Consider the following 1148407-nt stretch of genomic DNA (forward strand, 5'->3'; position numbering starts at 1 on the left):
AGTTTCCTCTAAATTGTCAACGAAGTGCTGGTAGCCTTCACTTTGTGGTGATGGAAGAATTAATTAAGCCATAACCTGTCGTCTCTAGATACTTAGGTAATATATCCACTAAAGGCAAGTCTTTGAGGCTTTTGTACTGAAGACTAGGACCAAAAGACCTGTAGAATTGTAGGGTCAGCTGAATTTCTGATTAATCCATATCTCCATGTAAAGATTTCGGGCATGAATGGCAGAATTTGGAATCTCAATAGAAAATCTGAGAAATAGGAGAGATTGAGTGACTTGCTCAAGGTGACATCAATTTTGTGTTATGTGCATTTTACCACAGTTAAAAATAACAATAAATGAACAAAAGCACTCAGCTTATTATGAGTCAGGGAAAAGAAAAAAGTAAAGAAAAAGTTAACTATTTGAAATGCAAAAGAATGTATTCAGAATTACATGTGTGAACATTTAAGGCTGAAATTGGAGTGAGATCTGTGCCAAAGGCCTCATATTCTCTGTTGAATGTGATCTGTTGGACCAGTGAAGGACTTGTCCCTAGAGAAGTTTTATTACTTCAATATGAGTGTTTTGCTGAAATGTCCCACTAGGAAATGGGACAAGAATTTAGGATAATCTAATCTTTATCATCTTTACAGAATGGCTCAAAAATGGAGAATGTCTTACTGAATCTAATACTTTGGAAATATTCTTGATGTCTACGGGGGACATACAATTATAAAAGACATAAGGAGACAATGATAAAGTTCTTATTTTTTGTTTGTCTGTTTTTGTTTTGTTTTGTTTTGAGGAAGATTACCCCTGAGCTAACATCTGCCGCCAATCCTCCTCTTTTTTGCTGAGGAAGACTGGCCCTGTGCTAACATCCTTGCCCATCTTCCTCTACTTTAATATGTGAGACCCCTGCCACAGCATGGCTTGACAAGTCTTGCATAGGTCCACACTGGGATCTGAATCAGCAAACCCTGGGCCATTGAAGCGGAGCGTGTGAACTTAACTGCTGTGCCACCAGGCCAGTCCCCAAGTTCTTATTTGCTTTTAACGCTTTGCCTAAAAGAACTCACAGAATTCAGTTTCATAGTGTTTACCTGAAATATGCAGTCATTTTCCACAGGACAATCTAAGTTTTCTGGACTATATATCCTTGGTGTCAGTCTGTCGCTTAAATGGAGGGTTCAGAACAAAGGTGGAAACCTTCAGTATTGTCACATCCTGTCTTCGTCTCATTCTCTGAGTGATTAAATATAATTGAATATTAGACCTAAGTTTGCTTTCCGAATGAGGAAAAGGGAAGATAAAGGATCCTCTGGTTTTCTTTCAGCAGAATAAAAATCACACCAATCTTTGACATCTCTCCTTTGTTCCCATATCAAGCAAGCAAGCAAATACAGATACATGAAAAGCTCCTGTGTTTCTTTGAGCATTTTCCGACATTGTGCAGAAATTAGTCTCACTCTAAAGACAAGTTTTTCATTCTTTACCAAGAAAATGGAAATGTTTGGAACATGCTAACTGGTTAAGGATAGGCAAAAGAGGGAAAAAGGAGATCAGACATTTTTCAAAGGTCAACTCTTCTAAACCTTTCAATCCCACTGCGATATAGGGAGGACAATCTCCATGTTACAAAAACAAAGATGTTTATTCACTCAATCAAGATTACTCAATCAGTGCGAAAGCATGGTCCTGTCTGACTCCAAGGTAGGTGCTTTTTCTAGCACATTACCCAGACTCACATATTAAGAGAATATTTATTCAGGCATTAAGTGATTTTTGCTTAACAATTTCTATGAATATCCTGTTTTCTTCAGATCTGTGACAGCTAAGACCCTTTTTCTTAGGTTAGTACCCACACACACACATGTATTTGTTCAAAATCTCAGGTGTCTCCTCTGGTTGAAATCTGAAACTTGTCCCCATACACAGAGGGCAAGGAGAGACAAAAGAGAGGCAGACCACTTCAGATTGGTAGGTGGAAGTTTTAGTAAGCAAGGGAACTTGCTTTGAGGCTTGTCTTGGGCAAACATCTGCCAGAATCTTCAAAGTTTATGTAGAGGCCTGAACTGGGTTCGGTCATGAATTCAGTCTACACGATCACAACAGCATCTTCCTCTCTCAAGGTTATGTCCTTGAAATGGTTCCTACTGTGGGAACAGTAGGTGGAAGTTAAACTCAAAGGACCAGAGAAGGGGTGAGGAGCCTCCAATTGCTCGGGTCCAGCTCATGGCTCCACCAATGGTCACATCTTCTCAATGACCTCCTCTAACAATGCCACAAGTCATAAAAGTGATAAAAATTTGCTAATTAGTGATTCTCAAGTTTCCTAGGTATCTTTGATAATAAGTCAGCTTCTGTCAATGAATGCCTTTTTAGGCATGGCAGCTGGATGATATATATTTTGAAACAATGATGATAACCAATAATGATAAGGCTCCCATAGAAGATGTCTAAAACTTGATATTATGTAAAGCACTCTCTTTGAATTTGGAAAATCCATATTTCCAAATGGATGTGTAAGTTCTTTAGTAAGCTGATCTTAGAAAAAGGAATAGACCATTACTTAATCAACAAACATTATGCAAAATTTGCTATTTTAATTTCACCATTTCTGTTTTCTCTCTTGCTTGTTAATCAAAAACTGTTCTGTTTCTTGGCTCAGAGAAGATGATGCTAACAAAAAGTACCATAATTGTTTAGAAGTGATTTTCTCCAGAGATCCAGGAAGCTTAAGTAGTTGCGTTTCCTATTACTTTCTGCCCCCTGGGTTTTACATTAGTTCTGCACTGACTTTCCTGTCTTGTGTGTTTGTAAGAGTAAACGATTAGGTAGGAGAGGCTCCAGGGGACTGTTCTTGGCAGTAGCAGGTTGTGCTTAACTACCTTCCACTTGCATGCACCTGATGCTGTCGCTTATTAACAGAGTTTGTGGGAATCAATGACTACAATATCTCTTTGCTTAATAGGTGTACGCAAAGGAAAAAAAGATGTAATAACATTTATCTGCAGGTGCATCCTATGGTCTTAATCCAAGAAACAGAATTTTGTAGAGTTGTTGACAGCTGTTTCTCTTGTTCTATGTTTTCATTGCACAGGTTGAGCATTGAATATTCAAAACATGGTCTGCCTGACTATGCCACCCGTGGGAAAAATCAACAAGAAGCAAGGTATGTGGTAGAAAGTAAAGGACAGCAAAGGCTATTGCAAATAGAGTGGTAGGAATCAAGCATAAACAAACCAGAATGATGGTAGAGACAATTAGTGGAGGATTTTAGAAACCGAAAAACGTGTTATCAGTATTGAAGTCATAATATCAACGAATAGTGTTGGATACTTGGAGGACCTTGATGACCTTCAATTCATCTACATTGTCTGAATGCCGGAGATTAAATCAAGTTTTGTGATTGTTCAGAGAAAATTTAAAGTGTAAGTTTTTATATCCTTGCCCTACCATCTTTCTAGGAAGAAATTACTTACCTTTCTTTCCTCTCTTTTTCTTTCTTCCTTTTCTTTCCCTTCTCCATCTCCTCTTCCTCTCTCTTTTTCTCCTTATCTTCCTCCTCTTATTTTTTATGAAGCTACTTGGCCTTCTTTGCTGCTGGGTAGGAAGAAAAACTGGAGAAACTGAAAACCAGGTGGCTCTTCATGATAAAAAAAAAGGGAAGGAAAATAAAGGAGTAAAAATCCACTAGAGGGGTGATGGTGAGCAGGGGGATGGGAGAGGGAAGAGGAAGGTAGGTTTGGGTGAGGAGATCTGCTGAAGTATGGAGCTAAAGGGTACATGGGACTTCTGGAGGAAAGGAAATATATAATAAAGATTTGTTGCTATGGGATGCATGATGTAATTGCCATATCTATATTTCCAACCAAACTACTGAAAAAGTCAGATTGTGTATGTGTGTGTGTGTGTGTGTGTGTGTGTGTGTGTGAGATCTGTTAGGTCAACACATGTGGCTGGGCATTAGGTAAGAGCAGAGCTGACTCACTAAGACCCAAAGAAGACACAACATGAAAAAAATTATTAAAAAATAGGAATCATTTCCTTTACTGTCCTCTAAATTACCTCCTACAGCCGGATGAGACTACTCACTGCTTCCTGAACTTTTTGCCCCTTCTTTCCTCTGCACTTGTGCTTTCACTCTCTTGACCTTAATGTCCTGTATCATTTCCATTCCACCCGGCCGTCAAAATCCCACTAGTCTTCCAAAGTTTAAATGCCATCTTACCCTTAAAGCCTTCTCTGACTCTCTGGTTGGAAATTATTTTTTCTTTAATTCCTCTTCCTGCACTTTGTTGACAGCTCTTTCAAGTCCCTCATCACCCGACGCCTAAGATTAGGGCCGCATGGGCAGGTCCCTCTCTGCTGAGAGAGTGCAAGCCCTTCCTATGAAGAGATCCTGTTCTATTCATCTCTGTGTCCCATCTAGATCCTGGGTCAGTGCATTTAGCAGATGCTCAGTCAACATCTATGGAACATGCATGGCTGGCTCATCAACTGTAGTTATTTACTTGTATCTTCTTTTATAATTCATGAGATATATTTTTTAAATTTTATTTATTTATTTATTTTGGCAAGGAAAATTTGCCCTGAGCTAACATCTGTTGTCAATCTTCCTCTTTTCGCTTGAGAAAGATTGCCCTGAGCTAACATCTGTGTCAATCTTCTTCTATTTATTGTTATTTTTTTATGTATAAGAAGCTGCCACAGCATGGCTTGATGAGCAGTGTATAGGTCTGCACCTGGGATCCGAACCTGCAAACTCTGGGCTGCTGAAGTGGAGCATGCAAACTTAACCACTATGCCACTGGGCTGGCCCCAATATAGTTCATGAGTTATTTTTATAAAGCTCTTTTTGTGGGTGAAATTTCCTTCTCATAGTATAAAATTGAAAGGTAACGTTGGTAATAACAAATTGCAATAGTCAATATAGTTCTAAAACAAGCAAGATGGAAAAGTATTCAAGAAATTCTCTAGAGGATACTATTTGTATTTCAGTAACTAAGTTATAATAAGTGCTCATCCATTTGGGAAATGTATTTACAAAATAAAATTGTGTGGAAGTGAAAGACAGCAAAACTGTCGTTCTAAAGATTTTTATATGAACAGAAGTGGGTCCATGCTGTTATCTGTCTTTGTCTTAAATTAAAAGAAGAATTGTGAAATTCAAATTATTCTAGAATCAGAAAATCTAAGTAACCTGAGGTGATAATTAGATGTACTTTCCATATTTCCCTTGTGGAAAGAATGGATACTTATGGCTGTACACATTTCTCAGTTTTCATATTGTCCCTGTACCCTCTGGCAAGAAGTAAGAAAAGAAATTTTGATCGAGACACTGCTTGGAAGAAATAGTAGGATCCCAGAGAAAATGAGTGAACAATAACTATATATATAAACACAGATTAATCTCAAAAAACACATTTATTAGTGAAAAACGAAATCATAGGAAAATGTGTACAGGATGAGTTCCCTTACACAAAGTTAAAAAACATGAAAAAAAACATGTTGTTGAGAGGTATATATATATATGGTATTAAAATATTAAAAAAAGGGAATGTTAATGCAAAGTTTAAGAAGTAAACTTTATGCTTTGAAGAGATGGAAAGGAAGGGAAGCTGAGGAAGGAACAACAGGGGACTTCAAAGATACAGATAATATTTTATATCTTAAGCTGGGTGGTGGATTTTTAAAGCTGTACCTATATGTTGTGTACACTTGTGTATATGTGATATATTTAAAGTCTGAACAAGAATATGTACACTAACTTCATGGCCCTGTTGCAAAACCGGTGTATGTACAGCAGCTTTGTGGAGAGTTGTGTCAAGGGTTGTGCAAAACTACAAGAGAGACGTACCATGTGCAGATAGCATGTTTTGTTGAAGTGTTATGGGCAAATACGTTAAATTAAAGCATACTGGAATATTTTATGGAATGAAACAAAGCATTTGCATGAAGTTTCAAAGATAAATACAAGCCTTGCCAAGAAAGTTGCTGTTTGCAGTGAGCCATTTTAAACTTGACCCCAAACCACTTGGGATGCTCATTCATTGTCCTCTATAGTAATGGATGGTGCAGGGAAAGCATTTGGGAAGCCCCAGGGAGCCAAGGAGAGGCATTTAGCCTGAGCCAACAAGGAGAGAAGACTCATGCCTTAACTCAGAACGCAGCAAAGGGGTATTATAAATATAACCCTGTAGCATATGGTGTTACACAAGCTTGCTTCCTTTTTGCTATTTTAGAGAACACTGAGGAAATTCCTTTAGAGGTCTTTGCTGAAATAACTGTTATTTCTGGTGCCCCCTAGAGGTTACTGGGGATACACTAATAAATTAGTCTCTAGTTCACAAGTGACATTTGTACTAAGCCACTTCTGGAAGAGTGAGTGAGGGATTCTGGAGAGTCTATAGGGGCAGATAACACACCTAAGACACAAGAGGCTATCAAAAAGGAAAAGGAGATGTTAGGAAACAACAAACAGACATCCTTAAAATGCAGGAAGACTTTATTAGCTTCCTTTATCCAAATACAAATTGAGCTATCTCTTGTCAAAAAGGGGAATGTCCGTCTTCCTAATATATGCACATCAAGACAGAGTGAAATGTCAGTCTCTCGAGACAAGCAGGATAAGGACATTCAGAAAGTCTAGATTCATTCATTCAGCAAATATTTGTTGAGCGTCCACCTAGTTCCAGGCACTATGCTAGCCAGTGGAGTCACAGTGATGAGTGAAAGCATCGTCACTGCCCTTTGGAACATGTGGCTGGTAAAGAACATGGAAATTAATCAAGTGACGTGCAAATAAATGTATAATTGAAGATAGCTAAAATATTATGGAATGGAGGTACATGCTGCTAGAAAGGAATTGCTATATAAGAGAAGGATTACGGGGCTGGCCCTGTGGCCATGTGGTTAAGTTTGTGCACTCCGCTTTGGCAGCCCAGGGTTTCGCTGGTTCGGATCCTAGGAATGGACATGGTACCACTCGTCAGGCCATGTTGAGGCGGCATCCCACATGCCACAACTAGAAGGACCCACAACTAAAGGTATACAACTATCTACTGGGGGGGGATTTGGGGAGAAAAAGCAAAAAAAAAAAAAAAAAAGAGAAGGATTAGATATAGTGATGGAATAGGTGAAGAAGAACTCTGAAGAAATGACATTTGAACTGAGATCTGATGGATGAGGAGAAATTAACTTGTTGAATTGGAGAGAAGATGTTGTGTTCTAGGAGAGCAATAATATATGCAAAGGTCCTGAGGCAGGATGAAATATGTATAGTGTATTCTAGAAAATGTAAGAAGACCAGTGTGACTATAGTGCAGAGAATGAGGGAGGTGAGGTGGGCATGGGAAGAGTCTTGAGGACCGGTTAAGGATTTAGGTCATTAGCTTAAAAGCAATGAGAAGCCACTGAAGTATTATAAACAGGGGAATGATATGCTCAGATATGTGAAAAGAATATTATAACTTCAGGGTGTAGAATAGTTTGAAAGATGCAGGAACAGGGAGACGCGTTTGAATCGTGAACCAAAGCAGTGGATAATGGTACCTTAGCTTATCATGCTAATGGAAAGAAAAATGTTCCAAGAAGTATTTAGAAGACAGAAATCTATAGGACTTGAAAGCGAATTGGATATGAGGGGTGAGGAAGAAGAACTGTCAGGGGTGACTCTCAGGTTTCTGGCTCAAGATGGTTTTGCCATTGACTTGGGGCACGCCCAAGGGAAACATCAAGCTTTCAGGCTCTAGCTCCTCAATTTGATGAAAAAATATGGGGCTGTGGAGAAACCCATAATCCATCCTCAGAGAAACAACTATCCCTTTCTGCTGAGCCTTTGGATTTCCAAAACACACTGCTGTCATCCATCATGAATTTGGGTATGGAGGTGTTGAGTTGGAGATATTAGTAAAACAAGCAAATAGAGATATTGAGAAGGCAGTAGGCTACATGCAGGGGCAGTTGAGGGGAGAGGTTTGGGTTGGAGGTGCAGAGAGTTCTGGGAGTCACTCTTGTATGGGTGGCAGGTTAATGCTGGGGGCACAGGTGAGGTTGTGGGTGGAGAGGGTTTAGACTGAGAAGAGAGGAGGGCCTAAGCCTGAGCTTTGAGGAGCTCTAACAGAAGACTGAAAGGAGTGGTCACACAGCTCGAATCACTTACAGCAATTGTGTGTAACCCAGTGGAGGGTGTGGTACAGGAAAATAAGAAAGACCCAGGTAAAATCATTCATTTATTCATTCAATTAGACAAGAAGCACCTATTGAGTGGCAGTCATTGAACTAGGTACTAGAACTAATCCAAAGAAAAGGAAGGCATAGACTCTGCCCCTGAGTAGCCCATAATCTAGTGGGACATCAAGCTTTCAGGCTCTAGCTCCTCAATTTGATGAAAAAATATGGGGCTGTGGAGAAACCCATAATCCACCCTCAGAGAAACAACTATCCCTTTCTGCTGAGCCTTTGGATTTCCAAAACACACTGCTGTCATCCATCATAAACAAGGCTGTCACACTGATTCTTTGAGGAATCAAGAGTTAGCTTGGCAATCAACACCCATCTGGAGAAGCCTGGACCTTTTATTTGCAAGAAGGCAGCCAGGAGCAGGACCAAACAGGGAAAAAGGCTCAAGTGTTTTGTTTAGAGCAGTGGTCCTCAACCTTGGCTTGACATTGGAATTGCACGGTGAGTTTAAAAAATTCTGATGCCCACATCCTGATTTAATTGGTCTGGGATGCAGCCTGGATACTGGGATTTTTTTTTAGTGCTCCCAACATGATTCTATTGTTCATCCAAGGTCAAGACTCTCCAGTTTAGAGCAATCAAAACTCAAAGACTCACCGTACCCCATCCCTCCCAGCTTTTTCTTTGTATGCTTACCTGGAATAGACATTTGCTTATTAGTCAAAGCTGAGCCTAGCTCACCTACCTATCTTGAGTCTTGTTCATCACATTTTTACCTGTTTGATTCTATCACATCTTTATTCTGAGCAAAACTCATAGCTACAATCTAAGTTTCTATTTAAATAAAAGTAACAACAATTAAACTCCTGCCCTTGGCCTCAGTCCAAACCTATATACTTTATGTACTCTGAAGTTTGCTCAGGGAATTTCTGCCCCTCTTACTACTTGGGAATAGGGACCAGGGCAGAGTCAAGCATGGTTTGTGCACTGGGGCTTTCGGGGTAGAGAGTTTTGGGAGATTGGGAATGAGAAAGAAAAAAGGAAACGGAATTTGGGCAGTGACGCATGATCAGATTAACTGCAATCCCAATTTGCTGCTTTGTCACCACTGTGATAGTCATCTCCTTCCTCTGGTCACTACTGGACAGAGGAAACCAGATCCTGAGAGCTTGCATTTGTAGATAAGTCTCAAGAGCCCTCAGCTTTGGAGAAGGGAGAGCTTGTCTATTTGATGAAAACTTTCAGATTCAGCTATTCTGACTTTGACAGGCTCCAACAATGAATCATTAAATATACATAGCATTGCATCCAAGAAGTGTTTAACATAAATATCCTCAGTTCTGTGGAGGCCCTTCAGCTAGAGACCACCAGGAACACACATGTAGCAAAAACAAAGATGAGTTTATTGTTTGCTGCAGCTAAGGAGACCATGCACCACGGGGAACCATGGATTGTCTTGAGAAGAGGGAGTTAGGAGGGACTTATTGTAAGATTTGGGCATGTGTTAAGTGATTTGGGGAGGATTCAAAGGAGCAGAGGTCTGGATTGGGTCTTTCAGAAAGCAAGACAGTTAGGTAAATGGGTATCTTAGTACTTCTTATTTAGTGGCAGGAGGAATGGAGCAGAACTAGAGTTGTCATTGGAAGAGAAGCAGCTGTCATTCATATTTTCTGGGAGATGGAGATGTTTGGTCATTTTGTGATTGCACAGTGTCTTTGTTTTGGTCTATGTTCAGGCCTGTTTACAGAGTAGTCTTATTTTTGTCTGGTTCATAACCATGGGAAATCCTCACCTGTTGTTGATGTTATGTGAAGCTGTTTATATTCAACAGGAAAACACTGTAGCCTAGCTGGTAGCAACTAGACCAGCTACCAGCTGATAGTTGCTAGGGCTGTGATTTTCTTTTTCACCAGACAAGCTGGGGTCAGGGTAGGGATGACAAAATGGTTAAGGATAGATTAGGGATGAGGAATGGAATCAAAGTTAGGAAATGTGAACAGAAAAGAACTAATCTAAGCAGACTTAATATGTCTGCCACACTTGTTCAGGTCAGAAAGGCCCATCAATCATTCTAAGAAATTGTCTATTCATTCTTGGAAAATTCATTTGTACTTGAATGGGCCACAGTACAAATCCTTTTTCTAAATAGTGTATTTCTTTCTTCCTTCTCTCTTTCTCCTTCCTTCCTTCCTCCCTCCCTCCCTTCCTTCCTTCCAAAACTTCATTTTTTAATTCAAACCAATCAACCCAAGAACTAACCAGCCAATATTTTCATATGAAATTTTCGTATGTACTGACAGTGGGCTAGTGTATTATTTTCCATTGCAATGTAACAAATTACCATAAATATAGTGACCCAAAACAACACAGATTTTAGGTTATAAGTCCAGGCGTGGCATGACTGGGTTCTCTGCTCAGGGTCTCACAATGCTAAAATCAAGGTGTCAGCTGGGGCGACTTCCTGCCTGGGGGTGCTGAGGAAGAACCTGTTTCCAAGCTCAGTCAAGTTGTTGCAGAATTCTGTTCCTTGAGGCTGTGTAATCTGTGTAATCGAGGTTTGAAGGCTGTTGGTCAGGGACTCCTCTCAGCTCCTAGAGGCTGCTTGCAATTCCTTGCCACACGGTCCCTGTGGGCGTTTCACAAGATGCTCATTGCTTCTTCTAGGTCAGCAGGAATGAATCTCTCTGAATTCTTCCTTTGCTACCAGCTGGAGAAAACTTTCTGCTTTTAAAGGACTCAGGTCCAGCCAGGATTATCTCCCTTTTGCCGTCTACCATAACATAATCACAGCTCCTGCCCACACTCAACAGGATGGGATTGTACAAGGGTAAGGGTCGGTGGGAATCATGTTGGAATTCTGCCTACCTCAGCTAGATAAATACAGATACTAATAATCAATAGTGCCTGCCCACAAGGAGTTCACACTCTCACTGGAGTCAGTCATATAAACATAATTTAAATACACAGTATGGTAATAGAGCTACATAATTGCAGTGAGGAGGAACAGAGAAGGAAGAATTAACTTTACCTGCAACAGAAGGATTATGGAGTGTCCAAATTGCTTTACAGAAAAGGAGATGTTTCAGCTGAGTGTGGAAGTGTAAGTGGGATCATCAGGTGGACAGGATACAGAAAAATATTCCTGATGGAAGGTTGCCAGGAATAGAAAGTGTGTGTGTGTGTGTGTGTCTGTGTGTCTGTGTGGTGCAGAGGCATGGGTCTTTGCCATTGGAGTATAGTAGAGTGAGAAGACGGAGCTGATAGTAGAGTCTAGACAGATAACATATACAGATGAGTGGTAGAATAGGACTCAGGAAACAGACCCAGGGAAGATCTGTAGAGTTGGTGTTAACTTTTCACAAGCTAACAAACCTCCCCAGCCCACTCCTCCCTGGGTCACCGGTGTGCTTGCTGTGGATAAGTAGCCATCGTGTGAAGCACATGATCATTTTATAGTGCTCCACCATCTTTGTGCTTTCAGCAAATAGAACTTATCACAACAAAGGCCCAGAAGTCCAGATGTTTCAATTTCCTTTTTTTCAGAGGAATGAGATGTTTTTGCATTTGCTACATTAGGACAGCACCTTCCAGTTAGACACTTAAATGATGTATCATTGCCTTATCAAATCACAAGAACAACATTTAACTAACAATAGCTGGGAAGAATTAGCATTAAATGCTTAAGAGCAATTCACAGGAAAGAATGATCAGCAGACAGCTATGCTCTACGGAGGGAGGAAAAATGAAAGAGCAACTGTTTCGAAATGACTTTTTGTGCAAAAAAGTATATTGTTTGGGTGTCTGGAGCACAATTAAGTATTAATTGGATTAAAAAACGTGCGTTTCACAGCATGATTTTAAAAACAAATACATTAATTAATTGAATAAAAATGGATATGCACTTCTGAGGTTGTGTGTAGGGCCCGAGTTTGGGTTTGGGTTTGGGTAGGCAGGTTTACAGCTACATTAAACTGCTGGGTTTTTTACATTTAGAATATACCTTCCTGATAACATAGAAAACTGGAACAATAATGAGCAGAACTCAAAGCTTTAAGAAAATGCTCAGAGGACAGTAAGTGTTTACTGCTTGATTCCTCAGGAGAAACAAAGGCATATGTATATGTTTTGAAGATAATAGGATTCTGTATAATAATCATTAGAAGGTAGCAAAAATAATTTTGCCCGATAGCTACTATGCTTCCATGGCAAGGTGATCAGTCTTTTTGATAAATGAATACATATATTCATATATATATACGTAATAGATTTTTGGTGGTTTTTTTCGCGTAATTCATCAGACCATGGGAACATCAGTTGAAATGGTAGCAAAAGATCATACTAAAAAGATTGTTATTGGTTGTAGGAACACAATTGAATGATTTGCCAAGGGAATCAATGCTCACTTCCACCTTAGATAAGACACAAGTGAGAAGTGTCAGAGGTTTGAGGCTAGGTGCATGTTAGCAAGGAAGTCTGTGGAAACTCCTGTGGCAATTTAAAAGGAGAGCATATTTATTGCTTAACTTATTCAAAGAATACTTATTCACCTACTTATTAAGTGTGAAGCATGTGCTAAGCGCTTTAGAAAGATAGAGTCCAAATTAAAGCCTGCCTTCAGGCAGCCTACAGATTCTCTCTTTCCCTGTTGGAAAACGCCATCCTAAGGGAGCAAAGAACAACTACCCATGGTGTCTCTTAGAGCCTGCCTTAGATACTTGATTTCTTATGATATATATAGAGAGATAGAGATACATTTCCCTCTCTCTCTCTCTCTCTGTCTCTCTCAACAGCAAGAGAGAGAGAGAGGATAAAATTCATTGCCAATGAAGAAAAGAGGAGCATTGCATCCTGATTTATCATATGAAACATTAGGAAAGTGAAAATAGTCTTTACAAAATAGACTTCTACCTAGACTTTTCTTTCCAAAGCTAATAATTAAGCTAAGGTTATCTGTTTTGCTGCAGAAAAATGAAGGTATATTTTTAAAGCCCGCTTCCTTAAAATGAAATGTAAATGTTTGCTCAAAGTTGTGTGAAAAATGCGAACATTTTAATTTGCTGAGAATAATAATTATCTACATTGATTTTCCCTCCCAGTCCTTTATGTATTTCTCCTCCCATATTAATGGCATTACCATCCATGTAGCTTTCCAAGCTAGGACATGTTGAGTCATCCTCAATTTCTTCCTCTCTTACCTCTTCATACTTAGTCACTAGATCCTATTAATTCTACCTCTAGAATGTTTCTCAGATTTTTGCTCTTTTGCTCTACTGCCATTCCTTTTGTTTGTGTCTCACTTCTCTCTTGGACCACAGTAGTTGCTTACTTAATCTTTCACAGATTCTTTCAACAAACATTTATAGAACACTCACTGCTATGTGGTACTTGTGTTATTAAAACCACCACAATTTTATCTCCTGTCCAGTCATATCTGAGCCCCAGATCCTATATCCAGCTGATTGATATCTCCATTTGACTGTCTATTAGTATTTTACACTTAACTTATCCAAAGCAGAACTCAGAATTCACCCTTCTTGAATCCCAGGCTCCCAGCTGGTTTCTCTCTCATTTACCCCTTTTCAGTAAATAGAACTGTCAGCCTTCTAGTAGCTCAAATGACAAATCTCAGAATCGTCTTTGATTCATCCCTTGTTCACTCCCCCTTATCCAATCTTTCAGCAAGTCCTATTGATTAGGCCTCTAGCATCTATCTTGAATCCAGTCACTTCTCCCCATCCCTGAGTCAGACCACCTGGTTCAAATCTAAGTACTGTCACTTACTAGCTATGCGGCCTTGGGTAATTCATGTCTGCAAGTCTTAGTTTCAAATGCAAAACCAGACTTTTTAAAGAAAAAAGTAGACACCATTTAAAAAAATTCCAGGAGTGTGGCTTTACCTATCAAGAGCCAAAGTCTGACTGAGTGAGAAAAAATATGTACTGATTTGGCATTTTTATCTCCCCCAAACTAATTTACTTTGACAGGGAAAAGGAAGGGGAGTTACTAGATTCTCAATGGGGGTGATGTCAATGCCTAGGGGAGTGTTTGGGCTTCTCACAATGATGGGGAGTCTCTACTGGTATTTCTTTGGTGGTTGCAATGGTAGGATTGTCTTGCCTTCACATGACTTTCAAATATTCCACTACATTCAGAAATCGGATTAGCTTTGATGTGTAGTAGGATTTCAAAGTATGTTTTTTGAGATATTTTATATTATAGAGAAGTATTTTGACCTGACATTTAAAAAGAAAACCTAGGTCATTTGTGAGAATCATACTTCCCTTTTTTCTTCACTCCAAAAATCTGTAATTTGTTTTGGTGTGTCATCTCTGCTTCATTTAAGGATATTTCCCGCTTTTTCTTATTGTATGTATATTTATAAGTCAAGTCTATTCTTCCTTACCCTACCACTATTTTTAATTCTAGTAAACACTAACACCTCTGCTCTTTCAATCTCTTCTTGAAAGGGATGGCTTCTGATCTTCCTTCTCTTTGTCCAAACAAGATATTTAAGAGACACAAGCATCTGACCGCTTCTTTATGTTGACTACTTTAGGTAGGTCTGAGCCTTTGCATGTTGAAATGTACAGAGTTCTATTATTAATTACTTTTTAAATCTCCTTTATATTACTGATTAGGGCATTTTATGTTAATTTTGTCAAATTATGTGTGTAAGTAGATTCTATTACTTATGACATTTAAGTTGAGATTATTAAAGGTATTATTTCAAAATATTTGTTCAACAAAAATGAATATTGGGTCTGATGGGGTTGAAAACCACTGATTTAGATGCAAACATGCCCCTGAGAAAAGGGCATAGAAGAGCTGAAGGTGCTGGCAGACAAAAAGGCCTCATAGTTCGCTTGAGTAAGGAGCAGATCATGTGGACATGATGCTAAGCTTCTAACAGGGCAGCAGAACACTCGGCAGAAATCAAGACTTATACCTGAGTCCAGATGAGACTAACTACATATCAAGGGAGGGCAGTGGGAACAGGATACTCCCCGCAGACCACCTTTCCTTCAGCCATTGCCAAGATGCTACATAAATTCCCGTAGTTTAGATCACCTAGAGGAAGGCAAAGAGAAAGGGGAATGAAGTGCAAACTTGAATATTGACTCCAAAGAGACAGAGGTTAACCAAGAAGTCCTGAGTTAACTTAAGTTGGATGCTTTTAATTTTCCTCTATCTCAGGAAATGGAATCTTACTGGCAAAGTTTCATTCTGTTGTTAGAAAATGAAGGAAGTTAGATCATTCCATATCGAGTTTGTGGACTGATGACTATAAATTGTTTTCTCCCCTGCTCCCATCCTCATCCAAGCCCCCATCATCTCTTGCCTGGAAAACTGCGCTAGCCTCCCAACTGGTTTTCTGTCTTTCTTTCTTATCCTTCCTAATCCTAATCCATTCTTCATGAAGCCGAGTGAGCTTTCAACATCTATCAGTCATATCATTTCCTTGCTTAAAACTCCCCAGCGCTCCTTTGTACCCGTTATCATGGCTCTGAATAATCTGCCCCCAACCACCCTGTCTAGTGTCCTTTCTCTACCTTGAGCCCACCAAGGTCTTTCCCACTCCAGACCTTTGCACTTGTCATTCTGCTTAGAAAGCTGTTCTCTAAGATGTTTGGCACAGCTGGTTTACTCTAATCCTTCAGAGCTTGGCTCCTTTGCCTTTACAAACTACAGTCTTTTCTGACTGCCCAATGGAAAGGACTACCTCCTTCTTTCCACCTCTGCCATCTATTCTTTGTTATATCACTTTCTTTAGTTACCCTGATAGCACTTGTAATGATCTCAGTTGATATCCCAGTTGACAGCTACTCCATCCCTCCAGTTGCTGAGGCCCTAAACCTTGATGTCATCTTTGGCTTCCTCTTCCTTTTATATCCCATATTCAAACAACCAGGAAACACTGATAGTTCTGTCTTAAAAATGCAAGCAATCTGACCACTTCCCACCCTCTCCTCTGCTACCACCCTGTCTTGGTTACGAGATAGCCACTTAAGTGAAACGTTTTCCTGCTTCTACATTTGCTCTTTCATAGTCTGTTCTCAACAAAACAGTCAAAATGACCCTTTTAAAACTGTTCAAATCCTCCAGTGGCTCCCCATTTCTTGCAGAGTAAAATTCTTACCGTGGTCTACAAGGCCCAGCTATTTTACCCTGCTAGCATTTGAACACTTGAGGACAAAAATGATTGCCTTCAATGTTCACTAAAGTATTCCGAATACCTAAAAACACCTGGTACGTAGTAGGGGCTCAATAAGTATCTGTGGATTAAACAACTGAATCTTGTTTGATTACTCATTGTTTATGTTTCCACTGGTGGAATGTAAGATACGTGGGGGCAGGATCCTTATTGGTCTTGTTTAATGTTGTATCCAAAGCACTCAGAACAGCACCTGGTAGACAGTAGGTGGTTGACAAGTTCTTGTCGAAGAAATAAGTGAATATCTACCTTGAAAAGATCATTGCAACTGCTTACACTATGCTGAGTTAATTGAATACAGGTAGCATAGTTTCCATTCATTGCTCATGGGCAGCTCTCTGTTGTGGATGAAGAGTGTTATATAACGAAGAAAAGAATGAACTGTTCATATAAATAGAACTTTATGGGAAGCAGTATATAGGGTTATGGTTGCCCCAAAGTTACAATCATGTGGTGAACTGGAATACATTCAGTGTATATCAATCCTTTCTGTAGTTTGCCTTGCCTATACAAACTCTTCTGCTTAACCTCCTCAGGAAAAAGAAAGCTACTGCTTTCCTGGTTATCTGTAAAACTGCTTACCACAGGGGCTTTTTTTTTTTTGGTTTGTTTACAAAAATGAAAAAAAAAAGTCATTTCAGTGTCTAAGAGCACTTTGTATTCTTGAAGGAGAGATTCATGCTGCCAATGACTTACATAAACTATTTTGTTTTTCATCTCTATGGAAGAGCATTCATATCACTATCTTCCTGTGTGCCAGTGCAGGGGATCCAAAACTATTCTCTGTGATTGTTTGGGTGGTTAATCTCTCCAGGGTTTCCTCAACATTCTCCAAGGCAGTTTCTGGCACCAAAGGGAAAATGGAGAAGTTGAGACACAATTTTATCTCCCAATTGAACTTGATTAAATGGGGACTGTTCTAATCAAAAGTTTGAATCCTAGGGGAGTGTGATGTTGTTAATGGATTTGAGAATATTTGAGAAGAACAGGGAGGAAGAGTACTAAAGTAAAGACAGAGAAGGAATCAGGCAAGACAATAATTGTAGTAAAGCTTATTAAGGCATAAAATTAGGTGAACAAATTGCTTCCCAGATCGTGTTAAGCTCACTGCTAGACTGGCAAAGGAAGTGGAGGAAAGCTCTTTGAAAACATTATTTTTATTATTGTAATAATTTGTGTAGGAATCATAGTAGCTGCAATCTGTTAGCCAGAAACAATTGCCAGCTGGTGTCATCGTGGAGTAACTATAGTAGGCTGAATGCAAACATGTCTTTTTCTTTTTACCTGGAGAGCATTCAATTTTAGAAAGTTTCTATTCATTTTCGCCTGAATGTGAGGTCTGCCCTTGTAGATAAGGAAGCCTGTTTATTGCGTGATTTAACAGCTTCGATTAGGTTCCCACCAAGTTCCACAACTGTAATAGGGAGACCACACCTGGGGCAGTCTGTATTTACACAACCAAAGTTACCTATCATTAAAAATGAGCACTTGGGTACACGCCTGAATTATCTATGTAATTGCTTGCTTCTCTGCATTGCTTTCATTGTGGTTACCTCAAGGAAATGGTGGTGCTCCATCAGTTATTTTGCTGAAAGCAAAAACATCTTCTGGGATAACATTCTTTGAAAAGAGTTAAAGGTACACTTATTTATGGAAACATACATTTTGTTAGCAATATAGCTGTTATATTTGTCATAATTTCTTCTTCCAAAATTCTCCTAAATAATTTCTTTTCACAATGATATAATCACGTTAAGATTGTTATTGTCTTTCCCCTGTCTATCTGGAAACTCACAGGCTAGGTGCCAAAATACTACAGGATGTAGAGATTTCTCAGCTTTGCCTATAAAGCCAGAGAGAGGGGGAAAATAATTTAATTGTTCTATTGCAATTCTATCATCTCTTCCTGCCTCTTGACACAATCTCAAGAGGGGATAGAGGAATTATGGTCTCTGTTGTTGATGTTCATTGGATTTCTTCAATGGTGATTTGAACATATTTCAGGGATGTTAGTGGTTTTTAATCCTGGATCTGCTGTCATCTAGTTTTCCTTGGTTCAGTTTCCTCATCTCTGAAATGGGATATTACACTTCTCTTATCTCCTTAGAGTGTTGTTCTGAGACGCAAGTGAGATAATGGTTAGGAAAGTGCTCTCTATTATACAAATTGCCACCAGCACTCAGGTTATACATTTGGGTAGCTAACAAGGTTATATTTATCCATGTGATATCAAGTGATTTTATTGAAAATGAGAAACTTCCAAAATAAAGTAATATAAAAAATAAAATGAATTTTTACTTTGCCGAAGCAAAGGTAACATTTTTAAAAAGAGGCAATACCATTAGCTAGATGCACTCAGGAAATAATTGTTGGGTTTTATTGGGTTTTTGTTCTATCAATTTCTTGCTTTGGACAGTAGTGTGATGCCGTTAATAGAATTTTAAACTTTAAGTGAGAGAAAAAGAAATAGAATCAACTAAGCATTAAAACAGCTGATTCATTTTACCCAACACCTTTCTTACTAATATAGGCTCGTACAGTATCAGGAAGGGCACTGTTTGTGGTTGTTTATAGAGCTGAAAAGAGGAAAGGAAGCAGAGGAAGAAAGCTTTGTTGAGAAGAATCTCACCTGCCCAGAACAATAAAAATAACTCCCTATGGGAAAGCGTTAGCATCTCTGGAAGAGATCTGGGTCTTAACTGATGGCTAGGAAGGGGACAGTCTGACAAATGGAAGAGATCAGCACTGTGTCTCAGGAAGAGTCAAGTACCGCATAGATCCCTGAAGAGGCCAGGTGGGAAGCCTGGCTGCTGTAAAGGCGTGCAATGCCAGGCGTAGTGGACTGGGAGTGGCAGGGTAGCCAGGAGGGACATGTTGGCCTGCACCTGGGAATCAAGCTGCATTGTCTCCGCCTTCAACACCCTGCCACTCTCCTCTTGGGTCAGGCAGGCCCAGGGATTGTGGAGGGGCAGTTACTTCAATTTGATGTTACACCTAATCATTATCTGAAAAACAGAGACTGTTAGTCAACAAAGATTTGGTTCTCAGGTAGATGCAAAATTTAGATGTTTGCAAAATAAAGTTTTAAAAAACATCTGCATCTAAACAGAGTTTATTTAGCTTATGAAATACAGTTAAGAGTAGGTCCTATGGTCCACGTTGCGGGGAAGGGGGGAATCTCGCCCGTTTCGGAGCTCAGTGTGTATTAGCAGGATGAATTTTAGGAGGTGACCCATAAACTCCTCTTATGTTCTAAGAACTGCATGGTTGTGGGCTGGATGGTCTGGTGCTGGAAGAAATGAAGCGTGTGTTGAACACAGAGCCTGAGATACGTAGGCTCCTGATGGATAACTGATGAATGGATGCTGGTTGAAGAAAGCTGTAGAGTTGGACCAAGTTGTGGAGGAGCAGTTGTAGTTAAGGAACGACTGGAATAAAACTTGAGGACCAGTTAGAATGTCTTGGGTAGAAATTAAAAGCGGGCTGGAGCCAGTCTCCCTTGCTGACAAGGGACCGGCCAACTCGTGTCAAGTCCGGTTTAGGTGGGTCTGCCCAGCAGCGTGCAGGTGTTATCCCTGCAAATAGGCCAGCCAGATTTCTGTCCACTCAGATTGAGAAACTGCAGATCTGGCGGTCTCAGATCAGCGCCAGCGACGCTCTCCTTGGGCCTGTCCTCGCTCCGCCTTTGCCTTTCCCCCAAATCTATTCTCGCTCTCGGCTGAAGGGATTCCCACCCCCAGCTGCCTTCTCCGAGCCCCGCGGAGCGGCCGACTCCTCCCCTGGAAACTCCTCCGGGGCTGGGGAAGGCTTTGGCGCATGCTCCGTACCTAGGGCAGGTTTCTGCTGCGGGTAGCACGGCTCCCGTCACACCGGCTGGCGGGTTGTGGCGGTGCCAGCCTGTGTGTGCGAGTGTGTCTGCGTGCCCGCGCCTGGGCGGACCGACCCGGAGAAGCAGTGCGACTCGCCTGGAGAGGCGGCTCCGCACAGGCGCCTCGCCTGCAGCGGCCGCAGGGGCTCCTCGACAAACTTGCGGCGGGCGCCGGCCGTCCTCGCGCCTCCCGCGCCCCACGACCGGAGGGCACAGGCGCCGGGCGCGCGGGCGGGGCGCGGTGCCAGCGGCCGGCCGGGGCGGCGGGGCCGGGCCGCGCCTTCGCCCTTGGCCGGCGCCCTGGCGAGCCTCATGCAGCCCCCGCGCTCGCGGCCGCAGCTGCCCGGGGCAGGTCCAGCACCCGAGCCGCGCTCCGCTGCGCCTGAGCGCCCGAGCGCCGGCGGCGGGATGCCCCGCGTCGCCTGAGAGCGCGCGCCGCGCCCGGGCGGGAGCAGGGATCCGGCCGAGCCGGGCGCCCCGGGAGCGCAGGGCTCCCCACGCCGCAGCCGCGCGCCGGCGCCCGCCTCCCCGCTCGGCTCCCAGGCCCCGGCCCCGCCAGCCCCCGGGTGCCGCGGGGCCGCCAGCTAGCCGCACGCCTCGGCGTCAGGGGCATGGAGGAGCGGCGGGCTCGGAGCCGCGCCCCGGAGTCCCCGAAACTTCCGAGCGGGCGCCCGTCCGCGCCGCTGACGCCGCCGCTTCGTCTGCCGGCCTGAGAGCAGGACCATGGATGAAAGGTTCAACAAGTGGCTCCTGACGCCGGTGCTCACTCTCCTCTTCGTGGTCATCATGTACCAGTACGTGTCCCCCTCCTGCAGCAGCTCCTGTGCCAACTTCGGGGAGCAGCCCCGCGCGGGGGAGGCCGGCCAGCTGGCAGCTGCGGGACCCGCTCGCCGGGCACAGGCGCCCCTCGAGGAGTGGGAGCGGCGGCCCCAGCTGCCCCCACCGCCCCGGGGACCTCCCGAGGGGCCGCGGGGGGTCGCGGGGTCGGAGGACGAAGACGAGGACCCGGGGGACCCCAAGGAGGAAGGGGAGGAGGAGGAAGAGGAGCCGGACCCCGAGGCCCCCGAGAACGCCTCCTTGCCCCGGTTCGTGCCTCGCTTTAACTTCACCCTGAAGGACCTGACCCGCTTCGTGGATTTCAACATCAAAGGGCGCGACGTGATCGTGTTCTTGCACATCCAGAAGACCGGGGGCACCACGTTCGGCCGGCACCTGGTGAAGAACATCCGGCTGGAGCAGCCGTGTAGCTGCAAAGCGGGCCAGAAGAAGTGCACCTGCCACCGGCCCGGCAAGAAGGAGACGTGGCTCTTCTCCCGCTTCTCCACCGGCTGGAGCTGCGGGCTGCACGCCGACTGGACGGAGCTCACCAACTGTGTGCCGGCCATCATGGAGAAGAAAGACTGTCCCCGCAACCACAGCCACACCAGGTACTGTCCCGTGCCCCGTCCCGCTTCCTGCCACTTCCCTGCCCATCTCCCCCATTCCCCGACCTCGGGCGGCCCTGCGCTCTCTAGGCGTGCTGGTGGTTCCCCAGCATCTTCTGGGGATTGGGGCACTGGTTTTGGGAGAGGGATAAGAAGCCTCTGGATAGTGCCCTGGTCTTGAACTCGCTCCTCCCCTCGCCCCATCGCTTCCTGCCACTTCCCTTTCACCTTCAAAGGTGTCCGGAGCCGTTGTGTGTGTCCTTCCTTGTGCCCAGCATGGTGTGACCGCCCTCAGAGCAGACGCTGGGAAAACCGTAGAATGGCAAGGAGCCTGGGTTAGACCAACAAGGTCGGATCTTGTACTTAAGTTATGTGAGTGGAAACCCAAACCTGGTAAAAGGCAGGGGAGCTTGACATAGAGAGGCAAGGCGGGAGGTTTCCAGGCATGCTGAAGCCAGAGACGAGACTAATCCCTCCATAAGTGGTTCTTGGGTGGCTGCTTGCCAGCTCAGGAAACAATCCTCTTGATGCCGCTTTGAAGATATGCGTTCAAAATTCCTGCTCTACCTCTATAACCCTAATTCTGGAGATGGTCTTTGTTGCTGAGCAATGCCAGGATTTGGACTCATGCTGTTCTCAGCAAGATTTCCACTTCCCCCCAGGACAATCCACCAACTCATTCCAAAAGTATTTGTTAAATGCCTACTGTGTGCCTGGCAGTGTGCTAAATGCTGAGTGAATATAAGAATGTAATAAGTAAAATCCCTTCCTTTCAGGATAGAATGGCTTTCTCTGCCACCCACCCCCCACTTTTAAATAGTAATACTGCTGAGAATTAGGAAAGTTTGAAATCTGAATAGCCAATGAAACTGCTTACATTATTAACATCTTTTGAGAGAGGCATAGGCTTAAGAATTTGGTTGAATGTTCTTTCTGCCCAGTGCAGTTTGAAGATTAATCTGACATGCTTGCTCAAGGGACTAAAATATTAAAAGCTTGAAACACTAGTTTATTGAAGTTTTTATCTTAAAGGTTTCAAACAATTTGGTGTAAGGAAGTAGAAATTTAAAAACTCAAGCTCAATATGTTGATATCAGTTAGCTTTTGCATTTGACATTATGGAAAAGCTTCACTTACTGGAAGCTACCCAGATTCTGGAATTCACCACCACTGAAGCGTCTAATTCTACTTCATTTCTCCAAGAATGAGCAAAATTTCATTATGGGATTTTTTTCCTCTGGCAGTTTTTCAAATACTTTCTCTCCTCCTTGCTCCTTTCACTGTTTAATGGAAATTGGTTAGAATAAGAGGCTGGTTGGGCTGGGAATGAAGGCATGAGACTCCTCCCTTAGTATATTTTAAAGACCTTTTTACTTTTAAAGATTTCTAATTGTGTAGTATTTTAGATCCTGCCACTCTATTTTAGCTTAAAACAGTTTTCCAATTAAGTTTTACTTCAAACTTTCCAACATACAATACTAATATTTCAGTGAGAGACAATCTCTGCTACATTTCACCCCAAATTGCACTTTTTGTTTTTAGGCGCCTATGTATTAATTCCTGAACGATCCGAAAGAGTTTGCTGGTCTGATGTCCAGCTTCTATTTCACTAAAACTAGAGACTTTGATTATCAATAGAAGCATCTAATGACTCTTCAGTAAAGATCAGCATTATTTTCGACCAATGTATATAAAAGTCTTAGTAGACAGGTGAAGATTTTGAAGTAATTAGAAATTATAGAATCTAAAACTAATTGGACTTTTGCTTAGTGATGAAGTGATGCTGCTGCCACAGACCATGCATAGATTACAGCAGTAAGGTCTCACTTTTATAGGAGAAACTCAGTGTCTGTCTGCTCTGTAACATGGGAAAATTCCACCTCGGCTATTTGAACATATGGTTTCTATTGCACAGTCAAATGCTTTTCTTTGTTTAGCGATGGACCATGAACACTCGTGTCTCCCTGAATCACAAGTTATCAGATAATCACCCTGCACTGTTTTGTTTTAATTTTTGTGATAGTGTGTTTTTTGGTACCACTTTTATGATCCTTCTTCCTTTTCCTCCTCCTCCACTCTCCCCTTCTTAGTTACTTTTCTTCTCTAGATGCTGCAGCATCTAGATGGAGTAGTTGTGGTTTATGTGAGGTGTCCTGCATCAAAAGCTATAGGGAAAAAGTTGAAGAGATGTTCAGTAGCATCTTCCTCACAGAGAAGATTGAATTAGTTGTCTGTCATTGGAATGTCTGGGTATAACATTCTACAGTCAACTAGATTAGCCTGGATAATGGAGGGTACATTTCCACAATGCAAAATGGCAGATAATCTATTGCTACATAATGGGAACAAGTTTCTTTTTCAAATAGGGCTGACTCTAAGCAAAATCAAGAATAGGTCATGTTGATTTTAACTTCCTAGTCTCTTTGCTTTTGGTTCTCCCCAAGCTTTCCCTCCCTGTTTCTCACAAGGATCAGTGCCCCCGTGGGTCAGGTAATGGTAAGAGCAAAGATTCTGGAGTCAGATGGATATGGCTCTTGTGCTTACTAGCTGTGTAACCAGGAGTTACACAGTACTCTTTCTAAGCCTCAACTTCTTCATCTTTAAAGCATAGGTAATAATTAGTGCTTCTCTCGTAGATGTGTTATGAGAACTGAGTGGCAAAATGCATGCAAAGTGCTTAGCATAGTGTCTATGCATAGTATAATATGCCAGTATATGATACTTAGTACTTAATATGCAGGTATACAGTAATACTTAGACATTAGTTGTCAATTGTAACAATATTTTCCATCATCAAGACCTTCTTTCACAAAAGGATCAAGGTCAGTTCCTTAGAGCAGCTCAGTGTAAATGGGTCACTTTAATTTCTAGAGATGCCATTGTATGATTTTTTGTATTAAGACAGAACCCAAAGTTCCAAACTTTAGAAATAAATTGAAAGTTGTAGACATTTGGGCATCAGTTATTGCAGGGAACAAGATAGGAAACAGGGATGGAGGACACATGATATAATTGGGTATATATTCTGTTGGTGACAAGAAAAACTGGAATAGTGAGAGAGGAGGTAGGAACATCCAGGACCAAAGGTAGAAGTGGGAAGCCAACTCTGAAAGGAGATGCATGGTGAGGTTGAAGGAGCCATCCTGTGGATTACATGGGCCCAGGAAGGGGCAAGGCTCAGAGGCTGGCAGTTTAGATCCAGCGCAGAGGGCATTTCTGATCACAGAAATTGGTTAGAATAAGATAGGAAGCTAATAGGAAAATGGCACATCTGAATGACCTCTTTTATCATATCACTGATGATTTCTTCCCATTATTATTCCTTTGCTTTTTTCCCCCAATTATTTCTTTGGTAGGTTATTCTTTCTTATTATCTTTATGCTTCCTTCTTTATTACTGCGCATTTTCTCTTTATCTGCATGCCCAGGTCTTTAGAAGACTCTTCTTTACCATTGTTGAGTATGCATAGAATCACAGCATTTTTTTTTATGGCTAAAAAAGACTGAAGAGATATTATAGTCCCATGATTTATACTGTTAGTGGGTAATTTAATTCTAAGGCGATGAAATGATATGTCTAAGGTTTCCCCAGGGAACTCGTGTCTTCGTTTTGGTAATTTATATTCAATGTTTTGCCAATTGTTCCTTCTGTTTACTATGGAAAATATAGCGGAGGGTGTTGTAAGCACTTCCTGTGTGCCAGGCACCTTGATAGTTCTAGGAATATGATTTTGAACAGATATTGTCAGCCCTATGGAGCTTAGGCTGTTAGGGAAGATAGACTTTGATCTTCTTTGGTGAGTATTGTTCTCATAAGAGTATCTCTTAAATAACGCTGGAAAGAGATTCCATCCATACCTTTTGTAGGGTGGGATGGCAATTTTTCTCTTTTATGACCCACGTTTTATTGGTCCTATTAGAGTAGTTGGAACCCTATGAATATTGTAATAGATTGTAATAGATAGGTGTTGCAAATGAAAACCTAAATTTAACTGAATTCAGCCAGAGAAGAATTATTGGCTTAAATAACCAGACCACAGGAAAGGTAGGGGTAAAGTTGGTTTCAGGAATGACTGCAACTGGAGATTTTGGGTCTTTCTCCCTACACTCCTCTGCATATTGACTTCATTCTACCAAATTGGCTTATCTCATTAAATGGGTAAGTAGCTGTCATCTCCAATAGCTCCACAAGCCAAAAGGAAAGTAGGCCTTCTCTGAGTTCCAGTTTGAAATCTTGAGGAATGACTCTGATTAGCCTAGCTTGGAACTTGTGAGTATTCTTTCAACCAATCAATGTGGCCAGGGAGATGAGGTTCTCTGACCCACTTTTCATCGTAGAACCATCCCCATGCCTGGTATGTGTGTGTGTGTGTGTGTGTGTGTATGTATATATGTATGTGTGTTATCACAAGAAGGAGAGCTAGCATAGATATGGCTCCTGGGTAGACCATTGGGTTCTGGACAGTCCTTCCAATTGTGTCAGATATAGGTGTAAATAAGTGAGAAATAAATGACACTTCAGATCTCTTCTTTGCATTCCATTTAGGAACGTTTTTAAGTCAGACTACAACCCCAGTTTATTTGCAGCATCTGGGAACCATGTCATATGAGGAATAATTGAAAGAATTGATATTTAATACAGAGATGGGAAAAATAAAGAAAGAAATAAAGGTTGTTTCCAATGCTCCAAGAAGGAGGATGTGGGAAGATGGAGGAGACGTGTTCTGTATTTCTCCAGAGGACGCAACTAGAATAAGTAGGATAAGGACAGCAGTTCAGAGTAAGAAAGAACTTCATAAAATTTGTAACTGTCTAAAATGAGAGTGAACTCTTGTGAAGTGTTCCCCAGTGGTGAAAACTTTAGCCATGGCTGATTAGCCATTGATGTTGTAAGAGGAATTCCTTCCTGGGGAAGGGCTTAGCCTGTATGGCCTTTTATTTTAAGATTTTGTATTCTAATCTATGCTGAGTTCAGAGCATCTTCTTTCTTCTCCCCTTTTCTGCTCTATGCAGAGAAAATAAAATCAACTTCCAAAAAAAAAAAAAAGGGATAATAAGTGAACTAGTCAGTTCTCAAACATTTTTAAATATTATACCAAGGGAACTTTTGATAAAGCACAATCTGATGGCGTGAACTGTCTTACATATTCAGGGCCAAGAGCAATAAATAGATGCTGTGTACTAGAATGTCTGCTTCTTAATAATAAGTATAAAAAGATAAGATGAGAAAATATAACACAACTTGCCACAAAAAGCCGTAACCACTTTGAAACATCATCTGGTTATTGCTTTTCCTTTAGACAGCAGGCTAAAATATACAGTGAGGCTGCAGAGCTCTGTTTCAAAGACTATCTAGAATATTACAGCCCCTTGTGCCTTCTAAAGCATCATCTTTTTGATGTCTCTTCTAATTAGAAATGTTGAACTGCAAAGAAGGTTAATTTTCACCATCAGGTTTGTGTGTAGCGTAAGACTAAGGAGATAAGAGATTGTTCTGTCTATATGCCATAGCCACTTACATGCTCATTACAGAGTCTCTTAAAGTACTGCTTCTGGTTCAAACCACCAATATTTGCTATAAATCAGAAGGAGGTTGAATTAAACCCATTCAGTTTTTTGGGTTGTGAAGATAAAACTGGAAGCTGTAAATGGTAATAATTTATTTTTCTGCCTTTTTCCAGATGGTTTCCTTGGGATTTTTGAAGAGGTTGATTTTAGAGACATATAAACGTTCATTTAATAATTGGAAGCTAGGTAAATTTAGTCACTAACAGTGTGGATTTGCTTAATCTTAGGCTTGTTTTATTATTCTCAAAAGCTAATTATTATCATCTCATTTTGGCTAAGGACAATCAGAATCTTATGGCATTTCACAGTTGTTTATACTTGATAATGCATTACACAGGTTTAATTGAGAGTGGAAAATCTTAATGTGATTTTAAAAGTCATGAAATAAATTATTGGGCCAAGAAATAGATTTAGTATGAAAATAATTAAATGGGGAACCCAAATTAATATTTTGTTGTAATCAATTATCTGGTTTGTGATGTTTATCATGTATGAATTCTCCGTTGATTTTAATTGGCTAATATAACTTTGTTTTAATTGTAGCTCAGCATTTAACTATGTGTTGGAAAGTGTACTAAACATTTATCTTAGACGATATCGTTTGTTTATGTCTTCCTCTAGCAAATTCAGTTGCTCAGTAAAGCACCTGTAAAGTTCCCAGCACAGAGACTGACCTGTAGAACATGCTCAATCAATGTCAGCTAAAAATATATGGCATGTTCTAGAATACCCTGTAAAAATATCAGCATAACTTAACAAGATTGTGATTCTTTAAAAGATGGAATTATCAAACATTTTGTAGCATGACTCTTATTTTGGGTGCAAGTTCTAATTCTTAGTAGTTGCCTTCCATAATTAGCAAGATGTCAGCTCCCCTGATTCTCTAGAAGATGAGTGAAAGTAAGTACAGAGGCCAAAGCTTATTGGACCATTGGAGGACATTTCTCCTCTTAGATAGTATGCCACAAATCAAAAATTCATTTGGGTACAAACAGATGTACTCACCTTTTGGGAGGGTTAATCTCATCATTCATTCTCACTTTAGGAAAAAATCAGCCTTAACGGAGAGCATGGAAACTTTGATGTAGGATGGGAGGATGAGAAAAGTGCAAATAATGTAGACTCTGGATTACTACTGGTGAAAGCCAGGTGGTGGTGGTGGTTGTAGTTAGAGACTGTGAGACTGGAGATTAGTGGGAGAAGACCCTAAGTTAGGAAAAAAGTCCTCAAGGGATAAAATCAATGACGAATTTATCATCCTCTGAAAATCACTGAAAATTGTGCTGATGCCCAGTTGGTGAATGTAATTAGGATAATGTTTAAGAGCATGAAAAATGAAGTCAAACTAGCAGGGTTTTGATCTGGGTCACTCACTTACTGTCACATAACCCTGCATAAGTCAGCTACCTGCTCTGTACTTCAATTTCCTTCTCTGGAAAATGGGAGGAATAACAGGACTATCTCATGGTGAGCACTGATAATACACATGACATCTTCAGACAGAGCCTGACGCATATAAGAGTTAGCTATTATTATTTTATCGTGGAACTCATCTTATACATCCGTGCTGTTTTGTGTAAAAATAAAATGATAGGTCAACCTGTACTATCCTTTTTGAATCTGGAACTTTTCATCTTGAATGATGCAAAAATGAACTGTCAAGCTGTGATGCGAAAGAAAAGTCATAAATGATAAAAGTAAATGTTGATTCTTAGTATGCCATGGACATTCGAGCACTTAATGAATGCTGTTGAATGGAAACTTATGATCTTTCTTTTCTTCAGTGTATCATGTTATTTTTTTATGGGAAATTAATGAAACAGCAACAAAAATGTTTAAACACATACAATTAAATTCATAAATGAAGCTATCTTTCAGTGAAATTGAATGAGTTGCCCGTGGGCATATATTTGTAGTTCATTGTGATTATTAACATCTTCCCATGCTTTTATTGGTAAATACTGTGTCATTTGTTGTCAGAACCTTGCACTTTCCACCATATGTTCATGGTGGTCCCTGCATTCTAGTTGATAAACATAGAGGGTAGAAATGCTTACCACCTTGATGTCTTCCATATTTGTATCTTCCAAAGAATTCAAGGTTATGGATGTCTGACTGCAAGCCTGGATGATAGCTTCTATATTTTGTGGAGTCTAATTAGGAACTTTTAGAATTTTATAGGTTTACTTCAAAAGTGAAAACATAGACCTAGAAAGAAAAGTCAACAAGACTTTAAAGATAGATATGTGGTAATTTGCTGCATGTGTGGGAATCTGAAGGTGAGATCCTTATAATGCAGTAGAGAACAAGGTGACATGCCAAGGGAGAGAGAACAGGCAGTGATAATGTAGAGTGTAAATTAGAAGGATGCTGCGGAGGAGGGAGAGAGGAAGGATGGAAGTAGTCAAGGTGAAGAATGAAGTCCTAAAAGAACTGAATCAGAAGGTAATGTTGAAAGTAGAAGTCAGAAATTTATCTTGTATGCGATGTTTGTCTCATTAGTACATTTATGGGAAGCAATCAACTATCCAGGAGGCTATCTGACTTGGAGCGCTGGTATATTTAAATGCTGCTGATTTTTTTTTAATTTACTTATACGTTCTTTTTCAGTATAAGGTTACTGTTTTAAAACATTGGAGCTGTATTAGTTAGAATCCTGGAAGCAAGCAGGGGCACACTCTGGGGTTGCAGAGGGACTAGTTACAGAGGTATGGATGGGGTAGAGGCACCAACATTGGACCTCAGGTACCTTGCAACTAATAACAAGGTGAAACTGTTAACCCCCATGGGCCTGAAGTAGCAGAGGGAGAGAACCATGTGGTCAGCATCCACTGTCTGCTGGAGCCTGACAAGAGCTACAGTCTCAGTGGGAGGAAGGGCTTCCTTATAGGAGCTGTTTGTAAAAGCAGCTACTGCCAGAAGTATGGAGCTGAGGCAAAGAGGAAGGGGTGGGGGAGGAACTGCCTTGACCACTTTCTCCTCCCGTCTCCTTCCATTGTTTTCTATTGGCTGAGTCCAGCTAGAAGCTAAAGAACAAGAGAGCTAGTTGATATGCTCCATGTGTTTCAGCAAGGCAGAGAAAGATGGAGAATGGATTTGGGGTTGCGGGGGTGGGAGGGATGAAAATGGAGAATAACTAGCATAGTACCTTAAAATATTTCTTCTAATTCATTTTATGAATACCCCGTTCAGTTCTACAAATGAGACCGAGAATAAATACCCTTTCTTTTAGTACCTGTACTGCGCGTTTTCTGTATAGACCATTAGTCTCCAACTACAGAATGGTGTATGCAGCAAAGGGTGCTCAGGAAAGGAGCAGTCACCATAGGCAAGTGACTTTTTGCTGCGTAATAAAAATAGTGCTAAATTCGAGTGTTTGGTCACCTTAGTACCCCAGAATCAGCTGGTAATAGTGACAGATTTAGGCAGTTAGGTCTGTAGTTTGATGCATAGTGTACAACATGCATTTTATATCTGTGTGTGGTATTTTATGAATTTGAAGTCATATAACAATATTAGTTAAGGCATGACAAAACAGTTTGTAAAACTGGATGTAATTTGCAAAAGCATATGCGTGAGATGCAGTTCTTTCTGTTGCTTAGATTTTTCTTCCACGACTGTTAAGAACATTAAAACTAATATTTATATGGCTTAAAGTCTCTGAAGGTAAAAGGTGAGGGAAGAAAGAAAATTGTATTACATTTGAAACTGGTATAATCTTTCTAGTTTTAATTTGAAAGGACTTTTGAAACACTGTTTCCATATTTATTTTGGGGGAGATATTGTTATGCTTGAAAGTGTACATACGTGCACCTCTCTGTGCATAACATTACTAGCATGGGATCTCCTAACATTAGATACTGAAGAATTGTCCAATAAAGTTAGTATCTGAGCAAACTTGACAGAAGAACTATCACTTCACTGCTTTAATTCCAAGAGTCAAAATGCCATGAGCAAAACACTTTTCAACATGTTTTTGTAAACAACAAAAACAATATTCAGTGCAATATCTGCTCCCAATACATGTATTGAGATTGGTGCATATGTGTTAAGTTCATTTCTCCCATCCATAGGAGGGCATTTTGAGTTCCTGGCAATAACATCCATGAAGAACATACCAAAATCCATCATCTTTTTCCCAACCCCCCTTTGCACACTTTTGTTCTCTGGAATACCATTTTGCGAGGTGGCTAGAGTCAGCAATGGTCTGTAAACACAAGGATCATCTTCAGTCCCTAGCCCCTATATGAAACTTACTTGCCATGATAAAATTGCCTCAGGAATTGTTTTCTGCTGGCTATGAAAGTTATCAGCTCTAAGGAGCCCGCACTCCGTTCCACTGGATTTAAGTCCAGGTGCCTTATAGAATCTGGGAGTGGTATCTCTAAGGTTTTCTTTCCCACATAGCTCCATTGAGTTTGTCATTGTGCCTTCCATATATGCAATGAAAGAGGTGGATCAAGAGATATTTCTGTTTCTAATATTTATATTAATAAACATTTCTGTCAATACTTCTATTCATAAATAAGTATCAAAAATATTATGTATAAAAGCATCTGACAACATGAAGGAACTTAGGTACATTGGAAGTGTCAAATTTATTATCTGATGCATTTTTAATCTAAAAATATTTGTCAACTCTCTTGGCCCAATCTTTGCCTTTTAAATTCAAGCTTAAGCCTACAACACCGCCGTAGATAAATTTCTTTGCTTTGAAAGGTTTATTCTCCAAGTTCCTTGTGTGGGCTGTAAAGAATATTTAATGTAATGAAAAAATCAATATTGTGTATAAATTATTTAGGCTTTACTATCATTGTAATTTTCTCTTCAACGCCTATTGATCAGCAACAATTCATTTGTTAATTTCTTCCTAATAAGATATTCATTGTATGGGGTCTGTAGTAGTGCTGTCCCTGCAGTTTCACAAATAAGTCATGAATTACTAATGATACATGGAACAAGTTAACTGACTAGCGAGTGCCGTGAGATGGAAAACAGGCAAAGGGGAGTCATTCGGAATGCTGGCCTATGAAACACTGTGTGGCTAGACAACTGCTTACAAAAATGAATAGATTTTTTGCAGGATATTAATTTGTACTGTAAAATTTTATGTGAATGTATTTTTCCAGGTCTGTATATGTTTCTTTTTTAGAGTTAATTTTTAAGTCCATGATTCTCTTGTTTTGAGAGGATAGGAGACGGTTTTCCCTAACTGTCTGTAATAGTGCTCTGAGTGTGGTACTTATTAAATGCTGTTTTGACAGTTGGCCACTGAACTACTTCAGAGGAGTGGGAAAAAATCTGAGACCTGTAGGAAACCCAAAGAGATTTGAGTCCAAGAAATCAAACTGCCAAAATGATGGCAAAGAGAACTTTTGCATTAGTAATTTGGACCAGGGAGGCAGAGTGGTATCCTGAAGAGAGCTCTATATTTGTAATCAAGCAACCAGAGTTTCAATCCAGGCTTCCTCATTTACTCGTTTCTTTATTTAGTGACTATTTTGTGCCCTTCAGCATCCTCAGTGCCTAGGATAGTGCCTGGTACATAATGGCTATCAAATAAATGCTGACTGAATAAATGAAAGAATGAAAGAAAGCAAGCATACATAAATTTACTAATTTATTGGACAATTTGGATAAGAATATGCATCCTCTCTCTTTTTTTAGAGTTGTTGTGGGTTAAGGAAATGACTCTGAAGGCACTTTATACAGTATAAAGTACTATATAAATTTAAATTTACATTGATGGTGAGAAGCCTTTTGATATAGAATGGAAAAGGAAGGAAAGTTGGATTTTGGAAATGCAATGAATATATAATTCAGCTTTTATGGAGAGTTTCAAAAATCGAGAATGACAAAGATGCAGTTGAAAAATATGCAAACTACACATTCAGCTCAACAACTTGTTAGAGTAATGAGCAGTTTCTTTTAAAACAGGACATAATATATAACAAAATTCTTATTGAAATGTGTGAGTCTTTTCCTTAGACCACCAGGAAACCTTTTTTCCCGAGATTTGGCACAGATCATGATGCACAAGGTTTTTTTCCATTGCTTTACCCTTTTGAGGAAGTTATCCTAAAATTGATATTTAAATTTTTTACTTGTGACTTTATCATTATTTTCATCTGACAGCTATATCTCTTAATCTCTAGGCTGTGCTGATGTTGTGTGTATTTGATAGTTGTTTGGGTAGGTTGTATGTGTACTGGCAGGAGCAAGGCAGGACGAAGGTAGACCTAGGTGGGTTACTGTAACAACCAGGTTTTATAGTTTTTGTATTTCATACTTTGACATCTGAGGTCTTGCTGACCCTGGAGGTACTGCCGTTCCCAGGGTTAGCTAATTCCTAGAGATAGTAAATGAGCATGACTTCCATACGAAAACTAACAAATCCAGAGCCCATACCTGCAACCACTTCCCTTATTAAACCTTATACTCCAGGCCACTATCCTCCCTGCCTTAATCACCCCCGAGCCAGGTACCAGACAACTCAGGACAGTCCCTGTACTCTAGAGCCTGCTGAAATTATTCAAACTAGCAGTCCTAAACCTGCTTACGCTGCCTCACTCGTTCCTTTCCCCAGAAACCACAATAAAGGCCCAGGTTTTCCCCTTGTTTCCTCTGCCTCCTGACCAAACTTGGTGCTTCCCCATGTGGTATACTGTGCCTCCTGTCCCTAAGGGTCTGTGAGTATAAAAAACTTCTTCCTTTGTGTCAGTCATTTCCTTGTCTGCATTTCTTACCACAACTGATTAAAATAAATCCCTGAGTATCCTTAAAACAGTTATCAAGAATGGAACTCAAACATAAGACAAAGAGTCTAGTTAATCAAAAGCATAAAAGCGATACAAAGTGGGTTCTGAAGCAGTGTAGAAACCAGTGATTAGAGTAAGGTGCAAGGCTAAGTTGAGACTAATCAGTGGATTAGATTAGTGGATGAGACTAATCACCGGATTAGACTAATCAGTGCTCTCACATCCATGGTCAGGACTGTAGATTGGTTCCAGAGATTGGAGTGGGACCAACTCTTCAAGTCAGATAGTTCTAAGCTACAGGAGGACAAGGATGTAGGAGGAGGAAAAGAGAATGGGGAAGGTTGTAGAGCTGTGATACCCAGCAAAACCTGAGACAGCCAATCCTTATAATTTAAACAATATTGAAAAACATTGACTAGTTGACAAGAGAGAAATAATAATATCTAATTTTATTTTGAAGTCATTTTCTTTCTATAGCTAGCTAGCCAGCTAGTTTGATTCATTCAATCATGACTGTGCATAGCCCAATACCTGGCACTATGGGGATGCAGATTGAGGACAAGACTTGGTTCTGGCTCTCAAGGACTGAAATCATGATTATGTAAGTCACAGGCAAAATGACTTGGAAATATTTACATCACAACATTTAAGTCAATTCATGATATTCAGAACTATATACAAAAGTTCTGAAGAAGATATACTAAAAGAAAGAGTCTGAATGTTTTCAGGCATTAACAAGGCACATGGTAAAGGGTTGAATTGGCTGAAGAGATAGGGCGATATTGGGATGGCTATGGGGCAGTTTATAGGGGGCCCTGAACATATGCTGGACTGAGGAAACTATTTTTTATTCAGTACCACATTTACACTTACTTTAAATTCTTAAACAGTGATGCTTTTACAAATGTTTATAAATTCCCTGCTACTCTGTTCTTCAAAAGGTAAAGCTTAATTCCTCTCTTCACCCCCAATATCGACTTTAGTGACTTAATTCTTATGAATAGAATACAACCGAAGGGATGAGATGCCGTCTCTGAGGTTAGGTTATAAAAGGATTGTGGCTTCTGTTTTGGTGTGCATGCTCTCTCTCCTCTCATCACTTGCTCTGGGTAAAGCTATGTTCTCAGCAGCATTGTAGAAAGGCCCATATGGCAAGGAACTGAAACCTCCTGCCAACAGCGGTGTGAGTGAGCTTGGCAGGGATCCTTCAGCCCTGGTCTAGTCTTCAGAGACTACAGCCTTGGCCAACAGCTTGACTGCAACCTTGTGAGAGACCCTCAGCCTTGTTTGAATGCTCACAGGAATGATAAAGCAAAGAGGGGTGATTGTAGGAGTGATGTTTTTAAGAAGATGAGGGATGATACGATCACAGAACACAGGATCTCATCTATCTTCTTCCCTTTTTAACAGAAATGAAGGCAGAGTCTTTGACTACAGATACAGGAAGGTTGGTGAATTGATAGTTGAAAGATGAGGTTGTCCTAATCTGATTGCATCTCTTTTCTCTGTGAAGTACAAAGCAAGGTCATTAGCTGAGAGTGGGGAGGAGAGGAAGGAATGTTGAAATTTGAGGAGAGCAGAGAAAGTGTGAATAATTATCTCAGAAGTTGGGAAAACAATTTCCTAGAGAAGTAAGCTGTCTGGCAGGATTGAGTTCTGTTTTGAGACCTGTGATTATAAATTTGAAACCAGTCCAGTTAGCATGATTCTGTGATTTTTCTTCAGCAACATTAAGCTGCTCTGGTGGAGGCATGGACGAGGTGCACAGTTGGGGTTACGAGGACTAGGGTTTTACCAAGGGAAGAACAGGGTAGTTATGGCTGTGTGCAAGGGAGCATTTATAGTGCCAGATCCTGTATTTTAGGCTGGTTAGGAGACAAGTGAGGATACAAGGGTGGGTGAGAGATAATAAGAAAAATGGTAGGGTCAATAGTATGTGTTAGGGTTGATGGTAGAGGTCTTGCTGTGGAATTGTAGTAGGTGTTGGTGTAAGAGTGCTGGACTATGGGAGATGACGGTCAGACCACAGGGTGTTTGAAGTGGATGAGCTGGAGTGGGTGATGTTACTTGTATGATCTATGTGAATGGGTGCCTGAGATGGAGCAAGAAGTGATCACTGGAGCTAAGAAGGTAGAAGAATGGTGTGAATGAGATGTTGGATGGAGTATCCACACAAATGTTGAATTCAAGAATAATGATAAAAGTAGAGTTGGAGAGGAAAGTAGGGAGCCTGGTGCTGGAGGGAAGGAGGCCCACAGTGGTAGAACTATGAGCAGAGGGTGATGAAGAACGATGTGCTCCAGAAGACTATGGACATATAATTCCTCAACAGACTTCAAAGCTGTTGAATTTTTCAGGACTGTGGTGAGCCAAGAAGGAAAGGAACAAATGGGAGAGAAGAGAGCAGAAAATAGAAATAAGATAGAAAAGAAGTGGTGATAGGAAATTAAAGAAAGAGATGGAAGAAGCTGAATATTGCTCTGTGGAAAAGGGCATAAGCTCCACACCCTTCATTATTCCATTAGGGGCATAGGAACTCTGGGACAGTAAGGAGGTCAGAGGGCAGCCTTCCATGAAAGGTTACATCCTGTGACTTCCACTCCATTTATATATATCACTCAGTTATAGTTATCAAGCAACATTCAGCATTCTCTCTTTATGAAAGCAGAAATGTAAATAATATTTGTAAGGTTTTCTATCTAAAATCATTTTTTATTTTAAGTATTGGTGCCAAAGGGACTGAGATTCTGTTTTCTGACAACTTCCCTGGTGAGGGACAGCTGTGTCCCTATGTTTCCAGATACATGAGATTGTCTAGTGGACAGATGACCCAATAGGAAATAAAGTCTGACCATTGAATGTGAGCTGGGCCCTAGAATCCAGAAACTAACTGTGACTCAGCAAGTCGTATGTCAGTATGTGAGTAGATAGGTTTCTGAGAAATAAAGGTTTCTCGAGGAGACAACCCCCATTCATAAAGGAGGGTTCACCTATTTCAGACCACTTGTGGTTTTGATGAAATGGGCAAGGAGAAGGATGCATTATGGGATAATTATTATGGTTTCCAAAAGGTTATGCATTACTTATATGTGGGAGCGGCCTCATTTGTAGATAGATTGGCCTGTCTTTTGTCTAAAGCTTCTTTCCACATTAGGAGAGCTACTTGCTTTTATTTAGACTTTGATATCCTCTTGTTCTGTTCTGGAGGAGGGTTGGAAGCAGTAAATAAGTTACACTGGTGTTGGTGACTTTGAGGTGTGAGAAAGGTTGAGAGGGACTGAGGAAGAGCCTGGGAGTGAAGATCCAAAAGTGGCCCAAGAAAGCTAGAACAGGAAGGTACAGATGGTGGATGTGCACCACAACCAGTGTTTATTAAGTCCTTACACTTAGTGTTCAGTAAGAGGACAAATGTGGGCATGCAGAGGTGGCTAAGGCCCTGCTGATAAACAAAAAGCTCTCTTTCTTGATGGGAGACAACAATCTGAACAACTAAGATACAGTGTGAGTAGGTTGGAAGTGGAGGATACTGTGCTAGACACTGGAGATAAAAAGGTGAGTCAGACATTGTCGCTGGTCTCAAGGAACTTACAGTGGACAGATTGAAAAATGGACAAGTGTCATGTAGTGGAGGATGTGCCTTAATGTAGGCGCCGTGGGAGCACAGTAAAGAGATTAGGCATAGCCTGTGGGGGCAGGAAAGTCTTCCTTGGAGGAAATGGAGTCATTTTAAAGAGTGGTCAGAACTCAGAATAAAGAGTAGCTAATTTTGCCTAAAGGGTACGGTCAAGACATCAGAAGTTATGATTCAAGAAATGCACGTGACTTACTTAACCTTGTCAAGGAACGTCTCCAAAATCCTTTCCCCATTCCTCACCTATTTGTGTTCTGATAGCATGCTGTTTGCTGCACATTGTCCAATTATTAAGTTGTACCCTAAGTGATTTATTACTAAAAATATTGTAAGTACCGAAGTTTATGAAAAATGTTTATATTTTTCTTTTAAATTAAAGAGGACTCAAGGTGACCGGGGGATCTCTCTCACGTTCTGTAAATGCTTTCTTGAGTGGGATACAAAGGAGTGGATTTACAGTGTGTCCTGAAGGAAAAAGGTTGATTACTCCGTTTTTAGCATATATAATTAGGAACAGATGAACAATACTATTCAATTATCATGTAGCTTAATTACTTGTGAATGTGCATATTAAGGTACATAACCTTCCTCAGCTAACTGCCTACCTCCAAAGACAATTTGAGGTGGATTACAGAATTAAAATAGGACAATTAAAAATATGAATAAAACCAAAACCAATTACAAGGAACAGAAAAATGTGTGTGCCAGGCACCTAAGTTTAGTTCATTTGTGCAGTTGAACATGAACTTAAGCTTTTAATATCTCAGCTGCTAAGACAAAAAATAAAATGCTAAGACGGGCTTTGTCATTGGGTTAAGTTTGTCTCAGGAAAAAGAATCCTCCTTTTTCTGACCTCTGGCAGGAATTTATTGCTTAAAGGGACATGAGACAACATCACGAACATTGTTTTCACAATAGTTTTGCAGGAGATATAGAAACATTCTTCAGAAGGCTGTTATTTACATGGCCCCTAAAACAGAGATTTTGGCATATCAGCTATAAATGACTAAAGAATATAATGAAAAACTTCATTTAGTATATGACAGAGATATAAAACACTTAGGAATTAGCTTCATTAGGGATTACTGTGACCTGTATAAAGAAAACTACAGCGTTTCATTAGAGATATAATTAAAGCTTGAATGAATAAAGAAATGTTTCCTGAATGGAAGAATGAATGTTATAAAGACTGAAAATTGTTATCAAGTTAATTTGTAAACTTAAGAGTAAAAAATCTACTAGGCCTTTTCTTGATAAAATCATTTTGAAGCATTCTGAAAAAAACCGCACAGGATACCAGAAATATTACTGAAGAAGAAAGTGATGAGGTGGAGTTAGTCCCCGATATAAACCATGTTAGAAACAGTAATTAAAACTGTATCTATTGATGCATAGCTAGAAATATATATAAATTGGAAAAGCTCCAGAAATTGATACAATTATATCTATGAAATGATTATGTGATAGTAGTTATCACAAAACAATAAGGAGAGAAATACTCATTTGATAACCAGTTCCCCAACAACGTTTTAAAATATGGCAAACTCTTGTAGATCTGTATCTCATATTATATAGCAAACTTTATTCCAGATGAATTCAGTGGTTAAATATAAAAAATAATATAAGCTTTGGGATAATATAAAATTGGGCATATTTGAGTACCTTGGAAAGAGTGATCCTTTCCAAAATATGAAGGGATAAAAGAAAGCACAAGGGAAAGCCTGAAAGATTTATCTATGTTAAAAATGTGAAACACGTACAGTGAAAACAACATAACTGAAATAAAATGAGAAAGAAATGGGTAGAGATTCCATGGGTCAGGGTTGGCAGAAATACTGTAGACACACACGTTCCACTGTAAGAGGAGATTATGCTTCTGATTTATTTAGCTGAGGATGCAGGGTTTTATTGGGATGAGGGGGTGACACCAAGGAGGAGCAGAGGCAGTGGTTCCAATAGCTCTCTTCTGTCTGTAGAGCTTCTAATGAGGAGTGGGTGTTGGGGCTGCTGCTGGTGGCATTGGTGAACCCTGTGGGGTCCCTCCAGATCTGAGAAGCTCCAGTCTTGCTGCCCCTTAGCTCTTTTATACTCAGGGCTTATATCACCAACCAGGGATAAATTACACAAAAGTTGATTCCCGTAAATTTAAGGAGGCGTATCCAAAGGTCAAGCTTTCCTGATTCTTGAGCCAAACTGAACCTCCTCAAGGTCACAGCTTCATCTATGGGGAGAAGGCTGACTCAGAGCCCAGTTATCATGGAGCAGCGTCTCAGTGCCTGGCTTTCCAGGACCTTGGAAAGCTCACTCTCCAGTAAACAGATTGAGGAAAAACATACAAAGTATGACAGGAAAGGATTAATGACTTTCTTAAAGGCATTCAAATGGGTAGAAAAACTGGTACATTCTCAATAGATAATTGGGCAAAACTTACGTACAATTTTCTCATTAAGAACTTCAGTTAGTAAGTAAACAACTAGGAAAATATTAACCTCACCAGCAATGCAACTACAATAAAAATTTTAAAAATGACACACAACTTACACCTACTAAATTAGCAAACATTTAAAAATATAGACATAATATCCAGTCCTCATGAAATTGTGGTGAAATGGATCCCTTTGGAAGTTTGCAACCTTTCACTGCTCATTTTTGAGAAGTAGTCTGACTATATATCAGGAATCAAAAAACTGCCCATCAACATTTGTACCAGGAATCTCAACCTTGGGAATTTATCCTAAGGAAATAATTCAAGAGAAGGAAAAAAATGTATGCAAAAACATATTCATTCCACCATTATTAATAATGGCAAAGAAATGGAAAACCATGGAACACCTAACAATTTGGATGGGAGGGGAATGGTTAAACTATGGTACAACAAATTGATGGCTTATTATGTCCCCATTAAAATGATAATAGGAAAATCAGCAGATTAGGAAGTTTTGGGGTGTTGTTAAATTAAAGAAGATACAGGGGCCGGTCGCATGGCCGAGTGGTTAAGTTCATGCACGCCACTTCGGCAGCCCAGGGTTTTGCCGGTTCGGATCCTGGGCACAGACATGGCACTGCTCATCAGGCCATGCTGAGGTGGCGTCCCATATAGCACAACCAGAAGGACCTACAACTGGAATATACAACTATGTACTGGGGGGCTTTGGGAAGAAGAAGAAGGAGAAGAAAAAGAAGGAGGAGGAGGAGGCGGCGGAGGGGGAGGGGAGGAGGAGAAAAGAAGAAGACACAAAGTAGTATCTAGTCAGTGATCAGCTTTGTATCCTTATTATGACTTCTACAAGAGAAAATGATAAAATGAAAAAAAAATTGTGAAAGTGTGGGTAATTTTGATTTCATTCCTATTCGCTTCATTATTATTAAGAACAGTATGGAATATTGGTTAAAAATGTGGATTCTCAGATTGCTGGGTACGTATCCCAGTTCTTCTACTTACTAGCTGTGGGGAAAGTTACTTACCATTTTTGTGCCTCAGTTTGCTCATCTGTAAATTGGGATAATAATAGTACCGACATTATTGTTGTGAGGATTACATGAGTTAATATTCGTAAAGTGATTAGAAAAGTGCTGGGCATATATAAAGTGCTATGTCAGTATTAGGTGTTAGTATAATGTTGATTCTAATAAGATGTAAAAGGGTGTAAAAATCCCCAGATAAACAAAACACTGTTCTCTCACAAAACACCATCAGCCAAGGCCTAATAAACAGACATTGACTTCTCAGAAGTCTTTGTGTAGGGAGCAAAGCCATTGGCACTGGACCGTGGCTTCCTTTAGTACAAGAACTCTAATTTTACCTATTTTTATAACATTCTGGTTCATGGTAGACAATCAGTAAATGTTTTTTACTGAATTGCCCAGATATGTGGCTTTTTGATAGTCTGGCTTAATAGTTAAGTAACCATAAGAATTGTTCCTCCTTGACCTTGCACCTACCTTGGGCCTCATCTGCCTCCCTCAACCTCTGTGCCTTTGTGCAGCCTATGAGTTTTCCAGGACTCAGTTCAGGTGTCATCTCTTGAGGCTGGGTCAGGAGCTCTTTCTTGGCACAGACATGGAACCCTGTTGATATGTCTGTTATGACATCTATCACATTATAGTTACATTTTTGTATTAGTTGGGGCTCACCTACTTTCAAGTGACAGAAATCCATCTAGCCAGCTCATACTTAACTTGGTGTTTATTTAAGATGCTGGCAGCCACAGCAATGTCTTTGGAGAGCAGACAATAGAACAATGGGCGTCAGGAAGAGACTTAAGAGTCTGGTCAAATTTGGGAACTGGGCAGTAGGAATGCATGAAGCCTAGTTCTCCTTCACTGACACAACTTCATTTATGTTCTCTTCATTTATTGGCTGCTTTTACACTGCTACTACCTGACTTGCTTCTTACAGGCCTGATTATAAATTTTCAGCTGAGAAATCTGACTGGCACACCTCACCTGACCCAACTGGGGTGTGGGGGTGGTGGGAGGGAGTATCCTGGTGATGAGGTGCACATGGCTGTCTCCTAATTACTACAGATGTAGCCTGGGGCAGGTTCTTTGAGAAGGGAACAACAGTATGGCAAACTCCCCAAAACAGGTTTAATATGTGGCAGTCTCCACTCCCTACTTGATTCCCAAACCATAAATTTTCCAATGGTACATGGGTGACTTATTCATCTATGTATTCTAAGCAACTGGCATGGCGTGTGGCATGCAGAAAGTGCTCAACACATGCTTGCTGAACTGAATTTTCAGATATCTGCTGGTGCACTCCTCATAGCAAGTGCTAAATTGCAGTAAACTTTCCAATGAATTCCTGCACACCACTATTTTAAACTGTTGATTAAAGAGGAAGCCTGAAGAGTGCAGGTGGGAGAACCACCATCCTATTGTAGTTTTGTTGGGAACTGAATTGTCTTCTCATCTTTCTACTTATACAGAGAGGCTCAGGGCAACTTGGCAGGAGGTAAAAATGTATTTAAGGATCGATGGGAGTTTGTGTGAAGTCATGGGAAAAACATAGAATTTGGAGTATACAAGTTAATTTTGACTCTGAGCTTTATCGTTTACTACATATACAAATTTGAGAAAGTCACTATGTTCCCTGAGTCTCAACTTACTCATCTGTGAAAGGAGATAGATAATTTAATCTAATTTTTAGGATTGAATGTTAAATGAGATTGTGAAATGAAGTTTCTAGGCTGTAGTAGGTATTAGTAATTTAATTCCCTTCCCTTTCTCTCTCCTTGCTTCTTAACTCCTTAAGTGCTCTGAGAGCTATTCTGAATGGAGTCCTAAGGGTCCTGATTTCTGTAGCATGAAAGAGACTATTTTGGCTTGAATATTTCATAAGACAAGGACTTCCAGGAAAATGCGAAAAGGATTAACATTGTAAGATGCCTCCTGTGGTCTAAACATACCAAAGTAATAGCATAAGAATTACAAAAATCATAATAAGTATCACAAGGGGAAAATAACCTTGGAAAACAGTAAATGAAAATTTAAAATAAAAGAACCAGATCTCGCTGTGAAAGTATTTTAACACCAAAGAGGAAGAACACGTTTGCAGGACCAGGGCTTTGCACTGGTAGAGGTATAAAACAAACATCAAGAAGCACAAAGAGAGAAGACTGGGTGATGATATCCACCTGAGAATACAGAAAAGAAGACATAATGTCTATAAAAATATGCAGTGATGGTGAATGACTACAGCACATGGAAATGCGGCAGAAATACCAAAAAAGAGGACAGGCTCCAAAGGATGGGCTTAGAGCAGTGAAGTAAAGATTTACATTCGTTGTAAACTGTTACACTAAGTCACTGAATTAAAAACACGTAACAGACTGCATGAATCTAGAAAATAGATTGAGATAAATCTGTGAAGAATAGGGAGTGTGTTATGGGCTGAATTGTGTTCCCCTAAAGTTCAAATGTTTAAGTCCTAACCCTGGTACCTCAGAATCTGACTGTATTTGGAGAAATGGCCTTTAAAGAAGTAATTAAGGTTAAATGAAGTCATTAGGAGGGGCTCTAATCCAATGACTGGTGTCCTTATCAGAAGAGGAGATTAGGACACAGACACACTCAGAGGCAAGACCACGTGAGGACACAGGGGGAAGATGCCATCTATACGCCAGGAGAGAGGTCTTGAGGAAACCAATCCTGCTGAGGCCTTGACCTCAGACTTCCAGCCTCCAGAACTGTGAGGAAATAAACTTCTGTTGTTTAATTCACCTTGTCTGTGGGACTTTGTTCTGGCAGCTCTAGCAAACTAATACAGACACCAAAAGAAAAAATGATGATGAAAACCAGGAGAAGGAAGTACAGACTTATTCTAACCTGGAAAAGGAGAAATTATGAAAAGAGAACTGGGGAAAATGTTGAAATATCTTCTATCAATACTCTCAATTAACAGTTTTAGAGATGCTTGCCTCAGGACTATGAGTGGAAAAAATAGGAAGCACTAGATGAATAACTTATGTTACTAAATGTGTACATGATTAGGTATATAGAAAACCTTGAGAAATCAACCAGAAACTATCATAGTAATAAGAGTTCAGCACAATTATAACGTAGAATAAATCTATAGTCTCCAGTGCTTCATATACCTATAAAGTGTAATAAAAATTAATCTTTAGAAATAGTAAAATAGCATTAAATAACTCAATTACTTTAATGTAGCATATGAAAGCTATTTAAAGGAATTTAAAATAATGGGAGACATTAGAAGCAAGCTGGGAAAAAGAGACTAATAATTTACTCCAGAATAACCTTATTAAGAATGCTCATGATTATAATATCTCTTCATTAAATAGAATTAAATATAATAGATATTAATGCACTTTATAAATTATAAAGATTTGGATGCCAGATATTGTGGTATTACTAGAGTTTAGGATAGCAAAATTGAGATTCAAAAAAATATTAGAGGAAAGTAAGTTTTAATGTAGGCTAACATACTTCAGGATTGAGATAAAGAATGCCTGATCGCTTCAATCATTTTGACCCCTTGGTTAAATGAAATTTGCATTGGGTCTATCTCATTCCCTGTTAGAATATGGTTAATCTCAAAGACTATGGAACCAAGAGGCTGGCGGCTCTTCTGTCTGTTGTCTGAGTGCCCGTGGGCAGTTATTTAATATTTCTGTTCAATTTTCACTCTGTAAAATGGGGATGAGGCTGTTGTGAGGATTGATGAGTCCTGAAATATTACATCATGATTAAAATTACTTTCACAGACAACTTGCAGCATTAAATATAATAACAAAGAAATAAAAAGAAAAGGAAACTGTGTTCTACCATAGGAGACTTTTAAAGATGAATTGTGTCCTCTCTCCCAGAAGATATATTGAAATACTAACTCCTAGTACCTCGGAATGGCACTTTATTTGGAACTAGGGTGCTTGCAGATGTAATTAGTTAAGATGAGGTCATACTGGAGTAGGGTGCGTCCCTAATCCAATATGACTGATGTCTTTATGAGAGGATGGCAAGTGAGGACAGAGAGACACAGGTGACACTGAAGGCAAAGATTGGAGTTGTGCTGCTACAAGCCAAGGAATGTCAAAGACTCCCAGCAACACCAGAAGCTGGGAAGAGGGCAAGGTAGGATTCCCCTACAGATTTCAGAGGGAGCTTGGCAAGGTGTCGATTTCAGATTCCTAGCTTCCAGACTGGTGAGAGAATAAATTTCCGTTGTTTTAAGCCGCTCCAGTTTGTGGTACTTTGTTATGGCAGCCTAGGAAATGAATTCAAGGACTGTGCAGTTTTTGCAGTCATTTAAAGCATATTCTTGAATATTTTAAGGATATGAAAAGATGTTCACAATATATTAAACACTGAAAAAACTGTTTATAAAATATTCTGTATGCTCTGAGTCCTATTATCTAAAAAAATACCTAAATGTGTGTATACAATTTCCTTCAATTTGCTTTTTATACGTCATATTGTTAAAACTCTTTTTCTCTGGTTAGGGACATTTTGGACAATTTTTATTTTCTTTATTATATTTTTATGAATTTTGCAAATTTAATCAGGAGACAAAAATCTATAAATGTTAATTTTTTTGAAGAAAAAAATGCATTTAACTTGATATTTCTTCCTGTGACAGGCAACTATGTTTCTTCATGAAAAATACACAATTATAAGCATTTTTTTCAGTTCAAATTTCTATGCATGGAGCTTGGCAGAACCATTACTAGCTCTGGCACACAAAAGGCCTGACATGAACAAATTAGTTAGAATGTAAAAATATGGGAGGCTGACATAGCTAAAGGACGTGTATTACAAGAGCGTTAGAAAGTTATATCTTAGGACATAGCAGATCAGTCTCATCTGGAAACTGGAGAAGGTTTGTGTTGAATATAGGAGGCTTCAAAACTAATGAAGATCCATTGGCTTATAATGAAATTAACTGGCCTGGGCTGGATAGGAAAAATGACTAATAAAACTTGGGCACCAAGAATTTCATTTTCCAGATACCAGACCTCCTAAAATAGATACTCTGAAAACTGGTCACAGAGGATTTAAATTCGTTTGTGCACTTACCTGAAGAATATTTTAAGTTATTTGCAAGTGTATTCCCAACCGCCTTAAGTTTTTAGAAACGCCTTCATTTCCCTTCGGAGTTTTAAAAGTATGCAATTTCAGAGTTGCTGATTTACTAATACTTTGAATTTAGGCATACTTAATTTAGCTGAATTGAGATATATCCAAGGAGCTAGGTTTTATGGGCTTCTTGGTACAGTTTACTAGAGGCTTATCAAGGAGCCACGCAGGTGTAGAGTGAGGCTAGGATATCAGGTGAGTGTCATCCTGAGAGGTGCAGAATGGAGATGTCTATAGAAAAGGCATACTCTTTTTGCTGTTATTGAATTATAATGTCTGTCAACACCTTGTGACCATTCTCCTTCCCTCTGGGTGGCTAGAACTTTGATGCAAATGAGGCAGCAGATGGCCACCATTGCCAATAGCCCAGGCCAGTTCTTAACAGCCACCAAAAGAGTGAGCTCAATTCTCCTCCTGTACAAGGTCTCTTCCTGGTAAGAGTGGTTATGAATAGGACATTACAGATTCATGAACAGAGGCTTGTTTCTATTGGCTGTGGTCTCTCTATTTGGGGGAGCAGCTGGCCCTGGTCCCCAAAGTTTTCAGCTGCTGGACTCCCTGAATCACCTTTCATTTACCAACCAAGCCCTTCCCCAGATGAACTCACTCTTCATCCTGTACTCAAGCCCTCCTAAAATCCATCCCAACCCTGAAGAGGAACTCACAAGACTAAGTGTTACTCCATATTGCTTACTTACTATTGCTTTATATGCTGTGATTTTTATCCATTATAATGGAATTAGCCTAAGAAGAGAATCTCATTACTGTGAATGATTAGTAATGTTTGTGCAAGCCATTATCACTCAAGACTTTGTTCCCTTTGGTGATACTTTCTAACTTTCATTCTTTCTTTTTCAATAGCTAAAAAATATAAAGCATTTCCTATGATCTGACTGTCGTAAGAGGTTTACATGCTGGTAATTCCTTTAATCATCAAAATAACCCTTTCAGGTAGGGTTACTATTATTTTTCTTAATACTATTATTATCCCTATTTTGCAGATGAGGAAATTGAGGCACAGAGAGGAAATTTGCCCAAAGTCACAAAGATAGGAAGTGGTGGAACCAGGATTTGATCTTAGAGCCCGCACACTTACCTATCTGCATTTGTATTTGGTCTCAGAAGCCCAGACACTTACCCGTCTGCATTTGCTTCTTCCCAATTATGTCTTTGACTGTTATCTTCAGTTATCACAAGACAACATTCGAAGAAATGTTCGTCTAAATCTGTTATTATACTATATTTCAATTAACATAATCCTATGATTATACTTTTACAAACCCTCTAACAAGATATGTTGTATATATTCTGCTTAACCTAATATATTTCCCCACTCACATTGTTGTATGGGAAATTACAGCGATGCAATGGTAGCCTCCCAATAGACTACCAGAGACCACTGGACAGAAAGACAAAATTAAGATGCTGCGATTATGTGGTTTATTAAATCAATTTAAAACATATAATGAGAATAAAGAGAAAAAAGATGGGGTGAGTTAATACACTTAGGAGAGTATGCAAGTGGGGTGAAAGGAAACCCACAACCTGAATTCAGGGTTATATAATGTTCATATATCTTGTCTCTTTCTTTGCTGCATCAGCCTCCAAACTGGTGCTGTGGCTATGAGGATAATACTGCGATTTGAGGAAGGAGCTCCAAAAGACAGATAGAAGGTGTCTGGGGAGACACCCTTGCTCTGTCAGAAAGATGCAAGGGCAAGTACACCTGCCAATAGCCTTACCTTGCCCGTTAGCCTACTGAACATCTTTGGGTTTTATCTGCATTCTTTTGGAGAGAGCACTGGTGAGGCCAGAATTGAACCATATTAGGCCGCTGATTTAAGGATAACATAGTTGTCAGCCCAGAATGGTGTGATTTTACCTTAAGACTTGGTCTTTCTGAACCGTCCAATCAAAAAGTAGTAACTTTGACTAATTTCACTCTACATAAATACCGTATGATCTCACTCATAAGTAGAAGATAAAACAATGACAAACAAACACATAGCAATGGAGATTGGATTGGTGGTTACCATAGGGGAAGGGAGAAGGGGGGAGGGCAAAAGGGGTGATTAGGCTCGCATGTGGGAGGTTGGACTATAACTAGTTTTTGGGTGGTGAACATGATGTAATCCAAACAGAATTTGAAATATATCACGATGTACATCTGAAAGCTATATAAGGTTATACTGCAATTAAAAAAAAAGTAATACCTTTTCTTGTTCCATCATACATTTCATTTATTCTATCTTTAACGTGTCTAACAAGTTACTAACCTACTATCTATATTTAACACATCATATGCCTGTGTCTCACAAGCTACTCATCTGTACTTAATGCATCCTATGAATTTTGTCTCTTCTCTTAAGCTATTAGCTTACTTATTATCTGTGCATAACGCTTCTTGAGTTCCATACACTCTATTTGTTTTGCTTGTCTGTTTTAGAAGAATTGAGTATTCTTAAATAGTAGAGCAACCACATATTGTTCACTTGCAATAGAGTTCCTCGCCTACTATCAACTGGTGAGTAAAAAGTATTCAAATTGAATGGAGTTTTTCTTCAGTACTCAAGAGAGCATTGGATAAATGGTCTTGTGAATGAGTGATATTTTTTTTTGGTGGCAGTATCAGAAAAAGTTTTGGAAGAGGAAAATTGGAGCCAATGCTCAGGCTTTGCTACTGGTTAGTTTGTTTTAAACTGCTTCATGTCAACTCATGAGAACTTTCTTAACTAGTTTCCATTATTGAGGAAAACCATTCCTGGAAATCTGGCATTGAGTATGACTAGAGTATATATAACTTCTCTTCCCTTGGAGGGGTCTGGAATTATCAAACAGGGTTTATTGCCCAAGGAGTTTGGAGTGATATCTTTTGTGAAAGGGGCAAAGCTGTTATAGCTCTGATTGACTTTATACCAGCTATCCCTTAATTTTCATGAGTGAAGGACGCAGATAAAAGATTTATATGATGGAAAAATCCCTTTGAAGCTTGTTCCAGAAAAGCTAGTTTGCTGAGAGTTCAAAATAGTGTAGATAAGCGTCCTCTATTGTGCCTCCCTCTTGGAAACATTATAGAAAAAGACCACCTGGTTGTTTTAGAAAATTAAAAATGCAGAGCTGATTGAACCATGAGTTGTTGCATGCATGGGCTGATTAGGAGGTTTGCCTGATAGCATAAAGTAAAGCCTGTTGAAGATCATGGATTTAAGCTCTCATATTTGTCATATAGGGACTGAATCATCCCAGATATTAAAAAGAAAAGAAGTAAAACGTTCAGGAGCTTTCCTTAATAGTTTTTAGAAGTGGGGCTTATTGCTCTCTTGGTGGCAATTTCTAGCCCATTGTTCCACTGTATTGCCAGGAACAGCGATTTTAGCTGTGAAGTTATTAACCATCTCAAGAGGGCCATCCTTTAGGACAAGGAGACCACTGGGGACTTGACGGGAGAACTGATTCCAGGCATTAAAGGTCCCTGTGGACAAAATCATTTAGCCGAGCTTCGCAGGCCCCACCAGTCTGCTTCCTTATTTTGGCCTGTCCCATTCCTTGTTTAATTGAATAGATGTGAAATATGTAAGTAAAATAATATAAATAAAGAGAAAAAATAAAGTAGATGTTGCTTTATTCTTTTTCAGTAATGGAATGTATAAAAAACTTTTAAAAAATTAAAAAAAGTTTTATTGCAATAATGTTGGTTTATAACATTGTATAAATTTCAGGAGTACATCATTATATTTCGATTTCTGTGTAGACTACTTCATGTTCACAACCCAATCCATCACCACACACAGGTGCCTCATCACCTCTTTCGCCCTCCTCCCTCCCTCCTTCCCCTCTGGTAACCACCATCCAATCTCTGTATCTATGTGTTTGATTGTTGTTGTTTTTATCTTCTACTTATGGGTGAGATCATATGGTATTTGACTTTCTCCTTCAGACTTATTTCACTCAGCATAATACCCTCAAGGGCCATCCCTGTTGTCACAAATGGTCAAATTTCATCGTTTTTTTAATGGCTGAGTGGTATTCTATTGTGTGTACATACCACATCTTCTTTATCCATTCATCCCTTGATGGGCACACGGGTTGCTTCCAAGTCTTGACTGTTGTGGATAATGCTGCAATGAACATAAGGGTGCATGTATCTTTATGCATTTGTGTTTTCATGTTCTTTGGATAAATGCCCAGCAGTGGAATAGCTGGATCATCTGGTAGCTCCATTCTTAATTTTTCAAGGAGTCTCCATACTGTTTTCCGTAGTGGCTGCACCAGTTTGCACTTCCACCAGCAGTGTATGAAGGTTCCCTTTTCTCCACATCCTCTCCAACACTTGTTATTTCCTTTTTTGTTAATTATAGCAATTCTGATGTGTGTGATGTAGTTTTGATTTGCATTTTCCTGATAGTGATGTTGAACATCTTTTCATGTGCCTGTTGGCCATCTTTATATCTTCTTTGGGGAAAAGTCTGTTCAGATCTTTTGCCCATTTTTTTTTTTTAAAGATTGGCACCTGAACTAACAACTGTTGCCAATCTTTTTTTTTTTCTTTATCTCCCCAAATTCCCCCTGGTACGTAGTTGTATATCTTAGTTGCAGGTCCTTCTAGTTGTGGCATGTGGGACGCCACCTTAACGTGGCCTGAGGAGCGGTGCCATGTCTGTGCCCAGTATCGGAACCAGCAAAACCCTGGGCCTCCGCAGCGGAGCGCGTGAACTTAACCATTCGGCCAAGGGGCCAGCCCCTGCCTATTCTTGAATTGTGTTTTTTGTTGTTGTTGTTGATGTGTATGAGTTATTTATATATTTTGGATATTAACCGCTTATCAAATATATGGTTTGAAATATCTTCTCCCAATTGTTAGGTTGTCTTTTTGTTTTGTTGATGGTTTCCTTTTCTGTGTGAAACCTTTTTAGTTTGATGTAGTCCCACTTGTATATTTTTTCTATTGTTTCCCTTGCCCCATCAGACATGGTACTTGAAAATATGCTGCTGAGACCAATGTCAAAGAATGTACTGCCTATTTTTTTTCTAGAAGTTTCATGGTTTCAGGTCTCACATTCAAGTCTGTAATCCATTTTGAGTTAATTTTTCTGTATGGTGTAAGATAGTGGTCTACTTTCATTCTTTTGCATGTGCCTGTCCAGTTTTCCCAGCACCATTTATTGAGGAGACTTTCCTTTCTCCATTGTATGTTCTTGGCTGCCTTGTTTAAAATCAGCTGTCCACGGATGTGTGGGTTTATTTCTGGGCTCTTGAATCTGTTCCATTGATCTGTGTGTCTGTTTTTGTGCCAGTACCATGCTGTTTTGATTACTATAACTTTGTGGTATATTTTGAAATCAGGGAGTGTGATGCCTCCAGCTTTGTTCTTTTTTCTCAGGATTTCTTTGGCTATTTGGAATCTTTTGTTGTTCCATATAAATTTTAGGATTCTTTCTTCTGTTTCTGTGAAAAATGTTGGGACTTTGATAGAGATTGCACTGAATCTGCAGATTGCTTTAAGAAATATGGACATTTAAGCTATGTTAATTCTTCCAATCCAAGAGCACGGAATATCTTTCCTTTCTTTGTGTCTTCTTCAATTTCTTTCAAGAATTTTTTATAGTTTTCAGTGTATAGATCTTTCACCTCTTTGGTTAAGTTTATCCTGAGGTATTTTATACTTTTTGTTGCAATTGTACATGAGATTGTATTCTTAATTTCTCTCTCTGCTGCTTTGTTGTTAGTGTATAGAAACACAAGTGATTTTTGTATGTTGATTTTGTATCCAGCAATTTGACTGTATTCATTTATTATTTTTAATAGTTTTTTTGTGGCTTCTTTAGGGTTTTCTGTATATGAAATCATGTCATCTATAAAAAGTGACAGTTTCACTTCTTCCTTTCCAATTTGGATCCCTGCTATTTCTTTTTCTTGCCTCATTGCTCTGGCTAGGACTTCAACTATTATGTTAAACAAGAGTGGTGATAGTGGGCATCCTTGTCTGTTTCCTGTTCTTAGAGGGATAGCTTTCAGTTTTTTTCTATTGAGAATGATATTAGCTGTGGATTTGTCATATATGGCCTTTATTTGTGTTGAGGTACTTTCCTTCTATACCCATTTTATTCAGAGTTTTTATCATAAATGGATGCTCTATCTTGTCAAATGCTTTCTCTGAATCTATTGAGATGATCTTGTGATTTTTATCCTCCATTTTTTTAATGTGGTGTATTACGTTGATTGATTTGTGGACGTTGAACCATCCCTGCATCCTTGGAATAATTCCCGCTTGATCATGGTGTATGATCTTTTTAATGTATTATTGTGTTTGATTTGCTAGTATTTTGTTGAGGATTTTTGCATCGATGTTCTTCAGTGATGTTGGCCTATAACTTCCCTTTTTTGTGTTGTCCTTTTCTGGTTTTTGTATCAGGATAATGTTGGCTTCATAGAATGAGTTAGGAAGCTTCCCCTCCTCTCCAATTTTTTGGAAGAGTTTTAGAAGGATATGTATTAAGTCTTCTTTGAATGTTTGGTAAAATTCACCAGTGAAGCCATCTGGTCTTGGACTTTTATTTTTTGGGAGGCTTTTGATTACTGTTTTGATCTCCTTCCTGATGATTGGTCTATTCAAATTCTCTCTTTCTTCTTGATTCAATTTTGGAAGGTTGTATGATTCTAAGAATTTATCCATTTCTTTTAGATTATCCAATTTATTGGCGTATAGCTTTTCATAGTATTCTCTTATAGTCTTTTGTATTTCTGAGTCATTCATTGTAATTTCTCCTCTTTCATTTCTGATTTATTTATTTGAGTCTTCTCTCTTTTTTTCTTGGTGAGTCTAGCTAAAGGTTTGTCAATTTGTTTATCTTTTCAATGAACCAGTTCTTGGTTTCATTAATTTTTTCTATTTTTTTTTTACTCTATTTCATTTATTTCTGCTCTGATTTTTATTATTTCCTTCCTTCTCCTGATTTTGGGCTTTGTGTGTTCTTCTTTTTCCAGTTCCTTAGGTACACTGTTAGATTGTTTATTTGTTATTTTTCTTATTTGTTGAGGTAGGCCTGTATTGCTATAAACTTCTCTCTTAGAACTACTATGGCTGTAGCCCATAAGTTTTGGCATGTCGTATTTTCAATTTCATTTGTCTCCAGGTATTTTTTGATTTCTCCTTTGATTTCTTCATTGGCCCTATTGTTGTTCAGTAGCATTTTGTTTAATCTCCATATATTTGTGGCTTTTCTGATTTTCTTCCTGTAGTTGATTTCTCATTTCACACCGTTGTGTTTAGAAAAGATACTTTGTATTATTTCAATCTTCTTAAATTTATTGAGATTTGTTTTGTGGCCTAATATATGATCTATCCTGGAGAATGTTCCTGTGCATCTAAAAAGAATGTATATTCTGCGGTGTTTGGATGGAATTTTCTGTATGTATCTACTAAGTCCATCTGGTCAAATGTGTCATTTCAGCCCAATATTTCCTTATTGATCTTCTGTTTGGATGACCTATCCATTGATGTAAGTGGAGTGTTAAAATCCTCTACTATTATTGTGTTACTGTCTATTTCTCCTTTTATGTCTGCTAATAAATGCTTTATATATTTAGGTGCTCCTATGTTGGGTGCATAGATATTTACATGTGTTATATCCTCTTGTTCCCTTTATCATTATGTAGTGCCCTTCTTTGTCTCTTGTTACAGTTTTTGTTTTATAGTTTATTTTATCTGCTGTAAGTATTGCTACACCAGTTTTCTTTTCATTGTCATTTGCTTGGCATATCTTGTTCCATCCCTTCCCTTTCAGTTTGTGTCTTTAGGTCTGAAGTGTGTCTCTTGTATGCAGCATTTATATGGGTCTTGTTTTTTTATCCAATCTGCCACCCTCTGTCTTTTTTGTTGGGGGGGGGGGAAGATTGGCACTGAACTAACATCTGTGCCCATCATCCTCTCTTTTGTATGTGGGATGTCTGCCTTAGCATGGCTTGATAAGTGATGCATATTTATGTGCCCCAGATCTGAACTGGCGGACCCTGGGCCACTGAAGTGGAGTGCATCAACTTAACTGTTATGCCACTGGGCCACATGCCACCCCTGTGCCTTTTCACTGGAGCATTTAGTCCATTGAGATTTAAAGTAGCTATTGATAAGTATGTACTTATTGCCATTTTGTTACTTTTTCCTGGGAGTTTTAGTAGTTCTTCTCTGTTCCTTTCTTTTTCTCTTGCTCTCTTCCCTGGTTGTTTGATGGCTTTCTTTAGTATTTTATTTGGGTTCCTTCATATTAATTTTTGGTGTATTTGTTTCTGGTTTGTGATTATCATGAGGTTTGTATATAATAACCTACGTATATAACAATCTATCTTAAGTTGATGGTCTCTTTAGTTTGACTTCTTGCTAAAAGCTCTACTCTTTTACTACCCTCCTTCCACATTTTATGTTTTTGATATCATATCTAACCTCCTTTTTGTGTGTGTGTTTGTATCTGTTACCCTCTTATCATGGAAATAGATAATTTTAGTACTTTTGTCTTTTGACCTTCATATTGTCTTCACAGGTGGTTGATCTGCTACCTTTACTGTATATTTGCCTTTACAGTGATTTAATTGCTTTTTTTAAAAAATAATTTTCTTATTTCTATTTGTAGTTTTCTTTTTTCCTCTTAAATAAGTCCCTTTAGCATTTCTTATAAGGCTGGTTTCTTGGTGATAAACTCCCTTAGTTTTTGCTTGCCTGGGAAACTCTATCTCTCCTTCCATTCTAAATGATAACCTTGCCAGGTAGAGTATTCCTGGCTGTAGATGTTTTCCTTTCAGCACTTTAAACATACTGTGCTACTCCCTCCTAGCCTGCAAGGTTTCTGCTGAGAAGTGAGCTGATAGCCTTAGGGGATTTCCTTTGACTGTAACTTCTTGCCTTTCTCTTACAACTTTTAGGATTCTCTCTTTATCTTTAATTCTTGATATTTTAGTTATAATGTGTCTTGGTGTGGGCCTCTTTTGGTTCATCTTGTTTAGTGCTCTCTGTCCTTCCTATACTCAGATGTCTGTTTCCTTCCTTAAGTTAGGAAAGTTTTCAGCTGTTCTTTCTTCAAATAGATTCTCTGCCTCTTTTTTCTCTCTCTTCTCCTTCTGGGACAGCTATAATATGATTTTAGTGTGCTTGATGTTGTCCCAGAGGTCCCTTAGACTGTCCTCATTCTTTTTAATTCTTTTTTTCTGTTCAGCTTGGGTGATCTCCTTTAGTTTTTCATCCAGCTCACTGATCTGTTCTTCTATATCATCTATTGTGCTACTGATTCCCTCTAGTGAATTTTTCATTTCCATTATTGTATTCTTTAGTTCTGATTGGTTCTTTTTCATATTTTCCCATTTTTTGTTGAAATTCTCACTGTGTTCATCTATTCTTCTCTCAAGATCAGTGAGCATCCTTACCACTATTAGTTTGTACTCTTTATCAGGTAGATTGTTTATCTCTGTTTCATTTAGTTCTTTCTCTGAGGATTTGTCCTGTTCCCTTATTTGGAACATATTCCTTTGTCTCCTCAATTTGCTTCTTTCTCTGTGCTTATTCGTATGTATTAGTAGGTCAACTATGTCTCCTGATCTTGGAGAGGTGGCTTTATGTAAGAGATGCCTTATGAGACCCAGCTGTGTGCTTCCCTCTCGTCACCAATTCCAAATGTTCCAGGAGTATCCCCTGTATGGGCTACCTCTGTCCTTCTGTTGTGGCAGTGTTGTTCTTGCTGCAGGTGCATGAGGAGGCTAGGCTGTTCCCCTGGCCAGCTTGTGATGCTCAGCTGCATGTGGCTGCTATGGACCCTTCAGTCACTTTATGAGGTGGGGGAACCCCAGCACAGTTGGCTGCAACATCTAATAGCACATTCCTTGTTGAAGTTTTTTTGTTAAGTGAGCAGACGCCCAGCGTGGCTGGTTGCTAGGCTCAGGGGCTTACAATTGCTGTAGACCTCTGACCCACAAGGTTGTTATCAGCTCTCTCAGGATTGCAGCTGAGTGGTGCTGGCCCCAGAGATGGGAGCACCAAATCGTTTCGGGCTTTGGAAGGTGGGGCTGATCCCCTATGTGGCTGTTTGAAAAGCACAAGTCTCCTGCAGCTGACAAGCCCACTGCCCAGATGGCCACATACTCCATCAACACAATCCTGCCCTGTGCATGTGTACACACTGAAGCAGACCCAGTTGCCCCACTGTAGAGGCCCCACACACTCCACCAACTACCGACGCACTCCACCCACTCCTCTTGCATGCCCTGCCCTGCAGAGGTGGTCCCGCTGCCCGGCTGCAGAGGATCCAGGCACCTGCATATGAGGGCCCACAAGTTGCCCTAGGGCTGGCTGCCTGCCCTGGCTGAGCTGGATTAAATCCGTGCTCTAGTGGGTGGAGCAGACCCTGGACTAACAGGCCAGGGGAAGAACTCCAATGGCATCTGCCAGTGTCTATGTCAGCATGACTGTAGTAGGTCATAATAATGGCTGCTGACAATGTCTCAGTCCCTGGAGAGGTCTTACCCCTCATTGACATGCACCCAGAGCCTATCAGGTGAGTCTCTTTTCACCAAAGGACCGTGCACCTTTCTTTCTGGTGATTTTAGTTTACTTTCTGAAACAGGTAAATTTGTGCATGGGCCCTTTAGGAGCTGGCTTTTTTTTCCCTTATGTCAGTTATCTTTTCTGGGAGCATTCCCTCTTGTAGTAAAGCCAGATATTATAACACTTGTCTCTGTTGTGCTGAGTCCAAAAGCTGCTTATAGCATTAACATTTCCCCACTCAGATCTCCTGCTCCTCCAAGGAAGGCTTCATACCTTGGGATTGCTCTTGGCTGGCTGCAAAGCACTGTGGCTTGTGAAGGTGACATATTTTTTTCTCTCCAGAAAGGAATTTCTGCCTCTTCCACCTTAGTCAGCACTGCTCCTTGTTGTGGGGGTGCTTTTTATACAGTTTTCAGTTCCCTCTCAGGGGTAATTATTCCAAGAGCATTTGTAAATTTGTTGTGTCTGTGGGAGGAGGTGAGTTCAGAGTCGACCTACATCACCCTCTTGACACTGTCCCTAGCAACTTTGACGTGAAACGTCTATAAGCATTTAATGCCAGTGATGATGGGTAATTCTTTGGTATGGAGTTCAGGGTTAGCCTTGAATTTCTACTCTTGAGCAAGAGGCCTGTGGGTCACATGACAGGGGCGTAACCAGGTAAAGACATATTTTGCTGATTTAACAAGTCATTCACATTAAGACATGGTGTAAATAAGCAATTTCCTTACCTATCCACACCTGACTTACTACTGCTTACTACTGGCTATTAAAGATTCTTGCTTTTGATGACAGGATACAAATAAATAGTGGCAGGTAGTACAGAGGCGCTGATAAGCAATATAATTTATTATAGGTTTAATGTATACAATGTTGTCATTGATATTCCACTCCTGAATATAGACTGATAAATGTTGTGATATGCCAAACTCATGGAGGATATTTCACTGTGTCACATTCTGCTATATGTAGAAAAGTACTATTTTAGAGTGAGATAACTTGAGAAATGATTTCAAGGGTTTGAAATTAAGTATGGAGCTAGCATTTCCAGTAAGGCTCCAATGGCTATCTAGACCACTATTTAGGAATGAGATTTCTGAATATTTATTTCTAATTGATGTTGCACCTACTCCAACAGTGTTTGAAGTGGCATGCAATTAAAAATTCCACAAGAATCTTTCAAATCAAAGATAAAGAGCAAGATATAAATAATGAAGGCAGGTATTAGTTTTAATAGAAATACCTGGGTTAAGGATGGTTATTACAGTTGTGGAAAATATTTACTTCCAAATTTCCTGGAGTCAAGATCCAAATGGAAATGTGATGAGTTAAATAACTCTCCATGTTTAAAACTAGTAAGTAGACTAGTGTGTTAGGAGAAAACTTTCATCTGGCACCAAATTCTAAGAATTTATTGCATTGATCTTAATTTAGGGAGCATTAAGCTTCATAGACCAATCTCAATTCCAGTTCCATCTCACTTCCTTAACTTTATTAACCCATTGCTCCATCTTTCTTACTTATTTTAAATTTATTCTATCATGCTACATTTTTGTAACTTTGTATAAAATGCACCCAAATCCTACATAGCATAAGGTATGGTGCAGGCAAAATAAAAATAAGCAACATGATGGTTGGATCTTCATTTACAGTTTTTATAAAATATACAAAATCACTTAATGTGGTCATTTGTAATTGACTTGATAAAATTACACAAGTAACAGCATGTGGTCAAGGTTCTGTCAGGCCATTTTAACCAATGACCGTGGCTATTTAATTTTAGTTCTGTAAGTGCAGGTGATTCCTTCCTTCCTTTCTCATAATTCCACTTGCAGTATACCTGCTTGTTGACTTCAAGTAGACCATTTATCTCTTAGCTTCTCTCCTTTTGCCACATCTACCAATTAACTCCCTCTTGACCTCTATTCCTTTCCAACCTAGTAGGGGCATGTGGTTTATCATCCAAACTATTCTTTCACCAGTATCTTTAGCTGTGCTGCCCTCATCCTTCTGCTGCATCCCACTTTGCAAAATCTAGAATCAGGGTTGATGCCACAGTTTGCTTCTTCTCCCCCTCACGCTATTTGCTGAACCCTGTTGGAGAAAAACACACAAGTATGCAGTCTTGCCATGGCATGATCATGGGATTCTGGATCAGCTGAGCCTCAGTGTCATCAGTTCATCCTTATACTTGTTCTCTCATTGGTAATGAGTCCAAAGTTTCAACTCTCTAGGCTCCCCCTTCAACATCTCCTCTCTCACGCCTACTTCTCATTCTCAGCAAATGGCCTTTGTTTCATGCTGCATCAAGAAAATCGGATCTATCAAGGTTATCCTCACTTCTTCCCACTTCCACCTAAAAACTTAGCTACCTTCCACTCATCGTATTTTCTCCAAAGACAATGTGTCTGGCTCTCTATTTCATACTAAGCCACCCACCTGAGCCCTTGCTCTGACCTCCCACCTCCTCTGTGTATTTGCTCCATCAACAGCGACCTCTTCCTTCTGAATCCCTGATATCTCTTTTCTTTGAAAGGATCTCAATTGTCTCTCTTCCTTAACACATAAATAATAACAACAACAACTCTTGACTGAGCATGTCTCATTCTGTTCTGTCTCATTCCAACTTCTCGACTCTTCTGCACTTTCTTCCAGTCTCCTTACTGTCTCTTTATTCTCAGTGTACTGCACTTGGCTTTCAGACTCCACCACTCCAGTAGAATTCCTCTTGCTGAGGTCACTAATGATATCTAATATGGTAATTCCAACCGATACTTACTTTTCCTCTATTTGATTAATTAACGACTTGCTGAAGCTCTGTTATCAGGCTTTCCTGATTCTCCTTTTATCTCTCTGACTATTCCCTTTTGTGTCTTTCTAAAGTTCTGTTTTTCCTTCAGATCCCCCTTCAAATGCTGGTGTTGTTCAGGTATATGTCCTTAGTTCTGCTCTTATTCTAGGCACTCTCCTTGAAAGATTTCACATATTTTCTTGGTTTCATCTATGCCTTGTGTGCCCATTGATTGATTGGGAAGCTGAGCGAGGCCAACTAGACATGTAATGTTCTGGTAATTTGGACTGCTTCAGATTTCAAGCATAGAGAGTGTGAGAAGGTGACAGCCAGCACATTCCTGGAGGTTTTGAAATAAGATCCCCACATCTACTGCCACAGAATCACTTATATACACCCAACTCTATCCCTGAGTTTCTGATTCAGTATGTTTGGGTTGGAGCCTGGGAATCTATATTGTCTGAACATACCTGAGTTGCTTCTGATGCATATTTATTGAGTGCTTACTTATGTCAGCTACTGTGCTATGTTAGGAAGGTGAAAATTTTATTTTGGGAATGTAAAAGCTGTATCTGTATTTTCTAGTTAAAGAGTAAGCTTCCTGGCTGCAGGAGGACCCACAGGCATGATCAGAACTTTCTTCTAAAAGCAGTTTTGAATGTGCTTATAACTAGTAGACTTAATTAAGTATTAGGTTGTTTCTCATGATCTACTAGTAGTGTGGTGGCCCAGAATATTTTGAGAACAGAGATTTTCTGTTTGCTTGTCCTATAGTTGTCCTCTCATGGACAGTCCCTGTCTTGAGCAGTGGTGTATCATGATACACCCAGGGTGGATTAGCCTTAAAGTGCATCCTGAGATAACTAGATGGAAGAAGGTATTTCCTATAACCCAGGTGTCAGCTGAAGTGCTCCTCCCTACCTGGCTCCTCCAGAAGTGTGCTGAATGGTTTCGCCCCATGTGGGTGCAAAGCTTAGCTCTTTTCAAGTTCCCAGAATGCCCACTTCCATTTGTTAGTTTACTGGCAATTTGGGGGTTCATGTGGGAATACATCTTATACCATGCAGCCTCCCTATGTCTCCAGGTTCTCTGCTTTTCCTGCCCCTCTTCTTCCTCTGTCTTCCCTCATTCCCATTCCTTCTCTCTGCTAAGAGCTACACACATTCCCCTTGTCATTTGATGCAGAAAGATTAATAATGGTCATTTTTAAATTTAGGTGTACCTGGGATCTTTCCCTTCATTCTAGAGGCTCATTAAAAGTATTTTTTATTTCTGTGCTTTTCCAAAAATAATTCTGGAAGTAAAATTTTCTCTGTTTCATTTTCTATGATGTCTCCTTCAAAGCTGTTCTTAAAAATGACAATTTTGGTGGTGTTATAGGCAATATTGGGAGTGGTTTATTCTGGCCATGGTTGTTCAGTTTCTGCAAGAAGATCATTTCTTATTTCTCAAGGAGGATGCTACAGCAGGCAAGTATGCATCCAGACAATCTGATAACTAAATTACAGAGGGTAGAAGCTGTAGCATAATTTTTAAAATATAATTTGGAGTTTGAGTTGTTGAAACATGGTCTATTCTGATTCTTGTGGCGATATTACAATAAAGTCATTTCAAAATCCCTGGGATCTGTCTCTTTGTTAGTTTGTATGGAACCAAGAATGACTGGGAACCAAGAATCAAAGTTAATTTGGAGCATTTAGTCCTATGTTTAAAAGTTCATCTGAATTATTATCTTAAGTAACTATAATGGTCATATGTACAGTAGCGTGTGTTATGGGTTGAATTGTGCCTCCCCACCCAAGATCTATATATTGTGATCCTAACTCCCAGTTAGTCCTCAGAATGTGACCTTTTTGGAAATAGGGTATTTTCCAAGAATGGTGTTCTCCCTGTGGGCATGAACACAGCCATCTACAAGACCAGTAAAGCGGCCTGCGAGAGACCCTTCCCTCACAGCCCACAGAAGGAACCAATCCTGCCAACACCTTGATCTTAGGCTCCTGGCTGCCAGAACTGTGAATCAATAGATTTCTGTTGTTTAATCCACCTAGTTCGTGGTGCTTTGTGATGGAAGCCCTAACAAACTAATGCAGCATGTCTTAAATTGCAGTTCCTCATGCAGAATGTTAGACTGACTCACCTAGCTCTGTAGTTTGAGAGGGGAAAATAACAGCAAAGAGTTTTAAAGATATTTCCACCAAAAATGAAGAGTGCGTAATTTGAGGGAGAAGGATCGTAACTTTTGGTAAATACAATAACTTATCCTAGGGTTTTCTAAACTTTATTTGTCAGGGAATGTTTTTATTTATTTTATTTTGTCTTTTAGGCATTTTAAAGGAGGTAATAGCAGAAGTGCTTTGCTTCAGTTGAAAAGGCATGTGTGTATGTGGGGAGGGAGCTGAGTACTGCTTACCTCTCCACTCCCCCCTCCGCTTTAGGTGGCCTGGAACCCTAGGCCTTTTAAGAGAGAGTGAGAATACTCTTGGCTACTACTTTGAATTGACCCAGAAGGAACCATGCCTGAGGGGTTAATTAGACTCTTTGTGTGGGTTAGAATTTATTACCATTAAAACAAATTATGTTGTCCTGTAGGCAAAATAACATTTTTGGGAAAGTGATTAATTATATATGCTGTAACTGGGGAGGGGTTACCAGATCCTGGTTGGGGAAGGTTTTAGGGTCTACAAAACATGGGGTGAATACCATGGGGAGAAATAACTTCCCTAACCAACCATTGTAAACTTGTCTTTCTCTGATACCTTTTTTTTGAAGTAATGCCAGGAGCAACTATATCCCCAAATCTGTATGCATTATTGGCCCTATTGGTTAAGCTTTGGGCTTTACAGTGAGCTCTGTAGTATTGCATTAAAAATTGGCTATAAAAGGATTTACATTTAATGAATTTCTCTGCAGCTTTCTCTGAGCTCTTTATCCTATCCTATCTAGTCTGGAACTTCCTCCTTGAGTACCACTGCTCTCAGATTTTTCAACGTCTTGCTCTCTGATGCCTCACTCTCTGTAGATAGTTGAAATGTTTAAGCAATTTACCAAACCCCCACACTCCATGCTATGGATCTGCAGCCCATCTCAGCTAACCGCATTTTAGTCATCTCCTCCTTTCCCTCTCCCTACCCCCAAGCAAGGTATTTGAGGGCCAGTTGATGTCAAGTCTCCGGTGAGCATCTCCCAGGAGAAGTGTGCTGTTTGTGATCTTTCTAGGCTTTTGTCAGCTCACTGTCCTCAGCTTTCTATTAAAACTGTCTTGAAATCCTTTGCCAGGAACTGTAAGTCTTGGAAGGTCAGATCTGCAGGAGATCTGCTGCCTTTGCAATGAACTAAAAACACGTTCTTAAGTGTATCTAAGAGAAGTGTGTATCTTACTTTACTATTTAAAGATTATATTCTATTCATTTAAACTGTTTCCATTTCCATTTATTCTCCTTTAGATTGTTTGTCTTAGTTTGTTAGTCCACTTATTGCTTGAGATATTTTTCCTTTAAAGGGTTTTTAAAAAATCTTCTTGGTTTAACTTAAAAAATCCTGGCATTTATTTTTGTTATTTTACTTATTTAACATATTAATTAATTTAGTTTTATTATTTTATTGTGGGACAAATACTTAAAAATGAGATCTACCCTCTTAAAAAATTTTGTGTACAATGTATTATTGTTGACTATAGGTACGATGTACAGCAGATCTCTACAGCTTATTCTTCTTGTTTGACTGAAATTATGCCTATTGATTAGTAACTCCCCATTTTTCCTTCCTCCAAACTTCTGGAAACCACCATTCCACTCTTTGATTCTATGACTTTGACTGTTTTAGGTACCTCATATAAGTGGAATCATGCAGTATTTGTCTTTCTATAATTGGCTTATCTCACTTAGCATAATGTCCTTAAGGTTCATCCATATTATTCATAATATGTTCATCTGTATTATGCACTGCATAATGATATTTCAATGATGGACCATGTACATGATGGTGGTCCCTTAAAATTAGTACCATTTAGCCTAGGTGTGTAGTAGGCTATACCATCTACGTTTGTGTAAGTACCATAGAGGAGGAAGAAATTTTCCTCTGTTCTTCTAGGTTCTTCTAGCTGATCTAAGAATTAAGTTGGTATGGGAAAGATTAACAAGAGAAAGACAAACAAAAGTTTAATAACAAGTATACATGGGAGAAACCCAGGAAAACTGAGTAACTTGCCAAAATGGTGGAAGTCCTCACCTTAAATACTGTCCTCAGCTAAAGACAAAAGAAGATGTTATGGGTGGGAGAGTCAGGGACTTCAAAGAGAAGGAAGGCAATTTACAAGTAGCTGAAAAAGGGCAAGTGTTTGGAAAATAAGTGTTTGTTTGGCCACACAGAAACATAAGAACACAGAGGGGAGTCCAACAAACAGGCTTTTCTAGGTTCCTCCCTGTCTACCATCTAGTGCATATTATGCTAAGGTGACAGCACACTTCCTGAGACAGGTTTTTTAAATCTGAATTCTTTTAGGCAGTTAAGGGAGAGGTAACAAGCAAAACTATCTGAGTCTTTTGTTTCTTAAAAATAATCAGCTTAAAATAATCCTCATGTTAAAGAGACACATTTTGTGGTGGCAAATTTTGTTGACCTTCAATACATTCTATGATATTCGCACAATGACAAAATTGCCTAACGATGCAATTCTCAGAATGTATCCCCATCGTTAAGTGATGCATGACTGTGGATGTATATACCAGTTTCTTTATCCATTGACAGACATTTATGTTGTTTCTACATCTTGGCTATTGTGAATAGTGCTGAAATGGACATAGGAGTGCTAATATCTCTTTGAGATCTTGATTTCAATTTTTTTTTAAAGATTTTATTTTTTCCTTTTCCTCCCCAAAGCCCCCCCGGTACATAGTTGTATATTCTTCGTTATGGTCCTTCTAGTTGTGGCATGTGGGACACCGCCTCAGCGTGGTTCGATGAGCAGTGCCATGTCCGCGCCCAGGATTCGAGCCAACGAAACACTGGGCCGCCTGCAGCGGAGCGCGCGAACTTAACCACTCTGCCATGGGGGGAGCCCCGATTTCAATTTTTTTTTAATAAATTCCTAGAGTGGGATTGCTGGATCATATGATGGTTCTACTTTTAACTTTTTGAGAAACCTCCGCACTGTTGTCCATAGCAGCTGCACCACTTTGCGTTCTTGCCAATAGTGCCCAAGTGTTCCAGTTTCTCCACGTCCTCGCCAACATTTCTTGTCTTTTGTTTATTTGATAATAACCATCCTGACAGGTGTGAGGTGATATCTCACTGTAGTTTTGATTTGCATTTCCCTGATGATTAGCGATGTCGAGTGTTTTTTTAATGTGCCTGTTGGCCATTTGTATGTCTTCTTTGGAGAAATGTCTGTTCAAGAGTTTAGGCCATTTTTAAATCGGGTTATAAGTATTTTTAGTATTGAGTTGTAGGCGTTCCTTAATACATATTTTGGGGATTACCCCTTTTGAGATATGTGGTTTGCAAATATTTTCTCCCATTCTGTAGGTTGCCTTTTCACTCTGTTGATTGTTTCCTTTGCTGTGCAGAATCTTTGTAGTTTAATGTAGTCACACATTTTTGCTTTTATTGCTTGTGCTTTTGGTGTCATATCCATGAAATTGTTGCCAAACTAATGTCAAGGAGCTTTTCCCTTATGTTTGCTTCTAGCAGTTTTAGAGTTTCAGGTCTTAGTAAACGTTTAAGCCTTTACTCTATTTTGAGTTGATTTTTTTTCAAGGTGTAACATAAGGTTCCAATTTCATTCTTTTGCACAAGGCTGTCCAGTTTTCTCAACACCATTTGTTGAAGAGACTATTCTTTCCCCATCATACATTCTTGGCACCCTTGTTGAAATAGTTACCATATATGCATGAATTTATTTATGGGCTCTTTAGTCTGTCCTGTTGGTCTATATGTCTGTCCTAAGGCCAGTATCATACTGTTTTAATTACTCTAGCTTTGTAATAAGTTTTGAAATCAGGAAATGTGATTCCTCCACCTTTGTCCTTCATTGTCAAGATTGATTTGGCTATTCTGTTTGGCTATAACTATTTGTGGTTCCATATGAATTTTGAAATTGTTTTTTCTCTTTTTGTAAAAAATACCATTGGGATTTTGATAGGGATTGCATTGAATCTGTAGATCGCTTTGCATAGTATGGACAGTTTAACAGTATTAACTCTTCCAACCCATGAACATCATGTGTTCCCATTTGTTTGTGTCTTGTTTAATTAATTTCATCAATGTTTTGTAATTTCTAGTACACAAGTCTTTCACCTCCTTAGTTAAGTTTATTCCTAAGTATTTTATTCCTTTTGGTGCTATTTTGATTGGGATTATTTTCTTAATTTCCTTTTCAGATAGTTCATTGTTAGTGTATAGAAATGCAACTGATTTTTGTGTGTTGATTTTGTATCCTACAACTTTACTGAATTCATTTGTTCTAAAAGTTGTTTGGTGGCTTCTTTAGGATCATGTTATATCATATTAGATCATGTTATCTGCAAACAGAGACAGTTTTACTTCTTCTTTTCTGATTTGGATGCCTTTTATTCATTTTTCTTGCCTCATTGCCTGGCTAGGACTTCTAGTACTATGTTGAATAGAACTGGTGAGAGTGGGCACTCTTGCCTTGTTCCTCATCTTGCAGGAAAACTTTTCAATTTTTTACCATTGAGTAGAATGTTAGCTGTGGGCTTGTTATATATGGCCTTTATTATATGGAGGTACATTCCTTCTATACTTAGTTTCGTGAGAATTTTATCATATTAATTTTTAAAAAGTCAAAATCTCTTTTATATTTTCTTAGCAAATTTACACTCTTAAATGTCTCAGCTTATGGTTTTAGGTGTTTTTAATGTTTGAATTTCTTTTTCTAATTCTTTTAATACTCTATATGGTAATCTATACTATACTCTATATGGTATAGTAAGACAAGATTACTTGTCTTATTTTTTACCCCCCTTTTTTGGTGCCCTGGTTTTACCTTCATTTATCTTCCTTTAATTTTCTATCTTTGATATGTTTTTTCTCTCTTTTTTTCTGACTATTACTTTTCACCCATTTATATTTTTTAGCAGTGTAATATTTTTTCTTTTTATGTGAGGTTTTGGTGTTATCTGTTTTATAGGTTTTTATCATAACAATTCTTTGCATTGTAATCTTCAGAACCTTTTTGTATTATTTGTTTGTTTCTTGTCTTCCTGTTATGGTCTATTTCTTCATTATTTTTTTTTTAAATTACAGACTCTCAAACGTTTTCTTGGGGATGAAAATTGCAAGGAAATTCTTCTCAGTAATCAGAGTTTGGATGTTTTTCTCTTGACTGTCCCTAAAAGTTGCTCCTTTCACTTTGTAGAATATCTCCATTTCCCTTCAATGTTGATTCTCCAGGAAAAATAATATTGTCATTGATACTCAGAGAGTTTCATATAATAGGTTTATTATCCAAGGGCAATAATGATTCTCTTTATGGAAGATTTTATATTAGAATTAGTAAGTTTTTCTTTCCTCCCATCCCATATTGGCCAACTGTTTATTAGGAGCTGGATATTCTCATAACCATTCTCTCTGACACAGCATTGGAATGATAAGTTGTTCAACAGTGTGCCACATTACTTTCAAAAAGAGGTCAGCAGCGGAAGGGCAACTGTGAGGCCTGACTTTGCCCAGGAAACTTCCAAAAGACCATTCAGAAAGGAAGCTTTATAGTGAGACCACAGTCATGCTCCTTAAACCTGTTCTATCTCAGTTCCTTTGTATGTTGAATTTGACCTACCACCTCTCTTGGCAGGTTTGTGGGAGAACCTTGGATGTTTCTGTCTTCTGCCTTCATTCTCACATTACGGGGAACATGAGGGCTGTGATTATCACTAAGAGGTTTCCTTTCCTTTTCTTTTGTTAAAACCTAAAATAGAAGTATGGATGAATGAAGGTAGAACTCAACTGCTCTCTGTTCTGATTAGACTATGTGTGGAATCATAAGTCTGTTCTGGGATATATCCTTTAAAAATAGAATGGTGAGGTAACTTAAAAATCGTGCTATATGAGGAAGAGTTGAAGGAATCACTTAGTCTAATTATACAGAAACTTAAAGGAAATTTGCTTGCTATTGGCAGATATTCCCTAGGGCTGCCATGGAAGAGGGGCTTGCTAACTAGGGCAGAACTAGATGCAATGGGTGAAATTTGTAGGGAGCCAGCGTTGGCTATGTTTATGGAAGAAAAACAGTTGTAATATGAAAACCATTCAACCATACGACATGCTGCTTCGAAGTGGACCATGATAGGCTAATTTTAGAGAGAGGTTAGAAGGTTCTTTGATTCTTTGGCTTTATGTTCATTTTTACCTGTGGCCTTTAAATTGGATTTTAAATGATCTGATTAGCTTATTTCAAATAGGGTATTTGAATTTGAAATAGGTTTCCTCATCTAATTTTAATTCTTTTAATAGTGAAAAGGAAATCCTTTCTCCTCAGCAGCATCATTGGTTATATGCCATTTGGGTGGTGATTGCTGTTCTGGTATCCAGTAGGATTTGTTGAATGTAATTCAGGCTTATACTAGGCAAAAGGTATGAGCATTGGATTGGAATAATTTTACAGCTAATTCTTAGCTTTCTGGAGATTTATTTTATTCCAATTTTCTTTAATGAGGATTACTAATGTATAATAAAATGCACGATCTTATATGTGTGTTTTAACAAATGTATACACCCATGTAGCCATTTTCCCAAAGTTCCTTCATGCCTCTTTTAATTGACTCCCACATCCTAACCCCCATACATCAACCTCTTTCTGACTTCTGTAGCTATGGATTAGATTTGCCAGTTCTTGGGCTTCACATAAATGGAACCATACAATGTGTACTCATTTGTGTCTGGCTTTCTTCACTCAGTATAGTGTTTTGGAGGTTCATCGTCCACGTTATTGCAGGTATCAGTAGTTTGTTCCTTTTTATTGCATTTCATATGTGCATTTTTATTTTTATTGCATTTCATATGTGAATACATAGTTTGTCCATTTGCCCCTCTGGATATTTTATTTCTTGACAGCTATAGGAACAATGCCAAACATATCCAAAGGACTTTGAATTCTGTAGGTAAGCTTCCTCCTGACCTCATTACTTAGTATTGTCATATTTTTACTTCATTTTACCTATTTTTATTGAAAGAAACAAGTAAGAAGATAATTGCTGTGTAATGTAAAATGCTAATATCGTGTCTAGCTCATGGAAAGTCCTCAATGTGAGCTCTAATAATATCAACTAAGAGTCTACCTAATTTTTCCCCAAATGCTTTTTAGTCCTAATCTTAAGTAGTGTAGTAAATATTTTAGTAAAATGAGTTTAAGAAAAAATTAATAAAATCTGTTGTGAATTGCACAAGAATTGAAATGTCTCGTCATCAAATCTATGAATAAGCTTCAAATGTACAAAGTTATATTTTCTTTGAAATAAAGTGGTGAATTATGTTTGCTACCACTTTATTTATAATAGTTGAACATCAGAACCAAACATCTTAGTGTGCAACAATAAGAGAATTTTTAAAAATTATTTTTTATCAGCTTTATTGAGGCATGGTTGACATACAATAACTGCGAATATTTAAAGTTTATAAAATCTGATACATTTTGACATATGTATGTACCATGAACCCATCACCACAAGAAAGATAATGAACATATCCATCATCTCCAAAAGTTTCCTTGCAACTCTTCAAAAGTTTTCTCCCCTGCCCTGTCTTTCCCTCACCCGCAGCAACCACTGATTAGCTTTCTGTCGCTCTAGGTTAGTTTGCATTTTGTAGGGTTTTAGTAAAGGAATGTTAAAATAAGTTATGGTACATTTATCTTCTGCTAAACTTAAAATAATGCTTTTGAAGATTATTTAATTACAGGGCAAGTACTCGATATAATCTTAGGTGAAAAGTGATATAAAGTTATAAATATAGGATAATCTTAAATTTACATGCACAAAATAGCTTTAACATGAATAGAAAAAAGATGAAGGAAACATTAGAATGATATGGTTATTTCTGGGTATGTGGGATTGTGGGTGATTTTATTTAATGCAAACATTTTCTATTGTCCAGAGTACATTATTTTACAATCAGAAAAAAAAAGAAATATATGAACTAGATGATCTATGCCTAAACAAGCTGCCATGCATTTCTGCTTGGCTGAGGAAACTTACACTTGGGGATTTTAACTGTAGATAGTTAAGAATGTGTTCTCTATGCTAAAGGAAAGATTCTGATAAAGAAGCATTTTCTTTTTCCTGGAAGTATTGGAGTGCCTTGGATATTAATATAATTTGTCTGAGTAATCATGTTAATAACTATGGTATGTAAAATAATTCCTACGGTATCTGACTGCTTATCCTCCTGGAACTGAACTGAAAGCATTAAGTGAGCTCTCTTGGTAATGAAGGTCACAAATCAAAAGAAAGAGTATGTGAAAAAAGGATTAGAACAAAAAGAGCTAAAGCCATAACTCTATATCCCTGTTATAATGAATCCTATAATTTGACAAATGTAAGTGGGTAAAAATGGCACTTAATGAATTAAGGATGAGCTGCTGTTCCCTATTGTCAGTTGGGAAGAAAAACTTTTTTCCTGAAATACTGAAAGATTCAGCAAGAAACACATATAAATTACAATAATTTGTTAGATGTAAGCAAATTATCATTTTTTACAAATAATGTTCATAGTAAAGAATAATTTTTCTTCTTGAGTTTTGCACAGCACTTAACATATATAACATAAACAAGAATTACAAAGTTATATATATATATATATTTACTTCTCAGTTTAACAAAATAGTAGTTGCCTACCGTGTGTTAGAACTCTGCTCAGTGCTATGAGAAATACAAAAATAAGCAAGTAGTGTCTCTGTTCACAAGGCACATAAAGTTTAGTGCATGTTTTAGGTGTGTTGCTTGACCCTTAAATCAAGTATCTATTTTGAGCCTGGGTAAATGAGTAATTTCAAGTCTTATTTTTATCCATTAGTATAGTAGAAGGAAATGAAGGTGACAGCATAGATCAATATAGTTATCAATTTCCATTAAAATGGTCATTTAAAAAAGATTATATTCTTTGAAAAATATATGAAAATAATCACATATATTTTTCCCTGCTCATTTTTAGTATTATTGTTATTTCCCACTTTTGGATAGGTCATTCTCCTGGAAAAGACTTTTTTCCAAAGAAGTAATAATTTATTATTTTGCATCCAAATTCCAGGATTAGTGCAGGTAAAAGGAGACCAATTGAAAAGGATCTGGAATCAAGTCAGTAACTCCTTAGGCGGTTATTTCAGTCCTCAACCAAAGTGTAACCTGATGATATCACATGCAATATGATAGTCACAAGGACGTGGATGATCCGCTCCACAATCAGAAGGGAATATATTGCACTTCCATTTACCTGTGGCAAAAAGGTGTGTGAATTGTGGCTATAGGCAATTCTGATGCACATGACCACATCTTATCTTAGTATTGTCTGGAAGTTTATAAATCTGGTAAATATATGTCAGAAACAATGGCATATCATGAAAGTACAATTAATGCAATTAAATATTTTATCCTTCCTTTGTGCTTCTCATCTGTTTTTCCTCACAAATCTTCCGACTTATTAAAGTGAACTCATTTTCAGAGGTGCATTAGAAAATCAAGAAATGGTAATATGATATTTCAGTAATGTCTTTAAAAAAAGATATTTCAAAGTTAAAGTGCTGATGCTTTCTGAGAGCTTAATTGTATTTAAAAATAAATGAAATTTCTGATGACTTACATCTTTCACCCCCCCCAAACCTTTCTCTAATATAAATGCTATTTCATATAAAACTCCTTAAGCAGAACTTGACATCTTTTAAAATCATTCACTATCATAACATAATGTAGTCTGCAAATGTTTTTTGCTTCATTTGAAATGTCTCTATGGATGAACACAGATCCTATTGATAGCAGCGATTGAATGCCTCACTCTCATTGCATAATGAAGCCAATATCGCTATGAAATAATATAAGGAGCTCTCAAAATTTACAGAGCTCCCAAAAACTTTTCACAGATCAAAACAAAAACTTTGATACTTAAATGTTCCTCAACCACTTTATGTTTAGGCAAATGATCTGATATGTGTGTATTAACAGACAGGGTGGTTTCAAGAATAACCTTAAATACTTGTAAGTGGTTTACTGCAAGTGATTAGAATTGAATCTCTAAATTATTTAAGTTGAAGAGATGTCTAAAAATACTTAGTATGATTCAAGTAGTTGAAATCATTTTTCACTTTTAAAATGAATACAATTTACTGAAAAAATAAGAAAGACTGTTCTTTGTGATGGAAAATGAATTGTTTTCCCTTTCCAGACAGACTCTAAACAGATCATTTAGTTCAGTTTATTCTTGATTGTTTAGAGATGGTTACCCATTTGTGGATTATTCAGACCCTCTGTTTCTCTTCTCTCTCTTCCTGTTGTCTACCTCCTGTTCATATTAGTGCTTACCAGCATCCTAATGTGGTTGGGTGATAGAGGGAAGCGCTTGACGAAACAGAAGTTGGATGAGTCAATGTCTTTCTTATTAACATTAGGAAAGTATTTTGCCCAAAAGCTGTTAGTTAAAAATCAGGTTTTCAGTGTACCGTTGATTTTAATTTATGATATGTTTGTCTTTCATGAACTCAGGGAATCCTAAACCTAATTGCAAATAAAGGCAGCGTGACATAGTGAAAAGCTTTGAAATCAGACACAGTGGGGTTCAAATCCCAGCTCTGCCATTACTAACCATATGATTTTGGCAAGCTAGTTTAATTTATTAGCCTCTATTTCTTCATCAGTTCATGTAGGATAAAATATCTGTCATACAGAATTGATATGAGAATTAATAATAATATTAAAATCTGGTATATAGCATATTCACAATTTTTATCTGAGTGCATCTGCCAGTTTACTAGGACATATTCAATACTAGAGACCCATTACTTGATTATGTTAAGATTTCTAAGTATATGATGAAAAGTAGCTATCAGAAATATCAGTGGCTAAAGTTTTTGATACATAAATGTAATGACCCATTATTCATATAATTCTATTAATCTGGCAGTTCTAAATCGTAGAAAAACATGCCTCACTTTTGTTTAATGCATAGAAGATTTCCTCTAGAATTAAGAGACAAACAGGAGAGAAATTTCAAGGCGAGAACTCTAGAGACCCCCATTTTTCTGCAGGTGGTGGTCACTATCAAATAGTCATATGTAAAAGGTCTCAATTAATGTACCCTATGGACTAGATGTGATCCTGAAATTGGTTATCTATAAAATTCTTTTTAAAAAGTAGAAATTTAATGGGACGGACCCCATGATGTAGTGGTTAAGTTTGGCGTGCTGTACTTCAGAGACCCAGGTTCGTGGGTTTGGATCCAGGTGTGGATCTACACCACTCATCAGCCATGCTGTGGTGGCAACCCACCTACAAAATAGAGGAAGATTGGCACAGATGTTAGCTCAGGGCTAATCTTCCTTAAGCAAAAAAACAGGAAGATTGGCAACAGTCAAATCAGTTCAGGGCAAATCTTTCTGAGCAAAAAAAAAAAAAAAAAAAAAAAGGTAGAAATATAAATATTTTAGAAAACCTTGATGTTTAAAGAAATTGGACAGAAAGTTCTGATAGATGCTCCCTAATATATTTTAGGATCTCTTCAAGATACAGTTATAAATCATGTCACAGAGATTATGTCTCATTCTTCTCATTCCTGCCTGGCTTTGCTTCCCAGGGCTCTCACGCTAGCCTGGGACAAAAGCAATTTTATAAACTAATTCATACCCAGGTGTAGTCACATTGTGCAGAAATCTCTTGGAAAATTTGTTTTTCAGGTATGTTCTGATTTATTTAAAGTTAGTTAAAAAATTTCAGGGAACACAGGACTTAGTGCCATTAATAAGGAAACAATGCATTAGCTAGTGTTGAGTCGTTGTATGGAGTTGAACGTGAATCAGGCGGGAGGAGGCATTGACTGGGAGACCCAAGCTGCAGAAGAAGGCTCGTGTGCCATCCATCGTCAGCGCCACCAGAAGACTTCACTGTATTTTCCAGATAAGGAAGTGAGATGCTGAGACGTGAAGAAAAGCCAACAAAGTGACTGGGTATGGTCGAGGGGACTTTTAAAAGTCAAACCTTCATTTTCTCAAATTTCTGTACTTACTTCCACATATTTTAATTGAAGAAAGGGAAAATGCATTTTGTCATTCTTGATAGTGATCAACAGAGCACATAATGAAGGATTGACTTAATTATTAATCTCTGCTGGGAATGTCATTTGTAAGAAATCCACTTTCATGGATAAATTAAGTCTGTATGTTTTTCCCATTTTACTTTTATTTTTCAGTTTTCTCAGAATCACTTATCGATAGCTAACCTGCACTTTGGCTAGTTTATTAACTATCTCTTACAGAAGTGGCCAGGTTTCAGCTGTCCTGAAAGTTATAATGAGACTGAAGACTCACTAACCATCATCCAAAGTGCATATTGAACAAACTGTTTATTTAACGAGAGGATTATAGCACAGTTAATGGATTAAAGGTAGGAGAGTGTATCTGGAACATAAGTAGAGACACCTCTGAGTAGGGTCTGGAGAAAGAGCAAAAACCAGAGGTGAGACTGTGCTGGTATTTAGATACTCTTGGCCTCTGACTTGCATACAAAAGCTGTTTCTTTAATGAAAATTTCAGTTAATTAAGAAAATGCATTTAAAGTTTGGTAGTCTTTGTGTAAGCATCAAACAAGTGAAAACAGCAATCTAAAGAAAATGAATTTCAGGAAAGTCAACTTCAGTAAGCTTAAATAAAGTATAAGAAAAGGACCTATACGTGGAAGGATCCATGCAAACTAGATTATTATTTTTAATATATATATATTTTTTACTGAGGTAACATTGGTTTACAGCATTTCTTAAAGCAATACTTGTAAGGGTGGCGAGAGGAACAAGAGGACAGGATGAAACATGGGTAGCTGCACAGAGCTGCAGATTTGAAATGCCCAAAAGAGTAAGGATTAGAAAGGAGTATTAAACCAGAAATAAGGCAATGAAGGCATGTAAGGATAAAACCAGGAAACATATGGTGAATAGATGGTGAAATGCACCAAAAATGACAAAAAGTGTTCTTTAGGTATGTATGAGTTGCAAGGAAGACTGAGAAAAAACATCCTCTTTATTAGATGCAAAAACAGAATTGGAACCAAAGCGAAAAGCAGGATTCAGTTGTTCTTTGAGAAAATTTAGCCTTCATGATGAAATATAGTGTATAATTTGGAAAATGGAATAGGAAACTGTGGTTGAAGGGCAGGGAAACAAACTCGACTTGGCAGGGAATTGATCAAAGATCATTTAAACAAACAGATCCTGATGACTTTCAAATTAGAATGCCAATTATTGATGATCTGGCTCTGAGGTGCTAAAAATAACACCTTTCTGTTACAGTAGAAAACTATTCTTAGTGATTTTTAGATCACTGTGAACTGTTAGTGCCTGCTTCATTATGCTTTATGTCAAAGGACACAAAAATGAAAGTTTATTTTTGATTATGAAAGTAGTTCATGATCATTTTTTTAAAGTGCCTTCATTTTAATGTCAACAGTGGCTACCCTTTGGTGGAGGGATCATAGGTGACTGTTTTACATTTAGGAAAAAATTCAGTAAATATTATTTTTAAAAAATCACTGTATTAATTTCCCAGGGCTCCCATAACAAAGTACCATGAAGTAGTTGGCTTAAAACACCACATATCTATTGTCTCACAGTTCTGGAGGTTGGAAGCCTGAAACCAAGTTGTTCACAGAGCCATGCTCCCTCTGAAACCTGTAGGAGAGAATCTTTCTCTGCCTTGTTTGCCAGCAATCCTTGGCAGTCCTTGTGTTGCAGCTACATAACTCGAATCTCTGCCTCCACTGTCCATGGCCATGGTCCTTCGTATGTCTGTGTCTTCACATGGCTTTTGCCTCCCTTTGTTTCTTGTTTTTTCTCTTCTGATAAGGACACCAGTCGTATTGGATTAAGGGACCACCCTACTCCAGGAGGACCTCATCTTGACTTATTACACTTGCAACACCCACTGTATTTCTAAATAAAGTCACATTCTGAGGTACTGGGGGTTAGAACTTCAACATATTTTTAGGGGGAGGAGGAGGTACAATTCAACCCATAGCTATCACTGTATTCAAAATTTAATCATCTATTTATCTCCAAAGCAATCTGCTCTTGAATACTTTATTACGCTTCCATCTCTCAACAGCAAGATATGAAGGTGCTTTGACTCTTTCTTTTCCTCTATATCCAGGTAGTGCCACACCACTGAGACCTTATGGGATAAAATGTTTCTCAGATCTTGGTTTTGTTGTTATTGCCTAGTTCAGACTCCTGCTCTTTCTAGCTGAGATATTACAATATATGTCTAATTGGCCCCTTCCTTATTTTTCTACATTCCCTAACACCAGTCTATTCTATATGCTTTTATTTGATTCCTTATGTGACATATTCCATTTCTAAGTTGCGTTTCTGATCTTATTGCTCTCTTGTTCAAAATGTCCAATGGTTTCTCTCAGTTAAATCTCCAAAGCTTACCTCTGGCAGTCGAGGTCATCCATGAGTTGACTCTCTCCCCCTTTTCCAGCCTTAGTTCTCACAATTCTCATACACATACTCTGTGCTCTAGCCTGGCCTGACTGCTTATAATTCTCCAAAAATGCTTTGCACTTTTTTCTACATCCTCAGTTTAACTCATACTGATTGCTTTCCTTGAATTGGCCTCCCTCTTTCCCTTTGCTACCTGTTAAATTGTCAACCATTGTTCACTGGCACCTGGAATACCATGTCCTCTTGAATTTGGATGTTCTCTCACCTTCATTTGAATCTCCAGGTGCATTGGGGTACCTGATTTAAGGTATTTACCTTGTATACAAGTTTCACTCTACTCACATCCCTGCCCAGCATGAGCACGTGGACACACACGTTCACACACCACCTCTAAATTGTAAAGCCCTCAAAGGCAGCATATGTGTCTTATCTGTGTCTTCTCCACAATGGCCTAGGATGCTGCCTTGATCCTGTTGTCCCTCATAACAGGTGTTGAGTTGTTACTGATTAGAGCATGGAAGATGAATTAGAGTTCAGAAGCACTAGTTCAATCATCAGAATCAGAGTATAGGTTACCAAACATTGAGAATAACCTATCAAATCTGTTAGTTGAGGGGATATTCTGCTGGAGAGACATGTTGGTTTCCACTCGGGATGTCTCTCCACCAGCTGGGCTGGAGTTCTTGTACCCATCCTTTCCCCTGCTGTATGGGAGGTGGGTTGTACTTCCTCTGAAAATGGTTAGAAGATGTGGCAATTGGGTAAATTTCTAGGACAGATGGTTTACCTGGATCAACCTAATGTTCTGTATGCAAACTATGTGAAAAGTGAGGAAAGTATTTAATTTGAGAATTTTATAATATTTATATAAATGTTCATTTTGCTATTAAAACTATTAGTATGAAAAATTCTGTCTGAAATTTTGGTAAGTTAAAGAGGCTAAACTTTAAAAATGTAATCAGTGGTGTTAACCTTTGTTAGTGAAGGTATCATTTGAGGAATTTCCAATCAGAATGTATATACTAAATGCACTTGATAAAATGTCCACTTCTGAGTTTGTTTTCATCAGTATTAATATAGAATATTGCCTTGATGAGGGCTGCATTAATATAAGGCCGTATGCATAGTGGTCAGGGACACAGGCCCTGGGTTTGCTTTCCTCTCCATTGCCTGCTAGCTGGCTGGCCTTGGCCAGGTAGTTAGTCATCCTGAAGTCATGTTTTCTCTCTTGTAAAGAGGAGCAGCTAATACCCATATCGAAGGTTTGTTTTTGAGAAGAAAATCAGATAATTTATCTAAAACACTTCACACACTATCTGGCACTTAATAATTTTTCCTTGAGTGGAGGTGATTAATAATAATGCTTATATTACATAATGTCAGGTAATTTGAGATTTAGTGTAAGCATCAGTTTTAGAGTGGCAGAATCATCAGTTTTATTTGCATTCATTGAATTGTTTCAACAATGCATTAAAAGGTCAGGGAGGGGTAAGGAATAAGGCAAATTTGTCTTTAATTGGCTGGCCTGCCATGTTTGGAAAAAAACCCTTTATTTTAATTTTAAAAGATAAGTATAATTATAACAGGTAAGTTTCAGGGAAGTAAAGACTTTTAAAGCCTCCAAATTGTCCCTGAAATAATGTCAGAACTCAGTGAAGTGTTCCTAAAATATTTTAATTTCCGTTTATTAGTGAGTGTGATGTCACTATTCAGCTTAGTGCAACATCATCAAACTGTCAAGGACCCATCTAATAGTCCTACTTTTAGTATGAAATGTTTTTATCAGTAAAGGAGATGACCTCATACAAAACAATGCAAAAAATGAGGGTTCTAATAGATGAACAAATAAAGATAATGAATACATGACTCACAAAGGCAAAGTAAAACGGGAAAATAACCATGAGAAGAAAAATGTTATCTGTAATAAAGGAAGTAAAAATTAATACAGCAAAGTATCTTTTTTATTTCTTGCCTATTGTGATAGGATAACTTTTTCCTACAGAGAACTGGGGTCTAGTGACACTGATTACTCACCTAGATTATTGGTGGCAGTAAAATTGGTACAACCCTTTTAGAGGCAGTTTGAGAATATGTATCAAGAGTCATATAAATATTTATACCCATAGACCTCCAATTCTACCTTTGGAAATTAAACCTAAGAAAATAATACAAAGACAGAAAAAAGTATATGCAAGAAAATGTTCATCACAGTGTTATTTAAAATTATGAAGACTAGAGGCACCTGTCATCATGGAAATAGTTAAGTTAATCTTTCAGTTATATATTGTACAGTGAATACATGAGTATTCCATATATATATATATATATATGGCTAAACACACATACACACACATATATGGCTATGTACCAACTTTAAAAATGCTTATAGTAGTGTTAATTGAGAAAAGCAGAGTATAAAATTATGTGTACGCCATAACTAAAGTTTTATAAAAATATGCATGAAAAAAACTTGAAGGAAAAGCCCAAATAGTAGTAGTGATTACCTAGTAGAGGTGATATCCTGAATTGTTTTTCTGTTTGTACATTCTACAAATTTTCTTTGCTATTGTTATATTTTATACAAAATGTCTTATAAAATTAAAAAAGAGATGCCAAAAGCTATTCTCCTCACTGAGATTACTATTGGGCAAATACATTCTTGCCTTGTGGGCAAGTTTATCTTTGCCTCTAGGGCAAAAACTGAAGCTTATTAGGTATTAATTAGCCCTAGATTCAGTACTAGGGGAGTATGAAGATGTCAGAGGTTAATACAAATTTTGATTGGGATAATTTATACAATGAAAATTCATGTCCATGCTTTTCTGGCAAGTTTTCCTTTAAAAAAGGTTAAGGATCTTTTTTTAAAGGCTAAGAATGGCAGTAATTTTTAATAATGAAAAACTGATAACAGGAAAACTATTTTTTCTGTATATACCAAGTACTTCTATCTTCCGTGGCCAACAACATACATATGGTTAGTTTATCTTGGCTTATTGTGCTGTTTTTCTGTCAAAATATATGAAATTTAGGATTGCATTTAATCTTCCCAAAATGCTTCCCTGAACAAATAGAGAGGAGTCATAAACATGCTATATTGTTTGGTGAATAAGTCATAGAGTCATGAAAAGTTTTTTTAAGCTCACCGAAGACCTCTTTTTAGCCAAACCCAAAGGTAGATTTTCCAGTGACTGTTATGGATGAGTGTTTGTATACCCCCAAAATTCATGAGGGGAAGGTCAACTCCCATTGTGGCTATATTTGGAGATATGGGCTCTGAGGAGGTATTAAGATTAACTGAGGTCATAAGGGTGGGACCCTGTGTGTCATACGGTGCGTCTTTATAAGGGGAAACACAAGAGAGATGGAAGTCTCTCTTCCTGTGCACATTCACCAAGGAAAGGCCATGGGAACACAACAGAGAGAAGGGGGATGTCTGCAACCCAAGGGAGAGCTCTCACCAGGCACCAGCGCTGCTGGCGTCTTGATCTTGGACTTTCCAGTCTCTAGAACTGTGAGAAAATAAATTTCTGCTGTTTAAGTCACATATTTTGTGGTATTTTTTTATAGCAGCCCGAGCAGACTCATCTAGTAACCTTTGAAAGGATCAGGAACATATTTTTTTTCTCCTTTAAACATGCCTTCCTTTCAGCTTCCATGAAGCTACATTCTCATGATTTTCCTTCTGATTCTCTCTTCTCATCATATGGAGTCATCTAACAGTCTGTAAAACATCCAGCTAATATTTATTGAACTTTGTTATGTAGTAGGCATTATTCTGAGCACTCTATAGGTGTTAATTCACTGAATAATCACAGAAGCTCTTTGAGATGGGTAGGGCCATCATCCCCATCTTACAGGTGAGTAAATTGTGACACAGAGAGTCTGACTCTCCCAAGTCACATAGTAAATGGCAGACCTGGGATAGGAACCCAGCAGCCTAATTTCAAGGCATGGGTGCTTTACTGCTGCACCCTACTGTTTCTTATAGTGCCCCTCAGTGCAAAAAGTGGCTGAAAACCCTAAGGTGGCTCAGTGAGGGCAGGCATTGTTACAACAAATCCAGAGAGTGAAAAGTCTACAGCTCTCTGATTGGGTGGCATGATAGGAGGATATGTTTTAGAACACCTAGAAGACCGATTGGATTGAATATGACATGTTACTATCAAATTTCAGAATGGTAGAGTCAAGTTCCTGGTGATATTCTCAGGCAGGATCCTGCTGATTTAGGGCAGCACTGGCCATGTTGACGGTCAAAGGAGGCAGCAGAGTTGGTTTTGAGAACACAGTCGGCTCCCCCAACTGGGAGATGTTGGGTTTGTTTTGGAACTCCAGGTCCTGACCTTTGTTTCATTATCTGTAGGGCAATGAATAATACTGCCCCATTCATTACTCATTCAGTACTTAAATGGAAAAATGTGTTAAAGCTCTTAGCACAGTGAGCAGTGTAAGTGCAGGCAGAGTATAGGATTGACGATCTCTTATGGGAATATGGTGCCTGACCAGGAATCACATGCCAGTGAGCAGAGGCAGTGACCTTCAGGCAGGTCAGTTTTTCCTGAGAAAACTACTTCAGATCACTCCAACATACGACAAGAGGCTCCCATTTATTATCTGGGTAACCCTGGGCAACTACTGAACTTCTCTGAACCTCAGTTTATTGATCTATTAAACAAGGATAATGACATTTACCTTGCAGGGTTTTGATGAGGATTAAAGTTAGATAATAATGTCTTTAATTACTAAGCTATTTTCTTATTTCTTTAATATTTGATGCCATTTAGTAAATGTTATCTTTGGAAAAGTCTTTGCATATGATTTTTCCTGTTTTCATTTTTATTCCCTTCTTGCTTGGAACTCAGTTTCTTCTTTCTGTCATTTAAAAGGATAATGAAATTATAGAGATTTTAATTCCCAAAAGTTTAAATTTTAGGAGAAGTTTATCAAAGAAATTATATCCTGAAAAATAACAGAGGAGAAAAAGAATTTTATAAAACAAAATGTAAGCTGGCAGGAAGAGATATTTCTATTGGTTTAGAATGAGGCAAAATTGAATAGGAATAGGCATCAGCACTGACATTTCCGAAAGCGATGAAGTATCTGCCCAGGGACCTGTGAGTTAATTTGTCATTTTGGACTTTTAAAGTAGGAGTTAAAAAAGAACAGTGAGCAGTTGGCTGACTTGGGAAACTGATGGGTGTTCTCAAGAGAAGCTGTTTTATTGTTCAGTGGAGTTAATCTTCTCTGGACAAGAACCTTAAAGGGTCATATTTTGTGATAACATTTATTTCAGGAAGAAAAGAATAAAAATGTTAATTACCTCTTGAAATTTTTTTTGGTGTCTTATGAAATAAATTATTAGTATTCAAAGGGACCCAAATAAATCGCTTAATATAAGCCCTTACCTCTTAACAGGATTACATGTAAACTGTACTAGAAAAAGTTTAATGATTATAATAAAACAAAAATAATAAAAAATTACAATGCTGTAAATTATATACAAAGTGCTTTGGGAAGATTGAGGAGGAAATGAATATTCTTAGGAAGAGTAGAGAAAGCTTCACAAAGTATATGACAAACAGAAATCTGAAGCTTAAGGGCTATATTAAGGGAAGGTATGTATAATATGTGTATACAATATGTATAAAGGTCTAAAAGCTGGGGCCGTCCAGGATGAGTGTGCCTCCATGACTGTTTGGCTGCAAATGAGGGGTGTTAAGAGATAAGGCTGCAGAAGAAGGTTAGGAAGGGATTTCGAAATGACTGGGTGGTTTCTGCTTGGGAAATGCACTGGATCTAAGTTAGGGCAAAAAGAAGAAAGAGTGAGTTTGAGGAGAGAAAAGCTAATGTGGCTTTGAGCATCTTGAGGTGGGGCATCCTGGGCTATATTGAGGAGAGATGGGGAGGGTAAAGATAGAAGAAAAATGAGAACCTTGAACTCTTGGAAAGAAGGGAAAGGAAGAAACCTGTGAATAAGATGGAGAAAGAAGGACAGCTTGGAGAGGAACAGTCATAGAGGTAGGAAGACAAACAGGAAAGTTTAGTATTAATGAGTCCCAGAGAGAGTGTTTGAGGAGAGAAGAAACAGCATTAACACAAGCTGGGAGAGATGAAGTAGGATGGAACCAGTATTTAGGGGGTCACTGGTGACATCCCTGGGAAGGATTTCAGAGAAGTGAGAGCAACAGCCAGGCTGCTTTAGGATAATGAGTGCTTGGGAAGTGAGGAAGTATAGGCAGAACTTTATCACTTGGTTAATCCTTTTGGCAGGATGAGAGGAGAAAGAGGGGAAGGAGAGTTCTGAGGGAAGGGGTTGTATGTCTGCAGATACAGGAGATCGGGGCATGTTGTGTTTGATCTGAGAGCTAAAGCCAGGAGGGAGGGAAGAAGCAGTTGAGGATACAGAGGTACAGAGCAGTTGAGAGAGGGGAGAATTCACAGAGAAGGTGACAGAGGTGGGGAGAAAGAGCATGAATGGGAGGATTAGTTCTTGAAGAAGCAGGACGCTTTTTCCTCTAAGACAAGGAGGAAAGACACAGGGATCAATGAAGGTGAAAAAGACGAGAGTGGGTTGCATAAATGCTGTCGTTTTAAAACTCTCTTGCCAATAGGAATATTTGCTCCCAAATGCTAGCATTTGCTAGAGTTTATTTTATTTATTTTTATGTGTATTTTATATTATATTAACTATCTTATATATTATATTTTTACCTTTTATTTTATCTTATTGGAATTAGTTAGTCTGTCTATTTGCATTTTAGAGGAATTGGAGATACCCTGTGAATAAATCATTGCTGGTTTGCAGAAACCAGTCATTGTCCATAGCTCTAGCATATGCTGATCTGGAAATGATTTTCTTAGGGGGAGAATTCCTGGCCACATATTTCCACTTTGTTTTTCATATAATCAATCTGTGATGAGAATTGGGGAATTACTTAAAGGACTGACTCGAGTTTATGTCTTATTGGTTATACTGTAATTTGTAATAATAATAATTTCAGGAGTCATTAAATACATATACTATACAAAATAAAAGAAAATAATATATTGGTAGAGAACCAAAAGCTGCAGATACGAATATCTTAAGTTTATTCTGTTAGGTTGAGCCACTTGACCATTTTTGGTCTACAAAAATAGCTATTTCATGCAGTTCAGTGTGATGATAATGTGAGACTTATGAGAATATCTGATCAAATATATCTTTCAAGTGAATTCTAATGTGGGACAGTGTCCATAATGGGTAGTAGCCAGAAGTGTGGCACCAGAAAGGACTAAGAACTATTCCCATCTCCATCTATTATTAGCTGTGTGACCTTTGGCATATTGTATCTTTGAGCCCCACTTCTCATTTTTAAAATGCAGTAATGATAGTATCTAATTCATAATATTTTTATGAGGAGTAAATGAGAAAATTTATATAGCTTTTAGCAACATACCTGGCATGTAGTAAACACTCAATAGCTAATAAAATGAATAATAAGAGCAATAATAAGTGAAAATCTAAATAGCTATGTGAGGTTTTAGTAGAAGTGTCTTGTTTTTAGTAGAGGATGCTGTGTGTAATGAAAATGCTGAATATGGTAGAAATTAACATAAACTAAATCTGGTGATGTTTATAGTTTTTTAAAGTTCTTCTGAACGGGTTAAATTTAATATGGTTGCCCTGGGCACCTACAAATGATGATGCTGTGCTAATCTGTGTATGGATGACTGACTGTTTATGATATAGTTATGTTCTGGAAGCTCTTAGACTTGAGTGAATGGATGAAACAGAACTCTGTGGGTTATTTAGAGGTCAGTTTATTCACTATGTTATTGTGAAGGCTATTTCCTTTATGTAAAGAGATTCAAGTTGTCCCATTCTTACATTCCTGACCATGGATGCTTTGTATTATGTAGGAGTATCTAGAAAGGTGGTGATTAATTTCAAGAAGACCTAAATTCTGCTACTAAGTTCCTTTCCCCTGTGGCCATGAGTTCATTTAACTTCCTTTTAACTTTAACTTCATTTAAACTGTTTACTCTAGTTTATCTATTGGAAAATGAGAATAATACCAGCTTTCCTTATGGCTCAGGGCTATTCTGAGGAAATATAAGGGAAAATGTGGTAGTTAGGCATTTATTTAGTCAACATACTTTTTATATGTTCTCTGATGAACACTGTATCTGGTTTCTGCTCTCAGAGGGGATATAATCTAGTGGGGTAGATGGATACACAGATAGTTGCACTTTAGCATGGTAAATGCAATGAAAGAGGCAGGCAGGCATGTAATAGAACCCAGAGGACTGGGCTATCACTGGGGGCTTTTTTAGAAAGGAAGGTGGTACTTGAGGCTGGTACAGTTTCAGAATTTCAAGAAGAGGAAATTTCCTTTTCCTACAATCTAAAGCCATGATACTGAATCTTAGTTTGAATGTCTTTACTTCCTTTAATTCCTTGAATTTAATTTTATGAATATATATTTGCCACATAGCATTTCTAATCGTGGAACAGGGGTCATCTTTCATTTAAAAAGAATTTGTTGATTGCCTATGTGCTGAGCATTGTTCTAGGTGCAGCTTGAAATATGGAAAGAAATAACAAATAACCTTCACCTAAAGATGTTATGGCCTTGTTGGGCATTCTAATGCATTAAGGCAGAATGAGATAAGTACACTAACAGGGATATGGGTAATATCTTATGGAGGCCCAGATAATGTGATGTCTGTGGAAGGTTTCATAGAAGAGATAGTAGGATTTTATCTGGATCTTGGTAAGTGAGTGGGATGTGGAAGTGAAGTGAACTTCAGCAAAGGCAGGGAAGCATGAAATTGTATAGATTCTCTGATTAGTTGGGATGGCTAGAGGGTAGCATTTGTGAAGAGATGCCATAGGGAAATGGGTTGGAAAAGGAGATGGGGCTAAAATTTAGGGCGTTTACCCTTTATAGTCTCTGCTAAGAGCCCTACTACAGAGTTCTTTATTCTCTTGGGAGTGAAGGATGTAGGAACATGTTTTGCTACTCTTTAGGTGAAAGAATAACACCAAACTCAAGATCAGGTCTTTAGGAGACTTTTGAGGATAGCACTGGTTGCAGTGTGACTTGAGAGACCAGGGAAGCGGAGATGACTTAGGAGGCTATTGCCAAAATCCTCTGAACATGTGATAAGAGACCTTTAGTTCAAGATTGATAAATAAAGCCTATCCTGAAATCTTCCCTTTCCACACAAAACTCAGAAAAATATGTAAAAGGAAAGACTATAAAACCAACGAATATATATCTCTGCTAAAAGAAGAAAGCAGCTGGGGTTAAGCATAGAGCACAGGGGAAATTTTCTCACGTGAAAGAGGAAGTCAGTACGCATTACAAAGACCTGAGGAAGGCCACCATCATGAAAGAGATCACAATTACTTAACACATACTCTATTTCCTGATGAAATAGAGATAATAGAATAGCCTGAAAAAGACTTTAAAATGAACATATTTAGTATCTTCAGGGTGATAAATGTCTTCACATTTATAAAATCAAAACAAGTATTTGCAAAATAAGAATAGATACTTATGAAGAACCCATTCAGAGATCTTGGAAATAAACCATAAAATTATTAAAATGAAAATATTGCTGATAGGCTACATCCTAGAAACTGCTTAATAGTAAACCAGTGATTTGGAATATCAACCTAAAGAATTTTCCTGGAATGCAGCAGAGATGAGGGTATGGAAAAAATGATAGAAAATTTAAATGACATGGAGGACGGATTCATAAATTCCAACATCTGTCTAATGAGATGACAGTACAGTGGTAAAAAAACAAAAAAGGAGGAAAGGTGGAGTAATGGGAATATAAAAGAATGAATTGAAGTGTTGAATGGAATAGTTGAATGTGTGAGAAAATTGAAGCACTTGTCAAATATCTGGACAAAGAATGTGAAAATGGGAGACTAGAAGAGGATCCTAAGGGAGTAAATAGATAGGTGATGGGACTACTGAGTATAGGAAGGAGAAAGTTGTAGGCAAAGCACCTCAGTTTGGTTTTGGACCTTTTAGTTTGGAAATGCAGGAAAAATAGCTGTGCGGGCAGTCTATCCAATACTGGAAACTGTAAGTCTGGAAGCTCAGAGGAGAGGTAGAGAAGAGATCACAGAGGCAGTACTTGAAGGAATTCAAGCACATCATATAATGGAAAATATGATGAAATGTGGTGTGAAGCATTCTATTTGATATACAATTGTTGTACTATGTGGTTTCACTTTATTAAATCAAAGTTGATTGTGGTACAAGGTCTGTCCCATTAAAAATTTATCACAGTTAAGATGAAAGGCAATGCATTTTATGTTATCCAGCAGTTCTTTTTCATATTTTGTGTTTGGATTATGTTGTTTAGTTTATGTTTGATATGTTAATTAACCATTGTATTTTGTTATTATTAATGCTTTTCCATATAAACAGTAATGTGGCTTTTAAAAAATTCTTACCTCACCCCCTTCCCAAAAGAAATGTATGATTAAATCATTACAGCTGCTGAATAAATCAAATAAGAGGTCTCCCAGATAATCTGATGTCAATATATGTAAAACCTTATTTTAGGATCTGACCCTAAACTTCTAACAAGGCCAGAATCATCATAGTCATCAATTCTTAAGAAAGGAGGAGAGTAATTGATTTTATAGAGTTGTTCTTTTGTGTTTGGAGTAAGATGCTGCTTTCATGGGGCAGTGGGCGTATAAATACAATATTTTTTTCTGTGCTGTTTCAATGCATTTTGGTATGTAAGTCTTTCTGAGATATCTATATCTATATCTATCTATCTATATCTATCTATCTATATATACATATTTTAAACCAGACCAGTATATGATATTTTCCTTGGTGCCTGCTGAGGTGGTTTGTTGAACTATAGTGCTGTGTTCAGAAAATGCCATTGTAATAATATCATGGGATTAATTTATAATGATATTTAATGTATCCCTAGCTTAATAAAAAACCTTTTTTCCCCCTAGCCTGGAAATATATCATTATTAAACTACTAGTAGCATGACATGATGTACTTAGATCTTTCTGTTGTGGTAAATTCTTCTCAGCAGAAGTTCTGAATCTGCCAGTGTTGACAGTTCTTTATTCAAAAGTGTAGTTGCTAGCAGGGGTCTTTTTAGTAGAAGAGTTTAGATATATTACCCATGAGTTCTTAAATATGTATAGAACTGGGAAAACATTTTATGGTCTCGTTGGCACTCTCAGATACATGATTTGCGTTCTGGGAACACAGTTCTCGTCTTCAGTGGTGCTTCAGAAATGATTCGTGGTGTAGCTGCTGCGGATACCATTGCAATGAGGCCTCCTTCCTGGTTTTGGGGAAGAGTCATGTGAAATGGGATTAGGCTTTCCGCTCAAACTTGTTTTGCAAATCTAGAAAGCACCCATGAGAGTTAGCCTGTCCATCTGCTTCTTTGTCACATACACACCAACTGTGTTTTGTATGTATAGAAAAGGTATTCTTCAATAGGGCATGCTCACTTTCCAAGGGTCCTCATGCGTGGATAGTTTTAAGAATTTACAGTCACATGCTGCTTTCAAGATTCTCAACTTCTGCATTTATTCTTTTCTAAAATTGCCTGAGAAAGTGTCGGGGCTTTGCATATTCCTTCTCTCACTTTACAAAATAAAGGCCTACTTTTCACCCATCTGAAGTGTTAATATAGTACATTTCCCCAGGATTAGAAACCTCCTATGTTGGGGCCCACCTGGTGGCCCAGTGGTTAAGCATGCACATTCTACTTCGGCGGCCCGGGGTTCACCCATTCAGATCCCTGGTGCGGACATGGCACCGCTTGGCAAGCCATGCTGTGGCAAGCGTCTCACATATAAAGTAGAAGAAGATGGGCATGGATGTTAGTTCAGGGCCAGTCTTCCTCAGCAGAAAGAGGAGGATTGGCAGCAGATGTTAGCTCAGGGCTAAACTTCCTCAAAAAAAAAAAAAAACACAAAAAACCAAAAAAGAAACCTCCCTGTACCAAAAAAAAAAGATGATTAGAAATATGAGTTTTCTTGTTAATCAAGGAAACTTAAACCTGATGGGTTTCTTGCCTTTCTGTATCTTACAAAGATGAAGCTGGGCCTTGCAATGTAGGCTAGAGGTACCAGTTTTAAAAAAAATAACATCTGTGTTTTCCAGGACTAACAAAATTTTAAAGATATGTTGAAAAGCACAAATTCATATTTCAGGTGGTTCCTTTTAGATTCGGTGCAGTTTTCAATATGATAGTTAAAACCTATTTTATCAAAGCATGTCATGAAATATTGATTTCAAAGTTGACCCTCATCTTATATTTGTCTTATGAAATATTTAATATTTCATATCTCCTATTAACAAAAAATTAACTTTAAAGTTATGATGAAAAACTTTGTGTGACAAGTTAAAAATATGTAAAGGGGATGCATAATTCTTTTTCCAAAATTCTTTTAGGGAGAATGTGAGCAGGGTTCTCACTGCATTCAGAATAACACTGCAAAAAGACTTCCTTGAAATATGACCTGGGACCGTCCCAAGGCCTCCGGTGGCCCCTTGTTGATACAAGCTTACCTCTTTTGGTGCAGTAGACGTGCTGCTTTTAAAGCCCCACGGTTTGCGTGGTACTCTCTCTGGAGTGTCTTGTCCAGGAGGACTTCTGAAGCTCACTGTCAGTTTATGGAAGGTGGTATCAGAGGCCAGGCTTCCAGGAGACAATTGGTCCAGTCCAGAGCTTCCCTTTTGCAGTCCCAAATTTCAGAAAGGGTATGTGACTACTCAGGACTGCTGGCTGTGCTGTGGACAAATGATACCAATATCTTAGTGGCTTACAACTGCCAGGATGCTCATGCTTATGCTGCATGTGCACACGTGGGTCAGCTTGATTATGCTTCTGTTGTCTTCACTTGAGAACTCAGGTGGATGGATCAGCCTCTATCTGGGAAAGAGAAGACTGGGCAAACTAAAGGCTAGGTCCCAGAGCTTTCACCTGGAAGTAGCATCTCCCTTCAGTTCACTTTTCATTGACCAGAGTAAGTTCTTGGGCCAAACCTGGTGTCAGTGGGGGGAGGAATGTGGTCCTCTCTTAGGGAGGGGCAGTGAATATTGTCAAAGCAAAATTTATGCTGGGCAAAGCTCAGTAGGCAAAGAAGGCATTATCCAAGGCCCTTGTGATAGGAGAGAGAGACCTGAACAGTCTGCTTTCAACTCCACTGAAACAAAGGGCAGGAGGGTTTTTAAGAGCTGGAGTGGGAGCTTGGGGATCATTGGCTATTTGTGTTTGCTTACCAAAAGAAAAAGTACATTTTCTCCTATCTTCATGACAAGAGGTAGTTTTACAACTTGGAGCAAGGTACCCACCTAAATTAGGCTGCTGCCCTCCTACAGAGACTGGGAGACAGGGGCCCTATCTTCCTTGATGATTACTTTTAAAAGAAATGGCTTTTCCCAGGTTGCAAAACTGGCCAGAGACTTTTAAAATGTTTACGTCTCAAAGGGGCAGAGAAAGAATTTACAGTTACAAATTTTCTAAAGTAAATGCTTCAAGAAATGGGAGGTCAGGGGCCTAGAGTCAGGAAGAAGTCTGTCTAAAGTTTATAAAGCTGAGGAGAATGTTAATACCCTCTTGGTCAACATTTAAGAACAATAATGTAGTCTACCACAACATCGAGGGTGTGTGTGTGTGTGTGTGTGTGTGTGAGTCTTTAGCTTGACTACAAGTAGCAGAAACCAATGCCGGTTGCCTTAAGCAGAAAAATGCCTTTTTCTAAGCTACTGGGGGCTCACAGAATTGATGGGAGCTGAAGAACCAGATTTGAAATGTACACAGCAGGTCCTGAGAAGGCAGTCCCTCATCTTCTGGCAGGGACAGTATAGACAGATCTTTGGCACTGCTCAACAGAGATGTGACCGCCACCAGACACTTCTGTAGCTGCCATGAAGAAAGACTGGCCACTCCTCCAATTTTGCTCCAGAGCAAAGTATGGGCTGAAATATCTCATTGGCAGAGCCAAGGCCACACACCTTGGATAATGAGGAGGGAGTTAGCTCTCTCACACCCCCAGGCCCTGGCCCCTGGGTAATAGGGAGGGGGTGAATTATTTCACACACTCATACCCTGTCCTTGGGTGGTGGGAGGGGGTTATCTCTCTCATACCCCCAGGCCCTGGCCTCTGGGTACTAGGGAGGGCCTGGGCTCCCACTGTGGCTTTGGTAATGGGTTAATGAGTTCCACCAAAGCCAAGACTCACATAACTGGAGATTAATGCCCTACCTACCCAGCCAAAGAGAAGATTGAATAGACACGGCAAGGCAAAGCAAAGCAAAGCAAAATAAAACACAGAAGAAACATGTAACCACTAATGTCCACTACCTGGAAGATGGAGTGGTTGTGAAGAAATCTGGAGCAGTTTTTTACCCACTTCTGTCCTATCTCTTCTGTGGGACCCTTTGATGGCCAACAAACTGCTAGACTGCTCTGACCAACCACTTCCTTCCCTAACCCCTCGGCTCACTGGTACAGCCTCGCAGGTCTCTGAGTGGTCAGCCAACACGACGTGGAGGAAATTCTCTCTCCTCTAAGCTTCTTGCATTGAGATGGTGAATGGACAAGTGATGCTCTTAAAACCTTTCGTGTCTATCAACTAGGAATACAAAAATCTTTCTTAACAGTATAGACTTCCTAACTTAGTTCCGTTAAAGGAGAGGCAAGGGGCACTCTTTGAAGTTGCAAAAACTAGGATTCAAGTCCCTGCCCCTTATCTACCTGAGCTCCAGATTTCCCATCAGATAAATGGTTTTCATGCGCATTTTGCAGGGAGGTTGGAGAATGTGTTGATCATATCTGTAGAGTGCACAGCTCTGGCACACAGGAGGCCTGAATAAATGGTAGCGATGATTAGGAAAGGGACACCTTTAACTCTTCTTCTTCCCCTTCTCTAGAGTATTTCTCCACTGCAGTCATAATTCCGGTATTTGTTCAGGAGGAAGATGCTGGTCTATATTTGAATTGGCTGCTGGGGGCTGTGGGGCGCCATGTGCCCTCGCTCTGTCTTTCCTCATAGCCTGAGAATCTCCTGTGCAATCCACCTGCCTAGATCAAACAGTGCCGGAAGAGGTCAGATCTTGTGCAGACAGATCGGAGCACTTCTGCCAGGCCTCTGGGTCACTTACTGAGCTGCAGCACTTTGCAAATACGAAGCATCTTGAGGAAGGGTTTATTAGACAATCTTCGCTATGTCCTCACACCAACGCTGCATTAATCATGCTGAATCGTGCAAGTACCCAAGTGTTTCATGAATAGGTAATTAATTAAAATGTTATATGCAAGTGTCATGCAGTATGTGAGGAATCTTATGGAAATGAGCATTTCTATGGAAATTTCTCTTTGGGCCTATTTATAAATATATGCCTAAAGATGTGGTATCTCTGATATATAAGTAGACTGTGCATGCATGTGTTCATGTGTGTGTGTGTGAAGTGCTCAATGATGATTATGATTTTATTGGTGTGGGTTTAGTTAGATTATAAAGCTGGAAGTTAATACTGAAAACTTTTCCAAGTGTTGTTAAAACTTAGCACCATTTTTTTTTTTCAGTTTTAAAGAATGACTGTCTGACAAAATCGAACCAATTGGAAAGTTTTATTGGCAATGATATTATGTTTCTTAAACTCTGGTTGCCTTGGTTACACTTGAAATATTAAAATAATCTGGGGCTTTAGATAGTGAAAACTAGTCTCCTATTTATTTTGGGCCTATGATGGTGCTAATTAACCACTCTCTAGGGCATGTGAGGAGGAAGTGCTGTCTAGAAGGAAAGATGGCTAAGGCAGCCAGCAGTTTAGATAATTTCTGAGCTCCCAAAGAAGACAGCATTATTGATATGGAGGATCATTATCTTTAAGACATACATAGTCATTTTCTGAATGTTTCTGGGACACAAAGGCACATCTTTGACCAATTATTTAAAGTTACTATTTTAGAATAGAGAGCAGGGAGAATCTAATGATCCTAATCTGTTATTTTTTTCTTTAATTATTGTCCTCCGCCTCGACCCCTTTCTCAGAGATAACCAGTGCTGGAAGTGGCAGTGGTCACAGACCACTTGTGCAGGAGTAATGGTTCTGTTGTACCTAGCACTGTGATGGGCTGCAACCTTATCCTAGAATCAGAATTTCAGAGTTGAGTGAAATGTAAGTGTTTGCTGAGCTCAGCCCACGTTTTGCAGATCAGGTGACCAATGATCAGTGAAGTGGGGTTTTAATTCTGAGTTTCTGATTTCCAGTGCAGTGTTTTTCTCTCATTCTGGTTTAGACTGAGGACAGCCCTGCCTGTTCTGTAAATCAAAGTCCCTTGTTTAAATAATACTGCTGTAGGAAAATTGTTTGGTAGCATTGGGATTTCAGAAGTTGTCTTGGTAGAGTTATGGAATCACAGAGTGGAAAGGAACCTTGAACGAGTATATCATCCATCACGCCAGTTCCCAGCTCTGACGGGAATGTTTTTGATACTGCACATGCTCTCTGCTGATCTCCTCCCAGCGGTGAGCTAGCTCTTAAAATGTGTACGGACACGATGTGAGGAGAACAGGGATCAGAAGCAAGGGTATCTGTCTAAATAAGCCTGTTTTGCTTATTTAGCATATTTTTGTTAACCTATCTAGTTAAAATTATTGCCTATAGTATTGTTGAAGGATGGGAGCATGGCTATGAGGAAGAATTAGAATTCACCTATGACAAAAATAAAACCACTTTATTTGTATTTTAGTGTTTCCACCTGTATTATTTCAAGACTATCATATAATCCATACTGATGACTTGTGTTTAATTGATTAGCAGTTAATTAACAATAGCAAGAGTAAACAACACCGGAAGGGAAAAGGGAAAAATGACACTGTGTGTGTTCCACCTGTCACTCACTTATATTCAGTCTTCACCATCAGCTGAAAAAGGTATTATTGTCACCATCTTACAGATGAAGACACTGGGAATCAGGAAGTTTCAGTGTCCTTCTTATGGTGACACAGTTAATGGTGATGCTAGGATTTGAACCTGGCCTGCTGCCTCCAAGGGAAGAGAAAACTTTAAATGGGGAACAGAAACTTGATATTGGTACAGTTCAGCTTACTTACATTTTCTTCCTCTTGCCTAAAAATAAGTCATTTCACGTGATCCTGTTGGTGAGCTGTTCCTGCCGGAGCAAAGATGCAGCCAAGGAATTTTCTTAAGTTTGCAGATCTCCTGAAGTTTAAAAATGGTGGGGGAGAGGAATTTTTTAAAGCTAACAACTGGAGAAAACCCGATGAGTAGGGAAAAGTTAAGACACAGATTGCTAAAGGCCTCACTGGCACTCCCTAGGGGAACTCAGTGCTATGGAAGAGGACGACGGGGATGGGAAAATAGTGAACCCATTTAACTGCCTAACTGATAGGCATGGGGGTGTGGGTGGTGGTGGCAGTATAGATCCTTTTATATTCTAGAAGCCTAAAAAAACCCCAAATGATTAATCGGCAATTGACAGCACGTGAGGCCTTGATATAGCACAGAAACTTGGTGGAGCGAACTGTATTGAACCTCTGAAAAATAGGAACAATAGGTTAAGGGGTTTATATTATTTAAAACACACAAGCACACTCACACACACATGTGTGCCAATGAGATTGTATTAAAATTATTATTAATATTTTTTGTGAGGAAGATTTGCCCTGAGCTAACATCTGCTGCCAATCCTCCTCTTTTTTGCTTGAGGATGATTAGCTCTGAGCTAATATCTATGCCAGTCTGCTTCTATTTTGTATGTGGGCTGCCTCCACAGCATGGCTGATGAGTGGAGTATGTCCGTACCCAGAATTCGAACCAGCAAACCTGGGCCACCAAAGCTGAGCATGCAGAACTGTAACCACTAGGCCATGGGGCCAGCCATAAAATTATTTTTAAAAAAAGATTGGGGAGCCGGCCCAGTGGCTGAGTGGTTAAGTTCACTCACTGTGCTTCAGCAGCCTGGGATTTTGCTGGTTTGGATCCTGGGTACTGACCTAGCACTGCTTGTCAGGCCATGCTGAGGTGGCATCCCACATAGCTCAGCTAGAAGGGATTACAACTGTGAACGGGGGAGCTTAAGGAAGAAGAAGAAAAAAAGAAAAAAAAAAGGAAGATTGGCCTCAGATGTTAGTTTAGGTGCCAATCTTTAAAAAAAAAAATTGAGTATAAAATACGTGTATTTTTTTTTTTTAAAAAGATTGGGAAAGATTTAATCTCAGGCCAGGCTGCAATAAGGGATACTTTAAATATATCTACATGTAGATTAGATGAATATCTTTTAATGAAGAAATGTAGAGCTTAGATTTTTGGTTAAGACCACTAAATCATGTAGTTTTAGGATCGGGTATCACAGGAAAAGCTCAAATGTTGAATTAAAAAGCCAATATTATTTTATTAATATGAAACCTTACAGAAGGTGGTCGAGGGCAAAGTACATGAAATCCTGAATTTCCACAAATTTATTACCAGCCTCCCCCCTCACCTTCCTCTATTTACCTCTTCTCATCTCCCATCTCTTGCATCTGCCCTGCATGAGTAGTTTCACAGTTCAGAGTCAGTGTAGTGTGTTCAAAATGCCTTTTCTTTCTTTCTTTGTTCATAGGGAAGGGTGGCCCAAGTTGCAGGGGTTGTTCTTATGGAATGGAATACCCTCCGAGGGGTTCATTTGCACGCTCTTTGATTCAGCATCCAAGAAGCTTGCTCAGGCCTCTCTGGTTACTTGAATATCTTTTCTTTAACAATAGTCTTCTCTCAGTGGGCCTCCAGCCAATCTCACAATATATTTGAACTTCTTGGTCAAATTATGAATTTTGTTTTCTGGTCTACATATGATAATGTGGTTTGTCCGTAACTCATACGGTAGAGGTTCGCAAACTTCATCTGTTCATAGAGCCCTTAGTTTCTCAGAAATGTTTTTTGTGTTTCCCCTAGGCAAGAAGCAAACAAACAAACAAATAAACTTAATGGTTCTGCTTATGAAGTAGTTGGGTTCATACAACTTAATGAGTATTTATGTCCTAACAATGCCGAGCATTTTGCATACATTGAGTCATTTCTGTCATTCAGCAATAACTTCTTATTCAACCATTCATTCAAGAAACATTTATTGAGCAGCTGCTATAGGCTAAGCATTGTTTTAAAGGCTACAGATATAGATGTGAACAAAGCACATGGAGCCTTATCCTCAAGAAATTTACAATCTAGTATAGGAGACAGGTAGTAAACAAAGAATAGATGTATAGAGTAATAGCAGATAGAGATAAGTGCTATGACTAAGAAAAATGTATCTGATAAAGGGGAAAGAGGATGATGGAGATGTCCTTTTAGATAGGATGGTCAGGGATGTAACTCTGTGAAATTGGTGGTATCATTCCCATTTTATGGAGAAAGAAACTGAGTCTCACAGAGATTTGTCTACTGTAGCACAGTTATAAAATAAGACCTTGGTTGGAATTCAAATCACTATAATCAGGGAATTGGTGCAACACAACCAAGAGTCTTGAATTAATTAAAGGATAAAGTTTTTAACATATTTGTTAAAGTGTGTGAGTTGATATATCATTGTGTCTGATTACCTGAAATTTCCTAAGATTAACTCCCATCTTTAAAGAACTTGAGCACCACAGAAAGATCAGGTTCATTTACATACTTATCAAAGAGATAAAACCTGTTATCATAAGGGTGGAATCATTGAATACTCAAGCAAAGCTTGCCTAGTGTGATAGAACAAAGTGATTTCTCTGAGGACAAGGAAGACTTGGCTTCTTTGAAGAGGTAAATTCTCAGGTGAAAAAAAAATAGGTCTAGAGGACAATAATATTTAGTTCAAGAAAGAGAGGGAGATTTCTGGGAAGATGGCAGCATAGGAGGACTTGGAACTCACCTCCTCCCATGGACACAACAAATTTACAAATACCCATGGAATAATTAATCCTGAGAGAGAACCAGAAACTAGATTAAAAAAAAACCCACAACAATAATTTACAGCACTGACTGAGGTGGAAGAGGCAGAAACATCTTTCTGGAAGGAAAAAGCTACATTCTAGCCATGGTGCTTCATGGCCAGGTGTAATCTTAAGGTACAAAGCTTTTCCTGGAGGAGCGGGGGATCTGAGCAGGAGAGCTTTGCCACAAGAAGCAGCTTTTGAACTCAGCACAACTGAGATGATTGTCATGGTATCTGGGTTTTCTGTCTATTAAAAACAATGAGGAATACCCCCAGAAAAGCTGTCAAACATAACACAAAGAAAAGCCTGCTCTTAAAGGGCCAATACACAAATTCACCCATTCCAGAGAGCAACACAAAATCACCAGAAAGAAAGGTATGTAGTCCTTTGGGGAGAGACTCATTTGATAGCCTCTGGGTGCAGCTCAGGGTGGCAGGAGGCAGCTGAGACCAGTTCCCAGGGACTGAGACATTGGCAGCAGCCATTATTGTGACCTAGGATGGGTGTGCTGACACAGATGCTAGCAGGTGCCATTGGAGTTCTTCCCCTGGCCTGTTAGTGCAGGACTTTGCCCCACTCACTAGAGCACAGATTTAATCCAGCTCAGCCATGGAAGGCAGCCTGCCTTAGGGACTGACCCCACCAATGAGCAGGCCTTGGGACAACTTGTGGACCTACATAGATGGGGTGTGTGGGTCTGCCTCTGTGGGGCAGGGTGTGCATGAGGGGCAGGCCTGCATTGGTGGAGTGTGTGGGACCTCTTCAGCAGAGCAAGTGGGTTTGCTTCAGCCAGGCAGGGTATGCGCATGGGGCAGGACTGCACTGATTGGGTACATAGGCCTGTGGGTGGTGGGGCTTGTCAGCTGCAGCAGACTTGTGCTTCTCACATAAGGGTTCTGCCACACCTTCCAAAGCCTGAAACAGTTGTTGCTGCCACACCTAGGGCTGGCCCCATGCAGCTGTGCTCCTGAGAGAGCAGACATCAGCCGTGCAGGCTGGAGGCCTACAGCAATTGTGAGCCCCTGAGCCTAGCAACTAGCTTCCCTGGAGGCCTACACACTTAACAGCAAAACCACAGCAGGAATCTGCTACTAGACCTTGAAGCCAGCTGTGCTGGGGCTCCTCCAGCCCAATAAAGTGACCAAAGGGACTGTAGCAGCCATGTGCAACTAAGCCTTACAACCAGCCAGCCAGGGGGACAGCCTAGCTTCCTTGTGCACCTGCAGTAAGAGCAACCCCACCACAACAGAAGTAGCCTACCTGGGGGACACTCTGGGAACATTTGGAACTGGTGACAAGAGGGAAACACCTTGTTGGGCCTCATAAGGCATCTTTTTACATAATGCCATTTCTCCAAGATCAGGAGACATAGCTGATCTACCTAACACATAGATATAAGCACAGAGATATAGGCGAAATAGTTCCAAATAAGGGAACAGGACAAATCCTCAGAAAAAGAACTAAATGAAACAGAGATAAACAATCTACCTGATAAAGAGTACAAACTAATAGTCATAAGGATGCTCACTGATCTTGGGAGAAGAATAGATAAACACAGTGAGAACTTCAACAAAGAATTGGAAAATGTAAAAAAGAACCAATCAGAACTAAAGAATACAATGATGGAAATGAAAAATGGACTAGAGAGACTCAATAGCAGAATAGATGATATGGAAGAACAGATCAGCAAGCGGATGAAAGACTGGAGGAAATCACCCAAGCTGAACAGAAAAAAGAAAAAAGAATTGAAAAGAATGAGAACAGTCTAAGGGACCTCTGGGGCAACATCAAGTGTACTAACATCCATGTTACAGGTGTCCCAGAAGGAGAAGAGAGAGACAAAGGGCCAGAGACTCTATTTGAAGAAATAATAGCCGACAAATTTCCTAACCTAAGGAAGGAAACATCCATTCAGGTGCAGGAAGCACAGAGAGCACCAAACAAGATGAACCCAAAGAGGCCCACACCAAGACACATTGTAATTAAAATGTCAGGGATTAAAAATAAAGAGAAAATCCTAAAAGTTGCAAGGGACAGGCAATAAGGTACATACAAAGGAAATCCCAAAAGGCTCTCAGCTGACTTCTCAGCAGAACCCTTACAGGCTAGAAGGGAGTAGTATGACATATTTAAAGTGCTGAAGGAAAAAACCTACAGCCTAGAATATATTCTACATGGCAAGTTTATCATTCAGAATAGAAGGAGAGATAAAGAGTTTCCCAGACAAGCAAAAACCAGAGTATATCACCAATAAACCAACCTTGCAAGAAATGTTAAAGAGACTTATGTAAGTGGAAAATAAAAGACCACAAATAGGAATAAGAAAATTATTTTAAAAGATCACTGGTAAAGGCAAAGATATAGTAAATGTAGCAGATCAAGCACCTATGAAAATCAAAAGACAAAAAAGTACTAAAATCATCTATTTCCATGATAGGAAGTTAATGGATACACAAACACAAATGAGGTTAAATATGATATCAAAACAAAATGTGGAAGAAGGGGAGTAAAAGAGTAGAGCTTTTAGCAAGAAGTCAAACTTAAGAGACCATCAACTTAATATAGATTAAAGAATAATAACCTATAATATAATAGGCTATTATATATGAACCTCATGGTAATTGCAAACCAGAACCCTAAAATAAATACGAAATAAATTAAGAGATAGGAAGCCAAACATAATACCAAAGAAAGCCATCAAACCACAAGGGAAGAGAGCAAGAGAAGAAGAAAGGAACAGAGACGAACTCCTAAAACACCCAGAAAAAAGTAACAAAATTGCAATATGTGCGTACTTATCAATAGCTACTTTAAATGTCAGTGGACTAAATGCTCCAATCAAAAGATGTTTGGTGGCCGATTGGATAAGTAAATAAGACCCATATATATGCTGCATTCAAGAGACATGTGTCAGACCTAAAGACACCAACAAACTGAAGGGATGGAAAAAGATACTCCATGCAAATGGCAATGAAAAGAAAGCTGGGGTTGCAATACTTACAGCAGACAAAATAGGCTGTAAAACAAAAGCTGTAACAAGAGACTAAGAAGGGCACTACATAATGGTAAAAGGAACAGTCCAACAAGAGGATATAACATATGTAAATATCTATGCACCCAAGATAGGAGTACCTAAATATATAAAGCAATTATTAACATACATAAAAGGAGAAATAGACAGTAATAGTAGAGGACTTTAACATTCCACTTACACCAATGGATAGATCATCCAAACAGAAGATCGATAAGGAAAGATTGGCCTTAAATGACACATTGGACCAGATGGATTTAGTAGATATATACAGAACATTCCACCCAAAAACCACAGAATACACATTCTTTTTAAATGCATATAGAATATTTTCCAAGTAGGAGAATATTAGGCCACAAGACAAGTCTCAATAGATTTAAGAAGATTGGAATAATACCAAACAACTTTTCTGACCACAATGGTTTGAAACTAGAAATCAGCTACAGGAAGAAAACCAAGAGAGCCACAAATATGTGGATATTAAGCAAAATATGACTGAACAATGATTAGGCAATGAAGAAATCAAAAGAAATAAAAAAATACCTGAGGACAAAAACAAAAATATGACATGCCAAAATTTGTGGAATACAGCAAAAGTGGTACTAAGAGGGAAGTTTATAGCAATACAGGCTTACTTCAACAAAAAAGAAATATCTTAAATAAGGAATCTAACAGTGCACCTAAAGGAAGTTAAAAAAGAATAAAGCCCAAAATCAGTAGAAGGAAGGAAATAATAAAAATGAGAGAGAAATAAATGAACTAGAGATTTAAAAAAATAGAAAAAAATAATGAAACTAAGAGCTGATTCTTTGACAAGATAAACAAAATTGTCAATCCTTTAGCTAGATTCACCAAGAAAAAAAGAGAGAAGGCTCAAATAAATAAAACCAGAAACAAAAGAGAAGAAATTACAATGGACACCTCAGAAATACAAAACATTATAAGAGAACACTATGAAAAGCTATATGCCAACAAATTGGATGATTTAGAAGAAATGCATAAATTCTTAGAATCATACAATCTTCCAAAACTGAATCAAGAGAATTTGAGTAGACCAATCAGCAGTAATGAGATTGAAACAGTAATCAAAAACCTCCCAAAAAGTAAAAGTCCAGGACCAGATGGCTTCACTGGTGAATTCTACCAAACATTCAAAGAAGACTTAATACATATCCTTCTCAAACTCTTCCAAAATACTGAAGAGGAGGGGAAGCTTCCCAACTCATTCTACGAAGCCAACATTACCCTGATACCAAAACCAGACAAGGACAACACAAAAAGAGAAAATTATAGGCTGATATCACTGATGAACATCGGTGCAAAAATCCTCAACAAAATACTAGCAAATCGAATACAATAATACATTAAAAAGACTGTATGTCATGATCAAGTGAAATTTATTCCAAAGATGCAGGGATGGTTCAACATCTGCAAGGAAATCAACACGATACACCATATTAACAAAATGAAGAATAAAAACCACATGATCATCTTAATAGATTCAAAGAAAGTATTTGACAAGACACAGCATCCATTTATGATAAAAACTCTGAATAAAATAGGAATAGAAGGAAACTACCTCAACATAATAAAGGCCATATATGACAAACCCACAGCTAATACCATTCTCAATGGAGAAAAACTGAAAGCTATCCATCTAAGAACAGGAGCCAGACAAGTATGCCCACTATCACCACTCTTACTTAACATAATATTGAAAATCCTAGCCAGAGCAATGAGGCAAGAAAAAGAAATAGAAGTCATCCAAATTGGAAAGGAAGAAGTGAAACTGTCACTTTTTACAGATGACAATCATTTTATATATAGAAAACCCTAAAGAAGCCACCAAAAAAACTATTAAAAATAATAAATGGTTACAGTAAAGTTTCTGGATACAAAATCAACATACAAAAATCGTTTGTGTTTCTATACACTAACAATGAAGTAGCAGAAAGAGAAATTAAGAATACAATCCCATTTACAATTGCAACAAAAAGAATAAAATACCTAGCAATAAATTTAACCAAATAGGTGAAAGACGTATACACCAAAAAGTATAAAATGTTGTTGAAAGAAATTGAAGAAGACACAAAGAAGTTGAGAGATATTCCATGCTCTTGGATTGGAAGAATTAACGTAGTTTAAATGTCCATACTTCCTAAAGTAATCTACAGATTCAATGTAATCCCTAATGAAAGTTCCAATGACATTCTTCACAGAAATAGAGCAGAGAATCCTAAAATTCCTATGGAACAACAAAAGACCTCGGAGAGCCAAAGGAATCCTGAGAAAAAAAGAATAAAGCTGGAGATATCAGACTACCTGATTTCAAAATATACTACAAAGCTAAAGTAATCAAAACAGCCTGGTACTGGCACAAAAAGAGACACACAGATCAGTGCAATAGATCAAGTGTCCAGAAATAAACCCACGTGTCTACGGACGGCTAATTTTTTTTTTTACGGAAGCCTAGCCCTGAGCTAACATCTGCCACCAATCCTCCTCTTTTTGCAGAGGAAGACTGGCCCCGAGCTTCCTCCACCTTATATGTGGGACACCTACCACAACATGGCTTGCCAAGCGATGCCATGTCCACATCCGGGATCTCAACCGGTGAACCCTGGGCCGCCGAAGCAGAACATACACACTTAACCGCTGCACCACCAGGCCGGCCCCAGGACAGCTAATTTTTGACAATAGAGCCAAGAATATACAAGGAGAAAGGGAAGTCTCTTCAATAAATGGTGTTGGGAAAACTAGCCAACCACATAGAAAAGAATGAAAGTAGACTGTTATCTTACACCGTACAGAAAAATTAACTCAAAATTGATTACAGACTTGAATGTAAGAGCTGAAACCATGAAACTTCTAGAAAAATCATAGGCAGTACACTCTTCGACATGAGTCTTAGTTGGCATATTTTCAAATACCCTGTCTGATCAGGCAAGGGAAACAAAAGAAAAAATAAACAAATAGGACTACATCAGACTTAGAAGCCTTTGCACAGCAAAGTAAACCATCGACAAAATGAAAAGACAATCTACCAACTGGGAGAAAATAGTTGTAAATCATAGATACTTTAAGGGGTTAATTTCCAAAGTATGTAAAGAACTCTTACAACTCAACAACAACAACAAAACAACCCAATCAAAATATGAACAGACATTTTTGCAAAGAAGATATACAGATGGCCAACAGGTATATGAAAAGATGTTCAACATCACTCATTATTAGGGAAATGTAAATCAAAACTACAATGAGATATCACCTTATGCCTGTCAGAATGGCTATACTTAACAAGACAAGAAATAACAAATGTTGGAGAGGATGTGGAGAAAAGGGAACCCTCATACGCTGCTGGTGGGAATGCAAACTGCTGCAGCCACTATGGAAAACAGTATGGAGATTCCTCAAAAAGTCAAGAATAGAACTCCATATGATCCAGCTATTCCACTGCTGGGTATTTATCCAAAGAACATGAGAACACAAATGTGTAAAGATACATGCACCCTTATGTTGATTGTGGCATTATTCACAATAGGCAAGACTTGGAAACAAACTAAGCGCCCATCAAGGGATGAATGGATAAAGAAGATGTGGTGGGGCTGACCCCCTGGCCCCGTGGCCAAGTGGTTAAGTTTGCACGCTCCAGAGCAGGTGGCCCAGTGTTTCGTTGGTTCGAATTCTGGGCGCGGACATGGCACTGCTCATCAAACCACGCTGAGGTAGCGTCCCACATGCCACAACTAGAAGGACCCACAACAAAGAATATATAACTATGTACTGGGGGGCTTTGGGGAGAAAAAGGAAAAAAATAAAATCTTTAAAAAAAAAAGAAGATTTGGTGTATGTATACACAATGGAATACTACTCAGCCATAAAAAGCACGAAATTTGGCCCTTTGCATCAACGTGGATGGATCTTGAGGGTATTACGCTAAGTGAAATAAGTCAGATGGAGGAAGTCAAATACCATATGATCTCACTCATAAATAGAAGACAAAAACAACAACACCAGCAACAGCAAACAAGCACAGAGATACAGAGATTTGATTGGTGGTTACCAGAGGGCAAGTAGAGGGGCGAGTGAAAGGGGTGACTGGGCACATGTGTATGGTGATGGATGGTAATTAGTCTTTGGGTGGTGAATTTATATAGTCTACACATAAATCGGAATATAATGATGTACACCTAAAATTTATATACTGTCATAAACTAGCGTTACCTCAATAAAAATTAAAGAAAAAAATATCATTTCCATTTTCATTGCTGACTAGTAAATAAGAGAGAAATCAATTTGGAATAGCATTCCAAATTATACAACTTCATTTCACCTTCTGTAAAAGAAAAGTAAATATTTCACTCACCTGAATTTTAAGTACAGAACAGGGATCATATAATAAAGACAATATGTAAGGGATAGTAATGTATTTTAATTATTATTATTATGACCAGTTAAATGGAAAAGAGAGCAAGAGAGTGATGGACAGAAGGATGCTGAACAAGCTCCAAGGGGAATGTGTTAGCAATAGGTAAATGATGCTTGTCACACTGCGTTTTGCGCATCACAGTAAATTATCACCTGTTAACACCACTCTTGGAAGGTTTTCAGCAGATAAGAATAGTCTTCACTTCCTCAGTGCTCTGGGAAACACGTTGCAAATGAAAGCATATAAATACCAGCTCACATGTATTTATTCATTCTCATAATTTATTTTTCATTAAAATATTATTATTAAAAATTCTAAGTATGCAGAATGGTATTAAATGAAAAGTACATGGCTTTCCAACTCTAGTACTACACCCCAGAGGCAATCACTTCCCGATTTTTCTGTTTATACATTTATACTATTTTATTTATATTTATCAACTTTAGACAGTATCTCATGAATCCCAGTCACGGGAGAGGAATTTATCTCACAGATTTTCCTCTCTCCCCTCTACAATATTATATATATATAATTTTATAATATATGTAATTTTTATTTTTATGTTTTTATTTCAATTTATTGAGATATAATTGACTATAACATTATATTAGTTTCAGGTGTACAATGTAATGATTCAATGTTTGTGTATATTGCAAAATGATCACAATAATTCTAGTTAGCATCCATCACCAAATATAGTTACACATTTTTTTTCTTGTGATGAGAACTTTTAAGATCCACTCTTTTAGCAACTTTCATATATACAATACAGTATTATTAACTATGGTCACCATCCTGTACATTCTATTCCCAAGACTGACTTATCTTATAACTGGATGTTTGTAACTTTGACCACATTTACCCATCTATATTACTTTTAGATTTTGAGTTGGAGTTTCTGACTTTAATATAAAGTTAACACCTCTAGACTACTTTGTCTCTTTCCACCCTTAGTTCAATTGCTTTTATATTATCAGGATGTACATATTTAAGTAGTTGAAAACCGTTAAAAAACATTTACAAATTATGATCAAGTAAGTATTATTTACCATAGAATCAACTGTATGATTTGACCTTTGGAGAAGAATGTAATCCTGTGGAACTGAACTCTTGCTTCTCAAGGTAAGACGTCCGAGAATTACAGTCAAAAGGATATTTCTCCCTCTCTCTTTTAAAAAAAGTCCATATTTGTTCTTCAGAATCAGGCCAAAGATTCAGTTTGCTTCAAATTTGGACCTTGGCTTTAGCCTAACTTTTTATTTTTCTTGGAGTTTCTAGTGGTTTTGCTTTATGCTTGTTGACACAATGAATATAAGCCTTCTTTACCATACTGTTAAATCTTCCAGCTAAAAATTATGGATTTTATGAAATAGAAACTGTTCTCATATATATATATTTTTTGAGGAAGATTAGCCCTGAGCTAACATCTGCTGCCAATCCTCCTCTTTTTGCTGAGCAAGACTGGCCCTGAGCTAACATCCGTGCCTGTCTTCCTCTACTTTATATGTGGGATGTCTGCCGCAGCATGGCTTGACAAGTGGTGCTGCGTCTGCAACTGGGATCCGAACCTGTGAACCCCGGGCCGCCAAAGCGGAATGTGTGAACTTAACTGCTGTGCCACCGGGCTGGCCGCTGTTCTCATGTTAAAGACATTATTTTTGGTTTGCACATCTGCCATTTTAGGGTTTCTTTTCATGGCATTGCTGGGTTAAGTTACTTGTTTCTTGGATCCCCAATACTCCTTTTCTTTGAGTCCTTTTGAATTTTCTCATAAAGGGTGTGTGCAGGGGGATGCATGCCTATGTCCTTACATTACTGTAAATGTCTTTATTTTGTCTTATTTAATATTTACTTTAAAATGAATGTTTAAGTGGGAGGAGACATAGAGGCTTAAACTAATTTTCCCTGGGAACTTAAAACGTAATAGTACATTTTTTTTTTTTTGTCATCCAGTGCTGTTCATGAACAGTCTGATACCAGTCTGATTCTTTTCCCTTTGGAGTAGTTTTTTTCATTCTTTTGAAAATTTAAAAATACTTTCTCTTTCTTTGGAGTTCATATTTTCACAAGGCTAAATCAGTTCGTGGTCTGTGTGACCCTTGGTGAGTCTCTTCAGTCCAGTTATCAGCTTTGAGAAGTTTTTGTCTGTTTAAAAAAAAATTGTTTCCTCCTCTTTCTTCCTTAGTTCTCTTTCCCTGGAAAGTAGATAATTGTAGGATCTGAATTGATCCTCCAAGCCTATTAAATTTTCTCTCATATTTTTAACCTTTTTGACTACTCATTCAACATTTTGTGAGATTTTCTCAATTTAACCTTCCAGCCCTTCTATTGATTTTGTCTAAAATAAAATCTAATTTCTCTCTTGTTTTCTCATTTCTCACATTTTGAAAGCAGTTTATTTTCATTTTATGACTGTGATATCCTCTTGATTCTGAGGATACTGATTAGGGGTTGAAATTATTATTTTTACTTCCTCTGGAGTCAGTTTTTAATTTCTCTGCCCCTCGATCTTCTTCTGTTTTACTTTTTATTTTAAAATGTTTTTGTGACATTTATTTCTCTGTTTACATTTTAAAATGAAGGGCTACCCACTTGTAGGAAATGGCAAAAGTATGAAAATATATATAATTAAGGCTATTGTCTACAGCACTATTTGTAGTTGTAAAAGATTGGAAATAACCCAGCTGTTCCCAATAGGGGCCTGGTTGAATAAACTATGGAGCATTTTCAGAATGGAGTACTGTGATACTGCAAAAAGATATTAGGAAGATCCCTCTATATATTTATCAAGTGATCTATGGGATATATTGTTAGGTTAAAAAAAAAGGCAAGATGAAAAAAGTGTGTATAGTAAGATACTATTTACTGAGAAAGGGGAGGTATAAGTATATATATATGTGCTTAAATTTTAAAAAATGAAATGATAAACCATTAAATTTTAAAAAGTTAGCTTTGGGGAGAGAGGGAATATGGTTATGCTATTTTGTAAATTTGACTTTGGAACCATATATATGTTTTACATAATTATAATACAAAATTAAATTTTAAAAGATAATCCCCCCAAATCAGTAGTAAAATGAGATAAATGAATCTGATTGCATATTCAGTTGGCAACATAACCACATAGGGATGAACTATCCCAAGTACTTTGAAACACAGTGATCTGTATATCCTTAAAGGGATGTGCCCCACGGATGAAAATAATTGCAAAAACCCTTAAACTGTTTTCAGCAATTATATTATTGAAGGAAGTTTCGAAATTAGTATTCTGAGACTGTTGTTTGTGTAATATACAATAGAGAAAACTAGCAATTGTCTTGGTGTTATTGAGGACTGGGATTTTTGACAGGGAGGATGGGTCTTATGAGGTATAGGATCAATGAGATTAAGTTAAAGCTCTGTAGTTCCAATTTTGAATTGGAAGTATCATTATGAACTTGTGAGGTCTTTTGTGTGTATGTATGTGCATGTATTTATGTGTATGTATGCATGCATGCATGATTGTATGTATGTGTTACTAGCTCTCTCCACCAAATGCTTCAGGCACAATGACCAACCCAGTAGCAGTGAACACCCCCAGCACCTAGGTGGTTGTCTCTAAATGCCATCTTTCATTAAAATGAAAGAACTCCTTGAAGAATGGCTGATTCTCTTGTCAAGGGCAAGAAATATACAAGATGAACCTACCATATCTTGTCATTCTGTAAAGCAAGGCAGTTGTCAAAGGTGCTAGGGTCATATCAAATGGACTCAGGAGCCAATTTGTGTAGGTTCCTACTGGACAAAGCTGGGACAGTTTATACATCAAAAAGAATAATTGCAATGAATTTAAACATATCAAATATGTTTAAATCCATTGATTCATAATAGAACAAACAACTACCCCGACCAAAAAGTTGCCCAAAATTCATGGATCACCTTTGTAAGATACAAAATTCATGTTTTTTGAAGTTGGTGAATAAAGGGAAAGAATTAGCATTGATCTTGTATTTATTTTGTAAACAGTATCCAGGATAACCAAATGTTTGATGAGAGGAAGCTTATCTTTATAGAAGTATTTCAGATAATCAGTGAAGAAGGAATAATAGAATGAGAAGTCATCTTTATGTAACCCTAATGAATGACTTGATTTCGGCAGTGATTATCAATGGCTGCCAACTTTGCAAAAAAGGGAGACAACCAGACATTATGTACCTCCTGATGGAAGTACATACATCATGTTTGAAGTAGTCTTGCCAAAAAAAAAAAAAAAATTGTGCCAGTATCAGATGAAGCTTCTGATAATTCTATCACGGTACAAGAAATTTGGACAATACGTTAAGTGACACCATGGGGAGGCAGTCAGCAAAATCCAGACTTTGAGAAACTCTATAGCACAAACAGTGTGATTTCGTCAACAAATTTAATTTGTCAGGAATTGAAAAAGAGACAGAAAGGAAATCTATAGACTAAAGAAATCAAGAGACTTAACCAAGCGTAATGCATGCTCCTTGTTTTGGTAGCGATTCAAATAAACAAATTGTATTTTTAAAGAGATCATTTATAGGACAATCAAGTATGCATATACTGTGTGATGATATCAAGGAATTGTTGATTTTGGGGGGGCTGTGACTTACGTGTTGTGGTTATGATTTGAAAGGGCAATCGTTGTCTTTTGGAGATACATACCAAAATGCTTAATGATGGAGTAATAGAATGGGAATTTCTAAACGATTTTGTGGATTGGGGAAGTAGGTTGGGGTATACAGGGAACAAGATTGGCCATGAATTAATACTTTTGGGGTACATGAGGGTGACTCTCTGCCTTTGTACATGTTCAGAATTTTTCACAATTAAAAATATGAAAGAATAAATCAAAAGCCAGTTTGGGTTAAAGATAGGTAGGCAGCATGGATTTCTTTGGTGATTCAGTGGGACTTTTATCCCTCAGACCCCTTCCCTGTGAGGAGAGCTGACTTGGCTCCATGTAGTTGGGTGGGGAGTTTTAACTGGCAGACCGCTTGAGGGTGTACAGGATACGCCCTACTTGTTCAAACGCCAGAGGAAGGAGGCCTTCACGTTGGGGGCACCCACCCCTGCCTTGGAACGATCATCTGCCTTGGTAAATTCTTTGCAGAGCAGATCTTAGATTTCATTTTAGGGGCAAATGTCCTGTCCTGGCTTTCAGTCTCTATGAGGGTGGGAAATGTTTCAAAAATAAGTCTCAGTAGATTAGCCTGATTACCCTATAGCCCATGGGGTGCATGTTCTACTTGACATCTCTTAGTTTGGAGTGAATCTCCCTGTTTATAGCATGATTCTCATCAGATGCCCAGGAAATGGCTCTGTTCTTGCTCTTTTGCAGACCGGGAATACTTCTTTACAGGTAGGAGTAGAGCACATGGAAGACTGGAATTCTCCTCTGAGGAGAGACACTATTGCCTTGTGAAGTCCATGTCTGATGAAGTTAAAACTAAAGCTGGATCTTTCATTTAGATTTCTAACTGTTATTGACCAGGTTTTGATAGAGGAATATTTTAAAAGCTGAATTATATTGGCTTTGGGCCAAATAGTAAGAAATGGAGAGACTGGCTAATGCTAAGGAAATAAGTGTTTTTAAGTGGATGAAGTTAGTGGATTAATAAAATATTATCTGCAGAGACTCTCAGATTTTTACATTGGTAATAAAGAAACAGGTTTGAACAGAGAAATTTCCAGATTGGGAAATGACAAACTCGATTAAGTAGTAAAATAAGATGGATGGTAAGGCTGAATGGATACAGTCTCCATGGTAGTGGGTAGAAAAGTGAGAGTTGAGCATGAGTGTGCCCTGGACAAAGTAGCTTTGAAAAAAGAAATCCAGACTATATTTTTAATGGTCTCAATCCCATTTAAACTGTTTTTTTTTGTCACTCTAATGAGACTGTACTGTTGAAGATCGCTATTAACTCTGTACTCTGCAAAAACATCAGCAAACTCGCTGCATCAGTAACCAGACTCTTTATCCTTTCTCTTCTCTCTGCTGCAAACTAGCATCGTCTTTGTATTTTCCATTGAAGTTCCTGGTGATGCTGTCTTTTCACTCTGTGTGCTCCTAATCTTGAAATCATTATTCATCCAATCATTCATTCAACACATGTTTATCAGTGCCTACACCTGCCAGGCTCTGTACTAGGTGCTGGGGACACTGTGGTGAACGAGATAGGCATGGTCCCTGTGTTCATGGAGTTCAGCGTCTTGCAGAGGTCACCCATAGCCCCTTCCTCTCCCTAGGGCCAATGTACAGGATCAAACCAATTTCTCTCAATGTTATCACCTTTTACTTGTCATGTCTAAAACAGTACTCACCACAGTCTGTCTGAGATTATAGTTATGTGTCTATTTCTTCCATTAGTTTGGAAATGAAATTCATTTATTATGTATCATTCTTTCCTACCTTCCAAACTTTTATTTGTATTTTTTATGTTTCCTTGTTTTAGAATGCAATTATGTGACTTTTTAACTACACACACACACACAGACACACATGCACCCCCAATTAAGCCAACCAACAAAACCCACTTTGTGTGCAGTAGTGAGGGGGTCCAGAGCAGATGATCAGATGCCTTGTGCTACTCTGTGGCTCTCTCAGCCCGCAGCTTGATGCCTTCCTCCATATTTGTCAGCTTCTTACCAGGAGGAGAGTGGAAATTATGTCTGCTTCCCTTCTCTGATATTGAGCATTATTGCTAGAACTCTTCCACCTCAATTACACTTTTTTGGGTTGCTTTTGAAAATAATAAAGTAGCTTTTATTCATAAAACTTTAGGGATTCCTTCTGGAAAGACAGAAATAAGAAAGGGTTTCTATATAGACTGCATCTTGCTCACTCCCAATAGTCTAGTTTTTATCTGTCACCGTACATATGTGCCCCTTTATCCCTTTTGCCCTTCCCTCCACCACCTTCCACTCTGGTAACCACTAATATGTTCTCTTTATCCATGTGTTTGCTTATCTTCTACGAATGAGTGAATTCATGTGGTGTTTGTCTTTCTCTGTGTGGCTTATCTTGCTTAACTTAATGCCCTCAAGGTCCACCTGAAATTACACAATGTTATAAACCAATATGACCTCAATAAAAAACAGAAATGAAGAGAATTGAGACAATGTGCAGAAGAAAAGCAGAGGTAGACAAGTGGATGTAGAGAGAGTCCTGGTGCCCTTTGATTTACTGGTGCCCGTCAGTCCCAAGATTGGCACCTCAACGCCCCTCCTGCATTGTACTTACATTTGCCAAAAATTCCCTTCCTTTGCTTATGGTTGTTTATATTTGTGTTTCTGACAGACACACACAAACCCAGTTCTGATGAATGTACTTGTATAAAGTTTTTTTCTAAATCGTTAAGAAAACGATGAACAGCTCATTAAAAAGAAAAATAATGGAAAAACAGTCAAAAGGCTTGAAGAGGAAATTCTCACAATTAAGGATGAGCAAAGTGAAAAGCATGTAAAGATATGCTCAATTCACTGGAAGTTAAATACATGTAAACTGAGATTTTAATATCATCAGATTGGTAAGTGTTAAAGTAGTGATAATGTTCATTTATTGGGAGGGTGTGAGAAATTGGCACTGTCATTCAGTGTTGGAGGAAGTGAAAATTAGTCCAAACTTCAGAGAAAAATCTGGCAATGTGTAACAGAATATGTGGTCCTTTAGAACTAATAATGCTATTTCTAGGGATATGTGCTGAAAAAAAATCGGGAAATTGTACAAAGGATGCTCATTTTAGGTTGTTGATGATATAAAAAAGCTAGAATAGGGGATTAAATCAATCAGAGATTAACTTTTAAAAAATTATTTAAATTACTATGCCATGTAACCATTAAAAGGAAAAAGGTAATTTTATGAATATTTTCTTCATTAAATGAAAACGTGTACTAGAAGAACCATAAAAAAAGGGTTAATAAGTATTTATAAAACCTTTTCAGCTGTTCTTAATGATATCAATAGAATCTTGAAAACCATGAGATTAATTGCTTTATAGCAAGCCTTTGACATACAAACAATAAGAATGATCGAGGACATGTATGTAGCTGGCAGCAAGCCAAGTCTGAAATGGAGTAATTTATTTAGTCTTCACAACAATTCTATGAGGCAGGGACCTTTCCTATCTTTATTCTAGTGCAGATTAAGGCCCTGAGGCTTAAAGAGGTTAAATAATTTGTTCATAGCTATCAAGTGGTGAGTCAGATTTAAACTAACCACAATTGTATCAAAGTATCACATATAAAGCTTGCTCGCTTGCTTGTCTTTTTTTGTTCCCACCTTCTTTTCCTCCCTCCTTCATTTCTTTCTTTCTTATGTGGATGTTTATGAACAGCTATATGGAAGCAAAATGTATGACTGCATTTGGCATGGTGCTATGGAGAGAGTTCATTGACCATGACATACTTAATTTTTTAAACATAACATTCTCACCAGCAGTGTACAAGGGTTTCTTTTTCTCCACATCCTCTCCAACACTTATTTTTTGTCTTTTTAATAATAGCCATTCTGACAGGCATGAGGTGATATCTTATTGTGGTTTTGATTTGCATTTCCCTTAATAATTAGTGATGTTGAACATCTTTTCATGTCCCGTTAGCCATCTTCACTCCTTCTTTGGAAAAATGTCTGCTCAGATCCTCTTGCCCATTTTTTCATTGGGTTGTTTGTTTTTTTGTTGTTGAGTTGTTTTGAGTTCTTTGCATGTTTGGGATATTAACCCCCTATCGGATGTATGATTTACAAATTTCTTCTTGAATAGGTAGATTGCCTTTTTGTGTTGTTGATGTTTTCCCTTACTGTGCAAAAGCTTTTTAGTTTGATATAGTCTCATTTGTTTAGTTTTGCTTTTGTTTCCCTTGCTTGAGGAGACATATCCCAAAGATATTGCTAAGACTGATGTCAAAGAGCATACTGCCTATGTTTTCTTCTAGGAGTTTTATGGTTTCAGGTCTTACATTTAAGTCTTTATTTTTAAGTAAATTTGGTGTATGGTATATTATAATGGTCTACTTTCATTCCTTTGCATGTGGCTGTCCAGTTTTCCCAACACCATTTATTGAAGAGACTTTCCTTTTTCCATTGTATGTTCTTGGCTCCTTTGTCAAAAATTAGCTGTTGATAGATGTGTGGGCTTATTTCTGGGAACTTAATTCAGTTCCACTGATCTGTGTGTCTGTCTGCCTGCTAGTGCCATGCTGTTTTTTTTTTTTTTCTTTTTGAGGAAGATTAGCCCTGAGCTAACATCCGCTGCCTATCCTCCTCTTTTTGCTGAGGAAGACTGACCCTGAGCTAACATCCATGCCCATCTTGCTCTGTTTTATGCGGGATGCCTACCACAGCATGGCTTGACAAGCTGTGTGTAAGTCTGCACCGGGGATCTGAACTGGCAAACCCTAGGCTGCCAAAGTGGAACATGCGAACTTAACTGCCACACCATCGGGCTGGCCCCTAGTGCTGTGCTGTTTTGGCTGCTATAGCTTTGCAGTATACCTTGAAATCAGAGTGTGATATCTCCAGCTTTGTTCTTTTGTCTCAGGATTGCTTTGGCTGTTTGGAGCCTTTTGTTGTTCCATAAAAGTTTGAAGAATCTTTGTTCTATGTCTGTGAAAAATGTTGTTGGGATTTTGATAGAGATTATAAATTAGTACAGCCATTATAGAAAACATTATGGAAATTCCTCAAAAAATTAGAAATAAAACTACCATATGATCCAGTTATTCCATGTCTGGTTATTTATCCAAAGAACAGGAAAACACTAATTCGAAAAGATCTATGTACCTCCTATGTTTACTGCGCCATTATTCACGATAGCCAAGACCTGGAAACATCATAAGTGCCCATTGATGGATGAATGGATAAAGAAGATGTGGTATATCTGCACAATGGAATGCTACTCAGCCATTAAAAAAGATGAAATCTTGCCATTTGGGACAACACAGACAGACCTTGAGGGTATCATGCTAAGCAAACTAAGTCAGACGGAGAAAGATAAATACCATATGATTTCACTCACATGTAGAAGATAGAAAAAAACACCAAAAATAACAACAAAAAAGCACATAGGGACAGAAAACAGATTGGTGGTTACCAGAGGGGAATGGGGGTGTGGGGAGAGCAAAAGGGATAAAGTGACACCTGTGTACAGTGATAGATAGAAACTAGACTTTTGGTGGTGAACACCGTGTAGAGTATACAGAAGTTGAAATATAGTGCTGTACACCTGAAACTTATACAATGTTGTAAACCAGTGTTACCTCAATAAAAAAGAAGCATTCTACTTCAGGTACTAATATTGATGTTCTATTAACACGTGCATTTATTATTTAGTGAACAGTAGCAGCTGACTGGATTTCAGTTGTTAAACATTACTCTGCATGTAGTAGAGAAAGACTTGTTATCTTATTACATAAGTTACTCAACATAATTGAAATTAGAGATTTTATTTTCTACAATATTTGGTACTATATTTGAAAAAAATGTTCCTACTCAAAATTCGTGGTATATTACAGTAATTTGCAACTGTGAGCAGCTTTGGAGGCACATTTCTTCAGGAGAGGAGCAATGGTTTTTGAATGTATGCCCATTTATATTTCTTCCTGCACATCATTTACATTTATGTGTTTTAGCTATTGAGTCGTGCTCCTAAAATGTCAAATGCAATTATCGTAGTTAGCAATGACTGGGAAAACTTTACTCCAAATATTTTCCTCAGGAAAGAAGAGATTTTTTCTGCCTTGTTTGAGTTCAGTAGCCAGAAGCTTCCAGATTATCTCGCTGGCCTCCAGCATATTCACAGACTTTCTCTAGCAGAGTTGCAGGTGGTCTGCTTTGCAGAGCCTTTTGCTGGAAACCCCTGTCTTGAAACTACACGGGAGGCATGACAGGCTCTGGAAGGCCAATCCTGGATGGAGATGTTCCCCTCCATTTCAGAACTCTTGTGATCACCCAAGCCTCTCCTAGAACAGAATCCACGCTTCTGAACTCCCACCCCTTGGAAACTGTTTCTCTAGACTGAAAAAGAGTCTCTGGATTTATATCCATACCTCTGTCCTGGTTTTTTTCAGTTTATCTGTTTTTATTGCAGGCTGTCATAGGAATTTTTACTTGATGGTTTTTACTTAGTAATTAGTTTTACTAAATGATACCTTATAGGTTTAGTACTTTCTGGTTTTAAAAGCACTCATACCTACCCTATTTTGTTTTATCTGCTCCTTAAGCCTATGAATTAGAAAAAGAAATTTTGTTAGATGAGAAACTGCAGCCTGGAAGTTGGAGGACTCATGTAATGACACAAGTAGTTGGTGACAGAATCAGAACATCAGACTTAGAATTTGTGACTATTGGTCTACACCTCTCAAGACCAGACCTTGCTGTTCATATAAAACATTTCCAAAATAACATTTTTCATGAATTGATCCCTTCAATTAATTTGAGTTTCTGAGGCTTTGCTGTATTGTCAACCCTTGACTTTTCCTAAAATGATGTTGAACCCTGCAATTCATTATGACTTCTGGGGCACAGCGATTCCAGCAATTGCTGAAAGTATGCTGGGCCATAAAGGCAATGTCTTAATGATTTAAGACAAGAATCCTTTATTCCTAAAATAATTCTGCTCAGTAATGTGATCAGGGAGCTCAATTTCAGTTTGACAGAGGTTTCAAAATAGAACTTCATGAGGGAAAACTGCAATTAGATATTCATGGGTAATATTCTTCAGTTTGTGAAGTAGAATGTTAATGAAGAGGAGTATTGATTTTATTTTAGTTTAATTATTACTGCATTTGCTGTTATATCTGTGGTAGATGGTAAAGAACTTTATATCTTTACTTTGCCTTTTCTTCTCCTTCAGTACCTGCTATGATGAAAGGCATAGAAGTCTTAGCAATCTGCAACAGACAAAACATCAAATGTAATATACCGGTTGTGAGTAAGCAAATGAAATCCTTAAGAAAATTCCTCCTACTAGTGTTTAGTTGCAAAATAATGTCACAGTCTTACCTTCTTATCTCTGAAGGCTCCCATGTGAACTACAGACTTTTGTCAGATTAGGAATCAAATAAAATAGAAAACCAGAAAAATAGCCAGCCCAGTCACGCAAACCAGAATTATTAGCTTCCTTTTCAAAGTCTTCTGCAATTTCTTTCTTTATCCGGTATTTGGAGATTAAGAATTTCCATTTCATGGAGGATAGCTGTTGTCAGTAGACTCCTCCTGGGTGAATTATAGAAGTGATAGAAATTGTATGAGAGCTGATTCTAGATGGCAATAGAGATGAACGTGGACATGACCCTGTTGTTTTTCTGTTACCAAATGTTGTGGATAATAACAATCATTTTGATAACCTCCATTTTCTTGGAAAATGATTGAATTGAAAATATAAGCTTTGAAATTACAGAGTGCTATGTTAAAGCCTTTGAGGGGAAAATTTGTAAGTTTGTGAGAGAGACTAAAATGAAACGTTGATTTTCACGGGGTCTCACCCCAGCGCCAGTGACTTGGAGAAATTTAGATGCTTCAGGTGGAGAAGTCTCTGGATGATCTTCAGTTTACTCAGTGTGTGTTAGGGGAAATCGCTGTGGGTACCTAGAGGTGTTTTATCAATTCTCCTCCCCAGTTCTAAGGGTTATGTGTTAGCCCCCCCCCCCCAAATTAGCCCCATTTTCCCAAAGGGCAAATACTGTGTGATTCCACTTATAGGAAGTACTTAGAGTAGTCAAATTCGTAGAGACAGAGAGTAGAATGGTGGTCGCCAGGGGCTGAGAAGAGGTGGGGATGAGGAGTTATTGTTTAATGGATACAGAGTTTCAGCTTTGCAAGATGAAAAGAATCCTGGAGATGGATGGTGATGATGGTTGCACAACAATGTGAGTGTACTTAATGCCACTGAACGTATACTTAAAAATGATTCAGATGGTAAAATTTATATGTATTTTTCCACAATTAAAAATAATAATTTAAAAATCTCCTAACATGCCATCTGTTGTATTTAGATGTTCTCTCAAATAGATGTCTAATCTCATCTTTTCTAATTATTACCTACAGCACATTGACCCAGGTCCTCACATGCAAAGTCTGTATCCTCCCTCTTTCTCATCCACACATCCAGTCCATCTCCAAGTCTAGGTGGTTCTACTCCCAAAATATCTCTCTGCTCCATCCACTGTTTTTGGTTTCTGCCACAATGTCTCTAGACGAGACTATCCTCTCTCCCCTGGACTCCTGCGACAATATCCTAGCTGGTCTCCAACTAAGTCTTTTCCAGCCATTTTTTGGTGTTCCTTCTGCATGAAACATTCTTCCTCCATGATTTTACTAGGCTGCCCTTCTAGTCTTTCAGATATTCCTGCCAGGATGGCATCTCTCACCATCTGTTCTAGCATGTCCTTCCTCCCTCCCCTTTCTCCCTAGCCTCAGGTATTCTCTCTCACCCCGCTATTTATTTTCTTCAGCACACTTACCATACTATGTCCTTTCTTATTTGCTTGGTTGGTTATTGACTATCTTCTCCCAGAGAATACCAACTCCATGAGGGCAGGGATCTCATCTTCTCTGCTAAACCCCCAGAGCCCTGGCACAGGGAAGAGAACCTGGTAGATATTCAGTGAATTTATTGAATGAATGGACAAGAATAAATATTTGTACATTTCTCACTGTCACAGTTTAAATACTGTAAAAGCATAGAGTTGAAGAAATTGTGTATTTGTTCCAAACATAATTTAAAATATGTGATCTTAATAACTGATAATAAAAACGAGGAATTTTACTTTAAGAGAAGAAAACTGGGATCAGCCAGGCACCAATTTGGATGTTGCAGAACACTGTTTGTCTGTCACATGACCACACTGAGTTTCTTACTGTGAAACGGGGATAATAATACCTGTGCCATCCACTTTAGAGTAGTTATAAAGATCGTGTTTCTATTTCTTATTTGTAGAGTGCTTTAAAGTTTACCAAGTGTTTTCTTATTTATGCCTCACAGCAACTAGAGAAGTTGGTATGATTATCTGCCTTTTAGACAAGAGGAACTTCGTTTCCCATATTCCAAAGCTGGTGAGAGGCGACGCAGGGACTCAAACTCGGCTGGGTGTCTGTTATTCTGCCTTTGGCATGACAGCTGCCTCCTCACTGTCCACCAGCTGAGGGACAGAGACCCTTCTGAACATTCTAAAGTGCTATAAAAACATACATTCTTATTGTTATGATTTTTAATCATGGTGAGCTTTACCTATGTAAGTTTGCTGTATTTTCTTACACACTAATTGAGTAAGCACTTGGGTGGTATACAAAAACACACAGATACTCCACGTAATTTTTTCAGTGGCAGTTGTTCAATTCCAAAATCACATATTTTGCTTGAATTTAGAGATGGAGAAAATAAAGGCACTTGAAATTATTTAGCTTTCTGAATTTGACTCTGTATCTCTTTCTGTTTGCTTTTGCTAACTTGCTTTTTATCATGTGAGGACGTTCACCATGTGATGTTTGCAATTGGAAACATTTACTCACACATATAGAGTCCATCTACTCCTCCTGAATTGGGCAGAGATGCTAAAAAAGTGGCGTGGGTCTAAATGAAGTCCGTATATATATGTGTATGAGTATGTATGTGTGGGTGTGTCTACGTATATGTGTATATATGTATGTGTGTACATATTTATGTGTATATATTGTATATGTATATACAGTCACGTGTTGCTTAACAATGGGGATCATTCTGAGAAATGAATCATTAGGCAATTTCGTTGTTGTGCAAACATCACAGAGTGTACTCACATACACCTAGATGGTATAGCCTACTACATGCCTAGGCTGTATGGTACTAATCTTATGGGACCATCATCACATGTGCGGTCTGTTGTTGACTGAAATGTCGTTATGTGGCCTGAGACACTGTGTCTATAATGAGTGTATGTGTATGTACACAAAAACACACATACATATGTGTGCATACATACATGTATATGGATATATGTGCATACACAATATACATATATATGTGTATATATAATTTTTCTTCCTCCTAACAATGAGCAAACTAGTCTGGCTATTTCTTCTTGAGACATCACCTTTCTTATGTGCAGTGAAAACAGACAAGGTCCCCCAAAGTGTGTTCTCTTTGTGAAAAAAGAAAGAAGTAAGATGGCTCAGAGCACAAAGAATGCATGCTCCCTCATCTAAGGTTCACGGTCTGAGAACGGCGGAGCTCTGGGGCTTCCATTAGAGTTTGCCCTATTGCGTCTCCCCGGCCGGCAGGAATTCTGAAGGAGACGGCACGTGTGATTGTAGGCGAGGATTGAATGTTTCTTTAACCTGTCTCTGGTGACCTTTTTCCTGCTGAGCCTATGGCACACGTACACAAGTTTGAACTTGGACTTTACATTATTATGCACCCAGTAGTGGTTGTGTGAACGAGTCTTGAAAGTTTGATGTGATTCAAAGTAATGTCTGGCTGCCTTTCCACTAAGGAGACCCTTGTGTGTGGGTATGAAAAATACCCTAGGACTCTCAGCCTTATCTAAAGATATTTGAAAATCCAAGTAAATCGTGTACATCAGGGTCACTATTTTCTATTACTTTTGACTCCATGGGCAAATGTGTAATGTCCCTTTTTCTGAGAGAAGCTACATTTTTTTTTCTGAATGTTCCTTCAAATATCTATTTCTAATCAGACTCTCTGATATATAAGTCTCTTCTCCTTTTTTTAGGTCTACATGTGAATACTCATAACTCTCAATGTATGTTCTTCACTTTTATTAACAATGGACCAATGGAGCATTTTCATTTTATTGTCCTTCAGGTTCAAAGATGATGCTGCCCGAGATGATGCTAGCTGTGAGGGTGGATATGATTGAAGAGGCCACTGTGATTAACAGTTTCTGTGATGTAATTTGCTGTGAACACTGTTTCTTGGTTTGTGGCACAGGACTCTCTTAGCTATGATCAGATCTGATTTACTGGGGGCCCAGGATTTTGTTCTCATAATCTGTCCAGTACCGTTGCTACAAGGCAGGCATCCTAACACGTTTTCTAGCTTGGTGGCAGCAGCAGCTGCTGCTTATCAGCATTTTGCAGGGAAAAGCACACTCTTTGAGCTTGTGCTGCCATGTGCTTTTAAAACACTTTTCTGCTGTCTTTTGTACTTGCCTGAATTCTGTTCACCTTGCAGCAACTTTTGTGATATCACATTTCTATCCCATATCTGGTTAAGAGTAAATATACTGCTGAGAACACCACTTCCAAGCTGATCAAATGATTAATAACATAAGTAACTGACATTTACTGAGCACTTTCTAAATGCCAGATCTTACCTATTCTGTCTCACTTATTCTTTGCCAGAAAGGTAAGTCATTATCCCCATTATACAGATGAGGAAATTGATGCTCAAAGTGTAAACGATTTGCTCAAGATCTCCCAGTTAGTAAGTGGTAGAGCCAGTTTGGGATCCAGGTCTATTTGACTCCAAAGCCCAAGTTTTCTGTGATGTGACCCCGTGGCTTCACATGGGGTTACGTGATAAGTCCTGGCACTCGATTGTTGCCTATGTGACTCTTCTTGGTGAAGCATGACTCAGTGTTCTTATGACCAGTTTGCTATAAATGTGTTATTGATGGCAGCTCTTTGCTGCCTTGACACATTGTGGGTTTGACACCAGGAACTACCCTTTGATTGATAGATCAATGCCACGTTGGTGTTCTGTTCTGTCTCCAGCCTGCTGAAGGACATGTTGACTTTTCTGATTTGGCTGGCTACTTCTTTATCTGTCAAGCTGCTGTCAAAGACCTTGCTACCTAGGTAGCAGAATTCAGTGACAATTTCTTTCCCTCCGTTGGTAATGAACACCTGTAAATGAGCTTACATTCTTTTAAGTGGAGGTTGGTATCTATGTTGATCCTCTTCTGGCAACCACCAACTTTTAGCCATTTGATTTCTACTCATTTCATTTCAGAGTGCTGCTGATTATATACAGAATGACTTACAGTATAAAAACAGATACATGCCTATTTTCTGGAGTTCTTCCCTTCTCTCTGCAGCACTGGGTCATGTGAGTTGCGTCTGGCCCGCATTCCTGGGATGATCGCTTAAATCCTACCACAAGTATTGCTTACCATATAGTCTGTTTCATATAGCCAACTTTAGAGAACTTAACTCAGTATTATGTATAGGGTTATAGTTTAGTAAGTATGATGTCCATAGCAATTTTTAGATAAAGTTGAATATCAGTCTTCATTAAAATTATATATAACGTTTTTGTTTCAAAATTAGAGTAAAATTTCTAGAAAATTGAATGAAACCTGGTCAAATTTCTTAATCTTTTTGAGTTATTTTCCTCATCTGTAAAACAGAGATAATGTTGTACTTCTTATTTAGATATAGTTAACAAAAGAGAATATGTAGAAAGTGCCTTGTAGGACCTCTGGCGTATTACTCTTCAGAATGGCATTTCTTTTCCTCTGTAAACTATGAATCATTGCAAAGTAATTCTTAACCCATTTTCTTTGTAAGTTTGCTTTATCATTATAGTTATCAATATGTATTTTATTATTGTTACCAGATGACTCCATTTAGGATATTTATTTCCCGTTATTGGATGAGTTCATTACAGGATATGGATCTGAGAGTCTAGGTTACTTTTATGCTAATTTGAAAGGTTTCTTCCAATCTACTATTTCATATTTTAACTTTTGATAAAAATATTAAGATCCTTATTGTCATCATAAAAAATAGGTAGCTATAGCCAACGACAATAAGCTTCTTAATACAAGTATTTATATTGTCTTATTTGAGGGAATCATTTTAATTAAGCAAGAATGGAAAATGTATTTCAGTTTATTTTTCTTCATCTAGAATTTTCTATAAATAAAATTTCTTGCCTTGATTAAATCTATATGAATTATAGCACTGTAAAAGAAATGAAAGTTGATTATTCAATTATCATTATTTTAATTTTAATACTTCTTTATGTTTATAGTTTCATTGAATTTTCTTTCAGAGGAGCCTAAGAACTGTAGGCTTAAAAATGCAAACATCCAAAACAGAGGTGGTGAGTGGGGGCTGAATGAAAGATAGGGAAACAGACCATGGGGTCATAATAGAGTGTACAATAGCAGATTCAAATTGAATCCCATTTCATAGTGAATATAAATTCCTGGACTATTCATCCATTAATTTTCAGTTCTACTAAGTAAGGTAAAAATCACATCCTCTCGCCTTGAACTCCCTTCTAGGCAGAGATGTAGGGCTATTTCTCAGGAGAGTTGTTTGATAAGAACTTTGTCTATGAGATCCTTGTCTATGAGGTTCCTACTCCCTTACTTTCATCCCAGAGGCATTCAGTGTCTTCTGGGGGTCCAAGAATCAGTCAACTTTTGCTGCAGTAATAAGTCAAATCTCAGTGGTTTACAGCAGCAAAAATTTGCTTCTTGCTCGTGTTACTTGTGGCTGTGGATTTGCTGTGGCTTTTGTCCAGGCTGCTGGATGACTGTGGGTCTATTCCATGAGTGTTATCATTCTGGAACACAGACCGAAAGAAGCAGCTCCTATTTGGGACATCTCCTGGCAGTGAGTGTGAACCAAAGAGGATGAATTGACTACACAATTGGATTTAAAGCCATGACATAATGTGATGTACATCGTGTCTGCTCACAGGCCGTTGGCTGAAATGAATCACGTGGCCAATTCCACAGGGCAGGGGTGGATCAGCAGCAAGAAGGGAGAGTGGATATTTGTGAGCAATCTACCAGACATTGACTCAAATCTTCTGGACCCAGTGAGGAAATAAATTAGGTGATAAAAATTCATAATATGTTGTGAATTGCCTCAACTGGCATTTATTGGACTATCCAGCAGACCCTACGTGTTAAAAAGATAAATAGCCCAAACTTGATGTCCAAATGACATTTGGATAGTGGTTTATAGCATCAGATGTGTGTTCAAGTAACTATAACATATCCATCCATTCATTTGTTAATTTGTGCAATAAGTACTTATTGAGTGTTTACTGTGTGCCAGATACTGTTCTAGGTGCAATTCCCCGCTTCCTTCCTACTTGCTGTCTGCCTGGGCATGCTCCTTCAGTCTCATGGCTTCAGTTACCATCTGTACATTGATGACTGAATTCATTCTCCGGCATAGACTCTGTTCTGAACTTCATAGTAACTACTTTCCAGATGGAGACCTATACTTTTATTGGTAATACCCCTCTAGTACCTCATGTCAAAATTGAACTCTTTGTGCCTCCCGAGCCTACTTTCCCTATGAGTTCCCCACTCTTTCATGCACTCATTTATTTATTCATTCAACAAGTATTTACTGAGTACTTGCCATCTGCTTGGTGCTGTTTGAAGTGTTGGAGATTCAGCAATGAACAAAACAAGCTTCTTGCTTTCGAAGAGCTAACCCTAACCCTAACCCTAGAAAAGTCCCTGACAAATGATACTTTTATCATTAGTACTACAGTAGAGACATGAATATGTTCATCAAGGGCTATAATGTTGACCAAATATGATGTTTTTTGTTTTCTTGATTTTTTTTGGTGAGGAAGATTGTGACTGAGCTAACATCTGTGCCAGTCTTCCTCTATTTTGTATGTGGGATGGAACCACAGCATGGCTTGGTGAGCGATGTATAGGTCTGCTCCCAGGATCTGAACCGGTGAACCCCAGGCCACCAAAGAGGAGTGCGCGAACTTAACCGCTATGCAACCAGGCCTGCCCCAAATTGTTCATGTTTTTATTGCTGGAGTAGAATCTTCTACTCAAAGCTTAGAGAAATCAAAGGGAACATTGCTAGCCAGTTTAATTCCATTCAACCAGCATTTTCAAGCTCCCTGTATTTCTTGCAGCTATCATTAAGGTGGTATAAATAACTAAAACAACAAGGGGAATAAGTGGTTGAGTAAAGGCCGAGGATGTGAAAAATGAAGGGGCTCTGGTGTAAGTTTTCTAAGAGAGCTGTGAACAGGCGATGGAGAAACTCAGGATAAGCAGAAAAGCTGAACTCTCAGAGTGGCAGGCGATTTAAAGGGGTCAGAGACTGTGTCATGGATATGTGTTAAATGTTTAGGATGATACTGATTATGAGCTTGTTCTTCAAAACCAGAGAAGATGTTACATATTTTAAAAAGAAATCAGAGAGAGAGAGGTTGAAAACAATAGGGACCTAGCCTATGTCTTAGAGTTGACATTTATATTTGAGTGTGCTTTGTGTAAGTGTACAGGACATTTAGAAACAGGGGTAGTGAAATTTCTTATGGGATTTCCTCAAGCCCCTTTCTAGCCATCTTATTATTTTGGAAATTATGTAAGCTCTTTCAGGACACCAGAGCTAATTAATACACTTGGTAATCTGCTACTTCATTAAGTGAAACTCCTTGAGGAGCTCATGAAGCTTCAAAATGTGCAATCTAGGAATAATTTTGTTGCTTTTCAGTAATAATAACAACAGACATGAGCTATTGGACATTTACAGTGTGCTAGGCACTGTGCTCAGAGCTTTATATAATTCTCCTTTCATCTGCACAACAATCCTGTGAGGAGGATTTCCCCAGCCCATTCCCAAAGCCTTGGTCCCCTTTACTTGCTGCCATTTCACAGATTGCAATTGCTTCCCTGCCGTCCTCATCTCATCATCTGTATGATATTGTAAAATGAAGTGGACCCAAAAATCTGCTCGCAGGAAATGTATTGTGTCTGCCTACACCTGATGGCCATGAAACCAAACCAAAAAGTGAGATGTCAAAAAGACAGAATATATTTGAAGATATTTAGTCCTGGTCTCTAAATTTTTAAAATAATTCCTTTGATGCACTTTATCAATTATAAACCTGGGGAAGCATGGAAGTCTCTATTTTCTAGACAGCTTTTTACTCAGAAAATCCATCTTATTATGTCCCTCGTTTCTCTTTATTCCCTTTAGCCTTTCTTATAACAGTTATCTATCATTCCTATTAGGTAAATTGATCCCATTTTCAAACTTTAATTAGTATTTTGTTATTGATTAAACTTAGAGGTCATGTGCTACTCATGGAATTAATGTGAATATTATGTGTGATGGTTATTTTAAAATGCAATTTTATTGATTCCTTCAAGAGAGCAATGTGTTGGTGGGAAAATGGTACTTTCATTGTTACTAGTTCAAGATTCATCTGTTAGTTTCAAGGATTTTGTTTTTGAAATGTCAAAACTAAAAAGGGAAACAAAAATAACATTAACAGACACACGTAGGAAATTATATTATTTGAGGATGTCAAATTGGAAGATGGAACATGTTTTTTGCCGACTTCCCTGCTTCCTGAAAATAGCAATGAATAACAGAGAAAATCTTTAATGCCATCTTTGAGCTTTTGCTTGATAAAAGGAACTACTGTATAGCTTCGAAGGTTTTAAAAAAAAAACTCTTTGCAGAAATAGTTTATCCTTTCCAGAGCATCTTCTCATCTCTGTGCATAAGTGCACTCCCAGTGGCATGCTTAATCCATCTTCACAGCCCTACAAATCTTCAAGTGTGTGCATAAATTCTGTCAGGAAGGAACTACGACCTCGTTGTGAGTAACTGCAAGCAGCACTGTGCGTGGGGCTCTATTGCTTGATGTAAAACATGGCCCTGGATGATCACTCTGGACTTTGTTTTTTAAGTTTATTTGATTAGAAGGGTGGATGTGAGCTCCTCGCCAGGGTGGTCAACATCATGGAGCATTTGTTGTAGAGCCAGTGCCTGAAAAGCATCACTTGTTCCATTTCCATAAATTGTCACCCACGCCCCACTTGCTCCAAGTGTTCATCGATTGCTTACAATAATTTAACCCTTCTGTGCCTCAGTTTCCTTATTTGCCAAACAGAGATATTGTTGTATTCCTCACATAAAGTTATTATGAGATGAAATGAAACAAGGCACCAGAATATCTTGAGCAGTGCCTGGCACATAGTGAAATATGCTCTTGATAAATGTTAGTTTAAAGCAATTTTATTTTTGCTCTTAAGAATAGACTTGAGTTCATCAATCTCAGGAACCAAATGATTTCTTTCTATTTTAGATCTGCTTTTACTTGTGTGCTTTTTCCTGAAGTATAAGCCATGATTTTGTACTCTTCCAGTGTGTTTCTGAGAGCACAGATGTGAGGGAAAGTGAAGAGTGATTTAGTGTGAAGTGTCATGCTGGGTCAGCACATTAACTGCTTCCTCTCTGCAGTCCCTATAAAAGGCTGAGGCAGCCACCCCTGGTGGCCCACAGGATTGCTAGGGCCTGCCTCCCACCTTCCTGTTCAACTCTCTCCTCTTAGAGGGTGTCTGCTGTCCTCATCACTTTGGTTTCTTAGCTAGTCTATCCCTCTTTGCCTCGCCTATTTGGATTGTGACCCGTGTATATTGTCTGTTGGATTTTTGATTGGCATCTCCCAAAATGCCCCCATCCCCCCGCAAATGTCCCCTTGACTCTCTACTGCCTGGAAGGTAAATCAGACAGGAAGGGAAAAGGCACTCTGTTGATCAGAATCCCCACAACAGACCTATGCTGTAGACATTTATTGTCCTCTTGTACAGGTGATGCTAAACATCATGGAGGGAATCAATAACTTCCCAAGGCCATAGGACCAATGAATGATTTCCTGGGTCTTGAGGACTGTATTGATGCTGGTTGGTGACTTTGGTAACTGCAGGTCAGAGCAAGGACTTAGGAAGACAATGGTGTGAATGCTCACCCTAGAGCACAGTAGTGCCAGTCTTGGGAGAGCTGTCCTAAGTGAGCATGGGAGATCTCTGAGGTATCTTTCTCAAGAGGATCACAAGTGAAGCAGAGCTCCACAGATGTGGCAGACAAAGCTGGATTCTACCCACTAATCATTTCTCCTTCTTTGCTTGTTACAGGACCTCAATATTTAGTTACCCATATTGCCATCTGAGACAGATGGCTTTTCTCAGTCTTCTTTGCAGCTAGATGTGGCCATGTAACAATTCTGGTTGGTGAGTGGTGAGTCGAGTGTTGGGTGAGGGTTTTGAGAACATTGTTTAAAAGGACCTGACTCAGGTGGATGGCTTTTTCCATTCTGACTTTCCTCCTGGCCTGCGACTCAGACGTGATGATCTTGAGGGTGGAAGCCATGAACTTGGAACCCTAGTGACACTATGAAGCTTCATACTAGCCCTGAATTGCATCCCTGGATTACTTTTACGTAAGAAGGAAAAAACTTCTGTCTTTTATATTGCTAATTTCATACAACAAATCACAGTTAAGTCTACAGTTAAGCAAAACAGCATCTAGAAGAAAACTATAAAAATATAAAGTAGGAGAGAAAAGGCACAAGGGACAGTGCAAACAGACATGAAGTGCCAGACAAACACCAGAATTTTGCCCAAGGATCCAGGGTCCTGAGGAAAGGACAGAGGAACTCTGGGCACTCAGGAATCCAAGGTATAAAGGGGACAGGTGAGCAGACTTCCTGTACTAGCAGCTCGTCCCCAGCCACCACTGCATCCAAGCTATAGGAATCAACACTAGCCTAGTGGCTCATCCATTTATTGTCTGACCTCTATCAATCATGAGGCCATTGAGAGTGACAGTGGTGGGTCCTGCTTTGGGATGTACCAACCAGATGTGCAAACAACCTACCTTTTGGGCAAAGGGCCATTGGCTTATATTTGCCCATTGCTACCAACCACCACCATAGTGGACACTAGGAAAATCAGAGCCCAGCTTCACACTGTGGCTCCGGGGCATCCAGTGTGGGCCACAGTGGAGTTCTTTCAAGTCTGATTATTTACGACTCCCAAACACTATTGGGCTAAATTTATTCATGCTCCAGGTGCTTGTTTTCCTTTGATCAATGTTACAAACCCAAGCTCCTCTGGTCGCTCATCATGCCCAAACTATCTTCTTTATGAATCAACCCTCCACTCTTCTCTCTCCCTATTCCTTTCAAATCTCCAAGTATTTTCCCTATCTCTTTGACTTGAATTGAAACCTGGCTGGTCTCCAGGATGGGGCTTCTCCTGTAGCCCTCTCAATGGTCAGCTGCCAATCTTCTCACAGCCTTTGTTTCTTAGGGTTAAGAAGTGCCTTCCTTGCTCCAAAATGCAACTTTCTGACTAGTGTTTCTGCGCGATCATGAGGCTCATGTTGCTGAATCTACAGAAGTTGCACCCTGCCCACAGAGGATATACTCTAAGACCCCCACTGGATGCCTGAAATGGCAAATAGTACTAACCCTATATATACTATGTTTTTTTCCTATACATACATACCTATGATAAAGTTTAATTTATAAATTGGGCAAAGTAAGAGATTAACTGCAATAATTATATTGTTATAATAATAAAATTGAACAATTATAGCAATATACTGTAATAAAAGTTACCATAGATTTTAGCAACCTCAGCATATGATTTTTTTTCTTTCCTTATTAAGTCAAGAACTTTCACCTTTTCATTTAAAGGAAGCACTTTATGACTTCTCTTTGGCATGTTCAAATTGCCAGCATTACTACTCTTGCACTTTAGGGCTATTATTAAGTAAAATAAGGGTTACTTGAACACAGGCACTGTGATGGTGCAACAGTCAATCTGATAATGGAGATGGCTACTAAGTGACTAACGGACAGGCAGTGTATACAGCATAGATCCGCTGGACAAAGGGATGATTTCTGTCCCGGGTGAGAGTGGGACGACACGACAAGATTTCATCACGCTACTCAGAACAGCATGCAATCTAAAACTTATGAATTGTTTATTTCTGGAGTTTTCCATTTAATATTTTTGGACCACGGTTGACTGGGGGTAAATGAAACCACAGAAAGCGAAACCGAGAATAAAGGACTACTGTACTGCTCTTCTCCACGTGACCTCCAGATGGATCTGTGTGATTCATCGAGGACTGGTTCATTGATGATAGGATGGATGATCTAAATATATTTGATAAATAGATGATAGGAACTTTCTTTGGCTTTTAGGGCTAAAGTATATCTATGTAAATTGTGTATAAAATTATGTATAAAACATGTAAATTAATTTGCTTTATTGAGTTAAAATAGGGCTTTGGCAACATGAAATTGTATTCTCTGTGTATCTGACTAAACAATTACAGTGAAGATGAGATTTTGTATAAAGGGTATAGTTTGCTTTACTTAAAAGAGGAACAACCACACAGGATCTCTTGATAGTTACGTATTTTCCCTGGGATCGCAATTATATTATTTTAAAAATTAATTATAAGCTCATTGGATGGGAATTAGTGGGCTATTATGTAGCCAAGTGCCTAGTCAGCATTAATTCATTTTAATAACTGAATATGAGCCATAAAGAAATGAGAACCATTAAACATCTATTGATTTTTTTGGTTCTGATTTCTGCATCACTTCTGTGTATATCATTTCATTTTTAATTTTAAAAGCTAGACTATAATTTGTTCTAAGACAAGGCTGAGACTCTTGCAAATTGTAATATACTTTATCTTAAAGTTGTACCTGAAATTTACAAGGTAGACCTGGTAGGTCTTACCAGGAAACAACCCACTGATAATCTTATTCATACTTGGTAGCGAAAAGCCTGGTAATGTGCTATGGCCAGTGTCAGAGTCAAAGGACATGCAGATTCTGGTTTAATATGATTATTTGAATAGCTTTCTAGCAAGACAAATGAGAATAAGATTAAAATTAAACTCTCTCAGATTAATAGACTTCTATGCCTCTTCTAGCAGTGGAAATATATTTTTGACACCAATAATGAATTACATAGGTATGTTTCAAATCTCCAAGGAAAAGGTCTTCAAGAACTACACACCACGCTTAATTCCATACTCTCACTTAAAATTTGCTTCCCTTAAGGTAAAGTATTAGAATTGGAACTTGCAAAGCTATTTCAGCTCTTTGCCCTAATGTCCCCAAAATGTTTCCCATATTTGGGGGTGGAGCCAGCAAGTGGACTTAATCTTTGGAACTATATATAGTCAACTCTGTAATGGCTGCCCATTTTCCTCCCAGTAAAATCCATGCACCTGCAGTGGTTCTCAAGGTCCACATGATCTGACTCCTGTTACCCTGGGGACCTCATCTGCTACCCTCCTCTCCCCTGCTTTCCTGACTGTAGCCACCCAGGCCTTTTTCAACAGACCTGTCATGTTCTTGCCTTAGGACTTTGCTCTGGTACCTCCCTCCACCCAGAAAGCTCCTCCCCTGGATATTCACATGGTTAATTTCCTTAAGTCCTCCATGAGTCTATGCTCAAATATATTCTTGCAGTAAGGCCTACCTTGACTATCCTTCCTAAAGTTATAACTTGCCATCTTTCCCTTCCTCTCCTCCAACCCTGGCATACCCAGTCCTCCTTATTCTGCTTACTATTTCCTTTTGCCATATTATTTATTATTTTATAACTATGTTATTTTCTTATTTATTATAGGTTCTGCTTTTGTATGTCTTCCACAAGCTACAAGAGAGAAAGGATCTTTGTTTTGCTTATTAATGTATTTTAAGTAGCTAGAACAGTGCCTGGTTGTATTTATTGAATGGATGACTACAAAGTATACCTTACATCCCATCCGGGATGCCTCTCGTTTCAGATTCGTCCCAAGTTCCTTTTGTTCAATATATGATCCAACTTTTCCTTGGACTATATCTTTCATCTCTATTCCTTGCCTGATCCCACCATCCCCTTTTCGTGTGTGTTCTGGTGATACCCATGGGTCTCTCAGGACAAAGCCCAGGCCAGAAGACTTATGGCTGTGAGTTTATGACAGGTGGCCATGGTATGTTGCCCAGTTATCTCTGAGATTAGAGACACAATTGATAAATGACAGCCTGCCAAGCATCTATTACCACATCCCAGCTGTGCATGGGACTGGGTGTGCATCGCTCAGACGACTGTATGCAGATGCGCCTGTTTCACTCTGAGCTCTGGCATGTCTTAGAATTTCTGATGATGGTGACTAAATAGATGGAGCTATTTAAGATCTGATGTAAGGGGCAAAATTCCTTGCCTAAAAGGAGACTTGGCCTGAAAAATGGCATCATCAGAAATTCAGATGAGAGCATATCTGCTTTTCAGTTAGTTTCCGTTTCAAATTTCTAAGTCCCTTGCATGGAAGAAGCCATCCTATGTTAGGCTGGTTGGAATAATGGTATCTTCCACCCCAAGTTTCTGTGACTAATATTGGTCTTTACTTGTGAAATCCACAAGAAATTTAACAAAATAGGAAAATTTAGAAATTGATATAAGAAAGTGGGAATCCATCATTTTTATGGAGAGTTGTGCTTTGGTGCCATTGCATGAATGATGCTACATTAATTTTTAATTCTTGTTGCACAGAATCCTTTCGGTGCTGAAGGTACGTAGCTCTATGAACCGTATAATATATTGGTGTTAGCACTATTCTTAGAGTGTAAGCTTCAAATATGAATGGGAAGATACTAAATAATGAGCTGACGACTCTGTATTGCTTGCTTTTGTAACACTCAGCAAGCACCATGTAGAAACAGTATGAATGCTTTTTCATGAAGGTGATGAGGGTGGATATTTAATATTTATTAGATAATAAGAGTAGCACAGTTTCGTTTCAGGTTTCAATATAAAACAGATTTCCATCTGTATATTCGTTGAACTTGTTCAGTGTTGCAAATGCACAAAAAATACTTGTTTTTAAATGTATGTATGTTATATATATAATATATATTAAATATATATATAATAGATTATTTGGCACAAATATTAGATGTTTGTATCAAGGGAATTGTGACCTCAAAATTAAGAATTTGTATGTTGTGAAATACAATGAAACATTTAGTTAAAATTAAAATCATGATGAGTTTAAACAGCCAAATCATCTCAGTAGAGATCTGTTTTAAAATAAGCACTCTAAGATTAACACCTGCATATTGCTGAGTACCATGATACATTGCAGTGGCTATAAAAGATTATTTCATCCCCTAAATCCTCTTTTTAATCTCTTTTAAAAAATGAATTGTTCTGACACCAATGAAACATGTTATAATGAATCACACGAGAGAACTGCATTTTAATATCTTGATGCCCCATGAAACGATGAGAGGGGGTGAGAGGAAATGTCTTTTCCTTAGTCAGGTACTCCTCATATCCATTTGAAATTCCTGATCAAAGGTTTTAATGCTTTCTAGCTACTATCCCCTCTGCAATCCATTTCCTCTTTATGCCATTGCACGGATTTCGTCAGATGCCTCAGTCCGTATTCCCTACCCTAATCATCTACAACTATTGCCACTGCTGTCCTCTGTTGAAATGACATTGCATGTCATATCCTCCATCCCATGGTGTTGTGGCACCTTGCTCACTGCCCTATGATAATTTGTGCTTCAGGATCCCTGATACAACCCCAACGTATTGAATTGGAACAGCCACCCGCATCCAACTACAACTTTTCCCTCCAGGATTCCCCTAAGAAGGCAAACAACTCTGATCTGTGTTACTTTCTTTCCATTGTGTCTACTATCCCAAGAATTCCCAAGGAATTTTCACTTCTCAAGATTTTAGGAACCGATCTCAATGATTAGACAGTCTAATCCTACTTGATTTGCTGGGGATTTAGAACTGACTTGCTTGTTGGGGAAATTACTCAGGTCACCAGAATAGAAAGCCTGGAACAGTGTCTGGAAATTCTCAGTTCTGCTCTTTATTATTATGCATCTGATTTGTCAGATATCTTTTTTGGCATGTGATAAGCTTCAAGATGAATTTAGGAGGAAAATTCATCATAGGTCATTGAGAAGATTCAGGAAACTGATCAATGATAAAGGCTTCCTCCCATTCATTCAGTTCATTAATCCAGTTCATTCATTCCTTCATTCATTTACTGTCTGTCTTTTACTAATGATGCCAGCCGTATTTCTCCTTATAAGGCATTTTGGGCTTGATCCTCCCTTTTAATATAAATCCCATACTGTTAAATTATTCTACAGTAGATTTAATGTTTTAAAATTAATTTATTTCTACCATCTGCTTTCTGTATTTCCAAATTAGAGCTTTGCATCCCCTTCTTAATGGAACTCTTTTCTTATAGGCTGACTTGTTGACATGGGATGGATGCTAGAAGCCATACACTATATGCCAAATACCTTGAGTGAAGCTTAGAGGGAAACACGGATAGTGGATTTAGACTTGCACACTTTCCTAGTGAAGGTGAGTTCAAAGTAGAGCTCAAATTTAAAGCACTGGAAAATATATAAAATTAGGAGATACCACTCAGAATTCCACCCCTTCTTTTGGATTATATCAAGAAATGAAATAAACCAGAGTCTCTGTACATCCCTCTAATCTCGCCTCTCAGAGATTACTATCTGTGTAGTATCTATATTCATACCCATATCTTAAAATATTATGTATGATTGTAAAGCAAAACAAAAAAAAAATGGAGGCAAGCTAGCTATTCATATCCATCAAAAAGAGACCAGTTGAATACCAGTTGAAGAAGTTTTGGTACATTCATACTATAAACTGTCATATGATTATTAAAGGAGGGTGGTATGAAGGCTTAAAAGCAAGTTTCAGATTAATATGTGTCATAAGATTTAAATTTGGTTAAAAATGTGCATATATTGGCAAATCATTTAAAAAAAAGAATAGATGACACACACCAAACCACTACTGTAGGTTTCATCTGTTGCTCTATTTTTTGAATATTTCAAAAATCTGTATTACTTTTATAATTCCAAAGTAATAAAATATTAAAGCTCCTTTCTCCACATTTTCTTTATTTCCCTTTGACGTTGAGTCATGCTAAATACTATATTGGTCTTCAGCTTGCATTTTTCATTTAATATGTCATAGACATTTTCCTATTAAAAAATCATTCTTTTCATGGCTACAAAGGATCTGCTATATGTATATGGTACACCTTATTGAATCATTTTGCTATTGGACTTTTAGGCTGTGTCTAAACTTTTGCTATTACTTGCAATGCTTCACTGAACATCATTGTCTCTAGATAGGCACATATTTAAGCAATTATTTCTGTAAGATGAATTATCAGAAAGGAGATGACTGGAAATGTACATTTAACATTTTAATAACCTAATTTCCTAGGGTTCAACTGATTCTTCAGAGACTAAAGTAGTACCAAGTATTTTAGAATAAAATATTTTCTTTCCTTTTGATGACTAGGCTGATTATTGTTGAGGCCTGAGGATTAGTAACTTTGGTTTTTATTTATTGTGGTTGAGTTTGGGAGGAAGCACTCTATAAGGATGGTTGCAATTTTCCTTGGATGTTTTGCTAAAAACTCATTAGCCAGTGCTAAGTGGTGGTAATCTTTTTATTTGCTATTATGTACATAATGTACTTTGATATCCTCAGCTAAAAGGGCACTAGGTGAACTGAAAATTATTATTGTTCTTTGTTTACTTCCATTATTTTGGGAATAGTTGTTAATACCACAGATAATAAGGCAGACTTTTTCCACGTACAAACATCTTAGAAATATAGAACATGTAGGGAAGTTAGCAGGAATACTTTTTAGGAAGTGAAGCTGCTGTTTTTTAAATTACTGCTTCACTGAGCCCCTTATTAACCTCATGAGTTTATGTACTCTCCACAATTATATAACAGATTATTCCTGATTTTTTAATTTGGCTTGAGACACAATACTAAATTAGGCTTTTCAACCATAAATAAGCAAGTTTTGACTATAGCAATAGAGATGTAATGTTCATGTAATAGAGATGGAAAGACAGATGACCTGTACAATCCCTTGCTCTTACAAGTGAGGGAATTGAGAAAATGAGACGTTAAGCAATTTGTAGAAATCATGGGTTAGCAATGGCAGGGCTCATGCCAGATCCAGGTCTCTAACTCATATGCCAGTGTTCTAGCCACCCAACCATGCTCGATTCTATAGTGAAGGCCTGAGGTCATTGAATAACTGCTATATAAGGGCACCATCGTGTAACATGTGGTTGATGCTTTCCAACTATTTTCTGGTTACCAGTGAGAAAAAATCGCTTGGTTGTTGTTTATTCCTAGACTCTACTCCGAGCCCATCATCTGTTATGGACAAGGATCCATGAGAATAGATGGATTTAGGAATAGTGGGCCTAACAGTAGCAAAACTAGCTGTGTCTTTTTGGGAGAATTTGTAGCAAATAAAGAACATTTAGCTCTGCATTTTCAGCAGGCGCTTCTACAGGTTTCCCATGTGGCCCCTGCCACCTCCCTGACCTCTTCGCATGTCACCCATCCACCCAGGCTTTTATGTCCTCAAATGCTCCAAAGTTGATCCAGCCTAGTGATGCTTGCCTTTACTCTGCCGCCTCCTTCGTGTTCAGACCTTGGCTCCGGCTCAGAGAGGCTTTTGGGACCACCCTATATACAGTGATGCAGCGTTACCTCTTGGCAGACTTGGCCACATTATTCTTCTTAATTTCCTTTGCTGAATTATCACTGTCTGAAAATATGAGGGCCATTTATTTGTTTGTTCTTTGTCTCCCTCCCCTTAGTAGATTGCCCCTCTATGAGAACAGCCATGTTTGTCCTGTTCACTGCCCTAGAATACAGTAGGTGCTCAATACATTTTTGTTGAATGAATGGTCTTACAGAATACGGCTTTTGTTGGGATATCTCTTTCTCTGTGTGTTCCGTTTTGCTGTGTGGGTCAAGTATGATCTGCCTACACCCTTGCCAATGCTTGGGACAAGTTTTCAGAAAAAAGTTTCAAAGGCAGAAAATAATTTATGTTAGAAATTAAGGAAGTGACAAATGTAAGCCAAATGTTTTTGTTTCAAAGTATTTTCATGTTTCTAAAGTTTCAAACGTTGAATGTCTTTCACTCAACTTGTGGTTACCGGCAAGAGAAGAGATTTTTCCTCATAACCTTCTAGGAGAATGTATTTCACTGCTAGCCACTATGGAGTCACAGTCAATTTTGTCATCTTTGGCATGTCCTGGGGTATGATCTTGGGTTTCCGAATTATTTAGCAATCCCCTTCTCACATACCCATAGCCTTAGTAGAAGTCAAGGGGAACAGATGTTGTCTTCCTATATTTTTTCTTCTATGACACCAACTTAATTGCCTGCTTATGTCATCATTATCATTATGTTATTATTACCTTTATTTTTATTATTACGGTTATTATTTGGCTGGTAAGATAAAATTCAGACCCTTGGGCTTCTGGAAACCTTACCACTATCAATTCTCAACCAGTCCTGCCTCACCCACCCTGTTCCAAACCATGGTCCACAGTACCTCTGGAGTTGGGTCACCATGCCCACCTCTAGTGACTGCACCCTGGCTACAATTCTTAGCTTGCTCTTTCATATTTACATAAATGGATGTACAACAGGCTTGTTGAATCCCAGCTGAGTACTTTGCAGGACTGAATTAGCTGTTCCAATTTTCAGAGAATGGAGTTATGTATTGTCTAAATGTCTTTTATATTATGAAAATGTTGAAAGCTTTTAAATATATGGTTTATCATTATTTTATTAGATACTTTCATACTCCAAAAATCTTTGTATTTTTCTCCTGTAGGGAAAAAAAAAAGACAATAAAGCGAATGCTATTTTCTCGTGGAAGTATGGCACCATAGCTGGCTGTCTTTATATTGTGTTTCTGGGAAACTTAAAATTTTACATTCACGTTTCATGGAACTACCTAAATGTCTACATGTTGCAGTGATATACTGCTGCTTTTATTTTACTTACTCTCTTTTTGTCAAGAAAACACAAAACCTTTTATAGATATTAACTCTCAACAACCCCACAGGATGAGATAAATGGCAACTGGAAATAAAGTTACAGAATGGATTGACAATTTTCTTGACATCATAGAATATACTAGAAGCAAGAAGATTCTGTTAATTTCACAATTTCTCAAACTAGAGTCTTCCCTGATTAGGATGATCCAATTTTGATATTTCCTACTAACTTAAAAACTTACATCAAAAGAAGCTTTTATCTGACTGGTCTGTTGCTGCCAGCCACATTAATAGGAAAATATCTCTAGGGTAAAAATTAAAAGAAAGCTTTTTGTAGGATTTTTGAAATATTATAAAAGAGGAATTGGAATACTGGCAACAGTTTTAATGCTTGGGTACTACAGCAGCACATATAAGAAAACATGAAGTCATTATGTATGCTAAGCATGAAGTAGGTATGCAATATATATTTCATTGTTTTGAAAATTCCTATGAAAGTCTATTTCCAAAATGATTATCTGTCTATGGTTTAAAAGTTGAAGTCACATTTAGCTTATTTTCTTCACAAGATACATATTATCAGGGTATGAAGAATCTCAGTGTGTGTCTGTCTCAATAAGAATGTCTTCCTACAAAATTTGAGAAAATTAGGAAAATTCTCTGAATTTTTTTGTTTGTAGATCTAGTCCATATGTGTTCAAGTTATATAAAGTAGTCAATTTTGTATTTTCAGAGAAAAACAAAATACATTCAGGTTGAAAACAGGTCCCAAATGCTAAGTCATTTCCTAGAGTTTGGGTTATTTTATTCTCTTGATTGGCTGATGCTGTTTTTGGTGGTAGGGGGTGGGGGGCAGCGGCAAGAAGTTGGGAAGCAGGAGGACTGGGCTGGAGTGCACTGAATCACAGATATAATACAGGCTTGTGTCTTCAGCGGTGAAGAATTCTATTACCAAACATGGCAAACTCACATGTTCAAATAATAGTATTTCATTTTTCATTGCTCTATATAGTAAGTGACTAGATTAACTATTGAAAATATATTTTCTCTCTCCTGAATCCAAAGAGAGAAGAAAATTTCACCAGCCAAATTTATTAACTTGCACCACTAAAGCAGATGGTATGATAGGAAAATATTGATTTTCCTATACTGACAGAGCAGCTGATAACTTATTTTTGGTTTGACTTAATGTGTAAACGGTGAGTTAGGTCAAGGGATTTTTATGCTATTTTGTACTGGCTTATCTTGGACTTTACAAATCCAAACATTGACTTTTCAAAGGAAAAAAAATCCAGTTTAACCCATTGGGGTTTTCATAAGACAGCCACAGATTTTCCTTAAAATTTTGGCCTGCTTGTACATGTACTTGTCATCTATTTCCCATCATGTTGCCATGAAAAGGGCATGATTCATGGGCACCACTAATGTGTCCACACATAGTATTCTTTTTATGGTCCTTGTGCACCTTTGCTCTTTTCTCTGAATTTGCTGGGGATGTATTCTTAACCGTTTGTTCCAACCAGACCTGAAGGTTCTGCATTGTGCTTCTGTGGGATCTCCTTTTTCCTACCTGTGATATGGCTGTTGAGGTCAAGACCATGGTAAGTGAATTTATGTCCCCTACTCGGTGGTCCATAACTGACTCCTGCCTCAGCTCAGGACATTTTGATGTCAGTGAATAGTGAATCTCAGTGTGTGTCTGAATAGCTCAAAAACAGTGCCCCTCTACAAAAGAAGAGAAACTTAGGAAAATTCCTGGAATTGCTTTTGTATGTGGACCTAGGACATATGTGTTTAAGTTAAGTACATTTAGTGATTTTCAGAGATAAGCAAAACTCATTCACTTTTGCAAAAGGGTCCCAAATGCTAAGTTTGGGTATTTTGATACTGAAATAGTATTACAGAGTATATGTGTCATATATTCTGTGTCCTCTGTGTCCTTATTTCACCCATGACAGCTACCTTGACTAGTGGGGTTCTTTTACTTTCTCTTTTTTATTGTGAAATATTTTATACCTATAGAAAATACGGAGAATAATGTAACAACATCCTTAAATCCTCAGTTTAAGGCATAAAACCTGACAAATACAGTTGAAGATCCCTGTGGACCCTTCTGGGTCTCATGACCTTTCTCCCAGATGTAGTAACTAGCTTGAGTTTGGTGTAATCATTTTCTGCATATTTTTATACTTTTACTACATTACACATGCATATCTAAAAAAATGACTATCATTTTGCATATTTTAAAAACTTTATATATAAGCCATCATGATGCCTGCCTGCTATACTTTCACAATCTGCTTTTTAGCTTAACATTGTATTTTAGAGATTGATCACATTAGTACATATAGAAATAGTTTATTTTTATTGCACTATATGCTTGAATTATATGAATTTAACCGATTTTATTTATCCTTTCCCTTGTTGATGGGCATTTAGATCTTCCAAAACAGTGGGTGCCGTACAAATTTCCATGTACACACGTCTGAGATGTTCTCTAGGATGTCTACCTAGGAGTAGGATTGCTGGGTCGTAGGACATACGTATCTTTAACTTTACTAGATATTGCCAAATTGCTCTCAATTTATGCTTGCATCAACAGTATATAAGAATTCTAGTTGCTCCATATTCTTACTAGCAGTGATATTTTCAGACTTTTAATTTTAGTTGTTAGTCTGATACATATAAAATAGTATCTCATTGTATTTTTTGTTTACTCTTTCCTGATAACTAATAAGGTTAATCATCTTTTCATATGATTATTGGTCATTGAAGTTTTTTCTTCAATGAATTATTTTTTAATAGCCTTTGCCTTTTTTGTGTTTGTCTTAGTTCAGTTTGCGATAACAAATATACCATAGACTTGGTGGCTTATAAGCAATGGAAATTTATTTCTCACAGTTCGGGAGACTGGAAATCTGATATGAGGGTGCCAGCATGGTTGAGTTCTGGTGAGGGTCCTCTTCCAGGTTTAAGACTGCTACCTTCGTGTTATATTCTCACATGGTGGAGAAGCACCAGAAAGCTCTCTGGGGTCCCTTTTAAATGGCACTAATCTCATTCACGCAGGCTCCACCCTTTTGATCTAATTACCTCCCAAAGGCTCCACCTCCTAGTATTATCACATTGTGGGGTAGGATTTCAACATAAATTTGAGGGATACAAAGTTTCAGTCCATAACAGTGGTGATCTTTCTTTTACTGATTTGTAAGAATTCTTTATATATTCTGGGTTCTCATCCTTTGTTACATCTATAACAAAGATCTTTTCCCTAATCTGTGGCTTCTCTATACACTTTTAAAATGATGCCTTTAGTTGAATTGTAATTTTTACATTTAATTAACCTATTTTATCAACCTTTTCCTTTTAGTTTCTTTCTTAATATACCATTTCCTAACTCAAAGTCATTAAGAAACTCTCCTAGAGTTTTACTGTCTGCTCTTTCATTTCTGGAGTTTGTATTTTTGTAGCTGGTTCTAGTTTTTTAATCTTATAAACCGTGCGTCACTGGTTCGTAAGTCTGCACCAGTCAGGCCAGGATCCAGAATTCCACCCTTGGACCATTTCTACAAGAAATCTACTCACACGCAGCATTTTTGTGAATTAATAACTTGTGCAAGATTTCATTTGGAGATGGGGTAGGTGGAGGCAGTGGTAAGGAGGAATTACATGGAGGCACAGTTGCTCATATACCCTACCAAGGTCCCCTGAAGTATAATCTTACCTCATCTCTGACTGCTTCTCTCTTGGGGAGTAGCCCTGCCATGCTGAACTGTTTCCTCCAGATTCCTGGAGTTCTGGTAAATAAAATTTGCCATCTTGTTACAATTTTTTTAAGAAAAGCTTTATTGCTTATAAAGTCTATATTAACTTGATTAACTTCTAAGGATGGGCCACCCATCCCCCAAAAACATTTTAAAGGAGTGTATTAAATATCGTGGATGTATATTATTGAGGGCCCAGAACTGGCTGAAATTTAACTGAGCCAGTAGGTAACCAGTGGGTAAACTTGTTGTGGCCTGAATATCTCCCTAGTTAGCATGATTAGGAGACCTGCAAATAGTGGAAATATCTAGCTCTAAAATTTTACAAAGGAAATCAAGCAAAGAGTTTTGTTATTTGAAAGTGATTAAAGATGGCCATTATAACTTTAAGAGCAAAATCAAGAATTTGATGTTAAACCATTGAAATACAACTGAATTCTGAAAAAAAGAGACGTACTGCCTGGAATGGTGGGCTGAGCAGTCGCAGATACTGGGTGCCAGCCTATGTGTAGTTTGTCTGACAAATTGTGTCTAATTCCCCACCCCCCCCCCCCGCCACTGCCCCCACTCCACCTTGAGACCCAATTTACTGGGGTAGGAGTGAGGCGGTCTTGAGAGATGGAGCAACTTTTTGGGATAGGGTACGGATGGTGACAAAAGCAGCTTGCCTTTCAGGCTGTTGTTTCTTTTTCTCACTGTCTGCATCACAACAGCAGCTTCAAGATATCAGGGACCTGTTTTGTCCAATTTGTGATGCTGCATAAAAGCAATATTCTCCAAGGAGAGGACTCTGTTTTAGTGATCTGTCTGTGCCTATGTATGGCTTTCAGCTCTCCCAGTGATTAGTAATTCTTGGTTGTTAATGGGTAATGAGACACAACTTGGATAGCTTGGAGAGAAAATCATTGGTCATTCCATTAAATTGAATTTTAGATGTGAACTGCCGTTGGCAGTGGGTTTATCCAACCAATCATATAAAGAAATGTTGCCTTTCCCAAGTGTTACCAGTCAAAATTATTTCTTGGTGATATAAAATTGTATGTATTCTTTTACAGTAATGTGAGAAATGAATATTAAAAAAGACTTATGGGGAGCTGTAAAATGGGGGTTTAAACTTTGTTTTTTTATCTAAAATGTTATATTACTTTGTGGTTTAAATATTTTTTGTTGTTGAAAGTAGCTTTTCTTTTGGATTTTTTCGGCTTTTTTTTTAAAAGATTTTATTTTTTCCTTTTTCTCCCCAAAGCCCCCCCGGTACATAGTTGTGTATTCTTCGTTGTGGGTTCTTCTAGTTGTGGCATGTGGGATGCTGCCTCAGCGTGGTCCGATGAGCAGTGCCATGTCCGCGCCCAGGATTCGAACTAACGAAACACTGGGCCGCCTGCAGCGGAGCGCGCGAACTTAACCACTCGGCCAGGGGGCCAGCCCCTTCGGCTTTTTTTTTAATCAAAGTAATATGTGTTCATTGTAGAAGATTTAGAAAATAGTACAAGGAAGAATCAACATATAGTGTCATAATTAGGACATGGGCTATCACTTGATTTCTCAGTTCCTGGCTTTGTTTCTTTGGATGAATCACTTAGCTCTCTCTGATGCTGAGTTTTTCATCTTTTTAATGGGGTTGGTAATATCTACACAGAAAGTTCTTTTGAGGATTAACCGAGATGATTGCTGCCCTTAACAATTGGTAGGTATTCTTATTGTTAGCCTATTTATGGGAGGTAGTATAGCATAGTAGTTAAGAGCATACTTCTAGAACTAACTGCTTGTGTTCAAATCCCATGTCTACCACTTGCAAGTTGTATAACGTTTGACAAGTTCTTTAGCTTCTCAGTTTCATCATTCATAGAATGGGAATAATAGTAGTATTTAATCATGGGGTTGTTGTTATATAAGTTGAATTATATAAGTTAACATATATAAACAACATACTACATACATAGTAAATGTTAACTATTATCATTATTTTGCAATTTCTGGGCAATCAATGCTGACATTCTAGCATATTTAATTGTTTGCATTGTGTATAAATTTTTGATTCTACTTCTTCACATAACCCTACACTTTAAGCAGTCCTTTCAATGACTGCATCATGTTCTACTGAATGGGTGCTCCACGATTCACTGAACTATTGGCTCAGTGAATGAGTACTCAATGAGTGAATTGATTATTGGCTACTAAAGATTTCTTACCTTTTTTTCCCCTTTCTGATAAATAGTAATTAGAGAAATATTATTGTGCTTACCATTTGTTGAAAATTCTGATTCTTTCGCAAGGTGGAGTTTTATCTTAATTTTTACAATACTTCATGAGTACAAAGAAGTATAGAAAATAATATGAGACACCTATGACTCAACAACACAAGAGAATGTGTTACCATATTTAGATTTTTCTTTTGCTAAGAAATATGTCATCATGGGGTGGGAGGAGATGGGAGAGGTGGTGGCAGGGGATGTATTCTGGCAGACGGCACCTCTTAGAAAGAGTTGAAGGCTGCCTCCATCCTAGTCCCCATGTCCCAACATAGAGGTGACTTCTGTTAACATGTACTATCCTGGCCTGAACATGGATACTCTGCTATTTCTTATTTTCTCTTAGCACACTAAGACAGGTTACCATTTTCAAAGGACTTTTACTAAAAACAAAGGGAAAACGAAAGGGGAAGGAAAGGAAAATACAAGCAGAACAACAGTCTAATTTTCCTTCAGCGCTTGCCTTGTTTTCCCTGCTCTCCCCACTCTTCCCCTGGTCCCTGACACACTGGTCTCCTCTACAGAGCTGCCTGTGTCTCTGCTCAGAATTCTAATTCTGGCCCTGCCTGCAAGTCCAGGATGTGTTTCTGGAGCCCTACTCACCCAATTATCCAATTGCTTATTCTCCTGCCTTGGTGCAGTTGTGGGATGTGAGGAAGCAAGACCAAAGCCAGCAATTTTCCAGGGGTCAGTGTAGGAGAAGTCAATTTTGAACATCATATCTAGTCTAAGAGCAAGGGACTTGAACTAAGGGGTAAAAGAGATAGAAGACAATGAGCATTTATTGGGTGACAAGTTGTGTTAGGTGTTTTACATATACAGTCTAATTTATTCTTCCTCAAAATGCAAGATAGGGTTTATTTTCCTCATTTAATGGAGGAGAAAACTGAATCTCAGAGAATGAAAGTACTGCACTCAAGGTCTTCATTGCCTGTTTATGGTATAACTGAGACTGGTAAAACTGATGTACTCATCTATCCCCCTCCATCAGAATGTAAGTTCCAGGATGCAATAAAAAAATCTGCATTTATTCAGGGCTTATTTGGTATTTATCACGAAGGACTTCCATTGTATTATCTCACTCAATCCTTTCAACAATCTAAGGAAGTAGATCCTATCATCTATCTATCTATCTATCTATCTATCTATCTATCTATCTTTCATCTATCTATTTATCTATCATCTATCTTTTTATTTTACAAATGAATAAACTGAGGCATAGAGAGGTTAAGCAGATTCTTGCAGAATCTTACAGTTAGTTAAGAATAGGGCAGGAATTTTAAACCAGATAGTGTAACTCCAGAGTCTGGACTGTTATTAACAATGATATGCTGTGGACAAGCAGTATGTATGTGTGTTTGTGTGTGTGACTATATATCTGTGTGTATACATAGGTATATACATGGGTATATATATATACATGTGTATATATATTTCTTTGCCCATCTTATTTACTGCTGGTATTTAATAAATATTTGATGAATGAATGAATAAATTTATGTGAGCCAAAGTCCTAATATAAAAGAAATGAAGGAGATGTTGCTCTCAAATTAAAATAACTCAAGGTGAATTCATTTATGAAGTGACTCACTATCAAGATAGAATAGAAGATCTATAGATAGTTCGGGGACTCAGGACAGGCAGCAGCTGTGCTCTTCACCATCTCTGTGTCCACAGAGATAAGGGACCAGGGAAGGGGCGGGAAGGGGGAGGTCACTGAAACCAGAGGAGAGAAAATTGTGTAGAGCAGGCCACCTCAAGAGGACTAATGACTGTCAGGTGAGGGACACAGCAGGTAGAGGGGACACTGCAGGGAGGGAGCCAGGAGAATAAATACCCAGGCCTCACTCTCCTCCCTCCCTCTCGTCTCCTGCCAGGGCTCTCCATCTGCCAGACCCAAGTGGCAGCCAGGGGGAAAGGGGCCCAATGCTGCCATCCATACAGATGAACCTCAGGGCAGAGAGCAGGGTTGAGAAAGGTGGAAAGATCTGGAGGGACCAAGGGATGAGATCTAGAAGAGAATGACTGCGTATGACGTCTGTCTCTCTCTACTAATCTGGCTGTTTCTAGGACCTCGCATTTCCTCTGGGAACTGCCATTTATGGAATGTTCTATGTCAAAGTCATTTGTTGCCATGTGGGGAGAAGATAAGCTATTAGAGATATGTTTAAAAGCATAAGTTGGGAACTGGCTGGAGCTGGAGACTGAAAGGAAGAAATGCAACGTGGTCCCATTTAATTAGGAAGGCATCTGTTAAAGGGCTGCCGTTTAAGGAGCTTCTGAGTATTTTTGTCTTGTGCTGTCTGATATTATTTGCTGCTGTCCATCACTTGACAGATGGGCTTTCCTGGTGCTAAACCAAGTCTGGATATGCACCATTCTTTCTTCATCATGGCTTTGACTGCTCTTGGCAGGGACAGTCTTTATCCCAATTTTGTTTTTCCCTCCAGTCCCTGTCCCCACTACTTCTCAGTGGACATTTTTAGTCAAGGACCTAGAGCTCATGGTTGAGTCTGGTGTGCCATTTTCTTTTTCCCACAAAGGCACCTGTGGCTCCCCAAGCCATCCCTTTACAGGGCTGCTTGTTTTCACATGATAGTGACCTAGGACCAGCTGTGGCCTCTGAAAGTTCCCGTACATCTTCCTCTTGAACAGTCTGCCTAAATTAAGACCCTTACATATAAGTATATGTTTCCAGAACATCACTAACTTAAATAGCTTACCTGGCTCCCAGATGGTCTTATTCTCTTTCACCTCTGCCTAAAGTTCCCACCTTAGATAATTGCCCTGTGAAAGTCTTGGCATTTTTCTTTCCTTCTCTCTTGTCCATTTTCCCTTCCAATACTGTAAAGTATTTTACAGGTGGAACATCATCTAAATAACATGAACAAATTACTGGAGATGATAGAGGTTGCATTTCCCGAGAATAGTGTTTTGTGGTGATTATTTCCTGTGACTGTATTTTGAACCCTATTCTTTCAACATGGTATGTTGATAAAGGCATGGGTGATGGAGATAGACAAATCCGAGCTCACATTGACATAGGTAGGATTCTTAAACTCTAGTAGCATCATTCATTCATTCATTTACTCATTCTTTCCAAGAATGTTTATTGAGTGCCTCCGAAGTACCATGCACTCTTTTAGGCTCTGGTGAATTGGAGATGGACCAAGTAGACAGCAGATGCCTTTATGAGATGGCGAAAATAATGTTTATCTTGGAAAGTGGTTATTAGGATGAGATGAGATGATATATGTAAAGCAACCAACGTACAATTTGGTACATAATAGTTGCTTATTAAATCTTATTTGTCATCCTTTCCCTGCAGATAATAAACATGAAATTAGATACATTTTTAAAATTTGTGTGAAAGATCAGTGAGAGGGAAAATATTTTTGAAAAACCTTTTTAAATAGAGAATTTTAAAGTGTCATTAAAGCTTTAAATTTTTTGATTTGTTTTCTTGGCTTTTAAGTTGTAAAGAAAGACACAGTTTTTAAGGGTCTTTCTTTTAAGATAGAGCAGTTATCTCAGAGAACATCTAAAGTCACCTTTCTTTTTTCTGCCACTTGAAGAGCTTTAATTAGAAATGGTGGTGATTTTCCATTTCTCTAAATTATCAGCTTATTTGAGATAGCTAGGTTGTTTGTGGTGATCTTCTCCATACAGACAGTTTATCTTAAAAAAAAAAAAACTTTAAAGAAACTTTAACTTCTTTCCCTGCTAATAGCTTTATATCCCCTAATAAATCTGTGACATTTTATCTGGCCCCAGGCTTCTATAAATTCACATATTAGATAGCTATGCCATATGATGTAAAATTTTAAGGCTGTTCCACTGGCTTCATGAATTTAATTCTGTAATTGTTGAAATTAATGTGGTCTGACAGTGTCATGATTTTCCCACTTTTTTATGCCTCAGGGTTGAAGCATCCTATTTTGGGGAAATGTGTGGTTACTAAAACTATGACAGTCCACTATAAAACACTAACCTCATTAGGAAATTAAATATCAAAAAATATTCTTAAAACCATAATAATACTGGAGCACAAATGAACATTTGTTTTGCCAACTCCTTTAAAAGTTTTCACTTGACTGTTAAGTATTTGCAAGCTGGCAAAGGAAAATTTGAGGAAGGCTTCTATCTTTAGGTGGCTAAAAGAAACTTAGCACACAACATATTTAGCAATAACATATTATCTGACTGAATTAATAATTTACATATCAGCCAGCCCATACTCTGAGCCAAGCTAGTGATAACTTTTAATTTATAAAATACATCTGAGCATGCTCAGTATTGTCTGTTTGTCTCTTGAGATTCGCTTTCTGCCCTGCTCCACCTGCTTTATCTCCTGGTGTATTAGTCAGCTCAGGCTGCATAACAAAATAAAATAGTTTCGGTAGCATAAACAACAGAGATTTATTTTCTCGTGGTTCTGGAGGCTGGAAAGGCCAGGATCAGGGTTCTGCAGGGTTTGGTGTCTGGTGAGAGCTCTTTTCTTGGTTTGCAGATGGCAGCCTTCTCAATGTGTGTTTACCTGGCCTTTTCTTGGTGCACGTGCGTGGAGACAGAGTAAACTTTCTAGTGTCTCCTAGTGTTATCCCATGGTGAGGGCACCCATCCTCATGACCTCCTTCAACCCTATGTACTTCCCAAAGACCCCCACCTCCAAATATCATCACATTGGGAGTTAGAGTTTCAGCATATGAATTTTGGGGGTACACAGACATTTGGTCCATAATACTGGGAAGCTTACCTGAACACACCATGCCAAGGCATTGCTTGCCTCTGGCTTACTGTTGAGTTTGGCCAATGGGGAGCATCAGTAGGAGATGGAGGGAGGGAGAAAAGTGAAGTCAAGGGTTGTCATGGGCTGGCTTTGCCCCTTCACCCAAGGTCATAGCGCATATCAGGCAGCTCTATCCACACAGTCCGTTGCTCCAGGTCCCTGTAACCACTCCACTTCTTTGTCTTCAGGTCTGTGGTGGTGACAGCCCTGCTGTCACTGGTCTCAGGGTACTGCACCATCCCTGCACCTTCCTTATTTGCCCTGCACCCTGTCAAATTACCATCTATCTGTGTGGGGTACTTATGACTATGACTCAGATCACTGGTCAGGGAAAAGCAGTACCAATCCTGCAGCAATCCTGAGTGGTGATCACCACTCCCTGAAACTGTCATTTATTTGTTTCATGTTTATGGCTTGTTCCCATCTGTAGAATTCAATCTAAGGATTGTAATTGTCTTAAATACTGTGGTGTTCCAGGCACCGAGAACAATGCTCATGATAGCTTCCAATAAATATTAGTGAAGTGAATTTGTTATTCAAATTCTGTTGAACTTCAGTATTATGGAGGGAGGCAGGATTTGGGGAATGGACTCAAATGAATGCTCTAAATAAAGTTCATTCAGCAGCCAGCAAACAGTAGAGGAAAGACATGGTACAGACAGTAAGGAGTGGCATGGTTAAACTGGTGGCCTCTGGAGTCCAGCAAGGTAAGAGATACTTCCAAAAATCTCATGGGTCAGAGGGAAAGAGGCTATGGACATTTGGCCCCTGGAACTCTAGACAGTTGGGATGTCTATCAGCAGGTTGTGAGATGTAAGCAACCTAGCAGATTACATGTACTGGGGTGATGGGATACAAAGATGCATAAGACATAGTCCCTACATTAGGTTATTTGCCTCTTTAGCATGGATGACTGAAAAAAGTGATTATATTCTCCCCCTCAAAGTGGAAAAAACTCAATTGACTCTAATTATACAGTAGTCCACCCTTATCTGTGGGGGATATGTTCCAAGACCCCCAGTGGATGCCTGAAACCACAGATAGTACCGAGCTCTACTTATACTATGTTTTTTCCTATACATACCTACCTATGATAAAGTTTAACTTATAAATTAGGCACAGTAAGAGATTAACAGCAATAACTGATAATAAAATAGAACAATTATAACGCTATTTGGCAATAAAAATTACCATAGATCTTAGCAACCTCAGCATACTATTTTTTTTCTTTCCTTCTTAAGTCAAGACCTTTTACCTTTTCACTTAAAGGAAGTGCTGTATGGCTTTCTTTGGTCATATCTGAACTGCCAGCATCACTGCTCTTGTGCTTTGGGGCCATTATTAAGTAAAATAAGGGTTACTTGAACACGGGCACTGCAATACTGAGACAGCTGATCTGATAACCCTAGATGGCTACTAAGTGACTAATGGCTGGGTAGCCTACTCAGTGTGGATACCGGGATAAAGAGACGATTCACATCCTGAGTGGGATGGCGAAGGACAGCGTGAGATTTCATCACGCTACTCAGAACAGCACTCAATTTAAAACTTATGAATTGTTTATTTCTGGAATTTTCTGTTTAATATTTTCTGACCGAGGTTGACCATGGTAACTGAAACTGCAGAAGGCGAAACCATGAAAAAGGGGGTCTACTGTAATATTAAATTTTATTTTAGGATGATAACTTCGGTGTAACTTTTAATTTTATAATTGATTCTAGATGGTTGAACAGTAAACAGTAGCATGATGACTTTAAAATTGCTCAAATTCTGAAATACAGGTGGTGAAATTGACACTACAATTGGATAAAATTGAGGTTATTTTTCCGTGGGCAACCATAAAAAGCCAATCTCGGTTCTTTATTTAAAAGTTCATAAGAAAATCCAGAGATGCTGAAGTAAATATGATTTTCCTTTTAGTCACTTCATGATGTAACAGGGAATAAATTGATTTCCTTTCTAACAAGGCACAAATCACATAAGACAAAGGAGTAAAGGCCTTGAAATGGACTTTAATAATTTCCAGACCTTATAAGACACTACAGATATCTGTGTGGAAAGGCGATGAGCAACATTTCTTATGGTACAACATCAGCTCCACTTTCCTGGGCTGAAGATTAATAGCACAGGAAATTAAAGAACATCGTAAAGCTTAGAGAGAACCAGAGGCAAAATAGCTAGGGCAAGGTCAATATCCAAGCAAGGAGTTAACAAGATCAGTGAAGGCTAACCTCAGTCCCGAACTTTCTTTAAGGAAAGTTGCCCACTGGACTCATACCAGGTAAATGGGTGCAGTCGTTTTACCTCATTCCTGGAGAATTTCCCTCTTAGAGTACTATTGTTTAAACAGAAGCATATTATTCAGGTCTAACAGCTAGTAATTGCCCCGATGGCTGAATTAGTAATGGAATAATCAAAGTGAATTTATCTACAGAGAATTATTGTGTGTGTTAGCAAATTTTAGATGAATAATTAGGCAGTTTAAAACTTGGGACCTCTGTGCCATTAATTTCTTGGATTTCTATCCCTTTCCTCTCAGAAATTAATTTCTCATTTATCTGGAAGCATGCTTCAGCTCACACACTTTAATGATAGGACTTCTTTTCACGGAAGAAATGACTCTTCTTGTTGCTCATGTGTGTCTATTTCAGTGGTGTTTATGGATATGAACTTGGTAAAAGGTCTCAAGCCAGGAGCTTCTCTGGTGCTGTCACCTCTTGAAACTGCAAATTGGTGTTATGTGTTTTGGTTTAGAAATGGAGTGTAACCACGTAATATGCCTTAGTATTTGTTTGTGACTTGTAGGATGCGTTTGTATGTTAAGTAGCCTCTTACTGTTGTAAACCATGCTTGTTTTGGAATATTTTACTTCGTCAAAGCAAACAAATAATGATTTTTCTGGTTTGAATGTTCAGTATTAGTGTGAGAGTTACATAATCCAATGAGGATAAGAATGGGATAAATCGTGAGTGAAGTGGAAGGAGGGAAGCAGAGATGGATGGATGATGAGTCACCCTTGTTTTGCAAGAGGAAATGTGATCTTGGCTGTCTAGCAAAAGACCTGCTACTGAGTTGACAACACACAGGCCTTCTTGTAGCACGGGACAGCACAGCCCCCAACTCTAGAACAAGACAACATATTCCAATGCTCTTTGTAACATGGTTGCCTGCCCTGGTGGCTCAAACCACCACTGACACCATTCAGCTAATTTCCACACTGGTGTTGGCAGGGTTGAGGTAGGCAGAGCATCTTTCTGATGCCCAAGTCTGGGCCTGAGTCCAAGAATCATCTCTAGTATTGACATTTATGGATGGGACCAGAGAAATTACTTTCAGAACAGAATACCTGTACTTTGTGGTGACACAAAATAACCCCTTGGATGTTCTTTCTGGAATGAATGCAGGGAAAAACTTTTCTGTTTTTCATCTTTAAGGTTATTCCTTTATTTGTGTCTAACTTGGGAAGTGGTAGGGAAAGGAAAAAAATTGTTTAGATGTTACAGTAACATACACTACAATTTTTGGCAATAACTATATAACTGACCCTAGTAGTTGCTATGGTAAAAGATCAGAAATGCTTGCCTTGGATATCTGGTTGAAGGACTCCAGTCTCTCCAAGCCATGCAATTTATTTCAGATGGAAGCTAGTTCTTTATATAATCTGAAGCAGAATATTTCAATCATTTACGTTCTTCTCTCCCCTTTCCTCTTCTCCTTTTTGCAGAGGATAAATTAGCTGAATATATACGAGCATGACTCAGCCCAATAGCAGCAAGCTGTCCATCCTAGTGGCACACATAACTCCTTTTACATGTTACCTGTGGGTTTTCAAGATGTTCTAATTTCTATGTCAGGATATTAGCATCTACAGCGCTTTCAGTTATCCTGTGGTTCTTAAGGCTAATGATTGCAAATGAGACTCCAGAGCCCGATCACTGTGAGCATTGCTGGTTTGCACAGGGACTAGTAACATCTTGAAGCTTGCACCAAATTCTAACATGAGAAATTTGAGATTAGCTGTTTGGCACCTATTAGAAATTAATAAAATCTTGCATTTTTATATATGTTCACACTGCTATTTTCTAGACAGAATATAAATTATCTTTGTTCTAGGATAAAGGAACATAGGATTAGAGATAGCCAGTGCTTGGCCCAAGGTTACAGGGTCAGGTAATTTTTTCCTGATTCCTTAGACCGGTGATCCTTCTACAGGGTTCTCGTAAGAATCTTACACTCTCTAAAAATGAACGTCCTCTCTGTCATCCATCACTTAGATTTCTTTTAGGCTATTCTTAAATAATTTGGGCAGACTTTAATGTTTAAGTAGAGCATATTTGCATTGTTACTGGGACTGCATTTAATTTTTCCAAAGGGTAATTGAATTATTCTGAAGTTGAATGCATGGTTTATGCACAGTGATATATTAGCTTGTAAGTTGGCAATTGAGGGAGTCACTAAGAATAAAACATTTCTTCCAAGTGTGTTGTAAGTATTTTGGGAACTTAAAATGTGAATTTTGATCACGGATATCCTTTGTAGACAGTAGACTTAATTGGTCGTACCTGACAGGTGTACTCATCTGCAAGGCCATTTAAGAAGTAAATGTGTATCAAATCGAGTTTGGCCTAATTAAGTTATCTGGGGGACATAAGTATGTAGAAATGCTGATGCTGTTATGATAGATTACCTGCGCTAGGAGGTTTCCTTTTGGAAACCTGTTCATGAATTATCAAATAATTTCCAAAGTCCACAAATAAAGAAACGGCAGACTTCAATCTTCTCAAAGTCATGCTTCTTCCCAAAGTAGAACATTTTTACTGGAAATGAACATTATGCATTTTAATATTTTTCTCACTGCATAGATAGGATTATTTTAGGTAATTATGTTGAATATGTCCCTCTTTTTTTTTTTTTTAATGGAAGGAGCAGTGCTGGAAAAGGAAAGCAGTCTGTCTTAAAGTTCTTGTATATCCGTTCCTATTTGCATTGGGATACCACTGATATAACATCTCATTTTAATAGCTTTACTTTTCTGTTCAGTTTGCAAACTGATTGCTGCTTTTATTTCGTATTCCCTCTTTGTCTGGCAGTTCTGTTTACCCAGATTTTTTGTTTTTTGTGTCTCTATTTTCTCTTTGTGAATGGCTAACATTGATTATTAAGTATCTTAAGATTTAAGAAAGATGAGAAAATGTACTTCAACTGGGGAAAAAAAGAAAGGGGAACCTAAAACAGCATGGAGACTTTGTCGAAAAGTAGCTAATAAGCACATAATCATTTATTATAGTGAATCCTGGGGTAATATGTTAGGAAATATGGTTTACTTGGCTGATCTTTGGTAAGTGCTTTTTGTTGAATCTCTGGGTATGGTAGTAGAATAATGAGGATTAAATGAAGACCCAAGCAGAGTGTCACTTTAGTGTAAGACGACTAGTTTTGGAGAAGCATGGCACTCTTAAAAATGGATTTGATGGACTAACTTAAGGAATTTAGAGCATTTAAAAACAGCTAACAACTAGATTTATGTATATTTCAAATGGGAAATACCTTGAACAGTTTCAGGATTTAAATGAGGAAATAAAGGCTTTACATCATCTTTTGTTTTGTTGTTGTTGTTTATATTTTTGTTAAAAAATGTGAACTCTCTTCTAAAGACGTACCATTTAAATGGGACAATACACTTTTTAGTTTCAATTTCTGTCATCTATAGTGTAATATTTTTCTGTTTAAAGAAATATATGGGCACAGTTATGCTTTGGAGGCCTTAATCTAGGTTAGACACCTCGGTGTAAATGCACATGTGTGGCACATGCATAGAGTAAGGTGAAATATCAATCTAAGATATGAGATGATATTTTTCAAGCATTTTAACAATGGATATTATTGATAGGAGCCAGCTCATCTTAAAATCATTCATATTAACCAAGTAATCTTGACGTTCCATGGTGACTTTATCTAGTGTTCTGCATAAATATTTTTATGTTTTTTTAATGGATTTATATTTAGAATTATGGCCAGTTAAATCTGTGGTTTTTAGGAGTAATCACTTTATCTTGGTGATAAAGTGCTTTTATCTGTTTAGAACTGTTTTTAGCTAGTCTCTTTGAAAGAATAAGCCCTAAACCATCAATTTTGCAGGATCCCATATTTTGCAGGTTCCACGCAAAAGTGAAAATATAGTTTTACTTTTTAAGTGCGGATGTTTTTCATGTATCAGGTATGTTTCTTCTTGTCAACATCCTATATTTACTACAATCTTTGGGATGAATATTTACCCATCTTTTGCTCTAAAATTAGGTACTTAACAGCATTTGTGGAGATCCAGCAGAACAACAGTAATCAATTTGATCTGGCCTCTGAAACAGGTGTCATTTTGATAAATGGTCCTAATTAAGCTGAGATTTCAGGTAGAAAGCCGATTGAGTTAATGCGTTGGCACCTATATGGCCATGGTCAGACAAGTACAGATGTTGCAACGAGGTAAAGGCAGTGCTTTATTAACTTAGTCAAGTCCCAAGTTCCCTGCATCTCTCATCGTTTGATCGAAGGATCTCGGTGCTCTGACACCACTGGCTTTAACTTTCATTTATTCACAGTGTTGCAGGAGGCAAAGGCAGCTATGGAAGTTTCAGCTCTTTTGGGTCATTTTTTACTGATCCCTATCCTGCAGTGAGAGACAAGTGCATAAAAATGATTAATTAGACAAGAAGCTTCATTGTTTTCAATCCATGATTCATATTCCTTCTGCACAACATGGGTTTAAACTGCTGGAAACAGAGCTCTTTGATGTCTTCTTACATTAATTTCAGTATAGATTATCTAGGTAAGGAATTTGCGGGATGCCTTCACTGCTTACTGCTTCACATTTAGAAAGACTTTTAGTGCAAAATGATACAGGGACGTGACCTTCTCTGCTAAATTCATGTTCCTCTGTGATCTCACAGTATCAGATGATGCCATGGGCAGTTCTGCAATTGGGCACTCCAGGAGGAGACTTGTGATTTTTTTTCCCTACTTACTCATTTTAAAGGTTTATTTTGTGGGGGAAGGTATTTTGGGGGGAATATTTCAATAATCTCAGTGAACTTAATTCAATTGCTTCAACTTTCCAATGCAGAGATTAGCAAACTTTTTCTGTAAAGGATCAAATAATAAATATTTCCAGCTTTGTGGGCCATATGGTCTCTGTTGCAACTACTTGGCTGCTGTTGTGACACGAAAGCAGCCACAGACAATACATACATGAATAAGTGTGGCTGGGTTCTGTATAACTGTATGTATGGATACTGAAATTTGAATTTCATACAATTTTCACATGCCATGAATATTCTTCTTTTCATTTTTCTTTTTTTTGCAACCAAATTAGAAATGTGAAAAATATTCTTAGCTTGTGGGTCATACAAAAACAGGCAGTGGGCCCGTTTTGGCCTGTGAGTCCTAGTTTGCCAACCCCATTGTAATGCATTTCATGAAACTCTGACTGCATAATTAGTGCTGTGTTTAGTGCTGGAGTAGATACACAGAAAATTTAAGTGTTGTCCCTGCCTTCAGGGAACTTTTCATTCAGGTGAAGAAAAAGTCAACTGCAAAAAGACATACCAATATTATAAAAGAGAATATAATTAAATGCTAAAACTCAATGATACTAGTTCTCTGGCCAGCCCAGGAAGGAAGAAGAGGGACCAGGGAGAGGGAGCGATGAGTTCAGGAGAAACCATTGTCACAGAGGAGTGTGGGTGTGGGCACAGGGAGAGCAGTCTGGGTGGAGAGGGAATCCTGAGAAGGCAGAGGTCCCAAGAGATGTGCAGCTCACACAAGGACTGCAAGAAGATGCTTTTTGAATTTAGAAAGAGTTTCAGGAGGTGATAGTGAGAGAACCAAAACTTAAGCCACTTCAAAATTCAGCTTTGCTCTTTTCTGTAGCTACAAATATACCCCAAAGCAAAATTAATTATCAGTTCATTTTGTGTGCCATGTTCTATGCTGTAAGCTCAGGACAGATACTGCTTCTCTTCCTCTGATTTTGTGAGACTTGTCACTTTGCTGTTGGATGACATATGGCATTTTTAATTCCTGCGTGTACGTTTGGCCATTCAATAATTACTTATTATACTACCTGCTGTGAGTTGAGAACTGTGCTGGTGTATTAGTCAGCTCGGGTGGCTACAACAAAATACCATAGACTGGGTGGATTAAATAATAGACAATTTATTTCTCATAGTTCTAGAGGCTGGGAAGTCCAAGATCAAGGTGCCAACATATTTGGTTCCTGGTAAGGATCTCTTCTTGGCTTGCAGACAGCCACCTTGTTAGTGTCCTCACATGGCAGAGAAAGACGGGGGGAGAGACAGAGAGAGAGAGAGGAAGAGAGACACATACAGAGAGAGAGAGAGAGAGAGAGACCTCTGGTGCCTCTTCTTATAAGGTCACTAGTCCAGTCATGAGGGCTCCACCTTTGTTACTTCATCTAAATCTTATTACCTCCCAAAGTTCCCATCTCCAAGTACCATTACATTGGGGCGTTAGGGTCAATATATGAATTTTGGGGGGACACAATTCAGTTCATAACAGCTGGATACTGGGAACATGAAGAATAGAGTAGAACATAATTTACAGCCATCTAGCATCTCACAGTTTATAAGGGGAGACCACATTTAGGCTCTTAGTACCACAAAGTTATAAATGCTAAAATGAAGGGACATATAATTTGCAAAGAGAGCACAAAGGAAGAGGTACTTGACTCTGCTTGGGGGGCTAGGGCGAGGAGACAATTCATAGAGGAGACAACATCAGAGCTGTGTCTGGAATGATGAGTATGAGGTAACCGGCTGGGAGAGAGAAATCTCAACAGCAGGGGCAGAGTTGGGAAAGCTTGCGGTATGTTCAGGAAATGCAAGTAACTCAACATGGCTAGAGTATAGGGAGAGCATGTTGGCTGCACTAAGGAAAAGAGTCTGAGCAGGTATCAGAGTTAGGATTTTGAAAGATCTCTCATGTCCTATTAAGGGGTTTGAACTTTGTCCTGTGGGTAATGATGAATTGTTGAAGGACCCTGAGCAGAGTAGTGATATGACCAGGTTGGTTCTCTCTTTGGGAACAGTGTAGAAGATGGATTGGCAGGGCAACAATTTAAGAATCCATTGTTTTAATCCATGTGAAAAGGGGTGTAAAGTTAAACAGGCTGTGAGAATGGGAATGAAGAGGGTAGCAGGGGGCGGGGGATGGAGGAGTCTTAAAAAACTCTCAAAGTACTGGTTTGGAAACTGTGTAGATCATGTGATCATCAGCCAGATGGGGATCAGTGGATTGATGTAATGGGATAAAAGGTAAATTCAGTTTTTGGAGATGTTGAATTCGAGGTTCCAAGTGTAATTATCCAGCCCTCTGGGTGAAATATGGGTCCAGAGATGGAGATTTAGGAGTTAATCATTATGAAATTATACTTGAAGCCTTAAGAGCTGGGGAAACTGGGCAGGGAGATTGAGCCATGTGAGAAGATGAGGTCCAAGGATGGCACTTTGGTGGAGGCCAATATCCAGAGGATAGCAGGGTGGCTGCATTGAAACCAAGGGAAGATAGGTTGTGAACAGAGGAAGTGGAGGCATGAGTGTAGGCATCTTTCAAGAAAACTGAATTAAAGATAATGACAAGGTGATGTTTAGAGGGATATTCAAGGACAAGGAACTAGGGTATTTTCTAGAAGCTGCACTTGCATATACTCACTATTTTTACTTAGAGTATGTGTTTATTTGGGGGAGAGGCTTTGATGAGGAGTGATAATGCAGAGTATAGGGGGATTAAGGCTCTCTGAAGCCAGCCTTGGTCCCTGGACTGAGCAGTCATAACGGGCAAATAAAAGCTGTTTTTCCCCCTGAAATTGGAAATTAAAACAGTGATAGCACCAACGTGAATGATTGTGTACTGTTTCCAGCCGTATTTGTCTTCTTGGGTATAAGTAGGGTGAACATAGGTAGTTGGACTAAAGGGGATATGGTAGGACAGTTGAAGAAAGGTGCCGTCTTGATTCATTCTTGATTTGGAAAGAGAGAGCTCGTAGTCTCGGGAGGGAGGTTTAAGGTGTCCAAGTGAGAAAAATGGAATGTCAGAAGATTATGTGGAGACTCTGAGAGTGTGAATTTGCAGTATAAGATGACAGAGGTGAGGTAGCCTGAGAGATGGCAATGTCTGACAGTGGCTGTCAGGGTGGGTTGCTAAGGAAGTGTTCAGATGGTTGGCAGAGTTGAGAACTAGAGAAAGATACCAAAGTCCTCATCGGTTGTGAGAGTGACAGTAGGATCATAATAACGAGGTAAAGAACGTGTTGGGGGTGGGATAGACAAATGCCATGAGCCTCTGAAGAGGAGAAATGTGATACAGAGTGGAAAAGTAATGATTTGGAAATGGCAGAGAAAATGCCGCACAGAATGCTTACATATGTGGTGTGAGAGAATGAGCAGTCTCCCCTAGAGAGGGCTAAAAGGGGAAAACGAATCCCTAGAAAAGAAAGACCTAGATAGAGTCGGGAAGAATTGCAGCATTCTGAGATGAGCTTGAAAATATGCAGGAGGGAGAATGGGGGTGGGCAGGGGTGTTTCCAGAGAGCCCAGAGACAAGGATTGGAGGGAGATTGGCTGTGGGAAGAATCAGGATGAAGGGAAGAGCAGTAAGAAGATGACAATGGGAAAAATGGTTGGTACCTAAAGACGATTACCCTTGGGGCAGTGCCAAACGATGACAACAAGGAGACAGGGCAGGGACGCTGTTGGCTGGTCTTGGGGTTCTGACTGAGACTTGGTTAAAAAAGTTGTTTGGAAGTGAATTGGAAAACCTGATCCCAGGGTAGATGTGTTGGGATGTTTAGGCCCAGTATCTTTTATAGTGTGTGTGGTCTTGGTCAGCTAAAGAAGAGGTCTCCTTATTTTATGCACACCAAACAAGAAAACTTTAAAGAATTAATTCTATAATTTAAATAAGCATGTTATACATTCTTTTTGGATGTCAATGCAGAAGAATCTATTGCTTGATTGATACATGTTTTACCCTCTTAAAGCACTAGATTTTATTTAAATAATGCATTTTCCTCTAATTGTGGTGTAGAAATATTTCTTTTTCCTACAAATTGGAAAACAAAAAATTTCAATAGAAAGAAGTTCTAACTTCCTGCCCTAAGTGGGACCACTATCAGGCTATCAAGAATAGAATTTCCACCCAGAAAAAGACCCTTTCCATTTGAAGCTATATAACATGCCACTCGCAAAGGGTTTGTCATGTCTACCGGAATGGGTAGGATGTTACAATATTGCAATATTGGTTCTTTGTTCTTGTTATTCTTTTAGTTTTGTGTAGTAACTACTACTGTCCTATTGAAAGCAATAGCCAGTGGGAAATGTAATTTTGAACTTGACAAGTATAGAGCATTCATTTTATTATAAAGGGTTTGAAATACCTAAGAAAGCCACTATAGTTTGAAGAGCTCCAGCAAAATAAATCTGAAATGGAAAGAGATACAGTGATGAGGACTGGAAATGATACCTAACAAATAAAAGTGAAACCAGTTATGAGGAAGAGGGAAAACACAGAAGAAACAGGGAAAATAATAAAAGAGATAATGAAACAAGATGAAATGATAGCAATTTGTGTTTACCTGGAAGCTTTCCTTCAGAAATTAAATTTGATAGGAGTGGGGGATTTGATGAGGTTGGGAACCAAGCTAATAATGACTTGGTTTTAGGAGGTTAGGGATGGGATATGAGCACGTCTGTGAAAGGGAAATAAAAATTGTGAAGGAATTTAAATTTAATGCAGGGAGCTTTGAGAGATTTTGTGCAAAGGATTGACATGGTCAAAGTGACAGCAGGGAAGATAATTAGCATTCAGGATGCAGGAGCAGAAAGAAGCTAGAGGAAGGCATCTTAGGGGAAGTGTGTGCAGGGAATGTTGTTACCTACTGCGTGTTGGAATGGACAGACCTTGGCACATCAACACACCCAGATTCTGGAATGGATACTAACTTATGAGCAAGACTCTTCCTTTTAGGTCCTTGTTTTTTAATCTAAAAAAGAAAGAAAGAAATAAAGGAAACAAAGAATATACCCAAGCTTGGCAAGGTACAAGGGAAGTCTTAGATGCAGCTTATGCAAACTTTCTTTGAAGATAATTGGATGATATGTCTCAAAAACCTTAAAAACATCCGTTTTCTATGACCAAATAATACTACTTCAAGGGATTTGTCATAGGTAATAATAATTAGAGGTATCTTCAAAAGTTTATTCTTATGGGTGTTCGTTACAGCATTGTTTATAATATCCCAAATTTGGAAACAACCTAGACGTACAACGATAGCACATTGCTTAAATAAATCTCAGCTGATTTGTCCAGTGTAATACAGTGAATTTATTAGGATCTTGTTGTAGAAGAATATTTAATGTTGTTGGAAAATCTTTATGATACATTGTTAAGTGGAAAATAAGTAGTTTCCCAAACTGTTTGTACAATATGGGAAAAAAATACATATCTGAATGTGTGGGTAGATACTGCATATTTCGTCATTATGGTCACTAATAGAAAAATGCCTATTAGAGGACTATCTGGAAATCTGGCTTTTAAGAAGTCCTATGGTTGAGCTGCAAGATAACAAGGATTTGTACTATATTGAGTAGGCAGTCAGCAGGCATTTGAAGGTAGGCTTCTCTACAACCCCATCAAATAGAAACTGTCTTTTCACTCATAGCCTGAGTACCTCAAAGGCAGGACAGGGCCAAACACAGAATCAGGAAAGAGGAGGCCATGTGCTGGTTCCAGAAGAAGTATGATAGGGGCATTCTTTGTGGTAAATATGTTTCTCTTTTGATCTAAAAAGGCCGATAAAAAAATTTCCAATGAAATTAAAAAAAAAAAGGTGTGAGGAGGGATGGGTTTTTCCCTTGTTCTTTCCTACTGTTTTTAGACTGATCTTTCCTCTTCCCTCCATCAAAACCCCCCAATCCTGTAAGTGTTACACCAAATATGTATGCCAGTTTCACCCCCAAATTCATGCTGTCATCCCCTGATCTCCTGATCATCTTTCTTCATTCATTGAAGATTTTAGCTCCTAATTTATAGTCTTAGTTCCTCCTCATTATTCTATTCTCAGTGACTATAACACCCATTCACTCATCCAACTTGGTTCCTCTACCTTCTCAATCATCTTTTCTACTGCCCCGCCCCCCCGCCATGATACATTCTCACTGTCCATTCATCACCTCCACCATAGTCTTCGTTTTTCTCCTTACCCAGCTTAGATTCCATGGTTATTTACCCTAATAACTTCCTTGAAAAATCCCTCAACGTCTTTTACTTTTCTTCCTCTGTTATTTATCTCTAGAAAAACTCTGACACTGTGAATCTGTCATTTACTATCTCCTTGCCAGCACCACAGCAGCTGAATATTCCTGGAGGAAAAACACACAAGAGGGCTGCCTGGTTTAATTTTAAATGCGTGATCACAAACATGAAGTAGCCAGTCAGTACACAACTGCTATCCTACTTATATTTCTCTAGTGGATTCACTTCCCCACTTCCTGAAATGGCTGTTTCCTCTCATCTACTCTGCTCAAATCTCTCAGACCTCTTCTTCCCACTTCTCTTACAGCTAGTGACCTTGCTTCTTACAACATTGAGAAGATAGAAGCCATCAGGAAGACAATTATTTTTCTTCTCATTACCAAATCTATAAACTCACTTATGTTATTCCTCCCTCTTTGTACAGTAGAGGACATATCTCTCCTCTTCCTATAAAAGCCAGTTCTTTTACTTTCTGCTGGATCCTATTCCTAATTTTCTCCCTTCTGCAGGTCTTCCTTCTCTAACTTATCCCTTCTCCTTGCATCATTGATCGCTTCCTCATTACCAGATGAGTGTATAAAAACAAACCTAAAATCTTTGGTCCCGTATTCCTCTCTAACATCTGCTCCATTCCTGTTTTCTTAGTAATGACCCACTTTAGATAATTGTCTACAAATACTATCTCTAATGCTTCACCTCCAAAATCTTGTTTTTAACTCCAACACTCAGCTGAAACTGCTCATGTCAAGGTCACAAATCACCTTTGCATGGCCTAATTCAGTGGCCACATCTTTTCTCTTTTTGTTCTCAGACTTCACTCAGCACTGAATTCAGTTGACCCCTCCCTTCTTGAAACATGATCTCATTTTGTCTTCTTTAACCTCAGACTCTTCTAGTTTATTCTTATCTCACTTGATGATTTTTCATTACTTTGCCTCAAAATTTTGGTCTTCTTGTTTGCTAAACCTGGGCCCTTTTCTTTCTCCTCTCTCTTTACACTTTCTCTCTAATAGATATCACTCTCTACCCGTGAATTTAATATTGTCTCCAGCTGCCATCTTGACATCTCCAGTTGATAGTCTTACAGCTTGTCAACTTTACATGTCCAAAATGGAACATTGGATTCCATCCTCCTCCAAATCTGTTCCTCTCCCCGTCTTCCTCATCTCAGTCAAGACTATGACCATCTGTTCAGCTCTTTGAGAAAAACACTGGAAGTCATCCTTAATTCATCCCTTTCACCTCTCACATTCAACTTATCACCAAAATCTATAAATTTTGCCGTCTATATATCTCAAAACCTTCTACTACTGTCCATTTCTGTCATCAATATCCACACTACATACTCCCTTATTTGGACTACTGCCACAGCATTCTAACTTCCTCTGCTCCCAATCTTGCCACCTTTCACCCATTCTTCGGCCAAAAGTGCTTTCCTTCTTAAAGTTAAATCTTGTTTTGTCTCTTTGATGAACTATGAGCTCCTTACTATGGCTTACAAGGCTCTTTGGTCTATCATTCCAAACTCATTTTGTTCCTCTATCCCCTTTACTACTGAAAACTCATTCTTTAGGTCTCAGATTAAAAATAATTAATTCCGGGGCTGGCCTGTGGCCGAGTGGTTAAGTTCACACATTCCACTTCTGCGGCCCAGGGTTTTGCCGGTTCAGATCCTGGGTACGGACATGGCACCACTCATCAAGCCATGCTGAGGCAGCGTCCCAAATGCCACAACTGGAAGGACCCACAACTAGAAATGCACAGCTATGTACCGGGGGGCTTTGGGGAGAAAAAGGAAGAATAAAATCTTTAAATAATAATAATAATAATAATAATAATAATAATAATAATAATAAATTCCAAGAGACTTTCCTCAACCTCCTGCTGAAAGTTGATCTCTGCATCATGATTCTCTAGCACAGAACCATTTTAGTTGACAATACTTATCATCTCGAATTATGTATATTTATATGTTTATTATGTGTACTCTAGGCTCCTAGGTGCGAAGCCCCTTGAGGTCAAAGTTGAAGTCTCCTCTGATCACTGTTTCACTCCAGTACTGAGTACTGTGCTTGTGCATAGTAAATAATATGCATTCAATAGATATTTGTGAAATGAATGAATAGCTCAGTATTTGCCAAGTGTTGGTTCTGTTTGGTGCCAGTGTGAAGAGAAAGGACAAAAATGATGCAGATTGTAAGATGATTACCATGATACCTGGGTGACATGATAAGTGGTAAGGATTGGCAGCACAATGTGGGGAAATAGGAAATACAATAGCGAGGTTTAGAACTAGAAAAATGACAAATGATTATATCTTTGTGGGGATGAAGAAATAGGGCAGTGCAAAGGTCTGAGGAAAGAATACTCAGAACTCAGTATTCTCTACCTTTTGTGGGAGATCTTAGACTTAAAAAATCTCTTCAGGCAAGCCGACTCAAAAATAGAATTCATAAAACTACTCAGGATAGAAAGCAGAACAGAAACCACAAAGACATTAAAGTTGAGAAAGTTTATACAGATAGCAGCAGGTCCTCACTATCTACATGCAGACCAGTGAGTACATGAAGGCCTACCATGGAAATGGTTAGTAGGAAGGTTAACTCTTTTCATGACTGATGCTTACTGATTATCATAGAATTCCCTTGGTGATTGTGTTATGCCTTAGAGTATTGATGGGAGAGCAGCCCTTCGTCTGGCTACATAAATGAAATTGATCATTTAGCAGCAGTTGGCTTATCATATTGCACTACTTTATGTGAAGGATGCTATCCATAAAGGCAGTTGTGTTGGGTGGTTTAATAAGGCAAACACTGTTAGAGAAAACAATTTAACTGTATTCTTAGCAAATATATTACTTTTTGCATAGCACTCATTTGTTTTATTAAAGCCAATTATACATTTGTTTTTGCTAATTTTTACCGTACAAAAGAAATTTGAAATACTTAATAGTCGCTTACTGTAAGCATGCAGATAAAAATAATGAATGTTATCACACAAAGAGTTTATATATAAGAGGCAAGGCAGACATGAATACAGTATATGGAAATTTGTCAGAAATTAATAACTTCTATTTTAAGCCTCTTTAGAACATTAGGGGAAGGAAAACCTTTAAATCAATGAAATTCCTACCTGGATCCATGTAGATGGCTGACCTGATTCTATCTAAATGGAATACTGGTAAAAGCTACAATCAGTGTCCTCTCAAGAGAGCTGGCTTTTTCTTTAACAGCACCTTTAAACAATAGACCAGCAACCTCTTGGTACTTAGATCTCTATATTTAGTCACTTTGAAATAGTTGATGCTTTTATGAGTCATCAGAAAGCAACCGTGAACTTGCCTTCAGGTGATAATGGAGAATGACATATTTCAAACAAATTTTGGGTTAGGGAATAATGAATATACTGATAGTAAAATTATGATTATGAATTAATAGGGAAATGTTTATTATTCACCAACTTTCATTTATGTATCACTCACAATAATTCAGACTCAGTACTAGATATAGAAAATATTTCAGGTTCAATTCTATTATGTAGGATAGATGTGGTCCTTGAGTATAAAGTTAAGAGTCTCAAGGTGAAAGGAAGCATTAGACAGATTGTTTCAGGAACACATGATATGTGCTGTGATGGTGGAATAAAAATATCACGGGAGCGTTCGTCTATAAGGGTCTAACCTAACATAGAGATCAGGGAAGGCTTCCTGGTGGAAAAAATAACAGTTAAACTAAGACTTTCATTTAAATAGGAATTAGGCAAAGGGGACAGAGGAAAGAGCATGTATTTAGGTCCTGGAATCTTTGAAAAATGGAAAGAAGTCTAGACTGGCCGGAGCATAGAGTGTTAAGAAAAGTAGCAGAGATGCTCCTGGAGATTTGGATTGCCTTGTGAATCATAATAAAGGAGTTTGTACTTTATCCTAAATGCTGGGACACCACTAAAGATTTTAAGGAGAGTCAGAACATGATCCAATTTTATTTTGTCCTTTTAACTCTTCTAGCTGTAGTGTGGATATTGGGTGGGAAGGAAATAAGACTGGATGGAAGGAGATGAGTGAGTGAGAATGTTGATATGGCATTCCAGGCAAGAACGCCTGGTGATTTTCTTGGGCAGGGATGGTAGGGATGGAGGATAGAGACCAGTGGATAGATTCAGGAAATGGTTATGAGTTAGAATGGCCAGTAGGTCAGTAGATATTAGGTTTTGAATCTCAGAAGGGAGGACTGACCTGATATATGTTTGAGAGTTATCAGCATTTAGACATATTGTAACTGAAGTATAGGAATCAGTGAAAAGCCTAGAGCAGTGGTCTTCAAACTGAGGTACATGTACTTCTCAGGGTACATAAAGACTCCAAGTTTTATGTGGGCACACAAATAATTTTAAGGGAATCCAATTGCTAGGTCTTCAACTTCCGTATGTTGTCTTCCTAAAATCAATATTCTTGAGAATCCTTCTGTGGTCAGGTAGGTTCTTCTTCCCCACATCTCCTTTTACAGAGTTCTTTTCCCATTGACAAAAGAAGGACAGGCCTGCAATTTATTCCTACTTGCCATGGTGCCTCTGTGGGCCCCACACAAAAGCAATAGTGTTTATATGGAGAAAGTGAATGACCCAAATGGGTAATAAATCCTTTTGCAACTCAGTTACTTTCTGTTGTTATTTTTTTCCCTGTGGAATGAAAGGAATGCCTAATAGAACTGTCAGCTGATAGATCATTAAAAATAATTTTTGGTGCTAGATCGCTATTTGATTTTTGGCATATAACTCAGAAGGAGTTTAAATAATTGAATGACATTGCTATGATAAAACTTCCATTTTTATCTACCTATTTATGTGAAAAATGTTCTAGGCATTTACATAAAAAATGAAAAACAGGAATAAACTTGATGCAGAACATGGTTTCACTCTAGCAATGTTACATTATCCATGGACTCATGAAATAATTTTAAAAACCAATTTTTATTAATTAATAGTTCCATCTAAATTCTGTTTTGTATAATTAATAAACATCTGTCAAAGTATAAAATATGTTACATTGTGTTTATCAATTGTATATAATGGTAATTTAATGAGAACTCGATCCAGAAGAAAAATGTTGTCACTTAGAAACTTATTGTCCCAGGAGACTAAAAAAAATTAGATTTGCCAACATGTTTTTTTTGCAGAGATGTGTGATATGGTGATCAATAAAAGACTTTCAAGCATAAAATGTATTACATTGGGTTGAAATTTTGTTGGAGAAGTAGAACAGAATTATGAGTTCCAAGAGCAAAAGGAATGATGTAACATTTTCTAATGTTAAAGAAGAGCTTATTCATGTATTTTTTACTGGATAAAGGTGGGAATGAAATCACTATGGTGATTTCACACATTTTAAACATTGGACATGTTTAAAAGAATGAAGTAACGGTATATTTTTAAATGTTTTAAAATTTACAAAATGAGGGCAATTATATTTTTTGCCAATGATATCCCATATGAAGTTATATGGTAATTTTTGGATGTCAACTTAGAAAAGTAAGAGAGGTTTTTCAATATCAGTTTAGTAGGTATATGAGATCAAAAGTTTGAGGACCACTGGTCTAGGGAGGGGAGGTAGGGTGAAAAGAGAAAAGGGCATAGGTTAGGTCCCCAGAAGCGTCATTATTCAAGGATCCTTCTACCTTCACCAGTGTAATACAGAAAGGAAGCAAGAAAAGGCTTGCTAGATGTAGGTTTGTAGGTTGTCTCTATGGGATTGGAGATGAGACCATCTATGAGAGTGCAGGAAGGGTGAGGAGTGTGTCCAAAGAGAGTATAATGTTTGGACTAGCTGTTGTGGAGAACGGGAGCCTCAGGTGATGATTGAGAAGCCAGTCTTGAGGTTGACTGACCATGCTTCTAGAGTGATATCCATCTGGTTGGTGTGTGATATTCTTCAAGCATTTATTGGCAGAAAATTCTTCAAGTCAATGGATAACATAGGCATTAAGAAAAATATGACAAATTACATAATATTAAGGAACTGTGGGCATAATCAGAGGCAGAGATGATAAATATTTACCCAAGGTTACTTTCAAGAATGGCAGATAGAAGTTCAACTTCTTGGTTTCCCACTGAAGACTTTATAAACTTACCTTGTACTTCTCCATGGTATCTCCACACATGGCTTATAAAGTTCACCAGAAGTGAGATGAGAAACTTGGTCATTACCCAAATATCCACACCTTCAAATGCACTTCCAGGCCAATCTCCCCTCTGCCTCTAGAATTTAACATTCTAGCTTCTGTCTGGAACATGTCTGCCTCCTAACCACACCTACCAAAGTCCTCTGGATCCTTTAAAGGCTAGCCCTCCATGAATTTTCTGAACTCCACTTGTACTTGTAATCTATACCAGCCCTGTCCAGGACAAAAAGAAAAGAAACCACAAATGCAAGTCATCTATGTGGTTTTTATTTTTATTTTTCTAGTAGCCACGTTTACAACAGTAAAAAGAAACAGTTGAAATAAGTTTTAATATGCTTTATTTAACCCAATATATCAAGATACTTACTTTAACATGTGATCAATACAAAATTATTGAGATATTTTATATCCCTTTTTTGGTATTAAGTCTTTGAAATCTAGTGTGTATTTTACATTTATAGCACATCTTGATTTGGACTAGGCACATTCTAAGTGCTAATAGCCGTATATAGCTAGTGGCTACTGAGATGACAAATATTAGTGCAAAAATTCCATTTTTATTTGCTGATTGTTTCTTGAATGTTCTTGATTTTCTTAGCAGATTGTAAGATCCTTAAGGGCACGGATCATATTTTAAACTTCTTTGATATTCTCAAGGTGCTCAGCATAAGGCTCAGCCATAGTAAGTTATCTTGATCTGCCACAGTAGTTGAATTATTTTGACTAATGAAACTTTTTGTTAAACTACCTCGATACCACTCTATTGACTGGCCCTTTGGGAATAGGATAGCTCTTTTTGGAACAACAAAGCTGTCAGAATTTTAAATAATTGACAAGACTGCTAATAGCTGCTGCTGGTGTAATTAGACAATCATTTAAATTTGTGAGCATCCTGGGGGTGGGACTGTGGTGTCTTTTTAGCTACATCCAGTCACAACAGCTTTTATTTTAAGTATGAACATCTTTACATACAAATTAATAGTTCTTTGGAAGGTATTAGATGCTCTTTAAAAAAATTATGAGTTTAAATTTTCCCCAGGATGCTTGTCAAATTGGTTAATATTATCACACTTACATTTGACTTATCTGACTACCTAGGTTGAAAATAAATTGGCTTAGCTGTGCCAACTAATTCCTTAGAATCTTTTCATTTTTTTTTTCAGGGAGGTGGGAAGGAGGGATCTGCCTCGATTCTGGAAATGTCATTATCTCCTGATAAGCCTGTATGTTGAGAGCTGTGGCCTTCAGGATAAACAAAGTGAAAAAGGGCCTCGTGAGAACTTTAATTTGTTCAAATTAAAGTGAATGTAGGAAGATAATAAAACTGTTTTAAAAAGCTAGTCTGAACTTCCGCACAGTATTTTAAACATTCCTTTGGGGAAATTACGTCACTCTTACATGAAGAGTCAATGAAAAAACAGTAATTATTCAGAGTTGTTGGATTTTTTTACCTTCCACCATTGTGAGTGCAATAATATGAATTCAATAGTGCACGTTCTTGAACTTCAGCTTTATGGCATTAGAGAACCTCTTAGGTGTACTGAGTAGGGAAGGGGGTTGACAAAGTGATTACTTTGTTCTAATGACTTTATGCTAAAATAAACTTATCATATCGAAATGTTTTGTAATAGAAATCCAGGTAGCAGTTGCAGAGTGGAGATCTTTTGCATGATAAGGGATTTTTTTTTCCTTATGACCACTACGTTAAAGTAATCAAGAAGGTGTGCTAATTTACTTCTAAATAATGCAATTGATTTCCTAAAAACTTTACGGGAATAGAGAATAGGAGATGACATTGTGATGAATCAGAAATGCTTAATGCTATGACAATACAAAGCACACTGAGTTGTGATGCATTCCATCTGTTTTGGTAATAATCAAAGGGGGAAAAAACCAACCTTTCTTCCTCTAGTTCTAGGTAATTCACAGATGGGGAGAGGATTATACAAGCTAGTTTTAAACTTTTACCAGAAGAAATAGAATTGAAATTTGAAGCCTCTGGTGCTAATTATTGAGGTGAATTCCAGTAGAGATTGAAGACTATGGGTGGCCTATAACAGAAGTCTGCCAGATATGATATATTCCGTACATAGATAATGAACTGTTGTCAGTTTCCCTTAAGGGAAATCTGGATATATTACATTTTCTCTCTAAGGTAGGTGTAACTGTGTTTGAAAATAAAATAGTTATTGCTGCTAATACCTATTACTTTAAATGTTATTCACTTGTCTATGCTGGGAAGTCACAGCATGTGCTGAACGTTAATTTTAATCTCTTCTAGCAGCAGTGAATTTTACTTCATAACCTTCTTGTGATGAATGACATCAGCTACTGTGGCACTAATTTTGTGTGCTCTTGCAAAATCATCTCAGATGATCGAAATCAGGCTTCTAATGCTGATTTGGAATCAACAATATGGCATTGCAAATAGTGAGGTTATTCTCAGATTCGACTTACAGCCGGCTCCTCGGTCATCATGTCTAGTTTGGACCTTATTGCTTATGCATGATTCAGAGAATTGAATCAGTGGGAGATGAGTCAAGAGGTATGTCACTAGGACCACGACCTTAGGGTCTCCAGTAGGTGTAACTTAATTTTTTTCCACTTCAAACCTTTTATTTATTTATTTATTTTTGAGGAAGAGTAACCCTGAGCCAACATCTTCTGCTAACCCTCCTCCTTTGTGCTGAGGAAGATCAGCTTTGAGCTAACATCTGTGCCCATCTTCCTTTATTTTATATGTGGGATGCCTGCCATGGCATGGCTTGATATGTGGTGCGTAGATCTGTACCTGGGATCTGAACTGGTGAACCCCGGGCCGCTGAAGTGGAACATGTGAACTTAACTGCTACACCACTGGGCAGGCCCCCATTTCAAGTCTTTTGACAATTCAAAGTAGTAGTTGTCAATTCAGAGTTTCCTCAGTCAATTCATGGTTTCCACTTTCTCATAGGTTCCAGCTAATTTGGAGGGTCTTTGTAGATGCCAACACATGAGGATCTGCTCTGGTCCTCTCTTTGGACCCCACCTGTTGGTCACTACAGCTTGCTGCAGACCTTCTTTGTTCTGACTATAAGGTGTGCAGGGTCTAGGTCTCCCTTGGAGCCACCTCCTCACCCATCCGGTACTCCTTAGGCTTATCTAGGCTTCCTAGACACCCCATGCAAACTGTAGTAGTCTCCTGGTTGGGTTGGGAAACAGCATATTTTTCTTCCAAATGAGTCTCTTGTCCATGCTAGGTTCTTGGCTTTCTAGATGCAAAAGTCAAGAATTTGCCTCTTTGGTTCTTCTCTGAAATAGAAACTCCCAAATGCCTACCTGTCTCCTAGATTACAATAATGTGGGAATGGAGGAGTGTCCTGGGCTAATAGGAAATATAGAGGGAAAAACCTCATCAGTTAATATGTCAAAAATACTATTCTCTACAAGAACAAACAAACTGAATAGAGTTTTGGAAATGTTAAAAAAGACTAGGATTGGTCAGTCTGAGTGAAAGAAAGCTATATAAAATACTAATTATGTATCATACATACATATATGAATGACTGCTGTGTTTGGCCTGGGCTAACCAGTTAGTTTCTCTCTTAGAGTAGAGCCATATCTGTAAAGACCATCTAGTCCAGTAATTTCTTCTAAGAGTTAGGAAACAAAGACCCATAACCAGCATGAAGTCACCCAGCAAATATAGCGTGAGAAACCAGGTCCTCTGACTCAGAATTCTTTGCTCTTTTCTTTCCTCCTTTCCTGTGAATGATATTATTTTGCAATTGAAGAAAATTAGGTTAGCTATCAGGATGGACTTTTTGATGCTGATAGGTTCAAACATTGAAATATATTATCAAAGACAGTTGCCATGGTTATTTTAAAAAATGGTTAGGCAGCTACCTTTTTGCTCTGGCCTAGGGGCAGTCCCATGGAATCAGGGGCGATATGGCTTATTGAAGTCGATTTCTTTACCCTGATTTTAGATTACATGATTTTAAGGCAGATACGTCAAGAAAGGTTTACAAATGTAGACTTGATTGAAATATTTAACACAGAAGCTGCCCCTGTAGCTTCTCTAAATTCACTGTGTTTATTTCCTTTTGTGTGTGTGTGGGGAGGGAACATCCATCTGCCCTCTCAAGCAAATGTAAGGATTTTTCAAGATGTTTAAAAACAGAAGAATGAAATTGTCTTCAGATCCCTGGAAAAGATTGGACACATAGAACTTCAGCTTCTTCCTCGCGATGGAATGGATTTCTTTTGGGAGAGGATTTGTAACTTCATGGACCAGAGAGTGTAAAAGATGTGACAGGCTTCAAAAATAATTTTTCAGTGGGACTATTTCTTGGGAATAGTAATTGATTTCACTTAGAGTCTGCTAAAAACAAACCTGGAGGACTGGGTTGCATTAAAAAAAAAAAGAAAAGGCTAGAGCAGAGTATTTACATTTCTGTGATGCTGTATAGAGATTTAGACAGATTTTAGAGAGACTCTTGTATTTCATTTCTCCCTGGCTGGGAGGGCTACATTTTGTAAAGCCAATCAGGCATTTTCTTTTCCTAAGGTAGTACTTAAAATCTTGGCTTTCACGGAAAATCTCCCAGAAGAACTTTTCTTTCCTATACTGCACCCCAGAACACCTCTCCAGTCCTTGGGTTCTTCCCTTTTGATGGCAAGGTGTCTGTTTAACAGGATTCAAGCACCTGTTTGAATGCAACCCCGTCCTCCCTCCCTTCCTCCCTCCCATCCTCCCTCCCTCCCCTTCCTTCCTTCTCTCCCTCCCTTCTTCCCTTCCTCCTTCCCTTCCTATTTTGTAGTGAATGACTTTAAACTGCCCTAATCAAATAACATGACAACATAACACAGCCTGCTTTTTCCCCAGATTTATTGAGAAATAATTGACATATAACATTGTGTCAGTTTAAGGTGTACAACGTGATGATTTGATGCACGTTTATACTGCAAAATAATTATCACCAATAAGGTTAGCTAACACATCCATCACCTCATATAATTACCTTTGTGTGTGTGAGTGTGTGTGTGTGTGTGTGTGTGTGTGTAGTGAGAATGTTTAAGTTGTACTCTTTTAGCAACTTTCAAGTGCATAGTACAGTATTGTACAGTATTAGTAACTATGTCACCATGCTTTACATTAAATCCCCAGAATTTGTTCACCTTATAACTGGAAGTTTGTACTCTTTGACTAATATCTCATTTCTCCCACCCCCCCCCCCCCCAGCCCCTGGCAACCACCATTCTACTCTCTGTTTGTATGAGTTTGGCTTTTTTTAGATTCCACATATAAGCGAGATCATACGGTATTTGTCTTTCTCTGTCTGACTTATTTCACTTCACATAATGCCCTCAAGGTCCATCCATGTTGTTGCAAATGGCAGGATTCCCTTCATTTTTATGGCTGAATAATATTCCATTGTGTTTGTGTGTGTGTGTGTGTGTGTGTGCATCATATTGTCTTTACCCATTCATCTGTAACAGAGCCTATTTTTAATACGGCTCTTTTTTATTGAATCTGGGAATCTAAAGTACATACTGCAGCTTCATATTTCAGTATACTCAGCTAATTTGAGAGAACTTTTGATTTTACGTAATCTTTTAAGGTTATAATAATAGGGTTAAAAATTGTGTTTCCAGTATACCTTCCAGTTGGATTCTCACCCCATATGTCATTAATCCCTTAGAGACAAAACCTAAATTTTGGATTTAATTCAGAATTAATATAGTGTGAGGATATTTAAGATCACCACCTAATTCCCTGTAGTCTGTTTTCCTTTTAAAGTCATACAGTTGTATGTAAACTCTCATTGTTCAGATATTTGCCATAAGAATTTTTAGCCCCTTTTACCCTAAACTTACTGTCCGAATCCACGTCTCATCATAGTCAACATGCATGTGTGTACAAGTTGTTGAGATCAGGCAAGAGTGAGTGGGCTGCCATCTTAAGTCCTTTGCTCAGGTTGTTTACAAGTGTTTGCATTGTCTCTGACTATCTCCCCCATCCTGTTGCCTGAGGATTGAGCCCTTCCTGAGTCCCAGTTTCTTTCTCCCAGGATCTAGGAGCACTTTTAAACAGGGTCTAATTTAGCTGGGTCTTTGGTGTCTCTAACATGGTATGTCATTGTTTACTTCCATTATAGTATGTATTCCTTGCATATGTGAAAGGACAATATAATTCCTCTTTGATACTGTAAGGACGGATTCCTTGTTTACTGTATACAAACATATCCTCTAAACACTATGTGTTCAAGAATTAGGTAATTGGTGTTTCAAATGATTTAATTTATATCATTCAGAAATCCTGGGTGGATTTGGATTGCCATATAGATGTTTACAAGTGTTTTATTGATATTTGGGGAAACTGGATGGGTGTTTGGATGGGTTGGCAACATATTAATTTTCCCAATTAAAATAATAGAGTGATAGGCTCCCACTACCTGATAATTGCTGTGCAATATATTTTCAGAAAAGGATTGAATTCAGATAAGTGATGCCTATATTTCGGTTCTGAGCACATACACATATAAATTCTATAGTAGCCTGTACTAGTGAAGTTGTCTTGATACCTTTTGCATGACTAATCCTCACATTTGCCATCTAGTGTGATTGATGTGGCTACTTATTCTATCAATCAATACATTTATAACCTTTTGTGGATTTCTTGACAGTTTTCTTTATTGCTGGCAGCATTCCTCCTTCTGTCTTCTGAAGGGTCATTGTCCTGAGCCTTCTCTTTCTTCTCTCCCCTGAAGACAACTTTCTTTCTTATCCCTCTACTGAACTCTTCATCTGGAACCCTGTTTGTTCTCTTTCTCATCCTCCTGTCTCCCATTTTCAACCAGCTGCCTTTCTACATTTGTGTCCCAATGCCACTTTAAATGTAACATAGCATGGAGGAAGCCTATTATCTTAATAGTGGGCCCCAGAAATCCCTCTTAGGAGACAGTGGACTTTGCCTAGGAAAATGCTCTGTAAACCAATTGATGCTGCAAATTGAGACTCTGGGAAAAAAGGTTGACAGAAGACAAACTGAGAAAAGGTAGCTGAATAACACCAAATACATGATGAACAGAGACTTGAAGTTAGAAGGGAAGGAGAGAAAAGGAGTAGGAGGAGAGAGGAAGGAGAAGGAAGAGAGAAAGTGCTGGAAAACTTACAGAGAATTGGAAACAGAGTTGGTGGCAAGGGCCAAAGGACTTTGTAAGGACACGTTGTTTTGATCGTTGAATTTAGGTTGTTTATATTCTTTGCAGTATAAATGTCTTCATCTGTCCAATAAAATGTGCTGCATATATAACAGCCTTCTGTGGGTGAATTTTTTCTATGTCAAAATTTAGAGACAGTTGGATTAGAGCAGCATTATTCACGATAGAAAAAAGGTGGAAACAGCCCAAGTGTCCATCAGCAGATGAATGACTAAACAAAATGTGCTGTAATCAAACAATGGAGTTTAATTCAGCTTTAAAAGGGAATGAAATTCTGACACATGCTACAACATAGGTGAACCTGGAGAACATTATGCTAAGTGAAATAAGCCAGCTACAAAAGGACAAACACTGTATGATTCTACTTATATGAGGTACCTAAAGTAGTCAAATTTATAGAGACAGAAAGTAGATTAGAGGTTACCAGGAGGTAGGGGGAGGGTGAAATGTGGAGTGATTGTTTAAGGGACACACATGTTTAAGGGGTTCAGTTTGGAGTGATGGAAAAGTTCTGGAGATGGTGGTGATGGCTACACAGCGATGTGAATGTACTTAATGCCATAAAACTGTACACTTAAAAATGCTTAGAACGGTAAATTTTATGTTATGGGTATTTTACTACAATAAAAATGTTTTTTTAAATGTGGAGACGGGCTGTATCCCATGTCTGGGGCCCTACAGTTTGCGTAGGGTGAAAGATGGTCTAGAAACGGAATTACTTCAGCAGAGGCTGGGTTATAGAACCACAGAGAGAGAGAGAAACAACCCATTAAACCCCTGTAGTCAGTTGAAGGGTGGCTCCCAAAAAGATATGTCCATGTCCTAACCTCTGGAACCTATGAATGTGTCCTTGTTTGGAAAAAAGAGCTTTGCAAGTGTAATTAAACTAAGGATCTCAAGATGAGGTCACCCTGGATTTCCTGAGTGGGCCCTAAATCCTATTACAGGTGTCCTTATAAGAGACAAAAGAGAAGCCCAGAGGATAAGGCCATGTAAAGATGTAGGCTGGCATTAGAGCAATGCCAAGCAATGCCTGGAGCCACCAGAAGCTGGAAGAGGCAAGCAAGAATTCTCCTCTAGAGCCTTCAGAGGAACGTGGCCCTGCCAACACCTTGATTTTGAACTTCCAGCCTCCAGAAATGTGAGAGAATAAATTTCTATTGTTTTAAGCCACCAAGTTTATGGTAATTTGTTACAGCAGCCCTAGGAAACTGATTCAGCTTCCAACTCCTCCATGCTCTGGAAAATCTGACTAGTCACTGGGCACTTACAGGAGCTCCCACTGCAGAGAGGACTGGCTTCCAGCTGATTCCATCAGCATCTTGAAGGCATCTCTACAGACTTCTAGGTTATAGAAAAATAGAACCACCCTTCTTAGGTCTGATTTATGTGCCACAAAACCCCTAAGAATGTAGGCATTAGCATGTGTGTTTTCAGATGGGGAAACTGAAGCTCCTTGCCAATGTTTGTCAGAGTGTGATCCATGGATGGTCTGCACCAGAATCACCTGTGATATTTGTTGAAATGCAGTTTTTCGGGCCCTGTCCAAGACCTAATGAATCAGAAACTCCAGGGATATTCTCCAGGATTCTGCGTTTTTTTTTTTTTACAATCATCTTTCCATATGTTAGATTATACATATTAGATTCTGAGAACCACTGCTCTAAGAGATTAGGTGATTTGCTTGATGTCTAAAGGACGGTTAAAGATTCAACAAGGATTTGAATCCACCTCTTATTGTCTGTAAAGCATGTGTACGTTCCACCAAAAACCAGCTGACTTTTCATCTTTCTTTCCACTCTGAATTCCTTTACAGGATTCAGTGGCACCAGTGAATGAATTATTTTCTTTCTAGGTATTACATAGCTAATATTTATTTACTCTTTTGGTTCCAGATCAAAATGATGATAGTATTGCTGATTGTGTATGTGTCTATTTCCCTGAGATGGTGAGTTCTTCCATGGCTGGGTCACATTTAATTTATCTTCGTACCTCTGGTCTCGAGGGCAGGGCCTTACATACAAAAGGCATCACATATTGAAAAGCCTAATCATTTCTTCTTTATTGTTTTAATTACAATAGAAATATGTGCTGGTTATTAAACTTTCAAATATTGCATATATATGGAGAGTGAAAAGGGTGAGTCTGCTCTTAATTCCAATGTTTGGAATATATCCTTCAGTTTTCTCGATGTAAATCAATTATTAAATATAATTTTTCCAAAAAATGGCATACTGCTTTGTAATATACTTTTTCCTTTTAACAAATACATAGTGGACAGCCCTCTTGATTACTGCTTAGCAAGCTACCTTATTTCGAAAAAGTCTGACCGTTTAAAAAGACAATTTGTAGTTAATCTTCACAGTTCCTGCTGGAAGAACTCGGTTGGAATCAGCTGAAGAAACTGATGTCATTTGGGACCTGTAAGGTATAAAGATGTTGAAAAGCTCAAAGGGCTGGGCAGACTCCAGAGAGAAGCTCAGAAACTGTCTAGCTCAGAGGAAGCACAGAAAGGAGACTTTCTGCCTCAAAGGAAAAAAAATTGCTTTAGAAGAAGGAACTTCAAGTTGTTCCAGAAAAGAGAAGGCTATGTTCTGAAAACCAGAAGTAAAAAGCTGACTAGGTTGATTCCTGGCCTTGTAGCTTTCTCCATAGCAGTGCATAGAAAGCCAACATTCAGCGATTATTATATGTGGATTTCAGCTGTTAAAAAACAATTGTGAAAAGAGTGAGTCAAAGTAAATAGTGAAAGTTAGGTTGGAAAAGACATTCTATTTTTCTTACTTTTGGAAATATTCTTAACTTTTTAGACTCTTAAAAATTCATTCAAAAAGCAATTAATACCTGCCACCTACCTGGAACAAGGCAAGGCACTGAAGACTCAGAGACAAGTCAATCTCCACCCACAGGGAGTTTGTGGTCTAAATTAGGGCTATGGGACCTTCCCTACCACAGGCTCCCTGTGAGAGCAAACAGTTTTTATCCACTTTATTACAGAATGTCTCCCTGAAAACAAGGATGGAAACATGTACAAAAGTTGAATAACACAGACCAGCAGGTTAATAGCAGGGAGTTTAGCAGAGACTATCCCTTGGAAGTGAAAATGTTATAAAATGTTATAAAATCCCTAATTATGGCATCAAGTATGGTATGTAGGACCTAGGTTTTTCTTTTCAAATTTTACAATGTATATATGTTTGTCTAATATACTAAAAACTATATTAAGCATTAAATACATGTAATGTGAATTTATTTTAAAAGTAATTTCCTACCTAAGGTTTTAGATCTCTCAACTTAATTGGTGTGACTTTAGGAGACAGGAGAAATGTATTTTAACAGTGGGGTGGGCTTTCTGGTTGTAATTTTTCAGCAGACTCAGCAGGCAATTTTGATGCTGACTTTAATGGGGATTTCCTGACTTTCGCACAAAATTTGCTCAGAAAAGTTGAAACTAGCCTTTGTTTTCTCTTGATAAGAAATCTGTAGAAAACTATCCATATCAACTGAGCTAGTGATTTTTGAGTTTCTCTTTGCATCTGAATCACTTAAATGCTTTTCTGATGTTGATTCTTAATTCACAAATTTACAATTATCTCCATTTTCTCTACCCTTACTCCTCAAGTTGTAGACACAATGTTTGGCCCTAGTTCCATCATTTCATGTATGTCATTGAATAATTGCTATTCGCTTCGCAAGTAAACTCACAGTTGACCAGCTTATGTCTCATGAACTTCTGATGTCTTGCTTTTGGCATGCTTAATGATAACACACATTTTCTAAATTTTATTAGTAGCAGTATTAGCATTTTCATTTTTATGTCTTTCGCTCTGCTGAATAAAAACAGAAAATAAAAAAGCAACTAAATATTCAAATGCACACACAAATGCTGTTGTACAGACAATGGTGAGGCCATACCTTAGCCTGGTGTTTCCTCAGCTGATATGTGCACACAGAATTGGTACTAGAGAGGGAATGGAGTTCACTGTATAATAAATAAAATTCAAGGTTGTAAAAATCTTGAAGACTCTTGTCATGTGTATATTAAAACGTTCTGTCATCTCAAAATTGTGATAGAGGTGGGGGCTAAATCTTCTATGCTATTTCAAAAGTGTTCAAATTATTAGTTTACTTTATCAGTTCAACAGTGACGTCTGAGCCTCAGTTTTTCTTTTTCTTAAGAAAGAGTACTTATTCTCATCTCACAGTGCTGCTGTGAGGATTAAGTAGTATGCTCACAGAGTGTAGCAGAGTGCTGGTGGCATGGTGGGGACCAGCAATGGAACTTCAGCCTCTTCTTATCCAGCGGATGGTGCACACCTGGAGAGCAGGGACCATATCTTTCATGCCTTTATGGGGCTTTGTAGAGGTTGTTACATAGTTAAGAAGCATTTTGTTGTCGTTGTTAATTTTTTCCCTGGTTAGGATGTTTAAAGTGAATTAGTGATTGAACTGAATTTTAGATGAAGAGTTGAGAAATAGATATGGTAAGTTTAGAGATTTTTAGATAAGCTGTGCACGCTTATCTGCAGAGAGAATTCTCCCCTGGAGGTATTAAGAGTTATAACCAACTGTTGGTTATCCATGGTGAGGGTTGTGACATATCACCCAAACTAGTATGATTTTGAGAGTTAAAGAGCATGCTATGAATATTTATGCCTGGACCACTGGTGAAATCTGTAATTGTTCCAGGCAAAAGGAAATAGATGGTCACCCTATTCATGGTTGATGTTCTTCATGTGGGATCTGGTTTAATTTAAGGTAGAGCATTTCTCAAAAGGGCTTCCTGTTTCTGTTGAACTCATGTCATAACCACATTAATTAATGTCATAACCACATTTTCAGCATGAGTGGACTTACTCCTGAGGATAGCCTTTCTCAAAAGCTTTTGGGTTCCTTCTGGAGGCAGGTGGTTAGCACCCTTGTTTGTCCTTAATTGAGCAATGGTACTGGGACCTTAATGGGTTTATCCAGAGATCAGAGGATTCTCCTTTCCTAATCCTAATACCCCTGCTCCCAGAAGAGCCTTCACCGTCTAACTACTCTGTATCCACAGGAGGCATTTAATTAGTCTTGCAGTAGCTCCTGGAATATGAAGCTATATGATTCGAAGTCAAAGATTATTCAAATATTATTTGCAGTTTTCCAATGATCCATGCTGATATTCCTTTTCAGGATTGCTATATGGATTATCATATTTATCTGAGAGACAGCCTAGTCTTGGGGTTAGATCAAAGACTCTAGCTGCCAGACTGCCTGGGTCTGAACCCTTGCTTTGCCCACTTATCAATCTTGTGACCCATGGCAAGTTACTTAAATTTTTTCCCTTCAGTTTCTTCATTAGGAATATGGAGATAATAATAGTAGCTACTTCATAGCAGTCTTGCAAGGATTAAATGAATTAATATTTGTAAAATGCTTATAACAGTGTGTGATATTTAGCAAGAACTATATAAAAGTTTGTAAGTAAAAAATATAAATGAAGCTTCTACATATAATCAAGTGCTGGTGATATTAAGCTTGAAATGCTCACAGGCATAGATATGAGAGTAAGGGGAAGAGCAAAAGAAGAGTGAGGGCTATGGACAGCACTGGGGCATTCGAGAGAACAGTAGGAAATATATTCCACAGGAGATTTAAAGATGGAAATCTCTGTGTTACGAGAGCCACTATTTTACTGGGATAATGAATCCAAGAGACAAATGTAATTTTTTCTTTACTTTGTTCTTTGGGTGTCATTGAATTTTGCAGGGATGCCTCTGCAGTAATTTTTGTTATTGTTAATATTGTCATCTCTATCATCAATATTTTAATCATTGTCATAAAATATTAAATTCCATTTGACTTGGGCAATTCACTATATCATTTAAATACAGTGGTCCAGCCTCAGGACTTAGAGGTTTTGAAATGATAATTTTTTATTGAAGTCTGGATGAGATCATAGTGGATTTAGTATGTCTATTGTTGAGTACTCTGAATGAACAGGAAAACGGAAACCTTCATAGAACTGACAGTACAGCATCTGGCAATGACTGCCTCTAAGTCCTGGATGGAATAGTTTCAGAATCACTGCTACAGAGTGAGCTGAGCAAGGTCATCTTATTATCTAGTTCCGAGTTCTCATGTCAGACGTAAAAACAAATCAACAACAAAGAACCCGAGAAACGTAAACATTAGAAAAATAGAGAGACACAGAAAAAAGGAGTGTGGGCTTTAGAGTGGGTGGAATTATATTGAAATTCTGGCTCTGGGATTAATTGTATGAGCCTTGACAATTTGTTAAGCTCTCAGAGCCTATCTGTGCAATGGGATTGACACCCTCTTATGCAGTCAGAGTAAGGATTAAGTGAGATCATGTATGTCAAAGCAGTGTACTTAGTGGCACTTGGTATAGGCAATTTCCTTTTCCTTACCACTTATTAGACTGTTTCTTGATCATAGAGACCATGCCTTTTTATTAGTATATCCCTAACACAGTGTCTGACATATAGTAGATATTAAAGAGCTATTTATTCAATATTGAATGAATAATGGTCTAACTAAATCCATTCATTCATCAACCATTAATTAAATCACCATTCTATGTCAGTTACTATGCTAAGAACTTGAGAAATAGAGATGAACATGGCATGGTCCCCTCCACATAGGGGCTTATAGTCTGGAAGGAGAGAGTATACGTTATAATGAGTGCATTGTTGAGTCTGTACAAAGCACTCTGGGTGCACAAATGAGGCAGTGCATCACACTACTGGGGAAGCCTGAAAGCTTCACAGAAGAGATATTCGAGCTAAGTCTACCCAGCAGATATAGTAGGGGGAAGGGCCCTCTATACAGAGGGAATTGGATGTGCAAGAACTTGGGGGTGGGGAGGAGGGTGAGGGAGAGAGCATGCTGTGTTCTGTGTTTTTGCATATCTGGAAAGCAGAGAGTGTGTGTGTTTATTTTGGGAGCTGGGGAAGGGGGCACATGGTGGAATCCGCGGTGAAAAGGTAGGCAGGGGGACAAATCATGACAAGCCTTGTAAGGCATGTTCAGTCACCTGAAATTTATCCTAAAGGTGATGGAGAGCCTTCAGAGGATTTTAAGCAAGGACAGATGGGACCAAAGTTAGATAGGGCCTTCTGGCTACCACATGGAAGGTCAGCTAGGTGAATACTGTGGTATTCCAAATGAGACAGAGGAGGATGTGGGAGCACACAGTGGCTCTGGGAAGAGCAATGGGATAGATTCAAAAGATCTTAGGATATGAGAATGATAGGACTTTGGGACTGATTGGATGTAAAATCTAGAGAAATTCAATTCAGATTTGAGTTGTATCATTAGAGATTCTTCTATATTTTAAGAGCCGTGAAAAATATTTTGTATTCCCTTCAGATTTTCTAACTTAACTATAAAGATAGTGTTTTAACATCTGAAAGCCACCACTCTAATATATCATCCTTTTAAGTTTTCTTTGGTGCTTTCTAGCTCATGTCTTTATAAACATTTACCTTTGATCATTTAATTTTGGATTTTCCATCCATCTTGCTTCTCCCTTTTCTACTTGCAGTTGTTCAATAAGCAATAAAAAAGTAGATATTGATTATCATCTCTGTCAGAGAGTAGTCATAGATAAAGAAGAGAGGTAAAATTTTGCTCTTGTTTATTAGTGCCAATTAAATCTATATTACAATATGAAGTTTAAACCAATGGCTATATGAAACCACGATTTAGATACATAGCAATATTTTCCATAAAATATTATTTTCTTGGTTCTGCCCTCACTTGGGTGATGACTATATTGTTCTGAGTTCTGTAGATACACAAAGTGAGTAAAAATCTGAACCTTTCATTTATTGTATCTTTTGTTACCACCAGTTAAAACAAAGCAAAGCGTTCAATACTACTACTATATGTGAATATTCTTTGATGACCTTGCTTACATCATTTGGTAGCTGCTTTGCTAGGTTCCTAGCTTGAATGGCCTTTTAAGTGTTTTCTTTTCATTGAGTGAATTCTCTTATAGTTTAGTCTGTTTGCCTCTTATTTGAATCCTCTTTACAGTGGGTGACTTCCTGGGCTTTACAGTAAGAGCCAAATGGGATTTATTTATAAGAACAGAAATTCGTATATTTGGTGATTTTTTTGGTAGATTATTCAATTTAACAAATCCATTACTTTCAAAATGTCTTTGGGTTGTACCCTAAACATTTTATATTTGGCTTCACAGTAGTTCATTAGTAAATACCAATAAGTTTAATAAAACATAACAGAAGTGGATTCTTTGTTTAGTAGTTGGGAAGTTAATATAAACACTTTAAAGTAGTACAGTTTTTTAGGTATGTATTTGTAAGTAATGGTAGGCTTCACATTGTTGGGCTAAAATGAGGTACAGGAAAGTACAGATTGGAAAAGGGGATATGAAGCTGTGAATGAAAAAAGAAAATTGCTTGTACACTGCTGTTTTTAAAATGTTAGCAAATAGCCTTGATAATAGATTTTTCAGTATTAAATGTCTATGAATATGAGAGAACACGGTGCGGGTGGGGAGACGGCGTGATGAAGTGGAAAAGGCACAGGAGACGTGTTTCCCTCAGCTCTGGCAGCTGATTGTGCCTGAGTTGCTCAGCCCTGTTTGGGTTTAGCTTTCTTATCTACAGAGTTGGGAGATTGAAGCATTTGAACTTCAGGGTATTTCAAATGTTGTTCTTCAAAGCTTGGTAAGTGTTGTGAAGATAGAAATCTGTAGAGGCTATCGATAGGGAAACTGGTGTTTTGTGGGTTTTTTTGACATTGAAATATGAAAATAAAGGTATTTTGTGGTTCTAGACTAATCCACTTCAGTCAGGTCTGGTGAATGTGTTAAGAATTTACAGCAAGTACACAGGTCACCTGAACCAAGTTTCTCACAGAAAAAACTGAGAGAAGGATCAACTGCATTTAGAAAGGTACATTGAGAGTCCTAGAATCATCTTAGAGAGTAAATGTACATTACTATGACAGACGATTTATCCCTTGAGGTGTTTATCTGGGATGAACGAAGGTCATCAGAAAGGTGGATCATAACTGTCATTCAGGAATGTTTCAGAAGTAAGATGTCAACATCACTACTAGGTACCTTCACCCCCAGGACATGGAGAAAGGTTATTTAACTATTTGACTCTTCTGAAATGAAAGTGAGGAAACAAAAAAAAAAGATAGTTGTTAGTGGGTGAAAAATATAAAGAAAATTAGGATGAATAGAAGGCAAACATTTTCTATTAGAAAAAACTGTTGGACAGAGGGACCTTTTGTCCTAGTCTGGACTTTTTGGCTTAACAGTCAGACAGAGGTGTTTAAGTGTCTGGGTAAATCTGAAACCCATGAGGAGTCTAGGTAGATATTTCGGCCCTCTGTGACTTATGTGTCTGAGGATAGCATGTGCTTTTTGGGGGAAAAATCAAGAAAATTATGACCAAACCTTGATTGTAATTGTTCCTTTACACAATAAATGATTTGGTTCTTAACCAGATTTAATGAAATGAAAAATCAGGCAGCAAAGAATATAAGCATAAGATTCTCTACAAACAGTGTTCTTTATAGCAGCATGGTCAGTAATGTATCCATCTACCCATCCTGGGTTTATACTGGAAGTTTATCCTTATCCAACCCCTGACTGTTGTATCATGCATCTACCAGGGAGCTGGGAGGGTTACTTTCTCTTCAACTTTCAAGAGAGGATACCTCTTAAAAGAACTAGAACTGATAAGAATTGAAATATGCAATTAACTAGAAATGGTTCACATGATATTATCAAATATTGTTTTTTTAAGCATTTGTGTATAGAGAGCTTTTTATCTTAGTGATGTCTCTGCATTTAAATGTTATTAAATTTGACTACCTAACAGTGTTTCTTAACCTGTTCTATACCTTGGACCTCTTTGTTGATCTGTAGAAGCCGATGGATGAATTCTTGGAATAATGTTTTTAAGTGCATAAAATAAAATACATGGGAGTACAAAATAAATCATTTATATTAAAACATTATTTTCAAAATTGTACAAAACAGGTGACTATAGTTAATTGTACTGTATTGCATATTTGAAAGTTGCTAAGAGAGGAGATCTTAAAAGTTCTCATCCTAAGAAAAAAAAATTATGTAACTTTCTATGGTGACGGATGTTAACTAGACTTAACTGTGGTGATCGTTTTGCAATATACACAAATATTGAATTATTATGTTGTACATATGAAACTAATATAATGTTATATGTCAATTATACCTCATTGAAAATACAAATTTCAAAATTATTTTATGAATTAATGAAAAATTTATAAACTTAAAAAAATTCTACAAAATAAAAATGTGATATGAGGTAGATTTCTTAAGTACCATTATTTCGAAATAATGAATATAATTGGAATTGTGAGACAGCTAGTAAAACCTAATGTGATATGAAAATATATGTGAATTCTATTGGTGACACAGTCACAGGATTGACTAATTCTGTAATGATGTATTGCCTGAATTCATAATTGAAGGAAACATTAAATTTCCACTGGCGGTAGAGAGAATAAAGATACAATATTTTTTGTATTCTTATTAATGGACTCCCTGGGTTCGATCCCTTGACCCCTTGAGAGTTCAAGGACCCCATTAAGAACCATTCACCTAAAAGGTTTTCCAGGTCTGTACTTTACAGTTAATTTAGCTATCACAAAGGAAGGGAAAATGGATATAAATGACCACATTAATATAATACATGGAAAATAAATCAATCGTGTAATATTTATTATAATTAAATACTAGATCCTGCTAGAAAATATTGATGTGTTGGTTGTATGTCTCCAGTCCCAACTTTCTCCTTAAGATATAAGACCATCAGTATAGTTTGGGTGGAAAATTATTAAAAAACTGTGAACAAACTTTCAGGAAATGAGGATATTTTTAGTACCTGTGGTGGAAAGTTCTTAAATATTTAATGAATCATAAAAGATTCTGTATAGAATATAGATGGCACGAGTCGAGATTCAGACATTTATTACATGGAATAGACTATTGGCTTACAAAAAACACATCTGGACAAGAACAGAGCAGCCAGTGACCCGGGTCCAGGTTTGGATGTTTCATTCTGATTTACATTGTTGACTTGATTGATACGTTCCCAGGGGGAAAAACAGCTTCTTTGAAAAAGGGCTCCTAGTCAGTGAGGGGTCAGGGATTCCCTGTGGTGAGGGTCACAAGTCTGGTCTCAGGATGGAGCCTGGTCTCAGGATGGAGCCTGGTCTCCTGAGGAGTGAGAACCACTTCATGGCCCACCGTGTGGGGCTCGGAGCCAGCCAGGATGGGAGGTGCACCTCCACCCTCTTCCCCACCCCTACCTGTAAGAGAGTGTTGGGGAGTTAGTGGCTTCATCTGCTGGTCTGATGGGGTGCACTCATACCTGGAAATCAAACCTATGCCTATGGTAATTGTTTTTGTTTTAATCTCAAATAATGCAGTTTCTCCTAGTAAAGGATGGTAAGAATCCATCTTCCACATTCACGCAGATATCACTATGGCTCCCCGAACTGGCTGTGCACACACTGGAAGAGGTGTGGAAGTGTGGAAATGGGTGAGATCTCAGAATACAGATCATGGGAGGAAATTTACCTTTTGTTTAAGGAGACCATTTTTAACTAGCTTTTACTGAAAGGTGCTCCAAAGGCTGTACAACAAAGTGCCAACTTCTCCTGAGCTATAGAAAGCCCTCAGATTTCTAGAGAAGTGTTTGACTGGTCCTGGCTTGTCCACACTTGAGAGGAAATTCACACAGCACATGGACCACAGCACATTAGATTACTTCTATTTCTGGTAACACCAAATAATGAGTAACCTAGTCTCTGTTTAAAGATGCCCTGTCTGTAATTAAGTGGAGCTCGACCCTGAGGGATAGCTGAAAACAAAGGGAAACTGATGGACTCTGAGCTCATCCTATGAAACTCCAATTCAGGTCCTTTCTCAGCTTTATTTTACAGCACAAGGAAGTGAGCTGTTGGAGATGAGAGGCTTTGCAGTTCTCCAAAGCAGCCCAGTGTCACCATGGGTTGTTTCTGAAAGGCAAAGTTATAAGGCTTAGTTTGCACAGGTTTTAAAAAATTATTTGCAAGTGTTACAAGTTGACATTTCAAAATGCTGAAATTTGAAAATAACTTTTAAAAGTTCTAATTAAGCAATAATAAGTGGGAATTGACATTTTCTACCATTCACTGAGAAGTTACCCAGCTAATAACCCCTTCTTTTCAAATTCCCAACCCAAAGCCATTATATAAATATAGAATGACATCGTGGTGTTGTGTAGGAAATTGGAGTCTTAGCTTCTAACCTACTTGCACTCCTCTCTCAGTCCCCTGAAAAGTGCTATTGATATGACCCTAAACAGGCAAAGAGTTTACTGTTACTTGGAAATTTTAAATAGAAATTGACTTTCTTTAAGCAATCCTAGTTTACTTAATACACCACAACACTATTGACTCTGATTCATTTAGAATCCCGTCAGACACTCCAGCTGCTTTTATAGTATGCAAAGTGAAGATTCCTATTTAGGAATTTTAAGAACTATGGACACATGGGCTGATCCAAAAGCAGTAATGCTTTATGATGGAGTGATTTCGGATTGTGGTGAATTAGCAGACTTGCTCTCTTGGGGAGATGGATCAAAGGATGGGACCAGAGTGATCTTCATCCAATTTTGCACAAGATAGAGACAGTTTATGTTTGTTGTCATAGTCCTTTCATTCTCAAAAAGTGTCCTCATCTGGATGATGAAATAGATGATCATCTCATTTAATTGTTCAATTTCATGATTTCTCAAGATACAGTAGAAGGAGAACTAAAGTAGAATCAAAATATCTGGCTTCAAATCTCTACTACCTGAGGAACGTTAGGCAGTTTGCTTAATGTCTCTGTGGTTTTTTTCTTTGTCTCTAAAATGGAGATATCAATCCCTACCTCACAGAATATTCCAGATGTGTACCTAATAACCATGTATTCAAGAGCACCACAGTAATGCTTGGCTAGGAGTGGACACAATGTGTTTAGTTTGGTTGGTCTGAATCTACTGCCACTTATTGGGACTCAGGGCACTCATATGTTGATTCATCTGATGTTCTGGGGGGAATATAAGTTGTTAATTCTTCTTCCTTGGACAGAATTCCATGGTTGTTTAATTGACAAGACTTAGGACTGGAAGACCCAAGTTCCAGGTCTGCCACTGTCTTCCTATTTGACTGTGGGCACGTCACTTGAGATTTCTAAGATCTCTCTCACTTTCAACAGTTATGAGGCTAAAATGGATACACTATAATATGTTTGACTTCAGATTTTGATTAGGCATTCATTCATTTAACAAATATTTATTGAATGTCTGTTCAATAAATACCTGTATGCCACATACATTCCAGTTATTGATACATCAAAAGAGAACAAAATAAATCTGGAGCCTACCTCAAAGGAACTGTCAGTCTGGCTGTCCTGAGTTATCTTTTCTAAGCATTCCTGATAGACAGGCATCTCTCTTCTTATACATCAAGAGGAGAGACTATTTTGGATTTCTTCACCTAATCCTATATAACAATTTCTAAATCTTTAAATCTAACTAAACCTCCTCTGGTTTCTATTAAGTATTTTCCTTTCTGCTTTTTCTCAGTGGGAAAGGAGAAAATCTGTTCTTCTGACTGCATGAATATCTTTTATTTTATTAAAAATCTGTCAGGCTTTTGTCAAGGCATTGTATGGTGGAAATACCATGTGGTTACCTTAAGTACCATAATGAACTCAACTGTTAGGTTGCATCTATTAATTATCTTCCTGCTAGTATAAACTATTTTGTAAAATTTAGAGCATGAGGCTGATTTTCTAAGTGCTGTATTGTAACATTTGCGAGGTGGTTCCAGTTAGGGTGAGAAATTCTGTTAGGCTGAGACATCAAGAATTATGTGTGTGTATGTATTGGGGGGGGCGGGTTCCAGGGGGCACATTATCCCTGCTGGGAAATTAGTTACTTTTGTGATGAACGTGGAAGACCTTACTGATAGGAAGGAATGGATCTGAAACAGATTCTGGGTACTGAGGCCATGAAAGACCTCAAAGGAATGGGCTTATCAAGGGACGAGTTAGAGGTGGAAAAAGAATCAGGCTTTAAGACAGATAACCATGTATAGCTGGGCTCCCACCATTGACCCAAGAACACAGTCTTGTTTCTCTTGGCTGCCTTCTGATAAATCTTGCTGAGAGGAAGGGATTGTGGCAGAGAGCCAGCAACCAACAGGTGTATCAGGTAATTCTCCAAGTGGCTGAGGTAGTTGATTAGAGCAGGGGGGCTAGACTCAACAAAAGATGAAATCTAACATCACTGTATTTTGAACTGCCAACGATTACCTACATTTATCAGGCTGCAAAGGGCATCAGATCATCTTGCTTCCTGGAAAAATTGTGCATTAGTGATTCTAGATGGAGGTGTGTCTCACATATCAAGTGACTTTAGAACAAAAGCTCAGCTAGAGCTAAAGACAACTTTCATTTGGATCTAGTATTCCCTATATTATTTTCTCAATTCCAACCTGGTGCTACGTGAAGGAAGTGGACACAATTTTTGTATTATAGATTATTTACATAATCACAGAGATGTACATTTCTGAACAGGCAGGAACAAATGTCTCATGGAAAGCAGCACCGTGACTCCCTCAATCCTGCCTCTGGGTTGAGAGATGTCCATGCTTCTCAGTTGTACGCAGGAAGCAGTCACATTTTATGTGAGGAATAGGTTCATAATGACCTTGCGTTTTTCAAAACTCACATAATTCAACACTAATTTTCCTATGCAGGGGGATGCGTTTCCAGACTTCATAAATTTACCACAATTGTAGTGTAATTTTACTTTTAAATATACTTTTTATGTATATCAAATAACATAAAAATAACACATGAATAAATAAACTATAAAACTTTGACCCTTTTCAGAGCTTTTTATCACATCTAATTTCACTCCGTGGCTTTTGATTTGGGGACTCATTTAACAGCATCACTATTCAATGCATTTTGGCATATTGTTATGGGATATAAAAACAATTATAAATTATAATAGCACTGAACATTAAAATAATATTACAATAGTCACAAAATCATTTAGGAATGTTCCCAGGCTGTAAAGCCAAGGGTGGTTCATGGCATACTTTTATTTGTGATATTTCTGTTTACCAGCAAAAGTGCTGCTGCCTTGCGGGAATGAAAGAGATACTGTCTGTGGTCAACCTACTCAACTGCCAGCTTTTAAGGGATGTGATTCATGGGTAGTTTTTGAAGTGTGTGTGTATGTGTGTGTGTAGGGTTGTTTTGCTTTAAATTTTTCATATTAAGTTATATATAAGATATTATATATAAAATTATAAGTTGTTATATATAAGATTATAAGATATATAAGATATATGAGATATATAAGATTATAAGTTGTTATATATATGATGTAGTGTATATAGTATAAATGATATAACTAAATTATACCATTTCAAGTTGGCATATTTCAGTTTTGTATAATAGAGAATGTCTTATATCTATATCCAGTAATGGCTATCATGATTATTGATATAATTTTAGAAAGGATTTCTTTGTTTTCTTGACCCAAATATCTGATATATATTTTATTAAACCATATCGCTATGGACTAAATTGTGACCCCAGCCCCTCATATTCACATATTGAAGTCCTAACCCTCCATGTGACTGTAGTGCAAATAGGGCTTCTAAGGAGGTGATTAAGATTAAATGAAGTGATGAGAGTGAAGCCCTGATCTGACAGACAGGGCTGGTGTTCTTATAACAGAGGAGGAGATACCAGAGATCGCTCTCTCTTTCCACGGGTGCACACTGAAGAGGTCACATGCACACATGGTGAGAAGGCAGCTGTCTACAAGCCAAGAGAAGAGCATCAAAATGAAACCTGACTTCCAGCACCTTGATCTTGGACTTCCCAGCTTCCAGAACTGTGAGAAATAAATCTCTGCTGTTTAAGTCCCCTGGTCTATGGTTTTCTGTTATGGCAGCCTGAGTAGAGTAATACACATCTCATCCTTTAATATTTTTGTTTAAGTTGAATATGTTTAAGTTAGTTCAGTTTTGATTTTTATAACTTAAAGTTAGTGCTTATACATATTAGATTGTATTTTTTCACTTAAAACTTATTATTTTTGTTTAATTTTAAAAAGTTGAATTGTGACTTTTATCTTCATTTCTGAGGATTTAGCTATTCATGTTTACTGAGTTTAATGTTATGAGGATTCATTCAGTCACTCATTTAGAAATATGCTCGGGGTATGTAAAGAGCTGTGGTAGGCACCTGGCAATGAGAAGATAAGGAAGACATGGTCTGTGTCTTCAACAAGACTTGTTGAGTTACAGGGAAAAGAAATGCACAAATAACAGCAATGTAAGGCAGACCATGGTGACTGGCAAGAAAGGAAAGTTGAACAGAATGGAGCTAAATGCCATACACTCTCTCTTTTCATTCGGTCCCCATCAGCTTTTCACTTGTTTGTCAGGACCAAGATCTTTCTCCCCTCACAGAGTTTGTGTCTGATTTTCCTTTTCCTGGAATGCTCTTCCCCCAACCCTGAACCTAACTGACTTGCAGAGTTCAACTCAAGTGTCACTTCCACCATAAAGATGCAAATATGTATTCAAGTAACTTCAAGAGCATAGAAAACTGTAAATTAATTAGGAAATGTTGGGTTTAAAGTATTACTTTTGTTTCTCATGTAATTAATTGAAAGTTTATATAATTTAATTTTTAATATTGACTGTATTTAATGACTGGCTTGTGAAATTCTGGAAATTTAGCAAACAGGTCTGATCACTGCTAAAACCTGGCTCCAACACACCAATAACAATCACATAATTATGTATGTAGTCAGTTAGTGAATGTCTATCTTCTCTATGAGAATGTGAGCATGTAAAGGCAGGGACTGTGTTCCCTCGTGCTCTATGAGTCATTTTTGGTAGGGGAAACAGAAGCCACCTAGGTAATCCAAATAGGAAGCTTTTATACAAGAAGCTGGAAGCTTATACTTCTTTGGAAGGTCGTGGAACCAGATGATTGGGTACAGTTGACTTGTAGGAACCTGCCCAGAAGCTAACTCAGCAAATCTCCAAGTCTCAGTGGGAACTGCCACTGCTGATCTTAGGGATCCTCAAGAACTAGACTTTTGCCCACAAATCTGCCTGCAGATGCTACCAGAAATGTCCAAATCCCACATGGGCTCCTCTCATGGGCTGCCTCTAAGCTGGTGCCATGCTGGGAAGGGCATTCTGAAGAATCTGGTTTCAGGGATCTCTGCAATGCAGAGAATCTGCAGAAGGGAGCAGAGATGGTACCAAGTTGATGATAGACAGTTTATCTCTCTTGCTCATTAACATATCACAGCACCTAGAATATTCTCTTGCACATAGGACGTGCTCAGTGCATCTTGGTTAAATGATTGAGGCTAGGTGTTCAAAGTATATAACACAGCCATGATAAAGAATAATTGACTTTAGAGAAAGGATTTATTTGGACATCCCCATCAGTTATCCTCACCTAGTACCTGTCACATTCAGATAAACCAGCTTATGAAATAGTATTCTGAAAGTTAATGTTTAACTTAGTTGCTTGGAATTTAAAACATATTTCTGTCTATAAATGGTGGTGAGGTCTCTAGACTGGTCCATTAAAGCTCATTTCACTCATAATGTTTTTAAAATACAGCACTAATAATGTAATAGCTCACTACCTTATAGAATATTCTGTGAGAAAATGTACTTCAAGTTCCAGTTCTGATGCCAGATGCACATTTTCTGCTTTTGCATCTCTGGCAAGAAGTATATGACTTCCTCCTCCCCAATTCCTGTTTACACTTTAAGCAATAGGAATAAGAACATCTTGATGTAGTTTGAGCTTTAGTCATAACAAGGAATGTTAAGTCCTGAGTGCCCTAGTAGTAGTAGACAGAAATTCTAGATGGGGGAGGGAGTTCCATTAGGTATAATGGAAAAGTAAATTCTATTTAAGGGACATTGCAAGTGCTTTATATTAAGATTTTCTGTATTATGCTTATTTAATTAAGATCAGAGTTTTCATTGCTATACAGTTATACAGTTAAAAGAATATAAGCTATACAGTTAAAATTAAATTAGGAGAATAAACTATATTACATTTGCATAGAGATTTTCTTTAGTAGGTCTTACCAGGTGAATGAACCATACCTTGGGGATATTAACTCTGGCAGTTCTTAAAGGAATCACTTAGTAAATTACTAATATAATGGACTCTTTAGATTCTCTAAAGAATACTAAAAAGTGCTTTAAGTTTCTGGGGGCAGGGATCATGTCTTATTCATCATGTTATCCTTCCAGGGTTGGCACCATGTTTAACCAAAAGGCATCCAATGAATATCAAATGAAATATGCATGTTGTCAAAGAGATACATTTAGAAAAGGAAGCATAAACTAAAATAATCTAATCTAATCCAAGGACCCACACAATAGTCCATTAGGAAAAATGAGTAAGAATCATAGATTTACAAATAGGAAAATTGATATACAAGAAGAGAGAGTTTGAGTTTGGAAGTCCTTAGTACTGTTAACCAAATAATTTGAGTTCTTGGCCCCTTGCGATGAGGTGGGGCTGTGACTAGCTCTGGCCAATGAGTTGTTAGGAGACATGATGCCTCTAGATTCTGCTTCTAGTCTGGAACATTTAATTGCTAGTTTAAGACAGTAGAACTCTCTTTTCCCTCTACTATGTTGACTGGCAAGGTGCTAGATAGTGACCATTCTATCAGCCTTGGCCTCATGTGTTGGATAGGTAAGATTAGTGAGAAGTAAATAGTGTGACCGTATAGTTTTTCATTCAAACCATATCACTTTTGAGACTTAGAGGAGGCTCTATTAATAATTTGGCTGAGACAAGAGGCATACACTAGAATTGTCCTGAGCAAACAGAGACATGTAGTCATTAAGAACTAATTCTTTGTTATTTTAAGCTACTAAGATTGGGGGTGTTTGTTACTGAAGCATAACCGCCTATCCAGACTGATTCATGGAGTCAATACCAGAACTGATGGTGGCATTCTCTTTTTTGATTTATTGCCTTTAAATGAGTGCATATGTATTATTTGGACTGCAAGTGACAGAAGCTCAACTCAGATGCATTGAGGCAAAAACAAAGGAATTTAGCAGCACTTGGAATCCAAGAAATGTTAAAAAATAAAACAATAGGAGTGTACAGATGGAGCTGAGCCTCAGGCACAACTAGAGCTAGGGGATCAGGTTGAATGCTGCCAGGCCCTTTCCTTCCACCTTCTGTCTCTGCTTTCCCTACGTGGAGCCCTCACTGCTTCTAACTGAAGCCAAATTTCCTCCACAGGGGGGCGAACTATGGCCACCAGCAGCTCCTAATTTCTAAGTCTGACTGCTTCCATAACCAAGAAGGACAGACTCACAGATGTTTTCTGAATCCAATTTCAGAAATCCCAGGCAAGGATTTCTGTTTGGCTCAGTTTTGGAAAAGTGTCAACCTCTTAACCAACCAGCTGAGACCAGGAGGTTGAGTCACTTAGGACCAAGGCAGGGTCTCTGGGAACTACATTGGGATAAGGAGAGGAACAACTTTGAGAAGAAGAGTGGGGCGCTAGGAAGACAAAAACACTAGATGTTTACTTCATGTGTGCTCATGGATGTGGGCAGACACCACTAATAAGGCCCTTGCACAGAGCTTTTCTGGAGGTATTGCTGGAATCTGTAAAAATTTATAACATTCTTTTTTCCCCCATATTCTCTTTTGTGATTCCTTTTGGATAAAAGCCTCACATTTGAAAATAGCTGGGTGGAAAAATGATGAGTTATGGGGCCAAGGGACTCAGTAAAGCTAACTGACCCACCTGGGCATTGAACCAGAAATTCTGCTCTCTGTAGAATTATATTCTAATCAACCGAGCTCAGCTGTGGGGACATAAGTGACATAATGACATTCAAAGTGACTTTTTAAAGCTGACCGTAAACTTACATTATCTGCAATTAGCTAAGTCCTTAAAAAAAGAAACAACTAAAGAGTTAGATTACATCATCTTAAGCCTGCCTTCAAAGGTTGGATTGCGGGGTCCATGATTTGGTTGCAGGCTCCAGCACTGGGTTGCCCTATTGTCCTTCTCTCCTGAGCAGAGTGCCTCCCATATTTTCAAGGTAAATTTTGGGGGGTATGGAAGAAAGCCTGCTCCCAAGAAGGTTAGCAGCCAAACTCTCCCACAATTCTGAAGGTGCCTATGATTAAGGGCTGTGTCGTGATGAAAATAATTGCTTTAATTAGCCATTAAATAGGCTTCAGGGTCAACATGACAATGAGTTTCTTTCTGTGTTTGATTTAGTAGAAGCAGTTAATGATTTTGTTTTTATTATCTTTACCCCCTGCTTCAGAATTATTTACTTAGCACATGGAAGGCAACAGATATTTGTTATTATAAAATCAATTTCATGCCTGACTAGACCATCTCTTCCACCTTTGTCATTACTCTTTGAGCTTTGGGTGTTATCTTGGGCTCATTTATGTTTACACAACTAGGCGGCAGTGGACCCTACCAATAATTATTTGGGGAATTTGAGTCATACAGCAACAGGCAGTGCATTTTCAGAGAATTTCCATGTATTCATTTCCCCCCCATTTCTATTGAAATTTCTAATCAATAGAATAATGTTTCTAAAGTAAAAGTATCACATCATGTTTTCTCTTATCTACATGATGTTAAGAATGGATTATGTATCTAGAGTAAAAAATTCAATATGTAAAGGGACTGAAACAAACATCCATAAGCTATCATTTTGGTTAAAAGCATTCTTCTTTGAAATCTTTGTTTACTAAAGTTATGTTCCTTTGTTTTCACTAGCTTTTATGTAAGGCTCAAGGTGACAATCATGGCTTTTCTGAAATGCCAGTAGCTATGAAGTTAAATAATCTAAATGCCAGTAACATTCTTTTTTTTTTGTTGTTTTTTTAGTGGTTGTGGTGGTTCTGAATTAATTCCCAAGCATACATAATATTAGGTTTGCAAAGTCTTTTCATGCCTGTTAAGCCCAGCCTGGATATAGCTTTGTGGATGTGGGGTAGGAGTGAGTTAGCTTGCTTCCATTAGGATCAGCCCATTGTTCCCATCATGCCTTGTTGATCCCATCTTGCCTGATAGCGTCTGCCTTCCCTCAGTTGCTGGCAGGACCCAGAACACTACCCTATCTGGTACCATGCTCCCAACAGCCCAGCTATCTGGAACCATAATGCCATTCTCTGATCCCATTACCTAATCTTTCCCATTGATTAGCTTTGACCTTCAACACCTAGCAAACATTTATTGACATGTACCCAACTGGCTGGGGGCCTTATCTAGTTCAGCACCTTCTTGGATGTGTGACACTCAGCAAGCTGGAAACTTTCTGAACCTTAGTTTCTATATTTAGAAAATGGGACTAATATAAATATTCACCCTATCTACCTCACAGTTGTTGTGAGGACTCAATACAGTAAAGCATGTCAAAATATCTTGTATAAGTTGGTGTATAGAGGTTAGTTATTTCATTTCATTGGAGGTATACATCTAGATTTCTGTCAAAAAATAATTTCTATAATCTCGATCAGCTAATTTTTTCTAGAAAATTCTATGCTGGTGTTATGGCTTAACATTTGGCATAGGTTATGTAGAAGGTTCTTATGCTTTTAAGCATATCATAATCATCTAGGGTGCTTTATAGCTTCCTGGGTGTCATACCTAGAGATTCTAGTTTTAGCTTTTCCTTGGGCTCAGAAACATGCATTTTTAACAAGCACTGTGGATTAGTTTCCTGGGGCTGCCATAACAGGGTACCACAAACTGGGTGGCCTGAACAACAGAAATTTATTGTCTCACAGTCTGGAGGCTAAAAGTCTGAGATCAAGATGTTGGCAGGGTTGGTTCCTTCTGAGGCTGTGAGGGAGGATCTGTTCCAGGCCTCTCTTCTAGCTTCTGGTGCTTTGCTAGCAATCTTTGGTGTTCCTTGGCTTGTAGATGTATCTCCCCAATCTCTGTCTTCATGTTCACATGGCATTCTCCTTATATGTACATGTCTCTGGATTTCCTCTTTTTATCAGGACACAGTTATATTGGATTAGGGTCTAGCCTAACGACCTCATCTTAACTTGATCCTCTGTAAAGACCCTATTTCCAAATAATGTCACGTTGTGAGGTACTGGGAGACTTTAACATATGGATTTTGGACTTCACTATACGAATTTTTGAGGAACACAATTCAACCTGTAACATGCTGTAAATGATTCTGATCCAGATGTGTGTTCCATTCCACCTTGAGAAACACTGGACTGGAGACCAGGCTGAGTGTGAAAGAGTGTGAGGCTCAGAGTGGTTGCACAGAACCATGTTTTCTTTATATTTGAGAGAAACACTTGAGAATGGGATGAAGAGTGGTATAGTGTGGCTGGAGAAGAATACCCCTGTAACTAACAGTGGGTGAATAGAGACCTTAGGGTTGCGTCTGAGTAACTCTGGAGGAGGCATTATTAACACTCCTGTTAAAACTGTGAAAACTGGTGGGCCACATTCTCAACCCTGCAAAGGGCTGTGATCCTGAGAAACCTAGCCCGGAGTCCACACTCAGAACCTCAGCCTACTCAGATGGTTCTTCTGAATTATTTGGTAATTTCTCCCACAGCCTCATGTTTATTCCAGAACCTAAGCTATAGTACCTAAGGCCTTTCCAAAAATATCATCTCTCTACTTGATCCACACAGATGAACTACTCGCGTGAAAATCTGAATGTGTGGTGGCCAACCCAGGGCTTTCCTCATTACATCAATTACCTCCATCCTTGAGCTGACCCTGGGGTGAGAGTTCTGAAAGATACCAGAAATAATTGGGGAATGCCTTACTCCCACTGGTGTGTGTTTGAAGATACTGCTTTGTAATTTGGAATTGATAATGAATTACATTTAACTCTGATATTGCAGGGCATATTGTCAGGCATAGTTCCAATAAAATTTAAAAAGAACATTTATGGGTACTGTGGTCTAATAGTTGAAAGTATTCAGGATTGTGTTTTTCCTTATGTACATCCTCATATGCCATGGCCATGCCTGGGCCAGGTAACTACAGCCTTCTAGCTCACTAGAAGAGGGCTGTTACAGTTGAGGGGAGATTGACACATAGGCATTGGAAGATAATGGAAGATATAATAGTTAGAGAGACTTGGCTGCAAATGTATGAAAGAGACAGTAGATTTGGAAAAAATGCATTATGATATAAAACCAAGTTTCTCCCACCCCGGAAGAGATGTAGGTCCTACAGAATGAGAAGAGGAGAGGAGAACTGGGGAAGAATCAAGGTAGATGGGGGCAAATCTCCATGAGAAGGGACCCTCTGCTTCTCCTAACCCCTTCCTTGGGTCAAGTCATAATCTAAGATCCAAACATTATCATTTTTAATTTTATGTCCCTATTTGCTTTCTAGGTAGTGGGTTATATACACTTTCATATTTTGTGTTCTACTTAACAACATATGATGAATATTTTCCATGTTGTGATATTCTTCATATTTTAATGCCTAAAAAATAGGCCATCAAGTAGTTTTAATTATGCTGTGAGCTACACCTATGTATTTCAGTGATTGTAATGAAACTACACAATGAAGGGGAAGACCCAAGGGATTCATTGATAAGGGAAGAATTACCTAAGTGAGTCTTTACCTCCCTCCCTACTCTTGTTGGACAAACACTGCTAAGAGGATGGGTTTACTCACTCACCCGGTTCTCTGTCCCTGAATCCCATTAACCCTCACAAATGGAAAGGATGAAGTGTCCACTTACAGGTCCAATCCTGCTTTAGCTGGGGACAGATTTCACCACTTTTGCCAAAGCCCTTGTTTTGACATATTCAAATAACCTTCTTCCGTTTTTGGAATGCCCTTCCCTCCCCATCTCCCTACCCATTCAAACACTCTCTCTTCATATTTCCAGGCCCCAGAGAAGTTCAACCTACCCAGTGAAGCCTTCCTTGACTAGCTCAAGAGATCTAACTTTCCCCTGAAGTCTTGGTTGAGTGTTGTTCTCTGCTTCTGTCTTATCTCATCTGGTGTATTATAAATTGGTTGCAATCAGGTATCATGTGTTATCCTTCTGGGTATTTCTCACCACTTCTGTTATAATGGGGAGCCTCAAGTACGTGCTCAACAAATACCATCTTTCAAAAAAGTTTAGTCTTCAAAAAGGTGTCAGATTTTCCAAATGTCCCTGGAAAAGAGTGATGGTTAAGTACATTGTACTAATTAAATGGAATATATGCATTCATTAAAATTATAACTATGATGATTATATATCAATGTGAAAATGTCACAAATTTAATTTTATGTGAGGAAAATAGAACATAAAATTACATTTGTACTACAATTATAGCTGTGGAAAAACATGAATAAAGGCTATGAGAGAATGCAAATATGGAGACAGTTATATTTAGGTGCTAGATTAATGAGTGAATTACTTTCTTTTAATGCTAGAAAACTATTTTCATAATAACTGAAAAATATATAGTGATAGACAATTTAGACTGTGGTCAGCTGTGGGAAAAAGTACTCAGTTTCTGGGAATGGAAAATGAAATGAGTTATATAGAGATTTCAAGAGCTTTCAATGTATGAGCTAATTCTGGTAGCCTTGAGCTTTTAATTTTTATCTTAAATAATAGTGAATACTCAATATAGGAGATATTCTGAAGACATGGCTACCAGGTCTTAGGAGATCCATCTTAGAATCCTGCCATTTATATAATAAGCTCCATATTTCAATTTCCCCCCAAAAGTAGAACTGCCAGTAGGATATGTGGAATTCAAGACCTATAATAATCTTAATATGCTAAACTTGTTTTGTTAAAAGTCCTCATCTTTTTGGGCTCTTGTGTTTTGTTTGTGTGACAAGAAACAGTTTCCGGTGTTTGAATCATCATGTTCTCGTCCCTTATAACAATGTCCCGTGGGGTTTTCATCAGGGAAGAAAAGGCAGCACACCGGAGTGAGATTTTGCTATGATTATTTCATCATCTCTTTTCATTTGTGGTGCCATGGGCAAAACTCTTTTTTTAACAAAGGTTCAGCAAAGTGATTGGCACTCAGTGAGTGGTTGATATTGAATAGCAAAAGCCAAGAGCTAATTTGAAGTCTTCATATAATGTTCTTTGTTTAAAAAAATGAAGAGAAAAAAATCCAAAATTAGAATACTAAGAACTAGAACAGGCTTGCACCATACTGTTTTAATTGGCTGTTGCTTATGAGAAGAATCAATAATTTCTTTTGAAGTTTCACATCAATTGCTTCATTTTGATCGTCTTGTAATTAATCAGCTGTGAATAAAATGAATCAGCTGTAATTTTAAGCTTAGTTTTTTTTTAAATGGCTACAACATTATAAGTAATAGGTTATCCAACCTGATTCAAAGCTTTGTAAATGATTTTAGCTGTATTTTGAAAGAACTACAACTTATCAACTTACTCATGAGTTTCAGCAATCACATTTTCAATACCTTTTCAGAACACTTTTATTGAAATGTTAATGTAATTTTGTGTTCTTCAGGTATTTTACCTGTTTTATTTTAACCATCGAGTAACAATATAGTAGTACCCAGTGTATTTCTGACACTGTGCCAGGCACCATGGAGGCAGAGAAGTGAGTCAAAAGCAGCCCAGGGTATGGATCCTATTCTCAAAGACCTTACGATATAAATGGAGGAACAGACAGACTGGACATACATGAAACAATCAGGAATAACTGACTGAAATTTCCAAGTGTCACGTTAACTGATTGAGATAAGGTAATTTCAGAAACTTAAGAAAGCTTGAATAGACTTTGAGCTCCTTGGAGGACATGGAACTGGAGTGGAGACTTGAGGGATGGTTTGGCTGAGATTGCTACTTTGCCCTGATATCTGTTCTTCCCTTGTTAGATAGGAATAGAATTTAGGGGCCCAGTTGAAGGATACACTCTTCAGGCCTCTTGCATTACATGTGGCCATGGGACCAAGCTTTGTTCAGTGGGTTGTAAGCAGAACGGTGTGTGTAGCTTCTAGATCAGGAGAGTAAGCCAGGAAGTATGCCCACCCAGTTCTACTTTTTGTCGGTCTTAGTGGGTAGGACACAGATAAAATAGCTAGGAGGTGGAGCAGCCATCTTGGGCTGTGATATTGGAGTCATGTGAATATAGCAGATAAGATAGAAGGAGCCTGAGCCTCTGTCAGTCTCATCAAACAGAGTTGTCATGCCAGCTGAGAATTTTATATGTGAGAGAAACAGACTAATATCTTGTTTAAGCCATTGTTATTTGGGGTCTTCCTGTTAGAGTAGCCAACCCTATATCCCAATATAGATGGATAGAATTTAGATTCAGCAGAAGAGTAGAGGGAGACATTCCATGTAAGGAAGCAGCAGGAAGAGAAGCCCTGGATGGGGATTATTCTCTACCTCAGAGTGTCTCCACTTATATCAAACAGTGAATGGATATTACTTATTTAACTTCATTGTAGTCAGAGAATACACATGATGATTTGAATGATTTGAATACTTTAAAATTTATTGAGACTTGCCTTATGTCCTAACATATGGTGTATCCTGAAGAGTGTTTCCTGTGTACTTGGGAAGAATGTGTATTCTGATGGTGTTGTGGGAGGTGTTCTATAGATGTCTGTTAGGTCTAGTTTCTTTATAGTGTTCAATTTTTTTGTTTATTTTTTGTCTAGTTGTTCTATCCATTATTGAAAGTCGGATTTCGAAGTCTCCAACTATCATTGTTGAATTGTTTATTTCTCCCTTCATTTCAGTCAGTTTTTGCTTCATGTATTTTGGGGCTCTGTTGTTAAGTTTATGTATGTTTTTAATTTCTTATATTTTCATATATTACAATTTCTAATAATTTCATATGTTTTCTTGGTGGATTGACCGTTTTATCACTATAAAATATCCTTCTTTGTCCCTATAACAATTTTTGTCTTAAAACCTATTTTATTTGATATTAGTATAATCATTCCACTTTCTTTTGATGTAAATCCTACCATATCAGTAATTACATTAAATGTAAGTGGACTGAACACTCCAATTAAAGGCAGAGATTGTTTTTAGTTTTTGGTTTTCTATGCGTCTTGTTATTTTTGTTCCTCTATTCCTCCATTACTACCTTCCTTTGTGTGAAATAGATATTTTCTAGTGTGCCATTTTAATTCCCTTGTCATTTCTTTTACTATACATTTTTTAATCATTTTCTTAGTGGTTGCCCTGGGGATTACAATGAACATCATAACTTATAACAATATAGTTTGGATTAATACCAACTTAATTTCAGTATTGTAAAACACTATATAGAAGTACTTACTTCTATATAGCTCCATCTCCTACTCCCTCTTTTGTGCTGTTCTCATTATATATATGTATAGCTTTATGCAGTAGTCTTTTAAATCAGATGGGAACAAATGAAGCATCACCAACAAAAATACATTTATGTGGTCTTTTATATTTACTTATATAGTTTTCTTTACTAGTATTCTTTCTTTCTTTGTCTATTTAATTATGTGTTACGTGCTATTGTCCTTCATTTCAGCCTGAAGGACTGCCTTTAGTGTTTCTTGTAAGGTGGGTCTGCTAGTGATGAGTCCTCTCAATTTTTATCTGCAAATGTCTTAATTTCAACTTAATTTCTGGATAGTTTTGTTGGACATAGAATTCTAGTTTGACAGTTTTATTTTTCTTCCAGCACATTGAATATGTCATCCCACTGCCTTTTAGCCTTCATGGTTTCTGATGAGAAATTGGCTATTAATCTTATTGAGGATCCCTTGTATATGATGAGTTGCTTCTTTCTCAGTGCTTTCAAGATTCTGTCTTTGTCTTTCAAATGTTTGGTTATGATGTGTCTAGGTGTGAATCTCTTTGCATTTATCCTACTTGGAATTTGTTGCATTTCTTGCATGTGTAGATTAATGTTTTTCATTAAATTTGGGAAGTTTTGGACAATTATTTCTTCAAATATTCTTTCTGTCTCTTTCTGCCTCTCCTCTTCTTTTGGGTCATGCCATATGCATATGTTGGTATGCTTGATGGTGTCCCACAGGTCTCTGAGACTCTGGTTCATTTTTTCTTCATTCTTTTTCTGTCTATTACTCAGGCGGGATAATTTCAATTGACCTATCTTCAAGGTCACTGATTTGTGCTTCTTCCTGCTCAAGTCTAATGTTGAGCCTCTCAAGTGAATTTTTCATGTCAGTTATTGTAGTTCTCAACCTCTAGTACGTCTATTTGGTCCTTTTTCATAATTTCTATCTTATAATTTCTATCTCACTCTACTTGGTGAGCCATCATTCTCCTATTTTCCTTTATTTCTTTAGATATGATTTCCTTTAGTTCTTTGATCATATTTAAAATAGTTGATTTAAAGTCTTTGTAGTAAGTCATCTGGCCGCCTCAGAGACAGTTTCTATTGATTGATTTTTTTCTACTGATTGATTGTGTTTGCATCGTACTTTCCTGTTTCTTTTCATGTCTCACAATTCTTTTCTTGAAAAATTAAACATTTTAAATATAATGGACAAATCTGGAAATCAAAATTCCCTCCTCCTTCTTCAGGCTTTGTTGTCGTTCCTGTTTGTGGTAGTAGTTGTTTGTTTGTTGTTTTGTGATTTTTCTGAACCAATTATGTAAAGTCTGTAGTTTTTATTACAGGTGGCCTCTGAAGTTTCTTTTTAGTTCAGCAAATGATTGGATAGAGATATCATTAAATGCCTGGAACCAATGAGTCTCCTAGTCTTTGCCTAGGTGGTCTATGTGCATGTTGGGGCACAGGGGCAACAATCAGCTAAACAGTTTACAACTCTGCCTTAGTCTTCACTTGGTGCTTGCATAGAGCCTTCAGATCAGCCAGAAGTAAGAGCTTCATGTGTCTTTCCTGAGCATACATTCAGCCTTGGACATGTGCACAGCGCTACACATGTACCTGGCCTTCTAGTTTCCAAGGAATATGTGGGAGCTTTTCAAAGCCTGTATGGACATCTCATTCCCAAGAATTTCCTTTTAGGCTTTTTAGTTAGCTATTATTTGCTCCAGTTTTTGTCTGTCACCTCAGGCTGCCACAAATTTGAACAGTTTTCTGTAATCGCTGTTGACAAATGCCCTCAAGAGAAAAGGATTTTGGGGAAAAGTTTTTTTGCATTGGGTGAGCCTTGAGTCAGGTCAGATGCAGAAGAAAGACTTTCAAGTGGGGTTTTACAAAGAAGCACCATTCAGGTCAAATAATGACAATTCTTTGGGAATGTGGCTTTGAAAGACCTCCAACTTCCCTCTGGTGGCTGCCAGGCTGCTGATTTCTCACGTAAATGTGAGCTGGAGGGCAAGGGATGGCAAGTCAAAATGCCACAAATTTCTTACTGATATGCAGCTGTTTTTCTTGAAGAAATGCTCCCCAAGTTCTTGCAAGTATTTGAATAATTTGTAGAGTTCTGAGAAAGTTGGTTTTGACAATTTTTGCCAATTTTCTCTTTGCTTTTATGGAGAGAGAATTTTCAGAGATCTTTACTTCTCCATTTTTGCTGATGTCACTCTCTCATCCATTCTATGGCTGTTTCTGAGAATTACTTGTTATTGTTTGAACACTTTGAGATAATTTTTAACAAGTTATTTGAAATCTCAATGGAGAAATTTTACTTTTGCTCTTCACAATTATATTGGCTAGAACATGTGTTGTTGGTAGTAGTGTCTGTTGAACTTGGGAACACCAAATTTGGATTCACAGTTAATATATTTAAACATTCAATTCTTGTTGTTTACAAACAAATTTAAGTTTTGTTAACATTCAAATATAATTATTTAGCTAATACTTATGTAATGGTTAATATGACTGTTTACTGTTCTAACCACTTTACAAATATTGTCTTTAATTCCCATAACCCTGTGAAGAAAGTACCATTATTAACTTCATTTTGCAGTGAGAAAGCAAAGTCACAGTTAAGTTAAGGAACTTGCCAAAGTTCATTTAGTTAGTGAATGGCAGAAACAGAATTCAAATCCAGGCAGTCAATCTCCAGAGTTTCTGCCTTTAATCATTATGCTATGCTGTGTCTCCAAATAGTTACATTAATGATCATATTTAATTCATTTATTATAGTACTTACTGAGCATATATACTCTATGCTAGGTATTCTGGATTTGGGGATATATATGGTTTCTACCATTATAGAGCTTATAATTGAGGGGTAGGAGAATATAAACATTAAACAAATAATTATATAAATTATAAGTGATACAAAGGGTAGGTTTCAGGGTGTATGAGAGCACTCTGAAAGAGTTATGAGGAAAATTTAATCTTGTCTAGAGGGGGCAGAACAGGTTGTTTCAGAAAGTAAATTGCCAAATTGAGAACTAAAGCTGAGTAGGATTTATCTAGACCCCAGCCATGGCCATTCCTGCCATTGAATTGTGCTGCTTCTGTTAGTAACCAATCTACTTTCTTCCTGCTTTGGTCTCCTTTCTTCTTTCTTGCCTTCTTTATCTTATAACTGCTCTCTTGTCCTTTGACTATCACATAAAAAGGATAGTCATTGGAATTCAATCAGTATATTTCTTTCATTCAGTGTTGGGCATAATTTGGAAGTGGTTGAAAGTTCTTCATTATGTCTGCAGTTGTTTGGTGCGTAAGGGTTTCTTCTCAGTGTCACTTCATAAAACTATAGTTTTTGCTACTTTAATTTTTTAAAGATTATTAACATTTTACTTTTATAGGAGATATTATACATTTTTGGAAATGGGTAAATTGTATTAAAAATGGCAGAGAATCACAACTCCCTAAAATGTAATTTTTGCTCTTGTGGCTTCAGTCGTATGTGGACGTAGCCTCTGGGTTTGTGAATTCTTTGCCTTGGTGCCCTCAATCAGTAGCTTGGCAACATATTACACTGGCAGGTTCTTATTGTCTGTCAACATAAAGCTTGTTTTGTGCACAGTATTAGCTCCTGGATGGTTCTGCAAAAGTGATGTGTCACTGAAATTTTCTTTTTTGACATGTCTCTTACCTGGCAGTTAATGGCTGTGATGAAATATTTTTTTCTTCATGAAACGAACCATTTCTTTTTGGCTGTATATTCTAGTCTTTGAAGATATATTTGCCAAAATATTGCCAATGAAACCTTCTGTTTTTCTGTCCATTTAAAAAATATCTACCATTTCTCCATTCTGGGTTTATTATTTCTATCAGTGAAGTGATGTGTAACTGCGATCTGTAAGGCATTATATTAGAAATTGATTGATTGATTACCTTGACTCGAGGGACTCAGTGTAGACAAAGAAGACATGACAAATTCAGGATGTGTTCCATTCAACAACAAATGAAATAGAAAAGTAGATTTTCACTAAATTGTTTGAACAATCAGAGAGTTGTGGGAAAGTATGTATTTTGTAATCAATATAAAGTGAATTATGCTTTTCTCTCTCTTGTATCATGTAACACAAAACCTGCTGGATGTATTTTCAGCTGGAGAGTAATCTAGAGGATAGGTCTCGTATAGTCTGTCTTAAAAGAGGCTTTGTGGCCCAAGCAAAATTTACACTGGTGTACTTCAACATAATAGTTATTTTCTGAAGCAACAGCTAATGTTGAGATAGAATAAGAGATCCATGTGACTGACATTCCAGAGGGACCAACCACACTTATTCAGATACCACGTCTTTATGAAACAAATGATAGTTTCAATGTAAGATTCAAATCAGAGTAATAAGGACAGGTGCTCTGAATTGTAGGTACAGACATCCCTCTGTATCTGTGGGGGATTTGTTCCAGGACCCCCCACATATACCAAAATCCTCAGATGCTCAAGTCCCTTATATAAAATGGTGTAGTACTTGCATATAACCTACGCACATCCTCCTGTATTCTTTGACTCATCTCTAGATTACTTATAATACCTAACACAATGTAAATTCTTTGTAAATAGTTGTTATACTATATTGTCTAGGGAAAAATGACAAGGAAAAAAGTCTGTACGTGTTCAGATGCAACCACTGTAGGCCTTTCAATATGTGGTTGGTTGAATCCACAGATGTGGAACCGGGGATAAGGAGGGCTGACTGTATTGGTTTCTGATAGTACTGCTTCTCTTAAGGGCAGCTCTTTTTAGCATACTACAGTGTAGCAACAGGAATTTATATCTTTAAGGATGGTTAATGCCTTGAACTTTGTGAAGAAAACCAGCTAATTTCTCATAAATCTCAGTATTGCATTGGTGAGGAATAAAAACAAATATACATTCTTTTTTCAGTACCGACAAAAGAAAATAGGTAAAATTGCACTAAGAGTGATTTAGAGAACTGTGCAGAGAAAGACCAGTGGTAATATCACTCTAGCACTACAACAGAATTCTCAGGGCCATTGCGAAATTTTTGTCCTGATGGCTTTAAAAATAGCCCAGGGTTACCAGTCTGAAGTGGTTAAATTGCTTGCATTCAGAAGCATTTACTAGACATCATAAAATTACTGGAGTTATTTTTAGACCAAGAATTGGATTCTAGTTCTGGTTCTGGTAGTAGTTAGTTATATGACCATAGGCATATTTCCAGAAAGGGAAAAGATAGGAGTTATATTGGATTCTCTCCAAGGTTACTTGGCACTGTGGGTTCTTTTGGACTTCCCTCATAAAGCATCAGGTAACTATGGTCATCATATTTTGCATAATTGTCTGTTGTTCTCATGAAAATTAAGATCACATCCAATCAATTCTACAGGAAAAGCTTAAGAAGTTTTGTAATAAGAATCTTCTAGTGGGTCCACTTGGTGATATAGCCAGACTTATGACCTCTGGTTGTGATAATACATATGTGAAGTTCTAAAATTCTGTGATAGGTGGGAAAATCATTCATTTTAATAAATTTTATGAATCCTTTTGATAGGTTAATCTCTGCTCTATTTTAATCTCCTAATTCTTCTCAGTAACTATTCTAAACTTTTCAAAATACCTTCACACTTAGTATCTACTTTGGTTTAAAAAATGGGACTAAAGCATGCTATGAGTCCTCACCTTGGGGCCAATTATGCATAGGTGTGGAAGGATGTGAATAGAGGTAGAAGGATAAGATGACTTTTCTGGAGTTAGTATCCCATGGAAGAGAGAGAAGGTCAGTGGTCAGGAAATCCAGCCAAGGTCAGACGGCCAGAAGGAGTCCAGCTGGATGTGCTTTGACAGAAGCACAAACTAACAACAGATGAAGGTCAATATTCAAGAGATCAAGATGTAGTGAAGTAAGTAAAGACCAGAGAAGAATGTTTCAGGAGTTACATCTATGCCTATTCAACATGAGACCCACAGGACAGAGAAAAACTTGGTTTACTCAATTAACCCATTAGATTTAGTGGAGTGAGTCAACTTACCCAAGGTGGTTCTTCCCCATGCAATGGGATGCCAGGAATCAAATGTACGTTTTTTGAACACAATATCTATTTAATTTTCCCTCTACCTCTCCATGTCAGGATTAGGGTGCGCTGTTTATGTTAAGGAATATGTAAATTCTCATGTAGGTTTTTATGAGAAACGTAGGATCCCTGGTTTGATGATTCCCTTTCTCATGAGGCACCAGACCTGAAAGCAAGTTAGTGAAACAATGGTAGGTTAGGATGAGTATCATGAAAACCTGATGCTGTATGTTTGTGCACTGAGGTTGCTTTCCTTGCAAGCAGAGTGTTAGAATTCAGGGTTTACACAAAGGGCTGTTGTGAGCATGAATTTTTAAAATGTCTTATTGTTTAATGCAAAATTGCAAATAAGGAACACATGCCTGGTTACCTGAGGGCATCATTGTTGGCTGGAATATCCATTCACTCCACAGCTGTCCATGGTTCCCAAAGTCCCTGATGGATAACCTGGCTCAGCATCTCTTGAATATCTCTTCACTGTGTTCCAAGCATCTGCTGTCCCAGACTCACCATTTGCTTCTCATGTCTCAGAAAGATTTCAGTGATGCAGAGTGGGGCTTTTTTACCTTGAAGAAAAATGCAAACTAATGTTTGATCTATCAGTGTATTTATGTATTCGCTATTTGTTACCTTTCCATTCTTAAGTCATAAACCATTCTTTACTACCCATCAGGACTAAATCATTGTTCTTCTTGCTTCGTAACACCCTACAAGGCTGCTAAGTAAGTCCTTTTCAATTCTCCATATACCTGGCCTGTGCAAAAGCTGTTATTTTATGACTACAGAACATTATTTTCATTCTAGTTGAGGTTGTGTTTCTTCACTTCTGAAGATGTTTATTATGTAATAATTGAATATACAAAATATATGCAGCATAATAATAACAGGAACACCTGTGAATCCACCCTTTCAGTTTTGAATGAGAATACTGTTGTTTTATCTTGTCCTCTTTCCTACTCTGTCTCTGTACCTCCTTCACCCCAGAGGTAGCCAATGTCCTAAATTTCTTTTTAATTTATACTTTTATCACAAAAATTTGAACCCCCAAACAATATACCATTTAGTTTCATTTATTTTGTAATCTCGAAATGGGTATTGATGTGTATAATTTTCTATGATTTGCTTTTTTTCAGGCAAAATTATGTTTTGGAGAAATTTCTATGATTTACTCCTAATTGAGCGGTGCTTTTTCAACTTTAACATGCACACAAATCACCCTGGGAACTTGTTAGAATCTGGATTCTGATTCAGTACATCTCTAGTGGGACCTGAGGCTCTGCATTTCTAACAGGCTCCCAGGTCTTGTTCCTGTTGCTGGTTTGTGTCACACTTTGACTAGCAAAGTTAGAGAGGGTAGAGATTATTCACAATTAATGGATGGTGGCTTACTCTAAAATAAATAGTTTGTTGTTTAAGTTCAGGCATACCTTTCTGAAAACTTACATTTTCTTTACGTTTATTTCTCCCTCCAAACCTTAGTGGAAAGATAGCGATTGTGAAAACAATTATGGGGCTGGCTCCCTTTGACCTAAGAGCAATGATGAGCAATGTCCTTGTCTGAAAACCTCTTGGGTAATATTAAGTCAAGTTTCCCCCTGTGGATGCTCAGTTGGATGTTCCTCTATTGTAGTTCCTGTATAGAGGATACTGGTCATCTTTTTTGGAAAACTGGGATTTTCAGACAATGATAATGTATGTTAGCTATGTATATCTTAGTATATGAGGGCTCTAAGACTGAATGCATATTTTTACTTATTAGTCTTGGGCTTCATCACTTGGTGAGACTTTGGCTCTGGTGAGGTCCTGATAGTATAGGATAATCAACCTGAAAGGGAAGAACAGGAGGCTGTGTGACAGAGCTTCGAGCAGCTCTTCAATGTGATTCAGCTGGAAGATCTACAACTCTGATATGCCGATGATTTATCATCCTACCGTTCCCAAGCACATAAATTTCAAGGAGCAGCTGACACTTCTGATCCTCTTAAAGATATACTATTTAGCAATAATTTTACTTTCAGAGAGACTAAAAAATACTTGTTACTTAGTGCTATTTATTATTCTTCTGAATTCACAATGTTAAACTATGAAACTACAATCAGCTTTCACTTTAAGAAGGGCCATTTAGCCTTTGAAAAAATGGAAAGTATGGCCACATATTACATGTTATTTAATAAAATGGTGTAGAATAGGGAATGGGGCTCTTAGGTTCTAGTAGTTGTCTGCCTTGGTGAGAGAAATTAGTGTTCTGAGGAGTAACTTGAATTACTTCACATAATATTTACCATTACTCTAAATAATGATGGATTTGAAGGATGTGTTGTGGATTTGAGAGTCTTTCTAGCTTGTTTGGAGACAAAAGAGTTGAAGATTAATTAAAGGACAAGATGTCTTTTAATTTCAAGTGACAGAAACTCATCTCAAATCAGTTTAAGCCGAAAGGGGGAATTTCTGTATTCATATGACTGGCGAATTCTTATGGTTCTTTAGCTTCAGATGTGGGTAGATCCAGGGCTTAATCAAGTTATAAACTACCCCCGTACTCCCCTTTTCTGCAGCTCAGTTCTGTTTTCCTTGGTGTTGGCTTCATTCTTCCCAGTGAGTGGCCAAGTTGGCCACCTGTGGCTTGAGGCTGACATTGTCTGGTAAGTTGCAATCTCAGAGAGCAGAGTGAGCTGCTTTCTGGGTAGCTTTTAACAGTTCTCTCCCTCTTATCCTTTATTTTAACCTCTCTTCTTCTCCTTGAACTATTTAACTCTGAATCCTTTAACCCTTAAATCTCTCTCATTTAGAATGTCCTCTTGTTTCCTTCCTTAATTACCCCTCTCTTTCTCTGTGTACCTAAAATGATTGAAAGCTCTGGGTGTGTGCGTGGGAGATGTGGAGGCTGGTTGATGTGGCCATTTAAAATAATATCATAGAATATTTAACATCATGTAAAAATGTTCACAATACATTAAGTAAAAAAGCAGATTCCCAAATAGCTATAGACTATATTCTTTAAAACACACATAAGTAGAATATCTAGATCAATAGGAAAAATGACGAATAGATAACAGGAAAGTTATCCAGCAGGATATACTCCAAAGGGTTCACATTGATTATAGCTAAGTAAATGTTAATTCCAAAATTTATTTTTACTTTTTATTTTTTTATTGCAGTAACATTGGATTATAACATTATATAGCTTTCAGATGTACATCATAATATAATTCTGTGTAGATTACATCATGTTCACTACCCAAAAACTAATTATAGTCCATCACCAGACATGTGAGCCTAATCACCCCTTTGCCCTAATTTAGTATCTTTAAGTCTTTTCTCTTGGGCAATTCACACTCCTCAGAAAAAAGGCCCCCTCCCTCTTTTGAAGGAAGATATGCTTGTGTATGCTTGCCTCCACTGCCCTGGGAGCTGAGTGCAGAGGAAAACTGGGATTAACACTTAGTTCTCCTGATTTCAGGATGGTAAGAAAGCCTGTCTTTATGCCTGAGGAGACATGGTGTGTGTGTGTGTGTGTGTGTGTGTGTGTGTGTGTGTGTTGTGGGGAGGAGTTGCCAAGCTGAGCTGTATAAAGCAGGAAAGAGATCTGGGAGAGAGTTGAATTCCCCAGCTCTGGGTGGCACCCCTCCCTGGGCAGAACCTGTTCTCAGGAGGACCTCGGAACACAAAGAGATTTTCGTTGCCAAGGCACGACAGTAGAACTTGACTCCAACAGTCATAATCCCTAATCCCCAACGTTTTCTCATAAAAGTAAATCAGATGAGCTTCTATATAACATCCTACAAGTCCCTGTCCAATTCCTAATTAAAAATCGAAATGAATCTTTTTTATTAAGGTGCACTTCCAAATGTTTAATATCTATGAAATAAATCTGATTTACTTCATTTCAAGTAGCCTCAACCATAAAAATATATAGGAAAATCTTATATAATATCTTGAAATATTTTAATATTTGACTATTTTAAGATCCTTAAGGAACATTATCTCTTTAGAGATATTTTAAGATCTTTAAAGAGCATTATCCACGTATAGCTCGATGTAAGTCATTACTTAATATTGAGCTATATGTGGAAAGTAATTTGGAGAAAATTTCCGAATGGAATAATACCTAACATCAAATTTAAAGTAGCATTGATGACTTTTTTTCTTTTCAGAGAATTTAAGAGTCAGTGCTGAAAATCTTGGCAGTAGTTTTTGTCCTCACAAGAATGAGTGTTCCTGCTCTCCTTCTTAATTTAATTCTCCTTGCCATTAATTTTTATGTTAGATATTGACATAAAATGGCAATAGTTCACAGGCATTGGATGTTGTGTTCGCCTTCCTTTTTAGCTCTTATTTCTTTCCTCTCCCTCTTCCTCGTTAATTCTTTACTTCTTAGTGAAAAATAACAACTAACATTTATTTAATGTTTACTGTGCGCTAGGCTCTGTTTAAATCCTTTGCATGCACTAGATTATTTAATTCTCACAGTAATCCTGTGAGGCATGATGGTTATCTCCACTTTTCAGATGCTGAGGCTGAAGTTTCAAAGTTTAAGCAATTAGAAGGTTTTAAGCTTCGAGTGCTATACTGCAGAGGTTCTCCAAATCTAGTCCCTGGACTAGGAGCATCAGCAGCATTTGGGAACTTGTTAGAAATGCAAATTCTTAGGCGTCCCTCCAGATTTAGAGAATGAGAAACTTTGTGGGGTGGGGCCTGCCAATCTGTGCTTTAACAAGTCCTTGGAGTGATTTTGATCCATGCTTAAGTTTGAGAACCACTGACGTCATTCTTCTCTGAGCTCGATCTGAAAATTGTGTTCTCTGTTGTTGACTTTTCCCTTTGTTATAAGAATATGCATATGAGTTTGTTCTTATGGGTTGCTTTACATTTTATTTTGTCTCTTAAATTGTTAAAAACTCTTAGGTTTAAATAGTGGGTTTTTTTTTTTTTTTTTTTTTGCTAAGGAAGATTCGCTCTGAGCTCACATATGTTGCCAATCTTCCACTTTTTGCTTGAGGAAGATTGCCCCTGAGCTAACATCTGTGCCAATTTTTCCGTGTTTTGTATGTGGGACCCTGCCTCACATGGTTTGATGAGTGGTGTGTAGGTCTGCACCTAGGGTCTGAACCCGTGAACCCTGGGCCGCTGAAGCGGAGTGTGTGAACTTAACCACTATGCACTGGGTTGGCCCCTAAATAGGTTTTTTATAGTCTATTCTGAGGATTATTTTAAAAAATATTTGTACTTTGGACCAGATTATTCAAAATGTTACCAGGTAGAATCCAGCAATGCAGTAATGTTTTAAAAAATATGCATGATGACCAACTAGGGTTAATTCTAGGAATATAAGGATGGATCGGGTATTTGGAAAACTACTAATATAATTTACTGCATCAGCACATTAAAGGAGAAAAATCCATGAATTCATTGAAAAAATTTCTGACAAATTAGCAGCCATCCCTAATAAAAAAAGTTAAGCAAGGGGATGGCCCGATGGTAAGCAAAATAGGAATAAAAGCAAAATACTGTAGTATGGTAAAGACTGTTTACTAAAACCAATAGCAAACATCATCCTAAATAATAAAACACTAAGTTCATATTCATTGAAATCAGGATAGAGAAAAGGATGCCGACTTTCCTTTTTTTTAAAGTCTACTTGCCATCGGTCACTGTGCAAATGTGCCCTTTTACCCCTTTCACGCCCCCCTTCCCTTCTGGTAACAACCAATCTACTCTCTGTATCTATCTGTTTATTGTTGTTTGTTTTTCTTCCACACAGGGATGAAACCATATGATATTTGTCCTTTTTCATCTGACTTATATCACTTACCATAATACCCTCAAAGTCCATCCATGTTGTTGCAAATGGCAAGATTTCATCTTTTTTTGTGGCTGAGTAATATTCCGTTGTGTATATGTATATAGATATATATATAGATATATATATATACACCACATCTTCTTTATCCACTCATCTGTTGATGGGCACTTAGGTTGTTTCCAGGTCTTGGCTATTGTGAATAATGCTGCACTAAACAAAGGGGTACAAATATCTTTTCGAATTAGTGTTTTTGTGTCCTTCGGATAAATACCCAGAAGTGGAATAGTTGGATCATATGATAAATCATAATAGTTGGGTCATCTGATCATATGCTATCTATTTTTAATTTTTTGAGAAATCTCCATACTTTTTTGCACCAGTTTCCATTCTCACCAGCTGTATATGAGAGTTCCTTTTTCCCATATCCTCTCTAATACTTGTTATTACCTGTCTTTTTAGTAATAGCCATCTGACAGGCATGAGGTGATATCTTGTTGTCGTTTTGATTTGCATTTCCCTAGTAATTAATGATGTTGAAATCTTTTCATGTGCTTGTTGGCCATATGCATATCTTTTGGGAAAATGTCTGTTCAGATTCTCTGTCCATTTTTTGATTGGGTTGTTTTTTTGTTGTTGAGTTGTATGAGTTCTTTATATATTTAGGATATTAACCCCTTGTCAGATATATGATTTGCAAATATCTTCTCCCAATCAGTAGGTTACCTTTTCATTTTGTTGATGGTTTCTTTTTCTGTGTATAAGCTTTTTAGTTTGATATAGTCCTATGTGTTTATTTTTGCTTTTGTTTCCCTTGCCTGAGGAGAAATATTCAAATAGATGCTGCTAAAACTGATGTCAAAGAGTGTCCTGCCTATGTTTTCTTCTAGACGTTTTATAGTTTCAGGTCTTGTATTCAAATCTTTAACCCATTTTGAGTTAATTTTTGTATATGGTGTAAGATAATGGTCTACTTCCATTCTTTGGCATGTGGCTGTCCACTTTTCCCAACATTCTTTATTGAAGAGCCTTTCCTTTCTTCATGGTATGTTCTTGGCCTCTTTATCAAAAATTAGCTATCCATAAATGTGGGGTTTATTTCTGGATTCTCAATTCTGTTCCATTGATCTGTGTGTCTGTTTTTGTGCCAGTACCATGCTGTTTTGATGACTACAGCTTACTGGTATACTTTGAAATCAGGGAGTGTGATGCCTCCAGCTTTGTTCTTTTTTTCACAGGATTGCTTTGACTATTCAGGGTCTCTTTTGGTTGTTCCAAAAAAAGGGTGACTTCTATTGCTGTTATCACTTAACATTGTTTTGTAGGTTGGAGTAGATGCAAAAAGTCATGAAAATGAAATAATAGCTATAAGTATAAAGAAAAAGTAAGATTTTTTTTCTGAAGATATTTGTTTTATACCTGTAAACCCCGAGATATGCTAGTAAGAATGACTAGAATTGATGAGGGAACTTTATGAAGAGCTTGATTATAAGAAAAATGTTAAGAAAATTTTTGTGCTATTAGTAACCGCTTAAAAATGGAAATAGTAAAAGTATCTCAGGCACAGGAATGACAAAAAATTTAAAATGCTTAGGTATAATTTTAACAACAATATCTCATAATCCATATGAATGAAATTATAAGGTAGTATTCAAGCATATAAAACAGACATAAAGAAAGAAAAGGACTAATATCCTGTTCATAATATGTAAATTAAATGAAATTTAATGCAAAATCTCAAGTTATTTTTAAAATTGAATAAAAAGATTTCAAAGTTAGGAAAAGTAAATATCTGAGAAAAAATTAAAATAAAAAGAAAAATAGTGAAGAGTCATTTTTCTTACCAGATGCCAAAACATAGTATTAAACAACTGTAATAACAACAATATGGTGTGGAAATAGATGGGTAGACTAGAATAAGTACCCTGAAATAGATCTCAATATATGTGCAAACTTATATGATAAAGCTGACGTTTTATTTTACAACGAAAAGGATGATTTATTTAATAAATTGTGCTCACACAACTGGAAATCACAATAAATGGGTACCATTACTTCATACCTATATAAAATTAATTTCAGATGAGTAAAAGACTTAAATTTAAAAATAAAATTCTAGAAGAAAATTCGCGTTTTGACACGCAGGTTGTGGAGACCTTTCTAGCTAAGATAAGAAGTCCAGAAGCTATTAAAGAAAACACTTTTGGCTACATAAAAATGAAAAATTTGAGTATGACAGATGCTACAAAGACATAGACAGGCCATAGCTTGAGAAGTTATTTCCAATGTATATCACATGTAAGCATAATAATAATAATAATCAAAGAGATTATATTGGTGGTTACCAGAGAGGAAGGGGTTGGGGGGAGGATGAAAGGAGTAAAAAGTCACGTGTATGGTGAAGAATGGCAACTAAACTTTGGGTGGTAAACACAATGAAATGTACACAGAAATTGAAATGTAATGATGTACTCCTGAAATTTATATAATGTTATAAACCAATGTTACTGCAATAAAAAAAATTAAAGAAAAAAATTTAAAAATTTGACACTTTGATGGCTCTCTTTGCCCACTTCCCCAAGAAAGTAGAATCTGAGGCAGGATTAAAGTGCTAATGCTTTATTTGTGAGGTGCAAACCCAGGTCAGTAAGGGTGACAGGTAAAGGAGGAGAAGCAAGGTAAGATGTGATGTGGTTGAAATGGTGTGTTACTGTTCACGGGACACAATAAGACACAGTGGGTTGCTTAGCAGGTTTGTTTTCTCAGCATATGGGACTTCTCAGGTGAGCTGTAAGGAGAACACAGCTTTGGAGAAGTCCATGGGAGGAGGGAGGAGAGGGAATTTATCTGCCTAGATCCCTTCTGTGTCTTGTTTTCTATTGGCCAATGCTTTCCCTATAGGCAGTTAGCTTTCTGAGTGCGTCATTGGACCACTTTAATGACTCCTCCAGATGCCAATTCTCGAGTTCCTCATTGAGGTGTTCCACACTAGCCTGGAGGTAACAAAAGATCCAAAAACTCTGAGCATAAACCTGGTCAGCCCAGCACAGTAGTGACCAAGGGGATGGCCTGACACATGCAGGGCTTGTGACTGGCTGGACCCCAATGGTGTTAGTGGAGTCTAAGAAGCAGATAATATGACCAAGGGGAGCCGAGAAGGAGCAGAAGATTTGTATCCTATACAAAAGCAGAAAGATGTAAATAGGCATTTTAAAGAAGTGCAGATCCAAATGGTGATATGACAAGGTGATTGACCTCCTCAGTAGATTTATTATTCAAGGCATCTGCCACAGTAAAAGAAGATTGCCCAAACCTCAGAGTTACTCATCTATGTCTCACATACCTCCTACTGACACTGCTCTAGCTAAAGCTACCATCATGTCTCTAACGCCTGGATTGGGAGGAAGTAGCCTTTGAATTGCCCTCCCTACTTCCACTCTCTCCCCGCTCTGAGTCTATTCCCATTATAGAAGCCAGAATATCCATTAAAATGGAGATGAGAGCACTTCATTCCTCTGCTGGAAACCTACCTTTGGCTTCCCATCGCCCTTAGAGAAAAAGCTAAAGTCCTTGCAATGACCTGTCAAGCCCCACATAATGTGGTTTGTTACCTCTCTGATCTCATCTTCTACCACTATTCCTTTGTTCTTCTAGCTCCAGTCACATGACTTCCTCACTGCACCTCATAGGCCAAGCATACTCCACCTCAGGGCCTTTGCATTTGCCGAATAATGCTCTTTTGCCAACTATGTGCTTGGTTTGTTCTCTTGTTTTCTTTCTCATCACCTGTTCGAAAGTCACCTTTTCAGTGAGGCCTTTCCTGGCCACTCTTTAAAAATTTTCAAACTCCTACTCCTGACATTTTATGTTCCTCTACCTTGCCTATTTTTCTTTTATTTTTAGCGTTTATGAATATCACATACTGTATATTCTACTTACTTATTTTGTTTATAGTCTGTTTCTGTCATTGAATGTGGGCCCTATGAAGGCCCTCTGTGTTTCATTCACTACTGTATCCCCAGGCCTAGAACAGTCTCTGACAAATAGTAGATACTCAATAAATATTTGTTAAATGAATAAATGGTCATGATACAAGAATAAGGGCTAGATGCTGCCAGCTTTAGTTTTATTTAGTGTTGGTGACAAGGGTTAGTGGTTGTGTGAGGAGCTAGAAAGAGGCACACCTGACTTCTCAGCATCCCTGTTGCGGCCTATATATTGAGATATGATGGGAACTGTTATCTTCCTGAGTGTGGACTAGGAAATAAGGAAAATCGATGTGTTGGGGGAAGGCAGAGAAATCTTACTGGGTATCTAGAGTCTCTGATTGGGATTTAGTTCGATAATAAACTTTGTTCTTAATAAAAACATCGATGGTCCGGACAAGTGAATAAGATAAACATTAGATTCTCAGAAGATAAAAACTTTCTTGACCTAGTGATATGAAGAGTTATTGAAATACTGTTTTCTGCAATGATGGAACTTTCTGTTAATGACTTAAAACTGGAATAAGAAGTAGTACCAGCAAAACTCAAACAGGAACGTGATTGATTTTGAAAGGCTTGTCTAGGCAGGGTTCTATTCACATGAAATTGGTATAAAAGAAGGATCTGCTTCACCATCCAGGAAGATGCCAATGATTGTCTTTTTGGCAGAAAACATGTTCTTGTTTATCCATCCTCTGTTTCATTTGTCAAACTGATGTTCCAAGGAAAGCTATATTGCAAGATGCTAAGAATTGTGCTGCAAATTTATTTTCTGTGATTAAATATGCTTAGAAAATCTTGACTTCTGAGATTGTAAATATCTAAGAGGGGTTTAAAAATGCATTATAATTACCATATCATGGTGCACTTTTATTATAAAACAATTGTTGACTTATTTGAGAATGGTATTCATTGTAAGCCAATATAGGACCACCAGCATATAATGCTAATGTGAAGTCTTCAAAAGTCAGAGAAGTACATTTGTATAATTTTAGAAAGTTTACATTACTTAAAAGTGACATTTAATTATGCCATTTATGGTATTCATTTAGTATTTCTACCTCAAGGGCAATGATAGTCTAGTTATTTTATTTTAACAAGGTAAATTTTGTAATTTTAATTTTAATCATCCTTCAAGTCATACATTGACTCACCATGGATTTTGGGGGTTATGTCTATTCAAGTGTTTGTTATTAAAAATAGCCCTTTAGGAGCTGTCCCAGTTGCATAGTGGTTAAGTTCACACTCTGCTTCAGCGGCCTGAGTTTTGTGGGTTGGGATCCTGGGAGTGGACCTACACACACTCATCAAGTCATGCTGTGGTGGCATCCCACATACAAAACAGAAGAAGATTGGCACAGATGTTAACTCAGTGACAATCTTCCTCAAGCTAAAAAAGGAAGATTGGCAATAGGTGTTAGTTCAGGGCCAATCCTCCTCACCTAAAAACAAAACAAAACAACAAAAAATGTCCCAGCCATTTAAATTAAAAATGCTTTGTTAAAGCCAATCCATTTTTGATTATTCAAGGCACTTTTTAATCTATAGAAAGAAATGGAAATATTTTAAATTCTTACTTTTAGTTAAATTTCTGTTACAAGTATGAAACTATATATACAGTATTTCAGCTAAATAAAGTCAATACACTGACAAACGTTTATTGAGCTCATCACTGTACTGGGCTTCATATAGGTACTCGGGACTAAGAGAGATAAAATCTCTGTCACCAGGCAAACTCATTCTAATGCAGAATTCAACTTGGTGGATAAATAGCAAGATTATTAGAATAAAGTTAATCTTCTTCCTAATTATCCACTAGGAAAGAAAAACGATTTTACTGTTTTGTTCCGTTTCAAATGACTTCAAATTTTAGAATGAAAATTCTAAAGAAATTAAAATATTTCTTAGACAAAATAGTTTATGCTAAACATGAATTGCTGCTTTTATATGCTGTATTATCATGTCCTAATTTTCAAGCCACAGATTTATTTTACAATTAATGGATGATGACCTTCAGTGACAATGACATCCTGAAGTTTCTTTTTAAAACAGAGAATGTAGAGATATGAAGAAGGTATGACACCCTTCTCCACCAAATCAAGATTTATGTTATTAATAAAAGGTAATATAGATATTTATGAAACGATAGTACCTTGAAATAGAGCGAGAACAACTTATAAAATTATTAAAAAATTAGGTTCAGTTAGGAGCTTAATCATTCAATATATTTTGGAGATTTTATCTAACAATTATTTGATGTTCTTTCTGAAAAAAATAGCAACTCTTGTAACAGTTTCTGAAAGTCAGGGCTGCTAATGGTTGCTGCTCCAGTACTGGTGCTTTTAGAGCTTTTCTACGATCTTATGCCTAATTTTTGAAATTCAGAGCAAGGGAATGGTCCCTGGTAGATTTCAACACTTAACAGTTGGGTATATCCAACTTAACTTTTCAGGGACTCCTTCAGGTAGAGAGAGAGAGAGTGAGCATCATATTTTCATATAGTGATCTTAGATGACCTGATCTCTAGGTGACTCTCTTAAGAAATTTCTGTATGTGCACACACATACATGGACACATATAATGCATATAAGCTCACACCCCAGATAATACATACACATACATATGCACCCCTTACAGGTTGCCTGTATAGAGGTATTTATGCAGAGTCACCATGTTGTTATTAATGTAGTATTTAATAAATATTAAATATTTTTCTTTAACAATATTATGAAGACGTGATTCTCAGATATTCATGTCGCAATCAGCTCTCAAGCAGTTTAGGATTAGTTTTTGTATCACCTTTGGAAAATATTGGTAAGAAAATAAACTGTAAATTATGCAGAAACCACGATCTCTATGATGCAGAATGGGGGAGGCTGAGATGCAAGGTATTCACAGGAAACTGATGCCCACATCATCTCCGTTAGAAATTCCCCAGACTGAGGAAAGGGGGCGATAGAGGACATTACTTTTCCATAGACTTTTCTTATGTTGGAATTATCAGGAGTCTTGAGGTTGCATGGTGGTGGCAGTATCTTTAAATTATAGTTAAAATATAAGATCTATTGTGGCTTAGGGAGCCAATAATGGGACTATTAATGTCTGGAGGAACGGCATTACCTTTCTTGGGTTTTCAAGCTTAGACGGATTTGGTAATGCTATTTTGGCATTCCTTCTTGTCTATAGGCAAGATTCTATATGGTGAGAATTCTATACAGAGAATTACTTGTATACATTATACTAATGTTGATGGTTATTTAGGTAAGTGATATGATCATTATTTGTTACTAATACAACACGTAGGTTAGTTTCAGAACAGTTTCTGTGTAGGCATCTTGAACCCCTTCTGTTGATAGTTCACCAATATGTCTGTGCATTTATATTTCTAATTTATGGTATAAAGTAGTAATTCAATGTGGCTGCAGTTACTACAGTATTATTTTTTGGTTCACAATCAATACCTTAAGGTAAAAGAAAAAACCAGAAAACAAAAAACAGTCATTTTCTCGTCCCAGTGGAGTCAACCTAGATAGAACAATATAGATGGGTGAAGAAATTGGTGGAAATAGTATTCAGATTAGAGTTTGTGAAAAAAGACTGCGATTATAGGCTTATATACTTATATAAAATAGCCTAAAGGAGGTTGTTTTATTCTGTCACCATTTGTAGGGTAACTTTACTTTTCAGATTCTTTAAAAATACTCTGATGTCATGGACTGTATATTTAAGGTAAAAAAATATGGAAATTGGTAATGAAAGTGGGCTTTTTTTTCCTGATTGAGGAGGCTGTATTTATGTATTGTAAATACCATACAGAAAGAAGGTGTGTGATAGAAAGCCTGCCTGATCCTTAATAGCATTGCTTATTTCTCTGTAATTTAAATTTTCCTTTGTTAGTTATGTGAATAGAATGAGAGTTATTTTAAAGGAGCCATAGCAAGAAACAAAACAATTGGATTGTTATAATTGTTTTTTTTTTAATAAATAGTATGTGGTTAAAACCAGGGTCCTGGTAACAATCACAAGAGGGACATCAATGGACAGGCTTTACACTCCAGCTGTTTCACCAGATGGCCATAGCCAGGTATTTTGTACCTTTTAAACAGGTTACATATAATAAGTAGAAGGAAAATAGTTTCATTGAAACCTTATCAATTTGATGATAATATTGTCTTAAGTATTTTCCTTTTGTTAACAGAGATAATATATCTTTAATAGTTTGTTCACTTGCTTTTTTTTACAAAGAAAAATATTCAATATCAGAACATAGACGTGTTTTCCTTTTTTGTTCCCCAAGTGTCATTGTGATTTAGAAGTGGTTGCTGAAGAGAAGCTATGTTAACATAACAACAGTTGATGCAGTTGCAAATCTTTCTGTTTCAAGGTGTCAGGGTTGTCCCCAAGGAGCGATCCTGGCCTGCAGTGCAGATGTTGAGCTCTCTTTAAAAAAATAGTGCTGAGCCTGATACAGATGTTCCCACATTGCCCAGCACTTTGATTAACCTTTTATGAAGTATCTGCCTACAGAAATCTGGATTAGTATGTTCCCGTGTGTCTTATTAAAAGCCTGCCAGGCTTTATTGAACATTGTGTTTATATTTTTTGTTCTATGGACAGTTTTGGTGTTTAGTAAATATAAAATGGAAAGCACTAGCATGCCCTAACAAGGATATCTGAGGTAAGCTGCTGACTTGAGTTTGAAATGGGAACTATCATGGTTTGATTAGCTGATTGTCATTAAAGAACGACTGTACTTACACAAATAGGAAAGGCTCTGATTTCCCATAAACAAGTTGCTAATAGAGGACCTACTTTGTGTCCTTTGGAGACATGTTAATAGAATTTTCTGCTGTTACCAAATCCTTTGGATTGGGTTTTCAAGAGTGTGGTCATAATTTAGTGTAGACCTGAGCCCTCAATACAGAAGCCTTCCAAATGTAGTTATTTAAATTTAAATAAAAACTAAATAAAATTCAAAGTTCAGTTTCTTAGTCACACTAGCCACATTTCAAGTGCTCAGGAGCTACACATGGTTAGTGGCTACTGCGTTGAATAATGCAAACAGGCAAACAGAACATTTTTATCATTGCAGAAAATCCTATTGAACAGCATCGCATCGCTCTGAGCTTTGAAAACCTGATTGACTCATATGCTACAGTTTCCATTTATACTCTACGTTCTTTTTTTATTATTATTTATTTACTTATTTTTAATTCCAATAACATTGGGTTATAACATTATGTAGCTTTTGGATGTACATCATAATATATTTCGAATTCTGTGTAGATTATATCATGTTCACCACCCAAAAACTAATTATAGCCCATCCCCTCACATGTGAGCCTAATCACCCCTTTTGCCCTCCCCCAACCCCCATGGTAACCACCAATCCATTCTCCATTGCCATGTGTTTGTTTGTCGTTGTTTTTATCTTCTACTTATGAGTGAGATCATATGGTATTTGACTTTCTCTCTCTGACTTATTTCACTCAGCATAATACCTTCAAGGTCCATCCATGTTGTCACAAATGGCCAGATTTCATCATTTATTATGGCTGAGTAGTATTCCATTGTGTATAAATACCACATCTTCTTTATCCATTCATCCCTTGATGGGCACCTAGGTTGCTTCCAAGTCTTGGGTATTGTGTATAATGCTGCAATGAACAGAGGGGTACAGGTATCTTTATGCCTTTGTGTTTTCAAGTTCATTGGATAAATACCCAGCAGTGGGATAGCTGGATCATATGGCAGATCTATTCTTAATTTTCTGAGGATACTCCATCCTGCTTTCCATAGTGGCTGCACCAGTTTGCACTCTCACCAGCAGTGTACAAGTGTTCGCCATCTCTCCACATCCTCTTCAACATTTGTTGTTTCCTGTCTTGTTAATTATAGCCATTCTGACTGGAATAAGGTGATACCTCATTGTAGTTTTGATTTGCATTTCCCTGATAGCTAATGATGTTGAGCATCTTTTCCTATGCCTGTTGGCCATCCGTATATTTTCTTTGGAGAAATCTCTGTTCAGATCTTTTGCCCATTTTTTAATTGAGTTGTTGGTTTTTTTGTTGTTAAGCTGTATGAGTTCTTTGTATAATTTGGATATTAAGCCCTTATCTGATATATGATTTGCAAATAACTTCTCCCAATTGTTAGGTGGTTTTTTCAATCTGTACACCGAAAAGTATAAAACATTGTTGAAAGAAATCGAAGAAGACATAAAGAAATGGAAAGGTATTCCATGCTCTTGGATTGGAAGAATTAGCATCATTAAAATGTCCATACTTCCTAAAGCAATCTACAGATTCAATGCAATCCCTATCAAAGTTCCAACAACGTTTTTCACAGAAATAGAACAAAGAATCCTAAAATTTATATGGAACAACAAAAGATCCCGAATAGCCAAAGGATTCCTGAGAAAAAAGAACAAAGCTGGAGGTACCACACTCCCTTATTTCAAAATATACTACAAAGCCACAGCAACCAAAACAGCATGGTACTGGCACAAAAACAGACACATAGATCAATGGAACAGAATTGAGAGCCCAGAAATAAACCGAGACGTTTATGGACAGCTAATATTTGACAAGGGAGCCAAGAGCATATGATGGAGAAAGGAGAGTCTCTTCAATAAATGGTGCTGGGAAAACTGGACCGCCACATGCAAAAGAGTGAAAGTAGACCATTCCCTTACACCATGCACAAAAATCAACTCAAAATGGATTAAAGACTTGAATGTAAGACCCAAAACTGTGAAACTTCTAGAAGAAAACATAGGTAGTACGCTCTTTGACATCGGTCAAAGGATGTTTTCAAGTCCCATGTCTGACAGGGCAAGGGAAACAAAAGATAAAATGAACAAATGGGACTACATCAAACTAAAAAGCTTCTGCACAGCAAAGGAAACCATCAACAAAACGAAAAGACAACCTATACTCTACATCCTTAAAAGGATTTCTTCAGCGGGCTTGTGATTCCTTTAAATTTCTAGGATTAAAATCAGAAGTATCTATCGGCTTTCCCTGGAGGAGTGATCAGCTCCCATTCCTTCTAGCTTAACATTTGAATCCTTCAGTGAGAGTTTAGACTTAGAGATTTAAAAATGGATTCTTGGAATAGCTAAATTTTTTTAGATTCCTGGATAACCCTCAAGAAAAGACTCCTGGGAAGTTGGTGGCAATCTGCATATCTTTGTGAACTGCAGAACTATGGAGAGAAAAGCTGGCACAAAATTCCCAGTGTTTATAAAGTATCAACATTTTCCAGGCTATTTTTTTCTATATTTTAGAATTAATAAAGTAATTTACATAGTGTTAAAATGACTTTAAATGGCTAAGATCATGATTACTTTACCCTGAAATTCCTTTTGTTGTCTGCTTTGAGTGAATGGGTTCAAGTATTTTCCAATTTGCATCTATTTTATAATATGAAATATCTTTAAGTTATATAGTTTCGTTGAAGTGTTTTACAAGGAACACTTTGGCTAATTTTGCTGGATTTACCCTTCCCCATATTCTAAGTTGATTATACTTTGTTTTATTAACACAATTAATTGAATATCCTTGTCTTTCACCTAGTTTGTTGCGTTAGCCTGCAATCTGGTCTTATTGTCTCCAGTTTATCCACTCTCCTGTCTATCTTCAATGCCTCTACTAAGGTTATCTTTCTAACTGCATATTTAATCATCTTCTGCTGTATTCCATGGCTTGCTGTATTAAAGTTAGAGTCCTTAGCATTTTGTTCAGTGGCTTGTCATAAACTGGCTCCTATCTACCTTCTCAACTATATGTTCAACAAACTCTTTTTTACCTTTCCTCTTACTCTAACATATTCCTAATAAATCTGCAAGTCTTTATAATCACCACTCCCTTTTAGCATTGGATCCTAACTTCATCCATATCTACTTGCTTTCTGCAATGACCAATTTATTTTACTGTAAAAATTGAGGTAGTTTTCTTGACTTCCCTCTTTCTAATTCTAAATTTCTCTATAGTTCACCTGTTTTGTTTTCTTCGACTCTTTTCCGAGAAAGAAATATCTCTTCTATCAAATTAACTGAGCTAAAGCCAAACTCTGCATCCTTGCTCAAAAAACTTTAGTAGTTTCCCCATAGGGTGTAAGTTAAAGTAAATAACGCTCTTTTCTTGGCATTCAAGGTGCACCATGATTTGGCTCAAATCTACTTTGCCAGTGTTAGTCCTCAGTGTTCCTTCTGTCCATGATTTGTGCAAATGGAATTGATTCTCTGTATTTTGCTTTGCATACTTCCTGCCTGCCCTGATGCTCCTTCTTCTAAGTGTCATGTTGTTCTCCCTCATCTGTGATGACTTTTGAGCATCTAGACAAAAGCCCAGACGAAGGCATTTCTGATTCCCTCAGTGTGCAATGCTCACGCCTCATCTACACTCCTAGAACACTTTATCATCACTTCAACTGGCATTCATAATCTCACCTACCAGAGGAGGAGATCCTCGGTAACAATTTATTGCTGATTCAGCTTTTCCTGTTCTCCACTATGCGTAGCACATAATCTTGTATTTGGTACATGCTCAACAAATGTATTTTGAACGAATAAATGAATGGAATCACTTATTTTCAAACTTAAACATTTAATTAAACATTATTTACAAAGCTGTAGCTATTTTAAATGAAAATTTCTTAAAGAAAACTGCTAATTTGTCTGTTCTATTAGTGTACTCTGGATTAGGATGGGGAAGTGATTAATTTCTTATTTTAGCTGGTTAGATATGATGTGTTTGGACAATTTCTGAAATGCTCAAGTTTGTTGGATTTAAACACAGAGATACTTTGTTTAACAGTGGTTGTTTCACGGATTCTTCTTTGATGTGCTTAAATGCTAAGGTGTTAGGATTTTCAATAGAGAGGAAATACAAAGTTTCAAATGAGGTGAACAGAGGTGTATTTGCACTCATACGACCATGGGTTTGCATGTGCACACACAAAACACATAGTAGATGGTGGGAGGAAGGAAATGGAGAAATGGGAAAGGCAAAAAAACCTACCGTTACAGATTATTAGAAGCTTGATGCTAAGATGAATATTGTGAGGTACATTTTCTCCTTAGGCTCATTGATGAAGAACACTAACTCTGAGACCAAACTTATTGGTTTGTATTTATTCATTTCACAGAGGGTCCTCTAGGGCTGAATGCTTTGCCCTCTTCTTGTGCACATTCTATGAATCCAGAGACATCTCTAAGAGTCTGCTACCTAAATCAAGATATAACAGCACCCAAATTGTTCTACAGCACTTGCAAAATGTTTTTTATTACTGAACTCCATTTCAACTTTATAGATATTAGTTGACCTGTCACAAGGAACGAGGTTATCATGTTTGACCTTTGTGTCCCCTACCTATTTTAAGGGCAGGAACTAACAGCACAGCAGAAGTGAAGCTGAGTACCTATTCTTTGTCGTGGCAGCTTTAACTTCTGCCAAACACCTGGAATTAAGGGAAAGAGGGAGAAAAAAATGAAGTTTAGCAATACCTATTGGAGGTGAGGGAAAAGCAATATGCCTTTTCAACATGTAGGTTCAATAGTGGTAGAGAAAAATATATTTTGGAATATTTAATTTTTTAAATAAGCTAGAAGTTTAAACACACTAATTCATCCAGCTCTCCTGTTTTAGTAATTCTTTCAGATATTTTTACTCTGGGGAAACTAGAAGTCCAGATGTCATGTTTCTTTGGGCTATTTCTTATGGTAGGATAAACTCCTACTAAATTCCAAACCATAGTCCAGGCCCTAGGAAATTCAAAGACAAACCAGATAGTCTCTGCTTGCATGGAATTTGTAATCTATTGGCTAAGGTACAAGTAAAGCAACAATGAAAATATGGCGACATAATGTAAGTTTAGAATGTAGGACTCTGTGAAGGTAGGATTGTGTCTGTCTTATTCACTGCTGCATTCTTGGCATCTAGCACAATGCCTGTACATGGCTGAAGCTGAATAAATGTGTGTTAGATGTTATTTGGGATTTTGCAGAGAAGCAACTTGCAGAAGTAGTACCAGATCCTCTTCGTAGAGGGCTTCCCACAGATGGTGCCACCTGAGCAAAGTCTAGAAGGATGTGTAAAAGTCACCATGCATAGAGAAAATGGCCACCAAGTGGGATTGATTACGAAGGACATCCCAGGACCACGGAACAGAGTGGGAAAAGCACAATAGATGAGAAAGTGTGCAATGGTTGTTTGGTGGAGTGTCAAAGGGTAAGGCTGTAGAGGCAGCAAGTGCAAATTATGAAATGACTTGAGGAATAAGCTAGAAATTGTGCTTTGGTGTGGAGGCTACCAGGATCCCATGAAGCATTTAGTAGAGTGGCATACTCAGGTTTGCATTGAAGAAAAAAATCACTGTGACATTGATATTTTGAAGGATGATAGTAATGGAATAACCCAGACCAGACAACTAAGATATTCCAAATTGTGATACGAAGTCTCATCTATAGAAATAAAATTTCTAGAACTCTTAAATAAGTGGAAGATATTAGTCTTTTTTTCATGAAAAAAAATTTAGAGAAAATGAATATTTATTATGTATCTGGGGTGTTTTTATCAAGTCACTTTATGGTCTTATATAAAAAAATATATATACCTCAATATGTTCACAAAATAATCATGTTTTTTCTATTAGGTTGCAAAACTAAAAATTAATTATTAATAATGAATCATTTTAATTCAGTTTGAAAGATTTTTAATATTAGTAAAACTATAATGACTTCATGAGAAATATTTTTAGAATGTTAATTGGACCACACTTTGCATAGATGTTGAAAAATACCAGAAGCACCGTTAGAAAGAAGTCATTAAAATCTAATGTTCTAGATTTTAGAACACTTGCTTTTGCTATGCAGTAGTTGTCGAGTACACCTATTATTAGCATTCTCTTCCAAATGGGAAAATTTTTGAGAATGAAACAGAGTGCTGTTAATTATTATACTGGATAAGAGGTGTTAACTGAGGTAGTCCCTGGCCAAACCAAAATGAATGGTCGTCTCTAAGAACAATCCATATAGTATTGGAAATATATATTGTATTTGATGTATTTGTTATTCACAATGTTAGCTTATACTCCATCTTCAATGTACAAATTAAATAAAACAACTCACTATAAAAATTGCCTTTACAGTAAGACCTTGGTCTAAAACACTTTGGTAAGAAGAAAGAACAAAGGAAAAGGAAAGTTTATTGGTTATCTTGCACTTAAATCCTAAGTAATAAGTTGAACTAGAAACAATTTTTGAGCCTTATCGGACCAATCCAAATATACAGCTTATAGATGGGTAATGTGAGGGTAGTATAGTACAATGGAAAGAGCTTTGACCTATCAGCCAAAGACCTGAGTTCTGGTTCTGGATCTTTCTCTCTCTAACTTTGTGACCATGAGACAATATTTAACCCCTCTGAACCTCAGTATTTTCCTTATCTTTCAAGTTAGAGCTGAAATTCACAAAATAAGAAATAATTTTCCCAAATAAGGAAAAATGTCTAGTCTTTTCACTAATGGAAGAAATGCATGTTAAATGATAATATGGTAGCATTTTAAGTTTGTCAAGGTAGCCAATATCAGAAAAAGAAAGAACATCATAAGATTGCATGGCGATGGTATTGCAGTTTACTGATGATGGAGGGCTAAGTTGAAAAATCCACCCAGGAAGGCAATCTCACAATATGTATCAAAAGTTACAAAATTAAAAAAAACTGTTTTTCATACTTTTTGACTTCACAAACAGGAGTATAGGAATTTACCATAGGGAAGAAATCAGATCATCATACAGGGATTTATGAACAAGGAGATTCCATTGTCTAATTATTTATAATAGCATAGCAACTGTAAAGAAATGTCTAGTATTAAGGGACTGATTAAATGACTTATGGCATATGCAGCTGATGATAAAATTATGTAGCCCTTTAAAATTATACTCTTGAAGGTTATTTAAGGATGTGAGTAAATGCTTATGAAAAGTTGTTAAATAGATAAATGGTTCACAAAATTGCGTATGTAGTGTGATAGTTACTTTACAAGAAAGTACATGTATAATATGAAAAAAACATGAAATTTGTACATATAAGACTTATACACAATGACTAGAAGGATAAATACCAAAATGTTAACAGTAGCTATCTCAGTATAGTGAGATTAGAGGTGACTTTTGCTTTCTTCTTTGTCCTTTTTATTTAGAAATTTTCTTCAATGAAATGTTATGTATTTTACAAAGGACAATCATTGCTATATAATAACTTGATTACAAGAAAAGTTGCTAAACTAGATAATTTGTAGGCTAGCTCTTGTTCTAATGTTCTATAAGCCTATGATTTTGTCTGAGAACAGGAGTTGGCAATCCACAGCCCTCAGACCTAATTTGGCCCAGTACCTGATTTTGTAATTGAAGTTTTATTGGAACACAACCATGTACATTCATTTACATATTACTCATGGCTATTTTGGTGCTACGATGGTAGAGTTGAGTAGTTGTGATAGAGACCATATCACCCAGAAAGCCTAAAATATTCATTATCTGACCCTTTACAGTAAAAGTTTTCTGACCACTATTCTTGAATGTTGAATTGGAAATTTCCATCTGGAGTGTTGAACTGGAAATTTCCCTCATTTAAAAAATACATTAATTCTGTTAAAATATAGTTTAATATTATTATTTCTGATATATTTTGATGCCTATAGTTCTATAAAGATCTATACTCTATTTTAATAATTTTGTGAATATTAAATGCACAGGGCCAGGAAAGAGCAAGGTCCAACTTGACTCTTTCATTGAAGAATCAGAGAACTTTGGATGTAGAGGGGGCCTTAGAGATCTGGGCTTGCTCTCATTCTTCTGTGTCCTGACCTTTAGGGCTGCACATTGTTATTTCCAATCTAGTCGTATGGGAAGGAAATGGGGCTATTGTTGCTTTTTTGAAAAATAGTTAGCCCATTTTACAACCGAGGGTGAAATATTGCTATCATTTCAATACCAAATACTTATTGCATGAGGCATGCTGTGGCCTTGTGGAGGATGAATGAAGAGTCCCTGAGCTTGAGGAACATGAAGAAACAAAATGGAGAAGGAAGCACATTCTGGGTCAGGGGAGAATCAAGGCACCTCTATGGCACTGGAAGGATATCTGAGAACTGAGGAAATATGATAATCTGTAAGAATTTGAAAAAATGAAGCACGTGATAAATCTGTGGAAGAATTGAGTTAGGGTTTTGCACTTATTTTGGCCATGATTTTTTCTCACTTTGTTTTGTAATATTTTGTCAGATTCACTAAGATTTTAATGAATAGAGCTAGGAAGATGTACCTTAAAAGTGCAATTTGCACCTTTCAAATATATTCAGCTTTGGTCTATGTTTTTTACCTAATGCAGATTTCATTTTAATTGGTGCTCGTGTTATTATTTAGTCATTGACAAATTACATTCCTTAGTGGACAATTTTGAGGGTGGAGTTGCATCTCACCTAGAATAAACAAACAGCAGAGGGTTCCAGAATCTCCTGTTCTAGATATTTTCTCTCTAATTTTCCATTTAGATTTTTATTTGATTTAAAACGCCTTTCAGGGCTGGCCCCGTGGCTGAGTGGTTAAGTTAGTTGCTCTGCTGCAGTGGCCCAGGGTTTCGCTGGTTCAGATCTTGGGCGTGGACATGGCACCACTTGTCAGGCCACGTTGAGGCAGCGCCCCACATGTCATAACTAGAAGGACCTGCAACTGAGATATACAACTATGTACCGGGGGGATTTGGGGAGATAAAGCAGAAAAATAAATAAATAAAAATAAAATGCCTTTCATTGCATCAGAGACGTGAATAGACTGAGGAGCCTTTAATTTTTTGTTATAGATCAGTGCCAAGGTCTAATCAAGTGATCATCTCATGGAGACCTGCCTGAGTTAATGGGGCTGATGATGGTGGGAGGGTGGAATGTTGATCATATGGGAGCTGAGGATGTCTTCGGAGCGCACTGTAAACTCTTGATTGCCTGGGGAAGAAGATAGAGAATAAGATATATAAGTTTCAAGGCTTGAAAACTCAATTACATGACAGTCACTACTGGATGTTCTTCTAATAATTTTCCTGCTCTGAATTTTGCATATTTCCATGTTTCTACATTTATTGATTTGTCAAGATATCAGAGGTATCTAGTAATTTCTCTGAAATTAATTCTCATCTACAGATTACGGGTATTGTCTACCTGGATCTTATTACGGCTGGAAAACCTAATGGCTTTTTCATTTGGAAAAAAAAATTTTATGGGAACGTTGTTGACAATGATAAGCTTGGTTGTCAAATATTATCATTTATATTTGCTTGATATATTTATAAATATTTCTGAAAAATTCATATTTATCCTTTAAGTAAACATCTAGTTTTAAGGCACTTCATGAATGTTTTAATTTTTATATTTTATATGCAATATATTTGCTAGCAAATTTTTGTTGAAATACAAAGAACATATAAAATGCACCATTTATGGAGTTTTCTAACTTGCATTATTCTTTATTCTTCTCATCAAGTTTTAGACAATTCAGTATTTGAAGAAATTATTCAATTTATGCTTTAGGATCTGTACAGATTCTACTGTGTAAATATACATATTGCATATTGAATTTCTAATATATATGAAAATGAAAATAATGTAAGTTATTTTACATGATCATATTTATATAGAATAATATATAACTAGGTTTAGAATCTAATACCAAATCCCATGTAAATCATACCTAACAACATCCTTAGCAATTGTTAGACATAAAAACAATTATTAGTGATTTGTACTTCAAACTACATGTATCCCACAAGAATATGCATAATATACCTTGGACATTTTTCCTAATTGATTCAAGATTGGTTTGTTACTTGCCTTGGTATGAATTGTTATTTAGTTCATGGTGTATTATTTCCTCCCAATGAAAATGAGTTTGAATTATTTTTGCTTCAAATGATCTGTATGAAGGTGAGTTAAATACTGTCTCTCTCAGAGCAAAAGTGCTCATCGGTCGTTTCTCCTTTCCAGGAGCACCACAAGAGTCCTGTTGACCGCTCGTGAGGGATTTCTCTCTCAATCAGTTTTTCCGTTCAGGAAGCTTGTCTGCTTGCTCTGCACATATGCCCTCTTGCTTCAGTGTGCAAGTCGATAGTTTCTCTTTGTGTTCCAGGATTTCCGTCAGGAAGTGTTTAACGTAAATAAATAAGCTCTTCACTTTTAAAAGAAAATATATTTACCTCCCTATAAAACTGGATTCTAGATGATAAGAAATCTTGACCTTAACAAATGATTTTCATCATTATCATTTATACCAGGCAGCTTTTGAAAGTGCCTCATCTGGAGCTGGTCCTGGGTTGGGTACAGAGTAGACAGGAAACATTGATTCAAATAAAAACAAGGAAGATGCAGACAGTTCAATCAATGTTAAAATAAAAAAATGTACATGTCAAATAGATGATTTAATACCATTATAACTCCCAGGGGAATAATTATATAGGAAAAGGTGGTAGTAAGCCATGAATTTTCTGTTAGTGTTATACATTCAATTAGTCTAGAGAGGCTTCAAGAAAGAGGACAGGTTTTAAGATATGCTTCAGTGAAAGAAAGTGCCCTCTATAATATCACTTCTTGGGTAGCAAATTACCATTTCAGTGCTTTTCCTGCGTTTATAATCTTGGGCAATTATTTAGGCACATAGACAGCGAATCTTCAAAACGGAGGGAGTGATGTCCATACATTTCTGAAAACAAGAGGAGTAATTATGAAATCTTGTTCCCTGGAAAAACTGAAAAGAATCTTATCTCACTAGAAGTTGACATTTTGGAACACTATAGACAGTTATTTTTTTAATGCTACTTTTTGTTTTTACATGGGTAATGAGTATGTTAAAAAAAACTGCCAATATAATACATTAGATGTATTTGAGATTATTCCTCAGGATGCAGTGTCCATTAATTTTGTTCTTTTGATTGATTTATTGTGACATAAGAAAGTTTTTAATTTATTCTATCTTGAGTTACTCAAAATTCCCAATAAGATAGCTCCTTCAATGGGCAGTATGTATAATATGAATATTAATTCATGATACAGAGTGAGATTTAATAAAATAAAATTTATTACCAAGAACAAACTCCTACTTTATATACATATTTTCTTAATATATTCTATATGTGCTACTGCAAGAATGCTATAATTTGCTTTTTGAAATTACAGCTCTCCACGATGAGAGGGAAGCTTGATTTGATTAATTATGCTTACAAGCTGTTAGAGAGGGGGGAAAAAAAGAAAACCGTTTTGACTTTAGTTTTTGCATAATTGCTGCTTTTTGGATTCACATTACTTCCATCAGTTGTTGAGAAATGAAGAACTAATTTATTTTAAAGAGAGAGAGAAGATGAAGAGTCGAGGGTATCAATACCAAGAAGTAGTGACATTTAACTACTACTTTAATATGGTGATCAGTAAGATGAGAGAAAGCATTTATTAAAATGTTAGTGCTGTACTTTATAGACACTTTTCAATCTTTAAGAAAATAGTTATTCTTACATTTAGAGGACTGATTCCTTAGAGGATTTTCATTTTACTCAACTGACATTAGGCCTTACATTAAAAGGAACACGATCGATGCCTTATATACTGCTTTGTTGAAAGCACTTCTGATGATCTTTGAATTTGGTATTCATTATCCTACTAGAAGAGTTATTGAGATTCATTTCAGTTCTTCTTATTCAAGTAATTATAATTATAAAATATTTATTGCTGGTACCAAGACAATGCTGTAGATGTGAGGCATTAGGAAAACAGACAATACAGGCAACCAAATATCCAAAATAAAGCATCTGAGTTGTAGACAGTTTAAAAATTAGTATAAAGGTTATTAAAATAATCAACATTGTTTCTTCTTCTCTTTCTGTAATTAATTCATAAGTGTTGCATCAGGTGGCAGACTTATGTAAAAGACAGTGCAAGATAGAGGCTAAGGTAATTTCTGAGGTGCCATTTTCATTCTTCTTTCCATTTCCATTCCATTTGTATTCCTTTCTTCCTGTACACTCTTATGTCCGGGATCCAGCAAGAACCCCTCTCAACAGCCATGTTTGGTTAAGATTAGCTTGTTCTTTTCAAGTTCACAGCGTCATAAATATGCATGCTATTCTCAGAGGCAAAGAGTCTGTCCATGACAATTTGCTGTCTTGTGGCATGCATGATGTAATTCGTTACAACGGAGAAATTGCATACACATGTTGACTGAAGAGAGTTTTACTGATAGGAACCCAAGGAATTTCTGGGGAAGATTAGGAAAATTAACCTTTGTCTAGAGGGAAAGAAAGAGAGAAATTATATTTGGATGTTTCTCCTATGTTTGTACAAAATATTTACATAGTCGTCAACTGTGCAAAAACCAATTTAAAATATTTTCTAAGTGGATTTTCTGATCAAATATACACTTGGCATAGTTTGCAAATATTTGTTTTCCTAAATTTTATCCTAATATTCTAGGTTAGGCACTGGGATGACATAGCACTTTGACCTACTTTTAATTTAGCATTTATCACCTTCTGGTTTTTATTATTTGTTTTTTCTCACTTAGTTATACATTTTGAGGGGGGGGCATCTATTTTAGCATCTGCTCGGTTCTGTGCTGAGCATGGCACATAGAGAGTGCTCAGTAAGTACTGTCTAATTGAGAGATGATAGTTAACATCAATGATGATCAAAATGGCAACCTCATTTTTAACTGTGATAAAGATGTAAATGTAACATTTTAAGAAGTTGATGCTTATTTGTTTATTAGAAATAGTTCATTGAATTCCTGTTCCGAGTAAGGTTATTTTATAATGGCAGCAAATTTTTCACATATACTGGGGTACTTAAATCAAGTTCTATAGCTCACGGGGGCTCCATAGACAGGTTTAATATTAATATGAACTCTTTGAAACAGTTTGCAAAATGTTGCATGGATGTGTGTTTTTCTGGAGAAAGGATCAAAGCTTTTACTGGATTCTCAAAGAGGTCTGTGACTTAAAAAAGATTAAAAATGACTGTGTTAAAGCATAGTTGTTTTGGTAAAATGTCTGGATTTTGTCAGTTATCACATATTCTCTCTGTGCTTTATCATTTGAATTAAATTTTGATAAAAATTAAATAAGAACATATGTTCCTACTCAACGCTGCATTCACTGTTTTAAAATTTAAAAACAGATTAATATCAATATCCTTATTTTTAACTATAATAAGAGACTTTGAGAGGAATATTGTTAGAGAAAATCAATAGAGAAATATTAAGTGGGAAACTAGTTTACAAAACTTATGTACAGTAGGTATGTAGTATGCAATTAAATATACTTCACGTAAATAAAAATTTCTAAATGCATAAAATATAAAGACAGGGAAGATATCCTTGAATTACCTGCAGTGATTATTTAGGTAGTGGATCTTAGAGAATTTTATTTTCTTCTTCTGGCTATTAAAAATCTGTATTTTTAAAATCTGCTCTTCAAATTAGTATTTAAAAAATATGCCCCTTTTATCATATGAGGACACAGAGAGAAGTGGGCAGTCTGCAACCTGGAAGAGGGCCTTCGTCAAAACCTCACCATGCTGGCGCTCTGAGCTTGAACTTCCAGCCTCTGGAATTGTGAGAAATCAATTTCTGTTGTTTATAAGCCCCTTCTCTCCCCAGTACACACACACACACATAAATATATATAGTGACTAGAATTCAGAAGGTCTTTCTCTTTGAAGTTGTTCTTTGCATTTTGTCAGGCTGATTTTCTTGAAACATTTAAATATAAACACAAGCTTACACACGTACATATATACATATATATGTATATACACACATATACCCAACAGAGAGCAATATTCTCCAAAGACATTAGAATAATTGAAACATCATTGAAACGAAATTTTGTTTATCATTGTGTTGTGAGGACCCTATGCTTCCACTGTCAACGAATCTATCCTTTGCTTGAAAGTCCTAGGTTTGCAGCAGGCTGAAGGGATGTCTTAACTTTTTGGGTACTCATAGGAATTTGGAAGGATTTAGAGTATAGATGAGCTGGAGAAAACAAGTTAACTCTACCGGACAGTGATGAAAGAAATGGGAGGTGCCCACATTATCCATATAATTAACAAGGACATGAAGGAAAGGTTTGCAGCTGCCTCTCTTTCTCTCCTCCCCTGCTTTACACACACACACACTCATGCACACAAAAACACATGTGCACACCTATATCTGCACGCTATCCTCGTTGCATAGGAGACTTTTTTAAGTTCTTCCTGTCTTTTTCTCTTACAGGGTTACCCTTGATATTCATTTAACTATAGTTCACTTACAAAAATGTGTTTTTGTTTTGTTAGAAGCTAGAGGGTTCCCAGCAATTATGATGTTGTTTTGTACTACATCTACCCTTCCCAATAGGCATTAAGTGAATCCCTATAACCACCCCCCACCAAAAAAAAAAAACCACAAAAAACCACCCCCTCAAAATCATGTGATCATACTTATAAGTGGAAATTCAAAAATAGTTTTACCTCAGGTCCAGATAACTCTAACGAAGCCAAGAAGACAAATAAACAGAAAGTATCCTAATAGGTAAATTTGATAACTAATTTTCATATTTGACACTAAGCTGTAACATACCACCATATTATGTATGACATTAATGAAAGGAATTCAAGCATCTCACTCCAACTCATTGGTAGGGAATTGCCAGGGAAGGTAGAGTTGTGAGGCTTGATGAAGAACCATGGTGATGTTGCTCTCCTATGTGTTCTTTCATTTCTGTCCTCTCATTTCACCTGCCACAAGCTCTGTAACTGTGGAATGGCAGAATACATGTCTCTCTCTAGTCATCAAAACACATGAGATTTAACCTTTGGCACTTTGGGGGGACACTTTCCAGAAGTCTTAAATGAAGAAGGCAAGATAGCAGATGAAGTTAGTCCAAGCAAAGAGGCCACCGCTCCACCCATTCTTTGATGCTATCACCAGAGTTGTCACAGGAAATGTGGGTTTAAAGCAGGTTGAAATGGTTATTCATTTTTCGGCTCAAAGGTATCCATTCCTCATCTTGTTAAAAGTAAACTGGCTTTTCTTTGAGAAACTGGCTTTTCTTTGAGAAACTCTCTTTTCTGCACATATATCATATATCTGAGGTCTGTATATTTGAAGTGGACATGATTCAGGCCTGCCCAAATAGAACATTTTGCAATGTCCTGTCCAGAGTAATTGATTCAGAGATGGCACATGAGACACAGTGAGGTTTTTCTGGGGCTGTGTAAATCCAGGGGAGATGTGAGTTTGTGGCTCCTGGCAACCATCTACCCACAAAGTAGAACTTGAGAATAAAACCAATGTGGAGAAGGGTGGGCTTCATGATGGAGACAGAGTGGGTTCTGGGTATACTGTTTGAGCCCCTAAATAAATCTGTTAGCCTTTTCATTTTCATCAACCAGTAACTTCCTTCTTTTGTTTAATCACTTTGAGTTTTTTTTTTGTCATGTACAACACAAAGATTCCTGACTTATACAACACCTGTCCCCTCCCAAAAGGACAAATATTCTGCATTAGTTGGAGAGTAAAATAGAGCTTCTTAGTGCTCCAACCAGCACCACTGCATAACCTGACCTGCCACTGCCTTTCAGCTTCTTTGGATTTTTTTCTGTTAATTCTTAAATTAGATGCTTAGCCCAATGATATTCAGCCCTTCTTTTCTAATACAAACGTTTAAGGTTATACATTTCTTCCTAAGTAATCGTTTAGTTGGGCTTCTCAGGTTTTGATATGTAATATTTTCCAATTTCCAATTTGGTTCATTATTTGACCCATGAGTTATTTATGTATTCAAAAAATCACCAATCTTGATATTTTATTCTAAGTTTTCTTTGTTATTGTTTTCTCACTTGATTACATTATTGTGGGCAGAGAATGTGATATGTATGATATCCATCCTTTGAAATATGTACTGACTCATCTTATGGCCTGGTATCTGATCAGTATTTATAAATGTTCCACAGATGTCTGTGTATGTGTGTATATAAATTATATGTATAAATTATTTTAAGTTCAGTAATTTCATTCAGATTGTTTTATATCTGTTTTACTTTATTTGTTGCTGTTGTTTTTCTGTGTCATCAGTTAGTTACTGAAAGATCTCTGTTAAAAATCTCCCAATATTATATTGAATCTTTCAAGTTCTCTCTTTAGTTCTGTCAAATATTGCTTTATTTTTTTGGAATTTATGTTATTAGCTGTATACAAGTTTAGGATTATTACGTCTTCCTGGAGGACTGAATCTTTTAGCATTATCTACTTATTTTCTTTTTCACTAAAATTTCTTATTGCTTTCAAATGTAAATACATTTTAAGTTAATATAAGTTAATTCAAACAGCAATATCACTTTCCTTTTGGGTAGTGTTTGCCTGTAGACTGCTGTCTGTGTTGGTTAATGGGAACTGGAAGTGCATTAGGGTAATTGTTGAATTGAGAGCCTGCTTACCACAATGGATTCTTCTTCTTGCTTTCCATTATCTTCCTAGGATTTGCTTTATTTCCTTACTGTCTTGCAAGCTCAGTCATGCAGTAGAATGGATTTTTTTTAAAAGAATTTTATCCAACATTTTTAGGAAGTTTATTTTATCTGCTATCTTGTGAGAAACAGAAATTCTCCTCCATTGTCTGCCCATTTAAATCCTTATCATCCTTAAAGGCTCTAAACCTACCTCTTTAGAGAGCTCTTTTGTCAGACAAAATTAAGCATCCTTTCCTCTGGATTTCCTCCTATTATTTATACCTCCATTTAGCACTGATGTCATTCAGTCAGTCAATTCTCATTTATATGAACATGCCCATGCAGTTCTTCTCCACTCACCCCCCACATTGTCTTCCTTCTTTCTGCCCATCTTCCTAAGTGCCATAGATTCTTCTCAAGTCTGAGACAAATTTATGTCCCACATGATGGTTTCAAATATTCTGCTTCTCGCTGATGTATTCCCTTTCCGAACTCCTGTTACTTTCTTACCTTACGTCACAAAAATAGCACGTTATGATTCATAATCTTGCCTTGTTCTCTAATTTTATGATGTTCCCAGAAAAAAACTAGAAAAAGGTTAATATATTCTTGTTCTCCCCACCCAGACGTCTGTTGGAGTCTCCTCATCTCTCTAGTTGTAGATGAGATTGACTTGAGCCACCACTGTACACGAAGCATGTGTCCAAAACCCTCCCCAGGCTTTGTGGCCTTTTCCAGGCTGAAGTACACATGTGGCTCTCCAGCTCACATGTCCCCAGTCTCCTGTTCTCACAGGGTTAGCTGTTTATGGGTCATATTTACATGCCATGTTTCCTGTTTTTGTTCTCCTCACATCAACCTAGACATAAATTCATTCTTTTACTTAATTTCCAGAAGGAAAACCACTCGCACAAGGCAGTTCTTGTCTATACTACACTTTACTAAGATATTGGGAGATTTGTTTCCAAGAATGTAAAGAAATTTAACTGAATTATTTTAACGTGATTTTAAAAATAAAGTTAAATAAGTTTAACTTGATTATTTTTCATATCTTTCCTTAAAACTCACTCATCTGTCCCATCATCAGGAATGCTTTCCCTGAATACCTTTACCCCAAATGTTGCTCCAGCCTTGCATCACCTTCCTGACTTCTCTCTTTTTCCCAACTCTTCTCCTAATACCCCAAATTTATGATTATTTCTAATGCTAAGTATTAGAAAAAATTTACCCTTCGCTCCCGCAGATCCACACTCTCAGGTTTTCACCAATCCATCAATTAACCTATCAAGATATTTTCCTAAACCCGAGTCTCTGGGGCAGCTGTTAAGAGGATAGCATTTTCATTCACTTCTACCTTAACTCAAACGTATCTTCCAGCAGCTAAAGGCTAGCTTCATGCTTTCTTGCAAACCCTCCTTTTGCAATGTGGTCACTAGGAGGTAGGAACCCAGGTGGCAAGATACAGCTGTTGCTAGCTATTTCTGGCAGTATGATTGAGCAGGAGAAAAGAACTATACAGCAAATTTTTTTTTAAGCATTTTCTCAGTTGGCTCTACCTGTTTTCTGAATCCTAGTGCTGTATCGTTTTTTTGTTCTAAGCATTCCAAGATAGAAAAACAAGGAATGACTTGTTTTTGGAGGGAGGATATGAGGGTCGGATGCAGAGGAAGAGGAAGAAAGAGAAATGGAGAACTAGTTACTTCATGTATTTGAAGTCATGGAACTCAACATTGCTGGGTTCAACAGACTAGGCCCATTGACCTAATGTTCATTCTATTGCAAAGAGGCAAATCAGTCTGCAGTAGTCCCCCCTTTTCCAGAGGGGATACATTCCAAGACCCCCGCTAGATCCCTGAAACCACGGATAGTACCAAACCCTATATAACTACGTTATTTCCTATACATACATACCTATGATAAAGCTTAATTTATAAATTAGGCACAGTAAGAGATTAACAATAAGTAATAAGCTAGAACAATTAATATACTATAATAGAAGGTACCACAGATCTTAGCAACCTCAGCATACAATTTTTTTCTTTTCTTATTAAGTCGAGAACTTTCACCTTTTCACGTAAAGAAAACACTTTATGGCTTCTCTTTGGCATATCTGAATTGCCAGCATCACTATTCCTGTGTGCTTTGGGGCCATTATTAAGTAAAATAAGGGTTACTTGAACAGAAGCACTGCAATGCTGCAACAGTCAATCTGAAAACCTAGACGACTCCTAAGTGCCTATGGCGGGTAGCAAATACAGAGTGGATCCTCTGGACAAAGGGATGAGTCCTGTCCCCAGCAGGACAGAGCAGGAGGGCAAGAGATTTCATCATGCTACTCAGAACAGTGTGCAATTTAAAACTTATGAATTGTTTATTTTTCGAATTTAATATTTTTGGCTGTGGTTGACCACAGGTATCTGAAACTTTGGAAAGCAAAACTGCAGATAAGGGGGGACTATTGTATACATCTTTGGAGAGGGTAGATATTTTGTGTGAAAAATGAACCAACATCATGAACAGTAGCTACACTCATCAACATAGATGAATTTCAAAAGCGTATTATGGAATGAAAAAAAAATCTAGGAAGAAATATAATTAGTATTTTTCCATTTAAATATAAAAACAGGTAAAATCAAACTATGAATTGTTTAAGGTTACATGCAAAAGTAGCAAAAATAATTTTGGGATATATGGGAATGTTCTACTTCTTGGTCTGTGAGCCAAATACAAATATTTTGTTGCTGTTTCTTAAACTGTACAATTAATTTGTACATTTTCATATACTCTCATAGGTATGTTATATTTCAAAGTATAATAAATACATAAATTAGACAACAAAAGTCAGAAACAAATAAAATACACCAATGTCAACAAAGTAGAATGTATCAGAAATTCTAAAATTTCTGAAGTCTAGCATTAGATCTATCTGTGGATGAACAAATCTTACCTAAATGTATTTGACCTTGGGAAAAAATAAAGTACAATTGCGACTAAATGAGAAGTCTTTCTTCTTGCTGAATATATCAACTGTAGAGGAGAAAATCAGTGACTCATATCATACTACACTCAGTGTCTGCACAAAGGATTTAGATTAATTATTCTTGGGAGGTTCAGACATATTTCTCTAAGATCTTGACAACTGATATTGGTTGGTTATGACCTAAGCCGTTACAAAGAAACAGAAAGAAACAGACCATCATCACTTCTGTGGAAATAGAAAAGTTTAATATAGCCAATTATGATTAATAGTTGCAGAATAAATAAGAATAAACATAACACATTATTTAACTTGATAGCTAGGGATCTATTACTTGAAGTGTAAGAATACTCTTTTAAACACTTTATTTACATTTAGAATTACAGCTCTGCCATAGTTTGCATTTATGTTTTTAGATAAGATCCTCTTTCAGAAATTAAAAATGAAAGATTCCAACAAATCTTTCTAGACAGAATGTTTCAAAGCTCATGATGAAATTAGAGCTTTCTATAATACAGGGTATAATTTCCCCATTTCTATGCTTTAATTTCTTTTCTTTTTACTTGATTCTCCATGTCACCCAATATAACAAATGAAAATGACATTTTGTTTTTAAAGGACTGTTTATGTTAATCATGTGAATATGTATTTGACTTAGTATCTTTCAGCTGAGGATATTTGTATTCCTCTGCATTTTCAATAGCAAGCTTGCTAGTCCTTTGAATAGGTATAATAGATACCCAAGAGAGATGTGACTTTTTCCAAGCCATGTATGAAGTCAGTGGGTTTTCTTTATAATAAAACCATGTTTCCTTTTTTCCCTTTGTAAGGAAAACAGGAGTTGACACCATTATCGAACGGGCCAGACATACTTCAGCACTTGGCTTCTTTCCAGAACCCTGGAGTGCTCACTTCTGTGTTGTATTTTTTAAAATCATCGTTATTGTGTTAATATTTACAATTTGTATTGAAGACATATTTGGAGTACGTATTTGTGATAAGTGCTGTTTTGTTTTCTTAAACCAAAACTTGTAGGAATAAGATTATATACACATGTGCACACCCCCCCCACACACAAAATACACCTATATGGGTGTTTAGTGTGTGTGAGTATGATTGCGAGTGTATGAAAGTCTCTCTTTAAGAAAGAACTGAGAAAGAATAGTCAAATAAAGAAAAAAAACAATTTCCCTAGGTTCTGAGCTATCCTAGGGTGCTCATCTCCATTGCCTTCCTCAGTTTTCTCCAGATACAACTTATTTATCATGGATTTGGAACACCTGGGAAGAAGTGTAGTTCGATCAGTGGAGAAGGTCCTTGTTCATCCAAAACCATAAGGCCACCCATCGGGGGAGAAGCTTACTATTCTGAACTGACCATTTGGCCTCTTCTCCCCTAAATGACGAGAAAATTGCAAGTCACATCTAGTTTGTTAGTTTTATTTCAATTATGATAATTTTAGCTGAAAGCTAAATTAGAGCTTAATTTTAGTCACAACCAGCAGGAACAGATGCTACTTTTCTGGCTTCTGGACATTTCTTCTCCTCAGATGAACAAACACGCCTACCCCCTTCTCTTTTTTCCCAACTTTCTATGTTATATATAAGGCAACATGGAAAAAATGGACAGGCATTCTTAAATCACAAAGAATCACTCTTTAGGTGTTGGTTACCTGTTAAGCCCAAGTTCTAAAGATGACATTCAAAGAAAAAACAACTTTTGGCATATAGGTATTCACAAAGGAAAATGTTAATTCTGGCTTAATAGCTGTCTTTTGCTTTTATTTATTTATTTTTATTTTTTGGTGAGGAAAATTGGCCCTGAGCTAACATCTATTGCCAACCTTCCTCTTTTTTCTGGAGGAAGATTGTCCCTGAGCTAACATCTGTACCCATCTTCCTCTGTTTTGTATTTGGGACTCCACCACAGCATGGCTTGATGAGTGGTGTGTAAGTCCGTGCCTGGAATCTGAGCCCTTGGACCCTGGACCACTGAAGCGGAGCACTCAAACTTAACCACTATGCCACTAGGGCCAGCCCCTGTACTTTGCTTTTTAAAATGATAGCTTTATTGAGATATACCATACAACTCATCCATCAAAAGTGTATAACTCCTTGGTTTTTAGTTAATTCACAGTTATGCAACTATCACCACAATCAATTTTAGAACATCTTCATTAATCCACAAAGAAACCCTGTGCCCATTAGCAGTCACTCTCCATTTCCCTCCAACCTCCCCCATCACCTGACAACGACTAATCTGCTTTCTGTCTCTATGGATTTGCCTATTCTGGACATTTCATATAAACGGAATAAAAAATATATAATCTTTTGTAACTAGCTTCTTTAATTTATCAACGTTTTCAGGGTTCATCAACGTTTCAGGGTTGTTGTAGCATGTATTAGTACTTCATTTTAATGTTGAATAATATTCCTCTGTATAGATATACCACAGTTTATCCACTCATCAGTTGATGGATATTTAGGTTGTTTGCATGTTTTGGCTATTATGAATAATGCTGCTATGAACATTCATGTACAAATTTTTATAAGGGGTGTATGTTTTCATTTCTCTTGGGTACACACCTAGAAATGGAATTGCTAGTCATATGGGAATTCTATGTTCCACCTTTTGAGGAACTGCCAGACTGTTTCCCAAAGCAGCTGCACCATTTTCCATTCTCACTGGCAGGGTATAAGGGTTCTAATTGCTCCATGTCCTTAGCTTTTAATCGGGTTTTTGTTATTGAACCACGCTACAATAAAAGTCTATGCTTAGCCTCAACATTACAATGTCAACACCAAAAGCAATAATTACCAGACTTTTTATGACTTTCGCAGGTACATTTTAAGATTTGGTTCTATGGCACTTGAGAACAGTCTTTCTATAGCTTTTTGCTGCGAGTCAGAAATTTTACCAATACCAGAGCTCTCTGACACTGGAAAAACAAGATTGCTGCCCCAGAAAGTGCTTTCCTTTGTTCTCTGAGGACATCAGATAGGAGTTTGCGGTTTTGGCTTCTGATGAGGTTTGCGAGTGCTTCAGTGGCAATGGCGGTGGGGTTTTCGGTTACTCCTCAAATGACTCCTTTCAAAGAATCTATCAGAGAACTCCCTGGCGTTGTGTCTTGGTGCTGTGTACTGGGGAATTAATATGCAGCTTCATGTGGAATCCTCCTGCTTTTGTCCTGAAAAGTCACTCTCATGCCTACATGAACACTTTGGTCTTTTACTCACTGTTTTCTTAGCAAGGTGCTTGTCTTATGTTCTTCCCCTTTGGATTCTGAAATTGTTGTTTACTTCTCGTTCACAGCTCCAAGGACATATGAATGCGTTTCCTGACCCAAAAGTGAACTGTTGGAGGAAGAGATTCCAAACCTTCACAGTGCCTGTGTCATACTGTCTCCCACCCTACGTTTTCATTGAGATCTGAGAACATCCAGTTCTAATAAGTTTTTCTTACTCTTCAGAATTGTGCATAGCATTGTTGTTATGGAAATAGACAGTGCTGAGGCATAAATGTGTACAGAAAGCTGACAAAGAAACACAGAAGGTTTGAAAATGGGCCGTGTTATCTTTGAGATTGGGTTGAGATTCATCACAATGCTGATTCCCACTCTAATTTTTCTCTGACATTTGAGTGTGTTTTATTTATCTTTATTCAGGATGGCATTTGAGCTGACTTTTATGCTGTCAGCAGCAGCCAGTCTCAGCATGGCCCAGCAGCTGGTTGGAGGGTTTTGGGCTGGCCCCAGCATCCCAGGGTCAAGGAAGAGGGAGGTTGCTGGGACCCTGATTTCCCACAGTGGGTGGGATCCTGGATCAATCTATTGTCTAAAGTCTTTGGTGCCCTGGTGAGCCACTGCCTCTGTGCTGAGGCCCCTCATGGCAGGTCAGTTTGGCATTGATGATGCTCCCTATCAGACTCATGTTTGCCTCACAACTTTGGATCCTATAATGTGGATTTCTGACCTCTTCCTGGGGCTGAGGTATGCAGCAAGGATCATTTCCTTGGTCCAGGTCCTATTTTTTCCATGATTACTCCTTCTCATATTTTCCTGGTTATGATGAGTAATCGGCATGCTTTTTTGGACTCTCTCTAATAAATTCAACATTTTTAGTGTGTATGAGGAAAATTGGCCCTGAACTAACATCTGTTGCCAATCTTCCTCTTTTTGCTAGAGGAAGATTGACCCTGAGCTAGCATCTGTTCCAGTCTTCCTCTATTTGTATGTGGGAAACCATCACAGCATGGCTTGATGAGCAGTGTGTAGGTTCACACCCAGGATCTGAACCTGTGAATGCTGGGCTGCTCAAGTGAAATATGTGAACTTAACTACTACACCACTGGGCCAGTCCACAAAATTCAGCTTTTTAAAAAAGAAATATAGTGGGGCCAGCCCTATAGCTGAGTGGTTAAGTTTGTGCTCTGCTTCTGCAGCCCGGGTCTGCTGGTTTGGATCCTGGGTGCAGACCTACACACAGCTCATCAAGCCATGTGGTGGTGGCATCCCACATGGAAGAACTAGTATGACTTACAACTAGGATATACAACTATGTACTAGGGCTTTGGGGAGAAAGAAAAAAGAAATATAGAGTTGTTTTCCTTTGGCTTCCTTATTTAATGCAATAAAATACTAAGAAAAAAATGTTCCTCAGTCCCTCTACTTTGAATCTTCTAGTGGACCCTTCACCCTGTTCCAGACACACTGGCCTCCTTGCTGTTCTTGGAACACAGACTCTCCTCAGGTTCTTTCCTCTTCCTATTCCTTCTACTGGAAGTGTTTACTGCCAGGCTCCTTCCCATCTTTACTCAGCATCACCTTCTCTGAAGAACCTACTTCAAGTTGCAATATGCTGCCTTCTGGCACTTTCTATTTTCCTCCCTTCTTTATTTTGTATAGCATTTATAACCCTCTAACATGCTGTATATTTTACATCTTATTTTGTTATTTTCTATCCACTCCTCCCAGTAGAATATAGGCTTCATCAAGGCAGGGATTTTTGTCCATTTCATTCAATGTCAAGAACAGTGCCTGGCATAATAGGAACTCAATAAATATTTGTTACATGAATACAATGTGGATTTAAATTGGGCCTTCAGTCTTATTATAAATTCCCTCTTGCCACAAAGGATGTGAGGTGACGAATCTCCTTTAAATGAACACACTGAGAAACTGGAGGCTACTTTATCAATCCTCTGTACCTCTGTGCTAGCCACGAAGATTTGCAGCAGTAGAGGGTAGAAAGCTAGACTCCAGGAGGAAACTGACAGAGGCAGCTGTTGAGCACAAACAGGCTGATGGAAGTTGTAGAAACGCCTCTTTTAGACATCTTCAAAAGCTTTATTATGTGGCCAATAGCTTCACCAACAGGATTGATGGCTTCATAACTATCTTTAGGATAGGGGCATAAAGTATCCTTTTCCTTAATTTTGGTAAATTAAAGAATTCTGAGGGAAGTGATTGCCAATGCTGTGGGATTTCATAATATTTAGTTAGTACGTGTTATACGTTGAATTCTGTCCCCCTCCCAAAAGATATAATGGAATCATAACCCCCAGTACCTGTGAGTGTGACCTTATTTGGAAAGTGGTTTTTTTGCAGACGATCGGGTTAAGATGGGGTTGTTAGGGTAGACCTTAATCTAAAGACTGTCCTTACAGAAAGGGGAAGTTTGAACATAGAGGCACATACAGAGGGAAGATGATGTGAAGACACAGGGAGAACACCATCTACAAACGGAGGAATGCCTGAGCCTACCAGAAGCTAGGAGAGAGGGCTGAAATGGATTCTCCCTCAGCCTGACCCTGCCAACACCTTTACAGTCATGTGTCACTTAATGACCAAGGATACATCCTGAGAAATGTGTCAGTAGGCAATTTTGTTATTGCATGAACAGCATATGGTGTACTTACACAAACCTAGGTGATATGCCTACTACACACATAGGCTATATGGTACTAATCTTGTGGGACCACCATCGTATATACTTCCGTTGTTGACCGAAGTGTGGTTATGTGGCACATGACTGTATTTTAGATTTCTAGGCTCCAGAAGGTGAGACAATAAATTTCTGTTGTTTAAGCTGTTTAGTTTGTGGTACTTTGTTATGACTCCCGTAGGAAACTAATATATTACCTTATTTTAATTTTATTACTCTCAATAGCTTGGGTATATTATTTTAGGACTGATAATTTATTTAAATCCAAGAGCTTTAGATTTTAATTATCTAGAGAAAATTTCCATCTATCACCAGTAAAATCATGGGTGTATGGTAACATTCTCAGACATTTAATAAAAAGTATAGTTTTACTGCTTTTTTAAATGTATCATTTAGAGGGCTGACTTTACAAATAAAAGAACAGATTATGTTTGACTATTTAGTGTTAGACCGTAAGAAGTATTTTTGATAAATATTGCTTTACAAATGAAATTCAGATAAATGATACCCCTTCAGAGCTTTCTGAGGTAAGGTAATATTTTTACACAATCTTAAACTTTTGACATTAACTATTGGGACTATGAATGGAACCTGGAAGTAAGGGTTATTCTTTGAAGGGCTAAATATAGTCATTTAAATGTGTTGAGAAAGTTTTTAAGACTTTGTGAAATTCATTTAAATTGACAGACTTTAATGTTAGTAAGAAGTGGTTTTGTATGTTAAAATCTTTTCCCTTCTGTATTCGTTATCCATCTTAAGATATGGTAATATATACACAGAACTATATTTTCAAAATACTTAATTTAGTTTGAAATTATTGTAAGAAAGAAAAGATCCAAGAAGAGATCAGCAGCTTAAAACGCCATGGTGATAATGAAGTTGGAGGGAAACTTGTGTACTAAGTGAATTCTAGACTAGAGACAATGGGAAAACTACTCAAGTAGTGATACTGAATATCATCCAATTTACTCTATTCGTGAAGATTCCTAATTTTAAACAGATCTGATATATTTAATTACTTTCTTTCATGTTTCAGGTTTCTTTTTTCCAAATTTTCTATCGTAATTTTAAATTTTGTTACACTTGAAGATACATGACGGTTTTGTATCATACATAGCAGTACTGAAGGTCTGAGTATATGCGGCTCTTGTAGACCTGGGAAATTTTGGATCTTAGTTCTAGCTCTGGCTTTACTACCAACCAACTGGTGACCTTGAGAAAGTCTCTTCACCTTCTTGATTTCATTTTTGTCGTCTATTAAACTCTAAAAATCTGTTTGGTCTTTGTGGAGCCTGACAAAGTTTGGATATGTTGTTCTTTTTCCCAAGGATTTAGTTTGCATGGCACCGTTTAAAACGTCCTTGTTTTAGGTGGGCGTTCTGTCTTCCTCTGCTATTGGCTATAGTTTCCCTCAATCGTTAGAGACCCTCTTTGGACATCTCATTTGAAAAAGTTCTGCTCAATCCGTGAGAATTTGGAGAATGCCACCATGTCATAAGGGATTGCAACGAAACAAATTGAAGGCTTTTCACATTTCGTATGGGGGATTGTTTAGCATGTCAAATATGCATTGACTTCATAGTGCCCATTTATATGTTCTGTCAGTGCCACGTAGGTCAACATTTATTTGACAACATCTACTTGAGAAAAGGAAATGGAAATGCAGGCACATCGCAAGTACTTATTTTGGGTCATCCGCTGATATTTAGGACCATGGCTACACATGTTACAGCTGAGCCCAGAATCAAAGCAGAGGCTTTCCACAAAGATTCTGTGTTTATAATTCAGAATAATGAGTGTATGGCACCTTCCATGGAATACATGCATCCTTTCTTGTCAGATTATTAACCTTAAGTGATAACTCTTTAGAGTTGTCTACTGTTAAGACTTGTGGTAAAAGTCAGGTACCAGCAGAGGAAAGGCGATGGCGGGGTGTGGGGGACACAGTCTGGATGCCAAATCTCTCCTCTCTTTTTGGAGGTCTGCAATGCTGGATGGTACTGAGGGCTTCGAGGAAGCCTGTAGCTTTCCCTGGCTGCTGACAAGCTTTTGGAGTAACAGTAGTTCTGGGATTTGTAGTAGAAATTGGCAGGGATGGAAGCCTTCATTGTGTCCAGGGTAGAAAGATTCAGTATGTCGTTATAAGCACATTCTGTAAGATGTGGGTTTTGGGGCAGGCATTTTATAAGGTTTAAAGATTCCTTTGATGGTGAGACACAGCACATTGACCCTCAGATAGATGAAGGCTGAACTCTTTGATGCTTACAGCTCCAAAGAAGAGAAGGCTGCCAGGCCGGGCTGCATAGAGTGTTCCCAGGGGCAGGGTAACAGCGACATGAAGCTGCAGGGGGCAGCTTATGCATGGCAAGTGGAGTGATTAGCTAGGTTTCGTGAGTTCTCTGTGGATTCAATAATTTGAATAATTCTGTGGGCTTAGGGCCGTGGCAGCTGCCCCTAGTTGTCTGGTACCTGGCCCTGGGGCAATTAGAGCAGGTGCATCATAGCCCAGGGTGTGAGAACCTGATAAGGGAAATGGTTGGAGTGTGGACTTAATTAGCTGGGCAATGAGAGTTGACTGGCCTCTGTCCAGGTCCTCAAAATTGGATCAAAACAGCATAAAAAAAAACTATATTACAGTAGGTATAAGTTCTCTATAGTTGTTCAAGTACCTAGTCCATGCTTCACAGCTCTGCCATGTGTTGGTGAGTGGCAGGGGAGGCAGGTTATAAAGAAACTCAAAGACCTTAGAAAAAGCACCACCCAAAACTTGTATGCAAATTGGCCAATGCACAGCTGTTGGGCATCTTGATGTCCCTCGGAGGCTGAGGCTCTTGTTGACATGAGAGGGTGTTGGTTGTTGCTAATTGAGGGTGGCCGGTGTGGGAGGTGCCATATGCTTATTGAGGGCCACTCTACAAGCAGGAGAGCCTTGGGACCATGCCAATGGATAAGGTAGAAACCATATTCAGGGTAAGCTGTCACTGGAACACTTGCAGGTTGAAAGGCATTGAAAAGTCTCTGGAGTCACCCAGGCCTGTTTTTGACCAAGGAGGTGTCCCAAGTCATGGTCTATTTACCATAAATACCATACCAGTCATTCAGTGGATTGAACAGACCTCAGTGATCAGCCCAAGTGGTAGTGTTGCCCCAGTGACATGCTTGACTGCTGGATTTGCCAACTGAGCAGCACAATAGCTTGTCCCAATATCACGGGCCTCCCTTTTCATCCCTTGTGTCTTTGGTTCTCTGGTACCGCTGTAAATAGCGCTCTACTTACTGCCCACACCAGCTCTCTTTTAGCTACAGCTGGGTGAAGGTTTCCATGGTGATTCTAACTTCTGGAATAAGGCATGTATGAGGGGGCAGTTTGGGCTGGTACACATGGCCCAAGTTGACTAAGTTGCTGCCTATAAAGCATAGTTTTGTAAATCGCTTAGGGATTGGTGTAATGCTTCACTCTAGATTTATTTCCCCCAGCCTCTTCGATAGGGTCTTCTTTGATAGGATATTAATGGCTTGCATAATTCACTCTTTTGTTCTTTTCAAAAGATGTATAGAAAACAAAGACAAATACTCCTTGTGTGTGTATCAGTGGTAGAATAATCTCTTCTTTGATCAGGCTCATGCTGTCTTACACACTTGGCCTTTCTTTAGATTATTGGTGCCTGGGAAGTAATAAACCTAAGTGTTTGACATTTTAAAACACTGTGAGTTCTGGTTAGTTTATTACCATTTTCTTAGTTATTTATGCTTTGAATGTCATAAATTATTGGACCTCAAGCATCTGGTAATAAGCTGAAAGTTTTGACTAATTGGTAATGAAGTATTGTTGGTTATTAATCACATTTTAACAATTATTTTTATGTTGAAATGTTACGATTTCTTTATTCTTACTATATTTAAATGTATGTTTTTTAAAAAGACTACTAGTTCTAAGACTTATAACAGAAAGTAATTCCCTTCCATCCTCTGTCAACCTGATTCCCACTCTGGAGCGACAACTACTTTGAATTCTTTGAGCTTCTTCTACTATTTGCCTCCATGTTTCTAATAACATGATTTTTCAGTTTTAGATTATTATATATTGACCTACTGGTCATTATGGGCTGAATTGTGTCCTCACAAAATTCACATATTGAAGGCCTAACCCCCGGTAACTCAGAGTGTGGCTCTATTTAGAGACAGGACCTTTAAAGAGATGTTTAAGTCAAAATGAAGCCATTAGGGTGGGCCCTAATCCAATCTGTCTGGTGACCTTATAAGAAGAGGAGATTAGGACATAAACATGCACAGGGGGAAGACGTGGAGACATCTGAAGAAGACGGACGTCCACAAGCTAAGGAGAGAGGCTTTGGAATGATACCAAGCCTGCTGGCACCCTGATCTTGGACTTCCAGCCTCCACAACTGCAAGGAAATAAATTCCTGTTCTTTCAGCCCCCCAGTCTGTGGTATTTCTAACAGCAGCCCAGGTAGGAAAAACGCATTCTTCCTGTGCTTTTCCTTTCCTCTCACACTGCCATTCTCACAACACTTATGACACCAGATGTGTGGCTTTTTTTTTCCTACCCCAAGCAATTCTCTGTGACACTATATATCTCTTCATTTGGTTGTTCGTCTGTATCCTTTATCACATCCTTTAATAAACTCGTAAGTGTTTCCCTGAGTTCTGTGAGCTGTTCTAGCAAATAGTCAAATCCAAGGGGTGGGGGTGGGGGGGGGGTTGTAGAGTCTCCATTAAAAATGCCTAAAGTATGGGGTTTAGAGAGCTTCTGGGTTGGTGAACACATTCACCTACCACATTCACCTACCACACTCACCTGCCGGGAGGGTGGAGGCACACCCCAGCTCTACAGTGACAGCAGCTGCAAGGGTCCAGGCACAGGGCCTTCATCACTGGGTGTGATAGATTATTAATTCAATCTCTGGTCCCTCTCCCCTTCCTGGAGCCTGAAGGGTGGGCTGGAAAATTCCAAGCTTCTAATCATGGCTTGGTCTTTCTGGTGACCAGCCCCCATCCTGAAGCTTGTTAGAACAAGACACTCCTATCACCCAGGAAATTCCGAGGGATTTAGGAGCTCTGTGTCAGGAACCGGGGTCAAAGACCAAATATTACAACAAAAGATGCTTCTAGTGCTATTATCACTGAGGAAATTATAAGGGTTTCAGGAGCTCTGCCAGGATCCAGGGGCAGAGACCAATATGTATGTTTTCTTATTTCACATAGCCCTAGAAAATTAATATACTGGTATAGAAGAAAGATAAGATTTTAGCCTTATATCTTCAAGCTGAATTTGCATATACAAACATCTAAAGTTATTATGTTATTGTAATATTTTTAAGTCAATCTTTGGGATTGTACTGTTATAAGAACTATTACTCACAGGTCGGCCAAGAAGTATAGTATAATTACATAATCTTTTGTCCTTCCTGGAATTAATAATTGTTTCTTTCTCCTTCGATCAGTTTTCTATGACCAGTCACTACTTTGTTTTCAACTCTGACAGAAGTATGAATCTCTTCTCAATACATCCAAACACATGAAATAATTGATCAGTTTTGTTTTTCTCTTGAAGAAATTTCTTCTGGATTTTGCTGTCAGCTTCGTTTCAGAGTCTCTGAAATAGCAGTTCCCATGACCTGTCATTTATCTTGAATCTCTTATTTTTCAGATTCCTTTTTACTAAGTTTATTTCTTCATTTGGGTGGGACACATCCTCTAGTATCATCCTGAGAGAGGGTTCGTGGGATGTAAAATTTTCTTCTACTCTTACAATTAATTGTGACTTGGAAAACACATTTCCACTGTTTCTAGTTTCTAACGGTGATATTGAGATAGCTGAGGGTGTTCTCATTTCTGATCCTGTGTGGTGACCTCACCTCTTCTCACTTGCAACATTGTAGTTCCCAGTGTTCTGATATTTGACGATGATGTGCAATAGATGATGCATTAGATGGTGTGTGTTGAGGTAGGTGTATTTTCATTCTTGTAGCTAGGCATTCAATGAGTTCTCTCATTTTGGAAATTCGTCTTCTAGAATCTGGAACAATAAAAAAAACTTCTTTATTAATTTCTCCTCCATTTTCTCTCTTCTTTATTTCTGGAGCAACTGTATTTGCAAGTAGGAATTTCTGGATGATTACCTAATTTCCTTATAATTTCCCCCCTCTTTTCCAACTTTTTGACTTATTTTTCTGGAGGATTTCCTCAATTTCATTTTCCAACCCTTTAAGTAATTTTTTTATGTGTGCTGTAAAATTTTCATTTTTAAGAATTCTTTTTTGTTGGGGACATCAGGCCACTGGGAACACTTGTTTAATGAATATTTTTATAATCTCCTTTTTCTTTTTTATATATGTGATACCCTTTCTTATATCTCTGGTGATATTTATAATAGAATTTTGAAGATTTATTCTTCATTATCTTTGCTACCTCTAGGTTCCTGTTTCATTTTGATTACGTTGGGCCTCAGTTTTTCTAGAGGCATTCCTCAAATATCTGGTGGTCTTTGGCTGAAATTGCTGCCTAAGAGCAAGACATGAAAAGGCTAATTGGAAAATTTAAAAATGACTGATGAGCCATGTTGCAGGGGGACTTCCAACTTTCAGGATGTGCAGGTCTTTTTCTCTTGGGTTGTCAGTTCACAGGGGAGGTACATGCATGGATGTTGAGAATACTCTGTAGGTTTTCACATATCCCTGGTTTTCAGGGCACAGTACTTATGTGAACTTCTCTTTCGCTACCTCCAGAGTAGTCTTCTAGTTTTCTGCTGAAGCATGAGAGGGGTAGTCACCTGTCCAGGAGGAGTTGGAGAGAGGATCTGGAAACCTGAGTGTTTCCTTCAACCAGTATTACCAATATTTGTCAGCTGTCCATATGGTTCCCTACTTTCAGAGTTTTCTAGTGCCTCTAATTCCTGGGGTTTTGGGGTGTGAAATCTTCAGCTTCAGGGCTGCCTCCTGCCAGCTTAGGTGTCAGCTTTCTCAGGTGTCAGTCACTCCAGTGGATTTCTCTTCAACTCTTTAGTTGCAGGCTATACTACTGGTACCCCTTTCTTGTCATTTAGGGGGATCCAGGAGGGAATGGTGGTACCCATATGTGTTCCATCTACCGCATTCCTGGAGGAATGTTATATTGAAATTCTCTTTCAAAACAAGGCTCATTGCTTTTGGGGTCTTGGATAGTCACGGGTAGGGAGTGGCCCTTTATTTATGGGTTCAAAAATTGGTGATTTTGATTACGTGCTTGCAAAACAGGCAGTTAAACTGCTGCCTACTGTACCTTGGGATCCAGATGTTGTGCTTGCCAAGGCTACAGCGTTAGGGAAATAGTAGGAAAATTCAGGATGTGGAGTGTGCTGGCTTCTCTGTGGAACCTTTGGTGATAACCTACAAGAAAGAGAAAACACAGAGCTGAAAGTGGTCTATTTTAAAAAAAACAGGCACAAGAATAATTAGTTTTTAAAAAAGATATCGTCTTTGGCTAGAGCCTGAAATCTGTGTCAGTTGATTAAAAAGCCAAATTCTCTCTCTACAGCAAGCAGAGGCAGGGACGTGGATGTTTAACAGGAGTTGAAATGAGCCTGTGCTGTCAGGATCTCCCAAATCCTCTCCTTAAGCATTTGGACCTGCGAGGTGATCAGGCTTGAGGCGAAAGAAGGCCTTCTGAGGGCGCTTCCCTGCCCGAGGCTATGGTTTCTTACTGCCTCAAAGCAGAGCACTGTAAACTGAAAGCCAAGGGGTAGGCAGGGCCCAGAGCCTGTGGCAGAGAGATTGCAGTTCCCAGAAGGAAAGGCTATGTAGGCATCAACTAGACCAGGAGTTTATTAAGTTATTGCAGAAGTGGATTGCCAAAGAAACTCACATATGACTGTTCATCTCCTAAAAAAATCCTCAGCTCGCCCCTCGCCACCCCTGTTCACTTTGAACTATCAATGGGTTGCTATCCAAATCTTGAAAAGGGGTTATTTAATAGTCATCTCATGTGTGGATTTGGAGGACAGTGGAAAAGGATGATGCTCCTTGTGGGTATAACCATAGACTCTGGAAGAGAAAGGATCACGAAAGTCTTTCTAGAGAGCAGAATTGGGGTTGACAAGTTTGCTGATGAAGAACTAACTCTCATATCTAGGACAGGAGTCCTGGCTCTTTCTGTCCAGCTGGGTATTATGAGTAACATGGACTGTAAAGTTCTGTGCATTGTTTTCCAGTCTCCCTTTTTCTGAGTTAGTTTTTTTTTTAAATTTAAAAAATTTGCAGTTATTGGGTCCTTGTTGACTATTGTATATTAGGTATGTTGGAAATAGATCATTTATCTTTAAGCCACATGTTGCTGAATCATAGAGGACTCTATCAGGATCTAAGAAGTGGACGTGTCACCCAGAAGTCCTGGTCTTGGAGCTCTTTGCAGAAACGAATTCAATGTATGAAAACAAAAAGCAGCACAATCCAAAAGACACCTTACATGTTAAGGGGCAGGTGGTGGTTGATTCAGGGCAGAGGATTTGGAGAGGGATGGACAAGGGTACAAACATAAGCTCTGCAATTCACCTGTGTACCCTTGGGCATGTTATCCTCTCTAAGCTGCATTTTCTGCAAATATAACTTGAGGATGGTAATAATCCCTACCTCATCAGGTTGATTGGAAGATTGGATGAGATAGTGTATGTGAAGCACCCAGCAGAGTGCCTGGCACAGAGGGAGCGAGCAGTCAGTGTTAGCCAGGTTGATCTGACTCTGACGATCGCGATGCAGAGACAGGCACGCTGCTGTCCTAGGTACTGAGATGTGCTGAACTAGGTGGGCTTGGCTGGGGTCCTTGAAATCAGTCTCAGGTTTCCTAAACACTTCTCCCTTGGCGTCATTTCGTTTATGTGTCTGTTTCTCAGAGCAAACGCTGTCCTCTGCCTGCGCCTCGCAATGCGTTTTATAGTTTTGGTCTCATGACCTAACACAGTGTTGTATAATAGATGTTCAGTAAATGGTTTTTGAATGGATATATACTTATCACTAATCTCATTCTTAAGTCAATATTTGCAAAAAAAAAAAAAAAAGCATTTTGGATTTTCTTAGCTTCCAGCTTATTTTTTAGAGAAATGTTGGATGTTTTATTCTCAGACCTAATGGCTAAACTAACAAATAAAAAAGGTCTTTTTAATTTATTCTTTTCTGGTTATATGTGAAAAAATCAGCCATTTATTCCCAAACAGGCCTCGGCAGTGTTGGGGGAACATGGCATTCATTTTTCATAAAATAAAAATTATCTATAAAATGTTCTTCTTTTTATTTAGATCTGTGCGCAGAATTTGGCCAGTTTTCAATTGGGGAAGAAGAAATCTGATGCATTGCTTTAAAAAACATTTACTATGTTTAAAAAGTGGGTTGAAATGTTAATGATGTTAATTTTTAAGTTACATCTTAAATGTATAAATTAAAACAATAAAATAAATTTAAAACTTTAACCCAATTAAAAATCACTTTATTTTAATCTTGAGGCTTGCTTTTTGTCTGCTCGTGGGAAGGGCTCTTATTTAATTCTGTAGAATGACTAGTTTTTCTTCACGTGGGCAACCTGGCACCATGTGAACCTTAGAAAGAACCAATTTATAAATATATGTGCATACATATATGTGGGTAGTTTTCATTATATCAGAAGCAGCCCCTATATAAATTTATTATATTTTGTAAATTATATTATGTACAAATTCCTTTCCATGAAGAGACCACTCTAACAAATTCTCCACGGTGCTTTTTGATCTGAGATACTCTTACCCTGGGGGGATGTACAGTAATGTGCCTTGGGTTTTGTGAAGCTCTAGGGTGGATATGACACTAGGCATATCTACCTGTGCTGTCAACTTTACCAGAAAGAATTTTTTTTTTTTTGGAGAGATGTGGGGGCTGAGAAATGGAGATTGAAGGGCTATAGTAAGTATGTCTTGAATGGTAAGCAGGTAAGCCATTTTTTATGTAAGAAAGTAAATATATTATGGAATTGGATAAAAATTCTTGTGGACTTTTAAAAACTAAAGGTTGAAACTTTGAGAATATGTCTTTCTTGCTAAGAAGGGCTCCCAAACTCTATGGGATGCATTTTCATTCTCTTCTACCGTTGGTGTAAAATTTTTTATAAACTTTGCTTAAAATAATTATTTAGTCTGTCTATTTTACTTACCATATGTAGAGATGACTTGTAGCTTACATATCTTCAGTTGATATAGGATGCTCTAAATCAGGAGTTCAGATGAACATCCTGAAGTTGAATGCATCCATGTGTGACTATGTTCGTATTTGTTACCCTTTCTCCACCATTGAACTTTTTCTTTTATCCAATGGAAATTATGTACTAATAGACGAGGTTTCTTACCCTTCAACATCAGCGACAACCAAACTCCTTTGTCTTCCATCCAAAGAAGGTCCATGATTTTCATCAGATTCATAACAGGATGTAGGTGAAAATAATATTAAGAACTTATTGATTTAAATTTTTTAAAAAACTTTTTCATTCGCAGATTGGGGCATCTATGGGCAAATGGTTACTTTCCAAATTTGGACTCTCATGATTTGAAATTCAATGGCAGTTTGTATTTCTTTGCATCTTATTTGCTATATTTTAGTTATTTGTTTGTGTTTCCTTCATCTATACTATGAATTCCATGAAGGGACTGTGTCTTAGTTTTAAAGTCTAAGCATCTAATATTATGCCTGGATCAACAGTAGGTGTTGAGTTGAACTGAGTAACAAACACATTCATATAGTTTCCCTGAAGCGTTACCCTTGTAACCAATAGAACATTCTGTTGCACATTAGTTTGAACTTAAATGATTCAATTATCATGTTTACTTGCTAATGTCATCCTATCAATTGTGTTTCAGAGTTGAATGTTTTGAAGAATAGCTTCTCCTTAACAAGACAGAATCCAGACAAGGCAATATCTGTCTTTACTCAACCCAGACCTAATATGTTAATTCTGATTTAATTTAATTTTCTTCTGCTCATGGCACTGAAATTTTCAAATGGTTCATTTGGTGCTTAATTATCAGCTAAAAATTCACCCTGTCTAGAGAGAAGCCATGCTGTGTCAAGTGCAGATTGTTTATCTGGGCACAATTCTGTTCTTCTCACTATTGTTGGGCTTGTGTTACTCAAGAAGAAATGCTTCCATCTGTGACTCTAATTTAGAGATAACTGATATGTTTCAGAAAGGATTTCTAAGTATTTCAGGGGCTAAATGCCATGTCTTCTGACTCCACATCTGTATTCTGTAGTCAATATTGTACTACTTCTCTCGTCTCTTAAAGGGACTTATCATAACTGCCAAACTAGCCAAAGTTTTATGGAAACTTTCCTTTCATACAAAGAGAATTATTTACCAATAGAAGGGATTTCTTACTCTTCAGCATCAATGAAAACCAGATTCGTTAGTATGTTCCTTTTTTGCCTGAGAGACATGCTATCTTACTACTCCTCAGCCTATCTGTGTTAGTTTCCTATTGCTGCTGTAACGAATTGCTGCAGACTTAATGGCTTAAAACAAAACAAATGTGGTGTCTATAGGTCAAAATTCCAACACTTGTCTCACTGGGCTAAAATCAAGGTGTTGGCAAGGCTGCATTCTTTTCTTGAGGCTCAAAGGGAGAATCTGTTTTCTTGCCTTTTCCAGCTTCTAGACACTGCCCACAGTTTTTGGCTTGTGGCCCTCTTCCATCTTCAAAGCCAGCAATGGAAGGTCCAGTCCTTCTCACATTGTGTCACTCTGACCTCCTCTTATGCCAATCTCTTCCACTTTTAAGGACCTTTGCAATTGCATTGGGTTCATCTGGATAATCCAGGATAATCTCTGGTTTAACGTCAATTGGTTAGCAACCTTAATTCTCCTTTGCCATATCACGTAACATATTCATAGGTTCTTGAGATAGGACATTGATATCTTTGCTGGTGAGGGGAGCAAGGCTATTATTCTCATGACCATACCTCCCATTATCTTTTCCTTCTCACTCTTAAACTTTTAATTATCTTTCCACTCCCCTTATTTCTTCTTCATCAGTCCTTTTTCATAGTATCCTTTAGTCACTCATTGATTACTTTTTATCTATTTTTGCTTTATTTAACATACACCTGTATAGTATATGTTGGATAGGTGTGTGTATGGAGGTGCCAGATAAAGCTTTTAAAAAATATTAACACTTTAATCTTCATAAGAACTCTGTAAGGTTGTCCTAAGATAAGCACTATTTTCCTCCTCATTTTACAGATGAGGAAATTTGGGCTCAAAGAAAATAGCAATTTTTCTAACTAATTCTTCAACAATCAATATAATATATTTTACTTATGACTAAAAGAAACTAGAAAAACCATAGAAATAATCAGAAGATAGGGATACTTACTTAAGTAACTTCTGAGAAGTAGGTATAATTGTCATTTCACAGATTGAGTCTCAAAATTTAGAAAACTTGCCCAAGGTCAGACAACTGGTAGTTGATAGATACTTGGGACATCAAAGCTTATGATCTTCGTACCAAAGGACTCTATTTTGCCCAATGAGTACTTATAGATTTGGTTATGTAATGCTACTGCTCATTCCCTTTGTTATTGATTGGTTCCTTTTTAAACATGGTGAGTGAGTGTATTGCATTTTGGTACGTTTATCAAATTTGTACTTTCTCCTGTGGTGGTTAGTAGTGTACACTGACCCTGAACTGTCCTCTATTACAAAGAAGTGTTTGGTATCTGTTTCAGTCCTCCTTTTGATGTCACTTTCACATTGGATGTTTCTGTTTAATGAGAGACATTGCTTGTGAATCATGTCATTGGTCTTGTAGAATACCATCCTAAGAATCAGTGTGATGAGGCTGTTGATTGAGGTATTAGATGAATGCCTGTTTTGCCCATAGATAGATGAGCTATCTTATGACATGATCTTTTGGCTTTCTCTCTTATTATTTGCTTTTCCACATGTAAATAATAAGACAAAACAGGAATTTCTATTTCAATTGTGTGAGGATCAGGTTTGAACAAAAGTAGTAGAACATGGTCGCATTTTCTAATAAACTTATCTTCAGGTTTCATGTTGGAGAAACATTGGGGTTAGTAATATTCTCACCCCACAGCACAGATTAAGGCAGAATTTGAGAAACACACTAGAAATAGGGGTGCTAAGAGACATTTTGATGTTTGTTTTGTTTTAGAGATCTATTTGCACTATGTTAGGCAGTCTTCAGGAGAAATCTTCTTAAAGTAAGCTCATAGTGCCTTGTTTTTCATAAGGCTATCATCAATCCTTGAGAAATGCAATTACTTAGAAAACAAAATATAGCTTCTAGCAAATTACCTGAAATATTCCTATTCATATTGTTGTTTCAGAGTGCTGTTGTTATCAGGCCAGACAGCTTTTTTCTAAAGCATGTTTGTCTTAGTGACTAGATTAATTTTTAAGTGTGTGTGCATATATCTAGTGCCTAGTGTTGTTTATTGGAATAATATGAGAATGTTATATTGCCAGTGGATTTCAAAAGCCACTAGTTATGCAAGAATTTTATTTGTCCAGTAGAATCCATTTTTCCCACACCCGTATTTACCATTTACATTTCCTACTGTTTCCTTCATGTGTACTGGAGGACGATATTTACCATATCATCCATTTCTATCCTATATGGAGAGAGTAAGGTATTTTTATTCCTTACCCATGATAAAATTATCTGTTGGAACCAGCTATACTTGTGACCATACTAAATATTACTCTAAAAGATTAGCAGACATTTGGCCCTGTACAAAATGTCTATAAGACGTTTGGTCCACACCAAAATGTCCTTAATATTTGGTCCTCTACAAAACATCTATGCCAAGTGGTTTTGGACAGGACCAAAAGTCAAGAATCTTTTAGGATGGACCCAATGTTTTCATGGATGTTTTGGACAGAACCAAATATGACTAGATATCAAGGACCTTTTGGCATGGACCAAATGTCTGATGGACCAAATGTCTTCTGGACGAAATGTCTTATGGATGCTTTGGACAGGACCAAATATCAGGGACCTTTTGGCATGGATCAAATGTCTTATGGACAGTTTAGACAGGACCAAATGTCCTGCAACACTTAAAAACATAAAGCCAAGAAAAACAGGTACTGTAATTTCATATTTGTATATGCTTGCTAGAGATTTGGAACTGTGCTAAAACTTGAACATACTTTACACTTGCCTGAGACATACTGAGACTGGACCATCAATCAGCCTGTAAGGCAGACAGCCTCTTAGATGGCCCTGAGTGATCCCAGCCTCCTGGCATTAATGACCTTATGTAATTTCCTCCCCTGAGTAACATTGAAGGAATGCCACTTTCTGATTAGGTTACAAGAGATTGTGACTTCTATCTTGATAGGGGACTCTATTGGCTTCTAGGCTTATATGATTTGATGAAATAAGCTGTCATGGTGGATAAATCCCCATGGCAAGGAACTGAGGGTGGCTTCTAGCCCACATCCAATAAGGAACTCAAGCCTGCAAACAATTACATAAGCTTGAAGTGGGTCCTTCTGAAGTCAAGGATACAGATGGTCTTCAAAGCAGAAGATCCAGGTAAGCTGTGCCTGGGTTCTTGTTCCACAGAAGCTATGAGATAATAGGTGTGCATTGTTTTAAGCTGCTAAGTTTCGTGGTAATTTGTCGTGCGGAAATAGATAACTGATATAGCCTACTTCCTGGATTTATCTGCCCAAACTTCCATTCTGTCAAGAAACATATAATGACATTGCCCACAAAAGTATGCAATTGTTGACCATTTATCTCAATCATATTCATGCTTCATTAGGTTCTTTTGCTGTTTCTTTTCCACCTAAGACCCAGTTTGATGAAATTATCATCATTTCATCAGTCTTTGTTCAGACAATTGAATTTCATAAATGAAGCCAGTAGCCTGATGAAAGCATCCCTGTGTACATATTCCGACTTTGCAGTTTGGGGGCATTTTTAAATTTTATACTTTCAGATTTCCTGATATTTGGAATCTATGATAAATTCATTCCTTCTGACTGGACCACAGTTCACATTAATAGAAATTAATAGTATAATTAGAACAGATGCTGGGCAGTAATGCCACATTGTTTTTGGCCTTAGGATTAAGAGGAACAGAACATACTATACATGTCTATGGTTAGGAAAAATCCACTCCTATCCTCTGCCTCCTTTCGCTATCTCTTTTTTTCCCCAGTCACCTTCTGGATCCCAATTAAATGACACTCTCTCCAGATACTTTACCTGACTCCCTTCTTCACTTTTTCCTTTCCACCATGACTGGGCTTGGTGACCCCACTATGTGCTTTCTATTCCAGAATGTGTATACTGAAGAGCTATTGTTTAATTATTGGTGTCTTCCAATTGGCTTTGGGCCCATTAAGGCAAAGGATATAAATCTCTTATCCATTCTGTATCTCTAGCACCTAGCAAAGTCTTTGGTAGAGAGAAAGAATTCAGTAAGTATTTGTTGAAGAAATAAATAAATGCAAATGTCAATAATATACAATCAGAGAATTCTTAGCAATGGAGTCAGCAAAAATGTGGCAGGAGGTGTTTGCCCCAGAAAATCTACAGGTCATGGAAAACTACTAACACTTGCTTTACTGCAGTATTACAGCAGCACTTTCCTGGAAAATTCAAGAATGTTGGATATAGATTCTGCAAAAGAGAAAGTCATCTAGGGAGGTGTAACATTCAAAATCCATTAGAGTCAGGTTGAGGACCTATTATTGCAGTTCCAATTACTCAGCATCAAGAGATGTTAGCTATTCACATAACACTGAAAGCTGTGGGTTGTATCATATTTAGAGGGTCTGAGGGAATGTGCTTCAAAGTACATCAGCATTTGAAATAATACTAATCAATGACAAACCATGTAAGGTGAAACTTAGCTTGGATTGTGACATAATTGGCAAATATGCCTCCCATAGCATTTTTTCCCGAAGAACTATTTGTCAAAGTTACTGAAACCAATGTGTGTTCTGGTGGATTCAATGAAACATTGCTAAATGTTGTGTTGTGAAATGCTTGCTCTCAGAGGGACTCAGATTTTTCTTCACAAGGACAGCAGGCATCTACTTTGCCACCCAGAGAGCCAGCATCCAGGGCAGTTAGAATAGCCCAACTTCAGAAAGGTCTCGACTGATTTCCCAAGGCACTCTTCAAAGTGGTGGGCACTTGCATAAACAGCCAATCTCTTTATGTCTAGATCTCTTCAGGTCACACATGCTCCTGAAGATTTGATGTACTGTTCAAGGAAGAATAAAAGTGAAGAAAAGCCTGATAGCTAATCAAAGTGTCCTTAGTCTCATGTGGCAGTTGGGGTTTACTGATTATGTCACAGATAAAAGTTAGGGATGTTTTGAATACAGTCAACTAACAGGGAAAGAGATTGAACAAGTGTAAGGTTTACAAAATTAAAATTTCATGACATTTACATCCTGGAACTCTCTGTCCTTGACTAACTACTCATGCCCTAAATGTTATGCTCCCCATAAACAGAAATTTGTAAACTTAAATGTAAGATTTGATTTCATGTTCAATCCAATGTTTAACTTTAATTTTGAATTTGTAATAATCTTAACATATTAGTACAATTTTCAGTTAACATTTTTTGAGTTATTAATCAGGATTGGTCTGATAAATTAAAGTCAAAAAATAAAACAATCTGTTCTCAGATTTTTGGCTTTTCTCCATAATTTCAAATAAGCAAATCAAGAGTGTTTGTGTGTTCTATGTTATATTTTTAAGGAAGTTATTGTGGTGGTCTTTTGTTTGTTTTATAATCATATTGTTCTTTGCTTATTTCTCTCTCTTTCAAAACAACTCTCTCCAAAAGCTCTGCATCACATTTTCAAACATTTAAATAGAATGTCACAACACTTCCTGAAAAAGGAAATATCCATGGGTATTATATTTCAACCCCCTGAGACTGAGATTCACTCCACTTCTGAAAGTATATTGATGGTGTAGCTTGGCGCAAGTTGTAGCTTGCCAGTCATTTTTCGTTAAAGCAAGTTTATTTTTCATATATTTGTTATTAGACTTTATTGCAACATAAGACAAAAATTTAAACCACCTTGTTTATTTCTGTCCAGGAAAAGTAAAAGAAGAAGAGAAAATTTTACAAAGAAAATGTGATTGAATTATTAACGCTAAGACCTTGATATGTTTGTTAAGCAAAGACTAAGGAGAATCTATTGATATAAAAACCCAATATGTATTGTTGTTGGTGTAAATGTTAACTGGAGTTGTGAAAGGGGGTACAGAAAATCAACAAAATATTTATTTCAAAGGAACTCATATAACCCCAGTTCAGATGGTATAGGAAGTGAAGATGAAACCCTCTCTCCTTAGTTGTTGACTAAGGTGCTGCAATAAATCTTACGCTGTGCTTCTGAAGGGAATAGTTGGGTATTTGAAAAGAACATTCTGCAACATCCTAACTGAGGCTTCAAATCTGCAGAGTCCCAACAATCACAAATTTCCTGGCCCGGATTAAATAGTCTTTCTTATTCTTGCCATTCTTCATATCACTCCTGTAGCTACATTGAGTCAGGCCACCGAAATTAGTATTGAAACAAATCTAATTTCCCAAGCCTATTGTTTTTCATCATGCTCACAACAGATGTTAAGACTTGAAAAGGTTTGAGCTTAACACGTCTGTGTTTCCACATTAAGCACAGGAAAAGCCAGGTTACATGTTACCGTCACGGTCTGTACTCCTGTAAATCCTGTAATGTTCGGTGTAAGATGATTCTGCTAGTGTTGATCAAACCTGCTTATAAATCTGGCATTGTGATAAGTCACATTGGAAAGTCTTGGCTTAACATTTGTCAGTAAAGCATAGAAGAAGGTCTTCTCAAGCAGAATTATCATTTATTTGCAAGATAATGTTCTAGAATTACAATCTGTAAAATGCAGAGTCTCCAACTCTAAACTTGGATGTTGATTTTGCCTTCTGTATAAAGTGCTAGATATTCTTCTGGTAGACATAGATAAGGAAAAAACTGACACTAAGCAACTGTAGGTAATAATGAACATTTTACTTCCCTAGGCGTTATTTTGGCTTTCCTTTCCTTCACGTGAATGTAATAATGAAATTGAAAATCCTTGGAGGGTGTTTTAACACCTGCTAGTGTATTCTCTTAGTGTCGCACAATGAGGAGAGAGGGTTTGCAAGCTTCTAACATTATTAAAAATCAATTTATCAGTTACCCTGTAGTGTTCTCATCTTCCTGGGTCTCAAAAATGCTCCCCATTGCTTCCTTCCTATCCTGTTCCATCTTGAAATTGTTTTTCAACTTAAATCTTTCATTGATTGCTTTACTTTTGAAAGTTATTAAAAGAAAAATTTATTTGGGAATATTTTATTTTCCTAAGCAGCGTCCATATGTTGCTCCCTTTCAATTTTAACCTTTTTCATTTAGAAGCACGTTTTTATTTATTTCTGTAGTTCTGATTTCTACTTTCCTTGGGTTAGAAGGATAATTAAATCGTTTGGTTAAAGGTCAAGTAGGATTAAGGATAGTAAATGAAAGATAGTGAACTGTGACAACAATGACTGTCATCTCTTACATTTTTTAGTCGTATTACTAAGAACTTGAAAGTAAGGTTTGATTTGGTGTAATTAAAAATTAATTATTAATATATCTATTAAAAATAGATGTTATTAAATAAAAATGTTAATCATTTCAACCAAATTGGGGAAGGTGGCAGTCTTTAACTATAAGAATATTCAGAATAATGGAAGAAATCAAACTGATAAATACTGATGGTTTATAATGTCTTCTGGCACAACACATTTATAGAGCTAATATTTATTACTTCAGCTAATGCAATTACAAAATAATAGCTGTAAAGAAATAATAGCTATAAAACGGAAAATATGAGGCAAAATTATCATTTGCATTGATATGATTATACACTTGAAAAATCCCAAACAGTTGTCTAGCTACTGGAAAAATGACAAAATTCAGCAAGTTGGCTGGTTACAAAGTTAATAGAAGATTAATAGCATTAAAATTGATAGTATCAATACAATTTAGAGAATAAAATAGAAGGAAATAGCAACAAAAATAATAAGGGAACTGTACCAGATGTAGATGAACACAACTTAAAATTTCTACTGGATTAAAAAAACTTAACTCAATGGAAAGACAGAAATTCTACTTGCATAGGAATGTTCAATATTGCGAAGAGGTCAGTTCTCTATAAATGAGTCTATAAATGCAATGCCTTCCCAATAAAATTGCTAATAGGAACATATATTAGATATGCTTGACAAAATTAACTCAAACTTAGTGACTTCAAACAACAATAAATGTTTATTACTTCACACAGTTTATGTGTGTCAGGAATGTGGAAGCAACTTAGTTGAGTGGTTCTGGGTTGGAGTCTCTCATGATGTTGCAGCCAAGGCTGCAGTCATCTGAAGGCTTGACTTGGCTGGAAGATTCTCTATTCCTATAGTTCACCCTCATGACCATGGCTGTTGGCAGGAAGGTTTAGTTCCTTCCACGTCAGCCTCTCCAGAGGCTGCTTAAATGTCTTTACAACATGACGGCTGGCTTCTTCCAGAGCGATGATCCAAGAGAGAGCATAAGGTGGAAGCAGCAGTGTCTTTTGTGACCTAGCTTTGAATGTCACACACTGTTATTTCTGCAATATCCTATTGGTTACATAGGTCAGCCCTATTTAATGTGAGAGGAGACTACCTAAGGGCATAAATTCTAGGAGTCGTGAATCATTGGGGTCATCTTGGAAGCTGGCTACTACAGAATGTTTGAAAATTGGCAAATCAATCCTGATGTTCACATAGAGAAATAAAAATCTGAGAATAGCCAGAAAATTTTCTGGAAAGAAAATGTTAACATTCATTAAAATCTTACTCTTTACCAGGCATGATTCTAAGCATTCTGTCTGAATTATATCAGTTATGCCTGCCAACATCCCTATGGGGCAATTGTTATTATTATAACCATTATAGGTGAGGAAATGGAGGCACAGAGAATTTAATTTATCCAAGGTCTCACAGTAAATAGCAGAGGCAGGGTTTGAATCTAGGTAGTATGTTCCACTACCCAAGTGGACCAGGGCCCAAGTCCTCAACTCTAAGTGGAAAGGGAGGGAGTGCCTACTAGACCCAGTACGTACTTAAATATTCCATAATGAAAACAGTTCTGGTATAGCAACAGAGAGACAAATTAATGGAACCGAATAGAGTCTAGACATAGGTTCAAATACATGTGAGAATTTAGGGTGGAATATGGTTGACATTTCAGATTAGTGGGGGCAATTCAATAAATGATATTGTGTCAGCTTGGCTAGCCATTTGGGAAAAAATAAAAGCCAGCTTCAATCATTCCTTACACCCAATTTCCATGGATAAAGTACTATAAAATAAAAGCATGAAAACATAAAAGTACTAGAAGAAAATGTTATCAAACTTTTTATTAACAAGTGGGGAAAGCTTTATTAACCAGTAAGTCATATAACAAGATAGTGATCAATTTGACTACATATGGAAAATATACCATAAGCAATCAAACTAGGGAAAAAGATATACTTTCACTGATGCAACTGACAAAGCTCTAATTTCCTCATTTTTATAGAGACTTCTTACAAAACCATAAAGGACAGACGTATAAATCAATGAAAAATCACAGAGATGGAGATTGATAAAAAGTATAGAGGGTTTATAAACATGGAGAAAAATGCGTATCTCATATTTAAAGAAATTAAACTTAATTTTCACTTATGACATTGGCATATGGCAGAGATTAGAATTTTGCTACTGTATAGTATTACCAAGAGTCTAGGGGAAGAGATAACTCTCATACACCACTGATAATATCTCTCAAAATAAAATGTGCCCTGAAACACTCACTCTGCTTGTTCTGGGACTGTGGCAAGGGGGTCAGCAAGTCTTCACAGAAGAGACGCTTGAGCTGGGTCTTTAAGAAGAAAGACGAGTTTTTCTGGCCATGGAATGAGAAAGAGGATGATTCTAGACAGAGATAGCATCTTCAAATACATAGCATGATGAAATTGTTGAGCTGTGAGATGACCTCAAGATTCTAACCATGGAGAGCAAGTGAACAAGAAAAGGAGCAAGTCTAAGAAAGTGAGGGAAGAGCAGGATATAATGTTTTTAGCTCTGAGCTTGCTAAATTTTAAGTGCATGTGGGTTTTCCAGGTGGAAATGTCGATTCAAAAGTAGAATATATAATATGGATCTGGAGCTTTCAACAGAGGTGATAAATGGAGATACAGATCTTGGAATCATTGGTGAGTGATGGAGGTGGAGTGGAGGTGGAGGTGGCTGAGATCACCCAGGGGGACGTTTAATTCAAGAGGAGCAGATAATGGAGGATTGCACCCTGGAGCACCAACACTAAATAGAAGTCCTGTGGTACAATTAATGCTACCATTTATCTACATTATGGGATAAATGGGCTGCTATGAGTTGGCCCAAGACCCATGCCACCATTTATAAAACTTTCTATGTAAAAGTGCAGTGTAAGTTCAAGCAATTTATAAAGTAATTTTGGGTCACAAATTGTAAATTGGAGCTTGAACGTACTTTCTTTGAGTTATCCTAAATATACCTTTTCACTCTATGACTCCTAGTGTAACCTGCCCACATACTTTGTGTTTTTATTGCATTTGAGAGTGTTGTCAGCTATACTTGGTATTTCAGGTGTACTTGGTTCATTTGTAACTCAAATATGATGACATCCAACCTTTGCCATTAAAACAGGCAAACTTTGAGTTAAAAAAAAAATACCTTGATTTTTGACCGTCATTTTACTACTAGTTATTTATTCTAAATGCACATTCTCACATGCCCCCAAAGATATATATGCAGTTATATTTGTTACACAATTGCTTGCAACAGTAAAAAACAAGCAAATAAAGAAATGTGAAAACTATCAATCAGTATGGTACTGGTTAAATAAATTATAGTCTAACTATGCAGTGAAAGTGAGTTAGCTGACTGGCGTGTTCTGATGTGAAAGTTTCTCAAATTCAGTTCAGGGCACCAGTCAAATGCAGAACGCTGGTTGTAAATTCCCATTTGTTTAGCAACAACAACAACAAAGGATTCACCAACACTTATTTTTATGAATTTGAAATTTCCGGAAGGAAACTCAAGAAGCTGTGAAAAGAGGATGACTTTGAGAAAGGATAGACATAGTCTTGAATAGAAGGAAAATGTCATTTTATTATATTCCATCCTGTACTCTTTGACTTCCCTTTTTTGCCATGTACTTATATTACTTTTATCTTAAAAATTAGTTAATAACTCAAAAATTTAGTCTGTGATAGGGTTTGGTTTTATGATATATGATGTGAAACTCTATATATCTTCAAGCTTATGTCTGATCTCTCTGAAAAATTAAAAAATGTTTATTAGGTGAAAACAACAAATAATATATGTAATTATTATTACAACAATGTAAAATGCATAGAGGTGACTTAGAAAAGAAAAGGTAAGGTAAGATTTGTGAGATTGAGGTTAATTTTTAATCCCTGTTTACTGTTAGCATTAATAGCTTTATTTAAATAAAATATCCTGAAATAAACCCCATTAAAACTGAATTAAAGCCCCACTTGCTACCAAATGTAGAGCCAAATGGTACATCAGTATTTCCAAGTGCACTACTCTGGACTATTCTCATTCAAGCCACCTTCAGACGATCAATAATTTACTCACCTACCTAAACAGTGTGAATAGTTTCTCATAGAAAATATCAAAATCAATTTTTAAAAATTAATCAATTATTTAAGGCAGTGACGTTGGTTTAAAACATTATATAAATTTCAGGTGTACATCTTTATATTTCGATTTCTGCTTAGACTACGTCATGTTCACCACCCAAAGACTGATTACAATCCATCACCATTCACATGTGCTTGATCGTGCCTTTTGTCTTCCTCCCTCTCCCTATCCCCTCTGTTAACCACCAATCCAATCTCTGTTTCTATGAGTTTGTTGTTGTTTTTATCTTCTACTTATGAGTGAGATCATATGGTATTTGCCTTTCTCCCTCTGACTTGTTTCACTTAGCATAATACCCTCAGGGTCCATCCATGTTGTCACAAATGGCTGGATTTCATTGTTTCTATGGCTGGGTAGTATTCCATTGTGTATATATACCACAACTTCTTTATCTGTTTGTCTGTTGATGGGCACCTAGGCTGCTTCCAAGTCTTGGCTATTGTGAATAGTGCTGAGATAGCTGAGATGAACATAGGGGTGCATGTATCTTTATGCATTCATGTTTTCATGTTCTTTGGATAAATATCCAGCAGTAGACTAGCTGGATCATTTGGTAATTCTATTCTTAATTTTTTGAGGCATCTTCATGGTGTTTTCCATAGTGGCTGTGCCAGTTTGCGCTCCCACCAGCAGTGTATTAGGGTTCCTTTCTCCCCACATCCTCTCCAACACTTGTTTCCTGTCTTATTGATTATGGCCATTCTGACGGGAGTGAGGTGATATCTCATTGTAGTTTTGATTTGCATTTCCCTGATATTTAATGATGTTGAATATCTTTTCATGTGCCTGTTGGCCATCTATATATCTTCTTTGGAGAAATGCCTGTTCAGATCTTTTGCCCGTTTTTTAATTGAGTTGTTAGTTTTTTGTTGTTGTTGTTGTTGAGATGTATGTGTTCTTTGTTAATTTTGGATATTAACCGCTTATCTAATATACGGTTTGCAAATATCTTCTCCCAATTGTTAGGTTGTCTTTTTGTTTTGTTGATGCTTTCTTTGCTGTGCAGAAGCTTTTTAGTATGTAGTCCCACTTGTTTATTTTTTCTGTTGTTTCCCTTGTCTGATCAGACATGGTACTTGAAAATATGCTGCTAAGACTGATGTCAAAGAGGGTGTTGCCTATGTTTTCTTCTAGAAGTTTCATGGTTTCAGGTCTTACATTCAATTCTTTAGTCCATTTTGAGTTAATTTTTGTGTAAGGTGTAAAATATTGTTTTACTTTTAGGCTTTCCAGTTTTCCAAAAACTATTTATTGAAGAGACTTTCCATTCTCCATTGTATGTTCTTGGCTCCCTTGTTGAAAATTAGCTGCTCATAGGTGTAGGGGGTTATTTCTGGGCTCTTAATGCTGTTCCGTTGATCTGTATTTCTGTTTTTGTGCCAGTACCATGCTGTTTTGGTTACTATAGCTTTGCATTATATTTTGAATTCAAGGAGTGTGATACCTCTAGCTTTGTTCTTTTGTCTCAGGATTTCTATGGCTATTCGGGGTCTTTTGTTGTTCTACATACATTTTATCATTCTTTGTTATATTTCTGTCAAAAATGTTGTTGGAACTTTGACAGGGATTGCATTGAATCTGTAGATTGCTTTAGGAAGCATGGACTATGTTTTCACTATGTTAATTCTTCCAATACAAGAGCGTGGAACATCTTTCCATTTCTTTGTGTCTTCTTCAATTTCTTTCAACAATGTTTTCTAGTTTTCAGTGTACAGATCTTTCACCTCTTTGGTTAAGTTTATTCCTAGGTATTTTATTGTTTTTAATGCAATTATAAATGGGATTGTATTCTTAAATTTCTCTTTCTGCTAATTCATTGTTAATGTATAGAAACAATTGATTTTTCTATATTGATTTTGTCTCCTTCAACTTTAGCATATTCATTTATTATTTTAAAAAGTTTTTTGGTAGATTTTTTAAGGTTTCCTATATATAAAATCATGTCATCTGCAAATAGTGATAGTTTCATTTCTTCCTTTCCAATTTGGATCTCTTTTATTTCTTTTTCTTGCCTCATTGCTCTGGCTAAGACTTCCAATACTATGTTAAATAAGAGTGGTGAAAGTGGGCATCCTTATCTCATTCCTCTTCTTAGAGACATAGCTTTCACTTTTTCTCCATTGAGAATGATATTAGCTGTGGGTTTGTAATATATAGCCTTTATTATGTTGAGGTACTTCCCTTCTGTACACATTTTATTCAGAGTTTTAATCATAAATGGATGCTGTATCTTGTCAAATGCTTCCTCTGCATCTATTGAGATGATCATGTGATTTTTATTCTTCATTTTGTTAATGTGGTGTATCATGTTGATTGATTTGTGGATGTTGAGCCATCCTTGCATCCCTGGAATAAATCCCACTTAAACATGGTGTATGATCTTTTTAATGTATTGTATTCCATTTGCTAGCATTTTGTTGAAGATTTTTGCATCGATGTTCATCAGTGATATTGGCCTGTTATTTTCTTTTTTTGTGTTGTCCTTGTCTGGTTTTGGTATTAGGGTAATGTTGGCTTCATAGAATGAGTTAGGAAGCATCCCTTTTTCTTCAATTTTTTGGAAGAGTTTGAGAAGGACAGGTATTAACTCTTCTTTGAATGTTTGGTAGAATTCACCAGTGCTTGGTATTATTTAATCTTAAATTTATTGAGACTTGTTTTGTGGCCTAATATGTGATCAGTCCTGGAGAGTGTTCCATGTTCATTTGAAAAGAATGTGTATTCTGTAGTTTTTGAATGGAATGTTTTGTATATGTCTACTAAGTCCATCTGGCCAAGCGTGTCCTTTAAGGCCAATGTTTCCCTATGGATCTTGTGTTTGGATGATCTATCCATTAATGTAAGTGGATTGTTAAAGTCTCCTACTATTATTGTGTTACTGTCTATTTCTCCTTTTATGTCTGTTAATAATTGCTTTATATATTTAGGTGCTCCTATGTTGAGTGCATAGATATTTACAAATGTTTATATCCCCTTATTGGATTGTTCCCTTTATCATTATGTAGTGCCCTTCTTTGTCGCTTGTTACAGTTTTTGTTTTAAAGTCTATTTTATCTTATTTAAGTATTACTACCCTACTTTCCTTCATTGCCATTTGTATGGGGTATTTTTTTCCATCCCTTCACTTTGAGTTTGTGAGTATCTTTAGGTCTAAAGTGTGTCTCTTGTATGCAACATATATATGGGTCTTATATATTTTTATTTTTTTATCCAGTTTTATCCAATTTTTTTTTATCCAATCAGCCATGCTATTCCATTGTATTGGAGCATTTAGTCCATTGACATTTAAAGTAGCTATTGATAAGTGTGTACTTATTGCCATTTTGTTACTTTTTTCTGGGTGTTTTAGTAGTTCTTCTCTGTTCCTTTCGTCTTCTCCTGCTCTTTTCCCTTGTGGTTTGATGGCTTTCTTTAGTATTATGTTTGGATTTCTTTCTCTTAATTATTTGCACATTAATTATAGGTTTCTGGTTTGTGATTACCATGTGGTTCATATATGGTAACCTATGTATAGCAATCTATATTAAGTTGATGGCCTCTTTAGTTTGACGTCTTTCTCAAAGCTCTACTCTGTTACTCCCCTCCTCCCACATTTTATGTTTTTGATATCATACCTAACCTCTTTTGTGTGTGTGTGTGTTTCCATTACTCTCTTATCATGGAAATAGGTAATTTTGGTACTTTTGTCTTTTGACCTTCATATTATCATCATAGATGGTTTATCTGCTACCTTTACTGTATTTTTGCCTTTACCAGCAATTGTATTGCTATTTTTTTTGATAATTCTTGTATTTCCATTTGTGGTCTTCTCTTTTCCCCTTAAGTAAGTACTTTTAATATTTCTTGTAAGAAACTCCTTTGGTGAATAAACTCCTTCAATTTTTGCTTGTCTGGGAAATTCTTTGTCTCTCCTTCCATCCTTTTTTTTTTTTTTTTTTGAGGAAGATTAGCCCTGAGCCACCAATCCTCCTCTACTTTCTGAGGAAGACTGTCCCTGAGCTAACATCCATTCCCATCTTCCTCTACTTTATATGTGGGATGCCTACCACAGCATGGCTTGCCAAGCGGTGCCATGTCTGCACCCAGGATCCAAACTGGCGAACCCCAGGCCACTGAAGTGGAACATGTGAACTTAGCTGCTGTGCCCTTGGACCAGCCCCCTCTCCTTCCCTTCTTAATGATAACCTTTCTGGGTAGATTTTTCTTGGCTGTAGGTTTTTTCTTTTCAGAACTTTAAATATATCATGTCACTCCCTTCTAGCCTATAAGGTTTCTGCTGAGAAGTCAGCTGATTGCCTTATGGGGTTTCCTTTGTATGGAACTTGTTGTCTTTCTCTTGCAGCTTTTAGGATTCTCTCTTTATCTTTAATTCTTGACATTTTAATTATAATGTGTCTCTATGTGGGCCTCTTGGGGTTCATCTTGTTTGGTGCTCTTTATTCTTCCTGTACCTGGATGGCTGTTTCCTTCCTCAGGTTAGGAAAATTTTCAGCTGTTGTTTCTTCAAATAGATTCTCTGGCTCTTTGTCTCTCTCTTCCCCTTCTGGGACACATATAATATGAAGTTAGTGTGCTTGATGTTGCCCAGAGGTCCCTTAGACTATCCTTGTTCTTTTTAATTCTTTTTTCTTTTTTGTCTTCAGCTTGGCTGATCTCCTCTAGTCTTTCATCCAGCTGACTGATCCATTCTTCTATATCGCCTACTCTGCTATTGAGTCTCTCTAGTGGATTTTTCATTTCCAATATTGTATTCTTTAGTTCTTTTTTATATTTTTCAATTCTTTGTTGAAGTTTTCACTGCATTCATCCATTCTTCTCCCAAGATCAGTGAGCATCATTATGACTTTTTGTTTGAACTCTTTATCAAATAGATTGTTTATTTCTGTTTCATTTAGTTCTTTTTCCACGTTTTTGTCCTGTTCCCTTACTTAGAACGTATTCCTTTGCCTCCTCATTTTGCCTCTTTCTCTGTGCTTATATCTATGTATTACTTAGGTCAGCTACATCTCCTGATCTTGGATAGGTGGTCTTATGTAAGAGATGCCTTATGAGGCCCAGCTGTGTGCTTCCCTCTCGTAACCAGTTCCAAATGTTCCATGGGTGTCCCCTGTATGTGTTACATGTGTTCTTCTGTTGTGGCAGGATTACTCTTGGTGTAGGTGCCCAGGGAGGCTAGGATATCCCCCTGACCAGCTGGTTGTCATTCTCAGCTGCATGTGGCTGCTGTAGACCATTCAGTCACTTTAGTGGGAGTGGGGAGCCCCAGCACAGTTGTCTGCAAGGTCTAATAGCACATTCCTGTTGCAGTTTTTCTATTAAGTGAGTAAGCCCTTAGCATGGCTGGTTGCTAAGCTCAGGGGCTTACAATTGCTGTAGGTGTCTGGCCTGCAAGGCTCTTGTCAGCTCTTTCAGGATTGCAGCTGAGTGGGGCCTTCCCCAGGCATGGGAGCACACAATTATTTCAGGTTTTGGAAGGTGAGACCAATGCCCCATGTGGCTGTTTGAGAACCCAAGTCTTCTGCAACTGACAAGCCCCACTGCCCATGTGGCCACACATACCATCAACACAGTCCTGCCCTGAGCGTGCACCCTGACCCCCTGAAGTGGACCCAGTTGCCCCACTGAAGAGGCCCCACACACTCCACCAACACCCCACACACTCCACTCATTGTTCACTCCCTGCCCTGCAGAGGCAGACCCACTTGCTGGACTGTAGAAGATGCAGGCACCCAGCCTAATAGGTCCACAAGTTGCCTGAGGGCTTGCTGTTTGGTGGGGCCAGTCCCTAGGGAAGTCTGCCTGCCCTGGCTGAGCTAGATTAAAACTGTGCTCTAGTGGGTGGGGCCAACCCTGGGCTAACAGGCCAGTGGGGAACTCCAATGGCATCTGCCAGTGTCTGTCTCAGTACGCTTGTAATAGGTCACAATAATGGCTGCCACCAATGTCTCAGTTCCTGAAGAGGCCTCACCTCTCACTGAGATGTATCCAGAGCCTCTCCGGTGATTCTCTTTTCACCAAAGGACTGTGCACCTTTCTGGTGATTTTAGGTTGTTTTCTGAAATGCGTGAAGTTGTGTGTGGGTCCTTTAGAGCTGGATTTTTTCTGCTTATGTCCATAGCTTTTCTGGGGGTATTCCCCATTCTAGTTAATAGCCAGCAAAGCCAGATATTATTATACTCATCTCAGTTGTGCTGATTCCAAAGGATGCTTATAGTGGTAACGCTCCCCCACTCAGATCCCTCGCTCCTCCAGGGAAGGGTGTGTACCTTAGGGTTGCTCCTGCAGGCTGTGAAGTGCTGCAGCTTGTGAAGGTGGCTTTTTTCTCTCCAGAAGTAATTTCTGCCTCTTCTACCTCAGTCAGGACTGTCCGTGTTGCGAGGGTTCTTTTTATGTAGTTTTCTGTTCTCTCTCAGGGGTAATTGTTCCAAGAATAGTCGTAAATTGTTTGTGTCTGTGGAAGGAGGCGAGCTCAGAGTCCACCTATGCCACCATCTTGAAAGCCCCTCAAAATCCATTTAAAATGAGAGCCCATTGAAAAATTTAAGCAACTCAACAAAAAATTAACTAAAGTGAGAATGTGTCTACCTCTAGGAATTGGCATGAAGTAGATATGACTAGCCAAATCTGGACAATTTGAGCATCAAAAAAGAATAATTATAACGATGTATTGTTCCACATTAAACAAAAAGTAAAAGCATGAATCTATAGTGACATATCATTGTATCTCATTTATATAGAGAGATAGATAGATAGAGCCCTTTTTTACAGAGAATGCTAATTAATAGATATAGAAGAAAAGATAGAGTACAAAAAATCTCAGTGTTTAACCCAAAATCAATAATTGACAAGTCAAGGATAATCACTGGATAATAAGTCTTTTGGAGAAAGGTGGTGGGGAACAGGATATTCACATGGTTCAAAGTATCTCTTCATGGGTTAATCTCTTACAAAGTGAAAAATGTATCTGTATAGTGGAAATCACTTTATCCATATGATCAAAGTTAGTATCATATGGTGTCATATGTCTCCTGATTTGATGTAATATCACCTAGGTAAAGTTCATGCCAAATATGTTAAACCAAATCTAATCATGAGGGAACAATCAGACAAATCCAGAAAGTGGGACATTGTGACAGACAGCTGGCCTAGATTCTTTAAAAACATTAATATCATGAAACACAAAAAAGCAGAGGGAATATTTAAATTAAAAAGATTAGAGAGACCTAACAACGAAATGCAATGCATGACATTTGGATGCTGGATTAAAAATAAAAAGGAGAGAAAACTACAAAAGGCATTTTGGGGCTTTGGGAGCACTTGGAACAATTTGAGTATAGACTGTATGTTGGATTATAAATTGAATTAATGTTAGTTTTCTTAGGTGTAATAATGATTTTGTACATATTTAGGAAAATATTTTTATTCTTAGAAGATGCAATTTGATGTCTGGACCAACCTTGAAATGGCTAAGCAAGGAAGAAAACATATATATGTAGAGAGAAAACAAATGTTGCAAAAAATCATTGATGAATCTAGGGGAAGGGTACATTGGTGTTTATTCTAACATTCTCTAGGTTTGAAATTTTGCAAAATGAAACGAAAAGTGTTAAGTATGGATTTCATTGTTTCTGATGCATTAGTATGTCCTTGGTGCTGACTTCATCTTTGCCATCAGCGGGATATTACAGTGTTTTGGGGAGGGGGTTTTAGAAGAACCTAACTAGATGAATGGGACTCTTATTTTTACTAGAAACAAATTACGTTGGTTAATGTGAATGAAGGTACTTTTGAAGCATCTTTACCCAGGGTCACCTTTTTCCTCCTAAAACTGCTTATGAATTTGACGGGATTATTTGTGCTCCAGAATTGACCGGCAGTCAGAGTATTGAACAACTTTTCATAAACACATTTGCCTTAAAATTTTTTGGATTGGATCTCTGTGTAGGAATGTGGAAAACTATCTAGTTGTATAGATTAATTAATCAGTATGCTTTTAGAAAACCTTGGTTTCTCATTCAAGTTTTCTTTTTTTTAGCCATTAACTGGTTCTCTGAATAGCATCTGGGAAACTTGTTAGAAATGCAAATGAATCAGAAATTCTGGGAGTGGGGCCCAGTAGTCTGGCTTTAACAAGACTTCAATGAATGACATTGACATGTCCTCTCATTGACATATAAGTTGTCAGGAATGGCCACCAGTGGTTGGGCTGCAATGAAGGGATGGGGGACTTCACATAGATTCTGGAGTTCTTTCTACCCTTGGTCTAAACATGCTGAAGACACTGAAAAACTCCGGGAGATTTGGCCTAATAAGGTAGACCAGCAGAAAATGGATTAACACCTCCAAAGATACCAAGTTGCAAAGCAATTTTATCTAATTAGTCCCTAGCAGGGGTTGGTAAAGATCCTCCAACCTGGGCCCAGGGAAGGCTCAGCAGAGAAGAAGCCAGCAGTAAAGACAGGATTGGGCATGGGGTGAAGGAACAGGGTCACACTAGAGCCACCATCCCACCACTGGACAGGGCTGAGTCCAAGGGCAAGTCTGGGAAGTGACTTAGTCTGGGTCATCCAGATAGAAAGTGAGGACACACTTTAGGGGGATGAGGCAGAGTTGAAGTGAACAGTATTCCTGGCTGTAGCTGCTCCTAAGCAGAGTCTGGGAGAGGAGGAGCCAGACCTGTTGAAGGGTTGGGTGCTGGCACAATCCAGAAGAGATTCAGCTAGGGACCTTCTTGGGGAGGTTAAAAGAGCTCCACTTTGAGGTTAAAAGAAGGTTGATGTTTCAGGTGAAAAGAGATTCTGCTTTATAGGGAGGAAACAAAAAGATCCAGGATAGTTGAGTGTCTGGGCCAAAAGGGTAGGCGCCTTTTGGATATTTTGTAGGACTTACTGGCAAAAATAGGGGAGGGGGACAATGTCTTACTCAGTGCTCCTTTCTTGAGGTGCAGGACAAAGGGGATTCATGTTGAATCCCTCTAGGGCTTTGAGAAAGATTTGACCTTCAAGCTATTTGTGGGAAAGGAGCAGAGAAGCAAGGTAAATCTCTGATATTAATACAGGTGGGAGGAGCCAAAGGAGGGCAGTGAAAAAATTTCGATCACCTCCTATCAGAAAGAGAGATGCTAACATCCTGTCAGGTGAGCCACCTATGGCTGCCAAGGTAGGTGGGCTTGAGTCTGGGGCAGCCATTGTTATGAACGGCTGTAGAGAGCTTAAGAGAGGTAGGAACATCACAGTTTTTTTGGAATTCTCAGGAGACGGAGACAGCCGTGATTTATGATGTTTTTGTATAATTTAAAAAAAGTGCAAGAGGAATCAAAAGGCATTTATATACCAGATATTTATGAGTTCTTAAACAAGAGACTAAAATATTATTGGAAACATTATGTAAGAATGGTATAATAGTTAAATAAAGTGATAATATGAATAATTAGGCTATTAATAGCTAACGAGTTGATTATCCCAGTTTAGAGAGTGCTTCGGTATACGTACATTATTTGATGTGGTGCACCTGTGAGTAGTAAGAGGCACACTTTTATCCCCATATTGCAAATGAAGAAGTCCAGGCTAACAGTAATTAAATGACATGAGTCATCAGTAGAAAACTATGATTCCAACCCAATCTCCTGATGCCTTACTTTATCACAAGCCCCTGCTGATCCAACTATAAAAATGTTTTTGGCTTTTCTTTAATGACTTTATTTCCTCTTATTCTGAATAATGCATAATAGAAAAAAATGTGAGTAAGAAGTTTTTAAAGATTCATTTTAAAAAGCTGTAGGGAAAGCTAAGATGGTTTCATCCTCTCTGAATTTGGATCTTAATTTACATCATTTGAAAGTAACACCTAACTAGTCTTTTCCCATCTGACAGCCTCAACTATTTGAAAATAATGCAAGGATAAGTTACCAGTCCAGGAATTGCTAAAAACAGAGAGTGGCTGCTGGAATATTTTGGGTGTATAGGAGATTCTTGCTTTGGGAAGAGGTTGCTCTAGATAACCTTTAAGGTCTGACTGCCAAGATTTCATGAGAAGCTGGAAGCAAGTGAAAAACAAAACAAACAAAACCCACTTCCTCTGTAGCCAGAGTGGATGCTACAAAGTCTGGCTCCCTGAGGCAACTTACTCACCCAGTAGAGACACACCCATGAAGTCTTTCAGGGTCTTGCTGCTCTTGTTTGAAAAACAGTGGAAGTTGCTTTTGCTGATTTCCTAGGTCAGTGGTTCCCAAAATGTAGTTGCTAGACCAACAGCTTCAGCATTCATTAAAAAATGTAATTCATTAAAAATACAAAGGAACCAGAAACTCTGGGGGTGGGCCAGGCTGTTTGGGTGTAGCAAGCCCTCCAGGTGATCCTGATGCAGCTTAAGTTTGAGAACCACTGGGCTAGGGAACAAGAGAGCAGAAGTTGTGAGTTAAATCTGGTGGAAGGATGATATTGGAGGGAGACAAATGAACCAGAGAAATTGAATAAGCCATTCACCTGGGGATCATCTCATGTAGGCATTACCTGCACAGCCCATATTACTGCTGTGCTTATGCTGTCATGATGATTTTATTTTCTAAATAAATGCATGATGTAAATAACGTTTCATAAAGATTTCTAACAAAATGGTTAAAATTAAAAAGATGTTCTTGTTGAATATAATTTATTTACAGAAAATAGATTTAATTCTTAGTTAGAATGTATTGTATTCATTAGGATTTGTTTAGTTTGTTAGTAGTATGAGATAGGCTGAACTGCTATAACAGACCCAAACACAATGAAAGTTTATTTCCAGTTTATTTAACAGTCCAATGGGAATATTCCTAAGCAATACGAGGCTCTCCTTCACTCAGTGATTCGCGAATGGAGGCCCCTTCCATTCGGTGACTCTGTGTTATGCCTAGTGCCCTGTTGTCATTTGCATCCTACTGGTAGAAGAGAAGGAGAGAGTGGGAGAGGCATACTTGCTTATGAAAATGCTTAGCTCATGGGCATTTATCCCAGAGAAATGAATACACATGTGCAATGTTTAGAAGTAGCTTTATTATTTATAATAGCTGGAACTTGGAAACAACCCACATGGCCTTCAGTAGGTTAATAGGTAAACAAACTGGGATATATCCATACTATGGGATACTACTCAGCAATAAAAAGCAATAAACTATTAATATATGCAACAAATTTGAGGAATCTTGAAGGCATTATGCAGAGTGAAAAAAGCTGGTGCTAAAAAATTACATATTGAATGATTCCATTGGTAAGACCTTCTTGAGATAGCAAAATTATAGATGTAGAGAGCAGATTAGTGGTTGGCAGGGGTTAGGGATGAGAGAGGGAGATTGTGACCAGAAAGGTCTAGCATGGGTGATGGAATGGTCGTGTGATTTGATTGGGGTGGTATTGCTACTGTTACATGAAGCTACACATGTGGGAGAATTGCATGGAACTGCACATACACACACACACACGAACGAGTGCTAATAAATCTGAACACATTCTATGGATTGTGCAATTGTCAAGTTGCAACTTTTCAGAGTTTTGCAGGATGTTACCAGTGGGAAAGGCTGGGTGAAGGGGGCATGGAATCTTCCTGTATAGTTTTTGTTAGCAACTTCCTCAGAATCTATAGTTATTTTAACATTAAAAGTTTAAAGAAAAGAAACTTGACCCAGAAGTGGCACACTTCATTCCCTTAAACTTAAATTGACAAGAACTAATTGCATGGCCACACATAGCTGCAAGAGCACTGGGAAATATGGAAGAGGAAAAGGTACACAGCTGGCCTTCTCTGCCACAAGAAAAATACTAATTTCCCAGTGAAACCAGATTGCTAAAACCAAAGGCATTTACCCTAATCTGTACAACATTCTCCTTATTATGGATCCTCCTAAAGGTTTATCTTCTGGACACTTGTGTGGTTACGTGTAACCAATAGCAGCTATCAGCCTTTTCAGAATATTACCAAGAAACATCCCTTCATCATAAAGTTCAGAGAGAATGGAAGAGTCAAAAGATTAAGGTATTTTTTATCATGATACTTTGTCAAGTTATAGTTGAGAGGAAAAGTGTCCCTTTATTTGTATGTGTTCCATTCAGCAAGTTTTAGGGCTCAATAAATATTATGTAGTCAATTTTTGTATATTTTTAGAAATGGAAAAAGAGACCACTTGGTATTCTCCCTCACTGGAGTTGCTGTTAAAAACCATAACATAAAAGAAACATACAACAAAAGAAAATCTGCCATGTTTGATTTTTATTTTGGTGACTATCGAATAAGTTGAATGAATTAATAATTTATTTTACTCAACATACTTGAAAATAGTGTATAAAAATATTGGAAGCATTCCCACTAGGATGGCTATTATTAAAAAAAAAAACAAAAGAAAAAGAAATGTTGACGAGGACGTGGAGAAATCGGAACCCTTCTGCATTGCTTGTAGGAATGTACTATAGTGTAGACACCATGGAATACAGTTTGGTGACTACTCAAAAAGTTAAACATGGAGCTACCATATGATCCAGTAATTCTACTTCTAGGCATATACCCCAAAGAATTGAATTTAGGAATTCAAACAGATACTTGTACACCCATGTTCATTGCAGCATTATTCACAACAGCCAAAAGAGAGAAGGAGCTCCAGTGTCCATTGGCAGATGAGTGAATAAACAAAATGCAGTGTATGCATACAGTGGGTTATTATTCAGTCTGAAAAAGGAATGATATTCTGAATCATGCTAAAACATGGATGAACCTTAAAGACATTATAAGCCAGACACAAAAGGACAAATATTGTATGATTCCACTTATATGAGGTAAGTAGAATAAGTAAACTATGGTAGAGATAGAAAGAATAGAGGTTATAAGGGACTGGCGGGAGTGGGGGCTGGGAGTTATTGCTTACTGGATACAGTTTCTGTTTGAGATGATGAACAAGTTCTGTGAATGGATACAGTGATGGTTGTACACCATTGTAAATAGACTTAATGCCACTAAACTGTACGCCAAAAATGGTTAAAATGATAAATTTTATGTTATTTATATTTTACCACAATAGAAAAAAGGAAGAGGGAAAATATTGGAAGAAAAACATTTTAAGACTTCAAGTCAATGATTGTGCTCATCCTGGACATAACACAGGATTATAACACACCGAAAGGAAGGAATATTTTAAAACTCACTCATAATCTCCCTTCTAGGTAGTAAACATTGTATAATACAGAATTGCCAAGGGCGGATAAATTATTTTTTTGGATTTTGTAAGTACTTATTTAAAGGGACATACTACATATTCTTTGAAACAGATTCTTCCTTTCCCTCCAAAGTGATCCAGTAGAGTTGGACTAGGCACTCTCTTTTGCTACATCAAGTTTAGGCGAAGTTTTGGGTCAGAATGTCCACATGTCAATGACACAAGTCTGGGAAGACATATTTTAGATGTAGTTCGCTGGGGCTAGGAGGCAAACTCCCCCTTACTCGGGTCTCAAATATTCAACCTTAACACACTCATGTTCAGAGTATGCCACCCACATGGAGATTCTGGGTGTGGTTTAATCTATAGGGATGTGTGTTGTGGCCATGAATATTCTTAGAGTGTTCTTTTCAAATGTTCCATACCAGCCTGTCACATTCACCAGAACAGTGTGAGGTAGGGTACCAATATCAGGCCTGACCTTATTTAACAAGTATCGATTGGATTCTCTCTCTTTTTCTGCTTTGTACTAGGCACTGGGGAGTCATGGGTAAAAACAAAAGGTCTATAAATAAGGAGCTCAAAACCATACTTGTTACATTATTCTGTTTATATTCTATGACTTTCCTTTTTGAAAACACTTTGTCAACTGTGGCATATAGCATGCACTATGTAAATGTTATTGCTTCTAAAACTGTTATTTGTAACTGTCGAAATAGGAAGATTAAGGAGAGGCTCTGAGTATGAAGTGTGAATATTTTCAAGTTTAGTGCCTTTATCAGACCAGGAACTATGATTTCCTTCTAAAATATATGGTCATCATGCATATAAGGGAAAGAGCAGATATTTCAGGAAGAAATTGGGAGTTTTGTGTTCCAGTTTCACAACTTGCTGGCTAATTCACTCTGGGTGAGTCAAAAGCCCTAAAGCTAGATTTGCTAATATTTAAAAATAAGGATCATAACTCATAAAACGAGGAACATAACATGACTCCCTCACAAAGTTATTGTCATATTAAAGGAGATAAATTACAAAGAAATCCTTTGGAAACACTAAGGCATTTAAAAGAGATATTTAAAATGATCGTATCTACTACTGAATTTGTTCTGCTCCTTCTCTAGGGAGGGGCCAAAGGAATGGAGGACACTGAATATTGTTCAGTGTCATTTGAATATCTTTGAATCCTTTTCAGATTAGTGTAAATCAAAAACATTTTTTCGTATTCGTATAATTTATTGTGTTTAAGAATCACCTGGAATCTTGTAAGGCTGCAGATTCTAGGGCCCATGCCCAGAAGTTCTTCTCCAGTGAGTCTAGAGAAGTGACTCTTAATCTTGAATGCACATCAGAGTCTCCTAGGGAGTTTAAAAAATTCCCCATGCCCAAGCTGTACCCCAGATCCATTACATCAGAATTCTGGCGGTGAGAGGCAGGCATCAGTACCCCAGACGATTCTGGAGTGAGTGGTCCAAGAACCATCGCTTAAGAAAAATGACTTTAAAGAATAAGCTGCTAAATTGAGCTGCAAATAATTACAATTTGCATTTTCCTGTTGTATGAAGAAAGATATATGTAAAACTTAGATTAATAGCAGTATTTAAAAATATTTTTTGTAAAAGAAAAAGCTAAAGTAAAACAAATATCTTAATTCCAGATGGTAAAACTTACTTAACTCTAAGATTATATTCTTAGATAACAGTGATATTATAAAAGCAATATTTATTGAAAAATGAATGATAGTAAGATTTGAATTTTTAAATTTTTTAATTATAGGATGATAGGGTTCAAATTTTATTTTTGTAAATCTGATGTTTGTGTGTTTTGTTCCCTGTCCTTAATGTGTTTAATTAAACATTGATCCTCATTTTACTCAAATCATAGCTGTTGACTGTGATGCCAGTACAATCTTACTATGCTTATTTTCTAATTCAGACTCCTAATTTCCTGCTTCTCAGTTCTTACTAGCTCTTTTCCCATTTTTTTTAAGACTAGTCCAGTTCTTAGATGTTAACAATGATTTCATGATTTTTAGTTTTTTTCCCTTATAAGTGTATGAGGTCTAAGAGAGAGTTCATAGAGCACAACATTTCATCCCCAGAATCCCCAACATTTCCCACATGGCTTTGGTCAAGGTTCCCTATGGTGGCTTCACCCCCACCCCCTCTCCCAACCCCACCCCACAGAGCCTGGCCTTGCTGGCTGCTGCTTGCCTGCTTTCCTCGGACAATCGGACAATCTAAGTTTCTCTCTCCCTTGTTGTGCAGAATGTTTCACTAAATTGAAGTTCTCCTTCTACACTTGCAGGCTACAACCTGTTACCCACTCCAAAATAAAGGTCTCTCTGCTCATAGGGCCACACAATTAGGATTGAAGATGGGGTGCTTATAAATAATAACATTTTCAGAACTTAGTAATAAGAAGACGGCTGCCTTGTATCCAAGAATATTGTATGTAAGTACATATTGTATTGAGCTTCACTATATTCGAAGAAGACATGTTTTCAATCTAGCTGGTAGACATGTTCGATGAAAAAAGGACCTCTCACATCATAGGCATTAATCCAGACTCGAGCCAGCAAGCCTGATGCTCAGAGCTTTTAAAAAACTGTAATTTTCTCCTTCATTTAAAATTACGTGGTATAATTCAGGATCTACAGTGTAATTCTTCATTTTAACAGAAACATAATGAAACTGAGTAAAAATTTGATTTTTGTCAGTCATAGTTATGCATTTTCTCTCCTTAGTCAACTATCGATTATTTAGAATTTGTCTGTGTTGGGGATTATCCCATCCACTTTTCTCTTTCTCTTTTGTTTTGGAGTTTAGATAAAACATTCTGGATTTGCCAGGGAAATGAAAGGAGACTAACTCTGAGTAAGTTAGTTATGATATTGTGAGGGTTGTGTAAAGGTTCGAGAGCAGGACACATGGAAACTGTTAATACCTGTCACTGTTTATATTAATAACAATCCAAGTCTTTACAAACTTGAGAATTCCTATTTCTTGGTATAAATGTGGAAGGGACATGTTTCACTCACAGCTAACATTTATCTTAAAATCACCGGGATCTAGGAGAGACATCAATTCCATCACAGGGTACTGTGTTTGGACTAAGAAACATTAAGTCTGTGACAGAAAAATGGTGCCTCCTTGAGGTTGTGTGTTTGGGGAGGGGGCGTGGAAGTGGGGTATGTGTGCACTCGTAATCGTGGAAGGATGATATGGACCCAGTGCATTTCAGCACGATTATCTCTTCCCCTAGAACAAAACCCAAACTCTCCATTAGTGGAGGCAAGCCCTCCTGCAGCATGTTAGAGAGAGGGACCGAAAATACTTTGAGCAAAACTCCCCCATGGCGATGGGCTGATTCCCCATCAAAACCAACTGCAGGAGAGTGGGCAGAAGGATATTTGGTTATTGAATCAAAAGATCACCCCCTCCTTCCCCAGTTTTCTGCACAGTGAAGCAGAAAGCAGACGCCTTAACATATCCAATTGCCTTAGGTATTGTTAACAGTTGTCTGATGACTTGGCGTGAGTATGATCTGGCATCCTACGATATGGCTATCGTTTGAGCTGCCATGAAGCCTTTCTGGGCAAAGCCTAGGGAGAGAAGATGCTGAAAGTTGTATTTTTTGTCTGTGTTCCTTCTAGCCAGCCCTGCACATTTGTCAGCACCTCACTGGCCTCTGTCATCTGGGCAGCAGTTGCGCAAAAAGACTGATGAGCGCAGGGACGAGGCTGTTAGACACCTCTTCGGTAATTTCTAGGGCTCTGCTGCACTTCAGTAAGTACAAAGCCAAGCAAAGAGTCTAAAGCAGGGCGCCCCACCTCCACACACTCAATAAAGGGAGGGAAAAAAAGATGAAGCTTTATATAATTTTTGCCTGGAGAAAATGTGTGGGGAGAACTGGAATGCCAGAGTGCTGGTGACTATTTTCAGAATAAGATCTTTTTTTAATGTTGTACCCTTTCCGCCCCTTTTTTAAGTTTTAGTAGAAGTTTGGTGAAATTCCCTGACAGTCTATTCCTATTGATGAGTTAGTGGATGGCTTGAAGCTTGTGGGTTCTGCTGATATAGCAAGTCACTTCCCTCTGGCCTCAGTTTCTCAACAGAAAATAAGAGGCTTGGTCTAGATCAGTGATTTGTCATCTTGGCTGCACATTAAAATCATCTGGCAAAAGGTGAAAGCAAACACAAAAGAAAACAAACAAACAAGTTGATCACTGGTTTCCAGCCCTGTAAATTTGATTTATTTGATCTCAGGTTGGGTTCAGGCATTGCTCTTTTACTTTTTTTCTTTTTTTGGTGAGGAAGATTCGCCCTGAGCTAACATCTGTGCCAGTCTTCCTCTATTTTGTATGTGGGATGCTGCCACGGTGGGGCTTGACAGGCACTAGGTCTGTGCCCCGGATCCAAACCTGGGTTGCCAAAGCAGAGTGTGTGAACTTAACCACTACACCACCAGGCTGGCCCCCAGGCATCGCTCTTTTTAAAAATCTCCATCACTTCAAGTGATTCTAATGTACACCTAGGCTTGAAAACTATATTTAGAAAATCATATAGGCTTAGTAGTTTATTAAGTTATTTTCAGCAGTGATATTTGTAATTGTTTATTTGCAAATTTTTTTGTACCCTTAGAGCAGTGGAATTTTGTTGGTCTTTTGTTTATTCCTACTTTTTCTTTAACAAAACTTTCTATATAATATTTTCAATATATGAAAAACTTATATATGTAATTATGAAGCATAAGAATAATATGAAAACCCATGAAAAAATTTTCTAACTTTAGAACTAGAGTATTAGCATTACTATTGAACTTATTTGTGTATTCCTCTAAAATCTTATATCTCCTGATTCCCTCAAAGGTAATTAGTGTTATGGATTTTGTCTTCATCATTCCCATTTTTAAAATATTTATTATTATTGCTCTATGCATGTATTACTAAGCAATATATTATTTAGTTTTGCTGAATTTTGATCATTATAAAAATTATATACTCTGTGCTACCTTATTCAGTTTGTTTTTTTTCCACTTGAAATTGTTTCTGAGTCATTCCTGCTGTGAATGGCCCTATTTCCACTCATTTTCATTGCTGTGTAGTCTGCCACTTGTGTGACCATAGCATAGTTTGATTTAGTCATTCTCCTGGCAATGGATATTGGGTTACTTGTGACTCTACTCCACTCCATATCGTGAACACATACTATTGTAAGCCTTTAGAACTTTTGCCAATCTAATGTATATAAATTGGTATTTCATGGCGGTCTTAATTAGCTTTATTCTGATTACTAAACATCTTTTAACATGTTTTTTTGCTATTTGAGTTTTCACTTCCATGAAAGGCCAGTTCAAGTTTTTTGCCCGTATTTCTAATGATTGTTTTTTATTTCCTTATCAACATGTAGTTCTTCTTTATACATTTCTAATATTAATTCCTAGCAAGCCATATATGTGGATATATCAACTTATTGTGTTGCAGATATCATTGTATGGTGTCTTAATGGGAAATGATTAATTTTAACATAGTCAAAATCATCAGTCTTTTCATGGATAACTATGCTTTCTGTACCTTCTTTAAGAAATTATTTGGTATTCTAATGTCTTATATTCAGCCATCTTGCTAAATTCATTAATTCTAATAATTTGTCTGTAGGTATTTGGAGGATTTTCTATAGAGTTAGTAATATCATTTACCAGTTATTCTAGAAACTAGTTATTCTAGTTTCTATTTTTCAATTCTTTATTTTCTTTTCCTTGTGTTTTAGTGCTTTTAGGACTTCTGGTACAATGTTAAGTCAAAGTGGTGACAGACCATATTATTTTTTTCTTGCTGATTTTAGAGGAGAAACTCCTAACATTTTACCAATGAAGTGTGATGTTTGCTGTAGAGTTTTGAGAGATGCCTTCTATTATATTTGGGAAGTACCTTTCTATTTCCAGTTTGCTAAGAATTCTATTCCTTCTTTGTTTATTAATTTTATCAGTTTATTGTATTTATAAAACGTGTTGGCAATGTTTTATCAGTTCACCTTTTGGTTGTCATATAAACCAAAAGCCCATGTACTTTCTTCATGTTCCTTCATGTTTGCAACATCCCGAAGACCTGGAACAGTGGCTGTACTTAGTAGTTGCTCAAGAAATACTTGTTGGGTGACTGACTGATGGTTCTCTGGGCAGGATTCAAGCAATATATATATTTTTTTGCATCAAAAATATCTAGGTCTTGTGTCTGACCATTGTTGACAATCATTTGTTGAAAATCATTTGTGAGTAATGTTATATAAAAATCAGTCCAGATCTTCAAAACTTACAAAATGTTAAAGTAATATATAGTATATAAATTCAGTGGAATTCATACAGAAATTAAAATACGTTTGAAGAGCATTATAGATGCAATGAAAATGCTTATGATGGAATGTTTAGTGAAAAAAGAACAATGAAACATCATGTGCTCAGTTTGAGGACAACAATGTAAGTATATGGACAAAGAGTCAATAGCAGTATGCTAAAATGAAAATACTTGTTTAATATTAGATTGTTGTGCATATAGATGATTTGTCTTGATCTTATGGTCAAATCTTTTTTTAATGTCACCATAGTGCTTTTATAGTCCTTAAGAAAAAGAGTAGAAAGATACTACGTTAGTTTTCTAGGGCAACTGTAATAAATTACCACAAACTTGGTGGCTTAAAACAAGGGGATTTATTTTTTCTTAGTTCTGGAGGCCAGAAATCCAAAGTCAAGGTGAGGGGAGAGCCGTGTTTCCTCTGAAGGCTCTAGAGGAGAATCCTTCCTTGCCTCTTCCAGCTTCTAGTGGCTCCAGGAGTTCCTTGGCTTTTGGCTGCATCACTCCAGTCTGTCTCTCCATCTTCACATGACCTTCTTTCCTTCTCTTCATATTTCTCCTCTGTGTGTCTCTTATAAGGGTACTTGTCATTGGATTTAGGGCTCACTTGAATAATCCAAGATGATCTCCTCTTGAGATCTTTCATTATGTCTGCGAAGACCTTTTTTCCAAATAAGATCACATTCATAGGCTCCTGGAGGTTAGAATATGGACATATTATTTTGAGGGCCACCATTCACCCGACTAAAGATACTTTCCTTCTTGAAACTAAACTTCATGATCTTCAAACTCCAAATTTGGAGACCATGCTTAGTGTACACGTACATTGACTAGCAATATATATACCTTTTAAAAAAACATTTTAAAAAAGGATTTTGGCTATGTATTATTTTTATTAAAAGAACAAGAATGAGTCTAAATAGTGCTTGTTGCTTAAAGAATTTGTAAGTCTAAAATTGGCATGAAGTTTTCTGAAGGGTGAGCTTTTCTATTTTCTGTGTCTCATTACTTGCATTCCTCACCAATTTGAAAATGTGACCATTTAGATTTTTGTTCATATTGTTAACAAATATGTGATTTAAGGAGATGTAAGAGGATTCTTTTATGTGAAGCTGTGAGTGTTAAGCAAAATCTTCCTCAAGCATTCTCTGCTTATTTCAATCATGTCTGTTTTCATCAATTTGATTGAAAGAAGTGGCTGGGTTTTTCCCAATGTAATCCCAGGGGTATACAAATCGTGGTTTGTCTGACAAACTGATATCGACGTTAAAAACACTGCTGTGTCTGACTATCACAGCTTCTGAGTTGGAGTTATCTTATTTTGTCATGATGTTAGTTAAAGTTTGCCTTCCTTCTCTCTTATAGAGTTTTGACCCTGTTAATCATGCTCTGAATTCAGAGAGAACAAAATGAATTAGTTTCTTTAGAAGGAGCAGTACTCAGAAAGTTATTTGGTCCAAGCAGGTAAACAATTTGACCAGACGAGTCCATGCTCTCACTCTCCAGAAAGAGAGGGCCTGTCTTAACCAGTGTTAGTCTTTTCCTCAAGTAAATATCCTATCATGTGTCCTTATATTATTGTTTTAGTCTCTATAATATTTTTGTTTCTTTATATTGATTAGTCCAAAAAAGAACTGAAAAGGATTTTAAAATACATTGGGAAGAGAATCTGACCTAATGCACAATCAATAATTGGAGATTTTTTTTAATGTTGAATTTTTTAAAAGTTGTTTTTAATGTGTTTCTTATGTGTTTATTTTATATCTCTGGCAAACTTCTTGTCTTTTCCAACTTTAGCTAATGGTATCTGCTGCTTAAATCTTTTGCACCTTGTAGGATTTCTCATTGTCTGTAATTTCATCAAATTTCTCCTTCTTGAGGCACTCACTGAATCTTTGTCCCTGTTCCTTTCTGTAGATCCTATTCAAAGCTGTATTTTGTCTGAGAAGGAGCAAATTCTGAGGGCCTTCAAGATGTTCTTCCTGTAGGCATGTGGTACTCCTCTCTTGTTCTTTTTAATTTCCATCTTCAAAAAGAGCTTTCTTCAACCACTAGATGTTTGCTCTGGGACAATGAAGAGAATAAAACCATTAGAGTCTCAAGTGGTAAATACCGTAGTCCTGCGGGCATCAAGAAAAGGTCACCAGATGTCAGAGACCCTGGAGTTTTGACTCCCCTCCTCACTGACCCCACTGTCCCTTCACTGGCCCTCATGGTCAATATCTATGTAATGAGGCCTGGAATAGATAATCCATAAACTCCCCTCCACTTCTAAAATCTTATTGTTCTTTTCTTCTAACTCGTTAACTGGCCCAGATATACTACATTAATTTTATATGTCAACCAAGTTACAAGGAGCTTCTACTTATCTTTGTCATTTCTAAGTCTTTCATGTCACACAAGGAAGACCTGCCCCTGCCCCCATTTTCACTTTCATTGCAGGTGCCACATTCTAGCCACACTGTCACCCTCTCTTTACCATGGACGTAGAAAGCTCTCTCTTGCTTCAGGGTCTTTGCATTTGCACTTCCTTCTGCTCCACACACCATTCTTCTGGCTCTTCTCTTTCCTTGTTTCTTTTCATTCTTCAAGACTTAGCAAAAATGCCACATTCTCAGCAGGCATTGCCTGACCACTCTGTAAAGACCTGCCCCTTCATTCACTCACCTCAGACTCCTAGTTGCTTCCCATCACTTTGCTCATTTTCTTTATAGCCTTTATCATGATCTGTGATGATCTCGCTTCCTTGTTTTCTTTTTATTGTCTACCTCCACTCTGCATCCCAGCATATTTTGGGGGTAGGGATCTTCTCTGGTTATTTTTGCTTTATCTCAGTTATTTCTGCTGTATCTCAATGCCTAGGAAAGTATAATGACAAATGTCCAAAAAATATTCGTTTAATGAATTAACCTTCCTGAGTAGATCAAATTGCTCTTCAGTAAAGCACATTTATTAAATTATCGTGATCTCTCTAAGAATCTCTACCTTCAAGCCTGTGACCTGCGTCAGTGTGTATAGCAGGGTGCTTATTTTGGTTCCCAATTATTTGTCTTTATTGCTTATTAAAATCTCTCAACATGAAATAAAAGCCAATTAACATGTGCCACCTAAACTCTGCAAAATTGTAATATACTAACTACACTTGACCTTGAATGAAAATTGAATGCTGGTATTTACTTGATGTGGAAAATATATCCCATGGACTTAAACAACTTAGATGTCACTGGTGAAATTTTCTTTATAAATATTACTATTTGTGATACTAGCATCCAATTAGTGATTCCAGAGGCCCCATAAAGAGAAAAGCTTCTCTGTGTGTATGTTTTTAAGGCTATATTTCAATGATAATTTCAGCCAACATTTCTCTCTGGATTTATTTACATGTTTTATCTTCAGTGTTTTGAGTTCCTGGCATTTCATTTCCTTAATAATCTGTTTTCTGAACTTTGCAAGTCAGGCAATATGGTAACCATGCCTCCAGAAGCATATGGAACCCCAAATGATCAACATTATCTAGGCTTCCACCAAGTAAGTGGTATCACTCGAGTCATAAGAGCAGATGGAGTTAAAAAGGGTGGATAATAATATCTTAGGGACTAAGCTAAGTAAAGAAAATAAACTTGCCTCTTTGGCTCAACTAGCATACAAGCGTATTTTATCTTTTGTAGAACAAATGTGCAAATATGCTTTAAGTACATTTGTGCTTTTTATGGATTGATATCTAAAATTGCTTTAGGATTATTAACTACAGATGCTAATTTGTTACTGTAAACTCTTATCAGAAGCTCTTGGTAAATAGACAAATACTTGGGAACCATTGTATTATCCTTCATGTCAAGCAGTCAGATGGCACAGAGATTCAATACAGGGATAAGTTTGTTCTTTAGTGTCAAATTCACACAATGTTGGTATGTCATGCTCTCAAATGGACTGTAATGACTTATTAGGAAAAAATGATGTTGCTTCAAAAATGTCCAAGCCTGGTAGCATGGCAAAAGCCTGACATACTAGGTATTGAATCCTGGATCAGCCTTTTCCCAGCATCTATGATATTTATTGATTATGCCATTATCTATGATCTTCAGCAAGTTCCTTCGCCTTTATGAAGCTCCAGTTACTCATCTACAAAATGGGTAAAGCAGTACCAATGTCACAGAATTATTGTGAGGGTGTCATGAAAATATTGTAAATTCCTGGAATATAGTATGCTCTCCATAAATGCTTATTTATTCCCTTAGCCACTCTCCCTTTCCCTAGAAACTTTGACTTTTGAAAGTTAAGGTTTTGTTTTGTTTTGTTTTTTGCAGAAAACATACAATTACATGGTGCCCTTTACTTTTTTTCTTGGTATTTTGAATGCAATTAAGTTTTTAAATTATTTTATTTTATTGAGGTCATAATAGTTTATAACATTGTGAAATTTCAGTTGTACACTATTATTTGTCAGTCACCATATATATGTGCCCCTTTACTCCTTTTGCCCACTCCCAACCTCCTTCCACTCTGATAGCCACTAACTTTTTGTCTATGTATTTGTTTATCTTCCACATATGTGTGAAATCATACAGTGTATGTCTTTGTCTGGCTTATTTCACTTAACATAATACCCTCAGGTTCCATCCATGTTTGTTGCAATTGGGATGATTTTGTCTTTATTTTTATGACTAAGTAGTATTCCATTGTATGTATATACCACATCTTCTTTATCCATTCATCAGTCGATGGGCACTTGGATTGCATCTACGTCTTGGCTATTATGAATAATGCTGCAATGAAACATAGGGGTGCATAAGTCTCTTTCAATTGTTGATTTCAAGTTCTTTGGATAAATAAGGAGGTTGTTCTTTTTAAGAAAAAGAGCTTAATTTCAAGTGAACACCTCCCCCCAAACATGTAATTATCGATAGTAGTTTTCAACTATTTTTGCTGAATTTAATGAGATCTAGGTGCAGAGTTCTACAAAAGAAATAAAAACAGTAATTCTTGAGATATTTTCTCTAAATACAGAAGCAACAATTCCTAATATAGATGTAAACTATGTAAAATAATGAATTAAATGATACATTAAGGCACAGCGTTAGCATACAGGTGCTGATATCTGTGCTGTTTCCATCTAATGCACATCTTCAGTCAAAACAGCTTAAGCATTGTTATAAAAAGAACAAGGAAAGTAAGTGGCTGTGACAAAAAAATGACATCATTGAAGAGCGAGAGAAAATCCAGAGTAGGTATACCAAGCAGCATGTTAAAACCAGAGTTAGTCAAAATCAGGCAAACATTTTATTATAGAATAATGTGCAACTTAGGTTAACAAAAGGAGAGATACAATAAAATGCCTGGTAGAATTTTTCCTCCTTTACAACTGGGAAATCTCCAAAGAAATCCTAGTTTACTTTATTTGCTAAGTTTTGATGAGATTAATAGACTGAGTTGTCACTTATAAAGTTAGTCTTGTCATATTATTTACCAGTATTGGTGAATGTTAGAACAAGAACAGACAACTCCTAATCGTGTTTCTACAAATGAAGTGAAGAATATTACTCAAGAATGGACTTTAGGTGTCATGGTAACCAAGTACCAGGTGCTGTCCAAGGTGCTGAGCATACAGCAGTGAATGAGACAACCATCCCTGCCCTCTTCCATCTTGCAGTCTATTGGGAGTTATGAATCCCACAGAAAGACACCCTCCCCCGCCCCCGCCCCCGCCCCCGCAAGGGGTCCTAACTTCAGTAATATCTGACCTAGTATCAGGAGAGGTGTTGAGAGCTTCCATGAGGTTTTAGGAGGGCTTTTAGGAAAACAATCCTAGAAGAATCATCATGCATGTAGGCAACCCATTCAGCAATCTACCTCACGATTCCTGGGAATTGTTCCATCCAGTGGCTTTGCCTCCTTTCTGCTTTAACTGTCCATTCCCAAACCATATCCTTAATCTTGTTAGGATCTCTCTGGGCCAATTGCACATTATGCTTTGCATGAAGGCCCTTAGTTGTGGAGTGGGTGGGGTGTCAAGTCCAGCCCTTGTTATGGTTCACTAGCTATTCAAGCTCCAAAGCTTGAATTTTGGAAGTTAAGTTGTTCTTCAATATTCCTTGTCTCTCACCTCAACTCTCTCCACTCCACTGTGCCTAACTATTGAATCACCAACTCTTGTTGATTTAGTTTGCAAATATTGAACCTCTTAAGTAGTTTTCCTACTATCCTCTTTCCATACTATGCTCTTCAATCCTACATAAACTTTCATCTGGATTATTGTAACAGGTTTTCTTGACTGAAGCCCCTTTCCTGTGAAATCATTCTCTGTGTCACCACAAATGGTTTTGCAAAAGTCCTAAGTTTAAATTTGCTATTCAAACTGTGTCACATTTTCTGAAGCAATATTTTTCCAAGTGTAGTTGATACATCCCCCAAATCAAGCAGTACCCAATAAAAATGCAGTTTCCTAAGCCACATTCCAGATCTACTGAATTACAATCTCTGGTGTGGGGTGTGTGAGAGGTATACTGGGATTTAGGATCTGCATTTTAATAACCTCTCTAGGGGATTCTAACACAATCTTAAGTTTGAGAACCAGGTTAAATATTTCTTAGAAGGAGTCTGTGCTTTATCAAAAACTTTCTTTTGAGGAAAATTTCTAGACTTTTGGACATGTCCTAGTACATAAAAGAACTTTTTATTTTTGAGAAGAGAACCAAGGGGTAAGAAGGAAAATATTCTAAAGCCAGTTTATATTAGAATAATAAGATGTTTTTGGTTTCTGTAAAGCCATAGTCTGGTTACAACCTTTGCTCAGGCAGAAATTTTCTGTTCTGCACCCTTGATGAGTGGCCATCAAACACTCTATTTTCAGTCAAGAGCTCACTGCTTCATAGGAGATTCTGTTTCAGTGTTGGTCATCAACAGTTTCAGTTGGTTGACCTTGAATGTGCAGGTGTATGTTTGGTTTTGTTCATAAATGACATATGGATTTTATAACAGACAATAGTTCCAAATTATCACATTTTTTTTAAAGATAAGCTTTTAAAAAATTATTTTTAAGGAACTACTTTATCACTTTGTATGAAAACTGTAAATTGTATTCAAAACATTTGTCAAAATGTTCAGAAAAAAAAATCTAGCCTCTAAATGAAAAACTAGTTTTGGACAAAATGAAGTAGCTACTAACACTTTGACGTTTTAAAAATAAATGATTCCTTGCTTGACTTTATTTACTTCTATATTTATTTATTTGTTCCTTTTAAAAAGACACTTATTGAGGGACTGAGATAGGTTTTGGTGACTATGATATTGTGATTTATGATAAGATATGTATATTTTGTTTTAGTCCCATTTCTGGTACAGAGCTCCTAAAACCCTTGGAATTTCCTAAAAGATAGGAGCCAGAACTGTGCCTTTTGTTGTGTTAATGAGGTGACTTTTGGAAAGCACCTAAGGATGGGAGCTGGTTGATAGAAGAGACAGCTATGTGATTAGAGGGTTGAAACTTTCAGTCCTACCTCTTGGGAGGCGAGAGGGGCTGGAGATTGAGTTCAGTCACCAGTGGTCAATGATTTAATCAATATGCCTGCATAATGAAGCCTCCATAAAAACCTAAAGGACTGGGTTTGGAGAACTTCTGGGTTAGTGAACATGTGGAAATTTGAGGAGAGTGGTGCACTCGGAGAGAGTATGGAAGCTCCATGCCCTTCCACCATACCTTGCCCTACACATCTATTCTATCTGGCTGTATCTGACTTACATCCTTTTATAATAAACTGGTAATCTAGTGAATAAAATGTTTCTCTGAATTCTGTGAGCAGTTCTAGCAAATTAATTGAATCCAAGGTGAAGGTCTTATCAAGGTTCAATTGTTGGAACCTCCAAACTATAGCTGGTTGGTCAAAAGTACAGGTGACATCCTGGACTTGCGATTAGCATCTGAAGTCAAGGGCAGGCTTATAGGACTTAAGTCTTACGCGGTGGAATCTGATACTAATTCCAAGTAGTGAGTGTCAGAACTGAGTTGAATTATAAGACACCCAGCTGATGTCTGAGAATTGCTTGGTGGTGTGGGGAAAACCTCCTTGCATGTTGGAGTTGGTGTCAGAATCTTAGCAATATAAAAAAGAAATGAGTAAGACCTGGTCACTAGTTGTACACAGATCATAGTCTAGTTCAGGGAGAAAGATATGGACATAATGAAGTGTGCTGAGTTTGAGACAGACATGTTCAGCAGGTAGATGGAACCACAGAAGCTGGGTTCAAGAAATCTAAGCAAAGGTATCTTGAGCTACATGTACCATTGTGTGTAATTATATCTGTGTTTGAAATGATTATAGCATAGAAAAAGGAGAGGACCTAAAATATACTAAGCTATTTTCAAATATTTAATAAGAAACTATGTGTATAGAGGGTAATAATATATGGATTGTGTGCTGCTCTTCCTCAGTCATGCTGGACGTAAGCCTTTCCTTCAGTTTGTATACTCGATAGACACCACTGTTTACTTAGTGCTGGTTAGCAGAACGGAAATCAGGGAAAAGCCAACTTTGTACTCATAAACTTATATTTTTCAACTCTTTTCATCTGGTGACAGATTGTTTCCATAAAATCCACTTACCAGAGGACTCGTTCATTCTGAGGCCAGTAGTTCTTTTGGCAGTGGCGTTAAAAGTACAGGCTGTGGGATCCCAGCTTCGTCTTTCACTAGCTGCATGCTCAACTTCTTTGTGCTTTAATCTCATTGTCTGTAAAATGGGAAGAATAATAGTACCTACTTCACAGGATAGTTATGAGGCTTAAATGAGATAACACATGTAAAGAGCTCAGCACAGAGTGTGGCACATAGAAATTTCTCACAAGTGCTGACTGTCATCATATGTGGGGATAGCTCTGAGGAGTAGAATGGCAGTGGTTCTGGAGTCAGAAAGCCTGGCCTGCAGTATCCTCTCTGCCATGTGCTTGCTCTGTGTTTTGATCACCTCTTCTCCACCGTGTTGGTGAGTGAGGAATTTCTCACCCTATGGGGATGGGGATGGCCAAACACAGGACATCTGACACTGGACAGATAACAGTTTCTTAGTTACATGTACTCACAGCCTGGGGAGGAGGACATGCACCATACAAGGTCACACAGAGGTTGTATTCAGGAACAGAATGACAACCAGGAGCGTGGGAGGCAGGCTTTGTAGGAGCAAGAGGGTAGGGTGTCTCCTGGCTCCCGAGGGAGGATGTGATGGTTTGTTTGAACAATTTGTGAGCTGGCAGGGAACTGAAACCTGCTCCTCAGCGAGAAGCAAGAACCATGCTTGATAAGGAGGGTTGTTTGGCTAGAGGATCTTTGCTATGGATGCAGAGTGGGGAGGGGAGCTTACAGTTAGGTCACTGAAGCCCCTCCCAATTTTACCAGATGTCAAGGCAGCATGTAATATTGAACCTTAATTTTAGGTCTTACACAATACTCTGTGACTGAGTAATTCACTTTTATCTCATTGCAACTATGTTTCTTCCTCTGTAAAAGAGATATGACTTTAAATGAATGTGTCTTGTTAACTACATAATCCACAAATATGCAGTTTTATTAAATAAGCCATTACTGAATATGATTTAGAGAGTATTTCCTGTATCCTGATAATAATATTCTGAGAAAAATATCTTGGTAAACTCCATTACATAAGTTGAGGTCTCTCTTACATTCTAACTGAAACTTCCTTTCTTTCTTTAGAGTCAAGGGCTATGTATCAATATAGAAAATTAATGAATTTTAGTAAGATTTGTGATAATATAACTAGCATAACTGTCAAACGTAGTCATATCACTTTAGCAATTGAAGGCCAAGTGCCATGCACTTCCAGTAAAGGGTGAGTATAAAAAAGTTTACCTTGTAGATATCAGACATCAGTTAATGTTTCTGGCTGATCGTGCTGGTTTACTTCTCAGATCGATATTTGTATCTGACCAATAATGTCAAAATTATAAAAAACTACATAATTAAGGAAAGTTCATCTCTCTACTTACTACTTCCTTCAATCTAGGATTAATTTATAATTTAGTTATTTTTTCTTTTTTGGTACATTCTATTAATGGACATGAATAGTCAGATGAAAGTGAAAGAATATATACATATATTTTTCAATTATATGCTTTGTGTGTGTGTGTGTCAGTGTGTGTATAATAGCATATCCTTGATGAATCTACAGACTAGGTATGAAAGGCCGACAACCCACCCCCATACCATGATGTATATTAGTACCACCTGATTTGTATGAGGCTAAGGGAACTAATGTACAAGAAAAACACCTCAGTGTCAGTGATTGAGATTAGTCCCACAGATTGACGTTACGTTCAGCCACATAGAGGCAAGTCTGAGAGGTGATAGATGGAGTAGGAATGGGAGAGAGGGACTCAAAAGAACCCAACTGCAAAGGAGATTATAAGAATCCATTATGGGAAGAGAAGTTTTTGGAACAATGAGCCACACTTGGCAACAGAGGCTGAAGCTCAGAGGGGAGCTGTGTTTCTGGGTCAAGTGTGAGGTTGTTGACTGATTCTGTTCTTTGCCAGGCCCTTGATAGTTTGTGCACAACCTGAAGGCTGAACACCTATTGGTGTAAAACCTAAAAGGAAAAAATCCTGGGGGCCAAATGGCTCTGAGGTGTGACCTCTAAAAGAGAGGAGAACACGGAGGAAGGGAGCAGTTCCTAGTAGGCCAAGAGAGGTGAATATAAAGTGGAGTTGGTCTCAGGAAAATATTAGTGGGAAGATAGTATCTGAGGAGGTCAGAAATCAGGATGAAGCTCAAGCCTGGGGGAGCCCAGAGACTCATAAGTCAGGTCAGTGAAGCCTGAGAGAGCATCAGCAATCTGGGGTAGGGTTCCTGTGCCCCAGAGCAGCCTGAGAAGAAACATTGAAGAAAGGAAGACAGTCCAGGGCAAATGGTGGCTCTCAGCAGTGCAGAGGTGGCACTGAGACAGCTCCTGGGGGAGCTTGGACCACATGGGGACACCTCTTGGGAACTCCATAAGCTACCAGAGTCAGAAGCGAACCATAAAAGATGGAGGAAAGGGACCTCTGTGGATAGAGACCTCTGACTGAGCCAGAGATGGATCTATTAATATAACCTATATCGTATTACAATGAGGTGTCCTTAGTCTTTCAGCCTGTGACTATAAATAAGGTTATATTTATTTTAATATTCAAACGGTAGCGCTGAGCTCCTGCCTTACTTGTAGTAAGTCTAATTTTGCTCCTCCTCAGGTACTCCTCCTATGTTATATCCAAGACTGTCAAGGATGGTTACTGAAAACCAAAGGCTGGTTCTCACTAGTCTTGGCATCAGGCAGTTGGGAGTATTGCTTCCTTTGCCAAGAAGAGTTTGTCTATTGCTAAGTAACCCTGTCCATTGCTGTGGCTATCGCTGTGGGTGGGAATGTTCCTTCCCTACCCTTGTGTTAGGCCTAGCCAGAGGTGCTCCTCTTTCTTATGGTAAATTTGATCTCAGGGGCTTCTCTAACGTGGTGTTAGTCAGGACTAACTCAACAGGGTTCAGTAACATTGAGCAGCAGAGAGAAGGCTTTGAGTTCTTAATGCCTTTCATCCCAGAAGATCCCTAAGATGCAAATGTGTCCAACTCTTTTTCAACAACTTCCAACCTCTTGTACCAACGGCTATAGGTGAGGGACAAAGAGATTCCATCCACTTACTAACTCAAGTTCAGATTCTGGTTAAATTTAAGTCCTGTTGAATATCCCAAAGATAAAGCATTGGGAAGTTGCTTTGGATTTGTATAATTAAAAAGGGCTCCTAAAGTGGTTCTTTCCAGATTAAAATAAGTTTTCCCTAAGGAGAAGTTCTAGCTCCCAAAAAAGAATATTTGTCAATATTTGTCAAAAAACACTAAACTGCCCTTAAAAAAATTGTCTTCCCCTGCCCCAACAGCTATTTCATGTTTATAAGACCTCAAAGAACATACTTCTTTGCTGACTTGTTCACAGTGCAGCATAGAATTGGTTGTAGGAATGTGTTAAAAGCATATTGGTAGTAATTCTAGCTCTTCTCCAGCTGGATAGCGCTGTGAGAAAGTGGGTGAAGGAGTCCCTGGCCTGGAAGACAGAAGACCCTGATGGACTAGATCTCTACTGCTTCTAAGCTGTGTGACTACAGAGAGGTTACTTAATCTCTATGGACATTGATGGAATTAGAGGGCTTGGACAGTGGTCCTCAAAATTTATTCTTTGAAACTCTTTGTCCATCTTTTAATCTCTAAGAGTATAGCAATGCTGTCCTTGATCACAGGATTGTTATCTTATATTGTGAAGTATAATTAATACCAAGGACAATCATAGTAGAAACAAGAATTATTTTTTAAAGGCTTACTATTTTTCAGGTACTATAATATGCATGAATTATCTTATTTAAGATGTGTATGAGGTGTGTATTAATATATCCATTTTATAGAAGTTAAATAAATTGTCCAAGTCGTTTATCTAGTATGTAGCAGATCCAGGATTCAAACCCAGGTCCATCTGGGTTCTCATCGTGTACATATAATGCATGCAGAAAAATACATAAACCAAAGTTCTAGCATGGTTTGGCTGTAAAGAAATTGAAATCTAAGCAAAAATGAATTAGGCAATAATAAAAGAGAAGACTGGGAATAAATTTTGTAGGGAAAAGAAAAGATCCATAGAAGAAAAACCTTGGAAAGTTGCTTTATAGTGACATAGGTTGACCAAATGCCTTCAGGCACAAAGCCACAAGATTGATTTGTATGAATAAATATTGATTTGACAGGAAGTCAGACAAACTAATTATGTGAGTAAGTCTATCTACTGTATGTTAAACCGAGCCGTACCACAAACAATCTGAGAAGAAAACTGTTGCTGCAGACAGTTCCTGATATAACCTGGGACTTCTCCACTCCACTGACATATCTTACCTCTGCAGTAACATGGATAATAATACCTTCAGCCCAAGCGGGCTCTCCTTCCGAATGTCTCCATTTCTCTCATCCTCCATGTTGGCAGTCTCACAGTCATTTTTGACCTCCTTTTCTCCTTTGACTCCTGTTTGTTACCTTCCCTTTGATTCTTATGCAGACTCTGGGCATTGATGTTGAACCAGACAGACACGGTCCCTGTTCTCCTAAAGTTTGCTGTTTATTGGAAGTTTCTTGGGGTTGAGGCTTTGAATCCTGTCAGAAAGATCTCAGCCAGGGTGGGATCTTACCATGGTCAAGTTCTAGTGGAATCAGGAGAGATGACAAGGACTGCCTTAGGTTTTGGGGGAGGCTGGTGAGGGAAACAATCCTAAATTAATTCATCGTCCATGTAAACAATCCATCTACACCTAGAATTCCTCCTGATTCCTCTGCTTCGTTCAAGCTTTTATTATGTCTCCTTTGGTTATTATGAGAGACTCTTCTAATTGGCATTCAAATCATTCCTTTTTTTAGTGCTTTCTGCCAAGTGCTGCCATATTTATTTTCCTGATGTGTAAGGTCGTTGTTTTACTTTTAAGCCAAAGACTATTGTGTATTCTGTGTCCTTTTGATTTTTCCAAGTCAAGGCCAAGTTCCTCATTTTATAATTCAAAGATCTCCATCAATTGCTCACTGTTTCCCTATTCACAGATCTTAGTCCCAGCCCCATCATTTCTCAGTACCATCCATCCACCTAATCTAGTCCCATCTGACTCATTCTTTCTCTCCCCACAACTATTTATTTCACTGATATTCACCAAAGCCACATTTGCTTTCTCTCTCTCTTCGTGGGTGTGTGTTTATTTATAGATTTGTTTTTTTTACTGAACCGTTTGAGAGTATGTTGCAGACATGATACATCACCCCTAAATACTTCAGCTACATCTCTTAAAAATAAGGACATTCTCCTACACAATCATTTTCACATCCAAGAATTCAGCACTGATTCAGTAATATCTAAAATGCAGTCTATATTCACATTTCTCCAATTTAGGGGGAAAAAATCCTGTGTAGCTGTTTTTTCCCCTTTCCAGGATCTAATAAAGGAATTTCATTGCATTTGGTAGTTATGTCTCTTTAGTATCCTTTAATCTAAAACACTCTTGCATGATATTTTGTCTTCATGACATACATATTTTTGAAGAGTACCCATCCAGTGTTTTGCAGAATTTTTGTCTATTTGGATTTGTCTGATGGTTTCCTCAAGATTATATTCCAGTTAAACATTTTAGCAAAAATACTGTATAGGTGACATTGACTTGTTACTTTTTTCACTTATTTCCTCATGTTGCTCTCTTGGCTTGAATGTTCTCTCACTTCCATCTTGTTATTGAAAACCATACTTTCTCTTCAGTTAAATTCAGAAACTTGTTATGTGATCCTTGCACTGTGCCAGGTGATCTGGGCGCAGGAAGAAAGTAGGAGATTTTCCTTCCAGGGCACTTGCATGATCCACACCCTGCCAGGAATCTTCCCTGATTAACCCTGCTCACAATGATCTTGTCTTTCCTGAATTTCTGTAGCCCTATAGTCTATAAACTATAAGATTCCTTTGATTATGAATGTTCAGCCTTGTAAGATGCTGGAATTTTTGTAGTGTGTGTGAGTCTTCTTGTCCAATAAGACTCCAACTTCCCTTATCACAGATGTGTCTTTTACCATTTTTTCTTGTCTGTTACATCACCAGCAAAGTGCAAGACTAAAGGCAAGTGCTTAAGAAACAGTTATGAGTTGATTCGGTTTTTGTAATGCCTTCCTTATTTTAAAGCCTTTTGCCTGTTTTTCAAAGGAAGGTAATTCTTGACAGTCTTCTGCATTGAAAAGAAGCTGTGGCACAGATAATACACTAGTATATAGCTTTGGAATGCATTACATGACTTTTGAAAAATCATCCTTTTATATCATCCTTATTATGTTTGTGTAAGACCATGATCAATTGGTGTTCCCTCAGAATAAACTTGAGCATTGTGAAAAGATAATCAGGAATGTGTTGAGTGCTTCAGATTTTTAAATCAGCCATGGATGATCTTCAAAGCAAATAATCCACACTTGCAAAATTAGTCATTTAAACCCTTTGTCTACATATAAGATTAGATGGTTTGAATCGTCATGCTATTCTGTACAGAGATCATTCTTCTCATGGAGCTATTTTTAGTCCATCTGTGCATGTTGCTTAAAACATTTTCTTTTGGAAATCAAAAAGATGAATCAGAATGCAGAGAATTATAATACAGCCAAAATCCATGTTAAACAGAATCCAGTGGGGAGACTGGTGTTTTTATGAAGGGCTCTTAAATTTTGCACTGTACTTTATTATTCTACATTGAGAGAAAAACATGTTTACAGTCATGGACCAACTGGATCACTCCGGTTACCCCAAGGCCCCAAATATTGTCTGCCCACGCAAAATCAATCAATCACTAGATGTAAGGTTTTCATGCATTACTGTTTGTTTGATTATTTGTTTGTTCATTTATTTATTTATTTTGGATCAACCAATGCACAGAAACTTTGCTTGATGCTCTAACAGGGAGTTCCATAAAGCCCGTCTTTTGTCCCACTTTGTATATTAGGGGCCACTTGCAGTTGACTGCACCAGGTCTTTTGATTGCTGGCCATCTGGTGTAGCCTTGGCCTCTGAGTCTTACAGCCATAGAGTCCCCAGCAGTGGATTTACCACCCATTCTGGTATAAAACAACCATTTGGCGAACTCTGATGGCCTTTAAGCTGTCAACTACCCTCTGGTCTGCCTTGACTGCCATAGATTCATCTGTGGTTTGTTTGCTGGAAAATAAACCTCAAGGTATTTAATCATGTACTTTTGGTCACATCCAAATTAGTGTGTGTTACATTTGCATGTATGGAGCTTAATCATGGAGCAGGTGTGAAAGAATTCTATATAGATATCCAGAATGAATCAAAGTAGCTATATTGAATTATTTGAGTTATAAGTTGGACATGGTTCTAAGAGAAGTGAGTTCCTGGATTGTAATTAGAAGAGTTTAATATTCACCAGGCTGATGTGTCATATAGTTTCTAAAGGATTACCGTTACATTTATACCTTATAAATATATTCTTCATGAATATGCTAAAGCAATATTGATTTACTAAACAAGATGGTGCTTATAAGGAATAATTAACTGAAATGATTTCAAAGACCTGTGTAAACAAAGCAGGTTGTGTAAACACACCTTCAAATTAGAATGGGCCCATAGGCCTAGAGCTGATGAAAAATGTGATCATACTTAAAATTTCTGACAACAGAAAAGGAAAAAGTGTCATTTATCCTATACTTTTTAAAAGTTTCTGAAACTTCTTACCATTATCTACATCCTTAACCTAACATAGCTGGGAAAGCTTTGTGGAAATCTTATGAATTGTTAAATTTTCAATAAACTTGTAGGTTAGAAATAGATATGTATACCACATTGATATAAATAATTGTTAATTATTTTAAAAACCTGCCACCGTGGGTATATATATAGGAATTTTTTATCTGTATGGAACACATGGAGGCCTAGTATTTAAAAAAAATTATTCAGGCATTTATCTAGTAAGGTAATTAGTGAATTCTAGTTCCCTAAACTCATCTTTCCTCTACAAAAAGTGCTATGTATGAGAATATGAGTATATAATTTTTAAGCTCTTAATTAGCACAATGGATGAAAGATTATTGGAAATGGAAGGAATGGTAAAAACCATCTAGCCGAACTGTTTTACAGTGAGGAAACTCAAGACTAGCTAGAAGAGACTTGGCCATGATTTTAACAGTGACGAAGTCAAGACTTAAACTCTGGTTTCCTGTGTCTAAGTCGTTGCTCTTTCCACATTCCAGGAGAAAACAGAACATTTTAAATAATTTTATGCTTACTGAGGACCAACTCAGCAAGGAGGCACATAAGTAAGAGGTCACCAAAAATCAAACCATCACTTTTGAGCTCGGTTTGTGATTTCTTTTCTTGCTTCTTACCTTTTATTTTGTAGTATCAATGACTCTTTAGGACTGAACTAATTTATTTATTTTTTATTTTATTTTATTGTATTTTTTTTGAGGAAGATTAACCCTGAGCTAACATTGCCGCCAATCCTCCTCTTTTTGCTGAGGAAGATTGACCCTGAGCTAACATCTGTGCCCATCTTCCTCTGCTTTATATGTGGGATGCCTGCCACAGCATGGTATGCAAACTGGTGAACCCCGGGCCGCTGAAGCGGGATGTGCAAACTTAACCGCTGAGCCACTGGGCCGGCCCTGAACTAATTTATTTTTCTTTGCCATTTTAATTTCAGTGAAATTTAAGAATGTCTTTAGTATTGATACAAACTGTCTTTTTATTCTCTCCAATTTTAGTATCACTCAAACCTGTATAAGATATTTAATTCAGTCCTATAAGCATGAATTGAATCATATTTTTCCATGAGAAGTTCACAATCGCATATAAGGGCTCATAGGTATTAAAAATATTTGAGATCATTAAAGGTACCATGCAATATTCTTAGATCATTCTTCCAGTTATCTACAGACTCTTCCCTTTCTCTCATCTACCACAGTCAATATGTCACCAAACCCATTGATTTTACCTCTTAGGTATATGCCAACATACACCCCTCCTTCCCCTTTCCTTGCAGCTGCGCCAATTCAGGCTGGATCACAACTGGGCTGACTTTTGCAATGGCCTCTTGACTGGCCACTAGTCTCTGTCCTCCTCCCCTAGTCCAATGCAGTTCAGTTTCATTAACATCACCAAGTTATTTTTATAAATTTCCAATCACTCTGTGGCATGAAATCTGTCATTTATTCCACACCATGAATAGGCTAAAGTTCCAGCTCCAATGCATCCATACACATGTTCTTTGCCCCTTTAATCCCATGTTCTGCCTTTTCCTCCACACTGATCCCCAATGCCTAACACCCCAGCCACCCCAAACGTCTCTGTTCATGTAATATTTTGGACTCCCTCTCTAGTTTCCCCCCCCCCCCTCACTCCCACCATAGTCCAGCAAATGGCTTCATCTTCAAGGTGCACTTCTTCCTCTATGCTCACTTGACAGCATTGCATTCTTATTTGTTACTTTTTACTCTCAGTATATATAAGTGCAGAGACCAATTTTTTTGGCTATATATGCCCATAATCTTGCATTGTGAGGAGCTCAGATGAAGTTGATCTTCATTATTCGTGGATTCAATATTTGAGAATTCGCCTACTTGCTGGAATTTGTTTGAAACTCCAAAGTAAACACTCATGGAGCTTTCACGGTCATTCACAGACATGCACAGAGAAGCACAAAATTTGAGTCACCTGAAGTGTACATTCCTAGCTGGGGTTGACACTCTGCCTTATTGTTTCAGCTCTTATACTGTAAGCAAATGTACTTTTAGGGTCTATTTAGTACCACATTTTTCACATTTTTGTCCATTTTATTGGTGATTCTTTTCTTTAAAATGGCCCCTAAACGTCTTGCTGAAGAGATGTCTAGTGTCCCTCAGCACAAAAAGGTTGTGATGCACCTTAGGGAGAAAACACGTGTGTTAAATAAACTTTGTTTAGGCATGATCTATAGTGGTGTTGGCCATGAATTCAACGTTAATGAATCAAGAATATGTATTAAAGTGAGATGTCTTTAAACAGAGACACACATTAAACAAAGTTATGTATTGATTAGTTGATGAAAATCTTGCGCCCAGAGATTCATAGGAACTTAACCCTGTATTTCTTCTAGGAGCAATGATTCAATATTCACTATCTCAGTGTTTGTAGTAACTTTATGGAACATAACTACTTTGAATAATGAGAATTCACTGTAAATATTACGTGGAAGGCCAAATGAATAAGTGAGTTGCATCCACAGCTTCGTCTTCTTCTCAAGTTTAATGTTTCATGAAGGATAGACTTTCATTCCCACGATCTCAGTGAGGAAATCTACTGAAACTCCTTTTGGAAGTAAGAGTGGTTTTACATTTTCTCAGATTAAGTAACAGGACACACTGGTGAATTAGCAAGGTGCATGGGAAAAGAAGGGAACCAGGCGCTGAAGACCTGCTCAAGTCCTGGCTTTTCCTTGGAGCTCTTGGAGAAATCATTTAAGATCGTTTAAGCATTCTTAAAATGGATGTGAATAATAACCCACCTCACCTGACTGCTGAGAGGAAAGAGAGAAGAAAGAGTGAAATAATGGGTGTGGAAGGTGTCTGATGCTTGAACTACGTTGCACAAATGTGAAGATACATTATTACAATATATTTACAGTTTGGCTTAAACGAATAACATCTACTCTCTGCTGCAGCAACTGCTTTTCTAACTTTGTCCATTCCCCTCCCTTCATCATTCTCTTCTGACGTCTTTATTCAAACTCTCTACTTGAGAAGAAAGACTACTGTCAGAGAACAATACTTTATTAAGCATTTTGTATGTGGTATAAACAGTTTATTTCAATCCATACCTATAGGCTGACTGCCTTACAAATTTCCAGTGTGGCTCCACTGTTTTCTTATCCTTTGACCTGAGTCCAACCACACAAGAAAGGACTGATTGATCAACTAATCAATTCAATAAATAATTATTGAACATCTCCTCTGCACCAGGCATGATGGTCAGCGATGGAGATGCAATGATGAGCAGGGAGAGGATGAAGCCCCTGTCCTAATCACAACAGGGGTGGACTCTTTTAGTCACAATAATGAAACAAATAGGACATGAAGGAGAGGAACACAATTCTATGAAAGGCTGTAACAAAGACACCTTACCTAGAGGGTGAATTTGAAGGAAGTGATGGTGTCCTGAAGAAGTGACACATGATCTGAAATCTGAAGGATTAGTGTGAGCTAACTTGGTGAATAAGCTTGGAATGGAAGATGGGGAGAGTGTTGAATATACCAAATGGGTACATAGCCTGTGCAAAAGCTCTGTGGTGGGATAGGGGCATGGCACATTTAAAGAACTGAAAATGACTGGTATGGCCAAAGAGCAGTAAGTATCAGGGAGATTGACAGGAGAAGAGGCTGGAGGTGTAGGAAGAATCAGACCCTCAGGGACTCGAATGCAATGTTGATAGTTTTGATCATTACCCTACAAACAGTAGGAGGCCAATCCTACAAAAGTAGGAGTTTAAAGCATCAGGCTTACATAAGGATATTTGGGTTCTGAAAGGAATCACTTCGCCTCCAGTGTGGAGAATGGATCATAGAGGGATGGGAGTAACCCAGAGGGGACCTAGGGAGACCCCAGATAGGAGGCTATTGTACTGTAATCATCCAGGAAACTACTAAATGTGTGAAGATTTGCTATACAACTTATAATAACTTAAGTAGTGAATGGTTTAAATAAAGCTAAATTTCTTCCCTTTAATTTTAAGGGCTGAGTCCTTTCTTAATAATTATCATCTTCATCCTAATGCTATAAATTTTGAAATAATGCTCGTAGACAAGTATGTAATTTTGGTATTACTTGAAATGGATAAAAAAATTGCTTGCTTGCCAGGAAGATTCTTGATAATTTCACTTTTTAAAGAAGGAAAAGAATTTAAAATTTGTGGCTACTTTTAGTTGTGATAGTGAATATGCGAGTTACTCTTTTGGAAAAAGAATGCAGCCTGCAGAACCTGTGACAAGCAAGGGAGATGGGCTTGTTTAGCCACAGCAAGAATAAAATCTCCTTTCATTCCTTATGCAATATTAGTCATGAACTTCCAGGTTAAAAGTAAAATTTTCAGGTCAGGATGAGGAAAATGAGCCAACCAGAGTTTAGACAGGCCAAGATTTCGTCTTAGTGGATGAGGCCAGTGCTGATCACCATTTCTACCTGTCACGCCAGAAAATGTTTCAATAATGAAAGTAGTTATGGGGAAGGAATGATGTCAGTCATTTGTCCCATGACATTTTTTATAAGGTATCAATTTTAAATGACTGGGAAAACATAGAGAAACTGAAATATGCTTTTTCTTCAGTATTCTTGACCTCTCTTGGCAGCTTGTAGCCCCTGCTCTCTCAGCTTCCTCTCTGTCTCTGCACTGAGGAAGCAGGGTCAAGCCGATGTCTGGCTGTAGCTGTGGCTCTGTTCCTTTGCCACTTGACCTTCTCCATGGCTGTTCTTGTGGGCCTTAATGTCTACTCAGAGAAGTGCTTTGGGTGGAGACAGGCTCAGCCAGTTTTCTGGATTTGTTCTAGAATGGAATGGCCACAGCAAGTAATCAAGAATTGGGTCGTATTTAGGACTCTTAGTGCATCTTGGGATAAGGGGATATGGCCACTCTTTCAGATTAAGCTTCTCTTCCAATTTTAACTCCTGTCCCGCTTTCATTTTGACTTTCAACAGGGTAGAGGCTCTTTTTTCTTTTGTAGTCTTAGTTTTAAATCAGCATGATATCATTTTTGTAAAACGACACCTAAAGTTTGATAAATTAACTTTAGAGGTGACACGGAGCGTATCTGGTAGAAATATAGTTTGTATAAAATTGTATAATCCTCATTGTGCAGAACATGAAGAAAGGCATGATTATAGCTTTTTGCCAATAATTTTTGTAATAAAGAGCTTTGAGAGTGATCTTATTATTTAAATTTTCCCTGCCTTGTGGTACATTGTCTAGTTGGTACAGAAGAGTGTAAGAATACTGCAAGTTCAAACTCATTTTTGTACAAAGTGAGGCTAAGATCTTTTAAAGAAAAATATACACAAAGGTGAGAGAATTGTACTAGCAAATTCTCAGAATCATTCAGTTTTATATACAGTGTGAAAACCAATGGGTTTATTTTATTATTTTATTTTGTTAACTGTAGGGAAAAAAAAAGTGGTGAAGGTGGGTAAAACATTAAAATAATTGCTGCCTCTGCCTGTTTACACCAAGAAGATCTTTCTGTCTTTCTATTGTCTTTATTTGTTCATTTATTGCTTTGTAGTCATCTCAAATGGAAAGCTTTTGGCTAATGCACTTATATAATTTGGAAGATTTCTATTTGCTCCAGAGGATGTTGGAGAGACTCTATTTCTTTTTCCAGCATCTGAGTTAAAAGATAAATTAGTTTTTTATAATAATACTGTTATAAATTTTTTTGTAGTATTTCTGGAGAACAACAAAGAGGAGTATTTATTAGTGTTGCAGCATCCCTGTGAAGTTTCTAGCGACTGTAATTGTTCCTATTTTGTGATAAACCAAACTGGTCGGGTCAAATTTATCTTTAATAGCAGACTAAACTCTATTCTCAGTTCTGAGTCGGTGGTTTAGTGCTAAGTTTGCTGGTATGATATGAATATGTTGTCTTTCTCTTTAGGTCCCATGTGGCTCTTTCCTGCCAGTGTGTCAGACTACCCTTAGCAATGCATTCACAGAAAGCGTTCAGAGGCTGGACTTTGAATACTGACTTCAGTGGTAAACCATGACTCAGGTGCTCTACCCCAATGTGTCTATTCACATTGCTATCATTGCACTTATTTCATTAAAACTGCTTTTTTTGTCTGACTTGACCTCTCCCAGTCTCAACAGTGTTGAGTCCTTGAAGACAGGATTTTTTGTTTATTTATTTATTTACTTTTATATCCTTGGTTCTAGGCACACAGTCTTGGGCATAGTAAACACTGTAACTTGACAAAGGTGATAGGATGTCCCTCCTGTGGATATGTTAGATTATGTAAGACTTTGTCTTAGGAGATAGGAGTGCTGGATTCTCCTGCTGGCCCTGATGTTGTGAGAGGCCAGCAGAGAAGGCTGTGTGGCTTGGAACTGAAGATAGCCTCTAGGAACTGAGGGTGGCTCCAAGATGACATCCAGCAAGTAGAGAGGGATTTCAGGAACTGGATGTTACCAGCTACCACATGAGCTTGGAAGATGATCCCAAGCTTCAGAAATGAATGCAGCCTGGCTGACAGCATAATTATAGCCTTGTGAGACCCTATGCAGAGGACCCAGTATACTGTGCCCAGACTCCTGACCCCTAGAAACTTCCAGATAATAAATGTGTGTTATTTTAAGCCACATTTAGTACCACATGTGTGGTAATTTGTTATGCAGCAGTAGATAACTAATAGACACATCTGTTCAAGTTTCTGAATAGCTGTCTAACTTTGACCCATTTTTGCCTCATTAATATTAGACATTAAGGTATATCTTAAATTTAATTTGTAACTAGAGAAAAATAACAGCTAATTTTTTTAAATTTTCAAAGAACTATTAATAATTTTTCATTAGCAACAAATTTAAAATGTGAGTGAGGTAACAGATAAAGCAGACCCTTTTAGACTCAAAGAGATGTTAGAGTTTGTCTAACCCTTTTATTGTATAGATGAGAAAATTGAACCAACTTTATACTACATACCATTGCCTCTGTGCATTATGAAATTTTCACTGAGATTTTTATAAGTTTGAACTGAAAGAGGTTCTTAATCTATGTAAATATCCCTTATATTGTTTATTTATGGAAGTGAGGAAAAGCCCAAAGTTGCACTGTACAAATACAAAGAAAATACTTTAGTGTTAACCAGAGCCCTACCCGTTATAGAAGATCCTGACAGTTGCCAGAGGGGAGATGGGCCTGGAGGTATCCAAGAATCACCCATGTCCATTGGTTAGAGCCATTGGCCATGCCATTCCTCTTCTCAAGGGCTATAAATAAATTAGCTTCTGATATAGGATTGGGGGACCCAAGTTTAATATGTTTACTTGTGTGTGTTCTGTAGAGGGTGCAATATTCTTTGAGTCATTGACTCATTGTGCCTATAGAATAAGTAAAAGTTCTGCACCTTGCTGTTTAAGTTCTTTCCTCAGATATGGCTTAATTTACTGTCTCAACTCTTTTCAGGGGAGACTGGCTGTATCGTCTCCACCTCTGGGTTATGTTCACACAACTCACAAACCCACAAGTTTGAACTCTGCTCTTCCTTCAGATAGGGAAGCTCACGTTCTCCATCTCTTCAACGGGGGCTGCCTCTGCTCATCTCAACACAGCACAAAAACTCCCTTTGATTTGGTAGTGCTGAAATCACACACACACACACACACACACACACACTCGTATTCTTGGTTCCCTAAATAGACTGTACATTCCTTCACTTTTGGACAGAGTATCCTATACAAATTATTATCCCCCCCACTATCTAGTAATGTGCCTTGATAGGTATTAATTTGATGTTTGTTAACTGATTAATTAATTAATTGGTTAGTGTGGATAAGGAAGTGGGTAATGGATATAATTAGAGGAGTGATAGCAGGAACTTATCACAGTTGATGGGAACTGGGGAGTTGGTAATGGCTGCAATTAGAGACCTAATAACAGGAGCATATTAGAAAAGGGACGCTGAAGGGAAGATGAGGTCACAGGGAAGGAGTGAAAAGAGAAGAGGCATTGAGACTGAATGGTGGAAGGAAAATCCCACCAATGGTTCAGGGCTTTGTGGTTTTGGAGCTGGGAGATTAAGATAATTCTCTGACAAACTCAGGAGCAGGAAAATACATTGTGGTTTGCATACAATTTGTTCTTCTTGTCACATCTTGTCACTATGATGTCCTTGAGTTACATGCCATCAAGATTTCAGGGCGGGGGCCAGCCCTGTGGCCAAGAGGTTAAGATCGCGGGCTCTGCCCAGGGTTCCGATCCTGGGTGCCGACATGGCACTGATCGTCAGGCCATGTTGAGGCGGTCTCCCACATGCCACAACTAGAAGGATCCGCAACTAAGATATACGGCTATGTATGGGGGGATTTGGGGAGATAAAGTAGAAAAAAAAAAAGATTGGCAACAGTTGTTAGCTCAGGTGCCAATTTCTTAAAAAAAAGTAAAGATTTCGGGGCGTCTTCTTTTCCTCCTAGTAAGAGTAACCTACTCCCTGATTTCCAGACCCAGCCTCCCTGATTTCCGGACCCAGAGTATTAATTTGCAAGATAATGAAGATAGAAATAGTGCAAAGAACTAAAATATAGAAAAAAATGTTTTTTAAGCACACCTTTCTGGAATTAATGAAATTATTTGAATGTAAATCTGAGTATCTCTAACTTAAAATACATTGATTATTAAATGTTTAATTATTTTAAGCTGGTATAGGGAAGACATCAAAGTAATTAAAATGGTGTGGAGACTGGGAGAGTACATAAGAGGCTGCACCCTGCTTTTACTGGGAATCTTTCATCAGAAGACTTTCCCTTTTTTTGTACCTAATTGGTTTTTTTCTTTCTCTAGTTGAAAAGATTTGCCTTTGTTTCAATTGAACATCATCCTGTTTTTAAGTCCCACTTTTAGGGGTCATTTGAAACTGTGTCCAATCCTCTAAGCCCTCCAATTTGGATGTCAGTGCGGACTTAATAAGCATTCTTTGTTTTCTCATCATCTAAGTCACTATTCAGAATCCCAGCTTTATCAGGCCTCCTTGATGGATGTCCCTTAGTAAACTGATAACTATCCTAGAGCTATGCCCATCTGTCCTCCTCTGCAGGCTGAAAGTGCCTGAATGTACTCAATGAATCTTGGTAAAAACTATCCTTTCTCAATTTCGCATAGCTTTATTTGTTGAGTGTTATAATTGTCATAAACATACACCTTCATGAATCAGAAATACTCTACGGTGACTTTTTTATTTACCATGTAACTGTGTGTAATACTAGTTCAGTAATTTGTGAATTGAAGAGCTCATCAACCCAAATTCTCTGAACTACTTAGGACTCTTTGAAGTTGATGTAAGATACATTTAGACCTATTAACTGTCTACATAAGATATAGATGGATGTACAATCTATGAGAACTTGGGACAAATTACTTAGCCCCTCAGATTCTTATCTGTATAATGGAGATAATAGTAGCATTTACTTCATAAGATTGTTGGGTAGATTAAATGAGATAATATACATAAACAGCTTACAGCAGTCTGGCATATATGCAACTATATAAGTTTTAGTTATTATCATTGGGTGGTTTGAAATAGTCAATGTAAATGAGACTGACCATTTTTAGGTCTGTGTTTGTTGAGGCAAAATTTACATGCAATAAAATCTACGATTTTAAATGTGCAGTTGGATGACTTTTGACAACCATATACACTCATGTAGTTCACAGTCCGGTTAAGATACGGAACATTTATATCACCCAGGAAAGTTCCTTATGCCCCTTTGCAGTCAATCTCCTGTCTCCCGGAGAAAGATAATTCTGATTTCTATCACCAAAGATTTGTTTTGCCTGTTATAGAACTCCAGATGAATGGAATCATAGAATATGTACTCTTTTGTGTCTTGCTTCTTTTCTGCAATGTATTTTTGACATTCATCCATGTTGTCGCATGTGTCAATAGTCCAGTCCTTTTCATTGCTGAGTGGTATTTCATTATATGTACATATAACCTGTTTATCCATTCTCCTATTGGTGAACGTTTGGGTTGTTTCGAGTTTGGGGCCTCTTATGAAGGAAAATGCAATGCATATTCTTATATACATCTTTTTCTGGATATATGTTTTCCTCTCTCTCGGGGAACACCTTTGAGCAGACTCCCTGGATCATAGGGTAGGCACATCCTAGCTTTTGAAGAAAGTAACTGTTTCCAAAATAGTTTTACCCTTTTGATATTCTCACCCACAATGTATCAGATTTCCAGTTGCTCATGTCCTCACTGACCTCAGTTTGCCATTTCAGCCATACTAGTGGGCATGAAGAGGATCTCATTACAGTTTTAATTTTCATTTCCTTGTTGACTAATGATAAGGAGCTTCTTTTCATGAACTTATTGGCCATTCATACATCTGCTTTGGGGGATTGTCTATTCAAGTCTTTTGCCAATATTTAATTGGTTTGTTTGTTTTTATTATTGATTATTTTTATGTGATTTGAATACTTATATAACAATCAAATTCTTTGATATGTACAGCACGTTTATTATGTATTTATTCCATTTGTCAATGGAAGGAAATCACTGCCAAAGTGGTTTATTTATCCTCAAATAGACTCAGTAAATTATCAATACCTTTGTTTCAAAGTTTCACACCAAAACCAGAGCCAAAGCAGGTGTTGCTACCATCTGAGAGTGATGATCGTTTGCAGATGCTACATATGGTATTTCCAGTAACTTAGAGTCTACATTATGTAGTTCTCTACGTTTTTACACCTTGTGACTTAATCATTTCCTTCCTACACTTGTTTTAATTTGTCTCTTCAAGGAGAAAAAAAAATCCCTGTGAGAATATGAGAGTATAATTAGTTTCTATGAATTGGGTATTTTCAATAACTGGCTTTTTTTGTCTTTGTTTTCAGGAAGGGGGAGCAATTGTCTTTTTCTGGGGGGGGGGCAGCATTACTTTCTATGTACAATAATGTAGCTGTGAAAGTTGAATGCTTTCATTAGCTTGTACCAGGGTCATTACAGTAGTGACAGCTAAGAAATGTTAATACATACTTAGAAAATGTGTTTGTTAATGGTTCTCAAGCAAAGACTGTGACAGAGCTGCCCCTGATTCCATAAACATAAGGCATATTAATCCCTTTAGTTGACAGGTGCTTAAATGGACAGATTGGATGAGTAATTGGTTTGTTCGCCTAATCCTTAGCTTTGAATATAAATGAGAAATATCTCGATATTTGTATTTGTCTCAGTTAACGTCTTCTAATTGATTTATTTTAAAATGAACTGTTTCTATAGAATAGTGATTTCTTTCAGCATCTGTTGTTCATATGAGAGGGGTTGCAATTAAAAACATTTCTAAAAGGCCATACCTTTTAATATTCAGCAATCTTTCCAAATCCCATATAAAGGATCGAGGAAGTCATCCTCCAATTATTTCATTTTAAATAACATTATTTTTTGGGAAAAAAAAAATCTATTCCCTAGGAAGAAGAGTAATTCCTTTGGAGGCTGCTCTGTGCCTTATGTGCCCCAAGGATACAATTTAGTGTTATACTGTGTGACCCGCAAATTATGAGGTAGTTTCCAGAAGAGCCTAATATGCTCTCAGGAGGCAGCGCCTGTCCTGGAAAGACCTCGCTCAATATTCCCCTTTTACTTGAAGACAGTGAGAGACATTACTTAACATTTTAAAGAGTGGGCTGATATATTTCTGAAACTTTTGTTGCAGTCTCTCATCTGTCAGTGTGATGAAGGATTGGGAAAGAAATTTAGAGTAAGTGAGAATTGTGGCATGAGAGGAATGGCAGACATTTTATAGAGCAACATAGGAAGAAAAGTTTGGAAGGAAAAGTTGGGGAGTTCTGCATACCAAATCAGGCCAAGAGCCAAGCAGCTCGGAAAGGGTCAGCACCTTAAAAACAGCAACAGTGCAATCAACACCTTACACTAAAGCCAGAGTGAGTTACAGGACAGTGGAGCGCCAGGGGAGGCAAGGTTGGGTAATGAAATGAGGTACTATATCCAGAGAGAACCAAGGCAGGGAACATCTGAGTAGCCAAATTTTGTATACGTGTTTTTTCTTTTTCCTATGTTTAGGACTCTTTCTGTGTTTTATGTCTATATACATCATCATTTTTACAAATATTTGAAAACTTAGTTCACACAGACAGCTGTGTAAATTTTTAATTGATTAGCGTTTGTAATATTTACAACTGTTAATGTTTTATTTTGGGGGGATGAACGATATGAAGGTGTTGCTATATGTGGAAATATGATGTTATCATGTTTAGTCATGGCCGATGGGAAGTCCTAGAAGGAAGATCCATGTCTCTTCATTTTTGTACCTTCGGGATCTAGCACCATGCCTTCCTTCTAGGAGAAGCAAGGAGAGTGAGTTAATGGAATAAAATCAGATTTAGGAACTTTCTACCAGACTTGAGTACTTCTTAATAATGATTTCTTGATAGCAGGCGACAAACTCTTTTACTTACATGGTAAGTACATCCATATGGTTGCTACATTTTCTACCTCTTTTGCAGATATAAATTGCATTTCTTTTGGGAGAAGATTGCCTATGGCATAGTGAGACAGGAATCTTTGGAATGATTGTTTCCACTGGTGTTCAAAGGCCTGGCAGTATAGAAAGGGATGTGTTTAGAGGAACAATAGGATTTCTGAAAATTGCCTACATTTTCCTCCAGTGTCTACCAAGGACCTTTGGTGTGGTCTTTAGTTACTTTTTAAAGAGTCATTCACATTTATAAACTCTCAGGGGTGAGTTTTGAAAACTTAGAACAATAAAAAGTAAAATTCTCAAGTTTGTTCAATAAGACTTTGGGATTTTCTGTTTCCAATTCACTTTTCAGTTACGTGATTAATTTAGTTTCTTTGAAATTTGTAATCCTTTTATGCTAGGTTCCACAACTGTTTAAGGAGCTGGAATACTAATGGCATTAAACTGCCGTGTTTATTTTGGATTAGTTCAGTTTAATTACAATCTCAGCCTTTTCTAATTGGTTTTATATTTTTCTTCAGCCATTAATCTGGTATCACACACGGATAATTGTGACAGCTCCTTCATATGAAAAGAGAAAAAAGAAAACATTCAACTAGTACTTTGAAGAGTATAAATCCTTGTGCCATAATTCTTAGGCTCAATGATACTGATTTCTTCCTTCTCAAATACTAGTGAAAACAGCTATTACCTATCCCTGTACCTTTTGCTTAGCTTTATGAAATTGTAGTACTTAATTTGTTTCCATGTCTGTGAAAATACCAGCGCTATCCATTAGCTATAAACTGGAACAGTAAAGTGCTATGTGTATCCATCTTGCGCTGGAACTTCGGAATTAGTAGAATGTTTTAGCTATCATTTGCGTTTCACAACCAGGGAGCTGTTCAACCCAGACAAATCTAACACAAAGGTAAGAACTGGCTCTATAGTTATTCTCAATTTCCTTTGGAATAGCTTGATTTTTAAAAACGCAGTTAGTGTTCGTTTTAGGCAACAAGAACTGTAAAATAAAAAAGAGCAACACTGACAATTTGTGTAAGCACAGCATGTCTTCATGCCCTGTGGGGTGAGGAGAATGCAGATTTCTGAGTTAGATAAAGGTGCAAATCAGATATTTGGAATCTTTAGTTGTCAGAAGTTATTCTAAATAGGTTTTTGATCTGGCACAATCCATACGCTTTTCTTGGGATGTTGTGGAGGAAATCACCTTTGTTCTCTTTCCATATTGACTCATTAGGTCAAAATTTATTAAACATTTTCTGGAGACAAGAAACATGTACTAGTGTACGTTTGAAATATAGTTTTTTTGAGTTCAATGGAAGTTGTATCCTAATAATTATGCTCCACTTCAGCCTCTAGATATTTGTATTAATATTCTACAGTGTAGTGATATACAAAACGTTGCGTTATTTTATGGTATTTGACTTTAAATCCAGGGAACATCTTAGAAGTGGATATATTTATTAATATTAAAACTTAAAGTGATAATTTCTTAATATTGAGAATACTTTAATATTATTTGGGAACTTTAAGCTTACAGGGGAGAGCTGTTTATAAAGTTTTTATCAATTTCATCTGAGGAAACATAAACCGTAGTTCATCTCTCCAGTGATAAATCCTTGTATACTTTTGTAGGCAGTATAGCATAACAGTTAAGATATTAAGCTTGGCTCTTGGGTAGATTGGAATCATATCTCTTCTCAGCTATTCACTACCTGTTTAAATTAGGCAGCTTTATTAAGCTTTGTTTGTTTGTTTGTTTACTGGTGAGATGGTAATCATCATCGTATCCACCTCATAGAGTTGTAATGATTAAATGAGTAAGACTATGTGAAGTAACCAATATCAAATACGTATGAACAGCTCAATAGATGTTTATCTTTTATATCCCATGCCTGGCAAAGTGCTCAAAATTACTCATTGAATAAATAAGTCAGTGCTGTGGGGTTCTGAGAACAAAATTGATTCTAAAACACCTGGCTGGATGGTTGTATTCACTTCAGTAATCTGTTAAACGTATCCCTGAGTAAAATGCTAATTACTTAAATCAATAAATAAGATTTTTGATGACCTAGGAAGATCCAGACACTAGCTAGGTGCTGTGGGACGTGTAAAGCAGAACAAGAAATTGTCCTTGTCCGTAATGAACTTCCATTACATTATAGATGGGGCAATAAGACCTGAACACTTGGAAAGTTCAAGAATCATACTGAGTTTAAATAATAAGTGAAACTATAAAAAGAAATGATAAAAAATATTTTAGTAAGTGATGGAGATAAAAATCTTAGGAGTTAAATAAAATTTCAAGACTCAGGATTCAGGGAAGGTTCAGTTACAATTCGAACTTAAACATTGATGATATTTGGGATTTTTAGCATTTTTTTCAATACTGATAATGGTAAGTATGTCTTATTCTCCCCCCAGTATTCATATTTCAAAATAGATAGTGTATAAATAAAGTGTAATATTTATTCTTCCCTACGTGAGGACCAACATGAGCTAGTTGGATATACAAAAATGAATGAAAAATATTTCCCAACCTAGAGTACATTGCGCAAATACACATGTAGCTAAAATATGAGATGCAATATGATAAATTCATTCAACTAACACATCCTGAATGAGGAAAGAAACTAAACATCATCTGTATTTACTCATTATTGAATGGGTAGTGGTTTGCTAGGATACAAATGTGAAAAAGATAAAGCTCTGACCTTGAGGAGGAGAGAATCCAAGGGGGTGAGTGACCTATGGACAAACAGATAAACACAGCATTGAGACAAAAATGCCCTGATAGAACCTTGTGTAAATGCTCTGGGGGGCCAGAGGAAAGTGCCACTTGAGCTACTATAAAAGAGAAATGAAGAGAAACAGCCAGAGGATTCCAAGTAAACAATAATGGGGAAGTCAGGGAAGACTTCATGAAGGAGAAGGTATTTGAGTTGAATATTGAAGGGAAATTATCTCAATGAATTCCCCAAATGGGAGATATTTGTTCATATCTGACATGCACAGAGTCAGAATTGTATGGGAATTCTGGACAAAGTAGCCCATGCTTATATTCAATCTCTAATACTGTGTCTGATTATAGCAGGGGCTAATAAATGTTTGATTGAATAAACAAATATTCATTTACATGGTGCATAGGAGAAGCAGTGCCTAATACAGTGTCTTGCACATTGTAGGTGCTCAAATAGCTGTTAAATTTATGACACCTGGGTGGAGGGTGTTGATAGTTAGGTTTACGTGGTAGGTAAACGTGTCAGAGTTTTCTCATGGCTGATGCGTCAGAGCAAATGTTAAATTTCAAAGTGTGTTTGTCATTGTGGTCCTAGCACAAGATGAGATACAGATCAGTAAAAAAAATAAAACAATAAGTAGGAACTTCTATTTTTTGAGTGCTTCCAACTTTCCATGTGCTGTGATAAGCACTTCCTATAAATCATCTCTAATCTTAAAATGATCTGCAGTAGGTCTAGCTCTGTTTTGCAGATAATGGAATTAGACATCAGGAAGTGAACTGACTTATTCAAGGACACAAAATCAGTGAGACTTGAAAATGAACCTGGAAACAGAAAGACCCTAAAAGGATCTATTACACAAAACAAAATAGTCTATGATAATATGGTCTTAAAAACAAGTGCGAAAATAAAGCCTTATTCAATAAGCAGAAATAAGGATAATTTTAATGGGGGAAAAAGTTTCATTTTTACCTCAAACAGTATTTCAATGTAAATGCTAGATAGGTTAAAGAGTTAAGTGTAAAGAAAAAAGAAATCATAAAAGCACTGTAAGGTTAATATTTTCCTCAAATTTGTATGTAGAAAGACATTCTGTATATAAAAGCAGTGAAAGGAACAGTGAAAATAATGATGGATTTGACTACATAAATATTTACAGCTTCTATAAATCAAAAGAATCAAAAGATATCCTGCGCAAAGTTGAAAAGCATATGGCAAATTGTGAAAAACACTTACAAAACATGCATGAGTAGATTGAAATATATGATATTATAATATAATGTAATATAATATAAAAGTGTTTTGCAAATCAGTAAGTAAATTCAAATTTCCCACTTAAAAATGAGCAGAAGAAATGAAAAAGCAGTTTTCCAAAGAAATACAAATTAATAAACGTGTAAAAACATGTACAAGCTCACTGATACTCAAGAAATAAAAATTAAAACCATAATGAGATGCCTCATGCTACTTAACAAATTGATAATGATTAAAAAAAACCAAAACAAAACCTTTGTCCTGGGGAGAAATTGTGAGAAAATACTTTAATGTACTGTTTGGATGTTGGTTGTAATGTTACCTCCAATTGTGAAAAATTGAAAAAAATTAAATATCTGTAATAGGGAAGTGTTAAATTATGGTTTGTTAATCATAATTATTGTTAACCAAATTATTCCAATTGTATACAATGAAATATTAGCCACATTTAGATACAACATTTAATGATATAAGAAGTGCCTTGTAACATTCTATTAAATAAATAGCACATACATAGGGAATAGTATCACCTTGTTAAAATAGGAATATAAATACAAAGACTGGAGGCAAATACATTTAAATGCTAATTAATCATGGTGGTCTAACTTTAGTTACATTATGAAGGTCATATTTTCCAAATTCATTATAATTAAGAAATGATAGGAGAAGAAAACAATGATTTTTTTTTTTAAAAAAGTAGTGAGAAATGCTTTGCTACATAATTTGAAATTTTATGTGAATCTTGGTGCTCATAGCTAGGAATGAGGATATTTCCAGATTAAAGTTCTTTGCCCTCACTGTCAGAGAAGACACAAACCATCATTGGTGGGATTTAGGCTAAAAAGAGCAACCAACTGAAGGTCAACTAGAGTTCACGGGTAAAACTAAGATGCACAATAAGATATTCCAGAACAAGTGAAAAAAATCATTTTAAAACTGATCTATATGTTGAAGATATCAACCAGTTTCAACATTTGATGAATAAAAAGCAAAAGATTTTATTTGGAGAAGAGTAGAATACAAATCTCCCCAAACTTCAGTGAAGATTTTTATGCAGTGATCTGAAGCAGTGAGGAAGCTGCTTCTGCAATGTCCCCTCTGCCAGTTAGGGAGCAGGTGGTTGTAGAGAAGAATGCTTCTAAACCAGACACAGGAATCAGAAGAATTTTCATGGAAAATATTTTAGGACTTAAATAAGCTGAAATGGGGAGAAGAACATCCCAAATAGAGGAAAGATATTTGCAAATGCTCAGATGGGTGAAATAGCATGGCAAATTCTGAGAATGCAAGAATTTTGGTGGGGCTGGAGCCAAAAGAGGTTGTGGGGGAATGGCAGGAGATGAGTCAAAGACGTGCACAAGGTGCAATTTCTGTATTGAGTTGATATTTCACCTTGAAAGATATGAGAGCCAATTGAGGTTGCATTGAACAGGGGTGACACACTCAGTTTTATGTTTTAGAAAGTCTGCTCCACTACCCACCTGGAAGATGAATTAGTGGGAAATCTGACTAGAGGCAGGATGATCAATTGGATATTGCAGAAATTCTAGTGAGAAATAAGAAGGACGTGAACAGAGGAAGAGACAATGGGGATGGATAGAAGATGGATTTGAAATGTTAAAAAGTGATGACAGGACTAGATGAAAAGGGAGGGGTGAATGAGAGGAAAGAATAAGATGACTTGAAGTTTCAGGGTTAGCTTACAGGGGAATGGTGGAGCTCTTTAGACAGGAAAGAAGTATAGAAGGAGAAACAGGCTAGGAAACAGAGGAAGTTGGTGCACATGGTGCAGGCATGAGGTATTTCTAAGAAGAGAGGTCCAGCAGTGGACTGAAAATGTCTTTGGGGCCCAGGAAGAAGGTCTAAATTAGAGATAAAGATTCTAAGTTGAGGGTCTGGATGAGAGCACATCCGAGGGAGAGTTTGTGTAAAGAAAATAGAGTGGCTGATATAATTGTGAGGAATGTTGATGTTTAGGGGATAAGATGAATTAAGAAGATTCTTGGATAGAAATAGTCAGCTGCAATGTCCAGAGAGCTAAGAAGAGAATCAAGAGAATCTATTATAGAAGTCATAAAAAGAGAATTTAATAAGAGACTATTAAGGGATTATTACAATATTAAGATTACTACAATAAGAGAATATTGAAAGCCACAGAGAAGGTGAGTGAGGAGAGTATTGGATGACTTTGATTGGATCTCTTTCTTTTAGTAATTTATAGGCATTCAGTAGATACATCTCCAGCTCAGTTTGAAATGGTCAGTTTTTATAGGAAATAAATTCCATTAAAACTTACAAATGTAAGTATGTGCATATGCATATGTTATCAATGTAAATATAAGACATAGACATAGTATTTAATCAATATTTATTGAATGAACAATTGAAGAAAGAAAGTTGAAAGAATGAAATAGAGACCCCTCATGTGATATCCCCTCCTCCCACTTTCTTTCCAAATAAGTCTCTCCCTCTGTTACTTTCTTTCTACTCCTGAGAGTGAAAGTGGACTACCTTTGTTTCAGGCCCAGAGAACATGTCTATCAATGCACTCTAGACACGTGGACACATGAGCATTTTATGTGTGCCCCCTTCTATTTGAAGGGCCTTTTTAAAGGGATGCTTTCTGTGTTTCAACCTCATTATCAGCTAACATTGCTTGTCTTTTTTTTTTAAAAGTATGCTTTTTTGGGGGAGGGGTGAGAAAGATTGGCCCTGAGCTGACATCTGTTGCCAATCTTCTGCTTTTTTCTTTTCTCCCCAAAAGCCCAGTACACAGTTGTATATCCTAGTTGTAGGTCATTCTCGTTCTTCTATGTGGGATGCCGCCACAGCATGACTTGATGAGCGGTGTGTAGGTCCATGCCCAGGACCTGAACTGGCAAACCCCAGGCCACGGAAGTAGAGCGTGTGAACTTAACCACTCAGCCACGGGGTTGGGCCCAGTTAGCTGACATTGTTTTTAATTGAAATTTGAGGTTCCAGCCTTGGACTCAATCTAGTTTCATGTCTTTATGAATATTATTCATTGATTAGTCAAGGTGTTTCTTAAATTTATGAATAACAATACTTTGAATGCTTCTGAAAATAATCTAGAAATAAAATGAAAGGGTATATATACATGGTGTAAAATTTAATTGGTTAAAGCACACGATTTTGTCTTTAGAATGAGCAGAAAATAAACTGGTACCATTGTGGCATGAAGGATAATCTTAGTAAATGTCAGAGAAGAAATTCGGAGTGAAAGAGCTATAAAACCAGTGCCTTATTTTATGCAATATCACTTAAGAATTTTCAAACTATCCATTAATTCCTACAGAATATTAAATTTAAGAATTTATAGAGGTTATTGAAGCAAAATAATTTTCAGAAGAAATTTTTACTACTTAATTTCAATAGCATTCAGGTATTCGCTATGTGTTTGGTTTTGTTTTACTTCTCAAATTGTTCTTGAATTTGCTTATAAAGGTTACAGTTGTGCAAATAACATAATATTTGGTGGAGATTGAAGGCTTGAATATATGTCATGTGATAATCATTATGATTTGTGTTTTGGGTCTAAATCCATCTCCTAAGATTTGAAAACATCATCCGTCTAGAACCATACTGGCTAATGATGCCTAATATAGTTGTCCTGTGAATAATTTTTATTACTGCTGCTGTCTAGCATTTGACTTACCAAAATCCATTATGGAATTCCTTTCTTCCTAAAGCCAGTTTTTGATGAGATGAAAAATAGATGGTTAGAGCTTAGGTTTCAATTATGAATGCATGTCATGTTTGTAATTATGTTAAACACTAGCAACAAAGTGTTACATAAATTAAACTGGACAATAGCCAAATTTCTTTCAGAGGATGGCAAAGTCAAAACTAAGAACTAATGGCCTTGTTCAGTCATACCTGTAAGAAATAAGGTATTTTAATAATGCATTTGAAGTCAGAAAATAAAAAATAAAATAACATTTTCACATAGACCAGTCCTGCAAAGAGAACATTTATTTCATTGTGGTTTACTAAGTGTTAAACAATTAAGAAATGATTTTATTTATATTGCTCTTTAACCCAGTAGGATAATGGAATTTTAGACTTCGAAGGGATCTGGCCATCATTTAGTCTGACCTTTGAATTTGTGTAAGGAAAACATGGGGTCCAAAGAGGTCTATTTACTCAAAGCCAAATTTTAGTTAGTTTTGTGATCAACTTCAACTCAAATTCCTTTATTCATGTTCCGGTACTCTTTCTCAACATAGTGCTCCTTCTTGCTGAATAAAAATGGGCTTGTTTTCATTTTGCACAAAAGTGACTCTTAGGTGTTCAAAAAATGGTATATTTTATAAGAAGTGATGGAGCCTTTCTTAGAACCCTGTGATATTTGTGCAGGAAATTAAACTCTCCATCCCTTTAAAAAAAATGAGAAAAACAACCAAAACCAAGACATTTCTTAAGGATTCAACAAATTTTATTTGTCTTAACTTAGCCTCCATAGCTATGATAATTAACTCCCCAAAAGGATACATTTAAAAATAGTATATTTTACACATAACTGAAAAAAATTCAGGGTAGGATATTGCTGCCTTACAATTATGGCTCTTTAGGGACTGAGATGACCTGCTCAACCATTCTGAATCTTCTCACAGTGTAACATTAATCAGAAAATTACAGTTCCTGAGGGAAGTTGTCTGGGAACATGATGTTCAGTACAGATGTGGTGGGAGCAGATGAGGAGAGGGAGGGAGGTAGAGTCATCTTACTCCTTTGCCTGGGAAATCTCAGGAATCCGTGAGGAGCCCCCAAGTCGTATTGATGGAAAGGACACAGTATAGTACAACTCTTAAGCCTCTCATAGCTCAGTGATGCACTTCCATTATCCTCTTGCTAAGCTACAGCAATTTTCATTGCCTTTGAAGGAAAGAAAAAATAAAGTGCTCTGCTTTTATTTGGAATGAAGGGCACACCATTTCCGAACTCTGTCTTTGCTGGTTCTGACTAATGAAGCAGCTTAGTCACCACGTGACTGGAATAGCCAGCGTTGGGGGAAATATGACCAGCTTGCATAGCTGTTGAGATGTGCATATTGGCACAGAAGACCTTTGATTGACTCTAGAAAATAATGGTTGATGTTCTCTGTGGATCTTGCAAGAGAATCTTACTGAAAAAAGACATGTTTCATTTATGCCACTTCCTTCTGTTACTGGCAGCCCTGCAAATGATCTGGAACAGGTGGGCATACCAATGAGCAAAGAATGTGTTTTATAGCCTGTCATACTCCACTTCTCTTATTTTGATGAAGCTATATAAAGGGAAGATCGCATTTGTACTGGATCTTGTGTTAGGTATCTGTAAAGCACTCACAAAATAAAAGGTACAATTTCTCTTAGGTAAGTTAGTTGGCTATTAAAATTGAGAATAATTTTCTTGCAATTGCACAGTACAGTTTTTCATCGATGGCAGTCATCATTTGGGGCAGGAAAGGGAGAAGCAGTCTATCAAAAACAGATAAAGAAAAGCCACACCACAGCCTGCTGTTTCTGCTATTTTGGATGATCGAGCTTGTGCGCAAATGAAATCATGACAGATTCATTTATATGAAATGGCCATTGCTGATCTCCTTGCCAGAAACTAGATTGCTTTTTTATTTAGGAGATTTGCAGAGCAGTCCTTGGCTTTTTTAGTTAGTGGCAAAATGGCACCTGGCCAATCTGCCTCTTCTCATCCAGTTGGTGTTGCCAATATCTTGGGATGCGTGCATTAAAATATATTTGCAGTCAATTGAAAAAATATTTTTCAATTTAAATTTTTTAATCATTTGCATAGTTGGGTTAGGGATGCCCTACTTAACCCGATATTAAGATTAATAGCTTGAATGATATAAATTTTGCAGTCAATAAGCATAGGGTTGTGAATAAAAAAACGACAAAACAACTTATGGATCATTTTTCATTAATGGTATTTACTATTATTGATCATCTCTGAAATGGTTAAAGTATTTTCATTGCTGGTTATACAGGCCAAATTTACTGAGCAGCTGAGCTCAATAAATTAATTGATTGGAGAACATAAAGGTATTGGATAGTCACAAAGAAGAATCCTTCTTTAAAACAGAAACTAGCCAAATGTTTTTTTGGACAGCTCATTTACTAATTTCTGCTTTCCCTTAGAGGGCCTGCCTGCTTGCTCATCAACAGAGGCATGGGGTAACTTTTCTGCTACCCGCACACATTCAGAAATTCTTAGCAAGAGGACAGGAATTAGAAGAATTATTATCAGATAGGTAGATATGTTGAGCAGTATTATTTTGTAGTTTGCTTCTGGTGTCTTTTCTTACAGGTACCAGCTATACAGCTTACACGTACATATTTAGTGGACCAATAAATTCATTCATTTATTGAGTGTCGACTATGTACAAGGTACCTGTGTTAGAAACTGGGGATTCAGAGCAAAGTAAGCAAAGATCCCTGCCCCATTGAACTTACATTCTATTGCAATTCTCTTTCGTTACTCTGTTTCATAGCCAGTTGAGAGACAGAGAGAAAGAGAGAGAGAGAGAGAGAGAGGAATCAAACAGTGAAGACAAACACATCAAGTTTTACTGCTGATGAAGCTGATTAGAGAATGTGGCTTTCCATTTAGCAGCCCAAAGGGGCTTGCTAATTAATGCTTTACTGCTTTACTAGACTTTAATGTCCATGAGAGGTGGAGCCATATCTGTTTTGTTGACCACCATCTATATAGGGCCCAGCACAGTGAAAAAAATATAAGATATATAAATATATTTATATATGTATATATAGCCAATTTCACATATATACGTATATGTTTGTATGTGTATATATGTATATATAAATAGAGCGAGAGAGTCTATTCTCATCATTTGTGGTAGTTATGTTCTGTAGAGTTGCTGTGAAGACTGAATTAATGAATACTAATTGTTCCTATGGGAAATGCGGGTTTAGAATCCTGTAAGCCTCTGGTCACAGCATTTTCATCAACTGATCAATACCCAATCTTGTTTTATGTATGTTTCTGTTTAAAGACACCTTACTTAAAATCTATTGTTGATTCATTAACATTGAACTCACGACCAACAGCACTGTAACTCGTGCCTGACAGGAAGTTTACCTGACACGGGTATTTTCTCTGTAAGGCACATCACAGCCTTCTCATGCTCAGGAACACCAGACAGCACTTCAGTGCTACCTTTGGGAGCCATTTTAAGCAGCAAAATTACCAAGAAAAAGCACAAAAGTAGGCCCTAAATAGAGCACGAGAAAGAGACTTGTTTGCAGTGTGAGACCTGAAACAAGCAGACAGGGCGTCACCTTGTTTGACCTCGGTTGGAAACATGCATGTTGGGCGACTCAAATTTTTTGCCAGTCTGAGCCTGCAATCTCAACGACCACAAAAGCACAGAGAGTATTAATTTTGGTGTCACAAATAAATTTTAGCGAGTGGGTGATTTTGCAAATATGGAAGCTGCAAGTAATTTGGATTGATTGTAGATAGAGAAACATGTTAAATTGCATCTTCTGACTTTCTCAGTGAGTTCCGAGCTGTGGGTTTAGCCAGAACGAGTTGTAATCCAAAACGGGGAATGCAGTTTCAGGCTCAGAGCAGGGAGACGAGGAAAGCCCCTCTCTCCCCAAGTGCTGGGCTCAGCAACCAAACCTCCTCTCTCTGCCTGTGTCCCAGTAGGAGCCATAGAGATGCAAACGACTCAGGGATTCCATCAGCCCAGGTGCTCATCCTGACCAAGTCCTGTGGGTTGTGAATACTGAGCTAGAGAAGAAATGGCTGAAAGAGAGGACACAAGCAGCAATAGTGTGTGGAAACACGAAAAACAAGCCGTCTGAACTCTACTAGGCAGCGGCAGGCGTTGCTCTCTGCATGTGCCATATTCCTGTTTCTCAGCTCTAACTCCTGACTTCACTGAGTCCCTGCACACCCGAAAACCAGCGGGCCCCAGCTTCCTGAAGACCAAGCCCTTCCCTGCTGACTGGCAGTCCTTTCAAGGCGCCAGGGACCTGACCCACTCCTGCATCTTTGGAAGCCTAAAGCTCAGCACTAGGGCATGGAGGGCCCCCAGAAATGCTTTCTTGATTGATTTAACTATCTTGAGGCTTTTTACAGATTTTAAGTCCGACTTTTTTTCAAGTGTCAATTGAATAGGCAGATGCCTGAAATTCCTTTATTGAGGAGAAAAGCCTTTCATTGCATAATTATAGAAGCAAGGAAAAGATCATAAAAATATTCGGTTGTAACAATTTAGTGTGAATGCTTTTCAGTTAAAATGTAATTAGTCAACAAATGTAAATTAGTAATTATGAGTTCCTTTTCTAATTTGATGTGAAACCATCCTTCAAGTCTTTGTAGCAAGAGGGGACCTTAATACTGGAGCTGCATAAAAATGTAGGGAGAAAATGGGACAGCTAATTAAAAAAAAACAAAAGGAAATTTGACCATTTTGCATTTGACTGGGCCTGGACAGAGAAAAGCCAGGTTCTGTGGTGTCGCGTTTACAAAAGCACCAGCAAGGTATATAAGACCTTTTATGATCTGACCGCTCCTATACTCAATGACATACAGTCACCTGAATGTGCCATTTTCCTTCTCACTTTGGCACATGCTGTTCCTTCCTCCTGGAAAGCTCTCTGTGCCTGATTTGCCCAATTACTTGCACTCATCTCCTTAGGTTCTATCTTAGTAATCTTTAGGAAAGTTGTTCTTGACTCACCAGGGAGAATTTGGTGTCTCCCACCTCCACGTTCCCATAGTATTTCACAAGCAGCTCTAGTAAAACAGTCAACATGTTGTTTGTTTGCATACCTGTTTTTCATGCTACATTGCAAGCTCTTTGAGGTCGAGAACAATGTCTTCTCATCCGTATGTCTAGTTTATAAATTCAAGTATTGGTTGAATACCCCCCTTTGGCACATAGAGAAGTAAGTGTTTATTTGAATAAATGCATGTTTTTGTGCCTTGGCTCATTTTCTCCACAATTCAGTTTTTCATATCTTTACATAACTTGTTTTATCATTTGTGAAACAATTATCACCTCCTTCAGAATATCTTGCACGTTTTGTGCTTCCCTGCATAATGATGAGTCATTTTAGCACTATTTATCTTAGCAGTATTTTTGTATTAAAACAGAATTATAGCACATTGTTAGTCTATGCTCTTTGCCATGCATCCTCCTCCTGCGAGAGTCATGGCAGACAGTACCTTCCACTCCTGGCCAGACTGCATTAGCTCATCACACTGCAAACTCGTAGCCAATGAGCCTTATTCTGAGTTGGGTGGGTTCTGTAACACATGTAGTTTGGTCTGTAGTGTCCTCTCTCTTTGTTCTGTGTTTTGTACTTTGGTGAACTTTTCTGCAAAGCAAGAATATCCTTTTGGATGTTTAAATGTGGGTTTTGTAGTGGCTTAAGAGTCCTCCAAGTGATGTTTTAGAAAATAGAAGATAATGTTTATCAGGAGATTAAGGATTGGTGGAAGTCTCTTGACATTATGAAGGGTACATATACATCCGTGCAGAATGGGCAGGATGTTCAACAGTTAAGAATGGTGTCTGGAAGAAGCTATGGTGGAAGGTGTGTCATGATTCCAGGAGATTTTGAAGAGGATGAAGGAAGAACTGTCACTGTGTGGTGCATCTCCATGAAGACTTTCTGTCATGTGACTTGCATTAGAGCTAATTCCTTTCGGCTCCTATCTAGGAATGCATACACTACCTGCCACTCTTATCCTCTAAATGAGGTATGTGGGTACTCTTGGAATTACATGCAAGCTCGTAAAGCATATGATAGGAGGGACCCAAAATAACAAACTAGCAAGAGGTAATAATAAAAGATAAATACTCTCATTTATCTTTACTTTTAAAGCATGTTTTCTCTTTTTTACTTGCTTTCTTAAGCATCTAGCCCTACCACCTACCTCATATAATACTACTATAAGATCATAAGTAATATACTTCTAATGTGGACATTAAAGAAAGCATACATATTTAACAGTAAATAACATCATAAATGAAATAAATATATAATTGAAACAAAAATCATCAATGGGTAATAAAAAAAATGAAGAAAAAAAGCCTTCCTTTCTTATTTTTCAGGAGCTTATATATTTTTTTCACAAGATTTTATGGGTTTTGGGAAAGTGGTCATCCAGATAGAATCCATGAATTTGCAAATTCTGCTTTCTTTAAGGATGAGGGTCCCATCTTCATTCTAATTCTGGTATTTCAACTTAAATGAAAATGAGGTATTCAATAGTAGACTTTCACTAAATTTTTCAGATTCATTCCTTCCAAAAATTTCTATGGAATGCCTGTTATGTGCTTAACACCGTTCTGGATCCTGGGTCCAAGAAAAAGTCCCTGACCTCAGTGAATTTATTTGCTAGTGAGGAAGATAGGAAACAAACAAGTAAACAAATGGTACATGCTCTCAGGCAGGGAAAAGGAAATGAAAAATAAAGTGGGTCAGTTGTGTGGAGAGAATGCTGGAATGGGGTGAGGGTGACTCTGAGGTGGGGTGAATGGCCAAGCCCTCTGGGGAAGTGACATTTGAGTACTTGGATAAAGTGAGAATACCAGTCATTTGAAATTCTTCAGTAAGAGCATTTCAGGCAGAGGGAACAGCCAGTACAAAGGCTCTGTGATGGGAACCCACATGGCAAGGGCGAGGACCAGCAATGAGGCCAGTGTGGCTGGAGCAGAATGGGGGCTGGATGTTGTTGGCCACTGTAAAGATTTTATATTTTAGTTTCCCTATGATGGTACACTTCAGGAGAGTAACTAATCTAACTTATGTTTTACTGGCTGCTATGTTGAGAATAGACTACAGGGGGCAAATAACATGTAATTAGGGAGACCAATTATGTGGCCACTGCAGTACTCCAGGTGACTACATAATAACACAACCTGTGGGGTTCCGAGCCTACTTCATTCTCCAAACATGCAATTGTATCTTGGCTGCAATAATCCAAATTATTCATGTGCATTAAATACTCTAAGCCTGTTATCCTCATTTTATGCTTCATGAAGACTGGATTCAGAACCACCCCAGGGACTATTCATATTTATATTACAAGTGTATGTTTCCTATAAAGCATTGTCATTCTCCAAGTAGCTCAGAGTTATGAAATCCAATTACAATGACCACATTTATTAGAGATAAATTTTTTTCCCACTGTTGATATTACCAAATAAATGAATTCCAGAACAATGGAATATTTATAATTAAAATGAAGATGTCTCAATTTATATTCACTCTTATTTTGATAAAATGTGAGTCCAACCACATTTGTTTAATGATTATACCTGTAAATGATTTTAATTAGTCTGTTTCTAAACACAAAATACCATCACATATATTAAAAGAATTATAAAGCCAGACTTGATTGCCTAGTGGTTAAAGTTCCATGTGCTCTGCTTCAGCGGCCCAGGTTGGTTCCTGGGTGTGGAACCACACCACTTGTCTGTCAGTAGCCATGCTGTGGCAGCAGCTCACATTGAAGAACCAGAAGAACTTACAACTACACACAACTATATACTGGGGCTTTGGCAGGGAGAAAAGGAGGAAGATTGGCAAAAGACATTAGATTAGCTTAGGGCGAATCTTCCCCTGAAAAAAAAAATATATATGTATATAAACTCTAATGCCATTTGCTAGCATTTCATCTAGAAACACCATATACGTTCAATGGGCACATCTTCGTGTTTTTTGACAAGTGTTCTTTTACACAATGAACTTGCAATAAACCCTGAAGTGATAAACATAAACTTATAATATATGCCTATATGGAAGATTGATGCCTCTCATTTTTTTTTGTTATCAGGTAACACTCAAGATAGGTGCTATTAACCTACTTATATACATCAAAAGAATGCACAACTGGGTTATATAATTCTGGAATAGTATTGTGGATTCAATGTAGCAGGTTTTGGGGGCATACGGGGAGAGAAACTGTGGTTGGCCTGGTATAAGCTACCCGTGTGAGGCAGGAGAGTGGTGAATCTGAGCACTTGCTTTGGGGGAGACACCACCTGGGACAGAACCCAGGTTCTGCCTTTTAAGAAGCATGTGGCTTTGGGAAAATGACCTATTGAAGCCTCTCACTTCTCCATTAAGTGGAATAAACACAGTACCAGACTCTTAAGATGGTTTTGAGGATTAAATAGCTAATATGTTTAAAGCACTATAACAGTAAACATGGCAAGCACCAAATAAATGTGAGCTTTTATTATTACATCCTGCAGTTTGCTGCCTGAAGCCTTGAAGAAATTTGCAGCTCTTCCTCTTAATGAAGTTTCCTAGAGAAATCTCTCTTTGGCATATATGACAAAAATTTGCCATGTCCCTATTTGACTTTTCAAAGATCAAATGTTTGTGTGACATAGCTCATACACAAGTTTCATTCAAAAAAAATTTAGACAACTAAGAATGAGTTCATGTCATGTGGATTGTTCTTGTTTTCCTAGTTTCTCTTTCTTATATTTAAACAAATGAAAAATCAATCATTAGCATTTGTAGATCATGGACATGTAAAATGGTTAATTACAAGCCTTTTTGAGTGTGTACAATTACAGTGAAAGACTCCTAACCCCACTGGCTTTCCAAGCACTGCACAAGCGAATCAGGAGGGACTGTAAATAATCGTTCTCTACCAACCTCAGACAGTCAGCTGATTTGCAGATGCAATTTGCTATCTGGGCCAATTACCAGAATGAAAATTTATTTGGGATATATATCACAATTGGTGGTTTCTAGGGCTTTTCAATTGGTTAGATGTTAGGAAATACAGTTTTTCTGTGTAGGTTGGGGACTTTCTTTCATTTGTTGCATACACCTTTACTAAGCATGCTCCATTATTCACAGCTCTATGTTTGGTGCTGTAGATGTTTCAAAATCTCTAGAAAAATAAGTCTGTGCCCCTGAGAAACCGAAGGGAGATGGAGATCTTCATATTGTAACTCAAAATATCGTACTGCCATTTTCATAGGTCAAATATTGGCAGTTCCATCTGATTCAACCTAAATTGTATTTTTTAAGAAAGGTAAAATAAAAAGGTGGCACCCTTGCTCTGAGACCCAGTAGTGAAAAGGAGAGGAACCGTGCTTCAGGCAGGGGTCTCTTCCACCTGTCACAGCTGTGTAATTATGTAAAGCTAATAAGCTTCATAACCTCATTTCAGGGTTACTATTGTTCACATTGCCTCTATTTGTGTTTTTAGAATCCAGCTCGTAAACCCTATAATTAGGAAGAAGTATCAAAGTGCCTACTTACACACTTTTTATTTGTTTTCTAGGGTTGTAATTGTCTGTAAGTGCTTGCCTGGCTGACAATTCAGCAAACAGAATGGTTTCCAAACACCCTCATTGCAGCCTTCTTGATGGTGCTTTCTGTTTTCATTCCTCACCTTGAAGCAATTCAGTTCTTCCCAGCTTTAATTCCACTCAAAAGTAGGGAAATGTTTATTTTCAATTAGAGTCTTACATTGCCTAATAGTTTCCCTTTGCCATTTTAAAAGGACCAGAGGAAATTAAAATCAAAGGTTGTAAGTCATTTGACTTCTACTAGTCAAAAGATTGCTGCTTTCTTCTTAGTATTGGAAGAGTTTTGAGTTTTTCCTCTTAAGTCAACTGCTTCTCAATTCTTGGCACTATATGCAAGTAGCTAATGACAGCCCTTCTAAAGCTGCTCCCTGTTCTCCATGTGTCTTTTAAAGAATTTCTTCTTCTCTTGTTGTTCCCATAAAGAATATTTTGCACGAGTCAAATTTAATTGATTTTGATGATATTTGCTTACTCCTGACAAATGATAGATATGACCACCCTGTCTTTGGGCAAGTTTTAGTTCTGTTCTTTATGACTTTAACACTGATAAACTAGTAGAGTTTTTGTTCTCTACATGTTGAATTATCTGGGGAGATTTTTTAAAATCCTGAGATCAGGTTGAACCTCAAAACAATTACATCAGAATCTCCTGGGGTGGAATCTGGGCCTCAGGAGTCGTTAAAGCTCCCGGGGTGATTCCAGTGTGCAGCCGAGAATGGGAACCACAGAGTTAGAACAGCTATAAGGAGATAAATGTTTAGTTGTGGGGACATATAAATTATTACTTAACCAGTAGAACAAGCTTGGTGCATTGGATTTAATGGACTTGAGTCTGAAATTCAGGTCTCTCACTTGTTATGTGACTTTGGATAAGTTACTTTATTTTTGAGCTTCTGTTTCATCAGTTGTCATATTTTACGGTGTTGTGAGGATTAAGTGCTTGGGCCTGTCATCCAGTAGATCTCAATGAATATCAACTCCTTCTTTCTCTCCTCCTTTCTTTAACATAGAGTTTATTTCAGAGGATATTTCAGTGATTAAATAGGTGGTTTTCTTTCCTAGTGTTTATTTATTGTTTCATTTATTTTATTTAAAACGTATTATTTTATAGTCTATGTACCTAAAAATAATTTTATAATATATGATTTATATTATGATAAATTATTATCCATAGTATGATATATTATTTATTATTGTGTATTTATTATTATTTTACTTTTAATTTGGAATCAATTTTAGGATTGCAAAAATATTGCAAAGATACAACTGAAAATTTCCATATACCCTTTGCGCAGCTTTCCCTAATGTTAACATCTTGCATAACAATAATGCCTTTATCAAAACTAAGAAATCAACATTGGTACAATGCTATTAACTAAAGAATAGGCTTTATTCTGATTTCACCAGTTTTCCACTAACATCCTGTTTTGATCCCAGGATCCAATCCAGGATTCTACATTGCATTTAGTTGTCATATTTCCTTACTTTTCTCAATTCTGTGGCAATTCTGGGCCTTTCCTTGCTTTCATGACCTTGACACTTGAAGTGTACTGGTTAGTTATTTTGTAGAGTGCCTCTCAATTTAGGACTGTCTGATGCCTATGCATGGATAGATTGAGTTGCATTTTGGACATGAAGCCCACAGAAGTCGTGTTCCCTTTTCATTGTTAGGGTTACATGATATTGGCATGTATGGGGTTCCTTACATAATTAATAATATAGTTAGTGAAACAAGACAAATTACAGGGAGCTATATTGGATTCCAAGGGCTGACATAAGTACCATAGATTGAGTGGCTTAAAAAACAGAAATTTATTTTCTCATAATTCTGGAGGCTAGAAGTCTGAGATCAATGTGTCAGCAGGGTTGGTTTCTTTTGAGGCCTCTCTCCTTGACTTGTAGATGGCTGTCTTTTTATAATATTTTCACATGGTGTTTACTCTGTGCATGTGTCTGTGTCCTAATCTCTTCTTCTTATCAAGAAACCAGTCATATTGGATTAGAGCCCACCCTGAAGACTTTATTTAACTTTAAGTACTTTGAAATGCCCTAATTCCAAACATAGTCACATTCTTGATATCGGTCCTGAAGTGAGTTTGCTCAAGCCAATCAAGTGCAGCAAGCCAATCTCTGACACCGGGTGTAGTGGAAGAAAGTAGCAATTTTATTATTGCACAACACTGAGCAAGGAGAAAGGGCAGGTGATGCTGAAATCCCAAACTCCCCAAAAACCTAAAAGCAAGGGTTTTTATTTGGGGTTTTAGGTAGGGGAGGGGGAGCATATGGCCTTGGTGGTTGGAGCTTTCCCACCAGCCTGTGTTTGGCCTTGAGACTGCTTGCAGAGATGAGGGGGAGGAGATAACAAATCCAGGTGGTTATCCTTAGCCATTTGTCTCCATGGAGGATAGTGGATTCTGGAGCCAGGAAGCCAGGGAGTAAGCAGGGAATGAGCGTTTTGGTTTTAACCCCATATATGCTGGGTTTAATGTAGGGAAACCAATATCAGGGCCAGTATCATTCTGAGGAACCTGGGGCTTAGGACTTCAACATATGGATTTTAAGGGGGAAGGGGACACAGTTTAGCCCATAACAGGTCCTTCTCACGTAGGGACATACACTGAAATAGAAGAGGCAAAGGATTTCACCAGGACAGTAGATCTTCAGGGCTCCTCAGAAATAGAAGTAGCTTCTTAGCAAATTGGAGAAAATGGTCCCAGCAAACATAGTGAAACTCAAAGAGGACAAAATGCTCAATGGGAGAACCAAGCTGCTGAAGCATTAAACAGGAGACAGCTGGTTTAAGAACATGAGCGGGATAGAGGGAAGGATTGGTCCTTGGACTTATAAATGACTCTAAAAAAATCACGTGCCAGTGTTCCAGCTGTAAAAGTCAGCGTGATATGGGGATGCTGCGAGATATTTAAAGGTGCAGAAATCTTTTTAAGGAAACATTGGAAAAGGCTTATTCAGCCAAAAGAAGAAATTGCTGATGGGAGATTTAATTATCTCCAAGTACTGTATGTGAGGGAGTTCTTAAACCAACGACAGTGACCAGCTGTTTCAAAACTTTACAAGAACAGATTTCAAGTAAACAGGCTTAAATGGCAGTGAATGAAATTTAGAACAGAATAAAATTTTTCTGACAGAAACAATGGTTAAATACCAGAAAACTTACAGATGGAAGAAGTATGATGTTGTAAAAGGAACATATGAGATAGAGTTAGACACATCCATTTTGCATACCAGCTCTGCTGTTCAGCTGTGTGATCTTGGACAAAGAACTTAACCCCTATGATGATACCAACGGCTACATTATTTTTAAGGACTAAATGAGCAACTACAAGTCATTTTAGCAGATTTACTAATGTAAATATAGCAGATTGAGAAGAGAGCTTGCCCTTCAATAATTGTGAATTTGATTGATTGTTGCTTTCTCTCCTGTATAATTTCATTTCTTAGAGGTATCTAAAGAGTTCAGTGTCTCTGCTCAACTTGAATTGGTATATATGTGATATTTATATGAAGTCCAGGAAAATGGTATTTCCAGTCCCTTTAGCTCTAAGACTTTATATTTTCAGTCACAAAGTGATTTTGGGGCTTAAATTCCTAACCCTCTAAGAATCCAGGTAAATCAGATATGCTGTAGGTTCAGTAGAAAATTATAGGGACTAGGTAAACTCTTTTTGCTGTCAGAATAATGCAGGAGCTTGTGTTTGGGAGAAAGCATGAATTATTTGACAAATCACAGTTTATAAAATTCGGCTATGGTTAAGCACTGTGTGTTACTGGATTTCACAGAAATATTTTTCTATCGTAGATTTAAATCCCTTTACAGATAATAAACCCTGATGGAAAGGCATGGTAAAATCTAGGGGCTCATTTGTAGAGTCCAAATTGACATAGATCACTATGCTTTCACAATTTGATGTAGTATGCCTGCCGTGTGTTCACTCTCCGAGACAATGTTGCAGCCAGTGTCTTAGCATAGCTGTGGATGTTAGACGCTTTGAGTTCTAATTTGGGGTATTACCCTTTTTAGTTTGAGGAAATATCACAGTCTCTCAATTTCCCATCTCTGAAATTAGAATAGCCCCCTAATTTCTGGCTTCATAGGAGTTATTTATTTTAAGTGTAATGCAGATGTCTCCCAGGTCTTACGAGCATGGGGAATACAAATGATGTCACATTGATCGGTTAAACTCAGACCGCTCCCTTTGCCTCAAAAGCTGTAGTAAGTGAATTCTCTCTCTTCTGGATTCTTCAGGATTACCTCCCTTATCTAATGTTTTTCCAGGATGGTATCTCCATGAGCCTCTGATGCCAGCCTGGGCACTGTCTGACCCCTTGCTCCACAGCAGAGAGTAAGTTAGTCCTCATCATTGCCATGATTAGAGCCTCTATTCCAAGTATCCACCTGTGTTGGCACCTGGGCTCTTGCTGCTGTATCACTGCCCTCTGTGCTAGTTTCAGAGGGCCCTGCTCTTCTTTTTACCACCTTGGATTTCCAGTAATTCCCTACAGCACAAGGTCTGAGGTGGCCCAGGGAAAGTGCACCACCCAGACCGACTTCTCATTTATCACTAGCTATGGCTCCTCTCAAAGGTTGTAGGCTCATTCAGCCATTCCATCTGGAGCTGCTTCTCTGCTCAGCCACATAATGTTGCCCTGCTTGTTCACAGGGTTCTCTTTTGCCAGCTCCTTGCGTGTCTCCATGTTTAAGAGGCATACTTCCTCCACCATCTCTGTCTATCCTTAAGGTAGATTCTTTGGGGTCTAGACCTAAGAACACAACACCAAGAGATAAAATGGAGATCCTCTCTTCTCAGTTTAGTCGCACCCTCCAAGTCTCACTGTCTCTCCCTCCAGGATGATTGACAGTAGGAATGCCCAGTTCCTTCAGATCCTACCCTCTACTCACAGAGGTGTGGTTTTAGCCTTTCCTTCCCAAAAGACAGTCACACTCCAGAAAGCTTGTAGTCCTATATTAATAAACCTCTTCCTCACATCTTCTAAATTACAGACACAAAGGACAGATCCTTTAATTTAGACATTTCTGAATGTGGATTTCATTTTTACAGAATGTCATGTGTTGGACTTTCATGGTGAGCTTTGTCAAGCTTAGTCCAGTTTCAGTTCAAAGATCTTCCACCATCTGAATGTTCTCAGGCTCTGCTTACCTCTGAGCAAACAGCTTACATAAAATATACACGTGGCTACAGGAACAAACAATGGTTGCCAAGTACTATTTCTCCAATCAGAAGATCGTGTTTGCAACTGCAAGTCTTGCCTATTACATAATCATCTCTTGCAGGCCAGCTTAGCTCCTCATAGCCCCAGATTCTCAAACTTCCACTGACCAATATGTTCTTTGTTTTACATTTGTTTAACTCAATGGTCTGTCTTTTTCCCAGAACAAAGCTGTGGTCAACACTAAAGATACATCTCACTCATCCCACGTCATGCCCCCACGAGTGCAAGTTTTGAAGTTAGTGAGGTTTTTTTCCCCTTTTAAGGGTCCAGATTTGGATCACTCTGCCCAGAAATGAGTATTACTCTGCTCCCTCCCAAGCACATGGCCTGGAAATAGGACTTTCCTTTTTTTTCCTTTTCCTTTTTATATCTGAAACTAAAATATTTGCCAAAATGATACCTTATCCCTACCGTGGGCCAGCTAGTGTGCTCTCTATTGTAAGAATTAATAGATTCACAAAGTCCTTCAAAATTATTGCTAATGAAGCCTGTAGAAATATGCAAATTGCTTTAGTGGGCATAGATTACATATACTACCTATTTTAAATTGCTGAAGTAATACTGAGAAACTTTATTGTATTATATTAAATGATGTATGTCATCACATCTTTAACAAATGATGAGAAATTTTATTTTTCCTCTTATCTCTTTATTCTTTTAAATAATATCTTCTCTAGTATATTATCAGTGGAAAAACCATCTTATTGAATTGTGGTTCATTCTCTAAAAGGGGCTCCATATTATTTGAATTATTTACTGTTTTGTAACATTTGCATTCTCCTCTGATTTTAGAAATTTATTTGTAATTCAATAATATTATAATCAGACTTATCTGAAAAAGCTAATGGAGTTAGAAAATAGAAGTTTCACAGGGCTCAATCTGGACAAAATCATCAGTTTTTTCATACTAAATGTTCTTTAGCAAAAGGTCAGCAAGCTCATCTTCATTCTTATAAAACGTGGGCAGAAATGAGAAGAAAGTGAGAGGACAAAAATGAGAGAATCAAAATTACTTACAATTATATCTCTATGCAGTAATAATAACTTTATTACTATGTTGCATATGTGGCTTGACATTCTAAATGAGCTGTATGAAATTAATACCAATAAAACTATAAAGACAATTACTGGCAATTGTATAAAGTAAAAGGTCTTTAAGCCCTCTTAAAATAGTGAAAATCATAAATGAAGAGTGCATGGCAATATTTCCTCCTCCTTTTGACTTTAAATCCTAAGTAGGCCTGTTTGGCTAATAAATAGTAAGAAAAGTGATGCTGGCACCTAGCCAAAGCCACAGACTATTTAGATTTGTTCCTTTTTCTTTTAAAAAAACACATTTCTTTTTTACTGATTCTGTGTTCTATGTTTTTATTTGAGATAAAGTAATTGGATGATAAAATTCTCAGTTTTATTAAGAAAGAGTCTATAACAAAGCTGTACTTAGTCTTCTAGTTCCTGTGCTGAGCAAGGGTGACATCTTTATATAGTGGAGAATGTCACTCAAAAATTCCTGTATTTTCCAAAGCTAGGCAAGTATGCCTCTGACTAAATTTTGACCAAGGCATTGATTGCCTGGTGCATTTTTAAAAGAATCCTATAATTACCACCTGTTATGGGCTGAGTTGTGTCCCCGCTAAATTCATATGTTGAAGTTCTATCCCCAAGAACCTCAGAATGTGACTGTATTTGGAGATGGAGTCTTTAAGGAGGTGATTAAATTAAAATGAGCTCCTTAGGATGGGCCCTAATCCAATATGACTGGTATCTTTATAAGAAGAGAAAATTTGAGCATACGGACATACACAGAGGGAAGATGCTACGAAGGTACAGAGAGGAGATGGCCATCTACAATCCAAGGAGAGAGGTCTCAGAGGAAACCAACCCTACCGACACCGTGATCTCAGCCTTCTAGCCTCCAGAATTGTGAGAAATCTGTTGTTTAAGCCACCTAACCTGTGGGTCTTGTTATGGCAGCCCTAGCAAACGAATGTACTGCTCAGGATTTTTCTTCGTCCCATTTTGCTGCACATCAAACCTAATTATCGCAGCAATTGTGTCAGCTCCCTGCCTTCCTTGACTGTGGCTACCTCAGCCTCGGGCTTAGTTGTCCGAATGACTCCCAAGAGCACCCTTGCCCTCTAGTCAGATGACTGAGTGGCGTCCATATCCAGGTCAAGGTCACCCAAACTTGAAGACTAGTTCTGAAGGGTGCCAGGAAGTGTTACAGGTGGCTCCATATCACAGTCCCTTCTTGTTGCTTGTGGCCCTAATTCTAGTCTTGCCAGATCTTGACCTTATTAACTCTAAGATCCATGATTCTCCCTCATGCTTCCCACACTCCCTCTGGAGCTTTTCTGGGTGATCTGATCCTTAGATAGGATTAACTGTACTTTGGTTGCTTTCCTGAAGAGTGAACATTCCTCATCTTTTATGTACTTATCATATTTCAATTTATACACCAATTTTTTTGTTTATGTTTTATCTCCCCTGTAAGGTTATTGGTCTCTTGATAATGCTCTTCCTAAATTATAAGAAAGGTTAATTGAAAAAATTTAGATTTGATGATCTCTTTCTTGATCAAATAATGCCTGTGTGCACCTATGACTGAGCTGTTTGTCTTGATGGATGGAACCATTGTTGTCTGCCTGACTTGAATTTTTTGCCTTTCTCTCTGGGCAAATTCTCAGACCCACCCTCTACCCCAATCTATCTTATTTTCTCTTTTTCTGAGGGTGTGAATATTTAATGCTAAACAATCCCTTGAACCACTTTGGTAGTTTTAAAAGTAAAAATTCAAAATGCGGTGGTTAAATTTGGCGCACAGCTAATGTGGTTTAAGAAAAAAATTGAGAAAATGCAGGCCCTTAGACATAAATTCTTCTCATTTTTTCTCCATTCATTCTCAAAGCTTGACCATATCAGTCTCCATGTTTCCTTTTTTCCTTCCTCTCTGAGATAGAAGTATCTCCATTCCATTCTAAGATGAACTTGTCCATGGAGTCTGTCTGTGGTTTTCCATGTCTCTGATGTTGCATAGACTCTTCTCTATGAAATGCCTCCTCTCTCTTGTTAACCTGACACACTACTCCTCCTGCAAGCTCCCACTTTCCTTCTTTGAGAGGCCTTCTCAGACTCTCCAAGGACACGAAGGTGCTCCTTTCCCCATGTGTCCTTTTCAGTTGGACAAACAGCCTTAAAACAGATAACTTATGGTAATTGTCTGTATTCCACCCCCTTGAGTGCAGGGAATGACAAAGACAATGCTGGGAATTTCTAGCACACTGGTTAGAGGAATCCGTGGAGAATTCCCTCACTCCTTTGATCCTTCAAACCCTACTTCTCAGCACAGTCCTTTCTTTAAACCTGGAAAGAAACTGGTTTCATCTAAAAAAAAAAGGAAGAAGAAAAAAAAAGGAAAAGACTCTGTCCATTATTCCCCTAAGCCACAACCATATTTCTCCAGTGGTTAGACTTAAAAAAAAAGCCAAACGTAAAAAAATCACTAATTCTCTATACTTTGTTTCCTGTTCACTTCTCAACCCATTAAATCTGCCTTTCACTCTCTCAACTTTCCTAACATTGCTCTTCTGAAGGTCAGGAGTGAACTTCAAAGTGCAATGTCAAATAGAGTCTTCACAGGCCTTATTTGTCTGATCTGTTCACAGCAGTGGACTCTCGGCTGACCTCTTCTTCTTAGAATCTCTAATCTCTTTGGCTTCTAAAATACTGTTCTTTCCTAATTCTTCTCACTCTTTTCTTTCTAATTCTCTTTAGATGCCTCTTCTTTTGCCTCAGACGAGAATGCAGAATGCCCAAATCCTAATTCATAGCTCTTTTTACTACATTATTCTGCCTTACATTTTTCTAAGACACAGTCATTTATTTTACCCAAATGCCTTACCACTAAATTTATCTATTGAGACAGTTCATCAGTCCGATGGAAGGGAAATCAAAGATAAACATTACCATTTCCTGGGTTAAATTTGTAACTCTTCTGTCTTGCAAGATTTTGGAGTTTAATTGTTTAAATTGTAATGTATTTATCTGTACTTTTATATAAATCCATATCTTTAAATTACATTTCTCATTTATAACTATGTCCATTATATCATGCTGCGTTTTAATAATATTCTACATGGTTATCAGTGTCATTTCTCTTATGATTAAAAAACATGTCCAGGGTTGAGTTGTTTTTCCCTAAATTTGTATGTTGGAGCCCTAACCCCCAGTACCTCAGAATGTGACTATATTTTGAGATAGGGTCTTTAAAGAGGTTATTTAGGCGTAATGAGGTCTTTTGGGTGGGCCTAATTTAATCTGGGGGTGTCCTTATAAGAAGAGAAAATTTAAAGACACAGAGAGATACCAGGGATATATGTGTGCAGAGGAAAGACCATCTGAGGATGCAGTGAGAAGGTGGCGGCCATATGCAAGCCAACGAGAGAGGCCTCAGGAGAAACCAACTCGTTGACACCTTGATCCTGGACCTCCAGGCTATGAGAAAATAAATTTCTGTTGTTTAAGCCACCCAATCTATTGTATTTTGTCATGGCAGCCCTAGCAAACGAAGAAAACCCAGTAGCAAAAGTAAACACTCAAATATATTTATTGATAAAGTTCCAAGTGGAGGATATTAAAGGGGACAAGAAGGGCCTCCTCCTCTTTTCTATTTTTCTCTTTTAACCCTTCTTGTTATCCTGACAAATTCATTATGGGAACAGGCCTCAGGGCAGTGCTCTTAAAGGCCAGGTCGGTTACAAATATGTCTTACGAGTGTTCCTCAAACAACTTAAGCCACCCTATGGTCTCTTCCCTCTTTGTCCCTTTACTGACCTCCGTAGTTTTGCTCTTTGAGTGCCGTGTTTACCAACTCAAGATGCCTCCCCCCTTCTTCACACATAACCAAGTCAAGCCTGTTCTCCTGCATGGTGTTACTTTTTCCCTCCTTCCTGGAGATGCCCTGATTACCCAGGTGACCCTGATCTCTTCCTTCTCCCTTCTCAGTCCCTTGTCGTTCATGGTATTCACTCACGTTGCTTACTAGTTGCTGAATATCACTATCAGCCGCTTCATTTCATTATTCAGCCTCTTCGATGTTTTGTCTTCTTTGCCTTGAAGATTTTCTATTTTCTGGAGGCAAGGAAAGTGTTATCATTTCTTTCTCATTTTCATTCTTCCCCCCCAGCTCTACCACGTCCCCATCCCAGAGGAGCTAGTGTACCACTGGACACTTGGGAATGCTTCATTCTTGGATTAAATTCAGAAGGTTTGACATCTCTGACTCCTCACGACTCTTTGCGGTGGAAACAAGTGATCAGAAACAGGGCGGGTAGGAGCTACCAACATCTGTTTTCAGAAATGATGGGAAGGTTTGAATGCAAAGTTAAATTTATTATGCTAGATTAAATCTTTGCCTTTTCTTGTTCAGTATCTTTCTTGCTGTAGTCAGTTCATGATATGCTAGGGAAAAAACTACTATTGACGATTCGATACTTCAGATGAAAAGGCGCTTAAATTATTTAAGGAGAACTTTTGTTTTCCCAGTAAGTCTGCTGGGGATACTTCTCATGTTAAAAAGTATGAGGATTGGTCTCTTTTCTAATTTTTCTTTCTTGCTTGTGTAAATGCACAATAAATTCCTTTGACGGTTAGAGGCACAGGCAAATGTTACTGGAAATCTCCAACCTGTCTTAGAGAGGAGTAACACTTTTAACAGTGAACTCGCTGGGGGACACTCTGTTATGATGTCATGACTTTTTACTCTTTACAAATGTCAGCAACATTCATCTTTTAAGAGTTTCATTGCTCTAAACATATATTTCTTGCCACTTGTTCATTCACTCAATATATACTCCACTCTGTCAAGGGACTGATGTCTGTTTTCAGTTCAAGCTGGTTCTTGTGTCTCAGTACACTCGATTCATTGTATAATAATTTGATTTCTTTTCTGCTATACCTTTGGTCTGTAAAACAAGATTATTTATAGGCTTAATATATGCATAAGTTTTAACCATATTCTGACAAAAATCTCAGACTGTGACTTATTATTTCATCATGCTGCTTATTCTCATGTGAAGTTTTTATTTTATAGATAAGGTCCAGAGAGGTGAAACGACTTATTTAAGGTCTCATAGCTAGTTAGGGATGGAGCCAGAATCCATATCCAGATTTCATAACTTCTAGTCTTGTCTTTCCTTTTCTTTCTCTCTCTTTTCTTATTTGGCTCGTGTTTGACCCACTTTAGCTCATGGTAGAGTAGCTACTTGGGCATTCGAATGTTATTTACATGTCGTATTCAGAGGAGTTTGTTCACAAGGAGCACCGCTTTAATAAAAATATATTGACTCCATTCAAAGACCTCACCAGTGTTCCAGACCCGTAATGCCTGTAGGTGATTCTAATGAAACTTCTCAGCAATCTTCAGAAATCATCTGCGTGGTCACGTGGTTCAGAATTCAGATGCCTTTCCTGATTTAAAATATTGTGATTATCTGTGGCCTCTAGAGCAGTGGAGGCTACAGTGGTTTGACCTAAAGAATCCCGGCAAGACTGTAGCCTTAGAGACTATAAGAAGAAGAGATTAACGAGGAGAAAGGCAGCTGAAAACAGGGACCTTTAAGTAGATTAATTAATCCCTTCACTACCACGCCCTTTTCTCCAGCACTTATTATTAGGTAGATAAAAAATAGAGAGTGAACTTAAAAAAAAATTGAACTTCTTTTTTTTTTTTTGAGGAAGATTAGCCCTGAGCTAACATCTGCTGCCAGTCCTCCGCTTTTTGCTGAGGAAGACTGGCCCTGAGCTACCATTGTGCCTATCTTCCCCTACTTTATATGTGGGATGCCTACCATAGCATGGCCTGCCAAGAGGTGCCATGTCGATACCTGGGATCCGAACTGGCGAACCCCGGGCTGCTGAAGCAGAATGTGCGAACTTAACCACTGCACCACCTGGATGGCCCCTGAACATATCTTTTTGAGTGGGGAGAACCAAGGAAACTAATAGAGAAGTTGTTATGCCACAAAATAAAGCTTTCCATGTGGTGATACTTGGGGAGCCATGGGCTCATTGACTATTCCTCACTTGCTTACCCTAAAGTGGAATTTCCCAGTTGAAAAATCTCATCTACAAACACGAGGCCCCATTATTATTATGAATGAACAACAAAGAAGCACAAGATGATTCAGGAAAGTCTTCAACATTAGAAAAAGACCTACCAAAAAATATGGGAAAACTGACTCTAAAGAAAGCAGGTAATTTGGAGTATAGAACACATGGAAAATAAAAAAGTTATAATTGGTGTCCTCAGAGAGACTTGAGATATTACATCCATAAAACAGGAATAAGATGCTGTAAAAGTGAATAATCAGAAAATGAGAAAGAACTCCTGAAAATTAAAAAAAATATATTTTTGATATACAAAATACAATGGAAGATTTAGAAGTTAAATTTTAGGAAATATGCAAGAAAGTAGAATGAAAAACAAGAAACTGGAAACGTGAAAGATAAGAGACATAGAAGTTAATCTGAAATGTCCAGTGTTTGACTAATAGGAATCCCAGGAATTAATAAGTGAAAAAAATTTATGGGAATAAATCTTATATAATATAAGAAAACTTCCCAGAGTTAAAAATTGTCATGAGGGGCCCACCTGGTGGCACAGTGGTTAAGTTCATGCACTCCACTTTGGTGGCTAGGGGTTCACAAGTTTGGAACCTAGGCCCAGACCTACGCACTGCTTATCAAGCCATGCTGTGGCAGGCATCCCACATATAAAATAGAGGAAGATGGGCATGGATGTTAGCTCAGGGCCAATCTTCCTCAGCAAAAAAAAAAAAAAAAAAAAAAAAAGTCGCAAATTTTCACTTTGAGAAAAGAACAGAGTAACAATGTCATTTTAAAACTTTAGGACATCAAAGGTAATAGAGAGAATTAAACTTACCACCTAAAAGAAAAACATCCAGTTTTCCTCTGACTTCTCTTCAGCAAACTGGATCCTAGAAGTCAATGGAACATTGACTTTCAAAGCTGAAAGAAAAGATTTTCAGCCAAGAATTCTATATCAATCAGGAGGCCAGGATAAAATCATTTCAGACATGTACTCTTAGGAAGTTACTTGACAATGCATAGCAGCCAAAAGAGGATGAGAATTCAAAACAGTTATGGGTTTCAGAAAAAACTGTGCATCCAAGAGAGCAGTAAAGGAAAATCTCAAGATGACATTTCCCTAGCACTCCCAGGGAGACCAGATGGGTGAGGAGAAAGAGGATTTCAAGAGGTAGGAGTCTCTGAAAATGATGAATTTAATATAATAAAGAGTACAATTAGCAGTAATGAAAATATTTGAGAATATAATAAAAAGAGCATATAAAATTAAATTTGAAATAAAAAAAAATTTACAAGAAACTCATGGTTCAAATATGAAATAACCAGCCCAAATTAGATTAGGAGATTATTGGGCTTTGAGGAAAATGGGAAGGTTTTCAATCAACAGAAAGAATGAGTAAATTGAATGATATTAGAGACAAGGTGAAAAAAGTATACTTTCAACAAGAAGAACGAAGACAGGAAAAGTGTACAGGAAAGCGTCATGGAAATGTGAAACAAACTAAAATGTCAGTTGATTTTGAGTACATGAATGGGGAAAAAAAAACACGGGAATAATTCTTTGAACTTTTTCCTTCAGAAGTCATAGGGCGTGGTGGGGAACAACACCACCAATTTCTATTTAAAATTGTGTTGTTTGTTTGTTCATTTACTCATTGTTCTTCCTTGCTAGAATGTAAGGACCATGTTGGTCTAGTTCACTACTCTGTTCCCAGCTTGTTGAAGAATGGCTGGCCCATAGAAGGTACTCAGTAAACATGTGCTGCTTGAATGGAGAAGTAAAGAATTTTCCCCACAGTTATGATAAAGTAAGTGCTCTTGACTAGTGTCTAGCTTCTGGAGTCAACCTGTAGGCACAGACTTAATTCCTGTTATAGAACAGAATATAATTGTCGTAGATCTTGATATTGTCCATCCTGATCCTGTAAAAGTATCATCATCGCAGATTACACTTCCACAGTGCATACTATGATCCTGACACTGCTCTAAGTATTTACATATATAAGCTCATTTACCCTCACGATGAACTACTTACACTATTGTTATTCCCATATTACTGATTTCTGGAACAGCTGGAAGAAATTGATGAGGAGAGGTGGACAAAAGTGTAGAATGGGGGGCAGGGGCCTCTTCTTTTTATTAAAGATCCTTCTGGGCTACTTGCTTTTTAAATCATGGGCAGGTGACTTTGATCAAAATTTTAAAATAAATTACTTAATGCATTGGATCCATGGGGTTGGGATGTGTGAAGGGAGGCACTATACAATGTGGCCCAGTTAGACCATATGGTTCCTTGGGAATCACCAGAGTGATGGGCTATGTCACATGGTGCGTAGATTTCAAAGCACCAACCATTTCTTCTGGAATGTGCCCTGAGATGGGAACAAGCCAAAAAGGGAGTTTTATTATAATGAGGACTTTTCACTAATGGACATTACATGTTTAATTAAAATTGACAAACTGTGAGATCTCACTCTAGTTTCTGTGAGCTGAACAAAATTTGAGTATCAAAATCAGCCTAATAATTAAGCAGTCAATCTTAATTTCTTAATGCTAAAATCTTGAAATTTTATTATTCATATAGAACACAAATGAGTTTGTATGTAAGTGACATTTTACATTGTGCTTTCTGGGTTCAGAAGGATACCTGAATGATAGGGTTTCTTAAGTAGGAATATATTCAGTAGAGTTCACCTTTTTGTGGGCAATGAAAGGATTTGAACATGAACAAGTATACGATTATATGGTATATAAAACAGATATTGTTACTCTGCTAGACCAACGGTTTCGTCTGGTAGTTTCCTCTAAATTGACTGAATGGATGGTGTCTGCTGAAACGGCATTTTTGAAGATTTTTTTTTTTCTCATTTTCAAACTGCACTTGAAGCTTGTAAACATATTCTTTGATGATCAGAAGATTTGGAGCATACTATACTCTGTCTAAATACAAGCATAATCTAAATGTAAAGAGAAGTTGTTAAAAAATGGGGGTATCAAACGTAGTGAATGACCTCACCATAGTTAGGGCTTGATTCTAGAGGCAGAACTGAATTACTCCGCATTAGAGATGTTCGATGCTGCAATAGGTTGTGGAAATTGGAAAGAAATAGGTAAAAATAATAGGTCAAACCTATTACATTGGCCTTTCTTCGGCGTAATTTTGTGCTGTAAAGCATTGAACCAGGTATCACCCAGTGTTTACTGAAGAAGAAAACACTGAAGCTATTACATTTTTTTATGAAATAAAACAGTCAGTTGGGTAAAAAGTGTGTCAGAGGGATGCTTGACATCAGAGTTGGTAACCAGAGTATATGACAACCAAATAGGTTTTATTCATTTATATTTAACATTTATGTTTAAAAAAAAAGTTTGAAGTTTTGTAGATAATATCTTAGTAAACCTAAAATGCCTTGTTTAAAGAGCAACTAAAACCCACTGTTACCACAACATTACTTATTAAAGACTTAAAATAAGCCTGTGGGAATATGCTGTATTATATATTTTCCTTCATATCACTTTGAAATAATAATTTTGAAAACTATGTTAGATTTTTTAAATAAAAAAACATTTCATTTATGGAATTCGTGCAAGTTGTCTATCAACCTTAACATCTATACTTTTTATGAAAAATGAGTTCCAGGGGCCGGCCCAGGGGCGTAGTGGTTGAGTTTGCATACTCTGCTTTGGCATCTCAGGGTTTGTGAGTTTGGGTCCTGGGTGCAGACCTATTCACCATTCATCAGGCCATGCTGTGGCTGTCCCCCACATGCAAAATAGAGGAGGATTGGCACAGATGTTAGCTCAGGGCCAATCTTCCTTACCAAAGGGGGAAAAAAAACCCCAAAACCAAAAAAAATAAGAAAAAGAAAAATTGAGTTCCAAGGTAAGTTAATTTTTTTTTATGGACAGGATTATTTTTAGACCAGTGAACAGAGACTAAATTTAATCAGCAGCGTCTTACTGTGCATATTGCCCTACCCAACAGTAACACCTTCAAATACGTAGGTATGCTTTTCTATGACTGCTGCTGTTTAATATTGAAAGAAGTCTCTATGTGTGAGAAGATTGATGCAGGGTTACAAGTGGGAGTATTTTTCTCCTCTCATAATAATAAGGGAACATGATTGACAAGGTCTGTGCTGTGACCTCCCTCTTAAAAAAGAGTGCTTGGCACTCCTAACACCCTTGAACTGGGCTTCATTATTCCTATCCCAGGGATTTCTTTTTTACTGAATGCACACACAGCTTTGGCAGTAGAAAAGGATAAGCATGTTGATGGGTCCAGAAGAGCTGTGTGGGTGAGATCCATTAGCTGAAATGGAATGTTCTTGATGAATTCTTATTCGCCAAGACAGCCAATGCTGCTGTGGATGTTAGGGCTCACCAGGACAATGCCCTCATTCTATAGATGTGGAAAGGAAACTGAACCAGAAAGGCAAGCAGTTTGCTCACTAAATGTGGTCCTTCTTCTGCATCCCTTTGTTCAGTTAGTGAGACTAGCATTGACCTCATTATCCAGCCAGAGACCTGAAAGTCCTCTCATTTCCACACCTCTTTTTCCAGGTGTTCCCCAAGTCTTCTTTTCTTCTATCTCTTTAATATGCAACTCATCCATTTCCTAGCTACAGCCTTCAATATCTGGACTATTGCAGTAGTCAGTTATCGGGTCTCCTTGCAATGCTCTGGTGATCTTGCATTCCATTCTCCATATTCCATACTCCATTCTGGGCCTGCCCTGGCCCAAGATAAGGGATTCAGGAAAGCATCAACTCTACTTTAGTCCCACTCAACAAGTTTACAAGCTGAGGGATTTCTGGAGGCAGAGTGCACTATGTAATTTTCCTGCATTCCCTCCATTTGTGACTCTCCAAAGCCAGTCCCTTCTGCCGCCCCTTCCTCTTCCTCTATCCTTCCCCTTGTGTCTTGATTCTCAGCTCCCAGAAGGCCTACCTTTGTGTACTCCTGTCTCCAGAGTGTTTTCTCCATTTTCACGTAATTATAGTCTGAGGTGGTGCTCTTCTTTCAGAGGATGCAATTGAGTTTTACCACTGGAGACTCTTCACCTAATTGTCCATGGTACAGTAAATGCAGCTGGTTGAAGCCAGAGCTGTTACTCTTCCCACATCCTCTTATCTTTAGTGCTGGACTAAACATTTAGGATTATATAATTTATTTTCTCTCTTGGCACAAAGCTTCTGGGTTACCTTTAAGAATCAGCCCACTAAACATACATTTTACAGTGTTAAATTCTATGCTTCTTAGATAGACCCACCTAATTGTATCTATTCCTTAAATAATCAACCATTTTCGCCTTCCCCATATATGCCACCAAAATCTCTTACCAATGCAAATATGATTGTATTTTCCCATTGCTTAAATTTTTTCAGTGATTTTTTAATCACCTACGCTAAAGACCGAAATACTTAAGATGGCACCCAATGCTTGTCTCAGTCTGCCTCTGGCTTAAATTTCAGTCCTCATTCTCACCAATCTTCTGAATATGCCTTCCTTCTGGGTATTTCTTTTTTCTTCTCTTTTTTTTGTTTTTTTTTGAGGAAGATTAGCCCTGAGCTAATATCTGCTGCCAATCCTCCTCTTTTTGCTGAGGAAGCCTGGTCTGGAGCTAACATCCCTGCCCATCTTCCTCTACTTTATATGTGGGATGCCTGCCACAGCATGGCTTGCCAAGCGGTGCCATGTCCATGCCTGGATCTGAACCCACGAACCCTGGGCCGCCGAAATGGAACATGCACACTTAACCACTGCACCACCGGGCTGGCCCCCTTCTGGGTATTTCTAATGTCTATTGCAATGCATGGTACCTAAGAAATACTCAAAAGAATTCTTATCCATCCTAAACACTTGTGTTTCTAATGAATCATGTTCTCATTTGCCCCATGTCTTTTCCCTCTAATGCTCCTGAAATTTCTCTTCCTCTCTACTTGATTTTCTAGACTCAATTCTAGAGATCCTCCCCTGGGGAGCCTTCCCACCCGACGTCTAAGTCCTCCCCAACAGAGTGCCCTTCCTCTTTATTTCCATAGCTCTACACTGGTACTTGGGTTGTATTGCAATTAAGTTTAATTTCCTGTCTCCTTTAGACTACGAGAATATTTTTTTTGTTCATCTTTATATGTCATGGAATGAGTGTAATTTTTGGATGAGGTATACTTTTATGTCTTATTTTCCCCATCTTTGGGATGAATGGTTATTGTCTGGAGACCTTTAGAGTAGACATGCTGAGTATCAACTATTGTCCAAGAAAGGTCCTCTCTCCTCTTTCACCCCAGGAAGACACTGTTAATGCTATGACATCTACCATACCAAGCTGGGAGAAATAAAAATTGTGTCTCTGCTACAAGTCTTCATGATTCCACTTCTTGTAGAGTTCCTATAAGACAGGATGCTTCTTGTGACTCAGTCTTCCATCTCCCTTACTCAACTCTACCTCATGGACCATGGCTCCATTTTTACCAAATAACAATTTAAACTGACCTCTTTATAAGGTGGGCCCGCGTAAAATCTGAAATAAATAAATGCACACACATATACATTTGTTTATCTTCAGAAGACCATCCTCCCATATATATATATATGCATGTGTAAATGTATATATCTATATCTATCATCTATCTATGTACCTATATTTAAATTTTCAGAAGACTCTACCAATTTAGATGTGTTTTATTAAAGAGAATGCAGGTAGTAGGCTATCTAACTGTTTATCACAATAGACTTACTTCTTAGGAACACATTCAAAGACATTGAACAATGTTGGGTGTTTCTGTTGTGCTTCACCTATACAGAAAGAGATCATAGAATTTCAAAGTTAGAATTTTGTACACGTAAAAGGTGCTATGCACTACATTATATTGCTTGCTAAAACTGATTGGACTGATGAAAACTACCGATGAAGTGTATAGCTTGGATTTTAAGAAACACATCACAGAGCAGCCCCAGGTTAGCGAGTAATTTGTATTCCTGTCTTTTCCCCATGTTTATGCCTTCTGCTCCCAAAGACCCCACTAGTCTTTCCATGTGGTGCCTGCCTCACTCTGACCTCAAACAAATGTTTTGCTCAGTGGTACTTCAGTGAATCTGGAAACTTACTCTCCGAGAGATAGGTAGTTCTAATAAATGAGTTGGCTCAAACAAAATAATTCTTTTTGGGTGTACCACTGGCTTTTTATCAGTTTTATGAGGCTTTTGATGGACTGTTACTTTCTTGTTTTCCCGCTGGTATTTGCCATAGGAACTTTTATGATTTGTTTTGAGACTTATTTAAAAACTTGTCTGTTCATCTCAACAGAACATTGATGTTTGTGAAATATCTCACCATGGTTGACTTTTTATAGAATCATTGTGAGATCTGTTTATTTTTAGATAAAGATGTCTTTAACATTTTGTGTTAAATAGAGACCCTGCCTACCTACCTCTATGCTTTTTTTTCTGGCTGGATTGGAATAACTGTTGAGTATTTTTTCCACGTCCGGGAGATTGGCCATCTATCTTTCATTCTTCAGTACAAATATTTACCAGTCATACAAGAAGTTGAGATGATTGTCTTGAACCTACAAATTGCCCAAGAGGTTTCTGGCTAAGTGTCCTTAGAAACCGTGCCTATGATTAATAAGAAATTATGCTCTAGCAATGTTTTCTCTGCTGAGAGAAAGGCAGTGACTGTCCTTGCTCATTATGAAGTCGATGTGGCAAAAGTGCAGTTGTAGCCTGTCATAGAGCATTTGGCGTCTCTGCTAAAGAGGTGAAATTATGTTATTGGCAAAACAATCTGGGCGGGTATCAAGTATTCTGGCGCTAGACAAACACTTGGCTGTGGCTCGTGAAGTCATAATGGGGACTCTTCATAGTCCCTTGTGAAGGCCCCAGCTGAAACCAACAGCCAATTTTTGCCATGTCAAAAGATCAACCAATATTTTGGATGCAGATTTCATCTTCTATGGCTGCAACTATACTTATGTGATTTTATTTCTGGCTTTTTTTCATGTTTCATAGAACGTTGTTTCCTCCAACATATTAAAAATCACCTGATGTTATATAGGAAAAAATAAGGGATAAATGATAGTCACATTACCCATTTTCCTATAATTAAAAAGAAGAAAACCTTAATGATGTTGACATAGATCACGTAATTTTATCTTTAAAAAAAGCCAAAATATGCTTTTATTTTGGATTTCCCATATAAGAAAGAGTGGTTTTATCTCTGTGTTTCCATTTTGCTCTGGTCTAAAGGGTAACACACATAGTCATAATCATCCAGGCCTGAGTGTTTTCATCAAATCTAGAATATGTAAAAATGCCTTATCTTAGCTTTCCAAGCAATGGCATTAGTTTAATTCAGATGCTGCACTTCAGAATGTTAGCTAAATATTGAAGTTTGAATTCTCGGCTCAAGCTTCATTAGCAGTGATTAACTAACACAAATGCATCTCTGATTTATGCATTTCTAAAAAGCTTTCTGAAAAGCCATCCTGTGCAGGGTTGATTGTTCTTGTGTACAGTTTTGTCATTTGAGGCCATGTTCTTCAAATAATGTGATCAAGGAGACCACCTTTGGGACATGACACTGGCAAACAGCTTGTAGTCTGCAAATGAACATTATAGATGAAGTTCTAGAAATTGAGAAGACAGATATTTTTGTGATAATGAGAGGCTGGGACTAAATTTACAGAAAAGCAAATTTATACCAGGCAGGTTTTTGTTTTTTTTATTTTTAGATACTGTAAATTTCTAAATGAATTTCTGACATTTTGAAATGTTTTGACAGTCTTTCATTGGTATAAAGGTTTATGTGTAGCAGCCTCATTGACTTCTTTTTGTTTAGTCTAGTTTTATGTGGCCGTTTTTACCTCTGTTGAATTGGTGAAAAATAATTTAACATTTTTTTCAAGGCGGTAGCTGGCACAAGAAATCTCTGAATCCATCCAGGGATTTTTCTATGGCCTAATTTGTGCATTGCAATGAGCATAAAATTTGCATATAGTTTTATTTTTCACTCTCTTTACTGGTATTTACGTAATGCAAAATTAAATGTTGCAGAGCGTTAATTAACCAAGGAGAAGCATAATCATCAGCAGAATCTATATAGTAAACCTGTAAAATTCATAGAGGCTCAGAACTTGAGAGTAAATAGCCATCATTTGGAACAATATCACTGAGTTTGTGCTCCAACCAAATGATAGAGCTAAGCAGTAGAAACCCATGTTGAAGGAGACATTTTTCTATACTGCAGAGAATGATAAAGGTTCCCCTTTCTCACTTTAAAAGATTGACAAAAAAGTCAGTGACAGGAAAATGATTGAGCTTCATGTTAATATTTTGTGGGAAGATTGCAAATTAATATGGGGGAATAAAAATATGATTTTTAATGTCATTGTAGTTTTATTTTTAAAAGTGAGTTTTAAGAAGAGTGTCAGTTTTCTGAATGTGTCTTAGTTTTATCTGAATTACCACCTACTCTGTTAGGAATAAAAAGGAGTCTTGTGTCTTAAAATAATATACATTTTTCTAATGAACAATAAAGGGAATTATTAGATTACTTTGGGACAATATGGTGGTCCCCAAGGTATTGGAGAAGTTCTTTCTTACCTGGCTCTTTATTTTCCCTTCAGCACCAGAACTACCTATGCTGGCATAAGACATACTCCTATATTTTTTGCCCCAGGCGGTTGGAGAATCCACAGCAACTTCCTACCCTGCTACCTGGGAAGATGATCTTATCCTCCCAGGGATCAAACTTTATTCTTGTAGAGATGAGATTTTACTCTACTTGCAAGGAAACAAGTTAGCCTGCCACAGTTTCATGGATGCTGGCAAAAGACGTGAGACCCTCGGGTCAGAGACAAAGGACTTTATTATTCATGGGATGACAAATGTAATGAGCTTCCTGATTGCTTTGGTTCCTCTTCTTCCTTCCTCTCCCCCCAGCCCTCCCACCCACCAAGTCCCATAGGGTGAGGAGGAATGGCCCAGGGAGATGCTGTGCACACAGTGGGTTTGTGGCACACCTGAGGGACCCCTGAGTATAGGAAACCCAATGTTTTATAATGGACTGTGTGTAAACCTGACCAACCTTTGCCCTGGAGGCAGACACTATCTTTATCTTCTAGAGCTGTTTGCCATACAGACACCCTTGAAAAGTTCTGCTGGAACAAAAGCTGACATAAGATGTGTGGAAATACCTTGGAGAACTGTCTGTCAACACTGCCAAGTGAAAGTGACTGGATGCTGCCTCAGTTTACTTCTCCACAAATACTGCATCTGAGGTGTTATTTTAGTAGCATGTGGAGGTCGAAGAAAACTGGTGCTAGTATAATATTTTTATGGCAGCCACAAGTCATCTCATTAGCCACCGGTTACTTTGTTCATTTGAAAGGGGTCAAAAGTCATTACACACTTGGAAATCAACAACAGGAAACTAGGATTTCATCACAGCACCCCTAGCATATAAAACTGCTTCTCACCTCCACCTCTATAGTCTGAAAAATTTAAATATTTCTTGACCAACTTTTGCTGGCTGTGGTTAAGAACCAGCCTTGATCAAAACATTGATGTAGGAAAGAGTGTCTTAAGGAGAACTATACTTCCCTTTCTGAGTCTCTTCCCACTAATTTTATGCTCCTTATCTTGCCCTGTTGGGTATTATTGGAAGGAATTGTATAAGATCTTTGAGAGAAGTTAATAGGAAAGGGGAAGAGTCTCTCTCTTACCCTCATCTCTAATCTCTGACCCCTACCGTGCTCACTCTTGGCCTTCTGAGCCCAGGTTTTCCAGCTTTAGTAGTGTTGGCTCTTTGGCTGTCAAGAGTAGAAGCTGTCAACAGTAGAATGTGTTACACTAGGTGCTTTCATGGGACCAGTGGATCAAGAGTTTGGAGATTAGGGCATGTGTTAGGCACTGAATGTGCCTCAGCTCTGGGTCAATAAGGAAATCATAGTGGGGTCCATGGTGATGCAGGGTGGGAGTGTCCACCAGCCATGAGGAGCTAGGATTTGAGAACTTTGCCTTTTCAATGTGGATATGAGAGCTACTGTATATGATAGCAGACATTGATTTTGGTAATAATTTAATGAAAAGTGTAGTACCATGAGAATTTGATTTTGCTGTGTAAACCTAACATTAATTTTAGTCATTTATGTGAACGACTTAGCATTTATCCCTAATTACCATGCAGCACAATGATTATTCATAATACTAAATATGTGTCAGATCAATGTTTTTAAGTTGCATTGATTATAACACTAAAATCTGCTCATGTGTGATGTTCCATCTTCATTTGAATGGGTGTCTGCTAAAGTATCAGGGCTTTCTGCTTACAACTTAAAACGTTTAGGGTTTTTTTAATGAATGGAGAAATTAATTTGCATTGGAAAAGGTAAGTTTGCAGCCAATGTGACTGTGTGTCGCTGTGGACAGTAGAATCCTCATGTCTTGAGGACAGTGTTTAGGAATAGCAGGAGTGCTGGCATTTCAAGACTTTGAGTCTGGTAGCTAACTATCTAGTTCTCCTCTTATTTTATTTCTGCCACTTCTGATATTACTGAGGAATGATATTATTGAACCCTGAAAAATATGATGTCTGCCTTCATGCAGCCAAGCAGAGGAGTATACAATGTCCTTGATATGCTCAAATAAATTGAAGTTCAAGGAATTAACTGTGTGTGGGAGGAAGAGAGATGTAAATTCCTCCTTTTCTTGCTTTCTGGATGGGAACTCAGCTTTCTCCTCTTCATTTTTGTCTGTCAATCTGACTACTAATTTTACTAATGCGTATTAAGCAAGACCACTTTGCTTTAAAATATATTCACTTGGCATGATGTCAAAATGAAGTAAAATAAAGCAAGACGTCTTTTAGGGTGCGAGCATCCCCAATAAATGTTAGCTCCATAGAATGTTGTTTTCACCATTGCGAGGGGGTGATGGAGCATCGTCAGTCTATCAGTTACTGAGTATCTACCGTGTAGGCAACACTTGTGTCCGCAGCACTTGATAGATGAAACAAGTTTAAAAGAAATTGAGTGCTTGTAAGGCTTGAACTCCAGTAACTGGCTACTTATAGTACTTTCAGTATAGTTTTGACATAAAATTTTAGTGGTTAGATAATTTAGAACTTTGTCTTTATCGTAAACCAATGTGCACCATTTATCCATGGTCAAGGTATCTCCTGGATTTTAGGTCAATTTAAAACTCTTTAATGCTTGGTTTTATTGTGCAAACAGAAAGCCTGTACTTTCGGCAAAGAAGAAGTAATCAAGCCATTGGAATTACTGTGGAAAAATGTAGAAAAATATCTTTTACAGGCTGACGGCAAACCTAGGCCTCTTGAGTTAAATATAATCTCTGAGCTGTTCCTGGCAGAGTGATGAAGCTGTGTTCTCTTTTGTGGAAGAGTCAACTTCTCTGAATGCTTCTTATTACATTCATGTTTAGTTGGACTCTGAGGCTTCAATGGACTTATAAAAACTTGACTCTTCTAGGTAAATTTTTGAAAGAACAAATTTGTTTTGTCTTATTACCTGGGTGGGGTGGAATGAACACAGTGAGTGCACCATGAACAGAGTGACTGTATGATCAGTATTTTGATCCTTTTGTTAGAATTACTGCTGTGAAAAACTGAAGAAGATTAGATTGATCTAGCTGTGTATAATCAGCATTTTGACCCTTTGTTATAAGTCGTTTCTACTGTATAAAGATGAAGATGAGTGGATTAATCAGAACATGTATTGTCCATTTGTAGTCAGTTTTCAGATGAGGCAAAGTGGCCCATTATATCCAGATTTGAATGTCCAGCAGCCCTCCAATCCAATTACACACATTACTGCTGTGTAAATGCATTTTCTCAAGTAATAAGCAAGTGAATTTTTCTTAGTGATGAGTTATATGATATTTAATCTTATTTATATGTTCTGTTAATATCTGTTATGTATATCTATCATACATGTCCTTAACTTTGTCAGCCCCGATAATCTAGATTTTGAGTTCTTAGAGGACAGTTTCCCTTCTATCTTATTTTAAAGTCATCTGAGAAAGTGATTTATGTAATTAGGAGCTTGGCAAAAGCTTTTTTTCCTCCCTGGTGATGGTGGTATTTAAACTGAGGTTTTCTTGGTAGTTCATTTATTTAAAATTATTAAAACTTTATTTATATTTACATCTAATTTTTTTCAGCATGAGTCATGGATTTTACTATGCAGTCCTGATTTTTGGCATTTTTCAATCTCAGTTTAAGTACTTGGTTGCTGCCTAGAGTTTTCCTTTGGAAAATGTAGGTATTATACATATTTATATTTTTTGCATGTTTATGAGGTAAATTAATCTTTCTGAATTAATACCATAACAATCTGTAGTATATGCAAATAATTCTAATCTCTTGAATTTGTATTTGGAATAGTTTAATAAAGTAGCAAAACAATAGGGAAAAAATGCTGATACGTATAACTTTAAATTCTATCCGTTACACGGAGACTGATTCTAAATGACCCTGGTTAGGATCTCTCCTCCTATTTGTTCTTGCACTGAAGTGTACTTCAGGGGTCAAACAATTATTTAGTTATCCTTTTAATGGAAAATTTCTATCATTTGAATGTAGTCAGATTGACATTTATCTTTAAAACACTCAGTGGAAACACTTAGCTTAAATTGCAAAAATGCTTAACATCGCAAGCTTCATAATCCCAGCATGGGTCTCTTTAAAAGAATCCCACACCTCAAACAGTATAGAGTGATTTCCCTTAACTTGCAACTTCTAGCAGCTCAGGTGGTAGAAGGAGAAAACGGTTATTTTGCTTGGTGACAGTGTGGCAGTTACATAAATGTGGTGTACAAAGTGAACACATAAATGGTATTTCAGAAACAGAGAATCATCTGAGTCCCTGTTGATTATAGTATAGGTGCTAGACATTTAAATGGAATTGCTTCTTAATTACCGAACTCTCTTTGATAGCCATGAAAAAAAATTGGATTGGACAGTATTGATTCCAAGCACTTCTGTTCCTCTTTAGGGATATTCTGAGCTGGCAAAACACATACAGATGGGCAGACAAGACTGCTTAGTTTGCCCTCTGCTGAATTTGATCAATAGGAACCTATTTCTGTATCAAGGAGAAGTGGTTCTGTTAATTTAGACTTGGAAATCTCACCATTAGATACTCTTGAGTAAGAAGATTTAAAATATTTTAGTTAAGGTATAAATTGCATGTAGGTGTTTTTCACAGTAAAATTTGTTTTTCTTTATCTTCTTCTTTTTTTTGGCATGTCAAGTGTTCTTTGAGTTTTTTTGTTTTTGTTTTTTTTCCTCAATAAGAATGCTAAGAGGGCCTTAGCTACTGGTTTCAGTAGCTAATGGATAATATTCCTATTCCATCATATTCTGCTAGATAATGTTTTTTCCTGAAGTATTGCATATAGTTTTAGGAACATGGGAAAAATAGAATTAAAAAACTTAAGAACTATTTTGGCTAATAGCATGGTGGTGAGTTTCCTTTTATCCTTATCCAGGTGAACACAACTCTTGTTTTGTATTCTGTATTCCCACAGTGTGGTCTTACCTTTATTCATTCAAAAAACATTTGCTGAGCCCTTACTCTGCTTAAGGGTAGTTGGCTGATAACTTGGAATCAAGAATACACTTCGTATTAGGAATGCCAAATTATATTTTTCTATTTTAAGCCTTTATTCATATAATCATACTTGTAGTAACAAAACGATATAAGGTGTATGGATTGGCTGTGTGATGTCTGATTTATGTTGCTTCTGTCTCATAACAAAACACCCAAAGGAGTTTTTGTTAGGTGTTTTCTGCTCAGTCCTTCTAATGGGGCCATTTCTCTGAGTGCTAAGATAAAGTCAGACTCACTCAAAGGAGGAGGAGGTAACTGAGAAGGGAGAAAGCCTTGGCAAGCAGCTGCATTTCAGACTCAAGGTGCTCTGGCTCTGATTTGACTTTCTTTTTCAACATTTGGAATAGATTCTAAGAGACTGTCCTACCCAATCTGTTACATTTGTCAGGTTCTCGAGTCAAAAAAAAGAATGATCTTTGAATTGCAGTTTGAGATTTGAAATTCCCAGATCATATTTCCATTTCCTGGCGTACGTGTTCTGAGAGAGCTGGGACATTATTAAAACCATCAGGGAAATGGAGACTGCAGGAGACACTGATCAGAATGAGGAGGTTTGTACAAAAGAGGTGATGTGAAAAGGGGGAGAACACTCATGGTTTGTAATTGGTCTTGACAGGAGAGACGCTGGGATGTGGCAGTAGATGCTCTTCTGAGATTATAACTCATACTCATTTGAGTTTTATTAATTTTATCACAAGTAAGGAAGAAAAAACAAATTTCTATAGGAGTCATTAAGCAAGGGAAGAAAAAAATATATATTTTATCTTTTTCTGAACCCAAAAGACATGAATGACCTCAAAAAAGGGATGTAAAGATCATCGTGGAGTTGCTTATAATGAAGATCATCTTGGTCATTGCATTGGAAAAGTCCAACAAACTGTGGAAGTCATAGTGATTTCAGGGTAGAGTATAAAGCAATAAGGAGAAGTACTGACTATATCTGAAAATACAGGTACAATTCTAAGTGAGTCAGTTCATATCCTTGGTATCAGGACCAGGCATGCAGTTTTGGAATAAAGATAGACTCTGATATTTCCACTGTTGCCATGTTATTTCTACTGTTGCTGTGGTGCGATGTGTTCATTCCTACATATTCACTGGGATGAAAGGGTGATTTTAAATTTCCTCTTGTTTTCAACTAGTCTTGGTAAGATTGCATAGTAGGCCCCTTTTCTAGCTTTAGGCACACAAATGGCTAGAGCTCCTTCCCAAGAATGATGCCCTCCAGGCTGTGATCAGTGCTCACATTTGCTTTTGTAACTTAAAAATGATAAATTGAATACCAGCGTAATTAGGGTTGGCTTTAATTAACTGGTTATAGTGTGTGCGTATATTTGTAAACCACCCTTAAAAATTCAGTCTTTGGAAGTTGCAGGAGTAATTTGAAGTTTGACCTGAAAAACATTTTGAAAAGTTATTTGCTTGATTCTCTTTGTAACTATAATGATGATTAATGAGCAAATTGGTTTATTTTAAATTCTTTTGACTAGCTAAATTCAATATGTTGCAATTATTAAAGGCAAGAATTTCATTAGATCCTTTTACTTAGAGCTCAAGATAGAGCCAAGATATTATACATGACACAACAGTCAAAAAATAATTTCAGTGCAAGGGTGTTGTTTTCCCCAGGATTGAACCATTCTTCTGTGTGTTTTAACCGAGCCACTGTGTCATTGTTAGTCTGTGGGAGTAGAAAGCAAACCCAACAATGGACAGAGAAGTCTGGCTTCAGACTCAGACATGTACCAGGAATTTAAAGAAATTAAAGTGATTTATTTGTTCAGAATTCTTCTACTTATTTAAGTGGTTGATGGTTTTATTTATAGAACAAAATATCTTTTAGTTTGGTAACTAAGCTTCATCCTGGAACATTTTTCTTCTCAGGGCTCATATATTTTCTGTAAGACTCCATAATGTTTTGTAAATATATATGTAGTTGGTTTATCTTCTCTGTGATCTCTTGCTGTTTTCAGATTTTGAAGACAGCAGGGTCATGCGGCCATTGCCCTGGTCTACACACCCTTTAAGACCAGATGCTCTCAGTTATTGAAGATGCATTTATGTTTCTTCAGAGAACTAGATGTGCATGGGTATTGATTTTTTATATCTTTACACTTAGTAGTAAACTATGGGAGGCCATTACTTCATATAGTAGTGGCTTTAAGAAGTAGATAGCTCATATGACTCTAAATTCTATTTACAGGTAGTTTTTAGTTAAGAAAATACGTCTGGCAGCATGACTACTCAGCATGGGCCTACCTGAATCCCCTCTTTCAAGTTCAGAGCGTCTTGTCAAGAAGTATAATTTATGTTCAAATAATGCATGTGAGCCGGACATCTACTGCCAAAAACAAGCTGCCTGGGGGCAGAAACAGAAAAAGCATCCTAAGTGCTATTGAACAGCTCACTGTAGGCTTTTAATTATCTGAGATTTACATAAGCAACTCTACAAAATGGGAGATAAACCCAATTAAATGACGGTAAATTTACTTCGCTGCAGAATTCAATAATTTACATCTTGGTTTCCTTGCATTGCATTAATTACCTATTTGATTAAAAAGCATCTGAGTAAAATTTAACCTACATATATTCAAATTAACTAAAATGATTGATTTATCTTCATATTTATTCACTCATTTATTCAGTATATTTATGTGCTAGACATTTGGGATAAGTAGACATATAAACAGACACAAACAGCTTCGTATCCTTCAAAACCTGACAGTTCAGCAGAAGTGATAAACCTGTAAGTAAAAATTATGATGTATTGTGATAAGGACAGCAACAAAATATGTTTAACGTGGTTGTGGTATTCATTTGTTCTTTTAATAAACATACCTAACCTCAGCTATATGCCAGAGTAGATCTGGCATATGGTAGGTGGGCTTGAATAGACATGGTCTCAGAAGTAAGGTCAGGTCAAATGTCATTAGCAGAACATAGCCTCTTTGATATACATTTCTGACAGAATTAAAGACCACCTGATTAAAATAACCATAGGCTGGTGAAAAAACGTATCATGGAAATCTTTTAAAATGTATTGCTGAGCTAACACAAAAAGAATGAATCTGAAGAAAGCAAAACTACAGTGAAAGCTGGAATTCTGCAAAGTGGATGAGCTCCTGAGAGTTTCACCCTGAGGGTTCTGCCAAATCCATGAGACCTTGAACCTTCAAATCAGGGCTAAGTGGGCTCTACTGGATGGTCAGGGCTTGGGTAATGCGATGTTGCGCAAACTCTTTCTGAGAAGGAAGAGGGAGCAATCCCAGACTAGTTATAGGAGGCAAGTGTAACCTTGACAGAAACTTGGCAAGGAGGAAAGTAGATTACAAGAAAGAAAAATTATGGACTACTCTCCTCATGAAGATAGATACAAATATCTAATTAAAATTGTGGCACACAAAGTCCAGACAATTCTAAAAAAAGATAGTGTATAATGTCATCTCAGGAATTCAAAATTTATTTAATATTAGGAAATAGATTAATGTAATATATCACACAAAACATATTAAATAATTTTTTTAAGCTCCCATTGGATTCAGGAAAAAAAGAATTTGATAAACTTCAGCATCTATTTATACAGAATAATTCTTGGCAAACGAGGAGAATAATGAAACTTCATTAGTCTGGTAATAGGAATCTCCACAAAAACTACAGCAAACAGTCACCTAATGGGAAAATGTTGACGCACTCTTTAAGCTCAAGAGCAAGCTAAACAGGCCCATTGTCAACCACTTCTAGTCAATGTTGTGCTGGAGGTTTCAGCCAATGTAATAAGACAAAGAAAAAATAAGAATTGGAAGGAAGAAACAAAACTGTCATTGTTCAAAGGTTGTCTATGTAGAAAACTCAAAAAGATCTATAAATAAATTACTAGAATTAATAAGACAGTTTAGCAAGTTTCTGGATATAAAATCAAGATATAAAAGTGAGTTGCATTTCTATATGTGAACCCCCAAGAAGTTAGTGTAATGGCATATATAGAGTAACAAGAAATAAATATAACAAGCTGTGTAATATTATATTCTCATTTAAATGATGTGTGAAGTTAGACAGATAGAACTAGGGAACAAGCACAGAAGATTATAAATTTTATTGCAAAAAAATATAAATAAATGGAGCGTTATATCATTCTCCTAGACAGGAAGATGTTACTTTTCCCCAAGTTGATTTATAGATTCGATGCCAACTTAATAAAAACCTCAACAGAGTTGCCTGTATTTATGTAACTAGATAAAACTTAAAAAAAATTTATTTGAAAAAGGAAAGTTCAAGGAACACTTAAGACACCTGTGAAAAAGAATAAGGTGAGGCAAGCTCTTTCAAATAATCAGGCTTAAGTCTATATTCCACTTTAGACAATGTGCAGGGTTATGTAGAACCGTGGAGTAAAATGCAGAGTGTCCCAGTAGATCCAGGCATATAAGAAAACTTTATGTATAGAGGTAGCATTGCAGACCTGGTCAAATGTAAACGGTAATAGGGCAAATGATTAGTTCATCATAAGATAAAATTGAAATTGGGTGCCTATCTCCTTACAAAAAGTAAATTAAAGTGATTAAAATTTTGGAAGTGAAAGAGGAAAGTATAAAATGTTTAGAGGAAAATATAGGGTTATATTTTTTACGACCACAGGGTAGAAGAATATTTCTTAAAGACACAAATAATGCAAAACACAAAAATGCAAACCATTAGGTAAGGATTTAATTTGACCATATTAAAATTAAGATACTCTTTATCAAGACACTGTAAGCAGAGTGAAAAGGCAAGCCACAAACTGGCAACACATAAAACTGGCAAATAACTGGTATACAGATAACATAAAAGAACTTACTCAAATCAGCAAGAAAAAGACAATCCAGTAGAAAAATAGAAAAAAAAAGAACAGAAAATTAAGACTCACAAACATATGATAGAATGTAAAATAATATTATTAGTCAGGGAAATGAAAATTAAAAACACAATGAGATACCTTTATCCACACACTAAAGCTACTAAACCAAAAAGGGATATGAGGTTGTGATAGCAATGGAGAACCCTTATTCACTTTTGGGATTTCTTAGTAAACTTACACACTCACAGACTCCCATAATTCTAAATACCACTCATTAATATACATCCTAGGGAAATGCTTTCACATTGTTGTACAAAAATGTTCATAGCATCACAGTTTGTAATAGCTAAAAAATGGAAACAACCTAGATGTCTCTCAAAAAGTAGAACATATCAATACATAGTTATATGTTTATATCATGGAAGGAGAGGAACATTTCTAGACCTAATGAAGTTAAAAAGAAGTAGTAAAGTAGTCTCAGTAGAATTTGATCACCTACTGGAAGGTAGAGTAATGGAAAGTGAGAGGAGTAGAGTGATTTCTAGTTCTAATTTGGGCAGTTATGTCAATAATGGTGCCATTGACCATGGTATTTTTTTCTAATCATTGCCATATATTTTTTCAAGTTTTAAAGGCATACATGGTCAGAGAAGCTTCCTATCTCCTTTGATTAATTTAGAAACAGCACATACAGTCATGTGCTGCATAATGATGACATTTCAGTCAACAATGGACCACGTACACAATGGTTGTCCCATAAAGTTAGTACCACAGAGCCGAGGTATGTAATAGGCAAGACATCTGGGTTTATGTAAGTACACTCTATGATGTTCACACAATGATGAAACCGCCTAACAATGCATTTCTCAGAATGTATCCCTGTTGTTAAGTGATGCATGACTGTAGTTATGCACAGTATCCATGATAAATAAACTATGATATTGACAAGACACTTCACACTCATGCATCCTTGCACAGAGAGGGAGAGAAACTTGAATGGCAAAGCTGATAAAAAACGATGCTCCAACTTTCGGTGTAAAAACTACAGACACCCACCAAATTGGCAAAAATTAAGAAGTTAGATAACATTAAGTGTTAGATTGTAGATGGAGACTCTCATCCACTTCTCTTGGGAGTAAAAATTGGTATAACTACTCTGGAAAATACTTTGGAATTACTTGGTAAATGTGAACCTGTACCTAACTCATGGACCCAGCAGGTTCATTGCTATGTGGAAACCCTAGAGAACATTTGCATGCTTGCACCAGGAAATACACATAAAAATATTTTTAGCAGCGAAACATGGAAACAACCCAAATGGCCATCAGTGGTAGAATCAAGAAATACATGGGGGCTGCTCGTTCAATGGAATACTACACAGCAATGAAAATAACTGAAACTCAGCTCATGCCTTAACGTGGATGAATCTCACACAGACATTGTGATGAATGAACAATAGCAAGCCTCTGATAATACATAGTATATGATTTCATTTGTGTAAAGTTAACAAGCAAAATTTTTAATATACTATTTAGGGATGCAACACACAGATGGCAAAACAGATGTTAGGCTCAGGGAGAGGGGATGGGAGTATGATGAGGAGGGTGGAGTGATTGAGGTTGGAGCAACAAGGAGCTTCTAAGATGTGGTGTAGGTTTCTACTTTTGAACCTGGGTAGATAGGTGTTTGTTATAATTCTTTAAAACGTTCATATGTTCTACGTAGCTTGTGGTCACTTTTCCAATAATATAATTTTTAAAATTAAATGATAAAGCAGAATATTAACAATACTCTCTCTGAGCCATACATTTACAGATAATTTTAATTTTTTTCTTTGAATTTTTCTGTTTAAGCTTTTAAAATGAAAATTATAGTCAAAAAGAAATGACACAGACTGTGTTATCGTTTTTTAAATTGGAAAAAATTCTTCGATGGGAAGGGCACAGGCATCACATATGAAAGCTTCCTGGGGGTAGAAGAAAAGGGTGGTGCCCCTAAGTAGAATTTGATTTTTGTATACCTCTTAGCAAGAAATATTGGGGAAGAAAGGAAAAATATGCAGTGTCACTTGACACTGCTTTCCTTTGTTTCAATGATTTCACTTTTATATGTATTTTTTAGTTTGTTCTTTCTGACTTCCATTTGTAAGTCGAGTGAGAGACAAGCTTATTCAGACTCAGAGTAAGCTTGGAGTTTTCTGGGTTTTTTGCCTTTTTCCTGTCAACTTGACGTCATGCTCTGCTTTTCATTTTGGGCAAAGAAAGGGGCATGGTCTGGATTGACATTAGGTGGTCTGTCTAGGGGCTTGTTTGCATATCGGTGGTTGGACTTAGCGATGTTTCTGCTCTCTTTGAGTCTGCTATGCTTGCTTGACTTCAACGTATCACACACATGAATTTCATCCTTGTTGTTTATAATAAATGTCAAAATGTGACTGCACTTTCCAACTCTTCTTGTGTTCTTTTTGCGTCTAAATGCAAAGGTATCCCTCAAGCATCACCATTTGATGTGATGTGAAGGGAGAAGACTGCAAGACAACCCATAAGGAATAATGCCATATTAGCAGTTGGCACCATCCTCTGCTTAAGTCTGTCCTTAGTCCTGTTTCTCTTTAATTAGTCTCATAGGAAAAGAGAAGCAAGATCATGCTGAAAAATGGGATATTTTTGGAATTCTCATTATTCTTTTATAATTGTCCTTCTGGTCATTTTTTATCTTTACCTCAGTTGAGTTTCTAATAAAAACAAAGGCAGGACGGATTTAATTTGTTGAGCACCTACCATGTACACGGCATTGTTGAGATGACATAAATCCACAAGGCCCGCTCCTTTACCTCAAGGAACCTATAATCTAAAGGGATAAACAGCCATGTTAATAATAATAATTAAATAATTATTGTGAATAATGCTGCAATGAACATGGGGCACAGATCTCTCTCTTTTTTTTTTTGAGGAAGATTAGCCCTGAGCTAACTGCTGCCAGTCCTTCTCTTTTTTGCTGAGGAAGCCTGGCCCTGAGCTAACATCCGTGCCCATCTTCCTCTACTTTATATGTGGGACACCTACCACAGCATGGTGTGCCAGCGGTGCCATGTCCGCACCCGGGATTCGAACCCGTGAACCCCGGGCCGCCAAGAAGCGGAACGTGTGAACTTAACCGCTGCGCCACTGAGCCAGCCCCCAGATATCTCTTTGAGGTACTGATTTCATTTCCTTTGGGTATATACCCAGAAGTTGGATTGCTGGATCATATGGCAGTTCTATTTTCAATTTTTTGAGGAACCTCCATAGTGTTTTCCTTAATGACTGTACCAATTTACATTTCCTCCAACAGCAATTATCTTTTTAATATTAGCCATCCTAGCAGGTGTGAGATGATATCCCATCATGGTTTTGATTTGCATTTCCCTGATAATTAGTGATGTTGAACACCTTTTCAGATAGCTGTTGGCTATTTGTATATCTTTTTTGGAAAAATGTCTGTTCAGGTCCTTCATCCGTTTTTTAATTGAGTTGTCGTTGTTTTGCTGTTGAGTTGTAGGAGTTCCTTATATATTTTGGATTAACTTTTTATCAGATGTATGGTTTGAAACTATTTTCTCTAATCCAGTGGTTACATTTTCATTCTGTTGATGGTTTCCTTTGCTGTGCAGAAGCTTTTTAGTTTGATGTAGTCTCACTTGTTTGCATTTGCTTTTGTTGCCTGAGGTTTTGGGCCATTGCAGCATTATTCACAATAGTCAAGATACGGCAACAACTAAGTGTCCATCAATGGATGAATGGATAAAGAAATTATGGTATATATACAGGCAATGGAGTATTATTCAGCCTTAAAAAAGAAATCTTGACATTTGCAACAACATGGATGAACCTGGAGGACATTATGCTAAGTGAAATAGGCTAGACCCGGGAAGGAAAATACTGCATGATTGCACTTACATGTGGAATCTAAAAAAGTCAAATACATAGAAACAGAGAGTACAATGTTGATTACTGGGCAGGGATGTGGGGGAAAAGGAGAGATATTGGTCAAAGGTTACAAAGTTGCTTTTATGCAGGATGAGTAAGGCTAAGAGATCTAATGTAGAGCATGATGACTATAGTTACTGCATTAGTTCAGAGGGTAGATTTCAGATTCTTTTACCACACAATCACAAAAAAACCCCTCATCATGTTGTACCCCTTAAATATATACAATATTTATTTAAAATCATAAAATTTATTGTAATAAATGATGATAATTACAACCACAGAATGAATTTAGCATTTCCTGTGTGATAAGCAGTCTTCATATATTAACTCACTTAGTCTTCATAGCAACTACATCTCATGGATACTATTTGGTACCATTTTGCAAATGAGGAAATGGAGACAGGGAAGTCAAATCTTGTGCCCAAATTCATACAACTACTAAAGTGTATAGTCAGAATTTAAAAACTGGGTAGGCAGACTCTAAACCCACTGTACCCACTACAGACATGGCATTCAAGTTCACTGCCAAATAAAGCAGAGAACAAGGTTGGTGCAAGGGGATAGGTATGGACTGAGAACGGCACTAGTCAGTGTCAAGATTCCAACTGAAACCCAGGAATTTGGAACTGACTTCATTAGAGACCCATTTCTGGGGTGATACATTGTTATTCAGTCTCGTGTTTCTTTATGTTGACATCCAAGGGCTGTGCCTTCCTAATGATTCAAACTTCTGTTTTCTTTAAACGTACCTTACTGTTGACTTTTCCCAGCAGCTGTTTGCATTTTAAAATGTCAGAATTTGCTGCACACAATCCTAAATGAGAACTTCAAGCCTTAAGTTTAAGAAAATGACAAATCAGGCTTAGAAACAAATGTACAAACAATGTATGGCATGATGTGCTAGGAATCTTGAATGGGCTTTTTTTTTTCTCATAAATTGTGAGAAGGCTCAGAAAGCAAGAAATTGGGTGTCTTTAAATTGAAATAAATGTGAATAAGAATGCAGAAATTGAGCTGATGGAACATTTATTTGGTTATGTGGCCATTTAATTGAATGATTCTGTGTGGCCATTTGAATTTTATTTAACAGGGTACACACACATACATCATTATGTGATCAATCACATCTCCTTTTTCTACAAGGAAAATGGGACACTGAGAGTAATAGACTTGCTAACACAAGGCTGTGTTGGAATGAGAGTTCTCACTGCAAGTTTAAGTCCGCCCAACGCACACACGGTGGGGCAAGGTGTTATCATCATAAACAACAGGAAAAATCTACTGTACTTATACTATGGAGCCCTGTTTGCAGAAGCTATGGGAACCATAATTTAGAATTTTAGATACTTTCAAGAAGTAAAATATTTACTTTGGGTCTTTTGGCATTAAACATAAAATGCACCTCTTCACATCAAGATAAGCCTTCGCTGAGCTCCTCTCTTTGGCAAGACCGAAAAAAACCCACTTTCGATTACTTTTCCATATTGATCTCCTTCAAGGAAGCTAGTAAATAATTTCAGCACCACTGTTTTCTTCTTGTTTATTCATGTCTTTTACTAGAGAAAAGAAGTATTTGCTAATGGAAGAAACAAAACAAAATATTTACACCATGCTGTGCCTTTCTTTTGACAAGGGCAGATGTGGTAAGAAAGCTTTTTCTCCCTCATAAAATTGTTTACATGAAACAGTGGGAAAGAGCTAAAGAATAACAGTTTTGCTTTAGCAGCTGGAGGTTGTCTGAATGGAGTCTTCAATTCCGTTGCATGTTTTGTAATGCAGATTTCTTTGAAAATGGTCTTGCCAGTGCACCTTAAATACATTTTAGAATTATTTTACCATGAAATTAGTTTTCTCCATCATTGGCTTAGTTGAATCCCTTTTTTTTTTTTTTTGATCAATGCTGGGACATTAAAAATAAAGCCCTGGATGCACATGGTATTTTTGTAAGTTCCTATCAAAAAATCCATCCTGCAGCAGGCCAGCATGCTTTGAGAGTCAGGTCATTTTTGCAGCCTGGTTACTTGATGTTCTGCTCCTCCTCCTCTCACCCTGAAGCTTAATTCTCCACTTCTCCCCTTGCCACTAGCCTGCATTTGTATATTTATTATATTTGTTATACAAATAAGAGCAGGAAAGGGGTTGCAGGAGAAAAGGTAGCACAGAATTTTGTTGCAATTGAATGAGCCATGTCTAAAATTATTGATTCAAGTAGCAACTTATGGTTCAGAAATCCTGTTAGGAAACTAGCTGGTGGTACAGGTAGTAGTGGTGATGGTGGTGGAGATGGTGGTAGGAATGACAATGGGGATGGTGGTAGTGATGACGGTGGTGGTAACGGTGGTGTTAGTAGTAATGGTAGTGATGGTGGTGGTGGCAGGGGCAGGACAGGGGCTTAAAAGCATCCCAATTAAGGTTCTAGGAAATGTGGTTGGTGAAACACTGTTTTTATTTCTATGCTTTGCTCATTTCACAACAGGTAGTTCTCTTTCTATGCTAATATTTTCCTTTGTCTAAAAATACAATTAATTTAACAAGAGAAATCTTAATCAAATATGCTACGTCCTTATAGAAAGTACTTCAAAGTCAATAAAAAATAAATTGTCAATTATTTATTTAGTACCCATTCAGTACCCTTGAGAAATGAGAGTTCTATAAGGAAACCAACCCTGTAAATTTAGTAGTCTTAAAACTCTCTCCATATTCACTTTTCCAATTGCTGTTATACCTAGAGGATTGTCTCTGTGTCATTGCTAGTTGGCACATTTTAAAAAATTCTACACCTTGAAATATGAATCTATTACAGAAGGATCATGTTGGTGAGGCATTGGGGATGAATAAGTTAGGAATAGTAATTAGTTTTCAGGCATTCCATTTGAGGATGATAATGCATTTTCCCCCCCAAATAATTTCCTCCCAAACATTTGGTTTATAGTAAGAACAGTTTAGTTTGACTAAACTTGCACATTCTGAATGGACTATCTCTATCTTCTTGACACATTATTTCCCAATTTCATTGTACTGTTCCTTCTCCTCATCCTTGTCCACAAAAGATATCCTCTTCTAGATATGTCGCCAGTGACACCTATGCCTCATGTCTGGAATGTCAAACCTTTCCCACTTTGAAAACAATGACGACAAACAACTTCTCAATTCCATCCCACGTACCCCTCCATCGAAAGCCCAGCCTCTTCCATGGTCATGGCTTCTCCTTTGTTTCTACTTTCTCACTCTTCTCTTCAACCCACTGCAGTCAGGCTTCTTTCTTGACTACTCCACAAAATTTCTCTAATTATTAGCCAATGATCTTTCTTGGTCAACTGAGAGGCCAATTCTCAGACTCTTACTGGTCACTTAGGTCATGTTTGACCTTGTTGATTACTCCCTCTCTGGTGAGCTGTTCAACTGATATTCAGCTTAAATATCAGTTCCTCCAAGATGACTTTCTGGACCCCTCCAAATCTGGGAAATAACTCCCATAGCATCTGCATTTCCATCATAACTTAGGAACTGTTTGAAAATATCTATTCACTCATCTATCCTTTGTACCCCTCATGCTTAGCACATGTATGGTACATCGTAAATACCTGTTTTTGTCAAGTTTCTTTGAGGTCCATGTAACAGACCTGTACTTGATCTGAAGCAAACAGGGAATTTATTATGATGATTCAGAGTTATGTCTTGGGTCAAAAAGCAGGAAGTACCACCAGGCTTTGTGGGGACCGAGGACAAGAATAGACAATTGTAGGAACCAAGACAATTTATCTTGGATCCACTCTGCCCTCCGGGGCCAAATAACTACTAGCTTCTGCTTCTTTCTGTGTTTTGGCCCCAGTTTTTCCCCCTCTCTTCTAGCTTTCCCTACTTATCAGCTTTCCTTTCTCTCCTCTGAGTTTTTACATCCTCAGTTCCTGTTCTCTATGCCAGGGCAGCAGGGGCAAGTGGTAGAAACATGGCTTCCAGCGATCCACCCTGAGGGTTTTGTGGGCTACTCATAAAAGCTAGGCAGACACTCCAGTAGATGTCCACTTCAGTGTTCACTTAAAAATCTGGTGAATGATTGAACCTCTCTCTCTCCCAGTATTGTCTCATTTCCTTAAGCAATCTAAACTCTCAAAACACTAATATTTCTTACTGACAAAGAAGTGATTTTTATCCTGAATAGCTTCAACATTCCTCTACACTTTCCTTATTCCCACAATGGGATATATTGTCCTTATAAAGAGCTATTTTTATCTAAAATGAATTCCTTACAAAGTCTACAAGGTCTGAGTTGACCATGACATTATTATTTTGGTTAAAAAAGTGGGAAGAATGGACTCAGTACTTATATCAGTCAGTTATTGCTACAATAAGGCAGTGTAATAAACATGGCCCAAATCTCAGAGGCTCACAACAGCATGGATTTATTTTTCTTGCTCATGGATCTGTAGGAGCTGAGGTCGGGCTGAATTTGGCTGAGTTTGGTTGGGTGTGGTGCAGTCAGGTTTGGGTCTACTCATTCTGGGACCTGGCCTGAAGGGACAGAGGCTACCTGGGGCTTGCTCCTCTCAGGCAGAATCCTGAGCAGAATATAGGATGCTCCTATAGGCCTGGGCTCAGAAGTGGCAACTGTCCTGTTCTATGCTTTAAAGCCAGAGACAGGGCAAGCTCAACAACCATAATCCTAAATTGCTAAAATGATTTCCATGAACTTTTAGTTTTTAAGGCAAAGTTCAAATTCCTTACCTAGGTATTCTAGATTGTTAGGTCTGCAACCGCCTCTGGCTAATGTCTTGAGCTTCATTTCTCTTTCATTGGTCCTCATAATTGTACAGTTTGATTCAAGCCAAATTGAATAACTGTTGAACCTAACATGTTGTTTTATGCCTTTTTGGACTCTGTTCTTTCTGACTTTCCCCCTCTTCTCCATCTAGCTAACTCCTTATTAACCTTAAAAACTGAAGTCAAGAAAAGACCTCTTTCTAGAAGCCCTCCATGATTCTATCAAACAGACTTGATGCCCCTCCTCTGTGCTTCTTAGCATCTTGTGTTTACCTCTATCGTAATTATCCGTCTGTGCTATATCGTTGCTTTAAATATCTGTTCCTCCAGACAGAACGGAAAGTTCCCCAAGTGCTATGGTAATACCTTAGTCAACTTGTGTCCTTAGGGACTAGCACAGGACCTAACACACACAGGCATTCAGTCACTGTTTGTGCAAGGAAAGGAGAAGAATGAAAAGGCAAGAAGGTGGAAGGAAGGGAAGGAGAGAGGATGGAAAGAAGGAAGGAAAAGTGGTGGTTTGTTACTTGTGGGACAGCTCATTCACTGGGGTCATCCAGTAAGCTTATGTTAGGAATATCTTATTTCTATAGTTCAGAGACGCTGGACCTTAGCCAATATGCCATTATTGGCTCGGTTCTGTAGGCATTATTCTTTTATTGAGAGCATCTAGATATTTAGGACTACAAACACATGCTCAAACCATAAGTCCCTTCCAAAGCCAAGTTTGTGCCATTCCCACTTCCCTGTAAATATTTTGTGGCCACTACCTTGCATGGCAATGTCTATTTGAACATGGGTAGGTTTAATTCCACAGGAGCATTCTTGCCCTGTTATTGACTGATGTAGATAAATGCACAGCCTTGAGTACCCCTGGTGGAATGCTAATAAGGAAATGAGGACTTAGCTGTTATTGAGTCATTTTCTTATTAGATAAACAAAGGGTGATGAATGTTGCCAGGGCTGAGTTCCTGCATATTCTAGGCATGTATCAAAAGGAGTTTATCTTTATCTGAACTTCTCTGAGCCTAAGTGACTGCATGACACATCATGGTAAATAACTTCTTAAAAAAGTATATGCTGACTTGTTTTAGAATGCATGTGCTGTTTAAAAATAGGTAGGGAATTTGACACACACCTGATTGCCTCAGAGATGGAACCTGAAGTGTCTGGCAGCATAGCCTCTTCCCGGAAGCTTTCTCATCACCTCACCTCTTGTCTCCAGCTGCTCGGGCAGCAGTTAGGTTACAGAGGCAGCATCCAATTACTCAGAATATCTGCCCCTGATCTTGGCAGGGATTTAAACTTCCTGGCTTTTGCAGATGATGGATGGTGCTCTTTGTAAAATGCGATTTCTCTAGAATACTGGGAGGTTGAGTCCGGAAGAGGCCAGGTCTTGTTTCCCACAGGACAGCATAACTGAGAACTTGGCCAGGCAAAATCAAGAGGCCACTGGGCGAGGGCTGTGCTGTGATTTCATCAGAATCTGGTGAGGACAGCGTTGCTCACAAAGGTGTTGGCTGCAATTTACTCTTAAGTGAGAAACTGTAGTTGTTTCTGAACTGTGAATTTCTTTCCAGTCTGTTGTTATAACCTGGTGGAATGGGAAGGGCTTGACCGAGTGTGAGTGTTCCCATGTTGCCACATGCCCTCCCTGGGATCTACAAAAGGAGTGGCAAGTTGCAGAGATGGCTGTCAACATACAATGAGCAGTGAAAATCAATGAGAGGAAAATGGTCCACTTTTGCTTCATTGATTTTTGCTGGTCAATGAATCCTCTTCATTTTATGTACCCCCTCCCCCCCCTTCAATTTTCTTTTCCCCTGTTGGACACATCTTAATATTACTGCTCTGCATCAAGCCCAGTACAGAGTCACAGTCTCTTTAATCACAGGAGGTTGTTAGTGATGGCAATGTGTAAGGTTTGGAGAGGATCACAGTGAGATGAAAGTGAATCTTGAGGAAGAAGGTATTGCTCCTGGTATTGGAGAGAGTGTCTGATGCAAAGGATGGATGGGCGTGATGGTATTAGGATTGAGTAGGTTAGCTAAGAGACTGGAGTGATGTGTCCAAATGGATAGGAAGTGTTTAAAACAAAAAAGGACTGGTGGCAGGTCCTATAGACAAAGAGCAAGTGTAGGGCCCCAGGAAGTGAGTAGTGTCAAATCTGGGTGGGCCTAATTATGAGATTTAGGAGATAACTTTGGCTTAACACAAATCTACTGAATTGATGTTTTTGTGAGAATGCAAAGAAGTGAATAGCATTTCGTCTACAATAATATAAGTTTAGTGTAATAAGTTAATCATCTGGAGCTCCTTGCTTGCTTGTACTCACTAGACTAGGGGGAAGAATAATTTGGTGATAATGAAAAGAAATCAGAAACCCAGAAATCCTGACCTCACTGAATGTGTGTTCCAGGGAGTCTTGTTCAAATTAATGTGAAAAGGATGAAAAGAAAATCTTAGTAACCTACAACAATTATTGTGTCTAGCTCAACCTTGTTTTAGTTATTGCTCTCAAATAATCATTGGATTGCTCTTCATATTTTTAATTTTCAGATGAGAAACTATGGCACAGGATATTTTTTAAAAATTGTATAAGATCAAAAAGAAGCTAAATGCCGTGCTTGGATGAGAACTCAAAATCCTAAATGTTTTGTCTACTCATTGGCTATTGAAACATATTACCTTATAGGGAAGCAGTCAGCAGTTACAGGAATTTCCCCAATTAGAAAAAGCAAGGTTCAAGTGTGAAATGCAAACTCTATCCTCTCACCAGTGAGGCTTTTTTTTGTTGTTGTTTCTAAATAGACCTTTTAATATATATTTTGCATTTGGTAACTCCTGCTCCAATATCCAATAGCAAAGTGTCCTGAGCATTCTTGGGTTTGGAACATATCAGTTCTTTAAGCTATCATTACTCTTTAGTCTTCTACATTTTGCTTTTGGACCAAGAAGGTGGATGATGTCTTAAAGCCTGCTCCCTGGTCTAAGCAAGCCTTTTTAACAGGACAGTGTGTGCTTATGTAGCTCTGGGCACATGAAACAGAGATAACAGGAGGTTGATAGTATTTTTAAAATAGGTTCCATGAATGCATGTTTTCTTTAAGGCCTTGGGCACTGATACAAACATAATAGTTTGATTGCTTGATAATAAACATGTAATGTGTCCTTCATGCTAGTTTTTGCAAGTTTTCTTTTATTTTCTGGAGACCTCAGCCTGCTCCTTGACCATCAGCAGTCCATTATAGCACATGTCAGCAGAAGCTGTTTGGCTGGAATATAGCCCTGAGAAAATAGCAGCATTACCCATCAGCCAGTCTTACAAAGGAAAGGAAACTCTCCTGAATGGTTCTGCATTTGTTCCACTAATGGTGTGTACTAATTAGGGACTAATTAGGGACTTTACTCATTCAACAACGGTCACAGAAAAAAAAATCAGATGAAATCATTGTAACTTTGTCCCTTGTTAAACGTGGTGAGGCACAAAGACATCTGTGGTCATATTCCAAAATGAGGAATTCAGAAGTTGAAATGGTACTTGTGATAATTAGCTTAACCTCGTCCAAAAATCCTCACATGGCTGAAAGGAGGAAAGGCGGGAAGAACCGTGAAACAAGCAAACACCACACTGGTCTCTCAACTTTTGTATTCAAACTGCTTCGGGAAAACATAATGTCACCAGATGAGATGCACAATGACCTTGGCAGCTGGTAGATTTTTCACTTGAAGAAAACAGCTACCATCTGAAAATAAGAGGTAACTATTCTTTTGTTGAAAGGGATGAAGGATGCTTCTTCCTAGCTGTGAAAGCTCTTCAATTTAGGGAATAAATTGGACACAGACATGATAAGAAGCTATCTTCATCTTTGCTGGAAGCTTAACACTCCAAGAACACAGATAATTAAGTTAATTTCCCTCCACAGCTATTCAGGATCCCTAGACAAATCCAATGGAGGGGTTGCCAAAGGAGACAGAGAACTAAGACCTGAATCATTTCTTGAGACCATTTACTACCAGTGGTGACGTTAGATCTTGTGAATGTTGCCAAATGGTTCTCCCTAGGCTGGGGTTTATTGGTGGTGTAGTATCTTGAACCATAGAACGGGAAATATATTCATGCTCTTAATGATGGGAAACCAATCTCTGAGGAAGAGTTTGTATCAAAGGATGAAGGAGTGGAGCTTACAATGACAACACCTTGATTTGATAGTGTCCTTGAGTTCCTCTAAATAATTCAGAGCATTTCACACATACCAAACTTGGAATAAATTGCAAGGAGGATCTTCCTGAAAGTCAGGGCTGTTTTAGTATTAGACATGAGTTACTAGGAAAGGTTAGTTACTCATCAACTTCTTGTGTGTGTGTTGTTTTTTAAAAATTAACTCCTTTTAGTTGCTACATTGGTCATATAGCATTTCTTTCCATTTTCCTCATGAGGACCCAGAGACTGACAAAGGCTAATTTCCCTGACATATCACAGTCTCACTAGCGTGACTGAAAGGTAAGCCTTTGGAATTCCTGACCAGCATACTCTCCGTAATATTATTGCCTCATTTCATTTATATAGACGGTGGGCGGTCGGGGCGGGGGGGGAGGTTTGGTTTCGTGGCGAAGAAGGGAGGAATAGTAACTGACTTTTTATTTTGGTCATTAGACCTCGTTAGCAGTGACAACCTCAAGTTACAGAAAACAAATTTTAAAAATTACCATGTCCTTTAATATGTGACAGTGCTCTATGCTTTATTGACACCTGTGAGATTCTTGGCTTAAAGAGATAAACGCATTTATGTACTGAGGGGTCAGGTTCCTAGAATAGCAGAACTGACATCCGTGCATGCATGCCCTGGTGTCTTTGGTTCAATCAAAGAACTGACTAATTTTCATGATTAAAAAGCAAGTCTCATAAATGCTGAAAATTAAATACTATACTACCAATTTGATTTATTAAAAACAATAACAAAATAGTATAAAACAAATCCTCTTTCTGTCTGGGTATCAAGAAGGACTGAGTATGGAAGGGGGCTGACTTTTTCCCCAAGAAATTTTATTCTGATTGGGTATGGCCAGTAGTTTGTAACTAATTAATGTTTGCCTAAAGAAAAAATAGCACCCGGCTCAGTACCCCAAGCCTGTATCAGTGGGTACTCAGTCAATCTATGTTGAATGAATGACCGATGTGGACTTTTGAAGCCCTAGACAGCATTTTAAGTGAGGATAGATTGTTCAGTCTTACTTGTGCTCATTGACTACCTACTTCTTCCTGGCCAGGGATAGTAAAAGAGCTATGTGCAGCGATGAGTTTTAAGGGTGACAAGAGAAAAGAACATGGAGAATGCAGGGGGTAATGGCAGGAGTCCTAACAGGCAAAAACAGAAGGAACATTTGGAGTGGCTTAAAAATTAATGTCTTTAGAAAAATATAAAGAATGAGGAGGACAGAGGAAGCTGGCAGGGGAGTGGAGAGAAGTCCATTATCCCCCATATAGTTCTCTAGACTAATTTCCAGTCTCATTGTTTACTCTTTGCTCCTGCTTGAAATGAAAGCCGATCTCACGTCCAAGTAAGTGCATTTCCATTGCTGCCATCAGACTAGTTTTTACACGATCTTTAGTAATAATGATGATAACAAGAATAACGGTATACCTACCATTTAGATTTAGCATGTGCTTTGTGCCTCTTACTCTGTGGCTGTTTTATGTTCACAATTCCAATTTTTACAACTCCATAATGGACATGTGATTACTCCCGTTTCACAATTGGAGATTTGGGGGCTAAGAAAGATTAGGTTATTTACTTGGGGTCACACAGTTTCCAAGTGGTAGTGGAAGAATTTAAAGCCAGATTGATCAGAATTTAAGTCCTTTCTCATACCTTTTGTTCTATGCCTGAGATAATGGAGAAGGGAATAATAACTGAGAAGGGAAGCTGGGAGAGAGGAAGCTTGGATTTAAGCATTCATTCATCATGTATTCATTTGACAAATACTCGTTGAAGGTCTATTTCATGCTAGGCCCTGAGGATGGAGTGGTGACTGGAAAACAGTCCCCGTGTCAAGGAGCTCTCCATCTAGCACAGGAGTGTCAATGAGACAGGCGATTATATATGCTGAAGAAGTGACCATTAAGAGGGGTGAGCAGAGGTTAAGTCTGGAACACTCAATTCAGCCTTGAGAAGTCAGGAAAGGAGGTGTTGCCTAAACAGGTTTCCTAGGAATTAGCCTAGAAAAGGTTGGGCAGGGTGGACCACAGCGTTCTAGGAAGAAAGAACAATGAGTCTGTGCCTTGGTAGTTCCAGGAATCTTAGATATTTATAGGACTGAGGCATAGAGAGTGGAATGTCAAGAGAGGAGAATGGAGAGGTGAACAGGTCCGATCATGGAGGGCCTTGAAGGAGTTTGCATTTTATCCTTGGAACAATGGGGAACAATTGAATGGTTTTAGATAAAGGTTTTTTAGACAAAAAAATCTCCAGTTTGCACTTTAGAATGATGACTCTGGCTGTACAGGAGAATGGATTAGAATGGGTCAAGACCAGAGGCAGGGAGATCTCTTCCATTAATACAGGTCAGCTGGAATGATAACCCGATTTAAGATAGTGACAAGGGTTAAAATTAGATGGATTTGAGAAATGAGATGGAATTAAGAGAACTTGGTGATTAATAATATGGACAAGTGGAGTGAATTAGTCAGGTTAAACTAAGTTACACTGCTATAAAAACAGCACCCAAATCTCCTTAGCATAGCAAATTCTTATTTCTGTCTCACATAGAGTCCATTTTAGGTCTAAGCAGCTCTTTCAGGGAATTGTCCTACATGCTCAGGGATCCAGTTGCTTCAACCCTGTGTGAGCTCCATCTCAACACAAGAAGTCCTCTGTGATCACCATGACAGGGGCAGAGGAAGCCTGGGGAGCTGTACTTGAGCTTTGCACGACCTTAGCCCGAAAGTGACCCGCTGTAATCTGCTTCCAACGCATCAGCGAGAACTATTCATATGAGCCCAGCAAATGGCAGGAACACACTAGTATTGTCTACTACAAGGACTGGCAAGCTCTGACTTTAAAAATTTAAGAGTGTGGAGAGAAGAGAATAGAGTTTATGTGGAGCAGTGGATTAGCTTTCCAAGTTTGGGGCTAATTTATGAAATTGGGGAGGGCATTCAGGTCTCTGCTGCTTTCATGAATTTCACTGCTTTGTCCTGCGGGCAATACAATGTTTATTAAAGTGTCTCTTTGTACATCACTGGGTCCTTTAGCCTTCTGGGGCTTGCCCTCTCTACCTCACTTCTCCCCACCTCCACTCCTACTCACCTTCTGCCATCTTGGTGTGAGTCTACCTTTAAAAATGGTTTATGGAGGGCTGGCCTCGTCATCGTCTCTGAGCCTTGGGGGATCTTGTAGAAAAGCAGAACTAGGGTGATGATCCCTGCCTGGTCTGTCTCATGGGCTGGATCTGAGGAGGGATAGACTCGTGTGTGCGAAGTGCTTTGGAAAGCACTATGCGACAAGCTCTGAAGGGAAACTAATTATTTTTCACAGTTCTCTTTCTCTGCCAGTGCTCTCACCTCACTCACCTTTGTTTCTTTCTTCCCTTCTTTGTTCTCTCTGTGTCCTACTCACCTCTGTCCTCTTCGCAACATGCTCACTCCTCTGCTCTTAGATCTCCACCCTCTGTGCTTCATCAACTCCAAAAATAAAAGAATACAAATGGGCGGGGGGGGGGGGGGGGTGATCCGTTACTACTGCTGAAAATTTCAGCAAAATACTCTTTTCTCTTTCTCCCTTCTTGTCCTCAAGTATATTGTTCACAGCACCTCTCATACACTGTGGACGCTTTATAAATATTCCTATTAATAATAACCGAGAGAGTTATCTATTTCTACACTGGCGATGATATTTACCGGTTACCTGTAACACTGATCTTCAGGGTCCTTTCTCCAGGGGCAAAGGCAGGCTCATTATTTTTGTCTTTCAATCTGCTTTCTTTGCCGTACCTTCCAGTGGAGAGTGATTGGGAGGCTGGTTATGGTACTGAGATCATTAGCTTTCAAATCTGGCTCCTTGAAACCAAACAGAATGTATTTTCTGCTCATAGGACAATATTTTTCAATATCTTAGGATTCACATTCCTGCTTTTTTATTTTCCATAAAGCTCAGCTTGGATATAGCACTGTCTGTCCTATGGGGACTAAGGTCTTCTTTGGTCTCCCAGGCAGAGCTGTTAGAAGCCCATAACAATCAAATGACTTGATTAAGGTCATTTCCTGGGCTGAGGCAGCTTAATCTGTCTGGATCCTGAGCAGCTTGCAAAATGACTTCCCTTCAGTCCCATACAGCAATTGTCTTTCTCCACTTCAAGTTCAATGAAACACTAAATATAAGGAAGTAGGTAAAATAGAAGTCTATAGGAAAATATAAAACTAAACAGAGATATTAGCCTGCATGAGTGTGTTCCTTTTGGTTGTTAATATTGTTACATTTACGGAAGACCCTAGGAAAAATTGTTAAATAAAGAAAAATATGCATTATGCCCATGTCTTAAATGCCGATTACTTTTTTTCTGTCTTCTTTGATGATCCCCAACAAAAGTCCATTTGATACTAGTGTTACTTTAAGCATGCCATACACTAAAAGAAGTTCTTAATCTGTCAATAGGTTTGGTAATAAGCAATGTTTATTGAATACTTGTGGTGTGCCAGATACTAGGCACCAAAGACAATAATAATAAGCAAAAGCACACGTGGTCACCATTTCATGGAACTTACAGTCATTAATGAGGTAATCACGCTAATGAAAATGTGAAATCAAACTGATACCTAAATTCTGACGGAAAGGAATATGGTTTTATGAAAGCTTTTAACTGTGGAAATGACCAGATTTTTAGGATAGGGTAGTCCGTGAAGTGATCCTAGAGATCTGAAGGGTGACAAGGAATTACCCAGATGAAAGGTGGAGCTTATGAGGAAAGTATTCCACTAGGAGGAAGCAGCAGGTGCAAAGGCCCAGTGGTGGAAAGAGTATGATATCTTTGAGGAACTGAAAGGAGGACAGCATGTTTGGAGCTCAGAGAACAAGTGGGCAGTGGTTTGGGATGAGGTAGGAGAGGGGGACAAATCCAGGGCACCTGAGGCCCTATAGACCATCCATGCAAGGTCATGTGGAGTGACTAAAGCATTTTAAATAAAGATTGTGACATCATCAGATTTTTATTTTTAAAAGAGATGTTTAGCTTTATAGCGAAAGAAAAGTAAACTATACTCTCAGAATTAGTAAACATATTCAATATGAGAAATTTGGAGTATATCTTTCTTTGGCTCACTATTATGTCAATCATCACATTATATTACTGTATGTCTTTGTGGGCTATTTTATCACTCAAGAGAAGAGCATCCTTGAGAGAAGAGCTTTTTAGCCTCATATCTTTTTAAACATTAGTACCTAACACAGGTGCCTGGGACATAGTGAATGATCATTAAATTGTTTTTGAGTAAATGAATGGATGGAAGGAAAGCTATGAATGAAAGAATGAACATTAGTGTTATGAACACATATGGAGTTGCTTTGACCTAGTTTGCATAGTCTAAGATACCTCATAGCTCCCAAATTCTGTTTGGAAATGTATATACTTCCTTATTAATTCTCTGTACAGCAGGAGCCTTTGAATAGATGGATTAGAGGTACAAAGGGTTCAATATCAGTGGCTGGGGAGCCTGGGGAATTACAACAGCCTCCACCCAATCTGTAACCTCTCAACTGTAAAGGCAGTTAAATTAGGATGACTGGTATGATTTAGTAGCAACAATGCCATTGAGTCAGACTTCAGAAATAGGCAGAATTTCTCGTTTAGGGAATGTAAAATCTGGCAGAAGTTAGATAAAGGGACAGGGTGACTAAGAACTTTAAGAGGTGAGGCATTATCTGGAAAGGATACAGATAAGGTGAATAAGGATGAAATGGCTAAGGTTGGACCCTGTTCAGTTATGGTCAGGTTGTTGTGAAGTATCTCAAACCCACTGGAGTTGAATTTTATTTGTTCTTAAAGGGAGAGCTGACTGTTTGTGTGTGTATTTTCCTGTTCTGTCCTAAAATAAAATAAAATGGTGAAGAAAATGGAAAAAATAAGAAAACTCTAATAGAGCTATGTTATTTAGAAAGGTAAAACTGCATGGGGATATTTGGGGTTTCCTGGGGCACATGTTGAGTTGAACTTGGCTTGGGGTTATGAGCCTTAAATTTAATTTCTAAATGTGATATCCCTGCAAAGTAAAAACAAGGAATTTTGACAGGGTCTAATGCTTATTGGTGCGGCTGGTGTCAGGAGATCCTTCTGATGATCTCAAACGCAGAACTTCTGGATGATCCCCAGTTACCCATTTATATGATATGAATGTCATGTTCATGTAGGATATTAGATGTTAAAGGACAAAGGCTATGTTTGTGCTGTGGCTCCTAGCATTGGCTTCCAGAATATTTAAGAGATACAAATCAATATTTTATAAAAGTGGAGCAAATAATTACATCGTGGGTCACATTTAGATTATTCACATTTGGCTCATAATCCCTTTTCCATGTGATTTTGAGCATGACTACAGAGTTTCTGCAGCTGTGTGAGTGCACATTGATATCATAAGGCATGTTCACTGTTTTCCACTAAGGTTTTCTGTAGTCGAATTATGTTTAAAATATGAGACTGGTTTTGTACGTCTATTGTGAACAGAAACAGCTGTTCAGAAACCACCTGAAAGCATGTAGTGTGAGAGATCAACCACATTATAGACAAATCAACTCAAGTTTACTTGGCAGAAAAAAAAGGGATTTAACTGAACAAATCCACACAGTCAGATGCTTTTAGAATGGTTTTCCTGAAAAATGTGTCATTTTTATTGTTAGTTACACTTTAGTTTTACCCAAAATGATCCTTTATATATTTTTTTCTCCTCCTTCGGCTTCCTCTCTTGGATGTGTATGGACCCTGTGAACTTGACTTCTTCTCTCCGGTAACAGGTAAGAAAGGACAGTTTTGCTGTTTATGTTTTCTTCTGTGCTTCAGTTATATTTAGCAAAAAACAAACATTACTTATCTGGTTCACTGTTGAACTTTAATATTCTTAATATTTCTTAATTCTATAATTAATATTCTCTAATAATTAAATATTATTTAATATTTAATATTCATAGAATATGATCCTAAACTTGTAAACCTGATACCTCTTATGATGGCTCTAAGATGAAATCTTTAAGTTATTGATGATATACACTATATGGTGTTACTTTGATTGTGTGTTGATATTTGTAAATCAAGTAGCTTTAGTAAGAGAGACGGGTTCTTGAAAATTAGACTGTAAGTTGATTCATCATTCCCCATTGACTGCTGCTATAACTTCTGATTGAATGTCCATGGGCAACGCTGCCTTATGTTTTCAAAGATGGGCTTCCTTTGTTCTCTACTTCATCTCCATCAAGTAGTTGGCTATTTATAAAGATCAGGAAAATGCACTCAGTGAGTGAGAACATGATCATGAAACCTTTTGTCAATCAAATCTTCTTTTATATAGTGAATAATCACTGTCATCTATATGGTAGCTTTTCTTATTAAAGTGGAACACACATGTAATTGAAATAATATTCTTGGTCACTTTGAATGCTTCCACATCAATCTTACTTTTGATACATGTCAATATGTTTCACATCAGTCACCACAAAATTTTTGAGTCCTTAAAAAGCATTTCCTTTTTTTTCTTTTTAACTTCTTAAGGAAAATACATGGAAAAAAATTCAAGAATGTATGCATATGGTACTATATGTCTAAGACAGTGTGTGTGGTCTTTGGAGTATGTGTGCCTTATTTACTGAGGAGACAGATTAGCAATGTATGTGATACTCAGAAATAGTCATGAGAAATAATAAATGATATTACAATGGGCATGTTAACCAGACCATTCCTTTAGGTTCTCTAAGATATATCTTTATATGGAAGTACGAGGAAATAGCATTTCTGGCCTCTATTAGCTTTTGTCCCTAAAGAACTGCCTTTGAAGTTATGATTTAATGTTATATCTTCAGCTTTTATCCAGGCTTTTTATAGCAAAATGACTACTTACAGAACAAACTATGGTTAGTAAATAGCTCTTCATGTTACTTGATGGCTCTTAATTCATCAAGACACACAATAAACTCACAAGATTTTGTGCCAGGAATTTTTTTTTTCTGTGTATACAAACATATATTTTTTTCTCAAATTAGTAAAAACTAAAACCAAAAACAATGTGTTTCTATTTTTGACTACCAACTAAGAAACTTAGAATTAAATTTTGTTTTTAATTATAGTAACTAGTTCATCACAGTTCCTGGTGAAATTGTTTTTTTTCCTATATTTTCCCATGTTTTCTAAAAATAACCTGTCATTTTCATAGCAGTGCTTATGTGTGTTGTTATATTGTGAGTCTCTATCTTTAGGCAACGTTGTAAATGGTAAATAATATTAATATGAATCATAATAAGAGCTAACATTCTTTAAGAGTTTCCCAGTTGCCAGGCACTGATGTTACCTTGTTTAAATCACACGTACATGAATGCATATGTACTCCTATATTGTCTTATATATTTGGAGCAGGTTTTGTTGAAGTTTGGAGGAAAGAGTATACTGTAGCATATCAAATAATACTATTCTTAAAATGTCCTTTTCCACGTAGCTCAGCCAATCTTTTTTCTCTCTTCTTCTTGCTTCTGCAGCTTCCTTCGTATGTATAGAAATAAATTTTACTCTATTTTCTTTTTTTAATTTGCCTGAGGAAGATTAGCCCTGAACTAACAACTGTGCCAATCCTCTTCTATTTTGTATGTAAGTTGCCACCACAGTGTGACCAACAAGTGGTGTAGGTCTGTGCCCAGGATCCAAACCTGGAAACCTGGGCCACTGAAGCGGAGAAGGGAGAACTTAACCAGCAGGCCACAGGGCTCCGTTTTCTTATGCAGAGCAAACTAGCTCCATCCAGTCCTTCCATTCATACTCATCTCTGAACCTTCCCTGGCAGATTAAAGAAATCCAGAGATGCACTAAATAGCCTCATATACGGACAAGTATATTACATTTCTGAGGCGTAGATCTTTCAGTTATACAGACAATAATTATAATCACTGGTGCCAGTTCATGGAGTTAGAGTCATTAAAACGTATTTGGATTTAGCAGCAGCTGAACTGAATTCAATAGGAAAACATCCGTAATGTGTTCAGACCCAGAATCTTAATTCTGGAACTCTTACATGTTTATGGTGTGCAACAGAATGAGGGCATCTGACATATGCTTTCATGGTAGAATCCTAAAGAAGAAAGTAGAACATATGCATCCTAACCTAAACCTCAGAGAATGAACTAAAGTCTGAATTGTCACAAAGAGTTAAACTACAAACAAATATGTTCAATGTATTTTTAAGGATCATAAATAAAGGCAAATATGTAGGGCAGAATTTTAGGGATATTAAAATGATTAGAATGAAAACGATATTGCAATGCTTAAAGATTTATGAGGTGGCTATTTTGCATTGACCAGACTAAGAATGTGTTTAAAATATTAATATGTATATTATGGTGCTGAAAATGCTGAGAGGGTGTTTAAATGACCTGGTTACAGACTCTGTCTTTCCGAGTACTAAACAATTGTATTTCATGGTTATGATATCACTTGAGAGACATATTTTGTTGGTTTGCCTGTATCATCTGGTCTATAAATAGAACTCCCGAGAATATCTGCAGAGTGGTAATCCATTAAATATAACTCTTTTCACAGCGTTTGCAGGGTAGTAGGCAAGCTTATTGATAACTCCACGCACTGTTTCTATTATTGTCTTAACACAGTCAGGCTGTGCTGCTTCAAGTCTTGGAGCATATTGTGCTATTTGTTGTACAAGTAATCAATACTGAATCACATCTGGACAGCCTGGGTGAGCCATCTATGGCGAACCATACAAGGGCCTTATCGCTACTGTGTATTTAGGATGTGAGCGTGTGGCTTGTGACTGCTTGTGAGCCATTCTGAACACTTACCATAACGACTTCCTTGATTACCAGGCTGGGAGACAATAGGGTATAAGTTAGTTCTTAACATAATTTACCTTCTTGGACCAGTTCTGGAGAAGATCCATGTTAATCCGAATATTCTACTTTTGCTAATTAAGTCCAGGGGAGATTCCATTTATTTGAGGGAATTGTTTCATTATTTTTTGCTAACTAAATACATTTTGAAAAGCTAAAAAAATAAAAAACCCCAAAGTGACCATTTCTGAAAGTTGTTCCTAAAGCCGTATGCATACCATCTGGTATTTCTTTCCATGGTTACTGTTTCAGTATTCTGTAGCAGATCAGAGGGACTCAGGGATACATTTCTCACTACCATTAATAAAAGAGCAGGAAAAGCAAAAAGATACTTTGTTTTCAAAGGGAAGAGGGGGATTGTCCTATTACAGAGTTATTAGTAACTTTATAATTGTATTATTAATGTGCATAAGACACCCAATACAGTGCAGATGTACAGATATGAGACTCTGAGAGGAGCACTGTGAAAGTGGACGTTCCCAGCTGTCTGCCCGTGAATGTGACATCTTTTGCAAATGGATTATCTGTCACTACCTACCTACATCCTCTCCTTGCATGCTAACAGACATGTGGGTCCTACTGGGCCAGGTCTAGGGACAAGTTACACCCTAGCTGTTAGCAATATTTCCTACCACCCAACCCTATACACATGTCCTCTCCCAGACTCAGTCGTATGCTAAACCCTTCGGTGAGCCATGGTCATGGTGCCTCTGCTCATTTTGGTCTCATTTCCAGATCTCTCAGTTCTAACCACTCTTGCTGATAGATGTGTCCCAAGAATTTCCTGAACAACTTTGTTATCACTTGCTTATTGTCTTCCACCGAGAGAATTAATTCATTGTACAATAGGAATCATTATTAATGTTTATTAATAAATCTTTCCACGGCACTTCCCCAACTGTCCTCTTTGCCCAGGTAATCAATATAAACAAACATTGACCTTTCTTTTCCTTAGTCATGCCTCATTCCAACTTCTGCCCAGTAATTGGCTATAAAATCTATCATTCACCCAAGTTACATCCTTACCTTGTTTTTTTGTGCATCTTTTGAAAGTACTTGGTACACAGTTAGTTGTGCCTGGCACATAAAAATTAATTGAGTTCAACTGAATGGAAAATATCTTATGCATTTTTCTTGCCCAGCACTGAAAATCTCACCCCTCTTGAATAATTGCAACTGGGCACTCTTGTACTGCTTTTCTGTTTCCCACGTTGCTTATGTGTGACCCATAGAGGCTTGAGGGCCCATTGTTAGTAAATATTTCATATTTAGCAAGCATTTATTTGTGTCAGCCTGGCTATCTAATATTGTGAAGGTATGGCCTTGGAAATGAAGGCTACTGTCTTGTTATGTCATTTATGTTAATCTTCACAGTAGATCAGTAGACATCATCATCCAGTGTTTTATTTCTCCCAAGTATGACATATATAGACATTATTAAACTCTTTTTTTCTAAGCCTATGCCAAACAGAAAAATTAAAATCTGGTTTAAAAAAAGGTGAGTGAATCTAGTCTCAACCCAGACTTTGTTACTGGGGCTCCAATTTTGGGTCCCTGAATGAGAGAGGTTGCCTTAATGACTCTGGACGCTGCTACATTTATCCATCTCAAGGCTGTATTTATATTCCAGAGGATGAAAGCTCCCAATTTCTCTTTTCCGCTCTTGCCTGTGGATTGTAGGTAGGTCCGATTGCTTTTGTTGCTGGTGTTGTTCCGCCCGGTACTGCTATGATGTCTCAACTCCTATTTCACAGATGCCATCATTTTGTGGGTTAGTCCACATTCTTCAGGTGCTTGGTTCATTCTCACTGCTTTTGCTGCTAAATCCACACATTCGCCAGGCAGTGACACTCTTTCTATATCACTTGGACAGAATCTCAGTTCTTGCAGCCAATTTTAGAGAGGTTAGCATTTCATTTTACTTCAAAACTTGTTCTATTAAGAAGGTATACCAGTTGTCCAGAGGCTGGGCTTAGGGCTGTTGTGTGATACTCGTCTCTGCCATAGGTACGTCTTCCTCCCTGACTCTGACTTGGTCCTATGTTAGAGTGCGTATCCTTCGATTCCTCCTTAGCAAGTTTAGTACTTTGCCTTTATGGGCATTCTATATCTGTCTTCTTCCTTGTAGATTTTTAGTTCTAGTGTGTACAGACAGATGATCAGTCCCAAGATATCTTCACCATTTCTAAAGGAAAATTTTATTTTTTTGAAGAATACCTTTCCTGAGACCCTAATACATATTTGTAGATATATAACTGAGTTTCAACTCCTCCATGACTTTTAAACACAAATTAAAATTGATTTGAATCTTCTTATATATTGGCAAGAAGTACAGTATCTTCCCTTTCGGGGATCCTTCCTCTCTTAAAATTTCCATGAAACCTGAGGGCTTTCCCATCCAAATGGCGGCCGAAAGGTCAGTTCAATTTCCATTATAAGAGAGGAGAAATTGAATCCTCTTCAGTTTGCTAATGCTATTGCTTGCAGCTGCCAAGTTGGGTGGCTGTTGACAACATCATGCACCCTGCTCTGACAGATGCTGCTAATTCACATCTCCACACTGGCCAAGGGCGCTCTGCCAGTGTTGACTTTTGAGAAAGAACAACTTTAATTTCTCAGAGCCATGCTCAGAAAAAGTTACCCTTCACTTGGCTTCTCAAGGTCGTGGTTCTTGCTGTTCAGTTCATTTAGTCTCTTTTCAGAACTAGAACCACTCTTCCTTCACTGCTTCTGGAGACATATACCCAGATATTGGGCAGCTTGTCTCTTTTTGTTCTTCAAACACAAAGATTTGACTATGCCCATTTCCCAGACAGTTCACTATTCTGAGGGAGGTTACCTTAGTGATACTGGGCATCCCTCTATTTATCCTTCTCAAGGTTTCCCGCAAAGGTTTCAAAGTAATTCTCTGACATCTTTGTCAATAGAATATTCTAAAAAATCACAGTAGAGTACTTTGCTATATATATATATACCTAAGAATGATAATCATTTAGGTTTTAGAATGTTTTACAGGGTTTAAGTGACTCGCTATTGCATTTATTCTTCACAACTTTTCTCAAGATCAATGTTATCATGTTTTTTGTGACAGTGTGTGGCACAGTGTGGGTTAACTTTTATTCAGAGTGGTATTGGCACTCAACGGTTCAAAAAATTAAAGTTACCCTCTTGACCTTTATATATGGTGGGCAATATCCCAACATATGAACAGAACAACATGTTTCCTCAATAGCAAAATATTAAATGTGTTGTGGTTTTGTTTTGCCAAAAATCTCTAGAAAAAAGAGTCATTTTCTTTCTTGTGTTTTTTTTAATGGTCATGTCTTTTTAAATTCAAATGATGTGCTGGAAATCAGAGTGGTAGGATGATAGAAAGATAGACAGGTATAGAAAGTTATGAGAGATATGTTATTATTTATTAAAGTATGAATGTCAATAGCTCACATTTTAAAACAAATATAAAGACTAAGTATTATTATAATTTTTTCAGAATGGCTAAGTGAGTTGTTTAAGGTCTCATGGTCCTGGCTTAAAAGCCGTTAGTTCAGAGTCAAGACTCTAACCCACCATCCTTAATTTCTGTTCAAGTCTTTCCACTGTGCCAATGATCCTGTGTTTGTGATATATCAGAATAACCTGTGGAATTTATTACAATTAGAGATACCTGGAACTGCCATGTGTTTGCTAAATCCCAATCTCTGAAGCTAGGTAGGGTCCATTGGAAATTTTTCAACACCAAGTTTCAGAATCACGAAAAACATATACACACACAAGGGAAGGGATAAGAAAAAGAGAAAGCATGCTTTTGAGTACATGCTTCAGTACGTATACTGGAGGAACCCCATTAGTGTGGGTTATTAACAAAGAGGTAATGGATAAAACTGACTACCATATTGCTACTGGTCCCACTAAGAATCTATGCTTTGGCATAACTAGTGCTGTTGAAAGACCTTTATTTGAGACCTCTCTTTGATATATGCTTAATGACTATAGCAATATGAAGAATACAACATGCGCCACATAATGACATTTTGGTCAATGACGTTTGGTGGTTCCATAAGGTTAGTACCATATAGTAGTACCTACTGGGTGTGTGGTGGGCTATACCATCTAGGTTTGTGTAGGTACACTGTATGATGTTTGCACAATGATGAAATTGCCTAACATCACATTTCCCAGAACGTATTCCCATCATTAAGTGATGCGTAAATGCAATTAGGAATAGTTTTGCTATAAGGGCAAATCACGTTTGATTGCATACAGTGGTGTGTCTGGTCACTCTATGCCAATCCTTCCCTTTCTTGTGTCCCTGTTTCTCCCTCTCCTAGCTGGTCTGCTGCTTTTCTTCTCTTATTCTGTGTTGACATCTTTTTCACTCCTCCCGAAGGATATTATACTGTTTCCTTTTCCACAATCACCCTGAGGGAGATTTTTATGTTTTTTCCACAGCCCATTTATAACACCCAGTTCTTATTAAATGAGTTCAAGAATTTATTGGTGCAGAATTTGTTAATGGAATGAGAAATTCTCTTTCAGTGCTAGCAAAGAGGATGCTATATCATGAGGATTTTTGTTTTGAGAGCTGTTGCCACTTGTAAGAAATATTCCTCCTTTTTAAAAAAAATTTAATTTTTGGGCTAATTAGCAGTTCTCCTATTGCCAATATTTTATAATAGACTTCATTAAGAGAAAACACCTTTACTTTACCATTACCTTCTTGGAATTTTAACAGTACCTTAAACACTGAGGGCTTGTGATTTTCTGTCCTAGTTGGAAAGAGTTGATGAGGAAAATAGCCACAGAATAAGTAGAGAGATTGTTTTTGTTTTGTTGATGGCTTCCTTTAGTGATTTCTTTAATCCAATTCAAGCTAAGATTATTAAAAGCTTAATGAAAAGAGCATATTGCCTCTTTACTTAAAGAGCCATTTAATGAAAACGCTAATATCATTCCAGTCTAGGGCAGGGGTAGTGTAATTGATATGACTTCATAAGGCCACAAATTGTTAGTTGTGTAAGTGTGTGGCCAGGACCTGAATCTTAGTGTTCTTGAATACATCCTTTTTATACCTCTAATACTAGATTTGTGGAAAATATACATATGGAACAAAGCGTGCTTTTTTTTCTAACTCATAAAGGTTTGGACTTATTCTCAGATACCTTCTACCTTGATGAACAGGACAGTGGTCCCTCTCACCCCTTCAGCATGAAGCCTGGACACAAGGCAGGTGTGAGCAGTCCTGCTCTGAGACGTCCTTGGCTGAGCTTCCCTAGTAACTGTGCTGCCCAGGGGCAATGGGCAGAGGCAGAAGGACTCATAAGTGGGAGGCAGCCCCAGCACTGCCTTGCTATTTGGGCCACGTAAGAGGAAGAAGTGAGAAGAAAGGAAGTGAGCCAAAGAGCATTCCCCACAGTAAAAATAGTTCTAAGAACAGGGCTGTGCTCCACCTAAAATCCTTTTTATCCCATTCCTAAATGTTCCACCCCTGACTCGAGTGGCCACATTTTATCCCTGGTATTCATCTTATCTTCGATTTTGGAAATGGAGTGAATGGAATGGAGTGAAGACTGTGGGGTGAGTTCTTAGAAATTACTCTGTGAAGCTCTGGGAGCTTGTTTCCAAAGATGGCCACCATCAACTCCTTCCCTCTTGTACACCCATGCTGCTTTACCCATCAAGAGGTGGGGTCTGTTCCCTTTCCTTGAATAGGCTAGACTGCCGATGGCTTTGACGGGAAGAATATGGCAGATATGACACTCTGGGTCTTCTTCCCTCTTGGAAGCAGCTGTCAAGTAAGAGATCTGACTACTTGAGACTACAATGCCCAAGTAAGCGTCATGGAGAGGCCATGTGGAAAGAGATGTGCCTGTCCCCATACCCCTCTCCAACTTTTCTAGCCAACCCAGGTGAGATGCCAGACACATCAATGAAAAACTATCTCAGACATTCCAACACCAGAAGACACTCATGGAGCAGAAAATGCACAATAATTGAGCACAGCCCAGATTGCAGAACCAGAAGAAGAATATATTGTTGTTTTTTAAGCCATTAAGCTTTACGTGACTTGTTACTTAGCAATAGACAACTGAAACAGCGGTTAATACCTATGAAAGTTTGAATAAACTTCATTAGGACCTCAGAGGTACCAGTTAATGGTGAGGGACAGAAAGCCAGGACCAAACATAACCACCTTCTAGGAGACTAACACAAATTCAGGGCTACGCCAAAGGAGTAACTTACTGCTCCAATGGTGGTGTTCAAGAAAGCTGTGGTAATTTGGACTTGATTCAGTCTGGAGAGAATACCCAAACTAGTCTGATCGGGTGGGTGGAGCATGACAGCGAGGAGTGGCCATCAAGAGGCCAGGGCATGCAGTAGGGTAGCAAGGGTTGGTTAGGGTATCAGGACAGATCTCCAGTCCATCCAGAAAAATAGAGAATGAATCAGGGAGACACATCAGATGGCAGGAGAAGGGAGCCATTGGTAGGTAGGAGGGCATGTATGCTTGCCTTCGTAGTAGACCTCACAGTCTGGTGGGTACAGGACTGCTAATATTACCACCTGTCTCAGTGAGTTCTGACTCATGAACCGAGAGGGTTGATCCTACAGGCTCATGTTCATCCCTGAGAAATGTGGGATACAAGCAGTGAGATGTTCTAGATTGTTGCATAATTAGTGCCACCTTTAAATCACTCCCTAACCTTCATGTAAGGAATAACTCATTAAGTCACAGTGCTTCCTGCATATACGCCAAAGCAACCACCTTCCCTTGAGTAGATGATTGCAACCCCCTTCTAGCTACTCCCCCATCTCCTACTCTCAGACATCTGCAATTCCTTAACCATCAAGCCCCCAAAATGATGATTTAGAAGTAAAATCTGATTGTGTCAATTGTGTCCTGCTTCTCTCCCTGCAAGAGTTTCCTGTTGCTCATAGGGTAATGTTATCAACTCCACATGAGGCTTTAGAGCTGGCTCACATCTCTCTTGCCTACCTCTCCAGCTCTATCGCATGTTGCTTTCTCTGATGGCTTTAGCCTCAGCCTTACTGACCTTCTTAAAGTGCCTGTCACACACTTCGGCGCCTCTTTTGACTGGCTTCTTCTTGTCTTTTCAATCTCAGTACATGTCCCCTCTTGGTAGAAGCCTTCCTTCCTTGTCTACCCAAAGTCACCTCCCAGCCGCTATTAGATCACCAGATTTCTATTCTCTGCATAGCATTTCTACTGTTAATATCTTATTTATGTGTTTATTGTTGATCTCATTCCCTGAAGATCTAGACAGGTGAGTTCCCATGTCATTTCTTCCCGCAGCAACCCATACTAACCCTTTGTAACATCATGTACTTTTAATTACTTATTCAACTTGTACCTTTTATGATGAAGTGTGAAATTCACAGGGGCAATGATCATGCCCTTCTTGTGTAGCTCGTGTCCCCAGTTCTTAATTATTGGTTGAGCTGAATCAAATCTCCTTCATATTATATTCCTTGTAATTTGTGATTAGGAATACTGAGTGTCATCTAGAGAAGACTGAGTAATCCAGGTTCAACAGAATGTATAATGTAAGATTTCTCCACTTCTGGATTCTTGTGAATTTTCTATTCGGGTCAGTGTGGACCATTTGTGATGGAGAGAATTAAATTGGAAAGATTGTTCATTCATTTCTTCAACAAGTGCTTACTGAGCATGTGCTGTGTCTCAGGCATGCACTGTTCTGGGTCATGGGGATACAGATGTGAATAGAAAAGCCACAGATATCTACCCTGATGAAGCTTGCATTCTAGTGGAAGGAGGCATACAATAAATATCTTAATTAAGTAAATTATTTAGTGAATTTAAAGGCAATAAGGGAAATTGGGAAAAATAAGGCAGAATTAGGGAGGTAGGCAGGGAAGGACAGTGGTTTTAAGTGGGGTACTCAGGATAAGTCCTCACTGAGGTGACATTTGAGCAAAGACTTGAAGGTGGTGAGGGAAGAAGCCCTGTGATACCTAGGGGATCAGCTTCTGGGCAGCATGAATAGCCTGGGAAAAGGCCCTGAGGCATGAGTGTGCCTGACCTGTTCAAGGAGAGCCAAGAGGCCAGTGTGGCTGGAGTTGAGTGAGCAAAGGAGACAGCAGTGGGAGATGAGGTCAGAATGTGAGGACAGATCATGTAAGGCCTTGAAGGTTACTGCAAGGACATTGGCTTTTATGCTGAATGGGCTGTGGAGCCTCTGCACTGTTTTAATAGAAGAGGAGCATGATTTGACATCTATTTTTCTTTTTTAATAACAGTTTTATTGGGATACAATGCACATATCATGAAACTCACACTTTTAAAGTATAAAATTCAGTGATTTTTTTAGTATATTTACAAAGTAGTGTAACATCACCACTATTTAATTTCAGAACATTTTCATCACCCCCAAAAGAAACCATGTACCTATTAGCAGTCAGTCCCAGTCCCCCTCTGCCTGTCCCTGATCTACTTTCTGTCTTAGATTTCCCTATTCTGGATGTTCCATATAAATGGAATCATATAATATGTGGTCCTTGGTGACTGGCTTCTTTCACTTAGCATCCATGTTGTAGGTTTTCAAGGTGCATGCATGTTGTAGCATAGATAAGTACTTCATTCCTTTTTATTGCCAAATAATATTCCATTATATATATGGATATACCACAGCGTGCTTATCCATTCATCAGTTGATGGACATTTGGGTTGTTTCCTCCTTTTGGCTATTATGTATAATTCTGCCATGTGCATTTATGTATAAATTTTTGTATGGTCCTATGTTTTCAATTTTCTTATATGCCTGTAAGTGAAATGACTTCTGTTTTGAAAGGATCAGTCTGTCTGCTGTGTTGAGAATAGACAGAAGGGGGTCAAAGGTAGAGGCTGTTGCAGTAATCCAGATGAGAGAGGATGGTGACTGCGAGATAAACTGCTTTTGACCAAGCACAAGTCTTGGGACATGACTGAGCCATGATGACAGCCACTGCTCAGGATGAGTACCATCACAACACATCGTCTACCTGCCATCCTGGAAATGGTGTGAAAAGCCCCATATTTAATGAATTAGCACTCTGTGTCATATGTTTTCTAGAGAGAGTTTCCATTCATAGATCTAATGATTCTGTACGGCATCAACATGAAATCTATTAAAATACAATTGCCCAATAATATTAAAGCCATAAACATAACTGTAGTTGGCTTGCAGAAAAGAAATTTGTGGCCATATTATTTAAATGTTTTCACCAATTGTAGGCTTCATCAGCTGTGAAATGCATTACAGCCTATGACACGTTTTGGCAATCTCAATTTTTCTTTGGTAGAGAAAGTTTGAGTGGAAGGAATTGTGGGAGGAGATGGATAGAGATAGAAAAAAATAGAGCCCACAAACCTTCTGACTATACAATGTCTTCTGGGGGTGAAGAGATGAGAGAGAGAAAGAGAAGAGGGAGAGAAACTATCTAACCCTCACCTGCCAGGATAGTTCTGGTGCCTGTGGCTGATGAGATCATTAGTATATTGTGTCTGTGCTGCTGTTTAGAACCTAATGGTCTGTTTGCTTACCAGATGAATGTCTATTCTTTGAGCACCCACAGCACATAAAATTGGCTGCTAAATAAGGGAAAGTGGAGTAAAATGTATTGAGTGCCTACTACTGTATAGAGTTTTTCATGCGGACTTTCGTTTCATCCTCTGAGCAGATGCTATGTTTAAGAGAACAGATTCTGGAGCCAAACCCCCTGGGTTCAAATTCTACTTCCTGCCATTTGTTAGCTGCTGTCCTTGGGCATGTTATGTAACTGTGCTGTGCTCTGTAAATGGGGATAATGCTAGTAATCTACTCACAGGGCACTTGTGAGGATTTATATATTCAAAAAATTTACAGCAAAGACTGGCCCATAGTGAGTGCTCCCTGAACCAGTATTTGAACTAAGTTCTGCCAGAGAACCTGGGTTCTTTCTATCCACCTTGTATGCTGCCTCTTCCCAAAATAAGAACAACACATTACACAGGATTTATTATTTTCCTAATTTATCTAGTACACTTTTGATAAACTAAGAAATCCTGATGAATGTAGGAACCTAAAGTCCTATAAAGCATCAAATGAGTCCAATTGAATTGTTGGCTGATTAGGGCTTGAGGCAATTTGTGAACTTCACCCTTGACACATACATACCACAAAACTTTTGTAATCTAGCATAAAATTATAATAGCGGATGAAGCAAAATTTGATGGAAAATGAGACTTAGTCATGTTGCTTCTTATACTCTTACTTACATTTTTCTGCCTTTTTCTTTTCTCCTTAGACCTATAATCAAATACATGGACCATAAATCATGACTGTGTGTTAAGGCCCTGTATGACAGATATCTAACTTTGCCCCCTCAAGAAAAGCTGGAATAATAAATAACAATGTTCTAGGAACCCTCAGGTACTCTAACCTCACTGTGTAGACTGCGGTATTCATTTAGCTTACTGTTCCTGACCAGATTGGAGATTTATTTTAGATGATATCTGAAATGCCAATTCCTGATAGCTTGTAGTTTCATGATTCTGGGCACCTGGCAGGCACTCAGTAAGTATTAGTTGATCGATTGATTTGATTCCCATGGCTTTCTGGTTGGTAAAGTGCCAGCATATCCTACCTTGTTCATGTGTGTGCACATTTATATCACATTCTTTTCTTTCATTTGGCAGTTTTGGACACTCTAAATGGGAATAAATCAGAAGTTTAGACATGTAGAGGGAAATGGTTCAAAGTACTGGTTCCCTCCTGATATTTTCTCACAAATGAACTTTTTTTTTTACTATTATTATTTAAAGCACCTATTAATTAGCAAGCAGGAACAAAGCAGACATACAGCCTGCTCTGTAAGCTTGATGAAGACCCAACTTTCCATTCTTTTAGGAGCTCAGCCATGACCCTGCTGGAAAGAGTTGCTGGAGTCAGATATACAATATTCCAAAGGAAGGCTTCTATAGATGTTTCTGTAGGTGGCTTTATGCAACCAGAGGTCTTCCAATGCCAAGTTGGGAAATAGGAACAGACCCTAGCCCTCGTAGTACAAGTTATAGGCCTCTGTGCTTCTTATACCTTGTTCATTCAAGAATGGGAATATTTCTAAAATATTTTAGCCAAGGGCCAGTCTGGTGGTGTAGTGGTTAAGTTCATGCACTCTGCTTTGGCGGCCCAGGGTTTGTGAATTTGGATCCTGGGTGCGATCTACACACTGCTCGTCAAGCCATACTGTGGTAGCATCCCACATACAAAATAGAGGAAGATTGGCAACAGATGTTAGCTCAGGGCCAATCTTCCTCACCAAAGGAAAAAATTAATTTAGCTAAACCAGGTATCTTGAACACCAACGAGAACCCAGTTCTAGCATCCTTAGTGCAGATGAACAAACCATGAATTTCACCAATGAAAACTCATTTCTGACATTCATTATATGAATTAGCAAATCCTCTGGTGTTGGGTGAGGCATGGATAACAGAATCTTCTCTACAGGGTGGTTGGAGTGGTGTGAGCTGCCATTCCTGGAATGGGAATTCCTGATTAGGTCAATTGACTACAAATGGAGTGTAACTGAACTAAATCACATACATCCTATCTACCTTCTATCTATGCCCTTTTCAAAAGAGCTTTGTATCTTTTTTTTAATTAATTAATTTATCTTTATTTATTTTCTTGGAGGAAGATTAGCCCTGAGCTAACATCTGCCACTAATCCTCCTCTTTTATTTGCTGAGGAAGACTGGCACTGAGCTAACATCCATGCCCATCTTCTTGTACTTTATATGTGGGACACCTGCCATGGCAGGGCTTGACAAGAGGTGCATAGGTCCGCACCCGAGGTCTGAACCGGTGAACCCCGGGCCGCTGAAGCGGAACCTGCAAACTTAACCACTGCACCATCAGGCTGGCCCCAAGCTTTGTATTTGAAATGTGCTCTTAGTGAGCTTTATATTATGTGATGATTGGAAGCTCTCCTGCATGCATAGCTTGTTTTCTAAATGCTAAGATTGAATGAGAAGAAAAGAAAGAGAAAATTTGAAAGCTTCCCTTTTTTGTTGTTAAATGCACAGCAAATCCCCCTAGGATGTTCACAAAAGAGTGAATTAACACCTGTTTGGAACTACCCATTTGTCAGCATTTGTCGCATGAGACCTAGATCAGAGCTGTCATCTAGCTATGAAGATAACATGAATACATGGACAATAATTACAGAACCACACATTAGAGTATCTAATTGACAATGAAAGGATATGAGAGTGTAAATGATACAGAAGAAGTAGGGGGAGATCACTGTGACATGATATGTCCCAAGAACAGCTCATGGCAGAGGTGACCGTAACAGGAAGGGTGGGATATAACTGGAAAATCATGGAGAAGGCATTCCAGCCTGGGGGATAAGGGATCATTGTTTGGGAGGGGTGTGTGTGAGCTTGGTGTGTTCTAGCACAGCAAAGAAATCAGCCGCAACGGGGTGGTAAAGTAGAGGGGGTTTGCACTAATAATAATAGCTCACATTTACTAAGCTTTTATTGTGTCATTTGTGCTAAATACTTTATATTTATGAAGACATTTAATGATTCCAAAAACCTTATGAAGTAGTTGCTCCTATTATTCCCACTTTACAGAAGATGAACTAAAGCATGGCAAAGTTAAATAAGTTGAACAATGATCACATAGCTGATAAGCGACAGAGGCGGGATTGAACCCAGACAGCGCGACTCCAGACACTGCGACACACACCTGTAGTTCTTACGCTCTTTTGCCTCTCCAGTGGCCAGTGCCTGTGGTAACAGGTGTTACTGTGGGGCGGCTCAGCACCTGCGGATTTTGAAGCAGATCTGAATAGGTGTTAGCAATTGCTTAGCAATGACTGTTGGCAGCAGAGTTCAGAAAGCTTAGGATGTAGACAGGAAAAGGAGACATTGAGTGACAGAGAGACGAGTCAGAAAGAGGGAGGCACAAAAAGAAAATAAGTTAAAGAGAGGGGAAAAGTGGTTTTGGTACAGAATCATGGCGAGGCGCAAACCGCCACCTCAGGGACATTCAGTGGCACCCTTGCTCTCGTTGCTTCGACCTAGTGCCAAAGTACCTAACATAATTAAATACGGCCTTTCCCACTTAGAAAATGAGGCTCATTTTTTTTTTTTTTGGCTTTCAGTGTGTTTGTTATGAGCACGTGTCAGACCACAACGTCAAAGAAGTTTATCTGTGATAGAACAGCTTACAAAAATGTATGAAATGTATAAAATCCTGTTGTATAATTCTTATGCAACGGTAATGAAATAATACTAGGATTTCAAGGTGAAACTGTGAAATGTAAAAATAAAATTCAAAGTAATAAATGACTGAAAGCCCAGCTTCTCTGCCTACCGCTTTTGGGAAATATTGCCCCAAATGTAAACACTCTGACCCAAAGCTCTTATTATCTACTCAAGGACTGAATTTTGGTGACATCCTCCCTATGAGGGTGTAAATAATGCTTATCCAACATGACGGAAACATTTCCAAAATTTTCGAAATGATATCCCAAAGCAGCTGAAAATATCTTTAATGTGGAACAAATTTATTCCTTTGCAATTGTTACTTTACATCCGTGTGATCACATGGGAGAATTCCCGGAAGATTGGCAGGCTGCAGCTTAAATCCGTCAAAAACATGCGAGAAAATATGAGCAAGCAAGCTCCCATTAAAATGAAAAAGCGCTAATAAGAGCAGCAAGAGGCTCATGAAAGTGGGCCCCTTTGTGGGACTACTCTCTCCAGACTCCTCCCAGAAATGAGTCATGTGTGGTGGGGCTCTGAGTTTGGGAGATACTTCTAAGAATTCTCGAAGTATACCTCAGGCTGTCAGTTGGAATATTCCACGGGATGGAAGTGAGTGTCGTCCGGTTGTGCCGTGGGGCTCCAGTCTACACATGCCTTTTGGCCAACATCCCCCTGCAGCCCTCTCCGTCACCCAGAGAATACCAGCGTATGCAAAGCACTCAGAAAATACTTGAATTTAAATGAATTGAGGGAAATACATTTGCAGGAAGATATTTATTTCCTTCATCTATTCTAAAAATGTATTGCAAATTAAGACAACTTCACATGGTTGGACCTCAGGGTATTTAATGATGACATTTTGAGGGCTCTTTTAAGAATCGTCTCCTGAGTACACAGGGAAAATATACACATAGAAGTACTTCTCTCTTGACTCTCAATAAAAAATGTATGTTGCATCAAGAAATATAACTAGGAAATGGTAGGCAAAATGGTTTATCCATACTCTTTCTGCAAAGGGCTTCTGTAAGATTTTTGCTGGACTAGTGTTTTTAATTGGATATTTTTTAAATTTAAAAGCTGCTGGTTCAGGCTCTTTCTCATGTTAATGGTTCTGAAATTCATTTTGCCACTGTGTCTGTGGGGTGTTGCACACAGAATCGATATTTCTGTTTCTTTACCTGCTTTGCCATTGTGTGACCTTGAGGAAGTTTCTTATTCTTTTTAGGTCTCAGTTTACCCACCTCTAATAAGGAGCTAAATAATGCAGGATTTTTTTTTATAAGATTTTAATAATAGATGTCTGAAAAAGCTTTTAGTTTTAGGATTTGAAACCACTGTATGGTTGGCGGTGATAATAATAGTAACAGCTTGGATTAGCAGAGAACTTTTCTCCCAAAAGCTCTAACTGCTTTTACATTGTTCTTTCATTTGTCCTTAAAATACCCTTAGAAGATAAGAATGAGAAAGTGTCAGCTTCCTCATTTTGCAGATGAAAAAATGAAGTAGAGGGATGTTGGAATGAGTATTAATTTTCAAAAACAGCATTTCTGATTCCATAAGATTTTCCTGATAAAATGGCAAATGCACTTTCGCCACACACTGTATGTGAGTGGGGACACTTCCCATGCAGGCTGCCTCTCTGGGTTGTGTCTGCCATTAATTCATCTCTTAAAGAGGATAAGAAACCTTTCTTTGCAGTTATCATTTATTTTCCTATTGAATGCTACCCTTGCATTTAGATGATCGTTATTTCAGTGTTCAATGCAATCAGTGAATGGAGAGATCCATGTTATTTGTGCCCCCTGTGAAACTGATTACATTGTCATAGTCCTGGATAAGCACTTGTAAAATACACACAAATATCATTATGCTGCCATGCAGGTTATCCATATGCTGGTATTATGGTTTTCAGATGACTTCCACCTGTAGCAGTGTGTAATTGAAAACCAATCACTCCTCTCCCGAGAACATCACAATTTCTTCTGCTGAAATGGAAATTGACAGGCAGAGTTAGATACAGATGTACCTGATTGTCGAGGGATAAATTATTTTGTGTAATTGTTGGAGCCTTGCTGAGACCTAATGGAATGAACATGCTGTTTTCCACACCCGTGGGTATGGCTAGTCCTAGCAAATATTATGTGCTTGCATTTAAAGATGTGGGAGACTGTCAGCCTGTTGACAATGAGAAAAATTAATTTGAACTGCTGATAAGGAAGGAAAACATACACAATGAATTAAATTTAATAGACTGAAAAAAATATTTCTCCTTGCTATTTCCATGTGGAAATATGTCAGACTTCATTTAACTCAAATAACTATGAATATCAAGGACTACTACTCTGCAGCCTCTGTTGGAGAATTCTGTGTGGCAATTTGGTGCATCTATCATGGGCACTATTTTGGTTAACTTTACCTTTTAATGTCAAATGTAATGATGTGTGTCCTGAGCAGAGTAGAGAGTGGTTGGTTGTCGATGACAAATTTGACAAAGTTTCCATTCACTGTCTCTTGTGGTTTTGCCTTTCCAGTAGTGAACAGTGGAGTAAAACCAGCCCCTGGTTGGGTTATGCCTTTCTGAGATCCTAAGAAGATAATCTGATCTCTGGAGGGGGAGGCAGAGTTTTACAACTAGGCTCTCACTCAGAATAACATTTCGCTTTCAATTTTCTGCAATTAAAGTATGGCTCTGGGAAACTTGGCACATGCAGCTTGATTCTCTTTCCTCTATCTCTACTTACTTTTAGAGCCTAACAGCTAATAAGAAAGATTCTATTATTGTCACCACTTCCTCACTATTTTCCTCTCATTTTATTAATAATAGCTTTTTTGTTTCTGTAAAAAGGTTACAAGCATCTTAAAATTTTACACAAGGAAAATGAACGTAAATTATTGCTAACATTTGGTGGGCATCATTCTAGATGTTGCCCTAAGCAGATAGGTAGACAGGTTGATAAAAATAAAATTGAAATAACTTTAGAATGTATTACACTATATATAAAATTTTAATATTAACTATTCAGTTGAATTTTAGTTGAAGTTAACAAAAGAAGCTGAATGAACCCAAAGGAGTTGAAATTTAGGTAAATTGTTCACGAGGAATATTGGAACCTGAGAGAATCCAAAGTTAAAAATGAGTTAATAAAGAGCTTTAAAAGTTTCAATTACAATGTATATTATACCTACGTGTTTGAAATTTAGACTTTATTTATGCACTCCCTGCTATGAAAGATGAACAAGTTAGCACAATTTTACGCTTTTATACCCCACTACCCACTATTTTTATTAGTTACATGATTAGGTTTTACCTGACCAAGGTTGATAACATTTGCCTTTTCCTGGCTAATATTAATCGCCATGGTTTCGTAATTGTAATGGGATATTTAAATTAATAGAATTCTCAACTCCAGCCTTTCTACTGCTGGTTTTCCGCTTTTAGATTTTTGCTTTGATTCATTTGTTAATTGGCTGGCTCTGTTAAGCAGTAGCCATCCCCCACCTCTGTAATTTTGGATCTCAGGTCTAGAGGGTGGGTTAATCCTGTTCCTTAGTTCATGCCACAAAATCCCTCTTTTAAAAGAATTTTTATCATTATTTTGTTATTGTTATTATTTATTCTCTTTTATCCCCTAACTTCCTTCTCCTTTCCCTACTCCATAGATAATCATTCTAATGTGTTTAACAAATATCCCAGGTGTTTGATGCATATGAGTTTGCTTTCTTGAAAAACACATAATGTTTTATTTTACTTACATGACATACTAACCTCATTGAATTTCTTGCTTCTTCACTCAACATGATATTTTTAGGTCTTATCCATGTTTCTGCACGTTAGTTTGTTCCTTTTATCTCTGCCTAGTCTTGTGTGTAGTTAGTTGATGGGGCACTTTTGAGGCTAAAAAGGGCCTTAGTAATAATTATGCCAGGACAATGGACATACAATGTGGCTGAGCCAGGCCCCCGAGATGCGTGGTCACCTAATCCTTAGGATACCCTCTCCGCATTTATGTTTTCAGGGATGTATTCATGGCAACATAGCTTGTGTCCAACTTTCTGCCCCCACTAACTGTGTTGAGATGGGTTTGCTTGTATATGTCCCTCATACAACTGTGTGAGAATGTGGTGTCCATCTAACTGGTTTGTCTGGAGCCAGTTTGTGCTCCAGAATGCCTGCAGCTGTGTAAATTTTATCAGTAGTGCATGAGGATTCTGATTCTCACATCCCTCCAATGGCTGACATCAGGCAGCTTTCCAGTTTTTGTCAATCTGCTGGCTTTACAGTAAGGGCTCAATGTTATTTTATTTTGAGTTTCTCTAAATACTAGTGGGTTTGAGCTCGCTAGCTTTTGAGTTTCTTCCTCCATTGAATTGCCTATGCATCTACTTAGCCTGTTTTGTGGAGGTGGTTCTTGATTTTATTTCTTTGATTTTGATGTGTGGGCGTTTTAGATATGATTCTCTTATTGATGTTAGATTGCAGACATCTCCAGTCTATCACGTTGTTGTTGTGTTGTTAACTTTGTACATGATGTCTTTAGTTGACCAGAAATTCTTATTTTTTATTTAATCAAATCCATCAATGTTGCTTTATGTCAGTGCTTTGAGGCTTATGTTTGAGAAGTCTTTCTGCATCACTAGGTTATGACAATCCCCTACTTTATTTACTGTTAACTTTATTTCTTTAATTTCTACATTTTGGTTTGAAATCCACTTTTGTACACACTGTTAGATGGGAATGCAGTTTTTTTCCTTCATATAGTGAGTTAATTTTCCCAACATTACTTACGTTGCAGACTAATATTCATCAATTGATTTAAGGTACCAATTTTATTATATTAAAAAGATATACGATTATATATTTAGTCTCTCTTTTTTCCCTCAGTATCATATTGTGTTTATTACTATGACTTGCATGTGTTTTAAAAGTGTCTCTTGGAGCAAGCCCCCCTTCTTTGCTTTTCTTTTGTGATACTGAACTAGCTGTTCCTGCAACTTTTATTGAAATTTAAAAATAAGTTTTAGATTGAGTTTATCGAAATCTACCAAAAATTCAACTGGAATTCTGATTTTGGTTACATTGAATTTTAGATTGATTAGGGAAGACTTGACTTATTCTTAATATTAGGCGTTCTCATCCAAGAGTGTAAACTGTCCATCTATTATCTCTTCGGTAGGTTTAAAATTTTTGTACATGAGACATATGAATTCTTTTAAAATTCCTAGACATTTCATGAGTTTATTGTGATTGTGAATGGAATTTTAATTCTTAGTTATATTTTCTAGTAGTTTATTGTTAATGTAGAAAAATGTTACCATTCTTATAAGCTGATCTTGTGTCTATCAACTTCACAGAACCCTCTTACTAATTCTAGCAGTTTGTTGATTCTGTTGGTTTTTCTGTGTGGGCAATTACATCATCTATAAATAATAAGGATTGTTTTCTCTTTCTCCCCCCTTTCTGATTTTTAACCTCTCATTTCTTTCTTTGTTTCTTATGGTATGGGCAGACCTTCCCCTACAGAAGCAGTGACAGTCCTGCTCCTCAGAGATTTTAAGGAAAGCTTCACGGAAGTTGTTTTCCCTTTGTTCTCGCAAGCTTTAGAATATCTTTCTATTACTCCAATTGGATGATTCTAAAATTATTGTAAAGCCTCTTTCCCTTGAAATTCTGTGGACTTCTGCACTATTACATAGCAATGTGTATTGCTTTGGATAAATCTGAGATCAAACTGTGTTTTTCCCCTTTTGAATGCCTTCTTTTTCCCCTCCTTTATTGGTTATCTGTTATAATATCTCTCCTTATCCTTGAGGTTCAATGGCTTTCCACAATATATTTTGGCCTTGATCTTTCTGTGCATTCTTTTCTGGGACAAGATCTAGAGATTCAAGTCTTTATTTTAGGAAAGTTTTTTCAATTATGTCATTGAACACTTTTTTTCATTTATTTGTTCTCTTCTTTTTGAATACCAATAATACTCATTTGGAGTATTCTTTGTTTTCATGTGTTTGCTCATTCACATAATCATTTAAATATCTTTGTTAATTTCTATTTTGTTTTGTGTGATTTTTACCATGATCTTCACATTCATTTTACGTGTATTTATCCTAATTTTTGTAATTGTTTATGTTTCTTTTCCTTCCACTTCTTGTCTGAGTTATGCCAACTTACTTTTTATTTCCTTCTGTTGTCTTAAAGATTCTTTGAACACTTGTATCTCTTTCTTGAGGTCTTCCTTTTAGAGCCATCATACTGGGAATAATTTCTTTGAGGCAGCAGAGAATTATCTGAACTTTGCCTGTTTCTTTGGATATTGACTCTTGTGATGTATGTTCTCCTGGTGCCTTTGCTTATCTTCCTGTACTCCTCTCTTCTCCCAGAGTTTATGCATAATTGTGCTACTGGATCCTTTTAGATGATTACTTATGGTAATGGGGACAGCTGTTTACTGAAGGGAAGCACATGTGGACAATGAAAGCTGGATGTTTGGGAGATGAAACAATCTAAAGCCTCTTCTCACTCAGTCTCACTGGGGATACTCCTCTCAGGTTGGGAGTTCAAGAGGTTGCTATGGCTCAGAGCAAAACTTTTTAGGTCAAGAAACCTTACTATGGTCATGTGGCTCTTGCATGTCAGTGTTCTTCGTTCCCTCTGTCTTATATGCCATGGTCTCCCTCAAGAAAATATTCATGGTAAACGATAGAATTAGATGTGTGGCATGGTTTCTCCTCCAGCAGTCTTTCCCTGATTTTTCACAGTATCTATCTGTGATTTTCAGAATCATTACTCACCTTTGTTGTGTATGGCCATGACTCTATATCTCGTTACTCTAATCCAAGGATCCCTGAAGATTTCTTTCACAACTGTACAGGTAAACTGGAGAACATCTGTGTTCTGCTTGAGGTCTGAGGAGGTATGCATCTTCTCTCAGGTCTCTTGGTCTGGGCTTCACATTGTATAGTAGATATGTTCATAAAGTATATTGCATACATAAATATGTATGTAAATAAGGACATATTATGTGCAATTATCAAGGATTATTCATTAGTATTTTTGCTAAGAGTTTGTTCATTACGGGTTAGTGCACTGGATCTCAAACATTTTATCTGTAGTCCATGTTCTCAGGTCCTACTTTCCAATGGAAAAATAACCACAAATATCCAATGATAAAGTATGAGCAAATTTGGAGTGTTAGTTTTGCATCTTTCGTTTAGGAGTGAGGAGTTGGATGGTTTACATTTGAATTGTAGCCCATAGATATCTTAAAGTTCAGTTGTTGGAAAATTCTAGGTTAAAATAATGTTGATGCAATATGTATCACTACTTTGTTGGGCTAACCAAGAAACCCTAACAACCTAAATCCATTCACTTATTCAATATACATTACTTAAATAGATAGTATGGTCTGGGTCCTATTCTAAGCGGAAGGAATATAGTGGAAGAAGAAGAAGCAGGAGGAGGACAAGGAGGATTAAGAGAAGGAGAACGAAGAGGGAGGGAGGAGGGTAACCTCCCTGCCTTGTGAAACTTTCATTCTAGCAGAGATTGATAGATAATAAACAAACAAACACGTAAGTGTAAATATCATATAGTATTATTTATGGGAACAAACCAAGGTAAGCAGGCATTTTACACAGGGTAAAGAGGGAAGAGCTCTCTTTGAACAGAGACTTGAATTGAGAGAGATGAAATGAGAAACAGAGCCATGTGACTATCAGGGGGAAATGTCCCTGAGCAGAGGGGCGAGTTAGTACAGGGACCCGGAGACAGGAAGGTTCTTGAAGAGTGTGGAGGAGTGCAGGGAATGCAGTGTGGTTGCAGCAAGGCGAGTGAGGCGCCACAGGGAGGAGATGTGATTGCAAGAGTGGGCAGGAGTCTGCTCATGAGCCCTTGGGATGTGGGAAGGGTTTGGGTTTCGTTCTCAGTGAGATGGAAAGCCAGTGGGGGATCTGAGTAGGAGAGTGATAGGACATAACTTGTTTTTCAAAGGATCACTCTGGCTGCTGAGTGGAGAATAGATTTTGGGAGCTCAGGGGTGGAATGAAGGTGGGGGGAGGACAAATAGGAAACAATCTTAATAATCCTGAGATTAGATGACACAGGCCTGAACTAGGTTGATGAGACTGGGGCAGAGTAGAATTTACTGGATTTGGGCTTTATATTGAAGGTAGAGCCAGTGGGATCTGGTGCTAAATTCAATATGAGATAAAAAAAAGTTTGAAAGGAGTCCAATTTCAAGGTTTTTCTTGGCTTAATCATTGGGGTGAATGGTGATGCAATTTACCATAGGTAACTGCCATGGACTTAATTGTGTCCCCCCCAAATTCATATGTTGAAATCTAACTCCTAATGTGACTATATTTGGAGATGAGGCCTTTAGGAGGTATTTAAGGTTAAATGAGGTTTTAAGGGTGGGGCTCTGATCTGATAGGATTGCTGGCCTTATCAGAAGAGGAAGAGAGAGAGAGATTTCTCTGCACACCCATACAAACCCAATTTGTGTTGTTTTTGTGTGTGTGTTGGGGGGAAGATTGTGCCAATCTTCCACTACTTTACGTGGGACACCACCACAGTGTGGCTTGACGGACGGTACTAGGTCCACATCCAGGATCTGAGCCTGCGAACCCCGAGCCGCTGAAGTGGAGTATGCAAACTTAACTACTATGCCACTGGGCTGGCCCCCCATTTGTGGTATTTTGTTATGGCAGCTTGAGCAGACTAATATAGTAACTCTGAGTGAAGTACCTTTTATTGATTTACTTCCTTAGTTATTTTGACATGGTGTTATTAATTGAAGAGTTCGATTTTTGGCAAATTAAATTTGAGATTCTATTAGACATGCAAGTGATGTTATCTAGTAGCAAGCAATTCAGGTAAAAAGCGTTAATAATAATGAAGGTAAACTAACAGTAATTTATAATAAAAAACCTAGGATAGCAATTGAAAGTCAGAGCCACCACAAGGCAACACTGATTGTGCACTAAAAACAAAGCGTCCTTTCTGAAATGGGTAAGAATTCGATCTATCTTTATGCACGCCTTCGCCTCAGAGGAAGGACCTTCGTAGCTGGTGTGGCAGCCAGCCTCATTATTCTCCTTCACTAGAGCCCACACTAACACTAGGAATAATATAACGTTTGTTTATGAATACCAAATATTGATAGAGTTGAATAAGTCACTAACACGCAGCTCTAATGAAAATCAGATCTGTGGAGTCTCTTGTAATTCCTTTGTAAGAATGGAAGAAAGCAATTATATTTATCGAATCAGTATGCAGCCCACTAGGAGGGCTCCCTTAGTCCACATCATGGGGATCAGACCATCACTTGAGGCAGTGAGCTAGTGAGATCCTTGCTAATGGTAGGCCTGAGGGGATGGCCTTGGTGACCTTTTAGTAGTCGCTTCTGCTTCGTTCATTCTACGCATGCTGAGTGTGTTCGTGTTTTGTGCCTCTATATGTGCTAGAATGCCTTTTCTCTGCTCCTGTATTTGCAAACTCTTAGACATCTTCCTACTTTCACCTTAAATGCTACCTCCTCTAAAAGATTGTCCAGACTCCCTAAAGCAGACAGCGCCTGTTGGTGCTGTAAACTCCTGTTTCAACTTTGTGCAGAGTTCCGTTTGGCAGTTATTGTATATATCGTTATTATAATATACTCAATTGTTTGCCTAGATGATGATGAAGATAGTAACAGCATTAACATTTATATTATACTTACTACGTGGCTGACACTGCCTCATTTACTTAATCTATACTTCTCATCTCTGTGTTCCCATGTCTATTGAGCACTTAATAGATGATCAATAAATAGCTATTAAACAGCAAAGCATTTTCCATCCCTGATATATTTTGTTGAAATTTAAATGTCCTTAAATTTGCATTATTTTTTTTGAGTAAAGTTTTAATTTATAGTTTCAGTTTTCTTTTCTATGCATAAGAAAAAATAATGGAAGAACTGTTATTGCTTTGGAGTAATCATTTGCATTAGAACCTCAGTGAACTTATCGAAAAAAATTGCATTTATTCTAGTCTTGGTGGATTGACAATCTAAATAGTTTTCAAAATTATTAGATGTTAACCTTAGGTGTTCCCACAATAATGCAGTGTAACCCAACTACCCCCAAATCTAGTGGCATATGGCAATAAGAACTTTTTTCTCACAGATGGATCTGCGGGTTTTCTGGGGGTCAGTGATCAACCATTGGGTTAGCTAGTCTTGGCTCAAAGCCATGGTGATGTACGCGTCAGCTTCACATTTCTCATTCTTCTGTGACCAGCAGGCTACCAGGGATATGCTCTTTTTATGGCAGTAGTTGGAAGCTCTCAAAAGGGCAAGAGGCCTTGGTCAGAATTAGCATATCATCACTTCCACCTATATGGGGCAGAGAAGTATACACCTCCCATGGAGGTCAGGGTTGGGGAGCAGGAAGGGGGAGCCAAATCAACCAGATGGGGCTTTTAAACTTTCCTTGACATAGAAGCTTAGATAATTGTAGTGGCCCATGTACTTTTATTAAAGTAAGTATTTTCTCTGATCATTTTGGGTTTCCTTGAAATGCTTCCTTCTCCATGGTAGAGACACTATCTCCTATACAGACCTAGAACATTCTGAATTTCTTTCTGACTAAGACCATTCAAATATTAATTAAATATGTCTTACATGAGGTAGTGGACATGACTACAAATTAATTTTTCTTCCCCTTTTTATGGGACGCAGTTGGAATAGTACTAGTTGATTTAGTAGCTTAGAGCATGATATTCAGAAAAGCAGTACTATTTATTTCACCTATGTAGTATGTTAGGTATCTTATATAGCAACTTTGAAACTGCTTATAAAGAATATCACAAAAGCATATTATTCTGTCTACCTCACCACCATGTCTCCTCCCTCTCCTTGAGGTGGTAAAAATAAATTCTGCAAAGATTCTTTTGGATTACTTGCTTGGTATAAGTAGCTATTTATCTTAAATGGGTAGTTAACTAGATATTTAAGTTGTAGAAATTAGCAGGACTGGATTAAGGCAGCAATAATTTATTCGTCTGTATGGTGTTCCCATTAAATGCAACTGTCATGTGAAAAGGAAATGTCTAGTAGTGTTTTTGAACTTCTTATTTATTAGGCTGCCATTTATAATGCCTCTCCTTCAAAGTTATCTTATAGTTTTCAGGTTGTTTTATGAAGGAGCATTCATGCTAAAATCATTTCACTTATTTCTAAAATGGACACGTTTCCATGTTCTGGAACATTATCCCTATCCTTTCTATATACAAGGCTTTAGAAAACATTTATCTTCACATTTTGGCTGAAAATGACTTTAGAATAGAGAGTTTATGGTCCAAATATGTGCATTCTGTTTTATTTTATTTTTTATTGGTAAGTTGTCTAAAATGATAAAACACTTGTTTAAAAGCTATTTACTTAGCACAGGGTAATGGAATTCATTCTCCCTGGCTTTCAGAAGATATGTTCTTCGTGGGCAGGGCAGAGAAATGCCTGAAGAATCTTCTTGGTCTAAAGCATGGTTAATGCTGCATTTGAATCGCTTTGTTAATGAATGGTGGTCTCAGTTCTCATTGACTCCAACATTTTCCTAATTGGTTGGCAGGAAATTGGTATAGTGTTTGATTGTCTGCTGGAGAAGAATTATGGCTTCACTTGGTGATCTATGCTTCTTCTAAATTATAGTACAGAGATTGGCTATTTTGGGGTAGGTCTTGTCTCTATGCTTTAAATGACTGCATCTAAGCAGAACTCTTACATGTGCTGACCTACCACTGGGGGGCAGAGGAGCAAATGAATGGATGTTTCTGGGCACGGTCCGACCAGTGGCCATTTTTTGGGTTCCAGTGGTGTGATTGGTAATGAACTGGCCACCAAAAGGTATATATGAAGTTGAATAACAAATATTTCTGCTCTTAGGCAGTTTAAACTTGCTTGGGGAGGTGACCTTTATTTGTCCATTTATAGCTCAGGAGGCAGTATAATAGATATAAACACAAGCTTTGGAGTCAGGCCAAATGAGTTTATATCCCACTTATATGAGTTATTAGGTGTGAAACTTTAAGCAAATGACTTAACCTTGTTGTGTGTCAATTCCCTCATGCATATAAAGTAGGCAAAATAATAACACTTATCTCATGAAGTCATTCTGAAAATGGAGTTCCTCGTTCTGCTGGTGGTTATCTACGTAATGCTAAATTGTAAGCATATATATACACTTAGATCTTGACTTGGAAAATTTAGGTGTTACTTTTTGACCCCCAAAATGAAAAATGAAGGATTATTTGATTTCTCCCAGCCTTCCTTCCCTCCACTTCTCTTAACTGATGGTTGTTTTATTATTATATTTAATAATTCTTTTGTTTACCTTTTAATAATCTATTTGATCCTCTATTCCTTGTTCCATCCAGTTTAGGCAATGTTTCATGATTGCCCACTACAACATTGACTTGAAGGAAAGTAGATCTTTAGACTTTTGTCCATATATTCCTCTAAATCCCAAAGTCTGCTATCTTTACCATTATTTTCATATCACCAGGGTTTATAAAATTTACCCCCTCATCTGAAACCAATATTTAAATATTTTGCTCTGTCTATAAGTTAATTCTAAGATTATAAAAAAGTTATCAACATCTATGTTATGATTATGCAAATGTGATTCAAACAGTGATTGATCCTATAGAAATATAGAAGCTAATGTCCCTAATCTTATACTACCTAGAAGAGAATATTTCAGGCTTCAAGACCAAATGCATTCTTGTTTTAAAAATGCCATTAAACGTTTGAAAGCAGGCCGCATTTTATTTAATTTCTTATGACTTCCTTGACTAACTTTAAATTATTTATTCTTTTTTATTTTGGGGGCATTTTCAATTACTTTTTTTCCTTACGTACACTTTATGATATTACTAAGATTAAGAATAACAGTGGTTCATCTATCTGTCTATCTATTTATCTATCTGTCTATCTACATTGCTGAATCTACTTTATATCTTAGACATTGTCCCAAAGCCTGCCCACTTCCTGCTCCGATGTTGGTGGGATTCTCTCCAGGTCTGCAGCTCAGTGTCATAGCATCATGCAAGGAGCAGCTTTCACTGTATCCTGGATAGTGTCTCCTGTTTCCAGGAATCCCTGTCCTTATTTTTGTTTGCATTTTTTTGTTTTATTTTGTTTTCATATTTATTGAAAAATTACTTTTTGTGCACCTGCTGTGTGCCAGACGCTGTTCCAGGCACTTTTGTTATACTTGTTTATAAAATGATAAAATCCCTATCTTTGTGGAAATTTCATTAGAGTCAGGAAAGCAGAAAATAAACAATAAAAAATAGGTAAATTATATTGACATGTCAGAAGTTGATGAGTGCCATAGGAAAAAAAGTAGACACTGTAGATCAGAATAAAGGAGAGCTGGTGAGGGACAGGGTTGCAATTTATTGCTTTAATTAATAGACTTTATAATTGGAGCAGTTTTGGGTTTACAGAAAAACTGAGCAGAAAGTACAGAGAGTTCCCATGTACCACTTCCCACCACAGTTTCCCTTATTGTTATTATCGTGCATTAGTGTGGTGCATTTGTTACACTTGATGAATATACATTATTATTAACTAAAGCCTGTAGTTTACGTTAACGTTCACTCTTCCTGTTGAATGTTCTGTGGATCTTGACAAACATATAGTGTCCTGTATCCATCATTACAGTATCATACAGAACAGTTTCACTGCCCAAAAATATCCTTTGTACCTACCCATTCATCGCTCCCTCCCTTGTCCAGAACCCGCAGCAACTACTGATCTTTTTACTGTCTCTGCAGTTTTACCTTCTCCAGAATGTCGTGTAGTTGGAAGCATACAGAATGTAGCCTTTACAGACTGGTTTCTTTCAGTTAGGAATATGCATTTGAGGTTCCTCCATGTCTTTTCATGGCTCGATAGCTCATTCCTTTTTATTGAGGGTTGTGATTTTCCATAAAACAAGCAATGTGGGTTGCTTTGTTGGAGCACATACTCTGATAACTTCTTATGAAAGGGTGCCTAGGAGGAGGATTTTCTGAGTCTTTGAATGCCTGAGCATGTTAATGTTTTATCCTCACACTTAACCTATAGTTTGGGTTGGCATAGCGCTCTAGGAAAATGTAACGTCCCCCCAGGACTTGGAATTGCACTATTCTGTTGCCTTTCAGCATCTAGTGTTGATACTGAAAAGTCTAACAGTCGTGACTTTGTAGATAATCTTCATGTTTTATTTTCTTCAAGACACTTTCTGGATTTTCTGCTAATCTTGATTGTTCTGAAATTTCACAAGGATGTGCCCAGGTGCAGAATTTTTTTTTTATTTTCATTCTGGTCCTAAAATTTTTCTTCTGTTATTTATTTGATTGTATCCTCTCACCTGTTTTATTTGTTCTCTCTTTTTGGAACTCCTATTGGTTCAATGTTGACTCTCCTACATTGATTCTCTTTCTCTCTTAAATTTTATCCTGTTTTCTGTCTCCTTTTCTTCTGTCTCCATTCTAAACAAATTCCTAAAAATAATTTATAACGCTTTATTTGGATTATTTTGATAATTGTATGCTTATAATTATAAGAGATAGTTACATTCTTTTACTTTTTGCGTGCGATTCTCCCTTATTGCTTCCTATTTTTATTTTATGGCGGCAATATCTTCTTTAAAATGTACAAGGATAATAATTCATGTTTTGAAAGTTGTATTTTGTTGCCTGAATTATGTTTCTTCCAGCATCAATTAAATATAGATTGTTTGGGTATGAAATAGGTTAGTGAGTTGACCCTCAATCCCTCTCTCTACCCACACTAGTTTTCCACAGGCACATTATTTAATTTCTGTAAAAAAAAAAGAGTTCTTCAATTTGTTTTGCCTCAAGGTGAATTCTGAGCTGCTCTTTGTCAGCACCTGCTAGGATGGAGATGGGAGATTAGGGACTAGTGTATTTCTTTAATTTCGCATCTCATTTTCTGTTTCACTTCCCCACCTGTCCTGGTTACCAATGAACTTTGAACTTTGTGGCCACTCTGGGGCTACACCAGGAAGAACAACTCTTCCCTCTACAGCCAACGGAGCACACCAGCTACTGAAAAATATACTGACGCAAAAGCTTTGAACATATTTCTAATGTTTCAGTATTAAACACACACACACACACATCCCAGACTCAATTTTGGATCTTCAATGATCTGTTTTGCTATCAGTTATTTCAGATGCAATCTGTGACTTTGAAAGAACTTCAATTGGAATTATTATTCTGCCTAGTTGGAATGTTCTTGTCTCATTATCAATTTTCTTTGTTATGTACCTATTAACTATAAGTGTGATGAGAACCAGTCAAGGACAACAAGTCTAAACATATTAATTCACTTGTTCTACAACTGTGCATTGTGTAAACCATGACCCAGGCATTGTGGTAGGCTCTGGACACAAAACAGTGAGAGACACTGTTCCTGATCTCAAGGATTTTGCACTTCACTTCAGCAAGATGTACAAGTAAAGTCACAATTGTAGTGCTATGGGCACACTAATCTAGAGGTTTCCAGGACGCTACATAAAAAACAGGGACCCATCATTAGGTAAACTAGGGGGAAGAGAAAAGGTTTTTGGTAAGTTACTGAGTTGAGTCTGGAAGATTTTTGGAGTTAGGCAGGAAATGGGAAGATAGAATATATTCTGAGCAAATGGAGTGGCTCAGCGAAAGGTACAGAGATGTTCCTGATTTAGAGAACTGACACTTGTTTGGTGACGTGACGGTGAGTGATGCAGATGGGAGGATGAAGATGAAAGTGGATGAAGACCAGACAGGACACAGGAGCTCAACCACAATGAGCCTGTGTGGTGTGCTGACGAGCTTGGGATTTCTTGGGAGGATGAGGTGCACGAGTGAAGGATTTAAAATAGGTGAGTGTCATGATCAGAATTGCATTTTAGAAAGGTCACTGTGGATGCTGTGTGGAGACTTAGAATTACTCCCTCGAGTCACTGTGGTGCGATGCAGGATTTATTTTATTTCTGCTGAGATCCAACAGTGATAGTTAAGGGCTTAGCTGTCTGCTCACCTCCTCTTTCTAATCCTCTCTAAATTAGAAAGTAATAGTGAAAATTCTCAGCAAATTGGTAACTCATCTCCTTTCCCTATTACCATTTCTAGGGGTTGAGGTAAGGATGGTTAGAAGTGTGGAGCCATGGCAAGATTTTCTGCCTCATTCATGGCCGCCATTTTTGCAAAACTCATGGTATTAAGTTGGACTCTTTCTTTATTTGGTTGCTGCTGGTAAATATTATTATTATTTTTTGTTACTGTTTGTAATTTTTTTCTTCATTCCATTAGTTTTGGGAGAAAGCAAATGCTGTTACCTGGCTTCCCCTCATCTTTTCTTAGATTGTGCTCTCAAACACAGTGGCCACTGGTCACTGCTGGCTATTGAGCACTTGAAATGTGGCTAATCTGAATGGAAATGTTCTGTGAATGTAAAATACACACAGGATTTCAAAGATTTAGTAAGAAAAATAAGAGAGTATAACATAATAATGATTTTTATATTGATTACGTGTTGAAATCATAATATTTTATATATATTGGGTTAAATAAAATAGATTATTAAATCATTTTCACTTGTTTTTTACTTTTTTTAGTGTGGCTGCTAGAACATCTAAAATTATATCTCTTGCTCACATTATCTTTTTCTTGGAGAGCATTGACTCAGAAGACTCTCCTTTTATTTGTCGAAAAATAACATAGCAACAGCATTGAAGGGAGTTTTTCAAGTAAATTAATTTATTCATAAAGGAAGTATATATTGAGTATGATATCCCAAGCACTTTTCTAGGCATCAGAGCTGTAGGGGTGAATAAAACAAAGTCCTAGCTCTCATGGAGCTTATAGTTTAATGGGAAAGGCAGATAATCAACAAGTAAGCAAATTAATACCTGATGGAGTTCTGGTGAGTGATGAGTGACATGAAGAACCAGAGCAGGTTAAGGCAGAAAATTTCCTGAGGGTCTGCTGGGGAAGATGGATCCTAAAGTGGATAGGGGGTTCAGGTAAAGCATCTTGGAGAGAAAGTAGAAGGAATGAGGAGGAGCCAGCCAGGTAAACATTGCAGGTAAGAGCATCCAGCAGAGGAAACTACAAATGTAGATGCCCTGAGGCAGGAACAAGATCAGTGTGTTCAAGAAATAGCAAGACAGCCAGCGTGGCTGGGGTAGAGTAGGGAAGGAGAATGGTAAGAGATACCTTGAGAAGTGGGCAGAGTTGTTCTCAAAGTGTGGTTTTCAGACCCCTGGGGATCCCAAGACCTTTCAGGGGCATCTGCAAGGTCAAAACCATTTTACTGTGTTAATATTTGCACTCCTGATGGAAAGGAAAGGGTGGAGCCTTAATGCCTATCAAGGCAGGAGTGCTAAACTATAGTAGTCACTGTGTCTTCCTTGCCATTCAGGACCAGTACTCAGGATGCCAGGTTCACTTAGGAATGACCTTGCTAAAGCAGTGTAATTATTAATTGTATTAAATCTTGAGCTTTGAGTACACATCATTTTAACATTCTTTGTAATGAAATGGGAAGTACACTTTAAACAATTCTGCTGCAGACCCAAATAAGACTGTTGACCCCAGGAAAAGCACTGGTGCAATAGATTGTGAGCTGAACTGACAATGTTTTCCATGGAACATCATTTTTACTTGGATAATGTCTTACAAATTATGGTTATTCAGACATAGGTATTTGGCAGACAGTTTCTCAAAAGTGAACCCATCATATTGAAAGTGAGTCTATCACTTCAAAGAGCAAAGGACATTATTTGTTGCTAATGATAAAATTTGAGCTCTCAGGAGAAAATTAGAATTTTTGGAAAGCCTGTATCAGCATCCATGACAGATGCCTAATACTGAAAGGCTTTACTGATGAGATTGGTGGTAATATTAACAAATGTGATTTTTTTTATATTATATAATGAAATATGTAAACATTTGGAGGTTGTACTTAACTCAATGAACTGATAGTTCCCAATGACCAATGTGTAATGTCAAAAATCAAGCCTGAGTAGAAGATTCATTCAAAGTGCAAGACAGACCAATGTATTTACCATAATACCTTACAGAACTTCTGTGATTAAAGCATCAGATTCCACCTTGCAACTAACCGTGAAGACACTACTACTCATCAAGTTTGCATGCAGGACCAAAGAAAAATGTCCACAATTATCCGAAAATGACATTAAAATATTTCCCCCTTATCCAACTACATGTTTGTGGGAGGCCAGATTTTCTCCTATTCTTCAACTCAAATAGCATATCAAAACAGATCAAATGCAGAAACAGATATGATAATCTAGCTGTCTTCTTTTAAGCTAGACATTAAAGAGATTTACAAAATACAAAACAATGCCATTTTTCTCACTGATTATTTTAGGGGAAATTTAGTATAATTTGTCTCCCATAAAAATGTGTTATATATGTTAACATGCAATGGATTTATTATTGCTACTTATAAACAAATTAGTAAATTAATATTTAAAATAATTCTTAGTTTTAATGTGAAATATAGTAGATATTAGTAGATATAACCCATGTAAACAAAAGCTCTTTGGGGTCCTCAATAATTTTAGATATTTAATTGCTGCTAATGATAAAATTTGAGCTCCTGAGGCCAATTTGAGAACTGCTGATTCAAAGTTAGATATTTGGATTGTATTCTAAGTATAATGGGAAGTTATAGGTAGAACTTAGGCATAGCATATGACAAGATCTAATTTATATATAAAATATTACTGTAGCTACTGGAGGAGAGAAGAGATTGCAAGAGAAGGTATGGAGGCCTGTTGGGAGAGATGGAATCTTGGATCAAGGTAGTGATGGTAGATATAGTATGAAGGCATTGGATTCAAAATACATTTTGAAGGTCGAACCTGTAACATTTACCGATGATTCAGATATCTATAATATTCTACCTCATTCTTATTTATCTATATGCCTTTCTACCTTTTGATCACATGCTATATGAATTTATATAATTGCAACCATAGCAATCTTACATTTTATATTCTTCATTGTTTGGTTTTCTTTTTATTGTAAACTTTTCCATGTGGAGGCTTAAACTTCTTAACTATCATTTTCAAGTTTACATATTACTCTATAAAACAAAAGCACCATAATTTCATTTATGATTTCTGTTTGTAAGACATTTAGGTGATTTTTTTTTTTTTATTTTTTTTTTTATTTTTTTTTTTAAAGATTTTATTTTTTCCTTTTTCTCCCCAAAGCCCCCCGGTACATAGTTGTATCTTCTTCGTTGTGGGTCCTTCTAGTTGTGGCATGTGGGACGCTGCCTCAGCGTGGTTCGATGAGCAGTGCCATGTCCACGCCCAGGATTCGAACCAACGAACCACTGGGCCGCCTGCAGCGGAGCGCGCGAACTTAACCACTCGGCCACGGGGCCAGCCCCTGACATTTAGGTGATTTTAATTGAATATATTTACATTTATAACAGCCTTCTTCTATTGAATTATTTCCTTAGCATAAGTTCGGAGAGAATCACCCTTACCTTTTAGTTACCCAAAAGCAAATTGCCTATGCTAAGCAATTCTCACTTCTCCCCTCCGTTATTCTGGAGGTTGCCAATAACAAGGCCAGGTGTGTCCAAGTTTTTTCTGTCTCAATACCTCAAGGAATAACATGAATCCAAGAATACAGAAGGTAACAGCCCACACATTAGAGTTGGGACTTATCTTCAAATTATGTGATCATAACCGTATTTGTAAGATAATTTAGAAAAATCAAATTTGTAAGATAATTGAGAAAAATATGATGGATATGTTGTTGTTGTCATTGTATGTTTCACAAATAAAGTTTGGGAGTAAGGACTTGGAGTACTACCCACCTGACTTCCTCCTTCCCACCATGGCGGCTCCTCAAGCATCTCTTCAGATCCCTCGGTGTTCGTGGGACATGATTTGAAATCCTATGGCCTAGATAGTGCCTGCAGTCATTCAACTCATATAAAATGCATGCCTTCTCTGTTCCAGGTATGAATACAAGGTGAACAAGCCCTTATTTGACAAATGACCCAAGATGGAAGCCTTAGAACTTCATCTTAATTCTTCCTTTCCACAGATGTTCTTTATCTGATCGGTCTCCAAATCCATTCTATTTCTGATATGTTTTTCAAATCTATTCCCTTCATTCCATTTCCAGCAACAGTTTGGTCTTTATGATCACACACTTGTACTGTTACAATAGAATCCCAATTGGCTGCCCTGGTGTAGTTCTTTATTGATAATTTATCCCCATATTGTTGTTCCCCTCTCCGCCATGACTTGAAACAGATCTGATACTATCAATCAGCATTTTAAAATCCATTAAGCCCTAACAGTGAATGCTTCTCAAATTTTGATGTGTATTAGAATCACCTGGGGTCTCATGAAAATGCAGATTCAGATTTAGTAGATCTGATGATTCTGCATTTCTGACAAGTTTCGTCTGAATAGTATGCTGCTGGTCCATTGACCACACTGGGTAGCAAAGGTTTACGTCACTCCAAATGGCTTATAAATGCCTCATCTTCAGAGCAGCATTCAATGCTGATCAGAAACTGTCCAATCTGTATTGATAGCCATATCTCTTTCCATCTTCTTCCTCCTCTCTGCCCTCATCATTGTTCTAATCACTCTCCTAATAAACAATGAATTTATTTGCAGCAAAATAAGAGTTTGCAGACCTTCCACCTGGTCTGCACAGCCAGGCTCTGAGAGATTCAAATTCTCCTGCTTTGGTGACAAACTGATATTTGGAAAAATGGGATTTTCCTTGGAATAAATCATGTTTTATAGATGTCCCTTCATTGCCTTTCAGACATACTGTGGAAGATTTGATCCTTTTCTGAGTAGTCATTGTAAGATCATTACAAGCCCAAACTTTAGAAGAGGAGTGTTCTGGGACTATCTCAGTCTTGGCTGGGTGTTAGTTAGCATAAGTTTCCATTCATGATAATTACATTAAGCCTTGGACTGTTTCTTATATTTATTGCTCTCCCAGTGCAGTTCAGCAGGGTAGAGTGTGGACTGTGATCCATTAGTGCTGTTGCAGCCAGGACCATCTTTCTAGCTGTGACATGGCATGGGCCAATACATGGCCATTTTTACGGTAAGCATTATGGAAATGCCAACTTCCTTGAGGGTGCTAGTGTTTTGGCAACAAAATGCTTTAGAATAAGGAAAGTAACACAGTGGCCTGAGGTCATGGAACCTGTAAAGAAAGCTTACAGTGAGAGATCCAAGGGATTTTCAGAACCTAGGGACTGCTGCAGGTATCCCTCCACTCCTGGACGCACATGCAGTGTGCTTGCAGAAAGTGCGTTGGAACACACATTACAAAACTTGATTCTTCTTGTCCTGGATCCTACTAGTTTTGTGAACTTGAGCAAATCACCAAACATCTGTGAAACTCAGTTTCCTCACATATGAAATGGAGGTTTTCTTTGCCCTATCTGACTAGCCGGGGTGTTGTGAAGCTAGACGAAACAAGCAACATCACTCCCACTCTATATCTCCTGGAATTACTTATTTATTATTAAAGCCACTAGAAATGGAGTAGCTGCTATGTGCCAGTCATCATTGTTGGGGCAATGTATGCAATAAATGATTCATGCTGCCTGTCTCCTGAGTCCTTTTCCCTTTGAGAAATAAACACAACTGTTGGATATTAGTTTTATTACAGGTAAAGCTGGGTGGAAGAACACGACTTGGACTTGAGGCCAGTATGTGATCCCTTCCTCTTCTTTCCTCAATAAAACATACCTATCTCCAAAAGCTGATGAGCCAGACAGGTAACTGCAGGCCACTTCAGACACCCCAGCCCCACTCTGTTCCCGGGAGGGTTAGGACCTGCTCCAGCTGGATCTAAAGAACAGCCAAGCCTCATCATGTGGTCACCCTTTCTCTGTGGAAAGGCAAGAATGGCTGACGAGAAGACTGATAACTGGTTTTCCAGTACTTCTGAGAGAGGGAAATTCCTATCTGATGCATCACAAGGGGTAACTAATGAGGGAAAAAATGGTTTATTCTACACAGACATTATTCCGTTTAATCCTCGCAACTGCACTTTGATATACTTATTAGTTTTCCAACGAGAAATGTAAGGCTTGGAGAGCTTAAGAAACTTGCTCAAGTTCTTTCAGCTGGTGTGGATATAAAACTGTGCTGCACACTTTCAGCTCCTGAGTAATATGAAAGGTATGATGTCTGTGGGTTCCATCGGCAAATATATTTCAGGATGATGGGGGTGGTTGGCAAGGAGTCGGTTTAAGAAGAGAGTGTTGATGGAGGGCCAGATGTTCTAGAAGGGCTTACAGAAGGGCGAGAAAATGCTTGGCCTGAACTTCAGGAAGTAAAAAAGTACTGAAAGTACTGAAAGGTCTGGAGGGGGAAAAATTGTCCTGGATAAGAAAGAGGACCTTTCCTAATGTTACAAGACACCCAGATTTTATACTTCCACCACTGATTAGACAGAACAAGCATTAACAAGCACACTCTGCCACTTGTGCTGCCTCATAAGACAGCTCTCCAGTGTTTCCCCAACAGTGGAAGCCTTTTCCAGGAAGTGGTCTGCACTCAGCATTTCTAGGCAGGAGGTTAAAAGCTCTAACGTAAGATGCATACTTAATGTGATTTTCTGCTTCATTCTCCTTTAAAGATAAACTGGGGAGCTAAAGTGTCAATGTTTGTAGCTTCATTCTCTGTTGTAATTGGATGATGTTGTTTGCATTTGAAATGGGAGCCAAGTGAAGTGAAACTAAAAACTTCTTAAATGGTGCTTTGATTCTTCAGCGGGGTGGGGACGTGGAGACTGATGAGTTCTTTGGACCTTCCGAGGAAAGTCCCCAGACATTGTCAAGCCCTCCATGTTTATTTACTTAAAAACAAGCTTCCCATTCCTCAGAGTTTCAAAAATGATCCTGCATGTTATTGACAGATAATAATTTAATGGACAGCCTGATTAGATGGGCACAATGAATTAGCTATCGGCCTGACAGCCATGTAAGCATTATGTTCTGTATCTGTTTACTCAGCACTAGGTGAAATGCAGAAGTCTATTGAAAATCAGATTTCCATGCTGCTTTGTCAAAGCAAATTTAATCACAGCCAGAACATGTGGCATCCATCATTTCCACTTCAGAAGGCATCAACGGGGACAGATCAGCAACAAGGAGCCCGGCTGCCATGGATGTCCTCCACTCACAGGAAAATTAAATTTAACTATAGATCCTTGATAAATGAGGCTGCCGAAGCCATCAAACATGATGACTAAGTGCTCAGTATTAAAGTAATCCCCAGAGGCCCCCAAACTGGAAAGAAGCACAGTCTCATTTGATCTGGCCTTGAGGTCTTTGCGCACATTCACACCTCTGCAATGGACAGATAGATATGGGCTTTAGCACACTGCCCCAGGGTCCAGAGATTATTTTTCTAGAAATCCGTATTCGATCTTTGCTCTTTCAGAAGTTTCTGTTGGAGCTCTCCCAGTCACTCACCCAATCTATCTTTTCCCTACATACCTTTTTCCTTTCTCATCATTTTTTACCTTATGAAACGTTGATCATCCAGGCCCTAAAGTGACTATTAGATCTTGATTCCTTTTAAAATGTTCCTTCTCTAGCATCCCACACTATTCTCCCCCAGGCTCCAACTTATGGGAAATAAGACTATAGATGTTATTTGTGGAATGCCAAGATTGTGAGCTGTTTGAGGGCAGGGACCTTATCTTATTGATTTTTTTAACCCCTATAATTTAGAAATTAGCAATGGCACGTAGAGATGGCTCGACAAATGTATATTGAATGAATGAATGAGTAAATGCATGCTCATTAAATTAGTTGAATGCTCTTATCATAGATTTAAGAACCATATATTTCTGAATGTACTCCAGATGAATATACTGTGTTAGTAAATATCTCAAGGATAATTATGTATACCTACCTCTTTGAAATTCAGTTTTGATTAACTGACTAGCTAATCAAACTGACCTTCATATGTCTTCATTTTTCTTATGTTTTAAATGGCACATTTAATCGTATCTATCCCATGTGGCTGTTATGAAATTTAAATGCAATAATTTATTAACATTTGATAGCACAGGGCCTCCCACATAAGCGAAGAATCAATATACATTAGTTACCATTGTAGTCATAATCATCATCATCATGATTATCATTATTTACATGCTCTTTGAGGAGCCAAGAGATATAAAATTTGCTCTTTTCCAAGATGGAATTTCTAAGTGCACGGAGAGACAAGAAAAAAGACACACATACTGGAACAACATACTAGGGAAAAGCAGCACAGACCACAAATGCATAGAATTTCAAAGTTGGGCCTGCTCAAATTGTTTGGAGAAATCTGACTTAGTGGGAAAGTATCTAGGTCGTAGAAGATAAGTCACTGTGGGCAGAAAGTCATGAATGACATGAGGAATGGAGGTTTTCCTGGGAGTGGGCCCTCAGGGATATTTAGGAGGCTAGCCCCACTTGAGTAGAAGGTTTGACTGGGCCTTAGTAGAAAATTAGATTATGTAGGGATGAGTAGACCTGAATTTTGGAGAATCTTGAAAGCTAGGTAGGGTTTAAGCTTGTGGCTTGATGTGTATGCATAAGAGCCACTTTATATTCTTTACCAGGAAGTCACATATAAAAGTGAAGTTCTTGAAAGAGTAATTAATGTGGATTGACAGTGAGAGGCTGAGAAGTGAGAAATGAGTGAAGCAGGGGTTTGCAGACATTGGGTGTGAGATAAGTGAAGATGAGTAAGGAATAAACGGGAGCATCTCTCTACATCTCTCAGGAAGAATCAATGGGTTTGGGTGACTCTTCAGTTTCCGTTGCCAGACAATGAGAAGCACCTTGCTGGTAAGGGGCAAACTCCCTTTCATAATGCCAGTATGAGAGAAGGGCAGGATGAGTTCACCTTGCTCCAAACTGATTGACTTGCTGGAATAATTTTAAGTGTTAGTAATTGAGAATAACTCTACAGCCTCAGAGCACTCTGCACATGGAGGTGTATTTATAACTCTTCTTAACCTCATCAACTGCCAATTTAACAACTTATAGTCAATAATCAAGCACATTTGAACTCTCCAGGAAAAATGATGATGCACACTTAAGCATACCCCTGCACTTAAATTTTCCACATGAAACACTCAAAAGGATTTTGGATTAAGTAAATGTGCTGTCTACCTTCTTAGAAGATTTACGTGGAAATTTTTCAAAGTTGTTATGAAATTGTTAAATCATTTTCTTGGTATCTCTTGGAAACACTTAGAAGCTTTGGCAGAAATCGTTGTCTTTGGTCTAATCACATATTTCCAAAGGCAGTTTACAAACATGTTATTTTGCTATTTACTAATTATATTTATTTGAAACACCAATCACTTAATAGCCTCTGGCTGCATTTACAAATAGTATTGAGAAAGCTCCTGCTGTTACACTTATAATTTATTATAGACAACATAAAAACAAGATGCTCTCTCTCCACATGCATAACACGCATAGGGATGCTTAGAGAAAAACTGTACAGATCCTGAGTGATCAAATATAAAGGGCATTCTTAGCTGAGGGCCTTAGTTTCTCTCTAGACAGCTAGAGAGTGTGGCTTTTCTCCATCTGTGCTTGGGGAGGGGAGAGGCAAAGCGATGCCTGGAATGCTGACTTCTGTTGGCTAAACAAGGTGGAAAACTATGGTTCCCAAGAGACAGGTTGATGCTTGCCATCCTCTTTTTAGGATAACCTGAAACAGCCAGGTAGAATGTGGTCTGAGGGGATCTCAAAGAGTCTGTGATGAGCAGTAGTTTCTCCAACGATAGTTATGCAAAAAAAAAGGGGCTGTCCCATGCATAGTCTATCTAAGTGGTATGGTTTCAAAAAAATACCAATAGCCTACTTTTTTGGAGAAAATCTTGACGATACCTGACTACTTGACTATACCTGATGGTCCTCCCTTTTAGCCTCTTCTCATCTGAAAAAATCATCTGTTCAGCATTTGGCAGGCACTTTGCTCTGTGTATGATATGAGAAGTTGTTAAGAAGCCCATACTCTGATAGTTAGGCTAAAGCACTCCTCTCTTGCCTCCAAGACCTGAGGAAGACTTTATTATGGGCCATGATTGAAAAGGGATCCCCATTCCCGGTTACATCTACTTCCATGTTCATCATGTATTGGGCATTTATTTCTCTGTGCTGCACCCCCATTCAAACCATTCATTCTATTTTTTTGTTCTTTGTGCAGTTGAGTATATTCCAACCCCTAGTGACCCTGTGTACAGCAGAATGGGACCCTGCCCGTTTTTTTTGTGCCATCCTCTCACCTTCCAGTGCCATATCAGACCGTGCTCTGCTGCTACTCATAGGGTTTCCATGGCCAATTTTGGTGACCAGATCCTTCTTCCTAGTCTGTCTTAGTCTGGAAGCTCTGCTGAAATACCGTCTACTGTAGGTGACCCTGTTGGTATTTGAAATAGTGGTGGCATAGCTTTTAGCATCACAGCAATGTGCAGCCACTGCAGTATGACAACCTACAGGCAGGTGGCGTGGTTCCCTGACCCAGAAACAAACCCAGACCGTGGTGGTAATAGCCCCAAATCTTAACCACCAGACCACCATGGCTGGCTGTTCACTCTATTATACACATTTCCCTCCCTATAGATCATAAGATCATAAACTTCTCTTAGGACAGGGAACATGTTTCACACACCCTTGTATTGTTGACTTACTTACCTAATGACTAGTAGGGTGCTATTCACATAGTTAAATGTTAATTATAATACAACAGAAAAAGATTGTCTTAGCCTGGATCAGTTAATTTCATTAATTTGTCTCAAGTAAAGGCACTTTATAAATAAACCAATGCAAGAACTGATAAATTTTTGATGGTAGGTTGGATGTCAGAAATCTGTTTTATAAATGAGCATGGGAGAGAGTCTGCCTGCTTGCAGAGGCTTATGGCAAGATACAGGTTCAGCGTGGTGCAAGGTGTGGGTGGGTAGTGATGCTTTAAAAGGAGAGAGAGGGCACCAGAAAAGGTGGAGGGAGTGAGATAAAGAGACTCACCCCTTCAACCTCACAATTCTGCCGAAGGCCTGGCATACCTTAAAGGTTATGCTCCACATGGAATAGATGCAGATGAAGCAGATGCTAATGCAAGTGTGATACTCACACTGTACTTCAAAATAGGATGAACCAAACACTAATCATAACTTGAGGTGCCTTGTCTTATGTGTTATCAAAACAACATTTTAAAGGAACTTTACTACATACTCCAAATAAGTGATGTGATTTATGTAGAAAGAGACGCTGTTTTATTATTCTAGAAGAACATGTGAATAATTTATGAAGTAATTCTAATCACACTTTGAAGAAAAAAAAGATGATGGCCACGCCTCTCTTCTGCTTTATGTATTAATGATAGAGATCTTTTGCATTATAAATTTGTTAAAAATTTGAGAGGAAAATAGTTTTGTTTAAAAATATGATGAGATATCCTAGTGAAATATTTGAGTATATGGAAATTGATTTTAGTAATATTTAGATCTTATAGAAAGTTCAAGACTTCAACTAGGAAAAACCTTATCTCTAAATTTTTACCAGTTCTGCTTGTTCAGTGTTTTTTTCCTTTCTTTCTTTTTGTTTTTGCTAGTTCCACCGTTTCTTGGTGAGGGTAGGTTACAGAGGACTGCATCTCTGACTGTTCTATAAGTTATATTTGGGCAGGTTTCTTGTTCTGTGTTTTTTGCATGATCTCAACATTTTCCTGTTCCAGTGTTTCTCTAGGTCGTGGTATCATTGCAGGTGTAAGAGTGGCTTGCTTATCCCAGATTACTCAGCAGAGCATTTCTCAACAGACAATGATGCCAAGGCCGTCTAGAAAAAGTGTGGTCAACATAAAGGAGATGCTCTACACTTTGGGCAGCCTGGTTGGGAAATAGGGAAATCATAAACTTAAAAAGTCCCTTAAAAAGTTTGTGTCCTGTTCTAACATTCATTGTTTTACTAGTTTTCTCCATAAACTTTAATCTGAGCCCAAATTTGTATCCATGATGTGACTACAATGGCTGCAAAATCCTACCCAACCAAGGCATTTGCATAACTCAATTTAGGTGCTCATTTTAAAGTCTGTTTCTCTTCAGGTTGTTCTTCATTGTTTTGCTTCCATTTTAATGTGTTCTTGGAATTGAAAAGGGAAACCCTCTAATGGATAATTGGCTGAGTAATAGCAGGTGTTGACTTCCCTCATGTAACCACCCCTAGGTTCAGAAAGCCACAGTGGCTCCCTTTGGTATCTTAACACATCCATTTGTTCTACTGGATAATATCCTTAACTACTGCTCCCTAGATAATGTCCTTAACTACTGTTTTTATTTTGCATTTCCCACTTCCCACCCCCACCCCCCTCCCCAAGACCTCTCCCTTATGGCCTACACCATAAATGTGCTTGGTATTTTCTTATGGCCCAGAGACTGGACCTTCTTCCTGTGAGAATCTACTTTATTCCTTCACTCTCAGGGTCTCTCCAATGGATAACAAGAGTGGAATATTGGATATAGGTCATTGACAGGCCAGGCAAGGGGGCTGTGGATGCTGGCTAAAACCTCACGTCTATGGAGAATTCCTGTATGGTGACATGACATTGAAAGCTAACTTTGGGATGGCCAGGCAGAGTTCTGAAACTTTCTGGCAGGTCGGGCCTTGCTGTGTGGTGAGTGCTACTCTAGACACTCTCACTGGATTCTCTGGCAAGTTCAACCTGATTACATTTCTTCCCAAATACTTTCCAATATATGTTTTGTATTTATTTCTTCTAAGCCACTTTCCACAACAAATGCTACCTTTCCCTGAATATCCATTCTAAGGTTGTTAGAGCACTTGGGTATAAAACTTATTCAAGATTCCCCAGCTATTTATCATGCGCTGTCAATTCGTATGTTTCTCTCTTTTTCTTTTTTAACTTATCTCTTCACTGAAATGTTCGATTCATTTTATCTGCTAAATGATAAGCATGTGAAGGGCAAGAAATGTTTAGGGGCATTTTCTGACCCCCTCTATCTAATCCAATATCCCCAGTTCCTCCTCAGCCAAAGAAACCTTGTCGATGGATTTCTTACTGAGGATAATATCTTAAATTGACATTTTCCGGCTATACCACTAATTACTAACATGCTCTTGTAACTTAATGCCATTTGCTTCACTGCACTCTGCAAACTATTTTTGTTCTAAAATAGATCTCATGAAGGATTCACTTCCCTTTGCTTAGCTTGGGACATCTAAATTAGCCCTAGGTATTCCTATTTATTTCTGGTTCCGAGGACCTTAAGGAATTAGATTTGACATGGAGTCCTCCACGGGGAGCTGTCAGCTTGCGAGCACCAGGATGGATGATGCCGTTAGAGAATGTAGAGTAAGCATGACCTCAGGAACAGATTAATACATATCTATGCACAGATATATGTCAGACACATCTTCCTGAGAGCTCTGATAGACAAAACCAGAAAAATCTTAGAGCTGAAGAGGATATTAGAGGCCAGTTAGTCCAACCCAGACATTTTTCCTGTGAGAAAACTTTGGCCTAGAAATCGGAAGTGACTTGACTTTCCCTAGTCATAGAGCCAATGAGTGGAAAAACAGTATTAGAACCCAGGTCTCCTGGTTCCTGAGAATGTACACTGGTTTGAGTGTCTCAGAGTTTCAGTTCTTCTTACTGATTTTAGAGCTTTACACATAAGGAGACCTGAGAGTTAACTAGCAAAAATGAAATGACTGTAATAAATTAACAATGTATAGTGCCTGGGAGCTGTGATTACAGGTGCTGTAAAAATGCAAAATAGGAATAATAACTTTACTGAAACCTGTGAAAATGGGATGATATGATATCTGCCCACGGCTGAATGGGAGGTGCCTCCTCAAATCCACCGATGCTGTTTGACCTCATGGAATCTCTAGGAATGTTTCCCCATAAGCTATGGCTTGCAACTGTGATGCCCAAAATAGTCGCCCAGGGCCCAACACATAGTGTCTTCATCAGTGCTAAATTATTCATGATGAGATTTTCTTGGTAGACTACAACTCATTGTATCCTTTGATTTGGAGGCAGTTCCCCAATTTACCAATTGCTCTTCTTATGTCAATTGAAATGTAACAGTATAGGAGTAAAGTTTAACAGAGTGTACATTTCCTGAGAGATTTTTAATTTTTATTTTTGTCCCTAGTATTATTGGATCAAATATGCTTTACCTCCTGTGGATTAGTTATGCATTTCTATAGATCTGAAACTTTTTTGAATCAAGGATGCCAAGGGGCAAAATAACCTGTGAAACAAATACTTAATAAATTATGTTTGAACAATTACATAAGAAAGAGATGGTTCTTGGCACATTAAGTATCAGACATGACAAAGTTTCTTCCTCACATTTGTGAGTATGATTAGTGGACTGGCAGATGAAGAGAAAAACCATAACCCATAGATACAGTATATTTTTGTTTTCTTAACATATCCAGTAGCTTTTTTACCGATATAGATATGCCTGTAGTGAGTAGGGAGAAATTGGACGGCATGATAATAGAGTCAGATGGACTCCTTTGATTGATCATCTATATGTAAAGTGTTAGATTCATGTCACCTTAAAGGTAATCTGTAGTCCCATTTGGTAATTGTATTCATGATTATATAAATACACAATAAAAGTAACAGCTTCCCACTCTTTCAAGAATCAACCTCTTCCGGCATATTTGGGAAAGAGGAGCTTGATGTCATATTCCTGATGGAATCAGGGGCATTCACTTCATTCTTGGTCCCTTTCTGCCACCTCCTAACCACAGTCCCCTATATTTGGTGTATCTTCCTTCTCATGAACTTTAGCAGAGTGGTAAATGTGGGCGTGATTGCATTCACCTCTACCACTCTATCCTTTTACTGCTCACATGCTCAGGTGTGCGCTCAAGGGAAAAGGACTAATGAGGTTCAATCTTTAATAGGGATTTTCCTTCAGGGACATAGTCTAGGGCCTTGCTCTGCCACTTTCAAGTCCTACCCTGTCTCAGTCTGTCTGTCAACAAGGCCGTGTAGCCACACATAGTAATTGAGAACCTCTCTATGCATTGTTCTAGATGCTGGTACACAAGAGAAAAAATATGATAGGAATCTCTGCTCAAAAAAATCAAATAAACAAGATTAAATAAGATAAAAAAATGAAGACCAAATAAAAAAGATGCTTTCAGTTAGCAACTAGTGCTATGAAACAAAAGACATTATAGTTTTAATTCTTCACATGTGTATATCTATATCTTCACACATCCATAGTTTGGCTCCATTTAGAGAATGCCACCCCCACTCACAGACAGGATTCTCTCTCTCTTCCCATCTCCCATCCAGACAATCTGGGACACAGCATCCCCAGCAGTACACTACTCAATACTGGATTTATTCAGTCTAGAATAATCCCCTGAGAGACTTTAGCTATCCCCTTCGCTCAGGTCTGGTTGATTCAATGTCTCCTTGCTAGCATGTGATAAGTCTACTCATCTTGGAGTCATCCACTGGGTAACTGCAGCATCCAAATAGACACTCAACCTTAAGAACAATGCTCAGAGATTAGACGGTCAAAACATATTTTGAAAGAGAAGCGTAATCTGCAGTTTCCCCTGCCCATAGAAAAGAGATCATGAACAACTTCGTGAACTTTATTGTTCTGCAAATGTTTGGTCTTTACACTGAAATCTGTGGGAATATAAAAAAAATGGAACCATTACAGGGCCCACTGACTCCATATGGGCCGTCTCGTAGCTATACAAACATTGAGCAAAAACTTTGCAATTAATATATTTTCCCTTGAATCTGGAGCCAAACCAATTTCTTAACCAGGATATTCTATAATTATTACATAAAGGGAATCTGTTTCAGGATCTGTTCTTCTATCCAAGTAGCATTTCAGGAAATTGTAGGTGAATTATGCTTCAGTTACACATAGAAAACATACTTCTGAGTTTTTCTAAGAGACAATCTATGAAGGATGGCAAATAAATTTTAAAACATGTCTTCATATGAGTTATTTTTTTAAAAAAACATTGAATAGGCTAAGGACAAAAATAGATGACAGAATCAAAATTTTTTCTTAATAGGTTGGAATGGTGTGTTTCAACCATGGATATGAAATATGACAGGAATAAGTATAAAGTACTGAATTCTAAACCTCATCTGCACTAGTTCAGGGTTGGGGAAACCTGATGTGACTTGACAATGGTTGCTGTGAAAAAAGACCCTGAGGATTCAGCAGACGTGAAGTTACCCTATGTCCACAGCATGGCATAGCAATGAAAGGGTAAGTGCCCAGAACATGGGAGGATATATTCCCACAGACATTTGCACTGGTAAGCTCAAATCTGGAGGATTGTATATAGTTTGGAGACTAACTCACTGACAGGGATAATTATGAACCAGAGAGCATTCAAAGTAGTTGAATTTAATGGAAGGGCATCTGAAAACTGTATAATACAATGAACTGTTTCTGGAACTGGGGAATTTAACACAGAAAGAGAAGACGTAGCAAACATGGTAAGTTTCTTTAAATATTTGCATGGCTAGCATATGGAAGAATGAATAGATAGAAACTGTGTTGTACGAGAGAACTGATGGCAGAGAGACAGGAGTTCTTTACTAGAACAGTCTAACAGTAGAAGAAGCTCCCTCACAACATGGTGAATGCTTTGTCACTGAAAATGATCAAGTAGGGGCTTGAACAGATGTAAATCACTATTAGTTATCTTTATTTTTAGTTGTTGTTATGATCATCAAGAAAATTCTTTGTTAGTCTTCCTTCTTGACCCACAATATGGAAAAATCCAAAATACAAATATCTTTCAGCTTTGAGTCCCTCATCTCTATACCCTTTTGTGCATGCATAATGTTTGCATCTACTTCTGCAGTGCCATCTTCATTGGTGGATGTCTGATGGAACGTGATAAGTGGTCTCCTACTGGCCTGGAAGTTTCAGCAGTCTATCCAGGAGTGACTTGGGCATTATGTCTCTGGCTCATTATCCTATTTAAAAATGAACCTTTGTAGAAATTCACGCATGTATTGCTTTGAAATGAAGCTTATACTAGAAAGAATATTTGGAATTTATAACAATAAAGAAACTTCTTTCAAAATTGGTATTCTAGAGAGAACCAGAGGGATTTTTGATAATTACAAAATGGGAAATGTACTCCTTGCCTGGTGAATCTATAATAGAAATGTTTGAGAGCATCTCTGTATACTGCTATCCAGGTCTTACTGGCATTATTTATGCAGCCTGTGTCAGCCATGAGAAAGTTGTGGTGGGCTCTATTCAAGACTAAAATTTGGTTTTCTTTTGAATCAATTCTTGCTCGAATTTCTGCTACTTATTTGGATTGTGAGTTTGATAACTCTGCTCATTGTGCTCATGTTCTCCCATGTAAGAATGGAGCAATTATTTCCATTTACCTCATCAAACCATTGTGAGCAGAATATTCAGCTGAACATAGTAAAGAGAAATTAATGACATCCTACAAATGATGCTGGCATATTTACTATTCTGCACACCCTTTATAGGCTAAACTACTCTTTTGAAAAGCTTAGGAAATATTTTAGAGCTTATTTCAAATGATGCTGAAAACCACATCAATCATCATGAGAAGGAGAAGAGTGATGCAACTCAATACTTCCGATGGAGATCAGACTATTATTACCTTGAGTGGTCAGTATAGTTTGTGCTGAACTTTTATTTCTCTCATCAACATCACAACAGAAGATCAAACCTTCATAAGGAGCTAATGTTTCCTATTTATCTTTCAGGTGATTCTCTGAAATGTTAATTGGTTTCAAATCAGTTTATTACCTGTGTTCTTAGTGCTGTTATAAAGGTAAATGAGTTCACTAGTTTTCATCTGTATTTGTAAGAAATTTGAAAACAGAAGTTCCAAGTAGAAAAATCCAATACCTACTTCAAGAACCTCCTGATACAGCCTAGCCATCAAGAGCGGATAGAACAGTAGCTGGAATACAGGAAGGAGGAAAAGCTGTCCACAAATGTCTGCTGAACTCCATGCTCTGTGAAGACAGGGCATGACTGTCTTATTAATTCTTGTAACTCCAGGGCCTACTGCAGTGTGTGGCGCATGGTAGGTACTCAAGAAATATTTCTTGAATTTGCTATAACTCATAAATTGCAGGGTGAATTAGAAATGGAACAACCTACAGCGTGGCCTCTGACCTTATTCTTCAAGTTATTCAATAACAGTGGTGATTTAAATTCCATAGTGTAGATTTGCCTAATTATTTTAAAATACTTTTAATGTAGTAGATCTCAGTCTGGACTGTATGTTAGCCTCACCTGGGACCTTGTAAAAATCTCAGTGCCCCAGACTACCCCAAAAACCAATTAAAGGAGACCCTCTGGGAGTGGAACCCAGGTATCAGTATTTTCTAGGGTCCTCCAGGAAATTCTAGTGTGCAGCCAAGTTTGGGAACCATTGTGTGTGTGTGTGCACATGTATGTGTGTTAGAGACTTTAATCTCCATATTGTGAGTTTTGCCTGATACTATTTTCTCTCCTGTGGCAAGAGCAATGATTGGGGGTCTGGAGGGGAAAAACTTGCACCAGACTACAGAAAATACATAAATATGTATGGAGAAGGAGTTGGTACTATAAATCATTTCACTATTAATTATGCCATGGCCTGTTTTTAATGTTCACTCTTCTTTATAAATGAGATGAAATAGCTTTACAATGTGCCTAACATCGTTTTAAAATGCCACATAAATTCACTCCTGTTTTTATGGGGTTGAAAAATTTTAACACAAAAATAATTTGCCTAGCTTGAAGAATTTGCATAAGACCATTGTAGGGGTGGGTTAAAAATTACTCTTCTTCCCTCTAATATAACAGCACAAGACAGGATGGAGGATAGATTTCATTCTTATGGTACCCCAGATGAATCTCATATTTGCATATTAAAGATTCAATTTAAAATAAAGTCCCAAGTCACAACAGGCACTTACCCCAGAATACATATTTCAGCATTGGCCTGGAACATTATAAGGAAAACTCCTAGAGGGCCAGCAATGTCCACAGTTGTTCCAGCCATGCGGCCCTCGTTTATTCCTTTACAAACAATAGCAGGAGGAGAATACCATGTGGGTAGCCCACCACTAAAGCCAGAGACAAAACGGTAAATCACAGAAGCAAAAAGTATAGTGGTCTAGGTTTTACTTCTTAAAATCTTGTGGCATCATTGTCCCTGGCAAGAGTTGGGCTATTTTATAGGAGCAAGTCAGGTGAAAGCTTGCTGTTGCTAACAAGCGCTGTGGGAACAGAGTGGAAGTGAGGAGACACTGGAGTGAACTCCTCTCACTAGGGTACAATAAATATTCTCTAGAAGAAATTAACCCTGGAGAGAAGAGCTGGGTGGTGTGGGACATGGGTGAAGGTTAGGTAAGCTCAGGTGTGGCTCGGGCACCTGTTAACATCAGGATGTCAACTTGGTACCAAAACAGCTCATAGCAGATCCATCAGCAATTCTAGCATCTCTTTCCCCTATTTTGGGTTTGCCCAGCCATTTGGTCTAGTATTTCTTTATTCCTTAAAAGGCACTGCAAACAGAGCTCTACCATCCGTAGATGTCTTTCATTACAGACAAATTAGGGGCGCTATATTAATGTGATGTTTATTACTTTCCTAGTATTGCTTTTGAAACTTAAACATGATAAAGTTAACCGTAGTCATTCCCTTGTCCAAAAAATGAAATGCCAACGGGGAGGCGAGGGAGTTGGGGGAGAGAGAGAGAGAGAATGAGAATTCAACTTAAGTATTTCTGCAGAGCATTTAAATTAATTCTGCCCTTTATACAGTCCCAATGCTTTATCTGCCACCCTACTTGTTTTTGCCTCATCTTCATTTGTAGTCTGAGTTGTGGGGGCTTTGGCTAGTGTATCTACTGCAATGGGGAAGGTTCCAGTTTTAGGCCTTAGTGTTGCTTGGTCTGTCGTTTGCTTTGGGCTTAAAAGACTCACAGTACCCTGGTGTATTTTCAGGTCTGAGAATCCATTTTTTATCCTAGAGATTTGCTTGAAAGATGCAGCTGTCACAGAGGCACCCAAGGAAGTCATGACAATTCTCTTCCACTGTGCAGCTTTATTTAGAATAAATGTAGAAAAGTGCAAAAATTTCAAAATTGTGATGTTTAGAGAAAGACAAATCCAGTCTATTACATTTTGTTCAATGATGTTGTTTTACTTGAAGTGCAGCTCCCCCCCCACCATCTTGGCCAGCCTCATTTTTAACTCCAAATATTTTCGAGTTCTTTCGATTCAGACTTGGGATCTTATGGAGGAGGTCACTCTTCTTCAGCGTGTGACTGGAACAGGGGCTTCCAGACTCTTCTTCCTTCAGGAGGTTATACATCGAGTCCAGACACATCTTCCTAAGCTAATTACCCTCCCCCCGAAAGACATCCAATGACGTGGACACCTGCAGGAATCAATCCCATGGCTCCAATTGTTCCATCTTCTTCTCCACAGTGCCCCTTAAGAACTCTGCTCATGTAAACTGACCCATCCACTGTCACCCCAAAATGTCTTATACTTTCTTAACTTTTCATATTTTCTCATGCTATTCTCCCTTCATTATTACTTTCTGTGTTAGTCAGAGTTCTCCAAAGAAACGGAACCAATAGAAGATATAGCTATATCTATATGTATATCTATGTCTTTATCTCTCTCTATCTATGTGTCTATCTATACAGATTTATTATCAGGAATTGGCTCACATGGTTATGGAGTCTGGCAAGTCCAAAATCTGCAGAGCTGAGATCCCAGCTCATGTCCATAGACCAGAAGCTGCTGTAGAACCAGGAAGAGCCAATATTCTGTCTGAAGGCCATCAGGCAGGAGAATTCTCTCTTAATTGTGGGGAGGGCCAGCCTTTGTTCTCTTCAGACCTTCAACTGATTGGATGAGGCCCACCCACAATAGGGAGAGCCATCTGCTTTGCTCAGTCTACTGTTTTAAATGTCAATCTCATCCAAAAATACCCTTCCAGAAACACCCAGAATAATGTTTGACCAAATAAATATCTCAGCACCCTGTAGCCCAGTCAAATCGACACATAAAATTAATGGTCACACTTTCCCTACAAACAATGGAAGACACTTACCTTTATTTCTCTTGATACACAGTTCTTCAACGTAAACATCTCAGATCTTCAGTCATTCCACTCACAGCTGAGTTTGAGATCCTAGTGCCCTCACCGCGCCTTGTCCCCACCATCCCTCATCCCCACAGTCCTGACCCAAAGAAGGGGAGCTGTTTTTACCCTTCCATTTCTCCAAGGGTGGCCAGATCTCCCTTGTCTTTTTGGTTTTAGTCTTCTTAAGCACTCAGGAGAAATTATTCCTGGGTGTGCACACAAAATAAACAATGTCTACAGCCTCCAAGAACTACCGTTTATTTGTTGGTTGGATGCGTGTATTAATTTGTGTGTTTTTGGTACACAGCTGAGATAGTTTGTCAGACTGGGGGAAATAGTGGCACGAGGTTTGCAGTTTTCGATGCTGGCTTTTTCAGATTATAGAAGATTAGAATATTAAATCCTCATTACATTGAGGAACAGCTGTGGCTCTGATTTGATTCCAGGCTTATATAGAAATTGTTAAACTGTTTTTCTGGAAGTAATCGAAAATACTAATATTTGAAAAGAAAACTCTTAGTTAAACTTTGTAAACGATATAGTGAAAGTTCCTCTATCCTTTGTTTAAATAATTATGAAAAATTAACTTTAGTCCAATAATTTTTCACTTAGATTACTTGCAGAAGCACTATTTTTTCCTAGGTAATAGTTTATAAGAAAACCTGAGAAAAGTCCTGATTATATCAACAGTAGTCTTCAGATTTCCTTGCCAGCTGTAGCAAAACATTTGTGGCTTTAGAGCACGCCGTGTTCTCTCACGCGTCCATGTCTTGGCACATGCTGTTTGTCTGCCTGGAATACTGTCTCATGCCTGGCATGATAATGCTTCATCCCGACGGTGCTTCCCCTAACAGTGTCTGCCCTGAGAGACCTTCTCTGCCTTTCTCAGGCAGACTTGGGCATTTCTTCTAGGCAATAAAGCAGTGTGTGTCTTGCTTTATTTTCTCACTTGTCACAATGTGTATTGTGCTCTGTTCCTACATTTGTCTTTCTACAGCACCTTGGAAAGCATCACACATTAGTACATCCTTATTAATACTTCTGGCATTAGAGATTCAACGGTGAGCAGCATAGCCTAGCTCCTACCCTCATGGAGCTTCAAGCTTAATGTGAACCCAGGTCACGCTGTCTTTGTAAAGACCAATGCTTATTAAATCAACAAATGAACATGGAATCCCCCACCAGACTCCTCAAAGATAGGGGCAGTATCTTGTGAGATTTTTTTCCTACATCCCCAGAACTTAACATAGTAAACAACACACGCCAGACGCTCAATAATTATGTGTTGAGTGAATGAAGGAATGATTAATTTAGGTAATTTCATTGTTGACTTTGAATTTTATACGAGCAACAAGCTTTTCAGAAAAACCTCATTTAAAGGTTTATGTTAATTTCTTTTCATAAATGCTGTTTTGAAGCTGATAATTTTAAGGGTAATGAAAATTCAAAAGTCAGGTCATCTCCCAGAAGAATGAGCAGGAATCATATGACAGTTTTCAGTAGCACAAGATATTTAGGTAATTCTAATCATAGTTTCAGTAATTATAAAATTATTAATATCAACTGTCAGTTATATGTAGACTTTCAAGGTAAAATTTAACCTTTAACTCTGTCCAAATCTGTCATGTAAAAAAAAAAAGCTAAATTAACTATCCTTTGATATCCAAAACTAATATCTTACAAGGATTTACTCAGAGTGTGCTGATTCTTTGAAGCTTTGTGGAAACCAAATTCAAATTCAAGACAATTAGTTGTTAATAAACTTCTAGTGATCAGCGAGACAAATACAAGGAAGACTGATATTCTTACCCATGCTTTAGATTCAGGCTCTCAAGGTGATAAAATAAAATGTTACCTTCGAAAGCAACCCCTTAAATGACAATGCTTGGATGTCCTTGTATATTTAGTGAAAAAGAAAAAAAATTTTTTTTGAGCATGAAATAGATGCTCGGCTTGGTGAGCTCCCTTGAGAGGGGTCATAGGAATAAAAATGTATTCATTCATTCTACAAATGTTTATTGAGCAACTGCCACGTGTCAGGCATTATTGTCTGTGGTCATTGGGATTCTGGCCATAAAGAAGGAAAGGAGAGATCTGGTGCTGTGGAGCTTACTCTTGATGAATAGGGAAATGCAAATCCTCCAGAAAATAAACACAAAATAATTACAAAATAAAGACACGATAATTTGCAATACTCGGGAGAGCACTGTATTTCACAATTCATATTTTGACGTATCTTTGGGAAGGGATTTAGTCAAAGCCTTGAGTGGAGGATGTGCCTGTAAGTGTTTACTCCACCCTGAGCATTGGGACCACGCCCACCCTTCCTTACTGCTCAGCTCACATCTCCACCCCCCAGATCGCGCTTTCTCACTTTAGGAAATAAAACTAATGTGGGAAGTGTCTAACTTCAGCTCTCTGCCAGCTCTGCATTGACCTTGTATGTTCAGCTCTGTAATTTTAAGACTTCATAAATATAAAAAAATACTTACTTTTTATCTTCAGTTTGGCTTTAATTTCTCTTCTCTGTGAGAACTGTAAACCTGCCAACTTTAAAGTTAGTTGATCTATTTATTCTGAGCTATAGGAATACAGAACAACTCAGTTGTTATTTTTTTTTAAAGTTAGAGCAATCTTAACTGATATCCTAGGGAAGAACTTTATTGCACGCATTAAAAATGAAATTTGGTTTATTTCAATGGTTTTGGAGCAATTCAAAGTACATGTATTTGTTGCTTAGGTGCATGCTATACACCTATTATGGAGGTATAGTGGCTTATAATGATATTTTCAATGTCTTTCCTCTTAAAAATGTTCCCCTTTTCTGAAGTATGTTCCATTGTATTTTTCTGACCACAGCCTTATGGGGTTGCCTGAGGGCCAGAGAAGCTAGAGGCAGCAGCTGAGCCCCACTGCTCTGAAGGTGGCATGGGTTTGTGCTATGTATTTCTGGGTTCTCTGCAGCAGGCCTCCTGCCAACTTGTCACATCTGCGGTCCGAGCCAGGTCAACTAGAACAGAAAGGGTCAGAAGGCAAGGGTCCAGGGCTCTAATCCAGACCTTCCCACCTGGGTGCTGTGGGCACCGTGGACATACATCCAGCTGCCTGCTCTTGGAGCAAATCTGGTGGGGCTGCCAAAGTAGATATCCAGGCCAAGAAGAGCCAGCACAAGGGGGACTCCACAGGAAGGACTGATAGGGGATCTGCATAGGAGGCTGGAGCTTGATAGTGGCTTTACAGGAGAGTGGCACTTGGAATCAAGAGCCACTTCAGCAGGTAGACGGCGCCTGGCTGAGGATCAAGTGTAGGAGCTTATGCTGGAGGAGGTGTCAGGACGGATTTGAGAAATACAAACTAGAGTCAAAACTCAAGGGACTGGGGAAAGGGAAGATTAGTAAGGCATACACACAACATAAAGCAAAGGAATTCAGCTACCAGCCTGGAGTATTAGGTGGAAGAAGAGATAAGCCCAGTTATAATGGCTAAAATAAAGATCTGGAGAAGAAGTTGTAGCAAAGGCCCTTGGAGTCTAACAAGGGTTTGAGTTGTCCAGCTGCAGGGACAGGAGTGAGGTAGAGGCTGGGAAAGGTAAGCCTGACATTAGGGATCAGTAGGTTCTTCTTGGGGTGTGGACACTGGGTTCACTGAAGATACTTGGCTTCATGGAACTCAAAGTATATTTGAAGGGGTCCATGTAAGTCCCACATGCATGCTTTATTTTCCTTATCCCCTGTCAGTTCTACATTGGGATCCCTATATTTCCTGATTTACAGTGTCTCCTCCCTCTTCCTGGGACCTCAAATGCCTATTCTTCAAAATTCAACGTATGCTTACTGACTATGTACAAGGGCATGTGTGGGACGCTCTCAGAGCTACAGTGGTCAACAAGGCTTGGTTTCCATTTCAAGATGCTGACACTGTGGTGGTGAGTAATGACAAAGGTACAAGTGAGGACAAGTCAAGGCACTCTGTCATAGAGGTGGTGTGAGTGCTCTAGAGTGCCACAGCAGTTTAGAAGCAGAAAAAGAGGTCCCCAGGAGTGTGCATGGAAGGCTTCTTAGAGGAAATTTTGTTTGAGTTGAGCGTTGGAGGAGGGCAAAATTTCAGTAGATGTAGTTGAAGGGGAGAAGGCAGAAGGAAGAGCAGGTGTACAGATAGGAAAACATTCTCTAGGCTTGTTGGTATTTAGGAGAACAAAGAGACAAAAGGTTGGAATGGAAAAGTAATCTTGCACAGACATGCCTACATTTGATAGAATCTTGTGTCAGATTAATTCCATTAAATTCCATTGAAGCTTCATGTGGTAGTTTCAGTCTTATTGAATATTTTATGAGTAAGAGTAATACAATCAAAGAGGTGCTTAGTTTTATCCAAAGTGAATTAAATGAGGATGCCAAGAAGAAGGCCATGTCAGAAAGCATGTGCAACTCTGCCACCATCATGACGTGCCTGTGATGGTAACAATTTGGTGAGGATGAGAAAAGAATTAAAGATGGCTGTGGGTTTGAATCTGATTGACTCAGAGAATATTGGTACAATAAATAGCTTAGGGAAATTAGAAGGAGGAGTTGGTCCTGCGTGTGTGTGTGCATGCACTTGACTAGGCTGAGTAATGAATGCTGAAGACTGAAATACAAATAGGTTGATTAGGCAGGTAGCTGGAAATAGATGTGAACATGTTCGGGTAATTACAATGTGGTGCCACAGCACAGGGGATATGTTAGGGATTGAGATAGAGAGAGGTCAGACCTGGGATTTCATACTCATTTAAGAGACAGAAGGAAAACAAGGAACAAGAGGAAGAAATGGAGAAAGGACCATTCAGAATAGATGAGAACCAGGAAAGTATAAGTGTCACCAAGCCAAGAGATGAGAGTTTCATGGAGAAGGTATCATGTCTCGCTCAGCATTAAAAAAAGAAAAATATATATACGACTTAAACATGTTTGGATATATAAACTGCAATGGCATATATAGAGAGAGAACAGTAAAAGTTAACAATTAAGATGAATACGAGTATCATAGCCAAACAAGTACATACATCTATTTTCTATTTAGAATGTAAATAGCTAAAAAATAGCTGACAGAACTCCTTTGTCTCTGCTATAACAAATCCAGTGTTCGCTGCACAAAAACTTTTTATTTGGGCTCTCTGATGAAGAATCTGGGCAGAGTCTCCTTATCTGTGGGCGTGGGGTCAGGGAAGGAACCTTGTAAGATGGCAGCACAGCCCATTCTCAACAGCTTCTAGGCATAGGAGCCCCTCCCTCTCTCATCAGCAGCTCATGCTCTCCAGGCAGATCACCCACCATCATAATCCCAACCCCCTTAGGTACTTCCCATCATGCACTAGGAAAAGGTGCTGTGGGATTTAATGGGATGTGGTGGTTGAAGAATTTTACAAACTTCAGAATAAAGAGATGCAGTATGGATATTTATAAATAAGCAGTATTAGATCTAATTCTCCTGCTTTTTGAACACCAATGGAAGCAGGGCCAGTGGTCACATGGTTTATGATAAGGGAATAATAGTCTCAGTGCAAACTTTCCAGAAATCATATGCTTTACACTTCAAGTCAAATATGATACTTTTAAAGAAAACAATGAGATAAGACAGAGATGTATAATGAGAGTAAAATCCAGCCTTTCTACACCTAGCGGAGTTCACTAGACCCTAAGAGAAACTGTGCAGCTGCATTGTGTTGGGTGTTATCAAAGCTTGTCTATGGCTGATCTTGGTGGGAGCAAACATGGCTTCCATTATGTGTGAATTACTTGGGTACATATGTAAATACCTCTTCTATATTTAGATTCTTATGTTAGGTTCCGCCTAGAGCTCTATGAACAATTTGTTATAAGAAAATTTATAATCTGTAATTTGTAGACATGTCAAAAGATACACCAAAAGGAATTAATAAAGTCATTTTAAACAGATGGTTCTTTTTAAAAAAAAAGTCCTGAATGGAATACAGTGCACTGAACTGGAGCGAGACGTGGAAGACGATACATTCTTGTCTGAAAATCTTCACAGATGTCAATGACAATAAATGCCAATCAGAGATAATAAATCCTAGAGATTTTAGTGGGAAAATTGCTTCAAACAATTTATTTGCCCAGAATTTCAGCCACCTTAAGTGAGCACCACAGATCATTATATCTTGATCTCCTGTGCATATGAATTAAGGAGAAATGGAAAATTTCTGGAAGGGCCTGAAGGTCAGTTGAGGTGGGTCTATGCTTTAGAGAATCTAGACCATTCTTAGGACAATGGAAATGAATTTTCCATCAACCCACTACTGATTATGGGCCCTTCCTAGGCTATTCATAAACTTGGAGAGAGGTGCAGCTGGGTTTTCTCTGGTGTTAGGGTAGGAGGATCCTGATTGTTCATAAAGTAACATCTTCCTTAGGTTTTCATACCCCTATATTTGTAATGTGTTTTTAAAAAAAAAAAAACACTGGACTTGAAGGAAAGAGACCAGTTGCTTTTGTGTGTGTGTGTGTGTGTGCGAGGAAGATTGGCCCAGAGCTAACATCTGTTGCCAATCCTCCTCTATTTTATGTGGGATGCTGCCACAGCATGGCTTAATGAGAGGTGCTAGGTCTGCCCCCAGGATGTGAACCAGCAAACCCTGGGTGCCGAAGTAGAGTGCATGAACTTAACCACTATGCCACTGACCGGCTCGAAAAAGACCAGTTTTAATGCTAGTTTTCATCCTAACTAGATGTGTAACTATGTTGTTTTGAGTTATAGCCCCCATTTCCTTAGCTTTAAAGTTCCTTTTCAGCATAAACAATATTTTATTTAGATTTTACCCTCTTTCTTACCTATCCATTCCTAGAAATTGATATCTGAATGAGCATCTTCAAATTTCCATAATCACTCTCAGATTTGGCCAGAACTCATTATCCCTAACTTTGTCAATTGGAATTATCCCTTGATCATTTAAAAAATAACAAAAATTCTGCTTGGATATACTTTTGGGCTAATTGAGAAAATTATTCGTTTTGCAAACATGAGGGTATTTTAATCCTGGTCGGTGAGGCATGATTGGACTACGCAGGGCAGGTGAGGCAGTTCCAGCCTGATTCTCATACCAACCCTTTTGTGTTCCAAACCATCCACTTCTATGAGAAGAGTGAACAATAGTGACTGTGTTGCAGGCACTGGTGAGTCATTACTCACAAAAATGACAGAAAGCAGTTTTCCAATGCTAAAAGTGACATTAATGATATATAATAAAGGCTCAGGATATTTTGGCTGCACTCATTTTTGTCGGCAGCGGTGGCTACAGCAAACTGCCATTGTTGCATACGCTGAAAAGAGATGGCCCTATATTTGATGTCACATCCAATTTCTTAAACTGCTTAATCCAGATGATTTATAGGTCATCGTTAAAGTTGAGATGGAGCCCCCAGCAGTGAGGGTCTAGCTGTTCTTAAGTAATACTTGCTACTGACATCCAGATCCAACAAATGTTTATAGAACACCAGGTATTTTCACAGATATAATCTCATTGTACCTTTGCACCTACCCTGGGACGCAGGTCCTGTGGTACCAATTTTTATAGATGGAGATGTACTCGAGGGTAAAGGTCACACAACTAGCAATGGTTCAACCCTTCTGAACTGGTACTAGTTCCAACTGCAGAGGCGGTATTGGAGGGCGCACCTGTTGGAGTCTGCGTGGTAAAGGCAGGCAGGCAGACACCTAAAGCAGGTTCGGATGGATGAACTGCAGCGGCCATGTTGACAAGTAAGGAGGACAAAGAATAGCCAAACACAAACCACGAAAATGCCACGGCAAGGTGGAAGCCCGGCAAGTGCTGCAGCCAGCTCTCCCAGACCTCTGTGAGCTTTCAAGGAAAGGACAGTCCTCACATGCCCAATGTTTAAAATGGACTGCTGGGAAGTTTGATGTCTTTCAGCCACAGTAACTCAACCTAAGTGATCCCTCAGCAATCTTGGCAAGTGCATGGGGAAGAACAGTGTCTGCACTGTGGTCTCATTGTTCCAAGCTTTTAGTGACCCCTGCACCAGGCCAGGCATGTCCAAACCGTGGCACGCTCAGGTGGTTTTTGCCTTCAAGGCAGATGTCCCCTAGTTGAGTAATTGAGTATTTTCAGTACCCATTTAACCTCTCTGCTGTCTTTGACTCCTAGCTTAGACCAGGGGCAGACTAGCACAGGAATAAGAGCATGGACTCTAGAGTCAACCAGCCAGGGTTTGAATCTTAGCTCTGATACTTACTGGCTGTATTACCTTGGGTAACGTACTTAACCTCTCTGTCCTTCAATCTACTCTTCTATAAAATGAGTACAATAACAACAATAGCTCTCTCATAGTGTTGGCAGGAGGATTTACAAAATATGTAAATTCTTTATCTGCTTGGGTCTTTCAGTTATCATTCACAGGCTGATATGTGCATATGTGTAGGTATCATTATTTTTCTTTTTTGATTTCCCTCAGCCTTTACCTTTTGCTCTTTTGCTATCTAAATTTTTGGTCTTTTCCTGTCTCTATCTCGTCCCAATGCTCTTTTGTTTCCTATTTTATAAATGAGCATGCCATTGAGTCCACTCTTCACTTCCTTTACCTCCAACAATTCCATCTTTGAAAAGAAAAAACTCCATTCACAGCTTTAATTATCATGAAGGTTCTGAAAATCCTCAAATTGAGATGCATGTTAAATAGGTCATTTTTGAGAACTCACTACATGACAAGTTCTGTGAGAGTTCCTCTGATATGCTATTTCGTTGATTCTCTCAAAGGGAAGTATGTTATTATTTTGATATTAAGAAGAGAAAGTTAAGTTTCAGAGAGATTTACTAACTTGCCTTAAGTCTCACAGCAGGCAGATAACAGCTATCACTGCCGGCTGCCTGCTGAGTGTAAGAGGTTCATTTTTCACAAACCATTTACAGATTCATTTACAAAGCATGCAATAATGTTCTGGAGAATTTAGGCAGGATGGCAAGTGCCAGGTGAGGGGGAAATTTTAACTTAAAAAAGATAGTGTAGTATAAAGAGCCTAGGGCCAGTTTGAAGGTCTAGCTTAGACTCCTCTTTTAGCCATTTAGGCTTCATGTCAACTCAGGCAAATCTTTTTGATCCTCATTTTCCTCATCTGAAAAATGGGAATCATAATATTGTTGATGTTTTAAATTTTAAATTGGAAACAGAATTTTAAAATGGAAACAAACAAAGTTTTTTGGATATTTTATGTCAAAATAGAAATGTAAGTCTTATTAATCTTATTATTCATTTTTCAGACCCATAGAGTCCCACCTGTAATCTTAGATGTGAAATGAGGAATATTAATTAATTATTGGGCAAGATTCCTTCCAAATGCCTGATATAATTTTGGCCAAGAGAAGATGAAGAATGGTGGGCTTGTGCTTTAAAAAAAATCACGTTCTGACTTTAGAAGATGGCTCTATTAGCATCAAACTAAATTTTGGGGCCATTTTGACCAATTTCTAAGTGATAAGATATATAGTCAATTAAATCTTATTGGTCGATAAAGCTATGTATCATTCCACTCCTTTATTTCCCAGCCTAGTTTATTGCACTGATATCTAACTGGTCTTTGAAGATTTTCATCCTAATGAAACTAGACCACAGGAAGATATGTGTAGATTATATCTTTGGTTCATTTAATGGGCCAGGAAAAGGAGGCATAGCTGTCTCTTTAATCAGCAGACCTCAGGCTGTTTCAATGAGAATAACCCAGGTGCTGATCACCTTAATGACAACACTATTTTAAAAAGCATTTTAAACACATTATACTGTAGATTATTCTATTTTTTTTTTCCTAATGGAGCTGTCCTTGAAGAACCATTATGCCATTCCTTTCAGATGTTTAATAAAGCACGAGATTATAATGATCATCCTTGAGAATAGGTTTTGTGCAGCTGGGAATTGCAATATAGCAATCTTCTATTAAATCATCAAGATGCTAAAATGCATCTTTAGTGGAGTGGTGATAGAGGTTTTTTTAAATTGGTTTAATCAGTATTCCATATGATCATTCATATAATTTTATTTTTAATTATCATCTTAATCAAAAAGCGTGTATTCATGATTCCTATGTGCATATTCCTGAATTGAGATCTATGAGAGTTTCAGTGCATGCCCTCCACAGACTTATAGCTGGAAACAACCCTGAAGCTTGTCTAACCTGCTAGGTGAAGGACAGATATGTTATTTATTGTAGAAAGTGTTGGTGTGGGGGTTTGAGTTGTAGACTCCTGGGTGTGCTGGCTTGGGCTCAAAGATAGGCACTTCACTTATTAGTGGCCATACGTGGGACATGTTACTTAATCACCAATGAGAATAATGTTACCTTGTGAGAATTAGATGAGATGATTTGTATTAAGTAAACCCTTAGCAACAAGCCCTTGGCAAGTTTTCAATAAATGGTAGCTCTTTAAAAATAAAATAATGAACATCAGTGATAATGTTTAACCAGTGAATTTAGACTTATTTCCCCAAAATTTCTAAATAGTCTTTATCACATTGTTCTTGACAATTCAGATTTTTAAAATATAGAGTCAAAGTTCAGATCAAGCAGGTGGAATCTCTTTCTTTTGGGATCACAACAGAAAAAACATCTTTCCTAGCAATTGAGTTTCAGTAAAATTATCAGTTGTATTTCATTGTGTACATACAACAGGCAAGAGGACAGTGTGAGTGACATGAGCGTCTTTCATCCAGAAGTAAGGAGCCAGCAGCCCTCCATGTGGCAGTTTGGGGGGAAGAGGGCAGGAAACTCAAGTATCTTAGAGGAACTGTAAGAGGCTCCTTGTTTCTGGTTCATAAAAGGTCAGGGAGCACAGAGAGAAAGCAGCAAAGGCTGACATCAGGGATCCAGAGAGAAACTGAGGTTTCTGACTGAGGTCTGGCTGAGAAAAAGAAGGCAAGAGCTGCCCCCTGGAGATGGGGCTGGACTGAGCCATGGATCCAGCTAAGAGAACAGAAAAAGAGCCTAAGGGTGGAAAACTAGTTGGTAATTCAACCAATAAAATATTTTCTTCTGATCTCGATTTAATTTTTCTAATAAATCAAACTTGTAATCATCGTATATAGCGGTTGTAATAAAAAGGATCTCATGACATAGGTCTGGCAGTGGCTTAGGTGAGGCTCAATTTCTTTCCATCACATTGTGTGAGATCCCATTCTTGGTTAAACGGAAACCTATCACACTTATGTATATTGTAAAGGAATGAAGAAAACCTTAAAAAGAAATCAGACCCCAGGTGTCTTTGATGGTGACAGAGCGACAGTTTTTGTTTTGCTTTGAGAGTTTTTATTTTTTTGATCCCTCTTCCTTCAGCATGAACACTTACTGGTCTTTATTTTTTTTTTATTGAAGTATAATTGGCATACAATATTATGTTAGTTTCAGCTGTGCAAAATAGTGATGCAACAAAAATATAGAAGGCTTCATGAATTTGCATGTCATAATGCGCAGAAGCCATGCTCATCTTCTCTGTATCCTTCCAATTTTAGTATATGTGCTGCCAAAGCAAGCACCCATTAGTCTTTAAAAAATGTTTTTTGAGAAAGCTTTCCCAACTTCAGGTATTTACTCTTATGCTTGAGGAAGTCTTGTATCAGTGGACAAAAATGCTTCAAGTTACATTTGTGAGGAAGACTCTCAAGTATAGAAGAAAAGGAAGGGTGGGCTGGTCACACTGACAGAACTTACTGGCAGAAGCTCTAGTCGGTGTACAGGTATAGGGGGTCTGTGACAGTCCTGCAGAATCATGTCACTCTATATATAGCTGCTCAAAGGTTTTGAAAGATGCCCTGCTCTTTGGCGTGGACTCCCAGCATAATAATAACACCCAGTTTAACAACGGGGATCCATTATGTAACATGAGAGGGGGATTTGAAGGAACTTAATTGTGCACCTGTTAGGTGCAATACACTGTGCTGCCCATGTTACACGGATTGTATCTCTTAGTCTTGATGAAGGCCCTGTGAAGTTTGTATTATCATACCCTTTTCTCTTATAAGATTAAGTGACTTGCTAATGGCCATGTTTTGGGGAGGCATGCCTGATGCCAAAATTCATCACCTTCCGTTATAATGCTATATTCTTCTGGGTTGATGGGCTTTTGGAAGAGAATTGAGCCCAAGGAGCCTCTTATGCACCATAATCACCAGCTCCCCTCCCATTGCCCTGACCCTGAGGCTCAGGTCTGTGCCATAACAGTATGGCCAGCCTGTGTGCAAACACCATTTTGACTTTTCTCCTGCCTCTATTTGTTGCCCTGCAGATATACAGGACATGCTATAATTGGCTGTAGCCTCTTCAGATATAAATGATAATGATACACATCTAGTTTATGACCTAACTCATTTTTCACTGCCCAAAAATAGGAAAAAGAAACCACTTTGTTGTTCCTTGCAATTGAAAATGAACTAACAAGTTCAGCAAGTGGTGTGAACTGCATTTTGAAAGTTTCTATAGAGCATGAGTAATTGGGCAATTTAGCACAGTACTTCTGGCTGATGCATTTTGTAGAACTTTTCTTTTACCTATTCAGGAACTCTTTCTTTGGGAAAAATTCAGACTGTATTCAGTTTATGTGTTTTTAAGTGAAGATAGTACATACTTGCTATTCTTTTGTCTTATAAAATTACTCGAGACTATTTTTTTCCTTCGTGGTGAACTGCTATAAGCTGTCTTGGAAAGTAGTTTCAAATACCAGAGATGAAGCTCTATTTTCTTCACAGATCATTGGGCGCTTTGCCTTAGCACCTTGCATAATGAATGTCTCATTGGCATACTGCTTAAGTATCACTTAGTCACAAAACCAGAAGAAATTCCCTATTTGAATGGAGCGACTCTTTAAAACCATAGCAATATATACATGAAAATAAAAGAGAAAGAAAGTACAAGGTCATGAGAATTAATGTGGGATGGTTTCTCCATGAAACGATCTGGGCAAATCTAAAATAAAGAGCTCTTAATTAAATCTATGGAAATGACAGACTATCTCATTACACTGAGTCTTCCCTCATCCCCATCCCCAGTTTTAAAACAGGCAAGCTATTCCTCATGACCCTAGATAAGTGCTCAATTGACCTCTGGGATAGTGCTCAAACATATCAAGAACAGAACAAATAGAAAGTCCAAATTATTTAAAGAACTCATAGTAACTGAATTTCCTACTAAATCCATGGGAAAATGTCCATTTTCCACATATATTTGCAGCAGAATAAAAGCATTCTCTCCATCTGTCTCTTTGATGAGAGAAGAAGTTAAAAGTGCTATTGTGGGTGATATATTAAAGGGACAGGTCAGAGGCCATGGTAACTTTCTAGCTGCAGCTAAAGTACATAAACCAGCATGTATGACAGAGGGAAGAGGGTCTTAGGTATGGAGAGCTCAGGACTTCTGGCTGACATAATAGATTCGCTACGTACATTCTCCTCTCTCCCCTTCCCAAATCCTTGTAAAATGAGAATAAAGGAAATCATGAAGTGTGATGCTTCCAGCTTGTTCTCCTTTCTCACGATTGCTTTGGCTGTTTGGGGTCTTTTGTGGTGGTTCTACATGAATTTTAGAATTATTTTTTTTATTTCTGTGAAAAGTCCCATTGGAATTTTGATAGAGATTACATTGAATCTATAGATTGCTTTGGGTAATATGGACGTTTTAATAATATTAATTCTTTCAATTCGTGAACATGATATGTCTTTCCATCTATTTGTGTCTTTTTCAATTTCTTTCATCAACATCGTATAGTTTTCAGTGTACTATATCAGATACTTTCTGATCAGATACTATATCAAATACTATAGTGCTATTTCAGTGTACTATTTCAGATCTCTCACCTTCTTGGTTAAATTTATTCCTAAGTATTCTATTCTTCTTAATGCTATTCTAAAAGAGATTGTTTTCTTAATTTCTTTTTCAGATAATTCAGTATTAGTCTATAGAAACACAACTGATTTTTGTATACTGATTTTGTATCCTGCAACTTTACTGAATTTATTATTTCTAATAGTTTTTTGGTAGAGTCTTTAGGATTTTCTGTATATAAGATTGATTCATGTCAATTTAGCTTCTTCCTTTCTGATTTGGATGCTTTTTATTTCTTTATTATAAAACTGTAGTTATCAAAACAGTAGGGTACTGGTATAAAAACAGACATGTAGGCCAACGGACAGAATAGAGGGACCAGAAATAAACCCACACATATATGGTCAACTCCTCTTTGTCAATGGCACCAATAATACACAATGAGGAAATAAGAGTGTCTTCAATAAATGGTGTTGGCAAAGCCACATGCAAAAGAATGAAATTGGACCCTTATCTTATGCTATACACAAAAGTTAACTCAAAATGGATTAAAAATTTAAATGTAAGACCTGAAACCCATAAAATTCCTAGAAGAACACATAGGGGAAAAGCTCCTTGACTTTGGCAATGATTGTTTGGGTATGACATCAAAAGCATGGGCAACAAAAGCAAAAATGAGTAAGTGTTACTACATCCAACTAGAGAGCTTCTGCACAGCAAAGGAAACAAGCAAAAGAGTGAAAAGGCAAGCTATGGATTCGGAGGAAATATTTACAAACCATATATCTGTTAAGGGGTTAATATCCAGAATATATAAGGAACTCCCATAAATCAATAGCAAAAAACAAATAACCTCACTAAAAAATAGGCAAAGAACCTGAAGAGATATTTTTCTAAAGAAGACATACAAATTGTCAACAGGTATATAAAAAGGTGCTCCACTTCACCAATCATCAGGGAAATACAAATCAAAACCACAATAAGATATCACCTTACATCTGTTAGCATAGCTATTATCCAAAAGACGAGCGGTAACAAGTGCTGGCTAGGATGTGGGGAAAAGGGAACCCTTGAATAATGTTGGTGGGAATGTAAATTGGTACAAACATTATGGAAAACAATATGGAGGTTTCTCAAAAAATTAAAAATAGAACTGCCATATGATCCAGCAATTCCACTTATGGTTGTATATCCAAAGGAAATAAAATCAATATTTCGAAGAGATATCTGTACTCCTATGTGAGATGATGGATGTGTGAGCTAAGTTGATTGTGGTAATGACTTCAGAATGTGTACGTATATTAAATTATCACATTGTACTCCTTTAAAAAATCACATTGTGCAACCAAAATATGTAGACAATTTTTGTTTGTCAATCATACATCAATAAAGGTGTACAAAAATAAAATGAGAGTAGAGGAATAAAAGGCATTAACACGCAAGAACCAACATATATATGAATAACTTACAAAGTCAATATGAAGTAGAAAATATCCTAATAGAAACATAGGCCAACAGAACAAATAGGCATTTTTTCAGAAGGAGAAAGATATCGTGGTTAATGGACATAAGGAAGTGTTTAAGTTTAATCTCACTGGGAACCTGGGAAGTGCAAATAAAGACAAAAATGAGATGCCACTTCATGCCCACCAGATTGGTAGACATTAAAATGTCTTTTCATATCGTGTGTTTATGAGAATGTGGTGAAACAAAAGCTCTCATATACAGCTTATGGGAATGAGTACAAGCAGTTTGCAAGGTAATTTGGCAGCATTTGTGAAAATAAAATATGTACATACCCTATGACCCAGGAGGACTTCCACTACCAGGACTCCAACACAGAGAAACTGTCAATTATATACGCTCCAGAAGGCATGTAAGTGAGTGCTACTAGAATGTTATTGGAAATATAAAATAGGGACATGGCTAAATATTCTGTGATGTATTCATATTACAGTGTTTTTGGCAAATACTACCATTTAACTATGTGAATCTTTACATTCAAGTGCCTAGATAGTATGGTTACTGTCTCCTCACATAGTCCATTTTTAGACTGCAATATAGTATTTACCAATACAAAAACAGGTTATATGTGAGAACAGTGGGTTTGGGAATGGACTGTACATACCATATGCCATATTTTAATCTATAGCAGCTATGATTTTGTTTTGGTGTTGTACTATATTTATCTCGTTGAAAATTTTATTCCAGATATTTCAGATAACGCTTGGTTGCAATCCACTGCAATCTGAAATGCATTCTGCATTGATGAACTTTAGTCACTTCAAGAACAAGGTCAGTGTAGCCTATGATAATAAATTCATTAAAATAAAAAGGACAGAATTTCTTCTGTTCTAGAAGTAAGAATAATGTCACACTATCTAACCATACCTGGAGTTTCAGCCAGGCCTTGACTAACCTAGGGATTGATTAGCCTCTCTCTGTGGTATCTGGGGATTGATTAACCAAAGATGTGGAAAGAACCTGGGTCCTTGATGATATCTTTCACCCTGCCCTGAGCCCATCCACACTCCAGGTATCTTATTATATGAGAGAATACTTTTGCATGAAGTTAGACTTTCTATTACTTGAGGCTGGAAGCGTGACAATGGATAACATCTTTAAATAAACTAACTTTGCAGCTACCAAATATGCTAAAAATTGCATATGTTTTTTATCAGACCACCAGACCACCACTCTTTTCCTCTGAGTGAGGAGTACAGTCAGGGAAAACAAATCAAATAAACTGTACAAAAAGAAATGATTGAATATTCATTGAAACAAAATAAAGATGAACTATTCTACCCCTTTTATTTAAATTGGGAGCTTATGCTTAGAGCAATACAAACCTTGCTCAGGGTCACTCAGCAAGTTTGTGGCATGTCAAGATTATATCTCAGGGCTGGATAGGCCATTTCATACTGTCTCTCTATGGTATTACTGTCAAAAAGAGAGACACTGTTTAAAGTGAGAGGAGACTGAGATATTAACACAATACATGCCATTTCTAGGTGGTCATCAGTGCCTACCCACCTAAAACTTCACAGGATCCTTGTTCAACTGTATCATTAACTTGATGGGATTGTACAGGATTGAGACATTATTATTTTATGTTTCATTTTATGGGAATATACAATGTCAACACTTCCAGTTCTTGTTTATAAATAATTAATAATTGTAGGTGTTTTAGAGTTGAGGATATTTTTTAAGCAATAAATGTGCCTTTGGTTTGGTTTGCATCCTTTCTGATTAATGCATGACCTGTGACACTTGTTCGTTTGATCCTATTTTAATTGTGAAATGTTTTAGCCTTAATTTTGGCCCTAAGTTTATACACAGTACAGTTTCTTTACTCATATTTCTTTGCGTAATTAATGTTTAGTGTCATTTGTATTCTTACACCTCCGAATATTAAGCCACAGAAAGGTTTTTCAATGATATAAATTATAGCTTCCATCAAAAGCACTGGTGGAATTAATATCCTGAATTAATGTAAAGCTGAAATATAAGTGTATAGCATATTAAAAGAATGAACAAAGATTTATACATTCTGGTTTACAGCCTAAATGAAAGGTCAGGGAGTTGAGACTTTGGGTCAATGCATTATATTTGGGAGGGTTTTCAACACACACAAATCTAACTACCCATTAGATCCCGACTGTCCATTGGCCACTACTACTCTGGTTCCATTGGGCATTTATAGGACCTACTTGATGCTCAACACTGTGCAAGATACTGGGAAGCATACTGGTCAGGGGTAAAAGTGTAAGGGGCAAATGGCTAAGGAGTAGCAGAAATATAACAAGGAATAACACAATGATGCTGCCCACGAGGAATGTACAATCTAATGGATGAAATGTCTAATCAAGTGATGACTGATTATGGCCAGTGCTATAGTAATGGTTTGACCAAAGTACTTTTGAATATAGATTAATGTACATTTACTTAGGGCTTCTCTGAGGAGGTGACATGTTCTCTGAGTCTTTAAAGATGAGTAGAATTCTGTAGGTAGAGAAGAGAAGGGAGAAAGGGGCTATTTGAGGTGAGAAACATCATTTGCAAAGGAATAGTGGCAAGAAAATAGTTGTTGAAGCAACTGTGAGTAAATAGTTCAGGAGGTCCGGGGTGGAGGATATGTATGGTGGGAAATCAAGCGGAAAAATCTAGATGATAAAGGACTGATAGAGTGATGAAGGGAGTGCTCACTTAATCCATTCACAGCATTATTTAAGGCTCAAGTCATCTTTTATCCTCTGTATGCATATTAGTCAACTCTGCATGTTAATCAATTATTAGTTGATTTGGTTGTCCAAATTTGATGTCACTGGCCAGTTAGACATGTGCACATGTATCAATTGAAAAAGATTTCCCTTCCATCATATTCTAAAACTAACAGGTGACATTGCACTGCTAGTAAACTTCAAACTGTGTCATGTTTAAGATTGTATCTATAGCAATGTAAGTAAGGCCAATAATAACCATAATATTGGTATATATATATATAGGATAATGTGAAAGAGACTCTACAGTTGAACTATAGGGCAAGTTTATTTCAGCTTCCTCTTTATTAATAGTTAGCAGCATAAACACCTGTCCTTATCACACTTTGTTTCTCCATTTGACAAATTAATCTCCAAGACTCTTTTTTTTGGAGTCTCTGTTATCCTTGCCAAATTGAAGCTCACAGTTAATTGTTGCCTGAGAAGAGATTATCCATAACTTTAGGTCTTGGTAATGTTAATGGTGGATAGGGAACTACCATTTTTATTTTGCTGTTAGAATAACTAAGGGATAGTTGACTCAGTTTCCTTTATGAATTAAACCTGGTGTTTAGGGAAAAGAGTTGGAGGAACCAAAGATAATTTGAACAGTTATGCCTACCTCATATCAACAAGGATTGAAGGTATTGAACACAGGTGCCGATCCATGGAACACTGAACAGCCCACTGAAGGGAAATCCAGAGTCTCTGAAAGCCAGCGAGTTTAAGCCTCAATTGTGCATATGTGTAATGTGTACCTTTCTCTTTGAGGTCACGGTGCCCATAAAGCCATAGAAATATAGACCCTGAGGGCAAAAAATGATGTTAGAGCTCATCTGGCCTAACCCAGAGCACTGTGCTCCATCATGGAGAGCACGTGGAAGAGTGAAAGGGTGCATAGCAGGGGTCAGAGGACCTGGGTTCTAGTCTAGGCTGTGGAACTCGTTGCTGCCATATCTTCACCTCTATGCTGGTAGAAAACCCTCAGTGCACAGAGCTCTGTTAGGGCAAAAGTTAGAAAATACATATGGTCTGCCTATGAGGGGTGGAAACAAATTATTATTTTATTTTATTTTTTAAAATATTTTTTCTTTTTGTGGAAGATTAGAGCCTGAGCTAACATCTGCCAATCCTCCTCTTTTTGCTGAGAAAGACTGGCCCTGAGCTAACATCCGTGCCCATCCTCCTCTACTTTATATGTGGCACACCTACCACAGCATGGCTTGCCAAACGGTTGGTTCTATGTCTGCACCCAGGATTCGAACTGGCGAACCCTGGGCTGCCAAAGTGGAACATGCGAACTTAACTGCTTCGCCACCGGCCTGGCCCCAGAAATAAATTATTTTTACTATTATTATCACTTCTTATAGTAAGTAGTAAGAGCATTATTACTATGAGACTTTTTACAACTTAACTAGAACTAGACTAAATTTTACCTCTTTACTCTCTTTAGGGAAAAGTTTTCCATGCAAAGTTTGGAGCAAATAAGATTTGATGGCATATTTTTAATGTAATTTTGAATGCTTTCTGATGTCGTTTGCATATAAACAAATTGCTAATTACAAATGAGTTATTCAATTATTAAAATAAGCCCTAAAGGACTTATATTTGACAGTACTTAAATGGTTACTTTTACTAATTCAAAATAATTCGTTTGTATTTCTTTAAAAGTATTTAATTTCAGACATTTTTTACCAATTGATTTGCCCCCGCCTCATACCCCATTCCTCCCAAATGGTCTGAATCAATGAAGTTTTAGTGCATTGGGTCAGCCAGTGCTTGACATGACTTTCAATCCTAGAGTCTGTGAGTTGTTGGTGCCGCCTGGGTCCTTGTTTGCTCATGATGAACTAGTGCATTAAAGACATGTGAGCCGTATGCTAAGGCAATGGCTGTCAGTCCATTCTAATTTCAAAAAGCAGTAATAGACACGTTGCACAACACCGAATAACCAAAAAATCATCTACGTCAGATTTTCGAGTATGGTGTTGGCATTTACATTTAATATGATTATCTTATTCAATGAATAATTCCTTCTCAATGTTACAATGAAGCCTCTCCCTGAACACACAACTCAGGGACCAGATGCAGAGGAAAGAACCCTGGACTGGACGGGTAGACTGCATTCTAGTCCCATTTCTGCCAGCAACCAGCTGTATCACCTCTCTGGACCTCACTTTGCTCAAAGATATTCAGATTAGGTTGAAACTGAGACTCTCTTAGAGTCGCTTTCCTAATCTTCTCCGCTGCTCAATATCTCCTAGTCTCCTCTTGCTGGCAATAGTGTTTTAACATCCCTGACTAAAGAGCCTTTTAAACCTCTCTCAAACATTCTTAGGACAGATAGAATATTTGGCTTAACCTTTCATTTAAATAAAGATACCCACAAGCCAACAACAAGCAAGATGCTATCAGGGCAAATAATCAGCTCAGCTAATTCAAGAAATGTCGGTATTTTTTTCCACACCAGGAAGCCTAACTTTTAGCCCTTTCTCTGTCACTGACAAATTGGGCGACCTTGTGCAAGTCACTGTACAGCCTTTCCCGGTGGTATTTCCAGAGTGACAGGCCTTAGACACTCATTACGATCCCTCCCAAGTGCTAACTAACGTGGTATATGATAAGATTCTCTGTGAATGCTCTGATATCAGTCAGTCTTGTGCTGGGTAATGAACAATATAATCTCCCTTGAATAATTACTGGCTGCTATCTTATATTTGAGTTGATAATTAATTTTCTCTGTTTAGTGATTTTTCAAATTTTCTTTGACTTTTCTTCCCTTAACATGTACGATTTAATCCAATCAGAAACTAGTGTCCTTCTACGAATACTTTTTCCCCGAAATTCTATACCGACTCCAAAGATTCTATTTGATTGAGGAATTTTTTTTTCTTATTTGTTAATGAATAAGCATCTTCCAAACCACATGTATATAAGTTTACGAAGAATGCAATCCATCATTTCACATGGTGTATTAAAGTATGAGCCTTTCCTAAAAGATTTGTCTATAATGTTATTATTTTCATCTTCACTAACTGCCTGCACAATGGGAGCAGCTAAGCCACGCGTATTTGCTGCTTTATTCACTGCTCCAGATTTTGTGCATTTGTGCGAAATGGTTGTAGCTTATGGATGAGTTCTCGGCAGTGAGCCCATTTAAAATTTGTCATGCCTCATGATCCTGACAACGCATCAAGAGGAGCTGATTTAGGAAAACACAGATTGTTTGATAATCCCTGCTGTGAGTGGATTTCTTACTAATTAATTTTTTACTTTGAACCTTTTAAAAATTTTCTTTCCAAGTAACTATTGTGTGGAAAGAACTTCTTTGTGATTGAGGAAATATTGATTTTTGGACCTCTCTCTTCAAAAGTTATTCTTTTTTTTAAGGTATATAATTTAAGTAAATTATTTAAAACTCATTGTTTTCTACATACCAGTTTAAAAGGACTGGATTTTGATATCTGCTCACAGTTAGAAAATTTTTTCTTATAATTCACACTTCGCCTCTCCTTCCTTCTATTTCTAACAGATATATACAAAGCCAGAGAATGCTTTATTTCCTCATTTCAAGCCTTTAACGTTTAAATAACCAGCCTTCTTAAAACGATGGAAAATTGAATCTCTGAGTTTTAATAATCTCATAAGAAGTAAGAGCAAAATGAGTAGAATTTTTAGTTTTTATTGGTCATAGAATCAAATATATCTGTGGAATAAAATGAGATAATATGGTTTAATAGAGGGGCTTTATTAAATTACTTTAAACAGAAACTTTAAAAGAGCTGGCTTAGTTTCTATTTCTTACATACTATTTTTAATAATTGATTTCAGGAAAAATTACCAGTTTGAAACCATACCTCTATACCATTAGAAAAAGGAATACATTCAGGCTCCCTTTTCTTTTTATATGCTGATTAGATTGCAGCATAGTCATTTCATGCAACAACAACTTTGCATGCTTTTGGGAAGTCCAGACCTGCTAGAAGGAGCAGCTGGGAGGACCCTTGTCCTCAGGGAGTTGACGCAGTCATCTTGGCGAGATGAGATAAGCGCCTAAGAAACACCTAGGGAATACACGCCTGTGAACTTTCAGAAAGCAAATCAAAATAATGAACAATGTTAAGATTGCTCTGAACCGATTTTAAATGGGAAATCAAAATAAACAAAAAAAAATCTGGATTGAAGAAGGAAAAAGGTGGATTCAGGTTTTCACAGCTATTGGAGGTGAAGGAGCAGGGGACAAAATGAGATTGTTGGGGCTAGAGGCCTCACGGAGCTTTGACCTGAAGTGGGGAACAAGGAAAGAACTTCCAGAGGTCCCCAACGCTAGCTGTGAAGGCGTTTGAGGTAATCCATTTCCAGTCACAATGTCAGATGCCAGCCAAGTCACCTAAGCAGGTGAGGACCTGTGTGTCCTATCGAGAGAAAGTTTGTATTCAACGCCAGTGGTTATAGCCATGAGTAAGTGCAGATGTGGTGTGACCAGATCTTCAGATCTTTCAAATACAGCCAGACACCCAGATTTTAAAGAAAATGCTCAATTTTAAACATTGACTCTTTTTTATTACTGTGTAAGCCAGATTAAAGATACCTGCTGGCCTGATGCAGCCTAAGAATGACCAGTCTCCAATTCTTGCCAATGATAAGTAACATTGGAAGGTTTAAACCTGAGAGTGACATGATGATACTAGTGAATAAGAGAACCCTGGTAACCATGCAAGAAATAAGCAGGAGGGGCCGGCCTGGTGGCACAGCAGTTAAGTTCGCACGTCTGCTTTGGTGGCCCGGGGTTCACCGGTTCAGATCCCGGGTGCAGACATGGCACCGCTTGGCAAAAGCCATGCTGTAGTAGGCATCCCACATATAAAGTAGAGGAAGATGGGCACGGATGTTAGCTCAGGGGCAGTCTTCCTCAGCAAAAAGAGGAGGATTGGCAGCAGTTGGCTCAGGGCTAATCTTCCTCAAACAAAAAAGGAGAAATTGCAAAAGAATTGACAGAACTTGGAAATTTTATTACTTCACATATGAAATAAAAATCATGCAAGAAGCCCACCACAAGGTAGGTTCCAGGAACTCTTGGTTCCAGGTTGATGAGAACAGAAAACAGCTTAGGGGGCCACAGAACCAATTTATTATGTATGTTCCAGCTTTCACTGAGCTACTGGAGGGATAACCTGAAGCTGGTTGGAGATTTTAAACTAATGAGAGGGAGAGGTAAATGTCAAAATTGATTAGGTACTTAATTGATCTCCTATATAAACAATATCTATTTGAACATATCCTTCTTCCACATACAGAAACCATTCATGCAGAACCTTTTATTTTTTAATTTGAAAAATGTAGCAGGTTAGCTCATTTTCCAAACATATATTATCCTGTGTTTACTTATGCAGATCTTCATCCATTCATGCATAGAGTTGCCAGATTTTGCAAATAAAAATAAAAGATGCCCAGTTAAATTTGGATTTCAGATAAATACTAAGTAATTTTTTTTTATGAGCATGTCCCAAGTAATGCATGGGATATACTTACAAAAATTATTTATTGTTTATCCAAAATCCAAATTTGACTTGACTTCTTGTATCTTATTTGGCAACTCTGCATATGTATATCCAAGCCGTCATCCTGTTTCTCTTGGACTACTGCTGCAGTCTTCTTACTCACCGCTTGTTTCCACTTTCGCCCTCCTACAAGCCATTCTCCACACAATGGGTGGTGTGATTTCTTAAAATCTGATTATGTCATCTCTTTGCTTGAAACTTTTTGGGGACTTCCCTTTGTACTTAGAATAAAATTCAAACTCCTTACCATAACTCATAAAGCCCTCAATGATCTAGTTTGTGCCTCCTGCCCAACCTTCTCTTGAATGTACTGTTACCTGCCCAAACTCGTCTTGAATGTACCTTTGTTCTCCCTGGTTGAGTTCAGCCCCTTTACTCTTCTTTGTTTTCTTCAAACTACCTAAACTGATTTGCACCTTAGGGCTTTTGCGCTTGCTGTTCCCTTGACTTGGAATGTTCTTTCTCCTAAACTTTGCTCCCCTGGCTCTCTGTCGTCATTCAGGTCTTAGCTCCAATGGGACCTCCTCAGAGAGCCTTTCCCTGATCACTCTATCTAAAGTCAAGTTTCTCAACCTTGGCACTGTTCACATTTTGGGTTGGATAATTCTTTGTGGGGAGGAGTTGTCCTGTGCTTTGTAAAATTTTAAGCAGCATCTCTGGCCTCTACCCACTAGATGCCCTCAGTTGTGACAATTAAAAATACCTTATCAGGGGCTAGCCTGGTGGCGCAGTGGTTAAGTGTGCACATTCTGCTTCGGCGGCCCGGGGTTTGCCGGTTCGGATCCCGGGTGCGGACATGGCACTGCTTGGCAAGCCATGCTGTGACAGGTGTCCCACATATAAAATAGAGTAAGATAGGCACGGATGTTAGCTGAGGGCTAGTCTTCCTCAGCAAAAAGAGGAGGTTTGGCAGCAGATGTTAGCTCAGGGCTAATCTTCCTCAAAAAAAACAAAAAACAAAAAAACGCCTCATCAAATGTCACTGGGGCAGAATGACCCCTGGTTGAGAACTACTGATGCACCCAGCCCCCTTCCGCTTTATTCCTATAGTATTACCCTGCTTTCTTAACTTCAGAGCACTTATCACTATCTGCAGTTTTTCTGTTTATATTCATTTATTATTATATTTTTTTAATCATCTCTTTCTCTCTTACCTGAAGAGAAGCGATGTGTGCAAGATTTGGTCTGTTTTATTCACCGCTGTATCCCTACTGACAGGAATCATGCCTAGCACATAAAGACACTCAATAAACATTCATTGAATATATGCCAAATAAATTCAAATGACCTTTATTGAAAAGCTAATATGCCCAAGGCACTGTTAGGCTTAGGTGGAATAACAATGAACAAGACTTTATGCCTGGTCTGTTGTCTCTGATATTTTCTGAAGAAAACCAGTGGTGAACTCTAGGCTATGTGTATGAGGAATTACAGGTCCTACAGGCTACAGGCATCTTGGGTAAGGTCCAGGGAAGTAACCCATGCTGCAATGCGTGAGTCAGTCCCATATAACAAGGGATTGTCCTGCCCCAATGAAAACATTGTTCCTAAGAGAAACACTGGCTTGAGTCACCCAGCGCTCACCTGCAGAGCTGGAGAGAGTGTCACTGGGCACAAACCACATAGAGGAGAATTGGGGAAAGGAGTTTCACAAATGAAAGGTAGGGCACTCAGCAGAAGGAGGAAGGGCCCATGCTTGGGAGAAACAGCACGTGTCTTCTATAACAGGGGAGAGGCATCACGTGAAGTTTCCAAGGACTTTCTTTGAACTTGGACGTTGGAGAAGTCTATGAAAAACCTTAGAATAATATTCGTTTTATTATATCACTTGTGTTAACTCTGACACAATACAACTCTTGCTGTAAATCACTGGCATAATTTCTTCAGTATACTTGGCACTGATATAGAGGAGTTTTTTCTTTAATAGTGTTCATTTATCTTCTAAAGTGAACTTAAAAAAATTAAAGTCTATTGTACCTACTAAGAAGTTCACAAATCGTAAGTGTGACACTCAATGCATTTTCACAATAGGAACCTACCTATGTAACAACCACCCAGATCAGGAAACAGAGCCTGGCCAGCCCCAACAGCCCCCTGCTGTCCTGGTCACTGTTCTTCCAAAGCAGCCGCTATGCTGATCTCTGTCATCACAGAGTGTCTGTCGAACTTTGACATTTATATAAATTGAATTGCACGGTCTATGCTCTTGTGTTTGTCTTCTTTTTGCTCAGCTTTATGTCTGTGGCATTGTGACATCACTTGTGCTATTTTTGTAGCAGGAGTTCACTGATTTTCATTGTGTATTATATATCTATGTTATTTATATTATTGTATAACTATGTCACAATTCGTGGTTCGAGCTTTTACAAATAGCACTTCTATGAATATACGTATCTGTGTGTTCTGTGGGTACCTGCCACCATTTCTGTTGGGTATATACCTAGGAGTGGAATTGCTGAACCTTACAGCGTGTATATGATCAGCCATAGTAGATACTGCCCGACAGTTTTCCAGAGTGGTTGATTCAGTTTACTTGTGTGAGAGTTCCATTTGCTCTACATGATGATAGAATTTTTTAAAAGGCAGTTAGTTATAGGATTAGGGTATGATGGAGAAAAAGCATTGCCTTAAGAGAAACACCACCTACTCTGTAATAATTTTGTGTGCTTGGCATTGGCATCCTTCAGTGTTTATAACAAAGCTGATCACTTCCTTTTGTGAGATTTTACCTGTGTGACTACTTGAACCTACTTCAGACCAGATAATGATAGCAAGGATCTACTGAGTCTAGGAAATTCAAATTATCCCCAGAATATTGGAGATATGGGAATAACTTACTCTGTAAGTGTGTAGTGTTCCTTTAACTAAATCATAAAAATCATTGCTGTGTAATATGAAAAGTTTATGAGGTCACATGAATGCTTACTTACTGTGCATATGGTAAGAGCTGTGCATTTCAAGTTAAATATAGGAGCAGTTCTGGCTGTAAAGAAGTAGTTTAAGAAATCAAGAGAACTATAAATGGCCATCTGCTCACTTCTCCATTTTTATTTGCTGAATTAACCCAGTGCAATATTTTAATGAATTATGGGCTGGTATTCCATCTGCTCATTAATTTTTTTCACACTATACAATAATCTATCATTTTTACTGAGTGGAAACAATTTGCTACATTGTAAAAATATTTTTAAAAATAGAGGCAGTGGGTGTAATTCAACTGTCCATCAATTTCAAGTGTATTTTAGAGATGGAGATAGTGAGAGCATCTTTTGGGTCAGGGTGCTGGGAAAAGAATTTTAGTTCTTTGGAGTGACAATGCGTATTGGGTGATGTGTAGCTTTGTTTTGTAAGATATGTTTGGGCTTATTTGGAAAAAATCAAGAAGAGATCCTTTCTCTGTATGATCAAAGTTTGTAGAGATGTAAATGGCTTTGGTATAATGATAATATAATGCCTTGGCAAAAAGAATGTAAGGATTAGTTCTTTAAAAATAATGCAAAACATATGTTACTATAAGGATGGAGCTTATGGTATTCCAATTCTGTACTCAATGCTAGGAATCTAAACCAAGTTGAGCATATTAATGTGTGTGTGTGTGTGCATACATTTAAATTAAAATTTCATTTAAGTATATTTTTAATTTGTTTCTGTTTTCTCGCTTCTGCCTTTTTATTTCTCTTAAGTTGGCATGGTGCATTATATGCTTATGGGCCATTCAAGGTTCATGTATCCAGGAGCAGATGTCCGTTTAATGGCATCTTCAGTGCCTGCTGTGCCACTTCCACAAGTAGATTCCCTGAAACAGGATTTGGCCAGAGGGTTCAAGCTGATGTTTGGAGAATTGATGGATGAGATGAGAGGTGGAGAAGAAAAGGGAAGGGGCTTTAAAATATTCCAGTACTGACGATTTTTAAGATTTCTACATCATTTACCAAATATTTTCTCTTCTGGTGAATTTCTGGCTCAGTCAGTTTTAAATAATTTATCAACAGATTTGAAAAGCCTCCACTCCTGTTCTTATAGGTTCTGGAAACTGAGGCTATTTTTACCTATCAGTAGAGATATTTTACTCCCTTTAAAGAAAAGGGGTATGTTGTGCAGAAGGAATGGAAAATAATTAGTAACAATGTTCCTGTCGATTATAGGAGCCTATCATATATTAATATTATTTTGAAATAATGGCTAAATTCTGAATAATATTACAATACACCAATCATCACGTCTAAAATAAATGAACCATCTTAGAGGCACACATTTTAATCCCATCAGATTTCACTTGTGTCTTCTTTCTATTCGACTGGATGAATTGAAGCCATAGCTTTTTATTTACTCCTTAGAGTTTGTCTATGAAATAGTACATACTTACATTTTCCTAAGTCTCTTGGACCCCACACGTTGTTCACATGATCTCCCACACCCAATTTTTCCCCATATTACTAAACAGAATATCTAGTATAGACTAAATGATATATTATGAACTTTTTTTCAAGAGAAGTTTCAATTAAAATTTAAAGACCAAGCAAACAAGAAACTTGGAAAAATTAAACAAGTCAATATTTTAATTGGTCCAGCATAAGAAGTCAAGGATTTCTGTTTGGTTGAATATGACTCTGACAATGTCTGGACAGATAGGACTAAGTTGTAAAGAGAGGTTTTCGCTCTGGGTTCTACCTTGAGGATTTTTATTTTTCATTTTTTTACATCCTTGTAAAATTTAGTTTCAAAACAGACTGTATGGATGTCTTTGGGAACCTGTGTTCAGAGAGATGACACTGCAAAATGTTTCCATGAGCTACAAAGCATAGATAATAGGAGGAGGTGTTTATCGACAACAGTCTGTTATAAACTGAGGCATGCCTGTGATGGACATCTTACAGTAGAGAACTGAGTCCATCATGGCAATGTCAGGACCAGAATTCAGCTGACACTGCCTCCCAATATGTGCAGTAGATTCATCAGCAGGTCCTCTCAGATAGAGTTTTATATTTCCAAGGTCATAGGAACACTTTCTTCAGTTACAAAGCGGGAATATAACAGGGAGAAAAATCATTATATTCTTTGAAAATGTACTTGTGAATATAATTCCATTAAAACATACTTTAATCTGAAATATACAATATTTTAATTGTTCTAATAAAATGTGATGATGGAAAATGAACTAGGAAGTCCAATATAGCCTTCCCCTTAAATCTTAAAGAAAACATACATGATAGGAGCCATTTTCCTTTCTCTCTTGTGGAGCTGTTAGGTAAGTACACGAGAGCAGTTGCTGTGCTGTTCTTCACCCATGTGTCCCTAGTGACAGCACAGTGCAGGGCACACAGGCACATAGGCAGATCTCAGGGAATAGATCATAACATAAAAGAGTGACTGGGCATCAGATAGTCTGGGTTCAAATCCCAGCTCCTACAGTTAATGACTTCTGTAGCCTTAGGAAAATTCCTTAATCTCTCCAAGCTTCAATTTATGCACTTGGGGATAAAATTAGACACCCTCTGGGTTGTTGTGAAAATTAAGAGTTTATATATAAAATGCTCAGATCTAAACCTGGCATAGTTTGTGCTCAATAAAAGGTGACTATTTCATATAAACTTTGTGATCTTCCTGCCCCAGGTAGAATTATTTATTTATTTTTAATCAAAAATTTGGGATGGAGGGTGAGGCTTATGCATGAATATCAAAAATGATAGAGAATTTCTCAGGCCATTACTGATTTCCAGTGTCCCCGATAGGATTGATTCTAATCAGCACCCGGAAGAGTGAGGGACTCATCTTATTCCCTCATATAATCAAGTGATAGCTAATTTATAAGTTAGCATTGGGTTCTTCCTTTGTTCTTTTGTCTTAATTGTACACCTGGTGTCCAGAAAAGAGAAATAGCACTGGAAGCTTGAAATGTCTCGGAGAAGAAAGTACGTTTATCAAAATCCATAAGGAATATTCGATTATACAATCTGTTCCAATGAAAAGACCTGTGTTGATTATCATGTTAATTAGAATATCTTCTACTCTACTGAAATATTCTATACAATCAATGTTTTACTTCTTTGTGTCTCAAAGCACATAATTTGTAGTTTTCTGAAATGGAAGAGACAGTACCAAATCTTTGCCTTATAGGTAGTCCCCAGAGAACCTTGTAGCTATGCTGAAGAAAAAATGAAAAACTAAAAACTACGGCATATTTCCTGAACTATATACTGGGATATCAGAGAAAGATTTTTAACCTTATCATGTAAAGCTCAAGGGTATTAACTACATGATCAGCCAAAGAAATGTATCAGGCTAAAAGTCACACAAAAAAACAGAGACACATCAGTGCTCTCTTCCATTATTCCTTTCCTTTCTTTTGTTCTCTAATTTACCTATCAACATTTTATAAAAAAAAAAAAGAAAATTTTATTACTTTTTTTGTTTTTAAATGAAAATGCTTGTGGTTTTATTTATTTTAAATTAAAAGCAATTTTTGGTTTTCTCATAAACTTTTCTTATGTTTCTTTTTTTCAACATTTTATTTTTTTATTGAGGTAACAATGGTTTATATAACATTAAGTAAATTTTAGGTGTACATCATTATATTTCAATTTCTGTGTAAACTGCATCATGTTCACTGCCCAAAGACTAATTAACATCTGTCTCTATACGCGTGTGCCCAGTACCCAGTCACCCCTTTCTTCCTCCTCCCTCTCCGCTTCTCCTCTGGTAACCACCAATCTAATCTTTGTATCTGTGTGTTTGTTAGTTGTTGCTGTTGTTGTTGTTTTTATCTTCCACTTATGAGTGAAACCATCCGGTATTTGACTTTCTCCGTCTGACTTACTTCACTTAGCATAATACCCTCAAGATCCATCCATGTTGTCACCAATGGTCGGATTTCATCGTTTCTTATGGCTGAGTAGTATTCCTGTGTGTATATATACCACATCTTCTTTATCCATTCGTCCCTTGATGGGCACTTAGGCTGCAACCAAGTCTTGGCTATTGTGAGTAATGCTGCAGTGAACATAGGGGTGCATATATCTTTACACATTCACATTTTCATGTTCTTTGGATAAATACCCAGAAGTGGAATAGCTGGATTATATAGAAAATTGATAAAATTAAAAATAACAAAATTATAAAATTAGCATTTTAAAGAGAGCTTTTCATATCAAAGATATTTTAAGAGGTACAAAATTAGCTTCATTTCAACAAAAGTATGAATGCTTATCTAATGCAAGCAGTGTGTTAGAAATTGTGGACCTACTAACTTAAATAAGGTATGATGTCTACCTTCAAAGAGCTTTCAGTCTTTTCAGTGAAACAGGAAAACAAACAACTATGTCAAATAATTTAAGGTGAAGTGAAATATGTATGATAGGAGTACAAAGCCCAAAGCTTTCTACCAAGCAATATCAGAGCAGGCTTCATTGGAGAGTTGGAATTTCAAGTTAATCACTGAAGGATTAAGTAACCTTTTCTTAGGCACAAAAGAGGAGGAAGTGCTTCCAGGAAAGGGAATATCATGAAAAAGTCATCAAATTGTGAAGGTTTGGGGACAGGAATGAGAAAAGGTTGGCTGGAGCGTAAAGAGCATGAACAAAATGGATGGCGACAAGACTGCGTTGTCAACAGGCAGGACCTTGAATAGAATGCCCAGGGGATTCTACTCTTAACTCACAAAGTAAGCAGGGGACCACTGAGGATTCCTGAGGAGGAAAATGATCTGACCTGTGTCGGATACACAGATAAACTTTCTCTTAGTTTGCACATCTCAAGTGATAGCAACTCCGTCATTGCAGAAACCTTGGAATCATCCTAGACTCCTCTCTCTCACCCTACATCCGTCAGTCAGGAAATCCTGAGGACTACACCTAGAAATTAATACTAATCTGGCCACTTCTTTTCTCATCCTCCACTACCGTCTTCATCAAAGACACATCATCTCTCACCTAGACTGTTGTTCATCCACTGATCTTCCTGTTTTGACTCTTGACCCACCCCTGAGAGTCTCTTCCTTACATAGCAGCCACAGTTGTGTTATTTTACCACAGATATTTTTACCACAAAAATCCAATAACATCACCCTTCCATTCTAAATCCTCCAGTGCTTTCTCATCTCCCACCGGTTAAAATGTGTGGTCCTTCCTATAACCTGCAAGGCGCTGTGGGATTTCCTGCTCTTACCTGGCCTCCAGCCATTCTCCTCCTCACTCCCTTTGCTTCAGTGGTTCTCGTTAGTCTCCTATGGTTCTTTCAAGGCTCTAAGCCATTTTTCTCCGCGGAGCCCTTTCACTTGTACGTCTCCCTTCCTCTAATGCTCATCCTGAAGTTGCAGAGCTCCATCCTCATTTATTCAGATTTCTGCTCAAAAGTCACATTATCAGGGAGGCACTCTGGGAGAGACCACCTGGTATATAATAGCAATGACCTCCATCCTTTATTCTCTCTCCCCTCTTATTTCTTCACAGCATTTATCACTGCTTGACCTATTATATAGGTTTGTGTTTCATGTCTGTCTCTTTTTGGTAGAATTTGAGCACCTTGAAATTTTGTCAAACACTTACATCAAATATGCCAGGCACTCTTTCAAGAACTTTACAAATATTAACTCATTGTATACTCATAACAACCCCACAACATAGGTAGTATTATTCCCATTTTATAGACTAGGAAATTGCAGCACAGAGAGCTTAAGTAAATTACAGAAGATCTCACAGCTCAGACATGGTAGAGCTCGGACTCAAACCCAGAAGTCTGGCCTCTTCATCACTGGCTAGGTCTTACTGTCCTTTGAAAGCAGGAACTTAGTTTTGTTCACTGTTAATGCTGCTTCCCTGGCACCTAGGATGTGGCCTGACCCCTCAGTATTTAATGAATAAATGAACTTTGGCTACATTAATTTAATGTGGTGGCACAGCATCTCTTTCTGAGGTTCAGAAACCACTGGAAATATAGGAAGATAAAAATCAGAAAGTTTGTTTTTGTTCAATCACCACGTACTCTTTTTTTTGAGAATATCACTTTTTTTTAAGTTCTCTGGATTTTTTTAATCAGCCTGCATGATTCCAATTTCTATTAAAACACTATTATTGTAAACTCAGCAGTAAGTACTAAATATTAAATACTTGAGTGCTTTTTTATGGTTATGTGCTGAGTTGAGCAAATTAGTCAAAAGAAAGCTTGTTTTCTAAGATTTCCTCCTTTTAATTGCACTGTAGGAAATAGTCAATAAAAAGGTATTTGATGAGCAATGTTAGCTTTATCAAACTGAGCAAGGTTATGTTGGTCATGGCAAGTGCCAAGAACTGTGCTGTGAGTATAAAGATGTGGAAGGTTTCCCTACGTCTACAGAGTTCACAGTCCAAGAGACAGACTAGTACATGAGTAAGTACAAAAATTATCACTAGGGCACAAGCAGGAACATAGAGCCATGAGTTTGGTGAATTGGGTGAAGAGGGAGAGGTGACAGGAAAGGTTTGGTGGAGGGGAGGGTGTTAGGTGTCCTAAGAGGTTAGTGGGTATTTGGAAGGCTGACTCAGGGTGGGGGCAACTTGGGCCAAGGGCTGTTGGTGGTGACGGTGGGTAGAAGGCTTTCCAGACACAGAAAAAAGCATGAATAATGGAAACTTACCATGTTGTGAATCTTTCTTCAAATTGATATTTCATGAGGAAAATGTCTATTAATTTGTGAGAAACTGATTTCTTGTTAACGCGATAAATTGCTCTATGGCCATTGAAGGCTCACAATTGCATATATATAAAAATGGCTGACAGGAAATAAAATAATGTGTTATCATTTTATAGGTGGTTTAAAATGCATTTCCTTTTAATTATGAAAATGTGAGATTATGGTTTTATTTAACTTCTTCCTCTTAGAATTGACATTTTGGTACAGTTTTAGAAAGCAAGCAAAATTCTACAAATGCTGCTTAAGCTTTTGCTGAATTTCAGGTTTGTTTCCATCTCAGATACATTTTTGTAACAAGATTATTCTTAATATTTATTTATAATATACCTTTAAAATTTATCCAATCATTTTATTTGTGGATAAAATTTGGCATAAATATTTTGTGGTATTCCATATATCTTTGACAAGACATCTAGGTTTTTCTTTAAGAAACTTTCATATAACAACATTTTAAGTTTTATGGTCTTGAAAATTCGTTACGTTTGTATCATGCTTACATTGCATCATGCTATACAAAGCCTGTTGCTTTAACAGTTTACCTGCTTTATATCAGTTAATCCTAGAAATAGTTCTGTGAGTTACATGAAGGGTAGCTAATTCAGAATTCCATGTACAAATTACTGCTTCTCTTTTTACTTACTCTTCAAATGACTGGATGCAATACCCTCAGATAGCTGTTGAGAGCATGTAATTCCAAAGAAGGTGTCAGGGCACCATGTAATATCATTGATCAAATGGCACAGTGAGAGCAATGCCAATGGACGGTGAATCCTGTGACCATGGTTTCAATCAATCTTGGCCCTTTCGTCATCCAGATATAGACACTGGACATATCACTAGACTTTTCTGGGTCTCAATAAATCATGTCTGAAAGGGAGTTGGAAGAGAAAAGACTAAATCATCTTCAAGGTCTCTTCTAGTTCAAAGATCTGAGACTTGATGTGAACCTGAAACTAAAGGAAACAGACTAAACACGACCATTAGAGGAATCTGTTAGAAGATTTTGGTGAAACATGAAAGTTTCATGGCACCTTGTGACACCCGTGAAGTGCGTTTGGACCTGTCATCCTAGGCAGTCTGCAAATGGACAGCATCTCTTCAAATGGAAAGTACTAAAAGCTGGTTTCATGTCAACATTGACACCTTTTTATATACGTGACCTGAAGTTTACTTTGGTAAAGTAGTTGCATCTTTTAAGTGATCTGCTTCTATTAGGAATTTTTGATTTCTCTTAATTATAATCAACAAGAACTTTCTGCTAACAACTTTGAGAGAATCGAAAGAATTATTTCCAGATATTCCAGATTAATGGAAACAGAGCTGACACTGGTTAGGAAAAGTTTTTGGTTTTTTTTAGCTAAACAGTATTTTTTAAGCCATCCGCCTATGAAATGTGAAGTGAAAAATAAATTTGTAGAGGCCATTTTTAGAAAGTACTAATGGTATTGAATGTTGCTATTATGAAGCATATATGTCTTTTCAATGTAATCTCTTGCATGTGAAGGTACCTATATCCCATGATAGTTGTTGGGAATTTGTTGTTTTCTTGTGTACTGGTTCAGAAACTAGATAATTGACTGGAAGTCAGAGCTAAGATTTATTGCCGCTGATGGTACATTTTCTAGGAGAATGCAGAACTTTCTTTTATATCAGATCAAATGTTACATTTTATTACCAGTTTCTCAGAAAATCAGTGGTTGCTTTTGTGACTATCTGTGTTTCTATTTGGAAAAACTCTCAATTTCTTCTAATTATCGGCACTCCCAACAATTCCTCCTCTTTAAACAATTCCTACGTAAACACCAATGCACACAAACCCTCCCTAAGAACCTCCGCTCCTGGAAGCAGAAACTATTCTAACCAGAGCCCATATTCACAGTATTTCTTAGAAATTAGCCTGTTTTCTAATAGAAAGACCACTTTGTGAGAAAACTGTAGATCTATGACCATTCATTTCTATAGATCACACAGAAGTAACAGAAGAAAAACTCCGTGAACCCAAAGCTCAAATTATTTTTGTCTATCTCTGAGATGACTTATTGCATAGTTGTATTAATTCTATTTCCTTTCTTCAAGTAAAGTAAACAGAAAATGATGTAGTTGACTAATTCTTTGAAGGCTGGATCAGTATCTTATTAATTTGTGTATCCTTGGCTCCTAGTAGGTATCAGTAATTCTTTGTTGAGTAATCAAAGAGCCTCATAAGCTTCCAACCAAAAAACAAATACACAGGATGCTCACTACAGAATAATTCATGAGATACTAGTGGCAAAAGGGTCATCTCTTCTTTTCATAAACATGTGCAAGAGATGTAGGAGTTCAGAGTGAGCCGGAGTCTTCCGAACCCTTATACACTTAGGGCTGCGTCTTAAACTAATTTATCGATGTGACTTTTGTAGTATGTCATAGAGATAATTTGTCTACAATCATTTCATAAGCATCGTTGAATAGCTATCCTGTAATACAAGCCCATCATTATTATATTGAATCAGGCTTAAATACAGACTGTAAGTTGTACTCTATTGTAGAATGCATTTAAATACCTTGATTAAACCCTACTAACTCAATTTCAAGTGACATTTCTTGCCCTTAGCCTCTTAGTGTTTTTTTTTTCTTTTCTCTACTTGGCGATTCTCTTTCCTTGGCTTCTCATGATATTCACTGATTCTATTTTTCTATTAGTTTACAGAAAAGAAAATTAGGGTATTTCTGTGAGTTTATGTTAACTACAGATACTCAGCAATTTTAAATTGTGCTATTGTGAGGCTAATTTAAATATATTGAGTTTATCATGGTTGAATTGCTTTTTAAGAATTAGTCTTTACTTTCAACATAATCCTTCACTAAAGTCTTTCCTTTTCAGCATCTTTTGGATTCCAGCCACTGTTAATCTAGCCCAAGGCTTTCATGAAGGGATAGACGGGGTTTAGCTCTTTGTTAGCTGAGCTGGTAAAAGTAAACCTGAACTACAGTGATTGTGGTTTCACTGGAGGAAGATAACATGGACAGATTGTTAGTATTGATTCAGTTTCTCTAGGTCAAAACGAGGGGTTAAAAGTTATGGTCCCAAGCCAGCAGCGTCAACATCACCTGGGAAATTCTCAGACACCACCCAGACCTGCTGACTGAGAAACCCTGGAGGTGGGCCCCAGCACCTTGTGGGTTCACAAGCGCTCCAGGTGATTCTCACCCGTGCGCAAGTCTCAGCACCACTTCTTTAGGTCTTCCCTTCACATGGTGAATTCTCTGGGGGCTAGAACAGCTAAGAATACCATCCCGTCTCAGGGGAGTCCAGGTAACGCAACCCAAACCTCAATGAATTTAAACAGAGACTCAACAGCGCACATGAGTTTCCATGTAGACAAACTTGAGCTTCGATCCCAGTGAATGGATTCCTAACTCAGTCGTCTAGGGTAATCTATCTGAGCCTCAGCTTCCTCCTCTGTAGAACAATGCCCACCTTGCTGGGGCTTTGTGAGGACTAGAAATGACACATGAAAAGCAAGATCCAGAGACATTTTTACCATGTCGCTAATGAGGCTCAAGTGTTGGACCTCCACTTATGCAAGTGCCTTCTAAATACTATTGTGTTTTGAGTCTGATTTTGTATTTGAAGTTTGTATTCTTTTTTCTTAAGGAGGACCCTCAAACTGTGTTAACTTCAGGCCGCCACAGAATCCCGATGCACTCTCGGCATAGTACAATGCTTGACAAGTGCCAGAGGCTTCCTAAGTGTTAGTTATGTCGGTATTCAGTCTTTTCATTATTCCTGTCACTTTTGTCATTTACATTTGAGTTCTGAATTGTGTTCTGGAATGACTTGCCAGCATAGCACATATGCTAGGTGATGGGTCCATGGTCCATGTTGCTGGATGACAATGAGGTTGAGATATATTTAAGAAACAAAACTTGAGTGCCGAGGGGTGCAGTTTCTCGCAAAGCAAGAGTCCGCTTGCTTGTCAGGTCAGGTGAAAATTCCAGCCTCTCCATTTACATTTATCTAATACAGCGCAAGCAAAGTGTATGGTGAGTTGAATTTTTTTTTAAGACCAAAACCTTTTTAAACCAATGTGAAGTTGCTTAAGACTCAAATGACAGCTCTCTGAAAGTCAGATTGCATTCTCTGCCCTCTCTTTGACAATGATTATAGTAATTGAACAGAATATAGTCTTCTCCATTGAAGTGTATGAATGTAGACACTTAAGGTTATATTTCCAAAGTAGCATGTATAGGCTTAGCCATGTGTCTCTTCTTAATACCGATGGTGTCATGCAAGGAAGTGCTTTTGCTCATTGGCTTGAAAATGCACCCCATGACATTAATGCAAGTATCCTTCAGCGTCATCAATTATCCCATTTCTCTCTGACTTCTTTCCAATTAATTTCATTCCAGAATGTAGAGTTATCTAAGCAGTGATTTTTTTTTTTTTTTTTGGTTTAATGTGCTAGCATTTTCAGTATTTCTCAAGTGCTGACTGGATCTTTTTGGTTGAAGAGTTGGTTAAGGAAATTACTGTCAAGCTCACTCGCCACCATAGTAACCGAATTTCAATACCTTCTGGAGATACAGACGTTTATATAATCTGACTCTATGGCACTGAGGCACAGTGTATGTAGTGTGTTTATGATTGAACAGAAAGTTTCAAACAGCAGCCTGTGAAATTGGATTTTAGATGTAATGTACCATAAATAAGTGCTATAAAGATTGCCTTTAATGCTATAAATCAGATTTTATTGGTTTCAGCTATCTCATTCTGGTTATTGTATTACCCACAAAATCAGAGGAAATCAAAGAGCTGGAATATTTTTTATTTTAATATCCCATATTCTACAGTAGTGGCACATGCACCCTTACGGCTTCCTTTTGGGTAGGTTGCACAAAGTTGACAGGTGGCAGACCCCAGCAACATATCGGTGGCAGGATCAGTGTAAACAACCAAACTTTAGGACTTGAAACCTTTTAAAATTTCCTGTCTGTGAAATATACAAGGTAGGCGAATTGGCAGATCCCTCCCCTTTCTGAGAGGCTGGTTGTCTTGTTCTTGTGCGAGGCTGACACTGCTAGAGATTGACAGGTGAGGCGCACTTTGCATCTTCTGCAAAGCTGATGGCGTTTGGTGATGAGGTTACCCACTGGAGATGGAGAGTGTCCATGCATGACCTATCTGAGTTATTTAAAGCCCCCAAACTGTTGCTACAAAAGAAAGTTGTGTCCTCAATCTCTCAATATTTGATTTAGAATCAACCTCCTTGACACACATTTTGATGCTTTTTATTCAATATGGTTTAGTCAAGAAAATCGACATATTTGGCATTTTGAAAAGAGGCTTAGGGGACCAGCCTGTTGGCATAGTGGTTAAGTTCGCACACTCTACTTTGGCAGCTGGGGGATTGCAGGTTCAGATCCTGGACGCAGACCTAGCACTGCTCATCAAGCCACACTGTGACAGTATCGCACATACAAAATAGAGGAAGATTGACACAGATGTTAGCTCAGTGACAATCTTCCTCAAGCAAAAAGAGGAAGATTGGCAACAGATGTTAGCTCAGAGCCAATCTTCCTCACCAAAAAAAAAAAAAAAGGAAGAAAGAAAAAAGCTTAGAAAGCATAGACATGGACTGGTAGAGCCCAAGATTAGTTTAGTTAATCTAAAGCTGAACTAGTTAGAACTAGAACTGTTTTCAAGCTATTTTTTTAAATGCAGTTGTGCTTGGTTCATGTGTAGTTTTCCTCAGTGTTTACTTACTAAAGTACTCTGAGTTCCAGACGCTACTCAGCCTACCCATGCGTTGCGGGTATCACTATCATTGTTCGAGGTCGAGGCTGTAGGACCTGAAGAAGGCAAGAGGGGAAGCAGGGCTTTCTGGAAACTGAGGATCTCAGAGAGCTACGTCTCCGTTTACTTCACTTTTTAATTTATTTGTACTGCGGCATTACTCCAGATATGTTCTCTTTAGTTCCCCTACCTAAAAAATAACCATCCTTAGCAATCAGAGAAGGCACCAAAATGTTGTGTTCTGTCCTGATGACAAAGAAATCTAACTCCTACAAATGCTTAAGTAATCTTGAACCTGCTGGAGATAAAAGCCCTATAGAACGTTAATACTGCTAATATTATGCCAATCCCAGTTTAGCAATTATTATTTTTTTCCAAAATAGGAAATCTTCTTGATGCCACCTTTACTCCCTGTGAGCTAAGCTAGGAGAACTAAGGGGATTATGCTGATTAGGGCTTGACATTTATGACTGTCAGTTTGCTGTTGAAAATTCAGCCCAGGAGCTCAGCCCTAGACCATGGAAGCAGCTGGGTCCCCAAATGTGCTTTGGCACTTGTTTTAGGCTGCACTCAATTTTCTGGGAGCCCTGTGGGCCACCTGTGTTGCATAAGGAACTGTCCCTATCTGGAAGTGTGCGTGCAGCTGCAAGCAGAAGCAAGGGGGCTTTGTGTCAAAGCACTTCTGCCCCTTGTTCTGTGTTCTCATTCGAGCATAAGAACCTCTTCCTCTCTCTCTTCAAGACTAGCCTTCTCCGAGAAGCGATCATCAGTGCCAACCCTCCTTATTTAGTTTCAGACCAACCCAGTGATTTTTATCATTTACCTCTTTTGTATTGCTCTCTGTATAACACTTTTTAGGTAAATGCTAAGAATATAATTTTATATTTTGGTTTATTTGGTTTGTGCTACCTATCTCCTCACCCAGCCGATCAGCCTGAGATCACCAGAAATGAGCTTTTATTCAGCAAAGTCAGGTTTATGGCACCATGGCAATGAGAGAGACCACTCGCCGGGGCAACTGTGGGTCATCTCACCAAACAAAGGAAAAGCTAGAGGTTATTATAGGATTTCGAGGGATAACGAAGTTTAGGTTAAATTTAAATAAAGCAGTGTTTGGATAGGCTCAAAGCAAAGCAGGGCTGTGTGCAAAAGGTTTAATATCAAGTCTGGACTGTGAAGTGGATCTAAGGTCCTGTTTCCTTGGAAACGACAAAGTGAAGATAGATGTAGAATGTTGTGTCTAGAGTCCCTTATTTGAAGCTCTGCACCTGGATTGGAAATTGAGGCTGTGTCTGTGTCAAAGTGGTTTAGATCCTCTAGGCAAGAGTGGGGTGTTTCACTTTTACTGATGTAATTTCCCCAAAACAAAGTTTTGATACTTAATGATTTTAGAGAACGAAGCATCTCAGTGAGTAAAAAAGCAGTGGTCATTCAAAGAAGGGAATTGTTATGACACTTTATAGCTGTAGTATGTACTTGGGAGAAATATTGCTTCCTGTTTACTTTCAGCTGGCTTTATCTGTGCCCATTATTCCAGATGTTGCATGGCTAGCTACTTTTAAAAAATTGTCTCAGTCTAAGTTTTACTATCTTACTACCCATATCAGGAAAACAGCTGGCAAATAACAAAATACTCAACGTAAATGGGATTAAATATGTACGGGCTAACAACAGAAAAGTTGAGGAATGTAAAGGGCTTCAGGCAAGGTTTGATCAAGCACGTTTTAAAAAAATCATTAAATATCTTATTTCTCTCTCTTCCCATGGCTGTCTATATTATCTCTTCTGCTCACATCTTAGATATATAAATTCTTTTCAAACTCATAGTGATTAAGTGTTAGCCTTTATATTCTATTCTCTAGGACCCTTTCTTTCATATTTTATACTTTTTTTCTCACTCTTGCTTTCTTAATAATTTTATCATCTTTATATTTCATGTCACTGATTCTGTCTTCGTCTAGGCCTCATTTAATTGTTAATCTGTCTCTTGGGTTTTATATTTCAATTAATTTATTTCTGGAAGTTCCAGGTGGTTATTTTTCAAGTCTACTTGGCATTGTGGTAGTGCTCATGCTTTTTAGATATTTTTGAATTCTCTTTTTATGTTCTCAATCATCTTAAATATACTTAATTGTTATTCTGTGTCATATAGTTCTATTGTCTGAAATCTATTTGGAGACCTATTTCTGTTTATCTGTTGACTTTTACGTGATGGATTTTTTTTCCCATTTTTATTTGGTGATTTTAGATTGTGAACTTATTTTCCTTGGGGCTTTATTTCTTGGAATCCCATGCAGCCTGGGTAGAGCATTAGGGTGGGCATTGGGGACAGGAATCTCAGGGGTTTACTAGCCAAGAATATTGTATGTTAAATTTTCAGATTGTCAGTTCTTGTATTATGCTGTAGTAAAGATTCAGATCTCAAAGCTATGTGAGAGCATATTTGTGAGTACATATTCTCAGGGAAACTTTTATTCACTCAGATACCAGTGTATTTCCCTGTTCTGGAGGGTGAGGGCATAAACCTTACATAGCATCCCAGTCACAGCTCTCTGACGTTTTGCAGACCTAAGACATCATCTCCTGTCTTTGCAAACCCAAGACATCACTATGAGCTATAAAATGCAAGCTTCTGGTACTGACTGGCTGGTTATAGCAGCTGGAACAAGTCTCAGCCCCTTGACCAGCCTACCCTTCCTGCTATGGTCTTCAGTTCCATCCTTATTTTATTTTTCATTTGGATTTCCATCCCTCACCTATGCAACCTATGTACTTCTGGGGAAGGTGACTCCACTCTCATCAACTGACTTGGCTGAGAGATGTCCCTTACTTTCTTTTGGGCTCAGCCGTGCACATAGAAAGGGTGTTTGTTATATTTTATTTCGCATTTCTAAGTGTTCTGTTGCAAGTGGGTTTCTAATTACCTAGTCAATAATGTTACCAGAAGGGCTGACCCTGCCCTATCTGGCAGTTTGATTTAAAGCTGGCTCCCCAGGTGTCACGCAGGTGACTCCAGCAGCATCTAGGGGCAGGGATGGGTAGCCAATCTTGTTCATATGTCCAACAGACAGGGTGAGTGTCTCTCTGAGGATCTTTCAGAGACCTAGGAGGACTCCTGTTCTGCTCCCACGCCCCCAGCCTCTGGTGAGTAATTTCTTGTATCTCATGGGCTCATCTTTCATTAACTGCTTTGAACCAGACACTGTTGCTAAAGATTGGGAGATACTGATCGGCTTAAACCAACCAGAACTGGCCTCGGTTGCTGACAGTGGGGTCACCTTCCCTAGTAGCATGTAGGTTGTGTGGGTGAGGGATAGATGTCCGAATGAAAAGTGGAATACTGTTGCCAAGAAAGAAGGGCTAAGATGGACAACCAAAAATAGCCAATGCCATACATTTGTCCACTGTATTATCTGTATTTTAATTTAGTCCAATTCAACAAGCATTTATTTAGTGCTATTTTGTTTCAAGCTAGGAAATAGCCCTCGACTTGTGGAGATTATGTAATTATTTTTTTCTTAATTAGGAAGACCTCACCTCTACTAAGTATCTATCTTAGGTAAAATTTTCCTAGGTACGTGAAACATCACATAAAAGTTGGCCTTCTTGTGATGTGCTATTATGGTGAAGTATATTTTATTTTTTGCTGTTAAAATATGTTAAATATTTAAAAGTACATGTAATATATACATACATATGTATACGGCTTAAAGAATAATAATGAAATGAAAAACCAGGTGCCATCACCCAGCTTAAAAAATAGTATAGTATCAGTACCTTAGAAGTCCTCTGGACCTCATCACATCACAGAACCCATATTTCCTTCTTAAGTAACGCTTCTGATTTTTGTGTTATTGATAGGGTTGGATTTCTTTATACCTCTACATACATATGTAACTATAGATAATATATTTTTTAGTTTTGCCTTTTCTTGGACTTGATGTAAATGGAATAATACGATATTTTTCTAATTCACTTTTATTTGCTCAGTACTATTTTTAAGATTCGCCCACACTGGAGTGTTCCGCTGGTGTATTCGTTTACACAACCATAAAATAGACTGTTGAATGAATATAACACAATTTTTGGACCATTCTGTTGTTAATTTACACTGGGTTGTTTCCAATTTGGGCTGTCAAACAGTGGGTCCGTGGACATTTTGAACCAGTATTTTGGTGCATGGGTCCAGAAGTTTCTTTGGGTATATATTGAGGAATGGAATTGCTGGGTTGTAAGTCATGTACATGTCCAATTTTACAAGGTAGAACAAATCGTTTACCAAATTACTATGCCAATTTACATTCCTGAGTATTGTATGAAAGTTTCATAGCTCCATATTCTTTCAAACATTCAATTTTTAAAATTATGCCAATTTAATATTTAAATTTTGACAATTTAATATTTGCTGTTTAGGTATTAAATGGATCTCATTATGTTTTTAATTTGCATTTCCCTAATTACTAATCAGAATGAATATATTTTCATATGTATATAAACCTTTTTGTGTATCTTATTTTGTGAAATGATTATTTGTGACTTTTGCTCACTTTCTGTTCTTTTCATTGACTTTTTATTTCTTTATATATTCTGGATCCTATTTTTGGTACATCATATGTGTTGAAAATAACATTCAAATTTCTGTTTTTTGCTCTCTTTATGGTTATTTTTATACAGTGAAGTTCTTACTTTTAGCCTAGTCCAGTTTATCAATATTTTCCTCTTTTTGTTTATTGTTTACAAATATTATCCTGCAGCCATTTCACAAAGATGTTCTCCTACACTGTCTGTTAATATGCCTAGATTTGATTTTTTGTATATGGTGTGAGGTAGGGAGTCCAATTTTACTTTATTAACATAGAAAATTAATTCACCAGCAACATTTATTTAAAAGTGTGCCTTTCTCTATAGCTTTTCAACAAACTCCATCAATCATTACTTTTTATATATGCATAGCTCTGTTTAAAAGCTCTCAGACTGCTTCATTGGCTTATTTGTATGTATTTGAGCTGATATCTTACTGTCGTCTTATATAGTGAGTACTGAGCTATGTTAGGACAGGTATTCTCACCTTATTTTCTTCTTCAAGTATATCTTGGCTATTTTTGATCATTTACTATATATAAATTTTAGAATCTATTTGTGTATATAAAAATTTGGGAAGAATTGTAATTTTCATAATATTGGGTCTTTCTATTCATGAACTTGGCATTCCTGTCAATTTTTTTGTAGCCTTTAATATTTTGGTTAAAAATGGTAAATTTTAACAAGTATTGCATATCATTGGTTAAATTTATTCCATGTTACTTAACATGATTTGTTGCTTTTCTAAACAGTGTATTTTTTTCTTTTGACTTTATTTTTTATATATATATATATTTTTTTTTGTGAGGAAGATTAGCCCTGAGCTAACATCTGTGCCCGTCTTCCTCTGCTTTGTATATGGGATGCCACCACAGCATGGCTTGATGAGTGGTGTGTAGATCTGTGCCCAGGATCTGAACCTGCAAACTGTGGGCCGCTGAAGCAGAGCATGTAAACTTAACCACTATGCCTCCGGGCTGGCCCCTAAACAGTGCATTTTAAAAATTACATTTCTTAGCTATTGCAGGACTATTGGAAATTCAGTTTAATTTTATTTTGTATCTAATAGTTTTGCTATAATCTCATTAATTATAATATGTTGTATATATGTTTTTGTGTTCTATGGATGCACTCATATCTTTTGCAAATGAGGACAGTTTTATTTTTTCATTTTAGTTCTTGTATTTTTATTTTCTTACTTACTGGCAGGGACCTCTCATGGGATTTTTTTAAAAGAAGGATGATAGGGGGCTGGCGTAGCAATTAAGTTTGTGCACTCTGCTTTAGTGGCCCAGGGTTCACCATTTCTGATCCTGGGCATGGATCTACACACCACTTATCTAATTTATAAGATATATTTGATATATACCACATGTAAAATGGAGGAAGATGGCACAGATGTTAGCTCAGGGCCAATATTCCTCAGCAAAAAAAGAGGAGGATTAGTGGTGGATGTTAACTCAGGACTAATCTTCCTAAAAAAAAAAAAACAAAGAAAAGCAAGATGATGGAAGTCATTCTTGTCCTGTTTCTGACCTTCAAGTTAATTATTTCAAAATATTATATTTATCGTATGTGCTTTTGTAAAGACCTTCTAACGAGTAAAGGGTATTTCTTGCTATTAATAGTTTGCTGAGAGAGTTTCTGTTTTGATTTATTCAAGAATGCATGTTGAATTATAACCAATGGTTTTATGCATCTGTTAGAAGATCATATATGTCTCTCCTTTAATCTGTTGTTATAGTGATTTAGAATAATCAATTTTGTACTCATGGATTGAAGACAATTGGCTATGGTGAACATCTTTTTAATGTAATGCTAGGGTTTTTTTGCTAATGTTTTATTTAGGAACTTTGGAACTATATCCATGATTTTGCCTATTATTTTTTCCTCTCAAAACAAGAGCCAAAAACAAAAAAATAGACAAGAATATAAGATTCTATTAGTCTCATAAAATGAGTTAGAGACTGTGTGTGCTTCTTCTGTTCTCTGAAAGAGTTTCTGTATGCCTTATATTTTCACTCCTTCAATGTTTAGGAAACTTCTCTGTAAAGTAATTTAGGCCTGGTGTTTTCTTTGGGAAAAGATTTTAAACTATGGATTTAATTGCATTAATGGTTACATGACCATTTCAGTTTGCTAATTTTTCTTGAGCCGGTTTTGATAAGTTACACGTGTATGTTCTAAAAGCTTATCCATTTTATCTGTGATTTCAAATGTTTTGGCTGAATTTGTTTCTAAAGTCCTTTCAATATCAGCTAAATCTCTTCTGCATCTTGAAGTTTTATTTTCTTTTCCATTCCAATTATTTTCCATTTGTTTTTATTTCTCTTTTTCTAAATTAATATTACCAGCAGTTTTCTTGTTTTGTTGTTATTTTCAAAAAAATTACTTTTAGGGTTTGATCCCCTCTATTATATGTTTGTTTTTTAGTTCTTTATTGCTCTTTATTAATTCCTACATCATGCTTTGAGTTTATTCTGTTGTTCTCTCCCTAAATTTTTAAGTTGGATACTTAGCTCATTAATTTAAAGATTTTATCCTTTTTAATACATTCACATGTCTATAAATTTTCCTCAGTACTTATTAGCTGAATCCCACATTTTAATATTTAGTATTTTAACTATCATTTAGCAATTCATTTAAAAATTTTCCATCATGATTTCTTTTTTGATCCATATGTTTTTCAGAAGCATGTGTGTTTTTTATTTTTCAAATATATAGTTCTTGTCCTAGATATTCAAAGCTACATTAATATGTTTCATATAAGTCTAAAATTGCTATGCCTGACTGATTAATTAAACTTTTTGTCATTATGAAGAGACTTTTATCTCTGCTCAATACTTTTTCCCTTTAAAGTCTATTCTCTTTGATATTTTGGGTTAGTATTTGTTTGACATAACTGTTTTCATCCTTTTGCCTTCTCACCTGCTCAGAATGTGTGTATGTGTATGTTTGTGTATATATATGCATACATATATATATAGGAATGAAGTATGTATGTGCCCACTGTAATAAACTTTTAAAAAGTTATTGGATGAGTTATTGTATTGGGATTTTATTTTACCTTTTTTTCCCTTCAATTTATTCTTCCCTTGTTTTCAAATTTTTCCTCATTTCCTCCTTCCTTTTGAATTTTATCTCTATACTTATTTTTGAAATTTACTCTCTATGCCATTTTTAGTGGTTACTACAGATATTTTAACATGCATAAATAACACCACGTAGAATTAATCATAACTTTACTCTCATCCCAAATGATACAAAAACCTTAGCATGCTTTAGCTTTAATCATTGCCTTCCCAACTTATATACTATTATTTTCCACTTATTAAGTCTTATGTTTTTTTAATCTTCACAAATTAAACTACTTTATACATCAATGTTTGTTTGTATTTATCATATATTTACTAGTATTTTTTCTCAGCATCCCATTTTCCATTTTAGACTTTCCATTTGGACTAATTTTCTTCCTGCCTGAAGTGTATCCTTTAGAGTTTCAGTTAGGGATAGTCTGTAAGTGATGAACAGTCTCAGGTTCTGCTTCTCTGAAGATGTCCTTATTTTGCCCTTGTTTGTGAAAGTTAGTTGTGTTGGGTATGAAATTCTAGGGTACTAGTTGCTTTGTCTCCATGCATTGCACTCTGTCTTCTGGTATCAATTGCTATGCTGAGAAGTCAGTCATAAATATAATTGTTCCTTGTAAGTAGTATTCATTTTTCCCTCTGCTTCCTTTAAATATCTCTTCTTTATTTTCAGTGTTATATATTTTTACTTTCATTATGTGTAGGTGTGGATTTCTTTTCATTTAATCTGCTTGGAAGTCATTGAGCTTCTTGGATGTGAGTCCAGTATCTTTCAAAACTTGTTGAATATATTAGTTATTATTCCTTTCAATATTTTATTCTCCCAATTTTATTCATTAGCTCTCTCTGAAACTCCTTTTAGATGTACTTCAAACTTTCTCAGCTTATCCTCTCTATCTCTTTTCAACTTTGTTCCATTTTTAATATTTGTCTCTCTGGGTTGGTTACTTCAGATTTATCTTCAACTTTATTAATTCTCTCTTCAGCTGTGTTGAATTTGCCAATTTATCCTGTTGAGTTCTAAATTCCATTTTAAAAATCAGTAAGTCCAATATATTCTTTTAAAAATTGACTTTTTCAAAAGTGTCACCTTGTCTTTTCATGTTTTTGAGTCTTTTATTTCTTACAGAATATTAAATATGTTTCTCTTATATTGTGAGTATTTTTGTATATTCAGTGTCTGAGATCTTTGTGATGATTATGCCACCTCTCATTCTTGGTATGCTGTCTTTTTTTGTGTGTTTTATAATCTTTTTTATTATGAGTTCCTTGTTTTTCTTGGAATTATCCGTGAGAACTATTAGAGCTCCCACTTGATGTTGAGCTCCTCTAGAGAGGATGTTCAGGATTACTTCCACTCTGGCTGCAGATTTAATTATTTTCTATGTATTTTCAATACACATAGAAAGCATAAATGTGGGTCACAAATCCAAGATTCTCTGTAAGAATTGACTTGTGACTACTGATTCTCAGGGAGAGTTCTTTTTCCTCATACCTAGTATCAAGTTATGACAGTCAAGTTCCCTACTCTCTTTTCCTGACATTGAGGATTGTGTTTTTTACCCTTCTACTTTGGAATCTCAGCTTTACATAGAGCTCTATTACCTTCCTCACTGTGAGCAAACCCTGGCTCTTATCCCTCACCTTCTGTGCCCTGACAAGCCATCCAAAGAGAGAGTCAAGTTCACAAGTTTTGGCCAATACCCTCAGGACAGCTGAGGCTTTGATGCTGGCTTATTTCTCTGGGGACTGGATTTTATTTCATTTTGGGGGGGGTCAATTCATCTGTGATTCTTTTTTTCCTCACGAGTTCCAAGATGGCTTTAAAAATCTGTGTTGTAAAAATGATTTTATTCAATGGTTTTGGGAGCTTTCAAAGGGAAACAGGAAATTTAGCTTGCTGTACTCTCAGAAATGTGAAGTCCTCTCTAAATAGGCCTTTTTTTTATAGTGCCCATTGGAATAGGGATAGGAATGAAATTTATTTTATTGAGTTTTACATTTTTTAGGAGCTCACCATTATAATTAGAAATCATTGATTTTCAGTACTCTTAAATGTAAAATCAAGGCAGAAACATCCTAAATGTGAGAGTGCAAATGCATATGAGATAGAGGTTGTTGCTAATTTCCTGTGAGGAAATAAAGGTCTAAAGAACTGGCTTGTAATCATACAAGCTGGGGAGTTAGTGGTAATATTTCAGGCAGGCCTCTTTAATTTTAACAGCAGGGCCAGGCGTACACAAAACCGTTCATCTTTTCCCAGGCATTTCTCAGTCCTTCAGAGTGGTTTTAGTCTAGCATGGATTATGGACCTGTTCTCTCCTTGGTGCCTGGATATCATCTATCAATTCTTCGGTATTTCTAAAAATAAAATTTTAGCATCCCATGGCCCTGTTTAGATCAAAGGGCATAGCAATAATGAATGTTTTTATCATGAAATAACAGTAATGAATGCTGTAAATTTCATTCTCAAAAGACTGAGAACATAAGGCACACTAACTTTGTCCAAAAGCCTTAAAATTTAATGAGGTAAACAAGAAAGTTCTAAGAATAAACAATGTTGTTTGTGTAGAAAAAGAAATAGCTACTTACTCCATTTTTCTTTTTCTCTGCACCAACCTTACTACCAGTCATTCTACTGGAAGATTCTGTTATCATTAGGGTTCTCCGCCCCAGTCTGTAACATCTTAGTTATCTACTGATATCTGAGACATGTTGTGAAATTCCTAAAATGCAATTAACTTTAGTATACTTTGGCTATATGCCATATTTCTTAAACGTCAATCAAGATTTTCTCCAGGTATCCCCAGATAATATTGCAAAATTCTCAAAAAGCCCATTAATTTCTATACAGTTTTGAAGAGATGTCATATATTTCTTAAACATTTCCAGCAATGATAGGATGTCAGAATCAGTGCTGCGGGGCTCATGAAAATCTCCTTGAAATTAAACCAAGGGACTATGAATGCTAAAGCAGACTGGGAAGGGCTGCCATTTGGCAAACCCAATGTAGATGTATCTGGAAATCCATGCAAGTTAGAGCTCAGGTTAGTTGAGATAGGAGTGAGTGGGGTGTTCCAATGATTGGATCTAAGGGAGAGCTCTTTCAATTCAAGAAGATAATCTGGTGCACAGTTGTTTTGGGGGGGTCACCAGAATCCCGCATAATATAACTTGTTTTCTGAACATCAAAACATTTCTTGCTTTCTGCAATTCAATCTTCTAAAATACCTTTGCAAAGCAGTTCCAAAGCACCAACCCTTGGAAACACAGAGAATTTAAGCAACCACTGAGGGCTTAAATGTATGATACCAATGAAAGAAGATAGACTTTCTGGTTTTGCCATTTTGTCACTGCCTGGTGAGCTCTGAGAACAGTATATAACATAAACAGAATCCCTGCCCTTAGCAGCTTCCATACTGAAAGCAAATCACTGTTTTTCAGCGGCAATGCTATTTCTTTTTATTGTTAGTGTTGGTGATGGAAATTTGATAGTTCAGGCTGTACACTACACTAAGGATTAAGGAAAACATTGCCTCTGTCCATATGGTGCATCATCTGAATACACCAGGCAAGACATTAGTAGATGTAAAAATCTGGGACTACGTGAAAGAGATGTGCATGTTTACAGTGAAATCAGCCAGGTCATTTGTTTGTGTTGCCCCTCTCACTGTGCTGCAAGCCACACTTGTAATCAGAACCTCTTCTAATTCTTTCCTTATTCTTTCGTCTTGCTTTCCTGTCTCTCTTCTAACACTGGAAGCTGCAAATTTGGCTGTGTGCCTCTTCCCTGTGGTGAGCCAAAATATGGAGGAATGGATTTCGGTACCATTCCATGGATCAGTCAGCATGGCTGTATGCTTTGGCAGGGACCGGTGTCTCTCAGACATCCAGAGGGAAAGGCAGGAATATAAAGTGAAAGCATATGTACAAACACAACAGGGAAAGCAGAAATGAAGTGCAATGGCAGAAAGCAAAATAAATCTCAGCTCGATTCAGGAACAAACAGCACACAGTTCTATTTGCTTAAGAATAAAACTTTTGATCTCAAAAGACTGAATTAGTGACTGAAATCTTTGTTCAGCACTTATTAAGTAAATAGAGTATGCTCTAAAGGCATTAGAAAGTGAAGACTCTGGGAAAACTTGAAAGTGGAAAAAAATTTAGAAGTCCTAGTCTATTACTCCAATTCAAGGATGATGACATGAAGGCCCAGAGATGTTTTAATGGACTTAGCTCTAGGCACTGAGCTGGGAAATTAAAGAGCTGGTACTAAAACTCTGACCTTATGGAATCTAGTTCTTGATGTATCCAAACAGGGTGTGCCAATCTGTCACCCCAAATGTATGTGTAAATGTGGAAGCGGGTCCTATATGTGACAAGTGATGGAGGAAGCATATCCCTGGATTCTGCATTTTTACCTTAGTGCTTGCCTTGTCTGTCATTGCTAATGTGTGTGGCAAGGGGTATGGAGAAGAAAAGTTAGTAAGAAAAGGCTTGAGACAGAATAACTTGCTTTGTGTCACCAATACTAAATAAGGATTTATAAGGCTAGAGATTTGGGCTCCTTTGAAACTCAATCTTCATCCGAGAAATGAAGCCTCACTCTTTACATCTTAAGGTAATAGAGTCTGTGAAGACTTGGTCTCATTCGTTCATTCATATGTTTATTAAACTATATGTATGAATGTCTTTGCTACAGAAAAGGCCTTTAAAGACTTCCTTATTGCCAAAGCTATTAGACATTACTCTATATTGACTTTACTGCAATGTGGCATTAACACTGTTTTCTACTTTGTCTATGAAAATCTTTACTGCTGAGTCTCCAAGAACTCACACTTTTTGTCTCACATGTAGGTCTCTGAAATGTCTTCTCAGCACCTTCGGAGGCACCTATTCCCCAACTCACCGCTAACTGGTGTTTTTTTCCCCCAAAGTTTCTCAACTATTGCTTATCTCTTTCAACCAGTTCTTCATGGGAAATCTCATCTTCTCTCAAGGATTATTTCTACTCCCGTAAATTTAAGAGTTACATAATTTACTCTTAATCTCTGACTTTCCTGAGCTTCACGCTCACGTAGCCCAAGGCCTGATGAGTATCTCAGGACACAACTCCTGCCTCTCAACCAGCACAATGTCCTTTGCATTCTGCCTTGTCAATGTTTCTTGCATGGTCTGACTCTCAGCCCTAATAACACTGTGCTAGTATAGGCTCCCATGGTCTTTCACCAAGATGGTTAAAATTGCTTACCAGTTGAATTCCCTGTTTTCAGTCTTGCCCAAATAAAATCCATGCCCTTTATTAAGTTCCCAATTTAAATTGTTTAAAACACAGATATGAGCCTGTTTCTCTTAGGGTTGAAATCTTTCATGTCTATCTTTCTCAAAAATGATTTACTTAAAAAAAAAAAAAAGGGTTCATGGTTACCTGGACACTGCCCACCTTTCCAGTCTTAATAGCCTGCTGTTCCCTGCCTGGCACTTGAAATTTGCAGGGCAAACCACTTGTAAGTCCCTGCCTACTCATGTTGTTCTATGCCCTCTTGCAGTTTACTCTGCTGCCTAGGCTGGAACTCTCTCCTCTCCCTGCTAATTCTCTTTTTTTTTTTTTGAGGAAGATTAGCCCTGAGCTAACATCTGCCACCAATCCTCCTCTTTTTGCTGGGGAAGACTGGCCCTGAGCTAACATCCATGCCCATCTTACTCTACTTTATGTGGGATGCCTGCCATAGCATGGTTTGACGAGCGGTGCATAGGTCTGCACCCGGGATCCGAACCAGCGAACCCCGGGCCGCTGAAGCAGAACGTGCAAACTTAACCGCTGCGCCACGGGGCCAACCCCCCTCTCCCTGCTAATTCTTGACTTAATTCCTATTTATTTTTCAGGACTAAGCTCTGGCATATTCTTCTGCCAGCAGTCTTCTTGACTATACCCCCAGAATTACATACCCATCTGCTGTGTTCCCTTTGGCACCCTTGTCATACTCTATGTAGCCTCTGCTCACTTTGTGCATAAATGTTATGCTTATGCATCCATGTCCTGACTAGACTCTAAGTTCCTCAGGGGAGGAAGTATGCAACCCCACCCCATCTGTGGGAGAAGATGCGATGCCTAACACAGAGTCGACAAACAATAAATGTTTCCTTACCTCAACTGCCAGACCCCTTGCAGTATGGCAGAAATATGGAGATAAATGCTATGTTGGTCTTGCCTCAGGGGACCCACATTGAACAGTGGGAGACGTACCTGGTAAATCCCACCCCACCTAATACCATGTGAGGTGCACACAGGATGTGGAAACTGCCAACTTAGCCTGAGGGAGAAGAGCGGAGGAAAGGATGGGAAAATACTTCTCCAATGAGGCAAAGCTTCCGCTCTTTCCTTCACTTACCCTTCTGCACTTTTACTTCTTCAGCTAGGGAAATACAATCCCTTCAAAACCTGGCTAGAAGGGCAGAGGACTACTTCCTCGATGAGGTAATGAAATCCCAACCTTTTCCTGAGAGCTGTTTCTTTCATGTGGCTTCTGCAAGTGTTTAAGCCAAGAAGAAAGTACACTTGTGTTTGCCAGGGCCTCGCAAAATGTGCTTCTGACTGGCAAAACACGAAAAGCTTTAAAAAGTGAGGAAATTGTACAGCAAGCACTGCCAGCTGATAATAGCAAACAGGCTCACGTTTGTGCAGGAATTGGGAGAAAGGCACTTACTGCTTAGTGTGCATGTGGCCAATAAGAGAACTAAATGGCGCTATTGCCAAATGTCACTTTTAGATGCACGCTTCACACCTACTGACTTTGGATGAAGTTGCCTACACAGAGCTGAGGGGGGAATTTGGATCCAAGTGTGCCATTTGGCCACAGCTGCAGCCCTGACTGTTGAGAAAACAGCAGCATGCAATTGGAGGTAGTCTGGGCACATCAACTGGATTTCTCATCCTATCTCTTGGGTCCCCTTATGCCTGGAGCACAATGTGAGCCATTTTATTTACTTTTGGTGCTTTGTGGTGCCAGTGTTGCAGCAGCCAGCCCTGAAGGGAAGCTCAGCATATTTTTCCAAGAGTCTCTATTGCTAGAAACACAGAATGGAGTTGACACAAATCTAATGAAATGAAAGCTTTCTCTTACCCTCCCCTGAATCCCAGAAAGCAGTGGCATTTGGAAAATTGTGTTCTTAAAAAAGTTGACAAGGGCAGGAGTTCAGTAGAAGCTAGCTATGAATATAGATATATTTGAAGATTTCTACTCTCCTCCCTTCTCTCTGCTGTGTGAAGATAAATTATATTCGGCTTTAGGGAGTGTAGTTTAAACATCATGCATGTATATCTGAAGATTCTCCTCAAAAAAAGAAGAAGAGGGAAAAAGGAGACGTTTTGGAGCCCTATTGGTTATGGACAATAAAATAAAATAAAAAATAAAAAAAGGAATGAAAGTAGTTTCCTTGGTTGCCCTGTAGAAATTAGAAGAAGAAAAAAAAGACATTGGCAAATGACATAATTCTGGACTCAAAATTTGCTGGTGCTTGATGAATTCAGAGGTTATTATTACAAAACTGTGTGTTAATTTGAACTTCATTAATTGGAGAGGGGCCCAGCTGACTACCTTTATGTCAGAGAGGAAAATATTTAGCCTTCCAGATTGATATGATAAACAATATTGGAGGCTTGGAGAAGAGGTCTATATAAGGGGCATTTGTTAAGCACTTGATGTTTTGTGTTTTACACTGTGTGGATACAGAAATATTTCTGGCCACAAGGATGATGAAGTTGAGAAATTACAGCGCACATACATGGATGAAATAGAGATCAACTTTGAGGTCTTAGACAAGTTATTTAATCTCTCTTAACCTCAGTTTCCTCATCTGGAAAATGGGAATAATTACCTCAAAAACTTGTTCTGTCAATTAGATGAGATTACATCATGCCTGGCATGTTGTGAGTCGTTCATACTATTAGCTTGTGTTTGTATTAAGGCAGGTGAATTAAAGCATTAAATCAAGGCAGGTAATAGATGGCAATTAAAAGCGAGGCCTTAGAAGTCTCATGGTCATTGATTCAAATATTTATTGAATACTCACTAGGTGCTAGGCATTTGCTAGCTGCTGCATATTCAGTGGTGAACAAAAATGTGAGGCCCTGCTCTTATGGAGTGAACCCAATTTGGAAAGAAGCAGAGTAAACTAGTAAACAAACGGTAATGCACTCTCTCTTCCTCGCAAAATGGTAGTGTTTTCTTGCAGAGTCTCTGTTTTTGTTCAAAGCCTGGGTTGAAATCCTATCTTTGTTTGGTTTCTACATGGTGTTTCCGTGGTGACTGAGAAGGGTACCTTGTAGTGGATAGACCCTTGTGAGGTTTAATAGCCACTTAGGGTTGTCGGGGGGAAAGAGGGTTGGCGACAGCTCTCTTATCTCCTGGGTAACAGCTCTTATCACTCATGAAGGGAACACCTAGTTGTATGGCATCAGTGAGGAAACACTGTTAGCTTGTTTATTCCTTAGTGAGACCAACTACCCTGGTTTTCCCAGGCAGAGAAGATTCCCAGTACTTGGGGCTATCAATGTCAACTCTAGGAAAGTCTTAGGCAACCAGCATAAGTTGTTCACACTACAGATCTTATCTATATATAATTTAGCATTGGGAAAAGTTCCATGAAGAGAGAGAATAGGATGCTGTGGGAGTGAATTACAGGAGGGACCTTGTATAGTGTGGGTGGAAAGTATCTCTAATGAGGCAACATTTAAGCTGAGACCTCAAATATGACAAAGACATTAAGTTTAGCTTCCAACTTTGTTTCTTATTAAGTGTTTCATCTTAGGCAAGTTATACAACCCTCTCTAGTGGAGTTTCTTCATCTGTAATAAGTGGATAATTATTACACCTAATCATACATCATCTATCTAATCATAACATACTTCATAGGATACTTTTAGAACTAAATAAAACAATGCATGTAAGTCACTTAAAAGATTTCCTGACCATTGATTTCTAATTCATTCTATTTTCATAATATGTTTAAAATTATTGTCTTATTTTATGGTCCAACATGTGGTGTATCCTAGAGAATGTTCTATGTGCACTTGAGAAGAATGTGTATTCTTCTGTGTTGAATAATGTTCAAAAGATGTCTGTTAGATAAAATTGGTTTATAGTGTTGTTCAAGACTTCTATTTCCTTTGGTCGTCTGCTAGTAGTTTTGTACATTATTGAAATTGGGTTATTGAAGTTTCATCTATTATTTTTGAATTATCTATTTCTTTAATTCTATCAGTTTCTGTTACATATATTTTGGGACTCTATTGTTGGGTGCACATATGTTTGTAATTGCTGTATCTTCTTGATGGATTGGCCCTTTTATTATTGTAAGATGAGCTTATCTGTTTCTAGTAACAATTTTTTTTTAAAATTCTATTTTGTCTAATATTAGCATAACCATTGCAGTTCTCTTTTGGTTATTGTTTGCGTGATATATCTTTTTTACTTCCAACCTATTTGTCTTTTTGAAAGTGTGTCTCTTGTAGGCAATGTATAATTGGATCATATGTTTTCCTCATCTAGTCTGCCAATCTCTTTCTCTTTTTTGGAGTGTTTGATTCATTTATGTTAAGTGAAATTACTGATAAGGTAGAATTTACCCTGCCTTTTTTCTATTTGTTTTCTGTCTTATGTCTTTAATGTTTTCCCCATTACAGCCTTCTTTTGTGTTACACAGATGTTCTCTAGTGCACTATTTTAATTCCCTTATTTCTTTTATTATATTTTCTTTGAGTTATTGTCTTAGTGGTTACCTTGGGAATTACAATTGTCTTAGGTTTTAGTTTGGATTTATACCAATACAATTTCAATAGTATGCAAATCTTTGCTCCTATATAGCTCTATTTCTTGCCCTTCCTTTGTGTTGTTATTGTGATAGAAATTCTATCTTTATTTTGTGCCCAACAAGACATATTTATAAGTATTACTCTATGCAGTTGTATTTTAAATCAGATAGGAGAAAAAACAAATTACAAACAAAAAAATTATACTGTGTTTTAGATTTACCTAGGTAGTTACCATTATGAATGTTCTTTATGTCTTTATGTGAATTTAAGCTACTGTCTAGTGTCCTTTTATTTCAGCCTGAGGGGCTTCTTATATGGTAGAAAAGCAAGAAAATGATTCTCCCAATTTTTATCTGTGAATATCCTAATTTCTACTTCGTTTTTGAAGGATAGTTTTGCTGGATGTAGAATTCTTGGCTGACAGTCTTTTTGTTTCAGCACTTTGATTATGTCATCCCACTGCCTTCTGGCCTGTATGATTTCTGGTGAGAACTCAGCTGTTAGTTTTTGTGGAGGATCCCTTGTATGTTTTGAGTCTCTTCTCTCTTGATACTTTCAAGCTTCTCCCTTTGTCATTGGCTTTCAATCATTCGATTATGACATGTATAGTTGTGCATCTTTTTGAGTTTATTTTACTTGGACTTTATTGAGCTTATTGAGCATGTAGATTAATGATTTTCTTTAAATTTGGGATGTTTCAGTCATTCATAAAATATTCTTTTTGTCCCTTTCTTATGCTCTCTTCTTTCTCTCTGGGATTCCCGATGTGCACATGTTGGTCTGCTTGATGCTCTGAGGCTGTTTTAATTTTCCGTTTTTTCTTTTTATTTCTGTGCTCTAGACTAGGTAATCTCAATTGACCTATCTTTAAGCTCATTAATTTTTAATTTTGCTTCTTAAATCTGCTGTTGAACTCTTACAGTGAATTTTTCATTTCCTTTACTGTACTTTTAATCTCCAGAATTTGTTTTTTTAATATAATTTCTATCTTTTCATTTATATTCTCTATTTCGTAAAAACATCCTTCTCACATTTCCTTTGGTTCTTTAGCTGTGGTTTCTTTTAGTTCTTTGACTATATTTAAAATAGCTGATTTAAAGTCTGTGTTGAGAGTCCCAACATTTAGCCTGCCTCAAGGACAGTTTCTATTGATTGATTTTTTTTCCTTGTGTGTGTATGGACCATACTTTCTTGTTTTTTGCATGTCTTCCACTTTTTGTTGAAAACTGAACATTAGTTAATACAACGTGGCACCTCTGGAAATCAGATTCTCCCCACTCCCCAGGGTTTGTTGCTGTTGCTATTTGTTGTTTGTTTAGTGACTTTTCTGAACAAATTCTGTATTGTTTTTTGTGTGTGGTCACTGAAGCCTCTGCTCAGTTATCTTAATGGTCAGCTAATGATTAAACAGATTTCCTTTAATGCCTGGAACTAATAAGTCCCCAAGCCTTTGCCAAAGGCTCGAGTGTGTGCTGAGAAACACCTTCAACACTCAGCTAGGCTATTCCTTCTTAGATTTCATTTTATGTTTGCACAGAGCCTCAAATTTAGCAAGAGGTTAGACTTTCTTAGGTCTTCCTGAGCATCCGTACATTCCTAGCCATATACAAAGTCCTACACATGGACATGGGCTTTGAGATTACCAGGAATATATTGGAGGTTTTCAGAACCTCCAATGGACATGTCATTCTCCATCTTTTCTTTTTAAGCTTTTTGTTTAGCCTATTGTCTTGACTGTTATCCTCTGCCTCAGGTAGCTGCAATGTTAAACAATTGCCTCTGATTATTTTTTTTTTTTTTGGCAAACACCCTGGGAAAAGGCTTTTCACATTGAGTGAACTTCAAGTTAAGTCATATAAAAATAGCTTTGTATGTGCTGTCTTTCAGGGAACCACTAGACAAGTCAAATAATGACAAGTTCTCAAGGAATAGGGCTTTGAAGATGCTCCAACTCTATTTTACCCCTTCCCATGGCTGCCACACTGCTGACTTTAACTGTAATTGTGGCTGTTGGTTTTCAGGAGTACTGCAAATCTAGGGGTGGAGGTGGGAATAGGACAACTTAAAACACCATGAAACCTGCTCTTTTTGATGAGATTTATTCTTTTTTTTAATGCCCTATAAATTGCTACAAGTCTTTAGCTAATTTTCAGAATTATAAAAACGTCAATTCTAACAATTTTTTTCCAGTGTTCTCATTGCGTTTATAAAGGAGAGGCTTTTTGTGTGTCCTTACCAGTATTTTCACTGATGCTACCTCTCACTATTGAAAGACTCAATAAATGGTGTTTGTTTATTGCTATTAATTAGCTCAATAACCTCATAAAATGAACATCATTATTATCATATTACAAATGATAAGGAAGCAAAAGGAAACAAAATATTTGGTGTCTTCCATCTCCTTTTACTGTAATTTTCCCATTTCACCTGCCAGTGGGGCTTTCCATCAAAGTCCATCCTCAGGAAGGAATTTGATATTAATCAATTATGTCAGATTAGTCAATTATATAAATTTCAGGTCACATGTTTCCTCTCACAAGAAAATGTGTCCTGGATCGAGTCATGTCTTTATTCTCTTAAAGGAATTTGAAGCATCAGTGAGAAAAGTAGAATTTTGATTTTAAGGCAGAGAAGCCCTTGAGATGCCTGAAATAGCATCATATGAGCAGGAGACCTTCATCTTATAAGTGAGTCTGTTTTGGAGTCCACCATTGCCTGTAGGCTTGGAGTTCTGCCAGAGTTCATGTGGGACGATTAGGGCTTTGCCTCCAGGGATGGAGAGCAGAGAGTAGAAGCAGCCTAGAAAACTGATTAGCATTCTTGATGGGATGTGGTGGGGACTGGCTTTATAACATGTGGCCAGCAAACTCCACGTTGGATGTGAAAATCATAGCAGGAACCCATGGCTGTACTTTAGGATCAGTAAAGTCATAGGAGCATCTTACTCAAGAAAACAAAATTGTTAAAGCCTCTTGTTTGCCTGTTGGTATAGTAAATAGACAAACCATGCTTCAGAGGAGAAATCTCTGGAAATGGTTTTCCTCATGGATCTTTCTGCAGAGGTGATGTACTTTCATAAATGGCAGTTTTTTGAAGGATAATCTCTAATAAAATTCTGATTTAGGTGGAGGAAATATTCTGCCTAATAACCAGGATCAGTCCCATATCAGAAATATTAACTGTTCAAATCCTAATATGTGTGCTTCGGTCACTAGAGATAAACCATAAAGAGATTCTGAAAACTAAGACTTGAAAAACAATTTTTAAGAAATGTGTTGTTTAATAGGGTTCAGAGCATCATCAGAATACCTGAGCATGGGTTAACCCCATGTTGCTTCTCACTGCTGTTAAATACTCTCACAGTGCCTAGGGGAGCAGTACTGCAAAGATGAAAATTTCAGCACCATCTCAGATATAAAGTAAAGCCAATTGTGTCCTTGTTGTCTTTTCTGTTTTTGTATTTTTGCTTTGCTTTGTTTTGTTTTAGGAGAAGGAGGAGCAAAGCCTGCTGTTAATCTGGTATTTACCTTTAGCAGCCTAGACCTATAGGATTATATGACTCCAGAAATACTTTTATGAATGAGGAAATTGAGGCTCAGGGAGTTGGGGCGACTGACTAATAGAATTCGTAAGAGTCAGAAAGCTGGAGTTTAACCCCATAGCTGTGATTCCTTTTGTCCAGTGCTTGCTCCATGTTACTGCTCTATCTCACTTATTCCACTTAGGTGAAATATAATGTTGAGGTGAGAGTGCCCAGACATGTGCACTCCATAAGTGTATTTGACATTATTATACGTACTTTGGTTATAGGATTCATACTATCTGAAAAACAATCAATCACATTTGATAGAGAACATCACTCAGTGTGGATCTCTATCCACTGATGCAATCTGTATTGGACTATGAACTCTTTTAGTTCATAAACAAATGTGTTTAGGAGTGATGATTCACGAGTTCATGAATTCAACAATCAATTCATGATTGATTGTTGGTTTTGAAATTAACTCCCATTCAGGCAAGAGAATTCGGACCCCATTTGCCAGCTTAAAGGGGATGAAATGTCATGCAAATTGCTAGGAGAAGCTGTGGGTTTGTTATACCTGCAGATAGTTTACAAACAATTTGGTAGTTTATTTACTCTCTAGTTCAGTTTGCACAGTGGTCTACTTGAAACTAAGTGACCTTTCAGATTTCTTCAAAATCTATGAGTCTTAATTGGATGCTATTACAAAAACAATTTGTTACTAATAGCCAACAGGAAATTCAACAGACTCAGAAAGATGATCTCATAGCAGACAAAACTTAGAATTTTCAATGATATAAATGAAGAAACAGAAGGAGCAGTACTACACGCCCCAGTTTTGAGGATTAAAAAATAAGGAGCGTAGCCTTGTTATGCATTGTGATTATAAACTGCTGAATTGGCGTTTACTATGACAAGAGTCTCCAATTTATTGGATGCATGTCATTGGAATTTGCCCTTTCTTTTTATGTGTCTTTCCATGATGAATGCCAGTGCTGGGAAATGAAGAGCTCTTACCCTTTTCATACTTTGCTGAATGCTGGCGAACTTGCCAATTGATGCTTCTATAATTTTTGCCTCAAGGTCACCTGAGGGGACAGAGTCATCCAAACAAGGTCACTGACTATGTTGAAAGTTAATAGTTGTTTCTTGAAAAGAAAAGTCACAGAAAAATTAGGACACCGTGGATATAATTACTATAAGATGGAAAATAGATTCAGAGAATATTTTCTTTTAATAATGTAATTCATTTAAAATAAAATGTGATAAATAGTGCTTGGACAACTAAGGTCATTTGGTTTGCTCTCAGTAATTCAATTAGGAGAAATCTGAAAGCGATAAGTGTGTGGTAGGTGGGAGCTGTAAAAGCACTGGACTGTTAATAATTTGAGACTTCCTCATCCCTTTATGTGGATGAAAGTGGATCCATTATCTGAACACGTGGGTCTCCGTATTGTCCTCATTTCATGTATGGGCCCTGAGGGAGACTGCACAAGGACCCCTAACCGCGAGGCCACGCTTAGCTTTTGGAAGAGGTTCACTGTCTTTGACTTGATATTCCATCCAGGAAAAATGCAATAACTGGCTTTTTTTTTTTTTTTCTTTTCAAGTCATAATTTCAATGTCCTGAGAACACAGAGCTCTTTTGATTCAGAGCTGCTGCTAAGAACTAGGGGGGACATTCAACTATAATTTGAGAAAACATTTAGTATTACAGCAGCTTGGACCAGCTGAGCTTTCCTGGGAATGCAGACCCAATGAATGTGTGGGTCAGGTTTTTAGTGCTTTTTCCACGAGCAGCTCTTAGACTTAGGTCGGCTTCTCTCCACCATCCAGCAGACGCTGGGGGTGGGATCTAAATTTAATTTAGCCCTAAGCAAATGTGCTAACAGTGTTCATGTTTTCCAAAGAAAAAATTAGAATACATGGTTTTGCAATTACAAATACATTTATGAGGACAATGAGATTGTCCTGAAAAATTCTAGAAATGTGATTAGCATACATATGGAATACCTCAAAGCTAAATAGAGCTTTTAAAAAGTTGTATCATAAGTCTGATTGTTATAACATATGTCTAATTATCCATTGTTAGTGCCATTGATTCGATTCCAACTCCTAGTGACCCTGTGCACAGCAGAGTGGAACCCTGACTGGTCTTTCTGCGCCATCCTCTCCCCTTCCTGCGCTGTATCAGACAACGCTCCACGGCTGTTCAGAGGCTTTTCATGGCCAGTTTTTCAGAAGTGGGTGGTCAGGTTCTTCTTCTATTTATCCATAGCATGATTTTTATCTAAATAATTAAGAATTAACCATACTCATTTGATTTTATTCTTCATCAATGAAGTTGAGTTATACACACACACATACAAAAGCAAATTGTGTGGATTCTACCTTTTCCTAATGGTTTTCCTTAGTATTAATCAGTGTAACAGGTCTTTTGGCTGTTAATACCTTGTACCAGATGTCACATGACTTAAAAAAAATTTTTTTGAGCACATCTAGGAAACCACATTGACCATTTGGGAAATCCAAATGGTGTATGTGTTGGAGTATGTAGATATTCTGATGACATTTTATTTTAAGGAAGCTGAAAGTGGGTAAAATTATTCTTAAATAAGTTCAAACTGAAATCCTTCTATGGACATGATGATGAACTTGTGTCCATTCTCTGAGAGGCTAAAAGGAAAAATTCCTATCTGAGTCTGATATACTTTCACCTATCAGGAAAAATGTGGGAAAAAGAAAGAAGAGATACTTTCCAGAAGTAGCAAAATAATCCTAGCTTGAAAAACCATTCTGGAACTTAGCTTCTTACTTTGCTTTCTTTTTTGAGGAAGATTAGCCTTGAGCTAACATCTACTGCCAATCCTCCTCTTTTTGCTGAGGAAGACTGGCCCTGAGCTAACATCCGTGCCCATTTTCTTCTACTTTATATGTGGGACGCCCACCACAGCATGGCTTGACAAGCAGTGCCATGTCCGCACCCGGGATCCAAACTGGAGAACCACAGGCCACCAAAGCGGAATGTGCGAACTTAACCACTGCACCACCGGGCTGGCCCCTAACTTTGCTTTTTCCACTTTGAAATCTGAGCCCTTTGATAAGGGCATTCACACACATCTTGCCTTTAGTTTTCTCCTGTTTATCACCATATGTCCTCTGAAGATTTTATCCTTTCCAATAACTTTAATTGTTCCCTCCCTAGAGATGATTTCTCAAAATATATTTAATAAATTTTTGGTTTGGTCTTTAGTCCTATATTTCCAGTTGCCACTAAATGTAGTGACTTCAAGTTGGTAGCTCAAAATTAGTCATAATAGGGGTATTTACACCAGAGAAATTGGTAAATGCTACAAATTACATTCCTCTGACCTGGAGCCAGTTGTTAAATATTTCCCAGCACACCATTAGCTGTCACCTGAATTTCGTAGTTTCACCTCAAACACAACATGTATAAAATAGAACTAATTTATCAAACCAGTCATCTCGCACCACACTCAGATTTTCTCTTACTCCTTTAGGGACAGCGCCATTATTCCACTCAATCTCTTAATGTTGAGTGCCTCTGGACTCAGTCCTTGGTCCTCTTCTTTTCTCTGCTACATCTATAGTTACTTTTTTGGTAGTTCCATCTTGTCTCATGACTTTACATAAAGTTTATAATTGCACACTTCCCAATTTATATCTCCATCTCAGACTTCTCTGCCTACCCTTATATTTAATTACCTATTTAACATCTCCACTTGGATATCTAATGGACATCTTGAGCTCAACATGGTTGAACTGAACTCTTAATCATCTGCACAAATCTTCTGCAATCACAGTCCTCTCTATCTCAGTTTATGGAAATTCCATCTTTCTAGTTCAAGCAAAAAAACCCATTTGATTCTTCCTATCCAATCCAATCACTTCCTATCCAATTTCTCAGGAGGAAGTCCTGTTGGTTCTACCATGAAAACATATCCCAATTCTGCTCACTTCTCACCGCCTCCATTGCTGTGTCCTGGTGTGGCCATTGTCTTGTCTTCCTTGGATTATTGCAGAAGCCTCCTCATGGATCTGTTTCTATACTTGCTCCTTATAATTTTTTCGGAATTCACAGAGTAATCCCTGGAAATGTAAGTCAGATCATGTTACTCTTTGGCTCAAATGATCCAGTGGGTCCTGTTTCACTCAGAGTGAAAGCCAAAGTCCTCACTGTGGCCTGTAAAAGTCTGCAAGGTTTGCCTCAGACTTCCTGTGATTTCATTTCCTATCATACCCCTTCTTGCTTACTCTTTTATTTATTGATTGATTTTTGTGAGGAAGATTGGCCCTGAGCTAACATATATTGCCAATCTTCCTCTTTTTGCATGAGGAAGATTGTCCCTGAGCTAATATCTGCGCCAGTCTTCCTCTATTTTGTACGTGGGATGCTGCCACAGTGTGGCTTGATGACTGGTGTGTAGGTCCATGACCAGGATCCAAAACCGTAAACCCCAGGCCGCCATAGCAGAGTGCGTAAACTTAACCACTCTGCCACCAGGCCAGCCCAAATCCTTCCTCTTTTAAGTTCTTCCTTGGTGAGTCCTCAGGCTTCCAGTGTCTCAAGGAATAAGGTAGGTTCTTAACAAGTGGGTCACCTTTGGGATTTTGGTCCCGCAGCTGAGGCTGAGATGAGGGCTGTGCTTATCTGCAACAACCAGGAAATGAAAGAGTACAACAATGAGTGCTGAATATCAAATTGGGAAGTAGAACTTTAAGTCCAAGAGGCATGTGGAAACTTGCCTGCTAACAGCCAATAGAGCTAAAGGGTCAGAAGACTGACATACAAGAATGGAAGCAAAGTGTGAAAACCCAGGCCAAAATAGGCCCGGAGGTCTTGCGGTATATACTTACTGGCCTGCAACACCCTGCTGTGAGTGAGAGGATAAGCCTGGTAAAGCTGTGTAATAGCAGTAGATACTTCTGCCTTTCTGATATTTCTTCCATTCATTCTATCCATTAAATTCCTGCTGTTATGTAAATCCCTGTTAACATGAGTCTGTGATACAGGAATAGCTTGTTCTTTCTGATATCCTCTGTCTAATCCATCCTTCATCTCAATTCCAGATTCATCTTCCAGATCACAGTGTTGATCCTGTCACTCCTTCCTTTTAAAATCTTTTGGGTCTCCTCATTGCCCACTGGATTAAGCCCCGACTTATTAGTCTAGTATTCAAGGTTTGACTCCAACCATATTTTGAAACTTCTTTCTCCCTTACTTCCCTATGGTTAGTCATTTATTTATTCATTCAACACGTACTCACTGAGCTCCTAGTGTGTTCCGGGAATGAGCAAAAGTTTTTATCCTAGTCGTGCCATTCACCATTTTCCAAGTCCACATTACATGTTCTTGTCTCTACCTCTTTCCTATTGTCATCCTCTTTTCTTAGGATGTCCTTTTTCGTCATACTTCCGACTATATAAATCATATTTATCTTTCAATACTTAGTTGAAATGCCTTGTCTTTTACATGATCATTCCTGACATATCAGTTATTGCCCCATTTTCTGATCTTGACTCAGCATAGTATCCGCATGATAAACAACCTTGCCCCCCTTGCTGTCCTTGGCTTGGGTCCCTTGCTGCAACTCCACTCCAGGTCAGTGAACCTACCTGCCATTGCTCAGCGTGTTATACCCTCCTCATCTCATGCCCTGGCTCACATTTCTCTTTGGCTCACAGAACTTACTTCTTCAGCTGTTAAAATGAGCTCAAAAGCATCTCCTTTAAGAAACATTTCACTGTCTCCTTTGCCCCTCGGACCATGTCATAATAATCCCTCCTTTCCTTCAGTCATTCTAAGCTTCTGGTTTTATCTATATCAGGGTATTTGCTTCATACTCTTTTGTATTCAATGAGTTATTTACATGCCTTTTCCCTCATGTGGCTTGAAGCTCATTTGGACCACAGAAACCATATTGTTCTTGGCTCTCTATTCCCATAGTGTGTGGTCCAATTCTTTGTTCATAGGAGAGTCTTCAGTAAATGCTTGTGGAATGAATGAGTGCATCCATATTTGGCTCCATATGTTAGTGTCATGACACATATCAGATATCAAAGCTTAATGCCTGGTATACAGTCTTAGACATACGTGTGTACACATATATATACGGCATTAAATTCTACTATTATATATAATGCAGGCATATAATAGTCTGTATATAAATACACACACACATATATACACACACATCTGTGAATATATAAAATATACAGTATTAAGTTTCTACTATATACCGTGTGTGTGTATACATATGTATGTATACATCTACATTATAATACTGTATTAAATCTCTACTATTGTATATAATACAGTCATATAGTACAGTCTCTCTCTCTGTATATGTATACATATATATAAACACATTTGTATATGTATATACCTGATGTATATATAACATGTATACACACGCACATGCATTTGTGTGTGTAGATATATATATAATTTGGTATGCAGTTCCTGGTACATATAGAAGCTTAATACCATTCCCTTCCCTTGGCTAAATGTATTGAGAAGGCTCTCTAGTTAACTAACAGAAAGTACAGGCGGAAGCATCATGGTGTCATGGCCATCTAGTGCAAGACATGGGCCGTGTGTGTCAAAGAGTCACATGTTAGCACAGGCCCCTTGGAAGCCTCTTGGCACAGGGAACATGCTGTGAGCTGTGAGAGTGTTCCATAGGCCTCCTGATGGGAACTAGAAAAAAGGACTCTTTTCCAGTTCTTGCCCTTGTCCCTTTGTCACAGATGTTCTGACACTGTGCCTGTCAGGCCAGCCCTCTTATTAGTTCCTAACTCTCTTTTCATCTCATGGAGCAACCATCTCTCCAGGAAGAGGTTAGGGCTTCTGGAGCACTGAGAAAGTTAGACCTGGGGCATTCTGGATGACTCTTCTGTGAGAAAAACAGATTTTACTGAATGTAAATCCATTCTCCCTCATTCAAACATAGATTAACTCCCTGCCCATCATCAAATCAGTAAATCTTCGAATAGGGTCTGAGGCCTGGGAAGAGATGCACAAACATGCTTTTTGTTTCCTTTCCATCCATTCACTTCTTTTCCCTCCCCTTTCCTTTCTTTTCTCTTCTTCCCTTCCTTCCTGTCTTCTCTCCTTTCCTTCCTCCTCCTGTCCATTGTACGCTTTCTCATGCTTGATCTTTAAGATATGACTCTGCTTTGATGTACTTGGTACACACAAGAAAAGGTGCTGATGGTTAAAATAACCATCATCGCCTTGTATTGAATTCTTGATATACAGGCTTATGGTTTGAAAGCATCTCACCTATTTGTTCTTGACTGTATAGTGCATTAGAACAAATTGTTTCGTATGTTTTTTGAAGGGAAGATTGGCTTTAGTCAAAGAAGTGCCTGGTAATCTGTGATGTGAATTATGCCTTCAGTCTTTGAGGACTTTTGTGGGGTATGAGTTCTGAAAATATTGCTGCAGTCAGCAATAGGACTCATAATTGCTCTAAAAATGTAAATTTTAAAAGGCTTTGGCAGACCATCTTAGACCTGATATTTAGTTGCTCTTTAGAAATGCCGTAAAACCCAGCAGCACTGATAGAGGAAGTGAGGAGGACTTTCTTATGTTGTCACAAAGTTCCAGTCACATCATAACAATCATCAATGAATTGATGACCAAACACTGATGGTTGACCCTTTGCTCTGCAAGAAAATAGAAATGCTTTTTTTAAAAAAAATAAGTTTGACGTCAGTACTATTTGGGGTTTTGTGTTTGCTAAAATCTTTTCTGAGGTGAATGCAAAGGCAGGGGAAGTTCACTTTATTACTCATCCTGATCTTGAACCAAGAGAATTGGAAAACTCAATTGTCTGTTCACAGTGTTTGCTTGATTCTTATGTTCCATTCCTTCTCAAAGAAACAGAGGCTGAGTAGTAGGCAATATATAAAATCTTTTGAGATTTTTGTTTTTAGAATCACCACTTGCAAAAAGCAAATATCCTGATTGAAACAAAAGAAATCTATAATGACGCAGACTTTCTATGGTTCGTTTTTAATCGTCACTGCAAGAACACACGTCCCATCTTTGCCTCTTTTACACCTACTGGATGTGCCAGTTCCTAAAGCCATCGTTATTAGAAAAAAGCCTGGAGTTAGCGCGTCTGAAGCGATTATTTAATTTGACAAGGGCAGTGCCAATTTTTCCCCTCAAGAGTTTACATTACAAAATGTCGAAGAAGGAATTTCTGGGCTGTCTTCACTGGCTCACCAGCAATTTTCGTTATTTTAGAGGTGTTTATAAGTGGAGGGAAAAGATCACCTGAGCCCTTAGGACATTGTTAAGTTTTTATTTTCTCTCTGCCAATATCTGTCAGGGGAAAGCAAAATGAGCATCTTAGTTCCTTACTTTATGCTTTTCAGTTCAACTGAATTTCTCAATCTAACATACTCATGGTGACAGTGATTAGAGAAACTGTGAACCCCTGACAGTGGGTAGGTTGTCAACGTTCCTTAAGGAGGCTAAATCAGGGGACGTTTCTGATATGTTAGAAAACGTGCCTCAAAGTCTAGTTCAACAGGGAATACCAGAGTGTTTGGAATGCACAGGATTATTGCTTATTTCCAGGAGGGTGAATACCATAGAAATCATCATCATCATTTTGAATTCTCACTCAAAACTTGAGAATAGGCTGTCAAAGGGAGGACTGCTGATTTTGGCTTAGGTTTTTTCATTCATCTCTATCCCAAAATAGTTAGTCTTCTTGGAAGCCTGTACAAAAGAACTAGTCCTTTCGTTTACAAGATTGTTTGAAGACCTTCTAATACATCTGTAATGAGCTGTCTCCAGGAAGAAAATTCTGACTGTAGAATGATGAATATCACTACTGCTGGTGCTGAGGAAGACCAGGCATTGTGGATAAAGAGTAAAATGAAACTACCAAACATCCACAGATGCCGTCCCTTCCATACTAACCAGATGCATATTTTCTTCCTGGAAATTGGGATGTCTGTGAAGGGAGAGACAGTCAGACAACATTATGATAGAGAGGAGAAATGTGTCACCCAAACTTGTTTATCCGTCACCCTTGTGTCAGGCTGCTCAGGGCTCTCTACATCTTCTGAAAGGAGATCCTGCATCTCAAGAACAAAGGAGTGGGCTGAGCACAGTTCATGGCCATAATAGATGTCACCATTTTCATTGTTATTATGGTAACCACAATTAGAATTCAGAATCTGTGGTTTCCAAGAGGAAATTAGATAATGTATAAAACATAACAATAGATAAAATCCACTCAAGAGCTTCCAATTTAGACTAATATTTCTGTGGCTTTGTTATAACCTAAGAGAATTATGAAGATTGTCTTTGATCTACTTTTGAAACAGCATTATTAAAAATACTCATGTGATATTTTTAAAATACAAGAAAAATAAATTACAGTAATGGGCCTAGATGCCAGATATAAAGTTATATGCTGAGTTGAACAGAACAGACCACTAATGCAATTAGTAATTTATTCTTCAATAATGCTTTTCATCCATGAATTCTCAGGATGCTTTACAATATACCAGTTATGTCACATAGTCTTTCATTTATTAAGGGAAGCCTCATGTTTTTGCTATCACAAATCAAAAGTTCAGGTTCAGAAGTTATTAGTGAAACTCATCTTCAAAAAAAATGAGTAGAAATACATTGTTGGAACTAATTCTGAACTTAGTTCAAACTTCTACTCACTTTGGGACTAGAATAAGGGCCAGGAAACTAAATGAAACCAAAATATGACAGTGTGGAAGAGGTGTGTATGGGGCCAAGGCTCTGGGCTCAAGGACCGGGCTACAATATAACTCTCTCCTTTGGCCAGTGCTCCACTCTGAGCCCTTCTGTTGGAATGGAGAAAGGAGAAGGAAAGACAAAAAGGATGCCATAGGGATCCTGGTTGGATTCTCTGAATAACTGGCTGTACTGAGAAACTAGGGCTGATGTCCTGAGCTCCAAGCTTTAGGTCGGTTCTAAATCTTAAATTTCATAGCAAACTGACTGGTTTCACATGTGTTATACATAAAACAGTCTCATGGTTGCTCTAAAGCCATATTTGGGATGCCTCTCCATTAGATGCAAGCTCTCAAAACCCAGATGTGTCATGGCCAAATGGATTATTCTGACTTCTTTTAATTGTGTGTATGAGAGAGAGAGAGAGAGAGAATGCATGTGCATATGTCTCTGTGGCTTTTTTTTCTGGTAAATGCTTCAAATGGCAAAGCAAGAAAGGGAGACGCCAGCCAGTTCTAATATTTATTCAGTACAAGCAAAAAGAGGCATATTCTTCCCTTATTTTTATTTATTGCAAAGCAAAATTATAAAAAATAACAAAGATAGTTTTAAAAAGCAAAAGGAAAAAGACATTATCTAGAACTCTTTCGCTTTTAAGATATTAAGACTACAGCAAGTATGCTCAAGTATACCCTGTCATCATTGTTTCAAAAGAAATTTTTGGAAGTTTAAAAAATGCTTTGCTGTGCGTGCTGGCGGTTTAAAGAAGCTATCAGTGACTTTTGCAAAATGAGGTTTTGTACAGAAGCTTCCTGGCTATGGTCATGCTGACACCAGAGGTGTTCAGTGGAGTCTTTCAGAATCTTACCTGGCAGTAGGTGTGGAGAAAGAGGTAAAGGGAAGGAGATGGCAGAGTGTCTATTCTAAAACTTTGTTTTAACAAGTGGAAATTCAGTATTCAAAATTACTGTCCAGACTATTGTGAAGAAAAAGCAGCACACCACAGCTAGCGGCTGGCCAGGCATTAATACAACAATTAAAAGGCATTGGCCGTAAGGAAGCACACCGAAACTGAAGCAACATCTGACTTTGCAGTTATGTATAACTGTCACCTGCATCAAGATCCAGAACATTCCTGGCATTCTAGGATGTTCAACTGTACTCCTTCCCCCTAGAGGTAATGATTTTTTTACTTCTATCACCATTGATTAATTATGCCTATTCTTGATGTTCATAGAAATAGAATAATACTATATGAATTTTTTTGTGTTTGGCTCCTCAACTTAATGTCTTAGGAGATTTACTAATATTATTTCATGTATCATTAACATGTTAAATTTTTAATACAGTCTACTATTCTATTGCATGCCACAATTTATTTATGTATTCTTCTGTTCATAAATATTTGGGTTGCTTCTAGTTTCTGGATATTATGAATAAGACTTGTGTGAACATTCTTGTATATGTCTCTTGATGGATATATGCACTTGTTTCTCTTGGACGTATGCTTAGGAATATGATTGTTGGATCATAGGGGAATAATGGCACACAGTTTTCCGAAGTTGTTGCACCAGTTTAGACTTCCTCCAGCAAGATATGAATGTTCCAGTGACCCCACAATCTTACCAACAAGTGGTATCATCAGTCTTTTGGATTCAGCTATTCTAAAAGGAATGTAGTTCTATTGCATGGTGATTTTCATTTGCTTTTCATTGATTATTAATTATATTGATTTTTGCTAATTTGTCATTTGGATATTTTCTTTTGCATAGTGCTTGTTTAATACTTTTGTCCAATTTAAAAAATGGGTTTGTCTTTTTCATATTAATTTGTAGGAGTTTTTGAAATATACTATATATAAGCTTTTTATTGAATATATGTATTATAAATATCTTCTCTCCTTGGGTTATTTTTTGCATTCTCTTCCTGGTGTCTTTTGATAAATTAGTTCTTAAATTTAGTAAAGTATAATTTATCATTTTTCTTTGATGTATATTGTTTTTGTGTACTAATTAAAGAATTGTTTTTTGCCCGAAGGTACGAAGATATTCTGTTTTCTCCTAGAAATTTTATAGTTTTTTATTCACATTTAGGTTCATAGGCCATTTCATGTTAATTTTTAAATACAGTGTGAAATAATAGGGCAGGTTTCATTTTTTTCTCATATAGATATCCAATTGCTCCAGAACCATTTATTGAAAATAAATTCTTTTCCTACTGAATTTTAATGGAAGCTTTGTCATAAATTAATTGACGGTGTATGTGTGCATCTATTTCTGGATTGTCTAACCTGTTTACACAGTCTTTTGTAAATTTTTTTCCACTTAGTTTATTATGATTATATTTTCATGACAATAAATATTCAACATAATGCCCTTTTAATAGATAGACAGGATTTAATTTATAGATGCACTAAAATTTACTTAATCCCTTGCGGCTTGCGAACTCAAGTATTAAATTTATTTTCTCGCTTACATATACTGAATCATTATGCACCTTTGTTCCACACAAATGCTGTAAGAATAGCAAAACAATTAAATTTTTAATAAAGAGAACTTCTATTGTATAGTGTGAAGTGCATTAATACAGCATCAGAAGAATTGAATTCCAGTCAAGATTCTACCACTTATTAACTGAACATCATAAGTCTCAGCTGTAATTGGAGCACAATAACACCTACCTCCCATAATTATAGTCAGAATAAAGCATGTTAATGGACATAGGAGTGCTTTGGAAATTGTAAACTCTTATAAAAACATTTTTTCTTATTGATGAATAAAAGTTTGACAAACATAACATTATTTTAGCTTGTTTGACAAACAGAAAATCATTTTAGCCTGTTCATAAGGAAACAGACCTGATCTGGGACAAGTCTGTAATTCAGAAGAGACCTCCAGTATTCAGTAACTTTAAATTGTAGTAACTTTAAAATATTAAGTACTTGCCCTATATCCAAAATTGGAGCCATCCTAAATCTGTAATTATTGTTAATCAAATAAATGATTGTCAAATCTCAAGAGGAACTTCCCCTTGCTCCTTGTCATCGCCTGATGAGGTGTGGCAGGTAGACTTGCTAGCCTAGATTGCAAAAGTCAATGAAGGTGTCTCAGACATAAATTCAAAGGCCTAGAAATATGAAGAGAATAAAACAGTCAATAAATTGACCATGGTTGGAGTCAGATAATTATGTATTGCTTGGAAACTAGCAATTTTAGCAATGACATTGAAGAAGGATAGTCCTCTTAGATATTTTGGAATGGTCTGTAGGAGACACGCTGACTTTGACATCTTCAACCTACCCAAGGCAGAGATCAAAAAAGATGTATCTGCCTTTACTTATTCCAAGATGGTGCTCCTTACACTCAGCTCCTTGGATGGTTCTCAGTCTTACCTTCCTGAGGTTCAGAAAAATATGGATTTCTTCAGAGCACTAATCCCAGCCTGGTGACATTTTAGGCAACACAGCGTCTTTCTTTTTGCATGTCAGCCAGTGGAAATAATAACCTAGGTGACATGGAAATATGTCTCCTAATATTAAATGATTAGAATTGGATGCAATTGGATTGACAGAGATAGTAATATATTATTACAAGTGTTTTGAAAGCATAGATTTTAGGAGAAGAGTACTTGTTGTTGGTGATCAAGGAGAAGACAAAATGCCCACGTGTAGTGGCTGAAAAGAAGCAATGAGTCATAACTCTCAGTGCAGTGTCTAACAGAGTCAGGTAATTATTAACGGTAAAAAGTCAAATACCTGCTCTGTTGGTATATCAGTCACTGACCTGTTTGACAATATTGTAAGCAAAAAGAGAAAAGTGCATTCTTCAATTTCAGTGAAGGAATCTTATGATATAGTGAAATGTTTTTGTTTTCCTTGTATCCTTAGAACTAACACAGTATCTGAAGTCATTAAAACCACAGTGAAAGAAGACAGTTACTAAGAAACTCAAAATCATTCATCTCTGTTCAGAACAGTTAAACATTTAATTCCACATTGCAGAGTTACCTAAAAGGAATGGTATCCAAATTTTCCAAAGAATACAGTGTTAAAACTTCTGTATCTCATTACCTATCCTGACAACTGATTGGTTAGGGTAGATGATGTCTTTATTAGCTTTGTAATATAAATCCTTAGGGTGCTAATTAAAGAGAGAAAAAATTAAGTTTTCTTTGGTGTTTTGTGATGTGTGTATGCTGTCTAGAAGAGACGCAACTTTGATGCAAAGACACAAATTGCTTGAGAGTAAATATTGGAAAAAGATATACCGTGAAACAATAAACATAATGGGTCTGAAGTAGCTATATTAATATCAAACAAAATAAACCTTCATGTAATAAATACCATTAGAAACAAAGAGAGGCATTTCATAGTGTTAAAAAGGTTCAATACATTAGAAAGATACAACAATTATAAATGCATATACACCTAATAACAGAGACCTCAAATACTTGAAGCAAAAATAAAAGAATTGAAAGGAGAAATAGACAATTAAAAATAATGGTTGGAGATTTCAATGCCCGACTCCAATAAGTGATACAAGTAACTCAACAGAAAATTAACAAGGGTATAAAAGACTGAACAACATTATCAACCAATGTTATTAACTGACTTAATAGCACATTTCACTCAAGGACTGCAGAATACACATTTTGGAATGGAATATTCTCCAGAATAGACTATATGCTTGGCCATGAAATAATTCTCTGTACATTTTTTAAAAATTGAAATCATGCAAAGTATGTTTTTTGACCACAAAAGTATTAAATTAGAGATCCACAACAGAAAGACATCTGTGCCAAATATTTGGATGCTAATACACTTCTAAATAACCCATCAGTCAAAGAAGAAACCAAAACGGGAATCAAAATTATTTTGAGTTGAATTAAAACTAAAATAGAACAAATGAAAATTATGGAGTTCAACTAAAGCAGTGCGTAGAAAGAAATTTATAACTCTAAATGTTTATAACACGAAAGTTATAAACCAAACCAAAAACCAAAGGAGAAAGTTTCCAATCTCAATAACCTAAGCTTCCACCTTAAAAAAGTAGAAAAAGGAGAGCAAACTAAATCCAGAGGAAGCAAGGAAGGAAATAATAAAAATTAGAGCAGAAAATTGTGTTTACAAATTACCAAAATGGACTCAAGAAGGAATAGAAAATCAGAGAAGACTAGAACTAAGGAAATTTAATTAGTAATTTAAAATCTTCCCACAAACAAAAGCCTAGACTCTTATGTCTTAGTTAGTGCATTCTATCAAATATTTAAAGAAGAAATACCAGTTTTTACAAACTCAGAAAATAGATGAGAAGGAAACACTTCTCACCTCATTCTTTCTTTTTTTATTTCAGGCCAGAATTACCATGATGCCAAAGCCAGACAAAAACATCACAAGAAAAAAAATCTTAACAAAATATTAGCAAAACAAATTCAGTAGCGTATAAAAAGGATTATATACCATGAGTATGTGGGATTTATTTTAGGAATGCAAAGTTTTTTACATCCGAAAATCAACCAATGTAATAACCATATTAATAGATTAAAGAACAGAAACCACATGACCATCTCAATAGACACAGAAAACACATTTGACATATACATTTCTGGTGGGGATATACAATGGTACATCTACTTTGGAAAACATTTTGACAGTTTCCTAAAAAGTTAAACATGACCTTGCCACACAGCCTTGCAATTCCAAATTCCACTTCTAGGAATCTACACAAGAGAAGTAAAAATATATGTCCACACAAAGAATTGTACGTGAATGTTCACAGCAACATTCTTCATAATAGTCCAAAACTGGAAACAATCCTAATGCTTATGAATTTCAAAATGTAGGGTACCTATATAATTAAATGCTATTCAGCAATAAAAAGGAACAAAATACTGATACATACTACAGTGTGAATTAACCACAAAAACATTATCCTAAGTGAAGGAAGCCACACACAAAAACAAATCTCTATTTTATTTGATTTCATTTACATGAGATGTCCAGAAAAGGCAAATTTATTGAAACAGATAGAGAAATCAGTGGTTGCCTGGGTTTGGAGAATGAAGCAGAATTGAGTGCAAACAGGCTCAAGGAATTTTTTGGAATGATGAAAACAGTCTAAAACTGACTTGTGTTGATGGCTGCCAACTCTATAAATTTATTAAAAATCATTTAATTCTACATATGCAATGGGCAGATTTTATGGTATGTAAATTATACCTTACTACAGTTGTATAACAAAGCCTCAGTATTCTCACCTGTAAAAAATGGATATATACAACATTGTGTGTGCGTGTGTGTGTGTATGTATAATAGATGAGGAAATTCATAGAAATAGCTTTGCACAGTGCTTGACAGGGTAACAGTGAGTTAATGTTTCTCATCCTCCTCTTCATCATCACTATCATCTTTATACTGAGTATAACCATCTGTCTTCAAGACCTTAGTTGCTGAACTGTGCAGCAGAAAATACTCCCCAAGCCAGTGTAGGTTGGTAATGTTAAAAATTCACAGTCTCTGACTTTGGCTGCATGCTTGATGCTTCCTGGGAGTTCTGTGTCTCTGGCTCATAACTTTATCCCATTCTCTTCACTAAACTCTTCAAAACCCCATCTCCCTCCTCTCACTCACTCACATGTGAATGCCATCTCCTACTTTACAGAGAATAGAATGTCTATGAAGGGCTCTCCTTTGAAAATATTTCTGCATCTGCAGTGATCTTTCCATCCTCTTTCCTACCCCAGTGTCATAATTTTTCCTCTTCCCTTTCCTGAGCAATTCTTGCTCCTGTGCCCTGGATCAAATCCTTTGACATCTTCAGGGACCTTACTCAATCTCTCGTAATTTCTCTATTGTAGCTTAAATTTGTCCATTCCTTCTTTTTCATGTTCAATATTCTGTCATTAATCAACAAAACCAAACAAAAATATTTGCCAATCCAAAGCTCCTCTTCATTCTTCATTTATCCACTCATGCATTCATTGATGTATCCAAAAAATTTTCATTGAATGCCTACATTGTGCCAGATACCTTCCTAGGGACTGGAGGCATGATGGTCAGCAAGAAAGAAATGGCCCCTTCTCCTGCTGCTTACCTGTTAGTAGAGAGATGGTAGTTAAAAATAATTAGAAAACTAATTAACTAACTTTAATTATTAATAAGTACAACAAAGGAAAAATATCAGAATATTAAGAGAACTTATAATAGAAGCTCCAGGGACAGACAGTTCACTGAAAAAGCTACATTTAAAATGAATTGTGAAGGATGATGAGGGTTGAACAGGCAGTAGGAAATTTAGGGTAGAAGAGTGGGGAAAGAGTTGCCAGCAGAGGGACCAATATGTACAAATATCTTGAGGCTAAAGATATGAGAATTGCTTGAGTTTTGGACTAGACAGGCCTAATTTGAATCCAGCTCTCCCACTGACATTGTGCCGTGGTGTGGTCATGAGCATTAAGTGACAGAACCCATCTGAAGAGCCAAGAGTACAGTATAGTCTTACAATACTGCATGAATAATTTAATACTTTCCGTACACTATCTCATTTAGTCCTCACAATAGCTTAGGTATTATTACCTTCACTTTGAAATGTGGGATCAGAGATTCACTGGGCATGATTCATCCAAGGGCACTGACTAGCAAGTGTTAGCAAGACTAGCAAGACAGATTTTAAACTGTCTTTTTGAATAAGTTATGTTACTATGATTTTGACATATAGCGGCTGCTCAGTATTATTTCTTTTCTTCCTTTTCCTTTCTTCTGCTCTTTCCTTTGATCTGAGAGGACCACCTTCAATTCATTGAAGTACATCAGCTTCATACTTATGTTTTTCTGGTATACCTTTCTTCCAATATTTTTGTTAGATTAAGATTTTAATACTATTAAAATAGTGTTATTGTTAATTTTCAAATGGCTGAAGATATTTTTATTTTCTCTTTACCATTGATGTTATTTAATACCACAGTTAGAATGTTACAGGAACACTTTTGAGTTTCGGCTGCCTTATTTCTAACACGAGTGATTTGAACTAGAAAGTAACTACGGTCATTTCTGTCTCTAACAGGTTGTGAATGTATATTTCTGGTCTTTCTGTGTAACTTAATTTTCAAAATTTTATTTCTTTATCAAATAGTAGTTATATTTTATGCCTTCATGAAAATAAGTAAATAAAAGTCATTCATGTATGTGTTTCATCTTGTTTCAAGATATGCAATTTGTAGATAGGACAGTCCATCTAGTTTGGTTACTTTTATATGTAGAATAAATTTATGAGTCAAAACATTTCACACAATGTGACATTTAAGTTGTCTTAAGGGCTTATACCAATAAATTTTAATTATACAATTTCATCTGTGATAAATTACACCCATATATTTGCCAATTTTTTTGTTATATAGGATGTCTTTTAATCATGGAATCAAAAATGGCTTTCTTATGCTAAGATAGTCTTTTAAGCCAAGATAAACACCAGATTTTCACTTGTATTTGTTTTATTTATGATACTCATAAAATAGTATGACTATGGATTGTGTATAGAGTAATTCATATTTTGCTAATGCCAAAATCTATTAACGGTATTGAATGTGAAGTAAAAGTACATTTGTAAGGCAATATTTAAACAGAGAAATAGATAACAGAAAGTAGCAGATAACTTCAGGTAGATTTTTCAGTTTTCTTAATATCTAACTTTAACTTGTAACAAAATCTTCTGAAAGGGTCAGTATCCAATTAAACTCTTGTGCTAAATGTTGAATACAGAAGCAGTTGCTTCTTTACAGAAAATATGCCTTCTGGAAACTTGTATAAGGCATGTCATCTTTTGAGGATAAAAAAGCACATTTGTTATCCTAGTTCAGAGATAATTGCTTGCCATTAAGTTGGTTGGAACGTAAATTTTACTCATTTCTGTCAGCTAGTGTGTCAACTTCCTAAGCTCCATCTCCATCTGCCCCTCCGGTGACAAGCCGAATATCATTTTGCCTTCCACCAAAATGATAATGACTCCTAAATGTAAATTTCACTGAAATCACACGTGTGGAAACATTTATTAACTTTTCTTTTTTTTTTCCTTAGGAATAGAGAACTCAGATGGGTTGATCTTGGCTCAGCAACATTATAAAAAATATCCCATCCAAACTCATTTGCTTTTCTTGTTACAATGGTATAAACATATTATTGACTTTTTTCTTCTCTCTTTTTTTGCAAGAATTATATATGCATTTGGCTGTCAGGGCTTTAGCCATAATAGTGTCACAGAAGGGGTACTTACTATGCCTTCCTCTAGGATGGGAGGGGGTGGTGAGACCAGCCACCTGCATGAGCCTTGTGCCAGAATTCTTCTCTCTAAGCCCAGACTGTGACGCTAGGGAAAAGCCTTAATAAAAATAGCTGTTATTTCCAAAGTACCTACTGTTTTTGTTTTTTTCCTAATGTTCCCCAGGTCCTTACTCTTTGCCAAGCTCTGTTTTAAGCTCTTTATGTATTAATTCATTTTAATTTTCACAAGAACCTCTTGAGATAGATACTGTTATGATGCCCATTTTGCAGGTGAGAAAACTGAGGCACTCGTAGCTGGTGAGAGGTGAAGCCAGGATTTGAACCCAGGAAGTTTGGACCTGCAGAGACCACCCTCTTAATCACAACATACTTCTATCCTTTAGCATATCATCTTATTCAGTCCTGAGAAAAACCTAATAAGGCAGAATGAGAAAACAGATGTTCAAAAAGGTTAGACAATGTCCTTAAATGCACACTGCTAATGCAACTAAGAAGTGGCAAAGCAATACGTGGCTGATGCTAATTCACAGGCTCAGAATGCTTTGTCACATCAAAAGACTCAATGCCCACATGCCCATTCCCTGCAAGGCATCCCCTACTAACTCTGGGGAAGGCTGGAAAACCTGACAGTGCTGCTACCCGCTGCATTCCATCCCATTCTTGGCTGAATCTTGACAGAGGGCTGCAGAATGGGGGCGGCACACACTTACTGCTGTGCCACACCAGTTCAGGAGAAAAAGGAAGACAACAGAGGAGCTGAGCACACAAGTACAAACCTACAAAGCCTCTGTTTTCTATTAGGTACCTTTTGTATAATGCACATTCAACCTGTTCATCTAGCTTTTCCAAAAAAAAAAAAAAGGCAATGTAGTTTTCTTATAAAGATATGAGATCTTGGCACATTAGTCTTACATTTACCCTTGAGGATAAGAATTCTTGCTGATAGGAAGTGAGCTATAAAATATGGATACCATGTCTCAAGTATTTAAGGATAAAGTGATAAACATGCAGATGGGGCCATTAATGAACATTAATTGCTTTAAATTAGGTTTTATTGTGCAGTGGGTAAATTGGAAAGCACACATTTGCATTGGTAATAGAAAATTAGTTTAAATGCTTCAGGAAGCAAAATATCACCTGATGTGTTAAAACCTGTTATTTGTGGTAGACTTAAAAGGAAACTTGAAGGGCACTATGTATTAAAACAAAATAAAATAAACTATGCTGGCGGCATACACATATGTGAACATCTCCTTGGATGTAAACCCTGTATGGCTACTGAGTTTGCCTAGGCCAAGAAAGGTCCCAGATGGCGACCGGGTTTAATGTTAAATGTTTGCTGCACAGTGTCGCCAAAACATAGCACTAATGTGATGGTGCACTGTCAATCTAGGACTTATTTGGGCCCTCAGGAGGTCATTGGATCTTTCTTCCTCCCTTCAGGGAGGACACAGTGTATTGAAATCTTCCAGAACAGATTGTTCGCTACTCAAGTCTTGTAAGCGCTTGGAGGGACAATGTGGCGCCCCTTCCTTAGTGGACTATTTCTAGTTGGGACCCTTCTGGGCTCAGGTGGAAGAAGCCCTCCCTTGTGCCTGTCAGTCTCTCCAGCAATGGTTTAAACCTGTATCTTCTTCTTTAATTTCTGAAGAGTTGGTAACCAGAGAATATGCGTGATTTGATGGCTCTTCAATTTTCCTATACTTGGATAGAAGTAATCTATTTTCTTTAACACTTAAAAAAAGTTTTTTTTCTTGTCATTATTTTGCTCTGGATCCTGCTCTGAAAAAGGTAGTATTTTAAAATATTAAAAATTCTTTGATAAAGGAGGTCCATAATAAAGACCTTATGTCCTAAGGCAAAAGTAATAGGAAATTGTCTCAGAACTGTTTTATTGACTTAGGCACTTGCGCTACTAGCCAGCTAAAGTAGTTAAGATTCGGTGCTCTCCGCGCCATGCCTGGGTTCATTTCCAGGTCAGGGAGCCACGCCACCTGTCTGTCAGTTGTCATACTGTGGCAGCTGCGTGTTGCTATGATGCTGAAAGCTATGCCACCGGTATTTCAAATACTAGCAAGGTCACCCATAGTGGATGGGTTTCAGCAGAGCTCCCAGACTAAGAGAGACTAGGAAGAAGGACCCGGCCACCTACTTCAGAAAAAATTGGCCATGAAAGCCCTTGGACTAGCAGTGGAGCATTGTCTGATACAGCACCAGAAGGTGAGAGGATGGCACTAAAGGACTGAACATGGTTTTGCTCTTCTGTACACAGGGTCATTAGGAGTCGGAACCCACTGGACGACTCTAACAACAACAAAAATTGCACTGCTGTTCCTTAAGACACGATGAATGGGAGAGAAGTGGGGTTGGGAGGAGGAGCAGGAAATTGAGGCTTAAGTAGCATAGAATACACTGATGTGGAGTTGATGAGACAAATTGAGGCCAGAGATCTAAATTTGAGAGCCGTTATTTTATAGATTATTTTCAAAGCCAAGGGGTTGTGTGAGATCGCCTAAGGGGAAGTGTAGAAAGTGAAGTTAATATAGAAAGAACTGAGCCCTAGGGGCACTTTGGCATTTTGAGGTCTGAAAAGAGGGGGATGAACCAGCAAAGGAGTCTCAGAAGAAGTGAGGACAGCATGAAATAGAAAAATTAGGAGAATGTGGTATCCTGGAAACCAAATAAAGAAAATGCTTTAAGAAGATGGGAGCGGCCAGCTGTGTTTAATGCTGCTTAAAGGTTGAATAAGAGGAGGTCCTTGTTGACCTTGGCAAAGTCATTTTTTGTCGTGTAATAGGGACAAAGTCTATCTGAGGTAAATTCAAGAGAGAATGGTGGATGAAAAGAAGAGCTAGTGAACATAGACATCCTTTTCAGGGAGTAATATAAAAAGGAACAGAGAACAGCAGAGAGGAATGTGAGATCAAGAATAAAATTTTTTAAGGTATAAGATCTTGTAGTAAGAATGTATGGTAGTGGAAATAGTTCTGTATAAGGGAGAAATGATACTGCTAGAGAGAAAGTGCCAGGGAGGGAATGGAATCTGGTATACAAGTGGCATACTGATCCTGGATCCATTCAGGGAGAGTTCATCTATAGTTATTGGATGGATGTCAGGTATATGGGTACAGATGGATGAGGTTTAGACATTTGGTTCATTAAATAAAATATTGAATTATTCTCTTTATATTTACTCAAATTTTGTTTGGGGTAATCAGATATTTTCTTAGGCTTTTGAATAATCCATTGGTCCTTGGAAGAAATTTGGCCATTTGGCCAACTGTGCCAAATAGATAATGAGCAGCTAACAGAAATGGAAAATATTGTGTTGTTTGTGCAGCCAAAGACCTTATAGCATAGCTGTCCTCCTTAAGAGTCCACCACTGATGCTCCATTCTGGCTGTTCCTTGTCCATGTCTTCTAGTATCTGGGATCAGACTCCCAGTGCAGCAAGAACAGGCTATGAAATTTAGGAGTTTACAGGGATAATGAAAGTACATCACAAGAGAGTAGCTTACAGCTATGAGTAGAAGAGACTCCCTCTCTCCAAATCTGACCTTAAGAGAATCTCTGCTGGGCTGACTCCCTTCCTGCTTCCACATGGATTGAGGGGATCTAGCTCACCTCATTACTAGGAATGCTCCAGGTGTTTTCAGAGCTTAGAGTCCAGGCCTGAATGCCATCACCCACCATCTCCCAGATTCTTTAGAACTCAAATCAGAAGAAAGTCTCTTCTTCCTTATATATTTCAAGGTCTACTCATTTCCTGCACCAGGATTTACCCTCTTCCCAAGATGACTGACAGTGGCAATTCCCTTCAACTGAATCTATGCCTAACTGCAAGGATGTGTCCTGGACCCATGTCCTCGATAAGACAATCGCCGTAGTGCAGTTCCCAAGTGTAATAGTTTACTAGGGCTGCTGTAAGAAAGTACCACAGATTGGGTGGCTTAGACAACAGAAATTTATTTTTAATGTGTTTTGGCATTAGTTTTTATCAATCATTTTGCTTTGTAGGCACTTTGTGGGCAATTTAATGTAGAAACTCATGTCTTTTATCCCAGGGATATTTTCTTTATTGATTCTTTGGGTTTTTTCCTGCTATCTCCTACCTTTTTCAAGAATTTCTATTCATTGGTTGTTGGCTCTCCTAGGTGAATCTTCTGATTTTTATTTATTTATTTATTTATTTTGCTGAGGAAGATTAGCTCTGAGTTAACATGGCTGATGAGTGGTATAGGTCCACCCCTGGGATCCAAACCTGCGAACCCTGGCCACTAAAGCAAAGTGTGCCAAACTTAACCACTAGGCCACGGGGCTGGCCCCCTGAATCCTCTAATTTAATTATATTGTCTCTCGTTTTCTGTTTCTTGAATTTTTTGTTCCAGTTCCTGAGAGATATCCTTAACTTATATCTTCTAATCCTCCTATTGATATTTTATATTTCTGATATTAAAATTTTAATATCTAATATAGTATTCTCCCTCTTTATAGCATCAGTTCTTGTTTCATGACCATAATGTTTTTTTTCATCTCTTAGGATTTTTTTAATTAGTTTTTTTTAACTTTCTGTATAATCTCTTTTTCCTTTCAGTGCTTTTTAAAAAAAATTTGGTTTGTTTTTACCTCTCTCTTTCATGTGGGAAGATTTCTTCAAATGTCTGGTTATTTCCTCATACTTAATAGTGAGGTAATAAAAACTTAAGAAGATGATCACAAAGTGACTCAGCTTTTTTTGCTGGATGACCTCCAAGTGTCAATTTCTCTAAGTCTTTTGTGTGTTTTTTTTTTTCATATTTCTGGTCCTTTTTCTGAGAGAGGAACCCTCTACCTTCCCCCTGAGGAGGCTGAGCCAAGCTCCTGGTTTTGTAGGGGGTGAGCAGGGAAAGGGGCCAGGCTTCTCACTGTTCATGAGCAGACTTCCACTTAGTCCGTCCACTAGTCCTCTCTTTCATGGCCCTGAAATGGACTCAGTGTTCCTGGGTTCACATACTCTGATTTAGTCTCAGTAGAAATAAATATTCGTTCTTCAGGATGGAGGAAGAGCCTTAGAAGCACACGGTACTTCCAATTTCTGAGGCTTTGTGTGGTCAGCAGTGCTCTTCTGCTCACTTCTTGGCCTAGCCCCGTCCTCATTCCTCCCTCCACACACCATAGACTTATATTCCAGCTCTGCTGTAAAAAGTTTTGTTGACGTCTCTTATTTGCTATTGTCTCCTTTCCCATCCTGAAGACAAAGATCCTTATGAATTTATGCCCTTTTCATTGCTTTAGTTTTTTTAATTTTTTTTAAATCACGTTTCAGAAGAAAGCAGAGATAAATGGATGGATTCAATTTACCATGTTTAACCCAGTCTGAAATAACAGTAAATGTAGCGTCCAAATAACCCATTCAGCTTTTGCCTTGTCATGCCCAGCCTTTCTCCCAGGATGAGATGGAGAGAAGTTCAGGCCTGCAGGCCTTTATTGCAGGAGTTCAGTCTCCACTCCTGGCCTTTGAGAAGCTAAGGCTTGGATAAGAATGTAAACAAACAAACAAAAACAATATGCACACACACCCCTGGTATAATTTGTAATTTTAAGTGCAAATTTAATTCTATACATTTACAAATCTCTAAATCTAAAGCTAAATCCAGTTAAGGAAATCAAGAACTATATTTTCTAATTTTGAGAGGGAAAAATTCTTCACTATATTCTATGTATATATGTATTCTATTTTAAATGTATGTCTATTCCATACTCAATTTCTAATACTAAAGACTAAATTTTCTATTTCATTCTAAAGAAAGGGCATTTGGGTTATCTCATTGAGTATAGGGCTTCCTCAGAACAAAATGGTAAAATGGGCAGGAACTTTCTCATATTTGAAGAGTGAAAAGGTCCCACTTCCTTGAAGAGAAAAAAGGTTTCTTTTCAAACAAAGGATGATCTCTCCCAAAGGCAAATCTAGTTTGCAATTTGTGGGCTTCTCCTTCTACCACCTAGAATAACAATTTTTCCCCATTTCAAAATAATATAAGATCAAGTCTCTCCTGGACATTTGGTTACATAAAAGTGTTTTAAGAAAAGGTGCTTTGGGGGCCAGCCCAATGGCATAGTGGTTAAGTTTGCACGCTCTGCTTCAGCAGCCCAGGGTCTGCAGGTTTGGATCCCAGGTGTGAACCTATGCACTGCTCATCAAGCCATGCTGTGGCAGTGTCCCACATACAAAATAGAGGAAGACTGGAATAGATGTTAGCTCAGGGCCAATCTTCCTCACCAAAAGAAAAAAGAAAAGGTATGTGAGCCAGCCCTGGTGGCCTAGTGGTTAAGTTCAGCATGCTCCACTTTGGTGGCCTTGGGTTCAGTTCCTGGGCACAGACCTACACTTCTCTGTTAGTGGCCATGCTGTGCTGATGGCCCACATACTAAAAAATAGAGGAAGATTGGCACAGATGTTAGCTCAGGGTGAATCTTCCTCAGCAAAAAAAAAAAAAGAGAGAGAGAGAGAAACAAAAAAGAATAGGTGCTCAACATCACTAAGCAACAGGGAAATACAAATCAAAACCTCATGCAGATATCACCGCACACCTGTTAGAATGCTATTATCAAAAAGACAAGAGCTGACAAATGCTGGCGAGGATGTGGAGAAAAGGGAACCCTGATGCACTGTTGATAGGATTATAAATTGGTGCAGCCAGTATGGAAACTTTTTGAGTTTCCTCAAAAAATTAAAAATAGAACTACCATGTGATTGAGCAATTCCACTTCTAGGTATATACCCAAAAGAAATGAAATCACTATCTTAAAGAGATATCCTCACTCTCGTGCTCGTGCTCATTGCAGCATTATTGACAATAGCCAAGACATAGAAACAACCTAAGTGTCCATCGAAGGATAAATGGATAAAGTGTGGTATATGCTTACAATGGAATATTAATCAGCCATAATGAAGAATGAAATTCTGCCATTTTCAACAACATGGATGGTATTATGCTAAGTGGAATAAGTCAGACAGAGAAAAACAAATACTGTATGATCTCATATGTAGAATCTAAAAACTTCAAACTCATAGAAACAGAGGGTGGAATGGTAGTGGCTAAAGGCTAGAGGGTGGGAGAAATAGGGAGAGGTTGGGAAAAGGATACAAATTTTCATCTGTAAGATGAATATGGTCTGAGGATCTAATGCATAATATGGAGATTATGGTTGATAACACTGTGTTGTGTAGTTGAAATTTGCTAAGAGAGTAGAGCTTAAAAGTTCTCACCATAAATACATAAACAAACACATAAACATATGTGAAATGAAAAAGAAAAGTAACAAGGCAAGAGAGGTTATTGTAAGGCTAAATGAGGACTAGAATTAGATTTGGAAATCAGTCTGAAGCAGCTTGAAGGGCTAACCTCTCTCTCTGGTTTTCCCTAACAGCCCACATGGTCTCTCTCCCTCTGCTGTTGCTTTTTTCTGTGTGCGTCTGCACCCTCTTTAGATTTTGACTATCAATCCACTCTATCCACCAGTGGGAATGCTGGAGCAAGCCAGACTGGTTGGCTAGCTCACTATCATTGTCCAGTTAGGCTGAGAGCTGTGCTCTTGGGCACCCAACAGGGTCAATCAGCCTATAGACGAGTTACCCTCACTCACTGCTAATCCCTGGTCCAATAAAAGCCAACTGTGCACCACAGGGAACACAGAGCTGCTTCTTGGCACAGGACTTTGTATGAGTTTGCTAGGGCTACTGTTACAAAGTACCACAGATGGGGTGGCTTAAAAAACTGAAATTTATTTTCTCAAAATTCTAAAGGCTAGAAGTCCAAGATCAAGGTATTGGTATGGTTGGTTCCTGCCGACAACTGTGAAGGAAGGTTCTATTCCAGGCCTCTCTCCTTGGTATGTACATGGCCGTCTTCTCCCTATGTCTTCTCATCATCTTCCCTCTGTGTGTCTGTGTCCAAATTTCCTAGAAGGATGCCAGTCATATTGGATTACAGCGTACATCATTTTAATTTAATTACCTCTTTAAAGACTCTATCTCTAAATACTGTCACATTCTAAGCTACTGGGGTTAGGAATTCAAATTATGAACTTTCGGGGGGACACAGTTCAACCCATAAACAGGCTCTGTGGGGGCAGAGCTTCCTGAACCAGAAGCCAACACTCAGAGGGCAAACAACATAACTGACACACCCAGTGCACAATGTTCAACCCCATTACAGTTCCGTTAAACTGTATACTTACTGAATTAAATGAAGGTGAATTACCCAAGATATGAATCCCTAATATCAATTGTAGGTAGTACTAGGCTCAATAAATTTCCTTGATAAATTGCTTTATGATTCCCATTCCACTCCCAAGAGACACAGATAACTCTTTTTTTAAAATCCTCATTCCCAGGTTGTGGTCGTCTACCTCAAAGGTTTTGAGGTCTAAGTCACAATTTTCTAAATTATTTGTGATTGCGTTCTTCAGAAAAGACCAAGAAAAGTTGACAAGTCTTGTGAAGTCAAGATAAATGACACCTTCTGCTCCCTTTCACCTGTAAGATCCATTGCTCTGTCGGAGGAGTAATTTAGATGGCTGTGATTTTTCCTCAAAAAGTTCTTCTGGTTCTTCCAGCACCCTTTCCTTGGGTGTGGTGATCAGCAGGTTTTCTTGGTTAGAAAATCTCTCCAAGTGAACCACAAACAGGAAGAGGGTCAAAGCCATAGTAAACTTGGCTTTATATTTGCTTTTCGTCCAATACTGCATCATGAAGCATGCAGCAGATCTCTGCGGCAGAGCACGGGTCATCTCTATGGGTGGTTGGGGAAATTTTCAGATTAAAAGAAAAAGTTGCTTGACACATCAATTGGGTCTTAGGTTACATTATATGGAGCTAAAGTACAGGAACATCTACATTGTTGTCTTTTGGAAGTCAGAGTTTTCTGTATTAAAGCAGGTTGTTTGGGTTGGTTTGTGAAGACACATCTTCTCTACCAATACAGATGGGATAAAATGTCAGGTAAGAAATACCATTAAAAGAGGAGGTAAGTGAGTCAGAATTTCTGTTGCTATGTTGGTTGGCTTTGTGTCCCCCCTACTCTTTGCCCGCAGATGTGACATCTGGCTGGACCAAAAGCCTCTCCATTAAACAGAATGTGAATGACCGGTCTTCCTACAATGGTCATGAGTGTCTCTCACATTTTAAATTTCATTTCATACATATGTACACACACATATATTATATACGTGTGTATGTGTGTCTGTATACACACATGTATATCATACTTTTTTTTATTCGAGAAAAATTAAAGTGAAAGAGAAGGTTGCATATCATTTTCATTCCCTGTGAAGGATTTCATTTTAAAAGAGATTTATTTTCAGATATTATTAGCAACTCTGAGCCCATATCACTTTGCACTCAATTCTCTTATATGTCTTATGACATTGTGTTGTAAATATTTGATTACATCTCTTTTTCTCTCCTCAAGAACTTGAGTCATACTAGACTCACATAAATCTCATTTCAAATTTAAGTGAATATTGTACTTGGTCAAAACGTTTATTTATTTATTGTTTCATACTGAGTTCTTTAATGTAGAGAAATAGCTTTAGGACTTGGACCTGCAACATTTGGTAATACTTCTATTTATAATATATTATTATAGCATTCTTGCTGATACTTAAAACCAGATAAAAGCAAGATTGGCCTTCTGAACTCAAGAACAACGTGAAGAATTGAAAGTAATATAGAGTTGCTGCGATACTGTGCACCTACTAATTACCACGCTATGCATTTCATCATTTATTTATTTTTCTTATCAATTCAGTTATTTGTGCAGCCCTCACAGCATTAGGAAGAGGGAACAAAGAAAGCAGAATTTCAAATGGATGCTTTTGTTATTTATAAAACAATTCATTAAAGCGTCAAGCTCTCATCACCGTGAGTGTGGAGATGATAGGAAAATTACACCTGTTTCCTCAACTGGTCATAGAATAAAGAAGTCACTCCTGTAGGGACCAGGGGAGTCAGTGCTGTGGCTCTGGTCTCTTCACCACCACGCCCTCACCATCTGGCTGGTCTCAGCAAAGTTCTTCTGTGCTTGTTATTTCACTTCCACATGGAGATATAATCGTCAGATTCCAACCTGTTTCCTTATTAGGCTGCTAGATAGGACCAGCACTTATCTTTGGGTTCTGAGCACCTTAATGTAACCGTCAAAAGTTGACTGATGATTGAACTAATTAACTAATTAACGTTGAGAAACATGAGCATCTCCTTAACAAGCTCTGAGGAGGCTTGTTTAAAGCCCAAGGCAGCATCCACATCTGTCTCACCCCAAGAGCCTGGACCAGGAACTCCTCACTACCCTTTCCCCTAGCGACTACATAGATTCTTAATGTAAAATGGCTACACAGATACCTTCAATGTGCATGTTTGGTGCCTTTATTTACTCCCACATTCCCTATCCCTCTCACCATCCACGCCCACTCAAATGTTCAAAGCCCAGCCCACCTCAGCAATTGCTGCAAGGCCGAGCAAAAGACAGTTTATCCTTAGTGCTTGCTGCTGCTCACTAGTCTTTGTGGTGTGCTTTTTTTTTGTTTTTCTATGAGGAACTCCATTGAAATGCTGCTCTCCCTTAGCTTTCTTCCCCCACAGACACCTTCTTTCATGGAAGTCACCTGCTGGTTACTGTGGCAACCGTGCTATATACAGCAGCAGATTGTTCTTTGTCGTTTCTTTCTGTGAGGTAGACATCACACATTCATTCGTCAAACACTTAAGGATCTGGTATGTGCTGGGATCCAATAATATGATGAAAAGTTCCAAGACACTAGGTACTGACCTTTGTGAGCATTGGAATCCATTGGAAGAGTTTGGGCATAATAAGAAATGGGAGGCCCAAGACCCCAAAGACCCTATTCCACACCTAAAAGCAGAGATGGTAGAAACATGGGAAAGGAATGCAAGGGATGGAAAAGGGATATGGCTCTGGGTTGTGAGGAAAGAGCCCTGGAGCCCATCCCAGCACAGCCCTCCAGGACAGGTATGCTGCCTGGGAGGTGCAGTGTTTGTCGATGGGAAAAGTTGCTGTGAAAGGCTGTGGGCCCATCCTAGCAACTCTTTCTGGGGGACAAGTGACCCAAACAGGCTGCCACACAGTCCTTGGGCTCTCAGCAAATTTTGCATTTCTTTTTTTTTTTTGCAGAAAAGGGTTCTCCCTGAGCTAACATCTGATGCCAATATTCCTCTTTTTTTCTTCCTCAAAGCCTCAGTGCATGATTATATATCCTAGTTACGAGCTCTTATAGTGCTGTGACGTGGTTGCATGAAAGTGAACCTGGTCCACCTGAACCACTAGACCATCAGGGCTGGCTCGAATTTTGCACCTCTTGATGGCATCCATGAATCTTGTCATCTCATCACCACATGGATCAGCTACACCTCCTCACATCCCAATTAGATACTGCACTTCATTAGAACCCCTGAAATATGAACAAATATAACCTGTCAATCGTTCCACACATTTGTAAGCTTCATGTGATCACAAGACTCTTCTGAGAGGTTAGAGAGAATGAATTTAAACTAAATGTTATTAGAAGCCCAGTGGTAGACATTCAGGGACTCCTACTCTGGGATGAACTAAGACCCTTTAGTGCAGTCCAATCTGGGGACACAGGGAAGAGGACACTTCCATTATACAAATACAGTAGAATATGTTTCAACAGAAAGGAGACAGTATGCTAGCACAGCCAAGGTAGGTTTTAGCACCACTATACTCCTAAGAGGTGAGACTACATCTCTTGATCATATCTGCGTGGGCCACCATGGCCAACTTGTGAAGAAGACTGTTACACGAGAGGCTGACCCACCATCTTGGTACAACCATCCCCTTGTCTAACCATGGGCATATTTTTCTTCCCACTTCAGGGATATTTAAATTTCCAGGGCCTCTATATTTCATAAAAGTCATTGCTGGAATGTCATGCATCATAAAAAATAATAAAGAGTTGGGAGTATGTAGGTAGGGCAGGAAAGGATAGAGAAAGAGCATGATGACTTTGGAGCTATATAAACATGATTTGGAATACTGACTTCACCACTAACTACCTATATGACTTTGGATAAGGTATTTCAGTGTTCTGGGCCTCAGTTTAAAAATCTTTTAAATGGGAGGGGGAATATTTACTATCATTAGGTCGTTTTTTCCTAAAATCATCAAAACATGCTACATAGGTAGTTGCGTCCTTTGACTAGTTGGGATAGTGGGCTCTACTTATATGAGTTCTCCACACTTTTGGCTCCAATAAGAATAATAACACATGATAATGTAAATTTTGTTTGGATTAGCTGGATGCATGCATTTTAGAAATAAAACTAGGCCCCCAAAATATGCTGTACATTGATCAAGTAAGAATGCTTTGTGAAATAAGGAATTATGACACCTGTTTTCAAACAGTCACCTTTATCAAGTCTGAGAAATTGAGACTGTTCTTTCTCAACCCCACACTCAAATGCTTGACAGTACCTTCTCTCCATCCCAGATTCGTTTGCTCTAGACTCTCGTGCTCTCTTAGATTCTGTTGTTCTACCTCCACTGCAAACCATTCTCCGTCTTGCTGCCATGAGGCTTACCTTCCAAAAAAGCAAAACTGATCATATCACTAACCTGATTACACTCTTCATTGGCCTTATTGTCATAAAGTCCAACCCTCTTGAATGGGCATGCAAGGCTCTTAACCTAGACTCTTTTTAGTATCATCCCCAATACATCCCATCATGGACCATGTGCTTCTAATGAAATAATTTCCAAATATATTTTCTTAGCAGCAGACTACTTCTTCAAAGGAAATCCAATTTAAAACCTGATATGAAAAATGAATGAAATGGGGCTGCTCCAGTTAAGCTCGAGGGTGGGGGCAAGGAGCCCTGACACTCGGTCTTCCATTTCCTTCCCCACCAGCCCCTGTACCAAGAGATGCTATGCAGCCCACTTTTAAACCACTGGCTAAGTCTGGACTTGCTGACTTGTGGCCATTTATCGAATAGTCCTCGTTCTCTCTTGCCTCATCTAGAAATCTTTTCTCCTTTCTCTTCCACATCATCCTTGTGAAGAATACCTCCTCATCCTTTAGTATACAGTTCAGCATTAGTCCTTGTGCAAAGCCTTGGCTGACTACTCAAGCAAATTCAAGGGTCTGTTTAATGTAATTGCTTGGGTATATTCTTATCTATTCCATAGACTGAGCTGCTGGAGACCAATGAAATGTATTATTTATCTTTGTGTCTGGACCATATTGGGTGCTTCATAAATATTTTGGAAACTAATAAAACAAAATTCATAATGTTACTTATTATTTTTCCTTTCCAAAACGTTAATTAATGCACAGGGCTCAGTCTAGATGCTAAGGATACCTGTCCATATGCGGACACGTATGTAATTAGAAATGAACGTATGACCCCTTTATATTCACAAATACATACTACATTCACTGAAATCGTTTTTGTGCATAAATATTTGGGTAACATCATGACAACTTTTTAAAGCATGCAATCTTCATATCATTTATTTTCTCTTCATACTCACCATGCTTGGTAAAGCCTTGCCTCCTGAAGCTAAATGTTTTATTCCTCTTCTATGTTTAGTCTATTCTTTGTTCCTGTGCAGTTGTGTTTAAAGGTTTGTAGGAACACAATGATTCTTTGATACAGGCTGAATTATCAGAGGAGCTCCAGCTGTAAATTGGGCAAATGGAGGAGAGTGACTTTGACTCAAGGGGCCACCAGTGACTCTTAAAGAACTGAACGCAGTGGATAGAGCATAGATCCTGGAACCGCAGTACCTGGAATTTAGACTTGATACAAAAGACATTTCATAATAGCAAATTTTGTTCATTAAGCTAAAGTACTTAAGGTGAACTCATGGTGGAGACCTCATTACAGGCTAATAAAGAAAGGAGCTCTTGTATTGATATTTTAAAATAAATGATGGGTTTATTTCTTTTGTCTTGATAATGATGCAGCCTTGCATTAGTTGTTGGATTTTTCCCATGTCTTTTTTAGTGCCAAATGAAAATAATTCCAGAAAAGCACCTTATTAGTGTTATTAAAAAAAAAAATCTTTGACAGACTTTCAGAAGCAACTTTGTATCCTCCCATTCCTTTTTAGAAACAGGAAATTAAATTACCTTTAGAGAGTCTATGTGAGGCTTTTTCCTTTTATGTATAACACCCTGTGTGCATTGAATGGAAGTGATTTCATGAAGGTCTGTTTGATGCAACAGTGTTATCATAATGTTTACTTGCATCACTTGTGCTATTCCCCGTACCTTATATACTTAAAGTATCTGCATATCCTTCTTCACATTGACAGTGAGGTAGTGAGGAAAGCATATAATACATCGTTTACAATATTTAAATGTCAAACACTTGTTCATCCAACTAGAGTCCGACTATATATAACTACTCCCATTAAATCTGTCTTACTTGTGCCTCTGTTGGAAATGTCAATTAAAGAAAGAATCTAATCTCATTACAAAAGCTCAGTGACAATGCTATGATATTCAAATTTATCTATCAAATTGCTTTTCCCCCACATTTTGATGTTTTAATTAAACCTTAGTGTGCCTTGGCAGAATTTTTACTGATGGAGACATCTCTAAAGCAGTCTCCCTTTTATTGCATGCTCATTATGACATTGTAAGAGCGTGAATACTAGTAGGTATTACTTCACCATTGGTTTGATACATTGAGAATTCACTTATTGTTGTCATTTTGTTCCAAGCAAGTGCGCACTATGGGAACAAGGTTGGTAGCCATTCGTACTAATAGATTTGAGTTTGTCTGTCTAAGTCATTACATTGTTGTGAAACGATCTTCAGTCTTGGGGAAATACTCTCATTGTGTGTTTAATTTCTGTTGGTGTTACTGAACTATCACTTGCGTAAGAAAGAGTCTTACATTTTTCTGTAGGGGGGAAAACCTTCTTTAATGATAACAAAAACAACACCTAAACAATTCCTAAGTCATTTAGCATAATAGAACCCAATACTTTTATCTTCAGTTTGTAAAAACTTTGGGGTGTAAGAATTACCAACCACAGAGAATCTGAAAACAATTGAAACATGGGTGGATGAATTTGAAGGTTAGTGTTTGTTTTTAATAGAAATAGGCATTTCTATGCCATGTTTCTCTGCATACCTCTCTAATTGAAATAATCTTCGTATACTGGGAAATCTGAAAGGTTGAGAGCTAAGTCACTTTCTACAAGTCCTTTAATATTTACTTATCTAGAAATAGTTCAGCAGTTGTAATTTTGGAGAAGGTGGATTTGGGTAGTACCAGTTAAATCCTGATTTCACACATGCATTTGTTGCCTCAAAAACTAAACTATTTTGCTCAGAGTAAAAAGTTCTATATTTTCTATTACATATAATTTCCAGGAGTCTGGGTAGAATAGTTATCTTTTCTCTTCATTTCTTTTGTATTTTGATTTCTTTCATAATGTCAGTTTTCACTGGTTTCTACATGGATGTTCCAAAAGATGGTCTATTTTAAACTACATTTCTGTATATCCAGGGACACCATGCATAGGGGCAATAGATGTCTAATTTTTGAACTAAGTAGCTAAATAAAATGTTGGCATTAATATTTGATACCATTGGACACTTTTGAAAAGAGGTCTTTACTTGCAGTCAGAAATGTAAGTGGAATCAGGGCTGGGGGACTTGTGTGTATAATTTTAGAGGCTTCTCCAAAACTCAAGCCTCAGAACAAAGTTCTCACTATGCACACATTTGTGAGGGATGTGAGGAGGGCCTGTTGATCCTACAAATAGATTCTCTTGCAAAGGTAGCCTGTTGCTTGATAGAGGACCAAACTTTAAATGTCTCCCGGATTTGAAGTATTTCCATTGTTTTGTCATCTCTGCACTTAATATCCTTTCATACTCTTGACACCTGAACTGACAGCCCTAACCTGTTATCACTTGGTAGGGCAGCTCCATGACATGAAATGTACAGCTAATTACAATGCAATTCACAGTGGCATATGACAGCAAGGATGCCATCAGAAGACCCATCCAAGCAAGAAGTTACTAGATGATTTAAGGGCTGCTTGCCAGGACAGCCACAATAAGAAAATGCTGTGTGTGTATGATATGCATAATACACACACACATACACACGTATACACACACAACACAAATATATTTGCACAGCATTTTTTTATTTGGTTCTTTAGCTTTTAGCAAAGACATATGGGTGAAAAAAGTGATCAATACACAAAATGAGTATTCGGCACACAGCACTCAGAAGTGATCTATTTGTCAGGGGCTGGTTCTCTTAATCTGGCAGTCTTCTATTTTTAATATGTAAGTATTATTTAACTGTTATTCTCTCTGCCATGATTCCAAAACAAACCAATGAAAAGTGATGATGCAGGTCAAACCAATCATGTTGGCATTAAGTAGAACAGAAATTATTTAACTTAACTCAAAACGATTACATGCAGATAGTTTATTCCTCATTCTTGGGTTTTGTTGGTCAAAAAAACGATGGAAATAGGACGAGTGATTGTGGTTGTGGAAGAGGTATTCATTCTCAAATATCTGGCATGGGAACATGGAAGGACAAAGCCCACACTGTATTTTGTAGCTTTACTCAATATTTTTTATCACAAGCACAAATTTCTATTTCAAATCAGTTTTTTATGTTGTGGGCTCCATCCCACTGGCATGTAGTGTCTGTGTTAGATACTGCATAGAGAATAAACATGACATTATTTCACTAATTCAGTTAGCATATGCTGAGAATCAATAATATTTGAGGCATCGTGCAGTTGAGATGTCCCGTTCTGTAGGAGTGTGACATGTATGAATTATGTCCACCTATTCCATGACGGGGTTAAAAGGGAAAAGAAGTAGAATTATACCTCAAGCAGGTAAAATATCATCTCTTAAACACAGACACACCATGGGAAAGATGACAACTACTGCATTTCATTCCTGTTTTCCCTCATTTGCCCAGAATAATTTGCCAGAACTTCCGATGAGCTGAGAAATGTGATCCACATCTGTGTCATGTTGTCTAACTCCCTGCCAAATCATAAGGGCCAGAGAGTAATTCAAAGAATGAGATGTTCATTTTACGTGTTCAGTTAATGACAGTGGCAGACAAAATTGCAGGTATATAGCATTGAGGTTATATTTTAAAACTGAAAATAATTTCATTTTTGGAGTGTACAACTTTCCTTACCTAGTTATTACTTTCCCATTGGAAAAGTAACCCATCATTAAATTTTCATACAGGGAGGAAGGCATTTGCCTGCAGTTATGCACAACTCATCATCACACTTTCTCATTACCATACATGTCTCCTCCAATTTGGGGTCTCATTTTCTTTACAAACACAGCTTGAAAAGCTTCCTCTTCGCCTATTTATTCAAGCAAATGATGACCTTTCGAGCCACAAGAAAGACTGTCACAAGCAAAAAGATATTTTTATTGATGGAAAGACCAGATTGTGCTTTAGCCCACAGCAATGCATTTATTCCCCTTTAATAATTATGGTTTATTACCTGTGTAAATAGTGCTGAAATGGTGCTGAGTACATACTGCTCAGAGGCCAAAGCCATCTAAAAACTGTCTTGAGTTATTGTAGTTTTCTATTGAATGCAAGGTAACTGAACCTATTCGGGTTTAATGTTCTATCTTGTGTTGGCTAGGCACGTCTGAGAAGGATTGATAGTCATTTTTTTATTGCTGTTGTTGTTGTTTTAATTTAGTACCTCTAATAACTTCCATTCCTAAGACACTGAATGCGCAAGACAGCCCCTTCCATCAGCAAGCTCATGATCTGTGCAACTAAATAATAAAACAGAAAAGGCTCTTTGATAAAGCAAGCACGCTTACAGTCAAGAAAAGTTAAAGTGCCATATGTTTGCCCCAGTCCTCTAATCGTTGTCCCTATGTAAAATTATAGCTCTGAAGCTTCATTTTTCCATTGTGGAAACAGACTTAGAAGATAACTCTGTATAACACTGGTGTTGAGGAATGGATTCATAGCCATATGGTATACGTACATTTTATTTGCCATCTATGGTCTATAGTTACTTTTTACAGTATTCCCCATTCTGGAGTCCAATACATGTGATAATCAGATATATTAAAATGTGAGTTTTGGTATTTAATATTCACTAGAGATAAAAGTGCAATTTAATTTATGTATGCTTGCTGCTCCCATTCCTCCAGGCTCTCTTTTCTCCTTTTCTCTAAAGAAACACTGAACAAATATCAAATGTATTTTGAAACAGCTAGAAAAACCTTTATTTTCTTTGTATAAATATGATGGTAAGATGTTCATTTTGTGAATATTTTCAGTATAACAAATAGACAAAATAATTCTGTTAAAAAAATAATCTGTGCAGTGGGATAAATTTATGCTCTCCACCCCCAGTGAATATGTTATTTTTATCCATGGTAGAATATGTGTGTGGTTTCAAGGCAGGCTATTAAAAGTTTTCTTAGGGTGGAAACTTCTGAGTTTGGGGTGGGTTTTTGAGCTGTAACACATGGCATGTTCTTTTTTTGTGATTTGGTCACAGTTGGCTGAAAGTCAATTACTTTGAATTTGGGCAACTTATGTTTGTAACACATCTAGACAGCGTGGATTTAAAGAATGAGTACAATATGCAGAATGTCTCTAAACATACCCACAGTTGAGCTCACTTTGGTATTTTAAATTTGTAGGAGATGAAGGGCAGAAATGATTATATATTTCCAACTCACATATCAGCAAATCTCTGAAAAATGTGAAGCACTTTCCATCTCTAAAATGATCTGCTAGTGTGAATGTCAATCCAAAAGGCTGTTCACATGGTGGGCTGGATGTATCTAAATATTATCCTGGACAAGGGCAGTCATGCTAGTTGGCAGCATTGGGAATAGAGTAGTAAAAGGTTGGGAGGATGTCAAGGATTGAGACGTTCTGTCTTTTTAGGGGCATGGGCAATAAATGAAGAAGAGAAAGCCAGTGAGACACAATGACTGACATTGCAATTTCTCACTAAAAATTGGCTAAAATAGTGAATGAGATAGTCAAACACTGGTTTAGTCCTCATTCATACCATTTGGATAATAGATCTATGAAAGGAATTGACTCTTTCTGGCTCCAATTTTGTCAGCCAAAATCTTTCAAACCTCCCTCTGGTGATACTAAGCTGGGCAGTGGGAGATCAGTTGGATGCTGTACTTTTATGTGCAAATAAAATGTGCTTTTATTTTTTAATGTATTTTGTTATCTGTGATTGACGTGGCTTCACCCAGCTGATGGCATGAAGAGGTAGGATTATTTAGTGCAGACCCCAAGGATGGTAGATTGAAGGTACTTTCTTCCTTCTGTTTTTAACTGCTGCCCCTAACTTTCAGGTCTTGAAGGATACTGCTGAAGGAATAATAGAGAAGAGATGCTCACTTGATAGAGGGGTTTATTCTAACCCTATCAGCTGTCAAATTCACAACCTCTGAATTTAAGTGTGTTTTTATAAATGAGGTGTTTTTGAACTTATGAATCTGTCAGTTGTGTATGAACTCTCTCTCCTCTATGGTGACCTATTTAGTGCGATGAAATATATTTATAATCTTCATTAAATAAGTTGCCCATCACTATGCAAAGGGCCCCACTAGTCCCTGGCATATATCCTTCAGCTAGCCACTGTGGTCTGCTTAGGACAAACCAAGGATGCTTTGCCAATCCTTATTTACCCCATACCCCCCAATTTAAGCATCCTCCTACTGCTGCCTGTTTATCTGAATCCTACTTATGCTTCCAAATCCACCTGAAATTCTGCCCTCCTTGGAGCCTTTCCTATCACCCCAGTCCAGAGAGCCACCATTTATAGACCACCTATTATCTCCAGGGCCTGTGCCAGGTCCTTGTATTTCCTGTAAGAAAGCTGGTGATGAGACAGTGACGAGCCGTGGATATTGATTCATGCTTTAGATTCTGCCTGTGTTCTGCTCCTTACCAACTGTGTGACCTAGGCAAGTTATTTAATTTCTCTGAGTCCTAGATTCGTCTTATGTAAAATGGGAATAATCAAAGTACAACCTTCTGTAACCCTTCAGCGTTGTTCTGAGGGTAAATAAAATGGCATCTATAACGGTTAGCTCAGTACACATGGTCAGCACCAAGCAAATGATTATCATTTCCAATCCTCATAGGGGTCCTGGAGGGTGGGTATCACTAATCTCTTTGGCAACTAGTCAGTGGAGGGACTGGAATTTAGATTCAAATTTGTTGGGCAATAAAATCCAAGTTCTTCTTTATTTCCCATATCTTAAGATCATCTAAGTTTCTAAAATACTGATTGGTAGCAAATTTAGCTTTATTATAAACTGTACTCTGGTGTAGTTTATGTACATGCCCTATATCCCAACTATGTTGTCAGTGATCTATGTAAGGACAGGCACACTTTCATAGCTTGGTAAAAGGGTCCCCCCAAGATGAGTTAATTGGTTGCTTAGTCATTAGACCATCAGTTGTGTTTGTGGGAATATTTTGTAATTGTTCATGTGGTTAATTGACATATAGAAATCATGTACCTAATTTACAAGTATGAAGGATATGCAGTACAACTTGGCTCATCTTCTTCCTAGAAAGAGGAAGGTTACTTCTTTCAATATTCTTTCTTTATTCAGCATCCTGAAGTTTGTTTGTCAAGATAAACAAAATTAACTTCAGATGATGGTGGCCACTTGTGTTTCCTTTTTTATTATAATATGCAGCATCCAGTTTTGATTTTGTATCAATGTCAGTAATTTAGCTATATCATATTCTGGCTACTAGGTTGAAGAATCACAGGAAAGAGGGTACAAGCAGGGAAAATTGGCCCATTTTGACAAAGGCTAAGTGTCTTTTAATTGCTCATGTTTCGAATTACAGTGAAGAAAACCTGTAATGGGTGCTATGGACAGAAAGCCCCTTTTAAGCAGTAAACATTGCTATGTCACAGATTTGAGATATTTGACTTAGTAGTCCTTACAAAAGGGGCATTATACTATCCTATTTTACAATATTAGATTTAAAAGCATGAATGAATCTTTGAATGAAATGAAATAGAAACTTACAGGAAAAAAATCACCCTTAAGAAAAAAAAAACCTGGAAACAAAAAACTGGTCGACTCCAAACATTAGGCAAGAGTACAAAAATACTACAGATTTGGTTTCATTACTCAGGTTATAATTTATATGCAGACATAGTACGCTGTGTATGATTTACTATTCAAAATGCAATCAAGTCATCTTTGTTTGATAGATTGGTATTTTGAGTTTTCATAACAAAAGCTTTTCTAGACACTATTGCATGACTCCCTTCCGACTTGGTATTTGAAACCAGATAATGGGTTATCTTATAAATACAACACAGACATCTCGCGTGTGCTCCCTGGGACCTTCATGGATCATAGGAAATGAAAGTTGTCTCCCAGACCAGGAGAGAATACTGAGGAAATACTGTTGGCTCTGGCATCTTGTAATGTTTACTTTCATTTACCTGAGTAGAGATTACCCTTCAAGCACTGTCAAGGACTTCTGAAATTGTTGAAATGCATTTTTGGATCATATTTCAAAGTGCCTCTGTGCAGAGATCATTACTCAGCATGGAAATTACCTAGGGATAGGGATAGAGGAAAATCCATTCCAAATACATGGGAAGGTCGTGTCCCTTATGAAATGAACACCCACAAGAGATAGAAGTAAAAAATCTGAATATGGCTTTTATTCTTCTTATTGTCACTGACTGACTATGATAGGTTTCAAATTTTTCAATTCCAAAGTTGGGAATAAATGCCTACTTTATAGATTATTATAGGGAAATATAAAAAGTAAAGTGTCTAACACAGTCCTTGGCACACAGCAAGCCCTCTGTAATTTCCGGTTGCCTTCCTGTCCCACGGAGAATCCATCACATGGGTCACCTATTACGGTTTCTGCACAAGAGCAAATACTACATCAGAAAGTAATAAATCAAAACACATGACTACTAGCCTTTAATGGATCTGCTTCAGTTCACATCTCGGCAAAATGTTTATTTCAAATTAATGTGTCCTGACATAAGGAGGGGGTGTTTTCAGCCAAAATATTTAATTTGCAGCTGTCTTGTGATTGATAAGTTGTCAGAGGGCCATGTGTAAACGATTGCTCTGGTGACAGGCTACCGAAGATAAAGGATTTAAAATGGGGTGTTAAATGTAAGACTGGTAGTCAACTTCTATATGCCCCTACCCTCACTCATTTGAATGCCATAGTCTTTCAAATTGTTGGCCAACGAAGGAACCCCATTGTATCTTTTCTTAATACCGGTAGTCACATATAGAGAACAGAAGGAAGGGACAATTGGTTGGAATTTAAACAAACACATGATAATTTAAGTTTTTGACTTTGTAAAATGGCAAAATTGGCCTAGCATATTTTGTGTCTACTAGCCAGCTCAGGCAATTCTGCTTAGTTTTTCTTTTTCTTTTATTTCTTTTTCTTTTTTTTATTTTTCTTTCTTTTCTTTTCTCTACTTTTTTTCTCTTTTCCTTTTCTCATCCTATATCATTGGAACAGGCTGACCACTAACTTAGCAAAGAGAAGATTTTAAAGAAAAATAGCAAATTTGGTGAATGTGTGCCCTAAAGAAATTAAGTCTTACATGAGTATCTGCTCTTAACTAACTCTTAACCGAGGAACTATTTCATCTCATTTAACTCTTACCCTAATCAATCACCATTAGATAGGTATTAACATTCTGACTCTACAAAAGAAAAACACGATGGCAGAAGTTAAACAATAAACTTGAGAAGTACACTCAAGGTCACAAAACTGGCGAGTGAGAGAAAGAGCCTTCAAACTTGAGCCTAAGCCTAAATATGGTGTGCTTTTACTCCTGCTGCCCTGACTGAACGAAATCATGTTTACTATGAAGATTGATCATTCAGTAATCACCTAAGATGAAATTTTCAGATTCATTCAAATAACCAATATTTCTAGGAAAGAAATAATTTCTTTGTTTCTACAGAATTATGTAGGCTTGAGAGCCTTGCTGATTTCATAGTATATTCAAGGACACTTGCCACTATTAGGACGGCTACAGATTCCCGAATCTGTTGGGAACTTTAATCACAGATTGCTTTCAGGGAGCTTGTGCAAATCTTGAAGACGAAAATAATTAAACACTCATTAAGATTCCATACTGAATGATTCAGGAGCAACTATTTCTATATAAATATTAATAATGTTTCATGAAATAACAGATGTTCATTTTTTACTTCTGTTTCTGGCATAGCTATTATTGGTCAAATAAGTAAACAAAAATGTATGTTTTTCCATTTACTTATTTACTAATTTTGGTCTCCTATTAATTCTTTTGTGTTTTATTTATCTGATGTCTTGTATTCAGAATTATGCAAATCCAATCACTGCTCTCAAAAATCACTGTGTAGGAGAAAATATATTGTTAGACTGGTGTATTTTCTAATGTACTATTTGCGGGACATGGTATGGTCTATATTTTACCAAGGTCATATTGGAATTTTTGCTTGAAAAGGTCATCTGTGGCCAAATGATAATCCCAATTTGAAAAATTAGGTTTCATACTTAGATACAATGACTCCCAAGGGTTGATGTCCATCTACAATCCCAATTCTCAATTTCATTTTAGTTCTCTGAAATGAATTCACCTTTCCTCTATTACCTCACTTTTATGTAGATAAGGCTGCTTTCTCTACTCTACAAGTGACAGACAAGAAAGCTTACTGTCCTGTGTCACCTGTTTTTAATAAAAATATGAGAACAGATTCCAACCTCATCACTGAATGTAAAAGAACCTTCTCTAATATCAGATATATGTGACTTTGTTATGCCATTAAAAAGAATTAGCCATATTCTTTAGAGTTGCATTGGAGTTACTGCATAATCCAAATTGTTTCAGCTATTTGTTCTCTTGGTAAAATGATGATTGGCTACAAACACAGCTTGGGGGTGAGACCACCTCTCACAAAGGTTAAAGCAAGAATGGACTACTTTCATATTCACATTCTCAACCTCTGAACACCTTTCATTTGGAAATGGGCTCTAGCCCTGTCACAGACTCGTCTTTAAATTAAAGTTATGCAGGCTCAGATTTGACCCTTAATACACATTCATTGTGGCCCTCACATCTCTTTATAACCTACAGACCTAAAACTCTAATAGCGACTGATCTTAAGCAGTAATATCCTTATATTTGCAGATAATCATATCTTCTTTCCATGTCCATAGTCTTAAATCTTACGGAAAAAAACCATCTTGATGTATCAAAATAAGGGATACACACACACAAACACACACACACACACTGGTCTGCACAGAAACACAGACACCTAGAAGCTCTGAGTTGGAAGTATCCTTAAAAGTCTTTTGGTTCAAAGCCCCAGTTGTTTGATGCTTGATAACATACCAGCTAAGTGCTTGAACAGAACTAATTATGAGAAAACCCATTTAATCTAAGGATACTATTGTCTTATTTTAAAATTATTTTTTATTTAATGTTCTTTCTTGTGTTAGCCAGGAAAAAAATCTCTTTCTTTAGATTCTGCTCATTGGTCCCGGTTTGCTCCTTTGAGGCAAAATATTGAAGACTGTTCTCATGCACCATCTGAGTCTTCTCTAGGTCAACCACACATAGTTCTTCTGAGTGCAGGTCTTCTACTGATTCTATCCTTTGTGATCGACAGTCTCATTTGAAGGTGTTCCAGTCATGGCCCCTCAGAAAGTTTGATGGCCACTCTTACAGATGGCAGGTGGGAATGAGAAATATGCATAAAATTCCTGGAAGACAATTTGGATATATGTGGCAATACATTGTAAAATGTGCTTACCCTTTGATCCAAGAATTCCTCTTGCAGGAAGTTAGCATGAAGAAATATCGAGATGTACAAGGTTCATACACAGTGATGTGCAACACAGCATTAATAAAAATAATAACAATGATGATGACAAAATCTTTGAAAAACCCAATTATCCAAACCTAATGAGTGAGTTAAATAATCAGAGGCTTCTGGCACCAAGTGGTAGACTGAGAATATATGTTCATTTCTTCTTTTTTCACAATAATTTATTAAAATATATTAGAATAAGTCTATAACAGTAAAGAGAACTATACAGGGATTGGAGTCTCTGAATAGGTGAGAGAGCTCAACAAATTTCTAGATGCCAGGGTTCAACCAAAAAAGTAGTAGGAGATATATATTATGAGATTTATTGCAAGGAAATGTCTTATATGACTATCGTGGCTCTCTAGGCAGGTGGGAAATCCACAGGCCGGGCTGTCAAGAAGGGCAGACTGGAAGTCTCAGGCATAGACTGAAGCTGCTGTCAACAGGTAAAACGTCTTCTTTCTCAAGGAAGCTTCAGCTCTGATCTTAGGGCTTTCAACTAATTGAATCAGGCTCACCCAGATTATCCAGGATAATCTCCCTTATTTAAAGTCAACTGATGGTGAATTTTTAATCTTCTCTACAAATACCTTCACAGCAACTGCTAGATTGGAGTTTGATTGAATAACTGGGAGCTGAAGCCTAGCCAAATTGATACATAAACCTGACTATCACAGTAGAAGACAGAAAATGGATGGAAGAATGTGTTCTGATAAATCAGAGAGGAGTCAGTCCCAGCATATATAATAAAGTGTCGAGGCAACAGCAGAGTAGGGAGCTGAGCAGCCTGGCAGAACCCCAGGGATGGTTTTTGTACAGGACTGGGAAGTGAGGCAGAAAAGTGGATATTTATGAAGGTCTTTTGATCTCCTCACACCTTTCTTCCTTGTGCTTTTGTATAAAAGTGCAACTAACTACACAGCTAACCTTTAAACCTGAGCAAAATATTGGAGAGTTTTTCACTAAGGAAGCAGAATTAACATCTGGGAAGAATTAGGACAGCCAACACGGATGTTGACAGATGAGGGTAAGGCCTGCCTCATTTGGTTCTTAGAAGAGGCCCCTAGCCTGACAGCAAGTTCAAGATCTGCTCACACTAAACCAAAACGTAATGAACAAGTGCAGTCTACAGACACACACACCCCTCTCAGGCAGACCCTCTATTTATTTCCATGTCCTTACATATAAATGGCCAATCAGAATCTTCTGACACTTGAGGGAAAATGCAGCATTTTAAAAAAAGAAAGACCACATAGAAAAACTGCCCCAGAAGAAACAGGAAATTCAAGAAACAGAAGACAACTTACAATAACTATAACTATTATATTTAGGGAGATTTGAAAAGGTAATACATTCATAAAACAAGAAAAAGATGTCATGAACAAGAGAAAGAGGGAAAAAAGATACCCTCAGAAATTAATGTGTGTATGTGTATAAAAAAAGGAAAATATATTGCAAAAATATGAAAGTCTAACAGTGGGAAAACGTGAGATAAAAATATTAGAGACATAAAAATCAACCCATGCACTTAAACATGTGACAATTAAAAGTGCCACCAAAAGAGAAGAAAGAATATAGCAGGAGAAACTAGAAAAGTGACAATGCAAGAAAATTTTTAGAGGTAAAGAGAGCCAAGACCCTTCCAATTAGGTTTCCACTGAGTGTTGAATAGAACAAATGAGATAACGCCAACAATTAGACATACCAGTGTGAGATTTCAGAAAACTAAAAATAAAGAAAATATCCTAAAAGTTTCCAGGTGAAGAGAAAACTTAAATAAAAGTACAACTAACCTCTGAAAGAGGTCTTGTCAGCAATAATGCATGCTTAAAGATAATGGTAAAATACCTTTAAACTAAAACTATAAGGGAAAATGGTTTTGAACACAGAATTCTACTAGCTAATAGATATCTTTGAATGGTAGGATGATGAGTGATTTCATTTGTTTTTGGAGTATTTTTATATTATACTCTGATATTCTCCAGAGACTGATATAATATAATATTTTTTAAATATTTTTTTTGTTTTTTTTTAAGATTGACACCTGAGCTAACATCAGTTGCCAATCTTCTTTTTCTTTTTTTTTCTCTTCTGCTTCTCCCCAAAGCCTCCCAGTACATAGTTGTACATGCTGGTTGTGGGTCCTGGTTGTGCTATGTGGGACACTGCCTCAGCATGGCCTGATGAGCAGTGCCATGTCTGCGCCCAGGATCCGAACCGGTGAAACCCTTGGCTGCCGAAGCAGAGTGCATGAACTTAACCACTTGGCCACAGGCCGGCCCCTGATATAATATGTTTTTATACTTTTTTTAAGAGTGATACATAGAAGCAAACACAAATACCATATATAGCCTACTCAGTGCTTAAAGTACCAGTTTATTGCATAACTTCTTTTAAACACTTTATTTCTGCTAAGCAGTGGACTAAGATTGCATTAGCTGTTTTGGTGACAATAGTTTTGCTGAATCTTATTGAACTTATTGACACTCTAGACTCCTAAACTATTTTTCATTTGTATGTACCTGACATATCTCCCTTACTTAGGACCTGAGCGTTTATTTCATATTTGTTTTTTTTGTAGTTATGTCCAAATTTTTACAATATTCGTTTTCAATTCTTTTTATTCAAACAGCCTATCATGGATGTTGTCAACATTTTTGTGGAGGCTGATTTTTATCTTAATATATGAAACCTAAATGAATAATTCTGTTATTCCTAAAGCTGAAAGAAACACCTTGAGTCCTTTGCTTGTCATCTTACTGTATCTGGGTCTGTGCAGGAGAGGAGGAAAATTGTTCCCTGTAAGGAAGAGGAGGGCTAATTCCCCCTGGCTCCAAAGGGACTGCTTATCGCACTGGAAAAGGTCATTTGCAAAATGGTTTCCTTTTGGCCTAAAATAGATGACACACTTCTCCCCGAACGAATGATTCACTCTTATTTCATTGGGTTTAATCATTAGGCTAGATAATAACTTAATGAGTGCAAACTCCTTACTCATGTGAGGCAAGGACATTGGGACATTTGGGTCATATTCAGTTCACCAGAAGAAACAAGTGACCTGGTTTCCACCTCCCGGAATGACGTGGTCACAATTTGAGGGTGATCGGTTTACTCACAGAGTTGTTTTGATCATCATAATAAGCAGAACAATTTTATTTTAGCTGATTTGGTGAGAAGAAACATGTTAGATAATAATCAACTATTTTAAATAGTTGAGTTGATCTATCCATCAAAATTACCATCTAACAAAAGTACTATACTTACCGAAGTCACAACTTTTCTATCATGACAACTGGCATGGTATATTATTAAAACCAGCCTTTCGCTTTGTTTTCATTTCATCTAAGACACTATGCGCAATGTGAGACAGGTGAAATGTTAATTACTGGTCTGAAGAAGTAGAGAATGACTAATGGAATAATGTGGTAGCTCATTGAGATTCTACATTATGTATAGACAAATCCTAATTATGGTATTTAAGAATAAAATTAGAAGAGGCTGGATTTTAAATAACTATTGGAAGTGGTTAAATATACATATTTAACTTGCCTTAGATTTTTTTTTTCTGGGAGCAAAAATAAAATCCAAAGTTATAGAACTCACAAAGCTGACAGGAAAAGTCAGTCAAAATTTAATACTCAGAGCACTTTACTGGATACTGGGCATTTGGTGGAAATAAAAAGGACCCCCATGACCAAATTACTTATAATTTAATGAGGAAGACAAAGAATATGCGAGAATTAACTATAGGCAAGGAGAGGTGAAGGGAACAACGAAGAACATACACAACAGACGTAGGGGTAGAGGCTGGATCAAGGTGATAACTGGACTTCTTAGGCAGGTGGACAGAGAGAGGATGTGAAGAGGAAGATGATGAGAGGACCAGTAAGTATGGCTGTGCAATATCTATGGCGTTAAATATCTGGGTGAAGTCAGATAGAGGCAATATTGGTTGTTTGTTCCATTTTAGTTGTGGAGAAGAATCATAAGTGTAGAAGAGACCCTAAAAGAACACATAGTCCATTTCTCATGTCAAAAGCTATCTGTAGTCATCCTGGTAAGATAATGTAAGAGGAATCTGTTTATCTGCAGGGATTTTCCTACCTTTATTCATAGTCTTTGGAGCCTTTCAGACAAAACATTCTGGTGGTTCCATGTTCAGAATGGCCTTTTGGACAATATATCCAAATAGTTCAGTTGGCAGTTTTTAAAAGAAATACTATCAATGAGTGTGCAAATCAATCAAATGAATAATATTAACCAATAACATCTTACTTTTAAAGTATAATGTGGAAACTATTGGGATATGATGAGGATCGTCCACTCTCTCTTGCTGATACCACCTTGGGCATCAGCACAGCTGTATCAAGCCTGCTGCACATTTCTCTGTTGAAAACCTACTGAACACATAACTTGCTTGTGTATACAGAAAAAGGAGATTTTGGAGGGTTCAGTCTTTTGATTTCAGTGAGTGTCCCAAAGAAATAAAACTAAGATCATTGGATTTAAATCCTGTTAAGGGGCTTTTAAATATCTCCCGTGAAATACCAGGAGTACTCAAGTTCACAAGGCATATTAGCTGGACATGGAGCAGATGAAATGAAAGACGAAGTGAGTAAGAGACCTGAGCAAGTCGATTAAATTCTGTGGGCCTCAGTTTCCATAGCAGGAATGTTTTGTTTTGTTTTGTTTTTTGTGGGGTCTTTTTGAGGAAGGTTAGAGCTGAGCTACCATCTGCCACCAATCCTCCTCTTTTTTGCTGAGGAAGACTGGGCCTGAACTAGCATTCATGCCCATCTTCCTCTACTTTATACATTGGATGTCTGCCACAGCATGGCTTGACAAGTGGTACTAGGTCCACACCTGGGATCCAAACCGTGCAAACTTAACCGCTGTGCCAAGAGGCCGGTCCCAGCAGGAATGTTTTTAAACTATGAAAGTTAAGCACGAGGAGCTGTTATTGTTGTTATTTTCTGCTCTGTAACTTTGAGCTAGCCCATTCAATTCGTCTAAGATTTCTTTCTTTGTCTAACAAAATGATTAAATTATAGGGTCTCCAAGGCCCATTCTCTTCTAGATTTAAAATATTTATGTATATTGGACATACTTGCTTATATTAATCTTAAAATTAATTTCTACTACTGGGCATAAGCTCTGTTGACAGGAACTTTCTGCTTCCAAATAGCAAACCATGTGTATCTATGAGATAGCTTCCACTCAAAGACTGACTTTTCTAAATGATCTATTGACATGGCATTGCTTATCGTTGATGCTTTTACTTGGCTTGCTTAGGATCTGTATTTAACAGATGGCACTGAGAACTTTCAGTGTTAACCTGAGAAGCAGCTCTGCTCATCTGCATTTGTTCAGGTTGTGAGAAGAGCAACCAACCTACAATTTTCTGGTGCATCCTAATTAAAAATGGAGAATGAAAATAATGTTATGCTCTCATCAGAGGCACTTAGCCTGATTGAGTGCTTGCTTTTTGTTCAGCATAAAATTGCTGGAAATATTTTCATACATTTAAAGTGGGGATAACAAAGAAAATGCAGCAAATTCATAGGCATCAATGTTACCACTACTTCCTGACAAGTGCTCTATTGTGTTCTGTTTGCTGGATTTGTTGCCATTACTTTCTTCACTTTGGGGACACTTAACAAAGGATGCTAGATATCTTCTGTACAAAAGAACTTGGTTTAAACATGTTGGTATTAGTCCTTGCCCTCTAAGTAGTTCTAAGTAGGCACTTCTAATTAACCCCAAATATATCAGGTGACTCCACAACCTGTCCCAAACCAAAAAAGCCCAGGGGGTTGCAATATCAGCAGACAGAGAGCCTTGTTTCTGGTCAACTTTACACAGATTAGATGGGATTCTGCACCTGACATTCCTACAGTGTCTGCTCTCTGTCTCCAGAATAACTCTCAACCTAGAAGTCTTTTGTTTCTCCATACTCAATCTGGATCTAGTCTAAATAGTTTATGTGAATCATTTTCAAGCTAGACTGCCCTAAACTGCTTACCTAGGACAAACTTCAGTAGTTAGATCAATCAAACTGGTGTGGATGCCTCAAGTGGAGAGATGATTATAGATTAATAAGTTATAATTTGATGAGGACTGAGGAGCAAAGACCAGAAATTAAGATTGCTGCATCCACGTAGAAAGCAATATGTACAAAATTCTATATTGGAATTAAGATGTTGCTTTTGAGTTGAGTACTCTAGGGCCTGGGCTGAAGAGCAGGCAGAGGAAGAAACCAGGTCCAGAGCACCTGAAGAGTCAGCCTTATGGGGCCTAGCAGAGAAGAAGCCAGGTATGAGGGAGCAGGATGAAAACTATGAAAACTGAGACACCAGACACTAGAAGAGTCAGAGCACTAGAAGAGAGAGAAATTCCCCCAAGTTCCTAAATGCCTAAACCTGCAACTAAGCTTTATAGGCAACCTGAAGTCTCTATCAGGGATGGGAATGGAACCTTTAAGGGTCCAAGTTGCTTGGGATCCCTGGGGGTGCTATCTGGCCTCTTTTCAGAAACTGTCTAAGCAGTGATTTTGTTAAAAAAAAAATTCTATTTGTACATTTTGAAAAATAGGCTTTATTTTTAGAGCAATTTTAGGTTCACAGCAAAATTGGGCAGAAAGTACAGAGATTTCCCATATATACCTTGTCCCCATACACATATAGCCTCCTCCACTATCAACATCCCCCACCAGTGTGGTACATTCATTACAATTGATGAACCTATATTGACATGTCATTATTAACCAAAATCCATACCTTATGTTAGGATGCACTCTTGACGTTGTGCATTCCATAAGTCTGGACAAATGTATAATACCATGTATCCACCATTATTGTGTCATGGAGAATATCGTTTCACCAAATCCTCTGTGCTCTGCCTGTTCATCCCTCTGTTCCCTCTAACTTCTTAGGATTTTTTAAATTGCATATAAACCAATGTAAGAATAACTTTTAGAAGGGTAAAAGCAGCCAAAATAATGATTCAGTTTAACTCTTCTGTCAATGTGATTTTTACTCAAATTATTCCAGGTGATATCTTTCATGGAATACTGTGCATTTTAGCATATTTTCTTTCCTGAGAGTGTTTGAAATCAGCAATTACATCACGGTGCTGCAAAGACACTGGAACTGACTGAGCCATCCTGGCCTCTCAACGTTCCTCCCTCGCACCCAGATGTTGATGGCCCTTCTATGCGCCCACGTGTGAAACTCAAAGGTGGGTGGCTTCCAGCTAAGGCCTCACATTCCTCTCCATGACTTGCATCTTCAGAGAGTTACTTTGTGCAGTTTCCCCAAAGCAAGCCCTTGCCTGAAGTGCTGGAGAAACCTAACAGGTGGGCAGAAAAGCATACTCTCCCGTCACTCCCGACCGATGAGGAGCTGCTTTCTGCTCGGCAGTCTGCTCGTGTTCCAGCGAATCACTCAAGCGTCTGTCCAGCCGCTCTGTTGGTGCTCTGCACACCTGCACAGGTGACGGTGGTCTCATCGAATCTCCAGCTGTAGGTCCCATCATTAAACTCTTGCATATTTCACCCAAAGGAAGATGACAGTGACAGACACTTCTCCCTGGCGCTCACCCTCTTTCCCTCCTAGATATGGCTAGTTGTCTACTTTCAGTACAAGAGTTTGCCAAGTCCAGGCTCATCTAGGAATATTTTCTTTCAGAATAATCCACTGTTTCTTTTCCCTGTGGCACTTCTCACAAAATATAATCTTGAGTTGCCTTTTTTACTCTTTACAAAAAAAGAAACTTACTTCTTTTAGTACATCTGTCCCCACAGAGCAGAAAGGGAATGAGCATGGTTCTCTTCTCCCAGGATCACACCCCCAGAAAATGAGCAGGCAGTTCCTGGAAGCTGTGTTTGGGGTCATGTGTTACACCTGGAGATGCACTGAGGAACAGGCAGAGCTGTTAGTAGCCTGGGTCTCCGAACAAAAAAGCATGCAAAACATCTCAGAAAGCTAAAACATCACTGGAAATGTAACAGTAAGGAAAAATCTTATATTGACCAGGGAGAGCACTGTGTAGGTTAAGAAGTACAGGTGATGAGTTACATGGGGTGATATTGAGGTCCCCAAGAGGAAGGCTTTGGTAACAACTAAGGGTCAAGTAAATTTGTTCTCAAGACAGGGAATCCATTTAATTGCAGAGCTTTTGTTTTGCTAAGCAGAAGGAGGCGCCTATGCCTTTGGGACCAGAGCTGAATTTCTCAGGACAAGGAAGGTAAGGCTGACCACTGTCCCCAAGAACCCATCATCGACTTCTATCCCCTGTGCAACATTCTGCCTCTCCCACAAATAAGTTTAAAAAAAAAAAAGTATTTGAAGACTGTTAATTTAGAGGAACTAGTAATTTAGAGGAGTGGCAAATTATTAACCTGCTCAGAATGCTTACAAGACAGTATTTCTGTCTGCACCAACAGATAATCTTTCTTCTCATTCCAACCCTTGGCACTTTTGAGCAGAGGAGAGATGTTGAAAACTTTGCTGAATAGCAGTTCACAAACTTCGGTTTGCATTAGAATCACCTAAGTAGCTTAAAAAAAAAGATTCCTGAGCTCTACTTCCGTTCTACTGTATTAGTATCTCTACAGTGGGACCCAAGATTCTGCATTTTTCAAACCTCCCATGACATCGTGATGCATCCAGCCAGCCTGAGCCAAGAGCTGACACCAGAGAACTGTTGCACCAGACTGTGGTGGTGGTGATGTGGGCTCAGTGAGCCGAGGAGTTGAAAGAAAGATTTCTTGGACTCTCAAGGTCTGGCAGTAGTGCTCTTTTATTTAGAGTATAGTGTGGAATAGCATGGGGACAGGACCCATGGACAGGAAGAGCTGCTGCAAACATGGGTCGAGGGCAGGGCTAAATTTAAGGCATAGGTATGTGAGTTATCTCTTTACAAGACAAAGAAAAGAATATGTAAAAATGTCATTAAAATGGTATCAGTGCAGGTGGGGTCTGGTTATTGGGTGGTCCTATAACTTTAGATAAGAATCAGATCAGATTAAGTCAGGATGTCCTATGCTTCCCAGAGGAAGTTGGTGGTGGGGGGAGTCAGTTACATGAGGTTACCAGACAAGCGCAATAAACAAGACTCCTTGCCTTCCCCATTAAGGGTTTCTAGAGATAAGGTCATCCCTCCTTCCTCCTGGTGCAGAGAGGGAGACACCCCCACAAATGGAGACTTCCTTCACAAATGCTGATGTCTCCCATTAAAGGGCAAGCAAATTCCACTCAGAGCCTCCTTCCTGTCTGCAGTTTTTAAAGGTAACCAGCCTAAAATAATCCTCGTCAGTGGTTCATGTTGGCCATGCCTCCTTCTGGCTTCTACGCACATGTACTGGGAGCCAGACACACTGGAAGTTTTCTCCTCTGCACCCTGTATGCTTGGCTCATGTAGAGATGTCCTGACAATCCTAGGGCTCCTGTAGATATAGGAAGAATGTAGGATCCAGGATTTGTTTATTTCACTCTCCTTTTCCCTATAGAGAACCAAGCTAAGCGTGTGGGGAAAAACAAAGTCCTCTGAATGAAATGTCCTCTGAATGGAAAGAAGTTAGTAATGAACCATCTCAGGCCCTCTATTGACCATTAACGATCTAAATGAAGAACTGGAGTTAGTGAGGTTTGCTGATGGCATAATCAGCGTCAGTCAATAAGAGTTGCAAAGGAGTGAAGGCATCCAGATGGGCTTTAAAGTTAGGAAATCTAATGAAATAACTCCTGGGGATATTGGATTTGTGAACCTTTCAGCCAGCCTGCAGAAAAACACTAAGTGCTGGTGTCATGAGTTCAAGAAAACAGAGGCCAGAAATCACTCCGACACTCTTATTTACGTGTTCGCTACTTTGCAGTGTGTTTGTGGAAAATGAATAAACATTGCACTTAGAAGCCACTTTACTTTTTTTCCCATAATTATCTGAACACAGCTAATGACTTTGATTAGGTTTCTGAAAAACAAGAGACGATATGAAAGTCTGGACCTCGTATTTATAGCATATAACATGGATTTTTCAATAATAGTATTCCGACTTTCCAAGACATGGACAGTCCAGTTTGAGAAGGCACCAGTCTCATTCTCTGGCCTCTGTCAGGCTAATTATCTCACTGAGGAAAGTCAAAAAAGTATTGCTACATGACATCAACAATATTCAATTTTCTTAGCACATCCTTCACTTCTTTTCTCATCACCAATAGTACTATCCTCTCTTTCCTTCCTCATATGGCTCCTGCCCTCTCCATACACATAGGTCAGGCTTTTATTTAACTAAGCAGCCCTCATATACAGCCCAGCACCTGGTTCTCTCTGGAGAGACGTTGATCCCCAGGGGAAGAATAGCTCAGTGATGAGGGACCCAAGGATCCTGGCCAGACCACACCAACTGAGCTAGAGGAATGTGATTGTTCTCTTCAGCTAGTCTGGGGAGCAGTTTTCCAGCACAACAGATTATGGGAGGAGATGCAAAATGATAAGCCTATCAATGAGGGACAAGGGCATGGAAGGACAATGTTACAAAGTAGATGCTGTTCAGTTGTTTATAGGCTAGAAGAAAGGATAGGAGAAAAAAATGTTTGGATACCCCTCTCCCACCCTGTTCCTAAACACCATCTCTTCACCCTTTCCCAGTGTGTCTCCCTCTTACTTTCTTTCGCACACTCACACAATCATACATGCACATGACTACAATTTCTTTCAGTGTGGGAATTGTGTCTTATTCATCTTTGTGTCCCTGGAAGCTTTCCCAATGGTGAGTACTATGGACTCAATGTTTGTGCTCCCCCCAAATTCCTATGTTGAAGCCTTAATCTCCAATGTGATGGTTTTTCGAAGGTGGGGCCTTTAGGAGGTAATTAGGTCATGAGGGTAGAACCCTCAAGAATGGGATTTATAAGATGAAACAGGAGGGAGATGATTCCATGTAAGGATACAGCAAGAAAGTGCTGTCTATAAACCAAAAAGAGGGTCCTTACCGTGAACCTGACCATACCAGCACCCTGATCTTGGACTTCTAGCCTCCAGAACTGTGAGAAATAAATGTTTGTTGCTTAAGCTACCCAGTCTATGGTACTTTGTTACAGCAGCCTGAGCTCAAACTGTAAGCAATCAATAAACGTCAAATACATAACTCAAGGTGAAGCATTTTAAGATACTATTTAATTTTAATATCTACATGAAGTGGTAAATTGAAATAGGATATTCTATCTTCCTTATTATAATTACCAATTTGTAGCTTGGAGAAGATGTAAAGAAAATAAATTATACTTCAAACAAGGACCCTAAGTGGCAGAGCTGTATTTGAACCTAAGTCTGCAGTCTCCATCCTTAATTCCCACTCTATGCTGCTTCTCAATCACTTGGAGAGGTCAGGTAGGTATAGTAGCTGAAACAATTCTGCTACATAGTAAATAATCACTTGGTGGTGTTAATTACTATTGCAATGACTATTGTTCTAATTTGCCTGCTATATGTAATTAGCCTACTAATTGTACAATTCAAGATTTTGAAAATGGCGCAAAAGATAGCCAAAGGAAATATGATAAAGGACTAAGCTGTGTCATCTAACAATAAATGTAGATATTAAAACATCGGGCAGGTCCCAGCCTGAACTGGTCAACTCCTTGAGGGGCCTGACTTAGCAGAGTTCTGCCTGAAGGCAGCTGGCTCTGGGTCACCCCTGATCCCCACACCCACCAGCGAGGCTTCCTGAGCACAGCCAGCCTAGAGCTGACTGTTTCAGGTCCCAGAGACTAAAGTGATAAAACTGGGCTGTATCAGGCCTTGGCCTTTCTCAGGTCAATGTAACAATGGGGATTCTCTCTGCAAATAAATACACAGATAGGCAGATAACTCATTCTTTCATATACAATTCAACAAATGTTTATTAAATGTTTATTAAGCACCAGGCATAGTCCAACCTCCAGCCTCTTGCCTTGAAGAGAAGAAGGCTGACCCCACTGTGGTGGGCCCCATATCATACTTCCACCTCCTGGCAGCTGCTGCCTCCCAGGCAAGTACCCCTCTCAAATCCAAGCTGATACCCCTAATGAGGCACAGGAAGTTCTCTGTGTGCAGAGAAATGCTTCTCCGGTGATGGTGAGGACCTCATGGAGAATTCTGGATGGAAGCTGAATCTAGCTCCGCGCTGGGAAACTAGGCCTAAACGAACTGTCCCTCGGGAGCTATCTCAGAGTGAATTGAGCCAGTGTGGATGGACCACACTGGTATCAGAATAGCACTTTTCTCTCAGATTTCTCAATGATTCAATACCTTGACTGGTCTTTTGCTGGCCTCACCAACAAAAATTACCATTTGTCCTAAGTCTGTCGTACATCTGACATGCCTTGTGTGTAACCAGCCCAGATCAAAGGGAAGTGAGTGACCTGTGTTCCATACTCAGCTTTGGCATCTTTCTTAGACCTTTATCTGCACTGGCCAGTAACCATAGCCTCACCTGTCTCCCAAATGTTGATCACACCTCAGCCTATAGTTCCTAATAGCCCAAGCTAAATGACCCACTCTCCCAACTTCTCAGAGCCTGGCCAGCCAGGACACCGAACCCTCATCTAATTACGTAGTAAAAATAAAGTAAGCAAGCACTCTAATGATACATAATGCATGAATTCTGAAATGTATGTATAATTTATTAATAAAGTAATATGTGGTAATAAAATAAGAAAAAATAAATAGACATTTTATGTTGAGATGAATAATTTTCTATGTGGGAAACATATAAATTTATTAATTAATTCTCTATATGAAAGTAGAATATGAGCACTTATGACAAGATGGTCCTCATCTTTGCTTGTCTTCTTTCTCTCTGGCTTTTGTCACCTCATGTCCTCCTATGAACCTCTTAGTTTCTACTTTGCATACATATTTTTTTTTCTCCTAACATCTAAGGATGTCTCCTTATTAAGCTACCATCCAAAGCATCAATTAAGCACCTGCATATCCATAGGACTTTTCCAGGGGCCGCCTTCCCACTATTTTCTATTTATGTATCATTGCACATCTCATTCCAGACTTTCCATGTGTTTCCAAATATATTTTGTGCCACACTCTCCCTGTGGGTCATTCTTTATGGCTCCTTGTTTATTTATATCCATACCTTGTGATTTTATAATCCAGATTGTGATCAACCTGAATTGTTTTATCATCTCTGGTATATCCTATATAAAGAGTGACATTGAATATAATTGCAATAGATTGAGTAGATCACTTAGTATTCTATGTGTGAAGTTAGGATTTCTTATGATTCTCTGCCCCAGTAGAATAATGTATGAATTGTGTAGAACTCCAGTTTTCTGGGATAAGAGATGCTTCACTCTAATATGGCATATTTGTCCAAAGGTACATAATCCAGGAGTGGTCTGATTTCATTTCTTATCTATTGCATTAACCAGTCCTGATTTTTCTTCACTTCACTCAGTGACCTATAGATTAGGAATTGTGTAAGGACTGCCTAGATTCATGAAAAATGGCTAAATTGAACTGAATTGAACTAAGGTGAATAGTAGAGATAATTATATGAGTTTTAGGGCCTGGACACTAATGAACACTGAGAGATACAGATTCACCTTTCTTCACACCAGTATCTCTGTAGATACTTCCTAATGTGACAGTCTTGTAAGAACTTAGAATACCAGTAAGGCAGGTAACAGATGGATTGGGCATCATTTGATGATTTGGAGCTATGGAATTTTGAGTTTCACAGTGTTAGACTCTGTTAGATAGGAATTCTATGTAATGAACTCAATGAGATATTAGCTCACTTAAGCAAAAGCATACAGTCTCTTATTCTAGGGTGAGGGTTGAGGGGTGGTGTGTGGCCAGACAGTGAGAGAATGAATTAGCTACCAGGACTGCACCTTAATGCTTTGGGAGGGTCAAATAGCCGTTTTTCCAGAGGAAGAAGTGTTGGCTTACTATCCACATCAGTCAAGGTGACTCCATTTCATATGTTGATAGACAACTGTTAGATAGCGTCCAAATGTCCCCCCAGTTTCCTGACACTTTTTAGCCAATAAAGGCTTTCCAAGAATCTGATGCAAACTCTGATTCTAGGACATCCTCTCCCTCCCAAACCTCCAGGGCATTTGAAGGATTCAGTAGGTGTGATTCGATTCTTCCATTCAAACAATACAATGGAAATGTAAGTGATTCTAAAGGGAGAAAAGAACAGAAATAGAAACCAAGGCCTGTGCAAACTGAATCAAATGAGATTTTTAAAAACAGTAAAGCTTCAAAGCTTATTTTCAGAAGAAATGGTCTTCAAAATGACTCCTACCGAATAACATAAAATGAAAATCCATTTGAAGATATAAAAAGGATGCACCAGCTTTCCTTGTTTGGTACCACAACTTTACTATTGTGAAATGTCATCTTTTTCTGTGCTAAATTTTCTTGGCCTTTTTTTTGGTGTGATACTAATGGGATATTTTCAAAATTCCACATCTGTCCCAAGCTACAGAGAAGCATTTATAACCATAATCTTGTAAGCCTGCTTGTTATAGGAGTTTTAAATATGGACTCTAAATATTCTACATCTTTCATAACCATTGATCACCATTGATCAACTAGAACTAAACTGCTTTTGAGTCTCTTTGGATCCCCTGCATAAAAACATATTGAGGGGCTGTTTTAAATGTCCATTAGATCTTAACATTTCTCTTTGGAGCCATTACCACTTATCATATGACTGTAAATATAGATTCAGGGATATTTAAAACACACATAATTTACCTGGCAAGGCTCAATGGCTCCAAAAGATACATTAGAGCCCGTTTATAACTCCTCTCCAAAAATAGATCCTGAACACCTCCCGTATATGAATCTTATCTTATACCAAGGGAGGGGATTATGCTCTTGAGTAATTTATCCAATGTTTTAAATAAAATATATTCTTCAAGGCATGTGTGTTCAAAAATTTTGCGACTATTTGTGAAAGTCTGTAGCTTTGAGTGATGCTTTGGTAGAAGCAGCCAGCCGTGGTTTTACTGAAAGCACTTTTTTTATAGATCCTCAAAAGAAAAATGAATACTCTCTACTTTTAGAGTAAAAAATATTAGATTTTCCATTTTTATTAGTATTTATTATTTTGAAGTTAATATACATAGATGGTTAAAGTAAATATTTTAGAAGACCTGATGATGGAAAATAAATGATTAATGGAACAGAGCACAGAACAGAGAAACCTCCTTCATGTGTATAGAAACTTGGTGTGACATGGGTAGCATGTAAGCCAATGGGAGAAGAATGGGTGAGTCTAGAAGTGATGCTGGGATAATTGGTTATCCACAAGGACAAAATTAGACCCTTACCTTACAGTAGGCCCCAGATAGCTTCCATGAGGATTAAAGAATTATATGTAAAAATGAAACATTAACATTTTTGGAGGAAAATATCAGAGAATATTTTATGACCTCTGGGTAGGGAGAGATTTCTTAAGATAGAAAACCCCACAAACTTTCAAGGAAAACATGGATAAATTAGGGCTATATTAAAGCACATAACTGCTCTATAAAAATATATCACATACCAGGTGGAAAGACAATCTAAAAGAAGATATGTGTAATGTATATTTCAACAGAAGATTAGTATCTCGAGTGTACAGAGAACTTCCATATATTACCAAGGAAAAACAAACCACAGAATTGAAAAGTGGGCAAAGCGTAGGAGGAGGATATTCACAAAAGAGGAAACCCAAATGTCCAATAAACATAAAAAGATGCTCTCCCGTACTAATGGCCAGGGGAAGGCAGAATAAAGCAAAGCAATGCCATTTTACCTCATCAAGTAAGCAAAATTAAAATGTCTGAGAATGCTGAGAGTTGGAAAGATTGTGAAGCCACAGGAACACTCATGTGTTGCTGGTAGGAATTTTCATTGGCATCGCTACTGTACATGTATTAATTTGGTAAGATGTAATAACACTGAGGGTGTACATTCCTTCCTCTCTAGCGACTCACTGCTAGGTACGTAGCCTAAAACAACCTTGTTCATGTGTATCAATACACAAGTAGATCTATAAGGATATTCATGATTGCTTATAATAGTGAAGATTTGGAAACAGCACAACTGTCCATTAATGGAAGGATTAATAAATAAGAGTAGTCACAAAATGCAAATAGCATTTTGCAAAATACTAAATAGCAAAACCGAACAAACATCCTGAATGGAGCAGAGCTACATGTATCAACGTGAATAAATCTCAAAGAAATAATATTGAAGGAAAAATTGGCAAACTGGTAATTTAAAGTTTAAAAAATGCAAAATAATACTATGTATGCTATGGATTTATACATATGAAGGGAAAAACAAAACATTCAAGGAAATAAAACACCATCCTCAAGCTAGTCTTTAACTCTGGGGAGTGAGGGTAGATGATGGTGAGAGAGGTACATTGGGTCTTCCAATTGTATTTTACTTCTTTTTTAATTAAAAAAAAATTAACATTTTTTAAATTAGAAAAATCTGGAGCAAACAAGGGAAAATACTAAATTTGATAAAGCTAGGTGTACTTATATGTTTATTATGTTATTATCTATTCTTTTTTATTTTGAATTCTTGAAATATTTCTAATTTAAAATTTAAAAAAACACATAATAGTTCCCTTCCTATCTCCTTTCCATTCCTTGTACCCCTCCCCAGAGGCAACCATTCTTGACTATCTTTAGGTGTCTTTTCCAGCAGTTACTGCTCTATCTCTAGTTATGGTCAAAATCCTACTAATTGAAGCATTATCTATTTCCCATGATAAAAGTTAATGATTGTACTCACTTATACCACTTCCTGCCTTCCATTCTTAATTTTGAAACATGGTTATATCAAGACGTTTTTGGTTGGTTCGTATTGAGTTTTAAGAAACATGCTACACGTAAATCTTCATTTCTTGTTCCATCAATTACAGGCTGTGTTTCTTGCTCCTCTAATTTCTAAGGTGGTTCCTCTTACTGCTCTCCTCCCCTTCCACCTCTGAGACTTTTTCTTTTGTGCTTTTACATTATTCAGATTGATAACATCTGAGTTCTGTTCCATAATCATAATTAAATCTTCTACTCTTTGTCTCTGAGCTAATTCTGAGAAAAAAATCAATATGGAATATTTATATTATTGTGATTATTTAGTGTGGTTTTAAAATCGATCCAAACAGTGAATCATGGTTTTATTTTTCTCATATTGCTTTTTGCTTTTCCTGGAAATTTTAATTGCCTTTATTTCTTGAGTTAGCTACCATTATTATTTCCTTGAATTGTTCAAACATCCCATAATATCAAGCATTCCATGTGAGGGACTGATATAATTAGGAAAGATTTTTTTTTTAAGTAGAAATGAATCTGGACAGATGACTAGAAGAGCCTATTAGCTAGGAGAAAGGAACTACTTGAAATTCTAACCCATCATTGTTAAATAGCATGTTAAATGAATTTTTGAATCTTTGGCTTTAGATTAAACTGGGGTTGAAATCTTTCTGGAAGAAATAGCAACAAACAGCACCACATAAATTCTGTCTCTAGCAATAAGCAAGAGGGTGTACTTGATCCAGACTCACCACCAGTCCTCCTATGATGTGTCACTGAGTAGCTAATTTCAACTTTCTAATATCTTAATTAACGCAAAATGCTGGCAGTGGTATCTATCTGTTTGTCTACGTGTATTAGTTTTGTGTTGCCACATTACAAATTACCACAAATTTAGTTCGTAGCTCTGTAGGTCAGAAGTCTGGTGAACCTAGATGGGTTCTCTATTTAGAGTCTCACAAGACCAAAATCAAAGTTTTAGCTAGGCTGGGTTGTTGTCTAGAGGCTTTGAGAAAGAATCTACTTCCAAGCTCATTTACATGGTCAACAGAATTCTGTTCCTAGTAGTTTTAGGAATAAAGTCCCATTGCTGGTTGTCAGCCAGGGGTTGCTCTCTGCTCTTGGTGGCCACCTGCATTTCTGCTCATGTGGCTCACTCATCTTCAAACTTCAAATCTCTGACTTCTGTTATCAGCTGAAGAAAGCTCTCTGCTTTGATTGAAGAGCTTCTGTGATTACTTCAAGCCACCTGGGGCTTTAATTACCTCTGCAAAATCCCTTCAAAACAGCACCCAGATTAGCGCTTGATTGAATAACCTGGGTAGGAGCATCTTTAGAATTCTGCCCACAACTCTATCTATCACCTTCCTTCCTTCTTCCTATTTGTCTATTTACCTATCTACTCTATCATCTCTCTGTCTATCATCTATATAGACATCCATCTATCTAAATATATGCCTATCTCTATGCCATTTAATATCTTCTCTCATTCCAGAAAGGACACAAGGTGATTTTCAGACTTTTAAAAGACAGCATACAGTAAAAGTAAAGTGAAAAAGAAAAGAAAAACTTGGGTAGAGACAGCAGATGCTCTTACCCCTCCATTAGTGTGGATAAGTGGGCCAAGTAGAAAGGCAAATGTTAGCCACAGAAGCAGTGAGCTAACAGCAGACGGTAATGGAAGAACACCTGGTGTCGCTTCCCTCCATCCAGGTGGGCCTGACGTTCGGGTCCAGCAGCAAATCCAAAGTCTGAACTGTGAGGCTCTGGTGGGAAATTACACAGATGTTGGGCAGCACAAGAATATCTAGGCCTTTGTGTGGGGGATGTCAGTAAATATCCAGGAGTAATTTGTGAACAGTGTACATCACTCAATTTTTGAACCCCTAACTCTGAAAAAACATGTAGTCAAGGAAGAGAAAGTAAGTATAGTTTCATAGAGTAGGGACACTCGTGTGGCAGATCCTATGATTCTGCTGTCCAGGTGCCTGAAGCAAATATCAGACAAATGCCTACTGGGGACCAGTGTTTAGGTAGGCAAATGGGAAACATATTGGCCCTTCTATAATTGATAGATTATGTGCTCAGAGGGAGCAGGTTCTGGGAATAATAAAGTGTCTGGTCCCAAGTGAGTGTGAAGTACAATATTTCTCAAGCTTTTTCCAGTTTTTTCCCCCTAATACCTTATGAGAGTATACCACATCCTCCATGCTTTCACATAGAGAATGACACTTAATCCTCACACCAACCCTGGCAAGTGTCCATCCTCATTCTTGTTTTGCAGATGGATAAAGAAGAAAGAGATAAGGAAATGGAACTGTAACAAGTACTACATGGCTGTTAGTTACTAAGTGCTGTGCCAGGTGCCTTTCATGTTTCATTTTATTTATTCCTCACAAGTTCATGAGGTAGGCTTTATTGCTTTCATTTCACAGACGGGGAAATCAACACTCAGAAACGAGACAGAACTTGCTGGTATCGAGCTAGAAGTCGTGATCTTAGACTTATCCTTGGAGTATGTCCTCAAGAATGTCTCTGATGAGAAGGCGACATGAGGATCCCAAAGAGGTGCTTTAGAAGTTCCACATGTGTGGGGGCAAATTTCATGTTTTAATACATCATTTAGCTGTAAATTAAAAGTATAAAATACACTCAGAGGTATCATATCCAAATTTTAACACATTAGAGATCAGCACGTGTGACTCCACCTGCCCTGCAAAATAAAGTGATAGTAAAAGCCCCACTCCACTCAGGGTTCCCTGTCTCAGGCTCCACCCAATAGTCTTTGACCTCTCTCTTCCCAGCCTTCCACACCCAACTAACCATCAAATCCTGAGATTTCCTGAATCGCCCGTCTGGGTCAACATCCCAGCTACACACTCAAATAGCACTCCTTAGCCTTTATTACAATAATTATTAAATAATAATTTGTGAATTAATCTTGTTTAATGTCTATCTCCCCTGCCAGATTTAAATTCCACGAAGATGACAAAGATAGTTTCTCACCGCTATATCTCTAGCAGTGACTTATTGAATCTATAAATAAATGCCAGGTCAAATCATTTTTGTGCAGACCTCAGATCAAAGCTTTTCTTCCACCTTTATTTAATTGAAGAGTACCCTGAGATTACAAGACATGCTGTCATGCTGTTAAGAACTCTTACCAACTGTGACTCCTTTTTGGCATGAACCAAGATTTTTTTCTATATTATGGAACCAACGAATAAAAGGGAGAAGGGAAAAATAAATTGGATGCTGACTTCCATAACTACAAATTTCAAATTCAAGGGTTCAGGGCCACCCTGTGGCAGAGTGGTTAAGTTTGCGTGCTCTGCTTCAGTGTCCCAGCGTTTTGCCAGTTCAGATCCTGGGCACAGACATGGCACCGCTCATCGGGCCATGCTGAGGTGGCATCCCACGTAGCACAACCAGAAGGATCTACAACAAGAATATACAACTATGTACTGGGGGGCTTTTGGGGGAAAAAGAAGAAGAAAAAAAAGAAAAAGGATTGGCAACAAATGTTAGCTCAGGCGCAAATCTTTAAAAATAAATTCATGGGTTCATAAAAATAACCTTACTGTTTGGTGACTGACTATACGAAATAAAGATTATAAACTTGAACTTATGACATACAACTAGCTTTATAAAAAAACCTCTTCAGTATGGTTTGTATAGTGAGATTTAATTTGAGAAAGGATTGAATAACTACTGATATAACTTCCAAAAAGGTAATGCTGGACACGGGAGAGGCCCTTATTAAAATCTGTTAAATGAGAGCATGAATGAATGAATGCCTATATTCGATGTTATGGACTGAAAATTTGTGTACCATCAAAGATTCCAATGTTGAAACGCTACCCTCCAATGTGATAGGATTAGGAGATGGGGCCTTTGGGAGGTAATCAGAGTTAGAAAGGTCATGAGAGTGGAGCCTTTATGGTGGGATTAGTGTCCTTGTAGGAGTCACTAGAGAGCTCGCTTCCTCTCTCTGCTCTCTACCATATGAGGAGACAAGAAGTCAGCAGTCAGTAACGTGGAAAAGGACCCTCACCAGACTTGACAATGCTGGCATCCTGACTTTGAACTTCCAGCTTCTAGAGCTGTGAGAAATAAATTTCTGTTGGTTATATAGACTGAGACCACTCAGTCTATGGTACTTGTTATAGCAGCCTGAATGGACTAAGACATTTGATAAATACTTACATTAGCCACTGTGGCTACCATTTCCACTTTATTCGTCAGCCATCTCTGCCTCTCTCTCACTTTTTATTCCCTCTCTCCTTCAAGCTATAACATATTTCTTTAAATAATGAAGATTTTTAGTAAAAAGCTTTAGTAAAGGTGCACCTTCATAAAGAAGCTTCTTCCTTTGGAAATAGCCCAGACACATACCATCCAAATTTCTCACAATATCTTTTCTTTGAAATGGCGACTAAGAAGCTCCTACTTGAAGAAGGTAGAAAATGTGAGGGCAAGTTTATTCTTGGTTTAAAGAAAACAGGAAAAGCAATGGAGAGACTGTTTTATTTTATGGGGTTTTTTGTTTGTGTTTTGACTTTTAAAATTATTAGGATTTTCATAAATATTTGAACCCTGTGGAAATAATCTCATCAACATTCTATTTCTAGGTTGATAAAGCAATTACAAGCTTGAAAGTGCTGTTTTATTGCAATAAAAAAGAGAGTATTGGTGATATGTGGTTTGTGGTTTATTAAAGCCAGCTTGCTTAGACTTTAGAATGAGTAATTGCCAGCATAATTACTGTTTTACATTATGTGATCTGTACTTGGCTTTTTCAGTGAATCAGTCTTTCTACAGGTTTATGGTGCTCTTGCTTGCAGGACTAAATAAAATGTCGTTAAATAATTTAGCACCTATGGTGTTACCTACAACTGTGGACTTCCACAAAGTTGTCCTAGAGAGTCTTTGAGTTAAGCCCAGGACAAGAACACCCACACACTACACTCTCCACCGCCCTTAGAGCCCAGTCTCCCTAACAGCCTCTGTCTCTACCTTCCCTCCTATCTGCTGAAGAACTCACACCTTCCCAGGCAGCCCTGGACTCAAGGGGGCGCTCTCTCACCCTTGCTGACAAGGTGCTGAATATTAGAGGTGTGCGTCTTTGGGACCCCAGATGCCAAAGCATCCGTTCTGGCTCCCTTGTTTTGGCCCACTCTTTCCCCTTCCTGGCTTCCTCTTTAGGTCACTGGAACACTGGAGACAGTGAAAAAAAGAAGTCACTCGGCTTCTGGAGGAATCCTAAATAATCCCCCTCTCCTCTAAACGCAATAATGTATGTTGGTTCTAAGACCCAGTTGTCACTCATGTGTATTGCCTTCTACAGAATTTGTTTTATTCTTGTACTTTTATCTCAGAAAAATGGGTTATAAGCTCCACAAGGCCATGGTTATCTTCCTTCTTTTTGTATTACTCATAGCAATTTGCATGTAGTAGGTGGTAATGAAATACAGAAAGGGGAGACTCTAGCCCTACAGGATGCTGCTGCTTGTCTAAAGCAGCCCCTGAAAGCTCCCAGGGAGGAGATCCAGGCTGGAGAAGTACATGTCCATTCTTCTACCATCCTTGGGTTTGGCATTAGCTTTGTTTTGCCTCTTGGAGTTTGTGGGGGCTAGGGGAAAAAATGAACTAAGAAGGAGCCTTTCCATGACACGCTAGTGTCTTCTCTGTTCTCTCTAATTTATTTTCAGTTGAACTAACCTACCTGGTTAGCTGTGGTTGTCTACACTGATTAAGCCAGTGATAGCCTGTTTGGTTGCTATTTCACCATCCTTCACTTTTTTCCTCATCCTGAAATGGTAAAAAGGCAACATTGCTCTGTGAAAGGAAATTTCTTTTGTTGATCAAGAGCAATATGGAAATCAACATTTTCTTCTTTTGTTTATAATCCTCGCGTTTTGATAGGCCTCTGGCTCCTAAGATGATGACATGGATTTGACTTGCAGTATTTTGAAGTTTACTGCTTACTTAGGAAATAGTGTTTTATGTCATTCCTATCGCATGTTTAAGGGTGTCATTAAAAGAACAATTCACATTAGCACATCTTCCTGTTCTCTCTTCATTGAGCATCTTTATAAGAGCTCATTGAGAGACCGTGCAATGATAACCACTGCAGGAACTGAGGAAAAATCATACAATTTGTAGAAAGACACATGGTGAGCAGATAGTGGAGACCTAGAGACTGTGAATTAACAAGCAGACTGCAACAGAGTTTAAAATTCTTCAAAACCCTCTCATGCTGATTGCCTATACACTGAGGTGATGATAATTCCTCTTGTTGAAGAACGAGGTGTTTATGTGTTTTTATGGTGCATGTCACCTGAGTGCGAGATGCTTAGACATATTATTTTAGAGCAAGACGCAGCATTTTTATATCTTTATCTACTTAATGACCTCATATTTGCCTCTGCAGGTGATTTGTGCTCGAGTCAGGAGTCTTTAGGGATTAACCACACATAAAGTGTTGTCTCTGAGGGAGATTTTCCTCCAACCAAATTGAACTGAGCTAATTGGAATGTTAGCATAAATCAGAATATTTATCTAATAATAATAATAATGTCTAACATTTATATTCAAGATAAATTTACAGACACATTCTTTTTATGGAAGAACACACACCTCATGTATTGATTTACTGAGTTAAAGGCAAGTGAGCCAATCTGGGCCATGGACTGATAGTAATATATTACACATTTATGAATTTCTCAGCTCATCCCCATGCATTTTCACAGATATTACCTTATTTGATTTTTAATGGTAGAAATATTTCTATGTAGTCTACATTACCTTTTCCAAACCCTTATGGCCAGAAATATTTCTTAAACAAAAATTTCAGACTTTTAAAGGTAAAATATACATATACCATGTGTTACAGAGCATCCAGGGGTTGTCCAGCAGTGCCTGTAGTCAAGCTCATTAATGTTGCTTCAATGAAACTTATGAACAGTCACACCAAATAACTAAATAATAAGTATAAGGAATCTCACATGAGTTTAAGTCAGGTTTTGCTAATAAATGATTTAGAAAAAAACATTTAGCTTTCAGAAGTTGAGGATTTGGCATACAAGTGAGGGATTGGGAACCTACACAAAATATATGTTAAAGGCCCAGGTTTTTGCTTACAAAAGCCAAAAATGTTTCATAAACATCACATCAATTTCTTACTAAAAAATCTGACACCAAAAGTAAAGACAACAAAAGCAAATATGAACAAGTGGAACCACATCAAACTGAAAAGCTTCTGCACAGCAAAGGAAACCATTAACAAAATGAAAAGGCAACCTACTGAATGGGAGAAAACATTTGCACAACATATATCTGATAAGGGGTTAATATCCAAAATATATAAAGAACTCATACAATCCAATAGAAAAAAACAAACAATTCAATTAAAAAATGGGCAGAGCTCTGATAGACATTTTTCAAAAGAAGACATACAGATGGCCAACAGGTTCATGAAAAGATGCTCAACATCATTAATCATCAGGGAAATGCAAACCAAAACCACAATGAGATATCACTTCATACCTGTTAGAATGGCTATTATCAAAACGACAAGAAATAAGTGTTGGCGAGGATGTGGAGAAAAGGAAACCTTTGTGTACTGTTAGTGGGAGTGTAAATTGAGGCACCCACTAAGGAAAAGAGTATGGAGCTTCCTCAAAAAATTAAAAATAGAACTAACATGTGATCCAGCAATTCTACTTCTGGGTATTTATCTGAAGAAAATGAAAACACAAACTTGAAAAGATATATGCATCCCCATGCTCACTGCAACACTATTTACGAAAGCTGAGATATGGAAACAACTCAAAGGTATGTCAATGGATGAATGGAGAAAGAAATTGTGGTATATATGTACAATGGAATATTATTCAGCCGTAAAAAAGAGTGAAATCTTGCCATTTGCAACAATGTAGATGGCCTCAAGGGCATTAGGCTAAGTAAAATGTCAGGCAGAGAAAGAAAAATACTGTATAATCTCTCTTATATGTGGAATTTTAGAAAAATGCAAGCTCATAGGTACAGAGAACAGATTGATGGTTACCAGAGGCTGGCGGGGGTCAAAAGGTAAAAAACAAAAATGTTTTTTCAAGTAGTATACTCAATGTCAAAAATTAAAAAATAAAACAAAGAAAAAAGAACAACCTCTCAAAATTATCAATAAATTGTCCTGTTTTTAATAAAGTTTTGATCATTCTGCTCCAGTCTCCTGCCTCCTTTTTACATTCACGTTTATGCTCTTCTCAAAGATCTTTTCCTTAGGGTCATGACATTTAAATTTCCCTTTTTTGGGAGGAGGGAGATGAAGATTACCTGAGGTAACGTCTGTTACCAATCTTCCTCTTTTTTTTGCTTGAGGAAAATTGTTGCTGAGCTAACATCTGTGCCAATCTTCCTCTATTTTATGTGGGGCACCACCACAGCACAGCTTGATGAGCAGTGCTAGGCCCACGCCCAGGATCCAAACTCATGAACCTCAGGCCACCAAAGAAGTGTGTGCAAACTTAACCACTACACCACCAGGCTGGCCGCCTAAATTCACCCCCTTTTTTTTTTTTGAGGAAGATTAGCCCTGAGCTAACATGCACTGCCAGTCCTCCTCATTTTTGCTGAGAAAGAGCCATCCTGAACTAACATCCATGCCCATCCTCCTTTTTTTATGTGTGGGACACTAGCCACAGCACACTTGATAAGCAGTGTGTAGGTCCAAGCCTGGGATCCAAACCGGCAAACCCCAGGCCACCAAAGCAGAATGTGTGAACTTAACTGCTGCACCACCAGGCTAGTCCCATAAATTTCCAATTATTTTTTTTCATTGAGGTTATGATAGTTTACAACATTGTGAAATTTCAGTTGCATATTATTATTTGTCAGTCATCTTATAGGTGCGCCCCTTCAAGTTTTGTGCCCATCATCCGCCCTTTCCCCTGGTAACAGCTAATCTGTTGTCTTTGTCCATGTGTTTGTTTATCTTCCACATGTGAGTGGAGTCATACAGAGTTTGTCTTTCTCTATCTGGCTTATTTTGCTTAACATAATACCCTCAAAGTCCATTGATGTTGTTGAGGATGGGACGATTTTGTCATTTTTTATGGCTGACTGGTATTCCATTGTATATATATATATATATATATATATATATATATATATATACACCATATCTTCTTTATCCAGTCATCAGTCGATGGGCACTTGGGTTGCTTCCACATCTTGGTTATTGTGAATAATGCTGCAATGAACATAGGGGTGCATAAGTCTCTTTGAATTGCTGATTTCAAGTTCTTTGGATAGAAACCCAGTAATGGGATGGCTGGGTCATACAGTATTTCTATTTTTAATTTTTTGAGAAATCTCCATACTACTTTCCATAGTGGCTACACCAGTCTGCATTCTCACTAGCAGTGTATGAGGGTTTCTTTTTCTCCACAACTTCTCCAACATTTTTTATTTTTGTCTTGTTTATTATAGCCATTCTAACGAGTGTAAAGTGATCTCTTAGTGTCATTTTGATTTGCATTTCCCTGATGATCAGTGATGATGAGCATCTTTCCATGTGCCTATTGGCCATCCATATATCTTTTTTGGAGAAATGTCTGTTCATATCCCCTGTCTATTTTTTGATCAGGTTGTTTGATTTCTTGTTGTTGAGTTGTGAGAGCTCTTTACATATTATGGAGATTAACTCTTTGCCAGATATATGATTTGCAAATATTTTTTCCCAGTTGCTGGGTTATCTTTGCATTTCAATCCTGTTTTCCCTTGCCTTGTAGAAGCTCTTAGTCTGATGAAGTCCCACTTGTTTATTCTTTCTATTGTTTCCCTTGTCTGAGAGGACATGGTGTCCAAAAAGATCCTTTTAAGACTAATGTAAAAGAGTGTACTCCCTATATTTTCTTCTATAAGTCTTATGGTTTCAGGTCTTACCTTCAAGACTTTGATCCATTTTGAGTTTATTTTTGTGAATGGCATAAGAGAATAGTCTGATTTCATTCTTTTAAATGTGGCTGTCCAGTTTTCCGAACACCATTTGTCAAAGAGACTTTCCTTTCTCCATTGTATGTTCTCAGCTCCTTTGTTGAAGATTAGCTGTTCGTAGATGTGTGGTTTTATTTCTGGGCTTTAAATTCTGTTCCATTGATCTGTGTGCCCACTTTTGTACCAGTACCATGATATTTTGATTACTATAGCTTTGTAGTATATTTTGAAGTCAGGAATTGTGATGCCTCCAGCTTTGTTCTTTTTTCTCAGGATTGCTTTAGCAATTCGGGGTCTTTTGTTGCCCCATGTGAATTTTAGGATTCTTTGTTCTATTTCTGTGAAGAATATCGTTGGGATTCTGATTGGGATACCATTGAATCTGTAGATTGCTTTAGGTAGTATGGACATTTTAATTACATTTAGTCTTCCAATCCATGTGCATGGAATGTCTTTCTATCTCACTATGTCATAACCAATTTCTTTCAGGAAAGTCTTGTAGTTTTCATTGTATAGGTCTTTCACTTACTTGGTTAAATTTATGTCAAGATATTTTGTTCTTTTTGTCGCAATTGTGAATGGGACTGTGTTCTTGAGTTCTCCTTCTGTTAGTTTGTTATTAGAGTATAGAAATGCAACTGATTTATATAAGTTGATTTTGTACCCTGCAACATTACTGTAATTGTCGATTATTTATAGTAGTTTTCTGGTGGGTTTTTTAGGATTTTCTACGTGTAAAATCATGTCTGCAAACAGCAAGAGTTTCACTTCTTCACTGGCTATTTGGATTCCTTTTATTTCTTTTTCCTGCCTAATTGCTGTGGTCAAAACCTCCAGTACTATGTTGGATAAGAGTAGTGAGAATGGGCACCCTTGTCTTGTTCCTATTCTCAGAAGGATGGTTTTCAGTGTTTCTCCATTGAGTATGATGTTGGCTGTGGGTTTGTCATGTATGGCCTTTATTATGTTAGGGTACGTTCCTTCTTTACCCATTTTATTGAGAGTTTTTATCATAAATGGGTGTGGGATCTTGTTGAATGCTCTCTCTACATCTGTTTAGATGATCATGTGGTTTTTGTTCCTCATTTTGTAAATGTGGTGTATCATATTGATTGACTTGTGGATATTGAATCATTCCTGTGTCCTTGGTATAAATCCCACTTGATCACGGTATATGATCTTTTTAATGTATTGCTGTATTTGGTTTGTCAATATTTTATTAAGGAATTTTGCATCTACGTTCCTCAGTGATATTGGCCTGTAATTTTCCTTCTTTGTGTTGTCCTTGTCTGGCTTTGGTATCAGGGTGATATTGGCCTCGTAGAATGTGTTAGGAAGTGCTCCATCTTTCTCAATTTTCTGGAATAGTTTGAGAAGGATAGGTATTAAATCTTCTTTGAATGTTTGGTAGAATTCTCCAGAGAAACCATTTGGTCCTTGAATTTTATTTTTGCAGAGGTTTTTGATTACTGTTTCAATCTCTTTACTTATGATTGGTGTATTCAGATTCTCTATTTCTTCTTGATTCACTTTTGGGAGGTTGTAAGAGTCTAAGAATTTACCCATTTCTTCTAGGTTGTTCAATTTGTTGGCATATAGTATTTCATAGTATTATCTTATAATTTTTTGTATTTCTGTAGTATTCATTGTGATTTCTCCTCTTTCATTTCTAATTTTATTTATTTGAGTCCTCTCTCTTTTTTTCTTAGTGAGTCTGGCTAAGGGTTTGTCAATTTTGTTTATTTATCAAAGAACAACTACTTGTTTCATTGATCCTTTCTACTGTCTTTTTAGTTTCAATTTCATTTATTTCTGCTCTAATTTTTATTATTTTCCTCCTATTGACTTTGGGCTTTATTCTTCTTTTTCTAATTCAGTTAGGTGTAGTTTGAGATTGCTTATTTGAGATTTTTCTTGTTTGTTTAGATGAGCCTGTATTGTAATGAATTTCCCTCTTAGGACTGCTTTTGTTGCAGCCCAAATAAGTTGGTATGGTGTGTTTTCATTTTCATTTGTCTCCAGGTAATATTTGATTTCTCCTTTGATTTCTTCAATGATCCATTGGTCGTTCAGTGGCATGTTGTTTACTCTCCACATCTTTTCCCCTTTCCCAGCTTTTTTCTTGTAATTGATTTCTAGTTTCATAGCATTATGGTCAGAAAAGATGCTTGATATTATTTCAATCCTCTTAAATTTATTGAGACTTGCTTTGTTACCCAGCATATGGTCTATCCAAGAGAATGTTCCTTGCACACTTCAGAAGAATGTATAACCTGCTGTTTGGCGATGGAGTGTTCTAGATATATCTGTTAAGTCCATCTGGTCTAGTGTTTCATTTAATTCTAGAATTTCCTTGTTGACTTTCTGTATGGATGATCTATCCATTAGTATAAGTGGCATGTTGAGGTGCCCTACTATTATTGTATTGTTGATATCTCATTTTAGTCTTGTTAATAGTTGCTTTATGTACTTTGATGCTCCTGTGTTGGGTGCATATATATTTATAAGTGTTATGTCTTCCTAGTGGAGTGTCCCTTTTACCATTATATACTGCCCCTCTTTGTCTCTCTTTTCCTGTTTTGTCTTGAAGTCTACTTTGTCTGATATAAGTATGGTGACACCTGCTTTCTTTTGTTCACTATTAGTTTGGAGTATCACCTTCCATCCTTTCGCTCTGAGTCTGTGTTTGTCTTTGGGGCTGAAGTGTAGTTTCTGAAGGCAGCATATTGTTGGGTCTTGTTTTTTAATCCATCCTGCCACTCTATGTCTTTTGGTTGGAGAATTCAATCCATTTATATTTAGAGTGATTATTGAAATGTAGGGGCCTAATGCTGAAAATTTATTGCTCATTTTCTGGTTTTCCTTCATTTCCTTTGTTTCTCATCCCATGTGTTTCAGACTACCAATTCAGTTAGGTAATTTTCTATGCTGGGTTTCTTAATTTTCTTCTTATATGTAATTTTTTCCCTTTCTAATTATTTATTTAGTGATTACCATGTGGTTTGTATAAAACATCTCATAGATGAGATAGTCCATTTTCTGATAGCCTCTTATTTCTTTAGACTAAGCCAGTTCCATCCCTTTCCTCTTCCCCTCTTAAGTTGTTATTATCACATTTTTTTATTCTTGTGTTGTTTTTGTGGTTAAAATGACGAGATTTTATTTATTCTTGTTTTTTCCCTTTATTTTGTAGTTAATGTTATAATTAAGCATTTTCTAACCTGTTCTGATGGAGAGCTACAGTTTTCTGATTTTGTCTGCCCACTTATCTTCTTGCTCAGGGTTTTGTAACCGCTTTCCTTTTTTTTCTTTTTTCCAAGTATGAGGGTCTTCTTGAAGATTTCTTGTTGGGAGGTGGGTGGTCATGTGGCGATGAACTCCCTTAATTGACTATCTGGGAAAGTTTTTATTTCTCCATCATATTTGAAGGATATTTTTCCTGGATAGAGTATTCTTGGCTGAAAGTTTTTGTCTTTCAGAATTTTGAATGTGTCATTCCGCTCTCTCCTAGCCTGTAAGATTTCTGCTGAGAAATCTGCTGACAACCTGATAGGAGTTCCTTTCTAGGTTATTTTCTTCTACCTTGCTGCCCTTAATATTTTTTCTTTGTCATTGATTTTTGCCAGCTTTACTAATATATGCCTTGGAGTTGGTCTTTTTACATTGATAAAGTTTGGAGATCTACTGGCTTCTGTCACATGGATTTCCAGCTCCCTCCCCAGGTTTAGGAAGTTCTCAGCTATTATTTCTTTGAACAAGCTTTCTGCTCCATTCCACTTCTCTTCTCCCCCCTTGGGTACCTATAATTCTTACCTTGCATTTCCTAATTGAGTTGGATGTTTCTCAGAGAGTTTCTTCATTTCTCTTAATCTTAGTTCTCTCTCCTCCTCTATCTGAAGCATTTCTATATTCCTATCCTCCAGACTGTTAATTCTGCCCTCCATATTATCAGCCCTACTGTTCAGGGATTCCAGATTTTTCTTAATCTCATCCATTGTGTTTTTCATCTCCAACATTTCTGAGTGGTTCTTCTTTATAGTTTCAAGCTCTTTTGCAATGTAGCTCCTGAGCTCCTTGAGTTATCTATCTGTATTCTCTTCTTAACTCATTGAGTTTTTAAATGATAACTATTTTGAATTCTTTGTCATTTAGGTTATGGATTTCTATGTCTTCATGATTGTATTCTGGGTACCTGTCATTTTCCTTCTGTTCTGGAGATTTAATATATTTTTCCTACTGTTTGATAGCATGGATTTGTGCCTTGGCATAGAGATAGAGTTTGGTTACTGCTTCCACCTACTGCCATTGGAGGGAGAGGGCAGGAGCTATGTAATTTGCACCCAGCAGGATCCCTGTCAGTTGTTCTTAACCAAGACTGGGCCACTCCTTGGGATCACACTGGCCCTAAGGGGTCTCCCATCAGCTGTGGGAACAATCACACAGGGGCTTTGGGTTGCTGCTGCCTGCTCCCACAGACCTGCCTAGACACACTCTCACCCTTAGGGACTGCAGCAGTGTTACGGGCTTTTGAGGCAGGTGGGAGCTTGTTTGCTCAGACTCACAGCTCTGCCACCTTCTGGTCCCACTGGATCTCACTTGCCCCCTTGGGGCTGCAGTAGAGCTATAGGCATTTAAGGTAGCCAGCGGTTTGCCTGGCCAGCTGCACCGTGTCTGCTCCTAGGTCACACCAGCCTTTGTGCTTGGTGGGTGTGGCCTCCCTACCAAGTCTAAGCCTGAGTCACTCTCTGGGGCCACAGTGGGACTGTGGACTTTCCCACTGGTCCAAAGAGCAATCACAGGGGGCTTAGGGCTGCAGTCACCTGTTTCCACAGTCACGCTGATGCACAGACCCTACCTCAGGACTGTGGCGGTGCTATGAGTGTTTCAGCTGGGAGAGAGTCACTTGTGGGTACTGGCCTATCTGGGTGCTGGAGAGTTCTCACATATCTCCACCACCTCTCCAGGGGTAGTCCATCCACCTTCCAATGTATAGCAGTGCGGGTCTCTCAGGCATCCTGAGGTGCTGCATGAGTATCCTCCATTGATTGGTGAATGTCCATTTAGTTGTAGTTCAAAAGGGGAGAAACAAAGAAAACCGCTCACTCTTCCATGTTGCTGACATCACTCCCTAAATTTACAAATTTTAATAGTGAAAAGAATATATACTTTGGAGCCAGACACATCTAGATTTTAATCATACAGTGAATTTCTATAATTTACTTGAACTTTTGATACATCATTTTATTCACCTCTGAAGTGGGAGTAATAATATGTATCTTGTAGAGGCTATGTAAACATTAAAAAATAATAAGTAAATAAATAAACAATGTGCTTAGCCTAAAGGAGTTTGAGGCAAGACTGCTAATTGTGTACCCAATGTCCCTGTCCTCCTCTTATTGCTTAATGGCAGAACCTTAATTTTTAGTTTTTGCATGGTTACTATAAATAATGACTACGTCTCACAGCCTCCCTTGAGGGTGGGTGGACATGACACAAAATTGTGGCCAATGAAATGAAAGCAGAAGTGCTGGATGGCACCTTCCAGAAAACCTGAGGAAATAGTGGGTGTATACCCCTTGTTCTTTCCCCTGTCTTGCTTCTTCTACCCTGGAACCCCCACAAGGTGCTCCAGCAGACGTCCCTGGACCATAATGGAGGGCTGCACCCTAGAGGTGGTGGCATAATGAGCAGATGACAGCTGGGCAGCTCCTTGCTGCTCTGTGGAGCTGGCCTTCCAGCCCTGCACTGCCTGCTTCTGGATTTCCTTTGTGAAGAGAGAAGCCAAAGTCCATCTTGTTAAGCCACTGTTATTTTGGGTTGTCTGATGCTTATAGCTGAACCTAATTCTAACTTATAAATATTTTCAATAAATGTTGGTTCTCTTGAGCTGTGCTCATAATTAACGTTTTATTGGCACCCACAAACTCTCCTTGCAGGTCTTCTGAACCTTCCAGCTGGAGCTGACTGGTTAATTCCTGTGGTGCCTTCACAGCATAGCTGTGGGTACCTCCTCCTCACACCCTGGTGGCAGTGCCTTCTTTCTCTCAACCCTTCAGCATGGTCTTGTTTAACCAGCAGTTTGTTATGTAAGGCATCTTCCATGACATTGTTGTTTTATCCTACTTTCATTTCCTATGGCCTCTTTTAGATCTTTTTAATGGTCTCATCTTAAATTCCTTTAATTCCTATTTTATGATTCTAGAACTCTTTTGATGTTTCATTATGAAATACTTTATTAGGCTTTCTTTTTGCCTCCTCTCTTCCAAATTTTTCATCAGATCTTTCTTTCTTTCTTCTTTCTGTCTCATTTTCCCATTTTAGAAAAAGTTTTCTCTTCATTGCTTTATTCCTCTCTTGGGATTATATTGGCTTCTTCCCAGACCGCAGCCCAGCTTCAGAAGCGAAGCTCATATATTCTTCACAACACTCTGGTGAGATTAAAACTGATAGAAAGTAATGAGCACATTAACATTTATGTACACTTAAAACACACAAAACAGTAGTATGTACTGTATGAGTACACAAAAATGTAGAGAAAGTAAGAAAAAAAATGTACCAAGTAGGTACACATCAACTTTAATGTGATTACATATTTGGAAGCAGGGGGAGAAATGGGGTAAGGTAGGAGTCTTTGGTGATATCTGTAACTTTTTAAGCAGCTGTATTGAGGTATAATTAACATACAGTAAATGACACATACTTAAAATGTACAATTTGATAAATTTTGACATATGTATGCACCATGAAATTATCCCCTCAATCAAGATAGTGAACATATCTATCAGCCCCAAAAGTCTCTTGCATCCTGTTGTCATTCCTTCCATTGGCTCCCTGCTCCCAGTCTCATCCAGGCAAACACTGATCTGCTTTCTCTATGGATTAATTTTCATTTTTGAGACTGTTATACAAATTAAATCATAAAATATCTCTTTCTTTGGTCTGGCTTTTTTCACTGAACATAATTATTTTGAGATTCATCCATATTTTGAGCGCACTGATAGTTTATCCATTTTTTATTGCTGAGTAGTAGTTCATCATATAGATATACCATAATTTGTTTGTCTGTTTAACTAGTGGTTGTTTCCAGTTTGGTGATATTATAGAAACACTTTATGCAAGCCCTGAATGAACATTTGTTTTTATTTCTCTTGAATAAATACCTGGGAATGGCATGAATGGATCATAGAGTAGGCATATGTTTACCTTTTCAGAAACTGCCTGTCTTCCAAAGCAGCTATAACACGTTACATACCAACCAGTAGCATATGAGAGTTCTACTTACTCCACACTGGCCCTGACGTCTGGTACTGGGGATACATAGTATTTGATAGATGTGTACTGGTATCTGATTGTGGTTTTAATTTGCATTTCCCTAATGACTAATGATGTTGAGTATCTTTTCATACGCTTATTTACTATTCATATCTCTCCCTGGTAAAGTATCTCTTCAAATCTTTTGCCTATTTTTTATTGTTGTTGTTTCTTATTATTGAGTTTTGCAAGTTCTTTATATATTACGGATACAAATCCTTTGTCAGATATGTGATTTGCTAAGACTTTCTCCCAGTGTTTGGCTTATCTTTTACTTCTCTCAGCAGTACCTTGAAGAGCAGAATTTTTTAAATTTTCAGTAAGTAAAATTTATCATTTTTTTCTCTTATGGATTATGATGATGTCTATGAAATCATGGCTTCACCATGACCACAAGGATTTTCTCCTATGCTTTTTTCTATTAGTTTTTGAGTGTTACATTTTACCTTTTGGATTATGATCCATTTTGAGTTAATTTTTGTACAGGTAAAACGTGGATAAAAGCTTATTTATTTTATTTTTTTTTTGCTGAGGGATATCTAGTTGTTCTAGCACCATTTTTTGATAAGAGAATTCTTTCTTCACTGAATTTCCTGTGCATGTGAGTGTGTGTGTGTGTTTGTGTGTATGTGTGTCTAATGAGAGAGAGAGATTTCTGGTTCTTGTTAAAAGAAGTGCTTTCTAAAAATAGAGTTGGAGATCTTCATGTCATAGGATTGTTACGGGCATTAAAGGAACTAATATGTGCAAACGGCCTGCCATACTGTTATTGCCCAATGAAAGCTAGTTCTGTTTAGGGGCTGGCCCAGTGGCACAGTGGTTAAGTTCCCATGTTCTGTTTCTCAGTGGCCCAGGGTTCGCCAGTTCAGCTCCTGGGTGTGGACATGGCACTGCTTGGCGCACCATGCTGTGGTAGGCATCCCACATATAAAGTAGAGGAAGATGGGCACAGATGTTAGCTCAGGGCCAGGCTTCCTCAGCAAAAAGAGGAGGATGGGCAGTAGTTAGCTCAGGGCTAATCTTCCTCAAAAAAAAAAAGAAGTAAAAAGCTAGTTCTGTTTAGAAAAAATACTTTGTACCATTCAATTTACAACCAAATTATAACACAGAATGGTAGTGGTAATGGAAATTATCTCCTCCATTTGGATTACATGGAAGGAGACAAAGAGACAGACATTTCCTTAGTATCAAATTTTGAGCTTTCATCTTTAGGTGAGCAATACATGCCTTAGCAAGCACTGTGAATCATCTCATGTAGGAATACACAAAGTGTGCTTGAGGAGCAAGGGCTGAAGCCTTCTTTCATTGTCTAACCCAAGGACAAACTGGGATAATAAAATTAGTATGTCAGAGAGAGAGAGAGAGAAAAAAAGAGGAGTTTTCTAGTTTCAGAGGCTAATGCCAGTGCCCGTAGTAGGGGTAGGGTGCAGGAGGGCCTCTCTTCTCTAGGGCGATAAGTAGAATGCCCATCTGGGCTGGAATCCCAACCTCCAGAGGTGCGTTGAGCACAGAACCTTCACTAATTTAAAAGATAGTGGTATTCTTACATCATCTCAGCTGATATGGATGCAAAAGGAGGCTCTGCCCTCAGAGGAGTAGAGAGAAGACATGGGCCATCCTCTGCCCTGAACTGCAAAAACCAAGGAGTTGAGGCAGAACCTGCATGGCATAAGATGCTTAATTCAGTCAATTATTTCTGTCTTGACTTTTGTTTCACTACTTGTTTGAGGCTTTTAAAAATGTTTTATACTTTCTATATTCAAAACATCACAGAATATTTTTAGTCCATTTGTTTAGCAATTGGTTTTCCAACTTCTTCATTTTCTGTATATGTAACACCTTGGTCTCTTTGGATTTTATTACTTTACTGATTTCTCTCACCTCTGGTACATGGTCAGTCCAATCAGAATTTATTTATTTTTTGAATCTTTATTTTTTTATGTAGACTATGATAGTTTTTAACATGGAGTTTCATGCAGTTACATCTTTCCTGTATGCCTATCCTTATTTCTTGCTATTTATTAGCCTTTGCACATAATATTCTCTCTCTGTTTTCATTGGCGTGCTTGGCAATTCCCTATTTAGTATCATCTGAAAATTTCATTAATGTACATGTTCTTCCAGATCATTAATAAAGTTGTAGCTCAAACTAAACCTGTCATTCATTCCCATGGCTCCCTTCTGGTCATCTTCTTGCAGTTCAACATGTTGCCCTTTATCATAGTATTTTTTTTTTCATGGATTTTCCAGCCACTTTCCAATCCTCCAGATATTGCTCATATGCAGTCATTTTAAATTAATTCTGTGATTGGTGTTTCAGAATATAGTAGAGTGCCTTGCACGTAATAAGCTCTAGATAAACATTACTAGAACTGAATTGGGTCACCAGGTATGCCATTTGCTTTATTCAGTGTGTTTGGCAGTCCCTACTACTACCAAAAAAAAAAAAAAGAACATAAATCTTTTTTGTGACAGACTTTTTTAAAACAGCTTTCAGCCACCTTCACTAGTGTTTTTAAATATTTAAGGATGCTACATTTCTTTTGATAGGTTAGATACTATCTTAACCCAGGTACTGATGGAGACAATAAGGAAGGAAGGTATCCGTATACTATATATATATATTCTATAGCAACTTTAATACTAACTAGTTTTAAAGATGTCCCTATAACCCTACTGAACTCTTAATAGGATTTGAAACATCTTATAAGAAATCCATATTTACAGTAAGACCAACACCAATTATCATAGGACATAAGTGAAGAACATAATTAAAAGAGAATAAAAGGGAAGAAAACATATTTTAAAAGTCCTTCTAGACTCTATCAAGAGTGGCAGAAGGGAGAGGAGAGGAGAGTCTGAGTTTAGTAGCCAGCATAGGACTGAATTCTGACTCTATTACTCATGAGATAAATGGCCTCAAGCAAGTTATGTAATCCCTTTCAGCCTCAGTTTCTTCATCAATGATATGGGGATGATAATATTTCACCATACGAGAGTTTGTGAATTCACAGATAATGTAAATAAGGCTCTAGGAGAACTCCTGGCATACGATGGACTGGGGACACATTCTTACTCCGTTTCCTTAATCTCAGAAAATGGCTGCCCCATTGCTCAAACCGGAAATGAATTCAAAAGAGACCTGTGATTGGCTTTGTCTTTCACCTCCACATCAAAACAATAGCAAGTCGCATTGCCACTTTCTTGAGACTACTTCAAATCCACCCCCTGCCACCTCAGTACCTTGCCCCTGAATCACTGTCATGGACTTTAAGTCTTTCTGCTTCAACTCAGCCCTTCTCCAGTTCGCTGCTTGAAGAACAGCCAGATTTAACCTTGTAGAAGTGCAAATCAGATCCTGAGGCTCCATTGCTTACACCTTGCAGGGACTTCTCACTGACTTGAAATCAAATCCAACGCCCTTATTTACTTATGATCTGGCCGCTTCCCTCAGACCGTGAGCTATGAAAGGACAGGGACCAATCTGTCATTTCAGCAGATACCTGGCAATATCTGGCACATTGCCTAACACACAGGAGGCACTCACAAATATTTCTGCATGAAGGAAATACTCTGCATTATTGCTGCAAGGGAGAAAGACTTTTCTCCCAGCTTGGTCATACGCTCTCCTCCTAGGTGAGTGTTCTAAAATAGATTGCTCAAAGACACCTAGTAGTGAGAAACGGTAAAACTATGATTGCTCCTCCAGTGGCCCCACCTTCATTCTCCAGAAGCTGACATTTAATAATCATTGAGTATTCAAGAATGCAGTTCTTATAGATTAAAGTAACTATTTGTTAAAGAGGAGGGGACAAATTAAATTGGAGAATCCTTTGATGAACATTACGTTCAAATCATTAGAATTTCATATAGATGTAATTGCTCCCTCAGAAATAGATTAAATATACACAGCATTTTAAATGACATTTTTACATTGTTAAAGCACAATTGATTATAAATTATGAGTGTTTTAAACCAGGCATGTTTCCTCTCCATCAATCAGCATTATCATGACCATCTTTTTAATAAGATTATTTGCTAATGCAAAACTAAGATGAGCAATGCCTGGAGCAGCGTTAGCACAGAGAATGATCAAGTGACAGCACACCCACCATGTGAATCTCTCGCCAGGACATGGTGTCTGAAGAAATTTGTTTTCCTTCATTCATGCATACCAGTATAGCTTCTGCTAATGGGTATTTTTTTCAGATGAGGAGTCACGAGTGCCTTTAAGCTTCAAGGTGCTAATCATTAGCAGTTAAGAAGCATCTCAGAGAACAAATTCTGGCATTCTCCCCAAAAGCTGAAGGTTGAGATGCTGCCGGGCTATTTTGGATGCTGGATTTTGACATTTATACTCATTCAAATTAGGAACATAATAGATTAAGTTGACAAAAAAAGTAAAGCCATCAGGCTCTCAGTTGTGCAATCCAGTAGACTGCTCAGCTGGGTGCGTTAGCCAAGAAGTTCTAATGTGCTATTTATCTGCATAATTTCTTTTAAGAGCCTAGGAAGATGCATGATGAAAACCATCTACAGCCAAAAACAGAGGAACACACAAAATCTCTAAAAGGCAACATTGTTATTCTAAAAATCTGAGAAGGGCTGATGTGTTTTGTGTGTTAGGGGTGGGACAGGGACATGGGAAGGGAGCCATGCAAATGCAGAAATGCCGAGAATCGTATTGGGAAATTATCAGGAAACATGTCTGACAACTCTCCTTATAACAGTTACCTATACCTGTTACCAATTAACTCATTCTTATTCATTATAAGCATTCGCTCTAAAAAAGTCATCGGCATGTATGAGAGATGATATGAAATACAAAGCGTGAAAACTTGTTCAAAACATAGAATAGATATTGATTGAGAACACTATGTTGTATTCTGAGGAACAAACAGTAGAGAGAGCCAAGGTCTTCATTCCTGGCACTTAAGAGTGGGCCCAGTCTACCCTTCTCCAGACTTCCCTATCTCTCTGCACTAAATAAATGGAAACTGTGCTCTCTCCTACTGTATACGGAGTAATTAAAAACTAAACAAAAGCAGTAAAGATGAGCTAAGACTAAATATATCTATCATATAATAAAGTTTAAACTGGCTAAACTCATCTAAGAGACTCTCAGACATACCACACAAAACACACCTATACTCTATAGAAGGAAGACTCCTAAAACTAAGTGACAGAGAATTGAAAATAAGTAAATCATCACAAAAAAAGAACTGGTTAAATAAGCTATGGTACACTGATAAAATGGAATATGCTGCAGCCTTTCATGAGAGACGCTTTTCTCTTTGTGTTGAGACAGAAAAAATCTGCCAAGACGCAGATCATATGTCATTGTTTATGAGAGGCCTTTTTTTTTTTTTACATTTTAACATCTCTGAAATCAAGATATGCCTTTCAAATAATAGCCTGTCATATTTAAATGGCAGAATATTTTTTTCTTTCATAGCAGTAAAATAATAATGGTGTATCTTCTGGTCAGTAAGAACTTAAATTTGATTGAATATTGTAGTTAAGTGGAAAAAAAGTTCAGATTAGTAACTATGTATCATATATGCAAGAAAATGAATATTTGTAAACACACACATTTTCCGTCTTTATTAGATCATTAGCATCAGTATTCAAACAAGCGTTTTATTTCTCCCATTAAAAAACAAATCTCTTTTGATCATATTTTCTCCCTCCAGTTATTACCTCTTTTCTTGGCTTTCTTTTACAGCAAAATTCCTCAGGAAACTTAATCTATACACGTTTTCTCTCGTTTCTCTTCTGCTTCTTACTCCTCAATCCATTCTAATTCATTTTGTCCCACTAAAACTCTTCCCATCAATATTACCATTGACCTCAATCTTGATAAATTGTTTAGCAGCATGAGACACAGTTGTCTTGCTTCCTCCTTGAGGTATGTTTCTTCCTTTGGCTTCCGGGACATCTCACACTGGTTTTCCTCCTCCAAATTGCTGCTCCTTCTTAGTCTCTTTGCTTTTTCCTCCTTATCTCTTTCCCTACTAATTGTTGGAGGATCCCAGGGCTGCATCCTTCTTCCCTTCCTCTCTCTATCAACATGCACTTCCTTGGGGTCTCCTCCATACTGACAGCTTCAAATACCCTCTATTTGCTTTTGACTCAATCTTTTATCTCCAGCTCAGATCTATTCCCTGGTTTCATACTCATATATACAACTTTGCCTAGCATCTCCAATTTGATGTCTAATAAGCATCTCCAGCTTAGGATATATAAGACTGAACTTCTCATCTTCCCCCTCAAGAGCTACTCCTCCTTCAGTCTTCCTATCTCAAGTAATGACACCTCCATTATTTCAGCTGTGCTGGTTAAATTCTTTAGAGTCCTTCTTGATTCCAGCCCAACTTCCTCTTGCAGCCCACATGCAAGCCATGGTGTGTTCTTGTTGACTCTGCCTTCAAAGTGTATCTAAAATACGACCATTTTTCTCCACCTCCATTGCTGCCATCCTGATCCAAGTCACCAGTCATCATCTTTTGCCTGTATTACTACAGTGTCTTTCTTAGTGCTCCTCTTTAGGTTATTCTCAACAAAGTATCCAAGATATCCTGCCAAAATGTAAGTTAGATCATGTCATTCCTTCTCAAAAACCTCCAATGGCTCTCTATTTCTTTCAGAATAAAAGCTAAGCTTATCATAGTGACACATCTAAGCGTGATTTGATCCACTGTGGACCTTGACCTCATTTCCCACTCTGTTCCCAAATTTACTCTTCCTGAATGCTCTTCCCTAACATCCACAGAGCTGACTCTCTCTCCTCCTTCAAGTCTCTTCAAATGTCATTTTGTCTGTAAAGCTTTTTCTGACCATTCTTAAATTTTTCCACCCATGTCTATGCCTCCCCAAGACTCCCCACCACCATTCCCTGTTTGAATTTTCTTCATAGTAATTGTGATCTTCTAATAGACTACAAAATTAGCATCAGTATCTCATCTATTGCCTGTCTCTGTACACTAGAATGTAGACTCCTTGATGGCAAGGAGTAGTAACTCTTGTTCACTGACATATGCACTGTATTCAATGCCCGACACGTATTGAGTGCTCAATAAATATTTGCTCAGTGTTATGAATTCCTTATATGAGCATAGCATAGTTCTGGAAGGATACACAAGAGAGTGATGATAAAGGCTTCTCTGTGGAGGGGAACCAGATTTCTGGGAGAGAAATGGGAAATCTATACATTTTCAATCTTTGAATTTTATGCTGCGTTACTCATTTAAAACAATCAAATTAGATTATTTACAAACAATTAAAAAATATTAGGTAAAACCTCTAATCTCAATTGTGAGTTGGGATGGAGTAACAGATTTTGAATCAAGGGTGTGAAATATTCGATACCAATTTGAGGTCACCCAACACTCTCTTTGCTCTGGTTGTGTCTCTGCTAATCACAGCGGTAATTTAATATGTCAATAAGGAGGAACTTATATTCTTGGTGATATTCCGAATCACTAGTTCATCCTTTCCCATTCCTTTGCTCCACTCTTTAAGAGAATTTGCAGAAAAGTAGTGTCCAGAAGGATAGAGCTTTTTAGACCAAAGTCAAGTTAGTTCTTGAACGACAGCAACAAGATTTCATCTTCTCCTCTAAGGGGGAGACGGACACCAGCCTTAGAACAGCAGATGGATAGTGCTCACAAAATGGACCAACTCAGTGTGTCTGGCAACAAGATTGGGGCAAAAACAATACTTGATTAAACAAGTGCCAGATACTAGCTAGCACGTAATTGTGGGAAGTTAGAAGTAGCAGTTATGATGTTGCCGAGCAAAGATGCTTTGTTAGCATTAAGCGCTTTTCCCTCCAACTGAAACATAAACCCACAAGGGAAACAATCCATTCTTTATTATTTTTAAAAGTAACTTTTTGTCTTGAAAACAATTTACTGCCACCAGAAATGTCTTCTTTTAGAAAAGTGTCTAATTGGCTGCCGTTTGACATTATGTGGCATGATTAAAGTTTTGAAATTCTCTTAATGTGTGCATTTTTTTTTCTTGCCACTGAGCAACATTTGTACAATCCCAAAGCTTCCCTTTCTGTCTTACACGGCTTAATCTATTCTGAGAGCTTCTCAGCCTGAGAGGATTTTGAGAGAGTTAGGTTCTTGGTACAACTTTATGGCGTTAAATGAGTCAGACTAATATAAAGATAAAACGTAACCATGGTTATTATTACTTTTGATTAACTTTTATTCTGCACACCACACTATCAAGACATTTTCCACTAATACCTGACCTATTGGTTTGTAGAAATGTAGACTTCTACCTGCCCCGATTCTAGTCCAACGATCTACCTCACTGTGACAAACATTTGTGAATCATTGAATTGACAGGACAGACTATACAAGTGTGATTGTGCTTCCTCTTCATCTGAAAGAGTGCTTGTTAGAAATGCAAATCCTCAGGCCTCCCCCATGACTGCCAAATGATCTGTGATTTTGATGATTCTCGTGATTCTGATGCTCACTATGGTTTGAGAACTAATGAGTGAGAGAATGGAAAATAAATAGAAGACAAAGTCTTTTTTCCTTTGAAATGTACGATATAGTCAGTGAAGACAAACTCCTTACATATAAAGCAATTTTGTTTTATTATCAAGTAATGAGTGAATAGCATGAGAGGCACTCAACAAAGATCTGCTATATGAATACATGGCTGCATGAATGAGTTCAGCACAGACATTGTTGGAGCATGATGGACATGCTTCTTTCCAATGCTGCTCTGCCTTCTGTGTGATTCTTTGGTTTCACAAGATTAACAGATATCCCGTGTCTCTATAAGCAAGACAAAGCCTTGTCATCTTTAATGTTATACCAGCATCCCATTGAAAGAGGGTGTGTGAAGCTAGTGGTTATAATGTTGTTAAAAATTACAAAGGGCTTCACTTATTTTGAGTGAATGCTAGTTAATACAAACGGCAATACAGAATAGGAATAGAGCGTGCCACGTCCTAACCAGGGGCAAAGGATGAGGGAGTGGGATTTAAAAATTTGAATCCAAAATACAGCAGAAAAGAAGAAAAACATAAACACAGATGAAATCAGAACAATAGGAACAATGAAATAAGATGATTAGAAATAATTCCATATATATCAATAATCTCAATAGATATAAGAGGAACAAAATCTCTAGTTTAAATACAAAGATCTTAGTTTGAATAAAAGACAACCAAAATTCAGCTACATTCTGTTTACAACTGACACACATAAAATGACACAAAGAAAACATAAGGACAGAGAAAGATTGAAAGTGAAAGAAGGAAAACAGATATACCAGGTGAATGTTAACAATAAATGTACTTGAGGCCACTGCAGTCGCATTATTCTGCTACCTGTAACTATAAGATTTCCAGCTCCTGCACATTTTAGAGGAACAAGAACACATAATTAAATACCACGATTTCAGTGCATGGTATTTCAATGGAATATTCAGGCTTGTTCTAAATTCTGAGGTCATTTTCTCCCTAAAAAAATGCTCATTTCTAAGTTTTTCATAAAATAGAATTACATTCCTATGATTAGAGATATTTTCATTTTCTTATTAAAATGCTCTAGATGAAGGTGCATTCTATGTGAAACACATTTCAGTAGGAAATTACGTCCTAACTGTTTTCGCTATAGCTCATGAACTTGAGTACCAAGATGCTGCAATTTAAGTCCAGTAAAATGTTAATTGAGGGAATGTTGAAGACTTGTAACTTCTTTGATAAAACCAAGTGCAGATTGCCAGTGTTGGAGTGGACAGAGAATCTTCTCAGGATACTATGTTGTGTCCCCTCTAACCTTTTTCTTATCTTCCAAGACTTATGGAGAAATGTGACTGATTTTTTTAAAGTGGTAATACATCTCCTCATATGGCTGTAGTAACGAGTGTGACATTTCCAAGGAGACCTCTAGTCCTCCCCATGCTTCATTGCCAGCTTTGAATGATCACGTCTGATTTCATTAATACTAGTGGAGGGGGTGGGTTTCCTTATAGTGAAACCGGTGGTTAAGTGATGCTGCCTCAAGCCATTCTTTGTTCCGAGTTATTCATCAGAGGTGCCTCAAAAGAAAGTCGTTTGATGTGGAAAAGTGAGTTGAAAAAAGTTGAGAGCTTCAAAATTTGTGCTTTAAAGATATTAAGGATATTGAACAGTCGTGTGGCCATCCTGATACTGCCTTGCTCTGGCATCTTTGTGAGTCTTTGGACTGAGCATTTGTATTGGGAGAGCAAGCCTCTGAGATGACCCAGCTTTCCCTGGAGAACATGGCCATTAAACTTCCCCTATTCTTCTCCTGTAGGAGTGCTACATACTGTGAGTAAAATCCCATAATGACAGTGGAAATCCTGCTTAGTGAACAACGGATCTTTCTATTCTTTTTGAAGTGGGGAAATGGGGGCATGTTTCTTTATAGTTTTTCTGGAGCTCTTAGTGCTTGTGCTATATGAAATAAAACCAAAACACAGTTTGCGGTCTTTTCTTTGTTAGTTTGACAATGAGGGTGTTGTGATTCAGGAGGTTTCAAGACAGCTCTCTATTGTAATATCCATTTGGGGGTAGGGTCTAATTTTTGAAGATTTATCAATATGGTGCTTGAAAAGGTATATCACAGGAAATGTTTGTACCTTACAACTCTTTTTCCTGGCTATGATTTATTGGACTATGGGACTATAAATCAGGCTTTCTGATTCCTTCTTCTCTTTCTGAAATAAATGACTCATTCTGTAGGGCCAGGCTTATCCCTTTTTCTTTTTCTTCTTCTTTTTTTTTTTTCATTTTCACTGAAAACCTTGCTTTCGTCTGCCTCAACTGCATACATGTCATTTTTTTCTGTTAATTCCCCCATTATCTAGGAATGCTCATTTAAAGAATATTTCTATAAAAGTCATGTATCATTTAGGAAATGCAAGAAGTAAAAAATTTAAAACATTTGAATTCTTAGGAAAATGCATAGATTTCAATATATAAGCCACATTGTTGCTTGGAAACATAGTACAAATGAAATTTTATCTTGTTTTGATTTTTTTCTCTTTCTGTAAAGAGTGTAATTTTCACTTGGCTTGAAAAATATGAATTCAAATTAGAAATCAGGTTGTAAGCAATGTTTATTTCTTTAAAGCCAAACTTCTAGAAAACCAGAAAGAAAATAATCGTATTTTTTACGACACGGCAGGTAAACCACCACCATATTTAGAATCTAGAAGATTTTGAAGCGAACGACAGGGTAAATCAATAACTCCCACATGGAGGGAAGAAATGATTTTCTATTCAGGATATCAAACAAAACTAAGGGGATATTAATGGCTGAATGAACAGGCTTCCCATTTGCACTTGCATGAGGAGGAGGTTACGGATTGGCAGTTGCTCATATAAATCAAGTCTGGTAAGAACCATATGAATAAGTGTTTGACATTTTCAGTTGGAAAGGAGCAGCTTGTCTTCAGTTCTGAGAAGCCTTCCCCTTGAGACAATCGTCTTTTTTCCTATTTTGATGAACCAGATTTTTAATATCAACTTCGTACAAGCAAATGCACTGCAGTCCAGAGGGCAGAACTTTCTGAGGTGGCAAGGTAGCCAAGAGGATAGGGGAAAATATGAACATATTTGCCTATCAAAACCAAATCTGTTACCTGTGTATTTGCCAGCACATTTTGCTTAAGTTCTTTCTACCCACTTGTGCTGTGTCTCACTATTCTCAGATCTAAAGAAACAGGGAGAAAATGGTGGCACAAATCAGATTGTTTTCTCCCTTACATCAACTTCACAGAGGAATCTAGTTTTTTACTGATCAAATGTCTTACATGGCAATTACTTGTCGAACAACTGCTAACCCAACATTTATTGTTGAAGGCCTACTAAGTGCACAGAAAATTGTGTGATCCATATCCAAGAGAAGATATATTGCTTTATATAAGTACAAAAGATCTCTCAAGACATCTGGGTTCTATTCCTATCTCTACCTCTAGTCCTATGACCTTTGCAAGTCACCTGACCTCTTGGCCTTTGGAAAAATTGAGGAATTTTATTTATTTATTATTTTTTTTTGAAGATTTTATTTTTTCCCTTTTTCTCCCCAAAGCCCCCCGGTACATAGTTGTATATTCTTCGTTGTGGGGCCTTCTAGTTGTAAAATTGAGGAATTTTAAATAAATATTTTCTGATGCACCTTCCAGCTCAGACATTATAGCCTGAATTAACTGAACCTACTTATCGACCTGTAGAGGAGAAAGTAGGAAGAGATCAAAAGGCAAAAAAATAACAAATAAAGTACAAAACAATGGTAGTGTCAAAATGTGCTAGGATTTAAGGCAGTGCCCAGCCAAGTTGTAAAAGTGATAGCCTCTTGTCTTGCTAGATATGCATGACTCTACGTTCATTTAAAAGAGATCAATCAGTTCTCTCCTGGAGCTGTGTCAGAGCAGAGAGGGAGACATTTACATTTTGGCAATGCACAAAAACTCATGACAGTAACCTTAACAGAGTCAGTTCCCTCAGTGAACTGGCTTTGGCATGATGGAAGAGGGCAAGGCCAGACCTCTTTGTGGAGGGCAGAGTTTCCAGTATGAGCCAATTACAGCTCATGTATATTCAGAATCTCAGAACTCATTTCAATGCATTAAATTATAGGTCTCCAACTTGACTCACACTTGAGGTGGCTTGATATGCACCCCTGAAACTTTCTGCTTTGACTCCAGTATTGCTCTTGTAGCCATCTGGCTGCTGGCCATGATTCGGAAGCAAACTTCCTCTGGAACCCTGCTTCTACTTGCTTGGCCTTCTTCCCGGTGCCTCATTTTCATCTTCAGGCTTTCCATTGCTGCAGAAAGACAAAGCCCAAGCAATGTGTTGGAGCAGCAGTTTCTGGTTGAACTCGCCTTCCTTATAGGCATAAATTGTCAGCTCTACTAAGAAAACAAAAAGAGCATAAGTAAGGAGTCAATCCCCCAGTATCAGGACTAGACCCACGAAATGCATTGGATTAATTGACGATGCAAAAAAGTCCATCTCAAATTTATCCAACCCCACTTACACTTTAAAGAGAGAGTATTTTCTTGCCAAGACTAAGGGAAAGTAATGGAACTAATCCAGGCACTTTTATATAATTATACATCTGATCTTCTTAATAACCTTTAACACTATTTGACATAATTCCAATTTTGCATTGAAGAATTGAAGGTTTAAAAGGCTAAGTAACCTGTCTAAGGTCAAAGACATAATACGTGGTAGATGTGGATTAAAAGCATTGACCTCAAAATTCTATTTTCTTTTTCACCATGGTATCTGTTTTTGCAAATACATAGAATAGCAATTACCTTAGTTCCTTTCAAATTCTAAAGATCAAGAAAAGGATAGTAAGTGAAAGATATACGCAAGGAAGGTAGAGTGTAGTAGCTATGTAGAGTTAACTAGTTTAAACTAGTTACATCCAATGCTTTAGGTAAAATAATGAAAATGGTGCATATTTCCCATATAAGACTGGGTTTCCATCCTTTTTGCGTGTCATGAATAACATGATTTTGGCTTTTATATTGGTCTTATATGAAATCATGATGCGTCATCATAAATGTTTGATTCATGAATATCAGGGATCATTTTTTATTAAAGATTTACATTTAAACAATTGCTCTGTAGTCAAACGTTATTTTGAAAATTCCATTTTCAGATCCAGATTGCCCCTGAAATTCTAATCTAATTAAAGGTATTATATCATTTGATTTGTAAAGTGATTTTAGGAAACTACTTATAAGGGAGTCATACCAATAGCCCTGCAAGGTCTAACCTTATTGATAAAAAGTAAATGGCTAGTGATCGTCATTGAAGACTGTAAGGTTCTTATGCCATTGATTCTTGCCATGGTACTAATAGATGTTTTTGGTTTGATGTCAGTTGTTTGTCAAGGAATTATAATAATATTTTTTAAAAAGCTTCACTGTGACTTCCATTACACTGAGAGACTATTTTTTCCCCAACCTCCCTACCATCTGTCTTGATTTTATACTGGAAATTCTCCCTGATACTCCATCCAGAAGGACTAAGTGAAATCAATATGGCAACAGCAGGTTGCTGATGCATTCCAGCTTTTAAGTGGGATGTTGTTATGATTAACAGTGGCCCAGCTCCTTACCTCTCTATTATCCCAGTGCTCCCAGAACATTTCCGTCACTCATCAGATTCAATTAACTCTATATCTTCTTAAAAATGCAGCATAAGGCTAGAAGAAATGTGAAGAAAAAAAGATCAACTATATTTAGCTTTTGGCAGGATTGGAATGATGCAGTTTTCCCTTTTTGTCTATTTTGGCTAAAGACTGATCAATATATAAGAATACCATGTGTTTTAAAATAGGGGCAATGAAAATCATTAGCAAGATCTATTCTTTTATGTGCCATATGCTTAGCTAGAAATTATGTAGAACATTTGAGCTTTTTTCAATATTACTACCCCAAATAAGAAAGACTCTTTTGAAAACTTTATAACACCTAATTATATTATGTAATCTGTCACTGTTGATTTTTCATAATCCAGCTACTAATAAATATGTGTATCTCTACAATTAATAGAAATTGGGATATTAGGGATAGCATTTCATAATGGTGCAGTTCTGGGTAATGACAAGGGTCCAGTGGTGGTTGAGGTAGATTGAGATTCAGGGCCACTGGAGACAGTATAATTAAAAAATGGTGATGCTTAGGGTTTTGCATGAAGCATTCACATATGGAAATCTCTCAGGAGCAGGGTATTAGGAAGACATATTCAGGATGCATTTGATTGCAAGTGTCAGAAATTTTGACTGCTGCAAAGAACAAATTCGTTAGCTCAAATAAATGGGAAGGCTGGAGGTGAATCCCACTTCATGCATGACGTAGGGCATTTTTCTTGAACTATCTCTTATCTTAGCTTGTCTCTTTCATTCTGTATTTACTTCGTCCTCTGCTGTTGCAAACAAGTGCTCTCCATACAGCATGGAAGATGGCCATGGGCATCCTGAGATTGCTAGCTTCCTTGTATAGCATAGTATAAAGAGGACTCGTGTCTTACAAAGCCAACGTGCAAGTTCCGGGACAAGACTCTTTGTATCCCTGCTTGGATCCTATATCCTCTCTTGGACCAATCACTACAGATGGAGAAATGGGGATCTAATGCTTGCTTGACCAGGCACTGGTCAGGGCTGTGCACCCCTGTGACCTGGGTGTGTAGGGTTTTATGAAAAGGTGAATAATTGGGGCAAAACCTTCTAATACAGTTAGAGAAGCAGACCCCAAGCCAAAAGCAAAAAAGTCCTCAGTTAATATGGAGAAAAAGCTTTTGGTCCCAGCTAATTAATTAACCATAACCAATCCTATGCAGCGTCAATCAATCAAACTGATGCAGTTGTATTTAGCTACGTGAAGCTAATCTAGTTTACAAATGTCTCAGGTGCAATCCTTATATTTTCTCCTAGTATGCCTTCTTTTTCATGAATGTTTGCATGGTCTCATCCATTACAGGGTACATTTTAAAGCTTCATTAAGTGATTGTGTCTTGCCTATTGCTCTGCCTGTCTTACAGTATAACCTCAAAAATGTTTGTGAAATGACTAATAATAATCATGCTTTTTTTCCCTTTTGTATAGCAACTGGTAGAGTCTGGTTGGCACAAGCTGCTCTGTAATAGTATAAGCTCTTTTTTTTTTTTTTGCTGAGGAAGACTGGCCCTGAGCTAATGTCTGTGCCCATCTTCCTCTACTTTATCTGTGGGATGCCTGCCACAGCATGGCTTCTAAGCAGTGCCATGTCTGCACCTGGGATCTGAACTGGTGAACCTGGGGCCACCAAAGTGGAACATGCGAACTTTGCTGTGCCACCAGGCTGGCCCCAGTATAAGTTCACTTTAATTGTCTTCCTTTGAGTTGGTATTTGGTATCCTCCCTCAAACTCCTGGTCTCTCCTACTCCCTGCCTCTCCTATTACCCTTTAGTTTAGGAGAAAAACAGCTCAGACATTTAAGTACTTTTAGCTCACCAGATCTTTAGAGTTACCTGTCACTGCTGACCTCCTCTCTCTGCCATGTTAGTCTCTCACTAAAATAGAAAATTAACAGTTGATTCCACATTGGTGGAGGAGTTATTGAAACTAGCATAAAATGAATAACTGTCAGGTGCTTGGTTTTTTCCTTAATATCACTGCAAATATGCCTTATGTGCAACACACATTAATTCTTCATTTTGCCTTAAACTGGTGATTTCTGTGGAATACTGTGCAACTAATAAGATACTATTGGTGAAGATGAAAAGAAGTCAAGATATTTTTCACATTTTGACTGAAAAAAGCACAATATATACAGTCTAATAAATCTAGTCATTTATATATATAATTACATATGTAATTACACACATATGCATACATACACATATAAATGCATATGTATATTAATTTGCCAACACACTGCTAGATTTACTTTGTTAGTATTTTATTCAGGATTCTTGCTTTTAATTCATAAATGAGATTAATTTTTTGGATTGTGTGTGTGTGCATGAGTATTCTCCTTGTCCAGTTTTGGGGTCAATATTATATAAGCATTATAGAATGAATGCAAAACTTTCTATCTTTTTCTAAGCTTTGGAATAGTTTGAGTAAGACAGGTATTTTTCATTGCCTTATTTTTGGTATTCATTTGTAAAATTATCTAAGTTGGTAGTCTAAATTAGGGATAGAGATGTGTCTAAATTTTAATTTCATCTATGGTCATTCATCCACTGAAGTATTTTAAATCTTCTTGAGTCAATTTTGGTAATTTACATTTTCATTAAAAATTGTCCGTTTCATGTATATTTTAAAATGTACTTGCATAAGGTTGTACATAGTACTCTCTTACAATTTTTAAATCATTTTTGTATCTGTAGTAATGCCACTTTTCTAATATTATTTGTATTTCCCTCTTTTTGTCAGATTGGTTAAGACTGTATATTTCATGTTTTTATTTACTGAGCTCTACTGTCTTTTAGTTTTCTAGTTAATTTCTACCTTTATTTTTCATAAATTTACCTCCCTGCTCTCTTTAGCTTTATTTTGCTGCATTTATTATTTAATTCATAATATGCCTTGATATCATAATCCAGAGTTAATAAGTAAACTGATTTATCAGTTACCCGAATCCATAAACATGAGAATAACTCAGACTTAAAATTCTTAGCTCTCAGTATACTATTATTTAATTAAATCAAAGAAGATATTATTTTCTGTAAAGAGTTTTTAGTAACTGCAGAAATCTCTCACAAGTGTTTTGCCCATAATAAATGCCATCACTTTAACATGAAGACAGTTGAAATAATCAGAAGTTCCCAACTCTCTCATTTACATATTTAAATTACCCTGGTACCATTGAAGAGACCTTGTAGTGATTACCATACATTGCAACCCTGGCAGTTGATAAAAAAGTCAAAAAGTGATAGCTACATGGCCCAACTAAAACTACCATCCTTTTTGAGTTGCTTCTATACATGCTGCCTAGTTGTGCACAAGCCCAGGGGAAAACTAGGGATTTTAAGAAATTCAATATTCCATTGCTGCAATCTCCAGTGATACAAGACCAGTGGCGATGACCTTGGGTCCAGTTGTAGACTTTCCCTTCCTCACCAGGTGAACTTGACAAGCCACATCTCACTTTCAACATCCCTGTTTGTCTTTTACAGTGAAGTGATGATAAAGTCACTGCCACATAACTCCTCCCAATCGCTCTTTCATTATATCAACAGGAATGTTATTGTTGATGAGATAATGCTTTTAAAATCCTTTATATGTCTTTCACCAGAAGAAGCAGCTATTTTTAAAGATTGGCCCTGAGCTAACATCTATTGCCAATCTTTTTTTCTCTTTTTCTTCTTCTCCCCAAAGCCCCCCAGTACATAGTTGTAGGTCCTTCTAGTTCTACTATAAGGGACACTGCCAGCAGCATAGCTTGATGAGTAGTGCTAGGTCCATGCCCAGGCAATACCCCGGGCCGCTGAAGTGGTGCCTGGGAACTTAACCACTCTGCCACGGGACTAGCCCCAGAAGTTGTGGTTAAAAGAAATGTTCCACTGGCCTTGAACTCCGATCTGAGCCCAACCCCTGTGCCTTCTGTTGGAAGGCATTTAACCATGAAGATGTTCAAGAGAGACTGGAAACTTTGCCAAACAGGCAGGAGACCAGCCATGACATAGCATACTGTGAAATAGCATTAGCTTCCTTTAAAATTTTGTCAACCTAAGTGGAAATATAGGTGAAGATATTAAAATACAAAAAAGAAATATGTCGATAGCATTTTAGTTTTAAAGTAAAAAGAGCTTAAATATTTGTATTTGTAAAAAAAAATATAGATTCATTGAAACACCTTCAAACAATACCAAAAATTATAAAGTTAAAATTCCTTATTTTTTCCCACATAGAATCATAATTTGGCTCATACCCTTTTCAGACATCTATGTGTATTTTATCTACTTTTGCACTAAGGGAATCATACAACCGTTTGCACCCTCATCATATGTTGTGAATATTATCTCAGATTTTAAAATAATATATAAAATAAAATGTGTTAAAAAATTAAATTCAACTGAGTAAACTTGAAGGTTTAATTGGCTTTATTAAACAATTCATGAATCAGCCAATATCTCATCTGGCAAGCAGAGAGATATTCTGAGGGGTTATACAGCATGGAAGGCTTTTATAGTAAAGAAGGTGGGACAAGGAAAAGAAGTCATCAGCAAGGAGAGAATGAGAGTTCATTGGAGGAAAGTAAAAGTTTAGATGAGGAGGGCTTCTCATTAGCTGAGCTGCAGCATTTTCCATTGGCTGGGCTCTTTGCTGGGCAAGAAGGAAGTCTTCCTTCCTCCCGCTGGAGTAGTAAAGTAGTTGCACTTCCTGTTTGGGAGTGCAAGGTACATCTCTTCCTGTTGAAGTCTGTAATTGACTTCTTCCTGTTTGGGGTAATGAATGAATGGTAGGGCATGAGAGCTGCCTCTAAATTCCCACTCTAATTTTAGTTGAGGTTTCCTTTATTAATTTTAACAAGTCTATGTGGATTACCTACTGTTGTGGGTTGAATGGTACCCCTACACCCAAGATACATCCTCTTGGAACCTATGACTATGATGTTATTTGGAAATAGGGTCTTTGCAGATGTAATTAATTTAAAGATGTTGAGATGAGATCATCCTGGACTATCTGAGTGGGCCATAAATCTAATCTTGTCATTATCAAGAAAGGCAGAAGGAAATTAGAGAGACAGAGGAGGAGGCCAGGCGAGATGGAGGCAGAGATTAGAGTCATGCAGCCACCAACCCAGATATGCCCACAGCCACCAGAAGCTGGGAGAGGAAAGAGACTGAATCTGCTCCACAGCCTCTAGAGGGAACACAGACCCAATACCACCTCATTTCAGACTTTTGGCCTCCGGAACTGTGAGAGAATGAATTTCTGTTTTTTAAGCCACCCAGTTTGTGGTAATATGTTATGACAGACCTAGGAAACTAACACACCTATATACACATGGGAATTGTAATAAGTGAATACATTTTTAAGTGGAGCCTGGATTTCTAAAATGTTCAAAAAAGTAGACGTGCAGTTATTCATAGCTAATGCAATGATTTTATTGAATATTGTGTTTAAAAGAATAAAACCTGATTTCCAGGATAGAGATATATATTGTATATATATTATATACTGTAGTCTCTCTCTTTAAAAAAAATTATATGGTCTATATACCTACATATAATACATATAATATATATACATAAACATCGTTACAAATATGCATCTATAATCTAAGATATATGTCTATCTATAGGGAATTATATAGAATTATTAGAATTATAGCAATATAGAATTATTTGCATAACTCAATATAGAAAAATTTTAAAGCAAATAATTTATAAACTGACTACCAAATTTAAGAGCAGGATTATTACCAAATACTAATGAGGCTGCTCATGTGGTCTTCCTGCTCCCACATACCCACAAATAACCTTCAGATGTAACAACTCTCTGACTTTTTTAAAATCATTTTTTCTTAAAAAATTCTAAGAATACATGTTTCCCTAAATACTATATTGCTTTTCTTTAGAGTCTATATAATGGTATCATAGTCAATGTAGTCATTTCAGAGATGCTTTTATCATTCAATGAACATTTCTAAGATTTATCCACAAGCTACATTCATTTTTTGCATCCATTTTTTGTGTATCCATTGTTCTGTGGATGGATATTGGAGCTATTTGCAGCATGTTGTAAGTATTTGCTGGGTACTACTGTGCTTGTTCATGTACCATTGTGTACTGGACTTGCACATTCTCAGATTGTGCACGTGTTTAGGGGTGCAAGATAAAGCCAAATTGTTTTCCAGTATGTTGACACCAATTAACACTCCTGCCAGCAATGTAGCAAAGTTTTCTGTTGCCCATATACTCTTCAAAACTTGGTAGTGTAAGTCTTCTTCATTTTGCCAATCTAGTGAGTATAAAATGGAATCTAGCTGGGGTCTTATTTTGCATTTCCCTGATTAATAATTGAGTTGTGCATCTTAAAATAAATTTTTGGATTATTTGTGTTTCCCACTATGTGAGATGCATATTCATGTCTTTTGCTCACTTTTTCTATTAAATCATTTGTCTTTCTCATGATGACGTTTAAGATTTCTGTCCGTATTCTAGATACCTTGTCAGTTATATATGTAGCAAATATCTTCTCTCAGTTTGTGGCTTATCTTTCTCCATCTTTATAATATGTCTTGATGGTAAGGTCTTAATTTAATGTAATTAAGTGGATCTATTAATTCTTTATTTTTTTAACTTGTGTCTTTTCAAAACTCTTTCCAATCTCCAGGAGTATAAAGATATTTTCTTCTAAAAGGTTTAAAATTTTGCCTTTTGTATTTAAAACATGTAGAACAGATTGTTGTGAACGGTGAGTGGCAGTGTTCAAATTTCATTTCTTTCCTCATGTCACTCGCCAGTTGTCCCAGAGCACATCCTTGAAGAGTCACCTCTTTTTCTAGAGATTTGTGTTGCCATCTCTGTCATAAATCAGCTATTCAGTTTCATTGTGTATTTGTTTTTGTTTTTATCTATCCCTGTAATTATCTCAGAGTGTTTTAATTGCTGTAGCCTTAAATCAATCTTGTGGGGCAAGTCTTCACAAACCATTCGTCTTTTTGAGTAGTCTATGTCATTTTGCTTTTTTAATATAAATTTTAGAATCACCTAGGTAAGTTTATTTTTTAAAAAACTCTGATGGAATTTGGATCTTTAGATAAATTTGTAGAGAATTGTACCTTTTAGGATAGTGAGCTTCCTGCCCCTGAACAGGTTATATCTCTTCATGTAGTTATGACTTCTTTAATGTCTTTCAATAAAGTTGTAAAATTGTACCCTTAATGGTCTTCTGTATCTTTTACTAGATTTTTGAATACTGCATATTTCTGTTTATATTTTAAATGCTACATATTTTTTTAAACACTACATTTTCTCAGTTGTCATTAATGGTGTTTGGATTAAGTGTATTGCTCTTATTTCTAGCCAAATTGCTAAACTCTTTTATTGTTATTAATATTTCTGTTAATTATTTTGAATTTTCTGTGTAGATAATTATATCATCTATGAAAACTGACATTTTTTGTCTTTCCAATTCCAGTTTTTACATTTTAAAATTTATTTTCTCTGTGTCACTATACACTGAAGGACCTCTAATATAACCTGCATGGAATGAGATAGTGGACATCTCTTGCTCTTGATTTTAAAGTGATTGCTTCTAACATTTTATTAGTAAGAATGTTTTTGATCTAGGTTTTTGGAACTATTCTTGATTGGTTTCAGGAAGTTTTCTTTTATTTCTAGCTTACTAACATTGTTTATAATGAATAAATCTATTTTATCATGGATTTTTCTTCATTCATTGAAAGGATATATGTTTTTTCTACTTTTCCTTATTAATGTGATGAATTGTATTTAAAAACTGCTATCAAACCACCTTTGTAATTTGGGAATTTTTTAGTGATGAGTGGTATTAAATATTATCAATTTTTTTCTTCATCTATTTATATGATCACATCATTTTTCTCCTGCATTTAATGGATATATGAAGTATATTGATTCATTTTCAAATAGTAAACAGATCTTCCATTCCCTGGAAAAAACATATTTATTCATGATGTATTATCTTTTTTATGTGTTTTGGATTCAAATTGCTAATATTTTGTATATACTGATGTTCTTGAAAAATACTTATTTGGAATTTTCTTTTCTTGTAATATCTTTGTCAGATTTTGTTAACAAAGTTATGTTGAACTCATGACATGTGTAGAGATTTGTACACTTTTCCTCTGTTTCCTAAAACATTTTCTATAAATTGATATTATTGCCATAAGTGAAAGAATGACCAGTTTAATTTACCCAAGGCTGAAGTTTTCTTAATGGACAGGTTTTGATTACAATTTAATTCCTTTAATATGTGTTAGGGCTATTCAACTTTTCCATTTTTCTTGTGTCAATTTTGAAAATGTGTGTTTTTAAGAAATTTGTCTATTTCGTCGAAGTTGTCAAATATTTTGCTATAAAATTGTTTCTTTTAAATCTTCATATCTAAAAGATCAATAATGATATTCCCTCCCTCATTGCTGATATTGATAATTTGTGCTTTCTCTGTTTTTTCATGATTAATCTTGCTAGGGGTGTATAATTTTTCAAAAATCTTTGCAAAGAACCAAATTTTAGCTTAGTTAATTCCATCTGTTGTTTTTTTCCTGTTTCATGGTATTCTGCTCTTTTTTTATTTCTTTCCTTCTCCTTACTTTTGGTTTACTTTGCTTTCTTTTTCTATGCTCTTTAGGTGGAAACATATCATTGCTATTAAACTTTTATTCCATTCTAATATAATCAGCTTAAGATATAAATTTCCCTCTAAAAAATTCTTTGGTTTTATCACACAAATCTTGATATTTTTATTATTTTTTAGTTAAAAATGATTTTTTAATTTCCCTTAAAATATCTTTTTTTGACTAATGGATTATTGAGGTCAGTATTGTTATCCAGTGAGAAATATCTTCTTATTTTTATTTTTGTGAGGAAGATTTGCCCTGAGCTAACATTTGTTGCCAGTATTGCTGGTTTTTTTTTTTTTCCTGCTTGAAGAAGGTTAGCCCAGAGCTAACATCTGTGCCAGTCTTCCTCGAGTTTGTGTGTGGGATGCCTCCACAGCATGGCTGATGAGTGGAGTAGGTCTGCCCCTGGGATCCCAACCCACAAAACCAGGCCACTGAAGTGGAGCATAAGGAATTTTAACCACTTGGCCGTGGGCTGGCCCCCAGAAATCTCTGTTTTTTCATTGCAGTGTTTAGCTCATTTATTTTTAATATAGTTATTGTCACGATTGAGTTTAAGTCCACTATTTTGTTATTTGTGTTTGATTTGTCCCATTGGTTTATATTTATCCTTTTCGCTTTCTTTTGGGTTAACTGAATATTTTCAATATTACATTTTTGGCCCTCTAATGGGTTTTTAAGTATACCTCCAGTGTGTGCCTATATATGTATATTATGTTTACCCTAGGGATTATAATGTGCATCCTTAACTTATCAGTTTACCTAGAGTTAGTTTTTACTACTTCATTTAAATTTGACAATCTCCTACAACATAATTCCACTCCATAGCACCATCTTTTATTGCTACTGTTGTGATATATTTTAAATCTACATTTGTTATTAACTCCACAATATGATGCTATAGTTTGCACTAAAAATGTAAGTTTCTTTTTTTAAAGAAATGAAACGTTGCTAATTTTTGGTTGTTAGCTTACATTTGATTGGATTTATTGTCCGGAAATCCTTAGAGGAGAAATTTGGATTGCTTTCCTCTAGAGAAGATTTGATTTATTTCTGCTGAGAGCCACTGGGTGATACCAATTATGGACATGAGGGTCTCATCCTAATGTTTGAGTCTTAGCTTCAATTATGCCTTATTCCAGAATTTAACCTCTTGATCCCAGTCTTAGTATTAAAGCTCCAAGCAACTCCCGCTTTAGTGTTCGCTTTCAGCTCTCTTTTCAGGATTTAAGACGTGTTTTTCTGTTTATCATTTGGAGATTCACCTTATTTTCATAAAAATTCAGCAGTGGTTTAACAAGGTCTGTTTGCTGTGATTTATCCACAATCTAGTTGTGATGTAGTAGGAGGGCCTTCAGATTATCTAGTCTGTTGTACTTCTAGAAGGGTTGTTCTCTATCTTCTTAAAAGTAAAACTTTTCAAAATGTTTGGTTTTATTAAAGTAATACGTGACTATGGAAAAATATCGCAAAAATAATCATGTTTCCAAAGTCAATAATAAAAACTCCTTTCCTCAGTCTTCAGCTCTAAGTACTTACAAGTGTTCCTTTCAAAAAATCTTTTCTCTTCTTATGGCTACAATTATGATTTGAATTATATACTCTTATTTCTAGTTCTTCAATTATCAGTTTATGTGAAATTTATTGACTTCCTGCTATGAAAGTTGAGAAACTGAGCACTCATGCTCATCCTTCCATTTTACTTCTACCTACTAATTTAGTTAATGATTATGTTTGCACTGTCAAGCTTTACAATATTTATATTCTGCTCTGCAAAAATAATTAAACATTTTATACTTTGTGAAATGGTGATTTTAAAAGTTTACATATTATTTTTTAATCTGCATTGACAGTATTAGGTTCGTATAGGGAAATTTTATTTGCTATAGAACCAAGAAGAGTGTTTGAACTGATGGTGGAGATGATGCAATCATATACTAAATCATTAAATCATACATCACAAATCATTGAATTGCTACAGGGAGACTCTTTCAAATAGCTCAGTCTAACAGCCTCTCTATTTTTTAAAAAATGGTAAGTTCTATGTTGCTCAATTACTTTCTTCTTTTTTATTTTTAATTTTTCGTATTCCTCCTAAAGAAGTTTATCCTTCATTTCTTCTTCTGCTTCTTCTTCTTCTACTTCTTTCAGCATGGGAAGCATTTGTAGTAAAATTACTGAGTTTTTGAGCTTTGGAAAGTGTGTCTTTCCTTGTCCTCACTCTTCATTTATAGATTGAATGGGTACACAATCTTAGATTAAAAATTCATTTTCTTTCTGCCCTTTGAACACATGGCTGCTTTATCTTTTAGCATCCAGTGCCCTTACCGAGAAGGCTGATGTCAATTTTGTCCTCTCCTCTTGTAAGCAACCTAGTTTTCCTCTCTGAAATCTTTTTAGGATTTTCTCTGTATTCATGAATTGCTCCGGTTTTGTCAGGGAGCACAGTTGGGGTGGAAATCCAACTGGTCCAGCTGTTTCACGAACAGTTATATAATTATCCTGATGATTTCTCCCCAGTCTAGTCCTATTATTCTTTTTGATTTTTAATTTCATATTTTCATTTAATTTGGGGCCTTCCTTCAGTAAGACAGTTCTTATCTCTGTTGACTTTTGGAGATTTCCTTTGGTAAGACAGCTTTGATTTCTGTTGTTGGGTTGCATATATGGTGCCTCTGTTTTTCCATTAATATTAGTCTGTATTTTTTCAACTAAGGAAAAATATAAACATCCATGCACCTACCACCCAGAATTAGCAAATGCTTTAATTTGTTTCTAATAGTTATTTTTAAAAATAGATGAAGATGAAGGCCCCTTTGTGCCCCTTCCCAGTCTTATTTTCCTCCTTTCCTGAAGAAATCTCTCATGTAAATTAAGTATGCATTCTTCTAGTTCATATGTTCATACTTTTATTTCATATGTTAAATGAATATGTAGTGTTGTTTTGAGAATTTTCATTTGCATAAATATTATATTGTGAATGGGGCACACATAATATTTCAGAGTGCTTGCTTTTACTCAATTCCATGTGTTTGAGCTTTGCTTAAGTTGACACACGCACACGCACACACATACAGAGTGCATTCATTTTCTGTCATTCCATGTGACCTTGGGAGGAAAGAGATATAAATTGTTTGCTTAATTCTCTGTCTTGAACTCTGAGCCTAGTAAATAATAAATTTAAAAATAAAAATTGGGCCGGCCCAGTGGCGCAGAGGTTAAGTTCACACGTTCCACTTCTCAGTGGCCTGGGGTTCGCCGGTTCGGATTCCGGGTGGAGACGTGGCACCGCTTGGCACACCATGCTGTGGTAGGCATCCCACATAGAAAGTAGAGGAACATGGGCATGGATGTTAGCTCAGGGCCAGGCTTCCTCAGCAAAAAGAGGAGGACTGGCAGTAGTTAGCTCAGGGCTAATCTTCCTCAAAAGAAAAAAAAGGAATTAGTACAACATGAAGTAAATTAGTACAATATTATGGTATATATATATGTGTGTGTGTGTATAAATATTTATTTACATATATACCTATATAGCTATATATTTACTATATTTATTTTTATGTTTTACTATATATATACATATACTAATGAGATTAGAAATTACATTGCTTGCCATTAAAATGTGTAGCTATTTAGATATATAACATCAAATCGAGTGGAGGAGTTATTGAAAATGTTCTAAACATTGAGAGTTGTTAGGACACAAATTATCAACCTTTCATATTGCATTTACTCAGCAATAGAAAGTGATGTCTGCAGTTGTGCTGATCTCTCCTGTAGGCTGGTTCTCTGTAGACTCCAGCTGGAGCCTTATTCTCTGGTCTTTAGTTGTCCTTAGCACCCTGTGAATAAAATTAACTAAGGATTATTCACTGGCTCAATAGCCTTATTGAAGATCACTTCTTTTGGGGAGAATAGGGTATATTTATTTGAAGTCCAACCTGTTCTTTAACTACTCTAAATAATTAGCAGTTACTAAATTTATCTTACAAGAACTGAGCATTTTAGGAGGTTTTGCAAGGCTGACAGATATTGCATTTTTCCTACATTTCCTGATTGCTTCCACTGTTCTTTCTCCTCTTTCATTTATCCCTTCCGCCTCTTTCTTTTCTTTTAGTCTGCCTTCTCTGCATTTATGTGCTTTAAATTTCAGAAACAATGAAGTAAAAAACAGAGACTGGAGCCAACATCTTCTCCCAATATGGCCCTTGTTCAAGTGGCGATTTAGCTCTTTTTGAGACAAGTGATTCGCATACATGAGATGATGCAGCGTATTACCCGTTTAGATTCTTGGGAGATGAGGTGCAAGGAGAGACAGAGGGTGGTGGGAAACAGCACTGAGAAAACAGTGTGGCCTACTAAAAACCTTTGAAAGCCAGTTAATTTTACAGAGATTATTTTTAAATTTGACATAAGCGTCTATCTAAAATGAGGCAGTGTGACCTAACAGTTAAGAGAGCTAGACTGACTGGGTTCAAATCCCACGTCCACCATTAGGAGCTCCATGGATTGGAAAAGATTCTTAACCTCCTTTTGCATCAGTTTCCTCCTCTATAAATTGGAGGTGATAATGGTACCTACCTTATAACGTTGTTGATTATCTGAGTTAATAGTTGTAAAGTGCTTAGATTGGTGTTGGCTATATACCAAACACCATGTAGTTTCCTTAATAGACAAAATAAAAAATAAATGGGAAAAAATTGGACAAGAAAGTAGAATACAAGTCATATTGCAACAATATGCTTTTCAAACATAATTATCCTTGGGTAACCTCCTTGAAGTTAGAAAAGAAGCAAATTTTTAAAGGAAAACGTGGCATGCAGAAAAATAGTAGAAATGAAAGAAATTACAGTGACTTGCAGTTATACTTGCAGAATCACAGTGATTTGTAGTTTAATTAAGAATAGTTCATAGTATTTTTAATTCAACGTTTACTCACATCCACTTCTGTAGATTCTATGGACTTCCTCACATAGTCATGCTCCTTCTTTAAATATTTTAAAGCCTTTTCTATTGAGTACATGAACAACACTAATTTTAGCTCCAATTGTTATTTTTTCAAAGAAGCTAAAAAAAGTGTTAAGCCTGACTGTTTTCAAAGAGTGATTCTATAACAAGGAACTAGACTGTGGTTTCAAAGTGATTGGTCTTATTAACAGGAGAGAGAAGTATGGCCTGATGGAAAAGGGAAAAAGGAACAAGTGATGATTATATCTTACACTTTCATCTTAGGCTTCCCAAAGCACCTGAAACCAAGTCTCATTATCATTTCTTTAAATAGACAAAGCAAGTGAGATAGCGAGTTAGGTGTGCTTCCCAAGGTCATACTCCAAATTGCTAACATAGCGATAAAAATCCAATGTACTTGAGTAGCATCCTCTGCCCACTCATCCTCTTGGCATCGATTTCATGCACTATGAGGAAAGGAGATGGGCAGGATGATCTTCTCGGTCTTTCCAAACCCACCATCTTGCTCACCTTTTATAAATCGTTGATTGCATCTTGACAAGCTTTCCTTTACACTATTTCTGTTCAGGCAGAATTCTTGCTAGCTGAGAGGTCAAAATGACAAGTCTGGTCCCTGGCTGTTCTCTTGTGCAACTTTGGCTCTTTCTCAGCCTTTCAACTCCCAAGGAAGAATTTAAGTCCTCGTAAGCGTTTTTGATTTTTGTAGGTCTTTGTTTTATTGATCACTTTCCCCTGGAATGCCTGTCACGTTTGTGGTTGGTTTCAGGAGCCTTTGAGGATTTCATTAATTGTAAATGACTTTTGTCTTTTTAATTCTTTTGAGTTTTAACCCATTGGCCATGTCTTTAAACCCAGTTGAAGAGAAGGGTGTAGGAAAGGCCTCTGAGCTGTCCAGCAGGGTAGCCGCTGGCCATATAAACATAGTGAAATTGAAGTTGGAACTTAAAGTAACCAGAATTAAAAATTCAGTCTCTCAGTTGCCCTAGCCATACTTCAAGCACTCAGTAGCCACACATTATCTCTATTGGCTTCATCCTCAGCTTACTCATCTCTAGAGAGGAAAGATTGCATTAGATGACTATAAGATCCCTCGGGTACTAGCATGTCTGTGAATTTTCCAGGAACTTTTTTGGGGTTTGGCAGTACTACCTTGGATATTGTGAGCAGTGCCTCTCTCTCTCAATTTCTCTTTTTCTCCATCTAGCAAAATGTACCTCTCTTATATTCACCTTGTATGTTGGAACCAAGTACTTGACAAAGAATATGGTAATGTATTCAACAAAAGCTTTGTGTACTAAATATAGCCTCTGAGTTTTAAAGAGTTTTTTTTTCTTCTTTTATGAGTGTTGGCAGCTGTTTTACTATGAAACAGGTCTCAGAGAGAGATGAGGACACATTCTATTTTAAGATAAAAGCTTCATCTAAGATGTAGAAATGACACTGTAATAAATGCTGTTACAGTTAATGAAATCAGAGTAGTAGCGGCTGATTTTTATTTGATTATATGAGGCAAATTCTTCCAAATTTCCATATACACATTCTGAGTATAAACTGGCAGTAGAACCTATTGTCAATCAATCAGAACTACAAATTGGTCTCTTCTTCATTCTTTTTTGTAGCCCTGAGATTGTAAGAAAATTAGAGGTTAAAATCTTGGAGACTAGAGTTTTCTCTTCTTTTCCTACTACTTACGTCAAAGGGCAACACTTAATTATCCAGTGAGAAACATTTATGAACCTCAATTTACAAACCAAAACAAATGATTGAAAAATCATATAATGCAAAATTTCTGTTTGTATCCATTTGAAAAGTAAATGTGACAGTATGGTGTTAATCATCTTAAAAGGCAGAATTTTAAAACATTGAACAGCAGCAAATTTCCAAAGTGCTAATTATATGCGCTAATTGTCTTTTGCTTGTTAGTTCAATTCCTTAACTGGGAAGGTTGTAGCATATGTCTATTTTCCCCCTACTTTCTTCAGGCAGAAATTCCCTTGGGGGGAGTTGCCTGACAAAATTATTAAGTGGAAGTTCTATGAGCCTAGGTGTGGTATAACTTTTGGAGATGACTGATTACATGATTGCAGCTAATTGTGGGACTTGGAGAGTCTCTAACATCTTTAAGGGGAATCCTTTCACTTGTAATCCATCAAAGATTGCAGCTTTCTCTAAGGATAAGCTTCCTTTTGGGTGTCACCGAGAAATATTTCTGAGGCAACCTTGCACCAGCTTCAACCTTTTTACTTTCTGATGAAAATAATCCCCCTTTGTCACCAAAATGCAATTTATAGCTATGAGGCCATTCCCAGCTAGGATATTTGCCCTTCGACAAGATTATTTGAGACCTCTTCCAGTTGCGCGCAAGAAATGATACACTAACTTTGTCCTGTTAGAACCCTACTTATTGAAAGAATTAATATACTTAACAAATAGGTGAAACTCACTCCAGGAGTAGCTCACTTTTTTTTATAATTGCTATGAATAACATGCATTTATTTATTTACTTTTATTTATTATGGTAAGAACACTTAACGTGAGATTTACTCTCTCAATAGATTTTTAAGTGTAAAATACAATATTGCTAATTATAGGGACAATGTTGTAGAGTACATCTCTTGCTTTTGAACTGAGCTAATGATGAGTGAAGTACCTCAAGCTATTTGTAATTTTAGTGTATTTTTTATGCACACTATGATTATTACCATATATTTTTTTGGCATCTATCCATCAAAGGCTTTGAGGAACTTTGCTAAGTTATAGGTAAGAAATAGCCATTAGCTATGAGACTATGGTGATGCCATCATGTCTAGAATCCTGAGCCCCACATCAAAATCCTACCCATGGTCTTCTCATTTCACATCTACTACAGGACAATGCTAGTTACATAGCAAGTGTTCAGCAAATATTTTCAATAATTCATTCAACAAACATTCACCAAATACCACCTATATGTGACACACTGTGACTAACACACATGTTCACACACATGCATATGTGTACACACACACACACACACATGCACCCCACCCTGAAGGTTTAAGAAAATGAAGGTCACCTATGTCACAGTCTATTTGACAGAAGCTCTGCTTGCCTTGATCTTACCACTGGTTTGGAAAAATTTGTGATATTGAGCAGTTATGAAACTGTAGATTTGTTGGGGATGGGAGTGGGAATTGCAAAAACACAGAAAATTTTTCCCGTTTGTAACCTGTTACACATCTTGTACACTGCTTCCACGTTGGTCTGATAAACTCTTGAATTGCAAACCTGAAATACAGGTGAGTGTGTGCATGTTGCAGTAAATATGGATTTTGACAAAATTTCTGCCCGTTGGAGGTCTGGGTGGTGTTTGGTGATAAACGGTGGCTGAATCCATGTGGAGTGGATCAGGATGAAGAAATTAGACTGGGAACTATGGAATGTGGGCTGTGGCATGAAACCAGCTAGGTTTATATATTGCCAAAATCCCATTCAGCCAAGAAATTAACTACTTAGCAGGCAAGAAATTGTACATACTCTGAGCTGAGAATGAAAAAAGAAAGCATCAACACCCCTTTATCACCCAGGCCTGTTTTAGAACCAGGAATGCCTTGACTCTTTGGAATGAGCTAATATTAAAATCACGTAACTTCTTTGTGTTTCCGCCCCCATTGGAAGCCATAATATTTTTGCTCTCCCATTTTAGCTGAGAAGAATGAGGCTGGGGACTGGACAGCAACACATCCCTGAGGTCACACCATACATTGCTTCCCGCCTCTCTTATTCAGGCAGACACAGTAGAGTCTTAGAGACTCACACTCTTTGCGGAGGGCCTGAGAAGAATGCTTTCATTACTTTTCCAATCACCAGCTCCAACTTCGTCCTCTCTTTGTTTACCTTGCTGATGCTTGGAAGGTAGGTTGCCCTTGTTCAGCATGCAGACACCGCTCTTAACTGCCTTTGAGGCCACAGATTAAGGGAAAGGAGAATGAACGTTGTCTATGCAAAAGGGAGAATGCTTAGCGTCACTCCCTCAGCTAGTTGACCGTGTAGAAAAGTAATTGCCAACAGTGATTTGGGGCCTGCATTTTGCAAGTGGTACATTTAAGTACATACATAAGCCTTTTGTAGCAAATGCTCACAAACTCCAACTACGTCACTTTTGTATTCTTATCTAGCTTTTTCTTCTTTTCTCCTCAGACACAGTTGTTCGAGGATATAGAATTTTAACATGAATACTCAAACTTCATTTCTTGTACCCTGACTGAAGTGTGATTAAACTCAGAATAAAATGAATTCTTTCCTGCCACGTAAGCCACAGCGAAGAAGGGAAAAAAAAAAAAGACTCTTAGTACCACTTTTTCAGACCCTGTGAGCATGCCCTTCATAAAAAGCAATATCAAACTCTTCAGTTAGTGTACAAGCAATGCCATGGACCCTGTGAGCCATTTATATAAAATCTAAAATGCCAGCAATCACGTTATTTAGTCTCTGCCACCTGCTTGCTCATACCCACGTTATTCACAGCACTATATTGAGTCAAGAAAAACTCTAGACTGACACTTCAAAAACTTTAGGGAGCAAACACATCACCTGCAGAGCTTGTAAACACAGATTCCTGGGCCCTGCTCCAGAAATTTAGTAGATTGGCAATGGGAAGGACCAGAGAATTTTCACCTCTAATGAGCTCTGAGGTGATGCTGCTGCTGCTGCTCCATGAACCACCTGGAGGAGCGCTACTCCTGGCTGAAGGACCTGCATGGAGAACCCCTCACTATCAGGTACCTAAAACAACACACGCACACACACGCGCACACACACACACAATCTGCTTTTATTCAAGGCAGGGGATTTGGTAGGTTCATTTCGGCACAGAGCAGTAACACATCTTCTTTACAAGACATTTCAACTGCCTTCAAGGAAATAGCAAAGAGACTTAGAGGGCCGTTAGGATAGACCGTTGAGAACATCCCTGACTTTAACACCCCAAACAGAGGAGAAGCCGTTAATGCAGACATCCATTCTGTGCTTACTAGGAACACAGTATTGCTGACACATTGCTTTAAAAGGACCATTTAAAACCTCTAGTCAATTGGTAATTGTTAATATTTATTACTGCTCTGATGAAACCCCAGCATACATTTACTTTCTAAAGGTTGGTAATAAAAGCAGATAAACTGATAAACAATTAGTCATTTGAGGAACTTTCCCCTGTTTAATTCGTTTCTTACTCCAAACCAACCCTCTCTCTGTATATACATATACACTTTTGAATAGAATAGATATATATTAGGATAGAATATATAGAGAGAATATATATTTTTATATATAGTTTTGCATATAATATATATTATAATATTATATATATTCTAATTTTGCTAGCTAAGTTATGAGGAAGAAATAAATTGCTATCCCTACTCTACCCCCTTCTTATTTGGAGCTAATAATTATATCATTAGGTTAATTATGCCAGCAATTAAAAAGAATCTAGTTGTTTGGGAATAGTCATTCAGAATGAGTTGTTCCTTAATGCCTGTGCACACGGATTGGTTTGATGGGAGAACAGGAAGTCTGTAGGTCAGTGCAATATTTCTTCTTGCATTTTGCTGTCAGAGGCTTTCACTTCTGCCCTTGAAAGGCTCAGAAGTACTGGATAAACCACATTATACCAGTCCTTATCTTTCTTATGGGTATTAGGGACAGATATTCTCATTAACTCTCAGCTTGTGAATTATGGGCCAGCCATTTACAGTACAGAATAATAAATTGTCCAGAACTATGCTCACACAGCTATTGGCTCCAAATATTGGCTTCTCTGCCCAATGCAGCTCAGTTATTTCTAGAAGCCAGACTGGAGCTCCAGTGGATGGACTTATTAATTGAAAATGGATCCTGATTATATTTTGTGCCATTTAGCAATTCTCAAACAATTTCTCTTGAGTATAATTTTAAAGCTGGCATGTTCTCACTTTTAAAATGACCAGAAACTTAGAAAATATAAGTCAGACCTAACACTTTCATGTTTTCCTTAAATACCTGCCTTACAGAATTAAATAATTCTTAATTGGATATTTTATTTATTTCATATAAATAGTGGTTTTATAAGGCAAACATTTGCTTACTGCAATATATAAAAAACTATAATGCAAAACAAAAAGCACTTTATTTTCTTGGTGGGGATGAAATTGAAGGAGATATTAGAAAAAAATAGTAAATTCTATGGCACAGTGAGTACTCAATAAATTGGTATTGAATTATGGATTGATTAATTGTTGTGTAGTAACTGTCAGAAGCCAATAGAAGAGTTTGAAATAGTACTCCCTTTCATCAAGCTTGAGTCTGCATCTAAGATCTGAGGACATCCTGTAGAGGGCTTTTCTGTGGGTGCTCTGATCACCCTATCAAGGGTAGTCTTGATGACGTTACATGTTTTATCAGTAATTGTCTGTGAACGGAGGGTAGCATTGTAGTCAGTAGTTAATCCATTGACAGAATGGCTCTCATTGGATCAGCAAATTTGATGATATATTGAAAGCAAGGATCATCTTTTGAAAGAATTCAGAAAACCTGGATAAGCATTCTAATGATGTAGTCGCTCAACTATTCATAGAAGTATAAAATAAGCAGACCGAAAATGGCTGAGAGGTAGGGGAAGAGAACCCTAATGATTCCAGTCCTGAATTGCGAGAGCATATGTACGTTTTAGGAATGTTGCAATAAACAAATGTGCATTGTTTCCTCTATCAAGGTGCCAAGACTTCCAAGATCTTGGCAGCTTTGTCCTGTTACACAGCAGGCATTCCATTCTCTCCCAGGCAGTTAGAGAAGATCCTGACATGACCGCTTTTGATGCTCAAAATCACAACCTGACTGAAAAAAATCCTCTATAGATTAGGCATCAACCTTTGGCAAGGCTACTAGGAACTACTATATATATATAAATGTGTTTTGCAAGGAGGCCATCTTCCCCCTAACTTCTAGTTCTAACAAGGATGCGCAATGAACAGTGATAGTGAAGTACTAGCTGTGAAATATCACAAATCTATATGGTGTAATAATGACAGAGTTTGTTATTTGGTTCTTCATTTGTTGTATTTTTGTTCTCCCTTCATATTTGCTGAAGTCTTTTGTTTTTATTCCATGGTGTTTCAGCTTTGCTAAGGGATAGAAAGGGAAGATATTTGGGTTCATGCAGAGGCTGGAGTTCTATCTGAACAATAGTACACATTTGGCAACCAAGATGTTGATGCAGGCCACACTGATCAAGGTGAGAGAGACCCAAGAGGGAGGTGAAACTCAGCAAGGCTATCAGAATTGGTGCTAATTAGATCAGCTACTGCTGGACCCTTGCCCATTCCAAATCTGGAGTTCACCTTCCAGAGGTAGAGGTTTGCCTTATTTTAATAGGGCTTGTGAAATGTCTAATTCCAGTGCATTCCAGGAACATGAATGGTAGATTCCAATGCTATTCTGTACTCTAGGCAAACCCAGTTAAAGAAGAACAAAGAGAGCAATTTTATATTGGACAGAGGAAGACAACGGACCCCAGAACAAAAAAGCCATGTGATTTTTGGGCCACTAGCATCAAATACTCATCAAATACTCAGAATATTGTAATATATATATATATATATATATATATATATATATATATATAATATAAATGGGAGAAATCAAAGATTCTGTGTTGGTGTTAAATATTGAAAAATTGTCTTAAGGGCACAGATGTGGTGAAATAAAATGCTATTTATTTAGTATCTTCTATGAGCCAGAACACGGTGCTAGGACCATCAAGTTATCCAGGTGCATCAAGTTATATAGATATATCCATGTTTTTGAATGGGCATGGGATGAACACTCATGAAGAAGAGCATCCCAGGGCCGGCCCAGTGGTGCAGCAGTTAAGTGTGCACCTCCCGCTTTGGCAGCCCAGGGTTCATTGGTTCGGATCCCGGAAGCAGACATGGCACCGCTTGACACGCCATGCTGTGGTAGGCATCCCACATCTAAAGTAGAGTCAGACCAGCACGGATGTTAGCTCAGGGCCAGTCTTCCTCAGAAAAAAGGAGGATTGGCAGCAGTTAGTTCAGGGCTCGTCTTCCTCAAAAAAAAAAAAAAAAAGAAGAAGAAGAACATCCCTCCAAATTATTGCAATGTTGGCTAAACCATGGTCTCTCCTCCTCAAGCAGACCATGGTTTTGAATGCCATCTTGAGAAGTTTGGAATTTGTTGTTTGGGAATTCCTTTTATGGGACTGGAAATAGAATTCACTCTATGGGAATTTGTTTTATGGGAATGGGATGTTATCAGAGCTTTTTGAGGTAGCCAGCAACTACATCAGAGCTTCATGTTGGAAAGATTGCTCTGACTATAGTGTAAAAGATGCATCTGAGTTTGGAGGTCATTTTGGGAGAAGACAGTGAACTGAGAATTTGGACATTTTGAGTATAAGGAGCTAGCATAACATCCATACAAAGATAGATGTGATAGTTGTTGAAAATGCAGAGTGTAAAAAGGGACTAGAGATGAAAATGTAGGGTTGTAGAGTACTCCACACACTGTGCAGGAGTAAACATGAGGGCAAATCCATGAACACAGGTGAGAGAACTCATGGCCCTTTCGCTTTTGGGTTTGCCCCAAGATCAAGCAGGTATATTTGCTTTATTAAAATCTTTGATCTTATTTAACACTGGTTTTTTGCAGGGGCATTTGAATCCTTCTTGTCCAGCTCACCCACATTGCAATTCAAGTTGAGGGACTGGAAAGAAGCCAAGAGGAATCATAAACTGCAGGCTTAAATGGCCTATTGTTCAATCCCAGAATGGAAATGTGGTCATTAGAATATATTGCTGAATAACATGATTAATGTTAAAAGTCTGTGCTTGATCCTATCAGTATGAGTAGAGCAGCAGACTAAAGCAAAGAATGAGGACCAGGAGATCAGAAAGCAGAGTGAGCGGAGGGCAAGCATGCAGGAGATTGGTCTCAGTGGCAGGCGTGGGACACAATTCCCAAGGAAGGGCTCATATCTGGAACTGTAACAATTAGAACTAGGGGAGAATGGATATACCAAAAGGAAAAGATAAATAGGTATCAAGGAGTAAGAAGCTGGGAAGAGAAAGTGGATAGCAGGGATTAAGGATCCATGCAGAGAGACCGACAGCACATACAGCAAGCAGTAGTAAATCCTCTCGATACTATGCCACATGTTTGCTTCAGCTCAAGCTAGGAGTGATTGTCCTGCATTAGTAAGAACCAGCAGCTTTAGTTGGACAGCCCAAACCTTATAGCAAGAGATAAAGAGGAGGCAAAGAGCTGGACAAGGCCATTCTTGACACATTCATTCCAGATAAGACCTCCATTTCCTGGAGTGAAGGAGAAATCACCTTCCTTAATTCCTTCCCTCTTTTTCCTTAGTCTAGAGCTAAAGTTCTTCACCTTTGGGTGGGAGGCACTTCCAGAATGGAGTGAATGCTACAGGCTCACTCATCAGAGGATTGCAAAGACTCATGAACACTCAAATATTTCCTCTAATTATAGACTCCTCTTAGCCCTCTGGCTGAGAACTAGTCCAGGATGAGAATAAGTCAGCTCTTCTGCAGCACACCCAGCTTCTCTCAAGAAAAGTAAAATGCTCTGCCTCCCTCTTATATATATGTGGCAGGCAGAAGACCGAGTGGGTTTGAGCTAATGTCCTCACCTCTTGAGTATTCCTAGCTGCACATGTATGTATGGATGAGCTGATTCTGATGGAGTGACAATCTTACTAGGGAGTAAGGGGAAGAAAGAGGTATTAATCATAGCACAATAAAACAGCAACAGCAGCAACAACTACCACCAAGTATTACAGGCCTATTGAGTACCAGCCTCTATATGATACACTTTACCTTGCTATGTAAACATTATTATACCTAATTTACTGATGGGGAAACTGAGTCTAGAAGGAATTAATTTTGACTTATCCAGAGGCAAATAGCTTCATTTGTCTGACTCTGAGGAATTCTTCCTTCCATATCTCTAATTCCTGCATCTTTCTCATGGAGATTCTCTTCTTTCTGCCCTTTACAGAGCAAAAATTAATCTTAGTATTTTGGAGTTTTCCTACTCAGTGTCAGCTGCCAAGCTAAACAAGAGCCACCACTAGGTCACAAATATCTTTGTGCAAATTAGTAAAAGGCACTCCTTCTTCCAGGTGGATGCAGCCCAGCATCAGGGCACATGGCTGAGCAAGCAGAACATTGGCCAGATTTTAGTTCCCTTAACCCTTGGCCAGATGCCCTTGTGCAGTGAACAACCTGCCCATCTGTACATAGCAGCCTTGAATCAAATTCTCCAAAATGCTATCAGAGGTGAAGAGCCAAGGACAAAGCTTTGCTCTCAGGAAAAGCTGTAGAGTATTCATGACAGTTTCTCAGTCATCTTGATATTCAGTAGCTGTATCTTCTTAAACAAATTGCTCTGGAAGTTTACACTTTTGAAAAAGCATGTACTATAAAAATGGAAAGATAAACCCCTCAGCAGGAAACCAGGGCAGATCATAACTCTGCCGCAGTTCAGAAAATGAAAATATATCAATAATGAGATGAAGCCCAATTCAAAACAACTTATGTTGTCTTTGGGCCTCAAAAATAATCTCTTTCCTGTTATTAGGGAAAACGTGAATCTTTTTTTTATTTCTCACAAATCCAAATTTTCTTTTCAAGAGATGATCATGTTTAGCTAAAATCGCTTCCACTTAGCTATTATAGTGGAATGACAAATATGTTATTGCTGGTGTTTACTGGCATTATTATTAGTCAGTTGTCAAACCTTGAAGGAAAAATCACAGGCTAAAACCTTGAAAAAGTAATCTTATTTCATAAGTATGTTCCCAAATAATTATCTCATTTCCAATAACACTTAGCCTGAATATAAACTTCTCATGGGAAACAGGAATGGTTGTAGATAACTCAGAAATTTGTGAGGAAAATAAATAGAAATGATACAGCATATTTTGTGATATCTTAGTATCCGTATTGATGGTGAACTTTCACACTTGTCTTACCTACACTGTTTTTTCCCCAGAATCCAATGCTTTTCTTCAGAGAACATAATCAATTTACCAGCCTCAGCCTGAGGCTGTTCCCTATTTCCTCTAGTTACACATGTTAATGTTCACACAAAGAAGGTTACTGAATTATTTAAGAAACTGAAGTATGTAAAATTATCCCAGAGTTAAGGATTGCCAGTTTTCTCCATATTCTCCACAATGGTTGCCATGAACACGTCATGTCATTGCCAGATAGAATGAATTTTCTTTGTTCCTATTCAGCTGTAGTGTCTTTTCTTGCACATGGACTTGTGGCAGGGAGCTGCTCAGTGGCCATTAACCAGTGCTACGAAGGGTGAACGTACAAAGGGAGATTTGGGATTTGGTAGGCCTTAATGAAGGCATGTCTGATTTTCGCGTCAAATCACTCATTCTAAGTAGAGAGAGGAGAAGCCCTCCAAATACCTCAGGCTGGAATTTCTGGGTCCCTATTAGGAAGGGAGAGAAAGAAAATGAGCAGACACTGTCTATGGCAGGAAAGATGAACTCTGAGCGGCCAGACATTCTCATCTGTAAGAACAGGCAGAGGAACCAGACCCAAAATAATTTATAAGCTGACTAAATTATTCATAACCATGTGATCAAATGAAGGCAAAGGAGAGCATATTATTTGTGGAAGAAACAAAGAGTCTTAGGAATGAAGAATGTTAGGCACCTACATGGACATGACACAAAAAATATAAAAACAGAATGTATGGCACTGAATGAGCCCTTACTCTCAATGCACGAAAGCTGTGTTTTGGGACCATTTCTTTCTTGGGAATCCACAGCTATAGCTAGTCTCTGTATTCCTGAACAGGGCTGATTTGCCCCTATATTGGGTCATGACTCTGCTGTTTTTTTTCTTACCTCTCGTCCCATTAGGGCATTGACACCCTACCAGCTAAACATCAAGAAGGCTGGCTGGCTGAATTTTTCACTTTTTGTCCAATGTTTAAAAAGTATTATACAGGCTGTAGCAATCTCTGACATTTTCCGCCTTGTCTTCATTTCTGTCTCTGAGTTTGAAATTCAAAATGGTTTTTATTTTTCTAATAAGAAATCGTGAATCCCACAACTGATTACCACCACCACCACCCATGGCTACTGAGTATTAGAAAAATAAAGGTGTTTCTTCTCTCTTGTGAAAGGAAGAAAAGAGTCTTCCAGGGGCTCAGACATCGATACCTTAGTGTATGGACAGGACAGAGCCAATGAAGCTTTGCCAGGCAATTTGACACAATATAAACAAATTCCTTTTTCTGGGGGATGAGCAGTGCAGTTTTCAACCGTGAAAACTCTTGAATAGGAAGATGAAGTGGGATTAGACAGAGCCTGGCAGCGATGTGTGTAAGAAATTTGCATCATGAGATCACATCAAAGCTGTTATTGATTGAGTTGAGAAGAGGGTGCTGTAAAACCATCGTATTTGGTGTGTCATTGATCTTCAGAAACTCCCACTGTGCCGCACCCCAGCACTTACCAATGAGCTTAATGACAACACCCTGAAGAAAGAAAGACTCAGTAGAAAGAGCAGAGGACAGTCAGGCCCTGGAGGCCTCCTAAATCTTAATATTTTCCAGCTCTTTCCGCTGCAGGCCGTTTGATTCATCACCATTGGGAGATTGGAGACTGAGGCTGAAATTCCCTTCCTGCTGAGAAGGAAGGAGCTTTGATATGAATAAATAAGTTGCATGTTTATTTGTATCGATATCTGCTTTATCTCCTCATGATGATCTGGGGAAAGATTAATGGCGGTAATGAAAACCCTTCGGAAATGAAGAAGACCTGCTTAACTGACCTGTCTGCTGAAAATCGGGGCTTCCACAAGTGGAGTTAGCAGATGTAGCAAAGACAGGAAGAGAAAGGAAGGAGTTGCAACCTGCTCTTCAGGAAGTGAGCTTTTTTTTTTTTGCCAATCTTTTTTTTTTTTTCCCTTTCTCTCCAAAGCCCCCCAGTACATAGTTGTATATTGTAGTTGTAGGTCCTTCCAGTTGTGCTGTGTGGGATACCACCTCAGCATGGCTTGATGAGCAGTGCTAGGTGCAAGCCCAGGATCCGAACCGGTGAAACCCTGGGCCACCGAAGCAGAGTGCACCAACTTAACCATTTGGCCACGGGGCCAGCCCCAGGAAATGAGCTTTTGAGATTTGTAACTTTTTAATTTTTATCTATTTATTTTTGTCAAGGGAGAGGCAGAGAGCTGGATAAAACAGCATGTGCTAAAATAGAGTGTGATATGCGCACACACAACGTTGTAGGACCGTGTTCGCCTACAGCGTGATAAGGTCATTCTTGCTTGTGGACAGATCAAATGGCTTGGCTTTGCTTAGAAAGTAGTGGAGAATGGACTTCTATTTCAAACAGCTAGTTAGTAGGCTAAAAAACATTGTTCAAAATGCATTTCATAGATGTTACATGCTATCCTCAAGGAACTATAAATTAGGTGCCTCAAATTGAACATGAAAACTAGAACTTTATCAACTGACTGGATTAGTTAAACTTGATTCTCTAATTCCATTATACCTTCTCTCAAGCCCATCCTCAAGGAAGTGATAGAAATAGTGTTTCATGCAATGAAAGCATAAAATTTGCCTAATAAAAAGATAACGAGGATCGAATGCTTTTGATATGGAATGCAGTATTTGGAAAAGTTTTGTACATTGGTGCTGTGACTCTGAAAAGATCCCCCCAGCGATTTGTTGGTGACTGAGGCAATGTGCAAGCGAGGTGAATGCTCACTTATGCTAGTGAGAATGAACATGTCTTTGATGAACATGGGCTTGATTAGAATCACGGATGTTAGAACCATGACGGTTCTCAAAAATAATCTAATCTCTAGCACAAAACAGTTAGGATCCGTGCTGGTCTCATTTTAGTGTGCTGTGAAGCTACATCACCTGAAGTTGGTTCAGCCTAATTCAATCAGTTGTGATCTACTGAAATAGCCATTTCATATGGCTCAACCAAAAAGAATTTGAGCTGCCTGTCTCCCAGTCCACTAGCGCAAGTGGGCAGAGACAGCAGAAACCAGAGGCTTTGACTGTGCTCATGGTGGAGGACCTGTGTAGATTGTCTTTCCAAGGTCAGACAAAGTAGGCAAAAGATAGGATGGCAGAAAAAAAGAGACAGAACTGAGGGGCTCACACAAACAGAAAAGCAATAAAGGGGCACACATACACACAGAAAGAGGAAGAGACACAATGGAAGAAGGGAAGCCCATATTTTATTGAGCACCTGCCAAAACCTGCACAATTCTAGACACCTATATATATAATTCTCACAAAAATATTGCTTAGTAGATATTATCCTCACTTGGCATATGTGGAAACTGAGTCAGAGTTAAAAGAACTTTCCAAAGGTCACATTGATAATATCAACCAGGTCATGGCTACTCCCTTGCTTACAAAAAAACAATGACAAAAACCAGTGGTTTCCCCGGGCTGGACTAGTGATGTAGTGGTTGGGTTTATGTGTTCTGCTTTGGCAGCCCGGGATTCACGGGTTTGGATCACAGGCACGGACCCACACACTGTTCATCAAGCCATGCTGTGGTGGTGTCCCACATATAAAAAACAGAGGAGGATTGGCACAGATGTTAGCCCAGGGAGAATCTTCCTCAAGCAAAAAGAGGAAGATTGGCAACAGGAGTTAGCTCAGGACCAATCTTCCTCACCAAAAGAAAAAACAAAAGCAAACAAACAAACAAAACCAATGGCTTCAAATTGCTCTTAAAATCAATCAGACTATGCCATGGTCTACAAGTCTCCGCAACGTGGCTACTTCATCTCTCTCCTTTCTATGCTTCACAGCACTCTAGCCCCATCAGTGTCTTTATTGTTCTCAGAACACTCCAGACCCTTCCTTCCCGCTGCTCCCTTACACTAGCTGTTCCCTGCAGTAGGAACACCTCCTTCCCTAGCTCTTTGCATGGATGGTTCCTTGTCATCTTTCAGATGTCGAATGTCCTCCTGGCACCTCCTCCCCACCTTCATTCTGCTCTAGCCCATCAGCCTGTTTATTTTCTGGATAGCACTCACCACAGTCTATAATCATCTTTATTTGTCTTTTCCAGTGTTTATCTGTTTACTGTTTGTTTCCCTCACAAGACTATAAGTTCCTTGATATCAAATCATGCTGTTTTTCGTTTGTTTTTTTTTTAGAGATTGGCACCTGAGCTAACATTTGTTGCCAATGTCCTCTTTGTTTAATTTTTAAATTTTTTTTTCTTCTCCTTTCCAATGCCCCCCACTACATAGTTGTATATTCTACTTGTAAGTCATTCTCGTTGTGTCAAATCATCTGTTTTATTTACCCTTCTCTTCTCAGAACCCAGTACATACCTGGCATATAGGAGGTGCTCAGTGAATATTGACTGATAATTGGATAAAGTTTGGGGATGAGAATTTAAATTCAGGTTTGCCCCCAAAGCATGTGTTCCTTTCATTAGATTGTAAGGATCTCCTGTTGGTGGTTATACAGGTGAGTAGAGTTACACACGGAGGCAAAACACACACACACAAAACACACACACTTGCTTGAGAACACGTTACAAACTTAGGAAAATTCGACATATGATCAAAAAAGTCTTTTAAACTTTTTTTTTTTTAGGAAGATTAGCCCTGAGCTAACATCCACCACTAATCCTCCTCTTTTGCAGAAAAAGATTGTCCCTGAGCTAAAATCTGTGTCCATCTTCCTCTACTTTATATGTGGAACACCTGTCACAGCATGGCTTGATAAGCTGTGCGTAGGTCCATGCCTGGGATCTGAACTGGTGACCCCTGAGCCGCTGAAGTGGAGTGGGCGAGCTTAGCCACTGTGCCACTGGGCCAGCCCCTTAAATTATTTTATTTTTTAAATTTAGATACAGTAAAATCGACTTTTTTATATATTACAATTCTGAGTTTTAGCACATGTGTAGGTTTTTATAGCAATTTCCACAATCAGGACACAGAACAGTTCTATAACCGCAACAAAAACTCCCTCGTGTAGCTCTTTTTCATCTGAATCTTTCGTCGAATCCAACCCCCAGTAACCACTGATCTGTCCCCATCACTCTAGTTTCCGCTTTTCTGAATGTCATAGATGGAATCATACGATATGTAACCGTTTGACATAACTCCCTTGAGATCTAGCCAATTTGTTGTGTGTTATTAATGAGTAGTATTCCACTGTATGATTATACCACAGTTTATCTATTCACCTGTTGATGACATTTGGGTTATTTCCAATTTTTGACAATTACAGATTGAGCAGCTATATGTGTTTGTATACAGGTTTCTGTGTAAACATAAGTTTTCATTTCTCTGGGGTAAAGACAGGAGTAGGATAGTTGGGTCAGGCTGTTTTTACTACAGGAGTGGTAAACGTATATTTAATTTATCAAGAAACTGCCAAAATGTTTCCCGGAGTGGCTGTACCAATTTGAATTCTCACCAGCGGTATGAAAATTACAGTTATTCCTCATCCTTACCAGCTCTTGGCATTATCATTTATGCATGTATGTATGTATGTGCGTGTGTATGTACTTATTTGTTTTAGCCATTCTAATAGGAATGTAGAGGTATTTAATTTAGTTTTAATTTGTATTTCTTTAATGAGTAATAATGTTGAAAATCTTTTCATAAGCTTATTTTCTTCTCTATGTCTTCTTTACTGAAATGTCCGTTCAGTATTTTGCCCATCTTAAAAACTGAGTTCTTTGTCCTATTATTGCCTTGTAAGAGTTCTCTATGTATTTTGTAATCAAGTTCTTTGTGTGACTTGTAATTTGCAAATATTTTCTCCCAGCCTGTAGCTTGTCTATTCTTTCTCTTGACAGTATTGTTTGCACTGTCAAAAATTTTAAATTTTGATAAGGTCCAATTTATCAATTTGTCTCTTATGGATTATGCTTTTGGAGTTATATCTGAGAATTCCTTGCCTAACCCAACATCAGGAAGGTTTTCATCTATGTTTTCTTGTGTAAGAAGTTCTTATAGGGGCCGGCCTCATGGCATAATGGTTGGGTTTGGTGCACTCTGCTTTGGCGGCCTGGGTTCACAGGTTCAGATCCCAGACAAGAATCTATACTATTCATCAGTGGCCATGCTGTGGTGGCATCCCATATACAAAATAGAGGAAGATTGGCACAGATGTTAGCTCAGTAACAATCTTCCTCAATAAAAAGATGAAGATTGACAACAGATGTTAACTCAGGACCAATCGTCCTCACCAAAAAAAAAATAAATTTGTATTTCTAGCTTTATATTTTAAGTTTAGGTCAATGACCCATTTTTAGTTAATTTTTGTATAAGGAGTTAAGTTTAGATCAAGGGTTCTTTTTTTTTTTTTTTCTGCTTATGGATGTCCAGTTGCTCCAGCACCATTTTTTCAAAACACTATTCTTCCTCCACTGAGTTGGTTTTGTATCCTTGTCAGAAATCCGTTTATCATCCTTGCATGGGTCTATTTTTGGGTTATCTATTCTGTGCCATTGACCTATACATCTATCCCTTTGCTAAAACCACTCAGTCTTGGTTACTACAGGTTTATAGTAAGTCTTAAAATTAAATAGTATGAATCCTCCAACATTAATCTTCTTTTTCCAAATTGTTTTGGCTATACCATTTCTCCTTTCCATTTAAATTTTAGAATCACCTAAATTTAGAATTCTAAATTTAAAATCTACAAGACAGCCTCCTGGAGTTTTGATTGGAATTGCATTAAATGCATAGATCAATTTGAGGAGAATCGGTATCTTTTTTTAAATTTTATTTTTTTTCTTTTTCTCCCCAAAGCCCCCAGGTTCATAGTTGTATATTCTTAGTTGTGGGTCCTTCTAGTTGTGGCATGTTTCTTAACTATATTAAGTCACCTAATCTATGAACATGGTATATCAGGTCAACTATTATTCTTTGATTTCTTTCATCAACCTTTTGTGGTTTTTAGCATATGGTTATGCTGCTCTTTATGGAGTCTTCTGTAAATATCAATTAGATCCATTGGTTGATGATGTTGTTCAATTCTATATCCTTGCTGATGTTTTGCCTACTTATTATAGTGATACGTGGGGGAAAAGTGTTGAATTGTGGATTGTTCATTTCTCCTTTCAGTTCTATCAGTTTTTGCTTCATGGTTTTTGAAGTTCTAATGGTGGGTGCATACACATTTAGGCTTATTATGTATTCTTGGTGAATTGACCCTCTTATCATTATGTAATTTTCTTATTTATCCCTGGTAATTTTCTTTGTCCTGAAATTTACTGTGTCTGAAATTAATAGTCACTTCAGCTTTCTTTTGATTAGTGTTTGTATGGATATCTTTGAAAATTACCTAGGCCATTATATTTTAAGTAGGTTGTTTTAGACAGCACATAATTGAGTCTCTCTTTTTTTGCCATTCTGACAAGCTTTCTCTTTTAATTGCTGTGTGGACTATTTACATTTGATGTAGTTATTAATACACTTGGATTTAGGTCTACCATTTTTATTATTTGTTTGTTTGTTTGTTCCCTTGGTTTTACATTCTTCTCTTCCCCCATTCCTGCCTTCTGGAACACTTGAATATTTTTTATTGTTCTACTTTTGTTGATCTATTGAATTTAAATATTTCTCTGTGTATCAATTTTTAGTGTTTTTCTAAGGTTTACAATATGCCCACTTAATATTTTGTAGACTACTTATAATTAATATTGTGTTACTTGTAGTGGAACATGGAAATTTTACCACCATAGAGGTATTTTTGTCCTTCTTCTTTTGTGTTGTTGTCATAGTCATTCATTTCCTTGCAATCCTCATCTATATAAATTGAAGCCCTAGTTAGACAATGTTATAATCTTTGCTTTCAACCATTGTTCATTTTTAAAGAATAAGATGAGAAACATCATCTTTTGTATTAGTCAGGTATCTACCATTTCTGCTGCTTTTCCTTCATTCCTGAAGTTGCACATTTCCCACTGATATAATTTCTCTTTCTTTTGTTTCTTAGAGCAGGTCTGCTGCTGCTGACAGATTCTCTTAGTTTTCCTTCTGAGAATGTCTTCATTTCCTCTTTATTCTTGAAGCATATTTTAGCTGGATATAGAATTCTAGGTTGACACTACTTTTCTTTAAACATTTAAAAAATGCTATTGCTCTGCTTCCTGAATTCCGTGGTTTCTGATGAGCCGTTTGAATCATCCTTCCTCTGTATGTAATATGACACTTTTCTCTGGTTGCTTTTAGGATTTTTTTCTTTGACTTTTGTATTTAGCAGTTTGATTATGATGTATCTGGGTATGAATGTTTTCAGTTTATCTTGTTTGAAATTTATGAGCTTAAAAGTTTGTTTTCTACCAAATTTGGGATGTTTACAGCCCTTATTTCTTCAAGTAGTTTTTCTGCACCACACTTTATACTCTCATTCTAGGATTCTGATTACACAAATACCTTCTGGTTTTGTCCCATGAATCCTTGAGATACTGTTCAAATTTTTCAATCTTTTTCTCTCCATTTTTCAAATTGCATAGTTTCTATTAATCTGTCTTTAAGTTCACTGACTTCACTCTGTTGTCACCACTCTGCTATTGGGTCCATTCATTGAGTTTCATTTTTTTAGGCTATTATATTTTTCAACTCTAAACTTTTAGTCTAGTCATTCCTTATAACTTCTATATCTCTGCTGAGACTTTCTGTCTTTCCACTCATTTCAATAACTTTCACTCTTACTTCTTGGAGCATGGTTACAATAGTTGCTTTAAAGTCTTTGTTGATAATTCCAACATCTGTTTTTTCTTAGGGTTGGCATCTCTTGATTGTCTTTATCCTTGAGAGATGTTGAGATTTTCCTGATTCTTCACATGTTGACTAATTTGGGATTGTACCCCAGACAGCTTGAATGTTATATTATGGGCTTCTATGGAGAATGTTGATTTTTTTTGTTTAGCCAGCGATTAACCTTATTATGTTTGGAAAGCTCTCTAGATTCAGATCTGTTCATGTGCGGCTTGGTAGTGAGCTCAGGAGTTCATACGAAACTTAATGGGATTTCTTTCTTTGGCTCCTTCCTCTCTAGGAGCTCCCTTATACACTCTTGCTCCCAAGGGGACCCCTTCATGGCCCTCTGGGGAGAAACCCAGGACTTAGTTTGGCTCCTTTGTCATAAATTTCCTGTGACTGCATGTGCCTCTGGGACGAAGTTGCAAATGAAAAGTAATGGGGATCCCTAGGCAGTGCTCTTAGGACCACAGTTCCTCTGATTAGAGGGAGAGTTTCCTCCTCTCAGAGCTTTAGGCTCTTACCTAAACCATAGGATTACCTGAAGGCTTGGGCAGGAGAGAAAAACAATGAAAAAAAACCAAACAATGATTTCTCCCACTCTCTCTGACCCACACGGGGCCTCTTTCCCACTCCTGATACAATAAAAAGAGAACTCTGTTGGAGACTTTTCTGTTTGTACCCAACGTGCAGCTCTGGGTGCTTCAGACTGCTTTTGAGTCCAGGCCGAGAAAAAGCAGAAGCAAAACACATTGAGAAAGTCCCCGCTGCTTTGTGGAGATCTGTTTTCCTTCCCCAGTCTCCCTGCTGTCATTCGTTTTTCAGAATCCTCAGATAGTTACTCCGTGTACTCTCTCAAAGACGTTTAGGTGCATCTGGTGGGAGAGGCAGGGCAGGTTCTACTTAATCCATCTTAAAACAGCACTGGAACCTCAAGAAAGACTTTTAAAGTTGTATGTTTTTGCAACTCTAGGTACAATTGTAATCTGGAAGTCAGATTAAGTTACAATGAGCTCTAAAACCAGTAAGAATGAATATTGATTCTAATCCTAAGCAAAACAATGCAAGTGAACAATCAGCTTTTTTAAGAATTCTGACTTGCAACTTTTTCTATTCGGATCATCTCATCTTTTTTTAGAAAAGTGTCAGTCTGAGCAGCAGAAACACTAGATATCCCTCTGCAGCTGTAAGCCTTGCTGCAGACGGACCACTCGATGGATGAGGACTTTGTCTCTCAAGATACCTGGAAACTAACTCCATAAAAGGGTTCTAAAACACACACACGTGCACATCCTTCTATGCTATATGCGACACTTATGTTCATTGTTCGAAAAGAGGGTAAAGCTTAAAATTAGGAAGTCACAAGAACTAACAATGAAAAAAATGCTTAAAATTAGGAAGTCTTGAAAACTAACTCAAAATTCAAATTCAATCAGTATTTATTGATTCCTGATCACATGTCAAGTAACATGCTATATGCAATACTTGTCATTTTTGGAAATGAGGGGAACACTTAAAATAAGGAAATCCAAGGCATTCTAACTTAAGAATCAGATTCAACCTATATTTATTCAGGTCTTACTCCATGCTAAGTACTGTGCCAAGTATTCATACAGATGTGATATTTGTTTATTTGTTACAAAATCTTGCTTGTCCAAGTTGAACTTCAGAAGACATTCTGTAAAACATTGTTTTCAATACTGTCCCTGTGTCAGATTCTCTTGAGGACATAATAAAATATGCATTCCTGGGTTCCGTGCCCCGGGGTTTGTATAACATGGCTTCACAACTGTCTCCACAGGTGACTATGGTGCCCACCTTGATTCAGAGTGACTGGCTATCTCGTGACTTAATTCCCTCACAAAATTCTAAATGGTTGTCTAACTGCCCCTTGAATGTAACACTACCTCCCCTTTAAAAAAAATCTCCATAGTATTTCAAGAGAGCATATATGCTTTGATTCTCTAAATTGTTGTTGTTATTGATGAAATGGTATTTTTAGAGGTTTTTTTCCCTGCTACCACCACTGATATGAGGTGCTGTTCTGAGACAGCTTCTTCCTTTAACCTTTAGTTACTATTTCTAGTACCAGGTCCTCAAGTTTTGCCATATGAAATAGATTCTTCTTAGATTGAGAAATGACTTCCTCATGCAGCAGCCAGTTTCTTCAAGTTATTGACGCCCGTTGGACCTCTCTTTCATTAGGAAGCTTCTCTTTGCTGTACTGATTACTATCCTTTAACTTCTGACCGTTGGTCTTTTGGCGTCTTGCATGCTAATATTCCATTCTTTATTATCAATAAAAAATATTTAATAAGCACTTATTAGGTACAGAGGGAATGATGGTGAGTATATGTTGTATAATCACCATTTGCCTTTCTTACAGCCACAGCAGATATTATTTGTTCGTGATCCCTGCTCTCTTTGAGCCCAGATGCAGCTTGAGAATCCTTCTCAACACGGGGGTCCAGGCAACCACATCAAACAGTCAAATTTGACACATGGGATGAAATTTATTTGCCATAACTATGCTAGGCTCTAAAAGGTAGTAACATACGTAATCTGGGGAAAAAATACTCATTGTCATTCTTATGTGAAAATTGTTAATGTTTAGGGCATGGTAGAGCAGGAAGGAGTGTCTTTACCTTGACAATACAACACTGACCACCTCTTCCTTTGTCTGTCCTTCTCTAATCTGCTTGTATTTCACAGTTCATGCCATTCTCTAGTAACATCATGTCTTTCAGATCTCTGACATTCTACTCCTGATAACTGTTTTAAATTAATGATGACTTCCTGTAAGTCCTTGTTCAGAGTTTGACTGTCTACTTTTCATCAACATAATGGTTGTATGAGGCAAATTAATGTGTTCATTATTTTCCTGTGTCCTTATATATTTTTGTATATAAATAGTATATGCACACACATATACTATACCATATATATGGTAACATATATATTGCACTATATGCAATGCATATGTATACATATAACTTTATATACATATATATGTGTGTATATATTATGCACACACAAACACAAATGTTACCCTACATTTAAAGTGAAAAATGAGTTGTCATTCGACTACAAGTTCAAGAAAATGGAAAAATTAAAAATTATCTTTTGTGGACAAGGCGATTTTACACTCTGTTTTCTGAGCATTTGACAGTCTTTGTGAAAAGAGCTTGCCCACACTTTCACGGCAAGATTTAAATCAATGTTCACTGATAGATCTACACACATGAGCTGTAGAATGGAAATAAACACTTTGATCCTGAAATTGAAACATGATCCATGGCTCAGATTGTTCCCTGGGAGCTCACAGCCCTGGCCCATTTGACATTCTGGGAGAAACGAAATTTTGAATTGACCATGTGTGTTTCCCCCTCTAGTATCCACGGAATACTTCCTACATTTGCCACCATAGTCTTCGACTTTGTGTAGTTGCCCTATGAAATCGTTGATCTCTTCAGCCTCCTGGCCACCAATTTCTGATGAGAACTTCTAAAATAGTCCCTTACTTGGCTTCAGTCGTTAACTGAGAGGCCAGGATGGTGCTTTGGTCCATATGAGCAATGGGAGGAAATTTTATAACCTGTGTTTTGGCCTGAACAGAGAGACCTTTGGTCCACATTCACTTTTCCTGAGAGAAAGAGGACTATTTACCTTGGGCATAAAACATTTCCGGTGCAGCAAGAGCAGCTTTTCCTATCTGAGCTGGCATGGCTTTGTTTAGCTGGAGAGATTTTGCTCTATGGCAGCCTGGCAGTTTGAATTGAAAATTTTGATTCTCCATTATCATGCCTCGTGTAATGAGAAACTTGTGGCAACATATGTTTATCAATCTTAGTTAAAAGACACCTGCCCAGATGGTTTATACCTGGAAAACACTTGCAGTCATCAATCCTTCTCAAATCAGCAAGTTTTCCTTCCCTCCTGGCACCAAACCAATTTGTTGAGATGACCAAGAGTTGATTTTCTTTGGTCATGTGTGATCCATGCCTTGTGAGTTAGAAGGATGGAGGGCGATGAAGCAAATTGCTGAGCTCAGAGAAATAAGTGAGTTTGCATCTCATCAACATACGCTAGTAGCCCTGACCTTTAGCTGAAAGGATTCATTTCGTATTATTCTTTATCTCACAGTCTGAAAGTCATGGTAATGAGGCATCCTCTCTGTACCCACCCATTCCAACAGGCTGTGTGGAGAAGTACAGCTGCGCACGGCAGGGTTCTAACCACCACTTCCCCAAGGATGGTGAGGGCAGACAGGGCATGCAAGCGGGGGCTGTTTTTCGATTGGAGAGGCTCCCCTTATTATTTTACATCCATATCATTGTTTACCTGGAAACTCATGGTTGCTTGTTGCTTGCCACAAAGGCTAGACTTCTATAAACAAAAACATTATTCTGGGGTGAAATTAACTAAGGTATTAAATTGATCAATGTGATGGCGAACAGACCTGGTTGTTGGGAGACAGAGAATAAGCAGCAATCATCTGTGAAATACAAAACAGCCCAGACATTAGGGAAGGAGAGTTGGTGAGTTGTGAGCCTGCCAATGGTAACATGATATTTCCCTGCATCCCATTATATCAAAGGGGGATTTATGGGATTTTTTACCTCATGCTTCTGGTGCATGGGCCAGAGAATTGCATATGTGCCTTGATAATTTGAAAAATCATCAGTAGGCAATTCACATTCGATGTCTAATTAAATCTCTCATACCACAGGATTGCAACCGCATTCCATCATCCAGGAATCTTTACAGTCTCCTCCATACCGTAGCAAGCAAAGATATATAAATCTGCAATCAATTCTCAGAAGGCCAGTGCTAGGAATTGATTTCCACTACAATGCTATGGGAATTCTATGCTAGTTTTAAGTAATCCCTTGAGAGGGAATAAGGGTATTCTTATGGTTCAAAGAATACCTCCCTCACTCATAAAGTATTGTTTAAAGATAATAGTGCATTTCATTTTAGTTTTGTCATTACCCAAATATTTTCTTATTGATTGAATACAAATGACACACTAAGAGGAATGGAATACTTGAGGAAGATTTAAGCATGCATTTATCTGACTACTTTTGTTTCCACTGATTTTGCACTTATGACACCTTCCACTCTCTAGACAAATGGCTATGGCTACTGATTTTCTTTTCTGAGGAGACCAGACACTTCAGTGTCATCCTTCATGTGTCAATTCCTTTGTTTCAATCCCTGATGACAGATTAAACAGTAAAATTTTGGGCACTCATCTATGTGAAAATGCATAGCCCCAAACTTATAATTAGGCAAATGAGTTCTATGTATGTGCAAAACCAGCTGATAAATAGCCCTTTGTGCAGATTACAATTCCAGGAAACTGTGTAATATAAGCTTGGATCTGATTCCAGAAACTTACAACCTATAAAAATACACACATTTTAACAATGAAGATTCTTTCCAACATTTAGATTTCCTGAATACTTCTAGCCAAGTTTCAAAAAAATGTATTTTAAGATATTTCTACATGACCAGTGTTCTGAAAACAAAAATGAATCTTCTATTTGACAAGTTACTTTGCCTGCAAGTAAGATATTTGACCGAGTGTGTATTTTTTTTGTCTCCTTTATTTTTTGGGCTGATAAGTGGACTTATATTCTTGAATTCTGGTGTTGATTTCTGATAAAAACTTGAAAGGTGAAGAAAGGAAACAGTCTACATTGTGGCAGAATTTGGTCACTGTATCATCCTCTGAAAAAAATAAACTGAGATGAAGAGTGTTGTTTCAGCCCACAATTCTTGATTTGATGTATAAGGTCATCAGATGAAACATGAAGTAGAGATGGGCTTTCTAACCAGCTGTGTATTTTGGTTCCAGTTGACTGACAGTACAAAGAAAATGTGTCAGTCATGAATATTAAGTTTCTTTCTAGCATTTTTCTTCCAGATGGAAGCAACATGCACATTGTAGCAATGCTTCTTTCAGCTGATAAATTTTCTTCTTTTTATTTTTGGCAAAGCATATTGATTTTCATCTGTATCTTCCACCTTAGTACCCTACTGTGTGGTTTTAAAAACGCTCAGTTTAGTTTCTTTTTAAATACCCCACTCTCCAAAAAAATCTATTTATATCAAAGTCATTCCAGTACAAGTCCTTTCATTATCTCTCAAAACCTTCACTCTTTTTCATCCTCTTATTATCTTTGGAAGTGATATTATAAACCTACCTTTTTAACTGACTGATGGCTTCATTACCCAGTCTTATCATCATAATACTATAATAATATTAAAATCTACTATTTTTAAGGTCATCTTTGTACCAGGTTCTTGAAATGTGCTTCATACTCATTATGGCTGTTATTTCTTCCAATGGCTCTATAAGTTAAGCATTATTATTTCCATCATATAGTTGAGGAGACTAAAGACAAAAAGGTTAAATAACTTCTTCAAGTCCACATAACTATTAGGCGACAGAAGCAGGATTTGAAGCTAGTCTCTTTGAATCCCAATCTCATTCTCTAGACTCCTAAGCTATTACAATTTTACATAGTCGGTGGTTCTGTTATTCATTCATTAATTTCTGCCTTATATTTTTCAAACAAAAATTCAGTATGAATATAACTATCAAAAATATGTTTAAAGATTATGCTCTTCCTCATTCAAGTTACTGACTTTTCCCAAATTATTTTCAACCTAGCCCCAAGAAAGCCCAAAGAAAATCCTATCTAAAAGGAAGGGTTTTATGTTGGAAGACCAGTTTTCATTGAATGGCTCTTTTCCTGACTCTGATCCCCATGGCAACAAGCATCTGACTGAATTCTCCTCTGCAGTCTCCACCAAATGGCAAGGAGCTGCACTTCCTAGAGGGACTGCTACTTGTTGGAGATGAGACAGATGAGACAGAGTGGTCCAGTACCACAGTGCTCACTGTACGTGTCCAGTTGTGCTGTTTGTTTTCTGGTATATCTGTTGATGGCTTTGAGATGGTGGGAAGGAAAAAGGCAACTCAAACCCAAATCCCCATCATCATAATCCTCGATGTTACCATTAGTGTTGATAGGAGATCTGTTTCTGATCTGTCTGTTACCTTTCAGAAGCATTAAGATTCACGTATTTTAAGCAGCAGTCACCACATTTAATTTTTCCAGCATTTATTCAGCTTTTATTTTGTCTAAGTCAATCGCTGAAAATGAAATCTTGCCTTTTGATTTGTTGCTGGCCCTTATTTGAATGGGAAAAGAGAAACTTCACATTTGAGCGTTTCAAACCTCATCATATTTTCCTTTTCCACATGACAGCGATAAACAGATCTTGGCAAAACCTCAGACGCAAAAGAAATTTTTAAAATGAACCATCCTGTCATTTCTTTTGAATGATATGGCAATAAACCAATAATTCAAAGGATCACTGAACATCTAGACTTCTAAAGCAGGAGAGCAGCTCAGACTGTTGGTATAAGAAAGCACCATTCAACTTAATGAAGTTTCAAAGGGTAACTTTTTAAAGAAAACTCATATTTTTGGAATGTCAGTGATGATTGGCTGAAAGAAAATCTAATAGAATGAAAAGACATGAGCCTTGGAAATGGTGAGACAATCTCGGGCACTTTGTAGTTATGAGACCTTGCATATATTAAATTCAGCACGCTTAGCTTTCCTTAATAATGAGAGAGATGTAGTAGTTGGCAGTTTGCCATGTTATTGTACGAAATAGGACTAAAGTCTGTAAAGAAATGCCCTGTCATATAATAGTTGCTCAAGAAACCAACTACTGCTGTTTTTCTCTCACTGATATTTCCTAATGTGTCAAGGCATTATTAGTGTCTATGAGGAGAGCTGAGTAGATGACCGTTTCTTCAGTAGGTGACCATTGGACAGGCAATAATGAGGTGAACATTATTTGTTAAATTTCTGCATGTGAGGGTGTGTCCTTATGAGTCTGAGGACCCTGACTATAACTTGCCAGACATTAAACTATGCAAATCAATAGGCTGAAGACATCTGCAACCTTTCAAAGCCCTCATATTTTAAAAAATCCATTTATGAGATGGAGAAAGTTGGCCCTCCAAGGAAAGGCACTCAGAGAATGAGATCCAGTTGGATGAGTCTTTTAATTATATTTATTGACCCTTCAACTGGAAGTCACCCAGTGCCCAGGCGCAGATGCACAAGGAAGATTTGAGGCTCCACTTTTCATGGAAGTGAAATGCTGCAGGGGAAAGCAAAGAGCACAGATGTTTGCGAAGCCACGAGGTCCTGGGCTGCACTGACATAGGCGCCATCTGATTGCAACGCTGTCCCAGTAAATGGGGACCCACTCAGAGTTCTGATCTAAGCACCTCATTGCAGAACTGGCAAGCTGCAACCCCCTGGAGTGATCCCAGCTGAGATGGGAACAAAGGCCAAAAGAATAAACAGTCTGGTTAATTGAGTTTGAATGATAGAATTGCAATGAGGGACGAATAAAAGGTGCAATAAAAAGGATGTTTAAAAATTCTGATAAACCTGGAAGAGACAGTGCTGCTGGAGCTTTGAAAATAACAACAGCAAAAAGCTATGAACTCACAGCATTTAAGCTAGGAATCTAAGAGTGTGGTTTTGGAAAACAGACAAATTTAAGTTTTTAAAAAAAATTTCTGTTTCTGTGACTTCAGTTTTTTACAATTACCTTTAAGAGCAATCTTACGATTAGTATGCACTTTGTAAGAATTTACCTGTCATATGTGACCTTGAAAGAAGTCACTTAAACTAAGTCTGTGTCCTCAATATGTATATATACGTAATACTTTATATATATATATATACATACATGCTAATATATATATATACATATATTAATATGTATGTATTCATTTGCTAGGGCTTCTATAACAAAAGACCACAAACTAGGGGTCTTAAACAGCAGAAATTAATTTTCTCAGTTCTGGAGGCTGGAAGTCTGAGATCAAGGTGTCAGCAGGTTTGGTTTCTTCTGATACTTCTCTCCTTGGCTTGCAGATGGCCGCCTCCTCCCTGTGTTCTCACATGATCTTTTCTGGTGTTTGTGCACTCCTGGTATCTCTTTGTGTGTCCATATTTCCTCTTCTTATAAGGACACCAGTCATATTGGATTAGGGCCCACTCTGATGACCTCATTTTAACTTAATCACCTCTGTAAAGGCCCTGACTACAAATACAGTCATATTCTGAGACTGGACATTAGGCTTCAACGTGTGAATTTGAGGGGCACACAATTAAGCCCATAAAAGCCTACACAGAGAGTAGAGTTTATTTTATTTATTTATTTATTTATTTTGAGGAAGATTAGCCCTGAGCTAACTACTGCCAATCCTCCTCTTTTTACTGAGGAAGACTGGCCCTGAGCTAACATCCATGCCCATCTTCCTCTACTTTATATGTGGGATGCCTGCCACAGCATGGTGTGCCAAGCAGTGCCATGTCCTTACCCGGGATGTGAACCGGCGAACCCCGGGCCGCCGAGAAGCGGAATGTGCAAACTTAACCACTGCACCACCAGGCTGGCCCCAGAGAGTAGAGTTTAGAATTACTGCCCCCTAGATGGCACCCAATAAGTAATAGCCTTTATTACTATCAGGGGCATTATTGTTATTATTGTTCTCATATAATTTGATTTTTATATAAAATATGTGAGATGCAAATTATTGTCACAATAATTTTATATATAGGTAGGGAAACTGAAGTGCAGAGAAGGTAAAATACCCACCCAGTATTAGACAGTGTTTGTCAGTTTTAAAGCTGGAAGTGCACCTCATTTTTTCTGACTCCATATTATTTTCTTTCTACCACATTGTGCTGCCACCAAGTAGTTGGATAATAGAGAACTAGTTTTCCTATTAAATTCATGACTATCCTGCCCTAAAACATCTATATTGCATCTATTCCAAAGAAGCTATTCATCCAAGTAGCGGAGCTCAGTGTCTGAGCAATTAGAGTATTCTCTAAATAGAAGCAAATTCTGCTCTTCTTCCTCAGAATTCTGTGTTTTTATCCTAAGGTCAAAACTGTGAAATCTGAAACAAGGTAAATGTACAACATTTACCCATTTCTGGGAAATTCTGTGTCTTTTGACTTTTATATCATGTTGTCCAGGATAGAAGTCACTGGATAGAAATCTACTTATTTTCCCATCACCAAATTCATCAAAGTACCTGCATATATGCATCTGTCTGCACATGCCATACTGCTCATCTTACTATAATGAATAAAGTTTCCCAGCTCCTACCTAAGGCCAGATGTCTCATCATTATCTCCCCTTCTCAAGAACTTTACTCTTGCCATCATCTCCCTTCTCTATGCTCGGTCAATTTCTTCTTCCTTAATTCATCATTCCCATCAGAGGGTAGACATGTTCCAGCACATCTTATCTTAAAAGAAAGAAAAAAGCACCTTTGGTAGCCTTCTAGTTACTTCCCTACTTCTTTTAATCTTGCTGTAGTAAAATATAAAACGTATATACAGTCATTGTCTCCAATTTCTCAACCATACTTTACTCTTCAACCCACTCCAGTCAGGTTTTCATCGTCTTCCCCCATGGAAATCCATATGTTCACTTCTCTATTCTTATAGTGCTTAGTCTCTTAACAGTATTCAACACTGTCATCCGCTCTATCCTTCATGAACACTTTCTTCTCTTGGTTTCTGAGTCAGCATATTCAATTGATTCTTGTTCTATCTACACCACTGGCTACTCCATCTCAGTCTCATTGTTTGATCCTTGCCTGACAATCTCAAAGACCTGGGACATTGAGCACCTCTCAGATCCTAGGTTCCTAAGAGATCCTCCCCTTAGATTCCAGGTTCCTAAGAGATCAGAAAAAAATACCAATATTTTTCACTTTATCCTGGATTAGGTGTAAAAAAAATAGTGTTTAAGTCAAATACTCAGATGCTGTCCGATGTACCGTATGTCTTTCTAGTTTTATTTATCCTGCTGCTTGAGTGGTGTTTATTTTCTCACTGGATTTGTTTCCTACTTGAAAAGAGCCTTTGGAAGGTATGCATGTTTGCATTTCAAATATTACTTATTGAGTACACTTTGCATGCGTTCTCTTACATAATCTTTATAAGTGCCCTATGAAATAGTGGTTATTGTCCCTTTATAGACAGAAACTTGAGGCTTAGAGAGTCTAGGTAACTTATCCAAGTTCATACAGTCAGTGGCAGAGTCAGGGTCCAACTTCGTGTCTGACTCTATTGCTGGTGCTCTTAATAAATGTACAACGTTACATTTAGCATTTCTAGAGCAAAAAGGAATTTTAGGTCAGGATATGACCATTTATTTTGGATTTGTAGAGTGCCTTTGGCTGCAAGCAACAGAGCACTGAGTTCAACTGGAATAAATAATGGGATTTATCACTGCTCTGAAAGGAACTCCAGAGGTGTGTCACAGCAAGATCAGGAGCTCTTCCAGCTCTCTGTTTTGCTGTCTGTGTTAGCTTTATCTAAAGGCTATTTCTCCTTATAAGTGCAAGGTGGCTGAAGTAGTTACAGAAGCATACCAAAGTATAACATCATCTGGCAATAGAAAAGGGATATTTTTGACTTATGGAACTTATCAGGAAGGAACAGAAGCCCTCCAGTAAATATCCTCTCACATCTCATTGACAAAACTGGCTACATACCACCTGTAAACTACCCACCTTGGCAGCAATGGACCCATTATTAATGACTTAGATTTATCAGGATCTACCTGATTCGTGGGGAAGGGCAGAGGATTAGAAATCAGAAGAAAATCAGGACTTTCACGAAAGAAAGGAAGATGACCATTGCCCAGACAGCCAAGAGGGTCCACTCCACTTCTCAGGGAGTATATCAGTTACAATATCTGTGACTGCACATTTGTGTTTGTGTATGTTCCATTTTGAAGCCATTTTCCATTTTAACAAAAGGGAAGGACTTTTCAGCTGTTCTTTGTACATATTTTTTTACAAAAGTCTAATTAGCTATTTTGTTGGCAAGAGCCTTAAATAAAATATGCTTCCTGTGGTACCAGGCATGCTTAATTATCCATCATTTGGTCTGTGACTGTTCTGTGTAGGATTTCCAATTTTTCAAAATGTACTGGTATGCTAAGGGGTTGAACACATTCCCAAATCATCCAGAGGCTCATGCAATTTTAAAGTTTTTTCCTTAGAAACAAGTTGTCTGAGCTATATAATCTGTGATCATAACTAGCAATTTGAATATCTTCCAATGACTTCCCCTTGTTGATAGTATCTCTGACTCAGATGTCTTGTGCTGGTCTCACCTCATTCTTATTGATAGAATATTCACATTTTTAGATATTCTCCCCATGCTCTTTTCTTTGGCTCTACAGTAAACCATATTTTCAAGTGGCATTTAAAGCCTCACTATAAAGTACCTCACCATTCTGCATATCCAGTTATGCTGTGGATTAAATCTTGCCCCAGTTCACACATCGCTACATAATCTCTCTCTCACTCAATAACGTGGAAACTGACAATTATTCTACCATGTGACTCTGTATTTTACTTTAGGACAGGCACTCTCACATCAAAAGTACTTTTACATGATGGATCCAATCTCTTCCCAACTGCTCTGGTTGTCAGAGTTGCCCATGGGATATAATTAATGACATTATCACCGTACCCCCCTAGTAGAGGCTGGACAAGACTTTGTTGACAAGAGCCAACCTTGTGTGTCACCATCATCCAGCCTCTTTCAAATCCTCCTAACATCTGCTCTCTGCAGTTGTCAATCCTCAAGAATTTAATAAAATGCAAAATAACAATACTTCCCATCTCTGCAGAGTTGACAAGTAACTAATTAGCCCATTAACTCTTCGAGTCAGATTTGTAAGTTAAGGGCTTTGGGAAGTATATTAATCCTTTAAGGCCACTGGAGCAACATTTGCAGCTAATGGGCCCATATCCCTAACTTACTACCAGGGAGGGACTAGGGTATTGTTAGGAAATAGAAACCATTAATCCTCACTGTACCCAGAGGGGCAGGTGAGAATGACTTTGCACAAATTGATGAGAAAATATGTTTTGTTTTGTTTTTCTCTTTTAAGACCAAAAAGAGACTGAGTTAAAGCCGAGATTGGAACTCAATATTTTCTGGCAAACGGCCTATATTCAAATTGGAAATCTTGTCAGAATTTGTTTATTTGTTCATAGTTTTAGATCCAATACTGAGAGTGGGTAGGCAAGAAGTTTTGTGCTGGGGTGAGGATAATTCCAGCATCTGGAGTCTTTAGCAAGAGAGGAAAACTGCAATTCTGTTTCTATTGTATAATCTACTTAAACAGGCACTTACTAAGTCATGTGGAATATACCTCTAGATGGTGTGTGTGTTTTGGGTGGGGGAGAATGTACAAAAAAAAGACATTTCTAACATGATTCCTGTTCTGCAGAACAGGATAGACTGTGGAAGTGAAGTGACTCCTGCCCTCAGTAGCCTGCAGCTTATCTGGAGAAAAGTGTCTAGGACTCATCTCTCCCTCTGACTCCAGCAGGAAGTGGCACATCCCTATTGGCATATCCTGGAACCAGGCAGAGCAGAGCTAGCACCTAAAACATGGCTGTGTAAGCTGGAAGCTGAGCAGTGGCGCAGTTGCTCGTGTCGGTATTCCGCATGGGGTTCCCAGTTCTCTTGTGCCAAGGCAAATGGTTCAGAGTCAAGTTACCAAATCCAAATGGAGAAAATATAAGTGTAAAGCAAGAGGTGGCAGTGGTAGTGGTGGGGGTGGAGAGATATGCAGCTAAAGTGGTCAGAAGAGAGAAACACCAATCTCTGTAGAGAAATGTAGGGCAGGTGGCAGCCCCGAATGTCCTTGATGTGGCTTCCAAGGCCATGTGGTATAAAGAGGGAGGAGGGAGGTACCTGGAGTGTTTAAGGGTACAGCCTGGAGCTCACAAATGTATTTATAAACTTATGTTTATTATACATACAGAGCCATAAATCCTCAAGGGCTCAGTGTCTGGCTACTCCCTCTTCATACCACCACAGATTAATCACAGATACCTTTGGGAAAAAAGAGAAATTGACTTTCTTTCTTTAAAAATAATATTAAAATTCCTGCTTATATCAGTTCACTGTGCAATATTTAGGTCACCTAGGCAGTACACAACACGCCAGGAATTCTTTCTTCCTTTCCAGCTATTGTGATCTGTACTCTCAGGGTCCTTCCTTCCCTCAATGCAGTTTCTGTGCCAAACAAGAAGGAAAGCTTTTATTTCGACAATAAGTAGCATGGAATGTGGCATAAACCTTATTAAACTCTTAGACGGGATGGCGTAGAAATTCTGCAAAAGAGAAGCTTCAGTGGCTTTCTAGAGGAAAAAGCCCTGGAGCTAAGATTAAGAACACAGGAATTTCTCCTGCTTTGCTACTTTGAGTACATTTCACCTCTCTGTGATCCATCTTTGCCCTTTGAAAACTAATGTATGTACGTGTGTATGTATTAATAACTCACTTTATCCCACAAAGACTGTAAGCCAGCATCCAAAAGTGTGAACAAAAATGTACTTAGAAATATGTAAATGAGAAAATTTGTTCAAGGGGAAAGTAAGAGTAGGAAAAATTAAGATGAACTTAAGGTTATTTTGTCCATAAAGTAATTCCACTCGGTGGAGGTGGTCAGGCATGTGCCTGGGTGTTTTCCAATCCTAGATGTCAGGAGGGTAATATAGTGATGGTGACAATGATGATGGTGACAAATAATCAATACTTATTCATTGCTTATCATGCACAAAGCGCTGTGCTAAGTAAAAGCATTTTGTTGATATTATCCCATTTTATTTTGTACCAAACCCTATGATGTAGATATAATTATTTTCCTCATCTTTCAGGTAATGAAACTGAAATTTGATGATATGATAAAAACAAACAGATCTTCCAAAAGAAGTAGAATTTGGAATTTGACATTACTCCATGGGTGCCCAACAGGAGGTCACAATGCAATGCGACCAATATCCTCAAAAATATTCTTATGGTGAATCTAATGGAGTTAGCATTAGAACAACTATAAAGTTGTTACAATGTCACATTTATATCCAAGTAAAGTTTGTTAAAGAAATTCCATAAGAAGTCATACAATTTTGTCCAGGTATGCAGGCTCCTAATGCTTTGGTTTAACCCAAGGATATATTTTAGTTTATCTAGAGGCATGAGTAGTTCTATCCTCAAAACAAATGTTCGGCAAATTCTATTTCAAAGCTTTTTTTAAAAGCTCCCTGACAAATACCTGAAATTGCAGATGTCTATATCACTTGTTAAATCCAGCCCATAGCTAGAGGTGGGATTCATTCTGTCTTATAAATGTGGTGGGGACTGACAAGGACACGTAAGCAAACAAGTCACTGTAAATTCTCTCACAGAATGTCCATACGCAGAACCAAAACATTCCTCATAAAATAATTTTGAAATATTTCCAAGCCCCAGGCTAATGAATAATCAAAATTCAATTAATTTATATATTCATACAGTCATAGAAATTTTATTGAGATGTGCAAGGTATTAGAGGCATAATGGGAACAAAATAGATCCAGCCCTTCTCATCGCTGAGCATATGATCTACTAATAGACACTGATAATTAAAAAAGCAATTAAAATAAAGCACAGCAGAACACACAGGGAAAATGCCATGTGAAGCGAAGGCAGAGATTGAGGTGATGTATCTACAAGTCAGGAAATATCAACAATTGCCAGCAAACCACCAGAAGCTGGGAGAGAGGCCTGGGACAGATTCTTCCCTAACACCTTCAGGAGGGGTGTGGCCCTGCTGACACCCTGATCTTGGACTTTTGGCCTCCAGAACTGTGACACAATAAATTTATGTTGTTTAAGACTCTCAGTTTGTGGCACATTGTTATGGCAACCCTAGGAAACTAACACAGGTCCCCCAAACAACCTCAAGCTAGAAACCAAGGAGTCACCCTAATCCTCTCCCTCTTCTCTCAACCCCTACTCAGTCACCACATCTCTTACCTTTGCTCATGTCCTTCCCCCCTTCCAAGTACATTTGGTTAAGGCCTAGTTCAGCTCACATATATGGATCAGTCAAGATTCAATCAGGGAAGCAAAACCACTGTGCATATTAAGGAATTTATTATAGGAATAAGAACTTTCACAGTTGTGGGAGGAGTTTAGAAGGTAAAAATCTGAAAAGGAGAATTTTTAAATCAAATAAAAATCACTGATCAGCTCTGCTATGGATGAATGAATTGAATCTCGCAAAGAAATCTTGAAGGTAGACATGTATAGCTAACACAGTGGGGCGGTGAGGTGGTTAGTACAGAAGCCTGTGGAAGGTTTTTGACTACTCATGGCATCATGGCTCTGTGAGTTCCTAGTACAGGGTCTAGTGTGTGTCTGGAGGCACAGTCAGTTGACAGGGCCAGCTGTTAAGACTGAGATGTGGGTGCAGAGTTGGTAACAGGGAGCCCGGAGCAGAACATGACTTCACCTCTGCACGGGTCTCGGCTTCTAACCAGTGATGACCTTCAGAGTGTAACAGCTGCTGCTTGGTTTCTACCTTCCAAATCTCACATAACTTCACTTTGGGAATTTTAATCTGGGGCTATACAGCGACTGAGCAATGTTGCTCCCAAATTGACAACAAAACACTCTAACTCAAGCTGTGACAAATACCCACAAACTTAGCAGCTTAAAACAACAGAAATGTACTCTCTTGAAGATATGGAGCCCAGAAGTCTGAACTCAGTATCACTGGGCCAAAATCAAGGTGCTAGCAGGGTGTGATCCCTGCAGAGGCTCTAGGGGAGCATCTCTGTTCCTTGCCTTTTCCAACATCTGTGGCTGCCAGCATTCCTTGACTTGTGGCCACATCACACCACACAGCAATTTTCTGTTTACTTTGTTGTGTCTCCTATGACAATCTGAGTCCTTCAAACACGTGGACCTGTCTTTCTCTGCCCTGACCACTCAGTTTGGCCAGTAGTAGATGTGAAACCAGTGCTCAGGGGATTATCCCTGACCATGGGCTGTGTTAATATTATACTCCAAGATATATTGGTTAGAAAATGCTTCCTAGAATTTTTTTCATGTAGCTATATTATATATTAGAGCTTCCCACATAATATGATCTAAAATATTGATGCCCTCCGCTTTCCATGGAACCTGATAGGCTCTGGATTTAACAGAAGGCCACCCTGAACAGCCTCATCCATTTTCTCCCAGAGGTCTGTACAATAATGATCATTTTCTACATCAGCCACTACATGAAAGAAGTTGGGAAGCAGTGTCCTAACTAAAGAAAACTTGGTTCTATCTGTTCTACAAAATGTTTTTGTCTTCTCTGAATTCCAATATGGATTGAAATGCAGTATTGTGCGGTAAAATGAATACAGTATATGAAAAGAGAAAGACTTAAGTTTAGACTCTGCCTCCACTAACTTACTTTGTGTTGTTGTTCTGGACAGGTAACCCACCTAAGACTCCATTTTCTCATTGTGAGAGGAGAATAGCGGTTCTACCTACCCCTACGGGGTCATTTGTAGGGAAGCACTTTCTACTCTTTCATGTCTGATAGAAATGTTGGTCATAGTTTTTTGATTCAAGGTCAGGAATGCCAGTCCAGCTCATGGGGTCTGATTAACCCACATTAATTGTATTGGAAATTTGTCATTGGATTCATTTACTCCTCTTCTTATTTTGGGGATACCCAAGATGGCAGAGAAGCAGGGACCCATCTTGTACCAGTGGGCGTCTATGATAGAAACATGTGAGAACGCTTGACCAGGCTTATACCAGCCTGTCAATTCCAGCCCGTCAATTCTTGAGGAGGCTCACAGGTCCAAGAAGAGTCGACAATCGTCAGAGAGTTACAGTAGGGTGAAGAGGCCCACAGCTGGGGAGCCAGGGGCCAGTGGGAAGTCTTCCTCAGCAGACTTCCTGCAGCGGGACTAAAGCTGGGCCTTGCCTCCCTTAGATCCTGCTTTTCCTCTCTGAACCTATTCTTTAGCTAGTTCCTCATTTTTACAAGCTCTCCTTTACCTCCTCCCCCACCCAAATTCTGCCTTAGTGAGCTAGAATTGATTTCTCTTGATCGTCATCAAGAACCCAGCTAGAATAATAAAAGTTTTAAAAATATCAATTCTACACTAAATCAATATAATATCCTTTTAACAGCTTTGATAAAAGCAGCTTTATTTTGTATAAGAATATTATACTGCATTGTTTGCCAGACATCTCTAAGCCTCAATCAATTTCTTTGTCTGTAAAATGAGGATTCTTTCTTTCAGGGTCATTTTGAACACAGAATGAATTATTCAATGAGGTATTTATTGGATGCTTATTATTTGTCGGTGACTATCTTATGTGTTTGGGATACATGTAAAACATTAACAAATATCTAATGAGTGTTCAATAAAATATAAGTGCTTGATAAAACCAGCAACTAAGGAAATAGTATTTGAAATGACTGTCATAAGAATTAAACTGGATAAATAAGGAGTTCAAAGCTTTCATGTATCGTGGCACAAAGTGAACGAGTAGTGTGATAGATGCCATATTTTAAATGTAATTTGGAAAGGTAATCAATGTCTAAATATACTATTAAACATTGTTATGTGCTCTTAACTGTGGTAGATCAGGTGAATGATTTCCAAAATGATGCAGTTTTGGAGATAAGACATATGTACATGAAATAATAACTTAAAATGTTTAGATATGACAGTACCAAATAAATGAAATAAAAAATAAATGTTCTAAGAGTGAAGGGAAAACGACACCACTGCCATCCAGCTGGGCTCTGTGGGAAAAGCAACAGAGGAGGTATTTGAGCTCAGCCTTTAGTATTGATAGGACTTGAAAAGTACTTTCTTTTGCTAGTCATGAACACTGTTTACCAATATTTTTACCCATTTGAGCCACTGGTGGATCTGTAGATCCTGACTCCATTGTAGTTGAATGGGCCCATGCGACTAGTTCTGATGAATGAGTAGAGAGCAAAAGTGACACGCGTCACTTCCAGGTCAAAGCATTTGATTGCCAATCTGAGTCTCCCTGAGCTCTCTTTATCCTCTGGCATGGCAACAAGCGATGTTCAAAATGGCTACTTCATCTACTGACTCTGTAATGTGTAAGATGAGGCCAGCTCTGTGCCAACTCATCATAGACACACCATTTATGCAAAAAATAAGCCTTTATTTTTTTAAGCCACTGCGAGTTAGGGGTTGTTTCGTTACTGCAGATAACCCAGCCTACTCTTACTGATTCAGCATTTGTAGGAGAAAAAGAAAAAGAGAAAGCATAGATATGGGAATGTAGAATCTTAAGTAGGTCAACTCCTTAAAAAAAGTTAATTTTGAAAAGAAGTAAAGTCTAAAAAAAGATGAGAGAGGCCAAATTGCAGAGAACTTTGCATGTCAGAGTAAGAAATGGGAACTTCTTTCAGAAGCCTGTTCCTGGTTTTGAGTAGAGGCTAGATGTGGGAAGGTAATCTGCTGATTTATATGAAGGCAGTGGTGCCTGGGAATTAGAGAAGGGAGCACAGTCAGGCTGCTGCAGGGTGCAAATGAGATGTGAGAAGATAAGAAGTTTTCCTAAACTGGTGGCGTGACTCTCACTTAAACCACAAAAGAACAAAACAAGAATACATGCTAATCTGAAGAGCATTTACAGATTCACCTCTAACCATTTGAGCTATTGGCTTAATGTTTTAGATTCAAGGAAAAAGCTCTTGGACCTCTGATTTTGCGTTTATCACGTTTGAGTAATGGTTCTGGTTAGCCCTGTAATAATGTCCTCTTCTTTTTAAAGTGAAGCCTAGTAATAAAATTTTTATTGTAATCCAATGCTAACATGATTCTTCCTAACTAAGAATTATGTTTGGTGGATTTAAGCAACTCCAGAAAATATTCAGGCTAAGAATTTAGATAGATACATTTGGCAAAGAGAACATCCTTATGAATTAATGTGTTAGGGGGATTTCCTAAGACTTTGCTATTTCTTATTCTGTCTTATCTTTTCCTTTTAAATTTAAAACTAGTAGTTTTCAACTTTTAATTACTTTAAGAATCACCTGGTAACATATTAAAAATTGCAGAATCCTCAGGCCCATCTCAGAGGCATTCTGATTCAGCAGGAATGGGGGAAGAGGGGTGTTATGGACTAAAAGTTTATATTCCCCCAAAATTCATATGTTGAAATCCTAGCCCCTAGTGTGATGGTATTAGGAGGTGGCGCCTTTTGGAGGTGATTAGGTCATGAGGGTGGAGCCCTCATGAATGGGATTAGTGCCCTTATAAGAAGAGATCCCCAGAGAGCTCTCTCATTCCTTCTTCCATGTGAGGCACGGTGAGGAGAGGACGATCTATGAACCAGGAAGTGGTCCTTGTTAGATACTCAATCTGCCAGCAACTTGATTTTGTACTTCCCAGCCTCTACAACTGTGAGAAATAAATGCTTGCTGTTTAAGCCACCCAGTCTATGGCATTTTTGTTACAGCAATTCCAAGGACTAAGACAAGGGATCTAGGAACCTGCACGTTAGAGAAGTAGCTCAGGTCATGTGTAAGGGGGTCTGCAGGCCACACATGGGGAGGGACGCTGTATTGACTCTGAGTTCCTAGACTCAACCCTGAGCTCTGTGAAGGCAGGGAAGTGTTTTCATTATCTTGGTATTCCAGGCACTTATTATCATTCCTAGCACATATGAGGCAGAGCCATATAAGACTTGTAGACACTGGCTTTGCAACCAGACAGATGTGGATTTACTTGCTGGTACTAAAACTTATTAGCTCTGTGGTAGGTGCTATAACGTCTCTGGACCTGGCTTGGTCCTCCAAAATTTAAAGATAATGACACCTTCCTCTCTGAGGATTACGGAGCTTACATGAGGCTATGTTTCCACAGAGCTTGGCACAGTGCCTAGGGCCAGGGATTTGAAGTGAGATTCTGGTACAGTTATGATGGGATTATGGCCAGCACACAAGAATGCTACAGTTGGAGTTCCTTAACTAAGGAAACAATGCCAAATAGGAACCAAAGTTCCTCTTGATTGAGGACTGAGACTGCGTACAATACCCTGCAAGGCTGAAGTCAGGTAAAAGTTGATTTGGAGAATGCGGTGTCGAGCTGGAGGTCACAGTGAGCATCCTGGCTCCCCAGGGTGAGAGGAGCAGGTACAGGGTGGTCTCACCATGGTGGCTTACTTTGAAAGTTTGGTAGCTCTTCCTATCAGGAAAACATGGCTCCACCATATTCCAGACTCTAACCAACATTATGAGAAATCCTTTCTCCCCGCTTCAGTGAGGGAGGGAGACCAAGCAGTGGAGGAAAGAAGGAGAAAGTCGACCTATTTTCTCCCCTCGCCAGGCACAAATGAAGATATTTGTTTGGGTTGTTATCATTTATTATTATTATTACTATTACTATTATAAAACCTTGTGAATGATGAGAATGGCTGACCTTCATTTAATGCTTTTTATGTGATAGGCTCTGCATTAAGATTTTTCCATATTGTGTTTCATTGAACCCTCACAGGAAACCCTTTGAGGTTGTTACTATTTTTACCACCATTTAGACACAAGGAAAGTAAAGCTCAGAAAGGTTAAATAATTTGTTCAAGTAAGTGGTATCAAAGCTCGAATTCTGTCTAATGAGCAAATCTTAGGACAGTGTTAAAAATGGATTCGTTGTTAAGTTGAAATAGAGGGGAAATATGAGTTGCCCTAAGTCTGGGGAATTTGCTGCCAACTTAGAGCTTAGGTGTGTGTTATGGGTGAGGAAATCTACTTGGCCCTTGCCTAATGGAAAACTGTCCACGAGACAGAACAAAACAACAAAAAATGTAGCCAGTGAGCTTAGGTAATTTTTCTATTACTGTGTTCATCAAAAGTAAGAAATTACCATTTGTTTTCCTGCGGCTTAATTACAGGTCTCGTGCTGTGAACAGTACACTAAGTACTACTAATGGGGCCAATCCCCAAACAAATCCTCTAGAGACCTCCAACTCCGCTGGGTCTGTTTTAGGACAAGTGACAAGGAAACAAGGTTCTGTATGAAGGAGCACTGGGCCCCTAGACAGAGCGAATCTGTTTCTTGCTAATGAAGTAAAATGAACATTTTTACTGGTGTAAAACCAACAGCAGAAATGAAAAGCCATTCTTGTTGCTTACCTCGGGGCCGCAAAGGAAATAGCATTCAGCATGTTATCGAGGAAGCGATAAGGTACTGTCGGGAGACCCTGCCCGGTGCTGCTTTGGCAGAGAAGACCACGGAGAAATGGTCCTATTTTTAAAGGGCTTTTCTACTGCTAATGTCATTTGGGCCCTGTTCCTAAATCATCTTTGAATCAGAATAGCAATTCTTTTTCTCCCACTTGGCTGGAGTGTTAAAGAATCTTTGGAAAATATTCAGAATGTCTTGAGCTCTACGTAAATAGGAAAAACGCAGTTATTTGTAAAAAAGGATATCAAAGAAAAGCTTAATATTATTGAACTTTTTCTATACTCGGAAGCAAATACATTTATTACAATGTACAGAAAAGGAGAATTACTTCATGGAATAGAACCGACAGTGGCTGCAACGTAGTAGGTATGTAAGTATCTGTTGCATGAATTAATGAATAAAAAACATGTGACTAGGAGACCTCATTAAAAACAAATTAGAAAGTTGAACACATATAATAAATAACCATTCGTACCTACTGTTGTAATTTAGTCTTTCACCAATAAAAGAAAACCTTTGTTTAAAATATGAAGACTATTAAGGCTTGAGAGAAGTAGGAAAGAACCAGGAATATCTGTGTCTCAAGCCCCAGTCGCAGTCAAGCTAGCAAGTTCAATTTCTGTTAGATCAGAAAAAATAAGCTCAGAACAGACAGGTAACAGGAGAGTCTTGGCCAGAAAGTGTATGTGCTTGGCGGTGAGGCTGGGGTCTACAAGCTGGGCTGGAATCAGGGTCTGGGGGATAAGCAGGGGAGCACATATCCTTCCCCCAATTTTTTATGCACTCTAAGGACTTTATTCCTTTTCAAGGTCACCTTTGGCTCTGATAGGCTGCATCCAGTGGCATCCCAACCCTGGCCCGACTGAAAAATTTAGCCTGTTTTTCTCGATTGCCCCAATTCACCACCCACACAAAACGTTTGCTTGCTTAGCTGACTCTACTGATGGTTTAGGGTGGCAAAGAGGTCTTACAAGACAGAATCACACAGAAATCAGTTTAAAAGTTAATATTAGTCATTCTTGTTTTTCAAATCTTTCAATCACTCTGCCACCGGAAAACTTCCTGCTGGCCAATATTTCCCCACATGCCTCCCCCATGATGCTTGGCCCATCACTGTCTTTCTCTCTCTTGAAGCTTCTCTTTCCTTCCTACTTGCTCTTACCCCAAATTCAAGGTAGCTTCTCTTAGAAAGCATCTGAATCCTTGCTTTATCTGGCCATGCTAAGCACAGAGCTCCTTCTATATAAAAACACACATGGAGGGCGGGCCCAGTGGCACAGCAGTTAAGTTCGCACACTCCACCTCACTCGGTGGCCAGGGGTTCACCAGTCTGGAACCTGGGTGCGGACTTATGCACAGCTTATCAAGCCATGCTGTGGCAGGCATCCCACATATGAAGTAGAGGAAGATGGGCATGGATGTTAGCTCAGGGCCAATCTTCCTCAGCAAGAAAAGAGGAGGACTGGTGCTGGATGTTAGCTCAGGGCTAATCTTCCTCAAAAAAAAAAACAAAAAAACCCACATACATGGTGTAGATATTTCATTAAGCAAGAACAGTTCTCTTCCTGAGGAGAATTCTGAAGTTGACTCTTAAAATGAACTTTTCAACACTTTTTTCCTCCTCACTAGCACAGGAAGACAATGAAGATCTACACAGAAGGGCAGTTTGCCTGTTAGCAATTGTTAGCTTTCTAACCATTACTTTTTGTTCTTCAGGCTTGTAGATGTTGGTTACTCTATTAGGTGATGCTCTGCTCATTATAAAGCTGTCAACCAATCATGGTATAATTCCAATTCCAATCACAATGTGGCTCGGGGGCTGGGGGTGGCGGAAGCTTTCCCACCACCAAGCAATTCTCTGACACCAGCTGGGTGTCTTATAATTCAATTCAGTATCCACCTGCAGATATCTACTGGAGACAGCATCAGATCCCACAGGCTAAGGGCTCAGTCACAAGACTGCCTCCCCTCCCCAACTTTAGATGCCAATTCCAAGTCCACATTGTGGCCTGGGCTTCTGATTAACAGCTTCCCACGACCCCTTCCTTGGGTTCAATTAATTTGCTATGGCAGCTCACAAAACTCAGAGAAACAGTTTACTTACTAGATGGCTAAATTACTACTACGTTGATTATAAAAGGATATAACCCAGGAACAGCCAAATGAAAGAGATGCATAGGACAAGAAATGAGGAAAGGATAAAGGGTGTGGAGCTCCCATGCCCTCTCCCAGTGCGCCTCTCTCCCCCCATTTCCATGTGTTCTCCAACCTGGAAGCTCTCCAAAGCCTGTCCTTTGGTTTTTTATGGAGGTTTCATTACATAGGCATGCTTGATTAAATCATTGCCTATTGGCATTGAACTGGATCTCCAGCCTCTCTCCCCTCCCCAGAGTTGGGGGTGGGGGGCCAGTTGAGACTGAAAGTTCTAACCCTGTAACCACATGATTGGTTCTCCTGTCAACCAGCCCCCATCCTTGTGTTACCTAGGGACTTTCAAAAGTCACGCCATTAACATAACAAAAGATACCTTTATGCTCTCATGTTTTAGGAAATTCCAAGGGTTTTAGGAGCTCTGGGCCAGGAACTGGAAACAGACCAAATATATAATATATCTTATTATAAATCACAATTTCACACATGGTCTCTTTTCTCTTTCTGAATATGAGGAATTATCTTTGTATTTAAAAATGAACACACACACACCTCTTAGGCATTGGTGTTGGACTGTGGGGACGTATTTTTGATACTTGATTCACTGGAAGGTTTCATTTTTTCAGTGACTCCGGCAGAGTTGAACCTGAAGGAATCTGGTGTAGGGTTCTCAGTTTCCTGTCATGGGCGTTTCTGAGGACTCAGGTGGGCGCGGGACGTTCTTCCTTCTTTTCCTGTTCTCTGATCACAGGGCCTGTGAGATGGACTTTTCTCTCTAATCCCATTTCTGGCCTGGCAGGAGAACTATATATAAAGCCCTTGCTTCTGAGGCTATTTGGCTATCAAGATAAATTTTACAATTTACTTCCAGAAAGATAGGAGCATAAGAACGGGTTTACCTACCCCACAGCTATCCTATGATCAATGAAAAGGAATAAAAGCAGAAATAGGAGAGAGGTGAAAAGTACCGCAAAGGGGTATAGTGTGAACTCTGCATCTGACTTTAGGAGAATCTGTCCCATGTAATGTAATTGGGCTGAATGCAAGAGTGGTAAAAAGCATCAGCATGCAACAATCCTTGAGAAGGGTATGCTCCATCTCACACTCTGTCACTGACATTGTCACTGTCCGGTCAAGATAAGGTGTCTGGACCACAGCCTCTTTACTGTGTGTTGCTTCTATTCTTTCCTCTGCTGTGTTGGGGCTCAACAAGGATTTGTTCCTCAATGAATAAAAGCTTTCTTTCTTTCACTGTCACCCAGAGATGTCTTGACTCTCCACTATGGAAATGGAGGAAATTAATGCACATTTAGTTTCCTCTGTCCCCCCTCAATTTACTCCACCCTCAACATCTGTTGGCTTTACCTTCATTCTGTAAGAATTTTGTGAACATTTGCATTCTAGCCTTCAATGTGTGAAAATAAAGAAAGGAAACCACATTTTAAATGGAGTCAGGAAGCCCTAAAGGAGGAGCTCTCAGTTCTACTATTCATTGCCATCTGCAGATCCTAAACAGGAAGAGATGTACCTTTCATCCCCCACAGGAAGAAGCGCACTTTACTACCCCAGCAGGAGGAAGAAAGATTTCTCCAGCCAGTGAGAAACCACCACCCTCAGCCAGTGAGAAGCTGAAACTTTCTATCTCCTGCATTGGACTTTTGTTCAAAACAGCCCCTCCCAACTCTCTCCTTTCCTCTATAATAGCAAGCCCCTGTTTTTTTTTCTCTGGACTTGCTATGGTTCGCCATAGCCTTCTTGTCCCAAATTGCAATTCCTCTGCTCTTCCCAAGTAAACTCATTTTGCTGGTAAACCAACTGGCTATTTCATTTTTAAGGATGACAAATGTAACATAGGCTTCTAAACTTGTTCTGTAGGCTGATTCTAAAAATGAAAAATTGAAAAGCCAATAAATAATATGCATATGTGATCCTGTAAATATTCACAAATTGTATGATTGGACTCACAAAAAAGGAAATGTACAATGGGTCCTCCAACTCACACCAAAGTCAAATGGATTCTCTTCCCATACACTCCATTTAGTCCTTAAAATATTCCCATGTTTTTGATTGCTTCACATCTGATTGTGACTTTCTCTTTCAGCTTTTTGTTTTTCTTGGGATTGCTAATTGTCTTTCTTTTATCTTACGGAGAGGAGAATTCTATGCCTCTTTCATCAGTATTATCTAAAATATTCAACCTGTGAATCCTGGTATTTGTTGAAAGGGAATCACTTTCCTCTCACATATGTTCTTCTTGAAGATATCCAATTGTCATCCTTGTAAATCTTTCCCTTGCAGGCTAAAACCAGTGTCTCAGATCCCACTTCTTTTTTTATAGGTTTCTTATTACTTATATTGGGATGCTTTCTCAAATATAGTTTTCTATTTTTACAGAGAGTGTAAAGAAGGTAATTCTCTGAGCACGTCAACATTTTTTATTTTATCTATACAATTGCTTGATAATTTGACGAGGTTGAAAATTCAGTGTTTAAAATAATTTCTCCTTGGAAGTTTGAAGTCACTGATTCGGTTTCTAGCAGTTTCTAGAGCTCTGATAAGAAAATTGTGGGCAATTTGATTTTTATTCCGTGTGTGTAAACTCTTTTTAGGTCTTTTGTCTCCAGAAGCTTTATAGATCCTCTTTTTAGTTTGGGGTTCTAAAATTTCATTCACACCCCCTGAATTCCACAGACCTTTTCAATTCGAACATTCATGCTTTTTCAGCCTTAAGGAATGTTCTATTTTTACTTTTATTATTTCTTCCCCTGTGGTTTCTTCTTTTTCTTTACTCTCTATCAGGAATTTTTTCTAGATGGACTTTAGACCTATAGAACCCATCTCCTTGTCACTTAATTTAATTTCTTATCATCTTCCCCTCCCTATCACATTTGGCAGGTTTCCTGGACCCTATCGTTTGTCCTAGCTATTGATTTTTTTCAGGCCCGATGTATATATGAGTGTAAATTAATTCCTAAGAAATCTTTCTGTTCTTTTCCCTAATATCTTGTTCTTGTCTAATAAATGCAATAATTTCCAGGACAGTCACAAGAATATTTCTAAAGCTCTCCTTCGTTTCTCAAGTCACCTATTTCTTCCAGACAGTTAATCAATGTATTCATTCTTTTCTCAAATGTTTAGTAACCCTTAATGGTCCATTCCTATTTATAGATAAAAACTAGACTTGTTAAGGTGGGTAGCTAGTGTGGGTTTCCTCTGCCTTATGTTCATCTCTTTCTCCAATAAATATCTCCCTTGAATTAGTTTCCCAGGGCTGCTGTAGCAAAAATACCACAAACTGGGTGGTCTAAACAACAAAAATTTATTCTCTCACAGTTCTGGAGTCTAGAAGTCCAAAACAAGGTGTTGACAAGATTGGTTCCCTCCGAGGGCCGTGAGGGAGAATCTGTCCCCCGCCTCTCTCCTAGCTTCTCGTAGCCTCAGACTTCCTCGGCTTGTAGATGGCCATCTTCTCCATGTGTCTTCACACTGTCTGTCTCTGTGTCCCCAATTCTCCTCTTTATAAGAACACCAGTTGGGGCCACCTGGTGGCGCAGCGGTTAAGTGCACACGTTCCGCTTCTCGGCGGCCCGGGGTTCGCCAGTTTGGATCCCGGGTGTGGACGTGGCACCGCTTGGCAAAAGCCATGCTGTGGTAGGCATCCCATACATAAAGTAGAGGAAGATGGGCACGGATGTTAGCTCAGGGCCAGTCTGCCTCAGCAAAAAGAGGAGGATTGGCAGTAGTCACCTCAGGGCTAATCTTCCTCAAAAAAAAGAAAGAATACCAGTCATATTGGGTTAGGGCTCACTCTAATGACCTCATCTTAACTTGATTTTCTATACAGACTCTATCTATTTCCAAATGAGGTCACATTCACAGGTACTGGTGGTTAGGATTTCAACATCTTTTTGGGGGCACATAATTCAACCCATAACACCTCTCAGTGGGAGATAATAATAGGTTTTGTATTGATTAGTAAAGACTAGCAGTTGGGCTAGTGAATTCTAAACTGAGAAAGACCAGTCATCCAAAAACTCACCCCCAACCCCACCCCGTCACGGCAGATCATTTGATCATTTAATTTCTTTAGAAAGCAGCTGCTAGCGTGGCCAAATACCGCTGTAACCAGGTTCTCTAGGAGAGGGGAAGGATGGTGGAGGAAAGGTTTATTCCTTTACTTTCTCTAAAACACCAGCATTTGCTGTCATAGTCAGTTCAGGCTGTTATAACAAGATACCATGGACTGGGTGGCTTAAATATCAGGAATTTATTCCTCACAGTTCCAGAGCCCAGAGAGTTCAAGACCAGAGTGCCAGCTGACTTGGTGTCTGATGAGGGCCTTCCTCCTGGTTTACAGACAGCTATACTCTTGTATCCTCACATGGTACAGAGAGTGACCTCTGGTCTCTTTTTCTTATGAGAACACTAATCCCATCATGGGGGTGCCATCCTCCTGACTTTATCTAAACCTAATTACCTCCCAAAGGCCCACCTCCTGATACTATCCCATTAGGTATTAGGGTTTCAACATATGAATTTTGAGGGACGCAAACATACCGTCTATAACATTTGCCTTGTGCTTGGAGGTGGGAAATTCCTTCTGTTTACTACCTCGAGCTATTTTAAGTACACAGGCCAAAATGTATTTCAAAAAAATATACTTAAACTTGACTAGATGTGCTTTATCCAAAAACTAAATGCCCTGTAATCTGTTAAGGATCTGGATGTTTCCACCTGCTTGATCCTCCTCCTTCACAAGATGTGCCTCAGTCCCAGCTGCCCTTCTAGACGGCAGGGCTCTGAGTCAGGACCCAGCCTGTACACACAAGCCCTAGGCTAAACTTCAGCCGCAGGTCGTGGCTGGAATGCTCTAACAAAGGATGTCCCACTAGAAGATCAACCTTCCGAGGGTGCACGAATGAGAGAGAGTATTCTGGGATAGATGTGGGAGAGCACAAAAGCAACTTGCAAAGTGAGGAAGAGGAAGGATTTAAATGGAAGTCTGGATTAGAACTGAAAAAACCATGATGCCTCCTAGGAGGCACCTTTTGAAATTCTAAAAAAAAAAAAAATGATTAAGGCAAATTATGAAGGACTCCCACTAAACTGGGAATTATATTTGGGGAAGCACCCACTCTAAAAAATGTTAGCTAAAAATCTCCCTAGTTTACGTCAAGGTTTAGTTCAATTTGTATTGGGGGCATATGATGAGCAGTGTAGGGTTTCATGAGAGAGAATTTTGTTTTTCCAGACCACATCTTTGGGGTGTCTGAGTCAGAGAAACAAGGCTAGCCTTCCTGGACAAGGGATTTACTCTATGATAATTTTTAATTTCAAGAAACGAGTGAATGTGAGACCCTGACGTGTGGAAACCGGGATCAGGAGGGGCAATCGCGCTGCTGGAGCAAGTGTCTCCCTCTTCCCTCACTCCCCTCCCTCCCCGCTCCCCGAGGTTCCAAGATCTAGGAGCGCAAGCTGTCCAGAAGGAGGACCACATCCTCACCAGGGCACGGAAGTACTCCTGCCCTGTGGCAGAACTGGGACCAACCCTTACCTTTCTTGGGGACTACTTTACAATTACAGGAAAGGCAGTCGTCAAAAGCCATTTCATATCAAAGCTCAGAGGTGCTTTCTGAGTTTGTACAAAGGCGATTTTGATATTTAATCCGACAGGATGTTTTGGGAGCACGTCTGCTCCCATATTTTCCCTGTGGTAGGGATGATAGGTGATATTCTCTCTTCTGCCGGAGCCTTGGAGAAAGCTGCGTTTCCAGTCTTTCCTTATCTGTTGAAACCTCCCATTCCGCCCAAGCACCGCACTAGATTCTGCCCCAATCTTCTGGCTTGAACAGAAAATTAAAATACCTCTCTTGTTCCAATGGCCTTTTGTGGTGCAGGCTGTAAACACCATCAACACCATCAAGCTCTCAGCATGAGTTGAAAACCTCCAGAACTGATGGCCCCAGCAGCTTCCCGTTGCCCCAGGGAAGGGTCACTGCATTTTAACTTTTGTGTGTCAGCCGCCATGGCTGTTTTGGGGGCGCGTTATGTGGCAGAAGGAGGCAGAGCGCCTTTAAAATCCATCGGCGGTCAATGTATTCCATTATGTACACAGTGCTTCAAATTCAGTTTTAACCTTTGACGGAATTTGCAGTGTAGGGATTTTTTATGCTAGATCAGCCACAGGAACTCACAGGTGCAACTCCTTTTGGTTTTGACTTACAATCACTGCGGGCCCCTAGAATTTTTATAGGAAATTCTCTCTTTACCTTGAGTGTAAAGTGTCAGAAGTCTGTAGCTTGTCTCTGGAATGTACATTAATAGGTGATATTGATTTGTGGAAATTAATTACTAGAAAAACAGCTCTCAGCACTTATTTAGTGTTTGGAAAGATTTGAGAGCCCCCTTGTGGCTATAATAAACCTAAGCTGAAAACTGATGAAAAGATTTTAGCTGGTTTTTTGTTGCTCTTTTCTACTGATTTTTCTCTCTTTTTGGTTACATTTGTTTGCTTTCTGAATGAATTGTTTTTCGTTTTAGATTAGCATCAGGATATTTCACCTCATTTCAATGGAGGACTCAGAGATGGTAGCCGCTGTCAATTTTAAAAGGACAGGCTACTTCTTTTTTTCTGATTATTGAACTCAGATTCTTATCACCAAGATTAATAATAAATGCAGAGGGGGCGTGTTTAAGGAAGTTCACAAAGCAAGGGGAATTACAGTTGCGTCATTCTGCTTCTTAAGTGATGCCTGCCCTCATTTTTAATCCATGTATTGATTGCACAAAGGTAAACGCCACCTCGAGCAGCCCCAAGCTACATTTATTTTGAACACCTTAAAGATTATTTTCTCTGATTTACTTGTAGCAGAGAAAAGTGGGAGAATAAGTGTCCTCATTTGAGTGTTTTAAAATCTCTAAGAAATGGATGTTGAAAGCTATTACCTCTTTGGTGCTTCAGCCATGCCCGAAGAAAAGTATTTTCTGCAACTTTAGGTCACTGTGCTCCACACTTGAGTTGATGAAGGAAGCCCCCTTGGCAAAGTTTAGACAGAATGAATTGATTTTAACGTGGGAGATTTAAATTATCGTGCATATATTTCTCTAAAGTTCCGTCACTGCTTTATTAATTAGGCAGAGCTGCAGCTGCACTTCGGAGCCCGCTGCAGATGAAGGATCCCATTGAGTGTCCATGTGGTCAGCTCGGCTCCTGGAGGGATCTCAGGCTATTACTGTGACTATGTGGACTTTGGAGGTGACCTGATGAGGGCTCCATGTTACCTCCAGCAGAATTTGGTTTCTCCTAGATTAGTCTGTGGAGTGACACTGGCATCTAGACACAAAGGAATCACCAGCCCGGCCTATTGTTCCTAGCGTGGAGGAAAATGTCGTGTCTGTGAATTGAAGAAGAAAAAGAGGAGGAAAAACGATAAAGAGAAAACCTCTGATGGTAGAGCTTAGATAGAACATATAAAAGTTAAAGATGGTGTCTGATCTATTTCCCCTTCAATGCACGGGTGTGATTAGCACAAACAGCAGTTACACCGCTTGGTAGGGAGTGAGAGAGAAGACTGTGGTGCCCAGGTGATGCTGGCCAGGATGAGATGCGGGGCAGTAGTCGCTTCCTTCTTTGGGAGCTGTAGAAAATTTCAAGCTCCAACACCATCTTTCTTGTTTTTTTTTTTTTAAATATAGAACTTCTGCAATGTGCAAGCTCCTTTAAGAATATGCATAAATGGCTACAAGGGTGTATCAGAAGGACTTGGGTTCCATCTTGAATAAGCTCCTACTCGTCAAAATGTAGATAATTTGAGCATCAATACGGATAATGACTGCAATGTATTGAAGCTCATTCAATGTATTTGGAGTGATGAGCTCATAATGACATAAAAATAAACAACATAAACAAAAAGTCCCTTTAGAAGATTCTAGGAAAGCAACCTATTAGTTTGAAAACCAGTAAATAAAATGAGTCAAACATTTATCTACTTTCCTATATGAACTATACCTTGGGGTGTCAGATAAGAGGAAGTTTCTCCTCCTAGAAGCCTGGCAGCTAATAAATGAAGAAGAAATGGTGGAATCTGGATATCACCATTCTGCAATAGTCTAAGGAATGATCATCAATGGCTACTGGCATCACAAAAAGAGAGATCAGACATTATGTGCCTCCAGATTGAAGTCCACACGACTGCCTGCTTAGAAATGAGTTTATTATTTCAGATGATTTTTTTTTTCCACAACTTTAAATATTACCTGAAGGTATATCCATATTCTGGCACTTCTGGCTAGTTCTTCTGGGTCCCCCTTTTCAATGGTTTACAAAGAGAACATGAGCTAATGTACAAATCAGTGAAACCTCCAAACTGTAGAATGACCTGATAATTTCATGTTTTCTTTCTAACTTAACTATGTTAGAGCAACATATGACAGTGTGGGGTTGTCAAAAGATGACTACTGGGGCCAGCCCGGTGGCGCAGTGGTTAAGTTCGCATGTTCCGCTTCAGCAGCCCAGGGTTCGCCGGTTCGGATCCCGGGTGCGGATATGGCACTGTTTGTCAAGCCATGCTGTTGTAGGCGTCCCACATATAAAGTAGAGGAAGATGGGCACGAATGTTAGCTCAGGGCCAGTCTTCCTCAGCAAAAAGAGGAGGATTGGCAGCAGATGTTAGCTCAGGGTTAATTTTCCTAAAAAAAACAAAAGATGACTATGCAGGCAGCTCCCTGAGGTCAGGCTGTCTTGTGTGTTATTATATCCCAAGAACCTAGCATAGTGCTTGGCCTGAAAGACATAATCAACAAATATTTTTAAATAAATAAAGAGTATAGTAGCTGAAGAAGAAGAAAAAGAGAAGTCCCAGCTGCAGTACTTCTGAGTTGTTTCACCTCAGGAACATCCTTTCCTATCTCTGAGCATCGGTTTCCTCGTCTGTAAAATTCCGCATCTGATACAATCTTTTAGTGAGGATGAAATGAAATGATGGATGAGGAAAGTGTTTTGAAAACTGTAAACATGTTATACAAACAGAAAAACACTATCAGCTGGGTTTTTTATTATTAACACAGCTTGTTCAATGTTTAAAATTTCACTGTATTTGGGTAGTTTCAGAGGCTCTGATATTCATGGAGGAAGGGAAGCTGCTGAATGGGAGGGTGTGCGCTCTTGCTGAGAATCTGCTTCGCATCAGCTACTGCTGAGCCCTTTACGTTCATTATCTTATTCAACAATTCCAACAACCCTGTGAAGGAAGCCTTTATACCCTGTCTATTTAGATGAGGAAACTAAGCCTCCCAGAGGTCATATAAGCTAACTAGGTGACACCAGAGTGAGGTAGACCTGAAACTGAAACCCAGATCTTTCTGACTTCAAACATATTTTCTTTCCACTGCACCTTAAGTGAAGTTTCCAACATACTTGAAATTATGCGCTCTCGCTCTGTCCAAATGAATGGAGTTGGCTTGTATCTTATTGAATCTCCTCTTCCTGCATAAAGGCTTTGGAATAGCCAACTCTGGGATCCAGCAACCTCCTTTGAACACAGTTCTGAGTCTTTGTAATATTCTGTTCAAAAAAGATCTGTTTTAAAGCCAGAAAGAGAATTATAGCATTGCACGGGCTTTGGCTTTATCTGAATTCTTTTGTATCACTGTTTCTAACCATCCTTTATTGTCCTGAGATTACTACAGCTTTTGGCTCCTAGATTCCTTGGGAGTGTTAAAAACTAATGCAACTGCAGTCATTCCCCCTTGTCTCTAACACCCTTTTCTCAAGTGTAAATTTGTTACACGGTTTTATGGGTGTGCTGAGCTCAGGAAAATTGTTTCTAGGACTTCTCCTAAGCTGTAAATATCTAGAGGACCGTCTGGATCCGTACGCTCATGAGGCTGAGATGAGATAGACGCCCTCTGTCTCCCCAACCCTGCAGTGTGCTGCCTCACTCTCATCTCCTGCTGCCCACCCACGTGTCAACACAAATCCCTTAACCCTGAGATGCTCATTTTGCTTCTAGAGCTTTGAGTTCAGCAAAGCCTGGACCACTGCAGCATTCAGTCACAAACCACATCTCTAAGACAGCCTGACGCTCACAAGATGATGGAAGAGACTGTCAGAACTCTCATCGCTCTGTGAAATTACAGACATCGTCTAAAAGCCTACATAGCTCAAAGGGTTGTTTCGACGACTAAATTGCATAATACAAGTGCACCGTGCAGAACTGTAATGGATATAGTATGCACTCAATAAATGTCAGCCATTATTATTATTGCTGTTAATATCAATTTTTATTTCACATGAACTTTCTGCATTTTAAGTTAGCTTGCTCCTTAATTATTGCCTGGGGGATGACCTCCAAGGCACTCTTTCTTTGAGAGCTGGCCAGGGATGGAATCAGGTGGGGATCTCTCAGGCATTTTGTCAAATATGCTAAAGTGATTGTTCAGTCTGGATGGCAGAATGTAGAAAGATCCCAACACAGAGGAATTTTTTACCGAAGAACATGGCGAAATCTGGCAGAGATGATTTTTTATTTAGTTCTTGTGATGTTTTAGGAAAAGCTGTGTCAATCTGTCAGATGTAAGCCTAAATATTGAAACACGTGCCTTGCTCTTAGATTTCCTGCTTTACTTCTTTTGCTTTCCAAATTGTCTGGTGCAAAACAATTGCAATGAAGCCACCTTGTCGCCTCTACCCTTTGTGATTCTCACGTTCCCTAAAAGCAGCGTCTGAGAAATTAGCTAAGAAGAGAGCACCGCTGAACACGAATGGTCTGATAAGAGGATCTGAATGTGCTATCTGGTGTTCTGCCTTGCCTGGCTGGGATTAGAGCTGCGGGTAAGGCTGAATTGGGCCTTATCTCACTCTGGGGCGGCTCCAGGCTTCAGGTGGATGCCCGCATGCATAAACCACAGCTTTGCAGAGCAAAGTGCCTTGAGATGTCCTCACGCCCAAATCCCAGAGAGGCAGCGGAAGCAGGGCGCCTCTGAACCAAATAATCACAGAAGTCCCTGAATAATGCATGAGAGCAGGACCCTCCCTGGCATGTTGGAAACTGTCCCGGGAAGAACTGTACTCAGCAAGAGAGCAAAAACAAGCCCCTGGAACATGCATTTTCTGAAATTTATTCTTGCAGAGCCACTTGGGGGAAAGTGAAAGCAAATATGACAACCACGGAAAATCGTGGCATTTTAGTGAGTCTGAGGCTCATAGGTTTCACGTCAATATAAATCAGCAACATGACAGGATTTAAAATTTTATCTTATTGGTAAATACTACCTCTTCCTTTAGGAAATTGGGAGATGGAGTGATCATCACTGAGAAATAACCAGTAACGTCCGGAAGCCTCTTATTTCATGCTTTTGTTTGGTTGGTTCAGTATCCTGTGTGCCTTCTCATACTTAAAGTTAGCTGACACCAGACATTGCAGAAAAGCTGCCTCTCAAGAGGCTGCTTCTTTGAGGACCAACTCTGAGTATAATTGGGCGAGGAACCTCCATCTTTCTGATCCAGATGTCATCTTTAATATAGCTGTAGTGCTGATGGCTGGGATTTGATTCCACAAATGTTTAGTCTCTAATTATATATTCCAGCTGCTCACTAAGTACAAAATAAATCTTTTTGGAAGAGTGTTTCTCACCAACTTGTCACAAACCCCTCCCTGGCTGTTGTGGAATGTCCATCTTAGGCTCATGATCCATGATCCGGCAGGGCAATTTCCTGGTCCAGCTGGGAGGGAGCAGAGCCAGGAACCTGTTTCACAGCCCTCCCTTGGCTTCCAGGTGACTTGTCTCCTGGCTCCCGATGATGTCAGGCTTCATGAAATGGCCCTGTGCTTTCCTATGCTGACTGTGGTCGGCTGTATTTTGGCATTTTGACAATGAAATGGGGGCAATTCTCTTGACTCAGAAATTCTACTCATAGCAATTTATTCTCTACACTAATACTGACGGCTGAGGATGTTCATCAGATTATTGTTTATAATAGCTGCCGGCCAAATAGAATCAGTTTAATTGTCCAAAACTGGGCGATGGATCACATAAATTATGGTACATCCATAGTTGGAATATTATGCTTTTATGGAAGGATATTAAATAAAATGTAAAAAATGTTTACCTTGTATTTTTAAGTTAAAATACAGGTTAAAAATAATGTAAATTATGATCTCAAACATGTAAAAGAAAGAAATATATATATTTAACTGTGGTTATATCTGAGTGAAGTAATTGTAAGTAATATTTATTTTCTTCTTTTTTACTGTTCTGCATTGCTCATATTTTCCATAATGACAATGCATTGCATTTCTAACTGGGTGCAGGGGGATCAATGATTAAAAGAAAAAAGGAAGAAAGAAAGAAAGACCAGCTACAGCCAAAGAATCCCCCCCCTTAAAGTTGTCAGGTACACAGGTAAAGAAAAGGGATGCAGAGCCTCTGTCTTCCTGAGGGCAGTGCTGTGGGCATTCCTCTCCCCATTATTTTGCCAAATGAAAAGAGTCACGATCTCTGGGTAGTAAGTAAGATAAAAATGACTTAGCCAAAAGGCTCTGGCTGCTTTGGAAGGAGGAGGTGATGGCAGCATGGTGTGGGCTGCGTGGCTTCTGTGTGAGGTAAGATAACCACATGCCCATGTCTCCATTTTCCCCTCGCAATCGTGGACGCCCCTGGAACCAGTCGCTCTGACACACACCATTGTCGGCCTCCTAAAGTTCTTTATTATGATACTTAACAATCATAGTTCCCAATTTCCCATTTGCTTAGATCATCATTCTTAAATTCCTAATTTGTTTTCAAGGCTCAAATAAAAGGTCTTTTCATCACTGTGTCAAAGGGCAGTGTGATTGCCCAGCTCTAACTGCTGCGAGTCCCGCTATCAGATACAGTATAGTACAGATAATTCTCTATTGAGATAATGAAGAATGGGCAGCCCATAATGAGTGTGCGACTCTAAAGAGAGTCAGGAAATTAATTCCACTCTGAGCATTTGGAAAATGACTCCAGCACACAGTACAGCAGGGCGGAGGGGGAGCTAAGTTTCACGTTTTGAAAATGCACACATCAGCTTATAAACGTTTAAGATGTACCGGTTGTCTGTGCATATTCCATGGTGAGGACCAAAGATCTCCTTCAGGTGCCCTCAAGTCCACCTTACAATTGCTCAAGGGGTTCTTTGTGAGACACTGAGCTTTGGCAAAACTTGATTATGTAGGGACAACTCATTTCAAAGTCTGTAGGGCAAGAGGAAGGAGGAGAAATTGATTATTTCCCATACATTTCACAAGGTCTAGGCTAAGGGAAACCATTTGCCTGGGCCACTTCTGTTGGTTAAAGCACCAACAAGTTGTTTTCCGTGGGCATCACCATCAGAATCCCTGAAACAGTGGCTGATAAAATTTATATATTCATTCATTCCACAAACATTGAACAACTGAACATCCATGATGCATAAGGTCATGTATCATATGCTCTGGAGGATGAAAGATGAATAAAGCATAAAGCCTGTTTGAGGGATAAGGCAATCACTGGTCACCGGAATGAAGACAAAGCAGGAAAGGCACAGGTTTCAGGGGGCAGAAATCCCTCCCTCGGAGGACATCACAGAAGGATGGCTGGAATTGTTTCTACTTGAACTGGTTTTTCTGAATGCATAGAATTGTGGAGCGTGATTTTAATTTTGTTGCTTGATTTTACAAGGCTTAAGCTAATGTGAGAAGGAATATATTTGTTAAACCTCCCCTGTGAACTTAGCCTTTTGTAGATTCTTTCAGATGTGTTTTTGTTCGCTAGGCAAGTCAGAAGAGTGAATTCACTCATAAAAGTGAATATTTTTTAACCACCACAGGCGGAATGATTCCAGAGACTTATTACACTATTCACTGCACCATTTTGATGAAGGTACTAGGCCTGCCTCTTTTCCGCCGCAGGATAGAAAGGAAGGATTAGACAGAGGGGAAGAAGGAAAGACGGAGGAGGAAAAGGTAGTTTAAAAGAAGTTGACAGTGAGAAAGGGGGAGGGAGCGATGACAGAAGGGCGTGTGAGATTCCTTGTTTCTTCTTATCAATGTGCATGGGTCTTTCCCGCGGGTCTCTCACCATGGCTGCCAAATGTCTCTCCTGGTCTCAGCCTACTTTTGTCTTTCCTAAACACTGTTGTCAAATGAATCTTTCTAAATGAACACTTTTCCTCTTTTAGCAATTCACAGTTGCATTCAGAGCCCATGATAATTTGGCCTCAGCATCCTGTTCCAGTTTATGCCCTCCTTTCATTCATTCATTTGTTAAACAAACGTTTAGTGAAGTGCACAACATGAACTTCCTGATCTAATTAGGCCACTCTGCTCTCTGTACATTCTTAAATATTCTCTGAAATATTCCTTGTCCACCCCTTACCTCATAACTTGCTCATCAATACCTTTTTCTAATCTACCACCTGCACACCCAGGCTACTTGAGGGCATTTTATTCTTTTTTTCTGTTCTCCACATTTCCTAGAGCAGCTCCTTACACATATCAAACCCTCCATAAGCATGTGTTAGTGAAGTGACTTGCTAAATAAAGAAATGAGCAATTATACAATAAACTATTTAGTGAAAGACAGATTCTTGAAGCAGTAGGAAAGAAAACTAGTAAGTTTAACATTAAAAAAAAAAACCTTATTTCTTCTAGTTACCTGTTGTATGAAATATTTTGCTTTTTATCCAAAGTCTGTATTGATTGTGTCTCTCTGCATATGAATCATCACAATCAAATGATAGATGTATTAGAAGATTATGTATCTTTTTACTCTTTTCACACATTTTGGACATTCAAAAATAATATCAGATTGGTTTTTTTTAGGAGAGAAAAGAAAGGCATGTTTATCAAAAGCAAGATTAAGCTTAGTCATGGAAATACACTTATCTCATGTGACAATCATTTCTTTCACATAGCATCATTTATTGAATATCTGCTGTGAGCAGGACTTTTTGTCAGGTGCTGTGGGACATGAGGCCTGAGGTCCAGTTATCAAAAAGGGACTTAAAGAGTAGATGCGACCACGACTTTCACATGCAAGTCAAAAGTGTAGTAAGCGAGGCAGGAAACTCTAGAGGCTGGAAAAGTCAGGGAAGATGGATATGAGGCTTGAGTTGGGCCAGGAAGGATGATGAGCAGGATGCAAATGAGCAAAGGAAAAAGCAGAGACTGAAGGAAGGCAGTAATGCCCTTGTGCTGTACTCAGAATTTTTTAATATGATTACCTTACAGCAGAGCAAGACACAAAAGTGTTTCTAAAGCAGGCACGGAAAAGTGAGTTCTGTGTCTTTGAACATGAGTGAGCTGTGATGGCCCATATGATAATTATCATGTAAAATGATTATTGAACTAAGCAAGGCACCCTGTTCGCTAATCTTCCTGAGTACACAGGTATTTGCCATCATTACCCTGGGACCACAAGAATGAAGATTCTAAAGAACTGCGATTGCTTTACAGACATTCTTAAATGAATTCACTCAAACCCTCAATGAAGTAGGTAGCAAATGGAAGACTTGCTGACAGGCTGCTGTCACTGAGACAAAGTTATCTGTCTTAGCGATTCTTCTGGTCCAGGGAGACTGGCAGAACTTTCCCTTAAGTTGGTGGTTAGCATTTCTTTGACTTTACCAAAATCATTCGGTACCTGAGATCTCTTGAGGACAATGTCTTAGTAATCTCTGAGTCCCCACTGCCTAGCCCCAGTGCTTGGCATATACGGATGGTCAAGGGGGACTCAATTATTGCTTGAATGGATAGATGAGGGGGGAAAATAATAGTTTACTTATTTTTATTTCCAAAATCTGGGGAGAGTTTTGGTTAACTGCAAGGACAAATAGATGACCAGATGATACTGTCTAGGCTTAGAAGATTGAGTTAAAAGGAACAGAAGGAGTTCATGAAGTTCTCTGCCTTGTGGCCACAACAGGCTCTGCTGAGAGCTGCTTGTCCTTCTTTTCTATTCCTTGTTTTACACTCCATTGTGCTATTGAACAAGGAAGGCCTAAAAAGCAAAGTTGCAGATTTCAGTAGTACTAAAACCTTCAAGTATTTCCCTTAGAAACTGAATTGGGAGTTATGGGAGCAGAAGAAAATGAGTTTCTGTTGTTTTGGAGTGGGTAGGAGATTCATGAAACTGGAGCAAAGCTTGTAAACAGTGAAGATTGGGTGTGAGGCCTGGAGGTAAATATCATTTCATCAACGATTTTTTCAGTTTTCTTTCTGAAAGTAGAGAAGCAAATGAAAATAGAGAAAAAAATAGAGATGAGAAAAAATGATTTAATTAATCAAATTTTGAGTGTTTTTTTCCCTTCAATAGTTGGGTCTTCTTCAACCCTATTATTTTCTTTTTACTATTTTTCTAATTTTCTATTTTGAATGCTTTGCAAGATTGAAACAAACATACGTGAGAATATGCCTGACTAAAGCAATACCCAAACGCTGCTAGTCACTCGATTCCAGAACCACAAGAAAGGACAACTTTGTACTTCGTCAACATAAATGTTCCACCAGTACCTTTTTATGTCTTAATGTCAGAGTTTTAGTTACAAATCGACCTCTTACCTATTTGGCTAGGAGAGCTTGCAGACTTTTGAGACTTATTTTATTCATGTAAATGTTACCCTTCAATTTGTTTAGTCATTGTTAAATGCAATGTTAAATTGAATAAAGTTAAATTTGAAACCAAGACCATTCTAAGCCAGGCTAGTTTCAGTCAGCTTTGAGACCATGTGGATTTCTAATGGAACAAAGGCACTGGGAACTCTGTGGCCAGTTTTCCCAAGTAAGACAAAAGCCTCTCAGATTCCAGGAGCAGGTTCCAGTTAACCTTTATGTCACAAACCATGGTAATTCCCAACTCTAAAATCCTCCAACTCTTATGATTATTTTAAAAATATGGATCATGTCTAAATCTGAGACACATAAATGGGATTGAGTCTTACCAATTGATAATCATTCATATTTTCTACTTAAATAATTTTGTGTATTTTCTGTTTTGTCCAATTAACGGGGAAATTATACATTTTCCATTTGTGGTCTTATTTGACCCAATGCAAAGATTTCTCTGATTTAAATACTTCTGTGCTGGTGTGTTTGGTATCCTTAACCCACCTGACATATCATTGTCATTATTATTGTTTCTCTATTTATTACGCAATTGTTTTGTGAAATAAAACTCAGTCTCTGCTTGTAGAATTGAAATGTGAAGAAGTTCCAACATAGGACTCAAGTAGGGTTAATGACAGCATGTTATATAATTTTCAACTATAGTAACATCCACTCTGAGCAAAACTTTATCATCACCGTTTCCTTGTAGAGCCCAGAAGCTGTGTCAGTCATTTTCTGCTTTCCCTACTGACCTTTTGGGAAATTTTCTCCCACTGATGGAATTGTCATTCTGTCACAGTGAAAGACAACAGAATAATGTAAAATGGTGGTTGGCAAGCAAGGAATCAGGCTGGCCTGTCTGTGGCAATTTCAATAAAGTCCTCCTCCTGATTTAAAGAGAAGCAAGTGTTACTTAAGATTTTGAAGTTTCTGTAACACATTTCATAACTGTCTGGCTAAACATTAAATATAACTGAATACAGTAAATGTATAGTTTTAAATATTATAGTTCATCAATTCATTTTAAAAAGCAGCATAAAAACACTGCACCCTTAAATTCCTTATTTTTTTCATTGCTTTTACAAGGTATGCATTTTTAAAAATCTAGTTTAGGTTGGCCAAGTAGGCAAGTACTACTAGATTGAGTTTTTCCCATGGAATAAGAGGTTTTTTTCTTCATAATATAGTGACTGAGTACTTCTTGAAGTAAGCCAAACCTGGGTTAAATTCAAGTTCTGTAGCTTACTATCAGTATGATCTTTGGCAGCTTATTTTCATCTCTCAAAATCTTAAGTTTATTCAGCACGTAGTGAAAAGAAGAAATAATGATGTTCACTTACCTCATGGGATTCTTAAAATGGGCTATGCGCTTAGCATCGCGCCTGACATACAGTAAGCTTGTAACATCATTGATCTTGGGGTCTGGTCCACAGGGAAGGCATTTAGCATGCAAGTGTTTAGGTGAGTTTATCTACATAAAAATGTTATCATTGAAATTTAAAACAAAGTTAGAAAACTTTTGCCCCCAAATCTTGAAAAAAATATTTTTTCTTAAATGGTATAGGCAGCAATCAGTTAGACTTGAATGGATGAAGCATCTCCATTAAAGATAAAATAAACCGTCATTAATTAGGTTTTTTTTTGTATATTTATTCAGCTCCTCTATAGGCCAGATTCTCTTCCTTGGGAATTGAGAATGTGTTCTTTTCCATTGACTCAACTTCTCTGTTGAGCTTCTCATCACCTCCATTGACACTTACTTCCCACACACACTCAAAATGTGACATAGTCTTCTTTTCCCTCTTCTCTCTCATCGTTCCTTTCAAAGCAATAATAAAATTTCCCCTGAAGCTGATTTTCGAAGTGTGGTGACAAATCGGCTCTCTTCAAACTTAGAACACATTCTGATGTGATAGCCTCTGTCTTGAACAAGCAGTGGAGAGGAGTGCTCTGAGAATAAAGGTGGCGACTTTCCAATTCCTCCAGGTTTTTTGGTCAGTTTTTCCATGCAGAGTTAAAATGCTCTTTGATTTAAACATAGAATGAGACACATCACCATTTATGTTTAACCGCAAATGTATGCCCTAATAGCATATAGGTGATTCAGGTGAGTAATACCTACAAGGCTCCCTTCGTTAAAACAGATATTTGACAAAATATGACATGATGCAGTGATAAGAAAAATTCATTCCTCAACAGATTATTTCTCTCTCTCTCTCTAATCATCCATCCATCCATCCATTCATCTATCCATCTATCCTCAAGTGTGTGTATTTATTTTAGTGGTCAAGTTTCTTTGAAGAGCAGACACTAAGCTGAATCAAGCAAAAATGACCTAGCTTTTCCCCAGCCCTCTAGATGCCAGGTTAAGGGCAGGCACTTTGGACAAAAGTACTTCTCACCTTGTATAATTGGGTCGTGTTCAGGCCTACCTGGCAGAGCCCCTGTCCAACCCAGCACCAGCCTTGGCTCTAGAGTTCTCAGCAGCACTTTAGTCATTTCTACAGGTGTCAGGGAAGCCTGGTGTTCTTTTCAGAACTTTTGAGGACCATATTTGTTAGCTCAGGGGAACTCTTGAGTTCATTATACTGACCTTATATTTCTGGAGCTGGCCGCCTCAATGAGCCAAGGACTGAACTAGGATTAAACTGGGATCAAATTGGTTCCCATGGAAGGAGAAAAGGGCAAAGTAGGATCTTGGAACTGAAGACAGCTTGGAGGCCTCTTGTCCAACCTGTTCCTCAGTAGGGTCCTTTCTGTGGCTTCTGTGACAAAAGGATTTCCAGGCTCTGCTTGAACACTCCTGCTGACAGAAGTGGGGTGGACAGCCCATTCCATTGGTAAGATGCTCAAATGATGAGGGGTTTTCTTATTTTTGAATCGATATTTGCTTTCTTCTAATGCTTACTGTTGTGTCTTTGTCCACTTTTCCAGCTCTCTTCTTGTTTTCTTTTGCCCTTTTAAGCCAGGGGTGCCCCAATCTCTTCCTGATCATTAAAATATTTTTCTTCTCAACATTCCAACAACATGTCATTAGATAAGACCTGTGAAAATAATAATTAAAGCACCTGACACTTAATAGGCACTCAATAAATATTAGTTACATTTTTGTTTTTAAAATACCACTATGGTGCACAGGAAAGCACAGGGATTCTGAAATCAAATAGGCCTAGATTTGAATGTAGTGCAAGTATTAACTTGCTCTAGGATCTTGGGCTATATATTTCACCTTTCTAAGTCTCTGTGTTCTCAGCTTTTTTGAAAAAAAAAGTAATAAAACCCACTTTATAAAGTCATGTTGAGGACCATCTGTGCTAGTATCCATAAAGCACTTAGCACAGTTCCTAGCACATAGTAGGTGCTCAGCGAATAGCATATGTGTGTGTGTGTATATATATGTATATATATATATACATATATATAGTATAAAGAGAAAAGATTAAGGGGCATTGGCTTCCAGCTTTGCCCTTTCTAGTCCCACGACTGTGGATAAATCACTTTACCTCCTTGCATGTTTCCTTATCAAATAGTCCCATGTCTACTACAAAAGTTTGTTGTAAGAATCAAATAAAACATCAGATGTGTAATAACTTTCAAAAATCATGGTGTATTCTCTTAATATAAGGTATTGTTATTGCCAATAATAATTTAATCAGTGAATAACTGCTGAGTGAAAGAATGATCCGATCCCACCACAGCATCCCTACCCACACTGGTGCGGGGATGAAAAGCCCAGCAAACTTGGTATAGCAAACTGGTCCACGAGTGTTTATGGAAATACATACGTGTGGGAACGTTTGTCTGATGGGTGAAAATCCAGGCAAATGCTCTAACATGAACATCTGGCAGAAGAGCTCATTCACTCAGTGCTGATATAAACACCACAGAGGTCCAGAATCCTAGAGTTATAGCTGTCAACAACTGACACTCTTCCTCTAATTTCTTCCAGGAATTTCTATTACATCACAATGTTGCGGGATCCAGTGTCGCGTTACCTGAGTGAGTGGAAACACGTCCAGAGAGGGGCCACATGGAAAACTTCCCTCCACATGTGTGATGGGAGAAGTCCCACCCCCGATGAACTGCCTACCTGCTACCCTGGGGACGACTGGTCTGGGGTCAGCTTGCGGGAGTTCATGGACTGCAGCTACAACCTGGCCAACAACCGCCAAGTGCGCATGCTAGCTGACCTCAGCCTGGTGGGCTGCTACAACTTGACTTTCATGAACGAGAGTGAAAGAAACACCATCCTCTTGCAGAGTGCGAAAAACAACCTGAAGAACATGGCCTTCTTTGGGCTCACGGAATTCCAGAGGAAGACACAGTTTCTCTTTGAGAGGACATTCAACCTCAAGTTCATCTCCCCGTTCACGCAGTTCAACATCACGCGGGCTTCCAACGTGGAGATCAACGAGGGTGCCCGCCAGCGCATAGAGGAGCTAAACTTCCTGGACATGCAGCTTTATGAGTATGCAAAAGATCTCTTCCAGCAGCGCTACCACCACACCAAGCAACTGGAGCACCAGAGGCACCGGCAAAAGAGGCGAGAGGAGCGGAGGCTGCAGCGGGAGCACAGGGGCCACCGGTGGCCCAAGGAGGATGGGAACACAGAGGGGGCAGTCACTGAGGACTACAACAGCCAGGTGGTGAGATGGTGACCCCCTGCCCTCTTCTCCCTCAGGACGGGGAGGACGAGCAGGTGCACAGGCCTTCTGTGGTGTTACCTTGGAGAACATTGGACCATTCTGAGGACATCTGGCTGTATGTTGCTTGATTTGGAAACCTGCTTCCTCTTTGTCTTCATCTTTATCCAGCCAGAGATGATCCGTCTTGTTCATTTTTTCCTGATGTTTTTAAATCTATGAGATTAAGTAGGGTAGGAATGCATCCAATCTAGGCCACTTTAGAAGGTCAGGGAGAGAGAAGCACCTAGAAGGAAACAGTCCTTGCAATCTCCTTTGCAGCAGCATAGGTTATATTTGAAGCAACTGGAACCCACAGAGGCACGCATGAAAAGCCAAAGTATGGCTTGGATGTTCTGCTGAAACGGGTCTGTTTCATAATGTCTCTGTAGTGGAAATGTTGGTGTATTTAAAGAGAGAGAAAAAGAAGTCTTTTTCAGCCCTTAGATGAGGTTTTATACCAGCCCTCACTTGGCTGTTCGCTCTCATCTTTGAACTCTGTTGGAATGTGCTTTCAGTCTTGAGTAGAGTAATGTGTTTTGTCATTGCAATTGTTTTTAAATGCGATTACCCTACTATTGACTATCACCAGAGACTCACATCCTTCAAAACCCCTCATCTTAGCCCTGATCCATGCTTCCTCCTCGATCTTTCAGGGAAATGGCTAGTGGATTCAGGACAGGGGCACCTATGGCTCCTGAGAAATGAACACTGGTAGGGGCATTTAGGAGAAAATGTGCTTATTGACTAATGCTTAAGGAGATCACACTTTACCACTTTTCATTTTCAATGTAAGGAATGAATGATAAATTAAGGGGAGGATAACTATATGTCTAACATTTCCAGACCTGCTACAGAACCTTAGTTTTTTAAGGACTATTTCATAGTTTTACCTGTTTGGAGCAGTCATTTTGGGTATGGTCCTGCCAAGTTTGACATTCTGCTATCATAGAGGAAAAGACGTTTAAAAAGAATTTGACCTGAAGAATAGGAGCTTAGCTAGCATGTATACAAAACGTATTGGAGGTCGCTAAATAGATAATAACTCTGCTTTAGGCCAAGAGACATGGAACTCAATTGGGTAGTCATCCTAGGAGTTTAGAAAGACTCTCCCTCCTGACATCTTGACTATCTCCAGCCTGATAACGTTTTTCTCCCTACATGAACTTTGGCTATTGTGGGACTGCAGCTATAGCGAGCAAACCGAGCTTGAGTATGTAAAACAGGACCAAAAAATGCGCTGCGTTGCCAAGTGCTTCTTATTTTCACCTTTTTGCAGTCACAGCTACAGTAACACAAAGTTTGTTGAATAATACAGGGAGACGTACGGAAACAGGAATAGAGAGCCCTAGCCTAGCATCCAGTAGGAGGATCAGAGTGGGTAGAAGTATCACAAACGCTTGATCTGATCAATCCCTTCAAGGAGCTGCAGGCAAAATGAGTGAAACCCCTAAATCAGATGGAAAAGCCTAGTTCATTGATGTCCAACATGTTTGATGTTTAAGCCAGCTTTACATAAGCCACATCTCAGCCTTTAGAATACTCTCTTTGGGGTTGAGAGTCGATCAACCCACAAGCATTCACGGAGTGCCTGCCTGCACAGAAGGGAGCCCAGTGTCTTCATCAAAGAGAGATCTGAAGAAGCGGCTTAGGTACTTCTCTCACTACCCTTGGCCTCGTCTGTGATGAGAGTGAAGGCATTATTGGGGACCTCTCTTGTGCCAGGAACTGTGGGAGGCCCTTTTCATACCTTAAATCTATTCACAACAAGGTAGATGTTATTAGTCTCAGTTTCATAGATGAGAAAATGAAACCCACAGGCAGTAGGTAGGTTCCTCTTGGATTGTAAGCTAGGTCTCACTGACTGCAAAGTGCAAGCTCTTTTTACTTCATCGTATTTCCCATATGGGATCAAAGCTTCTTGCCAATCATGCACGAAGCCAGCTGTTATTGTCCAGAAGGGTTTATCTCCAACCCATCTGAGTGGAACAAGTGTGAAAGCACCAAGCCAGCAGTGACCCAGAGCCATGCTGCCTTGGGCAAATCCAGCCCTTTCCATGTCACTGACCCAACAATGAGCTGAGAGATTGATGACTTTTTAGGCAATTGTACTTCTTGAGCCACATATGAGGGTGAGTTAAAGGGCCAAGTAAATATTTCTTGTTGGTTGGTAGAGATTAAGCTCACAAAATATTAGTGTTTCCCTCTCTGATGATTTGTTCCTAAGGTGGGGGTCGGGGGGAAGGAGAATTGCAGCTGAGATTAATAAGCAGCTCGCTCTCTATCTTCACATTTCTATGTTAGGATCTAATGTTCTGCATAGAATGGTAGGGCTGCAAATTATCCTCCTGCCTGCCACTGTGACACACACACACACACACACACACACACACACACACATACTATAACAATCCAGTGTTTTGTCATGTGGAAAATCAAAACAAGTTAGCAAGCATTCGGATTGTTTCTTTTAAACTCACTTTAAATTTTGGCAGGGAATTCATGCATAGCTGAGACTTGGAGACAGGCTCTGCTAGCTTCACACTGTTCCTCAGGCACCTCAGGACTTACAGCAAAAGGCTTTCCACAGCCTTGCCGCTGAAGGCACCATGTATGGTACTCCACTTGAGACCAGATATCAGGATGTTCAGGGGAGAAACTATCTCTTTGTGTTGGCCTGAGGCCAGTGCTGAGCAAATTAAAAAGGCCTACACGGGCTTCCTCCCTCATATCATTTCATTCTAAAGCAGCACGCTTGTCATATCCCTGGGGTCCCATGTTGATAGACATGAAAAGGTAGGGACGCAGTTTGTTCTCCGAAAATTGACTGCACACCAACATGCTGAGTGAAGCTTGGGGAAGGGAGACCAACAGAAGTCATCTGGACCTAAGGATCTTTGGGAAGTCAGCAGCCTTAAGATCCCAAACCAAATCAATTTCAGATACATTAGTGTTAAAAGCCCAAGAAGAGGCAACAAAAGAAAAAAAAAATTCCCTAGGGAATTCCACATCCTATTGGCTCCTAGGTCTCCCAGTAGACATTCTTTCCCCTCTCTTGGCAATGGCAGCTCCAATAACCAGATTGGGATGAGATGTCCTTACGTGTGTGTATACATATATTTAAATTATTTTTAAGGACTAAGATACTTGCTATCTATTCTGTCTCCTACTAGTTTTCTGGCAGCCTACTCTTGGTAACGAGAGAAAAACTTGCCCTGAGAATTATTTGGATACTGTCTCTAATAATTGATAACATTAGCAATCAGTGTTAGGCAATGGTTAGGGATATCATGCGTGTTATTTAAAAATTATAAAAATGTCTGTCTTACCTAAAGGAGATAACTTTGTCATAAATAGTTTGATCAAAGGTTTGAGGGTCCAGCCCCGTGGCCGAGTGGTTAAGTTTGTGTGCTCCACTTTGGCGGCCCAGGGTTTCGCCGGTTCGGATCCTGGGTGCGGACATGGCACGGCTTGTTAGGCCACGTTGAGGTGGCGTCCCACATGCCACAACTGGAAGGACCCACAACTAAAATATACAGCTCTGTACTTGGGGGATTTGGGGAGAAAAAGCAGAAAAAAAAAGGAGATTGGCAACAGTTAGTTGTTAGCTCAGGTGCCAATCTTTAAAAAAAAAAAAAAAGGTTTGAAATAGGAGGACTTGTTCAAAAGTCTGAATAGAGATAGTATTAATATGGAGAAGAAAGTCTACTAGATAGACCTAGCCAGGAGGTGAGCATAGATCATTAAAAAATAAATATCCGTCTGCTGGACAGGATTCCCATTTGGCTGCTTTAACAGAGAAACTCAAAATAATAGTGACTTCATTAAGATTCAAGCTATTGCTCTCTTGCTTAAGAGACAAACTGGTTTGATAACTCTAGTATGTGACATTGTCAGAAACCCAGGCCCTCTTTTGTTGCTCTTTTATCCTACTGTGCAACTTTCCATCTCATGGTCCAAGATGAGTGCTGCAGCTCCTGCCATCTCATTTACATTTAAGACAGCAGATGGGAAATGGTGGGAAGTTGCACATATCACTTCTAGTCACATCTTATGGGCTAGAACCTAGCCATTAGCTACATCTAGCTGCAAAGAAGGCCAGGAAATGTCTTTATTCGTGGTTGCCATGTGCCTTGATAAATATGAGGGTTCTATTATTAAAGAGGCAATGTGAAAATTAATACTGATAAAAACTAACAGTCTCTGACACAAAAGGGAATTGAAAATATTTCAACAGTTTTTTAATGTCATCTATTTCATCATATATTTTACAAAGGATAAGATTAAAAATTCATAACTTTGTATGGTATTTAATGCTTTTCAAAACATTTGTACATTCAATATCTCATTTGGTCTTCACTACATTTTTATGTGTTAAATAAGACCTCTATTCACTATCCCGTTTGATAGTTTGACATGGAGATTCAGAGATGTTGAAAGATTTCCCAAAGATTCTAGTTTACTAGCAAGAAAGTTACTCAGAGCATCAGTCTTTTGACTTTATAGCCTTTCCTATACTTTATGCTGCTCAGTGTTAGTATTGGGACTGGGAATTGCAAGAATGTGAAATCTAAATCTTTATTGATTTTTTACCTTCCCTTACCTTCTCACGGACCTTCAGTGACTTAGAAAATGCCAAGGAAACGAGTAGAGTTGGCCCTTAACCCCCCTACCTCCACTGAGGGAACCTCTTATTAGAAGAGAAATGTCCAAGAGATGGGCAATGTTGCAGGGGAGATTGAGAAGCAGAGACACGCAACACCTCTAACTGGATGTCCACCCCATCCGATCCAAAAACTGTCCAAAATGAAGGGTGAGGGAACGTGCTCATAACTCCTTAGGGAAGCTCAGTTTTGGAAATATAAGAATCAGTAGCAGCCTGAATAGTGAAGCTTAGCATGTGATCAATAGAACCCCTGTGCAAAAAATCTCCCTTCCTCTCTACTTCTTCCCCAGGTCCCTGGAATTTTATCAGCAACTTATTGCTTTGTTCTTGAAGGTTTTATTTGGTGTTAATTGGGCCCCTTTGCACATTTGCTAGAGAGAGAAAATGCTTTAAGCTGTCATAAGCTAACATCTTCACACAGAAAGTGTATCTGATTCCTCTCCAACCATGACCTGTAGCTGAGAAGAAGGTCCTGTATAATGGGATCACTCAGAGGTGGGGGTTAGGAAGGGCTGGGGTAACTACAGAGGAAAGCAGGGCTTCTAAAAGGAGAGCGGGTCTTACAAAGGTGGAAAGATGAGGAATTAAATATTTGCCAGGAAATACCAAAAAATAGAAAAATGACTAATACACAGTTTCTGTCCTCAAGAACAAGGGCAGGCTGGAGACATGTGGACTGTTATTCTTTTGGCCATTTAAAAGAGCAGTAAAGGGTATAAGGCTCCTGAGACAGGACCAGAGCATTGGAATGGTTTTAGGGACCAAAGTAAAGGCTGACTGAGTTGGAGGAGTTGAATCAAAGGGAAAGCTGAATCGGATTTAGGCAAAGAATACTGTGATCTGATCACAACTGTGTCTCTAAGGCTCCCCCTTCCCATAGTTACTGTGCCTCAGCTGGTCACCAGAGCTCCATTTGAAAGTCTCCAGGCTGGGTATCAGGGCTGACTGAGTCCAATGACTTTACCCGGTTGTGTCACCTCTCAGGAGCGTGCAAAGGGTCTTTCTCCCAGGCACTTTCGGCTTCCTTCTTATCCCCTTCCTCCATCTCTGCAGGACATAAGCCAGCTATTCTCTCACCACATTCACCTTGGACACATCTAAACTAATTCCCTAAAACTGAATTAGCCCTTCTGAGCAAGAGATCAGGTTCTGAGACCTGTGTGCTTTGTAGCCTTAGTGGATGGAATGCACATGGACCCGTCTTCACCACACCTTGACAGGACCAACCTGCTTTGCAGAGGTGCCTAGATTTCTAGAGAACTGGCCTCGCTGTGAACACCAGCAACATCTGCAAGACAAAAGCCCCTGAAATTCAGGCTGGGACTCCAGGTAACAGAACTCAGATCTGAGAACGCAGGAGCGCAGATGTTTCTTCAGCCTGTGCTGTATGTAGAAAAGACTGCACTGTCATCCTTGGGCACATTAAGTGGAACCTTCGTGAGTTACCTGTTCTTCTGCACTGTGGGAACTCATCAAAGAGCCAGATGTTAGTGCTGAAAAACCTCAGTTTCTGCTGGGGAAAATCGTGTCCCGAGGAAGCAGAGTTTGTGTGATTTAGTCTCATCACGTTTGTCTTCCACCCGCTTGTCGTTTTTTTAATCATACGATCATCTTTTCTTTTTTTCCGCCAGAAGTACTTTCTGGGTTTTGCTTGCATTGTTTTTCATTTACCGTATCAGAGATGAAAAATGTTGGAAAGAAAATCTGGACTTCTATCTGGTGCCCCATTTTAGTGTAAAGATAGTTATTCAATAGACAGTAAATTATTTCCCCTAAGAGATGTTTCCTTTTGTTTCTGTGCAATAATACGTATGAACTCGGGTACGAGGAGGTTGTATTGTGACATTATCAACCCTTATTGCTATTTAAAAATGATAGTTTGTAGAACTGAGGATTTCCATTGACGTGAAGCACAATTTAATGAATAAGTTAACATATTAAACTGTTGTGATGTCAAGAACAATTGCTTTCCCCTGTGCTTTTGTTGGATATTTTTTCAAAACGAGAAAACTTGGTTAAACACTTTAAGGGATTTATGGAAATTGAATCCGCGGGATCAGCTTTGTCAAACTCTAAAAATCCATGCTTTGGATACAAATGTGGCTATTGGATGTGAAACTTTAAAAGCATAAAAGACACAGAAAATATAGATCGAAACCATTTAAAATCTCTGAGGCCAGGGAGGATTTCACAGGCTCTCAAACACATAAGCTTCTAAAAGCATGGTTCTTAGTGACTCTCCTCTTCAATGCCCACCCCAGCACATTGACATTCACTGCGAAACATGGAAAGGCAACCTGGAGCTGAAAGGATGAGGAAAAGGTTTGAGGAAGAGTGGTGGGTGAGAAAAACAGTAATTGGAACAAGGGAGTTTGGAATTCAATCTAAAAGACAGAAAGGAGAAAAGGAGGAAGGGAGAAGAGGGAAGAGAGAGAAAGAACAGAAAATGAAAAAAACAACAATAGTGGAATCTAATTTAGGTCTCTCCACAATTTCAGTGTGTATGGTTTGCCAGATTTCTAAAAAACGACTAGTTTCTATAGTATAAGCAGGGAAAGAGAAAATTAACTTCTAGTAGAGAAAAACTTCCTTCATTCAAAAATCCCTTGAATGGTGCAATTTATCACTTTCTTTTTGTTCTGTAGAAGTGGGGTTTGTGGATTCCTTCCTTGCTTGTGGGTTAGTGAGATTTGGAGCCTTAGGAAGATGCCATTTGACTGCGTCCTTCTATGTAGTGACAATTACATGCAAAGGGAACTTGACTTTGAACAAGTGAAGTAGCCATAAGAAAGTTTCCACAAGACAGTAGAAGTTACAGACAAACACACTTGCATGCATGCACATGCGAGCGCACACACATACACACGCACACACACAGAGGAAGACATTTTGGGGACTTTTATATTCCTAGAAAAACCTCAGATAAGTTAAGAGAAGGACTAAGCAACACTCAAGACTCACTTCTTTCCCCCATTCACTTTGAAAATAGCGTTGAACGTAAGATTCGACGAAATGTCTGAAACGTTAGTGAAAATCTGTTCTCAATCTAGTACTGTTTTACTCTCATGGATCAGTTTTCATACCAAATATAAATTTGAAAATTAATGGAATCTAATTCAGTATAATTCTTTATTTTATAAACAGTTTAATTGTTTTTCATGATTACAAAGTAATATATGATCTTAGATAATTTGGAAAATACAAGATACTAAAAAAGCCCATAGTCCAATTCCAACGTTATTTTGATCTATTTCCTTTCATATTTTTTTATGCATTAGTAATTAGAGTAAAATTTTAAATAACAAATATTTTGGGAAATTAGAATCATATAATCTATGCAATCTAAACACCTGTATTAACATCTTAACACCCATTCTTTGAAAATATCATTAATAGCTACATTTGATTTTACCATTCCCATATTTTTGGGCAATCTGGTCATTTCCAATTTTTCCACTAATATGAATAACACTAAAATGAATTTATTTGTACATAAGCGGCATCTACGTAAGTGTCTTTGTTCACCCGTTGGAGAGAGGACAGTGGACCCCTTGGTTGTATCTTCCCAACAACTCGGAATGAAAGTATTCAAGATAGTCAAAATTACGTAGATGCAGCTAAGTGAATTTTGAGAAAACTGAAATAAAAGTTATCCATATAATCAAGGAAAATTATAAGTGGCTCTCCAGAATCACCTACCTGGCCCTGAACTGAAGCTCTCATTTTCCAAGATGCTGGGAGTGTTAGCTGTGGGCTGACAGCTCCGAGCTGAGTCTTTCACGAGGACCTGCCCTCCCCCAAGGTCATGCCACCTTTTTCCGGCCATGCCATATTGAACGACACTGTTGTGGAGGTAAAGGCCAGCTCTTTTGACTGGTGACATCTCAGCTCCAAAGTGCCCTGTAGGATCACCTGAAGACTCCACTGCAAAGCATCCCAGCTCCCTTTCTGCCTCCGCCCCTCCTGCAGCCCTCACTCTCCCGGAGGTATGTCCCCAGCCAACCTTCCACACGCATCTCCACCACAACTCTGCTCTCCAGGGACCTAGAATTCCATCAGCCCCGTGTTCTGGCCTCCACAGCCTTCTGCTGAGTTTCCTCCTTGTTCCAGCACCTGTAGATTTCCTTTCCTGTCTTTTGAGCTCAGCTATATTTTGAAAAGTTATTTTGGCATATTTTGTCCAACATTTCTACTTGTTTTTTGCTGAAAGAAGAATCTGTATTTGCTGAGTCTCTTAAGTTCCTAGAAACAAGTCTGCTGGTAAATTTTTAAACCTCCTTTGATTCTCTGTTTCCTCTGCTTTTGCGTTATTTGACTCTGTCACATTCTTTCAATTTCAAGACTCCAGTTTTTCACCATTCACCTTCACTCCTTTTCTACTTTTTCAGATTTTTCTCTCTGTTTGCTCATCTCTTACATAAAACTTCCAATTTGTACTCATTCTTTTAATAATATTTTTCTTTTCCTATTTATGCATATATTTTATATATTTTACTTTACCCTTCCACTTCTTAATTTTCATTTCTAAGTTTTAATCTTACATTTCTGCTTGATTTTTCACCCAAAATTTCTTTCTTTTTTATTTATGGTTTTCAAGCTTTTATTTCTTTGGTCTAATTTTTTATCTTTTATTTTAAGTCAAACCAACTTTGTCTATCTCTTAATACTTAACCTTTCATTTTCATTGACAGCTTATCTTTATAATCAAGTTTTCTATCGAAATTTATTTCAACTTCTCACTGCTGGTTTTAACTATCCTTTTATTTTGAAGCAAACTTGTTTTATTGTTTTTAATCGATATTTTGTGCCCAGGTAACTCTGCCTGCACAATTTCTACTTTTTAAGCTATGCTAAGGTTCCTTTGCAGCTTTGTACGTGTTCAATTTTTGTAAAAATTTCATAGATGTCTGAAAAGAATATGTATTGCATTGTTAAATTATATATATTATAGAGAGATCTCTCTATATAATATTAATGTATACAAATAAAGTACAGTCGTGCACCACATAATGATGTTCCAGTCAATGACAAACTGCAAACACGACATATAATCTCATGGTGGTTCTATAGCCACCATCTAGTCTAGGTGTGTAGTAGGCTATACCATCTAGGTTTGTGTAAGTACACTCTGTCGAGTTCACACAATGATGGAATCACCTAACGACATGTTTCTCAGAACGTATCCCGTCGTTAGACAATGCATGACTGTATACATATATTTATATATTATGCATTTATCCTTATATATAATCATTTAAATTATAAAACATGTATGTATATATACTCATATAAATGTATTTATATATAAATATTTAATTGATCAAAGACAGAGTGCACGCTAAAATCTTTCAACTGTGTTTGTATCATTTCATAAGTTTTCTTTTTGAGGAAGATTAGCCCTGAGCTAACTACTGCCAATCTTCTTGTTTGTGCTGAGGAAGACTGGCCCTGAGCTAACATCCATGCCCATCTTCCTCTGTTTTATACGTGGGACGCCTACCACAGCATGGTTTTTGGCAAGCGGTGCCATGTCTGCACCTGGGATCTGAACTGGCGAACCCAAGGCGAACCCCGCGCCTCCAAGAAGCGGAATGTGCTGCACCACTGGGCTGGCCCTCATAGCAGTTTTTAGTTTATATATTTTGGTGACTTGTCATTGAGTGTTTATGACTTCTATAGTCTTTACTGATGGAAATGTCCTTCGATATGAAATGACCCCTTTTGTATCATTTAATGCTTTTTGCTTTAAATTCTACTTTCATTTAATATGATTTTCAACTTTAATTTGTAATTAACATGTAGTTTAATTTTTCTTCACATAGTGTGAGTCTTTGTCTTTTAGTTTGAGAATTATAATCATTTATAGATTACTATCTTCTGTTGTTTTCTTGTTTTATAATTTCTGCTACTTATGCTTCTTTTCTGTTGTATTTTCTCTTGTTTTGATAAGCTATGATTTCTTTGGAACCAATGTTAAGGATGCATCCAAATTTATTTGACTTTCCCATGTGTAATTTGAAGATGTTTATGTTTATATGCTTCCCTCATCTTACTTCCAACTGTTTGTTTTAATACTCCAAGTAACAACCCTGGATTAGAAATAATCTGGAAGTTTAGATTCATATTGTTGTTGTTATACCGTTATTATAGTTAGCATTATAATTATGTCAAAGGAGATGGGAGAGTAAAAATTAGGCAACTGTTTTTTTCATCCTAACGTGGACATACTGAGTTGCTTTCAGAGTCAAAGTCCTCACACTTCTGGGTGACGCTTGCATGTATCTGATCATATAAATTATTCCAACAGCTTCTTGCATGTGAAATAAGAAGATATGAAGATAAAGAGGAAATTAGGACCTCACAAATTGGTGTTTAAAAGCGGTTGGCACAGCTAGCTTTCAGGATGTCATCAGTTCCTGTGAATATGTCTGTTCAATGAGAAAAAAATTAAAGGAGTGAAAATTTTATCAGGACTCTGAAAATGCAATTGTTTTCAATTTAATTTATGACTAACTAAACCCATCATAACACACAGAAAAAAGGGTAATGAAGCAGTCTTCTGTAGTAGATAGCAGAACATTTTTTTTTAATTTAAGAATATAATTTAAAAATATTTCTGAGTAAGAACACCGGTGATAATATCAAGGTAACAGTGATTGAATAAATGTAACATAAAGAGTTCTTTTCCGGAAAGGAAAGATAGTGCCTCCACAAATCTAATGTGCTCACTTTATCTGGGACACAGCCAGGTGCTAATGCCCTCCCCTCTTGCCTCTGTGCCTACAGGTGTTACATGACAGGAAGTCATTAAGTCCTTGCAAATCAGGGCATCACTCCCAGGAGCCCTGCAGGAAGCCTGCCAGTTAAGTTCTAAGCAGAAGCATATACATTACCATTCTTCTAAGAAGCCACTGCTGATGGTTAGTATTCACATGTGCAACTGCAAAGCATAGCCAGTAATCCCCCTGCCACCCCTACCCTGCTCCCCACGTGAAGGTTGAACCGGAGCATGATGTATTAGCTCAGTTGTCCCTGAAGAGCCACGATCTTCTGCTAATGTTGTCATTTTCTTGTTCTCCAGGAGAGAAAGCCATCCCTAGGTGAGATTCTGAAATTTAGAAAAAGTACAGGATATGTTCATCATCAAACTATGACGTTGCACATCCTGCTGTTACTAGTTAACAATTTTACTCAAAGTAATTGGAGCAAACTTGCATAATTTTCAACACTCCCGAAACTCAGATTACCAAACCTTTTATCCTCCACAATAATTTCTATGACTTGGTAGAGGGTCAGCAGAGATTCCACAACTTCTTTACCACCTTCTAAATTTACAGCCCAGAATGATGTTAATTTAACTCTTTTCAATGTCTCCTCCTGCTTTTCTTTTTAGTATTCATTTTTTCTTTCCATTCTAAAAAACATTCACTAGCATTTCTACAAGACAGGAGGCTAGATGCTAAAGTTGAAAGAATAGTGTCCTTCGGATCCAAAACACTATAATGTTTTTAGCAATCTCTTTAGCACCCACAAGCCAAGTGACACGTGCCTTAGAAAAGGCTCTTGCCTTGTCCTCCAGAAATACCTCAGGGAATCTTTCTACTCTCAACCATCTGAACCTGCACACTCCACCTTTCTTGTCCTGTGTTGTACACAGTCTATTCAAAATCAGAATTTTCCTCTGTCCTCAGACACTCACAGCCTGGACAGTCTTCCCTCCTCTTGTGACATGACCCAAACCACAGACCAGATCTACTCACTCCATGCCCAGCTCAGCATCCTCGCATCCAGCCATACACAGACCTGAGTTCCTAGCTGCCCGGGATTGATGGGCAAGGCCATCCAAGCCCTCTTTGATTCTATACCCTAGACTTAAGTTCCTGAGGGTCAAGGACCACTTCTGCCTGTTCAACATTGTCTAATAGCACTCAGCGTGGTGTGTATTAGGTGCTCAGTACACATTTGATGAATGAATTAGCAGGTAAAAGAATCAATGAGAGAGTGAATCCAACTTGCTCTCTTGGGCAAGCTCAGCAAATCCCATGGTGACCACAATGACCTACATTCTGATGAGTCCCAGATAGAAGTGCTCTATAGATATTCCCTTAGAAAACTAATGAACACCTTCACCTAAATGTCTTCCATTCACTCCTTCAATTCAACGTACCCAAAATGAAACTCATTATCTGCTCCTTTTCAATCTGAAAAAACCCTGTGCTTCCTTCCATATTCCCTTAACCCTCATTCAACCATGAGCTGTACAACTTATCGGGTGACTCAAGGAAGAACACCTAGTCACTTCTCAATTCCTCTTACCTAACCTAGTGATTCGATCTCTGATGACCATCTCCTACTCTCTTTCCCACAACCACTGCCCTGGTTTAGACTTTCTTCCTATCTCATCCCATTTGCCAACAGAAGTTTCTCATGCCTATTTTAACCATCACAGCAACACCGTGAGGCATTATGACTTTTTCTAATTAGGAAATTGAGTATCAGAGAAAGTAAGGAATAAGCACCTAATGGATACATAATTGACAAATATTGAAAGTAGGATTTGAAGTCAGTTTTGCTTCAACCCAAAGCCCAAGTTCTACTATTTGATAACTGTCCTCCGAGCCTCCAAAACCTTTCCTCTCAGCCTGACTGCCCTTTCAAAGACCTGGTCCTATCGCTTCCCTGCTCAGCCTTCTTAATGGTGATCTGTTGACCTTAGGATCAAGGAAGCACTCTGTAGAACAGCATTTAGGACCCATCACCCCCCAACTTGCTCTCTGTTTAAATTTGTCCTTGATTCTAGTCAAACAGAATTCCTGGAGAATTCTCTCAAATGGTCTGAGGGAAAAATGCCTAAAAGGATCATCGAGTGGATATGGATGGAGTTGATTAAGAAGATAAGGGAAAAGTTAAAGGACAACAGAGAGACCTGGACATTCTTCAGGTAGAGGACCTCAAATAGCAAGATAACCATTTTGACTGAGTAGGAAACTATTATTCTACCCCCAGAAGTAAAGCAGAAAAGATTGAAATTCTTTATTAAAAGAGAATTTTTTGGTAAGCTGCACATTCTAGAATGACAATAGTTGAGAAGAGTCCAATCGGATGTTGAGATACTATCACAAAGCAATGAAGCCATGAATTACACACAGGAGGCCATGACTGTAGGGACATTTCTGACACTCCCTGACGAAAGTTCTTATGGGCCTGTCTTTGGTCATAACAAGGAGGGGACCACTAGGCACATTTTGTCCTACTTTTACTTCTTAACCAGTCTTTGGAGGAGAGACCTTAAGTACATTTTGGCAACTTAAAAAAAAAAGAAAGAAAAAGGACAATCTGCCAAAATTACTGAAGTCAGTGACAGAGAAGAAGGGATATAATGATATTTAGTATAATTTTAATATTTCCCTATTTAATTCTGTGAGTACAGGTAATCCTAACCTAACATTTGATTAACCACAATATTTGTATTTCCCATGATACTGCTATCCTTGGATTCTTTTGCCTGAATAAGTGGGAGTTTATCATGAAGCAATGCTTTTTAGTTTGACTTTGGCTTTTTAGTTTGTTTTCCTACTTTAGGCCTCATTATCTTGTTAGCGTGTGGTTCCTGGACTGTCTACAGATTTCTTGATGAAAGCCTTGAGGTAAATTGGTTTGCTTTACCTCCTGAGATGGTAATTTAGATAGACAAGAAGAATCAGACTCTTGAACACTTTCATTGGCCTTTCATGATCAAATCTTCCCGTAAACAATCAGAAATAGGTAACAATGGTGGATTAACCCCTTGCTGGAAAAAGAAACCCATTCTAGACTTGGGACCTGCCTCTCACTAACCTTAGCTCTGCTGTCACCTCCCAGAGTGCCCAATCACAAGGCCATCCCCACATTTTCAGGACTAGGGACCCCAGTATTTCAAATGGTAGAGACCCCTGCTCTACCTTTTACTCCCTGTTTCATCCCACACTGTGAGGGGGGTGGTCTCCAGTCTGTGGACCCCTCAGAGCAAAAGTCCAAGTTCCGGTGGGCTCTCCCTCCAACACTCACCCCTTTCATGGACTCCCACCAGGCCAGGTTGGATCTTGGGAGGAGGCCTGTGCAGGTCCCAGATGCTATTGTGGCTTGTTTGAGTAGGGGTGCTGAGTACCTAGACTAGAAGGAGGGAGGGTCACAGGTTTCAGCTGGACACATCCCCCCGATCCTGCAGAATCCTTCCCTATAGGGAGGGCCCAGATGGGAGAAGGACCAGAGTGGGCCTTCTATTCAAGGGGGACCCTGGTTGCCTAGGTCTAGGATGGTTCAACCAATTAGTGTTCATGCTCAGACCCTCTTCTTCATTTCTGTATTTCCAGGCTCCAAATATGTAGTCAATAAATAAATGTTAGATGAACATAATTGAACAAAAATCCCTAGATCAGGTCATTTCCTTAGGTCTTCTCAGCTAACATCTGAACATGGAGATGGATAAGACTCCTTTCCTCCCGGTGAGAGTTAGCTAGGAGGGAAGGAGGGGCCAGAACAGACAGAGAGCTATGTAGACCTTTGGTGGGTAGGCTGGTGTTACAGATTTTGTTGCACACCCACCTATCCTAGTAATAATTCAGCCTTTCCTAAGCCTCCAGATGGGGACCAGTAGTCCCAGCAAAGCAGGAGAGGACAGCCCTCAAAGTGGCACTTCACCTGCATAATCAGCTAGACTGTCAGATGCATGACACTCCCAAAGAGGCCAACATGGTCCTTCGTGCCTTAGCTCCCAGGACCTATGAAGGCAAGTCAGCGCTCAGTGTTGTTAACTATTTTCAGGGATGTGGAAACATCTACTTGGTCTGTTCCCACCATGCAGTCTCTGCTCTGGTTAAAGTTCTAGCTGTTGCAATTTCATATTTTGTTTAAAGCAGACCCTGCCTCAAATCCTCCTGGAAGTCGGTGAGGTCTGACTCTAAGTAGGTAAGTAAATATAGCTGATGTTTATCTGTTAGAACAAGCTGCATGGAATGGAAGAAGCTTTGGGTTCTTAATTTTTGTTTTTTGCAAACAAGCCAGTTTTATAGGATGAAGATTCAAAATGGACTGCAGATGCAAAGGGAGAAGTCATGTGGCCTGCCCTAGGGGAGCTCCAGTCCTAGGAGAACTCAGCCACTGGGTTCTTTACTTGAGGCCCCTGGCCGTCTTCTGCGTGTCAGTACTGAACACCCTAGAAATGCTATTTCCACTGTTCCTAGGGGGGATATGTAGCCTTTTGTCACTAGCAAGTTATTTGGTTCTCTCTTCTTTTCAGCAAACAAACAAAAAAGTGGGACTTTTTAGTGCCTTCCCGTTGAAGACCATAAACATTGGTATGAAGCTTTGAACTGCTCTCATACCTGGAACAGCAATTTACTCTCTGTGGTAAGAGGTCAGCCCGTATAGCTTCTCCTTTTGCAGTTGCTAATATGTTAACTTTTGGTCCAGGATTTAAACGTGTTATTGATGGCCAAGCTCAAACATCACCTTCTGAGTTGTCTGCTTCAAAGCAACCACTACTGCAGATGTCTTTGCTTTGTCGCTGCTTCCAACAAAGGGCATGGAGAGGGGTCCACTATCCTCCATCTATATCTACATCCACTATCCAGGCTGAGTAGACCACTTCCAATCTCCACTCATTTTTACAGCACCAAGGATTGAAACAAAGAGCAATGGGATCGACGGTAGACCATGTAACTGGTCACCAGTATCTCTGAGAGGGTTATACTTCCCTGTCCTGTTGAACTCAGGCATGGTCAATGAAAATGTGAGTGGAGTGAAATGTGTCACTTCCAGCCCAATGCTTTAAGGGCAAGTACGTGCTTAGGCATGCTTGACTTTCCCTCTTCCCCAGCAGTTAGCAATGCTCCAAGGAGCACCCGCTCCATCAGCCTGGGTCTCAGAGTGCAGAGGATTATAGGGAAAGACTGAGTGAGGAGAGCCCCAGCTGCCCTGGGATGGACATGTAGCATGAGGGATAAATAAAACTTTGTTGTTTTAAGCCACTGAGATTTTCATAAACTACCCTGAGTGATACAGAGTCCAATGTTAGTTATTTCCAGAAAATAGAAAGTTTATTCCAACTTTTCCTTGGAATACATGGCTTTAGTTCTGCCTTTTCCTAAAAGTTAGGTTTTAGCCAAGTTAATTAAACTTTGGGAATCCACCCAGCCTATCCCTCTCATGGGATCATTGGAAAGAATGATAAGGAGATAGTGAGACAATTATGCTTTACGAAGATAGGTGTTAGCACCAATGAGGGCTTCCCCAAGTGTGAAACAGCAAGATTTAGGGTTCTTTAGTTCCCCGAGTCCCTCCAAGGACCTTTCCTTGTTAGGGGTATTAGGGGAGGGGTTGATGTCCAACTTGGATGTGACGACTGGGGGTCTGTTGAGGATGTATGGTAGGAAGATGACAAAGAAAGAGAAGGAATGGCTCCTGTTCTTAGGGGGCTGGCCCCTAGAAGAAATAACACAAAATGCTTGAGAAACATCTGTAGGACACCTTCAATGGAACAGTGGGTGGGCAAAGTGTGGACCACTGTAAACAGGTCTTATCGATCACGAGGAGCAGGTTGTAAAAGAGACAGCTGAGAGGGATAAAGTCCATCAGGGCAGATGTGCTGGGACACGAGCAGGTACAAAGGAAAGGTACCAATTTTTACTGTGTGACCTGTGTGTTCTGTGCGTCCTCTCTCTCTCTCTCTCCCCTACACATGCATACATCATCTCATACAGCACTCGATGAAGTCATTGCCATTATGTTTTCCAGTGAGAAAACAGACTCTGAGAGGTGGAGTAACATTGCCAAAACGGATCCCAACGCAGGTCTATGTGGCTTCAAAGCCCGTGTCTCTTCCTCACACCACACTCCTGCCTTTTCAAGAAGTCTTTCAAGTTGGCGCAGCCCATCAACTGTGGACCTGGAAGTGCCGGTGGCATATTCCATTAAAGCCGTGCCCTCTCTCCTTCCCTCCCAAATGAGGTGGTTAAATTTTCTCTTCACAGGGCCTTTGGCAGCTTCCACTGCCTGCAGGGCCTAATTGAGTGGGAGTCTCCTGGGGCCTCCGCTCTGCTATTTCCTGATGAGCAAGGGGAGAAGGGAGCAGAGAATGCGACCATTCTCATTAATGAGGGACCCCCATTTGTCATTCCTCTTATCGGCATCGTCACTATTTTAATTAACCATCTTTGCCATGGGGCCTGCAAATAATCGTTCTCTGCATTGTTCAAACCACTAGGATGGATACCTTTAAAGGTGCAGACTTCCTCCTCCATCAGCAGTTGCTAATTAGAGAGGAGAAGCTTCAACTCTCTCGGCAGAAGGCCCACAAGTCAGGTAGGATGCGACCCTCATTAGCAGAGGGAAGATTACAAGCCCCGCTGTTATTATCCAGACCCCAGTACCCTTCTGAAAGCCACTGCTTGCTAAGAGGGAGTGTTGATCTGATGTAGATTTTTGCCCAGCAGAGCAAAGTTACAAGATAATTTTTTATTCTAGCAACAAGATGAGATAGCATTTACTTTCCTACTCAGAGGGTAATTTTCTAGTTAAGCAGCAGGTAAAAAGGCAAAGAAAAAAATAAAAAACCTCTCCAGAGTCTGACTGAGAAAAGATTGTATTAAAAGGGATCTAGTAAAGAAACCTACACTGCAACTCCGGATCATGGAGGTAAAGACTCTCCTGGGAGCGGTTCTAAAAGAAAGTTCTAGTGGTAAAAGTCCGCTTAAATGCTGGCTGTATGGAGAGAAACGTGACAGAGAGCCAACGATATGAAGACTTTTAAGTCTATTGTAGAAACCTGCTTTCAGACCCAGGTAACGAAAGGAAAAGCAAGTGTGGCTAAACATGGTCACAAGCAATTTGAATCGAACCAGTGACTTGTCACGTGTCCAGATTTCTGAAGGGTGATATGGCCAAACCTTTCTCTCTGGTACTCTCTGTGGATTTATCTATGAGTCTGTGAAAAAGGAGCAGGTTCTCCTGATGCTTTTCCCCTCTGTGACTAAGGATGTCTGAAGTTCATTTGTGAGAATCTCCTTGGTTTGGTTCAGAAAACTCATTTCTTCATAGCTACTCTTCCTTCGGAGAGACTGAATATACAAACAGACAATGGCCAGACCATATAGAAAAACAGAACTCTGACCCACAATCTGCAGCAAGCAGACCATTATCTCTGCTCAACAGCTCAGAAGGCCAGCCAGCTTTCGTCAGACTTGTAGGAACTCAGACTACTATCACCAGCAACAATCCAGGAAGCCAAACATAATCCTGGCAACAAATGACCCCAAATGGTCAGAACTTGATAAATAACTGACACCTTCCTTAACTTTTATCCTCACTTCCAACTTGGGGCCAAGCAGAGAAAGCCAAATATGCACCCCTAAACAATCCCACAGGACACCCTACTCCTGGTCAGCGCACCTCCAGCTTCCCCAGGCCAACTGCCTCCAATTGGGGCACCCCTGGAGCCTTCCCTTTCTTCACTGTGAAGCTCCCCCACTCCTCCACCTGCCTTTGAGACTCTGCCAAACGCAAGCTCCGAATAAACAGCCGCTGCTTTTCTCACTGGGTTGGTCTTCATTTATTTCCCTCTTTATTCTCTGCCCCAGTGCTTCTTAAAGCCTTTTTTTCCCCTTTTCTTCCATGTCAGGGTGACATGTTTAAAACTTCCCAGTTCAGGATGTCAGACCCTTCATTTCTTTTCTGCCAGAACCATCCCAGGTTATCCTAGGTTAATCGATGTATTAATTATCTATTGTGGAAGAAATTATCCCAAATCTTAGCAGCTTAATGCAATGCCCATTTATTACCTTACAGTTTCTGTGGGTCAGGAATCTGGGCATGACTGGGCTGGATACCCCTGCCCTCAACCTCTTACAAGACTGCAATCAAGGTTTCGTTTGGGGCTGTAGTTATCTCGAGGCTCAAGGGGCAGGATCTGCTTCCAAGCTCACTCGGCAGTAGTAGGTGGGCTTCAGTTTCTGATGGCTTTTAGATTCCAGGCTTCAGTTCTCCTGGGTTATTGGCCAGAGGCCACCCTTAGTTCTTGCTACATGAATCTCTCCATAGGGCAGCTCACAAAATAGCAGCTGACTTCATCAAAGTGAGCAGGTAGGGTGAGAGAGTCCCAGCAAGATGAAAGTCACAATCTTTTATAACCTACTCTCAGAAGTGACATCCCATCACTTTGGCCATCTTCTGTTCATTAGAAGTGAGTCACTTTCCAGCCAAGAATCAAGGTAAAGAGATTACACAAGGGCATGAAGACCAGGAGGCAGGGACCATTGGGAGCCGTTTCAGAAGGCCCCCTACCACAATTAGCCAGGGTTGCTCTCTCTTTGAATCTATCTGTGTTTCCCACTGTGCACAAAACTTCCCCTATTCTTGAGCTGATTGCTCCCTTCCTTACCTCCCAAATATTATCAGTAAAATCTTCCTCTTTTCCCCTTTTAGAAAACATCAAAGGATTGTGTTCGTTTTTCAAATGATTTTAGATTTACTTTCTCACTTCCTCTTTACTGTAATCTGTGAGTGAGAGAGAGTGGCCCTTATTGCTCATAGACTCTGGGGAGATTTTTTTGCTTGAGGTCACTGGTGACAGTGCCAGAACTGAAACTCGGGTTCCCATTTCTTTCTTCAAAGTTCTCATATCACCAGAACACATTACAGTGCTCCCCAGTGACCTGCTTTAGGCTACTGGGGAGATCAATAGGTGTGAAAGCTCCCCAAAAGTGGTGATGATTATTTTAGGGATGCCAAAATTAAAAGTGCCTCCTCTTTCTGGGCTAGAGTGGCTTTGATTCTTTTAATTATGCTGTGATGGGAATTTCAATATTTAGATACAATGTACAGTTTTTGGCTCTTTAACAAAGGTACAATTCTTGGATATTCTGAACTGATCTGGACTCCCAAGCTGGCATAGCTAAATGAGAGGGTGGACGCAAAGGGATTTGCCGCTAGTCAACAGTCACGCCACTGTGGGTGACAATGGGGAATTCTCACAAGCTGAGGGGATGTCCTGATCTTTTTTAATAACCTTTCCTGGAGCAAAGATTGTTGCCTACAATGAAATCTATTAATAACCTCCCCCATGGTTTAATCCTATAAGGCTCATGGCAAATTTCCATCAGATGTTTCTTGTAATTCATTTGGGAAACAAGAGACTAGTCTCTGTATGTAAATTAAGGAAATAAACTTCCTGCACAAAGGAACTTGAAAGAAAGAGTTTGTGTATATTGTTATTTGTCTCTACTGCAAACCCACAGACATCTTACAGAAAAAAGGGCATTGACTTTGGCTGTCTTGATCAAGAAAACCCTCATGATATTAATCGCCTCTGATCCTATAAGCACAATGGGAAAAAATTATGCCATATGGCTCACATTAGTACTGCAAGGCCCATTTGGGAATTTTTCTAAGGATCCCCTCTATATGATATATCCCCTTTAAAAATGCAAAGACAATTTATGATTGTGTTTATTACATTCATGCAAAGACAAAACTCACAGGTAACGCAGTCTGCTTGTAGTGGATGGCCATTTTGAGGAGGCTGGGGAATTTCTCACAGCCCACTAGACTCCCTTTCACCTGTCCCCAACATTCATACTCATTCTGCTGGACTATTTTAACTCCAAGCATTTCCTAAGCTTCCCTGGTACTTAAATTTAAAGATCTATCCCTGTATATTGTAGAAATCATTATCCTGACAAGATCTAGAAGTCTCATTTTAAAATTAGCGTGCAATATCCAAAATCACTAGCTGTCTCCACAACTTCCTAGCCACGTCCTCCTTCCCATGTAGCAGAGCTAAAGTGCTCATAGTCTTTTAATGATTTCCCTTCCAAAGATGACAGACATCTCAAGATCAACAAGCCAAAGCCAAACTCATCCTCTCTCCTGCCACAAATCTGACTTCTACTTTCTCTCTCCATCATGCACCAATCACACAAAACACATTGAATCTGTCACCAAATTTGGCAGCTTGTCTCTCCAAAACTTCTCTCACCATGATTCTGTGTTTGGAACTCAAAGACCCAGTCTTAGTCAACCTTCCTTAACTCTTGCCTTGTTGCTTGTTATAATGCCTTTCACCTACCCTCTAAGTGAAAACCAGAAAGATTTCATAAAACCATAGTTCAGGTAATGCCATTGCAGCGGTTTTTAGAATGAGGCCCCAAATCCTCAACTTTCTTCTTTCCTTTGTATCCCGTATCCACCCTTTTAACAAATCCCAAAAGACATAAAGAATTCTACCATTTTGTACCACCTGCCCTACTTCTACCCACCGCCAAATCACTAACATCTCGTACCTGGATCACTGCAGTAGTCTCTTCTCTGATTTCATATCATCTGCCCTTGGCCCCTACATGCTGTTCTCATCACAGCAGTCAGAGTGAAACATCTTTAAGCTAAAATCAGATCATGTCACCCCTCTACTTAAAAGCATCCCAGTTATTTTCCTTCTCACTCAGAATAAAAGCCAAAAATCCATCAGATGGCTTAGAGAGCCCTTCACAATCAGAGCCCCCTTCTTTCTGCCTGGTGTCACCTTGCTAACCTCATCTCCTACCACTCTCTCCCATCCTCTTCCATTCCAGCCACGCTGGCCTCCTCTCTGTATCTCAGAGGCACCAGGCGAACTCCATGCTCAAGGCCTTTCCATTTGCTTTTCCCTCTGTCTGGAACATTCTTCCCCCACTTGGCTCCCTTCCTCACCTCCTTCAGAGCAAAGATCAAATATCACCTTCTCAGCAAGGCCTTGTCCAGGCACAACCACTGGCACAGGCACTCCCTCTTCCTCTCCTCTATCTTATGTCTCTCCTTGGCGTTTATTATCATCTGACATCTCATATATTTTATTTGTCTGTTGATTTTCTCCCCCTACTAGAATGGAAACTAACAAGGAAAGGCATTTTGAAAAATTAGTTTGTAACTGATAAATCACCAGAAGCTAAAACACTGCCTGGTACCCAGCAGGTACTCAATACCTATTTGTTGAATGAATGAGCAAGACATACAAGGACATTAAAAGAATCCCTTAGTGATCAGCTCTTCCCACATCCCATCACAGACTCGTGCTCTCATCATGTTGTATCACTTGTCCTTCTTCTAAAGAGTCATGATTAAAATATGTGTATACACATGCACACTTATATTCCTTTGCTTATGTAATTCTGCTTTCCCTTTAATGTGCTCCTGATGGACAAACTCTTGTTCATCCTTCAAAACCCAGTTCACAGATCTTTCCTTGTAGTACGTTTTCTACTCTCTTCCTTTCAGCCAGGTTTACCTGCTGCCTCGTCTCCTTCATCAGAATATCAGGTTGTACAAACCTCCATTATGTTACTGTCTCATGCTGTCACAGTTATTGTTTAGCTGTCTGTCTCTCCTGGCTTCATCTTTGTGACTACCATTGCTCCCAGCCAAAGAGCTTAGCCAAAGAACTAAGGCTTTTGGTTGAGGAGGAGTGCAATCAACATTTGTTGCATTCTTCATTATACCAGGTAGTGGGGAGAAAGGGACTTTTGAAGTTGCTTCTTATACTCTGGGTATATCTGCCGCAACGTACCACAGTGCTAGGCACATAGATAATAGGCTTTAGAGGTACTTACAGAATGATTAATCCAGTGTTTCCCACACTTGCCTGGTTATAAAAAGTAACCTGGAGGCTTGTCAAAAATAGAATCCTAGGATCTACTCTAGCCCCGCCAAATCAGAATCTCCAGAGGAGAACCCAGAAAACCTCTCTCATTAGCAAATACCACCAGGGAATCCTGTGACAGAGCCAGTGTGTGGAAACCCTTCACAAATCCACTGCAACTGGCACATATATAAAGTGACTTTTCTTCTGTTGTCTCATATATTTGCCTTAGAGATTTTGATGGATAAATATGGGTGAAAGTTTTCTAACAACATTCAATCTGGATTACTCCCCTAAAAATACTAGACCACTGCTCTGAGCCCGTTGGAGCTGAAGCACAGAGGATCAAAGAAGCACAGCCTTTCCTTAATGTTTTCTCACAGATTCATGAGTTAACGCTCAGAGACCTGTCTTCTGTTGGCCTCAGTTCACCCATCTGTAAAATGAATATGATGCCGCCTCCTCACAAGGGTATTGGAAAGTTTAATTATATTTTGAAATTCTTTGCATCTGTCAAAGAGTAAAGGCGTGCAAGGTCTAATTATGAGCAATGAATTAGTATTCCTGGGTTGTCATGCCGTTAATGTCATGCCTGCATTTAAATTCACAGAATACAGAGCCCTCGGTTTTCATTTTAAATAACTCCTTTCTCCTCTTCTTTCCCGCTGTGCATGGGGGCCTACCACAGAGTCCCTCTTAGGCCAAGATGCCTCAGCTGTGGCATTTCTAGCTCTATCATTTCTGGAATCCCTTATTGGTCAGCACAAGTACCATCACTCAGTCAATTGGGCTCCAATCTGTCCACCAACATTTGGGTGAGCTCTTTCAGCCTCAGTTACCTCATTTGCCAAATGGAGAAATATTTACTCCAAAGGGCTATAAGTAGGGATAAGAGAATAGGAACTAAGACAATGGTAATTATTTTTAAAGAGAAAAAGAATGTCAAGAGACCAAAGATTGAGTATTGAGAGGAAGAGTTTTACTGCCAAGCAAAGAACCCACTGCAGTATAGGGTCTATTTTCCCAGGGATGAGATGGGGGGAAGGAGAAATTGGGAGAGTCTTGTAAAGCTGGAGGACCTGGAAGTGTCTCTTCCCGTATCAAGAAAGCAAAGTCCCTGAGTGTGGCCAATGGCAGGCACCTATCTGGGCTCCTTGCTTAGTGAGCAGATGGTGGCTGGAGGTGGTCAGGGACATGAGGCTCACCTCAGTATTTTGGTGCCCAGCTCCCCAGTGCTACATGTGTTATGTTCGTGAGTTGATATTTGTCCCCCAAGGACTAGATGGTCAGGTTGGAGTTTATCAACATTATAATGCTGATTATTCATAATTTTATTAAACATACCAAATTGTCTTCCTGGCATCTTTTCACCTTCCTTTTAGGCATCCCGTCCAGCTCCTGTTCCATTCTTTTAGACTTCCCTTATCTGCCCCTGAGCCTCAGGGCTTGTGAGTATAAGAATATAACTGCATTTTCAGCAGTCAATATTGTGTCTCTCTTTTCAGGGTCTAGGGCCCAGCAAACTAATCTGAGAAATTTGCCAGGTTAACAGCCTAATGGTAAGGATACTTCTATGTCATTCTATACATAATCTTGTTTTTCTCAATGACTTTCCAAAACAAATAGGAGGGAGGATGAATTGGGGTGAGATACCTTTTGACAGTCGTTCAACCACACTTCCTGGGGAGAAGCATGTCCCCCCTTTGCTGTAAGAGTGAGATGCTTGTATTAGTCAGGGGACTCTGTATATGCATGTTGAGAGAGACAGAAGAGAAGAGATTTTGTGGAATTGGCTCATACAGTTGTGGGGGGCTGGCAAGTCTGTAACATGAGGGTCAGGCCAGAAGGCTGGAGACTCAAGCAAAAGTTGATGCCATAGTCTCAAGTCCAAAATCTTCAGGGCAGCAGGTTGGAAACTCAGGCAAGATTTCTATGTTGCAGTCTTAGAGAGAATTCCTTCTTTAGGAAACCTCAGTCTTTGCTCTTAAGGCCTCCAACTGATTGGATGAAGCCCACTCACAATATGGAGGATAATCTCTTTTACTCAAAGTCTCCTGTGATACTGTGAATTACAATAAATACATATTTGATCTTTGCCCCATTCCCAGCACAGAGCTCCTAAAACACTTGGAATTTCCTAAGGGATAAGTGTGATAAAGATATCTTTTGTTATCTTGATGAGGTGAAATGCCTCTGAGTCACCTAACGATGGGAGCTTCTCACCAGAGGAATCAACCATGTGATTAGAGGGTTGGAATTTTAGTCTCACCCCTTGACTTCTAGGGTGGAGAGAGGGACGGGAGATTCTAGTTCAATTGTGCTTAAATATTGAAGCCTCCTTAAAAACGCAAAAGGATGAGGTTCTGGAAGCTTCTGTGTTTGGTGAACATGTGGCAATTCAGGGAGGCCATGGAAGCTCTGTGCTCCTTCCCGCATACCTTGTCCTATGTATCTCTTCCATCTGGCTGTTCCTTAATTATATCCTTTCATAATAAACCAGTAATCTATTAAGTGAAATGTTTCTCTGAGTTCTGCGAGCTATTCTAGCAAATTAATTAAAGATGGGAGTTGTGGGAAGCTCCAATCTATAACCAATTGGTCAGAAGTAGAGGAGACAACCTGGACTAGTGATTGACACCTGAAAAGGGGGACAGTCTTGGGGGACTGAGCTCTTAACCTGTGATATCTGATGCTATGTCCAGCTAAACAATGTCAGTATTGAGTTAAATTGTAGGACACAGGCTGGTGTCGGAGAATTGCTTGGTGATGTTAGACAACGCACACATGGGGATTGGTGTCAAAATTGTATCTGTTGATTTAAATGTTAGTCACATCTAAAAAAATACCTTCACAAGAACATCTAGATTAGTCTTGGACCAAACAACTGGGCACCACAGCCTAGCCTAGTTGCCACAAAATTGCTCATCACAATGCTCAGTTCCCTTCTTATGCTGCCAACCTGCAGAGGTAAAAACCAGTTGCTTCCCCTTCTTCTTAGTTGTCCAGCCTGCTTCCATCAAGGTAGAATATGACAGCAAGAGCAAACACACAGACAAACAGACAAAGGAGGACGCGAGAGCCAACATAGCATTTATGCAAAGCTACTGTTATTTCCAAAGTGATTCCAAATCACCTTTTGAAATACAAGCATTTTATTTTACATTCTCAAATTTGGCTAGTTCAAGGTCTGTTCCCATCCTCAGCTCCAATCCTTTACACTTAGAACAAATTGTCTGAGGAAAGCTGGAGTAATTGTGGTTACTTCCTCCAGGGAAGATCTAAAATAATTTTTAAAGTGTGGCAAAGGATGAAAAATGGAATCCAGATGAAACGCGGGCAGACTTTGGCACACAGTAAAAGCACCGCTTGCTAAGCATCTTACCCAGCTCCTGTTAGGTAATGGCACCACCCAGCCCTGGAGAAGAACAATTCCCTTATCTTCTCAGGCCAGCTGGCTCATGGTGTTCTCCAGCCAATAGATCAGAGAGAATTATTTCCAGCTCTCAGCTTCCAACCAGCAACCCAGGGGCCTTCCTACCTCCCCGCTGCCTTGCCAATTCTGCTCACTCCACCGCCAGTTTCCAAGATGGGCAGTGCTGAAATGATTGCTGAGGGTGTTCAGCCCCATTTTGCAGATGGAAAGATGAAGCACGGTGGTGAGTTGCTCTTCAATGACAGAGCCAGAAAGAGCAGCCACAATTGCTGGTCTCCCCAATTGATTAATGCATCGGGCCAGGCTGTTAAACTAACTCAGGTAGAACCAAACTAAATTCAAGTTCTCTGCCATCTAGACAATAGCTAGCAGTAACTGCTGATTCACTGGGCTCACAGCACTTGGCTACTTTCTGGCTGTCTGGATATAAACAACGATGATGATGATGATACCACTTATTGAACTTCTACTCTGTACTGCGCATACACTAACTCGCAAACACTCCACGCTAGGATTTAATCTCTGTTTGACAAATAAGGAAACAGAGGCCCATAGTCACTCCCTAAGCAAGAACAGCAGAACACAGATTCAGATGCTGGCCCGACTGAGCTACTCTCCTAAGATTCTAAGAGCATTGCAGAATGTGTGGTTGCCTTAGGCACCCGAACGTAATTGCTTTAGAATCTATGTGTGCAAATTGTGCACGTTCATCCACTAGAAAAATTAAGATTGATTTATCTGATTTTGAATTTACCACATTACAAATTTGTTTCACAAAACCTCTGACTTCAAACTTGAGGAATTTTCAAGCTAGAGTGTGACATCATTATTAATACAGGTGAAGCGTGTTATTACACCTGAGCTTCATTACATACAGAAAATAGCCAAGCCTAAAGAGAAGGGAGGGAAGCCAGAATTTCACAGAAATTCATTCCCTGATTAGATATAGAGAATGCTAAAGTTTGGAAATATGTAATAAGCAAGGTGGAAATGACAATGACCAAAAGGCATACGCTCATTGTTTTGGGTGTCCTAACGTCTAGTATGTCATGAAGTTGACCGTCATCTTGTGCCTTTCTTCACAGAAAGACTTTTTAAACTCTCGTTTATTGTAGGACTTTTCTCGGTGAAAACATTCAACTTCTTTTGAGAGTTCCCCTAAGAAAATAGATTTCCTTTTACCAAAGAAATTGCTTTAGAGTTTTCCTTACTGGAATGCATGTATTGTATTAAGTGATAGATACTGAGATATCTTGGTGGGCTCTGAAATTAATTTCCTTTATGTTTCATGGCCTTGCACATCGTTCCCAGTGTTGATTGTTACTCATATATCACTCTCTCCAATTATGAACCCTGCACCCTGCTTGAGAAAAACTAGCTGGAGGAAATATAAAAATAGATCAATCATAATATTTATACCTCCTGGGAAGGAGCTCATTCCATTTTCCTGGCCCACAAATACAGTATTAAATTAACTTTCCTTTAATTTATCAAATGCAAGGCATTTTTTCATTCATGCATTCAACAAATATTTGTTGAGTGCCTACTACATGTTAGACACTATTGAAGTGGCCAGAGATAGGATCAGCAAATCATACAGCCAAAAACCCCTGTCTTCATGGAACTTACATTCTAGTAACACTCACACATCCACACACACACACATTCAGTTCAATTTAGATGTGAATAGATTATAACCAAGTGTTAAGACCTTAGGGGTTAAGTTTGTTATCTAGCACATTTAGTTAACTTCCAAAGCCTTAATAATTTTAAGTAAAATTTCTTTAGTGAAGTATATGATATTTATAAAGAAGTATACAAATCATAAGTGTACAGCTCAATGAATTTTCATAAAAAGAACACATCACATAACCCCCACTGAAATCAGTAAATAAAACATTACTAACCTTCCAGAAACCCCACTTTTGTCCCCTCTTGTAACTGAGCCCTTTCTCTAAAGATAACCACAATCCTAACTTCTAACACCATAAATTAGTTTGTCTGTTTTGGGACTTTATATAAATTGAATCACACAATAAGTAATGTTTTTTCATGTGTCTGATTTATTTCACTCAATTTTGTTTTTTGCTATTTCTCCCTGTTACTGTGTGTAATAGTACTTTCTTCATTTTCGTTGCAGTATAGTATTTCATTATAGGATCATGTCATAATTTAGCATAATTCATTCATTCTACCATTGGAATTTGAATTATTTCTAGTTTGGGACAATTAATAATACTACTGATATGAGCATTCTTAGACATGCATTTTGGGCATATACCTGTTAAATAAAAATCTAGAAGTGAAATTGCTGTGTCAGAGGGTACTGAAGCTCACAGCTTCAGTTTTAGCAGATACTGCCAAACAGATTTCCAAGATGCTTGTTCTCATATACTTATATTTATACTTATACATATACTTAAACTCATATACTCCCTTCAGTAGGGTCTGAGAGTGCCAATTGCTCTATATCTTCCCCAGCACTTGGTGTTTTGCATCTTTTTATTTTAGGCCATTCTGGTTGGGTATAGAAGAGATTTATTTTCATGCGGTTAACACTTAAATTCCTCTGCTGACTAGTGACCTTGAACACCTTTTTACACTGGGTGTTTGGATGATGTCTGTTGCGAAGTGTCGCTTCAAGTCTTTTGTCCAATTTTCTATTGTGTTGTCTGACAATTTCTTGCTAAATGGTAGGAATTCTTTGTAAATTCTGGATATGAGTCCTTGGCAGTGTGGCAACTATCTTTTCTTGCTCTGAAGCTTGCATATTCCTCTTTCAGCATATTTTTTAAGCAATGGAAATTTTTCATTTTAAAATAGTCAAATTTTTCAGGGGTTTTTTTTGTGGTTAGTGCTTTGCACGTCTCGCTTAAATCTTTTTTTGCTAACCACAGTCCTGAAGATTTTTTTTGTTTGATTGATTGTGTAAACTTTGGTATTTATATCTAAAATTTACCTGAGATTAATTTTTGTATATATCATTAGTATAGGTCAAAATTTATTTTTTCCCCACTTGGATATTTTGTGTTCATAATTTTTGAGGAAAATGAAATATATAACTAGGAGAGGCAGCTGAAAATATCATTAATATTTAATAACAAATTTCCCACTTTATATGGCACTTATGTGCAAATACTGCCCTACACATCTTACATATATCACTCATTTTATGTACTACAACTTAGATGCTATTATTATTATATCAATTTTACAGATGAAGAAACTGAGACTCAGAGAGGTCAAGCAATTTGCCTGAAGTCACACAGCTAGTAAGTGGCAAGGCCAGTATTTGAACTCAGGCATTCTGGCTTTAGAACCAGCTCCCCTAACTACAAAGCAATGTCACCTCTCAATAAATCTTACATTCTTTGCAGTCAATTACATAAATGGGGTTGTAATGTCCAAACTTGAGCATCTCATCTATACAGCACCAATTATATGACTTTAGAGGAATCAAATAATCAAAGAACCACGTGGAGTTGCAGGGCATAAGCTGCGCTTTTCTTGCCACCACCCTCTCATTTTGCTCTGATTTTAGTGCCTCTTGCTTACATTTCAGGCAGACAGAACTACTCTGGGAGCAATTTTTCTTTAATTTTAAAGAGTGTGTCACTGTCAGCCTTCAGCACACTGGGTATGCTAAAAACGAAGCATTTCTGTCCACCTTCTCTTTATATACCTCTCCCTCAGTAGTGTCTGCAATTTAACCGAGAGCGTCAAGCACAGTTTCCATCTCAACTTTCTTTGTTTCTGTGGCTTGAAGCCAGCCCTTTAAAATCAATTTCACTTGCCCTTGACTCTGGTGGTTGAATTTCTATTTGATTTCTTTTTCTCATTCTCTTTTTTTTCTTGTATTTAAATCCTGGCTTCTCTCCAACATGGGAGGAGAAATGGGCCTAAACCTTTGAACACTGATATCACCTGCAGGCTGTAAGGTTATTACAGCCTGGAGCATTGACTTGGGACATGTCTAGAGTGGCCGATGGCCGCTGGCTCACGTAGGGCAGCTGTTGTCACCCACCTTGATGGCAAAACACACCTTCACTATCAGGCAAAGAGAAGTGGCCAAGGAATAATATGTGCTTTGGGGCTTTTAGAGAAAATGCATCCTGAGATGGACTCAACAGCAAACCTGGTGAGGAAGTGCAAATGGCCCTTCACAAGCAATTAATTAGCCTGCCTCATATGGAAGCGATGCATATGTTTGGGACGACCATATCATAATACACAGCTCTAACTAGATTCCAAATCCAGTGGCCCATGTGACTAAATAGTTTATAAATAGAACTTCAGACGTAGAAAACAGAAGCACAATGCGTGAGTCATGACTGACTGAGTTCCATTTAATTAAAAGTCATTTGAGGTGGTGCTGGGGGAGTTGCCTCGGCTCCGTCACCTGGGGAGACCACTGTTAGCACAAACTTCGAAGCATAAACTTGAACGTGCAATTGTGCTGCTGGCAAAGATCCCTATAGTAAACAGTAGGGGGTGAAGAAGCCCTTGCAAAATTCCAGGGAATACCTGCATACTAAGGGGGAAAAGCAAAACTCAGAACAAGTTTTTCATAAAACATACCAGAAATTTTATGCTTTTTTTTTGGTGAAAGGTTGGGAGGCATTTCAAGGCCCTGCCATTTCTGTGCTTCATGGGCTGTGGCTTCTCCAAACCCCTTCAGAAGGAAGGTCATTTGAAAATACCGTGGATTCTGCTCTGACTCAGCCTCTCCGCATTCCTGAGACCTTGAGAAAGTCATCAGCGGCTCTTTCTCTGACTTATAAGCTTCTCAAGGGCAAGGGCATGTCTGGGTAAACACGATCTCTGGTAATAGCCACTCAGATTTTTGTTTAATGAAAGAGGGAGGGAAGGAAGAATGAAAGAGATATTATTATGTGATATCTAAGCTGCCTTTTGATCTTAATATCCTATGATTCAACATTCAAAAATATGTTACAATGAGCAGTTCAGCATCATGCTAAATATGGGCACATACTCAGGCCAATGGTTTGATTTGCTCTGGCAGGGAGGAGCATTTCAACACTGACATGGTTTAGAATTGCAACTATGTGGCGATAATAAAATGACTGACTTTATGCTGATTTTACCACAGTTTTAAAATTGTGTAGTGACAATGTACCCACTTCCTGGCAGCTCACTCTGTCCGGTGTCTCCCACACCAAGACTCCAGCCTCTTACCTTTTCTTATCAATATCACAAACTTGATTAACTTTTTTCATAGTGGCTTTCCTAAGAAGAATCAAACAAGGTAAGAGGGTGCCACACAATGAAATGATTTCCAGTGGTCTGAGCTTGTAAGGCCCCACACGAGTACTGGGTGGAAACAATTGCAGAGCATATTCACAAAACACACCCATAAAATGGCTCCTCCCCAAACGGTAAGTAGAAAAGATAAACCACACGTCTTCGGAAGCTCTCAGAACCCACGTGTGCTATGGGCAGCAGCAGCAGTAATGTTAAGTTAAAAAAAACCTCAAATTTTAGTTTAAATTAATTGGCCCTCACTCTGCTCTACCGAGCCCCGTGTCTGGTGTGTGGAATGCATGCTCTAATAATTTTGCTCATTCCCCTTAGTCTTCCGCATCCTTGAATACTCCCACTGCCATCAGCTACATTCCACATGAGGTTCTGAACTCACATTCAGAACAATCGGACATTTTTCAGAGAGAGTTTATACAATGAGAAAATTGAAGTAATTGAGTTGACTCCAGATTTGAGGGGAAAAAGATATTTTTGCTTTAATGATTGCATTTCTTTTCTTGCCTTTCTCCACTTCCCGTCTCCTGTTCCTCCTCTCGGAAGGATGCTGCCAGAGGCTGATGGCTTCTGAGCCCCTCCATCGCCTGTCTAGCCTGGCTGGGCGACAGAATCACAGCCAGGTGCAGAGCAGTAGGTGGTTTCCTTTGCCTCCTGGTCTCCTCCGTTCTCCAGCAACCAGTGACTGGCTGTTCGTCAAACACCTTTCAACAGCCCCTCCGCATCCCCATCTCAGAGAGCTAGCCTCACATAAAGCAGCTCCCAATTTATTTTGAAGACAGAATTAGGTTAAATTAACTGGTTTCTGACTGATAAATTTATTCTTTGAAGGGCAGAAATTCTGTGGCAGCAAGACTGATATACCTGTAGGCATTGACAGGAGGTCATCTGGCGAGATGATTCGACTCATGTTCATGAAAAGGCTTCCACAAGCAAATATATTCTGCCCAACATGTACACACACACACACACACACACACACACACACACACACGCAAAGATATTGCTAAGGAACAAGTACATTTTTACTGAGTTTGAGACATATTACCTGGCAAGGGTATTTCAATCTAAGTGCGTTGAATTGATCTGCCTTATAGATCAGGCACTCTGCTAGGCACTGGGAATTGACAGGTGGCCTGCAACAGTGAGACTAATGGCATGAATAAGCTGAGCTAGCACAGAGAAGGAATTCTCCCTAAGCACTTGCAAGGCTTCCCAGAGGGGGTAACAGCTAAACTGAGCCTTAAAGAATGAGTCTGATGAATCTCCTTCTTGAAGAAGTGCAATGCTATAGCAGGAATGAATTTACTGGTTTACTTGACAAGCCCGAGTTGAAAGCATGCAAGATAAGTGAAATTTACTGGGGGGATGAAATCGAGAGTTCAGGGTGGTAGCCTCGGGCCCTTCTGGGGTATGGGGTGGGGAGAAAGAGCTGGGTGAGCTTGGTGGCTAGAGATAGACCTCCCCTAACCCACCCACAGCCTCTGTGTGATGGAATGAGGAGGGGAAAGTCTCAAAAGCTACTTCACATATTTCCTTGGGCTGAGCTCTATGGAAACATATTGCTTTACATTACAATTACAATACTTGGATGTTTCCTACAAGAGCAAGTCTAAGTCATTCTGTATAGAATTCATGACTCTTCAATTTTATGAAACACATCTCTCTACTTTTAAAAAAAAATTTTGAGGTGAAGTTTGCATTAAATTTTAAAGTGAACAATTCAGTGGTGTTTAATATAAACACTTCTTGCTCTCTTTTCTACTTGGCCACTCAACAGCCAAATAACTCCTGAAGACTGAAAAAAATTTTTTTTTGAGTAGTTTTTAAATAATAAATTTGGCCACTGTGATGATGTAGCATTTACAGTGCGAAATCCAGGATGAATGGAGGCCCTCACACATTCTTCCATTTGTTCTCTTGAGTTCCCTTGAAAAGCAGCCATTTATCGGAACTTAGATTATTCTACTTCACAGCTCTTCTTCTGACAAGGTTTTATTCCTATAAAATGTCACTTCTGTAGCTTTCCTTTTAAATTTGCTCCACCTGTGACATCTTGCATCTTGCTCCACTTTTGTAGTTTTTTGCTCCAAGCTCTCTGATTGATTATTTACCTGTTGAAATATTTACATTGATTCTTTGAGGCCACAGCTGCTCCTGGCAGAATTGCCTCTTAGCCCCTATGGGCCAGGCTCTGAACTTTTCCAATTGAAAAGGTCAGGCTGTTATGGGTACCGACAACGTTTAATTTTGTAACCTCTGTGGAAAGCTGAAGGGGGCAGACTTGAACAAATAAATTAAGCTGGCCACAAATGTCACTGAAAACTGCCATGGGAGGAAAGAAGAGGCAATTTAACTCCAACAAATAAAAAAGGGTACTGGGCGTGCCTATGACAGCATCAAGCTGTGTCATCAAGTAGACTGGAGGAAGTTTGAGTTACTAATCCCTTAAATCTCCTGCAAGCCTCGTCCAGTTAAGAGCTCTCAGCTGAGCTTCACTCAGTTTATTTTGAACCAAAAAAGATTATTTACTGATGTATGATGCCTCAGAAATACTGACGTTGGAATGTCCAAGAAGACCCAGTTTTCTGTAAGATCTTCAAGAGCTTTGCAGTCAAAAAGCTTCTAGACATCTTGACCACAAAGAAGGCTTCGTTAGAATTTTGTCTTTAATCTGAAGCCACTTCCTTGTGTTGCTAAGAAAGAGGGAAACATGTCCATGGGATGTCCTAAGATGCTGGGAGAGCACTCAGTCACTGCAGTTCTTGAGTCCATTCCACGGACAATGGGGAAGGAATCCAAGCCTCCCAGCTCTTGGAGGAGAGAGCAAGACCTCTCTCAAATCAGACGCTTCCTGATTTAGGCTTTAGGAAGAAGTTGGATTCTTTTGCACTCCTTCTGTTTAGTCTCTTGGGATCCATAGGACAAATTATAGAAAAGGAATTTTGTCAAATAAGTGTCACAGAGAAAGTCACAGCCACCCAAGCTACTATTTCTTGACAAGTTGAGAAATATGGAGTTGGAAAATGCCGTGTAGGATTCTTCCCCTCCCTTTTATTTCACTCCTTTTATAAAGCTAGGCTTCCCTGCTGCATCTTTCTGCTCTAAGGAAGCTGCTCTCTCAAGGTTTTTGCACTAGCTTGACCTTCTCTTGAGTCACCTTGAGCTCTGCCCTGTGCTAACCTCTAGCTACTCCTCCCTAAAATACTTGCCTTGTTTGAATTCCAAAACATCCATATCCTCTGCTTCTCTTCTCACTTCTTTGATTACTCTTTCTCAGTCTCACTGATTTCTTGTTTTTCGACCCAGAAGTCAAAAGTTCTCAGCTTCATTTTCTGAGCTTCAGGAAAGTTCTGAGCTTTGATTTCCCTTTCTCACTCTACACATTCTTTCTGAATGACTCCCTCTCCACCTATGGCTTTAGCTCCCACCTATATTCTGATGTCTCTCAACTGTAGTTCTCGAGCTGTCTCTCAAACTTCAGGTACATTTCCAACTGCCATCTGGACGCCACCACAGGAATGCCCTATAAAGTATTCATGCTTAGTATATTTACAACATACCCTTCTGAAATCTATAGAAAACTTTCTTCTTATTCTCTGTATCTTACCTTAACTAAGAGCACTCAACTATATTACCACCTACTCTCATACCCCAGCTTTCAACATCCTGTTAATTGACCTCCAAAATATTATCTCATATTTCCTGTCTATTCCCACTGTCATCACTCAGTTGAAAGGCACAACAATCCTACAGTATTCTAACCCCTAACCTTTGAGCTCTGTGAGGGCAGGAATTTTGTCCATTTTGTTCACAGTCTAGTTTCAGCATTTAGCATACTTCCTGGGATATTGTAGGCAATTTATAAATATTTGTTGAATAAATGAAAAAAAATTGATTCATAGATTCTCTCCCTTTTAATTCATTCTACACAACCATCAGAACTAACCAAAACAAAGACATAATCATATGATCACTTGTCCAGAACCTTTTCATGGTTGTCTCTCATTTGCAACAGAATGAAGGCCAACATGTCTAAACACCCAAGACCTTTCACAAGTGCCCCCAATTTACTGCTGAGAATTCATTTTCTACTGCTATCTGCCAGGACCCTATTTACTGGTTGGATTAGACTATTTCCATGCCATTGATGCATCATGTATACTCCCATCTCTTCTACTTGGCTCCTTCTGTTCTCTCTGCCAGAACTACCCTCCTCCCTTTGTGTCTGAGATGGGATAGTCTTTTATTCATGGTCCTTTGAGTGGTTGTTTGAAAAAATCAAGAATTAATAGCAGGCAAATAAAGTTCACATAATGAGACTTTGGAGTGTAATTAAAGGTTGAGAAGAGACAAAAAGGCTGCCATTCTGTATCTGTATCTTTAAAAATGACCCTTCCAGCATCCTGCACACTCTTAGGACCCAAAATTCCTTCACACCCACCTCTACAAACCCAACAACAGAAACAAAGGGAAAATGGAATAGAGTGACTCATCCATTACATCTAAGATTTCTGATACTGAGGAGAAACAGTGAGGAAGGGCCAGCCAGAGACTCACAGAGGTCAAGACTCCCAGGATGGAGGAGTGAAACAAAGGAGCCTTTGGGTGTGGGCCACGACATAGAGAAAGAGAGAGAGAGAGTTACAGAGACACCCTGGAAACTGGAGTAAGGGAAAGTCCACTCCAGGGTAGATGGTGGCACCAAGATGGTGGCAGCAAGGAGGCCGTGGGAAAGACATGTGCAGACATGAGTGTGTGTGAGGATTTCCAGCCTCCTACCCTTCTCCTGCTCTGTTCAGTGGCATTCTCCCTATGAGAACTGAAAGCAAAGCACTTCACCATTTCTGGAGTGAGTGTGTGTGTGTGTGCCACCCATGTACTGTTCAACGGCTGGAGAATAGCTCATCCCCTCTCGCACCTCCTATAGATCCCCTACAGACGATTGAGATCATTCAATATAGACAAGAAAGAAAGAGACCAAAGCAGGGGTTTCACTCAACCAGCTAACCAGAAAAAAATGATTTCACTGTTTCTAGAAGCCTGGGCCCCAAGGCCCCAAGAAACAAAGGCTGGTGGTGACTCAGTGACATGCCTACCAATTTCCTTCTCACACTTCATCAAGCGTTGCCTCCTCAGACAGAATTGATGTCCCATCCTCTCGCTCCAGCCATCTTTCGTGGGTCTCTCCATTCTGCTTAACTAGATCCTGAGTTCGCCCAGAGCAAAGCTGTTGATGCTGCCTCTGCATCCTTCAGAGCCTCACTCGGGGTCTTGCACCTCGCGGCCACTCAATAAATATTATCAACTTGGCTTTTACAGATGCTATCACTGAGGCCCAGAGCAGCTAAATGGCTTTTCCAGCACCTGTGACTTATCAGTGGCTAAGCCAGGACAGGATTGCAGTTTTTATTTCAGAGGGAAAGGTCACTCTTTCCAGTCTAAAAATTTAAGTTATTTGCATATAATATATTTGCTTAGGAAGGAATTATAGAATGTGCACCATGCTTATTTTCTTGAACCATATTATAGTCTAAAGTAGCAGTTTTCAAATGAAAGGCAGCATCATCCACAAGCATGGGCTTCTGAATCAGAGGCACCTTCCATTAGGAGGAGCTCTCTGGCTCATCCTTCCAGCTGCTGAGCTCACTTTCCTCACCTGAGAGAAGAGGATCCTAGTACCACAGCCAGGGATGCTGTGGGATGAAACACGACAGAGGGAGGGCCAACAGTCAGCTATTCTTCAAGTGTATTGTGACAACTATATCAACTGCTCAGTGGCTTTTTTTTTTCTTACAACATGAAATTTTATTCAAAATGAGAAAAGAAGTCACAACAAATTACAAAATATAAAAGCTAAAATTTACCTCACACAACACAAAAATCCAGAAAAAAACCCACATATTTATACTAACTCCCTGGCACACGTTTATGATACCTTTTCCTACGTATTTTGTCAACATACTTTCTAAATTTTTTTATTGTGGTAAAATATATATAACACAAAATTTTCCATTTTAACCATTTTTAAGTGTACAATTTCGTGGCATTAATCATATTCACAATGTTGTGTAACCATCACCACTATTTATTTCTACAGCTTTTTCATCTCCCTAAACAGAAACTCTGTATGCATTTAGCAATACCAATTCTCTCTCCAGCCCCTGGTAACCTCTAATCTACTTATTGTCCTATATGGAATCATATAAATGGAATCACACAATGTTTGTCCTTTTGTGCCTGGCTTATTGCACTTGGCACAATGTCCTCAAGGTTCATGTATTTTGTAGTGTGTGTCAGCCCTTCATTCCTTTTTAAGGCTGAATAATATTGCATGGTATATATGTACCACATTTTGCTGATCCACTTATCTGTTGATGGACATGGATTGTTCTTGCCTTTTGGCTACTGTGAATAATGCTGCAATGAACAGTGGCATACAAGTATCTGTTCGAGTCCCTGATTTCAGTTCTTTGGGGTATATACCCAGGAGTGGAATTGCTAGGTCATATGGTAATTCTATATTTATATATTTTTGAGGAGCCACCAAACTATTTCCACAGCAACCACACCATTTTATTTTCCCACTAGCAATGTGCAAGGGTTCCAATTTCTCCACATGCTTGCCAACACTTATTTTCCATCTTTTGTATTATAGTCATCCTGGCAGGTGTATTCACTATTATCTTATCTGAAGGCTTTTACTGTGAGTTGGAGGGATTTTAAAGTTTATTTTTCCCTCCCTAAATATCCTTATTTTGCTCCTGGATGGCCAATTCCACAATTAGAGATTCATTCATTTGGTTTAATATTTTTCACTTTCTATTAAAATGCTGAGAGCAGGAGCATCTTGAGCCTTTTTGGTTATTTGCATGACAACACATTTCTTGTCATGTGGGCCGTCTTGTCTTGTCACAGAGCGGCTCAGAGGGCTGACAAGCACTTGCTAGTGGCTGATTACTGGCAAGCAAGGCCTCCTTCTGGCTCCCTGCCTCATTCCCACCATGTCACCATGATTCTCCTGGAGCCCAGGCTTGCAGAGATGCTCCTTACTTCCACCTCCTTTCCTTTCCCATACCATCAGTCACCAAGGCCCAGAAACCCTCCCTTTACCCATGCTTGCCCCTTGTTTCTGCTCACATTGCCTCCATTCTGGTTGATACCTTGAGTCACTTCACAATTGAACTATTTCAATACTCTCAACTAGTCCTCCCCTTCCATTGACCCCCAGTCAATCCCAGCAGCAACTGTCATATTCATTTCCCCCACTTGTCTGTGTATTCCATATGCCACAGTGCTGCTACTGTAAAATGATCAGGGGGACATCCTTGTTGGCAGAAAGCTCTCTACAATTTGATCCATGCTCATCTTCTTAGGAAGATCAGCCCTATCCGCCCCTCTATTCAACCTGAAGCCTCCTATTCTCTCTTACAGTAGAGCTAGCACTTTTATGAAGTGCCAGGCCTCCTGTGGCCTCCTGGCCCCAACGCCTGGCAGTCTCTGCTTCTGCATATTTGTTAATGCCTAGGAGAGTTGTTCACTTATGATGCGATGTGAATGACATCCCCTTGCGTCCCCTTGAGTTGTGCGGCACCAAGCCCAGAACATGCTATCTTCTCTCACTTTCAAGCTTTGGCACAATTTCTTCCTCTGCCCCAAACCCCATTATGTCAAACCTTTCCATCTCCCATTTTTCTGGACCTTCCCCTCCCTTCTCAGCCTCAGCCTAGGAAGAGATTTGAAGCCCTTATGGAAACTCCCAACTGGATGCCCTTCCTCTGTGCTCCTACTCCACGTTTACCCAATTAGAGTACTTTTCATACCATTTTGCTTCCATTGGTCTGTCCACCCTTGTAGACTGCGAGTTCCTCCAGGGCAAGAATTGTGTGTAGCTCACCACTGAATCGCTGGTGCTAGTGATTGACACTTAGTGGTTATTCTATAAATAGCTGACGAATGAGTGAAAGGAATGGCCAATCATCTACCAGTTCCTGTTTATGGGCTGCTTGGAAACTTACTCCACATTATTTCCCTCAAATTCATTCATTCTTTCATTCCTTTATCCTTACATCAAATGCTTATTGTTTTTTTCTTTTTTCTGCTGAGGAGGATTCGCCTTGAGCTAACATCTGCTGCCAATCTTCCTCTTTTTGTATGTGAGCCACCACCACAGCACAGCCACTGACAGATGAGTGGTGTAGGTCCACGCCCAGGCACTGAACCCAGGCCGCCGAAGCAGAACATACTGGATTTAACTACTGGGCTACTGGGGCTGCCCCTCAAATGTTTATTAAGCATCTCCTCTATAAGCCAGGCACTGATTTTAGAATGTGAAACAATAGCAGAGAATAAGAAACAATAATCACTGATGTTATGGAATTTATATTGTAGTTGGGGAGCGGGAGAGGGTACGTGGAGAGGCAGAAAATAAACAAACTAAATAAAATATATAGCACACCTAACAGATCCATTGTGATAACAAATATGTGCTTTAAAAATTCAACTATAACTGTGAGATAGAATATCAAGGGGGAGGGAGAGAAGATATTGGAGTACGAGGCTCTATGGTGGAAAGTTGGATGTGGGTATCAGAATGGGAGGTGTGGGGCATCGGGAGAGGAGTGGGGATGGAGGAGACGAAGACCAGGGAAATGAAAAAGAGGCAGATAAAGGGAGGCAAAGTACCAGAGACAATCAGTATTACCAAAGTCTGGCCCTGGCTCTAGAATTTAGAGGAAAGGAACAGGAGGAAGACCTGTGGGTTAAGGACTACGGGATAGTTACCATGGGACTCAAGAAACTAGCCAGAAAGAAGATGCTCCTCTGGAAGATGGTTACTCCTGGTAAATCTGACCTCTTGCCTTCCTACCGCAGAAGAAAATCCATATGTAGTATCACTTTTTAATTGTTAAGAGTATTTGTGTAGGAATACAGCCTTCCACAAAACGTGACATCTTTAGCCGTAGAAACATTCCTTTAACTTGAACTCTAGAATTGAAATATCTTATGTCAAAATAACCACTTTAAGACACCCTTCCACCAGAACAAGACTGTGAGCTGTTTGAAAACAGGGCAGCATTCTCCTTTTTTGTTCCCAGACTCTAGCACAAGGCGTAGGACAGAGCAGACACAGGCAACGTAAGCCTAGAATGAGAAGAATAATTTATTATCAGAACTTGTCTTGGAAATACCTGCCTCTGCGTCTTTCTTTTATACTTGAGACTTTTATTTTTTAATTTATTATAATGTTTTTTATTATAAAGTAATAAATTTTCTTTGCACGTAGAATGCTCAGAAAATAGACAAAATATGTAACATATTTCTCCAGCTCATGCAACCTGAAAGCCTACTAATAGTAATAATTCGTATTTCACTGGCTTTTTCCTCCTTTTTCTCCTCAAAGCACATTCTCAAATCCCTGAACAATTATTGTCCCCTCCCTCACTTCTAGTCAGTATTAGGAATCCAAGGGGCCTGGGGACACAGACTCATGCTCACAATTTAGCTTGGCCCGTTATTTGTGGCTTTTGACTCATTCCCTTTCCTGGGGCACACTTAATGATATTTGTTCCCCACAAAACTGAAAGATGGGACCCCCTGGGCTGTTCTTTAGATGACCACTCAGAGCCCCTCCCTAAGGAACTGGAGCCCTGGTGTCTTCCAGTTGCCAAAGTACCCTCTGTGCAATTCACACTCTCAGAGTTTCATGCAGAAATGGAGAAAACGAGCCCCACCCCAGCCAGATCTTCCTCCAAGGCACTGGCCGACTAGAGAAGGACTGCTTGTCTCCCGGCTGTGGCCTCTCTCTCCCTTGGCCTAAGCTTTATGTCCATATGATGAGTTTTCAGAGGACATTTCCTGCCCCTTCTGTGCCTGAGCTCTGGGCTTCTTCCATGAGAACACTGATCCAAATTGGATCTTAACTTGCTCACCCCATGCCATACCACCCCACCCTACTTACTCAAACATCTTCAAATCCCAACAGCTGGACCCCACAGCTGGCTAAAGTTTGGCACCTAGCTATAAACACAAAAAAGACAATTTAACAAATCATCGTTCAAACATTATAGTTGTTAATATTTTAATTTTTTCCTTTCCTTCCAGTGTTTTTCGCACATTTATTATAAAGTTGAGACTGTGTGATATATGAGTTTAATATCAATTCTTTTCTTTTTAAAATCTCAGGTACCAGTGTGTTGAATGCATCATGCCTTTCATTTGTAGAAGATCTCATCACTGAACATCAATTTCAGCAAGGCCCTTTTCTATTACAATTGTAAATATAATAATAATAACTTTTATTATTCTCTTCTGATGAAGCTAATTCCCTACTGATTTCGATATATGCAGCTGTTCTTGAAAAATATGTTGCATTGCTTCATGTACATATTCTTTAATATACGTTTGTACTAAAATCTCATTCTGTTCTTACTTTTTTCTTTTTTTTTTTTTATTAAAGATTTGGACCTGAGCTAACATCTGTTGCCAATCTTCTTTTTTTTTTCTTTCTCCCCAAAGCACCTCCGGTACACAATTATGTATTCTAGTTGTGCTGTGTGGGATTCTGCCTCAGCACGGCTTGATGAGTGGCACTAGGTTTGAGCCCAGGATCCAAACCCGCGAAAGCCTGGGCCACCGAAGTGGAGTGCATGAATTTAACCACTCGGCCAAACGGCCAGACCCTGTTCTTACTTTTTTTACTCCTACGTTTTTCAGATTTATTGAGGTACACATCCTCTAATTTTTATCACTTCATAGCATGCATTTACTACATTTTGCTTATTTTTCCTCCAAGTGTTGAACACTTGGTTTACTCCAACCTCTTGCCTCTGATCAATATCATGACAAATGCCCCTTATATGTTCCTGTAAGATCCTGTGTAAGAATGCTTCTGCGATATACAACCAGGAGTGAGTAGAATTATCAGTTCAAGGGACCTCACAGAGGAAACTTCTCTAAGTACCACCACATTGCTTTCCAGCATTACCCAAGTTCCCACATCCTTAGTGTCACTTTGTATAATATACTCTTCTAATTTTTGCTATTTTGATGCCTGTAAACCATTATCTCATTTTTATTTATATTCATATTTTACTGATTGTTACAAGGTTTCAACATCTTTTCATAGAACTGTATATCTCTGAGGCTTCTTCTGTGGAACGTGTAGTCATAGCTTTGCCCATTTATCCTACTCATGCCCTTAAGATTATATCTTGAATATTTTTTCATTTTCTTCGTGAACATTATTTATAATGGGTTTATAATATTCTATAATGTACCAAATGTTGTTTAACCATTACTCTTTTATTAGACCTTTAAGAGGTTTCCAATTTTGGCTAAATATGATAAATTTCTCTGCATATAAACCCTTGTCCACGTGTGTGATTCTTTCCTTTGGACTGTGTCTTGGAAAGATAATGACTGATTTAAAGGCTGGGAAACATTTGAAGTGAGTAGATATTACCAAATTTCTTCCTTGAAAGGTTATACCATTGACAGTTCCATTAACAGTACATGAGAGTGCTTGCTTATCTTACCATACACTCGTGAATATTTTCCAAATAATCACCAACCTGAGACGTGAAAAGCTCCAGCTCATTTTTGCTTTAAATTGCTCACTAGTGACACCTGGATCTATTCATTGTAGATTAGAAATTTGCATTTCTTCTTTTATATATTATCTGTTTGTGCTCTTTGCCCAGTTCCTCTAGGATATTCGTGCTATATTGTTGATTTACAGGAGCTCTACAAATAAACAGTATGTCATATTGCTTTCCATGTTTGTGGCATATTGGTGATAGTTCTAGTACTTGAAAAGATGGAAATTGCTTGGGGCTTGTGTGGGTGTTGAAGAACATTGGATTACAAGAGTGCTTCTGGACTTCCGCAAGAGTAAGAAAAATAGCTGTAAGGCAGGGAGACACTTCAGATAATGTTTTTGTGTTGACATGGCAGAACCCTGAAGGCTGGGTGCCATGCCTCCCCAGGAAGGGCTGAGTATCACCTCTCAGCAGGGAGGTCCAGACAATTTCGTCTGTTCTATATTTCAGCTCATTTCTCCATCTTCCTTCTGCCTGTGTTTGACTCTCATTGACTACAGAAGTGAGGAGACTCATTGACTACAGAAGGCCCAGGGCCCTTGAGGTAAAGCTGGAATAATGAGGATTTGATAAATTTGACCCTTAGGACAAAGCTGCACGCAAAGGCAATATTTTCTTCATATCTATTTTTAATGCAAGTTACAGATCATTCCATTTTATGTCATTTCCAAATCAGATCTGTTCTACCATAAACCTATTTGTAATTCTGGAGGAGTTAATAACACGGCACCTTGTTCTGTGCTGTGTCAAATCCCGCTGAAAGCCAGTGCATTAACCTCCAGAGAAACTATTGAAAACTGTGGCCAGTGCTCTTGTTTGCACTTAAGGCCGGACACATGTAAGGCTAATCGTAGAACCATGTAACCGTCTGCAGCAAGGAGCACTGAAATCCTACCTGTCTCTATTTTACCTCGGGGATATCTTACCCTTTCTTCAGAGAGAGGAAGGTAGTCATTTAGCCTATAACCATTTGCTAAATGGTTACAGAATGTACATCTCATACTAAATAGTGCTGGACACTATTTCTCATCAAATCCTCAGCTGGGCAAATGTCTGTCCAGTCCCAAGCTCTTCTTTCTTGGATACCAAGTGCAGAAACTATACACAGAAGTCTCCAGAAACTTTAAAAAGGTCAATGTTTGCCATTAGGCAATAATGAGTAAAACCAAGACAACATGGTGTCAGGAGAATGGGGAGATATGGAAGCGGAAACAGGTGACACTTCCAGAAGTCAGAGTAGGTCACCAATGTTGAGCTATGATGAAGAGTCAAGTAAGATGAAGCCTGTCACGGCCATTGCATCTAGCAAAAGGAAGTCATCCACTGTTCTCAGGAAGAGCAGTTTCAGTGAAGTGGTGAGGGAGGAGGCCAGATGGCCGCCGCGAGCTGAGTGAATAGGGGACAGCCAGTGGAGAGAGCTGATGTAGGCTGTGAATTTGAAGAGTGCAAGGCCAAAGCTAAAGTGAGACTTGAGGTCCATGGAAAGCTACTGTTGCTACAGTTGTTTCTTGAGATGGGAAAGAAGTGAACTCGTTTAAAGGCTGACTAGAAAGAGTTGGTACAGAAGAGGTAATTGTAGCTGTTGAAAAGAGAGGCGGTGCCTGATTGGGCAGTGTTTCTGTGGAGGAAGATGGTTGGACTCCAAAACATCTGTGGAGGGAGTAGCCACACTGAAGAGGAAAGGTGCTTCTGAAAAGATCAGGCGTGGGTACCTGTTATGGGTTGAATTGCATCTCCTTAAGATTCATATATTGAAGACCTAATCCCCAGTGCCTCAGAATGCTGCAGATGTAATCAGTTAAGATGCGGTCATCCTGGATTAGTGTGGGCCCCTAATCCAACATGTCTGGTGTCCTTACAAAAGGGGAAATTTGAACATAGATATGAATGTACAAGGAGAATGCTATGTGAAGAGGAAGCCAGAGATCAAGATGATGCAGCAGAAGTCAAGGAATGTGAAACGTTGCCAGCAAACCATCAGAATTTAGGAGAGAAGCCTGAGACAGATCCTTCATTAGCACCTTCAGAAGGAACCAACACTTGATCTCGGACTTTGGACCTCCAGCACTGTGTGAAAACAAATTTCTGTCGTTTAAGCCACCCAGTTGGTAGTCTGTTGTTAGAGCAGCTGTACCCTAGCTGACTAATAGGGTACCAGGGAAGGTAAGTTTGCATGTTGACAGGCAAGAAGTCTAGGGAGTTCTGACCTGATTTCTGCTGTAAACGTGGACCCAACCTCGTCCTCGGGGGGGTCTGTCGGGAAGGTGGCATGGAGTGCTTGGAGAAAATGGAGAAGACTGGAAATGACCACCCTGAACAACGAAGGCAGCAGTCTACAAGGAAAAATAAGGTTGCTGGGGCAGTACTGAGACCCACGTTAAGTTTGGATCACAGTAATTTACCGTGTTTCTTTGTTCTTAAATAGTGCTTCCAGCGGCGTGCCACAGCCCTGAGCGATTATTTTGGGAACATACTTTCCACCACTGGAGTCAACGCTATCTTTTTCTGTCCTGCCTCCCTTGTCCTAGGTCCTAGCCCTTAGCAAAGGTACAAAGTAATAACACTGTTTTATTCATAGGAAAGGCCATTAAAATTATTCAGCAGGCTGTTTGCCCATGTCCCTCTCACATTCTTCCGCCACCACGAGCTAATCCCCGGGGTTTAGCTTGTAAAATCCATGACTAAGAAATGTTTTTGTCTTTCTTCATCAGCTTTCCCACAGATGTGGTGGCTCTGAGCTGCACTGAGGAGCTGAAGGCATGTTTCTTCGCCTTTAAGTTCGAGGATGTCTTAAGAGGCTTGTTTTCTCTTACCGTGAATGTGATTCAGGTCTCGGCAGGGTGTGTAACTAACCAGTCCCGGAGAACTGCAGGAACACAGCTGATGCACGGAAAGTTTCCATTACAAACTTTGCAAGTGCACATTTTCTTCCACACGAAGCATCAATTTTTTTAAGGTAAAATATGGCAAGTCATGTGAATCACATGAAATCCATGCGAAATACAACAGAGAAAATGGGACTTTGACTTTTGTGAAATTATTATTCCCCTGCTAAGGAAGCCGGTTTTATTTTAGACCCCATCCTCTGAGTAAGCAGCAGATTTTGAAGCCTGCCAAAAAGGGGAATGGATTTCTCACAGGTGCGGGAGAATTGCAACTTCTGGGCAGTATTCATTAGGGAAGTGAGAAGATTGAGTGGGGGACACCCCCAGGAGGAGAAAGAACTGGAGTAATGGTCAGAGCTGGACAAAAGCTGCAGTGGGCTGACAGTTCGCCTCAGAAAGTCACATCAGATGCCTGTGACAACATCCCCATAAGTACCCTCCCTCACTGAAGAAGTCAACAATTCAGGTCCTGACAGTAGGGCCTCTCTGCCCCAGCTCCAGTGGCTCATTAGGGAGGAAGCCATCCAATTAGAAGGTACAATTGGCTCCGGGTATCTGCGTGTTCTGCATCTGCGGATTTAATAACCTTGGATCGAAAGGTCTATGACAGTTACATCTGTGCTAAACACATTCAGACTATTTTTCTTGTCATTATTCCCTAAACGATACAGTATAACAACTATTTACATAGCATTTACATTGTATTAGGTACTATAAGCAATCTAGAGATGATTTAAAGTGTACAGGAGGATGTGTGTAGGTTATATGCAAATACTACACCATTCCATATAAGGGACTTGAGCATCCACAGATTTTGGTATCCACGGTGTCCCGGAACCAATTCACCATGGATACCCAGGAACGATGGTACTTCGTGCTAGATTTGGAGTCTAACTTACTCCTACTCCAGTGGAAGTATGTCCAAGACTGGGGCAGGATTTACTCCCAACAGCCAGATGTAAAATGCTTTCTTTTAGGGACAGAAGGTGAGATGGTATTCCTGATTCTCATTCTTTATCAGTGACCCTCTGTGCTAATACATAAGACTCAAACTCTGAGGATCCCATCTTATTCACATCACTGTCTTTAAACTCCAGTTTGACTATAACTATGAGACCTCAAAGGCATACATGGAATCACAGAATAATAAAGCTGCAGTGTAATTTAGAGAGAATCTAGTCAGTGCCCCCCTGTCCCACTCCCTTTCTCAGTATATACCACAACCACCACTATCACCATCGCTATTTTATAGAAAAGAAAAGAAAAGCTGAAGTCCAGGGTTTAAGTAACTTGACCACATGTTTTATACTGGCAAAACAGATATTAAGCCTGAATATTTGATTCTGTAGTCAGAGATCTTTCTACTGCGCCACTCACAAGGGTCCAGAGCCTAGAGATCAGCTCATCAGAAAGATTGGCTAGAATAGACTAGATGAACCCTGAGGTCATGAAAACAGCTCTGATCCGCATGTTAAGAGGGATGAGAGCAAAGATTCATAATGGTCTCTTCTAATCTAGTTCATTTCTATTAACAAATACTTAGTAAGATGGATTTCATTTTATCTACATACGTAATTTATTTCAAGACACTTTCCTACACTAAATTTCATTTAATTCTTACAACAAACCCGTGAGAAAGAGCAGAAGTTTAGTATTATTTGGTATTATTATTTTCATTTTAGAGATGAGGAAAATGAAGATCAAAGAAAAGTGATAGACCCAAGTTCACAGGCTAATAATTATTAGAACTGAGATTGGATCCCAGCATTTTACTGACTTCTAGCCCAGCATTTTCCCTCTATTCAACAGACAATCATTAAACTCCCACCATACATCAGGACCTCTACCAGAGCCTGGGGCATTCAAGATCCTGCTAGAAGATGCCTGATTTCAAGGACTTGGAAGCCTGGTAGGAGATAAGTAAACAAGTGAATTGTGTTCAGTGAAAAGAAAATTATTAACTTGTGTCCACCAAAGAAGTCACTCAACTACTCTGAGCCTCCGTTTCCTCATCTGCAGCAAGAACTCCTTTGCAGGGTTATAGGGAATATATGTAATGCTCTTTTAAAATGTCATTTTAATACACACAATGTTACAAAGAAGCTCAGAGAGCAGGTGCAAGATGCTAACATTTGGGGGCGGTGAGTGAGAGTTCCAGGCAAAACTGCTCTGATAAAACAGAAATTTGTTTCATGAACTTAGAAGAACCAACTTCCCACTGATTCCTACAATGCCCTCTAAGCCCCTGGAATCTTTAGGGGTAGGCCAAAGCCTGCAGGATGCCCCCTCATCATATAATAGATCTTGGAGCGATCTATTCTAATTTGAAATTTGCTCACATACTGAATGAATAAGGATAAATTGCTTACTTTCTCAGATTCTGAACCCCTGAGGGGTAGAAAAGCATAATTATCTCAATAAATAACATGGCATTATAAGTCAGTGATGGGATGGCATCTTCCTGGCAGCTAGACTGTAATCGTGTGAATTCAGACCTTGAGTTTGCCAAGGTGCTTGTTACTGCAGGGTTACCATGGGCTTATTATATTCTTTTGGTCTTGAAAATGGCTGTCTCTGCAGCTGAGTTCATTAGGTAAACAGCTGGGGTAATTGATAGTGTGAATACCATTTCATTTCCTGCTGCTCTAAAAGAATTTGCTCTGAGGTGGAAGAAAATGACCAGTTCTGCTACTGTGAGTTCTGGCCACCTTTCCTTGAGGAGATGCTTCAGGCTGAGCATCTGTAGATTGTCTTCTTTCCTTCAGGAGTGGAGACCATGGGAGGGGCTGGTAGCTACTCTCTCTTTCTCATGGTGGAGTGGGAGTTCCTAGGCCAGCTCTCATCTGGCTGCAGAGAGTTTTACAGAGAGCTTCCCAGACCTCACTGGAAAGCCTTGGCAATGCCAGAAGGACCACTGAGTCAGCCAGGAAGAGGAAAGATGAGCCTTTTCCCTGCTGTCAGTCCCAGGCCTGATATTTCTGGATGATGGAAGAAAAGGTACCCTGGTTTCATGGAGCTTAAAGCACATTCAATTTGGGGGATCATGCTTTTTGAGAAAAAGAAAAGAATATGAAATCCTACTGGATGGGAAGAGATAGTTTTTCCCCAAGTTAATCCATAAATTTAAAGTAATTCCAATAAAAATCTCAGAAGGACTTGTTTAGTTTGACAAAATTATTCTGCAGTGTATTAAAAAAATAATGATTAAATAGTAATCAAATTTTACATAAGCAAAATAACAAATGTGACTCATACTTGCAGAAAATAAAAGATACTACCAAGCGGTGGTTATTACAGAATGTGTTTCTGGAGCTAGAACAGACACATATATCCCTAGAAATGAATGGATCCAGATGAAAAGAATCCAAAATTCACATGGGAAACACAGCACAAAATAATATTTTATGTCAGAAATGGCTATCAGCAACTTTCCCCTTCTTCGGTAAGGAGATTGGGAGGGACGGCAGTGTGACTGGTATAATTCACATCGGCAGGTAACGAAATATCTATTATTAACCGTTTAACAGCACAGAATGCCTGGAAGAGACTTTGGAATTTTCATTTTTTCTTCTGTTTTTCCCTTTATTGGGGTGAAGGAGGCATTTTTAAGAATGATACTAAAGGCAAGTTACATAAATGGATTACATAAATGGATTGTTTTTGGTTGTAGTGATCATTTCGCAACATATGCAAGTATTGAATCATTACATTGTACACCTGAAACTAATATGCAGTTGTGTCAATTACACTTCAAAACGTGCCCATGTGCATGAGGTAGGATGGTTCTGCAGGTCCTTCGGGAGGTTTTTCTTCATACCATACTTTTGAATGAAAATAACAGATGTTCAATGCCAATCACAGGTTTTATACTCAAATTCTTTCCCTTTCTCCCCAACTCTTCCCTTCTTGCTTTTTCCTCTGCTGCGTAGACTTATCAGTGGAAATTGTAGAGAAGAATTAAAGAAAAGTATATAAAAATCAACTCCATCCTCTCCCTCACACTTCCTTATCTGCCACTCCTGCTTTACCTTCTCCATAGTGCTAAAAAAGAAAAAAAAGAAGATTGATCTATGTAAACATCTCAATTTCTGTTAAAAAATACATGTTAAACTGGGGAAAATATTTATAACATATAATAATATAATATAAAGAATTAATGTCCCTAGTATAGAAAGACAACAAAACCTAACAAAGACAACCAAAAGCCTAGCCTAACAAAACAATCAGGAAAAGATGAATACTCCAATTTTTAAAAGAGGCAAATGACCTGAAGAAGTAGTTCAGAAAAAAAGACACAAAAGCACCAACATTCAAATGAACAAGTGTTTTAACTTCACGAAGTAATACAAAGGAAAATAACAGTGATATCATTTTCACTTATCAAGTTGGCAAGCTTAAAATGTACTTTTTTTTTTCTTGAGGAAGATTAGCCCTGAGTTCACAATGCCAATCCTCCTCTTTTTGCTGAGGAAGACTGGCCCTGAGCTAACATCCATGGCCATCTTCTTCTACTTTATACATGGGATGCCTACCACAGCATGGCTTGCCAAGCGGTCCCATGTCAGCACCCGGGATCCAAACCAGCAAACCCCGAGCAGCTGAGAAGCGAAACGTGAGAACTTAACCGCTGCACCCCCGGGGCCGGCCCCTTAAAATGTGCTTTTAAATAATCATTGCTGAGGAAGCAGCAAAATGCACATCTGATAGAAACATAAATTGATGCAACGTTTATGGATGGCAAAACGTTGGAAATTTGGAAAATGTTCATGCCTTTGAACCCAGCAAGTTCTCTGCTTGGCATTTATCCTGTAAAAATTATTATAGATGTTCACAGAGGTTTCTGTGTAATCATTTTAAACACACTCTTCATAATTTAGAAACAATAAAAAGATTTATCAATATGGGACTGGTTGCGTAGTACAAACATACAATGGAAAACTATGCAACTTGAAAAGCACAGTGTAGAAGTATATGGAAAATACTCTTTAGTAAATTACTTGGGAAAAAGTTTACACACCTACATGATTACAATGATTTTCTCTTGGTGGTGAGATTACTGTGATTTTTCTCCTTTTATATGTTTTCCCACACTTTCCAAAACTTCGACTATGAACATTTAATAAATTTAAAATTTAGAAACCATGATGTCTATTATATTTCCTTTCTAGAAACCTAATACAGAAAAGTCCAAAGTGCATTTCAGCACGAAGCTGAAGTGGCCATCTATTGGTTTCACTGGTGGTGCTGGTGATTTCTGCCTGCCTACAGCTATTCTCTATTCTTCCCGTAAAGAACCACCTTCTGCCGTACCTGTGGACTGCCGGGTACTTCCGGGTGGAGACGCTTCCAATTGAGCTGCTAGGGTGGACCCCGGCCTGGATCATCAGCGCATCCCTTCCCCTGGCCAAGTGGTTGGGTCACGGATAAGTAGGTGACACAAAGCGGTCTACCAGGTCTCATCAGGCTAATCTCAGAACTTTTTCCTGGATGACCAGAAAGAAGGTGTTCTCTTTTTTGTTCCACTGCACTTAGAGCTGTGAACTGTCCCCAGCAGCCATTGAAAGAAATCCTGCTAAAAATGAGGCCATCAGAGGAGGATACAAAGCAGAGGGGTGGAAAGAAACTCAGTCCTCATGATAGCATCTAAATCCCAGGATCAAATCATGAGTGAGACTCAAATGACTCCTTCCCCCAACCAGAAAGATATTTTTTTTAGTTAGGTGAAGAAAACACCAGTATTTTTAACCACCTCAGTCTCGTCTTCAGTTGGTTTTTATTACTTGCAAACGAAAGAGACCTAATCCACATAGAACTCAAAGAGGTCACAGCTGATGGCTCAAAAATGCACCAGGAAAAGTTTCAGGATTGGGATGAGGAGATGTCCAAAGTGACAAGAGTTCACTTTGACCTTCTGCCTTTTCTGAGCTGGAACATCCAACCAGCTGAAGGGACTGCAGTAGCCTTCTCAGGCTGTCCTGTCTCCGCTTCACTAGTTCTAATGTAAATGAGAGGCGATCACTAAATTTACCAGAGACCTCCAAAGCGCCGCACCTGCTGCTTGAAAAGCACACACTTCATTCAGATAAACCCTCCAAGGGATGGGGCTAGTGGGCTAGCTGAAAATGGGTAATTTGCAATGTTGCTTGTTAATCATGTATGCAACCTAGACCGGTGTTTCTCGAAGTTTAACGTATTATTAGTCAGGGTTCTACCAGGAAAGGAAAACCACCTTTGGTACCGTAGAGTAAGGGGTTTATTCCGGGAACTGGACCTATTATAATTGTGGGATGAGCTGGGAAGTACAGTCTGGTAGGTGGAATTGAAGAATCAGAGAAAGGTTGCTAAAGTACCTTCCTGAAGCTTTGGCCTGCGTGGACAGGTTGGAGCATTCAGGGAAATCTCGGAAGCCCATGGGAAGGAGAAGGGATGCTGACCAAGTCTGAGTCCATGTCTGGAGCGGGGCTTGGAGTTCCTTTAATTAGCAGGGCTGACAGGTAGAAAGAAGAGCTGAGTGTGGAGTGGAGCGACCCAGCAGCATGCATTTGTGTGTCTCACTGCAGCTACAAGGCCCCTCAGAGAGCAACGGACGCTGCTCCACTTCCACTTTGTCAATCTCACGAGATTTCTGGCCAACTCTAATTTGGGGTGCTACCGGAGAAATGCAGTTCTAGCTTATCCAAATATTCATTGTTATAAAACCACCACAGATGTGTATGCAACCCACCTGGGAATCTGGTAAAATGTAGATTCTGATGCAGTAGCTCTGGGACTGAGATTCTGAGTACGGAACACGCTCTGGGTGATGCAAATGCTGCGGATCCACAGACTGTGCTTTGAATGGTCGGCCCTGGTCCCTTTGATGAAAGTGAAAAAGTACACAGTAACGAGGGTCAGAATAAGGGAGGCTGCTCTTGCCAGTTTCATTTTATTTTCTTTTTAAAATATTAAATACCACCTAAGCATCCCTCACGAGAAAGTAGAAAACTGGCTCACTTATGGTGAATAAATGGCAATTTTAAAAATATTTCTTAATCTTTTGTTTAGCACTACATTTAAAGGAGAGCATGGAGACCACTGGTCTCTACTTGATACTGAATATTTGACTTACCTTTGATCCAAACGGCCCTTGACCACCTGGCATTATGTCAGTTCTCTGTAGGGTGCTCATCTCTGTCTTTCCTCCTCTGATCACGAACAACAAGGCCAAATGCAGAAACCTCCTGTTAGCAATGAAAGGAGATATTTTTTGTGCATTCCATCAGCTTGCTTCTTTGTGAGAAGCTGCCCCAGATTTTGATTTGTGGAGCCTATGACCAAGTGACAATTTAGGGCATAGAGATTGTATTATATAAGAGATGAGTTATGGTAGTAATAAGCATGTCTAAATAAGCATTTACATATTTAATGATCATTTTATTCTATGGCAATTTTGCATTAAATATTCAGAAATTATGTTCTCTTTACTCATGTAAAAACCTTTTGTCAAGTGCATTGTTATGATTCTGGGAAAAGAAATTCTATGATGGCATTATGCAATACATGATGGCATTTAAGTTCTCGTTTCTATGTCAGCCACCTAGAAGTCCTCACCTCGACCAGACTTAAGGGGTCACCTTTTGCTGTAACAGTGAAATGAGATGGCTGGAGCTTCCCTTTCACGTCAGAGGAAACCTCATGCCCACTTTCCCCATCTTCCCCTTGCCGAGGGCGGAGGAGTTTCAAGGGGTTTTGTTTCTTCTTGTCTCTTTTTGTTTCCGTGTTTTATTTCAGTTTCATTCTCAATTTCCCCTGAAGCTCACATTCTATGACTATTCATTTCACTTCATTTTCACCCCACTATCAATCCAAACACAGAATACTGACACTTTTTGGTTTTGCTGTGCTTTTCCTTTAAAATACCATTTGCTAAAATCACTTGTGTTTAGAGAGATTTTCACTGATGATTTTGGTGGTGGAGTGACTGAGGGTGATGCTAGAGATGACAGCAAAGCAAAGTGCAGCAGATAACTTTAAATAGAGCATTGGACAGCCTATTCTAGACTGAGTTTCTGCCTGGCAGATTTCTCTCTCTAGGCCCCAAAGGCACTCACCTTGTTTTCAATTTTCCCTCCAGCATCTCCTCTTATCTCCGTTTTCCAGCGGGGCGTGCCATCCATCATGGTGACTTCCTGAAACTCACATCATCTCATCTCCCACTTTACAAGGCAGAGCAACATGGGTCCCTCTGTTTGTCCTGACTATCTAAGCCGTGCCTGGGTGCTCAGTCACTCAAACTAAAACAAGACACACTAAAGATGTCTTGCTACAAACAAAAAAAATTCCTCACCCCAGTGGGAAAGAATTCTGCCACCAGCCGGTATACCAACAATAATAGTCGTTTTTTGGCTTTTTTTCCTGCTACATTCTCTTCTCAGCAAAATCTTTGCAGCCCCTGCAAGGGCATAAGCCTCTCAAATTTTAACCCCCAAGTAATGTGTAGGGGTGGAGGAAAGAAAGAAACACATCATTTATTTGGGGAACCTGAACTGCTCACATTGAGTAATTATTCACATTGATCCCCAAGAGAAAATGGTCTACACAGACCAAAAACTGTGTGTGCATCACCCATAGTTTGTGGACCATGAGCAATGCGTTTAAGCATAACTATGAAGTGAATTTCTCACAGTCCCCACACAAGATTTCTTCTGTCACAGCTCTTGTTCTCTCTTTTTTTCTTAGGGGTCCTAGTTTCATACAGAATAGGAGTTTCCTGCAGGTTTTCTACCAGGGGAAGGTTGAACGTTCAGCCTCCACTTGGTGGCCGGACTCGGAGCCAAGAGCGCCCCTCACCCAGAGCTGGCTGGCTCCTTCTCTGCAGGAAGCTCTCCTGGCATCCCTTTCAGAGCAGGACAGCTCTCTTCCTGCTCCAGGCACTCTGTCTGGCCAGCATTCCTCATTCAGAGCTCTGCATGCTCTCTCCACAACCAGAACCCTAACCAACGAGCTCTGGGACATGCTGAGTCCCCAAACCCTGGGTAGCCCTGTCCCCACTCTCCTGTACCTTTTTCTACTCCCTACAGAAGTCTCTAGCTTCCTAAGGAGGACTGCCCAGTGAGCTACAGCTGTACCGTTTATTGGCCTCACAGCTCTAGCAGAGAGTGGACAGTGCCCTGACTGGAGGCCAAGATTGGCCTAGCACCTCTTTCCTCCATGTCAGGAACACAATCTCCTGTCACTGAATTTTTTACCCATAATGACTCCCTTTTCCTCTGTCTGCTTCGGACTTTCAGCGCTGACTCTGCAGTTTTGGATTTTTCCTAAAAGCAGCCAATTCTGCCTCCCAAACTCCCTCATCGTAAAGTAATTTCACTGGAAAGAATACTTCAGGCATTCCTATAAGTCTCTTGTGCCACTCCAGTTCATTTTATTCCAAAGAATTTCACACAAAACAGTCTCAGAAATGCTTCGTTCCATTTCTGTGTTTGACAGCCCTTTGGTATTTCCCTTCGCAATGATCTTTCTGATATGCATATACATCAGTGGTTTTTCTCTATACTTTTGATTGTACAGTCAAACTCTGCACCTGCAAGTCCTGGTTATATTTCACCCTAACAAACAATCATGGGCTATGAGGCAGAAGTCTCCTCGCACTGAGGCATTTGAAGTTCTGCACTCGAGACTCTGATCCCAATATAGGAGCGCCCTGCTTCTCTGTTTTGAGATGGATCAGGGGTGTAGTAGATTCTTGGTGTATTCTTGCTGGTTTTCACTATCCTCTTTTCCAATTTCTGTCACTCCCAAGACAATCCCCAGATCGGGGTTGCACGCAGTCTGTATCCAGTGGGATTCCTTTTCCAGATCAGTCTGAAGCTTTCTCCCTTCAGAAAATAATCTTTTTTCTTCTGTAAGAAATTCTGTGTCTATCTATGTTGGTTTATACTGTAACCTCGAAGGACTTTGCTGGCTAGCTTCCTTCCTTGGAATTTAATCGGGTCTTGTGTGTTCTCAAACAGCATCCTCTGCAAAGCTGGAAGACCAATTTCAGAGAAGTTTCTAAGTGTCCATCTCAGGGTTGGGACCACAGTGAAGCAAATGAAATACTTGCTTCAGGCACAAAACTGGAGAGAGCACCAAATACTTCAGTGATCGAGATAAATAAAGTTTTTCATAAATACTACTTTGTACAATATATTAAACGATAAAAAATAATGCAAAAATACATGATGAACATAATACTACTTTTAAAAAAAGATGAGATTAGTATTATTGATTTTTCCTTTTGCCGCAGGCTCTGGTGTGGTTAGGCACACCACTGTAACTGATCCTGTCTTTATTTAAAATGTTGATAATTTGTTAATTATACATGTTTTGCTGTCACTTCAATTTTTGAAAATATTGCATTAAAATAGTATTTATCTTGATTCCTGAATCTTTTGGCTCCCGAGGCAAGTCCCAGGCTCACCTGGCTCTAATCCAGGCTCTGTCTATCTTCCTTTTGGGCAGTAATTCGAGGGCCCGCCGAGCCCAGGCCCTAACCAACTGACCTGCAGGGCGTTATGCGGAAATACCCACTCCGCAGGTTTGAGAGCAACAGCGAGGTCTGGCATTAAAGCAAAATGGAAAACTGAATATTGAACATCAGGCATCTTGCTTCTCACCAGAGGACTTCTCACTCTTCACGGTCTCCCGCTCCTGGAGATCTTTTGTGTTCTTTCTTCCCTCATCTCACAGATGCTGTGGAGACATCTTCCCCTAACTAAAATGGCAAATGAAGGAATCTAGCTAATAAAAACATGTTATTTCACTAAGAGGAATTAGACAACTAGTTTTTAAGCAAGCATTTTTTCCTTGCTATGGCACATTAATCTGGCAACAGTTTGTGCCCTCCCACAAGTGACAGGCACTAGTAATACAAAGATAAATAAAACTCGCATCTGGCCTTCGGGAGCTGATCCTCTGTGGTCTTCAATAAGACCGGGCTGCCGTCTCGCCCCAGACCCAGTGGGACTGAATCTCTGGGGGTTGTGACTGGGCATCTGTGCTGTGTTAAGGTTCTCAGTGGATGCTGAAGCATAGTTTGGCCTGAAAATCGCTCTTCTAGCTGAAAAGCAGACACAAATAAATGTCACAGAATACCTGGTGCTACAACAAAAGGCAAAGTGGAATGGGAGCAAAGTGGAAGTAAGGATTGGTTCTGCCAGAGGGGTTGGGAAGGTTTTCATCGAGGACGTGACACTGGACTGAGAACTTGAACGTTGAAAAGAAATTGCTCAGCTACCACGTTACCTTATGAACACCGGAGAAGTGTTTACTTAGTTCTGGCAGAGCCAAGTGACTGCATGAGGCAGAACCAGAAATTTCCCACAGCTTGCTGGACAACACGGCTCATACAAAATGCTGTGTGTGTGTGTTGGGGGAGGGGGTGTGATCTGTAGCCTGATGTGTCTTTAAATGGCTGCATATTTATTTCCCTGCTGGGAGACTCATTCTATATTAGCATATTGAAGGTTCTAAGGAGCCCTACGGTGACATTTTTGAGGGCAAATGGATTTAACATTCATTTGGTCAAAAATCTTTTTTTGTTTTGCTTTGTGTTGTTTTCACGGAATCCTTAACATCCTAGACCTAGCTAGCGTACCATGAAACACACCTAGGAAGTATTGTCAGAGACCAGCGATTCCCAGCTGCTTCTCCACAGAGCTGCTGTTCGAGAATCAGACTGCACAGTAACCACAATTCGACAAACGAGAACAAAGAAAGATCAACCAAACTTCCGCCAGCAACTGCTGATAAACATTTTTTTTGTTTTTGCATTTTTCCTCTTCCTGGTCCATATAAATACATATTTAAATTTGTAATAATGATATAGGTAATATTTTGTGTTCTTGTTTTCTCACTAAAATTTAACTGTAAATTTCTTTTCTTAGTGTAACATGGTTTTAATAATTATTATTGCTAAACAATAGCATAATTTACCTGCCATTCCCCTTGTGTGACACTAAGATTGATCGAAATGGTCCTGCAATTATAACTATTTTTGCTGCAAAGGACAGATCAAGTTGTATTTTCTTTCTGGAACTATCTCCTCAGAAAAAAATTCCCAGAAATGTGAAAGTATAATTATGGGATCTGATTATTATCCTGATGAAATATTTGGTCTTGATGAAGTTAAACAGTTTGTATCTCTAGACTCAACTTAAGGAATGAATGAGAAAGAGCTGCCAAGATACCTTCCACATGATTTACCTGCTAAAATCAGATTTCCCAGCGCACAGACTCGCAGTATAGAAAAAGTTCTCACACTTATAGAGAATAGGGCCTTTCCAACACTTTTTATTTTACTATTACATCAACAGGGACAGAAAAGCACATATTTGAAATGACTTAATTCTCAGACAACCTGATAACCTCTGTCCTTGCTTTCTCCTGGTCTCCTTGACCCCAGCAGTCCCTTTTTTCCCCGTAGAGAGACACTTAACATGCTACTACTCACTCCCCAACTGTGGAACTGGAGATAAATGCCAATTTGGAATGTGTCTTTTAAATAGGGAACTGCCTGTGGCTAAAAAAGCTTTAGTGTCCTCAGCTCTGTAGTTATTGAATTTAGATCTTGATACCCAAAAGGAAAACAACAACCAGAAAAATATATTTATTTCTTTGTGAAAATTAATCTAACAGAGTATAGGTACCTGGATATGGGTATAATTAAACTTTAAACTTGGGTTGCCAGTAAGAAAGTTTGCAATAACGATGATAATTCCAAGCGACCTCTTGGATCCTCTGCAGTTGGTGAAAATGAAGCATCCTGGCTCATAATTCTGGAACTGAGCAGAAGGGTGGTGACTCCACTTTTCTCACTCTAGAATGCTGATTTCCTGTGGTCTGAGTCAACGTTTTGAAGGAGCGACAAGTTGAGCTTTGCTCACTGATTTGGTTACAATGATTGCGTACTCTTTCCATTTGAGGATTCAGTGACAACTCAGTTCTTTCCTGAAACTTCTCATTAAATCAGAATTTTAGAGGTAGGATAAGACCTTGAATAAGGGCCACTGGAACCACAAGAATATCTCAACACACGTGGACACAAAGGGATACTGAAGTAGAAGAATATCATGTTTATTTCAAGAGTTTTAAGATACTTTCATAGTCTGTGTGTTGTATCTGGTTTGTTTCTTTATGCTTCTGGAGATTCTTTTGACTGAAATGATACTACTGGAAGGAAAAAAATGCATAGACTGAGGTAGAAAAGTGAAGAATAAACTCTAAAGTGAGTGTTTTGAGGAGAATGAAAACATAACAATAAAAATGGTTGAAAGCATACTCTTTACAAAATGCCAAATGGAGCATCAACAACAAAACAAAGTTGGAAAAATGGAAAAGAAAATAGAAGAAAATTAGATAATCAAGTTAGGACATACAACATCCAACTAAAAATGAATTCTAGGAAGGCAGAACAGAGAAAATGGAGAAGCAATCAATGAAATATGACAAATTTCTGAGAAATGACGAAAATGAGCGTCCACCGTAGTTAAAGCAAGGACACCAACATCAAGGTATAGCGCTGCCAAATTTCAAAATCCTACAGTGTAGTTAAACATCCCTAAATGTTCCAGGGACAAAAAGCAAAGGGTAAGAAGTCAGAATGGCTTTTGCCCTCTCAACACTACCATCACAAACTAGCAGAGAGTGGAGCATCACCTTCAAAATCATAATGGAAAATTATTTTCCATCCAGAATTCTCTACCCACTAAGGGATCAACAAAGTGTGAGTAGGAAGCATAAAAGTGAGCTCAGACACACAAAGGTTCTAATTTCCCTCTCGTTCTCCTTGTCTTAGAAAGCTGCTGGAAGATGTTCTCAGCAGAAGAGATAGGCAACTGGCTGGATGATCACTAAGGAAACAAGAGAGGGCTACCGTTTCTGGACTGTGAGATTCTCCCATGACTTGGGCTTCTGAGGGGATTCAGCCCCCTGCTCTCTGAGCAAGATTTGTGAAGTGTGTTTGGAATGCTGGAATTACCACAAACACTGGAAGGTTGATGGCTGTCAGCTTCTGTTAGAGGTGCCCAGACGAGACAGGGGAGCTCCCTCTGAACTGCAGGCGGGAGAAGCTGATCTCACCCAAAATGGCTCTGCATGAACACTCTCATTAAACGAGCCTTCCCTTCAAGTTAGCTCATAAAGCTAAGAGTAGAGAAGGAAGGAGCAGCAGCTTCCGGAGGAAAGGTGGCAGCTAGCTGGAGGGTTGGAGAATTTGAAGACAGAGGAGCCTTCTCCCCATCTGAATAGAGTTCTCTACTCTCCAATCTATGAACTCAAGGTCCAAGGTTCATTAGCAGTTTTGGTAACGGCACTGAGCCTGTGGGAGGAGAGGTGACCCCTAAGGAAATTTGCTAAGCAACCATATGTGCTTTTGTTATCTCTCCTTTCCCAATTTCTCCTTCTTACTCCCTGGACTCCTGCAAATTTTGGATATCCAGGCTTTGACTAACCACTAGTTATGCTCACACATGTCCTATACCCCTCTCAACACACACTCGTCCCCCATTCTTATCCTCAGTTCTGTACCATAGATCAAAATGACCTCTCCCTTATTCTCCTTATCACCTCCCCTTCCCCTCAGGAGAAAACAGTCAACATTCTGGTTCATAAACTATGAAGTCATCAGAAAGACAGCAATTCAAGGAAATCAGTTCCCACTAAGTTGTGAACAGTTAAAATTTCCCACTGTCCTACAACAATACTGTATTGAAGAGGATTGTTCAACTAACTGCAGAGCCTGTTAGCTGAACTTCAGAAAAGCAGGTGAGCCTGTTGGGATGGAATTATCTTCCTGGTGGCTTGCCTAAGAAGTGGGGAGTTCTGCTTGCTTCCATGCTCTGGGGCTTTTGGTAATGAAAGCGTAGAACTTGAGAAGCAGAGGGAACCTTCGAGGTTTTGCTATTCATCTTCCTTGTTTTACTGAGAATAATGAAGTCCAAAAGGAAAACCCAACCACAGATAACTGTTTGTTGGTAGAACCAAGGCAAAAATGTGTCTCTCTGACTCCCTCCAGTGCTCTTTTTCTTTCGATGCCATCTCCATGTCAAGGACTCAGAGCTGCTTCTTACCCCATCCTGTTATCCCTTGTCTGACCCCCATACTCCCAGAGAAATGTCCCCACATATCCTCATATTTAGAAAGGTATTTAAATATCCAAAATATAATTATCCTTCTAGAAAGTGATTTCAAACTACATTTTGAATAATGGAAAAAATGGTTACATACAACTCTTTGTGTTTTTGTTTGTTTGGTGGAGACCAAAAATGACTGAGGTAGATAAGGGGTAGCTATTCACCCCCAACCCCACTACCAGATTCTAAAGAAAGCATGGCATAAATGCTAATCCGTAGGCAAGACTTTTTTTAAGTCAACATTAAGCAAGCAGGGAAAAATAATTTGCACGAAATGTTCGCTAAGCTCAATGAAGTTCCGGCTTTCGATCTTTTTAAGTCTTCTGGCCTTATTTTGCGTGAAAGGTTCTCTTGAGCCAAACACAGCCTCACTGCAGAAATAGTATTCTGGGCCCTAAAGTTAGTCAGCCATTCAGAAATCCTTCTAACTGAGGGCCGGATGAAGGACCACTTAGGGCTCTCAGGTGCCACGCCTGAGTAAGCAAGCTGTGTAGACCTTGCTAGGTTTTATACCCTGGCCGTGCAAGATGTGGGGGAAGAAGAGGGTGGGAGATGTCTCTAAAATGTTCTAACTCATCTACATAACTTGCAACCTTGAATTTTACCAATGGGATCGCATTTCTAACAACTCTCACATTAGTCAACAGGTCACTATTTTTCACCAATAAAAACCCATTTCTAACATCCACTATACAAATTAACACCGTGTGGGTTGACTGAGATTTGGCCACCAGAAATACATGTAGTAGCTGCCTTGGAAATGCATCATTTTCCAATATAATACCAGCTGACCTCCCACAGGCTGGGCACTCTTGAGTAAAGCAATCACTTGTACCTGGAGTAAAGCTGTACTTTACCAGCACATTCATAAGTTCTCACTACCTAAGACGAATTACTTTAAACTATGTTTCAGACTTCACAACAAGATAGAATCTCTTGACCTTGAGTCACATTTCCTTGACTCCATCCTTCCAGACATATCTTGTTCCATTCTTTTGTTTCCATAATGGCTGAGCTGTGATTACTAGTTGACTTTGGTCTATGGTTTCTTTTCCCAAGGTCAGAGCATGGGCCTCCCATAGAATACAGCCCTACTAGGAAAGTCATCTCCAAGCTCTTAGATACTCCACCGAATTGGGAATTTGCTTCTTGGAACTAGCATAGCTTCTTAGGAGGTGGGATGTTAGAATTTCTGACTTTTCATCAAGCTGCTAATTAAATTCTTTTCATCACAATCCATGTTGGCAGCTCTTTGCTTAGATGTAGAATCCTAAGGAGGCAACTGAGCCAAAGCAGAATGTAGTAGCCACAGTGGGACACATCGTCGAAAAGGAGTTGTCTGTATCATTAGACCCTAGTGGGCCCTAACCCAGTTTCACATGCATAGCAAATTGTAGCCCAATACCCATGGACTTCAGCCTGCCATGCTGAAGCAAGTTGCTCCTCCACAGAATGACTGATGCCAAATTATACAACCAGAGATGTATTCCTTCCACTTAAACTCTTGCCATGACTTGAAATGCAGATACCTGCAAAGGGTAGCATTTGAAATCAGGCAATAGGCTGATGGGGGAGATAGATTTGTGGAGGATGGGGAGTTGGAGAGAGACCCTTCTCTGCATCTCTCAAATCAAACTCCGTATTCGCTTATTTGCTCTGCTTGCTTGCAAGATTTGCACTGATAAGGAAACAGAACCAAATCCTCTTATTCTGACACATCCAAATAACTTTGTGATACGGGATCAAAAAGAGTTCAGGTGGATTTGTACTCCACAGGTATAATATTTGCTTTGTCTGATTTGTCACTGTGCGCAAACATTGGCTATTACTTTTACGGCCAGTAGAAGGGCAGAAGTCAAAGCTCTGGCAGAGAGTAAATAACATATTCCACAGTGACGGAGGAAGACATTAAAAGCTCATAAGCAAGGAGTCAGTGCGTGCGCAGCCCATCCTTGTGATTTACCGCATTAACGCTGGCTGCGCACAGCCCCTCCCCGTAATTGGAAACCAGCCCCTCTTAAAATGGGAAAATTGTGGTAGTTTTACAGGCTTTATTGGGATCTATTGTGTGTGAAAGTACACACTTGAAAGAAAGAGGCCTGGAAAAATGGCACTTCCGACACATCGTGTTCAACAGTGTGTTTGTCTGCATGTGGCTCCATGACCTCTGCCTTAGAGGCAGCCCCATGCAGGGCCCGGGGGCTGGCAGGAGCAATTCAGACCCCTGCCACCAGATTCAGACTCTGCTGACTGCACGCCCCACAACCACCACGTAACAGACCTGTCTGCTCACCAGGACCCACCCCAGGAGCTCTAACTGCATTTGTCTAACCACTAAGTTCAGGTGTGGGAAGGGCTCCTCCTTGCCATCCTGCAGGGGTCCAAGGGATTCTAGAAATCCTTACCCCTGACAGTGCTCTATGCAGAGGGTAGTCCTGCTTCCTTGTGCTCTCCCCAAAATCACCCTGCAGAAGCCCAAATCCTATAATGAAGCCCTCCTAACACCCTCTTACTGAGGTGGTCCGCAGGCCTCCGTGATGTGTGGTCCCACTTGCTGCAGCACGCACCCATAAACCTGACTGTTTGAACACAGGTGCATTCCAGGTGAAGAGCCTTGAATGAAGAGCTTCAACAGCAATTACAACTAAAACCCAAGTCATTTGGAATAAAAAAACACATATATATACAAGAACAAAACACCTAGTTGTCACTTCCTTTGAGCACTGGGATAGCTCAGCAGCACAGTCACACAATTACAGACCCTCCACTTCCTAGAGGGAAGGGAATAATTGTTTCAGACTTAACATTTTGCCGTACGGAATGTCACCACCACTCTGCTAAGAAGGGCAAATGAATTTTAAGCGATTCTTTGGAAAAACCAAAGGGAAGTGACTGTATTTGTTTCCCACACTGGTGTAGTGTGGTGTGGTGACTGATGTAGCTTACATTTCCATTCAACTCTGTAGTCAATAAACATTTATTACTTCTTCTGCTTTCAGGAAGTTTAAGGTATTAAGGGAGAACATGATTATGAGTGTCAGATTTTGCACTTTAGATATTTAGACTTTCCTCTACGGATTTTTCAAGTATTTATACCTAGATTTATCAATTATACCTAACACTTTTGAAAGCATTTGGCAAAGTTATTTGTAAATATAAACCCAACATTGCAGTACAGTATAATAAGTATCATGATAAAAGTGCACCCAGACAACTAAGGAGCACAGAGGAAGGGGATTGTTATTTGATGTGGAGAGACCAAGGAAGACTTCCCAGATAAGGTGATGCTTTTGTAGAGTTGAGTTCATTGTTAGCCAGGCATGTGAACCGCAAGGCATTCCAGGTAGCTGCATTGGTACAGGAAAAGACGTCAGGCTCCTTGGGAGAACTTTCTATGGATCAGTTCGATTCCCTTGGGAAACCTTCCCAAAACCCTCAGGGGGAGTTAGTCTACTTTTGTTTGGGAAGCACATGGTATATTTACATACCAGTGTATTTATCCACAGTGTACTGGGATTATTTTCTAAGTATTTGTCGCTTGCTCTAGAGGGAATGTTCTGAAACATTCCTGATAGCAATATGGCGTATGAGACTGAGAACAGGACTTTAGTGTCAGATAGACCTGGCACTGCCATTTATTTATCACACAACTTAGGTGAGCATCTCGTAGCACAAAGCAGGTGCTCAGAAATATTTTTGAATGAATATATAAGGTCATTTGACCCCTTTGAGCTTTAGTTTCCTCATGTGTAAAATATCAATAATACCTACATGGAAGCAAGGAGACCATTGAGGGGCTAATGGAATAATCTAGAGAAGTAGTGATGATGGCTTGGATTCAGGTAGCAGCATTAGAAATGTCGAGAAGTAGATTGATACAAGAAATTTCCTGCAGGATGAGTCCTCAGACCCTTCTAATGGGTTAGATGTGAGGGATGAGGGAAAGAGAGAAAACAAAAAGGACTCCAACCTGTTTTTGACTTTCAGTTCCAAGTGTCACTCAGTGTTGTAGGAAAGACCGGGAGACATGTTGCTGAGTAAAGGGATCTAGTAATCAGTTAGATGTAGGAGTCTGGCATTTAAAAGAGCTGAATATTCACAAATGTGAGACTTTTCATCCTATAAATGACATTTAAATAGGCCACTTGGAACCACCCAGGGAGAGTATAGATTGGGAAGAAAAGGGGTCCTGGGACATATCCCTGGGAAGATTCCAGCATTTAAGGGCCAAGCAGAGGAGGAGGAGTCAACAAAAGCCACTAGAATGAATGTGCATGAGTGAGAGGCCACAGTGAAGTACTGGAAGATGGGGAGAGTGTGCTAACACAGCAACCAACGGGAAGAAGTGATTGAAGAAGGAAGAACCGCCGAGAGCACCACAGACTGCTGCGAAATCAGGTGAGGCCCAAACAGAGGAGGAACGCGGCAAAGTAAGGGTCGTGGGAACTTGAATGAGCGGTTTTAGTGGTGTGCCAGGGTGGAGTGAAGACAGGAACTCCGAACAAGTCTTCAATAGTGTTTGCTTGGGCAGGGTAAGGAGGATATTGGTAGCCATAGGGAGGTTGTCAAGAGAAGTTTTTGCGGTTCTGTTGTTTATTGTATTAAAGATTGGAGGCATTTTTGTTTCACATTGGAATGATCTGGTTCAAAGAAGAAACTAATGATGCAGGAGAGAGCAGGGATGCTTAGATGAGTGAAGTTCCGGAGGAGGAAGGAAAGGATGGATGACGTGTGGTTGACAGAAGCGGGGATAGTTTGGCCACTGCCATTGAAGGGAGGTGAAGAGTTTAGGTTCACGTTCTGTAGGCTGGTAAAGTTAGTGGCGGGGAGAGGAAGGAATTCCTATCTCACTGTTTCTGACTTCTCTCAAAACTTTAGGGCAAGGTCATCTGTTGAGAGTGACAAGGGAGTAGGGAAAGAAAAAGGTTTGAGTAGAGAGGGCAATGTGTTACAAGTCAGTTTAGGGAATGAATGGAAAAGAGACTGCTAGGGATCTATAATGAGATTAGCAAGCAGCCTTGTATGCCCATTTGAAATGTCTGAACACGCGTTAAAGGGAGACAAACACGTGAAATTGTGTGCTTTGCTAAGCCAATGTTTGGCTGCTCAGCTTCAGGAATGCAATAAGTGGATATTTGGTTTCTCCAGTATTGGTATTGACCAGGTACAGAGGAGCAAGGGAATGAAAGGTGTTTGCAAAGAAAGTGCGAAGGTGAGGCAGGTGACGGCTAGGGCTGAATAAGTGTCTAGTAAATGAATGAATGACTTAGGACAGTGAAAAATTCAAAAGTGGAAATAAGCTTTGTTATTGAGATACTTATCTGCTCTCTATGAGTTTGTCTTTTCTACTGCTATTGCTGTTGAATGTGGGTAGTCTACACGCTGTTGCCTGAAGCATAGAGCTCTCAACTGCCCCCCTCAGTGTGTACTTGTGAAAGATGCGCACGTCATCTGGATGGGGTGAAGTAACCAAGGAGACCAAAATGATTCCTGCAAAAACCTTGAATGACATTTTCAAGGATGCAATCCTAGCTTCTTCCTAAGATGGCTGTATAAATTATAGGTTTGCAGGGTCAGAAAGCCCATCACTAAGAGGTCTCAGAGCCAGAGTGTGGGAGTGAGGACTGAGAGAGGTAAGAGGACAAAACAAAAAGAAGGAATCAGAATGGGGCACCACCCTTCTTTGTTTCTTCTTGCTGTCTGAACCTCCAGACAAAGCGAAATCTGTCTGCTGCTCCTCCCAGGTTCTCTGGCTCCTCTCCTTGTCCCCATGGCCAAGGAGCAGTGGCTTCATCATAGCTATCTTTCTGATAACACTTTCTGATGTGAAACAGGTGAGACTCCAGATTCCTGTCGATTCTAAAAATCTTTAATGACCTTCTGTAATCCTCAGGCACCTTTTATTACCCTCAAATGATAATTTTGTTTTCCTTCCCCAACAGATGTGTTTGGTTGCTTTTTTTGTTTAAATGCCCTTCTGCAGACAGGATACTCACAAATAAAAATAGCAAACCCATAGACATCTGTGTCTCTATTTAGAAATATCATGAAGAAAAGGAGGGTGCCCATTGCCTGGGGCCCCTTTTTATTCCACTTAGCCTGACCACTGAACTGGCAAGCGCAGGTAACAGCTTCCTCCCGGAGTCTCTGGGCACGGTGACTGTGTAATGACAGCTGTGTTTGGAGAGCCCAAAGCTGCCGCACAAATACATTTGCCATTCCTGAGGAAACGGTATGTGAATTGGGTGTTTTGAGTCCAAGAAAGGGAAAGCTGAAAGGTGCTTTGATTTACAGTCTTCAAATATACGAAAGCGGGCTTTTTCCTCCTAAGGAGAACGATAGCTTTGAATGCCAACAACGCAACATGAAGCAGTAAACTTAAGGCAGGAAATCTTTCCATTGGGCGTGAGAAAGCATCTCCTGGCCATTACTCCTTGTGGAAACACTCAAACGTGCTGCTGAGCAGATTTGCAATATCTCTGTCTCTGGATATAGCACATTTGTGCTCAGTAGACTTCACCCTTCACCTTTCTGAGCACAGGGAACAGGCCACATGCTCTCTGGAGATTCCTCTCACTGCCTCTTTCCAAGGGCACTTCATATTTTGGGCGACGTCAAGTTAGGATGTGCTTGTCTGCCCTTTTGGAATGCACGTTCACCTCTGTCCATCTGGCATGACCTGCTTGTCCTCTCCTAGGAGAGGGAGAGAAGTGGGACCTATATTTATTAACCACCTACCGTGCACCAGGCCCTACAGACGAGAAAACTGAGATTCAGAGACACGAAGTCATTTGCTCAAGGCCTCTGGCCAGTCTGACGGCAAACACCGCTTCCACCACTCTGCAGCACATTTTTGAAGCCCTTAAAATTCGCAGCTTCTTGTTTCTCAGAGACTCTCTCTGCCTGGCCTACTTGTTCCAGCTTGATGGCAGCTTTATTTAGGTGATAATAGAAGAACCCTGCTGTTTTATGAGGCCATAATCCAAGCCCAGTGTGGCTAACTATTCTTTTAGTTTGAGTGGTTTATCCCTTTGATAAAAAGAGGTAGATTATCATTCTGAAAATCTAAATCTAAAGCCTTCCTTTCATTCTTGCATTAGATAAAGACAGGTGCATATTTACCTGTTTGCAGAGGCCTCAGAGGGAACCCCAAGCTGAGATGTGGGGGCCTGTCTGCCCAGCAGAGGGATTGTACTTCCTTCACTGTTGGCTGAGATTTGAGGAAGCCACCTGCAACTGTTGGGAGTGGCTCCTTTTCCTTTTATTTGAACTTTTAAAGGGGTTACAGGGTGATCAACTGACCCATTTGTTTCCTGGGACTGTCCCAGTTTTAGCACAGAAAGTCTTGCATTCCAGAAAACCCTGAGCCAACTAAAATGGTTAGTAACCCTAATTAAAACCTCAGCTGGAAGAAATGATTGATAGAAAGAGAAAAAGGATGGGTAAGCAAGAACTAAAGCAGAAATTTGTCAAAAAACGGTTTAATGTCCCTAGACATTTCATATTTTTCCTCATGACAGAATGGGATCTATTGAAGGCCCAGGAAAACAACCTCAAAGTCCATTAAATGGAGACTGGTTAAATAAAATTCGGAACCTCAATCACTGGAACACAAGACAGCATTGAGAATTAAGAGAGCAGATGTGTGTATGACTACGTTGAATAACTTCCAAGACTGGAGCGAAAAAAATGGAATCTCTTTTGCATACATACACCATCTATGAAAGGGTACTGTATTAATTAATTTTCTATTGCTGTGTAACAGCATTCTCACAAACTTAGTGATTAGAACAATGCACGTTTGTTATCTCGCAGCTTTTGTGGGTCAGGACTCAAGGCAAAGCTTAGCTGGATTCTCTATAAGGCTACAAAGTGGCAGGCAGGATTGTGTTCTCTTCTGAAGGTTTGACTGGAGAAGGATCTGCTTTCAAATTCATGTGGTTGTTGGCAGAATTCACCTCCTTGTGGTTGTAGGAATTAGGGCTTTACTTTCTCACTGACTGTCAATGGGGGGCCACCCTCAGCTCCCAGAGGTTGTCTGCAGTTTTTTGTTACATGGGGTTCCTCAGCATGGCTATTGCTTCCTCAAAGCCAGCAAGAAACTCAAGTGAGATGAGTGCTACCATCTTATGTAACTGAATCACATGATAGGGCAGACATTGACTTTTCATTCTTTTTCATAGTTTAATTAATTTTTTTGCCAAGGGCATGAATTACTTTTTATTAATATAAAATATACAGACAAACAACAAAATTTCACTCATCAGTGAAGAAAATAAAATATAAGACAATGGACAAAGCATTTTGTTCACTTGGCAATCATCGTCATAACCTCTTACTTTAACCCTATATGTGCTCAGGGACAGCTCAGCACAAGAGCAGGCTTATGTATGATTTCACCTAGTTGTGAGAATCAAGGTGTGTCTTATGGCAACTTTAAGGCTTTGTAAAGAAACTGTATTGCATCTCTTAAAAACCTTGTGGTTCATACTCAATTGTGATAAGTGGTCCATTCAGTATTAACGAGTGAAACAGGCTAATTCCATTTCTGGTATATATGAGGAGACTACAGGCTCGCTGACGGATGGGCACTGGGATTTATTAAGAAGCTGCCTGGAAAGCAAACAGCTATAAGATCTCTTAAATACGCTGGGTGGCCCATTGACCAGCAACATCGGCATCACCTTGGAGCTTACAGGGAATGAAGAGTTTCTGTTCCTACCCCAGACCTACTGAATCAGCATCTGCATTGTAAAAGTTTCAAATGTATTTTAAAGGTTGAAAAATTTTGAGCTAGACCCCTCCATACTAGAGTACATACACACTCAGGAAAACTCACCCATATTTTCATGGGAAATATCTACACAAGAATGTTACAGTATTGTCTGTAACAGCAAAAAACCATGGCAAAATAAAACTAATTGATCATCTGTAGAAGACTGAAAAATGTTACCATGTATTTATCAAAGGAACACTCTAAGAAGTTAAAATATACAAACTACAGCTCCATTTTTCATGGATATATAAATAAGTGGATACATGGATAGATCCTAAAAAGACAGTGACGAGCCCAAACAGAACAAAAATAAGACAACAAAGTTGCAGGAAGGGATATATAATATAATATCATTTATGTAAAGTTCAAAGACTTGGCGTATAAATGCATACATAACTAGTGAAATAAGCGTTAGAATGACAAACACCAAATTCAAGACAGTGGCTTCATCCGAGAAGAGGAGAAAGGGAAGGAGCAGGAGAAATGTACAGGCATTTTCAGTATGTTTTTCACACCGGGCGGTAGATGCACAGATGTTTGTTTTATTTTCGCTACTTTTTTGCACACTCAAAATATCTCATAATCAAAAATATTCAGCTTCTCTAGATGATGCCAAATTCTCCATCAATGTACATGTGCTGATTTCTACTCCTACAAGCAGGGAGTGGGGTTCCCACTACTCCACATCCTCACCCAGTTTCGGTTGGTCAGACTTCTAATTTTTTGCCTATCTGTTAGGCAGATGTGAAATGGCATCATACCGCTGTTTTCATCGTCTTTTCTCCCGTTATAAGTGACGTTCAGCTTCCTGTTCTGTGAACTGCAGCTTCACATCTCTTGCACAATTTTTCTGTTTATTTGTTTTTCCTTATTGATTTGTAAGAGACACTAATTGAGACTCTAAGAATGCAAGATGATGTCCTTTTTCTGTTTAAGTTTCGAGTAACTGTATTTCTTAAACTGGGGAGAGTAAAGGGTAACGGAAGATGGCTATGGGGTTCTGGATACAAATTGGGTCACTTCTTAGGTTTGCCACCCAATATCTTATGGTATCCTGAGTAGATGTCACTCTTCCTGCATTTAAAAATACAATAAAAACAATCAATTAACCAACTAAATGCACAGGATTAGCAACTTTCTGTATGTTCCTCATTGGTAACCTTATTTTACCTTACAGAGCTTCACAATTTTATTTATTTTTTGCTGCCATTTTTAGAAGAAAAAGAAGAAACAAGTGTAACATAAATAGCAAAATTTGAGATTTTCCCAATCTTGAATACAAACTTTCCCAATTTGTATTAGTGTTTTTTGGCTTTTTTTTGGCCCTTAAGAAAATGACAATCTCTGGAAATTACTTAATGGACGAAATTCCTTTTTGTGTTTGACATAGTACTTCTGGAGCTGTCACTGTTTATATCTTAAAAGAAAGACACATTTTCTTGTTTAAACTGAGAGGAATCAATTTCTTTAGAATGCTGGGAAATCCTTGCACTTAAACGATTAGGAAATCTCATTTATGTGATGGATGTTCCTTAGAAAATTTTTGGTAGCAGCCCAAAGAGAGTTGTAGTTGCATTTACAACAGGAAAGGTGGTGTCGCCTCGGTGAGTGAGACCTATTGCTTTAGGCAATAACGGGCTTGCTCTCAGGCCCAGAGTATAAATGGGATTTTTAAGCATTGCTAAACAGAGACCCCACAGACATGTGTTACACTGCTTAAATCTGAGGTCTAACCCTGTTCCCAGGGACTGACTGTATAGCTTTAAGGTTTCAGCTATGTCAAAAGACTTCAAGGACCCTTGGTCATTAGGTCGGTCATTTGCATCCTCCAATACCGACCAATGAGAGTGCTGTTGTTTTGTTTTCTTGTTTTGTTTGTTGTTTTCTTTCTTTATTGGCTCGCTTTATTGTATCATTATGAATTCATAGATTTAAACCTATTTACTGTGTGTGATGGAGTGATTGTGTCCCCCCAGATTCATATGTTGAAATCCTACCCCCTAACATGATAGTTGTAGGAGGTGGGCCTTTTGGGGCATTATTAGGATTAGGTGAGTGCCCTTATGAGAGTCACAGGAGAGCTTGCTTCCTCTCTCTGCTCTGCATCCACCAGGTGAGGATACGAGGAGAAGCAGGCCATCTAGAACCCAGAAGAGGGCCCTCAGCAGACCTGAGCACGCTGGCACCTTGATTTTGGACTTCCAACCTCCAGAACTGTGAGAAATTTCTGTGGTTTAGAAGCCATCTCAGGCTATGGTATTTCTGTTATAGCAGCCTGAGTGGACTAAGCCACTGTATTTTAATCCATTGTACTTATTAATGGTCGAATTTGCTCATCTTGGGCCAGTAGGAGCTAAATCAGTTAGGCTCTTTTGGTGTGAAAATGTACATTCGTTTTGTACATCTCCTGCCTCAGACCTAGGATAATTTGTTTCTCACAAGATCCCCGATTCCTTTTGGTGTGTATGGACCACATTCTGGGCATCTGTGGCATCACGACAAATGGACTGGTCATTGTTTCTAGCCTTTTTGGTGGACGTAGTAGGAAATAACATATTTCTCTAAAATAAAAAATGCTGCATAAATGTATAGTAATACTTCCAATCCAAATTCAAGCCTTTAAAGTTTTCATTTAACCTCATTGATCATATGTTTGTATTTCCTTTCAACTATGCTGGAAAGCTCACATAATTGCCTATTTGATACTGTTCACAAAACAGCCAGAAAAATCTCAGAATAATTATATTCGCATTTCCTACAACAAAATGACTGCTGAAAACAGTTTCAGAATTCTTTTGGCAGTGCATTTTCCCCCAGGGTACATCCCACTAGAGTCAGACAATCAATCCATTGTTTTTTAAAGTCACTTTGGAAAACTCTTCTTTGTGTGGTTTTGTCACCAAATAGATACATAGTTAAGGCCATTCATTGCAACTGATTTTCAGTTCTAAATAACTACTTTTTATATTTATTTAAATGTGGAAATCAACTATTTCCATGGCTCCAAAGTAAAACCTACAATGTGGGGTGTATTCAGAGCAGTCTCTCATATCCGCCCTCTCCTCTTCTTCCCCATAAATCAGCCTGGACCTTCCACTCATTATGATCTTTTCAAAATGCAGGTCCTGTCACCCCACCCCCTCCATGGCCACTTCCTGCTTAGAAACATTCACTCACCGGTTCCAACTACCCTAGAAGGGTCACCAGCTCTGCAGGAGCCAGCCCTTCCTGCCTCTCCAGACTCACTCTCCATCCTTACCCTTGATGCACCAACTAAAATGGAATTCACTGAAAGCCTTAGAAGTACCAAACTCAGTAGCACTTTTGAATTTTTGCAAATCTCCTTCCCTCTCTCCGAAACACTCCCCTTGCCCACATTCTGTCTGCGAGTCTGTCTAAATCCTACTCACCCTCTGGTGTTAGCCTATCCACTACCCTCTCCAGGAAGCCTCTACCTGGATCAGAATACTCTTTTGTGTGCCCACGACATGCCACCTACATAACATCCAACACATTGTTGTATAATTGCCTGCTAACGTGTCCGCATCCTCCACTGAAATGTAAGCTCTGTTAGGAGAGGGACTTTGTAGATTTGGTTCACCATTTTATCCCCAGGGCTGAAAATCTTTTCTGATTCCAAGCCATTGCTAGCCCATGGTTTCTTTGTGAGTAGCCAGGTGCTTTTGTGCAGTCTACGCACTGCACAATCATACAAGACAGGCCCACCTGGCACAAAGGATTTACCCATTACATATCCGTTGAATTAATTTGATGATCCCTGGTTTTGACATTTCCTTACTAATAGTGATACCGACCCTGGTATCAGTTTCCCCACATTAAACCCAGCATATATGAGGTTAAAACCAAAACACTCATTCCCTGCTTACTCTCTGGCTTCCCGCCTCCGGAATCCGCTATCCTCCATGGAGACAGACACCGTCAAGGACAAGCACCTGGACCATCTCCTCCCCACAAAGAGGTACGAGCTGGTGGGAAAGCTGCTGACCAGCAAGGCCATATGCTCCCCCTCCCCTACCTAAAGCCCCAAATAAACACCCTTCCTTTTAGCTTTTCGGGGAGATTGGGATTTGAGCGTTAGCTGCCCTCTCTCCTTGCTCAGCGCTGTGCAAAAATAAAGTTCCTACTTTCTTCCACCACCCCCGGTGTCAAAGATTGGCTTGCTGCGCAACGGGTGAGCGAACTCACTTCAGGTTCGGTAACAATAGCTTTATTGCTGATCCCTTTCTCCTTTTTAAATTTTCTTTTTAGTATTTACAGCGTCCTTTGACAATCAATTTCCCTGAAGATGATTGCACTACTATTTTCCAAGCAAACAAATTGAGGCTTGCAGCATAACTTCACTTGGGAAGGCACACAGCCCATTCTTCCTGACCAAGATGCCCCATGATCTATGAAAAGAGAACATGTGCTTTTTATGTGAAATTTGACTCTTGCCATCCTCAGTCCTTTGAAGAAGTAAGTGGGTGGTGGAGGAGAAGACACAACTGGAACCGTTCCTGTTCGGCCCTGATCTTCAGCTCTCCCAAAGCTTGAGAGACTGCGGAAGCATAGAGTTTACAGTCACTCCTATGCAGCTCGACCCCTGTTGCTCCTTTTATGAAAGCACGTCTTGTGGCTAATCTGCCTGTGGAACTCAGAAACGCCTCCCTCCCCCTGAGTGCCCAAGTGCTTTGCCTCACACTGGGAGAAGACCCTCTTCAAACGCAGAGAACCTTAGAATAACCAACAAAGTAAGTCACTTGAGCATAAAGCCTCCTTTCCTCCACTTTGTTGAAAGAATTGTCAAAATACCACTTTTTTCATAATTAGGGTTTTTCAAAATACCAAGATATTAATTTTGAATGCTTTCTCCCACATTCCATCACAACATGGCCCTGGACTACAATGAGGGTGAGATGCCCCCTCACAGGCCACATTCTAAAGACACGGCAGCTATTCTGTCAGCCCCTTGGGGGCCCCATTTTAGGCCCTCTCTAGAAGACACTTCAAATTTGGAGAGCTGGTGCTGATGAAGTATTTTAGGAACTGTGTTTAAAGAACAGGAAGAAAGAATTCAAGTGTTGTAGGAGGAGAATCTGAACTTAAATCTCTCTCCTTTTCAAGAATTCTTTCCGAGGCTCCTTGTATTGCTTCCTGAAACATTTATATGAGCAAATATCTTGACTTATCATAAACAATGTCGGGCATGACATAGTCAAATAAACTCATCTCTAAAGGAAGATAAAAACTCCCAATGAGTACTGAGGTGGCCAGCTGCCATTCAACATTCAGATCTGTTAACAGCAGTAAGTAAATATTAGTGAAAGCAGTTTTTTCATTGACTTCAAGAACTGGGCAAATACATGATCATGGAAATAATTCTCTAAAGAGCAGATTTAAAGATCTGTGTTGTGAAAGACTAAGGGTGACTCTTTCACAAGGTACCCAGAACAGGAAGAAAGCTCTGAAGTTCTCCAGGAAATTCACTTTTCCTTTTCTGCACTTAGCAGGATTTTTAAAAACACCTTTATTGAGGTATAATTAAACACAATAAATTATACATATGTAATATGTGCAATTTGATGAGTTTGGTCGTATGTAAATATCCATGCAGCCATCACCACAATCAAAATAATAGACATATCCAATATGTCCAAAGTTTCCTCACATCCCTTTGGGGATTTCTTTTTCTTTGGTAAGAACACTTAACATGAAATCTACCCTCTTAACAAATTAAGTGTGTGATACAGTATTGTTGACCATAGGCACTGAGCTGTATAGCAGATTTCTAGAACTATTCATCTTGCATAACTGAAACTTTATACCAATTGAACAACTCCACATTTTCTCCTCTCCCTGGCCCCAAGTAACCACTTTTCTATTCTCTGCTTCTTTGAGTCTGGCTATTTTCGGTACCTCATACAAGTGGAATCATACAGTGTGTATTCTTCTGTGATTGGCTTATTTCACTTAGCATGTCCTCTGTGTTCATCCATGTTGTTGCAAATGGCAGGATTTCCTTCTTTTATAAGGCTGAATGATATTCAATTGTACATAACTTTATACCACATTTTCTTTATCCATTCATCCATCAACAGACACTTAGGTTGTTTCCATATCTTGGCTAATGTGAATAGTTCTGTGATGAGCCTGGGGGTGCGGATATCGCTTAGATTCTGATTTCAATTCTTTTGAGTAGATATCAAGATGTATGACTGCTGGATTATATGATGGTTCTATTTTTAATTTTTTGAGGAAACTTCATACTGTTTTCATAGCAGCTTCATCATTTTATATTCCCACAAACAGTGTATAAGGGTTCCCTTTTCTCCACATCCTCATCAATACTTGTTGTCTTCTTTTTTTTTACATAATACCCATCCTAACTGGTGTGAGGTGATATCTCATGGTGGTTTTGATTTGCATTTCTCTGATGATTAGTGATATTGAGCATCTTTTCATGTACCTGTTGGCTTTTTGTATGTCTTCTTTAGAAAAATGTTTATTCAAGTCCTTTATCCTTTTTTTTTTTTTTTTTGAGGAAGATTAGCCCTGAGCTAACTGCTGCCAATCCTCCTCTTTTTGCTGAGGAGCACTGATCCTGAGCTAACATCCATGACCATCTTCCTCTACTTTATATGTGGGATGCCTACCACAGCATGGCTTGCCAAGCAGTGCCATGTCCACACCTGAGATCCGAACCGGTGAACCCCGGGTCGCCCAAGCAGAACGTGCGAACTTAACCTGCGCCACCCGGCCGGACTCTTCCCATTTTTTAAATTGAGTTGTTTGTTAGCTATTGAGTTGTATCAGTTCCTTATGTATTTTGGATAATAACCCTTTATCAACCATATGGTGTGCAAATATTTTCTCTCATTCCATAGGTTGCCTTTTCATTATGTTGATTGTTTCCATTGTTATGCAAAAGCTTTTTAGTTTGATGTAGTCTCACTTGTCTATTTTTGCTTTCATTGCTTGTGTTTTTGTGTTATGTCCAAGAAATCATTTCCAAGACTGACGTCCCCTATGTTTCTGCTAAGAGTTTTATTGTTTCAGGTCTTGTGTTTAAGTCTTTAATCAATATTGAGTTGATTTTTGTGTATGGGGTAAGATAAAGGTCCAATTTCATTCTTTTTGATTTGAATACCCAGTTTTTCCAACACCATTTTTGAAGACACTATCTTTTCCCATTGTGTATTCTTGGCACCCTTGGCAAAGATTAGCTGACAGTATATGTGTGGATTTATTTCTGGACTCTCTATTCTGTTCCATTGGTTTTGTGTCTATTTTTATACTAGCACCATATCTTTTCTCTCACTATAGCTTTGTAATATAATTTGAAATAATTTTCAAGAGCATCAAAGAGAATAAAATACTTAGGAATAAATTTAACCAAGGAAAAGAAAGATCCATACACTGAAAATACAAAACATTGATGAAAGAAATTTAAGACAAAATCTTTCCACTTATGAAAGATCTGAAAACTATAAAACATTGATGAAAGAAATTGAAGAACACAGAAATAAACGGAAAGATATATCATGTTTATTGATTGAGAGAATTAATATTGTTAAAATGTCTATACTGCCCAAAGCAATCTACAGATTCAATGTAATCCCTATCAAAATTCCTATGGCATTTTTCACAGAAATAGAAAAAACAATCCTAAAATTCATGTAGAAACACAAAATACTCTGAATAGATAGCAATTGTGGGCAAGAAGAACAAAGCTGGAGTCATCACATTTCCTGATTTCACTCTAAATCTTTTTATTGGAGAGCTTTATCCATTTATGTTAAAGGAGCTCTTGATAGGTAAGGACTTACTACTGCCATTTTGGTAATTTTTTCTGCTCGATTTGTGGTTCTTTCATCTTTCTCTTCCTCTCTTGCCATCTTCCTTTGTTACTTGCTTATTTTTTGTAGTGATATGCTTTGATTCCTTTCTCTTTTCCTTTTGTGTATCTACTATAGATGTTTTCTTTGTAGTTACCATGGGGCTTACATGAAACATAAGATTACATAAATCTTAGAGTTACAACTATCTATTTTAAGCTGATAACTTAAATTCAGTTGCATACAAAATCCCTACACTTTTACCTCTCCTCCCTCAATCCTCTATGTTATTGATGTTATACTTACATCTTTTTATATTGTATGTCCATTAATAAGTTTTTGCTTTTGTAGTTTATAGTTATTCTTAATACTTTTATCTTTTAATTTTTATATTAGAGTTAAAAGAGATGTACACACCCCCATTATGGTATTCTGTGTCTATACATTTACTTTTACCAGTGAGGATAATCAAAAGAAGAGGTAATTGGTAAACAAATATGGCCAACAAAGAAATGAAAATCGACAACACTGGAAGTGAAATTCGAGTCAAACATAAATGGAGTTATAGAAGCCATAGGTGGACGTGAGAATGTTAGGTTGCCGCCATTTGAGAGAGTCTTGATATGCAGCCAGAGGAATTTAATGAAAGTGAACTTATCAAAATAAATGAGGAAAGTGATTGTCATAAAAATATGAAGCTATCTCAGAGGAAGTGAAGCTGGCAAAAAAACCTTCACATTAAGGGAATTCTCAGAGCTATTTCACAACATTGAAAGCACAAAGTACATAGCATTGAAAGCTAATCCAAGCTTAGAATGGAGTTTGACAATTCAGCAAGGCATGGAAAAGATGCTTGCTCCATGTTGTAAGTTCTATGATGAGAAGAAAGCAAGCACTATTCAAACAAAGAAATAAAACACTTCGATTCTCAATGTTTCTAGTGCTTTTAATTACAGTATACTAAATACATATTAGTTTTATTATTTCATCACTTTCCTTTGTTTACAACTGAAATAAGAGAGTTTTTAACGTTCCAACAAAAATTGTTAAAGATCAAGGAAGAATCATCATTTTTCCCACTGATTCTTAAACTCACTTTGTATGGTTTCAGCTTGCATCTGCAAAGTGAGGACTACCAATTTCAGAGGAATTTCAAAAGCTAATGAGTGAACAGTAAATATGCTTTAACTGTCTAACCCAAACTTAGCTGATTTAAAGTATTGGACATCTTTTTTTTGATATGCGTCAAGAAAAAGGCTTTAAGGCTCTTTAACTAAGTTACAAGTCCCACAGGGAAAAGCTGATGGTATGAGAAGAGGGATGTGCAAGAAGAGGGCTAGCTCTGGAAAGCCAAGAAGCTGAACTAAATATTGGCTCTTTCGCTCATTAGTTCTATAGTCTTGAGCATTCATTCAATATCTGAGGCCATCGAAATTAAGTATGAAAAATATTGTGCCTAGTGCCTGGCAGAGACCAGGGACCCAACAAACTGTTGCTATGTTCTATACAACCACAATGAGAATCAAAACATAACTTGTAGGGGCCGGCCTGGTGACGTAATGGTTAAGTTCACATGCTCTGCTTTGGCGGTCTGGGTCTGCTGGTTCGGATCCTGGGTGCAGACCTACACACCGCATATCAAGCCACGCTGTGTAGGCGTCCCACATATGAAGTAGAGGAAAATGGGCACAGATGTTAGCTCAGGGCTAATCTTCCTCAAAAAAAAAAAAAAAAAAAAACAACAAATAAACATAACTTGTAAAAGTAAAAATCTAGTGGAGGTAATAGAGCCCTTTCTCCAGCCAATCAAGGGCAGGAAGGTACCATTTATTCTGGGCTTGGTGGTTGTCAGGGACTTTGACAGACAATCTCACTCAATCAGTGCAACGGCATAGCAAAGTGTGGCAGACAACCCTTCCAAAGACAGCCAGATGATTTCAGTGACTGTGGACTTCCTCATACAGGACATTGCCAGTTCTGAGTGATTAAGGTTAGGCCAATAGCTAGGTTTATCTATGGGGCAGCTTGGATTTTCTGATAAAAATTTCAGCTATTCCAGAAAGAATTTTCAAGCTCTACAGTTTCTTTTCACATCTAATTATTTCCCTGATTCTACATTCATAGAAAAGGTACCTTAGCTTCTCTGCTTCTCATTTTGTTTGAGTACACTACAAGGAGAATCAAATTTTAATAACTACTATTATTATGCGTTTACATATAATGAGGCTAGTTCTATGTTCGTGCAGATGGCCTAGAATAACTAAACATTATTAAAATGAGTTCTTGTAAATGAGGAGCATCTCTACTAGCTTCTTTGATGTCTATCAATAAAATATTGTTATGTTGATATTTGTTTTTATAATAAACTTTATGCTACTCTGGAAATTTGCTAGAATTGTAAATTGTTCATATTCTTTTCAGAGGGGATTGGGGAGAAAAGTTCAGATGGCGAGAATGCTCCTTCTTAGAAGTTGTCTCTTCAGCTCGTTTCCTATCACTCCTTCACACATTTTCTCTCTATCCTGAGTTAATAGTCCATTTTCCTAATGTATCAGGTTCTTATGTGTCTCTGTACCTCAACACAATGTAATAGGCCAGGAAAAAGATGTGGCAGCCTGGACTAAGGTAGTAGCAGAGTAGATGGGGAGTAAGTATGATTAGGAGAGGACTTACAGAACCGGAAGAACAGATCCTGGTACCTCGAGCTCCCCCTCTAAATACTTTCCCATGAGATAAAATCCCTTTGCTATCTGCCACTGACCCATTTGCCTATCATCTTCACCCACTGCCATAGGAGCCATGAACTTCAGGCACCTTCCATGCCCCACCGTTTGTCCCTTGTTCTACATTCATGCCCAGGTGGCTCTACTTGCCTGACATGCTTTCCTCCTCCATCTTGCCGCCTTCATTTCCCAGAGCAAATGCTGTCTTACCTGACCTTTCCTAGTAGAATTAAATACTTTTCCCCCATGGTTCACAAATACCCTTTAAATATATTTCGGTTATGATATGACTGGGTAAAAAAATGATCATTGTTTTGTGGTTGGCACCAGAGTTCCTATTCAGGAAAACACACCGAAAAGCTGCAACTAACAGAAAGCAAGGCCTCAGAGGACAGGTTAGCAGGAACAACACAAAGACGGATTAAAGAACTGTGCCCCTATATGGGCAGTCTAGAGCTGGGATAGAACAGAGGGCAGAGAGGTTGGGGGATGAGCTAAAGACATCAAGAGAACGTGGTGGAAGTGGAAATGTACGTTGCCAGATGGGCAGAGACTTTTACAAAAAGAGGAATCCAATATTCAATTTACATTCATCCACCATGTGGTCATGAGAGGCAATAGCCCCATGCCATTGCTCCCACTTACCCCACATGAAAGTCTACTGTCTGCGGAGGCTTCGCGTGGGTGGAACTTCTGGACCATGAAAGAGACAGATCTGTGACCCACGTTTGAGATGACACGAAGACGGACAGCAAAGGACAGAGATCAAAGAAAACAGAACAAAGAAAGAGGAATTCTGAAGAAACTGATCATCAGAGTTGGCCAGGAAATTTAGAAAAAGAAATAGAAGTACCATCCTTCTCCCCTTCCAAACTCCTGCCTCCCTCCCCACTGTGAACCAAAACCAGTAACTTCCCCACCTGTAAAATTAGAGGGAGAAACTAGATGGTCCCGCAGGGCCCCTCCACCTTAATATTCTACGAATCTAAGCTTTTCATCTAGCTTGGGGAAACTAGTAAAAGTTATGTCTTATTGTAGAAAAATATTTGGTGCCATGAATTAACTTGATTAGGCACTGGAGATGACACAAATAATGACAGTCTTTTAACACCTAGGTGAGAAAAAAAAGCAAATTAAGAGAAACATTCTAATGGCACCAAACAACGGCTTGTTCAGATTCTTCTGGCAGTTGTGTAGCATCTGTTCTAAAAATTATGATGTGTTTTAAAATCGCTATTTGAGTGGATATACAATGTGTGTCAGGCATTTATGTAATTATGTTATTAAAAAAAAGGTTTCAGTATCTGTGGATATAAACATGGCAATATAGGCAAAAATATCAACATCCCATTATCTCCAAACCTGGTAATTCAGAGAGGGTCAACACAGGCTGTCAAGTAGCAATTGACAATGAGGGCTTAGTCCAATCAATTGATTAAAATGCAATTATTTGGAAGGAAAATATTAAATGTTTCTGTTTATCTGCCAGAAGCAATTATCTGATTGTGTTTAAGTAACTCCAATCACAAAGTACTATCATTTGGAAGAAGAGGATGGGCTGATTCGTTCGACACTATTTAAACTGTGGCAGGTCTGTCTGTTTTGCAATGGAGAGACGGATACACGAAGAGAGAAGACACTGTTGTAATTTCTAAAATGAGCAAATAGTGAAGTGATTGAGTCAATTTGTGATGAGTCATATATTAACTGGACGCACACGGAACCGGTGGAGTCCCACAGAATTCCTTAGGAGCCAGTGTCGAATCTTGAGGAGATTTGAATTGAGCTATGAGGAAAAATTGAGCCCACAAAATCTGGAAATAGCTTGGGTTCAAGTCCTGACTCCAATACTTATTGGTTGTGCGATCTTAGTTGCTATCTGTGCTTCAGTTCATTAACATGTAAAATTATATATCTAATAGCTCCTAACTCTTGGGTTTGTTGTGGGGATTAAATGAATTAATACAGATGAAGCATGTAGAGTCATGCCTACCACATAGCAAGTGCTATATCAATGTAAGCTATAATTTTGGTTATAAAATTTTGTCATGAGGAAAGATTTGAAAAGAGTATTAATTAGGAAAGAGATAAGCAAGTGTTGTTTGTTATACTCTTGGGGGAAAAATAAAGAATTTAAAGACAATATGATGTAATGGCAGGGTGGATACAGGCACTCAGGGAAACAGAGGAAGCTGCTATGTATTTCTCGCCCACCCTATTCCAGACACTAGGCTGGATACACTGTCTGTGGCAACTCACACAGCCTTCTAACATTCTGAGAAGTAGTTATTATTATCATCTCCACCTTACAGGTGAAGGCATGGAGGGCTCAGTGACGCTAAGTCTCTTAGCTGAGATCATGGAGCCAGTAAATGGGTGAGTCATGGTCAGATTGAGGTCTGTAGACTCCAACATTATGGTCCTTGCACTGCAGCCTGGCACCTTCCTATGATAAGTCACTGAGGTTGTGGCCACTAAGGCCAGTCATCTGAAGCAGCAGTCTTTAAACTCTTTGGTCTCAGGACCACTTTAAAGTCAAAAAAGTTCTGAAGATGGAGAAGAGCTTTGGTTAATGTGGATAATATCTATCAATATGTAGTGTATTAGAAATTAAAGCTGATAAAAAGTTTAAAATTATTTATTAATTTAAAAATGACAACAGTAAACGCATCACATGTTGACAAAAATCATGTATATTTCTGAAAAATAACTACATTTACCAAAGCAGAAAATGTTTGTGAGACGAGTGACATTGTTCAATGGTCTTTTCAAACTTTCTTAATATCTAAAGTATTATCTCAAAGAAATGATTAGAAATTTTAGGCTGATGCACAGATAAACTTGGTAAGCAAAAGGCGTGAATTCATATAGTCTGATTGGATATAAAACCTACATTTTGTTAGAACCATGCTCTAGCCAACTGGGTCTTTGTTTAATATCTATATTTTAAAGTGCTTTATTTGGGAGAGAGATATGGTAATAGGCAAACTGTGCCAATACAAACAGCACTACATGTGTCCTTCTTCAATCTTTTCTAGTTGGGGAGATTCTTTAGGTTGGATCAAAGATATAAATTTTTAGTTAAGCTGTACTTAAAAACGATTAATGGAGGAAAACTCATCGTCAGAGAAAGACTCAACACTGCATGATGCCAGTCCTACTAAAGTTTCTGAACTTATTGGCGAGACCAAATTTTATACAATCATAAGTAGCGGAAAGGCCTAGAAAAGGAAGAAGAAGAAGTGGGAATGAGATAAAAGAGGAGATGAGATGTTGAGTTGGTGACATCAGTGGCTGAACTTACCTTCTTTTCATTGCTCCAAATAACTCCTTGCAGCTGACTAAGAATCTGAAAAATTATGGAATATTTCCTTTAAACCTGAAGAACATTGTTGAGACCTGTTAACTATTTGAGGTACTACTGTATATTTGAAGATGCACAACCTGGATGGGAACGTGTGTAGAGAGCAAGAACTAACATTTATTTACTGCTCACTCCTTTTGGGGAGGGGAGGTGAGGAAGATTAGCCCTGAGCTAACATCTGTTGCCAATCTTCCTCTTTTTGCTTGAGGAAGATTGTCACTGAGCCAACATCTGTGCCAATCTTCCTCTATTTTGTATGTGGGTTGCCACCACAGCATGGCTTGATGAGCAGTGTGTAGGTCCATGCCTGGGATCTGAACCTGTGGACCCCGGGCCACTGAAGCGGAGCATGTGAACTTAACTACTACACCACCAGGCAGCCCCTACTGCTCACTCTTATATGAGACATTCTTCTTAACCTGTGCTGGGATCTAAGTCAAATTGCTTGACTTCAATTCCATTTCTGTTCTTTACTACTTGTATCACCTTGGACAAGTCCCCTAATTTCTCTGTGCTTCAATTCCATCTGTAAAATGGGGATAACGATAATAATTTCTAATTCATGGGGTTGTTGTAAGCATTAAAAGAGTTAATATATGTAAAGTGCTTACAATCAAGCACTATAAATAATTTGCGATCATAATAATCATTACCATCATCATTTTGGGACCATTTAATCCTTCCTCTTAATTTTTATTTGAAATGACGCCATTGTAGTACATGCTAAGCCAAGCACAGAGTCAAGAATTAAGCACAAGGACCACCTTTTTAGGAGGAAACTTAATCTTCACTATTTCTGCTCACTTGGGAATCCTCTGACACCCAAGGGAATTTTAGATGAGATTCCACTGAATTCTTTGGTCTGGAAACTGCACCTGTCACTAGAGATGAGAATCTCATCCAAAACCTTCCATCTGCACTTCATCCAGTTTCTATTCCCAAAGACAAAGACAACAGCAGTCTCCACATTGAGCTCTGTTAGAATGGAGTATCTCCTTTGGTTCATTGTTCTTTTTCCCTTTTCCTTCTAATCTACCATAAACTCCATTTAACCAAATAATTCACAAGATAATATTTTACTCTTTGACAATTTCTCCCTTGACTTCCATTCTTCCTGCAGGTATAAAACTAATAAAACCTGTTGGAATAAACAGAACATCCCTCAACATCTCCTCTCCAGACCACAAGCTCTCCTCTATCCTTTCCCAGGCAGGTACGGCCTCAGGGTGGGTTCTTGTCTTCTTTATGCAATAATGCTTATTGGGAGTTTGCTTGTGGCTCGCAGTGGTTTTGGTAATATGGAGATATTTGTACTTCAGCAGGCACAGAGGGAATGTGGTTGTCAAGTGAAGTTGTAGCGTGACCTAGCAATTCATTTTTATCATGAAGCAGTATTCCAAAGCTTAAATGCATTTCTTACATTCTGGAAAGAGACACACATGGACACAAGATGAACACCACCAATAACAACCACCACCACCTCATCAATCCAAGCAAACACTGTAAACTAACCAATCAAAGGATTAGCTAGCCACATGACCATTACCTTATATCCCACTGGGCCCAGGGCACAGTCAGATTCCTAAAACAGAGGATCCTACTGTTTGCTCAACAAAAGCTCCACACACTAGACCCCATCTCTTGTGGTTCAAGGGTCCCTTGGAATCTTTTCTACACAGAGTAAGTTAGGAAGGTATTGGTTTTGTAACCCAACAGTGATATAATCTTTAATAGCTGCTACATTACTTTTTATAAAGAACCTTTCTAGATGGAAATTTTAATTAACCACTGATATCTGCGGGCTAATCTCAGTTGTAAGGTAGATTGGAAATCATTTCACATCAATGGGAAAATATGTACCTTTACTAATTTTGCCAATTTAATTTATATTCCAAAAGGACAATCATATTTTATAAAAAGATTGCATTAAAAAATGCATCCTTTCTGCCTTTGCCAGCTGTATTTGGCTCAGAGACATTTTCAGCCTTTCATTTGTTCAGACACTGATGGTTTCCTGAGGCACTTTTATTTCTAACAAGGTTTTCTATGCCCTCTAGTGGTTGTTTTGCTTCTGGCTTTTGAAGCAAGACAACGTACAACCAGGGAGCAAAATTGTGCCAGAGGAGGATGAAAGGAATGATTGCCGTACCTTCATCGTGCTATTTGAAGGCTTTCTGAGTGCCCGCCTTGCGAGAGGGGGTTCTAGAACGACCTCACCTCATGTTGCGCAGACAGGTTCAAACTTCTGCTTCAGTTTTCCAACCTCTTTTCCTGTGCTCCCCACCACAGACTGTTGGAAATTCTGCCTCATTTAGGCTACATTTGATAGTTTATTATAAGAATTGGTTATTTGAGTTGAAAATTAACAGAGAAGAGCTTGTTTCTGTCCTTAAATTCTGGCTCCTGGAGAAGAAGCTTTAATGTATTCCTCTGAGAAATGGAAAATGAGTCACGTCAATTTTTAAGGCCACTGAGTAGAGTCACGCAACATTTTGTGGGGGCCCTTCTTCCCGTTTTCAAGTCCAGTGAATTCGATAGGAATCAGGCTATGCTCATGTCTGCGTTTTCAAAAAGCCAAGGTGATTTGAAAAATATGTTCTGAGATGTAACAGCTGCGGCTCTGCGGTCAGAGGCAGATTTATTTTGGTACAGCTGCCAGGCCTTCGTTGTGCCTTCTGTAAATTTTGATCCCTGGTAATTATTGGAAATGACACCAACTCTTCTTAATTAACCCCTCTGACATAAACAGAAGGTGTGCTACCTCCACGGGTTTCCTCCAGAGGATGGCGTGTTGGGATGAGGAGATGTCACTTCTCTGCGCTCTTACTCTCTCATCCCCCAATCCTCCAAAGATGAAGGTGATGAGGTGGATTTGCTCAGATCGGCATTTCACATTAATCTAAGAAGTAACGTTATCCATTGCTTATACAGTGATGGAAGAAAGCAACAGTTCTAAACAGACAGGCAGGGTGAAGAAGCAATAGATGTTACAAAATGTGTCTAGTAGAGTTAAGGTGTAACTACTAAGACCACCTTTTCCATAATTGTTACGTCATATTTTCAGAAGATTATTGTTTTAAAGGTTTATATTGTAAAATAGATCATAAACACACACACACACACATATACAGTTTACTATTGAATAAAAAGAAAACAAATACCTTTGTACCTGCTACCTTTATGAGGTCATGCCAAACCGTTTACAAATTAGAGTGTAAAGGTCCTTTGCTATATCTCCTTACTGACACTTTGTATTATCCAACTTTCAAACACTTATCAATCTGGTAGGTGAGAAATGGCATCTACTATAGTTCAATTTTGCATTTCCCTGAATTCTAGTGAGGTTAAGCAGCTTTCCATGTATCTATGGGCCATTGATGCTACATCTTCTGGGAAATACCTATCTATGTATTTTTACTTATGATTTCTACTGAATTGTTTGGTTTTTATTCACTTGTAAGAATTCTTTGTATATTCTCAATATGTAGGGTCAGCTGTTTATATAGCAAGTATCTTCAACAGATAGCCTTCAACAATAGTTTGAGACTTTTACTCTTGCTCTCTTTATGGTGTATTTTGCTGAATAGAAGCAATTAAATGTTTACGTAGTTGAATTTATCGATTATTTATTTATAGTTTGTATTTTTTGTGACTTGTTTAAAAACATTTCCTTCCCAGATTTTTTAAAGATAGGCTCCTATACCTTCTAAAGTGTGACTGTATTGTCCTTTGTATTTGTGACAAAGAAAGGTAACTGTCCACCAGATTCTCATGGTCTTCCCCCTTTTCAGAGGATAGCGTTTTTTTGGGAAGTAGTTGCTCAGTCAGCACTTAGGTAACCTATCTTTGCATCTAGATGAGGCCATATGACTAGGTCTTGCCAATGGAATATGTGTAGAAATGATGTAGCACTTATATGTAAGTAGTGTGTGACTGCTCTCTTTCCCCATCCACAAAGATGCAAGGACTCCGGGATACTAGGATTTGGTGAAGCCACAGACAGAAGGAACATAGATGCTTGAATCACTGCACGTAGGTAGATAGCCTGCCAACCAGGAACACCTATATGAGCAGTAACTTGAGCAAGAAAAAGGCCTTCTATTGTGTTAGCTGCTACATTTTTGGGCTCATCAGCTAGTATTACTCTAACCAGGATGGAATTGGTATCTTGAAGTGGGAAGATACTTTAACAAATTCTAAAATATGTAGCATTGACATAGTGGATGGGTGGAGGCAGGAAGGAAGAAAAATAAAGACAGACAGAAATAGAGATCTATTATATATTAGCAGAAAACTTTTCCTTTTGTAATTGTGGAAGCAGAGCAAGTGCCTAGCAGATGTGTAGTTCCGCAGGAAGTAGTCGGAAGGAGCTAGACATGTAATTGTATAGTGGTTTATACTCACTGCCCATAGCCAGGTGCAAAAAGGAAAAGATAAGTCCAAGGAAAAAGTGGTTGGCTTGAGAGAAGAGAAACAAAGGAATGGAGAAAGTCCAGAAATTTAGTTTCAAGGATTGGCAAGTTGTTTCTGCCCTCTAAACCAGGATTAAAAAAATTAGAATGAAAAGGACTTTGAGCCACAAGGGTCCATTAGGAATTCTCAATTATGCAAAGGGATTAGGCCCTGTGGCAAAGATCAGATTAAGGTTCTTTCTTTCCAACTCAAGGTTACTTTATGAGATGGCCTCAAGGTACCTGCCATTGCATTGAGAGAGGCCATGGTGGGAGGTGGGGAGCAGAGATACAAATCAGAGTGAAAATTATGTCCAGGGAAGAACTAATGTGGTTATTCACACCCGGGATTTACTGGAAGCAAATAGATGAAGAGCCCACCAAATATCTCTGGGAATTGTCTTGCTAAATAAACTGCAGTCTGGCTTTAAAAAGGCTGTGCCTATAAAATAGCATGCATGCCTCCAAAGCTTGCCCCAGCAGGAAACTGTCAGGGAAAATGGAGCCCCCTCAAGGAGGACATATTCCTTCAGCCCACTTCAGATGGGCCTTAGAGCAGTGGTTCTCCAAAAATGTGGTCCCCAAACCAGTCACCCAGGAACTTGCTAGAAATGCAGATTATCCAGACTCACTGGATGAGGGATGGAGCCCAGCAATCTGTGTTCTAGCAAGTCCTCCGGAGGATTTTGATGCTTGCTAAGGCTTGAAACCGCTGCCTTAGAGGAGAAAGAATGAGGCAGAATCTCCTGGCCAGTGGGGAACAGTGGAAAGGAAGTTTCTTCTAGAGAACAGGATTGAGTTTCATCAGGGATCTTCCACCACAACCAGGGAACACGGTCTTCACAATGCCAGCATGGCGGGATTTCAAAATTCCCATGCCTGTGGTCTCCTTTTCCTTTTCCTGAAGGAGCTGCTACATTGAAGTTATCTTTAATCCGCTCTGTCTTTGTGTATTGGGGTTGAAGACTGTCCCCAAATAACTAGTCTTTTAATTCCTAAATAGCTGGATGATGAGGATCTACAGCCAGACCATTTGGAAAGAACTGTGACCAGTTATTGCCAATGGAACATGAGAAAGGTGGTTAGGAAGAGGATGGCCAGCCTCTGAGGCCAGAGGCAGTGAAGGAGTCCGGAGCTGAGAGGCTTTTGGGTCCCTGAATCACTGTGTGGCCAAAGTGAGCTTCTGACCGGGAGCACTACAATGATTTCTAAGAGTAATAAACTTCTATTGTGATGAGACAATTTCTAATTCTGTTTCTTTCATTGTTATAAGCATGTTCCATTTTTTGTTTTTCATAAATTGTAAGTTGTTTTGTATTTTAGATGTGTCTCTTTAAAAGAGCATAGACTATTCTACTTTAAAGTGTAGTCTGAAAGTCTTGTTTTTTAAACAGGAATATGTAGTCTTGTCAAATTTATTGTGATTACTGACATATTTGTATTTATCCTTCCATCTTATTTTATGGTCTCCATTTGTCCCACTTTTCTGGGGTTATTTTCCCTCTTCTTTCTTGACTTCATTTGAATTCATTGATTTTATTATTTATTCATCTTTTATAACTCCCAAGTGAACAGAATTGGATTAATCATAATCCTTGGTTTATGACAGATTTTCATCACTGTTCTATGCAAAGCCTTCCTTTATATAATCCACATTTGCTTGTTAATTAATACGATAAACACTTGTGATCTAATTACACAACTGTTTTTGGTTTTTTCCCCATTCTCTTTTTTATCTCCTTCTGAAGATCTGCTCATATATATGTTGGACCTTCTCACTCTCTTCTCCAGATCTAATTCTTTCATATATATACATATATCTGTATGTATGTATATATGTATGTATGTACATATGTATATATATATATATATATATATTTTTTTTTTTTGGTGAGGAAGATTGGCCCTGAGCTAACATCTGTTGACAATCTTCCTTTTTTTTTTTTCGCTCCCTAAAGCCCAAGTACGTGGTTGGATATCCTAGTCATAAGTCATTCTAGTTCTTCTATGTGGGACACCACCACAGCATGGCCTGATGAGTGGCATATAGATCCATGCCCAGGATCCAAATCAGTGAACACCAGGCTGCCAAAGCAGAGTGCACAAACTTAACCACTCAGCCACAGAGCCAGCCCCTCCTTCATATTTTTTATTTTCTTGTTTCTTTGGGTTGCATCCCAGAGAGTTTTTTCTCATCTCACTTGCAATTCATTCATTCTCTTTTTGCTGTGTCTAATCTTCTGTTTCACTCATCCATTAGAATTTTTTATTCCAATTTATTATTTGTTATTTCTAGAAGCCTAAACTTTTAGGAGTTTAATTTTTTAAGCAAAATAAACATTCTATTTTGCAATCAGGATTTGATATTTCTCACATATGAAATCTTTGACTGTCTGATTCTTCTATCCTCTAATCCTGATGCATTTTGCCCATTGTGCCTTTCTGTTGGTACTTCTTTTGATTTCTTTGTAAATGTGTTTCTCATTTTCCTTAGAAACTTTACCAATGGGAATTCTAGGAAACCTGGGTTAAAGCTGTGTTCCCTCAGAGAGGTTTCGCATATGCTTCTGCCAGTTGCCTGGTGGTACTATCCATCTGGAAATCACTTTAAATTCAATTCTCCACTTGTGCTTCAATTTCAACATACAGGTAACAGCAAATGTACATGAGAGCTTGATGCTGACTGTGATTTCTCAGGGGCAAATTCATTTTCCTTCTACCCAGTGTCAAAGTAAATACAGGCAATTTTACAGGCTGCCCCTTCTGCTTCGTAGCCATATTTACTATTCAGCCTAACATGGAGAGTGGAGCCTATTAACGTGCAGAGCTTTTCAAAGATCTCCTATTGAAATCCCTCCCCTTTTGAGTTCCATACGTTATGCCTTATCTCTTATACCTAGGATGACTATATATCATTCCATACACTTTTAACAACAAAAATGGATGCTATTAGTAATTCCACCAGGGCAACAGGTATTAACCAGTACCACCCTGGGGAAACCAGGATATATGATTACCTCACACATGCCAAAACAGGTATTGAAACTCAGATTCCAAAGCATCAGGATTTTGAAGGTACTATTTGGAAAATCGCTATTTCGCTGCCTGCTGACTTTCAGTTTCCCACCTTTATATTTGTTTTTTCCCTTTCTGGATTCTTTAGCTTCTGAGCAGCTCAGTGAGCATTTTTATAGGTGTTTATGAAAATATTTTATTTAGCCACTTTCATTCTTTTCAATTGGAAGGTTGTACAGTAGAATTAATCTACTATGCTACCCGAAACAGAAGTTTTCCCCCTCGTCTTCAAAGGCAATACAGACTCAATTCAAGCATGAATTTTCCACATGCAGAAATTGCTCGAGTAAGAATTGGGATTAAAAAGCAGATATTTCTCATTCTAAAAGAGGCTCATTTTGTTGTTGTTCTGTATATCACACCTTTAGCATACTGCTAGGAGCTGGAAACACAAGTAAATGTAACCATGTGTTGGAGGAGTTAATACTCCTACTGGGGAGAAAAAGCACACATGGACATGGAAGAGTGGGATGCAAGCCTGCATGAGAAAGTGCCCAAAGGGCCCCAGGAATAGGAGAAAGAAGTTGTAGGACTGGCCGTCCTGGGCTGGGTGGTGGCAGAAAGATTCGTAAAGCTGAACTTTGGCAGTGCTTTCATGAACGGCTAACGTTTGAAAAGGGGCTTTAACATTGGCCTTGTTTTAATTCTTTAATATGAATAATATCTGGGTTTACCCCTGAATTTAGAGGAAAAAACCAGCACTATTATTTAAAATTTTAGATGGACTATGTGAATCAGAAAATGTTTTGCAAGAAGGAGGTAGTTATTTGATATACAGAGCATCATTTGTGGCACATATATAGATTTTTTTCTTGACTCTCATGTTATAAGATCCAGATATTAGTGACGTTGCCTCTGAAAATGGGATAATACTAAGTATGCAACACGAAACACTATTGTACTGTTCATCTCCTAGGTGGATTTAACAGGTAAGTGGGGCCATTTAACCATGTACAATTAGCACCCTAGAATATTTCTGAGGATTTACCATTTAGAACACACTTTAGGTTTATTAGCGAGAAGGATTTAGATAATTATGTATGTTCTTGAAAAGCTCCCTTTGGATCGAGCTCTTTAGAATATAACTAAAATAATAATACACTATAATGGCAAAAAGAATTGAATCAACATTTCACTGAGTTTTGATAAGTAAATGCAGCATAACATAAATACTCAACCCAAAAGGCATATATGAATAATGCAGTTAGTTTGCAAGATTGTAATATCTTTGAAGGTAGAACTGTTTATTACTAAAGTTTATATCTCCAGGGTATACCACAGTACTTTGTGCACAGTAGGGATTCAAAAGGTGCTGATGTCAGTTTATCTGTATAGACTTAAAACTGGTATTGTAGGGGCTGGCCCCGTGGCCGAGTGGTTAAGTTCGCGCGCTCCGCTGCAGGCGGCCCAGTGTTTCGTTGGTTCGAGTCCTGGGCGCGGACATGGCACTGCTCATCAAACCATGCTGAGGCAGCGTCCCACATGCCACAACTAGAAGGACCCACAACGAAATATACAACTAGGTACCGGGGGGCTTTGGGGAGAAAAAGGAAATAATAAAATCTTTAAAAAAAAAAAAAAAAAACTGGTATTGTAGTCCTAAACTGGTTGGTCATACATCCCTCTGTTCCACAAGTCCCTGTGCTCAACAAGCAAGGATATGAATTGAATAAAGAATATTTTATGCATCTATATTTTATTTTTTCAAATGTTTGTGGAAAGTATTGTGATTAATCCAAAACACATCATTTAGAAACATTAATGTAGTGTTAACGAGCATTTCCAGAAAGAAAAACAATGTGTTCAGGCTACGGGCATATTTTCAAATCACAGAAAACTAATTATATGCTATTACATAATCATAAACGTGTACTCCTACATCATCTAATATGTAATCATAGAGACAAAATAAAAATAAGGAAATAGAGCAACTCCAAGAAACTCAGTGCTCTAGCAGCACTTTAACAAACTCTGCTTCCCTAAAACCTCTGAAATGCACACAAAATAACAAAAATCAGAGAGTGTCTCACCTACATTGAAAGCAGGAAATAACTCTGGCATCATACTACCAGCCTCTAAGACTTTCTTCTAGATAACAGACAGAATAAATTGAAAGAACATGCCAGCAGTGCTCCCATCTCCCTGGTGCAGAGCACATACCCAGTTGTAGGCAGTCAGTGGAGGGCATTTGGAATAACGCCACTAATCTCCCCACCTTAGTAGCCAAGAGCTCTTTTCTGTTCTTTGAATGGTCATTCCTTTAGAATCTCCTGATCTGTTTCAGGATGTCTCTGAGAGTATCAATTATTGGTATTTTGAAAGTTTCTTATGCTCCCTACAGTGTTTCTGTTTCCCTATTTGTTCATTTTGGAGTCTCTGATTCCTACTGTAGACTTTCAACAGTTGCCTCATTATTGGGCAACTCTGCTCCTTCTGAAGAGTAAGTTGCTAAGAAGCTGTGTTGACAAGACAGGTCAACTGGAGGGCATCACTATGGGTCAGCAGGCTGAGCTGTTCTTTGACTATTAGTATCTAGAATCTTCTCTCCTTTTGTGTAAGTCAGCATAGCACAGTGGTTCTGCACACAGGCTCTGAGGTCAGACTGCCCGGGTTCACAAAGAAAGCATTTAAAATGGAGCCTACATGTTACTAGTGCTATATAAGTTGTATCTGTTATTGCTATATTTTCCATTTCCTTGGAGAAGAATGTACCAATATCTGCAAGAAAATGTAAGCATGAGCTGCTAGTGTTACCAGAGCCAAATGTTTCTATCCAATATTTAGGGCCTCTCTTTTACGCTGCCTTTAATTGTATGTATTGTCCCCAAGTCACAAATCTTTCTGTTTCTACCTTCCAGAATGAAAAGCTTGGAATTCTCTTGGTGTGGAAAAGGGACAGTCATTGGTTGTCCAGGATAAAGGCGAGTATCTAGGGACGTAACTGTTTCTTATTCAGGCTTTAAATCAAACCGTCTATTGTCAGTCTCACTTATAACCTTCTTTCAGAGGCTGGTAGTTGTAATTCCTCAGCATTTTGGAGTCAAGCAGAATACGTTATCCTGCCTCAGGATTCTCTCCACTGCCAGCTTTGTTTTCATTTGGTTTCACCATTCATCCATCCTTTTGCAGTTTCCAAAATTTCCAATATTTTTATAGTTATATTCCCATTGTCATTTTAGTGTCATTTTCAGAGGAGAGCATAGTGGTTGAACTGCCATGTTTAAATTGAAGTCTCTCTCACATTGTGGAAGGGTAAATAGTAAGAAGCATTAATGGGAAAGGCAGGACGCATTCCATATGGGTCCTGCTCCCTCACCTGGGATAGATTATAGTGGAATGTAATGGAGAGGCTCTCCCACTGTTAACAACAATAAGACTTGACAAAATATATGAATCCAATGTTTTCAGGCATAGACAAAGCAATATACTGTGAGCCGCACAATCATCCCAGCTCTGTCTAGGCTTCATTTCATGACCATGGAGCAGAGATCTAGAGTCCACGCAGAGCACAGAAGTCCCTCTGAGCTGAGGAGGCAGAGGTCAGAGTTTGACATTGTTGATATGTCTAAAATATTTGAAGCAGAGCACTAACAATGAAGGAATCACGGAGATTCCCCATGACTCCTGGGGCTGTTTGCAGGGACAGACTACTTGAGATTAACCAAAAAGAGGCTGTTATGGCATGAGAGATACTAGTGGTCAAGCAATGCTAATGGACATTGGTGTTCTTGTCCAACTAGAGAAGAAAAATCTCATTAACATCCCAGTAACTCATTTCACTGAGACAGCAGAAAACTGTAGCTTAGGCATAAGGACCATGCCCTAGAGTAAAGTCTACTCTAGGCTTGCTTTAAAAAAGTGCCTAAAACCAAGTCTGGACAAGACCACAGGAGAAACAGAATTTGGCCATTGGGTGCTGCTTGTTAGAAGAGCTTGGAAAACTTCTTGGGCTTTTCACAAATCTGTTCTTAAAAAATTGTAAAACTAAATCAACGTAATTTCACCTTGAGTAGTAAGTACTTGATGAGTTTACTAGACTAAAAGTTTACAGTCTTCAGGGGACAATAACAGAATAATCTAGAGTCTGTACAATAATTTATTCACAATATCCAGAATTCAGTAAAAAATCATTAGACACTCAAAACAGAAAAACATGTCCCATAGCCAAGAAAAAGAAAGCAATTAGAAACTGACCTCAAGGTCACTTTACATTGTTCTTATTGTTACCTTAGCTGGTTATCCCTTATGAAATCCCTGCAATAGGCTGCATAATAGCCTTCGGAGATGTCCTCGTCCTAACCCCCAGAACCTGTAAATATGTTGCGTTACATAGTAAAAGGAATTTCGCAGATATGATTAAATTACAGATTTTGAGATGAGACGATTATCCTGGGTTACTGGGTGGGCTCAGTGTAATTGCAAGAGTTACAATAAAAGGAAGGCAGGAGAATCAGTGTCAGAGAGGGGAGATGTTCAGATCAAAGTGCAAGTCAAAGAGATTTGAAGACGACATGCTTCTGGCTTTGAAGATGGAAGAAGGGGCTGTGAACTAAGGAAGGCACGTGGCTTCTAGAAGCTGGAAAATGCAAAGAAATGGCTTCTCCTCTGGAGCCTCCAGAAGTCGGGCAGGGCTGCTACAACCTTGACATTCGCCCAGGGAAACTAATTTCAGACTTCTGACCTCTGAAAGAGAATAAGTTTGTGTGCTTTTAAGTCACGAAATTTGTGGTAATCTGTCACAGCATTCAGAGGACAGTAATACACATCAGATGCTGGATTTAATAGGCAAAGATATTAAAACAGCTATTTAAATATACTTAAAGAGTTAAAGGGAAATACGATTTATTTAGTGGATAAGTGGAAACTGCAGAAGTGAAATTAAATAGAAAATTTACAATTGAAAAGTAAAGGATCTGAAATAAAACCTATCAGGGAAGCCTCTTTGATTCTTTCCTATGAGATTTCTGTCATTCAATCAAAAATTAATAGATCTGCAAGGAGGGATGATCAGGTAAACAATAAACATGTGGAAAATGGCAGACAGAAGCAGACCCAAAAGTAATCCAGACATTAGAGTGGGTGGATAAGAACTTTAAAATAACTATGATTATTCAGTCCTAGAAAATATGTGAAAAAGTGGACAAATAGATTAAAAGACAAGAAAATTCACCAAATGACAGAACTAACAAAGAGAACCAAATGTATATTCCATAAATGAAACAAATACAGTATCTGACATTAGGAATACAAAGGCTGGATTTAGTAGCAAACTGAATACAGTAAAGGTAAGATTAATGAAAGACAGATCAATAGAAAATATTCACACAGAAGTGCAGAAAGGAAAATAGAATTTAAAGAAAATAGATCAGTGCATATTATAATTTAATTTCTTCCTGGGGAAGTCAATAATAGAAGGGGCCCTCAGCCTCAAGCATTTTCATGTTGCTGGCCTTGTATCATTTGGTACCCTTTCGGCTCGCTGTATAATAGTGGATTACATTGAATGGTGTTGCTGGGTAGAATTTAAGAATAAAATTAGAACAGGGAGTGATGCTTGACCTCAAGTGCTACATGGCCTTGTATTTATTAACGGCTAGTTCCACCCCTTCTCAGAGCCTTCTGGGGGAGAACCCAGATGGCCTGCTCTGTCCAAGAAGACACACAAAGGCAGTAGGGCAAGCTCCTCTGAGGGCCTCCTACCCCACGGCCGCAGCTCCAGCCCTGTGGATCTTAGTCTTAATCCCAAAGAGTTCAAGAACAAAAATGTGGCCCATATTGAAAGGAAATTCTGTCAAAATTTCTGTCAACACTTACACTCTTATGGAGGAAATACCAGAGAGGCAGCTTCCAGCTCTCTTTTCCTCCCTCTCTTATGCCTTCCCAAAGGAGGAACAGGTAAATCTGATCAGTGGGAGCTGTGTTCAGAGTGGAAGGGGTAAAGAGAGTTGATGAGTCAAAGACCTTTACAGAAGAGTCATAACTAACAGAAGCAGAAGAAGGTTAGAATTTTAAAAGTCACCACTGTGAAAGTCCTAGTGGACTGAGACAACAACAAGCACTGACTGACAAACTGTGAAGGCAAAGGAGGTTGCAGAACTTCATGATAGAAGAATCAGCCTGATACATCCTGAAACCTCTGCTCGGTCATTAAATGGAGGGTAGTCAGACACTATGCACCTCCTCAGGTGGGTTAGTGCTTCTGAGAAAGAAAAAAGAAAAGGAAGGAGAGAGGGAGGGAGAGAGAAAGGGAGGGAGGGAGGAAGGATTCTGTGCCTAGTTTAACTTCTAGCTCTATCTTCCAATTTACAGCAAATACAGGGCATGGAGCAACATGATAAACAACAAAATGGAATACAGCCAAACCCACAATGTGGGAAATTCCACAGGACAAACAACTTGATTTCTTCAGTAAACAAATGGCAATAAATCAAGAGAGTGGGAATTCTAACAGATTAAAAGAAATTTAATGGACTATTACCAAATGTAATGCGGAGACCTTGTTTGGGCCCTGATTTGAAAAATACCAACTGTAAAAAGACACTTTTAGGGGCTGACTTGTGGCCTAGTGGTTAAGTTCAGTATACACTGCTTCAGTGGCCCAGGTTCACGGGTTCAGATCCCGGGTATGGACATACACCACTTGCCAAGCCATGCTGCAGCAGCAACCCACATACAAAATAGAGGAAGACTGGCAACAGATGTTAGCTCAGGGTATGTCTTCCTCAGCAAAAAAGAAAGAAAGAAAGAAAGAAAAAGACACTTTTAAGGCAACCAGGGGAAGGAAAATACAGATTAGATATTAGATAATATTAAGGAACCATTTTTTTATTTTGTTTTGGTTTTGTATGTTTTGAAAGAGGTTAATGTTAAAGCATTTATGAGTGAAACTACTGTGTTCTCCAGGATTTGTTTTTTTAAATATTCTAGCAAAAAATTGTGGGAAGGGACAGATAAAATAACAATAGTAGGATGTTGTTTATTGGTGAATTTAAGGCATGGGCATATAAAGTCATTTGCTAATTTCTTCAATTTTGTGACCATTTGAAAACTATCATGATATAAAGTTGAAAACAAAATGGAGGGGTTACTGTGTCTCCAGAGTTCGGGACAGGTTTTTCTGGATTCCCTGAGCTCAGGCACAGCGAGCCTGGCTTGAACCTCAGTCCTCATGTGGTGAGCAGACCGGGCAGCCCTGTCTCTGGCAGACAGTCGGAGATCTGCCTTTTGTTCTTACACTGCCTGCAACTGGGTGTATAAGGCAAGGTCATTCGAGTCCCATTTTAGTCTCAGAAGTATCATCAATCTCTTTTTTGGCCTCAGTTCCAAACTGCATCCTCCAACACAATTAGCCCAGAACTCCTCAGTTTGGAAAGTAAAACTGACCCTTTGAATCCAATTTAGCTGGGGTCTCTGTGATGCTATTCTGTCAGTAGAACCCTGGAGGGCAGACAGCCTTCTGCATCTGACCCATAACTGCAGGGAGCGGGTCAGATATGAGAATGACAGAACAGCTGAGTCAACCGAAGGTATTTTGAGGATAAAGGAAAATTATGCATGTTCCCAAGCTAAGATCAATTATTCAGGGTAGTAGAAACGTTAAGAATTTGACAAAGTGGGATCGAGTGTTGGAGCAAGTCCCTGTGAGAGCAGAATGAGGACCAAGGATACAGTGGAAGACTTAGTATCAGAAAGATATTTGTTATTCTGTAAATTGGTGGGAAGAAGGAAAAGGATAAAAGAAGTTACAGAGACAAGTTGAGATAGATATGAAGGAGATTGGGGTGGCTTTTCTCTGGTGGGTGAAATCTTCGGAATAAGAAGAGATAGAAGGGAAAGGGATTTATGCCCAGGGCTAGCCTAACAACAGCAGTGATTAAAAGCTAATCTGGCCCCACTTTGGTCATGGCTCAGGAGCTGGCTGGACATTAGGAAGACGGGAGAGGAGAGCTACCGAGCTTCCAGGTTCCAACTGGACCTTCGAATGCTGCTCCGTGCCGTGCAGTAGCATGGATGGGCACATTGGGTGCTCTAGGGAAGCAGCTCATTCCATGTGCCATAGGAAGGTCCCAAGAAGATGGCTCAGAAGGTGGTGCGTGGAGAAAGCACCATCATCGAGAAAAGTTCATGTTCAGAGCCACTGGTCTCCCTCTTTCTTCCCCTGCATGCTCAGCACAGAGAGGTTCCTGATGAACATCCTTACTTAGGTCTAAGTGAGATGTAATGTCCTAGAAGAACCCCCCAAATCAGGAAGCATTGTTATGGTACCCTTCCTTCTGTTTAAAATCGTCTATTCCAGCTTTATTCTGTAACTAATTCTTAAAATTATTTTTATTCTCTAAACATGGAGAACATGAGATTCATGTAAATATAATTGTGGTAAAGCTGCTTTTTCACAAAAAAATATTACCAGCCTGCTCAGTGATTTTAAATTAGTTTATTAAGTGTATCAACACATTTACTAGGGTTTTAAATATCCACAGTAGGCGTTCTCTCAAATATTTACACTTTGTGATAATTAAGCTCATATACAATTCAAAAATAGCTTTAGCTGTTACAATAGCGATCATATTTTTATGATAATCACAGAAGAAAAAGTATCTAGAGAGAATTAGTGTTTCCTAGAATACTTTCCCACAGAAATCAAAACAATGTTAGATTTCATTTAATACCCAATATATACAGGATATTTCAAAGTACTGCTGTTCCGCAAAAAGTGCCCCCGTTTCCTCAGGACATATTGATAATTACAAATACAGTTTGATGAATTTTATAAATTCAATAACAGCTTTTAAAATGATCTACAACACTAAAGACATAATACCCCAAATATCTTACAGGTATTAGCTTTAACTATTTGCTCTGACATCTTTGAATTGTCTCCAGTGTATCATACCAGGCTTGCTTTAATCTACAAAATTGACTAAAGCCTAGTGAAAAATACAGTTTAATCATCTCAAAGCAAAGTTTGGGGAAAAAAAGTTTTAAAGATACATAATATAAAAAAATGAATATTGAAAAAGATACAAATAATGGATTGAGTAGTCTAGGGGTTCCATACACATAGGCCCCAGTACGAAGGAGCATGAGGCCACGCATGAAAAATGGGCATTCTCCTATCTTGGCATAAATTACTGAGGGATCCAGGCAAGTGGGTGAACTTCAATTAGCACACATACGTAGTAAGTTGGTGAGACTAGATGTTCTCGAAATGGCCTGAGTCCCAATAGCTCCAGTTTTACATTTGAATCCTTTGCTGATACGCGTGGATCCCATTCTTACACCTACCCAAGGGAGGATCTCAATAAACGGGTGAAAGAACTCCAGCAGCCCTGCCTGGCTTTGGCCCATAATTACCTGAATACACAATATTTACTAAGAGTTCCGTTGATGGAGATATTCTGGACTTCTTAGAAGTCAAAGGTGATGTATCAGCAGGCTTTTCTCTTTGGTTGAGTAAAGGAAGTCTGTCAAGGGTTGTTTGAGTGACCGATTTTCTTTGCTTCCTCTGAGTTCCTCCTCGCTTTGCATCTCACCATGGAGCAGATGGCCTGCTGAAAGTTGTTGCTGACCACCATATACAGCAACAGGTTCCCGAAGGTGTTCAGGGCAGTTAATGGTCTAGAAACAATGTAAGCTCCATGGATCTGATTCTCTATGGAGCAGCTGATGGAAAGCAGGCGAGATTCAATGCGAATGACTCTCAAAATGTGGAAGGGTAAAAAGCAGATATAAAACACGAGGAGCAGCAGAATGGTGAGCCTCCGAGCTTTCTGCTTAAGGCAATTGTGAGTCCGAGGTCCCTGGGTGAGGGTGTAGATAATCATTGTATAGCAAAGTGTCACGATCAGCAGGGGGAGGCAGAAAGTAGTTGCAGTCAAAATTAGATTGTACCATTTGACAGTAGTGAGGTCATCCGAATTGGTGAGGTCAAGGCAGGCAGATCTATTGGCCCTGGTGGTTGACGTGATCAGGAAGGTCATGGGAACGACGACCGCTAGCGAAATGATCCACACCACAGCACAGGCCACCACGGCCCACCGAGTTTTGTGAATGGAAAAGCAGCTCATCGGGTGAATGATGACAAAGTAGCGGAAGATGCTGAAACAGGTGAGGAAGAGGATGCTGCTGTACAGGTTGAAATGGAAGCCGAAGTGGATAAACTTGCACATGAAATCCCCAAAGATCCAGTTCTCGCCACTGGCGTAGTAGTGAATCAGGAAAGGAAGGCTGGTTAGATACAGCAGGTCTGTGCAGGCCAGGTTCAGCATGATGATGGTGCTGCTTTTCCAGGGCCGCATTTTGAAAATGTAAGTGGAAATTGCTACAGCGTTCCCTGGAAAGCCCACCAGGAAGACGATGCTGTAAATAACAGGGAAGTAGTGCCTCTTGAGTGGGATTTTTTCATCAGTGCAGTTTCCAAAAGCAGCTGCATAATTGGGGAAATGAGAAGCATTTGCAAAATCGTCTAGTGGCTCATTCATGGTGGTCTCCTTTCATCTTGCAAGAATCCAAGAGAGTTCAGTTTGGCAGTAGAATCAACTGAGAAGTAACTCGCTGATAAAGGAAAATAGAGGACATTAATGATGGGACAATGAAAACACTGATCTACTTTTAAGTGAAAATTGCTCTCCCATCCTGAATTTGCCACTTCTTTCTCTTTAATCTCAAAAGAGACCCTGTGGAGAAGAGATTGAATTTCTAAGAAAATAACCCTGAGGCAAGTTACTGAAGACATCGAATAATAATATAAAAGTTAAATTACCATGAGAATGAAAATGAAGGATTGGAAAAATAATCCACATGTAGCTGCAGAAAATGACTTGACCAGGTTGCTGTTTGGACAAGCCATAGGCATCACCTGAGAGACTCAACAAACACAGCCACTGCTAATCCATCTCCAGCGCCTCACCACCACATTCCCTCTAAACTTGACAAAAGGCTGAGAAGTACTTTTTATTATCTCTATTTTACAGAAGAGTCTAAGACTGAGGGAGATTATGCAATTGTATCTGGTAACGGTCTGGCCGAACGGCCGGGATCCAATGTCTGACTTACAAGCCATTTTCTTTCTCCCTTATCTCACTCTGCTGCCTCTCAGTCTGGATTACCCTAAATAACCGATGGAACATCAAGGGTGAAGGCAGGAAAAGACTGAACACTGGGAATCTTAAACGTAGATCTCATGCATTGCAACATTCTATGTACGGTAGATTTCATTTTCAAATTTCAGCTCTTCCAGCCTATTTTAGTAGCTAACATCATTTGTTCTTGGGGTGGGGGTGTTCGGGGTGGGGGGGTGCAGAGCAGTAGCAGGAGCATGCAGCCTTAAGAGCTTGGGTTCTGAAGCCAGAGGGCCTGACCTTGAGAAGCTGTGTGTCCTTAAGCAAGTTGCTTAAGCTCTCCGGGGCTGAGGGGAGTGGGATTTTTATCTTCCTTCTTCCTGCGCGTCAGTGTTTTCTAAAATTTTAACAGTGAATTTCTGCAATAAAAAAAGCAAGAAGATTATTTAAAAGGAAGAATTACTTAGAATTAGCTTATTTTTCTGATGTAAATAGCTGTTGGTAAAATGCATCCACTTACACGGATATGGAGCACCAACTGTGTACAAATGAGGCACTCTGCCAGGTCCGAGAGATACTAAATGAATAACACACACCAATGTACAAGCCACTATCACAGTCTACTGGGGGAGATGCAAAGGGAAATAATTTTAACAAAATAAATCCTACCTCATGGAGCTGTCAATATGTGGGGAAAAAAAAAAAGTAAGAAATCTTGGAACACTACTGGCACATAATAAGTGCTCAATAAACGCTGAGAGGTTGCTAATGGGGGAGTCCTTTGATAGATGAATGTAGGAGGCTACTGAGATCACAGAGAAGGGAGGGAGCAGCTACCTGGAGAATAGGAGAGGGCATGAATGGAAGGCCTTTAGGAGGGAACGTTTCAGCTGGATCAACCAAGACTAAAGGAAAGGGATTCCAGGTAAAGGGAACAGCATGTGCAAAGGCACTGAGACATGACAGAGTTTGAGAGTTCCAGGGGAGCTCTCAGTAGCTCAGCATGGCTGCTATATTAGGGGGCGTTGGGAGATAAAGCTGAAAAGAAAAAATAGCTAATAATAAAAATAACAGTGCCTCCTGTGTACAAAGCACTCCTCTAAGAGTCTTACAAATATAAATTCATTTAATCCTCACAGTAGCCTGGTGAGGTAGTGCTGTGATCATCCTCATTTTACATATGAAGAAACTGAGGCACAGAGAAGGCAGTGACTTGCTCAAGGTCACACTGCTAGTTAGTAGTGAACTAAGACACAGGCCAGACAGTCTGTCTGCAGAGCTGAGCCACCTCTCACAACAAGGAGGCAAGAGGGAAAGAAATGCCCTAAAACCAACAAAGACAAGTTAGACTTTATCCCAGAGGAGCTCAGTAAATGAAGCATCCCAAATTGTGTGATCTGGGGCTAAAACGTCAATAATAATAGTCCCCACTTCCTTGGGTTGAGAGAGGATTAAATGAGTTAATATCCATAAAGTGTTCTGAAAGGTGCCCGGCAGTCAGTGCTCCATCCTGGGTCTGCCGTCAGCGTTACTATTATCTGGTTCTAAAATCTATACTATCTAGCTTTTCCTCAGCAGAGTACAGAGATGTATTTCGACTGGTCCAACTTAACAAATTCAACATTAGAAGAATCCTTCCCTGTTGACTGGCCTTGCCTATGCTTTTCCAGGTCTCACTTAGGATGTAGCTCAGAAGGCACTTAAACCTCTATTACTTTTATTCAGTATGAATTGGGGAAAGTATAGCCCAGGGATGGGACACTTGCCACTGGGCAGCTGTTACGACCCTCAAGGGGAGAGGCCAGGGCTCCTGGGAGGATGTATTACCATCAGAAGTGACTGTTTCTCTTGTGGTAGGTTAATGTACTCTTGCTGGCAATGCTGTTCTTAGAATTCTCACCTACAGAGCGCCAAGGTGATGGGAGTCGGGCACCGCTGACCAGCAAGGGCGCTGTGAGGCTGGGAAAGCACAGTGGGGAACCATTCCCTTGGCCAAACACCTTACATGGGCTCATGCACGAAAAGGGGGCAGTGATTTAGACCTGAAAGAAAAGGTCAGAGTCAGAGAGTCCCTGAAGTAGCTCTTCCTGAAGTCAGGACTTAGCGAGTCAAGATTCAAGTCCATACTGCTTGTCAGTGAACTTTTGGAAAGCGGAAAATGAAGTCACCTGGTACCCCAGAAGCCAACATGCACGAGGTGCTCAATAAATATTTGCTGAATACATAAAAGAACAGTGAGTAACACCAGCAAAATTCATCTTGTGCTGAAAGGCTAGTGAAGCAGCAACCATTGTTCAAAAAAATAAAGTTTAGTTTTTTAATGACTTTTAGAGTAATGAGCAAAATTAATTTGTGTCATTGCCAAATAAACCCCTGCCGTGTTATGGGACCACTCTGAACAATAATCATATTAGGAAAAGACAGGTTGTAGGCAGAAACAACCACCCTATTGTTTTGGAAAACAACAGTTCAACTTGGGATTTAATGAAGACTGACTAACCAATTGTAAGGGAGGGGGGTTGACTAAGAAATTTAACCTGCTCCTATAAACCTCCCCAAAAGAAAGGTCTGAGTTTACAAAATAGGCTTGAAGTTAAAAATAGCAGACAAAACCTGATCGGGCTGTGAGCCAAGTAGAAGGAGGCAGTTTCTTTCCTCGATGGTCACAGAGTCCTGAGCAATTCGCTGCTACCACCCAGAGCATCAGCTGTCCCCAAAGGAATCAAGGGGCATTCAAGAATGATGTGTAAGTATTCCTCACTCTGCTACACAGTGGATCTCAACCATAGGGAGGTTACCGATCACCTAGAACAAACAGACTCATGATAACTAGGATTCACGATTTATTAAGCTTCGACATAACCAGATATCTAAGTGTGAACTAAACTAGATGCCACGTGAATGGAAGCAAGCACCAAAGATTCGGGAGAATTTTAAAAAGGAAAAAACTTTCAGAATTTTAGCCTCTATTTTTTTCTCTGAAATTTGGGAGAGATTGTGACTATCTGAGGCTAGCTGCAGGGTATCAGTGTTTCAGGAATGCAAGCTTGAGGGCCGCTATCCTAATGCCAGTTTGCCCACGAACCTCACAGACCGGGATTCCCGGCTTCTGTAGATAAAGAAGGCAGGACCAGAAATGGGACCTATTCCAGTGGCAGCATATACTACTTTACATCCACAGAGCGTTCTTGCCCATTTGGTGGGAACAAGTGAGATTAATGATGAAATGTGATTATTCTAGAGTATCTGTTAATTTTGTGGTTAACTTTTTATCCAACAACTCCCCAACCCACCACAGCACACCTCCCCACCTTGGGTTTTTGGGTGCTGCTGCAAGGCTGAGCGAACATCCATTGTGCCCTCCTTTTCCCAGGCTGCCAGTGGACCAGGGAGGTATAAACTTGGAAGACTGCACCCCTTCCTGTCCTTCAGATGCCTTGGAAAATTCGCAGCTTGGGCCACATTTGGCTACCAAGAAGAAACTTGTATAGATCTTTCATTCACAAAGGTTCATCTTGGTTTCCTTGTCTACACATTTGTGAACTAATTTGATTTCATACTAGTGGAAAACAGTCCGATTCTTAGCCCAGATAAATTTGTGACGTGGGTGAAAGTCGTCCTCCCTGAGCCCTGAAGGAACCCTCTCCCCAGCTCTTCCCTCCATCCCAAGTTTCAATCAGAACCGCAACTCAGGGACACTGAAGTCCCCTAGGACTGGCCGTGGTGATGGGGCCCAAAGCTATGATTTTAGCTATTGCATCTTTGGGAGAATCAAATAAAATCCAGGGACGTTCTCTACGGAAACATGCACTTATGGACACAAAATTTACATACAATTTGGAGGTTTAGAGACAATCCTAAACTAATTCGCTTAATCTATAGCAACAAACCAAACGAAAGAAAGGCACACCATGGAGAAGATTTTGCTGGCTTGCTTCTTGAGGAGTGGGGGGATTGGGGAGCAGTGTCTTCCGACTTTGCTAATATCCTTAAAGCCAGAACCATACAGTGTAGCTAAGAATGCATCCAGGGAGCAGAATCACTCGGTATCAGAGATGAGCTCTCTGTTTGTCCCCAAAGTCCCCACACTTAGTTCTGAAAAAGGCAGGAGATGGGACCTGATAGTGCGGAACTTCTCCAGGCCTCCCTGAGACAAATCTCTGGCCATCCTAGGCTTTTATTTTCCCCAAAGGTGCCCCTGCCAGGATGCGGGCATCCCTGCTGCCTCTGAAAGAAGTTAGGGGGCCCTGTTCTGGCAGCCCTCCTGTCCTGCCGCAGGGACGCGCCCGGGGTCTCTGTTCCTCAGGCTCCGGCGCCCGGCGTCTCCAGCTCTCGGATCAGCGCAGGTTCCCCGCACCCAGCTCCCTCTGGCCCGCGGGGCCCCGCTCCGCGCCGCTCACCTGGCACCCGGGCTCGGCCGCCGTGCACCCGAAGCGGCCTTCAGAGCTCCGCTATGCCCTGGAGGCGGGACGGTCGGAGCAAAGGCCTGCGCGCCGCCCCTGCCCCTCCCACCCCTCGCAGCTCCGGGAGCAGGTGTATACTCCGTCCCGCCCCGGTGGAGAGCGGACAACATCCTCCCTCGCCCACTTTCGAGGCCGACACAGGACAGCAGCTTCCACTCCAGGGGATTCTCTGGACAACCTCCGTAAGGGTTTGGCGCGGAACTGCCCAAAGGGAATATTTGCAGAGGTGCAAAACAGCCTGACAGGATGGCTTTTGCCCCAGGAGGGTTGCAGTCCCGTTGTCTGGGTCCAGAAATATCACCTGCTCGCACACAGGTCAGGGCCTTTTATTTAGTAGGGGATAGAAGCAACTTAAATTCTGGCCCCTCAAATTGGAGACCACTGAAGTGTCTTTTCACCGTATCTAGTTATCCACCTGACCCCCACAAACTATTTCTAAACTGCCTAGTTTGTAACTGTAGGAAGAGCATGTGTCTGCATCTCCAGATCTAGGTTGCAGCCCTCTTGCCATGTGACTCCGGAACAGTCTCTTCCCTTCTCTGAAACTCGGCTACAACATTCTAGTGGATAGGCTCTGAATCATTGGATTCTAAGTTCCCTTCCAACCTCAAAAGACGAGTTTTATCTATTGCCTAATGAGGACACGCGGAGAAAGCCCCGTCTATGCTCCACCGTGGATGGGCGTTGAATGCCTCTGCTGCGTTGCCATGCCGATGGGCATTAAAACAACCGGTCCATCCTCTGGGCATGCCAGCCTTCAGGAGCAAGAATGCTAAACCAGGCACCCCAGAGCCCAAGTGAGAAAGTCTCCCCAGCGGTTGGTGGGGACAGCACTGTATTAGGTAATTTTACTGTTAGGCTTATCATTATTATTTGAGTCCCAGCCTCTCCAGGGAAGTATTTTGCATTCAGAGAAAAATTATTCTCCAATTTTACTACTTTTAATCACTTCCTCAATTCATCAGTTGGAATTATTTGACCCTGTTTTGTTCCAATTCATCCACACATTCATGCAACAGACATTTGCTGCTTGATTATTCTGTATCAGGCACTGAGGAGATAAAGAAAAATAAGACATGATCTCTCCCTTCCAGGAACTCATATTGTCGAGAAAAATAAACAGTTACTGTAAACAGTGATTAGGGTTTGACCCTGGGAAATAAGGATGCTGTCAGGAAACAAAACCCAAGAGTAAGAGAAAGAAGTCAGAAAAGACTTTCTGGATAAAAGACATTTGAGCATTTTCCCTTGAAGATCAAGATTTCCAGGTAAGGGAAAATGGCTTAAAGAGATTATTTAAAAACAAGTATCGGGTCCTAGAATTTTAGACATGGAAGGGACATTTAAAAATATCAAGTCCTGGGAATGTAAAATGGTGAAGCTACTATGGAAAACAGTATGATGCTTCCTCAAAAAAATAATAATAGAAATAGCATATGATCTAGCAACCCACTTCTGGGTATATGCCCCAAAGAATTGAAAACAGGGATTCAGAGAGATACTTATACACTTATGTTCATAGCAGCATTATTCACAATAGCCAAAATGTGGAAGCAAACCAAATGTCTATAGTTGGATGAATGGATAAAGAAAACGTAGTATGTACCCACAATGGGCAATTCAGCCTTAGAAAGAAGGGAAGTTCTGACACATGCTACAACATGCATGAAGTTTGAGGACATTATGCTAAGTGAAATAAACCAGTCACAAAAGGACAAATACTGTATAATTCTGCTTTTATGAAATACTTAGAGTAGTCAAATTCATAGAGACAGAAAATGGAATGGTGGTTGCCAGGGGCTGGGGGTAGAGGGAATGGGAAGTGTGTGTTTAATGGGTACAGAGTTTCAATTTTTCAAGACGAAGAGAGTTCTGGGGATGGACAGTGGTGACGGTAGCAGAACAATGTTAATGCACTTAATGCCACTCAACTGTATACTTAAAAATGGTTAAGATGGTAAATTTTATGTTATGTATATTTGGCCACAATTTAAAAATTTTTGTTAAAAAATCCAGTCCAGGGACCAGCCCGGTGGTGTGGTGGTTAAGTTCACACATTCCACTTTGGCTGCTTGTGGTTCACAGGTTCAGATCCCAGGCACAGACCTACACACACCTCATCAAGCCATGCTGTGGCCGCATCCCACATATAAAAGAGAGGAAGATTGGCAGGCATTAGCCCAGCGACAATCTTCCTCAAGCAAAAGGAGGAAAATTGGCAACAGACGTTAGCTCAGAGTCAATCTTACACGCAAAAAATCCAGTCCAAGGGTCTCACTTTACAAAGGAGGACACTGAGAATTAGAGAGGTCAAAGTGATAAGGCTGAAGACAGGGCCTGGGAGGCTTGTGTAAGACCAGCGCTCCAGCCTCTTTTCTTACTACACTGCTGGGGCTGGCTGGCCACTTGATTGAAGCCATGGCTTTATCAGAAAGCAATGGGCTATAATCCAACACTCTAAATCAGCTCCATCAACAAGATGATTTTTATGACTAATTGTCTTTTTTATCTTTTAATGTTTATTTGTAAATATGATTTCTTACTACACCTTGAAATCTTTACATATAAAGTAGCCAATTTGCAGGAAGATAAAATAAAATATAAACCAATATAAATCTTAAACATCTCTGAATAAAAAGAATAATGTAATTTATATATTTTGAGAACAATTTGCTACAGCAACAACATCATTAGAAAATGATGTCACTAATTTAGACTGCGTTTTAAGCTTCAAATTTTGGACCTTGAAGTTGTCTTTCAACAACCCTAAGTCAAAGACTTATATGAGCAAAATTCAACTTCCATTTAAAATTGGTCTCTTGCCCAGATTCAGAAATGCACTTTCTCCTTTAAAATGAGCACCCCATAGAACTGGATTCCAGCACTTAAGCTCACAGCTATTTGAGCGGCACAGGTGCCACATGCAATGCGCTGCTGCTGCTCCTTTGAAGCAGGGGATGGGGCTTATCTCCGTGATAATCTGGATGCTCAGAATTTCTCTAATTAGGAAGCACTGACATCTTAGTCTCCTGCTCCAAAAAGCCTGCCAAACTCTGCAAAGAAGGCAGATTCAAGGAGAATTCTCCAAAGAGCCATTAATTATTGAGTTGGGGGTTGGCATGGGGAAGAAGGAGTAACACATTCGAACTAGTCTTAGTTCCTACTCAGAGGTGAGTGAGGAAGGAACAAACCATTGGTGACAATATGGACCATTCTCTTCCTCTCTCCCTTGGTTATCATTCCCCATCATTCCCAACCATTTGTCTTAACCATTGTCTATTATTTTCTATATCTAATACTTTGCTCTGGGATCTTACTGACCCAGGTGAGTCTGCCTCTTCCAGGGTTAGTCAATTCCTAGAGATGATAAATTCACCAAAGAGTGTACTTTCAAATGCAGATGAACCATCCAGAGCCATTTTCCCACCAATCTCCTTTATTGGGCCCTGATACTCTGGGCCACTATCTACACTAATCACTCCAGGGCCAGATACCAGACAAATTTGGGCAGCTCCTATGCCCCAGAGCCCACTGAGATGATTCAAACTAGCCAATCCTAAGCATGAGTCCCCTGCCTCAGCTGTTCCTTCCCACAGAAACCACAACAAAGGCTCTTGCCCACATTTCTGCCCCTCTCCCTCTGTCTCCTGACGATGCCCTTTCTTCTTGGGATCTGTGAGTATAACAAATTATCTTTTCAATGGCAATAATTTCCTAATGTGTTGGCCTTACTATATGGAAATAATAACAAAACCTATATTTTGAAACACCGTTTATGGCCTTGTCAAACTCTTTTGCAACTTTGGCCACAATATGACACATCTTAGTATAATAGCAGTATTCTTATGAGATGAATTGTCTTGATTAAAAAAGAAAATGGTTAACTTGTTTTCCAGTGCTTTTAAAATGGATTGCTCAGTAAAGATGTACTGTTTAAACAAAGCAAGTTTTTGATCTATACTCTACTAGGCAACAAATTCAGCTATTGCAATGCCTTCCAGATTCCTGCAGTATTTCTTCAGTTAGGAAGAAGACATTACGGTATAATGGAGAGAATTCCAGAAGTTTGAGGCCTGAATTTTAGTGTTTGTAAAGCAACTCAAATTGCTAGGAATGGAAATTCCCTTTCTAGGCCTCTATCCAGGAAAAGCAAAGGCTGGACAAGACATTCTCTAAGGCCAATTCCAGATTAGAGGGATCGTAGTTGGGAAAACAGAAAAAACTCAAAGCTTTGTTTCTTAGAAAAGGATGTATGACGTTTCTGTGCCAGTCTGAGTCACTTGCTATGCTTCTATGTGAACAGTTGATGATTTTTAAATGTTTTCAAAATGATATGGTGTTTTGAACACTTCTTTGACAGAGGGTTTTTCTGGAGAATTTAGACAACTGTTGGGAAAAAGAATGACTGGACTGTCCACCCTTAGATCCAACTCCAGTATAATTGGGGAAATAGTTTGTGTCTTTTAGGTGGATAATGACCCAGGCAGTTAGTAGAACTACACAGGATGGCCACAGCTAAGGATGGGATTGCCAGTCTGCTCATGAGGCGTTTTAATGTCAAGAATGGAGACCAATGGAAGCAAGGATAAATGGAGACTGGAGATGAAAGGAAATGTGATAAAAGGAGTATAGAAAAGCCAGAGAATAGAGAAAGCCATCATCAAGAAATTGAGTTCATCATTGCCCTTGCTGGTACAGGGTCCCTGCTTGGACTATACTTCCCATCCCAGCTTTCTGACTTGAATCTTATAATTTCTTTAAGGCTTAATAAAATACGAACTACTCTATGAGCGTCTTTGCCCAGAATATTTTTTCTCCCCTGAACACTTACTGTTCTTGTAGTCTGTACCACACAGTCTAGCATTTACTCATTTTAAAACTGTTTAATAGTATTATAAACTACAATAGTCTTATAAACTTGATTCTCGTCTAATCAACAAAATTGTCTACATCTCAAGAGAGGGGAGTTCATATTCTCCTCTTTGAATCTTGCATAGCTCCTTAAATAGGCACAGAGTCGGCAATTACAATTGTCTATTGTTGTTCAGCAATTATTACTATAACTGATTCCTCATTTGACCTTAATTAATACTAAGTTGTTCTAGGTTTTAGTTACTAGTTAAGACCAAGCTGACTCCCACTAGTCTCTGTCCAATCAGTTGAACATATGAAAAAGAACATGGGAAAAGAGTAGTCAAGAATTTAACAGGATGAAAACTAAGCTGAAAGACTGAATGGGACAATTAGGAAATCATCGGCGACCTGAGAACTATTTCAGTCACATGGTGGGAGCTAAAACCGGTTTGTGCAGTGGGTGAAAGAGTAAAATTGACAGTTATAAGTGTTTGGGAGTGATGGGAAGAAAGAAATAAGGACGTAGCTTGAAGGCTGATGTTTTAAAGTAATTCCATTGTCTCCGCGGCTAGTCCAGAGGTTTTTGATGCTGGCAGAATATTAGAATCAATTGGGGAGCTTTCAAAAACACCAATGCTTGGCTTTCACCCCAGACCAATTAAATCAGAAACTCTGAAGTCTGGCATGAGGATTGGCATTTTTTAAAGTTCTCCAGGTTAACACACTATACAAAGTTGAACATGATTAGGATAAATTTTGATCTTCAAACTTGACTACGCATTGTGAATACTTCAAAAATTTTAAAGAATACTGATGCCAACCATGAACAAATCTCAAAAACATTATGTCAAGCCAAGGAAACCAGAAACAAAGAAACTCACTTTGTACGACTCCACCATGATTCCATTGAGATCAGGCAAAAAAAAATCTCTGAGGATAAAAATTAGAATAGTGTTTGCTTCGGGGAGGGGAGGATATTACCCAAATGGGAAAGAGGAAACTTTCTAGGTTGATGTAAATGTCCTCTATCTTGATTAGGATGTTGGTTACTGAGATGAATACATTTGTCAAAACTCATTGAACTGTGTACTTTAAATCTGTGCATTTTATTGTATGTATTTATAGTTTGATTAAAAAAACCCTCCAAGACCAGATTTGATTTAATTGGTATGGGAAATGGGTTGGGTATTGGGGTTTTTACAAGCTACGCAGGTGGTTATAATACAAAGGAAAGTTTGAGAACCACTGGGCTAAATCATCTGCTGAGATTGAGACAAGAGTGAAGAAGGAAATTTGAGAATCTGAGAAAGGTTTGATAACAGAAAGTGGGGTTGAATAGATACAACCTTTTCTCAGAGTGAGATCGTGGATTATCTGCATCAGAGGCAGCTATGGTGCTTGAAAAAAAACAAATTCCTGGGGCCCACACCAGATCCTGTGGGATGTGCACTCCTGGAGTGAGGCTCCCGGGTTTGCAGTGTAATGGTTCCCTAGGTGATTCCCACCCTCTATGCAGAGCACTTCCTGAATAAAGGGACCAGCTGTCGAGGAGAACCAAGCCCTTCAGTGGAGGTAAGAGGACTGAATGGAGGGCAACTCATAGCAGGCGAGGGCAGCTCTCACAGCAGAGAAAGTATTTGGAAAACCAATCACATGACAGCCAGGACAGTCAGGCACCCACGTCAAACTGAGGAGGTGACGTAGAGCTGAAATGAGAAAACAAAGCAAGCGGGGAAAACCAGGAGAAAGGAGATGAGTAACACATCGAGGATCTGGTCTGGGGTCTGGGGCTCAGTCCTTGGACAGTCGTCTTCTTGGGATGTAACTTTTGGGCAGCAGCCAGTGCTTCTTGAAGATGATTCCTCCGAAATGAACCAAAATTAAATGGTACGATTGACAAGTGTCATAAGAAGTATTAGCAAAATGTTACATTTTGAAAAGGAATACAGGACACATTTGAGAAGGACCTTGGGTAGGATTTATACAAAGCTAGATGTTTTTGAGAGGGAATTTCAGGAAGAGTGGTCAGTTTATGCAAAAATATGGAGGCTGAGAATTGAAGGAAGTGTTCAGATAATAGCATGAGGTCCAGTTTTCCTGGAATACTAAAAAAAAAGAAAGTACACTTAGAAGAGAGTGGGGATGAGTGACTCTTAAAAAAGTAGCAGAGGAGTGTATTGCGGAGAGACTGAAGTCCCTCTCTCCAACCCTGGCTCTGAAGAAGCAAGCTGCCATGAATCACAAATCCTGAGCCTACACAGAAACTATTCCTGCCAACACCGCAGGGAGATGAGAAGCGGATCCCACCCTGAGCCTCAGATGGGAACCCAACCCTGGCCAACAGCTTGACTGCAGCCAGGTGAGACCCCGAGCAGAGGACCCTAAGCTGTGCATGGACTCCTAACCCTAGACTCACAGTAACTGTAAAATAATAAATGTGTATTGTTTCAAGCCACTAAATTTGTGGTACTTTGTTATGCAGCAATAGGTAATTAATACAGATGTCGGTATTACATGAATCTAATTACACAGGCAAAGGGGAGCCGTTAGAAGCGTTTGAGTGGGGAAGTGTATGAAAAACTGTCTCAAATGTGTTTAGCACCTTCTTGTCCACTGGTTTTTCTGTTGGGCAGATATTTAGTTCAAATATTTTATCAGCAAGTTTCTACTAAGAAAAAAAGGATATCCCAGGGAACTATGTAAGGAACCAACTTATTGTTGTTGTTACCTTAAATATTCAGTCTTTCGTTATTTCTTATATTATTTACATATTGAGTTATATCTATTGTATATCATGTTTTGGTTATTTGTTCAGGTTTTCATCTTCTGGTGTTTACTTTGGTGGTGGTTAAGGTTTTATTTCCTCATTTTCTTCTTTGGAACTTCGAAACTATGAAAAGAATGTTGGGCCAAAACCACATGATTCCTTAAGCTATCTTCTGGTTTTATGGAAGACAAATAGATTCAGGGGCCAGTGCCAAGTCTCTTGCCAACATAACAGAAATTTTACTACACCAGCATATCACACCAACGTGATCTTTGTCTTTACCCCAGAGACCATGAAGGAACGCCCCCTTCTATGCACACAAACATGCTCACCAAGTAAAACTACCTCCATGCTCTCTCCTTTGCCAAAGTCCCATAATGCAACTTGTGATGCTTCCTCACCCCAACGGCTTTACTAATGACCAGCGTAGGATGGTTAAGTTTGAAGTGAATGAAGAAAATTGTTCCAGCATTGCTTTCAACTTCCGTATCCCTACTTTGCTCTATTTGCCGTATGAACAGAAGATTAATCACACTTACACTCTGACAGAAGTTCAGAGATTCAAATTCTTCGGTGCTGAAGTAATGATATCTATAGCAGCCAATGCTGAGTGCATTAACTTCGCCTAACATTAAAAAAATAATTTGTTGCCAGAGATTCCTTTCCCTTCCTACCTCTGTTAAGATTTCTCCTCTTCCATTAGATTCTCGAGAGAACATTAGGCCATCATGAGCTGTTGAAATTCATTTCCCTACCCTGCTAGCATCACTTTTCCCTTTTAGCAGCCACATTGAGCAGTATCATCTTATTTTCTTTGTCATGCCTCTGTGTTTGAATTAAAATGCCTTAGAAGCACACATAACAGGCTCTGGAATTTCTTTATTATAGCACTTTCAATTTCTTCCGTTTGACCTTTTGGTATTGCTTTCATGATTAATTTTTTTCCAGGGCCCTGTTGACACAACAGACCACTGCACTAACCTATTAACCTTTGAAAGTACAAGTTGAAATTTGATGTGAGTAAGAAACCCAAAATAGTTTTCAACTAGGCTGGGCTTTATGAACAATAAGCCAGACAAGTTCATCTCCATGATGGACTGGTTCTGCTAGTGGAGGAGATGGTGTGAATAAGAGGAGATTGAATGGAATGGGACGTAACTAGGATGTAAAAATAGCATCATGTTTAACGTTAGAGTGGCTAGTCTTAGTGCCCACTTTTAGAAAAATAAAAACGCAAGTAATTTAATATAGCAGCTATTTCTTCCTTCCTTTGACTTTTCACAGACAGTCCTCAAGAGTCTGCCCTTCCTGCTTTGTGCACTGATGTATGATTGTTAGTTAAAACTGTTAAGCTGTTTATTGTGCCTCCCTTCCTAATTATACAAGATTGATTTTTCATTAAATTGAAACAAATTTTTGAAATCCTCTCTGACTGTAAATCCTGCTTTAATCCCAATTGTGAGTTTAAGTGTATCCAGACTTTTGTGAAATTCCTACAAGTGTCCAGTGATAATTGAAGAGACAATGCATGCTCTTTGAGTAATCTATACTTTGAGAACAGATGAGTCACTCATTTCTACTCAATCTGCAAAGATGGTTTATTCCTGGCCTTTGCAAACCTCCCTGACCTTCCTCTCCATGTCACAACACACTGATCACTGGTCCTGTGGTTTTAGACGTCCTTTGAGTCTTTATATCTGAACTTTCTGTTTTATTTCATTTTTAACTAGGAGCACGTAGGTCACCAAAACTCTCAAAGTCATGTTCTTTGAAGAGATATGTCTATATTTGGTTGTTTTATTACATATTTATTTGAAAAAGAAATATTGCCACTCCTTTCCCTCATCACTGCTTTCAAACCTGACTTTCTCAATTCTCTGTGGTCATGTCACAGTGACATCCACGTGAGTAGAGAGCAGGGGTGTGAGATTGTATAAAGACGGAGGTGAGTGCTCAAAGACTTTCCTCCTAAAAAGCAACATTGCAGACCCATTACGATCAAAGGACAACTCCAGGGAAGGCTTGTTTTGATCATACATGTGCCCAGTGGCCTCACTCACTTGCCCTTTGAAGGAGCCGAGCTCTTGGTCGGTGTTCTCTCCCAACTTTATTACCTGAGTGAACACTTAAGCGTTCTCTTTTTGCACCCCTGACCTGTGCACTTATTAGGACTTGAGCAGGGTCAGCCATATAATTTTCAGGGCCCATTACAAAATGAAAATGTGGGGCTTCTTGTTCATAAAAACAGGGGGAAAATGCCTTTAAAGGTAATAAAATATAAAGCATTTTTCTTTCTTCTGCAGTCTCTTCATTTGTCATGGTTTTTTTAAATTTGCTATTTAATGTCAATCAAAGTAAAGAAAAATTAACATTTGTAATTATTAGCATGAAATTTACCATTCACCTTTCTATGGTGCAATGCCGGTTTTAAATGCAAATATAAGAGCATTTAACTCATATGAAGCATCGTAAAATTACACAAGCCATGTGTAATCATACATGTGTGTGTATTTTGGTTTTACCATAACAGTGGAAACTGCACGAAACTAACTCAGCTGTTTTTATTTCACAGTTTCATACACATACATGCTACCAACTCTATCTTCATCTTACTGAGATTGAGATAAGAATGAAAGGAAAATAAACTATGGGTCAGCTGATCTTTTCTTTTCTTTCTATGTCAACATTTTCAGTGATAATCATTGGCTTATCCAGGGAAGTAACACAAGTAAAAAATGACATGATAGTGTTCCTTGCTCATTCGTGTTTATTGGAGGCCATTGCCTTCTTTCTGGTCTGGAGCAAGCAACAGAAAGCATGGCCTACAGGAGCTGTCTTACCCTCTTACCCAGTCATAGATCTAATACTTGTGCTTCTTTGAATCACTAAACTCCCATGCCTCATGGGTTCACCAGCATTCTTTGCTCATTGAGCATCGTGAATACTACTTGTAAATAGGGCTGCAGGGAATGGCAGTGGACACACATATTGCATATATCTCCTTTGCTCACTTGCCTGCTCCATTGTCCCATCCTATTTCACTTACAAAACACAAGTTCAAAGACAATATTATTAAGAATTTCAAGACAGCAACAGCAGAACATTAAACCAGACAAAGGACCCTTTTGATCATGGCCCCTGGACTAATGCGTAGATCACACACCCATGAAATCAGCCACGGCCTTGAATTAGGAAATCCTTTGTTTGATTGACTCAGGTTCAATCCTGGAAAAGTAGTCAAAGTCAAGAACATTTCAGAAGTATCAATTGGGAAGAAACATTTAAGTTACTATTTCTTGTGTTGGTAGACCACAAGAGACATCAAAATTTGTTTATCTTTGATTGAGTTCTTTGGGATGGCTTCTCTCACCTCTGGTTCCCTGTTCCATGCCACAAAACAATTTTATAAACTATGAATGAACTGGATTACCTCTGGCTCCTGGTACTGTTTTGTCTCTGAATGACTGCAGGCACATACGTTTCTTAACTCCTTGAGTCTCAGCTTGCAGAGCCACCACGTTTTATCCCTTCTTGGTAATTCTAGCTCAGACTCTCCAGTGATGATGTCTTTGGGACATGGCATTTGTACATGTGTGATTTATTAGAGACTTGCATCTCAGGTGGACTCTATCCACAGTAGATGACCCTCCATCTGCAAGGGGACGATATGTAGATAATTATGCCTTGAAACGCAAAAGGGGAGCTGTGAAGAAAGACCTTTGCAAATTTGCCCCAAAGGAGCCATGTAGTCATTCCACAGCATTGTTACACACATGCACACACACACATACACAGAAAGAGAGGGAGGAGAAGAAAGCAGTAACATGGTGTCCTTCCTCAAAGACAGAGATGCCAAGTTATCTGTCTGTAACTGACATTTTTTAAGCTGACTCTATGCAGAATTTAAGCTTTTATCTTATTAATTACCGGAGACAAGGAGGATACTAGGACTTTGCAAATAATCTGTTCTCCTCAGGCATAATAGGACAGTTGCCAACTACTCCTTACTCCTTTAACTTATTTCAGAGAATGAACTTGTTGCATATCAATAGAAAGAACCATGGGGCCACATGCACATGTTTCTCCAGTGAGCTGCATTCCAGCCACATTTTTCTCTTTGTGTATATGAAGGCTTAGAAAACAAATCCTCACCCCTCTGTCATTTTTCTGGAAGCAAAGAATGAGAGCTAGACTACTGTCTTCAGGGGCACAGTGTGCTGGGCTCTGAAGTCCGAGCAGCAGTGACCATCCTTCCCCTTCTTGTCCTTGTGCACTGACCCCAGCTCCACGCATGTGCAGGGATAAACAGAGACCAGTTTGGACCTGCCTCTGTTCTTGCCGTCAGTCTCTCTCAGTGACCTATCCTTTGGCTACAGTAGGGTGCCAGAGACACTGTGCCTGAAGCCAAGTGAGTGGGCAGAGCTGAGTCTGGAAAACTGTGGAAAGGCACTATATCCTCAGTGTCTCACAAATCCTCCTTGGGGAACCCCCCAGGCACCCAGCATTCACCATGACTTGTCTTCCCATCAATCAGCCAAAACAGGTCATAGATATTAATGGGGAGCCTTCCAAAGAATAAGCTGGTGACATGGACAGGGCAGCTGTTGAGTTTGGTATAACAACAAATATAGTTGAGAGTTTGGCTCTGGATATTTCTAACCAGATGAACTTAGACAAGTTATTTAATTCTGGAGGCTTCCTTTTTCTCAATAGTAAATTAAAGATGAAAATACCAGAAGCTTCTGCTTTCTCAATAATAAATTACGGATGAAAATACCTCCTTGCCTAGTTGGCAGTTTGTGGGAAGATTGAACATATACTAATACGCCATAAGGAAACTGTTAAGGGCTATTGCAATGTCAGGCATTACTATCAAGTGCCTAATACCACGCCAGGCAGTGTAGAATGAAAATATCTAAGATTTCATGCCTATTTGACATAAGCTCACAATCTAGTTGGGAGGAAAGGCCCTACATGTGATACAAATATGCTCTTTTAGATCTCCACATTATATCTTGTTAATAACAAGTAACACTTTACCCTACAAAGTTGGTTCCATTATTATTCACATTTTATTTATGAGGTGATGAGATGCAGTGATTTTAAACAACTTTTGAAGGTCACATAGCTATAAGAAAATGGCAGATCCAGAATATGAAACCTATGAAGTCTAACTTCAGAATCCTAACTTTACTTTGACACCATGCTATCTCCTTTTATTGATATTAAATATTTACCACAGACAATAACTAAGCGGACCTAGCTATGGAAGAGATCAATATGGTAATCCTTTCAAAGACCCTATGTGCGTATCTTTCCCTTAGAGCCCTACTTTTAAGTTTATAATAAATCATAGTAATAGCCTAAACATAAAGGTTAAGCCTTCTTAATGCGATCCCCAACTGAAAGTTCTCAAAATCTGTCAACCTATTTAAAAGGTAGAATTCTTGATAAAGGCCTTTATGGAATACAACAGACTGGAGACTCTGATGCCTGGTGGAGAGAGCGTCTTCCAGGAAATCTCCAAGCATGTCCTACAGATGCCAACGGCTCTGCCCACACATGGGGCTGGTTCTGCCAATGGACAATATTTTATTAGGACTCTTTCATTGTGCCCCCTTGCTCAAAAGTACTGATCTATGGCATATTTCTTTAAAATAATATTGGTCCCATGCCTAATGAAATAGAATGTAACAGCATTTCTGGCTCTTGGGGGGGTCAAAATAAGTCAGATAATAAAGAGCGATTTGAATACACCAAGGGGAAGCACAGTTTTAAAAAAGAAAAGGTCTTAACGAGAAGGCTGTTCTGGAGAAGACTATGACAAATTTAAGAGCAATCCCATATTCCTTCTTCAAACATCTGAGAGAACTCACTGGTTCCTGAAACCTCACTTATGTCTTTGGTGCCTCCTTCCAAAAATAATGGAACCTTGAAATGACTGTCCTAATTCTGACTCTGCTAATAACTGTCTTGTGTTCATTTCAGCTCTGTCTCCCCACACTGCCGGACAAAACATAGAGGCCATGTTCTCAGGGCTTGAGAAAGTAATGCTGGCACTTGATATCAGAAATGGGATATTTTTCCCTGAATGGCTTCTTTTTAAGAGGTTTTTTCCATGAGTTTTCATTTAATGTTTAGGTGTTGAAGAGTGGCCTATTCAATCAGGCTCCCAGCACACTTTATTGGATATCAATCCTGTGCAGCTGAACTTGGTTCTCAAATGACCACTTATTGATGGACATTTACCATTAGAGATCTTAGAGATCTTTGCCTTTGGGAGCGTGCTCTCTCCGAACCAGGCTTCACAGCCGGGTGACTCAGAATCAGATGATTCAGAGCACTTTCCTAGATGAATTTCTAAGAGATATAGAGCAAGTGGACATTTGACATTCAGCCAGGGATTGGCCAAAATGCCCCTGGTGGCCAGGGGAAGTCAGACACCCTGCAGTGTGTGGCCATATGAAGCACGCTGAGTTTGGGATGTTTACTCTCCACAAGAACAAGTCTGGACTAAGACAAACCTTCTAAGGCTCTAATAAGGAACCACATGCCAGTTCCAGGATGACCTGAATACCAGTGCTTTCCAGAAGCTCTAAGCACAGCAAGATGCAGAACGATCATCACACATGTCATTACTGATCAGGGCTTGTCTTCCCTGCTGTAAGTCTGTGTCTTCTTCACCACTGTATTCCCTATGCCTAGTACAGAGTCTGACACATGGTAGCCATTCAATAACCTGGAGTTGTTATTTCAGGGATTGGGTGCCTTTATGGACCAAGCTATGGGATCTGACCTGGTAGGGATGGGTCCTGACGTCATCAGAACACAGCCATTGCCCTGTAATACATAGGGTACATTAGCAAAGCCAAAATTTTCATATTGCCCCTCTCCTTGGGGTCAACTCTTGTGAATTCTGAGCATGATCATGCTTGAGGAGAACAGAGATGAGTCTATTTCTGTAGCCTCCTTAAAGTTGTTTCCTTGAGCAAACTTGTTCCAGCTATCTTCTAGAATGACCCACAATTTGTTTCCACTTTTCTTTCATTTTAAAACTTAACTCGTTAACACAAATGGAAGACAGTGAAATAGATTCACCAGTGACCCTTAGTTTGGTGGGAAATGTGCTGTGTGTGCAGGGAGCAATAAAAATTTCCAACCCAGGCAAGTTAGAGGCAGCAGAAGGCACTTTCTAGAAGAACGAAGCAGCCCAGGGTTTTTGGTGTCAGCATTGTTGATGTTTGTTATATAACATTCTTTTTTTTTAATTGACTGCTCTGTTTTCCTGCTCAAGTTCAATTTGTTAGTAGGGATGCTGAAAGTATTCAGGATTTATGATAATTTGTATATTTGGGGGAGTTGCCTCGGATGTACCCTCTTTCGGCTGGATGGATTTGTAGGGGTTGCAACTGTGTCCTTCCCTTCTCCAAACGCAGGGCCTTTAAACTGTTATGAGAGTTGAAATTTCATCATGCTGTTATATCTCCAAAAGAAGGGTGGGCATACCATAAATTCCCTCAGAAATCAAGCAACTATTCCTTTGACTTCAACTCATGTTGAAAATATTGAGCATATGATGAAGCATCTCACTAACTGCTTTCTTTTTGCAGGTACTAAACTAAGCCAACTGTATGCGTTTTCACATTTATTCTCACAACACCCTCAGGAAGCCCCATAGTATCATTGTCCCTACAGAATATGTGGGGAAACTGAGCATCATAGGAGTGTTTCGACTTGTCCGAGGTCTCCAAGGCTGTACCAGTTATTACTTTAGTGCCTCTCAGCTCCATACTCACTTTTCTTTATCTGCTTCATGGGTTGGGGACTCCACGAACCTCATTTCTGCTTGCCTGCCCACAGGTAGCCCTGGTGGGAGGCAGGAAGGCTGGAAGTGGGAGAAAGGATGCATGTGAGTTTTCTAGGACTGTCCTAACAAAGCACCACGAACTGGGTGGCTTACAACAACAGAAACGTATTCTCTCTTGGTTCTGGAGGCTGAGAGTCTCAGATGAAAGTGTCAACAGGACCATGCCGTCTCTGAAGGTTGTAGAAGAGAATCTGTTCCAGGCCTCTTAGCTTCTGGTGTTTCCGGCAGTCCGTGGCCTTCTTGGCTTGTAGATGCATCGCCCAGTCTCACACATCGTCACATGGCCATTTTCCCTCTGCACGTCTGTGTCTTCATGTGGTAGTCTTTCCTTAGTGTGTATCTGACTCTGTGTCTCTTTTCTTCTTATAAGGACACCAGTCCTATTGGATTAAGGGCCCACCTTACTCCAGGATGTCCTCATCTAATCTTATATCTTAATTATATCTGCCAAAACTGTTTCCAAATAAGGTCACATTCACAGGCACCAGGGGTTAGGACTTCAATATATCTTTTTGGGGATACAGTTCAGCCTACAACAAGACTATGCTTTTTCTTTGCTTTGTTTTCCTCGTGAGGCCCACTCATAAGGCAAGTTGTGGTCCCAGCAGTGTTCAGCAGAGTGCAGTGGCTGTGGCTCTCAGAGTTCCAGAGCAGGTGATCTCCAACGACTTTCTTCTCTCAGAGGCCACAGCGTGTTCCTCCATCCACCATTCCTTCAGCCCAGAGGTCTGAATCTCAGCCCTGCAGGGCTCTCCTTGAAGTTTCCAGATTCCTTCCTTGTCCGCTTTTCCCTCAGGTGCCAGGTTTGTAACTGCCATCTACAGTCCCTGCCTCTGTGAAACCTTTACGTTCTCTTTTACTCCATCTTCTAGTTAATCACCTTTTACCTAGTCAAGAATTCTTTCTATTAAATTCTCTCTGTGAAAATATTGGTCTCCTGACTGGACCCTGATATATAGGGGGTGGACTCGGAACTCATACCTAAGACAGTGTGGTGTTGTCTTTAAGCATCTGAGATACGTCTTAGGAGAAAGCATTAGAACTTTTAACCAATCCTCAGTTTTCCACTGTCACTGTGAAATGATATGGATGAAAGTCACCTGTGGTAGCTAGTTTTGACAGTAGAGAAAGGGCAAATAAATCTCAGAACCTTCTTTAACATCTTCTCTGGTCTCTAAATGTCCAGAAGTGGTGAACAGCACCACTGCCAACCTACTTCTGTGTATTACTAGCAGCCCTCTGCGTGGTAGCCACCAGGGCTGTTTACAGGTACCCCATTTTCACCTCTTCTGGGGATTCTTTTGAAGCTAGCTGTGGCCGTGATTCCTTTGACCAATGAAATGTGAGGGGAACTGGCCTGTGTCATTTCCAAACAAAGCTCTAAGAACCAATGCCTGGCCTCCATGTACCATTCCCTCTGCCCTGTCAATCACGGAAGCATATGTCAAAACAGAAGGTCCTCCAGGCCATGTCCCTGAGTGACTACAGTGAACAAAGCACCCAGACAACCTGAGCTGTACATGTGGCATGAGTGAGAAATGAATGTTTGTTGGACCATTTGCTCCTGCAGCATCCCAGAACCTGTCCTGATCAGAACACACAGACTCCTGCGTCCAGGGGCAATCTCTCAAGCCCATACATTTTTTGTATTTTATTCATCTGTCTCTTGGGACATTGTGCTTTCCTGGTATTCATTCCCTTCATTGACTTCTCCTTTTTTGCAGCTTTGCTGGACCCTTCTGCCATTCTGTTCTGTTAATGCTGAAATGCATCAGGGCTCAATCTTCATCCTCTTTTCTTTTCTACCTGCACACTCTCCCTAGAAAATCTCATTCTGTCCTGTGGAATAAATTTATATCTGCCTAGAAATCTTCCCTAATTACCAAATACATATAATGAACTACCTATTAATCATCTCCATCTTGATGTCTCATTGACCACTTTAAATTTCAGATATCTAACCAAAATTCTGATTCTGCTCCACACCTGCAAACTCGTTCCCATCCCATATAATCTTAGCAGCATTCACCCAACTGCTCAAACCCTAAACTTAAAAGTCATTCATGATTCCACTCTTTCTACCACCTCTCCCAGGTCCCCATCAAATCCAGCAGTAAATCCTATTGGTTCCAATTCCAAAATGTTTATCAGATCTGATCACTATTACCACTCCACCCATCAGAGTCGCCCATCTGACACCTAGTAAACTGCTCTAATCTCTTACTCAGTCTCTCTGCTTTCACTCTCAGACCACCACCATCTCTTTAACAGGCAGCAGCTATAGTGTTGTTTCTAAAATATGAATTACATCGTATTGCTCTCCTACTTCATAAACCTCCAATGGCTTTCTGTTACACTTAGAATAATAGCAAACTTCTGTAGAAAGAGTAAATTATAAACCCCATATTTGTTTGTTCAGAAAATGTAACTGAAGCCACAGGCCTCCTTTCAGAGTTTAAGAAGAAACCTTGAAAGAATAGAAGACCTGCTGACATGGGCGCTTGAGAAGACAAATTGTTCAACAGGCATTACTTGTTGTTAGATAAATAAGAGGAAAATGTAGCTAATGTACATACTAGTTACCCAAAAGTTTAAGTGAAATCTCTGCTTATATACCTGTCTTCATGGGTGAGTTCCCATCGATTTATTTTCTAAAGGGGTCAAGAGGTTTCCTGTAATCTTGAAAAGGTTCTAAAAAGTTCCAGGACTATTGACGTGTGTTCTTGAGACTAAAAATGTCTACTATAGTATATCACATTTCTAAGATTGTTTTGTTGTAAAAAAAAAAAAGTTTGTTCACCTAAAGTTGCTAACTAATTTTGTCATGGGAGATTGGTTTTTACTGACCAACCTCGTGATAATTATTTCACTCCAACCTCCCTCACCTATCTCTAATGAAACTGACACATACAAAAGGACTAGTGCAGATTCTTTTAAGCCTAGAAAGAAATCTAAGGAACATTTCTTCCTTGTAATAATTTGTAAGTAATAATAAATTGTTTTAAAATAAATTAGCATTAAAACTCATTACTTCGTGTCTCAATCTTCTCAGGATTCCTCACCTTGGCTCATGAGGCCTATGTGATGAGGCCACTAACTACCTCTCTGTGCTCTTTCTCTCATTTACTGTCTCCAGGTATTCTGGCCTTGTGGATGTTTCTAGAACACAGCAAGCTCATTTCAAATTAGGCCCTGAGGCTTGCTGATAGCTCTGTCTGGAATGGGTTTTGCCTGATCTTCCCATGACTCTGAAGTACTCAACATTCAGTTTTGGTTCAGACACCACCTCCTCCAAGAAGTCCTCCCATATCACTCTAACCTTCCCCCCAGGCCCATTAAATAACTCCCTCGTCACCCTGTTTCTTTTCTTTATTTTATTTATTATAGGAAACTGTGTTATTTGTTACTTGTTTGTCTCTTTCCATTGGAATACAAGTTTGATAAAAGCAAGGACCTGGTCTGTCTTTTTCGTCAGTTTCTCCCTGGCATCGTGAACTCTGTCTAGTTTATAGCTGGTCATATAAAAGATTGTAGAATGAACAAATGTTTATAACTTCAAAAGCATTTTAATAGATAGTAACAGCACAGTATTATCTTACATATCTAGATGAATTAGGGCCAAGGACAATTCCATAATAAGAAAATTGTCTGGTTCAGACAATATTTTAGCACACATCTTTTGTGGGCCACAACTGTAAGTAGGTTTAGCTGATGTGCGTGTTTTATATCAAAGACCACTTCAAAATTGTCGCATTGATCCACCTGTGAATTAGCAAGAACTCAGCCCACAGTTCCAAGGTGGGCAGGTGATTTTTGCTGCTGTGTATTGTAAAAGTTAACCTAAGCTGGAATAGTACATAGTACAGTTTATTAAAATAATTAGGATTCCATAAAGTCCTCCTGCTAAGAAACTTCTCAGCATGTCTGTCTGCAGATCAATAACTGTACCTGAATAAAACCTGACAGATGCCGAAGGTTGTGGTCTCACCTATTGGCTTTAGTTGGATCAGCAGCTCTAACTCAGGGTGTGGCCACAGACTCACTGCTTCAAATGCACCAGGCCTGAGTAGAGGAGACATAAGGCCAGGCTGGTGTCAGGCCCTCAGATACGGCTACGTTTGTCACACTCTAAGAGACCAGTTGTAGAGAAAATTGAAATAGTCCTTCAACACGAGTTATAATTCATATTATTTGTTATTTCTAGTAAAGATTCAGAGATGGCTGCATGGCCCAGGGAAAAGAACACTTGACTTCTATTCGTAGAAGACAATGATTACCTGTCGCTTAAAAGCTTGGTGGTATGCACCTGTACAAACTGTTTGGCCTGTTGCTTTTGGTTATTACAACCTCAATATGTAACTGGTTTTTAGTCCATTTGTATTTTCTATTTCTACTTATGCCAATTTTTAAAACTCATTTTAGCTAGAAATTTCTCTTTTTCATCAAGGTTTTCAAGGTTATGGTGATTGAGGTGTGTCCTATATATATATGATTTTATGTTTGTATCATATGCATTATATATGTAATATTTAAATATATATATAAATGTTTATAATCTCCGTTGTGTTTTTAGTCATTTCTCTCTTTTCACGCTGCATTTTGTGTTGTTGTATCTTCTATCACTCCCCCGCCGCTCTTCTGGTGCCTGCAGGGCTGGCCTGAAGGTGCGAAGGAACTGACAGCCTGTGCTTAGTTAAGCATCTCATCCAGACATATTTTTGCTTGTTTTTTAAAAAGTTTTACAAGTTGTTCTATTTCTACTAGCCCTTGAATATCCTGCAAAAATCAAGAGAGCCGTTTTCTGGTGGCGGAAGCAGTGGCTGCTGGAGGTTCTCATGCCGGGTTAGTTGTCCTGGGTGGGCCCTATCCACAGGCTGCTGCCTCCTTTTTCCCACTTGAAAATGGATTTAATTAGAAACAAACAACAAGCGCACACATTCTGGGATTTTACCATAAAATTCTTTACAAATGGATCAAAATTGTTTCGTATTTAAAGCAAAAAACAGCAAAGCACTAAGCCCTTCCCTCCCAGGCTTTCATCCAGATGTCATAAAACTTCGATCAAGCTCAGTTTATCAGGGAGCTGTTCAGGTATGTCCTTGGGGCCCACCAAAATTTGTTGTTCGAGTTTTTTGACGGGACAAGTCTTTTTATGATGGGTGCCTCTCTTTGACCTGCGATAGATTTGAGGTCACTCTAGTACAAACTTCCATCAGTTTTTGCTCTCTTATATTAGTTTGACCTGAGTTGCCTCACTAGACAACATGGAGATGTGGAATTCTGCTAATGTTGCTGGTGCATAGGTTTGATAAAAACTTAAGAATACAAAAATAAAATTCCCATATTGTTGATTTGAAAAAAAAATATGCTGACAGGATGCTGCTCTGCTCCCCTGGGGGTCCGTGGGCCTCCAACATAGCTGTGGCCCTGAGGGGTGTGCGAACCTCCGTTTCAAAATGACAAAGAGGTGTAGACCACAGGGCAACTCTCTCTGTTGTTGTGGTTATTGTTGTCATTGGGGTTTTTTGCCTCTTAACATAGGGGTAAACTATTCTTGATCAAGAAACACTCTTCCAGTGGTCGTTCGTGTTAGGTAAAGTTTCGATTAATGTGATTCAAATGGTGCCATTTAATACACTGGTTTTGGGGATCTGCTTACATTTAACTTAGGATATTATATTTAAGTTAGGATTTAATATCTATTCATACTTAAAATATAAAGTTTTTTTTAAATTATAAAATAAAACCATTCATTTGGGATTCTAAAAGAAAGAGAACTCCATCTTAATGCTAAAAATGTCTTTCCATTTTTTCTTTTGATTTTTTTTTGGTATAGTCAACAGCTAGTGAAAATAAAGCAATTTGTAAAACTTTTAAAAAAGCAAAAAATTTTCAGTTTTAAATGTGCAAGAAGGGTTGTAAATGTGAGCATTCCCTGGCAGAATTCGTTTTGCTTTCGTGTTGATTATGATGAAATATCTGATATTTCTGAAGCTCTTTGTTTTATTTATTTCGTTACCAGCCCTTCTCCGATAATCAGTCAGGATTAATACAAAACATTTAATAACACTATTTAAATAAAATAATAAGACTTAAAACTTACAGCATACTGACTATATTCTAGGGGCCACGCTAAGCACTTGTACCTATTAGCTCGTTTAATCCTGTGAGGTAGGTATTAGCTTTATTCCAACTTTATAGATAAGAAAACTGAGTTACAGAGAAATTTAGTTACTTGCTCAAGGTTGCAGTAGTTAAGTGGCAGAGCTGGGATTCGAACCCACGCTCTGTAGCTCTAGAGTCCCCACCTCTAACCACAATTCTATATCGCCACGGTTCTATATCGCCACGGTTGAGTGTAACACAGATGTGTTTGTTTGTTTGGTGCCTTTGTAGAACTGGAGGTGGAAACTCTCTCTACATAGTATCCAAGCAGCTGGTAAATTAATATTTTTCAATTTTAAAAAGTCCTAGAAATGTGGGGTCTTCTAGGCAGTTCCCTGACCTGCTCACTCATTTTGTTTAGAATCTCCTACATATGTTACTCAAATAGTAAACAATGTATACTCAGCAGTGAAAATATACAGTACAACATGTTACAAATAAAGTAATTCTGGCCAGTCAGGGATTAGATCTGTTCTTATTGATCAGCGTTGTCTTGACCTGACTACAAAGAGTCTCATAAACTTTGAAAAAAAAAAAAATTAGCTGTGTCGGGGCCGGTCCGGTGGCCCAGTGGTTAAGTTTGCATGTTCTGCTTCTCTGCGGCCCAGGGTTCACTGGTTCAGATACCCAGTGTGGACATGGCCCGGCTTGGCAAACGTCATGCTGTGGTAGGCGTCCCACGTATAAAGTAGAGGAAGATGGGCATGGATGTTAGCTCAGGGCCAGTCTTCCTTAGCAAAAAGAGGAGGATTAGCGATAGTTAGCTCAGGGCTAATCTTGCTCAAAAAAAAAAATTAGTTGTGGTTGAAAGTGTTTCCTTTTACCGGCAGATGTCACTGTTGCCTCTTAGCCCTGAACGTTTAGCATCTACTGGAGACAAAGATGATGGAGAGCAAGAGAACTATGTTACTAAAATCTCTGTGAGACATTGGTTACAAACAATATTGCTTCCGCATGAAGACAAAGAATTATGCAAAAGCAGGAGAGAATCTGTCTCCCCACTTCAAATCCACAGAATGCAGCAGATTTCAGACAACCTGACTCCACTCTGATAACTCGGACGCAGCAGCGCAGGAGGGAGGCTGAGGAAAAAATGTGGTGTTAGGAGCTCTTCAGTGATCAGCACAGAGCCATTCTCATTCCGCACAGCCAACAGGACTCAACCAGAGCAGAGCTCCTGGAAAACAGAAAGCCAGAGTCACAGGAAATTAGTGAACAAACTTACTTGCGAGCACATGCAAGACACTCTCTAGTAATGCATAGAAATAATGGAGAGAATTTGCAGAGGCTGAAGGTCTCACATTGGCAGGTGGGACCAAAAGCAGTGGAAATGAGGCTCACACAAAGGCATTCTCAGCATCTCTGCTGGGTCCAGGAATGTAGAAGTGCACGAGACATGGTTCTGGACCCCACCTTCACCATGAAGGCAGCAGGAATGAACAAATAACTCTAGCAAACCAGAAAAATATGGCTGTGATTTTTGTACACTTTTCTCCTCCCAAAAGTATCCTACCACTCTGAAAAATTACCGTGATCATTGCCTTCAGTAACTTTAGGATAAAATCAGTAGTTACATGAATGATTTCGTAATCAAATAATAGGATGCCCGTTAAATTATATTTTCTACAAATATATCAATCATTTAGGGTTTTAAAAATATCTGTTGCTTGAAAATGTTTGCTAATAGTGTAGTAAATTCTACTGTCTGGGGAAGTTGGGAAATAAATTCTACCTAAATTTTAAGAAGTTGTTTCACGGTTCACTACGGAGAACTTTTCTAAGATAAATTAGCACACTTTTCTAACTTGGTCCTGTGATTTCAGAAGCTCATTTGGCAAAAGAATATGCCATCACTCCTTGCTTCTGGATGTGGGCTCTGTTTTGGTCAAACTGGTTGGTAGTAAGAAGACAGAGGGTGATGCTCAGTGCTACGAGGGGAGCAAAGGGGTATCCTTTGACTTATACTAATCTTCAAATTCTATCTCCTGAGGAACGCTAATTGCTAGATCACAAATAGTCTGAAACTGAGTGGCGGTGCCTACTTTGTGGAATGATTCTGTTACCAAGCAAGCATTCACTGTCCAATGGGCATAGAAGCCAATACTACAGCGCTGGCTTTTGAGAGAAGAAAGAGCTTTATTGCATGGCTGACCAGCAAGAAGACTGGAGGCAAGGCTCAAATCTGTCTCCCCAAGCTGAAGCAGGGACGGACTTTTGAGGAGTTGGGAGTGGGAGTGGTTACACAAAATACTAGTGTGGCAGAATCTGATTGGAGAGTGGGAGGGTAACAGTCTTATACCTCCCGTGTGCCACAAATCAAAGGACCCTTCTCTTCTCATTATGTTCCCCATACAGCTTTCTCTTCACATTGAGTTCTGTAGTTAGGGAACTTTTGGTTCCTAGGCAGCTCAAGGTCATCTGAGGACAGGGTACCCAGAGTCTGAGCGTGGTCTAGCTGCTTGACTTGCAGGTTTTGCTCATTGCCCCTGCAAGATAAACTTGATAGTTCATTATTGATACAATAGGGCCAGTATAAATTGGTCTATGATGGTTATAATTCTCTAGCCAAATAAACAATTCACTGTGACCGTCCTGCCCTAGTCCTTAGGCTAGATCTTTCACTCACTCCCTTTTTTTTTTTTTTGCTTAAGAAAGATTGTCACTGAGCTAACACGTGTGCCAATCTTCCTCTATTTTATACGGGATGCCGCCACCACATGGCTTGACAAGTGGTGCGGGGTCCATGCCCTGTGAACCCAGGGCTGCTGAAGTGGAGTGCACAAACTTAACGACTATGTCACTGGGCTGTCCCCTCTTAGCCAGGTCTTTCTCTTTAGTATCTAATGCATACATCCCAACAGTCTAAAAAACATTACTATTAGGATGTCTCCTGGCATCCTGAACACATGGGTTCACCCAATGTATCGAGTAAAGATAATACAGAATGCCCCATTAAAATCACTATATATTTTCTCTTCTGTCAATTTTTGCTTCAAGTATTTTGGAGCTCTGTTATTGAGACATATTTACTTGTGACTGCTATGTTCTCCAGATTAAATGACTCTTTTATCACCATGACACGTCCCTGTGTGCCTCTGGCAATACTCCTTGTCTTCAAGTCTACTTTGTCTGGCGTTAACATAGTCACACTAGCTTCCTTATTCTTAGCATTTTCCTGGTATAACTTTTCCCATATTTTTTCTTTCAACCAACCTATGTCCATTTCAATTATACATCTAAGGACTGAGAAAATTACCGCTGTGTGACCCATGGGCCCACTGAGAGCCGACCCTGGACCACGACTCCATTTATTAAGCTATCCCGTATGTTCTTACTCCAGCAGGGGCCACGATGATGCTTACTGTTTGGGGGTATCAATATCACCCTGTCCTTTCCCAAAGGAGCCTACTACCATTTCACTCCCTCATGCTGTCCTGGGATCTCCACCCTTGCACACTATTTCACTAGGGTGTTTTGCAAGGATGCATTCACATAAAAATGTATAGCTGTCAGTGTTTTTAATTGAATTGAGAAAACTACACAGTCCAGTTTTTCTTTGACTTTTTCTAAAAATTTTAATAAATTTCCAAAATTTTGGGGTTTTTTTGATGTTTGCTTCCTTGTCAGATCTGCAAAAACTCCTTTGCAGCCTCAATCCCATCTCCCGCAGGCTAAATGACAAAAGTGGGCTTGTCTGCCCCCTAGTGGCAGGCCCTGAGATGCCTGAAGAAGGCGAGTATCCAGACACAGCATCTATACTGGCGCTGTCACAAAAAGGCCCTGTCAGATTGTGAAGGTCCTGAGCATTTTAATCACCGAGCCATGACCTTCAATCCATGTCTAATCTTCACTCTAGATAAAAAGTATTATGACTTTCCTGTATCAGTGTTTGCAATTATTTGTTTATATTGAGAATTTATTACCTTCATGGTGAAAAGAAATGGAAAATATCTTTTTAAATAACTTTTATAACAGCTTTGGTCTTAAAGAGGTCTGTCCCACAAAACCGTTGTAATAGAGGAGTTGTATGACTGAAAATAATATGTCATAACACAGAGCAAACAATGTAAATATTAAATGATTTTTTGTCCAATTTGGAAATATGAATAAGGGATCATATTTATGGTCCAGTTTTTCTCTTTGGACCTGGCACCAACCCACTTTCTAATATATATCTAATCTAATGAAGGTTTTAAATAGGGAGCCTAAAGTAGGCAGAGCGTTCTCCACACTTAGATCAGTGTTTCATGACAGTTTTAATCCTTGGCTCATTTCAATAACCATAAAAATTTCAGCATCTTCACCCCCTCCTGGAGATTCATAGCTGCCACCCAGGAAGAGTGTCCTTTCAAGCTTTATCATCTCTACTTTGTAAAACAGAACAATAATTTCCTTTTCATTTTGTAAACATAGAATTGTATTGATTATTGCCTTGCCCACCTCTGACTTCCCCCCTCCTCACTTCTCGTACAAACTAAGGCATGTTGGTCACATTGCCTTAAAATTCCAGTTTCATTGGCTACAGATATCTTCACCCTTGCTGATCTCAGAAGGTACCATGAATTCTAAGCAAAATAATGTGCACGTTCCTGGATATCATGACAACATGATATGCATCTCAAAATCTCTGACATCTCTCTCCGAGAAACACAGTTTATGCCACGCTCATTTTTATTTAGTATGTTGATCAATGAGGATGGTAGACCCATGGCTACAGACTTTATGATTTGTCTGCCTTATGGTGTCTGACTCCCACGTTGTTTCCACCACTGCCCTAGCCATGGTGTGGGGCTCAGGGATGGCAAGCATTGAGGGACGCTTGGTTTGCACAGTAGTTAGCAAATACTAAAGAGTGGAGAATTTAAATGCTTTTAGTCGTGTACGTGGCTCCCCATCAGGAAGTTCCCGTAGGTCAAAGATTCAGTCCTTGAGAAGGTGAAAATTTCAAGTATGCTAAAACTCAACTGGTTAAATACTAAGCTTTCCAAAAGGGAGATCTCTTGGTTGGGGGTGGGGTGGATAGAAAAAAACTTGTGGAGAACAGGCATTGGAATTTTATATTCCAAACTGTAATCTGGTTAAAGTATAAATCTTAACTCATTGAAAAGTGAAAAAGGCACAGATATGTGAGATCATTAATAATCATTCAGGCTGTTAGAGTGTGTGTGTGTGTGTGCGTGCGTGTGTGCATGTAGCGTATGGCAGGTGAGGGGTCTAGTGGAAGGGGGATGATTTAGATAACAAATTTTAGGTTGTCACTGAACAATGTCTATTTCCAATGTGGATGTTAGCTCTTGATGCCTAATGTTACATATTAGAGCCACAAGGTGGGGATGCAACATTATCTTCTTGTCTCACGCTGCTGACAAGTAGAAAATTCAAAAAACAGCAGGTTTTAAAAGCAAGGCAATGCTGTTTCTAGGCCCCAAGAGGTTTCCTCCCTGTTTTCTCTTTGGAGTTATTGCTAACTTTGACCCTACGTCTAGTACAGAAAATGTGCTTATAAGAGAAAGCATATATTTTTTGAAAATTACTTGTTTTTTAAAATAATTGGCACAATGTGACAAGCAAAACTCACCTCCCAGTCTTAGCCCAGATGAGAGGGTAGGATCCTGGAGTCACTCTTCTGGGGGAAGCCCTGGTCTGTGGCCTTAGAAACTCTGTCCTGTCAGCATTCTCGCGTCATCCTACTGAGTCATCGTACCAGTCGAGTCATCCTCCCTTCTTTCCTTCTCGATTTTTGCATGAGTTTCTCACCCTTTATATGTGTGTTAAAAAGTTTTACAGAATATTCAATTTAAGCATTTCATAACATGACTATTTTTTTTTTTTTTACCACTGTGGCTTTCCAGAGTTAACCATCTAGAATATATTGACATCTATTATAACCTTTTAGAATATCAGTGTGTATGTGTTGTGTCTATGAAATATCTACACACAGATAAAGCTACGGATCTACAGTTAGCCATTTATATCTCAGATATGTGAATTTAATATTTAAACATGCACTCAATTCTCATATAAGGTTATATAAACAATACTGATAAATTTGTCTATATATAAGTATGTAAGATAAGCTATATCTTCACATGTAAATATATAGTTACACATAGCTATGGATAACTCTGTGTGTGTGTGTTTATGTACTTAGGTGGCAATTTTTATCCATATTTTTATAGATAAACTTCTACAGCAAACTTTACATTTATCTGTCTGTTCGAAATCTCCAACTAGATATCCCATGAGCATCCTGTATAAATTAAATTCGTTATCACATCCTCACCCTCAACCTCTTCCTAGATCCCATTTCAATGAGTGGTCCTACAAGCCATTCAGTTGCCCAGGGATATTGACACCTTCCTATCCTTCACCCTGATCCTACAATCAATCACTAAGTCTTGTGGATTGTCTTCCAAATATTTCTCAATCCCATCCCCTTCCCTTGTCCTCACAGAAACTTCCAAAGAACAGGCCTTCCCCTGGTCCCCTTGCCTCCTTTGAAACCATCCCCGACATGGCCATCGACCTCATCTATCTGAAGAGCAGATCTGGGCACATCTGTACGCTAGTTAAACCTTTCAGTGCATCCCTACCTCAATACCCAGACGATAAATTCCAGACATTTATAAGGGCCTACAAAGCTCCAAACTACAGAGCCCACCAGCTGTTTTTACTCCTTAGCCTCTGCTTGTACTTCTTTTTCCACCAAGAAAACTCTCCTTGATGAATTTCACCCTAAAATTACATTCAACTTTAAAACATATTAGATATTAACTAAAAATAAGGATAAATTATATAATGCTTTTGTGTTCCTTATATATCTATATAAATTTAGATATATAATAATCAAATCTATATTAATATAGTAGTAAAGTAAAACCTCCGCTTGACACTGGTAATATCTCAGCCCTGCTACATCTGCTTATTCATTTGTTCAAAACACATTTATTGAATTCTCACTACATGACAGATCCTTGGGAGATATTATTAAGTAAAATGGGTGAAAATTCTTGCCCTGGTAAACCTTAAATTTTGGAATATAGAACATTTATTTCTTTTCTTTAAAAAAAATCTGCTGGTGAGTCTTTTAATAGTCAATAATTGTAATAAATTTTACCATATCATAAAAGTGAAGCTTTCAGTATTTATTTAAATCTAGAATTGTATTACTAAACAAATGATTTGGTACCAAGGTAAATTTTTCTTGTCTCTAAACTTATATTTTTAGAAAATTTTAATTAATTGGCTTGTATAAATTCAAATACATAATATGCTCGGTATTTGTCAACTAAGGAAATCCTTTACTTGTATGTTGTATAGCACGGAATTAGATTAACTAGTGTGTGCTAGAAAACAAAAATAATTGTGACCTAAAAAGGTAATTTTTTTTTTCTCATGAGAAAAGGAGTCTGGAGGCAGGCTATCCAGGGCTGATAATGGCAGCTCTGTTGTTCCTGAAATGTATTTGAAATGGACAGCCGTCCTACCCAGTCAAGAGTTTGATTGAATTCTCTTATGAGATGGAAAGCGGAGCTGTGGTTTCACCAATTTACATTCCTACCAGAAGTGTTTGAGGGTTTCTGTTTTTCCACATCCTCTTCAACATTTGTTATTTCTTATCTTTAATAATAGCCATTCTGACAGGCATAAGGTGATATATCATTGTAGTTTTGATTTGCATTTCCCTAATAATTACTGATGTTGAGTATCTTTTCTTGTACCTGTTGGCTATCTATATAACTTCTTTAGAAAAATGTCTGTTCGTCTTCTCTGCCCATTTTTTGATCAAGTTGTTTTTTCTGTTGTTGAGTTGTATGATTTCTTCATATATTTTGGGTATTAACCCCTTATCAGATATATGATTTGCAAAATAACTAGGTAGGCTTTCTTTTTGTTTTGTTAGTGGTTTCCTTTCCCATGAAGAAGCTTTTTATTTTGATGTAATCCCATTTGTTTATTTTTTCTTCTGTTTCTCTTGCCTGAGGAGAGATGATATTCAAAAAGATACTGCTAAGACTGAGTGCTCTGTCTATGTTTTCTTTTAGGGGTTTTATGGTTTCAGATCTTACATTCAATTCTTTAATCAATTTTTAATTAATTTTTGTGTATGGTGTAAGATAATGGTCTACATTCATTCTTTTGCATGTGGCTGTCCAGTTTTCCCAAAGCTATTCATTTATGGAAAACATCACGGAGATTTCTCAAAAAATTAAAAATGGAATTACCATGTGATCCAGCTATTCCAATTCTGCGTATTTATCCAAAGAACACGAAAATACTAGTCCAAAAAGATACATGCACCCCTTTGTTCAACACAGCATTCTCCACTATAGCCAAGACTTGGAAACATGTAAGTGCCCATTAATGGATGAATGGATAAAGAAGATGTGGCATATATATACAATGGAATGCTACTCAGCTATAAAAAGAGACAAAATCTTGCCATTTGTGACAACCATGGATGAACCTTGAGAGTATTATGCTAAGCAAAGTAAGCCAAATGGAGAAAGACAAACACTATATGACTTCTCTCATAAGTGCAAGATAAATAAACAAATGCTTAGATACAGAGAACAGATTGGTGGTTATCAGAGGGGAAGGAGGCAGGGGAAGAGTGAAAGGGGTAAAAGGGCACATGTGTTCGGTGATGGACGGCAACTAGACTTTTGCTGGTGAACACAATGCAATCTATACAGAAGTTGAAATATAATGATACATACCTGAGATTTACGTAATGTTATAAACAAATGTGACCTCAATTTAAAAAAGGTGGGGAGCTTTGACAAAAACGATTCCCTCAATACTTGGAATTAAACCTTACAGGTTTTTGGGTCCCAGGCACTGGAAATTGGCTTGAACATTTGCACATCATTTTGCCCCAGAACTAAGGATTATAGAAGAATCCCTAATCACTTCCAGTTGGCTTTTGACAATAGTGACTATATTTTGGTGACTATGGGGTCTGAAAACATTTCCTTTTCTTTGAAGACTATTCAATGGAAAATAAACAATGCAATTAAGAATATGAACTCTAGTTTTTTAGCACTACATTATATCAAGATTTCTTCAATTCATAAGATTCTTCCAGAGAGATTATAACCTTCCTAAGGACAGGGATCATGAGCTGCCCATTTCCACATTCCCACAATCTCCTAGCACAAGATCCTGCATGATCTTGCTCTTGCTCCCCTCTCCAGCTTCATCCTACCATACTCTTCTTCCCTTCCCTCCATCATCTTCCTCTTGCGATTCCGAGAATGGGCCCACATCCTTCAGTATTGGTGAAACTTCTGACTCTCAGAGAAAAGATATATAGGTATTGATTGCTGGGAGTTCCCAAACAAAAACAGCTGGGGTGTGCACTACATTGGAGTCCACCATTGACAAGCCCCATTCATGTACGCAAATTCCAGTCCAACCTCTAGAGGCGGAACTGCAATCAGTCTCAATCAGTAATGGTAATCTCAATGCTTTAGCCAGTGTTTGGGCCATATGATACTGTTAGGATACTATTATGAAAGTCTGCCAGACAGGCCCATCTATACAGTATTTGACTTTTCAGATGAAAGGGAACAGAATTGGCCTGCATGGCACTTCACCCACTGCCCTTTCCCCTTTTCCAGCACAGAAAGTAGATATGATGCTGGCAGTCATCTTTTCTTAGTAAGCTGACAGAGATGAAGAAAAGTCCAAGAATCTTACAAACAGATGGCCCTGGTCATCTTTGAGCTTCTATCCATATTCCTTGTTATGTGAGAAAAGTCCTGATTTTTGTATTCATGTTTGTGGGTAGTCTGAATGCGTTTCTAACTGATAATCCAACAACTGTCTATCAAGAAGTATAGTGGGAAAGAGAAAACTGAGGGCAAGTTATTAAAAAGTGTATTAAAAAGAAATTCATCTGAAGGACAGTTTTGTAAATTGAAAGAGGTCATTAAGTATCCAAAACGATGAAGAAAATTAAACCTTACCAAGGCATATCAGCACGAATTTCAGAACAGTAGGTGTATTTTTTTAAAAATCTAAAAGGTAACAGAGAGAAAAATAAAATCAGGCACATACAAAACGTCAGGCATCATAACAGTGTTGGACTTCTTCACAACAACACTGAAAGCTAGAACACGTGAAGCCATGCATTCAAACTTCCAGAGGAAAGGATTTCTACCAGAGAATTCTGTACTCAGCCATCTTGGAAAAAAAGTGCAAAGGTGAACAAAATTATTTTCCTATATTCGCAGTCTCCTAATTTTCACTTCTTGTGTACTCTTCTCAGGAAACTCCAGGGGAAGCGGTAATATGCTCTCCACCAAAGCGAGGGAGTACACTGAGAGAAAAAACATGGGAGCCAAGGAACAAAGCCTTTGACGCTGGAGAGAGAGGTGAAGGGAATTCACCAAGACGTTAATACAAAGTCCCCGGATGAGAGCCGGTCAGCAGATCTAAACACAGCTTTTCCATAATGGAGCAGAAAAACAGAAGACTCCAGGAGAGATGTCACCGAAAGGAAGAGAAATGGTGTTTAGCCAGAGAAGTTTTCCTGCTCTCATGGAGAGTTGAAAGAAAAATTGCAGTACAGACATAGCCAACTCAGCAAACAAAAATAAAATAAGGCATTGATTAACTACAGGAAAACAGAAAGATGTGCCAGCGAAGAATTCTAATAATCGCACAGGGTGGCTCCCTTGTGAATAAGATTCATAAGTCATAATAATAGAAACCATGAAGGTTGACTAAATGGAGAATGGTGATATAGGGATTTGGGGAAAATGGAGAGAGAGATGGTAGAGGACTAAGTTCTCACCTATCATAGTAAGAATCCTTAGATATCTAAATTTTTAAATGAAGAAATCACATTATGACACTGTTATTTTAAAACATGAGATAAATTCCTGAAAAAATGGCCACAAGATTTATCATGGAAGGGTAAAAAATGGACAGGACAGAAGTTCTCTGTTTTTCCTTATCGGAAATTTTAAACTTTTCAGAGTATGTACATGTTTTATTTTTATACAAATTAAACTAAAACACTTGTTTACCCATAAATAATTGAGGAAAGCATTAAAATAGATCTTCTCTAGTTGCAATAAAGGGGCTCTAAAAGCTAAAATGATGATTTAATTAAGATTTGTTTCCACGATCTGGTTTTCTATTTGTTTGTTTCCATGGTTTTGGGCAAATATTTCTCTACCGTCCAAAATGGGCCTGCTTTAAAACTCGCTAAAAAGCAAGATGTTTTGAAACAGAGAAGGGTTTCTAACGGGAGAATTGAAGCATCATAAGAGAAGAAGTTGCTGGAAAAATCTAAAAGTTCTAGTGATCTGTGCAGTAAACTTTGTCAGCTCATGCACTTTCCTTCTTTGGAATACAAAATCGTGACCTCTCAATTAAAGAAAAATTGTCAATTAGGGGATAATCTTCACTCTTTTATAGCTTTTTAATGACTTGACAATAATAATTCTATAAATCTTATGAACCTTCATATAGAACACCATTTTTCTTAGGAAAGGGTCTTCATGGAAATTTAGGTATGCTATTGGAATGTAATGATCATTCGTATTTTTTACAATATAATGATATTGAAATTATGAGCTTATGATAGATATTACAGTCAAAATTTACAATACAATTGTATTTTTAAAATGGGATTGACTATCTATGTGGGGAGGAATGGGGGTGAATACACATGGGAATAAGTAAAATAATTTCTAAAGTTGCTTTTGCAATTTTAATGAAACGAAAGACCCCTAGATAAACATACCAGGGTATGGCACCATGTCTGTCAGAATTTCTCTTGTAGGAAGTTTTTGTTTGCAATCAATTTACGTATTTTCCCTTCCTCCTTCTCCACCTTCTTTCTTCTTCCTTTTTTTCCCCATGCAAAGTCAAATGTTAACTCTGTAGAAAAAGTATGTTCACTAATAGGTTCATGCAGATAGCAACTATGTTAGTTATCTCAGTTAATCACCTTAATAAAGACTGGGTTGATAATCCTGCTTCTCTCTCTCTTGGAAAAAGCAATTCCTTGTTCAAAAGAACCCTTATAAGGATACATCCCAATAAGTCAGATTCCCCCAAAGGGGAGTCATAGTCCTGCTTAAGAGTTGTGTATCTTTACAAGAGCTCTAGGAGAGCTTTCTTTCTATCTACCCTGCAAATCTTAACCATCTTTTAAACCTGGCTTTGGCCTCAATTCGTCTGACGTTAGATGGTCTCTCTTAACAATCTCCACTCCCCAACTCTCCATATTAACCAGCATGCCCTTTGAAGTGTAAAATGCCTCTAGCACACCCAGGGCAGGCTTCTCTGGCGTGTTCTTCAGTGCTCCAGCTGGCTTCTCTCGTCATCTTGGCATGTGCTCACCAAGGGTCACTTCAAACCACTTGGACCAGTGATTTCTGTTATTGTAATCGTACAATTTAATTGAAGCCTACGCAAACCAAGAAAATGTGCATGAGCAAAAGATATGGTTCTCTGAAAACTAATTTGAATGCTCCCTTGAGAAGACTCAATGTAGGTAAGTCTTCATGAACAAAAAAAGAAAAAGTGCAAAAACTAAATAGGCAAAACAAGTGTGAAGTTTTGGGAAAACAATGAAAAATCTAGAGAAATAGCGAACTCGGCTGCTTCACAAGAGTCTTTTTGGATTTGCTGCTCTGTAAACACATTGAAACTGGAAATCACAGAAGATTCGTGATAGACATGGTTTACACAAGAAGGGGGTCTCAGTTTTCCAGTCTGTGGGCTTAGACTCGAAAAGGCTTGGCTGTTTCTCAGAGGATTGGCAAAAAACAAGAAACAAAAAATGATGTTTTACTTTAAATAAAATGCTTAAGGTTTGTATGTATTCTTTTCTTTGACTACCTACTTTGACCAAACTTTCTGATTAATAACTGTCCTTGATAACATCTGATAAGAAGGGCTTCTATCATACGTACTTTCTCTTCTGTAGTAATTTTCTCATTAATAAACTAAATATTCAGTATAGTCAATGCTTTAGGCACTAGGCTAAGTTCCAACAATATAATTATGAAAAAGGAAAATGTGGCCCTGCCCTCCTGGGGGTTAAAATTGTTCACAGTTACATCATCTTTTAGTATCTTATTAAACTATAAACACGTTTACATAACCTCCTTGCTGTTTGACCCCCACCTAAAAAGTCGGAAACGTAATTTCCATTTTGGCATTTTCATTGCCTTACAAAGTATTTAGCACTTGGTAAAGACTAAATAAAAGTTAGTTGAACTGAATTAATAAATAAAGCCCAAAACTTATTTTATCTAAAATTTCTGCTAAATACGAGCACGTGGGGATATCAATACTGTGACATACAATTTGTAGATTTCTCTGCATTAAAGCGGTGAATGGAATTGAAACATAAGTATATCTGATTTTTTTTTGAATGGAAAAAAAATGGCTGCACGATTGCACAATTACTTATTAATTGGGGCATTATTTACCAAGGGAAGTGCTTACACAGCAAGCACCTACTTTCAGAAATTGTCACCATAGTCAGTTCTCAGCAGGTCTCCAGCACAAAAGTTCAGCAAGGAAATAGCCTCACAGTCATGTAAGTGCCTTTTAATGAATTTGTCTGCGCAAAAGATGAGTCAGAGAAACAATTCCTTTCCAGCGGGGGGCAGGGGGCACTTAAGCTGCCATTCGTCAAATGTTGCTGGGTTTCTCCCCACACTTAACACTTTAATCCTATAATAACAGACTGGAATAGACATACGGATTCCTTAGAACAGCTTGCACTTTTAACAAGTTTTATTCAGCTAAAAAAGCTCTTTTTCCCCATCCAGCAGAAAAATTAATGAAAAGTCATATACGAAACCTTAATCAATAGCATTGATAATTTCATCTTGAAGATCTGATGCTCCTCCCCAGTCTGTGATGGAATCTGATTTTTGTTTCCAGGTTTTGTTGGCCAAATGGTGGTGGTTGTCCAAATGTCCTCAACTATATCTGCTCTGTCATCTGGTTTCAACGTCAGTCTTTGATGGTTCTGTGCTATCCATGGATGTCAAGATTTCTTGAACAGATGGTGGAGTTTCACACTTCCAGTTTCTCAATATAACTGGAGCAGATATCTGGGTAACATGCAGCCATAATTTACTGAAAGTACACCCACCTTATTGTGCTGTTTTTCTTGAGAAATTTAAAAATACGGAAAAGTACAAATAACATATATCAAGTATTCACGAACCTACCACCCGGTATTAAAAGTTAACATTTTTGATATATTCGATTTAAATCTTTTTTTAAAAAAGTAAACATAATAAAGCCTTATGGATAAAATTTGAAGTCTCTTTGCTCTCTATTCCCCGTCTGAATTCTCTCCTTCCCAAAGATTCCCTCCCCAAAGGTAGCCCTTGTCATGGACTTAGTATATACCTTCTAGTCTACCAAAAAAAAATTACACACACATATTTCCTTCCAGGAGTGTAAAAGACCATTGATTTGCAATGTAAATGATAGCATTTTTTATTAATGTAATGTACCACTGCTGGTGGTAATGTAAATTGATGGAGCCACTATAGAAAATAGTATGGAGATTCCTCAAAAATTAAAAATAGAACTACCATACGATCCTACATCTTGGTATTTATCAAAAGAACACAAAAATACTAATTCCAAAAGATATGTTCACTGCAGCATTATTCACAACAGCCAGGGCTTGGAAACAACCTAAGTGCCCATCAATGGATGAATAGATCATGAAGATGTGGTATATACACAAAATGGAACACTACTCAGCCATAAACAAAGATGAAATCTTGGGGCTGGCCTGGTGGCATAGCAGCCGAGTTTGCATGCTCTGCTTCAGTGGTCCGGGGTTCACTGGTTGGATCCTGCACACAGACCTGTATACCACTTATCAAGCCATGCTGTGGCAGATGTCCCACATATAAAGTAGAGGAAGATGGGCATGGATCTTAGCTCAGGGCCAATCTGCCTCAGCAAAAAGAGGAAGATTGGTGGTGGATGTTAGCTGAGGGCTAATCTTCCTCAAAAGAAAAAAAAAGATGAAATCTTCCTATTTGTGACAACATGGATGGAGCTTGAGGATATTGTACTAAGTGAAATAAGTCAGATAAAGAAAGACAAATACCTATGATTTCACTCATATATGGAAAATAAAACAATAACGAACACATAGACACACAGAATAGATTGGTGGTTACCAGAGTGTGAGGGAGGTCAAGGGAGGCAAAGGGGGTAAAGCGGCACATGTGTACAGTGACGGATGGCAACTAGACTTTTAGTGGTGAAGACGATGTAGTCTATACAAAGGATGAAATATAATGATGGACACCTGAAATTTACATAATGTTATAAATCAATGGTACTTCAAAAAATAACTTAAAAATAAACATTAAAAAGTCTCATATTTTTAATAAAAAGTATTAAATATACTTTATCTGAATTTAATGCAAGAAAAATACACTGAAGTAAAGCCAATGAAATCCCTTAAACTTCACATAAATGTTTCTTCGTTCTATGAGATTTTTACCAACAAAAGATCCCTCTAAAATTAAGGAAAGATACTAAATAAAACATTGAGAGTGTGGAGTCATTACGGTTCATTAAATACATAATGTAATTTTAGGCAGTATCAGCTGATTACCTGCAGGGCTAGAGAAGTGCATTAGCAATTTAATTCTTCCTCTTATTGTCAAATATTTATATTCCGTAACCATAATTCCAAGAGTTGTTGAGTATTTGTTTTATATAGAGAGAAATTCAGTGCTCACCACCAGTGCAATCTCTTTCTCAGTTCCTGTTTTACTTCTTTTCTGGAATTTTTTTCATCAAATAATTTACTTACGAGGGTCCACACTGTATTTTGTACGTATGCCTGAGTGTCTCTTTATACTAGAGAGCAGGGCTGGCCTTGTTAGTGTGCAACCTGTGATACAGCACGGGACCCTTCTCAGAGAGGGACCCTGTGCTTGGTGTAATGTTCTGCTGTCACACTCTTGAAGTTCTTAATATTCTTTTAAATAAGGGGCCCCACATTTTCTTTTTGCTTTGGGAACCCCAAATTATGTGGCTGGTTGTGCTTGAAAGACAAGGTGTCTGATACCAGTTCTCAGTCACTCTTTCCTTCAGAACACAGCACCAACGTGTTCTGGCATTCAGCATCCCTGCAGAGAGTTGGAGGCCAGCCTGACAGTGTTCTCTATTGTGGTGATACGATGCTGCTGCCTGCATGCTTGCAGAAATCCTTCATCTTAGAAGTTCAACCACTTCCCCAGGATATGCCTCTGTGTTAGGCTTTCTACATTACAGTTTTCTGGAACACAGTATACTTCTGCTTCAATCTGCAGATTTGTTTCGGGGAATGATCCTCACATAATATATTTAGGTATTTTTTTTTTAGAAATTAAAGAGGCAGACCTGGGCCTCCATATGCTCTTCATTAAGCTGCTCTCCCCTCGGACCTCAAACCTCCAGCAGCAGCAGAGGAGGCTGAGAACGTCTTCCTCCAGGAGCAAGGGGAGAGATCCCTTAAAAAAGCAACACCAAACCAAACCCTGACCCCAAATCCCTCTCCAACTAATTATGGTAAAACTGCTTGAAAAAGCTGTCTGTTATTACTGATCCCAGCTTCGGAGTGCTGGTGGCTTCCTACTGCTGCTAATCTCTTGGCTCAGCAACACCCATCTGTCATTGCAACTCTTCCATCACACGTGTAACCAATTTCTTGCACTAAATCCCCTTACCCCTGTTTTAAAGACTTAATGTGGCTCCTGTTTACTTGGTTGGCTCCTGACTGATAGATACGTGGGTGAATATTTTAGTAACATCCATGAGATGGCACTTATTAGTTGTGTTATTTAAATCCTGTATATCTTTTCTGATTTTTTTTTTGTCTGCCTGGTCTATCAATTATTCAAGAGTTGAAAAGTTTCCCGTTATATTGGCAGGTTTGTCAATTTCTCCTTATAGGGCTGTCATTTTTATTATTATTTACTTATTTTTATTATTAGTTCTGTACATTTATTAATATACATTATTCAATGCATACAAGAGTAAAATTGTTATATTTTTCATGTTGGAACTCAAGGTCAATTTCTGCTCTAGGAATTGCATGAGCCCTTCCAAGTTTAGGTGGCCAGGGGGCTGCAATGGGGGAAAAGTGTGGTTTTAGTCCGCACATTTCTTTTCTGTGTCTAATACTTTTTCTTTCTCTGGTTTCTATGCCCTTCTGATCCAGTCCGCTTTTTCTTCCAAACATTGTTCAAAGTATCTGGTTCTCTAATTTCACACTTTTTTCCCAGCAAGGTGATAGATGTATTCTTTTTCATAGTGTGTGTTTGACACACACACACATATCTATCCATTTCAATGAAATGAATAAAGTAGCTTTATAGGTTTTTCCTTCTCTCACCTGTTTTTATGGTATTGAAATCAGCTGCTTAAAAGCATTGGCTGCTAACCTCATCAGGCCTTAGTCTCTTTGGAGAAATAATTCTTGGATACCTTTTTTATTTTTTTAATAGTTATTATTTTTCCAGGTTTTCTATTTTTTCTCAAGTCATTTTGGTAATTTATATTTTCTATAGAACTAAACTTTTATCGGGATTTGCAAATCTATTATCATTAGTTGATTATAATTCAAATTTAATTTAAATAATTTAAAACTCCTCCTTAGTAGTCACACATATAATGCTTCCAAGGTTAATTTCTTTATGTTTTCTTTTGCCTAACTAAAGAAAGCTAGTGGCTTATTAATTTAATTCGCACTTTTATTCTTTTATAAATAAATAACAAAATGAAATTTCATAAAATACATTTTTATTTATTTTACACACATTAGGAAAACATGTTTATTTGATGCTGCATGTAAAAAATGCAGGATACGTAAAGAAAAAATTAATATTTTTCTCCCCATTCCACTCTTTACTGCCCTGAAATAATGCTAACAGCCTAGTATTATATTTCACCTCTGGTCTGCATGCTTGTGTACACACAAACACACATATACATTTTTTGTTTTTACAAGAAAGAGACGCACTATACACATTACTCTTTAACTTACAGTTTTCAATATTGGACAGCACTGCACCTTAGCGAGCTTTGTTTAGCATGAGTGCTAGCTCTGTTGGCCAAGTTCAATGTTAATAAAACAGTAATATATATTAAATAAGCTTTTTTTAAACAGAAACACACATGAAACACAGCTATGTATTAATCAGTTGATGAAAATGTCACCAGAGGCTCACAGGAACCTAACCCTGTATTTCTTCTGTATTCTGTATTCTTCCTCAGTATTCACTAATTCAGTGTTCACAGCAACTTTATAAAACATAACTATCATGAAAAACAAGAATTGACTGAATTTCATACAGGTGCAGATTTTGAGAACAAATGCTTGACAGTCAAACCCTGTTTAGCTGTATTCACACAAAATAGATAAAATAAGGTCGGGCTAGTTACTCTCCTCAAAATCACACACACATACTTCCCACTGGTAGCCAAGTTGGTGCTTTCATATTGGCTAAGAGCCCTCGTTTTCCTACTAGACCAGTCCGGAAGGCGAGTGCTTGCTGTTGGAGGCACATTTCTGATCGAAGCTGTGAGAGCAATTGTCTCAGAATTTGGAAGTTGTTAAAGATATCTTTTTATATCTGCTTTGCTTTCTGCAAATAGCCATGTAAAGTGGATCTATTTCATGAATTAGTCTTTCCATTTTATTGTTACTGAAAATTAGGCACAAATAATCAAAAAGGATACTTTGAGATCTGTTCTTTATTTATCAGGCACCTATATTAAAAATAAATGGCAAATAATCCAGCAAGACATCACCGAACTAAAATGATAACTTGGGGAGTAGGAAGAGGATTGTTATCCATGGTTTCATTACCGTCATTATTAAGAACCTCAACCCAACAATCTAAAATACTTTTTTTTTTAAAGGAGATGCCTTCCGTTAACTTAGGATGCATTTAATGAAACATGGGGGAAAAAACGAGAGTGTTTCATTATTTCTTCAAAATGTACATACAAAAATCACTATATATTAACTCTGAAGTGTCCCCAGGTTAGTTAAATATGTCGGCATTCTCATCCAAATAATACTAACTGAAAAGATGCAACAGATAACTTTTCAAGCTATAAACACAGGCTAGGTTTGTGGTTTGCTTTTATACTTAGACTTTTTCTCTATTTCATCTATAGGAATGAAATTCTCAGTTTAGAGATATCAGATGTATAGTCCACATTTACTATTAATTATAGAAGATGAGAATTTAATTAAGACGACATTTATGGTCCTCTACAATCCAGGCCCAGCCTTGAATCTCTCTACCACCCTTCTAATCTCTTCCAGTTGCTTTTACCTCTCATCCCCTTTATCTCTCTACCTCCTACCACCACCCATTACCCAAGTATTCTCTGGGCTCCAACTTCTCATTATCTTACCTGAAATGATATCTTCCTTCTATATTGTCCTTCTGAATCCCATCTACTTCCGAAACATTCCAAGAACCAACTGAAACATTTCTTCCCTCTCTTGACTACCAGATTGTACCTATAATTTGTCCTACATATTTTACTTTAAAAAATAAATTAACATTTCACTGTATGTGTGTGTGTATGTTTAATATACCTGTAGTTATTTCACTTATGTAAGTTCTGCCTGGCAAGTAAGATTTTTTGACTACAGGCTTCTTGTCATATTTTCTTTTTCTGTCTTCCTGAGCATTAAAACACATAAGTCTTCAACTATCTCCTGTGAGTTGAACTGTATTTCTTAATAGATATAACTACAAATCAAGTATGGGAGAATTAGACTAAAATTGCAGGGAGATTTTCCAAGGAGAAGTTAAGAATGAGACAGGGGATTAAAGACAAAGAATTTTACTTAAATATTTAAAAATAATAATGATGTGATTCTTTTAATAATCATCTCTCTTAATTTTCCTACTTATCCCTACACTACAGCCAAACTGCACGTTGCCCCAAATAGTTTCCTCCCTCTATGCCTTTCCCTGGTCTTGGGCGTTTCCATAGTCACATTGTGCTGTTTTCGAATCCCTATTGGACTACCAAAAGGTGCATGACCTTGAGTCTCTCCAAGTCTCAGTTTTCTTACTGAGAAACAGACATGATAATGGCATCTATGGTATAGAATTTTCAGAAGTATCAAGTGATATTAATCATACAAAGTATCCCCACCCTTGCCATCCTTTAAGGCAGCGTCTACCGAATTATAGATAACAACCCATTGGTTGTGAAATAAACTTCATGGGTTCCAATTATGATTTTTGGTTAAACAAAAACAAGTTCCATATGGTAGAGTTGAGAAGGACATAGAGTATATTGGCTCATAATAATGGAAAATATTGCTTCATGAAATTTTTATTTCATATATATTCATACATATACACACATGAATACATTCATATACATATATAAATATATATATACTACACTGTGATATGAAATGTATTTCTCACTGAAGGTTGAGGATGAGACAGTTTGAAAAACACTTTTCGCATCAGCTTACATTGCATTGTCATCCATGAAAGCTTCCCAGATCATGTGGCCCAGAAATGAGCTTTCTCCTTTGATGCTCCTGGACTCCTGTCTTGTAGCCACATTCCTGGCAGTATCGGAGCTGCTTTTGTAAGTACTTCATTTTTACAGTAGGTTCAGAATCTCTTTGAACATCTAGAACATGCCTTGTTCATCTCTGCGTACTTGGCAGTGCTCTTAGTATATTTGCACATCGTAAATGCTAAATACATATTTTGTTAATAGACGACTAAGTTTTACCCATATTTAATTCTGGAGGTGACAAATTGACAAGGAAAGCCTGGAAGAGAAACTGGAGATAAATATTCAGGGATTTAACTTCAATCAGAGAAAAAAAACCCATATCTACTTATTTGTTTTGATGAGGAAGACTCCCCCCCCACACACATGCTGAATACAGTATTTCAAACTTTTTGAAAGGGGATTTTGTGATTAGATATAGCATTTCCCTCCTAATCTGTAAAGGGCAGGGCTTCCTAAACTGGGCTTAATGGGTGAGCTTTAGGAGGACATAAATTCTCTGAAATTGTGTGTAAAATCTGTTATGTGTCTGTGTACACAGACACACAAACACAGATATACACACACATTGTGGAGTGAGAGAGAGTCTAAAACACATTTTCCAAGGAGGGGTTCCATGATCCAAGAAACCACAAATGTAAGTCTATGATGCATCTCCATCAGTGAAAAGAATTTCCCGACTCTCTGCAGTTCCCCTCAGCCTCAACACTATCCTCTTATCTTAATCATCCAGCAAGGGTTAATGATCCAGATTCTCTCCCTGGTCCAAAGGGCACCCTGTGCTATTCCATTAGGGATGGAGGAAAGCACCGTGACTCTTTCAAGTCATTAGGAAATCATCTAGTCACTGATTTCCTGGGTCCTGCTCCCATTAGTCATCTCTCATTGGCTTTCAGCACCAATAAATCACCTGTTCACTCAGCATCTCGACAGTTCTCAGAATATGTGATCATCACGCACATTCGCCCTCCTCTGGCTTATAGAAACCTGATGAGTGGTGCATGGCATCACTAATGTTCAGTTTGTTTTTGGTCTTTCAACTTGACAAGGGATGAGCGCAAGGAAAGCCACTACAATTAATGGTTATTTGGGACCTCCCAACTACTGGGCTCCCTAGGCAGGGAAGCAAGGGTAGCTGTGCCCAGAACAATTTGGAGACTAAAGCATCCAGTGGTTAAGTGGCATTTAATATCTGAACTTTCGTTTGTAGCCCTGCCTTCCGAATTCCCCCACCTTTGGGATTTCTTCCAGCACACTCACCAGAATAATCAGGAATGCCTGGGTAGCTGTCAGGGGAATGAAACACTGGGCGTTTAAACAGCTACTCCCCTTTACCCTGAAGCACACCCTCACTCCTTCATGCTAATTTCCACCATTAAAATTGACCTTGCTTTTCAGAGATGAGATGCCGGGGCCCTGGGGAATCTGACCTAAGATTTAAAAACCAAGTAAAGATTTCCAGCCAGCCAAGGAGTATTGCAGACAAATCACCCTCTGATTTTTCTGGGGCAAATGTGCCACCTCTGTAAGGCAGTGCTGTCATTCCATTTCAGTTGTTCTCCATCCTTTCAGGCCTAGAAGCCATCAGCTTTAGATCCGGGTTGGATGCTAATTCAGGAAGGCTGGCCTCCTCCGGGAGCAATTACCCGGAGGGAGAGAAGCATCACTCTGGCAATTTCAAGAAATAGTTGATTCTTGGTATTTTTTTTCCTCCTGGATCTAAAAGCCTGAAACACTAATCTCTTCAAATGCAACTCTCCCTCTGCCTTGAGTACTTATCTTATGGGCAAACAGTTTACTGGGGAAATCAAATCACTTAAAAGGTGACTCCTTTTGGAGGAGCATCTCAGGACAGCAGTCTTCTCCATTCTCCACTTAAAGTGCAGTTCGCTGTTCCTGGCTGAGTTTCCCTTCTCCCCACATCCCATTATACTTCATACTGTTTTACTTTCCACAGCAGCAGCCATGGGCTCGTCTGAACTTGGCGTCCTCTCTTTTTTGCCGTCCTCCCTTGCTTCTGGATAAGCAGGATATTAATTTTCCACATGGTTCCTGAGGAATAGAAAACAGAGCGGGAGGTATCCATTTGCCAGTGGATTCCCCCTGACCAACGGTCAGTTTCCAAAATTGTGTTCACCAGGATCCTGACTTTTCATATAAACAGGAAAGGAGGTTTTAAATTCCCATCCCTGTGCTCAGCCCTCAGCAGAAAGGAGTCTCATCTCTCTTATTGCCCAACCGCCATTCTAATCAGTGGCCATGTGGCCTTGTTGTGCTGTGAGCTGATTAAACTTCCACCTGACTGAGAAATATTATGGACAGTGGTGCAATGATGAAGGAGGGTTTGGAGCAGACACCTGTTCTTCCTGTTTCTCGGCTCTTAGCATTCACTTCAAAAACTTAGTAGGCCTCTTTTTCCTTCTCTGTAGAGGTAGCAATAATCAATAATCAATTCTTCCAACACCACTGCTCCATGAGCCTCCATGCCTGCCTTGGAGAGAGGGAAGAGGAGCCCAGAGACTTGTTTGCTCCCTCCACCTCTCCTGCCCCCTCCCCAGCCCTCAGCCTCAGGACTGCCCCATTGTGTCCACTACTTCTGTTTAGAGCACCACAAGGAGCCCAAAGACTGCCAGGACCTTCTTCAACACCTGGACCCCCATTCCCATGAGGCCCACTAACCTGACCCCATCACACCCCTGCCCTCCACTATGCCCTCTGAAGAGGACACTCAGTAGCAAAAACTATGTCTCCAGTCTCTTGATCTAGGATGCGATACCGTCTTCCCTGAGGATAATGCAGCCACAGCCCCTCTGGTAGGTTTCTCCCTCTCATGCCTCGCAGTCCTAAGTCTGGGCTCCTCACTGCTGCTTTCAGACCATTCTCCCCACTTCATCTTTAAAGCTCCTGTATCAGACTCCAACACCAAGTCCTCACGTGGATGAAGTCTCCTTATACCATGACCTGGGCCCTCCTCTCTCATAGAAATTGTAGATAGTGGCCCATTACAGGTCCTGAGGTATTTCTTTCTTTTTTTTTCTTTTAAAGATTTTATTTTTTCTCCCCAAAGCCCTCCGGTACATAGTTGTATATTCTTTGTTGTGGGTCCTTCTAGTTGTGGCATGTGGGACGCTGCCTCAGATTGGTTTGATGAGCAGTGCCATGTCTGCGCCCAGGATTCGAACCAAAGAAACACTGGGCCACCTGCAGCGGAGCGCACAAACTTAACCACCGGGCCATGGGGCCAGCCCCCTGAGGTATTTCTTGATGAGCCAACATAAATGACCTTCCCAGCCCTCTGTTGTCTCAGCTCTTAGGCCTCCTCTTCTCCAATGACCATGTCCTCCCCTCTCATAATCATACCCTAGACCTTTGCATTACTAAGCACTGCGCCTCTTCCTGACCTTGATTTCACATCCCCCTTTGAGATTGCCACCTCTCATCTTTTGCTAGCTCACTCCTTCATACACCCTAACTAAAAACTTATTGCACCCACGATTTACATGTAATTGATCCTCCAAACTTTCCACTCCCTCCACCCTCTCATAGCAGCACTGTTCTCCTTACCTAGCTCAGCTTCCATGGTCCATCATACATGCTTTGCATGTGCCCTGAGCTCTCTTCTCTCTCTCTCCCTTTGCCATAGTCACTGGGGAAAGCCCAGTCCCTGGGTTAATCCAGCTTCTTGCTTTCTCTTCACCTGCACTGAAGCACCTGGCTGTGGCTGGAGAAAAACACAAAACGATGTTGTCATGTCAGTTTCTTTCATGATGCTAACCTCGTGTGGCCTTAGGCCCATCAGCTGTCTTTGGTTCACTCTCCCACTCTCCTAGACTATTTTGGGCCATATCTGTCCCCAACTTCCACTACCTTTGCCCCATCCTCACTCCTAGTGGATAACCCTTCTTCCTATTTTCCTGAAATTAGAAGCAGGAGGAAGAGAACTTTCATGTGTCCTCAATCAACCCACTTTCAGCTGTGCCTCGATATTCTGCCTCTCCTATTCCAGGACCCACTCTCTCTTGCTTCTCCTGCCACCTCGCTAGTCCCTTCTTCTTTGTTTCCTTTGCTTTCTTTCTTCTCATATTCCAGATCTCTAAACTTTGGCGTGTCCCCAGGTTCTGTCCTCAGTTCTTTTTTCTGTCCATATACACCTGCTTGGTGATATCCAGTCCTGTGGCTTTAAGAGCCACCTATGTCTGCATCTTCAGGCTGGGCCTCTTCCTGAATTCGAGGCTCATATATGCACCTGCTTTTTCAGCGTTATCACTTTGGATGTCTAATAAGCGTTTTCAACCTAACAAGTCCAAATTGGAGCTTCTAATTTTCTCAACCTGTAAGTCTGATCTTCCCACATTTTTTACCATCCTAGTAAATTGTAATACCATCCTTCTAATTTCTTAGGAGAAAACCCCAGGATCATCCCTAATTCATCTCTCTCCTCCTATCCACCCATTTTTTAATCCATTAAAGAATCATCTTCTACCATCAAAATGTGTCCGCTCCCTTTTTACGCATTGCCTCCTACCACCCAGCATTTGGAACAGGGCCTGCTGCACTGAAAGGGTCTGTGACTGTCTGTCGAATGCTGAATGCCTTGAGACCACATAGAACAGGTGACTTATAATTTCATAAATTAAAACAATTTAAGTGACATGACATCATCAGACCTTTCAGGAAGAGTATCGTGGGTGCAGAACGGTGACAGAATCGAGAAGTGGGTTTTTACTACGTCAGTGGCGTGTCTCCACGGCAACCTCACAGCCTGTTTAATTCCTGTTTACTTCCCAGCAAAGCAAGGAGTTTGCATTCTTCCCTACCCTCTTGTCAAGTACCATTTATTTTTTAAAATGGTCCATCACTAATTCAGATATACCGGCAGACGGCTCAGTAGGAGTTGTAGAAAATTTGGAATGTGAAGCCAGGTTTCCAAAATTTCGTCTTTTTTTTTTTGGACTACCTATAGTCATTCCAAGTACATAAATATTTAGTTATTCAGTCTTTACAACCCACTTCCTTCCACACACTCAATCCTTCAAGATAATAAATCAAGTGCTTAATAGCACTGATACCCACAAAGAATAGCTCAGTGTGCTTTCAGAGTCAACTGGAGCGTATTTCAGTCGGATCGAACAGAAAAGTTAGTGTTAATGCCCCGTAGGACATTAAATGGTTTTGTCTCTGGCTCAGAAAATTATTTCAGTATGTCTCTCTGGTGGATTTTATGACCCTGTTCGTCTAATTCTTGTCTGAGTCAGCTTTACCTTTTTACTGGTTCCCTGGTGAATGAGTTATGTAAACTAGGTTGTATGTCTGTTCCGTGCATGCATGAGAGTCATGCTTTTGAGTGGTTAGTGTTATTACCAAGCATATAACAAACCTGGGTTTATTGCTTTTGTTCATTTGTTTGTAAATATTTCTTATTGATGTATAATGCAGAATCAAACTTTGTATAAATGAAACCATACTGTATTTGTATTTTTGTGTGTGTTTGGTTTATGTTCTCAGCATGTTTGTGAGATTTATCCAGGCGTTTATTCATCCATTGCCTTACAGTATGCCACTGTGTGAATAGATCACAATTCATCTACTCAGTTTACTGCTCTTGGACATTTGAGTTATTTCCAGTTTGAGATTATTATGAAAATTGTTCTTATGGAGATTTCGGTAAATGTCTTTTTTTGTATTTGTGTAAGCATACGTAGGAGTGGAATTGCTCGGTTCTAGAGTAAGCCTATGTTCAGCTTTAGTAAGTACTCCTAAAAAGCGCTGTATCAGTCTATACCCCCATGCACAGTGTACATGAAGTCCCGTTGTTCCACATTCTTACCAACACTTGGTAACGTCAGATTATGCAATTATCACAGCCCATCCGCTAGGTGTGTAGTGGTATCTCAGTTTTAACTTGCATTTTCCCGAGGACTAGTGGTGTTGAATAACTTTTTTTTTTTAAAGATTTTATTTTTTTCCTTTTTCTCCCCAAAGCCTCCCCGGTACATAGTTGTGTATTCTTCGTTGTGGGTTCTTCTAGTTGTGGCATGTGGGACGCTGCCTCAGCGTGGTCTGATGAGCAGTGCCACGTCCGCGCCCAGGATTCGAACCAAAGAAACACTGGGCCGCCTACAGCGGAGCGCGCGAACTTAACCACTCGGCCACGGGGCCAGCCCCTGGTGTTGAATAACTTTTCATATGTTCATTGACCTTTTGGATATCTTTCTTTGTGAGGTACCTGTTCAAATCTTTTGTCCATGTTTTGTTTGAGCTGTCTATTTCTTTTTAATATGTAAAAGTGGTTTAGATATTTTGGATATGAGTTCTTTGCCACTGAAAATAATTATCTTCTCCTTCTTGTGGTTTGCCTTTCCACTCTCTAAGTGGTGTCTTTAGATGAAGAGAAGTTTTCAATTTATTGACCTTTATCTTTATTAGTAGTACTTTTTTGTGCACCGTTAAGAAATCTTTGCCTATCTCAGGGTCATGAAAGTATTCTCCCATGTTATCTTTTATAAGCTTTATTGTTTTATCTCTCACAATTAATCAGTCTCCAATCTATCTGAAATTGACGAATTGATTTTTGAGTGTGGTGTATATATGAGTTAAATCTGTCTTGGATAATACTTTGGAGTGTAGGACATCTGAAGATGAAAGTCCTAAATATCACATGTAGAAAGACTGCCAATAGACACCAAAACATCTGTTGAACTTAGGGCAAAAAAACTATTAATTTAATCGTTTGGTATTCTGTTGACCAACTCAGTAAATGATATTGTGACTAAAATGGTTCAGTTGCCGGTTTGGTTTTGGCATTCTGAAAACCTAGCAAAGGGACTGAACATGAAATTTTACTTAGAAGAAGAGAATGATCTTGAAATTGGCTTCTGGCCCAGACATAATTACTCCCAAGATACACCTGTTAACAAAGTTGGGCTTGGTTTCCTTAGTCACCTCTTATTATGATTATGAATTCATCATTTTCCTGGCAGGGGCCTGAGTTGGGTCTGTTAAGTTTCCTCTGGCTCTAATATACAATGACTCCCTGCTTCTCTGCAATTCCAGGCAAACCAGCCAATTAATATAAAAATTAAAATATAAATAGGTTTAAAATGACCACAGGCCACAACAGATAATTTTCATATTTTGTGAAGGAAGCAAGATTATTTTTAAGGTCCTTTTAGCCCTAAGAGTTGATATGTATATGTGTATATACATATAAACACTCATATTGATATATACACTTGTAGACATACACATATATTCACACACATACAACACATTTTTGTGTATATGCATTGATATAATCTTAAGAATCTATTAACAATTATAAAGATTTCTGTGAAAGAATCAGCTTGCTTTCTTATTTATTCAACCTTACCATTACTAAAGTAACCAGCTCATAAAATTTGGAGAATAATCATCTACAGTTCTATCACTCAGATTATCACCAATTTTATCATTTTAGGGGTATTTCTGTTTAGTCTTTCAAAATGTTTAACGGAGAAACATGCTTAATGGGAAAAAATCTCTATAAATACATTTTTTTCTACCTGTTATCAAATTTTGTGAAAATTGGGAGATAGCAGTGGGATGATTTAACTTAAAATAGAGGTCATGAAACACACTCAAAATTCACGTTGTTAGAGTTTGGGGGTGAGGGTGGGTCATCTCAGAGAGATTTACGGTTGTTCTCCAGAACTATCGGTATGAGGCCAAAAACAAGTGATATGACTGCCATTCAAGCCAAGGTAGGTAAAGATGCCAAGGACCGAACAAACAGTAGTATTTTCAGACACGGCCTCAAATTAAAGTCGTGAGTAGAGGTGGCAACACTTGGAACTGAGCAGCTTCTTGTGTGGGTGACTCCTGCAACTGCCCAGAAGCAGCAGGAATTTACTTAGTCAACAGCTGTCAAGGCTTCTCCTGAGAGTCTAAAGGCTGCACAGAGGGCTGCTGAGTTGCAGTGTCACCGGATTAGTTAAAAATTACCAATGGTCCATATTTTAATCCTTACTAGTCGCCTCTCATGACCAAATGGCTATGATGGCACTCTTAATACCAGTGATTTATAAAATGAAGAGTCCTGAATATTTGGGAATAGACTGAACATCAATCTCTCCTTCCCCTGCCCCCAACCTTCTATTCTTGTCCCCAGGTAGCTACCTTGGAGGACAGGGGGCACGTTTTCCCAGGATGGAAGGTAGATGAGCTGTCCCTGACTTCTCTTACTTGGACTATTTCAGAGTCCCATTTTGTCTATTATTAGGCTTGAAATTTATGTGGGGAGTGTTTGCAACCATCTCGGGCTAGTAGCAGAAGGGGAATAAACAGAATATGCTAAGTGTATTAGGGTTCTCCAGAGAAACAGAATCAGTAGTGTATGTGTGTGTGTGTATATATATATATATATATATAAAGAGATTTATTATCAGGTACTGGCTCACGCAATTATGGAGGCAGAGAAGTTTGCAATTTGCAAACTGGAGACCCAGGAAAGAGGTGGTGTAGTTTGAAGGAAGGCCTGAGAGTCAGAGAGCTGATGGTGTAGATTCCAGTCCAAGTCTGAAGACCCGAGGCCTAAGCGTGGAGAGCAGGAGATCAATGTCCTGGCTCAATCAGTCGGGCCAAGAGAAAGTGAATTCAACTGTCCTCCACCTTTTCTGTTCCCTTCAGGCCCTCAGTGAATTAGATGATGCTGACCTACTTTGAGAAGGGCCATCTGCTTTACTCAGTCCACCAATTCGAATGCTAATCTTTTCCAAAAAGACCCAGAAATAATTTTTAATTAGATATCTGGGCATCCCATGGCCCAGTCAAATTGATATATAAATTAACCATCACACTTAGAAAAGCCGAAGCGACCATTTCTTCTCATCAGGACTTGGTTATCTAGCAGCACTTTGCACCCTGCCCTGCACATTTAGCCTCCCTGCCCCCTCTAATATAACTTCGGTCAATTAGAAACAGACCTGCTTCCTACTGGCCCATCTCCCCCTAAGAATAGTACCTATGGTATGGACTTCCCTCTGATTGATAGATTTTCTTCTGAGATTCATTTAGAGGAGTGCATTATAGGGTCTAATGCAGCATGCGGGTAAGAGCACATGTACTGGCACAAACCATCAGGTCTGCAATCCTTCTGTCAGCTTCTACAGGCTGAGATCTTGAGCAAGTCACTTCATGTCTCTGTCCTTCAATCTCCTCTGGAAACTGGAGATAACAACAGTATCCACCTCGCAGGATGGTTGTGAGCATTAAAGGGGTTAGTAGATGGGCCTGAGTCATAGTGAATGTTCGATAAATGTTAGCTATACTTGATGTTGACTCAACTACTATTTCTTACTTAGTGACATATTTATTGACTGAAGGTTAATAATGGTTTGTCCTGCTGATCAACGCAAAGTTACCACTGATCCACTGAGATTTTTAATATAAACATACATATTATTTGAATTCCAAGTAGGTAATATGACCTTTGCATCTATTTGGTTGGAAAAATTCTACTACACTACTGAACACCTGTATCATTTTTTTAATCCCAAATCTGCAAGGGAAGATCAAAGAGGAATTTTTTTAACCACACTAGCTAAGAACAATGAAAATGAAAGTTCACATATAATTGTGTACTCAGATATAATCACAATTAATATTTTAGTGTATATGAGGACAGGCTTCTTTTTATACATTTGGGTATTACTCAAGATAATTGAACTTTGCTGCTATAATAGACAAACCCTTAAGTCTCAGAAGCTTAAAACAGTAACAGTTCATGTCTTAACCCCTCAAAATTCAGTGTGGGTCAGATAATCCTTTCCCACCTCACACTGCCTTCTGGAACAGGTGGCCTACAACGCAAAACTTGAGAAGAAGGAAGAGTGGAGGGGCATATACTCACATGTGCATTTGAAGCTAAGAAGCAATGAATTGACAACTGACACAGTAATCACCAGGGCCAGGTCTTTTTGCAAGATATTTTTCTTACTGGTTTACTTTCTTCAAGGGTTTTAAGATTGTTTAGTTTTTCTATTTCTTTTGGAGTCAGTGTTTTTAGCTTAAACCTTCTCTATGAATTTGTCTATTTCATCTAAATTGTCATGTTTGGGGCATAAACTCACCATAATATCCTTTTATGATCTTTTTTAATGTCTGAAGGATCTGTTGTGATACTGGCCAGTTGTGCTTTCTCTGTTTTTTTCTTTGAATCAGCCTCATCAAAGATTTATCAATTTTATTAAACTTTTTCAAAGGACAACTATTTGGTGGGTTTCATTGCTCCTTTCTGTTGCATATTTGTTTTTATTTTTATGAATTTCTGCTCCTAACTTTATTATTCACTTTCCTCCTCTCTTAAGGTTTTATTCTTCTATTATTTTTCCAGCTTTTGAGTTGAATACTCAACTTATTAATTTGCAGCCTTTCTTCATTTCTAACACATTTACTTCAAGACTATAAATTTCTCTAAGTGATGATTTAGCATGTGCATTAAGCATTTAGGATGATTTAGGATCCATTTCAACCTTTCTGGTGTTTTTTGTTTGTTTTGTTTTGTTTAAATATATCTTTTGTTAAAAAACAAATGGTGTATTTGTTTTGTTTTGTTTTAATCCAGACTGACAACAGTCAGTCAAGTAATCCATTCACATATAAATTAACAATGACTAATATTTTGGAGTCAGATCTACCATCTTATTTTGTTTTCTAGTTGTCTAGCCTCTTCCGTGTTTTTCCTTCCCCTTTCTTGACTTCCTTTGGGCTATATTTTTAGCGTTTCATATGTTTCTTCTATTTATTCTGAATTATATATCCTGTTTATATTCTTTATTTTTACTTTGGAAATTGAAATCTAGATTAATTTATCAAAGTCTAAGGTTAATTAGTACTTTTGTCCTCATCTTGAACAATACAAAGATCTTTTAAAAATTTTAACACTATTTACCTCCTTTCATCTTTTATATTGCTTTTGTCAATATTTTAATTATATATTTTTTAAAATTGAAAAAACCTTGCTTTTTTATTTTTACAGTCAAATCCATTTAGAGTTACTTACATATTTCCCACTTCCTTTGCTTTTTATCCCTTCTTACGATTCAGATCTTCCATCTGGAATCATTTTCTTCTACCTAAAGTACACGTTTTAGAGTTTTCTTTAGTGCAGTGTTTGTGGTGAATGCTCTCAAGTTTTACTTGACTGAAATAACATCATTTCATCTTAGTCTTAAAAGATATTTTCAATGAATATAGAATTCTGGCTTGCTAGTTAGTTTTTTTTTTTTAAAGATTGGCACCTGAGCTAACAACTGTTGCCAATCTTCTTTTTTTTCCCTGCTTTTTTATGCCCAAATTCCCCCAGTACATAGTTGTATATTCTAGTTGTGGGTCCTTCTAGTTGTGGCATGTGGGACACCACCTCACCATGACCTAATGAGAAGTGCCGTGTCTGTGCCCAGCATCCCTGGGCCACCCAAAACAGAGTGCGCGAACTTAACCATGCAGCCACGGGGCTGGCCCCAAGTTAGTTTTTTTTAATGTACATTGAAGATATCATTCTACAGACTTCTGGACTCTACTATATTGAGAAGGCAGCTGACAGTAAAACTGTAGCTTCCTTGAGGTTAAACTATCTCTATTCTCTGTCTGCTTTTAAGTTTTTCTCTTTGTCTTTTATTTTCCGCAGTTTCTCCATAATTTGTAACAGTGGATTTCTTATATATCTTGCTTGAGGTTCATTGGGTTTGTGGGATCTGCGGACTGGTGCCTTTCATCATGTCTGAGAAACTCTCAGCTATCATCTCTTTAAATATGGGTTTTGTCTCATTTCTTCTGTGCTCTTTTCCTGGGACTATGATTAAACGTATGTTACATATTCCTGATCTGTCTCACATTGCTAATGCTATTTTATGTAACTTAAATCCTTTCTTCTCTCTGTGTCTTCATTTTGGATGTTCCTATTGACCTGTTTACCTGCTCATCAATCTTGTTTTCAGCATGTCTAATCTGCTATTGAGGGGAGCCTCTGTCTCATTCAATTTTTTCTCCTTCTTGGATTCTGGTTCCAAATATATTAAATTTTCTCACTCTGTGTTATATGACTCTTAGTGTCTCTTTTGTATTATAGCTACATTTGTATCTTTGTGCTATACTCTGGATAATTTAATTACCTAATTTATCTTCCAGTTTAGTAATTCTCTCTTTTGCTGTGTCTAATTGCTGTTACAGCCATCAATTATTTCTAAAGAGGTTAATTTCTTTTTTTTTTTTTTTAAGATTGGCACCTGGGCTAACAACTGTTGCCAATCTTTTTTTTTTTCTTCCTGCTTTATCTCCCCAAGCCCCACCCTGTACATAGTTGTATATCTTAGTTGCAGGTCCTTCTAGTTGTGGGATGTGGGATGCTGCCTCAATGTGGCCTGACAAGCGGTGCCATGTCCGCGCCCCCGATCCGAACCCTGGGCCACCACAGCAGAGCACGCAAACTTAGCCAGTCAGCCACAGAGCCGGCCCCGGTTAATTTCTTTTTAATTCCTAGAATTTCTGTCTGGTTATTTTTCAAATATACAATGTTGCATTTTTATAGTTTTCTGTTTCTGCAGATATCTTTAAGCTTATCTGGTATTTGTTTACATATAGCCGAGGTGTTTTACAGTCTGTCTCTAATAGGACCAGTATAGGAAGCCTTTTAAGGTATTTTGTTAGATTCTCCTGGTTTTGCTCATAAAGACTAATTTGCTTGGGCTTCCAGTTATCTTTGGCTGTGTGTATATTGCACGTGAAAAATTATTTGCTGGAATTAGTTGAGGCATGCACTAAAGGTGCATCCCTCCAGAAATTATTTACTTTTGCTTCTGCAAGTTACCTGGGGTCATTGTAATGCTATGACCTCCTTAAACCAAATTCAAGGCTTTATATTACCTGTAGAACCAAAGGGCTTGATACCAGTATGAAATTCTCCATGAGTTTCGCCATTTTGATTTGCCCTCACCCTTGAGTACATGGCCATTTGGGGTCTCAGGAGTTATTCTGGGGGGATGATGGAGGGAGTTGGTTGCAGAGAGTTTCTGATAGCGTGCCCTATCTGTACAGGCCCTGGGATTTCTTCTCAGTCTCTTCCCACTTAGAATCCCATCAAAAATACAATTCTAATATTTTGTGATTGCAAACTCCTCAAGGCAAAAGAGACTTCCATGTTTCCTTAACTTTGAGGGTACTCATTTATTTATTATATAGTTAGCACTCAATAATATACTTTAAAAGTTCATCCAATTTTTTTTAGCTCTTCTTAGCAGCTGATACAAGCAGCAGAAAATGCTATGAAACATTTCTTTTTTTTTCTCATCACGTTAAACAAATTTGGATATATTTTGGGATAAAATTTAAATTTGCAAGAGTTTTAAAGATAAAATAAGACACTTAAAATACCTTTTGTGCTTATTGTGGATCACATGATATTCTACCCCTGGTCAGAACCCATCCTTCCTCATTTTCCACCAACCTCTCCACTCCCTACTACATATACACAGATGTATACAAATATATTTATTTTCTGTTACTGTTTCTCTGTAGGAATATGTATGAAAAGCTTTATACTATTTTATTTATATAATATCTCTTGGATCTATTCTCTTTGCCTTTTTTTTTATAGTAATTACTTATGGGGTTTGTTTTTCTGTTTTTTGCTCGAGGAGGATTTCTCAAGCTGTTTATCTAATTTCTTAATTTACTATTCATTCTGTTGTTTAGAACCTCTACTATATTTGTCATTTTTAACATAACGATTTCCCTCTGAAAGTATTGTCCCCTGCTTTCAATTGTTTCCTTTTTCATTTATATAATATCTTAGGAAATCATATTGAGAATATAAATTAGATTTTAAAAATAGTTTTCTCCTGGTTTTTTCTTGGTGTTTAATCTGTTTCATCACAGAATGTTTCCTCTGAAAACTCAGATGCATAAGATTCTTTTGAACTACAAGATTTTTTTTACCGTATAATATTTTCTTTGTTTTCCTATCCATTTAGATACTTATGTGCATTCAGTATGTGGAGCTCAAATAAGTTGTCTTGGAAATGTATATATTGAACATATATTTATATATTCAAATCTTTTTATCCTTAAAGAGGACAGGAAAATATCTATCTATCCATCTATCTATCTATCTATCTATCTATCTATCTATCTATCTGTCTGTCTATCTCTCTCTCTCTCTGTCTATCTGTCTATCCATTTTTGCCTTGGTAGAGTTTCATCTACCTGTTAAGAGAGTTGTCCAGGAGAGAATTCCACTGCTTGTTGAGGAGTTTCTCCTGTGTTTGCCACTAAATTGTTGAGCCCTGCCACTCAGAGAGCACTTGTTCCATTCTCATGATCTCTGCAGTTATGAAAACCAGTTTTCTTCTCCAAACTACTAAACAAGATTTTGCTCACACTAAACATTTCTGATAATGTCTCACAAAGCCCACTGCTAAAGAATATTTCCCCTGTTCAGCTCGCCCATGTTCTCTCTAAAGTGGCATCTCTGTCTCCAGTTCCCCTCCAGGAAACCCAGTTATAATCTCCTCCATGTGTTCAGGCTTTCACGAAAAGCAGGAAAAGCTGAGGGCTTTTGCTTTCAGCTCTTCAAAAATTCCCGAGGCAAGAAAACATTAAGGGCTTTGCTAGGTGCTTGAAATTGGAGAATTAAAATATATAGGGAGCAAAATACAACTTGATAGCTCCAGAAAGCTACCTTGCTATAAGGTATCTGATTACCAAAATACAGCAAATAGAGATCATATTTAAGTACATATTACTTGAAAGAAAAAAGGAAATAAGAAGAGAAACATAAAGAAAGAATGTCACTTATTCCTTTCCTTCTGGTAGTTCTTTGACCTGTATTGGGCCTGGTGACTGCTTTATTTAGCATGTTAGAAGAAATCAAAGCAAATGACCTCATGGTTATTTTTAACTATGTACGGTAAGTATGATGAAGAAAATACTTTCACCAAACGTATCAAGCATATCTATCACCATGATGACATTAGTTTGATGTCATCAGCAACTCTAAAGTGGGCAAGAATATGAGTTTTTCTCACTGCATGGATGTCTAAGTTACAATAAAATAATAAAATCAGATGATTGTATGGAAAGTCAGGAATCACTTCTATGTTTTTGGACATTTCAATGGGAGTTTAGGAAGATTCAAAGTGAAATCGTGAGTCAATTTTTTAATGAGGCTGTGTCATCAACATTAAAAGCCAGAGGAGATAAAGAGATCACTGGGAAAAGACAACAACTTATGACAATACCAACACATGCTTATATGTTCCTTAAGTACTGGGTTAGAACTCTCAAGTGCATGTGATGGCATTGTGTTTACCTCATACTGAAGTTAATAAGAGAAATATTCCTAAAAACTTATTTGAACATTTGTATAAACAGTTTAGGATGCACCTTTAGAAGTGCAAAAGACAATAGATGCCTTAATTTTAATACCATGTCTAAACCCATTACCCATCCCTGACACAGAACAGGAAAAGGTGGAGCTAACTTGAAACTGAGTGCATTTATTCAGCTATGGCAAGACATCTCAGATGGTTTTACAAAGTAACTTAGGAAAATCATTGAGATGGCAAGCCACTAGATCATTTTCAAGTGGTAGTGTGTCATGTTTTCGCTTCTTATATCTAGTTGAAAAGTATACGAAGCTCAGTTTACCAGACGGGCAAACTGATATCTGCCAGTTCAACTTCGTAGATCTGAAAATTTTTGAGTATTCATCACAGCTGCTGGTACCTACTGCATGACAAAGAGGACACATGTATCTGAAATACAGGTCCCCCAATCCAAACATAGAACCATTAAAGTGAATAATCATTGACATTTAAATAACTATTGTGATCATCAGCTTCATGATTGGAAAACTTAATTGGGTAATATGAAAGTTTTAGTGAATAACAGTAACAGCTACCATTTACTGAAAGTTTTATGCGAGCTGAACATTGTGGTACTTCACAGGGTTTTTTCCTCCTTTAAGCCTCATTACAACCTCATGACCCATTTTACAGAATAGGAAACTGAAGCTGAAAAAGGTTAAAAAATTTACCTTAGATCATAAAGTGAGCACATATCAAAGCACGGATTTGAACCTACATTTTTCTGATTCTAAAGTTGGCGTCCTTCTCAATTAAACCACATTGCCTCATGAATAGATGTTCTAAGTAAGGATCTCTTTTGCTGTAATACATTTACATTTGAGCTTTTGATTATCTCACCTTGAGGTAGATGTTTAAAAAGAGTAAAAGGCTGTGCATGAGAATTTTTCACATAATGGTATAATCTATCATATCTACTCTTAAATAAAGATAAATTAAAGTCACACTATGTTTAAGGAAAAGATTGAGCATGTTTTGGTTTGAAGTGTACGATGAATCTGTAATAGCTTTGAACATGTGAGTAAAAACTGATGGATGCTTTAAGTTTTGAGTGTTGGCAAAGTTAACTTTTGAGCAAGATAAGATTCAAGAATATTTACCTTCCAACAACTCTAACTGTGCCTCAAGAAAAAAATCAATCAATAAGAGATATGCCCTTACTCTGATACAACAGCCACAGAGAAGAGAAAGTGTTCAGGGTTAAGCAGTGGGTTACAAACATTTTGTACTGTCTTGTGAGATCTGATTAATAAGTTTTCGGGAATGTTGTGAGCAAGTTGTTAAATACAATCATTATTAAAAATTAAATTATACAGTCTTATAATTAAATTGCATTTTAAAAAGGTGATAAATACTCAATATCACTTCCTAATTGTTTTATTACACTTTAGTATTATATAGTCTATGGTCTTGCAGTTTTTTCTATTGTGTTTGTATGGAAGAAATATTACATAATGCTCTGCTACTGCACATGTCTTCCCAACTCCGCATTCAGTGACATCACATCAGTTGTCTGGCATTGACCATGGTGGGAGTATTTACACCAAACAAACTGGCAAAACTTGTATATCAAAACTTGATTTATTGCTTTGTTGATTACCTAGACAGAGTTTGGCAAACTACAGCCAGTGAGGCAAATTCAGCCTATGATCCGTTTTCGTAGTTTTATTGGAAAAGAGCCATGCCCATTTGTTTATGGGTTGTCTATAGCTGCTTTTGTGCAATGGAGGAGTTGAGCGGTGGTGAGAGAGACCATCTGGCCCAGAAATCCTAAAATGTTTCCTATCTGGCCCTTTACAGAAAATGTTTCCCAACCCTTGATCTAGACTTAAGAAACTGATGGAGAAAAATATTAATAATGCAGGTTAAACATAAAAGGGCATCATGTGTATAGCTATTGCATTGTGCCTAGCATGAAAAGTTGTGAAAATATTCTTCCAGGATTCAAAAACTATTATCCAATTCAGCAAAAAAGTTGCTCATGTAATTGACAAATGAGTGAAATTCCCATATATGTAGTGCTGAAGCTGAAAGACGTTTCGTTTTAGTGGATATAGTTTGTTTGAGGCCGAGAAATAATCTAACAGAGACTATGTCTCGGATTTAATGACAATAAATGTATTAGGAAAAGAATTAGCAGATTAGGATGCAACTTTGTCGAATCATGATTGAACAGCAATAATAGATTGCCTATGGATGCAAGAGTTTAGCAAAAATCGATGAAAGCATTCTGTGAGAATCAATTGGATATACAAAGTTTTCAATAAAAAGTATTGTATGTTTTATTTGTAAATTATGTGCTACATATTCTTAATATCAGTAAAATTAATAGTAGACTTATGTACTTATATATATGTGTGTATGATTTTTCCCAGAGAACCAACTGTTAAACATTTACCAGCACACCAGCAATCAGGCTCCAACAAGCGTGTAACTGCTGTTTGCCCTAGTGGCGTTAGGAGACCCAAGTTGTCACTAATGATTTCCCCTGTAGACCGAAAGAAGCAAATGAAAATTGGACAGTAGACAGTAGTAAATTGAACAGTAGTAAAATTAGACATGGCAAGCCCTGGTCCCCAAAGAGTCATAAGCATCATATCTTTCATAGCTACATCGCCTGAAGGAGCACCGGGTGTGACTGACCTACCTTGAGACCAGAGGTGAGGAAAGTTGGGAGTCAGGTGGTTGGTACCTGTATTGATTAGGAAATGAAAAATGCTGTTACAAACAACTCCAGAAGCTCAGAGACTCACAGAGTTTTATTTCTGGCTCACCTCACAGTCCAGTGTAGTTTGAGGATTGGAGATAGAGGCTCAGCTCAAACAAACACCTAAGCTCCTTCCATTAAGTGGCTCCACCATCTCCAGGGGCCTCAGAGTCCTCATGGGATATCTTGGATCTGGTTGGCTGAGAAGGACAATGCCTAGCGGTTTGAGAAGGTAGGTCTGGATGGGGCATGCAACAATTCCTGTCCACATCTCATCAGCCACAATTCAGTTAGCCGGGCAGACTGGGAAAAGCTGGACTTCCCACATGCCCAGGAGGAAAATGAAAGGGAATTTGTGAACACAGAGTATTACTTCCTCCACTACTTCCCTCTTTTTCTTCTTTGCCTAACAAGTCCCCGTGTCCACAGGACATCTTCCCTTCTAAAGTGAATGCCAATGAGGATACTTGGTTTTGTTGAACTACATGGTAAACCTAAAATGGCTTAGGTAAACTAGTTGATAACCATCCAGTGCAGATATGCAGACTTTTAGAGGGTTTCCAGGTTTTCCAGTATAAGAGTGTTTCTGGGAGACTGCGGGAGAGACAAGGTACAAGGTCAAAAGGATTTTTAAATTTTATTTATTTATTTATTTATTTTTGGGAAAGATTTGCCCTGAGCTAACATCTGTTGCCAATCTTCCTCTCTCTCTTCTTGTTTTTTCTTCCCCAACGCCCCATAATTGTACATTCTAGTTGTAAGTTCTAGTTCTATGTGAGCTGCCACCACAGCATGGCTACTGACAGATGAGCGATGTGGTTCTGTGCTCAGGAACTGAACCCGGGCCACAGAAGCAGAGTGTACCAAACTTTAACCATTAGGCCATGAGGGCTGGCTCTAAAAGGAATTTTTGATTCTGACATAATTGCTTTTCTACTACCTTACTTTTACAACATAATTACTCAAAGTACTTGGCCACTTAATGCATATATCTTTAGGACAGTGCCTTCCTTTATGTTATCACTATCTCTTGATTTTTTTTTCCAAAACTTTATGTTTATGTGAGGGAGGGTAGGAGATAAAAAAATGTATTAGGAGAAGTATATAAAGTGTAGGGAATACTACAGAGATGTCCAAGAATAGACAGTCTAAAGACCATCATTGTTACAATCACAAATTGCAAAGACGAATTTTCAGCAATGTGAACTGAGGGTAATGTGCTTGCATGTGTGTATGATGTGTCTGTGCGTGTGTTTGTGTGTGTGTGAGTGACTTGCAGAACTCTATCTCTGGAGCATGATTCCAAGGACAGCACAGTAGGCATGTGCCCCTGGAACAACATCAAGCAAACAAACAACCTTCCCCTCCCTAACCTGGGTGCCAATAGTGGCATATATGTGAGGGAGGCACTTCCACATGCCCCTTCCCATCTGTTTCCCAGGCTTTGTGAACAGAATGGAAACGCTGAGAGGCACAGCAAAGCCAGAGCCACTGCTGTCAGTTGGCCCAAGGACACCTGTCCTTGTGGTGTTTGGCACAACCCAGGTCATCCACACTTTGATGAAGGCAGCACTCCAGGCCTGTCCATGATAGGAGCTGCACAAGCACGAAAGGGCTATTATTTCATAAGTTGGTCTCCTTAGTAAAGCAAAGAGGCCATGGAAAGATAGAGGCAGTGGAGAATCCCGAAACGAGTACCTAGCATGCAGTGGGGGTCCCCTTCAGTGCCTTCTTTTTTAGCCATGGAAAGGCTCTCACCTGTGGAGTCCTTGCCTGCATCCCTCTTGCGGGTCTCTCCTGGTGTAATTCTGCCATCTGTCATGTGGAGTATTCTGGGCTAGGCCCTCCTATTCCTGTCACCTGCAGAGGAATGACAGATGACTGTGGAGGAAGGGAAAGCACATGGCCCCCCTCTGAGTGGGCTTGTGTGACTTCAAGTAAAGCAGAGCTCATTGCACATGAGCTTTGGGAAAGAATATACTCCCACTATCACGGTTGTATCTTCCCTGCTATGTTTCTGTTTCCCACCTATCTTTATTTCTTCAATTCATTTTTTGGTAAAAGGGGAGAAAACTGCTCCAAACAGAAAAGAAAAAATTGGAAGTGTGGGTGGGGGAGAGTTTGACCACAAAAGAAGAGCACAAGGGGATTTTGGAGGGTGAGAGAACTATTCTGAATCCTGCTGTGGTCACGGCTACATGCGTCTATCAACACTCACAGAGCTCTATGCCAAAAAAGGGGCCTCTGCTGCTTAAAAGTATAAAGTAAACCTATAAAAATCCTCAGACACCTCACTAGCCCTTGTAGGTCCCTTTATGAAAAAGATAATAATGTAAATTAAAGGGACAAGAAAACATATTTAAATGGACTGAATTGTCCTCCTCTACCCAATATGGTGCCCCTAGTCACATGTGGCTATAGAGCCCTTGAAATGGATAATTAAGATGAGATGTGCTATGGGGCCAGCCTGGTGGCGTAGAGGTAAGTTCATGCACTCCACTTCAGCAGCCCAGGGTTCACAGGTTCAGATCCCAGGCACAGACCTAGCACCACTTGTCAAGCCACGCTGTGATGGCATCCCACATAAAATAGAGGAAGACTGGCACCAGTGTTAGCTCAGGACCAATCTTCCTTACAAAAAAAAAAAGAAAAAGAAGAAAAGGAAAAGATGAGATGTGCTGTAAGTGTAAAATCCGTGCCAGACCTCAAAGCCTCAGAGACTTCATACAAAAAAAGAACGTAAATTAGGTCATTAATAATTTTTGTCTATTGATTACATACTGAGGTGGTAATATTTTGGGTATATATAATTAAAATATACTATTAAAATTAATTTTATCAGTTTATTTTTACTTTTTTAAACAGGGATACTAGGAAATTTGAAATTGTACTTGTGGATTATATATTTCTGTTGGGCAGTGCTGGCTGACACTGTGTACAAGGTCTAGGTAGCTGTATCATGGAATTAGCAATTAAGTGGAATTGAAGATAGTAAGTGTCCAGGCCAGGCCCCCAAGCCTTCAGGAAGGTTCTACATCCAAATGTGTGAGTCTTCCTGAAGAATCTGCTGATGTACTCTGAGCAGGGTATATTTCTGCTGAGTCTCAGAAAGATGACCTTCTGCTTTGATGGAACACCAGGATTCTAATCTTCTTTGAATCTGGAGCTCCTTGCATCCTGTGGAACGTTGCAATCTGCATCTAGGATCCTTCCTTGTTTTCTAAGCTCTAAATGAGAGAACAATGCAGTCACATTTTGATATTCTGTAGTTTTCTCTGCTTAGTCATGCAACTAAGCACCTTGTTGTGTGAGAGGCAACATACGAGCTATTTGCTGAGTGCGTGAAATAGGCTTATTTTCTGTTTTACAGTTGGTAAGCATCTTCACATGTAACATCTAAGTTTATTTTGCCTTGACAAAAGAGACAGGGCTGAGGCCAAACATTTCCCCAGCAGCACTTAATCAAGGTTACTTCTTCTAAATCATTATTACATTTCTCTGCACTCAAGGACAGGCGTGAAAGAAATGCCTGTCGGAACTTCCTGATAGGCAAGCTAGGAAGCAGAAGCTGCTGTTCTAACCTGGGGCTTCTCCATCTGCTTCAGGTCACCTGGGGGAGCTGGTTAGATACTCTGGGCTCCCAATCCCAACCCACTCACCCAAGTCTCTGAAGACAAAGCCTGAGAATCTGCATTGTTTTAAAAAGCTGTCCCTTTAATCTTTTGAATAATATTTGTTATTATGACTGCCCAGCCAGAGGTCTTAAGATGGAGACCGCTGTACAAAGGAACGGCTTACCGTCGTCTGGCATTATTTTCCAAGATCCGCAGCATTCAGCCCACCGAGACCCAGGTGAATATTCTGCCAAAGCCCCTAAAAGAGTTAATTACAATAAAAGAATTGATTTTTAGGCTACTTCGAGTGCACCTGTCTTCCTGAAGCTACTGTGGTCTCTGATTACTTCACTTATAGCCTGAGAACTAACACTGACATGGACTGGGGGCTATGTTTAATTACAATTTTTTTCATTCATTATCCAAAATCAACACAACTACCTTGCTTGAGCAAGTGGAAACATTTGGATTTTGAAGGAAAAAGTGAAACCCTTAATCACCGGGACATTGATACACACTCCATCTTTGCATTAAAATTCATGAGAGATATAAAATGAAAGACAGTTAGCTCTGTGACTCCTTGAGAGTTAATGCAGCTAAATTTGGTTACCAAGCAAAGTCAACAGGTGAAGTAGTATAGGATGAAACTAGAAGTTCTCAGATAGGGCATTGTGCTAGGTAAAGAGATTGACTGCTGAGAAACATAGCCTTGACCCAGTTGGCTAACTACAACAAGAACAAAATGGCTGTTGTCTAGGAAGGAATAATGAAATTGATGTGTGTTGTCTAAGTCTAAGACTTAAATATTCAAAACAAAGAAAAAGGTATGCATATGTATGTTCACTGTAAATCTATGTAAATTTCAACCTCTGCCCTCCTGACATTTGGGGCTGGAATATTCTGTGTTATTAGAAGTTGTTCTGTGCATTGTAGGATGTTTAGCAGCATCCCTGACCTCCACCCACTAGATGCTGGTAACACCGTATCCTCAGTTGGGACCACCAAAATTATCTTCAGACATTGCTAAATGTCCCCTAGGAGCATATTCACTCCTGACTAAGAACCACTGATCTACATATTCTAATTTCTTTCATTTTTTTTTCCTCTGGGAGCAAGATTTTTTTTTAAAAGATTGACCCTGAGCTAACATCTGTTGCCAATCTTTTTTCCTTCTTCTTCTCCCCAAAGCCCCCCAGGACATAGTTGTACATTCTAGTCATAGGACCTTCCAGTTCTGCTATGTGGGACACCGCCTTAGCATGGCTTGATAAGTGGTGCGAGGTCCGCGCCCAGGATCCAAACCATTGAAACCCCGGGCCACTGAAGTGGGGGATGCAAACTTAACCACTCGGCCACAGGACCGGCCCCTGATTTCTTTAATTATAACTTCTGCAATAATAAAAATGTTTTTAAAAATTAAAGGAATTCCTGAAAATGTGCTTCAAATAACTAAAAATGAATTTATTTAAATATTTGAAAAACACTCAAACACTGTATCAAGATCAAAGATGTAGGAGAAAGGTGAAGCATTCCATTTTCATATATAATTAAACCACTTTCATAATGAGGTGATGCAGATTTATATCTATGGTAAGTGAAGACTCAAACTGTTAAGATTCAAAGGAAGATGAGTTTAAGCATCCTGGAGCTCCTGCCTCTCAAGCAATGGGACAAGCTTTTGATATGCAAAACAGATCCTGATACAGTCAGATAAATGGAAAGGGCACTTGGAAGAACAAGCAGTCTCCGAATTTTAAATGAGTTTTTTGTCATTCAAATGTATGGATCTCAGAATGCAGGTGGGGTCATCCTGAACTCCACCTCCTGTTTCTGAGCCAGGAGTGCATCTCCTTGCCCATTCCTTCTCCATTCCCAAAATCAGTGGAAGAGGTGACTTCACTCCATGCCACTTCTTACTCTCAATCAGTTACGTTATGTGTAAAACAAGACTGCCCAAGCCTCAGGTGGTGGCCAAAAGAAATAAACTTCAGGGAGGAGAGAAAGGATAAGAGAGAGGAAGCGGTCTTGGTATGGACTCCAGGGTGAGGGACAAGAAAGGGGGCCCTGAGGAACAGAAATGTCCAAGTACCAAGTCATCCTACCAGTGAAACTTCTTGTGGAATATTCATCAAAACACTTTTTTATCTTACTATATAGGAAATGAATGCCCATCTGAGGATAAAACAAATAAATAAAAAGAAGATCCACCTATCTTGCTTTTCTGTACAGTATTACCATCTATGTGGCATAAATTCCTCAGGTTTGCCTATTTTTGTCCTTTATATAAATGGAATCAACTTTATATATATAGTTTTTTACAATTTGGTGTTTTCAATCAAAATTCAGTTTTAAGAATCACCTATGTTGATGCTAGTAACTGTAATTCATTTTCACTACTGTTTAATATTATACTGTAAGAATATAACAGATTTATTTATTCATTCAACTGTTGATATTGGTTGTTTCCAGTGTCACCTATTACAGAGAAGGCTTCTATGACTGTTTTTATGTGTCCCTTGATATAAGTGTTCACCAGTTTTTCTTATGTCTTACTTGTAAGGATGAAAATGGTGCACTTTAGGGGATATGTGTCTCCATATGTCTAGATAACGCCAAATTGTTTCCCAGATTGTTTGTGTCATTAAACTCCTGCCAGTTCACTATCCTCCCCAACACTTGGAATTGACAGGAATTTTAATATTACCAATCGGATAGTAGGAAAAAGTAGTTCATTGTGGTTTTAATTTACATTTCCACAGTTACTAAAAGGCTTGCAATCTTTTCAGATTTTAATTGGGTATATGTGTTTCCCCTTTGGTCAAAGTTTTGTGTCCATTTTATGTTTCATTATTTGTCTTTTTCTTATTGGTTTATGTGCGTTTTTTTGTGTATTCTGGATACTAATTCTTTCTCCAGCTACATATGTTTTTGTGTATATATACCGGTTAGTGATCTGTCTTTATACCCTGTAGAGTTTTTTGTTGAACAATAATTCTTAATTCTAGTGTAGTCAACTTTACCCCCTGCCAGACCCTTTTCCACAGCAGCAGCACCATTGTACATTCCCACCAGCAGTGTATGAAGTTATCACCAGCTGTCAACATAATATCTTGTGCATAGGATGTTCTCAAGAAATATTTTTGCAAGGCAAGAAGAAAAGGGAATCCAGGGTTCATAAATAAGTCAGTGCTGGCTGTGAAGAAGCTGCATTTAGAGGAGAGTCTGATCATGGCGCCCCCAGCATCAGGCAGGGGCCGGGCTCAAGCGCCCACAGTCTGCGGATGCCTGGATGGCTGTGTGCATGCTGCCTGCTCCAATTCGAACTGTATTTCCTCTATTTAGCCTTCAGGTTTCTTGGGATCAGACCTGAATATAGATGAGCAGGAATGTTCAGACCTCTTGAGACTCTTGTCCCAATACCTCCCAACACTGGAGGGCCATGTGACATAGATGCACACACATTCACACGTGCATGCACACGTATATACACATGGCGATAAAAGTTTTTGAGATCATGAAGATCTGGGAATACATTTCAGAAAACAAAAAAAGGAGCAAGAAATCCCTGTTTATGTGCTTTGCTTCTCCTGAGGCAAGTTTCCAGCTTGAATAACACATCTTCCCCTCCCCTTGGTCAGCGGGGGTGAGCACTGGAGGCCAAGGCCTCATCTGTACATCTGTAAGTCTCGGTTGGGAGGAGAGTGGCTGACATTAATCCAGCTGCCGGTAGCCTTCTATTTATTCACATAGTCGCCTATGCAACTGAGCCTAGCAACTGAGAGTGCATCTATAGCACAGCCCCCAGTTCAATGAAGTGACAGCGGATAGGCGGGCCTGACCCCACCAGCCAAAAACAATGAGGAGGGACCCTGAGGCTGAGGCGGGGCTGACCCTGCTCAACTAAGCTGGGATGTCACTGATGATGCAGATTCTTGCTCCCGCCCTTGCCAGACCTCCAGTTGTCATCTCCTTCACTGTCTTCCCAACCTTCCACCCTCAGCACCACCTGGTGGTTGCCGGTCCCTGCGACTGTGCCTGCAACCTTCTTGCCACCACCCTCATCTAACTCGTCTAATCCTGTCAGCTCTTAGCTTGGTCCCTGCACTTTCTTCTGGAAGTCTTTCCTGATTCCCAAAGTCAGACCAAGAATCTGCTTTCTCGTGCCGTATATCACTCTCTCTTTCTGCTGTCGTGCTGTTTCAAGTCAGCTTGTTTATCTGTGTCCCTCTCTAGCTGGAAAGCTCCATGGCGGGAGGGAACACGTCCATGGTTGTTCATCATTGTATCCTCAGTGCCTAGCAGAGTGCACAGTACATGGTAGGAATTCAACAAATATGTGTTGAATGAATGAAATGAAACAAATGAACAAATGACATTTTTTTCCACTTAAGAGCAGACCGAGCCTCAAACCTTTTGGAAACACCAGCAAGTGGTGTCTCAGAATCCAGAGAGAAAATAATAGACTTCCCTGGGATCTCTGTCACATGCAGACTTCCAGTAAAAGCTCCTTCGCATCTGTGATTAATCAGTCCAAAGAGAAGTCTGCTGTTTTCCTAACCGAGAAACTTAAAATTGTTTGCTGCCCTGAGTAGGCTAAATTAGACCTGGCCTCTGGTGTGCCGCAGATGGTTTACGGGTGTGGTATTAGGCCCTCAGTTCCGAAGGAAAGGCCTGGGATGGCTGGACCCTCTGCCAAGGCTGCTGGCCCTGGGCAGCCTCATCCACCTCCCCCGAGTGTCACTCAAATATCAGCATGGAACGTCTGGGGGGGTCTGGACAAGCTGGCAGGCCCTGATGGCCACCGAGTTGGCAGCTTGGTCTGTATTATTAATTATCATTTTCAGCCATTATAAGTTCTTATGTATATGTGCCTTTTTTTTTGAGGAAGACTAGCCCTGAGCTAACACTGACTGCCAATCCTCCTCTTTTTTGCTGAGGAAGAATGGCCCTGAGCTAACATCCATGCCCATCTTCCCCTACTTTCTATGTGGGACACCTGCCAGAGCATGGCTTGACAAGTGTTGCATAGGTCTGCACCCGGGATCCAAACTGGCAAACCCCGGGCTGTCAAAGTGGAACGTGAGAACTTAACCGCTGCACCACCAGGCCTGCCCCTGTAGATGTGTCTTAAGGTGGGAAGTCAAAGGAAGCTCCATATTTTCAGGTTCTGCAGCACTCAAGCAGTGGCCCTACCATGCTCCCCAGCCCTGGAGTCCCAGGATTTCCCCAACTTTTAAAAAAGAAGGAAAAGGGGGGCATGTGATCAGGAGAAGGAGAGGGAGTGGTGGTATAGTAATAGCAGTAGGCAGGAGTAGAAAGAGTAGAAATCATATTTCCAAGAAAAATTGTAGATGGAACGAAATAGCTCATCTTACATTTATCATATGTGGGCCCCCAAGACGGGAGTCACCCAGGGGTCAATAGCTGGAAGCAATCAGCGGCAAACAAGGAATTTCCTTAAAATCTTATGCTTTATCTTACAAGTCCATGCGAAATTTCCCTGCTACCTATAATACGTCAGTTCCACCTTTTCCTCCTCCTTCCTCCCCAAAACAAAAATGATGAGTTACAAATATGCTCCTGGAACATGGGCCAACTTCACCCTGGAGCTTCCAAAACCCCCTTACGCTGCCTCTACACTTCCAGTCACCCTGGGGTGCTGCCTGGTCCTCTGTAGGTTTTTTACTGCTCTGGATGGTGTGACAGAAAAAACAAGCCACAGAAATTCCACATGAATGTGGAAAATAGTGGATGGGACAAAAAAATACCCAACAAGTAAACAAACAAAAACCCAGAATGAAATGGTTAAAATTCTTTTAAGGGAATTAGGAGTAAGAGTTTTCTCTTAGCTGGGATAGTAGTGTTTGGGGTGCAGCCGGACCTCCCAGTATCTCCCTGTAATTCCAGGACGGCTGGGAACCTTGTCCTGCCAGCATCGTGGTCTGTCAGTGGTCCATCATTGTTTATCAGACTCATGTTCAATTACGTTTGGCATGTGCTCTCAGCCTAGAAATGCTGCCAGTCTCCGACTGCAACTTGGCTGCCTGACTAAGGAGGTCTGATCAGGGTTTGATCGGTATTTTATCATCAGTTCAGGGGTGGACGTCATTCAGGCCCCTTTAGATCATCTGAGGTTTAGTGTTTTCATGAGACCAGAGGAGCCCTCCAGGCACCATGTTCAGAGGGAGAGCTCTGGAAAAGGCGCTAATAGATTTTTGGCACGAGACCTGACTCTGGGCTGGTGAATATAATAATCAGGCTGAATCCTGACTTTCTCGTGACTGCCCTGATGCTGTGTTGACTCAGCTTTCCTAATGCCTTCCAGCTGACGGATGAAAGGCACCCTCCAAAGTTTGGGGAAAGATGCTCAGTCCATCTCTTTTTATTGTTTCTAGAAAACTATGCTTATTTGAACAAATAGCTCAGACTGTCATCCATAAAATAAGAGAATGGGATCAGGTAATCTCTAAGGTGCCTTCCAGTTTGTGTGTCTTTGAATTTTCAAATGTTCCATTAAATTGTCTGAGAGACAGAGATGCTTCATAGCCCCATGTGGAAAAGAGATCCTTAAAGTATTTTATGAGCTGAAGATTCCAGTGAACTGGAGGAATGTCATAAGTCAACATCCAAACTAGATAGGACTGAAATGTCCACCCCCTCATACCAGCAAAGAACCAAACTGAAACTCCTTGAGGATTAATTCAGACTGAGAACAAATATGCCTGAAGTAAATGGCGAATGGTCAAAAAGAAAACAAACCAACCAACAAAGCAGGCGAGGGCAACCTTTCAGAGATGATGGATAAGTTCATGGCCTTGATTGTGATGATGGTTTCACGAGTGCACACTTATCTCCAAACACATCAAGTTATACACATTAAACCTCTACAGCTTTTTGTCTGTCAATCACACCTCCATAAAGCAGTTAGAAAAGGTAAATGGTCCCACCAACTCCCTGGGTGAGACCTCAGGGACTCACTCTGGAGAAAATGAAAATGTCCATCGCTCCTGGGCTCCGATGGGCTTGGGATAAATCTGCTCAGTTTGTAATGTTCCTTTCTCTTCCACATACACTGTGTGTCTTGGTGAGTGAGGCTGACCTTTTGGTACATTTCACCAGTGGTCAGACCGTAAAGCTGGAAGGCCTGTTAGAGAACACACCTCGAGCTTTTGACATTATTTGGAGGAGAATGGAAGCCGAGTAGCCTCTGGAGAAAAGGGCGGGGGACCTGGCTTGTTGGGGGCTGCCGGGTAGGAGTGGGAGTTGTCTCCCAGTAGCTTTGCTTGATGAGAAATGCACGGTCCCCCTGGGGGAGATGATCTCATAGTCCATTTCCATGCAACAAGAACAAATAGTAACAAAGGCTTGTACTCAGAATGTGAGAGCTTAAAGGGAACTCAAAGTTCACCTCAGTCAACCCCTCATTCCAAAGATGAAGAGCACCAAGACCCAACACGACTCTTTGGTCCAGGGCCCACAGCTAATTAATGGCAGAGCCAGGTGTGGAAACCTGGTACCCTGAAGTCAGAAAGGCCCTAATTCAAAACCTAGCCAGTCTCTCCCTAGTTATGTTTCCTTCAGTAATGTACCCAATCTTCCCTGAGCTTCATTTACAAAACAGCAGTCACGCCCCCTGCTCTTCAAGGTTCCTGCGCAGACAGAATTCACGTACATGGCTCGGTGCCTTCTACTTTGGGAAGGCACTTGCTCTTTTCTTATCCTCTCCTTCTCTTATCACGAGTTTAATCGATGCGCCATGAAGTCAGTGATTTCCTTTTCTCAAACGTGCTCTGGTTGCAGCCTGGTGTTGCATAACCTGCTGGATGAGGACACGGGACCCCTGGGAGCTGCAGCGATGTGACCAGACTCGCTGGCGCAGGTTGAGCGTTCCGTCCAGCAGAGGGCAGCAAAGCACGACCGCCCGGGCGCTCCTCCGCCCCGGGAGTGCGAACAGCGAGCCATTATGTTCCCCTTCGGGAGAGGCCGAAGGAGCCTTCCTTGCAGCGCGTTCTTTTCAATGGAGGCATTTTCACTGAGGACACAGGGTTTTGGCAACTGCTATGTGCCCAGCTCTTTTTCCAGTTTTTGCTGTGTTTGGTTGGGTTTTGTCTGAGGGGTAATCCTTACGTTTCGTAAGGCATCTCCCTCCCCTGCACCAGGCACCCTGCTGGGCACCTCATAGTGGGTCTGACCTTTAGCGCCTCAGCACCGCCTAAGGCAGCCACTTGGATTCCCAATTTAGAGGTGTTAGTAAGGTGTAAGAGGCAAAGGCTCTTTCTAAACCGAGGATGGAGCTGGTTGAAGAAGGGGAGGTATTTTATTTTACTGTGTCTACCTCCCTTCGGTCCAAACATTATTTCACATTTGTTAAGTACTCGACTGTGAGTTAGGAACTTTTATAAATGCAGGGGAGCAGGAAACCAAAAAGAATACCCTAGTCTTTCTCTAGGGTATGACTGTTTTTCTCTCCTGAGCAACTGATTTGGGAAGAGATGGGCTGGTTAGGAATGAGCATCAGGCCCCACCCCAGAACTGCTGAACCAGAATCTGCAGCTTCACAAGCACCCCCCGCACCCCCCCAACCCCCGTGACTTCTGTGCACGTTCAAGTGTGGGGAGAAAGACCCTGGTGGGCAGCCAGTAGCTGCCTTCAAATATTTGGAAGGACAGTATTTGAAAGAGAGAGTGTATTTGTTTTACTTTCCTCTAAAAGGCAGGTTTAGGTTTAATTAACACAAGCCACAAGAGAAGGAGGTTTCCAGATCGTTCAAGAGTAGGGGATTTGCAGTGGGACGTTATCCCAAACCTCACTAGCTCCCTCCTGGTCACCGGGGTGGGTCAAGCTGGAGGAGCCCAGCTATGCAACTTCTCTGATTCTTGTGATCTATAAAAACAGATGCTGCTTTTTAAACAACTGTTTTTTTATTCAATGAGATAATGAATTTGAAAATAATTTGCACGTTTTAAAATACTTTACAAATGTCAGTCACAGTTATCACCGACTGCAGTGGTCCGAGATGGAAGGCGTTGCTCTGTGATGTGAACGCCTCATGGTGAAGTGAGAACCGTGTGAAGGGATGTGGGGAGCTATGTTTGGGGCTCTTAAGAAATGTGGTGCCATATGCTGTAAATGGGGATGGGGGTGATGAAAAGCTGGATGGGGGAGCGAATGGAAATTAGGACTAGAACCCAAAAGTTCGCTCATTTCATATTTATTGTGTCATGAGTAAGGGCAGGGTTCCCCCAACTTCAAACTCTTGGCCCTTTATAAAGAACTAATGCTAGGTGGCGTCTGGTTAGGCAGGAGGAGCCTTACTAAGAGCCTAGACCCTTCGCGCTAACTGTGAGTCCACGAAAAAGCAGTCTGTTTACTGTTTCCTGCTGCCTCTGCATCCGCACAATTAGGAGCAAGTGGAAACAAGGCGGAGAAGAGCCGGCATGTGTCTTGGTTCTGACCGCTGGAACCCAAAGCTGTGTTTGTCTTGTCAGCTCTGTGTGATTAGCAGGAAGGAAACAGTGGCCTCTTCTGGGAGGCGCCGTAGGGGCTCGGAGTCCTGAGGCCCTCACACTGTGGTCCTCCCCTTGCAGGGCAGCAGAAGGCACAGGAGTGAGGAGACCCAGCACCGGCCGCGCTGGGCACCTGGCACACGGCAGGCCCTCCATATGCTTGTGATGCTTGTGGAAGGCATGAGCGAAGGAGGGACTGCAGAGCGGAAAACTCCGCCAACGGCTGGTTTCCACACACACGCACCTCCATCTACACGCCCTACAAGTGCCCAAAACAAAGACAAAGCTTCTGCTAGTGGAGAATAGGTTGGTCCTAATTTAGGCCTTCCAACTGATTTGAATGGCATCTCTTAAACGCCGAGATGGTTAAGGAAAGGGCATAAGGTAGAGAAACCCGGTCTATCAGGTTCTGCCTCAGAGAGCGCTCATTAGCTGGACATAGTACGTTTTATTGTTGTCATTGTCGCCGTTATTGGACACTCTCACGAAGCTTAATGCCACAGTCACTCCATGTTTGAGCACTGCTTAATTGTAAGCCACTTTCTTTCCCAGGGTGGAGCGCTGGGCTGAAAGAGGAGCTGGGAAATGTAATTATCAGTCAGTGAGGAAGCGGGTAGGAGCTTGAGCCATCCTGGGTTACACAGTCCTGGTCAAAAGGACGTGCTTATCTGTTTTGAGGCCTGTTTTTCCCACTCAGTTTCTTCCTAAGTCAGAACAAGCCTTCCCCTCCTTCTCATCTCCACTCCCCTTTCCTTTTCTTCCTTCCCTTCCTTTCCCTCCCCTCTCTTCCACCCGCTCTGTGTTGAATCCTTGCAGTGTCTGGGAATTCCTCCAGTTGCTGTGTGTTCCAGAAACAGGCAACCTCCAGTTCATTCAAGGGACATCGGAATTCAATACTGTCTGCTTGTCACCACTTTTTGCCCTAAATAAATGCATTCAAATGTATTTTTGTCCTTTTCATTCAGTATCCACCTGAAAAACAGATGTCCATCTTTTTTTGTATTGTTGACAGTTTCATGTGGTTTTAAAATTTTTTCCTCTCAGATTTTCTCATTACTTTTGGAAAAGCATGATGAGATGAAGCATGTGGAATTTGGAATCAGGATGTCTACATATTAGTTCCAACCTTGCCCCTGACTAGGTCACTGACCCTGAAGACACCACTCACCCCCTGTGCGCCTCAGTTTCCCCGTCAGTGAACAGAGACCCTGCCACGCTCCCAGGAGCTTTCTTTAATTCCTCTCCTGTGTCATTCCATTTGCTGTCTCTAATGTTCTTCTCTTTTCTCTCCTCAAAGCTGGCATTTTAAAAACTGTTGCTGTTAAAATGAGTACTTGCCTTTTAAAAATCTTCAAGTTGCTAAGCAGCATCTACCCCCCTCCTCAGTCCCTTTTATGCAGCCTGGTTGCCATAGTATCATCTGAGCATGGTAACAAGAAGCAAAGAGCAATCATTTTTTGCTAAATAGGGTTGGGCAGACAGATAAACACGCTGAAATGTTTCCGTACAACCCATCTGGAAGGAGCGGGGGGACTACTCCATAGTACACATCTTAGAGTCTGTAATCAGCTACTACCTGGATTCCTCGCTCACTTATAGCTCTTCTGACACCTGTAGCTCCTGGATGTCATACCACTCCTGGCACGACACTTCCTACAAAGGCTTGTGAAAGGATGCTGCTGCTCCTCCCTTATTTGTAGCTATTTAGGGCTAAATGCAGACTCAGATCCTTCTCAGATAGTTCCCAAATATAGAACATTGAGCGTGAATCAGTATTGTGTCTAAAGGTACTAGTGTCGTAGCAGGTTTGGAGAAGATAATAAATAAACGTCATCACAGTGACATCAAAGGGTGCTCTTAAAAAATGGAAAAGATTAAGAGAGATGTGAAAATAAAGAACCTACTTGAAATCTAACACGTATTTAAGAAATATAAATATAAATCCTAGACTCTTCCCTTTGGGCAATGTAGTCCTAGATGGTCGAGTTTCCAGAGCCATGAGACGCTGAGATATTTCTGCAGTGGCAGTGTTCCTCTCACTCCCAGAGTGTCTTTCTGCTGCCCAGGAACTCAGGCTCCAGCTCCAGAACCCTCCAGGTCTCCCCACAATCTGGCATCTGAGGGGTTAAGGCTGGCAGGCAAGGGGTCTCGAGCACCGAGGCCAGCATCTGTGCTGCTGGGTCAGTGTCCATATCATACTTCTTAACTATTTGGAGTATCAGCTCTTAAAGCCACCGTCCCGTACTCCAAAGCTTTTTCTAAATAAAGTCAGTGTTTCCTTGTGGAAGCAAAGTTTACTCTTCCAGATTAAGCCATCAGGAAAGCATGCTGCCCTCTAGGAAAAATGTGGCTGAGCTCAGCCTTCTTGGGGAGGACACTGCCTTTGAACTTGGGTTGCAGGATTGAGATGAGCAAGCATTATTGCCTGCACTGTCATGCTTGGCTGCCCAGCGACAATGACACACAACTGCCAGACAGCTAGTTAAAATAGGAAGTGCACTCCATGGCCCCCCGGTGCTGTGTGTTGATTGCCTGAGCTGATCCCCACGCTTTAAACATGTTTGGCTCAGAGGGACTTAGAAAGGGCTTTTCAAGCAACGGCAGGCTGGCCCCAGACTCATTCAAACAATCACCTTCTCCCTCAAAGTTGAACGAAACTTCCTTCCGTTGGTCTTCCAGGGTTTTTCTTATTCTGTGTTTGGCAGCTTCTACTTTTCCTCCTCCCCACTGGAAACCACTTCAGGGTTAATAACACATCTTGCCAGAGGAGTCTTAGGACCCAGAAAGGGAGCAGAAGAGATTTCCCAATCTTTGCTCCAGCCGGGCGGGAACCGCAGACATCACAGACAGATGGTATCCATCCAAAGTCTCTCAGAAAGAGCTTCTGCCACGTCACTCGGTTACTCATCCCAGGGCTTGCTGATCCTTGCTCTAGGAAACTTCTCTGTGATGCCTTAGGAATGTGTGGCTGAAGCCCAGTTTTCTTATGTCTGAACTCCAGAGGAAGCAGAGGTTAGCTGTCAGAATGCCCTGTGCACGAGTCCTTCTGAGTCTCAGCTGGTTTGACTCTCTCAGCTTCCTTTATCTGGCTGGAGTCCTTGGTCAAGTGAGGAAGGTTCCCTACTCCGTGTCTGAGCAGTGCTTACCACACACCACATGGTCCTTTCCACATCCACTCTTAGATCCCTCATCTATGGCCTTGTCTATGACTACATAACAAAGGAGTATTTTCCAAGCAGAACTTCTTCCCTCTTCCCAGATTCTACAAACTTCCTAACGGTCCCTAACTTGACCATGCCCAGAAGGCCATTGATCAGAGCTTCGCAGGGCTTTGGCTGTTTTGCTGACCAAATTATCTTTGGATTAAATTCTGGTGGTAAGTATTTTATAACTGGCTCTCTAGGGGAAAAAAGAAAAGAAAAGCCCCTGATTTGTGCCATTTGCCAATTTCTGCAGTGTAAATACTCCTACCATGGCCAATTTCAAGCTAGTAACATGACGTCACTGAATATAGAGTTGGGAAGAGATGTACAAGACTGTTTGTTGCGAGCTCTTACAAATGAGCTGGCTCCAGCGCATCATCGAAGTAATCCCCTTGTCAGGGGAATATGACCATTGATCTTTTCACGTCCCTTTCTGTATCTTGTTTCCATCTAACGTCTAATTCTTTCAGACATATCAATTCTTTAAGCCAGAGGTTTTCAAACTACTTTTTGGCCAAAGGTCTTTATGTTTATACAAATAAATGAAGAAGCCTGGTGGAGGGACTGAAAAAGGTTCTAGGCCCCATACTAACCTATAGCTCTGGAGAACAGTAGGAATCACTACTTTCAGTTTTTTTTCCCACTTTTTCTCACTGAAGCAATCAGAATTATATGGAAAATACAACGGTTCTTGGCATATGATTGTTTTCCTGAACTCTTTGGAATAGATTGAAATGAGCAGTACTTTTGGTCCACTTGGAGCCATTTGTAAAACCCATTGCTTTTGGCTAGGAGGGGCTCTCAGGAGCTCTATTAATCAGCATACCAATAATGACCTCATATGAGCTGCAGGACAGGCCGTTGCAGTGGGAGCCCTTGCTCTACCAAGATATGCCTAATTTAAGTGTTTGTCTGCAGCTCTGAATGTTCTCTGGCTTCAGCTATCTACCCAAAACTGAGAGTTATGAGTCACACCACTTAACTGGCTCGTGGGTTTTCAGCTCAGCTTTTTTCTCCATCAATACCTTTCTCTGTCTCTTGTTTTCTCTCGCTCCAGGTTTTCTCACAATATTATTTCATGTAATTTAGATAGCCCTAAAAGAGTCTTTTATGTATTTCCCTGCCAACAGAGTGCTTCCATTTTTGTTAATCTGTTTTATGATGTAAATCATAGTTTAATGGAGATGCACCATTCTGTCTTAATGGAGTCATGATTCCATCTGATGAGTTCCTTTTGCTTTGATGGGAGAAATAGGCTTGGAATTTTCTAAGATTTCAGCAATCAAGTTATTAATAAAGAAATAAAAATTCTAAAGCAGGAAAGGAGCCCATGAAGACAGAAGAGAAACTGCAGGAATGTTTTATCTACAAGCCCTACCTGTCTCTCTGACTGTCACTGCATCGTGTGGGATTGGAAGGTTCTTCTGTTTCCAGTTCTTCCTGGCCATACTCTTAGATCAGAGAGCAGTAGTAACTGGGACATATAAATTCTCAGGACTGGCTTCAGGTTGGTGGTGCTGGAAGGAGCAATCCCACACTCCCACACTGCAGGAGGCACACAAGGGCAAAAGTTGAAAGGGCTTTAACTTTAAGCTATTGGTGTGAAGTGCTAATAGTTGGATTTCAAACATTGAACTGGGTTAGGGAATATGACTAGGAAATATCCAAAATCACACATGGAGGCTATTGTTACTTCCCTCTGCACGTAAGGCCTACCCTGTGGGTCCACCAGGAGTGGGGAAGACTAACCTGACCCACATCCGCATCTCCAGTGAATTACTGGACGTCTCCGTTAGACATCCTGACATGCTTCACACCCGACAGACCCAAAACAGAACTACTCAAATCCAACTTTTAGTCTGTGCTCCGTATCTCTGTTAGTAGTAGCAGTCACAGGGTCACCCAGATCACAAAGTGGGAAGTCTTGTGTGACCTCTTTCCTCTCCCTACTATCCACTGAGTTGTCAAGGTCTATCAACTTCCTTTTCAAAGTCTCACATTTCTGCCTCTTCCTTTCCAGTTCCAACACCATGGCCCTAATTCAGGCTATTTTAATTTTTACCTGGTCTGGAATAATGTTTTATTCATAAAACATTTTCGATAACTATCAGTTGAATGACTGGATTACTATAGGAATCTTCCTTCTAGCTTGCCTGCCTCCAGTTAGTTGTGCTTTCTGACTCCCATTTATGCTCCGTTCTCCAATGAAAGTTCTAAAACAGAACGTGGATCGTGTGGCTCCTGGAGGTCATGACATTGCACCCGCAATGTTCCTCCTTCCTGGCTTTTCTCTCCCTACGTAGTCCCACACACTCATCCTTTCAAGCTCTTTCACAGCACTCAGCTGCCTCTGCAGCATCTACTGGACTTTGCTTCCCAGCATCAATCCCACCCAGACTCAGCCTTACCAACATCCTGGGTCCATCTAACCCATTTCAGGGACTCCTTTCAGGATCACATCTCCACTAGCAAGCAGGATATTAGTAGTGGTTCTCACTTAGGCCTCATGCCAGATCATCTCTTTCCTCCTTCCGTGTCCTTCCTGAACCCCAAGGGCTGTCAAATCTGGAAACTACATTTCCCAGAAGCCTTTCCAGGGGCTTCTGCCTTGGACTGTGCCGAAGACAAAATCTCCGGGGAGACGCAAAGGTAGAAGAGAGGTTGACATCAACACTGTTCCTGCAGCAGCAGCAGGCAGGTGTGCAGGCTTTCTCAGAGGCCAAGTGCGCCTTCGACCCTGGCTTCCAGGGGTCCTTCTGTGATCAGCCAGCATCTGAGGTTGTTGACTATAGTCTCCTGCAATTCCTGTACTTCCTGAGTTCCTAAATTCTAAAAGCAGCTTTCACTGACCTTTGTCCTCCAAGTCTACTAAAGGTTTTGTAGGCTTTTAACTCCCTGCATTAAATCTTTTCTTCTGGAAATATCTGGAATCGTTTCTAGTTTTCTGGCCAAATCTTGATTGACACAAATCAGGTAGCCAATGATTTGGAAATGAATTTAAGCTGAGCCTCAGCTTCGAGCTCACTGAGATAGAACCTTTCTGTCCCATCTGTGCTTGCATCAATCTATGGGATTGTGCTTCTGCTTCTGTTCCTGGGCTGTATTCTGAATCCTCTGAAAGAATTAAACCTGTGTGGTAGATCCCAGCCCACTTGGCTAAGGCCCTGTATCCTTCCTAAATTTTGCTGGTCAATCATATCAGGGAACTTAACTCTGTGCCCTTATCCAGTCTACCTCTTGACCTTGTGCTCCAGATTAGACAACCTGTCTGGAACTAAAGGGCTGCCATCACTCAGTTTGATATCTGTTACCACCTGGAAACTTCTGCTCTCATTCTTTATTCACTTTTTGGCTCCAATCTGCTTTTTGGCTCCAATCAATGTTGGTTAACCACTGAATTCTTGTCCCATCTCTCCAGTTGACAAATCACACAGCCAAGTTTGTTCCCATGGGGCTGGGTCTTACCTCGTCCCTGTTTTGTCCTAGCTTCTTTCCTTCCGCTGCCACCCTCGTCTTGAAGTTTCAGGATGTCCCTTAGTTGAGACTGTCAGGGTTGTAGTATTAAGCTAGTAACATATGAATTGCTTAAAAGTATAGCGTTTTTCTATCCCTGTCATTCCACTTCAAGTCCTTGTGGTACCCAACTTCAAGGTAGGGTATAAGTCACAAATACAAAAGGAAGTCACTAGCGTCATAATAAATAGACGTTGTACTATTTTACATGAAAGTATAGACCATTTAGTCTGGTCAGCACTACTCATGACAGATCGTTATATTGCCGAAGTCACTTGGTCTTTTTTCCCTACATATTACATTATGGTGACTTGTTTTACTTTTTCCTCGTGTATGCTATTTGCTGTCCAGAAGAATCTCTTCTTCCATATTCAGGTAACAGAATGTACACGTGCACTCTGTTTTGAATCAGCCCTCTGTAGTTCCTATGTGCTGTGACAGCGTTCTTTCTTTCCTCTGGCAGGCTCTCTGCTTTTCCTCTCTGGAAAATTTTTGTAACCACATGTGTATGTTTAGAACTACAGACTCTTCTTTAAGAGGTAATTTATGGAAAACCAATCCATGTGTATTACGAGTGCCAATGTTATAAGTCTGTGTAATCATATAATTTCAGAATACGTTCCAGCCAGAAAATGAGGAAATCAATCTTTGGTATGCCTACACAATCCTTATGTCCATATTCAAAAGGGAATACTTAGTGTGAAAACGCCCGGCAGCAATTGTCTTACCTGCCTCTACTCTTAATACTCGAGAGGAGGAATAATTTCTGCCAGAAATTACATATGGACATGCTACCTATTCTTCTTGGAAATCTTTTAAAAGAGATTCCACCCACCTATCGCATTGTTCTGCAAGATGAGTCATGAGCACTGTAATGCCACAAAGGGAAGATTCTAGCACATTTACTCATAGACCTCCTGGCTGGACACATCAGCCTTCCAGATCTGTCATGCTGCAGTCCTGTAACAGTGATGTGCACTTTCCTGGGCACGATGGCAGCATGATGACTCCATTCCTCTTCGGGGTCTGACTTCATTCTGGGGCTTCAGCCTTTCCGCCTCTCTCTTGCCATCAAGTCTGGCTTCATCCAGTTTCCAAAATCTAACTGCCTGCCTTCCAATGGGGGTTTCCATGACAACTTCTGTTTGTGGTGTTGACTCCAGCGCTCCATTTCATCTCTCCTTTGTGGCACTGAGCTCTTCTTTCCTAAACATCCTTGGTTCTTCATTGTTCTTATATCGTGCTTGACTTTGACCCCAGCCTCTCTGAGTTCAATTTATATACTGATGAGTTTTGTTTTCAGATAAACCAGAGAGAATCGGAATCAAAGTCACAGTTTTAAGGCTACTCCATCACAGAAAACTAGGTCACATCAAGAGTCTCCTACCTTGTAGAAATGGTGGCTATTAATTTTCTGCCCTGGAAAACAAGAATTAAACAAGAAAGAATCCAGGGAACTTCACCCTCCACACACTCCTCCCCCTACAAAAACCAAAAACACTTGCAAGTTCACCTTCCAAAATAATTCTACATGTTTAACCAATTGAAAACTCACTTAAGATCACAAGTGTCTTTTTTTTCAGGTGCATTCCCCTGATAGAGAGTGTCTATCAGTCATTCATTCCTTAGTATGAAATAACTTTATCACTCAATGACAAATTGGCAGTCCAGGATAAAGGTAGGAGATTGGGGAGAAGGGGGTTCATTTTTAAATGTGGAATACTGAGAGGCAAGAAGGGAGATGATTTATAGGGAGATGTTCTAAAAACATAAAGATCCCAGAGCCCAAGGAAATGAGGCAGCACTTTGTATGAGCTGAGGGGGGTGTTGACAAAGGGAGATAGGAGGACAAAATCACATATTTCGCAGATTTCTTCAGCACATCAATGGCAGCTGACCATTGTGAAACTTTCTGCCCTTTGCCCTTGGCATGTGGCAGTGGTTTGCTGATGCTTGTGTGTATGAGGAATTTCATCAGATGCAAGTCTGTCTCTGTAGTTTCCTTAAAGGACTAGCAGACACACTTGCAGTTCTGTCACATCCTGCTTAGAAGACATGCTCTGCTCCTTCCTCTGTCTCATCCTCCTGTTCCTCTCCACTTGAAACTCTTCATAAAAAGGGTTTGTTAGCCATCATTCTCACAAAGTTCTGTTGGTTGCCTTACCATCCAAAGGCACATAGTTAGTGACCAACATAAGAAGGAGAAATAGACACACAGTCTACGTAGTACATAGGATGAGTAAATCTTTTGAGATCTTTGAAATACTGAGCATTTTTGTACGCTGGAGGGAGGAAAGTTTCTGAACTTAATAAGATCTGAGTGTGGATCCTTATCTTGCCTCTTGCCCTTGAGAAAGTTATATTACCTAGAGAAGAGAGAATAAAAATATCTCCCTCTTAGTGTTGTGAAGATTATGAGATAAAGTTTGTAATGTGTCTGGCAGAGGGTTAAGCCAAATTAAATTTCAATAAAGGGTATATTTAATAATATAAGGGGGAGTGGAAATGAACACATTTTTAGTTTTCTAGAACTTTTGTCTAGAAAATTTTCTATCAATATTGACCCAAAAATTCATCCAATAAAATAATTATTGAGCAACCCAGGTATGCCAATCAATGAAAAATTTGATATAATTTCCTTTCATGGATTTCGCTTGAGGATGTGACTTGATTTATTTTGAAATCAAATCTTTGGAACAGACTCATTATACCTTTGCTCTTGCTGGCTGGTTTGGAATTCAGTGCCTGCTTACTGTAGTTGAAAAACCAGTCATGGTTCATCTTACAGTCCAAATTCTCTTGAGAGCCCTCAAACCATTCGTTTTAATGCAATCAGTATTTATGCACCACTTCCTGTGTGCAGAGGGCAGTGCTGGAAGCTGGGAGTAGTTAATGGAAGATAAAACACCATTCTGTTGCAAGGAACAGTACACACGGCTGAGAGCCAAAGCCCTGGGCAAATGACTAATAGAAAACAATGAAGTGAATGCAATGAGCAAGCCATAGATGAAAGGTGGGGAGAGAGCTTCATTCTGGCTGCGGGATCCAATTAGTGGACGAGGTAGCGTTTACACATGGCCTTAAAGAACAAGCAGAATCTGATCTAGGGAGACGGGAAGAAAGAGAGACCTGTGTAGGCAAAGAAGGTTGAATATCTAGTTACCATACCTAGGGAGACAATGAGCTTGGCTAAAGTTGTAGCTTTGGAAGCTTGGAATCACTAAGTTTGGTAGCTGAAGCGACCCTAGCAGCCAATCTCCTCACTTTAGCAGCGTGTGTTAAAGGGCGTTCTGGGAGGCATGTTTAGAAAGTCATGTTGGATTAACTCATGGAGAAGCCGTCGTTTGAAACTTCTGGACTTCCTACCACACGTAATGGATATTTCTGGAGGTTTTTGAATGGAATTTAATGTATTGCAGCTCTTACTCCTGTTTCAGGTCCTTCTATAGCAGTGGTTCTGAATAAATATTTGGAGAGCTTATTAAAACTCTGAGTGCAGGCCCCACCCCCAGAGTTTCTGATTCAGCAGGTCTGGATAGGGCCCAAGAAGTTTCATTTCTAACAGGTTCCTGGGTGATGCTGATGCTGCTCATCTGGAGACTACACATTTTTTTATTTATTTTTTATTTTTTTTGAGGAAGATCAGCCCTGAGCTAACATCTGCTGCCAATCCTCCTCTTTTTGCTGAGGAAGACTGGCCTTGAGCTAACATCCGTGCTCGTCCTCTTCTATTTATATGTGGGATGCCTACCACAGCATGGCTTGCCAAGCGGTGCCACGTCCGCACCCGGGATCCAAACCAGCAAACCCCAGGCCGCCGAAGCAGAACGTGGGCACTTAACCGCTGTGCCATCGGGCTGGCCCCTGGAGACCACATTTTGAGAACCATCGTTTGATTGTATATTATTGATTCGCAACTCCGGAGGCCCATTCAAATCGTCTGAGGAGCTGTTAACAAATACTGAGGCCTGTGTCCTACCCCAGACCTGCTGATCCAGAAGCACCGAGGAAGGGGAAGAGCTGTTGGTGATTCTTAAAAGCTCTCAAGGGACAACCTAGGTCAGCACTTCTCAAATATTATTATGCATATGAATCACTGGGAATCTTCTTAAGATGCAGATTCCTTTTTACTAGGTCTGGGTTGAGGCTTGAGATTATGCATTTCTAATAAACTCCCAGCAGGTGTCAATGCTGCTGGTCAATGGATCACACTTTGAGTAGCAAGGTTCTAGCAAGTTCAATATCCTTTTTTTTTCATCTCACACTTTTCTCTCCATGCTTCTATTCAGTGGTTGACTCAGTCTCTCTCTCTCTGCCCCCCATGCAGTATAATCACATTCAATCTCCAAACCCCTGTTTGAATCGCGCCTCAGAAAAAGCCATTGAGGGGTTAGGTGAGGCACCTCGCCTTTGGGTTTCGTCAGCAGCTAAGTCGACCTGGAGATGGGACACTGGGCAAACCGCGGCTTGGTGGCACAAAGCCTGACGCAGTGCAGGTGAGCGAGTGCCAGCAGCCCAGACCTAGACGTGTCCATCTGAAGCCTTCTGTCCCTACCAACTGCTGCGCTTGGCAGGCCACCCACACACGCCTTGTGCTAAGCCTGCCTCGCCGCTCTTCCTTACATGCTCCTGAGCCTCGCTTGCCCACCCTCTCTCAGCAACATGCTTTTTGCACAAATTACTCTTTGTCATAGGCATAATTCCCAAAGAGAGAATAAGAAGCTTTCTGGCGTATCTATTAATCATGAAGGAGATTGAAAGCTGGGAATAAGGAAAGGGAGAAAGAGACTTACAAACTAAATGGAAAATGCCCTTTGAAATGAAGATTCTCTGACAGGCCCCCTGGGTGGACCTGCACTCCAGTCCATTACCTTAAATGCCTCCTCCCTTTTCTGTGTGTGTGTGTGTGTGTGTGTGTGTGTGTGTGTGTGTGCTGAGAGAGGAGGAGACAGAGGAGCAGGAAGGATTTTTTCCCCCTTTTATTTTCTTCAGTGAACTCTGATGACAATTTGAAGTGCTCTTGGCTGGGAAATTATACTTGGAGGAGTAAAAATAAAAACATTCCAAGGTTGTAAGGCGAATCTCCTACCCTTACAACCTTGAGTAGATCAATAAAGGACACCTGAATTATTTCAATTAAAGGAAGATATCTGAGCACAAGCAGCGCTGTGCCATCACTGAACAAAGAAAGAACACAGTAATTGTTTTGCTAAGCTGTGTGTATGTTAACAAAAGCCTGTGGAAGAGTTCAGCCCTTGAAATTCTTCTTCCTGAGGCCTTGCGACATTATCACATAGGAGGGGAACTGATAATTTATTTACTGATTATATGTGGGGGAGGAAATTTTTGCTTCCAAGAGTGACTTCCAAATGGGCATGAATATAGATCCATGCAAAGGGTGCAGGAATTCAGGCCAATTGTCACACTCTGTGATCCTCACAAATTTGGGTCACTCTCTCAATTAGTTTAGCTCCTCTTCTGTGTGACTACAGAAACAAAAGCTACTTGGAGCCCTTGTGGGTTGGCAGAGCATCTTCAAATACCCTCCTAAAGAAGCGGTGCTATAAATTCAAAACGGATTTCCCGAATACACTCAGCAGGACAGCACTCTGGGAGTTCACCAAGGCAGGCCCCCTTCCCAGGTCTGGGTGTTTGACTCCAGTATCCTGGACTGTTACGGTCCTCCTCTATGAGCCTGCTTCTCCTGAGAGGAATCAATCATTCTGAAGTACAGTCAGGATCTCTGCCATTCCAGATGCAAGCTTTCACGCGCCCTGTGTGCTCCCCCTTCTCTGTTAGTCATTATCAATCTCTCCCGTGCAGTGGAGGGAATCAGGCGTACCTTGCGGGCTTGAGAGTGTGTGCTCACGAGAAGGCCGAGCATCGGAGGAGGCTGGATCAGGGCCGTAATCTCAGAAGTTGCTCAAGACCTGGGGTGGTGTATGGTAACAAGCACAGTTTTCTCAGAACTCAATCCAAATTCTGTCCTGTTTGTCTAAGCCATTTCTGCCACTAGAGCAAACTTTTATGATTTGGAGCATAAGTACATATCATCTGTTGTGCTTTGAAGTGGGTGTTTTTTTTTAAAGGAGCTAATTTGGTTGTGCAATACCATCAAGAGGAGCCACTTGTAAATTCTATTTAGGTGTGTGTATGTTCTTCCACGGGTGGCGAGGATGAATCATCTCCATCTTCGTTTTATTATGTAACTCCACACTGACAAGGAGGGCTCCAAGACCTCGCTATGCAGGAGAGGCCCCTACCCATCTATGCTCCACCTGGCAGAAGGTCTCCGTTCTTCCCCCACCTGGCCTGGCCTTCCAGTGGGGAAGAGAGTACAGAGTGAGCAACTGGTCTCGGTTTGCCTGGGAGTTTCCTGGTTTTAACTGAAAGTCTTGTGTTCCAGGCACTACCCACCCCACTTAGTCCCGGGCAATCTGGCACAGCTGGTCACCTCACAGGTCTGTTGTTTGCCCATTTCTGGCCTCAGCTGATGAGTGTGATGAGCACTGGGTCCTGATGGCTCTGGGTTCCACCCAGGCCTTTCTGCTCCTGCAGAAATCAAGAAGATTCTCTGCCCTGGAGTCAGAAGGCAGGTTTGGGGGCACAACGAGGTCTGCTCTGGTCACGGAGTGGAGGACAGTTCCCATCCTCCACAGAGGGCCAAGGACAGATGTTAAGGAGTCCCCCTGTGCTGAGGGAGGCAACAGGCCCACAATTCTACTCCATTGCAGGAAGACCGAAGCCAGGAATCCTGGCATGTCTGTAGTGGGGAGAGGGAGAACTCAGGCTTCGAGCCCAATTGGGTTCAAATATTAGTGATGCCACTTATTCATTCTGTTTCTGGAGCACATTCTTGAGTCTCTCTCAGCCCCATTCTCCTTGTCATTAAATAGAGATCACTATTCTTAACCCTCAAACTTCTGGACAGTATTTTCCCTACAAAAAGGCCATCAAATTCCAATTTACTTCTCCTAGACTTCAGGATAAGGCAGTAACCTTGGCTTTTTAACCAGGTTTGTATTATCTTTAGAAGAAAATTACATATATTAAGTGGGCATAAAATTTATGCACTGTAATTAAGATGTGTAGAAATGTAAATTCGTTTTTCTATAATGAAATTGTTTCCTCGTGGGCTTTCATTTCTACTGGTGGAGGGGAAAATCCTGCTTCTTGAGGACTGTTCAGCTCCACACTAGACTTTTCCAGCTGAAACCCTGAGTTTAAGTTTAATCTATTGAAAATCATGCTCAAGTCCTCAGTGTTTTCTTCTCCTCTGGGAAACCAGGGTGCATATGTACGTTGGCTTCCAGAAGCGATGTCTGGTCACAGTCTTCTGTTCCTACTCATCCTGGAGTGGCTGGTACAGTTGGGGCTTTGTGTGAAGGCCACTGTGCCTATTTGGAGTGGCTGGTCCCTAGTGCCCTGCACTTGTATTTGCTGCTAAAGTCCATAGTTCTGCTGCAATCCCAATTATGGGGTCTATGTCTTCCTTCTTAGCCTGAGCCCAGACCTCTGCAGCCCACTGACCCTCTCAGTGTCTTGGCTGCCTTTCCCAGCACTTAATGGAGATGAAGCAATGAGTGTATCTCAGGCCCTCTTTATCTAAACATGGAGGCCACCATCTTGGCTCAGAACATAAGGCAAGGTGTTCCGAATTCTCCAGAGTTCCAGTCAGGTGGGCATATGCCCTGACAGTCATGGATTCCCTCTTATCCTGTTCCGTGTTTCTAACCTCTCATGTGCCCCTCTCTCCAACACAATTTTGATTGTGCAATGGAGCTGGATCAAAGCTACTCAGAGACGTTGACCCATTCTAATGTTCTTCTGTGTAACACTCTCTTGGTTCAAAGCTCAGCCCTTTATATGCAGAGGAACTGCTTATATCCTGCTTGCATAATGTCCTAGGTACTTCCCTCTTCCAGCCTTATTGTAAAAATTCTATAGTCTGAGTCCTACAAGGTTGACCTTTTAATCTTTCTAGAGAAACTCTTTTCAAGACAAAACTAGCTCTTTCTTTTTCTTTCCCTCCCCTCTCCTCTATCCTCTCTCCTCTCTCTGCTCCCCTTCTCTCTTTCTCTCTCTCTGAGTCTCTTTTCTCTCTCTCTCTCCCTCTCTTCCTTACTCAGCCTATCTCTTGCAAATCTAATGTGCTTTGGCATTCAAGCAATTATTACTCTCTATGTACTCATTAAAGTAAAAGCAACTGTCATAAGAAATCAACCCCTAAACTTCAATGACTTGGAGTCATTTGTTTCTCAATTTTGGAACAGTTTGATGCAAGTGAGGAATGGGGTGTTCTGCTCCACATGGAGATTCAGGGACCCAGGAACTCTGTCATCTTCAGCAGAAAGTTTCTAAGAGAGGGTGAAGAAGATACATCCACTTGTCTTGGGAGGGACACAAATCACTAGACTTTATATTCAGTTGGGGAAAACTAGTCACATGGCCCCACCTAGACGCAAGAGGCTGGAAAATGAGTCCTTGCCTGTACAACCACTTGCTAGTCACAATTCTAACTAAAAATTGTCCTTTCATGTGCTGACTTTTGCAGACTTCTGGAATGTATGGGGCACTGTGCTGGACATTCATCAAAAAGATGATTAAGACATGGTCTTTAGCTTCAAGGGGCTTACCTTAAGTATTAGTAAGTTATTATTAACATTTCCATACTACTCTTCACTGGCCTGGAGTGATATTCATCATTTGGCTTGTCTTTATTGATGTAAGGGATAATGAATACAGAGTACAGGGGGAAAGGAAATTAGCTAACAACCAAATCTAAAGCAGAGAGGGGTCTTGGAGACCGTCTGTACAAAAACTTTTGCCCATGGAGAAGAAAACATGAAACTCAGAGAACTGAAATGACTTGCCCAAATTCTCCTAGCTAATTACCGAGAGAACCAAGTTAAAATCCTGCTCTTTCTGTCTTTCAGTCTTAAACACTTTCCAGTATATCAGGTTCTTTCTGATGGCTATGCAACATATAAGGGTTTATGAGCTCAGCCCTATTTAAATATGTATTTAGGCAAATGGAGCTAGGGCTAATGGTGTATGGAATTTTCCAATATGGTGCTGTTTGTAGATAATAGTCAGCATTCGCCATTATACCTACAGAACATATGGGAATCATGGCTTCATTGGGAAATCACGGTGCCTCTTTGGGGTGTTATCTTTACATCCACTTTGAATTCCCCCCACATTCAACAATACCTCAGTGCACATGCCCCAAAACTGTCAGCTTCACCTCAGGTAATAATATCTACCAGGTTTAATTTGTCCAACTAGCAGTCTGATGTGTCTCAGAAGTTTGAACAATGTTTTGTTTCAACAGACAGTGCCCTCTACCATGTGTCCAAAGCTGCTGGCCATATCTGTAGATTAGTTTAGCTTGTATTTAAAGTATAGTTATTGTGACCTCTCCCAAAAGACCCAAATGCATTAGCCTAAATGGCCACGTCGGTATGATCTACCAGCTGTGGCTGGATTGGCATTGTCAGCTTTGAGACAGAAATCTAAGGGGCCTTGGGGATTTCTGAGAGTCAATCCTGACCTGCAAATCCCTGGGCAAGGGGCATACCTAGTGTGTAATATAATATTTTCTTTGGTGGAGTTGCCCCTGAGCTGAAAACTTTTAACTCCAGAAACTCTCAGACTTGTGTATACTTCTCAGATAGACACACACCTGTGAGGCTGGCACTTGGGCTATTCCTGAAGATCCCAAATCTCCATGTGGAGAAGTGGGCATGGAGGAGATACCCTCCAGGAGGTCAGAATAAAGTAGAGGAAGCAGTTTACCAATATTTAAGGTAAGCTCCTTGAGAATAAAGGTCATGTCTTCATTGTCTTTTTATTCCTAATGCCCCAGACTGGAGCTTTTCAGTGAATTCTGTTTCTATTCCCAGTGAGTCTGGCAACTGTGACTTTGAAGAAACTTCATCTTAGGTTCTGAAACTAAGAAGAAACGGTACACACTGTGCAATTATGAAGCTACTCTTTCCAGACAGTAGGTCTACTTTGAACCAGAGCACATGGCAGAGGAATTTCTAGATCAGACCAGTTCTGGGGGCATGTGTGCACAGACACACACACACACATACACACACACACACACTTGAGGCCCATAAACAACTGGGAAAGGCTAGAGACTCTAGAATCAGTTTCCTAATGTGTAGATGTCTGTGCCGCTATTTATGTGGCTGAGTTAAAACTCCCTGGAGAGTCTCAGACTCTCTTGCAGTCTAAAACCATGCACTCAGCTGTTCAGCTAGAAGAAACAGAGTGGGATGGGAACCCTAATTTCTTAGTATATAAACAAAATGAAGTTTTCCTACAGTCCTAGACTTGTATATTTTAGTTAAAACTGAGTATTTACCAAGGCCAGCTGGTGGCGTACTGGGTAAGTTCATGTCCTCTGCTTTGGTGGTCTGGGGTTCAGGGGTTTGGATCCCAGGCATGGACCTACACACTGCTCATCAAGCCATGCTGTGGTGGCGTCCCACATGCAAAATAGAGGAATATTGGCACAGAAGTTAGCTCAGGGACAATCTTCCTCAAGCAAAAAGAGGAAGATTGGCAACAGATGTTAGCTTAAGGCCAATCTTCCTCACACACAAAAAAACCCCTAAATATTTGCCTATGTTTTACCAGAAAACTACTAAGACACCAATTTACCTTCCATAAGTGTATTTTATGATGAAATGGCCAAGTTTCTCCTAAGTTGACCAAAAAACAAAAATCCATTCCATGTGGCTGGAATCAGGCCAACTGAGATTTTTCACCAAGAGCAAAAATATCTTGTGCATGTATCCAGAACAGCTGGAAAGAACTGGCTATATTTTCTGCACCAACATCATCAGACTAATGGCACTCCAGCCAATTAGTTGGCATTGTTCTTTTTGGTGTTTGTACCCAGAATGGCCCAACTTAAGCTGGCCCATGAAACTTGTTCTTTCTTCTGGATTCTAAATCTGAATGTACAGTTTAGGTCCTTGTCCTTTCACATGCTGACTTTCAAAGACTTCCTCTGACTGTTCACTCAATATAAGGCACGACCCTTACATTAAAGAGCTTGCCTTAATGTCTGGAGGAGGAGACAGATATGGTACCAGATTGTACTCATAATGTGAGAGGATTCAAGCTCACTTAGGATGGCATATGGTGCTCTCTATTGCAACCTCTAGGGTGATGATGTACATGATTTTCCATGTGATTGGCAGCCTTTAGAGTCCAGCGTGAGTGATACCCTGGAGATGTGCAACATGGCCGCTCTGGGAGGAGTCACAAAAAGGCTTCACAGCAGATGAGATGCTTGAGTTGAACCCTGAAATGATGAGTGATAGACAAAACATGAAAGGACATTGCAGGGAATGATCCAGGCAAAGGGGTAAAATATGAACATGGTTAAGACTAGAGTTAAATGGAGAAGAGGAGGGGTGGTAGACATGAGGTTGTAGAAGGAAGTGTCTTGTGTGCCATATCAAGGAGTTTGAAATGCATCTGGTTAGTGCTAGAGAGTCTTTAAGGGGCTTTAAATATGGCTATGACTTACAGTTTTGAAACTTCACCTTGGAAGTAATGTAGAAGATAGACTTGTGGAGGGAAAAGGTAGGGGGTGTAGGCTGGAGGATAGGGAAATAAGTTAAGAGGCTATAGAAATAGACCAGCAGAGAAGTGATGGGAATTTGAGTTAGGGTGATGAGGTGCACAATGATTCAAGACATTTAGGAGGTGAAATCCATGGGTCTGGGTGACTACCAAGAAGTTAGGAATAAGCAAAGGGAGTTGCTGGGGATGAAAGACATAAGGGTGAATCACAAGTCATTGAAACAGGGTGGGGACCCTGTCTGAAGGTGACGTTGGGTACAAGGATGACTTTGGTTTAGGGGCATGTTGAGTTGGAAATTGAGACCACCGGGATGGCTGCAGAGGTAAGTCTGGAGTTGAGGAGAGATGGCTGGGCCACAGAAAGTAATTTAGAGCCATCAGCGTTGAGCGTATGATGGAAGATATTGTCCTAAATTCCTAATTTCTCCCTTCACTCTAAAATGACCTCTGATGAACTTTCCTGATGATTTAAATTTTTCAAAGCCATCATGTGGAATCTTTTCAGTTTGTCAGGTGGAATAACTTCTCACACGGCCCTCCACTTGATTATTACAACTCCAAGGCCCTTCCTGAGGTTCTCTGTCTGCTCGTCCCCTGATTGCTTCTAGTTATCAGTTGAATAGACTCTGGTCCAGCATAATGCAGGGCAAAGATCATAAGTCGGATTCTCTGCTCTACCACTTTCAAGCCATGTGGTCTTGTGCAAATTATCAAACTTCTCTGAATCTCAGTTTACTTATCTTTGTAAGCAGCTGTAATGATAACTTGAATATGAGATTTTTTGAAGTTTAAATGAAATGAAGTGTAATAACGTTTAGCATGTCACCTCAAGAAATGCTCAACAAACATTAAATTTGTTCATTCATCAATTTTGTAAATCAAAATCTCTATTAGAATTAGAAGAAATCTTAGAGTCTCGCTCATCTAACTCTATCAAATTAGAGATAAGAAAACTGGGCTCCAGAGAATGAAAATGACTTGACAAGGTTGCATAGCCAGCGAGCCAAGCTTTAGACCCCACGTCCTCAGAGTTAACTCTATACCATGCTCCTTCCTTCCAGCTTCTTTGGGAAGAGTCTCTGGCTCCCCATATCACCCCAGTTTTATTGGGCTTCCTGTGGGGAGACAGGAAAATGAAGGCTGTATTAGCTATCCATCGCTGCATTTGCAGCTTAAAACAATGCACCTCTATGATCTCAAAATTTCAGTAGGTCAGAAGTCATGGCACAGCTTAAGCGGGTCCTCTGCTCGGGGTCTTACAAGGCTACAGTCAAGGTAGTGACTAGGCTGTGTTCTCTTCTAGGGACAAATTCACTTGAAAGCTCACTTGGGCTGCTGGTAGAATTCATCTCCTTATTGTTGTAGGACTGAGGTGCCCACCTTCTTGCTGGCTGTCAGCAGGAGGCCACTCATGGTTGATGCCATTTGGCCCTGTCACAGGTCCTCTCACAACATAGCATCTTACTTCCTCAAAGCCAGCAGGAGAGAGTCTCTACATGTCTGCTAGCAAGTGTGCGTACATAGTTATGGGACATAAATACATCCCATCACTGTGCCATATTCCATGGGTCCTGCTCACACCTGGGGGGAGGGGATTATACATGGCACACCACCGAGGGATGGAGATCATGGGGCCATATGAAAATTCTGCTCTCTACAGATACCATGGTGGGTTTCATTATGACAGTGTCATAGAGCACAGCCTGGTTGGCCCTCAGCCTCCTCTCCTCATAACCCAAGACACTTCACTGCTTTCAGGGGAGCTGAATCTGCAAGGGCTCTGCAGGGACTGTGGGAGCCAGACCCAAGGTGTCCTCTGGAGACCTATCGGGCCCATAGTGACACCAAAGAATAAAGTGGTGATGGTGCCATTGGGACAAGGGAATATGTGTGTTTACACATATGTGAATGTGAGTGTGTGTGTGAGTGTGTGTGATGGGGGGGGGTCCGTCCAGACAGCACATCAAGAGACATTGCCTGCCATTCTGGCATTTTCTGATGTGGCTTTTTCTTGAACTGTTGGTACACCCTGTGGCACAAGTCATGCTGTCTCTTTATTAAAAATCCATCTTCTCCAGCTGAGGCAAAACAAATGTTTACCCATATCTAACTCTGGTCCAAGCCAGGGCAAATGTCTGTGCCTTCTCCACAGAGCTATCCAAACCCCCTGGGTATGGCTAAAATAAGGAAGAAATTCCGTTTTTCCTCACTCCACCCGGGGACTGGAAAACTGGAAGGTACTTTCTCCGTGGCCAGGCCCCTTCTGGAGTGAATCCTGCCCTCCACCACCTACAGCCCTTCCTGGAACTCTGCTTTCACCATGCCACTCACTTGCTCTTCCTGCCAAAATCTACTTGCCTCTCTTTTTCCTTTAAGATCTACTGAGCTTTGTAAGCTATCCATTCACTGTTCCCTTACACACTGTGATTTCCCACTGCCTCTCAGCACCCGGGGCAGATTACACCTGAACAAAGCCAGGTGCCATTATCTGTTAGTGTAGCTCTACTGCCCCTCCCCCATCCCACCCAAGCCCTCCTTACACTACCATCTGTCGAGAGCACGGCAGTCTGCTAAAGCCCACCTTCGTCTCACTGCCTCCCTGACCGTCCGGGAGGCATTCATCGACACCAACTGACCTCTTGTATTTGCTCACGGAACCTAAGTGCCTACTTCAGGCAATTTTTTGTGTTCTGTGTTACATTATTATTTAATTATTTTATGGGAGTGTGTCTTATTTCTCTAGTGAGATTATAAATCTCTTGAAGGCAAGACTGCTGTTTTCCCACTTTTTCTTTCTCTCTCTCCCCCCCATTTTTTTTTCATGTTGCTTAAAATGGGGCAAGATGGACTTGTATTTAGAGCTCAGCTCCATCTACTGTCTGCCTTTGTGAGACCTCTGTGATGTTTACTATTCTCATGTTTAAATGAGACTAATAACTACCTCATATGGTTGTTGAGAGAAGTCAGTAAAACACCATATGTGAGAAACTAGTGTACATATATGTCCCTGGCATATAGACAGTATTCAACTAACAAAAGGTATTATGGAATCTCTAATTCCACATTAATGACCATTTCTGTTCAATCCAGCAAGACATATTTGAGCACCTTCCGTGAGCCCGGTACTGTGCTTAGGTGATGGAGGGATGTCAAGAAGCCAAACGATCATGCTCTTCTGGACTGGGCTCTTAAGGCTTCCAGGAGGCTGTAGACTGATCAAAAGCCCTAAAGGAGACCAAAATAGATAGTAATTGATTTAAAAAATTGACAAGAATCCCCTCACAATGATGTCTTTTAAAAAAATAGCCTTTTCAGTGTGCAGTGCATACTCATTAGCGTTCATGATGGCACAGGTGGCATCAGGGCTCCCAGCTATGGGTTGTTTTCTACTTTCTCCTGTTCTGGTCCCTGTAACAGGCAGTGGAAAGGGGGGGCTGCCTCTAAGGAACAGGTGACCAGATGGCACCGGTTTTATGAGCTGTTAACGAGATGAAAGATGGGCACCTTCCCATTCTGCCATAGGTGGGGAGGGTTAGGCGGAGAGCGGTTGATCACCTGTAGAACTACACTAACAGATACATGCAGGGTTCTCCTCTCTCTCCTCCAAGCTTGTCCCTCTCTCCGTATATTGAGAGACTGGGGAAATGTCTCATGATTCAATCGCCTTCTGAAGCTCCTAGGAGACGCTCGTCTAAGGATGATCCCTAAGGCCAATAGTGGCGTAAGTGCCTAATAAATGTCTGCCGAGTTGAGTGTCTGCTTCTTCTGGTAGGTGATGCCTAAACCTTACAGAACCAGCTCCAATTTTAAGGGAGTAGCCATCTTGACAAGATTCCACTGCACTAAAAGTTAAAACTGGAACTCGTGGCCAGCCCCATGGCATAGTGGTTGGGTTCGTGCACTCCACTTCAGCAGGCTGGAGTTTGCATGTTCAGATCCTGGACGTGGATGCCGCTCATCAGTGACCACACTGTGGTGGCATCCCACATACAAAATAGAGGAAGACTGGCACAGATGTTAGCTCAGGGGCAATCTTCCTCAAGCAAAAAGAGGAAGATTGGCAACAGATGTTAGCTCAGGGCCAATCTTCCTCACGAAAAAAAAAAAAGGAACTTGGGAAAATGATCTTAAAGCTGAAGTATAAATATTTGTCTCGGTTATTTTGCTCCAATATGAGCTTTTGGAGGAATTCAGGGCTCTCTCCACTCCCTTTTGTGGGTGGCTCAATAAAATGAGAAACCTTCCACATTAATTCCTGTCAGAGTAAAATTGCAAGTGGTAGAATTCATTGGTTTTCCATTTTGCAGAAAGCAGACTGCCTTGGTTATTGAAATGAAATACTGCATTATGAAAGTCCCAAAGGAAAATGAGATTTCTCATCTGAGAGGCGCCCACTGAGCTAGTTGTTGCAGAAGAGAAAGCGAAGTCTTCAGAGGAAAGAGAAAGTATTGCACTGTGTGCCTAACCCACTGAGCATTCCATGGTGGATGCAGCAACGTTTCTCCCTGGCATTTGGTGATGTTCTGTTTAACTGCCCTTGTCTTGGCTGATTACTAGGTCCATTGGCGTCAGTTTGTGCCATAAACTACCCATTAAGCCATACGGCTCTGAGACCTACTGAATTCAAGTCGTGTCCCCTAAGGAGCTTGGAGGTGGAGAGAGAGCTTTTGGCTCCTTGAATCTCATCAACTCTGTGGCCACGTGGTGAAGAAGAATCTGAGGAAATTATGCATCTGAGAAGATCCCGGCTCTGTGGCATTGAGGGGAAAAACAGTTTCCATTTTAGCTGCTCTCGCCACCCATCCCTGACCCATCCTTGGGTCAAGTTGGGCTTAGAGAATTTGGGCCCAATGTTCCTGACCCCCATACAACTACTGCTTCTGATGGCTTTTCCTTACCCCCAACTTTCTTAAGAAGTCTCCTGTGAGAGTTCAGTGGAAAAGTAAAGGGCCAGCAAATGGCTCCTTAACTCACAGCAGGATTTAGCAATGGTAGCAACCTCTATACATTGGTCTTTTGCTGTGTGCCTGGCACTGTGCTAAGCATTTTCCACACATTGATTTGCCCAGAAAGCCTACTAGAGAAGTACTCTTATTCTCAGTAGTTACTGATAAGGGAACAGGGCCCAGCAATGTTAAATTAGATACCTAAGAGCACAGTCAGACAGTCAGAAAGCTGGTGTGTGGATCCAAGTCTCCTGATTTTAGAGTGTAAACTCTCGGGTACCATGCTCTATCACTCTATCAGTTTAAAGAAAAGTCTCCCTAGATTCCTAATTTTTATTTTGTCTCTTGATTTCACATAAAACTTCCACTCTTTTGTGTTCTCTTTCCTTCTCAGTGCCCTCCCACCTCCCACCAAACCAATGATTAGGTGATATTAGTTAGTTTATCCTCTTTTAAAAATAAATGGAATTTGCTTGTTTTTTTTTTGTTTTTTTTTAAAGATTGGCACCTGATCTAACATCTGTTGCCAATCTTCTTTTTGTTTTATTCTTCTCCCAGTACATAGTTGTATATTCCAGTTGTGAGTGCCTCTGGTTGTGCCATGTGAGATGCCACCTCAGCATGGCCTGATGGGTGGTGCCATGTCCATGACCAGGATCCAAACCAGCAAAACCCCGGGCCACCAAAGCAGAGCACGAGAACTCAACCACTTGGCCACAGGGCCGACCCCAGTTTATCCTTAAATATAACCGTGTCTTGGCACACGAGGTGCTGGAAGTCTATGAATACTTATAGCTATCACTTATTCCTGCCAATCATGTGACAAACACAAGAAACAGAATAATAGTCTTACAGTCTAGCCCATTGGGTCAGGGCAAGAAAGGGGAGGATGGTGAGGCATGGGGAGCACGAGCTGAGGGAGACTTTAGCCTGGGCTTACGTCTGCTGTGAGCGCAGCAAAGCTGGCCGGTGGGCATTTCCTTCAGCAGGTTTGGGTGTTAAGAAGTGGGGTTTAGCCAGAGCTGCGTAGGTCAGATTACTGCACCTTAACCCAGCGATCCATCTTCGCATCACGAAAAGCGGGACAACATGTGGGTCCTGCTGCAATTTGCTCTGAAGCACGCAGCAGGGTCAATGAAGTTATTTGGCCAAAAATGTTTGAACTTGGTTTTATCTAACTTCCAGCTTACAGGAAATATAGGAGTTGGGAATCAAGATAAATGATTCAAGGAGCAAGTAATCAGACAAATCCAGAAGGCAGGGCACTCAACAGGACCCCTGCTGGTCTCTTCCACTAGTCAATAACATGAACATAAAAACACAGAGGTAGGCAGTGTGGAGGGGCTCTGCAAGATTCAAAGAGAATAAAGAAATGTAACAACCAAACGCAATTTGTGGACCTTGAGTGGATCCTGCTTTGAATAAATGAGTCATAAAACACAAGTGGAGGATAATTAGAAAAATCTGAATATGGAGCAAGGACTACATGATATTTAGGTATTGTTGTTAATTTTGGTAGGTGCCGTAAGGGATGGTGATTATATAGGAAAATGTTTTTAGAGATGCTGCTGAAGTCTTCGGGGTAAAGTGTCATGATAGCTGAAATTTACTTTAAATACTACATCAAAAAAATAGTAAAGCCTATGTGGCAAGATGGTAATAATTGTTCATTCTTGGTTGTGGGTATATGGTGTTCATTATCCTATACTATCCTGACTATGATAAATCTAATGAAATAGAAAATTACCACCTTGATTTGGCAGTGTAAAAGCAATGTAGTGATTTATAAAACCTATTTACAGGATAATTGCCACATGTACAATGGCTATTAGGCATATTGTGAACATGTCAGATTCATTTTGGTGAGTCTTTTTGATCCCAAACCACTGCTCTCAACTGCCCTCAGACAGCTGTTGTACGTGGAGTGGAAAGAACCTTCTCATGTGGTGCGGTCCGGCCTAAGAAGCACATAGAGGCTCTGAGGACATCCACAGCCGGAGGGCTGCATGGCCTTCCATGGGCAGATTTGGGAGGCAGCCCAGCCCTTTATATGCCCACGGTCAGCCCCTTCTGAGCAAGGTATAGCAGCCCTATGGCTGGGAAGCAGGACATTATTTCCCTTTCTGCCCTTCCGTCATCTCCTCCTCTGGCCCTCTTATCTCTCCTGTTCTCACATGCAGCAATCATATTCATCTACTGTCTTACAGAGGGGCTGGACCCATTCTCTTGCTCCTCTTGTGATTACATGGAATCTGTTGCTTAGCGCTTCTCCCGCTTAATTTTTCCAAGTCAGCTCCACTTCCTGATGTCTTCCACCATTTCACCTGTCCATTCTTGAAGGTTTTCTTGTTGAATTTTTATGACTCATCCCATTTTTACTCTGTTTAAGGATTTTATCATGATTTATAGTGAGGTTCTCTGTTTGACAACATTTTTCCCCCGGTACCATCTGCCTCTTTGTAGAGGACTGGTGACATACAGACAGATTCACACATAAACACATACACACACACCTTTGGTGAAGGTCAAATTTAAAATTGGTCATGTACTAACACTTAGGAAAATGCTTGGCAAAAAAGGTGAACTGTTTGTCAAAACTGGACCGTATGTTTAGCATTTGGATCATGTTGGTGAGTTTCATTTTTGTTTATTGTCACAGTATTTTCCTCCCGGTGGTAAGAGTAGCTTGAACTCACCTTCTATTGCCGAATTCTCCATTCGCTTCCCTTATGTCGCATACTGGTTTGTTTGGGGTAATTTAGGTTTTGAGCATTCTTCCCTTGTTAGAATCTATGACGCCTTTTCTAGATTGCAATTCTTGCTTCAGGGAGCCAAGAGCTCTGATGCTTCTAAATTTACATCTGGGTAACAGATTTGCTACAAAGTTGGAATAGTGGGGAACAAACTCAACGTTTCAGAAATTTTACGAAGAGCTACATTCCTCAAGGTCTCACCCAGTGAGCTCCATCATCGGGGACAGATGGTCGACTTTAGGATGATCAGGAAGTTTCAGAAACATGACATAATGTTTATCTCTCTCAGGATTTTTCTTTTGGGTTTGGCGTCTGAGCAACACTCTCTGTGCCCTTCTCATTCTTTCTTTTTTTGGCAGATTCTGATAAAAATAATGTTTATAAAGGCTTTTGCATTGTCTTTTATAAAGAAAATATATTTGCTTTTGATAATAAATAGTGGCTATATTTTACCATCTTTAGATCATAAAAACTCAGTTTTTTCTCTTATGAAAAATAATATGCTTTATTTAGAGCACACAGATAAGTCATAAGCTCTCTGAAAAAGAGTATTGTGGGAAAAGTATCCAAAAGTAATCATTTTGACCCCAACTTGCAATCAAAATTGTCCTTTATACCTGTCCTACATCTGACATTTAGACAGAAGCTTGAGCTGCCGTCTCATGAGCTTGTTCCTAGGATGGCATTTGGTAGGTGGATCTGATGACATGATGTGTGTTCAATAATTTTTAAAAAATCTGAAATGTAAGTCCATTTTAAACCATCTTCATAAGAGCAGGAAAATTCCCCCAAACCCAATTGTGTCAGTTCTTTTGAGGAAGTAGTGTTTATTTAGAGGCAATAATACATGTTAGAATTCTTTCAATTGCTTTCTATGCTGAATATTCTTCATTTAAAAGTAGTACATATATTTTTTCTCCTGTCTTGAAATGTAAATGGATTATGCCTACAAGTTGTTTGAAGCATCTGTGCTCACTACAATTTACACACACTGTGTCACTCCTCTCATACATTCTACAGATCATCTAATGGAGTTCAAAGTCCTCAAAGCTTTTGGCAGGTGACAAGTGCGGGGAAAGCAATGATTGGGCTAAGCCATCAGTGTGTAAACTCCCTAAGAGGACAGAATGACTCACCTTCTCTGTGACATGAGTCACTCCCATGCAGGACTGGAGTTGGTAGCTACTACATGGCCCGTGGCTGTTTGTTCTGGAGGCAGATGGAAAGCAGACTTCTGCAGAGGCTGGAGAGCTGTGACTGAGGAGGCACGGAGCATTCCCTCAAGGCAGCCAGAGCTCGGTCACCTCTTCTCTGTGGGTTTTGTGTCTCGGACTACTCAGTTCCTTAAACTAAGGCACAGCCAATATTTCTCACCTAAGGAGCTAAGCCAGAGAGAAGGTTAGTTTACAAAACAAAAGAGAAAAAAATTAAGTAACAACTCTAGATGGAACATTGATAGAGGGGGAAAAAGGAAGCAAAATGAAAGGTAAAATCCCAAGGGATGTTAGCTTTCTCATTCAATGAGAGTTAATGCATCTTATTACTGTACTGTTTCTTATTATTTGTATACAAGACAGAAGAAAGTGATTTGTTTAATAGGAAAGTTTAGTAAAGTATTAATAACGCTGCATTTTTTCATTCATTAATCCATATTATTTGATTTCCTATACAGAATAACTTGTCTTAATGAAATGATATATTCACCTTTAATTTCTCAATTGTAAATAGAATCATCAAATGCTGAAAGCAAGGTCCTTGTCTCTAGCCCCTTAAACACAGTTATGTATTTGAAAGTGTTTGCAACTTCTATGAAAACTCAATACTTCTCAGGTCTCAGTTTCTCAAAACCTAGAGCTGATCAAGCCAGACACACCTCCCTACGCACCCCCCACGGACTTGAAATAGTCAGTGGATGGCTCAGTCTGGGTCATGCACACCCCAGATTTGCCTTGCTCTGGGCCCTCAGCTTTCCTGTGAGCATCTCCTCCCATCCTGACCTCCACTTCAGCTTCCTGTCCTCCATCTTGGAATCAACAACTTAAAGGGACACTCTTCAGCAAACTGTAACACGTTGACCTACCCTAAGGGGAAATCTAGGATATACCTAGTGGCCCAAGGAATAGGACTAATATACAGCTTTGGAAAACTTAACGTTCCTCTGTATCATAGAAAATTTTATGGTTTGCCTTGAGAAAAATCAGAACTGTTCCTCAGGAAAAATGAGAAGGTGCTCAATCTTGTCTTTGGTCCTTCTGGTTTTCCAGGAAGTCTAAGATGCAAAACTGCACACGACTCTTCAGCAGGTTGGGGGAGAGGAGGCAGGGATAGTAGACATACTGGCTTCTGGTTTACTGGTCCCAGTGCAATCTGACCAAGCAGATGAAATGAATAAAACTCAAATAAAATGAACTTGCCTTTCTTCAGCTTCCAGGTAATGTTTTATTGACAGCTAAGATTTGACTTTGTTCTAGAGAGGTCTTTGTAATTTTACTATGTGGCTATGTTCTGGGATTCATTCTTACAATAATTGATACTAAGTAACCCCCCCCCTCTATATTTTTGCTTTCTTTCTTTACTATATATTTATAAAATATAGTGGGAATGATTTTACCCCAACTTATTTTGGGGCAGCTAAGAAATGGTTATGGAGGAAGAGAGTTTAAGTGATTATTAATATGTAGTCAGGTAGAATGGTTTCAAGGGAGAGTGTGCTCCAAGTGAGCCTTAAGCAGCACAGCTTTGGCACCAATCACTGGGAAAGGCCAGTGTCTACTAGAAAAGCATCTTTCAGTGAGGGAGGGGCCTGAACTAGGGCCCAACAGCTGTAGGGTCCTGACACAACCTTCTCTTCTGCTTAGAGGACTATCATCATGTTACACAAGAGATTATGCATTTAAAACCATGACACTCTTCTCTCTGCCTCTAAGTGATACTTATGACTGCCCTTGGTGCTGCCACCACATGATGGGCTGAGGATGAAGAGGAAATCAGGAAGGATCTCAAACAGGGACAACTGAGGAGGGCAAGCGATAAGGCTGGAGGGAAAGAAAATTAGAAGCAGAGGATTCTGAAGTAGAACTGCAGAGTTTACATAATGACCATTGTACTCATCAGGGGCATTTCCATATGTTTGGACCTTCTAATCTCACAGGCACATGACAGAAGTCCACTTTCCCCATCAATTCGAAGCATGTCTGTGTAACTTGATTTGACAATGAAATATGAAGGAGGTGATATGTATTTCATGTCTAGGTGGAAGCTTCTGGAGACAATGTATGCTTTTCTACATTCTCTCTTTGCTCTAGCAACATTTGAGAAAACAACTGCTCCATCAGCCTGGATCCCTCAGTAACTACAATGAGGAGAGCCTGCTGCCAAACTATGATGGACATGTGGAATGATTGAGAAATAAACTTTGTTGCTGTAAGCATCTGAGATTTGGGGGATGTTTGTTATTATGGTGTAATCTGGGCTAGCCTGACTGACTCTGAAAGAGCAGATAGAAGTTGAGAACATCCAACCAAACACAACAATGCCAAACACAAACGTAGTAAGAAAGAAAGTGAAAGAATTAAAGATAAAGAAAAAGAGAGAAAAAAAGAGAGATCAACAAAGATATGGAGAAAAGAAGGGACCAAAAGGGAATAGAAGAGAGCAGAGGATGTTAAGAAAGAGAAACAGAAAAGTGACAAAGGAAAAGAACCAAGGTAACTGGGTGGTTGCCAGTGCATCTGGAGTGATAAATTGCCATGTAAAGTAAGTGTATAGGCCTTGATATTAACTGTGTATTTTCATTTATTTCATTAGTTGTTAGCTAATATCCTCTTAGTTATGCCTTAACCTGTATATTTGAGGCCAGCATTATTTTCACATGTAAATAAACTAAAACTCACATGGTGTTTGAAACTGGATAGTCCAGCTTTATTATTAAACAATAGTTCATGAAAGAAAAGAGCCTGACCACTCACCTCGTTGTGAGTTCTTTAGAGCATGCCCTGAGATGCTGTAAGGCTTCTGCATGGTTATCCCAGAGGCTGCTCCCTGACACCAGGCAAGGTGGACGAGCAATTGATCGACCTTGGTTTCCACCAGAGCAGCTGCATTTGTATCTGATGTGTATACTAGGCTTCCACATAAGATTTTATTTGAAGAAAGTGTTCTCATTTTAAAAGAAAAACAGTTTTCTAACAATAGATCCAGTCCATCATGGACAAGATATCACACACTTCTCTAGTACTCCATCCAAGCATCATGGATGAAATTAACTCTTCATTCAGAATAAAATGATGTTTGCAGCTTAAGAATACAACTTATTAATGGAAGATTGCTGTTGCCCAGTGATCTCACTTGATCAGGGGGCCTTAAGAATGGTCGGTGGGTAATGACCTATAGAGGGGGTCCCATGGAGGGAGGATGTTGGGGGAATGACTTGGACAGGAAATTGCCTGAATCTCTGACCTTACAAAAAGCCTTTCCCAGTTCAGAATCCCAAGCCACATTCTAGCATTTTCATTAGAATTCATGGAGAATCTCTCCTCCTATCCAAAGTCAAGAGCAGCTGCTAGGGATGCCCAGGACATATTTTGTTTCCAGAGAACCATAGCTAGTCACCCACCAATCACAGGGGTTATTGACTTCGGGGGATGAGGTGGGTGAGACCAAAATGAGGCTTACAGGCTACTTCTGGTTTGGATATCTCTTTTTTATTTTTTTCAAGGAAAGTCTCAATGGCCATCTCCCAGTTGAAAAGGCAACTCTTGGGTCTGAAGCAAGATGGGAGGTTCCTGCTGTACTCTGGACTGCAGCAGACCCCTATTCATTTTGGATAATTTGGTAGGGATGAGGTAGAGGGAAGCAGCATCTGGAGGAGAGTGCTGGACATTAGATTATATTGGAAATGGAGCATAATGGCAGTCATCCAAACAGCAGCAGAGACAAGAAGAGCATCTGGAAATTTGAAAAGTTAAATGAGCTATTGTGGTTGGCTCTCCTGCTCCTTTGGTTGCTCGTGAAGTAGGCAAGTTGCACAAAACATCAGTAATGCCTAACTACTTCCAGTGCTGAATGCACTGTCCATTCACTTTACACTCTCTCAGATTTAGATACTTGCAAGAATGTTTTTCATCTGTGGATTGGTGAGATTTCTAAATTCAAAATGTATGAAGGTAATTTGAGCTGTGTTTATATAATGCATGTTCATGTTGGCAGTTGTCCCTAACTCTATTTCCATAATCATGCCTCCCTGCCCAGCTCTGTAACTTTGGCTGAGTGTAAAGCAATAGCCCACCAGTGGCTAGGAATGGTCCCACATGGACAATCTAGAATGATTTTTTTCCCACTAACTAAATAAAGAAATGCTTGTATGTACCTGATTCTTTGGCTTGCAAATGAAATAGTCCATTTCTCACGTTGGTTATGGTTTAGAAGATGTTTGGCACTGTGAAAATATAATGGTGCCAATGAAAACTAGAGCCTTCTCTGCCCTTAATAGCTAAAGAAGAAAGAAATAGCATTAAAATCAGCATCCATTTGGGTACACAAGGAAGGGCAGCAGAGATTTCATCATATGATGCCCAAGCCGTGTTTTTCATGAGAAAAAAAGAAGAAATTCATGGTTTGGAGATGAGAGGTGCCTGAGAGTGAGGAAGGAGTTGACCAAGCAGGCTCCAGAGTTAAGAGGCAGCAACCAAAGACACATACTGCCAGGAGCAAGTGGGGATGGGAACGAGGAACGCCAAGGACCCCGTGGCTCTTGGCAGCAGCAGGAGAGAACTAGAAAAGGGGAAGAAATGACCACAAGTCAGGAATGGGTTAAGGCTCCATTTAGCCTAAACTGCCAATATGTGAGCTTGACCTTGGAAAGAATAGGAGTTGGGGTGGTTTAGGATAAATGGTTGAAAAACAAGGATATTAAACAGCTAGTTACAGGGAAAAGATAACAATTCAGGCTCAGTCCCTGAAAACATATCCATTTATTGACAATGTTCATTTGAGACTTCTGTGAAGACACTTTTTCTAAAGTTGGAGCCTTGTTATATCATTAGAAAATGTTCTGAGTCAAGAGGTAACTCTATGTTTCTTAGCTGAGACAATTCTCTCTGTGGGACCTGGGAAGGAAAATCTCTATATTCATGTCCTATTCTTTCAATTCAGTAAAGCCCAAAGAAATATTAAAATAATCCATGGACACATCATTAGACATTTGTCAAAACCTATAGAATATATAAAACCAAGAGTGAACCCTAAGGTAAACTATGAACTTTAATGTAGGTTCATCAGTTGTAATAACAAGTGTCCCACTCTGGTGGGGAATGGTGGTAATGGGGGAGGCTGTGCATGTTTCAGGGCAGGGGGTATATGAGAAATCTCTGTACCTTTGGCTCAATTTTGCCGTGAACCCAGAACAGCTCTAAAATAAAGTTTATTTTTTAGAAACAGAAAAAAAACAATCTATGATCATACAGACAAAGAGGCAGCATCATATAAAATATGGATCTATATTAATTTATTACTTACTATCTTCCATGGAAAATTTCAAGATTTTTATGCTAAGGTGTATGTCTTATACCACATATTTTCAGAGTTAGTGAATGTTTTGCACAGAATGTGATGTAATACAAAGTGATTTTCTGTAGGAAATAATTACTATTATTAAAAGTAAAAGTGGGCTAATTAGGTCCATTCTTAGTACGAATCCATATGCACTCATGTGTATGCTAGTACACACACACTTGTACACACACATACAAGAAGTTTCACCACTCAAAAAAACCTAAAAATGCCTGGAGAGGAGCAGAGACTCAAGCCCAACTTTGAACTTGGGAACTTTCCACACAATATGTTTGCTGTGTGTAGGGATTTGACGAAACATGCCTGTGCTCGAGCCAAGATACACTGTCGCTACGGCTGTTTATCTTGGAGATGTGGGGCTTTGCCATTGAGCCGTGTGGGTGTAAAACAGAGGGGAGAGAAAGTGATAGGGCAAGATTCAGCCCTGGCAGGCATTAAGAGAATGTAATATTATGCATCTGAAGGTACCTTCTCATTAGCGCTTAAACGAGGACATGTTCATGCTTCAGATGGATGTGTAATGCCGTGTCTTACGTTAAGTGAAATGTTCCTGGAGATAAATCCATCTGCTTTCGTATATGCTCTGGATGCCTAGTAAATATTTAATGTCAACCCTGCATCTTGCTCAGGTTCACTAACTCATTCTCTGCTTTCTCAGGGAGCAGCACTGGCACTTCCCCAGAGAGTAGACCCTGCTCCGTGATCCATACCTTCAAAAGTAACCACATTGAGATGACTCTGGGCTGACTGGGGGCAGACATGCTACCCACAGTAAAAACCCATGACAGCAAACATTTAGGGAGTTTATGAGGCAGGCTGTGGGCTACCTGCTTTTTCACCTACTCCTCTCAGCAGCTTCTCCAGGTAGTTATTATTACTTTATTTTACAATAAAAAGAAGATGAAGTTTAGAGAAGGTCAGTTGCCCAAAGACAAATGGCTAGAAACTGGTGGAGCAGAGGTTAGGATCCGTACATTACTAGATCCAAATGCATATGCTTCCATAAAGGACAGCCTACTCTTCTACCCCTATATGGCACCACTTTTTCCCGATGGAATCATTTATCAACTTCGTTCCCACACTTGAAAGATAAATCTTAAAGGGATGGATGCCTTTCCTTCTTGTCTCAGCAGCAGAGTTGTTCTCCCAGAAGTGAAGTCAGGAAGTGCATTGAAATGACTGGCCTGAGGTGCCCACCATATCACACACCAGCTCACCATGAATGGGGTCTCCGGTTGGTCTCTCTAAGAGTCTGGGCCAACAATTTAGAGTATACTTTCCAATTGTACTTTACCCTACAGTGACAGGAGTGTTTTTTGTCCCAGAAATTGTTGCCAATCTTATAACCAAAAGTGGAAAACTTTTCCAGTCCAGAATAATCAGACATCCTACACTCACCATCGGTAGGTCCACCAGCACAGAATGAGAGGAATCAGCAAGGCTTTTTCCTTGCCCAGCACACGTTTTTCTTAAGTGATCTGCCCAGAAATGCCATTTGTTTTTCAGAGTTATTCATGCTGAGATGCCTCCTTACTTCTTGGAGATGAAAAACTGAATTTAACAAGATGAATGTTGTGAACCTTGAGGCTGCATGGAACAGGAGCAAGATTAGTTATTTCTCAATTGCCAAATAAATTCTAACCAATTTATAGACCAACAGGTAATGGCTCATATCCACAGGATCTCTTCAGGTTGCCCTGGTACTTGGAAACTATTCCAAGAGAAAATACGTATGCATTTTATGAAGGCCAACAAGAGGGAGTTTTCAGGAAGTCAGAGTTACCAAGTTTGTAGCAGTTGGCCAAGCCCTGAATACATCAAGCAATACTTAATAAATATGAGGTAACTCCATCCGCACTTAATGCGGTTCTGACCCTGCCCCCAGAGGTGATCCTGACCTGTATATTATTAACTGTAACCCAAGAAAGGCCACCTTGGCTATGGGGCTGCCCAGGGTCTTGAGAGGTACTTCTGGGTGGGCCCAGGGTAGAAGGAGTGTTTCTGGACCACTCAGACTCTTGGCCTGCCCCTAACACACCATAAACTCTTCAGTTTGATTTTCAGATAAAAAAGGCAGATTGAACTTGTATTTACTTTGCTCACCCCTCAGACCTCTAAAAGGATTCTAAAGGGTTAAAAAGAAAAGAAAAACAGATATAAGCCCTCAACAAAGAGGAGACAACAGAAACCTAATTTTGCACGTTGGAAAACAGATGGATGAATGACCACTGACTTAGCAGATCCCAGGAAGCTGAAACCTAAGCCAGCAGCAGGTAAAGACAAGAGGCAACCTGACTGTGCTTCAGAGAACCGGGAGGGGCGGTGCCAGGTGCTCCTGGAAGTGAAGGTGAAAAGGGCTGAAAGCAAGAGAGTGGTTTGAAACTCGAAGAGGCAGTTAGAGTCCCTCTCTCTCTCCTGCTCTGTGCAACACTCGAACATGTGCCCTTCCCCCAGGCCTGGCAGGAGACTAAGAGTGTACTTTTGGAGGAGTAAACTAGAGGAGTTCTGGCCTGGGGAAAGACAAGACACAGCCGGGGCAGGCTCCTTGTTCTCCATGGAGCACTGGTTACCTTAACAATCGGCTTGAGCTAGGGGAGGGGGAGACGATTTGTAGTCATTGCCGATTTCAGATGCATACACACTCCCACCTCAGCTAATTTCAGGCTAACAGAATGTCTCGGATCATGGAGTTGGGGAGAGACCCATATAACCAGCTATTGGTGAACTGGGGCAAGCAGGCTCCAGGACCACTGAGAAGGCTAAAAATAGAGAAATTAAGTGGAATTTTACACACCAAACTGTGAGATAACCTCCACCTTCTCTATTTGATGCCCATATTCCGACAGCCAGGATAATACCTTATAGGCAGTATACTGGAAGTTTTTTCCCTTGGAGAATCTGACTGGTTGATAAGAGATCAAGAGGACCTGGAAATTCTTATAGCCTTCAGTGCCCCTGTAAAATGACCAACCAGACTGTTCTATAATGAGTTTCCTCTGACAACAAGCCCTCCCCACAAAGAGCTTCCAATGGCACTTTACAGACCCGCTGACATGTAAGCAGATATCCAGAGACGACCAGTTATTTTAGGAAATATGCCAACCTGAAAGTCAGAGGTAAAAAAAAAAGAAAGAGAGAAAAAGGAATTTGGAATTAAAGACAATGTAGAGAGAAGAACACTTCAAAAAGATTGAGATGGATTACTACATTCATGAAACAAGAAAAGGAAGCTTTTATAGAAAACATTCAGAAAGCAGAAAGGAATCTTAAAAATTAAAAAAATATATGTGTGATAGGAAAATCTCAATAGATGAGTTGAAAGATAAAGTTCAGGAAACCTTCTAGAAAAGAGAAAAGACAAATAAATGAACAATGAGAGAAAAATATTTTTAAATAGATTATTAAGCCAAGAGGTCCAAAAATCTAATGACAGGAGTTTCATAAAGAAAGAAAGAGAAAATAGAGAGGAGAAAATTATCTAATAAATGTTACAAACACAATTTCCGGAATGGAAGTACATGAATTTCCACATTAAAGAGACTACCAAGTGAGAGCAAAATAGGTAGAAAAGGCCCAAGCCCGTATACACCACTATTAAATTTCAGAACACCAGAGACAAAGAAAAAATTTCATAAAGCTTTCAGAAAGTAAAAACAAATTATCAAGATGCAAAATAGCATTGAACTTCTCAACAGCATATTGGAAAGTAGAGATGAATGATCAACACATGCTTTCAAAATTCTGAGGGGGATATGATTTCCAATCTAATATTCTACACCCAGTCGCACTATCCACTAAATGAGAGGATAAAGTAGACATTGTCAGACATTCAAGGTTTCCACATTTTCCTCCCTTGAAACTTTTCTCAGGAAGCTACTGGAGGAGGAAATCCTTTAAAACAAGGAAGTATATCAACAAAAAAGACATTGGATCCAGGAAACAATCAGACACAAAGATTAACCGAGGGAATCCCCAAGGATGATGGTGAGGAGATCCCAGGAGGACATCTCAGCCTTAAATCTAGGGAACATAAGCTCCATATGAGAGCAGGGAGGCAGAGCGCTCTAGAGGGATGTCTCAAAAAGGAAGAATCAATAGCACAATGAAAGTGTGTGGCTATTAAAAGGAGATTTACATTTATGGTAAAAAGTTTGGAGATTAATTAGTAATAGGTACATAGAAAACTAAGCAACACCCTTCATAAAAAAAAAAAAGGAAACAATTACTAGCTCGAGTCATAAAAATGAGTATAAGAACGGAAATGTAATGATACCATACTACATGGCTCAGCTGCAAATAGTGTTCTCCAAACTCCTAGCAATGTAAAAGACCATATATTGATCCAAACCCACATTGTAATATAACTGTATAATTGTATGGGGAAGGGAATGGGAATGTGTGTGCGTGCGTGTGTGTGTGTGTTGGGAGGAGGACAATTTAAAAAACCTAAATTCTAGTCTTCTATAGAGAACTAAAAAAATAATAATAATAACAGAAACAGCTTGAGCAAAATATTTATATAAGTGCAAGTATAATCAATGGATATAGTCAAATAGCAATAGTTAAAAAAAGTAGTTGGGAAGCAGGTGGGAAGAGGCTACTGGGATTTTTTTTTAGTGTGCCTTATATAAAAAAATTCATTTTAGTGTTACGATTACATATAATTTTGATTAAACAGTAAATATAAAACAAGAAAGAAAATGATATTTAGAGAAAACAGAAAATCATTAGTAAGGCCAGAACTATGTGTGAATACCTGAATATTTTCTGAATGATTAGAACAAACGGTAGTGTGTACTCCTGGCAGAAGCAAACTATAAACTATTACTCCCCCCAGATGTCTGGTGCTGTTTCACAAAGGGGTGGCAACAAAGTGGCCAACAACTTGACTATGTCCATCTTACCGTGAGATTTCCTAACATTTGGAAAACGTGCCAATGTGCTGGCTTCCAGACAAACTGTGCTTGGAACTTTATTTTATATGCTACCACTACTCTTTGACACACTTCTATGTAAAAAGAACTTAGCCAAACTCGAATGATCAATTTCTATGTGTGTCTCACTCACTTGATGTTGACTCTGAATTCAGTTTCACTTAATAAATATTTCTGTAGGACAAATATTCTGTGCCAGACTGTGCCGTGTGCTCAGGAATCAAAGGCATTCCTTCCTTCCTTCAATATTTGTGTCTAATATGTCTAGAAGCTGGGGAGACTCAATAAGTGAGACAGGCATAATTTCTTCCCCCTGGAACCCACAATCGTAGAACTAAATATGAAAACAAATTAGACTGGAGATGAACTGACCTTCTAATTCTCATAAGAATTTTGGGAAAGGCTTTTAATTTTCACAAGAGAATGTTAACCCTATTTTTCACCCGTTTGAGTTTTTAACCATATGGATTCATATCAGCAGTGCAAGAGAGGGAGTGATTAAATCTGTCTGGAGGTAGCAGGCAAGGCAACAAGAAGCGAAGCGTGTCATGTTCTGCTTTTATCCCTAATGCTTGACAGAGTACTTGGCACATGATTGGTACTACATAAATGATTCTTGAATACTCATGGTGGAAGGATGGATGGATGGATGGATGGATGGATGGATGGATGGTTGGATGGTTGGATGGATGGATAGTTGAGCTGATTCATCAGAAATTCACCTTGGCTTATTAAGAAAGTGATTCTAAGAGCTGAAGAATTATACACTGGAGACTTGTAAATACGTTGCGTTGATTTCAAAAAAGAAATCTTTGGACAGATCTGATGCTATGGCTTCTACACAGTTAGTACGTAAGTATTCCAGCCCCTTCAGCTTCTATAAGTACGATTTTGAGATGAGCCTAGACTCCCAAGGTCCACTCTTCTTTAAAACGTCTCATTTTTAGAGATCTTTGTTTCCTTGGTTTAGATTTCAGGGAACCATGGGACTAATTACACACATGGACTTTAGGATTTTTTTTTCAGCTATTTTTATTTGAGTTAGAAACACATTTTCCATGCTTTCATTCCATGCTGTTCTTTTTACCAATGGCTAATGTATATATTTCTAGATCCAGGTTTAAAATAACTTTTCTGTCCAAAATCAAGTCTGTTCTATTCATTCTTATCCTTGTCTAAATCCAAAGTCATTGTATTTCCTGGGAAGGAAGTTATTTTCCTATGTTTAAAAGACAGTTTAGCTATTAAGGGACAGATCTCTGTACAGCATTAAATCTGGCGTGAAAGAGTCTTCTGGAATTAAACAGTTGTTTCTGAAGCCAATTGTGTGATTTAAGCTGAATTGTAAAGAAACTCCAAACTGCATTTCGCTCACCTTGCTGAGCCAACTGCTTCCATGCTCACTGCAAAAGGCAAGAAGAAGCCCCCTAATAAATCTCGGATTGCTTTCAATGAAAGAATTCATGGATCAAGGTAAGAATAAATGTCGGTCCACCAAAATAGGATGACTTCTGCATACGAGAAATGTAGAGCAGACATTTCTTTGTTTCTGTCTAACTGCACTTAGTTTGCCCTTGACACACTCTTTGAAAATGGTGTGGAAAATGAGGTAGCACTAACTTCTGTAGCTTGATTGTGAAGCACGTAATCACACACACCCGGACAGACAAAATTAGGCAGGTGAGCCCATAAATATGCTTAAAAGGTATACGGCCAACTATAAAGGCATCTTTTGAAAATTAAAAATATTGGATCCATCAATTCTCTTTTGGATCTGTGCACTTAATTCTCCTGGCTTTGAAGGTGAGTGACTCAAGGCAGCGTTTGGACCATTGTGTTTATGGAATGTAATTTATGAGGCAATAACAAACCATTTAAGCTGCTCCTCAGGCCCCATTTATTCTCTGAGCACGGATGTGCTTTCCCTCTTGCTCTTGGAGCACGCATCAGGTGGGTGTCGGTAAGCCGTGCAGCCCTGGCTGGCCAACGTCCATCTGCCTGCAGCACCCTGCTCTCTCCTTGGCCTGGGTGGCTGCCCCTTTGCTTCATTAGAGCTGAGCTAACCATATTTATTGTCACTGGCTTTTCATTCTCAAGGATAAACACCTTGGAATGAGAATCAGGAATCTTGGCTTTAAAAATTTGCTCTTATTAGCATGGGCGCAGCCAGAGATTGGCTTTACGGCCTGCTGAAGAGGGATTTGCTGTATTTCAGTTCACTCAACAACTGTGTATTTCTTTAAGACCTATTTTTTCTGACACCATAGTTTAGGCAAAAGTGAAAAGAGGCAATTTGCATTTAAGTTTTCCACAGAAGATGAAGAATATCACACAAGCTTTTGTCTGAGATGGAAGATGGGATATTCTGTGGTTTGTTTGAAGACATTGATTGGTCCTTGCTACTCAAATTGCAGTCTATGGACAACAGCATCAGAATCATCTGGGAGATTTTAGAAATAAGGAATCTCAAGCCCTCCCTCTTCTTTTTAACAAAATCCCCAGGTGATTCATATGCACAGTAAACTTTGAGAGGCATTGGTTAAAATGTCATCTTTCACCGAAGCCAATGCAGATTAATTCCAATGGCATATGGCACTGAAAGGAAAACTTATCCAGTTGAACTTTATGCTCTTTGGTTTTTAAGAACCCAGTGTTTTCTTTTGCCCACCCACTTCTAGAGACTCTTGAGTATTTGGCTCCGTTCTCATTGCTTGCTCGTTATCATCATCATCTCAACTCTTTTTGCAGCTAAGTTGTCCCTCACCACAGAGGGTGAGGGCGGTCTTTGGGTGGGTTCCATGTCAGTGTTGGCCTTTAAGATCTGAAATTCCCAGAGCACGTTGGATCTTTCAGCTGTTCTAGTGATTCTTACTACTTTCACTTTAGTAGCATCCTCGATTCCAATAGTTTTGGGCAAAACTTGTACAAATTATTATGAGTTTTCATTATAATTAGTATTATAATTGTGATAGTTCTATGAATGAACAAGTAAGTTTATACATCACCTTGACAGTGTCTAAAATATGCGTTTATAATAGAATAGCACACTGTAGATGACTGAATTCTATCATTCCACTGATAAAATAACATTCCTGATAGAACTGGGAACTTAGGAGCGGCTGAGAAATCGGTGCCTGCCATGTCTTCGGTTGCCCCAAGCTGTGAAAATTACTTAGAACTGGTAGACACACTTGCATGGTGTTTGGGATCCATTTTTGAATATAATAAAGAGTGATTTTTCTTTAAAGATAAAAGTTTTATATTTTAACATCGGAACACAGGGTTTGAGAAGCACATCCAGCTGAGATCTACATCAAACCAACTCTAAGAATGGAAACTACAGTGGGAGAACAGGAAATAGACTGTTTACTGGGCTCCAACCTTTGATAAGTGGAAACGTTCAGTACACAAGCAGTGGCTCATACACATGAATTCTTGCAAAGAGAATGCCCTATATTGGGAGATGAGTCTATTTTCTATTTAACACCTGTTACTTTTAATACATGCATTCTATATCCATAGGTTTCTGTGTCTTATGACTACAGTTCCTGCTGCTCGTGGCTTAGGGAAATTATGAAACTATGAAGGGCAGGTTCTAAAACACTGGAATAGCTGGGTATCTTGTGCTCCTCACTGTTCTTTCGCTGTCCTCAGGAGGAAGTCAGGACAGTTATTAAGGAAGGAAAAGTATTGTGCAGCTCAGCCTCTCCCCACTGGCTCAGGCTGGTGGGAGTGAATATACTTGCCTTTGCATATTGCTTGCAAGAGTGTGAAGAGTGCAAAGTTATATTTTTTAGTAATTTATTTTTAAGATATAACTTAAGACAGATTTATTCTTAATACCTAGCTGAGATCTGAGGGACCAGAGAAGATCTTAGATTGGGTGAGGGAGATAGGAAAGTTAGGGCATTTGGGGAAAGATGGCAAAACACAAGGTCTTGGTAAGCATGAGCTTCCTGAGTGGGGGATTTGGGCATTCACGGGAAGAGGAAGGGACACCAAGAAGATAATTTCCTTTGCCAACCTGAGCGTGTGCCCACCTTCAGCTGCAGACTGATCAGATTTGTAGACGACCATCACCAACAACCACTACAATGGAATCAAAACCACAAAAATGAATGGTCTCTGTACTTACAAGTTTGAGGGGAAACAAAGCAAAAAGCAGAGAGAGCATCACACAACAAGGGCAAGTACTAGTCTACGCCTTTCATGACCTGGCCCCACTCTCCGTTTTTTGTCTTGGGGCTACAACATTTGTGGGCTGAGACAAAAGGACAAGTGGAGGTTCTGATACCAGGTATTTAAATTTGTAAATCATAAAAGGCAATCCAATAGTTAATGGAGCAATGTCTCCCCCAGGGGAGCCTTGTTGTGCGGGGTCCTGGGAGGGACACAGAACATATCTGCTGGGGTGGGACAGAGTAGAAGCTGGTCCAGGCCCAGGACTCCTCAGTGGCGGCAGACTCATCAAATCCAGAAAGGGGACTGACCTGCAAAACTCTGTGGGGTGTCAGGCCAAGCAGGTGCTCCTTCTCCACACCTCACATTTCCAACTCAGGATTCCAAATCAAGCAATTCTGAGCACCTCTCAGAACTTTACCACCTGAGCAGGTGGGAGAAGAGGATTGCAGTTATAAGCAGAACCCAGATTGCCCAAATACCCAGTTGGGTGATTTGCGTGGCCAATTTTAGACAAAAGCATCCACTCTTCCTTTGGTTCCCATGAGCAGAGGCTGTGATTGCCCCCTTCCCCCACACATAACTTCACGCTCTCATCAACTACTCCTTATCATCTGGCCTGGGGGCCCAGTTTCTTTCCTGCATCCTCCTCAGGTAATTCCTATCTTCTCAACTGGTCAATGACTTGCAAAATGTTTCTTTTAGACTGAGGAGAAAAATGCTTTCTGTTGCAGTGTTTCAGATATGTAGGGACACTGAAATGTGGGGCCCAGTGCCACACCATTCTTGCCCAGGTTCAAGGTGGCACTCTAGTCTCATCTGGTGCCATTGCCAACCACAAATAACTTTTTGCTAATGATGCTGCCTTTGCCTGGAATGCCTATCACCACTACCACACACTCACCCCCCACCACACACGCACACACACACAAATGACGATTTCTTCCTTCTTGGCAATTCATATTCATCCATCAGAACCCAGATCAGTTTTTGCCCTCTCCATAAAGGAAGTAACTACTGAAATGCTAAGCCCCAGCACCTCAGAATGTGCCTCTGTTTGGAAACAGGGTCATTGCAGATGTAGTTAGTTAAGATGAGGTCACTAATCCAATAAGACTGGTGTCCTTATAAGAAGAGAGAGACCCCAGCAGACACAGAGAGAGGAGAATCCTTGTGAAGACACAGACGCACAGAGGGAAGACAGCCGTGCGACTGTGGAGGGAGAGGCTGGAGTGTGTGTCTACAACCCAAGGAATGCCGAGGACTGCGGGCAACACCAGAAGCTGAGAAAGGTATGGAACAGATTCTCCCCTGGAGGCTTCAGAAGGAGCAAGAGCTTGCCAGCACCTACATCTTGGACTTCTAGCCTCCAGAACTGCGAGACAAAAAACTGCTATTGTTTTAAGCTACCTTGAAACACCTTAACCAAATTTCCCTGTTTCTAAATAATGTCAGCGTTTAGACATTATGTCAATCATTCTCCCTCTTCATTGCAGGGAACCCAGTTCTGATTTTAACCATGAAGTGATGCCATCAAGGACCAGGTCTCCTTGACCACATACAAAGATTTGGTGTGGGCCCCCTGAGGGCAGGATCCGGCAGTTCTCATTACTTCCCACACTTAGGAAAAGAAAACAAGCTCTATTTCCAAAACAAATTCTAAGGGGCTATGCAAAAACAGCCTGAGGGAAATAAGGAGAAATGAATGTTTTTATAATAATCCCTTAAAAGGGGAAATGTCACCTTAATTTAATTGGGGCTTTGCTATTACATTTCTTCTCTATCTGTGACACAATTAAACTCTATTATCTAAAGCACTGACCCAAAATGAGCTACTTTCCTCAAAAAAGAGAAAAAACAGCAAAAAGAAATCTTCCTGACATCATTTTGCCAACATCTTTTGTGAGTCCTTTGGTTCTGAATTAATTATTCAGAGGAAAAGAGAGTAAAGCAGAATTTCAGCTGGAAGGTTTGGGGAATGAGTAGTTTGAAAAGCATATTCAACATTGTAATATAGATTTATTTCTACAAATTGTTAAAAAATGTTTTAATAATACAAACTATGGAAAGTAGAGTGACAAATTCTCACCAGTAGGGACACATAAAAGACAGACATCTGGGCACTGGCCCAGTGCTGTAGCGGTTAAGTTCTTGCATTCCACTTGGGCGGCCCAGGGTTCATGGGTTTGGATCCCGGGTGCAGACATACACACTGCTCATCAAGCCATGCTGTGGCAGGTGCCCCACATACAAAATGGAGGAAGATTGGCACAGATGTTAGGGCCGATCTTCCTCACCAAAAAAAAAAGTAATTTCTCAAAAAAAAAAAAGTAAAAGACAGACATCTGAGTACCAGCAACTCACTAGCACTATAACACTCCCCGAGAGGGAGGCTGTTTATCAGAATCTTGAACACTGTGTTTACATTTATGCGTATTGAAAAGAGGCATGTGCTTTACAAAATATACCACCAAGTCTAGTATTCTTATTTTCTCTTCATGTAATTCGTATTGTAAGTGACGTAGAGTCCACCTTTGGGTATCCAGAGCCTTGAAGTCTGTTTCCAAACCTGGAAGCTGTAACCTATTACTTTGGGTAGACTTCTTCCATCATTGAAATTGTGGTGCCCCCTGCGTGGCTACTGTTTATCGGTGTTTTAAGACAAGTAACTAGAAACTCTTTCCAATCGTAGGGGATAGTTGCTATGTAAACACCAAGTAACAGTTTGTTAGAAATCTTCAGGAGTGAAGAAGGCAGTGCACAAATTTCTTTGGAATATGAAAATGGTATTCCATGTTGGTTAAAGTCAACATTAGGGGCAGACATGGTGATTTTTTTAACTTAGGAGGTGTATTGTTTAGGATGTTTCCTCCTAAATTAAATAAATTATCAGGCTGCACATGAATCATATGAATTCAAAAACTCCTTTTAGAGCTTATTAATATGTTAATGTTCTTTCTGTAGTGGACGCCTCTCATCTCCACCTTAGTTTCAGGTGTGGATGAGACAGATAGATAAGGCATGAGACATCCACATGCTGTCTCAATTCTTTCCTTTTCTGGATAATTGTGACAGCAGCACAGCAGATTGGGGGAACCCCAACAACCTGAGGGATGTACTACCATGAAGGTCTTGTTCTACCTCCATCCACTCATTGAGCTCTGCTACCAGTTACAGACTTGAGATAAGAGAAATGCCTTGGATGTTACCCAACACAGAGTAAGTGCCCAATAATATTTTTTTAATTAATGAGTAAGTGAATATTAAAATATCAGGCAGCTACCTACCCACATTAAGAATAGTAATTAATAGAGTAAAATAGCAAAGAATCATCCAATCTGAAATCTCAGGAATTGCAGCCAAAAACCAGAACAACAAAATAAATCAAACAGAACATATGTAGGAGAGTACCTTTTGTTTAAAGAGACAAGAAAATCAAATTCCTGTCAGAATAGCCTCTCAATTGTGACATTCACCTACGTGCTCCACAGTGTTGACGTTATCCTTGTCCAAACATGAGAAGATCAATTAATGACTTATTAAAATTTAAAAAAAGGTGGATCAGAGAAATGGGAACCAGAAAGTAGAATTTCTGATAGGAAAACCTAAAAAGTAAAAGGGAATAAAATATTAAAAACAAATGAACAAACGAAACCATAGGGAATTAATTCCTTTTATTTATGAAAGTCTGTATTTCATTGTTTTCAAAAAGTAAAATTAATCTCAAATTGGACTCATGTATTTTTTTGGACTCATTTACATTTTTTTGGTGAGGAAGATTGGCCATGAGCTAACATTTGTTGCCAATCTTCCTCTTTTTGCTTGAGGTAGATTGTCCCTGAGCTAATATCTGTGCCAATCTTCCTCTATTTTGTATGTGGGACACTGCCACAGCATGGCTTGATGAGCAATGTGTATGTCCACACCTAGGATCCAAACCAACAAACCCCAGGTTGCTGATGCATAGTGCACAAACTTAACCACTAGGCCACCAGGCTGGCCCCTATATATTTTCATAAATCAGTTCATTTAACATACTTAGGTTACAGCTGAATTTCATATCTAATCATAAAGCTGGGTATTCAACTAAAGGGCGTCATTCTATGTGGATCATAGACATGACCTTAGAAGTAATGTTTTTCCTATCTTCCCAGAGTTCTTTGTGTCCCAAAGAGTAGAGATCATTTCAAAAATAGAAAATGAGAACTGAGGAATGAGTATATTCTACTATGTCTCAGAAAGTGTCTATATTATTTGTTCCTTAACCTATATATTTTTCAAATTTTAAGTTGACTAATTTCTTGCGCATTAGCATACATTATGGCAGAGGGAAAAAAAGGGAAGACCCAAAATTTTTGTTGGCGTATGCTTTAATGAAAAAAAAAGTGGTTCAGAAGTTTAAAAAGATCAGCTTGAAAACTCACCAAACACAATTAATTCACAAATTAACTTTTATTTCCCTTGTGGCTCCCCAGAACTGTCAACAAATGAAGAGCAATGAAGAAAGAACAGATACTACACAGATAGAAGAGACTAGGAATATTATATAAATATTGCAGCCCCCATCCTTACCTCCCTTTCCTACTTTATTTTTTCCCATTGAAACTGCCATCTTCTAATATTCTTTATAACTTTTAACTTTGTTTATTGTCCTGTACTCCTGCTAGAAAGTAATCTCCACAAAGGCATGGAGTTTTGTATGTTTTATTTTCTGATGCATCCTCAGTGCTTAAACAGTGCTTGGCACATAGTAGGCATGTCATAAGTATTTGTTGACTTGAATAGGCCTAATGAAGGACCTCAAATATCATGCAAACACATAAGAGCTTAGAGCCCCAATTTTCTATCAGTGTTTATTTAGAATAGAATGTGGTATAGCGTTCTCTCAAGGACTACTAGGTCGTGCTTTACAGAAACAATAAACTAAATAACATTTCTATGGCACTTAAGCAATTTACAAAGAGCCTTTTCACACATTGTCTCATCTGATCTCCCAGCAGCCTCTTGGGGAGTTTTTTTTCTATTCTCACCGTGTTACAAAGGAGGCTACTGAATCTCAGACAGGTTTAAGGATTGTGCTAAAACAGCAAAGACAGAAAATGCTTGAGCTCAGATGTGAAGCTGTACCTTTTGGAGGCAAAGTTTATCTACTCTCCCCACAGCCACATGACTTGTCATTTCTGGATTCCTCTCAGGCTTGTTCAGACAGCACCTAAGCTGCCCTCTGGGCAACATCCTTGTAGACGGCCATTCCAATGACCAATGACTTATCGTAAATGTATTTAGGTCAGATGGTTGAATGCTCCATAACTTCAGGTAACTCTGACTTGACAACCACATTCTTATAGTTCTTACTGGACACTACTTTGTCAAATGAAATACAGTGGGTAATTATCTCAGGTGGTTTCATTTCCTTTCACTCATATCCCCCAACAGTTGACAAAAAACAAAATAATGCAACAGTGTGTCCGACACTCTGCTAGACAATGAGGGTACAGTGATGAACAATAAAGACTTTTAAAAAATGATGGTTTCCGTGATAAAAACTCTCAGTAAACTAGGAATAAAGAGGAACCTCCTCAACCTGAGAAACAATATCTACAAAAAACCTATAGCTATCATATTTAACAACAAGAAACTCAAAGCTTTCCTACTAAGGTGGGGTCAAGGTAAGGATATCCCCTCTCACCACTCCTTTTCAACCTCTTACAGGAAGTTCTAGTTAAAACAATAAGGCAAGAAAAGGAAATAAAAAGTATACTGATTGGGAAGGAAGAAAGAAAATTTTCTCTGTTCACAGATGACATGATCATCTATGTAGAGAATCTGAAAGAATTGAAAATAAAAATTCTTGGAACTAATAAGGGATTTTAGCAAGGTATCAGGATACATGGTTAATACACAAAAGTCAATCGCTTTTCTATATACCAGCAATGAATAAATGAAATTTAAACTTTTAAATGAAGTTAAAAACACAACACCATTTACATTAGAATCCCCAAAAATGAAATACTTAGGTATAAATCTAACAAAATATCTACAAGATCTATATGAAGAAAACTAAAAGACTGTGATAAATGAAATCAAAGAATTAAATAAATGAAAAGATAGCCCATGTTTATAGAGAAGGAAGATTCAGTATTGTTAAGATGTCAGTTCTTCTCAACTTGATCTATAGAGTCAACACAATCCCATCAAAAACCTCAACAAGTTATTTTCTGAATATCGACAAACCAATTCTAAAGTTTATATGCAGAGGCAAAATACCCAGAGCAGCCAGCACAATATTGCAGGACAAGAACAAAGTTGGAGGACTGACACTGCACGGCTTACTGTAAAGCTACGGTAATCAAGACAGTATGGTATTGGTGACAGAATAGACAAATAGATTTATGGGTTAGAATAGACACCCCAGAAATAGATCCCCTTAAATACAGTCAACTGATCTTTGACAAAGAAGCAAGACAATACAATAGAGCAAAGACAGTCTTTTCAACCAGTGCAGCTGGAATCACTAGACATCCACAAGCAAAAAAAAAAAAAATGAACCTAGATACAGACTTTACACTCTTCCAAAAATTAACTCAAAATGGATCACAGACCTAGATGTAAAATACAAAACTATAAAATTCCTGGATAATAACACATGAGAAATCCTAGATAAACTTGGGTATGGTGGTACCTTTTTAGATTTAACACCAAAAATACATTCCATGAAAGAAATAATTGATAAGTTAGGGTTCATTAAAATCCAAAACTTGTGCTCTGAGAAAGACAACATAAAGAGAATGAGAAGACAAGCCACAGACTGAGAGAAAATACTTAGAAAAGACACATCTGATAAAGGACTGTCACCCAAAATATACAAAGAACACTCAAAAGTCAAAAATAAGAAAACAAACAACACAATTAAAAAATAGCAAAAGGCCTTAACAGACACCTCACCAGAGAAGATACGCAAGTGGAAAATAAGCACATAATAGATGTTCCTCATCACATGTCATCAGGGAAAGGTAAATTAAAATAACAATGAGATACCACTACACACCTATTAGAATGGCCAAAATCTGAAATACTGACAACACCAAATGCTGAGGAGCATATGGAGCAACAGGAACTCTCATACACTACTTTTGGGAATGCAAAATGGTGCAGCCACTTTGAAAGACAGTTTGGTACTTTCTTACAAAACTAAATGACTCCTATCGTATGATCTAGCAATCATACTTCTTGGTATTTACCCAAAGGAGTTGAAAACTTACATTCACACAAAAACCTGCACACAGATGTTTATGTTAGTTTTATTAATAATTTCTAAAACGTGGAAGCAGCCAAATATCCTTCAATAGGTAAATGGATAGATAAACTGTGGCACATCCAGACAATGGAATATCATTCAGCACTAAAGAGAAATGAACTATCAAGCCATGAGGAACCTTAAATTCATATTATTAAGTGAAAGAAGCCAATCTGCAAAGGCTGAATGTTGTACGATTCCAACTACATGACATTCTGGAAAAGGCAAAACTATGGAGACAGTAGAAAGATCAGTAGTTGCCAGGGGTTGATAGAAAGGGGGAGGGATAAATAGGTGGAGCACAGAGGATATTTTAGGGCAGTGAAACCATTCTGTGTGATACTATAATGGTGGATATATGTCATTATACATTTGTCCAAACCCATAGAATGCACAGCATCATGAGTGAACCCTAACATAACTATAGACTGGGGGGGGGCAGGGGGGCAGATAGTGATGTGTCAGTGTTAGTTCGTGAGTTGTGACAAATGTACCACTCGAGTGGAGGATGTTGATAATGGAGGAGGCTATACATGTGTGTGGGCAGGGAGCAGATGGGAAATCTCTGTACCTTCCCCACAGTTTTGCTGTGAACCTAAAACTGTTCTAAAAAAATAAAGTCTTAATAAATACACACACACATCCGATAATGATGGTTTCATTTCTACCTATCACTGTTTGAGCCTTCACCAAACGTCTTTAACCAGAGATAAATTAAGTTGAAAATTTTGCAAAAACAAGAACCCTCTGCTCTCATAGTTTTCTGAGAAAACTCAAGCTGGCCAAAGCCAAACCATTTAACTGTATTTTGAAAGATTTTTGTGTCCCCAAATGGTATTATGAATACAAAATGACCATGTAATTGTCTTTTGCATTTTAAGTTCTCCATCTTTCCTGTGGTTCATGCTTCATAACGTGAAAAGCTCAAGTTAGAAAGTCTAATAACAGAACCAACAGTCTTCCTTTTGCTCTACTCCTGTAGCCTGCCCTCCCATTTATGACTGGGGCCACCCTTCCCAAACCTTGCCTGGTGAGTATGCTTAAAAGGAGCCCCCCTATTTCACCAAGCTGCTGATGGGGTGGTGTTCTGGGAGGTCATTTCCCTGCGATGCTGACACATTGTTTGAGAGGGCTGTTCAACAGGGAACTCACATGGCGCATTTAATTTTATGACTTTAATCCCATTGAGATGGCTTCAATTTAGCACATTTTGGAAAAGAAATCCAATTGCTAATAGAGAAGAGTCTGGTCATTCTTTAATTACATTGCCACCACATCTTAACAGTAACTGCCTAAATCATTAGCACTCCAAGCCTGAAATTTTAACAGTGGTTGTTCTGATCATTCTGATGCTACATTTCATGGGGTCATCCTGACTCCTCTCCTTTGGGATACTATTCTGTGACTAGGATGTTCATTTCCTTACTTGCCTGAGTTCTTCCTAAATTCGAAGTGCTAGGAGTTAGTTAGGTGTTATATATAGGTTTGTGATGACATTTAAAGCATTTGTGTGAGTAAATGATGCTAATAATGATCATTCCCATTTATTGAGTACCAACTACGAACCAGCCATTATGCTAGAAGATTTACATGTGCTCTCTCATTTAAAACTCCTGATAATAATTATGGGACATAATTGTCCCCAGAATGGGTAAGTAACTTGCGCAAGTTTGCGCAGCAGAGGTGCTGGAATCCAAATGTATGTTTGTCCAATCTCAAGCTTTACACAGACTGCCTCTCCATTCCAACCCTGGGGTTTTCTCCAGAGTTCAACCATGCTCACTTAACTATAATAGTAGTTAGTGCATAGCACTTAGCACTCACCGTGAGCCAAACACTATTAGTGCTTTTATATTATCTCCATTTAATACTCATAAATAAGGTAAGTGCCATCATTATAACCGAGGAGACTGAAGCAGAGAGTGGTTAAAGATCTTGCTGAAAGTCACGCAGCTTATAAGTCATAGACTTGAAATTTGAAATCAGACAACATATTGCCAGAGGCCTTCCTAACCACTATGTTATATTGGTTTCTCACCTTAACAAATACCTTTGAAGATAGTTTTGCAAAGTCCTTAGAACTGTAAAAATTTTCTTTGAAACTACCTAAATGTATTCATGTGCACACATAGTACATCACACACACACACACACACACACACGCAGACATTTGCATGCTTCACACCCCTTTCCTGAAGTCATCACCATATGAATCATTTGGGGTTTGAAACTTACCAAGCCAAAAATATCCCATCTGTCTACAGAGAATACATCAGAATTGTTCCCCTTTCCCCACCAGACAAATCTACACAGATTCCCGTGGATACCAAACCAAACAGGATAGAAAGGAGAATCAACCTGTGTGCAATTCATTTTTAGCCTGCCACTTCATTTTCATTGGTCCACTCTAGGATACGGGTGGAGAGCTTATTTTCGCAGCATCCAGGATCACAGACAGCGATCCAAGGCACAGAACACTCAGGGCACTGCCTGATACTTAGTCAACTGTGTGAACTCTAAATAGTCCTGCTCTTGTTCCAGTGTCCTCTTCCACCTAGCCCTGGGGCCATTCCTCGCCTCTGTTTTGTTCTCCATGTAAAGTGCTAGCAATATATTTAGGGCAGAGCTCTGATTTGGATGTCAAATAAAACTGATTGATTTTATGATTCTGTAAAGGTTACCTCAAAAGGTGAAACGATTTCTGCTGCAGAAGAGCACCCATAAATCCAAGCTATTTGTGACAAGTCTTGTCCCACTGTAGGAAGATGGATTCTTGGATCTGCATGCAATCCGAGAAGAAATAGCAAATTTTCCTTTGAACTTGGCTCTGAGCCTCATGCTCTTTAGATATCAGGGAAGCTTACATATATGAAGACAGCGTGATTAGATGAGAATTTGCTGTCAATTATTCCTAGAGTAGCTAAAAATGAAATCACCATCCTATTCTGTTGGCAAAATAAAACAACATATCTCATACCCGTTAGTTACCTCGTCGCCATCAGTTAAGAATCTTGGAACATGTTGCCTCCAAATGATTGAGAAGCCCACGGTGTGATGAGAGACCTGCCAACCCTGCCAGCTCTTCCAAAGCTCCACCTGGGCAAGGAGTTTTCTTGTTTGACGTCATAGGGTGAGTGCTCAAAAAAATTAAGTTGAATGAATACACAAACTTAATGAAATCTTTGATACATCCTGAATTTCTGGGTATCCTCAAAACTCTTTGGGATTCTTGGCCCAACAAATGAAGGATGGGAGCAATGGGAGATGGTGAATACGGTAGAAAAGTGCAGGAAGAAAGGGATGTATGTTACATGTGCGTTATGTGTGTGTTTGTACATTTGCCTATAAAAATAGTGTAACAATGGATGGATGGGCTGTGGTGCATACTAATCTAAAGCAAGAAAATCCACTAAGCCCGTTTATTTATCATTCCAATCGTCCTAAAATAACTACTGAAGGCAAGACAGTAGGGAAAACTGGAAGTTACTTAAAGACACGGAGTGAGGAAAGGGAATGAAACTACAGCTTCTGTGCCAAGCACTATGTTAGGCTCTTCGTGGGACCGTCCCGTCTAACGTGCAGAACTAACCACAGAGCAGAGAGTGGTTTGCTCTGCAGGAATGAGGTCAAATGTCTTAATGCACACATGATTGGAAGAGTAATGATTCCAGCATAGTCCTGGGTACAGTTGCTGCCCTTTATTCTTCTCAATCCCTGCTCTCACTCACCTGCCTCAGGCCCTTGTTGCCACTTGCCAGTCTGCCTTGCCCTCTTTTTAGTCCTTATGGCCTAAGTGATGTCTCTAATATCCAAACCAGACCATGTCACTCACTTTAATTCCTTCTAGTGGCACAAAAAGACCCTATGATCTAGCCCTTGCACTTTTCAGCCTCCTCTAAGACTCCCCAGCCTCCCACTTGTCTCCTCTGCCTTACAGTTCCCCACATGCAGCCACCACACACTGGCTATTCTATCACCTATTTCTGGAGTGTCTCCCCTTCCTGCCTTTGCCTGGCTAACTTGGAATCATCCAACACTTAGCTGAGGCCTCAGTTCCTTGAAGAATCTTGCCTGATTCCCAGGTTTATTAAGGGTCCTCCTCTATGTTTCCATGGCAATCTCTAAATTCTTGTGCCATACCATCCCGGTGGCATAGTGATTATGTTCTCGTGCTCCACTTCAGTGGCCTGGAGTTCACCAGTTGGGATTCCAGGCATGGACCTACACATCATTTATCAAGCCATGCTGTGGCAGGCGTCCCACATGTAAAATAAAGGAAGATGAACACAGATGTTAGCTCAGGGCTAATCTTCCTCAAATAAAATAAAATAAAAATTAAAAAAAATAAATTCCTGTGCCATAAAGATTTGCCACATTATGTTAAATTTGTCTTTTTACACCATCTATCTGAGTAGTTTAAATTCTTTAAAGGCAGGGGCTACACGCCATGTGTTTTTGTACACACAGGGCTTTGCATGCAGTGCCTGTAATAAAATAAATTTTTAAATTTTGCTTTTCTCTGTTCTGTATAAAACAGACATAAAAGGGAGCTTTCTCTTACATGGAGCGGAAATATCATTAACATAAGCTGTTTCTGGAATGATATTGGTGGGAGGGCAGGGGAGTCTGAGAGAAGATAGGCTTATAAGAGGAAACAAATACAGGGCATTCAGGAGGGAATGGCCTCAAATCCCAACTCTACAGCCCCATATTTATCACTGTCTGTACCCAATTCTTTCTGCCTTTCTTCTGGTCACATAGAAGACTTGGCCCTTCTCTTGACTAAGGTTTATCGCTTCGTTTCTACATCCCATTTTCTCCTTCCTCCAGGAGGTCCTCATTCCATTGATTATCCCCCTTATCGCCTGTATTCTCAACTAATTGAGGTTTTCCATCAGAATTTAAATGTGCTCCAGTTTTGGAGCTTCTATTTAAAGAAGGTAGGTTGCCTATATTCTTTACCTCTACTCCACCTCCAAACCTGTAAGAATAAAAGAGCACAAATTGTGCAGACCCACTAGATCAAAGGAAAAGAGGAAAGAAATTTATAGTGGATGGGAAATGTCAATCAACTTTGGAAGATGGAAGAGGATGTATAAATGGCCATTGACTTGGCAAAGGAAAAATAACTGAAAGCTACATGTCTACATAGGGAAATGCTAACAAGAAGCAAATTGATTTATGCTACAAACCCCAGCATAGACTGAGAGATCAGAGGCATGAGGTACCTAAGAAGGCAGGTTTATAAAATATGGTTGAAAACAAGACTGGTTATATAAGGAGCAGGCTCCTAAATCTCATCTACACACTTTACAATAAATTAACCACCTTCTCTGAGCTCAGCATCGGAAGATGTATTTTCTGGAAAAATTGAAGAAGAAATCTTCAGACTCAGAAACACTGCAACTAGTGGAGAGAAATGGTGAGTCACTCCCCTAAAAACAAGAGGATTCAGTGAAAGTCCACAAACTGATGATAATATCCTCAGCCCCTTCTCCCACTCAGCTCACAAATTACTGGCACCAGACTTGGTTCCCTAGGAAGGCAACTACAGAATTCTTCTATGGGGAAAATGACTCTCTGTGGCAGCCATGGAAGCGTGCTTCAGATTTCCTTCAAGAGAGTCTCCTGTGGAGAGAACAGTTACACTAAGACCACCTGTCCCTGGATTACATCCAGCCAATGATTGAATATTTCAGGGGTATAAGCCTGACAGGGGACACTTCAATGGGCAACCTTTGCTCAGGGACTTCCGACAGCCCAGCCAAGACATTCCCCAAACTTCACTGCAGTCTTGGGCTTTCCTATCCACTCCTTCCTTTCCTCTCTGCTCTCACAGTTCCCAGACCTGCTTTGTAGTCTGACAGCGCTTCCTTCCTACTCCTGCTCCCTCTTCCTTCATCCTTCCTCAGTGTTTCTCCCAATGAATCTCTTACACATCTAATCCTGCCTTGACGTCTTTTCTCAGAGGATCTGAACTGACAAAGTGATATGAAGAGTGGTTCAAGGAAACAGATGCTAAGATAAGGTTTGGAGACTAGCTCATTCACCGTCTGGCTGGCAAGGAGGCCCCCATCCTGAATGGAATGTGGAGCATGAGTAGTCCCTGGCATGAGGTGGTGACCCAACTGCTGAAGATTTCACTGATAGTGATGTGGGAAAATGTCCCAGTAGAAGTGAATGCCCTTTGGTGGCGCAAAGATTCAGGATGATCAAGTATTTAGAAGCTAACAGGGGAACAATGCCCACAACCACAGCAGAGTTGGCTAATAATTACTAATTTGTATTGACACCCTGTAGAGGGATGATGAGAAGCTATGAATAGTAAAAACATAGTAAAAGGCTAAGTATGAGAGCCAGCGGGACTCTCTGGTAGCTTACAAAGGGCCCCTCTCCTGCTCCATTTGAAAAGTGGACATAGCTAAGCAGCAGACACAAGACCTCCAGAGTTGCTTAAATGCCCACCAAGGTAGGTTTGTTACGCTAAGAGCAGGTCCCTGGTTATGAAAATCTGGAACCCTGAAACTTAGGATGGGGATGTCCAAACAAAGGTCCCCCAAAATTTTGGCTCTGTAGACACCCCTGAATCTCAGCACCTTCCTAATCCTCCCATCCCTAGTAAAAGCTCTTACTTCTGCCACGCTGAAGATGCTGCAGAGGCTTTTCCCCTGCAAGGAAGGTAACAAATGCTTCTCTCTTTTCCTGTCTGCCAGGTGGAAAACCAGCGTTCAATCCCAGCATTACCTGGCTGGGGACACATTGGCTCTGACAAGGGAGGGAAGAGATCACTTACCAAAGAAGCTGTAAAAATTAGCTAACATGTACTGGGAGGTCCAGCGGAGTACCCCTGGGATTAGATTTTGAGGGTGATTGATCATGGGGGTCAGAATATAAAGCTGGATAAGCAGGAATACATTGATTTGGGAGCTCTTTCTTGGAACACAGGATTCAATACTCTGGCCAGGATCTCAGGGCTTGGGGCAAACTCACTGTTAGACAAACACACTTGGTCCACACTGAGTAAAGTGGAAATGCCTGGATTTCTCTGGCAGATCCAGAGAAAGGCATAAAAGACTGAGCAGTGTAGGCCAGCTGGAGTAGATATACTGCATAAGGCCTGAAGTATCTCTTGAGGATTATTCTCCTCTGGAGGGCTCAGAGGATGCAGCAGTCACTCAGGCCATCAGGAATGCACTTTCAAGAGGGTAAATGGCATCATTTACACAAAAATACAGCTTTTGCTGCATAAGGGTTTGCAAATACTTTAAGAGGGAAAGTCCCAAAGAACGCAAGGTTCACCTCAAAATGTTTCTCTTCCCTCGGAGATCTTTGTCCCTCAAGTCCTGTATATGCCTTAGTAGCCTTGTGATACCGCCCAGCAGATGTTTTATGTATGTTGTCGTATTTTTTTCGGTTATACTTCGCAGAGGACTAGTCTGCAATCAGCTGCTTTGCCACTACAGAAGTGAATATCCTCTAAACAGCTTTTAAGTACCTAAGTATGAATATAAATCAATAAATCATGAATGTGAACCAAAAGTCACGCTTCCACAGACAATTGAGAAAATTCACTAACTTGAGAGGCAAAGCCAAAACAAACAATAAAAGAAAAACAAACTGTGAGAAATGGATATGAAACAAGGGACAAAAGAATAAAAACATATCAAGATCCTTATCAGAGAAATAAGAGAAGTTACTACAGCTGTGAAAGAACAATAGGACACCATCAAAATGAAACATCTGAAAAATAAATACAAGCTTTTGAAATTTAGAAATCATTATAGTACAAATCAATAACTCTGTAGAAGTTCTGGAAGATAAAGTTCAGGACAAAGTAGAACAAAAGGTAAAAAAGAAAAGGCAAATAGAAGAAAAGAAGAAAAGAAGGGAGACATTCATTAGGTCCAACGTTTCAGAAATAGAGACAGGGAAAAAGGAAAGAAGAAAATTATCAAAGAAATAATAGGGATATTTTTCCAAAATTAAAAGAAATATACTTTTAGAAAATACCTGAAAGATACAATGACTGAAAATATAAACAAGACACATTATCATTGAACTTCAGGATACTAAGGATAAAAAGATAACCACAGAAACTTCCAAAAAGATAAAATGTGTAACATATAAAGGATCCAGAATTAAAATCGCATCAGAATTCCCAGTTAGAATATTGAAAGACAGAAGAAAATGGAACAGTGTCTTCAAATTCTGGTGGAAAAAATAGAATTCTCCAAGACAAACTATCAATTAAGTAGGCAAATGGATTACTTCTATTTCCAGATATTTGAGATCTCAATAACTTACCTCCTATGTGTATGTTCCTAGAAAGCTCACTGGAGAAGTTGCACTACCAAAATAATGGAGTAAATCAAGAAAGAAAAAGACGTAGAACCGAGGAAACAGGGACTCTGATACATAAAGAGTCTGTGGGAATTAATCCACAAGATCCTGGCAAAAAACTGCTAGGATGTTAGCCCTTTGGTATGAGGAGAGAACAACCAGGTGGATTGAAGCAGAAAGATGGAGGATGACAGCAGGACAGGCTTCAACAGCAACAACAACAACCAAAATGGAACTGATTTATTTACGTGTTTGACTGCACTGAGTAATATACAGTTCTGCTGGAGATGGTGGGGGGAAATTAACGATCAGCACAAAGAAATTTAATGAAAAAACAAACTGTACAAGAAAGAAAAAGCAATAACAGTGTACTTTGTTGTTCAACACAAATAATAATTATGTAGTAAACACTGAATATTTATTTAAATAAAAAAAATTGTTATATAACCATTTGGAGAAAGTAGAGGAGAAGAAATATGTGTGTGAGTACATAGGATTTCTCTAAGCATGCTTCTACCTCATCTTTCATAGTGGGGAGTCAATAGAAATGTCCCAAATGCACATTACTTAGAAATACAATGGCAAATATCAAAATAAACAGCTAAAACATTGAATGTGTTTCTAGAAGTAAGTCTTGAAGATGGAAGGTTGAGACAGGGGAATTATATTTATTTTTATTAGCTTTTGAGCCATTTGACTTTTTAAAACTTTGTAACATGTATTGCTTTGATTATATATATAAAGTTATATAGTTATGCATATTATATATAAAATTAAAGTTAAATATATACATAAAATTAAAGATAATCACTTCCACAATAAGAAAGAGCTATGAGTAATTTACAGACATTTAAGCATGTGCCGGCCTCTCCCATCTTAAAACAAAGAGCACCACAAACCTTCCGTGACACTTTGGCTTCTTCAACCTGCTGCTGCATTTCCATCTCTTCACAGATCAGCTTCTTTAGTGGCAACTGTCCTCACTGTCTCCACTTACTTATCCACCCGCCATTCTTACTGACTTCTTTGTTGTTCAATCTCATGAATTCTCTTTCCTTATTTGACAACGTTAACGGCCTTCTCTTTTGGCTTATCTACCAGTTTCTCCTACTCTCTGTGCCCCTCTGGTCACTCCTCTTCTCCTCACTCCCTCCAAAGGTTCTGCTTTTTTTATTTGACATGCAACTGTGCTCAGAAAAGCTCTCTCAACCCATGTAACTCAATTCCCAGGTCATTTCCCAGGTTTCTCTCTGGACTCTCTTCGGGGGTTGACCCTTCAGCAGAGGATCTCCTCTCTGTTTCCTTGGACTTAAATTCCAGACTTGCTCCCTCCCCCACTTGCTCTCATCTAAGATGAGGTCACCAGGTTCCCTGAAACTCTGGCCCATTTGCTCATTCTTCTGCCCAGCCCCAGCTCCTGAAATCGTTGCCTGGGCCAGAGAATCCAGTTTCTGCCTGTCCAGGCAAACAGACTACATGTGTGACAGCCCTAGGAAAGAGGGAACATGGCATGTCAGAGGGACAGAAAAAGAAGTCAAGAGAAGGACTTCAGAAGACCAGAGAGGAGAGAGCAAGGAAAACAGAGACTAAAGACGAGGCTGGAGAAGTGTGCTGGGGCTACGTGATGCAAGGTCTTTTATTCAGCGTGAGGATTTTTCTTTTTATTTTCAGACCAGTAGAAAGCCATTGAATTGTTTGGAGCATGGAATAGCCGTGACCAGATCTCCACAAAAGATGAGTTTGGATGAAGTAAAGAGAATATATAAGACATGGATGAGAGAAAACCTGTCAAGAATGGTGCAGATGAACACTAACAGCAGTTGGATTAGGGGGGTGATGGTGGAGGTGGTGAGATGTAATTGAAACTGAGAGAGATTTAGGAGGTAACGTCAACAAGACTCAGTAATGACTTCTTCGGTGCTGATGAGAGAAAGCCATCAAAGATGACCCCCAGTTTCCTGGCTTGAACAGTTGAGTAGCTGATGGTGGTAATCAAAGATAAAGAGGATGCTGCCAGGTTTAGTAGAGAAGATCATAAGTTTTTGAGCTTGAGATGTGTTTGAGACAGCTAAGTGATGATTTTTAAGAAGTCAGCTGGACATACAGTTCTGGAGCACAAAAGAATCTGCATTGATAGATAAAATGGTGTAGTCAAAGGTGTACCAGTTTTCTATCACTGCTCTAACAAACTGTCACAATCTATTAGTGACTTAAAACAACACAGATCTGTTATCTTACAGTTCTGGAGGTCAGAAATTCAAAGCGGGCTTCACTTGGCTAAAATTAAGGTGTTGAGTCTTAGGGAGAATCAGCCACCTTGTCTTTCCAGCTTCTAGAGGTCACCTGCATTCTGCATTCCTTGGCTTGTGGCTCCTCACTCAATCTTGAAAGTCAGTAGTGTAGCATCTTCCAATCTCTGTCTCTTTCTGTCTCTCTCTCTCTCTGTCTCTGTTTCTATCTCTCCCCACTCCCCTCTTTTTCTCTCCCTGACTTCTGCTTCTATTGTCATTTCTTATTCTATGACACTCACCTTCTGACCTCTCACTTATAAGCACTCTTGTGGTTACATTGAACCCATCTGGATAATCCAGGATAATCTCACTATCTAAAGATTCTTAATTTAATCATATCTCTAAAATCCCTTCTGTCATGTAAGGCAACATAGTCACAGGTTCCTGGATTAGGATGTGGACATCTCTGGGGAACCATTATTCTGTTTAACACAGGTGTAAAGACAGAACTCTGTAAATGTTTATTGAACAGGTGGTTTCAAAAATAAATGAGGTATTTTAAATGAGATGTTGTTTTCCTCTAATCTGATAGGATCAAACTCAGAAAGACAGTATAATGGATTAATGGAAAGTATAATGGATGAACCAAGGGAAATAATGGAATTTACAGTACTGCTGAAATCCAAGTTGTTTTTACCCAAAAAGTTTTAGATACCTTTATCCCTAAAGAAACTCTTCCTTTTGAACATGTACAGGAATGAGAAATTATCCCTGAAGCCCACATCTTGAGAATTTGTTCAGCTGTTTGTATGGAGGCTTTCTACCCAGGAGTCTGATGAGTTATAATATATGGCGTAGCAAGTTCTGTTAAGACACCATTCAGTAAGCGGACTGCTCTTCCTGGTCTTCTCACTCTGTGTACTAGTATCTTGACTTCCTTTGTCATGGCCTCAGTACACAGAGTATACAGCCACCATGAAAGTGACATCTCTCATGGGTACATCCAATCAGATATTCACAAAAGTTTTGTTTCCTACCCCTGTAACTCTGAGACATGCTGATTGAGAGGTTTGGAACCCAAGGGAGTTATACTTCCATCAGGGGACACAGCATGGTTCCAAAGAGGTAGCAACTTCTTTGTAGCCTGGTTATTTCATCATGCCACTGGACAAACAAGCAAAAGAAGGGTTAGCATTTAGGCTGGTGTTTTTGACCCTGACTATCAGGGAACAATAAACTGCTGCCACACAAGGGTGGAAGGAAGATACATGGATGAAACCCAGGAAATCCCATGGATGCTGCCTTGTAATGCCATGTCCATTGGATGACTCATGCAACCTAAATAGAGAGATCCACCTAGGGCTCAGAAATAGATGCATGGCAAGGGACTCTAATAAAAGGGAAATTGAAGTAGAGGGTGGAAGAAGGAAGTCATGAATACTCAATTACCAACGAAAGACAGGTTACAGAAATAATAATTACAACTATTACTCATTTTTTCTCCTTTGCTATGCTATCCATATATTAAATGTTTTACCTGAGTTCCCTTCTTTTTCCTATCCCTGTCCCCACTATCTTATGTAGTGTTTATTAGCTGTGTCACTAATATGTCATTTAGCTCATAAGTGGAAGACTATTGATGAGAACAATGGAATACAGTGGAACAAGAGGAGGAGTGGATTCAGATAATCTAGCCTTGGAGATGGATGGGGTAACTGGCAAGACTTTGAGTTATCTTCCTTTTGAGAGAGGAGATTAGTGCACTTTTGATATGTCAAGAAAGGTAACTTATGTTAGTTTGGGGCATTTTTTGAACTATCAAGATGGGAATAAAGATGTAGTGAATTTTGGGCAACCAAGTGGACTATATTAGGCATATATCAAGTGTTTTTTTGTTTTTTTGTTTTTGGTTGCACAACACTGCCACCTTTCCAAGAATATATTGAATTCATCCTGGGGAATTATTCCCCTCCATTGTGTATTTCATCTTGGCAAGGAAACTGGGTTGATCTTGGGAGGGGGATGCATGCTGACAGCCGAAAGCAAAACAAAAAAAGGACAAATGTCCATTGCTAGTTCCACCAAGTAAAGATATGTCTATTGCCATATGCGGAGAAAAGTTAAACTCAAGATTTTTATAATGTCAGGAAAAAAGTATGATTTTTTCACCACTATAGTATGAAAGCATAAACAGTTTACTACAAAGTTACTATATAGTTAAATCAAGCATGAATGAAGGTGTATCAAAATCAAACGTTACAGAGTAGAGCTCTCTTATTAACTCTAATCTCTTTTCAACAAAGAGTTGAAGAAAGTTTAATCTAGGTGTAGCTACCGATGGCTCCCCAGTTTGCTTTTCTCCTCTGCTTTGTTGTTCAGTACCAGTGACCTCTCTGTGTGTCTCTGGTGTCCCAACTATTCCTTCCTTCTATTATAATATTTAATAGGAATTGTACCGAATTCTATCTGAGTAATTACTCAAAATTCAGCAGCTGTTTCTTAAACTCTAGTTACCTCTATCTTAATTACACAGAACCTAAGACTCTTTCCAGTGTACCCATAAAATTCCTTGCCTTCATTTGTTGCCCAAGACTAGGGTGTTTTCTGTTTGGGAGATGCAGTTCAGCAAATGCTTTCTCATAGCCCCACTGATGCTGATCTCTCCCTCTACTTTTCCCTTGAGCCCTCCCCAATCTGTCATCATACTCTGCCAAATACCCAACAGGGTCCTGTCTCTGCCCAGATAGCCATTTGTGTTTCTCCTAAATACATAGAGGCAAACACCTGGTCTTTGACAATTTCACGCCTACAGTCAGAAAGCCCCTTGGCCTGCTCTGCTATGACATTCTATAATGTGCATCCTCCAGTACACATCTTCACTTTTTTCCTTTAACTGTTCTCTTAATGGTAATTTCTTTCTTTTTTTTTTTTAAGGACATGAAAGGAAAAAGATTGGGATCTTAATGGTAATTTCTGATCTTGCCCAAGTAGGTGGTGTTTACCCACTTCTGATGTCAGTAAGAGGGAGAATTTATTGTCCTACCTCCTCTGGCATTTCCAATTTTTTTCATTGTTGAATTGCTTTCATAAAAGCGCTTCTAGATGAGACAGCTAATTGTTTGGCCTGCACAAGAATCAGACAATCGGATATGAAACCAAATCCCCAGTCTTTTCTTTACCATTCTGCTTTGGTCTAATCATCCTGACGAGAGGGTGAAACTAAGACTTTTTAAATGGACCTACAGATTTCAGAGATGGGAATAAAATCTTACAGCTTAAGTGATCATTAGCGGCCATCCGATCCAAGCCACACCCATTAAAAGTGAGGAAACTGAGGCTCGTCAAGCAGAAGTATCTTTCCCACAGTTAGTTAGGGAGAGAAAAGACTATTCTCACATTCGCAATACTACTCGGCACTGCTTCTCTTTCCTGAAAGATATAGAGAGTATCATCTTAGGGACATGTAAAGCATATATTCACCGTAGCCCAGCTCTTGTTACACAGCCCTGCCTGATGCTTTGGTAAGACTTATCAACTCTCTCTTCTCTTTAAACAACTTTACGTGACTTTATTGCTCCCTGGCTTCCATGATGTTTTACTATCTTTTCCTCCCTAACCAGTGATCTCCAGCCGCTATCCTTGTGGACTCCAACACAATCCCTCACTGTCTTGCCTGCCCTCCCACTTCACCCCGGAAGCTGCTCCTCCACTGCTAATCCCCAGTGACCATCTTACTCCCAAATCCCGTGACTCCTCCATTTCCATTGTTTTCCCTCCTTTCTCCATTTGGCTTTAATGGCTTATTCCTCCAGCTCCTCCCTGAGTCAGGCACTTATGAATTCTTTGGTATGTCACTTTTTAAAAATGGCTTTAAATTATTTTTTTTTATATTATAGAATGCTTGAAAATTAGAGAAAAGGACTGAAGTATGACTAAATATTCCCATGTTTCTAACCAAACAACAATTATTCATTTGTTATGGTATTTCCTTCTGGTCTGTTTTTGTATTTCACGTTCGCAATCTCAATTATTTTTTGTGTTCTTGTGTGTTTTTCATGCTTTCAATTGTTGCTTAGTGTTCAGTAGAGTGTTCATACTCTAATTTACAATGATATTTGATATCCATCTTAAAGAACAAAATTCATATCCATGATATCCTGAATTGCTCTAAGAAAATTCCCAAAATGAAAGCTAAGCACAAAGTGTGTGACCTGCAGTTGACATGCAATATTGTTCACTGAATAGATAATAATTTTATAGAAGAAAGACGTCTTGAATCTGGAGTGCCTCTGAATGGGAATCAGGTTTTTCCTCACTCCTTCTACATCTCAAAAGTAGGCTGAATAATCCGTCTCCCAAAGATGTCCGCGTCTAAATCCTTGGAACCTGTGAATAAATTATCTTATGAAACAACAGTGACTTTGTAGATGTGACTAAGTGTAGGATCTTGAGATCAGGGGATTATCTTGGATTATCTACGTTAAGCTCAACGTCATCACAAGGGTCCTTATAAGAAGAAGCCAAGAGAGTGAATGAAGGTAATTTGGCCATGAAAGCAGAAGTGGGGTGATATACTTTGAAGATGAAGAGGCTGTGAGCCAAGAACGCAGGTAGCCTCTAGAAGCCGGAAAAGGCCTGGAAAGAGAGTCTCCCCTAGAACCTACAGAAGGAATATAGGTCTCCTTCCAAACTCTACCGCCCACCTGTCGTTTCACTGCTTCTCCTCTTTTTGCTACTTTTGCCCCATGCCTTTTTTCCTCTATACTCAACCCCTTTGGATTTGCGGTTCGTGAACCAGGTTCACTTACCTAGCCGCTCTCTTCTTGATAACCCAGCTTTTGTCTCTTTAAGGTCTGGCCTTAGGACCTGGGACCCTAGGTGGGAACAGCACTCTGAGTGCAGCACGTGTCCAAAAGGGGATATTAGGCAAGGTTTTCCAGATCCATAAGACATGAACGATTTATCACTACCCCAGGACTTTCATGACTTCTAGATCTATATGTCCAAAACTTATTGGGCATGTCTACTTGGATGTGCCCATAGATACTTAAACTCAACATGTCTAAAACTGAACTCACAATTTCCCCAAATCCTATCCCTTCTCTTGTATTCTCAATGCTGGTTATTAGCAACACCCAGTTATCTCCTCCCCAAACCTCAGAGTTATTTTAGATCCCTCCATCTTCCTACAGAATATACTCCAATCTTAGGCTCCAATATGGAGGACTGCTCAACTGTTTACTTTGGGATATTTGTAGTTTACCTATCCATCAAGGACTGTGGTTATAGTAGACTATAGCTGTTATTTTAGTATAATTTAGCTGTCATTAGCTATTAATAAAAATTACATATAACATTAATATATAAATAGTATTAAAATTGGTTTGTCAATTAATAAAACAGGCCAGAGTGGTTATCCAACCATATGCAATGCATGAGTTCTTAGACATACAATGTTGTTCCCCTTACTAACTAAGGCCTTCACCAGTCTAATCAAAGGATCTTTCCTCTCCAACTGTGGGTACATTCAAATTCTTCTGGAGGTCACAGTGAATAATCCTTTTAAGATTAGTCTAGTATTACAGAAAGAAGTTATTCCTGTTTTCAGGTTACTCTGATGATAGCATTAAAAAGGATCACTTTAAATCATGATATAGGCATTGATATTTTGTTCATACACAGAAAAACAAGGGTAGCATTCCACTCTTGTCACCTCCAGTGCTCAAAAAGTGTTACTGGGTTAATATGATATCTTGAAATTGGATCCCAGGGGCTCCTCAAATGATCACTCAATTACTTTATTTGGTCAAGACCCATTGACTTCCACTGCTTGTTTTCACCCTCAAGTAGAGCAGGAAGAAATCTGTCTCCAAATTCTTTCCTGTCCTGTGCATTTTATCCCACTGGTGATGAGATTCTTAAAGAGCCTACCTCATTTTCACTAACAGATGAGGACTTAGAACTCAGAAAGTGCAGGTGATATGCAGATGCACAAACCATGTACTTTTTGGAATGTAGACTAGATAGTATGTAATTTTTAATTTTCCTAAGGGGATCCAGAATTATTGTTTTTCTGCTTATAAAAAGTATATGATCTCATTACAAAGAAATGAAGATAAGTATAAACTAAGAGATATAAAATAAATAACATCTCAAATCCACCACTGAGAGTTAGTCACTGTTGACATTTGGTTCATATTCTTCCAGGATTTTGTCTAAGTAGCAAGTAACTCAGAGGCTTTTGTCTGTGCCAGAGGGGAAAAAATGAAACAGAGAAACTAAAAGCTTCAAAAATAGGAGAAGCAATCTCCTATTTGTGCTGTGGCAGCAACCATAAGGAATCAGAGCCCAGAGCCACACGTAATATTCCCTAATGTAATTAGGAAGCCAAACCTATCAGTTTCCTTCTGCCATTGGGAACCCTCAAACTATGCAGTATGTGGCTAAAAAAAAAAAATGAAAATGAAACTGATACAATATCTTTCCTTAAATGCACTGAGGACTGAGATATTAGCCCCTAACCCACAGAGAGCTGACGTAGCCCTTGATTTACTAGAAAAATCTGCTGGGGAACATTTTGTTTCTCATTGCCAGCACTGGCAGATTCATGCTTAGAGCAAGGCTGCTGCAGGTTTGCAGAGGGAATATTTTCCCTAAATTCACTCACAGAGTAATTGTCCTTCAAATGAATTTACAAAAGGTGAGAGGATCCTTAGGAGGCACTAGGGCTGACAAATGGCTCTGCTGTAGCCATTGTCAAAAAGGCAGGGAAATTCCACCACCTCTCCAGATCCTGGCTTTCTCCTCTACATAGTTGGGCTAGAAATCTATGTTCAAGACCCTTTACAGGATGCTTTCCCAAATAACGCCCTGTAAGAGGACATAAGGGCACCCCAAGATGACTACAGTCATGCACTAATATCAGGAATTATCATCACTCCTGGGGCCTTAATCATACCCATCATCTCAGAGCAGTGAAAGCTACTGGGGGAACATACACGCCTGCCACTCCTCCTGCACTTCTGTTTAGATCTCAGAACCCACATCTGCCACATACGGATTGAAATATACGATGCCTTCCCCTTAACCTGACCTACTGCTTCACAGAGCTTTCTGAATCAATTGGCTGAGTGAACCAATCTTCTGTATGCAGCCGATGCACGTATAATTTCCCCAGAACACCAATACACGTGAAAACCAAGCCAAAAGAAAAAAGAGAAGTAAAGATAATGCATATCATTGAAGCCTTATTTTTCATGAAACCCACTCTTATTTCCTTTGGGCCATGGGCTAGGTCTTCCTGGAGCATGCATTCTAATTTCTTTATCACAACAACCAATGGTCTCCATTATTCGATTCCTGTCGATCTCTTCTGGCTCATCTCTCACTGTCCCACCTCCATCCCACTTCCTCCAACCCAGGCTTCGCTAACTTCCTCACTCTCAGCCAACACTGCCTGAACTTCCTAAAAGAGCCATGCCTTCTCGGGCTCCCACGCCACTGCCCACATATGCTCATCTGTCCCTCTGGGACTCTTCTATCTCCATCTGCTAATGCCATCTTATCCTTTAAACACCTCATGCAGCCCTTGACCTAGGAAGCCATATCCTATCACTCCAAGGAGGGAAATGTGCTCTACACTCCTTGTACTTAGCCCCATAAAAACACCCTTCCACTGAATTTTAGGGGTCAGTTTCGTTGCCTGGGTCCCTCACTGTTGGAGTAGGGAACTGTGCCTTCCATCTTTGTTCTGCAGGTGTTTGGTACATGGTGGAACTCAGTAAATGCCTATTGCAAAGAAGAAGGAGGGAGGAAGGAAGGAAGGAAGTTAGTTCAAAGTGGAAGCAGAGCATTTTGGTTTTGTTAAGATGAAACAATGTTTTAGTAGGAGAATAATCAAAATAGTTCCTTGCTTCTGTGGAGAAGGAAACACACACACATGTGTGTGTGCGCATATACATGTATATATCTGCATATATGAATACATGTGTATAGGCACATATGTGTGCACAAAAACATACGCATGCTTATATGTATATATTGTGTCTATATGCATGCATGTGTATATACGTGCATACATACATATTCTAATCTTCCTGGATCACCTATCAGCATATCTATACAACCCACTGTACACACAAATGAAATTAATATGATTACAATTTAAAGGGACAGATAAGGACTTTTAACCAATTTTCAGCAAATGGTTATTGATGCTTACTTTTGAAACCACATGCACAGCATGTGCAGCTGGTGATGCTGTGTGGGCCACCTGCTACCTAGTGCTTCTTCAATCATGCTTGATTACAAAGATGAGGGAGAAAAATACCAGATAGGCCAACCTGATATATATTTTATCACTTAGTCTGTGTTTGGGCAAAGGAGTTCAAACCATGCGTGTCAGCAGCATAGAAGATGGCGTGGGGCTCTGGCCACCTGCCGCAGTGGATCCTTGCTTAGAGTCCATGTGCTCTGTTAGCATGACAGAAAGCAAATCCAACTGGCCACAGTAGGTGACAGGAGCTAAAGCTCAGCCTTTCCTAAAACCGACCCCATGGCCTCGCTAATGCTGACAATATTCTGAGTAAATTTTCCAGTTCATCAGCAGTGATATGAAAATGCTACACGAAGACCAGCATAATTATATTCCCTGTCCTTTGGATGGCACTTCACAGTTTGTTCCATGTTTCACATGTATCATTTTGTTTGCTCTCTGTAACAATGGAGGAAGGAAGTCAGAATGAATTTTTTTTAAAAAAAAAAACAAATGAAGAAAATGAGAATAGAAAGATAATTTCTCCCAAATTATTCATGCTGTGGCTTGAAAAGTCATGTTCATTTTGGATCAGATATTTATTCCAAAATGAAAGTGAAATATAGTAGGAAAACCATGGGCTTAGAGGTAGTAGGTATTTAAGGTTGTCCACAGACATCTAGAGGACCTGGACAGGTCACTGGCTTTCTCTGGGCGTAATAGTCTCATCACTAAAAAAGAAACATCTGCCTCTTGCATGTCCAAGAAAATGGTGTGTATGAAAGAATGCTGTGAGTTATAAAGTGCCAATTTCTATAAAGGGTGACCACCCCCAGGGTGACTGGTTATCATCTGCTCTGATTGCTAGTCTTCAGAGGCCAATCTGGCAGAGTTTGAAGCCTGAGGCTGAATTTATGGTCTCGCTAGAATACATCAGCTCCTAATGCCCCTACGAAAGGGAGAATGGGTTACTTGTTTAAAAACCACGAACTGGTTTAATCTTTTATTGTAACTTATCATCAGTTGGCTAAAATAGCTCCTGTTGCTTTGATTACAGATAATAACACAAAGTTTTAATGAGAGATGAAGACTTTCATTGAAAATAAGTCAAATGAAGTTGAAAATTTTTTATTTCTTTGGAAATCAGTGCCTGTAATGATGCCATGCTATTGTGTATGAAACATAGATGACGAACTCTGATAAAGGAGTTGTTATCTGAACCCCATGTATGAGTATTTTTCAGTTTACATGAGGATTGTGTTCTAAAATTTCATTCACAAGTTGGTTGTTCGAAACTTATAACTTAAGTTACATAGAAAAACACATTATCCATGTTGGGCTAGCCCACCAAGGCCTATCTAATCACAGTGTGGGCAAAATGTAAGAGTAATAATGCTGCTGTGTTTTGGATTAAAAGAACTTTTGTGGACTAGCATGGGCAGCTATTCACCGTTCTTATGGGAAAGTGTACTCATGAGTGGTAACTCAAGTTGCTGTGAGTACAGGTTCCTTTTTCAGAAGAGTAGGGGAAACACCCCGTTTGCCAATGAGAAGAGGCTGGGAAGGAGGACTCCATCTGCAGCCGTGCTGGACACTTGGCACAGGATGAGAAGGGATCTTTCGCGCTGCATCTGCCATGGCCTCTCAAAGAAAGAAAAGAAAATGTTCTGCCCACGCTTTGGGGCTCAGCACAGGACATTCCTATATATAGGACATTCATAATTTAGGTGTTTGTAGGTCATGGAGTGACTATGATGCATTTCCTGATTTTGACTCCCTGCTATAGACAGACAAGACAGTCAGTCTTTAACTATAAGTTCTAAAACACAGAAATAATCTGGACCCAGGATGGTCAGCCTTGTTACTGCTGCAGGTTAGTTGACCTTTTCAAGCTTAACATCCAAATCTTCAAATGGAAGAAAACAGTATGAGAAACTAACATCTTCAGAATTGAGGAAGACATCATATAAAAGGATACGTATTCAGGAAAAAAAGCCCCTTCATTGTTCATTTTTTCACAAAAATGTACCAACTATTTAATTTAGCTTTGGTCTGATCCCACCGCTATCTTTCCAGTGTAATTTTTGCTGCTAGGATGGATATGATCCTGGGCTGAACCTGAAATGTCACCAGAGAAGCTAAGATCAGACCTGGTCCACCAGGCAGGTGTCAAGTGCAAACAATCAGAGGCAGAAGTGAGACTAAGTAATTTGGAATTGAAGGCTGGGCTAATATCAGAGCTTTAAGAACATAATTAATACTCCAAGGATTAGGCCAGTTGGAAAGCAGAGGGAATTGAGCCCATCAGAGTAGACAAGGGTGCCCAAGAATTGTTGAATGTGAACAGGCTCTTGGATGCCCAGGTAAGCTGCGCTATTTACTCTCCATAGTTTGGCAATCAAGAAACCCAGGATCCTGAGAAGAGGCCAGGAAGAGCCTTTTTAGCTGGGTGGTTAAGTAGAGGACAGAAACTGCTCTGAGAGAAGGTTGCAGGCAGGGACCTGGTGTGTCAATTGTTAGGAAGAGTCAGAAGGGAAGGGAAGCCCAGCGGGTGTGAAGGTAACAGCAGCACCACTGTCAAGAGAACTGACACGTTCTCCTGAGTACTTTCTTCTCTAGACAAGCCAGCCCCAGGGAAAGATGCACTCAATCAGCTGGATTTGGTTCTGCCATGTTGGTGATCACACTCTGAGGGCCCTGGGGATGGTTGAGGGCAAGATGTGGTGACAGTGGAAAGGCAGGACACTGAAAGGTATGTTGATGGACATTGAGCTGGTGGGGACACATGCACTTGCTGGCTTCTACTGGGATTAAAGCTAAGAGTAGGAAGGATGTATAGAACAGAGCTTAAAAGACCGGTTCTACAGCTGAACTTAGTTTGCATCTTGGTGTTATTGCTTCTTCGCTTGAGAAACCATGGGCAAAAAACTTGAATCTCAACTATTTTATTAGCAAAATGTAGATAATTATAGTTCCTACTTCTTGAGGTTCTTGTGGGGATTAAACATGATATTCAAGGTAAAATGACTGGAAATTACTCGGTAGATGCTATCTACGATGGATGTTGCCATATTAAGAAGTTCTTTGTCTTCTTAGGCCTTTCTCTATCAATCAACCCTCCTTTTCAAGTACTCTCTGACCACTGACTCATTCCTCTTAGCACACAAACATGCTTCAATTTGCTCCACGTTTTAACGTTCCAACCTAACCTTGTTTAAAATGAAGCTACTTTACAGATTCATCTATACTCTGTCATTTCCTCACCAACCATTCATTTTTGCCTCTAACCATCCCTCTTAAGCTGCTCTTGCCAGGGTCTCTGATGACGTAATTGCCAAATTTACGGGCACTTCTCAGAAGGTTGCATCTAGGGCTCTTTGTCACTTCTGGCCCTCAGCCACTCTCTCCTTCTTGGGCCTCATTCCCTGCTTGCTGGCCATTCTATGAGTCTCACCAGAGTCTCCATTTCATAAGCAAATTGCACCTTCTGAATGACTAGAAAGTATCCTCCAGCTAACTCTTCCATTGCTTTCTCCAGGGGCTCCTCAGTTCTCACCAGCATTTGTCCCTCTTGTAGTCATTTCCTCAGTGTGTTATGGCAGCCTTCTTAGCCTTGGAAGGTAAAATCTTCCAGTGTGTGGAAGTATCCCTACCCTTCCCCTTCTCCCACACACTCCACAAAGCTTAGTAAATCCATCAAATCACAAGTAAAATTTTATTTCTAAAGTGTAAATTTGTTATTTTTCCCATCCCACCCCACCCATGGCTGACCACATTTTGGTAAACAGCTTCAACATTGACATGTTTGTCCAGGCCATAGAGCTAGAAATCACCTGTAATTAAATGCTTTCTCCCATATTCCACAGCAATGTTGTAAGAAGATACAACAGTGCTACCTCCAAAGTATATGGTGCCACCACTCAAAGTCCCAACCACCATGACTTCCTTCCTGGACAACTGCCATATGCTTTGTCTTCCTGCTTCCATTCTCACCTACCTGAAATCCATTCTCTACCTGGTAGCCAGGGTCATGTCATGTCACCTCACTGCTCACTGCCTTTAAATGACTTCCTAGAGAATCTTCAATGAACCTCAAAATCTTTTGCCCTGGACTTCCCAGCCTCCCATGATCTGACTCCTGATGAACCCTCCAATATCATCTTGGGTCACCCTCTTCTCTCTTGCTATGGCCCAGCCTCATTGGTCTTTTAATTTCTGGAGTAGGTCTAGTTCCTCGCCACCTCAGGGCTTAACATTATCTGGAACATCCTTCTAGAATATTCTTCTTCCTGAAATATTCTTCACCCTGCTCTGCATATGACTGAATCTTTCTCAGCTTTCAGGCCTTTCCTTCAAAGACAACTCCTTAGAAAGGACTTCTCTGAACACCCCACCTAAAATCCATTCCCCTAACCCACCATTCTCAACACCAGCACTTTATTTCCTTTGTAACATTAATAATTTGTACATATTTTATTCATTAAAATTGTTTTTCTTTCAATGTCCACCCCACCACATCTCCTTTGGAATCAAAGTTCCATCAGGATAGAGACCCTTTCCATTTAGTTTGCCCTTATATCCTCAATGCTTAACATAGTACCCCATACATAGTCTTAAATACCTGTGAAACGACCAGATTAATTAAACTGATTAAAAACTTCAGTGGTCTCCAGAGATTACACAGCACAGATCAAAGCTCTTAGCACCTAAGGCTCTTGCCCACTCGTCCAGGCCCTTCTCCTAACACATTTCTCTATTATCTTTGTACTGCAGCCATAGCAAGCCCTAGACAACCTATAAGTGCAACACCCTCTCTCAGGATAGTACTTCTACCAGGAATATTTTGCCTGTGTCCTTGTCCTCCTAGAGAAGTTAGGCATTATCTCCTATGATTTCAATCATCCCCTAGCCTGCCCCAGAGATGCCAGCTAACACCCTCATACCCCCTCATACTCCCTCCACTATGCATGGCCCCCTATTTGGAATTAGTTTTCTCTTCCGAACCCTGTTCTCTTTTGCACTATGTGTGCCTCAAGGACATATTATTTGTGACTGTATCACTGGAATCTAGCACCTTATATAACACATAATTAGTGATCACAAAAATTTTTCGAATGAATAAATATCCCTCTCTGGAAGGTTCTGAGAATAGCTGTGTTAGACTACTCATTTACTAGCCTTACTGAAGTCAATATGTTGATAATTTTAGACTAGAAATTCAATGTGGCATATAGGGTGAATTAGCATGATGTAAGCCATGGTACTAAAATTATATATAATAGCATAATTATACCTGGCATCAGATAATTAGATGTGATAAGTGACTTTAAAAGGTTTTAGGTGCATTTTCACTAATGGTTGATTCTTGGTAATCGGGCACTTGTAATATTGCCGGTTGACATGTAACTTGGTGATGACCGTTTTTATTGTGAGAGCTTTATCTTCTGCAGCATGTTGTTCTTCTCTCTAAAGCTACAGCAAATGTTACTTTATACGTTCATTACAGTGGACAACATCAGTCAAAGGTAAGTGAAGGAAAATCTCCAAGGACTTCCATAGTCCCAGCAAGACAAATGTATACAAGTGGCTACATTTGTTTCATCCTAGAGAACATTAGTTTTCAAATAATTTTGACCTAAATCTTTTCCTTGCCATGTCCTATATCAATTCCATAAAACAATAACAAAAGTTTGAAGCTCTGTTCCTTCAGCATCCTCTGTGGGAATGATAGAAAACCTCAAAGTCCGAGAAATGACTGTCTTGATGGGGAGGTGGATCCAGTTGATATAGGAAGCAAACAGCTTTGCATAGAGCCTACAATTCACCAACAATTTCTGCACAAAAAAAGTATTAGGATTGCACTGCGTTTGAAGGACCATAGAAGGTGTTCTGGAAATTATAAGACTACATATTTGCTACCCTTCAATTTTTTGTTGCCACTTAAAAATTACTTAGGACTCTTGTGTCATTCAGGGAAACAGAAGCCAATTTAAGTGATTCAGAAGGCTTTAAAGAAGGGACTACCCACAAAGGTGAAGGCACGGTAGGGGCAACCTATAAGAGATGTTGTGGCACCCAGAGATTAGCAACAGTAGGAAGCCATCATCACCTTTAGGTTGAAAGGGAGAGAAGGGGAAGTGTTACTGGAGCCACAGAGGAGGGGCCCATTACAGCAGCTGGAGCTATGGAAGGTCACAGCCACTTCCGGAAATGAGAGTCAAAACAAGCAAGGAAAATACCTTCTCCTGGTGTCCAGGTGATTCGGTCAACAGAGTATCAACTCCAGGACACAGAAAGGTGGGCATGAAGGAGAGACAAAAGGAGAGTAACTATCTAAATTCACAATTCTAATTACCACGATGCCACAAACACACTTTCTTCTGAAACTTTCCCATTTCAAGATATTCTTTGCCACCATATGGTTCTGAAAATCCCTCTTTGAGAGCCAGCAGCCTAGAAACATGCAATTTAAATTGAATGTCCCTCTAATGTCCCTTTTGTGATCTTTGTTATTCAGATTGTTTGCATAGACCAAGGGTCACCAATTACTTTGCCCCTGGAGCTGGATTGTGGAATGCCAGGAAATTGCTTTCAGTGATACTGCAAATTAAAAAGCAGAGTCACAGAACCTCAAAAGACATTGATTATCCAGCCTGCTACTTGACTGGGGAGGTCAGATACCTCCCGTGTTAACTCTCAGATCTGTAAACTCAGAGAAAGCTTTCTCTTTAGCTTGAGTAACAAATACACTGTATTTCTTCTGTAGCTAAATTGTCTTGATATGGTGTTTCTACTTTTATCGAAAAATTACTGTTCTTTGCATGCACAATCATTCTGCCTTATATCCTACATTTTTACAAAATCAGAACAAACTCAAGAATGAATTCATAATCTCTGCAATAGATTCATATTCTTATAAGTGAAATTATCCATTACCCATCCTTGGTTAAAACGATGATTTCTTGTAGTCTTAGTTATTGAGTTTCTGTATTAATTCCATTAGTGTGGCAGCTTTGTGTTTATTCATTTTCCTGGAATAATATTGATAATCTCTCGAAAGTGTTCTGCTACAATTGGTTTTCTTTTTATTTGCTCTGGAGACAGTTTTCCATTTGTTCGTGCATTTTTTGATTAGTCATTTTTTTCCAGCCAGCTGTGCTCATTCGCTATGCTTTCTTTCTCATACTCAACTCTCTTGATAAAAATCACATGAGTAACATGTTTGTGTTCTTTGATCTACAAATACACTACTACTTTGTTTGAAGTATTTATAATTCTCCTAATTTTGATTTCAGTAATGTAATGTTTCTCTAGAGAATAATATTAATGGGTATTTGGATTATATCGGGATCCAATTAAATTAGTTATGGTTGTTAACTCCTTAAACATTTGCCTGATTCTTATCCGCAGTTTTTTTCCCCACTGTGATCATATATTGAGCCCCTACTTCTATGCTAGATACAAATGTTAAGCAAGCACAAGTCAGGAAGATTTTAGTATAAATAAAACTCTCAAAATTGTGTCTCCTGCCCAGACCTCTCAACTCAGCCTCAGATTCACATTCAGCTGCCCTCTCTTGAGTGTCTATTAGGTATCTCAGACTCCGCATACCTCTAACCAAGCCCTTGATTTCCCTCCGCTAATCTGCTTCTTCCATAGTCTTCCCTTCCTCAGTAAATGGCACTCCACCCTTCATGGTAGTCAGGTCAAAATCCTTGGAGCCATCCTGGACTTCTCTTTTTCTATCACATTCCACAACAATCCTTCAGGAAGACTTACTGGATTTATCTTCAAAATATTTGCAAACACTGCACCCTAATCCAAGCCACTATTATCTTGCCTACTGCAATAATCAATAGCTAACTCACTGGCCTCACTGCTCCCACCATTGCTCTCAGTGTCTATCCTTAATGCGTGAGCCAGGTCATGTCACTCCTCTGCTCAAAACCCTCCGGTGGCTTCCCATGACTCAGAGTAAAAGCAAAAGACCTTACAAATTGCTTGCAGAAAGTCAAGCATGACTTGCCCATGCCACCTCTCCAGCCTATCCACTTCCACTTTCTCCCTTGCTCAGATGTGCTGGTCACACTGATCTCCTTGCTGTTCCTAGAATGTGCCAAGCTTCCTCCCGCTTCAGGCCTTTGCACCTGCAGTTCTCTCTTCCTAGAATACTCGTTCTCTAGAGCTCTAATAGTTGGCTCCCTTACTTCTTTCACATCTCTTATCAAGTATCACCTTGACAGAAAACCCTTCCCTTCCTATTGGGTTCCCTACTGAACCCTCTCCACTTGACAATTCCTATCAACATTATTCTCTCCATAGCAGCTATCACCACCTCACGTATTTTACATGTTCTCTTTAATTTGATGTCTCCTCACTGGAATGTAAGCTTCATGGGGACAAGGAATTTGCCTGTTCTGCTCCCTGCTGCATCATGAAGACCAGTGCCTGGCACCAAATGGGTACTTAAGAAATATGTGTTGAATGAAAGAATGAACTTGTGCACAAACGACCATTGATGAAAGTTGAGTGTTTAACTGCTATAGAAGACTTAGGAGACAGGTGCTCTGCATGCGGAGATGTGAAGTTACTTCTAGCTAGGAAGACCAAGGAAGGTTCATGCCCAAGGAACCTCTGATCCACTTTTTGACTGAATGGAAGGCTAACAGCACAGTGGCTAAAAGCTTGAGCTTCTTGTCAGACATATCTGGATTCAACTCACGACCTTGCCACTTGCAAGTTTGGTGACCTTTGGCAAGTTCCTTCACCTTTCTGACCCTCCATTTTCTTAACTGGACACGTGACTTACAATGCCTGTTTCCTAGAGTTAATGTGAAGAATGAAGGGGTTAATCTGTGTCATGTTTAGGTGGGACCTGGTACAAGAGGCACCCCTCCATGCATGGTCACTCTTGTTAGACAAACAAAAACTTGAAGGGGTGTCCTGGGTGTAGGGACCAGGTAAGCAGACATACGAGGCAGGGAAACGCAAGATGTGGCCTGTGAAAAGTAAGATGGTCTGATCTTTCTGATTATGGGAGGCATGCACAGGGAAGATGAGATAAAGATGAAGAGATGGTGGTGGCTAGAACATAGAGAATCTTGGATGGCAGCCACAAGTGTAAACTTTATCCAGAGGCAGCAGGGGGTCATTAAAGGTATTGCATAGGGGATATTGCAGGTGGTTTGAAATGACTAGAATAAACTGATTCCAGTCAGTGTGAAGGAAGGATTGAGATATCTGTGTGTAAGTTGCTACCATAGTATGGAATTTAGAATGAGGCAAACCTGGCTTCCAGCCCCATCTCTGCAACATTCTAGCAAATTACCTAACCTTTCTAAGACCTAGTCTCCTCATCTGCTTCCTAAAGGCAGTAATGGTGCCTACATCACAGAGTTGATATAAAGATTAAGTGAGTTAATACACACAAAAAGCTTAGACTGTTCTGATATATGGAAAACACCCTGTTAGCTATTTTCAGAGCCTGACTGGGCAGTGAGATTGAGAGAGAAAGAAGAGGGCAAATTCTAAAGACATTTTGCAGATAAACGCAAAAGGACTCAGATCTTGCAACTGCTTAGAGTTGAAGAGGATGCTGATGTTTTGCTCTTATGTAATGCATCAGCCAGGGTTCTTAATTGCAAGTAAGAGAATCTGCCCTAATTGGATTAAGCATTTAATCCTGCCTACGTAGCTCATAAAATCTTCAGAATGTCCAAAGACTCAGGCTTAGCGACTACTTAGCAGGAACAGTGCACAGAGCATACTGCAAAGACCCTACTGTTGCCGTGGAGACCAGACACCACAATTCACACCTCAGAACTGGGCAACAGAAGCCAGAACCTCTATCCTTGCTGTCCTGGAAAGCCGAAAGCTTCCAAGTGCCACCTTTGCCAGAAACTCAATTCCAAATGGTGCCTACTCTGTCCCATTACTTTCCTCTGAGTGGAAGTCATACCTGGCTACAACTGAGGGGTAGCATAAGTCAAAAACCTTCACCAGAACTGCAAGGAAGGCCAGAAAAGAAGTGCATTTAAAAGATGCTTGGAAGGCATAAGTCATGACAAATATCAATTTCTACTGTTAACAGAAATTAGGAAGTCAGGAGAAAGAACATGTTTGCTCAGGGGTGAGGAGATGTTGAGAAGTTGAGTTTGAGGTTGAGGTTCCAATGGAACATTCAATAGAATACATCTAGCAGACATTTGAATGTGGGTTTGGAGTTCAGAATGCCTTTATGGGGAATGTCACACAAAAGTGGAGATTGCTGAAACAATGCAAATACATGAAATTGTTTGCTAAGCTCTTAATGGGTGATTTTTGGACATTTCTCTTTGATTTTGTTTCTTTAATTTTGAGAATTTATTTACAGTTGGTAAAGCAAAAACACACAATGAAGCTCAAAACTCTATGATGTTGCATTTAAGTGACAAATTTATCTTCCTGTAAGCTCTGTAATGACCAAAAAATTATCCTATTCAAAAATTATTTAATGAATTATGCAACTTTTGAATTAGAATTATTTAATGTTTGCTTAAAGTATTTAATCTAGAATTATTAGTTAATTTTTAGAATTAATTTATTTTTATTAAATTAATTATTTAATGATTATTAAATAATCACAATTACTTGATTATTTAGAATTATTTAATTTTTGATCTTTTAGTCTTAATGAACAGACTATTGATTAATAAGTATCTTGGTGAACCAAGAAAGATCAGATACAATTTTATACTCAATATTTAAATCGTTTGCCGATTTGGGGGACTTTGTATGAATTTTAGAGGATATTTTTTCCTTTACTCACTGAATAAGTTTTAGTTTCTGAATAGTTTTCCTACTTCATAGGGTTATTGTACCAGTTAAGGTTTTATCAAGAGGCAGAATTGCTATGCATAATAAATCATAAGGGATTCATTACAGGAGTTAGACTTGTGTGTAAGTGTAGGAGCTGGTGGTGCAGTATCTGCCAGCTGTTGGCTGTGCACCCAATGTTAAGCTGGAAGTTCAGAGCCTTTGGACCAGCCAGACTGGCAAATGGAGAACAAAGCTGGATGTGGTTGAGAGCAAGGACAAACAGGAGCCTGCAATGGTTAACTGGAGCCCCACAAAGTCAACTGGACCCTGCGAGACACATTGGAGCCTGCATCTGTGTCTCACCACTTCCAATCCTGATGTCATGGAGGGAAAAAGCTGGTGTCTTTCAACATAGAGGTGCATATGCACCTGCTCCATGCCTCGGAAAAGTAGAAAAGCTGAAGGAGCAGATCTTTGGGAGCTGGAGGTGCAAGGAGTTGGCATGATGCACCACACTGATCAGGCCAGCTGGTACATCAGCCACGACGTCCACAATCTGCCACAGTACATGGAGCCTTGCACCGACCTTCAGAGTGTAGGAAATATGGCTGTTGTTTCACTTCCACATCTCACTTTGAAGGTCTCTTGTGGCCAGCACTAACCCAGAACCATACAAGGAAAGGAATTTGGGGAAACACTGTCCCAGCTTAGCTAAGTCGACACGCCACAGTTGTAAGAATTTCTACTCATAATATTTGCATTTTATAAGTTATCTCTCTGTATAGAATATTAATAGACAGTAGATAACAAAAATCCTTTTGGATTACATTTTTCATGATTTTGACTGTAAACAGTTTTAAATAAATTTTGGCCACATCTCTAAAATTTGCAATTTACTTTATCCCTCAAACATTACTTGTATTTGAATATCTTGTTTAATATTCTGGCACCTACAGACAGCACTAAAAGATGAATGAAGCAATTGTGGAGCATTTTAAACTAAGGAGACGTATTGAACTGCCGTTTGCTAGAAAGCACGTTGCTCTGCACTCCATTCCTGGAGACAAGTTCCAGATGCATCAGGGAGGTGGGCTAACGGTTCTTTATAGAACGAGGCTGCCTGACCTTCTGCCCAAGGTCCTGCAGTATGATGCTCTTACTTATTTCCTTTTGAACTCTACCTTTGTTTATAAAAGTTCATCGCTCATCATCCATCCTTGTCCTTTTTCCTTACTTTTGACCTCAGATTCTCCTCCCTCTCTGAGATTATTTCCTCTCTCTTGCTCCTTAAGCTAATAGACCACAAAGAGAAAAAAAAAATTTTTTGAAAGCCACTTCTTCCTTGAAGCCCTTGAGTGATGAGTTTTTAACGATCTATCACTTTCTTCTTCGTAAAACAAGGCTGAGGGTCAGAGTCATCTGCCCACAAGAAGAAAAGTGGAATTTCAAAGACTATCTTATCTTTGGAAACACATAAGCTCTCCTGTCTGATTCTCATCTGAGTTTGCAATTATTCCTTTTCTTCCCATATCACATAACAAAGCAATCATACTTATAATATTATAATCCATATGCTTGACTATGTTTTGGGTTCCGTGAAAATAATAGTTTCTTTTCACATATTATAAAACACTACTTTTAGACACATGTCTTGCTGGATATATAGGTAGGCACATAGACTGATGGCTGGAAAAATGGATCAGTAGATGGGTGAATGAGTAGGTGGATAGAGAGACAAATATGTTGAATGTCAGAGAAGAAAAGGCTATTTGAAATAATTTACCTTTTACTCCTTTTTAACACCATGATTCTACTTTGTCAAGTTTAGAAGGATTTGTCCACTAAGAAATCTTATTTATAGAATAAAATATTTTGGGGCTATATTCATATATACATATTCAAATTATAACCTTCAGAAAGTTCTAGAATTTGAGAATTTTAAATTATAGGTCACTAATAGTTCAAACCCCTCATTTTATATATAGGAAACTGGGACCTTAAGACTATAAGAGGTAAACTTCAGCATAGGAGCCAAAACTTGAACCTAGATTTTCTAAATCCTATTGCTTTTTACTGCACCACTTGAAGAAATACACGGCCTAAGCAACTGCATGTAAAATGGTTTCATCTGATCAAACACCATTTACGTGTCAATGCTGGAATACAAATGACCCAATTAGTGGGTGGGTAGTTTAGTTCTTCATCTGCACCAAGTCGTATCACACCTATAAGATTATGGCCTTGCAGTTAAACCACAGCTCGAGATTGGATATCTGACGTTCTTAATGAATTACTGTTAATATTTTTACATGTGTTAATGGCATTGTGGTTATATTTTTTTAAACTTCTCTTTTATCTATAAATATACTGAGATATAAACATCTCAGTAAGAATATAGATAAAGTGATCTGATGTTTTGAATTTCCTTCAAAATAAGTATTGGGGGGAAGAATAGACAAAGCAAGACGAGCCTTATTTGCTAATTACCGAAACTGGGTGATGCATACATAGGAGCTTATTCTACTAGTCCCTCTACTTCTGCTAGTGTTGGCATTTTTTCATAACAAAAAGTTATCTTTAAACACTGCCACTGCAGTACTAAGGTGATAAGCATAGGTTCTGGAGTCAAAATGAGGGAGGTTTCCTTTCCACATCTGCCACTCACTAGCTCTCTATCTGTAGAATGGGTATAAAGTAGCTTCCTCACAGGGTTGTAAAAATTAAATGAGATAATACGTGTAAAATCCCTAAAACAGACCCTAGCATATTTGCAATCACTCAAGTTTTAACTGATATGTTATTACTGTTATTGTCATTGTTTGAAAAGATGCCTTATCTCCGTGGCTTTGTTTCCCTCCGCACCTACTGCAATAGTTAAAAAATGAATGTTAAATAAATAAAAGACATGAATACCATTATCCTAGGTTTTAAGACAGAAAGAGTACTCACTAAAGTTTTCAGATGACTCAAAGCAAGGAAGTTGACAGGTTAGACTGTAGAATGCAGAAAATAAAAGAAAAGAAATGCTCTTTATTTTAAAGATGAACCTTTCAAAATCAAAACAATCTGGTAGGAATGCAAACTGGTATAGCCACTATGGAAAACAGTATGGAGATGCCTCAAAAAAACTAAAACTAGAAATACCATATGACCCAGCTATCCCACTGCTGGGTATCTACCCAAACAACTTGAAATCAACAATCCAAAGTAACATATGCACCCCTATGTTCATTGCAGCACTATTCACAATAGCCAAGACATGGAAACAATCCAAGTGTTCATCCACCAATGATTGGATAAGGAAGATGTAGTGTGTGTGTGTATATATATATATATATATATATATATATATATACACAATGGAATACTACTCAGCCATTAAAAGAGACAAAATCATCCCATTTGTAACAACATGGATGGACCTGGAGGGTATTATGCTAAGTGAAATAAGCCAGACTGAGAAAGACAAATATCATATGATTTCATTCATATGCAAGATATTAACAAACACATGGACAAAGAAAACAGTTCAGTGGTTACCAGGGGAAGGGTGGTGGGGGGTGGGCACAGAGGGTGAAGGGGAGCACTTGTGTGGTGGCAGACAAGAAATAATGTACAACTGAAATTTCACAATGATGTACACTATTATGAATCTCAATTTTAAAAAAACCAAAGCAATCTAATATGCTACATTCAGCTGATAAGTAGGCACCACGGGTAGCTTTGCCCTAGAATTGGACGACGTATTGTCAGCCAGCAGATTTTATTCATTGCCAAAGGAATTGTTCAATGTTGACTCCCCCTAACTACTCTTCTCCCTTTGTGGTTCTCTTTCTTCCTCAGTTCTCCTTCTACCACTGATGTTCTTGTCCTTTCTTTGTAGAGAAGCGAAAAGTTTAGAGTGATGGGTAGACCAGAAGGATTTGTCTGCAAGGGCTATGCTGCAGATGGGAAAGCTATAGGGGAGGATGCTTTTAACTGGATTTAAGGAACCAGCACTTTATTCATAATAGAGACCACTTTCAGTAAAAAGGTCAAAACCTGTTGCTTTGTAGAAGACTTTTGGGGGTCATCAGTATTTTGCCAATGCCTATTTTAAACACTGCTAAGTGTATGGATGTAGAAACAAAAACCTGCTATTGTTAATTCAAATATACATTAATAATTGCAAAACCAATGAATAACCCTATGAATAAAGGCCAAAGTCTTTAGAATACTATACGAGTCCATGAACTGTCTGGAGCACCACCAGCCATCACCCCCACCTCCACGTGGTAAGTAGTCTAACCTCTTCTCCCACCACTTCCCTCGCCATTCCAATGTGCTCCAGGCAAGCATGCCCCTACGGTCTTTGTGCTTGTTTTTTCTCCGCCTCAAAAACTGACCTCGCAGGTATCTCTATGACTGGCTTTCTTAGTGCTTGATCAAATACAGCCTTCTTGGGGTGGCTTCCCCTGACAACTGGTTAAAACGGACTATAAACGATTGCCTGCCCTGGCACTCATTATCCCTTTTTTCTGCTTTACTATGCTATATAGCATTTATTATCATTCAACACACTCTATAATTTACTTATTCATTTAGTTAATTATGAATCTCCACCCAACCCATGAAGGCGTTTATTTGTATTTTTCTTCTTTAATAGATCTCCAATGCCTAGAACACAGCCTTGCACATAGTCAGTATTAATTAAATATCTCTTTAATTGAATGAATGATAATGAATGAATGAGCACGAGAAATAAGTTCTGAAAGAAATGTAAAACTTGGCATTACAAGATGTTGCTCATTCGTTTCTAACTGGCAAAGGCCAGTGCCCTCTTCTAGCTACCTACAGTTTGTCTTCAGAGTCCCAGCTACCCACCTGAGGATTTGATTTACCCCAGACATTTGCAGCTGTGAGGGATGTCCCCTTTCTGGGAGAACTGCCATGTGACCTTCTCCTACAACCCCACCACATGAGATCATCTTCTCTGTTCAGGGAGCCCTGCTTTCACGTGAAAGACACACATGTGGGGTGGGGGCTGCAATTTGTTATAGGGCCCATAGCTTGTCCATAGAGAGTTTTAAGGTTTGGGCTTGGATTCAGTGCCTCGATTAGTTATTAAATGTCTTAGGAAAATGCTCATCTGAAATAATAAAACATAGGTTTTAAATATTTTACAAAATCTATTTAAAAGAAGACAATTTTTTTAATCTAAGCACATAGAAGCAAATCAAGCTGTTAACAAAGTATTACCATATGAGGGACTCCTAGCTTTGTTTCCTTGAACATATAAGATTCATTTATTGTGGAAGCATTCATTTACATAAACTGTTTAAATTTACTGTTTAACGAAGGAAAAAAGTATACTTTCTTAAGAATATTGAAAATTTTTAAAAATTATGTAGCAGCTGAATGACGTATCAAGTTATTTAGGAACCCTTTCCTTTCTGAGGGAGTAGGAGGGTTGTAGCTCATCCTACTTCAGCCTGACTCCCCAGAATTTCCAGATGCTGAGTCCCCAAGTCAATGCAGTTGTCTATAAAGTAATTCAACGGTTGCTGCAGAGTAGTGTTCTGCATACAAAGTAAATGACAGAAGCGCAGTGTTCTCCTTGAACTCTTGTCTTCACCAATGTTCTCTCTTAACAATAAGTTGGGATCTATGAGCCCTGCATTTTATAACACAGCATCTCTTTTAAAGACTCTAAATATGACATTTCTGTTGGATTACAACCTGTATCAATTTTCCTATTGTAAGAAGAAAATCCTCACTTAGAATAAGATCATCAGAAAGTGACAGCTGTTTTTTGTAGGATGTAGATTGAAGTAAACAGTTAAGACAGTGGAGCTTTTACTAAGATGATTTAATAAAGCTCATTAATGTTGTTGATTTACATAGCTGACCCGAATAGAATACGAAATTCATCTCTGTGCTGCAGTAATGTGTCATCAAAATATATTGAGGTATTAAATGCACTACCAATGTCAAATTTAATTCTAAATTTAATCAAACTTAAGAAAAAGACAACACAAAGGGAGAAATACTGGGAATAGTGGAAAATAGTTTACATTTATTTTCCTTTGTTTCTAACTCATGTAAAATGCTCAGTCTACCTCATCAGGAAAGTATTAATAGCATTTCCACTGTTACGAAAAAAAAACAGAGTTGTTTTTGAGATTATAGAACAAAGCTATTAAATCAATCAATATAAAAACCAATGAGTAGTTATAGCAAGGCTTTAGCTCTCAGTAAACATCCCTTCTTCTCTGTCAGCTATATCCTCAGTAATGAATCAGCAAGAGAGCATTTGACCCAGCAAAACTCACCCTTAATTCTGAGTTGTGATTCATACAATTCTGAGCCTCAGAGCACAAGCCAAGTGGATATTGTCTCTCTTCTCCTTCCATGCTCAATACTTTCACTCTTTAGTCGCCACGTTGTGACTGAGGATCTCATACAGTCTACTTGAGAAGTGTGTGATTTTTCACATTAAGATCTCTTAGCCCTCCTTCAGCTTTATGGGAAAGGAAGGAGAGGGAGATTATATTTTATTATTGATTCCAGTGGTTCCTGATAGTTGATAGCCTGGCCTTGGCTGTGAAACTTGGAAAATGTGAGAATTAAGCCATGAATAGTAGTAATAATAGTAATTGGCAACATCTATTGAGTATCTATTTGAATATTGCTAGGAAGTATTCAAAGTATTTTCTGAACACCAACTCCTTTAATCTTCTTGATAATCCTATGAGGATTACTATTCCCACTGCAGAGACAAGGAATCCTAGGTACAAGGGACCCCAGGCAAAGTCACATGCTAATCAATGGGAGAGATGGGAGTTGAACTTGAGAACCAGGTGGAGCCTACACTCAACACTATACCATGACACCTTTCTCATAGGAGCAATATTAACAATGGTGTGATATTACGCCAAACGTAATGAAGTGAAAGCACAGGATCTGGAGTTGGCAATATGGGTTCAGGTTAAAGCTGTTCACCAAGCTGCTAGTGTGAACTAGGGCAAGTTATTTAACTCATCTAAGCCTCAGTTTTCCCATATCTCAGATGGGTTTAATAAATCAGGGCCAAGTAACAGGCTTACCTTCCTCCAGTTCCCTTTGTCACCCATCTGTGGCTCCTTTCCCTCTACTCACCTCTGTCTCCATAGTGCCCTGGATCCCTCTTTCTCTTTCCTGCATGCTGCCTGTTGTGAAGTTTAACTCATTATACAGTGAAAACCTATGAAGTGCTCAGGAAAACCTGTAAATGGTCAAAGTTGTTCTTTGTACACTTTTTTGGGTGCTAAAAACTAGCTAACGAATGGGGGTGAAATCAGGAAAGAGTCTTAAATCATGTAGAGAAGCATTGTTTGAAGAACTTGCTTTTCTGTATATTTGCATTTCCCAAAGTGCAATATTGATATTATTAGGAGTTACCAAAGGTAAATACATGAGTTTAAGAATAAGAAAAATTAAACAGATTTATTTCTTGCAGGACTTCTCAGAGTCTTTAATAAGCTAGTGCACTGTGTGAATCTCCAATTGAACAATGTAGTATGCAGTGTTTCCCCAACAAATATAAAAGAGAATCCTTTTGTATTGTCCCAGATCATCTTGCAGGACTTGTATTTAGCAGGAAAAAAGTGGGGGAAAGTTTTGGACTCTGGTAGCACCAATCAATAAACGTAGGACTCAGTCCTTGGAATTGTTTCTGTGACTTAGGGAGTTGGGCAATGAGACCGGCCTCACACCTCTGATTCTTTGATCAAGCTGGAACTCGAGCCTTTTGAGGAAGCTGCAGCCTGGCCTAGATTGTCCAACAGAACTAGATTGTTCCTAGAACTCTAGAAGTAAAAGCTGATTCAGGGATTTATCTTGTCAATCTCCTGGGATATCGAAACCCTAGTTACTAGTCTTTGGCTATTAGGGGCAGTGTAGAGAAGTCTCATTTATAGATGTATATGGGTCAGGGACTTGAAAAATATTTGAGAAAATAATGACAAGATTTACAGAAGACTAGAAAAGTCAGAGGACAAACACAAAGACTATCTACAAGTAGTAAATCTGTGACCAGCCCCTATTAATATCTACCCACCATAATCTTAATCTGAAGATATTGATTGGACAGACATGTATAGTTGACCAGGTTGTGCATTACACAACTCCAGGGGTGCACATATTTCAAGAACGGTGACTGTAGAATGTTGACTATGACCTGAATAATGCCCTGGAGATGTGCCACGCATAACCTCCCTGGTCACACACAGTGGCCCTGGACATTAAGCTCAGTGACTACGTAAACTGACTGGAAATACGTTCTTACAAAGTATTATTTTGGTCTATCAAGCTTTAGCTGGTTCGTTCATTGGGTAGGGTTCTTTATGAGCTAACATCTGTTGCCAATCTTCTTTTTTTATTTTTTCTTTTCTTTGTCCCCCAAGCCCCTCAGTACATAGTTGTACATTCTAGTTGTAGGTCTTTCTGGTTGTGCCATGTGGGACGCCGCCTCAGCATGGCCTGATGAGCGGTGCCATGTCCACACCCAGGATCCAAACCAGCGAAACTCTGGGCCGCCGAAGCAGAGCGCATGAACTTAACCACTTGGTCACGGTGGCCAGCCCCTAGGCAGAGTTCTTAAAAGTAGGGACAAAAAAATCAAATAGGCCACCAAGCTACTAAAAGCACCTAAGAAATGAATTCAAAATGCATAAAGATATGATTTGGGTAATGTAATTATGAATTTTTAAATTAGCCTCTGTATATCCTTTAGGACATTGCAGGAAGTTCTCCATATTTCCATGTTTCCAAGACAATCTCTCCTCTTATTGTTTTCCTCTGTGTGAACAAGAGAACCCACCAAAATGTCACTGCCAACTCCTCACCCAGACATGTCAAAAGAGTATGCACCTTTGCTCAAGTTTCAGGATTAGACCGTGTCTGAGGACCTGTGTGGGGAGGGGCCTACATTTTACACAGAATCTGGGTCCATCATCCACCTCAGCCACAAGGTTCTTTAAGAGACCCAGGACAAAGTCCTCAACCTTCTGTGCCTCAGTTTCTCTATTTGTAAAGTGAAGGTCAAGAAAGTGACCTCCCAGATTGACTATAAATTGATAAATTACTATAAAGTGCTTTTGAAAAGAGAGTGTGCAATGAATGCTTAATAATAATCTTTCCAATATTGGAGACATAAAGATAAATTAGGCAGCTCTTTTGTCTCCTCTGAGAACAATGATAGAATCTGTATTTGGGTGTCAGTTAGTCTAATTAGGGCAATAAGTACTTATTAGTTGATTCAGCATGAAAAATGTGTTCTAATTGCTCATTTGATAAAATTTACATTTTTCTACAAGTTTGGGAATCTCTTGTTTTGCTATTTTCAGTAATAAAAAGTCCTGTAAAAGGGAGATATTGATTTCTAACCAAAAGGCAATTTTCTCATTATATTTAAATGTGAAATCTTGAGAATAGAGAACTTTTCAAAAGTGTGTCCAAATTATTAGCTCAGCGATATTATATAACTCAAAGTATATATAAAGCAAAGTTATAAATGCTTAATTATGTTAAAAATAACTTTAAGATTAAAATAGATTAAAAATATCATCTGTGCTTCTTAGTCAGGGATCCAGCAAATTGAGAACTTTTAAAATTACTTTTGGAACATGCCGCTTAATGTGTGATGAAAGCTCATGAAGGAAGTCTTTGTCTTCGCTGCACAGCTCGCGGTTTTGAAAGCTGAGAGCCTGGTTTCGCCAAAGTGTCATATGTGTGTGGATAGTTTTCTATTCATTGATAGCGAATTTTTCCTGTCAATACATGCAAATGTTTATTACTATAAATAAGCGTAACTTAAATGATTCTACACAACTGTGAATTTTTAAATGTTATTTATTTTGAGACCAAAGCCAATCTTTAAGCTTCTAAGCGGAGGAGGCTCAGCCTAATTTCTGGTGCAGGAAGGATTGCTGGCTACTGTGATTCAGCAACTTGGGTGTACAGAATTTTCATGTATGGAGAGGACCGTGGGGAGTGGAGGGGGCCGGATGCAGTGGCTGGGGGGGATGCTCTCACGCATCCCACCATGATCTGACATCATGTGACAATCGTCACCGAAATTTTGAGGAACCACAAACTTCTAGAGGATTAAAATCTTTTCTGTCCTTAATAAAAGTCAAGCATTGTGTTTCTGTCTGTTTTCTTCAAATAAGGAACTAGAATCTAGATGAATAGTAAGATTTCTTCCAGCCCTAGGATCCACGATTGTAATCTCACCATAATCGCCTCAGGACCAGACTGCTTTGCAAAATAAAATAATTACACTTGTAAGTGATGAGGCTTGTTGGGGAGGCTGGCGATCTGACAGGTTGGGGGCTCAGAGAGGGAGCTTGTGGGCCTCTGCTCAAGAGATACGAGGGTGCAGGCAATGCTGTGGCAAAAATTGGAGTGAGTCAAAAAGGAACACTTCTCAGTTTGGTTTGCTGTGGAAGAGAGACCTGCTAACAGAGTTCAAGATTATAATGACTCAGTGAATATTTAAATATGGTTATTTCTTCCTTTTTCATTAAGACTTTTAAATGCCGAGATCTATAAAGCTTTAAGATTTTACCAGTTTGAGATCTTAGAGAAAGAACACATGAGACCAAGTGATGCAAGGTGGTGACATCAGCATCAGATTGCTGTTGCTAAGGTGAACCTGTTTTTCTCTCTAATCCAGATGGAAGGCTAAATAATTGCCCATTTCTGGTAAAGAATATATCCATGACATGATCCCTTTTCTGTAGCAGATAAAACAAAGCCAGATGCTTTCTCTTTGCACAATTATTTTTTTTAAATAATGATAAAATTTTTATTATAAAACATAACACATATCCTTGGAAGAAAATTCAGAACATTTTATTTAAGTTTGAATTTTTAATTTATCAAGAGTATCTATTGAGATCTAAATGAATATCAGAATGACATAGTTTGATGAATCAACTTGAAGAGAGGTAGCAGTATTTTGAATTTAGTGAAAAGGGAGATAGGGAAACACCTAGAAGTGAAAAGAAAGATCTGTCACCTTATGACTGTTGACAGAGGGAAGGTGGCAAGGGGAGTCCTGGGTTTGAAGACAGAAAGACAGAAGCCACCATTTTACGGCTGTCAACTGATCCAAACTGAATATGGATTATGCCATTAGTACAAAGAGAATAGGGCATAGCTGAGAAATACTATTAAGAAACAAGGGAAGGAACTTAGAGACAAACTGGAGGCCACAGCAGTTGAACACAGAAGTCCCTCCTACCTGAGTGCCCTCCAGAGTTCTCCCTGGAGTTTGCATATTCTGCTTGGAACATGCTTCTCCAGAGATCCTATGACACACTTCCTCACCTCCTCACATCTCTGCTCAAAGGGCACTTTCTCAAGGAGCCTTGTCTTGCCCATGCAATTTAAGCTGCAAGCGCCCAGCTCCACCTCAGATTGTCTGATCCCCCTGACTGTCCTACTTTTCCTTTTTCAATTCCTTTTTTGCCCTTTACACTTAACACCTTCTAATTTGCTGTATGATTTTTCTGCTATATTTAGAACCAGCGTGGTGTTGTGGTAAAGAAAATGGACTCTGAAGCCAGCATGCCTGGGGCAAATGGGCTCCACCACTGGCCTAGTTGTGTGGCCCTGGAAAGGTTACTTAACCCTCCAGGTAACTTTTCTCATCTGTAAGATTGGGATAATAATAGCATGTATTTGATAGTGTTGTACTCAACACATAGTAGTTGCTATGTAAATCTTTAATAAATAAATTGTCTCTTCTGCACCCCCCTAACCCCCAAGACCATGAGAACTCTCAAGCAGCACTTGTCATGAGTGGCATTTGGTGGAGAAAAGAGATGAGTAACATTTTCCAGAAGTTGGTATTTTCATTGGAACAGAGAATTTAGACAGAATTAAGGTTTGGAAGGGTAGTTAGGCCCATAGGTCACTACACAGCCACCAGGAGCCCTCTGCTGGCCAGAAAAACCTGGGCAAATGGTCTCCAAGATTTGACTGAGCAGAAGGGCTGTGAAGATCTGGTCCAGTGAAGATATCCTGGAACCACAGGGACGTCCAGATAACTGTAGTTCAAGAAATGAATAGAAAGTAGCATTGAGACATGGCAGATGCCTCACAAGTTGTTAGCAAAGTTGAGGATCTTGGTAAACTCAGAAGAGATGGCATCAGATAAAAGATGTTAAGTTGAACGAGGTAAGCAGATATGGACATGACCCAAAGAACAGGAAAGAAAACAAACCTTATCTGGGCTTGTGTTTCCCAAAATGCATCCGCAAGAACACCAAATTAGTTAGATGGTTTTAGAATAAGAGGATCTGCAGTAAAATAAATTCACAAACAGGACAAACCATATACCCCTTTTTGGAGATTCACAAAGCACGTTCCCAGAATAAAAGCTCTGAGAAGTCCTTTGGTGAAAGTGTATGTTTAGTTGGTTATTCCAACATTTCCTGAACTTACTTGGCTGTGGCTTCTTTTCTTAGGGAACATTTTGTGACCAGTGTGCACAGATCTCACTTTTGAGATCATTGTGTAATTCTTCAAGCTCCTCAGGGTCAGGTCTGTGTCTCACTCATCTTTATATCTTCCACGTCTGAATTAGGACCAATATATAGCAAGTATTTGATAAATCCTCATCAGATGAGTGAAAAAGTAGATCTAGTTAGGGTAGCAACTCTGAGAGAAACAAAAAGAGATGGAGATAAGAATAAAAGCATTAAAAAGAGTTTCATCAAAGAATGTTATGTTGTAGTAAATCAAAACCATTTGATTTTTTCCCATATTTCAATCTTTTTTATTGAAATATAATTGATATATAGCATTGTATTCATTTGAGGTATACAACATAATGATTTGATATTTCTATATATTGTGAAATGATCACCACAATAAATTTAGTTAACGCCCATCATCACATATAGTTACAAATGTTTTTTCTTGTGATGGGAACTTTTAAGATCTGCTGTCTTAGCAACTTTCAAATACACAATACAGCATTGTTGACTCTAGTCACCATGCTGTACATTACATCCCCAAGATTTATCTCTCTCATAACTAGAAGTTTATACCTTTTGATCCATTTTACCCATCCCCCACCCCGCTACCTCCACCTCTGACATAAAACCAGTTGCATTTATTTTTTTTTAATACAAGCTTGTAATCAAAGCTGCACTTAGACGCATGCCACACTTTATCTGTTTCCCATATCCAGTCCATATTTTCACTCAGAGATGACAATGTCTTCTCTAATCAATGAGCTTACATATTCCCCCCATCACAGAAGCTCACCCACGATCTCACCAGGATCTTCTTTTTTCTCAAACTCACCCACTTACGAATCTGTTGAAAAAGAGTTATTCCCATTTCATTAAAGGCCCTTTCTAGGGATCTGGGCTGCTCATTGAACATCCCAGAAACGTAAAATCCCAACTCTGCAATAGCACACACTGTTGGGTGGCGCCAAAGTTGCACTCTCAGTTGGTGATTTTGACTCTTCCCTGGTTTTCACACTCATGGCTCTAATGACCTTGGAAGTCCCTTAGGAAGATCTACTCTAGCTTTGATGCTTGGCCTTGAGTCTTAGACACAATTTCCTGTTCATCCTACACCATATTGCAGTCTTTCCACACTTTATTCATCTATTTAATAAATATTTATCATCAGTCCCATATGTCAGGTACTATAATAGGCACTAAGAGTGTACCATGAACAAAACAGAAAAAGCCCCCTGTCCTTGGGGTGCTTACATTCTAGTGGAGGAAATGGACAACAAAGAGTAAACATTAAGTAGATTATATATTATGACAAAAGGTGGTAGGTGCTATGGAAAAGTAGAGCAAGGTGAGTAGATCTCCTTCTATCCAATTTCTACTGGACTCCTATCCAGCTTGACCCTTCAGTCAGAAGATGGGCAGAAGGTAATGGACGGAAGAATCTTTCAAGTAACCCAATGGGAGGAAGAGCATGCCAGCCGCCTCTAGCATTTTAGGTTGGGAGGATTCTCTTCTCTGTCAGAAGTACTACTTTAATATAAGGAAGTGGAGACAGGGTCTAAAAATATTCCTTCTTTTTATTTTATAGTCATTTTATAGTGAACATAACAGTAAATATGAGGAACTCATGGCGATCCCCTAACTAGCAATAGGAGAAGAGTGGGGATAAGCTGCAAAAGATTTATGTGGTCTAAGAGTAACGATTGAAAAAAGTCTCATTGTTCTTTTCTCTTTGCACATATTTTCAGAATTCACCATTTTGAAAGGCAATGGTTATTGGTAAGTTCCCCTCCCCATAAACAGCGGGCAGCATTCAGCATCCTCTTTGTCTCATCATGTTCTTCTCTTTTTGGCCCACAAGCTTCTGAAATTCTGGAGGATCATAGTCTCCATCCACATCTCAAGGATTGGTTTCAAACAACCTCAGTTTCAGGGCTGGACACGTCTAGTCACCTCTGACCAGACCTTCCTTCTGCAACTTCAGATGCCCTTGGGCCCCAGGACACGAGGCTTGATGCAACTATCACACCAGAGAAAACAATAGGACAGTTGATGTTAGCCAACCTGTTGGAACTCTTGCTTTAAAGTCATGGTTCCTGAACTGTGCTTTGAAACTGCAGTGTACTCATAGGTTTCCATAGGATATTTTACATTTCCAAGGGAAGCATAGCAATATTCAACATTTTTTAGACACTGTGAAGACTACTAATTCAATGTAATTCAGTGTCAATATGAGAATCACACTATATTCCTTTCAATGATATCATGTATCTTTGCAAAGTTGGATTTCCAGCAGTTGCTAAGATGAAAAGCGAGTACCGCACAAAAATCAATGTGGAACCGTAAATGAGAATTGAGAGGAGTGGTTCCAATCTGAGTTCAAGCTTTGAGAATGGTATGCAGTACCCAATAGGCACTCACAATCCATTAATAACTACGGTCATGTGTCACTTAATGACGGGATATGTTCTAAGAAATGTGTTGTTAGGCAATTTTGTCTTTGTAAGAACATCATAGAGTGTATTTACACAAACCTAGATGGTATAGCCTACTACACACCTAGGCTGTATGGTACTAATCTTATGGGACCACGATCATAGATGTGGTCCATCATTGACCAAAACATCATTTTGTGGTGCATGACTATAATTGGAGTTATTTAAGAACGAAATAAAAATATTGTTTTTTCTTTTTTTGTTTTTTTTTTTGTGTTGTTTTTTTTGGCACCTAGGCTAACAATTGTTGCCAATCTTTTTGTTTTTTAAGGATTGGCACCTGGGCTAACAACTGTTGCCAATCTTTTTTTTTTTTTTTTTTTTCTGCTTTATTTCCCAAACTCCTCCGGTACATAGTTGTATATCTTAGTTGCAGGTCCTTCTAGTTGTGGGATGTGGGACGCCGCCTCAACATGGCCTGACGAGCGGTGCCATGTCCGCGCCCAGGATACGAACCCTGGGCCGCCGCAGCGGAGAGCGTGAACTTAACTACTTGGCCATGGAGCCGGCCCCTGTTTTTTCTTTTAAGCTCTTTGTATTAACTTTTCAAACAGCTATGAAGTTGTTAAAATAGAAACACTAAGTTGTTGGGACCTAATTACTTTATAAATGGAACAATTATGTATTTTTAGGAATTATTTTTGGTGTAGGAGCACAGTGAAAAAAATTCTGAACATCTACAGCACCACCAACCAAGAAAGTTTGGAAATCTCTACTTTAGTCCACTATCACTTTTTTGACATAAGAGTAATCACTCTTCAGTGAAATCTAGCTAGAATTCTAGAACATAAGGATGATGATGATGATGATGATGATGATAGCAGTAGCAGGAATAGTCATAGCCAACATACATCAAGCATCTATTATGTGCCAAGTTCTATGTGAAGGGTTTCTCAGACATTTTATTTACATGCTTTATGCAATTTATTTCATTCTATTCTCTTTAACCCAGAAATGTTAGTCCTAATTTTTCCCAGAGTCTTCTGTCCCTAGACCTACGGGGAATATTTAGGAACCAGTTGAACTTTCTTGTGATAAATTCAGTTGAAAACACTATAACTTTTTCTGACAGTTATAAAACCAATTTTCTATCTCCTGCTGCATTTTCAACAACCCGCACATTAAAAAAAAAAAAAAAAAGAACTACCAGTCTCTTCCAAAGTATGCAAATTTTCTCCAGAATTCTACACAAAAATCCATCAACAAAAATCAATTCAGCACTGCTCCATTCTAGGCAACGTGAAGGATACAGAAAGATTTTAATACATGGTCTCTGTCCTCAAGAGACTTCTAATAGGGGTTATACATAAAACAGCTAGAGGAAAATAAAAAACAATGTATACCAAAGGTCTAAGTGGGGGAAGTAGAGGCTGGAAATATTACATTGAGAGAAAAATGAGCCCTAAAACTGAGTTGTTACAGATCAGGCCCACCTGCAAGTTATCTTTCTGTCTCATTTCTCTCTTGCTGTAAACAACCTCTCCTCCTCTCTAGCCATCTCTCCTGGAAAGTCAACACTTCCATCTGTTCTAGGACACCTATTCTTTTCCACTTGAAGATAGACTTTGTTTCTATGGAAATCACCTCCATTTTAAACATCACCAAAGATTAATTTTCCTCTTGCCTCTAAGCTGGCTGACTTTGGTATATCCAACAAAGGAGATGATCTCATAACTGTGTTGGGCCTTTTGGCTTTCATATTATTTCTCCTTTCCCTTCTCTAGTCTAACTTTTTAAAAAATATACATGTAGTACAGCCTACATACATTATCTCTGTGGCTTCACTATCAAGGTTTTTGCTTGAACCCTGCATTTGTGTTTGCCACTTTATTACTAGTGCTATTTTCAAGTTTATCCACTTAACCATTAACTATTTAGTAAGCATCTGCTATTATATCACCGCATGTTCTATGTGCTGGAGATAAACTGATGAGCAAGAAAGACATGGTCACTTCTCTCATAAAGACTAGTGAGGCACATAAACAAGCAAGACATATTTATACTAGACTATGATAATTGCTATGATAAATAAAATGTCAAGGTGGCAGGGAAGTCATGGTGGTCAGAGAAGGCCTCTTGGAAGACGTGATGTGCACACTGAATATTGCCAGAAGGAAGGATGTTAGATAAGTATGAAAGGAATAAAAGATGTTTGATGCAGAAGGAATCCAGGCTCTAAATTAGAAAGGGCATAACACATTCTAGAGATTAAAATTGGTTTAGTAATACTGGATGTGAAGTAGGAGGGAAGTGAGTTCAAGAGGAATGGTGAGAGAATATACTTGAGAATTAGGCAAGGGATTTATCCTGAAGATAATGGGGAGTCATTGAGTGACTTTATGCAGGTAATGGCATTGTAAGATTTGTGTTTTTAAAAGATGAGTTTGACTGCAGTGTGGTAAATACAGTGAGAGGTGAGGGGAAAGATTGGAGGCAGAGAGATGAAGAATAGACAAAAGCTCTTGGGAGCTTGAATTAGGGACACACAGTGAAGATGGAGAGAAGTAGATGAATTTGAAAAATAGGAATTTATAGGACTTGGGAGTATTTGGATGTTACAGGTGAGAGAAGAAGGCGTCAAAGGTAGTATTTCCATTCACTGAAATGGAATCATAAGAGAAATGTATTTCAATAGAATAGAAATGATTTTAGTTTGGGACAAGGTGAAAATGAGTTATCTCTGGTACATTCAAGTGAAAAATTGGGTCTAAAGGAAGAAAAAGGCTGGAGTTATAGATCCTGAATTTATCAACTTGTAAAAGATAACTGACAACTTCTACTGGATGAATCCGAAGGTGGTGTCTTTCATTTTAATTCCTCTGGCCACCTCCTTTACTTTGACATAGTTGTTCATCTTTTTGACACTTGTTCTATGTTTGGTTTCTCAACCATTCTCCTTCCTTTTTAGCATATCACGACTTGAGTAAACATTGTTTCTTTCCAGAATTTAGAGACTTTCAATATTGAATTAGAGAAAGAAAGAGAAAAGTAAAGAGAAGAAGAAGAGGAAAGGATGGAAGAGGAGGAGGAGAAAAAGGAAAGAGAAAAGTTCAGCTTGGATCTGCAGTACATTGTATCGATCAGTTCATTAATTCAACACACATTTATTATTGAGCATCTCCTCTCCTATGCCAGGCACATACTAGATTAGATGCTGGAGAGGCAATGGTGACGTCTGACACTGACAGACTGGTTGAGAAGATAGATCTTAAGTAATTAACCAAATAAATGTATCACTAAACCCTGTAAAAAGTGCTATAAAGTGAACAACATCTATAAAATCTTGCTACTCAAAGAGTAGTCCATGGACCAGTCACATCAGCGTCACCTGGGAGCTTGTTAGCAAAGCAGAATCTCAGTATTCACCCAAGAACTACTGAGATAGAATGCGCATTTTAACAAGATCTCGGGGGATTTCCCCATGCACATTAAATTTGAGAAGTACTGCTCTAGAGGGCACAGGGTTGTGAGAGAAAACAACAGGTGGACCTGAATCCATCTTGGGGATCAGGGAAGAGTTCCCTGAAGAAATGGCCTCTGATTAGGCTAGAGAGGTAGGCAGAAGCTGGATAACACAGCGTCTTGTAGGCCATGTTGAGAACTTTCATTTTTTTCCTAAAAGCAACCCAAAGATGTTTAAAGGCTAGAGTAGTCAGCTCAAGCTGCCATAACAAAATATCATATAGACTGAGTGGTTTAAACAACAGAAACTTATTTTCTTGTAGTTCTGGACCCTGGAAGTCTGAAATTAGCACGCCAGCATGGTTGGGTTCTGGTAAAGTCTCTCTTCCTGGCTTGTAGATGACTGCCTTCTTTCTGTGTCCTCACTTGGCTGAGAGAGAGAAAAAATATCTCTGTCCCTGATGTCTTTTCTTTTAAGGACACTAATCCCATCATGAGGGTCCCAGCCTCATGACCTAATTACCTTCCAAAGGCTTCATCTCCAAATACCACCACACTGGCGCTTATGGCTTCCACATATGAATTTGGGGGTACATAATTCAGTATATAGTAAAAGTTTAAGCAGAGGAGTGTGGAATAATCAGAATTCCTTTTTTGAATTCTCATTTTGGCAGACATGTAGGAGAGGGATCCAAGGGGTCAAGAATATATGCAGGAGACCAGCTAAGAGTCTATTTCAATGAGTCTATTTCCATGTCATGATGAAAGACACATGGTGAAAGACACTGCACAAAACTGCATTGGTAGAGATGGAGCAAAGTGAAATATTTATAAATATTTGGGTGCCAAACTTGACAGGCTTTGATAATGGGTTTCATATGGTGGTTGGGTGTTGGAGGAGAGTCAAGAACAACTGCCAGTTTTTGGCTTGTTCAATTGGATGGATATCATGTCAATTCTTGAGACAGGAATCATGAAATCAGCAAGTTTGTGCATGGCATCTTGCTAAATGCAATGAACAATGTGGAACTAACAATAAGAATAGCCATCATTTAGTGAGCATTTATCATGTGCCAGCCGCTGTATAGATGTTTCATGTACATTGCCTTAATTAATACATTACCCAAACCTAGCCCTCTGAGACAGGAAGATCAACTCATCAATACAGGTTTAAAGGTCTGGTAAAATGAACAGTACAGAATGCTTTCAAAGGAGAGCATGAGAGAAAACAACGTGAACAAGGAAGACATAACAGAAGAAAGAGAAGACAAGCTGAGGTCTAAAGGTTGGGTAAGATTTTGTCAAGTGAAGCTCTTGGGCATCAGGTCTGGGGAGGGAACATAGGAGCCAGGTCCAGGAGAAATAAACATGACACAAAGTTCATTTAGGAAAACAGTGGAGAAAATGGTCAGTAGAAAGAGAGGAGCCAGATCATGAAGGACTTTGAAAGTCTGTAATTTGGATTTTATAGAGAGAAGAATTTGAATACGAAAGGAACATGACTTTACATGACTTAGGAAAACCAGTCTGGCAGCAGGGGAGCTTGAACATGGAGAAGCTTGAGTCCAGAAGCCAACTTATTAGCATTTGTATTATCTACATAATATGTCAGAGTTCTGAACTACCTAGAAGGAAAAACCAACAAGACTTAGTTCCAATGGATGAAAATGGGTGAATGAGTCAAGGATGACTAAAATTTTGAGAATGAAGTTAAAGGAATTGTAGTTTCAAGACCAAAATTAACGGGAGATCAGGAAGAGTAGCTTCATAAACCTGTGATCGTCCATTTACATGCGGTATAACATTAAGTATATTAATATTTAAAAATAATTTTCTACCTCTTGGACCACAGAGATCATTTAAATTTCCAAAAAAATTACAGTAGATGAAAACCTACAAGTTATGATATATGACGGATTTACACTGGGATGAAAAAAAGCATTGTAAGTATAAAATTGGAGGGGACTAAAGCATGGTATTCTATTGAAGAAATAGCCTACAAATCATATTAAACACTGTGTTTTTAAAATGCAATTGGCAAAAATCAAAAGAAACCATTGCATTCCACCCCAACTCTTACTTCATTACAGATTCATCGCACAGTTGTTTATAAACAATAGTGCGTTGAGTTCAACCTTTCAAATGAATGGGACTCTGTCCCTGCTTTGGTCCAGTCACATAATCATGACACTTAATTTTTTTTATTCAAAATGTTGTGTGTAGTGGAAGGAAAATGTATGCTTTTTGTGTTTCCCAAATGCCACGTTTTTTTTCAAAGCACGTAGGAGTACTGTTGACTGGGAAAAAAATGAATAACCCTCACTAACCTTTCCATTCCTTTTCCTGCTTTATCTCAGGAAACTTCAGCACCTCGTAGATCACGCTGTGTGGAGTGGAACCTGATGGCGCGCCCTTGGATCATGTGCCAGGTGCGTGTGTATTCAGCAGTAAACATCATCCTGTAATCATTGCTTCATTAATGACAAGATGGACCAAAGCACAGTATTTATCAAACGGCACCTAACGTACTTTAGGATTAGGCTAAGGCACACCTAACCTTCTCATGGGTGCCTGCCAAGAAGACAAAATGGTAATGTAGAGATATCAATTTTATTGTTCAGAATTCCCTAATTAAAATCCCCAGTGGGTCTGAAAACATTGATGAAAGATATATGGGCTACAGTAATTAGCCCCAGCAATAACAGATGTTATAGAGGAAAACTGTGTGCTAGAGGTACAAGCATGTTTTGATTTTGAATGTGTACTTGGCTAATACATTCTCCCTCACTAATGGAAATCACACATAAAGGTTCTGTAAGGTATTAATTTCCATGGCAGACATTGAATTGTTTTTCCTTTAATATATATGTATTGTCAAATGGGATAATGACTTCACTTTCATATACAACCTGGATTTCTTTTGAATATACAGAGCGTTGTATTTTCAAAAGTATTTGTAGGGCAGCCACAAGCTTTGGGCTGCCTGTCTTAAAGGGTGTTTTCTCAAGCTACCCCTCTCTGCTCTGCCAATTACGTGCTACTTTGTCTTGGTGCTCTGATTGCTTTCTTCTGAGAGGGAAATTCCTCTTTCATCAGTATGGATGCACTGTTTTCACACACTGCAAGTGCTGTGTTGCTGTGTCAGTCATCCTATTAGGGCCAGTTTCAGACGAATAGGGCTGACGAGCTGGCTGGGGATTGGCTGCCCGTGGCTGGGAGGGATTTGTCGGAAGGAAGGGCTGCAGCTTACAGCAACAGAGTTTAGACTGTCTTTGCTTCATCATCTGAAGGCAAAATTTTCCAGATACGGCAGACGGCTCTCAGAGTACAATAAACAGGGAATGAGAACTATTTACATGGAAATTTCTTCCTCATGATGCAGCGGAGAAGCCTCGGCCGCTTGATTCTGCCAGATGTTCCTGGGGTTACTGTAAAAGGGAAGGAAAGGCAGAGCTAAACAAGGTAGGAGAATCATTCCCCCCCCCTTTTTTTGAATGTTTAAAGAGTTTGCTGCAGTGTGCTGCATTCCATGTGTGTTGCTTAGGAAAGCCAGGGAAACTGGATTCCACTAATTCAAATGTAATACTTGCAGGGGACCCTGGGGTTTTACGTAACGTTTTGATTTGAGAAAAAGAAATGGCAAAGCTTGAATCTATGCCGCCTGTTCGGGGTGAGGCATAAAATGAGTTTTTATTCAAAGAATAGATCCATTTATTATTCAACAGAAACCATTTGAATTCTTGGGAGCATTCTTATTTTCTTGTTATAGAAATTTTTCATACTGTGATAGTTAGCTCCTGAATAAATAAAGTTTACATTGATCCTATTATTTGAAAACAGACTTGTAATTAAGAAAAGAAAACTTCATGGTAAATAATCATCCATCGAACGTTTAGCCAAAAAATATGTCTATTTATTAGAAATTAGGGAGCTACCTAGGGCTACAATGCCACGGCTTTAATTGAGTTTCAAAAGCACATTTTTAACAAGCCAGCAAGAGGCAGCTTCCTGACAAGTTTTCGATACTGTACTTGAATGTTTGCATTTCTTTTTCTGGCATGTCTGAGCCTTTGTTTCAGCTTAAAAGTGGAACCATTATATTCAAAAGTAAAGCTGGGTTAATAACGCTTACTGCAATTATCTGATCTTTATGCATTTTTAATGAGAACACACAGCCAGCAGAATAATTTAATGAGGGCAGGCTAGCTTTTAAAGCTGTGTTTTCACTATGCTGAACCATATCAACTTTCCTGCCGAGAAGCACCAGTGAGAAACGATGGAGAAGATTTATTTTTAACACTCTTGGCCCGAGAGAAGGAAAGGATATATTTGTTAAAGAATTCTTTCTGCCCTTTTCCATTTTAAATTTCTGCCAGGCACGAGGAAACTGTGCTTTTTTGTTAGGCCTCGGAAGCATGTGTTTACAATAAATGTGTAACATTTTTAGAATAGTTAGCAAGCACTGAAGCGAAGAAAAAAATCTGACTTGCCTAACCACCACCGTGAATGTTCTTCAAGGAACATTACTGTCCTTTTAAGAGACAAAGGTTAAGTGGAAACATATTTGTTAATTGGGTAATATGTGCATTTTGGGGACAATAAAAGTTTTTTTAAAAAGAAGACATTCTTATAATCTTTAAATAAAATGAAGTTTCTTTGGCCATCCTGCCTGTTTTGTGAGGAGCAGTAGAGTACTCATTTAAATAAGGGCAATGCCACGTAGATTCTTCTAGACCCACTGTTTTTACTTTCAAGGAGAAGTGCAGGACACTAGCCCAGAACTTCTGACGTCATCTCCCAACTATTTCTGCTCTGTGTTCTTTTATTCAGGCTCACGGAGAGGAATATTTCTTTATGTCCTGGCCAGGAACATTCTAACTCTCACTTGGCAGGTCTTGAGCTATGTCTTCATATTTTAGCCGGTCCTTTCTAAACCTTTAAACCGATCTCCAGCATAAATAGGGCATCTTCTCCTACCTGCCTCACATCGGGTGGGTCAGAGCAGGTTTTCTGCAGGGTTCTGGCTTTGCTGGCAAGAAAGCAGCGGGGAGCGGAGCACAGCTTTGCTTCTGGCCCAACTTCCCCTTGGTGCTGCCCGGCACTGCCACCTGGGTGGACAGTCCCTATGGCCCCATTCCCAGTTTCCCCAGAGCCACTATTTAGGATCCAGGTTATGCCACCAAGTTCACGGCTGGTTGGGATGTTGGGAACAGCTGCTTTATATAAAGAGCACCATGTCCTCGTACAGACTGGCAGAAGGAAGGGAAGTCCACTACTGTAGGCTGTTAACCCTGTGTCACAGGTGGCAGCCTTGGTCGTGGAGGCTTGGGGACGGCTAGATTTTAATAAGGAGCCTTTTAAGAAAGAATTTCCATTAGAACAGATTGGAGTGCTTGGGAGTTCCCCGTTCAAGTTTACATCCTCTTTCAGAGTGTTGTGTAGCCTTCAGCAAGTGCCCACCTCAATTTTCCTATGTCCTAATAGGATTGAATAATACTCGCTACACTTTCCCTCACAATTCTAGCATTTAGAGAGGCCTTGACCTTGTATCCAAAAAAAGAAAAAAGTTGTTTGTCTCTTGGCACAATGAGCTATTTAAAGTACAAAGGGATAAAACCTCCTTATTAATGAAACTCTTGGCAAATGTCTTAGGGTATTAAGAAATATAGTCATTTATACAAAACCCTTTACTTCACACTCATGTAAATTTTCTAGGGACATTTATTCTTAGAACAACAAATAAAATTTCCAAGGAAATCAAAGCTTTGCTGTTTACATTTTCTCCATTTATCTGGTGTAATATACCAGAAGCTGTGCACCAGACTTTCTCAGACATAGGCCTTGTAGTGCCCACAGCAGTTAATGCCATTTTTGCTTTGACTTTTGCATTGAATTTGTGAAAGTAGAGTGAATAAAAGAGAAAGTAAGAAGAAAGGAGAAAAATATGCTTACAAAATATACTGGTTATATAGCTTTACTGGTTAGCAGCCTGCCTTCTCTCTGCTAGTTGTTTTAATTTGCTGTTGCTATGGTGAAAACAAATCAATATCACATGGCTCCCAGCCAGTCCCGAGCTCAGGGAGTGCCACAGAAATTCAAGATCAGGTACTCAAGATTCCAGGAAAGAATTGGGAGAAGAGAAATTAGATATTGAGCTTAAGAGAATTCCTTACGGTAGACCGACTAGGCTCAATCTTGTATGCATTTTTTCTTCCTTTCTTCCTGCGTTTTCCTCCCGATAACAAGAGAAGATGGGAAGGAAGGTATATTGATTTGTTTACATTTTTCAAAATGATAAAACATATTATCAACATAGAACTAGGTTGTAACATTGCAAGGAGTAAAGGATTCTGATTAATGAAAAGGTGGTACAACTGCAGGGCATGTTGGTTGTTGAAAACGTAGTTTGGGGGCCTTTAATATCTCCAGGTACAGCTGCACATGAGAGTTGGCAGGGTCAGAAATAGTGACTACTGTCACACCAGGCAGAGAAACCTGGCAACTCTAGGGAGCAGGTAGGCAGTGGAGGCAAGGGGCATTATGGAAATGTAGGGAGGTATGAACCATCAACACCAGCAGGTCGCAAAGTCAAGGGAAAGCTGTAGGTCCAAAGTCAGGCCAGATGAGCATGGAACCCTGGGGCAGAGCAGAAGAGGGCAGAGAACACTTAGTTCTTTTCATAAAATCTTCCTGAGGCCCAGCCTGAACCCCCAGCAAGGAAAGAGAGGGAGTGGCTGCAAAAAGAAGAGAAGCGTCATGCGCCCAGACATCCTTTCTGGAATGGTCAACTGAACTGGCTGGGCTTAGATGCGTACTGCCGTGTGGACAAGGAATTAGATATTTCATGCTTTGGTTTCTCTCAGACGAACCAGGCAGGAAGACTTCGCTGGGCTTTGTAAATTAGCTACAATAGTGTTTTGCTCTCCTGCTTTTTACTCAGCTCAGTTGGTTTTTGGTTTTTGTTTTTTTAATGTGCACAAACTGTTAGTTGCAGCTGTGATAATATTCATAGTAAGGAGTCTAAGGTGGCGTCATGGCTGGGTCTGCATCAGGACTGTGCCTCCAACTGCTCAGCATTGTTTGGCTGAGGCTAGTCCCGCCTCTGTTGCTGAGAGTGAAAACAGGTGTGAAAGGTAAGGCCCAGGGGTTCGTTCCTCTGTGAACCTGGGCCACAGGGCTGATGGACAAGTTTTCAGCTGTCCTGCTCCCCTCAATATGGCAGAAACACTTGGTAATAAAAGTGGACCCACCGATTTACCTTAGTGCTCTGACAAAGAATGCATTGTCTAGGAGATCCTAGGTCGGTATATTCCATCAATCAGTCAACAAGTGTTTATTAAACACCTCCTGGGTCCTCCAGCTTTCGCTATTTGGTTAGAACAAGTCAATTACCTAATACCTGACTTTGTGTGTGTGCAAAATAAAAGACAGAAAGAAATGATGCAAAATTGTAAATTTCCAGGACTTTAATAATAACTTTATTGGCTAACGTTATTTAATGTTGTTAACTATCGGACATTAATTGTAGGTTTGAGGCAGTTTTGGTGTATGTGGGGAGAATAAAATTCTGCTTTAAATATTTATATGTACTTTCTTCACCTTTATTTCTCAGCATAAATACTGTTTAAATAACATATAAAGATGTAAGATGAGTGACAGACATATGCGAATCCTGCAAAAAAATTCAAAAATAAGGCTGCCGAGAGCAATCACCCAGTGGCTGCCCAGAGCAAGCCGAGATTCAGCCCCTAAGTGACTGGGGAACATGGGCGCACCATCGAAAAAGCCTTAAACAACTGTCAACAAAAAGAAATCCTAGACCCTCTCCCACACCTCTGGGCCTCGGGGTGCCTGGGAAGATCCTGATGCAATTATCTCATTGTCCCCTTCCACCAAGGAAACTTGATTCCTGACTCTGGGGGATTGAAATTTCCCCCGTTTTATTTTAAAAGCATAGTTACTTTAAAAATTCAATTTCCATTTTTAAATACAAAGTTTTGTTTTGTTTTTTCCCTAACGTCAAAATTAGTGTGTATTCTCAGGGCATAGGCAAGCCACAAGGTAAGGGACCAGAATGGGAAGACCTGGGAGAGGAGACTGACCTGAAAGAATTGTTTTTAGCTACGGGTCTTGGCAGGCAGATGGGCAGGTTCTGAGGTTTAGGAGCATCTAGGCGAGCTGGTTGCCGGGGAAGAGCTTTGGGAATGGTAAGCCACCCTGGAGGACAGAGGGAGGAGTCAGGAGACTGGAAAACACAGTAGGTCCCTGGTCCTAAGCAGTTTGCAATACACAATCGCTGAGGAACAAGATACTTACAAACAAGATAAGAATAGGTCAGCACACAAATGTCTTCAGAAGGATAATTAACATATGTATAGTTCCTTACGCTTTACAAAGGGTTTTCACAGACGTTGTCTCAATTAACACTTCAAATAGAGGGTTAAAAACTGGGAGCCTAAAAGTAGAGCACTCGGGCAGGGTGTGCTAAGTAATGCTCCTGGAGATGAGTTATAAGCTGGATTTTTAAAACTTTTATTCGTTTATTTTTTCAATGGTTAATTGACTTGAATTTTGCAGAACAGGAAAAACTTACAAGGGTTCCCGGTACATGCATGCATGTCGCTATCTCCTGCCCCCAAACGTTTTCTTGGACAAGAGCATTTTATAACTAGTACGGTAGGCAGCCTAGATGTGGAAGCAAAGCAAGAAGTGAGGTTGATTGGCTTCACTTTCTCAGCTCTGACCGCCCAGAAGGCATTAGGGAACGAAACCTATACTGGCTTCATGCTCCAACTCAGCCACACAGTAGCAAGATGAGTTTGGCTGTGGATGGCAGGGTGGTGCTTCTAGAACATTAAATTCATTAATGGGGGTAAATAGCCTATAGGCAGGGGGAAAACCAAAGACAACAATGAAACTAAAATTCAAAGGATTCCATTTGCCCATGAGAGCATCTCATTGAGTTCTCTTATGCCTGCTGGAGGCAGGGTGTGTGTGGGGGGGGGGGGGGGCGGAATTAATATTTTAGTGGCATGTGTTATAAACTAGGTGCGTTACACATACATCTCATGTAATTTGAAGCTTAGAAGAACCCTATGAAGTTAATGTTATCCTAACGAAGTTAATGTTGGCAGATAAAAGAAGTTCTAAAAGGTTCCACAACACACCCAGGATCCCACAGCTAATACTTGGCAGAGCCAGCATTTGAACTCAGACCCATCAGACCCTGAGTCCTATAGGCAGACAGCACTATGTTTTCAGCTGAGCAAATAAAATTGAGAAAATAAAAATAATTCATTTGCAGAAAGAAACAAAAGCTGAAGATAGAAATAGGAGGTCAATTATTTTAGAAATGTCACTTGTACATTACATAATTTACTTTATAACACATAAATACTAGGTCTAATAATAATAGTACTGTCTTACATTATATATCATTTCTGTTTTTATGCTTATCTCTTTTAATGTTCACAAAAATTCCTTTTTGTCCCTATTTTATAAATTTATTTGTAAATTTATAAATTAAATAAGAAGTGAATTTGAGTGAGGTTAAGAAATGTGTTAAAAATCTCACTAGCCAAAACGTGGAAAAGCTAGTCCCCAAAACTATGGGAATCCATGCATATGATATTTAATGAAACAAACCAGTCTTTAAATGAAATTACACTGCGGTCTGACTTGGAGTCGTCTTGTAATGGATGTTGCATAGTGGAGTAGAGCCCAACCCAAGCAATTTTTGGAAGACAGTAATGTTTTTAATTAAGATATTGAATTATTTTAAAAATCTATAAATTTCTGGCATCCTAGATGCAAGCTTCAATTAATCAACTAAAAAGTATTGGTGAAGCATATATTATATCAATGATTTACTACTTGTAATTTTAAATATTCTCAGAGTTCAGGAAGGTAGAATTCAGTTTGGGCTGGAGTAGTAGATAAGGCTTCAAGGAGGAGGAGATACTTCCTCTAGCTCTGAATGGATATATTTTGTCCAGATCTCTGTTTCTAAAATGGGATGTCTACATACCAAGCCTAGGGCAAGATCATCCTCTAGGTAAGGAAAAGAAATAATTGAACTTACATCTTATATATTATTTAGCTCATCCTTTTAAAATGTCAATTTTCATATATGTTTGATAATGTATGTAACATATTAGTACTGTTATATAAGTATAACATTTATAAATAAGTAACTAGCCTTATAGTGGTTGTTCCTGCTCAAAAGTATTTTTCTGATGGGGTGTATGATCAAATGATGTAACTGCAGAGGACAGTTGTCAAAATTAGAGAAAGGAAGGTCATCTCAAGAAAGAGGAACAGCATGATGTGATGTAGGGGCCAGTGCGGAACTTGACTTTGGAGAATAGGGATTAAGTGTTGAGGAGCACTGGGAAATAAGGCTAGATGACAGAGGGAAGTCAGAAGTGGAAGACCTGAAGAGCCATGTGAAGGAGTTTAATTTTGTTACCTACATCATGTCTAATGCTTTATAAGGATTTAATTGAGACTTGTAAGAGAGGGTTAGAGGTTAGAAAACTTTTAACAGGTGAAAAACTTGCAATATTTCAGGCATGATATAGGAAGCAGTTGGATTAGAATGGCAGTATGATGATGGAGGAGAAAAGACAAATCCAAAAGTCATCTTGAAGGAAAAGTAATAGAAGCTAGTGAGAGCTTAGAAGAGCCAAAATGACATTGGAGTTTCTAGCAGGAGAAATATCAATGAAACCCCAACAGAAAATGGGAATAGACGGAAAAAGGGAACAATCAGTGGGTGTGGGGTCAGGTGAGGGAGGGAGAGGATGAGTTTTGACTTCTGGTAATGGTGTTTTTAGCTAATGATGGGCCATCCAAGTGGGATATCCCATAGACATTTGACATTGTGAGTAAAGAGAACAGCTTAGACACTAGACTGCAAATACAAACTGAGATACACCTTCATTGAAGCCATAGTTGAAGCCGTGGATGCCCGCAACCTCTAGGAAGAAGTGGGCATAAATGGAGACAGTAAGATGACCAAGGATGAGCCCTGTGGAAGACTACCGGGTCCGAGAAGAGAATAAGAGCTAGCAAATAGTCAGGAAAACAAATACCCACAAAGAAGCAAAATTATCAACCTAAAAATGAATAACCAAGACTGTGAAGCACCATGCTGTGATGACAGTGCAGCCTCCCACACTGCATTAGCCTACTGAACATAGTCGACCCTCTCTGACATGAGTGCTCAGGCCATGGCCCTCTTGGAGGCAAATACTGGTTCACTGTCATGGTTAAAGCCACAGAATGTTTATTGGATTGATAAGAGGATCTTCACAGCTGTATCTTTCATATATACAGTTGACATTTTAAAAAGTAGATCTTAGCTAATAATCAAAAGAAAACATTCAAAACCAACAATTATCGGGACTTCTGTATCTCAAAATATACATTTTGGGGGATCATTTGTTAGGCCAGTAATTCCAGAGCGATTGGAGGTATCACTGGACACTGGTCATCCCATTCTCAAAGACCCAGGGGTTCACTTATTCCTGAATCTAGCAAGTCTCAACTGAACTCAGCCATAAGAACTATTCTGAAGAAAATGAGAAAGTAGTCAAACCATGCAAATAGTTGTTGCCCTCATACCAGATACCTACAGTGACTAAACCAGAATGGCACTTCTCAAACTTCCATGTGTGTATCACTTAGGGATCTTACTAAAAATGTAGATTCTGATTCAGGACATCTGGAGTGGGGTCCAAGATTCTGCATCCCTAGCAAGCTCCCAGATGATTAAGATGCTGCTTATCTGCAAGACTCTAGAACACAATGACAGCTTTGCTAGCATAAATGTCATAGTGGCAGGTGACTAAGTCTGGGATGCTTTTAAAGGCGTGCTCTGTAAGGCTGGGGCCAGGACCTACCTCCTCGACACAGTAAGCCTTTCCAGGCAGCTCAGGCTCAGAGTGGGGCTGAAGCTGAACTGACTTATCTCATGAGCCTTGCACCAAAGCTGCTGTGATCAAGGTCATGAAGGCAGGGACTTCAGCAGTTTCGAGCAGCTCTGTGGCTACAGATGGCTGGTCTGTGGATATCTCCTCATTCCCTTGGAGGTTGCCTTCTCTGTGGACACAGACTCTCACCAATTCCCCAAGAGATTTGCTCATCGCCTCCAGGGAAGGCCAGTGTGTTTGTTTATGTGTCTGCTCCAGAGATATTTTTTTCCTACAAAATGTATGCATTTTAATTCAGCCTTAGATTCCTTTTTTTCCCTAAATGATGGTCAGAAATGGAGCCTGCAAGTCTGATTTGCCTACTTCAGTCCTCACACCCTCAGTGGATTAGTTCAGAGAACTCTGACAAATTCATTGTTTCCCTTAAGATGTAGATAAGGCCATTGTCTCCTCATTCTCTCCAGAATATGAGGAGTATAGAGGAAGTGTTATATGCAATTAAAATTTCATTTATTTCAAAATGCTAGTTTTACAATCTTGCAATATAAATGAAGCCATGATCAGAGATGATAGCTGTCTAATGCGGTAGCTTAAGTGAAATGTCCAGGCCTGACCATAGACAGACTTATATCTTGTTGTAAGTCTTACATCTTGTTTTGTGTCCATCTGTCTCCCTTCCCCTCAAGTGCTCCATTTTTCTGTATGTTCCACATGTGACCCCTCTTTCCTAGAATCTAACTAAACTGATTTAGAGGAAGTCTTCCCTGCCCAGATGCCCATTTGGTCCACAAACGGATGGCCGGTATTTTTATGCATTTTTAATTTACCAATAACCTCTTAGGAATGAAAGGGAACAAGTGTTTATTGAGTTTGTTGAGTGCCTACTATATGCCAAGCCTTCTGCTGAGAGCTTTATTTACATCAACTCAGTCAAATCTTTTTATGAAGAAAATGAAGCTCGGGAGGCTGAGTTACTTGCCAAGGTCACACATGGACATGTGACAGAGCAAGGGGTGAAGCCCCAGTTGGAGGTCTCCAAACAGCCAGATCTTTTCCAACGGTGCTTACTTGGGAGTTGCAACAAAAAGGGGTTTGCTTTAGAAAAACTTCTCTCACGAATGTGCAAATGCACAGACCATTAGCAGAACTCACTAAACAGTTAAATAGAACCCAAACAAGCAATTACTGGCACACTGTGCAGGAATGAGTTCAGTTTTAGCCAGGAGTTCCTCCTCACAAAGGGACTTGGTAAATCACCAGGGACGGCTGGAGCATCATCTCCATTATTTGCTGCGGTTAGCTGGCCTTTTCCTTACTGTTGAATCTACTGTGTGTGTTGGAAGAAGCTTAAAGACCCTGGTATCTAAGGTATCTTACAGATACCTTAAATAGATAACACGTGTAAAAACTCTTTATCAGCATCGAGGCCTGTACAAGAGTGAGATGTTTTGTATGGTTGTGGCTTTGCTACTGTCTATGAGAATTCTTAGAAATCCCTTTTCTTCTCCACTGAGGTCCCTCTGCACACGCTGTGCTGTTTTCTTTTACCCATGTTGCCCCATTCTCCATGGAGGGCATGTGATCATTCCCTCTAGCTGCATCTGCTGATGATCCTCTCACTGCAGGCTCTCTTTCCCTCTTGCTTTGCCGGCTCCCGAGCTAACCCACGGTCTCTTTTCCCGGGTCTGTTCTCTCTGCCAAGGCTGTACCTGGCATCCCTGATAAATGGCACACATAGATGCCCGGTGTTTCTGGGGTTCTAGTCACACCTGATTCTTAGCTGGTAGAAAAGACTATTTATTTGCCCCCTTAGGAAGCCCATTATTTGAACCCTAAAGTATCAGCTTTCTGGCAGCCACCACAAAGACCATCCCCTCAGGAAACAAAACAAACCCTATCTCTAGAGTTTCCCTGTTTCTTTTCTTTAAAGTTCCTTGTTGCAACTAGGCTGCAATTAAGAGGCAGGATCAAAGGCGCTAGCTGCCTCTGGGGCTGCTGGGACCCACACGGAGGAGCTTTGGTCTTTTTAACTCTTTACTTCCCATGACCTGCTACTCCAGTGCGTCTAAGTTCCTCCAGGTGGTCGGGCATCAGAACACTGGCGAGCGGTGGGACAGCAGGGCTGGCAGAGGAACTTTGCACACTACACAGGACTCTGATAGCCCCTCCTCTCGGAGATCCACCCAACTAACGAAAACTATAGGAAGAAAATCAAAAGGGAATCCCAAGTTGGAAGGAATTGGAGGAATTACCTAGCACAACTCGTGTGTGCCCTCTGCAGTCCTGACAGGCAGTTTCTAATTGCCTGGACAATCACCACCCCATAACATATACAAACCATAACTCTTCATTATAAAAATTCTTCGTTGTGCTGAAATGAAGTGTGACCCCCATGGCCTTCACTGCTTAGTCCTCATCCAGGCCTTTGGAGTGACCCTAAGCAAGTCAAATGCCTCTTCAGCAGGCAAGCTCCTTCACATATTTAAAGATAGCAGTCAAGCTTCCTCTGATAGGAACAGTTGGCCCCTCCTTTTTCAGGATATAATACTTTTATTTATGCAACCGAAGACACTGAGTTTTTCTGGCAGCTTTGTCACACGTTGTTGACCCATATCATTATTAGACTTGAACTTTGAACCAGTTGTGATAGAGAAAGGGGTGGGGCTCTCCATTTCCCCTTAACTTCGTTCAGGCCTGAGCACAGCTGGGAAAAGTGGATGGATAGAGGCAAGGTGAGGGTGACAAAGCATTTTGTGCATTTGGGGAAAATGTCTATCTCCAGTCTCAGCAATAGGCTCTAGGCACCTCCAGAAATACCTAGCAAACACAGGGCATTGACAGGCAAAACTACCCATAGGATGACAGATAAACAGATAGATTTATATTTATATATATTTATAAATATACAAATATTTATATTTATGTATATAAATATATATACAGTTGTAGGTAGATAGATACATATTTAGATTAATATAGACAGTTATAGCTATAGATTAATATTTACATATACAGAGATAGGTAGATAGAGATTTAGATTAATATACACTCAGCTGTAGATATAGATTAGTAAACATATAGAGATAGACAGATAGATAGACAGACAGACAGACAGATAATGTTCACACAGTTTGAATACCACACTAAGGTAGTTTTCAGAGGTAAAGCACACGTTGTTTTTGGCTTTCTTTTGTTCTGTCGTTTTTGCATTTTGGCGCAACAAAATGGTGATCCTTTTAGCAGTGGCTTGAGCCCTGCCCAGTCTCTCTGTGGCTCTCAGCACAGTCTTCAGCAGCTTAGAGACACACTCTGCCATCAGTAGATACCAAGGTCACCGAAGGAACTAATTAATCCCAGCTCCAGTAGGCAGCAGGATGCACTAACCTGCCCTCCTTCCTGGGCGAGGGAGAAACCAGGAAGGATTTTCTCCCTCGTTTCTGCCCGGCCTGCTCAGGGGCACCCTAAGCAAACACAGGAAGGGCAGGAGGGCTGGGCCACCATTCCCCGACTCGCCAGCCGGTTTCCATCTAGAGCAAGCCCAGAGGAGGCGTGTTCTGAGGCTTTCAGACTCTGGCTGAAGCAAGCCACCCAGTTTTTCTTAGGAAAATTGCCAGGCTGATATTTAACCTAAAGATCCCCAGGCCCTTAGTCTATCACAAACTCTTTCTTTTTTCTTTACCACTAGTCTTACTAACATCCTATAAACCCAGCCAACACTCTTTGCCATGCTGAAAATTTGTCTTTTTAATTAAAACTACAAATATTCTAGCTGACCAGTAGGGAGCATGAATTTTTTTTCCCCCTGAGGATAAAATTTATGTCGTGTAACCCAGACTACACTAAATAATTGATCAGAAAAAGTCATTGAGAGGAGCGATTATTCTTGCAAACACTGACAGCCAACAACCCAAGATATGAAGTTGGAGAATGTTGCTGTTTAAAATGTTGTGGATACTGGAGTTAATATTAGTCTCCTTAGTTAGATACGTGTTGGGTCTTGAGTTAATTGTTCTGCAGCTGAGGATTTATATCTGATGTTCTGATCTCGTCCTTCCAGCTGGATAATTAGTGCAGAAAGTCATGGAAAAGCCCCGACATGGCCTGTGTGCCGTCAGGTCCACAGTACAGAGTCCCTCCTCAGTGCTGGTAGCCCTTGGGCCCCCGAAGCTGCTAAAGCAAGGGGGACATAGGCATGGCAGTGAGTTTCCCATTACAATTTGGCAGAACCCAGCAAATCCTGGAGTGAGGTTTGTGACACTCTCTATCTTGCTCACTGGTTAAAAACGGGGGGGGAGGGGAATCAAAACCACATGTTCAATACAATGTCAGGCTCCTAGTGAACATTTTGCTCTTAAATAATAAGCGCCAACCTCTGCACATATTTGAAGGCTGTGGGAAGAGGAGCCGAGCTGCTCAGGCCGAGGCGGAGGCAGGTAGAGAAGGGCCATGCAGCTTGCTTCCTTTCTCAAAATGGCATGTCGCTGGAAGCCTTCCAGCTTCTAATGGGGGAAGCAGAACGAGACTGCATTTACTGACTTATTTCCCTCCTTCACATCTTCTTTCTTCCCCTCACATTTTCAGGATTGAAAATTAGAAACACTTTTCTCCTACATACAAAATTACTCCCTCACACACATTTCTTTTTTTTTCTTTTTTTTTTTTTTTTTTTCTGCTTTGAAATGGCAATTGCTGCCAGAAAAGACTTCTCGAAGAACACATGCTGTCCTGGCCAGAATAGTCAAAGGGTTAATTGAAAACGTAGCCAGCTAGTGCGATGTAGCAGCTAGTTAGGGAGAGGGGTCCCCCTTTGGGGGAAGCAGATATGACTGAAAGGGAGCCTGAGGGGGGCTTCCAGGGTCCTGCCACTAGGGTATGTCTCTGTCTGTGCATGGGCCACATAGATGTGTTCACTTCGTGGAAATCCAGTGAGCCAGACACTTAGGATATGTGGTCTTTTCTGTCTTTAATAAAGTTTTAAAAATGTCGCTGGCTAGCTAGAACTGTCTATTCTAAGATAAAGTGAAAGCCAGTTGGAAGTTACTCCTACTTCTTACTCTCATCCATCTGATGCCTCCCCTCCTTATCTGTTTCTCTCCTAACCTTCCGGCTCCAGAGGTGGGGCTCCATTCCCACTAATGAGGAGAACCACGAAGGGTCAGAACTTCTCCTACCCCTGGGCCAAGGGGAAGTTAACACTTCAAATTCAAACTTGAAAAAAAAGGAAATCATTAATGTTAAATAATAGTAATAACGATAATGATAGCAAAGCCACTTTGTCGTGATGTACAAAATCTCCTTTTCCCTCTGTTTTTATTTTTCACAGACACATGAAAGTTTTCTCCAAAGTTTTGCTTTGTTTTGTTTTGTTTCCTATTTGGTAGTCAAGACTAACGGAGGAAGGAACAACCAGGGGATGGCAGGTGACAGTCCACCTTGCCCTTTCTTGCTGTGTAATCTTAGATTCATGGTAGTCCGTTTAGGTCAAGGGAATTCAGGTCTCAAAAAACAAATAAGGGTGACAAAGGATGTGGCAAGAATCCAAAGCTCGCAGGTCATCAACCCGGATTTGAAGTCCGGGCTCTGCTACTTAGGATGAATGAAAGTTACCAAATCACTCGGAGCTTTGATCTCTTGGTTGACACAAATCAAGATGATCATGCCCACATCTCAGGATTTTTGTGAAGATTTGGTGAAACAACGCACCAGAAGTGCCCGCCCACAGTGTCGAGAGGAAGGGGCTGATCACACTGTGAATTTAATCTTTACCTGCTCTGCCAGGGCGAAGGTGTTCTGCTCAGGGAAGTTTTCTTGGTGACATAAAAATTTGCAGGAAAAAAAAAACAAAAATACTGTGTGAAAGGTTAAAGAAGAGCAGAAAGTTGTTTCTTAAATTTTCCTCATTTCCTTTCCCCTCACAGAATTTATACTCTAGTATGACTGATAAAATGTGTAAATAAATCACCACGGCGAAGGGAATCCATGCTATAAGGGAGATATAAGGTGCCCTGTCAGTAATCACTGCTGTCCATGTGAGGCAGGGAAGGCTTCCTGGAGGAGAGAGCCTCTGACGTGGCCTGTGAAAGAAGGGTAAGACGGCAAGGTGTGCACTTGGGAAGCACCCATCCAGGTTCCTCTGGAGCCTGGGGCAGAGTCTAGGGACTACTTGCGGGGACTCAACTGTGGAGGACCCTGAATGCCAAGCTATGGATTTTGAACTTTATTCTGAGGGCAGCAGAGAGCCACCACATGTGTGTGAGCAGGTGAGTGATGGGATCAGGCACTGCCTTAGGAGATAATTCTGGGAGCACAGGTCAGAGCCAAGAACTACAGGTCCCCAGGAAGTCCTGAGGGCCTGGGCTGGAATGAGAATCCAGCAGGAGGCGATGTGCCCATGAGGAGCTACTTCCTAAGGGCATGGGCAGGACTTACTGAGGCTAAGGGAAGTCCAAGATCACCTGGAGACTGTGAACTTAGGTACCAGAAACATTCGTGATGCCCACAACAGAGCACGAAGGAGGACGGGGAGGTAAGGAGACTGGTTTTGGTTATTAGAAGTTTAGAGTGAAGCTGGTCAAGTTTTCTGTAGAGTGCAGAGCTAAATGTGTATTTGGGATTCATCCATAAAGGAATGGTATTTGAAATCATAAAAGGAGTTGAGATAGCTAAGGAAGCAAGTGTGATCCAGAAAATGGTTGATGGCACAGCCTTGGGCAAGGCCTACATTTGAGGGGAGTTCCCAGGCGCGCTTCCACTGGCATACAAATTCAAGGTGAAGAGCATTTCAGAGAAGGCCAGTGTTCCCTGAGACAAGTGTGTGGGCCTCAGGACCCCTATCAATGCCTTTGGTTCTGTAAGAAGGGACCATGCTTTTCAATGTGTCCTAGAAATAATGCTGATTGGTGATATAAAATGGATCTGTATCAGGGTTTCCTAAAACTAGGTGATAACAGGAAATAAGGCCAGATCCTGAAGTTCAGTAAAGATGAGGACTGAGCCTGGTACCAAGACATGCAGAAGTCGAGACCTTTGGGAGGCACTTTTGGAGAGTGGTGATGAGGAGCCGAATGGCAAAGGGACGGGGAGAGTAGAAAGTGAAAGTGTTCACGGAGGGACTGTGGCCTATTTAGAGCAATCAGTGGAGAGATGGCGGTCAGCCGGGAGGAAGCAGGCTTAGGATAAGACTGTAGGTTTGAGGGAAGGTGGGCTGGGCACCTGGTGCAGCTTTAAGCCCAAGGAGGCTGCATGGGATGGATGGGCAGAGACCACCAGGGAGAAATGGTTTTTGAAAATTTGTAGGAACAGGTCTAATTCTGCTGTAACAAGCAAGGTGAACAACACTGGGTAAATTTGAAGGAAAGGTGCAAGTCGTAAAATACCATTGCTGCTTCTTTCTCAAGTGCTATACCAATGTGATGTGCCGTGCTTTTGTTATTTTATCATTTTCCTTAGCTTTTTCCTTCATCTGATTGGCTTCAGCAAAAGATAATTCATGAGCCTAGTACTTCTCCTAAGTAACAAAATCTGTCAATATGGATGTCACATTTTCAAGTCCCCTCATTGTAGCCATCCCCGTGCACCTTAACATGGTCTGGTAGGTAGTGGGTGCTCAGTAAATGCTTGTGGAATGCAATGAAATGACTGAAGCCTTTGGTTATTGAGACAAGCATTTCTATAGATGATTATTAGCCGTAACACCTGCAGAAATCCATAGTCCCTCATCCAGCCAAATACACCCCGAAGTTTCTATTACACATGAAGAGTGAATGTGTCATCCCCCCACCCCCCCACCAGAGACTACATATGTCTGTGAAGTTGTACCTCAGTACTGAAAAGAGGCCAGCTAAACCTTAACCCCTTCAGCCAGGGCTCTGTTTTGCATTTAAACTTCGGAGAAGTTTGGCTGATGAAGGCAATGGGCAGAGAGAGACTAAGGGTGAAGCCCATAAACTGGGGAGTTACCCAGAGTGTCCTAACTTTTAAAATAAGTTTTAGTTGCTTAATTGCTGTAGGACAGATAGGTCTGGCTGCGTTTGGCTGCACAAAATGTTCAGCACACATCTCACAAAATGGATCGACCTATTTATTTGCCTTTGAGGGCCACTTGCAAACTAAGTAAACGACAAGTATGCCCACAGTCGAGGCCAGAAGGAGCTCCTGTAGCCATTGGGACAGGGTCATATTTCTGCACTACATTTCTGACCCACCCAACTCCAAGCCCAGGAGAAGAAAGAAGTTGTGTTTTCTTTCCAAACCCATTTCAAAAGCCTTTCCCAGTTACTCCAAATGCTGATTTCATTGGCTGCACAAACTCTTGGGAAGCTTGTTAAAAAAAAAACAGATGACAGATGCCACAGCCCCTGAGATTCTGACTTCGGACATCTGGGGCAGGGCCCAGGAACCTGCATTTATTGCAAAAACACAGAGTGATTTGAACACAAATGATTAACAGACCTCCTGGCAGAGGGGTTAGGAGACAAATCAAATTCTGCATTCAGATTCTGGCAGCGCCAGAGACTAGATGCACAATTTCGGGCAAAATTTAAAACGCATTTGAATCTCGGTTTTCTCGTCTTTAAAATGAGGCTAATAATGCTCCCTTCTCTGGGAGATGATTAGGATTAAACGAGATCATCTATGTAAAGAACTTTCTATCCTGCACAGAATAAACACTTCATACACAATATTTGGATACATTTCTCTGGGTGAACATGAAGCTATTGGGAATAATCCCCAAGTAATGCTACTGACCCTCTAAACATTCCAGAAAGAGGAGGGACTTCAACATGAGTATTTCTACAGTTAACATGTTACTGTTTTTACAGCACAATGCAAGAAGGCTTTATATCCTACAAAGTAATTTAATGCCAGTCTTTTGGGAATATTTCTCTGTAGGAATGGTGAGACCCTGGAGCATGTTGTCCCGGATTGAAGGAATGCAGTTGCTTTTTTTTTTAAAGATTGGCACCTGAGCTAACAACTGTTGCCAATCTTCTTTTTTCTTTCTTTCTTCTTTTTCTCCCCAAATCCCCCCAGTACATCGTTGAATATTTTAGTTGTGGGTCCTTCTAGTTGTGGCATGTAGGATGCTGCCCCAGCATGGCCTGATGAGCAGTGCCATGCCCGTGCCCAGGATCCGAACCAGTGAACCCTGGGCCACCGAAGTGGAGCGCGTGAACTTAACTACTCGGACACGGGGCCAGCCCCATGCAATTGCTTTTGAAAACAGGAGGACTGGGCCACATTTGGAAAGTTTCATACAGTGCATGTGTGAAAGTGGAGCATTTGACCCCGCTCCATCACAGTCCATGTCTTGAGCCATTTTGGCACAGATAAAATTGATCCTGGGCCGGCCCAGTGGCGCAACAGTTAAGTTCGCATGTTCTGATTCTCACCGGCCTGGGGTTCACCAGTTCAGATCCCGGGTGTGGACATGGCACCGCTTGGCAAAAGCCATGCTGTGCTAGGCGTCCCACCTATAAAGTAGAGGAAGATGGGCATGGATGTTAGCTCAGGGCCAGTCTTCCTCAGCAAAAAGAGAAGGATTGGTAGCAGTTAGCTCAGGGCTAATCTTCTTCAAGAAAAAGAAAAAAGATTGATTCTGCCCCCACTAGGGCTGTTTTTAGGTCATTCAAGCAGTCGGTAACTGGCCCACATTGGGACCAAACTCCTGATCTTAAACTTTTGGAAATGAATGGATGAATGAATGAATGAATTTCCTCTGGGGCCAAGAAACACTCCTGACATCTGCCAGTCTATTCTGGCCCTCTGGTCCCTGAGGAAAGGTTGGCCCTTTGTTGCTTAGAGAATAAATAAGCAAGGATTGCTCCAAGGTGTTTCCTGCAATGGCACGCTCCGTCCTTCCTGGAGGTAGGGACACAGTTGCCTGGGTTGGAAGACTCAGTATCACATGTCCTCTTTTTCCCACCAAGCACCCATAACAGCAGAGAGATTTACACAAAGTTAGGTGCTTGCTGGAGCTCCAGATCATAGGATTTGGGTCACACGCGAACAAGAGGAAAGAAGTGTGGTACGGAGTCCATTTGATCATTACTCAGGGAGAAATAAGCACAGAAAACCAAAAAAGAAATTCAAAAATAGAGGAGGGAGTGCAAAGAGGAATTTATGATACTCTGGGATAGAAAAATCCTCTCTTTCAGCTCTCTTTTGAGAAAGATTACCAAATGTTCCCAAATCAAAGTATACCTTCAAATCTTCAAATCTATCAGCATTTTCTTCTCTTTTCTTTTTTTTTTCTGCTGAGAAAGATTAGCCCTGAGCTAACATCTGTTGCCAATCTTCCTCTTTTTTTTTTCCTTTTGCTTGAGGAAGATTAGCCCTGAGCTAACACCTATGCCAGTCTTCCTCCACTTTATATGTGGGTTGCAACCACAGCATGGCTGACAAGTGGTATTGGTCCACACCTGGGATCCAAACCTGCAAACCCAGGCTGCCAAAGCAGAGCATGCCAAACTCAATCATTATGCTGTGGGGACGGCCCCTATCTTGAATCATCGTCAAAATGCTCATTTGCTCCATTCAGAGAGTATTGATTAAAATCCAACTGTGTGTCTAGTTCGCTGATGCTATGTAAAGCAAGCAAAACAAAGATGATTGGTGACCAGTAATCCCACTGAGGTGTTAAAACACACAAATGCATACACACACAAGCACACACACACACACACATATACACAGCTGCATCCTGCAAAAACCGATGGAGAACCCTGAGACTAACTCTGTTTGGATTGGGGGCCCCACATTTGATGCTTAATCTAAGACAGAAGGGAGGGAGGAGCCATGGGAGTTAGGCCAGTTGGGCCTGACTCCAGTTGGAGTGGATCTTGAGTTGAGAAGGATGCGTGGATGTAAATAACTGCAAGGAGAGCGGAAGACATCCCATATCAAAGGAAACTGTTCAAACAAAAGCCAATAGGAGGAAATGAGCTCTTATTGTGTGCACACATGAGGTTCCCCAGAAAGGAAATTGCCTGATTCAGGACACTTCCGATGCCTCCTGAAGCTAGACAAGAAAAGGCTGGGCCTGTGTTACCACAACCTGGAGAAGGTGTCTCCTCAACCCAGGCTTGGCTGCAGTGAAAGGGCAGGATTTTAGCAAAACCTTCCAAATTTCTAGACTTCCAGAAACTCTGATCATAAAATGTGTCCTTGGGAACCCAAAAGGCCACTCCTTAAGCTCTTCCTTATGCTTTTGGGTGTTTGGATCTAGGAAAAAGTGAGGAGCAGGTACTTGGCTCAGATATTTTCATCTCTTTATGGGTAAAGCTCATTCATTCTTCGGGGCCAGCTGAGGCACAGCTGGTGCCCAACAGGTCCACCTGTCTACAGGGCCCTTGCCAGCTCCCTGGGGTGGGTCAGGCCAACTGGGATGGGGCCTTTTGATTGGCTCAGAGCGATTTTACATCCAGGTCCCTTAGCTAGATAATAGTAGCATCAATAGTGTTGCTACCTGCCGTCTTCTATCCAAAATATAATCTTGACCATGAGCTTTCAGTTTTGCAGGGTACAGCCTGCAAATTGTCCTGGGCCCCATGGGGAACACAGAAACATGCCTGTCATTCCCAGTCCGCAAGAACTTTAGGGTCTACAAGAGGATAATTCATTCCAGTAAACATAAAAAGAAATAGGAATTTCCCTGGCCCTTGGAGCCCCCGGGGTGGGGGTGGGGGTGGAACGCCTGAGGGTTGTTAAAAAAAACATGGAATGAGCAGGACTTTCTTTTTTCTCCTTTGCGTTGCTTGATTGACAGTTTGAGTACAGTTAAGCTTGGATCTGTGGGGATGCTACTATAAGTGGCATGTATTATGGAGTCATTTTCCACTGACGTCATCCTCTGAAAGTGGTGCTGGTAGAAGGGAAAATGGAAGAAGGCTAAGCAGGGCTCTACCCTCAGTGCACGGGCCAGTCCCCCTCCCCTGGGCTGAGCGGATGTGTTCCTCTTGAGGAGTCGCCATCTTGTTCTCTGCCTCTGCCTCGACCGCCAGAGTTTTGGCACGAGCTCAGATTGTTACCACCCCAGTCATCCTCTCTTCCATCCTCCCCCAGGTAACTGTCTGCAGCAGTGGCCAGTGGCAGGCATGGACAGTGGATGTAGGAGAGAAAGCTGATCACAAGACAATGTTCCTTGAACACCAGTTCCACTGCAGCTTAGGTAGACGAATTTTCAATTTATTTTGGAGGATAAAAAATTAAGGTCCTTAAATTTTCTTATTGACTGCTCTTGGATTGTTTATTTACTTACTTAGTCAACAGACCCTAGGTAAGTAGCCAGATGCTGTTCTGGGTGCTGAGCTAGAAAGATGCATTAGCCTGGCACCCAAGCTCAGTTGGCTCATGTTTTAGGCAGACACAACAGCAACAAGGTCAACTTCAAGGACATGAGGACTAAACTAGAGGAGGGCACAGTAGTCAGGGAGGGTGAGCGTGGCTCTCTGGGGCAGTGAGCATGGGGGACAGGGTTGGGAATGATTTTCCAAGAAGGGACATTTGGACTGGGCCTTGGAGGATGCACCAAATGACAGCAAGCAAAGAAAGGGGAGAAGGGTGTCACAATCTCCTTCTAATTAGCATGCTCCTTCTAATTAGTGGCTTCTGAGGCTTATCAAGCCTCATCTTAAACTAAAACTAATAGGCAGTTAGTTTCTTTTTGTTTTTTTGTGGGTTTTTTTTTTTTTGCTTCTTTCTTCCCTACCCTTCGAGGGAAAAACCCATGAATTAAGAGTTAATTTGCCAGCAAATAGCATAATGTGGATACACAGAAATGAGACTTTCTTATTCAGTGTGGATAAGGCTGGATATTTAGGGAGATTTTTATCCCCCCAGCATAGATCTTGTTTTGTTATCATTCATCAGAGGCAGCAGGAAAAATGGGTGGAGTAAAACTTCTCTCCAGATTCCTGCTTGTTTCTCCCTGCGCCTCTGTCTCCCTCAGCATCAAAAAGGAAAGAAAGGAATAGCACCCTCCTCCTCAGCCAGTCTGGACAATATTTTGCCCTCTCCACTAGCTAAAAATGGTGAAATTAAAAAAAAAATTCATCTCACATGACATTGGATAATGGTGGTCTCACAATTCCTTATAGTTTAAAGGCTAAATTACAGGATTAGGTCATAGAAGTGCTTGCAAAATTCCAATGTAATTCTTTAGTTATGAGTACTTTATTTCAAATATTGCCACCCCCCCCCCAAAAAAAAAACCCCACTCAGGAAGATATTTGCGATGAATTTAAGTTTGCTTGCAAGATATTTGCAATGAATTTAAGTTTGCTTGCATTTCAAACATTGTGACTTTTTCAGCTGTCCTAAATAAACACAGGCTGTAATTTGGAGAGCAACAAATTGAGGGATGTGGAGAGAAAAGGAGGCCAGTGCCCAATAATACTGCTTAATAGATCATGATCAGGAAAGCTAAGGGAAACATGTCATCTGCTAAGAAAAATACGGAAACTAATAGAGACAAGTCAGCTTACATTCAGGATGATCCCCTAAACCATTGAAGTTCACTGAGAACCACGAAACTTTGGCTTTTTCCTGTATTAACAGTGCTTTTGTCCCTTTGTTTTACAATGTGGACCAGCTGATAATGTGCCTTGTTCCTCATTGACTTTGCAATCTCATTCTTTGCCACAAGTATAATGGCCTGTTTGTTTTGCCACTGATGCACACTGGCCAAAGAATCAGACATTTGTTTCACAGTGCTTGTTTTGAAGAAATCAGTTCTGGGTACATCTTTACACTGCCCACAAAAACAGAGGCTTATCTGGGTGAAGACACCCCAGGGGTAGGCTTACATGTATCTACTACTATAGAAAATAAAATTGAAATATAGTAAAACTTCATTTCAACCTAATTACTGAAGAGCCTGAATTATAGACTATTCATAAAGATGTACACTTTCATTAATTCTAACGACATACAGCAATTTGAACTGGCCAAGATTATTTTATCTCATAATGACTCTTAAGAAGTTCTTATTAATGATGAGATAAGAATGATTGATAAGTAGTATTACAGGTATTTATATCTAAGTGAACAGTAATGAAATGCCTGAGAAGTTTGGTCTCATAAATAGGATAAATATTCCCGTTAGAATTATGTGAAGACTATTAATTTATTCAGAAAGCATGCCCCCTCTGCCCCTTTTTTCCATAAGTAGCTCAAAGGCAACCTTTAGCTTAGTCTGGGGGTGGTTTCAACTCACAAGGGAACTCTGATCAGTTGGTGGTGGCTGCCTGCCTGGAAACTTGTTTTGAGAAATTTTCAAGTGCCAAGTCTAGATTCACAGGGAAAAAGTACTGGGATCAATTAGTCATGCCTGCCGTAGATGGGAAGGTGGGACTAGGGGACCTGAGGGACATCATTTGCCACCCTTGTCATAGGCCCTTCCAAAGTGTTACAAATTTGGAATTCTCACCAGTCATCTCTGGAATAGACTGAAAAATAATAGTAACTTCTATGGTGCTGGTAACACAGTTTCTAGGTGTCTCCAAAATCCAGCAGTTGAAGACTCTTTCTACAGGTTGGTAGCCACTGAACTACATTAATTCACTTAAACCCTAAGTAAGAAAACTAAGTTGAATTTTCTAAATAAAGCTATGTAAAATGCATTTTTATTTTTACTAAGTTTGAGGAACAAAATTATTTTACAACTCTTCTTTCTCCTGAATGAGATATTTTGGAGATGGTGGTGGGGGGAGAGGAGCTGTTACATTGGAATGAGTCCTTTGAAATGGTATTTTGATGTTTTGTTTTAATTTAATGTGTAATCATTATTATTGCAATTTTTGAAAGAAAGTGAACAAGTGCTTATTTCCCTCCTTTAAAACAAATGTGAGGGGCCGGCCCCATGGCCTAGTGGTAAAGTCCATGCAGGCGGCCCAGGGTTCGGATCCTGGGTGTGGATATGGCACCGCTCATTAGGCCATGTTGAGGCAGCGTCCCGCATGCCACAACTAGAAGGACCCACAACTAAAATATACAACTATGTACTGGGGGGATTTCGGGATAAAAAAGCAGGGGAAAAAATAAAAAGATTGGCAACAGTTTGTTAGCTCAGGTGCCAATCTTTAAAAAAAAAAAAAGAAATGTGAAATTCAGGGCCAGGTCCACATAGCAGCACAATTTTCTTTCATTTCTAAGTTAAATAACAGATAATGAATAGGACACAGGAAGGGTACTAACTTTTAGAGCACCCACTTTGTTCTAGGCACTTTGACAATTACCTTCGAAATGTTAATTTTTTTTTTTTTTTAAATTAAGGCTCCCAACTGCCCTGAGAGATATGTAATATTGTCCCATTTTATACATAAGAAAAGTGAGGTTCAGAAAGGGCAATCTTAGTTCGATATGGAGCTTAAATTGGAATCAGCCTCTAAAGTTGGCGAAATTTCTGTTTGGAATTTCGAATTTAAACATATACCACTCGTCCCAACCTTTAAACAGGACTTTTGCAGTGATGTTTTATGTATTGACTAATAACAATTCTAGAACTTCGGCATTTTGAGAGTACTCAATAAATGTTGGCTACTATTACTTCTCTCTCTTTCTCTCTCTCTCTCTCTATATACGTGGCGAATGCCCATGAACGTCAAGTGTTTATCGCAAACCACTTTGCCTTTTTATTTCAAAAAGAAAACGTGAATGCCTACTCTTTATGTTAGAAAATTATCTAAACTTAGAAAGGGGAAATTTTTGTAGGAGGATAAAGACTGTAAAGTATACAATAAAATCAGCAGTGTGTGTAAGAAACCAGAATATCATCCTGACATTTTATACATTATGTAAATTGCAGTTCTAATCCAGAGGAAGTCTGCTTTTAGTTAAGCACTGTGAATAAACTCCTGTTTCTAAAATTCTCTGTCTCTATCTTTTGGTGGGAGGGGGCAGTGGGGTTGGCGGTAGAGAGTCTTTTTTTTCCCCCTCTGAGAAGGCCTTTTATTAATTTCTTTTGCTGAATTTTTGACCCTGTAAAGAAAAAGAGAGCTATTGTACCCAAGCACACTACAGGACAGGCTCCCCCAGACAGGATTTTTCCTTCCTGCTGAAGGACACAGATATCAGCTTTATGAGCTGGTTACAGTCAGCTTTACCGCAAAGCCAGTAGATTTTCTTAATATACTTATTGCTGTTCTGTAAATAGCACAGGGGCAATCATGAATCTGGATCACTTATGGGGTCAAAATGAGACCGATACTGGTAATCTTGGGAAGATAGTGTTGGGTAGCCTCAATAATGACACTAGTAATTGGAATCCTTTCTTATTGTTTAGGCTGACAGTCTCCAAACCAATCCTTTGAGTACCTATTGTCTATCTCTGAAGTTTAATGAGATAATGCATGCTGGAAGACTTTATTCACTGTACAAAATTCTATGTAAATGCCAGCTGATAATATTAATGATAATAATTGCATTAATTTTTTTTTTTTTTTAAATTTCAGACAGCCCCTAAAACAGTGCTCTGAGATATTCACCATGTCATTTCTTGATGGTTCTTTTTTTTTTTTTTTTTTAAAGATTGGCGCCTGGGCTAACAACTCTTGCCAATCTTCCTTTTTTTTGTTTTTTCTTTTTAAGGATTGGCACCTGGCTAACAACTGTTGCCAATCTTTTTTTTTTTTTCTTTTTTTCTGCTTTATTTCCCAAACCACCCCCCACCCCCCGCCCCCCGCCCCCGGTTCATAGTTGTATATCTTAGTTGCAGGTCCTTCTAGTTGTGGCATGTGGGACGCCACCTCAACGTGGCCTGACGACCGGCGCCATGTCCGCACCCAGGATCCAAACCCTGGGCCGCCGCAGTGGAGCACGCGAACTTAACCACTCGGCCACGGAGCCGGCCCCTAAAGTTTTTGATTAAGATATGAAGACAGCTCTAAGATTGCCCACCATGTTTGTTCAAAAAGACAATTCATTCAAATTGCAGTATAGCCACAACTAGAAGGACCCACAAGTGAAAATACTATGTGCTGGGGGGATTTGAGGAGAAAAAAAGCAGAAAAAAACCCAAAACTGCAGTATACTTTATTTGTTTCTTTATGTTCAAGAATATTTGGAGGAACAGGCACCTTAATCCTGCCTATTTGTTAATAAGATAAAAGCCCTCAGAGCATGGGCTTAGGTTTTCTTTTTCTTTAAAATGATATGCTACCCTGATTTTTTAAACTCTTTATTGTAGAGGGACTGGAGAAGAGAGAGATTCTAAGGTCTAGGACAGCTCTTAATTCTAGAAGAACATTACTATAGTTCTTCTCAGAGCTCTTAGGGAAGGCATCATTTCTCTTGTACGTTTCTCCTGCTTGTTGAAGTTGTTGATACAATCTGGGCCACTAATATGTGGATTCAAATGCAAAGTGTCATGGTTATTGAGGCTGTGGTGTTGCCTAGATGAAAGCTGTTTGGAACTCTAGATGTTTTCTTTAGTTCATTCATTAGTCAGATAGCTAAAAACAGCATAGTTTGTTAATTAACAATGTCATTTACTCTATATTTTCATCACATTTTGATTCAGCAGCATTATTTTTATTTTAAACTGTTTATAAGCAATTAATATTTGAATCTGCAGACCAGTTGCTCTACCTGTGATTTTTATCCCAAAACATAGGTGTACCCAAATCTGGAAAACACTTAGTCTTAATCAAAGCATCTATGGCAAATCCTTCATCACACTTTCTAAACAAAGCAATTTATCATCAGACAATCTCACACGTTTAATGTTGTTATGTTGCACTAGAAACGATGTTTCTTGGCAAATATTCTTTCCCATATTTATTCTCCTTGATTTAACATGTAATTATTTATTCCTTGTGTAACAATTTACTTTTCGTATTGTTTCATAGTCATGTTTGAGGCTCTTGTACATGGTTGAATAGCTTAGTTGACTAAAACATGAGACAGTGATTATGAGTCGCTGATACCACGGACTCATGCTTCACCCCAAACCTTAGCCAGCCTTCTAAAAACATGTGCTATGGGTCCCCAAGGGACTAAGTCATAGCATAATACCTTTAGCCATTTAAAATATGAAAAGAAGCTCTTTGTTCATTATTGCTGTTAAAAATAATACAATCCAGTTATTCTTTTTTTTTTCTTAGAATCCCCCCTTTTATTCTAAAATCCTATAAAATCAAAGGAGGTGAAGAGAAGGTGGAGCCATATCCTAAATGTAATGTTAAAACTCTCTCATGTGGTGCCTTAGTGGTTAATTTTATATTAGTTATGTTTTATTATTGCAAGTAATAATATGCAGTATAATTTAACATTTTTATGCCAAGTTCTATGAAAAGTGTTATGCAAATTCTACTATTATTGGAAAGCTACAATTTGCGAGCCATTGTCACTCTGTTCATTCTTTTATTTAATCTCTTTTCTTAAAAGTTGGCCACCTCCCCCCACCACAGCCCACTCACTGTGAGTTTGAATTGTTCAAATTAACATCAAGTTGTTTAAATATTAAACAGTATTTTACCTTGTGACTTATTTTTCAGTAACGTTACTATAATTTCTGCTGGGCAACTTGGACAACAGACTATGATATATAACATGTTTATTGTATCATCTAATGGGGCAAAATTAACAATAACGAAAATGTGTCCAAACTTAGCAAAATAATGTGATTTCCCTATCTTGCTACTTTCTTACATTTCAAGATGTTCAGACTGGAAAGTGTATCCACATTTTATAAATCACTGTCCCTAGATCTTCATGACATTTGACCTATTGTTCAATTGTAAATGAAGAAATGACATATTTGCAAGCATAAAAGCCCAGGGGGCATTTTTAGAATTTTTGTCTCAGAATGTTTTTAATCTATTTTATTTTCTGATGATAAAATATTTGCTTCCTGAAGAAAAAATATAAAATGGCAAGCATTTGGACCTGACATGCTACATTGTTAGAAAACATGGTTTTTAAGAGCTGCTTAATGTCCAATAATATGAAGGTATCATAATTTATTTTAGCATTTTCTGTTGCTTAAAATTTACATTTGTTCTAATTGTTTATTTTCATAAATTATGCTGTGCTTAACATCCTGATGCATAAATATTTAATCCCATGTCTGATTTTTTCCTTTAGGATGTATCCTTCAAAGTAAGATTCCTGGGAACTGCTATGTTTTTTTGATCCCTTGCATATTTGAGAATATTTTTCATTTTCATGTGGGAAATATAATATGATTGAGTACATTATTTGGAGTAATAAGTTTTTCCCTCAAAATTCTACAGACATTTTTCTATTGGCTTTTAATGTTTCATGCTGGAAAAGAAAAGTTGGAAGCCAATCAATTCATTTGTAGTTAAGTCTTTTGGGGGAGCAGAGGAGCTAAATACTTTTAGAAATCTTCCTTTGTCTTTGAGATGGCTAGGATGTTCTAGTTTCGTAGAGCTTTTCATTGGTTTTGCCTAAGACATGGAAGACTCTGTTCCTTTTTGAACTTCCCAAGATTTCCTTACCTATATCTTTTAATTATCACTTCTATTTCATTTGTTCTTTTCTTTTTTTCTTTCCTCTCTAGGAGCATTAATAGTTCTTACATTGGATCTTTGTTGTCTGATCTCCATATCTGTCAATAGCTCTCTGATCATTTTAATCTCATTTCCCCTTTTTCTACATTGTGTAAATATGTCTCAAGTGTATTCTGTACTTCATTGATTTAATTTTGTACCCTGACAGTGCTCTTTACTGCATAAAATTTAGATTTTAATTCTGCTATTGAAATGTTGGTTTCCTCACATTCCTTTCTTATGTAAACCAACTGCCATTTTTATTTCTGACTATCTCTCAGTTCCTTTTCTTTGTTTTTCTTTTTGTTTCTCCTTCTCCCCACAGATGGCCAGTACATAGTCGTATATTCCAGTTGTAGGTCCTCCTAGTTCTGCTATGTGGGAAGCCACCTCAGCATGGCTTGATGAGTGGTGCTAGGTCTGCTCCTAGGACCCGAACCTGCAAGACCCTGGGCTGCGGAAGTGGAGCACTTGAACTTAACCACACGGCCATGGGGCTGGCCCCTCTCAGTCCCTTTTCAATTCTCTTTTTATCATCTTTTTTTCCCCTATCTCATGAAGAAAGGATGAGCTTTCCTGGACTTTATTGGAAACACAAAGCAAGATGCTGTCTTAAAATTTCTTTTTTAATGATAAATCTTGAGCTCTCCATCTTGACCCTCTTTTTAATTTGCAGAATCTTTCCAATGGTTGCATACTGGATCTTTGTGGCATACCTAGTTTTTTGTTTGTTTTTTGTTCATTTGTTCATCATGAATGAAAAGAGGTCTGTCTAGGCTTAGTTCTTTTTATTCAAGACAGAGAGGAGAAAGCTTTTCATAGCTCCTCACTTGCCACTTGAGTATCAATAGAATCCTCTCCTCAAATATTAAGCAGGAGATTCCTTGGTGTAAATTTGATTGAGTTCAGGGGTGCAGCAGCTTCATTACAGGGTGGAGGGAGGTCTGACCATGGGGTACCCAGCAGGGATATGTCATCTCTGCTCAGTTTCTTGTCATAAGAATTACTTCTCTCAACCCACTTTTTCCTTTGCTTGACCTGGATGCCAAGTATATAAGCCAGACAAGCCTCCTTGCTGTTGCTATTTCTACTGCACAAGGGAGACAAACCATTGAACTGCTGGTTTTCAGTTTAATGTGGCTACTGGGTAAAATTTGGGGTTTTCAGTATAATTAGTAGTAGCACAGAGACTCCAAAATACGTGGCTAATATACTTTCCCTGTTTCTAACGCTACTTCAAGTTTTATTTTTCCATATTTTTATCAACCTTTATTTATTTCACTTGTGATTTTGTGGGGAATGTTAGATAGCTACTTGTGCTCAACTTGACATTGTTCCAGGAAGTCAGAAACTTTTAGTTAACACGTATTGAAGCCATTAAATGTTGACCACTTTGTTGTTCTTTGTTTGCATTGTTTTTTATTCTTAGAAAGACTTGCATGCCTGTTATTGAATAAAGTTTCACCTATATTTTCTTTTGCCCTTTTATAGTTTATCTCTTTAATCAAATCCATATGGAATTTATTTTTGTGAATAGTACAAGTTGAGTTTATAAATTAATTTCTTCTCTACTTTTTTACAGTTTTCCTAAACAATACTTATTGAATAAGGCATCCTTTCTCCATATGTAGTACTTATTATCTTAGCTCCTAAGTTAATCTTATACTGGGTATACTGGGATCTCTTTCAAGATAATTTTAGTCAATTCCATTGATTTAACTGTCCATTCCTTCAGCAGTAACAAACTGTTTTAATTGTTTTAGATAATAGTACATGTGTCCATCTACTAGGACCAATTCCATATATTCCAATTCTTTCTCAAAAATTTATATTCTGTCATTATCTATTTCTTTCTCCAGATAAATTTCAAAATCATTTTTAAGTTCTTTCCCATACTCATAGCAACCTCTTCCAACAACAAAAATCCTCTGGAGACTTTATTAGAATTATGTTGAATCTCTAAATTAATTTAGTAGGAACTAATATTTTTAAGTGATAAGAATGCTAATCTAGAAATATATCTCAATTTTATTCATATATTACTTTATAACTCCAGGTAAAGTTTGTTAATTTTTATGCCTAATACATTGGCAGTTAGCCTTATTCCCAATTGTTTTATGTTCTATGTAGTTATTATAAATGATATATTTTTCTATTATATATTCTACCTGATCATTGCTAGAGAACAAGAAAACTATTGGTTCCATTTAACTTTATTTAGTTATCTCATTTCTGGAAGCTTAATAGAACTCTCTTTTTCCTTGTGAGAATTAAATTCAATTCTCTTGAATTTTCTCGGTATATAATCACATCATCTGAAGATAATGATAACATTTTCCCCTCTTTTCCAAATAGTTATGCTATATATTCCTGTTACGTATTAGTGTATTGACCACACCATTTCTTAACTTTTTGAAAATTTTGAACAGCTGATCTTCTGAAAATTCTGAAAAATAAATGGTTAGTGACAGAAGTTTCTCTATATTTTATATCCTGCTATGAATGCATTTCCCAAGGAATCTTAAACTAATTATAGTAACCAATAGTGGATTTTTCATCTTGCTAACTGAAATCTGAGACACTTAAGCGTCTCATAAATATTAGTTTTATGATATTAAAAACAAAATTTAGACTGCACATAAGTTTCCTGTTCCATAGAAAATATAACTTTGATATATAAATTTAAAATAAAGAGAACCAACTACTTTTCTTTTTTGCTCTGTGTCATCCACTCATCATCCGTCTATCCATCATCCATCCATTCATCCATTTATCTACTTAACATATATTTATTGAACTCTGTGCTTAAAGCAAAGAAATGAAGAAGTCTAATCCCAACCCTGTAGAATCTCAGCTTAGACTCATTAGGGATGAATAGTTCTGTTCACATAATTGCACCTAAAAATGTTCGTGGCTTGATTAAATGATACCAAGTGAAAACGCATACTTATTAAGTTCTTATAACATGGTAGTTATATGCTTATGAGTTAAAACTTGATTCTTTGAAATAGAAACACCTGTGACACGTGAGTGAAAACAAATATCACTGTGGATCCACTTCATTCATTTCCAGAGGTCTTCCCTCTCCACCTCTCCAGTTTCTTGTACCCTCAGCAAGGTCTCTCAGTTGAGGAAAGTTTCAAGCTAGACGGATAAACCCAGGGAAATTAACCGTGTTTCAAGTTTACTAGTTTTCACATCATTAAAAAAATCCATTAGTTAATTCTCCCTTTATAAAATAGTGATACAAGAAAATTTTTGTTTTACAGTGTCACCATACTTATTATAATACTTACTACAGACATTACCATATAGTCTTCTTGGAAAGTTTACATTATAGAAAACGTGCTAGATTTTTATTAGGAGTTTTCCAATACAAATTTTGACTGATAAATGTTGCTAAGAAGCATTGAGATATTTAGATTAAAATCTTATAATACTGAATCATTTTCAAATTTGTAAATATTATGATTTCTCTTTGAAAAATAGACTATAATTCATATCTAGAAATCTATAAAAATATTAATTCCAACTTTTGAAGCATGATGGAGGATTTATTACATTATGATTGAAAAGGAAAGCATTTAGCAACATTCTAGGAACAACTCATGAAAATTTTGGTCCTTAAAGTTTAAATTAAAACAAAAACTAATACTTATAACTTACTCTGACACTCTCATGCCAACTTATCTCTATAATGACCCCTGAAAAATAGCTTTTTAGTCTAAATATTTGATTTGAAATTGCCTTTTGACTTCTTTTGACCTTAGACCTGGTTCCCCCTTTTATATTTGATGCTTTTAGCTGTAGGGATATAAGATGATCTACAATTCCAAATCTGCATTTTAATTACCATATTATCTTTGGCCATAGTGTAAACTCCTAGGAAAAATAGTTAAATTTGATGGATTTCTTAAAGCAAGATTGACTCTTGTCAAGAGTGCACAAATAAAAGTGAAACCCAATGGATGCTACTTTTCAGTGGCGTGAACAGCCTGGGTGCTCTTGGTTGACCCTGATATTACGGTAAACAAATTGGTTTACCAGTTTGGTAAATCTATGGTAAACAAAGATTTCCCAGCCCCAAAGCTGACATTAAATTCAGAGTACAGGCCCTTGATCATTGTAGGCATGTGAATGGTCTGGAGAAGCACTATTTTGTCTGCACAGACTTGTACATTCAAGCCCCCTATCTTCTTTCTGACTTTTTATGAGGAGGATTAGTGATTCCAATAAAATCTTTAGCTTTAATGAACTTCATGTTTCTGCAGCAGGGTAGCAAACCAAACCCCACTGGACCACAGGTATCTCTCTAAAGATCCCTCTCACTGCTAAGCAAGAAACACACTTCCTCGCACCACCCAGGCAGAAGTGGCCCTGGAGACCCTGTCGCTCAGTGTTTCTCAAGGTTTTCCACTGAAGCATCCTTACAACAGAGAGAGAGTTGGTCTCCCAAGGCTCAGAAGCTCTGATAGAAGTTTCCTTATGTATCGAAAGTCTTCTAAATCTTGCTTTCTACTCCATTATATATGTCTGCTCTAGTAAAAAAGTTTAAATTACTTACCCCTTCAGTTATTTGACTTTCCCTTTTACCCAACAACTTTTAGTAAAACTGATGCTTCCCTAAGCTACACTATGTTTACCTTTGGCCCGGTAGCTACTCAAACCTGAGTTTAAAACCACTCATGGGCCCAACATCTTTTTATGTTAGGGTAAACTGAGGCCTGGAGAGAGATTGTGACTCACCCCAAATCTCCTGGCTAGTATGCAACTGTGCAAAAACTAACACGCAGCTCTTCTAACTTGCAGCCCTACCCATTTTCTGACAATTAGGCAATTAGGCTACTCCCAAAGGGCAGTGAAGTGTATTTCAGAGGGCCTTTACTTTTTATACTTTTCCACCTTGGAAAAAGAAATGATGATTGTTTTTTTCTTCTAAAACTTCCTGGGACCTAATGAGCTAAATGTGTTTTTGGTGGCAGATGAGGATAGCTGAGCCAGTTACCTATGAAGCATCCATAATCTACCCACGGACTTGTACATTCAAGCCCCCTATCTTCTTTCTGACTTTTGTAACCAAAGTGCTTCTCTTTCTGAAGGAAACCTTTGGGAAGCCTAAAGCACCAGCTTAAGACAGATAAGAGTGAACCCCTTAAAACTCCTGGTTTGGTCTCATGGATCTTTACTATCGGTTTTCTTTGAAAATATTTTAACTACCATTTGAGAAGGTGGATGAAATCCTAGGATGTCTGTTAACAAAGTTGATGGGGAGTTGGTTGTAGCAAGTAGCACAGCGAAGAACTCGTAGCCAGGCTTAAAAAATATCTGCTGCTGCTGAGTCATTCTTACTGGAAAAAGTGATGCAGACAGGATCATCTCTGCCGAGTGCTGCAGAGGTTATCAAAGTGGGCTTAACCAAGATCTCCACCATCACTGTTGCAATCTTCCTGCTACAGCTCAGCAAGGACCCCAGGGATGAAATACGTTATACTAGTGTTCTGCTTTAAGTCTTTCAAATTCTTTCATAGACAGTCTATCACTAGAGTCTCAGCAACAACCCAGTATAGATGGAGCAATGGAAGTTTCAAGTTAAATGGCTTGCTCAAGAGCACATGGTTGTATGAGCTGCGTCTCTTGATTTAGCAGTGTGGATTTAAGTAAGCCATCCATTTCTCATTTAGATGAACACTTTCGTTAAATCCAAAGAAAGCCATTTTGATTATTGCCAAAAAGACAATTTCAATAAGCAAAATATCATTTACATCTGCACATACTTTTTTGTTGTAACCATAAAAATTATTTTGCATTTCACCCCTAGTTAAAAAGAGACTGCATTAGCAAAATAATGCTTTAAATGTCAAAGCATTCCTGCATGGTCAAGCTGCTTTTTCATACATGATGTTAATGACAAAAAAAAAAAAATTTCCAATACCAGAATATGCAAAGATATAAGTGGGTAGCCATGTGATAATCTGAATACCAGAAAAGGTGTTATTCAGACTCTACATTTTCTTTTTCCTCTCATTTTATCTTGTCGGATCTGGTTTGATTCAAAGCTATGGGTTCTCTTAGAGGAGGAGGTCAGACCAGTTTGAGGAATAAGCAGCATCTGAAGAGCAATTGAAGTGTGCACGTGGGAACGCAGGTGATAAAATCATTTCAGAAATAATGAACAAGTAACTTGAGAGCTTGTTGTGAGGGTGGTATCACAGGTTATGCCAGGTTATTAATTTTCTGACTCAGCAGTATGCCTCTTAAAAAACACTTAAAGGAAAATGGATATGTTTTTGAAAGAAATGTAATTGGTAGAGGAGAATTAAGAAACTGAGTGAAGTCCATTGGTCAGTAGACCTGGGAAAGCAACCTATTTACAATTAAATAAGAATCGTGTGTTTGAAAAAATGTGGGAACTATGTAGTTAAGAGAGCAGTGTTTAGTACCTTAAAATAGATGTAAAGATTTCTTAGTTCATCTACCTAATTCCAAAGCACCCACCCTCTCCGTTGCTTGTTTGTTTCGGTCACACCAGATGCTTGTTGAAATGGCTCAGTGGACCTCATGTCAACGTGAGAGCTCAGCTCCACGGTAGGGTGTGGTCATCAGGTTTTACACAGGAATTAGGGAGACCATTGGCCCTTTCCTCAGTTTCCCCTTGCGTACAATGGGAAGCAGCCCGATCGCCACCTCCGAAGATGCTCGTGACCAGGGGCAGTTCAGCTCGTGACTGTTATTTTTCCTTCACTCCAGTTTCCCTGTTGCACTTCTGAAAGTGGCGGCCCGCTGTTGCCATGGTGACACAGCACAGGGTGACGTTGCTTGGAAATAATGACAACTGGTGGCAGCAGGGAAGCAGAGCCAGAGCGGTGATTAGCCTCTGAGGAGCGCCCCGTCTGGGCAGACAGGCAACAAAAGAAGCTGTTCCGGGGCGTGAAGGAAGGAATGGGAGTGAGCTGGATTTAACAAGTCGTGCGTGGATGCTACCCGCCTCCAGCAATTAGCAATCATGCTACCTAATAACGCCCAGTATCAGAGTGCGTTACAATTTTATAGAATATGCACTTTGTTGCCAGGTTTGTCTCTTTTTATTGCTCGGAGCTCCGGATTTTAAGTGCAGTAAATATTTGTTGTTGATTTCGATTCTAGCAGGTAGTGCAATTTCCTGAAAGATAAGAAGAATTGTTGACTCCAATTCATTTCTGTAGCCTCCTTTGTACTTGGGGCTTGAGTCATTCCTTGTCAATGGTGATTTAAAAAGTGTGGCAGGAAATTGATTTTTTTTTTTAACTTTTAGGGTGACTGAAATGACAACAAAATAAAAATCCTGTTTAAATAGATTGACCTCCCCCTGATCCTGAATCCTGGGTTCTACTTTTCTGCTGAGGTCAAATGGTGCTCTGTAGGGAAATTGTTATTTTGTTAAATAATAATGAATTATCAACACCTCCATGTCTGACCCTGCTAGTATCTTTCCCACAGTGTTCAAACCAACGAATAGCTTCTGCGTCCTTCAGGGGGTCTTCTGAACCCTTGGAACATCCAATCCACATACCCCGTATCTGCTATTCTGCATGGTTAGTGGGGTGGGGTTGGATGTGAAAAGAGGTTGGAGAGCTGGAAGGTTCTTCCCAGCAGAACCTCTCTGAGATATATTCAACAGCTGGATTACAAATCTCAAGAAGGGCACCTAGCTGTGGCCACTGCCTCAGGGGACCAGGGCAGAGGAAGACCTGCCCTCTCTGGTCTACCTTCAGAGATAGAGTAACTTCCCAGGGTTTACTGTGTTGAGGATTCATATGGCTCCACAATTGGGTCTTTACTTGCTAGAGAATGTCAGGACCAGGGATGGGGCCTCTTGGAGCCCAGTTTTATCAAGGAGCACATTCACATCCGCTTTCAGCAAGCTTTTCTGCTGATAGCCCTCAGGAGCCAGTATTGCTCCCTTTCAGAAAGTATGAGACCTCCCTCTAGGTCTGAGACCACAGCAGCTCCTACCACCACACCAAGAAGACTGGGCTGGGGGGTATTGGTGAGTTTTTGGTGCACAATACCATTTTATGTACTGTTCTAGTAGGAAGGAAAATTTAAAGAAGAATTAAACCTCTAGGGTACCAAGTCCGTAGAATTGTGTCCATTTTACAGCCTGGGGCTCAAGTATGCAGCACATACCTCTTCAGTTCTTCACCTATGCTCCTTCCTGGGTGCTGAGTGCAAAACCCTACCACCTCTCCACCTCACCTGCATTCCCTTTTGCACTGACCCCTCTGATCTGGACTCTAGAACAGGAGCACAATGGGCTCTCCAAATGCCCCCCTCTTCCTGATACAGATGCTACTGTTAGATCCCACAGCTCAAGTGGCCTGCTAACAAATCTAGGCCAAACCCAGCCGAGCTGATAAGATTTCCAGAAGAGTTCCTAAAAATACATTTCTCCTTAAATCAGCCTTGCCAATCACTGTACAATCAGAGAACTTTAAGGACAGAAGTGGCCTTGGAAATTATTGCATACCTTCTGTTTTAAAGCTAAGAAAGCGTCCCAGAGGGCTGAAATAAGAGCAAGAACAACAATGGCTGAGAAATATTTCACATAGTCATGAAGATGGAACAAAGCAAGCCATAAAGGCCGGCACAAACTATGAGCTGTGTAGTATATTCATTCATTTACTTGTCCATTCATCCACTCACTCATTCAGCAAATATTTATTGAGTTCTTACTATGTCGTAAAGTTTGGTGTTGCAGTGGATGTCAGGGATGCAGACAGACCCTGCCCTTACACACATTACATTCTGGTTGGGGGAGAAAATGAACAGATAAGTAAGTAAAAATGTGAGTGGCAAATAACGATTAGGACTTTGGAGGGAAATAAAGCAGGGTGAGCCAAGAGGAGGTAGGACTTAGGCCATATTACATCAGGAAAGGCCTCCCCATAGGCTGATATCTGAGCCGTGTGACTGTCTGGGAGAGACACATTCTCAGTAGATGGAACAGCAGGTCAAAGCCCCAGGCAGGCCAATGTTTGGCTGCTCCAGCACCAGCCGAAGGTGAAGGCAGCTAAAGGAGAGTGAACAAGGAGAGAAGAGGAGAGGAGGTCAGGGAAGAAGTGGGGCTGATCATAGAGGTCAGTATGGGCCATTGTAAGGCTCTTGGCTTTCACATTCAGGAGGCAGGAAGTCATTGAAGGTGTCTAGGCAGTGAAGTGACATGATATGATTACATTTTCAAAAGGTTTCTCAGAATAATGTGTTGAGATGGGACTGTAAGGGGGCAAGGGTGGGCAGGGGAGACTGGTTAATGGTTGGTGGTCGCATTAACCCAGATAATGGTGGTTTAGATGGAGGTGGCAGCAGTGTAAGCGGTAAGAAGGGGCTAGATTCTGGGTATATTAAGAAGGCAGAGCCAAGGGAATTTCCTAAGGGATCAGATGTGGTATAACAGAGACAGGGAGGGAGGGAGAAGGAAAGGAAGAAGTGAGAGAGAGAAGGGATAAAATTTGGGAGTTGTCACTCTCTAGTGGGCTTAAAGCCATAAAGCTGGAGGAAAGAATGGTGCACAGAAGCCTGGTAGATTTTGCAGCCAAACTGCCTGTGTTCTAGCCCTTTCTTCCGCCTTCACATTCATCATCCACAGAAATGGTAGCCTCCTCCTTCTCCAATAAACACTGGCTGCCAGGCATGAACTCTTTGATCTCTCTCATCTTTATAGCCTTTCACCTGAAAAACATTATCTCAAATGGTTCTCAATAAATTTTTATTCTAATCTAGTACCTGGGTCTTGTCTCACCACTAAAGATGCTAACCCCAGGTTAGTACTGCCATCCCAGGAATCTCTCAGTCAGCTCTATACATAGGCTTCCTCCAGCCCCTGCCTTTTTCTTCTCATTGAGACATGTGCTCTTATTATGGCACCTTCTATTGCAGTTGCTCATTCTAAGCTAAGGGAAACTGCTGGCTTTTCACTCATTTGCAGAGCACACCTAATTATTACGTGCTAAGCCCATGATTGATCCAGTCTCTCTTGGTCACAAATACCAGCCATGCCCACTTGTGACATCACTCACACTGGCACACACATGCACCAAGATACTTTATGATATGTTCATATCTATCATATGATAGCATATGAAATATCATATGATAACAGATACAATTTCCCCCAAGGAGACCAGAACAGCCCTATCACCCACTTCCTCAACTTCAATCACCTCCTTGTGTACTCTTGTTATAACTCAGGCCTTTCTGTTACATTAAATTGCCCATCGCCAAGGCCTTGGCCTTTGAAATTGGCAGCCCCTTTTTCCATCCCTACTTTCAGTTTGCCAAGGATAGATGAAGAAAGTGATGAAACTATACTTATTAATTGCAGAACAAGTTCATGCTATCTCGCCAAGGCTATGCTTCCTTGGCCACTTGATGTTCCCTGGCTTTATCCCTCGTTCTCTTCTGCTACTGCCTGCAGGGGCCATCGTAAGCTTCAGGAGCTCTCTGAAAGGCCCAGCCCCACCTCTGCCTGTCTCAGAAGGCAGAACATCTTCTACCAGCCTGAGACAGTACAGGCCACAAGACCAAAGCTGCCCCCATGTCATTCTCCTGCTGTCCAATTGAAAAATGTCTCCCCCACTTCTCACCTTCTTTCAGCCCATGTCTAAGAACTGAGCATCTTATTTCTCACCAAGCTGGAGCCTCCACTGGTGCTAGTGGGCTCGTCTGTCCCCCTCCTTTGGGTACCTCCTCTGGCCGATTGTAGTGCTCTGGCCGACACCTGGACCCTGCCTTCTTTTTCCCAAGCTCCTGTTGTGTTTCTCTCTTTCCATTCAGAAAAGAAAGTCAAGGAGGGAAGTGTGATGGGAAAAGCAGGTACTCTCCCGCTGTCCTGGGTCTTCTCATAGTGCATCCTTACAATTCTGGAAGCCTACTTCAGGTTCACAAAGGTGACTTCCCCAGGAGCGCACAGGTCATCAGTGCCCATCTGATGGCAAAGCAAAGAGAGTTCAAAACTTTGCTTGCTGCTACCTGGTGTTCTTGTGGCACCAAATACTCCAAAGGGCACCAGGTGCTGAGTGCTGCATTTCTCAGCTCTCCATCCCCTCCCCCTGCAGCAACTGCCACAGAAACTGCTGCTAGAGAGTCAGCAATGACTTCCTTGCTATGACATCTAGCCACCATTAATTGTCCACATGCCCTTGGTCTCCTTGTGGTAGTGCACTTTTTTGGCTACTCCTTCCATCTTGAAACTCTGAATCTCTTGATGTTGCAATACTCAGAGGATCTTTTGTCTCTCATTTTTCTTTTTCTGTGGTTTTGCTTGTTCCTCTCCTTTCTGTCGCCTCTAAATAACTGAATGAACTGTCTTTGACCCTCTTCAAGTCTTTCTCTTTTCCTTCCTATATATATATATATATATATATATATATATATATATATATATACAGATGTAGATATAGATATAAATACCTTTCTCTCTTTCTTTAGCCATTCTGTGGTTTTAGCTGTCATTTCTATGAACATTAATTCCAACTGTGTATCCGTGACCATGACCTCTGTCTCCCTATTTTCAACTGGTTTCCACTTCCTGACATCGTTCCTCTGGGGCAGGGCATCAGTGTCCTTCTACCCACACAGGATCCAAAATCTGAAGTCTTCTTTGACTAATCTCTTCCCTGCTCTCCTCATCCTCAATCCCCAAAGATGACCCATTTCTAAGGAATTTACCCCAGCATGATCTGGAATCGCCCTCCTCATTTTCCTTCCCACCACTGCAATATAAGTTTTGGCCTAGATTATTCTTTTTCTCCTGCACCACTGCTATAATCTTTAACCAATTTCACTACCTGTGAGCGCTTCTAATTCTAATGCTTCAAGAGAGCTTCCACCAGTTGGGGTCTTGTCTGGATCCCTCCAGTGCTCCCCAATATCGACCATCCTAATGATCCTGACATTTTGTACCAGAGCCTACTTCATCAGACTTATGCAGACTAAGACCTTACAGCACTATTTTCAATGGAGACAATACACCTTCTAAGGAACTTTGGAAATTTAAAGGAGCATTTTTCCCCATTGACCAAATGACTAGGGAGCATCTCTGGAATGTAAAGGGCAAGAGTAAAGGATTTTGACATCTTGCCATGGATATAACTCCCTCAGCCTGAAGAACCAGCCTATATCTCATGACTTTAAGTGTCCTGCTAGACATTCACATAGATAAAATTCCTGTTCATAGTGATCTGGATCAAGATCTTAACTCTGTTTTACATATTTGCACAAAGTGGGTTTTTTTCCATTTATCTTTTGGATATCAATATAGCTTAATTTTTTAAAAATGTAACAACTGTGTAAACTGAGGCAAGATTGTTCTTTACCTTGTTAGGAACTTTAACAGGAATTGCTTGGTGTTTTGAAAAGCCACGTCATACCTATCTCAGTTTGCATTTATGTCCATGACACTCAAAATAATGCTACATACATACAGAGGTGAGCATCTGACCACTTCATTCTGTCTAAGCATTAAAATTTTAAAACACATATTATTTATTTTATAAAAAATTACTTCTTTTGATATCTTAGTTGTATTTCAGTTACAGCAATATATTGATTTTTTAAAAGTGTATGCATGTTGGCTGGATTATCTATTACAGTCATGCATTGCTTAATGATGGGGATATGTTCTGAGAAATGCATCATTACACAATTTTGTCACTGTGCAAATGTCAAAGAGGTACACAAACCTAGATGGTACAGCCTACCACATACCTACCACATACCTAGGCTATATGGTGCTAATCTTATGGGAGTCATCATAAGGTGGTACATGATGTATTTTCATTTGGTCTTAATAAAACTTGTTACAGGGGCCAGCCTGGTGGTGCAGTGGTTAAGTTCGTGCACTCCACTTTGGCACTCCGGGGTTTGCCGGTTCAGATCCTGAACCCAGACCTATGCACCACTTATCAAGCCATGCTGTGGCAGGCATCCCACATATAAAGTAGAGGAAGAGGGGCATGGATGTTAGCTCAGGGCCAATCTTCCTCAGCAAAAAGAGGAGGATTGGCAGCAGATGTTAGCTCAGGGCTAATCTTCCTCAAAAGAAGTTGTTAAAAAATTTTGTCAAAAAAGGGGGTATTGGCATTTATAGGTAACAGGCAGATGAAATAGACAATTAACTGGTGATAATGGAAAGAGAGAAAAGGAAAAAGGTCAGCTGAAAAGCAGTCCTGTCCACCAGAGGCTGTAGCCAGGGAAGGAAATGGAAGCTCTGACAAAGACTTCTCTGGGAATTCAGGGCCTGATTGCAGCCTGCAGCTCAATAATCATTCTTTCTGACTACAGCCACTGGGTCCTGGACATCCAGGAAACCGGTAAGTGCTGTCAGTCTTAAATGGTATCTAATGCGATTGCTTTTATTATAGTAAGAGCGTCTCCTAACTGAATTATAAATGTTTAGATAGAAAACACAGAGACAGTGAAAAAAACATAATTTGAATACAAATATGTGTTGAATATATTATATCTGGCTGTAGTTTCAGGAGTATATTTAGAAATTTCTTCTCTTCTAATTGGAGATGAGATTTCTTTGTTCATTCCTGGGCACTGCAGTGAAAATGGACTAGAAATTTTCATAGGTTAAAATGACCCTGGATTTTATGAATTTTTCACTTGTACTTTAAGATACAAGATACAAGAGAAAAATTTTAGTTGAGACTTTCTCTTTTTATGACAAGCCAGTTGTCATGAACACTGGCTTATGTGACACACCATGTGACCTTGGGTGTCCTGGTGTTTCATTTCCCCTGTGGAAATGTGTTTGAAAGTTTGTTCAAAGGAACAAAGTACCGTGTTAGATGAAGACATCATTGTTAGCCATGGTTATTTCCCTGCTTAGAATGAATGTTTGTTTGGGCTTAGTCTCAGAAGAGCATCTATCAAATGTTTGTCTAACTAATATTCTAGGAAGGACGTCATAGCGTGTACCACCTTCATAGAAAGGACTTTTCTACTTTCTTTTGCTTACACTTCATTTACTTTACAGAAATGTATAACTTTAATGAGTAGAAGTTATTTCCACCTGTCACGTGTGTGTGTGTGTATACCTGCACATAGAGCTAAGGTTTGTAGATGCCCTATCTAATGTTCATAAGGTTAGATACCATATAGACAGTACTTATAATATACTCCTAAATATATTTTGGTTGCAGTACATCTATTTATGGCTTAGGTATTTTCAGTCCCCTTGATTCCAAACAAAGAAACTGAAACTCAGAAAGCTTAGGTGACATTACACAGCCATTCAGGACAGGGGAGAGACTAGAATCCAGGGTAGAAAAATTGGTTCATACCCCTAAACCATGCAGACGTTTCAAAGCACCATTTCATTTATATTTTCAATAAATTAAAAAGAAACCAATCTTAATGTATCTAGAAAGAAAAATCTTTTTAAAGACAATCACTTTTGCTGTGCCCTTCACTCTTTTTGTTCAACAAGTCAATTAGGTTCTTTATTTCTTTCAGGGTGGGACCTTTCTCAATACTGTATTTTTATTGGTCCGTTGGGCTTCCTATGAGAAGGCCCCAGTTGGGGACCTCTTCTCAGTGGCTGTGATTACAAGGCAGGATTACACCCACTCCTGGAGGTCAAGTGGCTCTCAGCCCAGTACTCCAGCCAGCAGCTCCTCTAGGTCCCTCTCCAGCCCAGGCGTCTGCATCTGATAGGCGCAGGATGTGGCCGAGTCATTGATCAAGGGAGAGAGCACATTGAGAGCTATTTTAAATTAAGCTCCCGAAATAGAGTTGGGGATGTTCAAACATCAAGCCACTCACAGGAGGGAAAAATCATTTTAAAAAAAATATGTACCTTAAAAATTTAAAAATCAAAGATAGGAAACCCAAAGAGTCTCCAAACTAGAAATAGGAAACTCAAGGAGACATAGTTTCTTTATTGTAATTAGATTTATGCAAAATAAAATTAAAAAGGCATCCCATAAATTACTTAATGGATAATGAATCCTTCACTGACTCAGAAATCGGTTTGTTTTGTAAGGATCCTTTAATCAGCTCCCTAGGAGGCTGACGTCTGGCAGACAGCTAAAATACCATAGATGACCCAAAGTAAACCGGAGGAGCTGTGCACTGCAGAACTATTTTCCTTAAGGCAGTCTTAAATTTTGATCAATCTCAGTCTCAAGATTGGACGTGACTGATGTTTTTCCCTTCAAAACTGCACAAACCAGCTACAAAGCGTTGGCAAGGCAAGGACACCTGGGGTCCACAGCCCGGGCTTGTCTGAGGGGCGTGGAATGAAGGGAGGTCACCTGAGCTGTAGGGTGGAAGGCCACGATTTCTAAACTCACCCTGCTGCATCACTGAGTGGCTGTAAAAGAACGTGAGCGGCAAATTCTTTTAGGCAGTCAAAAGCCACAGCTTTCTGAAAATCTAACACCTAGAAGAGTTTTAAATATATTTTGAAAAATGAAGTGTCATGTAAGTGAAGAGCCTAAAAATAGCTTGGGATTATTTTGTAGAGTTGAAAGGCAAGTCCTTTGGCATTTCAGGAAATACTACAGAACCTCGTTTCTTTATCCTTGAACTTCAGCCTTGCCTTTCCTTTGAAGATGAGTCAAGCAGTGAACCTGGATATGTGTGACATCCGGCGCTGTCTGGAGAGGATGGGGGCCACAAAGCAGCCCCTCCATAAAGACTTCTAGCAGTAAGGGACTAAGGATGGAGCTGCTGGCCCCCAAGGACCACTGGCCCCCTAAGACAGGAGAAATGAAGCCCCATCCACCCCCGCCCAAGGCCTGCTTCATCCTGAGCAAACTCTCCAGGCTATGAGCTAGTCTATTTCTTTAATTTTCATAGAATGAAGTCTTATCTGGGACAAATCTCTCAGGTGTTTTCTTTTTTAGTCTAGTTTTGCTTTGTTTTATTTTTGATGATCGGAAACATAGCCACCAGGATAAGCCCCTGGCCAGCCCTCCTGCAGTTGTTTCTGTGAGAATCGGAAAAGCCGAGACCCTGTAGTCAACTCAGGGCAGACATCTTTGATCCCTCAGCAACCTGCTTGACGCCTGGCCTGCAGGAGGATGACAAGAAATGCTTACTACAGTGGTTCTCAAACGTGAGCGTGCCTCAGAGTCACCCCCAGGAGGGCTCAATAAACACAGGTTGCTGAACCCCGCTCCGCAGGGTTTCTGATTCCATACCTCTGGGCCGGGGCCCAAGAATCTATATTTCTAACAAGCCCTCAGGGGCTGATGCTGGCCCAGGTACTACACTTTGAAAATCGCTGGGAAGGATTCTGGGTTTTGAAGCTCAAAGAATTTATCCCTGGGGCAGCTCCTCACCCTCACCCCCAAACTACTTGGCAGCAATGGGGTGAGCCAGTGGCACCTGCTGGAATTTTCCTACAGGGTAATACTGAAATTCCCAATTTAGAGCCTTATTCCTGCAGCTTAGACTTTGCACCATATTAAAACGCAAATGCTCATTGGAGGAGGATGGGGAGTTCATTTGACAAACATTTGTCGAGCATATTCTGCATACCAGGCACTGAACTAAACTCTGGGGATTTGAAAAGAATAGACAAAGTCTATTACATATACAGGGCAAACGCTGTAGAGCTTATAATGGAGGGAGGCAGTTGGAAAAATCAATATTTACAGTTCTTGAGAATTAAGAAATAATGATAGACACTGTTAAAAGATGGGCTATAGAGGAGTTATCAAAAGGGGAATGAAGGAGGTCAGGCGGGAGCACCATTTCAGGGTGGAGGGTCAGTGAGGGCTCGCCAGCCCAGCGACTCAGCTGAGCCTTCAAGGGCAAGATCATCTCCTCCTCTGTGGGGAGGCTTAGGAAGGCAGGAGCGGGAGAAAACCTGAGGTTACTGAATGCCTGAAGAGGACAAGGAAAGGGAATGCCAATAAGACATAAGACCAGAGAAGTAACTGGGGACAACTACTTCGAAATTCTGCCTGGGTTCTGCATTGGAAGGAGCTAACTGGAATGGGATAGATTGGGATGTCAGAAATAAAACTGAAGCACAAGTCAAAGAAGTGAGAAAATGGACAAACAGCAAAGCATTAGGAGACACTTAAACAGAAAGAACTGGAGAATAACATAGGGAAGAGACTCTGTTTCCCAGTACAGCTCAGAAACTTCTGGGAAAGATAAATGGTGACTCACATATAATAAGGCCAACGCCAGCACATATGGGATCTTTCTGAGTGTTACAAAAAGGTGCCCTTTGGGGCCGGCCTGGTGGCCAAATGGTTAAAGTTCTGCACACTCTGCTTCAGCGGTCTGGGGTTCACAGGTTTGAATCCTGGCTGTGGACATACTCCACTCACCAGCCATGCTGTGGAGGCATCCCACATACAAAGTAGAGGAAGACTGGCACAGATGTTAGCTCAGGGAGAATCTTCCTCACCCAAAAAGAAAGAAAGAAAAAGGTGCCCTTTCCACACAGACACACTTAACAGGGGCCCCACTTGGCAGATGAACTAGAAAACACCGTCCTTTGCTCCTCACTCACGTGGGGCACTGGGGAACGGAATCAGCGGCTGCATTTCCACCAAGCTCTCAAACCAAGCAGGCTCCCTGTCAATGCTCCCAGTGCATTCAGGCTACTCACCACACCTGGTGAGTGCTTGGGCCCTAAAAGTGTTTCGTTCACTTCTAGGTTAGGAGCAGCTGGAGGAAGAAAGCAGGCTTCGGATCTTTGTAGTAACACTGTGGGATTTGTGCTTAGGAAAACTTCCATGTGGTTTCCCTTCAGCTGCAAAATAAAGCAGCCTGAGAAATGAGGGATGCTTCAGATAAGAGGCCCCGCAAGCGCCCCGTGCAGTCAGCTTTTTTGATCCCTAAGGCAGCGACCTGCTTACAGAATCCATGGCTGGAGCAGATCCACCCCAGGCACAATCCTGGTCATTGCTGTAGACCTACTGCGGACAGTGAGGAAGCCTGAAAGGGGATTTGTTCAATAAATATTTATACAGCCAGTCCTCCTCACCTTGGGTTGGGACAGCACTTGACTGTTTACAAAGTATCTTTACGTGTCCTCTGTAAGCTGTCCTGCCTGGCAGCAACTAGGTAACGCAGGTGGGAACTATCAGCAACGTTTTACTGATGAAGAAACTGGATCTCAGAGAAATTGACTTACCCAAGGTCATATGAAGGAACCTTGGCAAAACGAGAACTAGAATCTGGCTCTTAGGGCAGGATACTTGCCAACATTTCAGAAAGTTCTGTATTGGCTGATATAAGAAAAGCAAGAGCCCCTAAGATAGCGCCCTCAATGAAAATATAACGGAAGCGACATACATAATTCTGAATTTTGAGGGGCTACAAAAGAAGCAAGTCAGTTTAATTTTAATAATAAACTCTAACCCAATTTGTTAGAAATATTACCAGTTCATCACATAGTAAATATGAAACAATATTAATGAGGTATTTTCATTTTTTTTATACTAATTCTTTAAAACTCAGTGTGTATTTCACACTTAGAGCACATCTCGGTTAGGATGCTGCACTTTCGTTGGAAATACTTGATCTGTATTTGGCTTCCATAAAGTTTGCAACTGAAAAGTAGATTCACGTACTCAAGTCGATCCAAGTGTACTTAGAAGTTTTCCAATAACTAAATTAAGGATCAGTTTTTAATTAAATTTACATTAATTAAGAATAAATAAAATTTTAAAATTTAGTTCCTCAGTGGCACAAGCGACATTTCAAGTGCTCAACAGCCACATGTGGCTAGTGGCTTCTACATTGGTGAGTGAAGCCGCAACACACAGCCCTTTCTCCCAGGAGTTTGCAGTCTCGCAGATCCAGTATGGAACTGGTCTATGTATTAGCATAGTTTAGTTTTGTCCCTCGATTGCCATGTTAAAAGTTGGTCTTCTCCGTCCTAACCCATCGTTGCCCATCTCCTTTGGTGGCCTCCCTTAACCTGATTCAAATCTGCTCTCTCTTCCCCAGTCCCACAGCTGCCCGCCTGTACACACTCCAGAAGATGGAGGTTGTGATGGTCCAAGAGAGGCGGCGTCTTTGATAATAGTGACTCTATAACTTCTAGGACAGAAACAGAGAACAAACTGGCAGAAAGAGTGGATTCATGAGAGGTTAGGATAGCAATATATTTCGGTTCAATACGATGTACGTTCTTCTCCTTCTGGAGCCTCTTTGACTTACACAGGACTCCGGCTATCAGAAAAGTTTGGCTCCTCTGCTTTTAAAAGCAAGTTCATTTTGATAGAGTCTGACTATCTGAATTTCAGTTGGATTTTCATAGTAACTAGAAATGCCAATCTGTTTCTCCCAGGAAAAAAAACTTCTTATCTAAAAGTATAAGCAAAAACATACCCTATTCCCTGGATAGGGTTGAGAGCATTGTTCCTGTGCCGTTTTTAGGAATACTCGAGTAATTATTCATTTGCCATCTATGCATAAATGCATGTTTGCTTGATTCTTTGCCTACATGTGAAGCCTTGGCAAAGACTGTGCTGCCTTTGAGGATGAGCGTCTTCTGCATCTTTGCCGTCCTGTAACCCCACCAGACCCTGGTCCATAGGACTCAGGGACTCTCTAATATATTTTGAAAATATGAATTAGAAGGGTCCAACCTATCATTTGAAATCTCCTTGTTATTAGTGCCTCAGCTCTACTGAATACACCAGCAGAAATATTTCTTCATCCCTTGCTTCCCTCATCCTTTGTTCTCCAGGGGGGTTGGAGGTGGGGGTTGAGGTAATGCGGGTGCAGGTCCAGGCTGGTCCATGAAACCTGACCCAGAGTAAATTTGGTTATTAAACTCATCTTCTTAAACTCCCTAAGTTAAGCTAGTTGATGTTAGCTGCTGGGGACACAAAGCTGCCAAACAGACAAGCTGGAGCCTGCCAGTCCCCTCAGATATGTCACTATTGGAGTTAGGAGTGTGTCACAGCTTTCAAAGTTGCCAGTTTCCTTACACGCACATACAATTATAACTCATCCAAACACTGCTACTAACAAGTAAAAGAAGTATTGGGATGAAGTGGCGTTTCCCACTAGTCTCCAACATCCGTCTAAATAGACGTTCCATGGTCAGATGAACTCGGGACACATCATTGCTTCTCTTCTCCTATTAGAGACTCAGTCAAGGCCGAAGAAAGCCCTATTTCAAGGAAGCCTTTCAGCTTGGTTTACCTGAAGTTAACTAAACATAATTGATTTGGGGGCCTACCTTTTCAGGGAACACTTGTGAACCACTCAATAATTCCTGCTCTCTGAACTTATTTGGTACATGCCAATTTTAAATAATCTACTTCCAGTCTCCATTAACGTTCTTGGTTATACATTTTTTAGAAGGACATCAAGGCTAAGCAAGTATCTAAGGTAGCTTATTGCACATACGATTTATGAAAATTATTAACTTCCGGTATTTAGTCCTTTATTCATGCTTGACCCAGTAATGTAAAATTTTTAATGTTTTAATAATTTCATAATTCTTGAAAATATTAAAAGAAACTAAATATGCTGATGTTAGAAATCAGAATTTACCAATTATATTTTTGTTGTAGATATGTGATTCAACTCCAGCATTCCACAGAACAGGGCATTTTTAGGTTGTGACTCCATCAAAAACCAAAGTGAACTAAACTAAAACTAACTTGTATTCATTCATTTAGTCAGTGAGTCAATCATCAATTAAATTGATCAATAAATATTTTTTTTAGGACTAACGGCCATGAACTAAGGCACTAGGGATGCGGTCATGAAAAATACAAATAATCCTTACCCTCCAAGTGCTTACAGCATCGAGGGGAATAGTAACATTAAGGAAGTAATGACAGTAGAGAGAAAGTATAAGACCTGAGAATAAACATCAGGGGGCTTCTCTCTCTCCATCTCTAAGTGAAATCCCTGTAAATGAGAAAGGATGTAAAGAATAAGGGGCCCACACTTCATCCAAAATGACAATATCCTTATTACATAGGAGAGATACGTCCCAAATAATTGTTTATAGCATTCCAACAATAAAATCAATGATCTAAATGTGAAATTAATTGGAAAGCACAGTTCTAATACACTGTTTTGGCTATTAAGCACATTAGATTGAATTGTTTCAGAATGCCTAATTATTGTGACTGCCACACTCATCTGCTTGAGTCATTCCTAACTTTTGGACCACTGCCTAGATCATTTCTGCAATCCGGTTTCAGTTTCGTATTCTCTCTCTCTCTTTTTTAAATGCATAACTTTCCTCACTGTACTCAAAGCTCAAAGCTCTAAACTGCACTTTGGCAAATTTTAGGTAAGAGCTAAGTAGTTTGTTAAAGTGTTGATTCCATTGAGTTTGGATGTAAGTTGATATTTTATTTGTGTTTTGCAGGTTCACCATTTAAAAGTGCCTGTGTGAAGTCACTTTTGCTGGAAACGGCAGCCCGGGAGTACTTGTTGTGTTCAAATCTTGTTTTTACGTCAAATATACCGTTACGCTGACCTTACGGAGTGGATGAAGATACCTCAATAGTCTGACTTTGCCAATTGCTTGATTTCAGAATTTTGAAAGGTGGAGGGAAAAAGAAATCTTGCTAAGATCTGAACGTTTACGTGGCTTATTTTCCAGCATCATCAATAGCTGTGAGCGTCAGAACTAAATATTCTCCCAAGGAGTGCCATGATATTGAAGTCACTTTATTAAAAACAGCTGTATCTGCAAAACGGCCAAGAGACTCGGACGTTTACAGCCAGAGATGACACTGAGCATGCTTTTATCACGGCCCACAGTCTTCAAGTGGGGCATATTGATTGATGAGTGACTGCCCACCGATAAATTCTCTCCTTACTCTGTTTCCTGGATTGGACTTCATTAAGCAATTTATCACTTACCTTCAGACTTACATGTGGGATTTTTCACAATAGCTTTGGAATCATTGGAACTTGGATTGATTTCATCATTTAACAGAAACTAATAGAATCCAAATTATTTTATCATCATGGCTTTGAATGTTGCCCCAGTCAGAGATACAAAATGGCTGACATTAGAAGTCTGCAGACAGTTCCAAAGAGGAACGTGCTCACGCTCTGATGAGGAATGCAAATTTGCTCACCCCCCAAAAAGCTGTCAGGTTGAAAATGGAAGAGTAATTGCCTGCTTTGATTCCCTAAAGGTAAGATAATGCATCTTATATGTCATGTCAATGCCACATTGGGCGTTCAAGTGAAATATTTTTTATTATACTTTTACAGAAGTTTAACAATTGTTTTTAGATTCTGTTTTCTTGTTTGTGGTGACTATTGGGAGATTTTCACTCAAATTTTTTCATACCAGGCATATATAAATTTTTTACAGACCCATGTTTAAATTAAAAATACATGATGGTGTATTTTTGTTCTGGCGTGATATTCATGTACCCAAGAGTTTTAAATCAAAGTCTGGCTTGTGACAACTGAAGATAAATATTTTATTAACGTTTGATCTTCTGGAGGTTATATAAAGGTGAAGAAATTGAATGTGTCACTTTTATGTGCCAGTTACTCTGATTCACCTTTCGAAGAATTTTCTACTCTTATGGCTTTCTTTCTTGACCAAGGGTTTCCTAACGTACTTCTTAATAGGTTTTTCATTCTCTTTGACAATTTGTCATGGTTAACAGATATTACTGAGTACACAATACTCCTTGAGAACCTACTATGTGTAAGTTAACACAGAACACGAAGAAATGAATGTGATTCAAGATTGTATCCTTGATGAGCTCCCTGTCTGGTAGGGAAAACACAGCACATCAGCGAATAACTATAAAGCAAGACAGAAAGGGATGCGTGCTTTAAGAGAGGAATAGAAGACTACTGTGGGGATCCTTAGAAGGGAGAGCTGGCTTCCAATTGACTGTCTCAAGAAATGTTTTTGAAGGCTGTGGCACCTGAGTTGTATACTGAGCTGGGTAGAATTTGGACTTGAAGAAATGGAGGAATTATAATGAAAGACCCAATTGAAGAAAATGGGGTGACAGCCCATAATTCTTTGAGGTTTATTTTGCCCTAAAATTATGGCTTCCATGAATCCCAGGTTATCTAGGACAGTCCTAACATCATCAGGATACTGTTTTCAATGGAGATAAGTAAGAATCATAGCTAAAAAAGAGCTTAACATTTGTGTCTCTGCAAAACTTCCTATAAATAAGCTTACCAAACAGTAAAAACAAAAGTAAATGAAGTTGACCCATGCTCTTGCCATATGATTTGGGAAATCAGAGTGCTGCGAGTTTACAAAATAGTGACCTCAGTGTACTCTTGAGTATTAAAGGGACTGGGTATGTTTTCCGGGAAAATTTCATCATAAAGTAAAAAATTATGTCTTGCAAGTCTTACAAGACTTATAAGTCAAAACTGAAAGATAAGATTTCAAATCATATATTTAAGTATATCTTAATGGGAAAATTTTTCTATACACTAAAAGCAGAAGAATTCATCTATAGCCCAACAGAAGTCTTTCAAGAGCTAAAATTTGTAAAATTAAATATGCTATTTACCTCAATAACTACCTTTTATTCCTTTTCTATCATAGAAAGTTTATTAGATTAGACTTTAAGATTATGAATCATTTTGTTTACACAGAAATGAATAGATAGATAAATCACAATTCATATAAACCATAACAGTATAAGCACAATTTTTTTCCTTTTAGTCAAAAAAGTAAATTGAGTATGTATTTGCTTCTGTGATTATCACCAAGGGAAGCATTCACTATAAAAAGCAGTGTAGATTAAAAACTAGATCATAACAACTTCAAGATAGGAAAACAGGTCAGAGATGAGAAATTCATTTTCCAGGACATCCTCAATTCATTCATTTTATTAACCCAAGCCTTCTCTGGTTGCATGTTTACTATTAAGATAACACAGCAAGTTTCTTAGAACTTTCCATTCTTTCTAGTTAGAGAAATATGCCCGACCCATTGAGACTAAGTACTTCTTGAATGTCAACAGGACAACAACTCCCAGATCCTTAGAATTCATTACCTCACTGTGGATTCACCAGGACCACAACTGTTTGGGGATTCCAACCCATAGAAAAAGGATCAAGGACAGTTACGTTTAGCATAAAAATATGAACAAAGCCATGAGAATTTTGAGAACAGTCAAAATGAAAAGGAGCTTTAAAAATCATCCTTAGAAGTGTCCAGGAAAACCATTTTCAAAGGTTGAAGCATGGTTATATATTGCCTCAAGTTGCCACTTCCCTTTTAAAACTGTAAAGTTTAGGTTGTTTAATTTGAGTGTGATGTTACGTATTTTTAAAGTTATCAAACTGTAAAGAATGTGAAAAGAGCCCACAGGCATAGGAGTAAGACAGACCTGAGTCTGAATACCTGATCAACCACTTCCCCGACTGAGGAGGGTCATTTATCACTTCTGAGCTTTGTTGTCTCATTAGTAAAATGAGGATATGCACCGGTAAAATTGGCTAAGTATGCGCAGTGCCCAGCACCACGCTGGCATATTCACCTTGCAAGGTGGCTGTAAGGATTATGAGTCCTTACAACAGGGACTGGTAAATAAAAGGCACTCAGAAATAGTAGTGAAAAAGAACAATTATGAGGATGATAATAATGAAGGTATTTAATTATATTTCATTTAATATATTGAAAAAGACAGTTTTGCCAGTGGAACAAGCCTACAATAGAGAGAGGGCAAGGGTTTGAAGTCAGACAGGCCAGAGCATGAACGAACCCCGGCTGGGACACGGGCTGGTTACATCATTTGAGACAAGTTATTTTACCTCCTTGGTTTCAGTTTCCTCTTACTGAAAATTGACATAATAATTTCTACTTCATAATGTTACTACAAAGACTCACTGGCCTATGATATGCCAGATGCCCAGCACAGGGCCGGACATAGTGATGTTAGTTTCTTTCCCTTCGTATAGACATCCTTTTTGATGACTGGCTTTACAAGCGAGATGTGTGCAACTCTTAATGTGTCAGCTCTTAATGCATCCCAACTCTTAAGAATCTACTCTGTGAGTGATAATACCTCAATGATGCAATAGTCATGAGATTAAAAGAAATCGAGTTTGAGGCCACCGACATCATTTTTATTGTGGTTCTTTATTATGAAATATTTCCTGCAAACACTGTGGGTATTTTTATTCATAAAAATAAGCAAAAGGACTCTGTGTTGGCCTATCAATACAAAGAAAAGTCAGTTGTGACCCTGAGATATTCCTTTTTTTGTTTTTATTGTGAGTGATTTGTATACATGAGTAAACTTCTATAAATACATACTAAACAAATTTGTGTGTGTTTTGGAAAGGAGATTGGCTGAGGCGTTTGGAAAGAGAGTCGGAGATATATAAATACTTATATGTTTCAGAAAATATAGCAGAGCTCTTACAGTGATGTTTGTATTTTATTTACAACTGTTACTTTGTCGCAATTTATGTGAAACTACCGGGCACGCAAGCATTTGTGATTTTTTTTTAAAGTTACAGTATTATTATGAAAAATGTAATAGCTTTAATCTTTTCCAGAAGGCCAGAACATTCCAGGACACTGTGTTCCACTAGTTAGTCTAACTTGACAAAATGCAAATTGCTTCACGAGCAAGTAACTTCCCTGTAGCAAAGGCCTTGACCAAGTTAACCCATCCCAACCCTTTCATAATCCGTAAAACAATTTCCCTCACAGTTGAGATGTTTGAGATTTTTCAGATTCTTTTTCCTGTAACTGATAGGAACTAATCTGGACTATTTTGCAAACTGAGACATCTGGAAAGGAATAAATGAATTAGTTTTCATGCTTACTGAGACTAAAGGTTTCCATATTTACCACTGTCATCAAATATTTAATATTTTTGCTTAAATACTTAAATCTGAACTCAGCTTAAAAAAGCAAACAACTTTTAAAGTCATGTTCCTAATTTTGGCAAGAAAACCCCCAAAACTCCTAGAGTATTTGGGGAAATTGTTTAGACCTTACATAACCTTTCACAATAACAATTAGTTCAAACTGTGTGATTCTTTTAACACCTAAGTCAGATGACGTCTCTCTTCTATTTGAGGCCTTCCAGAGGCTTCCCACCTCACCCGGAGTGAAGGCCAGTCTCTAGGAAAGCTGTCTCGGCCCTGGGAGGGCTGCTTCCTACCCAACTCCCCTGACTTCAGTCCCACCACGGTCCCCACTCCGGTCTGCTCCGGCCCCCCACCTCTCTGCTGTCCCCTGTGTGTGCCAAGCAGGCCTCGCCTGAAGGGGTTTGCACTCGCCCTTTGCTCTGCCTGGAACAGTCTTGCCTCAGTTATACGAACAGTTTGTTGTTCCCTCATTCCCTTCAGGCTTCTGACCAAAAATACCAACAGCGAAGCCTTTCTGCCAACCTATTTCAAGTAGTGATTCCCCCACTGCGAGGATCCCACTTCCTTATTACCTTGCTTTACTCTTCTCCCTAGCACGTAGCACCATCTGATGAGCTATATACTTATCGGGTCTTTGCTCATTATCCATCTCCCTCCTCTACTCTGCTAGAATGCAAGCTCCATGTAGGTGAGATCATGGCTTTTTTGATCACTGTTATATCCCCAGAGCTTAGAACAGTGTCTCATGCACTGTAGATGTTCAATAGATATTTGTTGAATGGCAGAGCATGTTTGTCAGGAGAGCATTCAAGCTTCTCAGATAGGGCTGCCACATGTAGTTGTACAGGGGTGCACTAGGGGTGCATTTCTCATCATAGTCTATGTGATCAGCACCCCCCTGGAGTTGTGCAGTGCACAACCTGTGTAGTGATATGCTATGGCCATATTCTCAATATCCCAATAGATTTCAAAATCAGGGAGCTCTGTACAGGAAATGGAGACACAGGTGTGTCTCTGGAAGTATAATGCAATGTTGGAAAATTAACAAGTAAATTATTTTATTTTCTTTGAAGCTGTAGGTGATACAGAAACTACGTTTTATTACTCTCATATTCTTTCTAAATTTCAAAAATGTAAAAAAGTAGATCCTGCTCATTTACCCATGGGATGCTGGCTATTAAGTTGGCTGATGGCAAATAAAATTTTAGTCTTCATATTTATGGATGAAAATTTCAAAATTAAAAGTGGTAGATATGTGACCATTTTGGACAGTTCTTAAAAACATATCAAAGAAGGTATCAGAATATGTCATTAGCCTTGACCTTAAATTCATGTTCTTGAAATGCCACTGGACTCTTAAGTAGAGGCTAATTCTTTGCAGAAATTGCTTGAGTGTTTTCTAAGATATATGCCTAATTCTGGATTCATTCAAAAATATAATCTCAGACAATTGTTTTGTTATCAAGGGAAATCACTGTAGTCATATGGAGCTTACTATCTGCCAGGCATTTTTCAGGCATTATCTACTCTTTCAACAACTTTAAATATTATTCAATCAACCATTACTGATATGGATACAGGCTCAGAAATGTAGGTTTCACGTTTATCCTATAAATGGTGGAGAAGGTGCCTGATGCTAGGTTAAGTGTGACTCTAAAGCTGGCACCATCCCTTCCCTCCTCCTAACTCCTCTTACAGAATAAATCACTGATGTAATTAATTCTAAAACTCCTAATAGCTTAATAATATTCAGGTTTAACAAATTTAGCATATTGAAGTTTAAAAAACATTCTAAAATAGAAGGCCCCAGGAATAAACCTATTTAGCTGTTAGAAAATTAAATATTTAAAAAGAAAGAAACTGAGAGAGAAGGCCAGGCACACGTTGTATTTATTTTTGTTTGTATCTGTATACAATTATACCATCACTTACTAGGTCTTAGTAACAAAAATGGTTTTGGTCCAAGATGTTGGGGTGTGTGTGTGTGCCCATATGATTCTGAAACATAGAATTTCAGAAGGTATGATGTGACAAAGTGCATGACAGGTACATACTTTAAGGATTCTTGGACTCACCAATTATGCTTTCTGCATAAGAGACCCATTTCCCTATCATCAGATTTCTGCCCTCTTGGGTAGATCAACCACTTCCCCTTCGTGTCCTCCCTCGACACTATTCAGACCTCCATATAACACTTTACTCCCCTAAGTATGTGTTGCAGTACAAGCCTGTAAACTTCCCAAAGATAGGATTGTGTCTTGTCCATCTTTGTGCCCCAGCACCTAGCGTGGCATCTGCCACATAGCAGAAATGCAATAATAACCATTCAAAGAATGCATAAATTAACAGAGGAACCCTCACGACTTTTGAAAAGGGACTTACTGATGATCATCAGTGAACTTCAGATCCAAAACTTCTCTGCGTGACTGTTCACCCTTTTCTTTAAGATCTCGGTTTCATTTTGCAAGCCTGGTCAGCCTCTCCTTAGAATTCTCTCCTGCTCTTTTCCCCCATTGTGTGCTCCTAGTTCTTTTACCGTTCTAACCTTCCTTCCTGCTTTACCTCTAACGCCGCCTCTTCCCCCACTTGCTCCCTAATGTGGATACTCTCCAAGACTCCATGTTGGGCTTTCCTAGGTCAGGTTCAGTGATCAGTTCTGAAAGCATATCCTTACTCATGTATTCAATTCCCACCTTGTGTGCTGATCAATCCCAATTCTGGGTGTGTGTCCTTTCCTTGCCAACTCTGTGGCTCCGAATGCCTACTGAACACCCCATACGAGTGGCTCATTGTCACCTGCAGTTCAACAAATCTAAATCCAAATTCCACATTCTGTCCCCACCCTATACCAACATCCTACTCCATCCCTATGCCTTGTTCACCAGGCACAAAACCATAGTTTGATCCTGACTACCATGCCAAGGAGTCTTTTTTTTTCCTTCTTCTTGTTCTGACGGTAGAGAAGTAGAACATCTTTAAGAATTAATCAAAACTATGGACTCTTTACCCAGAAAAGTGGCCATACTTACAAAGACTATTGCAAACAATCTCAAGATGTCAAGGGTTTCATGTTGGTCTCTAAAAACTATCTATGGACTGTAAATCAAGAAATCTTCATCTACAAAGTCTGACACATTACAGTGGGCACAAGAAGACCAGAGGGTCATTAAAGGTACTTTTGGTTATTTCCCAAATTTGTCTGGGGCCAAGATTAGCACCAAATTCTTCCTAATACAAGATATTCTATGCTAAGGAAGGGTATAGTTTTAGCTTCCAGGACAAGAGGAGGGCCTTCACTCTGTTTAAGAGTAGGTAGAATCAGTTTCAATGCCTTTAGTAAGCCAAGCAATGAGGATTCTCAAGCAATGTGGCATCTGCCTAAATGTCTTATTTAGGGATGGCACGCATGTGACATTTATCAGAGATGCCACTTTCCTGGGAACACAGCATCCGCCAGCAAGACACCTACGTTCTAACCCAGTTTAAAATTAAGTTGGACAACATAATCTCTGTATTAGTTTCTTAGGGCTGTCGTAACAAATTACCGCAGACTGGGTAGCTTAAAGCAATAGAAATGTATCATCTCCCAGTTCTGGAGCTGAAATCCTATCAAAGTGTAGGCAGGACCATGCTCCCTCTGAAACTTCTATGCAGGATCCTTCCTTGCCTCTTCCAGCTTCTGGTACTCATGTGTTCCTTAGGCTGTGGCTGCATAAGTCCAGCATCTGCCTCCAGCTTCACATGTCTGTCTTCCTGTGTGTCTTTCTTCACCTCGGCTTCCTTCTGTTTGACTCTGTGTCCAAATTTCCCTTCCTTACAAGGACCTCAGTTATATTAGCTTAGAGGCCCATCCTTCTCCATGTGACCTCATCTTAACTTATTACATCTGCCATGACCCTATTTCCAAATCAAGTCATAGTCTGAGGGACAAGTGCTTAAGACGTTAATTATCTTTTGGGGGGGGACACATTTCAAGCCATAACAATAATATCTAAACCTAGAAAACGTCAGAAATCGAACACTGTAGTCTAATTCAATGAGCCCAAATTGGGTTTCAGAATCCATCTCTACACACTGCCCTGAATACCCATTAGCCAGCACTGGAGTTGGCAAGAGAGAGGAAGCTGAAAACACTCCAACTTTGGTACCGAGTAGAAGAAGGAATGATGATAAACTGGCATTCTGTGATTACAATATTCTGTGGTTAAAACATGTAAGAATAGATAAAAACAATTCACAGAGAAAAATGGCAAAACTTATTTTCCCTAAATATTAATGGAGTGAAATATCAATTTTAACCTTAATTATATTCTTTAATAATGGCATTTGTTTATTATTTACTTTGCTGTGAGCAGTCATGCTAACTTTTGTTAGTCTGTGTAGCACTTCTTTTTTTTTTTTTTTTTTGAGGAAGATTAGCCCTGAGCTAACTGCTGCCAATCCTCCTCTTTTTACTCAGAAAGGCTGGCCCTGAGCTAACATCCGTGCCCATCTTCCTCTACTTTATATGTGGGACGCCTACCACAGCATGGCTTGACAAGCGGTGCCATGTCCGCACCGGGGATCTGAACCGGGTGAACCCCGGGCCACCAAAGCAGAACGTGTGAACTTAACCGCTGCGCCACCGGGCCGGCCCCTGTGCAGCACTTCACACGAAACCACTTCTCACCAAAGCTTAAGGAGAAAGAAACATTTATCATGATAAAGGATCTGTTTAATATTCTATTTTCTCTAAAAATGGAAATAGCATATTCTCAGTACCTTCCTTCTTTCATCAAACTTTTGTTTTTATTTTAGGATGTGTTTAATACAATGACAAACTAGGAAGCAAAGATTTAAAGTAAAAGCCCTGGCCTGAGAATCCATGTCCAAGCCCGGGCTTTCCTGAATGGAATCTTACATCATGTCACCTTTCTGGGCTCCAGGTGCCTCCTCAGTAAATATTCATTCGTTCGTTCATTCATTCATTCATTCCCTCTTTAACTAAACAAGAGATGCGAACTCAAAATCTGCAGGAATCAGCAAGTAACATGAATGAATGACTCAGCACTCACTGCTGGGGAGACAGAGGAATCACTGGAGACTACGGGAAATTAACTGAAGAGCACATAACCCCTCTAAGATGGCAGCTGTCACCCAGCCACAAACAGCTGTTGCCTGCCTTGTGACAATCCTGGGGAATTTTTAAAAAGACCAGAGATATGAACTGTGATGTGAAGTTTCCCAATTTCTAAATCTTGGCAGCCCATCAAACAAGTTCAAACAAAACACATCCACAGGATGGATTCAGCCTCTAGACTGCCACATTTAACCTTTGAAATAAACAAATATTTATCATGCGACCGGTGCTGTTAAACACTGGGAATAGCACAGCACATACAGCTTCTTCTGTCAATAGAGATAATTGAGGGCAGAGTGAATTTATAAACTGCTCTTAATCATCCTTGAAAGACTTTATTCCCATTGCTTGGGTGATTGACTTTCTGGTTTTCCCCTTACCTCACTGACCACTCCTTTCTGAATCTTCCTTCCTCTCTTTTCCTCCAAATGCTGGCGTCTCTCCAGGCCTGGTCCTTGAACATCCCCTCTATGTCTGCTCACTCTCACGGTGGATGCCTTCCTCTTCTTATACCTCACCAAACATGTTCTTGCCTCAAAGCCTTTGTACCTTCTGGCCCATCTACCTGAGAACTGGACTCCCTAGATGACCTCACCCAACCCAGCAGCTATAAACATTTTCTATATGCTGCATATTTCTTAATTTCTATCTCTAGCTTGGATTTCTTCCCTGCACTCTAGACTCATGTATTCAAGTGCCTACCTGACGTCTCTACCTGGATGTTTAAGTGACATCTCAAATTTAGTACGTCCACTATTAAGTTCTTGATTCCTTCTTCAACCTACTGTTCCCATGGTACCATTCATGCAGTTGATCAAATAAAACATCTTGAAACCCAGCTTGAATCTTCTCTTATCATTATGACCATATCCAATCCATGAGTAAGTTCTAGTCTCTCTGTCTTCAAAAGATATCCTAAATGTGGGCACCTGTCAGTACTTCTATCATGACCACCCTGGCCCAAACCACCATCCACCTTCATGTATCATTTGAGCATAATAGCCTACCGTAGCTCTCACTTTTGCCACTCCCTAGTCTAGCAGACAGAGTAACCCATAAGTCACGCTAGGTTCCTGCTCAAAACCTTCCAAGAGCTGTCCACTTCATTTATGAAATCCAAAGTCCTTAAGGTCCCATGTGATATGGCCACCTGCTGCAATTCTGGTCCCACAGGTGGACCACACTCCCCCTCACCACTGTGCTCCTGTCACATTGGCCTCTTTGCTCTCCAGGGTCTTTGTACTGGTGGTTCCCCCACCTGGAATACTCTTCTCCCAGGTAAACGCAAGTCTCAGTTCTTCACTTTACTCTGGACTTCACTTAAATGCCACACCTATCCACAAATCAACCTCAGAACTTATCCTTAAGGGCTGTTGTCTATCTACACATCTCTTCCTTGTCTGTCTCTACCACTAAAAGATAAGGCAGGGTCTCACTGCTTCATCCTTGTACCTGGCAGCTGCTGGGTGCTCAATCGTATTTGCAAGTGCATAAATATATCCTTAAATCCTACACTTTTAAATAGCAGTGCTTCAACAAAATTCAGATCACTCTTCTGCCTACCTATTGTTCATTTTTTTCCGTTAATCTATAGACAGAAAAAAATCCTCATAGTTAAAGGCTTTGTGCAAATAAGCTCTTTGATTTACAACCCAAAAGCTGTTTCTGGGTCATGTTCATGTTTTGGCTACCTCGATAGGCAGGTCTCATGGAGACTGCCCACCAGTGTCAGCTAAGAGCTATTAAAATCCATAGAGCGGCTTGTTGGGCCGCCATGGACAACTCAGTAGTTCCCAAAAGCCTAGCCATAGACTGATGCTGATATTAGACAACACTTTCACTAGTCTGCTATAAAATAAGAACACCAAAACACATTTGTTTTGTTTTTATTGTGGTAAAAGTATTTAACGTGAGATCTACCCTCTTAAATTTCTAAGTGTACAATACATTATTGTTATCTATAGGCACAATGTTGTATGGCAGATCTCTAGAACTTACTCATCTTGCGTAACTGGAACTGTATGAAATACATTTTTTTATGAAGGCAAATTCTTTAAATTTAAAGGTTGCTTTTTTATTCTAAGATTGTTTCCTTCTTATTTTTTCTGATTATCATAACATTCCCTTCTTTTCTAAATGATTGTCTCAATAGATGAGTGTTGTTTTCCCTTTTTCCTTACAGTCCTTACTCAGCAAAAGAAAAAGTGGCCAGCTCTATGTCAGTTTTCCATTCTTCTTATGAAATATTACTGCGCCATAACATTCGAAAGTAAGGACCTATCTGTTCATACTATTTGGCCTGAAATCCCCACCATCAGACTCACTCATTTGAGTCATACACACAGGAAATGTGTGTATCTAATGGTTTTGCCATTAGAAACTCACTGTTTAGTCCATATATTACCTGAGAAGACCCAAGAAGTTCCTCAAGCCTTTTTCTGTTAGCAAATGAGGACAGCTTGATCCATCAAATAAGCTGATTTTCATTTTGGGGTAGGGGGTAAGAGCCTGACCAGAGACTTTGAGACCTAGAACGTGTTGGTTTCAGTGTACAGGAGCAAGTCCTCAAGAAGCTGAAGGCATTCAGTGCAGGGTCTACACCATAGCAGGGGACTCACTCTGGGGCTGGGGAGACCAAGGGTGTACTGAGAGAGCTTCACCAATGATGAATTTCACTTATTTTACAATTTCCCCATGAACTGACCTGCTAATACCAAATAGCATATTCTTTCCACTTGGTTTGGTTCAATTTCCTTTGGCTCAAAGATTATAGTCTAGTGTGTATTACTCTTTCTCAGCACCATTATGACCAAAAAGGATAAAACTGACAGTCAGAGGACAATTCCTGCCCCTGAGCACAAACCTTTGGGATTCAGTGAGTAAGTGGATGTTGACATATCCATTTGTGATCAACTTTACCTAGCCATCCTGCCTGACCAACCAGCATTTGGGGGATATGACTGATGAGACCATTTTCTTATGACTGAGGTCATATACTCATAATGAATATTAAGCCCTTTAGGAGATGAGATATTGCCAGGAGTAAAAAAGAAAGGAAACTGACTCAGAGGCTTTAACCTAGTTAAAGCAAAACAAAATGACTAGATTCAACTTCAGGCGTATTTATATTTCATTTAGATTACTATCATCTTATTGGAGAATTTCATTGTCTTAAAAAATTATTGCTTATAATTTTTGACTGAATAAGTGATATGGATACTAAGGTACATTAGTCATCAATCTTAATATAAAAACTTATTTGTTGAAAAGTGCAATACAGTACATATAGGCTTTAAAAATGCCCATCTGGTCCACATCTCAAATCTCATTTGGAAGAATATTTCAAGTGCCCCTAGCCCTTAGTAAAATCATTAATAAAGACACTAAAGATATTATTTCTACACCTGCCATGAAACTAAGCACTGACCCAGATGTGGAGGATCTAAAATTAATCAGCAGCAGCCTCATTTGAGAAATTTAATTCACATTGCTTCTCTTCCATTCCCGTCGGGCGCTTGGTTGTTAACTGGAACTGTGATATCTGGAAAATATTGGGATAGCAGGATTCTCAATGAAGAATTCTAGTAGATCCAAATGTTCTGAGTAGTGTATCAAGCTGAGGAGAAAGAAAATTCATTTCCCAGAGAACTTCAATATCTTTATTCATTTACTTATTCTACAAACAGTCATTGAGCCACCACTAAGCAGCATGCACTACGTCTGGTGCCTAAACAAGAGACAAGAACCTTGTTCTTATGGAGCTCACAGTCAAGTGGAGGAAACAGCAAGAGAAAAGTAACCAAACTAACAAACAATCACGATTTATCAAGGCTGCTATTCATTCACCAAATACTGAGTGCCCAGAGTGACAGGCATTGGGCCAGGCTCTGGCAATATAGCATGTTATCAAAGCAGATAGGTTTCTTAACCTCATGGAGTTTTCACTCTCTCGGAAGTGACAGGAAATAAATGGGTAGAAACAGTCCCCCCTCAAAAGAATTAGTTATTTGCAAGCTGTGAGAAGTGCTGAAAACAAAAGAAATGAGGTACTTGACTAGAAAACAATGTGATTGGGGAAGAATTTAACCAAAAATTTGCCTGGAATGCTTTCTGCGAGAAGTTGCTTCCTGAGCAGAGACCTAAAGGACAAGATGAGAAGGAAGCAGCCTTGTCAAGAGAAAGAGCTTCCCCAGGCACATAGGAAAGAGAGTTCTAGAGCCTTGAGATAAAAGCACGTGCCCAATTTCTGGAAACAAGAGGTCACCGTGGCTTGAGCATGATCAGTCAGTCAGGAGGAGTGGGGCCTGAGACAATGAGTAAGAGAAAAACTTATGCAAGAGTTTGAATTTTACACTCAGTACTAAGATTTAAACAAGAGGATGACGTACTCCAATTTGCCTTATGAGAAGGTCCCTCTGCCTGGAGAAGGAGTTGCAGGAGGAGGCCTGGCAAGGAGATCAGTTTGGGAGTCTTTGCATCGTCCAAACTATTGCCAAGAGATAGAGAGGAGACTCTAGATTTATATTTTGGCAGTAGAATTATTAGGAAAGCTGCATCCTGATAGGCTGTTAAAAGGACCAATTAATATGCATCCTACCCCATTTGTTCGTTACCTTCATGGCACCTGGAACTGACTGTCTGAACGGAAACTTCCCCTTTTCATTTTGAGGGTGCATTTCTCCTGGAACTACTTGCCTTCCTGTTCATTTTATTCTCAATGTTCTCTAAAGCTATTCTCTCTGTGATTGCTCAGGAGCTGGGTGTAAACCAAGACCTCCAGGTAGAACTTGGTTCATTGTCTGGGCAGACGTGCAGCTACATAAAACCAGACTGCTTATACAGAAAATCCACCTAAATGTGTCTGTATAATTGAAGCTCCTATTACTGTTGGTTTTCTCTTGGTTAAGTCTTGAGATTGGCTTGAATCACATGAACTTTTTTCTTAGACATTTTAAACAGAAAGTTCTATTGGATACTTTTTTTTCCAGGATTATTTTTTGTTTCCAATTTCAATTCTAAAGTAGAAAACCTAGATTATTCTCACATGGAGTTTAAAACCACTTCTTTAATTACATTGTAGAAAATTTTGCCAAGATACAAATTCCCCTCTCAGAGAGCCCTATGTCCCCAAAATCTCTAGAATCTCTAACTGAAGTAAAAGTAACTTGTTGATAGGTGATACAGTTTCTTCTTTACTTGTTTACAGGTTTTCTTCACATTAAGTTCATCTTAATTTACATTTTTCTCAAAAAATTATTTCACCAAACTTTTCAATTTAATCACAAAAAATTTATTTTACTCTATTATAAGCCTTAATCTTCTCTCTGAATATTATTAAATAATTTTAATAAATTTATTAATAAATTTTATAATTTGTTTTCCTTCTATTTTTTTCTTGGATTAAATTTGCCAGATTTGCCAGAGGTTTGTTTTATTTGAAAAACATGTCCTTGGTCTTAGCTATCAATTCTACAAAAAATAGATTTATTTTTTTCTCTGTTATGTTTCTTTTATTTTTTATTTCCATCTTTATTATTTTCCTTCTCTCCAGCTTTCCTTAAGTTCTTTTTTTTTCTGAATTCCTGTGTAAAATGTTTAATTCTCATAATTCTTTTAAAAAGCATTTAGGGTGGTGAATCCACTAATAAATCAGCTTTGGCTATATCTCATAAGTTTTTGTTGAATAACGTTATTTTCTATTTTGTTATTTGTTGTTATCTAGTTGGCTTAACTCAGTGTTTTATGTGACTATTTCTAAAATATCCAAGTAATTTGGGGTTTTTTCTTTAAATTTCCAATATTAATTTCCAGTCATATTTTATTATTAAGATAATGAAGTGCAATTTTTACTTTAGAAATTCAGTGAAATATTTTATGGTCCAGATTATGATCAGTGTTTGTAAATGGTACATGATGCTTGAGAAGATGCACTCTGTTTTTAGGTACAAAGTTATATCAATGCATAGATATTTATTCAAACTTTAAACAATTCATGTGCTTTATGTTCTTAATTATTTATTTTTGTCTCCTTGACTTACCAGAGAGTTATAGTAATGCATGAAATTTTAATACTACTCATGTGACTCCTCGTATTTCTAACAACTTTTGCTTTTCATAGAATGAAAATCAGTTATTCTGTGCTTAGTGTTTCATGAATCTCATGGTTTCTTTATGGTTCTACCTTGTATCAATGTGCAATTAACCTTTAGTCCAATTTAGTCTTTAATATAAGAGTACCAATCTTGCTTTTTTCCTTCATGCATTCCAAATATATCTTGTGCTCATTGATTTACTTTCAACTTTATTATATCTCTTTTTATCTCATGTAAGCATCATTTCTTTGAATTTTATTTTTAATTTGAATTAACTTTGAAATCTTATGTGTCTTTGACATTTAAAAGAAAAGTCTATGTAACTGTCAAAGGGACTCCTTCAACTTTATTTTGGAACTTTTATCAGAAGCCTACAGTACTCTCACTATAGACTTTGTCAGATGATAGAATTGCACCAAAAGAGGGAGAATTCACTTACCTCTGGTGTTCCACACGGGCTAGAAACACAGGAAATAATAGACCTATGGCCATATTTATATAATGTAAATTTGTGGATTACTGTCTGACATCCACAAAGATCAGGTTTGATGGAGGAGGAGTGATCAAACATCCCCCGTGAACTTCATCACTTCATGTGGGAGGAGGCCACAAGCATAAGGCAGAAGAAATTTCTTTCAAAAGAAAACGACTTCTTTAATCTCCCTAGTCTTAAACTTTTCCAACTAGACTCGGTATCTGTCTCCTTTTGTCTCTAACTTCTTCCTCTGCCCCCCAAACCCCTCACTAATCAGTCACTGACTTTGTTCAATATCATGCCATATTCCTTAGAAAGATATGGAAAGATAAGACTCAGTTCTTGCTCTGAGAGATTTTACAAAATTACTGAGGAGACAAAAAGCAACGCAAAATTAACAATTAAATACTAAACTATGTGGCATTAATTATTAGTGGAAGAGACTTTTTTAGAAAAGAGAGAGAAGCATTGACTGCAATAGGCAGCCAAGACATGCCATGGAAGAGAACTTTATAGGCTAGGTAGAATTCAGCTCAAAGGAATGACTGATCATGTTGTGTACCCTATAACCGTGGACCCCAAATGTTTTTCCCTTGGGGACTTCTGGAGGCACTTGTTCAGTAGGTCTGGACTACTGAAGGGTCCCAGGAATACGTATTTTAGAGGCTCTCCAGTGATTCATGTGCATGGCCAAATTTAGAAAATATTACTCAAATGATGTCATCACACACTCTGAAACTGTTTGTGCTTATGCAGCGTAAATACATTAAGCATCTCTGAAGGTCTTACTTAAAGGTTCCATTTGTCTTCCAAGGTTGCAATAAGGCACAAAAACTGAGGTATCTCACAGGTATCATTTTCCAAGTCAGGATAGAAAGATCAGGCACCTGTCCCACACACACCCTTTGACTTCTTATTTCTGTGCCAATTTTAATTGCAATGTCCAACAACACAACAGCCTGTAAGTCATTAACCATAACTGTAAACTATAAAACAACGACCACCAATCCCAATTATTGTGAGTTTAAAATATTATGGTGCCACTGGGAGGGGAGAGCAGCCAGGATGTGAAATAATCAGAATGAATGAGCGAATGAACTAGATGTGTTTACTCTGGAGAAGGATTCAGAGAAGATGGGATAGCCCTCTCCAAATATCCAGAGGCAGCATGTTGAAGAGGAAGTAAACTTACTGTATGTAAAGAATGGAGCCAACGTATGAGGTCTGCAGGAAGACAGGTATTTCTTCAGTAAGAGGAAGAAATATACAGACATGCCTGGAGAGATAAAAGTTCCCATCTCAGGAACTGCTCAAATAGTGCAGATCTGAGATTTGTATTGTGTCCTTTAAAAAGTTCTTTCTATGCCAGAGATACTAAGAGACAGTTCCAGGCAGAACTAATTAGTAAAATGCCCCAATCCTAGTTTAGCAAGAGAAATTTTCCCTGGTGTCAGTGTTGGAATACTTGGTTGCCTAGCAACCAGTAAATATCTATGATGCAATGGAAAATCATTAGTTTGTGTCTGAGTTGATCGTATAGTTCCTAACACTACATTTGGTTCATTTCATTGATGGTAAGTGTTCCCATTATAGCTTGTTACATATCAAAATGGTGTTGAGGTGCAACTTACACAGTTCTAAGCTTTATCAAACACTAGCCAGCTGCCCAGCTTAGCCATAATGCACACAATAGAAATAGATGTTTGGTCCATGCAGGAGGCTATGGACAGGCTAAGACAGGATAAGATGGTGGGAACAGAATAATTTGAGAATCTATAAAACTCTTAAATGAAAGTTAAATCTAGTAGAGTCCTTAGAGGGATGGTATAAGTTTAATCATGAACTCTTCAACTTTGGAATTCTGTGGATTTTTAATAAGTGACTAATACCAGCATTTAAGGTATAGAACAAAGTTTAAATATATAACATACTTTAATCATAACTTTCCATTCACAGTCTCCTAGGAAACTGACAAAATATATCTGGATAGTTTAAAAGTTTGATCTCATTTATAAAGGGCTGCTTTACATTATAAGAACCAAAGAACTGTTATTTGTCAAACTTCCACATTGAACATCTGCCAAGATATCTTATTAGGTTTTCTTAGTAATAATGACCCGGTACATAAAATAAACCATGGAACCCTGTCAGATTCTATCCACACTAAATAACTGAGATACTCATTTCCCCTCTTTTGTTTGATCTCTCAAACCTAAATCATACTTTTAAAAATGATTGACTTTTGATTAATTTCTCTTTCTCCCCAAAAGATTTAGAGTTGCTTTAGGTAACTTTTTATTAGCCAAGCCAGGACATTTGTACAACAATATAATTAATAGCATTTTTAATGAAAATGATGGCATATTAATTGGTAATTTTTGGATGAGTGTTCTTCCTAATTACTTATTAACCTTTAAATCAGATATACACAAGGGAACAGAGCAAGATTCATGTCTTTGAGTATCTGAAAGCCTTTTCAAGGTGCTTTTTTATGAAAAGAATCCAGAGGAACTGTTTGTTCCTCCAAAGGAAACTCAAAATTCTATCAGGAGCTAAGTGTGGTATGATGCTTAATACGTTATGGAAGTTTTCAGTGTATCTATTCTTGGCACTTCAGTGAATCATCATTAATAGAAGTATGGTTTAATAAGATAGTAAAGATAATGCCATTGATTTTTCTTTATCGTTTAAATTTGTAGGTAGTTGCAAAAGGTGCTGAAAAGAGAAAAAATGCTATTATTAGTCGAGATGGTCTATTTGAACATTTCAATATATATACTAGAAAATGAAGAAGGCTAGACCCACAGAAGATTTCTAGATCTTTGGCCCCAAACATCAAGTCTTACTTCATGGAGCTAAAAAAGGTTTTATAGATAAGGCATAGTGTAAACTTGACTCACTGCCATTTAAACAGTAGGTCCATTTAAATGGTTGAACATAAACTAGATGAACAGACAAATAAGTGGATTTCAGAGGGCAAGAGTCCAATTTCGTTGTCTTTGATGGGAAAAAGCATCCCACTCTGGCAATCTTCTCTGTGGCCATGTCTTTCTCCAAGTTTCTGTTTGGCCTTTCTGTCTATCTAGCACTATTGACTGAGAGTTACTATTTGAAGGTCAAAGTTGTTTTTCACTCCTCCTGGAGATTCATTTTGTACCTGTGCCTTATCTTTAGGCCTTTTCCCTATTAACTTTTCTACTCTCTGTCTCTGCCTTAATTTCACTTATCAAACATATTTATTGAAGCCCGATATGTCCCAAGTTCTGTCTTTGACATAGAGGATACAGCAGTGAAGGCTGTCCTACCTTCAAGGTGCTGATAGGCTTATGGGAGAGAGTCAGAGATGAGTGTCGGGCAATTGCCATATAGTATGATGAGTACCAGAAAGGGTATCTCTAGCCCATAGCAAGGTAAGGTCTAGGCTATGTGCTCTGGAGGCACACTGGGGGATAGCCAACTCAGACTAGGGGTTGGGGAAGATCAAGGAAACATCTAAACTTCTCATCGGACTTGACTAGGAGGCTGGAGGTGGTGGTGGTGAACAAGAGGGCAGAAGGCACCATCTCTGAATCTTGTAACTCCATGAGGCCACTTGTTTTCTCAGTCACTCCATCTCTGTCCTTTTGCCTGGTTTCATGTGTCTCCATCTTCCAGGTCTCCCTATTTGATCATTATCTACTTAAAGAGTAGGCACTGTGAGGACCATCCATCAAACCATTATGCAACAACAAAGAATAAGACACTGATTAAAGGCCCTGCCACATGTTGAAGAAAGCTGCAGGTTGAGAAAGGAATCTGAATATTCATTCTCCTAAAACACTTTTCCTCCCAATTCCAAGAGATTTGTATGCAGTTGCAGATGAAGTTACAACGTGGCTCTGCTCACCATTCCAAAGAAGAGAGAACTGCCAAAAACAAGATGCAAAGACAAAACACTAAACTATAGAGAAAGCAGCAATAAATATATACACACATTCAAAAATAAATAAATGGATGGATAAATAAACAAAATGTTTTCTAAAAGGAGAAGAAATGACTAATTAAAGAAAAGAATAACAATCACAGCTGCCATTTACTGAGGATACTACACATTGTCAACTGGACCAGTTATTTTCCATATATTATGTGTAATTCTTAAGACAATCCTGGAAGGCGGATTCTTAAAACAAGTCCTGGAACAATCTTTGGCACAAAGTATAAGTTCAGGAACTATTTCTTGAGTAAATCAATAAATCAATATTTCTTTTGCTTGGTAACTGTCTTCCCACCCTACCCCCAAGATATAAGTTCCTTGAGGACAAGAACCTTGTTTTCCCTTCTTCTATGTCCCAAGCACCTAGAATGGAGGCTGGCACATGGCAGGCCCTCAGCAGATTTGCCTCTTCTAAAAGACAAGGAAACTGAGCCTTAGCACAAGTCAATATTTTATGCAAAATCACACAAAAACTGGGACGATTTGGGATCCCAAGTCAATGCATGCTCTCCCTTCCATGCCACACTAGTCCAGCCTTTCCTCCTGCACGATCATTCTCTGATTATCTCGAGCCTACTCATATTCCAGAGAGACTTTTCTGTCTATAATTCACCAGTAAGGTTTTGTTTAAAGGATTTCGCCCAATAGCATGTACTGGTGAATATTTAGTACATACCTATGATAGTGGCAATTATCAGCTTTCCTAAAAAATAATTGGAGGAGGAAGAGAAATGGGAAAGTTTTATTCCTCCTGTGTGTGCTGAAAAACCACTAGAGGAATACACAGGCAGAATGGGTTGCCTGTCCCCCGCAGCTGCGGTGGAACTTCAGCTATTGGGATACAGTTTAATCTCCTCATCAGAATTTATTTACATTATTAAAACATAATGACAAACTCACCCATGCATTCCTGCTCATCCTCATAATTTCCTAAGGTCATTATGGTAACCAACCATGGGTGGGCAGACTGTAATCTCACAGTATAAGAGCATAGTGAATTGCATACTTTGTAGTGAACCTAGCTGGTTTGGGAGAAAGGCAGAAGGAAAGTAATGAGATGTTAGGAATTACAGGATTAGGACTGACAATTGTTATGATTGTTGGAATAGTCCAAGTGACTCAGAGTTTCACAAAGTGTGATCATTGATGGTTTTGGTAGCTTATCATACTAGATTCCAGCTACTTTCATCTTTTTAGTTATTTTTCTAATTATTTCTGTAATAATATTTTCTCTCTATTTTTCCCATTAGCTGGGCAAAATTAAAGATTTCTAATATTGACAGTGTTATAGGGAATTATGCACTCTCATATGCTATGGAAATATAAATTGGCTTAGAGTTTTTGGAGGACAATTTGGACATATAAATTATATTCTTAAATGCTCATAGCATTCAACTCAACAATTCCATTTATAGATATTTATACTAGAGAAGTACTTAATATATGTGAACAAAAAGGCTGTACAAGGGTGTTTGTGTCAGTAGTATTATTCATAGTGAAAAGTAAAAATCATCACAAAATTAATCAATAAGGTAATCCAGGGAGGGAATTGTTCAAATAAGCTATGGATCATTGATACTATGAAATGCATACAACATTTCAAAAATAAGGTAGAATTAATCTATCTATCTGTCTATCTATCATCTATATCAAACACATAGACATCTGACTTGGAAAAATCTCTAAAACATATTATTTAGTAGGAAAACAGCTAGATGCAACATTTTATACAATATTATCTGTATGTATTCAAAATATATTCCAAGAGATATATTTCTATAGGTACATTATAATGTACCTATTATATATGTATTATATATTATATCACATTATATTATAATGTTATAATACATTATATGTTACATGTTATATTTGCATATGATATATATTATATTTGTACATAGTATTATAATGTATATGTTCTATATATATATCTGTGTGTGTGTATATATATATATTATATGTTGCAAGTAGGTTGCAGTAGCTAAGCTGTAACAAGAGACCCAACAATCATATGACTTTTAACCACATGACATAGACCAATGAACAAGAAACTTATTTCTCTCTCATACAGGATGTGCTGGGTGTTCCAGTCATTCAGGGCTGGAGTTCCTTCCATATCACAGCTGTGTGATTCTCTAACCCTTGCAGTCTTAGAAACTGCATGGTCAAGGCTAGGGCACGACTACATCCAAGTTCCAACCAGCCTTCAGAAAAAGGAGAAAATATGGAAGAAGCCCACTCACTATCTCAAGGGTCCCAATTTGGAGAGAGCACTCATCACTTCCACTCACAATCTATTGGTGAAAACTTGGCCAAACATCCACCCGTTATAGCAAGGGGGATTGGAAATGCAGCCCCTGGCTAGATGACCACATACCCAACCACAGATTATTACGGTGGAAGTAAAAGGGAATAAATATTGGTGGACAGCCTGCTGTCTCCTCCACAATGTGAAGAACACAAACACAAATAGAAAACAGAAGGGAACATGAAGTTTTGCTCTAAAGTGAGGATGGGGCATGATATCAAAGGAAATCTTTGCTTTATCAGTGTTCTTCAAATTGCTTAATGTGAGTAGGAGAGATTATGACTGCCTGGGAGCTGGTAATGAGGTCAGCTGCCTAATCTCCTGTCTAAATCTGAGTGGGTAATAGCTCCATGAAGCCCACTTGACCTCCCAGCTGACCTCTTAGAACTCTTACAGTATTGCCTTTCTCTTCTTCTTACTCTTCACCACTGATATCTTTACTAGACTCTCACTCCATGCTAACCACCCTTGAAATTCTTCAAAAATTTGTATGCTCAGCACCTACTGGATTGTAATTTTAATAAAAATACAGGTTGCCACTGGCCTCTATCCATCCACTGGGATTTTCTCAATTATTCTGTAACTCACACAAATGTACTGAGCATTTATATCAATGCTAGATACAGTAGGAAGTTGGAGTGATGAGACAGAATTTTCATCGACACTAGGCTTCTCCTTGGGAAAGTTCTGTCTAACTAGCCAAACAAGACATCAACGTCTGAACAGATAAGTAACAGTGGCAAGTGATATGCCCAAGTCAGTGGTAAAGCCATTAAAATAAGAAGGACTTCAGAATAGTAAATGATGACTGAGAAAGGAGGTTTAAGTAAAGATTCCTCAATGAGATGAGACTGAAATTGGGCCCCCAGGCATTGTGATATTTGTCTAGACATAAAAACATTAACATGCAATTGGGGGAGACGGAGTGAACATTTATTGATTATCTGCTACATGCTGTGTGCTGTGCCATATTTTTTGCATTCATTACTCCATTTATCTTTACAACATTTCATTAAGGTAGAAACCCTAATTTTACAGATAAGGAAACTGAGGCAATGAGGGCTTATATTAATGATTCAGGATCCAAAAGCTAGTAAGTGGAAGAGATGGGATTTGTGTCCAAATGTGTGTATTTTCTGGATAGATCTAGATCTAATTTCTAATCACCTCACTGTGTCTCAGAGCATTTCAGGCAGGAGGAAAAGCAGGGGCAATGGAATGGAGCTGAGCCTGGTCTGTTGAGGTACAAGGAGGAGAGGAGGTTGAGTGGCAGGATGCCATTACATATGCTTTGAGTTTGAGGTCACCCTGGTGTCTGAGTGCTCCAGTACAAGAGGATTGAGTTACGTATTGGAAGTGCTGCGTCATGCTTCACTTCGCATTGAGTTCTCCCCCAGCCCCGGGCGAAAGAAGTTCCAGGAGTCAATCCAGCTCCACTGGCCCAATTTAACAATTTAACCAGTTTTAAAAAGGGATTGAGTTAGTAGAAATCACCCCCAGCCTGTATTAATTCATCAATAGTAAATGGTGATGAGAGTCCTGCGTTGTTCCAGGTTACTTGTGGTCTCCAGGAATGAGAGTAGGCAGGGTCTTCCTGTCCCAGACCTACGTGGGCTCGAGAGTAGTAAGCTCTGCCTGCTCTTCTCAGGTTTTGTCTGTTTGGCCCTTTTCTCGGTTCTTCATGGGGTGACTGTATTGGAGTGCTTTCTCAGAGTTGCGTCCTTTAAAACACCTCCCGATTTCTGCAGTAGTGCATCAGCACATCCTCGGCCTTGGAGATTGCTCAGCCGTTTCTCCCTGGTACTGCAGCCTTCTTCATTTGCTCCTTCCTCATGAAGCCCCTCTCATCTGGAAAGCCTAAGCAGAAGTTCTCTTCCTAGGCTTTTTCTCCTTCTTCCATTCTCTGACCCAAGCCGTGGACAATTTCCAAATGCTGTTTAAAGAGCTTTCCTCTAGAAGTGCCTTATTATTCTGATCAGTCAAATGGGAGGAAAAGAATCCCAATCAACTAGAAAGATGTGGCAAGATTATCCTGTGTTATGGAGGACCTGAATGCCAAATGGAGTAGTTCATACTTTCTCCTAAAGCTGTTTTGGTTGTGGGGTGTGGGGAAAGCCTGGAAGTTCGCTGAGCAGGAGAATGATAGGATAGGATAAAAGTGAAGTTCACGATGTGTAATCTGGTATGTAAAACTAATTTCAAGTGTAAAAGAGACTGTGTCTCACTACTATGATAGAGTATTAATATATGGCCAGCACTACGCCAAGCTCTTTAAAAGCATTATTTCACTTAATCCTCACAACCAACTCTATGAGGTTGTGCCCATTGTGTGGATGTAGCAATTGAAACTTAGAGAGTTTCATTTTTCCTATCACTGGTATGTGGCAGAGCTGAGTCTGATTGTGAGAATTTCAATCCAAATACAACAGGTACAAATAAGTCACTAGAGTGAAGACTCCTGGTGTGGAGTCCGGGAGGCTGGTGTGGAGTCCATATTTTATAAGGGTGCAGACTCTATTGGCTCCAGGAATAGAATAGAAAGGAAGTGAAGGGCTAGAAAGGTTGGCAGGCTGAGAGTAAAAAGGAAAATGAAGACAAGAGGGACAAGACACTTAGAGAACACCCTTCGTGCCCAGCATATGTCAGTGGTTATGTCATCAATCTCCACAATACCTTCATGAGAAAGGTCCTATTTTGCCAATTTCTGGCTGAGGAGACAGGTCCAGGGATTTGAAGTAACTCTACAGCTACCAAGTGGCAGAGCAGGTATTCGAACCCGGCTGTGTGAGACTCCCAATCTGGTGTCTTTGGCACCTCATTGCACTGCTTCAAACACGGCTTCAAGCTTGAGCCTAAGGCATGGGGAGAAATTTCAATACCATTCCCAAGAATAGGGAAATTTCTGGGGAGAAAATCATGAGTGGGTAGGGGGATGATAAGTTTGTTGGGGGTGAGGTGCCAGGAGTCTATTTGGGTAACAGCTTCTTGAGTATCTGGAGACTGGAGCTGGCAATGCTGATTTGGGCAGCATAAGTCAAGAGGCCGATGCCAACCACTCAAGGGAAAACAAATAAAAGCAGAAGAGAAGGGTCCTGGGGGCTGGGTATGGGGGTTGCCGACAAAGAGGGGCCAGCAGAAACCATAGGCACCAGCAAAAGGGATGGAAAAGGGACAGCACCAGAGGGGAAAATAAGAGGGTGCTGTGATCAGAGACTCTCAACATGGAGGTCATCTAGAGAAGGTTCCGGATCCAGGCAATCTTAGCCAGTCAGCTGTCAATTCATTCTAACCTGCCCAGGCTACTAATGTGATATTTTGAATCATGTCAAATTTATTAAGAACATATTACGTTCCATTAAATGCTGTTACCACAAAGGACAATGAAGTACTTGCTCGCTCAGGCACCATGGCTTTGGGTGGCAAAATGCGTGTTTTCACAGCAGCTCCCGCTAACTGGTTATTGTTTTCCAATAAAGTATTTGCTGAACATTTGCCTTACATAAACAAATAGAAAAATAATAATAGTGTATACTCCCTCTAAACATTATAGGAAAGTGTAGGCTTCCATTTAATGAGGTTTGGAAACAACACAGCAATTTTGATGTCCTGTCAAGCTTGTTAAATTGCGATTCTACCAGGATTTTACACTGAGCCAGAACCAGCACATCCCAGGGTATAAATTAGGCATAATTGGATATGCACTGATTCTTTTGGGTCACTGGGATATAATTTAATGCTATAATTGAATAAATGATACTGTTGTGGCCTGAAAAGCCCTCTCCCAAAACTTATAGCCCACTCCCTGGAAGCAACGGGGGAAGTTGAGTCCACTGTATGATTTTTTATGTTTCACAAACCTACCCCCACATCTGAAGAATGGCTCCAATCCAGACATACTGGTTTATTTTTTCAATTAAGGTGGCAGGAATTTGCATTTTTAAAAAGTTCTCTGATTCTTTCTGTTGGAAAGTCATATTTAGAAAACACTGTTCTATATTATTCAGGGAGGAAAGCTTTGTCATCTACTGTGCTTTATCCTCCTAAACTTTGTAGGGAGTGACCTAGTGGTGCTAAGTAGGAGCTGTTTATTTGATTATTGCCTGTACCAACTATGAGTTAAAAATTTATGTTAAAAAATGTATGTACCTTTGTAAATAGGTCAAAAATATAAAAACAGATTTATTTAAATTTTACATTTTAATTTAATGATATTTGCTCTTGTCCTTTGGCAAGTTATCCAAATTCTCTAGTATACCCTGACCTGGACCAGGAGTATAATGATCTGACCAGGGAAGGATTTTGCAGTATACCAAAGTATAAGATCTCTGAAGACCTGGTTTCGGATCGCAGACCTAACATTGATAAGGTAGATGAGCTTAAGCAAGTAATTTTCAAAATAGTGATAATAATGCCAATATCTAGTCTGCTTAGGTCATAGAATTTTCATAAAAATCAAGTGATAAGATGAAAGTGGCATGCTTTGCAAACAACTAAATGCTTACAAATACAATGCATCACTATATAAAATTAAAATAATGAGCTCTACGTTGTTACCTCCAGGACAACCCCTGAGGAGAAAAAAAGTGGGAGGGATTCCAGCTCTGCTTAATTTAGAGAAGCTCTATTTGGCTTTTCTGCCTTATATCTGATTTATATATTGGTTTTCCACATAAGGTCTCATTGGAACTCTGCTGCTTAAAAAAAAAAAAACGCTGAAAATCACTCTTCCGTGTTCTATTGGGCTTTCTGCCCATATTCTTCCTTCTTTAATTGCCAGCCCACCCTTAAGCAAGTAACTGCTCATTATCACCTTCACAGAAATTTTAAAAAGGTAAAATTCCTGTTAGCTTCCTTCCTTGACTTCTTATCAGGAGTTCTGGTTAAATTCTTCCATTGAGTTTAAAACTAATGCTTAAAGTGTGTTTTTAGATGAATTACTATGATTCTCAAATTTTCTTTATACTCTCCCTATGCATAATTAAGAAATTATTATAATAAGAGAATTCTTTCTTAGCTAATTACAATCTACTACTTGGAAATAAGAGTGAAATCTTAGACTTACACATGTATCAGGCAAAATGAGCAAATCAGGAAACTGATTAGTCCCCAATGCTCTGTTAATATTAGTTCAATAAAAATTTAGGTTAACTAATTAAAAGACTAAATCATTACTTCAAAATCCCAAATCATATATTTGCAGCCTTTCTGTATTTTTTGTCAGATTCTTATGGTGGGTTTCTCATGAAAAGTTCAAGACATTTGACAGAAGTTACCCACACAATAATTAACATTTCTAAGAGGAACTGAACAAGAGGGGAGGAGAAGAAGGGATAGGAAAGAAATGGAACAAATGCATTCATTTACACACACACACACACACTCACACTCACACACACACTCACACACACTCACACACACACTCACACTCACACACACACACTCACACACACACACTCACACTCACTCACACACACTCACACTCTCACACACACTCACACACTCATGCACACTCACACTCACACACTCACACACACACACTCACGCACACTCACACACTCACACACACACTCACACACGCACACTCTCACACACACATTCTCACACACACTCACGCACACTCACACTCACTCACACACTCACACTCACACACACTCACACTCACACACTCTCTCACACTCACACACACACTCTCACACACTCACACACACACTCTCACACACTCACACACTCACACTCACACACACACACACTCACACACACACACACTCACACTCACACTCTCATTCAGGGAAAACGAAACAGAATTCCAGCGGGGCTTTCTCCGCCCCAAGCATGGATGCATGCTGAGACTGTTAGCACCCTGGCTGAACACCTTCTACTGCTAGTGTGCACATTTCTCTTTTGTCTGCTTACACAGAGGAAGGTGGAAAAACAGAGAAATTTTCTATAACATTAAGCATCATTTTATCACCTCTTCCTCCCACACCTCTGACCAGAAGGACCTAATTTACTAGGATATTTCAGATGAAAGAATTGTCCAACCTTAATTCTCATCACTTGCCAACCCTTGTTCCCTGCATTGCAATCTGATTTTTGTTTCCAACACTCACCAGAACTACCCTTGATGAGATCACCAATAACTATTTAATTTATTTGCCATATTTGATGATCTTAATTTTACTTGACCTCTCAGCGGTATTTGACAACTGTTGGGTACTCACTTTCTCACCCAATACCACTCCTTTCTTTCCCTTCCTTCAAGACCCATATTTATAGAGCATTTAATTATCATCTGAGACCAAACTGACGATGGCCTCTTGGTGCCACCACTTTAACTTAAATGTCACATATTACATTACATTGCAATGATTCATTGACACTATTGAGAGGCTAGCCCTGGGCCACCAGTGTGAATGCCCAGGACATAAATAGGAAACTCATCCCTTGGTGATCCTCATTTAACTTGCTCCCTCTGACCAAAGGACAAAACAGCAAATGCTTCTAGAAAAACCTGAAGGGATTCCCAGCACCAGAAAGGAAGGGAGAAAAATAGGTGTCCTACTTATTAGCTCATTTTCCATGTGAAAAAACATGCATGGGAAGTAGAGAGCCTTTGGACATTGGTCTCCTGGGGCTCAGTAGAGCCTGAGTTGGTTGCCAAGCAACAAGAACAAGGTTCAAGGACTATAAGTTCTTGTCTAGTTTGGATGAGTTCTCAACAGAATTTCTGGAATTTGAAGGGAGGCTCCGGCATACCTAGCCCTTTAGACTCTTGATTCTTATCAGCATAGCGTCTTATTCATTATTGTTCTGTACATGTTCCTATTATCTCCCTAGTTAAATGGAAAACTCTTAAGGGACAGAAAGGAAGCCTAAATCTTATGGGTTCACCTTCCATCCTCCAGTATATAGTATATCTTTTGTAAAACCGTATTGATTGATTATTTGACCTACCATTCTAGCTAGTTGTCAAAGATTCTCCTTTTACTTTTCTTAGTGGACACAAATTTAGTGACACTTGTAGAGGCAAACTTTGCCTTTCAACTTTTAACTTTCATTGATTTTTCCATTGTGTGTGCCAAAACCTTAAATTGATTCCAGTTGCTTAAAAGAGATGTATATTTTTCTTCTACACATTTTAAGGAAAAAAAACCTTGAATGTATTTTCCCTAGACTAAACCAGAACCAGATAGTTTTTCCAGAAATGTATGAATGAACAACAAAGTGCTTACTTTGGAAGCTGACATGCAATAATATTGAATTTCAGAGAAGTCAATCCCATATTTCATGTGACTCCAGGTAAAAAAATATATATATATATTTAGCCAGCAACAGGAAAGGGAAAATAAATCTAAAAGCTCTTTTGTGCAGATTTGTGATATAAAAACTGAAGAATTTAATGCAGAAGCAGTATGGCAAATTATATTAGTCAGGGAATATGAATTGCTTTTTAGACAAAAGATTATTCATGACATTTTTGCTGTTTAATGATAAAATAATTCTCTTTCTTGATCATAGATTCATAAAATCTTGGATCTGTAAAAGACTTTAGAGAATTAAATTATTTTCCACTCAATGCCAAGACAGTGACTCCTTTAGGGCATGGATCATATTTTCTGCTTTCTCTTCAAAATGTCCACAATGCTGAGTCAAGAGCTGTGCACTCAATACTCTTAAATAAGAGTCATTGATGTGGATACTGCTGATTCACAGCTGTAGGGGGTAAAAAAGAAAATCTCATCTTCACTTTCTGGAATTGTCTTTCCCCTTGATAACAACCCATTTTGAGCCATAGAGCTATTATAATAATAGGGATTACATCTTTGGGATTTTTCCCTGTGCCACTCATTAAAATGTGATGCAAACAGCTACGCTGGTGCTTTTGTTGCCTGACAAGCATTGGCCAGCTGCCATAAGGCTTGCAGGCCCCAGTTCATAGAGAACCTGTGCATTGACCTGCCCATTCAAAAACTGTTGTGAGGGCCTTCCCTTTATATCATCATGGTACAGTCACTTACAATAATTCCAGATCAATACTCCTCTTAGAGTTATCTAGGAAGTCCTACCAGCTGTCATGTAAGGGTAATTAACACATCTCTCTCAATTATGCATGCTGGTGGAAGAATTTCAAACATTTGGCTGGATAAAAAATCCATTCCCTCCGTTTAGAGAAAGGTCATTCCTTTGACCATCTGGATATTTACTTTTCTTTAGAAATGAACTTCATAGAATTTTCTGTTGGGAGGGGAAAATAATGATGACAAAGGGAACTTCCTAGTAAAAATAATTATCTCCCATTCAACACTGGCCATGCCCACATACTTGCAATCTTAAACTTTATCCAATGCTTATTTTATTTATTCCACTGTCTTTTAACATACATCACGCTTAGTCTGCTCACTGTTATTACAAGAGCTGTCTTAGATGACCCTGACATGTTACTATTGCTCCCTATAGCAAAATATCTCTTTTACCTGCTATGTGTTTGTAAAAGATAGCAGCAACCACTTTAGCAGAAGTTGGAAAAGAAAAAGACACTGGGAGGGATACAAGAATGACTAAATATCTACCCTTAAAGATGATATCGGCTAGCAGGAGGGAACACACAAGTGATTGTAATACAATGATCATAATACTTAACTGCCAGCAAGGTACTCAAAACAAAGCCCTGAGGGAGGAGGAGATATACCTGAATGGGACTAGGAAGATGCAGTGGAGGAAGGGGCACCTGAGATGGGCCTGTGGAGGTGGAGGAAGAGGGCAGAAAGAGCCACATGAGCATGCGCCTGGAGGCAGGAAAGTGTGGGATGTTTGGAATCTGAGAGTGATGCAGCTGGACTGCAGTGTAGAGCAATATGGGACATAACAATGATACACTGAAACAGGATTGTAGGAGAACTTGAACACCAAAATTAGGAATTTGGACTTAATTTGGTAAGTCAGGACAATGAAAGATTTTGAATAAGGAGAAGAAAACTTAGAAAAATGACCTTTGCAACTATTAGAGGTTGAATTATATCCCCCTAAAATTTATACGTTGAAGTCCAAACCCTGAGTATCTCAGAATGTGGCCTTATTTGGAGACAGAGTCCTTACAGAGGGGATAGAGCTAAAGCAAGGTCATTAGGGTGGGCCCTAACCCAATATGACTGGTGTTCTCATGAAGAGGGGAAATTCGGACACAGATATGCATGGAGGGAAGACAATGCAGAGAGACACAGGGAGAAGACAGCCATCTGCAAGCCAAGGAGAGGGCCTGAATAGATTCTCCCCTAGAGCCTTCAGCGTGTGGCCCTGCCAACACCTTCATTTCAGACTTAAAGCCTCCAGAAGTGTGAGACAGTAAGTGACTGCCGTTTAAGCCTCCTCGTCGGTGGTACTTTGTTAAGGCAGCCCTGGCAAACGAATACAGCAAAAGTGCGTGAGAGGGGCTAGAGTGGGCAGAATCGTGCTCTAGGAGTGAAACAAAGTGTGCCTCACAGAGCGTGGTGGCAACGTGAAATCAAAGAAGAGAGAGAGATGAAAGGTGTCACTGAGAGAGATGCTTCATTACCGAGCCCCTGGCAGAAATGCCAAGGTGTAAGGTATAGCAAATAATCGGCTCCTCACGCTTTGTTCCCGCTTCGGACTGGGCATGAAAAGGCTGGGTTCTAGTTAGTCCTGGCTCTAACCCCAAATAAAGAAGTCATGTTCTCTCTTCAGCCCAGTGTTTCTATCATAAAAGGAGGAGTTTGCACTGGATCGTCTCACAGATTCCAGATCCCAGAATTTTGATTTTACAATGCTAATTACATGGAGGAGTTTTATGTTAGATACAATTAATACACATTTGTACATAAGTTTGTGTGCATATGTGAGTGAGTTTTATAACCCACCTGTTTCTAAAAGGAATTTGAGGGAACTTTCAAAATTCAGCCTCATTGTTTTTAAAAGGGACAACAAAGTAGAGTATCAATCCAAAGGAAATGAGAAACATATTACGGGTCACCTGAGATGAACTCATTATTGGATTTGAACTTTAGCTCTGAGTTTCCTGGCAGTTAAGGCAAAAAGAAAAACATGTGCTCATTGTCTGATAAAAATCAGTGTAATATAATTAGTTCTTGAGAAAAACATCTAGATACGTTGAGTGCTTGGATAAGATTACACTTAAAAATATGCTGCTTCAAGATACATTTAAGAGCCATGCAAAAATCCATACTCTTTAATCCAATAATTCCACTTAAACTGAGGAAATAAAGACGGGGGGGGGCAGGGAGGAATCATGTGTGTGAAAATGCTTATTGTTGCAAAATTATTTATGAAAGTACAAAACTGGAAAGAGTCAAAATGAGAGAAACAGTTGACTTAACTGTGGAGCACCCTTTCACTAGAGTACAATGCAAGCACAGAAACAGCATGTCCCAGCGCAGAGAGCAGCAAGCTGATAACAGGTTCCGTGAGAATAATCAGGAGATAAAATGATTTGTTCACCAAGATTATAACTATACAAAAATATGCAAAACATCTAAATGGAGTCCTCAAACATAGTAATAATTACGATAGGGTGGTGCCCTTAAGATTCCCCCTATATTTCCCAAATTTTTAAATAATGTTTACAATTAAATTTAAGAAGAACAAGCCAGCTTACATACTTAAGCTTTACTTTCTAGCTATGCTTTATGGGATTACATTTTTTAGTTAAAAGGAAGGGAAAAGATCTCAGAAATGCAAAAATAGCAAACCACAATTGTATTACTTGGAAAAGGTGTTAATCAATCTCTTGAAATAGCTTTTTTTTGTAGAATGTTTTTTTTTAACGTATGTGGATGATGCTGGTCATGCAGAAGCCCTCGTTTGCTTCCGAGGTAACTGAAGCTGGCTGAATTAAGCATGTGCTGAAATATGGCTAAGAGGCTAGTGATGGGTTAGCATCTAACCGTCCTCTGCCCATAGTGCCTCCCCAGGCCCCCACACTTTAAATCTCTCCTAGTGGACTTCCAGGCACCAATATTCCTCCTTTTGCATCATCTGTTCATTTAATTGTTCACATAATTCTTCTTTGTCCCAGTTTTGATCTTGCTATTTCTTCCAAGTAAGGAAAAGAGCTTCTACCCCTGGTATTAATTTGAATGAAACCAACTAACTATGACCAAGAAGTAGCTCTTAGTGTTGAGTTGAAACATTGAAAAGTTTTTAATATTCAACTCTCCATGGCACCTGAGAACTACCTAGAAATGAGCCAGCCTAGGCAATAACTTGAAAAAATTGGTTCATAGAAGAAAAGTACAGGTGCATGAGTCACAAACTTGTCCAGCCTTTGACAAAGCACTTCCAAACATGGGAAAAACAATCAATGTAATAAGCCACTTTAACAGAATGAAGGGGGAAAAACACATCATTTCAATTGATGCAGAAAAAGTCTTTGACATGTAACGTCCTCTCCTGATAAAAAGAAGTAAGTTTCTCTTTTACTTGCAGCACTTCTACCACTTCACCTCTTTTCTAGGTTCTTTGCCTAATTTCACATTTTTTTTCGTGATAGCTACTATTTTCTTTCTACTATTTTCTTTGGCCTGAGCAAAGTGATTAACAAAGTACTTCACTCCGAAGTTTTAATGATTTCAGGGTTACTTTCTTTGTAAAAGCCCTGGACCATAAAAAGTAAGAAATATCTCCAAGACATGAGTCTGTAAAGGTGGGTCTCAGAGACCCAGGAGACCTCAAAATGCTTCCTCTTTACATTGGTCTCATTGACTCCTAGTTTGCTCTAACAACAGCTGTTGAGTTTCAATTGAAATGGCAGTAGCCCACAACTTACATTCATTTATTATTTATCATTTACTACTTAGAGGTTTTTGAAGAATTAAAATTCCATTTTTAACATTAAAAAATTTTCTCTGAGCCCCTATACTACTAATTATGTTTTTACTATCTGTTGATTGAGAACGCACTTTACGAAACAAACTTTACAAAACTTTACAAACTTTTTTGTGAATTCAACAACAAAACTTCACAAGTTTTTATAAATTCTATGAACATTTTCATTTTTTATTTTTTCTTTTTTTCTTTTTTTATGAATCCTATGAAAATTTTATGAACAAACTTTACAAAAGTTTTTGTGAATTCAATTAACTATTGTGTGTTTGGATCTGTATTTTATTCCTGACAACAGCATTTTATAACCTTGGAGACTGCAATACATATATTTGCAAGACACAATAGACTAAACAGTGATTTAGTCTACAAGCAGTGTTTGGTGGCACACACATCCATGTTCCCCTGGCAAAAACTCCCCTCTACTGATATAGCAATGCTCCACAGAGTGCAACACTGAGAATTTTAGAGTGAAATAAATTCCAGAAAATTCTTAGAAGGAATTGCATGTGTATATGCCAAAGGGAAGTAAGTGCCCCAATATCTCAGGACCATGAAATGAAAATGGAGGCTCCTAGTGGTATACCCTAAGTTCTAAAGGTATGATGGCTCTTAGCATCCTAACATTTGCCAGGCTAAAGGTAGATCCAATGTGTTCACTTTAAATCCTGAAAATAGAAACTGAGCTGTCAATTTGATTATTCTGAAGCAAATTTTCAGTGGTTTTCTCCGCTGTCCTCCTTTTCCACACCTCCAGCTGCCCTCCAGCTCTCTCACCACACATTATTAGGCCCAGCCCCTTCACAGAGGGTAAAGCAGGAGAAATTCATGTTCTAATCAACCAATGTTCTCTTTGTGGGATACTCATCAAATTTAAAAAAAGAAAAATCTTATTGAACAGAAGGGTGAAACTGGGGGAAATGAGATTTGAGAATTACTTGATATTGTAAGGCGTAAATTGGGTTGGCAGGAGTTTGACCAGGACTTCTCCATGCTCTGTCACAAAGACCTTTTCCTCCTCTTGCTGCTCTTAGAGAAGCATCCACAGCATGTTGCTTAAACAGCCTTTGATGGATGGCTTTATTCCCACAGCGCTGCTCCAAGAGGTGGTAGCAGAGACAGCCTGATCCATTTCTAGTTCTTTGGATTTTAAGGCTGAGGTGGAGGCTGAGAGGATAGCCACCTATCTCCTTTCAAGGAGGAGAGCAGGAAAGGTTTGGGGGCTGATGTGCTGGAGATACGGTGGGCCCCCCATCTGGGCCTCTTGTATTCAAGCCTTTCACGCTCTCCCAGCCTCTGGCCTGCATCCTGATCACAAGGGCAGTGCTAAATGGAGATCTGTATGAGATCAGCAATATTTAGTGATTGGGAGTCTGACATAATGCACTTTCTCATAATTTATTAAAGTTGCTAATACATTTAAAAAATACGTGAAGAACACGGAAACCTCTGGGTAACATCATCCAGTGCATTAACCCTCCGTTGATTCTACATCTCAATCAGAGTAAAATCCAAAGTCCTTCTGATGACCCATACGCTTCTCTGCTCCTTGGCCACCTCACTCTCCTCACCCCTCCAGTCTTAGTTACTACTCCTACTCTGTTCCAGGCACACTGTCCTGGTTGCTATTCTAGAATACTCTAGACACACTCCTGCCTTAGGACCATTGCACTCCCCATCTCCTCTTACCAGAACCTACCAGCCTTGTTCCCCTGCCTCTTTCAGGTCTCAGCTGGCGTCTTCTCATTGAGACCCTCTTCAATCACAGCAAGAAAAATGCAAAGTTCCCCACCCACACACTTCCTATCCCCTTAGATTAATTTTTCTCCCCAGCACTTATCACCATCATACTCACTATATGAGTATACTTGTTGGCATTTTCAATTTAGGGACTACATTGAGTCTATTTTAAAACCCCTTGCAATAGTACTTTTTGTCCTTATAGGAGAAAAAAAGGCTACTGCATACACTTTTATCAGGTTCTGGTATGTATTTAAGGCTCCTTAAATGGGAAGAAATTGCCTCTAAAGCAGTAAAAATCATCTTCAATTTATATTTATTCACCCCTGAGATCTCATCCCACAAGGTTTACAGGGGTCTTGTCTTGCCAAGTCTGTGTCCTCCAAAGATTCATTTGTTGAAACAAACATTGACAGTGTACATGCCCTCTACCAGGCACTGTGCTCTATATTATTGGCTATTCTGAGGCAAATCAGAGAACTTCTGTTCAGCAGCAACTTGCAGTAAAGCCCTGAGATTAAGTCCCAACAGCCCTAACGATAAGAGCATGCATAAGGTGCTATGCACAGCCTGAGAGGTGCAGATTGCTGGAGAAGTTCAGGGAAGGCAAAAATGCTTTCTCGAGGGTTATTCCGGAGGGGATGGAGAAAGATTCATGTGAAGGAAGGTCAGTTAAACTGGGCCTTGAAAGGGAAGTGTAATTTGAGCAACGTGAAACGGGGAAGAAGAGAGAGGAACAGAAATGCCCTAAACACAGCCATAAAGGAGGCAGGAAGGCATGAGGCCTTGGGTTTCCCAACTACAGCTGGACCTGGATCTAGGCGGCATGAATAGAGAACAGCAGGAGTGAGACAGGAAAGGAAGCTGGCCGTCTGATGACATGGGAGGCCCTGCTCATAGAGATGGACATCTGGACATGATTCAGGAAGGAATGGGTGTTCTATGAGGTTCTGAGAGGGAGAGTGATGCACCCAGGGCCATAACTGAGGAGGTTTGTTCATGGCTGTCAACACCTTTCACATGCCCAGGTCTTCCAAACGTACATCTCCAGATCACAGCTCTCTCTTGAACTTGAGATTCCTACTTCTAATTGCCTGCTTGACACCTCCACTTTGATATGTGATAGGCACCTCAAACTCAATGTGTCCAAAACACAGCTCCTGCTGTTTCCCCAAAACCTGCTTGAACCATGCCTTCTGCATCTCAGTTGAGGTCAATTCCACACTTTCAGTGGCTCAGGCCCAAAATGCTACGTCCTCCTTTACTGATCTCTTTCCCATTCCATATCCAGTGTGTCAGGAATAGCTTCAGAATAGCACCAGAACCCACCACTTCTCATCACCTCCACTGCTATCAGCCAGTTCATCCAGGGGAAGAACTGCCATACCATAACTAGTCTCACTGTGCCTACTCTGGCCCCTACTGTCCATTCTCAACAAAGCAGCCAGGGTGACCCTTCTAAAATGTCAGTCAGATCATGTCACTTTCTGTTCTCAAAATCCACATTTCCTTCAAAGTAAACAAAGTCCTTACAATGGCCTACAAGGTTCTCCATGGTCAAGCCTCTGTTACTTCTCTGACCTCCGTTATGACTCTGCCCTGGCCCAGGATGCCCAAGTACACTGGCCTCCTGGTGCACCTTCACGTGCTCTGGCCTCCTGGTATACCTCCATGTGCACCAACCTCCTGGTGTACCTCCATGTGCACTGACCTTAGGCATGCCAGGCATGCTGCCTCCTTGGGGCATTTGCACTGGTTGTTCTCTCCATCTGGAATATGCCTCTTCCAGATACAGGCCATGCCTAACTCTCCACCTCTTTCAAATCTTTGCTCCAAAATTACCTTCTCAGTAAGGCTGAACTGCTTTACAGAATTTAAAAGGGCAACCCAACCCCCTACAGCCCTCTCCATCCTACAAATCTCATTGTTTTTGCCCCACAGAACTTGGCACATTCTACTCTATAACTTATGTATTTATATTACTTATTGCTCATTGCCTGTCTGCCCTAACTAGAAGCTAAGTTCCTTCTAGACAGGGGTATCTGTGAGTTTTGTTACTGAGATAGCCCATGTTCCTAGAACATTTCCCTCCCTGGCACATAATAGGTAGATATGCAACAAATATTTGTTGAGTGAATGAAGGCCTGAGCACTGATGGAGGGGAGATGGATGATGGGTCTATTGTCAGCAGCAGGCCACATCCAGTGGCTTGCACCGGCCTGATGGTAGCAGTGGGAATGAAAAGCAAGGGATGATGCAGGAGACAAGTGGATACATAATCAGGGCCAGATAACTCTACGTGGGAGACATGGGGCTTTTGTGATAGATGAAGCACCAGTCACAGGTTCAATCCCATGTGTTCCTGCCAGATTCACTGGGCTCTGGGGCCAGGGACCATAGACCTCACCCTGGCCAACTGTCCTTACTGATCACAGAGACAACAGATGAAATTGAGTAGATAAAACCAAAGAAAATTCTGGTCCTATAAAAACAGCTCAAAACTGCATGCCCTCCCAATGGATCCCACATAGTGTCAGACTCTGAGGTACCTGGGACAGGCAGATGTTTCAAGCTGGGGTCATCTAAAGGAAGTAGAGAGTTCCCCACCCTCCACACTATTCTTCTTGGGGAAACTGCCATCATCTGGGGCTTAGGGCTTTAAAATAAGCAAAGCATAGGTAGATGACTAACATGCACATACATAGTTCTTAAACTGTGGTTTGGTATGTGCATGATCCATTTATCTCCCCGAAACCCAGGTGCCTCACCTGCAGATCCCGAAAGCTTGTGATCTCCCATAACAGGGTAGTCCCTAGGGTATTAGTGGCACCTCCTTCTGCCCTAATACCTGGAGATGTGCTGAGAGTGGCCTACTTTGGTTGTTCCCTTCAATTATTAGCTTGATGTATTAAAATTCAGCCATATTTATAAAATGTACTCAATCACTTTAATTGGATTTGTAAGAATGTATGATTTATGAAACATTACATGGATCCTTTTGGCTAATGTTAGACTTAAATATTACTTATTACTATGGCTTTTTCCCTTTCTTCTATTCATGTGTATATTTGCTGCAGATCTATGTATCTAGAGTTTCTCAAAGATTGGAACAATTTGTTTTTCATCTTCGTATCCACTTGGGCCTAGCATAGTACCAGGCATATGGTAGAAATCAGTAATTTATATTCTCAGAGTGTGGTAGTTTTGGCTGAGCCAGGCTGAGTAGATTCGAATCTTGGATCTTCCCCTTACCAGCTGTGTGACCTTGGGCAAGTTACTTAACCTCTCTAAGCTTCCATATTTGCAAAATGAGGATAAAAAGACCTACCCCAGAGGCTTATAATGAACACAAACAAGATTATTCCTGTAAAGCACTTAGCCCTATGCTGGGCGTATCTCAAGCATTCAATAAACATCATTTTTATAATTGTATGAATGTGTGAAAGGAACAAAGTGATTAATAGCAGTGGCTCAAGGGTCACATTGCCTGGGTTGAAATCCTGGCTCTACCTCTTGCTACTTACATGATCTAGGACAAGACTGTTAATCTCCCCAAGTCTCAGTTCTCCCATCTATCAAATGGAGATACTCATAGTGTCTCCATTTCTCAAGGGTTTGTCTGAGACAGTGCATGTGAAACACTTAGCACATTGCCTAGTATATATATAATAAGTAGTCAATAATAATAATAGTATTGGTATTTATTTGCACTCAATAAATGTTACCAAGTATATTACCATGTATATAATTCCCTTTTCAAAAACCACTGGACTCTCTAATAATGGATTGACTCAGTTTACAAATAAATTTGACTAGCAGTTTCTGAACTATCAGGAGCTTAAGTATCCAACCAATAGCAACAAATGAGGAACATCTGGGGTTTGCTAAGGGAAAATACTTCTTCCACAAATAACTTATGGGGAGGTCCTAAGAGGGTAGGAGTAATGCCATATCTCAGTGTTTCGCTGGATCCAACTGGAAGGAACCCCAGAGTCTGGAGTGAGTTAGTTCTGCCCCTTGGAGTGAAGAGATGCTGACTACAAGCCCAAGAATGCTGTCTCAAAGTGTCCACCCTCCTAGGTACATCTTGAAGAAATGTTGAGCGGCAGGAAGTCTGAGAAAAATTAACAGGGTGTCTACTGAGGGTAGGTGACATATCCAGGAAGATGACCCTTGGTGGGGCTGTGGGAGGCAGCAGCTGCCCCCAGTGGGCCACAGGGCCCATCCTGTGGGCAGGGTTTTCCAGATGCAGAGGCCAAGCAGAGCTCCAGCCTGGTAAAGAGCCTGGAGGGAGGTGGGTTCTCAGACCTGGAACTTGCAGGTGAAGAGAGAAGCTCTGTGGTATCCTTGAATGTAAGAACTGGGACACCCAGTGGGTGAACAAGGTCAAGAGGAAGGCAGAAAGTTGGGGCTTGGGACAGGGCAGTCATTTAGCCATCAAACAGGCGTATTGAGTCGGTATCAGCCGGGGGCAAAGACCCAACCTCAGTTCAGGATTTGTCCTGGGAACCTGGGAAGGAATGGATGGGTGAGGTGAGGTGGTGGGGGGTGAGGGTGGGGATACAGGAGACCTGGGCTGAACACAGCAGGCCTCTTCTCTGTACCTCTTCTCTACCACTGTCCCTCGGTGAGTCCAAAGACCTGTGAAGGTGGCCTCTGTTCATGAGTGAGACCATGGAAATGCATATCGAACTTTGTAAAAGCAACTTCAAATGCCGGCCAAATTTACACATTTCCTTTGACTTCCCTCCTGCTTGACTGAATCATCCCCCCTCCCCCCAGCCCCATGCAATTTTAATATCAAGGACAATTTTTATCAAGTCTTTCTCTGTAATCAGGATATAAAAATTATCCCAACATTTCTCTTTGAAAATGGAGCTTCAGAGACTCAGTAGGCCTTTATGCATTACTAATGAGTTCCTTAGTGAAACATTTTGTCTTTTACTAAAATAAATCTCTCTTATTAAATCTTCCATATGAAAAATCTGATAGCATTTAAGCTGACTGGTTTAATTTGCAGAAAATCATTGTACTCGTTAAGAATTTGGAAGTTGTTGTTGTTTATTTTTTATCATATTGGGGGATCTTGTTATCTGAGTTCGTGAAAAAAATTAGAATACACATTCACAGAATCAAACCTTTGTGTTAGAAGATAGCATAGTGTTTTTCTGGGGTAGCCTCCATTCTCATGAAAAAATACATCATCTAGCATTTCTCATAGGTAAACTATATTAGTTTCCCAGGGCTGTTGTAACAAGTACTGCAAACTGGGGGGCTCAGAACAAGAGAAATTTATTCTCTCACAGTTTTGGAGGCTAGAAGTCTGAACAAGGTGTGGGCAGAGCCATGCTCCCTCTGAGGGCCTAGGGAAGGGCCTGTCCCAGGACTCTCTCCTAGCTTCTGGGAGCCTCAGAGGCTCCTTAGCTTACAAACAGCCATCTCCTCCCGTGTCTCTTCACATCATCTTACCTATGTCTGTCCCTGTGTCTGAATTTCTCCTGTTTATAAGGACACTAGTCATGCTGGATTACAGCCCATGCTGATGACCTCATCTTAACCCAATTACTTCTGTAAAAACCCTATCTCCAAATAAGGTCACATTCTAAGGAACTGGAGCTGAAGACATCAACATACCTTTCCGGGAAGACGCAATTCAAGCCATAACACCAACCATCTAGTGTCACCTCCCTAACGTTCATTATCACACAAGGCTGCCCATTCAAATTTTTCATATGTGGAACCAGAAACCTGTTACCCCATAGCTTCTCCCACTGACTGCAAGGGGCAGTGGAGAGGGCATATTTTTAGTAACGGGGACGACCAGAATGTACCCCTGGTTGACTTTAACAACATGGCCTTTGAAAGTATCTTCAAATCTCTCTGGGCTTCATTTTCCTTACCTTTAAACTGGGGTAACATATTACAAGAATGTTGTGAAGCTGTAACAAGATACTGTGTGTGAAGAATGCTTTTTAAGGTGTGATATGAATGTTCCACTGAATTTCAAGCTTCTTAAAAAACGGTTCTGCAGAGGAGTGACAGCACAGGCTCCGCAGCCAGTCTGCCTGAGTTGGATGCCCGGCTCTGCCACTTACTACCTATATGACCTTGGCAGGTTAGTTCCCCTCTCTGCCCCTCCCTTTCATCCCATGAAGTGAGACTATTAACAGTCCCTCCATTAAGATCTTGTATTGAAGATTAGAGTATGATCTACAAAAAGCACTTAGAACTGCCTGGTACATGACACATGCACTGTTATATAAGTCTTAGCTATTTTTATCAAGGGTAGGACCACGTCTTAGTACCCTGTGTGCAATTCCATCCTGGTTTCTGGCATAGAGGAGATGCTCCAAAAAAGTTGGTTGACTGAATAATGGAATGGATGCATGAGGCTTCTCCCTTCAGGAGACAGATAAGCCCCACACTCTTCTGTGTAACGCTGCTCAGCTTCTCCTCCCCCAAGCAGTGCACGCCCTACAGCTTCCCAGGCTGTTTCTTCTGCACAAAGTGCAGCCAGCCTCTTCCTGCTGCACTTCAGTTTGCAGGTCAGTCCCAAGCCACCAAGTAATCCCAACCAGCCTGGGAGGAGTGTTCTTTTCTTGTGTAGTAAAAATGAATGCTCTTAAAGAGATACCTATCTCTCCATCTTCTTCCAGTGCTTCTTCACCCAATCGTCCTTGTTTTCCTGGTCTTTTTCCCAATCTCCCCATTCTCCCCACCCCTTTCCCATGCCCTTATCCATACCTCACCCACCACTTCTCCCACCTCCTCCTGGAAGCCTTCCCAGCTCTCACACCAGCAACCAGGGCACTCTGGCTTTGTCACCAGTACATTTATAATCAAGTGTGATATGCAAAATATTTTAATATAAACACCTCCCAGGTAGGCAGCAATCAATCAGAAGGCACCAGAGCTGGTCTTGGAGGCCCCCTGCTGTGCCAGATTTAACTCTTTGATTCCGGGAGGAGAAGGTAGGTGGTGGGAGTTAGGAGGAAGGCCTAGAGTGACCAGAGAAGTGGGGAAAACACCTGACACTCCACAGGCTTGGGACAACAGCTATTTTCTAACTGGGACAGAAGCATTTCCAGTATTTTGATAAATGGCCCAGCTGCACAGGAGCATACCCGCTAAATGTCCGCCTTTAAGGCTGATTGTCTATGTCTGAATTCTGGGAAGCCCTCTGTGGGGGCAGCTGATTCACCACATGGTTTTCAAATCAGACTAAAATAGAGTATACAACAACAGAAGACGTATAATAAGGTTTTGTGTCTTTGGATAGGTTTCACTTATTTAGAAAATGACCGGCTTCTGGAACTGCTAACAACTGATGATAATAAAAATAGCAGCCAATATTACCGGGCGTTTACTTTGTCCAGGTTCTGTGTGATGGGCTATACGAGGCTTCAGGAGTGGAACCCCCACAGAGTGATCGTGAACTAGCCTGGTTTGTTTTAATTCACCAAATTGCCAACTCTTGCTCCCCAGCCACCTCCCGCCACATGTACCCAACTTGATAATCTGGTAAAGATGTTGGCTCAAATGTGAAATGTACCTTCCTCTGGAGTCATCCTTGGCCCCTAAGCTAGGTGGAGCTTCCTGCAATGAGTTCACAGAGCGCCTTGAATTCCCCTATCATGGCACTGATCACTCTGTGTTTTAATTGTCCATCTAATATCACAGGCTTGGCACATAGCAGGGGATTAACAAGATTTGCTGAAGGAAAGAAAGGAGGACAAACATTTGATAACACGCATTGAGTGCCGACTATGTGAGGGTCCCTGCACTGTGGGCTTTGAGGAGAAGTATAAGACAGACTAGAAAGACCTGCCCTCCCCCACAGGAAAACACCTAATGCTGTGACATTAATATTTCATAAAGTTTCTGTTTCGCCCATGGCTGTGCATCGACACATTGTGAATGTGACGCTAGGAAAGCTAGACTCTATGAAGTCAAATAGCCACTAGAGTATTTTGTTATGTTGATATATCATCACAATCCACACTAACCAACGTACCTCTGTGACTCAGAAGACATTTATCTTCTATAAATAATTTTCAAATAAATAATAATTAATAATAAATAAATAATTTTCAAATGAAGCATCTGATGCCTGGAAATTAGTTCCCTTAAATCTCTGGAGAGCCGAGGGGCTATTTTTGGTCTCACTGATTTCTCCTAACTGGTACATTTTCACTTAACATATAAAGTTAACAGTATGGATAATCCTTACCAGTGAAGACAGGGCTTGGCCCTTAATCCAACTGACAAACAGCTCTTCCCAATCAGAAGACACAGGTAGTAGAGAAACTAAAACTGCCCAGGCAACCAAATCCATTTAAAAAGAAGATCTAAACATGCTTTGAAATGGCAAACTACAAACAATTGACCCTCTTTGCCTCTCCTCCTCATTTACTAATTTTTATGTTCTGCCTATTTAAAATGGTCGCAAAATTAGGTCTTAATGGCATATGCCAACAGTGCTTGCAGGAATAGGGCGGCCGCATCGGCATAATAATGAATGAGTCACAAATCTATTCACAAAGCCCTGGTGATGGCCCCAAGGCTTTCCAGCCTCTGGGTGATAATAGGCTGCCCTAAATGCAAATCTAGAGATGGGAAGACTCAGAAGCTTTGCAGCTCCCTCTCTGGATGATAAAAGCTCCAGCACTGGGGGAGAGCTCCGGGCTTCACCCCCACAGCCCAGGTGCCACAGTGGGAGGATACATTATGTCTGCTCATATGGTTTTCTGAGAAAAAATGCAAACTCAACTACAGTTCCCGTTATGACTTAGGCCATCCATCTCTACAGCCTAATTCATACTTTTCCTTATCTTGCCCTAAACTCAGTTGTGTAATGACTGGAGGTGTTGGTAACTGCCTATCAGAACTTGTGATTTTCCCTAGTTTCCCCATCTGGCTACTTTTCCAATCTTCCTTATGTCTTCCTAGGCGTTTCCTCCATGCCGTGGAAGCAACAGCAAAAAAGGAACACACCCCAGAAAAGAGAAGATTGAAAATATTCCCCTTTTATCTGTCTTGAATCAGTAAAACATTTCATGCTATTTACCAAAAGAGTATTGCACATATAGACTACCAAAGATGAACTGTAACATGAATTGAACTAAATTACTAATAAACAGAAAGTGCTTATTATAAATTCATACATAATATTGACGATATGAGCAATTGTTCATTTTGATGGAAGTTCTGGTTATCATTTGCTGGTAACGATTCCCCAAATCCGCAGTTTCCTTTAATTCCGATGCTCTTATTTGGTTGTATTTTATTTGCTGTAGTGTGTAGTTGGAACTAATATACAAGGAGCTCATGTAGTTCAATCAGTTTATTTAAATTCAAAAGAAGCCTAAAAGCCTAATCTGTCACTGGCCTGAGAGTAGGGCTATGTCAGTCCCATAGTTAATGTGATCAATTAAGCCCCGATGTAAACAAACATTTTCTTCTCCATATCCTTCCGGAAATGTGCTGGAGGAAGAAGAGAAAGTTCAGGCCAAATGTTACACTCAGCGTTAGCCACCTGACTTAGACCCATAAAAATAGTGAACCAATATAAATCTGCTCACCAACTCAAATCAAGACCTTTATTTTTTTCCCACTTTCAAAAACCTTGAGAGATTTTGAAGCTGTAGGGAAACGGAGGCCGCGAGAGCGTCTGATCCACCCAAGGACTTTAATCACTCAGAAAACGTCTGCTAGACACCTTACATGTCACAAGGACCAAAACGGTGGTCTATAGGATTGAATTTTTTACTTTCAAGCTGTGTACACCGTAGGCACTTAATATATCCTCCTAGACTTAATCGATTTTGCCTTAATTTGCCACTTCTGTTGATGTGCCTCCTGCCTCATCTGTCACGCAGACTTCTCACAATTCTCAGAACACATCGGGACTGTTGCCAACGTATGTCCCTGGTGTCACCTTTCATTGTAACTGTTGGTTTATAAGGCTTTCCCCTTTTACTAGATTAGGAACTTTCAAGGGGAAAATATATGTGGAATAGACAATGTATAGCAAATTATGATTTTTTCAGAGCAAATTTTGCTGTCTCTCAAGCTCTCAGAACCATCAGAAGGAACTGAGATACGAGAATATGATCGTCCCCATTTGACAGATGAGAAAATTGAGGCACAGACTATTATAAATTCTTTGTAAAAGTTCATGTAACCATTTTGGGATGAATCCACAACCGGGATTCCAGGATTTTCCCACTATTATGCATAGCTGCTTTAATCTTTAGATTAGTCATTCCATGTTATTCAGCCCTGGCAAGTTTCAGCAGGAAAGATATCAAAGGAAAAAAAGATCTGAGGCTCTTCTGAAGGGATAAATGGCCAGTGTTGGCATTGATTGTGAGAACAAGAATAATAAAGGGTTAAAGATCTTGGTAGACAGGCCAGAGAGAAGCGCAGTAATGGAGAAATTGAACTAGTATTAGGAGGATTGTTTTTAATACCATGTGTTTTTATCTACTATGCAGAAAAGGTTTTAATAGTATTAGTAGTAATGAAGATGATGATGATGATGATAATAAAACTTACAGAGGGCTTACTATGCGCCAGGGGCTGTTCAGACACTTTCTACGTGTTAATTCTTGATCTTTACCAAAAGTCGATATGAGACAGGAACTATTGTGATTCCCATTTCACAGATGTAGCAACTGGAGACCACAAGCTCCCTCGGCAAGAATGGCAGAGCTGCATTTTAAGCCAAGAGTCCAGTTCCAGAGACTGTTCCTTCACCACTAGTTTAAACTGCTTCTGCAGGAGAGGTTCCGAGACAGAATGGGTTTCAGGAACGTGACTCCAGGACAAGAGCTTCTGTCCTGACATCAGGATTTCACTAAGTTGGTTTCATACGTGTGGAACAAGGGAATCTGAGAGGTCCTTCCACAGCTTTTCCATGGTCAGCTTGGGGGTTCAAAGCAGGCTCCCGCACTCCAAGTATCCCTGCTGGCCGCTTTCAGAGCATGCACTATCTGCCCTCGCTCGTTAGAGTCAGCATTTTCCATTCCACAGCCTGGCTGGCTCGCTTGAAAACACCATCATGTGCTGAAAGCAGTGAGTGGCCAAGACCCAAGTGGAAGAGGGGGATTTCAGTAGATCAGGCTGCGACCCTGGCCCTCAACCAGAATTGTCTCCCAAAACAGCCATTTTAGAGTCTGCTGATCAATGATGTGGCTCACGCCGAGACACAATTCAAATTATCCCCAAGTAATAGATACAGCAGGGGCCTATTAACTGTTTGAATTGTAGATCATATAAAATCCATTGCTTTTCCTATGGAAAACTAATGGAATACAGTCGTCTCTTAGCTATTCCTATGGGCAAAAACTCCTATTGTTAATCCCTTTAACAATCTCCTAATTAATCTGTTTTCTTTTTTGCTTCCATATTTTAATTGACTTTTTCAATTAGGAGCATATTAGGAAAAGATTCTAAAAATTACTTGTTTTAAAATAAGCAATTAGAAAATCTCATTTTCCAATTATGCTTTTTCTTTCTTACACCGACCTGATTCTGAAATCTTTTCTTAGCCAAAGCTGTATTTATTCTATCCCACACCCTGTAATGTAATGGCCACGTAATTCTCATAGCTCCTATCTGTTGTTCTGCCAAGTACATATTACAGTTACTTAGCATCTTTCCTCATCCTGTTGAGAATCAACATGAGTATTCTCTATTAGAATCTTCCATGGTCGCTTACTTTAATAAACTTAATTCAGCTTGAAATTCTTACTTGCTTCTAACCATCCTCCCTAATTTAAGTTTTCCTGGGATAAAGATTATTTTCAGAGGTAGAATAAACTGCACAAATCCTAAGTAAATTCCACCAGAATTCTGTTATTGTTTTTAAATAAGTGGTCTCCAAACAACGCAAACTATAATAAAATTAGAGATATAAAATCTACTAATCAGGGTACAATTTTACATATAACATAAAGCTTAAACCTGATCTTGCTGTTCTCCTGCTTAAAAATGTTCAATGACAATGAAGTTCACACCCCTTAACTTCTTTGTTATCTGGCTCCAGTCTGCTACTTCCTGTTTCATGTCTTAGTATCACACCGCTCCAACCCACACCCCTTCTGTACTCCAGCCTTGAGGAACTTCATGAAAGTCCCTAGATGGTACATTCTCCTAGCACATTCTTTTCCTCTTTTTGTCCTTTTGTATTCTCCCCCTCAACACACACACACACACATAAACACACACAAACACACACTTCAGCCACCATGCACTTCCTTGCCAAGTTCCTTCTCATCCTTCAGGTCTCCATTTAAATGTCACTTCTTCAGAGTCCTTTCCTGACCCACCCGTCTCAATTCTGACCCTCTCCCACCAACCCCTCTCAGCATTCTCCTCCAGAACATGTATCACAATTTATAATTTTACATCAATCTGTGTCATCACTATTTGGCCAATATCCGTCTTCACCACTAGACTGCAGACTTCAGGAAGGGAGGCAGCATATCTTGCGCTCGCTCACCTTTGGTTACCTAGCACTTAGCACAATGCCTGGCACACGGTAGGATCTCAATAAACATTTGTTGAGTGAATGAATGAACGAGACCCTAGCCTGAAAGTATATCAAGAACAATGGCGAGTTTGATCTTACCACTGGTTTCCATACCTGGTGCGTCCCACCTGGGGTGGGCAAAGCCCCTGAGGGTCTATGGAACTCAGGAGCGGCAATTTCCATATTAGTTCCTGGTGTGGGCCTATTGCCTGGCCTTTGTCTGGGCTCCTATTTTCCAGTTCCATAAGACTCTTCACAAGGACCCTGGAAGGGCACCCCCACATCTCTATCCCACAGAAGCTGCATCAGTCCCCTTCTCTAGGGGCTGGACCCTACCTCCCTTATCTCTCCAGAAACAGTGTTTAACCAAAAACTAAAAGGGAGGAAGAATTAAAAGAAAACAAAGGACAATCCTAGCAGCTGTAGGAAGACTATTCCAAGATATTTTTATCTTTATTTCTCGGACTAAAATCAGGAGACATTATTTTTGAGACTTCTGTTTTGTTTCATAATGATATACAAAGACGCTTTACATTTCTGCACCCTGCCCTCTCTCAGTCAGTTATGACAATTTGCTTTGATAATCAATGGTTTTTGTGCAATGATGTGTATCCTGACACATCTTACGCCTTAACAAAAACTTTCTTACAAATTGTTTACTGTGTCAAATAGCTTGTTATATTTTGACAGTAGCTTTTCTTTGTGGGTTTCAGAGTCCTATAGGATCCCTTACTAAAGTTCTGCTGCCTAGAGTTCCCCAGTGCTTGAATTAGTATGCCTCAGACATCCGTGGTGCAACACACTGCAAAGTGTTAATACCAGATTGAACTATGGCTCAGGGCTGTGTCTTTAAATATGGATACTTGCAGACATACCCTGTAGAACTGAAAATAATTTTAAATATATCTGAATAAGTATAATTAAAGAACTTCCATCATATTTTGAAGTGAAAGTTTATTCTACAGAACAACAAAAGAGCCAACCAAAATACAACTAAATCTGTGATCTTGCACTTACTGTAAACAAAATATCATTTACAAATATGTTTCCTTTCCTTGGTAATAGTATAAACACTTACTCAGTGCTTACTCTATGCCAGGCATTTCCCTAAACCTTGCATACTCTCTTAATCCCACAACAGCCCTTAGATGAAAATACAATAATTATTTCCATTGTACAGATGAAAAGACTGATGCACAAGAAATTCAAGTAATTTGCTCAAAGTTACACAGGTAGGTAAGGGCAGAGCCCAACTATGTGCCCAGGCATCTGCCTCTAGAGCCTGTGAGCTTAACCACTCCTCTATTCCCCTACCAATGGATAGGCCCAGGCAAATGACCTTCCACTCCCAAATCCTTACATTTCTTTTGTTATATTTTAAATTGCATTACGCATCCTATTATTTTTTGAAAGATAATGCTAGATTTTTATCCTCCCCGGATTTTAACTATTGCTAATAAATAGCTTGGTACACTAATGTAATTGAGTCAAGTCAACCTGGATTTAGCATCCAGCTCTACCACTTATCAATTATATGGCCTTGGGAAAGTTCCTTAATCCTTCTGAGCCCATCTGCTATTTTGTAAAATAGGGATCATTACTGCTGTTGTAAGGAGAGAATGAGATAACCAGGTAAAAATTGTCTGGCATGTGATCAATAATATACCTTACTCCAAGTGTGTAAGTAAGGACACTAGGAAATTACATTAATTCTCATGAAAAAGAAGGTTCCATCAATAAATTACGAATTCGATGTTGTAAGTCATGATCTATTAGCTGAAAATAGTTTATACAGTTCCCTAAGTCTCAGTTGTACCAAGAAATAACAGAATTTACAAGAAAACCCTATTTTTCCAGCCTAATCAAAATTCTTACGTGCAACTACAAAGCATGGTATTAGCAGACTAGTGATCAAATTGACAATTATATGAGCGAGCACAAGTTAACAGCCAAACTGGTAGAAATGCAGATGTTTCACTAATTCCATCTCCAGTCTATGGAACTCTGCTTTCCCGAACCCCCCCCCCCATTAGGCCCATCTGTACATTTGTGCACTTAGGCCCATAAGTGTACCTTGTATACATGAGCCATTCTGGGTGTCAGCTTCCAAATGAAGTGATTGTACTTAAAGATAGTTTGGATTGAGTTTGTCAGAGAGAAGCCTAGGGTGGCTTATTCTCTGTATAAGAAATATCATCCCGTTCAATTCTCCCCCAACCCTGCTGATAAAGCTCTGTCTTGTATCCCATGACAACCTCCCATCATCAATGATAAGAATGTCCATGGGCACCTGACATAAAGGTAACCAATCCAGAGACTGGTCACATGCTTATGTTGTAGGAACTGGCCCAATCACTGGCCCAATCTGAATGTCTTCTTGGAGATTTGATTTTAGTAAACTAAGAGACTAAGGCAATTGTCAAGGGAGGGCAGAGAGAGAAGTGAAATAAGAGATGCCTAAAGCAAGTTGGTAGGGTTGGAGTGGTAAGGCTGGCAAGTCACAAAGCAATGAGCAAAGGAAAGTTAGGATAAAAACTTTATCCTAGAAAACTGCCCAGAGAAGCAGATGGAGAGCGATTCTTAGACTGCTTTGGTTTAGATTATTTTTCAGGTGCGGTTCCATTTTACCTGTATCTTTACAATAGGCTCTCCAGTGCTTGACCTGGAATGTCTATTTCACACATAGGAAGCTGAGTGAAACATCTACAATATGAACTTGAGACTAAAGAGACACTCTGACATTGCTTCATTTTTATGGAATTTTATTAGCAGAAATGTGACCAATTCCTTCTGAAGTCCCCAGCACCCACCTCTGTGTCCTCCCTGCAGAGGGTGACACTTCTCTAATGTTGCTAACAGTAGGGCCTCTGGACTGCATTGGTTCATGAGCACAGACCACCAGGACTAAGGCTGGACCAACAGCTGCCCTTCTCCGTGGCGGGGGTGGAAGATTCACACTCTAGAGAGGGAGCCTCTGCTGCCAAAAGTGCAGCTGAAATTAGCAGGAGGCAGAGTGAGAACTCCAGATGTTTAGAATTAGGATGACTATAAACAAATTTATTTCCACTGATCCACCAAGCTTGCTTTTTAAAATCATTTTTATATCTGGTAAACAAACTCATATTCTCTTTTCCTGGTTGCAAATAGATTAATTCTTTAGGGAATGATAATACTCATACTGGTTAACACAGTTTGCTGTTCTTTCTCCAGAAATAGCATAATTCATGCATCAATATGATTCTCTCAAGTGGTAGTTTTGAAAACTTGGGAATTCAGTATAAACACTACCATTTGCAATTACTCTTTGAGACTAGTTTTATGCACACCTGTCACCTAATTAACTTTTTTTCACTTTACCAACTTTAACATCCAAATATTACCTAAGCCATAAATGCTCTCCTCTATGTCATATCAAGACATTAAATTTGATAAAAATGTCATGGGAGTGGGGCAGGAACATGGGTAGCAGCTTTTATGTAGCAAACTAGTCAGTTGCAGGTGATTATCTGAGTTTATGTCCGGAAATTTCACCTATGCATCTATTACTAAGGAATGTCCACTCCTATACTACCAATGCCTCTTCTTTGATAGGTTGAATTAGGGATGTTTTCAGCCAATCCAAATACAAATTTCAAGAAGTTCTTACTACTATCCCCACTGCACAAATTTACCACATAATTATTCGTTTTTGTCATCACTTCAGGATGCACAAATCAAGGAATAGCAAGTTCAAAGCCTCCTTTTGATAAGTCACAATAAATATGCTCCTCTGATTGCCTTCCACACTGCCCACACTTTACTCTCAGCAGTCATGTTTCTTTAGAGTCTATTGTCAGAGTTAGAATCCATTAAAAACAACAGCAACCAAAAAATCTCAGGAAGCTTCTCTGCTCAACAGATTTGAGCAAGGTTGATAGTCACCTAATGCCTGATTCACTCCGTGTATGTTCCACCTCTGTTGTATATTCCACACACATGTGCGTATGTGTGCACACACACACACACAGATACATACCTGGGATCCTTGCCCTTGTGTATATGGAGTGATTATGAGGTGGTTGACAACAGAGTGCGAAAGCTACTTACAACAGTCCTAAAACCAAAATGTTCATTTTACAGGGCCGTTGTTCAAGAGAGAACTGCAAGTATCTTCACCCTCCAACACATTTAAAAACTCAACTAGAAATTAATGGGAGGAACAATTTGATCCAGCAAAAAACTGCAGCAGCGATGCTTGCCCAGCAGATGCAATTTATGTTTCCAGGAACCCCACTTCATCCAGTGGTGAGTACACTGCATCTAATGATGCGCTTGGTGATTAAAGTGTTGGTACAAGCAATGCCACATTGACCTAAAATGGCCTCCTTCTACTTTTTCTCTGGCTAAAATTAAAGCAAATAGCTTTAAGCTAAGTAGATGCTGAAAATAGGGTGTTAAAAATTATGTAAATGGAAAAATGTGTGTGGAAACAGTAGTCAAAGACAATTTCTAATCAATATCTGGAAAGTCTGTGTCACTCCAACTCTTTCTCACCAGTAAGCTCCATATTTGAACCATCTTAGAATGGAAATAGTGCTACATTTTCATTTAGAGTATGAATTGATGATCTATGTAAAGAAGAGGTTTTGATGCCTAAAACATTTTTAGCAATGTAGCAGATAGATTATTTAGTTCAATGGTATAATTTTAAGGATGAGGAAAATGTGAAATCAGAGAAGTTAAATGATTGAATTTCATGGAGCTAGGAAGTTGTGGAGCTCAGACTAGAACTCAGACATCTTGACCTCAGTGCTTTCTGCAGTCTGCTCCATCTGGAGCCTACAGCAGCCCCAAAAAAGGCTACCTTCCCCACCTGCACCACCTGTCTCTCAGAGGCCTGCAAGGGGGTGGCAGCTGTGGCAAGGACCACAAGATTAAATGCCTAAGGGAGTTCAGTCTATGAATATGTATTGTGTAATATTTTCTCCCTGATTTCTCAGTGTTTGAAAGAACTTCCTTAAAGGTCTGGAAATCGTTTTAGGAATGAGGCCCTGGGGGAAAGGAGTGCATTTGGCTTTAGTGGATTTCATTTACATTTGTGAATTATGTTTTTTAAAAAAGCTAATTTTTCAAAAACAAAGCCAGTGAAGTGAGCAAAATTTGCTATTTTAAAAAGCTACAGACACAAAAGACTATTGTTTCAAAATCAGTCATTATTGTATGAAAATTCTATGTTATTGAAAGCTGCTAAATTAAAAGGGATAACTACCAGTGAGCCAAATCTTCTTATTGTGTGTCTGTGAGATGAGATGGGGTGGGTGGGGGTGACCCAGGAAGAGAGGATGGAATCTGGGCAGATTGTTGGCAATTCTGCCATCTCAAGGTTTCTGCTCAGGAATGGTGGCACACAGTAGCCAGGAACCAGCTCTGCCCAGAGTAAGAAAAAGTGCCAGGTGCAGGGGGCTCCAAGATAAGTAAGATACAGTCTTTTGGGGGTAGACATACTCATGGAAAGGTCAAAGTGAGATTCAGGCACAGGGAATTATGATTTGGGATGAGGCGGGGAAAGGCTCCTCGGAGGAGGTCCCAAATAAGTGCATCCTAAAGGATGAGTAGGAGTTAGCCTAGATGTAAGGACAACACGATAGCATTCTGAACACATTTAACACTGAACATAGGCATTTAAGTGGATCTATTTAAAACCACACACATGTATAATTTATGGTTCTCTTTATTGATGCATGCATATAAATTATTTTATTAAATTACCTAAATGCTAAAATAATTTAGTTATACATATTAAATAATGTCTATGGGAATAAATTTAGAACCACCAAGGTCAACATAGTAACATTGCATTATGTGTCTCACTCATTTTAATCATTCACTTCTTATTTATTTAGAATTCATAAGGATTGACCCTAGTATTCAATAATGGCAATGTTACTAAGAAAATTCCATTCCTGTTGTTAACTATTAGTTGAACTTTTTCTAAAGTTATATTTATCTATTGTTTCAAATATTAATTAGAAGTTAATAATCATGATTACCCTAGGAAAAAGGAATATTATATTTAAATATTTTAATGGAAGTTTTAAAATCACAAAACCTATTAGAATAAAAAATGTGATAAACTTAAAAATCATCGACTCTACAAACACATAACTTTAGAGTCGCAGGAATGAATTAGTGACCTAACACAGTATAGTAGGCCAAAAAATGGCCTCAAAGGTACCTGGAACCAGTAAATGTCACCCTATAAGGAAACAGAATCTTTGCAGATGTGATTAAGTTAGGCATCGTGAGATGGGGAAATCCTCCAAGATTAAAGACAATCACGGGAGATGGGGAAATCCTCCAAGATTAAAAACAATCACGGGATCCTTATAAGAGAGAGGCAGAGGGAGAGTTGACATATACAGAAGAGGAGAAAGGCAATGTGACCAAAGAGACAAAGACTGGAGTGATGTGACCGCAGACCAAGGGATGCCAGCAACCACCAGAAGATGGAGGAGACAAGGAATGGATTCTTCCCTAGACCCTCTAGAGGGAGCATGGCCTTGCCAACACCTTGACTTTGGCCCAATGAAATTGATTTCAGATTTATGGCCTCCAGAACTATGAAAGGATAAATCTTGTTTTAAGCCACTAAGTTTGTGGGAATTTGTTAGACCAGCCACAAGAAACTAATACATGCAGAAACTGCTTATAACAAATAAATTGATAAACACAGAGTAGCAAGTATCACTCCATTCTTAGGTTTCCTTCTAAGCTAAACTTATCTAAGAGCTATCAATATGTTTTCCACTTCCTCTGTGTCCCATCCACTCTGAACCCATTCCACTGAAATCTTTCACCAATGACCTCCATGTTGCTAAACCAATGGTCACTTTTGCCTTCATTGTATTTGTTGGACCTCTTAGCAAAATTCAACACATGTAATCAATCTCTCCTTTGTGGAACACTCCTTTCTCTCTGATCACTCCTTCCTCCTCTGTCTTCTTTGCTCAGTATGTGCCTCTACTATATGTTGAGGCTGCTATATATTAAATTCCCAGCACTGGACATCTCTTTCCATTTACCCTCTCCTTCGTGGTCCCATCCATTCCTTTGACTGTAAATCATCTACAAGCCGAGGACTCCCAAATGTATGTTTCCAGTCCAGACCTCTCCTCTGAGCCCCAGGCTCATATTTCCAACTTCCTACTGGACTCACTTTTAAATTTCTCACAGGAACTTGACATATTCAAGACCAAATTCCTTATTTCACTACATTCCCATATCAGTAAATGCAACCAGTAGTTTCAAACCAAAACCAAGCAGACTCTCACACACATTCTCACAGCCAGTTCATCAGCAAGTCCTGTCATATCTGCCTTCGAGTCCATCAACTTCTCTACCTCCAAGCACTTTCATCTGAGCCATCATCTACCTTTCTTTCAAAATATTTCCTTTTTCTCCCCAAAGCCCCCTGGTACATAGTTGTATATTCTTCGTTGTGGGTTCTTCTAGTTGTGGTATGTGGGACGCTGCCTCTGCGTGGTCTGATGAGCAGTGCCATGTCCGCGCCCAGGATTCGAACCAACGAAACACTGGGCCGCCTGCAGCGGAGCGCGCAAACTTAACCACTCGGCCACGGGGCCAGCCACCTCTCAACTTCCATTCTTGCCTTATTCCGATGTATCCTGTATACAGCAACCGGAGGAATCTTTTTAACACATAAATGACATCATATCACTCCCTTACTTAAAACCCTTCAATACTGTCCCATCTCCCTGGAGCCTAAATATGTAACCTTGACTGCGAACTATAATGTCTTCTGTGATCTGGTCCCCACCTGGCTCACCAACTCATTGTGGGCCACTCTTCCTGTAGCCAATGAGACCAAACCAAACTGTCAGTTCTGTGAACACAAAAAGCTCTTGCCTCATGGCCTTTGCTCTTGAAGGAAGTATCCAACTACTCTTCACATGCTAACTTCATCTTATTCATGAGGACTCCAAATCTATCCCCTGTGGCCCGCTCCAAATCCCCATCACTATCAGCGAGGCCTCCTAATTCCTGCTTATCCATAAAAATGAATTGTAATCTTATTTGTATGTTTGTTCTTCCCAATTAGGATTTAAGTTCAACAAATGCACACACAGTGTTTTGGCACCATGTCTGTACCAATAAGTATTTATTGAATGAATGAAAACCCAAACCATTCTTTCCTCTTATCACTCTTCCATCTCAAATCCTCTATATTTGAAAAGTTCCCTTCACCTTATTCTACCTAGCTGCTTTTCTCTCCCCAATTCCTGATAGGATATAACAGTAATTCTTTTCCTTTACTTTCCAGCACACGGTCCCCCCAATCCCCCAAACACACAGCCTTCATCTGTACACTCAAAAAGCAAGTGGGCAGCCTTTAGTAGGATAGAGATTTAAGAGCCTAAACGATCCAGTCCTTGGGGACAAGGTCTTGCATTGAGTATTCTGCTCTCCAGAGATGCTTCTGGGAGTAAAGCGAGGAGGCTTAAGGGATGCCATGTTTTAAGCCTTTCAGTTTGAGTGTCAAATACCTACCCTTTGAAGTCAAAGCTTTCTAAATGTATGAACTCTCACGTTCTCATTTTAAAAAGCCAATTGACTAGATTTTAGAGCCATAAAATACCTCAGGCCACTAAGTCATTACCCCCCAGCACTGGCCCTTCCTTGCCACTACAAAATATCAAAGAACACACATGCACATGTGTGTGCATGCATGTGTGTAATCTTTGAACCTGGATCTACTGATGTAATGTCCTGAGAAAGAAAAGTGGAAAGTGAGAAACTGAGGAGAGAAACACAGGAATGTGGAGTGAAGTACAGAGGGAAGAAATAGCAAGACCAACATTTTTCAGAAGGGATTTTCTTCCAGAAGACTTTCTGCGGCTCTTGTCCTCTGGCCTCTCTAGCTGCAGTTAATGCTGAGAGATGACAAGGATCAAATAGATCCTGTCTCAGACAGCCTGGCAACAGCCCTTCTACAGAAACCACACAGTCATTTCTCCCGAGCTCTAGCTGGTGTGCTTCCGGGAACAGAATCACTTGGAGGTGCTGCCCTTCTCTTTTCTCAGCTGCCAGCAAGAACCAAATTCAGACACCAGGATATGCTGTTGTCGGACTAGACTCTACCTCCAGAGATTAATTTGAATCCAGGACCCGAGAACCACTTTTTGGGGGCGGCAGCACCCAACACGGCTATTCAGAGCAGCCCCACACCTCCTATCAGTAGAAGGCCCTGGCAGATCCAGGGACACAGCTCCCTGCCGTGGCTCTCTCTTTACTCTCCAAAGACTTAAAGGGCAGCTGGCGTTTTTTTCCTCTTCTCTGGAAAAAAATCTAGTGAGTGCCGAGGAGTGGAAATAGCCCCAGATTAGGAGCCAGGAGTCCTGGGTGTTTGCCTTGACGCTGCCTCAGTAGCATTGACCTTGAGTAATCCGTTTAGTCTCTACGTTAAATTGCTTTCACCTGTAAGACTGTGCAACTCTCGCTGCCACACTTGCTTCTCATGGATATTGAGAAGATTAAGGAAGACAACATGTGTGAGAATGCTTTGAAGGCAGCCGAACCTTTCACAGATGTAAGGTATTACTGTCAATAATAATAATAATAATAATACAGTGCCCATCTCTGAAAATTACCATAACTGTATTTTTTTACTAATCAACTTCAATGAAAAACTATATTAAAAAAAGAGAAAATATCTAATTGAATCTGTCTTCATGAGGCCTATGAACTTTTAACTTTCAGTTTCACATGAAGGAAAATATATATTTTCCCAGCCCCTATTTCAAAAAAGAGAAAACATTTGCTACAATTTAATAAGATTTAATACCTCTATTATTACATTGCTATATTGACTTCATTCCTGTTATAGAATCAATGAATAAGTTGGGGGAAAAAACTTTATTAATACTAATTTTTATACTACTAAAGATAGCTGCAATTTATTGAGTTCTGACCATGGGAAGTGGGAGAGAAACAACACCTTGTTCAGCCCAACTCTTTAAGCTAAGTCGTTTTACTTCCCTTCTGCGGATGAGAAAACAAAAGCTCAAAGAGGTTAATTTCCTGCCCAGAATAAAAATTAATAAGTGGCAGAGGTCTGGATTTGAATTCAGGCCTCTCTTAGTCTAAAATTTGTGTTTTGACTTTTAAATAATACTCTCTGTGAATTACTTACAGCTGTCATCAATAAAACAAACAGCAACATTCATTTTAGATCATTAAATTAGATGAACAAGTTACTTATATTTTAGAAAGCAAAATTTAGCTAATTGCAGTAGATCGGTTGATATCCAAAAAGGTGTTGGGAAATGAGTTTTGAGATTCTGACATCCTACTGAGAGTCACGGTACAAGCTGTGCTTATGTCACCATACTGACCCTGGCCTCAAAGGATCCACAGGAGGAGGGTTGGGATATGTGCTTCTATAGAAAGCCAAAGATTCAGGGCTCTTTTCTCTAAATGTTTACTTTCATAATTAGTCTCTGGGTTAAATTACACATTTAGTAGAAGGTTTTTTAATATTTATTTTCACTCCTTGCCTATGACAGTGGTTCCCAAACTGAGCCACACATCAGATCATGTAGTAATTTTTTTTAAAATGCAAATTTCAAGGCCCCTGCTTAGACCTATTGAGTCAGAATTTGTGATATCTCTATTTATGAAATTCCCCCCAGGCATTTCTGATATAGCTGGGTCTTTGAGTCACTGATCTGTTGTGATTTATGACCTTTCAGAATTGATTTTTTAAAATCCTAACATTATATAGTCCTTAAACCATTTAAATCACTTGGCTTTTTTCAGTAAGCTATAGTTACTGAAAATCACAACTTTCTATAATTAGGACTCAATGGGTTGAAAATGGAAAACATACACATATAAAATTTTGTAGAAAGTCAGGGAAGAAAAAAGTCTTAACTGCCATCTATTCCCCATGTTGAGACCTCACGTTGTAACTTTCTCCCAAGGTGAATTTTAAGTCTGAGCCGTAAAAGATCTAAGAGCCCCCAGCGGGAGTGCTGCAGCACAGCTCTCTAAGACCATTAGAATCACCTCTTTCAGCCCTCCGCCTCTCCAAGAACTCCCTGCACAAACTATCAATAATTCACTGTTCTCTAACATGATCATTTGTAAGAGATATTTTTCTTTTATTGCTGTCAACAAAAAATTGTTTAATAAACATAGATTATTTTTCCCATATGTTCAACAACTCATTCAGAGCCAAAAATAGACAACAAGAATGTTACTCACAATGTATAAATACAGAAGTAGCATGACATGGCCAACAGCATAGTTCGGTATAAGAAAATTGCATTAACATGTGTTTTCAAATATCTGCAAACTGGTCCTAAAAATAAATAGGTTAAAAAGCATCCAATAACTGCAAAAAACAAACAAAAATCATTCAGGTCCAATTCAGTGTAAAATTTATTCTAAGAAAAATCTTTTTCTAGCATCTTAAATTTTTAATATTGGTTCTTTAAAAGCAAAGCAAAGTTTGTTGTTCTCTTAAATGTACATTATTTCCTTTCTGAAAGGCATACTTTTAGGTGGAGCTTTTAAAAATAACCATCCCATCAACATATTTCTTCTTATCCCTAGATAAGGAGTATAATGATAGAGAAGAAGTTTAATAAGGTACTGTGGGCCTCTGTCACCGCTATGTCGATTTTGTGACCTAGGAAATCAAACCAACTTCTAATGGCCAATTGAGAAATTGGCCAGTTGAAAAGTTCAAGCTCTTCCATCCAACCTTTCAGGAAGGGAAGGTTGGATCTAGACATAGCTGAGCCAGAGCAAGACACAGCAGGTCTATAGGAAAACTGCATATGAATTTTAGGAATATACATGCTAATGATAGAATGCGGGAGCATACTGGTAAATCTGAGCAAAATAAAAATCCCAAATAATCCCCACTTGTCAAGAATGTGTAAACTTGGTCAACTTGAAAATCAGGCTATAATCAAGGTTTTTCATTATTCCTCTCCCTTAGAGAGACATGTAGAAGAAATCAAAGATTATGAGTCAGTATTCCATAGATTTTACTACCTTATTGTTATAACGTTCAATACTTTGGAATGATGAGCAATTAGAGTGACAATTATTATTTTCTTTTCGTGAGAATACTTTCATGGGAATAAAACTTTAACCTATTTTCTGTAATTAGATTTCTATGATGTTCTTCCATGTTTCTGTATGGTTTTGGGAAGAGAGGGTCTATATGGATTTCATTTTTATTAAGCAAAACAAAGCAGAGAAGTTTAATGAACTTTCGCAGTTCAGCATTGATTTATGCAACTAACACAAAGAGTCTTGTATACGATGAATACATTTTGTTCAAATGACACTTGCTGGTGATTTTTTTAAAGTTTTATTCTAAAGAAATCTTTGTCCTGTGTTATCTTCCTTTAACAGCCCACTTTTCCTGTAGGTCCCGCAATAGGGACAAACACGGCGATTAGCTTTGCTCCTTACTTAGCACCTGTAACCCCTGGAGTTGGGTTAGTCCCAACGGAAATTCTACCCACCACACCTGTTATTGTTCCCGGAAGTCCACCAGTCACTGTCCCGGGCTCAACTGCAACTCAGAAACTTCTCAGGACTGACAAACTGGAGGTACTTCAATTATATTTGTGGTTTGAGATGCATTTGTGGTAGAAGTGTGCATACTTCTATGTAAGTGTATGCTTGTGAGATTTTTCAGTCTTGCAAAACAGCCACACACACACAGATTCATCTAAAAGCCATGCATTCATAATTCTATGGTTAGAATTTAAGGCAAACTTTAAAGGAAATTTGTGAGAAAAGAATGTTTAATACAAACAAAATCAGCTGCATGGAATGTATGTTCAGGGCAAATTATTTAACAACCAGTAGAACACTGAATCAATCACTATGCAGCCTACAGAGATGGTTCCCAAAGGCCTCCAGCTGTGCCAGCCATTAACCTTTGCTAGATCCCAGCCAGGTATAGGAATGGGCAAGACAGGAGCAAAAGCCAGGGCAATGGGGGACACTCAGGGACAGGGGTGGGAGTAAGTAGGACTATGACTATTGATCAATTGGTATGACCATATTTCAGTATTTTAAGAACTAGTATGGCTGTTCTAGCATGTTCCAGAATATCAGCCTTGGCTGTGTTCTTGGTAAACAGGGGGAACTTGAGGCTGGGCAAATTTAGTTATTGACTGAGATATTTTCTTTAACTTAAATTCGAGTGTTCTATAAAAGTCAAGAAAACAAGTTCATATATTCATAAAACAGGTTCTTAAGTCATGAGTCAAGCCAACCCACCTGTACTTTACTGGGTGAAATTTCTCTTTAATCAAAGTTAGAGGATTCATCCATTTACCTTCACTATTATATCCTATACTATTTAACAGAGCATTTTATATGGATGTGTAAAGGTTCTGATAGAGTTTTTAAAGATCTCCTTTAATTCTGCTACCGATTAAAGTTCTTAGGTGATATATGTATCATTAGGATGTACAATGAGCTTTAATGTTGGATCATTCAAGAATGTTCTCTCAATGTACATTTGTTTAAATATTTATCCAATAAACCTTGAGGGTAATAAAATGTTGCTGCCTGGTATCAGTTTCAATCTGGAGTTTATGAAGTGGCAATAACCTCGCTAGTGTTTTGATCTAGATTGTCCCTGTGAATATTGAACAGACTTTTCATGGAACTGGAAAAGTGTTTGGGGCTCCACCTGCTGGACCCATGGAGCTTTAGTGTTCAGTACGTGACTGTGGTTTAGAAAACAAATTAAATCAGCCAAGTTGGGAACAAATTGTCCTTCCCAACAGGACTGGTAGACAAAGACACACATAAAAATGATTCATGATGACTTTAGCAGAGCAGCTTTCAGTTCACCTCAAACCAGGAATGAAGGCGGCTGCAAAAGAGACCCTTCGTAAATGCTTGATGGCTGGTCTGCACCTCTGATGCAGTCTCAGACTGGAGTCATTCCATCTACAGAGGAAGGCTCACTCAGAATCTGTGGGAACACCTTAGTAATTTTTATTTTGCACATTTTATGAACTAAAGAAAGGATGTTGGCTAATATACACAGTAGGAAGAAACAATTAACAATTTTGTGATTTTTCTGTTTACCCTTCAAACTCACTTGGCCACTGGTCAGTGAAACTGTATTTCCCAAGTGCGTTTGACTTTCACAAGGCTTGAATGTCATGTCAGTGGCCCTTCATATAACAACACTGATGATCAAGATGTGGACCACCACTTAAACATATCGACTTTGGAACTGGAGCCTAAAAGGAAAATAACTTAAATTTAACTAGTTATTCTTCTCAGCTAATGATTTTATAAATATAAATATTATGTATATATGTTATTCATGTTATCAATATTCAATGCAGAATTAAGAATCCACCTTTTAAATTCTCAAGAAAACTTTCTTTATACAGTAAACTCCTGATCCACCATAATTCTCAGAGGATGGAATATTCTAGTTACTTTAGATTTCAGGATAACTAAGGATTAAGGAATAAAAAAGAAACAACACATCAACACCTCAAACTCTATTCTACTTGTCTCCGTTTCTTTCTTTCCCTTTATCTCTTCCCATGCTTCTCTACTTTTCATCTTTTTTTTTTTGTTTTCTTTCTGTGCTGGCAAAAATAATATAGTGATCTTAAAGTTTTGGAGTCTGAGATATTGTAGTTTTTCTGATTTATGATTGTAAGCATAAGTTATCTTTGTAGAGCAGGGGAGACCTCGGGGAAAAGTGGAGTATTCAGATTCACCCCACCCCCACTTCCCATTCTCAGAGAGGACGAATAAGTTTGTCATTTCCCCTGATTCTTCTTTGGAGCTGTACAGCTGTGACCTGGTGGCTTGATTTAAAGTGAAATTATCCCCCCATGCAAAAAACCTATAGCGTCCCAGAGTTTTCACGGTAGGGGAAGATTTGGATATATATAGAAGTCCAAATTATGTATACAAGTAGTTATATATATAATCTCCAAGTTATAATATATACAAAATATAATTGTCTCCGGGTATGTATACATGTATATATGTATATATGTGTGTGTGTGTGTGTGTGTGTATACCCGGAGACAATGGAGGCTTTGTTGATTTTTCTTTGTTATTTTCGCTAAACTGCAGATTTTGAGTTATTTTCTCAATATAGATTCTCACTCCAGGAAACAGGGTGAAGCAAAACTCAAATTAGCTTGTCAGCGATTCTGGTCACTTGAGTTCTGGATAATCAAATTTTTATTGTAAATAGCACAAAAGCCACCATTTAAAAGAAAGGAAAAGCATTATTATTATTTTTTTTTTTAACGTAAATGGCTGCGCTTGCAGAGGTAGAGTTTCCGGCGGCCATCAGGCTTTCTTCTGCATCGTCTGCTCTTCTCCCCTCTGTGTCCTAGGTATGCAGGGAGTTCCAACGAGGAAACTGTGCCCGGGGAGAGACCGACTGCCGCTTTGCACACCCCGCAGACAGCACCATGATCGACACAAATGACAACACCGTAACCGTTTGTATGGATTACATAAAGGGGCGTTGCATGAGGGAGAAATGCAAATATTTTCACCCTCCTGCACACTTGCAGGCCAAAATCAAAGCTGCGCAGCACCAAGCCAACCAAGCCGCGGTGGCCGCCCAGGCAGCCGCGGCCGCGGCCACAGTCATGGTAAGTGGGGCGCGCCCGCCGCGCACCTTGCGAGCTCGGGAGCCGCGCGCTCCGCGCAGCCGCGACTTCACACGTGTGCTCTCCAGACCAGTGGGGAAATAGGGAAGGCTGCTATTCCTGCTGCTCTGCTGCCTAAGTTCCGTTGTTTCCCCCTTTTTGTTTTGTTTTGTTTTCCCCTCCTTCCCTTCTTCAGCACAATAAGTAAATCCCTCTGGCGCAGGCGATGGGCGAGCGACCTGCCCGGTCCCGTTCTCCTCTGAGACTGGACTGGACCAGTGTGGGCTCTTCCTGAGAGTGGGGCTCAGGGGCCTAGGGATGAAGAGGAAGGGGGGCACCAGAGCTTAAGAGAGTGGAAAAGAAAGCGGGAGTACTGAGCTGAGCAATAGACAGCAGCGGCACTTCAGAGAGCCATCCTCTGGCCGCAGAGAAGCTAGCAACAGGTGACCAGTCGGTGGCTGGCTCTTGCCTATTCCTATTGTTTCCCCCCTTCTTTTACTTATCACAAGGGCCGTGCTTCGAACTTCCTCCCCGTGAATGAAATGCTATGCAGAACATCAAGCCAGGAAACAGATGAAAATGGAGCTGTACTGGCTGGTGCTAAAAACAAACAAGAAGGCCTGTCGCCCAGCCTGAGTCACTGTACTGTCCCTTGGAGACCAGCAGCAGCCTGGTCACCATCACCTGGGAACCTGTTACAGCTGCACACACTCAGGCCCCACCCCAGACCTTTGGGATCAGAATTCAAATCTTAAAATATGCTCAGGTGTTTTCTATACATATTAACATTTGAGAAGGACTTGCTTAGAGTACTGGCTCTCCAATTTGGCTGTATTTTGAATTACCTGAGGGGAATTGAAAGGTTCTAACATCAGTCCCTTCTCCCAAAGTTTCCTACTTAATTGGTCTGGGTGTGGCCTGGGCAGTGGCCTTTTTTTGAAGCTCCCAGGTGATTCCTTTCATGCCCTTTCCTCATGTTCTTCTCATTCTTATGTCGCTGGACATAGTGATTTTTCTGAATGTGTGAGTTTCTATGTACGTGGGGATGTTTGCATCCACGTAAGAGAGTGAGTACAATATAGAGAAATTCTCCCTTTTTTTGTTCTAGTAAAGGAGTAGTTTTCAAAACTGATTATAATTGGGAAGAATGCGGTGGAGGGGCGATGAGAGTAAATTGGTTACTTAATGCTAATGAAAAAGGAATTCTTGGGGCTGGCCTGGTGGTGTAGTGATTAGGTTCCTTGCTCCGCTTCGGTGGCCCAGGGTTCTCAGGTTCAGATCCCAGGAGGGGATCTGGCACTGCTTGTCAAGCCACACTGTGGCGGCATCCCACATAAAATAGAGGAAGATTGGCACAGATGTTAGCTCAAGGTCAATCTTCCTCACCAAAAAAAAAAAAAAAAAACTAAAAAAAATGAAAAAGGAATTCTTTTAGAGAGCAAATGTGGTCTTTTATGCATTTCTCCAGTATGAAATCCATCTTACCATCTACTTACTGAAGATCTTCTCCCATGAGAAGTAAAATTTTTTCATCATAATCATTTAGGTCAGCCTCAATTTATCCTAACTGGTACATTGACTGTTGGGAACAAAGAACACGTTTTTCTACTGAACTAGTATTATAAGTCATAACTAGGTATTGAGAATATCTCCAAGGCTAGTCAGGACTCTGGTTGCAAGAAAAAACCCAACTGGAGTAGCTTAAATGAAAAATTTGGACTTGATTAAATCATGCAATGTCTTCCAAAGAGAGTAGAGGTAAAATAGGGCTCAGGGGTGCCTGGATCCAGAAACTTGAGAAACAGCAGGTTTTTTTCATTTTCTGCTTCTCTTGGTACATATCAGCTCCATTCTTTAAAACCAGCTTCTCTGTACGATACTGACCATGGCTTTGGACACCTATCAGGACACATTCTTACATCTTTTGACAAGAGAGAAAACAGTATCTTCTACACCAACTCTAATTAGAAAAAAAACAGTTAAGGGTCATTTTGGTGGCTGTCCTTATGGTCAGAATAAGAGCATGCTATGATTGGCTCAGCCTGGGTCACAATAGCCATCTTGCCACTAGGGTATGAGATGAGGTTCTGGGAATATAAAAAATTAGTCCCTGTACCTCAAATACCTGTTAATACAACAAACCATCGGTACTAACAGTGACCTTAGGGCTGAGCCCTGACTTTATCTGAGCCCTGATTTTTATCTGCCTGTTTCCTAGAAGTACCAGTTCTAACATCTGCAATCAGTATATATTTCAGTCATCGAAGGAAAAATGCACCTCATATATGTCAATGGTAGATGACCTGCGTTGATGAGGATAAGAGAAGAAATGGCCATTTACATAAACAGGTCATTCTTCAGCCTGATATCTTTAAATTGAGACTGTACTCTTCTTTGTGCCCTTCTGCGCATTTGCACATCATACTCATCAGGATGCTTAGAGGTTACTGCAGTGGATGTCGGTACATTTAGTTACCATAGTTTCCTGGATTGGTACACTGTGCCCAAATTTGGAGTTCTGATATTTCAGGGGATCTTGCAGCATCGTCAAAGACAACCCAAAGGAATGTAGTTTCAGAACAAAAGCCAGCTTCTTTCTGACAATGACATGAAAATGACTGAATCTGTAATGTCTTTTTAGTTGAAGTGAGAGGCTCATTTGAAACCAGGGCTTAGGTGCAGTTAGATGAAGTCAAAGTGTTCTTCCTCTAGTAGCAAGATTACTCAGTACACTGAAGCAAAACTATTATTTCTTTATTTAAAAAAACAAGTGGGGGGATGACTGCAGTCAGAATATATTAGTCTTCCATTCACCTGGCTTCCATATCTGAACACCAAGAATTTCTGCCATATACTTTTTATTATTGTTTGGAGATTTCCCCTTGTTTTGATTAATTGGAACTTGCAAATGAATTTAAAGCTTTGATTCCAGAAAAAGAGACATTTATTTCCTTTAGAGCCTTACTGTTCTACAGTACTTCTTAAAACACGAGCATCAACCTCACCAGAATTTTTAAAATGTGAAAATAAGCCAGAAAGAGGTTCTCTTTGGTAATTTTAACACAAAGGGTATCTGATCTTCAAGAAAGCAGTCTTTCTTCACACACACCAAAATGGGGAGACACAAGGAGATACCTATTTTGTAAAAAAAAAAAAAAAAACAGGACCAGCTGCCATCAGCTAGATAAGTTTTAATTGTTCCAGAAAACATGTGCAGGAACCTTGAATTCCACCCTCCCTGTCCACATCCTTTTCTTCCCGGTTCAAGAGGCAGCTCTAATTATGGTCATCAGGGTCTCCTGATTCCTCAGAATTTGGGTTTGCCTGTAACGCCTAAGGAAGCTCCTGAGACACAGCAGGCTTGGCGTTCTCTAAGGTTTTTTTCTAAGCCTGAAGATCTTTCAAGATAGGTAAACATGTGCCAGCACTCAAATAATGTCCTCTAAAACAGAACATCTGTGTACTACAAAGCCATATTATGATTATTCATCCATACAGATTTTTTTAATACATTCTACACATGTGCCTCAAAGTGTGAGGTGTGCAAGTTATTAATATGTATACTCAATCCTCCAAGACCTTAGTGTTTCCCTGAAAAGACAATATATTTGCATCTAGTAAAGATAACCCACAATATGGAGTGGGAAAAGGGAGATGCTGCTGCTGTCCAGTTCAGTTTAGAGCTCTTTTCTTTACAGTCCTAGATTATTATAATTTCTGTGTAAATTGTTTCATCAAACTAAGATCAGAAAAAAGAGAACATTAACCTTCCAGGTGATTATCCTAGGGAGAAATATTTAATATTTCTTTTTCTACCTGGAGACTTCATTAAGTGATGCTTTGTTAAATCAAAATTTTGTCCATAAATACCAGGCTTTGGAGACATAATCACTCTTCTAGTTAGCATATCAGAAAAGATCAACCCAATAGTGGATTTGTTCCATAACTGCCAAGGACTGTGAAAGTGAAGGGAAGAATCAAGTCCAGAAGGTTGAGGCCACAGTGATTTTGCGTTTATCCAGTTAATGTTCTCAGTCTGCTCCATGAGAGTAGGCTATGTCACCTTATATAGTTAGCACAGGTTAATTTAAGCTCAAAAAAATGCACTATTTAGCAATGTAAAACTATAGAGGAATGAAAGATTTTAAACAAAAGTGATGTCATGGAAGTTACATAATGGTGAGCTTACAGTTGAGGAAAGAATAGCCAGTACAAAGCAGCTTTCTTATTGTGGAGCTTGTTAGTTTTTTAAAAATGTTCACAATGCTACTTTCAGAAGAATGACTTCATATTATTTGATGGCCTCTTTCAAGACTGCCTTCCAAAACATCTCCATTGGCCATTCTAAATCTCTTCTCACCTATAGTCCTTTCAACTTTATTTGTAGTCTCTTTCCTCCCATAGCTCTTTATCTCCTATCATCTCTATACTTTTAATCCTGAATCATCAAATGACAATGAACAACCTTTATTTGACAAGGAAAATATCATTGTTTCCCACTTTGAGGGTTTAGTACTATCCCATTTTATTTCATATGCCAGAGATCTAACTCAAAACTTTAGAATATAACATTTTGTTTTTATTATACAAACCTTAGGGATTTACCTATTGTGCTAACATAGAAAAGGGGTATTTCATTTTTTATTTGCATTGGAGCTATTCCTTTGAATTTCTTTATTTTCACAGAATTCCATCATAGAATTTTTAGATTTTTTTACAACAGTTATCAAGGAACAGGAAAATTTTTTCATTGTGGTCTAAAAAAATCAATAATTGTTATTATTTCAGCTGTTTAAGTGAAACTATCTTCCCAAAAGTATGATTATAAGTTAAAGATACTATTTTACTTCTAAAATTCAAGCAGTTCTTTGCTATTTTTTAGCTGTTTGCTATTTTTAGCTGTTGTACTTGTTCTAGCCAAGAGTTCCACATCTCATTAACTGGGTTGGTCACTGATCATAGCTAAAAGTAGAAATAGAATTATTAAATATTAATTATTTTGATACCTGAGAACGCTAAATACCTTTTTAAAGGGTATTTTCTTAGTGTAATCTGGTAAGTTGTTTGAGATAAATTGAATTATAATTTCCAATGTACTGGAAAACATAGAATGGATGATAAGTTAGTCATTAGAAACAGCACGATGGAATAAAAGTAGGAAATTTGAGAACCTTACTATTCAAATTCAAAACTTGTTAAATTTGGAAGCTTATTCCACATGGCCAGATCCATGCTAGCAGAGTGAAGAGAAGAATTGAGACAATTATCCACATGATTCAGACAAAAAATTAAGATCCAAACCCAGACAGTTTTGCCTAAATAATCTTGTGTTTGAATATTTTTTTGCCTGAATTTTTTGTCTCAGTTTGCCACTTCATTTTGTTAGGCTAGATCCTCCTTAAAAATTATTTTTATAAAAGTTAAAGATGTCTTCTTTTTGACTTGGATCTTATACTTACTGCATTCATTATTTTATATTTGAAAACTAACTTATCAGAAATTCTTTAATCCTATGGCCCTGAAAAGTTTTGCATTTTTTTCTGAAGCAATATAAAAAATGCTTATGGTGTGTATGCAAGCTGCTGTTTTGATTAACTTTCCTGAATTTCAAACGTCTATATTTTACTCTCCTATATGCTTTAACTAAGGTATAGTAGATGCATTTTTGCTTCAATACTAATTTAAGGTGTAATATTCATTTCTTTAGAGAACATTTTTGTTGTTGTGCATGCCTAGTGTTTTGTACGTTGTATATTGCATTCAGAATATTTTTTTCCTTCTCACCTATCCACAATGCAATGCCGTTCCCATGATGCACCTCTGCTTGCTGTTTACCTGTATGTTAATTCGCTTGAATCCCATTGGCCCACTGCCATCATGTGCTCGCTGCCTGTTATTAAAAGACTCAGTCGACTGCCAAAGCAATGAAGCGACCTCTCGAAGCATCTGTAGACCTGGTACTTTGACCTTTCACCTTTCGCTTTGCATGTAGCTTTTCAGAGAACCATCTGAGATTTGTATTACTTATAAAATATTGGTTGCAAACAATCATTATTATTAATTAATGAAAAAATTCAATAAGGTGTTTAGCCATCTCATTTTCATATGTAATATGTGAAATAAATTAATTCTAACAAATTTTAATACCTTTTCCAAAAGAGTGAAGCAAATTTAAATTACTTGGTTTGGAAAATGCTCATTATAATTCTTATTAACCTTTAAATTCAAGAAATTGCCATTTAGTTAAAGAGAAGAATAGGTATTAATAATAACACAAATGCTTCTTTCCCCCCTTAGAATAGTTTAATTCATTTTAAAAGCTGAAGCCATTTTTTTGTTGTTGCTTGATAGTTTTTCTTTTCCTTAGTTGAGATGCTACCGTTTTTGGTTACAGAAATCATGCTTTCGCTCTCAATAACAAATTCTCACCCATTCGACATTGCCGCTGTTTAAATTAAGGTGCATGGCAGAGGCATCTCCTTAGCTGTCATTTTTAAAAAGAATGTTGCAATTGATGATCTCTGTGGACACTGGAGGTGTGTTTACTTTGAGTTATACATATCTTATCCAATTCTTCCCTTCTAGGCCTTTCCTCCTGGTGCTCTTCATCCTTTACCAAAGAGACAAGCACTTGAAAAAAGCAATGGTGCCAGCACGGTCTTTAATCCCAGCGTCTTGCACTACCAGCAGGCTCTAACCAGTGCACAGTTGCAGCAGCACACAGCGTTTATTCCAACAGGTACGTGCCCTGACAGTTCCAAGTCCTGTGTCCGTGTGCCCTTCCGGTCATGTGCTTCCTTCTCATTCCTTTAAGCTGTTTGGTGGCATCTAGTTTGCTTTCAAAGGTACAGTAAATACAGCCTGAAACTCATCATTGTCCCAGCTATCTAGATATATTTACATTGCTTGGAATGATAGCTAAAGACTGTTAGGATTCTAAAGCCAAATATTTTATAGAGTTAAGTGACAGATTGAACCCGTGAGTAGCAAATAGCAGTTAGGTCTTTTGGTTTCTTATATTTACACATGCTGTGTAAAATTGTTTATGTAAATAAGACCTTTTATGTGTGACGATTGAAATTTGTCATTAACCCTGAATGACCTAAAAATAGCAATTCCAGTAAATACTAACCTTTTTTTCTATTCCTATTCAGAGCACTAAAAAAACGAGGCTATTCAAATTAAAGCAATCCTCTACTCATATTTTTACATCCATTCTCTCTCTTTCGCCATCCTTCTCAACTTCCACCAAGTTCACAAATATATAGAGCTCTTATCCTTGGTTTCTAAGCCAATGCCTGATAATATTAGGTGCTACGGTGCATTAACTCTATCATTCCACTAAGAGATGAATTATAGTAATCATAGATCTTGAAGTTTAAAGGGTTCTTAGCAATCCCCTCATCTAGTTGATTGTTTTACAGATGAGAAAACTGAGGCCCCCTAAAAGTGAAGTGACTTCCCAAGGTGGCACAACAAACGAGAAAAAGACCTAGAACCTAGCTTCCGTGTGACCAGTCCAATTTGCATGACATGACACCACCTGGCCTCCTTATGTGGAGGCCACAGAGCTCTCCTTTAGAACTTGGCATAAACGTCAGATAAAAGGGAAGGAGCAAAAGTACAATGTATGTCCACCCTCCCGCATTGACCCACCTCCCTGACCACAGACCTACATACTTACACCATACACGAACACAAAGAGTCATCATCAACTGACTGTGGTTTTGACCTTTTTGTCTGTGTTAGAAGCAGGGATAATATTCTCAAAATAAATAAAATTTGCTAGAGTGTCCAAAAAATAGAGAAAGACTCAGGCCTTAGTGAGAAGATTGTCCTTTGAGTTCTTAGTTTCGAAATCAGAATTTTCATCCCCATGCTAGTGACTTGAAGGTAATTATAGATGAATAACAATTTTATCAAAAAGAGTTTGTTGATCCTAATCCACCCTGTTGGACTTTCGGGTTTATTATCCATTTCCTTAAATCTGGAGCATATCAGGAGTTAACATAGGAGGGAGCTGAATAAATATTTCTGTGGTATTCTTTGTATAAAATCTACACTTTGAAATGAGTTATTAACCTTTTAATAATATTTATTGTAGTAAAAATATAAGTTACATAAGTAAAATGGTTCTTAGTATTCAGTTTTCTTATTTTAGTTCTGGTCTTCTCTTAAATAGACTCATAGACCTGTAGAGTGAGTCTCTAAGTCAGTACTTATTAGGGCTTCACTCTTGCCCTATTCCAACCTTAATTAGTGACATTTCAGTGCAGTTATAGCACAGCAGTATTTGTACTTGTAATCCACTTGATATCACATGTTTGTAAAGTAATGACTGGAAGGTGAACTTTCCTCAAGGTCCTGTGTGATTTCTACAAGTGTCTTATTTTATAGACCTCATCAGACTAGATATTTTGAGAAAAAAATTAGGGAAGAATATACTGAGGGGAAAACATAAAAGGACAAGTCTGTTTCTGAAGACTGGATAATAATGCCACTCCCTGGGCATTTCCTGGGGATGCTCATGGAAGTCTGGGGCTAAGTCCTGCAAACAACGGAAGCCCTCTAACTCATGTTTAACACTTCAATCCAATATTGACTCATTTGTTAAATCACTGAAAGAATCCTCATTTTAAAGTATTTCACCTGGAAACTACTACGACTTCCAAAGCAAGAACGAATCATATCCCTTATGCAATGATCTAATTATTGTTGATGAAATGCTTTGTGCTGAGGACCGATAGGCTGTACTGGCTGCTGTGGTTGTGCACTTCCGCCCTCTGCTGGATTCTTTAAGAACTGTTCTAGTGTGTCCGGCCACCCTCAATTGAGCAGGCTGTGGGAGCAGAAAAGTGGGTTCTAGCCCACTTAATTCTGTGAATTAGAAGGGTTTCCATCTGTAACATGATATAAATACCATAGTGAACAAACGTGGATCTTGTGCTCCGGAACCGTATTTCAACTTCTAAGAAGTTTTTAGGTTTCTCTTAAATCTTGACAGAGAAAATAATTTTATTAAAAGGAAAATAGCATAATCTTCCCCCTACTTAAATCGATAAAAGAAATTTCAGTGTTTATTTTGACTTTAGTTTATTTCAGGCTTTTTTTTTCCCTCATAAACCACATTTTCAACCTAATTTTAAAGTGATAATGATAATAATCATTCATTGTTTTTTTAAACCTCTGCAAATTAAGTGATGATGTTCAAAAATATTTTTTGTAACTTGGTAGATGGTGGACCCATTATTTTTAAACTTAAAGATTCTAATTTTTCTATAAATACTCTAACGAGTAATATATGAAACAAAAAGCATTTTATGTTCTCCTGGAGGTTACCCTTTATTGAAAGATCATTCATAGTGAAGTTTTTGATATGCTACTAAAATTCTCCCATTGACACAATGTGAATTTGGATTTTAGGAATTCTGCCTCTAGGCTGTGGAGATATTAATATAAAATATTATGTAAAACATGAGATTCTTCTCCAAAACCATGCTAATGTAATTATCACCCTGCTTGATGCCCTGGCACATTTCAGTGGGTGGGATTTTTCTTGTTTGATAGGGATTATTTTAACCTGATAGTTATACTTTTTCTTTGCTATGTTAGGAAAGTGGCAAAAACCACATACACTTACAAAAATAGCATCATAATAATTCTTGGCATTTCTCTGACAGGTTTATTCTGAGTTACTGTAAGTGTTCTTATAGACGTCTCATTCTTCAAGATAGTTCTGCCAGTGGCAGGCATAATTATTTGCATTTTGCAGATGGAAAAACTGAGGCTGTATCTATGCTGCAAAGTGGAATATATAATTAATGGAACTGTCCAGATAATTCTGACTTACAGATTCTGGAGTTGAAATATTTATGCAACTGAAGCAGAAAACATTTACGAAGGCTTTGTTGATTGAATTATGCCTTAGGGAAAGGCTTCAGCCAGTCAGAACAAAGACGACCCACTGAATCTCTCCTTGATTAATTTCATTATATTGAAATACAGGATAAATAGAACAGGGAAAATTGCTTGCACAAACACTGCCTAGTGATCAGAAACCATAATGTTACATAAGGTTTTCACATACCCTGGTGAAAGATCTGTCAGTGTTTAGTGGAAACGATATCTACATACCCACAGCAAAATTTATTTATCCCATTCAATTCAGCAAACAGTTCTCCAACACATAGTATGTTCTGGGCTTCAGGGCCAGTAATGGGAATACAAAGGAGTTCAGAACTAGGCAAAAACCAAATCTAATGCAAAGCATTAAGGGCTACCTTAGGGTATGAGCAAAGCGATCTGAGAGCGAAGGAGAAAGAGGCAATTTATTTGGCCATCGGCATGTGCAGTGGGTGGTGGTGACAAAGGATGTGGAGAAAGAAGGACTTTCCAAAGGAGGAGAAATTTGCTTAGGACTTTGAAAGGAAGATGTTACCAGCGGGGGAAAAGCATTCAGGCAGAGGGGACGGCATGGTTTGGGAAGAGTGTATTTGAGGAATAGCAAGTCGTCCTTTGTAGCTATATTGTAAAGTACTTAAGAGGCTGTAGCAGGGGGTGGGTAGGAGTGGGGTGGAAAGGCAGAGATGGGCCTTGAATAGAAGATCAGGACTAGAATCTGGCATTAACAGCCACATACAGCAAAAGCTATGCGTTTCCAATATTCATATCACTTTTAGGCCACGCAGGGAGAGGCTCATCAAATTAATTTGGTTGAGCATTTCAGCCACATCCTGAGCTGAAGACAAAGTGATGTGTCCAATCCTAGCCCAGTGTGGCTGCAGGAACTGCTGTTGATGGTTTGCAACCCAATGACATTCACATGCCTGACACAGGAAAGCCCTCCAAGAAAGCCCTTCCACACTGGAATGCAAGAGAATAACATGGAATTTTTAGAGGGATAACTTTGAATCCAGCCATAGTCGACTTTAAAATGAAATCATTCACAAACTGAGTACTTTAATAAATTTTTAGGAACCAATTGCTCCCAACACACTCTCACTAAAGGCTGAGAACAGTTTATTCAACCAACTGACCATCTGCTAAGTGCCCCATAGACCCAGACAGACACGAACCTTGCCCCTCACCCAGAGTTTACAGTATAGGAGGAGAGATGGATGTTCAATAAATATTCATATAAATAAATAATTAAAATTTTTATGAGTACTATGAATGAAAAAGTAAAGAGTTCAATAAGATTAAAAATAGAAAATTGATTTAAATGGCATATGGAGATAGGTAAAAGAATAATTGAACAGTTTTCTAAAGAAGTGACATGTAGCTTGAGACCTGGAAGATGAAAAGAGTAGGGTAAGATTATTCTAGGCAGAGGAGACAGCTTGTAGGAAGCCCCAAAAGTAGGACAAAAGTGTGATGTGTTCTGTTCAAAGAAATGAAAGGCTAATCTGGCTGGATCATGGGGCCAGGGGAGAGTGGTGTAGGATGAGCTGGGGAGATAGTCAGAGACTAGACCATAGGGGGCCTTTATCCTAAAAGCAATGAAAAGGCAATGAATCATTTCCAGCGGAGAAATGAACAGACCTGTATTTGGAAAGGTTTCCTCTGCAAGCACAGTGGAGAATGGACTAAAGGGAGGATGAGAATGCAAGCCAGAAGACCAGTTAGGAGGTTACTGCATAGCCGAGCCTAAAGGTAATGGTGACCGGGACATGAGAAGTGGCAGTAGAGATGGACCAACAGGCAAACACAAGGTGCATTTTAGAAGCAGAATTGCTTTGGCTTATTGGTGAGTTGGACCAGGAAATTTCACGAGGGAAAGTGGTGTCAGGCATAACTTTCAGTTTAGGCTGGAGCTACCACCTAGCTGGTGATGTCCATCAGTGTTCCCTCAGGTGGAGAAACAGATTCTGTGGGAAAGATCAATGCTTGGACATGTTAATTTGAGGCAGCTGTGAGACATCCAAGTGGATGGGCCAGGTGAGCATTAGCACCTGGAGCTCAGAGGCGAGCTGGGCAGGATACATAAATTTGGAAGCCTTGAACTCATAGATAGTATTTAGATCCTGGATTGAATGATATCATGGATTGAATGATATACCAGGAGAAAGTATAGAGTAGATGAAAAGGAACCAGAACTGAGTCCTGAAAAACTCAAGCATATAGAGAGATATATATAGAGAGAGTGTGTGTGCGTGTCTGTGTTATCAGAAAGTCCAAGGAAAAAGAGTGGTTTATTATAGAGGGAGTGGCCAAGTGCTAAATGTTACTGAGACTCAGGAAGTTAAATGAAGATGGAAGCGTTCGTACTGATTGCAGAAATATGGAGTTATTTGGTGACATGAGCAGTTTGAGTGGAGATGTGAAAATGAAAGCCAAATTGGAGAGGATTGAAGAATAAATGGAGGCAAGGAAGTGAAAATTTATGTGTAGGTAACTTTCCAGAAGTTTGATCATAAAGAGTATTAGAAAGATAGAGCCAAAGAAAGGGTGTTGTGAATGTGATTTCGAGATGTTTGGGTCTTTGTTTTAAGTTGGCTATATTAGCACGTTTGCTGAAGAATCCAGTCGTAACCTGGTTAAATAGCCTCTTTTCCTGACTAGGTAATGTTAGCCTAATCAAAATGTAGATCAGGCAGAAAGTCTCCCTCAGGTGTGAAGAGTTCAGCAGAGAGAATAAAGACCTACGCATCTCAGATTCTTCATCTAGTGTCTCACAAGGCAGTTCTAAAACCCTCATTGGGTACACGTTCATTAGAAACTTATTCTCTGGCACCTATGTGACACCCAATCTTCAGTTATCTAAATCTTCATATTACCTTGATTTTCATTCTAAGGAACTGAACCAGAAGTAGACAATTCTTTTCAATACAGTTCTTTTTTTCAGTACTCCACAACATACATTACTATTCGTGGTCAGAGTTTTCTGATTCAAGTACATTAATAAGACCTCCCCAGGTAAGGCAACTCCTCCCAAGGAAGGGCTGAAATCCTCCCTTCCTCCCTCCTGCCTACCCTCATAGACACCAACTGGAGATTTACTTGGAGTTTCGCCACAGGTGCCCCTCAGGGTTCACCTAATAGCAGCCATGACAAAAATCCCTAGCCCTGGTCCTAACTCAGCCCCAATTCTGCATTATGTTGCCTCTGCAGTGTTTAGGCTTTATTTCTAGATACCACTCCTTTATCGTAATGAATCTCGTAGCAGAAACAGATCATATCCACATCCAGGTCATTCCATCACAGGAAGCTCAATCTTCCTATGTTGTAGGGGTTTCAAGCAGTAATCTAAAATTCACCTGACCTGCAAGCCCTGATTTGGAGAATACAGAATCTTAATTACTGTTTTTATTTTTCATATTGTTATTGACAGGAAACATTTTACAATCAGACAAGCAAACTTCTAATGCAATAAGCTCAGTGTAATCTAGTGAATACAAAACCTGACCTGGATTTAGGAATAGAATTCTATTTCTAGCCTTACCCTTGACTTACACTGCACATGACCTTGGAGTAGTTACTATGCCTCAGATTTTTCATCTGTAAAAAAACTCACTTCCTACCTTGGAGGATTAACTTGATAATGTCCGTAAAATACTGTGAGGTGTTAGAGGAAGGACACTGCAGCATTATCACATGCCATTCTTCTTAGAATCATGTCGACGTATGTGACTAGAAACTGTGAAAAGTAGTCTAAGGAGTGAGCTTTGAATAATATTGGCTTAAAATGAGTCAGATATATGTGTCAGTGCTGAAAATGTGAATGACTCTAAAGGACTGTGTTAACTAACCCTACTTATTTCTGGTTGTGCTTCAATCTCACTTTGAATGTTAACTCTAAACCGCTAACCTGTTTCTTTTCCTCTATTCACTTTTTCCACCTACCATTGCATGACATGCAGGGTCAGTTTTGTGCATGACACCCGCTACCAGTATTGGTAGGTTTCAATCTTTTTTTATTTGTCTTTTATATTATGTACAATACCTTCACGTGCTTGAAATTTATTTCAGAGATGGTAGAAATGCTTAGGAACTGGTAGATCTGAAGGCTTATTTGGCTTTAGAGTTAACGTAGAGGTTTTTAAAATGTACTTGTATATTTAAGAAAATGACCATTTTAATGTGACTGGAACAACCACGGTGCTAGACAACCACTACAAAACATAAAACCACAAGTACGAGTCTACTTTTTAATGATCTGTATTTTGTTTCTATTTATAGTTTATATGGTTTAGAATAAAAAAAAACTTACTTTGTCAGAGAGGCAGGCTAATTTCATCAATGTTTTAAAGTTTCATGGTGGTGTGCCTTTATCTCCTCTTTGCTGTGTGTTAGAGTTATCAGAGTTTCCCAGAAGTATTTATTTTAAAAAATTATAAATGGATGTATTTTGAAAACAAATGTCAGAACTACCTTGCTTTATTATCCTTTTTAATTTTAAATGTTCATTATTTGTGATGATTATTTGTACCTTAGCATTCCCTTAGATGTTAAATTTTAATAGTACATAGTTATCCCCACACATTCCAGTGCCTTGGTACAAAAGTCTGTCTTTAGGACATATGGATTAGTGTCATTTGGAGTCAAGAAAAATTAACATTGGCAAAGTTTGTCTGGCTATTTCACAGTAACTGTGTTAGAATTTATATCAAGGCCATGATTTTTGCTCCACCATTTATTAACCAAAATAAACCACAACCACTAGCAATGCCAGTTCAAATAAGCAGGCCCAAATTGACCAAAAAATTCAATTTAACCACAATTAATTCCAAAGAATATCCTATCCCAAATTAGGTCTACATATTGAGCCTTTGATGTTTTAGAATGACAATTAAAAATGAATATCATATATTCTCACTTCATTAGACATTAAATTTTGCATTCTTAGAAGCAAGCGTTATTACGTACACCATAGACTCTGAATTGGGAATAATCTATTCTTAGAAGTAAAATGTTTATAAATACATCAACCAAAGTAATCTGCTTTGGCCTTTCTGGGAATCACTGATTATGTTTTAAAACTTCCTTTAATTGTACTTGTAATAAGCTATTTTCCCTTTTTTATTTCTCTCCCATGCTTCCTTGCTTTGCATTGTGATTGCATGCCATCTGCTGGTTTAACCCATGATGGCTTGCTGCTCTGATATTCACCATGCCAAAATACCACTTCTATTACCATAATGCTACACCCTCCTGTTCATTGCTCCCATGGTTCCCCTCCTGAAAGTACCCATGATGCACAGCGCTACGTCAGCCACTGTCTCTGCAGCAACAACTCCTGCAACAAGTGTCCCCTTCGCAGCAACAGCCACAGCCAATCAGGTTTGCTCCTTTTAAAGCTTTCTTTCACAAATCCCAAACTCTAAATGAGTGCTGATATTTAAAAAAAAAATTCTCGGTGAGAATTTTTTTTTCATGTTTATCCATCAAATTTTATTTTTTTAATTAGTTTATAGCAAGCATTTATGGACAGGTTGCACTTATTTAGAGTTAACATTTACTGCAAATAATGATGTAGCTATGTTTTGTGTTGCACTGTTTGTTTTCGTACCTAATATTGTGTAATTAACCTGACAGGCTTAAATTCCTTTTAGTACAGCATTACGTATCCAGTAGTTTGTGAATTGCCACAGAAAAATTGTAAAAGCACACTTGTGGGTGCTTCAAAACTGGCTATGTTTTGATTTAGTTCATTCAGACCCTATCATCTGTTGTGGAGGAAAAAGATTCTCCTCTTAGAAAAGTCTCCCTTTTTCCCTTAATGTCAAATTTGAGGTCTGAATGATTCTTGGTAACATTTCACTTGGGTCCTCTGTGCTCCCAAACTCACTTGGTTCCGGAACCTTACTACCTGTTCAAATACTGGCATAAGAGCCAAACCATACTGGAGGAAGAGTTCGAGGCCACCAAGTTCACAAAGGCTGGATATAACTGATTAGGGACGTTTAACTCTGTTGGTTTAATGCATGTGCCAATAAGACCATGGATGTACTATTTCTCAGTGAGAGCCAGTGGCTATTTCCCGCTCTGCAGTCACAGGCTGGCTGTAACCCTAACCCCAGCCAACCAACTAGCAAACATGTGCTCCTGGTCACAGGAGACAAGTATGAGCATAAACTCTCACCTCACCTAGAAAAACATTTGATTGTGCATGCCCTCCCTTCATAGAAGAGCAATTTTTGTTTTGTTTTTAACTTAGTTGTTTTTTTTTTAATGAAATCAACTGTACTGATAAAAGATGAAAAGAGCTATAGGAGTAGGCCGGCAGGCAGGTCCAAGCTGATGGGAGAAATGGGGGGAAACTGTGTAAGGGCATAAGTGGCAGATTCCAGCCTGAATTGTGCAGGTGGGAAGGGCTGATTCACACGTCTTTCCATGTTCAGATCAGTAAGTGATTCTAGTGCCATAGGTTTCATCACTGAAAAGATAGACGTGAGTGCACTTGAATGAAGGAATAAAAGTAAAATCCCATGACAGTTTCTATTGTGCCCTCCAAATTGTGAAAAAGCAGGAAAGAATGAAGAGGGAGGGAGGGGACGCCAAGTGGGCACTCAGAGGCAGTTATAAACTATTGATAATTCTTCAGCTTTTCACTCACCTCAGAAATGCCAACTTATCCTCTAAGGAAAGCCAGCTCAGCTCCAAACAGCAAATGATAAGTTTCTTTGCTGGGAAGATTTTTTTAAATGATGGGAGGGAGAAGGGAGAGAGACGGTTTGCATCCTTCCCTTATTAGGCTCAAGGCATCTCTTTCACTTGTTCATTCTTAATAGGGAATTGGTATGTCTGTTTCTTTTATGCCTAAGTCCTGCCTCCTTGAACCATGTTTATGTGATTTTTGACACAATTTTTGTTACAAAGCCCTTTTATAAGAAAACAAGTTTGAAGTATAATATAGTAGTATTCATTACAATTGAATTTTAACTATATGTTATGTCAAGTTAAACTTCTAACACAGAAATCTTTCCTAAGAAAGGAAACCAAGATAAAGAAATATTTTAGAGTTTTAGGATAAATTCCTTTATTTGTGATAAATACTTGATCATACATAATATATATTTTTCCAGCCTAGGGATTTTTTGGCTCCGTTTGGTAGAAAAAACTTTGAGAGATTGCATGCTTACATGTAGGTTTATTTATGAGTGTAGGGAGGTGGGGTAGAAAGCATGGAATATTCTGAAGCTAAAATATATCACTTTACAGCCGAGTGTGGTTGGTAAAGGAAGTAATGAGTTTAACTTCAATTAAATCCAAAGAAATACAATTAGAGGAGTACCTGACAGTAGCTTCAAGAATCCTAGATTCTGCGTTTTGCAGTTTGTCAGATGTAATAGTTGCGGTATTGCACGTCAGTGATGGAGAAGAGAAATACTTTAGTGGCTCTTGATGAAGGTCTGCTTGCGCAACAAAACCACAGAAAAAGAAATAATTGTAAACATAAATTTTCACATAATATTCTTCATGTATTTTCAACAAGTTTCAAAGAGCAAAGCAGCTACAAAAGAACTTGGAAATTCTTTTAGTGCCCAAGAATTCAGAATTCAGAGATTGTTGGTGACTTTGATGACAAGTTACCATCCTACTGAATTAAATTCAAAGCATATCCATGTGAATGATTTGCCATTTAAACATAATGAATCTCAGTTTCCTCATTTATGAAAGGAAGAGTAGAACTATATGGCCTCTGAAGTCCCTTCCAGCTCTAAGATTCGATGAACGTATGGTTCCATAGCTGTTATGCTAGGCCCAAAGTATGAGATTATATAGGTAAACACAAAGAGAATAGAAAGTCGTGCTAGTGAGTCCAGAGTTCAGTGAATGATAAGCATCCTCACTTCTTCTCCTTCATTATGCCATCTGTCTTTAACACAAAATGTGGTGAGGTTTTGACAATTTTTCAGTTCATTTGGTTAATTCAGACTGTCAGTTCAAATAGTTCAAATCTCATAGGTATTTGTCATTAGATACAAATCATTCATAGAAGAAAGACGATAGACCAAAACATCCCATGACAGCTCCTCTGGTCCAGTGTTCCTTTGCCTGTTACCCCATGGTAAGCCAAGATGAACAAGCAACAAATCTTTAAATGCTATCCTCAGAGCTTAATCAAGATGCCAGCAATGAAAGTTTTAACTGAAATTAGACATATAATTTGAAACTAAATAAATACAAAATCCATATACATTTGGAAAATATATTTCGGTTATTTAGCTCTAGGAGTAGATATATAAATAAAAATACAATAAACAAGTTTACTAACAGCTATTTCCTGTTTCAGTTAAGGTCTCTGGGCCTTAAAATACAAATTATACCTAATAATATTATTATTATTTACAAACCACTTATTATGTACAATATGCTATCCTAAGTGGTTTCTCTTTCATATATTACTTATTTTATTACATATTTTATATTATATGAGAGAGGATGCAGATGTACAAATATACTCACTTAATCCTTACAACAGTCTTATGAGGTAAGTACAATTACCATTATCCGTATTTTGTAGATAGTAAAACTGAAACAGAGGCTAACTACCTTAGCCAAAGTCATACAGCTAATAAATGGTCTTGCTGGAATTACCCCAGGCAGTTGACTCCAGAGGCCTTGGTCTTAACCACCACGATGCACTGCCTCTCTTTATAATTATAATACACAGAAAGCACTTCTTCCACAAATGAAACTATCTTTTGAGTGAGACCCTACAGCAACAAACTCTGAAATGAAAGAGTCTTGCTAATGTGGCTCAAACAAAGGTGAATCCTAAGCTGGGGAGATGAACTGAATTTGAGCACAGCTTCGAGCTAGTTATGTAATAGCAGGTCATGTTTAGAAACCATATAGTTGATATACATTAATCATAATATATAACCATATATTAATATTCCATGTAATGTTATAGCCAGTGGGAAGACTGAAAATTATGAATAATTTCTATACGAGTAAGATAAGTAGATGAGAAGTAAAAAAGAATTAGTCATTGGTCCTAGTAAAGTAGGTTCATGGGCTTCTTGTATGTGAATCACTGCCCTAGACTTTACTCCTAGCCTCTGCCAATCATCTCACAAATAGCTTGGAAGAAGAAAACCCAGAAATGAAAATGAGAATACCATATAAATCAGTCAATTTCAGCCTACTAACAGATGGTCAGAGTTTATAAATCTATAGATGCCTATATTGAAACAAATTTAATCTCAAAGTATACATTAAAAGACGTAGAGGTAGGGTCCGGCCTGGTGGTGCAGCAGTTCCGTTTGCACGTTCTGCTTCTCGGCAGCCCGGGGTTTGCCGGTTCAGATCCTGGGTGTGGACATGGCACCGCTTGGCAAAAGCCATGCTCTGGTAGGTGTCCCACGTATAAAATAGAGGAAGATGGGCACTGATGTTAGCTCAGGGCCAGTCTTCCTCAGCAAAAAGAGGAGGATTGGCAGTATTTAGCTCAGGGCTAATCTTCCTCAAAAAAAAAAAAAAAAAGAGGTAGAGGTAAACAGCTTAGTACATGGATTACCTAGTTTTTTTCATATTATAAAAATTTTTATTTAATAAAATGAGTGTAGATTGAAATTCCTATAACTTGATTATTATAGTATTCTATAAAGCTGTCATTGCTTTATTATTTTTTATTTCAAAACTACACTTTATTTCAAAAGGGGAGAAAAAAAATTTCCAAATAAATATATTTTAAGTCTAGTTTCTTCATTTATATACGGAGATTATTCAACTTTCCTAATAACATCCTTGAAGGACCAATTAAAATACAATTTATACCCTGAGTCTTTCCCTGAACCCCCGGAGCTAGAAGTACTCCTTCTATCCTCTGAATTCTACAAGAACTTAGTATCAGCATGAGATAGAAGGAATGATGGCACAAGTGTGCAGAGGTGGGAAGTGTTAAGTTTAGCGGAGAAGAAGCAACAATCAGATTGGTCAGAGCTTCAGTTTGCAAGAGTGGCTACCATGTAGGTTTGATTCTGATTGTGCAAGATGTTAAATGCCAAGTTAAAGGATTCAGCCTTCATTTGGCCACGGAAGGGTTTTCAAGCAGGACAGTGACAAAACAGAACTCTAGGAAGAGTGAGCAGATGGATTCAAGGCAGGAGAGTCTGTGGAGACCATTGAGAGGTTTTAACAAGAGCCTAAACTGGGACAGTGGCAGCTGGCAAGTGGCCTGCTTTGTCTTGCCTTTGCCCATTACATAGGGAGAGTTACTTTAAGCTAAAGAGAAACATAAAAACTATTTAATACTATGGCAAAACCTGTCCAAATAAATGTCACATGGAAGAAAAAGAGATTTGAGCTGACATGAAAGGTGAACCACAGGAAGCTGCCTCTGTAGGACCTGAACTCAGTCCCTTCAAGGACAGCAGCTGGGTAGACTCACTGGGCAGATGCCTCCAGTGAGCTTACCCCTAACATGCTGCTTCCCACCTCCTACCTAAAAGAGACGTCAGAGCTCAAAGACCTCCCAGGGCTTTGCTCGAAAGAAAGAGTCCCTTCAGATTTGCAGTGAAAACACATGGTCTGTGTTTCCACAGGTGGAGCTCTGTGGACAGTGAAGACAATTATTCATGTAATTCATTCTGGATCATAAATCCATACCAGGAAGAAAAATTCTTACACATTGGATATTAGGAATCTTTTTATAGAGCACCCAAGCAGTGTCCAAAAAGCTGATGAAATCAAATTATATGTCTGCCAATATGTGAACCAACTCTAATCACATCTCCAACAAAGTCATGATTTATGTTTAAAAGTATGAGCTCAAGGTCTTGTCACATCTTCTGAACCCTCCTCCAAAGATTAAATCCATTCAACAGAAAGTTGGCCTTAGGAAGAGCTTATTGAAAATTAGTTAATAATATACCATACACACATAACTGTCTATTTATTGAAATATTTGATAAGTCAGAAAACCAATTTTCAAAATCAGACATGCCTGATTTGTTTACGATATGTGATAATCAATTTCAACAATATCTCATCAGAAAAATAAAATAATTACATGCAACCAGATTCATATATTATGGTTTATCTGGCCTGATACGAATTACTAGAGAGGGAAGAGAAAAGCTTAAAAGCATCAGGTTTTAATTATTTCTCATATATAAACCTCAAAGCTATTTGTATGTAGATTCTTGGATATGTAAGTTATCCTATATTAAACAAGAAATCTAGAAAGGTAAGGTCACGTTTTACTTATCTCTCATCTCAAAGAGTTTTATAAAGCATCTATTATTCAAAGCCATCTGGCAGGACTATATTCAGACAAATGTAGGAGGCATTAAACCTCCCCCAGTATTCACCACTTGACCCATTTGGAGCCTGTGTTTCTTCACGAGAAAAATCTTGGTTCCGTAAAGCCCCAGTGTGGGAGGAGCAGACTCCTGTCAGATACCTCTCCTGAATATACAGTAAAGTGGCCGGCCTCCGTGTGCGGATGATCAAACTGTGAAACACTCCTTTCTCGCAGCTTGCTGGTTCCTGGTAACAGATTACAGAAAGCAGCTGGGCCCCAAGTGTGTTGTGCTCCAAAAAGGCCAAGATAGCAACTGTCAGAATCCAGCCCTTGTCATAGCACTCAGCCTGAGACGTCTGTCTCAGCATCATACTTCTAAAGTTGTTTACCCACTTCCAACTTTTTGCTAATATTCTAACTATAGAGGGGGGTTCCATTTCAGTACTGGAGCTGGTTGCTTCAAATGAAGCAGAATTGCCACATCAAATATTTTGTGGAGAGAGGTAGGCGGGAGTGAGTGTGTGTGTATGTGTGTGTGTGTGTGTGTGTGTATGGAGAGAGAGATTGATTGGAGCCTGCTGTCCCTCTCAAGTGAAAAAACAAGCCTATAAAAATTGTGGTGTTTGCTTCTGTTAATGCTATCAGTTAAAGCTGCCTGGCAATTTGAGTCTAAATTCCATGGTGCATCATGGCTAGGGCAATGGAATCCAGACTTGATAGTGTAGTCAAAATTTGTTAAATGGTGAAGGGGAGGAGAGGGAAGGGGAACTCTGTCTGTCTTAGGTGGACGTGGATCTACGAGAGCCATTTAGAGGCAGGCTATTTTTTGTCTACAAGAAATCAGAAAATAAAACAATAGACCTTTTCTTTTCCTGCCTCAGAAGCATCTGCTTTGCAGGACTCCCACGAGGTTTAATTAATAAATGTATTTGCAGATTCTCTAAGGAAAGGCTAAGTTATGTAAGTGTTGTAATCTAGTACATTTTCATTTTTCATGAATAATTTACACCTCATGGTGAGAAACTTGGATAGAATTCTTTTGTATATCGCACCTAAAGACATAATATCAGTTCCAATTTCGTGCAGCTAAAGGGAAAATGTCAAGGGTCCTTATGTGGAACTTTACTGCCTGGTGGATTGTCCTACTTCTTATACCTCAAATCCCATCTTTTGCATTTTGATGAAATTTGGGGAGAATCTTTTCAGATTGAAAAGTCATATTCCCAGTAGTATTTTGGCTTTTGTTGATGATAATAAAATCACGCTCAGTTCTTCTAATTTTAGGTTTTCTCTTTTGAGCAGAATGAATATACAGTTCATCCTATATGTGTGTTTATTTCTAGCTCTAAATTTTTAAGGAAAGAGAACTAGCTGCAATGCAGGAATTCGGACCCCTTGTCAAGGTTGAGAGATGAATGGGGTCTCATTCTTGATAAAAGTTGCTAGGAACAGAGTAAAATTTTGATTCATAGGCATTTATCTCCCCAAGTTCTGCCACTGCTGCCTGCCTTCTCTCATTTTTACCTGCGTGTTTGGGGAAGCTGCCAGCCTTTCTGTGTGGGTGGACGGAGAGGAGAGATCCTCATTGCTTCCTGATAGGAAGGAGGAACAGCCAACTAACCTGACTGTTCCTCCGCTTACTGGATATGACGCCACTACATGTCAAAGACAATTGGCATTAGGTCTGGTCTCTTAGCCCGTTCTAGCATTCCCTCTGGGGCACATCACTGGAAGCAATGGCTTCCAAGGTCAGACCTGTCTGAGTCTGCCAATCATTCTAGGGGCCACCAGTGTGGAGAGGTGCTAAAGATACCTAGGAGTTTCCTGCCTAGTCAGAGAGACATGAAGCAATGAGACAATGTCACAATATGAAATAGTCAAATACTCAAACATTACTGCATGGGAAGTAAGCTCCATGGCAGGGTCTTATCCCTAAAGGAGCTGGGGAGGTAGGTCTTGAGGGGTGTGTAGGACTTAGATAATGAACAGACGAGCTTCTTCCTTAAGTGTGAAACTTAAGGGGTGGAGATGGGGGTGGGGTAAGAGGAAAAGGAAACTGACACTTAAAAAATGTACCAGCATTATGCTTTATGTGTGTTCTCACATTTAACCCTATCAATCGTTCCTATTCTCCCCCTTTTACATGTGAGGAGATCGAGACTCAGATTTGGCCACAGCTCTAATCAGTAGTAGAGCCCCCATTTGACCTCAAGGCTATCTGACCTTGAAGTCAATGCTTCCCCGTTATCCCACATTCTTCCCCAGTAGCCTGTATGGTTCAGACAGGAGCTTCAGAATCAGTCTTGGACTTTATTCCATGGTAGAGGCAGATGGAGCACCTATTACTATGTCAGATCTAAAGAGAGGAGACACTGGCTCACATGGGCTTAATGACTTGCTTTTAGGCTGCAGTGAGTAGGAGAGTGAAAGGGAGGATGCATTTGGGCAGTACTAGAAAATTCAGTTGAGTAGGCCAAGAGGGATTAGGTTACTGAGCACCTTGACAGGCAAGATGAGAGCAGGACAGTGAAATGCTAAATGAGAGACTTGGAAACATTAATGTGCTTGAAGAGAGTGGATGGATATGAGCTGGGATAGGCTGAGCACAGGTTAACTGGTGAGGAAGCTAATTCATTGATGAAGTGATGAAATTGGGATAGAGAGAAAATATGGAGGGAGGATGAATAATTAAGAGTCAGAAAAATTCAAGGAGGCGTTTTGATTCTTTGCTTTCCCAGGGCTCTTCAGCTTCTGTAGTACCTGTGGATTTTGCCAACTTCCACATCAACCTTCTCTGTAAGACATCTCTCTCAACGACTTACATAAAAACAATGGTTCTAGTCAACACATCTTCACTTTTATTTGTACTATAAAAGAAAATTTGTTGACTGGTATTTTTTGACATTGGTTTAGGAAAACCTACAGTTATTCTAGCACTTAAAATCCATCACATCTCAGCATTAGGTATAATATTCCGGAGCTTTTGGCCTGTCTGTTTTACTTTCAGTGATCAAATTCTACTATTCTCATCACTCTTCTTGCTCTGGAGTTTTCAGAGATCTCAGAGGTTATGTCAATGAGCTTCCTGTAATCAAATACAGACACTCTTCACTATTCACCACAATGCATTTCTGGAAGCAGCATCATTAAGTTGATGGTTGTAAAATGTCACTCATTCTCCCATAGTCACGGTTACATCAGGCATTGCAGGTCTGACCCAAGACCCACATGTACTACATCAAGGAGATGAAAGGCAATAAGTCATAAGAGCAAATTTACCACAATCATGCCATAGCTCTACAATAACCTAAAAAAGGAAAATGATGATGCAAGTTACATTCTAAATTGGAATAAGAGCCCAGATCAGCAAGGTGGCTTATTCAAGTCACATAAATAATAAGAGAACCAGGACCAGAACCCAATTATCTGTGTCCTGCCTAGAGAAGTGCTTTTTACCTTTCACCACACTGCCTTCCCAAGAAAGTGCTTTCAATGATCAGTGAAGGGGCCCCAGAGTACTACAGAGCACGCAGACAGCTCAAAGATAACTCAAGCAGCTCTCCTTTATTAAGTACTTACCAAGTGCCAGACATTGTTCTAAGCCTTTCATATGAGTTATCTTATTAAAACCCAAAATGGCTCTGTTAGGGACTATTCTTATCCCCAATACATAGATGAGGAAACTGCAGTTTCGACAAGCTGAGAAACTTGGCCAAGATCATTATTTAAGCAGCAAAACCAGATTTAGAACTTTCCCCAAGCTCCAAATCTTCCATTTTACAATGAGAAGGACTTAAAATGGTTAAGTGACTTACTCAAGGTTACATAAGGGATTAGAAACTCATCTCATAACACCATGCTCAGTCTTCTTTCCCACTGTCAAACCACGAGCCAGAATGAATATGCTAGCTATGTAATTTTTTGAACAATCTTCCTTAGAATTTAGAAAGGTTTTTGAGGAATCAAAAAGATACCCAAGGATGTTAAACTTAATTCCTTCTTTTTCTCCAAATATTTTTTCCAGTAATAATTTCATAACTCTTCCATTAGTCATTCTTTCAATATTTGTCATTGTTATACCGAAATATTTGAAAGAGCCAGAGAACCACCCTAGTTATGAAGATTCAGGAGAAAAGGAATTGCTTGAATCAATTCCTATTGTTCATCTTCTTTTCTTTGCTCTTCCCTGACCTCTGCAACATTAAGGATGGCCTTGAACAAGGAAAGAAGTTAAACAGGGAAATCTAAGGAGTGTGTAAAAGAATGAGAAGAAAATCCCATTCTATCCCTTTGCCTTGGAAAAGGTGTTTAAGACTTGCTTTTTTTTTTTTTAACATAAGCTTATAATATGTCTTCTCATTCTTTCTGCTTTGTATGTGGGACCTATGTGAGAAGAGCTGAAGGCTTGAAAATTGAAGTATGGATGTTTATTAGACAAGACTCGGTGTGCAGAAGTGTCCATAAATAGTGGTTTTCTCTAAGCACAGTGATCAAAGAATTATTAGTAAATGCTATACCTTGTCAAAATATTCACGTTTTGTGGCTTAGCCTCGGAAATTAGAATAGGTGAAATACTACCAAGTGGTAACAGTGGCGTTACGTGCTTACTACCACTAGGCACTCATTAAATACATTATCTAATCTCACAACAACTTATGAGTTAGGGACAATGTTTGATTCCCACTACAGAGATGAGGACTACTAAGAATAAAAGATGTTGAATCACTTACCTGTGGTAAAACACCTATATCGCCTAGAAGCTGGGTTAGAACTGGGTCTAACTGTAAAGAATGGGATGTCCTGCCCATTATCATGGGATGTTAACTTTCTACTACAGTGAACACTGATCATCATAGGCTGCTGGCTGTGATGCTTTTACAATAAAAGGTTTTAGTTTGAAAAATGATTAATATGAATTGACAGCCAAGACTTTCATGAAAAAATAAAGTCAGCCTATATTTACTTAATTGTCACTGACAGTTCAGGATATTCATATACATAAAGGGGAAAAGTGTATTTGACATTTTAAAACATCTTAATATCATCAAAATCAAATTTATTACTAATATATATGGAGTGCCATAGAGCTTATATAATATTTAAATGCACAATATTATTATTTGAATGCCTGTTTAAATAGAAGCTGAAACCAAATTTTATTTAGGATTATGAATCTTAAATATACTAAGGAAAGGGAGCCAACATTTATCAAAAATCACTATTATATATCAGATACTTTATATACATTATTTCATTTAACACTCAACAGAACCCTATGAAGTGTCTTATCCATTTTCCAGAGGAGAGAAAATCTTAAAGAATAATTTGCTTCAGATTCAAGCACGTAGGAAGTGGCTAAACAGTTTAGAACTCATGTTCACCTGCCTCCAAATCCTGTGCTTTTGTCTTCCACCATATTTGAATTAGATTGGAGCTTGTGGTCAATGTAGGATTGGGATGAAATTCTTTATGTGGTTCCCTTAAAAACTTCTAACTACTGAGGTTAACTATCGGTTTAAAAAGTTTTAACTATTTAAAAAGTTCTAGTGGAAGCAAACCTTTTTAAAGTCCAAGTTCAGTATCAGAAATGGCCTGAAAATATTGCTGGTTGATGAGACCAACACAGAAATTCAAATTTCAATCCAGTAAACAAGAGCTGGAAAGCAGATGGACGAGCATGCCATTTTACCCTTCCAGGGTGATAAACTGATAAGGAACTTCTGGCTGAAAAGAGTCTACCAAGAGGAGTCCTCTCATCCAGGACTTTCATTTCTTTAACTTTTTAAACAACAATAATTTTAAAAGAGAGATACTGTTTTTCTCCACTGTCTCCACAGAACCTTACCTTCATATCAGTCTCAGGTTAACTGAACATCACTAGTTGAGAATGAATGTTTTGGGCAGCCTGGAGGAGGCAGCTGTGAAAGGAGCGACTACAAAATTAATTTAGTTGTAAGTAAAACCACAGAGCTAAATCAGAAAGGGAGCCAGGAAATTTAATGACAATTCAGGCACGCAAAAAGAAAGAGCCAGGGACCCCATTTTGAAGACAAAAATTGGAAGGATAAAAAGAAGGGTGGGAGAGAGGGAAAGAAGGAAGAGGTTAAGTATTGGCAAGAAAGGGGAATAGGGAGTTAGTGTTTGATGGGTACAGAGTTTCAGTTTGGAATGAGGAAAAGTTCTGGAAATGGACAGTGAGGACGGTTACACAATGATGTGACTGTACTTAATGCTACTGAGCTGCACACTTAAAAATGGTTAAAATGGCAAATCTTATGCTATGCCTATTTACCACAATTTTTTAAATTGGGCAAAGAATATGAATAGACATTTCTCCAAAGAAGAAGGGATTAAGGATTGGAAAGAAAGAGCCTAATTGTAACTAGGTTTTTGTTTGATTAAATCTCATAGTATAAAATTATTCTTTTCACATTAAAAATTCCTTATTGTTGCCATTTTTCCCTTTAAGAGTTCTGTTTTCAGAAAGCAGGGAACTGAGTGCAAATGCAAATTTTTCCTCAGTGAACCATTTCTGTTAGAAGCTGGGTCTACCCTGAGATGCCAGGCCTTAACAAAAGCCCACTATTTACTCGGTGGCAATGCATCTTCACACTTTTTCTCAACAAATGTTTCTTAAGAGCCCACTATGTGTCATGTAAAATTCAGAATTGTGGGAATACAGTATTGAACAAAATAGTCCCTGTTCTCATGGGCCTTACATAGTAAGGCGGACAGGCAATAAACCAACATGCAAATACTTACAGTCAAAGTAATTATCATATAATAAGGATCATCTTGAAAAGCAGAGATGCTGAAAGAATGGGCCTAACCACCGAGCTTTGAGGGAGCAGTTAGTAATAAAGAAATAAAAGGGAACATAGGAGCTTTCTTCCCTTATGTATTTTCTTCCTTGGGTTTCCATTTTGCCATCTATTATACCATGATGTTTTGGCACTTCCTGGGGCGTTACTGGGGAGGACAGATGGTAACCTGGTTTAAATACTCACCACACTGCAGAGGTGTCAATGTGGTACAAGCAGAGTGTGAAAGCAAGGCTCAGAAGGGTCACAAAGCTGGTTGGTGGCACAGACAAGCCTCCTGAAATTCCACTCCAGGACTTTTTAACTTTTCCTTTGCACCATGATTTTACACACAATTGAATGGTTTTATTAATCTCTCTCTCTCTCTCTTTCTCTCCCTGACACACATACACAAACACACAGGCAAAGAACTAAAAAGGAAAAAAACTAAACAAAACAAATTTTTCTGGAAATTTTGTTAGATAGCAGTATATCTCACCAACTCAAGAAATGTGCAAGATGATTCCAGTACCCAAAGGCATACTTCATGTCCTGTGCATAACATTCATCTTACCGTTCCTTTTACTGAGTCTTAGCATTTGGTTACTTTTCTGCCTTTAGTGTCTTAAAAGCCAGTTCTCAGAAGACTGAATTATACATTCTGCTCCACTGTTAAAATGAATACTACAGCCAAAATGTGCCCAGGATTCTAAGTCCAACATAATGGTAGTGGATACAAAAGGAGGGCACTGAGCAGAATTGGGGGCTTTATGTTGAATCCAACAAGATCTTGTTTCTGTGGTTTTTCTTGGCCTGAGTCTTCAATTTATTACTGGGAGAAAAACTCTATATTGAAAAAAGCTTTTAAAATTTCTTTTTTAGCTGTTGCATAAACTGTTTTTTAAAGGTATGAAAAAAGTTTTCTTAGATTCTACCTTCATGTTCAGAGGTCACCTTCAATGAAATTGCCTCAGATGTGGGCAGCCTATTTAATCTCACATAGCCTCACTTGCTACACATCTCACTGTGAATATTCTAAATGTAATATTTTCAGAAAAAATATTTTATGATCCTTTCTATAATGTTTTGGAATATCTTCTTAAATAATGTGCCCCAAATATTATTATATTCTTGTTTCTTCATATAGTAGAGGAATTTAGCCTTCTTTACTATGTGGACAGTCTCTAATTTTAAAAATGTTTGATTGTTCAAAATTCCCTTTGTTACTTGGTTTAGAATTCAAATAATTTTCCTACAGAGACAGTGACGGACTTGATGGTTAGGTCTCCAGGCTGGTCTACAATAGTTTAACTCATAACATTGCTCAACAATAATACATGGAACAGGCCAAACACCATGTTCACAGGTGTTTCTGTATCTCTGAGATTCAAGAAAGATGCCAAAAGCATATGCCTAACTCAAACTCCCAGACAGCGGTGTGTTAGGAAAGTCTTTCACCGTCTCCACCTGCTGGAGGTAGAGGAACCACAATCCATGGTGAATTCCATGACTGGAATGTTCATTGGGAAAGGTTTGTGGAGTTAGGAACGTGATATACAGTGTAGAGTCAAGAATATCAGGTGATAAATAGGAAGATAAAAGCTGGGAGCTGTTCCTGGTCAGACACATTCTGTGAGTCAGACGCATCTACAGCACCCTCTTTCTCATTTTCCTGGATGCTACAGTTTGATCTGCCTACTTCTTTTTTCCTGCTGTTGTGTGGCCCTTCCAATCTAGGGTTTTGTTTTGTTTTGACATTTTCTGGCACCTGCAGAACAAACATGGTCTCATAGTTCCTCTCTTCCTGAACAAGCACACAACACTTCTGAATATGTTTTTGTTTTAGACATTTCTGTAGCATCAGGGGAAAGCACGAGGAATAAAAAGTCTTGCTCCATATCCTTTTACCTCCTTCCTCATTTATATCCTATAGGAGAAAATGTCACCCTTGGATGACGTTATGGATGGTTAGATGATCTGAGGACTAGATTCCCACCTCACCATGAAAGCAAGACAAATGTTCCTTGGAACTCCCTCAGAGGAGTTGGAATTGGCTGGGGCTGGGCCTGGCTGGAGAGAGGATCATGATCAAAGCCTGACTGCAATGCTCACAAGAGTCTGGATTGGTCCACATGTGACATGGACTCATGCGAGAAGTGGAATCTTATTCAAATCAAGAATTTCCATATATGTATTTTACCCAGATAATATAAATTGTCAATGTGTACCCTGGTCAGTAATCTTCAGTGAGGCCAATGTTATTGCCTTCCATGCAAACATTCAATTATTAACATTTTTAAATGAGAATTTTTCACATATTAGAAAGTATATCTAAGAATATTTTTGTTCAAATATCACAGAGTGGAAAATATTAGACAGAAATGAGTCATCAACAAAACGATTTGTCACTGAAAATAGAGGAATGAGAGCTTTGAATGTGAACTTTATATTAATGACAGAGAGCAAAACAACAATCCTGACTAAACTGCTCTTTTAAGGTCTGCTAAATATTGTGGGCATTCCAACCAACCTCAGGTTGCTTTTCTCAAGAGTGAAACTGTTTGTCATATTTGAGAATTTTCTCCCACAAGCCCAGTTGATGCCTTTTCTGTTTAAGTAAAAATCCATTTTGAAAACAAGTCAAATGTGGCATGAGACACTGCCCTCCCTCAGAACAATAATCCCCCCAAATAACGAATATGGCTATTTTTCAAAGCGTCTTTTCCTATACCACTAATTATCTTTGAACTTCTTATACAATTAAAGTTTACAAATAGTCATAAAATAGACCAAAGTTCTTGAAAGTGTTCATTTATTGCTCTGATAATGTATGTTCACCAAGAGACCAAAGACATTTGCTTTTGACTTTAGTAATCCATACTATGATTAAGTACAGAATTATTTTGCAGCCAAAAATGAACAAATGTCCCTCTGCCTTTGCCCAGTTTGCTTCAACTAAAATACTTCACAAATTTCACCTCTCAGGCAAAATCAGAGAATTTCAGACAGTTGTGGCTGCCATGGAGAAGATGTGTAGAGTATTAGGGAGAAGAGGGAGAGAATATTAAATAGTGGAGAGACTGAAGGCGGGAGGAACGCCAATGGAGAGCAGTGAAGAGGCACATGTGTGACAGAATAAGAAGAAAACTGTGAATAAAGAAAAATATATTGGGATGGTGAGCAAGAAGCAAGCCTCCTTAGCTTTGCCATATTTTTAGGAAATTCCATTCAGCTTTGTATTTTTAAATTAATAATAAGTTTTGTTTAAGGAGACAGTGAAACATCCTTTCTTTAATTACTTCTAAGGAAACAAGGCCTTGTAACCATGGCAAAATATTTCTAAGAAATCTATCAAGTCTAGAAGTTTTCTTCAGGTAGCATTTTTGTTTATCTGCCATGTTTCTATACTCTGTGAGTGATTCTGCCCCCAACCTGGAATGTTTTTCCTTTTATCTACACATAAAATATGTAGGTGAGAGAATGGGGAAGAATGTTTATTTTTCTTGGATGTTCCTGAATCCTTAATTACCCTGAAAGGATGCAGAGATATATATTGTCCAGGGCTTCTTTTCCTGCCTCCATTGCTATGTCGCATTTGTGAGTGGTCTGTTGGTCTTCTGTTGATGCCAACATTGTGGCATTGTGTCCTCAGTAAATCCTTTTTCCTTCAGCCTTCTGTGCAACCAACAGTCAATAAGTGCCCGCTATGTGCCCAACCCTATCCTAGACACTACAGATGTAAAGATGAATGAGACATTGCCTTGTGCTTAACAAAACTCAGTTTTGTTTTGGACCCAGCAGCCCTTCTTGGAAATTTCCACTTGAGCTCCCATGCTAGGGGTACCAGCTCCATTGAGAGTCCCTCAGATTTCAGTAAGGCCACACAAATATTTAACAGGTATATTTTATCTCTCTCTTCAAACTCAACATTACAAAGACAGTATTGGATGGCTATTCACAGGAGGATTTAACTAAAACATCCATTATTCCTCTTTTCTAACTGTTTTGTGGTTTGAATCCCTAGGAACAGTTGATCTTTTCACTGAAAAGTTTTTTCTATTAATTAAGCCAAGAAAGAAGAGTTCTTACTGAATTTACTATTGAGCTAACATTTTAAAAGATAATGCATCTTACATCCTTGAATCTTTGCAATGAACACATTTATATAAGAAGTGAGAACATTTCTAGAAGTTATCTAGAAGCTCACAATTTCAAAAATTATTCCTATGTCAGTTTCTGGAGATCAACCACAAGGTAGAAACCTCAGAAAGTATTGATCCTTCGTATGTCTGAAGCACTGAGGAAAGCACGGGGATTTCTTTTCTTCTTTTGCACCCTCTTGCTTGAGAACTGGTTAGTTCAGGTGTTGAGTTTATGGTGCTGATGCACTCAAATTCAGTGTTTCAGCCCCTGCAGACTATTTTACCTTCAACTGAGTGCATTTCTCACTCTGGTCAGCTTTTTCAAGTGCCCACCAAGGGTAAGGGCATATGGATGGCTCAGCCTAAATCTATCATCATCTTGGAAGAGACAAGGCAACATGCATATTTTCTATCTGTTGAATCAGTCAAGGGAGGTACAGTGTTTTCTTCCTAGGTAGGGGGTGCCTGTTGGTCAAGCCTGCTATTCCTTTGGGAGAAAGCCAAATGTCTGAAAGTTGCAGGATTAACCCCTCATTAGACCTGCTCTCCTGATCCCACCTGGCAGTAGTGACTGCTGCCTCCCTTAATGTTGCCTACAGCATTGGCTGCTGCCCAGCCCAGGAAGCTAGCAATCCAGGCTTAGTGGATATCTCCTTCCAGAAAGTAAGGCTCAAAGAGAACACAAACCAACAGCTCAAAGCTGCATTAAGCCCAAAGATATATTTGACCCACACAGAGTTGTTTTCTATAATGTGAATTAGTTGCTAAATTTCCAGATTCTTTTGGAAAACAGAAAAGCCAAGCAACTTAGAGCCCAGGTTTCTGCAGGTAGCAATTGGCTGGAGCTAAGTAGCTGCTGCTCCCTTCCCTCTAGACGTGGGCCCTTCCTCTGCCACACTCCCTTCCTGACCCACTCACTTACGTACATTTCCTGCCTGGCCCAGTAGGCTTAGTATTCTGGTAGTACCCTAACCCAATCCTCTTTTTAATAAACTTGACTGCCATTGCACTACAAGTCAATGGTAGGCACTTCACTGAGCGTGCAGAGATTATTAAATGGCTGCTCACAACACATTTAACAGGAAAATAATCCATCTGATGTTCTTTGGGGCCATTCATGTTTGTATTCAATAAATAAATATTAGACTAATCATGTACTGCGTTCATATGGGAGTGATTTAAGGATGCAGATTAAGCAGAATCATGAGAGTCTTAAATCCAGCCACCTGGAGGAGATGCTCATTGATAAGTAGACACTATTGCAGCCAACCGATATTCTTGTTACAGATAATCTTATTACAGCTAGAGGGTCTACTAAAGATTTATGAATGCACTCATGATTTGAGATCAAGTATGTCTTTGTTTTAAAAATAGAATTGCCGATTTTGTGGGCATCAGCTATTCTCATTTTTGTGTGTTCTCCTTTTAGTGGAAAAAGGAATTGAAATAATGGCTTCAGTTCAAGATTTTGATTTACCATACAAGATTAGCTAGAATCTTATTTTAATAATTTAACCCCCTTCATTGTCATGGTTCTCTGTTATATAAAAAAATACTTATTTGAGAGAGTCATCTAACAGGGAGATAAACAGAACTACATCTTGTTCAATATAATTTGATTTCTTTCCTATTGTATAGCTTGCAAGGGTTCTTCAGAAGCTGAAAGAGTGGACCTGTAATTGGGTAGGGCTTCTGTTGCTGTAAGCAGACATGTTTGCAGTATCTGTCTGGAGGAGTCTGGGGTAGGACATGGTTGGCCACCCAGGCAAGGATGTCCTGGAGAGGGGCCTAGCAGCCCCACAAGTCCCTCAGCAATTTCTACCCATCTGGCTTCTCCCATCCAATTCTCCAGGCTCCATTTGCTCTAGGCCCCACCCCATTTCCAAGCTCCCAGGGGGGTTCTTGTGAGCACCGACCTCTGCTGGCACACGCTCTTGGAAGCACTCTTTCCCTTGGTCCCATGGCAGACTGTCACTGTGCCCTGGAGGGGCCTCCCAAGCCACGAGCAGAGTGAGGTAACATCTCTGAGCTGATCCTGGTTTGCACAAGCACTTGGTATGGTGTGCAAGCTAGTTAAAGCTGTTCGTGCTGTCTTTTCAGTGTCTGCAAAATATGACTGGCAATACTGTCCTAGCTCTTAAGGCTCTGGTAGAAATTTCTCAGTCTCCTGGAAAATCAAGGGAGCATCTCTTAAAATTAAAACAAAGATAAATAAGGATGCTTCAGAGAGGGGACTTTGAGGGGACCCACTGTAATAGTGATTTCTCTGACTAACGTGTACTCTGACAGACCTCAGGAGGGTTTTCAGTTGCTCCTTTCAAGAAAACATGAGCTGCAGTGCCTGGAGGTTGAGGAAGGAACTTTGGATATCAGCCTTAGCTTTGATCATCACAGGGCAGGAAGGGCGCCACTGACAGCCAGTCTATCAAGGTCACTGTGGTGAACTGTGGTTCAATAACCATTTTTTTAAATGGACAAGCTCAGGATTAGGGCTTGTCAGTATGAGATTTGAAGCCCATGTTCCAGGGCCTGCTCTTTTAGGAATGCATGTTTTGTTACCTATATTGAAATATTCAGGCACCTTCTGAAGCTTTTGATCCTCCTGCCTATTAAAATTACAATGGAGATTGAGGAAGTTTTTATGCACAGAACATATTTTATATGTCCATAGAGAATTGGTATTGAAGAAAATCTCTAAGGAGAGTCAACAGGGAAACACACAAAACGTACCTACTACTCTTTAAATTATGTTTCTTTGGTGTGAATTAAAAATATAATCTGACTAAAGAAAAGCCCTATTAAAAACTAGACAGAAGATCCCTCTTTCCCTCAAAAGGGCTTCTCCACCCCCCACCCCACACCGCTCAACACACACTTGGCTCTCCTCTTCCCTGCACAGGTATCCTTCTGGCTGGGAACTGTCCTGCCTTCCCCATGGGCCCTAGAGCCTGTAACATCATATGTCTTCTAACATCAGAAGCAGCCATCAAATGGGCAATAGTTAAATAAGAGGCACTCAGTTGGTAACTGTTCCTCATCAGGATTCCTGTTCTGTCTGTATTTCCAGAGTGTATTTCACCCCAGGGTACACTTAATTCAGACTGTACCAGCAAGCTATATTTCTCAGAAAAAAATTTAATAAGCAAAAGATATTTTCAAGAAAAATGCTACCATCAGAAAATGAAACACTCAAAGCTTTCCTACCTCTAAGATCAAATCTCTTGAACTTCTTGAAGCTCACAGCTGCTAGGAACATAATTCATTCTTTGACACCATATTGATAGTCCACAAGAGAGCAAAAGACATAGACTAGGGTATGGCCAGAGTTTTCTGGCCCAGATGCCAGGCAGCAGTGACAGCAAAGACTTTGGTGTACCAGAGGTCATTTTTATTTGTTTTTATCCATATAATGGGTCGTGAGTAGGCTTGGGTAGAAGGAAAAAGCAGTCTGGGTGAGTCCAGTTAATGCCTTTAGGTAACTTCAAGGCTGATTTACAGTTCAGTTAAACCTGGACAGTCATACATGTCTCGTTGTCAAATCCAAGTCCAAAGTATTGTTGTAACTAATTTCTGTAATACACATTTGCCCATTGCTAGACTTTCTGTAAAATACTTTTCTTTCCAGGTGGTTAGGAATTTCATTCTATATGGCATTTTAGTTTCAGTTAATAAGCAAAAACGTGAATATATTCTATAATATATATTATTATATATCAACTTAAGAAACTGCAAGATGTTTTTCCCATAAATAGTTTAGAGAGACTCTTGCTAAAGTAAAAGGAAAGAAAAAGAAAAACAGGACATGATTTGACATCCTTGGGCACATTCTTATTTGGAAATCTTACAGACAGTGTTGAAGCTAAGGGATGAAATAGAATAATTCCTATTTAATAATCTAAATAATCAAATATCTAAAACTAAAAATGAAGTTATAACCATCTGAATAATTTGAATATTAGCTATTCACAATAACTGTTCAAAGATACTATAATATTTACATATAAAATCATTATATCTCATTATTACTTTTATTTGTCTATCAGTACACAAGACAAAGAATGCTATTTTTCCCAAGTAATTTTAAATTCCTAGGAATTTTTAAAAAATAAGAATGATCTTACCAGAAGTTTTGAGTTTCCATTTAGTATAAATATTTAATATAAATGAGTTCTTCCTCTATTTTTATCAATTCCATCCACATCTGTATGTTCCAATAAAATAAAAGATACTCATATTTATTTCATGGGAGAAACTGAGTGTATGTACTAAAACTGTTTTATATAAACTGCAGGAGCACTCAAAGGGAACAATATCCATTTGTATGAATTCTGACATGGGATAAGAAATTATACTTGTAGAAATGAGGCTTTTATTGGGAATTGGATTCCAGTGTGCAGGAATATTAGCTGACCTTGACCATAAAGAATTTTTACTGGTTATTCCCTTAACAAAGACTCTTGGCTCTTTAATAAATAAACATTTTTGTTAACTAATTGCACAAAGTTTGGTCAAAGCATTGCACAAAGAATAAGTATTTTTGTTAGAATGTGTTAAAAGCTTGGCTTTTAAGTTTGACCTTTAGTGAGCTGGGTCACACAGGGAAACTCATTGTCCTTAGCAAAGTGTGGAGTTGGAAATGAACTTAGGGATCAGACTGCAGGGACAACGGTTTGCATTTGATAGTTTAGCTTTACGTGTGCTTCTGGATTTATTAAGAATGTTTTAACTGTTTTATTTGAATGTTATCCCTTTTTCTCTTTAATAGGGGATATTTAAACATTCCCTGAATTTGAAACTGGTTGTTCTTATATCTTGAGAACAAAATTACTTTTGATGGGAACACATCTTTGAATTATAAATGCGAGTTGATAAATAAATAATACTTAATTTACTGTGCATTTTAAAATATTTACATTTAAACCTTACAAACAACTTTTCACTTACAAACTAATTCTCTTATCAGACTTCCAGATCACCTTAGCAAATATTAATTGAACAATAATGTGGACATATAATAAAGAGATATGAAGCAAAAACTAAAACAGGAGATTAGAGTCTAAACAGAGTGCATGCGCACACATATGCTGTCACAATTTTACAGAAAATACTGTGCATATGAATCATTTTTACAGTGGCCATGTAGCAGAAGTACTTAAGTGTACAATTTTTCAGCATGAAGGGTGGGGATTGTGCAAAATTATAATTGCACCAAAATTATGAGAAATTGAAGAAAATTCCTATTTTTAAATGTCTATTTTCAAAGAGTAAAACTTAAACTTGGTATTTTCCCCCACAGAAGGATATCTAAATCATGCTTGTCTTTTTCTTTAACAGATAATTCTGAAATAATCAGCAGAAACGGAACGGAATGCCAAGAATCTGCATTGAGAATAACTAAGCATTGTTACTGTACATACTATCCTGTTTCCTCCTCAATAGAATTGCCACAAACTGCATGCTAAATAAAGATTCAGTTCTTCTGGACAGACCACAACTCTAAGAAGCTAGTGCTGCTGTATCATATATGAGTATTAAATATGGTATGCTTAGTATATTCCAACCTAAGATAGTTAACTACCTGAGACCAGCTGTGATGTTTAAAGACATAAAGGATAAAGTTTACTTTTAAAGGGTTTCTAAACATAGTTTCTGTCCTAGGAATATTGTCTTATCTCCATAACTATAGCTGATGCAGAAAGTCCAACCAGTTTACTCATTTCGACTCAGAATATGTCCAAGTGAGCAATAAACAATTAGCGTTAGTTTAAAAACCTATTCCAAGGGCAGGTTCGATTCTAACTCCGATTACTGTTATTTCATGGACCCACTGGATCAAAGGGTATGTTTCACTTCTTGACGACATGAATGCTGCAGCAAAGAGGAGAAGTGAAGTAAAACCGATACCTGTCCTGCAGGTCTAAAATCTGAATGGAAATTCAAGCACAAGGACTGGGGACACATCAAAGTGTGGGATTTGGTTTGCCTGGAGATGCCACGTTGAATCATGTGATTCTAGAGTAACATTAACTAGATTGATAAAGAAACTTTGCACGGTATGAGCTTCATACCCCACCAAACAAAGTCTTGAAGGTATTATTTTACAAGTATATTTTTAAAGTTGTTTTATAAGAGAGACTTTGTAGAAGTGCCTAGATTTTGCCAGACTTCATCCAGCTTGACAAGAATGAGAGGCCCATGCCAACAGTCTAATCTAAGGGATTAGTCTTTCAAACTCACCATCCGGTTGCCTGTTACAGAATAACTCTTAAAAACTAAAAACCTAGTCAAACAAGGAAGCTGTAGGTGAGGAGATCTGTATAATATTCTAATTTAAGTAAGTTTGAGTTTAGTCACTGAAAATTTGACTGTGACTTTAATCTAAATTACTATGTAAACAAAAAGTAGATAGTTTCACTTTTTAAAAAATCCATTACTGTTTTGCATTTCAAAAGTTGGCTTAAAGGGTTGTAACTGACTACAGCATGGAAAAAATAGTTCTTTTAATTCTTTCACCTTAAAGCATATTTTATGTCTCAAAAGTATAAAAAACTTTAATACAAGTACATACATATTATATATACACATACATATATATACTATATATGGATGAAACATATTTTAATGTTGTTTACTTTTTTAAATACTTGGTTGATCTTCAAGGTAATAGCGATACAATTAAATTTTGTTCAGAAAGTTTGTTTTAAAGTTTATTTTAAGCACTATCGTACCAAATATTTCATATTTCACATTTTATATGTTGCACATAGCCTTTACAGTACCTACATAGTTTTTAAATTATTGTTTAAAAAACAAAACAGCTGTTATAAATGAATATTATGTATAATTGTTTAAAACATCCATTTTCTTTGTGAACATTTTAGTGATTGAAGTATTTTGACTTTTGAGATTGAATGTAAAATATTTTTAAATTTTGACATCACCGCCTGTTCCGAAAACTAGATGCACCAACCATATCATTTTTATTTGAGAAAAAAGAAATCTGCCATTTTAATTATTGTTGGTCAAAGTCTAATGACTATCTTATATCATAGATTTGATAACCCTGTCAAAAGAAAATCACATTCTAAGTGTAATCTTACATAGTGCTTGTATTGTTGCATTTGTTTTAATTTGTGGGAAAGTATTGTATCTAACTTGTATTTCTTTGGTAGTTTCATCTTTATGTATTATTGATATTTGTAATTTTCTCAACTATAACAATGTAGTTACGCTACAACTTGCCTACAACATTCAAACTTATTTTCTTTTTTCTTTGTTAATTCACTTAAATTCATTGAAAACATAGTATACATTACTAAAAGGTAAATTATGGGAATCACTGAAATATTTTTGTAGACTAATTGTTGTAACATTGTCTTTCTTTTTTTCTTTTGTTTCATGATTTTAATTTTAAGAATTATTAGCACACGACTATTTTCAGCCCTTTAATAACGGAGCATCAAAACATCACCTTATCCCCAAGCCAACATAGAAGACTGTATTTTTACTATGAGATCCATTTTCCAGAGTCGTGATTATAATATGCAGAGTCATAAATATGCCATTTACAATAAGGAGGAGGCAAGGCAAATGCAGAGATGTACAAATATATGTACAACAGATTTTGCTTTTTATTTATTTATAATGTAATTTTATAGAATAATTCTGGGATTTGAGAGGATCTAAAACTATTTTTCTGTATAAATATTATTTGCCAAAAGTTTGTTTATATTCAGAAGTCTGACTATGATGAATAAATCTTAAATGCTTTGTTTAATTACAAAAACAAAATCACCAATATCCAAGACATGAAGATAGTAATTCAACAAATACTGTAGTTAAGAGACGAACTCGCCACTTGTATGGGAACTACATTTCACTCTTGGTTTTCAGGATGTAACAGCACTTCACCGAAATATTCTTTCGGCCACATCACTGGTAACATTTCTACTAAATCTTTCTGTAACACTTAAAGAATTCCTTCATTCATTACCTTACAGTGTAAACAGGAGTCTAATTTGTATCAATTCTATGTTTTGGTTGTAATATTCAGTTCACTCACCAATGTACAACCAATGAAATAAAAGAAGCATTTAAAAGGATTTCTAGTCTTTCTCCTTTTTGTGTCGAGACAGATTAATAATTAGCCAGACAAAATGGTTTTTACATTCACATAGATAACATTTGGTAACTTCAAAAAAGACCAAGCTCTTGGTCTTCAAATGAGAACCTGAAGGTTTTTGCTTTTGGTTTTGGCTTTTTAACAGTAAGAAAAACAATTTAAAAGAATCATTTTAGAAGTATTTTTAGTATTCTTTAAAATTAGAAATAAAGATAAATCCCACCACTCAGCCCTCTTCTTTGGCATTCTGCCTTAATGCGAAGAGATGTGAACATCAGTAACCGAATGGGGAACAAAATATCAGCTTCATGAACAGATGAAAAAGTGTCCATGAATCCATAAGACAGACTCCTAGTAAGAGCCTGACTGGACAACACGTCTTAGACCTGAGGCTGGAGAAAGAGGCAGGCTGGTTAGTTCTGTTCTTTGCAGACACCCGGGTCAGGTGGACGAAGGAGAGAACAAGAGCTAAGCATCATACCTGAGGGCAGGTGTTCAACAAAGAGAGTCCCCCTGAGAGCTGGTGTGTACCTTCTCAGACTTCTTCTTCCTCAGCCCTTTGGCGCCCACAGTATTTCTCAAGGAATGTGGTATTAGCTTTTGGCAGGAACATTCCTTGTCATGCAGGGGTTGGCAGAAATCACCTCCCCTATGGGCCAAGGCAGGAATGAGAGAGAGAAGAAGGTCTTCTCCACAGCAGGTTTAAGGCTCAGGCCTTCTGAATGGTTATGACATCCCTTAGGAGGGTAGAAAACACATTCAACAGACCAGCCATGTACAAATAAAGGCACTTGTATTTTTAGACTGTGCCATCAGGATTTCCAAGGGTAAAAATACTTTCACACCTTTGTGGATGTTTGAAAAACTGGCTGTAGGTTTGGACGAGAATTTTTTTTTACCAAAATGCAGAAGAAAAGCTGCTCTCCTATCAGTCACTCCTTATAAGAGAACATTCTCTGTTAATAGTTCAAGGTGCCAACTTTAGAGAACATGTTGTTATTTTAAGTGAAAAATCTAAGACAAACTGTACTTAAAATTTTTCACACCTGGTTTTATGAGGAGTAATTTTCATCAGTAGACTGACTTTTTATGGCACTACTTCAAAATCAAAAGTGAAATTTAAACCTGAGAGGATGAAACTAATTTATCTCTTCAGCGTAAAAAATATTTAAATATAAAAGATACATTATTCTATAATTATCTGCCAATAGGAAAGTGTTATTTTAATTCTGGGCAGCCTAAACTAAAAGCAATGTTTCAAACCAAGAAATACACATTTTTATTATTAACCAAAGTTCTTTTGCAACACTTTAAAGATTTTAGGGGCAGCCAGGCAAACCGAAATATAGTTCAGCATTCTGATATTTGTGACAAAAAAATACTGGCTTGCTGAAGAATTATTTCTTCTTCCCACCAAATATCCTAGTGTCTCTAAAATATTAGGCTAGCATTGCTGTTGGACTGCTCTATCTCCACAGAAATGACTGAGTCACTATGAATAAGTATGATTCATACAAAATAAAACATAGCAGTGACTTCCCTCCACGCTCTTGGTGGGAGAGGTGGCTGGCAGGGATGGGGAAGGGGTGGAATTGATAATGTTCACCAGGGATCTCCTTATGTGCCAAGCTCTATGCTAAATAGTCACATAGGTTTCTAACAAGCCCACCCTGTGTTATTGAAGAGAACTACTAATAACTGATAAGTAAATTCTAACTGCCACAGAGATTCTTAATCAAGGTATATAGAGATTCTGCTGCGAGAAGTAGCTTGATTCTAGATCAACATTACCTGTCAATGTCAGCCCTTGGGGGACTAGATCCACAGCTCAGCTGAAAACCCCCGCGCGGGGAATTTCAATTGCAGGAGCAATTGTGTCCTCACTTTCTCCTTCTGCTTCAGCTACTTTGGAAAATGACTGCCGACCTATTTAAGATGTCCCTTTAGCCTCCCAAAGTAAATTTCATATGTGCTACTTAGCCTATACTTTAATGAAACCCTTTCAGACATCCCCTCTAAATTTGGTGAAAACCCATATAGCTGTTCTCATGAAACAGGGTATAAATCAGAAAGTAACTTTGTTTTGTTCTGATATACTTTACATAATCCTTAGCATTATCAAGGAGTTATTATACCTGTAATGTAGACGAGAAATCAAGACTCATAAGAACTGAGTAACTCTTTCAAGATCACCTCGAGCGGCAGGACTCTCAGCCCCGGCCTGTCCTAACTCTACGGTCATGCTGACAGGAGCTTTATTTGCGGCATCTTTCAGGTCAAAATTTCATAAAAGAATTCAGAGCAAAGCATTCATCCAGGTGTAAGGTGGAGCTCTAAGAAGACTCCTTTCCTAGGTTACATAAACAGGTTTTCTTCTCTATCACAAGAATATGATTTATGAAATATTTTGAAGCTATGTGCTGCAAAGTACTATTCTATATTTAGGACAGAGCCTAATACTTTATTAGAACCAGAGGCAACTGGAAGGAATGTTACACTGCACTCTCTCTCCAGTGTTATCCAGTTTTTCTTAATCAAGCTTCCATATGGTCCTCTTGAAATAAAAAATAATGAAAACCAATGAATTTTTCCCAATAAAGATAATGGTTTAGGAAAACCTGGCCCATAAGCCCTAAATATGTCTGAGCAAATTGATCTGATATATACAGAAGTAACAAACATACTACAGAATAAGTATATATTCAACACTGTTTCACACACATATTTATATGGAGAGAAATCTAAACACATTATCATCCATAAACACAAAGTTAAGGATTTTTCAGTTCTGCAGCAAGGGAAGATCAGTGTTTGCATTTCACAATCGTCTAGTGGTTAAGAGCTAAGTTTCCGGTCATCTTGCCCAAGTCTGACTCTCAACTCTGCTTTTTACAGCTCCTAAACTTCAGTTTTTTTCATCAGCAAGCTGTGTCTAACAATAGGGTCTACCTCACCAGGGCATTATGAGGATTAAATGGAAGAATAGATACTGACCACATACAACAGAGCCTGACACCAAGCAAGCTGTCAGTGAATATTATTTACTATTTTTAAAATAAGTTCTTGTGTTCCCCTATAAGTATTTATTTCCCTGTTCTATCCAAACTTCTCTTGGCAACTGAGAGACATCTCTTCTATTTCCTCGATAACAATTAATGCCAAAAGCTGACAGGCAAATTATAGGGAATTCATTATAACAAGTAATGGGCTGCATTATTTCTTAGGAAGGCTACAATTACTTCAATTCAACAAACGTTCACTGAGCCCTGACTAAGCACTGCTAGGCCATTCAAGGGACGTGAACATGAGCAAAGTTCAATCTCTACCCTCAAGAAGCTTTCCGTGTGGCCGAAGAAGAAAAATAAACATGTGAAAAATGGAAAAAGGATGAAGAGTACCGTATTATTTTCCTAGGGCTGTCATAAACAAAGCACCACAAAGAGAATGGCTTAAAATAACAGAAATTTATTCTCTCACAGTTCTTTGGCTAGAAGTCTGAAATCAAGGTCTCAGCAGGGCCACGCTCCCTCTGAGACTCCGGACAGAATCCTTCCTTGTCTCTCCCTAGCTTCCAGTAGGGGCGGTCAATCCTTGGCATTCCTTGGTTCACAGCTGCGCCACTCCAGTCTCTGCCTCTGCCTTCACATGGCCTTCTCCCTGTGTGTCTCTGTCTTCACAATATCTTCTCATAAAGGACACCAGTCATACGAAATTAGAGCCCAATCTAATGACCTCATCTTAACTTGATTACATCTGCAAAAAGCCTATTTCCAAATAAGGTCACATTCATAAGCACCAGGGGTTAGGACTTCAGCATATCTTTTTGAGGGGACACAATTCAACTCATAATAAGTAATAGCAGCTTATATACAGATTGGTTTCTACAGATATCAGAGTATTAATGAAAGGTTTCTGTTGCTTTTTCAGTAAGGAGCTCTCACTTAAATGATATATGATGACCAGAGTCACAACCCATCGGGCTGCTTTTGTTTGTTTTGTGCTGTCTGATTAAAACAAGAACAATGGTATCTAACATTTCTGGTGCCCTTATACTGTGATAATCTCTTAGCATGAATCATCTCATTTAATCTCTACAATAACCCTCTATGGTCGATTCTAATTATTAGCATCCCCATTTATACATGAGAAAACTGAGGACTGGAAAGATTAGATAACCAAAGTCACAAAGCCTGTAGTAAAACAGGCATTCAGATCCAGGCAGTCTGATTCTAGACCCACAGTGCTTTTCTACCTCACTACCCCAAATGTGGTCCTTGAACCTGCCACAGGACCACCTGGGGACTTGTTGGAAATGCAGAATCCCAGGCCCCATCCCAGGCCTACTGAAGCAGAATCTGCACGCTAACCAGATCCTCAGGTGATTCGTATGTACAGTAAAGTCTGAGAAGTGGCACTGTGCTCTCAGGGCCAACCCTCTCAAAGGCTCTGTTAACTCCAGAAAGCAATGAAGGAAGACCAGTGCCAACACTTGACCATTTTTATGTCCTTCTTTAATAACTAAGTTCAAAAGAATTGTGATTGGATGCAAACTGTGGGCTTTCTAATTTTACTCCTGCCACTTCTTGATCCATTCTCCACATGGCAGCCAGTACCTTCATAAAATAGAAATCAGATCACAGCACCATCCCAATCAGAGATGGATCCAGGTTTTGTGGGGTTTGAAGGTCATAAAACTAGGGGGGAGGAGCCTTAAAGAAAAAGAATCCAAAAACTGAATATAAAATTAAATATGGAAGTAAATATACAGAAAAACAACATACCATTTTTATGAATTAACTATTTGACACACCTCTATGTTTTATTTAAAGTTTAGACTGTATCCCCTTTCATTACATCCTCATAATATAATACTTTTGTAATATAATTTTCTATGTAGAGAACATAAAGGTAATTCAATCTTATTTCCAGTATGCTTGGCTAGAATTTTTTTTTAGTATCATTTTTTTTTCATATTGATTATTTGACATGCAACTTCACACATACACACACACACACACATAGCTTACTGGACTCTTACAGATTTGTGCCCCACAAACACAGAATTTCAATAAGTTCTATTTTGCACAAATCCAATCTAAAAAGAAGAAAAACTATTGGGCATTTATAACTATTTGTGCTTTATTATCCTGACAGATAAGCATCAATAAAGACTAAATTCTCTACTTAGAATTTTAGGCATCTGATATCTAGAAGAGTTTTCCATGGTGTAGCTTCTATCACATATACTTCAAACCTTTTTTTCACTTCCCCTACCTGCTTACTTCCAGGACCAGGTGCTGTAGGATACACTCACATTGCAATGCAAACTTCTGGCCCTGCACCTTCATGTCTAGAAACAAGGTGAGCTATACAGAGATGTCTAGCAACAACATAACCATACACAGAAATGGCTATGAGCCATATAATTATATTTTATGAAACCCAAACTAAAAGTATCCCCACTGAAATTCCTTGGAGCCAGATCCCAAAAATGACCACAGCCACTCCAAAGCCACCCCACAAAAGGGAGTGTGATGGAAGGAGTGGAAAGAGACAGTGGTCTTCAACAACTGCAAATTTTATAAAACCATGATCATATGAAAATACAGCTAGGTTTCCTCCCAGCTCCTTGAAAGGACTCATGCAAGTGAGAGATCCTGAAGCTAAAGCTTTATTAGTTTCATGGTAACTCTGCCTCTATCTTCTATTTAAAAAGCAAAACAAAACAAACTCCAATGTTCACTGATTTCCCCCTGCTCTTATGATAAAATCCAAACCCTCTACCTTGGCCAGCAACATCTCCAACCTCATCCAATATCACATTCTACAGTGTTAACTACTGTCCAACCCCTTGGACCTCTTTTCTGTTTCTCAAATACACAGAGTCCTTTCTGCCTCGTGAGTTCCTGTTCCTTCTGCCTGAATGGTTGTCTTCTCCCACTGGGCATGGCAAAATCGTTTTCTTCTGAAGATAGTATCACCTCATCCCAGATCTAGAGTGGCTGATTCTATCTCACCACTAGGTCTAGTACCTTCATAATAGCTATCATGCTGTATAATTATATTGCTCATCCATGTTTCAGTTGCAATATCTGTTCTTTCTTTGAATTTAAGCTCCAGGATGGCAGGCCCCATGTCTTGTTCACCTCCATACCCCCTTTGCTTAGAACAGTGTCTAAGAACATAGTAGGATTCAACAGGTATTTGTTGAATGAATGATTAGTGAAACCATGGTGCCAGAAGAGACAGACACAGATGAAAATCTGAAACTGTAAAATTCAAAGAGTTTCTCATAAACTTTGCCTACACTTAATCTACATTCTTGGCTAAGGAGCTAGACAAACGAGAGACTCACTCATTTGACAAATATTTTTGAGCTTTAATTTGTATATTACAATGCTAGAAAACATAAAAAACGGAGCATATATCCTTATTAGATTGTGAAAATCTGAAATCATCATAATCTAGAGAATTTAGCTAGAGAAAGAGAAAACATATGGATGAAAACAAATTACAAGACATATATTGAAGTATTTCACGATAAATTCCAAACTATTGAACAGCCAGTGAGGGCTATCGGAAATTAGTGAGTGCTGGAGATATTACAGAAAGCTCCCTGGAGAGGTTTCTTGAGATGGACCTTGAGGAGGAGTAAATATATTGGCAAAGCAAGCAGCATGAGAAGCAACAGGAATGAAAATGCAGTGGTCTGTGATTAGAACGGTTCGGGGTTCTACACTCGAAGGAATGAAAGGCACACACAAACAGAAGGGGTATTGGCTTTAACAAGACAGCCACAACTCAAAAAAGGATAACACAGTGGCTGCTGCAGCGTGCTGTCAGATCTTCCTTCAGAATGAAGCACTTTTTCCCCAGTGTCTAGGAGTGGTACAGTAGTCAGTCCTCAAGTGTCAGCCTTCTTCTGGAATTGCATTGACTAACAAGAGCTGCCTTGTCCAAAGTCTCATTCCCTTCCCCAGCATGGCCCTTGTCCAGTTGACTGACAGAGGAGTATAAGGGCTCACAGCCTTGCCCAAGTGAAGGCAACACTGAAGGGTCATCCCCAGCTCCACACGGGGTGGGCTGAGGTCTTTATTGAAACCGTGTCACAGCTCAACTTCTCCCTTTGCCCAATCATGCTTCCTTCCTTTCCACATGGGTTGGTCCCAGGAGTGCTCCCTAATAACCTTCTTACATGTTAATCTCCATCTCAGAATCTGCTTCCCAGGAAATCCAAACTGTGATAGAGAGGCAGATCCATCATTCATCAATTTCATTATTCAAGCACTTGATTTCCTTTTAAAATGATGCAAGAAATATATTTAAAGCCACAATTTGATTCTTTTTTGACAAAGAAAATTATTTGCCTGTAAAAGTGCCTTGCCTAAGAGAGTACTAAATTAATCATAGAAGAAAAAGGAGAATAATAAAAAGAAGTCAAAGCTGAAATATTTTTTTATTATGGATTAAAACAATGGCCAATTTTCACATACTTCAAAGAGAAACACAGCTTTTATTTTAAAAAGGCATTAGTGGGGCCTGCCCAGTGGCATAGTGGTCAAGTTCCCATGCTCTGCTTTGGTGGCCCAGGGTTTGCAGGTTTGGATCCTGGGCACAGACCTATACACTGCTCATCAAGTCACGCTGTGGCGGTGTCCCACATACAAAATAGAGGAAGAATGACACAGATATTAGCTGATGGACAATCTTCCTCAAGCAAAAAGAGGAAGATTGGCAACAGATGTTAGCTCAGGGCTACTCTTCCTCACCCAAACAAAACAAAATAAAACAATAACAACAATAAAAAGGAACTAGTAAAAGCCATCTTTCACTCAATCCAAATTTTTACTCTTAGACTTTTATATTCCTGAGCCCCATGTCAATACTTCTTTGAAAACAAGCCAGAAAAATTATCAAATTGGTTTTGTTTTATTTATTTATTTATTTTTGCTGAGGAATATTCTCCCTGAGCTAACATCTGTTGCCAATCTCCCTCTTTTTGCTTGAATAAGATCAAATTGGTTCTTAAGGAAGCCAAGTATCTTCATATAAGGTTAAAACAAAGCGTGTTAAGTTTCATTTGGTAAATACAATCTTGGAGCTAGACTCAGTTGTAGAACACATAGGGTGTAAAATTCCAGAATGTGCCTGCCTGCTGAATCCATCCGAGCCATTTCAAAGCAACTGAAGTCATTCCTCTATATCATTCACAGTGTTTGCAAGTTGATGTGGGTCACACTTGGGAATTAATGCAGTTGATATGCACTATTGATGAAAGCCTCCATTATGACAGCAAGGAGTAATTAAGAAACACATACACATAATCAATGTGGAGATTATCCCAACTCTTCCAAGAGTCATCAATATGTTATGAGTAAAAACCACATATTTGGTGCTTTTGCTCTGGTAAAAATCTTTAGAGAGATCAATTAAGATATTTAGTGCAGCAGTTGATAACTAGCTGAGGACACAGGGACAATAACTCATATATTCTACCCACAGGACTCATTGTAGGAGACAGGAAACCAGTCAATATGGGAGTCTTTTGCTGATCATTGTTCTGAGCTAATACTAACCACACTTCCTTCTGCTGCATTAAAAGGCAGTATAGCATAGTTGTTAAGAGCATGGCATTAGTAGCCAAGTTAGCTGTACTCAAATTCTGACTCTCCACTTTCTGTCTACCTGACAATAGGCAAGTGAGTGAATTTCTAGTCCTGTTTCCCTTTCTGTTGTAGATAACAGTAGCTACCACATAAGGTGGTTGTGAGAATTAAGTGAGTTAACATACACAAAACTCTCAGAACAGTCCCTAGAATATAAAAGCATTAGCTATCTTTGAAAAACAAATCAAACTTTAAAAAGTTTGCCATTGGAAAGGAGTCCTGGCACACACCTGGAGGTGGTGAAGGTGGTCTGTGGACCCTCCCCAGTGTGCGCTGGTGGGCCTGCTTCCCCAGGATCTCTCTCAGTCCACCCAGCTGTCAGAAGAGCAGACCCCACAGGACAGCCCAGCAGGACAGCCTCTCTCTCAGCACTGTTACTGGCAAGGTTCACTGGGATAGTCCAGCTGTCTCACAGTGGAATCAGGTAAACCAGTGGCCAGTCATCAGACACTGGCTGAGCTCAGCAGACAACTCATCTCTTTAGATCTTATGTTAACGAAACTTCCAGATGTCCATTTCTAGGGGAACGGTAGAATAAATACAGTGAATAATCCCTGGAGTAAAATAACAAAGACAGCTGGATAAAATATTAGAAACATCTCTTTAAACGATCTGTGGTGCTATCAAGAAAGAAACACTCAGAAGTTGGAAAAAATGGGAATAATGCTTTAACATGAGTTAGTGCCAAATCTACCCATTGCCTGGTGGCACATGCCCAACTCCAGTAAATTGGAGTCTCCGCATGGCACTGGAGATCAAAAGCAAGACAGAACATTTCCAGTCAGAGATCAGGCCTGAAGCTGGGAGCCCAAAGGCCTACACAGTCAGCAGGGCTGGATTATTGCTTACTTGCCCACCTCAGTGACCAAAAAGACCCAGTCATCAAGATAAAGAACATTGTTAATGTAATATTCCTAAAAATAAAAACTAATGGAAAAAAGTTCACGATGAACAAAATTGTGAGCAGAAATGGGCTGTTGCTGTTTTTTTGACTTGCCAACCTGTGTCACCATGCAGCTCGAACTGTCCTTTCTAATTGGCCCACATGTCCCCTGCCAGGTGGACTTATAAGGCTAGACAACTGGCCTGACAACAGATGGGGCTACATGGGCTTTATGTACAGTGACATTGTTTGGTTGTTGAACTTTCATTAACTTTTTTCACTCGGTCCACAATATGAGAGGATATTTTGAAAAGTACACACATTTTGCTTTTGTTTCAGGCTCCAATATGGCTTTACAGGGGATTGTTATCTGACTATGTTTGAATGATTGAAAATAAAATCAGTGGGCTAAAGGAGGCAGTAACAATAAGCCCTGTTCTAAGATACATAGATACATAGATATACATAGACAGATTGATCTGAAACAACATGGTCATAAAAACAATAACAAGTCACAAAATAAGATAGTAGAAGTCAATGAAAATATCATTAATCATAACAATATGAACATACTGAACTCTCTAATATAATTGGCAGACTGGATTTTTTAAAAATCTAAGTATATGCTGTTTAAAATAAACATACCTAAAACACAAATACACAAAGTTGGAAAGTCAAAGCATGGAAGAGGAGAAACTAGGGAAAACTAACCAAAAGAAAGCTGGTATAACTAAATTAGCATCAAATAAAATAAATTTTAAAGCAAAGAGCAATACTAGAGATTTTAAAAGGCTGGTATCTAATGGTCAATTCATGAGGAAAATCAATTCTGTACTGGTATGCACATAGGAACATAAATGCAAAATATATAAGCAAAAACTGAACATAAACAAAAATTGCCAGAACTATGAGAGATCCTCATCATAGCAGGAAACTTAACACATTAGTAATTGACTGATCAAGCAAGATCAAGTACTTAAGGAAATATCTGAAATATTTAAAGAACACAATCAACATGCTTGACCTAATGAAGATAAAACTCAAAAATTAGGAAATATGCATTATTTTCTTGCACATTGGAAACACTCACAAAAATGCACTCTGTGCCAGGCCATTAATGCAGGCCTCAACAATTAAATTGCAAATACTGTGTATCCAATCACATTTTTCTATTAAAATAATGCAAATGATAGAAATTAATGATAAAATAACTAGAAACTCCACTTGTTTATTAATTCAAAAATAGTCTTCTGAATGTAAGCATAATGGAAATTAGAAAATATTGAACTGAACAATAATGAAATATATATATAAACTTTAAATATACAGATAAAATGCTATTTAGAGGAAAATGTATAGCCTTAAATGATTACATTAGGAAAGAAAGGCTCCAAATTCATAAATCAACATCCAAACTAAGAAGTTCTAAAGAAAAGCAGCATAAGTACCAAGAAAAAGACGAGTGTAATAAATGTAAGAGAAATTTTCCCTAAATTAGAAAATAAAGATACAATGTAAAGAATCAAGAAAGCCAAAATGTGGTTCCCAGAAAAGAATAATACAAAAGACAAAGCTTTGACAAGATTAATCAAGCAAACAAAGAGGGAAGGCATAAATAAAGAATATAATGAATGCAAAATGATATAACTAAAGATGCAGTACAGATTAAGAGAATAAGAATATTATGCACAATTTATGCAATACAGCCTCAGAAAAGTACAAATCACCAAAACTACTCCAATAAGAAATAGAAAACAAAAGTAGACTCTATAATCTATTAATCAATTAAACTAATTAAATCAGTGGTTAAAAATTAATCACACTCATACACAAACACACACCACCAGGCACAGCCAACTTTATGGATAATTTTTACCAAACATCTCAGAAACAGAGAATTCAATTTTACACAAATTCTTTCAGGTAGCAGAAAAATAGAAACATTCCCCAATTCACATTAATACCAAAGTAATAACAAAATCATGAAAGGACAGTAAAACAAAGCTAAAATTTTGGGGTATGTCACTCATGAAAATAGATATATCAGCACATTATCAGTTTAATGGACAAAAAACATATGAACTTCACAAAGATGCAAATATATCATAAATAACATCCATTCATGATAAAATCTCTTGACAAATTAGTAATAAGAAGGGAATTTCAATATCCTGATAAAGGATATATACAAAATTACACCAGGCATAGCAATTAATGGTAAAATGTTAAAAGAACTCCCTTTAATATCAGGAGCAAGGCAGTTTGCAAACCATTGCTGCTTTTATTCAACATTGTATAGATGGTCTTAGCTAGTACTGTAACACAAGAAAGAGAAATAAAATCTGTAAAAAATAGGAGAGAAAACAAGCAAAGCTCATTATTTACAAAGGATGTAATTTTTATGCAGAAAAGACTAAATAATCAATAGATAAATATTTAGATTAATAAACGTGCTTATTGAGTTGCTGGGATTAGAATTAGTTAATTCTAATTAATTTAATTAGATAATCTTGGGGCCAGCCCAGTGGTGTAGTTGTTAAGTTCACGCACTCTGCTTTGGTGGCCCCGGATCACAGGTTCAGATCCCGGGCATAGAGCTACACACTGCTCACCAAGCCATGCTGTGGTGGCATCCCACATACAAAATAGAGGAAGATTGGCACAGATGTTAGCTCAGCAACAATCTTCCTCAAGCAAAAAGAGGAAGATTGGCAACAGATATCAGCACAGGGCCAAGCTCCTCACAAACAATAACACATAATCTTCCTTGTTGTAATAGATACATCTTAGTGGCTTAACAAAATAAAAATTCATTTCTCATCATGTAAAGCTAATTTAATGGAAACAGGTGGGAGATGGAGCTCCACTCCATCCAGTCACTCGGGGACCCAGTTGGTAGAGATGCCACCCTACTCAACATGTGTCTTCCAAAGTCCTCCCAGCATTAATATCCAGCAACATACAGGAAAAGAGGGGATGGCTGTAGAGGAGGTTTGATGGTCAGACCTTAATGTGGCATATACCACAGATGCCCACATTCCATTTGTCAGAAGTCAATCACATGGCCACACCTAATTGGAAGGAAGGCTAAGAAAGATGTGTGTCCAGGAAGAAAGGGAAACACCTCTAGTGAAAAGCAGGGTTGTCCCTGCCACATAATAAAAATTGTATTACTGAACCCACCAACAGCTTAAAAATTAATTTAAACAAGATATCAGTGACAATAGCAACAAAAGTATAAAGTACCTACGGATTAATGTAACAAAAGATGTACAAAGCCTTTTTGAGAAAAATTTTCAACTTTTTGATAGACCTTAATAAACAGAGGGATATCCCATGTACACAAATGGGAAAAAAATAATGTCGTTAATATGTCATCTCTTCCCATATTAATCTATAACCCTAATGTAATCAAATCAAAACTATAGCAAAGTTGTTTATGTTACCTGACAAACTGATTCTAAAATGTTTATGGAAAAGCATAGGATTAAGGATGCAAAACAGCCCTAAAGGAAAATACGGTAAAGGACTTCCCTAAAACTCATCAAAACTAATTATAAAACTGTCATGTTAAAACAGTATGAAATTGATAGTGCTAGACAAGGTAGACCAATGGAACAAAATAGAAAGACCAGAAACAGTCCACCCTCAGAAGAAAGCTTGACTCATACCAGAGTGACAGAGGGACATGGAAAATCCATGAGAAATAAATGGTACTAGGACATTTGGTTATCTGATGGACAGTAAAACAGTCAGAGGTTGGAGGATTGCACAGGAAAAAGAAAACGGCCCCCCACAATGTCCCAGCTCAGTGGTTGGCCAGAGTGCACAGACAGTAAAGCACCAAGTGGCTGTGGCGAGAGACCCATGGATCACAGCAGGCTCAGAATACACAGCTCCTGACCCCCACCCAGTGGCGGCAGGTGGAAGCTGTGACCAGATACTATAATTATGTGGAGACACAAATCCACACTAGAAAAGAAAGGACCAGATCAGACAGAAAGGAAATGACTAGACCAGAAGGAAAATGACAAGCACCCATAAATCAATCTTGAAGTCACAGAAATTTATAATCTAAATGACAGAGAATTCAAAATACTCTTAAAAAACTCAACAAGTTATAAGAAAATTCAGAAAGAAAGTTCAATGAAATCAGGAACTTCTTCACAAAAGAGATTGAAACTATAAACAAGAACCAATCAGAAATGTTGCAGATGAAAAACACAATACATGAGATAAAGAAAAATCTGGACTTCCTAAACTGAGAGTTGATATTATGGAGGACCAAATTAGCAATTTAGAAGACAGAAATATAGAAATGCTTCAGATGGAGGAGAAGAGAGAACTAAGACTAAAAAGAAATGAAGAAATTCTCAGAGAAATATCCAACTCATTTAGGAAATGCAACATAAGGATTATAGGTATTCCAGAGGGAGAAGAGAAGGAGGGTGGAGCAGAAAGCTTGTTCAGAGAAATATCTGAGAACTTCCCAAACCTGGGGAAGGAGCTGGAAATACAAGCGAAAGAAGCCAAGAGATCTCCTAACTGTATCAGTGTAAAAAGACCTTCTCCAAGGCATATAGTAGTAAAGCTGGCAAAAGCAAATGACAAAGAAAAAATATTAATGCCAGCAAGGGAGAAGAAAATAAATTACAAAGGAATCCCTATCAAGCTTTCAGTGGATTTCTCAGCAGAAAACTTAAAGGCAAGGAGAGAATGGAATGATATATCCAAAACTCTGAAAGACAAAAACTTTCAGCCAAGAATACCCTATCGAACAAAACTATCCTTCAAATATGATGGAGGAATAAAAACATTCCTGGATAAAAAAAAGCTAAGGGAGAGATCTCATCAAGATGGCATCATAAGCAGACTGTGAACTCATCTCCTCCCATGAACACAACCAGGTTACAACTATTTTTGGAAAACTTACCCTGGATAGAAAACTGAAAACTGGATAAAAAGAACCCCACAACAAGGGACAGTCCTGACTAAGGCAGAAGAGGCAGAAATTCCTGCTGGAGAGAAAAACGTCACCTGCAGGAGCAGTGGAGTTTCTCAGCCTGCCAGGTGGGAGCCACCCTAAGGTACTCAGCCCTGTCTGGAGGAGCAACATCCAGAGCAGGGGCCAATACTGCTATAAGCATCCTTCAGACTCAGCACAACTGAGATGAGGGTCTTACTATCCAGTTTTGCTGGCTATTAAGTGCAGTGGGGAATACCCCTGGAAAAGCTATCAGACGCAAGCCAAAAAGGCCCGGGTCTTAAAGGGCTCATGCACAAACTCACCTGTCTCAGCAACCTAAAATCACCAGAGAGAAGGCTAACAGTCTTTTGGTGAAAAGAGACTCACCTGGTGGGCTCTGGGGGCACCTCAGTGAGAGGAGGGACCTCTCCAGAAACTGCGACATTGGTGGGGGCCATTGTTCTGACCTGGTCCAGGCGTGCTGACACAGACCCTGGCAGACACCATTGAGGTTCTGCCCCTGGCCTGTTAGCCCAGGGGTCTGCCACACCCATTAGAGCACACATTAAATCCAGTTCAGGCAGGGAAGGTAGCCCACCCTAGAGACTGGCCCCACCCAACAACAAGCCCTCGGGCTACTTTTCTGCCTCCATTGACTTGGTACCTTGATCCTCTACAGGTAGGTGAATGTGTCCACTTCTGTGGGGCAGGGCCTGTGTAAGGACCAGGTGAACTGTGGGAAGCATTGGTGGAGTGGTGGGGGCCTCTGCAATGGAGCATTGGGGTATGCTTTAGCAGGTTGGGAAGTGTGCATGGACCAGGACTGTGTTGATGGTGTGTGTGGTCCTGTGGGGGGTGAGGCTTATCAGCAGCAGAAGACCTGTGCTTCACAAATAGCCAGAAAAAGGATCAGCCCCACCTTCCAAAGCCTGAAACAATTAAATGCTCCCTGCCTAGGGCCAGCTCCACTCAGCTGCACTCCTAAGAGAACTGACAACAGCCTTGTAGGCCTAAGGCCTATAGCAACTCTAAGCCCCTGAGCCTAGCAACCAGTTACACTGGGTACCTCCCCAATTAACAGCAAAATTTCAACAGGAGTGTGCTGTTAGACCTTGCAGCCAATGGTGCTGAGGCTCCCCAAACCAGATTTACAAACAGCTGGCCAGGGAAGGAAAGACTAGACTCCCTGGGTACCTGCATTAAGAGCAGCCCTGCCACAGCAGAAGTGCACAAGTAGCCCACAAAGGGGTCAACCCTGGACCTTTTGGACTGGTGACAAGAGGGAAGCACACTGAAGGGCCTCAAAAGGCATCTCCTACATAAGGCCACTCCTCCAAGATCAGGAAACATAGCCGACTCACCTAATACATAGAAATAAGCACAGAGAAAGAGGCATAATGAGGAGACAAAGGAATACATTCCAAGGAAGGGAACAGGACAAAACCCCAGAAAAGGGACTAAATGAAACAGAAATAAGTGACCTGCCCGACAAAGAGTTCAAATAAAATCTCATAAGAATGCTCACAAATATTAGGAGAAGACTGGATGAACACAGTGAGCTCATCAACAAACAACTGGAAAATATAAAAAAGAACCAATCAGAAATGAAGAATATTGGAAATGAAAAATTCACTAGAGGGACTCAATAGCAGAGTAGAGGATACAGAAGAATGGACCAGCGAGCTGGACAAAAGACTAGAGGAAATCACCCAAGCTAAACACAAAAACAGAAAAAAGAATTAGACAGAATGAGAACAGTGCAAGGGAACTCTGGGACAATATCAAGCACACTAACATTCGTATTATAGGTGTTCCAGAAGGAGAAGAGAGAGACAAAAGGGCTCTTTTTTTATTTATTTGAAGAAATAATAGATGAAAATTTATTTGAAGAAATAATAGATGAAAAGTTCCCTAATCTAAGGAAGGAAACAGACATTCAAGTACAGGAAGCACAGAGAGTTCCAAACAAGATAAGCCCAAAGAGGCCCACACCAAGACACAATATAATTAAAATGCCCAAAATTAAAGATAATGAGAGAATCCTAAAAGTGGCAAAAGAAAGGCAGCAAGTGACATACAAAGGAAAGCCCATAAGGCTATCAGCAGACTTCTCAGCCAACACTCTACAGGCATGACATATTTAAAGTGCTAAAAGGAAAAAACCTACAGCCAAGAATACTCTAACCATTGAGGTTGTCATTCAGAATGGAAGGAGAGATAAAGAGCTTCCCAGAAAAGCAAAAATTAAAGAAGCTTATCACCAAGAAACCATTTCTACAAGAAATGCTGAAGGCACTTATTTAAGTGGGAAAGCAATAACCACAAATAGGGATAAAAAAGTTATCAAAAAAAAAAAAACCACCAGGCAATAAAATCACTGGTACAGATAAAAATATAGTAAAGGTAGCAGATCAATCACCTGTGAAGATAAGATGAATGTTAAAAGACAAAAGAACTAAAATTACTTATTTCAATGATAAGAGGGTAATGGATAGACACACATTAAATAAGAGATTATATATGATTTCAAAAACATACAATATGGGAAGAGGAGAGTGAAAAAGTAGAGATTTAAGAAAGAGGTTAAGCTAAAGAGTCTATCAACTTGATATAGACTGTTATATAAATAGAATATTATATAGGTTCCATATAGTAATCACAAATCAGAAACCTATAATAAGCAAATAAGTAAGACAGAAGAAATCAAACACATTACTAAAGAAAGCCATCAAGCCACAATGGATGAGAGCAAGAGAAAAAGAAAGGAACAGAGAAGAACTACTAAAACATCCAGTAAAAAAAGTAACAAAATGGTAATAAATACGAATTTAACAATAACTACTTTAAATGTCAATGGACTAAATGTTCCAATCAAAAGGCACAGGGTGGCCAACTGGATAAAAAAACAAGACCCATATATATGCTGTATACAAGAGACACACTTCAGACCTAAAGACACTCATAAACTTAAAGTGAAAGGATGGAAAAAGATATTCCATGCAAATGGCAAAGAAAAGACAGTGGGGTTAGTAATACTTATATCAGACAAAATAGACTTTAAAATAAAAACTGTAACAAGAAACAAAGATGGGCACTACATAATGATAAAGGGGACAATCCAAAAAGAAGATATAACACTTGTAAATATCTATGCACCCAACATAGGAGCACCTGAATATATAAAGCAATTATTAGCAGACATAAAAGGAGAAATAGATAGTAACACAATAGTAGGGGACTTTAACACTCCACTTACACCAATGAATAGATCATCCAAACAGTAGATCAATAAGGGAACAGTGGCCTTAAATGACACATTAGACCAGATGGACTTAGTGGATATATACAGAACATTCCATCAAAAACTGAAGGATATACATTCTTTCCAAATGCACATGGAACATTCTCCAGGATTGATCACATAGTAGGCCAAAAAACAAGTCTCAATAAATTTAAGAAGATCGAAATAATACCATGCATCTTTTCTGACCACAAAGGTATGAAACTAGAGATCAACTACAGGAAGAAAACTAGAAAAGCCACAAAAATTTGGAGATTAAACAAAATGCTACTGAGCAATGATTGAGTCAATGAAGAAATCAAAGGAGAAATAAAAAAAATCCTGGAGACAAATGAAAAGGAAAATACAACATGCCAAAGTCTATGGGATACAGCAAAAGTGGTTCTAAGAGGGAAGTTTATAGCAATTCAGGCCTACCTCCACAAAGAAGAAAAATCCCAAATAAACAATCTAACGGCACATCTAAGCGTACTGGAAAAAGAACAAACAAATGCCAAAATCAGCAGAAGGAAGACAATAATAAAAATCAGAGCAGAAATACACAAAATAGAGACTAAAAAAACAATAGAAAAAAATAATGAAACCAAGAGCTGGTTCTTTGAAAAGATAAATAAAGTTAACAAATCCTTAGCTAGACTCACCAAGAAAAAAAGAGAGAAGGCTCAAATAAATAAAATCAAAACTGAAAGAGGAGAAATTACAACGAACGCCTCAGAAATACAAAAGATAATAAGAGAATACTATGAAAAGCTATACGCCAACAAATTGGAAAATATAGAAGAATAGATAAATTCCTAGAAAGATACAACCTTCCAAAACTGGACCAAGAAGAAGTAGAGAATTTGAATAGACCAATCACCAGTAAGGAGATCAAAACAGCAATCAAAAACCTCCCAAAAAATAAAAGTGCAGGACCAGATGGCTTCCCTGGTGAATTCCAACAAACATTCAAAGAAGACTAATACCTATCCTTCTCAAACTCTTCCAAAAAACTGAAGAGGAGGGGAGGCTTCCTAACTCATTCTATGAAGCCAACATTATCCTGATACGAAAACCAGACAGGGACAACACAAAAAAAGAAAATTACAGGTCAATATCAGTGATGAACATCGATGCAAAGATCCTCAACAAAATACTAGCAAATAAAATACAACAATACATTAAAAAGATCATACATCATGATCAAGTGGGTTTCATTCCAGGGATTCAGGGATGGTTCAACCTCCACAAATCTATCAACATGATACACCACATTAACAAAATGAAGAATAAAAATCACATGACCATCTCAATAGATGCAGAGAAAGCATTTGACAAGATATAGCATCCATTTATGACAAAAACTCTAAATAAAATGGGGATAGAAGGAAAATACCTCAACATAATAAAGGCCATATATGGCAAACCCACAGCAAATATCATTCTCAATGGAGGAAAACTAAAAGCTATCCCTCTAAGAACAGGAACCAGACAAGGATGCCCACAGTCATCACTCTTATTTAACATAGTATTGGAAGTCCTAGCCAGAGCAATCAGGCAAGAAAAAGACATAAAAGGGATCCACATTGGAAAAGAAGAAATGAAACTGTCACTCTTTGTAGACAACATGATTTTATATAAGAAAACCCTAAATAATCCACTAAAAAACTTTTAGAAGTAATAAATGAATACAGTCAAGTCTCAGGATACAAAATCAACATACAAAAATTGGCTGCATTTCTATACACTAACAACAAAGTAGCAGAAAGGGAAATTAAGAATACAATCCAATTTACAATTGCAACAGAAAGAATAAAATACCTAGGAATAAAGTTAACCAAAGAGGTGAAAGATCTGTACACTGAAAACTATAAACATTGTTGAAAGAAATAAAAGAAAACACAAAGAAATGGAAAGATATTCCATGCTCTTGGATTGGAAGAATTAACATCGTTAAAATGTCCATACTTCCTAAAGCAATTGACAGATTCAATGCAATCCCTATCAAAGTTCCAACAACACTTTTCACAGAAATAGGACAAAGAATCCTAAAATTTATATGGAACAACAAAAGACCCCGAATAGCCAAAGGATTCCTGAGAAAAAAGAATAAAGCTGGAGGTATCACACTCCCTGATTTCAAAATATACTACAAAGCCATAGTAACCAAAACAGCATGGTACTGGCACAAAAACAGACACACAGATCAATGGAACAGAATTGAGAGCCCAGAAATAAACCCACACACTTATGGACAGCTAATATTTGACAAGGGAGCCAAGAGCAACGATGGAGAAAGGAGAGTCTCTTCAATAAATGGTGTCAGGAAAACTGGACAGCCACATGCAAAAGAATGAAAGTAGACCATTCCCTTACACCAGGTACAAAAGTCAACTCAAAATGGATTAAAGACTTGGATGTAAGACCTGAAACTATGAAACTTCTAGAAGAAAACATAGGCAGCACGCTCTTTGACATCGGTCCGAGCAGCATATTTTCAAGTCCCATGTCTGACCAGGCAAGGGAAGCAAAAGAAAAAAATGAACAAATGGGACTACATCAAACTAAAAAGCTTCTGCACAGCAAAGGAAACCATCAACAAAATGAAAAGACAACCTAACAATTGGGAGAAGATATTTGCAAACCATATATCAGATAAGGGGTTAATATCCAAAATATACAAAAAACTCATACAACTCAACAGTAAAAAAAACAACCCAATTAAAAAATGTGCAAAAGATCTGAACAGAGATTTCTCCAAAGAAGATATACAGATGGCCCACAGGCATATGAAAAGATGCTCAACATATTAGCTACCAGGGAAATGCAAATCAAAAATACAATGAGGTATCACCTCACTCCAGTCAGAATGGCTATAATTAACAAGACAGGAAACAATAAGTGTTGGAGAGGATGTGGAGAGAAGGGAACCCTTGTACACTGTTGGTGGGAGTGCAAACTGGTGTAGCCACTATGGAAAGCAGTATGGAGTATCCTCAGAAAATTAAGAATAGATCTACCACATGATCCAGCTATCCCGCTGCTGGATATTTATCCAAAGAACTTGAAAACACAAACGCATAATGATACATTCACCCCTATGTTCACTGCAGCATTATTCACAATAGCCAAGATTTGGAAGCAACCTAGGTGCCCATCAAGGGACGAATGGATAAAGAAGATGTGGTATTTATACACAATGGAATACTACTCAGCCATAAGAAATGATGAAATCTGGCCATTTGTGACAATATGGATAGAGCTTGAGGATATTATATGAAGTGAAATAAGTCAGAGGGAGAAAGTCAAATACCATATGATCTCACTCCTAAGTAGAAGATAAAAACAATGACAAACAAACACATAGCAATAGAGATTGGATTGGTGGTTACTATAGTGGAAGTGGGGAGGAGAGAGGGCAAAAGGGGTGATTAGGCTCAGATGTGAGGTGATGCACTATAATTAATTTTTGGGTGGTGAACATGATGTAATCTACACAGAATTCATAATATATTACGATGTACATCTGATAGCTATATAATGTTATATCCAATGTTACTGCAATAAAATAAATAAATAAAAAGCTAAGGGAGTTTATTGCCACAAGATTCTCCCTACAAGATATCCTCAAGAAGGCCCTCATACCTGAAAAAAAAAAAAAAAAAAGCATGAAAAGGGATACAAAGCCCTGAGAAAGGAGATAAATAGGTAGGCAAAATCAGAAAATTGCAGCTCTCTATCAGAACAGGTTAGTAACCACTTAATTATAACATTAAAGATAAAGGAAAGGAAAACACCAAAATAAATATTATCTCATCATTTTAACCATAATCTCACAACACAAGATGGAATAAGATATGACAATAACTTAGAAGGGGAAGATGAAAGAGATGGAATTGCATTAGTCTAAGGAAATAAGAGGCTATCAGAAAATGGACTATCTCATCTATGAGATTTTTTATATAAACCTAACAGTGACCACTAAACAAATAATTAGAACACAGAGACACATATAATAAATAAGGAGAATGTTAAGAAAACCATCATAGAAAACTACGTAACCAAATTGGCAGTCTGAAATACATGGGACAAGAAACAAACGAAATGCAGAAGAACTAGGAAATGAGCCATAAGATGGCAGCATTAAGCCCTCATATATCAATAATCACTCTAAATGTAAATGGACTGAATTCTCCAATCAAAAGACACAGAGTGGGGGGATGGATCCAAAAACAGACCCAACAATATGCTGCCACAGGGAAACACATCTCAGTACCAAAGACAAACACAGACTCAGAGTAAAGGGATTGAAGATGATATTCCAAGCTAACGGTAAACAAAAGAAAGCAGGTGTTCCCATACTTATATCAGACAATGTAGATTTCAAGATAAAACAGGTAAAGAGAGACAAAGAGGGGCAGTATATAATGATAAAAGGGACACCCCACAAAGAAGACATACACTTATAAATATTTATGCACCAACACAAGAGCACCAAAATACATAAAGCAACTATTAACAAACCTAAAAGGAGATATGAACAACAACACAATAATAGTAGGGGATCTCAACACCCCACTTACATCAATGGATAGATCATCCAGACAAAAGTCAACAAGGAAATATTGGAATTAAATGAAAAACTAGACCAGATGGACTTTATACATATATATAGAACACTCCATGCCCAAACAGCATATTACACATTCTTCTCAAGTACACATGGGACATTCTCAAGGATAGACCATATATTGGGAAACAAGGCAAGCCTCAATAAATGTAAGAAGACTGAAATCATATCAAGCATCTTTTCTGACTATAATGCTATGAAACTAGAAATCAACTATAAGAAAAAAGCTGGGAAAGGAAGAAAGATGTGGAGACTAAACAACATGCTACTGATTAACCAATGGATCACTGAAGAAATTAAAGGATATATCAAAAAATATCGTGAGACAAATGAAAATGAAAACACACCATATCAATTCATATGGGATGTAACAAAAGTGGTCCTAAGAGGGAAATTCATAGCAATCCAGGCCCAAACATGTAAAAGCTCAAATAAGCAATCTTAAACCACACCTAATAGAATTAGAAAAAGCAGAACAAAGCCCAAACTCAGCAGAAGGAGGGAAATAATAAAAATGAGAGGAGAAATAAATGAAATTGAAACAAAAAAGACAGTAGAAAGGATTAATGAAAGAAAGAGCTGGTTCTTTGAGAAAATAAACAAACTGACAAACCCTTAGACTCACAAGAAAAAAAAGAGAGAAGGCTCAAATAAATAAAATTAGAAAAGAAAGGAGAAATTACGATACCACAAAAACACAAAAGATTATAAAAGAATACTATGAAAGACTACATGCCAACAACTTGGACAATCTAGAAGAAATGGATAAACTCTTAGACTCTTAAAACCTCCCAAAACCAAATCAAGAAAAAATAGAGAATCTGAATATGCCAATCATGAGTAAAGAGACTGAAACAGTAATCAAAAACCTCTCAAAAATAGAAGTCCAGGACCAAATGGCTTCTCTGGAGAATTCTACCAGACATTCAAAGAAGATTTATTATCTATCCTTCTGAAACTATTCAAAAAAATTGAGGAAGACAGAACACTTCCTAACACATTCTACAAGGCCAACATCACCCTGATACCAAAGGCAGACAAGGACAACACAGAGAAGGAAAATTACAGGCTTACATTGCTGATGAACATAGATGCAAAAACCCTCGACAAAATATTGGCAAACTAAATACAGCAATACATTAAAAAGATCATACACCCTGATCAAGTGGGACTTATACCAGGGACACAAAGATGGTTCAACATCTACAAATAAGTCAATCTGATATGCCACATTAACAAAATGAGGAATAAAAATCACATCTCAATAGATGCAGAGACAGCATTTGATAAGATCCAACATCCATTTATGACAAAAACTCTCAATATAATGGGTATAGAAGGAAAGTACCTCAACATAATAAAGCCCATATATGACAAACCCATAGCCAACATCATACTCAATGGGGAAAAACTGAAAGCCATCCCTCTGAGAATAGGAACAAGACAAGGGTGCCCACTCTCACCACTCTTATTCAACATAGTACTGGAGGTTTTGGCCAGAGCAATTAGGCAAGAAAAAGAAATAAAAGTAATCCAAATAGACAATGAAGAAGTGAAACTCTTGCTATTTGCAGATGACATGATTTTATATACAGAAAGCCCTAAAGAATCCATTGGAAAACTTTTAGAAATAATCCAAAACTATACCAAAGTTGCAGGTTACAAAATCAACTTACAAAAATCAGTTGCATTTCTATACTCTAACAACAAACTAACATAAAGAGAACTCAAGAATACAATCCCATTTACAATTGCAACAAAAAGAATAACATATCTAGGAAGAAATTTTTATTATTTATTATTTTTATTTTTGGCACCTGAGCTAACATCTGTTGCCAATCTTTTTTCTTCTTCTTCTCCTCAAAGCCCCCCAGTACATAGTTGTATATTCTAGTTGTAGGTCCTTCTTGTTGTGCTACGTGGGACGCCACCTCAGCATGGCCTGATGAGTGGTGCCATGTCCATGCCCAGGATCTGAACTGGCAAAACCCTGGGTCACCAAAGCAGAGCACAAAAACTTAAGTACTTGGCCACCGCACCAGCCCCACTAGGAATAAATTTAACTAAGAAGGTGAAAGACGTATACAATGAAAACTATAAGACTTTATGGAAAGAAATCAATGATGACATAAAGAAATGGAAAGATACTCCATGCACATGGATTGGAAGAATAAACATAGTTAAAATGTCCATACTACCTAAAGCAATCTACAGATTCAGTGCAATCCCAATCAGAATCCCAATGACATTCATCACAGAAATAGAACAAAGAATCCTAAAATTCATACGAGGCAACAAGAGACCCAAAATTGCTATGGCAATCCTGAGAAAAAAGAACAAAGATGGAGGCATCACAATCTCTGACTTCAAAATATACCTACAAAGCTACAGTAATCAAAATAGCATGGTACTGGTACAAAAACAGGGACACAGATCAATGGAACAGAATTGAAAGCCCAGAAATAAAATCACACGTCTATGGATAGCTAATCTTCAATAAAGGAGCTGAGAGCATACAATGCAGAAAGGAAAGTCTCTTCAATAAATTGTGTTGGGAAAACTGCACAGCCATATGCAAAAGAATGAAAGTAGACCATTATCTTGCATCATACACAAAAATTAACTTAAAATGGATTAAAGACCTGAATGTAAGACTCGAAACCATAAAACTGCTGGAAGAAAATACAGGCAGTACCCTATTTGACATTTGTCTTAGCAGCATCTTTTCAAATACCACGTCCACTCAGGCAAGGGAAACAAAAGAAAAAATTAAGAAATGGCACTACATCAGACTAAAAAGCTTCTACAAAGCCAAGGAAACCATGAACAAAATGAAAAGACAACCCACCAAGTGGGAGAAAATATTTGCAAATCATTTATCCACAAGGGGTTGATCTCCAAAATATATAAAGAATGTGTACAACTCAACAATAAAAAAACAAACAATCTGATCAAAAAATGGGCAGAGGATATGAACAGACATTTTTCCAAAGAAGATATCCAGATGGCCAACAGAAATATTAAATAATGTTCAACATCACTAATTATTAGGGAAATGCAAACCAAAACTACAATGAGATATCACCTTATGCGAGTCAGAATGACTGTAATTACCAAGGCAAAAAACAACAAATGTTGGAGAGGATGTGGAGAAAAGTGAACCCTCATACACTGCTGGCAGGAATGCAAACTGATGCAGCCACTATGGGAAACAGTATGGAGAGTTCTCAAAAAATTAAAAATAGAAATACCATACAATCCAGCTATCCCACTACTGGCTATTTATCCAAAGAACTTGAAATCAATGATCCAAGATATATATGCACCCCTATGTTCGTTGCAGCATTACTCACAATAGCCAAGATGTGGAAGCAACCCAAGTGCCCTTCTATGGATGAATGGATAAAGAAGATGTGGTATATATACACAATGGAATACTACTGAGCCATAAAAACGACAAAATCATCCCATTTGCAACAACATGGATGGACCTTGAGGGTATGATGTTAAGTAAAATCAGCCAGAGAGAGAAAGACTAATACTGTTTTATTTCACTCATATGTGGAAGACAAGAAACACATGGATAAAGAGAACAGATTAGTGGTTACCAGAGGGAAAGGGGGTTGGGGGTGGGCAAAAGGGGTAATGAGACACATATGCATGGTGATGGACAAAAACTAGATTACTTGGGGTGAGCACAATGAAGTGTATTCAGAAATTGATAAATAATAATGTACACCTGAAATTACACAATGTTATAAACCATTACGATCTCAATAAAATAACTGGAAAGTAAAATTTTTTAATTGGATTCCTACATCCCACCACACATGAAAATCATCAATTCAAATTAAAGGCTTAAATGTGAAGGGCAAAACTATAAATTTTTGAGAAGATAATACATAAGAACATCTTTAGCATCTTGGGCGTATGGTAAGATATAGTAAATGTTAAGGAAAAAAAAGCTCAAAATCACAAAGGGAAAAGATTGATAAACATAACTCCTTCAAAATTAAGAACTTCCATTTATCAAGAGGATGTAAAAGATGCAAAGACACAAACTAAGAGAAGATATTTGATATATATAAGAGAAAAAAGGTTGATATAAGGAATTTGTAAAGGACTCCTACAAATAAGTATGAAAAAAGACAAACAACCCAATATAAATATGGGCAAAAAACACCATCAGATGTTTCATAAGAAAGGAAATATAAATGGCCTAAAAACGTGAAAATTTTTCCACTGCATCAATAATCAAGGAAATGAAATTTGAAACCACAATGAGATACCATTTCACACCTGTAAGATGAGCAAAAACTTTAAATGTAGAAGAGGTACTCTAATACAGCATTGCTGCGAGCTTAAATTGGTCTTATCATTTTAGAAAACTATTTGCCTTACCTAACAGAATATGTGCATGCGTAAAGGGCTGGGGGTAAAGATCTAAGCCCCAACTTATCAGTGATAGCAGCAGCCAAGAGTGATGATAGAACCCTGAGAGAATTTGCCTATATCAGTAACTCACACCAATGCCCTGGTTTAATGTCTTCAAATATGGCAAGAGGAGTAGCATGGCTGTTAAGTGAGTGGCTTTGAAATCATATTGCTAGATTTAGACTTGACTCTTGCCACTTATTAATCATGGGCCTTTGCAAGACCCTTAACCCCTCTGTGCCTCAGTTTTACCATCTCTAAGTGGGGACAGTAAGACTGAACATTTAATGAATGCTATTATGATTACTAATTCTTTTTAAATTTCACTGGAGATGAGGATGAAAGTGTAAGGGGGTGGTCCAGATTGGGACAGCAACCTGCTGAGAACATTTAGAGTTTACTTATCTTCTGGGTTTACTGTCTCTCCAGACTATTCCATAGATGCTGTCTCAGGGGAAGGCTACGTTTGGTATATCTTTATGTTTCTTAGCTAGAATATGGCATGTTCCTAACAATTTCATGCAAGTCAGAAAAAAACCACAAGTTCCACGTCCAGCTTCCAAGCATAAATGAACTCGCTGCTATTTTAAAAGCTTATTACTCGTAAAATGCTTTCAGATTCACATTTCCTGTGAAATAAAATTCTGTCTTTGAAATAAAGGTCTCTGACAGAGCTATTCAGCAGCACCTTCGTTCCAAGCAGTTTTCCTTTAGTACAGAACACACTGTACCCTACTCAGAAAATGACTGATTTAGTTTTAAAATGGAGACAATTAAAGCATATAATTTTAAACACACATTTAAAAATATCTACCCCATATCACTAAAGAGATATGGATGCTATTGGTGAGCTCTTTCATTTTTGAAAGTTATGGTGAATAAATGAAATAAAACATGTAAAGATACCTAGTTTAGTGTGTGGAATTGAAAACAATAAACAAAGAACTTTGGCCACAAACAATCTACATTTGAACCACACATTTTAAGAGACCTTTATACCATCCAAATTCAGCTTCTTTGGAAGAATGTTATTTATAAATATTTTCAGTGATTCAATATTTTCAATTTTGATCATTTTTCTATATGTACGCTATTGGCTTATCTCAAAAAGCTATATTAGAGAATAAGAAAGAATATAAAGAAAAAATTATTTAGAGCTTTTTGCTTCCTAGTGATTTAATTCAACATAATTCCAAATTGTATATACCATGATTCAGACCCTGTACTTGGTACCATCCAAATAATAAAAATTTCTTCACAAAGTTCAATATATTGAGTTCGAGCTCATAATTCTGCAGTTTCACATGTCACTTTACCTACAAAATTGAACAAACTTCTGAATTCCTCCAAATCACCTGGTGTCAAGGAACAATATATTCTCTTTTCTTCTTCCCTTCTCAGTAAAAAAGGTGAAAAGAACGGTCTTCACTTGCCATCTCTATTCCCTCATCTCTGATTTACTCTTTTCATTTTAGAAAAGCATTTTGCAATACGTAAGGCATAAAAAAGTATACAAAATAAAACAACAAATGTCCATGTACTTGCCTCCCAGCCTAATAAATAACATATTTACAGCACAGGTGAAACCCCTGTTAACACTTCTAGATCATATAACTCTCCCTCTTGAATTTGAACTATACCATTCCCATGCATCTCCATAATTGTATCATTTACATATCCTTAATCTACATGTAATATTGTTTTGAATTTTTTAACCTTATATAAATGGTGCCATAGAATATATATTCTTCTGCAACTTGCTTTGCTCATTCAGCATTGTGTGTGAGGATTGTCCAAGCACATGTACATAGTTTATGTTCATTCATTTTACTGCTTTATAGCATACACTGTATAAATACACTATAATTTATGTCCTGATTTAGTGAACACTGTAAATATTCATTCACCACTGTGAATAAACATTAGTGGTCTCCATTTTTTTAATGCCAAATCCTCTACAACTTTTGATATTGTCAATTTAGTTTCTTTGCCAGTCTGCTTTCCCATTGTGATTTAATTTGCATTTCTCCAATTACTAGTACAGTTAAGCCTCTTTCTTTTAATTTTCTGACCATGTGAGTTTTCTGAAAATTGTTGTACATCTCAATCTTTTTTGCGAGGAGGGAGGTTTTTCATTTTTAACATAGTCAAATTTATCAAAAGCCTTTTCTTTATGGTTTAATAAATTATTCCTTACCTTAAGGTCATAAAGATATCTTTCCATCTTATTGTAATAATTTATTATCTTATTTTAATTATTTTGCCTTTCACATTATTCCACTGAGAATTGATTTTTTTATATAGAGTGAAGCAGGGGTCCAAATTCATTTTATTTTTCTGTTGGGAATAATGGAATGCCCCAGCACCATTTACTGAGTAGTATTATCTTTTACCTACTGGTCTGCAATGCCCATTCAGATATAAATCAATTTTCCATATGTATGGGCTTCCTAGTCTTCCTTCTGGGTTCAGTTTCTTTTCAGGTGAAGTGAATCTCTTAGCACTTCCTGCTAGAAGAGTCAGTGGATAGTAATCTTCCTTAGAAATGTATGAAAACATTTGCTTTTTCTTGAATTACACTTTCTCCTCAGCATTTTGAAGATATTTCACTGTCTTCTGTATCTATGATCACAAAGATTATACATAAGTAAACAACTACCAATTTGATTTGTTCCTTTGTATATAATCCGTCTTACCTCTTGTAGCTTTGTATTTTTTCTTCTTTATCTTTGATGTTTGTAATTTTAATATAATAGTTCTAGATGCAGATTTATTTATCTTATTTGGGGTTCTGTGTGCCTTTTCAAACTTAGGATTCTTTTTTTAACTCTAAAACATTTTTAATAATTCTTTTTAATATTGTTTCTCCACCATACTCCTTACTTCCTCCTTCTGGAACTTCTATTAGCTGTATATTGAAGCTTCTCATTTTATCCTCCATGTTTCTTCATTTATTTTTTCGTATTTCCCATCTCTTTATTTACCTGTTCTGCATTCTATGTGATTTCATCAGATATATTTGACAATTCACTAATTTTCTCTCCATCTGCATCTATTCTATTGTTTAGTCTATTGATCTTTATTTTAATGACAATATCTTTCATTGTTTAAAATGTCTGCATGCTTCTTTTGTCCTTTTTTTTTTTTCTGCTTCATCTCCCCAAACCCCCACTGTACACAGTTGTATATCTTAGTTGCTGGTCCTTCTAGTTGTGGGATGTGGGATGCTGCCTCAACGTGGCCTGATGAGTGGTGCCATGTCCGCGCCCAGGATCCGAACCCTGGGCCGCCACAGCAGAGTGCGTGAACTTAACCACTCGGCCACAGGGCCAGCCCCTCTATTCACTACTTTAGCTGAGTTCTATCTTGGCAAGCAGAGAACTCCCTTAGAGTTCTGCTAGGTATTTGATAAAATTTATATTTTTAGCCACCATTTCTGTGTGTCTGGATGGAGAGTGGGCATTTCTCAGTCAAGTTCATTCAACCATTCCTAAATGGGAACTCCCCTTCCTTGGCTTTACCAGACTCCAGATTCTCCCTCTGTCTTGTGTCCATGGCCTTTCCTTCTCATTTTTTGGTGCTCTCCTCTGCTTCCGTTCACACCATAAATTATGGTCTTAAAGCTTCTGACCCAGGCCCACTTATCTTCTTATTCTACATGCTCACTCTTGGGAAATTCATTCACTTCCTTGACATAAATAGTAATAGTCCCACACTACATGATGACATTTCAGTTAACAATGGACCACATATTCAATGGTGGCCCCATGAGATTAGTAGCATATAGCCCAGGTATGTAGTTGGCTGTAGCATCTAGATTTGTGTAAGTACATTCTATGATGTTTGCACAATGACGAAATTGCCTAATGCATGTCTCAGAACGTATCTCTGCTGTTAAGTAATGTGTAACTGTATACTAGTGACTATCAAATCCAGGCCAAATATATCTCCTGAGCTCTAATTCCATGCATTTTCCTCCCACCGCTGGTATAGGCACCTGAAAACTTCACAGGCACTTCAATCTCAACATATCCAAACAAACTCATGATTGGTCTCACAAAAATCATTATTTACTCTCATATTTCCCATTCTACTGAGTGGCACTTTTATCTCTCTGCTCAGTCACTGAAGCCAGAAACTTAGGTGATATTGCAAATTTGTCCTTTCTCAGCTCCTACACCCAATCAACAATAACCTCAACATACTCACCCCATTTGGCAACTCTCATGTCCATCTTCCCTTCCTATCTCCACTACGACGGCCTGAATTCTGGCCCTGAGTTCCTCTCTGCTGGATGATATAATAGTGGCCCAGATGATCTTCTAATCTCCCTTCAATCTTGCCTGATTTTTGTAAATAGTCACAGACAAGAAACATATCATGAGCTTTTCATATTATTTCTATAATTATTGAACCATGAAATCACCAAAAGGAACTTCAAAATATCATGTGCTTATTTCTGGTCTACAACGACCTCTGGATAGCAACCCAAGATTCAGCCTTTCTAGACTTTACACTAAAATATATACGACACTCAGAAGAAAAAAAAAAGGAATGAAAACAAAGACTGTCAGGCATCCTACTGCCAAGACTATGGGAAAAAATTCCACTAACAAAATCTCAAAGCTGAAATGAACATCAAAACCCATGGGCCACATTGAGTCACACTTTGAGTCTTGAAAAAGAACACATGCAGGCCTGGAAGGAGGCAGAGAGAGGCATTGTTCCTCCTCCATCACCTTCCTGTGGGCTTTAGGATCCAGCCTCATCACCAACCAGGACACTGGGCTGCCAGCCTCTTCTGCAGATAATGCATTTTGATGCAACCTGAGTCTCGTTCACCCCCCATCCAGCCAACAAAGCCCATGTACCCATCTGAAGTAGATGACACTAGAAACTGGATTAGACTCCCGCTTATCTCTCACTACCTGATCTGAATTCCAGCTATCTTACTAAACCATACCAAACCAAAACTTACTAAAACTCTTGCAAAGGTGATCTTTCCTGAATAGACACCATCTACAGACTAACGTCCTAACTGTTTTACATAGCATTCAAGACCTACTCTATAGATTCAACCTACATTTGTAATCTTATTTCTCATTATATCTCAATATATTGAGAACTCCAGCTCCACAGTATTAGTATATATTTTTAAAGCATTCACTGTGCTCTCTTACCTTCTTGTCTAGGTTCCCCTTGTTCCTTCTACCTAGAAGATCCTCTTGTCTCTGTTCAAGCTCACTAAAATTTTCCCCATTATTAAAAATCCATCTTCAAGGTCCAAGTCCTTCACAAAGTCTTACAAAATCCATAAATTGGAATTAATCTCTCCCTCCCCTGTGTTCCCATAATATTTTCTTTGTACTTCTATTTTAATACTTATCATTGTCTGTCATATTGCTAGCTACAACTTTGCTCCTCCCATTAGACCATGGATCTTTTTTTATTAGCTAACACATATCATGGTGCCTTCTGTATCAAAGATATGCAACAAACACGTATTGAATCAATTGAAGATGAGATGAAAAGGAACCACAGAAAGCTTCTTACTCAGATCTCAATTTTTTATACTCAGCTTTAGATTTTACTTTAAAACAATAGCTAAGTTTTGTCACTAAGCCAAACAGCAGGCTGAAATGGAACTATGTCTTGAATTTCCTTTGCAGTTTTGAAGAGGAAACCCATAGGTGACACCTTCCCTGACAAAGCAAAAAGGAACTAAAGGCCACAAAGGGAGGTTGAGGTCAGAGAACAAAAGGAAGTCCCATTTTCTAATCTCCACAAGATGGTCAAGTTGCTGATCTCTCCTGTTGCATTAGAGCAATAAAATACATCATGGAAGATCAGCAGATGTTATGATGATAGAAAAAGCAAAAGTGATATAATTATAAGGAACCAAGGTACTCAATGGGTCCACCTCAATTTTTTCCTCTTTCCTTCTTCCAACCGAATGATAGAAAATTGCTGTCAATTTTAAAGCCAGTTATGTATTTGTCACACAATAATGAATCAACCATCCAAACACCTTTCATAATTATTTCCAAATTAGCCAGACACTCTTTAAGTGAAATCTCTGTTGATTTACACAGTCACCCCTGAGCTAAAATACTGTGGAGAACTTGTCCCTTTGTATTGAGCATAAGAATACAGATTCCATAATAGTTTTTAAAGGCACAAAAGTTGTGTTTTGCATTCCTTTTCTCACCAGATTTAAAAGCAAAATTGCTCTTGTTTTTGAGTCATTTAACAAATGTTAATCAACTTCTTGCTATGCTCCAAGCATTGTGCTAAGAGCTAGAGACAAAATGATGAGAAAAAGCAGGCACAGCCCCTGACCTCATGGAGCTTACTTTCCCATAGGGGAGACAGATAACAATAAAATAATTTCATGGATAAATGTAAATTTTACTGCTATGAAAGGAGGTCTTGTGAAAAATATATAAAACTCAATAACAAAGGAATCCAAGTTAGTCTGGAGAATGTGAAATCTTCCCTAGAAAAGGCTTATACACTGAGATTTGAAGATTGAGTCTGAGTTCAATAGGAACGGTGCAGGGAGGATAAAGAAAGAGAACGTTCTAGGCAAGGAGAAGTGGTGCACACAAAGGCCTTGCTGCCTCAGAAAAGATGTTTATGAACACTGAGGAAAAAACAGCTTCAAAGCCCAACATTGTGACTACTGCACACTGTCCTCTCTCTATCCACGATACTGTTTAGTGGCCCAGCTCCTGGGATTCTACAATGTTCTAGTTAAGAATAGTTAATTATTGAGCAGTTTGGAAAGCTTAAAATTACAGACTGCTTTAAGAAGTTGGGTGATGAATATAAGTCATGGTATGAGGTGGCCTGAGCTCAGCTGCATAGTCACAGGGTCCAAATCTTCCCTTCCTTTATGCTGTACTCTTCCTTTCAAACGAAAGGCAGCCATACAAAACTCAACTCAGAAAGGATTTCATTATTAGTTTTTCTGGGCAGTCTGTCACTGGACTTACTGACTAAGCTAATGTAGCATTCCAGTACCTTTTGCTTGATGATCCTGGGATAGAAACCAACATTATAGAAAAAAATTATCAGATGAGGGGAAGCTGGTGGGTTTTGCACATCTGAGAATTAGTTTCTAAAATTTCCAAACTTTGTTTCACTGATTCAGAATGACTTTTGAAACCATTATTTAATTCAACGTTTCTACTGACTGGCCAGCATGTTCTGATTTCTGCCTCGGCAGGGACAATACATTAATCTCCTCCCACAATCCCGACATGCAGGATTGGCACAGTATTTATTCTTCATCTCTCACTTAGACCAGTTTTCTTTTTACCTTCACTGCATCCAACATCTTGGACTAACCATATGTATGACTTTACCATAATGTAAAATGGGGTCAAACCTCTACTTCTTGAGCTGGACTTAATAAATAAAACTAATAGCAGAGATTGATTACCCATTTAGACAGCAAACTACAAAACCTAAGATGGATTGTATAATTTGTAGCTCTAAGACATGTATTAAATTTCCAGACATAAGATAAATAATTCATGTAAATAACCAAGAGAAAATACCCGACAATGAAGTTGTGTGGGTATCCTTTTACAGCAGGTGAAATAAATGACAAATTTCATTAACTCTTAGGATGTCCTAGAAATGCATTTTAACTAACAACTGCCTAATTGAAACTGGTGCATGGATCAAGGAAAGTCTATCTGCCCTTATCTACAGGCTTTCTTAATTAAATATCTAGACCCCTCAGAAAGTGATGTCTATACCTACAGTTTTCTTACACTCATCTACCTACCTCCTTGTGATGTAGGAAATTAAAGTCCCTCAGATAACTAGAGAAGAAAAAAATAAGCATAAAGGATACGAGTGCTAAATTCTTCTTCTTTGGTGCCAGGATAGTAGAACCCAGTGGATAAAATATGGAGTAAGTGTAGAATTTTGTTTATACTTCCTCATGCTTAAACTAGTAAGCTTGACATAATCACTTAACCTCTCAGGTTTCATAACTTGCAAGGTGGGGATAAAAAGTCCATCCCATAGGGTGATTTCATGGTTTCATTAGATTTGCAGAAGCACAGATAATCCTGATATCTTCTGTCGGGGATTGGAATAGTCCACCCCAAGATATGTCTCTTTGGCATGAGGATTATTTTGGGCTGGTTACTTTTAAAAACTGCAGACATGAGAGAAACTCTGAAAAGTAGAAGTTACCCTTTGTTAAGAGACATTTACATTTGTAAGGGAAATCTCCATCTGTAAAGGTGTCTCCCTCTCTGTACCAGGAAGAATGAGGGATGACCTTATCTCAAAAAACTCTTCTCAATGTGGAAGGCAAGTACTGAAATCTGTATAATAACCCTACTCTTGTTTATTCTACTTTTCTGGTAACCTCCCATAACTGACTCCCCCCACACCCAACATCCTCCTTTGTCTTTAGCTGAGGATGTTTGTTATTTAAGGTGAGAGCTTCCACCATTTTGGTGAGTTGCTCAGTTTTTCCAAGTCTCTCCCATGTATACGTATTATAAAGCTTTGTTTGATTTTCTCCCATCATTCTGTCTCATGTCAATTTAATTCATAGCCTGGCCAGAAGGAGCTAGAGTGGGTCGAGGAAATGTCTTCCTCCCCTATACTTCCAAGGGAGATACATCAATAAGGGATGATGTGATTGTTTTTCAGAACCTTTAATGAAGAATGTACCCATTGGCCCTACCACTGGGACATCTCAGCCTGGGATTAGAGAGTGGCTAGATTACTAAACCATCAAGAACAGGATATCTGACCAGGCAATGTGGATCTCTGGGACCCAGGGATGAAAAGATGAGCCCTTCCAGTCCTTAGTAGCTCACAGAGGACTTGAGTGCTGATGCTAAGTGCTCAGCACTGGACAAAGTGCTTTGGTCAGTGAAGTCCTCCCTTAGTGTCTACAAGGAAGCACAAGTTTTTCTGGAATATTCTGAACATAAAGAGAAGCCCTGCTTTCCAAGAGTTTACAAGGGTTGTTTATAATGGGAGCTATAAGCAACTAACTAGACTTTTATTTTTTGATCTTTAAAAGAATCTTTATTATTACTATCATTCCCACTTTACACATGAGAAAGCAAAAGCACAGAGAAGAGTTCAGTGATTTGTCCAGTGCAACAAAGATAGTAAGTCATACAAATGAGACTTAACCTCCAGCGTTTATCTCATTCTCTACCCTATTGTTTATGCAGAAGCAAAAAGACTGCACCTAGGGTCTTCTTTTTGTGTTAAACTTTGTTCTTATAGGATTAAAAGTTAACTAATCTTTACCGGGGATGATGGTCTAAATTCTAGGAACTCCTGGGTTCTTGTTTAAAAGAGCTAGAATACTGATAGTTCTGGGTATAAATTCTCCCCAGTAACCATTTTTACTTTGGATACAATTACCTGGGTTGCTAGGTCTCTAGAGGCATTATATGAGCTACAATATCAAGGAGTCCCACACTATACATGGTATCAAACTGGTCTTTGAAAATGTTCTGAGAAAATTAGAAACGAGTGACGAGGTAACATTTTGCATACATTTAAAATAAAGGCTTTGTACTGTCTGAGTGAGGGGGAGGTTTAGAGGAGTTGATGGGTGTCTTTGAGAACCTTCCAGCAGGTTCTGCAGCCACGACAATCCCGGGAGCTACTCCGTAAGCCGAGGGACAGGGTCATCCTATTGTCAGCTCCAGCCTTTGCCCTACCCCATCAAATTTGGCACCAGCACCTTCAATATCAAGATGGCTTTTCTTAGGGCTTTTTTGTATTTTTCATTTTTTGCCTGCAACTGTTGGTGTTTCTGGGCTGCCAGCTTCTGCCGCACTCAGTCTGGGACATACGAGGCAAAAACAAAACCCAGGGAACTCACAACTGTGTCATTCCGGGCCTCAAGACCCCTTAAGTGTTGCCTTCTTCTCTCCACCTTTCAGTCTTCTTATGTTTTATCTATCATGTCCAGAGTTTTCAGCTGTACTTAGAGAGAGAAAGAGAAAAGTATGTCTATTCCATCTTTCCAGAAATGATAGCCCCCTTAACTTGCCTATGTGTGTGTGTGTTTGGTAAATACATATAACATAACATTTGCCATGTTAACCATTTTTATGTGTACAGTTCAGGGGCATTAATTACATTCACAATGTTGGGCACCCATCACCACTATCCATCTCCAAAATTTTTTCATACTCCAAGTTTTTTTTTATTTCATACTCAAATTTTTTTCATACTCCCAACAATCTCTATACCCATTAACAATAACTCCCCATACTCTCCTTCCCCTAAACCCTGGTAACATCTAGTCTACTTTCTAAGTCTATGAATTTGCCTATTCTAGATATTTCATATAAGTGGAATTATACAATATTTATCCTTTTGTATCTAGCTTATTTCACTTAGCATGATGTTTTCAAGATTCATCCATTTTGTAGCATGTGTCAAAATTTCACTCCTTTTCAAGGCTGAGTAATATTCCATTGTATGAATATACTGCATTTTGTTTATCCATTCCTCTGTTGATGAACACTTGGGTTGTTTCCTAACTTGCCTTTTTTACAATGTAGTGCTGACAGCTAAAGGGAGAAGGGGCAGTGGAAGTGTGTGAAAATCTCACCTTGGTTTATCCTAGTCCCTTCTCTCAGTTCTCTAGACACAGCAGAACCGAGAGAGGTCTGACCTTAAGATGCAAGTCTCAGCACTATAAAACAATCCTCAGTCAGCTTTCTTCTAGGAGCCTGTGAACTTATGTTGTTGGCAAAGCGGTGCTCACTTACTTTAACAACCTTCCAATATGGATTTACTCACAATGTAATCTGACACTTTTTAAACGCCAAAAAGAAAAAAAAAGGAAAAGAATATTGTTATTCTGTGCACATCCCTACTGTTCCAGACCTCATCAGTCCCTGTCAGAGCACAGCCCTACTCAGACTGCCCAATGCTGTCACTGAGCCCCAGAGAGCCAGCCAACCAAACCTGCAGGGAAAACAGAGACAGGAAAACCCCGCATCAATGGGAGTGTTTGTGTTGAAGGAAACAGAATGCTTTTACACCAATTTACATTTTGTTGGAATACACAGCTAAGGTACCAAGTACTATAATTAAGGTGACCAAATAAAAAACATGCTTAAGGACTGTAGGACCTGAGAGATCGAGAACAGAGTGACTTGCTGGTAGGAACCCTGACACTGCAAGGGCAAGCAGACATCTCTGTCCTGACTACACTCTACACGCTGGGAGGGTAGTGTAGATGTCAATGTAACTTCCTGGGGTGACCACCACACTTCTGCTCAAAAGTGAACATTCCACAAGTACTACCTTGAACGTTCCACAAATACTGTCTGACCTTTTGTGCTTATTATTAGTAAAACAAATAATCCCAATTACTCCCCAAAGTTTAAAATTTGCAGCCTCTCTGCAATCAGAGTTTCAGGTTTGTGCCTCATATTCTAGATATGAAATATTTTAGGGTAGAAGACTGTTTTGTTTCCTTTTGTTTTCCCAAACAACCTGTCATATTGTGATGGACTCTGAGATTTAGATCCTGGCTCTAGTTTCCTCATGCCAATTCTGTTCATGACAAATATTAGACACAGCATTCTGGGACATTTGAAGATCAGAAAAAGTCGAATCCTCACTTATACCAAAATCTGGAGACTAAACTGACGGGACCTCGGTCCCATTCCAAACACTTACAAATGTTGGATAAAATACACCAAATATAATGACATCAAAGCCAAAACTGGAGGATGGAATAGAAAATTACTGGATACAGAAACAGAGGAGAAATTCAAACCTAGAGTGGAAAGTAGGAATTGAGGCTTCAGCAGTCCACAAGGCCATCAGACACTGATATAAGCACAGGTCCTGGGGAATGGAGTCAGGTTGGGGTTTTAACATCCACATGGCTCCCACAGTTTCCACCTCAGGCAGGCAGAGAGTTAGGACAAAGCCAAGGACCTTAAGGACCTGCCAAATCCATGGGTCAGGGACTAGACATTGGCCAAAAATCTACTAAATCTAGCTCCTTTTTCTCAAAAAGAATTGGATAGTAAACTTTAGATCCAGTTGAAAAAGGCCCGCGGAAAAGGTCTCTTGGTAGCAGAGAGTTCAGAATCTTTACTCAACAGTGATACTTTTGACCTTCTAAGTCACGCGGTTATTTTAAAATTAGTATTAATTGAGACAATGCGGGTAAAATCAAGTTTTTAATTCTGTTTCTGATGCACAGTACATGAAGCATCATCCTCACTATCATCCACATTGTCTGTCCTCATTAATATCATAGTTATAATGCTCTAAATGTGATCATTGATATTCCATACTAGATTTCTTATCAACAAATTGTAGAAGTGAGCTCCCCCAAAATAATATTTACAACAGGAGCAAGTAGGGCTCAGGCAAAATTGGTTTATTACTAATCAAACTGTTGCTTCATCAATAAAACGATTAAGACAAACTTAACACTGTTTGCAGAGTTCATCGATCCAAGCCTTTAACTTCACTGTCAGGAGCCCTGTGTGGGAAAACATAGCTGCAACCCTACTGTAAATCTGGAGCTCTTAGGATTCTTAGGAATCGTAGCATTGTGGCCAGTCCATGACAGATGGCTCAACAATGACCATGAATGAGATCCTGCTCAGTTGGAACAATGCAGTGCTAACAAGGTGTCCATGGGTTTGTTGTCTCAACCGCCACTCTTCACTTATGGACACTTCTGTAGTCTACATGCACACATAAATTTCTTATGGAAACATCTCTGCTCCCCATTTTAAATGAAGACCTTGACTTCTATTCTGTAATATTATCTTAACTATAATAATAGTAATAATAGTACAAATTATTGACTATGAACTATACTGGCACCATGTGACTTATATACATTACTCATTCATTGTCTGCAGATGAAGAAACAGACTCTGTGACCCTAAATAACCTTTACAAGGTCATATATTGAGAAGGTATTTGGACCAAGCAATGTTTGACTCTGATAATGTATATAATTATGGGTGTGCTTTTATCTAATATAATTCCTGCCTCTAACAGTAAAAGTCAATATTGGGAATAGAGAATTCCATTGGCAGTCCACATTTATAATATAAATATTCAATAATGACACTAACATTCTAATAGGAAAAAGGACTGCATTTATTGATCATACATATAAGTTTATCTGGTATATTGTGGATACTTTAACATATTACATATCATTTAATCCTCATAATATCACTAAAAAGTAGCTATTCTTATTCCCATTTTACAGTTGAAGGCATTCAGGCTCAAAATGTTTAAGCAACTTTTGCAAATTTGCAGAGGAAATAAGTGGCCTGATTCTAGTCCAGGTGCTTCACGCTACACCATGCTGTCAGTGTGACTTTACAAATGCATCATTAAGATTACTTCCATATTAAGTATATGTATACAAAACATATTTACAATATTCTTTCATGGACATACATAGTCTCTATTTTGTATTAAGGATTGGCCTGAATCAAAATAATCAAAACATCTCCAAAAAAAGTAAATTTCTTAGATGTATACGTCACTGATTATAGACTTAAGCGCTGAAAGGGACTTTAGGCTCATGGAATACAATCCACTTAATCTTAAAGGTGAGGAGACTAATGTCCCAGAAAAGCCCCAGTTTATACAGCTAGTGACTAGTGGAGGGATTGTGGGCAAGTCTCTAAAATGGCAGCTAAAATTTGATTCGTTCAAAAACCACACCAATTGTGAAGATAAAATAAATAAAACAAAATAGCACTGTGTCTAGCACGTAGCAATGTTAGCCAGATGATGATGATGATGATGATTGCTACCAAATGACTATATTAAAATAAGGAGACTGAATCTAATGGCCTCCCATATTGGTCAATCTTCTTATACGCATACACATGTGGTCTTTGTCCATTGTACAACAAT

At 38.8% G+C, this 1148407-nt stretch overlaps 3 protein-coding genes, 2 long non-coding RNA genes, 1 other non-coding gene and 1 pseudogene across 18 annotated transcripts; 3 read left to right on the top strand and 4 right to left on the bottom strand.

The window, feature by feature from the left end:
- The first annotated feature begins 20845 nt into the window (after positions 1–20845).
- Positions 20846–679093, top strand: HS6ST3 (heparan sulfate 6-O-sulfotransferase 3). The gene is made up of 2 exons (XM_044779798.2): positions 20846–21682; positions 671732–679093. Exons 1-2 carry the CDS (start codon positions 20979–20981, stop codon positions 672438–672440), a joined length of 1413 nt encoding a protein of 470 aa, XP_044635733.1. The 5' UTR covers positions 20846–20978; the 3' UTR covers positions 672441–679093.
- On the top strand, positions 403598–514767 carry LOC139046581 (ubiquitin-conjugating enzyme E2 variant 3 pseudogene; annotated as a pseudogene).
- LOC123289980 (U6 spliceosomal RNA) lies at positions 452532–452637 on the bottom strand. The gene has a single exon (XR_006534263.1). It is a non-coding gene; the product is annotated as a U6 spliceosomal RNA (small nuclear RNA).
- Positions 679094–683689: 4596 nt separating the features above from the next.
- On the bottom strand, positions 683690–726256 carry LOC139046575 (uncharacterized). Its single transcript, XR_011506726.1, has 3 exons — positions 726077–726256; positions 725693–725822; positions 683690–684238 (listed from the first exon to the last, which is right to left on the bottom strand). It is a non-coding gene; the product is annotated as an uncharacterized lncRNA (long non-coding RNA).
- A 46616-nt stretch (positions 726257–772872) lies between these two features.
- Positions 772873–775828, bottom strand: OXGR1 (oxoglutarate receptor 1). Its single transcript, XM_014864838.3, has 2 exons — positions 775705–775828; positions 772873–774898 (listed from the first exon to the last, which is right to left on the bottom strand). Exon 2 carries the CDS (start codon positions 774823–774825, stop codon positions 773812–773814), a length of 1014 nt encoding a protein of 337 aa, XP_014720324.1. The 5' UTR covers positions 774826–774898; positions 775705–775828; the 3' UTR covers positions 772873–773811.
- A 67154-nt stretch (positions 775829–842982) lies between these two features.
- LOC123289931 (uncharacterized) lies at positions 842983–850981 on the bottom strand. Its single transcript, XR_006534205.2, has 3 exons — positions 850783–850981; positions 843989–844063; positions 842983–843417 (listed from the first exon to the last, which is right to left on the bottom strand). It is a non-coding gene; the product is annotated as an uncharacterized lncRNA (long non-coding RNA).
- Positions 850982–953418: 102437 nt separating this feature from the next.
- Positions 953419–1107608, top strand: MBNL2 (muscleblind like splicing regulator 2). Of its 13 annotated transcripts, none has more exons than XM_014864867.3 (10): positions 953560–953796; positions 1003134–1003914; positions 1055817–1055981; positions 1064124–1064324; positions 1067111–1067374; positions 1073275–1073328; positions 1073957–1074110; positions 1081231–1081266; positions 1082556–1082650; positions 1104841–1107608. In XM_014864867.3, the coding sequence occupies exons 2-10, from the start codon at positions 1003741–1003743 to the stop codon at positions 1104853–1104855; spliced, it is 1158 nt and encodes a 385-aa protein (XP_014720353.1). In that variant the 5' UTR covers positions 953560–953796; positions 1003134–1003740; the 3' UTR covers positions 1104856–1107608. The 13 variants fall into 13 exon arrangements, with proteins under 13 accessions (XP_014720359.1, XP_014720357.1, XP_014720355.1 ...); XM_070520049.1 differs by lacking the exon at positions 1082556–1082650 and adding an exon at positions 974331–974436 and having other exon boundaries at positions 953598–953796; XM_014864871.3 differs by lacking the exon at positions 1073275–1073328 and having other exon boundaries at positions 953553–953796.
- Positions 1107609–1148407: the final 40799 nt, after the last annotated feature.

The sequence above is a fragment of the Equus asinus genome, chromosome 11, assembly GCF_041296235.1.
Source record: "Equus asinus isolate D_3611 breed Donkey chromosome 11, EquAss-T2T_v2, whole genome shotgun sequence".
In the NCBI taxonomy this organism is placed as follows: domain Eukaryota; kingdom Metazoa; phylum Chordata; class Mammalia; order Perissodactyla; family Equidae; genus Equus; species Equus asinus.

Coding starts and splice junctions, on each gene's coding strand:
- HS6ST3 (XM_044779798.2), top strand. CDS start 20,979: ATGGATGAAAGGTTCAACAAGTGGCTCCTGACGCCGGTGCTCACTCTC. Junction 21,683..671,731: donor CGCAACCACAGCCACACCAG/GTACTGTCCCGT, acceptor AATTTCTTCCAG/GAATTTCTATTACATCACAA.
- OXGR1 (XM_014864838.3), bottom strand. CDS start 774,825: ATGAATGAGCCACTAGACGATTTTGCAAATGCTTCTCATTTCCCCAAT.
- MBNL2 (XM_070520047.1), top strand. CDS start 1,003,741: ATGGCTTTGAATGTTGCCCCAGTCAGAGATACAAAATGGCTGACATTA. Junction 1,067,375..1,073,274: donor CGGCCGCGGCCACAGTCATG/GTAAGTGGGGCG, acceptor TGTTATTAAAAG/ACTCAGTCGACTGCCAAAGC. Junction 1,081,267..1,104,840: donor GACACCCGCTACCAGTATTG/GTAGGTTTCAAT, acceptor TTTCTTTAACAG/ATAATTCTGAAATAATCAGC.